Here is a 959,381-nt window from a genome sequence, read left to right on the forward strand (position 1 = left end):
AAGCTTGGTTCAGTTACTTGCTTTTTGGTATTCAGAAATACTCAATGATTATCTACATTGGCCTTCTTCCAAAGACAATAAAATACAAATACATATCTACAACTTAAAGCTACTTCCTTTTCAGAGTGATGAATGATGATTACTGTGTATCCACAAACACTTTTATTCATGATTTTAATTAGCATGGATAATTTGGTCCAGGAGATTTCAGTTCAGACACAGCAGGGCAAGTGTGCTTTTTAAAATTATACTCTTATTTTTATTCTGAGATAATTGTAGCTTCACATGCAGCTGTAAGAAATGATACAGAGAGATTCCATTGTGCCCTTTACCCAATTTCCTCCAATGGTAACATCTTGCAAAGCTGCTGCACAATTTCACAACCAAGATACTGACATCCATACGGTCATGATACAGAGCATTTCCATCCTCACAAGGATTTCTGATGTTGCCCTTGTATAGCCACAGACACAATTCCCTCCCCCATCACCAATCCCCTCCTTAACCCCTGGAAACCACTAATCTGTTCTCCATTTCTATAATTTTGTCATTTCAAGAATGTTTTATAGGGAGTGTTCTAATTTCATACTTTTACATGTACCTGTCCAGTTTCCCCAGCACCACTTATTGAAGAGGCTGTCTTTTCTCCACTGTATGTTCTTGCCTCCTTTATCAAAGATAAGGTGACCATATGTGCGTGGGTTTATCTCTGGGCCTTCTATCCTGTTCCATTGATCTATATTTCTGTTTTAGTGCCAGTACCATACTGTCTTGATTACTGTAGCTTTGTAGTATAGTCTGAAGTCAGGGAGCCTGATTCCTCCAGCTCTGTTTTTCTTTCTCTAGATTGCTTTGGCTATTCGGGGTCTTTTGCGTTTCCATACAAATTGTGAAATTTTTTGTTCTGGTTCTGTGAAAAATGCCAGTGGTAGTTTGATAGGGATTGCATTGAATCTGTAGATTGCTTTGGGTAGTATAGACATTTTCACAATGTTGATTCTTCCGATCCAAGAACATGGTATATCTCTCCATCTATTTGAATCATCTTTAATTCCTTTCATCAGTGTCTTATAATTTTCTGCATACAGGTCTTTTGTCTCCTTAGGTAGGTTTATTCCTAGATATTTTATTCTTTTTGTTGCAATGGTAAATGGGAGTGTTTTCTTAATTTCACTTTCAGATTTTTGTTGTGCTTTTCTAGGAATCTGTCCATTTCTTCCAGGTTGTCCATTTTATTGGCATACAGTTGCTTGTAGTAATCTCTCATGATCCTTTGTATTTCTGCAGTGTCAGTTGTTACTTCTCCTTTTTCATTTCTAATTCTGTTGATTCGAGTCTTCTCCCTTTTTTTCTTGATGAGTCTGGCTAATGGTTTATCAATTTTGTTTATCATCTCAAAGAACCAGCTTTTAGTTTTATTGATCTTTGCTATTGTTTCCTTCATTTCTTTTTCATTTATTTCTGATCTGATCTTTATGATTTCTTCTTTGGGGTTTTTTTGTTCTTCTTTCTCTAATTGCTTTAGGTGTAAGGTTAGGTTGTTTATTTGAGATGTTTGTTTCTTAAGGTAGGCTTGTATAGCTATAAACTTCCCTCTTAGAACTGCTTTTGCTGCATCCCATAGGTTTTGGGTCATTGTGTTTTCATTGTCATTTGTTTCTAGGTATTTTTTGATTTCCTCTTTGATTTCTTCAGTGATCTCTTGGTTATTAAGTAGTGTGTTGTTTAGCCTCCATGTGTTTGTATTTCTTACAGATTTTTTCCTGTAATTGATATCTAGTCTCATAGCGTTGTGGTAGGAAAAGATACTTGATACGATTTCAATTTTCTTAAACTTACCAAAGCTTGATATGTAACTCTTTACCTAATTTTCTGGCTGCTTAACTACAGAGCAAAGGAACTCAGGCATTTGCCAAAGGTCACAGACCACCTCCTTGTAAGTGAGGATTAACTAATGACTCTTATCAGTACTTGCAGCTTTATAACCTTGGGAAGCCCTTGACTCTCTCTCTCTCTCTCTCAGCCTCAAACAGACAAGATGCTTTTCAAGGTGTATTCTTTGAAATATGAACTCCAAGAAATGCTCCTAAAGGGGAGGTTGGGGGAGTTCATGGTCAAATAAGTTTGAGGAAATTCTGAATACTATAATCCCATTCCTCTTTTGAAATAAACAAATGCCCTTTGGTGTACAAAAGGAAGGATCCAGTATCCAACGGCCCAATTTCAAACCTCCACCTGCTAGACGGTAACCTTCAGGAAGACAGTTAACTTTCCCATATCTCAGTTTCCCCATCTGTAAAGTGGAAATAACAACAGTACCCCACTCATATGAATGAAAGATTAACTATAAGGACACGAGAAAACACTTGATAAATGTTAACTACTATTATTATTGCCATCATAATCAGAATCATTATGATCTTGTTAAAAACACACATGTCCAGACTCCACCCCTGGAGATTGAGATTTATTAAGTCTAGGGGAGAGTCGAGTCCAGATGAAGAGGTAGAGGTTTATCTGGAACAAGAATGTGTCCAAGATAGTACTAGAGGCAGGATTCAAACCCAGATCAAACTGCCTGATGGAGAGATGCCACACTTAACATCCATACTCACATTCAGTAAATTCTTTAACTCTGTAGTCCTGCAAAAAGAGCACAGTTCTCTCCTGAACTGAAGGTTGGGCTTGTAATATAAACTCGTGATTCCTTAAGGGGTAGTTCAATAAAATAAAGTGCAGTTCTGTGACACTGGTACACAACAGCTTGCAAAAAAATTCCTAAATGTAGCAGTAAGCATCGGTATGTAAAAACTTTATTTGTAAGTCATTGTTTAGCAAATCAAATCTGAAGATAGGACATTATTTCTTTAGAAATACAAGAAAACAACTATGGTTGCTATTATTTCTGTAGGTTTCACCACCACACTGCTGATTTCCAAAGGTCTTACTGTCAAGCACCAGGCGGATTTCCAAGACACTTGGGGAATCACTCTGGAGGTGGTGGCAATCTTCTTACCACTTCGGTAGCAATCCTTAGGTAGGCTTTGGCCTGGAAAAGAACAGATTTGTTTGTTCTATATTTCTCCCTAGTAGACATCAAATGACTCACAAACTGTTTGCCATAGTTGTCTACTGAATTGAATAGTAGAAAGGCTGAATGAGATGAGGAAACTCAATAGTTAGAAGATACTGCTGTGAACAGTGCATGTAGGGCAGGGGAGAAAGGGGTTTAGATTATCTGGAAGGTGACTTTCTGAAAAAAATATTTAGTAGCAGCAATTACTGTTTTTCAAACTCTAACTCCCATGTCAGCAAACTAGCAACCCAGTCTAGCTGCAGAAAACTTACACCTTCCTCTTCTGACAAACTGATATCTTGAGTTAGATACGGCCAAACTTCTTTGGCATAAGGGTTATTAGTCATTTTTGAAAAGACTATCTATTACCACCCTACGTTTATCTTCAGAAAGCATTTTCTTTATTCTCTCTGACAATGGTGTCTAATACCAGCACCAAGCACCTCTAGGCTCCTCCATTTGGTGAGATTTAAGTACCACGCAAGAATTCCTGGAATCAGTTGTCATACTCTTCATCTCTGGGACCCCAGTACAACAGAACACGAAAAGCAGCTCCCAGGAGCTAAGTGGGCCACAACTAACCTAATGCCTGCACAGTCCAGTTAGAACAATGGTCATGGCATTTGCATTTTAAAGTTTTAAACAATTGAAATGTAAATACTACTTATTTCTCCTATCTTATCTATAAAAAGTAACTGTAAGACAATAGTAAGATTTTCTAGAACCAGTAATATATACATTTATATATTTACAGTTGTATACATACTACTTCTACTACTACTACTACTACTACTACTACTACTACTACTGCTGCTGCTGCTGCTGCTGCTACTGCTACTACTACTGCTACTACTGGAAGTAATGCTAATGGCTAAAATTTGCTTGAGTACTTAATATCTGCCAAGTATTATTTCATCTATCCTCAAGTTATCCTAAGGGGTAAATTCTGTCACTATTCCCACTTTATATACAAGAAAACCAAGACCACGAAAGGTGAAGAGTCTTGTCCACAGCATCACAGCTAGTGTGAGATGAGCTGGGCTCTGAATCCAGGCTGACCAGCTCCCTGACTCTGCATGGTAAAAGGACTGTTTGAGGCTTCTTTACCCTGACTTGATGAAGTACTTAACTGTGTTTCACACGTCTTGATTTTTTAAAACTATGCTTGAAAGTAAATATTTCCTCCATTTGGGGAAATATTTTAATATAGACCTCTCTGTATTTACATTATGAAGTTGATACAATGTATTAAGAAACCAGCAATTTGAAAAACAAAAGAATTATTTTTATATAATATATAATTATATATATATATATATATATATATATATATATATATATATATATATATATATATATAAAATCTTGTGCCACAAAGAGAAACCCATATTTGTAACTCACATCAGAAACTTAAATATTTGCCACATATTAAGATCATAAAGAAAGAACAAAAAATGAATATATACACACACATATTTGTGTGTGTGTATATGTACCTGTATCTGTGGATACATATGTATGTATACATATATATATATATATAAACAAGGAGCTACTGTATAGCACAGGGAATGCTGCTCAATATTCTGAAAAGAATTTGAAAAAGGATAGATACATATATACGTTAAAAAAAAAAAAGTTACTTACATTTGCCCCCTGGGGGGTGGTGAAAAAAGCCAGTCATGTCTGTTATCTCTCAATCAACATGCTGGAAAATTGTTCATTATGAAAATTTTAAATGATACTAATTACAATAATGACAAACCTTTAAGTGTATGTTGTCTGTATGTATACTGCCATGCTACTTGTTTCATTGTTGAAACATAAAATATATGTTTCACGTTACTACTTTAAATCTTATATTTTGGCTCTACTTCTTGAAAAAAAATCCAATGATTATAGTCAGAAATGTTTGACTTTAAAAGGAGCAATTGGTTATTTATACTAATATTAATAATTGATATATTTGGGTTTGTATTTATCAAGTTTTTGTGGTCTCTCCAAAAGACCTGGTTTAATTTCTTATTCAAGCTATGTTAACTTATTTTCTACTAACTTTTAAAAATAAGTATACACTTGACCCCTTTTCTTTGGAAGTTGTATATTTAATATTTGTCAGTTTTTAACCTAGAAACATCAGTATAATTTAAAAATAATCAGAGAGTAATTCTATTTAATACCTTTAAGATCTACCTTGACAGTGTAAGGACATTACGCATAAATCTACTTTCCAATGCTACTTTTTCATTGGTGATACATATTTTAAAAACTTTTTTAAATACATGCACTGGTCCTAAGTGCAGAGATCAGTGAAACTGTACACACTGAACACACCTCTGTAACTCAACACCTATGTCAATAAACAGAATACCTATGTCAGATCCCAGAAAAAAACAACAACAACTATGTTCGATCCCTAATAGTTGAATTATACTTTATTTTAACAGGAAACTGTTAAAATTTCATTTGCATCCTTTTTTTAAAGAATAGCTATCAAAACATGAATAAGGCCTTACACGTTTTTACTGAGTACATACTATACCAAGTACTAGTATAAGTAATCTCATTTATGTAATCTCATAAGTAATCTCACTTATGTAAAATAAACACCATTGGTTCAATGTGGATGAAGAAATTGGAGTTGTCTGCTCAAAGTCACAAAGTCAGCAGGCTGGAGAACATTCACACGTGGGTCCGCCTGACTCCAAAGCCCAGCTCCTTCTACCACATCACATATTAAACAGTAAATCCAAAATACAAGTAATTCTAATCATAATTCTCTATCTAAAAATGGTTTCAGTCTCTGCTATAGTTAACAGAAACAACAGACTTTGTTTAAAAATGGAAATAACATATACTTTATAAAGAAATATTTCTCTTAAATCTAAAAGTGCTGATTTTCAGCCATGTATCTTTTTTTTTAAACATCTTTATTGGAGTATAATTGTTTACAATGGTGTGTTAGTTTCTGCTGTATAACAAAGTGAATCAGCTATACGTATACATATATCCCCATATCTCCTCCCTCTTGCGTCTCCCTCCAACCCTCCCTATCCTACCCCTCTAGGTGGTCACAAAGCACCGAGCTGATCTCCCTGCGCTATGCGGCTGCTTCCCACTAGCTATCTATTTTACATTTGGTAGTGTATATATGTCAGTGGTACTCTCTCACTTCGTCCCAGCCTTACCCTTCCCCCTCCCTGTGTCTTCAAGTGCATTCTCTACGTCTGCATCTTTATTCCTGTCCTGCCCCTAGGTTCATCAGAACCTACAAGGAATAAATGCTGGACAGGGTATGGAAAAAAGGGAACCCTCTTGCACTGTTGGTGGGAATGTAAGTTGATACAGCCACTATGGAGAACAGTATGGAGGTTCCTTAAAAAACTAAAAACAGAACTACCCTATGACCCAGCAATCCCAGTACTGGGCATATACTCTGAGAAAACCACAATTCAAAATGAGTCATGTACCACAGTGTTCATTGCAGCTCTATTTACAATAGCCAGGACATGGAAGCAACCTAAGTGTCCATCGACAGATGAATGGATAAAGAAGATGTGGTACATATATACAATGGAATATTACTTGGCCATAAAAAGAAACAAAATTGAGTTATTTGTAGTGAGGTGGATGGACCTAGAGTCTGTCATACAGAGTGAAGTAAGTCAGAAAGAGAAAAACAAATACTGTATGCTAACACATGCATCTTTATAAATACCTTTTATCTCCCAGTAGCTTTTCTAGGTGTTTAAAGCCTAATATTTTATGATGAAAATTTAAAGCTCACTAAGGCAAGCTGAGGCCATCATTCTATAACCTTAGTTCTAATTTTTGTTAAATTAGAGACATAAACCTATCTGACTGCACAAAATACTGAATGATTCCATAATAATCAAATTTGCTACATTTAACCTTTGCTTTTTAATGGACTATCTCCAAGCTTAAACTTTCAATATATCGCACTCAAAGCAATGGTTAGATTTTTATTTGCTGAGAAACCACTAAAAGTGCTTAGTTTAACAGTTTCAATTTCCACAAAACTGTTGAGATTGAATTTTTTCAGCCAGTGCAGTATCATTTCAACAAATACTTTTTGGTTCTTACTGTGTGCAAGGCATTGTTTCGGGAAATCTGTGGGAGGTAACAATAAAAAAGGGAGGCAGAAGTGCTCACTGGTGAAGAGGTGGGGCCTTGAGATCAGACAGGTATGGTTTAAAATCCTGGTTCCATTACTTATTAACACTGGCCCTGGGCAAGTTAATTAACCCTTCTAGGCTCAGTTTCCATATGTGTAAAATGGTTATAATAATAGTATCTACCTCAGAGGGCTTGGGGGCATATTAAGTAAGAATAAACTATGTGAAGTACTGGAATATAAGAAGCAAATAATAAATACTAGTGGCTACTATTATTACTATTATGTCCTCAAGTAATTTACAATCTCATTGAAGAGCTCATATTAACATATCCTTTTGGAAACTTTCCCTGCCTGAGGAATAAGTAAATTAAATCCCTTCCTTTTGTTTAATCCACAACTAGGAAAAGCAAACACATACATGTCATATGTAAAAAATATGATTTTAGATTTCTCAGACTATTAATACTCTCTTTCTCACCAACTCAACTCTACATGAACTAACCCTTCTCTCCTATTCAAGATCTTTCATTGGGCCATCTAGAGACACAGATAATACAGCTGGATCTTATTTGTCTGCTCTGTCATTACCAAGTAAAGGAACTGGATGGCAACCAAAGTGCAGAAGTTTTATGGAGAGCTTTTCCCTTTGTCTTTGTTTTTAAATATTTGAAGTTCTAATTTTCCATACACAGTCATTTCATATTAGGACTATGAGGTAATAATGTAGAAATGATAAGATAATAAAGTTTCTACTTACATTTAAACGTCTTTACCAGGAATATCTTATAGCACACCTTTTAACACACCAATATTAAGATTTTCACTTGACAAAAAGAATGAAACCACAAAATTAATAGTCAATCATGAGTCCATCACTGTGTCCTGGACTCAATCAAAGGCAAAAGGTAGATATAGTTGAATGAACAATTATAATTACACAAACAAGAGGAAATGCTATTGAATTTAAGAGTTCTGAATCCTAAAGTGCCCACTTTCTCTCCCTTCCTCTGTTGCTTTCTCTGGCTATTTCACACTACTTGTATTTGGAGTTTCAATTACTCCCCTTTCCTCAGTGGTGCACGTATTCAGAAGGTTCTGGCCTTTGGCTGAGTAGGCAGAAGCCTGATGGAGCTTTTTAATTGGTACTGTAACCCTTCCCAACTTTTCCAATGATGCCTCAAAGTCAGCACATTTCATACCTTTCGATTAATCACTGTGTTTTTAGTGTTTGTCTCTTCTGAAAGTTAAACATTACTGGGAGAGTTAAATCCCTAATGCCTAATTTTAAAAGATTTTATGGGCAGAGAATGAGAGCCCTGGAACCTGGTGCTGAGAGGAGGGAGTGATGGAAGATGGAGAAGAGAAGGTGGAATTAGAAAGAAGACAAAAAGCTAAAGATGAAACTTTTACTTATTAATAAATTTGCCTGTAGTAAACCCCTAAAAGCAAACAATAAAAAGTAAGTATCAATCTAAGGGGCTAACAATTAACAAATAATTTTGCATATTCCGTCCCATTAACTTTTGCAGAAGTTTATCACGTTGGCAAGTAAACACTTCCTTCATTCTTTAAATGAAGACATGCAGGTAGAATGGGCACTAAGCTTCCATGCATATGGCAGAATTTGTTCAGAGGGCTGTGACCAGCTTCTGAGAGCGTATTTCCATTTAAGTTCATAGGGGAAAAGGGAAGGGGATTATCAGGAGGTAAGATTCACCATAAGAATAACCAGAAGGATCCTGATTCCAGGACTCAACAACAGCTTCCTAATATCTAGGACTTAATATCTTTAACGCTGAAGCTGAGTATTCTACCCACATCTCATGATTCAAATTCTGCTCTGATTTTTAGATGTCACCAAAGAGTGACATTTACTTGAAGCTATGTAAGGGGAAGGGCATAAATGGACTCAATCCTTTGATAAAGGGCAGAAGAAAGACATTTATTATTATAGCATCTTATACAGAACATTTCAGAAGACATAAATACTCATAGTTGTATTCTACTTGGCATTTTTCAAAGTATTTTCACATTATCATCTCATTTAATCCTTCTCATTATGATATCAATTTACAGATGGAGAGAAAGGTTCAGAGACATGAGGGAACTTGCCTAAGGTCACACTTAGAAAGTGGCATTCTTCTTAATGAAACCCCAAGCTAATACAGATCAACGCTTTTCCTTTCATGCAGAGACCTCTTTGAGAATCTAATAAAGCCCTTGTTCAATTCCCCAGAAAAATGCACACTCATACATTCCGGATATAACTTCAGGGGATTCTCAGACCCAGGTTAGGATCCTCTCTGTATTATGCCCTGTGGTTGTGCACACCAGTGGGACTTGAGGGGCAGAGTGTGCCCACCCTCTTCTCTAGATCTCTGTGATATGAAAAGGAGGTGAACTGAAAGCTAGCCTAAATATACACAATAGACAGGCACTGAAGTAATCTTGCAATTAATTAGGAAGGGAAGCAGATACTGCACCGGGAAGAGGATACATGGGCTATGGTTTCAGAGCTGAGTGTGGAAATAGCCTCTGGTACTACCTTGGACAAATTCCTTACTATAAATGGATCTCTGCTTCTTCATCTGAGAAATGGAGATTATCATACATGTCTCACAAATGTGCTATGAGAATCAAATAACATATTGTATTTAATACACTCAAGTACTGTACTCACTTCTTAGAAGGAATTGAGGAAATCACGGCTATTAGTAGAGGACCCAGAAGGTGATACAATGGAAAGACAACAACATTTGGAAGGAACAGACTTGCCTTTTAATCACATCTTGCCATTTATTAGTTCTGTGACCTTGGGAAAATTATTTAGCTTCTATGAGCCTCAGTTTCCTCATCTGCAAAATGCGGACTATTTATATATTACATTAAGTTCTTGAGAGCATAGAAAGTATATAAATGTCTAACAGTGTCTAGCATACTCTAACTGCTATTATTATTAGGAAGATGGTTAATAATAATGAATGTCTACAATCTAAGAGTAGGAAGCAATAACTTCCATGGAAACAAAATAAATACAAGGCTCCATTTTTTTTCCTTTTCATGGACATGTCTAAATCTTAAAATTGCTCAGAAGTCTTCATATATAAGGCAGAAGTCTTCACATGTAAGGCTGACGATGTGGTGCATGAAATTCTTACTACTTTAGCAGAGACCTCACCAAATCAAATCTAACTTAAACCCCAAAGAGGCAGCTTGCTCACATTCCCATAAATGTCACCCAGCAACAGCAAAATAATAGGTCTAATGTTTATGTAAATGTAAATGAGATTTTAAAAACATGTAACTCCAACAAACTCTACAAACACTGCTGTTTAGAGTTTTAAATCATATTACCTTTTGATGGTTGCTATATGCTCTCTGTTATATTACATTCCTTTAACTTTCTGAAATGTTTCTTGCTTTTGGAGAATCTCAAAGAAAAAAAGCAATAATGGACAGGTGGGAAAATATTTAAAAATGTAAATTCATAATTGAATAAACTAGTAGGTAATTATTTGTATTCACCACAGAATGTCTTTAAATAGTCTGTTCTCAGGAAGCATTTAAAAGTGTGTAATTTAAAAAACCCTCAATTTTCATACAACTTTTCATTCACTGCATAAAGTACACCTATGGTAGTTGGGATTGCCAGACTTCAACTATGAAAGCAATAAGAGGTTATGGTTTTTGCTTATCCGAAAGATTTCTAAGAAAAGACTGAAAAGGAAACTTAACATTTATTACCTAAAAGGCAGAGAAAAGAAAAACAATGATAAGTACTACACTACATTTACTCAGAGATCATATTCCCAGCAACCCAACCACCTATACCATAACTGCCAACCCTTAAGAAAGAGAAAGGCGCTCTGGGCACCTAAAAGAGATAATTCAGAATGAATCTACTTTACCAATCTGAGACTCCTGACTGTCAGTTTTGCCCTTACTTTATTCACAGCTCTAACCAAGCTTGGCTCTTTTATTTTCCAGGTCACATGGGATTAGAGGAAGCAAACTAGAATGAAAGGGGTAAGTAGTTATGGACAGACAAAATAATGGTACTCTAAAGTTATACTCATTACATACGGGAAAAAAAAGAAACTACTAAAAGACTGATTGGGGCTGTTTGGCAAAGGAGCACAAAAACTACATCAAAACTGATGTACCAGATGATGGCTCACTTTCAAATTTAAATAGCAACTGCTACTTAGGAAAGAAGAGATATATATGGCTGATTTTATTTCTATTTTAAAAAGGAGTAAAATTAAAGACTTTATGCTGAAAGGCATTAAGCTTCAGCAATCTTTGAAAATCTATCAACTGTATCCCCAATGATATTAGCTAATGAAACACTACTAGTTTTCCCACCTCACCTCCTCAATCTTATTTATTAAAATAAATGCAATGAAAATCCCGTCTCTAAAGGTATATACAGTTTCCCTATATCCGACTCAATATTTTCTTGTATTAGGTTTCCTTCTCCCAACAATCAGCTGAACTTCTAATACCGAAATATAATAACCTCGGGCAGTTAGATATTGCTAGCCAGCAAGATAAGAACTCTACAAGCGCTTACTGTTCGTGTTCTTCATGAAAAAACTGGTTGGGTGATGATTCTTTCTAGGTGAACGTGTCCAGTTGATAATTCAGAGTCAGCACTGGTATGTCTACCACATAAAATAGTAACTTAAAGATACTTTGGATAAGTTAACTAATCTTTGTTTAACATATGCATTCCAAATAGACAAACTTGATCTCCCCAACTTTCTTTCTATACATCAAAAAGTACATAACCTGTGAAAAGAAATTAAAATACATATTTAGAAATATAACTTACCTCATCACTTTCAGGCTGTGAAAACACAATCGGCTGGCCTGTATCTGAAGCTTCCCGTATATTAAGATGTAAGGGAATGTCTCCTAAAAGAGCCCACCAGATATCCATTAGTACCGCAAAAGTTTATATAGGCTTTTGGAATTTAATTCTTTGAATTGCAGAAAGAAACAAATCAACTCGAATCAACTTGAGTTATGACTATCCTCAAATTGCTAAATCTCTGAAAAACAAATTTCAAATGAAAATTAGGGGCAAAATATTCCATTTGAGGGCAGTTCCATGATCACATATGTATATATGACAGCAGTGTGGCAGCCAATCATGGAATAAGGCCTCTGATTTATTCTTTGCTGGAAGTCTTTCAGCAACAAATGGCCTGGAAGACATCTGTAAATTTTTCTCCCTGTAATAACTGATATAGACATATCTTGCCACATAATAAGAGGAAATTGAAGAGGAAAAGATGGGGCGGCAAAGTAGTTTAAAAAAAGCCAACAAAATAATCTTCCTGATGGCAGATGACTGAGCTAAGAGAACTGCTGAAAAGTAGGCCAGACCTGTTATTTCAACTATCTGCCTCTTTATCAGATAGAATTATTTTTCTTTTATTATGTATTAATCTATATAGCATTATATATAACTTGTGAGCTTGATGAGCTCTCAGAAAATATGTAAGAACCCCCAATATACAGACTTGAGGTCAGAGAGGATATGTGTCTTCCCTGAGGATATATTAGGTAGTAGGATTTAGAGGAAAAATGCTCTGATCCATCATCCAATTGACTCTTTCTACCACACCATCACAAATGAAGCCTTTCAAAAGGCTGAGATTAAAAATGCAGTAAAAGGAGTAGAAGAGTTGACTTGTCATGGTACTCAGCATTCTTACACCTACTCCAAGTCTACCCAAAGGTTATTAAAACGTGTGTGTGTGCATGTGTGTGTGTGTGTTTTATATAAAGAATTCATTCAGCACCATGCCAGGCAATGGAAATAATGCAGAAGAATGTGTTACAAAATTACAAACCTACTATAATTTATATTATGAGCTACATGGAGGAACAGATATTTCATGCTCCTCCTACCAGCAAATTGTGAGATCTTAACCAACTCTTTAACTCTTTCCTAAAAGTTCAATAGACAAAATACATGAATACTTCAGTAACCATTTAAAGACCAGCTTTTCAGTAAATTTGATGTCTGTTCTACAGATCAACTTTAGACTGTAGGAACCTATCACAGGGGCAGGCAGGAGAAGATATTACAGAAAATACTTAGAAACCCACAAAGTTTTTTCTCTTGATTTATGAACTGCCATTATATAGTAAAGAATCCTGAATGCTTTCATTTCTACTGCAGTAATGAAAGAAAAAAAAGTAAACCCTTCTCCATTTTATAGCCACCTAGTGACATCACTTCTGCCCTCCAGAGACTCACAATCTGCAGAAGAGTAGAACAAGAAAGATGAAAACCTTTTTAGAAAACAGGTGGCACAGTGAGAGCAGTAATGGGCTAACAATCGTACACAGAGAAGGATACAAAGGAGTAAAGGTAATGAGAGTGGGTGAGGTTCAGCCTGGCCTTGAAAAGTATTTTTGAGGGGTTAGGGCTGAAGGAAGCACATTTCAGAGACATAAGTTAAAGGGGTTTCTGTGGCATGATCTGAGAGCTTTAACTACTATGTACAAACTGTCCCTGTAGGTGAATATGGATAAAGTTCTGAAGAGCCATTTTACCAAATAATCATTTGAAACACAGGCCCATGGATGAAAATAAGAGGCAGCCAGAGAGTCAGTAAAGGGTCCTGGGGGTTTCACCCAGCCAGGAGGCCATAGCTGTGAGAGTTCTTTCCCTGATTTCAGTTCCTCATTCCCAATTCCAACCTCTTCATCATCAGAGCCCCTGCTCCAGTTCATGGGAGATCCCTCTGGGTCCCATGACCACATTAAAAGGAGGAGATGTGCTCTACATTAGAACTTTAAATTATTTTTCCCATAACACTTTTAGATACAGCAGTCTATAGCACTACCCACTTTCTGTGATCAGTAATCAGTGTTTCTGATTTTCTGATTACACTTTTGAGCTGTTAGTTAAAATGTATCTTCCATATGTGAAATTGTTTCTCTAGGAGACATGTTTCAAATTCTAAATAACTGACTTACAAAATCATACCACCCATTCATAAATTAGGGAATTATAATACTGTCAGCGTAATTCAATAACGTCATTATAATTACACATTTACTTTATTATATAAGTGAATGTCAATCTGTTATGTTATTATGCAGATTTGGGAAATTGAACTTCCTAGGTTAAATGAAAAACTGTTGCAGAATATAATTAGTAGCTATAATTATAACAATGTATCAAAATATATCATTAGTATTCACCTGGTACTGTGGTAGCTGCTTTAGTACAAATGCATAAAAACAATAATACATTTAACATCAACATTTAGAAACTTAATTATAATAAAGAATGTTCTGAAACTCCTTGATCTTTAAGGGATCTTAATTGTTAACTACCCTAAACTAATAATTCACTCTAAGCCTCCCTTATTTAGCATCTAACATCTGCCTTTGCTCAGAACAGAAACTCATAAGTAGGGACTTCCCTGGTGGCACAGTGGTTAAGAATCCGCCTGCCAATGCAGGGAACACGGGTTCGAGCCCTGGTCCGGGAAGATCCCACATGCCGTGGAGCAACTAAGCCTGTGTGGCACAACTACTGAAGCCTGTGAGCCTAGACCCCACAAGCCGCAACTACTGAAGTCCATGAGCCTAGAGCCCGTGCTCTTCAACAAGAGAAGCCACCGCAATGAGAAGCCCATGCACCACAATGAAGAGTAGCCCCCGCTCCCCGCAACTAGAGAAAGCCCACAGGCAGCAACGAAGACCCAATGCAGCCAAAAATTAAATAAATAAATAATTAATTAATTAAGGGAAAAAAAAAAAAAAAACAACTCATAGTAGAATATCAAAACATGTTTCCTAAAAAGTCCATTAAGTTGCTTTTGGATTTGTTACAAAACATGTTTTATCTAAAATCTGTGTTTTGCTCCTTTAACACATGATTTTACTTCTCAAGACACTAATGAATCCTTCAATTCAGTAACATGAACTGTATAGACAGTGTAAATTTCAAGTGTCATATTTTATAGACATGGCATAAAAAGATTACAGAATAAAAAGGTTACATATAAAAAGATTACAGAAAACAGAAAATACTGTTTTCTACAGCAAAAGGACTAATAAATTCAGAACTGATCAGGAAGGCATTTCTTCACACATACCAAGAACTGACACTTCCAAAGGTTGCTACAACATACAGAACAGGTATTTCTGTATATATCTGCTTATACTGAGAGCTGTCTTCCCAACTTAGCAAACAAACTGATGATCATTATTTAAAATGTGGGCTTCAAATCACAGTACTCAAACCACAAAACTCTCCTCTCAAATTCAAGTTATAGGCAGTTTTTATCTATAGCAAGAGTTATCATAATTGGCAGAACAAACCCCCTATTCAAAAAGCCTTCCACTAATGAAGTAGCACAAAAAGCCAAAGAAAGGTTAACACACAGAACTGTGCTATACTAACAATTTAAAACACAAAGCCAAAAGCAATTCATCCTTTTTTAAGACATTCTTCATCACCATGCCATTTCCTTTACAAAAGAATATCCTGTGGTCTTACCTAGAATATCAAGATCAAGGGTCCGTGCTAGTCTCCTTGCACCATCAGCACCAAATATATGAGTTTTGTGTTTACATTTTGGACACTGGAAAACACTCATATTTTGGACAAGGCCCAGAACCTAGAATAATAAAGACACACTGAAATCAAAACAAAATTAAACCAAGTTTCAATCCATTATTTCAACAAGTTTTTACTGCATGCCTACTAGGTTCCAGTGATACAATGATGAATAAGTTACGGTCTCTGCTCTCAAGGAACTCAATGTGGTGGGAGAGCAAGACACATGTCATTAACTCTAATAATGAGATAAATGCTAAAGAGTTATAAATGACAGGGATCAAAAAATTCTGTTAGGGAAGAATGAGAGGGACCTCTGAGTTGCCCATAGAGAATTGCTTCTTCAGGTTGAGTGTGAGAAGAGGGGTTGAGGCCTACAGCAGGAATTCTAGGCAGAAGAAAGAGCATAAGCCAAGGCAGCAGACTACAACTTGTATGGCCTATTTGGGCTGCAACCCAGTAAGCTGCCAAGGCAGAAGCTAGTTTGGTGAGAAAGGTCAGGGTCAGATGGTAAGGTGCCAAATGCCATCCCTGTATTTGAGACTTTCTTCTTGAGACAACAGAGATGGTACCAAAGCAGCAGTGATACACAATAAGATGTACGTTTTAGAAATTCACTTCTGAGGGCAACATGGGAAAAATAGCAGGAAGAAACACAGGAAAAGAAATAGTTAAGAAGCTAACTGTGGACAAAGCCTCACAGTAAATAACAGCTAACACATACTGAGCGCTTATTCTATGTCAGGCACTGGGATAAGTGCTTTATATGCACTATCTTATTTACTCCTCACAGAACTTTATGAGATGGGTTTTTATCATCTCCTTTCTATAGGTGAGAAAACTGACACAGCCAGCAAAATACTGAAACTCAGCTCTTATCAAAATGTTATTGTTCAAAGCAAAAAATTAAAGCTATATACAAAGTGTCCATCTCTTTCTGAGTTTCCCCAACTTCTGGCACAAACTAGATACTTCATAAACATTTGTTGAATAAATAGACAGGTTCTGCAAATATAATTCTTATTCATGATCCTTTTAATCTTACTTCTTATTGATGGGAAGCCGTGGTTCTCTTCTAGAATAAAAATGGGGAAAACAACTATCAGAGGCTTAGAGATAATAATGTCTGTATCATCCTATCAATCCCACCAATAAGATTATCATTATGGGAGATAGCTCTATTAGAACATTTGCATTTTAAATGCAGAATAGCACCGATAGTCCACAATGAAACATATAAATAAGAAGGTGATCAGATTTGTTATTCTTTCTGAAAAGAGAAACAGGAAAGACTAAGGTTTTCTACAACACATGTAAATGAAGGCAAATAGTGAGGGACATGCGTTTGTAGGTAAGCATTTTCCAAATATTATATGCCCTTTTGCTGATGCAAAGTATCACAAAAAATAAATCACACTGTGTTCTGGTAATTCAGTACCATCTTCAGAAAGTTAGAGGAAAACCTAGCTAAATACCACACAGCTTACTTTATTCACTATGTCTATATAATACACTCATTACTTGGGCAGTTTTACTGCCATTTATGTTAAATGTGATATACCCCCTAACTGTAAGGCTTTCAGCTTTAATGTAAAAATATCACTCGAGAAGTGGGAAAAGGAGAAACACAACGTGAAAATTTAAGTGAGGGTATATTCTAATCCAGAGAGAATGGGAGAAGTATTCCTTCTCTGGAATCTCTTAGACTTCCCAAGATATAGAGGCATGGAGCAAGAGTGTATTTGCAGTTTGTTTGTGATTAGCTTATTATTAAATTGTTCACTATGGACTGTATAAATGTCTCAGACATTCTCTATGTAGACTACATACATGTCACAGACATAAGACTATCACCAAACTCTTTAATGACATCCTATCATATGCCAGTAACTAGGCTAAACACAAGGAGTAGCATATAGTGGTGAGCAAAACAGACTTGGAGCTTGCACGCTAACTGGAGAAACAGATTGAAAAATTAGTGCAGAAATGTATTTTAAAAACTGGAACAGCTTCTCTAGAAGCAAAGTACAGAGTATTATGAGACTGTAGAAAAGAGAGGACTCTATCTACCCTGGAGTCACAGAGGACTTCCTGCAGGAAATGTCTGATCTAACAGTTAAAGAATAAGCAGGTAAAAACAAGGAGAAAGGGAGGAAACACACTCAAGACAAGTAGGAGCATGTCTCCTGTCTCCTTCAAGGAACTGAAAGGCAGTATAGTTGAGGTATGGGGTGAGTGGTGCGAGATGAGGCGAAAGGTAGGCTTGCAGGCCATGTTTAGTGTCTGGGTTGTATGAGTACAGAGACACCACTGAAGGGTTTTAAGCAAGAGAGACCACTGTGCCTATAGTTGTAGGAGACTCATTTCTCAGGACTGTAGAGTTTTAAAAACAACATGGAATGGAAAAGCTAAAAGGACTTGTCTTTGTGTGTTTATTTTCTTAGACAAACACAAATCCAGGGCGAAATCAGTCATTTCAGAGGTGATCGTTTTTAGTGCTGTCTAAAATACTCTAGGTCTCCTCCTGCACAGTTCTCTGCATAGGATTTTTCTCCTGGGCACAAGGTTAGCATTTTTCTTCTCTGCAATTAGGTGAGGACACGTAACTTGTTCTGGACGATGAAATGTGAGCTGAAGTGACATGTGTCACATCTAGGCAGAAGCTTTAAGTGCTAAGTCCCCATTATGTTTCCCTCTGTCCCTGGGACTAGCAAGCTTCCAGAAAGTGGCTGCTCCATCAGCCTGGGTGCCAGAGTAAGAACAATGCAGAGGAGTGTTAAAGCCAAACCATAATGGACGTGTAGCATGAGAGAAATAAACTCATGTTGTTTTAAGCCACTGAAATTTGAGGGTTGTTAGTACACATAATCCAGCCCATACTGGCTGACACAGGGGTGTGTAAGAAGAAAGTATTAAAATTTCTATTTCTTCCTTATGATTTCCTTTTTAATTCTAATTTTGTGTGTGTGTGATAATGAAAATAACATATTAGTACAGTAATAAACGTGTACTATATATAGATACGTAGAATTTACAATATGTATTTATATATAGTGTACATTATAAAATCTATATATAGGTACAGATAATTTATATTATATATCTATATATTTATATAATATAATGTATTATATGTCTATATACAGTATACATGATAGAATCTCTATATCTATAATTATATATATATTTTCAAACATCATTTATTGATAAGCATGTATAATCAAAACAATTTAGAGATAAACAACCCTCTGTATGTTTGAAATTAAGAGGTTGTGATAAGCTTGGCTCTATTACTGATAATATTCTTCTAGTGAAAGGATAAATGCCCTAATACTGCTTCCTAGGTTACCCTGAACAAAGTAGTTCCTCTTAACTCTAGAATTCCTTCATCTCAAAAACTTCCCACACAAATACCACTTTCCTTAAAAACAAAAAGTTGTAATGGAACAGAAGAGTGAGCCCAGAAGAGACTCACACATGGAATTCACTAATTTATAATAGAGATGACACAGTGCTGCAATGTTAATTGGATATCCATATGGAAAATAAGGAATCTTAACCTTCTATCTCACACCATACACAAATATTAATTACAGATGGGTTGTAGAGCTAATATGAAAGATAAAACAAAACACATGTGGAAGAAAACAGCAAAATAAACTTATAACCTTGGAGGCAGGCAAAGATTTTTCTAGCAGGACACAAAGAAGCACTAAACATAAATGAAATTTTTTTGTTAAATTCGACTACTTTAAAATTAATAACTTATCAGAAGACATAATTAAGAGAGTAAAAAGGCAAGCTATAGAGCAAAAGATGATATCTATAATACACATATATAACAAAGGACTTTCATCTAGAATATACAAAGAATTCCTACAAATCAATAAGGAAAAAAAAAAATCAGATAATACAACAGAGAAATGGGCAAGAGACTTAACAGGAACTTCATAAAAAAAGATATCCAAAGACAAACAAACATGAGAAAAAGTGTTCAATTTTAATTATCATCAGGGAAATGCAAATTAGAACCGCGACGAGATACCATACATTTATGCTTAAGACCTGATTAGAACAGAAAAACATCCTTATGACTACAACAACCTAACCCCCCCCCCCCCCCAAAAAAAGAAAACCCAAATACCAAATATTGGTGAGGTCATGGAACAACTAAAACTCATAGCTTCAGTGGAGTGTAAAGTGGTACACCATTTTGGAAAACTGTTTGGTAGTTATCTACTTAAAGTGACATATGCCTATATTAAGGCACAGTATTTCCACTCTGTTATACATTAACAAAAAATGTGAACAGTTACCAAAAGACATTACAAAAGTGTTCATAACTAATTATCCAAAAATGAAAAACTACGCAAATGTCCATCAACAGTAAAATGGACAAATAAATTGTGGTATATTCACACCATTGAATGCTACACAGCAATGAGAAGGAGAGAACTATAGCTACAATCAACAGTATGAGTGAAGCTGTCAAACATCATTTTAAGCAAAAGAAGCTACACAAAAGTATATACTTATTATTCCATTTATGTTAAGTGCACAGACAGATAAAACTAATCTATGGTGTTATAATTTGGGTTCCGCTTTGGGGGTAGTGATCAGAAGGTGGCACAAGGCAGGAGCTTCCGGGGTGCTGGTAATGTTCTGTTTCCTGAATACAAGCAATGGGTGTGCTCACTTTGCAAAAATTTATTGAGCTATGTACACTCACAATTTATGCCCTTTTGTGTATGTGTATCAGACTTCAATAAAACGTTTGCTTTAAAAAAAGGTGGTCATGTGAACAGTGGCCAATAAAGCAACAAGAACAAATAATCAAGATGATGTTTTATTGGGCATCTTGTGAACCTGCACACAAAAATAACAGTCTGTTTTAAACAGAAAAATATTCTGTAAAAACAGAGAGGTTGCAGTAAAACTAAGATGAAGTCTTTGGGAAGAACAATCCCTTATTCTTTCCACGTGACACTCCAAGGAAAGAACTGAAATAAAAGCCTAAGCCCAGAGAGCTCTGAAATGATGGAGTTCTAGACCATCAATGTCTAATAAGGTAGCCACTAGTTCACATGTGGCTACTGAACACTCGAAATGTGGCTAGTCTGAATTGGGATGTGCTGTAAGTGTAAAATACACACCGGATATCAAAGACTTAGTATAAGTAAAAGAATGTAAAATATCTCAATAATTTTTTAGAGTTTACAAGCTATTCTTTAAGCTTTTTCATTGAAGTGTATCATGAATACACACAAAAAGTACACAAATCACAAGTGCAAGACTGAATGGACTTACCATAAAGTAGGCCCATGTTACCATGATGCTGTCCATAAAACATTGCCAGCACCCTAGAAGTCTCCTTGTATACTCTCCAAAACGTTGCCAAAAGTATAAACTAACAACCTGATTTCTAACACCATAAATTAATTTTGTTGTCTTGAATTTGATATGAATGTAATAATGCAGTGTATTCTTTTGTGTCTGTATGATTCATCCAGCTAAACCATGTACATCTGTAGTTCATTTTCAGTGAGTCCTAAGATTCCATGGTGACTATATCACAGTTATGCATTCGCTTGTTAGATCATCCGTGTTGTTTCCAGATTTTTATGAACAATGCTTCTGCGAACGTTTTAATACATGTCTTTTTTGCTGGGTATTAGGTTATGCATATTTAACTTCAGTTAAAAAAACGCCAGTTTTCCAGTAAAGTTCTACCAATTTATACTCCCACTAGCAAATGAACGAGAACTCCAGCCATGCCACAGCTTCATCAACATTTGGTGTCATCAGGCTTTTTTCATTTTGGCAAGTATGGTAAGTATGGAGTAGTACCTCATTATGCTGGATTTTCAATTGTCAATCTGTTTATACCAGGAACTATATTTCCTAGAATCTCCTTCCTTACATGGCTCCTGGTTAAAGTTCACCACAGGTAAAGTGGCATGAGATTTGGGAAGAGAAGGTGTAGGCTTAGGCCTTACACTCTAAAGGTTTCCTGTGGGCAGAGGTGGTGACAGAAGTGTGCAGAGGTACAGGTGCATTCCAGTTTGTTCTCATTCTGCCTCTGTGCCCAGCTCTCCTGTGCACTGTGGTTTTGTGTTGCCAAAATTACTAAGGAAGTTAAGCATATTTTTACATGATTATTGGTCATTTGTATATTCTGCTCTGTGAAGCTATCTCTTCAGGTCTCTTGTCTATTTTTTCCATTGATTACGTGGTTCTTTTCTTACTGAATTGTCAGAATTCCTAGTATTTTTTTTTTTTTTTAACTTTGGGTTTATTTATTTATTTATGGCTGTGTTGGGTCTTCGTTTCTGTGCGAGGGCTTCCTCTAGTTGCGGCAAGTGGGGGCCACTCTTCATTGCGGTGCGCGGGCCTCTCATTATCGCGGCCTCTCTTGTTGCGGAGCACAGGCTCCAGACGCGCAGGCTCAGTAGCTGTGGCTCACGGGCTTAGTCGCTCCGCGGCATGTGGGATCCTCCCAGACCAGGGCTCGAACCCGTGTCCCCTGCACTGGCAGGCAGACTCCCAACCACTGCGCCACCAGGGAAGCCCTCCTAGTATTTTTAAATGCAATTCCTTTTTGCTTGATTCTCAATTTTTATATTGATTTCATGCTGAAATGACAGTATTTTCAATATACTTAGTTAAGTATACTATTAAAATTAACTTCACCTGTCTTTTTCTATTTTTAAAAGAATGGCTACTAAAAACTTTAAAATCACATTTGTGGCTTGAATTATATTTCTCTTGGACAGTGCTGCTGTTGACAACTAAAGGCTGACTGTAGAACTTATTTTGATAGTTCTCCTACCTAATGTTGTTCTAAGGCCCTAAAGATGCAAAAAAAAAAAAAATCATCAGGGTCTGTGATTTATGAATATTTTAAAAAATTGAACAGAAATGCAACATTTACCTTTAAGACTATTCAGGACAGATAAACTGTCAAGTTTCTTTGCTTTTAGTTGAAATTACATCAGCTGAGTGTGCTAACACTCATGTGTGGCTATCTCTTTCTGTTCAGAAGCTCATACGACAGTCGTACACACACGTATATTTAACTAGAAAAGAGAAAATAAATTACTTCCTAAGATATGCAGACTATGTGGCTGAACAACTTTTTCAAAACATGGGGTTAGCTGGAAGAAAATTTAAAAGAGAGCTTCCAGTATTAAAAAGATTAGAAAACACTGCCCTCTTCATTTACGAGCAATCCACTATAATCAACTATTTTTGAACAGGGGGAGCTAACGTAATAAGAAAGAAGATTATAATGCCCATATTACAATGTTATTCATAAAAATTCTTCTTTTAAATAGGAAAGAATACATAGCTACACGACCACCCCTTACCCTCACTCCCCCAAAAAGCCTTATATTGTGTGAATACTCTATATGTTGCTAAGCTGTTTGTGTTTATTGTAGAGCTATTTTGTGCATCCTTTGATCGTAGAAACATTAGAAAACAGTTGCTTTGCCACAGCTTAATTTACATAATACCACTGAGACGCAGCTGTAAGCGTGCTCAATCATTTTTTAATGTCTCATCAAAGTATAAGATCCTTTTTTCTTTTTACCTCAGCTGGTTTTACTGAAAAAAGTAAATGCTACGTGCCTGTCTAACATCAGCCACCACAAACCTTTAGCATGTTATTCTTACATTATTCTAATCCATCACTGGCTCAGGAGAATACTTCTTTTATTAACTTTTAAAAAATAGACTGTCTTGAAATATCAACATTGCCCTGAAATACTGGATTTTTGTGTCTAAATGTATTGAATTAAGCAGGCTCAAAAGGCCCCAATTTTAATTTCTTCTTGGCATTTTAAACCCAGATTCAGGTAAGTAACAAGCAAGATTTTCAGGTTACTATATAATCCAATTTTTCAAGGTTACAATCAGGTTAAATTCTTGCTGGTTGGAACCTGTCACAAGGATTAAGAGCTATGATTTGAGGAAAAACTCACTGTTAAACAGAGAATGAATAATAACAAATGAAATTGATTAGATTCACAAGTGTTTTTCAGTTCTCCATTAGCCTTGAACCAGTTTTTGGTATATTCCTTGAAGCGTGTGTACAGATATTATAATTTAAAAAAATGAGATGAGTGTTCTTGTTTTCTCTTTCAGAAGTAGTCTGGTAATGGAAAAAACAATTAATGGGGAGGCCTGCATTCATTCTCCTCTCAGGGACCAACTAACTACCTCTGGATCCATGAAGTACAACTTAACTTCTCCATGCCTTGAATTCTAAAATGAGGGATTGTAATGATCTCTAAAACCTACCACTGTAACAATAACATTCAGAGCTACCCTTCACAATGTCATGTGCTAAGACATAGGTCTTAGCAAAGTACTGTACATGTAATCTCACTTAACTGCCACAATGACCTGTGAGATGGGTCACGAAACACTTAAGCTAAATTATTTGCTCAAGGTCACACAGTTAGTGAATAACAGAGCCAAAATTCAAATCAGCTGGGCCTATGTGTGGAAGTCACAAAACCAGATGACAAGTAAAGGAACTGAAGGATTTTGTTCATGGAACTAGATGGCCTAAAACTATTGACCAATCAATCCAGTTCAGTGGGGAGATTTAAAATATAATTAAGAGCACAGTTATAAGGGAAGACCTGATGTGAACCATCTTCATCATTCACTGATGCAGCTGAGCCTCAGACATCATTCCCTTCTCCTGGCTATGAAACTCCTCTTTCCCTTAACACCCTCAGTATACCTCTCCTGACTGTCAACAGAACCTATGGTCCCCTTAACTCCTCCCCATTTTTCAATCCACCAATTTTCTGTCTTTACTTGCCCTAGGCAATCAGGACCCCAAAGGAAAGCAAATTTAAAGGAGACTCCTCTTAATCTCTCATGCTGTGATATTCTACGACATTCACATTACTAAACCTCAACTCTAGATAATCCACAGAAATAGCAATTAAGAATGTGGGCTCTGGAAAGCAGACCATTTAGGATAGGATCCCAGAGGCCCACTAAACAGATGGGTAGCCTTATGCGAATTATTTAGTCTCTCTGTACTACAGTTTCCTCATCTGCAAAATGGGGAAAATAATGTTACTACTTCACAGGGTTGTTGTGAGGGTTAGATTAGTTTAATTCACGTAAATCACATAGAACAGCATTCCCGTTTAAAGCATATATGGACTTCTGAGAGATGCTAGAGAAAGACAAAAATGAGCAAACACCTTCAGTCTCTAAGATGCAACTATGGCCGAGATGCAGAATGCTACCTACCCAGTCTTACAAATTGTCACTGAAGAAAAGTCATTTTTCAAAAGTGGAAAGATTACCCAATTGTGAAGAAGGAAGCCACCTGCGATACATCACGTGCAAACTAATAAACAGTGTTCCTAGAAAGAATAACAGCACCTTCCAAGGCCTGCAAAGCCAATAATGAAAGATTCTCTAAATACATCAAAGGTATTAAATTTCCCACAGAATCAAGTGAGACAACTTGATGATCGGAGAGGAAAAAACTATGCTCAAGGATGAAAAGAATAAATGTCACTTGCCTCCATTTTTATGTAAGATTACCTATTTCTAAATCGTTTTGTAAGGTAGATAGGCTTGAGGTATTAAAGAAAATAGAACTTTAGGGGTCCAAAAGACAAACTAGATGCTGAACAAGCTCCAAGACAGATACGATGAACACATAAGTTTTGAAGGCATTCAAGGGTGAAGATGTGAAACTCCTGGTCCAAATGGATAACCTACTGCCAAGAATGGTTACTGTGCCAGAAAAAGAATAAACTACAACTCTGATCCTCATCACTAAGAACAACTTGTAGGGTCTTTGGTAATAAAAATGGAAAACGGAAAGAAAACATTGATAAAAATCAACTATTTTAGTTTCTAAGATCACCTAATTTTTCTTAGGAGACAATATAATCATTAACCCTTACAAATAAATACCACAAAGTCCACACCGCAATAGGACTCTTTGTTTTTTTGTTTTTAGCCAGCAGGAAAAGAAAACCTGCTGGCTAAAGACAAAAGCAAAATTCCTATCTCTCTTTTATAAAATAATTAACTATTTGCAAGGCTGAAATAGTTATAGAATTTTCTCTCTCTCTCTTTTTTTTTTTGGCTGTGTTGGGTCTTCGCTGCTGCGCACGGGCTTTCTCTAGTTGCGGCGAGCGGGGGCTACTCTTCGTTGGGGTGTGAGGCTTCTCATTGCGGTGGCTTCTCTTGCTGTGGAGCACGGGCTCTAGGTGCATGGGCTTCAGTAGTTGCGGCATGTGGGCTCAGTAGCTGTGGCTCACAGGCTTAGTTGCTTTGCGGCATGTGGGATCTTCCCGGACCAGGGCTCGAACCCGTGTCCCCCGCATTGGCAGGTGGATTCTTAACCACTGAACCACCAGGGAAGTCCCTAGAATTTTCAAAATTAATTATAAGAAAAAAAAAGTCCAGTGACCAGCATTAGGCTTTAATATATTTGTTGCCACGTCAACTATAGCACAGACAGCTAGCTGCTCACCAAAATCCATGGTCTCATCTTTCTTGCTTAGCACATAGCTAACCCATGTTTCTCAGGCTCCTTGAGAAACATGACTGTGATCACATAACAGAGTTTTAGTTGGGGGAATGAGAGTGTAAGTACGTGTGCCACAACCAGGCCTCATCCATAAAAAGCTCCCATGACACCCCTCTGTACTGTCTTTCTCTTCTGGCTAGCTCAAATGAGGATGGCCCAATGGTGACCTTAGAAGTCACATTTTAAAATGGCAGAGGCTCCAACAGCCTAAATGACTTTGTGGAAGAAAGCCACCATGCTCACCTGTTCATATACTAGTACTGTTACATGAGCAAGAAATAAGCGTCTATTATATTTGCATCATTATAAATTTTGAGGTCTACTTGTGACAGCAGTTAGCTGACATTAAATAATGCAAATTTTAAATAATGCAGATTTTTAGACTCTAAATAACTTTAACAACTTAATAAATCTAGAGAACAATTTAGGCTCAACTAATACTCAAGAATTAAGGAGATCTCAAAGACACTATTTATCTAAATTTAAAAAAATTTCTTGCTAAAATTCTTATTAGCAAATAAAAAGACTAGTCAAAATACCTAGGTCAAATACAAAAACACCTATGAACTATAAATTTATGTTTCATGATAGCAATTATAATAAGAAACATTAATTATATAACATTATATTGACATCGAGTGTTTAGATTGTACCGAACACTGTACTAAGCCCTCACTTATTTCTCACCTCAACCCTCTGAGGGAAATACTATTATAATTCCCATATTATGAATGAGAAAACTGAGGCACAGATTAAGTAACTTGCTCAGGTCATACTGCTACAAAGTGACAGATCTAGGATTTGAACTCTAGCATTCAGACTCCTGAGCTCACCCTTCTTAACTACTATGTAAAAGTGCCTCTGTAAGCTGTACCCTATTGTCTTAAAATTATAATACAATTTCTAATGTAATTTAATTTGCAACCATAAAAGATATACTTAAAGAATATAGCTCTCTATGTGCTTTTAAAAATCTGTGTATAAGAGGCTACAAATATACAGATAAATAAAAAATCTGGTTCGGTGAGGAGAAGGGACAGTCACATATATCATGTGATGTGAATAGTACTAAAAAGGCCAACACCAAGTCATTTTCTCTACCAGTCTCTTCCTTGCCAAACAGTTTTAAATCACAACCCTTAGAGAATAGGGCAGGGATTTGTGACTGAGAATCTAACCTCTTATTTCTAGTTCACTGTCAACCTGAGTGAAAAACTAGCTCCTGGTAGATTTATTAACGGCAGCATAACTCTCAAAATCCCTTTGATTTCTGCCTTTTTTTTTCTAACCACCCTACTCTATGTAATCAATTGCCAAGCCTGTCTATTCTTCTTTCAAAATGTCAATTACATTTATTTCCCTTTCCATTTTCATTGCCATTACTCTAAATCAGACCCTTACTGCCTATCACCTACACTAGTGTTTTCCCAACTTATTAAAACTGCCTTATAAGAAAAATATTTGACAGCTTGATCTGATACAAAAACACACGTATATATGTTTATGACTGAGACCATATCCCTATGAAATAACACTTTCTCTTCCTAAGGGCAATTTACCCTGATATTGTTTAAAAACTTTGGTTACATCTCTCAGTGAATTGATTTCCTGACTCATCTGTGGGTCACAACCTGCACTGTGAATGACTGTGACCATTGCTAATGCTTCCTTACTGCCTCCGCACTCTCCTGGCTCCTATTCTTTCTATTCATCTCCATCAGATTAAATCCTTTTAAAGCTCCATTCTTTTTTTTTTTTTTTTAGCAATTTCATGTATCTTTATTTATTTATTTTTATTTATTTATGGCTGTGTTGGGTCTTCGTTTCTGTGCGAGGGCTTTCTCTAGCTGCGGCAGGTGGGGGCCACTCTTCATCGCGGTGCGCGGGCCTCTCATTATCGCGGCCTCTCTTGTTGCGGAGCACAGGCTCCAGATGCGCAGGCTCAGTAATTGTGGCACACGGGCCTAGTTGCTCCGCGGCATGTGGGATCTTCCCAGACCAGGGCTTGAACCCGTGTCCCCTGCATTGGCAGGCAGATTCTCAACCACTGCGCCACCATGGAAGCCCTTAAAACTCCATTCTAACTGTCTATTTCCTATCCAGCATTCTTTACGGACGCCTCTAAAAATCTCAAGAAGAATGTCCAAATTTCTTAGTCTAGTGTCTAAAGCTTGACTAAACCTAGGCCTAGCAAAGACATATCCAAACATATCACTTCAGCTATAGACAAACTGAACAACCCTGAACACCTGTGATTTCCTGATTCTTTTCAGACTGAATTCTGTCCTTCCCCCAGTCCTGTGATATACCTATGAAAATCCTCCTCCACTCATTCATTCAGTATATATTTAGTGAGCAGCTATATGTTCTGAACACACAAGGGGATCAGTGGTTGGAGCTGACCTTATGGCACTATAAATGTGAAAGTACTGACAAAATGTGAAAACAGTTACAAAAGGGGAAACAGAGTGTTACTAAATCATACACTAGAAAGAGCTTACCTAGTCAACAGGGTCAGGGTAAGTCCCCCAGAGAAAGAGCTGTTCAATCTAAGCACCAAAGGATAAAAAGGAGCTACAGGTGAAAAGTGAGGGTAAAGCGTTCTCAGATGGGCAAACAGCATGCTGAAGTCCATGAGAAGAGAAACTATGGAAATCTTCCAAAAGTGAAAGACGACCAGTTTGCCTGTGGCAGAGATAATGCCAGTCAGAGCGGCCTTGAGGTGGAAATAGCAGACTGTGGATGGCATTATATCCCAGGTCAAATGTCAGTATAAGGAGTATTCATCATATGCATGCTATATGCCAGGTAGTGAACATTTAAGGATTTTAAGGCATGTTTCTTGCCCTCCAAGAGCTCACATTCTTCTGTTGGGACTGACAGGTAAACTCGTAGTGGGATAAGAGCCAAACTAGATATATGTTCAAGTAGTTCAGAGAAAAAATTATTAACCTTTTCTGGTAGTTTGGGAAAAGCTTCCTAGAGGATGTAATGCCTGAGCAGGGATTTGAAAAATGAATATGAACTGACAATGGCTTCTCAGGGAAGGGACCAGCATGTACAAAATTACAGGGACATTAAAAACAAACAAACAAACAAACAAAAAACATGGCTTTTCCATGAAAACTTTCCTTGATAGCCCAGAGAAAAGTGTTCTCATGTCCCTCAGAATTTAGGGCCCCTGCACCGTAATGGAGTTAGTCTACAAGATGATAACATACTTAAAGAAAAAGGCTTCATCCTCACCTTTTTTTAAATCACCAATGGAGCTTACCATAGTACTTTGCTTATAGAAGGCACTCAATATAAGTAAATATATATTTGTAGAATAAACTAATAGCTATTTATTGAATTAATATTAACTAAGTGATCCCTTATGTACAGAAAGAATAAGAGAGTATACTTGAATATACTTTTCAGGAGCTGGAATGGAGATTACCTAAGAAGAAAGGGCTGGATAGTGAAATCCCTGTGACTCTAAAAGTTCAAATGGTAGAGGAAGGGCTCCAAATTGAGGTGCCTGGTTTTCCCTTATAAAAGAAGGCAACAAAAATGGATGAGATAAACAAGATGAAAAGACAACCCTCAGAATGGGAGAAAATATTTGCAAATGAAGCAACTGACGAAGGATTAATCTCCAAAATTTACAAGCAGCTCATGCAGCTCAGTATCAGAAAAACAAACAACCCAATCCAAAAATGGATTTAGAAGACCTAAATAGACATTTCTCCAAAGAAGATATACAGATTGCCAACAAACACATGAAAGGATGCTCAACATCACTAATCAATAGAGAAATTCAAATCAAAACTATAATGAGGTATCACCTCACACTGGTCAGAATGGCCAGCATCAAAAAAATCTACAAACAATAAATGCTGGAGAGGGTATGGGGAAAAGGGAACCCTCCTGCACTGTTGGTGGGAATGTAAATTGATACAGCCACTATGGAGAACCGTATGGAGGGTCCTTAAAAAACTAAAAATAGAACTACCATATGACCCAGCAATCCCCTGCTGGGCATATACCCTGAGAAAACCACAATTCAAAAAGAGTCATGTACTACAATGTTCATTGCAGCACTATTTACAATAGCCAGAACATGGAAGCAACCTAAGTGTCCACCAACAGATGAATGGATAAAGAAGATGTGGCACATATATACAATGGAGTATTACTCAGCCATAAAAAGAAACGAAATTGAGTTATTTGTAGTGAGGTGAATGGACCTAGAATCTGTCATACAGAGTGAAGTAAGTCAGAAAGAGAAAAACAAATACCATATGCTAACACATATATATGGAATCTAAAAAAAAAAAAAAAAAATGGTTCTGAAGAACCTAGGGGCAGGACAGGAATAAAGATGCAGATGTAGAGAATGGACTTGAGGACATGGGGAGGGGGAAGGGTAAGCTGGGACGAAGTGAGAGTGGCATGGACATATATACACTACCAAATGTAAAATAGATAGCTAGTGGGAAGCAGCCGCATAGCACAGGGAGATCAGCTCGGTGCTTCATGACCACCTAGAGGGGTGGGATAGGAAGTGTGGGAGGGAGACTCAAGAGGGAGGGTATATGGGGATATATGTATACGTATAGCTGATTCACTTTGTTATACAGCAGAAACTAACACAACACTGTAAAGCAATATACTCCAATAAAAACGTTTAAAAAAAAATGGATGAGAATGACACAGCACATAAAGTAGTCACCATTAAAAATGTGTAAGACTGAAAAATTCTTATTATTTTTAAAAAAAGTCTACCTACAAATACTGAGATAATCAAGGATTTGGCAGAGTTGATATCATTTCAGGCAGAGAAAAGAGAATTTAATAGTCATCTCTTCTTCTCCTTTCCCTATCTCAGCCTCGAGTTTTAAGAAATTATTTAAATTAACTTCAAAATGTTCTTGTAGACATTAATAAACTCTGACCATACCAATGAATTCCAAAGACATCATTGTTTCCATGGTAACTAATGCACTTCAAAAGGGGAAAAAACAGAGAGCAAGACTAAAACCCAGGAAGAAAATGAAATAAAGTGGTATACACAAGGCATAACATTTCTCCTTTGCATTTATGGAACACTTTCTAATTTCAGACTCCGAGTGCCAGAAGGATCTCAGAGGTCATCAAATCCACACCCTACTGGAAGCCGGGATTCCTTTTACAATGCAGCTATACAGTGGGTGTCCTCCAACTGCTTACAGAGCTCTCTGCTGGAAAGTTCTCACTCATTCACTTGCAAAGATTACTGAGCACCTGTCTTGCTCTGCAGGTTAAGAGATGATTAAGACATTCTACCTCTTTTTTCAAATTTTTGCTGTTTAGAAGGCAAATAACTAAAACGGGTGAAAAACGAGGGCTATAATAAAGATATAGGAAGAGTCAAAAAATAATAGAGGGAGTATGCATTTCCAATGACTTTCATTTCCACTCCTCTTCAGCCCCGCACACCCATGAGCAACCATATCCTGTACCTTGTCGTGACCCAGGGCTGCTCCGACTCTGCAGACTTACACTCCGACATCCACTTTCAGATCACAAACAGCTCCTTTACTCCATAACTAATCCTGCACTAGTCCTATGAGCCTTATGCAGCCCAAGATCCTTCACCTGGAATACTTCCTCACAATACTTCCTTGCTGACAGCCTCAACTTTTATCCTTCAGTAGCACCCACCTAACAAAAGTCTGGCTTCTGCTCTTTTAAAAACGTTCCTCTCAAGGATTTCATGATGCTTTAGAGTGAGCTGGACACATGCCTCCACCCTCATCTTACAGAATGAGAAGCTAAGCATTCACTTAAATGCTGATAGAATGGCTATTATCCTGACCTTGAAGTGGCAGTAAGAAGGATTATGAATTATTTGTTCTCATAATTTTTGGTGGCTAGCTCTCTCTAACTTTTTGCTGATTTATAGTTTAAAATCTCATATAAGTAATCTTATTTAGTTATCTGAGTAGGCATTACTTGCATCTAGTTTATCTTGGAGGGCATAATAGGAAATAATACTGTTCAACTAAGTGCTTCACTGAGACAGTTTTCTATCTGAAATGGGCATTTGGTTACCATTGCTTTAAAATTTTTCCAAGCTAAACTTCAAACATAGAACACCATGGGGGGTTTTATCACTCATTTATCCTCATACAAAATCAGGCCCTCAAACATTTTCCAACTCTGCTAGTGAGAATACCCTCAGATCATCTAGGAGGTAAGCACACAGGCATCATCTTTACCAGGGTCCTCAATTTTCATAAGGGCATGTTGATCCATCCAGAGCTCCATGGCTTACTAACTGTGTGCAGGTCTGCACTAACTGGCAAGGGAGAACAGGTACTTGTTGAAGAGGATAACCTCAACTCCACTACTGTACAGTTTTATGCTTTTCAGAAGCTCCCCTGAGATAAAAACATTTACAAAAGCTTCCCTGAGAGTCTATTCATTCTAATACATCATTGGTTCTTATACTGCATCATGCTCTCATTGAAGAATTCTCTCCATACCAAAACAAACACAAAGTGTACAATTTGGTGGGGATGGGGAAGGAGAGAGAATCATGAGACCCTCTGAAGCTAATCCCTGGCTACAGTCTAAAAAGCTCTGCTCTAGGCACAAAAACAGACATACGGATCAATGGAACAGAATAGAGAGCCCAGAAATAAAATCACACACCTAGAGTCAATTAATCTTCCACAAAGGAAGCAAGAATGTACAATGACAGTCTAGTCAGCAAATGGTGTTGGGAAAGCTGGACAACTACACGTAAATCAACGAAGTTAAAACACACCCTCACACCATATACAAAAATGAACTCAAAATGGCTTAAAGACAAATATAAGACATCACACCATAAAACTCCTAGAACAGAACATAGGTAAAACATTCTCTGACATAAACTGTAGCAATGTTTTCTTAGGTCAGTCTCCTAAGGCAAAAGAAATAAAAGGAAAAATAAACAAATGGGACCTAATCAAACTTACAAGCTTTTGCACAGCAAAGGAAACCATAAACAAAATGAAAAGACAACCTATGGACTGGGAGAAAATATTTGCACATGATACAACTGACAAGGGCTTAATTTCCAAAATATACAAACAGCTCATACAACTCAACAACAAAAAAACAAACAACCCAATCAAAAAACGGGCAGAAGACCTAAATAGACATTTCTCCAAAGAAGACATACAGACGGCCAAGAGGCACATGAAAAGATGCTCAACATCGTTAATTATTAGAGAAATGCAAATCAAAACTAACAAAGAGATACCATCACAGAATGCCCATCATTAAAAAGTCTTCATATAACAAATGCTGGAGAGGGTGTGGAGAAAAAGGAACTCTCCTATACTGTTGGTGGGAATGTAAGTTGGTGCAGCCACTATGGAGAACAGTATGAAGGTTCCTCAAAAACTAAAAATAGAGTTGCCATATGATCCAGCAATCCTACTCCTGGCCATATATCTGGACAAAACTGTAATTCAAAAAATACACACACCCCAATGTTCATAGCAGCACTATTTACAATAGCCAAGACATGGAAACAACCTAAATGTCCATTGACAGATGAATGGATAAAGACGATGTGGTATATATATACAATTGAATATTACTCAGCCATCAAAAAGAATGAAATAATGCCATTTGCACCGACATGGATGGACCTAGAGATTATCATACTAAGTAAAATAAGTCAGAAAGAGAAAGACAAATGCTATATAATATCACCTATATGTGGAATCTAAAGTATGACACAAATGAACTTATCTGTGAAACAGAAACAGACTCACAGACATAGAGAACAGACTTGTGATTGTGGGGGTGTGGTTTGGACTGGGAGTTTGGGGTTAGCAGATGCAAATTATTATATATAGAGTGGATAAACACCAAGGTCCTACTGTATAGCACAGGGAACTAAACTCAATATCCTGTAATAAACCATCATGGAAAATAAAAATAAAAACAAAAAGCTCTGCTCTATAAGCTCAAAAATCTAACCCTGAAATTAAGCAAGGCCACTAGGAGCCATAGAGATGGAAGCATCACGTTGGCTTCTTACTGAAATGCTTGTTCTAAACCACTCTCTAGCACAAGTCCACTTGATTTTGATGAGGCACACTAGGAGGAAGAACCCTCTATTTATGGTTACAAAGGTGACAAAAATGTGTTCATTACATACAGGGTTTCTGTTATTTCTGAGGACCTAGAGAGTTATGCCTCTCTTCTCTCACCTCTGCTTCTCTTGAGCATCAAGTTTTTTAAAAAAAATTTTATTGAAGTATAGTTGATTTACAATGTTGTGTTAATTTCCTCTATACAGCAAAGTGACTCAGTTATACATACATACATATACATATATATATATTCTTGTTCATATTCTTTTCCATTATGGTTTATCACAGGATATTGAATATAGTTCCCTGTCCTATACAGTATGACCTTGTTGTTTATCCATCCTGTATATAATAGTTTGTATCTGCTAATCCCAAACACCTATTCCTTCCCTCCCCTACCCCCCCACCCCCTTGGCAATCACGAGTCTGTTCTCTATGTCTTTGAGTCTGTTTTTGTTTCATAGATATGTTGATGTGTATTGTACTTTAGATTCCACACATAAGTGATATCATATGGTATTTATCTTTCCCTTTCTGAGTTACTTCGCTTAGTATGATAATCTCTAGGTCCATCCATGTAGGCGCAAATGGCATTATTTCATTCTTTTTGATGGCTGAGTAATATTCCACTGCATATATGCACCACATCTTCTTTATCCATTCATCTGTCGATGGACATTTAGGTTGCTTCCATGTATTGGCTATTGTAAATAGTGCTTCAAGCTCTTTTTTTAACCTCATGGAAATGGACAGTTTTATAATGGTCCTATGTTTCTTTCCCCATGGCTGCTGGAAAATTCATGGCATACTTCTAGCATGTATTTAAGTCCCCTAATGGCATGCAAGTTATTTACAGACTTCACTTCTGACTCTATCTGATTTTAATTGTCCTTTCTCTTATTTTTATATTTTTTATTTTTTTTTGCCATTTTTGTATACAAAATTCTTAGATACTTTCAAGAAAATGGTGAGTTACAAATGAGTTAAACTGTAGAAGACAGAAGGAAGAAAGTTATCTTTTTCACCTGTTTCCCATCAGTGATCTGTTCAAGTGTATCTACCTAAATAAGTTCTTAAAATTCTCTTATTATTTTTACTTCAGTGATAGCTACAAATAGTTGAGAAAGGTAGTACTTGCTCAGAAAATTCATGCCTGAAGGATGTTTTAGAATTCTCCTTGATTAATATAACATGCATACATGTTTGCACCTATATGTGTGTTTTTAGAGTAACCATTAAAATGAAGTAGGGTGTTCATACAGATTTCTGCACAGAACTAAATTAAAATTTGGATTGTATTTCTCAGTGATTTGCTTTTTCAGTTAGAAGTGTTTCAGATTTTTGCAACAATGAAGGTGTAAATGCTTACAGGCACGTGGACTTTTCGAAACATCTCAGCTCCCTTATATGCGTCCATCAATGCAATGTCCTGGGGCGTGGAGACAATCACAGCTCCTAACCAAAAGAAAACAAAAAGACAGCAAAATGATGCTATCATATAATTCCTTATGGAAAGATTACTTCCAAAATTATGTTGATTACACACCAGAAGAGTCTACTGTATTAACTATTTAGGTAATTTGTATAAATTTCACATATATGAATGGGAAAGACAAGGAAATGTCTACTTTGCTCTTGCCTATTTTTGACTCCTCATTCCTAAAATTACAACTGACCTGTGATTCAAGATCACAGCTATATCATCAGAGCCTTCCTCCTTTTCAGACAATGTGCTACGTAAAAGATGCACAAGGTAGGCTTCACTTTCAAGAACCTAACACCCTACTTGGGGAGACCCAAAAATTAAGGATTCAACACAGTGTGCTAAGCATTTTAATAAAGGTAGGCCTAGGGTGTTATGGAGTTATAAAACAAGAATAAAGGAAAGGTAACTAATTCAATCTAGGGGAGAGGATAGTGAAGGTGATAATGGATAGGGTCAGGAAGCAGGTAATAAGAAGAAATAGGGCTATAAGTAGAAATAGCCCTATACTTATAGGGCTATAAGTAGAGCTTATAATAGAGCTATAAGTTTAAGGAATTTCTGTTTATGCTTAAAGTAGTCTAACAATAAAAATAAGTCTATTTGGGGCATGGGGCAGATTATTTTCCTTTAGAAGGAGGGTCTATTCATTAGTCAAGTTTCAGAAACACTAGCTTTGGAATTCAAACAGAATCAGAAATCAAATTTTTATTCCACAGCTGACTACCGGTGTGACTAGGGTAATAACTTAATCTCTTTGAGATTCAGTTTCTTCATCTACAAAATGGCATAGTAATACTTAGGTCACCGGGTGCAATAATTTAATGAACTAATGTACATAAGATACTTGACATGATGCCACAGGGTAAACGTTCAATAAATGGTAGCTGTGTTGGTAACACCATTTTTATTATCTTTATTATTGTTATTAATAAAAATGTCTTAGAAGTTGCTAGCAAGGTCATTTTCATATTTGCCATCAGGCAGCTCATCCTACTTTTCAATTTGTTCCATGGATCACTACATTCTTCTATTTTGATTTATTCTTCCGAAAAAAACAAAAACGAATTAACATTTCTCTTTTCCCTCTTTTGAAGATCGATGGAAATAACTTCTCTGCAAAAGTGTACTCAACTCTCCTCTTCACAAACAATGTACTTCCATAACTTGCCAACTTGTAGATTCTGTTATCATATTCAGGCATTTGGAGGGGAACTAATTCCAGTTCTGCCCCCATCCACCTGTGTGACTAACCTTGGGCAAATAACTCAGAATCACTCAGGTCTCAGTTTCCTTGGCTGTAAAATTAATGCAAGGACAGACAGCCTTCAAGGTCTCAGCTAGCTCTCTGATTATGTGATTTAGCATTCTCTCTTAACTATAGTTTCCAAAACCACCCCTGTTCAACCTGACTGCCTCAGTAATCCTATTTAAGCAAGTGTGAAATACTACCTCCTCCAAAAATTATGGCCCCTCAATCGCAGAGCCATTCTCTTCACATGGAAACAAAACCTCCTTGGCTATTTCCTCCAAATTCTCTCATAACTATATATTAGTACGCAGGGAGTTTTCTACTGCATTAGCCCTAAAAAGTACCTTTAGCTTTTATATAATATAAACATTTTTTGTTTGAAACACCCTTTGTCCACTCTTTGTATTACCACTGCACAATATAGTTTCATGGATGGTTATGATTTTTCTCAATTTTTTATCAAACAAAAGTAATAACACAATGCTGTGCACAAAACAGGCACTTAACAAAGGATCAGGGCTTAAATAATTTTCCTATATTTTCAAATCATTCTAGACTACATCTGTATGAACTCTTAGTTCGTAACTCCTTGAACCAGGAGTCAAAAGCTCTGGATTCTGGTTTTGTTGACTATCCTAATGTACTATATAATCTTGAATAGCTCACTAAATCTAAATACATCTCAATTAACTCCTCTATAAAATGACCCTATTTCCATTGGTCCTATTTAATTTAAAGAGCTGTCTCATTTTTAAAAAAGAATGTAAAACTGTTACAAAAATGCTTGGTGACATTACTTTGATAGCTGTAAGACCCCAGAGAGAGGGATTAAAGTGACTTGGTTTCCTCTGTACTTAACCCTAACACAGTATCACAAATAAGCATCTATGCCACCTGAGTCTCTTTGTAATCTAAATAGCACCACTCACATTATCATAGTAACTTCTTGACAAGGACAACGATCATCTTCCATGTCCCATCAAATGCTCACAAAACATGTAAACATTCCATTGGAACTACCAGCCACATTTATAAAAGACTTCTGTAAGTTTTTTTTTCCCTGAAATATATGTTCTTAGCTAATGACTAAGTCCTTAATCACAACGCAGTCAGTCTTTAGAATGCTCTTCTGAGAAAAAAATTTCTAGCCCTTGTTAAAAAATACAAAAACCTAACTGGCTCATGCATAAATCACACCTCTTTTGCTATACCAAATTTTAGTACATCATACAAGTAACCATTTCAGACACCCCTAAAATGACCTCTGGAATTTATAAAGAAATAAAGCAAACAAAAGACAAACAAAACCTCCAGTAAAATTAATCATTAGCCAATCTGTGCATCACAACACGTATTTTTAAATTTTAAAGGAATTATGTCGATTTTTTTCTTGTTAATATATCTCAACTTAAAACATGGTCTCCATATCTGATATTACAGTTTATCTCTATAGTTCTTGGCTTTCTACTTAATAAACTTTAATTTTTCTCAGGGACCCTGGAACATGAACCAACATGAACTAGCCTAGATTTTCCCCTTTATACCATCACTGATGATGTCACTTCAGTTTGTGATGGTTTGTTAGAAAACTTGTGCTCCCTCTACTGACCATAAGGAATGCTAATAGCAATAAAGAGAATGTTTAGTTTGCAACAAATGGAATTATTTTCTAGGGGTAAAAACACAGTATCATAAAACACCCATCTCAAGAATCCCATGGAGAATTTTCTATCCATTGTCTAGGGTAAATGTCTAAGTCCAAATAATTAAATAATATTGTTTAAATGTTATTTTCCAAGTTGTAATCTGTGTAAAGGCTTTTTATCAGCTGAGATTTACTGTAAGAGGTTAGTTGTCTATTGGATTCTGGCAAATATGTAAACATCCTAAAAAATAATTATTTTGCGTATTGTCTTAATTGCCAATTCTCTTGAGTATTGAGAGGAAAAAACTGCATATCTGGATTTGGGTCAGAGTTCAGAGTAGTTAAGCATTTAAAACTGATTATTCCAGATGTTAGGCTGATCATAATTATACCAGTGTGGAATTACCCAATTATGCCATTCTAAGTCTCCAAGGCATAAATTGTATCTAATTCCCAGGCTTGATTGAGAACTTCAGGGCTGGAACCTAATAAAAATGTACAACAGAAACTGCCCATAATTATACCTGGATGAGTAATTCTATACAGTCCTTGAGCATGTCAGTGTAAAGTCAACTAAGACCTAAAAGAAGAAATCAACTGCTATTCTTAATGTTCACAGTGCTCTAATATTTACTGCTACTGATGCTCCTTGATTTATTTAAAGATACTCACAGAAAAAGAAAATAATCATTTTCTGCTAGCTTAACATAAACACAATTGTTTACTGACTATAAAGGAGATTGGTATTTTTTAGCTCTCCCCTGTCATTCTCTTCTACAACTCCCAAACCTCCTGAATTATAAACATTATTTGCTTTAATATCAAGGAATGCCCACTAATATTAGTATCAGATTAACTAAAACATAATTAAAAAGGTAAAGTCACATCAAATGTACCCACAGACTGTGTTTCAACAGGGAATATAAGTAATTCTTTTATGAGTCACTGTTTTGGACTCTATGCTCCACTCCAGCAGAGGAGAGAGAGAATTGACTATAGTCACAAAGGGGATATGCTTTATTAAGTTAAAGATCAATCATTATTTTGCTCACTTTAGAAATGAATTTTGTTACAGGAAATTATGTCAATTGCTGCCAAAAAGAATTATAAAACACAATAATTAGTGGAAAGCACAGTATTTCAAAGTCACTGGAGAGAGAGAGCATTTGCACTTTGGAACTTAATTAAGAATTCAAGTTTGTCAAAGGAATCTGGATGCGTATCTGCTGTTTAGGGATAAAGACTGGCTCTTCAATAATGGAGTCAACAGGCTTCCAATCACCTCACCTTAATGATGCTAACAAAGAATTCACCAGGGGATCCAGACTACATTCACTGTGAACCACTGGGGACAGGTGAAGCTTCTAGAGATTCTAAAGAGCTTGGGCTGGAACCAAACAGTTCTCTTATGCTCACACTTCGCTCTCTCTCTCTCTCTCTCTTTCATTCTCATCCTCCCCCCACTTCTGATATTTCCAGTAAAGTTAAGATAAAATCCTGGCTTCTCTCCAGTCTTGAATCCATCATTATGTTGATCAGTAAACACCTAGGGGAGCCTACTTGTTGTAAACGTATTTCTCTGCAACTCAGAGAACTCTTTTGCTCTTCTGTGAGCATCTGTTCATGTTGGGCTCTTAGATTTAATATTTTGTATTTCAAATTCTGTTAGATGCACATAAAGCTCAGCCCGCCCATGCTCACAGTGAGCTACCACCAGAGGCTGTTTGTTTAATAATGAAACACATTCCTTTTTATACATATTCTTTCTCTAACATAAACTCCAGAGAGGAGAACTGCTATACCCTGATTACCTTAACTTTATTTAGCCAGGTGTATTTCAGGAAATAAAGGCTGAGACTTTACATGGAAAAGCTTTGCTCCATTTCCAAATACTGTCATATTTAAGACGTGAAGACATTCTTCAGAGCTACACATCAAACTCTGATCAAATTTCTAACATCTATGACAAAGTGCAAAAATTTTTAAATGATAGACTGTGGGACTTGTACTTTTTCTACATATAAATGTTTAATAGATGTAAAAGTAGTTTCTAATATGAATCTGACTACCCATTGGCCATTAACTATTCACTGAACTTCAAGATATTAAGGAATTTTAGCTGTCAGACATATTATGAAGAAAATGCCTAGGAATTCTTCAACGACAAAACTGAATGAACTATATCAGAAGCGTCCCATCCAAACACAGCCTAGATAATCAAGGAATTCAAACATCAGATAAGCTGGTCTAGACAAAGTGATTCTGAAAGCTGACTATATAAGAATCATTTGGGAGTTTTAAAAATCCTGGGTCTTTCCATGTCATAGTTCAAAAGTTGTTAATTCTCCGGCTATTCCTTTGAACTGTTAACTAACATACTATAACTTCTACCTATAATATATGTTGACCCAAATACAAGAGCTCTGCTTCTTAAATTTAGATTGGAAACATTGTTGTTCATTAACCAATGGCATTATATCAATATCTGCTTTATAATTTGATTCCCAATCTAACAAGGACTGAAGTTTGAGACTGAGTACCAGGAGTGTCCTTAAAGATAAAACATTGGCCACTAATATGTATAAAATAGATAACTAATAAGAACCTGCTGTATAAAAATAAATAAATAAAATTGTATTAAGAAAAGGATAAAACATTGGAATACAATTCCTAGTCTTTAACCCTTGGCTACAGTTTGTCTAACAACAAAACAAATTTATTTTGGAAAGAATTTTTATAATTTGATGGATAAAACAATAATTCTCTTCCACATCATGCGATTCTTTGCCAAATATCCATTAATTATAATCTTGCCCAACATTTGCATGGAAAGACACCTGGAAGAAGTCCAAAATTGACTGTCTCCTTTAAAGTTTCACACTACAAACTGAAAACATAATGAAGATTTACTATCTCTGAATACCAGGAAAAGCTATGACTTAAGTCTACCACCTATTAGGTACAAGCATGTTTCAAGCTTTACAATTTGAGGTAATTATAAGTTATAAAATGTAGGGGAAAAATAGCACAAAAATCCAAAGTAGCCAAATATGGCCCATGGTCATTTACTTATTTAACGATGGCAACAGTAAGTTTCTGATTCCCCAAACCCCAATAGGTTTTCATGTTATAAAAACTACTGTCCAAATTGGCAGTCAAAGAGTATTACTGTAAAAGAGATAATTGAGGCCAAGCAAACTGCTGTTGGTGGGGAAAATACTAGTGTGGACTTGTACAGCTTTTTCTCAAGAATCTATCATGAGTGAATAGGAGTGCAGTTAATGTGGCAAAAGGCCCAATGCCTTTCACAAGCAATAAATGCCTTTCCCTTTAAACGATGACTGAAACATTAAGGTGGCTTAATTTAAAATTCCCACCCCATCTCATTTAAGTGAATGAGAGGCAGAAAAGCCTCTGGCTTTCCTTCTATCTGTAGAGTCCAGACAGGAAGAAAGGGCATCGCCTCATTTTCATAATGTAATGCCAGTCTGCTAGTGCAGCTTCTCTTGAGCCCATGGGTATTTAGCATATTGTCTGACTACTCTGCCATATACAGTAGCTTCTCCCTCCCTATAGAAAAGAAATCAAGACAGGACCCACACTAGGACTACTTGGCTGTTTTCTCTGCCCTCCCCTGGAAGAAAAAGAGAGAGGACCAAGATGGGATCGTGTTGCTCCCCTTGCGAGTGCTCAGTCTTTGTCCCTTCTAAGAACCATTTCCAAAAGTTCTATTCCTGCATCAATCTTTACTTAATAAAGTGAAGGAGAACTTTTTTCATAACTCTACCCTATCAAAATAAACTCTTCTATCCATTACTCCCCACTGCAACAAAATATACTTACATCAGAGTTTATCTCCAATATAAATATTCTATTCATTAATTTGATGACAGTAAAATTTTGCTTTCTGATAGCATGGATTTTCACTAATTTGACTGTACTACTGATATCTGTATTAGCTTCAAACTTTTAGAGGGCAGGAATCTTTGCTTTGTATTCCATCTATTGCAAGTCACTAATTCACAGTTACAATGAAGATCATGAAGAAAAAATAAACTTCTGGTTATCTTCCACTTGCTGTGCTCCACTTCCTTCCTCTCCACCTTCCCCAAGCTCTGCTTCATACTCTGCCCTGTCAGTGCCCAGGTAGCTGACCTCTGTGGACTGTATCACCTGAGTTTCCTTACCCTCTGGCTTTCAATAAGGATCTGCCAGTAGGATGTACCAGCGGGATATGAGGCTGTGGGAGAAGAAAGAGGCTCTAGTACTATTAGTACCACACACAACTGCTCCCTCCCTGCCTTGCAGGAGTTCTGCCCTTAGCTCTGTTCCTCTGTGGCCACAAATCCCAAAAGGCAGCCCCTCCTCCATGGCTTCAGCAGTCACCAGGTCCCACTGACACAGTTCACTCTCTGCCCCTTCAGGCAGAGAGACAGTAAAAATTCCTACTGTCACTAGTCTCTGGGTACTTCACCATCTCTTGTTGGTTTCCTTAATGCTGCCCACACCTCGGTAACTAGTCCCTTCATTAAACCCACTCTATTAATTCCTTTAAAGATGTGTCATCTCTTTCCAGCCAGGACCCTGACTAATATAGCACCTTAATATGAATAACTTACTAAAACTCTCCAGTCTCTCAAAAAACAAAAATATGCTTCACAGATTTCATGAGAGGCATAAACTCTTAATTCCAAGAGTTAAAGTCAAATTAAGATAGTCTTCAGATAGTCATACAGAGGATCTTGGTTGAAGCAAAGGAAGGAAGAAAAATATTTTAGGCAACATTTATTAGAATTCAAATACTAGCATAGTGCATATATTTTCAAAATTTCAAGGAACTTATAATGTTCCTCAAAGAAATATTAATCCTCTTCCATTATGGACGAGCAGTTAAGTGTTCAATAATTCCCAAGAGTTCAACACTATTCATTAAAAAAACAAAAACCTGGAAGTCAACAATGGAATCTACCCAATTCAATATACGGCACCAACTAATTTACAAGTGAAACAAACAACAAGCAAAAACTCAGCAAAATTTTAAAAAAAAATTAGAAAAAAAAAAAAAAGAAGTAAGAAAAATAACGAAACAAAACCAGCACTGATAACTCTGGCTTTTTCCCTTGGCAGGTTCAACAAGACAGGAGTAAATCCAAAGACTGTAACTGGTTATTTCCCACCCTCTATTCTGTCTCCTTTCCCTCTAGCAATTACTACAACTACAAGGTACTTGCAGTATGTAATGATTCAGTAGTCCACGTAAGCTCAAATTTAAATCATTAGCCACTAATACTACTGTCAACACATTTATCACTATTGTTGCTACACGATTTTAACACAAATAAGAGGATGATTTTTTTTTCTTTAAAGTTTCTTCTTATAATAAGCTTGTCATCTATCCCATGGAACAAAATCGAACACATACAAAGAGCTGCTAATTAGCATTCAGAAAGAAGGTCTTTTTGCTTGTACAGGTCTGCCTCCATGAATTTTGCAAAAGGATGTCTCTTTACAAGTATAAAACACTTAATTTCATTCTCAACATGGCTTGGAGAAATGCAAAGTTCATATAAAGGCTCTTTGTAATTCACAACATTTCACCATCTGCCCCCACCCCCCCCAAAAAAAACCTCTTTTAAAGTGTTCAAGTAGTTTCTAAAAAATACCATAAGTTTAGATGGAGCTTTTATATTCATTATCTCATTTGATCCTTATAAGTCTATGGGGTAGGCAGGTGTTCCACAGGTAAGGATAAAGAGAGAGGTACTTAACACCTTGCTAAATATCCCTGCAAGTAAATAAAAGAATTTCTTATTATTATCTTACAATGGAGCAACGTTAGTGATTCTCACCAGTAATTTAATACAGAGCCTGCATGTAACCAAATAACAACTGCCCACATGCACGCTATTATCCCAGACACCAAAAAAAGTTAATACTAAAAGGTATCAACTAACCACAAGGATGTTATATATAGTACAAGAAAAAAGATAGCATAAAGAAATCCCTAAAATGAAAATATTTTTCTCTCAAAGGAAGAGTGAAATAAAATGTATGTTTTTAAAAATAAATGCTTTCTTTAACTTACACATAGAAAAAAACTCCTAGGTAAAAGCAGTTGGGGTGGGAGAGATCACAGGAATGAGTTAGCAGGATGGTAAGAAAGATAATGGGGCACAGATCTGTTCACATAAACAGTGACAATTAGTCAACTAGCTTTGTCATTTATTCAATCAATATTAATTGCATAAGCCATTGCCCAAGGTACTCTAAGAAATACTATGATAAATAGGGAAAAATTATTACATTCAAGCAGCTTACCACCTAGTTGGGAAGATAATACCAACACAGATAAAACACTCATTCATTGATCAACATTTCCTGAGTGGTCACAGGAAGGCACTGAGTTTATTAGCATTGTGAGAAACAACAAAGATGAATGAAACAGAGCCTTAGCCCTACAGGGTGTAACAGTCTGGTAGAGAAGATAACACAGTTACGCAAGTTTTGAACAGAGAACATAAGAAGTGCTATAGGAACGGTCCAAATAAAATGCTACGTGAATTCCAAAGAGGGAGAAATGGTTCCTAAATGAGGGTTTGGGGAAAATGCTAAGTAGTAGGCATTTAGAATAAAGGGTATGCAAGATTGGGGTACCCACTGACTGGGGAGGAAAGACATTTTAAGTGAGGGTCAAATGTATGTTCAGTTAGAGATTTTGGAAAGTAAAGGAAGGAAAGAGGGGGCACTGAGTATATAAGGTATTGGGGGAGTGATCCCATGGTATAAGAAGGAGTTCAGTCGGAAAGAAAGGGAAGTCAAATCACAGGGGGGCTCAAATGGGAGTCTAAAAAGCTTATGTGGGATATGGGCCATAAGAAAAAGTAGAACACAGCGTATCTTAAAAGAGATCTAAAGTCAATGATAAGAGGAAAGGAAGATTAGGTTCATAAGTAGAGAAAAGATAATTCAATTAGGTCTAGAAAGGCAGACATGATTCTGACAGTCTGCTCCAGATTATATAAATTGATGAAAGCCATGGTTCAAGCCAGGCCAGTAACCCTTTGGTTGGTGCCCTTCCGTCTAAATCTTGGGAGCTGGCTCAATTCTGGTATCTACTTAGATATGTTAGTTGTAAAATGACATTGGCCTGAATAAAACCAAACCTCAGGAACTAAGCCTTTAGCAAACACACATATACAGAGACACAATCATCATATGCACCTGTCCCCACCAACTCCCCCTCACATCCTTTTTGGTAGGATACTTTGTTTGTTTGTTATTTTTTTCTAATTATAAAATTAAGACATATTGACTGTAGAAAATCTAGTCTTCTCATTGCCATTAATTTTAACATTGACATAGTAAGCCATAGTATGACTGTATTAACACTGATAGCTACAATGCTATACTGAGAGCCAGTGTGCCTGGAAACCAGCCAAATGCCCAAGACCAGTATGGTCAGCTCAAAGACAATATTAGTCTTCCCAAGAATCATTTGGGGTCTCCTCCTAAAGCCCAAAGGAGACAGCTTCTAGACTGCCTCCAACCTTCCCAGGATGTATAAAGGGGCCCAAAGCAATTTCTCAGGAGTCAAAAACAAACAAGCAAAAACCGTGAATATAGGAGACACCAATCTAGACCATTGGTTGGATACTCACCATGTAGGTGTGCACAGGTTTAGGCATATTCACTGACAAGTTTATTTTTATCAGAGATTGCCTAGATTAGAGTAATTATAACCTAAATAGGTTGAATGGACCAGAACTAAACTCAGAAAATCAATGAGTCAAATATTGTTGGGTTTTGTATTAGGGCAGCTTGATGTAGAGGTTAAGGGCATGAGCTTTAAACTCAATCAGAACTGATACGAACCTCAGTTATGACCCACTGTAACTGTGTGGTCTTGGGAAAGTTACTTAACCCTTCAAAGATTTAAGAAAATAGTGATAATATAACACCTGTGATCATTAAATAAAAAACGAATCTATGGAAGACTGTCATTAAATGGCAGTTTATTAATAACAGCCAATCATCATGGTACCAATTCACACAGAAATTTATTGTCCTTAAAGAATGCATGCTTTCTCAGCAAAGGAAACCATAAACAAAATGAAAAGACAACCTATGGATTGCGAGAAAATATTTGCAACTGATATGGCCGACAGGGCTTAATTTCCACAATATACAAACAGCTCACACAACTCAAAAACAAAAAAAACAAACAACCCAATCAAAAAATGGGCAGAAGACCTAAACAGACATTTCTCCAAAGACATACAGATGGCCAACAGGCACATGAAAAGATGCTCAACATCGCTAATTATTAGAGAAATGTAAATCAAAACTATAATGAGATACCACCTCACACTGATCAGAATGGCCACCGTTAAAAAGTCTTCAAATAACAAATGCTGGAGAGGGTGTGGAGAAAAGGGAACCCTCCTACACTGTTGGTGGGAATGTAAGTTGGTGCAGCCACTATGGAAAACAGTATGGAGGTTCCTCAGAAAACTAAAAATAGAATTACCATATGATCCGGCAATCCCACTCCTGGGAATATACCCGGACAACACTATAATTCAAAAAGATACATGCACATGCAACCCTATGTTCATAGCAGCACTGTTCACAATAGCCAAAACATGGAAACAACCTAAATGTCAAATGACAGATGAATGGATAAGGAAGATGTGATGTATATATATATATACAATGGAATATTACTCAGCCATAAAAAGGAATGAAATAATACCATGTGCAGCACATGGATGGACCTAGAGATTATCATACTAAGTGAAGTAAGTCAGAAAGAGAAAGCCAAATACAAATACTGTATGATATCATTTATATGTGGAATCTACATATGACACAAATGGACATACTTACAAAACAAAAACAGACTCGCAGACATGTGGTTGCCAAGGGGGAAGGGGGCAGGGGGAGGGACGGAGTGGGAGTTTGTGGTTAGCAGATGCAAACTACTACATATAGAAATGTTAAACAACAAGGTCCTACTGTATAGCACAGGGAACTATATTCAATATCCTGTGATAAACCATAATGGAAAAGAATGTGAAATAGAATGTATGTATATGTATAACTGAATCACTGCTGTACAGTAGAAATTAACACAACATTGTAAATCAACTATACTTCAATTTAAAAAAAAGAAAAACAAGTATGAGTGCTATCTACTTTTTAAATTATAAAAATATACACGTTCATTATAGAAAATTTAGAAAATACTGATAAACAATAATTTTACTGTCATAGTTCAGATATAGCTAAGTTTATGTATTTTCAAAAACATCTTTAGTACCTGGCCCTAATGTTTTTTTTTAATGAATCAGACTTGGGAAGTGAAATATACGTTAAGTTTCCATAACAGAATTACAGAACACTAGAAGTTTCATTTTCAGATTTTCAGATTTCTTTCCCAAGAAAAGACAAAGCAAACTAGGTGTGGTGCTATCTTCAACGTGCTACAATGAATCTCATTTATTCTTTAAGGTTCATCTCCATGATGAGTTTTACAATTCCCTTCAAACTCATGATCTCTTCTTCCTTTGATCCTCCATACCATAGGGTTTACATCTCTCATACAGCACTTCTCATACTCCACATTGTAGCTATCCATGTTTTTTTTTTCTTACCTGCCACTCCCTCTCCCTGCCCTTCCCCTTGCTCTATCTCCTAGGGCTGGGACCTTTTTTTTTTTTTTTTTGGAGTATAGTTGATGTACAATATTATATACGTTACAGGTGTACAATATAGTGACTCATAATTTTTAAATGTTATGTTCCATTTATAGGTATTATAAAATATAATATCCTTGTAGCTTATTTTATATCTAATAGTATGTACCTTGAAATCCCCTACCCCTATACTGCCTCTCCCCCCTCTTCCCTCTCCCCACTAGTAACCACTAGTTTGTTCTTTGTGAGTCTGTTTCTTTTTTGTTATATTCACTAGTTTGTTGTATTTTTTTGGATTCCACATAAAAGTGACATCATAGTATTTGTCTTTCTCTGTCTGACTTATTTCACTTAGCATAATACCCTCCAAATCCATCCATATTGTTGTGAATAGCAAATTTTCATTCTTTTCTACAGCTGAGTAGTATTCCATTGTGTGTGTGTGTGTGTGTGTGTGTGTGTGTGTGTGTACATCTTCCTTATTCATTCACCTGTTGATGGGCATTTGGGTTGCTTACATATCTTGGCCATATCTTTTTGAATTAGTGTTTTTGTTTCTTTCAGATATATATATATATATTCAGGAGTGGAATTGCTGGGTCATATGGTAGTTCTATTTTTAGTTTTTTGAGAAACCTCCATAATGTTTTCCCCAGCGGCTGTACCAATTTACATTCCCACCAATAGTATACAAGGGTTTAGGGATGGGACTTTCAACTGGAGGACTGCGAACCTTCTGAAATCATACATAAAAATAGTGTTTCTGTAGGTACAAATACATTTTCCTGGACAGAATCCATTTATACAACAAATACTCAAAAAAAGGTCCAAGAATCGAAAAAAGGTATGGAACGCTTGTCTAGGGCAGCAGTCCTCAACCTTTTTGGCACCAGGGACTGGTTTTGTGGAAGATAATTTTTCCACGGATGGGAGGGGGATGGTTCAGGCAGTAATGCGAGAGATGGTTCAGGTGGTAATGGCAGCAATGTGGAGTGATGGGGAGTGACAGATGCTAGGGGAAAGACCTGTAATTTAATTATTCTTGGATTCTCTACAGCAGGGGTCCCAAAGCCCCAGGTGGTAGACTGGTACCAGTCTGCAGCCTGTTAGGAACCAGGCCACATAGCAGGAAGTGAGTGGCGAACAAGCGAGCAAAGTTTCATCTGCCACTCCCCATCGCTCCCCATCACTTGCATTACTGCCTGAACCAACCACTCCATTGCTCACATTACTGCCTGAACCATCCCCCTCCCCTCCGACTGTGGAAAAATTGTCTGCCACGAAACCGATCCCTGGTGCCAAAAAGGTTGGGGACCGCTGCTCTACAGTGCTTAGCACCTACCTTCATATGGATAATATTTGCTGATTTACAACCTTAACATTGACTATACTTCAATAAAAACATAAAACGTAAAAAAGAGAAATGAAAACAAAAACTTGAAAAGAAGAAGAAACAGTAGCAAAAGCAGCAGCTACCTACTATGGAATATATTGCAAACTTTGAGTTGATGAGTTTTTCCCAAAGGAAGATTCTAAGAATGACAACAAAATAAAGTAAGCACTGGTTTCCTCATTAAAAAAACAAAATAAATTTTATTAATAAATCATAAAATCAATGTTAGGTTTATGTTTAATGCAATCTTAAAAAATATGTTTTCCTCATGCTTCATTCTCTCATCTTATTATAAAAAATACCGTTTCTGAAAGGAGAATGGTGCTTACCAGGGGCCAGGGGGAGGAGGGAATTGTTTACTGGGTAAAGAGACTCAGTTTGGGAAGATGAGAAAGTTCTGGAGAAAGATGGTGGTGATGGTTGCACAACAATGTGAATGTACATAATGCTACCGAACTGTTATGTATATTTTACCACAATTTTTAAAATACTGCTTTTTATTCTCATCTAATATGAATCACCTATTAGAGGGCAGATTCTTCATCAGAGGTAAGAAACAAAGAAATACACTGCTTAAATTTTACGATATAAGAAACAAAGCCTCAAAGAAAAAGTAAATATTAACCCCAATCTACACGTTGTTGGTTTTAGAATATAAGCACAAATTAAAACAGGGTGATATAATCAAAAATCCTGTCCAAAGAGAGCGGCTGTTATCTCAGTAAACAAAGGAAAATTGCTTAGGGAAATCAGTTTATCTGTGTGAAGTAAATTAAACTTTTTCAAGGTACCAATTCACAACTCAGGGAATAACTGATAATTTAGCTCAATTTTACCGATAGTATCCACATAAATAACATAAGAGTTTTGGAAAACTGCAAGACGCATTTCAAACTTCCAGGAGCACAATTTAGTCAATAAAAATTTATAAACATTCTTTTTTTTTTTAACATTTTATTGGAGTATAATTGCTTTACATTGTTGTGTTACTTTCTGCTGTATAACAAAGTGAATCACCTATACGTATACACATATCCCCATACACCATCCCTCTTGCATTTCCCTCCCACTCTCCCTCCCTATCCCACCCCTCTAGGGGGTCACAAAGCACTGAGCTGATCTTCCTGTGCTATGCAGCTTCTTCCCACCAGCTATCTATTTTACATTTGGTAATGTATATATATCAATGCCATTCTATCACTTCTTCCCTGCTTACCCTTGCCCCTCCCTGTGTCCTTAAGTCCATGCTCTATGTCTGTGTCTCCTTTCCTGTCCTGCCCCTACGTTCTTCAGAACCATTTTTTTTTTTTTAGATTCCATATATATGTATTAGTATATGGTATTTGTTTTTCTCCTTCTGACTCACTTCACTCTGTAAGACAGACTCGAGATCCATCCACCTCACTACAAATAACTCAATTTTGTTTCTTTTTATGGCTGAGTAATATTCCATTGTATATATATGCCACATCTTCTTTATCCATTTATCTGTCAATGGACACTTAGGTTGCTTCCATGTCCTGGCTATTGTAAATAGAGCTGCAATGAACATTGTGGTACATGACTCTTTTTTCAATTGTGGTTTTCACAGGGTATATGCCCAGTAGTGGGATTGCTGGGTCATATGATAGTTCTATTTTTAGTTTTTTAAGGAACTGCCATACTGTTCTCCACAGTGGCTGTATCAATTTACATTCCCACCAGCAGTGCAAGAGGGTTCCCTTTTCTCCACACCATCTCCAGCATTTATGGTTTGTAGATTTTTTGATGATGGCCATTCTGACTACAGTGAGGTGATACCTCACTGTAGTTTTGACTTGCATTTCTCTAATGATTAGTGATGTTGAGCATCCTTTCCTGTGTTTGTTGGCAATCTGTATATCTTCTTTGGAGAAATGTCTATTTAGGTCTTCTGCCCATTTTTGAATTGGGTTGTTTGTTTTTCTGATATTGAGCTGCATGAGCTGCTTGTATATTTTGGAGATTAATCCTTTGTCAGTTGCTTCATTTGCAACTATCTTCTCCCATTCCAAGGATTGTCTTTTCATCTTCTTTATGGTTTCCTTTGCTGTGCAAAAGCTTTTAAGTTTCATTAGGTCCCAACTGTTCATTTTTGCTTTTATTTCCATTCCTCTAGGAGGTGGGTCAAAAAGGATCTTGCTGTGATATATGTCATAGAGTGTTCTGCCTATGTTCTCCTCTAAGAGTTTTATAGTGTTTGGCCTTACATTTAGGTCTGTAACCCACTTTGAGTTTATTTTTGTGTATGGTGTTAGGGAGTGTTCTAATTTCATTCTTTTACATGTAGCTGTCCAGTTTTCCTAGCACCACTTATTGAAGACGCTGTCTTTTCTCCATTGTATATTCTTGCCTCCTTTATCAAAGATAAGGTGACCATATGTGTGTGGGTTTATCTCTGGGCCTTCTATCCTGTTCCATTGATCTATATTTCTGTTTGTGTGCCAGTACCATACTGTCTTGATTACTGTAGCTTTGTAGTATAGTCTGAAGTCAGGGAGCATTATTCCTTCAGCTCCATTTTTCTCTCTCAAGATTGCTTTGGCTTTTGGGGTCTTTTGTGTTTCCACACAAATTGTGAAATTTTTTGTTCTAGTTCTGTGAAAGATGCCACTGGTACTTTGATAAGGGATTGCATTGAATCTGTAGATTGCTTTGGGTAGTATAGTCATTTGCACAATGTTGATTCTTCCAATCCAAGAATATGGTATATCTCTCCATTTGTTTGTATCATCTTTAATTTCTTTCACCAGTGTCTTATAGTTTTCTGCATACAGGTCTTTTGTCTCCTTAGGTAGGTTTATTCCTAGGTATTTTATTCTTTTTGTTGCAATGGTAAATGGGAGTGTTTCCTTAATTTCTCTTTCAGATTTTTCATCATTACTGTATAGGAATGCAAGAGATTTCTGTGCATTAATTTTGTGTCCTGCTACTCTACCAAATTCATTGATTAGCTCTAGTAGTTTTCTGGTAGCATCTTTAGGATTCTCTATGTATAGTATCATGTCATCAGCAAACAGTGACAGCTTTACTTCTTCTTTTCTGATTTTGATTCCTCTTATTTCTTTATCGTCTCTGATTGCTGTAGCTAAAACTTCCAAAACAATGTTGAATAACAGTGGTGAGAGTGGGCAACCTTGCCTTGTTCCTGATCTTAGTGGAAATGGTTTCAGTTTCTCACCATTGAGAATGATGTTGGCTGTGGGTTTGTCATATATGGCCTCTATTAGGTTGAGGTAAGCTCCCTCTATGCCTATCGTCTGGAGGGTTTTTACCATAAATGGGTGTTGAATTTTGTCAAAAGCTTTTTCTGCATCTATTGAGATGATCATATGGTTTTTTTCCTTCAATTTGTTGATATGATGTATCACATTGATTGATTTGCATATACTCAAGAATCCTTGCATTCCTGGGATAAACCCCACTTGATCATGGTGTACGATCCTTTTAACGTGCTATTCTGTTTGCTAGTATTTTGTTGAGGATTTTTGCATCTATGTTCATCAGTGATATTGGCCTGTAGTTTTCTTTCTTTGTGACATCTTTGTCTGGTTTTGGTATCAGGGTGATGGTGGCCTTGTAGAATGAGTTTGGGAGTGTTCCTCCCTCTGCTATATTGTGGAAGAGTTTGAGAAGGATAGGTATTAGCTCTTCTCTAAATGTTTGATAGTATTTGCCTGTGAAGCCATCTGGTCCTGGACTTTTGTTTGTTGGAAGAGTTTTAATCACAGTCTCAATTTCAGTGCTTGTGATTGGTCTGTTTATACTTTCTATTTCTTCCTGGTTCAGTCTCGGAAGGTTGTACTTTTCTAAGAATTTGTCCATTTCTTCCAGGTTGTCCATTTTATTGGCATATAGTTGCTTGCAGTAACATCTCATGATCCTTTGTATTTCTGCAGTGTCAGTTGTTAACTTCTCCTTTTTCATTTCTAATTCTGTTGAGTCTTCTCCCTTTTTTCTTGATGATTCTGGCTGATGGTTTATCAATTTTGTTTATCTTCTCAAAAAACCAGCTATAGTTTTTTTGATCTGTGCTACCATTTCTTTCACTTCTTTTTCATTTATTTCTCATCTGATCTTTATGGTTTCTTTCCTTGTGCTAACTTTGGGTTTTTTTGTTCTTCTTTCTCTAATTTCTTTAGGTGTAAGGTTAGGTTGTTTATTTGAGATTTTTCTTGGTTCTTGAGGTAGGATTGTATTGCTATAAACTTCCCTCTTAGAACTGCTTTTACTGCATCCCATAGGTTTTGGGTCATCGTGTGTTCATTGTCATTTGTTTCTAAGTCTTTTTTGATTTCCTCTTTGATTTCTTCAGTGATCTCTTGTTTATTTAGTAGTGTATTGTTTAGCCTCCATGTGTTTGTACTTTCTACACTTTTTTCCTGTAATTGATATCTAGTTTCATAGCATTGTGGTCGGAAAAGATACTTGATACGATTTCAGTTTTCTTAAATTTACCAAGGCTCGATTTGTGACCCAGGATATGATCTATCCTGGAGAATGTTCCATGACCACTTGATCAGAAAGTGTATTCTGCTGTTTTTGGATGGAAAGTCCTATAAATATCAATTAAGTCCATCTTGTTTAATGTACCATTTAAAGCTTGTGTTTCCTTATTTATTTTCATTTCGGTTGATCTGTCCATTGGTGAAAGTGGGGTGTTAAAGTCTCCTACTATGATTGTGTTACTGTTGATTTCCCCTTTTATGGCTCTTAGCATTTGCCTTATGTACTAAGGTGCTCCTATGTTGGGTGCATAAATATTTACAATTGTTAAATCTTCTTTGTGGATTGATCCCTTGATCATTATGTAGTGTCCTCCTTTGTCTCTTGTACTAGTCTTTATTTTAAAGTCTATTTTGTCTGATATGAGAATTGCTATTCCAGCTTTCTTTCGATTTCCATTTGCATGGAATCTCTTTTCCATCCCCTTACTTTCAGTCTGGATGTGTCCCTAGATCTGAAGTGTATTTCTTGTATACAGCATATATACAGGTCTTTTTTTGGTATGCATTCAGCCAGTCTATGTCTTTTGGATGGAGCATTTAATCCATTTACATTTAAGGTAATTATCATTATGTATGTTCCTATTACCATTATCTTAATTGTTTTGGGTTTGTTACTGTAGGTCTTTTTCTTCTTTTGTGTTTCCTGCCTAGAGAAATTTCTTTAGCATTTGTTGTACAGCTGGTTTGGTGGTACTGAATTCTATTAGCTTTTGCTTGTCTGTAAAGGTTTTAATCTCTCCGTCGAATCTGAATGAGATCCTTGCTGGGTAGAGTACTCTTGGTTGTAGGCTCTTCCCTTTCATCACTTTAAATATGTCCTGCCACTCCTTTCTGGCTTGCAGAGCTTTTGCTGAAAGATCAGCTGTTAAACTTATGGGGATTCTGTAGTATGTTACTTGTTGTTTTCCCTTGCTGCTTTTAATATTTTTTCTTTGTATTTAATTTTTGATAGCTTGTATCTTGGCGTGTTTCTCCTGGGATTTATCCTGTATGGGACTCTCTGTGCTTCCTGGACTTGACTGACTGTTTCCTTTCCCATATTAGGGAAGTTTTCAACTATAATCTCTTCAAATATTTTCTCAGATCCTTTCTTTTTCTCTTCTTCTTCTGGGACCCCTATTATTCGAATGTTGGTGCGTTTAATGTTGTCCCTGAGGTCTCTGAGACTGTCCTCACTTCTCTTCATTCTTTTTTCTTTATTCTGCTCTATGGTAGTTATTTCCATTATTTTATCTTCCAGGTCACTTCTCCGTTCTTCTGCCTCAGTTATTCTGCTATTGATTCCTTCTAAAGAATTTTTAATGTCATTTATTGTGTTGTTCACCACTGTTTGTTTGCTCTTTAGTTCTTCTAGGTCCTTGTTAAACGTTTCTTGTACTTCCTCCATTCTATTTCCAAGATTTTGGACCATCTTTACTATCATTACTCTGAATTCTTTTTCAGGTAGACTGCCTATTTCCTCTTCATTTGTTTGGCCAGGTGTGTTTTTACCTTGCTTCTTCAACTGCTCTGTAATTCTCTGTCTTCTCATTTTGCTTAACTTACTGTGTTTGGGGTCTCCTTTTCACAGGCTGCAGGTTTGTAGTTCCCATTGTTTTTGGTGTCTGCCCCAGTGGGTAAGGTTGGTTCAGTGGCTTGCGTAGGCTTCCTGGTGGTGGGGACTGGTGCCTGTGTTCTGGTGAATGAGGTTGGATCTTGTATTTCTGGTGGCCAGGACCATGTCTGGTGGTGTGTTTTGGGGTGTCTGTGAACTTAATATGATTTTAGGCAGACTCTCTGCTAATGGGTGGGGTTGTGTTCCTGTCTTGCCAGCTGTTTGGTATGGGGTATCCAGCACTGGAGCTTGCTGGTCGTTGAGTGGAGCTGGGTCTTAGCGTTGAGATGGAGATCTCTGGGAGAGCTCTCGCCGTTTGATATTATGTGGGGCCAGGAGGTCTCTGGTGGCCCAATGTCCTGAACTCAAGTTTCCCACCTCCGAGGCTCAGCCCTGACACCTGCCCAGAGCACCAAGACCTTGTCAGCCACACAGCTGATCCGGAGAACTTCCAGGAGAGGAACCTGCAGCTCGTTCAGTCCACGAAGAACTTCCTGCGAATCGACAACGCCCGTTTCGGCAAGTTCAAGTTCAAGAGCCACTCAGGGGAGTTCAGACTGGGCGTGATCTCCTCAGCCCAGTATTCCAAGAACTGCCTGTACCTGCCTGCTGGGGAGAATTTGCAGAACATCTTTGACGAGCTGCTGGTGCTCACGCACCTGGATTTTGGTGGCTTTGAGCGGCCTGCCCGCACCACCATCAGGAAGAACAAGAAGAGTGCGTGGCAGTCCGGCAGCCGCCAGGTGGCCTGGACTTCAGGACCCACCGGCCAGCAGGTGCACTCTAGCAGCAAAGTCAGCAGCCACCAGGGGCTGCATGCGGCCACCACCAGGAGTCTCAAGTATCTCTCCCCACCGTGGCCAGGGGCTGCCACATCCATGAGCCTCCTCTCTCCTTCCTCCTTCTCCTGGGCTACCAGGCAGCCGGGTGAGGCCCTGGGGAGGCCTCCCGCTCAGGCTCTTTGCCGCCGCCTGCCTTAGTGACCATTCTTAATATTTAAAAATACAAAAGTCCCAAAACTACTTAAAAAAAAAAAAGCAGACTATATAGAACACTTACTACAAAAAAGATGAATTATTTTCCTATGTTACTTCACTTTACTCCCATCTCATGCTTTACAATTTGCCTCAACAAAGAAAAAGCCTCAGACTTCAGAAAGGTTATAAATCTATCTAAAACAGCAAAAATACACATAATTATTAGTGACATTATAATCATATTTCCAAACAATGTGTATATATTATCAAATACTTATTTTCTAAACCTTTTGATGATTGTCAGTGATATCTCTTGGTTATTTATTACCAATAAATAACTGATTTAAAAAGACATTTAAAAATTGCATTATTTCCCCCAAAGTCCTCATATGTATATAAGAGAGATTTACAACTATTTCTCCATTGGGATCTAGGAAAATCCTTAGAAACAGATTCAACATAAAAGCTAATACTAATATTAAAATCCATAGCATAAAAAAGATATCCACTACCATACTGAAGTATTGTGCATTTGATGTAAACTAATGTTTACTGCTCTCAACTTTAACATTAACTAATTAGCAGGATATAAAATTTTCCCGTAGTTGTATTTAACAAAAAGCCAAATTTTCCCAATATATATTCTTATTTAGCATTTACTCAATAAATTATTACTGAGTGCCTGCCACATATCAGGCACCATGCTATAAGTGCTGGAGAGCTATGAACCAAACAGCCATGTTTTACCTAAATAATACTTAAGCACTGCTTCTTTTCTAGAACACAGATATACATCACCACCTTTTCAAAGTGTCTGTTTTGTAAACATGTTCATTCTGGCAATATTTTGAAAAATTTAGTTCATGAATCAGATCTCTAAAGGTAAATTTATATGTTTTTTAATTTAAAAATTTTAATGTTTTTTAAGACATAAAAATGTTTGCCTGTCATGGAGTGTGTTTTAAAATGTATGGCAATAACAAAACATCAAAGATAGCATAAATTAATTTAAACTTTAAGAGTTACCTGAAATAGGGGGGCAGAGTCAAGATGGCGGCATGGGAAGATGCGGAGTTCGCATCTCCCCAAAACTAGGGCACCTGCGGACGCTGATGGGGATCTTGATGCCCAAGGAGACGGGGAGGAACCCCTGAGTGACCGGGTAGGATGTGGGGGGAGTGAGGGAAGAGGAGAAGTGGAGTCTGGAGTCCAGACAGGACCGGCGCCCCTGAGGGGTGGCTGGGAGGGGGGAGGGGTTCCCACACGGGACCCCCTGGGGAACCTGGGGAGCTTGTAGGATCAGCGGGGAGTGCGCTTAGCGTTTCCCCTGCCCACTCAGGCCCCGGGAAGCCTGCTGGGCTCCTGTGACTGGTCCTTCGTTCTGCAAGGCCCCCTCCAGCTATGAGGGTCCAGGCCTGGTCCTCTGCCTCCTTGGGCCTCCTCTGGCCGCATGGCTCCAAGAGGCATGGGGGGGGGGGAATGTGGAGAAGAAGAAACGCCAATGGGAAGGGGCCCTTAGGGATCAGAGGATCGGGGGGAATGCGCATAGAGTTTCCCCCGCCCACTCGGGGCCAGTGAACCTGCTGGGGTCCTGGACCTGGTCCTCCAACCTCCAAGGCCAGAGGCACTCCTGGGCCCCTCCTGCTGCACTGAGCCTAAGCCCCACCCCTTACCCCACCCCCAGAGCCTTTTCCAGCCCCATGGGTCCTAAGCATAGGCCCCGCACACTGCCTAAACCCCACCCCCCGCCTAAGCCCTGCCCCCCACAGCCAAGGCCTTTTCTGGCTTTTTTTTTCCTCCCCTCTTTTTTTACTATTGTGGCTCTGTTTTACCTTCTGCTTGTTGTTTCAACTATATTTTTATTTTTTTATTCTTTCTAACATATCCGTTAGTTTTCTAATCTTATTTTTTACTCTTTGTTATTGTTCTGCTCCTGTTTTTTCTTTTCTTTTTTTTTTTGCCGCCCCGCACAGCTTGCGGGATCTTGGTTTGTGAGCCCAGGGTTGGGCCAGAGTTCCTGCGGTGGGAGCTCCGAGCCCGAACCACCGGATTAACAGACAACCTCAGACTCCAGGGAATATTCATTTGAGTGAGGTCTCCCGGAGGTCTTCATCTCGGCACCAAGACCCAGCTCTAACCAACAGCCTACAAATTCCAGTGCTGGAAGCCTCAGGCCAAACAAGCAGTAAGACCGGAACACTATCCCACCCATCAAAAAAAAAGGGGGGGGGGTGACAAAAAAATATGTCACAGATGAAGGAGCAAGGTAAAAACCTACAGGACCAAATAAATGAAGAGGAAATAGGTGACGTACCTGAAAAATAATTCAGAGTAATGATAGTAAAGATGATCCAGAATCTCGGAAATAGAATGGTGGCATGGATTGAGAAAATACAAGACATGTTTATCAAAGATCTAGAAAAACTAAAGAACAAACAAACAGCGATGAACACCAAAATAACTGAAATGAAAAATACACTAGAAGGAATTAATAACAGAATAGCTGAGGCAGAAGACCGAATAAGTGAGCTGGAAGACAATGGTGGAAATAACTGCCAAGGAGCAGAATAAAGGGAAGAGAATGAAAAGAATTGAAGACAATCTCAGAGACCTCTGGGCAAACAATAAACGCACCAACATTCAAATTATAGGGGTCCCAGAAGAAGAAGAGAAAAAGAAAGGGTCTGAAAAAATATTTGAAGAGATTATAGTTGAAACCTTCCCTAATATGGGAAAGGAAATAGTCACCCAAGTCCAGGAAGTGCAGAGAGTCCCATACAGGATAAACCCTAGGAGAAACACACCAAGGCACACATTAATCAAACTAACAAAAATTAAATTCAAAGAAAAAATATTAAAAGCAGCAAGGGAAAAGCAAAAAACAACATACAAAGAAATCCTCATGATGTTATCAGCTGATTCTTCAGCAGAAACTCTGCAGGCCAGAAGGGAGTGGCAGGATATACTTAAAGTGATGAAAGAGAAAATCCTACAACCAAGATTACTCTATCCAGCAAGGATCTCATTCAGATTCAACAGAGAAATCAAAAGCTTTTCAGACAAGCAAAAGCTAAGAGAATTAAGCACCACCAAACAAGCTCTACAACAAATGCTAAAGGAACTTCTCTAGGCAAGAAACACAAGAGAAGAAAAAGACCCATGAAAACAAACCCAAAACAATTAAGAAAATGGTAATAGGAACATTCATATCGATAATAATCGTGAATGTAAATGGATTAACTGCTCCAAACAAAAGACACAGGCTGGCTAAATGGATACAAAAACAAGACCGGTATATGTGCTGTCTACAAGAGACCCACTTCAGACCTAGGGACACATACAGACTGAAAGTGAAGGAATGGAAAAGATATTCCTTGCAAATGGAAATCAAAAGAAAGCTGGAGTAGCAATATTCGTATCAGATAAAATAGACTTTAAAATAAAGACTGTTACAAGAGATAAGGAAGGACAATACATAATGATCAAGGGATCAATCGAAGAAGAAGATACAACAATTATAAATATTTATGCACCCAACATAGGAGCACCTCAATACATAAGTCAAATGCTAATAGCCATAAAAGGGGAAATCAACAGTAACACAATCATAGTAGGGGACTTTAACACCCCACTTTCACCAATGGACAGATCATCCAAACAGAAAATAAATAAGGAAACACAAGCTTTAAATGATACATTAAACAAGATGAACTTAATTGTTATTTATAGGACTGTCCACCCAAAAGTGGCCAAATACACTTCTTCTCAAGTGCACACGGAACACTCTCCAGGATAGATCACATCTGGGGTCACAAATCAAGTCTCGGAAAAATTAAGAAAATTGAAATTGAATCAAGCATCTTTTCTGACCATAACGCTATGAGATCGGTAATCAATTACAGGAAAAAAACTGTAAAAAACACAAATACATGGAGACTAAACAGTGTGCTACTAAATAACCAAGAGATCACTGAAGAAATCAAAGAATAAATTAAAAAATACATAGAAACAAATGACAACAAAAACACGACGACCCAAAACGTATGGGACGCAGCAAAAGCAGTTACACAAGGGAAGTTTATAGCAATTCATTCTCACTTCAACAAACAAGAAGAATCTCAAATAAACAATCTAACCTTACACCTAAAGCAACCAGAGAAACAGGAACAAAGAAAACCCCAAGACAGTAGAAGGAAAGAAATCATAAAGATCAGAGCAGAAATAAATAAAACAGAAATGAAGAAAACAATAGCAAAGATCAATAAAACTAAAAGCTGGTTCTTCGAGAAGATAAACAAAATTGATAAACCTTTAGACAGACTCAACAAGAAAAATAAGGGAGAGGATGCAAATCAATAAAATTAGAAATGAAAAAGGAGAATTCATAACTGACACTTCAGAAATACAAAGGATTATAAGAGACTACTACAAACAACTATATGCCAATAAAATGGACAACCACGAAGAAATGGACAAATTCTTGGAAAGATACAATTTTCCAAGACTGAGCCAAGAAGAATTAGAAAATATAAACAGACTTATCACAAGTAATGAAATTGAAAAAGTTAATTAAAAATCTTCCAATGAACAAAGGTCCAGGACCAGATGGCTTCACAAGCTAATTCTATCAAACATTTAGAGAAGAGCTAACACCCATCTTTCTCAAACTCCTCCAAAGAACTGCAGAGGGAGTAATACCCCCAAATTCATTCTACGAAGCCACCATCACCCTGATACTAACACCAGACAAAGATATCACAAAAAAAGAAAATTACAGACCAATATCACTGATGAACATTGAAGCAAAAATCCTCAATACTACCAAACAGAATCCAGCAACACATTAGAATGATCACACAGCATGATCAAGTGGGATTTATCCCAGGAATGCAAGGATTCTTCAGTATATGCAAATCAATCAGCGTGATACACCATATTAACAAATTAAGGAATAAGAACCATATGATCATCTCAATAGATGCAGAAAAACCTTTTGACAAAATTCAACACCCGTTTATGATAAAAAATCTCCAGAAAATGGGCACAGAGGGAACCTACCTAAAAATAATAAAAGCCATATATGACAAGCCCACAGGAAACATCATACTAAATGGTGAAAAACTGAAAGCACTTCCACTAAGATAGGAACAAGACAAGGATGTCCATTCTCGCCACTCTTATTCAACATAGTTTTGGAAGTCCTAGCCATGGCAATCAGAGAAGAAAAAGAAATAAAAGGAATACAAATTGGAAAAGAAGAAGTAAAACTGTCACTGTTGGCAGATGACATGATACTATACACAGATAATCCTAAAGATGCCACTAGAAAACTACTAGAACTAATCATTGAATTTGGTAAGGTTGCAGGATACAAAATTAATGCATAGAAATCTGGCATTCCTATACACTAATGATGAAAAATCAGAAAGAAAAATTAAGGAAACACTTCCATTTACCATTGCAACAAAAAGAAAAAAATACCTAGGAATAAACCTACCTAAGGAGGAGAAAGACTTGTAATCAGAAAACTATAAAACACTTATGAAAGAAATCAAAGATGACATAAACACATGGAGAAATATACCATGTTCTTGGATTCGAAGAATCAATATTGTGAAAATGACTATACTACCCAAAGCAATGTACAGATTCAGTGCAATCCCCATCAAACTACCAATGGCATTCTTCACAGAATTAGAACAAAAAATTTTACAATTTGTATGGAAACGCAAAAGACCCCGAAAAGCCGAAGCAATGTTGAGAATGATAAACAGAGCTGGAGGAATCAGGCTCCCCAACTCCAAACTATACTACAAAGCTACAGTAATCAAGATAGTATGGTACTGGCATAAAAACAGAAATATAGATCAATGGAACAGGAGAGAAAGCCTGGAGATCAACCCATGCACATATGGTCACCTAATTTATGACAAAGGAGGAAAGAACATACAATGGAGAAAAGACAGCCTGTTCAATAAATGGTGCTGGGAAAACTGTACAGCTACATGAAAAAGAATAAAATTAGAACACTCCCTAACACCATATACAAAAATTAACTCAAAATGGATTAAAGGGGCTTCCCTGGTGGCGCAGTGGTTGAGAGTCTGCCTGCTAATGCAGGGGACACGGGTTCGAGCCCTGGTCTGGGAGGATCCCACGTGCCGCGGAGCGACTGGGCCCGTGAGCCACAACTGCTGAGCCTGCGCGTCTGGAGCCTGTGCTCCGCAACAAGAGAGGCCGCGATAGTGAGAGGCCCGCGCACCGCGATGAAGAGTGGCCCCCACTTGCCACGGCTGGAGAGGGCCCTCGCACAGAGACGAAGACCCAATGCAGCCGGAAATAAATAAATAAATAAATAAAAATTAAAAAAAAAAAAATTAAAAAAAAAAATGGATTAAAGACCTAAATATAAGACTGGACACTACAAAACTCTTGGAGGAAAACATAGGCAGAACACTCTGTGACATATATCACAGCAAGATCCTTTTTGACCCACCTCCTACAGAAATGGAAATAAAAACAAAAATAAACAAATGGGACCTAATGAAACTTAAAAGTTTTGCACAGCAAAGGAAACCATAAATAAGACGAAAAGACAACCCTTGGAATGGGAAAAAATATTTGCTAATGAAGCAACTGACAAAGGATTATCTCCAAAATATACAAGCAGCTCATGCAGCTCAATATAATAAAAACAAACAACCCAATCGAAACAGACAGAAGACCTAAACAGACATTTCTCCAGAGACGATATACAGATTGCCAAAAAACACATGAAAGGATGCTCAACATCATTAATCATTTGAGAAATGCAAATCAAAACTACAATGAGGTATCACCTCACACCAGTCAGAATGGCCACCATCAAAAAATCTAGAAACAATAAATGCTGGAGAGGGTGTGGAGAAAAGGGAACCCTCTTACGCTGCACTGTTGGTGGGAATGTAAATTGATACAGCCGCTATGGAGAACAGTATGGAGGTTCCTTAAAAAACTAAAAATAGAACTACCGTACGACCCAGCAATCCCACTACCGGGCATATACCCTGAGAAAACTATAATTCAAAAAGAGTCATGTACCACAATGTTCACTGAAGCTCTATCTACAAGAGCCAGGACATGGAAGCAACCTAAGTGTCCATCGACAGATGAATAGATAAAGAAGATGTGGCACATATATACAATGGAATATTACTCAGCCATAAAAGGAAACGAAATTGAGTTACTTGTAGTGAGGTGGATGGACCTAGAGTCTGTCATACAGAGTGAAGTCAGAAAGAGAAAAACAAATACTGTATGCTAAGACATAAATATGGAATCTAAAAAAAAAAAAAAAATGGTTCTGAAGAACGTAGGGCCAGGACAGGAATAAAGATGCAGACGTAGAGAATGGACTTGAGGACACGGGGAGTGGGAAGGGTAAGCTGGGACGAAGTGAGAGAGTGGCATGGACATATATACAGTACCGCAAGTAAAATAGATAGCTAGTGGGAAGCAGCCGCATAGCACAGGGTTATGAGCTCAGTGCTTTGTGACCACCTAGAGGGGTGGGATAGGGAGGGTAGGAGGGAGACGTAAGAGGGAGGAGATATGGGGATATATGTATATGTATAGCTGATTTGCTTTGTTATAAAGCAGAAACTAACGCACCATTGTAAAGCAATTATACTCCAATAAAGTTGTTAAAAAAAAAAAAAACTCTTAGAGGAAAACATAGGAAAAACACTCTTTTACATAAACTACAGGAAGATCTGTTTTACCCACCTCCTAGAGTAATGAAAATAAAAACAAAAATAAACAAATGGAACCTAAGGAAACTTAAAAGCTTTTGCACAGCAAAGGAAACCAAAAACAAGATGAAAAGACAACCCTCAGTTTGGGAGAAAATATTTGCAAATGAATCAATGGACAAAGGATTACTCTCCAAAGTATATAAACAGTTCATGGAGCTCAATATCAAAAAAACAAACACCTCAGTTAAAAAATGGGCCGAAGACCTAAATAGACATTTCACCAAAGAAGACGTACAGATGGCCAAGAGGCACATGATAAGATGCTCAACATCAGTATTTATTAGACAAATGCAAATCAAAACTACAATGAGGTATCACCTCACACCGGTCAGAACGGCCAGCATCAAAAAATCTACAAACAATAAATGCTGGAGAGGGTGTGGAGAAAAGGGAACCCTTTGCACTGTTGGTGGGAATGTAAATTGATCCAGCCACTAGGGAGAACAATATGGAGGTTCCTTAAAAAACTAAAAATAGAACTACCATATGACCCAGCAATCTCCTGCTGGGCATATACCCTGAGAAAACCACAATTCAAAAAGAGTCATGTACTACAATGTTCATCGCAGCACTATTTACAATAGCCAGGATATGGAAGCAACCTAAGTGTCCATTGACAGATGAATGGATAAAGAAGATGTGGCACATATATACAATGGAATATTACCCAGCCATAAAAAGGAATGAAATTGGGTCATTTGTAGAGATGTGGATGGACCTAGAGTCTGTCATACAGAGTGAAGTAAACCAGAAGGAGAAAAACAAATATCGTATATGAACGCATATACATGGAATCTAGAAAAATGGTACAGATGAACCTATTTGTAGGGCAGGAATAGAGATGTAGACGTAGAGAACGGACATGTGGACACAGGGGTAAGGGGAGGGTGGGAAGAAGTGGGAGATTAGGTTTGACATAAATACACTACCATGTGTAAAATAGATAGCTAGTGGAAACCTTATATAGCCAGGGAGCTCAGTTTGGTGCTCTGTGACGACCTAGATGGGTGGGACGGGGGGGGGGGGGTGGGAGGGAGTTCCTATAGGGAGGGGATAAGGGTGTGCATATAGCTGGTTCACTTCATTGTACAGCAGAAACTAACAAAACATTGTGAAGCCATTTTACTACAAAAAAAAAAAAAAAAAAAGAGTTACCTGAAATAGGAATATTCTGTGAGACTGATAACTGCACATCTCCAGTTCCTGGTGGCATGTCAACAACTAAATAGTCCAGTTGACCCCAATCTACCTAAAAACCAAGATGACACAAATAACATCACTGTATAAACAAATGTGGTGAATAGTGATATAAATAAAAATAAATGAATTAATAACAAAGCTAAAATAATAGCTTTCACTTGAGCCATTAGTAAATGCCAGGGACTGTGCTGAGGGCTGATAAATGAATGAATAAGAAACAATCTTTGCCTCTAGCAGACCTTTTCTGACCGATAAGGTTAAATTTTCAAATGACACCGCAAAACACACACATACCATAATGGTGAACCCCTTGCACAATGGACTTCTATTCAGGACCACTCATTTATTTTCACTGAAAATAGCCTGTATTTTACCTAAGGAGGTCTTAGCTTTTTGTCCTTTGTGGTTTTTGGTACAGTGTTTCCTACAGCAGATCTTAATATAATTTTTTTAAGTTTATTATTTTTCCTTCATAAAACACACTAATAATGAAAACCAAAACTTAATAAGAAAAGTTTAGAAATATAACTAGAGTTCCAAATTAACATTTTGATTATTTCTTTTCAGGCACTTTTCTAAGTATCTGTATCTAGAAAATTCAGCTGTTTAACCAAGTCCTTAATGCTCAGCCTCAATTAGATAGGGCTCAAGGGTACCTCAGGCTCTTTTCTCCTCAAGTGGTTCTTCCTTCTGAGTCCCCAGTTTCAGTGAAAGGCCCTAGGATCCTCTTAGCTACCTAAGGCAAAGGCTTGGGATAATACTTAACTGTTCCCTTTCCCTCGCTATCCCCAGTCACTGATTATGCCTTCTAAAAATCTCTCAAATGTATCCACGTCTCTCTTTCTGCATGGCCGAGAACCAAACATAGGCCACGGGCATCTATCACTAAAGTCTCCCAACCAATCTCTCTGGTCTAGCACTGCCCATACAGTGTGTTCCTAACACCAGTGAAAATTGGTTTGATAATGCCACTTTTTTGCTTAAAACTCTTCTATTGCTTTTAGGATAAAATCTAAGCTTTAGCTCCAGAACCTCTGCCTGGTCTTCTTCACTTGCTAATTCCTCCTCATTCTTTAGATCGTAGCTTGAAATTTACTTCCCATAACTTCCATTAAAGATTAGATATGGTGTTCCTACTATGTAGGAACAATTCTTCTAATCGTTTGTTCATTCATTCATTCATTCATTCACCCAACAAATGTTTATTGAGTACCTACTATATATTAGGCATTGAGCTAGGTATTGATAATTAAATGGTATCATGGTCCTTAGCCTCACAGAATTTACAATACAGAGGGAGACAGATACTAAGCACATAATGATATAACCTGTGCAAAGAAGTTAGTGAGAGAAACTGAAAGATCAACATAGCTGAAGAGCAGTGCAAGGGGAAAGATGGCATTCATTTACTGTTATTTCAGTATCTGTCTTCTCATGAAACTGTAGATGACTTAGAATACATAACAAAGAATGGATACATAGGAGATGCTCAATAAGTTTTCTTTCAAGGAATGAATGAATAAATAAACACATGCAAAGATCCAAAAATTTTTAAATGTAAATGTAAATCATACTGTGTATATAATCCCATATCCTGCTTCTTAAAACTTAATAATGTGAAATAAGCCTTTTCCATATAATCACATATTTTTAAAATTAAAATTTAGATGATACTGGGTCAGAGGGATTCATTCATGTATTAACACATTTATTCAACACATATTTACTGAGAATTGATGCCAGGCACTGTTCCAGGTGATGAAGATACAGCAGTGAAAAAAACAAAGTCCCAGCCACCAGGCAACTAACGTTTTAGTGAGGAAGACAGGTAGATAAACAGGCAGAAAGACAAGCAAATCAAAGACAAGTGCTACAAAGAAACAAGTATCCCTTACTATACAAAATTACTTGGTTCCTGATTTGGATATATCCAGATCAAATAGCAAGAGACAGTTTTGGGGACTTCCCTGGTGGTCCAGTGGTTAAGACTCCGTGCTTCCAACGCAGGGGGCATGGGTTCGATCCCTGGTGGGGGAACTAAGATCTCACATGCCACATGGCACGGCCAAAAAATAAAATTAAAAAAAAAGAGAGAGAGAGTTTTAAAATCTTCAATTCCTGAATTTCAGAGGGCAAGTAGTAAGAGTTCAGACAGCTAAGGATTTATCAAAGAATTTCTTTGAGTCTCTTCAGTTCCCAAGGTCCGATGGTGAGGAACACATGAAGAAGAGGGAAAAGGAATAGAGTGGTAGAAGATGCTACTTTCGACAGGGTGGTCAGAGCCTGGAGTGAAGTGCGAAAAATAACTGATGCAATTCTCGGAAAGCATTCCAGGCAGAAGCAATAGCAAGTGCAAAGGACCTGAGATGGGGATATGCTTGGCGCATTCAAGGAATAGCTAGGAAGGCAGTACAGCCTTTCTAAAATAGCACTCCCCCAACCATCAGTCTCTTTCCTTCTCTGAATGTGTCCTTCTTCAACACATTTATCAGTATATGTCATTATATACTGACATGTCTTTTAGGAATTCTATTAATATTTCTCAAACACAAGTACTTGACACTGATTTAATGACACATTTTAAGAGAATGATGAAATGATGAACATGAAGTAGTTCATTTTCAATATAGGGTTTCTTGGTTTGAAAAATAGTTACCCCTAAGTTACCCATGGCCATCATCTATGAAACTATTTACAAAAAAGATAAAGGATACTTTTCATTTTATATCCTCTGCACTGAAACTCCTAGCACTGGCAGACTGACAAGTCTCTTTGTTTCAGAGGACATCAAATGACTGGTGCCAAAAATTTATCATTGTGGTTCCTTGGCATTTAATCATATTTATCACATTGGCTCCAATTTCTTATTTCTTTAAAGAGAACTGCTATTATGGTTCCAAGGAACTAAAAATATATCACCGTTAAGGCAATTAATTTCAAATGACTGAAACTGAATTCAAACTTTCTGGGGGGGAAAAAAAAAAAAACCTGGACCAACACCTTCATCTCACATAGTAGGCATTTCACAAAGGCTTGCAGACTTGAACTGAACTGAAGTCAGTATCTGAGTTCCAGTTTTAGAGCATTCACTAATATTAATATTGAAATATACTGGCTGCCAGGAAGTTCCAGTTCTCTATAATCACCAATGCATTGATTTTAGAATGATTTAGGGATTCTCTAGTTTCTACTCAGTGTTTGTTTACGCATATAAATTATTTATTACTAAATGTAGAAAAATAAGTACTAGCAAAACACCCAGGTATCTCATTTAGTAAAACCAAGCGACCAATCCAGATTTTGTGTGGCCTGAAACATAATACAATTTGGGTGGTCTTCTCTAAGAATTAGAATGCAGTTAGGAATGCAAAATTTGGTACAAAAGTAAATATTTATTTAGAATGTACAAGAAATAATCATAAAATGCTGGAGCCTTAGAGATTCAAGTTCCTTTCTCTGAGGTCTCTTGAACAACAGAAATGCTTACATACAAATGCTTCCTGACTGCAACCGGCTTCCTCTCTCCACCGAGAACACTCTACAACTCCCAGCATCTCTTAGGAGCCCATGACAGTGTGGAACCCTGAACTTAAGCTTCATTAGCCTCAAGGTAACCCCACCTCTAGTAAAACCTTCTTGGCTCCCTCTCAGGCTCCAGACTCAAAGGATTCCAGCAGAACAGACTGAATCAGTCTGGAAGTGGAGTTACCAAGGTAGTTCAGAGATGCCCTGTGGATAAAGAGGCAGTGCTGCAGCAGAGAATTCAGCAGTGCAGCCAGGAAATCGAATATGTGCATTACATCTAAAGGGGGATATAAACAGCATAATGGGAGAGTAAAAAAATAAAATAAAATCCAGTGGTCAGGGCAATTGTGAAGGCTGGGATGAGGTACAGATTAGGGGCAGCATTCAGACCTGAGTCTGCCAACAGAGGCTTTGTGCAAGATGCCTCTTTTACACAGTAGTACATAACCTTTATTCCCCTCTAAAGTGTTTGAGATACAGGACTTCTGGAATCAAATATTGATATAATGTAGTCACTGAGCTTTTGTCCAAAGACATTGAGATAACATTAGAACAGCTGTTTTTTCATGTGTCCTATAAATATGAATTTGTATTGCTATAACAGCACAACTTATGGTATTGCTTTTTTTTACTGCTCTTTTCTTTGTTTATTAAGACAACCAACACCTGAAGTTTATGCTATCAGAAATAATTACTGGGACTTCCTTGGTGGCACAGTGGTTAAGAATCTGCCTGCCAATGCAAGGGAAACGGGTTCGAGCCCCGGTCCGGGAAGATCCCGCATGCCATGGAGCCGCTAAGCCCCTGTGCCACAACTACTGAGCCTGTGCTCTAGAGCCCGCGAGCCACAACTACTGAGCCCACATGCCACAACTACTGAAGCCCATCACCTAGAGCCCATGCTCCGTAACAAGAGAAGCCTGTGCACCGCAACAAAGAGTAGCCCCCACTCGCCGCAACTAGAAAAAGCCCACACACAGCAACAAAGACCCAACGCAGCCACAAATAAATAAATAAATTTATTTAAAAAAATAATTACTAAATCTCTGTTAAATTATTTTTATTTCTCTCTCGTCAACCTTACACAGGGAAAATATTCCAAACTAGCACTGACTAGGGTAATTTTAGGCCAATATGTCTTCTCCAAACAATACTTTGTATTTTATATTCAGAATAATGCCTGATAACTTTTGAGGGTAACTCAAAAACTCAAATAAAGGCAATTCCCTCTTTTCTGAGGAATGCCTGGGAGATAAAAGTGTGTCTTATATTTGGACAGATAAGGTTATGAAGACATCAGGACATCAGTTATGAAGAGTGTGGTGCTATGAATGGGTAAAGAAGGTGGACCACTTTCTTCCATGGATACTTCTATTAAGAAGCTGACCAAAGCAGCAGCTATCAGGCCTTGCTCCAGAGGATGCCAGGAGCACAAGTGCAAAGTGGCTGAGTTGTAAGTGTTGAAAAGAAAGGGCCCACAGATGCATTCCATTTTTGGCTTCTCAGCTGGTGGGAGCAGTGTACCACAGTCAGCCTCCAGGGTAGCGGACTCCATCATCAGCACCACACAGGCCACGTTTAAGTACCACAGGGTCAACATATGCTTTTCCACAGCAAAGGCAGAGTGTCCCAGCTATCCCAGGTCTGCTAGCAAGGCCAATGTGAGCCAGGTGAAAACAATATCAGCAGGGGTGGGCCCTGGGCCCCTGTGGAATCAGGGAGGAAAAGCACTGCCAAGAAAGAGAGGCAGAGCTATAACCTGCTGGAGCCAAAGTGGTGGCCAAGACTCCTGAGGGCAAGAAAAAGGTAACTTAAGAATGAAACGAGGAATCACGAAGCAGGAGAAATGGGACAAAATCTAGACTGAGTAATTTAAAAGTGGGCTGTGTCCCGGCAGCCCATTCATACAATGCTTAGAATATTCCATCAGTGAGAGGGCAAATTCTTCAAGGAAGTTGGGCTGAGCCAGACATTGCCTCTTTCCTTCCTGTCTGCTCTTAATTAGTCACTGAATAGTTGGTTTTGACTCTTATGCCTACTTGACTCATAATTAGTAGATCTCAAGGTAGTGTCCTGATGTCTCACTCTGTCTGTCTGGCCTGGTCTGTATCTGTTGCTACTTCTATCCTGTACCTAAGTCCTGCTACCTGTCCCTGATTTCCTGGTTCTCCAACCACTGTTAGGCATGTTTCAACCCTAATAGCAAATAGAACAGTGTACCTGTGCTTTGCTCAGAATCCCAGACATGAAACCATGCCACTACTGGCATAGGACATGCAGCTAACCTTTTCTCAGGCCCGTGGACAAATTTGTCAGGCAAATTACCAAGCTCCTAGGATTTTTGATTCAACTAATTTCCAAGGTTTGAATGGGTCTTCAAGCTCTAAGAATTCTAGGGTAATTATTTTTATACAAAATTATCTCCCCAACTTCAGTGTAAGCTTCCTGACAGAAGAACTCATTCTTTATACATCTCCAGACTCCCCTTCCATAGCCAATCCCCTCTCTAATGAACCAGTGTTCAGTGTTCAATCAATAACCACTGACTGATTCTGAGTCAAGTTGCTCCTTACAATTTTCTTCTTCTTTTTTTTTTAAACTTCTTTATTGGCGTATAATTGCTTTACAATGGTGTGTTAGTTTCTGCTTTATAACAAAGTAAATCAGCTATACGTATACATATATCCCCATATCTCCTCCCTCTTGTGTCTCCCTCCCACCCTCCCTATCCCACCCCTCTAGGTGGTCACAAAGCACCGAGCTGATCTCCCTGTGCTATGCGGCTGCTTCCCACTAGCTATCGGTTTTACACTTGGTAGTATATATAAGTCCATGCCACTCTCTCACTTCATCCCAGCTTACCATTCCCCCTCCCCACATCCTCAAGTCCATTCTCTACGTCTGTGTCTTTATTCCTGTCCTGTCCCTAGGTTCTTCATAATCTTTTTTTTTTTATTTTTTAGATTCCATATATATGTGTTAGCATACAGTATTTGTCTTTCTCTTTCTGACTTACTTCACTCTGTATGACAGACTCTAGGTCCATCCACCTCACTACAAATAACTCAATTTCGTTTCCTTTTATGGCTGAGTAGTATTCCATTGTATACATGTGCCACATCTTCTTTATCCATTCATCTGTCGATGGACACTTAGGTTGCTTCTATGTCCTGGGTCTTGTAAATAGAGCTAAATAGAGCTGCAGTGAACATGGTGGTACATGACTCGTTTTGAATTATGGTCTTCTCAGGGTATATGCCCAGTAGTGGGACTGCTGGGTTGTAGGGTAGTTCTATTTTAGTTTTTTAAGGAACCTCCATAGTTTTCTCCATAGTGGCTGTATCAATTCATATTCCCACCAACAGTGCAATGTAAGAGGGTTCCCTTTTCTCCACACCCTCTCCAGCATTTATTGTTTGTAGATTTTTTGATGGTGGCCATTGTGACTGGTATGAGGTGATACCTCATTGTAGTTTTGATTTGCATTTCTCTAATGATTAGTGGTGTTGAGCATTCTTTCATGCGTTTGTTGGCAATCTGTATATCTTTTTGGAGAAATGCCTATTTAGGTCTTCTGCCCATTTTTGGATTGCTCCTTACAATTTTATTATACTAATAAAATTAAATTTTTTGCCATGTGAGGTACCTTTTATATAAAATATAAATCTAAAATAGAACACAAAATAGGATTAAGTCTGAACCATATTTTTTGCTCTGCCCAGTGACTTATTCATAAAATCATGGAATATTTTATTTTGGTTGCAAGAAGAAAATTGCTATAAAGGTGAAATTATTTAAATATAAATACCACAATAAAAATCTGAATAACAAAAAAATTTCTACTTGAGTTGATGGCCTACTGGCTTGTGGAAATAAATGACACAACAAAATATAATGAACTTATCCTTGAGACTATTTTGATAACAGCTGACCCAGTTATAAGATGAAAACACATTATTTAAGTTACAACAATGACCTAAAAGTTCTTCTCTAATATTTTCAGTTTTTTTCCGATGAAAGTTCTCTAATCCATTTTCAACTTTATTCCTTTCTGGGACTTCTCTGGTGGTGCAGTGGTTAAGAATCCGCCTGCCAATGCAGGGCTCGAGCCCTGTTCTGGGAAGATCCCACGTGCCGTGGAGCAACTAAGCCCGTGCGCCACAACTACTGAGCTTGTGCTCTAGAGCCCGCAAGCCACAAATACTGAAGCCCACGCGCCTAGATCTTGCGCACAGCAACAAAGAGTAGCCCCCGCTCACCGCAACTAGAGAAAGCCCGCGTGCAGTAACGAAGACCAACACAGCCAAAAATAAATAAAAACAAATAAATAGATTTATTAAAAAAAAAAAATTTCTTCCTTTCCATAGGAAAAGGGGGTGGGGGTGGAAAACTTCTTGACTAAATCCCTCCAAAGGCACTACCAACCCATGTGATAGCAGTAATGTTTTGAGAAAGAAAGAAACCGTACGTACTCTTTATCTTTCCCTTTATCATCATCTCACATTTCCTTAATTGTTCTAGCAGAGATACAGAGCAAGACTGACCCTGACAACCTGGAGATAGCATCAATTCACAGAGGACTTCTTACCCAAAAGTTGATATATGGGTCAATCTTTGGTACCTAGTTTCTAAAATAATGTTTAAAAGATTATCCAATTCCCAGGCTAGCCCACAGACGTCCCATGTAAATCCAAAGTACAACTGAAACAGTAAAACTTCACAATATAAAAATAATGATGTTATCACAAAAGTAACAATATTTCAGTTAATTATGAGAACATCTCTCTAAATTCTCCAGAGTCTTGCTTTAGGCCACAGATGTTCATCACCTAGGAAGGAGATGTCAGTGAAGGATAGGACTGCTACCAAAAAAGGCCTAAAATATTACAAACTTGCCTGAGAATCATGATATTTCTATTTTTAAAAATTACTAAAAGAAATTAAAAAATAAAAACTCTCCCTGTATACCTAAAGGCTGAAGCTTCAGAATTTTTTTTTTTAAGTAGGAGTAACGAATCACTTTATTAACTTAATCTGGGACAGTTTATAAAATATATTTAGATGTGTGGTACTCCCTTTAATTAGGAAAACTATAAAACCATCATATTCTTTTTAAAAAAATTCTTAGAAAAAATATTGTACTTGGGAGGATTCAAGGTCCTGAAGGAGCAGGATGGTAGCTGCCATAGAAGCTGCATGGAGCCCCAGTCATTGTCCAATGGTTTTGATGGTTCTTAAAAATGTTACTGAACTTGAGGGACACTATGTTCCAGGAGAGCAGTCTACCCAATGTAGTACTGCATGCTAGAGATGATCTGTCCCAGTCGAGCTTATTTCTTTAGCTCTAGTTACCTGTGATCTGGAGTCCTACATTTGAGTCTTAGGGGCCATCAGGTCGAACTGGCTAGTGAATAGGGAAGAGGTGAGGAGAAGGGTCTACAGAAAACAGGTAAAGGAGTGCAAATGGAAATGAATAGTTAATGAGAGCCTATTATAGGGTAGATACATTTACGTAACATTGTAAAATGGGCATTATAATCTCTTATTTTACAGAGATAAGAATATTCAGGATTAGGGAAGTTAAGAAAATTGCCCAAGGTCAGGCTGATGCTGAGTGATGGAGTTGGGATATAAATCCTGGTCTGTGTGACTCAAGTCATGCTCCCAAGTCTCCCAGAGAATTGGGTGCAGCGTCACTATTCTCCAAGCCCCTGAAGACTTCTGCTACCACAACCCCAAGAACAAATGAGCTTTATGGGACTTCCCTGGTGGTCCAGTGGTTAAGATTCCATGCTCCAAATACAGGGGGCCCAGGTTCGATCCCTGGTCAGGGAACTAGATCCCACATTACACAACTGATAGATCCCACATGCCTCAAAGAAGATCCCACGTGCCGCAACTAAGACCCAGCGCAGCCAAATAAATAAATAAATATTTTTAAAAAAAAGAACAAATGAGCTTTACTACACCACTTTTTCAGAGTATGATAAAATAGATATATAAAGTAGACACTATAGACCCACAGAAAATTATTTACTTAGATAATATGAGTAAGAAATAGAAGAATCATTTGTTTCCTTTCCCCCCCCCCCCATTTTCCTGGTTAATTATAATGATGTTTCTTCTATTTCTGAGCATTTTTTTATGGTATGTCACAGTATTCTTTCCTTACATTATCCTTTAAGAGTCTTTTATATATTAAAGCACGGTCTTGTAACCAGGGGAATGTTAACTTTGTGCTGTTAAAGAATATTTTATCTTTCAATAATCCACCACTAAATTCTAGTTTTGTTTTAAGTCAATAACCATCATTCTACCTACCGTCTATTTTTATTCTAAAAATTTAAAGATCTAACTCACATCAAATAGAAAACCAACTGTGAGAAACTGTAGCTCCATATTCAGTTACATTTTAAGTATGAGCTATTATAATGCAGCTTTCAGATTTCAAATTCTGATTCAGACATTAATCACTATGATTAAAAAAAAAAAAAAAAAACAGCACTGGAAAGGAGGCGTTTGGTAAAAATCAAGACTATGAATCTAGCTGGGTACAGGTAACAGTCCAGATATCTACTCATCAAACAGAAGAATTCTAGCGTGGAAAATTGGCATACCTAAATTCCAATCATTTTTATCACTAATTAGCTAGATTACCATGGGTCAGCCAATTAACCTCTCTGGCCCTCAATTTTCTCATCTGTTAAAGTGTTTTAGATTAGATGATCACTAAGGTTCCTTCCAACTACTTAAAAAAAGAAAATGTGACCATGACCTGTTTATGTAACTTGAAAAACATCTGTGAGAGATCTGCTTACAGAAAAAAGTAAATAGAAAGTGTTCTTATCAAAAGCGCCAAAATGACAAAACAAGCTATTTTTTTTTAAAGGGAGCACTTTATATAAAAACAAGAAAGCTAAAAGCAAATTGGTATATTTAAAAAATTTATTTCATGGAACAATCATATTTCTTATGGAAAATTAGCTTAAATTTACAAAGAACTCAAATCTAAATTTGTTTTGAACTACAATCTACTCTGACTGCCATCCTAAAATACCTCATTCTGGCTCATCTAGGAATTAATGTGTTATATCTATATAAAATGTCATAATTTACAAAACAGATGCATTCCTGAAAAGTTGTTGAGGGAACCACCACTGAGTTGAGGAGTGGGGAGGGGATTCAATCACAAACCCTTAAAGGTCGAGAGATCTAATCCAATTTTCCAGCTAATACAAAACACTCATGACTGAGATATACTCAACCAACAAAAGGAAGCTCGAATCATTCCAATGCTTATCACACATTCAGATACAAATTGTAGAATAATTTGCACAATAATAATAATAATAATAATATAAAATAAAAGGATGGAAGAAAATTGTCACAAGAATCTTTTCTATTTTTTTCTTTTGCTATACGTGAACTTGGTTTACTTTTGACTTACTTTATTACTCATACTTCATAACTTAAGATATGCTTTGTTTTCTGATTTGTCTTTTGTTGCTATGGGAACCGCTATTTGTAAGACCTCCTCCTTTTAAAAATATGAATAAGCACCTACTAAATCACAAGGATTTAACTTGAGACTACAGAAATATATTTGAGCTTTTAGAAAAATAAAAAGGATTATATTTGTAGCATAATTTTTTTTCACTGATATGTTTTCTGTAAGGAAAGAAAGAAATCAGCAGTTTCAGTTTCAGGCATAATGGTTGTGTGAAAGTGTCAATAAATAGGTCAGTCAGAAAGTCACATATCAAGGTTTTATTATTAATTCATTGTTTGAACTTACCCAAGCTGCTTAACTTTTTTATGCCTCTGTTTCCTCATCTTACGATGGTTATAAACAGAGAATTTTAGAGCTAGGAGGAGCTCTAGAGATTATCTTGTCCAATGTCCTTATTTTACAGATAAAGGAATGGAAACTCTGAAATCAAATGATTTGCCTAAAACTTACTCTGCAAAATATGGATAACAAAAATAACTTTGTCTGATTTATAGAGGTTTCTTTCTGAAGAGGAAATGAAATCACGGATTTTCTAAAAAGCATTAAACAATTAAATAGTAGTATTGTATTGAAAAAAGTTACTTTAAAGAGAAGCTTGTCATATCATGCAAGTCAAAATTAAAATTTCTCTCAGTAAGCCTATCATGTCTACTCTTCTAACCAGGTGCTAGGAAAATATTTGTCTATTTCTGAGGTCACCACATTCCAAAATGACCTGAACAAGTAATTTAAAAATATATTTTCCATATGTTTAGATGTCATAAACTGAGTTAAGTGGCTTTTTGCAAATTAAAGGGAAATTTCTCTCCAGTAAAATTAAGCATGAAAACACTGGGTCAAAGTACAATTTAAAAGATGTAAATGACTAAAAATAAGGGCTAGGAAGTGAGCAGAAAAGAAGGCACATCTGTTGTTTGAATATATTAATTAAATTTCTACATTTTAGTGACCTGTATCTTGCTCCTGTTAAGTAGACCTGCCACCTACAAAGGTGAAGAAAAAAACAATAAATGTACTGTCACATGTGACTTTTCCTAGCGAAAACTAAAAAATGCAGCAGCTTTTAGCTATAACTACGTTTAACAAAGGATTTTGAGAAGGATTAAGGATGGAGAAAGAATAGAGATGAAGGTGATACAGATATAGATTGGAAGTAGGTTTGAGGACAGAGGGGGAAAAAAACACACGTAAAACAATCTAATTCCCATCTCATCAACTTCAGCACTTTCCGACTTCCTAAACTACATAATTACTTCAGACGTACCCAAAAGACATCCAAGAAACCTGAAATCACTAAATTGCAAAGAAACAGGAAAACAGACTGAAGTTTATGCATCTCATTAAAAGACCGTTAAATGAGCAGCTGTTTCTCCGTTCTCATTTATGCACACTGGTCATTATATGCAGGCTTGTTCACAATAATCTTGTACCCTGACGAGCAAGTGAATGTTGTACTATATCTAGAAGTTGTTCTCTCCTCAACAGGTATCTTCATATTTACCTTAATATTTCAGATCACACATTAATATGCATGCCTAAAACCAGAATATAAATAAGTGGATACACAGAATCATCATTATAGAGTTTAACCCTAACTTAGAAATTAATACCAACATTTACACGTGCCACGCACTGTTCTAGACACTGGGAATACAGCAATGAACAAGATACCTGAAGCTCCCGTCCCCATGAAACGGGGATAGGAGGACAATAAACAAACCAATTAGTATATCACCTGTAATCTTGATGAAAGTTATCTTTCTAGACCTCAGCTTGTTGTCTATAAAACTGGAAAACTAATATTGCTTAAGTATCATCATACCCTTCTCAAACAAAAATTACCCCCAAAACCTGTAAATAAATAGAACTTGTGCCCTAATTCTCCCTGACATATCCCTGCCTCCAGTGGCACGTGCATAATAACAGAACGCAGGCCAGAGTAGGAAGTAAGCAATGCCATGAAGTACAAGAAAACTAACTGTATCGTGGTGAGGCTCAATACAAACCTGTGTTCTATACAGAAACTAACTCTCGTTAGTAAGCTATGGTTTCTCAGATAAGATAATAATGATACATATATGTTATTTTGGAACATATTTTCTCTTAGTTTCGTACTGATGTCCAGATAAGTCATTTTTAATTTAAATATCATGGTTGTCCATTTAAAAATCTTTGTTATCAACTAGACTCTTGTTAATCAGATTATAAATTTCAAGTCACATTTAACATGAGAATTCTTTTTTTTTCTCTTCCAGTTGAAGAAATAATTTTATTTAATATGAGTACATACTTTTGCAAAATTGCATCAAAATAGGCATATAGTATGAGGTTTGATTCTTGTATTTAAAACAGCAAAACTAGTTATGAATGAACAAATAAAGCTAAAGGTTGAAGTTCTGACCAAACTACTTTGGCATCAGAAAGCAAGACTATCTGGATGTAAGAAATTAACTCCTTGAATCAGGTATAGTCTCAATAATTCTGAAATATTAACATATAGGACAATAAGTCAGAGTAAAGAAATATATGCGGATACCTAACATAAAATGTAAGTTGATTTCATGGCCTGAATCAGTCCGTTGGTATCTCTCCCCTCTCTCTCAATTCCCCCAATCAATGAAAAAATAAAAATAGGGGGGAAGAAAGACCAACAGTGAGCAAACTAAGACTAAAACTTGAGCACAAACCAAAAAACTGGAAGAAATGTGTACTAACAATACAGCCAAACTGCTGTCCTCCTATTTAAATAGTAGTCTTATTCACTTTTATATCTTCAGGCCAAGTATAGTACCCAGGTACGTATATACCCAATAAATGCCTAATTTTGTTGAAAAACATAGACAATCAAAAGAGACCTTCCACATCCTCCCACCACCAAAGCTACTAACCTTCTGCCACCACAGCCCACATTCTTTCCATATAATGTACCGCCTTTCCATAACAGTTACCCCATCCCCACTGTCCCATTCCTCTTCCAACATCCTCCAAAAGAAGAAGAGACATAGACATTTCTTACACAGACTCTTGATGAAAGCTCAGAACATAACATTTTCATGGTTCTGCAAAGATGACCTACACAAGTGATCTATGAAGAAAACCTGAGAATGACTGGTTAGCATTCCTCAGCTAGGCTCTTTCAATCCACAGTCATCTTAGGCTTGTGCTAGATATTTGGCCAAACATTATAACATAAATTCAGCAGCAAATATCTATGAATCAAAAAGTCATGTGCTTTGAAATTTGATGCTCAAATGCAAAAATGTTGTGTTGTAAAAACAAAAGTCTGACTGGTATTCTCACCTTCACGGAGGGCTACTCCTCCCCCATTAGCAGTGTGGGCCAGGGAAGTTCCTATACGCAGGATCAACACATCTCTCAAAAATTGGATCTGGATGCATTTAAACTGCCAAATAATTTTGGCAACAAAGTTCTGCACATGAAATTTTCATCAACACTCCCAATTTTGTTCTCTGCTTTTTAAAACAACTGAAATCACTGAAATTTGTCATCTGACGTAGCCATTCACAGAAACATGAAGCACCTAAAATCAATACTGATAGCTACTGGATGTTTGTTGGCCCTGGGTTTCAAACTAGGAGGTGCTATAAGCATCGCCACCACAGGAGAAGTAGACTTGCCTAATGATGGCCATCAAACTGAAGGAAAAACCAACCACCCATGAAGCTACAAGTAAGGCGTCTAGCTCTTTCAAGAACTACTTACTCATTCTAAATTTTTTTTAACATATATACTCAATTTCATAGGTCCTGTCACATCTTTAAAAACCATTAAGAGTTTAGTTAAGTGAGAAACATCCTGAGATACAGATGATTCAGCAGTATTATCTTTACCTAAAGGCCTATGCATAACATGTTATGCTCCAATATAGTTAGAAAAGATTTTTACAAGATACCCTCAACTCTGTATTTTGAAAACATAGGACTTCTGTCCTTTTCTCCAAAAACTAACTGTGGCAACAATTCAATTTCATTTTGGGTAATTATAGCATGACTAAATAAATTTTCTGATATGTTTCTGTTTAAAAAATTTTAAGAAACTATTTCCCCAAGAATATACAACAGGGAAAGGATAGTCTCTTCAATAAAAGGTGTTGGGAAAACTGGACAGCCACATACAAAAGAATGAACCTGGACCCCTATCTTAAACCATACACAAAAATCAACTCAAACTGGATTAAAAACTTGAAAGAGACCTGAAAGTAGAACTCTTAGAAGAAAACGGGGGTAAGCTCCTTGACATTGGTCTTGGCAATGACTTTCTGGATTTAACACCAAAAGCAAAGCAAACAAAAGCAAAAATAAACAAGCGGGACCGCATCAAACTAAAAAGCTACCGCACAGCAAAGGGAGCAATTAACAAAGTGAAAATGCAACCTACTGAATGGGAGAAAATATTTGCTAATCACATATCTGATAAGGGGTTACTATTCAAAATATATAATGAATTCATACAACTCAACAGCAAAAAAATCAAACAATTTGATTTTAAAAGGAGCAGAGGAGCCAAAGAGACATTTTTCCAAAGAAGACACATAAATGGCCAACAGGTACATGAAAAGGTGCTCAATATCACTCACTAGTCTAGTCATCAGAGAAATGCAAATCAAAACCACAATGAGATACCGCCTTCACACCTGCTAGAATGGCTATCATTAAAAATACAATGAGATAACAAGTGTTGGTGAGGGTGTGCAGAAAGAGAACTTTCTGCACTGTTAGTGGGAGTGTAAACTGGTGAGCCCACTATGGAACACAGTATGGATGTTCCTCAAGAAATTAAAAATAGAACTACCATATGATCCAGTAATCCCACTTCTGGGCATATTTCCAAAGAAAATGAAAACAGGATATTCAAGAGAATATCTGCACTCCCATGTTTATTGCAGCATTATTCATAATAGCCAAGATTCTGAAACAACCTAAGTGTCTGTCAATGGAAGAATGGATAAAGAAGATGTGATATATATACACACACACACACACACACCCCGGAATATTATTTGGCCATGAGAAAGAAGAAAATCCTACCATTTATGACAACATGGATGGACCTTAAGGACATTAAGCTAAGTGAAATAAGCTATGTGGAGAAAGACAAATAAATACTGCATGGTATCACTCATATGTGGCTTTTTTTTTAAAGTCAGATTCATAGGAACAGAGTAGAAAAGTGGTTGCCAGGGGCTGGGATGTGGGGGAAATAGGAGAGGTTGTTAAATGGGTACAAACTTTTAGCTGTAAGATGAATAAGGTCTGAGGATCTATAGTAAAACATATGATCATAGTTGATAACACTGTATTGCATAGTTGAAATCTGCTAAGAGAGTAGAACTTAAACATTCAAAGAAAGAAAGAAAGAGAGAGATAAAAGAAGAGAGAGAAAGAAAGGGGATAAGAAAAAAGGAAGGAAGAAAGAGGTTCTCAAAAAACTTAGTACAATATAAAGGCACCTAAGAAAATATAAAATTAATTTGTGAATCTTTGGATTTTTGTGAATCTTAAACAAACACAGAGATTATATATCCAAAAACAGTGCTATCTCATTTGCAAAGAAGCTCAATGCAATAATTTTTTTAAATAAAGAAAAAGTGGCTCAAACTTCAATGTCCTTTAAAGGGAGAACAGCTAAACAAATTATCATTAGTGAACAAACTGGAGGAGTTGCTGTGCACCCAAAAGTGGAATTGGGGCCCAGCATCTTCCTAGCCTGGGCTGGGCCCTAACCCCCCCTATTCCTTCTAGTTGAGATGGGTTCAGCCAAGAGCATCCCTCTCACTCCACACGGCCTCCACTGCACAGCATGCATTTGGCTCTATAGGCAGATCCCCGTTCACTTAGTGCAGGTATCCTGCGCACTCCTGTTCAAGTGCAGACCCGACACCCCAACTGACCTACAGAGAAGTAGTGGGAGGGTCTTAATCAGTCCCAGGACTCAGCTGCCTGCTCTCCTACCCTGGCACTTCATGGATACCTATGAACTCCAGCAGCAGAGACCCCCCCAAACCCACTGGTAAAACAGCTCAGTGAACTATTTGAGACTGAAACCCCCAAACTGAATCCTCCCCCAGAGCCTGCTCTGCCTCCAGAGGCACCTTCATCTGAATTGGAATTGCCCATGGGCAACAGTAATCCTTTGAGGACCAGGCAACATCTTGGAGCCAGACACCATCTTGAGCTTCCCCTCCAAGCAGGTGTTTTCCAAGGAGGAAACAGGACAGCTCACAGAAACTGTTAGGGCCAGCCGGGGCTCAGGCAAGCCCTTGAGAGACCCAGAGACTCCCTGATCTTCAGGTTCTAAGCACAATAGACAGAAACCAAATGGCAAGGTACTAGGGAGATCTCCGCTCGCCATCCTGCAGGATGACAACTCCCCTGAGACCCTGACACTACAACAGGGTAAGCGGCCTTCTCCCGTGAGTGAAAATGTTAGGGATCTAAAGGAAGGGGGCATTCTGGGAACTGAACGACTTCTAAAACTGGAGGACAAGCTTGGGAGCAAGGCCAGGACCATGACAAGGAAAATCAGCACTTTCCTTGGTAGAGAACTAGGCCCTGTGTGGCCCCAGAGCCTAGTGATATTCTGTGTCTTCTCACCCCTTCTTTCCCAGGTAGACTGAGGAAACGCTCGTTTTCTCTGACTCCCCCCAAAACTAAGATAGGACTATATATGTGTGAGCACATAGTTAACTTAAAAACCCATTCTAAAGACAATTCCAAAAGACAAGTTCCACAAGTGAAACTAGCTAAGGCAACATCCCTGAAATAAGTATATTAAGCTATGTTCATCTCTATCTTATTCCCTACAATCTCAAAGCCAGTGCTTTCCGCATGACAAACCACAATAAACCTGACTGAATAGAGAAATAAATAGAAAAATAAGCAAAAGAACAAACAAACAAACCCACTTAGAATAAAATATGTCTTGGCAGAGTCAAATCTGAAGAAGTTTCCAGATCTGTAGCACTTAATATGAGACAGTGAACAAGAGAAGCGCATAGTGGCAAGTTTCTGGTGGAAAGGCCATGATCTAAGACTCCTATTTGCCATACATGGAGGATGATGAGAGGAGCCACCCTGGCCATGAGCTCAACTCTGGAGGCCAAATTGTGCTGTGGACGGAAAGTATCCCGAGGACACAAGGAGGAAGGAATCCACCAGTCTTTGCATCACATATGTATCTCTAATAATAAATATTAGGATGAAAATTATTTCACCAGTGAAACATATCATTTTATTCAATAACCATTATGAACAACTTCCCTAAATTATTTTAAATGACACCACTTACATATATATGTACATATATATATGTTTGATTGTTCATAACAAAATATATTATCTTCTTTGTTTTTTTAAAAAGAGTTCTCCTAATTTTACTGTCTCATTTTCTCTATGCATTTACCTATAAAGTATTTCTCAGTTCCTTCTTGATAAAAGATATAATTATGTGTCTCATGAGCCAAGAAATGTTTGCCAAATTTTCATATCACACATAAACACATATCACAAAACTTAACCTCTGGGGCTTCCCTGGCGGTACAGTGGTTAAGAATCCGCCAGCCAATGCAGGGAACACGGGTTCGAGCCCTGGGCTGGGAAGATCCCACATGCCGCGGAGCAACTAAGCCCGTGAGCCACAACTACTGAGCCTGTGCTCTAGAGCCCGTGAGCCACAACTACTGAAGCCCGCACGCTTAGAGCCCATGCTCCACAACGAGAGAAGCCACCACAATGAGAAGCCCGCACACCGGAACAAAGAGTAGCCCCTGCTCGCCACAACTAGAGAAAGCCCATGCACAGCAACGAAGACCCAACGCAGCCAAAGGTAAATAAATAATATAAACAAACTAAAAACAAAAAACTTAACCTCTACTTATCCAGATATGAAAAACAGCTTTTAGACAAGATGTGACATTAATTACACAAAATACAAATATTTTAAAATAAATGCTAAGAGAAAATGTGACATTTTGTAAATTTTTAAAAATCTTTCTGAAGCTTTGCTACTGAGCTAATTCTCCCACACGTGAGCCTTTGAAAACATTAATAATGAAAATGTCAGCTGAATATTAAATACTTTCATTAGGCAACAATAGTATATAATGTTGATATTCCAAATGTGAAAGATTAATAATGCTCTTATAATTTAACAGCTTCACAAACATTTAATTGATTCATTCAAAAACATTTATTAAGTACCAGCCATATTTGCTAGGTATTTGTCTGAAGTGCTGGGAATTTAAAAGTGAACAAGAGTCAAGATCTTATTACCACCACTGTCATGTAGCTTACACTCTAATGGTGGAAACTGTCAATAAATAAATAAATATAAAAGAAAATGTCAAATCATTGTAAGTGTTCTGACGAAAATGAAACAAGATGAGATGATTGTCACAGCCAGCTCTTCTAGGGTGACATTAAAATGAGACCTGAAAAAAATTAAAATTAAAATTAAATGAGACCTGAATGTCAAGAGGGGTCAGACACTAAAGATCCAGGGAAAGAGGGTTGCAGATAGAGAGAACAGCAATTTCAAGGGCCCTAAAATGGAAATGAACTTGTGGTATCTGCAGAAAAGGAAGAAATAAGTGTACTCTGAGCAAGGATGAGCATGGTTGAGATGAGGTAAGTAGGGGACAAATTAGGTAGAACCTGCTAAGATAAATAGTTTGGATTACAGTCTAGGCACAATGGCTTTTTGTTTTGTTTTAAATTTAATTATAGGAAGTTAAGACATAATGTGAAAAATGCAAAATGGACTCTGATATCTTTATCATCCAGTTTCAATAATTATTAATTCATGGGGAATTCCCTGGCGGTCCAGTGGTTAGGACTCCGTGCTTCCACTGCAGGGGGCGCAGGTTCAATCCCTGATCGGGGCACTAAGATCCTGCAAGCTGCGCAGCGTGGCCATAAAAAAGAAAAACAATTATTAATTCATCACTGGTCTTAATTAATCTGTACCTTTACTCATTCCCCATCTATCCCTCAGACATCATATCATTTCCTCTATACACAATTTAGTATGTATCTCTAAAAGATAAGGACTCTTGTAAATGTGACCACTATCAATATTACCATCATTACACATTATTTTCAATAATAATTTACTACAATCATCAACTATCTAGCCAGTGTTCAAATTTCCCTGTGTACCATTTTTTTAAAAAGCTTATTGGTTCAAATCAGAATACAAATAAGGTCCAGATATTGCAATTAATCAGTTTCTTGACCTTTTTAATCTACAGATCATTGCTCCTTTACTTTTTTTTTTCTCTTGCAATTTATTTGTTGAAAAAAACTGAGCCCTATAAGATTGTCCACATTCTGGATTTCCTGACTGCACTCCCACAGTGTCACTTAACATGTTTCTCTTACTCATACATTTCTTATAAGCTGGTCGTGAGATCTGGAGGTTTAATCAGATTCAGGTTAGAATTTTGAGCAAGACTACTTAATAGTTTATGTTATATGCTCTAATCAGGAGGGAGATCACATACAGTGTTCACTCTCTCTCTATATATATAGACAGACAGATAGATAGATAAGCAACCAGGATAATTACTGACTTAGATCTATAATACTTCATTAAGAGTTGTAAACTGATGATACTATAATTCTATCATTCCTTCTTTATCAGCTGGAATATTTCTGTAAAAAAAAATTCCTTCATCAACTATATGGTTAATAGCACAGGAAAAATGAAATAAATACTTGATTATTTTCAAGTTTTCCAAATAATAAGATGGTTGCCTAGCATATGGATGGTTTTAAGCAGGAAAGTCTTTAAAGATCATTCTGAATATCGTTTGAAGAACAGAGTGATATATAAAAAAGAGTTGAAAGCAGAGACACCACCTAGGAGGCTCTTGCACTATTCTAAATAAATGACAATGGATTGTACTAGGTTGGTGGAGAAGATAAGAGAAGTAGACAGATTTAAGATCTATTTGGGATGTAAAATCTAGAGGACTTGCTGATAGGTTGTATATATAGGGTAAGGGAAAGAAAGAAATCAAGAATGAGTCCTAGACTTTTGACCTGAACAACTTCGTTATGGGAAACCCTAAGAGAGGAGCAGATTTAGGAAACAAAATCATCTGGGTAATGATATGGATGAAATTAAATCAATATTTATCCAATCCTTATTACTGTTTTTTTTGTTCTTTGCCCTGACTGAAGATAATTAAAATTTTCAGGAAGTAGAAATAAAATACTGTTATATGATATTTTTCTATAAATAATATTTTTGCTGAAATAAAATTAACACCGGATAAGATAAATTCCTACTTTTTTCTTAGATAATTCACTTTCTCATTATATCTCTCCATATATATTAACAAAGAATAAGCTGGGTTAAAAATATTTAAGAGTAGTATTAAATATTATTTTAACCCAGATTTATTATCAATCTCATATCATTACTGGGTCACCACAAATATAAGAGATATACAAACAGGATACAGAAAAAAGGAGAAACAGAGCTTAAAAACATTAGTCAGTTAACTAGTATTAACAAATTAATCTTGAGGGATGATTTCACTTTTTAAAAGCTAATTTTCCACTCTCCCGTTTCTACATGAGTACTAATAATTCAAGTTGTCCTGTTGGTTTCCCTTGCCTCTCTCTACAAAGTAAGAAGGAGATATGGAAGGTTTAAGAGAGAAGGGAAAGAAAAGAGCCTAACCTCAACATATCACCAATATCAACAAAAATAATTAAAATTACCTCCTAAGTCAGCAGTCCCCAACCTTTCTGGCATTCGGGACTGGTTTCATGGAAGACAATTTTTCCACGGACCAGCCACAGGGGATAGTTTCGGGATGACTCAAGCGCATTACATTTATTGTGCACTTTATTTCTATTATTATTACACTGTAATATATAATGAAATAATCATACAACTCACCATAATGCAGAATCAGTGGGAGCCCTGAGCTTGTTTTCACTTGCCACTCACTGATGGGGTTTTGATATGAGTCTGCAAGCAACTGATTTATTATGGTCTCTGTGCAGTCAAACCTCTCCGCTAATGATAATCTGTATTTGCAGCCACTCCCCAGCACTAGCATCACTGCCTCAGCTCCACCTCAGATTATCAGGCATTAGATTCTCATAAGGAGCGTGCAACCTAGATCCCTCGCATGTGCAGTTCATAGTAGGGTTTGCACTCCTATGAGAATCTAATGCCACTGGTGATCTGACAGGAGGCGGAGCTCAGGCAGTAGTGTGAGTTATGGGGAGTGGCTATAAATACAGATGAAGCTTTGCTCGCTCGCCTGCCACTCACCTCCCGCTGTGCAGCCCGGTTCCTAACAGGCCACAGACTGCTACTGGTCCATTGCCCAGCGGCTGGGGACCCCTGTCCTAAATGACAAGATTTCTAAAAATATATTACCTAAATTTTCGCATAGGAAAGGAATATCAGATTTGTCACAAATAATTTCTACACAAAAATTTTAGAATGTTATTCCATTTTGATAATACACATCTACAAAATACCTGATTAACTGGTGAGATAAAAATGACAAATCACTCTTTTTGTAATGAGTCATTCATATATATATTATACTTATGGCTAATAGTTTACAAACGCTACTGACTTCCATTAGATCTAATAACTATTTTTATGTGTAAACATAGTTTATTTAATTTAATAGGAACTAGGTTCCAGAATAGAATGTCCTTCTTTTTAATATGCAGATGATAGCTCTGGGTTACATTTCCCAGCCCCAACAATGTCCCTGTTAATTGGACTCTACTGAACTACTCAGAAGAAGTAAAAGAAACAATTCTGCCAACTAAAAAACAAACTATAAAGTGAGAAAATAGATAAGCACAAATATGATTCCAAAAATTATCAATGCAGATAAAATACCTCATAATTATATCAGAGATAGAGATACCCTGGACCTATAGGGAACTGTTGAAAGAAAGGAGTCTGAGTTCATTTAGAAAAGCTTAAAAGCCATTCATAATAAATAATTTTTAAAAATTCAACATAATATATACATTAAAATATATAAAATAATTCTATTATCCCATGCACAGTTATAAAATATTTTGAATTCTGAGATATAATTGTCCCTTAAGTACTATTACATTTTATCTTACTTTTAAATGTTTTTCTTGACATTTATTTTTAAAGAAACATAATTAAGTGCTTTATGCTTCTGTGTATTTTTCTTACTCAGAATCATCATGAATGTTGTAATGCAAATCAGTCCCATCAACATCTTTATAGATGACAAATTGTATTCTGAATATCAATTATTCAAAAATGCATAGTCAGAAGATTTCTAAGCTGGCTGTTTAAACACAGAATGTACAAATCTCAGATAATATATCTATTAACATTATCTAATACAAAATAGGTCCTTTAGGCTGACTGACTCTTACCTAGCCTTAAATTCCTTTACTAATCTACCTTCTCCATCTAAAAGATCACATTTTTTTCCCCATATCTACTTCATTCCCACTGACTCCCTCTTGATAAAATGTTCCCTATGTAACTTCTTTCTCATTCTCCTTATCTAGTTGCTAAGCCTTCCCCAATGTAAATAACTGACAGTTTGTTTCTTCATCAACCTTCTAGTATTATATATTATCCCTACTCTGAGTACGGTGAGAAACAGAGTTATGGCCTAGCCTGAAAATAAGCAAGGCACATATTTTCATTCCCTTAACCTTTCTGATTGCTATTTCTTTGACTTCTCAAAAACATTCTTCTTAGTCCTACCCTCAATTATAAGAATTAGTGTAACACAGTTTCTAGGAGTTGGTTAGAATGTCACCCTAATTACTTTAAATGAGTAGAGAGATGCAGATCTAGAATTTCAAGGATTATCTCATCTTGGGGGAAACTGTTCTCCTGTTTTAGGTTGATTAGTACCAGGACAACAATGTAGTACCACCATGAGGTGTATGCTTTCCAAGCAAACCAGATATTTCCATCAATAAAACAGGATACTCACTCACCAGAAATATTTAAAATCTTAAATTGTACAGTAAATTCAAAATTGAAAGAAAGCAGCTTCCTGAGAGAGAATATCACCATAACCTGTAGTAAGGAGTATTTTGACTTACTTGCCTACAACAGCCATATAAAACATCCACCAACTAATTACTTAAGACACAGGCCACTCTAGAGAATCACTGAAAATTTCACTCTCCAAATCTCCTTTTAGCAAGGTATTAATATCTTCTGTTTTTACTTTATTCAATACATTTTCAGAATACCTTAGAATTTCCAGAGACCTTAAATTGTATCGATTATACTTTAAAGTAACAATTTCTTGATGACACAGATATTACTGTAATCAGTAAAATATGTGCAAATTAGATTTCAGGAAGAGAGGCATTCTGGATAGCAATTCTCATTTAAAGAATGTAGTCTTATTAAACTTAAGACAATGATCCTTCTTGCTTTTCTTTCTCACACCTTTTTCCCTTTCTTAATGTCATAGCAGTGAAGTTATCAACCCTAGAAGATCTTGGAGAAATCAGGAAAAAATGAAATTATGAAAATACACAAAAATAGAGCTTTGAACAGGGAAAGGAATAAGGAATTGAGAACTACTGCAGATATGTAGGCAAGTGTTGAAGTGGGTGGGGGAAACTAAGAATTTTCTGCCATAACTCTTGATGTTCTGCACACCCTGAGGAACAGTATCACTGAGGCATTTGAGAAGTTTGGGTTCTTTCATTTGTTAAGTAATGTGACACACAAACAACAGTTTCTATTTTCAGGAAAACTTCATCCATTTTTCTATATGGACTCTCACAAAAAAAAATCTCTCCCAATTCCTCAAAGATGTTTTCTTTCAAAAACAATAAAATACTTAGGATTAAATTTAACCAAGGAGGTGAAAGATCTGTACACTGAAAACTACAGAATTTTGATAAAAGAAATTGAAGGAGACACAAATAAACAGAAAGATATTCTGTGTTTATGAGTTGGAAGAATTAATATTGTTAAAATGCCTATCCTACCAAAAGCAATCTACAGATCAATGCAATCCCTATCAAAATTCCAATGGCATTTTTCACAGAAATAAAACAAATAATCCTAAAGCTCATATGGAACCAGAAAAGACCCCAAACAGACAAAGCAATCTTGAGAAAGAACAAAGTAGAGGCATCACTCTTCCTGATTTCAAACTACATTACAAAGCTATAGTAATCAAAAGAGTATGATATCAGCATTAAAACAGATACATAGATCAACAGAACAAAATAGAGAGCTCAGAAATAAACCCAGGTATGTATGTCAATTACTTCTCAACAAAGGAGCCAAGAATGTACAATGGGGAAAGGATAGTCTCTTCAATAAATGGTACTGGGAAAACTGGACAGCCACATGCAAAAGAATGAAACTGGACCTCTATCTTACACCATACACAAAATCAACTTAAACTGGATTAAAGAATGTAAAGTAGACCCGAAACTGTAAAACTCCTACAAGAAAACAAGGGGCAAGGTCCTTGACATCAGTCTTAGCAATGATTTTTTGGATTTGACACCAAAAGTGAAGGAAACAAAAGCAAAAATAAACAAGTGGGATTACATCAAACTAAAAAACTTCTGCTTAGCAAAGGAAGCCATCAACAAAATGAAAAGGCAACCTATGGAATGGGAAAAACTATTTGCAAGCCACATACCCAATAAGAGGTTAATATCCAAAATATGTAAGGAATTCATATAATTCAATAACAAAAAACAATAACCCAATTAAAAAATAGGCAAAGTACTTGAATAGACACTCTTCCAAAGATGACATACTAAAGGCCAACAGGTATATGAGTAGGTGCTCAACATCACTAATCATCAGGGAAATGCAAATCAAAACTACAATGAGCTATCACCTCACATCTGTTAGAATGGCTATTATCAAAGAGATAAGAGATAAATGGTGGCAAGGATGTGGAGAAAAGGGAAAACTTGCATACTGTTGGTGGGAATATAAATTGGTACAGCCATTATGGAAAACAGTATGGATGTTTCTCAAAAAATTAAAAATAGAACTACCATATGATCCAGAAATCCCACCTCTAGGTATATATCTAAAGGAAACAAAATCACTAGCTCATATATCTGTACTTCCATATTCACTGCAGGACTATTCACAACATCCAAGGTATGAAAACTACCTAAGTGCCTGAGATGGATAAAAATATGGTACATATATACAGTGGAATATCGTTCAGCCTTAAAAGAGAAGGAAACCCTGCCATTTGCAACAACATGCATGAACATGGAGGGCATTATGCTCTAAGTGAAATAAGCCAGACAGAGACAGACAAATACTGCATGGTACCACTTATATGTGGAATCTAAAAAGGGAGCTGAACTCACGAACAGAGTAGAATGGTGGTTGCCAGGGGTTGAGGGGGTAGAAGAAATAGGGAGAGGGTGGTAAAAAGGTACAAATTTTCAGTTATAAGATGAATAAGGTCTGAGTATCTAATGTATAACATGGTGACTAGCATTGGTAATAGAATTTGCTAAGAGAGTAGAACTTAAGTGTTCACACCAACAAATTTTAAAAGTAAAAAAAAAAAAAAAAAGGAAATATTTGAGGTGGTGAATGTGATAATCAACTCAATGGTGGGAATCCTTTCAAATCATCATGTTATACGGTTGAAATATATTTTAATATTATTTATCAATATGCCTCCATACAGCTGAAAATAAAGAAAGAAATATCCAGGATTCAGTAAAAACATGGAAGGATCTCACAGCATTATGTTGAGAGAAAAACGTAAGACATAAAGATTCTATTACATGAAGTTTAAGGATAAGCAAAACTTATAAATACTTAAAGAAGTCATGTCTAGAGTAGATCTTAAGCATTCTGATCACATACACCAAAAAACTCATGGGTATGTGAGATGATGAATGCGTTAATTAACCTGATTGTGGTAAGCATTTCAAAGCATACATATGTCACATCATCACATTGTACACTTTAAATATATATAGTTCTATACGTCAATTATACCTCAAAAAAGCTGAAAAATACACATGTATGTATAAATAAATATCAATCAATCAATCAATCATATACTGGTTACCTCGGAGAGTGAGCACTGAGTGGGAAGGAACAAGAGGGAACCTCCTGGATATTAAAAATGTTCTAGATCTTGATCTGGGGAGCAATTATGCAGGCATGTATAATATATTAAGATTAGTGCACCTTACGTACTTTCTTGTGAAGTAAATAGTTTTTAAAATATTTTTAAAGTTACGGTGGTGGAAAAAAGGCAAAAAAAAGTCAAGAAAAATCTGGAGTGAAAAGTTACATCACAAATGGCTGCCCAGACCCTTGGGAAGCAATTTGGCTTTGTAATATAAACTCTGCAATACACAGAAGATATTCTTTCATACAAATATTTATAATCGGGGGGGGGGGGGGAAACAAAAACATTGAATTTCTAACAATGGGGAAAAGTTGGGAAGACTGAGTTAAATATACTCACTCTGGAGTATATAGCTATTGTAAGGAGTTACCTTTATTGAGTGTATGTTTTATGTGTCACTGTAGCAGTTTGTGAAGCATGCTTCAGATATTTATCACACAAGTGAAATATAAACAAACACTGTGCCTTTCTGACTGTCCAAGATTATGAATGTATATCTACCTTGATTTTTAAAACCAGGGAAGCAGTTCTGCTTCTCAGTTATAAGATTAGTGGGAGACATCTAAGCAACAGACACAGAAGAGAGAGATACTGTTCCCCTGGACTCTTCTGCTATTTGAACCATACATTCGAATGTCTTTAGTCCCTGGTCCAGATATCACTTGTGAAACCAAACAAGGTAGGAATGATAGCATCTAATCCATAATTTTCCTATTGCTTGAAGCAGCTAATAGCTGCCTTTGCCACATTCTTCCTGGTTTGCTATCAGTTGTAAAAAACAACTTAATATATATCCATTTTGCATGGAAACTCACTAGATCTACAGAAATAACAAAAATGACACAAAGATATTGGCCTAGAGCGGTGTTTCTCAACCAGGTACAATTTTGACATCATCCTCAACCCGGGACATTGGCAATGTCTAGAGAAATTTAAATTGTCACAAGTGGGGCTGCTATGGGCACCTAGTGGATAAAAGCCAGATATGCTCCTAAACATCTTCCAGTGCACAGGACAGCCCCTTTTCCCCTCCCAACAAAGGATTATCCAGTCTAAAAACGTCAAAAGTTAAGTTGAAAAACTTTGACCTAGAGCTGCCATGACAGGAACTATAAAATTTGATGTCATCAGAACATCCCTGATTTATCTTTTTAGCTATAATCTGGAGGTCAAAGGCCAGATCCACAGAGACTATATAGCATTCATAGAAGAGGGGTAGTTAGCAGAAGCCTGAGTATGTACAGAACCACTTATTGGAATCTTATCTGTGACTGAGGTATACAGTATTCCTGCTGCAACATTTCATATCTTTGATTATAAATAATACAGAACATCTATTTAAAATGAGGTAGCCAAAACAATACTCACAGGAACATTTATAGACAAGTATATTTATGATTCAAAAGAAGATTCAACTAAAAAATTAGAAAATAATAATAAACCTTGAGAAACTAGAAGAGGAAAGTAATTTAAAAATGAAGACATTTATGCTATACAAAACCAAAACGCTGAAGACAACTTTGACAATAAATCACTACAGAGATATTATAAGGGAAGAAAATTACAGACCAACATCCCTTGTGAACACAGATTAAAAAAAAACTCTTAAACTATTAGAAAAACAAATCCATCAAAATATGAAAATAATAAAACATCATGACAGAGGGATTTAATCTCATGAACACATGATAGATCTAATTTATAAAAACTAATGTAATTTATCACATTAGCAGAATAAAAGAAAAGAACTGTATGATCATCTCAACATATACAGAAAAAGCATTAGACAAAATTCAATACCCATTCATAGTAACAATTCTCAGCAAAGTAGAAACAGAACGATCTGAAGCTAAGAGATGGTATCCATTAAAAAACTACAGCTTACTTACTTAATGATGAAATATTAAATGCTTTTCCAAAAAAGTCAGGAACAAGATGAAGAAATCCATTCTCTCCACTTCTACACTGTACTACTGAAAAAGCTAGTTAGTGTAGTAAGGCAAGAAATAAAAGGCATAAATATTAAAACTGAAAGCTTCTTTATTCCTAGACGACATGATTACATATGCAGAAAACCCAATGGAATCTACAAAAATTGCTATAATAAATGATCTTAGGAAGAGAGCAAGATACAAGGTCAATATACAAAACTCAATTGGGACTTCCCTGGCGGTCCAGTGGTTAAGACTTCACCTTCCAATGCAGAGGGTGCAGGTTCGATCCCTGGTCAGGGAGCAGATCCCACGTGCCTCATGGCCAAAAAACCAAAACATAAAGCGGAAGACACATTGTAACAAATTTAATAAAGACTTTAAAAGTGGTCCACATCAAAAAAATCTTTAAAAAAAGCCTCAATTATATTTCCATATACTAGCAATACACAATTCAAAATGAAATTAAAAACAAAACAGAAAGATATCTAGAAATAAGCCTAACAAAGATGTGCAAGTTTATTACACTACAAAATACTATTGCAAGAAATTTCAAAAGACCTAAATAAATGGGAAGATATATAATGTTCATGGATCAGAAGACTCAATACTGCTAAGATGGCAATTCTCTCCAAATTGAGCTATCAATTCCACATAATCCCTAGCAAAATTCCAGCAAACATTTTGAAGAAATTGACAGGCTGATTCTAAAATTTCTATGGAAATGCACACAATCTAAAATTCCCAAAACAATCCTTTAAAAAGAGAACAAATCCAGAAGCCTTACCCCACAGCTATCAAGACTATGTAGTATTGGTGTGAGGCAGATAACAGAATACAGAATCCAAAAACAGACTCCCCTACACTCACACACACAAATATCTATCTACCTATCTATCTATCTATACATACATACATACCTACATATACATATACATGTATTTTTCTTTCAACCAAGGCTTCAAGTCAATTAAATGAAGCAAAGTGTCTTCTTACATTTAGTGCTAGAAAACTGGACAAATGTACAGAAAAAAAAAAAAAGCTGAACTTCTTTCTCACACCATACACAAAAATTAATTTGAGATGAAGCACAGGCTTAAACATAAAAGCCAGAACCAAAATTAAAAAAACAATCTGTCTGTCAAAAGGCACCATTTAGAAATGACTGGCAAGCCTCAGAAAATATTTTTCTCTCTTTCTCTTTACCTCTCCCCTCTCGCATTCTTGCATGCACACATACACTCTCTATCTTGCTAGCTCTCAATAGGTAGGTAAGTAGGCAGACTGATGAAATTACATCAAATTATATAATAAATATATGACTGATATCCAGAATATTAAAAACTCTTACAAATCAACAAAAAAACAATCATTTAAAAATGAGCAAAAGACTGAATAGACTCTTCACAAAGGAGGATATTCTGATAGCTAATAACCATAGGGAAAGGTGCTCACATTTTTAGGTCATCAGAGAAATGCAAACTTAAAACACAGTAAGATACCACCACACTCTTAACAGCATGGTTAAAATCAAAAAGAATGACAGCACCAAATGTTGGCAAGAATACAGGGCAAATGGTATTCTCATACACTGCTGGTGGGAGCATAAATCACTTTGGAGAACTCTTTGGTAGTTTCTTATAAAGTTAAATGTACATCTAATCTTTAACTCAGCAATTCCATTCCTAGGCATTAACACATACAAAAATATATGTTTTATATGTTCATCAAAGCAACTTTATTCATAATAGCCAAAAAAAACTCCCAAAAAACAAAAACAAAAAGAGAGACAAACCAACTGTCCCTCAACATAGAGTAAATAAATTGTGGCATATTCATATGATTAAATACTATTCAGCAAAAAAAAAAGAACAAATTACTAACACGCAACACTGATAAATCTCAAAAACTTTACGTTGAATAAAGGCAAAACTATTCTATGATTTCAAAAATTCATAAAGTGGTTGCCTATGGCAACCACTGATTGAAAAGGGGCACAAGGGAAGTTTCTGTTGTAATGGAAATGCTCTTTATCTTGTTTTGCATGTTAGATCGAATACATGGGTGTACCCAAAATCAAAACCTCACCAAAATGTCCACTTATCATCCTTGTATCTTATTATATGTAAGTTATGCCTTATTAAAACAAAGAAAAATAACCAATAAACTCAATCAACAAAACCAAAAGCTTTTTTTTCTCAAAAAAGACCAATAAGACAACATTTTGACAAGTCTCACTAAGAATAAGAAAAGAGATTTGATATCATAAGAGATTACTAAGTACAACATCTACCAATAAAATTTTCAAACTAGATGAAATGGATCATTTTGTAAGAACTATAAATTAACAAAAATGACACAAGAAGTAGAAAACATGAATGAATAAATAACACAAGAAAATGGAAAATAGTCAAAGACCAACTCATAACCCAAAAAGCATTTGGTCCAGATAGTTTTGAGGAAGAGTTCTTCCAATGTGGAGATTAATACACACACACAAAAAAGAAAACTAGTGTAATCCTACATTTTAAAACTAGTGTACTTAATACAGCAGTGCATTCAAGGAATATGATCCCAGAAATGTAAAATTTGTTGAACACCAAAAGACCTATTAATACAGTTCATTAAATTAAGTGAATACAGAAAAAATGTTTAGAAATCATTACCATAAATGCCAAAAGAAGGAACTGATAAAATTTAATTCTCAGTCCTCATTATTTTTGGAATTTGGAATATAATTTTATAAGTCTATTTTTATTGTCTGTTGTACCTGCTGGTTCTTAATCATGGTATCTTTATTTTTTTTTGTAAATAACTTTATTGAGGTATAATTTACATACCATGAAATTCACCCATTTTACATGTACAATTCAATAAATTTTTGAAGTGAAGTATAATTGACATACAACATTATATTAGTTTCAGGTGTACAACATAATGATTCATTTGTTTGCATTGCAAAATGATAACCACAGTAAGTCAATTTACCATCTGCCACCATACAAAGTTACAAAAAATGGTTTCTCTTATGATGAGAACCTTTAAGATTTATTTTCTTACTTTCAAATTTGCAATACAATATTAGTAACTATAGTTCCCATGCTGTAAACTACATCCACATGACTTACGTATTTTACAGTTGGAAGGCTGTACCTCTTGATCCCCTTCACCCATTTTGCATACCACCCAACACTCTTCTGCTCTGATAACCATCAGTCTGTTCTCTGTAACTATGAGTACTTTTGTTTTGTTTTGTTTGTTCCTTTGTTTTGTTTTTTAGATTCCACACATAAGTGAAATCATATGGTATTTGTCTTTCTCTGACTCTCATTTCACTTAGCATAATATCCTCAAGGTCCATCCATGCTGTCATATATGGCAAGATTTCATTGTTTTTTTATGGCTGAGTAGTACTCCATTGTGCAAATATACCATATCTTCTTTATCCACTTATCCACCGAGGGACACTTAGGTTGTTCACATATCTTGGTTACTGTAAATAATGCTGCCGTGAACATCAGGGCACATATATCATTTCAAATTTGTGTTTTCATTTTCTTCAGATAAATACCCAAAAGTGGAATTGCTAAATTGTATCATAGTTCTATTTTGAATTTTTAAAGGAATCTTCATACTGTTTTCCATGGTGACTGCACCACTTTACATCTCCAAGAACACAGCACAAGAGTTCCCTTTTCTCCACATACTCTCCAACACTTGTTATTTCTTGTCTTTTTTATAACAGCCATTCTGACAGGTGTGAGGTGCTATTTCACTGTGGTTTTGATCTGCACTTCCCTAATGATTAGTGATGTTGAGTATATTTTCATGTAGCTGTTGGCCATCTGTATCTCTTCTTTAGAAAAATGTCTATTCAGATCTTCTGGCCATTTGTAAGTTGGACTGTTTGCCTTTTTGTTATTGAGTGGTATGAATTCGTTATATATTTTGGATATTAACCCCTTATGAGATAAATGATTTACAATTCAGTAAGTTGCCTTTTCATTTTGTTCATGGTTTCCTTCATTGTGACAAAAATTTTTTAGTTGGATTTAGTCCCATTTGTTTATTTTTGCTTTTGTTGCCCTTGCCTTGGGAGTCAGATCCAAAAAAAAAAAACAAAACACTGCCAAGGAGTCAAGGAGCTTATCACCAATGTTTTCTCCTTGGATTTTTATGGTTTCAGGTCTTACATTCAAGTCTTCAATCCATTTTGAGTTAATTTTTGTATATGGTGGAAGACAGTGGTCCAGTTTCATCCTTTTGCATGTGGCTGTCCAGTTCTGCCAACATCATTTACTAAAGAGACTGTCCTTTTCCCTTTGTATATTCTTGTCTCCTTTGGTGTAAATTAATTGACACATATGCTTGGGTTTATTTCTGATCTATTTTATTCCATTGATCTATGTACCTGTTTTAATGCCAATACCACACTGTTCTAATTACTGTAGTTTTGTAATATAGTTTTAAATCAGGGAAAATGATGCCACCAGCTTTGTTCTTCTTTCTCAAGATTGCTTTGGCTATTCAGCATCTTTGTGGTTCCATACAAGTTTTAGGACTGTTTGTTTTATTTCTGTGAAAAATGCCACTGGAATTTTGACAGGGATTGATTGCATCGATCTATAGACTGCCTTTGGTAGGACAGACATTTTAACAATATTAATTCTTGGAATCCATGAACACAATTTCTATTTATTTGTGTCTTCTTCAATTTCTTTTGTTAAAAAATACTTTTCAGTGTACAGTGTAACCTCCTTGGTTAAATGTATTCCTCAGTATTTTTTTAATGCAACTGTAAATGGGATTGTTTTCTTAATTTCTCTAATAGTTTATTGTTAGTGTATAAAAACACAACAGATTTTTGGACATTCATTTTGTATCCTGCAACTTTAGTGAATGTGTTTATTAGTTCTAACAGTTTTTTTGGTGGTGTCTTTAGGGTTTTCTATATAATAAAGAAAATTTTACCTCTTCCTTTCTGAATTGAGTGTCTTTTTCCTGCCTTACTGCTCTGGCTAGGATTTCCAGTACTATGCTGAATTAAATTGGAGAGAGTGAATGTTCTTGTATTGTTCCTCATCTTAAAGAAAAAGCTTTTAGCTTTCACCACTGAGTATGACGTTAGCTGCGGGCTTGCCGTATATGGCCTTTATTATGTTGATATACACCCACTTTGGTGAGAGTTTTTTTTTATCATAAATGGACGTTGGATTTTGTCAAATATTTTTTCTGCATCTATTGAGATGATCATATAATTTTCATCTTTTATTTTGTTAATGTTGTGTATCACATTAATTGAACCATCCTGGCATCCCTGGAATAAATCCCACTTGTTCTTGGTGTATAATCCTTTGAATGTATTGTTGAATTTGGTTTGTAAACATTTGGTTAAGGATTTTTGCATCTATGTTCATAGGGACATTGGCCTATAATTTTCTTTTTATGTGGTGTTCTTGTCTGGTTTTGGTATCAGGGTGTTGCTGGCCTAATAAAATGAGATTGGAAACAATTTCTCCTCAATTTTTTGGAAGAGTTTGAAAGGATAGGTATTAAATCTTCTTTGAATGGTTGCTAGAATTTACCAGTGAAGCTGTCTCCTACTGGGCTTTGTTTGTTGGGAGTTTTTGGATTACTGATTCAATCTCCTTACTAGCAATTGGTCTATTCGTGTTTTTTATTTCTTCATGATTCAGTCTTTGAAGATTGTATGTTTCTAGGAATTCATCCATTTCTTCTAGGTTGTCCAATTTGTTGACATAAATAGTACTTCATAGTAGTCCCTTACGATGCTTTGTATTTCTTTGGTGTCAGCTGTAAGTTCCCCTCTTTCATTTCTGATTTTATTTACTTGACCCCCTCTCTGTTTTTCTTAGTGAGTTTGGCTAAAGGTTTACCAATTTTGTTTATCTTTTCAAAGAACAAGCTCTTAGTTTCATCGATCTTTCCTATTGTCTTTTTAGTCTCTATTTCATTTATTTCCACTCTGATCTTTATTATTTCCTTCCTTCTGCTAACTTTGGGTTTCATATGTTGCCCTTTTCTATCTCCTTTAGGTGTAAATTAGATTTTTCCTTTTTCTTGAGGTAGGCATTTATCAATATAGACTTCCCTCTTAGACTTGCTTTTGCTGCATCCCATAAATTTGGGTATGTTGGATTTCCATTTTCAATTAGCCGAAGGCATTTTTGATTTCTCCCTTGATTTCTTTATTGACCCGTTGGTTGTTCATTATCATGTTGTTTAATCTCCACATATTTGTGGTTTTTCAGTTTTCTTCCTGTAATTAATTTCTAGTTTCATACCATTGTGATCAGAAACAATGCTTGATATGATTTCAATCTTCTGAAATTTACTGAGACTTGATTTGTGGCCTAACATATGATCCATCCTGGAGAATGTTCCATATACACTTGAGAAGAATGTATTCTGCTGTTTTTGGATGGAATGTTCTGGGTATATATTAAGTCTATCTAGTGTAAAGTGTCACTTAAGGCTAGTTCCTTACTGATTTTCTGTCTGGATGATCCATGCACTGATGTAGGTGAGGTACTGAAGTCCCCTACTATTATTATACTACAGTCAATTTCTCCCTTTAGGTGCTAATATTTGCTTTACATATTTAGGGGCTCCTATGTTGGGTGCATAAATATTTACAAATGTTATATCTTCTTGCTGGATTGACCCCTTTATTATTATGTAATACCCATCTCTGCCTTTTATTAAAGTCTTTGTTTTAAAGTCTATTTTGTCTGATATAACTACCCCAGCTTTCTTTTCGTTTCCATTTGCATGAAACATCTTTTTCCATCCCTTCACTTTTAGTCTGTATGTGAGTGAGTCTTTTGCAGGCAACAAATATATGGGTCTTGTTTTTATATTCATTCAGCCACTCTATGCCTTTTGATTGGAGAATTTAGTCCATTTGCATTTAAAGTAATTATTGATAGTTATATGCTTATTGCCATTTTGTCAATTGTTTTCTGGATGTTTTGTAGTTCCTCTCTGTTCCTTCCTTCTTCTCTTGCTTTCTTCCCCTGTGGTTTGATGACTCTGCATAGTGTTTTGCTTAGGTTCCTTTCTCATTATCTTTTGTGTATCTATTATAAGTATTTGCTTTGTGGTTACCATGAGGCATATATATATAAAAGTTGGCATAAAAGTTTTATATGTATATAAAAAATTGATAACAAGTTAAATTTGAAGTCATTCTAACACCCTACATTTTTACCCCCCTACCCCATGTTTCATGTTTCTTGATGTCACATTTTACATCTTTTTTAATGTGTATCCCTTAACTAATTATTGTAGTTATAGTTATTTTTACTACTTTTGCCTTTTAACCTTTATATTAGCTTTATAAGTTTTTAATCCAATACCTTTAGTATAAATTTATCTTTACCAGTGAGATTTTTATTTTCATATGTTTCCTTGTAACTAACTAGTGCTCTTTTTTTAGCTTAAAGAAGTTTTTATTAACATCTCTTGTAAGGCCAGTTTAGCGGTGATGAACTTCTTTAGCTTTTGTTTCTCTAGAAGGCTCTTTATTTCTCCTTCAAGTCTGAATGACAATCTTGCCAGGCAGAATATTCTTGATTGAAAGTTTTTTTTCCTTTCAGCACTTCGAATATAGCATGCCATTCCCTCCTGGCCTGAAAAGTTTCTGTAGAGAAATCTGCTGATAGTCTTACAGGTGTTCCCTTGTACAGGCATACCTCATTTTATTGTGCTTCAGTTTATTGCACTTTACAGATATTGCATTTTTTACAAATTGAAGGCTTGTGGCAACCCTGCATTGTCAGATGATGGTTTACAATTTTTAGCAATAAACTATTAATTAAGGTTTGTACATTTTTTTAGACATAATGCTATTGCACTGTTAATAGACTACAGTATAGTGTAAATGTACCTTCTACATGCACTAGAAAAACAAAATATTTGTGTGACTCACTTTATTGCCATTCACTTTATTGTGGTGGTCTGGAACTGAACCTGCAATATCTCTAAGGTATGCCTGTAGGTCACAAGTTGTTCTACTCCTGCTGCTTTTAAGAGTCTCTCTTCATCTTTCAATTTTGATATCTTATATTTATATACTTATATTTATAATTATAATACGTCTTGGCGTGGGTCTCTTTGGGTTCGTCCTGTTTGGAACTCTCTGGGCTTCTTGGACCTGGATGCCTGTTTCCTTCCCCAGGTTTGGGAAGTTGCAGCCATTATTTCTTCAAATAAGTTTTCTGCCCCTTTCTCTCTCTCATCTTCTTTTGGGACCCCTATAATGTGAATATTATTCTGCTTGATGTTGTCCCATCAGTCCCTTAATCTATCTTTACTTTATTTTTCTTTTTTCTTTTTCCTACTCTGTTTGGGTGAGTTCAACTGCTCTGTCTACCAGATCACTGAGTCTTTTGCTTCATCTAGTCTGCTTTTGAGCCCCTCTAGTGTATCTTTCAGTTCAGTTACTGTATTCCTCAGCTCTATGACTTCTGTTTGGTGTTTTCTTATATTTTCTATCTCTTAGTGGAAGTTCTTGCTGTGTTCAATAGAATAGATTCTTCTCCTCAGCTTGGTGAGTATCTTTATGACCATTACTTTTAACTCTTTATCAGGTAAACTACTTATCACCATTTCATTCAGGTTTCTTTTCTAGAGTTTTATCTTGTTTTTCATTTGGAACATATTCTTCTGTTGCCTCCTTTTGCTTGGCTCTCTGTGTTTGTTTCTATATGTTAAGCAAAAGAGCTATCTCTCCCAGTCTTGAAGAAGTAGCCTTGTGTAAAAGATGAACCTTATCATTTAACCGTGCCATGGCTTTTGGCTGTCTCTCAAACCTTTGTGATTATTCAAGCAGCCTGATTATTTTCTTAATAAGTACACGTCATCAAGGGTGTCAAGAACTGTCTTTCCAATTGTTTCAGACCTAGGGGACCCAGAAACACAATCCTCCCTGGCTACCAAAGATAGGTGCTCAAGGGATGTCCCCTGTGTGAACTGCACATGCCCACTGGATTTGGTGGGGCCACAGGTGTGGCACAGGGGCAGGGCGCTCACCTGGCTGGCTTTGGTGGAGCCATGGGAGCAGCACAGGGGTGAAGCACACCCACCTGCACTAGGATAGAGGGTGAGCGCCAGCACTAGCAAGGTAAAGGGGATGCAAATATGGTGCCTGCCAGTGCCTCAGTCCAACAGCTTCTTGCCCCACCGGCAGATGCTTTAGGATTAGGAAATGAATCTGCTGCACATATGTTCTGGGCACTTCTCAAACTGCTGCTTCTCTGCTGGGTCCCAGGGCGAGTGAATCTATCTGTGACCCCTTTAAAAGCAGAATCTCCATTCTTATGGACCTCCCTCCTGGATGCAAGTTCCATTGGTTTTCAAAGCCTGAGTTTGGGGTACCTGACATGGGGCACAAACACCTCACTCCCCAGGGAGAAGCTCCATATTTGTGAGACTCCCTTCTGTCTGTGGGTCACCGCACAGGGGATGGGGCTTTTGGTGAGACTGCATCTCTGCCCCTCCTACCTGTCTCAATGTGGCTCTTTCATCCTTTGTTGTGGACGAGTTAGTTTTCAGGTCCTTCCCAGAGGAAACTGCTCCATATGTAGTTGTAGATTTGTTGTGTCCATGGAAGGAGATGAATTCAGGATCTTACTATCTTGAATCCTCTAATCATGATGTGTTTTGTCCTTCTATGCCTGATTATATTTGTCTGCGTGCTGGACAATGTATTTGAAAAAAATTATTTGAAAAAACAAACTGGTGCATTGGATGACGGCATCCACCTCCATAGAGAACTTTTATTTGCTTCTGTTAGAGCTGTCAATCCAAGACCATCTTAATCCAAGGTCTAGACTTAAGATTTCCTGATCAAACAGATGATAGGAAGTAGTGCTACAAGTTTTAGGGGGGCTAAGTTAGCATGAATTCACTGCTATTCTGAGGGCTCAGCATTTTGTGGTTCCAGCTCATAGTAAGGGACAGACTACCCTTGCCAGACTCCAGGTTTTGATTTAAATCCCTCAGTCTTGTAAGGCATCTGAAAGCAGAACTCAGCTTCAAAGCTGGTAGGCTAGGACCAATAAACATCCTTAGAACAAAAGTAGTTTTGAGAGAATGACCTATTTCTATCAGTTCTGATCTTCTCACACTTCTAAGAATTTGTTTTCCATATTTTATTCAGCTTCTTTAGTTGTCCTTAGCAAAGTGTTGGTCTAAATTACCTAGGCTGCCATTATATAAGCACAGTCTTGTTTGTTCTAAATCATTAAAATCTGTAAACTGGGGGTAAATGGAAATGTTCGTAACTTGCTGAAAGGATCCACTAAAAATGTAAGGTAAACATCATACTTAACAGTGAAAAAGGAGAGACATTGCCGTCGATATCATACTTGAGACAAGGATGCCTACTATCACTGTTACTACCTTAAATTCAACTGGTTGTGCTAGACAATGCAATAAGAAAAATAAAACCATTAAGAGATACAGACACTACAAAAGAAAGGACCAACTACCTAGAAATTCTATTGAAAAGCTATTAGAATAAATGATTCTGTTAAGGTGATCAAATACAGAAAAAAACACAAAAATCAAGTTCCTAGACAACAACAATTATTAATTAAAATATATATAAGCAAAAAAGCTTCCATTAATGTGGAAATGATAATAGTTTAGGTGTAACTAAAGTAATATGATGTTTTAATCTTTCTGTTCTAATAAACATAAGACACTTGTATTGGGTTGGCCAAAAAGTTCGTTTAGGATTTTCCATTAAGATGTTATGGAAAAACCCAAATGAACTTTTTGGCCAACCCAATACATCTAAATGTAGATTTCTGTGTTATGGATCATTTATAAAAGGGTAAGCCTTTGAACTATTATTAACTCGACCAAAATAAATATGTGCTATTTATTTTTGTTGACTTGCATATTATCTAACTCCCATACTAGATTATGCAAGAGGGTAGGGACTGTGCCTGCTGCATTCATCATTATATGTTCTGCATGTAGTGTCTGGTATATAGGAGGTAAGATATACATACCTGTTAAATAATTATAAGTGAATGAACTAATTCAATTTCTGATCCTTACACTCCTTAATGCTTTTAATTTTGTATAAAGTTCACCTTTTATACAGGTAATCAGTGTCATAAGAGGATACCAAAATCTGAGGTTCAAAATCAGATAACAAATAAATAATAACTTTGGCTTTCAAGTGGTTTTCAAAGCAATTTGAAAATTATCATAGAAGCATCTACTGATAGCAACAATGACATCTCACAAAAAAGAGGGAGGGGCAGAAATCAGCCAGGTTAGTGATTGCGAAGTAATACCATTCAAGGAGGGACAAGGAGAATAAGAACCCCAAATTTTGATCACTAAACAGCTATTCACTTTCTCAACTATAGAACTGTCTCCAGAATCTCATTACAGTTGATGCTTTTGAAAGTTTCTCTGTTCACAGTAATCCTGGATCTGATTTCCTATGGGCTTTGTAAAGACACTTTCATGTTCTAAGGTGGTTCTAACAAAACACTTAATGCATCTACTCAGTAAATACTTTTCAAATAAATCTATCAAAAATTTTATAGCACAACACAGGAAAAGAAACAAGCCCATTTAAGAGGCTGTCGGTTTCCATTTCCTCACTTGGGTTCATGGGAATTAAATAAATATCAAGTAAAAAGCACCTGAATCTGCTAAAAATATATGAGTGTTTCAAATGCTGTGACACAAAGTAGTAGAAAATACTAACTTCAATTTTTCCCTCTATAATATAACAAAACTTGGATTTCTGCTGACAACTTCTTTACTAGGTTTCAGCACAAAGCAATTTAGAAATAGACAAGTCAGAGACTCTTTAAAAATAAATTAAGGTTTATAATGGAAATGCTGACAGATGCTCCTTTATAATAATGCCTGGTGAGACAATATTTTACAAATGACTACATCACAATATGTATGCAAGTGTTGTATATTAAAATGTAACAATGCCTAGCTCATAATTAAATCAGGACCATGAAAAGTTCAGTAGATGTTATAAAATGTGATGTGACAAGAAAATATACTAAGTTAAAATATAATGCAAGCAAGGATTTATTAACACTTGCCATTTAGAAGATTTAAACAAGAGAAAATCTCAGCATAAATACTAATGATAGAAGTCAGAGAAGTACAAACTCAGTACAGCCTAAAAATAGTTGACTTCCAATGTGACCAGTGTATACCATAGTTACTTAAGAAATCATATCCATTTTTGAGATGATCATATCCCTAGACTAAGACCAAAGTATAAATTTATATATACATATATAACTCTTTTTTAAAAAACCTCTAGTATTCCTTCTTCTAGAATCCGTGATCAGCACTCAGCTTTCTGCTGCTGCAAACCTTTCCTGCTGTTACAGCTCATGCTGCCTTTGTTTTTTGATAGTTACAAGCCACCATTTCCAGCAACCCCTGCTCTTGAACTCTCCACACCTATACTACAACATATAATGGTGGTCAAAGCAATTTGGGTCCAAAGACCCAGCATAAGCAATTCTACCACTGTCAAAGAAATATGGTAAGCCTTCATTTACCGAGAAGCCAAAACTAAAGAATCAACTTCATGTTTCAAAGCAAAGTAGAAACCCAGGAGCATTACACAGACTTCTTCACTATAAAGCTATATGCACATATTAACATACATCTCACGATACTAGTGCATAGTTCATCTTAAAACAAATAATTTGCAATGAATTTTCTTAAATGATACCATTTTCTCTAATTTCATCTAATGAAAATAGTGAATTTGTCTACTTGCATTGGTGTGTCCTACTGAGTTATTCACTAACTCAGTGGCTCTCAACAAGGGACAATTTGCTCCCCAAGGGACATCTGGTGATGTCTGGAGATATTTTTCATTGTAATGAGTGAGGAGAGGGGTGCTACTGACATCTGATGAGTGTTCAGCAGCTAGAGATGCTGCTAAAAATCCTAAGATGTACAGGATAGCCCCTTCCAAAACAATGACCTGGCCCAAAATATCAACAGTGCCGCTGTTGAGAAACGTTCCACCAACTCCTTTTTTTCTTACCAAGCAAAAATTCACAGTTTCCCTTATCTTGAATCCAAATAAACACCCGAGCCATCAACCAAAAATCAGAACTAAACTTAAGGCAAACAGGAGGAGTAAGGTATGCAGATGATCTCCAAGAACAACTGACTCATTCATTCATTCAACAAATGACAGTAGTACTGTCAAATTACAGTCTGGTACAGTACTAGGCATTGAAGACACCATGGTGCTAAGACAAGATCTTTGCTTTTATCTAGCTTATGTTCTAGTGATTCTCAGGCTGAAGAAATAGTCAAACTAAATAAAAAACCTTCCATGCCTGACACATTCTGGAAAACTGATGTAGCTATGCACACAGCTCCCAATGATAGAGCATTCATTCTGTTTCTGGAAATGTCTTCATTTTAATGAGCCAAAATAACCTTCCCTGTAGTTTTCACCCTCTGATCATAGTTCTGCTCTCCTGAGTCATAAAGAACAAATCTCTGTTCCACATGACAGCCCTTTATACATTTAAAGACAGCTCTCATACATCTCTGAATTTTGTCTCCCAAAGGCTAAAACAATTCCTCCAGTGCCTCTGACAGTTCTTCATAAGACACGATCCTTAAGATTGGAAGGAAAAATACTAAGGTTTTGTAAGAATTTAGGCTATTAATTAGTAATTAATAAATTTTCTTGAGCTATCCTTTTCAAACCCACAAAACTGTTTTTAATAAGAAAGAATATAACATTTACTACCCCTTATGTACAATATGCTTGACACTTTATATGCATCATCATATTTAATTATCACAACAGTCCAGTGAAGTACATAATACTATCTTTACTTTAGACATGAAGAAATCAGACTCAGAAAGATTAAAGGAATTTTTCCAAGATCAGATGCTTTTCCTAAGCCCATGCTCTTTTCAGTATACCATGTTACCTAAAAATGGTGCTGGTTTTCACATTTTAGTTCAATCACTGAGTTTTCATTATTTCCATGAACCAGTTTTAAAACGAAGCTAAATCTCAGAGTAACTTATGCTTGCATTAAGAAGAAACTTGCTCTAATAAGAAAGCATTCTAACATCAAGTGCCTTTTAATAAGAATATACACATTCTTGCCCTACCTACGCAATTCTCCACATATATACATTGAATTCTGTTTGATTAACAAATTCTATGTAATATATGATTTCACAAGTTGCTATCCATTAAGAAAACAATCTAATTAAGAAAGACAACATTCATTTGAAATCTATACACCTATTAGCTATATTGAAATAATATACAATGCCAAAAATTCTTAAAACTCATTCATGGGAGTCAGGCAGAATAATATAATGGCAGAGACTGGTAACAGACTGGATTTGCCTCTCACTCTCTCTGGGCCTCTGTGTTCTAACCTAAAATTGGAGAAAATAATAAAAACTACCTCACAGGGTTGTTGGAATACTGTAACAGGTTCTGAATTGGTCTCCCTACTTCCACCATTCTCACCCCTTCCTTCCCACTCCACCTACTTCTATTCTGTACACAAGTGGCCAAAGTGATCCCTTTAAAACAAAAACCATATCATGTCACACCACTGCTCAAAAACCTCCAATAGCTTTTGTCATTTTGGAATAAAATCCCAAATCCTTATCAGAGCCTATAAGACCCTAGATGATCCAGTCCCTGGCTTCCTTACTCATGTATTCCCTCCACTTTGAATGCTCTTCCCCCAAATGCCTGGATGGCTCAATCTCTTTCCTTCCATTCAAGTCTGCTTTAAATGTCACCTTCTCAGATACGCTTTCCCTAGTCATTCTCTATTTCCTTCCAATAGCATTGATCACTAACTAATATTATATTATGTTTTTATTTATTTGTTTATTTGTCTCTCCTACCAAAAAGTATAACCCATGAGAACAGGGTCTTTGTTTGTTTCACCACTGTATCTCCAGCACCAAGCATGCTGCCTAGCACACTGTAGGTGCTCAAGAGTCAATCCATGAGTGAAATGAAATAATGCAAATAAAGAGCTTAGCACAACACTTGGCAAACAGAAAACATTCAAACAATGTTAGCCATTATTACTATCAATAAAAGTATTTCTGTTATTTTTCAGACATTCATTAAACAAACTATCTCTAAACACTAAGTTTGTGCCAGGCATTGTGCTGTGTAGTTTTTTACATGTTGATATTGCACTTTGGGAAGTTTCTGAAAACTAGCTAGAGAGCCACTGGCATAAGATGATAATCACACTTCACAAAGTAATTAAATGCCTACAAAAGGTTTCTGGAATTCTACCCCTTACAGAACTTACGGTTTTTCCTTTAACTTGATCTGGTTGTATCCCATTAGCCCAGGCACAGTACCAGGCAACAGCAGTCGATAATAAAATGTTAACAGTGGGGCACTGTAATTTCCTCCTTTAATAGTTTTTCAGGCTGTTGATTTTTCTTAAAACCAAAACCCAAGACATACTCCAGCCATGAACAATTACAAAATACATGAATCACCAAAGCTACCCACAGGCACTGATCATATTAACAATTCAAATGAGGTTACATGAGAGGCAGCTGAGGTGTAATAGAAAGTCCCTTCCCAGCTCTATGTAACCTTATACAAGCTATTTAACTTCCCTATGCTTCTGTTTCCTTACCTGCAAAACAGAAAAAAAAAATTATTCTACCTCATAAAGATATTATGAAAATGAAATAAAATAAACAAGGTGAGATTTCAGGCACAAACTAAGACACCCTAAATGTCTGCTCTCTCAGCTCATGGAATATAAACTCAGGCAGTAGTGTGGAATCTACTAAAAATGCTCTATACTTTTGTGTAATGTCCACACTATCTAGCACAGATTCAGTAAATATTGGCCCTGTACTATATTATATAGGGGAAACACACCTAATTACCCAGCGTTTAGATGGTAAAAGAATCAGAAACCAATTTGTCTAAGGCTTTGTAAGTCACTGATGAAGTGAAACTGATAACCATGCACTTTACAAAAGGGAATCAGCATTTCTCTAAACTTGAAAAACCCCCAACATTTTCATTATTCATATGACTCCCCAAAACTCATGTCATTTTTCAGTCATGTGTTCATTCAGTCAACACGTCTTGAAATTCAACTACATGCCACCTACTATTCTAGGTGCTAGAGATGAAAAGAATCAGGCTTGGTCCCTCATCTATCCTTAAAGGAATTCAAAGGCTTTTTAAAATAGTTAATCTTAAGGGTTATGGACGCTCTGAGGAGGAAATCAATTATTTTAGGAAAGGCTTTATAGAAGTACTCTCCAATCGGCGTTTCTGCAAGGATGAAGATGTTCTTTAACATGTACTGTCCAATACAATAGCCACTAACCACATGCAGCTATTGAACACCTAAAATGTAGCTAATATAACTGTGAAATGGAATTTTAAATTTTAATTAACTTTAATTTTAATAGCCACAGGTAGCTAGTGGTTACTGTACTGCATTGCACAGCAGAGCTTTACAGCATAGGTAATAATTGAGCTGAAATCTTGAAAGAAGGGAGTAAGGAATTGCTGGGGTGGGCGATAGCACATTCTAGGAAATGAGAAGGGCACAAACGATATGAAGGGCTATGAGGAGGATACCTTAATGTGCTCAGGGAAGGCTGCCTGGGATGTGTGGCATGTGGAAAGGAGAAAAAAGAAACGAGGTTAGATAGGACCAAAATATGAATGCCCCTGAATACCAGGGTAAGGATTTAAACTTTATGCAGCAGACAACAGGAAAACATCAAAGACTTTAAAGTCAGGGAATATATGACTATATCCACACGTTGAAAGACAATTTTGACCATAAGAGGAGCAATACATTGAAAGAAGAGACCAGAGAGGTAGAAAGATCAGCTATGGATGAGACTACTGCAGTCCTCCAAGTTAGATGATGAAGACTCTGACTACTGCAATCACAGTGAGAACAGGGATGAAGGAACAAATTCAAGAGACATTTTGGAGATAAAATTAGCAGGCTTTAGAGAACTATGAGATGTGGCAGACAAGAAAGAAATCAAAGTCCAAGCTACTGGGGCACCAGCCTGGAAAGCCAGATAATTTAGTCACTTTCTACATTGACTGAAGGGATAAAGAAAGTTTAAAGGCTCTTACTTACAGTTGTTTATAAGAAAACAATCTAAATATCCATTAATATCTTGAAAGCTAAATAAATTATGGAATTGTTAAAGACAGTATGAGTCTATTAAAATCATTTTTAAAGAATATATAATACCAGGTTAAAATGTCACGATATGATATATGAAATAAGTAGGCTACAAAGAAGCACATACAGCATTATCCCAATTTTGTTTTGTATATTGGTAGAATTTTTTAATTGAAGGAATATGCCAAACAGTCAACAGTAGCTTACTTTGATAGTGGGTTAACGGGCCATTATAATTTCTTTCTTGAACATTTTTTTCACTGTCTAATTATACTACAACAAATATAGGGTATTTTTTATTTAAAAATAAACTTTTGCTCTAAAGCACTGTACCTTACAGCACTGGGGCCTGTGATAAATCTACTGAAGCCTACAGCTTCACCAACAGAGGGAATTTGACACAACCATACCCCAAAGTCTACTGCAGGTTCATTATGGGAGACTAAATTCACAACAAATTGAATAAAGCAGTTTTTTTCCACTTGAAAAATTTACCACAATTACAAAGTGTAAAATGGATTCTTTCCCATTAAGTTGATTTGTAATGTCTCATTGTGTATGGTTTATGTCTGTATACATGCAACTACAAGTGGGAATTTGCTATAAACCTGTATTTTATTCTGTGTAGTCATGCAAAAAAAGATTTATTCTGTTCATACTAAATTTCAATTACTCAGGTTCATTTGATATAGAGCAGACACTGTATGTGAAGAAGTGGTTCAGCAAATACTAATCTCTTTTATAGGTACATCCAGTCCCTTTTTGCACTTAACAAAACCTCGCTTTCTGAGCTCTAAATTTAGGTTTACAAGGAAATCCTGACCTGGTATAGATAAGCCTACTAGAAAGGCATATGACTATGGCAAATCCTCCTACATCCTGGATGTGAATAAAATACAATTAGATAAGCAACTTCCTTCATTAAATAGGAAATGAATAGAATTTTTCAACTACAATTTTAATCACTTTACTTTGCCATAAGATAGGTTGTTTTTCTCTTGGGAAACCACATGTACATTAAAAAGGGAGTCTTAACCTAATATTCCTAGCCATATGACAAGCCTTATTCTGATCATTTTACAGGAGGAGAAAATAAAGGGCTAGAATTAAAAGCATTTTTCTATTTCAGATGTTTAGAAACCTGGTTTGGTTTCCTTAACTAAAATTAGTTGTATATCTTATTTCTATGTTTTCTATTAAAACACACTGGTAGAGAAGCAGTCTTTTCTCTGGGACATCTGTAAATAAGCCCCAGGTCTAGGTAGTAGAAATGGGTTCATTCAATAAATATAACGAAATTGAGGTCGAACAGTGAGACAGTAACAGATCTGGGACTAAGGCCAGGTCTCCTGGCTTGAAATCTGACAAGATTACAGTTCTTAAATTAAAATATATTTTCCCTAAGAGTTGAAACAGGGAACACGCTTTTAGGACACCAGTTAGTGACACGTGGGAAACATCAGCTAGCTCCCAAACCCAGAAGCTGCCTTAGATGTTTTAGCTAACTACCACATACTACATAGAGGGCAAGAGTCACTAAAATAAAATAATCACTCCACAAACAAAGGGAATTCAGAAATCTGCAACAGCAATTAGCCACCAGTATCTTACTATGTTTCTGTGCTCTGATGTCCATTTCCATGGAAACAGAAAAAGAAGTGAGAGGCAGCCAAGAGAAGAGATGTCAGAACTTGTCAGGTTCAGTGGCTAGAGCTGAAAGCTGCAAATGCCATTTTTTTCTTACAAACAGCATCAGCCGACTTCTGGCACATAATCGATTCTCAAGTTAGGCAATGTCAGCTTGCTTGGAGAAGCATAAAGCTAAAAAACAGGCTTAGGTTTTTGTTTTGTTTTTGAAGGCCTGGATTAAGGGAGGAGACGCAAATTAAAAGCAAACTGTTCAAAATTCTAAATTTCTAAAGCATAAGAATGCAACAGAATTGTTTCAAATTTCACAAAGTGAAGAGAAGGATTTCTTAACTGTGATGCGGGAAAAAGTAGGATCACCACAGAGCATTATCTGTAATGAATAGCAAGAGGGTAGAGGCAGGGAAGAGACAGAAGGCAGAGGAAGCAGCAAGTACAAAGCCCCTAAGACAAGAGAATGTGTGATCCTCTCAGGGCACTGCAAGCACACAAGAGCTCTTAGTGTTGGGGAGAGGGTCATCACAGAAGGCTTTCCCAAAGGAGGTAACACCTAAGCTAAGACCTGAAGGACTAGATGGAGTTATAGAAGAGAGTATTCCAGCAAGAAGGAAGAGCATGAGGGAAGTCCTAGAGGCAAGACAGCAAAATGAATCCAGGAATAGCAAATAGTTTAGGACAGCTGGAGCAGAGAGTGGGAGTAGGGGAATGAGTTGTGATCAGATCAAGAAGGGCCTTATTTCCCAAGTTGGATTTTGAACTTTTGTCCCAGAAAACAACAAATTTTCACTGAAGAGTCTAAATCAGGAAAGTACATGATGAGATCTGCATTTTAAAAAGATTAGTCAGGGGACTTCCCTGGTGGCGCAGTAGTTAAGAATCAGCCTGCCAATGCAGGGGACACGGGTTTGAGCCCTGGCCCGGGAAGATCCCACATGCCGTGGAGCAGCTAAGCCCGTGCGCCACAACTACTGAGCCCACACGCTTACAGCCTGTGCTGCACAACAAGAGAAGCCACCGCAATGAGAAGCCCATGCACCACAACGAAGAGTAGCCCCCGCTCACCACAACTAGAGAAAGCCTGCACACAGCAATGAAAACCCAATGAAGCCAAAAATAAATTAATTAATTAATTTTAAAAAAAGATTAGTCAAACTATCTCAGATTACAGACAGATAAAAATGTACAGTCTGTTACAGGCTTCCCAGGAGAAAGATAAGGGTGGACCACACAGTGGGGGAGGGGCAGCACAGGAGATGGGAGAACAGGACACAATGAATATGAGCAGTGGGAGAAAAAGAAGGATGAATCAAAGATGACATCCAGGATTTTGGCCTGAACAGCTACATCACTGAGTCCCCATCACAAGCACAGAAGGAGGAGTTTCAGGTGTGTGTGGTACACTGATAAGCTCTCATCTGGACTTCATGACTTTGAGATATCGATGGGACAGTCAAGCAGAGCTATCCAGCAGGCAGATGCACATGGGATGGGTGTGTCTACCACTCAGGAGAGACATCTGGGATGAATATTGTATCTGGGCTTCAGGGCTGGATACCATTGCCCAGGGAAAGCACAAGATCAGAAGGGATTTCAAAAGATGAATTATAAAGGCTTTAGAGCCTGTTCAAATGTTGGCTACACCACTTACTAATTATATGATCTAGGGTTACTTAGTCTCTAAGCCTGTGAATTGGGATAATTATACCTGTGCTAAGGACTAATATTTTTTTTAATTAGTAGAGAAAGAAGAAACTATAGAGGAGAATGAGAAAGAGAAGATAAAGAGTAGATATCACAGGAGAATGCAGTATTATGGAAACTAATGGAAAAGAGTATTTCAGGATTAAAGTTAATACATCAAATACTGCAAAGAGATCAATTACAATAAGAAATGAAAAGTGTACAAAGGATTTTTTTTTTAAAAGACATTTCTGGTGACCCGGGCTAAAACAGGGTGAAGGTGAATATAGACAGAAGTATATGGTAAATGAGGGAGTGAGAGACAGACTTATTAAATTCTTTCAAGAAGCTTGCTTGCAAGAGAGAAGAAAAATTAGGCTGGTATCTAGTAGAGTCAAAACAGAGTTGCTTGTTTTTGGTATTTTATTGGGAGAAATTTATGCATCACAAGTTAAGATGCTTTCAACTGCAAGTAACAGAAAACCTAACTAAAAATGCTTAAGCCATTTAGGACATGTATTGTTTATTTAATAAAAAGTCTAAAAGTAGACAACTCTGGGGATTTTTCAGAATCTTAGTGATGTCATCAGACCAGGGAATCATGTCCTTACAACATGTTCCCAACAGAAAGACAAGAAAAGAATAAACCTTGTCCCTCTGTTAGGAAGCAGAACACCTTACCTAGAGCTTTCCCCCCACTGCCCATCAGACTTTCCCTTGTATCTCACTGGTTAGAACTGGGTCACGTGGCCACTCTTAGCTATAAGAGAAGCGGAGAAATTGTCTTACTTTCTAGACTCAATTTTGAGGCAATAAGAGAGATGGGGGTTGAGAATGACTTTCACATAGCCAGCCAATACTGTCTGCCTCATACATGTTTATATGCTAATGTAAAAGTGTTGGTAAAGAGAAAGAAGCCAAAGATACAAAAAGGAGGAGGGCAAGAATGAGTTCAGACACAGGCTATTTTGTAAGAGGGCTAGACGGAAGTTCAGAAAGTTTGTACCATACAAATTTAATTTTCTCTGTTAAGCAGAATATGGGATCATTCAATAAAAGTTAAGGGAAAGTTAGAAGAACAGAGGTCTTCAGAATGACAAAGCAGATTTTTAAATGGAGAATACGAGACGGTTGCCTAGCATAAGAGCTTTCTGGGCAAGAGAGGGAAAAAAAAGAATGGAAAAAAAACTTTGTACGGATCACTGGGCAACAGATGATTCAGTCAATATTAGATATCATTAATTTATATTGCCACTCACAAGGAGTTCTCTAGCAGGACCCAGCAGCCTGAGAGTAAGAATAGAGAAAGTAGAATGCTGAGTGCATTCTAGATTGGAGTTAGGGTGGGTGGTACAATGGAAAGACAAGGGTACAAAGGAGTTGAAGTTATCAGCAAGCCAGTGAAATAACAGGTCATGTACATCTATGTTAGGAAAGAAATGAAAGGTATGAAAAGGCAGACAGAGAGGAACAGTAAAGGAATCTGGGGTGTAGTAGCCATAAAAAGAAGGCTAAAAGGATGAAAAGCTATGGCAAGATGAGTAAAATGAGTACTTCCAGGGAACAAGATTGAGGGTGTACCGTAAGAATGGATGGCTGACATAGAATGGAGGTTGAGGGCACTCACATTAAGAAGGTGAAGAAACTGAAAGGCTAGGATATTAACTGAATTGTCCACGTGGACTCTGAAGCCACTTATCCAAGATGGTGGCTAGAACTGAGGTAAAAGGAAGTGTCAATATCTTTAGCAAATAAAAAAGAATGACCGAAGAAGAGCAGGAGAAGTTGACTATACTTTTAATAACCATGATTATCAAAAAAGAATATAAGTATGGAGGGGTACTAGAGCGAAGCTGCCTTAGGAAACAAGAAATGTGTCAAACCTTACCCTAAACCCATGGGTACACAGTAAGTGAAAGAAGAGATGCATCCACTTAAGAAGACTTCATGAAAAGCAATGTCTACAAGGAATTGCAGTTTTCAACTAAGGCAAAGAGACAGAGGAGTTTTCAGTTAAGGATACTAAGGAGAATTCATTTAATATAAACTGGAGGTCCAAGAAACAGAATCAGAATCACAAAACAAAACTTTGGGAAGAGGAAGGTAACTTTAGGTTTAGGAGAGACGAAATCCTAAACAGCGTAAAGATGAGAAAATACTTTAGTGACCAGAGAGGTTTATATTTGGGTAATTATCAAAAGTGACAGGTATCTGGGGTGTAATGGAATTAGTAGGCCTCAAGGTGTCCAAAAGAACCAGTCTCAGCAGCCTCTCTACAACTCGGAAAAATTGTAGTTTCAAGGAATTCCCATATTGAGTTACAATACCTAGAAATTCTCAGCAACAACGTTTTCAACATACTAGATTAGTATCCAAGTTTAGCTTTAGACATACATTCATTCTGGAAACCAGTTTTATTCACATTTTATCTGTATAGTAAATAATCTAACCTTGCTCAAAAAGGCCCCCAAAAAACTCACCTTTGATTTCAGCTTCTGGGAAGTAATCTCTAAGATCTTTGTTTTCTTGGGGCCATGGGTTAGCCAAGTAGTAACAATGTAATTTAGGATGGGGGCTTTGGGTCACACTCAGAGGAGCTGGAGACTAAAGGCTGAGATCAGCCACATGGATAATCAATAATGACCATGTCACAGAGTCCCAAAAAAACTCTGAGCACCAAGGCTCAGGAGAGCTTCCTTGGTTGGCAATATTCCATGCACCGTGTCACACATCAATGGCAGGAAAGTAATGTGTCCTGGCTCTACAGGGAGAAGACAACGGGAGTTCCATACTTGGTAATTCCCCAGACACTGCCCTAGGAGCTTCTTCCTTTGGCTGATTTTAATCTGTCTCCTTTCCCTGTAATAAACCATACCCATGAGTATAGTAGCTCTCAGTGAGTTCTGTCAGTCCTTCTAGCAAATTATTGAACCTAAAGATGGTCTTGGAAACCCCTGAATTTGTAACTAGTGTCAGAGTGAGGGCAGTCTTGTGGGAACCCTCTAACTTTATATTTGGTCTAAACTGAGATATCTGTTCTCTCTAACTCAATTTGTTTGCAAGGGAAAAAAAATGACTTGAAAAGAACTCAATATCTGAGGTTAGCTGAAATTTGTCACTGAATAGTAACTAGTCTACTGCGCTACTAATGGCCCTCTGCTCCCATAAACTCTTCTGAGCTGTAAAGAAGTCTCAACAAATAACCACTAAAAAAAGTACTGTTGAGTTTTAATCTGGATCTAATAGCCACTCACTACATCACTGAGACAGAAAGTCATTTCTCTTTAGTGAACTACAGCTTGTTCTAGGTAACTGGGAAATGTCATTGTACCTCAGTTAAGTGTGATCAAACCCAAATAATGAATACCTATAAAACAATTTTAATTCAATTTTTTAATTTTTAAAAAAGGCATTTGATAACTACTATACTTCATAAATGAATTATATGATTGCAGTTACTGACATCACAACATAGAAGGGTTTGTTGAACTTCCCATTACCAAACACTACCAAAAAGACTTTATAACTCGCCTGCATATAAAAACTGTACCAAAATGACATATTGTCTAAATTTTTTAAAATGCAATTGAAGTAGAATGAAAAAGAGGCATTTAAATAATGAGTGTCATTGTAAAGAGATTTACCAAGACATTCTCTCAGATATGCCTTATAAGGTACAAAGTATAAAATACAAAATCTACAGTCAAATGACACAGGAAAACTCTCAATATATTAATACCCATTAGAATTTCAGAGATGATATTAAAAAGTGTGTTTTCACTCTTCTAAGTGAAAACTTAAAACTTTAAGACTTCAGCTGTACAGTTTAGTTAAAAGCTCAGCCTAGGGGGACTTCCCTGGTGGCACAGTGGTTAAGACTCCACGCTCCCAATGCAGGGGGCCTGGTTTCGATCCCTGGTCGGAGAACTAGATCCCACATGCATGCCACAACTAAGAGTTCACATGCCCAACCAAGGAGCTGGTGAGCCGCAACTAAGGAACCCACATGCCACAACTAAAGGAGCCGGCAAGCTGCAACTAAGAATAACAGCGCCTATTACACAGAATTGTGAAGATTAAATGAGATAATACAGGTAAACAGTATAAGTCTTGGTACACAGTAAAAACTCAATAATAGGTAGCTACTTTCAGTAGTTTAAAATTATCTAGTGATAATACATTAAGTCAACCTATTTAATCTGATGATTTCTACAATGAGGTAACAAATACACCAGACTTACACTCTACCAAAATGAACCAATTTTAAAGTTCCAACATATTTCTTTCCTTGGACATATATATATATAAGCTTGGCATAAATACAAAAAAGAAATTTTTCTAAAAAAAGGATGTTTTAATTCACCATGAGTCATTTCGTTTCGTGCACTTTTTATCAACATCAAATTAACTAATATTATTTAAAAAAACAAGAATTAAACACACAATCATCTATGAATATAAATTAGTATAGCATTATTTTCAAACTATGAATGATTAAATAGCACTGACACTTTTTTAAAATCTATAAGTAAAGGTTCATAGGAACGAAAAGAATCTATGGCAGCAAGTTTCATGCCTTTCTTATTTACAATTTCTGTATGTCTAACCATGCAACAAATGAATAACGTCAGAGGAACGGTTGCTGTAAAAAGTAATAGGAAGACACTAACAGTCTTTGCAATGACTGGCATCCTGAGAATTATACATTGGGAAGAATAATCTGGCAGTCTCTGGGTAAGTAATAAGGAGGAAAATTAAGTTAGTGATGAGGGGATGAAAGAGGATGAACAGGTTGCCAAAGCTGTCACCAGCAGTTTAAAACAGTCTTTCAACAATAAAAAACCTGACCCAAACAAACGACATAGAAGCACTCTGCAGTGACTGTGAAAAAGATGAGAATACAATTCAATCAGCACTGAAGCAACCACAATCAAAATAATTACTGTATCCCCTCAAATAGAAAACACCATAGATTCTAAGATACACCATATTTTATTTACCACAAAAAAGATTAAAAAGTTAATAATTAAACTGACATGATGTCAAGATTTATTGATTATAAAATGTATTCCAATTTCAAAGATACTAAAATTTGAAAAACATATATCTTAAAATCAATTAAATACAGACCAGATGACAGACAGCAGAAGCAAGAACTACAATCCTGCAGCCTGTGGAACAAAAAACACATTCACAGAAAGATAGACAAGATGAAAAGGGAGAGGGCTATGTACCAGATGAAGGAACAAGATAAAACCCCAGAAAAACAACTAAATGAAGTGGAGGTAGGCAAACTTCCAGAAAAAGAATTCAGAATAATGATAGTGAAGACGATCCAGGACCTCAGAAAAAGAACGGAGGCAAAGATAGAGAAGATGCAAGAAATGTTTAACAAAGATCTAGAAGAATTAAAGAACAAACAAACAGAGATGAAGAATACAGTAACTGAATTGAGAAGTACACTAGAAGGAATCAATAGCAGAATAACTGAGGCAAAAGAACGGATAAGTGACCTGGAAGACAGAATGGTGGAATTCACCGCTGCGGTACAGAATAAAGAAAAAAGAATGAAAAGAAATGAAGACAGCCTAAGAGACCTCTGGGACAACATTAAATGCAACAACATTCGCATTATAGGGGTCCAAGAAGGAGAAGAGAGAGAGAAATAACCTGAGAAAATATTTGAAGAGATTACAGTCGAAAAGTCCCCTAACATGGGAAAGGAAATAGCCACCCAAGTCCAGGAAGTGCAGAGAGTCCCATACAGGATAAACCCAAGGAAAAACACGCCAAGACACACAGTAATCAAATTGGCAAAAATTAAAAACAAAGAAAAATTATTGAAAGCAGCAAGGGAAAAACGACAAATAACATACAGGGAACTCCCATAAGATTATCAGCTGATTTCTCAGCAGAAACTCTACAAGCCAGAAGGGAGTGACGTGATACACTTAAAGTGATGAAAGGGAAGAACCTACAACCAAGATTACTCTACAACCAACCTACAAACTACAACCAATATTATCTCATTCAGATTCGATGGAGAAATCAAAAGCTTTACAGACAAGCAAAAGCTAAGAGAATTCAGCACCACCAAACCAGCTCTACAACAAATGCTAAAGGAACTTCGCTAACTGGGAAACACAAGAGAAGAAAAGGACCTACAAAAACAAACCCCAAACAATTAAGAAAATGGTCATAGGAACATACATGTCGATAATTACCTTAAATGTGAATGGATTAAATGCTCCAACCAAAAGACACAGGTTTGCTGAATGGATACAAAAAGAAGACCCATATATATGCTGTCTACAAGAGACCCACTTCAGACCTACGGACACATACAGACTGAAAGTGAGGGGATGGAAAAAGATATTCCATGCAAATGGAAATCAAAAGAAAGCTGGAGTAGCTATACTCATATCAGATAAAACAGACTTTAAAATAAAGAATGTTACAAGAGACAAGGAAGGACACTACATAATGATCAAGGGATCAATCCAAGAAGAAGATATAACAATTGTAAATATATATGCACCCAACATAGGAGCACCTCAATACATAAGGCAACTGTTAACAGCTATAAAAGAGGAAATCAACAGTAACACAATAATACTGGGGGACTTTAACACCTCACTTACACCAATGGACAGATCATCCAAACAGAAAATTAATAAGGAAGCAGAAGCATTAAATGACACCATAGACCAGATAGATTAAATTGATATTTATAGGACATTCCATCCAAAAACAGCAGACTACACTTTCTTCTCAAGCACACGGAACATTCTCCAGGATAGATCACATCTTGGGTCACAAATCAAGCCTCAGTAAATTTAAGAAAACTGAAAATATATCAAGCATCTTTTCTGACCACAATGCTATGAGATTAGAAATCAATTCCAGGGAAAAAAAGTACAAAACTCAAACACATGAAGGTTAAACAATATGTTACTAAATAACCAAGAGATCACTGAAGAAACCAAAGAGGAAATCAAAAAATACCTAGAGACAAAAGACAATGAAAACACGACGATCCAAAACCTATGGGATGAAGCAAAAGCAGTTTTAAGAGGGAAGTTTATAGCAATACAAGCCTACCTCAAGAAACAAGAAGAATCTCAAATAAACAATCTAACCTTACACCTAAAGGAACTAGAGAAAGAAGACCAAACAAAACCCAAAGTTAGCAGAAGGAAAGAAATCATAACGATCAGAGCAGAAATAAATGAAATAGAAACAAAGAAAACAATAGCAAAGATCAATAAAACTAAAAGCTGGTTCTCTGAGAAGATAAAGAAAATTGATAAACCATTAGGCAGACTCAACAAGTAAAAGAGGGAGAGGACTCAAATCAATAAAATTAGAAATGAAAAAGGAGAAGTTACAATGGACACTGAAGAAATACAAAGCATCCTAAGAGACTACTACAAGCAACTCTATGACAATAAAATGGACAACCAGGAAGAAATGGACAAATTCTTAGAAAGGTATAACCTTCCAAGTCTGAACCAAGAAGAAATAGAAAATATGAACAAACCAATCACAAGTACTGAAATGGAAACTGTGATTAAAAATCTTGCAACAAACAAAAGTCCAGGACCAGATGGTTTCACAGGTGAATTCTATCAAACATTTAGAGAAGAGCTAACACCCATCCTTCTCAAACTCTTCCAAAAAATTGCAGAGGAAGGAACACTCCCAAACTCATTGTATGAGGCCACCATCACCCTGATACCAAAATCAGACAAAGATACTACAAAAAAAGAAAATTACAGACCAATATCACTGATGAATATAGATGCAAAAATCCTCAACAAAATACTAGTAAACAGAATCCAACAACACATTAAAAGGATCATACATCATGATCAGTGGGATTTATCCCAGGGATGCAAGGATTCTTCAAAATACGCAAATCAATCAATGTGATACACCATATTAACAAATTGAAGAAGAAAAACCATATGATCACCTCAATAGATGCAGAAAAAGCTTTTGACAAAATTCAACACCCATTTATGATAAAAACTCTCCAGAAAGTGGGCAGAGAGGGAACCTACCTCAGCACAATAAAGTCCATATATGACAAACCCACAGCAAACATCATTCTCAATGGTGAAAAACTGAAAGCATTTCCTCTAAGATCAGGAACAAGACCAGGATGTCCACTCTCACCACTATTATTCAACATAGTTTTGGAAGTCCTAGCCACAGCAATCAGAGAAGAAAAAGAAATAAAAGGCATACAAATTGGAAAAGAAGAAGTAAAACTGTCGCTGTTTGCAGGTGACATGATTCTATACATAGGGAATCCTAAAGATGCTACCAGAAAACTACTAGAGCTAATCAATGAATTTGGTGAAGTTGCAGGATACAAAATTAATGCACAGAAATCGCTTGGATTGCTATACACTAATGATGAAAAATCTGAAAGAGAAATTAAGGAAACACTCCCATTTACCATTGCAACAAAAAGAATAAAATACCTAGGAATAAACCTACCTAGGGAGACAAAAGACCTGTATGCAGAAAACTATAAGACACTGATGAAAGAAATTAAAGATGATACCAACAGATGGACAGATATACCATGTTCTTGGATTGGAAGAATCAACATTGTGAAAATGACTATACTACCCAAAGCAATCTACAGATTCAATGCAATCCCTATCAAATTACCAATGGCATTTTTTACAGAACTAGAACAAAAAAATCTTAAAATTTGTATGGAGACACAAAAGACCCCGAATAGGCAAAGCAGCCTTTAGGGAAAAAAACGGAGCAGGAGGAATCAGACTCCCTGATTTCAGACTATACTACAAAGCTACAGTAATCAAGACAATATGGTACTGGCACAAAAACAGAAACATAGATCAATGGAACAGGATAGAAAGCCCAGAGATAAACCCATGCACCTATGGTCAACTAATCTATGACAAAGGAGGGAAGGATATACAATGGAGAAAAGACAGTCTCTTCAATTAGTGGTGCTGGGAAAACTGGACAGCTACATGTAAAAGAATGAAATTAGAACATTCCTTAACACCATGCACAAAAATAAACTCAAAATGGATCAGAGACCTAAATGTAAGACCAGACACTATAAAACTCTTAGAGGAAAACATAGGAAGAACACTCTTTGACATAAACCACAGCAAGATGTTTTCTGATCCACCTCCTAGAGTAATGGAAATAAAAACAAAAATAAACAAATGGGACCTAATGAAACTTCAAAGCTTTTGCAATGCAAAGGAAACTACAAACAAGATGAAAAGACAACCCTCAGAATTGGAGAAAATATTTGCAAATGAATCAACGGACAAAGGATAAATCTCCAAAATATATAACCAGCTCATGCAGCTCAATATTAAAAAACAAACAACCCAATCCAAACATGGGCCGAAGACCTAAATAGACATTTCTCCAAAGAAGACATGCAGATGGGCAAGAAGCACATGAAAAGGTGCTCAACATCACTAATTATTAGAGAAATGCAAATCAAAAATACAATGAGATATCACCTCACACCAGTTAGAATGGGCATCATCAGAAAATCTACAAACAACAAATGCTGGAGAGGGTGTGGAGAAAAGGGAACCCTCTTGCACTGTTGGTGGGAATGTAAATTGATACAGCCACTATGGAGAACAGTATGGAGGGTCCTTAAAAAACTAAAAATAGAATTACCATATGAGCCCAGCAATCCCACTACTGGGCATATACCCAGAGAAAACCATAAGTCAAAAAGACACATGCACCCCAATGTTCAGTGCAGCGCTATTTACAATAGCCAGGTGATGGAAGCAACCTAAATGCCCATCGACAGATGAATGGATAAAGAAGATGTGGTATATATATATATATATATATATATATATATATACAATGGAATATTACACAGCCATAAAAAGGAACGAAATTGGGTCATTTGTAGAGACGTGGATGGACCCAGAGACCGTCATACAGAGTGAAGTAAGTCAGAAACAGAGAAACAAATATCGTATATTAATACGATATACGTGGGATCTAGAAAAATGGTACAGATGAACCAGTTTGCAAGGCAGAAATAGAGACACAGATGTAGAGAGCAAACGTACAGACACCAAGGGGGGAAAGTGGGGGAGTGGTGGTGGTGGGATGAACTGGGAGATTGGGATTGACATATATACACTGATATGTATAAAATGGATAAATAATAAGAACCTGCTGTATAAAAAAATAAATTAAATAAAATTTTTAAGAAATCAAGTAAATACAGTTTCTGTTTAAATAATAAAAAGGGGTCAAAATCCTATAAAATCCCCAGAAACAACCATAACTCTCCTTATAGACTGTTTAGGATCTACTCAAATCTTTTTGGAACTTGAATAGCTCCAGCAGGCTTCTAACATATGATTCTGACCCATGATTCTCCCTCTGCACCTGAGGAGATAGAATAAGGCTTTGCCCATCCAAAGGGGCCACAGCTCTAAGCTCTCCTAAGGACCCAGTAAGTAATCTTACTTTTTTCATCTTGATCTTTACTAAGACTACTTAATTATAACTGCAGAAGACACGGTCCTACCTTTCATAATTACCCTCATCCTAGACTCAGCCCAAATCATTGAAGCTTATCCTTAAAAGCCTGTATCAACAACACAGAAGAATGAAAAAGTTAGAAATTCTGAAGTGTTCAAGGTAGAAATGGGATATTATATGGTTTGGGCAATTAGCCTACTCAATTTATTCATTTTCTAAGGCAAATTATTTTAGCCTCATTGGTTTTTGCTGCTAATGATTTGTGTCTGACATCATTCCCCCTTTGATTAATGTATTTCACTGGCTTGGCACATTTTTCTAGTAGTGATTCCTTTTGCACTAATTTTGATTGCTGACTTCAACTGAATGAAACACTCCATTTTGTCACTTCTCTTAAAAACCAGGCAGGATTCTGCATGCTTCCTACTTATATCAGAGCTACAGTAAGAGCCACCCTTAACATGAAATGACTGTCCAAGGACCCCTATTACTTCTCTCTGGTAGTTACACTAAGAAGGAAATAGGAAAAGCTTCTCTGTGTTGTCAGACACAAAAGAATACTCAAGCATCTTTGCTTTATCAATGAAATACTGGCCAAGTTTAAACCACAATAATGACTTCAATTTCCTGGTAACTTTCTGTCGTTTCTTTCTTTTTACTTCGTTTCCTGCTCTCTTTTCAGATTCAGGCCTGGAGTTAAACCAGATGCTCTGTTTTTCTTTAATTGTCCTTACTTCCCTGTTTAGGTACCAGGAAAATCATAAATGAAATCTGTTGTTGTACTCCATTTGGACTGAATAGTCAAATTGTGCCTCTCCCCCCATTCTATGTTCTGAAAGTAAGAATCCTGATTCTCTATGTTCACTGTTGAGAATGAGAAATTAATATGAAGGGACAAAATCAGGGCAAGGCCCCATCTCTCTCCTTAGGAAGCACTTGATCCACTGACAGGGAAATAAAACCAGTAACCTGAGTCCACAGCTTCAATCATTCCTAGAGTGTGGGTGAACCTACGAATAGGCTAAGAACACGTTTTTCACTAAGGCAAAAAGATCTATCCAAAGTAAACAAGAGCTTTGAACTGGGAAGAAAGGGAATATCAGAGATACGAAACCTAATACCCTACTGCAAAGTTCTAGGGAAGAAGGACAAGTAACTAGATAGGTGGCAAAGCCTAACCTTGCCAAAGGGGAGAACCATGTGAAGAAATAGCTAATGATGTACCAAATGAGAAGGGGAGGTGACATGCTGGTTCCTGCATCCAGACCAGAGCAAGATGTGACTGAAAGGCCTAAAACCTGAGGAAGGAATTCACGGAATTCACGACAAAGAAGAGGAAAGTACCTTCATCTTCCAAAGGTGCCAGGACTAGGGCTGATCCAAGGCCAGTCACTGATATAGAGCAGATAATCTGGCTCAGCTATATACAGTCAGAGGGCTGCAGCAGGAGGCCTTCCCTGGGTGTCAGGTTAGAAAAGAAGCTCTGAGAAGCAGGGCCCTCCCAGACTTAGGAATTGCTCCAACCCAAAACTACACAAAACAAGAAGTGAGAATATCAGTAGTTAACAGTGGACAACAATAACTCTTCTTTTTTTTTTACTTTGGTTGCTTTACTTCTATGGTTTTCTTGATAAAATTGCCCATCTAAACCTCTGGTCATTAAGTAGTTTTATCAAGTGAAAAGTGTCTCTACACCTGTGTTAACAGGAACCAGTACACACAAGTAAGTTGGTGAAGTAATGACATGTTAGATCTACTCTAACGCTTGAGAAATTTGGCATAAATGGCTTGGGGTGGGGGATTAGGGAAGTTGGTGCCCGTCTAGAAAACTGTAATAGCTTTCTGTCTTAGATATCTACAATAACAACATGTAAAAATAAATTACAATATTCAAAGCTGCATATATAAGAACTCAATCATCACAGTGAGCTGGAGGAACTCATGTAACTCATCTCTGACAACTGGCAGAAAAAGAAGGGCATTTTAAGTAGGAGGAAATAGCCAGCAATTTATATTCATAAGCCATTTCTAACTCCTGAGAACTTATTCCCTTTCAATGTGACTGCAGGGTTCCTTCTGTGACATGGAACCTAAATGAATCTGTGAAATCTGGTCTCTTGTAACAATACCACCAACTTGAATGGTCAACGCTATGTAACACTCAGCTTTCTCCTCTAAGTTCCAACTTTGATTGCCTTAAACAAAACACTATAAAACAATATCTGAAAATCATCAAAATGTCTAACATTCTAAACATCTTGCTTATGACCACAAGTCAAAAGTAGACCTGTAACTAAAAGCTTTGACATGTTGAAAGCTGGAACTACATCTTACATATCCTTGGTCCTCAGCATCTAACCAATGGCCCAAACATGGTAAGTAGCCACTTAAATATCTGCTGCTGAAGATGACAAAAAAGTCCAATGACATTTTAAAAGTACAACAATAATTATCTGATGCCAGCTCAATAAATAATGAGTGAATAAATGCAGTGATCAAAAGAAATCCCTGTTAGGTTCATCAAATTGAGCTATTTACTAGATAATACTGCCTCAGAAAAGTATTTCAAAGAACTAGGCTTTAGTTATATTATATCTCTATTTCCTTGTTGACTAATCTATAGTTTTAAAAGGAAAAGGAGAATTCAAAACTAGGCTTAACATGCTTGACTCTGTCACCTCAGATTAAGGTCCCAAAGAAATCTAAGAGCAACAACTGAGATATTATATAGAAACTCTGCCTCATGTTTAAAGAGTTTTTAAGGTAAAAATTTTGTCTTAGGTGCCTGAAAGACTACTATCCTGTCCAACTGAATTTATTAGTGTTCTTTATTCTTTAATGCTTCATGGAGGCCTAATAAAGTCTTTTTAAATATGAGACTGCTAAGTACCTGATGATGCGAAAATCATAGAGAGAAATGAATAAGGTCAGATGCCCAAAACTGACAAGGAAAACATTCAATAACTTCATCTACAGTTAACGCATAGTCTGAAAACCTTTTCCATGCAAGGCAATAAATTTCTTTGGTATATTTAGATATGGCTAACTTAATTATCTTAAGAACATCACTTAATATTTTATCTCTTTGCCTAAGTGTCTGGGAACTTCTGAAATTTAATATATCATACTATAAATCTCAATGAGGGAGGTAATTTATATTAGGTATTAATGTCAAAAGAAGAAAACATAATTTCCTTAGAAACTGTTTAAACTATGAATGACTAAAAAAGGTCATTTAAAGTCATTTTCTCATGCCTCCCTATATCTTAAGAATCAGAAGACCTCTGATCTATTACCACTGCCAAATAAGAAGGATTTAGATATGCTCCAATTAAGTACAGACGCCTTACAACTAATTAGTAATTATTTAAACATTAAATTGTTCAACAGTTTACTTTAAAGCGAACTATTATAATAATTGGTGTAATAATAATTTTGTGTATAGAATACTGTTTAAAATCAAGTGGGTTATAGATTAGAAAATATGTTTTTGTTATACTGACTTTATATTGAAATGGCACTGGTAATAAAAATTTCTTATATATTTTTTCTACAGCACATTGGCCAGTACTTAATAAACCTCTGTTGCCTCCAACATTAAATACAGAAAAGAATTTGGCTGTTAATTATACTGTTAAACACTGGGAAAAATACACCCATTATAGCTTCTTGTATAATCACTTGCCATTTGAGAAATGATGTATCAAACTCCTTTGGCTCTTCCCATGAGAGGTACTTAGGGGGCTCAAGAAATTTTTTTCATTTTATACAAGATTAAGCAGAGCTTAGCCCACACTCAAAAGCAAAATTCTTTAGGAAACCAAAGGCTGAGAACATTCCTTATTCAGAAATTCCATTGTCAGGGAAATCACTAATACCAACCATCAAGGGAAAATGTCTCATTCCTATTGCAGGATCAGCTAAAGTGAAACTGCTTCTTTAGTTGCTAGGAAACAACCAACTCATTATATGCCATTATCAGAGCCCTAGAGAAGAAACTGGCATCTGCTTCACATTTGGGGATACTGGAGAATGAACTAAAAGCACTGAAACTGCTGCCAAAATCCCTGGCCTCCAGGGTTTACACGGTGACCACAGCAGGTGCTGACACCAGACTAGCCTTTGAAGTTTTCCCTTCCATACTCTTCTTCTAGTAACTAAAATTATTTTTCCAATATCCCGCATTTTTAAAGTCAAAGATTCTAACACTTCCTCATTTGAGTAAAATTAATTACATTTATGTTGAGCACAACTTAAGGGCAAAAAATATTACTCAGGAACCTTAACAAATAACAGAAAAATTTTAAACTATTAGTTATTCATTGAGTGAAATGTACTAGATGTTTATGCCTTTAATTATTTAAAGTCAAAATGGAAAATAAAAGGAAGTTGTTTCCAAAATCAGGAGAATAAAAAGAAAAACATACCGATCAATCTAGTACTCAAAATGACTTTCTAACATTTATCTGCCTAGTTTTCCTAACTGATCATAAAGTTTAACTTCTATTTTTATGGGCTGGAATGCTTTTTTGCAATGCATTACAAAGTGTTCATGAACATCAACATATTTATTCATCAGTCTCTTCCCTTCCTTTTAGCAGATGAGGTTGGAAGGAGGTGGGGTGATATCATGCAGATAAATTACTAGACATTGGCAGCTGAAACCATGAGACTCCCTATACAACTGCTTCTGTATCCAGGAAAAATAAGTTATCCTTTAGAATAAGCTGCAGACATCGGTTAAAGAAGTTGACAGACTATCTTCCTTCACAAAATTACAAAGAATGCTCCTGGCAGAGCTCCCCTATCCTAATATAATTCTTTGCCCCATCTCCCACTCTGATGCTCACCCCATTTCAATTACTCATACCTGCCACTCTCAGCTAAATAATGTTCCCTTGATACTACTTCATACTTTTATTCTCAAACAACTCAGTTCCACTCCACCACCGTGACTATCTTTTCCCAGCCTGACTCTTACCTGTGTCTTATGAAACATCATTTCCACTAAAGTTGCCAGATTCAGCAAATAAAAGTAGAACAAAACAAGGCCATCTGCAGCAACATGGGTGGACCTAGAGATTCTCATACTGAGTGAGGTGGGTGAGACAGAGAAGGACAAATGTCATATGATATCACTTATATATGGAATCTAAAAGATGGTACAAGTGAACTTATTTACAAAACAGAGAGTCACAGATGTAAAAAACAAACTTATGGTTACCAGGGGAGAAAGGCAGCGGGGATGGGGGAGGGGGGAGGAGGAATAAATTGGGAGATTGGGGTTGACACATACACACTACTATATATATGATGGCTAATTAATAAGGACCTACTGTATAGCACAGGGAACTCTTCTCAATACTGTGTCATGACCTATATGGGAAAGAATCTAAAAAAGAGTAGATATATGTATATGTATAACTGATTCGCTTTTCTGTACAGCAGAAACTAACACAACATTTTTTTTTTTTTTTGGCTGCGTTGGCTCTTTGTTGCTTTGAGCGGGCTCTCTCCAGTTGTGGTGAGCAGGGGCTACTCTTCCCTGCGGTGCGCAGGCTTCTCATTGCGATGGCTTCTCTTGCTGCGGAGCACGGGCTCTAGGTGCGCAGGCTCAGTAGTTGTGGTGCACGGGCTTCGTTGCTCTGCGGCATGTGGGATCTTCCCGGACCAGGGATCGAACGTGTGTCCCCTGCACTGTCAGGTGGAGTCTTAACCACTGCACCACCGGGGAAGTCCCTAACATGACATTTTAAATCAACTATACTCCAATAAAAAATTTTTGAAAAATTAAGAGAAAAAAAAGTAGAGGACACTAACTCAGTTAAGTTTGAACACCAGATACACAATGAATACTTTTTTAGTGTGAGTATGTCCCAAACAATATTTGGGGCATATCCATACTGAAAAATTATTTGCTGTATATCTGATATTCAAATTTAACTAAGTACATCCTGCATTTTATCTAGCAACCCTATTACCACCCTACCATGAGATAATTTGATCCTTGACATCTTTCTCACTTTAATAGAAACCTGCCTTTCCTCAACAATACCACATTTCCAAAGTCAGAAGGAAGGAAAAAGGGGGGACGGGGGCGGGGAGGAAGGGAGGGAGGAAGGAAGGAAAGAAAAGAAAGAAGGAAAGAAAGGCCCAACTTGTCTAATGTCCCTCCTTCCCTGAACAAAATCAATTTATCTGTTACTTTTTACACCTGTTCCTCCCAAGCTACTGAATCACTTCTTCCCCACAACAGATGATTTCCAATTATGTGATGCCTCCAATTTTACACAGCCTCCTGATTCCTCCTGACTACCTGTCTTCCAGGAAACCAGGCCTTGAATTCAATGTTTCCTTCATTAATGCCCTGGATGTTTTTCCCCTTTGGCCTTTCTGCCATGCCATTCTTGGATCCAACAACAGGTTTGCCCATGGCAGCTTTCAGGCTTCAGAGAGCTGCTAAAGAGTCACAAAAACCCAGCAAATCTAAAATATCATAATATTTAGCATCCAGTGGGCCTTTGCTATTACACAGGGATCGTTTATCTCTTCATCTTTTTTTTATTGCTCTGAAACCTGTTAAAAAGCACTGCCTCTGGCCCATAGTATGCCTAAGCTTGATTTCAGAACCACCAGCATTATTTAGACTCACCTGGGATAATCTATTAAAAATGCAGGGCTTCCCTGGTGGCGCAGTGGTTGAGAATCTGCCTGCTAGTGCAGGGGACACGGGTTCGAGCCCTGGTCTGGGAAGATCCCACATGCCGCAAAGCAACTGGGCCCGTGAGCCACAACTACTGAGCCTGCGCGTCTGGAGCTTGTGCTCCGCAACAAGAGAGGCCGTGACAGTGAGAGGCCCGCGCACCGCGATGAAGAGTGGCCCCCACTCGCCACAACTAAAGAAAGCCCTCGCACAGAAACGAAGACCCAACACAGTCAAAAATAAATAAATTAATTAATTAATTAATTTTTTTAAAAAATGCAAACTCCTTGGCCCTCCCTCAGACCTACTGAAGGAAAATATTCAAGTGGAGGAGTGCAACAGAGAGGCTACAAATTTGAATTCTCAACTAGCTCTCCAGATAATTTTTATGAATACTGAAATTTGTGAACCAAATTTGCTCTATTGAGTAAACTCACTATCTTTTTCTTTCCACTGAGAAGATCAAGGAAAAAACAATTTTGGCTAACTTCTTTTTCATGTCAGGTATGATGGGGTTCCCTCATCTATTCTTCTTTCCATTCTACTCACCAAACTTGGAACTAGAGACTTATTTTCCAAAAATAATTCATAACCCCATTTTAACGCCATTCCCTTTTGCCTCTTTCATAATATTCCTCTTTCAATAATCCCCTCCTTCTTCACTGTATCCTATACCTTGGAAAAGATATGGCTGTCCCATTTGGAAAACAAATGAAAAGGGTTTTCATTTGATACCATTCCTCCTTAAGCTTCCACCCTATTTTCCATTCCTTTTCCCCACCCCCCTGGATGGCCTATTTTATATAATGAGCAGAATACACCTCTACCTCGAAGGTTATGCTATAAATCCATTCTTAAACCCCTATAATCTGACTTTTTTCATTCACTGTTCTACTAAAGGATCACAAATGGCTACCTAGCATTTACTATTCCTTGCCCTTTTTCAATCCTCATTCTCACTGACCTATCATTCTTAAAAACTCTACAAACCAGTGGTTCCCAAACTAGTCCACACACTGGAATCAGTTGGAAAGCTCCAAAAATGCTGATGCCTGGCTTACACACCAAGAGTTCATGATTTAATCTGTCTGGAGTGTGACCTGAAACTTGAAAATTTTAAAAGATTCCCAAATGATTCTAATATGCAGATATATTGGAAAACCATGGCTGCAAACACTTTATCTTTATGACATTAGTATCCTTAGTCCTTTTCCTACTTAAACTACTTCTTTTCCTCTTTACTAACTCCTTTTCCTCACAAAATCACCACCCCAAACTACGAATATTAACCAAAGAGAAGTCTTCAACTCATTACTCTTCTCTTACTATAATTAATATAATTCAAGTCATGAAAGTAGAAGAGATGTCTCAGGGAGGATGGTGGTGATGACGACAATAATAATGATACCTAATATCAACAAATCTAATACCCTACTTATTATAAGCTGTATCATTATTTTATGTAGCAAGAAAAGAGGGAAAAACAACACCTAAGATGAGAAGGAGTCTAATAGAAGAAGCCTACAAAAAGTAGGGACCCCAAAAGACTAAACTCTCTTAAACTAAAGGTAAATAAAATATAAATCCTCAAGTTAGAAATAAATTTCAAGGAAATGTGCATCTCTCCAGGCCCTGGCGGAAGGCAGAAAAACACCATCTAAAGACAATAAATCAGAAATTGGTACACATGGAGCTTTCCAATCTGAATTCTTACCACCTGAGTGGTCCCAAAAACCTCTAACAGGGAATTCTATTTAAAGTTGCCTCAGGTTGAAGATGTCCCAGGTGAATGGAGGCACAACACAAAACATCTCTGGAAGAACCAGAATTCAAGCCACTGATAAAGGAATTCTAAGAAGCCATCACTTGCAAGATGCATCCTGATTTGAGAAATGTTAACATATGCAAAAAACCTAATTTGTATTAAGACTGATAAAATACAATAATAACAGGGCACATTTATATGACACTTACTATGCTGTCTAAGCATATTACACATATTAACTCATTCAATCTTCACAGTGCAGTAGTTACCATTCACCCCATTATATAGGTAAGGAACTAAAGCCCAGAGAAGTTTTTGCCCAAGGACATGCAGCTATTAGGTGTGCAGCAGCGACTGGACTCAGGCAGATGTGGCTCCATAGTCCACGCCCTTCATCAACATTTAAGGGGTAGGCAGATAAAAAGAACACAGATATAAAGGAATTCATGAAAGCTGCCAGAGAAAAAAGACATATTACCCACAGGGGAACAATTCAGAAACGATGGCAGATTTCGAATTGGAAATGATGAAAAGCAGAAGACAATGGAACAGCACCTTTAAAAGACTGAAGGAAAAAAAATGCCAACACAGAATTCTACGTGCACTGAAAAGATGAAGGGAAAATAAATACATTTCCAACAAATAAAAGTCAAAAAAACTCTTCATCAGGAGACCCACACCACAAAAAAAGACTAAAACAACTTCGTCAGGATAAGGAAAATGGATGAAGCTCAGATTTAAGGAAATGAAAAGCACAGAAAAAACAAAGTTGCGGGTAAATATGAAAGACTGTTTTCTTAATTTCTTTAAAAGATGACTATTTAAATAAATTTATAACACTGTATTGTGAGATTTAATAAAGTATATGTATTTAAAATATATCACAACAATACACACAGAATGGGAGGTGGTATTTGGTTGGCCAGAAAGTTCGTTCGGGTTTTTCCATAACATCTTACACAAAAACCCGAATGAACATTCTGGCCAACTCAATAAATGGAATAATACTGTTAGAAAGTAATTAATCATGTGATTAACAATATAAACCTTAAGAAGACTGTGAAAAGAAAGCATATTATTATCTCTAAAATGGCCACTGAATACTAACAGGAAGAGGTTTAGTTTAAAAGCCAATAAAAGAATTTAAACGGAATTCAAGAAATATTTCATTAATCCAAAAGAATACAGTAAAAGAAAAGCAGAGGAAGAAAAACATAGATGGAACAAATGAGAAAAAAAGTAAAATGGCAGACTTAAACCCAACCACATAAATAATTATAGTAAGTGTAAATGGATTAAGCAATCCAAATTAAAAGGCAAAGATTATTAATTAGACTTCAGACTGGATAAAACAGCAAGGCACAACTAAATGTTGTCTACAAAGATCCACATTAAGTATAAGGAAATAGAAGATTAAAAGTAAAAAGATAAAAAAGATATTCTCTGGAAACGGGGTATGCACAAGAAAACTAATGTGGCTACATTAGTATCAAATAATGTAGACTTCAAAATGAGCATTTACCAGAGATAAAGAGGAACATTTCATAAAAATAAAAAGGTCAATTGACCAGGAAGACATAACAATTCTAAACAGGTGATTAGAGCTTCAAAATATATGAAGCAAAAACCAAAATACAGAAATGAACAAATTCACAATCACAGCTGGAGATTTTAACACTCCTCTCTAATTGACAGAATAACTAGACAAAAAAAAAAAATCAGTAATGATATGAAAGATTTGAACAACACTGTCAAGCTGACCTAAATGATATTTATTGAACATTAACCACAACAAGTGCAAAATACACATTCTTTCTAAAAGCACAATGGAACAATCACAAAGACAGATCACATGCTGGTCCATAAAATAAGTCTCAAAAAATTTTAAAAGACTGATATCTTACAGAGTAAATTCTCTAACCAAAACAAAATTACACTAGAAATCAATGCCATTAAGTTATTAAGAAGATTCCCTACTGTTTAGAAATTAAACAACACGCTACAAGTATCCACAGGTAAAAGAAAAGGAAATTAGAAATTATTTTGAATTGTTTGACAATGAAAACATAACATATTAGAATTTGCAGGATTCTAAGCAATGACTAGAGATAAATCTATAGCCATAACTACATACATTAAAAAACAAGAAACGTTTACAATCAATTACCTAAGTTTCTACCTTAAGAAGATAGAAAAAGAAGAGCAAATAAAACCTGAAATAGGACTTTCCTGGTGGCACAGTGGTTAAGAATCCACCTGTCAAGGCAGGGGACACGGGTTCAAGACCTGGTTTGGGAAGATCCCACATGTCACGGAGCAACTAAGCCCGTGTGCCACAACTACTGAGCCTGTGCGCCACAACTACTGAGCCTGTGCTGTAGAGCCCACGAGCCACAGCTACTGAGCCCGCATGCCACAACTACTAAAGCCCGTGTGCCTAGAGCCGCTGCTCTACAACAAGAGAAGCCACCACAAAGAGAAGCCCACACACTGCAACGAAGAGTAGCGCCCACTCACTGCAACTAGAGAAAGAGAGAAAGCCTGCACACAGGAACGAAGATCCAATGCAGCCAAAAATAAAATAAATAAATTTATTTAAAAAAAAATCAAACCTGAAATAAATAATAACAGTATGACCAGAAAACAATGAAATAAGAAATAAACATAAAATAGCGAAATTTTAAAGGGCCAGAAGTTGATCCTTTGAAAAAATTAACAAAATTGAAAAATCCCTAGCAAGAAAATCAGGAATAAAAAACAGAAAAAACAAATTGCTAATATTAGGAATTCAGAGGGAACACTGCTACATCCTATATCCTATCTGAAAAGGTAATAAGGCAATACTATGAACAAAGTTCATGTATATATTCTACAAATCAGGTGAAATGAACAAATTCCTGTAAAACTCAACAAAACTGAAACAAGATGAAATTAAAGCTCTGAATAGAATTAGTCCTCAGAAACTTTCTCCCCACCCACAGGGGCTGAGGGCAGGGCGGTGGAGAGGGGGGGAAGCGCTACTCCAGCTCTAGGCTTCCTTGGTAAACTCCACCAAATACAAACTTTAAACCAAAGCTAATAATCTTTCACAAAATAGAAGAGGAGGGAAGTACTTCCAAACGCATTTTATGAGGCCAAGATAGTTCTCATACAACACCTGAAAAAGACATTACAGGCAAAACAACTTAGAAACCAATATTCTTCATAAATATTGATCTAAAACTCCTTAATAAAATACTGGCAAATTGAATCCAGCAACATATTAAAACTAGGTATAATATTATTTATTGTAATTAAAATATCATGACCAAGGAGAATTTATCTCAGGAATGCAAGTTTGGTCTAAGATCAGAAAATAAATCAATGTATTATAAATTACCACATTAATAGAATAAAGGAGAAAAACCACATGATCATTTCAATAAATGAAAAAAAGAAGCATTTGAAGAAGTTCAACACCTATTCAGGATAAAAGCTCCTCGGCAAACAAAGAAACAGGAAGGAATTTCTTCAACCTGATAGAGGGCATCAATAAAAACCTACAGCTATCATCTTCCCTTTTTTTTTTTTTTTTTGAATTTTTGAATTTCATTTTATTTATTTTTTTATACAGTGGTTCTTATTACTCATCCATTTTATACACATCAGTGTATACATGTCAATCCCAGCCTCCCAATTCATCCCACCACCATCCCCACCACCCACCACTTTCCCCCCTTGGTGTCCATACGCTTGTTCTCTAAATCTGTCTCCCACTTTCTGCCCTAAAAACCGGTTCATCTATACCATTTTTTTAGGTTCCACATATATGCGTTAATATACGGTATTTGTTTTTCTCTTTCTGACTTACTTCACTCTGTATGACAGTCTCTAGATCCATCCACGTCTCTACAAATGACCCAATTTCGTTCCTTTTATGGCTGAGTAATATTCCATTGTATATATGTACCACAACTTCTTTATCCATTCGTCTGTCGATGGGCATTAAGGTTGCTCCCATGACCTGGCTATTGTAAATAGTGCTGCAATGAACACTGGGATGCATGTGTATTTTTGAATTATGGTTTTCTCTGGGTATATGCCCAGTAGTGGGAATGCTGGGCTCATATGGTAATTCTATTTTTAGTTTTTTAAGGACCTTCCATACAGTTCTCCATAGTGGCTGTATCAATTTACATTCTCACCAACAGTGCAAGAGGGTTCCCTTTTCTCCACACCCTCTCCAGCATTTGTTGTTTGTAGATTTTCTGATGATGCCCATTCTAACTGGTGTGAGGTGATACCTCATTGTAGTTTTGATTTGCATTTTTCTAACAATTAGTGATGTTGAGCAGCTTTTCATGTGCTTCTTGGCCATCTGTATGTCTTCTTTGGAAAAATGTCTATTTAGGTCTTCTACCCATTTTTGGATTGGGTTGTTTGTTTTTTTGATATTGAGCTGCATGACGTGTTTATATATTTTGGAGATTAATCCTTTGTCCCTTGATTTGCTGCAAATATTTTCTCCCATTTTGAGGGTTGTCTTTTCATTTTGTTTGTAGTTTCCTTTGCTGTGCAAAAGCTTTGAAGTTTCATTAGGTCCCATTTGTTTATTTTTGTTTTTATTTCCATTACTCTAGGAGGTGGATCAAAAAAGATCTTGCTGTGATTTATGTCAAAGAGTGTTCTTCCTATGTTTTCCTCTAAGAGTTTTATAGTGTCCAGTCTTATATTTAGGTCTCTAATCCATTTTGAGTTTATTTTTGTGTATGGTGTTAGGGAGTATTCTAATTTCATTCTTTTACATGTAGCTGTCCAGTTTTCCCAGCACCACTTATTGAAGAGACTGTCTTTTCTCCATTGTATATCTTTGCCTCCTTTGTCATAGATTAGTTGACCATAGGTGCGTGGGTTAATCTCTGGGCTTTCTATCTTGTTCCATTGACCTATGTTTCTGTTTTTGTGCCAGTACCATATTGTCTTGATTACTGTAGCTTTGTAGTAGAGTCTGAAGTCAGGGAGTCTGATTCCTCCAGCTCCATTTTTTTCCCTCAAGACTGCTTTGGCTATTCGGGGTCTTTTGTGTCTCCATACAAATTTTAAGATGATTTGTTCTAGCTCCGTAAAAAATGCCATTGGTAATTTGATAGGGATTGCATTGAATCTGTAGATTGCTTTGGGTAGTATAGTCATTTTCACAATGTTGATTCTTCCAATCCAAGAACATGGTATATCTCTCCATCTGTTGGTATCATCTTTAATTTCTTTCATCAGTGTCTTATAGTTTTCTGCATACAGGTCTTTTGTCTCCCTAGGTAGGTTTATTCCTAGGTATTTTATTCTTTTTGGTGCAATGGTAAATGAGAGTGTTTCCATAATTTCTCTTTCAGATTTTTCATCATTAGTGTATAGGAATGCAAGAGATTTCTGTGCATTAATTTTGTATCCTGCAACTTTACTGTATCCATTAATTAGCTCTAGCAGTTTTCTGGTGGCAGTTTTAGGATTCCCTATGTATAGAATCATGTCATCTGCAAACAGTGACAGTTTTACTTCTTCTTTTCCAATTTGTATTCCTTTTATTTCTTTTTCTTCTCTGATTGCCGTGGCTAGGACTTCCAAAACTATGTTGAATAACAGTGGTGAGAGTGGACATCCTGGTCTTCTTCCTGATCTTAGAGGAAATGCTTTCTGTTTTTCATCATTGAGAATGATGTTTGCTGTGGGTTTGTAATATATGGACTTTACTGTGCTGAGGTAGGTTCCCTCTCTGCCCACTTTCTGGAGAGTTTTTATCATAAATGGGTGTTAAATTTTGTCAAAAGCTTTTTCTGCATCTATTGAGGTGATCATATGGTTTTTCTTTTTCAATTTGTTAATATGGTGTATCACATTGATTGATTTGCGTATATTGAAGAATCCTTGCATCTCTGGGATAAATCCCACTTGATCATGGTGTATGATCCTTTTAATGTGTTGTTGGATTCTGTTTACTAGTATTTTGTTGAGGATTTTTGCATCTATATTCATCAGTGATATTGGTCTGTAATTTTCTTTTTTTGTAGTATCTTTGTCTGGTTCTGGTATCAGGGTGATGTTGGCCTCATAGAATGAGTTTGGGAGTGTTCTTTCCTCTGCAATTTTTTGGAAGAGTTTGAGAGGAATGGGTGTTAGCTCTTCTCTAAATGTTTGATAGAAATCATCTGTGAAGCCATCTGGTCCTGGACTTTTGTTTGTTGGAAGATTTTTAATCACAGTTTCCATTTCATTACTTGTAATTGGTCTGTTCATATTTTCTATTTCTTCCTGGGACAGTCTTGGAAGGTTATACCTTTCTAAGAATTTGTCCATTTCTTACAGGTTGTCCATTTTATTGGCATAGAGTTGCTTGTAGTAGTCTCTTAGGATGCTTTGTATTTCTGCGGTGTCCATTGTAACTTCTTTTTCATTTCTAATTTTATGGATTTGAGTCCTCTCCCTCTTTTACTTGAGTCTGCCTAATGGTTTATCAATTTTCTTTATCTTCTAAAAGAACCAGCTTTTAGTTTTATTGATCTTTGCTATTATTTTCTTTGTTTCTATTTCATTTATTTCTGCTCTTATCTTTATGATTTCTTTCCTTCTGCTAACTTTGGGTTTTGTTTGTTCTTTTTCTCTAGTTCCTTTAGGTGTAAGGTTAGATTGTTTGAGATTTTTCTTCTTTCTTGAGGTAGGCTTGTATAGCTATAAATTTCCCTCTTAGAACTGCTTTTGCCAAATCCCATAGGTTTTGGATTGTCGTGTTTTCATTGTCATTTGTCTCTAGGTATTTTTTGATTTCCTTTTTGATTTCTTCAGTGATCACTTGGTTATTTAGTAAAGTATTGTTTAGCCTCCCTGTGTTTGTGTTTTCTACGTTTTTTTCCCTGTAATTGAATTCTAATCTCAGAGCGCTATGGTCAGAAAAGATGCTTGACATGATTTCAGTTTTCTTAAATTTACCAAGGCTTGATTTGTGACCCAAGATGTGATCAATTCTGGAGAAGGTTCCGTACGCACTTGAGAAGAAAGTGTAATCTGCTGTTTTTGGATGGAATGTCCTATAAATATCAATTAAATCTATCTGGTCTATTGTATCATTTAATGCTTCTGTTTCCTTATTAATTTTCTGTTTGGATGATCTGTCCATTGGTATAAGTGAGGTGTTAAAGTCCCCCAGTATTATTGTGTTACTGTCGATTTCCTCTTTTATAGCTGTTAGCAGTTGCCTTATGTATTGAGGTGCTCCTATGTTGGGTGCATATATATTTATAATTGTTTATCCTCTTCTTGGATTGATCCCTTGATCATTATGTAGTGTCCTTCCTTGTCTGTTGTAACATACTTTATTTTAAAGTCTATTTTATCTGATATGAGTATTGCTACTCCAGCTTTCTTTTGATTTCCATTTGCATTGAATATCTTTTTCCATCCCCTCACTTTCAGTCTGTATGTGTCCGTAGGTCTGAAGTGGGTCTCTTGTAGATACCATATATATGGGTCTTGTTTTGTATCCATTCAGCAAACCTGTGTCTTTTGGTTGGAGCATTTAATCCATTCATGTTTAAGGTAATTATCGATATGTATGTTCCTATGACCATTTTCTTAATTGTTTGGGGTTTGTTTTTGTAGGTCCTTTTCTTCTCTTGTGTTTCCCACTTAGAGAATTTCCTTTAGCATTTGTTGTAGAGCTGGCTTGTTGGTGCTGAATTCTCTTAGCTTTTGCTTGTCTGTAAAGCTTTCGATTTCTCCATTGAATCTGAATGAGATAATCTTGGTTGTAGGTGGTAGGTTGGTTGTAGAATAATCTTGGTTGTAGGTTCTTCCCTTTCATCACTTTAAGTGTATCATGCCACTCCCTTCTGTCTTGTAGAGTTTCTGCTGAGAAATCAGCTGTTAATCTTATGGGGGTTCCCTGTGTGTTATTTGTCGTTTTTTCCCTTGCTGCTTTCAATAATTTTTCTTTGTCTTTAATTTTTGCCAGTTTGATTACTGTGTGTCTTGGCGTGTTTCTCCTTGGGTTTATCCTGTATGGGACTCTCTGTGCTTCCTGGATTTGGGTGGCTATTTCCTTTCCCATGTTAGGGAACTTTTCGACTGTAATCTCTTCAAATATTTTCTCAGGTCTTTTCTCTCTCTCTTCTCCTTTTGGGACCCCTATATTGCAAATGTTATTGCCTTTAATGTTGTCCCAGAGGTCTATTAGGCTGTCTTCATTTTTCATTCTTTTTTCTTTATTCTGTTCCGCAGCGGTGAATTCCACCATTCTGTCTTCCAGGTCACTTATCCGTTCTTTTGCCTCAGTTATTCTGCTATTGATTCCTTCTAGTGTACTTCTCAATTCAGTTACTGTATTCTTCATCTCTGTTTGTTTGTTCTTTAATTCTTCTAGATCTTTGTTAAACATTTCTTGCATCTTCTCAATCTTTGCCTCCATTTTTTTCCGAGGTCCTGGATCATCTTCACTATCATTATTCTGCATTCATTTTTCTGGAAAGTTGCCTATCTCCACTTCATTTAGTTGTTTTTCTGGGATTTTATCTTGTTCCTTCATCTGGTACATAGCTCTCTCCCTTTTCATCTTGTCTTTCTGTGAATGTGGTTTTTGTTCCACAGGCTGCAGGACTGTAGTTCTTCTTGCTTCTGCTGTCTGCTCCTGTGGATGAGGCTATCTAAGAGGCTTGTGCAAGTTTCTTGATGGGGGGGACTGGTGGTGGGTAGATCTGGCTGTTGCTCAGGTGGGCAGAGGTCAGTAAAACTTTAATCCGCTTGTCTGCTGATGGGCGGGGCTCGGTCCCCTCCCTGTTGGTTGTTTGGCCTGCGGCGACCTAAACCCGGAGCCTACCCGGGCTCTTTGGTGGGGCTAATGGCAGACTCTGGGAGGGCTCACGCCAAGTAGCACTTCCCAGAACTTCTGCTGCCAGTGTCCTTGTCCTCACGGTGAGACAGAGCTACCTCCTGCCTCTGCAGGAGACCCTCCAACACTAGCAGGTAGGTCTGGTTCAGTCTCTATGGGGTCACTGCTCCTTCCCCTGGGTCCCGATGCCCACACTACTTTGTGTGTGCCCTCCAAGAGTGGAATCTCTGTTTCCCCCAGTCCTGTCAAAGTCCGGCAATCAAATCCCACCAGCCTTCGAAGTCTGATTCTCTAGGAATTCCTCCTCCTGTTGCCAGACCCCCAGGTTCGGAAGCCTGACGTGGGGCTCAGAACCTTCACTCCAGTGGGTGGACTTCTGTGGTATAAGTGTTTTCCAGTTTGTGAGTCACCCACCAGCAGTTATGGGATTTGATTTTATTGTGATTGCACCCCTCCTACCATCTCATTGTGGCTTCACCTTTGTCTTTGGATGTGGGGTATCTTTTTTGATGAGTTCTAGTGTTTTCCTGTTGATGATTGTTCAGCAGTTAGTTGTGATTCCGGTGTTCTCACAAGAGGGAGTGAGAGCACATCCTTCTACTCCGCCAACTTGAACCAATCGCTATCATCTTTCTTAATGAAGAAATATTTAATGTTAATGTCACTAGATGTGACATTTCCCTTTTATTGTATAGCTTGGTAAAGAGAATAAATATCATCAAATAAGAAAAAAAAATCTGGATGAAGACTAGCATGTCTGCTTTCACCTTTTCTGTTCAACACTGTACTGGTATTACTAGCCAGTTCAATAAGAAGACAAGAAAACGAAATGAAAAGAATAGCTTGGAAAGAAAGAAATGAAGCTGTTTTACTTGCAGACAATATAATCATGTGCATACAAGGTATCAAGAAAGCTACTAAATAACTACTTAAAAACAGAAATTTGGAAAAATTATGAATACAAGTTTAATATACAAAAATCAATAGTATATGTACTATGTGCTAACTGTAAACAATTTGAAATTAAACACACACAAAAAATTCCATTTACAATATCATCAAAGAACACTAAAACACTTAAGGTACATCTAACAAATGAATTACAAGACGTATACACTGAAAATTACATAATATTACTTCAAATTAAAGAAAATCTAAATAAATGTAGAGACATACCATGCTCAGGGTTAGAAGACTCAATGTTGTCAGGATCTCGATTCACCCAAAACTGATCTATACTGGTGGTTCGATACTATCCTAATGAAAATACCAACATGCTTTTCTACACAAATTGGTAAGTTAAATATAAAATTTATACAGAAATGTAAAAGAACCTAGAATAGTCAAAACAATCTTAAGAAAGAACAAAGTTGGAGGACTCTCACTTTCTGATATTAAGCCTTCTATACAGCTTCAATCATCAAGACAGTATGGTTCTACTCTAAGGATTAAACTATTCATGCAACACAACACAGTGTCCAGAGATAGGCCCATACACATATGCTTAATTGATTTTTGTCTAATGTATCAAGTCAATTCAATGGGGAAAGGGAAGTCTTTTAAACAAAGTGCTAGAACAATTAGATAAACTATTATAATGTGTGTTTTCCAACACCACCAAGCAATTAAGTCAATTTTGACACTATCTACTGGAGATAGCATCAGATCCCATAGGTTAAGGGCTTAGTCCCACAAGACTGCACCCAATTCAGATGCCAATCACAAGTCCAGGCTATAACATGTGCTTCTGGGCTGACTGGCTATAAATGTGAGGTTTGCATGGCCCCCTCCTCAGGTTCAATTAAAAGCATACCTCATTGTATCACACTTCACAGATATTGCATCTTTTACAAATTGAAGGTTTGTGGCAACCCTCCATCAAGCAAGTCTATCAGGACCATTTTTCCAAGTGAGCATTTACTCACTCTGTGTCTCTGTGTCACATTTCGGTAATCCTTGCAATATTTCAAACTTTTTCATTATTATCATATTTGTTATTGTGATCTGTGATCACTGATCTTTCATGTTACTATTGCAAAAAGATTATGACTTGCTGAAGGCTCAGATGATGGTTACCACTTCTTAGCAATAAAGTATATTTTAATTAAGGTATGTACTTTTTTTTTTTAGACATAATGCTGTTGCACACTTAATAGACTACAGTATAATGGAAACATAACTCTCATGTGCACTGGGAAACAAAAAAGTTTATGCAACTGCTTTATTGTGATATTCCCTTCACTGCGGTGGTCTGGAACCAAACCCACAATATCTGAGGTTGCCTGTATTTTACTAGAGCAGTTCACAGAACTCAGAGAAATGTTTACTTACATTTACCAGTTTATTATAAAGGGTATTATAAAGGATACAGATGAACGGCCAGATGAAGAGGTAAATACAAGGTTCAGAAGGGCCCTGAGCACAGGAGCTTCTGTCCCCATGGAACTAGAGTCCACAACCCACCCAGAATGTGAATGTGTTTTACAACCCAGAAGCTCATCGAATCTTGTTGTTCAAGAATTTTCATAGAGTTTAATCTGCAGCCCACCCTACTTCCCCTTCCCAGAGGTCAGTAGGAGAGGCTGAAAGTTCTAACCCTCTAAATACTTGGCCTTGCTGGTGACCAGTCCCATCCTGAGGCTATCTAGGGGTCCTACCCCAAGTCACCTCACTAGCATGAACTAGCAGGTGTGCTCAAAAAGACGCTCCTTATGAATGACAAAGGACAATCCTATCACTCAGGAAATTCCAAGGGTTTTAGGAGCTTTGTGTCAGGACCCAAGGACAAAGAATAAATATATTTCCTATTATGACACAACTATGAAAAAATATAAACCTTGGTCATTATCTCACTTCATACAAAAAAATGAATTCCAGATATACAAGCCAGACCTATAAATCTTAAAGGTAAAAATAAACACTAGAATATCTTTACAACCTTGGGGTAGACAGGCAAAGATTTCCTAGAGAGGGCAGAAAAAGCACTAAGCATTAAGAAAAAAAAAAATTGGGGGAGGGATAAATTGGATTTCACGAAAATTTAAAACTTCAGCTCATCACAAGGCAAGCCACAGACTGGGAGAAATATTCCCAATACGTGTATCTGACAATGGACTCATAGCCAGAATATATTAAAACTCTTGCAACTCAATTACAAGAAGAAAAATGAGCCAAAAAAAAAAAAAAAAGAGAGAAAGACTTGAACATACACTTCATGAAAGAAGATACAGCAATATCTAACATGCACATGAAAAGGGGCTTAACATCACTGACCATCAGGGAAGCACAAATTAAAACCATCAGAAGATATCATTTTATACCCGCCAGTGAAGAGAATGACCACACCAAACGTTGACAAAGATGTGAAACAACTGGAACTCTTATGAACACTTGTACAAGTATTTATAGCAGCATTATTCATAATGGCCAAAAACTGGAGACTACCTAAATGTCTATCAACAGAAGAATAGCTAAAACAATATTGGGTTATATTCATGCAAAGGAATACTACTCAGCAATAAAAAGGACTCAGCTACTGATACATGCAACAAGGATGACTTCAAAAGCATTAGACTAAGAAAAAGAAACCAGATACAAAAGGCTATATACTATAAGGTTCCCTTTATATTAAGTATAAGAACATGTAAAACTCATTTATGGTGATAGAAATCACAACAATCATGGCCTATGGGTGTGGGACTGACTACAAGAGAGCCCAAGGAAACTTTCTAGGGGGATGGAAATGTCCTCTATCTTTATTGGGGTATGGTTACACAGTCATATATGTTTATCAAAAATCACTGAACTCCACATATAAGATCTGTGAATTCTATTATATGTATAAGTTTAACTCAATAAATTAAAAGAAAGAGGGAAAAAACTTTAAAAAAGATTCCAGTTCAAGATGGCAGACCTACCACAAGTATTTATCATCTCCCCACAAAATAGTAACTGGGAAGGGACAGGAGAAGAGCTTCTGGAACATTGGTATTCTATTTATCTTGTCCTGAATGATGAGTATAAAGGTGTTTTCACTTTGGGATAATCCATCTATCTGGACACTTATGATCTGTACCTTCTTCTATATATGTGTTATATTCAATTTTTTTAATCAGCCAATGAACCAGGTACCCTCCACAATCCACTGCTATATAGAGCATCTATCCAGCTACTATATTTTCACAAGGGATGTTAAATTTACCAAATGCTGGTCTGCTTTCTAAAGCAAAACAAAAACAAAACACTCTTTAATTAATAGCTCAGATGATTAGCACTGGTCACGGTATGATCCGAAAATATCAGCTCTCAGCTCCTATTAAAATGTGAAGATGACAGAAGCAACTTTACAAAAGACTCTATGGCAAACATGCAGTCCAATATCCTAATATCCTAGAGGATACTCTAGGTATCCTCTAAGTATCCCAATAAAATAAGTAATGGATTCATTTTCTCGCCCCTGATATTCATTCTGATATTTTGTAGTGTTTGCTAAAAATGTATCTTCAGCACTTGTCAGAATAAACTGTGACTTTTATATGATTTATGTGCCAGCGAGTCAAATCGCCACATCTCCAGTAGGTCCTCTGCCAAACTACCAAATTCCCTAAATATTTTTTAAGCTGAGCATTTGATAAATGTTGAGAAGAATAATGAATTAAATCAGATGATTGAAGTGTTGAGAGCATGGCTAAACTCAGAAATCAAAAATGTATGATGCCAGCAATTAACACAAGTATTCTACATTCTCCAACAGTATTCAGCAGTAGATACAAAAGGCTGGGTTATGGTGGGACATTTGAGAATACAGAATTGGCATCCTGCCTCCTCTTCCCTTCCCCAACACCCCACAAAATAAAAAAATAATATACTTCTGGTTCCTTCAGACTTTTGATCTTCTCACCTCTGGTCTCAAAAAGTTTTCTTTGTTTATAAAAGCAGGTACTAAATCTAAGTGTGAGCTTCAGGTGCAGTCTTTCTGCAGCCTAATTATTCGAACTGTCAGGTTTAATCTCATTCTGTGGGAAACTCCCTTTGCCCCTCTCCTGAGGGCAGGTACACACTTGCTCTCTCTCTTCCAGGCTCAGGGGCTCATTTGCAGATGCTTTTGTCACCTGTTGGAATCTGAGATTTAAAAGCATCCCTGAGATTTAAAAAGGACAGAAAAGAGAAAACTTGCTCACCCCTTGCTGGGCACGGGCTATGGGGATTCTATATCTCTGAACTAGGAACACCAACCCTTGGCCTGGACTTCTGTGTCTCTTCTCACTGACTTGGATCTATAAGTGTCTGATCACTGTGGAAAGCGGAAGTACTTCCATCTTCTTGTGGCCATCCATAAAGACTTAGGAGGAATTCTGAATCATTTCCTGTTGAGAATTCTAACACTAACATAGGAGGGGGGAAATTAATATTGTCAATGAGAAAATGTTGCCTGCCACATCAGTATAAACAAGGATGTTGCAGCCATCAAGCCATCACATTACTGCCTCCATGACAGTTAGCCCTGAGGGAGCTCAGGATAGAAACAGGATGCCCCCCCATCTAGCAGTCAGCTGCTGCAGCCACCCCTGATGGTGCACCCTGAGGAAACTCAGGATGAGAAAGCACAGGATACTGGCCCCAGATAACTGAGGGCCCCAGATATCAAAGGAATGATTTCAATGAGCCAAAACTCTTGCATCCTCCTGTACATAGACAAGCGCTAAATTCCTTAACTTGAGATATGTGATTTTGTTAAATTAACAGTAATCTTTTGATGTTATGACTACCTGTCTTTGCTGCAAAAACTCTTATATATCCTGGCTCCTCCTTTACCTCTTCGAAGCAGTTCCTTAGAGTTATCTGAGAGACTGCATGCTGGGATGAAGTCCTCAGTTTTGTCCACCAAATAAAACATAATTCTCAACTTACAGGTTGCACATTTTTTTCAGTTGACAATATTAAAATCAAAATTCTCCTTCTGGTGTTTCCAAATTTCCATTGACTCTAACTTTAATTATAAACTGAATAAAGATTGTTTTAGAATTTCCTTAAAGAAAAAAAAAAAAATCCTGGCTTAATCCACACAAATAAAGGTCAAGATCACAAAGGAACTGGAATGGATGGGGTCAGGAGTATAACTGAAATAACCAACTATGGGATCTGAGTGTGAAAGAAGAAGAAATGCAGCCAAGAGACTTAAATGTGCTGAGAATATAGGAGGATTCTGGGACCAAAGATCAAAGAGCACATTTATCAGAACTCAAGCAGCAGAAAAAAGACAAGATGTTACAATGAAAAAAGAAGAGTTTCAGAGTTCAAGACATATTATATCTACTTACTTTCACAACTGGAAATGAATATAGGAATATCTATGATTAGAACTGCCAGCCTATGGCATGGTGCCTGACCCAAAGTAAAACATGAATAAATAAGGGGTAATTGTTGTAAGTCAGTGGAGAAAATCCAAAGTACTTATAATATTTACCTAGAACATAATTAACTATAAATTCACAGTTACTAAGAAAAAAATAAAATTTATTCCTATAAATAACATAGAGCCCATCTGATATTTTTAGATTATCCAATCAACTGTTCTTTTCCTTAAGGACAAATTCAAGTTGATTGGACAGATACAATATAAATAAATATGTAGCCATATGTACTCAGAGTAAAATAAAATTTCATTTTGTTCTGAAGCAATTTTAATCATAAGCACTGTGCTTTGTAGAATTTTTTCTACATCTGAGGAATTTCTACACTGCCCTTATAACTCAATATTGGCCACAATGAAATTAACCATAAATCTAAAGAAGGAAGATTACTTATAAAACAGATTTCCTTGCCTTGCTGTAGACTCAACAGAGTCTGAACAGAGAAACAGAATAATATAAAATAAGACATTAGATTTTAGTACTGCTAAGCAATGGGAAAGATTCAATCATGTCACAGTGAAAGTTGGTCTTGGTGCCACACACCTCATTATAAATTCAGTATATCGACTGGGTTCTTTTGCAAAACACCTCAAACCTGACTGCAAATTTTAACGACTCTCCAATCAGAAAACATTAACCACAGTGTGCCGATAATAAAATGATGCTTAATGCAATTTTCTTACCTGCCTCAACAGTTTCTCAATGGCTGACATTACCATAAGGCCTCTCCAAACAATGGGTGCAGTCTCTTCAACCAGGAAGCCCATGGACATACTGCAATGGGAAACCAAAAACACAACTAATTTATATAAGTTAATATTATTCTGAAAAGTAACAAAGTAAAAAAGATATGCTCACCAAGCAATACCATAATTCAAAAGAGGCCGCATTAAGTTACCTGAAATAAGAAAAAAACATCTTTTAGAAGAGTAAGTCATTATACATAAACATATTGACTGTTTCCTTATCAGAGACTGTCAAATTAAAAATATAAATAAGCTACTCATATTGCTAGTCTTTCACTTCCAACTAATTCATCTCAATTTGCAACAGTTTAAACATTAAACCAAGCATACAACTAATACCCCCAATGGATGCAACATCTAAAAATAGATGGGATATAGCTTTATTAAGAAACACTTCATCTACAATTTTCAAATGTTCTAAAATATAACCTCAATAAGTAATTTTGTTAACCAGGTTTATTCATATATATCGATAAATAAATTATATACATATGCTTATCTAGTATGTGTATACATGTATATTTGCAAACATACACACACAGTTATTTCTTTTCTTTACTTGAAACTTTTGAAAAATATAAGAATACAAAAAACGTAACAAACTCTATTTCGTATCTCAACATAATAAAAGCCAAATGTGAAAAACCCATAGCAAGCATCATACTCAATAGTAAAAGACTGAACGTTTTTCCTCTAGGATCAGAAATAAGATAAGGATGCCCACTTTTGCCACTTTTATTCAACATAATACTGAAAGTTATATCCAGAGCAATGAGGCAAGAAAAAGAAATAAACAGCATCCAAATTGGAAAGGAAGAAGTAAAGTTTTCTCTTTTCACAGATGTTATGATCTTATATATATAACCCTGAAGATTCCACAAAAAACTATTGGAGCTAATAAATAAATCTGGTAAAGTAGAGGATACAAAGTCAAAATACAAAAATCAGTTCATTTCTATACACTAACAATGTACAATCTGAAAAGGAAATTATGAAAATCCCATTTATAACAGCATCAAAAAGAATAAATACTTTGGAATTAACTTAATCAAGGAGGTAAAAGACTTGCAAAATGAAAACTACAAAACATTGTTGAAAGAAATTAAAGAAGACATAAACAAACAAAAACATATGCCATGTTCATTAACTGGAAGACTTAATATTAAGATGTCAATACTATCCAAAGCCACCTACAGATTCAATGCAATCCCTATCAAAATGCTGATAATATTTCTTGCAGAAATAAAAAATCCATCCTAAAATTCATATGGAATCTCAAAGGATTCCCAAATATGCAAATCAATCTTGAAAGAGAAGAACACAGCTTGAGGACTCATACTTCCTTATTTCAAAACTTACTACAGGGCTTCCCCGGTGGCGCAGTGGTTGAGAATCCGCCTGCCAATGCAGGGGACACGGGTTCGATCCCTGGTCCGGGAAGATCCCACATGCCGCGGAGCAACTAAGCTCGTGTGCCACAACTACTGAGCCTGTGCTCTAGAGCCCGTGAGCCACAACTACTGAGCCCTCGTGCCGCAACTACTGAAGCCTGCGCGCCTAGAGCCCGTGCTCCACAATGAGAGAAGCCACTGCAGTGAGAAGCCCGCGCACCGCAACAAAGAGTAGCCCCCGCTCGCCTCAACTAGAGAAAGTCCGCGCGCAGCAACGAAGACCCAACACAGCCAAAAATAAATAAATTAATTAAATTAAATTAAAAAAAAACTTACTACAAAGCTACAGCAATCAAAACAGTGTGGTACTGGCATAAAGGCAGACATATAGACCAATGAAACAGAATAGAGAGCCCAGAAATAAACCCTCACATACACAGTCGAACGATTTTTTCACAGAGAGGCCAAGATCATTCACTGGGGAAAAAGCTGGGAAAACTGTATATCCACGTGCAAAAGAATGAAGTTGGACCCCTACCTAACACCACAGACAAAAAATTAACTCAAAATGGATCAAAGGCCTAAATGTAAGAGCTAAAACTATAAAGCTCTTAGAAGAAAACATAGGGCAAGAGCTTCATGTCACTGGATTTGGCAAGGATTTTGTGGATACAACACCAAAGACATAGGCAACAAAAGCAACAATAGACAAATTGGAGTTCATGAAAGTTTTTAAATGTTGTGCATCAGGAGATAATATCAACAGAGTGAAAAGGCAACCCAAAGAATGGGAGAAAATATTTGTAAATCATATATCTTATAGAGATTAATACCCAGAATAGAATATAGAGAGAACTCTTAAAACTCAACAACAACAACAAAATTCAAAAATGGGCAAAGGAAGTGAATAGACATTTCTCCAAGGAAGATATACAAATGGCCAATAAGCACATGAAAAAATGTTCAACATTAATGATCATTAGGGAAATGTGAATCCAAATTACAATGAGAGGCCACCTCACACTATTAGGATGAATGCCATAAAAAAAAAAAAGAACACAGGAAATAACAACAGTTGGCAAGAATAGAGACAAATGGCAACCCTTGTGCACTGTTCATGGGAATGTAAAATGGAAATGCTATGGAAAATAATATGAGTTCCTCAAAAAACTAAAAATAGAATTACCATACTATCCAGCAATTCCACTTCTTGGTGGAATTGAAAGCAGGGTTGAAAAAAGGATTGAAGGGTATCAGTGTCTTGAAGAGATATTTGTACACTCATGTTCACAGAAGCATTATTCACAATAGCTAAAATGTGGAAACAACCCAAGGGTCCTTTATTGAATGAATGGATAAGCTAAACATGGTATAGATATGCAATGGAATATTATTCAGTCTTAAAAAGGAAGAAAATTCTGACATATGCTACAACATGGATGAACCACGAGAACACTATGCTAAGTAAAATAAGTCAGACACAAAAAGAGAAATACTGTATGATCCCCTTATATGAGATACTGAAAGTAGTCAAAATGATAGAGATACAAAGTAGATGGTGGTTGCCAGAGGCAGGGGAAAGTGGCAATGGAGAGCTATTGTTTAATGGATAGGGTGTTTCGGTTTTACAAGATGAAAAGAAGTATGGAGGTAGATAGTGGTGATGGCTGCACAACATTATGAATGTATTTAATACCACTGAACTGTACACTTAAAAATGGTTAAGAAGGTAAATTTTATGTTATGTTTTTTACCACAATAAAAAAAGAAAAAAAAAACCTCTACTTTGTATTCTGAGACAATAAATTGTTTTAATCTCAAAAGAGAAAACCAATGTACTGCTTATGCTCAATACAAAACAAAGAAAATACACTTCATGTAGAAAAAGGTTATTAAAAAATACAGTTTCTTTTATCAGACTATCTGTGTAGCCACGTCCCCAGTCATTCTCGCTACCATATCCTAGTTCTTCACCATAACAAAGTACACTAGAAGCCCTCTTACCTTACGTAACTTGGACTAGTATTGGGCTAAAAGTTTAGGGCAAAATCATAAAAATCTAGCAGAACTACATATTCAGATTTTATCATATGTTCTTTAGGTTCTTTCTCCTCTTTAAAGAGACTGAAATTTAAAATTATGATAAAGCATACAGGCATGGTTTATATAAGAAATCCATCACTGAACTCTATTCACTGGATTCCCTGCACACAAAAAAAGCTACGGCCCTTCATTAAAAGATTGGTGAATAAGTATGCATTTTTATGTTCCAAGCTAAAATAAAATGTTTAAGAATATATATACTTTTTAATGGTCTCCCTCTTTAACTTCTGACTAAACTAACAAGCTCAATATCCCCCATAGATAATTTGATAGCAATATTCTTTTCCATGTAACTAACTTTGTCAATTCTTTCCAAAGCATCCAAGTTAAATTTACAGAGAAATAACTTTCCTCCATTGTGCTCTGCACAATTTTCTACTTTCCATTTTCTCCAATAACATATGCATACCAAATAAAAAGTCAAGTAGTACTATAAAAATTATTACCAAATGTCAATAATCCCCCAGCACTGTCGCATTTCTTACTCCCCAGAGCCAACAACTATTAGTTGATTTTTTTAACTTCTTATGATGAATTAATCTTAGGCTTACAGAAAGTTGCAAATATAGCCAGAGTCCTCATATACCCTTCACCTAGCTTTCCCTAATGTTAATATTTTATATAACCCTAGTACAATTATCACAACCAGGAAATTAATGTTGATACAATACAATTAGCTAATCTACCAAACCAAGAGTTTGACAATTTTTAGTTATGTCATGACATGTTAAAGTATTTAGCTCTTTTTCACAAACACAGGCACACTTTTCATGCACCCATCTTCCCAATGCAATTATATCACAATTTTTATTAGATAATCATGTAAATGTTATTAATAGCTGAGCAATATAGCACACAATATTATTTTTCCTTTGTCTCCCTGAACTGATCAAGAAGATCTTTGCACAGCAGGTGTGTACGTGTTTCCTTCATTTTCTATGTATTTATTAGCAATTTGTTCCTATTTTCCAGTTGTGCAAATATCAAATACATTAACCAAATGCACTAGGCATTTGAGTTCATCATCTTGAACAACGCTCTGCTGTTCTATCCCTTTATAATGTCTTTTGAATAACAGAAGTTTTTACTTTTTATGTAATCAAATTAATCAGTTTTTTCCTTTATGGTCTATCTTTCTTGGGTCTTGTTTAAGAAAGGCTTTACTAATACAGTCATTGAGATAGTATCTTATATTGTCTTCTAAACCTTCATAGTTTTGCATTTTACATCTAAGTCCTTAAGCCATCTGAAATTAATTTGTGCGTGTAGTGGGAGGATCCACTATTTTATTTCCATGTGGATAATAAATTGTCCTACCATCAATAGTCTGCAATACTAGCCTTGCCATAAATCAGGTTTCCATATATATATAAGTCTGTTTCTGGACTGTCTATTTGGTTCTACTAGTTTATCTGTCTATCCTTGAGCCAATACCAAACAGGGGGCATATACTGCAGTTTTATAATAAGTCCTGTTATCTGGCAGAGCAAGTCCCCTGTGTTTTCTCTCTCTTCAAGAGTGTCTTACCTATGCACAGGCCCTTTGCTCACCTTTATAATTTGTAAATTCAACTTGGTCAGCACTTTCGACAAGTGAACTTTTGACTGGATTTGCAAGACTATTAGGAAGAACTGAGATTTTTATAAAATTTAGTCTTCCTATCCATGAACATCATTTGTTTTCCAATTATTGACATTTTGAAAATCTTTCAATAAAATTTTAGAATTCTTTTCCTCATGAAAATTGTACATTTTCTTTGTTAGATTTGTTCCCAGGTACCCTGCATTTCTGAAGCTATTTGTATCTCTTTTTTTATGATCTATATGAAGTTTATTATAAAATTAACATAAACATCAATCTATATTAAATCTATAGATATAAAATGTGATATCATCCAGTATACATTCACCAAGGATTTAGGAAAAAAAATTATCAATGTTGATTAATAATTGCAACAATCAAGTCTCTCCTGACACATTCTGAATTCTTCTTCCACTTTTTAATCCCAAGGATATTCTTCAAAGTTTACACCATATTACTCTTGCCCCATATTGGTATACACCAAAATTCCAATTCATGAGAGTATTCACACATTCATTAGATAAAAATTTACTTTATGAATCCTATGTGCTAGAGACCGGGATAGGCCCTGGTAAAACATCAGTGAATGTCAGAGATATGGTCTGATGGAGCTTAAACTCCAGCAGACAGGAGAGACAGTGGTCAAGTTTTAAAAAGGCTTATTCTGTCTGCATAGCCTATGAATGAAAAAATTTTTAACACCTTTGTTGGAGTATAATTGCTTTACATTGTTGTGTTAGTTTCTGCTGTATAACAAAGTGAATCAGCTATACGTATACATATAGCCCCATATCCAATCCCTCTTGCGTCTCCCTCCCACACTCCCTATCCCACCCCTCTAGGTGGTCACAAAGCACCAAGCTGCTCTCCCTGTGCTATGCAGCTGCTTCCCACTAGCTGTCTATTTTACATTTGGTAGTGTATATATGTCCATGCCACTCTCTCACTTCGTCCCAGCTTACCCTCCCCCTCCCCGTGTCCTCAAGTCCATCCTCTACATCTGCGTCTTTATTCCTGTCCTGCCCCTAGGTTCATCAGAACGATTTTTTTTTTTTTTTAGATTCCATATATATGTGTTAGCATACGGTATTTGTTTTTCTCTTTCTGACTTACTTCACTCTGTACAACAGACTCTAGGTCCATCCGCCTCACTACAAATAACTCAATTTCGTTTCTTTTTATGGCTGAGCAATATTCCATTGTGCATATGTGCCACATTTCTTTATCCATTCATCTGTCAATGGACACTTAGGTTGCTTCCATGTCCTGGCTACTGTAAATAGTGCTGCAATGAACATTGTGGTACATGACTCTTTTTGAATTGTGGTTTTCTCAGGGTATATGCCCAGTAGTGGGATTGCTGGGTCATATGGTAGTCCTATTTTTATTTTTTTAAGTAACCTCCATACTGTTCTCCATAGTGGCTGTATCAATTTACATTCCCACTAATAGTGCAAGAGTGTTCCCTATTCTCCACACGCTCTCCAGCATTTATTGTTTGTAGATTTTTTGATGGTGGCCATTCTGACTGGTGTGAGGTGATACCTCACTGTAGCTTTGATTTGCATTTCTCTAATGATTAGTGATGCTGAGCATCCTTTCATGTGTTTGTTGGCAATCTGTATATCTTCTTTGGAGAAATGTTTATTTAGGGCTTCTGCCCATTTTTCAGTTGGGTTGTTTGTTTTTTTTTATATTCAGCTGCATGACCTGCTTGAATATTTTGGAGATTAATCCTTTGTCAGTTGCTTCGTCTGCAAATATTTTCTCCCATTCTGAGGGCTGTCTTTTCATCTTGTTTGCAGTCTCCTTTGTTGTGCAAAAGCTTTTACGTTTCATTAGGTCCCATTTGTTTATTTCTGTTTTTACTTCCATTTCTCTAGGAGGTGGGTCAAAAAGGATCTTGCTGTGATGTATGTAATAGAGTGTTTGTTCTGCCTATGCTTTCCTCTAAGGCTTGTATAGTGTCTGGGCTTACATTTAGGTCTTTAATCCATTTTGAGTTTATTTTCGTGTATGGTGTTACGAAGTGTTCTAATTTCATTCTTCTGCATGTAGCTGTTTTCCTGGCACCACTTATTGAAGAGTCTGTCTTTTCTCCATTGTATATTCTTGCCTCCTTTATCAAAGATAAGGTGACCCCAGATGCGTGGGTTTATCTCTGGGCTTTCTATCCTGTTCCATTGATCTGTATTTCTGTTTTTGTGCCAGTACCAAACTGTCTTGATTACTGTACCTTTGTAGTATAGTCTGAAGTCCAGGAGCCTGATTCCTCCAGCTCCATTTTTCTTTCTCAAGATTGCTTTGGCTATTCGGAGTCTTTTGTGTTTCCATACAAATTGTGAAATTTTTTGTTCTACTTCTATGAAAAATGCCATTGGTAGTTTGATAGGGATTGCATTGAATCTGTAGATTGCTTTGGGTAGAATAGTCATTTTTACAATGTTTATTCTTCCAATCTAAGAACATGGTATACCGCTCCATCTGTTTGTATCATCTTTGATTTCTTTCATCAGGGTCTTACAGTTTTCTGCATACAGGTCTTTTGTCTCCTTAGGTAGGTTTACTCCTAGGTATTTTTTTCTTTTTGTTGCAATGGTAAACGGGAGTGTTTTCTTAATTTCACTTTCAGATTTTTCATCATTAGTGTATAGAAATGCAAGAGATTTCTGTGCATTAATTTTGTATCCTGCTACTTTACCAAATTCATTCATTAGCTCTAGTAGTTTTCTGGTAGCATCTTTAGGATTCTCTATGTATAGTATCATGTCATCTGCAGACAGTGACAGCTATACTTCTTCTTTTCCGATTTGGATTCCTTTTATTTCTTTGTCTTCTCTGATTGCTGTGGCTAACACTTCCAAAACTATGTTGAATAATAGTGGTGACAGTGGGCAACCTTGTCTTGTTCCTGATCTTAGTGGAAATGATTTCACTTTTTCACCACTGAGAATGATGTTGGCTGTGGGTTTGTCATATACGGCCTTTATTATGTTGAGGTAAGTTCCCTCTATGCCTACTTTCTGGAGGGTTTTTATCATAAATCGTTGTTGAATTTTGTCACAAGCTTTTTCTGCATCTATTGAGATGATCATATGGTTTTCATCCTTCAATTTGTTAATATGGTGTATCACACTGATTGATTTGCATATATTGAAGAATCCTTGCATTCCTGGGATAAACCCCACTTGATCATGGTGTACAATCCTTTTAATGTGCTGTTGGATTCTCTTTGCTAGTATTTTGTTGAGGATTTTTGCATCTATGTTCATCAGTGATATTGGCCTGTAGTTCTCTTTCTTTGTGACATCTTTGTCTGGTTTTGGTATCAGGGTGATGGTGGCCTCATAGGATGAGTTTGGGAGTGTTCCTCCATCTGCTATATTTTGGAAGAGTTTGAGAAGGATAGGTGTTAGCTCTTCTCTAAATGTTTGATAGAATTCGCCTGTGAAGCCATCTGGTCCTGGGCTTTTGTTTGTTGGAAGATTTTTAATCACAGTCTCAATTTCAGTGCTTCTGATTGGTCTGTTTATATTTTCTATTTCTTCCTGGTTCAGCCTTGGAAGGTTGTGCTTTTCTAAGAATGTGCCCATTTCTTCCAGGTTGTCCATTTTATTGGCATATAGTTGCTTGTAGTAATCTCTCATGATCCTTTGTATTTCTGCAGTGTCAGTTGTTACTTCTCCTTTTTCATTTCTAATCCTGTTGATCTGAGTCTTCTCCCTTTTTTTCTTGATGAGTCTGGCTAATGGTTTATCAATTTTGTTTATCTTCTCAAAGAACCAGCTTTTAGTTTTATTGATCTTTGCTATCGTTTCCTTCATTTCTTTTTCATTTATTTCTGATCTGATCTTTATGATTTCTTTCCTTCTGCTAACTTTGGGGTTTTTCTGTTCTTCTTTCTCTAACTGCTTTAGGTGTAAGGTTAGGTTGTTTATTTAAGATTTTTCTTGTTTCTTGAGGCAGGATTGTATTGCTATAAACTTCTCTCTTAGAACTGCTTTTGCTGCATCCCATAGGTTTTGTGCTGTCGTGTTTTCATTGTCATTTGTTCTATGAATGACATTTAAAGTCAAGTGGGAGGAGACAGAAATAAACACTGTCGATTATGAGATAATTGTTGTAAGATATAATCTTACAAATATGTAAACAAACTACTCTTGGCCAATAAAATGAGGAATGCTTAATTCCAATTAAAGATAATGGGACAAACTTATGAAAGAGGTGATACTTTAAAGAACAGGCTGAATCTCTTTTTTTTTCCCATTTCTGTATAATTTTTTTAATTAATTTTTATTGGAATATAGTTGCTTTACAATATTGTGTTAGTTTCTGCTATACAGCAAAGTGAATCAGCTATACGTATACATATATCCCCACTTTTTTGGATTTCCTTCCCATTTAGGTCACCACAGAGCAAGGAGTACAGTTCCCTGCTGTATCTTTTTTGAAACTGCATTTTCTATCTCTTTACTGCTAGTATATAGAAATTTAATTTTCTCGTATATTAACCTTATATGTAGCCACCCTGCTAAATTCCTGTGTTCATTTTAATAACTTCTATAGATTTTTTAAAAATTTCTATGTAAATAATGATATTTTCTTCAAATAATGACAGTTTGCTTCTTTTATTTAATTTCTTATTCATGTATGTTAGTATGTGTTTGAACTTATTTTGCAGGTTAGGAGTGCCTGTATAATGTTAAATAAAAGCTGTGAAACCAGCCTCCTTCTCTTATTCATAATTTTAAGTGGAATGTTTTTAATAGTTCACCAGTGAGTATGATTCTTGCTATATACTTTTTAGAGATACACTGTATCAGTTTAAATAAAATTCCTTTTTATTCCTAGTTGTAGAAGAGTTTTAATCCTAAGTGGTTTTTGGGTTTTGTAGGATGTTTTTTTGGCATCTTTCTGAATTATAATAAACTATAATATACTTTTTCTCCTTTAAGCTGCTAAAATGGTGTTACATTAACACTTTTTTCTAATGTTGAACCAAACTTGCTTCTCTGTATTAAACCCAGTTTAATCACAGTATACTTGTTTAATACAATGCTGAATTTGGCTTCCTAATATTTACTTAAGTCTTTTTACATACATTAATTAAGGAGACTGTCCTGTAATTTTCCCTCTTCATTCCAGCCTTCTAAGGTTTAACTAGTCTCATTAACTAAGTTGTAAAGTATTATATATTTTTCTATTCTATGACTGAGTTTGTGTAAGACTGGGATTACTAGTTTGTGTTGGCTTGCTATCTTCATGGTAATAAGATTTTTAACTACTGATTCCATTTTTAATAAGTATTGAATAATCTAGATTTTCTAATTATTTCTGAACCTGTTTTGGTGATATACATTTTTCCAGGAATTACCTATTTCAAGAAAATGTTCAAAGGTATAGTCAAAGAGCTGTGCAAACATTTTCTCATATTTGAAACCAATGGTTGCATTTGTCAAGTCCCTTCTTTAGTTCCAATTTATTTATAGGTTGTCTCTCCATTTTTTTTTTTTTTTTTTAACTCTACCTTCCCAGGCATTTGTCTAATTTATTAGTTTTTTTGGGTTTTTTTTTGGTTCTGTTGGTCCTCTCTACTGTATCTTTGTTTTCAAATTCATTAACTTCTGCTCTTAATCACGTCTTTCCTTCTACTTTCTTTGGGTTTATTGCATTATTCTAACTTCTTAAGTTAAATAGTTATCTTACTTATTTTCAGCCTTTCTTCTTTTTAAATATAAACACTTAACGACCATTTATCTCTAAATATTACTTTAGCTTTATCCCACGTTTTCATTTTCATTATTTCTTCTTTCAACTATGAGTTATTTAGAAATTGTTTTTAATTTCCAAATGTGTAGATGTTTTTAGTTACTATTTTATTATAAACCTCAAAATTAATTGTGTTATATTAGAGAACGTGATCTGAATGATACCAATCTTTGAAATTCACTGAAACCTGTTTCAGGGGCTAGCACATGGTCAATTTTTACAAATGTTTCAGGTATACTTGAAAGGAAGAGTCTATATATAGCCATTAGAGCAAGCTTATTTATAGGTAGTAATTCCTTACTTTCAGTAATACTTTTGCTTTAAAAGTCTTTAAAGTCTATTAACATTACACCCACTTTCATTTTGCCTGATTTATCATTTCCAATCCTTTAACTTTTAACCTATGTATATTTTTATGTTTTAGGCATATCTCTTCTAAATAGCTTTAACCTATCTGGATTTTGTGTCTGTTTTATTTTGGTTTTGTTTTCTCCGGTCTTACAATATTATTCTTTTAACTGAAGAGTTGTAAAATATTAATATTTATGTTGCTGATACATTTGAATTCACATCTATTATTTTGTTTTGTACTTTCTCTTTGCTTAACTTTTTTGGGGGGCAGCCTTATTTTTTTTTTATTGTGATTCTTTCCCTCATTACATTTTTCCCTCTTTTAAAATAGAAATCATACACTCCATTTCTATTCTTAAAATGATTACCCAGTTATTTAAACAAATATTTAAAGTATAAAGGTAATCAATACCCCTAACTTTTCTCCTTTGAATGCTTAAAATCTAATCACTCTCCTTCCCAGGCCAATTTATATGCTATTGTTTTCCTAAATTTTAGTTCTGTCTTGGAAAACTCTCAATCATTCTCTCTTTAAATATTGCCTCTGTCACATTTTCTCCATTATCTCCTTCTAGAAGTCTGATTAGACCTGTGATGGACCTTCTCATGCTGTCCTCCATGTCCCTCAAATTTTCATTTTTTGTTCTCCAGTCTTCTCTATATGTTATATTCTGGGTATTTTCTTTTCATCTACATTCTAGTTAACTAATGTCCTCTTTAGTTGTGTCTAATCTTTTGCTTTATCTGTCCTTTTTTTCTTTTCTTTGCATTCTACCCAGAGCCGAGGACAAGTCCAGCATATATCCCAATAACCACCAACGTAAGGAAGAGTTATTTCATTGGTCATTTATTAAGGATGTCATCCTTTGGGCATCCCAGCTTTTACATGGTGATCCTCCATTGAAACTTCCTCCCTTCTTAGGTGCCAAACTTCATCTCCATTCCTTCAGAAACAGACCTATAAAATATAGGCCCTAAGCCACCAAGGATCAGCAGGTAATACCTGGGTAAACATCAATTCCAATGCTCACCTATACCAATTAGCTCACATTTTCTTATTATTTCTAAGTTCTGAGAAATTCTCTTCCTTTCCTACTACCTCAGTCATGCATTGAAAAGTACTTTTTGTTAATATTCCACATAATATTTTAAGGTATATTGTTACAAGAAGCGTTTTTCTAAACATTGTCTGCCACACTGCCAGAACTAGAAGTGGAAAGCTGCTGACTTTTATTCAGTGATCTTATATCCCCCAAGATATCTTACAGAATTCTCATTATTTTTCAAGTCATTTTCTGATCATATCTTTGAATTTTCTAGGTAGACAAACATATTACATAGGTAGACAAACATATTACAAAGGATCCACGACAACTCTCTTTTCTTTTCCACTATTAATAACCCTTACTTCTTTTTCTTGTTTTAGTGCATTGGCTAAAACCTGCAGTAGCAATAGCAGCCTCATCTTGCTTTTAATGTAACATGGGAAAGATTACACCAAAATAAATTAAGAGAATCTGAGTATCATCTATTGACTTTCTCCTCCATTGAAACAGATGGTCTAAGTAGTTTGACTCTATTTAAAACAAGGGCTTAAAGTTCAAACTGGAATTAGAAATTGAAACTAGGTGATATGCACTAAATGTCTGTGGCCCCCCAAAATTCTTATGTTGCAATCCTAACCCCCAATGTGATGGTACTAGGAGGTAGGGCCTGTGGGGTGATTAGGTCATGACAGTGGAGCTCTCATGAATGGGATGAGTGCCCTTATAAAAGAGACCCCAGAGAGTTCTCTTGCCCTTTCCACCACGAGAGGACCCAATGAGAAGATGGTCATCTGTGATCCAGGAGGCAGGAACTCACCAGACCAGAATCTGCTGGCACTTTGCGCTTGGACTTTCCAGCCTCAAGAACTGTGAGAAAAGAATGTCTGTGATTTAAGCCACCCAACGTATGGTATTTTTGTTACAGTAGCCTGAATAGACTAGGACACTGGGTCAGTCAAATGTCTTTTCACGGGACTTCCCTGGTGGCACAGTGGTTAAGAATCTGCCTGCCAGTGCAGGGGACACAGGTTCGATCCCTGGTCCGGGAAGATCCCACATGCTGCAGAGCAACTAAGCCCGTGAGCCACAACTACTGAAGCCGCGCGCCCTAGAGTCCACGCATCGCAACTACTGAGCCCACGCACTGCAACTACTGAAGCCCGCATGCTCTAGGGCCTGTGTGCCGCAACTACTGAGCCCGTGTGCTGTAACTACTGAAGCCCACACGCCTAGAGCCCGTGCTCTGCAACAAGAGAAGCCACGGCAATGAGGAGCCCGTGCACCACAACAAAGAGTAGGCCCCATTCGCCGCTACTAGAGAAAGCCCGCGCGCAGCAACAAAGACCCAACACAGCCAAAAAAAAAAAAAAAAAGTCTTTTCACAAAATTGAAAATCAAAATCTCTAACACTGTAAAGGAACAATCTTTAATCTACTTTATTAGTATGTTAAATCCTAATCTAGAGAAAATATGTACTTTAAATATTTCTTGTACTTTAGTGAAAAAGCAATTGTAAACCAAAAGCTCAGCACTGTGAGCAGATTCATAACCATGTTACTTCAAAATTTACCAGTGAATAATGTATACTGAAACTCCTAAACATGTAGGGCATATACATTAAAGAGAAAGTTAAAGGCACATTCTTCACTGTCTTCTCCTATGTATCAGTAAACAAAATTGATACTGCCGGAAAGCATTTTACTCTAATTAATAAAATTACCAGAATGGAATGTTGGCATAGGCTGAAGCCGTACTTTTAAATTAATAGAGAAAGACTCTGAACAACTCATGATTACAAGTACAAATTAGTTTATTTGTGTACAGCCATTCCTCCACATAGACTTAATAGAAAAACTAACAAAGTACTACTGAAAGTTTACATAAGATTCTTTGGAATCCATTGCCCCATGAGTAACAGCATTTTGAAGAGACCATCATTAGCAGAACTTACCATGACACAGATCATTATTTCCCACTTCCTCATATCTACACAGTAGCTCATGCATTGAAGCACAAAAGATTCTTACCGTAAGTCAAACTATTTCAATTGCCACAATGCCACTCACAGAATGAATGACACACTGCCACATCCTCATTCTACTACAACAAAGTTCTATCATTTCTAACAGGTGCACATTTAATTAATGGATTATATGTCACCAGTGGATTTCAAACGGATTTAGAGATTACTTTTATATTATAAATTAATTGTCAAGCTAGAATAGACACTGTGACCATGTCAAACTGAAAAGCTAGGTAAAAAAGAAATAGGTATAAGAAAGGCTGTTTTAAACCTTTCTATTAAAGTTGACATCATTAAATGTTCCAAGGATAATTCTGATCTAGAATCAGGTCTTCTTTCTGCAGGAATCCCATTGTTCATGAATCAGCTAAATAGTAGACGTTCCCATTTACTTGGTATTAGCAATAAGCCTGAAAAATCTCTGTACCTTCTACTCTGCTTCCTAGCTCCAAAAATAAAGGAAGCATTTTAAATACAGTTGAACACCAAGGTCAGGAATATATGTCTTTAAAAAATTATAACTTGGCATCATAACTAAAGGCATTAAATCCATTTTTTAAATGCAGACAGTGTAGCCAAGAATACACAACCTCATTTCATGAGTTTTAAGAAATATTTAAACATAGAGTCAAGTAAATAATAAAACAGTTTTATAAAAACAAGCCTTTATCCACATATTAATGAGAAGACACTCAAAGGTACAAGAACTTCAGAAAATAAGAAAGGACATCCAGTGCAAATTTTACAATTTCACTTTCTCACATCTACTTTCCTATTCCTTCTTTTCTTTCTGAAACCAAGATCCTTTCTTAGGAGAAATCAGATGTAAGAAAGGAGTTGCAACCACTATTTTTCTTTCAGGAGGACTTCAAGTGGCTGTGAGACAAAGTAGTTCTACCAATTAATAGTACCCAGGAAAGGTTTAGAACACCCTACTTGTTTACCTCGAAGAAAAGAAGGATTTAGAGAGAAAGTGAGTAAAGATGAGAATGAAATGGGTCAAAATTCAAGTGCCAACCTGGAGGGCCCGTAAGCAATATAATAATACTGCAAATAGAAGTGGAAAGGAGGGGGATCTAGAATATTAGAGAAGGGAGCAGAAAGTATGACTATCAAGAAAATTCTTCAATGTTTTTACAATTGTATACCTATCACTCAGTATTAAAATTTTGTTTATCTTCAGCATACTTTCCATTTCTGTACCACCTTGCAACCCTATTACACCATCCCAGAAACCCACTCATCTCAGAGCTGAAAGCCATTCAGGCACATCTTTCTCAAAATCTAACCTTTTTCCCAATTAGAAAACTGCCCCTTTCTTTTCCAACCCATCCCTTCCCACAACTAAAACTCTCATTTTCTCATGTGGGTGGTTTCCATTAGGAAAAGAACTGGATATGAGTAAACCACATTGAGAACTTAAGCTTTGTAGAGGATATAAGTATTTTTTAAATGGAAGGTGCTTCGTAGAATATAATGGAATAATGTATAAAGAGATATTTTGGAGCAGTGGTTATTATCTCAAATTCTTGTCTAATCTGGGGCTAGGAGTTTCTTCATTTAGTTAACCATTCAGCAAATATTTACTGAGTATCTAGAAATATAGGGATAAACTTGGCATCCTACTTCTGAACCTTGTCAGTTTATACTGCAGAGTTTAACAGGAAGAGTGAAAGGAGGGCTAGGGAAAAAATAGGTGATAACAGGACTATAGGTAAGGATGATAAATACTTGCTTTACATACTCCAACAACCCATACACCACCATCCTGGCCTCCATCCTGCTTTACACCTGCCCTTGGCATCACGAACTGAGCACTAACTGATCACATTCTTTCCTGCTGAAACCAGGTGTGGATCAGAATTTTTTCAACATTATGTTCCAGATAACCAGTTGGTATTTAAAATGAAAACTATGTGTTATCTCCAAGTTAAAGGAGTAGTCAGGCATCTGTGAAAGAAAAAAATTTTAAGATGACAGAAGGAACCACTTATATTCAGTCTAGAAGAGTAACAAAAATAGCAGTTATGTTATGTGTCATACAGCACTGCACAGATACTTTAAGATACCGTACTTCACTGAATCCTAATAACAATCCTATGAAGCAGTACTATTTCCATTTCACACTTGAGGAAAGTGGAAGGCTATCCCCAGCCTCTGCTTATCTAAATCCCTTTCTTCCATGGCAGCCTCCAAACCAGCTCTCCATAGCCATCCCCTCTTCTAATCTCCTCCAGCATCGGACACTTAACAAATGTTACGCTGTATGATTATTTATCTTTTTCATGCCTCTATCCTGCCTCTCCCACTAAATACAATATTCCCCTTCCTTACTATAGCTGGTGCTCAAAAATACATGTTTACATAATGGCCAAAACAATTTTGTACATAGCCAAACAGTCGAAAGTAAATAGATAGTAAAGGAAAATTGCACACCCTATATTTGGTCACCCAGGCATTTTTAGTACAGTAAAATATTATTTACTGTAAGAAATTAGCCACTTCTAGCTGTGGCCTTGGAAAGTTGTCTTCACATGACATATGACATGTTTATATGTCATACTTCATATAAAGTAGTTAAAGATCAGAAAACTAGACTGCCCAAAGTTATACAGCTAGCAACGAAATCAGTAAGGATCTTAGTCTAGGCCTGTTTCATCCCAAGTCCCATATTCTTACCACACACATCTCCAAAGAAGCAGAAGGTTTAAGGTCATGCCAACATACATGAGATCAAAAGATAACACACATTTGGAAGGTTAGCTAATATAGGAGCAGATTTTTCTTCTATTGCTTGACGATGCCCAGACAAGTTCCCTGAAATAATTTAACAAGCTCTGATACACCAAGTTATTCTGTAATGAATGTGTATTATCTTTAAGCCAACAAAAAGGTCTTAGCTAGGGTTACAGCTGTAAAATTGCAGTTGACTATGTTTGGTTATTTTGATATATCTTTTAACTGAATTTCTGTAATCCCTATCTTTCTGTTTATATGGTGACATTTCCAGCCTTCTTATCAAATTTACATGACATATAACACTGGTTTTATTAGCCCACCTAGCTTCTAAAAAACCTCAAATTCATTTTTAAGCAGAAACAGTGAGCTCCAAGTACAAGGGATTCAGGAGCTGTAATCTGAAACATACTCGCAATACATGCCCACAAGGCAAAATAAGAGCATTTTAGCAGCAAATTAGCAAAACAGGAGTGACGTACTGGAACAAGAAAAAGTTATCTTAGCCATGTGACAAGGGATTAGCACAAAACTGTACTTCTTACAGTAACTAAAATACCTATTAATGTGTATATTGTGAAGCAACAAAAAAGTCTAAACATTAAAAAATTAGACAAAATTATGACAGCCAGCATTAAAAAAAATAAGAATATAGAATACAATAGAGAAAATAAAGAGATGTACAGCAAAAGAGAAAACTCTGGCTTCAGTGCAGTCTTTACACAAAAGAATTACATTAAACTCAATTTGTTTTAAGAGTAAAGGAAAAGATACAAAGCATAAAAATGAAAAACCATTTTAAGAAGACTACTAAAAAAATTAGTATTTATTAAATAAAAGATAATACATCTACAAATACTGAGGGGCCAACTCCTTTCTATAAACATTTTGTATATACAATAAAAGCCTTACTACATTACCCATTTAAGTTATGCTAGAGATCTGGGGACTTACATGAATGGCCCATGTATCAGAGTATCTAGATAAGAAACCAGAAAAAAAGAATTAATAGGAAGCAGAGTCACTGATGTCTGTGACCCCACAGTAAATTGAAGACTACTCAGAAGGGTAATAAACCTTTGCAATGTTAGCTAGTTTTTTATTTTGGTTACAGGATACCATTAAAGCATTTATAGAATAGTAACTGATTTAAAAATTCCATTCTCTGCCATTTAAAATTATAGGCAATTAACTTATGTAATAGCTATAACCCTAAGAAAGATTAAATATAAATCACATTTCTGTAAAAATGAGTTTCATTTTTAAGGCATCAATGAACACTCACCACATAAGAGATTTCTCTCCATTCACTCTCTCATTCAACATATTACTGAGCACCTACTATATACCAAGCATGAGGTCTGGAACTAGGGATACAATGGTGAAGAAAAATAGACATAGTATCTTCCCTCGTGAAACATAAAGTCTATGGGACAGACAGATACTAATCACACAATCACTAGACAAATGTAAACCTGTAACCAAAACAAGTCTTACAAAGGAGAGCACAGAATTCCCTAGTTGCAGAGATCTTTGGTATAAAGGAAAACTTCTTCATTATTCAAAGAAGCACCCCACAAACTTGATAGTTTTATAAAGTTTAGTTTTTATATATTGGTATCTTTTAAATCAGGGCACAGATATTGAAAATATTATTATTGGAGAGGAAAAACGCCATCATTTATCTAAGGAGAAAGGAAACTTTAAATGTGTATTACTCAATACCTGAGATAGCACCTTTCTCAAAAATGTCACTCATGCTAAAAAAAGCTAAGTTAAAATTTGAGAAATAATTTAGTTTTCAAACAAATAACCAAAAACCTGGAATAGTATTAAATTTCAAAAGTTTTTAGACATAGGCATTTTTATGATATCTAGCCTTCAAAGAAATAGCCAATGGATAGGAAGTATGAAGACAGCATTCTGCATAAAAAGCTTTGTTAGGTTTTCTCTTCACACGTTTGCAGTTACCTGGACTGACCCCAATGACAACTAGTTCATGTCTTAAAGACTTCCTCTGTATACATGGCTAATATTTTTGACAACACTATCACTACTGAAAAAGTGAAGCTTTAATTTGAATCTCCTAACAGCAAAGAGCTAAACTTGTCAAAGTCTCGTGAAAGATATGCAAATATTAAAGAGATTATTTACTCCCCCTTGACCACATACAATGTATACTTAAAAGCATTTTAAAAAAAAAAAGATGTCAGCTGTCTCAACTCCGGGTGCATAGTGTGTGATCTCCTCATTAACTCCAATTATACAGTTAGGTAAATTAAGTTGCCTAAAACATTTAAAACTACATTTACAAATCAAATAAATCTGATACTCTCAAACCTTACAAATGCCTGACACGGTAGCCTTACCATCTACCAAAATCATTCTAAATACCCAAGCAACAATTGTAAATTTAATAAACAGAACTAATAAATGAAATAAATCCAATTATCTTGAATGCTCTAACACTATTTAGAAACTTAACCAAACGATTTTACATCTTTTAAATTAAAATCCTCCTAGGTATGGTGTAGCAGCAAACTGGGAAAAAACTCTGGTTCCTGAAGACCTTGTGGAATAAAACTGTCTTATCAGTCCTGTATGGATTGTGTCGTCTTATGTGAAAGAGAAATAAACCTTGTTTAAGCTAACACTGCGTTGGGTTTTCTTTCACTCACATCTAAAAATAATACTAATTAATACATAATATGTTTAATATCAAAGAAACATTTCAAATTAAAATTACAAAGCTAACATGACATTCTCTAATAGGTTTAATTCTCTTAAATGCTTCTAACACCTTTAAAAACAAATACACACATATAATATCACAATGATTATAAAATTTCTTCCTAAACTTAATACAAAAATGTTAATAATACTAATGGATTTGATTTGTTTCATAAAGTAGCACGTTTACCAAGATATGGTGAAGGATACAGATTATCAGTCAGGGTCAAACAGGGTCACAGAACCTAGGGGCTTCTTCCAGGAGAGTTCTACCTGGCTAGCATGCTAAGTTTTGTTGTGTTGTTGTTGTTGTTGTTTTAATGGTACTAGGACTTTTCAAGCCAATGGCTTTGCTTACAACTCGATATATCATATGTTCCTTCAATTTTTTTAAGCAACCTCCCAACATGTCATTTAATTGCCTACTTCAAATTGGTGATATTCTGTACGCTATACTCAGATTCAACTAATCTCTTTTCTGACTGATTGGATTCTGCTTTCCTTTCTTATCTTTCTCATCTGACTCAATGCCACAATGCTACATTCACTTTATTGGCAGGAAAGATGGAACAGAGAAATTAGTTTATTGCTGTTGTTTTTACAAATGATAATCAACAATTAGGTATGATAGAAATCAACTCTGTAAAACAGAACCTTACATGTCTACCATTATTGATTACTTGACTTCCACAGCTGGCTACTTATACAGCCTTATTTATTACCATAAAAGGTTAAAGTTAATCTTTTCAAAGGGTGACCTTTGTAAGGCCAAGAAACATTCCACACTTTCAATGGGTTTTTGAAAATGAGTATGTCTAAGTGAAGGTGCAGTGTGTAAATTCAAGTATTTCACAGTGACTGCAGTTTGTCTATTCCTTGGAGCTGAGGAACTTAGATTTTAGGGAAAAAATCACAGACTTGCAATAGGGAAATAGATTAAGAGAATCTGATGAACCCAGCTGTTTCTTTCCATACCATGAGAATTAGGTAAGCATAAGCATAAAGAAGTAAGGAAGTGTAAAGAACTGATTACACTGCTTTTCCTCTTCCACTGTATTGCTCACCGTTTTGTACCAGGTGATTAAAAATCCATTCACTATATCACTTCAGAATATGCCTAGAAATAATGTTCAAATCCTGCAACCTTATTTAAGCGGGATACTGACAAAGTGACCCACAGCCAGGAATACAATCAGAATGATAAGCATACTCAAAACTGCCTCATATGAGAAAAAGCTGAAGGCCGGACATTGTTTAGCTGAGAAAAAACTGATCGTGGTGTACAAATATTTCACAGGTTATGAAAGGAAAAAGAATTAGATTAGTTCGTTCTCATGAGGGCAGAACTCCTAAAAGCATGTGAAAGTTATAAGAAGGCAGATTTGCGGGATGAATTGGGAGATTGGGACTGACATATATACATTATTGATACTATGTATAAAATAGATAACTAATGGGAACCTACTGTTTAGCACAGGGAACTCTACTCAGTGCTCTATGGTGACCTAAATGGGAAGGAAATCCAAAAAAGAGGGGATATACGTATACAAACAGCTGATTCACTCTGCTGTACAGCAGAAACTAACACAACATTTTAAAGCAAATATATTCCAATAAAAATTAATTTAAAAAATAATAAAGCAGATTTTTGTTCAAAATTATAATAAATAGAGCTATCATGAAACAGCAAAATCTACCTCACTGGAGGTGTCTGACAGAAGCTAGGTCATCACTTACCACATATTTGTGGATTCCGTTATTTTCAAATTCACAAACTGAGAGTTTCACACATAGCCAAAGATGCAAGGCAGCAGCCTCTTTCCCCAATGTTCCAAATTCACCGATAATTACCAAATATCATCCAATAAATGTTCTCTTTCTGTGTATAACAAGGAATGACTCACACTTCCCCCAAGATTTTCTTAATGATTTATAGAAAGACTGAATTAAACCTAAAATATCCATCCATGTCCATTAATGAGTTAAAAGTGAAAGATGCATGTAACATACAGCTTACATATAAATACAGCTTACATAAATAATTGCCACTATTATGCTTCAAAGTCGAATAAACACTCTGATATACAATATTTTCTTCTCTCTTCCTCTGGATAATCTTCTTATGCACAAATACATTATGGGTTACGGAGTATCTAGATTCTGGCCCATTACCCTGGGCAAACTTTATTAATTTTTTATCTCACTCTCCTTATCTGTAAAATAACAGAGACCTGCTGATGCCCTTAATCAAATTAGGTAATCTAACATTATTTCTCCTTCCCTGCTTTCATCAATTCTCCAGTGCACACAGAGAAAATAACTTGGGAGTGACTATATATACAAAAAGGCAGAAAGATGACAATCTGTAAGTTGGATTTCCTCTCATTTCAAATCCTAGGTTTGCATCTTGAAACACCTCTGTTTCTGAGGGAGAGGGGCCAGGTGGTTACTATAACCCAGCTCCCCTGACTTTGCTGACTATCTGTCATTTGCCCCTCCAGTTCACCCTCTATCTGACCCAGGGGTTCTTCTATGGACTGCATCAAAAGCAGATCAGAAAGAGGAAGGCGGTGGGGGGGGGTTGGTTTGGGTATTTCATTTCCTGGTTTTCTCTCTGTGGGGTGATCTTGGGCTGGCTGGGTGCCTCTACCGAGTGTCACTGCTCCTCCCAAGACAGCCATCTCTACGAGGACTGCCTCCTTCCAGGTTTGATATGCTCCCTCCCCTCACCTCTTCAGGCCTAGAGGTAACTGCTCAACTGTTATCAACAGTTATTATCCTACCTCTTGTGGTTTTCCCACACTTCTTCCACATATTTATAAACAGTCTCTCTCAAATAACTTGAAAAGTGCTTCCGCGTTTTTGTTGGAAAGTGACCCCAGGAAATAGATCTTTGAAATGAGATTGAGATTACTCTAGAAACTCAGGAATAATCTCCATAGCAGGAGAAAATGGGACCAAAGGGAATGCATTTAGTGTTTTCAAGATTCATGATTATACAAATCAGATGAAGGGCAAAACTGGGAGATCCTATGGTGTGATGGTTAATTTTATGGCAATTTGACTGAGTCACAGGGTACCCAGATATTTGGTTTAACATTATTCTGGGTGTGCCTGTGAGGGTGTTTCTGGATGAGATTAACATTTGAATCAATAGACTGAGTAAAGCAGATTGCCCTCCCCAGTGTAGGTGGGCCTCATCCAATCCATTGAAGGCCTAAACAGAACAAAAAGGCAGAGTAAGGGAGAATATACCCTCCCTGCCAGGCTTCAAGCTGGAACATCAGTCTTCTCCTGCCTCCAGACTCAGACTGGAATTTACACCACCAGCTCTCCTGGTTCTCACACCTTTCGACTTGGACAAGAATATACCATCAGCTCTGCTGGGTCTCCAGCGTGCTGACTGCAGATCCTGGGACTTCTCAGCCTCCTTAACCACATAAGCCAATTCCTTATTATCCATCTATCTATCTGTACCTCCTATTGGTTCTGCTTATCTGAAGAGCCCAGACTAATACAAATGGCTACGGCACTTAATTGCTATGAAAAAAAGGTGACTGTAAAGATTGTGGACTCATCTGACTTCCTAGAGAGTATATAGGAAGAAAAAAGAAAAGCTATGAACATAACTTTGCTTCTGGCCATGAAAAAGTAAAAGCAGGATTTACCCTGTAACTACCTCCCGTAGCACTCCACCCCCCTGCCCCACCAACACAAGCACACTTTGAAAAACTAGAAAACTGGACCGAAACATATAAAACTACGTTTTCAGACACAGGGCAATAGGCAGGAAGACCACAATCCTTGAAAAGGGAAACAAAAAGATGAGCCCTATGACTGCCCCAGTTTACTGCCCTAGAGGCAGTTTCCAGGCTGCAGCACAGGAAGGGGGAATCCAAACAAAGCCCAGTAACACTGCTGAACTGAGAAAAAAATATTCAGAGTTAGGTGAAGCCAAGGCAGCGAGAATTTACGGGGCAGTATATCAGAGAGGAGAGAGCAACACAGAGAACTGCACAGGGGACCTGAGGAGTCTCTAGCTGAGTATTCATCTGCACATGAGTGAGAGGAAATTCCCTGGGACTGAGGAAAGAATCAGCAGAGAGCTGCAATTCCCAAAGATCACATACAGCTGGAAACAGTTTCTATGCTCCCACCAACCAGAGAGGAAAGATCTCCTAATACATGGTAGAGTCCTCTGAAAGGAATCAGAGTAGTTCTGGGGTAAATTAGCCCTAGGCTAAAGGCTGCTCTGGACCCACTCGAAGTTTAAAAGCTGTCCTCAAAAGAATCAAACTGATTCCAGGTAACTTAATTGCATATAATAAGAACTGGCAAACTCTTTCTGTAAAGAACCAGACAATAAAGATTTTAGTCTTTTTTCTATGGATGGACCTCCTGAACTCGGCAGAGTGTGTCAAGATATTCATGACAATTGAGGCTGAACAAAATCATTTTCAATTAAAGAAGACACAAATACTTAGGTGGGCCTTGCTGACTATCTTCCTAAAACCAATCCCATTTATTGTATAAATAAACTAAGTCTTGGAGAGTTTAAGTCAACTTGCTCAAAGTAAACAAAGGTAATAACATAGCTTGCAGTCAGGATTTGACTCCAAGTCTCTCAGACTCTAAAATCTACAGTAACAACTATATCTTATTGCCTCCCTTGTAATGATTCTTTTGCTATCCCCATCTAACCGATAAATTTCATCAGAGCATGCTATCACCTTAACTGAAGCATCCTCTGTTGCTACTGACTACTTGCAATAATGGTGAAAGGCGGTGAGCATTTACTGAGAACCTTTAAATTTATTATCTCACTTATTTTTCATACAGCCTTCAAAGTTGTAGACCTTGCCCACGCGCACACAGCAGTAAATGGCGCCATCAGAATTGGGGGCTGGGTCAGTGAGACTCCAAAGCCCAAGAGCTTCCCACCACAGCACACTGTCTTAATAGCAGCACAAATCATAGGCCTCAGAGCGGTCCAAAGTTAAGAAGTATAAGAAAAACTATGTCCCAAACCACAGAAAGGGAAGAGGGAATGCAAGAGGGAAACTGGGAACGGCTATTTGGGAAGGGGAAAGCTTCACTGAGAAGTGTGACATGTTTTCTGTGCACCTTGGCTCATATGGTTTCCCTGTTTCCATTAAGGTCCAATTTAATTCTATCAAATTCATAAAGCCATTTTCTACCTCCCCTTGCCCTCTCTGGTCTCCTATATTCTTTAAACCAATTATGTGATAGCATAAACTACATTATACTGCTATTTCTGAGCATTTATTAATCAGATTACAAGCAGCTTGAGGACATTTTTTGTATCTTATAGTCTACATTCTAACATGACTGCAGCGTCTGTGTTGATGATGATCATATTCAAGTATTATATTTTTGAAAAATTAACTAGAAGTTTTTCAAAAATAGATTATCAATTCCAGGTACCTTAATGCCAATATAGTAAACAAAGAGAGAAAAGACCTAGTTCAACTCTCTACAGGACTTGTTTCCAAAGTGCCACATTTAAGTAATATTTCCAGACTTTAGACACAAACTAATTCATTTGTAAAGCACTCATTTCCACATTACTTTAAAAAAGGAAGAAAAAAAAAATGAGGTCAATAATTTCCTGAAATCTATAACAAGCATGAAGCTTACCAAACTAGAAACCCAGACTTCTAACTTCTGGTTGAAGAACTTTCCATTAGACCAGTTAGGTCTCCAAGTACAGTCTCTGGTCCTCTAGAGATCCCAAGAATCTTTCAGATGATCCAAGTGGGTAAGACTGTTTTCATAAAAATACTAAGATGTTATTTGGCCTTCCTCTGGGTCAACTTTTACACAGATGGTCGAAAAGCAATGATGGGTAGAACTGACGGCACCTTAGCACAAATCAAGACAGTGGTACCAAACTGTACTAGTAGTCTTCATATTCTTCCCCAGCATGAACTACAGTAAAAATAAATGCCAGTCCTGGAGGAAGTAGTGAAATTTATTTAATTTATTAAATCTTGACCCTTCAGTACACATCTTTTTAAAATTCTGTGTGACAAAATGGGAAGTACAAATAAAGCACCTCTGCAGCACACTGAATTACAATTCTCAAGGGAAAGCACTTGTGCAATTGTTTGAGTTGTAAGCTAACTGGACATATTTTTCATGGATCACCATTTTTACTTGAAAGACGACACAGAGAACAGACTTGTGGTTGCCAAGGGGAATGCGGGTTGGGGAGGGAAGGAATGGGAGTTTGGGATTAGCAGAGGCAAACTATTATATATAGGATGGATGAACAACAAGCTTCTATTGTATAGCACAGAGAACTATATAAAATATCCTGTGACAAACCATAATGGAAAAGAATATATATATATAAAACTGGATCACTTTGATGTACAGCAAAAACTAACACAACATTGTAAATCAACTATATCAATAAAATGAACTTTTTAACAAAGAAACTACTACTTGTCAAATTTTGGTGTAGTATCAAAGAAGAAAATTGACATTTATTTGAAATGACTACTAAAATAGCCTCCCTTTTTCTAACTACATGTCTGTGTGAGGCTGGAATTTCCTCATCTGTTTCACCCCAAACAACATATTGCAACAGACTGAATGAAAAACTAGATAGGAAAATCTAGCAGTCTTTTGTTAAGTCAGACATATAAATGATTTACAAAAATATAAAGCAATGCCACTTTTCTCACTAATTTTCTACTTCAGAAAATACAGTTATTTTTCATTAAAATGTATGTTAAGAAGTATGAGTTTGTTGTTACTTTTAATGAATTAATGAACAAGGTTTATTTAATTTCTCAGTTTTAACTCTAACTTGATAAACATCAATAAATATAACTTACATTAGGAAAAACTGAGGGGGATCGTCATTTTTAAGAGCATAAAAGAGGGCTTCCCTGGTGGCGCAGTGGTTGAGAATCTGCCTGCCAATGCAGGGGACACGGGTTCGAGCCCTGGTCTGGGAAGATCCCACATGCCGCGGAGCAACTAAGCCCGTGAGCCACAACTACTGAGCCTGCGCGTCTGGAGCCTGTGCTCCGCAACAAGAGAGGTCGCGATAGTGAGAGGCCCGCGCACCGCGATGAAGAGTGGCCCCCACTTGCCGCAATTAGAGAAAAGCCCTCGCACAGAAACGAAGACCCAACACAGCCATAAATAAATAAATAAAATAAATAAATGAAAAATTAAAAATACTTAAACAAAACAAAACAAAAAAATTTAAAAAATAAAAAAGAGCATAAAAGACCCCACCGGCCAAAAAGTTTGAGGAACTACTGCACTATATTATACTATAATGGAACAGTCAGAAGAGTATGAAGAGAAGTAAACAGATTTATAATCTAAATATTAACCATGAAAACACACAAATTTCTGGGAAAAAGTCTCACTTCACCTCTGGTCAAACTCAGGGTTAGGAGGCAGGGAGAGGACTATGGTTTGTTTTGGAGGAAAGGAATAGCTAAGAGGAAAAGCCAACTCTAGGATAAACTTACAGGTTCTCCAGAAAACCCCCAACTCCCCACAGCCCTCAGTTACAGCTACCATTTACCATCTCTGCCTGGAATTACAAAGAAACAGAAGTGGGTAGACAGGAAGGAGGAAGGTTACAGAAATGAGACAAGCCTCAGGCACATTTGAAACATAAAGGGCTATTTTGGGGTAGAGGTAGTAGAAGGTGGTAGATTATGTTGTGATTTATAAATGAAACATCCCATACGTATTTTGCTTATGACAGAAGATATCACCCATAGTCTCAATGTCCATTTTTTAACACCAAAATAAAAAAGATAAACATAATCTTTCCATTAATTTTTTTAATATGCCCAAGTCTTTTGCTCTTTTAAGCCTTATCAGGATCCAGGGTTGGCTAGACTACATCACAGAAATATTAGAAGGTCCTCTCTGTTTGCATGGTTCTCTGTTCATAGCTTCATACGGTACTTAGTGTGCTGACATTTCCCATCACTCCCACTGTGAGCGCCTCAAGAATAGTTTACATCTTACTCATCTTTTTTCCCTGGAGCACAGCACAGTACCATTATAGACATACTCAATAAATGATTCCCAAATGATTGATTTCCCAAAGGCCAAATATAAATACTTTATAAAATATATTTCTTCAAGAAGCACAACACAAGTTGTACACGGACGTCTTCAAAATAGTAGTTTAGTAAATTGAAAACTTGGACATACTGTCAAATTTAAAACATAATTTTTAATTCTTATCTTATTTAGCCTCTCTGAACACGTTGACCGCTTCACCCTAAAACTCCCCCTTGGCTTCCAGGGTGCAGTTTTTTCCTTGTCTTCTTCCTATTTCTCTGGCCACTCCTTCTCAGTTTTTCTCTGATCACCTTAGGTTATCTCCCCCAAATTCTATCCTCAGTCCTATACCGTACTTGACTCTCTCTAAAACTCTTTTGTGTTACCATATCTAAATCAGGATTCCTCAACTCCAGCAGAACTGACATTTTGGACCAGATAATAATTTGTTGTGAGGGGATGTCTTGTGCATTACAGGATATTTAGCAGTATCTCCGGTGTCTATCTACTAGATCCCCCAGTTGTGACAATCAAAAATGTCTCTAGTCATTGCCAAATGCCTCTGGGGGGGTGGGGGGGGAGGCAAAATCACTCCTGGTTGAGAATCACTGATCTAAACTAACAACTTCAACTATCACCTATATGTATACCACTAACTCCCAAATCTGTATCTCTAGCCCAAACCTCTCTCCTTAACTCTCAACACATTCCAATCACCTGATGACTAACTCTCTTTGGACATCAAATTCAACATAAACCTTAACTCATCACTGTTTTCCTTAAATTTATTCTTTTTTCCTATCTGCTCCATCTTGATGAGTGACACAACTATCTATCCAGTCACTCAACCCAGAAATCCAGAAGCCATCCTAAAGACCTTTTTCTCATTCATATTCAGTGAATTACCAAACCCTATTCATTCAATCTCTTGAATACCTCAGTTGGGTCCCTCCCTCTCCATTTCTACTAACACAGACTTAAATCAGGCCTCATTACATCTCACCTGGATCAATGTAATAGCATCTTAATTGGCTCTACCTCTCATCTAGTCCTATTACTGTTCCTCCACAATCCTGCCAAAGCGATCATCCTAGAATTCAAAACTAACAGTGTCACTCCCCTAAAATTCATGATAGCTTCTCATAGCCTTAGAATTACACTTCAGCTCCTCAAACAAGCACAAGAAGGAATTTATGATAGTACCCTGACCTACCTTTCTGGCTTATTCTTGCAACTCACCCACAGACACTCTTCACTTCTGCCATGCCAAACAACTTGCACTCTGTTAACACATGAGAGTCCCTCTGCCTGGACTGTCCTTCTCACCTTCAATCCTCAACCCCTTCTTACAACAAACTCCTGGTTCATCCATTTTTCAAAAGTTAGCTCAAAAATCACCTCCTCCAGGAGGTTTTCCCTAAATTCCCACTTTAGAGTCACCATCTCTGGGTTCACAAAAAAAGGGCTTATACTTCTGTAACAGCATTTACTTATGCTTATGATGCTTACGATCATTAGCTAATGTCTTACTCTAAGCTCCTGAGAGCAAGGATCAAATCTTATTTGAGCTGATAGCCAAAGAACCAAGTATTTCTCATGTCTACTAACTACATAGAAGATACCCAGTAAATGTTTGCTAAATAAACGGAAATAATGTCTCCTTCAACATTTCACTTTTGATACAATTGCAAATTTTAAAAGTAGGTCTAAAGTAAGCATAGTTTAACAGCAAACATTTTTATTTTAAGCCAGTGCTAGTTAAGCTACAAGTAACAAAAATTTTAAGGATGCTTTACTTAAATATATATGTGTATATAGATATGTGCGTGTGTATGCTTTTTCAGCCACAGGATCTGTAATAGAAAAAAAACCCAACTGTTCCTCTAATGACTATGGTGCCCACTAAATATTCAAACGGAGCCATCTGAACTCATGTCCTCCTGATGACTAAGACTGGTATCTCAATTTTTAGTTTCTGTTCTTGTCCAATCTGACAGTAAGAACATTCTTGCTTACGTGAGGCTTCTGGATCAAGTGTACAACACACAGTATCAAACTGTGCAATTGTTTGTTTGAAATAAGAAAGTGGCTTACAGCTGGATCTATCTTATCTTATAACCAAGAGTTAAAACTTAGCCCTTTTAGCCCTTCTAATAGAATACCAATCCCCGTAATACTACTATGCTTAAAACAAACCAGCATTACATGTCCCCCATAAACCCCAAGCATAAAGAAGCCAAATTTTCAGATCTAGACTTTGATACTCAGCTTCCTGCCTCCATCCCCATTTTTCAGAAGCCCCACATGCATCACCCCAGGCCCTCTTAGCCTCACTCATCTCTCATTCCAGCCACCACTATGGCAACCAGATCTGCTTGGACTCTGACCAGTGTCACAGAGGAACTATCTGGCACTACCTTGCTTCAGGCCTATATACTGTGTGCCTCTCACCTGCCACCCCAAAACTTTTGTGTTGAAGGACGAAACATCGCCAGACACCATAGGTCTCTGCCAGGACTTACTCATACACAGTTCAGAAATGCAGGTGAATTAATACCTCCTGAGGTGAGCCTTTGGTCACTGCAAGATGGATACCATTAGATAAATTGTTCCCCTTTTCTCCCAGATACACTGTCTTGAGATGGAGCCTACACAATCCCATGCAATCAAGCAAGCTGTCACAGTTAGCGACAGCCAGCTAGATAGCGCATTTTCATATTGGTTCTCCCTCCCTTTCTCCTTCCTCAGCCCGGTTTGGCACTCCCTAATAAATTATTACTCTACAGGGCTCTGCTTTCTGGGGAACCCAGTTTAAGACATTCCACCACTTCAAGAAAAGTTTGTGGTTTGTACACTGCAAGGGAGATCCCAAAGCCCATTAAACCGCAAGCTGCTATTTCTGCTTTCTTTTCCTTAACTGAAAGACCTCAGAGACAGCAGAATAAAATCAAAACCTACCATCACTGCTTCCTCACTCACCATTTCTCCACACCTATCATAAGTACCAATCTCCAGAAAAAACAGTCTCAAATAAGATCTTTACACTAATACACTCAAATAATAATCTTTGTCCATGCACTATTTTAGCCTGGCAATGTGGATGGTCTGAGGAAAAGAATGATGGTGTACACTGAGACACTAGTTCCTTCTCTTTTTTCAGGTTGTTCTTAGTCTTAGAGCTGGCATTCTGGACACTGTCCTTTCCATCATGGCCCAAATTCAGGCCCCACAAGACTCTACCCCTTATGAGTAAGCAGATCTGTACTCAACATTTCAAAACTAAAATGTGAGGCAAGACTGGCACTGTCCTACCACACTGAAACAATGTGAGCAACCATTTCACTCCATGTAACATAATTCTCAAAAGTCAAATGCCTTAACAATATAGATTCTTTCTCTTTTCCTAAAAATGGACAAAAGTAGTATAAGACAGCCACTCACATATCACAAAGATTAACTGCTAAGATAATATCTTAAAACTGTCCATATTGTTCATTAAAATATATATATTATGATTGCAAATTAAGTTACTAACATACCCAAAGCAGAAACTAAAATATGCAGCTAATGTACAAGAAATTTAGCAGGAAACTTCTTCATCTATACAACTAAGATTTACTGAGCATCTACTATATAACCAAGCATAAGCGAAACAAATCAAGCCCGAAAGCCTCTGCTCTGTGAATGTTGTATTGCCTAGTAGAGGAGATTTAAAAAATTAAACAGGGGACTTCCCTGGTGGCGCAGTGTTTAAGAATCCACCTGCCAACGCAGGGGACACAGGTTCAAGCCCTGGTCCGGCAAGATCCCACATGCCGCAGAGCAACGAAGCCTGTGCACCACAACTACTGAGCCTGCGCTCTAGAGTCCGTGAGCCACAACTACTGAGCCCACATGCCACAAGTACTGAAGCCCGTGCACCGAGAGCCCGTGATCCACAATAAGAGAAGCCACCGCAATGAGAAGCCCGCACACCGCAATGAAGAGTAGCCCCTGCTCACCGCAGCTAGAGAAAGCCCGCGCACAGCAATGAAGGCCCGACCCAGCCCTAAATAAAATAAATAATAAATTTCTAAAAATAAATAAATAAAAGTTTTAAAATTAAGACAGATAATTCAAAAACTACCCTTGCAATTGCAATAAGGAGAGTGATGAGTCAGAGAAGGAGTCATGGAAGAAGAAACATTAAAACTGAGACCTGATAGTAGAAACTTGTTGTGGGGCAGGGGTGGAAGACAGCAGAGATGGAAGGTGCCTCAGGCAGAGAAAATAAAACACACGAGGGTCCTCAGCACAGAGCGTGGCATTTTTGAGCAACAGAGGCCACTGTGACTGATGTTCACTAAACAACAAGGCAAGTTTATTGGAAGTGAGCCTGTAGAAGTAGAGAGAAGGCGGAAACCAGATCACAGAGGGCTTTATAACATTGGTAATGTTACAAACGGTAATATAGGTAACAATAGCATTAAGAATTTTGAATATAATAAGCTCTATCACTTTTCGTGACGTGAAAATGTAACTTTGGGCTACAATTCCTAACAACTTGAAGGCTACTGAAGTTTCCAAACTGAAAATCAGAGGTTTACAGCTAAGCTTAAGTCTCCCAATCAAACATCACTATTCTATTTTCTCCCAGTTCTGTAATGATTGCTCTTTTAAAGAACAGATTGATTCACTGGGTCAATACCACAGACACTTATTGAAGAAACCCTGTATTGTTATGTCCAGTACTGATAATATTGCCAGAACAAATCTACCCAATTTTTTTTCCCATTTTTTAAAATTGTGGTAAAACGTACATAACATAAAATTTACCATCTTAATTATTAAGTGTACAGTTCAGTGGTATTAAATATAATGTTGTCCAACCATCACCACCATCCCTCTCCATAACTCTTTTCATCTTATAAAACTGAAATTCTATACCTATCAAACAATAACTCCCCATTTCCCCCTCCCCCAAGCTCCTGGCAACTACCATTCTACTTTCTGTCTTTATGAAGTTGACTACTCGAAGTACCTCATATAAGGGAAATCATACAGTATTTCTCTTTTTGTGACTGGCTTTATTTCACTTAGCATAACATCCTCATGGTTCATCCATGTTGCAGCTTATGTCAGAATTACCTTTTTAAGGCTGAATAATACTACATTGTATGTATATACCACATTTTGCTTAACCATTCATCCACTGATAGACACGTGGGTAGCTTCCACATTTTAGCTACTGTGAATAATGCTGCTATAAACATGGGTGTACAAAATCTATCCAGTCTTGATGAACAAGATGTCATTTCAATCCAATACCCTGTATAAACGCATACCACATAGACAAAATCCAGAATGGAAGTCCAAAAGGAAAGTGAAAAAGATGCCTTATTTCATCGCTTTTTTCTTTTGGTAGCGTGTCTAATTTCTCTTCTCTCTTGCTAGCCTCACCAAATCTAGACCATCAGAACTTTTCATGCCTCTTAGTATAATTTCATTACTAATGACCTCTTGCCTTTTCCCATGGAGTTCCCAATTCACGGATGAATATTCCCCAAATCCTCCACCTTCAAAAGTCATTTTACATCCTGCTTTCACCGAACTACTTTCCTTTCTAAATGCTTTACTTTCCTGTTAGCCCAAAAAGAAAAAAAAAAGGGGGTGGGGGGGAAGCAGCATATGTTTTATTAAAATATTCCTGTAACTATGAATCAGCAATAATGGGTTCTATTTTAAAACGCAAAAATTTCAGAGACTACGTAAGTAAAAATAGAGTATTATAAATAAAATTGCAAGCTATCTCCGCTCACAATACCTAACAGTAGTAAGCTTCTTTTAATTTTTCTCATCTGAGAGAAGATACTGAAAATGTGCTGATAATGTTGAGAAACATTAAATATGATCAAAAGATTAGGAAATAAGAAAACAAACAAACAAACATTTTTTCCAGTCTGGAACTAGACTGGAAAAGAGAATATGAAGTATAAATAGCCTTGAAAGATATAGCCACATTACAAATGTACCCTCCTATTAATCTACACATCTTAAGGGCAGCCCTCTGATATTACTCAAAAAGTGAAGGAGGCATAAAAGGACACCAATCTTGTCGTGGGGCAGGTGCTAATCAGAAACTCAAAGATGTAAGGACTATTTGACATACACACAGATACATCCGGTCAACACCGTTTGCTGCCATCCTGTGAAAGAAAACAAAAATTAACAGGCAATAGCTACTAAAATACACTTAGTTGTTCTGTAGATAAATAAAGCATTCTTCAATGACTTCATCTGCTGCAGCCCCTGGCTAAGATGGTTTGCAGCAGAGCAAGTAGAACTCCAAAAAGAGGCTGCCTATTCTTCAGCTCAGGACTGTCAAAGAAAAAAGGAAAAGGGTTTTACCACACTAAAAAGGTATTTAGTTCAGCCTACTCAATGACCCATGCAAGAAACAATAAGCAAAGGATGGACTTTGGTCTTGATAAAGTAGGGTGATAGGATTCTTCAAAGAACAGATCTCATCTCTGAGATATTTTAAAGATAAAAGTGCCTAAAGCCAGAGCAAACCAAACTTTTTAAGAATCCTTCAACCCTGATTTACACTTTGCCTTAATATTCTAGGTATAAAAGAGATTGTAAACAAAACCCAGGAAGGCAGCAAGAAAAAAGTTATTTCTATAACACTGTGATTATGGAATACATCCCAGAATCTTTCCGAAAGATAATCAGAGGAACTCCAGCGTCAGATGAAACCCAAGGGTCCGCAAGACAATGACCAGAAGAAGCAAATTATAAATGAGAAGCTTTGGGAGCTCCAACCACTGGATCAGAATTTAATCATCCATGTCAATAACTTCAGTAACACCCCTAACTCTCTGCCTTGGAAGGAAACAAGGTAATTTCAGGAATGAGTAGAATTCACTCTCATTCTTTATGCACTTAAATTATCTTAAAGAAATCTTAGTCACTTCCTGGTAGTTCTTACTGGAGATGAGTGCTGTTATTAAAGGTCATTTGCCCAAGCTGATTTTCCACATTTTCTCTGTCTCATAAGCCCATACACACATTCATTCCTAAACTTGGAAAATACTTAATACCTTAGGACAGAGAGCAGAATACTGTGACATGAGTGCAAAATTTCTAGCCCACAACAAAAGAAAAGTGAATCCTACTCAAAAAAAAGTCTCACAGTCAATCATTAATAATCACTGTGTCATCCTCAATAAAGTTACTTGACATTTCAATTTTAGTAGCCTCTCTCCACAGGCCTTAACATTTTCCTACTTTATTAGCTAAGTACACTAAAAGACATTGTTTGGTAAAACTAAGTAGTAAAAAATTCACAAGAATTCTGAAGGTGATTTATCATCACAAAACTGTGAAAGAAAGCAGATTCCTACCAGTAAAAGTCAGTTGAGAAAACTTAGTGAAAAATCCTCAACAAAAAAGAATATTACAGGGCTTCCCTGGTGGCGCAGTGGTTGAGAGTCTGCCTGCCAATGCAGGGGACACGGATTCGAGCCCTGGTCTGGGAGGATCCCGTGAGCCACAACTACTGAGCCTGTGCGTCTGGAGCCTGTGCTCCACAACAAGAGAGGCCACTCTAGTGAGAGGCCCGCGCACCGCGATGAGGAGTGGCCCCCGCTCGCCGCAACTAGAGAAAGCCCTCGCACAGAAACGAAGACCCAACACAGCCATAAATTAATTAATTAATTAATTAATTTAAAAAAAAATCTACTTTTAAAAAAAAAAGAATATTACATTAACAAATTAACAATACATTTCTGTGTGCAACCACCATTTAATATTCACTCGCAATTTCAGTTTAAAACCTTTCTAGTCAATAATTTCTAGGACTGTACTTTGAAATCTGCATATTATGTTATCTAGAAAGTTAAAAAAGAGAAAAATGACTGGTATTTGTTCTTTAAAAAAAAAAAAAAAGTTAATCCACACTTAGATGATAATTTCTCAAACTACATATGGATTTTATTCTAAATTCCATTAGGTTCCCAAAGCAACTGGTCACTTGCAGCCACTATAATGTCAACCTGTTGAGGGTTTTGTACAATACTCTTTCTACAAACTGGCTAGACTTTCCATTACCATAATTTTGCATATGAACATAGACAAATCACTATTGTCATTTTAAGCTGATAGAAATATTCCCAACCTAAGAAATCCAAAACTATTATAAACTTAAATTTTTCTTCAATTACTGAATTCACTTCTCTAGAATCAAATGTAAAATTTCCCTTGGTAATCAGGCTAAAATACCATAAGTACAAGAAGTGTGGTTTCTCTATAGTCTCCTCAAAAAGAAAAAATATATGAGAATGAATCTGTCAACCTTAACATGGAGTTTTAAAATGAACAAGTTGACCAAAACTACATGACCATATGTCTGCTTAAATAATGAAGAGAAAAAGACAGTCCTGAAGTCCCACTGCCCCTATGGTTGTCTAGCTAAGTCCAGGAACAGAGGAACATTTATAAAGCTAAGATTCTGCTCACCATTCTATCTCCACAAAATCTGAACTGCTGAAAACAAATCTTTTTTCTTATTGTTAATTAGATAATTCCACGGTGCATTGTGTTTTCTATAATAGAGAGTAATACAGGATAAATTAACTTGACAAAAATGTAAAAATGTCAAAATGATGCCAATTAGTATAATGCTGGCAGGTTTATCTAAGATTCAAAAAACAATTTATAAGATGGGCTTTCAAGAATCCACATTCTTTTAAGTGAATGCCTTAATCATTTAGTTTATTTCTGGGGACTTAAGATCAGCTTGTCAACACACAAAAAAGTATTATTTTCAGGTTTTCCAAGATTTCCAATAGCTCATTTTTACCAGAAAGCCTATTTAATAGCAGCCAATTTGCAAACATCAAATTTAATATTACAGCTTCAGTAAAACAAGAAGAAAGACATTCAAGTTCACTTCAACTATTTACATTGGCATAGACTGAACAGACTACTTAAGAAAAAACTGACACCAAGGGCTCCATTTTGCTATCACTCATGTGCTACAGGCACTAGTTTTCACATTACTTTAATCAAGAGATAGATATAACAAGTCTATCATTTAAAGTACACAAATTCATTACTCCTTCTTTGTGTAAGTTTGACATTTTGCCTCACGGCACATATTTGCAAACTAAGTATGCACTCCACTAAAAGGGCAAAGAACAAAGAAACTAGAATAACTTAGCTTCCTTAAGTTTATATTTTCACGAAACAAGAAAACAACTAAGTGGGTGCTTGTAATGTAGGACTGCTAGGGTCAATTTTATCATCACTAGAGCCTCAAGTTTCCTTCAAAGTGATAGGGAGAATCTTTATTATCTGATAAATGGTTATTCAGAACATAACGTTGTAACTGATTTCAACAACTACAGCACAAACAAAAGCACCTTAAAGAGCAGACAATGTCTAATTACCTAACTTTTAATGACAACGATACAAAAAAAAAACTTCTATTATATACACAGAAAATCCAATAAATACCCTGCATTAAATACAGGCATTTTGTCCTAGATTCATGGACAATAAAAGGTCTAATAAGAAACAAAAGAAATTATTCAATTTTATACTCTTACTATAATTAGAAATAAATTTTAATAAACTAATTTCACTGAAAACTATTTTTCAAGAAGAGTTACCAGTTGTTCCAATTTTTCATTTTTTGATCACAGAATTTCCTTGTTCTTAAAGCTTTATATTTAATAGCTTTGTAAGAAAATATAATAACAAGATCAGTAAATATTAAAGATTTACTCAAAAAATTACTCTGTCCTATTGATGGCAGTGAAGGCTGGGGAGAGAACTAAAATTCTATGGTTTTTTCAAAAACACTTTAAGACAAATATAACAAATATCTGATTAGAGAAAATAATTTTCAGCTCTTCTAACACAAATATATTAGATACTTTCTATTCAAATACCCCCATACATTCACACATTTTTATATACAGAGAGGATGATGAGCTGAATTTGACCACTTATGATGTGCCAAGCACTGTGCTTTGAACGGACTACACTTACGGCAACTTCGTAATTGAGCGATTATGTACAGCAATTCTGTCTGGTAAGTACAATTGTTAACGCTATTTACACATGGGGGTGTTGAGGCACGAAGAGGTTGAACAATTCATTCAAAGCGACACGGTTTATCAGTGACAGAGTCAGAATTTAAACCCAGACAGTCTGGCCCCGCATCTGATTTCGGAATTACTATATTATAGGGTGTATAAGGTACACATGGTGCGTGACACAATGCCTGACACTCCGCAGGCACTAAACAGAAGTGTAACTGTTGTCATACTGCTTCTCTCTTTTTTACTTACTCTGTGATAACTCTGGATCTCCTTTCAGATTCATCATCTTCGGAATAGAAGGGCCATACACATCCACATCTAGCAAACCAACAGCCTTTGACTGTAAGAAAACAGAATTTACCGTCAGATTTTTCCCCACTCTTCATCAAAGATGAAGTGCACAAAAACAGCAGGTCTGACTACAGAAAAGACAATTTGCAAAATATTCCAAAATCACAACCTAAACTTTCAAAGCAACAGTAAGGTAAAAGAACATAAACTGCTCAGGGTAAATATTGTTTGTTGGTTTACTAATCTCTTCTAGATAACTGACTAAAGAAATCCACTGCATCCACTTTAAACATTGTGGTTCAGATCTCCCATACACTCACAAACAGACTAAGACCTTTTGATCTGAAAACTAACAAATTACTTGCACACAATGTTAAAATAATGGTTTACAACAGCAAACATAACCCCAGCAAGAAGGAGCATTAACTTCTGGAAAGACCATCTAACACACCAAAGAATACAAAATGAAAGAAAAAAAGCATAGAAACAAGACCATAATTAAAGCAAGTGAGAAATGCTGATGCAAACCTGGCATGGAAATGCTAACGAGGATAGCAGCAGACATAGTACAGAGACAACCTCTTACGTGCCAGTCACAGTTAAAAACCCGAAGTCTTCCAGAGAATTCATAAACAACTAAAACTGTTTTCCTTGATGATCCACGCAGCTGCCCAAGGGCAGAATATCCCGACTGGTCTCTTCACTAGCTGACAGTTAATCAGCAGGTTAACAAAGAAAGACAAACAAAATTCACTATTCACAAATATGTCTTTTTATTCTTCTCCCCCCACCACCCCCCTGCTCTTTCTTCTTTCACAGATTAAATCAATGTTATTGTTTTTTCTCAAACAGAATGCTAATACTAACTATATGCCTTTGAGTTATGTTTCCCCAAGACATACAACTCTCCCCGCTCTCTCCCTGTATCCTGGCAAGATAAAACTCTTAACCTCTCAAAAAAAATTTTTTTAAACTAAACAATCTCTCATCTTCCATGTTATCTACCTATTTCCAGATACAAAATTACTTTTTAAACCTCACTGTCTGGTTCCTATAAATAGACAAAACAAGGTACATTCAAATTTATGTCCCTAACTTTACAGTGACTCAAACTGCAATTCTAAGAAAATCATTTAATGTCCCTGTGTGACTCACAGAGGATTGGGATTAATATCTCCCTCTACCAAAAATCTCAGCTTACTGTAAAATAAATGAGAAAGGAGGAAGGACACATTACCTTTAATAGAATGGTGATATATAAAATTTGGGTTTAATACTTAAAAAAAAATCATTTGTAGTGTTAGTTTCCAGCTTTCTCATCAAAAGTAGGTATAATACCACCTTACAGGGTAGCTATGAGGAGTCAATGAGAAATGTAAATAAAATCCTTACCAGAGTGCCTGGCACCCCGGAGGAATTCAAGTGGTGGGGAGATATAATCAGGGAAAGTCTAGGTGTCTATTTGGGTGATTTAGGATGGCATGTTTTTAGAGATTCTGATTTGTCCACAGAGCTGGCTGTGGAAGCCTAGTTTATGCAGGTTCTTAATATAACATTGCTGATTAACTTCCCTCCGTCCTTTTCTTCCTCCCTCCTTCCCTGTGTCCCTCTTTCCCTTTTCTCGTTCCTCATTTCCTACTGTTCTTCATACCTTTCTCTCCTCTGTTTCCCTTTTGATGTATGTAAGCATTGGTACTAAATTTAGGTCAGTCAGTAGCTTTAAAAAGGTAGGAACATTCATTGAGAAATTCTCACTGATTTTAACTCCTTTTTAAACCACAAAGAAAAGAATTTAGTTGAATTAAAAATAGAATTAAATTCACTACAGATAAAAACATTTTCAAATGAGGGGGCCTAAAACCTTAAGAAATGTGGATAATTGTTAACTATTACCTATGGGTCTGCTAATGCTATAACTATCACCTCTTTTCCATATCTTTTCTTGAGACACCTACAAAATTAATGCAACCATAAAATAATAATAATGCCAATAAAAACAAAAAATATTCTAAGATTCTTTTTCCTTGCTCTCATTTATATTAATGTTGTTTTAAAATAACGTGAAAGGGTTAGGTCTCAGTTTTCAAATTAATCTTCTAAAAATACCTGTCAAGTAAATTTAAATTTATGTTTTCATGAAACAAGAAAACAACTAAGTGGGTGCTTGCAATGGAAGACTGCTAGGGTCAATTTTATCATCACTAGATCTTCAAGTTTCCTTCAAAATGTTAGGGAGAGTTTATCTATCATCTATCTGTCCTGTCTTCTAGAAGAAAACCATGCTTGTCTAAAAGTGAGTCCTTGGCATCATGGAGTAAGACAAAACTGAAGATCTGCCCTAAAATTTGCTGTGGTAGGAATGGATTTTACATATACCTAGATAGCTGCTACTACACATTATCACATAAGAATAAAGAGGGCAGGGAGGGAGATCACAAGATGATGGAGTTCCTCTATTTCCTGGAGAATGGAACTAAGAATAATGGAAAATCCTCTATGTGTTAGGTTCTCTGCATACTCTACAAGTCTCTACTGACCAACTAAATTTAGTACCAGTGCTTACATATACCAAAAAGGAAACAGAGGAGAGAAAGGTATTGAGACAGGAAGGAAAGGGGGCAGGGCACAACCATTAAAAAAATTACACAACCATTAAGAAGAAAAGGATATGACCAAAACTGATTAGAACCTACTAGGCCCAAGATAGCAGAAGATTTGACTTCCAGTATACCTTGAGCCTCATTATACACTCATTGCAATACATTAGCATATGCTAAATGACATACCCACAGGTGCCATGAGAGTTCCGAGGCCAACTGTAAAAGGCCAAAAAGTAGGTGGTGTCCCAACTCCTGGAAATTAGAATATTCCTCCCACTCATTAGCATACGAAATTACCCAGCCCATAAAAACTAACCACCCCCTCACAGCCCAGCACCACTCACGTTTCAAGAGGACTCCATGTCCTGAGGCCATCTCTTACCTTCTAAGATGAAGTGTGTCTCTGTCTAAATAAACCTGCTTTCATTTTACTATGGCTCGTTTGCTCTTGAACTTTTTCCTGCACAAAGGCAAGGACTCTCACTTGGTGGCCCATCCCAGAGACTCACCCAAGAGCTGGGACATGACCAGGCTCTCACACCCCATTTTTCCTGCAACACACAAAGGTCAGCAGGAGGAGAGGAAAGAGAAAGGGAAAGAGGGACACAGGGAAGGAGGGAGGAAGAAAAGGATGGAGGGAAGTTAATCAGCAATGTTATATTAAGAACCTGCATAAACTAGGCTTCCACAGCCAGCTCTGTGGACAAATCAGAATCTCTAAAAACATGCCATCCTAAATCACCCAAATAGACACCTAGACTTTCCCTGATTATATCTCCCCACCACTTGAATTCCTCCGGGGTGCCAGGCACTCTGGTAAGGATTTTATTTACATTTCTCATTGACTCCTCATAGCTACCCTGTAAGGTGGTATTATACCTACTTTTGATGAGAAAGCTGGAAACTAACACTCAAAATGATTTTAAGTATTCTTTTTTAGAATGAAGCAGAATGGAAAGTTAAACACAAAAATATGAACCACATAAACCTCCACCATAACTTAAACATGATCTGTCTACAAAAGACTTAGATAAAAAGCAGGATCAGCATGATTCTCCCTAAAGGGCCAAATTATAGGAAATATTTTGAGAGGACCTTCAAGATGGCAGAGGAGTAAGATGTGGAGATCACCTTCCTCCTCAAAAATACATTAGAAATACATCCACATGTGGAACAACTCCTACAAAACACCTACGGAACGCTGGAAGAAGACCTCAGACTTCCCAAAAGGCAAGAAACTCCCCCACGTACCTGGGTAGAGCAAAAGTAAAAAGAAAAAACAGACAAAAGAATAGGGACAGGACCTGCACCAGTGGGAGGGAGCTGTGAAGGAGGAAAGGTTTCCACACACTAGGAAGCCCCTTCACTGGTGGAGACAGGGTGTGGGCGGGCGGGAAGCTTCGGAGCCACGGAGGAGAGCGCAGCAACAGGGGTGCGGAGGGCAGAGCAGAGAGATTGCCGCACAGAGGATCGGTGCCGACCAGCACTCACCAGCCCGAGAGGCTTGTCTGCTCACCCGCTGGGGCAGGTGGGGGCTGGGAGCTGAAGCTCCGGCTTCAGAGGTCGGATCGCAGGGAGAGGACTGGGGTTGGCTGCGTGAACACAGCCTGAAGGGGGCTAGTGTGCCACAGCTAGCCGGGAGGAAGTCCAGGAAAAAGTCTGGACCTGCCGAAGAGGCAAGAGACCATTGTTTCCTGGTGCGCGAGGAGAGGGGATTCAGAGCACTGCCTAAACGAGCTCCAGAGATGGGCACGAGCCACAGCTATCAGCGCTGACCCCAGAGACGGGCATGAGATGCTAAGGCTGCTGCTGCAGCCACCAAGAAGTCTGTGTGCAAGCACAGGTCACTATCCACACCTCCCCTCCCGGGAGCCTGTGCAGCCCGCCACTGCCAGGGTCCTGGGATCCAGGGACAACATCCCCGGGAGAACGCATGGCGCGCCTCAGGCTGGTGCAACGTCATGCTGGCCTCTGCCGCTGCCGCAGGCTCACCCCGCATTCTGTACTCCTCCCTCCCCCCAACCTGAGTGAGCCAGAGCCCCCTAATCAGCTGTTCCTGTAACCCCGTCCTGTCTGGGCAGGAACAGATGTCCCTCAGGTGACCTACATGCAGATGCAGGGCCAAATCCAAAGCTGAACTCCAGGAGCTGTTCGAACAAAGAACAGAAAGGGAAATCTCTCCCAGCAGCCTCAGAAGCAGCGGATTAAATCTCCACAATCAACTTGATGTGCCTGCATCTGTGGAATACCTGATTAGACAACGAATCATCCCAAAATTGAGGCAGTGGACTTCGGGAGCAACTGCAGACTTGGGGTTTGCTGTATGCAACCAAGTAGTTTCTGATTGATTTGGTTATCCTAGTTTAGTTTTTAGTGCTTGTTATCACTGGTGGATTTGTTTATTGGTTTGGTTGCTCTCTTCTTTTTTTTTGTTTTAATTACTTTTTTAAATTTTTTTATTTTAATAATATTTATTTTTTTATCTTTTTATTTTAATAACTTTATTTTATTTTACCTTTTTTTTCTTTTTCTTTCTTTCTTTTATTTGTCCCTTTTCTTCTGAGCCATGTGGCTGACAGGGTCTTGGTGCTCCGGCCAGGTGTCAGGCCTGAGCCTTGGAGGTGAGAGAGCCGAGTTCAGGACACTGGACCACCAGAGACCTCCTGGCCCCATGTAATTATCAATCGGTGAGAGCTCTCCCAGAGATCTCTGTCTCAACACTAAGACCCAGCTCCACTCAATGACCAGCAAGCTCCAGTGCTGGACACCCCATGCCAAACAACTAGCAAGACAGAAACACAACCCCACCCATTAGCAGAGAGGCTGCCTAAAATCATAATAAGTTCACAGACACCCCAAAACACACCACCAGATGCGGTCCTGCCCACCAGAAAGAGACGATCCAGCCTCATCCACCAGAAAACAGGAGCCAGTCCCCTCTACCAGGAAGCCTACACAACCCACTGAACCAACCTTACCCACTGGGGGCAGACACCAAAAACAACGGGAACTACGAACCTGCAGCCTGCGAAAAGGAGACCCCAAACACAGTAAGTTAAGCAAAATGAGAAGACAGAGAAATACGCAGCAGCTGAAGAAGCAAGGTAAAAACCCACCAGACCAAACAAATGAAGAGGAAATAGACAGTCCACCTGAAAATGAATTCAGAGTAATGATAGTGAAGATAATCCAAAATCTTGGAAAACAAGACAAAAAGGCAACCCTCAGAATGGGAGAAAATATTTGCAAACGAAGCAACTGACAAAGGATTAATCTCCAAAATATACAAGCAGCTCATGTGCTGAATATCAGAAACACAAACAACCCAATCCAAAAATGGGCAGAAGACCTAGAGAGACATTTCTCCAAAGAAGATATACAGATTGCCAACAAACACATGAAAGGATGCTCAACATCACTAATCATTAGAGAAATGCAAATCAAAACTACAATGAGGTATCACCTCACACCAGTCAGAATGGCCATCATCAAAAAAATCTACAAACAGTAAATGCTGGAGAGGGTATGGGGAAAAGGGAACCCTCTTGCACTGTTGGTGGGAATGTAAATTGATACAGCCACTATGGAGAACAGTATGGAGGTTCCTTAAAAAACTAAAAATAGAACTACCATATGACCCAGCAATCCCACTACTGGGCATATACCCTGAGAAAACCATAATTTAAAAAGAGTCATGTACCACAATGTTCACTGCAGCTCTATTTACAATAGCCAGGACATGGAAGCAACCTAAGTGTCCGTCGACAGATGAATGGATAAAGACGATGTGGCACATATATACAATGGAATATTACTCAGCCATAAAAAGAAACGAAATTGAGTTATTTGTAGTGAGGTGGATGGACCTAGAGTCTGTCATACAGAGTGAAGTAAGTCAGAAAGAGAAAAACAAATACCGTATGCTAACACATATATATGGAATCTTAAAAAAAAAAAAAAGGTTCTGATGAACCTGTGGGCAGGACAGGAATAAAGACGCAGACGTAAAGAAGGACTTGAGGACACGCAGAGCGGGAAGGGTAAGCTAGGACAGAGTGAGAGAGTGGCACTGCCATATATACACTACCAAATGTAAAACCGATAGCTAGTGGGAAGCAGTCGCAGAGCACAGGGAGATCAGCTCGGTGCTCTGTGAGCACCTAGAGGGGTGGGATAGGGAGGGAGGGAGGAAGATGCAAGAGGGAGGGGATATGTGGATATATGTATACGTATAGCTGATTCACTTTGTTATACAGCAGAAACTAACACAACAATGTAAAGCACTTATACTCCAATAAAGATGTCAAAAAAAAGAAAAGGGAAATATTTTAAGCCTTGTGGATCATTTGATCTGCAGCTATTCAACACTGCCATTGTAGCACCAAGGCAGCCATAGACAACATGTAAATGAATGAGCATGGCTATGTTCCAATAAAACTTTATTTACAAATACAGGCAGGATTTAGTCCACAGGTCATAGTTTGCCAACGCTGATTTAGAAAATAAGCTTTTTCATGACAAAGTTATTCAATCACCCAACAATGTAATTTTTGTAAAGCCAAGAGCAGACAGGACACAATTATCTCTTTTAGTGTCAGAGGAGCTACCTCAGTAAAGATCTACTTCCTCATCCTTAATTGGCTAGTTTTCAAAAATAATAAAGAGCACATTTTTCAGGCTGTTTCACTGGAACTGTTAGCATGTCTTGCTTTAATTTTATATATTGTGAATAAAATCAGTGTTCATAAGTAGAAACACCAAACCCTGTATTAATTAAAGCATACTGTACTTTGATTTTGGCACAGCTACTGACTGATAAAATTACCACAAGTACAAAAAGCAGCCTACACATATTTTCAAGTCTAGAATTCAGTAACATTCAAAAGATGCCAAATAAACCCCATTTGTTTTTCATAATTTACTCCATTATTTTTAAATAGGCTCCTATTTTAAGTGTATAAACAGTTTTTCAATTTAAACTTTCAAACAGTTTTATATTGTAGGAAAATAAATGAGCAAGGTAGAGGCTATAAATAAACATATGCAGCTGGGTGTCCAACTAACTAAGTTTTGTGAATCCTTTCCAACTTATTCCGCCTAAAATAATTATATTTAGTCAAGAAAACTCCAATTAGGGTTTTCTTTATCATTAATTTCAGCCAGGCCCAAAAGAATAATCACCACAAAAGCCTCACCAAATACACAACAGATACAGAAAATGATTATTAGCAAATATAACTATAAATGTACTATTGTAAAGTAGGATTGCCATATTTAATGTCACCATAAACTTAACCCAATATGTTGGTACCCTTTTTTCTGACTCTCCTGCAGTACTCAAAGTCTAACAGATGACAAAAACAAGACAGATCAAACCCCAACATACTAGATTTTGGGATTTGTTTCCTTATAATTCATAATACCCTGTGAGACCTGTAAAAGGTGGCAGAATTATTCAGAGTGATTATACAATTTCATTACCACTGCATGAAAGCTGCAATTTGAGAGCCTACAAGTCCTATTTTTTGTGTGTTGGATTTCAAAGGCACTGACAAGAGTTTTGATACTGCTTTGTTCTTCCAACAGAATTTACACTAAAGAAGATTGTAAAGCTTCATAATGCTCTTTTTATCCATGTCATGTGCTAACAGAACCCATCAAAACAACGTCTTAGAGTGGCCCACCCCATTGTTTGTAAGTAAACATTCATTTAAGATTAAGACCTACTCAAATGTGTCCTTTCCATAGAGGTATCCAGTTAAGAATCACATGAGTCTCTACACATTACATTACACTTAATCTTGGACTGGCAACTGGGATTTACTCAATTTAAAGTTGAATCAAGCCTCTACTTTCTTCTCTCTCTAGCTAGCTTTAAATCAAGCTGCCGTTCACAAGAATTTTGATCTCTCAGTAGAGAAAAATATGTTTCTTAATTCTATTACCTAATGTTAAATAAGAATCTGAATGTCAGAAGAAGTAATGGTTGGACAAAGTGATAAGAGAACAATTTCCTACTACTTATCAAAGGACTGTCTAAATCTTCAATTTCAGTCAAGAAAGAAAGAGGAACAAGGGCAACATAAAGGAAAAAGTTCACGTGGCTGGACAGAGGGCAAACAGAGATGAGCTCATGAAAAGTACAGAAGAATCTCAAATGATAAACTGTTTGTAAACAAGCTGGAAAAGTAGAAATGGAAGAGTATCAAATTAAAGACTATTTTAGAACAACAAAAACAAACAAACAAAAAAACACCTAAGAGATCATCTTAGTCTTCTGACCACTTTTTAATGAAGAAGAAACAGGCCCAGAGATAAATATCATAGCTGGATCTAGCTTCCAAATCTCTTTCCCACATATCATAAAGCCTAACTGTTAACAGCCACTAACCATTCCCCTTTGTCTCTCTCATCTCATCCCCTACAATTTTTCCCCTTTTCACTCCACTCCAGACACCCTGCTCCCTGCAGTGTATTTCACACACCAGGTATGCACCTGCTTTAGGACTTTTGTAGATGCTGTTCCTTCAGCCAAGAAACCATCCCCCCAGGTATCCACCTGGTTCTCTCCATCACTTCCTTCAAGTCTTGATTCAAACATCACCATGTAGTGAGGCCTTCACTGGTCACTCTAACTAAAACTGCAACTCCCTCATCATAACACTGCATATTTCCTACTCCCCTTCCTGCTTTTTCTTTCTTCTTAGCACCTATATCAATATTTAACATACTATATATTTACTTATTTATCTTGTTTATTGTGTCTCTCCACTAGAATGTTAATTTCACTAGGGTAAGGAATTTTGTATGTTTTATTCATTGCTGTACCTAGAATCTAGAACAACAGGCAGTCGTGGAGAGACTCTTGTCTATCTCAAGAAATTCTGATTCAGTAGGTCTGGGCTGGGGTCCAACAAACTGTATTGTAACACTCTAGGGTATAAGATGACCACAATGTGAAAAACAGTAATATAGATAGTATGGAAAGGCAAAGATGAAAATTTGCTGTAAGGCCCCACGTCTTGGGACCAGCAGGACCAGAGGAACAGTGATCTACAGTCATCAACAGTAACAATGAAGAGGGTTTTTTTTTTTTAACTATAAAAAAGTAGTTCACATTCTGCCATATGGGTAAATAGTCAGTCACATATTGCATGGGACGTATGCATATAAAAAATTATTCGCTGTTTATCTAAAATTCAAATTTAATTGAGTGGGTGTCCTATATTTTTATTTGCTAAATCTAGCAACCCTACCCTGGCATCTCTTCTCAACAGTGCAGTGAGAATGATTCAGAGTTGAAACATAAGTCAGATCATGTCTGCTCAAAACCCTTCACTGACACCCCCTCCTGCATTTCACTCATGAAAAGCCAAAGTCCTTATGACAATTCACCAGACCCCACAAAATCTATCCAGCTCCCCAGACCCCTGCCTCCCAGCCCTGTTAACTTTCCTCACCTATTACTCCAGTCCACTTCTTACGCCAGGGGCCACAGTGGGCTTTTCACTATTCCTTGAATAATAAGCTAGACATGCTCCCACATAGGAGCCTTTGAACTGGCTGTTCCTTTTGCCTGACACAATCTTCCCACAGATAGTCACACAGACTACACTCTCACCTTCTTCAAGTTTCTGCTCAAATGTCGTATTTTCAGTGGAGCTCACCCTATATTGAAGTGCGAACCCACCCTCACACACCAGCACTTTCCCTCCCCCTTATTTCAGACTACTTTTATCACTTTCTAACATACTATTTAACTTTCTTATGATGTCTAATATCTATTTATTGTAAACTCCATAAGGGTAAGGATATCTCCAAGCACCTTAAACAGTAATCATAAGATAAATACCCATTTAATGAATGGATGGATGAATGGATGAACTAATGAATGAATGAACAAACCTCCATTTGTTCCTCTGTAGAGTATCAGGGTTGATTACTATATGATCCCTACGGCCCCTCTTAAGCTCTAACATTCTACAAGTTCATGAAATTCCCTCTCCTAATACCTCTAACCTCTCCTAATACCTCTCCTATACCTCTCCTAATACCTCTAACGTTTTAAGTTATAGGATTCAAAATTAACTAATGTAGGTAAAGTTTAAAATATTCTGGTGTTAAAGAAAGGGTCATAAATTTCCTTGCAGTCTATTCCTAACCACCACTTTTCCCCCAAGAAAATCCAATGTCATCTTCATTTTTCTATTGATCTCAACTCCAGAAAAATGGAACTTCATGGAATAAAATCTAGTGCAAAGACTGGCTATAGTGGGCTGCTGTAAAAAATATATATGATAAGAGTACACTACCTTAAAAAAAAAAAAGGACACTACCTAAATCTTTGAAAACTAAAGACACAATCCGGTATGAAAGGGCTCATTAAAAATAGGGCAATTTTTTGGGCTTCCCTGGTGGCGCAGTGGTTGAGAATCTGCCTGCTAATGCAGGGGACAAGGGTTCGAGCCCTTGTCTGGGAAGATCCTACATGCTGCGGAGCAACTGAGCCCGTGAGCCACAACTACTGAGCCTGCGCGTCTGGAGCCTGTGCTCCGCAACACGAGAGGCCGCGACAGTGAGAGGCCCGCGCACCGCGATGAAGAGTGGCCCCCGCTCGCCGCAACTGGAGAAAGCCCTCGCACAGAAACGAAGACCCAACATAGCAATCAATCAATAAATAAAATAAAATAAAATAAAAATAGGGCAATTTTTAAACCTGCTCACTACCAAGATTAGGTTCAATCCAGGGTTTTAAACATAAAATGGCTGCATAGGAGTTTTGGGGTGTGTGTGTGTGTGTGTGTGTGTATTTTCCTTTCCAGAGCAGACAAGCAACATCTTCTTTAACAAGAAGAATTCCCTTAAGTCCCACATTTTCATCTAGTAAGTAACAGAGAAAGTAAATGAGGAGTAAAACAACTAAGATTAAGAAAAGAAAAACCCTGAATCTTTGGCCTTTTAATTAAAGGGGAAAAAAAGTATTGATGCGCTTAGTAAGTAGTCTTCAAAATCAGAGAAAAATTAGGAAGCCTTCTATCACCATGGTAATACAAATGCAGAAAAAGATACTTCTAGATACTAACCCCTAAAAATAACAGTCATCTTATCTGCAATATCAACCAGCCACTTTTTTGACAGAATCTAAGCCTTAAGACCTAGAGACCTAACCAAACAAGAACCTTTCCCAAATCAGACAAGGTACTGCAGCAAAAGCACTGAAAACCAACATCGATTCCTTCGGAATTTCCTTAACTAAACTGCGGTGCAGGGAAGAGCATTCACAATTCTGATAGCAGCTCTTACAAATAAAAGCAATGCAGCAACCACAGGAATCAGATGTAAACAGAGCACCTGATATACCCTCCAGACTCAAAATCACAGGAGCCAAGCAGCTGGTTTTAAAACCCATGTCTTCATGTGCCCTCTGCTCTCTTCTCAGCTACCCTTCTAACACTGCCCTACCGAGGATTTAGGGGCCTCCTTATTCCTCAAGGAGGTGTGATGGGGGAAATAAATTACTGAGAAAAAAAAATTGAGAAAGGAAAAATGAATTGGTGAGAGCCAAGTTAGGGAGGAAGGGGAGAATAATTAAGAAAAAAAGACAGACTGTTCTGTAAGAAAGATCTGGATAACTTCTTATTGTACAGAATCAGGTCATGAAATTCAAAGGATGTGTACCAGTTTTGCCACCAATATGTTACAAACTAAATGAAACTAAGGAAGAATATACTAAATGTAAAATTTGGGTAACTGTTCTCTTTCTAACTCACAACAAATTCAGCAACTTCCATTCCATCCCAAAGTGAGAGAACGAATTACTGGCAGTAAGCTGCACTTTACCAAAAGAAATTTAAAAGGTAGGCCAAAGGGTGCTGAGAAGGAAACACACAGCCAACAGTTTCTTAAGAGCTATTCAAAACAAAATTGCTACTGCTTCTAATGGGAAATTTCAAAGCATATTGTGCATAATGCTTTCTACCTAAAACCATACAGAAAATAGAGGGGAAAAGCAGTTTGGGGCTTCTACCTTCTGAAAATTACCTTATAAAACCGTACAGTTATTTTATTGTGCTTGGTAAGTGCAGTGCGTGTGTCTGTGTGCTTATGGAGAAGGAGGAAAAGTAAGTAAGGAAAAATTCCGAATACAAGATTGGCTTTAGAGTCTAGTTACATACTCCCAACCCTCCGTTACACAATTGATTTTAAAAAAAAAACACACGGCCTTATCTTTCACTTTAATATTTGACATTAAGTTTCTTCTTTTTTTATGTTATTTATTTATTTATTTATTTATTTATTTATTTATTTATGGCTTTGTTGGGTCTTCGTTTCTGTGCGAGGGCTTTCTCTAGTTGCGGCAAGTGGGGGCCCCCTTTCATCGCGGTGTGCAGGCCTCTCACTATCGCAGCCTCTCTTGTTGCGGAGCACAGGCTCCAGATGCGCAGGCTCAGTAATTGCGGCTCACGGGCCCAGTTGCTGTGTGGCATGTGGGATCTTCCCAGACCAGGGCTCGAACCCGTGTCCCCTGCATTGGCAGGCAGATTCTCAACCACTGCGCCACCAGGGAAGCCCCAACATTAAGTTTCTTACTCAGTACACTGAATTATTCTTATAAAAGATACCAGAGAAGTAGACACACATGTCTCAAGTCAATTAATACTATTTATATACATTAGTGGTGATCTGTTAGCAAGCAAAACTGTTTATATATTCCATAAAATGTATGAACCTTGAGGATTTAGATAATTCAGTTAATCACAGATGCAGCCATATCATGAGTGAAATAAACAATTGTATTCAAATATTTATATAACTACACAACAAATAAAAATAAAGTTCAAAAACTATGGAAAACCCTCAAGGTACCATTATGATCATCAAGTATAAAATGATGTATTACCTAAACCCAAGGAAGTTATATTTATACAATTAATTTCAATTAAATACCTACTGCAATATACAGTATACTTTATATGGTTTTTACAGTATATATTTTTTTCATTATTTTTTGTGGCTGAGTAGTATTCCACTGGATATATATCTTCTTTATCTATACGTCTATATTTATTTAAACATCTTTATTGAAGTATAATTGCTTTACAATGGTGTGTTAGTTTCTGCTTTGTAACAAAGTGAATCAGTTATACATATACATATGTTCCCATATCTCTTCCCTCTTGCATCTCCCTCCCTCCCACCCTCCCCATCCCACCCCTCTAGGTCATCACAAAGCACCGAGCTGATCTCCCTGTGCTATGCGGCTGCTTCCCACTAGCTATCTATTTTACATTTGGTAGTGTATATATGTCCATGACACTCTCTCACCCTGTCACATCTCACCCCTCCCCCTCCCCATATCCTCAAGTGCATTCTCTAGTAGGTCTGTGTCTTTATTCCCCTCTTGCCACTAGGTTCTTCATGGCCCTTTTTTTTTTTCCTTAGATTCCATATATATGTGTTAGCATACTGTATTTGTTTTTCTCCTTCTGACTTACTTCACTCTGTATGACAGACTCTAACTCCATCCACCTCATTACAAATACCTCCATTTCATTTCTTTTTATGGCTGAGTAATATTCCATTGTATATATGTGCCACATCTTCTTTATCCATTCATCCGATGATGGACACTTAGGTTGCTTCCATGTCCTGCCTATTGTAAATAGAGCTGCAATGAACATTTTGGTACATGACTCTTTTTCAACTATGGTTTTCTCAGGGTATATGCCCAGTAGTGGGATTGCTGGGTCGTATGGTAGTTCTATTTGTAGTTTTCTAAGGAACCTCCATACTGTTCTCCATAGTGGCTGTATCAATTTACATTCCCACCAACAGTGCAAGAGGGTTCCCTTTTCTCCACACCCTCTCCAGCATTTATTGTTTCTAGATTTTTTGATGATGGCCATTCTGACCGGTGTGAGATGATACCTCATTGTAGTTTTGATTTGCATTTCTCTTATGATTAATGATGTTGAGCATTCTTTCATGTGTCTGTTGGCAATCTGTATATCTTCTTTGGAGAAATGTCTATTTAGGTCTTCTGCCCATTTTTGGATTAGGTTGTTTATTTTTTTGTTATTGAGCTGCATGAGCTGCTTGTAAATCTTGGAGGTTAATCCTTTGTCAGTTGCTCCATTTGCAAATATTTTCTCCCATTCTGAGGGTTGTCTTTTGGTCTTGTTTATGGTTTCCTTTGCTGTGCAAAAACTTTTAAGTTTCATTAGGTCCCATTTGTTTGTGTTTTTATTTCCATTTCTCTAGGAGCTGGGTCAAAAAGAATCTTGCTGTGATTTATGTCATAGAGTGTTCTGCCTATGTTTTCCTCTAAGAGTTTGATAGTGTCTGGCCTTACACTTAGGTCTTTAATCCATTTTGAGTTTTTTTTTGTCCATGGTGTCAGGGAGTGTTCTAATTTCATACTTTTACATGTATCTGTCCAATTTTCCCAGCACCACTTATTGAAGAGGCTGTCTTTTCTCCACTGTATATGCTTGCCTCCTTTATCAAAGATAAGGTGACCATATGTGCGTGGGTTTATCTCTGGGCTTTCTATCCTGTTCCATTGATCTATATTTCTGTTTTTGTGCCAGTACCAAACTGTCTTGATTACTGTAGCTTTGTAACACAGTCTGAAGTCAGGGAGCCTGATTCCCCCAGCTCCATTTTTCGTTCTCAAGATTGCTTTGGCTATTCGGGGTCTTTTGTGTTTCCATACAAATTGTGAAATTTTTTGTTCTAGTTCTGTGAAAAATGCCAGTGGTAGTTTGATAGGGATTGCATTGAATCTGTAGATTGCTTTGGGTAGTAGAGTCATTTTCACAATGTTGATTCTTCCAGTCCAAGAATATGGTATATCTCTCCATCTATTTGTATCATCTTTAATTTCTTTCATCAGTGTCTTATAATTTTCTGCATACAGGTCTTTTGTCTCCTTAGGTAGGTTTATTCCTAGATATTTTATTCTTTTTGTTGCAATGGTAAACGGGAGTGTTTTCTTAATTTCACTTTCAGATTTTTCGTCTTTAGTGTATAGAAATGCAAGAGATTTCTGTGCATTAATTTTGTATCCTGCTACTTTACCAAATTCATTCATTAGCTCTAGTAGTTTTCTGGTAGCATCTTTAGGATTCTCTATGTATAGTATCATGTCATCTGCAAACAGTGACAGCTATACTTCTTCTTTTCCGATTTGGATTCCTTTTATTTCTTTGTCTTCTCTGATTGCTGTGGCTAACACTTCCAAAACTATGTTGAATAACAGTGGTGAGAGTGGGCAACCTTGTCTTGTTCCTGATCTTAGTGGAAATGGTTTCACTTTTTCACCATTGAGGACAATGTTGGCTGTGGGTTTGTCATATATGGCCTTTATTAGGTTGAGGAAAGTTCCCTCTATGCCTACTTTCTGCAGGGCTTTTATCATAAATGGGTGTTGAATTTTGTCGAACGCTTTCTCTGCATCTATTGAGATGATCATATGGTTTTTCTCCTTCAATTTGTTAATATGGTGTATCGCGTTGATTGATTTGCGTATATTGAAGAATCCTTGCATTCCTGGGATAAACCCCACTTGATCATGGTGTATGATCCTTTTAATGTGCTGTTGGATTCTGTTTCCTAGTATTTTGTTGAGGATTTTTGCATCTATGTTCATCAGTGATATTGGCCTGTAGTTTTCTTTCTTTGTGACATCTTTGTCTGGTTTTGGTATCAGGGTGATGGTGGCCTCGTAGAATGAGTTTGGGAGTGTTCCTCCCTCTGCAATATTTTGGAAGAGTTTGAGAAGGATAGGTGTTAGCTCTTCTCTAAATGTTTGATAGAATTCACCTGTGAAGCCATCTGGTCCTGGGCTTTTGTTTGTTGGAAGGTTTTTAATCACAGTTTCAATTTCAGTGCTTGTGATTGGTCTGTTCATATTTTCTATTTCTTCCTGGTTCAGTCTCGGCAGGTTGTGCATTTCTAAGAATCTGTCCATTTCTTCCAGGTTGCCCATTTTATTGGCATAGAGTTGCTTGTAGTAATCTCTCATGATCGTTTGTATTTCTGCAGTGTCAGTGGTTACTTCTCCTTTTTCATTTCTAATTCTGTTGATCTGAGTCTTCTCCCTTTTTTTCTTGATGAGTCTGGCTAATGGTTTATCAATTTTGTTTATCTTCTCGAAGAACCAGCTTTTAGTTTCATTGATTTTTGCTATTGTTTCCTTCATTTCTTTTTCATTTATTTCTGATCTGATCTTTATGATTTCTTTCCTTCTGCTAGCTTTGGGGTTTTTTTGTTCTTCTTTCTCTAATTGCTTCAGGTGCAAGGTTAGGTTGTTTATTCGAGATGTTTCCTGTTTCTTGAGGTCGGCTTGTATTGCTATAAACTTCCCTCTTAGCACTGCTTTTGCTGCGTCCCATAGGTTTTGGGTCGTCGTGTCTCCATTGTCATTAGTTTCTAGGTATTTTTTGATTTCCCCTTTGATTTCTTCAGTGATCACTTCGTTATTAAGTAGTGTATTGTGTAGCCTCCATGTGTTTGTGTTTTTTACAGGTCTTTTCCTGTAATTGATATCTAGTCTCATAGTGTTGTGGTCGGAAAAGATACTTGATACGATTTCAATTTTCTTAAATTTACCAAGGCTTGATTTGTGACCCAAGATATGATCTATCCTGGAGAATGTTCCATGAGCACTTGAGAAAAATGTGTATTCTGTTGTTTTTGGGTGGAATGTCCTATAAATATCAATTAAGTCCATCTTGTTTAATGTATCATTTAAAGCATGTGTTTCCTTATTTATTTTCATTTTGGATGATCTGTCCATTGGTGAAAGTGGGGTGTTAAAGTCCCCTACTATGATTGTGTTGCTGTCGATTTCCCCTTTTATGGCTGTTAGTATTTGCCTTATGTATTGAGGTGCTCCTATGTTGGGTGCATAAATATTTACAATTGTTATATCTTCTTCTTGGATTGATCCCTGATCATTATGTAGTGTCCTTCTTTGTCTCTTGTCATAGTCTTTATTTTAAAGTCTATTTTGTCTGAAATGAGAATTGCTACTCCAGCTTTCTTTTGATTTCCATTTGCATGGAATATCTTTTTCCATCCCCTCACTTTCAGTCTGTATGTGTCTCTAGGTCTGAAGCGGGTCTCTTGTAGACAGCATATATATGGGTCTTGTTTTTGTATCCATTCAGCCAGCCTGTATCTTTTGGTGGGAGCATTTAATCCATTTACATTCAAGGTAATTATCGATATGTATGTTCCTATTCCCATTTTCTTAAATGTTTTGGGTTTGTTATTGTAGGTCTTTTCCTTCTCTTGTGTTTCTTGCCTAGAGAAGTTCCTTTAGCATTTGTTGTAAAGCTGGTTTGGTGGTGCTGAACTCTCTCAGCTTTTGCTTGTCTGTAAAGGTGTTAATTTCTCCATCACATCTGAATGAGATCCTTGCTGGGTAGAGTAATCTTGGTTGTAGGTTTTTCTCCTTCATCACTTTAAGTATATCCTGCCACTCCCTTCTGGCTTGCAGTTTCTGCTGAAAGGTCAGATGTTAACCTTATGGGGATTCCCTTATGTGTTATTTGTTGTTTTTCCCTTGCTGCTTTTAATATGTTTTCTTTGTATTTAATTTTTGACAGTTTGATTAATATGTGTCTTGGCGTGTTTCTCCTTGGATTTATCCTGTATGGGACTCTCTATGCTTCCAGGACTTGATTAACTATTTCCTTTCCCATATTAGGGAAGTTTTCAACTATAATCTCTTCAAATATTTTCTCAGTCCCTTTCTTTTTCTCTTCTTCTTCTGGGACCCCTATAATTCGAATGTTGGTGCGTTTAATGGTGTCCCAGAGGTCTCTGAGACTGTCCTCAGTTCTTTTCATTCTTTTTTCTTTATCCTTCTCTGCAGTAGTTATTTCCACTATTTTATCTTCCAGGTCACTTATCCGTTCTTCTGCCTCAGTTATTCTGTTATTGATCCCAACTAGAGTATTTTTAATTTCATTTATTGTGTTTTTCATCATTGTTTGGTTCCTCTTTAGTTCTTCTACGTCCTTATTAAATGTTTCTTGCATTTTGTCTATTCTATTTCCAAGATTTTGGATCATCCTTACTATCATTATTCTGAATTCTTTTTCAGGTAGACTACCTATTTCCTCTTCATTTGTTAGGTCTGGTGTGTTTTGACCCTGCTCCTTCATCTGCTGTGTGTTTTTCTGTCTTCTCATTTTGCTTATCTTACTGTGTTTGGGGTCTCCTTTTCACAGGCTGCAGGTTCGTAGTTCCCGTTGTTTTTGGTATCTGTCCCCAGTGGCTAAGGTTGGTTCAGTGGGTTGTGTAGGCTTCCTGGTGGAGGGAACTAGTGCCTGTGTTCCGGTGGATGAGGCTGGATCTTGTCTATTCATCTATTGATATTAATGGATACTTAGGTTGCTTCCATATCTTGGCTTTTGTAAATAACGCTGCTATGAGCACTGGGGTGTGCACATTTTTTCAAATTAGTGTTTTTGTTTTCTTGGAATATATACCCAGCAGTGAAATTGCTGGATCATATGATAGTTCTATTTTTAGTTTTTTGAGGAAACTTCATACTGTTTTCCACAGTGGCTGCACCAATTTACATTCCCACCAACAATGTGCAAGGGTTCCCTATTCTCCACAACCCTTGATGCAATATTTTTAAGTAAGGATCAATAACAAATGTTTTTCAAAATATTAACACCTAACTTGAAGTTCAAAAATGGTTAATCTATTAATTCTATTCCCAAGTAGCAAAAATGTTTTTTTGATAAATGAAAAACAACGTTACTTAATACCATATGGGGACTTCCCTGGTGGTCCAGTGGCTAAGACTCCACGCTCCCAATGCAGGGAGCCTGGGTTCAATCCCCGGTCAGGGAAATAGATCCCACATGCTGCAACTAAAGATCCCGCATGCCTCAGCCAGATAAACAAATTTTTTTTTTTAAATACCATATGACTCACATAAGTTATTATTATTTTTAGGATTTTTTAAAAATAACTAACTTATTAAAGGCATAGTAGAATGCACGAAAAAGCTACCTGGGATTTGCATCACTAAACAGATGGGCGATTGTAGCTAAGTTACTAACCTCACCAAACCTCAGTTTTCTTACCTACAAAATAAAGATTAAGAAGATACATACCTTACAGGATTTTTGTGAGACCGCAGAACAGTGTGAATTTGTGAAACTTAAAGAACAGTTAACAGTTATATAGAACTATAAGCCAGGTACTTCCTTAATACTTCCTTAATACTGTAGGTATGTTAGCTTATGTAATCCTCACAACTACTTCATGAGGCAGGTGTACACTATAATGTCAAGGCACGCAAAGATTAGTGATTTACCTAAAGTCACACAGCTGTAAGTGCAGGCGCTGGGATAGGAACCCAGGCAGCATGCCTTCAGAGTTCACAGGTACCCCTACAGCACGGTGCCCCTCTCCTACAAGACATACTAAGTCAACTTCCTAGCACAAAGTAAATACCCAATGTTAGTGTCTTTTCTCCCTTTCACCAAGACCTCTTTATGCACTGAAACAGGAAAAACGAGCATTCATTCTCAGTGAGTAGTAATTTATCACACAAGACAATCATCCACAATAACATCCTAATTATTAATCCAGGCAACAAGCTCTGAGAATAACAAAATGATCCTTAATGTGCACTTATTGCTTTTATCCGAAATGTCTGTTTTTCGTTTTATAAGAGCAAGGATCCTGCCTAGTTTAAGGTTTCATATGAGATTACTGTGAAAAATAGGCTCTACTAAATATTAAGTAATGTATTTCACAGAAATTGGATTAGAGTTTTTGGTATACTCGCTGATTTTCAAATTATATACTTATACAGATTACACAGAACAGACACAGCCAAAAATGCAGTTAAGAAAATAAAGTTTATATGCTCAAGCTTAGAAGATGTTTGGCTGGGCCAAAAAAAATCAGCTATTGATTACAATGGATACTAAGCAACAAGAAAAGCAATTTATTATATTTGCTTCTTATTTTCTTTTTGTTGTAGCTTTATTGAAATTTGTTTCTTTGCTAAATCAAATACCCAGTACCTACTACAGGCTAAGACATATAAAAATAGCCAGTTACTGAATCCTTACTATATGCCAGTCATTACGCTAGACACATTACATATATACTGTATATTTCACAAAAAGCTATGTAAAGTAGCTATTATTGTTGTTGTTGTTACACATTTCACAGATGAGGGACCTGAGCTCTGTGAGGTCAACTGCCTTGCCCTAGTTCACACAGTCAGTAAGTGAAGAGTTGGGATTTAAATTCAGGTTTGTCTAAAACCAAAGTCCACCTTTTTCCTACCAAATATACCTAAACCTAGCTGTGCATCAGAATTACCTGGGGAGCTTGTTAACAAAATTGACGGTCAAATCCCAGACCTAAGATAATCAAATTCTCAGAGATTCTGATTTATTTAACAAGCTCCCCAGGTGATTCTTATGCAGCAAGCCGGCACTGGTTCAAGGAGTAGTCCTTAAAAACCACCCAACTACTTCCAACAGCCTCCTCCCCAGCCCACTAGGTGGGTGATTAGAAGGTAAGATATCAGGATACTAGGCCTAGGTATTAATAGATTAAGGAGTCAACTCAATTTTAGATAGGGAAATACATTTTGGTAAATGGCATTTCAATCTCTTCATTCACCACCAAACCTACAGCCAATCTTTAATTCTTCCTTCCCTTCTAATCTGTCTCTTAAATCTGTCTGTTCCTTTGGCTTTTTACTACTAAATGGAGGATATTAGCATCTCCAAACACTACTCATTGCTAACCCCTGAGAACTCCTACTCCCACCTGTTGTTTTCATAGGCAGAGCTCACCTCCCACTGTAAAGGTGGAAAATATCAGACTCCCCACTTTCCCAGTCTCCTCTGCAGCTAAATCACAGTCATGAGATCCAATCCTGATCAGTGAAGCTAGGAGTGCCTGGTCAAAGGTTTCTTCTCTAACAACAATAACAACAAAAAACAATATGAGAACCCACCCTTTTTCTTCCTGTTTGTGAATGAATAATACCATTTTGTGACCATAAAGATTAAACCAAGAGAAATGCAGAAATGCCACCCCAGCGCTCTGATATAGTTGGGCTGCTTTTTAACCAACTCTTTAACTTCCAGATTTCTTTTATATGAAATAATAAACCCCTATTTTTAAGCCAATTTAAGATGATAAGTCAGTTCTCACCCTTGCTATTGCAAATGCCTCCCTTACCTCCAATATGTCTCTAATTTGTTCTTCACCATCACTATAAATCTTACCTTTGAAAAGCGCAGATTTTATCATGAACTGTACACTAGCAGATAACTTTCTAAAGTATCCCACTGACTACAGGACAAAATCCAAAGTCCTTTACATGTCATATGCATCCAGTCTATCTTCAGCTGGATCCCCCATGAGCCCTCTCGTCCCAATATACCCTAAACTATAACCATACAGAGTACTTCTCATTCCAAACTATAATTCCTGCTTCCATGACTTTGCTCACATAGTCCCTTCAATCTAAAATTCTCTTCTTTTCTGCTATTTTTCTACCTGCCAAAATTCTACCTAGCCTTCAAATTACTGCCTCTGCTCAAAACGGGAATTAATTTCTCTCCACTCTGGTATTAACATACTCTGTTTATACTCACCAACTGCTACACTTGCCACATTCTTCCTTATATGTAAATAAATATGTGTATCTGTCTCCCTCACAAGGCTAGAAGCTTTGTGAAGGTAGCCCCCATGTAAACACAGTAAACACAGTGTCTGGTACAAGATGGTCCTTGGATTGTTCAATTTTGAATTTGTCCAAAATCAGTCAGACGTTCTCAACTACGCTGCTTAGGAGCCAAAAGGGATGAAGACTGTATTTTAAAGAGAAAGAAAAACTATAACAAAAATACTTAGGGTATTTGCGAAAATTATTTTTGTGGAACCTGAAAACTGTTTTGAACTTAAGGTACAAAATAAAATGTTTTAACTGTTAACTGCTAAATGAGAACCAGAAAGACAACGCAAAGCCTTAGAAAATGCTTAAAAATAATTACTTGCATATATGCCAATTCATCTCTACTCTCTTAAATTCTATGCCAGCCAGTAAGTTGCCCTGCTTCTATCTCATTATCATTTTAGTCCAACAGAAACACTGCTGGGAAACGCAATTCAAAATCACAATGGGAAACCACTTCACACTCCCGAGGATGACAGAAAATAAGTAAGTATTGGTGAGGATGTAGAAAAACTGGAACTTTCGTACACTGCTGGTAAGAATGTAAAATGGTATACCCACTCTGGAAAACAGTCTGGCAGTTCCTCAAATGGTTCAACAGAGTTGTCACATGGCCCAGCAATTCCACTGCTGGCTATATCCCCAAGAGAACTGAAAATATATATCCACATAAAAACTTATACACACACACACACACACAAAACTTATACACAAATATTCACAGCAGCATTATTCATAATAGCCAAAAAGTGGAAACAACCCAAATGTCCATCAACTGTTGAAACAGATAAATAAAACGTGTTATATGCATACAATGGATTATTACTCAGCAATAAAAAGAAATGAGGAAATGAAACATGCTATGACATGGATGAACCTTGAACACATTATGCTAAGTAAAAGAAGTCAGTCACAAAAGACCATATATTGTATGATTCTATTTATATGCAATGTCCAAAATAGGCAAACCTATGGAGACAGAAAGTAAATTAGTGGTTGCCTAAGGCTGGGGTACATGGGGAGATTGAAGAATAATGGCTAAGCAGTACAGGGTTTCTTTTTGAGGTAATGAAAATTTTCTAAAATTGATGGTGATGGATGCACAATTCTGTGAATATATTAAGAGCCACTGAATTGTAAACTTCAAATAGATGAATTGTATGGTATGTGAATCATACTTCAATAAAACCATTAAAAAATGCTAGGACTCCAGTCAGTTATAACAATTAGCAAGCCTGAAACAAAGACATAGGTTACTCGTTAGTAGGTAAAACAGTATAGACCAAAAAAAAAGTATTGTGCATTTCTATCTTGACCAAAAGTTGACTGGAAAAGTTCAATATATTTGCTGAATTTTCACAATCAGGGGCAATTCTACTGTATATCAAACTTGAAAATGTGCACGTTCTTTTTCAAATACATTGGGAAAATGTATCTGACATCAACTCAGTTGTACAATCAAGAAACCTGGAATGGAGGTCATCCCTGACTTCTTCCTCTCCTCTCTCATATCCAATCCATTGTCAAGACCTACCAATTTTACCTTCTCCTCCATTTCCACTGCCAAAACACTAGTCCAAGACATCACCATACTCTCCTACTTAGGTTACCATAATAGCCTAAATTGGTCTCCTGTGCCCATTCTAACATCTCCTCCATTTTCCATGCAACACTGAAGTAATTTTTAAGCAAATCTGATCATGTCCATCCCCTGCTTAAAATTGCTTCCCATTGTCCTTAGGATAAATTCTAAAATTCTTGACATGGTCTCCAAGGCTGCTACTCTCCTTCTCATACTGACCGCCCCCTCACTGGCCTTCTTTCGGTTCCTCCACCTCCCCATGCTCCTTTCCATTCAGGGTTTTCTGGCACAAAGGTCCTTGCTCTCCAGGAGTTTCCATTCTAATGTGGGAGGCAGGGGCGAGTAGGGGAGTCGGAGGAGGAGACAAGAAGGAAGAAGATAAATAAGAATTTGGGGCAATAACAATTATTACCATGAAAAATTAAAACAGTAATGGGACAGAGAGTAATGGTGGTTGTTGGAAAGCAGATATGACGGATGTTACTCCCTCAGGGAAGTCTTCCCTCAACCCTCAGATTAGAATCAGTATCCTGTTATATGATTTCCTGACAACAGAATTTCTCCTTTGCAGTACTTATCACAGATGTAAATAAACAACTTGGACTGTCTTATTCACCACTCTATCCAAAATACCTACCACAGTGTCTGACATGTAGCAGATAGTTAATAAACACACTTTAAAGGAATGCCTTGGGTTCTCCAGTTTCACAAACTGAATCATAAAACCACAGACCATGTGATGTAATCAGTTAACCTAGCCAACTCTACCAGAACCAAAACCAAGAGTTACCAAGAAAAACGAGAGGTTATCTGCCCCACCCCTGCTCCACGAGCCTCAGCAATACCCTCTCTGCAACCTTTGATTTACTATTGCCTGTGTTATAGTCCCTGCAATGATTCATAAGACACACACTTAAACAACATCTGGCTTCCATCTTCCCTATCTAATCGGGTATAAAAATAAAACATTTATATCATCACAATCATTTCCACGGAAAATATGAAAATGTCAGAGCCCTAATTCAACGACTACAAGCAGAGGTAGCAGCTTTGCAGGGGATTTTGTCAAAGGCAGATGTTAGCTACTCAAGTTCCAATTATAGGACTTGTTTCCAAGCAAGTCTATTCTTTCCTGACTTAAATTTCCTCCTTTAAAAATGACATTTCGTAGACTCCCAAATTTCCCTTTTTCTTTTGATTACTTATAACATCCTTTAGTAACATGAAATCAAACCCCTTTCTCTCCATTATGAAAACAATTTCTACTACCAAACTACTTTTGCAAAAATCTGATGCTCAAAACATATATTACTTATAATGGGGAAAAAATTTTTTTAAAGGATTGGTATTCACAAGCTCTGTGGTGTGACCACTGTAAAGACAAAATTGGGAGCTAATGAAGCTCAGTGGTTCTCATTAAATGGAGAAAAACAAGTAATATTAAGATTTGGCCCTTGAGTACTTGGTCAAATGCCTATGAACCAGTGTTTAGAGAAAGTTCTAGCCACGTATTGTTGCAAACATCCCTCTTATTCCAAATATGTCCTCCACCCCAACCTCACCCCACCAGAGTGGGCTGATCCTTCCTTTGAAACTTAATCCTTTTAAAAGAAAAGAGACCAGTAGTCTAACTAAAAAGCCTCTCTGCTGTTTAAAAAAAAAAAACTACACAAATTTTCCCCCAAATGTCCTTCCCCTGGATGAGTGCCACCCTTGGTCATGCACAGCTGGTGTTTGCTCACTAAAATACTCCATTCAGAAACAAGCCCCCTCTATCCTATTATCACTAGCAACTATTAATTTTCAAATTGTCTCTACCATGATAAAATTTCTATGCTATATAGCTTTTGGAAATAACCATTACCCAATTCATCCTGACACAATTTTTTTTTAATTCGTCAGAGAAATCCTTAAAGAATGAAGCTTACCACTATTTTAAGCCAAAGAGAGTATGGGAATTGGCTAATAAAATAACAAGTAGACAACTGCTTAAAAGCAATGTGCAATACCAATTAGGACATTTAAAACCAATGTCAATTTTTTAAACTTTCTAGAGGTTTAGCAACTTAGATAAGTCTTAAAATACATGCATTCCATTATCACAACCTTAAAACATACTACTTGTTAAAAGGCCATTTTCCAAAATCTACTCTTACTTCCCAGATGATCTTATTCAGTTTCATAGCCTTAACTACCACCTATCAACCTCTCCTCTGAGCTCTGTATTCCTCAGTGTATCCTTTCAGGTGTCTACAAAGCATTTTAAATTTAACATATGCAGAGAGAACTGATTTTAACCCCTAATCTCTCCTTCAGAAGTCTCCAACTCAGGCTTTGCTCCTGGCCATACTTGAGGATAAGTAGGTAGTCTGTAACCCGAAGAGAGCTCTCAGAAGAACTGATCATGCTTGGCACCTTGATTTCAGACTTCCAGCCTCCAAAACTAAAAAAAGAAATTCCTTTAGTGTTTGACAGCTTCCACAAGAAGTAAATATGAGTGGCCGCCCATATCAGAGGATGTAAAATCTATTAAAAGTGCTTTGTATGGGAGACCTTCAAGATGGCGGAGGAGTAAGACGTGGAGATCATCTTCCTCCCCACAAATACATCAGAAATACATCTACATGTGGAACAACTCCTACAGAACACCTACGGAACGCTGGAAGAAGACTTCAGACTTCCCAAAAGGCAAGAAACTCCCCACGTACCTGGGTAGAGCCAAAGTAAAAAGAAAAAACAAACAAAAGAATAGGGGCGGGACCTGCACCAGTGGGAGGGAGCTGTGAAGGAGGAAAGGTTTCCACACACTAGGAAGCCCCTTCACTGGTGGAGATGGGGTATGGGCGGGCGGGAAGCTTCGGAGCCACGGAGGAGAGCGCAGCAACAGGGGTGCGGAGGGCAGAGCAGAGAGATTGCCGCACAGAGGATCGGTGCCGACCAGCACTCACCAGCCCGAGAGGCTTGTCTGCTCACCCGCCAGGACAGGTGGGGCCTGGGAGCTGAGGCTCGGGCTTCAGAGGTCAGAGGCCAGGGAGAGGACTGGGGTTGGCTGCATGAACACAGCCTGAAGCAGGCTAGTGTGCCACAACTAGCCAGGAGGGAGTCTGAGATCCCAAAGTCTAGACCTGCCTAGCAGGCAAGAGACCATTGTCTCAGGGTGCGCAAGGAGAGGGGATTCAGAGCACCACCTAACGAGCTCCAGAGACGGGCGCGAGCCACGGCTATCAGCGCAGACACCAGAGATGAGAAATGCTAAGGCTGCTGCTGCAGCCGCCACCAACAATCCCTTGTGCAAGCACAGGTCACTATCCACACCTCCCCTCCAGGGAGCCTGTGCAGCCCAACACTGCCAGGGTCCCGTGATCCAGGGACAAATTCCCCAGGAGAACACATGGCGTGCCTCAGGCTATTGCAACATCATGACAGCCTCTGCCGCTGCAGGCTCGCCCCGCATTCCGTACACCTCCCTCCCCGGGGCCTGAGTGAGCCAGAGACCCCTAATCAGCTGCTCCTTTAACCCCGTCCTGTCTGAGCAGAGAACAGATGCCTTCAGGCGACCTACATGCAGAGGCGGGGCCAAATCCAAACCTGAATGCCAGGAGCTGTGCAAACAAAGAAGAGAAAGGGAAATTTCTCCCAGCAGCCTCAGGAGCAGCAGATTAAATCCCCACAATCAACTTGATGTACCCTGAATCTGTGGAATACCTGAATAGATAACGAATCATCCCAAAATAGGGGCAGTGGAGTTTGGGAGCAACTGTAGACTTGGGGTTTGCTTTCTGCATCTCATCTGTTTTTGGTTTTGTGTTTATCTTAGCTTAGGATTTAGAGTTGATTATCACTGGTAGATTTTTTATTGATTTGGTTGCTCTCTTCCTTTTTTTTTTATATATAGATTTCTTTTTTATCCTTTTTTTCTGAGTATGTATCTGCATACTTCTTTGGGTGATTGTGTCTGTATAGCTTTGCCTTCACAATTTGTCCTAGGCTTCTGTCTGTCCGTTTTGCTTTTGTTTTGTTTTGTTTTACTACAGTTCTTAGAGCTGGTTATCATTGGTGGATTTGTTTTATGCTTTGGTTGCTCTCTTCTTTCTTTCTTTCTTTTTTTCTTTTGTCTATTGCTTTATTTTTTATTTTAATAACTTTATTATTGTTTTTTCTCTCTTCTTTTCTCCCTTTTCTTCTGAGCTGTGTGGCTGACAGGGTCTTAGTGCTCTGGCCAGGTGTCAGGGCTGAGCCTCAGAGGTGGGAGAGCCGAGTTCAGGACACTGGACCACCACAGACCTCCTGGCCCCATGTAATATCACTCAGGGAGACGGCTCCCAGAGATCTCCATCTCAACAATAAGACCCAGCTGCACTCAACTACCAGCAAGCTACACTGCTGGACACCCTATGCCAAACAACTAGCAAGACAGGAACACAACCCCACCCATTAGCAAAGAGGCTGCCTAAAATCATAAGGTAACAGACACCCCAAAACATACCACTGGACGCGGTCCAACCCACCAGAAAGACAAGATCCAGCCTCATCCACCAGAACACAAGCACCAGTCCCCTCCACCAGGAAGCCTACAAAACCCACTAAACCAACCTTACCCACTGGGGGCACACACCAAAATCAACAGGAACTACGAATCTGCAGCCTACGAAAAAGAGATCCCAAACACAGTAAGTTAAGCAAAATGAGAAGACAGAGAAACACACAGCAGATGAAGGAGCAAGGTAAAAACCCACCAGACCAAACAAATGAAGAGGAAATAGGCAGTCTACCTGAAAAAGAATTCAGAGTAATGATAGTAAACATGATCCAAAATCTTGGAAATACAATGGAGGAAATACAAGAAACATTTAACGAGGACCTAGAAGAACTAAAGAGCAAACAAACAATGATAAACAACATAAATGAAATTAAAAATTCTTTAGAAGGAATCAATAGCAGAATAACTGAGGCAGAAGAATGGATAAGTGACCTGGAAGATAAAACAGTGGAAATAACTACTGCAGAGCACAATAAAGAAAAAAGAATGAAAAGAATTGAGGACAGTCTTAGACACCTCTGGGACAACATTAAATGCACAAACATTCGAATTATAAGGGTCCCAGAAGAAGAAGAAAAAAAGAAAGGGACTGAGAAAATATTTGAAGAGATTATAGTAGAAAACTTCCCTAATATGGGAAAGGAAATAGTCAGTCAAGTCCAGTAAGCACAGAGAGTCCCATACAGGATAAATCCAAGGAGAAACATGCCAAGACACATATTAAGCAAACTATCAAAAATTAAATACAAAGAGAAAATATTAAAAGAGGCAAGGGAAAAACAACAAATAACATACAAGGGAAGCCCCATAAGGTTAACAGCTGATCTTTCAGCAAAAACTCTGCAAGCCAGAAGGGAGTGCCAGGACATATTTAAAGTGATGAAAGGGAAGAACCTACAACCAAGATTACTCTACACAGCAAGGATCTCATTCAGATTCGACGGAGAGATTAAAACCTTTAAAGACAAGCAAAAGCTAATAGAATTCAGTACCACCAAACCAGCTGTACAACAAACGCTAAAGAAATTACTCTAGGCAGGAAACACAAGAGAAGAAAAAGACCTACAATAACAAACCCAAAACAATTAAGAAAATGGTAATAGGAACATACATAATGATAATTACCTTAAATGTAAATGGATTAAATGCCCCATCCAAAAGACACAGACTGGCTGAATGCATACAAATAAAAGACCTGTATATATGCTGTATACAAGAAATACACTTCAGATCTAGGGACACATCCAGACTGAAAGTGAGGGGATGGAAAAGAGATTCCACACAAATGGAAATCAAAAGAAAGCTGGAGTAGCAATTTTCATATTAGACAAAATAGACTTTAAAATAAAGACTATTACAAGAGACAAAGAAGGACACTACATAATGATGAAGGGATCAATCCAAGAAGAAGATATAACAATTGTAAATATTTATGAACCCAACATAGGAGCACCTCAATACATAAGGAAAATGCTAACAGCCATAAAAGGGGAAATCGACAGTAACACAATCATAGTAGGGGACTTTAAAACCCCACTTTCACCAATGGACAGATCATCCAAAATGAAAATAAATAAGGAAACACAAGCTTTAAATGATACATTAAACAAGATGGACTTAATTGATATTTATAGGACATTCCATCCAAAAACAACAGAATACACTTTCTTCTCAAGTGCTCATGGAACATTCTCCAGGACATATCATATCTTGGGTTACAAATCAAGCCTTGGTAAATTTAAGAAAACTGAAATCGTATCAAGTATCTTTTCCGACCACAACGCTATGAGACTAGATATCAATTACAGGAAAACATCTGTACAAAATGCAAACACATGGAGGCTAAACAATACACTACTAAATAACCAAGATATCACAGAAGAAATCAAACAGGAAATCAAAAAATACTTAGAAACAAATGACAATGAAAACGTGAGGACCCAAAACCTATGGGATGCAGCAAAAGCATCCAGCAAAAAGCATGCAGCAAAAAGCAGTTCAAGGTAGCAATACAATCCTACCTCAGGAAACAAGTCTCAAATAAACAACTTAACCTTACACCTAAAGCAATTAGAGAAAGAAGAACCAAAAAAACCACAAAGTTAGCAGAAGGAAAGATATCATAAAGATCAGATCAGAAATAAATGAAAAAGAAATAAAGGAAACAATAGCAAAGATCAATAAAACTAAAAGCTGGTTCTTTGAGAAGATAAACAAAATTGATAAACCATTAGCCAGACTCATCAACAAAAAAAGGGAGAAGACCCAAATCAATAGAATTAGAAATGAATAAGGAGAAGTAACGACAGAAGATACTGCAGAAATACCAAAATCATGAGCGACTACTAGAGGCAACTATATGCCAATAAAATGGACAACCTTGAAGAAATGGACAAATTCTTAGAAAAGCACAACCTTCCGAGACTGAACCAGGAAGAAATAGAAAATATAAACAGACCAATCACAAGCACTGAAATTGAGACTGTGATTAAAAATCTTCCAACAAACAAAAGCCCAGGACCAGATGGCTTCACAGGCGAATTCTATCAAACATTTAGAGAAGAGCTAACACCTATCCTTCTCAAACTCTTCCAAAATATAGCAGAGGGAGGAACACTCTCAAACTCATTCTATGAGGCCACCATCACCCTGATACCAAAACCAGACAAAGATACTACAAAAAAAGAAAACTAGAGGCCAATATCACTGATGAACATAGATGCAAGAATCCTCAACAAAATACTAGCAAACAGAATCCAACAGCACATTAAAAGGATTATACACCATGATCAAGTGGGGTTTATCCCAGAGATGCAAGGATTCTTCAATATACGCAAATCAATCAATGCGATACACCATATTAACAAACTGAAGGAGAAAAACCATATGATCATCTCAATAGATGCAGAGAAAGCTTTCGACAAAATTCAACACCCATTTATGATAAAAGCCCTGCAGAAAGGAGGCATAGAGGGAACTTTCCTCAACCTAATAAAGGCCATATATGACAAACCCACAGCCAACATTGTCCTCAATGGTGAAAAACTGAAACCATTTCCACTAAGATCAGGAACAAGACAAGGTTGCCCACTCTCACCACTATTATTCAACATAGTTTTGGAAGTGTTAGCCACAGCAATCAGAGAAGACAAAGAAATAAAAGGAATCCAAATCGGAAAAGAAGAAGTAAAGCTGTCACTGTTTGCAGATGACATGATACTATACATAGAGAATCCTAAAGACGCTACCAGAAATCTACTAGAGCTAATCACTGAATTTGGTAAAGTAGCAGGATATAAAATTAATGCACAGAAATCTCTTGCATTCCTATACAGTAATGATGAAAAATCTGAAAGAGAATTAAGAAAACACTCCCATTTACCATTGCAACAAAAAGAATAAAATACCTAGGAATAAACCTACCTAAGGAGACAAAAGACTTGTATGCAGAAAACTATAAGACACTGATGAAAGAAATTAAAGATGATACAAACAGATGGAGCGATATACCATGTTCTTGGACTGGAAGAATCAAATTGTGAAAATGACTATACTACCCAAAGCAATCTACAGATTCAGTGCAAACCCTTATCAGACTATCAATGGCATTTTTCACAGAACTAGCACAAAAAATTTCACAATTTATATGGAAACACAAAAGACCCCAAATAGGCAAAGCAATCTTGAGAAAGAAAAACGGAGCCAGAGGAATCAGGCTCCCTGACTTCAGACTATATTAGAAAGGTACAGTAATCAAGACAGTATGGTACTGGCACAAAAACAGAAATATAGATCAATGGAAGAGGACAGAAAGCCCAGAGATAAACCCACACACATATGGTCACCTTATTTCTGATAAAGGAGGCAAGAATATACAATGGAGAAAAGACAGCCTCTTCAGTAAGTGGTGCTGGGAAAACTGGACAGCTACATGTAAAAGAATGAAATTAGAACACTCCCTAACACCATACACAAAAATAAACTCAAAATGGATTAAAGACCTAAATGTAAGGCCAGACACTATAAAACTCCTAGAGGAAAACATAGGCAGAACACTCTTTGACATAAATCACAGCAAGATCCTTTTTGACCCACCTCCTAGAGAAATGGAAATAAAAACAAAAATAAACAAAGGGGACCTAATGAAAGTTAAAAGTTTCAAGACAAAAAGACAACGCTCAGAATGGGAGAAAATATCTGCAAATGAAGCAACTGACAAAGGATTAATCTCCAAAATTTACGAGCAGCTCATGCAGCTCAATATCAAAAAAACTAACAACCTAATCCAAAAATGGGCAGAAGACCTAAATAGACATTTCTCCAGAGAAGATACACAGATTGCCAACAGACACATGAAAGAATGCTCAGCATCACTAATCATTAGAGAAATTCAAATCAGAACTACAATGCGGTATCACCTCACACCAGTCAGAATGGCCACCATCAAAAAATCTACAAACAATAAATGCTGGAGAGCGTGTGGAGAATAGGGAACCCTCTTGCACTGTTAGTGGGAATGTAAATTGATACAGCCACTATGGAGAACAGTATGGAGATTCCTTATAAAACTAAAAATAGGACTACCATACTACCCAGCAATCCTTCTACTGGGCATATACCCTGAGGAAACCATAATTCAAAAAGAGTCATGTACTACAATGTTCATTGCAGCTCTATTTACAATAGCCAGGACATGGAAGCAACCTAAGTGTCCACCGACAGATGAATGGATAAGGAAGATGTGGCACATATATATACAATGGAATATTACACAACCACTGAAGGAAATGAAATTGAGTTATTTGTAGTGAGTTGGATGGACATAGAATCTGTCATACAGAGTGAAGTAAGTCAGAAAGAGAAAAACAAATACTGTATGCTAACACATATATATGGAATCTAAAAAAAAAAAAAATGGTTCTGAAAAACCTAGGGGCAGGACAGGAATAAAGATGCAGATATAGAGAATGGACTTGAGGACATGGGGAGGGGGAAGGGTAAGCTGGGACAAAGTGAGAGAGTGGCATGGACATATATACACTACCAAATATAAAATAGATAGCTAGTGGGAAGCAGCCATATAGCACGGGGAGATCAGCTCAGTGCTTTGTGACCAGCTAGAGGGGTGGGATAGGGAGGGTGGGAGGGAGGGAGATGCAAGAGGGAAGAGATATGGGGATATATGTATATGTATAGCTGATTCACTTTGTTATACAGCAGAAACTAACACACCATTGTAAAGCAATTATACTGCAATAAAGATGTTAAAAAAAAAAAAAGTCTCCAACTCAGGAAATATCACTACCATCCACACAGTTGCTAAACCAAAACCAAGGAACCTAAAAAGAAATATAATTCTGGGACTTCCCTGGCAGTCCAGTGGTTAAGACTCCATGCCTCCACTGCAGGGGGTGCGGGTTCTATCCCTGGTCAGGAAACTAATAAGATCCCGCATGCTGCGCGGTGCAGCTTAAGAAAAAAAAAAGCACATAAATAAAGGTTTCTATATTTAAAAAATAAAAAAAGAAATAAAATTCTGATACATGCTATAATATGGATAAACCTTGAAAATATTATGCTAAGTGAAATAAGTCAGAGATAAGAGGACAAATATTGTAGGATTCTACCTATATGAGATACCTAGAATAGTCAAATTCATAGAAAACAAAAGTAGAATGGTATGGGCTTCCCTGGTGCCTCAGTGGTTAACAATCCGCCTGCCAATGCAGGGGACACGGGTTCGAGCCCTGGTCCAGGAAGATCCCACAGGCCGCGGAGCAACTAAGCCCGTGTGCCACAACTACTGAGTCTGTACTCTAGAGCCCGTGAGCCACAACTACTGAAGCCCACGTGTCACAACTACTGAAGTCCACGCACCTAGAGCCTGTGCTGCGCAACAAGAGAAGCCACCGCAATGAAAAGCCCGCGCACTGCAACTAAGAGTAGCCCCTGCTCACCACAACTAGAGAAAGCCCGCACAGCAACAAAGACCTAACACAACCAAAAATAAATTAATTTTTTTTAAAAAAAAGCAGAATGGTAGTTGCCATGGGCTAGAGATTGGGGCGGAGGGGGCGTGGCAGGGAATGGGGAGTTATTGTTTAATGGATGCAGCTTTGGTTTGGGATTATGAAATAGTTCTGGGGATGGGTTTGGAACCTAAGTATTTATATCACTACCTCCACCACCAATGTAGATGCCAGTCCAAGTTACCGTCTTGAGCCTAAACTCCTGCATTAGCTACTAGCAAGTCTCCCTGCTTCCACTGTTATTTCCCCACAGTCTAGGCTCTACAGTGCAGCCATATCCTTCTAAAAAGTAAGTAAGATCACATAACTACCCTGGTTTAAAAATCCACATCATACTCAGAAAAAAAGTCCAAGTTTCCACCATGGCTTATAAGGCTGCATGACATGCCCCTGCCTACCTCTCCCCTGGTCCACTCTAGTCACACTGACCTTCCTCCTATTCTTTAAACAATCCAAGTTGAGTCCACCTCAGGGCTTTTGCTCTTCCCCTGGCCCAATTTCTCAATTCATTGTGGTCTCTGCTCTAACATCTTCAGAGAGCCTCTTCCTGACAACCCTATCTAAAACAGCACCTCCCATCACTTTCTATTTCCTTACACTGCTTTGTAGTCTCTCATAACTCTTACTACTACCTAAAAGTATATGTTTATTTATTATATCTCTTCCACCAGACTGTAAACTCCTGAAAAACAGAAACTTGGACTTTTTTACCATTATATCTCCAGGACCCAGAAAAGTACCTAGTACATGATAAATACTTAGTAAATACTTGAGCAAATGCATGAAAGTATCTCTATTTGTAGAAGCACCGAGTATTATATCCTTCATTTTCCTTTTTTTTTTTTTAATATTTATTTATTTGGCTGCACCAGGTCTTAGTTGCGGCACGCAAGATCTTCATTGCCGTGTGCGGGATCTTCGTTGCGCCATGTGGGATCTTTAGTTGCAGCATGCAGGATCTTAGCTGCAGCAGCATGTGGGATCTAGTTCCCCGACCAGGGATCAAACCCGGGCCGCCTGCATTGGGAGCTCGGAGTCCTAGCCGCTGGACCACCAGAGAAGTCCCTACCCCTCATTTTCATATCATACAGATAGACTTTATTGAACATTAAAGGAAATTCATGTTATTTGAAACAATCAAGAGGAGCCTCAACCATCCAAGTTCCCATTTTACATTTTTGATCAGAATCAGACCTTGAAAATGGAACAATGCAGTCAGTGTGGCTCACAACACAAAACTCTTCTATCAATGTGAATTTCACCTCAATTTCTATAATTAACTGATTTTTTTTTAAAGGCTCTTCTATCAGCATCAGGTAAGTCCCCAGACAGTTTCTGCTCAGATCTTCCTCCTCTGTTCACCAGTCCCCCACTGAGGAAATATGACTGTCAGAGCTCAGACTTCTAAAGATTATCATAAATATAAAGCCCTCCCTAACTTTAGCTACAGATTGATCATTTCAGATGATGTATTAGATGTCTATAATATCTGAATACTTAATTACCTTAATTGCTGACAGATGCTTTTAACTTTTATGTCTCTGACACCGTAACTTAAACCACATTTCACCTGGCAATGGTATGATATAATAATACTCATACAAGTCCCTCTCCATCACTAAGCAGGTAAATGGAAATTTAGCATTTGTTGTTCTATTGCATATATAAGCATAGAGGCCAAAAGACAAAATCACAAACCAATGGAATTATGCCCATCCAAAATGAGAATTTTCATTAATGTTTCTTGGCCGGAATACTCTTCAGCTGCATAGAATGTTTTAAATAGCCTAATAGAAATAGGATACAGATACCCTATTCTCCCTTTAGTAAGCTGTATTTTTAATCATTTTTAAAGAAAATACATATGTGGAGAATAGGATTACATTTGTTGGTCATCTTTTATTTAAGCCACCCCAAACAGCCCAAAGGATAGGACTAGATAGAGCTTTGGTCAGTTTCCATGGTGACTGGCAAAGAGCCCCGTCACATTCCAGATAACATTCCAGCACAAATTTGAGAGCAAGACTGTTCCGGGGTTTGGAGAAACCTTATGTGTCTTATTCTATTCAGGAAAAATCTAAACAGAGAGCAACCCTATCTCCATGCAGGGCATCTAGGCTGCCTTCCAAGACTACCTGAATACTTTCCTACCTTAATTTCAGAACGTTACATTGTTTAAGAGCCACAGGCAGTAAACCAACTAGTCATTTATTGCTCTTACAAAATCCTAGCTTGTTATCTGTCCTGACAATAATAAAATCATCTTTTAAAGGAACAGTAGGATAGAGTTCTTCCTTCCAGCTCAGTTGAAAAATAGGTGGTTGTACTTTATTACTCAAGTAGAAAAAGCTGCCTGCTCTCTTTAAGCGGCCAGTTCAGACGTTTATAGACGTACAAAAGAGACTTATGTCCTTTTGGAAGACAAGAGAGGAGAGAGACTTTCTGAAGAAGCTTCTTAAGGATAATAGCTAAAGAACTATTTAAAACATCAATCCATTTTCTGTACAATTGGTTGATGTGGTTAATTTGGCAAGGCATTTGAGAGATGAAGGAGGAAGCAAGAACACAGTGAGAGGTTCAAGCTTATAATTATTTTGTAAACAATACTGTTCTGATTTCAACTTTGTTCTCATAGTTTTTAACCTTATCAAAGCTTCTTTTAAATCTAATCCTTGCTCACTTCCCTAAATTTTCTGGCACACAATAATAATATTTCAAGTATAAGTTTTTTGGTTTTGTTGTATATGTTTTAACTGAAATAAAATGTCAATACACAGAATGTAAACTCCCTCACTTCAAAGCTTCTCTAAGCATAACTCTCCCAAGGCAAAAATGTCTCCCTGGTAATTTTATAAACATTTTAGAAAGCCCAGTAACTCATTCAAACCTTTAGAGAATTCCACCAAAGTGTAATCTGTTTTCAATCACCTAGCAAGCATTTACTGAGTATATAATGATAGGCCAAGCAATAGTGGCAGATGATTTTTTTTTTTTTTTTAATTTATTTTTTGGCTGTGTTGGGTCTTCGTTTCTGTGCGAGGGCTTTCTCTAGTTGCGGCAAGCGGGGGCCACTCTTCATCGCAGTGCGCAGGCCTCTCACTATCGTGGCCTCTCTTGTTGCGGAGCACAGGCTCCAGACGCGCAGGCTCAGTAGTTGTGGCTCACGGGCTCAGTTGCTCCGCGGCATGTGGGATCTTCCCAGACCAGGGCTCGAACCCGTGTCCCCTGCATTAGCAGGCAGATTCTCAACCACTGCACCACCAGGGGAGCCCAATAGTGGCAGATGATTTAAGACATAGTCCCTGACCTTGTGGAAGCCATGGTCATTCTAATGGCAGGAGATAAACATATGAACTAATGAGGAAGAAGTGACATTATTTGAAGCCACTAAGAAGGCTTCAGAGAGGAAGTGATTGCCAACATGAGACCTGAAGAATGAAAGGAACTGGCCAAAGAAAGCAAGGAAGACAGTTAATGCAAAGGAGCAACTGAAGCAAAGCCAACTGCAGGGTGGAAATTTAGGTAGACCCAACCTTTAAGAAATAAATTAAGCAATTTGGACACAGACCTGTATGCAATAAGAACTATCCTACAATCAATGTAAGGAATCATTATTTAATTCAAGGTGGGAGAGATTATATAGAGCAATTAAGAGGTTACAAAAAACTCCTCTAAGTGAAAGGTAATAAAATTCTTACCTAAGTTCATGGTAATGGAGAAAAGGAGACATTTCTCAAATTTAAAAAGGCCAGCACTTAGTAACTGATATATAAAAGTGAGTGGGTTTGGAGAAATGAAAGAAAAGGATAATATCAAGGTTTCTAAGTAGGACACCAACAGATCTGGTGTGATGTTTTTAAAACACGGCCACATATTTACTAATACCCTTCCCATTATGAAGTGAGGTCTATGTCTCCTCCCCCTTGAATCTGGGAAGGCACGTGAGTCCTTCAATCCAGAACCTAGCCTGACTACCAAGGCTAGGTCACAAAAGGCCATACAGCTTCCTCCTTACTCAATGGGACATTAACTCTTGAAGCCCTGAGCCACCATGTAAGAAGTCCAACTGCACTGAGGTGAGGAACGCTGTGAAGAAGTCCTTGCAATATGGAGAGGCCATGTAAAGGCACTCCAATTAACAATCCCAGCTAAGCTCAGCCTTCAAATCATCCCAGTCCAAGTACCAAGCATGTGAGTGAGGAGCCCCAGATAATTCCAGTTCTTAGCCATTTGTATCTTTCCTGGTGAAGCCCCAGTCATCAGAGAACAAAGACAAGCCATCCCAGCTGTGCTCTGTCCAGAATCTTGTCCCATAGAATCTGTGAGCAAAATAAAATGGTTGTTGCATTATATGACTAAGTTTAGGGTAGTCTGCTACACATCAATAGATAACTGAAATGGGTAATGGTAACATATAAGCGAATTATCAAAGAATACAGGAACAGGGCTTCCCTGGTGGCGCAGTGGTTGAGAATCTGCCTGCCAATGCAGGGACACGGGTTCGAGCCCTGGTCTGGGAAGATCCCACATGCCGCGGAGCAGCTGGGCCCGTGAGCCACAATTACTGAGCCTGCGCGTCTGGAGCCTGTGCTCCGCAACAAGAGAGGCCGCGATAGTGAGAGGCCCGCGCACCGTGATGAAGAGTGGCCCCCGCTTGCCACAACTAGAGAAAGCCCTCGCACAGAAACGAAGACCCAACACAGCCATAAATTTTAAAAATAAATAAATGAAACTTTAAAAAAAAAAAAAAAGAATACAGGAACAAGAGGTTTAGAAGAGGAAGAAAATTATGTGGTTCCATTTCGATAATGTAAATCTGACATATCTGTAGAACACCAAATGGAGATGTTGAGCAAACTACTGAAAATAAGGGTCTGGATCTTAAAAAAGAGATAGATGATGAAGAAGCAGTATATGAAGACAAAGGGAAGACATGTAAGTATGAGGGAAAAAATTTTTAAATATAGGAATGGAGCAATATGCAAAGTTAGAGAGGAAACTGAAAGGGTCAGAGAAAGAGAGAAGAATCAAGAGAATGATGTAAAAGCCAGACAAAGATTCTCTAAGATGTCAGCCCCTGTGGTCAGCAGTATCAAATGTGGCAGGAAATCAAGTAGAATCAAGCAATTTGGACAGAGACTATATATTTGGTGGATAGTTGGTAACTACAAGAGGAAATTCAACAGCATGGTAATAAGAAGTCAAATTACAGAAGTCGAGAAATAAATGAGAATTGGGTAAACTGACACAGCCAGTGTAGACTACTCTCTCAAATATGGCTGTCACGGGAAAGTCAGAGGGGGCAGAAGCTTGAGGGGACCCAGGGGCTAAAGAAGATCTGCTGATTCATTCACTCACCCAACAAAGACACATTTATATTTTTCAGTGTGTATGAGTAAGATGAGTAGACCTCTAGACCAAGGGGAAGGAATTAGTAATGATAAACTGAAGATAACCAAAAGGGATGAATGAGTCAAATCCTAGGATCAAGAGTTCAGGTAGAAGTTTCAGGTCTGAAATCTCTTTCTCTGATGCAGGAGGGGAAGGAGGTCATGATGACCGTAGAAAGATACACTTGATAGAGGGAGAGAATAGTAAATAAGTCACCAATGAAAAGTCCATTTTTCACCTTGAATAGGAGGCAAGACCATGTGCTGGGAGTGAAGAAACTGGAATGTGGCAGACAGCTTGAAAATGGGAAAGATTTGGAGGAGCATCTGTGGTAAATGAGAAAAGAAGCGGACTGGAGACAAGTCAAGGCATACAGAGATCCTGGCTCCAGCTGAAATGACAATCTCCCAAACAAGCACTCAGGCTGTAAATTAACTAAGATGAGGACAGGGGCAGGGCTTTTTCAGCTCTGTATCCCCATGTCAAGCAGAGCACCTAGGAGATGACAGGCCCTCAACAAATGTTTGATGAATGAATGAATGAACAAACCTATATATGAAGGAATAAGATAAAAGTACTTCATTGGAAATCTATTCATTCTTTTCATTGATTACAAACTGACAATCCCCCATGAATGTACGTATGAATATGAGTAGCTATTACAATTATCAAATATTTGCAAGAAAAGTCATTATAAATAAATTTATTTATAACTGTTATAAATAAATCCATTTCTTATCCTAAAAGAAATTCTTAGTTTTAATAAAGACTTTTGCTCTAGTTACAAACGTATCTTCTGAGTCTCTCTCCTCAGTAAATGTCAAAATTTGTGAATTCAAATTCACTTATAAAACACACTTCTTACCAAGAATTACTTTTGAATTGAAGAACAAAAAGGAGCAAAAATAATGATTTTGCAATTGTTCCTTCTGGATCTCTCGCCCTAGTTTCCCCTCTAGCTTTAAAATAGCTATATTTTAAACACTAATGGTGTACCCTTCCTCCAAAATGGCTAACCATAATAACAAAACAAAATATTTTTTTCATAAGAAATGTATAATACTACCAAGCTATGATAAAAACATTAAGAACAGGTTGCTTTAATATAGAGTAATTCTTTTACAACACTGGCATTAAAGAAAAGATGAGCCCAATCTTACAAACTTGAACTAAGTAGTATGCATCAGGATTTCCCATTAATTGTGAGAAACAGTTTCATCCATATTTAACCCAAATTCTCATCATAACTAATATTCCAGATTATAATAATGTGTCCAGGCTGGTATTTGGAGTACTAGAACAGCTTAACAAGAGGAGCTCTTATTGGCACTTACTATGTGCCAGACACTGTGCTAAGTGCTTTATATGCATTATCTCTTTTAATACTCACAGCCTTAAGAGGTAGGTACAGGCAAAAGTTACACAGTTTGCAAAAGGCAGAGCCAGAATCAAGCCCAGGTCTGTTTGACATCAAAAAGCTAGAATGTTAACTGCTATACACATAACTATTAATGAAGAAAATCACAGTGGTTTTTTTTTTGGTTCTTCTGTTTGTTTGTTTTTTTAATCACAGTGTTTTAAGTGGCAGTACATAACATGTTCTGTTCCCAAGATAACTGAACTTTTCAAAAACCAAAACCTAAATCTTGAACTAAAACTTCCCAGTTTTTCCTAACACGATCACAGAACTTCAAAGGCTTAAGATAATCTTAATTATGTTTAAAGAGCCATTCATAATAATTTGTGAAAAAGAGCAGTACATCTGCAAAGAATAAGTATAAAGACATTATGTGATCATGGGGAAAAAATAAATATTTTGAGATAAACATCAATGGAAAAAACTAACCAAAGAAACACAAACTCTTGAAGATAATACTACTTTCTTTTCCATCTTTCAGTCCAATTAAAATTCTACTTAATGATTCATTCTAGCAATGCAAAATAAGTAAAAACTTAAAATAACTTTTTGTTATAATAAGTAAGTAAAATGCCTATCAACTTTTATTTTGAGATATTACTTGCAAAAAGATTTTATTTAGCTACAATACTAAAAGTGACTTAGAACGTACTATGTATCAGCCATTGTGCTAAGCACTTCACATTATCCCACTTAGATTTTAATTTGACTTCCTCAGGGGGAAAAAAGACATAATTTAGCATTGAACAAACGATAGATAGCTTATCCAACACTTAGACTCTACCACATATATGAAATATATAAGTATATATATTCACAACCCCTCTTCACTTAACATGTTCCACTATCATTACCAACATTTACCAAGTGCCTACTATATACCATCACTGGACTAGGCACTGAGGATAAAAAAAGGGAACAAGACCAACAGCACTGGCCCTAAAAGGTTCACAGACTAGCACAGGAGTTAAACAAGTAAACAAACCTCTAAAATAATGTGGGAAGCACTAGTCCTTTCCTCAAAGCATCACAGCAGAGAAATTGGAGAGCAGGAATCACCTCATAGAAGATCCATAATAAGGGTCTGAATAAGACAGTGGCATTAAGGAATTAAATGAGAAGACATATTCTAGAAAGCTTTGAGTGGTAGAAGCAGCAGTAACAGGTGACTGATTGGGAGGTGGGAGGGAACCACATGACCCTCATAGGACAAAGAGAGTTATAGGAAAGAAGAGATTGGTTTTACACATGCTGAGTTTGAACGTTTGTAAAGCATTCAAGTGTACATCTACAGTAGATGAGAGAGCCAGGTCTGGCACCCAGGAGAGATATCCAGGCTGCTGATGCATCTGGAATCTAGGGCACATGGGTAGTAACTGGGACAGTGGGAAAAGATGAGATTACTGGATAGAGTTTAAAATGAGAAAAGGGCCAAGTAGAATCATGGAGCACACCACCTTTTAAGAAACAGGAAAAGAACAGTGTGCAGGCCACCAAGCCACAAGAAGCCCTCGCATCCCACAGCACTCCTCAAAAACCAAAGCAAAACAAAACAAAACTTTGCACTTACATACTATGAAACCCATCTATGCACTCAAATCATCCATGTAGCAAACATTTGTTGTCTATTTCCTAAGTCATAAATCACTGTGCTAGCTGCTAAGGATAGCCAAGAATGAAGACGACACAGTTCTGAATCATAAGAATCTAGACAACATAGGAGCGGTATAACAAGGAGGTTAAGAGCACAGGATCTAGGCTGCATTCAAACCTGGCTCTGCCATTTACTTCCTGGGTGAGCTTGGGCAAAATACTTAGCCTCCAGGTGCTTCTGCTTCTTACCTACGACCGGGATCATAATAATATCTATTCCTATATGGTTGCTATGAAGAATAAATGAATTAAGAACCATGTCATGAGGAACAGTGCTTGACATATTATAAATGTTCAATAAATGTTAGTTTTATTATTTGTTATTATAAAAATGGCCAGAATGGCTACATGGGTACATAATAATAGTACCAATAAATAGTGCTATTGGATTTCACAAGATGGAAAAAAGACCCTCACTTGGAGGGAATTCAGGGGAGCACTTCACTAAGCTGCCTCTCAGGGTAAGGCTAGCTCATACAGTGCCTCAGTGTGAATTAGAAAGCGGTCTGCGTGCACCTGAAGAGGAGGGTAGCCTGGATTCCTGTCATCACTCGATTCCCTTGACAAGTACTCTTGGGCAGGATATAACCAGCACAGCCATACATGGCAGCCTGGAGGACAGGACGTGTAAAGCTGAAGAAGATGTAGAGAACGCTCCAGTAGAAACATAGAAGAAAGGCTGTAAGCTATCAAGAACATAACATATCCAAGCCCAAACTGGCAACAGCAAGTAACCCAGACTTGCTAGAGCACAGGGACCATTTAGAAGAGCTGAAGATAAACCTAGAAAGGTGGATGGGAGCCAGATCATAGAGGATCTTGAATCCCAGCAAAGGCATTCAGCAGTGACTCTGAGTGGGGGGAAAATGAGGTTCCACTGGTGCTTAAGTAAGAGTAATCTAGCATTATGTACTGAATGGATTTGAGCTTGGGCAGGTAAGAGGTCATTGCAGTGGTCTGCTGGTCTGTGAGTCCCTCAAAGGGGCTTATTCCTTTCTATGTCTTATTCATTTCTAAATCCTCCAATGTAGTAAAGTGCTTGGGAAGGAGTAGGCACTCAATAACTGTCTGAGGTATAATTGAATGAATGAGCCAAAAAGAAGTAATGTGACCCTTAATTAGAGTGGGAACAGTGAAAATAGAAAGATACATATTGGAAAAATATTGCAGAGACCAAAAAAGTTTATTTGCTGGCTGATGAAATGTGACAAGGATAGGGCAGAATCAATAAAGACTGTAAAACTGATAAATACTAAGTGCACTGCATTACAGGGTTCTGTGAGAGGCAAATACAATTATGTTCACGAACATGCTCTATGAAAAAAGACTGCTTTTCTCTGGAATAAAAGTTAGTCACCTTAGACAGAAACACTATTATATTTGACCTTGAACACAGCTCATCATTTTAAGACATTTATCTTCCTCTTGTCTTTACTAGATTATAAAAACTTTAAGAGTACACAGTGTGTCTACTCTGTTATAAAGCACAATAAAATCTTATTAAGTGTTGCTTTAATTTACACTTACTCACAGGAGAAACTATTATTAAACCTAATTCAGCTGTAAACCACCAAAATACACAAACACAGACATACACAGAGATATATACACTTATATGATTATATATACACACACAAAACACTGTTTTGTGAATGTAGTCTTAGTAGGCATGTTTACTTTTCTTTATACCCAGGGTGTCTGGCAATGAGTGTTAGAGGCACTCAATGAATGTCTGTTGAACTAAAATGAACAGAAATAAATTGACTTAGGAATCTCACAGAGCTTATCAGTCGTTTCTGGTGACCTTTACCTTTCCCTCTCCAGCTTCAGTGCTCTTCTCAGTGTTTATTAAATTTACACTGTAGAAAAATGAGATCCATAATAAAGGTGGATAAGAAGACAGAAAAAAGAAAAACTAAAATATATGACTGTCAATATGTATGATCAGTGGGTATGCCAGTAAATGTTTAACAATGGCCCAAGGTGAGGAGGGGAGTCTAATTTTCAGTATTTGCCAATTTCTATGGTTTAAATACTCCCACCATGGCCTATTTCAAGCTAACAACATAATATCAACTGGTTTGCAAAATTCTTGAAAATTTAACAATCAGCTCTCAGAACAAGCATGAGCCAGCTCCAACATACCACGGGATATAATATTTAGATGCATGGCACACATGACATAATCCCAAATTCTACTCTGCAATACTACCTTCTACATCCTCAAAGAAAAGTACAAAGGGCAAGGAAAAGGCAAGGAAAACCCACACCCTATTCCTATAAGGCCTTTACCTCCATCTACAAAGTAGTCTTCTTTTGAACTGGTGTATGATCCAGCCCAGAAATTCCTTTAGCCTAGGCCAATGACATCCAAACTTTTTTGATCATGCACCCCGATCAGTAAAAAATGTTTAGGTATACAACCTCAATATATGTTAAGATATCCGTTGATATTTTTTATTAGAGCTACTATACTAATTTAGTATAAATTAATAAGTATATACAAAAACATAAATTTTAAAAGATAAAAATCAATAAAAAGAAAAAATAAAAATTTCCACGTATGCTCACTCCCTCTTGCGAGAGCACTGGAATCACAACTAACTGCTAAACAATTATCGACAGGAAGACACTACAACTCACCAAAAAAGATACCCCACATCCAAAGACAAAGGAGAAGCCACAATGAGATGGTAGGAGGGGCGCAATCACAATAAAATTAAATCCCATAACCGCTGGGTGGGTGACTCACAAACTGGAGAACACATACCACAGAAGTCCATGCACTGGAGTGAAGGTTCTGAGCCCCATGTATGGCTTCTCAAGCTGGGGGTCTGGCAATGGGAGGAGGAATTCCTAGAGAATCAGACTTGGAAGGCTAGGGGGATTTGATTGCAGGACTTCGACAGGACTGGGGGAAACAGAGACTCCACTCTTGGAGGGCACACACAAAGTAGTGTGTGCATCGGGACCCAGGGGAAGGAGCAGTGACCCCACAGGAAACAGAACCAGACCTACCTGCTAGTGTTGGAAGGTCTCCTGCAGAGGCGGAGGAGGCTGTGGCTCACCTCAGAGACAAGGACACTGGCAGCAGAAGTTCTGGGAAGTACCCCTTGTGTGAGCCCTCCTGGAGTCCACCATTAGCCCCACAAAAGAGCCAGGTAGGCTCCAGTGCTGGGTCGCCCCAGGCCAAACAACCAACAGGGAAGGAACCCAGCCCCACCCATCAACAGACAAGCAGATTAAAGTTTTACTGAGCTCTGCCAACCAGATCAACACCCAGCTCTACCCACGACCAGTCCCTCCCATCAGGAAGCTTGCCTCTTAGATAGCCTCATCCACCAGAGGGCAGATAGCAGAAGCAAGAAGAACTACAATTCTGCAGCCTGTGGAATGAAAACCACATTCACAGAAAGATAAACAAAATGAAAAGGCAGAGGACTATGTACCAGATGAAGTAACAAGATAAAACCCCAGAAAAACAACTAAATGAAGTGGAGATAGGCAACCTTCCAGAAAAAGAATTCAGAACAATGATACTGAAGATGATCCAGGACCTCGGAAAAAGAATGGCAAAGATCAAAAAAGAATGGCAAAGATGCAAGAAATGTTTAACAAAGACCCAGAAGAATTAAAGAACAAAAAGAGATGAGCAATACAATAACTGAAATGAAAAATACACTAGAAGGGGGCTTCACTGGTGGCGCAGTGGTTGAGAGTCTGCCTGCCAATGCAGGGGACGCGGGTTCGAGCCCTGGTCTGAGAAGATCCCACATGCCGCGGAGCAACTGGGCCTGTGAGCCACAATTGCTGAGCCTGCGCGTCTGGAGCCTGTGCTCCGCAACTAGAGAGGCCGCGATAGTGAGAGGCCCGCGCACCGCGATGAAGAGTGGCCCCCGCTTGCCGCAACTAGAGGGAGCCCTCGCACAGAAACGAAGACCCAACACAGTCATAAATAAATTTAAAAAAAAAAATACACTAGAAGGAATCAATAGCAGAATAACTGGGGCAAAAGAATGAGGAAGTGACCTGGAAGACAGAATGGTGGAATTCTCTGTCATGGAACAAAATAAAGAAAAAAGAATGAAAAGAAATGAAGACAGCCTAAGAGACCTCTGAGACAACATTAAAGGCAATAACATTCACAATACAGGGGTCCCAGAAGGAGGAGAGAGAGAGAAAGGACCCAAGAAAATATTTGAATAGATTATACTCGAAAAATTCCCTAACACGGGAAAGGAAATAGCCACCCAAGTCCAGGAAGCGCAGAGAGTCCCAGGCAGTATAAACCCAAGGAGAAACATGTCAAAACACATAGTAATCAAATTGACAAAAATTAAAGATAAAGAAAAATTACTGAAAGCAACAAGGGAAAAACAACAAATAACATACAAGGGAACTCCTATAAGGTTAACAGCAGATTTCTCAGCAGAAACTCTACAAGCCAGAAGGGAGTGGCAGGACATATTTAAACTGATTAAAGGGAAGAACCTACAACCAGGATTACTCTACCCAGCAAGGATCTCATTCAGATTCGATGCAGAAATCAAAAGCATTTCCTCTAAGATCAGGAAAAAGACCAGATGTCCACTCTCACCACTATTATTCAACATAGTTTTGGAAGTCCTAGCCACAGCAATCAGAGAAGAAAAAGAAATAAAAGGAATACAAATTGGAAAAGAAGAAGTAAAACTGTCACTGTTTGCAGATGACATGATACTATACCTAGAGAATCCTAAAGATGCCACCAGAAAACTACTAGAGCTAATCAGTGAATGTGGTAAAGTTGCAGGATACAAAATTAATGCATAGAAATCTCTTGCATTGCTATACACTAATGATGAAAAATCTGAAACAGAAATTAAGGAAACACTCCCATTTACCATTGCAACAAAAAGAATAAAATACCTAGGAATAAACCTACCTAAGGAGGTAAAAGACCTGTACTCAGAAAACTATAAGACACTGATGAAAGAAATCAAAGGTGACACAAACAGATGGAGAGATATACCATGTTCTTGGATTGGAAGAATCAACATTGTGAAAATGACTACACTACCCAAAGCAATCTACAGATTCAATGCAATCCCTATCAAATTACCAGTGGCATTTTTTACAGAACTAGAACAAAGATCTTAAAATTTGTATAGAGACACAAAAGACCCCAAAGAGCCAAAGCAGTCTTGACGGAAAAATACAGAGTTGGAGGAATCAGACTCCCTGACTTCAGACTATACTACAAAGCTACAGTAATCAAGACAATATGGCACAAAAAAACAGAAATATAGATCAATGGAACAGGATAGAAAGCCCAGAGATAAACACACGCACATATGGTCAACTAATCTATGACAAAGGAGGCAAGGATATACAATGGAGAAAAGACAGCCTCTTCAATAAGTGGTGCTGGGAAAACTGGACAGCTACATGTAAAAGAATGAAATTAGAACACTCCCTAACACCATACACAAAAATAAACTCAAAATGGATTAAAACCTAAATGTAAGACCAGACACTATAAAACTCTTAGAGGAAAACATGGAAGAACACTCTTTGACATAAATCACAGCAAGATCTTTTTTGATCCAACTCCTAGAGTCATGGAAGTAAAAACAAAAATAAACAAATGGGACCTAATGAAACTTAAAAGCTTTTGCACAGCAAAGGAAAGCGTAAACAAGACGAAAGACAACCCTCAGAATGGGAGAAAATATTTGCAAGCGAATCAATGGACAAAGGATTAATCTCCAAAATATATAAACAGCTCATGCAGCTCAATATTAAAAAAAAAACAACCCAATCCAAAAATGGGCAGAAGACCTAAACAGACATTTCTCCAAAGAAGACATACAGATGGCCAAGAAGCACATGAAAAGCTGCTCAACATCACTAATTATTAGAGAAATGCAAATCAAAACTACAGTGAGGTATCACCTCACACCGGTTAGAATGGGCATCATCAAAATATCTACAAACAACAAATGCTGGAGAGGGTGTGGAGAAAAGGGAACTCTCTTGCGCTGTTGGTCGGAATGTAAATTGATACAGCCACTATGGAGAACAGTATGGAGGTGCCTTAAAAAACTAAAAATAGAATTACCATATGACCCAGCAATCCCACTACTGGGCATATACCCAGAGAAAACCATAATTCAAAAAGACACTTGCACCCCAGTGTTCATTGCAGCACTATTTACAATAGCCATGTCATGGAAGCAACCTAAATGCCCATTGACAGACGAATGGATAAAGATGTGGTACATATATAATAGAATATTATTTAGCCATTAAACAGAACGAAATTGGGTCATTTGTGGAGACGTGGATGGATCTAGAGACTGTCATACAGAGTGAAGTAAGTCAGAAAGAGAAAAACAAATATCGTATATTAACGCAAATATGTGGAATCTAGAAAAATGGTACAGATGAACCGGTTTGAAGGCAGAAACAGAGACACAGATGTAGAGAACAAACGTATGGACACCAAGGGGGGAAAGCGGCGGGGGGTGGGGGTGGTGGTGGGATGAATGGGGAGATTGGGATTGACATGTATACACTGATGTGTATAAAATGGATAACTAATAAGAACCTGCTGTATAAAAAAATTAAAATAAAATTCAAAAAAAAAAAAGAAAAGATAAATTTCCCTTCCACATTCCAATGGCCTATCTTGCATACCCCTTGGGGTTTACATAACCCAGTTTAGAGATCATAAGGCCAACATTAAAAGTAAAATGAATAACTTCCTGGACCTGTTTCCCCTAGACCAACAAATTAATCTTATTAGATCTTCCCACTCCAATGCTGAAAAGGGGCAAGCACCAACCCAAGGAAGATAGGAGAAAAGAATTAGCAAGGTCTTTGGCAAAGTTGGCCTAAGGACATGGAAGCAACCTAACTGTCAAAAAACCGATGAATGGATAAAGAAGATGTGGCACATATATACAATGGAATATTACTCAGCCGTAAAAAGAAACGAAATTGAGTTATTTGTAGTGAGGTGGATGGACCTAGAGTCTGTCATACAGAGTGAAGTACGTCAGAAAGAGGAAAAACAAATACAGTATGCTAACACATATATATGGAATTTTTTTTTTTAAATGGTTCTGATGAACCTAGGGGCAGGACAGGAATAAAGACACAGACATAGAGAGTGGACTTGAGGACAGAGCAGGGTGGGGAGGGGTGGGTTGGGGGGGGGAGGCGAAGCTGGGATGAAGTGAGAGGGCAGCACTGACATATATACACTACCAAATATACAATAGACAGCTAGTGCGAGATCAGCTCGGTGCTTTGTGACCACATAGAGGGGTGGTATAGGGAGGGTGGGAGGGAGGCTCAAGAAGGAGGGGATATGCAGATATATGTATACATGTAGCTGATTCACTTTGTTATACAGCAGAAACTAACACGACATTGTAAAACAATTATACTCCAATAAAGATGTAAAAAAAACAAAAGTTGACCTAAGGGTAAGCAGGTCAGAGACCCCTCTTACAATATAAGCTCCATGGAATTAAGACTCCATGGGAATGAATCACTAGATCAGTTCCAAAGACACCATCCTAACTGGAGGTTTTCAGTCCATAAAGTAACATACCCTAGTACCATGTCCCAATAAATGTCCTTGGACATAAGCCATCTATATATACCAGCTCAGGCAATGAGAAGGGCTTGGAGGAACCTTGAGTTTTCCCTAAAGACCAAACATGTCCTCTAAATAAGTGTAATATTAATAACATCTTAAGTTCGGCAATACAGATTATAAGACTATGCCAGATACATATAAATCATATATTTATGTATGATTTATCTTCTTTTCTATACACAGGCAGTCCTCTGGCAGATCACAATTTAAGCCAAACATGCTGCTCCCAAATCAAAAACACTATTAATCAAGTATACATGCTGTATAAAAGTTATCTTTCCTAAGTATATATAAATTAAGGGGACAAGACAGTGGCCAATTGTAAAACACTGTATTATGTCAGATTATCTTTGAGTTCCATAGCATGCTGCTCAAATTTCCTGCCTTTCTTCTTTTTAATTTCTAAACTAACTTTGCTACAAAATATCAAGAAATGGAAAAAAAAAAACCTTCATCCAGATAACAGAATACTTAAGCCCTTCCTAAAGTAGATTTTACAAACATATTAAAAAACACTTAAAGGACACTAAAATGCTTTCTGAAAAAGTGGCCCAGGGAAAAACACTGCTTTTCCTTCCTTGTTGCCAATTTCCCTGTCATACATCTAAAGGATTAAATATGAAGACCATCCCTGCTCCCTGAAAGGGAAAAAAAAAGAAAAAAGAACAAAAAACAAATCTGAGCTACCATCTCATCAAAACTAGCAACATCTAACATGAAGGAATCAACCCCTTTTTAACTATTCTTTTCATCCTTTGATCGTTTCTTATATAGTTACTTCGCATTGCCTTAAGAATCAAAGCTTTGGCTGAAATGATAACCAAATTAAAAGATCCCCACACCTATGAATTTATTTACTTCTCATCCGTTGAATTTTCCTTGTTTCCTCCCTTCTTTAAGGAAGATGGGGTCCCTTCTCCAAGATAACTAAGTACTCTAATAAAAACTATTTTTTAAAAAGTATTACTGGCGGGACTTCCCTTGCGGTCCAGTGGTTAGGACTCTGAGTTTCCACTCCAGGGGGCAACGGTTCGATCCCTGGTTGGGGAACTAAGATCCCGCATGCTGCAGGGCGCAGCCAAGAAAAAAAATATATTACTGGCTTTTATTTCAATAAGGTTGCCTAATCATACATGAATATCTCTCTTCCAAATTCCCATTGAAACAAGAGAAAAAATAGCTTAAAACTAAATTAAAAATATAATCACACTGGAAAACAAAAAAGGATGCCATTAGCAATTTAGAGTTTTAAAAAACTCTACATCCATGGTTCTGAAACTTTAGCATGCATCAAAATCATCTAGAGGGCTGATTAAAACACAGACTGTAGGACTCCACCTTCAGGGTTTCTGATTCAGGAGGTCTGGGACTCAAGATTTTGTATGTTTAACAAGTTCCCAGGTGATGCTGATTCTGCTGGTCTGAGGACCACATTATAAGAACCGCCATGCTAAGTAAATAGAGATCATTAAAAGGAACATTTTTTATTAATTCTAATTAGCATCCTCAGAGAGACTCAAACGAATGGTGCAACCTTTTTTTTTTTTTAAGTGGATAGCAATTGGAAAATAAAACAGTTCTGGAAAACTGGAAAAAATATCATTTCCAAATTAAAAATAAAAATTGGCAGGGCTAAATAACAACTACAACCCAATATAGCAGTGTGGAAAATGGTCTAAGACATCTTCCAAAACACAGAGCAAAAGACAAAGAGATGTAAGATATGAGAAAAATATTAACAAGCATGAAGGGTCAATATCTACCTAATAGGTTTCTGGAGAAAGAACAAACACATTACAAAAAGTAATCAGTGAAGAAATTTTCCTAAGCTGAAAAAGACTCAAGCCTTGTACTGCTTGGCCAATTTCCAAACAGGTAAAAAAATGTAACGCCAACAACCAGACACATATTTGTGACATTTCTAAACTTAAAAGACATAAAGAAAACTCTTAAAAGCTTTAAAGGGAAAAACACAGGTTATTACACAGCAATATGAATCAGACTAGCATCAGACATCTCATTAGCATGTTAGAAGAAAATGGAATATTGTTTTCAAGGTTCAGAGAGGAAATTATTGTAAACCTGGAATTCTACATCTAGTCAAACTATCATATATTAGGGCAAAATAAATACATCTTCAGAAATTTAAGAACTAAGAAAATTGACTTCCTGTATCAGTTTCCTACTCCTACTGTAAGAAGTTATCACAGAAGTTCCAAATAGGTTTCAATGAGCTAGAATTAAGGTGCTGAGAGGATTACATACCTTTTGGAGGCTCTAAGGAAAAAGCCATTTCCTTGCCTTCTCTAGCTTCTAGAGTCTGCCTGAATTCCTTGACTAGTGGTCCCCTTCCATTTTCATCATCATTATTAAATATAACCAGTACTTATGGCAGATTTTTGAGTTCCTTAAAGACATGCAAATGACTAGAGCTACACTATATGCCAGACAGAGTAAATGAAAAACATCAGTATGCTCTTAATCATTGCCTTAAAAAACATTTTAATAAATCAGTATTTCTATTAATAAACACCTACCGAATCATTCGCTGATAAAGCAAGTGCAAGGTTCACTGTAAGAAACAAAAAAGTAATTAAATTTAGTAACTTTCCTTCTACTAAAATTCATTTTGTCTTTTAATATGTTCAATGTAACAACCAAGGCAAATAAAGTTTTAATATATCTCCATTACAAAAAACAAGGACATGGAGAGAATACAGAAAGTAAAAAACACAAAAAAGAAAGTAACATTTCAACATAAACAGTAGATGCCTGCCCCAAAATTATCACTTTAAATAATCCATTTATCATCTGTTACAATTGTGTTTAAATAATCCAAGTTTTTTTAAAATGATGTTAATGGTATATATCATTCAATTATTTTCAAAAATATACTTTGCAGAAAAATTACCTAGTTTTTAATAAATAAAAAAGGATGTGATCCTATTGCTTTTTAAAAATAAGTGCTGGTAACGCAGGAACTCCAAATATCTAACTCACAAATACCCACGTAAATGAAAGGTTGGACCAGTGAGCAGAGGGGAGAGAGGAAGGTAAAAGGCAAGGCAGTGAAACATTTTCCCAAAAGTGCCTATTGTTAGTGAATCCCAAAGACATGAAGGGGGAAAGCAGTAGTCCCCAAAACCACCTTTAGCCCAGCAATAAGGATATGCTACATCTGAGATGAAAAAGAGGTCCAAAAGTAACACATACCCAAAACTGATAAATAAATAGACCCTCATACTGTGGATCACAATTCCTTACTGTTATAAATGACGCCGATATTGTTTCCTTTAAAGTATTTAAGAGCATAAACTTTCAAGGAAGACCGGGTTCAAACCCCAGTTTCACCACTCTCTGTTTTATAATCTTGAGTAAAATATCTTACCCCAAGCCTGTCTCTTCCTCTATAAAATGAGGTGCTATTTCATAACTGTTGTGAGAATTAAATCAAATACTATATGTATTATAGTATTATGCCTAAGGCACGGCACTTGACAAATTAATTTTTATAAATTATAAAATAATTCTGAATTTCAGGTTAAACATAATCCAACTTTTAGGCAGAAACTTTTAGAGAGTAATTCATTTTAATGTGAGGGTCTTTCTGCATTTACACAATAGAATCACAGAGCATGTCTGTATTAATCAAATGTCATCATTTTAATCCAAAATATCTCCGGCACACATATTCAAATAGGAAGTATTTTGAGATAGTTTGGAACAGGAATAAATACATATAATGGAAAGAAATAGAATACCAACATAGAAATAATCTATTTCTAAGGCTTATGTATGCAGATAGAGCTGTTATGAAACCATATAGGCCAATTATTCGGGACAAGTGGTATGATGCTAACAAAGAAAAAAAAGCAAGGAAGGGACACTTACTGAAGCACTTATGTGTCAAACACTGTACATTTTCTCATATATTTTCCTGTCTAACTGCTGTCACATTCCATGGTAACAGACAATCTTACAACCAAAAACAACAAACAATTTGTTTTAAACAAGTGCTAGCCTACAGACCCAACAAATTATATTGCACAAAACCCAAAGAACTTATGGCTATTATCATGAAAACACTTTCCATCTTTAACCAGTCCAAGTAAACACAGAGCTTGCAAAAGGATTCACACCACTGAATACAGGTAAATGTACTCTGAATTTTCAAAACACAAGTAGAGGTGGATTCTAGAACCAAAAACTAAGAGCTTCCAAATTTTAAAAACAAAATACCAAATAGGGGGATTGTAGGTCCTTAGGAAAGAAAGCCAAAATGTGTAGGATATAGCATAAATTCATTAAGAACAGTCACTAACTAATTATTTTTAATAATAATATAGTATCTATCAAATAGTATATTAGGGGTCTATCATAACTACAATACTTAGTAAATCTTAATTTCTTCAAAATCTGAAAAACTCTTCCACAATTACATTCAGATCAAAATGGGAAAAAATTGAGCTAATAACACTATACAGTTGGATTTGTAGCTGGTTGTACAACTATAAAACTGCTGCATCTAGGAATTACCAAATATGGCTTTGAGTCAAGACACAAGATCTCTAGTGAAAGTCACAGAACTCTGTACCTGGCCCTTTTTATTTGAAAATGTCATTGGTTTCAATGGAACTAAGGAATTTTAAGGTACATATATGCCCCAACTTTAGGTTACTATCTGAGAAAAAAAAAAAAAAAGTTTTAGAGATCTTAGGGGGGCGGGGCAAGATGGAGTAGGTAATTAAGAGGTACAAACTACTATGTATAAAATAAATAAGCTACAAGGAAATATTGTACAACACAGAGAATATATCCAATATTTTATAATAACTATAAATGGGCTATAACCTTTAAAAATTGTAAACTATGTTGTACACCTGAAACTTATATAATATTGTACATCAGCTACACTTCAAGTAAAAAAAAAATGCAGAAATTTCAGTCAAAAGCTAAAAAAAAGATACATACATAAATATATAAAAGATCTTTAACAGTGTAGAACTGTGCCAAAATTAACAAAATGAAATATAATAAGGATGGTTACTTTTTTAAAATCAACTGCAAAAAAGATAGGTTGGATAAGACCTGAATTAAGCCATTCCTATTAAAATGACTGAAAATTTTAAATGAGACAACAATAAGACTTGAGAGCTTTATGACTCCAAATTAATAATACAAGCTGCCTCTGTTGAGTTGAATTTGGAGGAGGGGAGTTACCTTTTTACATTATTACACTGAAAATTTTTGTTAGAAATAAAAAGTTTCTTTTGAAAACATCTGGGAATACCTGGTCATTAGTCTTGGATGGTAACTCTTCTATTTCTGGGGGCACTTCTTTTATGGGTTCTGAAAGCAGCATTTCAGTCACAATGAAATCTATAATCAATTTTAAAAAGCCACCAAAAAAAAAAATTCTCTGTTCCAGTATAATATAAAAGATACAAAGCTTAAAAGATATTTTAAATAATTAAAACATTTTCAATATTAGATCTATGTTGACTTTATAAATGCTGAAAATTATATTATGGTTAAATGAAAATAAGCCACAATAATGTAAACAATCTCATTGCAACTACTTAGCTATATGTACACTGAAAAAGACTAGAAAAGAACATCAAAGAACAGAAATAAATTTAGTGTTAAACTTACTAAATGTTTAATAATAATAATATCAGCAACCAAATATTGAGTACTTACTATGTATGAGACAGTGGGCTAAGTAGTTAGCTTGTTTAATTAATTTGCATAACCATCCTATGAAAAAGATTATAATCGTTGCCATTTTACAGTTAAGTAAACTGAAGATGTGATGGGCAACCTGACCACCTTTTCCTCAGTTAAGGAGTCAAAGACCTGGCTACATATCTAGTTTTGTCTAACTCCAAAATCTAAGCTCCCAATCACTACCAACTCCTCATCCTAAGGAAGCAGCTGTTAGGAACTTCACAAATACTTTTTTAAGAACAAAACTATAATTTTAATATTGTGCACTTGCCAGTTGGCATAAAGTCCTAATCAAGATGAGAATTAATATCCTATAATACCTGCTGTAGTAGACTTTCCAACTCCACCCTTTCCAGAAGCCACAACTATAACTTGTTTAACACCGTCTATTGGTTTCTGCTTTGGAAGTCCTCGAGACATGATTTGTGTTCTTCTTTGTTTTAGGGTCTCACTCTCAGCACCAGAGAACTTAAGAAGAAAAAAAAACAGGTTTAAAACAAGCCATCTCCATTATCACGCTGTAAAAGTAAAAACAATTCGGTATTTGCAATTAACAGGGCTTTCTTTTCTACTCTAATTCTGCTCATCTCCACTATTTAGGCCTTTAGTGTTATTTACCTATTGCTATTGATCACAATTGCAGAGACACATTGTTTAAACTGAAATTTATTTGCCAGGATACGCAGACGTTAAAAATGGAAAGTAAATAAGCTGCCTCTTTCCGGAGTTAAATCCTCCACGTGTTTTCCTTCTCTTTAACCTATTTTCTAAATAAACCAACACTAAGAAAGCAAGTGCAAGTCACACATCCATGTTCTAACCATCTCTTTTACACCCCTCTAAGCCTCGGCCTTGTCCCACTGGGGGCCCGCCTGGAAAGTGGGGACGTCCAGAACTGGGGTCTCACTGAGCCGCCAAGTGGGCGGGTGCCCACGAGGCACTGAAGCGAGTCCTCGGCAGGAGGCAATCGCAGAGCACCCGCAGCCCTGGCGCCCCAGTGTCTCGGACCCGCCCGCCTCTACCAGCTCTGCAGCACCACGGACCTGGCGCCCCCAAACCAACACTCGGCTTCCCCAAAGCGGCACATAGGCCCCGCCGTAGACCCGAAGCGACGCCCCCCGAAAAAGCAGCAAACGCTGCCAAGTCCCCATGACGCAGAACGCTGCCTTGAGCCCAACCCGGAAACCGTCGCCGCAAGCGCTGGGTGATGACGTCACATGGCAACGCTCGGCTTCCTCTCCTTAACGACTAGCCTCCTTTGAGTTTCTTCAACCCAGGAATACAACTTGTTGTCGTGATCTCGTCTGTAGCCAGGTACAAACATTTTACAGCGTTTTACCAAATGTTTGTGAAGCATTTTCACGTACCTCCTCTAATTTGGCCCTCACGGAAGTTCTGGAGTAGGTAGGTATGAGACTCTTATTAGGATCCTCTTTTCATAGGTAAGAAAACTGAGACTTAGAAAGTTTAGAAAACTGACCCAGCTGAGAAGTAGGAAATGGTGGAAGTTAAAAATGACTCCAGGCGTTCTCACAGCGCAGAATATAGTCACTTAAACACTGCCACTGTTAAGGATTTTATCTTTTTTTTTCCCCTTGAGTGATCTACAGTAATAGTCGGCTTTGTGTTGACATTTACTGCTGTGTTGCTGAAAATTCTCTGAGAGAGAAGTCGGGGTGCTTTGCTAGGGTCGAAAAAGTTTAACTAAATCAGAAAGCAGGTCTAATGAAGCAAATTTCACTCAAGAAGCAACTTAAGTGAGACAAAGCTTGAGGAAGGAGATGGAATTCATCCAGGTAAAAGGAAGGACATATCCCTACATTCAAAGAAGGTGAGAGTGAAGGAAATCGCTTTAGGAGAGAAAGCTGGAAAGCTGATACAGGAACCCAGACACAGCAAAAGAATCACTTAGGGTGTAGAGTGGTTTACCTTCGCATATTCTCCACAATATTTTCTAAGGTTGATTTTCATTTCTTTTATGTGCTTATCTGTAGAGAGTTTCTTGTGTAATCATTCAGTTTATTTTGCTCTAATCTGATCTTGAATTTCCTTAGTTTTAATACAGGCATAACATATCAACCTCAAAGAATTATTGTAAGAATTAAATGAAATATTACCAGCAATATACATTCAATTTAGTAAGCAGTGAAAAGAATTTTCAGTTCCTTGCTTTTTCTCCCCCAATCTCACAACTTTGTCACTTCATTCAGCTTTCATCTTCTTACATTAGGTTTAAGACTCTTACTTATTGTTTTATATCACTTTCTTATTTTTTTATTTTGTGATGTGCTTTCACAGTTAATTTTATCAATTTTTAAATTTGCATCTGCTCAATTTTTATAAATTATAAGCCAAAAATAGGGCTAAGGGGAAATAGCTGTCAGAATAATCCATTTACTAAACAAGAAATACTGAATATCTCTTTCTCTCCAGGTAGCTTTTCGAGTTCTTCCAGAATTCTACCAAAGATTCATTCATTTAACAAATATTTATTGAGCAACTATTATGCACCAAGCACTACCCTAATCTTAGGGTTTTCAATACTAAACCTGACATAATCTTTCCACTCAATGACTTTACAATCCAGTGCAAGAGACAGAATAAGTTAACAAACAATTACAGTATGGTGTGATAAGTATAGGAGAAAATCACTGAGTGATACAAAAGTATAAAGGAGGAGCACTCAATTCAATCAGAGAAGGCTTCTGAATAGGGTAACATCTAAGCTTAATCCTGCGTGTGGGTAATGTGTAGGAGTCAGCAGGGAGAATGGCTACAGGGTTGTTGTGCAGAAGTAAGAAATGAATTGTTAAGAACTGCAAATAATCTGTGTGGCTTGAGGATAGACTGTGAGGTGCAAGACTGAAAGAGATGAGGATAGAGATTGGTAGGGTGATAGCTACCATGAAAGGCTTTATACATCATGCAAAGGAATTTGGACTTTATCCTGAGGGGACCATAGAAGGGTTATAAGCAGGAAAGCAGCACGATCAGATTTGTGTTTTAGAAATACCACTATGATTGACAGGCAGAAAAAAGGATAGGAGGGGTCAGATCAGAGGCAGGGAGACAGGAGGTTACTGCAGTAATCCAAAAGAGATGTTGAAAGCTTGACTTAACATCTCTAAATTTCACTTTGCTTATCTATAAAATAGATAATACCTATTTGTAGAGTTGTTATGCGGTTGAATTTAAAATAATGCACACAGAATGCCTATCACATAGTACACATATTCAATAAATGTTAGCTATTGTGTTGCTTATTGGGTTGTACAGAGTTTATAATGTAGGCAACTAGATGAGCGGTACTGACCCTCTGAGAGAGAGCATAAGGGGAAGAACAAGTGAGACCAATGTCTGTAGAATGAATGAATGGTTAATTTGATTTATCCTTCAGCAGATTAGGGTATCAAGAGAGTAGTAGAGCTGTCCATTGTTTCTTCTCCAACCACCACTGCCACACACACACACACACACACACACACCCATGGCCCCTTCTCAAGAGTATTCTCCCTTAGTTCCTAAGAACTGCTAAGTCATTTGACCCCATCCCCATGGTCACTGATTGGATTAAAGATTGACATACCACCAAAATTGGACCAATCATATTCTTTCCCCAGAGAACTTAAAACATAAGAGATGCTACTCAATCTTAGTTTGCCTTTGAACTGATAAGGCTAAAGTGACCATTTTCTACTTTGTACACAGAGAAGTAGAAAAAGCCAATGCCAAGAAAGAAAACTAAAGCAGACCATAAGAGATCATGTGCCCAGAAAAGGAAGGGACAACAGCTGTACTGATTCATAACAGCTTTCCAGTTCCTGCTTCTGGTCCACAGTGAAGTTCAGCTATACTTCCTACCCTTAGGTCCATGAGATACGCTTACATCCAACCAACAAATTCTCTTTCTACCTTGGCCTAATGTGGGTGGGTTTCTGTGTACTTGTAACCATGGTGAGATATATTTTGTAACATTTATAGAAGATTTTCCCCCTATAATTCCTTGTACCTCATATAGCCCTTCCCCATGTCATTCAGACATGACAAGCACAATAGTGACAAACACAATGACAAAAGCCAATAGCTGAGGGCAACAAAGTGGAAGTATGGCAGGAAGATGAATTCCTGGTTATATAGTGAAGCTGCTATGCCAGTCCTGGCCTGTGTCTCCAGACCTCTTGTTGTGTGAGATAATTAATTGTTTGGTTGGTTAGGATTTCTTTCATTTGAAGTGAGAATAATCTGTGCCTATTACAGCTCCTAAGAAGGAACCCCATAACTTTTACTACCTCTCCCCCAAGATTCAGCCCCAGTGAGGAAGGGGAACAGGAAAGCCCCAAATCAGTTTGGGGGATGTAAGAACAACAAAATCAATGCCCCCATTCCCAGATAGAACTCAGTGTAGTGGCAGGACCACAGAATGAAAATGGTTGAGTGTTGTGTTTAGGCAGACAGCCTGAGGCAGCGTCATAGGGTTTGCCCCCTACAAAGAGCCACAGGACTGGCTGAGAGAAAGCTGATCCTTAAAGAGAGCTTTACGTCAAGAAAATGGTCAAGACTTGGCAACAATCTTCATGGTTAAGTGTGTGGCATCACAATGGATGCTGGTATGGATAGATAAGGACCTTGAGGATTAAATTCACATCACCATGTGGACATCTGGACACTACATAGACACAACCCTGGTATCTATGGTGGAATCTGTACTTATCAAGATTAAGTTTCTACCACCCTGAGAGAATTTTACAAATACTGATCAAAACAAAGAGGATTGTTTTGTATGTCTCCTATGTGTAGGGTAATATCTTACACTGTTTTCTAGAAAGGAAGTATTTGTATCTGCTAGATTACCCTCCCTAAAATACATATATATCCATATATATATACATATATGTATGTATATATTTATATCCTCAGGTGACCAAGGACTCACTGAAAGTTCAGATACCCACAAATGAGGACCCTGCCTTATTCCCTGCCCATAAGCCTCAGGACTGCCTCAGTGTTTCATTCCTTTGCTCAACTCACTAAGGAAGAATAAGGTGTTGTGGACAGTTTCCAGTCTCTGTTGAATATTCTAAATAAAGCTCGAAAACTAGTGCTAGTTCCTTCAGTTTAAGGTGACTGTCCCCAACCGAACCTCTCATCCTGTTCAAAGGGCTTGCTGAAAAGAAAACCCCACCCCATCTATGGACTTGTCTAAATGACAACCCCATTCATTGACCCTACTTTGCCCCATAGTGTGATTTGTTTCCAAATCTCTCTATTCATGACTAAGCATGAAACTGGCTTTATCTACATCTAATACAAATGTTCACATTAAAATATAGAGTAATTCTGCTTAGGAGAATAGCTTCCCAATGAGCCAGTCTCTCTGTAGGAAACCCGGTCTAGAAAGTTTGTGGATTTTCCCATATTGAAGACTTTGCTGGCCTTTCAGTACCTCAGCTCACATAAAGTAGTCCTGTCAAAGAAGCTCCTCATTCTTATTTTTTAAAATTACACAAAGCAAATGTATGTACAGAGAGTTCCTCTGAAACCTTTTGTAAGCTGAAATGGTGTAAGGCAAAGAAGCAGTCATCTTAGGACACATCTTACTAACAGATGCATAAAATAAATCAAGATAAAGCACAGATGCTCACAGACACAGCTCAAAGCTATGGTAGCTTGATGCTGAGATGCTGAGTATAGTTCCCGGAGAAGGAGCTTGGGATGCCACTCTCGCTTCTCAGGGGGGCACTGCCTCCATAGCCACTCGCTGTAAAACAAATGCTGAGTGCTATTTTCACTTTTCACCTTTTTTCATAAAAGCAAAAATCCTCTTTAGATTTCTTTCATTTAGTGAAAGTAGGTACTTATGTAGGTCCTTTCATAAAACCAAAGTGGCATAAAGTGAACTTTCAAAAAGAGGGGGAGATACCTGTATGTTCTTAGACTGGATGGGCATCTGGGAATACGCCTCCAAATGACTAAAAATCCACCTCTAGAATGAGACGGGATGGGTTTCTAAATGCCAGTATCCAAAGCAGGATAAATCATGGGTGATTTGACATTTGAATTTCTGATTTATAAGATTGAACTGAATCCTTGGACAAAGGTCAAGGGCTCATGTTATAACTGAATATAGTCTCTTTTTAATGCTTAAAGCTTCAAAGAAGATCCTATCCTGAAATAGAAGCCACACTATCAGAATTTAGGAAAAGTATTTGTCACCTCAGGCAAATACTTGTCATACCCAGGGCCTTAGTATTCCCAGGCTTTTGCTTTTTTATTTCATTTTCTCCAAGTACCAAACCTATGTTTTTTCAGCCGTGTCCTTCCTACCCTTCAGTTGCATACTAGAGATGAGAAGACATAAGTTTCTACAAGACTTTGCTAAAACATTACTTCATTCTGTACTCAGAAGAGAATTTTCCTGTGCACTTTAGAGAACATGCCAAGGACAATGACAAAGCAGAGCCCCGTCAAGATACCAAACCTACACTTCAGCTAATGTGAAGTTCTATTTTCCTCAGGAAAAAGGAAATAATGTAGATTTTTGCCTGTTTTAAGCTGCGACCACAATGTGAGAATGTCCTCTATAATCATGTGGCTTACATAATATCTTAGTCTACTTGGCATTGTAGTACCAAATCTTGTCAATTCATTTATTGACCTTTTCTATTTAGGATTTATTAACCATAGATATTACACATGATATGTCATAATAAATTTTTGCAGGCACAAAATTTATTCAGTCCTTTTATGTAAGTGAAGAACTCCTACCAAATCACTCTAATGTCTCAAAATATAGTCTGATTTAGAGCAATAGAGCAGAAATACTGACATTAAGGGTTACAATATCAATGTGCTCTAAGATAGACTGGCAAACTTAAAAATATGAAGTGTATCTTTGTCTTCAGCCTTCCACACAACTCTTAAGCTGCTGGAAATGCTCCAGTTCATACCAACCAACCTTACAGGCAGTATTTGGGTCCATTTTCCATGGCATCTTCTTCTGCAGCTTAAAAATAAAAACAAAATAGGATTTTCCTGACCACCCATTCAGGCTAAGGAACTTATTCTCAGTCGTAGAGGCCATCCACTACTATAACTCAACAATCCAAACACTGAAGTGATAATTACTAATCTCTCCCATCTTAGGCTTTCCAGTCTTTGCTATTCTTCAAAACAGATAAAAATGTTTTTACACAGAAAATGTTCATTTTGTGCATAATTGTCCTAAATTGTTTAATAGCTGCTGTTTTGACTTGTTAAGAATACAAAGAGCTCTTTTAATTACCTGGTGAAGTTTTGTCAATTACTCAAAGTCAACAACCTTATTACATTAATGCCACACTGAATCTCTTTTGTGAATTTCTAATCATATCCAAGAATTACTATTTTATTTAACTCGAGCTATTTTTGTGGGGTAACATGCTGGCATGTGCTGTTGAAAATGCCATTTTTAATAGAATCATTTATCAATATAGCAAAATCAACACCATTTGCTGCTGAAATATACCATTTGCTGCTAAAACATATATATATGTATATATATATGATTGTATTTTCCTCTAACATTTTTCTGAAGTACAACTCTTTAGCACTCTTCCAGGGTCTGATGTAGGCTATCTCATTTCATAGCTGACAGCACTGGAGAAAGAGCAGAATAGTAAAGAAAAAGTAATGTGCTTAGTAGTTTACCTTTATTTGTTTGTGATACTCTATTGCTAACTGGAAAATTCTATTAAGCCATTCCCACCAGTTCCTTCTGGATTATAGAATTAATTGAATACAATTTCTTAGTGGGCGTCTCTCTTTGTAGCTTATGTCATATGTCAAATTAATCAGTTCTTTTCCAACAGACTCTGAGATAGCCAAAATGATCCTTGTCTCTTGGCATTCACACCCTTGTGTAATCCCCTCCCCTTGAGTGTGAGCAGGACACGTAACTTGTTCTAACCAATAGAAAACAACAAAGGTGATAGGATGTCACTTCTGTGATTACTTTACATAAGATTGTAACTTCTAGCTTTCTAGGAGACCTCCTGGCTGGCTCTGATGAAGCAAGCTGCCATGTTGTAAACTGCCTATGGAGAAGGCCATGTGGAAAGGAACAGCTGACTGACAGCCAGCAAAGAACTGAGGTTCTCAGGAAAACAGCCTGCAAGGAACTGAATTCTGCCAGCAACCACGTGAGACTGGAAGTTGATCCTTACCAGTTGAGCTTTCAAATGAGACTCAAGCCTTGGCTGACCCCTTGATTGCAGCCTTGTGAGAGATCACGAAGCAAAGGACTCTGTTACATTGTGTCCAGAATTCTGACCCACAGAAACTGTGAGATAATAAATGTGTTGTTTTAAGGCACCAAGTTCATGGTAATTGGTTACACAGCAATAGATAACTAATACTACTCAGTAACCCAGACTTCAATAAGAATATAGTCAAGGGGTCTTCCCTGGTGGTCCAGTGGTAAAGAATCTGCCTCCCAATGCAGGGGATGCAGGTTTGATCCCTGGTTGGGGAACTAAGATCCCACATGCCGTGGGGCAGCTAAGCCCACCCGCCACAACTACTGAGCTCACACCCTCAACAAGAGAGCCCACATGTGCAAACTACAGAGTCCATGCACTCTGGAGCCCACACACCACAACCAGAGAGAGGAAAAACACGCACACCACAAGTAGAGAGAAGCCCGTGCATCAACAAAAGATCCCGGACGCCTCAACAAAGACCCCTCACACTGCAACTAAAGACCCCACACAGCCAAATAAATAAACAAATAAGCAAAATAAATTTTTAAAAAATGCGTAATCCACAAAGAAAAGATTGAAATATTTAAAAAATAAGAATATAGTCAATGTATGGTTTCTTATAGGCGATTCTCTTTTTATTTATTGTTTTTGTCTGCGTTGGGCCTTCGTTGCTGCATGCGGGCTTTCTCTAGTTGCATCGAGCGGGGGCCACTCTTCATTGTGTTGCACGGGCTTCTCATTGCAGTGGCTTCTCTTGTTGCGGAGCTCGGGATCTAGGCGTGCCGGCTTCAGTAGTTGTGGCTCGCGGGCTCTAGAGCTCAGTAGTTGTGGTGCAGGGGCTTAGTTGCTCTGTGGCATGTGGGATCTTCCCAGACCAGGGCTCAAACCCATGTCCCCTGCATTGGCAGGCAGATTCTTAACCACTGCGCCACCAGGGAAGTCCCTCTTTTTTTTTTTTTAACTGAAATATAATTGACATAAAAGGGCAATTCTTTTTTGCCATATGAAAAAATATGCATATTTTGTTAAGAAATCAAGTCCTTTGTGTATTCTGAACATTTGTCAAGAGTTAAATGTTATTTGAGCACTGATAATTTATTAATTTTTATAATATTAATTATCAAACCCTATAAAATAAGATTATAGTATCAGATGCTAGAGAATAGGGACATGGAGGCAGTGAATTGAAGACTCTCTTTACATCACAAACCAAGATCTGTTTTTCTTAGTAACAACTGAACTTACTTCTTTTTGTATGTGTGTGGATTTTTTATTTTCTTTAATTAATTTTTATTGGAGTATAGTTCATTTACAATGTTGTCTTAGTGTCTGCTGTATAGCAAAGTGAATCAGTTATACATATACATATAGCCACTCTTTTTCAGATTCTTTTCCTATATAGGTCATTACAGAGTGGATACAGATATGAAGAAAGCAATTTTTTGTACATATTGTATAAATAAAAAGTAACACAAACAAGAATTTTCCAGTGACACTCTAAATAACAGCTAACTGCATAGTTGTAAATCAGCCCAGTTTATGAAAGATGATTCAGTACATATGAAGCATTCAACTAATCATACTGCACACGTATATAGTTATCTACACCCCAGGAAAAATATAATACATAGTGCTTATTAGAATCTTTGGAAACAATCCAAGCCAATGCTGCAGAGAATTCTACAGTATTTATCTCTAAAAATATCTTCATAGAATCTCCACTAGACCATAATCTGTACAATTCTTACTACTTACTGAATCTTATATCTTATATCTGAAAGATTCCAAAGCATTTTTACACACATTATCCTGTTCAGGTTTCACAACTGCCATGAGGTTGGCAGTGAAGTTATTATTAATCCCATTTCTAGATAAGGAAATACGGAGTCAGAGATGTTAGTTTATTTTTTTTAGGGCAAATTGTTGAAAGCAAAATGGAAATACAGGTCTCTCATTACCTTTAAGGAATATTGTTGAAAAAACAATATTCCATTTGGACTAGCTGTCATAGAAGAAGCACCTAGGCAAAATAGCACCACCTCTACAGGAAAAAACCTAAATTTCTACTCAACTGCTTAATTCAGTAGGCATTTTCCACCTTTAACCTTCTCATATAAATTTAGGCTTCATTAGCTTTAGTTAAAAGTAATTTATTTCAGAAACCCATAAAGATATTTAATGGCCTTCTCTTGAACTGCATTAAAATTACATTTTTTTAAAAATTACATTTTAATTTATAATGTATTCAAATTTTCATTAAAATAGTGTTTGTATCCCAATTATAATAGTTTATAATCCCCTTTGCCCTTTATAATTCCATCAATCCTTGAAACTATGTCTCAAACCCTACTTCTTCCATAAAGCCTTCTCTAATAATTTCATCAAGCATTAATCTTCACCTTCTTAACAACTGTTAACATTTTATTTAACAGAGCATGAATTTAAGGTGCAATTTGATTGCATTCATTTTAATACAGCTAGCCTGTTTCAGATCTCTCTTGTACAACCTGCTTTCAATTACAGTTCTATATTGCTCTAACACAGCCAGATTTATTTAAAATGAGTCACAGTATTACTTCTATATGCATTTATAGCATTTTATCCAAAATTTGATCCAACTTGGAACATTATTATACATTGCCTTTTACTGTTTTCTAATTGTTTCTTGTCTTACACAGGACTCTATGGTATTTGAGGATCAGAGCTATATCATAATGATAATTTATATCATCTATACATAGCCTAATGCTAGGCACATTATAGGGGCTCAGGAATTATTCACTGGTTAGCTATTATGACAGCAAAGCATAGTGTAAATATCAGTGAAGTAGAGAGGTTGGAAAGCCTGGAATATTGTCAGAACTCTGCTACTAACTAGCTCAGTGATCTTGAACAAATCATTTAACTATTACTTCATATACAACATGAGGAGATTAAACTAAATAATCTGTAGATTTATCTCCCAAGCTCATATTGAATTAAAATAAGAATTGAAGAGAACAAATTTGTGAAGTTTCACTTTTCCTAAAATAATGTTGAGAAAAACCAAGGCAAAATAGTTTAGAGATGCTACAGAGAAGAAAAATCACAGTTTATTGCCTTCCTTAAATAGGACATAAGTCACAGAATAATACATGGATTTTTCACATTTAGCATCATTAGTTCATCTTGGAAATGGTTTCTGTTCTGTCTTTTGGAACCTAGATTCTTGACTTTTCATGCTCCATAGAGTCTGCAACTCTATCCCCAGGTACTGCCTAGGAAATTATTGTTCAAAGTCCCTCTGTGTAAACAATACAAAATGGAAGAAACAAAGACTATTATAGGTTCTCTTCTGGCCTGGATCATAGAAGACCCTGTTTTCTTTCTTGACAAAGTATTAAAATACATCAACCTATAGAGACATCCATTCCTAAAAATCTCAGATTAAAAATATCAAACATTTCTTTCATCATATCTAAGATGTATAGATTTAACAAAAATCCCGGTCATAATCCCAACAATTACCAAGCTGACTCTAAAATTTATATGGAAATTCAAAGGACCTAAAATACTCAAAACAATCTTGAAAAAGAACAAAATTGAAGGACGTCTGACTTTAAGACTTAAAACTACAGTAATCGAAACAGTGTAGTAAGGGCATGACGCTCAGTAAATAGATCAATGAAAGAGAATAGAGAGAACAGAAATAGATCCACACTTATAGTTTTTTGTTTTTCAGAATGGTGCCAAAGCATCCAGTCAGGAATGTCTTTTCAACAGTGGTACTCAAATAACCCTGACTCCCACCAAACACCATCAAGGTGGATCATAAACCCAAACATAAAAATCGTGACTTAGGAGTAGTCAAAAGTTTCTTAGATGGGTCATAGAACACAATAACCATTAAAGAAAAAATTGAAAAATTAAGCTTGATCAAAATTTAAAACTTCTCCTCATCAAAAGATACCATTAAGAAAATGAATAGGCAAGCCACAGATTGGGAGACGATAATCACAAAGCATGTATCTGATAAGGACTAGTTTTTAGAACAGCACTGTCCAATATGCTAGTCATTAGCCAACGTAGCTATTTCAATTTAAACTAATTAAAATTAAATACAATTAAAAATACACTTCCTCATTTGCAGTAGCCACATTTCACAATAAATATATTGGACTATGCAGAAAATTCTATGTGACAGAACTGATCTATAATGTAAAAAAAACCCCACGATTCACAATAAAAAGACAACTCAATTGAAAAATAGATAAAATGTTTGAAAATATGTTTCATAAAAGTGAAGATAGGGACTTCCCTGGTGGCGCAGTGGTTAAGAATCCGCCTGCCAATGCAGGGAACACGGGTTCGATCCCTGCTCCAGGAAGATCCCACATGCCGCGGAGCAACTAAGCCCATGTGCTGCAACTACTGAAGCTTGCGTGCCTAGAGCCTGTGCTCTGCGACAAGAGAAGCCACCACAATGAGAAGCCCATGCACTGCAACGAAGAGTAGCCCCCACTCTCTGCAACTAGAGAAAGCCCGTGCGCAGCAAGAAAGACCCAACACAGCCAAAAAGTAAAAATTTTTTTAAATTAAAAAAAAAGTGAAGATACATTAATAGCCAGTAAGTACATGAAAAAAGTACTCAACATTATTAGTCAACAGGGAAATTCAAATTAAAATTACAATGGTATATCAGTTACAACACACCACTAGAATGGTTAAAATTTAAAGGAATGACAAAACCAAATATTGACAAGGTTGTGGGGTAACTGGAACTTTCTTACATTACTGGTGGGAATTTAAAATGGCATAACCACTTTGGAAAATAGTCTGGCATTAGAAGACCTAAATATATAACTATCCTATGACCCAGCAGCTCCACTCCTAGGCATAAAATGAAAACATATTTCCCTCAAAGAATTGAATGCAAGTGTTCATAACAGCTTTATTCATAATAGCTCCAAATTGAAAATAGCCCAGATGTACATAAATAGAAGAATGGATTTTTAAATTGTATATTTATAAATAAGCAATGAAGAGGAACAGACATGAAACAACATAGATAAATCTAAAAAACATTATGCTAGTGAAAGAAATCTTACACATGAGAGCACATACTGTATGATTCCATTTATATCAAATTCTAGAACAGGCAAAAATAATCCATGATGGAGAAAAAATTAGAACAGTGATTCCAGAGGAGGTGAGGGCAGAGATTATTTGGAAAGGGGCATGAGGGAAATCTTCTGGAGGGATGGTAATGTCCCATATGTCATAGTGGTTTGGACTACCCATACCTATGTGTAAAAGTCAGTGAATATACACTTAAGATTTGCACATTTCATTACATGTAAATTTCACATTTTAAAAACTGTACTGAACTCTAGTTATTGGTACACATACTGAATGAAGTATTTAGGGAGAAGTATACTGTTAACTGCAATTAACGTTAAAATGCATCAAAAAAATTAGATGGGTTAATAGATGGATAGACAGATGAATAGATGGCTATGTGACAGAAAAAGTAGAGTAAAAAGTTAATAGTAAACCTAGGTGGTATGAATAGATTTCAATGTAAAATTATTTCACTCTAAAATTTTTTCAACTTTGCTATATGTTTGAATTTTTTATAATAAAATGTTGGTGAGAAAGAAAAAGCTACCCCAGGCCTTCCAAAGGCAGAATTCCAGTGTTAAATCTCCAAAATAAAAATTAAGACAAAAATATAATGTCAAAATCATATTTTCTCTTGCTCTTTTCCACAGCTTCATCTTACAGGTCCCTGAGCTGCACTTCTTTATCCCATATGAGATAATTCCATCCCTTCAAGCATTCTGAGTGTTATCAAAAAAGAAACACTCAGGATCTTTGCAACTGCAATTTTTACTTAAAGCTCTGTTTTTATCTTCTGTGCTTTTATCTTCTGTGCAGGTTCTGATTTAGAGTTTCTAGATTTTGGTAATCCCACCCAACTCAAAATGGGGGGACTTCCCTGGCGGTCCAGTGGTTAAGACTCCATGCTTCCATTTGAGGGGACAGGTGTTCCATCCCTGGTCAGGGAACTAAGACCCCACATGCTGCATGGTGCGGCCAAAAAAAAAAAAATCAAATCAAAATGGGGATGAGCACTGACTAGTAATATTATTTCCAAAAATAAAGTAGAAACAAGGAGTCAGGAATAAAAGAAAATGATTTAAAAAGAATGTAAGTAATGCTATTCTCCAATAAAAGAGTACAGTATAAAAAAGGTGGAGGGAGAGAAAATTTACAGTAGCGAAACCTGACAAACACTACCTCAGCCAGGTGATCAAGTCAACATCGACAGAGATAGGTCATGTTGATCCGTATGTACCTGTTACATAATAAAGAACTTGACGGCCCTTTATCCCTGGTTCCTGGGAAGGAGACTCGAAATCCTTGGAATTTCCCATGTGATAGGGGTATCTTTTATTCATGAGTCCCTTGGACCATATCTGAGTTTATGCTAATAACTTAGGATGGAAGCTGGCCAGGCCAGAGAGACCAACTATGTGATTAGAGGGTTGGGGCTTTGAGCCAGGTGATTATCAGCCCAGCCTGACCCCATCCACGGAGGGGAGGTACACTGGAGATTGAGTTCAATCAAATGGTCAATGATTCAATCAATCATGCCTATGTAATGAAATCTCAATATAAATGCAGGACACCAAAGCTCAGAAGAGCTTCCTGGTTGGTGAGCACATTGATGTGCCAGGTGGGTGATGCACCCTGATTCCATGGGGAGAGAGCATGGAAACTCTGTGTTGGAGATCCTCCCAAACTGCCCCCTATGTGTCTCTTCACTTGGCTGGTCCTGATTTGTATCCTTTATAATAAAGCTGTAATCATAAACATACCTCTTTCCCGAGTTATGTGAGTTGTTTCAGTGAATTAGCAAACCTGCTAATTCAGGGGTTTGTGGGAACCCCTGAATTTGTGGCCGTTTGATCAGAAGTGCAGGTAGGCAGGGAAACCCCAAACTGGCATCTGAAGCGTGGACAGTCTTGTTGACTGTGCCCTTAATCTGGAGTCTGTGCTAAATACAGGTGGTTAGCATCAGAATTATGTTGCAATATTGCAGTACCCTTGATATGATGCGATGAAAATGGCATTATATCTCCATGGTCTTCCTCCCCAAAACCCACAACCCCAGTCTAATCATGAGCAAAACAGAGAAATTCCAGTTGAGGGACGTTCTATAAAATACCTAATCAGTACTCCTCAAAATTGTGAAGGTCATCAAAAGCAAGGAAAGTGTGAGAAACTGTCACAGCCAAGGAGACATGATGATTAAATTTAATGTAGTAGCCTAGATAGGATCCTGGAACAAAAAGGACAGTAGGTAAAAAACTTAAGAGACCTGAATAAAGTATGGACGTTAATTAATAATGATGTATCAATATTGGTTCATTAATTGTGACCAGTGTAACACATTAAGGTAAGATATTTATAATAAGGAAAAGTGAATGTGGGGAATGTGAAAACATTCTGTACAATCTTCACAACTTTCTGTAAACCTAAAATTATTCTAAAATAAAAATTTTATTTAAAAAAAGCATGTAGAGGAAAAATCAAAATGGATATCTAAGGGTCTAGAACACAATACTACACTAAATAAATCAGTGGTTAGTGATAAGTTGCTGTTAACTGACAAGAGTTTAGTTGCTAGTACAAGCATCCAGGAATCTTAAGTCAATTCAACAATTTTTAAATGCAGTACTTATTGAGCTATCTTTCCAGTTAAGCATATCTAGCTGAACACATTTATTAGCTCTCACTAATGGGAAAAGGAAATATAAAATTTATAAACCCACAAGGACAAAGAAAATGGGAGAGAAGATAATAACCAACAAGTGATGTCAAAGTCTCAGAAGATAGAAAGCAGATAGAACAGAAGCAACGGACCCAGGAGGGCAGAGGCACTGCTGTTAAGTGCCTGCAGAGAAGCTTATTGTACTGGCAGAGCCAAAGAGAGCTTAAGACTTTGTGGCATCAGTTACCATGGAAAGCAAGAGTTAGGTATGAAACTGAAAATATAGGAATTTGTTGCAAGTCTGCACAACAAGCTGAAGATCCCTAGGTTTACTCACTTAGGCCATCACTCTTTATCCTGCACCACCCCCTTGCAGAATACCAGAACTATTTTGTCAGAAGAAAATCAACAATAGACTCCAGAGTCAGAAAGACCAGACACAGTGAAGGGTGATGGACTGCGGCTGGAAACAGCAGCAATGCTCCAGAGTTAATTTGTACTAGCTCATAGGAACTGCTAAATTTTCAGGAATTTTGTAAGTCGGTTGTTAAACACAGCCATTAAAAAAATATTAAACTATATAAGCTTACGACTAAATAAATTGTATCAAAAACAGACATAATATACACTCAAAGGCTATAACTTCCTAATTATTTTTCCTACATTTTACTATTTATACTCTTGAGATTATTTATATCTATTGTATCTGCATGATAGAAATACTATACAATGATGAACTACCGTGCATGTCTTCCCAACTCTGCATTCAGTGACATCATGTTAATAGCCTGAAATTGGACATGGTGGGAATATTTATACCACAGATATTGGGTTGTTACAAATCAGGGCTTTTTCTTCTTTCAGAGAGTTAGTTGCTATTATTTGCCAGCACATCACTGAGAAGGATTAAGCAAAAGTCTAATTGTGGGACCCATAATCACTTTTACCACCACTATCCCTGCTTCTAGAATGCTTGCAGCTATCCGTATACCTCTTTGAGGATTCTTTTTTGGAGAAATTAAAATCCTAAAAGAAAATATCTACAGATGCTGCTCTTTTGGAGTTTCAAAAAAAAAAAAAAAGAGCTTACTTGCTACCTAACCACCCTACAAAGTAGTCCACTCACATGCATAAAACTTCCAATCAACTCTCTAGGACCTTTTGCAAAAATAAAGAGACAACTTTATATCACCTGACAATTGAAGAAAGCCTCCAACCTTAAAAAACAAATAACAAAAAACAAACAAACAACAAAAAAAAACAGAAAAGAGTAACTCAGAAGAAATAGAGACAATGCAGGTAGCAGAAGAAAACTTTTCAAAACAATAATTAACAGTCTCAGATTTAAAAGAGAATGTTACATCCATGAAAACAAGATGTATTTCTTAAGAACTATCAAAGAAGAGATCTCGGCAATTAGAAATTGGAGAGCCAAAATAAACAATTCAGTAGAATGGTTGAAAGCTAAAACTGAGGAAATTTCCCAGAATATTAGAACAGTGAGAAAAGGATGGGGAAAAAAAAAGGGAGAGAGAGGTAAGAAAATTAATCTAAGAGCTCCAACTAATAGGAGTTCCAAAAGGGGAATAGAGAAAATTAAGGGGAAAATTTTATCAACGAACTATGCTTCAGTTAGAAGTCATTTGGTTGCAGTTGACAAAATAGCCAAGCAAAAACAGCAAAAATAATAAAAGGGTTTAATTATCTCATATAACACGAGGTCCAGAGGTAGGCTGTTCCACGTTTGGGGCTTTGACTCAATCAACTCTGCCGTATCTCATTATTTTGGCATTTTATCCTTAAGTTTGTTTCCTCTACATAGCAAGAAGGCTATCACAGTTTTAAAGTGACAACATGCCCTTTCACAAGTACATCCAAAGCAGGGAAAAAGAGACAACACAATGAACCCTTTCCATGCATCTGGCTCATATCAGAAAATAAAACCATCCCCTGAAACTCTCCTTCCCCCAGCAGACTTCTTTTATTTCACTAACCAGAAAAGCATTACATGGCCACCATTAGTTACAAAGTTAAACTGGAAAAACAAGTATCTGGCAAATGGGAATGGGATTACCATGGCTAGCTTTAACATTCATTATGTATTTGTGCTCTGGGACTGGGCACATTGTCTGGATAAAATCAGAATTCTGTTAGCAAGGAATATCGGGAGAATGTCTGTTGACCAGGCAACTAAGAGTGTCTTCTATAATAATGCAAGGAAAATGTCAAGAACTGAAGGATACAGATTTCCAGACTGAAAGGATATATCAAAGGCCAACCACAGTGAAAACATCAAAAGACCAACACAAAGACACATCTTCTAAATACTTCTTAAAGGTACATTCAGAAGTTAGGGAATTAGAAGGACACTACACTTCTCAACAGAAACCAAAGAAATTAGAAGAAAATAAAGCAATTCAAAATTCTGAGATAAAAGCCATTTTCAAGCTAGTATTCTGTACTCAACTAGACTCTTTTTAGATATTCAAGTCTTCAAGAAGTTCACTTCCCATGTATCATTTCTTAGGACACTACTAGAGTATGTGCTTCAGCAGAACAAAGAAGTAAACCAAGAATGTCATAGGATTCTAGAGGTATTGATAGCCAGCCTAGACAATTCCTAGACATGATTAAACAGAAAGAAGGTAGGGCCCAAGAAGGAGGTTTCCAGGAAGAAATAGAATTTATAGAGTGCCTAATGTGTTCAACCATCTTCCTAGAAAAAAATCAGCAAAAATTTTTTAAAAACCTAAGAAATAAAAAAATGAAATATTAACCAACTAGTGGAAAAATAAAAGACTGTGCCAGAAAGAAAATATATTTAGGAAACACTATGGTATTTGAAATATCATATTATTTTAAACAAATTTTGAATTAACCAAAAATTTTAATATAACTAAATTGGGAGGATAGAAGGAGAGTATAGCTGTCAGTCAGATCCCAACAGGAAGTAGATGGTACCCTCAAATTAGGATAAACCAAAAGAGTGTGTTTACAAAGGGATTATTTACAAAGATGTGGGCAGTATGTAAGAGAATCACAGTATTGGACCCCCTAGGCCCAAAGGAGGAAGGAAGGGAGCAGTGGCCAAAACCCAAAAGAAGAAAGCTGTAAGGCCCCTTTGAATGAAACAATGACCTTTGTCACTGGGAGGGAGTTAGGGTAAAGTTAGGGTTAGCCTCTCTCACTTCCCTCCCTCATACTTCCTATCTGCTCCCCACTGACCAAACCCAACAAGAAGCCAGAGAGTATGGGAGCCACAGATGTGATCCATACAGGTGAGATTCTTGGGACAGAGAGCAGGTGGATGGTGGAACTGGATGGGGCAAACAGGAGACATCTGGCACAGAGGTGAAATGTGATGGTGTGAAAGAGCTAAATCCTCATCTACCATAATAAGTCAGTTTTCAAAACTGATGAATCAAAAGATGGCAGTATATGGATATTATTTATCTGCACAAAAGCAAATACCACAAGAAATACTTGGTAATGAACATTCCTGAAGAAGGTACTATATGGAGAAAGGTACAGAAGTAGGAAAATTCAAGGAGTAGTCAAAGAACAAGTGACCCAGTTTGTTTATACCATAAGGAATCTGTAAAGGAAAAGTGGGAGATAAAACTGAAGTGACAGGTTGGGGTCATATCACAGCACTTCCAAATGCCAGACTGAGGGTTCTGTATTTAAACAGTATTGAGCCTTAAGTAAGGGAGTGACATAAAGAGAGCTGAGCTCCAAGAAAGATTGATCTGCCAGTGATAGGTAGGATTAATTAAAGTAACAAAAACCTAGAGAACATGATACTTAGTAGCTTCTATTTCATAGTCCCAGTTAGAGTTTTCAAGTACCTAATTTATAACAGTGGTAATGAGATTAGAAAGGATGACATTACCCTAAAAGATATTTGGAAACAACATTGTAAGCAATTGTTTATTAAAGTGGGTATAGGAGAAGGATAGGGAAGAGTTAAAAACGACTACAAGGATTTGAGCCTGGATAAACTGGAAAATCATAGTGCTATGAAAACCAGTGATGGCATTAGTCCAGGACAGGAGCAAGTCTGGGTAAATATTGATTTAACAAATATCCATTGAATACCCACCACACAGCAAGCACTATTGTAGGCAATGGGGAAACAGCAGTGAGCAAAATTTACAGAAGTTCCTACCCTCATGGAGCTTACATTCTGGTAGAGGAAGACAGACAGTGGTTAAAACAAGTAAGTGCTCTGGAGGCTAGAGGTCCTAGGGAGAAATCCAAAGCAGAAATGTGGAACTGGGAGTTTGAGATGATTAATTTGCATTTAGTGATGAGTTTGAGATGGACCTGGGATATCCAGATGGAGATGCCCAGATAACTAAAACTCAAGAGAAGTTAGAGCTAGAGAAGTGAAATAGAGATTTTGGAGTTAGAAACAGGAGAGCCAGAACATGATCTAAGGGGTCAGCTTACTGTTCACAGGGTAATATCTTTTTGATTTAGCTACTACATTCCCCAGTATGAGCTCTAGTTTTGCAGATCGAAAGAAATTCTATTTTGTCAGTGTCTCCAAAGCTGACTGGGTTTGGGACAACTAACACATGCTAAAAAACAGACTGATGTAAGGTCAGAATTTTAATTTTACAATGAGAAACCACTTTCAGCTCAACTGTAGGGCTCACTTTATTTAGAAAAGTGTACATAGGTAGCTAGAATATCTGACTCCTTCTTGCTTATCACAGAATCAGAGCTAGGAGAATTAGCTGAACAATGTCAAAGCTGTGATAGCCCCATGCACTCCTTAACCCCATAGAGAGACATCTGAAGGGAACAGTAATCCTTCTGCCTGGTGATCTGTCCACCATCTTCTCAGACAGAAGTAGAAACATGATGTCAAGCTTCTCCCCTTTGACTCTCTTCCTTCTAGGTGCCTTACAGACTCTTCCCTGCATTCCCTTTTACTTAGAATAATACATAGTTCTTTTGGAGCTAGGATACACTTAGATACTATTGTTATGATTTATGGAATCTTGTGGTTTGGCAGGAATTAGAATGGCAATAGCTTCATCTCTAAAGTATTTAGAACCATCCAGGAACTTTTCCAGGGCTCACGGGTGGAAGCTATATGTCATAATATCCTGAGAGGACTCAAGAAAACACTTAGGAAAAACATCTTAACCTACAATCATGTTCTTCCCACCCCCTTCTACTCATTTTGGCACGTGACTTATGTCTTATGACTTATGATGTGAGAGGCTGAACTGAGAAGTGAATGAAAATGTGTTGATGTTGAAGATGTGTTACTCTGTTTTTTAGCACCTACTATGTGCCAGGCACTTTGCTAAATGCTAGGATATAATAGAGAGTACCTCATGGGGTTTGCAGTTTATTGAGGCAGGAAATACAAACCTTTGTCAAAGTTAATTCCTGTGAATCTGTCTTAGATGTCACATCACACCCCTGGCCCCCACAATGTCAGGACTCATCATGAAAACAATGAAGTTTTCTAAGATTCTACAAGCCAGATCTATCTCTACTGTTACCTCAACAAGGCCATGGGTATTGAGGGGGAATGGGTGCCCCGGTCATAATAACAGCTACTGACAACAAATAATATATGCAGAAAAGAACAGGTGGAATCATGAGCCTGTATAGGCAAGAAAAGAGAGCCAAAAACAGAACCATGAAAAATGGTTCTAGGAGACGAGCAAGAAGAAATGAAGCCAGCAAAGGAAATGGGAATAGTTTGAAGAGAAATAGGAAAAGCAGATGACACTATGCCACAGAAAGCAAGGAAGAAGGGAGGAATGAGCATTGGATTCAGAGACAAAGAAGTCATTGGTCATCTTTAAGAGGGTAATTTCAATGAGATGGTGGGGTTTGAAGCCAGAAAAGAAGATGAATATGAGTGGGTGTGTGGTAGAGAAGCAGCAACAACACGTGTCTCCTAGAAGAGCAAGAAACTAGCCCGTCTCTGTCTCTCCTCAAATAACCTGAGCTAAGGAGAGGAAAGGGCCCTCCTCATCCAGGAAGGCCATCTCTTCCATATTATAGAGTGACCAACTCTTCCAGTGTGCTCAGATTCTCCCAGGTTTAGCACCAAAAGTCCCACATGTGGGGCCAGTCCTAGGTAAACTGGTACTGTTGGCACCTGATATTCATATGGGTATGACACTTTATTTTGGTGAAGTTTTAGATACCTGCTGGTAATCATCGTTTTAAACAATTTTATTGTGGTATAATTTACATACCATAAAATTCACCAGTTTTGGTGATCATTTAAAGCAAGGCTCAACCCAAGCTGTACATTAAAATCACTGGGGAGCTTTTCATGAATACCAGTGACAAACTCTCACTCCCAGGGATGCCCAGATGTTGTTACTTTTTGAAAGCAAACCCAGTTAGGGTCTTCCCTGGTGGCACAGTGGTTAAGAATCCACCTGCCAATGCAGGGGACACGGGTTCGAGCCCTGGTCTCAGAAGATCTCACATGCCATGGAGCAACTAAGCCCATGCACCGCAACTACTGAGCCTGTGCTCTAGAGCCCACGAGCCACAACTACTGAGCCCGCATGACACAACTACTGAAACCTGCACACCTAGACCCTGTGCTCCACAATAAGAGAAGCCACAGCAATGAGAAGCCTGTGCACCACAACTAAGAGTAGCGCCTGCTCACCGCAACTAGAGAAAGCCCACATGCAGCAACAAAGACCCAACGCAGCCAAAAGCAAATAAAATAAAGTAAAATAAAATAAAATAAAAGCAAACCCAGTTAATTCTAATGTGCATCCAGGATAAAGAACAACACGCAATATCAATGCTCTTCTAACTTTTCAAGAAGGAGAAATGAAGTAAGCACTCAAATGGATATGATAATGTAGGCTTCTTAAACTGAGTAAATATTTGAAAAGAGTGGGAAAAAAAGAGTATTTCAAGTATTTTTTATTTTGAATTCTAGTGCCAAATTCTAGAACTTAGATGAATTTTTCCTTTCATTAAAATGCAGTATAGTAATTATCTTGCTAGGAAAATTATAATGTATGTCCACATTTTGCATGAAATCCTGCTTCTGATTACACAACAGTCCTACAAATAAGAAAGTATAATTTATAATTTTATACAGATGAATACATGTTTCCTTGGAATGTGTAAAAGGGAATGTTTCAAAATTCAAATCTTCAGTCAGCATTCCAACAGCTTTTACATGCTAAAGCGTCATTGATTTCTGTGTAAAAGGGGATTGTCTTTTCTGTAACAGTATTATTCTCTGACTCCAAATCAATTAAAGATACCCTGCTATATCCACAAAAGACTCCCTAAGAACTCAATGCTAATTCCTAAAAATGTTCCAGTTTTTTAAAATTTTATTCACTAAGGCACTGGACTGATTCATATTGAACAGGACTGACATCCAAAAAAAGTACATTACTTGAAATTATTTATTGTATATGCTCATTACTAGCTATGAGTGAAAAAGATCCTATATAAAGGCTACTTTTTGATTAATAATAGTACAGTGATTATGAGTCAGTTTACAATTTCAGTGAGCAAGAAATATAACTTTATTTTCCTACAACTTAAATTAGTTTCTATCTCAAACCCTAATTCCGCCTGTATGGAGCATGGCATAGGCTCTATTCTTGCCTGTCTCAAATAGTCATGGGGTATACGCTCTCCTTGGGGCTTTGTCCAAAAGGCAAGGCCAAAGACCTTCAATGTGAGACCCACCAACATCTATTTTTCCATTTCTTCCTTTCTGTCGCTACTCTTCCAAGGCACCCTGATGAAGGGCATCTATGAAAAACCCAGAGCTAACATCTTACTTAATAGTGAAAGACAGAACGCTTTTTCCCTAAGACCAGGAGAAAGACAAAGATGTCCACTCCCACCAGTTCTACTCAACATTGTCCTGGAGGTTCTAGCCAGGGCAGGTAGCCAAGTAAATGAAAACTCATCCAGATTGGAAAGTAAAAAGCAAAACTATCTCTATTTGCAGATGATATGATCTCATACATAGGAAATCCTAATGAATCTACTAAGAACTGCTAGAGCTGATAAAACAATTCATAAGATTGCAGGATACAAAAATCAGTTGTATTTCTCCACACTAGCAATAAACAACCCCAAAATGATAATCATCAGACAAATGCAAATCAAAACCACAATGAGATATCACTTCACACATGTCAGAATGGTTATCATCAAAAAGACCACAAATATTCAATAATACAAGGTGGCAAAGATATGGAGAAAAGGGAACCCTTGTACACTGCTGGTGGGAATGTAAATTGGTGCAGCCACTATGGAAAACAGTATGGAGGTTCCTCAAAAAACTAAAAATAGAGCTACCATATGACCCAGCAATTCCACTCCTGGGTATACATCTGAAGAAAACAAAAGCACTGATTCAAAAAGATACATACACCCCGATGTTTATAGCAGCATTATTTACAATAGGCAAGATATGGAAGCAACCTAAATGTCCATCAACAGATGAATGGATAAAGAAGATGTGGTACACACACACACACACACACACACACACATATATATATATACATACATATAATGAATTACTACTCAGCCAGAAAAAAGAATGAAATTTTGAATAAACTCATAGAAATGGAATGTAAGTTAGTGGTTGCCTAAGTTTGGGGGGTTTGGATAGAAATTGGGAATGACTGCTAATGGTTATGAGGTTTCTTTTGGGGTAATGAAAATGTTCTAAAATTGATTGTGGTGATGGACACGTTACTCTGTGAATATACTAAAAACCATTGAATTCTATAGTTTAAATTGGTAAACTGTACAGTATGTGAATTATGTCTCAATAAAGCTATTTAAAAAGTAAGCAGTTGATTGAGGATATTTCTGGAAATAAGAATAAAAAGTGATAGATTTAAAGTAAGCAACACTATATATATTTCTTATCTCTAAAATTTTTCAGTATATTTGAATACACTGGACCAAAAGTCTAAAACTCTAGACTGTAATCACCAGATAACAACAAACTTCACATGAGATAAAAAAGAAGTCATTTCACACCTATGCTTAAGATTCTGCCATAGATTGAATCTCATTGATTCTAAGGAGAAAATGTGTTTACAAGTTGACAGCTAGCTTATAAGATGGTTGCCACAATTCCAAACCTTCCAACCCGACATGGCAACGTGCAGCAGAAAAAGAGGGTGCTTCATCCTGTGTGCCTCTTTTTAAGAGTAAGGAAACCTTTCCCAGGTTGCAGATTTCCCCTCATTCCTCATTGGTCACAATTATGTCTCATGCTCCTTCCTAAATCAGACTTTGTGTGGGTGTGGGAGGGGATTGTTATAATTGACTCAGACCAGTCAGGATTTACCTGTGTCAAGAGGATGAGGAGTAGATACCAAAACAAAATCAGGATTCTGCTGGCAAGGAAGAAGGGGGAAGGGATGTTGGGTGGGCACCAGTAGACCCTCCTATACACCAACGACAAAAGAGAAACATGAAATAAAAACTTCATTGCACCTTCTTCAGCTCAGAACAAGGTATGTGCCCTTCATTCTGTGCCAAGTCAAAATAAAGCAAGAATTTTATGGCCTCCTGGAGCTATTGGATTTCTCCAGGGATTTTTTTCCCCCTCAAAAAGCAACCTTTACTTACTGGAAAAGGGGTTCCACGGCACACATTTTAGGAAGTCATCAGAAACTTATTTCCAAGTCTTTGCTAGCACATTATTAGCAAAAGCCACTGTTCCCTACCAGTGGTCCTTCACCATACAATTTTGGATGAATGCGTAGTTATAGAACACTATCAGTTTCTTACTTCTTGGGATTAGTGTCATTCAGTTACTTAACAAATGTTTATTAAGCACAGCTAACCCGGTGCCATATTAATGATGATTAACATCTACTGAATGCCTACTACATGCCAGGTACTGTAGCTATTACCACAGTTTTTATTCCACAGATAAGTGAGTTGTCAAATGGTTAAGTATCTTGCCAGAGAACACAAAAATAAGTAAGGCATGAATCACTATTTTACAGACAACAAAGGAAACTGAGACTTACAACAAGCCATTTGCCTGAGGATAAGTAACATAGGAGAGGAGCTGGCAGAATCAGGACTCGAACCAGGAGAGTCTAATTGCAAAGCTGGTGCTAATAAACTGCTGCACTGTGTATTCATGGAGGATATTTTGTCTTAAAAGATGTAAATAAGTGTAGTTCATGCTCACCCAGTTAGACAATGGCTTTCCAAATAATATATTCAAAAATCCATATTGATTTTTGTAGAACAGCTTCAAGAGAATGTCTTGATTATTCCAGACGCCACTCAAGTCTCAAACTTCCATCTCAGATTTCTACCGCAAAGGTGGCTGTTCTGAGCCATTTATTTGTAACACACAGTTTACCAGATTTGTTTCTAATAATGGGTACCAGTTAGGCTTACTGGATTTAAAGACAAAAACTCTGCCTACTTATACATGCTGTATATCAATAATATCTCAATAAAACTGGGGGGGGGAAAGAACTCTGCCTGATCCGTCAATATTATAGTTCAACTCTGCCAAGCAGGTGGTCAACTTAAAAGGATGATGGAATGTATTAAGGAGAATCAGGATCAGATTGTTGGAACACCAACTGTGTGTCAGAAAGGATCGACCAGTTTAACTAGATTTCGCATCCCTCACCAAGTCACTCCATAGTCAATAAGAGGAGATTGTCCTGTCTAATTATCAATGGTACTCTGACTTCCATTCTCCTTGCTGACATCCCGTCAGAGTCTCCTTCCTCCAGGATATCTTCCCAGATCCCTCTCATCAGAGTCGACTGGTGTTAAAACAATTTGTTATCTTTTTCTTCCTGTTGTGAGCTGAACTGTGTCTCCCCAAAATTCATATGTTGAAGCCCTAACTCCCAGTACCTCAGAATGTGACTGTATTTAGAGATAGGGCCTTTAAAATGTGATTAAGTTAAAATGAGGCCTTTAGGGTGGGTCCTAATCCAACCTGACTGGTGTCCTTATAAGAAGAGAAAATTTGGACACACAAAGAGATGAGCACACACAGAATAAAGACCATGTGAGGACACAGGAAGAAGGCCACCATCTGCAAGGCAAGGAGAGAGGTCTCAGAAGAAACCAAGCCTGCTAACACCTTGATCTTAGACTTCTAGCCTACAGAACTGTGAGAAAATAAGTATTCTGTTGTTTAAGCCACCCTGTCTGTGGGTTTTTGTTATGGCAGCCCTAGTACACTAACATACTTCCCTATCTTATGAGACCCTCTGAAGGAGAGTCCATGTCATATTCAACTTTGTATGTTTCACAAAGCCTTGACCATTAAAGACATTTTTAAAATGTTAATCTCATTATTATTACTGTTTTAAAATTTGCTTCAAATATCCTCATCCAAATGTAGATGCTGAGGCTCTGCAAGACCAATAAATAACAACATAACATTCAATTACAAAAAAATTATGTAATATTCTGCTACGTGCTAGGTGTTTGATATACAAAGAGGAGTAAGACTATTCTTACCCTCAAGGAATTTATTTCTAGTATTCTACAAAGACATGTAAATGAATAATTGCAATTGTGCTTGACTAATTCCAGTGACAGGGTTAGGGAATGAGGAAGTCATGCCTTAGCAGATATTTGAAGACTACTTTGCTCATAAAACTGTCTTCACTCATTTATTTCATGAGAGAAGCATGCATCTTATTTCTATGTATATAGATGAGTCAGTGGGGCACACCAGCCTGTTCTGGTATAGATCTTGCCACATCCAAATTAATCTGACAACGATGGTTCCACTAAAAGCAGTCCCTCTAGAACCACCTGGTAACAAGCGTTTATTTCATGAGGATAAGAATGATTCTTTTCTAGCCACCACAACTGCTCAAGTGTTGTCACCTAGTGTCTTTATATCCACCCGTACAACATAGATGCAAGTTCAATTTAAACAGACAACTGCCTTGCTGGTTCAAGGTTTTGTTAGCTCAGCAGGAAGGGATGTTATGAATGCCAGAAATTCTTCAATGTTGTCGCTTTTGTTCTTTTTTGGTGAAGGAATGGTTAGGCCAGAGTAGTTGTCCGAATAGAGAACCTTTGTTGAAGGCTTTATAATTTGCTATCTAAATAGTACATTTTAATCATCTAGAAAATGAGAGGGTTGAACAAGATCATCTCAAATGTCCCTTTCTGTTTTAAAATTCTTTGATTCTGTAATCAATAGCCTGATTTTTTAAATGTGAAAAAGCCTCAAAAAACCTTAAGATAAGTTTCTAGCTCATTCATGCACACTTACAATTTATTCATTCAGGATTATATTACATAACAGTAGTAGTTATACATGATGCTAAAAACTAATTCATTCCTGAAATTCATTTAATTTTTACTGAACTTTGAATGTTTTTGATGTTCCATTTTAAAATTCCTCAGGGTATAGCCCAATATAATATACTACATTATCTCAATATCTAAATATGTCATTGAGGAAAAAAATATTTTTATTGATTCCAAGAATGATGCTCCTATATAAAAATACTGGATTTTAAGAAGGACGTTTCCCTGGGGAAAAAAAAGAGTTTTGGTCTCTACTACAAAATAACTTATTTTGAAAGCTAATAATTGAAGTATTTTTAAGACATTAAATACTTCCTTTCTTTAATAAGAATTACTATTCAATGTTTATTTCATTTATAATAAAAGATCAGCTGAATTTCTTAATGCCAAAAAAGTTTCTCCTAATGCTTTTAATTCTCACTGAAGCTCACTCAGACCCTTATATCTGAGTGGAAATGATGTCACTAATTTCAGATAAAATTAATACATAATTCAGATGAACTGTAGTGGTTTCAAAATGGAAATCAAGGTACATGGTTTACATTCACAGATCTCCTTTATGAAATCTGACATTAATGTGCCTCTTCATTCCTTCCTTCCTCTAGACCTCACTGTCTTCTCTCTCTAGCTCTCTTTTTTCTTCTCCTTTCTTTCACAGATTAAACTAAAGAAATATAAAACTTAGGTAGCTGTGACCTAGGTAGCCTATTCCAGAACCATGTCATCGAAAGAACACAATCCAAAGACAAAAAGGAGTTCAAAAACAAGGCAAGTCCTTTACTTGTGCTGTTCAAATACCAAGAAGAGAACTCACGATTCACTTCAACACCTCTTAAAGTCCCCTGTATTCTCTCCCACGTCCTCACACATCCCAGGTAGTTCCTTGCTTCTTTTTGAACAAGCCCCTAGAACACTTTTCACCCAACCCTAGCCCTCTTGTTCTTCTCTTGTACCCTTTTGGTCCCAATTCTTTTCATAAAATTTCAAAAGAATCAGGTTGGTAGTTTATGTGTTAGTAATTTATGTTCAGTTACACCTTTCAAGTGCTTTATAGGGTATATGAAGAAGCACAGACCCTACCCTTAAAAGCCTATAGCTGAAGAGGGTAGACTCAACATTTGTTGTGTTTCTAGGTAAGTCAAGTGCTGTGTCAAGCACCATGGATGTAAAGATTCATAGCAAGAGTGTCTGCCTTCGGGAAGCTGACAGCCAGTGTGGAGGTGGCCACATGGACAGATAACCATAATGCAGTGTGACAGATGCTAAAATAAACTCTACACAGAAAGTGCTATGGAGACCTGATAGAAATTCTTTAAAAATGACTCACTGTCCAGTACTCTTAGTTAATGATATTAGCTTTCTCCTTCTTATAGGAACTCCAATTCTGAAAACAGTTCATTTTTTTTTTCCCACTTTCCCTACCTCTCTGCACTACTAGCCCCCAGAGTTTTACAGCTTCATTTTTATTTCTAGTAATATCCTCCCAATACATGGTAGGCTGGGGCAGGGATGGTGAGAAAGAGGGGTAAAAAAAACCTGACCCTTATCTCCCAGAGGAAAGAAATTTTGAAACTGCCAGAAACATGATAGAGTTGTCAGAACTACATGATTCAGCCCTATGAACTATGACATATGTGGTCTGGGGTTTTTTTGTGTGTGTTCCATAGCAGTATAGTAATCAAAAATTTCACAAAGATTAAAAAAACTAAAACTCACCCCTATGTTCAAGTAATCTGTGTCTTCTCAACTATCGACTCACATTCTTCCAATGCCCTTTTCATCATATCTGACTCCTGCAATGCCTTCCTAAGTGGGCTCTGCTCCAGTTTCTCCCAATTCTAATCCACTAACCTACTTGTAGATTAATTATCCTAAATACTGCTTCATCATGTCACTCCCTTTAAAAAATTGCAATAGGGACTTCCCTGATGGTGCAGTGGTTACGAATGGGCCTGTCAATGCAGGGGACACGGGTTCAAGCCCTGGCCCAGGAGGATCCCACATGCCACGGAGCAGCGAAGCCCGCGAGCCACAACTACTGAAGGCCGAGCGCCTAGAGCCCATGCTCCACAACAAGAGAAGCCACCACAATGAGAAGCCCGTGCACCGCAACAAAGAGTAGCCCTTGCTCACCACAACTAAAGAAAGCCCACGCAGCAACAAAGACCCAACACAGACAAAAATAAATAAATAAATTTATAAAAAATAGTAATAATAGTTGTGTTGTTTAAAAAAATTTTTTTTAAATAAATAAAAAACTGCAATAACACCCCAATGCCTGTAGGATAAAGTTCAAATTTTTCAGCTTCACATAAAGGGTCTTGAAAATTTGGCCCAAACTATCATCTTTGCAACCTTATTTCTTTTTACCCCTAACTCAATCATATGCTCTAGTCCAGGGGTGCCCAAGCCCCGGTACCCATCCGCGGCCTGTTAGGAATCGGGCCACACAGCAAGAGGTGAGTGGCAGCCGAGGGAAGCTTCATCTGCCACTCCCCATCGCTCCCCATTGCTCGCATTACCGCCTGAACCATCCCTCCCCCCACCGCTCCCCACCCTGTTAGCGGAAAAATTGTCTTCCACTAAACCAGTCCCTGGTGCCAAAAAGGTTGGGGACTGCTGTAGTCTAGTCAACTCAAATGCTCAGCCTCTCCAAGAAACATTTCTTGATTTATATCTGCCTAGTAATCCTTTTTCTGAGAACTTCTTCTCCCTTCCAACAACATGGTTACAATTACCGTGTCCTTACAAGGTAACCCTGATTGCCATTGGTGATTGATCCAAGGGTAACACCTGACCCAAGCTGGCCGAATGAGTTCTTTCCCTGAGGAATTTAGAATGGAAACTGAGATAGTCCATGCTCAGTCTAGCTGTCCTTTTCTGCCATGTAGACCAGAAACAATTAAGAGCTGATCTGTAGTAAGAAATGAAGTAGATATATAGAAGCAAAGACAAGAGATAAAAAGAAAGGACTACAGTCACGGTCCATTCTGTTCATCTAACCAAGCTGCATCCTGCCCTTGGTCCCCAAGAGTCACTGCTGCAATCATAATAATAAATTACCCCCCTTGCTTAGGTTATCTTAGATAGATTCTGTTACTTGCATCCCAAAAGAGTTGTAATTAATCTAATCATATTTGCATTTTAGAGCAAATGTGTCCACAACGTGGAAAGAGGATGGGCTAATAAGAGAACAGAGGCAATGAAACCAGTCAGAAGGCAATTGGAAGGGTCCAGGTACAGAATTTAGTGATGACTGGATGTGGGAGGTGAGGAAGGGAGGTCGGGACTGAGAATGACCTGAAGGCTGTATGATGGGTGCAGAGTAAGAATGAAAATACTAAAGAATTTGGGCGATGATACTGAGCTCAGCTGTGCATGAGAAAATTTATATGGAAGCACCTAGCACAATTTCTAGGACACAGTAGTTGGTCCATACATGTCAGTGTCTTAGGTCCCTTCTCCCACACCCTTACGTTTTATCTCCCCTGTTAGGCTGTAAGCTCCTACAGGGCAAGGATTACACACTACTGTATACTTCTCCCTTGCCCTCACAGTGACTACTCAGGTCCTGGTACACTATAGACACTCATTAAATATTTGTTGATTTCATTGATTTTATGCAAGACAATTTTGTTTTGATTGCTTATAATAATATATCTTGTCAAACTGAACACTCTGAATAGTATTGTATAGACCTGCTTTTTTGGACAAAGAATTGAAAAAATGCTTTCCTCACTGTAATCTTGTTTGATTTTGGAATGGTCTTTTAAAAGTCTGAATTCTAATAAATGATCATTTTCTTTTTGATGAGTAAGAAATAAATAAAATCCAGACACAAAAAGAATAAATAAGTAAGCTTTTCATAAATATGTATAAATCTGAAAATGCTTAGTAAACATCTATGCACAATACTTAAAGATAAATCTGAAAGCTGAATACAAAGCCTGACTCCTAATATAAAAACAAACTAATTAAAGCCAAGGATTTAGAATTTGAAACAATTCCTGTTGTTGAATCTCAATATCTATCTCAGATATAACTAGAAAACTTTTAGAGCATTAATTCCTTCTTAATTCTCTATACAAAAGATTATTCTTATTATCCAATATATATTATCTCTCTATGAATTATCTATATATTTAATATATCAACTGTATGTAATATATAACTATCATATAATAATAGATTATGTAATATATTAATATATATTATCTATGTAGAGAGAAAATGTAAATGTGGCAAATATATTGAAATTAAATACCTTTTATCTTACCTAATTCCACTGCCATGGAGATATACAATCAATCCAAGAAAGTCATGACTGGACAGCTTTTATTAACCTGAGTTGAAGAGGAGAGATGAGCCATGGTCTATGCAGAGCTGCTGTATTTGGCCAGTATACCTGTGCAGACTCCTGGGCATTAATAGAAAAGAACACAACCTGAGAAAGAACCCTCTGATGTGGGAAATGTAGGCCACCCTATATAAAGTGTGATCTGAGACGCAATGAAATGCTCACCTACCATGGTGTCCCAAATTCCACCCGTGGGAGCATTCTTTTGAGTTAAGAATATTATCTCTGGGAGACTTCTGTTAAAATGCACATATTCAGTAAAAGTGATAAAGCATTGACTTGCTGATACCTATAAATTCATTGTCATGATTCGTTTGTTTTAATAACTCCCTATCACCTAACAGAGAACCATGTTTTGGTCCTTCGGCCTCTACCTACCTCTCTCAACCTCATTTTTTGCCATTCTACTCTTCCCAGCAAACCCTTCCTTCTACCTTCATGGCTGGTGCATTTTCAGTCCTTCAGGTTTTCAAATTAAATGCGATCTCTAAGAAAAGCCTTCCCTCACCACTCAAACCAAAGCAGGGCCCCACTCTATCAGAGCTCTCCTCAGAGCACTACTAACAATATGTTATTCTTTTATCTTTTTCATTTATTTGTTGGTTACCTGTCTCCCCCTAGGAGCTTCAGGTCAACGACCTTGAGTACGTTTTTCTCCATTATAATCCTAGCCCTACATAGTGCCAAGCACATAGTAAAGGCTTGATAAATATTTGTTAAGTAAGCGAATAAATGATAAAGTGATAGAACACTTCTAGAAGTTTGTATCAAAAGTATCAAAAGGGGCTTCCCTGGTGGCTCAGTGGTTGAGAATTTGCCTGCCAATGCAGGGGACACGGGTTCGAGCCCTGGTCTGGGAAGATCCCACATGCCGCGGAACAACTAGGCCCGTGAGCCACAATTGCTGAGCCTGCGCGTTTGGAGCCTGTGGTCCACAACAAGAAAGGCCGTGATGATGAGAGGCCCGCGCACCGCGATGAAGAGTGGCCTCCACTTGCCACAACTGGAGAAAGCCCTCGCACAGAAACGAAGACCCCACACAGCCATAAATAAATAATAAATAAATAAAAATTAAAAAAAAAAAAAAGTATCAAAAGACCTTAAAATGTTGACACAGAGTGATCAAATAATTCTTCTAGGAATTTATCTTAAGGAAATAATTGGAAATGTACAGATTTATACACAGATACTTCATCACAGACTTGTTTATACAAGGAAAAACGGGATCTGAATGTCCAGAAATAAGAAAAGTATTAAATAAGTGACATTTTAAAAGAATATTTAATGCCATGATAAAATGCTCATGATATAACAGTAAACAGAAAAAGCAGGACAAAAAGAGTTTATACAGTGCGATCTCAATTTTGCAAACAGTAAAAGAGTATAAATGCATAGGAAAGAATTGTTATGTGTAGCAATGTAACAAAATATTAATGGCACTTATCTATAGGTGATGTATAAGTGGCTTTTATTATTAATGATATTCTATATTTTTAAAAATTCTCTACAATAAATATGTATTGCTTTTATAAGTGGATGAAAGCAATACATTTTAAAATATAAACGTAAACACCTAATGTGTGAAAAACTAATTACTGTGCTAATTATTGAAGGATTCAACACTTTTGAATGAATGATCAACACTTTTCCCACTCTCCAGCGGTTTGTAATTTATAACATAAGTAAACTTATTTCCAAAACCAAATGGGATCTGGCAACTGGAGCCATTAGCGGATCAGGAAGAGGATGGATGAAGACGATAAAATGGTGAGATTGGGTGAGGCAGGGTGTGGCAGCACAAATGAGAAGAAGGGAAACAAGAAGGGAGATGAGGGAACCCGGAGGACAAACTTCAACTATTTTCATCCTTTCAACAAATACTTACTGAGTGTCCACTGGGCCAGGTATTTCGCTAGGCCATAGTATTTCAAAGATGAATAAAACATAGTTGTAGCCTGCCCTGAAATTACAGTGGAGCAGGCTGGTAAGAAAAGCAATTATATTAGAGCTCTATTATATAATTATTAACAAGATATTCTGTGAGTATAGACAAAGGGCACCCAGCTCACATCAGAATAGATGTGGTCAGAAAACACTTCTAAGGGAACAAAACTCATGCTAACTCCCAAAGGACAAAATACAGAATTCCAGTCAAGTGAGACAAAACACAAGGTACAGAAGCATGAAACTGCATGGCTATCAGGAGGCTTTAATCTGCATGTAGCCCTAACTAGGACCCCAAGTATCTGCTAGAAGCGAAATGTCATTTGCTCTGGGCTCCATACAAAATGCATATGCCTAAATGAATGGCAGGTTTGCAACCTTCCCTGAACAAGCCTTTATGGTGTAAATCCAGACGTAATTAATGTTTGTGGACAGACTAGTATGTCTCAAGTATTTTAACCTGTTATTTCTTTTTTTTTTTTTTTGGCTGCACTGTGCAGCATGCGGGATCTTAGTTCCCCAACCAGGGATTGAACCGGCGCCTCCTGCAGTGGAAGCGCAAAGTCTTAACCACTGGACCGCCAGAGAAGTCCCAACCTGTTATTTCTTTTATACTCTAAGAGATAACAAAGCTCTTTCTCAGGACAAACAGCACGTCAGGGTACTTGACTACAGGTGGCAGCTGGTCTGGAGCAGCCAGACATAGCAGCAGATCTGGAGGGCAGAGAAAAGACTTTCTTTCATTTCTATTGCCAGCCCTTTTTCTTCAAGAAAGAGGGGAATCAAGTTGATTTAGTCTACTGGGTACATTGTACAATCAATACATCACTTGTTTTTATGTCTCAATCTTCCCTCTTTGAAGGGCATTTAAATTCAGCTTGGTGGGATTATGTGGGCTAAGCTGTGATGACTTAGTTTCTCACCCCTTTGCCTCATGGGATACGCTAGGGCTACCCTTACATCAAAGCCTGGAAGTAAAGAACTGGAGAATCTGCAGCCACTGACCCTGCTCTCCAAAATCATAAGATCTCATGTGGACCGTAGAAATATATGAAACAATTGCCATAAACACCGAATGAATAAATATTTAGTAAATAAAAAAGTAATAAAATATTTATAGTTTACCAGAAGATCCTCTAGGCCACTTTTTTTTTTTTTTGCTTTACTTTTTTACGCCTTAATCTAAAGCCTAAATCCTGAATGGGCTTTTAAATCTCATTTTGAATAATTCAGAGTTTGGGGAAACAACCCATAATGTCAATATGCCAATGTAATAGCTAAAGAAGCATTCTCACAAAGTAATATATTAAAATCAACTCAGTAAGCTCCCAGAAGGGGAATCTACCATATGTTTAACCTCTCCATACTAAATATACTACATGACTCATGTACATCTATTGATTAAATTTATGTCTAGCCCAATTGCCACTCTTCTCACTAGATTTAGGACCTCTAGAATATGTCTACATAAACATTATAAAGAATATGTATTTCCTATTCTTTGAGGATGGCATTTCCAGATACAGGATATTAGATTACAAGCACAAAATCGGCATTATGTTCAAAATAAAGAGAATACTCAACTGATTTGTCAAGTATAAACTTATTCTGGTTGGTTGTCAATGAAATGTCAACATCTTTAAAAGAGGGAATTTTGAAAAGAGGAAATAAAATTTATACACAGACAAAATATTCAACTTCAAAGAAAAGCAAACTAAAATAATAATTAAGATCATTTTATTAGTAAAAGATGGTTGCTGATGACAGGTTGTTTTAGACTTTCTACACTCAACACTCAACTTTTTCTTTGAGTAATTTCCCCTTCCTTATTCCAGTGATCTTGGAGGGATTGACAAACACAATTGTCCTGTCTGCCTCCCCCTTGGATGAGCACATGACACAGGCCTGATGAATCAGAGTCCTTCCCCAGGACTGATATTTGAACAAAAGTGGGAAGTTCTCTCATTCCACACTTTTTACTGACTTTGGACCAACATAAGCTTGTTGGCCAGCTTCTCCAGTTGCGTGGAAGAAGTCCATTTTCTGTAGGAGAGAAGAGGCCAACAAGTAGAGGAAAACAAATGGGAGATAGTGTAAGAGAGAGGGAAAAGGAGAAGGGAAAAAGAGATCTGACCTAATAGTATCATTGATGCCATTTAGTAAAGCCCAAAGTTAGTTCAACGCCTATATTTTCCCCAGTACATGAACAAGTAAATTCCCTTTTTTTGTTTAAACTAGTTTAGGTTAGGCGTTTTGATTTGCAATTAAGATCACCAATATAGTGCCTCTCCAATTTTAGTGACAATATCCACTATTATGGAGAAATAATTATGCACATGTAATTGCTATGCATTACTATTAGATTTTCTTTTGGTCTCATGCAACAGAAATATGACTACAGTTTCTTAACTAAATATGGATTAATTTATTCTTGTAACAAGAACCAGAGGAAAGAGTCCAGAGCTGGTACAGATGTTCAAGAAAATCACCAGCTGCTTCTAGCCTCCTGTTCTACCATCTTAACTTGTAGCCTTCATCCTCAAAGTTGCAAGAAGGCTGCTCTACTTATAGTCAAGGAGAAAGGAAGGGAAAAAGGGAAATGTGTGTGCCAGCTGGTTCCTTTTAATTAGTGAAACAAAATTGTTTCTGAAAGCTCAACCCAGCTACCTTCATAAACCAGAATACAGTCCTAAAGACATACCCAGCTGCAAGACAGTCTGAGGAAGTGAGGTTTTTATAACAACTCACATCTCTATAAAAGAAAGTCTTTTATTAACAAAGATGAGAATGAATATTGAGTAGGTATTATTTCAGTGGCCTTATAAGTTGGTGCAGCATTTGTGGAAAGCAATTTTTTTAATTAAGAAGTTTATTGTTTATTATTTATTTATTTATATTTTTGGCTGCGTCAGGTCTTAGTTGTGGCACACTGGATCTTCGTTGAGGCATGCGGGATTTTTCATTGCAGCGCACAGGCTCTTCATTGCAGCACACAGGCTTCTCTCTAGCTATGGCGTGTGGGTTTTCTCTTCTCTAGTTGAGGTGCACAGGCTCCAGGGTGCGTGGGCTCTGTAGTTTGTAGCACGCAGGCTCTCTAGTTGAGGTGTATGAGCTCAGTAGTTGTGGTGCAGCATGTGGGATCTTAGTTCCCTGACCAGGGATTGAACCCGCATCCTCTGCATTGTAAGAAGAATTCTTTACCACTGGACCACCAGGGAAGTCCCTGGAAAGCAATTTAGACTAACTATAAAAGTATTCATACCTGTGATCTAATGTACTGCTTCTGGGAATTTATTCTGAAATAATTCAGAATATGAAAAGCTATAATTATAAAGATATTTATATTGATGATCTTAAAAATAGAGAAAAAATCTGTGTAACAACTATAATATCCAAAAATAAGGAAATAATTATGAAAATTATAGTAAGTTTGCAGATTGTATATTGTACAGGCAACAAAAGTTATAGTTCTTAAGACTGAAACAATATGGGGAAATGTTTAGGATATAATAAGTAAAAAAATTGACTACATGATTTTATATACACTAAAGTTTGATGTACATTAAAAATTGCAAAGGAGGGACTTCCCTGGTGGCACAGTGGTTAAGAATCCGCCTGCCAGTGCAGGGGACATGGGTTCGAGCCCTGGTCTGGGAAGATCCCACGCCGTGGAGCAACTAAGCCTGTGCGCCACAACTACTGAGCCTGCGCTCTAGAGCCCGAGCTCCGCGACAAGAGAAGCCACCACAATGAGAAGCCTGCGCACTGCAATGAAGAGTAGCCCCCGCTCAATGCAACTAGAGAAAGCCTGCACGCAGCAACAAAGAGCCAACACAGCCAAAAATAAATAAATAAATTTATTTTTTAAAAATTGCAAAGGAAAAAATTACTGAAAGAAAATATACCAAAATGTTAACACTGGTTATATTAAACTATTAGGGTTATAATTTATTTTTCTTCTTTCCTCTGAGTTACAATTTTAATTTTTTCCTTTACTTTAATAATAAATTAATAATTAGAACATTTATTTTTAAATCAATTAGTTTTATCAGCATATCTATCTATTCTTTGAAGTAGCTCTCAGATATATTAGATACATTCTCTGTAAGTTGATACTATTCTAGTGTTCCCCATTGTTCAGCATAACACTGGGATCAAAATGGTACCAAATAGATATTGTTGGCAGATTATTAGATGCTTATTTTTAAACAGTATTAACAGTGTATTAATCCAAGTTCTCCAGAGAAACAGAATCAATAGGATATATTTATAGAGAAAGAAAGAGATATAAGAAATTGCCTCATGCAATTATGGAGGCTGGCAAGTCCAAAATCTGCAGAGCTGATGTCCCCATTCAAGTCCAAAGGCCATTAGGCAAGAGAATCCTCTCTTCCCGGGGGAGAGTCAGCCTTATGTGATAGTCAGGCCTTCAAGTGATTGGATGAGGCCCACACACATTATGGAGAGCAATCTTCTTTATTCAGTCTACTGTTCTAATTGTTAAATCAGTTAAATCTCACCCAACACCTCACAGAAACACCCAGAATCATGTTTGACCAAATATCTGGGCACCCCATGGCTCAGTCAAGTTGACATAAAATTAACCATCACAAACAGTTATAGGCTAATCCAAATATATTTCACACGTTAGACTAATTTATGTGTTTTTAGATCACCTATGCTTTTCTGTTTTATGTTTGTGTGTTTATACATTTTGCATTTGCCCAGCAGGACTTTACCTCCATGCCTTTGCTCATTCTGCTCCCTCCACCTAAATGCTTCTCCTGTCATTGCCACAGTTCTAAATCCTGAGTATCTTTAGGCCCTGCTCAAATGTCACATCTTTCATGAAGCCTTCTCTGATTCCTCCTGCCTTCACACCCTCTACCCCTGACCACACCCCACACACACATAAAACTAGAAGTAACTTTTCCTTCTCAACACCCATAGTGCCCTGACTTTGCTTCTCTAATGGCATGTTCCACATCTACTTTGTTTTACAGATTTTTATGAATAGGCTTTTTTAGACGATAAATTTCTTGAGAGAAGAATTCATGTCCAATTCAGTCTTGAATCTCCTGAATATCTAACACTGAATAGTTGTTCAACATTTATTTGTTGAACTAATGCATTTTATATATTTTCCTTACAACTAAAAGAGTCAGGAATTTCTTGGTTAACAAATAATTCAAAGACAATTTTCCAACAAAGTAATAGAGTTCAAGAAATTGTCTCTTGATAAATCCATGTATTGAGTAGTCTAAGAAAAACACACCTTTAGCTGGTTAGAACCTTCAGTCACTTTATAACAAGTATGTTCTATATATTTAAATACAATTTTAAGTATTAATTGTCAAATTCACTTAATGCAAAGTATTGGGGAATTGTTTTGATTATAATAGTATTTTTCCTTTACTGCCACTTTTCCCACGTTTGAAGTCTGAAGCAGTTAATCCTTTCATTATTCATCCTTATTAAATATGTTTAGTTATTGCACTTGCTCTTTGGGTAAAGGCATAAATTGAACAAAACTATAATTTAGCTGGTCAACCATGGAATGTGTTGTTCCTCACACTTTAGAGAAGTCACATCATCTTTCTGTTACATTATTTCTACAGGATCCCATAGAATTGACAGATCTCCAGCAACAACAATATCTGTGAGTGCCTTCCTTGAATTCGGATTTCACTACAATTAGTACATTTTACTACTGGTATTTAACTAATCTCTCAGATTGTCAAAATTTTCAAAGCCTTTCTTGTTTCTCCCTCTAGTGGTCAATAACATTCATTGAAATGGAAAACCAGACGGGTGATCTTAAACGTGGGCGAAAGGTAGGGGTGAACATTCAATTTTGGTGTAAGTAAATGTGAAATGTATTCAAATCTACGTTTCATAATCTGAGAAGAGGTTTATTTGGGATACAGCTTCCTTAGACACCACACATAAATATTCTTTATACTTATTTTCTGAATAACTTCTATTTCTATTTTATACTAATAATTTTTAGACATTCTGTATAATTAATTTCCTATTCCAGAAATTAGGTCCAGAAATAATTTGGTTTTCATACCAAATTATCTGATATATTTGAGTAAAAAGTACATTACTAGATAATTTTAATATTTTTCATGTTTCCTTAATAGGATAAACCTTCTTCCTCCACCCCCACTTAATTTGCATTGGCTTTTTGCCATATGTAATGTTTCCTCTTTCAACCTCTAATTTCTTGCTTATAAAACATCATGAAAAACATGTTTAATTATAAATAAATTTTAAAATTCCATGATACTGGGCTTCCCTGGTGGCGCAGTGGTTGAGAATCTGCCTGCCAATGCAGGGGACACGGGTTTGTCCAGGAAGATCCCACATGCTGCGGAGCAACTGAGCCCGTGTGCCACAACTACTGAGCCTGTGCTCTAGAGCCTGCAAGCCACAACTACTGAGCCCGCGTGTCACAACTACTGAAGCCCGCGTGCCTAGAGCCCGTGCTCCACAACAAGAGAAACCACCACAATGATAAGCCCACGCACTGCAACGAAGAGTAGCCCCTGCTCGCCAAGACTAGAGAAAGCCCACGTGCAGCAACAAAGACCCAACACAACCAAAAATAAAATAAATGAAATAAATAAATTTGTTTTTTTAAAAAATTCCATGATACTTTTGTGAAATAATGAGATGGTCAAATGTGAATGAGATAAAGAGGGAATGTATGTGTGTGTAATAAATTCTGATTTCGGAGGTGAAACTATGGTCAAGTACTTCTGAATGGAAAAACTTTTAATTTTTTAAAATGTATTTATTAAAAGTAGTACATAGTGAATCATCTTAAAAGGAATACTGTCAAATATTATGATATAGAAATTGGCCTGCTCTGCCAAGATTCACAAAATAGTACTCCTGTTTAAGAAAAGATCATTTTATTAAAAATAGAGTTACCGGATAACTTGTCATCCAAATCAGGACACTTTTGAGACTGGAGAAGACACTATTAATGATGTGGGACAACAGGTATAAACTGTGATTGTTCCAGGAAAATTGGAGCATTTGGTCAGTCTAATGATCTCTAATTTATTAAAAATATTAATTATTTAATTTATTAAAAACATAAAGCAAATTGTAGCAGTTCTTTTACTGAGAAGGTTATGGTGAGTCATGCAGATTTATTTGCTTTAGGCTAAAGTTATTTCTTCTAAGATAACTCAAGGACCAAGGACCCTAGGTCTATTAGAACCCTTTTATAGGGTAACCACCTCATCCCAGTTTCCCCAGGTCTTTCCTAGTTCTAAAACTGAAAGTCCTTCATCCCAGGAACCCCTCAGGCCCAGCAAACCAGGCAGGTTAGTCACCCTAATTCCTTATAGCTACCTTTTAGTAAGCTGGCATCTCCTCCATGGCCCTTTAGGTAACGTGGGGCAGGCACTCAACAAGAACCTCTTTTACCAGGAGTGACCCAGCTCTTTCCCGACCTCTGACCTAGCTCCAGCCTGTCTCCAGCTGCCCCAGGGCTCAGCCTTCATTCTAAGGACACCGCTGACCGTGACCCTGGTGCCACAGCACGCTGTGCCTCCTGACACTGCCTTTCTGCTCCCCAGCTACCATTAACACCCTTGCTCCCACTGAGGGGCCACCAATCCACACATGACTGAACTGCCTGGGACTTTGTGCTGCCATGAAAAGGCCTTCTGTTCTACCATCTCCTCAGAGTTTTACACACTTCACTTTTAGTGCAAGACTTTATCCTTTACCAAGCTTTGGCATGCAGGAAGGAAATGAAAAGAGTTGTTTTATCCTCAAAAAGAGGTTAATAACATTAGGCAATTCCTTTAGGCTTATTGAGTCATGAGTCAAGCTGACTATGGAAAATTGTTAAAGAAATATTCTGTAATGTTAACTATAAAAAGCTACTGAACCCTAGCCTAGCAAATTTTGAGAAAGAATTTCTAAGGATGCCAAGAACACATTTTTGAAAAGGGTTACAATTTTTTTTTCCCTAAAAAAGTAAAATACAAGGACCAGGTGACAGTGAAACAGGAGGAAAGGAAGCAAGACACAACCCTTAAAGAATGACATAGCCGTTGTGAATATGACATAAACTGGTTAGAACCGACTACGCCCAAGGTGGCTGAAGGTTCGACTTCCAGTAGACATTGAGCCTTATTATGTGCTCATTGTAATACATTAGCATATGCTCAATACACACCCACAGGCACCATGACAATTCCAAGGCCGACCATAAATGGTCAAAAAGTGGGCAGTGGCCCAATTCCTGGTAATCCCCACCCTTTCCCCAAAATAGTTGGAATAATCCTCCCACTCAGCCTATGAAATTACACAGCCCATAAAAACTAACCACTCCATATTTTGGGGCAGCTCTCGCCTTTTGAGACTGACCGCATTCTGTCTGTGGAATGTGTATCTCAATAAAGCTACTTCTTACCTATCACTTTGCCTCCTGCTGAATTCCTTCTGCACTGAAACATAAAGAACCTGAGCTTCATTAAGTCCTGAGATCAGGTGTGTGATCTCAATTAAAAGACAGCAGGTTCGAGCCCCAGCCTGTGGGTTCAATGCCCAATCTGAATTTTGGCTGGGTTCGAATCCCATTTGAGTTGTGCAGTTTTAACAGCAACTTTGTCTCTTACAGAGGTTGATCTATATGGCAATCAGCTCTGTCTAATATGGAGGGTGATTTCCTCTCCAGCAAACAATCTGCTCATCATATGCACTTGATGTGTAACAGGCACGCCAAATTCCACACGAGCAGAACAGAACCCATCATCTTCCCCACAAACCATCATTCTCTTTTTCTATTCTTCTTTTACTAAATAAACTGCATCACCACCCAGCCAGATGGAGAACCAGAAATTCATGAGTCATCTTTGACTCCTCCCTCTCCCTTATCCTCATATTCTATCAAGTCCTCCATCGAAATGCTTCTCAAACCCATTGTCTTTGTTCTATCTTCACAACACACATCCTGGCAGGTCAGTATCATTTTTCACAGTAGAGTCTCCACTATTGCCCCTCTCCAATCCATTCTCTACACAACAGGCACATAAATGGTATTATGAGCTGAATCGTGTCCCCCAAATTCATATGTTGGAATCCTAACCTCCCAGTACCTTAGGATGTGACTGCATTTGAGACAGGGCCTTTAAAGAGGTAATTAAAGGATGTTAACTAGACTTGTGGTGATCATTTTGCAATATATACAAATATTGAATCATTATGTTGTACAACTGAAACTAATATAATGTTATATGTCGATTATATCTCGATTTTTTAAAAAAAATTCCTAAATGCCAAAAAAAGAGGCAATCAGGTTAAAAGGAGACCATTATGGCGGGCCCTAATCTAAACTGACTGGTGTCCTCATAAAAAGAGAAAATTTGGGCACACAAAGAAACACTAGGAGCATACACACAAAGAAATGACCATTTGAGGAGGTGGCAAGAGTGGAGCCACCTGTAAGCTACAGAAAGAGGCCTCAGAGGAAACCAACCCTACCAGCATCTTCATCTTGGACTTCCATCCTCTAGAACTGTGAGCATATTAATTTCTGTTGTTTAAGACACCCAGTCTGTGGTATTTTGTTATGGCAGCCCTAGCAAATTAATACATGTGGTATCTTCCCCCTTCCCATCATCCTTCAAATAAAATGCAGTACAATTAACATGGCCTGTAAAGCCCTACATGATCTGGTCCTATGCACATCTCCTGCCCCATCCTTCTCCCAAGCTCTCTGCCCTCTAGCCTTACTGAATTCCTCAGTCATACCTGGGGCCTTCTCACAAGTTGTTTCCTTTGCTGGAAACATCAGTTCCCCACTCTCATTACCCACCTAACTTCAAGTCTCAGCTCAAATGTCACTCCCTCAAGGAAATCTCCCTGACTCCCGGTCTAGGTCAATTTTCCCTTTACATCACTAAACACAGTTGTCACTATTTGCCTCATATGTCCTGTGTTCCCCACTAATTCAGAAGCTCCCCAATAGCTGAACCACTCCTGTCTCGTTTACTTCTCTATCTACAGTGCCACCACACTACTTGATACATAGCAATATAGTTGACCATATGACCAATGCCCTATTTCAGTATTTACAGCTTCCTCTGTTGAAGAATTGAGACCTCAATTGACTTAGTTGGAGAAGCCACTGGGACAGCACCATAAGATGCCAAATATGCAGCTCTCCTCCCAGTGGGCTCTACACCAGCACCCACAGCTCAAAGTGTCCTTCTCAAGAAGTGTAGTCTGAAGGAGGAATGGCCAATAACAGACCTCAAAGTTCCTCTCTTAGACCCTGCTCCAAGTGACTTAGGATATGACCTAGGATCTGTCTCTATGCCAGACCATCTGATAGTGCTTTTGTCAACTGGTATTCAGAGAGGGACTATGAACTAGCCTACCAGACGCTACATACAGTATTTTGAACTGCAGCCAAGATCATTTACAAAAATAATTCTTGGAATGTTAAAGGGAGTATTTTAAACCTAGAAATGTAGTAGGAGGAACACATATTTTCAAATAGGAATCTGGAGTATTCCTCATGTTCTGATAATCTCGCTGAAGTGGGAGGTCACTAGCTGAATTTTGTTCCATAAGGAAGAGAACAAACACTGCTAGGGTGCTGGAAATGAAGAACTTCATAGAAATGAAAGTGAACTTTCTGCTCTGAGAAGCTATCCTTTAAGTGTTTCTTTCCTCTGGGAGTCTCCTGTGCTTCCAGGTCCTGAACTGGTATAATATACATTTTCTCTCTCTAGAGCCTCAATATTCCATGATCTTACATCAAAGTCATTGTGACCTACATCTTCTATGCAGGTTCTTGAGCCACGTTCTTTCTGGCGCCTCCAGGGATGTCTGAGACACAGGGTTCCTGGTCCTGATGTATGAGGCAATTACACGTGGAGGTCTTGCTTGAAGGCAGCTGGAGACTGCCTGTATGATGGTGGCTGGCTAGCAAAGATAAGTGGGAAAAGGTCAGCCTGCAGGCTGATTGTATGAAATCTGAAATTCAGTTCCATTTATAGTCTAGTTGTTTTTAAATTGCTAAATGCTTGTTATGGTCACATACTTTATCTCATACTATAATCCTCAAAATAGCCTGCAAGGGACTATTACATAGCTATTAAAATGATCATGTAGATATATATTTATTAACATATTAGCTTGTTGAGATGAAAGACATTTATAACATATTATTAAATGGAAAAAGTTACCAAACAGGATGCATAGTGGGTCCCTTTATTATAGAAATGTAATACATATTTAGATGTATATACCACCATCAAAAGCAAAAACTAGGACTTCCAGGGTGGTGCAGTGGTTAAGAATCTGCCTGCCAATGCAGGGGACACAGGGTCGATCCCTGGTCTGGGAAGATCCCACATGCTGCGGAGCAACTAAGCCCACAAGCCACAACTACAGAGCCCACACGCTGCAACTACTAAAGCCCACGTACTCAGAGCCCATGCTCCACAACAAGAGAAGCCACCACAATGAGAAGCCTGCACACCACAATGAAGGGTAGCCCCTGCTCACTGCAACTAGAGAAAAGCCCGTACACAGCAACGAAGACCCAATGCAGCCAAAAAATTAAATAAACAAACATTTTTTAAAAAACTAGTGAGCTATAAACTTTTTAAAAAACTCTTTAAAATGAATAGAGGATATCTGAGGGACTTCCCTGGTGGTGCAGTGGTTAACAATCCACCTTCCAATGCTGGGGACAGGGGTTCGATCCCTGGCTGGGGAACTAAGATCTCACATGCTGCAGGGCAGCTAAGCCTGCGTGCTGCAACTACTTAGCCCGCATGCTCTGGAGCCCCATGCAAGGCAAGTAGAGAAGCCCACGCGCCAAACGAAGAGCTCACTCACTGCCACGACAGATCCTGCATGCCGCAACAAAGATCCTGCTTACTGCAACTAAGATCTGATGCAGCCAAAAATAAATAAATAAATAGGGGACATCTGAAACTTAGAGAATCTAAGTGATAGGACTGAGGCTGTATCTTATAAAAAAAAAAAAAAAGTAAAAGATTTGACTTCAAGTACATCTGAAGCCAAAGCTCCAAAGCCTTTTTTTACTCTTTTGTTAGATTATTTTGGGGGGTTACCCTTTAAGCAGTGGCCCAGGCTCCTCAGAGGAATGCTTTATTTATAAGTAAAGAGATCTACCCTACACTCCCTAAAGGCCTCATGAAAATAAGGTTCTGGTAGGCAGTAGTAAACTCTTTACCTCCAAATTGGCTATAGCTAATGATGACTCCGTAGGCCTGAGTTGCCTTAGTTTTTATACTGTCTGTATGCACAAATTCAGAGAAAAACATAAGTAAGCCACATTTGACTATGGCTTTCATAAGAATATCTTAAAAGATGCAGTTTTATAAGTATATTAAAATATTTAATTACATTCCTCTAAGTATCTCTGGACCTTTGATATTATTAGCTCATAATCTCAGTCAACAACCATTTTATATTGTCCTAAGTTATGTCACTTACTGAGCAATAAAAATTTCTCATTTCCATCATGATGATGGAGAAAGAAAAGAAACATGATTGATAAGACAAGGAACTCTGGATTCCAGTCTTATATTACCTTCTGATAATTGTGTTTTTGAAATAAGGAAAGGAAGAGAGGGCACTAGGATACTGCCTAAGAGACATGAAAGTAAAATGAGCTATAAAAAGACTGATTTTGATATCAAAAACTTGAAGAGGATTTCCTGTCCAAATAGCAAACAGTAAGAAATATTTATCTTCAGGAAGCCACCCTTACTAGCTATTTTAAGATCAAAAAAGTTAAGAAAGTTGTCATTCTAGTTGTCTAGTTCTCATTAGTAGAAACCTACACTAAGTTTAAAAATTATATCTCTCACTTAACTTGGAAATCTCAAAATAATATAAGTGGAGGAGAGTCAGAAACCATATTAATATTGCCTAGTCCACTTTAGTTTTAACATTCAATACTTAAATGCAAAATATTTTCCTTCTACTATATATTTATAATAGTATTATTATTTATAACACATTGTAAAACAACAGATTTCTTAAATAAACTAAATCCTAGACCTGCACTGTCTAATATGGCAGCTATCGAGCACTTGTTTGAAGTGTGGATAGTTCAAATTAAGATGTGCTTTAAGTGTAAAATACACATCAGATTTTAAAGACTTAGTGGCCAAAAAAAGGATGTAAATACTTCATCAATAATTTTGTATTGATTACATGTTGAAATTATAATATTTGAACATATTGAGTTAAATGAAATACATCATTAAAACGAATTCTACCTATTGCTTTTTACTTTTTAAATGTGGCTCTGGAAAATTTTTAATGTGACTTGCATAATATTTCTATTGGACAGCACTGCCTTAGATTTTTTGCCTTTCAGTAGTTAGTATCTTGAATCAGGAGTAAGAGTACCAGACTTCATTCCTGTCTTCCTGGGATATCTTGAGCTTACAGTTTACCTTAAAAGGGGATCAGAAACGTAAGATCTTAACAAATATGGTTAACAAAATGGAAAGCATGAAACTCATGTGCACATAAGTATATATGCACCTCCTAAATCCTTTCACTTCCCCCCATCTTCATCGCCACTACTTGGTCCAAGCTGCCTTTGTCTCTTGCCTGGACTAACATAATAGTCTTTTGAACAGATTTAGCAGATCCTCTTTGATGCCCACCCACAACTACTTGTTATTACTGTGTCAGTTCTTGCTAGCCAAACTTCCTCTTCCAGGATCTACTTTCTTTTAACCTCAAAACTTTCTCTGGCCAAAGGGTCCCATTCTGCTCATATGTGTGAAAAAGGAAGTACCAAGAAATTAACACCCTCTGGGAGCATCCATAAACCAAAAATTGACAGGAATTCGTGTATAAATACCCAAGCTCCTTGTCCCTTGGGTGAGGTAAGCTCCTTGTCCCTTGGGTGAGGTAACCCAGGGGTATGTATTCTAAACCGTTTCCCAGAGTTCCTCAGTGGAATTAAGCGTTAATTACCCACAGCTGTATCTTGTTTAATACTTCACCCTTCATTTGCTTCTGCCCATCTCTATCTCGCTTCCCCACCCCTTACCAGGGTTTCCTGAGATCATTTCAGGAAAAAAACTACTTGCTCTAAGTCTACTTCTGGCAGAACCCAAACTGAGATAATTGGTCTTCCCACTGTCACTCTCACATTTCAGCAATCCATTCTCCACCTCAAAAGCCAGGCTATCTTTTTTTTTTTTTTTTTAAATTTATTTTTGGCTGCGTTGGGTCTTCGTTGCTGCGTGCAGGCTTTCTCTAGTTGTGGCGAGTGGGGGCTACTCTTCATTGTGGTGCCCGGGCTTTTCATTGTCGTGGCTTCTCTTGTTGCGGAGCACGGGCTCTAGGCACAGGCTTCAGTAGTTGTGGCACACAGGCTCAGTAGTTGTGGCTCGCAGGCTCATTAGTTGTGGCTCACGGGCTTAGCTGCTCCGTGGCATGTGGGATCTTCCCGGACCAGGGCTTGAACCCGTGTCCCCTGAATTGGCAGGTGGATTCTTAACCACTGCACCACCTGGGAAGTCCCAGGCTATCTTTTTAAACTACCATCATAACCATATCACTTCTTACCTAAAACCTTTCAGTGATTTCCACTGCTCTTAGGATAAAGACCATCCAATACCTTAATTTGAAGTTTCTGGATGTTGATTCCAATGACTGCTTTACTACCTGTGTTCCTCTGCCACACTCTAGAGATTTTACCTTCAAACAGAACTGCCACACCTTGAACATTAAAAATTCCAATATCCCACTTCAACCACAGTCTTCTATACTCATATAAACAGTACTATGCCTGCACCAGACCTCCAGTCCCTCAACTCCACCCTCTCTCTCCCTCTGTCAAACTCATGGTGGTTTTCCTATTCTACTTAAACCCTTAGAAATATCACTTCTGCTACTTTCTTATCAGCACTCTCAACCCTGCTGGCCTCCTCTCCTGGTAGTATTAGCATGGAAACCATCAGCCAAGAATATTTTGACAATCTGCTTCTTCTACACCCAGGCTGGAAGTAAATGTAAGAGTAAGTGGCTCATAATTTTACATTTGCACAGCGAGGTATTTTCCCCCATTCCCAGGGGGAACCCACAAATAAATGATCCCTAATCTCAAACAGACCCTTAACATAGCTCAATAATTTTTTTGTGTCTCATTAGTTCCATAGGAAATTCTAAATTTTCATTATTTTCCATCACTCTTCCTCTGTTCACTTTCAGCAGACTACGTTGAGTCTGAGTTTGCAGAGAAACAAATCTATCCAAGCCCTTGACTCTATCATCCTGTCAAAAGCCCATCTCTCCACCTGTGCTCCAAAGCCCAAACCTTTCTCCCCCAAGACTGAACCTGAATCCAAGACCTTTCATAATCAAAATGTAGACCAACTTCCCAGCCTCACTTTCTGCCTCTCCTCCAGATACATCCTACCTGCAATTCTCAGAATGCTGTCCAGACATGGGGAGGATCTGGAGCCTGATGTGGTGGATCTTATCCAATAAGGCCATGAGCAGACAGAACCCAGGAGACAGTCTCCTGAATAGAGATGAATTCCTGTTTCCAGGAATGCTATCACAACAAGGACCCAGCCAAGGAGGAGAATTCAAGCCATAAATCATGGCATGAAGTTGAAAGGTCATGAGCCAAAGATTCTAATAAATGGGGAGACCCAATTTGGAGAGCAAGAGCATGTAGAAAGTAGAAAGGGGTCAATAGGAGGAAACAGACATGGAGCAAGAAATGAGTTAGGTACAGCGTAATGCTCTTCTCTTAATCACTGCACAGTTGTCTCCTTTAGGTCATTCCAATCCCATTAAATGTCACCTATGGAAAGGTCTTTCTCAACAGCCCCACTTGACTAGCCACTTAGTTACTCATCACATTTCCATGTTTTAATACTATGCATAGTACTGTAGGTGCTAGCTGATATTTCTTTAATTATTGGTTTATTGTACATCTCTCCCAGCTAGAGTGTAAGCTCCATGAGAACAAAGCTCTTCTCATTTATTCTATATCCCCAGTGACAAGAACAGTGCTTGGTAAATATTAGATAAATGAATTAAATCTCAGGAATACTCTGTTTTTTAAAGACCTCCAAGTGCTTCTGACTTCAGCTAGAATGAAAACTGTTGGGCTAATACATATATTGCTGTTCCCACCAAGATGGTGAGAAGTGATCTCGAAAAGTGCAGAACCCAGCCAGACAAATGAAACATCACTGTCTTTTGCTAGGCCTTTAAACATACTGTTTCCAAGGCCTAGACTTTGCTTTCCTCAACATTTCTAAGCTATTCTGTTTAGGCATAATCTTTTTTAATAACTATAAACACTGAAGACATTATCTTGAATTATTTGCTTTCCTCAGCCTCGAACATTCTCTGGCATGCATTAAATACTCAATAAGGCACCCGTGGCCACCGACTTCTCTGTGTATTTAGTGCCACCAGGACTCCCACAATCCAAGCAGTCATAACACCTCTGTGCCCTGTCCTCACTGGGGCAGACCCAAGAGCTCCAAGCCAGCCTCAGGACCAGACTCCTGTGGGTGGACCACAAGTAGAGGTGGGGATAAAACCAAAGTTGAACCCCAGGGGCGGGGTGACTAAGGAAGAAGATAAAAAAATCTTTCCATCAGCTGTACCAGCTGCAGGTTAAATCCCCACAATCAGCTGGGTAGACCCTGCATCTATGGAATATCTGAGTAGACAGTGAGTGTTCCCACAAATGAAAACGGTCTAGCTCTGGCAGCTGAGGACTCTGGGGGCAAGCACACGCAGGAGTTGGGCCAGAGCAGAGTCTGAGTGGTCCCCTCAGGGTGCACAGCAGGTCTAGAGACCAGCCCAGAGGCAGAGGAGAGAGTACTGGGGAGGCAGAGGTGGGCTGTGGCTCACGGCATATGCAAGGACACCTACAGCGGCGACCTCAGGGAAACATAGTTATTACTATTAATTTTATTATGTTTTGATTCACTCTATTGTTGGTTCTAGCCTTTTTTTCTTTTTTGGTTTCAATTTCTTCCCTTTTTTGTTTGTTTGTTTGTTGTTGTTTTAGTTTTATATATATATATAGCCTTCTGGGATCTCTCTGTTTTATAACATTTTTATTTTTTATATTTTTTATACATTTCTATTTTTACTTTGCTTTATTATTGTTCCGTGTTCTTTTCCCTTATTTTTTCTTCCTCTTTTTCTGTAACATATTTTTCTTTTTTTTATATTTCCATTTCTACTTTGCTTTTCTGTTGTCCTATGGTTTTTTTCCCTTTTTATTTTATTTTATTTTTATTTTTATTTTAATCATTTTTATTGGTTTGTTCTGTTTCCTTGCTTTATTCTTCAGTTGGCACACTGTTTTGTTTTTGTTTTTAGGTTATGTGTTTTTGTTAGTATTAATCCCAATTGTTTGATTTCATTTTTGAGTTCTATTTGTCGGGTCGTTCTCTTGCTTTTTGTTTTATCTGGCCCTGTTTTTGTTTCTTTTACGTGTGTGTGTTTCCTTGTTTCTGTTTTTATTTGTTTGATTTTGTTTTTACCATTTCTCAGGGGTTTTGTCTTTTCTTTCTAATATATTTTCTTTTTCTTTTTCTGTATCTACATTGCTTTTCTGTTGTTCTGTCTTCGTTCCCCTTTCTCTTTTTCTTTTTTTTTTATATCATTTTTGTCAGTTTGTTTTGTCTCTTTGCTTCAATCTTCAGTTGGAACTCAGCTTTGGTTTTGTTTCTTGGTTCTGGGTTTTTGTCAGCTTTCTTCTTAACTGTCTGATTTCATTCTTCGGTTCTTTTGTTTGTCTGGTTGTTCTCTTGCTATTTGATTTATATGGTTCTGTCTTTGCTTCTTTTGTGTGCGTGTGTGTTTCCTTTTTTCTGTTTTTGTTTGATTTTACTTTTTACCATTGTCTGGGGTTTTGTTAGTCGTTTTTTTTTTTTTTTAATCCCCTTTATTGCCGGGATGAGCAACTTGCAGGGTCTTAGTACCTTGACCAAAAGTCGGGCCTGAGGCTCTGGAATGGGAGCACTAAGTCCAGGATGCTGGAACACTGGAGAATTCCCAGGCCCAGGGAAGATTAATTGCCAAGAGCACTCACGGAGGCCTCTATCTGAATACAAGACATAGCTGCACCCAACTGCCAGCAGCTTCCAGTGCTGGATGCCTCACAACAAACAACAAAAAACACAGGAACACAGACCCACCCATCAGCAAACAGACTACCTAAACTCATACTAAGCTCACAGATACCCCAAAACACACCACCTGACACGGCCCTGCTCATCACAGGGAAAAGACTCAGCTCCACCCACAGGAATGCAGGCACTAGTCCCTCATACCAGGAAGCCTACACAAGACACAGGACCAACCAGACCACCAGGGGCAGAGAAGAGAAGCATGAGGAAGTATGACCCTACAGCCTAGGGAAAGAAGACCTCAAATGCTGTAAATTAGACAAAATGAGCAGACAGAGAAATATCTTACGGACAAAGGGGCAAGATGAAAACCCACAAGACCAAAAAATGAAGAGGAAATAGGCAGTCTACCTGAAAAAGAATTCAGAGTAATGATACTGAAGGTGATCCAATATCTTGGAAATAGAATAGAGAAAATACAAGAAACGTTTAACAAAGACCTAGAAGAACTAAAGAGCAAACAAACTGTAATGAACAACACAATAACTGAAATTAAAAATACTCTTGAAGGAATCAATAGTAGAATAACTGAGGCAGAAAAACGGATAAGTGAGCTGGAAAATAGAATGGTGGAAATAACTGCCACAGAGCAGAATAAAGAATGAAAAAAATGGAGGACAGTCTCAGAGACCTCTGCGACAACATTAAGCACACCAACATTAGAATTATAGGCATCCCAGAAGAAGAAGAAAAAACAAAAGGGTCTGAGAAAATATTTGAAGATATTATAGTTGAAAACTTCCCCAACATAGGAAAGGAAATAGTCAATCAACTCCAGGAAGCACAGAGAGTCCCGTACAGGATAAACCCAAGGAGAAACACGTGAGACACATATTAATCAAACTAACAGAAATTAAATACAAAGAAAAAATATTAAAAGCAGCAAGGGAAAAGCAACAAATAACATACAAGGGAATCCCCATAAGGTTAACAGCTGATCTTTCAGCAGAAACTCTACAGGCCAGAAGGGAGTGGCAAGATAAAGTGATGAAAGGGAAAAAACTACAACCAAGATTACCCTACCCAGCAAGGATCTCATTCAGATTTGACATAGAAATTAAAACCTTTACAGACAAGCAAAAGTTAAGAGAATTCAGCACCACCAAACCAGCTCTACAACAAATGCTAAAGGAACTTCTCTAGGCAGGAAACACAAGAAGAGGAAAAGGCTTACAAAAACAAACCAAAAACAATTAAGAAAATGGTAATAGGAACATACATATTGATAATTACCTTAAATGTAAATGGATTAAATGTTCCAACCAAAAGACATAGACTGGCTGAATGGATACAAAAACAAGACCCGTATATACGCTGTCTACAAGAGACCCACTTCAGACCTAGGGACACATACAGACTGAAAGTGAGGAGATGGAAAAAGATATTCCATGCAAATGGAAATCAAAAGAAAGCTGGAGGAGCAATACTCATATCAGACAAAATAGACTTTAAAATAAAGACTATTACAAGAAACAAGAAAGGGCACTATAAAATGATCAAAGGATCAATCCAAGAAGCTATAACAATTGTAAATGTCTATGCATCCAACATAGGAGCACCTCAATAGATAAGGCAAATGCTAACAGCCATAAAAGGGGAAATCGACAGTAACACAATAATAGTAGGTGACTTTAACACCCCACTTTCACCGATGGACCGATCATCCAAACAGAAAATAAATAAGGAAACACAAGCTTTAAATAACACATTAGACCAGATGAACTTAACTGATATTTATAGGACATTCCATCCAAAAACAACAGAATACACTTTCTTGTCACGTGCACCCAGAACATCCTCCAGGATAGATCATGTCTTGGGTCAAATATCAAGCCTCAGCAAATTTAAGAAAATTGAAATCATATCTAGTATTTTTTCCAACCACAACGCTATGAGACTAGATATCAATTACAGGAAAAAGACTGTAAAAAATACAAACACATGGAAGCTAAACAATACGCTACTAAATAACCAATAGATCACTGAACAAATCAAAGTGGAAACCAAAAAATATCTAGAAGAAAATGACAATGAAAACACGATGACCCAAAACCTATGGGACACAGCAAAAACAGTTCTAAGAGGGAAGTTCATAGCAATACAATCCTACCTCAAGAAACCAGAAAAATCTCAAATAAACAACCTAACCTTAAACCGAAAGCAATTAGAGAAAGAAGAACAACAACAAAAAAAGAAACCCAAAGTTAGCAGAAGGAAAGAAATCATAAAGATTAGATCAGAAATAAATGAAAAAGAAATGAAGGAAACAATAGAACAATAGCAAAGATAATAAAACTAAAAGCTGGTTCTTTGAGAAGATAAACAAAATTAATAAACCATTAGCCAGACTCATCAAGAAAAAAAGGGAGAAGACTCAGATCAACAGAATTAGAAATGAAAAAGGAGAAGTAACAACTGACACTGCAGAAATACAAAGGATCATGAGAGACTACTACAAGCAACTCTATGCCAATAAAATGGACAACCTGGAAGAAATGGACAAATTCTTAGAAAAAGCACAACCTTCCAAGACTGCACTAGGAAGAAATACAAATTATGAACAGACCAATCACAAGCTCTGAAACTGAAACTGTGATTAAAACTCTTCCAACAAACAAAAGCCCAGGACCAGATGGCTTCACAGATGAATTCTATCAAACATTTAGAGAAGAGCTAACGTCTAGCCTTCTCAAACTCTTACAAAATGTAGCAGAGGGAGGAACACTCCCAAACTCATTCTACGAGGCCACCATCACCCTGATACCAAAACCAGACAAAGATGTCACAAAGAAAGAAAACTACAGGCCAATAACACTGATGAACATAGATGCAAAAATCCTTAACAAAATACTAGCAAACAGAATCCAACAGCACATTAAAGGGATCATACACCATGATCAAGTGGGATTTATCCCAGAGATGCAAGGATTCTTCAATATACGCAAATCAATCAATGTGATACACCATATTAACAAACTGAAGGATAAAAACCACATGATCATCTCAATAGGTGCAGAAAAAGCTTTTGACAAAATTCAACACCGACTTATGATAAAAACTCTCCAGAAAGTGGGCATAGAGGGAACCTACCTCAACATAATAAAAGCCATATATGACAAACCCACAGCCAACATCATTGTCAATGGTGAAAAACTGAAAGCATTTCCTCTAAGATCAGGAACAAGACAAGGGTGCCCACTCTCACCACTATTATTCAACATAGTTTTGGAAGTGTTAGCCACAGCAATCAGAGAAGAAAAAGAAATAAAAGGAATCCAAATTGGAAAAGAAGTAAAACTGTCACTGTTTGCAGATGACATGATACTATACATAGAAAATCCTAAAGGTGCCACCAGAAAACTACTAGAGTTAATCAATTAATTTGGTAAAGTAGCAGGATGCAAAATTGATGCACAGAAATCTCTTGCATTCCTGTACACTAACGATGAAAACTCTGAAAGAGAAATTAAGGAAACATTCCCATTTACCATTGCAACAAAAAGCATAAAATACCTAGGAGACAAAAGATCTGTATGCAGAAAACTTAAGACACTGATGAAAGAAATCAAAGATGATACAAACATGGAAAGATATACCATGTTCTTGGACTGGAAGAATCAACATTGTGAAAATGACTATACTACCCAAAGCAATCTACAGATTCAATGCAATCCCTATCAAACTACCAATGGCATTTTTCACAGAATTAGAACACAAAATTTCACAATTTGTACGGAAACACAAAAGACCCCAAATAGGCAAAGCAATCTTGAGAAAGAAAAACGAAGCTGGAGGAGTCAGGCTCCCTGACTTCAGAATATATTACAAAGCTACAGTAATCAAGACAATATGGTACTGGCACAAAAACAGAAATATAGATCAATGGAACAGGATTGAAAGCCCAGAGATAAACCCACACACATATGGTCACCTTATCTTTGATAAAGGAGGCAAGAATATACAATGGAGAAAAGACAGCCTCTTCAATAAGTGGTGCTGGGAAAACTGGACAGCTACATTTAAAAGAATGAAATTAGAACACTCCCTAACACCATACACAAAAATAAACTCAAAATGGATTAAAGACCTAAATGTAAGGCCAGACAGTATAAAATTCTTAGAGGAAAACATAGGAAGAACACTCTTTGACATAAATCACAGCAAGGTCCTTTTTGACCCACCTCCTAGAGAAATGGAAATAAAAACAAAAATAAATAAATGGGACCTAATGAAACTTAAAAGCTTTTGCATAGCAAAGGAAACCATAAACAAGACGAAAAGACAACACTCAGAATGGGAGAAAATATTTGCAAACGAAGCAACTGACAAAGGATTAATCTCCAAAATACACAAGCAGCTCATGCAGCTCAATATCAAAAAAAACAAACAACCCAATCCAAAAATAGACAGAAGACCTAAATAGACATTTCTCCAAAGAAGACATACAGATATCCAACAAACACATGAAAAGGTGCTCAACATCACTAATCATTAGAAAAATACAAATCAAAACCACAATGAGGTATCACCTCACGCCGGTCAGGGTGGCCATCATCAAAAAATCTACAAACAGTAAATGCTGGAGAGGGTGTGGAGAAAAGGGAACCCTCTTGCACTGTTGGTGGGAATGTAAATTGATACAGCCACTATGGAGAATAGTATGGATGTGCCTTAAAAAACTAAAAACAGAAGTACCATATGACCCAGCAATCCCACTACTGGGCATATACCCTGAGAAAAATACAATTCAAAAAGAGTCATATACCAATGTTCATTGCAGCACTATTTACAATTGCCAGGACATGGAAGCAACCTAAATGTCCATCGACAGATGAATGGATAAAGAAGATGTGGCACATATATACAATAGAATATTACTCAGCCATAAAAAGAAATGAAATTGAGGTATTTGTAGTGAGGTGGACGGACCTAGAGACTGTCATACCGAGTGAAGTAAGTCAGAAAGAGAAAAGCAAATACCATATGCTAATGCACATATATGGAATCTAAAAAAACAGTACTGATGAACCTAGTGCCTGGGGAGGAATAGAGACGCACATGTAGAGAACAGACCTGAGGACACTTGGGGGATGGGGAAGCTGGGATGAAGTGAGAGAGTAGCACTGACATATACATACTACCAAATGTAAAATGGATGGCTAGTGGGAAGGTGCTGCACGGTATAGGGAGATCAGCTCAATGCTTTGTCATGACCTAGACGGGTGGGATAGGGAGGATGGGAGGGAGGCTCAAGAGGGAGGGAATATGGGGATATATGTATACTTATAGCTCATTCACTTTGTTGTACAACAGAAACTAATGCAACATTGTAAAGCAATTATACTCCAATAAAGATATTTTTTAAAATTAAAAATAAATAAATAAATAAATAATAAATGTTTCTTGAATTGCACTGCCTGGAGATTTGCTCCAGCCCACTGGGCTTGCTAGTGTTCTCTCATACAGCGTACATATTAATACTAACTACCATGCATTTAATACCTACCATGTGCCAGGCACTAAGTCCTTACTTATAGTATCAAATAATTATTATTAATAATTCTTAATAATATTTAGTAATAATTATTAATCCTCCAAAGAATACTTCAGGAGCGGTGATTTCTTTCTCTTTTTTACATTTACAAATGAGGAAACTGAGACTTAGAGAGGTTATATATATGGTAAGTAAAAGAGGTAGAATTTATATCTGTAGTTTTGTTTTCTATCCTATAAGTTTTTGTGCAATCAATATAGTGCCTATAAGCAGTTCATTAGTATTTTTAGTGTACATTATTTCTGCCCCAAATCTTTTATTAACGAATAATGGAATCTAGGACAAGTTCTCAAATATCTCGATGGGTCTTAATCTCTTCACCTATAGCACCAGGAATTAGATGAAGTTAACCCCTTGGTCCCCTCTAGCTCTAAACTTATATGCGTCTGTGAGTTACTAGACTTTCAAGCATTTGATTTTGCAACTCTATCTGCTTCTGCATTTCTATCTGTTTCATACTGTGATCACATCCAAACCACATAAAACAGTTTCCATTTCCATTAATTCTTCTCTTGAAACCACTGGACTTATTTTGAAATATGAAAAGTGCAATGAATGGAGTCATATCACCAAAGCCACAGAAGAGAAGCTCCTTCCTCAAACAGTCTGAGTCTTTCTCAACAGAGTTAATATCATTGGTTTAATTACCTATTAGATAAAAATACTCACTAGTGAGAGTGTTTCTGAGGGGAGTAATGGAAGAACAAAATTTTAGGCTATCTAATGGTGGTACTAGCCCTTGTGCATATTTTGGTGGAGGGTGGGAATAGGGAATTAAACACTAGTCCAAAATATATTTGTTATTTATAAAATTTACTAGTTGTAGAGTTTGGAAATTTAAGGGGGAGGAGGGAGGAAGAAGAACCTGATCCAAATCCCTTTTTGCACTGATGAAATAGTACAGGGCGGCTGAAGGAGCCCTTGGTTCTTTTCTTGGTGAAAACCTATTGTGAATCACTTAACCTCTCTAAGTGTCAGTCTGCTCATCTTCAAAATTAGTGGGTTTGGATCATATAAGATCTCAGGTTGTTCCAAATCTGTGAATTAGCTCAAAGGGTATGAAAACCTGGCAAGAAATTGCTTTTAAAAGGCAGTAGCAAGTTTGAAAACTTATCCTTAACTTGAAGCAAAGAAAATCAGTTCTTAGGTTGAAGGTCATAGCCCCAAATGAATTAAGAACTAAAATTTAAGCCTATTTTTTTATAAGGCTACAGTAGCAATGAAAGCTTTAAAATTCTAAGTCTAACCTAAATAACAGATTCCTGAGCTTCACTGCTGAGCCACACAGCAGTTTTGATGTATTTTCTCCACTGGTGGTGCAGAGGTGAAGAGGAAAGCAAGCAGGAAAGAAATCAGGACACTGAGGTCAGCACAGAGGCTGATCCTAAAAATTTCAGAGGTGGATTAGAGAGAGGAAAATAGAAAATGTAGGGCTCAGTCAGTTCATAAATATATTACCTGTGTTGTAGGATTTTCTTATAATGCGATTGTCTTCTAGGATATGGTAACCAATTCTGTGTTCTTTCCAGCCATTCTCAACAACTGCACAAATGCAGATCATTCTGCCTGTCAGTCTTCATCTTCCCAGACTAAATAATATTAATTTTTGGCCTGTTATCATACATTCCATTTCACTGTGAAACTTGATATTTGAGTTTTCCTTTCTGATCATTTTCTCTCCAGCAGGATTAGGTAGCTCATTTCCAAATTTTATTTTTTCCATGCTTGATATTTACCACCTCCCTACGTACCCAACACCATGCATCCATATGCTAACAAACATGCTAGAATCGAGGCAGAGTGGGTGCATGGTGGGATGACCAAATATGAGAAGGTAATTTTTAATCAGTGTTTTAACACTGGAAAAAAGCTTTGTTATGGAATAACAACACTTAAACAGAATAACTTAAATAGAATAACTTTGTTTATAGAATTTTTGTAATCTTTCCTTGAAATGGAGAAATGATTTGAAGAAGTACTCATCTCTCTACCTATGCCTCTATAGCACACATTCCGCAGAAAAAGGAACAGGGAAACATTAAGAAGTCACTGAATATTTAAATATTCAAGGTTCAAGGCTGGGGAGTAGCGTCAGCAAGAAGAAAGGCAGATGAGATGAAGGCAAAGTGTCACTGACTTTTGCCTCTTTCCCTGGAGAGGAGATTGCTGATATAGAGTCCTTCTGGCCTTCCCAAGACCGTCTGGCATGAAGATATAACTCCAAGGTAAGATTCCTGAGCAAGCAGCTTTATCCTAGAACTATCATCTGAAAAGATTCTCTAGGCTTACTCCAGATCAGTTTCCCGAGGTTCTGTGGTTCCCTCCCCCACAGTAGCTCGATGTCCCCAAGCCGAGGCGGGGTCTTCCTGAAAGCCACTTGTGCCAAAGCTGTCACTATAGCAAGGTTTCAAAATAACTCTAAATCTGACAGCCTCTGCCCCTCTAGATGAACATTGAGATTTTTTCAGAAATCCCTGGTGTGGTGGTACTCTAGAATTCAGTAGGGGGCTTTGGGAAGGAAAGAAATATGACATTAAAAGGGCAAAATGAGGCTCTTGCTAGCCTTAATATAACAAATTGAGGGGACTTCCCTGGTGGTCCAATGGTTAAGAATCCACGATTTCACCGCAGGGGGTGCGGGTTCGAGGGTTCGATCCCTGGTCGGGGAAACTAAGATCCCGCATGCCACCCAATGCGGCCAAAAAACCAAAACAAGTTGAGCAAGCTAAGGGATAAAAAGTTCTTGAATGCTTAATATGTGCCATGAAGGGAGCTAAGTGGTTCATATACATTATCTCACTTAGTCCTCATAAAAAGCCACCGGGGTTTACAAGGTGAAAGGGGCCCAGAGTTAAGAGTCCAAAATCACAGAGCTGTTTAAGTGGTAGAGGTAGGATCGAAACCCACTTCTGTGGGATGCCAGAGCCCCAGTTCTGCCCCACTAATTTATAAGCAAGTACTTCAAAACCGTTTTAAAAGATGTTTAAGGATGAAGAAATCTCCTGGTCATGTGCAATAAATCAAAGTTCTTAGGAAACTTTATATGCTCTTCAGAACGACTACCAGTGTTGCTTTGCTCGAGTCCTGCATTACTTTCAGATGCCCTTCTATACAGAGCTCAGCCACATAATTTTTAATAAAATCTTCCCTATAATTCAGTTTCTCATATGCACATACACAGAGAGACCACACACATACACACACACACCCAGACATACAAACACTACACGTATACACACTACACAGATAAACACACACAGACCACAGATACCACAGAGACCACACACAAATACACCACACATGCACAGATCACAGCTCCACACACACACACACACAGCTCCACACACACCCCATGAATTTCTACACACACTAGAGATACACACACTATAGATACACACACGCCACAGAGACACACACCATATATGCACATACACACAGACAAATGCACCACAGATATATAGACAGACTACAGACACACACACATAGACACACACAGGCCATACACACACAGTATCAGAAATCCTCCATGGGATTTTGTTTCTCCTTGTCTACTCAAGCCCCAATGTCTATCCAGTTTCCACCATGTTCACCATCTCATTAACATCTCACCTCCCGCTACTGGTCTCTTCTCTCCATCCTACTCCTTCCCAGATAGGGAACACAAGCTCTTTTCTTTCCATTCCCCAGAGCAACCACCAACACAAGAAGTTGTGATTAATGAGGTTAAGGGAGACATTACATCATGTCAAAACATAACAAATGGATTAAAATTAAATATTAGACATTCCTCATTTTAAATCCCCTGTGTCATCTCTGCTTCTCAATAGCTCATTGACCCTTCCTCCTCTGCAAGCCTCCTAGCCTCCTGCTGTGTTTTCCTGGGGCCCCTCTCTGAAGACCATCCTCCCTCCTCCCCCTCTTCTCATGGTCCCAGGACCTTCACCCAGCCTCTTCCTTGGGTTCCCACTCTTTCACTCATCATTGCCTATCCATTCCATGTCCCAAAACTTCACTTTTTATTCCCAAACAGACTACCAAGGTATCTCCCTGAAGAGAACCATTTTTCTACTTTGGGGGAAATTTTTGCAACTCCCTTAGCTGGCAGAATTAACATAGTTATGGTTTTAACAGCAATTATTTTATTTCTTCTCTCTGTATATTCTTAGGATGTTTTTGATTAGTGAAAAAAATCATTAGTAATTTCCATTGCTTTATCCAATTTATCAAAAACCAATTTGTTGATGTGACTGTTATAATAGCTATTTTCCAAAATATTCTCACATTTATATTTTCAATACTATAGGAGCAGTTATTCAAGAAATGGGATATTTTGGATAATCAAATACTCCATTTCATGGAACGTTATCAAAATACACTACACATGAATTACCAGTTTTCAAAGAAGTAACATAAAACATTTATAGGGTTCCCCACCTGCCACAGTGGAGGTATGGTGGGAGATGTTGATGAATATGAAATTCAGGCTTACCCCTGTAAGCCTCACTTTCTCCTCTGTTTAAACATTTGCCTTTGTATGGAAAAAAATAAATTATTTTTATATAAAGTTTCTTGCATACAACAAGTACTGGATAAATATCAGTTCCTTGACTTCTCTCTGTCTTTGCCCTCCCCAAGTAAAAAAGAACTACTGCTATATTCTACCATACACTTTCCTCTTCCATTGATGATTTTGAAGGTGCTTCACAATCTTAGGGTGCCGAAGGTCTCCCATATGAATATCAGTTCTTACTGTTATGTGCTGAGTGTTAGAATACTAGGTAATAGCATTTACTATATATAATTAGCTCATGGGAGAAATCTAATTATAGCTCCCTATGATTACCAACTTGCAGCCATTGTTGTCATTTTTGTTATTCAATTTCGTTAGTAACATTGCCCTGACCAAGTCTTAGTCAAGTAAAACTGATTCTACACTGCCTTATTCAAGAATCTGTGCCCATCAAGAAGGGTCAGACTTCTGGTTAATGTCTAAATAGAATTTTTTTTTTTTTGGCTGAGCCAAGGTGGCACACGGGATCTTAATTACCCGACCTGGGATAAAACTCGTGCCCCCTGCAGTGGAAGTGTGTAGTCCTAACCACTGGATTGCCAGATAATTCCCTAAATAAGATATTTTTAGCTGCCTAAATTAATTACTTAACGAAGTCAGAATATTCCAAACTTATTTCTATTTCACATTAATTTCATTGCATCTGTAGTATTTCTATTTTTGATGCCCAAATTAATCTGATCTTAATTCCTCACACAAAATAAAAGAAAAATATCTGATTTGTATTATTGTAAAAATGTTGTTTGTCATTTTAAAAATATTGTCATTTTGACTATGAATATGCAAAAATTACTATTTTAATTTCTATATTTAACAATTTCTTTTGTTTCTTTTTTGTTGTTATTTTCAGTTTCTCATTCCAATTATGGATCTGATCAACTCTAATGATTACCTGCTCAATGTCTCTACTTTAATAAGAAACAGCGTTCACATTCCAACACCTGCCTCAAAAGTGATTGTTGCACTTCTTTTGTTCACGTCATTTATAATCGGCACTATCACCAATGGTCTCTACCTATGGGTGTTAAAATTCAAAATGAAAAAGACTGTTAATAATCTCTTATATTTTCATCTCATTCTCTCTTATTTTATTTCAACATTATTTTTGCCATTTCTGGCCATCTCCTACCTTCAGGACAATCACTGGAGCTTTGGAATGGTCACGTGCAAGGTCTTCAATAGCATTTTGTCTGCAGGGATGTTTGCCTCTGTTTTCTTCCTCTCAGCCATCAGCATTGATCGTTATCTTCTCACTCTTCACCCGGTGTGGTCACAGCTGCACCGAACCCCACGCTGGGTTTCCAGCATCATCTTGGGAGTCTGGATATTTGCCACTGCCCTCAGCATGCCCTATGTGGTTTTCAGGGAGGCACATGATGACCATAAAGGAAGAGTGACCTGCCAGAATAACTATGCTGTGTCTACTAACTGGGAAGGCAAAAAGATGCAAACATTAAGAAAATGGATTCATGTAGCCTGTTTCAGCAGCCGCTTCTTGCTGGGCTTCCTTCTGCCTTTCCTCATCATCACCTTTTGTTATGAAAGAGTAGCCAAAAAGATGAAAGAGAGGAGCCTCTTCAAATCCAGCAAGCCCTTCAAAGTCATGATGACTGCCGTTATCTCTTTCTTTGTGTGTTGGATGCCCTACCATGTATACCAAGGCTTAATTCTCACTAAGAACAGATCACTACTTTTCCAGTTGACTCTGATACTCACAGTGATAAGTACTTCTTTCAATACTGTCTTTTCTCCCACACTCTACCTATTTACTGGGGAGAACTTCAAAAAGGTTTTCAAGAAGTCTCTTCTTGCTCTTTTTGAGTCAACATTCAGTGAAGATTCTTCGGGAGAAAGGACACAAAACCTAAATTCAGAAGCCGATATTTAAATTCTGGATCCCAGAGCAAAGAATGGATTCTTAGTCAATGATATCACCAGAGACAGACCCTCAACTTTTGTATAATATAGTCCCTATATTAGAGAGACACCTGGGCTGTACTATAGTTAGATCTATGAATATTATAAGGGCTGTAAAATGTGATGGATGATGTTGCAAATGTGATTTTTTTTTTTTTTACTTTTGTTGTGGTAAAATATATATAACATATAACACCATTTTTCATTGTACATTTTAGTGGCATGACCTAAATTCACAATATTTTGCAACCATCACCACTATCCATTTCCAAAATTTTTTATCGCCCAAAAGAGAAACTCTACCCATTAAGCAATAACTCCTCTTTCATGCCCCCCCCGCCCTTTCCCCTAGCTCCTCATATCCTCCAATCTGCTTTCTATCTCTATGAATTTGCTATTCTAGATATGCCATATAAGTGGAATCATACAATATTTCTCCTTTTGTGTCTGGCTTATTTAACTTAGCATAATGTTTCCAAGGTTCATCCATGTTGTAACATGTATCAGAACTTCATTCTTTTTATGGCTAAATAATATTCTGTTATATGTATATACCACATTTTGTTTATCCATTCTTCTGTTGAGAGACATTTGGGTTGTTTCCACCTTTTGGCTATTGTGAATAATGCTACCATGAACACTGGTGTACACGTGTCTGTTTGAGTCTTTGTTTTCAATTATTTTGAATTGCTGGGTCATGTGGCAATTCTATGTTTAAGTTTTTGAGGAATTGCCACTTTTTTCCAAAACAGCTGTACCATGTTGCATTCTCATTAGCAATGTACAAAAGTTCTAGTTTCTCCACACTCTCACCAACACCTATTATTTTCCTTTTTTTCAACTATAGCCATCCTAGTTGGTGTGAACTGATGCAAATGTGATTCTCAACCTTTGATTTTTGAGGCTATAGGAATAGAATATCATTTTCTGAATACCAATAGCACCCATCAATCTGAATTTTCTGTCACGGAATTTTCTACCAAATAGACATTTAGACCAAGGTCTTTATTCAGATAGCACCTAAATTATTTAATTGGTATGAACAAAATTTAAAGTGCAGACGACAAGGCACTCATCTTGTCATCTCCATGTTAAAGAACAAAGAATTTATACTTTAATGTTTTAAGTATAAAGATACTTTAAATGTCTTTTTAATATTTATGGATTAAGCTGTCACAGAAATATGGGACTAACACAATTATAAATGTTTGTGAGCCTGCCTGGGTAATGTCACAGTACATTTAACTCTAAAATAGCAATAACAAAATTAACTTTGTTTCCCTGGTTTTCAAGTTTTGCATCAAGTTTCTGAAAAATATTACAGCACCTAAGTTATATAGGACCATATGGTATCAGTGACCTATTACCTTTTATATATTTAGTTAGTTCTATCTGTCGGTCAATACATATCAATCAATAGATAGTTCTATCTAGTTCAACTAATACAGAAGGCAGACATTTAGGCCACAACGCAAACTCAGTCCCTAAATATTTCAGTTAGCTTTGCACAAACAATTCCAAGCCACAGGCGTACATCTTCCTCAGAAATCCCCCAAAAGGATGATATTAATTACAAAGGGTTACAGAGAGGAAGGGAAATTAACCTTCATTACTAACTTTTCATAGTGGGAAAGTGATAGTAGTTCTATGCCCTAGAAATTCTGCTAATCGACTTGGCATCACTGCTTTCTTGGGCAACTAGAGGCTTGGCCTCTCTCACTTTGAATATAAGGGGCAAAAAATTTTGGGTAGGTGAACAGTTTCATTGTTGGCCCCTATTTCAAGCTTTTGGAGCCTTGAATAGTGTCCCAGAGATGGAGAAGTAGGATGGAAGACCAGGCTGTGGCTCTGAGTGGCCCTTCAGCAAGAAGGGGCTGCTGCTCCGTGCCTCCACACACTCTCCCAGGGCCTGACAAGCCCACTGGAGTTTATGATGCAGGACTTAAGAAAGCAAGTTATTGGATGGAACATAATGATTCTTTGAAACAAGAATCCTACTTTGGAAACCTAACAGCCACAGAGCCTTTGGCCTCCCTCCTCATATTTGCTACAGTAACAAACAAGGAAGTGCTCTTTCCGGGCTCTTTTATGTACTTTGTTCCATCTCTCTGTAGATTGTAAACTCCTCAAGGACAGAGAGAAGCCTATCAGTCACACTATTTCTTTTCTAAAGTACTATATGTAAGTGATATCCAGTAAAAGATACTTAATGAAAATTGAATATGGGTCATCACAATATGTGATTTGAAAAAGGACTTTGGGTATAAAATAATAGGATTGAACCAGATTTTTATTTAAAAAAGATTTACATCACACTTACCTTGTGCCCAGGCATGGTTCAAAATGCTTTACAAATAGTAACTCACTTAAGCCCACAGCAATTCTATGAAGTAGGTCACATTGTTATCACTATTTTACAGGCTGTGAAACTGAAGCACTTGCCCAAGGCCACACAGTAAGCAACTGGAAGAGCCAGTATTGCAAGTCCAGGCAGTCTGGTGCTAGAATCAATCCATGCTCTTAATCACCCTACCCACTGCCTGACCTCACTGTTAGGAGGCTGTGAGGCAGGGCTTCCAGCCCAGATATACATAGTCCGTTTATTTCATCAGAATTCACTCTATTGACTGCAAAAATCAAACAGAAGTGCCTAGAAAATGTCAGGATCCACATACAATGTAAAAAAAGAAAAAGCAATGAACTTGTAATCAGGAGATTTGGGTGGTGGTCTGGCTTTGCCTCTAGCTTGGTGTTTTATTTGGGGCAGGTTACCCACATTTCCTGGGCCTTACCTTCCTCATCTATAATATGGGACATCTCTGAATGAGATTATGTATATGAAATTACTTCTAAAATATAAAACACTACGTAAGTATAAGATATTATGAGGACGGTTTTTTAAGAAGTCACTTCAATTATAAAAAGTAGGGTGTAAACTTGAGAAAATTCTCCCCAAATGTAGTTTTTAATTTCCCTTAACACTATGGTTTTTTAGAAAACCTGCTTGTTATGGTTGTGTTGATCTCATCAACATCCTCACTATGGTGAATTCTCCGGACCCAAGAGGTTTATAAACAAAGAATTAGTAGCTTTCCTTTGTGGAAATGGTGTGTGGAGACAGTGTATTAAAACAGTGTGCCTATTAGCATCAAATTATATGAACCTGCTTCATTATATTAGCCTCAAACTGGCTCAAGAACAGAATATAGGGATGATTAGAGATAGGTTTCAAATGCCAGCTTATGTTCTTTCCTCAAGAAATGGCTCCTGGAGGAGCTTCAAGATGGCGGAAGAGTAAGACGCGGAGATCACCTTCCTCCCCACAAATACATCAGAAATACATCTACATGTGGAACAACTCCTACAGAACACCTACTGAACGCTGGCAGAAGACCTCAGACCCCCCAAAAGGCAAGAAACTCCCCACACACTTGGGTAGGGCAAAAGAAAAAAGAAAAAACAGAGACAAAAGAATAGGGACGGGACCTGCACCAGTGGGAGGGAGCTGTGAAGGAGGAAAGGTTTCCACACACTAGGAAGCCCCTTTGCGGGCGGAGACTGCCGGTGGCGGAGGGGGGAAGCTTCGGAGCTGCGGAGGAGAGCGCAGCCACAGGGGTGTGGAGGGCAAAGCGGAGAGATTCCCGCACAGAGGCTCGGCGCCGACCAGCACTCACCAGCCCGAGAGTCTTGTCTGCTCCCCCGCCGGGGCGGGCGGGGCTGGGAGCTGAGGCTCGGGCTTCGTAGATTGGATCCCAGCGAGAGGACTGGTGTTGGCGGCATGATCACAGCCTGAAGGGGTTAGTGCACCACAGCTAGCCGGGAGGGAGTCCGGGAAAAAGTCTGGACCTGCCTAAGAGGCCAGAGACCATTGTTTCGGGGTGCGCGAGGAGATGGGATTAAGAGCACCGCCTAAACAAGCTCCAGAGACGGGCGCGAGCCGCAGCTATCAGCGCCGACACCAGAGACGGGCATGAAATGCTAAGACTGCTGCTGCAGCCCCCAAGAATCCCGTGTGCAAGCACAGGTCACTATCCACACCTCCCCTCCCAGGAGCCTGTGCAGCCAGCCACTGTCAGGGTCCCGTGATGCAGGGACAACTTCCCCAGGAGAACACATGGAGCGCCTCAGGCTGGTGCAACATCAGGACAGCCTCTGCTGCCACAGGCTCGCCCGGCACTCCGTACCCCTCCCTCCCCCCGGCCTGAGTGAGTCAGAGCCCCCAAATCAGCTGCTACTTTAACCCCAACCTGTCTGAGCAAACAACAGATGCCCTCAGGTGACCTACATGCAGAGGTGGGGCCAATCGAAAGCTGAACCCCAGGAGATGTGCAAACAAAGAAGAGAAAGGGAAATCTCTCCCAGCAGCCTCAGGAGCAGTGGATTAAATCTCCACAATCTACTTCATGTACCTGCATCTGTGGAGTACCTGAATAGACAACAAATCATCCCAAATTGAGGTGGTAGACTTCGGGATCAACGATAAATATATTTTTTTCCCTTTTTTCTTTGTCCGTGTGATGACAGGGTCTTGGTGCTCTGACCGGGCATCAGGCCTGTGCCTCTGAGGTGGGAGAGCCAAGTTCAGGACACTGGTCCACCAGAGACCTCCCAGCTCCACATAATGTCAAACAGTGAAAATCTCCCAGAGGTCTCAATCTCAACGCCAAGACCCAGCTCCACTCAACGACCAGCAAGCTCCAGTGCTGGACACCCTATGCCAAACCACTAGCAAGACAGGAACACAGCCCCACCCATTAGCAGAGAGGCTGCCTAAGATTATAATAAGGTCACAGACACCCCAAAACACACCACCAGACGTGGACCTGCCCACCAGAAAGACAAGATCCAGCCTCACCCACCAGAACACAGGCACTAGCCCACTCCATCAGGAAGCCTACAAAACTCACTGAACCAACCTTACCGACTGGGGGCAGACACCAAAAACAACAGGAACTATGAACCTGCAGCCTGAAAAAAGGAGACCTCAAACACAGTAAGTTAAGCAAAATGAGAAGACAGAGAAACACACAGCAGATGAAGGAGCAAGGTAAAAACCCACCAAACCAAACAAATGAAGAGGAAATAGGCAGTCTACCTGAAAAAGAATTCAGAATAATGATAGTAAAGATGATCCAAAATCTTGGAAATAGAATGCAGAAAATACAAGAAACATTTAACAAGGACCTAGAAGAACTAAAGAGCAAACAAACAATGATGAACAACACAATAAATGAAATTAAAAATTCTCCAGAAGGAATCAATAGCAGAATAACTGAGGCAGAAGAGTGGATAAGTGACCTGGAAGACAAAATAGTGGAAATAACTACTGCAGAGCACAATAAAGAAAAAAGAATGAAAAGAATTGAGGACAGTCTCAGAGACCTCTGGGACAATATTAAACACACCAACATTCGAATTACAGGGGTCACAGAAGAAGAAGAGAAAAAGAAAGGGACTGAGAAAATATTTGAAGACATTATAGTTGAAAACTTCCCTAATATGGGAAAGGAAATAGTTAATCAAGTCCAGGAAGCGCAGAGAGTCCCATACAGGATAAATCCATGGAGAAACACGCCAAGACACGTATTAATCAAATTATCAAAAATTAAATACAAAAAAAAAATAAATACAAAGAAAAAATATTAAAAGCAGCATATTAAATATTAATATTAAAAGGGAAAAACAACAAATCACATACAAGGGAATCCCCATAAGGTTAACAGCTGACCTTTCAGCAGAAACTCTGCAAGCCAGAAGGGAGTGGCAGGACATATTTAAAGTGATGAAAGGGAAAAATCTACAACCAAGATTACTCTACCCAGCAAGGATCTCATTCAGATTCGATGGAGAAGTTAAAACCTTTACAGACAAGCAAAAGCTAAGAGAATTCAGCACCACCAAATCTGCTTTACAACAAATGCTAAAGGAACTTCTCTAGGCAGGAAACACAAGAGAAGGAAAAGACCTACAATAACAAACCCCAAACAATTAAGAAAATGGTCACAGGAACATACATATCGATAATTACCTTAAATGTAAATGGATTAAATGCTCCAACCAAAAGACATAGAGTGGATGAATGGATACAAAAACAAGACCCTTATATATGCTGTCTACAAGAGACCCACTTCAGACCTAGGGAACATCCAGACTGAAAGTGGGGGGATGGAAAAAGATATTCCATGCAAATGGAAATCAAAAGAAAGCTGGAGTAGCAATTCTCATATCAGACAAAATAGACTTTAAAACAAAGACTATTACAAGAGACAAAGAAGGACACTACATAATGATCAGGGATCAATCCAAGAAGAAGATATAACAATTGTAAATATTTATACACCCAACATAGGAGCACCTCAATACATAAGGCAAATACTAACAGACATAAAAGGGGAAATCGACAGTAACACAATCATAGTAGGGGACTTTAACACCCCACTTTCACCAATGGACAGATCATTCGAAATGAAAATAAATAAGGAAACACAAGCTTTAAATGATACATTAAACAAGATGGACTTAATTGATATTTATAGGACATTCCATCCAAAAACAACAGAATACACTTTCTTCTCAAGTGCTCATGGAACATTCTCCAGGATAGATCATATCTTGGGTCACAAATCAAGCCTTGGTAAATTTAAAAATTGAAGTCATATCAAGTATCTTTTCCCACCACCATGCTATGAGACAAGATATCAATTACAGAAAAAAAATCTGTAAAAAATACAAACACGTGGAGGCTAAACAATACACTACTTAATAACCAAGAGATCACTGAAGAAATCAAAAAATACCTAGAAACAAATGACAATGAAAACACGACAACCCAAAACCGATGGGATGCAGCAAAAGCAGTTCTAAGAGGGAAGTTTACAGCAATACAATCCTACCTTAAGAAACAAGAAACATCTCAAATAAACAACCTAACCTTACACCTAATGCAATTAGAGAAAGAAGAACAAAAAAACCCCAAAGTTAGCAGAAGGAAAGAAATCATAAAGATCAGATCAGAAATAAATGAAAAAGAAATGAAGGAAAAAACAGCAAAGATCAATAAAACTAAAAGCTGTTTCTCTGAGAAGATAAACAAAATTGATAAACCATTAGCCAGACTCATCAAGAAAAAAAGGGAGAAGACCCCAATCAATAGAATTAGAAATGAAAAAGGAGACGTAACAACTGACACTGCAGAAATACAAAGGATCATGAGAGATTACTACAAGCAACTATATGCTAATAAAATGGACAACCTGGAAGAAATGGACAAATTCTTAGAAAAGCACAACCTTCCGAGACTGCACCAGGAAGAAATAGAAAATATAAACAGACCAATCACAAGCACTGAAATTGAGACTGTGATTAAAAACCTTCCAGCATACAAAGCCCAGGACCAGATGGCTTCACAGGCGAATTCTATCAAACATGTAGAGAAGAGCTAACGTCTATCCTTCTCAAACTCTTCCAAAATGTAGCAGAGGGAGGAACACTCCCAAACTCTTTCTACCAGGCCACCATCATCCTGATACCAAAACCAGACAAAGATGTCACAAAGAAAGAAAACTACAGGCCAACAACACTGATGAACATAGGTGAAAAATTCTTAACAAAATACTAGCAAACAGAATCCAACAGCACATTAAAAGAATCATACACCATGATCAAGTGGGGTTTATCCCAGGAATGCAAGGATTCTTCAATATATGCAAATCAATCAATGTGATACACCATATTAACAAATTGAAGAATAAAAACCACATGATCATCTCAATAGATGCAGAAAAAGCTTTTGACAAAACTCAACACCCATTTATGATAAAAACCCTCCAGAAAGTAGGCATAGAGGGAACTTACCTCAACATAATAAAGGCCATATATGACAAACCCACAGCCAACATTGTCCTCAGTGGTGAAAAACTGAAACCATTTCCACTAAGATCAGGAATGAGACAAGGTTGCCCACTCTCACCACTATTATTCAACATAGTTTTGGAAGTGTTAGCCACAGCAATCAGAGAAGACAAAGAAATAAAAGGAATCCAAATCGGAAAAGAAGAAGTAAAGCTGTCACTGTTTGCAGATGACATGATACTATACATAGAGAATCCTAAAGATGCTACCAGAAAACTACTAGAGTTAATCAATGAATTTGGTAAAGTAGCAGCATACAAAATTAATGCACAGAAATCTCTTGCATTCCTATACACTCATGATGAAAAATCTGAAACAGAAATTAAGGAAACACTCCCACTTACCACTGCAACAAAAAGAATAAAATACCTAGGAATAAACCTACCTAAGGAGACAAAAGACCTGTATGCCGAAAACTATGACACTGATGAAAGAAATTAAAGATAATACAAATAGATGGAGAGATATACCATGTTCTTGGATTGGAAGAATCAACATTGTGAAAATGACTGTACTACCCAAAGCAATGTACAGATTCACTGCAATCTCTATCAAACTACCACTGGCATTTTTCACAGAACCAGAACAAAAAATTTCACAATTTGTATGGAAACACAAAAGACCCCAAATAGCCAAAGCAATCTTGAGAAAGAAAAACGGAGCTGGAGGAGTCAGGCTCCCTGACTTCAGACTATACTACAAATCTACAGTAATCCAGACAATATGGTACTGTCACAGAAACAGAAATATAGATCAATGGAACAGGATAGAAAGCCCAGAGATAAACCCACACACATATGGTCACCTTAATTTTGATAAAGGAGGCAAGAATATACAATGGAGAAAAGACAGCCTCTTCAATAAGTGGTGCTGGGAAAACTGGACAGCTACATGTAAAAGTATGAAATTAGAACACTCCCTAACACCATACACAAAAGTAAACTCAAAATGGATTTAAGACCTAAGGTAAGGCCAGACACTATCAAACTCTTAGAGGAAAACAAAGGCAGAACACTCTATGACATAAATCACAGCAAGATCCTTTTTGACCCACCTCCTAGAGAAATGGAAATAAAAACAAAAATAAACAAATGGGACCTAATGAAACTTAAAGGCTTTTGCACAGCAAAGGAAACCATAAACAAGAAGAAAAGACAACCCTCAGAATGGGAGAAAATATTTGCAAATGAAGCAACTGACAAAGGACTAATCTCCAAAGTTTACAAGCAGCATATGCAGCTCAATATCAAAAAAACAAACAACCCAATCCAAAAATGGGCAGAAGACCTAAATAGATATTTCTCCAAAGAAGATATACAGATTGCCAAAAAACACATGAAAGAATGCTCAACATCATTAATCATTAGAGAAATGCAAATCAAAACTACAATGAGATATCATCTCACACCAGTCAGAATTGCCATCATCAAAAAATCTACAAACAACAAATGCTGGAGAGGGTGTGGAGAAAAGGGAACCCTCTTGCACTGTTGGTGGGAATGTAAATTGATACAACCACTATGGAGAACAGTATGGAGGTTCCTTAAAAAACTAAAAATAGAACTACCCTATGACCCAGCAATCCCACTACTGGGCATATACCCTGAGAAAACCACAGTTCAAAAAGAGACATGTACCACAATTTCATTGCAGCTCTCTTTACAATAGCCAGGACATGGAAGCAACCTAAGTATCCATTGACAGATGAATGGATAAAGATGTGGCACATATACACAATGGAATATTACTCAGCCATATAAAGAAACGAAATTGAATTATTTGTAGTGAGGTGGATGGGCCTAGAGTCTGTCATACAGAGTGAAGTAAGTCAGAAAGAGAAAAACAAATACCGTATGCTAACACATATATATGGAATCTAAAAAAAAAAAAAAAGGTTCTGAAGAACCTAGGGGCAGGAAAGGAATAAAGATGCAGACATAGAGAATGGACTTGAGGACACAGGGAGGGGGAAGGGTAAGCTGGGATAAAGTGAGAGAGTGGCATGGACATGTATACGCTACCAAATGTAAAACCGATAGCTAGTGGGAAGCAGCCACATAGCACAGGGAGATCAGCTGGGTGCTTTGTGACCACCTAGAGGGGTGGGATAGGGAGGGTGGGAGGGAGGGAGATTCAAGAGGGAAGAGATATGGGGATATATGTATATGTATAGCTGATTCACTTTGTTATAAAGCAGAAACTAACACACCATTGTAAAGCAATTATACTCCAATAAAGATGTTAAAAAAAAAAGAAATGGCTCCTTGATATATATATAAAAGTGAATCACTTTGCAGTACAGTTTAAACTTATACAACATTGTTAATTAACTCTACTTCAAATAAAGAAATAAATAAGAAAGTGTATTAAAATTTTAAAAGAAAGAACGGAAGGAAGGAAGGAAGGAAGGAAGGAAGGAAGGAAGGAAGGAAGGAAGGAAGGAAGGAAGGAAGGAAGGAAGGAAGAAAGAAAGAAAGAAAGAAAGGTAGGAAGGAAGGAAGGAAGGAAGGAAGGAAGAAAGAAAGAAAGGAAGAAAGGAAGGAAGAAAAATGGCTCCTTGGTTTAGTGAGATGAATGGGCTGCCCAGCTGCTAACATATCTGAGAGGGGTTTGGTATAAAGCAGGATGATATTTGCAACACAAAGCTGATTCCATATATCTTGAGAAACTAGGGGCAACAATTATTCACAAGTCTGGTTTATGTACCTGGCACTGTGGTGAGCTCTGAGAAAAGAACAGTGAATAAGACACAATCCCTGTCTTCATGGAGCTTAAAGCCTAGTGTGGTGGTTCTGAATTGGCTCCACATTATAATTATCTGGGACACTTTTAAAAATTACCAGTGTCTAGACCTTACTCAAACCAGTTAAAACCAAAATCTCTAGGAGCAGGACCCACGAATCTGTATTTTTTTTTTTTTTTTTAAGTTTTCAGTTTGACTGTAAAATACAACCAGAATAGACGACCACTGTTTAATGGGAAAGAAAAAGGAGTAAACAGTCATTACAGTACAAAGGAGTAAGTGCCATGTTTGGAGTAACAGACAAAAGCCTCCAACCCAGGTTTCACCAGACAGAGAAGTTTTCCCTGTTGAGTGCTGCAGAACAGTGTTAAACATCTAAAGCAGGAGAAGGACAATAAGACAGAGGAAGCAGAATGTGTAAAAGCCCCAGAGGAAATGAGCACAGTGCTATAAAGCAGCACTACCCAAACCTGAATACTCATGAGCATCACCTAGTGATCTTGCTGAAATGCTGAATCTAATGCAGGAAATCTGCAGGAGGCTGAGATTCCACATTTCCAATAGGATCCTAGGGGATCCATTGCTGCTGACCCAAAGCAAGAGTATGATTGGAGAATAGATGTGAGAAGCAGGCACGGCCAAGATGAGCTGGAAAAGTCAACCAGGCCTAGATCCCAAAAGCCCCTGCTAAGGAGTTTGGACTTGATCCTAGACTTTATCACGAGGGCAACAGGGAGCCACTGAAGGGTCTTTAGCCAAAGAGTGATAGAATTAGGTTTGCATTTTATTTTATTTTTTTAAATCGATTGATTGATTGATTGATTTTTGGCTGCATTGGGTCTTCATTGCTGCACAAGGGCTTTTCTCTAGTTGCAGTGAGCAGGGGCTACTCTTTGTTGCGGTGCGTGGGCTTCTCACTGCGGTGGCTTCTCTTGTTGTGGAGCATGGGCTCTAGGTGCACGGGCTTCAGTACTTGTGGCATGTGGGCTCAGTAGTTGTGGCACGCAGGCTCTAGAGCGCAGGCTCAGTAGTTGTGGCGCAGGGGCATAGATGCTCTGTGGCATGTGGGATCTTCCCTGACCAGGGCTCGAACCCGTGTCCCCTGCATTGGCAGGCGGATTCTTAGCCACTACGCCACCAGGAAAGCCCTAGATTTGCATTTGAGAAAGACCACTCTGACACGTCAAACTAGAGGTGAGTGATCAAATGGGACAAAGTTGCAGTAATCTGGGTAACAGATGATGGGGCCTGAATAAAGAAAGTAGAAGAGGGGAATGCAGAAAAGTGGAAAGTCTTGTCCTATAAATTCTGTTCGTTGAGGGTTCAAGGGAGAGGGAGAAATTGAAGATGACTTGTATCAGTTAGTGTTCTTGAATGCAAACAGTAGATTTCATTCTGGCTGGTTTAACCCAAAACTGGCTTATAAGAGGATATTAAGTAGTTCACAAAATTATTGGGATGTCTGGAGAAACATTCAAGGCTAAGCTTCCAGGGACAGTGCCTGATGCCTGACGCAGGCCATAAAACTATCCAGGTCAGAAATCTGTCTATTTCAGTCAATGGTACCAATTACTGCTGCTGCTGTCATTGGGCCCAAAATACCAGCAACTTTGTTTTACTGCAACTGCTACTGCCACCAATGCCACTTCTGCATCCGATCTTGAACCTCCTGTGCCTGAAAGCCCTACCAACTCCGATGTCAGGAAAATGGAAGTCCCATGCAGAGCCTGTTTATTCACATTGCTCACTCCCCAGCTTAATCTTGCATGCAACTATCTAATTGGCATGCCTGCATCCTAGCTGCAAAGGAGGTTAGGGAGCTGCCTTCCGATTTCTACATGGAAGGGAAAAGGATACTTACTCATAATGTGGGAATTTCCCCACACATAAAAGTTATTCAAAAGATGACGGGGTCCATTCACTTTAACCTAAAAAGCTTTTCGGAGTGATTAGCTTCAGAAAGAGAAGCTAAACTGCATTGTGCTGAGACGTGACAGGGAGGCGAGAATCCAGAGGCTTTAAGAGTAGCAACTCTCTTAAACTTAGAAAATTAAGGCGTTATTCCCCCTCCTTCTTCTTCCCACAGAAAGGAACTCTCACACATTCCACCAATTAGAGATGAATTTGTGTTAAGGGACTGCTATTAAAATGCAAATATACCTTTTAAGAAGGTTATGTTTCATTCACAAATTAATGGGAATTACTTTAATCAGCTTCACACCAGCTGAGTGCAACTAAACACAGTACTTAGAATATTAGATTTTTGATTGTGGCCTAGAGGAAGGGAATCTTCTGAGTTGTAGGTCAAGCCTGGAGCAAATTTTGGAGATGCTAAAGGCAGCATAATACGTATAGGGAATTGCTATAAAAGAGAAAGGAGACGAAGAGTTATTCCGAAGAGAGAGTTGGTGACTAAGAAAAAATTTGCCTAGATGTGATATGGCCCTGAAAATCCGGTTTATGCCAAATTGTTTAAACTGCAGACCTTATCTTCCCTGAAGTTAAGCCCAGTCACCCCAGTTTAGTTCAGGCTTTCCAGCAGGTGGCTCCCCTTCCAAGTCCTGTCCTTCTTTTACTGGTGAAACCCAGCAGGACCCTGCAAGGTCCTCCCAGATACAAAATCCCCTCAGCACCCACACCCCTATTTCTTTTTCTGTAGAAAAAATTTTAGTCTCCTAGGCTTTCCCTGAGTTCCAAAGAGCAGATTCAAACAGTTACTAATTAGGGAAGTGAGTGAATGTAGGAAAGTAGTCAAGAAACAATAGTTCAGCCACATAACAGAGTCCCAGTTACTCCTCAAGGGATATGTATAAGAATCTGTTGCATATCTTTGAGTTGTCCTGCAGGAACTAAGACTCCTGCCCAGTGGAGGATGGTGACTACATGCTGAGACTGCAGACTGGTTAGAACAAGAAGATTGATGATTGAGATTCCTGGAGCACCACCCTATCACCTCACCACCAACCAATCAGAAGAAAGTCACACACGCTGTAGCCTCTACCCCCACTCCCCCCAGTGTTGCCTTTAAAAACTCTTCCCTGAAAACCATCTGGCAGTTTCGGGGTTTTTTAGCGTGAGCTTCCTGTTCTCCTTGTTTGGCCTTGAAATAAATCTTTCTCTGCTCCACACTCTGAAGTTTCCATTTGTTTGGCCTCACTGTGCATCAGGCACATGGACTTGGGTTCGTTCGTTCAACAACATTGGGAGGGAAAGAACACAATGGTGGAAAGAGAAATCATTTTCTAATGCTCCCTATTGTTTTCCTTGTCTCTCCCCTAAATTCTGAGCCCCCTGAGAATAAGAACAGCATCTTATTCCTCATATATTTCCAACACCTAGCTTGGTGTCTGGCATGATAAATAAATATTAATAAACAATTGGATAAATATGTGAATGCAGTTATTAATTAATTCTGAAGTTGGAATTTTCTCTATTTGTGGGGGTCTTTAGATTGTCCTTCCTCATGCATGCTGAGAATCTACAGTATTTCTTTTGCTTCACTTGCCAAAAGGAGCAAACAATCAGGGAGCTGCCATCTGATAATACTGCTTTCCCTTTTTTACCTCAAGCAAATGCAACTGAAGATTTAGATGTATATGAACAATTCATTATTGAAATTCTATTATTTATTTACTTCCTGCTGGAGTCAGTATGAGCTTTACTTAGTTACAACACTCAAAGACAATAAAAATCGTTCATTATTTTTTCTGTATCAAGTCAAATCTGATTCCAATTTTCTTCCCCCACAGTACAAAGAGAGCTCTAAGGGCTTAGGGCCATAGTGGCTCCCTCTAACATGCCTCTTAGTTAAGTCTACAAGAGCCCTTGAAGGCAGTGGCTCCAACCCTTTGTGAAATAAAATTCATATTTTATGACAAGATAATAAAAATTTAAACATAAGAATTTTTCTTTGCCCTTTGACCTCATCTCTCCTCCGCTACTGTCCATTGTGTATCTGCATTATGCATCAACCAAACCTCCCCCACCTGCAGAAATACCTGCTCAGCCGTAAAAAGCAACACTCTCCTAGCATCAACAAGACAACTCCTTAAAAGGTGACGTTCTTTCTCCATCTTGTAAGGGGCCACGAGATGATGCTTAGATCTGGATTGTATAAACTGTCAATAATGTGTCATTTAATGTACAGCTTTCTGTTTCGAAAAACTTATATAACTGTGCCTTGACTTCTAATGGGTGGAACAGTTCTCAGAGCTTTCTGAGATGCTCTTCCTGGGTTACAATCCTTGAATTTGGCTCAAATAAAATTTTCAATTTCTGTCTTAGACCGACTGATTAATTTTTTCGTAGACACCTTCCTGCCATGCAAGCTGGGCTGTATAGGAGACATTTTCACCAAGGCTAGGATCGCAGCAACCATTCTCCTCTGATGTCTTGCCATATTCCCAATGGCTGGAAAAAAACAGGTGGGGAGGGGTCAAGGACCTTGACTCATCTTACACTGATAACTCACTAAGTCAAACTTCACCTCTGTAAACTCTTGGAGAAATTAAATATTTCCGCTAAAAATGTTAACAGCAGCTATGTCTCTCTTTGTCTTCTCAGCTGTTACCTTCCCACAAAAAGATGACAAAAGAGACCTTAATGTGGCCTTTACAACCTCTTCAGTCAGTGTGCCAGATATCTTTTTCTGGCCATCCTGATCTACACTCAAGCATTCTCCACCCTGCTTTCTGCCCTGGAGGCTGGGACATCAACAGGTCCCCAGGCTTCCTAGCTATTGGCTGTTTCTTGCAATGGGGAGGTCTGGCAGGAAATGGAAGGAAGGTAGAAAATGCAGTCAGGTATTTATTTCCCTAGCTCTCTTCCTAAAGGGTCACCTAAAATTGGCTATGCTTCTTAGCAGAAGGTTCATTCCTTCTCTTAAGGGTCTATGTAAGTCTCCACCTCTGGATTCCAGACTCCCTCCTTTTCTCTCTTCAGGCCAAGGGAATGGTAACATCTCAGCTGTTACTACACTACCCACTGTGGTGCCCCTACAACCACACCTTTGTAAATAGTGCCTTTGTCAATAAAACTTTCCCAGGTTATCCTATTTAGAGTGTGTCATTTGATTGCTGATAGGACCCTGACTGATACAGTCAGTGTGATAAAATAACTTATTTTTTCTCTGACTAAAAATAATCTTCAATATTGGGCTTCCCTGGTGGCGCAGTGGTTGAGAGTCTGCCTGCTAATGCAGGGGACACGGGTTCGAGCCCTGGTCTGGGAAGATCCCACATGCCGCGGAGCGGCTGGGCCCGTGAGCCACAATTGCTGAGCCTGCGCGTCTGGAGCCTGTGCCCCGCAATGGGAGGGGCCGCGATGGTGAGAGGCCCGCGCACCGCGATGAAGAGTGGCCCCCGCTTGCCGCAACTAGAGAAGGCCCTCGCACGAAACGAAGACCCAACACAGCTAAAAATAAATAAATAAATAAATAGAGTAGCTATTAATTTAAAAAAATAAATAAATCTTCAATATCTTCTTTTCCAAATAATGTATTTGTTTATGGCACTTATCCATGGATTTCAAAGAACTATATAAAAAATAATTCCCACATTTCTTGGTAGAACGATATGAGAATAATTTTTTAAAAAGAAAAAAATCATAATTCTCATACAAACATAAAATCAACATGTGTCAAAGATTTTTATTTCATTCATACTTAACTCAGCAAGGAAGAAACCAGTAATATATTACAGCCAGTTCAAAAAAGAACTCAAATCTCCTCAAATAAAGAATTCCAAATAATTTATGCAGATACTCCCTAGCCTAGGAGGTAGATCGTAACTCCCTACCCCTTGAGTATGGGCTGTGTTTAGTGATTTGCTTCCAAAGACTAAATCATGGAAGTGGGTCTGTGTGTAAGTTTACAGTGGAGAAACTTGGCAAACACACTACCCTAGTCAGGTAATTAAGGTCAACATCATCATCAATAAGACCTGTTGACAGAATGTACCATTGATATGATGTAATCAGAAGGGCACTTCATCTCTATGGTCATCCTCAAAAACCCATAACCCTGCTCTAATCATGAGAAAAACATCAAATTCCAATAGAGGGGCATCCTACAATATACCTGACCAGTACTACCCCAAACTGTCAAGGTCATCGAAAACAAGGAAAGTGTGAGAAACTGTCATGAACTAAGGATCTTGTCCGCTAAATGTAATGTGGTATCCTGGATGGGATACAGAAAAAGAATTTAGAGAAAACCTAATAAATCTGAAAAAAGTATGGAGTTTAATTAATATACCAGTGCTGGTTTCTTAGTTGTGACAAACATACCATAGTAATTTGAGATGTTAATAACAGAAGAAACTGGGTGAGGGGTATATGGGAACTCTCTGGTATCTTTGCAACTTTTCTGTAAATCTACATCTATTCTAAAATTTAAAGTTTATTAGAGAGAGAGAGAGAACTACTCAAGGTGCTATATACTTTTAGCCAGGTAAGGAATGCTGAAATGAATTCACAAATGGGTGCAAAACTGGCAAAACCGGTCAATACCCACAGAGTAATAATCAAATTTTACATTTTTATAGACAGTATCAGTGTTCAAAGAGTTAACTTTTATCTCTACAGAGTCGTAAGATAGTCTAGTCAAAGACAAACCCTGTATAGCCCTATAGGACCAGGTAAATCCCACAGGTTTCAGCATTCTGTTAAAAAGATATCTAGAAATCTCTTTTGCCCATTTCAAAATCTTTCACAATTTTTTTCTACAAAGGATGCAAGTGTCAAAATTATTTTTAAAAGCCCTTACAACAGGCTGGCCTGACTTGACAAAACAGCTAACAGAAGTACACAAATATTCAAAAGGTTATGCAATGCTTTGCCAAGTTATCACAACACTATGAACTGAAAAATAACCCAAAGATCAAGATAATTTATCAGCCTGCCCTGGGGAAACCCTACGGACTGCCAAAGATATGCATCATTGCCTTACAGTTAAAAGCGCTTGCTTTGTTATGTTACCTAGGCAACACACCAGCAAATGGTACAGTAATAAAATAAGAATCTAGAAAAGCAAGTTGAACAAAAGAACAGTCAATATCAAGGTCCAAACTCAATTCCATTTCCTACCTGGTTGTACAAACTATTTGTGTTAAGAAGGGACTCAGCTCTTAGGTGGGAACTATCATTTTCCCAGGCCTCATATTTTTGTATTGGAGGGGCTTCAACAGGATTAACACCATGGCATCAGTTTCTGCCTATGTAAGAAGAGGCTCCATGACAAAATACCAATATATGATTATGGTTGGAGCATTTGCCCTTGGAGTTTTTATGTCAGACTCTTATTTAAATATGTTTGTTTCCTTTTTCCTCACAGTCTTAATGCATGTGCCAAGTGTCTTTTTTTTTTTGGCCACACCTTCCAGCATGTGGAACTTCCCTGACCAAGGATCGAACCCACGCCCCTTGCAGTGGAAGGTGGAGTCTTAACCACTGGACCACCAGGGAAGCCCCAAGTGTCTTTTTTTTTTTTTTTGAGAATTCTCACTTCTCTTCAATCGCTGAGGTTCAGCTTTTTGGGGGGAAACAGTTCTTACTTGTACATGAAGAACTACTGCATCCTCAATTTTCTGTAAATAACTCAATTGGCTGGATTAACAAACATTGCCACAGAAACACAAAAATTTTTTAAAGCCATAGATCACTGCATATATATTTACAAAAAGCCATAATCAAACATGCATTTCTCCTTACTAAGAGAACTTAAATAGATGTTTGAACATTAAGGCAATGATGACTCTAAAACATAATGAAATTCTAAGTTAAGGCTTTATGTTTGTTTTGAAACCCATATTCATAGGCAACTGTAACCAAAGCAAACTTTTATCTACTAGGTTGAGTTCATCTGCCTAGGATGTATTATTTATCCACTACCAACAATTCTTCTATGGGATAGCAATTAGTAGCAAACCACTGATTTATTATACTTTAATGAATTAGTCCCCTCCTTCGGTCGGTTTTATTTTGAGGCTTTAGCCTTCAGCAGCATAAGCATGTGCCACAGAAGGAACAGAGTATTTTTTTGGGTAAACTTAGAAAAATTTACAGACTGCACTGATTTTTACTTGCTTGAAATTCGGCCAGCAATCAAGAACTCAGGACCTCCTAAATATAGAAAACCTCAAAAGCATACTTGACCACAGACCCATCTCAAAACATAGATGTTCTTGATTATTGAAGCAATCAGTCGTCACCTCACTTCCTTTGAAGACTGGTACTATCCTCTCTAAACAAAGCAACAAAATGCAGAATACCATATCTTAGATGGATCTATTCTGTAATTGTTATCCTCAAGGCACAGATACTATCCTTGCTAGACCAATGTGTTTCCTCATTCAAGGAAAAAATGAGAGGTGGATGAAAAGATTCACTTTAAAATAGTTGTTGATGCACTCTTGCCCTATCAAACTTATGCAAAGTATTGAAATTAAGTGGGGAATTTCCTTTTCTCCTTACTTTATTTTTTTTAACAATTAGAGTGACAAAACTTGGACTCAGCTGGTGGGTGCGCTTTGAGGAGGAGATCTGGAGCACCGCCCTGGCCTTTTGTAGGGAGTAGGAGGGATGCTCATAGGACACATTCCAGTATGAGCTAATAGGCATGATTCCACAGCCCAGCGTTTCCATAGTTGGGGCGACTTACTGTCACTTAGACTGAAACGATCGCTATTTACACTAAGTGCTTGCTGCTACTTCTTTAAGCAAGAATTTTACAGCAACACGTCTTGTGAGGAAAGTACTATACGCTTACGCTGGTATCAGTAAGAGTTCACGTAGAGGAGGGATGGCATTGACTATATGAAAATTGTCTCAAAAGCTAAAGACAGCTGTAGTTTTCCTTTGTGTCTTCAAATAAGGAAAAAGTAAGATGTCAAAGCAGATGAAGATGATGGTGTTTAAATCTGATGGTGCATCATCAGACTTCTTTAGACATTATTAGGAAACAGGAATTTCTAACAAGCACTGGCAAAAGTATTTTAGGTGCAATTTAAGTAAGTCATATGTCAACTAAAATGTTTCAAAAATTTGAAAAGTTTGTACACTAGTCCTGGTGAGCTTGCTTCAGCTAAATGGCTAGATGGGTTTTAAAGGTGTGAAATACATTTTTTTTTTAAAGAAGGGAAGTCTACACTGAAAGGGCAAATGTGGGCAACACAAAACACAATCACTTTTTTAGATCAACATCTTACACTTTATAATACACTCATAAGTTTTTACACAAATTTCATGTTTATAAGTGCAAAAGGCAAAGAACCTCAAAGAATCGAAGTAACTGTATCATCAACTACATTCAATAGAGTTAATACTGTTGTCCCCATTCTCCATCTTCTAAATCCAGAAGGGAACCGTAAATGCCATCCCCCATGTGAACTCCACTTTCAGAAGTTGGACACTGGGTGTAGTTCGGCACACAACTGGGTTCCAACAGAGTTGAATTGAGTTTCCATTGTGTTCCAGGCAGAATCCGCCAGAAGAAAGTCATCCATTGCTGTCTGAGTTTCATTGCTGTTGAAGAATAAGCTCCCCAAAGTTTCAAAGCCAGAATTCATGGTCTGTGTTTCTGCACTGCTTAACTGACCTTTGCTTTCTAGAGCAGGTAGGTGTTTAGCAGCAGAGATTCTTTCAGTTTGGGTCTCTGTGTCAGATGAACCAATACTCATGGAAAAGCTGGAGTGTTTCAGAACACTTCCCAGAGGCAGATGAGGGCTACTGTCTAAAAAGAAGTTCAAGTCCCTCTGTGTCTGCGTGTCAAACATTTCAAGGCCTAAGAAGTTAGAATTTCCTCTACAACTGTAGGACTGGGCAGAGGTGTCTGCAAGTAAGAAGTCAATTTGGGTCTCTATGTCCAGCGATTCCAAGACTGGCTCAGTGGTTATGGGACTAAGTTCACTCTTTTCAGTTTGAGTCTGGATATTTGAGGCCGAAAAGAACTCTTCAATATCAAAATCAACTGCAGGATTCTGGGTTGGGCCAGATGGGAGCTGGGTGTCAGGTCCAGTATTTGTGTCAGATGAAGACTACAATTGTCCAGTGTCTGACCAGGCAGATTACTTGACAAGATGTTTTCTAGATCACTTAATAAATCCCTGGTTCAGGTCCGATTATCTGTCATGTTCTGTGAAGAAAGTGTACTATTCTGTGTGCTGAATGAAGTTCATGAGTGGTTCAGATTTCTCAATATCTTGATTTAAAGTTCTAGGGTGGTTCTGAGGTAACAAGCCATGAGTTACAGTCTCTGCTACTAAGCTGCTGCTTATAATTTGTCTGTAGAAACATCATATGATGAATGGACACTCTCAAAAATGTCTCCACACATTACAGCTTGGTCTATCTGTACTCGATCATCTGTTGGACTTCGCATTCCACTGGTTTGAGTTTCTCTCAAAAGAGATCCCACCTGACAGGAAACTGGGATCTATAAATACATCAGTCTGAGCAGCTACAGATGAGATTACCTTAGAACTGGGCAAAAAAGTTTGAGTATGAACACTAATGGGAAGGGAAACTTGAGAACCAAATGTCAAATCAGTTTAAGAACAAGGTGATACAGAGGAATCAGGGCTAGCCCACTGTGCAGACAGTAAAAAGTGTTGTGTGGTGTAAGACAGGTCTGCCTGTACATTGATTGAAGAAATGCTGTTTTCTTGACATGTGTTCCCTAGTTCTTGTAAAGAGTTAGATGGACTTTTACCCAAGTTCACTTGAACACCTGTGCTAACTGGCTCCACAGCAACAGAATTTACAATTTTTGAAAGAGGGAGGCTCTCCTTGAGAGAGCAAGCCTCTGAATCTAGGCCGAGGATCAGGGTTCCTACGGACAAGGGCAGTAAGTGCACAGAACCGGGGGGACAGAGCCCTGATGATTGACACCCAACACCACAGGCTGGGCTGAGGATTCTGCTGTAGGCACAAAGACAGGCACTTCAGGCTTTGGTAAAAGCAACTTCTGAGGACACCTTGGACGTGTTGGAAGAGTCTGCTTTCTGGCATTAGAGCTGCAAGAGTCTTCAAAAGAAGCCACTAGCTTTATTTCTGAAGTTTCTAGTTCTTGAGCATCTGGTCTTGGGGTTGACTTGTTGCTCAGTGATTCAATGGTCTTACTGGACAACTTCTGGTTGTGCAGGCACTTTTCCATTTTCCTTTTCTTACTAGGTGGATCCCTGTGTTCTGCAGGGATCGCATGGCCAGTTCGGTAGATGTGGGACTGTAATGCAGTCCTTCTGGCATAGGGACAGCCACACGTGCACTGGAAGGTCTTGCCACAATCCTCTGGATGTGTTTTCAAGTCCCACTCAGTGCCATACAAATTGCTGCACTTAACTACGTTTGTGCTGCTTTTCCGCATGCATTTTCATAAAGTGCTGTTTTCTGAGAGAAAATTGAGAACATGGTCTGTCAGGGCCTCTCGGGCAGCCTTCAATTGGACAACAGTAGAATTTCAGGACAGTTTTCAGATCTTTTCCTATTGTTGGATTCTCTATGCCATCCTGCAGGTGGTGGCTCTTGACCAGGTGCGTGTTGAGCACTGGGCTGTTGGGCAGGATCTTGCCGCCGCCGCGCGCCGGGCACAGGCTGTTGGTCCACACGGCCCGGGACAGCTCGCTCACCCACGGAGGGATGAGCTCCCCGGCCAGCTGCCCCTCAGCGGCCTCGGGGGAGGGGGACCCCACGGGCCTCCCCTCCCAGCCTGGGCGCCCCAGGCCAGAGCCGCGGGCCCTGCCACCACCGTCTCAGAGGCCGCCAGGTGTGCCAAGTGTCTTGAAGCCTGAATTCACCTGGGTCTTTCACACCTCGGTTTCAGATACCCTGGTAGAAGAGTGACTGTCTCTCATAGTAAATTGGTAAAGAGACTTCTGAATATAATCTAGCATACCCTGCTTGACCACAGGGGAAAACGTGTTGATCATGCCTTAGGTGAGAATTTCCACTCCATGTCACAGCAATATTTCTTACTACAAATGAATAAATTAGTATTCTGGTTCTATCCCAATTCATGGGCAACTTAGTTAGTATGAACTAATTTCTCAGAAACTGATCACCTCCCTAGGCACTGAGGAAAAAAAAACAAAAAAAAACCTCTCTAAACTTTGAAGTAGGGGGCTAGATTTCTTCCAAGCCTTCCCTGAAATGAAACCTCTATGTCTTCCTGTTGCATTTCTACTGATTAACATACCTCCAAGTAAAGCCTCGGGCAAGAGGCTCATTCTAGGACTTCCCTGGTGGCGCAGTGGTTGAGAGTCTGCCTGCCAATGCAGGGGACACGGGTTCGAGCCCTGGTCCGGGAGGATCCCACATGCCGCGGAGCAACTAGGCCCGTGAGCCACAGTTACCGAGCCTGCGCGTCTGGAGCCTGTGCTCCGCAACAAGAGAGGCCGCGATAGTGAGAGGCCCGCGCACCGCGATTGAAGAGTAGCCCCTACTCTCCGCAACTGGAGAAAGCCCTCGCACAGAAACGAAGACCCAACACAGCCAAAAATAAATAAATAAATAAGTAATTAAAAAAAAAAAAAAATATATATATATATTAAAAACTTTCCCTGACAACAGAATAGAACAGAGATGAGGAAGCCCAGGGAGACTATTAAAAAAAAAAAAAAAAAAAAGGTTCATTCTAGAGCTAAATTTTAGGAAAAGCTCTGATTAGTCCAAGAAACAGATTTCTTAGTCTATGAAACAGATTACGAAACAGTTCATTTTTCTTTCTTTTTCTCTTTACAATCAGGAAGGTTATTATCAGCTGCAAAGGATCTTTCAGAAGTGGTTCTCAGTGTTAAAATTTGGGGCAGCCAACTTGAATGAATTAAACAACTTAAAATAACTCTAAATTATTATAGCATCTCAGAGGGCCTAGAATGCATTCACAACTAATGCACTAGCTGCATGGTCTTTTCAGCACTGTAGCTGTTTGAGAACTATTCTTGCCCAGACAGTCATTTCTTGTATACTCACAAGGCAAAGCTCTCTTATGTTCCAGTGAATATTCTTCCTCTAGAGCCAACTTAATGTTGTGCTTTGCCTCTTACATCTAACTTAAAGGAAATTGTACAACATGCTCCACGTCAACATTACATGTGATGAACATAACTGTTTTATAACAAAAGTTGAAGTTATATATCTGTGAAAACTTTGCTACGTTATCATCTCAGCACTCCAGTCAAGAACCACTGTCTTGTCTATTTGTTTTCAATTTCCCACATTCCGACTGACATAATTCCATTTTCTTTACTCCTTATGCTTTATTTTATTCACATTTCACTATTTTATTGCAGGTATGGCTGATCTTCTTAAATTCTTTGTGGAATGAAACTAGATGTTCAAAAAAATAAATAAAATACAGAAAGTAACTACTTTCTCTTTGGTGCCTACTCTCTACTGCCCTCTGCAGGTAGAAAGAAAGAATAAGATCCTCACTTAACAGGAAGATTTAAAGTAATTGGTGTTTTTTGAGAGGCTAACTATTACCAACCAGACTCCATCTATTCACAGGAAGGATTTCTCAATTTGCTAAAGTCCCTTCACTGTGGAAAAACTTCTGGGAACCACAGACTATTTTCAAGGGAGCTCCCTATCTCCTACACCCATATACAAACGGACATGAAGTCCTCTCTTATTCTGGGCGAAGGCTAAGGGCCCTCTATGTCAAAATTCCTTCAAGCCTGTAAAACTTGAGTCTGGGAGTGAAAGAAAAAAGAGACATAAGGGTGCAGACAATGCAATTTGTCTGTGCTTTGCAGACAAATGTCAACAAATGTAGGAACCCCTACAATGCCTCAATCAGGGATAATGTGAGATTCTGCTTTCTGTTTTTACAAAAAGTGAGAGGCAGCCTGCAAGATAACCAGCAAACAGGCAGCTTCAATTCTGTGCAGAAAGGACCGTTCATTACACATGGATTATTTTCTTCAGTTACACTACTTTGTATGGATAGCAACACTGTCAGTGATGTCATCTTCTGAAACAGAGACCAGGATGTATAGGCATATTGTGCCAACCGAGCCCAAATCAATGACCTGGGTAATGCAGTCAGGGTAACACTATTATTCTTCATCTAAACCCTCCAAGCCCATAGAAAAATAATGCTAATCTGATGCAGGTTCAAGGAATACGTTATGTGGGAAAGAAAATCAAGCCCTTGTTTAATTTTATTTACATTCTAATATGTACTTACAGGAAACACCACAGAATTCAGTATCATTATGTGCATCAGACTATGTCACTTTATTTTTGAATTAGTAGCGTGTTCAAAAATTTATTAAAATCAAACACTTTCTTGGATAAGAATATTTTTAGCAAGGATATTCCCTAAAAGATTGATCTCCAAATACGTATTCACATAGCCTACCAATACCTTTCCACAACTGCGAGAACAGAATGATTTATAGCATTCTTGATAGAGGAGGCAGCGTTGTTTTATTGTTTGGGGTAAGGAGATTTTTTTGAAAGATTTATAGCTTTCAGTTCCACCTCCGCTTGTTTTGTGATTCAATTGACTCATTCTATTTACCTATCTTCATAATGGGCATAATATGGACTTACGCAGATTAAAAATTTTTCAACGTCTGTAAACTTTCTGAGCTGAAAAATGTCTCTTTAAAAGGTATGTAGGGAAGAGAACCACTGGGTCTTTTCACTCCCTTAAAAGCATACACTGAGCGCCTTCTACCGAGTTGTATGTAGGTTGGGGTAAGGGTTAGTACCTACAAGTCTTTGAAGACCGCACATCCGGGCCACCGGAGAGCCAGCCAGAAGCCCCGCCCCTCTGGAGGCGTAGCCACGGGCGACCAGCACGTCGCGCCCCGCCCAATGCTCCCTGAGCGCCGGGGGCGGGCCTGTGCGGCGCGTGGCCGGAACCTGGGGGATATCTGCGCGGGCTTGAGCCATGGCTGAAAGTGGCCGGCCACCTCAGGCCCGGGCCCTCCTGCAGCAGTGCCTGCACGCCCGGCTGCAAGTACGCCCCGCCGAAGGGGACGCCGCGGCCCAGTGGGTGGAGGTAATGTCGGCCCCGCAGCTCCGGTTATCCTGTGGCGCGCAGGGGCGGTTCTTAACGCGCTGTCTCGGTGATTTTTGCCCCCGCGTCTCCCTCCGAGCCGGTCGCTTGGCGCCTGGCACGTGTTGTGGGCGGGGCGGGGCGGGACTCACGGCTGGTCCGCCCAACGCTGCCCTCAGTTCCTGCCTGGCGTCGCCTCTCTCCTCAGTCCTGCACCACCGGCCCCGGCCCCTTCTCCCTCGGACTTATTTTCCGAGAGGAAGAGGGTGTCCCCTGCTTGGCACTCCGGCCATTGGGAGCTTCCTCTCACCGTTTGCCTACCTGAGCTCGGTGGACTTTAGGCCTAGTAGCTCAGACTTCTTGCTTCAAAAGAGCAAAAAGCCTTGCCACGCCCTGCGCGATGCTCGGGCTGCTGGTGACTTGTCCTGATCTGGTTCGAGCTTCTAGGTTAGATTTGTTGCAAGCGTTCAAGATCTGTTTTGACTTGTGCTCCGGATCCCGTCGAATTCCCTCTTAGGTTGACTGCAGCTAGGTGTTAGCACAGACGTGAGATTGCCCATGAAGCAGTTCTTTTTTCAAGAAACTTTAAAAAACTTGACTTATTTCCCACTAGGAACAAAAACGACTACTTTTATAATAATGTTGCATTGTTAACAAACACATTTCCTCCAAAGAATTTAAAACATTTACACCAATATGACATCCTTCTGCTTGAATATTTGCCTTTTTAGAAGAGCCTGCCCATATGCAAAATTCCATGCAAAAACAAAATTTTCTTTAAGGCCCCTGACTTATTTTTTGGAGTAAGTTGAAATGAAGGAAAAAAATGTGTAATAATAATAAATAAAACTAGTGGAGGTACTCAGAAACTTTAATGTAGAAGCATTTCATTCATTCATCTGCTGAATTCCGTCCCAAATCTAGCACTCCTTAACACAATCCTAGTTATTATTTTAAATACTACCCATGAACTATATGTGGGTGACTATTCTTAAATCACTATCTGTTACTCCCTGGTAATTTGGAAATACTTATAAGCATAAACAGTCCTATATTTTTGCCCTCCCTTTTTCTTTCTCAAAAATTCATTTCTTATTTCTTACTTTTGTTATGGTCTGTTAAAAATTTCTCTTCCCTGTTTTGAGATTTTATTATTTTTGCCATACTGTCCAAAGAATTGCCTATTTTTATACTTGCTTCATGGGACTATAAATCCCAAACTATTAATCATTTAGATTTCTTCCATGCTTCTTTATCTTTTTATATTCTTCATGTCACATCTCCTTGTGCAAAATCACGGATAGTTTATTGCAGCCTTCCAAACTATCAGTGTGTTTATTAACTTTAAAAGCTATTTTAAAGCTTTCTCTTCCACTCCCACACATGGCTAAATTAGCATAAAGAGCTGACGAGTAATTAGATAGTGAGAGAGTAAATTCTTTCCTCTTTCTCAAGCATCCGCTATTCTATTACTAAAAGTTCTAATTTTTTTAAAAAAACATTTTTAATTGTTTTGAAGGTTACTTTTTGATTTGAAGGTTACTTTGCGTGTTCTTGGTTTCATTCATTTAGACCTTTGCTGCCACAGGCTAATGTTTTTCTTCCTGGGAGGTGAACATTTTTAACCTACAGTGAGAATTATGTGTACTATCCTATATATTTGAAATGTTCTATTTATACCAAAAGAAGCTACAAGGAAGGTGATTCTTACTTGAGGAGGGGAATTTGTAGGTCACAACTTAAGAGCTATTGATGGAATAAACTAAAAGAAAATACCTTAATGAAGAGGTAGTGTGGTGAGTAGAAGGAAAGAACTAGTGTTTTTTGTTTGTTTGTTTGTTTTTGGCCAAGCCATGCTGCATGTGGGATCTTAGTTCCCTGACCAGGGATCTAACCCCTGCAATGGAAGGGTGGAGTCTTAACCACTGGCCCACCAGGGAAGTCCCAACAGGTGTTCATTCCTGCAATTACTTAATTCTGACATTGCATGTGTCCAAATATGAATATGCTTGAGAAATTTTGGCCTGTGTTGAAACAATCCCAGTGTAGAGAGCTGTGACAGTGGTGCAGATATCTGTATTATTCAACCTGCCACCTCCTTACTGATGGGTGTGCCCTGGAGGCACTTGTTTGTTCAAGAGCACAATTACACTTATAAAAGGTTATGTCTTATCCAGGTAAATCAGGTGTGAGTGCAGAGCTGCATTTATATTTATTTAGAAGAGTATTTAGATAACACATAGAGCCTGTAATACACAGTAGAACTTAAATGCAGTCAACAGAGTCCCTATCATGTACAGAACAGTCTGTAAAGTGCTTTGGGAGTTAAGATGTAAAATAAATTGTGTTTCAGTCCTTAAATTTCTTTTTACATAGTCACTTAATACGCACTTGTATCGCTCTTACTATGAACCAGGCACTGTTCTAAGCACTTTACAGATATTAACTCAATCTTTGTAATAGCTGTTGGACTCAGAAGGTTAATCTAATAAAAAATTTAATGATTCACTCTGCAGCAAAATCAAAGTCATTTGTCAAGTGCCTCTTTTCCATATAGTCTCTATCCTACAAGAGCTAATAAAGAACTATCCAAGTCATTATATAAAATAAATAAGCTTATATTCCTGATAACAGACAACCTCTTGATGTAGAACTTAATATGAATGCAGTTTCCAAGGTTTAATCACTGTGTATTTAATGTATTAACAAAAATAACAAAAAATAATTGGACAGCAGTTTCTTGGAGTTTATTGAAATAGAATCAGACCCTTATTTTCATTATCTATAAGTAAACGGATTAGGAGGAACAAAGAATGATGATGTCAAAAGACATATCAGTTACAGTGTTGTTTATACATCAGCCATATCTGATATAATGTGAATTCATTTGGTGTTGAATAAATGGGCCCCTACAAACTAAATATTTATAAGTCTGTCAGCCATACTTAGGAAGAGACTAGTTCATAGTCCTAATGATTTTGATCAGAAGTACATGTTTGGGGACTTCCCTGGTGACGCAGTGGTTAAGAATCCGCCTGCCAATACAGGGGACACGGGTTTGAGCCCCGGTCCGGGAAGATCCCACATGCCACGGAGCAACTAAGCCCATGCGCCACAACTACTGATCCTGCGCTCTAGACCCTGCAAGCCACAACTATTGAGCCCACGTGCCACAAGTGCTGCAGCCCACACGCCTAGAGCCCGTGCTTCACAACAAGAGAAGCCACCGTAATGAGAAGCCCGCGCACCGCAATGAAGAGTAGCTCCCGCTCACTGCAACTAGAGAAAGCCCACGTGCAGCAACGAAGATCCAACGCAACCAAAAATAAATAAATAAATTTTTTAAAAAAAGAAGTAAATGTTTGAAGGTATAACTTGGGGTCTTTACTAATCTTGGCTGTATTTTAAACTTAATTTTTGAAAGAAATGATTACTGAGGTGACTGAATATTGAAAAAGATTTTATTTTCTCACATATTTAAGAAATTAAGTCTATTATAAAAAGTTATTCCTCTTCTTTTGCATTTAACCTTTTATCTATAAAAGTTGTGAAATTTTATTCATTTACCTCTGTATATAGACGCTTCTTTCTAATCTGAATTTATTGTGGTTTCTCATAGGTCCAGAGAGGATTAGTGATCTATGTGTGCTTTTTCAAGGGAGCTGATAAAGAGCTTCTTCCCAAAATGGGTATGTGTTTGATGTTTCTTTTTTAAGAGTGAGAGTGACTAGCAATAGATAGATGAATCAGAAGGGGCAAAAAGCACAATCTTAAATTGTACTGGTATGTAAGTTATAAATGACTTAACTCTGTGTACTGTTGTTGACTTTAGCTATTTGCCTTTTCCAAAGCTTAATGTAAGCAAGTGTGTTAGAATTCTTTTAAAATATCTGCAGCATTTCAGATCGTTTATAGATTGGTTTAGAAGAGTGTACACACACACGCACACACACACACACACACACAGACAACACACTGAGATTCAGCCGAGGATACAGAAACTTGTTGGAAGCAGGGTGGCCACATAGGGAGAAATAGATGCTGCATTTCTTAATATAGTTTCCTTATCTCTCAGAGTCCCTAACGGGCATAGAGGTGACACTCTATGTACACGATGTGGTTCCCATCAAATCTGTGCAGATCAGGCTTATATCATTATTATAGAAGACTTTACATTAACCATTTATGCACTTCTTTGTAGGAAATGTGTATAAATATGATTATTAAACCAAGCTCAGTGTCATCACAGCCACACCTCCTCTGCGGGCAGAGAAAGAGTCAGTGTTCAGGCATCTCTGAACAATAATTTACCTGCCTGCAGCTTTCCAGTGTCCTTGATAGTCTTTATCACTGCACATTCCTTGTGATAATTACATAGGTTCAGATATACCAAATCAAATCATATACTATCTCAAGACAGTGTTTGATAGAATAATTATGTACAAAAAAAGAAGCCTGAAATAGTCAAGCTGTCCCTAAGGTTGGGGACAGGTTATATTCTCTTCATTAGTAAAGGCAGTACCCATTAGTTGGATTAATAAATATAAATTATACAGATGGGTAGTTGAAGTAGGCAGAAGTTAACCTAGAAGAGCTTTAAGTAGTGGAACTCAAGCGTAAGTAGCCCAGTGAGGAACAGCTTGGACAAAGGGCTAAAGCTTCTAGAGGGGATTTTATGCTGAGACATCAAACATATTTAACAACTTTGTCAGAGGATGAAAACTAGACTTGAGAAGGGACTGCAGTAGGTGAGGATGGAAAGCCAGTAACTGTAATAGTTTGAAATTTGAATCTGAAGGATAATAGGGAGCTTTAAAGGGTTTAAAGAGAAAATGAAATGAGGTCTCCTGTTACAGAGGGTTATTGCCAGGAATTAATGCTTGGATATTGGACATTCTGTCTGTTTTTGCCTTGAATTAAAGCTTTCTTGACCATGAAAAGTATATAGTAGAAATCTTCAAAAACAGGAAGAGCATTTTTGGCCAAATTGTGGCCAAATAAAAACACAGAGGAAGTCCACCTTAACTCTTCCAGTGGATAGTCTAACACAAAGCTTTTATATATCATGATTCTCAGTAAAGAACTGTGTCTCTAAGAATCACATTCTACTGGTGTGAGTTATAAGCAAAATAAGTCCATCTATTATTGATAGTAGTAGCTTGTACTTCCCTCTGTTCCAGGAGGCAGAGTAAGCCAGTGTGATGGGATTCTCTTAAACCTGACCTCATACTTATTACATGGATTCAGATCTTTCCAATCAAATCATGTAGCCCTTGGGAACATAACAGCCAGTTATATCCATAAAGCCTGAAATAGCATGGCTAATGTATAGATGTGCAGAATCTTCCTCAATTCATCTTCGGTATAATTGGACAGAGATCCAGGGCCCTGTCAAAGCTTAACTTCCCATATACATCATTAGAGATATTTGATCGATAACCTGTCTTAGGATCTTTGAGTTTCCAAGATGCCATTAATTCATTGTCTCATTTTAATTCTACTTACTGACATTTGTGTTTGTATTATATTTACTTCTACATACTGATATTTGTAGACCAACAGCATTAATTGAATTCTCAGTTAGATCCAGTAGAAGGAAGTGTGTGCAAGTATAATAAATTATACTTACCTCTCTGGCCTGTTATTTCAAAACTGCCTCCTTAGTCTGTCACTAGCCTGAGGCCTGGATAGCTGGATAGTGATTTCCATGGAATGAAATGCTCCAGAGAATTATAGTTTTCTTAGAAGCATTCAATAGGACTGCAGGCTATATAGCAAAGTCCTATTTGTAATAGAGAAAATTAGAGGTATTTTATTTATTTATTTATTTTTGGTTGTGTTGGGTCTTCATTGCTACGCGCAGGCTTTCTCTAATTGTGGCGAGCGGGAGCTACTCTTCGTTGCGGTGCGCAGGCTTCTCACTGCAGTGGCTTCTCTTGTTGCAGATGTTCTAGGCGTGCGGGCTTCAGTAGTTGCGGCACATGGGCTCAGTAGTTGTGACTCGTGGGCTCTAGAGCGGAGGCTCAGTAGTTGTGGCGCTTGGGCTTAGTTGCTCTGCGGCATGTGGGATCTTCCCAGACCAGGGATTGAACCCATGTCCCTTGCATTGACAGGCAGATTCTTAACCACTGCGCCACCAGGGAAGTCCCTAGAGGTATCTTAAAATAGGCATTAGTTAAATGAAAACTGATAGTGCTTAATGCAGAGCTTAGGAATTCATTTGGGTGTTCACCTTGGCAGGTTTTCACCAGATTAGTTCCTTGATTTTGTAGAGTGGGGCCACTGTACTGAATCCTTGCTAATATTTACTACAGGCTCTCTAATAGTTGAAACCATTGACCACCCCACCAGAAAGCATACCTTTTCAAGCCTGATTATTCACACAGGAGTGTGAGGTTTCAATAGTTCTTTTACCGTTTGTGTCCTCTCAGGACTATTCTTTACAAGCAGAAGTTATCTATACCCTTTATAGAGGTAGGAAGACCCTAAGGGTGTTTATATTAGGCATTTCTTTTGCTTATTGTTTTGAAAATGGCTAATGTTGAAATGTAAAGGTTTTCTAAGTTTAGATTTTTTAGCTACACATGGATATTTATGGTTATTTTGACACTTCTTATTAGCTATGAGTATACTTGCATAAATGCCATAAAAATAATAGTACAATATTTTCCTGTATGTATATGAAGATAATGCCAGTAACTCTATACCTTTGGATTTACTTTCCCAGTTGACAATGAAATTTCTGATGATTCTCACTTTCACCTTTACCATTCTCGCACTGGTGATGTTTGTAAAATGATTAGTCTATGTTAATAATGTCTTCGAGGTTATAAAACTGCAAAATCAGCTAGTTTATAACGGGATTGAACCTGGAACCTTTGTCTCAGCTTAGAACTCTAGGCAACTAAGTTTAAAATAATAAATGCACTAAGGTTTTTATTTAATGTTCTTTGTTATAAAGTAGAATAGGTGTGTGGAGGATCTGTCATGTTTTTTTTCCAGTGGGATTTGTTTTGAAATATAAAAAGGAACAAAAAGGCAAAATCTTTTCATGTATCCCCCAGGGCAACAATATCTTGACGTTCCAGTATACAGTTAATTCTTTAGTCCTTTCTGGATGATCTTATTGTTAGGAGATCCTAACTGCCAAGTCAGATTTAAAACATCATGCCATTTTCTGCATGAAATTTTCCTTGTTTTTCATGCTTAGATCATTTAGCTTACTGAAGCAGTTTTTAAAATCTAAGTAGAAACTTTGGGTTAAAAGCATGAGCTGACAAACTGGATTTTAAACATGAGGTTTGCTGACTAGAAGATTGTTGGTTTTCTTCATGTTTGTTTTCTACCTCAAAATGTTCTCCTTTCTTCCCTACGCAGTTAATACACTGTTAAATGTGAAATTAAGTGAAACAGAAAATGGCAAGCATGTCTCTGTATTGGATCTACCTGGCAACATTCTTATCATCCCTCAAGCCACCCTTGGGGGGAGAGTAAAAGGAAGAAGCATGCAGTATCACTCTAACTCTGGAAAAGAAGAGGGGTTAGAACTTTATTCCCAATTTGTGACTCTCTGTAAAAAAGAATTAGCTGCTAACAGCAAGTGTGCCGAAGCTGGGGTTGTGGTGGAACATGGCACTTACGGCAACAGGCAGGTGTTAAAGCTTGACACCAATGGACCATACACACACCTAATTGAGTTTTGAAAAATTAAAAGTTTCTACAGTTGTAATTAGATTCTCTTCCCCTTCTGCTTGAGTACACTAATCTGCAGCATTTTTAGACAAGAAAATCCTGGGTCGCATCCATAACTCTGCAGCCTGCTAATTGGACGACCTTGCCACGTCACCTAAACTCTGGATCTCAGTCACCTTCCATCCTGCTTTCCCCTAAACTCACACTCAAAATTTTGAAAAATGCCTTGTATTCGCTTTATGGTCATTGATAAGAACATGGAAATGTTCTTAGAGAGCTGTATTTAAGCATTTTGCAATTAAGCATTTTGTGCAATCAAGAAAAATATGTTTCTTATATCCTCAAAGGTATGTAATATGTAGTAAAAATCACTATTTGTGTTATGATTATAATTTAGTCAATTTGTTTTAGTATTCCAGATTTCCATATTTTGAATGAAAGAATATGCAATGTACTATTCCTTCTAATAATATCTATGAAAATATAATACAGAAATGTTATTGTGCATTTTAATATTATTTTCCAAGGACATCCAAGTGCTTTAAATTATTTTAAGAATCTTTAGTTGATATAGCAATAAGGTATGGGGGACTAAAAGTTGTTTTTATTTAATATACTAATGGCTTATTATTCCGTTTCTCAGTTCTTTACCAAAACAATGTGTGTTGCATTTTCTGTCTTTGGTTTTTAAAAGTTACTGTTTCATTAAATTAATGTTCATACATTTTTTTAGGAAGTTCCTTTCTTGTCGGTTTAGATTGCTATAAAAGGAATAAAAGGAATAAAAAGGAAAGCTTTCTACTGGAATTATTTGAAAACAGGTTGACTTGTTCATTTCCATTTTATCGACTTAATGATTTGGAGCCAGTATCATTTTTTCTATTAGTGTATTTTTGTGTCCTCACCCCACCGCAAAATTCATATGTTGAAGTTCCCCAATGTGATGGTATTTGCAGATGGGGCCTTTGGAAGGTAATCAGGGTTGATAGAGCATGAGAGTGGGGCCCTTATGATGGGATTAGTGTCCTCATAAGAAGAAACACCAGAGAGCTTGCTCACCCATTCTCTGCCCACCATGTGAGAATGCAGTGAGAAGGGGGCCATTTACAAGCCAGGAAGAGAACCCTTACCAGAAACCATGCTGGCACGCTGATCTTGAACTTCTAGCCTCCAGAGCTATAAGAAAATAAATTTCTGTTGTTTGAGCCACCATAAGTCTATGGTATTTTGTTCTAACAGCCCAAGCTAAGACAGTCATATAAGATAAACATCTAATAAGGTAGACGTTTCAAAGCTAAGAGAGGAAGATATACAAGAAATTGAAAGAATAAATGAATCAATAAAAGGTAGTATTCATTTTTTATAAACTCCTTTGACGATTTAATATTTTAAAGAGTAAAAATGAAATAGTGTTTCTAATTATCAAAAAGATGAAAAAATTGACTTGAAGAAACATCTTAAGGAGCTGTTGAAAATTCTTTGTGTCTTATAATTTCTTTAGATTTATGTTCCTAAGATACTTAAAGTTTCTGTTATCACAAAAAGTCCTATTTTCTCTATATCCTTCCTGTACTATTCTATTTTGGAACTTAAGGATCAGTAACTGACTTGGTAGTGAGCTCATTTGTCCTTAACTTTTGCTTTATTGATTCGCAATACACTTATTGAAATGTAGTAAACTATTCATAAACTTTCAAACTCCAATTTTCTCAAAGCTTCTCCAAGGAGGTTTATATGTCTTTCAAAAAGATTATGTGTTACCTATTTTAAATCATTTTGATGTGTGTGGGTGAAATGCTGACTCACAGCCCTAGATTGCTATTTTATAGTTCAGGCAATTCTCCTTAAGAAGAAATTTGCTTGAGATACTTGTGGAGAATAGCAATTTCAACTACATGAAGAGTTATTAAACAGAAGATGACAGGCAAGTTTGTTTCATTTCCAAGGAGGCTAGAACGAGGGAAAAGGCAAGAGAAATAGTAGATATGAAAATAACTACACCTTGGCTTTCTGTATCTCTCCTGGCCCAAGGTGCTCAAAGAACCTTCAACAGATACCTAATTTTATCTTCACAGTATATAATGACGATAATGCTGTGGAAAGTAAGAAAATGCTTAAATAATTTTCCCAAGATCACACATTAGGGAGCAATAATTTCTATCCCCCTGACTTTTCTTGTAGTGAGAGTTAAAATTGATCTTCATAAAGGCTTAGCATCTCCCAGTGTGGATCACTTGAGAAAGAACAGCCAATAAATGGTTTTACGTACTAAATTAGGTGGCGGTAGGGTTACACCTCATTTTGGTGCCTTCTGCCTCTGTTTTTCAAAGATTCTAGAATGTTTAAATTAGAGTATCCTTTCTTTTAATTGAAGTATAGTTGATTTACAATGTTGTGTTAGTTTCAGGTGTACAGCAAAGTGATTCAGTATATCTATATATACTTTTTCAGATTCTTTTCCCTTTATAGGTTATTACAAAATATTGAGTATAGTTTCCTGTGCTATACAGTAGGACCTTGTTTGTGTATTTTATATATAGTAGTGTGTATCTATTAATCCCAAATTCCTAATTTGTCCCTCCCTCCCCTTTCCCCTTTGGTAACCATAAATTTGTTTTCTATGTCTGTGAGTCTGTTTCTGTTTTGTAAATGAGTTAATTTGTATCATTTTTTTAGATAACATAAATGATATATGATATTTGTCTTTCTCTGTCTGAATTACTGCACTTAGAATATCATTCCTAAATGCTATTTTATCTGTCCATTTGGCAAACTTCATGGATTCAATTATATAAAATACTGTGTATAAGACATGGACTACCAATGAGTATGAATTTCTCTTGAATATACTCATACTAGGTAAATCAAACACTTTTACATTTCTTCATTTGTTCAAGTCAAAAGAAGGCATTGACATTTATTAATAATATCTGTATTAATGATTTATTGACTCCATAATGAAAGACCTAAGCTTATCAGATATAAGGATCAAATACTATAGAATCCTATGCCACTTGTTTTGGAGGATAACTCACATTGGTGTTAGAATGATGACATGTCAAACTTTTATTGTCTATGATTAACATTGCAGAGGACCTGATTTGTTACATTATAGTTATTTCTTAAAAACTCACATGATAGTGAAACTAGTATTTCTAGAAGTGCTTTATCTATTAATTTATTGAAGTAAGACTACTTTCTGAAAGGGAAGAACTATTAGAAAACTAGCATTTTCATTCTGAAGCCACACTTTGATGATGACTTTAAATGTCTGTTTATTTTGATAGTCTAGTTATTCTCCCTTCCTCCTATTTCTCCTACCTCTAATCCTTTTTTGCAGACCATCTCCAAGGTAATGTTTCTAGAAAATTCCTTTCTGTATGATATTCCACTGTTTAGAAACTTTTATAACTATTTTTTATCTACAGGACAAAGTCTAAACTTCTGAGGTTGGCATGAAGGTTCTCCTTACTCGTTAGGAGTGAATGAAATGAAGGGAGAAACGTAGAGGCCCAAAGTCAGAATCCTGAGAAAACATAAAGAAGAGGCAACATATGAGAGGCCAGAGGATAGTATAGAGATCAAAGAGCCAGAGAGAACCAGAAAATGTATTGTTAACAAGATAGTTTTCAAGGTGTAAACAGTCAGTGCCAAATACTGAAGAAAAATGGGACAACACAAAGACTGAGGAGAGACCTCTGGGCCTAGCAGTTAGGTGTTTTCAAGCTTGTGGAAAATTGGCATAAAATTTGCAAGAGTTACTACAATTAGGAAAAGATTCTTAATCTTTTGTCTTCAGGTAGAGTGTCTCAAAGGATGCCACTGGACCACCTGTACGGGAATCACTTGGGGAGACTAACTTTTTACCAAATGCAATTTTCTGGGACCATCCCAAATTTATTGAATTAGAATCTCAGGAGTTAAAATCTATCTAGTCACCTATCTCCCCCAGGTGATTCTTGTATATACTGGAATCTCAGAACCACTGTTATTCGAATGAAGCCCAGACTTCTAAAGCTGATATTACAGTTTCATAATTTGGCTCCAGCTTGACTTTCTAACCCTTTCTCCCTCTACTCCCCAATAGAAATTCTCCAGGATAGCTCTTTTTATACCCTTCTTAGATCATGCTCACTCTTCTTCAGAAGACAAGCAGAGTTGTCTTCTGCTCTCCTCTAAATCCATCATTCAATATCTAGCTCAAGTCAATCTCTTCTGACCCCACAGTAATTTCTCCTGCCTCCACCTCCCTGGGCACTATGGTTGTCCCACTCTTGACACTTGTAATGTGTCTTATGAGATTGAGTACTTCACCTTTTTTTTTTAATGCTTATATGTCCTAACTACAAGAATATAAACAATATTGGGCAGAGACAATATGACAGTGAGCACACATAGTATAATATAATTTTTCTTTAAATCTCCACAGTACTTCCATAGCACCGTGTTGTCCATGCTCAATAATTCACAGTAAATGTTACCTGAATTAACATGGAGATTCGTCAGTGGCTAGAATACTCTTGATTTTGGTTCGGTTTTACCAGTATTTCACAAATAGATTTCTTTGTCATTAAGGAATAAAGAGGTTGGAATGTGCAGGAAGCAAGTTTAATACTACTACCCCTTTCTTGAATACAATAGATAACACCAGAAAAGTTAAAAGACAAACTAAAACAGATTTTTGAGATTCAACACAAATGTGGGCATTGCTATTTCTACTTTGTTAGTTTATTACATCAGTGTGTTAAAGAGAAAAGCCACAGGCCCAAAATGGTGTCACTTGTGCTAAAGCCCATGATACCAAACCTAGATTTAAGATCTAACCTAATTGCAGTTTCAACCTTCACCAGAAATGTAGTGGTTTTTTTTTTTTTACTGAAGTATAGTTGACTTACAATGTTGTGAAATTGTAGCACAACTGTAGCAATTAATTTCTGCTGTACAGCAAAGTGATTCAGTTATATATATTTATATTTTTTTCCATTATGGTTTATCATAGGATATTGAGTATAATTCTCTGTGCTATACAGTAGGACCTTGTTGTTTATCCATTCTGTATATAATAGCTTACATCTGCTAATCCCGACCTCCTACTCCATCCCTCCCCCAACCCCCTCCCCCTTGGCAACTACAAGACTGTTCTCTATGTCCATGAGTCTGTTCTTGTTTCATAGATAGGTTCATTTGTGTCATATTTTAGATTCCACATATAAGTGATGTCATATGGTATTTGTCTTTCTCTTTCTGACTTACTTCACTTAGTATAATAATCTCTAGTTGCATCCATGTTGCTGTAAATGGTATTATTTCATTCTTTTTATGGCTGAGTAGTATTCCATTGTATAAATGTACCACATCTTCTTTATCCATTCATCTGTCAATGGACATTTAGGTTTTTTCCATGTCTTGGCTATTGTGAATAGTGCTGCTATGAACATAGGGGTGCGTGTATCTTTTTGGATTAGAGTTTTGTCTGGATATATGCCCAGGAGTGGAATTGCTGAATCATTTGGTAATTCTATTTTTAGTTTTCTGAGTAACCTCCTACTGTTTTCCATAGTGGCTATACCAACTTACATTCCTACCAACAGTGTAGGAGGGTTCCCTCAGAAATGTAGTCTTAACCAGTCTGGAATTATTTGGTCAGCACCAATTAGGTAATCTGCCATCTGGGCTCTCTCCAGCCTCCAGAAGAAGAAGCCATCTATATAATAAAACCCTTGCCTTTCCCTTCACCCTTTCCCCCCCAAAGATGTTCTGGCCTAAAAATAGTCCTTTCTTTTCTTTTGCTAATAGCTACTTTGCCCCACCCTTCTTCCTGTAAAATCCTTCCATTTTGTACAACCCCTCACAGCGCCTGAAAAGTTGCTAGATGGGATGCTGCCTGATTCATGAATTTCCTAATAGAGTCAATTATATCTTCAATTTACTCAGTTGGATTTTGTTCATTTTAACAAGGGTGATCACTTTACATTTTCTTAAGGCTTACTCTATATTATCTTTCTAATATAGTATAACTGTATTTATGTACCTAAGAAAGATTACATGAAGCAAGCCATTCTTAAAACACAGAAGGAAAAAAAACAAATTTCATTTAAGAAAACCTGTAATTGAGTCCTTTTTAAAATAAACTTTTTGTGAATCAAATATAAAAGTCTTTATTTTATTCATAAATATTAATTTTGATACAAGCTTTAAGACCCTTCTATATTTAATTACAAAATAAAGCAGTTCTGTGGAATGCATCACAAATAGCCAACTTCATGATAAATATTATCCTACTTCTTTTTACTGGACTTTTCCATATGAATGAATTTTTTTCACTGTGTTAGCTAGCATTTTTCTCTTAAGAAGCTTAATAAAATTTGACCTATTACATCAGCTTTTTTTCTGAATGTGAAAAGAAAAATTTATGTAGAGAATGCACCACACCCTATGTAAACAGTATCTGAGAACCATTAGCTAATACTATTATAAACAGTTGGGGTTGGGAAAGTAATTGTGGACATTTTTTTTTTGAGGGGGAGATATGGAGTCTTTTTAAGGCACGTCTGACTAGACTAGCAAAAATGCCATCCTTGACTCCAACTTTGAGATATTGTTTACATAGCTTTATACTAACATAGATAAACTAAGACACACTTTCTACTCCAGGCATTCTTTTAATTTACTTTGCAGCCCCAAGGTAAGTTTCTTTAATGAGTAGATATGATCATCACAGTTTCATTTTCTCAGTGCCCGAATTATTTTATATCCTGATTACATTCAGGTAGTCCTCATGGCTTTGATTTCTTTTCATCATATGCATACTTGCCTTTTTTAAGCCAGGTGTTGAAAATGTTCTAACATTTTCTTAATACTGCGTCATGGATAGTTGCTCTCCACTTGAAAGTTATAATCCTCAGAATCTGCAGGTCAGCAGTGGAGCTGGGAGCTGTGTGAAATACAAATTGTTCAAGATATGACCCTTAACTCCAAGGAATTTCCATCTAGTAGGGGACATGATAGACACAGAAATGAACTAGGTACTGTGTGATCAGTGTTATCTGGACAATGCTATCTCTGAGCTATAGAATAGCAGCAGAGGGAGAAGATGCTTCTGGCTAGAGTGGTGAATCACTGTGTTAAAACAGGCATGGCAACTTGAGCCATCCCTTGTAGAATGGGTAGCACGTCTATACGCATGAGGTGTGGGGGAGGGCACTTCAAACTCTGTCTGGACTGATAGATAATAAGGTGCCATTGAAGGCTTTTAGAGAGAATAATGACATAATGAAGACCGTTTTTAAGAGGAGAGACCTGATAGTGGTACATAAGGATTACAGAGAGAAGGAAATTTTGTGACAGAAAGACAGATTTTTGTTTTTATTTTTATTTTTTTGAGTAGTGCAGACATAAAGGGATTTGGTCTCACTTATAGTAGTGGCTGTGAACATGGAAATAAACGTAATTGGAGATATTGAAAGGTGTTTTGAAAAAAAATACACTTCAGGACAGCTGATTAGCTGTGGTGGAGCTAAAGGGAGGAATCAAAAATCACTCTTAAGATTTCATGTGTGGGTTACTGAGGAAGATGAATTCAGATTTTAATACATTGAGTTTGAGGCACATAAAGTAGAAATGTCTACCAGATTTGTTACTCGGGGCAGAGAGAGTATAGATTTGTGACTCTTATTTATAACAGTGATAGTTGAAACCCTAGAAATAGATAAGATTTAATCATCCAATATTACTGAGAGCCTACTCAGGTAATTATAAGAGGCACACTAAAAATGAAAAGGCAGTTTCCTCAGGAGATTACAAAATAACTGGTGTGTTAAGATAGTTAACTGGAATTCAGAGAAACTAGAGGTGCCAAAAGAGTTAACTGGAATTCAGAGAAACTAGAGGTGCGTCTTGGAGACGCAAGAGATTTCATCTAGTTAGGGGAGCACTGGCATTTCAGTGTAATTTTGAAGATGAGATCTATGAGAGGTGATGTAGAGAACAACAAAGGATTTGAGGTCCAACCAAATTTATAGTAACAGAAGGAAGAGGAAAATTGACAAAGGAAAGAAAGGTCAGACAGATAGGTGGGTGGAAAAAGTGGGAGAAGTGGAAACATCAGTGTCTTGGAGTTAAGGTTTCAAGAATTGGGGAAGTGGGTCCAAACATATAGAGAAGTTGAAATTATTGCATAGTTAACACCCACATATCCACCACCTAGATTCTACAATAGGCATCTTGCTATATTTGCTTTACTACCTATCTATCCATCTGTCCATTCCAAGAAGAGGTTATTTTGTTTGCCAAAGATTTTTAATTTATTCCTCTTCTTTTCTCCCCTTTTGCCTCTGCTGGTTAGCTTCTCCTCTCAGAGGCCCAGGTTTTTGTTTTTGTTTTTTTTAATTTATTTATTTATTTATTTTCGGCTGCACTGGGTCTTCGTTCCTCCATGCAGGCTTTCTCTGGTTGTGGCGAGCAGGGCCTACTCTTCATTGTGGTGCGCAGGCTTCTCGTTGTGGTGGCTTCTCTTGTTGTGGAGCACGGGCTTCAGTAGTTGTGGCTTGCGGACTCTAGAGCACAGGCTCAGTAGTTGTGGCGCATGGGCTTAGTTGCTCCGCAGCATGTGGGATCTTCCCGGACCAGGGCTTGAACCCGTGTCCCCTGCATTGGCAGGTGGATTCTTAGCCACTGTGCCACCAGGGAAGTTCGAGGCCAAGGTTGTGTGTGAGCCTGCTGCATTTCACTGATATGCCCAGATTTACTATACTTACATTATAGGAAAGCCTCTCTACTCTGTGTGCCTTTGTCTTTAAAGGTCCCAAATGGTGACCCATGGGAGAAATAACTTTTCCACCTTTCCAGTTAGGTTAGTTAACTATCCCTGGAAGTCTGCACCTGAGACTAGAAAAGAGCCTATTTCTAAATGACCCATGATTTGCTGAACTTTCTAGTAGTTTACCAAAGTATGGTCTGAGAATCACCCTAATCAGAATTACTAGGAAAACTTGTTAAAAATGCAAATTCCTGTGTCTCACCTTGGACTTACTGAATCAGAATTTCTGAGAAAAGGCCTGGAAACTGCATTTTAAGTCACTTTTCCCCACCTGTGACTCTTATACAGACTAGCATCTGAGAACTAATTGTATAATCTTTGTGGTGATATCTCTGAACTAAGAGTCAAGAGGCTTCTGTTGAAGTCTTGGCTTTCCCATGGACTGTGTGTGTTACACTAGCCTAGGGTAACTCAATCCCATCACGACTCATCATAAGGGAGGGAATTGCACTTGACAAATTCTGAAATTCCGCTCAGCTCTACCATTTTGTGGAACTCTGAAAACTGAATCTTGTAAATCAGGAGTTGGTTAAACTTAAATCCGATGAACTGAAAAAAAAAGAAGTTTCAGTTTGTGTTCATTTGAGCTATAGTTGTTTCTTTTCATTCAAGTAGTATGTGTGTTACTCATCAAAATAACTAAATTCTTCTTGCATCTCATGAGTTTTCATTTGGTTTTTAAAAGCTGGACCATAAAATGGGCTTCAGGCATTTCACTCAGCCCTTTGCCATTTCATAGTTCTGTGTTTCCGTGGTGATTCCAGTGTTCATAGCCATTACCACTCTGCATTCCTTTTACATTGTTGGTAATATCCTTTTCTTCTTCTTCTCCTCCCTATAAAAAAAGTGACTTATTTTCTTAGGGTTCTGAGTCAGCAGAAGTTACTGCAGGTTTTAAAGCTATATTTACCAGTGAAAGAGAAAAGTGTCTGATTGTCTTAAGCAATGATTAAATTTTGTGCCCTCAGTCACCTTGGTGTTGGGTAGCGTTTTTTGTGGGGTTTTTTTTTTCCATTATAAATCTGGGCCTAATTTTAATTTCAAGATGATTTCAGAATGCTATTTTAAATGTTACTCAGTGTTTTTGCTGTTATCTCGTAAGTGATAATAATGAGTGTCCATATGCTCCAAAATGATTTTTTTTAAATCTTTTCCTTTTGGGTGGTGTTGTAAATTTGCTATGTGCTAAACTTTTCCAAACATTTTGTTGATAGATAGATTCTTATTTACTGAGGTCATAAGATCAGAATAAAGTTTATCTAGTACATAGCTCACATATTTGTGTTTATCCTAAAATATGTGTAGGAGTAGAGTAATGACATAATTCCTGTATTCTCTCCTCTCTTTTTCCTTGATATTTTCATTTAGAAATAGGGAAAAGAAATTATGCAAGTATTTCAATAGTGGGCCACTGCTACTCTCAGTTTGATTTATATTTGAGATTATTTAATTAACCAGATACTTATGACCCAGTATGTGCAAAGCAGTAGTAAGCATTATAAGAAGCAGATAAGTACATTGCAAGGTGCCTACCATTGAGCTTACAATAGTAATTCATCCTGAATTACACAATAATCTGTAGGAAAAATATTGGACTTTAGCCCTCCTAGAATTTCTTTGTTAGACACACTCAGAATTCAAAAGGCATAGTCTTTTTTTAAAAAATTTATTTATTTAATTTATTTATTTTTGGCTGCTTTTGGGTCTTTGTTGCTGCACGCGGGCTTTCTCTAGTTGCGGTGAGTGGGGGCTACTCTTCATTGTGGTGCACGGTCTTCTCATTCTGGTGGCTTCTCTTGTTGCGGAGCACGGGTTCTAGGCGCGTGGGCTTCAGTAGTTGTAGCACGCGGGCTCTAGAGCTCAGACTCAGTAGTTGTGGTGCACGGGCTTAGTTGCTCCGTGGCATGTAGGATCTTCCCGGACCAGGGCTTGAACCCATGTCCCCTGCATTGGCAGGCGGATTCTTAACCACTGCGCCACCAGGGAAACCCCCAAAAGGCATAGTCTTTTAAATAAGAATCTATTTAGAAGCAATTGTATACCCAGTACTGGGATACATAGTGGATAAAAAGATAAACATGTTTCCCTCTTTTGTAGGTTCATATCTTTATATATTTCAGGAGACAGAGAGATTGGGGCATCCAATGTAGATTTGGAAGTTAGCTACACATACGTGGTAGTTAAAGTCACCAAGGTTAATAGTTGTGGTTCCTCAAAAATTAAAAATACTACTACCATATGATCTAGCAATCCCGCTTCTAGGTATATATCCAAAAGAACTGAAAGCAGGGTCTCCAAGAGAGATTTGCACACCCTTGTTCATAGCAGCATTATTCACAGTAGCCAGAGGTGGAAGCAGCCTAAACATCCATTGAAGAATGAATGAATAAACAAAATGTGGTATACACACACAGTGAAATATTATTCAGCCTTAAAAAGAAAGGAAATTCTTGGACTTCCCTGGTGGCACAGTGGTTAGGAATCCATCTGCCGATGCAGGGGACACAGGTTCGAGCCCTGGTCCGGGAAGATCCCACATGCCACGGAGCAACCAAGCCCGTGCGCCACAACTCCTGAGCCTGCGCTCTAGAGCCCGTGAGCCACAACTACTGAAGCCCACGTGCCTAGAGCCCCTGCTCCGCAGCAAGAGAAGCAACTGCAATGAGAAGCCTGTGCACCACAGCGAAGAGTAGCCCCCACTCACCACAACTAGAGAAAGCCTGCTTGCAGCAACAAAGAGCTAACGCAGCCAAAACTAAATAAAAGAAATTTATTTTTAAAAAAAGAAAGGAAATTCTATTACATGCTGCAAAATGGATAAACCTTGAGGACATTATGCTAAGTGAAACAAGCCAGGCACGAAAAGAAAACTTCTGTATGATTCCACTTATATGAGGTATATAAAGTAGTCAGAGTCATAGAAACAGAAAGTAGGATGGTGGGTGCCAGGGGCTGGGGGCAGGGTAAGTTGTTGTTGCATAAGGAGAGTTGTTGTTTAATGGCATAGAGTTTCAGTTGTGCAAAATGAAAAAGTTCTAGAGATACAACAATGTATGTAGAGATACAGCAATGTGAGTATACTTAAACTATTGAACTATACGCCTTTTAAAAAGTCACCAAAGTGGATGCCGTTGTCTAAGAGAGTGTGTAGAAAAGATGTCAAGACAGAAACAGTAAGAAGCTAATTATTTAAGAAACAGGCAGATTAAGAGATGCCATCAAGAGGCTAGCTAACAAAGAGTGGGACGAGAAGAAGCAGAAAAAGTCTAAGAGAATGCTGACATGAAATCCAAGAGAAGGAAGAATTTCTATTTAAGTAGGTCGTGGTGAACAATAGCCAAGTGAGTAGAGAAGTCAAATAAGATAGAACTTTTGATAAGCCATTTGGATTGACAATTAGGAGGTCACTATGAACAGGTTCCCTGGAATTATGTAAGCCAAATGTCTTGAGGATTGAATGGGACTAAGAAAATATAGTAAATGTAGATGACTCTTTCAGGAAGTTGAGTATGAAGGAAATTGAAGAGTTGTAGTTCTGTGAGAAGGCAGTATTAAGGTTTTTTTTTTTAAGATGCAAAAAATCTGAGCATGATTTTAGAGGAAGCAGAAGTAGAGAGAGAAATTGAAGAAAGAAGCAGAGAGGTTTATGGAGCAAAATTATGGAACAAAATATCATACAGAAAGCGTAGACGGAGGAGTGCTTTTGGAAAACTGGAAAACTTTGGGTATCTCTGAGATAAGAGGAAAAGACTGCTGAGTATGGGATGAGAAGGAGAGCTCTAGTGGAATTCAGACATCATGACCTCTACTTTAGCTGTAAAACATAAGATGCGATCATCTGGGAGAGAGGAAGATGGCTTGGCGTAGTGGCTAGAGGACAGTAGTGAATGTCTGACGTAGCCACTTTAGGAAATGGGTAAGTGAGCCAACTAGCTGAGGCTAGAAATCATAAATAATGCAACAAATTAGAAAGCACAGTTACACAATTTTCTTGGCAGTCCAAGAGCAGATCGGAAAAAGCAGATGGTTGGGTTGATTCACATTCAGGGATTAGCAGAGGAGATGCAGTGTGTTAAGGTCATGGAGTGGAAGGAATTGGGAATGTTAGTAAGAAAATGGTTGAAACAACTGACCTCATAAACCAAACTGGATAAGGAAAGGGAAAAAAAGAGTAAAATCAACTAGGAGTTTACAGACTAGATGAGGGAAGAGGTCGAGAAGACTAGTGCTTTTCAGAAGTTAGAAGGAGAATTTCTAAGAGAGAGTAGGGGATGTGGAAAGATTAGAGACTGGTCATAGTATGAGATCTCTGAGGTAGAGCTATTATGAGTGACAACAAAATCTAGAATGAGGCCATGGGAACGTGTAGCTGCAGTGGAGGATGTCGAGGAATTTAAAAGCTAGTACCCCATTTGGACAAGAAAGGTAACCCAGAATGGTATGACTCAGAACAGCAGGAAATACCCATGACCCTGAGCCCAAATTTTTTAATCACTGTGGAAGTGTGATATGAAGGTCAGCAAAAGGCAGAGATGTGGATGGGGAAAGAGTGATGTATCAAGGGGATGTCAGAAGAGGAACAAAGGAGAACTATATTCTGAAAACCACGAGAGAGCCAGAGGAATGTCAGCTCCATTTCCTGGTCTCGAAATAGGAATAATCTTCCCTTAAAGGGACCTTCATGGTCAGGAGGAAGTCGGGTTTCCATCATAGCAAAAAAATCAAAAGATTGTTAGGGAAAAGTTAACAATATAGGAAAGTTTATTAGCAGCAGGATGGTATTTTATTTATTTATTTATTTTTCCGGATGGTATTTTAGAAGATAAAGTGAGATTAGTAGGAGAAAGAGCAAGCTGAGTTGTGTAGGAAAGAGAGAGCAGAGAAAAGAAAAAGTGACTAGAGACTTATATGAGGGAGACAGGACACAGAAATACTGAAGATTGCAGGGAGGTGAGAGAAGAAATGTGAACGGAATTATAATGTTAATTTTTGGCTGACTATTGTTTGTCAGAGATGAAGCAAAAGAAGTTGAGAGAGAGAGAGAAGGGATGTTAATACAACCAAAACACTAAGTATGCCTATATATTGTTTAGAAGAGATAAAGTAAAAGATGGTGACATAAAGGAAATGAAAACACTAAATTTTGGCTTCATATTGTTTAGGAGAGAGGAAGAGAAATGGAGATTATATGGAAGTAATATCTAATATTAGTGCAGGCTCTGCTTTAAGTTTTAGATTTCAGGTTTAAACATTTTGTTCTGAGGGAAAGCATCTAGGCACCATCTCCCACCCCGACTTTCTCCACCTATTTATCTTTCAGGACTGGAAATACATTGAGTGCCTGATCTACAATCACCATAATTCAGTTCCACTTCCTCCCATTGGTCCAGCTTTCTTACTTGTTTGCTTATTGTTTGTTTATTTATTGATATATAGTTCACATGCCATAAAATTTACCACTTTAAAGTGTCTAATTGAATGGTTTTTAGTATATTCACATGGCGGTGCAATATTGTTGTATTGTACAATATTGCAATAAGGTTGTACATCACCATTATCTAATTCCAGAACACTTTCCTCACTCTAAAAAGAAGTTTTATACTCATTAAAGTCACTCCCCATTTCCACTTTACCCCCAGATTCTATGAACCACTAATTGACCTTTGATCTCTATGGATTTGCCTATTCTGGACAGTACATGTAAATGGAATCATGCAATATTTGGCCTTTTGCGTACACCTTCTTTCATTCAGCATAATGTTTTCAAGGTTCATCCCATGTCGTTTGTAGCATGTATCAAAACTTCATTCCTTTTTATGACTAAATAATATTCCATTGCATAGATATACATACATTTATCTAATCGGTAGACATTTGCATTGTTTCCTTTTTTGGCTTTTATGAATTATGAATAATGCTGCTGTAAACATTCGAGTACAATTTTTTTGTGTGGACGTATGTTTTCAGTTGTCTTGAATATATACCTAGGAGTGGAATTGCTGGATCATATGGTGACTCTATGTTTAACTTTTTGAAAAACTGCCAAACTGTTTTCCAAAGCAGCTGCATCATTTCATGTTCCTACTGGTAGTGTATGGGGGTTCCAATTCTTCCACTTTATCACCAACACCTGTTATTTTCCATTTTTTAAAATTTTAGCCATCCTAGTGCCTGTGAAGTGGTATGTCATAGTTTTGATTTGCATTTCCCTAATGACCAATGTTGAATATATTTTCATGTGCTTATTCTCCTTTTGTGTATCTTCTTTGGAAAGATGTCCATTCAAATTATTTGCCCATTTTTTAATTGGGTTATTTGTCTTTTTATTGTTAATTATAAAAGTTCTTTATATGTTCTAGATACTTGACCCTTATCAGTAAATGATTGCAAATATTTCCTCCCATTTTATGAGCCGTCTTTTTATTTTCTTGATAATGTCCTTTGAATAACAAAAGGTTTAAATTTTGATGAAGTCCAATCTATTTATTTCTTTGGTTGCTTGTGCTTTAGGTGTCGTATCTAAGAACCTGGCATATTCATAAATAGCTCCCCTTTGACTCTCAAAAGTGTCCCAGTAGACAATAAATTATATGGACACCCTACTAATAACAGTCTCAGGGAGAGTTAATTAGAAGCCCCTGAGCAGGTGGATGAGTAAATACTCACTTATTTTACCCTTACTTCACCATAGCCAGTGTTATCATTTGGCTTCTCTAAAGAAGATCTGCCAGCAGTTGTAGTTGCCATTTTGCATAGTTATTCATCAAATTTACATTGAGCAACTACTATGTATCAAGTACCTTTCCAAAGGGGGAAAATTACACCTGGAAATCGCAAAAAGAAATCTTTAAAAAATGCTTTCTTTTTTTTTTTTTGGTAAAAGTAATATACACAATTACAGATAATGAAAAGATTAAAAAGCCTGTATGCTCATTGCTCAAATATCATTATTTCATTTTTATTTATTCCCTTATAATCTTTGTTTATAAAACACCAGTATTTTAGCATTGTTCAGTCATAAAGGGATTTTATATTTGGCTTTTTAAAAACAATATTTTATCATAATACTTAAGAAAAAGTTTGTTTTTTTTTTTTAATTTTGATCTCAGGGAGTATAAGGGAGAGGAAGCAGACAAAAGGAGAAAAGGTGTAAGTCAATAAAATATTATTAAGATGAACAAGTATGGTCTATAAATGGGTTTGTGCTCTGGTCTGTGAACGCCTGTAAGTTAACAAATTGAGTTCGAGAGTATGTAATTCTATTCCATATTATTAACATTTTTCTTTTTCTTTCTGATCTATGACTCTGGCTCCACTGATTATCTTAACTATATTATATGGTTAATTTAATTTCTAGCTATTGTTCATAGTGGTCAGTTAAATATTTGCATCTAGACAAGGTTCTCTATTCTAAGTTTATAGCTAAACAAGAAGTTGCCATATAAACTAATTTTTATTAGAATTTCCTTCAAGAATAATGTGTCCAAAGAAGTTATAATAGATCTGTCTTCATAAACACAGTAACTGATAAGAATTTCCATAAGTATTTTTTATAATATTGTATATAGTTTTTCCTCACGTATGATAACTCAGCAAGAATACTATTTATCAACCAGTTAGAGTTCTGCCCTTTTACTGGGTAAATTCAATTTCTTGAGCTAGACAAATAATCTTATTATGAATTTTACAACAAATTATTTGAATCATCACATTATCTTGTGTGGTTATTATTCAAAGGCATTTAATTTTTAAGTGGACGATCATCCATCATAAGTTTTTACATTCAAATGTCTGCAACTGGTGAATAAGGTTTTGGTGGGATGTCTTATATGCTACTTATAAAGGATGAAACATTCCTAAATTAAAGCACTAAATTATTCTCTTAAATTGCCTGTCTACAGCTAAACAGTATACTTGCCTAAAGAGCTTGCAGCTGAAATTAAGGGTTTGTGTAGTATGCTTCTTCAGTCCTAGCTCTGGCTTGACCTATCCCATTCCTTAGGTTTTGGCTCATGTTTAGAACTGAGCCACTGATGTCATTGAATTTTGCTCCTTCACCTTGATAAACTCCATGATTAATTTGGCTTATGATGGTGTTTCCTGTGGTTCCCATCAGGAACTTCCTGGCAGGGAAAAATTGCCAAGCTGACCAAGGAGTCTTCTCATTCCTCTCAGCCCCACTTTTATTGATTCCCCACAGACACCTCCTTCCCCCTTCCTGGAGTCAGCTTCGGATCCCATCATCCAGAGCCTTCTCTCTCCGGCCACCACGGTAAGTTTGTTGCTGCCCATTCCTCCCCCTTACCACCGAAACCTTCCTCTCCTGTTGTTCACTTCTTCAGGGTCACAATTTGCCCTGTCTTCCAAGGTGAAAACTGTATTAAAGAAGGAGTCAGAAGAGATCTCGAGGATTTTTTCTCCCATCTCTGGTTATAGCATTCAACATTGACTTCCTAAAGTCTCTTTCCTTGTCTTTCTTTTATGAAAGCCAGAGGAATGATTCTAACCATGAGATTTTATTTATTTATTTATTTATTTAGTTATTTATTTATTTATTCATGGCCACACCCTTGCAGCTTGTGGGATCTCACTTCCCCAAACAGGGATTGAACCTGCTCCCTCAGCAGTGAAAGCACAGAGTCCAGGGACTTCTCTGGTGGCCCAGTGGTTAAGACTCCGTGCTCCCAATGCAGGGGACCTGGGTTTGATCCCTGGTCAGGGAACTAGATCCCACATGCATGCCGCAACTAAGAGTTCGCATGTCACAACTAAGGAGCCCACATGCTGCGACTAAGGAGCCTGGGAGCCGCAACTAAGGAGCCTGCCTGCTGCAAGGAAGACCCAGCGCAACAAAATAAATAAATAAATAAATATTTTAAAAAGAAACAAACAAAAACACAGAGTTCTAACCACTGGACCACCAGGTAAGTGCCTAGCCATGAGATTTTAAAGGCAGATATGGAGGAATAGCGGTATCATAGCAAACTACAGAACCATTTTAGGTCCTCTTCACTCCTTGCCAATTACTCGTCCCTACAGGCAGGAGATAGCAGTTTTTCCCCAGCCCTCAGGTCCATGTGATTAAGTGTTAGCAATGTCGTACCCAGGAACTGATGTTTATATGGCCAATGGTAATAAAATTACTATGAATACAAATTTGATGTGCCATATGCATATGACTTTGCTTGACATATGAGTAACAGTTAAAAGAAAACCAAATAAATGAAAATAATTTCATGGAGGTAGTAGGATTATGTCTTTGTTTCCCTGAGTTTAAAAAAAAATTGTGTTTTCAAGTTGATGTTAATAATATTTTAAAATAAATATGTGACCGCATACCTATAAAAGAAAGACTTTTAAAGGTGTTTAACATATTTTATACAGTTTTTAATATATGTGGTACTATGATAATATGGAAAAGATATCAGACAAGGGTTCAGAAGGCCTGGTTTTAAAATCTTACTTCTGGAATTTTGTTCCAAACATGGACAAACTACTTACCTATTCTGGGATTTGGTTTCTATTTCTTTCAAATAATAACTACTCTATTTACCCTGAAGGGATTTTTGTAAGAATAACGATAGAATATTTGAATTTTAAAACTGAGGTCTTAGAGATCCTCTAGTACAACATGCTCATGTTCCAGAGGAGGAAATTGAGGCCCAAAGATGTTAATTGATTTGCTTATAAAATACATGATAGCAACGTTGGAACAAAATCATGACGTTTATGCACATGTAAAACACTGTATTTCTTAATCTGATCAGAGAATGAGAAGTTGGAAGGGATGTTAGGAGTCCTAGTCAAGTATGAACATAACTGCAGTCGATTCTTGTGTAAAGTATTATCAAATATGTAGTTACAGATCTACCTTTGCTCAGTATTCCTGCTTAGAAGCACCAGCCCTGAATTTAACTGCTTCTTTCCAGGTTAGATTGTCTACTATTACTTACTTACCCTCATGCATCAAGGTCTGTGCTATGTTGTAAGTACTTCTTGGCTGAATTTTTATAGTGGTAGTTTGCCTACGGAAGAAAATCCTGCCCGTGGCCAAAAGTTCTTAATGGAAATTTAGTGCTAAAAGCTGTCATACACTACAGCAAGCTCAGCAGTACATTGACAAATAATGCTTGATAGACCAAAAAGTAGCAAGCTGTATCACAAAAGGCCAGCAGATCTTTTGTTGGAGTGAGGGCTATCAGTGTCATTTCAGGCTTAAGATCACACTGAAATCGACAGAGTGGAAGCTGTGCCCAACCCATGAGTTTTGTGACATGAGCTTTCCACATGTACACTCCAGTCTCCTCGATGGCTTCATCAACATTGAGCAAAGTCTGCTCCCAGGAACACTAGTTCTAAAAGATATTAGTGTGCATTCCTTTTTTTTTTTAAGATATTATATTGCATTGTCAAATAAGCTTGGGAAACACCACTTGAAATGCAGCCTACTAATATGCCTAATGACTCTTTAAGAAACGGCTATAAAATGTTAACATATAGTGTTTCTCAAATTTATTTAAGAATGCCTTTTTAAAGGAACAACTGTTAACATCTTGAGGAGTACAATCTAGAGCAAGACCGTAGAGCTACATGGGTATACAAGAGTCCCATTGTTTGGGTAATACTGTTCTACTATCATTGAATTTTTTTTTTTTTTTTAAGCCAGCTGCTCACGGAATCTTCATAATAACTACTTGAAGTAGGTATTTTTTTTTAATTAATTACTTAATTTATTTGTTTATTTTTGGCTGTGTTGGGTCTTCGTTTCTGTGCGAGGGCTTTCTCTAGTTGTGGCAAGCGGGGGCCACTCTTCATTGCGGTGCGCGGGCCTCTCACTATCACGGCCTCTCTTGTCGCGGAGCACAGGCTTCAGACGCACAGGCTCAGTAGTTGTGGCTCACGGGCCTAGTTGCTCCGCGGCATGTGGAGTCTTCCCAGACCAGGGCTCGAACCCGTGTCCCCTGCATTGGCAAGCAGATTCTCAACCACTGCGCCACCAGGGAAGCCCACTATCATTGAATTTTATAATCTCAGGGGTAAAAGGAATCTTAAAGGGAATCTATCATTTTCAGTTTCCCAAATGTATAGTGGTTGGAACCTAGAGTTGTATCAGATGGGTTTGAACAGTAAATTAAAGTGAGATATCACATAGCCAGTCAAATGGGTAACTACTGGTTTACTTCATCAGTTTTACATACACCATTAATTACCAACAATTCTACTTCTAAGATTGCTTCATTTATTGGTGGGGAAAATTATTCCTTTATAGAAAGTCAAGAAGATGTAGTATGATGCATTATAGGATAAATATAAAGAGAAAGTATGTAAAATTCTCCATTCCTTCAACAGATATCTGATGAGTGCCTTCTGTGTGCCCAACAGTGACACCAAGTGTGTTGACAAAAGCTGAAGTAAGTTGGGAGTAGAGATATAAGGTAAGTGCCTAATAATGCTGGCTATCATTTCACAACGGGCCACATGCCAGTTATTTTGATTATATTTTGAATCTTCAGCACACCTCAGAGAGGGAGATATTCTCATTTTAAAGTGGGGAAACTGGGCTTCCCTGGGGGCCCAGTGGTTGAATCCGCCTGCCAATGCAGGGGACATAGGTTCGAGCCCTGCTCCGGAGCAACTAAGATCCCACATGCCACAGAGCAGCTAAGCCCATGCGCCACAACTACTGAGCCTGCACTCTAGAGCCCGCGAGCCGCAACTACTGAAGCCCGCGTGCCTAGAGCCGGTGCTCCACAACAAAAGAAGCCACCGCAGTGAGAAGCCCACGCACCACAACGAAGAGTAGCCCCTGCTCGCTGAAACTAGAGAAAGCCTGTGCACAGCAACGAAGACCCAACACAGCCAAAAATAAAAATAAATAAAATACTAATAAAATAAATTTTAAAAAAATTTAAAAAAAAATAAAGTGAGGAAACTGAGATATGAAGCAGTTTTCTCTAGGTCAAGCCTACTAAGTGGTGGAATTAGGATTTGAACACAAGTTGCCAGATTTGAAAGCTGTGTTCTTTCCATTAATTATAATACAGCTTCTTCTTTATTGTGACTTAAAATCTCAATTTGAGATTGAACAAAGTATAATAGTAGTTGAGAGGTGAAACATTTCCACCTGGTTAAAATTAAACTGGTTGTTCCTCAGAGTTCTGTCCTTGTTGTTTTCTCTCTTTATTTTTTGTCTTTCATTGTATTAGCTGTCCACTCCATGTAGAAACGTTTTGAATCTAGAGCTCTCGTTCTGAACCCTCTTCTAAGCTGTAGTCCTCCATTTCTCCTTGGATGCTCTACTGTCACTTCAAATGTGATGTGTTTACAATTAAACTTATTATTTCCTCCTCCTAATTTAATTCTCTTAGTCACTTGGGCTCAAAGTTTGGAGCCATCTTTGAATCCCTTGTAAAATTAGTGGTTGGACTCAGTGATTCATAATATCCCTTCCAGCTCTAAAATTCTAGTGTTGTTATTCTTGTACCACATACTCAGTCAAAATGAATCACTTTCTCTGCTTTGGCCAAGAATAACTTTGCGCTCAAATTATTTTCCAGAGTTATTTCAGTATCTTACAGAGTATATCCTACTCATCCATTCTTATGCATTCTTCAAAGCCCATATTAAATGCCATCTCTTTCTTTAAACCTTTCATGAGCATCCCAACTGGACTTCACAGCATTTGCTCTCTCCTTCAGGATCTAGAATATCTTTGTATCTTTCTCAGCATAGTTTACAGTACCCTACACACACACACACACACACACACACACACACTCTTGAGGGATAAGGAGGGTGCCTAGAGGGATGCTTGGCAAGGGATGGAGCCTGAGCAGGGTGGAGAGGGCTTACAGACTGGCCATGGGCACAGGGTTTGGGAGCAGGGGTAAGGAAAGAGAAGGAGGGGCTTGTGGTGGCTAATTTTGGGGTTTCAGACCCTTAGTGGGATAAGGGCAGCATCCTCCAAAGGGAGAGATAGCAGCAATGGGTGACTGCTTAAATATAGGAGAGGTGTTCAAACAAGTAAATATCTCAAAGATAATAGGATCCAGCATTCTCTCTGTAGGAGAAAGGAGTTACAAATGTGGAAGGGAGGAAACTAGAATAAACTGTGTGATGCTGGATTGGAGGTATTACTGTGAACTTGTGGTTTTTCAACATACATAGTTAAATAAAGAAATCTAGCTATAAATGTGTGTATATGTGAGTATACATATATAGATGCCCTGTATATGTGTATGAATGTACAAATATTCCTTAGCTACAAACCCTAAGACAGCCTGAGCAGTGATACCTCAGTAGCAGTGAGCATGCCTCGTGCTTCTAAATACCATTCTTGGGGACTTCCCTGGTGGCTCAGTGGTTAAGAATAAGCCTGCCAATGCAGGGGACATGGGTTCAAGCCCTGGTCTGGGAAGATCTCACGGCTGCAGAGCAACAAAGCCCATGCACCACAATTACTGAGCCTGTGCTCTAGAGCCTGCGAGCCACAACTACTGACCCCATGTGCCACAACTACTGAAGCCTGCGTGCCTAGAGCCTGTGTTCTGCAACAAGGGAAGCCACCGCAATGAGAAGCCCGCGCACCACAATGAAGAGTAGCCCCCACTCGCCACAACTAGAGAAAGCCCGTGCGCAGCAACGAAGACCAACGCAGCCAAACATAAATAAATAAATAAATAAATAAATAAATAAATAAATAAATAAATAAATAAATAAATAAATAAACTAAATATCATTCTCCACTAAAAGGAACCAGGACTCCCGGATAAATGGCTGCATCCAGGTGCCAGAAATTAAGGGAGTACTCAAAGAATGATGGAGGTGTGTCAAAAGGGGACAGAATAGTAAAATGTTAATGAATAATATGGATGGTGGGATATATGTTATATAAAACTCTTTCAAATTTTCTGTATTTAAAAAATGTTTTACAATAATACATTGTGAAAGGATGTAAAACACACAAAGACACAGAAGCCAGCATGAATGGGTGAATCTCACTGACCAAACTTGGGACAATTTGAACTCCAAAATAAACAATGATAAATTATAACCCATTTAATAAAATAGGAAACTCTGAATTCATGCTAATAGAAATAAATTAATTGAAAGTTTGATGAGAAACAAAAAAAAGTACATAGTTTCAAAGAATTTCCCCCACAAAATACTTCCTAATTACAAAGAGGAAAAAAGTAACTACTGGAGAAGCCTGGCAGACAATACCTTATTGAAATAAACACCCGTAATGAGACATTAAAATCATGTGCCACCTCATAGGATGCAATGAGAAGAACAGAGCATCACTTCTCTGAGAGTCCTGTCAAAGACATCTACCCTGAATCTAATCATGAGTAAGCATCAGACAGATGCAAAGTGAAGGCCATTCTGTAGAATAATTGGCCAGGAATCTTCACAAGTATCAAGGATGTGAAAGTCAAAGAAAGACCAAGGAAGTGTTCCAGATTGAAGGTGACTAAAGATACATGACAAGTAAGTACAGTGCTTGATCCTGAACTGAATCCTTTCATCATAAAGAGCATTATTGGGACAACTGGCAAAACGTAATGTATCACATATTTTGATTTTGCTAGTTATATTGTGATTATGTAATAGAGGTGCTTATTAGTAGGACTACACACTAAAGTATTTAGGGCCAATGTGGCATTGTGTCAGCAACTTAGATCACAAATGGTTCAGGAAAGAAAAGTGTCCTCTGTTCTCTATACTTGAAACATTTCTGTAAGCTTGTGCTTGTTTCAAAATAGAAATTGAAAAATTACGTTCAAAATGCTGAGTATACTAGAAAAACGCACTTGACTTGGGGCCAAGAGGTTGTTAATCCCAGTTCCGCCAGTGACTGGGTATGTGACCTTGAGCAAGCTGCTTTACGTCAGGCCCCAGAGTTTCGGGCTGTAGGACACAAGGCTCTCTAAGGCCCCTTCCCAGTCTAGCATTCCACCACCTACACCCACGGCACTCCCTGCCTGAATTTCTCCAGGCTCCAGTTGTGCCTTAGACTTCAGATGCCCCAAGGATTCTGGGTAGAGTCGAAAACAAACAAAAATGGGTGTGGCCAAGCTCTCCAAACTGCAAAGACGCTGCCCTGGCCTCAATCTAGGCCGCAGTCTCCGCCATCGCTCTTTCGGAGGTGGAGCAGTCACGCCTGCCAGTGTGGGCGCTCGATAGCTCGGCGGCCGGCTGGCGGGGTCTCGGCGCGGTGCGGGGCGTGTTCCCAATCGCTGGCTCCCGCCGCACTCCAGGCTCCGAGCCTTCCGTCCCGCCCCGCGCGCGCCCCTCCCGCCCCGCTGCCTCGCAGTCGCTACCGCCTGCGAGTCCCAGCGCTGTGGATCCGATAACGTGGCGAGGCTGGGACGGTCGCTGAGTCGTGGTCGTGGCGGACCCCGGGGGCGAGCAGTCGGGAATCGCCGCAGTGGAGGCGGCTCCCGGCGCGAGGGGGCGGTGTCCGTGCTGCTTGCCGGCTAGGAGGAACCACACACCGGGGCCTGCACTGTAAGTTGAGCGGCTGGAGGGTCCCCGGGGTGGTCGCGGCAGCGAAGCGGTGTAGGAAGCTGGGACCCCGGGAGCAGGAACGGGACGAGGGATTAGGCGATCTGGCCGAAGGGGCCGGAGCCCGCCGAGGAGGGGCTGAACTGCGGCGCGGGGACGGCCGAGTAGCCGTGCCCTCCGTCCTTCCTCTTGGGCTCCGGGAAAGTCTGGTTTCCCCCGTGCACAACAGGTAGGCGGGGACTCTGGCCGCCGGCGGGAGCCCCCAGGCTTGCGGGGAAGGTCGGAAGGTCGGAGCCCGCTTCGCCGGCGCGCTGCTCCCCGGATCCGCCCTGGCGGCGCCCGCCGCGCCGGGGGTTGGCCGGGAGCGGGGCCCCAACCCGAGCTTCGGGAGAGGTTCTCCGAACGCTCGCGCGCAACCTTGGAGGCGCGTTTCCGGGAGCAGTGGAGAGTGGATATGGATAGTGCCTTCTCGCAAGGAAAGCAAGCCTTTGCCGGGGTAGCATTTGCTTAGTACGAAGAAGCATTTCTTCTTACCCTACTTTCGGCCAGCGCAGTGTCATTTCAAGGGATTATAAAGTCTTTGGAAACTTTATGAAGCGCTTTATGGTATTTACTAGTCACAGTAATGTATACCTCTGGCAAGTTAAGATGATTTTTGTTAACTGTCAAGTCAGATAATAGGTGTCAAATGATTTGCGCTCCTTTATTAAAGATCATAGTTATACATTGTTTTTATGTGCAGTCATTTATTCAACAAATATTCAGCATCTTTTATGTGCAGGCTCAGCGCCCTTAAGGAACTTAACAGCCTAGAGAAGACGTTAAAAGGGAAAAAAGGGGCCCGTAAGTACGGTTCAGAACTTTGTCAGAGAAAATACTCTGGCGAGATTATAGTGTAAGGAAAAAGTGTGCTTGGAGCTGGGCATTAGGTGGATGGGGAAAGGAGAATTGCCCTGTTTCGTTTTCCAAACATTTTAGAAAGTATGTCTTTGAGAAAGTGGTTTTAGATCAGCATTGAAGCCGAGATTTATCTTACATTTTAATACCATAGATTTTTTCCCCTTTAATGAAATGGGTAAGCAGGCAGGGTTTATAACAAGAATAGTGACAGTTGGGAAAAGTACAGCTATTTTATATAGATAGTTATAGTATTGGAAGACTCCTAAACTGACGGGAGACCTGAATTTTAGCTTAAGCTCCTCCACTACTGTTTACAGATCTCTGTTAACTTTTCTCTTCTTTTCTTTTTGTTTATCATTGTATCTGACTTTAGAACAGAAAATACATAATCCAAAGTACCTTAAAATTTTTTAAAATTCCACTAATAATATGTTCTCTAAGGAAAAAATTTAAGAGCTTTTCGTCTTTAAGCAATACACCTATCTTCCTTTCTGCCATTCAGCTTTATTTCAAAAACGGGATTGAGAGCGTTGATAACCTTTATGAGCTTTTCTTAATTATCTTTTGAATAAAATAAAAGATTAAACTCTGGATTTGTTTAGGTCCCTTCATATTCTAAAATTCTTTTATTCTAAATCCTGATTAACCAATTTAATGACATCGGCATTTTTTAAAAAAGGCTTTATTGACTCTTGTGTTTCATTAATTATCCATAGTATAGTTGATGGGTTTGAACAGCCCCTTCGTGGGACCTTAGTCCTCTCACATAAAAGCATTTCTGCATTTTAAGGAGACTGCAGAAACTGTTATTAAACTTCATTTAAGAAATGAATTGACTGAGGCCTAAGGAGTTAGTAGAGACTTGTTTATATCATTTAATTGAATCCCTTGTCTAGTTGTAGTGTTAAATTCTTTGGATTACACTAGGGGTCAGCAATTGACAGGCTGTGGGTCAAATCCAGCCTGCTGCCAGTTTTTACAGATAATGTTGTACTGGAACATAACCACACTCATCTATTTATGGCCGTTTATGTATTGTTTATGAGTAGTTGTGGTAGAGCCTGTGTGGTCCACACAGCCTAAAGTATTTACTCTCTGGTCCTTCACAGGAAAAAAGTGCTGACCCTGCACTAGGACTCTGTAAACTCTTAATCACTATGTCTTTTGTGGGAGGAAGTAGGTTAAGTTCAGTTTTAATTCTTCATCTTTTTCATTATGTTAGGTGAACTACTGGATCCCATAAATGCTTCCACATCCTAGATGTGTAATGATGGAAAAAGGTCATGCCTTTTCTGTTATATTTACCTAATAATTTTTAATTTCAGCAATTCTAGACTTTTGGAAGGCTAGAGAACGGGAAGGATTTTTACGTGTTTTCTAAAAACTTTATAATTTCAGTTTTGTTTTTTTTTTTAATTAATTAATTTATTTATTTTTATTTATTTATTTATTTATTTATTCATTTATGGCTGTGTTGGGTCTTCGTTTCTGTGCGAGGGCTTTCTCCAGGTGCGGCAAGTGGGGGCCACTCTTCATCGCGGTGCGCGGGCCTCTCACCATCGCGGCCTCTCCTGTTGCGGAGCACAGGCTCCAGACGCACAGGCTCCAGACGCACAGGCTCAGTAATTGTGGCTCACGGGCCCAGCCGCTCCGTGGCATGCGGGATCCTCCCAGATCAGGGCTCGAACCCGCGTGCCCTGCATTGGCAGGCAGACTCTCAACCACTGCGCCACCAGGGAAGCCCAATTTCAGTTTTAATTTAGGTCTGATGTGGAAATTTTTTTTCATTTAGTAAAGTCTCTTTTTAATATTTGTGTTTTTCACAAGTAACAGTAAGTTATTTTTATTCAGACTTTTTGTTTTTTTACCATGAATCTAGTGACATTGATTAAAAGATCAGACAGAAAATTATTGACAGTGTAACTGTGAGCATGAAGTCAAACGTATATATACAGTAAGACCCAAATTGGAAATTGGAACCCTCTAAACAGATACCCAACAGATTGAAACTGGAGCATGTATCCTGAATCATGTTAGGGATTTTCTTTTAGTAGTAACAACTTAAAAGATAATTATTTCTAGAAAAGAAGCATATAATATAGCCATATTAAAGTATTATGTTAGTGTTACGTGCCTAAGAAATTAGAGCTAATTATGTGACAGGAAAGAAGGAAAACTTGTATGAGGTGATATTTAAATATTTAAAGCAGAGTATATACTTTTGCTAATCTTAAAACCGTGGTATGGTTCTAACTTCACTAAATAAAATATTTTATATATGTACTTCTTTGTACTTATTTTCTAGATGATGCTTCTCTATGGATATACAACAGCATCTGTCTATATCCTTTTCTCTTGTGCTTGTAGATTTCTGTATGTTGAATATATGCATGTTTTTGTATATATATTCAAAATAATACCTCACTTGTTCAATACATTTTTTATGTAAGTAAAATTATCAGAAAATTGAAATTACCCATTGAAATGCACAAAAATTTTTAAAAGATATTTTGGGAGGAAATCTGGAAAGCAAAAAAAAGAAAAGAAAAGAAAAGTATATACAGGTACAAAATCCCTTAAACTTACAGAGTCCAAAAGGCTTTTTTCTTAACTCATTTGGCAGCAAAACATCACCTGAGCTGATATGAAGCTATTTATAGTCATTATTTATCCCACCTTTATGTGAATGTTTATCTTTTGCTGCAGAAATATCAGTGAGTTTGATTATGGAGTGCTGCCCCAGAGCAACTAGGGGTTAGAGGTAATAGATGGTATGTTCAGTGTATTACTTGGGTGGGCTATGATGGTGGCAGCCAGAAAGCAGAGGAATAATGGAGTCGTTCCAGGGAGCTGCACTTGCAATGTTAAGAGCCTACTTAGGCATCTGGCAGGGAGTAGGAAGCAGTGTCTGCTAAAAAACAAGAACCCTCAGGTAGGGCTCCAGGAGGGTCAGAACTGTAGCTAAATTATAGACTAGGCATTTCATAAGATATGTTGTAAATTAGAAGTGGGAACCGTGAGGAAAAGCCAAGATGTCAGACGATAGTGTGCATTAACGGTGAATCTGTGAATGCTAACCAGGGTGCAAGAGCCATGAATAGTTAGAAGGGGAAGAAGGAGGGGAAGCAGGTGGACTCTAATGGCTAACTAGGAAGTCCTAGGTGGCAGATTTCATGAGCAGCAAATACAGTGATATTTTGGAAAATTGAGCAAGGATTCCTGGCCTCTGCTGAGCTGGGGGAATAATGGCATCTTGTGAACTTCGCTCTTGAACTAAGTATCCCCATATTGCCTGCTTTTTAAAATATCTGTATTAAATAGTGTTTGGGTCACTTCCATCACTGTTTCCTGCCTGCTCTGACTTCTTCCTGCTCTCAATGAGTTTGCTTCTTCACTTTTAATATGGTGTTCTACTCCACCCTAACTAGAATCCAGATAACTGGATTATTAGTCATGTCTAAACTAAACTAAGAATGAACAGGCCTTGAGAGACAAGAAACTTACGTCAGTAAAGTTCATGACATTTGAAACAATTAATTGCTGTATATCTTCTTTTTTTTTAACTTTTTTTGTTTTTTATTGTACTTCTTGTTACTGGATTCTTAATTAGGTACCAAGTAGTGAGATTGCTTAGGTAGTGACTTTCAAATTGAGTGTGGTAGGAGATATTAGAGTAAAATTTCTCTTTTAAAATTTGCCTTCTGGAATTCCAAAGTGTCCAGAGTGAAATCTTTCTTCCCAGGGGGAGGTGGAAGAGTTGGTTTGTGGAATGAAGAGTGATAAAAATTGTCAAGAATAGCCAAAGACTAACCTAACACTGTTAGTACTTATTGATTTACTGTCTAGATGGAAAGGGCCCTCTGGAAGTTGATGTCTCTAGTAGACCTCACACTTTATCAAAAAGCCTCAAAGTATTGGAGACCTAAGAGGAGAGTGAAGTGATAAGAAAGAGCAAAGTTATAAAGATTAGATGCTTCAGTGGGCATGGCAGTAACTGTCAGTAATAGCAGTGATTAGAGACTGTATGCAGAGAATGTAGAAAGTAGTTGAAGGAACATGGACATTGAAACTAGATAGATGTAGGCGTTAATCTTTCTTCCACTTAAATAGCATCTTCATCTTGGACAAATTGCTTAACTCATTATCCTCATCTGTAAAATGAGGATGATAATATCTGAGTTTCAGTGTTATGAAGATTAAATGAGAGAGTGAATTAAAAGTTTCTAGTAAGTAAATCCTCAAGAAATGTTAGTTCCTTTTCCTATCATTGCCTTATTAGAGTTGGTTCCTGCTGTTCCGTTCCCCTCCCCCTCCACCCATACTTCCTTTTACTCTTAAAGGTTTTCTCTTTTGTAATCTGCAAAGAGAATTCCCAAGGCTGGACTTCAAATGGGGCCCCTACTAGCAATCTCCTTCATCGAATCCAGCTTCTACCATTCTTCGCATCCCTAATGGTAATCTGCAGCACTTTGGAAAAACAAGAGAGGAAGGCAAAGGAAATTGCATCCCTACTAATGGCCCTTTCTTACCCCAACTTATAAATTTCAGTATAACTCCTGTTTCTTTCCTATTCCATCCTAGCTTCTCTGTCTTACAGGAAGTGCTCCCCATCAGTTTTTGGAGTTGAGCGTATCTGCCTTTCCTATTGACTTGTATTATGCAGTGGTGAGAAGCAGCTTTCTTGCCATTTCTACCAAGTTTGCAGGAAATATTGTTTGAATCTTGGTACACTGAATGTATGTTCATTATATAGTAAAACAAGGTATTAGTGCTGTGCCTGGGGCATGGTGCAAGTTAGACTTCTGTCATATGACTTAAGAAACATGGATTAAGTTGATTTTATGGGAATTGTATTCAGAATCAAATTTTAAAATTTATGGTACAACAAGCCATTTTTAGCTTGTTAAAAGTATGGGGGCTTCCCTGGTGGCGCAGTGGTTGAGAATCTGCCTGCCAATTCAGGGGACACGGGTTCGAGCCCTGGTCTGGGAAGATCCCACATGCCACGGAGCAACTGGGCCTGTGAGCCACGATTACTGAGCCTCCGCGTCCGGAGCCTGTGCTCCGCAACAAGAGAGGCAGCGATAGTGAGAGGCCCGTGCACCGCGATGAAGAGTGGCCCCCACTTGCCACAACTAGAGAAAGCCCTCGCACAGAAACGAAGACCCAACACAGCAAAAATAAATTAATTAATTATTTTTTTAAAAATATGAATAATACAGATTTTTATGTGAACTGATAAATCTTAAATATGCTAGGTTAATTAAAACTATTTTTTTCTTTACTTATATTCCAGGAGTAGTAAAGAAAAGATTCTGTTTATATTTAGAATTCTGAATGTTAGATAATTTGATCCAAAACATTAATCAGAAATGGCTACTTTTTAAATAAATTTATTATTTTTTTAAATTTTATTTATTTATTTTTGGCTGCGTTGGGTCTTCGTTGCTGTGTGTGGGCTTTCTCTAGTTGCAGTGAGTGGGGGCTACTCTTCATTGTGGTGCACGGGCTTCTCATTGCGGTGGCTTCTCTTGTTGCAGAGCATGGGCTCTAGGCACATGGCTCTGGACACTTTGCTCTAGGCAAAACTTCAGTAGTTTTGGCACGTGGGCTCTAGAGCGCAGGCTCAGTAGTTGTGGCGCACTGGCTTAATTGCTCTGCGGCATGTGGGATCTTCCCGGACCAGGGCTCAAACCTGTGTCCCCTGCGTTGGCAGGTGGATTCTTCACCACTGCACCACCAAGGAAGTCCCAGAAATGGCTACTTTTAAGTAGAAGTGTGACATTGACTTGTTACATATTCTTCTACTTCTTACAAAATCCTGTCACAGTATAAGCGAAAGGGAATTTTAAATTTTTTGACTTACAGTACTCTTTAATGATTAGTATTTAAAGATTGTGTACTATAGAACACTGAGTTCACAGGCTTCCCAGCTGGGAAAAAAAAGAAAAACGTAAAGGTGGGGCAAAGGTTCATACTTAAAAGATGTTGAGAAACATCAAGTGCCGTATATATATTGGGTGGGCCAAAAAGTTCGTTCAGTTTTTTCTGTAAGATGGCTCTAGTAACACTTAGTTGTCTTTAACTTCATTTGAAACAATTTTGTTAGATTATATGTGACAGCTGTCATATCTGCATGCATTTAAAAAAAGACTTATCAGGAATCCACATTGGAAAAGAAGAAGTCACTGTGCAGATGACATGATACTATACATAGAAAATCCTAAATATACCACCAGAAAACTACTAGAACTAACCAATGAATTTGGCAAGGTTGCAGGATGCAAAATTAATGCACAGAAATCTCTGGCATTCCTATACACCAACAACGATAAATCAAAAAGAGAAATTAAGGAAACACTCCCATTTACCATTGCAACAAAAAGAATAAAATACCGAGGAGTAAACTTGCCTAAGGAGGCAAAAGACTTGTACTCAGAAAACTATAAAACACTGATGAAAGGAATCAAAGATGACATAAATGGAAAAATATACCGTGTTCTTGGATTGGAAGAATCAATATTGTGAAGATGATTATACTGCCCAAAGCAATGTGCAGATTCAGTGCAGTCCACATCAAACTACCAATGGCATTCTTCACAGAATTAGAACAAAAAATTTTACAATTCGTATGGAAACACAAAAGACCCCAAATAGCCAAAGCAATCTTTAGAAAGAAAAATGGAGTTGGAGGAATCAGGCTCCATGACTTCAGACTATACCAAAAAGCTACAGTAATCAAGACAGTATGGTACTGGCACAGAAACAGAAATATAGATCAGTGGTACAGGATAGAATACTCAGGGATAAACCCACGCACATATGGGTACCTAATTTACGACAAAGGAGGCAAGAACATACAATGGAGAAAAGACAGCCTCTTCAATAAGTGGTGCTGGGAAAACCAGACAGCTACATGTACAAGAATGAAATTAGAACGCTCCCTAACACCATAACACCATACACAAAAGTAAACTCCAAATGGATTAAAGACTTAAATGTAAGACCAGACACTATAAAACTCTTAGAGGAAAACATAGGAAAAACACTCTTTGACATAAACCACAGCAAGATCTTTTTTGACCCACCTCCTAGAGTAACGGAAATAAAAACAAAAACAAATGGGACTTAATTAAACTTAAAAGCTTCTGCACAGCAAAGGAAACCATAAACAAGACAAAAAGACAACCCTCAGAATGGGAGAAAATATTTGCAAATGAAACAACAAGGGGTTAATCTCCAAAATATACAGTTTATGGAGCTCAATATCAAAAAAACAAACAATCCAGTTAAAAAATGGATGGAAGACCTAAATAGACATTTCACCAAGGAGGACATACAGACGGCCAAGAGGCACATGAAAAGATGCTCAGCATCACTAATTATTAGAGAAATGCAAATCAAAACTACAGTGAGGTATCACCTCATGCTGGTCAAAATGGCCATTATCAAAAAATCTAGAAACAGTAAACGCTGGAAAGGGTGTGGTGAAAAGGGAACCCTCCTGCACTGTTGGTAGGAATGTAAATTGGTACGACCACTATGGAAAACAGTATGGAGTTTCTTTAAAAAACTAAAAATAGAACTACCACATAACCCAGCAATCCCACTACTGGGCATATATCCTGAGAAAACAGTAATTCAAAAAGAGTCATGTACCTCAATGTTCATTGCAGCACTATTTGCAATAGCCAGGATATGGAAGCAACCTAAATGTCCACTGACAGATGAATGGATAAAGAAGATGTGGCACATATATACAATGGAATATTACTCACCATAAAAAGAAACGCAATTGAGTTATTTGTAGTGAGGTGGATGGACCTAGAGTCTGTCGTACAGAGTGAAGTAAGTCAGAAAGAGAAAAGCAAATACCGTATGCTAACGCATATATGTGGAATCTTAAAAAATTGGTACTGATGAACCTAGTTGCAGGCCAGGAATAAAGATGTAGACATAGAGAACAGACTTGAGGACACGGAGTGGGAGGGAGAAGCTGGGGCGAAGTGAGAGTAGCATCAACATATATACACCACCGAATGTAAAATAGTTAGCTAGTGGGAAGCAGCAGCATAGCACAGGGAGATTAGCTGGGTGCTTTCCGATGACCTAGAGGGGTGGGATACGGAGGATCAGAGGGAGGCTCAAGAGGGAGGGGATATGGGGACGTATGTGTGCATATGGCTGATTCACTTTGTTGTACAACAGAAACTAACACGGTATTGTGAAGCAATTATACTCCAGTAAAGATCCATTAAAAAATAAAAAAATAATAAAAGACATCAAAATTGGTGAATTTTTGTGTAGCCATTTTAATATCGAAGATGGAAGAAAAACAGCAACATTTTTGGCATATTATGCTTTATTATTTCAAGAAAGGTAAAAACACAACTGAAACACAAAAAAAGATTTGTGCAGTATATGGAGAAGGCGCTGTGACTGATCAAACATGTCAAAAGTGGTTTGCGAAGTTTCTTGCTGGATGATGCTCCACAGTCAGGTAGACCAGTTGAAGTTGCTAGCGATCAAATCGAGACATTAATTAAGAACCATCAACCTTATACCACGCGGGAGATAGGCAACATACTCAAAATATCCAAATCAAGTGTTGAAAATCATTTGCACCATCTTGGTTATGTGAATCACTTTGATGTTTGGGTTCCACATAATTTAAGCCAAAAAAACCTTCTTGACCATATTTCCACATGCGATTCTCTGCTGAAATGTAATGAAAACGTTCCGTTTTTAAAACAAATTGTGATGGGAGATGAAAAGTGGATACTGTACAATAATGTGGAACAGAAGAGATCGTGGGGCAAGCGAAGTGAACCACTACCAACCACGCCAAAGGCCAGTCTTCATCCAAAGAAGGTGATGTGTATATGGTGGGATTGGAAGGGAGTCCTCTATTATGAGCTCCTTCTGTAAAACTAAACGATTAATTCTAACAAGTACTGCTCCCAATTAGACCAGCTGAAAGTGGCACTCAACGAAAAGCATTCGGAATTAGTCAACAGAAAACGCATCATCTTCCATCAGGATAACGCAAGACCGCATGTTTCTTTGATGACCAGGCAAAAACTGTTACAGCTTGGCTGGGAAGTTCTGATTCATGTGCCGTATTCACCAGATATCGCACTTTCGGATTTCCATTGATTTCGGTCTTTGCAAAATTCTCTTACTGGAAAAAATTTCAGTTCCCTGGAAGACTGTAAAATGCACCTGGAACAGTTCTTTTGTCAAAAAGATAAAAAGTTTTGAGAAGATGGAATTATGAAGTTGCCTGAAAAATGGCAGAAGGTAGTGGAACAAAAGGGTGAATACGTTTTTCAATGAAGTTTTGGTGAAAATGAAAAGTGTGTCTTTTATTTTTACTTAAAAAACTGAAGGCACTTTTTGGCCCACCCAGTATATATTCTATGTGTGTATACACACACACACACACACACACACACACACACACACACACACACACGCCGTCCTGGCAATACATAGTGCACATTACCATATTACATGTGTGGGGACCCTCTGTAGGAAGGAAAACTGCCAACTTGGCATTTCCCAAAATGATTTGGATTTGGATTCCGCTCCCTCACACACAACACTTATCCTCATTTCCTCGTTCTTTGGCACTATTGTTCTACAAAACACTCTTTAGGAAACACTGCTTTACCTATGGCACACTCTCAACATTTAAGATTTATGTACTTATAGTTTCCATAATTATAATTGTTAATAAGAGCCTAATACTCTTTGAAAATGTCAAACTTAAGTTAACCATTTCTCTAATGTTGGACTTCCAGGTTTCCAGTTTTCACTTTTCATAGTGCTGTAATCAACACTTATGCTTCTGATATTTTCCTTTTTCTTTCTCTGGCATGAATTTTCAAAATCTGTTGCTTTTGTCAAATGGTTTTGATATTTCTGTGGCTTCTTTATATTTTCCAAAAGAGTGGAATCTGTACTGTCACTATGAATCTGTCAGATTTTCTAAAATCTCAGTATTGGCTATGAAATTTTTATATTTATAATATTTAGATTTAAAGTACATATAATTTTGAATCACTCAGCTAAATCAAATTCTTACTGAGCTTAAATCAGTATTATACACTTAACATTTTAAAGTATTAACTAATGGGTAACTAATTTATTTTTAGGGTTATTATAGAGAACTAGAAAGACTAAATTCATGTCAAATACTAATATCATAGATTTGAATTTCATTGTCATACCCCTGCTATTTTCTAAAGCAGTTTCAGTTGCTATTGGCTTATCTAAAAATAATAATCAAGTTAAATCTTTCTTACCCAATTTAATAGATGAATTATAGGAGAGTAGGGGACACTAATCAGCTATTAAAATTATCTATATTATCTAGTCTCAGCATTCTTTACTTATAAATTAATAATGCTAGTTTTCTGGGGTTTTTTTAAGCATTTTGGTTATTTTTAGTTAAAGAAAAACAGCCTTTTCCAAGGACAACAAAATGAACTTAAAGTCAGAAGGAAACAGGGTGTGGGCTTCTTACAAGCCATTGCTCCAAAACTTGGACATGATTTTCCTCTTGGAAAATCAGGGCTGACTGGCCAGCAGAGGGATGGCTTCAGTGGTGAGTGGAGCTGCAGCCTACCCCTGGTCACCATTTTATAATGGTGATGTGAGGATTAAATGAAAAATCCATTTGTCACAGCACCCCAGCCTCCAGAGATTCTGATTAAGTTGGTTTAGGCTCAACTTCAGTATTTTTTAAAAGCAGCCAGAGGCCGTCATCAAAAAATCTACAAACAGTAAATGCTGGAGAGGGTGTGGAGAAAAGGGAACCCTCTTGCACTGTTGGTGGGACTGTAAATTGATACAGCCACTATGGAGAACAGTATGGAGGTTCCTTAAAAAACTAAAAAGAGAACTACCCTACGACCCAGCAGTCCCACTACTGGGCATATACCCTGAGAAAACCACAATTCAAAAAGAGACATGTACCACGATTTCATTGCAGCTCTCTTTACAATAGCCAGGACATGGAAGCAACCTAAGTATCCATTGACAGATGAATGGATAAAGATGTGGCACATATACACAATGGAATATTACTCAGCCATATAAAGAAACGAAATTGAATTATTTGTAGTGAGGTGGATGGGCCTAGAGTCTGTCATGCAGAGTGAAGTAAGTCAGAAAGAGAAAAACAAATACCTTATGCTAACACATATATATGGAATCTAAAAAAGGTTCTGAAGAACCTAGGAGCAGGACAGGAATAAAGACGCAGATGTAGAGAATGGACTTGAGGACACGGGGAGGGGGAAGGGTAAGCTGGGACGAAGTGAGAGAGTGGCATGGATATATATACACTACAAAATGTAAAATAGATAGCTAGTGGGAAGCAGCCACATAGCACAGGGAGATCAGCTCCACGCTCTGTGACCACCTAGAGGGGTGGGATAGGGAGGGTGGGAGGGAGACGCAAGAGGGAAGGGATATGGGGATATATACATATATGTATACCTATAGCTGATTCACTTTGTTATAAAGCAGAAACTAACACACCATTGTAAAGCAATTATACTCCAATAAAGATGTTAAAAAAAATTTTTTTTAATTAAAAAAAAAAAGCAGCCAGAGTTGAGAACCACTAGTCTACATTGTTATAGGTCTACTGTCTTGCCATGCTTAGCTTTTAATTTTAAGTTTACCAACCTCATCTGTATTGTTCCTTTTGCTGTGTTCCCAACGCTGCCTTTTTAATTGTTTGACCCTTATCCTTGGAGGACTTCGGAGGTGAAACCTATTTTGTGATTTACTAAAAGGTGTAGGGGGAAATAGGGAGAGAACGAGCCCAAATATAAAGTAATGCCTCCCCCCACTGCCATGCCCTGTTTATTCCACACTTTTTGTCTCTTACATCTTAATGTCAAAAATGATGTTTTTCCTTTTTTCCCCCTGTGGAAGGGCTTCCTAGCATTGAGGAAGGAGAATGAGCTTTGTTGCCAAAGAGACCTGGGTTCATTTTCAGGTCTACTGTTTATTGGTATGTAAGTTTTTTCTTCCATAAAATGGGGACGAGTAATGCCTTCCTTGCTTTCTTCCTTGTGATGATTAGAGGTGATATAAATTAAGCACCTAAAAAGTTCCTGGCTCAGTGAGTAATAGCTACTGTTGTCAATTTGTGATTTGGGAATCTGTTTGGAAAGTGAAAGGCATTGCCGTGAACTACAGCAGGCAATCTTGTGATGTTACCAAGATGATGCTAACAAATGGTATTATGGATTATAAAAGTTAGGAATCTAACGGAAGTTTAGTTTATTTATTGGTTTTTAAGGGTTTCATTTTAAAAGTTTTTAAATCATTAAAAATTCGGAGACTAGAGAAGATAGCATTACCCATAATGCTACTACTCTAATAACCATTGTTAACATTTTTGAATCATGATTTGGAAAAATACCAGGAGCATCTCACAATTTAAATGATGGCTAGAGAAGCCAAACATTTTATGAAGCATAACTATAATAATGGAAAAAGTGCTATACCAAGAGAAGACAGTATAATCATGAAAGGCTTCCTGAAGGAAGGCTTTTTTTTTAAGGTGAATTTTGAAATAGTAAGTTTATTGTAGGAAGAAGCAAGGTATTTCAGATTCAAAAATGGAATACAGACAGGATTTTAAAATCATTAAGATGAAACTATTAACTCTAGAATTATAAGTGATTTGCTTCAATATTCATTTTACCCTACAACCAGTGAAACACAGTGTGTCAGCAAACCAACTTTAAGACTGTGCCTAGGGATATTTAAAGTACAGTAACAGAAAGACCTCATTTTCTTTCTACCAAGGGCAGCCTTCCTTAGGCAACATCTTAATTATGACCTAATGCTCTGTGTAACTTGTGAGTTCCTGTTTTGTAACCTATAATTTTGCAAAGCCTGAATCACAGGTCATAAGGAATAATAGGTCAGTAAAGAATGACCCATCTTCTTTCTAGATTAAATCTTGGGATTCAGAACGAGTGGCCAAAGTGTGTCACTTTTGCATGAGGATTGTTTTGAACTAAAGGCAGTTGAGACGCTGTGGATTCAAGAGAAAATATTGCCCCTCCCTTAACTTCTTAGAGGAATTTAAATTTGGGATTTTTCCCAGAAAAGAGTTAGTACTGGAGTTAATTTTTATCTAAGTAGCCCCACCTCTATGTCAGAGCAAACATCTAGTTACCAAACATCTACTCTTCTAATCGTCCTGTGAATGACTCTTCCTGCCCTTCGAAGCCCCAGGCCAATGTCCCATTCCTTAGCTTAGAATGGCATAATACTTTATTTTACCTTTCTGTCTTTCAACATTTCATGTATCTGGGGTCTTTGACCCTCTTGTGTATGGGGTTCCTGTATGTCCAGAATTAAATTTTTCTCCTGTTAATCTGTCTCATGTCAATTTAATCTTAGACCATCCAGAAAAACCTAAAAGGGTAGAGGAAAGTTTCCTTCTTCCCCAATAAGCTAATTACTGTTTTGGGTTTTTGTTTTGTTTTTTGAAAGGTATAGATTTTAAGATTAATGTATGTACCTGAAGTATGGGAGATTCTTGAGAGGTTTTTTGTTTGTTTGTTTGTTTTACTGTATGCTTTTTGAACAAAACTGAGAAGCTAAAGACTGGAGGCTGAGTTGAAGCTGTTGTGATGTCTTTTAGAGACGTGAGTTGAGAGTCAAAGAAAAGTAATTTAAATTTAAGTATGAGACAGATTCCGTAACTTTAACTGCTTGATACATTCTGGAATTAGTTCCATTTACTGCTGAGTGGCTTATTCATTTTGTAAATTGGTCTTTTAATGCTCTGGAAAGAAAAAAACAACAAACCAATTCGACAAACCTATCTTATTTTGTGTTTGATGGTTTCTTTGATTGTTTGTGATTTTTTTTCTCTTTTCTCTCTTCAAAATGATATAATAAATCACTTTAAAAAAACTAAAATGACCAAAAAGATTAGGGAGACTTATTCACCCCTGCATAAACTTCAGCATATGTTCCCAAAATAGTTCTATAAACCCTATATAGATATGGTGATCATTTTATAATGTTTGCAAATGTCAAATCATTATGTAGTACACTTGAAACTAACATAATATTGCACATCAACTATATTTCAATAAAAATGAATGAATGAATAAATAAAATGCCTGGCTTCAAGGTGTTTGACAGTCTTGATTGGATGAAAGGGTGGCAGCATAGTATCTAGTGGTTAAAGCACATATATCTAGAGTCAGATTGCTGAAGTGTATGACCAGGTTCTGTGTGACCTTAGGAAAGCTACTCAACTTCTCTGTGCCTCAATGTCCTCATCTTAAAATAGTGCTAATAAAAATAGCTACCCAAGGACAGTTTTGCGAATTAATTATTCAAGAAAATGTAAAGCGCTTGGAGTAGTGCCTGGACTATAATAAGTGATCAATAAATAATTAGTTTCTGTCAAAAATAATGGCTGGCATTACAGTTGGCACACAACAGTTTGATGGAATCTTTTTTTCAAGTAGCATAACTGTACCTTGAAAAATATATTGATATATATGTTCACTTTTAATAAACTAAGCACTCTGTAATCTCAACAAACATAAAAATGGAAAATAAGAGAAAAACTAGAAAAATAAGCATCCTTCAGGTATATATAGCCATAGGGTTGTGGTCAGATTAAAACATAACAGTAGATTGACTACGTTTGTATTCATCATCCTAAAGTGAAACTATAGGTTAGAGCAGGAGCATCTGTTATTTGCAAAATGCATTTGCTTGTCTCATTGATGGTAGGTATGTGGAGATCGCAGATGCATTTTAGATTTGGTGGTTTAGATGTGGGATTACCAGTGTGAATTGTCTACTTCTATTAGGAGTGATTTATATGAGGAATGTATTGAGGGCATTGTAGATAACTTTATGCCCTGCTTATGATCTCAACCTTTTACTGAATTATTTATTATTTCATTGTGTTAGTTATTTTGCTTCTTGATAGATCATTTTACACCACAATATTGCTGCTGCCTAAGGAAAAAAATGTCTCTAGAGTAGTCCTAATGACCTCTAAAAAGGGTAATTTGATTCTTGAGATTCTGAGTTGCCCTGGTGATTATAAAAAGTTTTCTCTATGATACTCAGGGTTTTTTTTCCTCTCACAATCGTAGATACTGAGTGCAAACTTGCTTTTCACCTTCGGTATACTTAGTAGCTTTCTTCTGGAAATTATTTCTGTAGCATTTATTAACTTTATCCTTAATTGCATGTATTTTGGTCAATTCACTTCGATAATTTAAGAAAGGAAAGGAGGGTTTTTTAAACAAGAAGCTAAAATTCATGTTATCTTTATAAAAGTAAATTTGTTAGCATGGTTGTTTATATTGTTCTTGTTCCTCAAAATTTACGTTTATGAAAATAATCTAATGTGCACTTCTGTTTTCTTTTGAGGGCAGTTGGTGCCAGGTCATGGGTGGCACTGGGCGTGCGAGCAGGACTAATTAGGGAGGGACAACCCAGATGGCTAAAAGCAGCACATAGGTTTGAGAAGACAGTGGTGGATCAAAGCTGTCTTTTGGCCGCTGGTGCAGTGTCATAGTGAGAATATAGGATATTAACCCAAGCCAGAGGACGAAAGTAAGGTAAAGAGTAGGGGTTGAAAACTTGAATACCCATAGAAGTTGGCGAATAATGTAAATGAATGAGGCAGTCCAGCTGGCGACTGTGCCTGATGGAGTCCTTGCCCCTCTTAGATTCCGTCATTCATTGCTGTATGGGATATGGACCCAGATTTTTGTGTAAAATCTTGTGTTTAAATGTTAGTAACTAATTTTTTTCTCCAGTACATACATTGCAGGCCAAATTTAGCCAACAGTGTACCAGTTTGCAACTACTGTCTTTTAAAGGGGCTCTTTTACTTATTTAACAATAATGATGATGTGGTACTCTAGGTAATTTTATACCCATAAACTTTCTTGGAGAAAAAAATGAAGGAAAGAAAAGCCTTCCCATGTCTCTCCCATCTGATTTTCTAATACATCTTGCTGGCTTCTCTACAAAAGATTGAGATTTATTTAGGGGAATATGAGCTATGTAGTTCATATGGTTTAGTTTAATTACCTGTAGCATTCTGTCTGTATTTCTGTGCAGTTCCAATTACCTGTTTCTGTTTAGCTTGGAGTTTTATTTATAAGGTATCAAATTTATTTTTGATACATCAGTGAATAGGAGTATCCATCTTATATGTGTATGGTACCTTCTCTGTCATTTAATGTTCTTGATGATAGCTGTTACTCCTGTAAGTAGTAGTAATGATTTTTTTTAAAGCCAGCTTGTGTTTTTTATATACAGTGGAGAAAAGACAGCCTCTTCAATAAGTGGTGCTGGGAAAATTGGACAGGTACATGTAAAAGTATGAAATTAGAACACTCCCTGACACCATACACAGAAATAAACTCAAAATGGATTAAAGACCTAAGGTAAGGCCAGACACTATCAAACTCTTAGAGGAAAATATAGGCAGAACACTCTATGACATAAATCACAGCAAGATCCTTTTTGACCCAGCTCCTAGAGAAATGGAAATAAAAACACAAATAAACAAACAGGACCTAATGAAACTTAAAAGCTTTTGCACAGCAAAGGAAACCATAAACAAGACCAGAAGACAACCCTCAGAATGGGAGAAAATATTTGCAAATGAAGCAACTGACAAAGGATTAATCTCCAAGATTTATAAGCAGCTCATGCAGCTCAATAACAAAAAAACAAACAACCCAATCCAAAAATGGGCAGAAGACCTAAATAGACATTTCTCCAAAGAAGATATACAGATTGCCAACAGACACATGAAAGAATGCTCAACATCATTAATCATAAGAGAAATGCAAATCATAACTACAATGAGGTATCATCTCACACCGGTCAGAATGGCCATCATCAAAAAATCTAGAAACAATAAATGCTGGAGAGGGTGTGGAGAAAAGGGAACACTCTTGCACTGTTGGTGGGAATGTAAATTGATACAGCCACTATGGAGAACAGTATGGAGGTTCCTTAAAAAACTACAAATAGAACTACCATACGACCCAGCAATCCCACTACTGGGCATATACCCTGAGAAAACCATAATTCAGAAAGAGTCATGTACCAAAATGTTCATTACAGCTCTATTTACAATAGCCAGGACATGGAAGCAACCTAAGTGTCCATCATCGGATGAATGGATAAAGAAGATGTGGCACATATATGCAATGGAATATTACTCAGCCATAAAAAGAAATGAAATGGAGGTATTTGTAATGAGGTGGATGGAGTTAGAGTCTGTCATACAGAGTGAAGTAAGTCAGAAAGAGAAAAACAAATACAGTATGCTAACACATATATATGGAATCTAAGGGAAAAAAAAAAGGTCATGAAGAACCTAGTGGCAAGACGGGAATAAAGACACGGACCTACTAGAGAATGGACTTGAGGATATGGGGAGGGGGAGGGGTGAGATGTGACAGGGCGAGAGAGTGTCATGGACATATATATATACACTACCAAATGTAAAATAGATAGCTAGTGGGAAGCAGCCGCATAACACAGGGAGATCAGCTCGGTGCTTTGTGACCACCTAGAGGGGTGGGATAGGGAGGGTGGGAGGGAGGGAGATACAAGAGGGAAGAGATATGGGAACATATGTATATGTATAACTGATTCACTTTGTTATAAAGCAGAAACTAACACACCATTGTAAAGCAGTTATACTTCAATAAAGATGTTTAAAAAAATTTTCTTAAATAATTTTTCCAACTTTTTATTGTGAATTTTTAAAAAATACAGAAAAATTGAAGAACAGTAAAATGATTACTCACACACCCACTACCAGCATTCAACTGTTAACATTTTGCCGTATTTTATGGCTAATTGATTGATGTACTTAACCATTTGAAAATGAGTTGCAGACATCATGCTGTTTTACTGCCATATACTTGAGCATGCCCCTAGAAATAAAAAATTCCATAACCACAAACGCCATCTTATAGATTTGTGTATGAGTGTGTATGTATTGTGCACACGTGCTTATGTGTTGTATATAAGCAACACAGGAACTAGAGTGTACCCAGGAGATGATCATGAATCTGAAACAAAACCAAACCTCCTCTCTTATGTTGATTATTTCCTGCAACAGAAGTGAAGGCTACATTGGATCTGGGTCAGAGCAGACATGATCTTTATTGCTATAATCCCTGGACAACATCCATCCAAGTGCCTTCAGAAACATGAGTTTGCTTTCACAAGGCTCCCAGAGATAAGGAGACTATCAGTACTGGTTGGGATGGGACTCTTTCCTAAAACTCCTAGCCTCAGGCAGTGTCTTTGTTAGATTGGGAGAACAGATTTTAATGGGAATAAGTCCCTCTGCTCCTGGCTTGAATCTCCAGGTAAATGACAGGTTATTTACGGAGGCAAAGATCCAGGGAGACATCAAGCTTTACTATAGAATTTTAGCAGGAGGTCTGGATATTTGGTCATTTGTTAATATGTACCCATGACCCATTTTAGTCAAAAGGTGCTTATGCTACAGAGAAAACTGAAAATCTTGAGTAGTCTAACCTTAAAATTTTCAAAATTTTAATGGAACGTCTCTTCTGTTTAGCAACTTTTTGCATGTGAATGTCAATAATCCTACTCTATTTTCCTGTCTGCTCTCTAAAAAAGGGGTTTTCTGTCAGTGTTAACTAGGGTTTACTATTGGGATTTTCCCAGTTTCACCCTAGAGCTGTTACAAAAGATGTCTCCATTTATTTATGCTTTGTGCTTTTCTGTGGAAGATTTCCAGTATTGTGATTGTGTTCCTTTTCACCCTCCTTTTAAAATATTATTTTCCTCTATTATAGGTTTTTTTCCTTAGGTATATTGACTGAAGTTTAATGAGAAGAGTCGTGACCAGCTAGGAGAATTTTCTGCAAGGAATGGAATTAGCTCATAGCTTGCTGCTGAATGAAGAAGCATACAATCAACTGGGTGAAGTTCAGAAGGCAGAGTTTATTTTTGATTGGTTGAGATATTTGGAGAAGCTCTTGCTAGCAACCAGCAGGGTGAGTAAAATTGCAAAAACTGTTTTTTGAGTTTTTTTTTACGTGCCAGATAATGTTTAAGTTCCTTTGATTTGCTTTTCTAGTTCTGTCCAGTATAACCTAAATTAGCTTTTGAAGGTTAGACCTTAGTAAGACTTTATATTGAAATAGGTTTCTTCTGTTCAAAAGAGCAGGAAGAAATTAGCCAGTATTTGTAGTATTGCTTTCAAATATATTAAAAACTAACTACAGAGCACATTGTGTTAGATTTCTTTATCATTATCCTTCTGTACCTTGTGTCACTGCACATGCATGACATCCTGGTGCAGTATAGCGCTAAATAATGTGATGGGAGTTTCACTTTAAAAAAAAGTGTGAGCTCTTTAAGGGGAGTAAGAATTGAGGAGTCTTTGAGTAAACATATTCCCTTTTAAAAGTTTATGAAATGGCTACCAGAAAATGAAGACTAATCACTCATACCCTTTACTGACATTCAGCAGCTGTTAACATTTTCCATGTTTAACTGATTTACAGAGCCATGTGAGTTGCTACTTTACTTCTAATACTTTTGCATACATCTCCTAAAAATAAGGATATTCTACAGAATGACAACACCCTATGTAATGCAAAAATGGTGCAAAGACACTACTCATGGAGACATTTAGAATTTAACAAATGACAAAAATCCATACACTAAATTAACAAATATTTTATTGTGGAAGTTTAGGCCTCAGGGAGCACCTGAATACCATTACCACTGTGATGATATTCTGTACTCCTTTTTCAGAGCATAGACGAGTAAAATGGAGTCACACTATCGGCATTTAGATGCATAAGCTTGCAAAAAGAAAATTGCACTAAACTTAGAAAATGATCTGAGTAAAACAGGTAACCATTACAAGATCAGCTCTGGTGATAGATTTTAGGTTGCTGCTTATTGATGCAGATATATATTGGGCAGAGGCTTAAGAACTAAGAAGCTCTAGTTAAGATATAAATTTGCTCTACCTTTCAAACCTAAGAAGAAAGACATAGAAAAAATAGAGCCCTTGTCTTTGTTCACAAAGACTCCAGTATATTGTAGTCCAGAACATATTTTTTGGAGATATCAGCAGGGCAACAAACTACCTGTTCATGAGGTGTAATAGCCATGCCACCAACTTATTTGTACTATTTAATCAAAATAATTTTGCATTTTTCTAGAGGCTTTTAGTTCTTAATTATATGAAAGGAAAATCATATTAGAGGATTATGTGTAATTATGTTGACTTGAATTATCTTTGTTACCTTCCTTTCTAGAGTGATGTAAGGGAGAAACAGAAAACTCTTGTGGAACAGCTCCTATCTTTGTTGAACAGCTCCCCAGGGCCTCCTACTCGCAAACTCCTTGCTAAGAATCTAGCTATTCTTTATAGTATTGGAGACACATTCTCTGTTTATGAGACAATCGATAAATGTAATGATCTTATTCGAAGCAAAGATGATTCTCCAAGTTATCTTCCCACTAAACTGTAAGTTAAATGTTAAAACTGAACATAAAAGAGTTCTTCTTTGTTATGTCATTTTTATAAAGAACCCAAACTTTGCTGTACAGTAGAAATTAACACAACATTGTTCATCATCTATACTTCAGTAAAATAAGTCTTTAAAAAAACAGAACCCCTGGACTTCCCTGTTGACGCAGTGGTTAAGGATCCACCTGCCAATGCAGGGGACACGGGTTCAATCCCTGGTCCTGGAAGATCCCACATGGCGCGGAGCAACTAAGCCCGTGCACCACAACTACTGAGCCCACACGCCACAACTACTGAAGCCTGCGTGCTCAAGGGCCCCCGTGCCACAAGTACTGAGCCTGCATGCTGCAACTACTGAAGCCTGCACATCTAGAGCCTGTGCTCTACAACAAGAGAAGCCACCTCAATAAGAAGCCCACGGACTGCAAACAGGGTAGCCCCTGCTCGCTGCAACTAGAGAAAGCCCACGCGCAGCAACAAAGACCCACTGCAGTCAAAAATAAAAATATTAAAAAAAAAAAAAAAAAGAACCCAAACTACGTGATAATTATTATGAAACTGAATGCAAATTGTTTTACTCATTTTTTAAAGAATCTAACTTTCAGAAAGATCTAACATTTTCCCATGGACTGAGAAATAGTTCTTTTAAAAAATGCTTTAGACATTTGAAGCTTAGATTTGGGGATCAAAACTGTCTGATAGGGCTTCCCTGGTGGCGCAGTGGTTGGGAGTCCACCTGCCAATGCAGGGGACACGGGTTCGTGCCCTGGTCCGGGAGGATCCCACATGCCGCGGAGCGGCTGGGCCCGTGAATCACAACTACTGAGCCTGCGTGTCTGGAGCCTGTGCTCCGCAACGGGAGAGGCCGCGACAGTGAGAGGCCCGCGCACCGCGACGAAGAGTGGCCCCCGCTTGCTGCAACCGGAGAAAGCCCTCGCACAGAAACGAAGACCCAACACAGCCAAAATAAATTAATTAATTAATTAATTAATTAATTTTTAAAAAAATGTCTGATAAAAATTTTAGCAGTTGAGGGACTTCCCTGGTGGTCCAGTGGTTAAGACTCCGTGCTCCCAATGCAGGCGGCCCGGGTTCGATCCCTGGTCAGGGAACTAGATCCCTCACACTGCAACGAAGATCCCACGTGCCAAAACTAAGACCCGGTGCAGCCAAATACATAAATAAATACATAAAAAATAAATAAAATTTATTTTTAAAAAATTTTAGCAGTTGAGTGTTTAAGGAACAAGTATTTTAAATTCTTCACGTTTTGTATGTTCTTTTAGTTTATTAGTTCTTAGTAGTGAAAATTAATAGTAAATATATAGAAAAATACTCTTCTAAGATCCTAAAAGAACAACTTAGTTTCTTTCTCCGTAGGACTCAGTTCATTTTATCACCTGTTTTTTAGAGAAGGCAATTTGCCATGTATGGTTGCATAGTACTAATGTTATAGAAATTTTTGTTTTTTTAATTTTTAGCTTATAGTAGAATGTATTTTCCCATAAAGTTTTCAGACTTGATGAGAACATTGTTCTTTTTCTTTTATCTTTGATTATCTGATATATGAAGCTCCGTTCTATTAAAAATTGTTTTGTAAAAATTAGAGGGGATGGAATCTTTGGGCTGAGATTTAAATTAGTTGAAGATATATCTTTTTAAAATTCTTGTATTGAAAATGTAATTATTTGATACTCCCCTAAGTGTCATTCCTTAGGACTTAACAGTGGAATAGATTCTGGGAAATTTTATTCTTTAAAAGTAAAATTAAGTAGTCATCTTTACATGTGCTAAGATCCTTTTATGCCTGTTTTTTCATTCATGACTAATTTCTAATTTAAATGTCGTTCCAGCGCCGCTGTGGTGTGTTTGGGTTCCTTGTATAAGAAGTTGGGTAGAATACTGGGTAACACCTTTACTGATACAGTGGGGAATATTCTTAAAGCTATGAAGAGTGCAGAGGTAAATACAAACTTTATGGTTTCTTGAGTCAATAAAAGAGCTTTACCTATGACAAGCACACATAGTATGTATGTAAATACATCCATAAATGACATTTCTAGGTAGTGCACATATGTACTTTGTATATTGAATCTTTATTAGAAAAGCAATAGTGCAATAAAATTTTGTGTATTCAGATAAATTCAAATGGGCACAAACTAAGGTGTTTCTCTGGCAGACCCATCCCTGCTCCCTCTTCTCGCATCACCTTTTCCATCTGATACTACTTACTAGTGCCAGAGCAAGTGCTTGTCACCAAGGATCCAGATACGTAGTTGGTAACTGCCATATACCTGATGGATGGATTAGTATTGTACCAGCATCAGAAGGGAGTAAAGAATAAAATCAGGGTAGGAAAGAGTGTGGAGGACATAAGCATGACTAGGGTCAGGATGACCTTTCAATCGCCAGGGTATATATTGTCAGCCTTACCCTCACTGATTTGTTGACATCATTTACGATTGTGAAACACCCTTTGTTTTTGTAACTGTCTCTTTATTGGACTTCCAAGATACACTAATTTCTTGCCAACTATAGTTTTAACAAATTTTGAAATTAAAGCATTTGTATGTTTGTATATCAAAAATTTTAAGTCTGTGGTCCCTTATATTTAAGGATAACTCAGCACCTTTAAATATAAAAAAAATCACACCAGTTCCTGTTCTTAACCTTGCTTAGAAAAAGTCTAGAAAACAGCCCTGAAACAATTTATAAAAATGCTGGTCTGTCACACACATTTCTTTTTAACTGTATCAAGATAAAACATGGGAAAATTCAAATGTAAAATCTGCCAAATTTCAAGAAGAATGTAACTGATTCAAGAATTTTAAGGAGAAGTGAAGTCCATAACATAAAACTGGTGAGAGAATCAACTCAGCAGATCACTTCTGAGCAGCAATAGTTTACGCAAAGATTGAAGAAGGTAATTCAGGAGGAGAGATTTTTTTTTTTTGTAGTTTTTAGAAGAGTTTATTACCATTTTATAAAATAAAAAACTTTGCCCAATATGTTTGAAAAATCTGAGAAAATTCAGATATTTTAAGATGGATAGAAATTGAGATAATTTATCAGTGGCAGGTCTTTTGGTGGTGAAAGGAAAAGGAAATCTTTCTGCTCTGAAGGCACCGATGCTGGAGGTGAACAGATTTACAAAATGATACTGAGCACCATAAATGGTAACATGTGGACACAGGTATAGGCTATACTTTAATTCTTAATTTATGTAAGAGAAAGCTCATGATGAAGACAAAGAAATGGAAGGCATTGTGGGTTTTAACATATATACAATTAGAATATATAAAAACAGCAACATAAAGCATATGAGAAGGTATATGGAATTATACTGTTTTAAGGGTCTTGCCACTATGAAGTGGTAAATAGTAGGTTTAATTAGAATGTAACCTATTAGGGATGTGTAGCATTATGGCTACAATAATCACTATTTAAAATAGTTATAACAATGTAAATAATTATACACCCCTCAGAGCATCTAAATTATAAAGCAAATACTGACAGACCTAAAGAGAGAAATACACAGCAATACAATCATAGTGGGGACTGCAGTTCCCCCCCCTTTCATCAATGGACAGATGACCCAGACAGAAATCAACATGGAAACCTTGGAGTGAACTACACATTAGACCAGTTGGACCTAATGGACGTAACCTGATCATTCCACCCAACAGCAGCAAAACATACGTCTCTTCTAGGGCACAGAGCATTCACCAGGGTAGATCACATATTAGGTCCCAAACAAGTCTGGGCAAGTTTAAGAAGACTGAAATCGCATGAAGTATCTTTCCCACCTGCAATGATATGAAACTAGGCGCCAATAACAGCAGGAAGGCTGGAAAATTCTCAGTTATGTGGAGATTAACAACAAACCAGGAGGAGAGATTGTTAACATCCATAAATCTGGTTTTATTTAAAAGGATGTGTCTGTAAGAACTTTTATTTACTGAGGTATGGCCACTTTAAACTTTTTTTTTTTCTCAACTCCATTGATTAAGCTATACTTTTTAGGCCTCATGGTTAACAGAGGATTACTCTATAGGTTTCAGAAAATTTTAAGTTAGGGACTTCCCTGGTGGCACAGTGGATAAGATTCCATGCTCCCAACGCAGGAGACCTGGGTTCGATCCCTGGTCAGGGAACTAGATCCCACATGCATGCCGCAACTAAGAGTTTGCAGGTCACACCTAAGGAGCCTGCCTGCCGCAACTAAGACCTGGTGCAGCCAAATAAATTAATTAATATTTTTTAAAAAAAAGAAAATTTAAAGTTATTGCTAAGTACTTTATTGCTCCTCCACTTTTTACCTTTATGATTTAGTTGATTCAGTACCACAACGTTTTGGAGATGTCAAAAGGGATTTCCACCTTTGATACAAACCAGTGGTGATAAATAGCATTTGAAATTGGCGTAAAAGAAAGTTAAGAAGTATCCCGTTAGGACTCATTTTGTTAATGTCCACCTATAATTACTCACTATTGTGCTCCTTTGAACAAAAATAAATTAATAACATTACTATGAAAATAATACTTGATCTTTTTCCAACTTTAACTTACCTATAGTGGCCTTAACTTCCTGAGACATAGAAAGCATTTGGAACATTTAGTAAAACACCATAATACAAGCAGCTACTATTTCCTGAGTGTTTACTAAGTCCAGGCACTGTGGTGAATGATTCCCCACAGGGGCTTGTTTACTTCCCACACTGGCTCGGTGGGGTTCATCTTATCCTTGTTTCATTTTTTCATTTCTTTTTCTTGGCCACGCTGTGTGGTATGTGGGATCTTGGTTCCCCGACCAGGCATCGAACCCATGCCCCCTTCAGTGGAAGCACAGAGTCTTAACCACTGGACCGCTGGGGAGGTCGCTTATCCTCATTTTATAGATGAAGAAATAAGTAAGAACAACTTAAAGTCACACAGCTACTAAGGTTCAGAGCCAAGATTCAAACCCAGGTCTTTTAAAATCTAAACACAGACTTTTAACCTCTGAGTTAAAATACTCGAACCAATAAATGATAAAATATCAATAGCTATGAACTCAACTGAACATTTACTGTGTGTCAGGCACTGTTCTAAGCACTTGACATGTAGTAACTCGTTTGATCCTCACAACAACCATTTAACAGATAAAGAAACAGATTTGCCCAGAGACATATAGCTAGTAGGTGGCAGACCATGCACTCTTACCATGTTACCTCATTTATAGCAACCATTTATTGAATGCTTGACCACATGCAAGCCTTATGCCTGGCGCTTCCCATATAATTTCATTTAATCTGCACATCAACCCTATGAAATGTGTATTATGTTGAAGTGTAATATATACAAGTAACACTTTTAAAATAGTAAACACTGCATGAAATAGCAATTATTCATGTGTCTTGATGTCAGAATAGGTTGGTTAGTGTGTACAAAAATCTGAGTATGTCTCTAATGTGAGATAAATTTCAATGCTTAATACTGTTTTTCACAGCGTATTTATTTTTCCTGTTCTTTAAATTTTTTTCCTCTTCGATAGTCACAAGGTCGATATGAGATCATGCTGAGTCTGCAAAACATATTGAGTGGACTGGGAGCTGCTGCTACCCCTTGCCACAGGGATGTTTATAAAGCTGCTAGATCCTGCTTGACAGATAGATCCATGGCCGTTCGTTGTGCTGCTGCAAAGGTAAAATAGTCTAATGAGTAGAATTTCTAAAAATTAATATACAGACAACTAAATCAGTTTATCCCAGTGAAAACACTAGTAACAGCTACATGATCTTAGAGCTGCAACCTTGGTATTCAGATAGGGCTATCTCATTTTTTTTTTTTTTTTAAATTATTTATTTATTTATTTATTTATTTATTTGGCTGTGTTGGGTCTTCGTTTCTGTGCAAGGGCTTTCTCTAGCTGCGGCAAGTGGGGGCCACTCTTCATCGCCGTGCGCGGGCCTCTCACTGTCGCGGCCCTCTCACTGTCGCGGCCTCTCTTATTGCAGAGCACAGGCTCCAGATGCGCAGGCTCAGTAGCTGTGGCTCACGGGCCTAGTTGCTCCGTGGCATGTGGTATCTTCCCAGACCAGGGCTCGAACCCGTGTCCCCTGCATTGGCAGGCAGATTCTCAATCACTGCGCCACCAGGGAAGCCCAGGGCTATTTCATTTTAACATATGAGGAAACTGAGGCCCTGAGAGTTACATGAATTTCCCAGGGTTCTTAAAGTGGTTAGCAGCACATTGTTGGAAATGGGGAGTTCAAGTTACCAGACTCGAAGTATTCCTTCCATTCCACTGTGCTTCCTCTCTGTAATTGTGTAAAATTTCCATGTATGGTTTATGTTGTTTGAAAATGATTTGTTTTTGTTTTTTATCATGCTTTCTTAACATAGTTGGTTGGATAGTAAAGTGTTTATGTTGGAGTTATTCTCACAATTGCTCATAGCCAACAGATAGGTTCTACGGACATTTTTCATAGCCCACTGAATTAGAAATGGGTCTTTCTCCTACCCTTTGTGGACACGTTGCTTTGTATAGTATAATTTTTATGACTTTTTAGTAAGTATTCACTTGTCCCTACAATCATTATTTAGAGACTTTGGATTTGTGTATTATTTTTGCTAGATCTTGATAGGGTCTACAACTTATATAGATCTGAACCTGACATTTATATTTTGTTTTTCATTAATTTCTTTTTTTCCCGCTTGAATAGTGTCTCCTTGAACTTCAGAATGAGGCCATCTTTATGTGGAGTACAGACCTGGACAGTGTGGCCACACTATGTTTTAAATCCTTTGAAGGCTCCAATTATGATGTGCGGATTTCAGTTTCAAAGCTACTAGGCACAGTGTTGGCCAAAGCTATAATTTCTAAACATCCAGGAGCAGGTAAATTCATGTAATGATTTTCATAATGTCTTCTATAATTTTTTCCCAGTTGATTTAAACAAACATATGTAGAATTACTGCTACCCATTATTACTTTTGAAAAGAGACAGAATATCATATAAATTTTAGTTTGGAAACATTTCTGTAAGTCCTAAGATTCCATTTTAAAACAATTCAGTGAAAGTTTGAGGAAAAAAATTAAAAGAACTCTTAAATAAATGTGCTTTATTCAGTCATTGTCTTCCTCTACACCATGGCTTTTTTTTTTTTTTAACGTGAATTGTGGAGTGTTATCCAATAAGAGATATGATCTAATTCTCGAGAATTTTTTTTTTAAGCAGCATGCATCTGATTACATACATTTGGCTTGCCATCTTCTAGATTGGTATAAGGGAGCGATGATGTAAATAATTCCAAACAGCAGATACTTGAAATTTACTGTATTTGGACAATTTGTTTTGTGCTTATTCCCTATTTATACACTCCTAGGCAGTGAGCAAGGATGGAGTATTTTTTAAAACAAAAGGGTTTGCCTGGGTTTAATCTACAGTGTATATAAAACATTGGTGAATAATTAAAAACTTACTTTATTATTCTGTCTCCAAAGAATAACAGTCTCACACTAATGAAAATGTGATTGTTCTGTAGAACCTTGCTTCCTCAATATCTGCAAACCGAGAGTACTAACATCACCTGGGAGCTCGTAAGAAATGCAGAAACCCAGACGCCACCCAACTTACTAAATCAAATTTTCATTTTAACAAGATCCCCAGATAATTTGTATGCACATTAAAGTTTTAGAATCATTGCTCTAGAAATTGTTTATTGTGACATTAAGAAGTGTTCTGGTTTCTTCTAAGCCAGTGTTTCTCAACCAGAGCTGAGAGAAGACAGTGAGTACAGCATATCAGAATCACCTAGGAAGCATTAACAACTATATAGTCCCTTCATTCTCCAGTTGAGACCCACAAGTTTAAAATTTATAATAAATTTTTTTTTAGGTGTTGGTTCTTCTAATCTTGTAATTCAGAGTTGTTCAGGGCATTTAAGAGGTTAAATCTTAAGCCATCTAAGAGATTGAAATTAGAAGAAGACATGTTTAATCAAACCCTCTTGAAAATGTGAATTGCTCGTTTCCATAAATGTATCATTAGAACTAGTACACAGTTGCAGTAAAAACAAGCAAAATACAGAATTGCCTAACAAATGTGAATAATATTTAAACGTATATCCTCCTAGAGTAGCACTAAACTAATAACAGCATTTTTGCAGTCAGACTAAGCAAAGTGAAGAACGAGCTTCACCCACACTAAAAAATCTTTGGCCTAATCTTTTGTTAGGAATTCTATCATCTTGCATCTGTAAGTTCTAGGCTTGTGTTATAATTGAGTTATTTTCATACAACTAAAAAGTGATCTAGATGTCATAATAGATTTTTTTTAAGTAGGAGACTAATAGCAACATAGTGCTTAATAATTTGGAAAAGAAATACAGTGGAAGTTTGTACACTCAACCACAGTATTCGAAGATTATGAAGTACAGAACTGAATGATTTTCCTAGTAAAATCAGCAGACTTCTAATAAATGGTATATTTTACCAAGGCATTTAAAAAGCAGGGATTGAATATGACATTTTCCTAACATTGGCATAAGTTGCCAGGGATTTATGCAATCTTTTAAAGTTACTTCTTGACCATGAACCTCAAGTCGTACTATATTTCCCTCCTCCATTCACTGTCCCACTTTCCTAATTGACTATTTTATACCTTTATCTTCTCCCATGTTACTTTCATTTGACGGCCTATCTTCCATAGGCTCCCCTACTAAATCTACCACCTTCCAGCATCTATACCCATATACTCTGACTTCTCCACTGTTACTAAGGTGAATTATCTCCTCTTCTATTAAAGCCATACGTTCAATATGTATTAGAGCTCATCCTCTCACCTGCTCGAGGACATAGCTCTAGGAAGTCTCCCCTCTCCTACATCAACTTTTCCTTCTTTATTGGATTATTCCCTGTAAAAACATGTGCTTTTTCCCCTCTCATCTTAAAAAAAATTTTTTATCTTGTATTTTACTTCCCCAGCCAGCTGGAGCCCCATTTCTCTTCCCTTTGCAGCAGAGTTCCTCAGAGGAGTTCTTGATACTCTGTTTTTAGTCTCTCTCTTCTTTCAAACACACTTCAGTTAGGATTTTCCCCCAGTTAACTCTTTTTTTATATATAAATGTATTTATTTTATTTATTTATTTTTGGCTGCGTTGGGTCTTCGTTGCTGTGTGGTGGCTTTCTCTAGTTGCGGCGAGCGGGGGCTACTCTTTGTTGCAGTGCGCGGGCCTCTCATTGCAGTGGCTTCTCTTGTTGTGGAGCATGGGCTCTAGGCATGCGGGCTTCAGTAGTTGTGGCAGGTGGGCTCAGTAGTTGTGGCTTGTGGGCTCTAGAGCGCTGGCTCCGTAGTTGTGGTGCACGGGCTTAGTTGCTCCATGGCATGTGGGATCTTCCCGGACCAGGGCTTGAACCCGTGTCCCCTGCATTGGCAGGTGGATTCTTAAGCACCTCGCTACCAGGGAAGCCCCAGTTAACTCTTGAAAACTATTTTTGTTAAGGGCATCAATGACCTCCACGTTCATCAGTTATTCGATAAATAAACAAGCGTTTATTGGGGGTTTATACAGGGCCACGATCTGTTCTGAGTGTGTAGGATGTGTTATCGAACAAAACAGATTAAAAGCCCCTGCCCTTTGGCACTTCCGTTCTAATATTTAGCCATGCTAAGCCAGTGGGCAGTTCTCAGTTGTCTTACTTAACCTTTCAGCAACATTTAACTCAGTTGATCTTCCTCCTCATCCTTTTTTCACTTGCCTTTTAGGACCTCACGCTCCCTTGGTTTTCTTTCTTTCTCTCTAGAAGTTTCTGTTCAGTCTTTGATGATTTCTTGTCTTCTCATAGGAGAGACCCATCACCTAGTCCTTGGTCTTCTGCTCTTTACGTAGGCTCACTCTAGATGATCTTACCCAATCTCATGGCTTAAATACCATCTATATATCAGGGATTCCTGGATTTACGTCTTTAGCCCACACTTCTCTCCTGGACACCGAACTCTCATGTCTAGCTGCCCATTTGACATCTCTGTTTGGATGTCTATTTGATGTTTCAAATTAACTTGTCCTAAGTGAATGCTTGATCTCCCCTCCCCCCATGTACACATACCTGCTCTTCTTGTAGTCGCAGTCTTGCTAATCTAAGTTGATGACAGCTCTGTCCCTGCAGTTGTTCAAACCGCAGTTTGTAAAGTCACCCTTGAATCTTCTCTCTCACACTCAGTAACTATTCTACCTAACAACATTAAAACATATCTACAGTTGGGACTCCTTGGAGAAGTGGCTCATGGGGTCGGGGCAAGGAAAGTCTGAGGATGAACCTGGAGCGTCTTGTTGTGCCAGAAAGTGAGGAGCTTCCACTGGCCAGCTTTCTGAAGAAAAGCTCGTCAAATCCAGGACAGTATTAGAATTAATAGTGATAGAAATGGATTATAACCTGTTAAATAAAAAAGGAGGGCTTACCTGGTGGTGCAGTGGTTAAGAACCTGCCTGCCAATGCAGGGGACATGGGTTCGAGCCCTGGTCCGGGAAGATCCCACATGCCACGGAGCAACTAAGCCCGTGCACCACAACTACTGACCCTGTGCTCTAGAGTCTGCAAGCCACAACTACTGAGCCCGCGTGCCACACTACTGAAGCCCGCGCACCTAGAGCCCGTGCTCCACAACAGGAGAAGCCACCGCAATGAGAAGCCCACGCACCACAAGGAAGAGTAGCCCCCGCTCGCTGCAACTAGAGAAAGCCCGCGCGCAGCAACGAAGACCAAACACAGCCAAAATAAATAAATAAATAAATTTATTTAAAAAAAAAAAAAGTATCACCACAGAGGTGGCATAGTGATTACAAATGGAAAAATGATATTTTACAGTGGACAAGACTGGCAGACACCTTATTCACGTGTTCAAAGATAATATCGCCAATGTAGGGACAGATTGACACCAAGCCTGACATTTCTTTTTGACGTTATGCATTGAGAAGGCTTACAGCATTACTTGATGTAGTTCTCTTGAGGAAAAACTCAAATTGAGGGCTTTTCTATAGCTACAACTAGCCATATATGTACTCTTCAAAAATGAGAAAGTGATAAGGAAGATATGGAGTCTAGGTGAAGGGTACATGGGAGTTTATTTTACTATTCTTGCAGCTTTTTTGTAATTTTGAAATTTTTTCTAGTAAAAAATTTAAAAAATGTGTAAGTATGTATACCTCGATTCCTATCGTACCTACCTTGATCTAAGCCACCACCAACTCTTGCTTGAATTACTAAATTGCTCCTAACGGTTTTCTCTACTTCTACCTTTGCCCCTCTACAGTCTTCTCTCAGCACAGAAGCACAGTGACAGATTATATCACTCCTTTGCTCAAGGTTCTCCACTGGCACCTCACTGTACTCACCTCCTTATTATAATGATTGACAAGGTCCTATATCTTCTGCTCTTGCGCCATCCTTACACTCTGGTCCGTCTCCTACCAGAGCCCTCCAGTGAACTCACTACACATAAAAGATACCTGCTTTATTCTTTGCATGGCTTTTAATCACTGTCTAACATACTATATACTTAGTCCTTTGTTATGTTTATTGTTGTCTCTCCTTTTTAGAATTTATGATCCGCAAGAGCATGGATTTTGTACTATTCACTTATGTTTCTCTTCCACGTGCCAGTATAGATTTTTATCTGTTTCATCTTCAGGCTGAGGAGTATATTTTTTGTTCATGACTTGGATTAACAGAAGTTTATTTTTCCACTATTTATGACTTAAATCAATAATGAGGATCAGAGCTTGTGACCATCATTTTTCAGAAGAATGAAAGGGTTAAAATGGGTTCCTTTTTTAAAGGAGATATTATTCCCTAGATACTCACAGGGAGAAACTCAACTGTGTCAAACTGAAGACAAATTTAAAACTTTCTGCCTAACTAAGCTCTTAATATTGCAGCCTAAGGGTTGACCGGGCAGTTTTAGTAATATTTAGCTTTGGTTTCTTCAGAGACTGAGGATATAACAAAAGTTGTACTTGCAGTTGAGAATTTTTAAAGAACAGGCCATGGTGGTTACTTTATGTAAGTTTCATTAAGAGTTGTAGAGCATTTAGAAAGATAAAATTATGATTTTGGCCTTTTTAGTATTTCAAAAGGATTTTCAAAGTGTTGTATAGCATTTTCACTCATGGAGAACTAGGGCCGTTCATTTATGTTTTCTCTTGTTTAACTTGAGGACAAGAGAGCAGTGGGTCATAATCTCAAAGTGGCATAGACTTTAAGATGTCATTGACATGATACATCAGAGTCCATTATGATTTGACCTCTGAACCCTTGTGTGACTTTATGTTTTAGTGTGTGTAATGTCCTGTAAATTTTGCCTTTTGTTTGGATTTTTAGTTTATTTTTGTTTCTGTTAACATACTGTTCAAGATCATGCAAACCAAGATCATACATTAAAATTTAGTCTGTAAAATAGAATCACATGTTTTGTTTTGTTCTTTGTTATAGCAGCCTCACGTCAAAGTGTTCGCAGAGTATCTCTGGAGGAAGTTCTGGAATTACTAGGAACAGGGTTTCTACGTGGGAGTTCAGGATTTCTTCGAGCCAGTGGAGATATGCTGAAAGGAACCAGTTCAGTCAGTAGGGATGTCCGAGTTGGAGTTACTCAGGTTAGAATCACAAATCAGTATCTAAATGTAATTCTCACTGGCCTATAGTGAAAGTTTTAGTATCTGACTCCAGGTGGGAGTGATACTGTGCAAGGTCATCACTTATGCTCTCATGTTCATAAATAGATGGGGTGAGGCCAAGACGCTTTATAAAAAACTAGATTACAAGTAAGAGAACCTTATTTGTACAAAGCCAACTAAAAAGGCTATTACCCGCAATGTGTTTTCAGTTCGTAATGATGGGAGACTATTGTTTATTTCCTTTGAAACATAAATAACATTTTTTTGTTTGTTTCTAGGCCTTGGGCTTCCATGTGTCTTGTGGTTTAACATGTTTTCCATTGTGTTTATGTGTGCTTATACAGTTCAGATTTAAGCTTTTAGGTACATAATATTTGGCATGGGCAATATTTATTATATTTCTGTTTTATATGGTTTCTACTTCAAAATAAAGATTACAGCATGTAATCTACTTAAGTACTTAAATTCTTGGTCCTAAACAAAACTTAAAAAGCTAAACCCTGGGAAGAGGGTCTTAGAATAAGGCAATATAGAGGTCTTTGCATTCTTTCCTTGAACTATCTTGTTTTCTAAATGCCATTATTGTTCAAAGCAAACATGTATTTTTTTAAATTCACATATCTATCCTCATTATTTTATACTGTATGATATTAGATTTCTTGAAAATATAAGACGTCCCAGTATAATTGTAAACTGTGTATTTTTAAAAAAACAGATTACATAAGAAAACTACTGTCTGTATCGCTGGAGCAAGCCAAACCATTAACACTCATGAAAATAAAGAGCAGTGATTCGTCACCATAAACTTTCTTTTCTGGTTTCTAGAACTGAATTCCCTTAGAATTATGGGAATTAGACCATAGTTATGGTCTAATTATGGTATTAGACCATAGTTCATTCTTACACTGTGTTCATATGTTTGATTTGGGTTTTCTTGTTCAGAATGTTAAAGACCTTAGGGACTTCCCTGGTGGTCCAGTGGTTAAGACTCCGGGCTTCCACTGTAGGGGGCATGGGTTCGATCCCTGTTTGGGGAACTAAGATCCCACATGCTGCTCAGCGTGTGGCCAAAAAAATTGAAGAAAAAAAAAAAAAACCACAGAATGTTAAAGAGTTTGAATGCTTTGTTTGGAGAAGTCACAGGCACATTTTACTTATTAGCTAGCTATCCTGGCTATCCTGAAACTTTGTAGTCTGACCAAAATAAAACAGGCACCATAAGTGAAATCTCAGTTGAAAGACTGCGTACTTCAATTTTGGCTTAACAAACAAAAAAATAGTGCTATGTTTATATAGCTAAAGTGGCTATATAAATGAGGAAAGACTAAAAAGAAATGTTAATAAATTCTGCATATTTCATGGAAGAGAAAACATTAATATAGAACTGAAATTATTTCATTTTGAAGATAAAACTCCTTTCTTTTTTAGGCTTACGTGGTGTTTGTTTCAACACTAGGAGGAGCATGGCTAGAGAAAAATTTTGCTGCCTTTCTTTCTCATACCCTAAGCCTGGTTTCACAGTCACACCCTAAGGCCACCCAAACTCAGATTGACGCTGTCTGCAGTCGCCGATGTGTTTCATTTATCCTTCGAGCTACTGTTGGAGGCCTTCTTGGAGAAAAGGCTCAAATTGCTGCTGCCAAGGATATTTGCCAGGCCATCTGGAAGTTAAAGAAAGTTACGGGTATGGATCTTCTAAGACAGTCTGTTTTAACAGTGCTAAAGGGATTGTCCTTTTGGAAAAGCTGGACTGGTATATAATTATATTAATACCCAAAAAACACTTTTATAATACAGGTCAGTTGTTTCAGAGTAAAGCAGTCTATATATAGATGATACATAAATTATCTAACTTGATAAGGACTATTATATATATATATGTACTGATCTTAAAGGCTGGTGGATAGTAGTTCCTCAGAATTCATAATCTTCCTATAGAAGTTAAGATACATTGTCTTTGAAACAATTAGTTCATCTCAGTTCTTGTACTGTCCTAAGTCTACTCTGCTTATCTTGAGTAATGATAAAATTGGAGTTCTCCCTTTCAGTGCCACTTGCTAAAAGAGTAATAAGGCATCTGTGATCAGGTTGCTTGAACTAAATTGGTTATGTTAGTTTAATTCTTTCTCTATAGATGCAAGTCCCCATTTTAGTATTTTAGTTACTGCCTCAAGGGTTTCACATATATCAAGCGGAGGTATTAATTTTTGCCTTCATAGGTTTCTGCTCCTAATACCTACCCTCTGTAATAAATTTTAATAAAACAGTGATGCCTAGTTAATTCTTATACTTCTATCAGATGCTGTAATGAGTGACGGTAATTTGGAAACCCGGCTTGGCTCCGCAGATGTAGCAGCCAGCCAGCATATGTTGGTATGTGCTTTACAAGAACTTGGAAATCTCATACACAGTCTCGGCACCACAGCTGCACCTTTGCTACAGGATTCACGTGCAGGTATCTATTGTCTGTGACTAGTCTGAATACTTTGTTTTCACTTTTACTTTAGGCAACTTTTCTCCAAGGAAGAAAAGCTCCCTCATATAGCTCATTTATTATAGATTCCACTATAGATTTATTAGAGTTGTTTTATGAAATAGATATAATCAAGATTTTTAAAAGTAATGTTTTTCTGTTTTTTTGCTTTTGCTTTTGTAACTAAAGATTGTTCTCTAGGTCTCTATCTCCAACCCCCTTTCTGGAGATATTTAAGATAACACGGAAAAATGGAGAAGTAAACCTGAACTCGTATCTCTCATCTGCAGTGAAAGTATTAGCTTCTGTATGGTATAAGTAATTTACTTCCTTAAAGGTCTTTTCAGGCATTCTCTTTTCTTTCTCTCTTTGAAAATTATTTAATCACTTTGAGAGATAATTCACATACCATAAAGTTCACCCTTTTAAAGCATACAATTCAGTGGTTTTCGTATACTCACAGAGTTGTGCAAACTCTACCACTATCTGATTGCAGAATGTTTTCATCACCCCAAGAAGTCCTACACCCATTAGCAGTCATTTCCCATTTCCCCTCCCCCCAGCCCTGATAACCACTAATCTATTTTCTGTCTCTATGAATTTGCCTATTCTGGACAAGATTTAATATAAATGGAATCCATACAGCATGTGGCCTTTTGTGTCTGGCTTATTTAATTACTTTTTAAAATCATCTTTAATGGCTTTTGTCCTTTGTGCTACACAATTCCTGCTGACTGAAGCTTACATTATATTTGGTTTGTAAGCTATTTATCCTAGGGCATATATTGTTTAAGTAGCAGTCGACATGAACTGTTAACATGTTTTGATGAAGGTATATGTTGAATTATAGCAAATGTAGACTTTTTTTCTTACTGGTAGTGGCACTTCACTGTCTGCATAGTGGCTTAGTAGCCCACTGGGGACCTAGTGAAGCCTTGATTTTCTTCAACATTTTGTTCTCAGGTTAAGAGAAATATGGTACATAGGGAGAATACTGATTATGTAGAGAAATGTGCCAGAAAGGATTTAAAAGAAAAGGAGGATAAATCAAGATGTGACATTCCTTCTCAAGATGTTTTTGTTATTTATTGATAATTTTTAATTCCTAGTACCAAATTAATGATCTCAAGATAAAGTAAGCAGAACATTGGCTTATTTAGGAAATAAAAATTTCCTTTGTCTCCTGACTTAATTTAAGCCAATTTTCATGAGATATATTGGTAGAAGTAACTCTTGGGTACAAAAAAATTATTTATAATTGTGTATCACTTAATTTTTTAAATTCTGATTTGGCTTTTGATAAAGATAATGTATTTCATATCCATGTGGTTGCTTACTCTGTTGACTGTTTGATGACTGAGTTTCATCTGTGTAGCTGAGTCGTCATTTGTTTATTCTGTCCTTCTAGGCATCCTTGACAATGTCACTTCAGTTACTCTTCATCCTAGCATTTCTGTTCGACTAGCAGCTGCCTGGTGTCTACACTGCATTGCTGTGGCACTACCTGCCTACCTAACACCTCTCTTAGACCGTTGCCTTGAGAGGCTTACTGTGCTTAAGTCTTCACCTGAAGCAGTGACTGGCTTTAGTTTTGCAGTGGCAGCTCTGCTGGGAGCAGTGAAACATTGTCCTTTAGGAATTCCTCACGGAAAGGGCAAGGTAATGATTTCATTCTTCGCATATGAGAGTGACATTTCAAGTTTTTCTTAAAAACATCATTGTCTTCTTGTGTGTCACCCAGTAAAGAACCATGCAGGACAAATTTCTGAGCTGTCAGCTATACTACTACTTAAGTGCTAAGTATCATCAACGTAATTACTGTGAAAAACGAAGGGATGGTTAAAAATTTCGTATCTACACTTAAAGAGCAGTTGCTTTCTCTGCTTTTTGTTAGAAATATCTCCGGTTAGTAACAGATATTGTTCCTGAAGGCTTTTTTTTTTTTTTTTCTTCCATATAGTCAGCTCTGCCATAGAAGTACATTTTAAAATTGCATTGTAAAGGACAAAGAGAGCTTCAAAAGACATCTTAAACTTCATTTAATAATTTTATAGTTAGTGGTATTCTTGGTGGTATTATTCTGGAATTAGTTTACATACCTAGTAAGATGAAGTAGATAATGAATGTTCTTAGGAACCAGGATTTTCCATATAAAAAAAAAAAGCTACTGTTGTAGAATCAAGAAAATTAAGTAAAAGGCCCATACGTTAAATTTAAATTGAAAATATTAGTATGAGCTTTTAATTTCCTTTCACTCTGTCCAGACATAAAAGCAATGACAACCCAGTAGCAGGGAACACCCCTAGTGCCCAGATTATGGCCCTAAATACCATCTCCAACCAAAAAGGAATTAGGGCCCCTTGGAGGAATGGCTGGTTCTAGATCCGGGGCAGGAAATGCACAGTGTAAGCCTGGAATATCTTGTCATGCCGGAAAGCAAGGAAGTCATCAGAGACTGTGTTCATTTTAAAAGGATGCAGGAGGGCTTCCCTGGTGGTGCAGTGGTTGAGAATCTGCCTGCCAATACAGGGGACACGGGTTCGAGCCCTGGTCTGGGAGGATCCCGCATGCCGCGGAGCGGCTGGGCCCGTGGGCCACAATTGCTGGGCCTGCACGTCTGGAGCCTGTGCTCTGCAGCGGGAGAGGCCGCGATGGTGAGAGGCCCGCGCACCGCGGTGAGGGGTGGCCCCCGCTTGCTGCGGCTGGAGAGGGCCCTCGCGCAGAAGCGAAGACGCAACACAGCCATAAATAAATAAATAAATAAATAAATAAATAAAATAAATAAATAAAAATTTAAAAAATAAAAATAAAAGGATGCAGGAGGTAACTTTAGACTCTCCCCCGACCAAAGATGGGATAATGTGTGCATCCAAAAAAATAATGATAACAATGGATAGAAACATAGTAAATATATAAAACATCACGAGCTCATAATGATGACAAATTGCTTTGCTACTGAAAAATAATAGCTTTTGAGTGTAACACTTTCAGAAAGATAAACCATACAGAACCTAGAAAGTAAATAACCCAGTTTTAATGTACAAAGAATTGTAAAGAGAACTAAAGAAATTTTGTTAATCAAATATAAAACACAAAATAGTCAAAGTGTGGTGTGGGAATTTTGTTTCTTTTTGAATAGGAATTGTCAGTTGTCAGAGAATATTGTTTGACAGTGAAAAGCCCTCATAATCTGGGCCTCGCACACATAAGAATTTTTTTAAAAATCACCATTGTTCCTTTCTTTTTTCTTGTCCCCCCACGTCATTATTAATGAATATTATGGTATATTCTCTGCAGTTTAGGGTTTGCAGACAAATACACCGTTACTTCAAAAATTCTTAAATTATCTTGAATATTGCCAATTCCTTTGGAATAAGGTGATCGGCAACTTCGGGAGGTGATGTTATTCAGTTAAATTTATTATTTAAGTTATATTCTAAACTAACACATCACATCTTGCTAATCAAAGAATTGCCATTGCGTGTATTAATTAAATTTAATGTCCTCACATCTTATTAATTTAGGCAGACAGGCTTGGTTTGTTTTGTCAAGTAGAGGCTGCAGGTAGTCCTAAGTTAGTAGTAAGTTGGTTGGTTGTTTAAAAATATGCTAGCCTTCCTCTTTAGCAAAGGTATGTGCCAACTCACAGTATTTGCTGCTCTTCTAGAGGTGACTGGTTACAGAGATGTTTTCTTAGACATGTTAGATGCCTGTCGGCATTTGTACTCTGTAAGCATGCATTATCCATAAAGGTGAAATATCTAGTTTTTCCTCTGTGTTGTTTTAGAGCTGTCTATTTCTTAGACTTTTAAAATATAACAGTTTAATTAATCTCCCTTTACTGTGAAGCTACTTCATTGTGCGATTATTGAGTACTTTTAACTGTGGTTATATAGTATATTGCCTCGGGAAAGACTGTTATCAGCCACTCAGGTATCAAAGTAGTATGCACAATTTTAAAAGGAGGGAGTCCTGTAATGAAACTTCCTCTGGTAATTACAGATCTATGAAGATGGTGGCTTAAAACTAAAAGTAAGTTCAAATTTTATACAGCGAAACTTGAACGGTTGTACAATGTTGTCACATATACTCCACAAAGAATTATAGGGTTGCTGTGTACAACCTAATATACCTATTGTATATCTATTATACAACCTATAATTTATCCTTGAAAAGTTACTTTTTTTAGTTTCATGTATGACATTGTCCTATGCTATAGTCTACGTGAATGACAATCTTTTATCATGGACATTTATTATGTGTAAGAGTTAATTTTTCAAGAGATTGTTATAATTAGTTGCTGTCATTTGTCCAGTAACCTATAAACTGATATACTTTTTTTTTCTTTTACCTTGTTCTTCTATATGTCAATAGATTATTATGACATTAGCAGAGGATTTGCTATGTTCTGCTGCTCAAAACAGTCGCCTTTCAGCTCAGCGCACACAAGCTGGATGGTTGTTGATTGCTGCCCTGATGACCTTAGGTAAGTCTTGTGGAGGGTTTACATAACTACAGACTGCTTGGTGTTTTCTGAGCGTAAATACTCTATGATTTGACAAGACTAACTTAATATATACCAGAATTTAAATATCCACATAAACGTTTTTCTCCTAGCAGTCACCTTAGGAAGCCATATACTTATTTACTCCAGTCCTCAGAATGTTTTCAGATGTCCTTATTTGAAATTCTCTTCAAGACCAATTTATGAGCCTTAAGTAGGATAAGCCAGTTTGATCAACTTTCACGCTTAACTCTGAATGAGTCTGGCTTTTCCCAAAATCATTCACATCTATCTTCAGAAAAAAAATTTTCTACAATATAAGGATAGGCAAGAGAACATGTGATAGCCCATGAATCCAATTCTGTAATTGTTCTGAGAATTGGTGACACTAATAAGGTAGTTACATTGACGGGGATAAGGCACGTTTAAATTATATTTATTAAAAATCAGTAATTATTTTATTATCATGACTATTATATTTACGTCCTGTAACTTTAAAACTCTGTTTTATTACTTTATTAAAGCTATACTTTTAAGTCTCTTTGTATAGTTGTGTGGTTTACTGCTAGGATATAAAACTAGATGGATTTGACCAATAAATCATTTTGATACCTCTGAAGTAATTTGATCTAAAAGGAGCTTAATTAAAATAAACAATCATAAATGAAGAGCCACTTTAAGTAATGTTTTTGAGATGATTAAAGAGATTTACTGGACTAGATCCGAGTTCAACCTATGGGCCATATCTGGCTTGCCATCTGTTTTATACAGCCTGTGAGCTAAGAATGGTTTTTATGTTTTTAATGGTTTAAAAACAAAAAGGATATTTTGTGATATATGAGAAATATATGAAAGTCAGTTTTCAGTGTGCATAAATAAACTTTTTATTAGAGCACACTATAATCATTTGTTTACATATTGTCTATAGCTTTTAGGCACTGCAGTGGCAGAATTGAGTAATTGCAGTAGAGACAGTATGGCTTTGAAAGCCAAAAATGTTTATTGCCTGGGCCTTAATAGAAAATGTTTGTTGGCCCCTGGCATAGATCATGATTTCACAATGTGATGGGAATAATGTGGTCAAGATTTTATTTGCTTTTGGCTAGGTGTTTCATGCCTGCTGTATTGATATTCTTGGTTAATTAAAGGGGAAAATAAACTACTTAATAAATGGCAATATTTTAATGAACAAAAGCTTTCAAAACAGGGTAATCCCATTGGAAGAAAACTACAAGAGATCCTTTCTCCTTTATAAAAGAGATTAGTATATCATGTTTTAATGCACACTCATATTCAACATACCAAAAAGGAATAAAAATTAAGTTGATGTTTTATTTAATTGCTGTTTTCTTGGGCTTTTTTTTCTTAATGCATTATTCTTTCACTTTATTATCAATTTTTAGAATGTGTTACTGGTTGCTAGTAATTTTCAAAGGGTATCAGTGAGGTTTTGCTTTTAGATATCTTTATAAACGCATAGATTTTTATATGTTTGTATGTTTCAATTGAATGCATTTTTTTTAACATCTTTATTGGAGTATAATTGCTTTACAATGTTATGTTAGTTTCTGCTGTATAACAAAGTGAATCAGCTATACGTATACATATATGTATATATCCCCATATCCCTTCCCTCTTGCGTCTCCCTCCCACCCTCCCTATCCCACCCCTCTAGGTGGTCACAGAGCGTGGAGCTGATCTCCCTGTGCTATCCAGCTGCTTCCCACTAGCTATCTATTTTACATTTTGTAGTGTATATATGTCAGTGCTACTCTCTCACTTCGTCCCAGCTTACCCTTCCCCCTCCCCGTGTCCTCAAGTCCATTTTCTATGTCTGCATCTTTATTCCTGTCCTGCCCCTGTGTTAGCATACTTTCTCTTTCTGACTTACTTCACTCTGTATGACAGACCCTAGGTCCATCCACCTCACTACAAATAACTCAATTTCGTTTCTTTTTATGGCTGAGTAATATTCCATTTTGTATATGTGCCACATCTTCTTTATCCAGTCATCTGTCGATGGACACTTAGGTTGTTTCCATGTCCTGGCTATTGTAAATAGTGCTGCAATGAACACTGTGGTACATGACTCTTTTTGAATTATGGTCTTCTCAGGGTATATGCCCAGTAGTGGGATTGCTGGGTCGTACGGTAGTTCTATCTTTAGTTTTTTAAGGACCCGCCATACTGTTCTCCATAGTGGCTGTATCAATTTACATTCCCACCAACAACATTGCAGTCATTATTCTTTGATCTTCAAATTGTTTCATCTTTAGTCATTGGGAGCCCCTAGTAGTTGGTTCATATGAACCTAGTGTTCTTTGATAACGTTTTTATTTTTGGCATGACAAGATGTCCCAGCTTTTACATCATAATTTCTGCCTTATAATGAGGGGCAGTTAGATACAAAATTCTAGAAATGACTTACTTCCAAGGAGTGGGATTTTAGGGAGAGGAGATCAGAGAGGACCCGGGTCAGAAGGCACCTAGGAGATTGGCATAGTTGTATATATTTAACTGTGATTAAAGTTATGTATATGTATTTTTTAAAAAATAATAATTTCTGCCTCAGCTTGCAACCAGTCATTTCTCCAAGGAGCTCTGATTATATTTTGTGGGAAATGGAATTTAGATGACAGTCTGAGTGCTTTATTAATTTTTGCCTGGCAGTTTTAACACCTGTTTTGCATTTTCAGCGTTTCCTTTACCATTTACAATTTTCATTATTATTTTTAGCAAATTCACTGTTCTGAACTAATGTACACTCATATAGACCACATTTAAGTCCATTCCTCAAATGTGAACTCCAACATTTTTAACCCTTTTTTGCTATACTTCCCAATTTATCTGATGCCACATACAACACCTTTGATTCACACGCAGGTATCTACAGTGTGTGTTTGGTTTTTGTTAGATCCAACATTATTCTTGGCGTTAATGAACTTACTCTTGTTTATTTTTTTAACTTTGTAATTACTACAAACATTTTTAGTAACTTAGTTTACATATGTTTCTGAAATAAATTATCTTGTTACCTCTCTGGGAAGTGATGCTACACTGTTCACTCCTGAGTTAGAGGGGTATCTTAAGGGTACAATGGCAAATATTTATGGAACTTTTGTCAACTGTGGGTATTCCCAGTGACTTCATACTTATTTTGTTTTTTTGGTATCTAACTAAATTTTGCATTCAGAATTTTCTCTATTCCCACAGCCCATTATATGAGTATGCCTGTGTGTGCATGTGAAACCTCTTACAGTCACTTATTCTTAATTGCCTTACTCCAGTTTCCTTATTTTATCCCAATTCTAGGATGTTTTTAGTACTACTTCATCAAAGAAAGTAGTGAGCAAGGAGTGAATTAGGTTTATTTTGCTGTAGGGATTAGCCTAGGGCCTCTTCCTAAAAAGCAAGTCAGGAGAAAAATGAAGAAATTATTTTGCTAATGTACTAAATTGCATGCTTAAAAAAAATGATTGGCTTGCTATTGCCCTTTCATTTTGCCATTATGCTCTCACCTCTTCATATGCAAATAAGACAAGTTTTGAATGATAACTACATAATGTCAGGTATATAAATGCTTATCATGGATGGAGCACTGTTTTATATAAACTCATATAAGCCTCAGAAACTGTCACATGAGGTAAATACTGTTGTTATCCCCATTTATAGGTAGGAAATTGAGGCACAAAAAGATTAAGTGACTTATCCAAGTTTAAACAGCTAGTAAGTGGATGGAGCCAGGATGTTAACCTAGGTGGTCTCCTTCAGAGCCCAGTACAGTTCTATGCTGTGCTGCCATACTGCAGAAGAAAAGCATGCAGTCAGCAGAACATGGGAATAAGAAGTAGGGAGTACTTACAGGAGAATTTTAAGATAACCCCAGAATTTTAAAGAATATTACTTGGGGAGAGAAGCTGTGCATTTGGGTTTTTATATGTCTTAGTTCTGTTTTCTTAACTGATAATGCTGCATGCTATCAAATACTTAAGTTAGCTCTCTGTATCCGTGGGTTCCAAATCCACGGATATAGAGGACAGATTGTACTATGCCACTTTATATAAGGGACTTAAGTATCCTTGGATTTTGGTATCTGGTGGGGTTGGGGGGGGGGTCCTAGAACCAATCCCCCACAGGTACCAAAGGACAACTATAAAAAGCTATCATTGTACAGTACATTTCCTTTCATTACTGGGTTTGTGTATTCAGTTCTAAATGTTGCTTTGAAATATTAAAAAAAAAAAGTTCCATTTAGACGTATCATATCTGATTTTTGGCCTGGAACAAAGTTGCTATCAAAAGTTAGAATTACTTTCAGAATACAATGTTATTTGTTACGAACAATAGTACCTTGCATTTACGTAGTACATTAGTTTTTCAGGCTACTTTAAAGTACACTCTGTTGTTTGGATCTGGACAGACCTTTGGAGGTAAGCAGTGCAGGTAGTTCTGGCTTCATTTTACGGTTAAAAGAAATTGAGGCTCAAAGAGGTCACAGCAGTAGTAGGAGAGAGCACACCAGAGCCCAGACTTGACTGTTAGTTCCTTGTTTTTCCTCTCTGTACTCTAGTGCCTTCAGATAGTCATTGATCAGTAGTACGTGCATTGGAACCAGAGGGACAAAGTAATCCAGCAGTAGTAGATTAAAATATGTTTACTTTAAGAGGCAAGGGTTTTAAAGAGTAACCACTTTGGGTTCTTTTACAAGTGACGAGTTGAATAAATTACAGGTCCTGCGTTTGTCAGTCATCACCTTGCTCGAGTTCTGCTGTTGTGGAAGTGTGTCTTTCCAGTGTCTCCGAAAGATCTAGAAACAGAAAAGAGCCGAGGAGATTCATTTACATGGCAGGTAACCTTGGAAGGACGAGCTGGTGCTCTCTGTGGTAGGTTGAGTTTAGTCTTTTCTCTCCTTTTCCTCTGGCTTTTTCTGTCCTTTAACTTTACATATACTTGTATGTTTTATTTAAGTTTGGGGGAAAAATCTGCTTCTGGGGGTTTTTTTATTGAACATAATTGATTAGTTGGTGATTATAACAGAAGTATGATGTAATAAACCAAATTTACATGTCCTTACCCTTAGGATGCGTGTTTTATTATAAAGCGATCAGTTGAGAAATGTTAAGATTGCTTTGTGTTAAGTAGGCATTCATTCCTCTTTTCAGAAAAACTAGGGTTGAATTTAATTAGCATTGACTAAGTATGGTTTCCATTTAGTTTTTTATATGTGAAAGTTATACCCTTCTACAACACATAGACCATTAAAAAATAGCATCCACCATGAAAATTTGAGCTTAAGGAGCCGTGGGTTCCCTGAAAAGACATGGAAGCACTGATTTTTTTTTTGAAGCACATTTTCTTAAAAACCATCTTTTTTAAGAGTAAAAATGCCATGAATAAACAAACAAAACCAAAATCAGTGCTTCCTTGAAACTGAATCTAACTTTTAAATATTCACTTTATTCTACATATGAAATAACTCCTTATAAAAACTTGTGTGTTTCAGGTAACATCTATAAAACCTAACATGCTAACTTAAAAGTCAGCCTGGTTCCTTAGAACTAGTGTAGAACTGGCAAACTTGAGGGTCTAAGCTGCTACTTCTGAGCTCAATGGCTGAGCAAAATCTCAGGAAAGCAACATTTTGTTAATTTGGTTGTTGGTCTCTTTTAGTAATTCTAGAAAGTTTGGGGGGTTTTTTGTTGTTGTTTTGTTTTGTTTTTTTTAGTTTGGTTGGAGGTAGAAGACACTAGCTTCCTTTTATTTTACTAGAGTTTCAAGAATTTTTTTGGTTTTAGCACGTTTCTTTATTCCTCTAACAAAAATACAAATGCTGTACCATAATTGAATGCTTTCTTCATGGTTCATTACACTCTGCTAAGTAAAAGTCTGTTCTATTTTTCAGCTATCAAGAGCTTTGTTTCCCACTGTGGTGATCTCCTTACTGAGGAAGTAATTCAGCATCTTCTTCCACCACTTCCTTGCGCTGTGGATTTGCTAACTCTGTAAGGATCCACTATTTAGACTTGATAAAAATTTTTAATAGCAATCAGTTACCCTCTAGTTATGTAATATCTTATTAAGTACCTTAATAATGCCAAGTTTCTGTGGTTGGTGAATGATTTTCCATTTGCAGAGGAAGGCAAACATTTAGTTATGTGATTTTTTTTTTTTTAGGCTAGGATCTTGAAAGAAAAGTACATATTAAAAAGGAAGGAAAGTTATTTGGTGGATAATGTATCTTCCATACAGTCAGATTTAACCAAGAAATTAAATATTAAGCCTGTTAACCTTTTCAGGTATGCATTTTATTGGTTTGTTAGTGCTATTCTGTGTTCTTAAGAACCAGATACTTGTTAACAGTTTCAGGTTTTTGTTGTTTATATTTTCATACATTTGACTTACATTTTTTAAAAATCCAATTTATGTCCTGGTCACTTATAATTTCCCAGTTAATAAAATGTACAGTTTAGAGAAAGTCTTTCCAAAAAGTATTTAATGATATAACATTTTATGTATACAGAAAAATACAGTTAAGATTATGGCTTATGAAGTGTCATAATAAAGTGAAAACCTGTGAATTCAGCGCAACTAGCACAGAGGTTAATGAAGGTTTGCTGTAAAGGGCCAGAGAGTAAATATTTTAGGCTTTTTGGCCCAGACAGTCTCTTTTGTACCTACTCAATTCCGTTGTAGCTTAAAAGCAATCATAGCTAATCTGTAAATGAATGAATGTGTTCTAGTAAAACTTTATTTACAGAAACAGGCAATGGGCCGGATTTAGCTATCCCTGGACAAGAACACTGATACTATTGAAGTTATATGTGTGCTCCTCTCTAATACCATTCTTTCTGCCTTAGTTTAGAGGTAATCACTACCCTGAGTTTTAGAGTTGTCATTCTCTTGCATTTTTAAAAAGTGTATCACATATACATGTTTCCCTAAACAGTACCTTGTTTAGTTTTGCTTGGTTTTGATCAGGCAAATGGTATCATACTGTTTCTGAGACTTGCTTGTTTTACTCAACATGATATTTCTACACTTCCTCTATGTGTCAGCTTGTTCATTCTTTTCGGTTGCTGTATAATATTTAATTGTGTGAATGTACAGCAATTTACCCTCCTGTCAATGAAATATCCAAACTATTTTCCAAAATTTTTGCGTATGTATATGAATAGTATATGGGAGTACCCTTCAGTCCACTTCTTCACCAACACTTACTCAGACATCAACTCTGGTTAATGCAGTAGGTGTAAACTGGTATCTTGTTATGATCTTACCTTGTATATCTGGTTCCTGATGCTTTAAGTGCCGTTCTATATGTTTATTGTTCCTCACTATTTCCCCTTCTGTGAAATCCCAATTCATGCATATCTGTACCTATTTTTAGGTAACATTGTGTTTTGATTAATAGACATGCTTTTTTTTTTTTTGGCTGTGCCACACCCCTTGCAGGATCTTAGTTCCCCAGCCAGGGACTGAACCCAGGCCCCACAGACATTCTTAATTTAAATGTCAAATTTATCAGCCTTTTACTTCTTGGTTAGTACTTTCTGTCTTTTGATTTAAAAAATCTTTCTTCAGGGTTATAAAGATACTTTCTTTTATTTCTCTCTAAAATGTTTAAGGTTTTTGTCCTTCACATTCAAGTCATTAATCTATCTGGAATTTATTTTTATGTTTGTAGTGAGGTAGGGTTCCAATTTCATTTTCTTTTTTAATATGGATAACAAATTGTCCCATACTTTACTAAAGAAATCCATGCTTCCTCTCTCTGGTGACTGCCATTCACCTTTGTTGTGTATTATATTGCCATATAGACATGGTCTGTTTCTGTGCTCTCTATTGTATTCCATTTGTGTGTTTGCCCATTTCTGTGCCCATACCACATTGTCTTTATAATAAATTTTAGTGTCTGTTAGAGCAAGGTTTTTGGCCTTATTCATCTTTAGGCATAATTTGGCCCTTTTTGGCAATTGATTGTCTCTTGTTGAAAGTTTAATTGGAGTTAAACTGAATCTGTAGATAAACTTGAAGATAATTGGTATTTCTATAATACCCATAAACATTATACCTCTCCTGTTGTTGATGTTGTTTACAAAGTATAAAATTTTTTCTATGTAAAAGTCTTATATGTCTTTTAAAAAATCTATTCTTAGCTAGATATTTCATATTTTTCTTTGCAGTTATTAAATAAGTATGTGGGAGTGTGTATGTGTGTGTGTGTGTGTGTGTATAATCTGTTTATTGATATTGTATTAAAAAATGTAACTGATCTTATATCCAGCCACCTTGCTAAATTTTCCCTATATCAAGCATTTGTTTGTGGATTCTTTAGGATTTCTCCCTTTATGATATTTACTCATATATTCATTTGTATTCTTTCTCTCCCCTTAACGTGCTAACTAGATGACTAGCACTTAAAACTGAAGAGAAGTGGTTTGTTAAAGGGAATGTTTCTCATGTTTCACAAATAAGAATGATGCTTGATACAGGCTTTTTAGTAGATGCTCTTTATCAGATTAAGAAAGTATCCTCTTCTTAGTTATCCACATTTTGTTTTGGTTTGGTTTTTTGTTTGTTTGGTTTGGTTTTTTATCGTGAATGAGTTTTGATGTTTTATAAAGTGGTTTAATCTGATAACTTTAATGTAAAAAATTTTATTGACTAATTTTTTTTTAAATTTTTATTTATTTATTTATTTTTGGTTGTGTTGGGTCTTCGTTTCTGTGCGAGGGCCTTCTCCAGTTGCGGCAAGCGGGGGCCACTCCTCATCGCGGTGCGCGGGCCTCTCACTATCGTGGCCTCTCTTGTTGCGGAGCACAGGCTCCAGACACGCAGGCTCAGCAATTGTGGCTCACGGGCCCAGCTGCTCCGTGGCATGTGGGATCTTCCCAGACCAGGGCTCGAACCCGTGTCCCCTGCATTGGCAGGCAGATTCTCAACCACTGCACCACCAGGGAAGCCCTATTTACTAATTTTTTACTTGGTTGCATTCTTGGGATAAACTGAGCTTGGAAATAATTATCTTTTTTTGTAAACTTCTGGATTTGGTTTGCTTATGTTTGGATTTCTCCACATATATTCATCAGTGCGACTGCCCTATAATTTTCTTTCTTGGATGCCTTCCTCAGGTTTTCATCAGTTATACTAGCCTCATGGAATGAGGTAGGTGAATGTTTCATCAAGTTCTGTGGAGGGGCTTTTAGGAGATTGGAATAATGTGTCACATGAAACCACCTGTCTGTAAAACAGTCTGGACCGGCTGTTTTCTTTGTGGAAAATTTTTTTTAAACTACATATTTCATTTCCTTAATTGCTTTAACTGTTTGAGGTCTGGTTTGGGGGTTTGTTTTGCTTGTTTGTTAGATTTTTTTCCAGGAATTTTGCCATTGCATCTTCATCTTCACATTTTTTGGCATGAAATTTTTCTTAATGTTCTCTTATTGTCTTAATCTCTGCTATATCTATAATGTCCCTTCATCCATTCCTGATTAGTTTCCAATATGCCTTCTCTTTTGTTTTTCCTGATCCATCTCATGAGAGGTTTATCTGTTTTATTAACCTGTACAAAGAATAACTTTACTTATGTTGAACTTGGTTTTTTTTTTGAATTTTATTTTTTTTATACAGCAGGTTCTTATTAGTCATCCATTTTATACATATCAGTGTATACATGTCAATCCCAATCTCCCAATTCATCACACCACCACCCCCACCCCCCGCTTTCCCCCCTTGGTGTCCATACGTTTGTTCTCTACATCTGTGTCTCTATTTCTGCCTTGAAAACTGGTTCATCTGTACCATTTTTCTAGATTCCACATACATGCGTTAATATATGATATTTGTTTTTCTCTTTCTGACTTACTTCACTCTGTATGACAGTCTCTATGTCCATCCACGTCTATAAATGACCCAATTTCGTTCCTTTTTATGGCTAATATTCCTTTGTATATATGTACCACATCTTCTTTATCCATTCGTCTGTCAACGGGCATTTAGGTTGCTCCATGACCTGGCTATTGTAAATAGTGCTGCAGTGAACACTGGGCTGCCTGTGTCTCTTTGAATTATGGTTTTCTCTGGGTATATGCCCAGTAGGGGGATTGCTGGGTCATATGGTAATTCTATTTTTAGTTTTTTAAGGAATCTCCATACTGTTCTCCATAGTGGCTGTATCAATTTACCTTCCCACCAACAGTACAAGAGGGTTCCGTTTTCTCCACACAGTCTCCAGCATTTATTGTTTGTAGGTTTTTTGATGATGGCCATTCTGACTGGTGTGAGGTGATACCTCATTGTAGTTTTGATTTGCATTTCTCTAATAATTAGTGATGTGCCTCTTGGCCATCTGTATGTCTTCTTTGGAGAAATGTCCACTTCGGTTTTCTGCCCATTTTTTGATTGGGTTGTTTGTTTTTTTCATATTGAGCTGCATGAGCTTTCATATATTTTGGAGATTAATCCTTTGTCCGTTGCTTCGTTTGCAAATATTTTCTCCCATTCTGAGGGTTGTCTTTTCTTCTTGTTTATAGTTTCCTTTGCTGTGCAAAAGCTTTTAAATTTCATTAGGTCCCATTTGTTTATTTTTGGTTTTATTTCCATTACTCTAGAAGGTGGGTCAAAAAAGATCTTGCTGTGATTTATGTCAAAGAGTATTCTTCCTGTTTTCCGCTAAGAGTTTTATAGTGTCTGGTCTTAAATTTAGGTCTTCAATCCATTTTGAGTTTATTTTTGTGTATGGTGTTAGGGAGTGTTCTAATTTCATTCTTTTACATGTAGCTGTCCAGTTTTCCCAGCACCACTTATTGAATAGACTGTCTTTTCTCCACTGTATATCCTTGCCTCCTTTGTCATAGATTAGTCGACCATATGTGCGTGGGTTTATCTCTGGACTTTCTATCCTGTTCCGATGATCTCTCTTTCTGTTTTTGTGCCAGTACCATATTGTCTTGATTTCTGTAGCTTTGTAGTATAGTCTGAAGTCAGTGAGTCTGATTCCTCCAACTCTGTTTTTTTCCCTCAAAATTGCTTTGGCTATTCGGGATCTTTTGTGTCTTCGTACATATTTTAAGATTTTATGTTCTAGTTCTGTAAAAAATGCCATTGGTAATATGATAGGGATTGCATTGAATCTGTAGATTGCTTTGGGTAGTATAGTCATTTTCACAATATTGATTCTTCCAATCCACAAACATGGTATATCTCTCCATCTGTTTTTATCATCTTCGATTTCTTTCATCAGTGTCTTACAGTTTTCCACATACAGGTCTTTTGCCTCTTTAGGTAGGTTTATTCCTAGGTATTTTATTCTTTTTGTTGCAGTGGTAAATGGACTTCCAAGGCTATGTTGAATAATAGTGGTGAGAGTGGACATCTTTGTCTTGTTCCTGATCTTAGAGGAAATGCTTTCATTTTTTCACCATTGAGAACAATGTTCGCTGTGGGTTTGTCATATATGGCCTTTATTATGTTGAGGTAGGTTCCCTCTATGCCCACTTTCTGGAGAGTTTTTATCATAAATGGGTGTTGAATTTTGTCAAAAGCTTTTTCTGCATCTATTGAGATGATCATATGGTTTTTATTCTTCAGTTTGTTAATATGGTGTATCACATTGATTGATTTGCATATATTGAAGAATCCTTGCATCCCTGGGATAAATCCCACTTGATCGTGGTGTATGATCCTTTTAATGTGTTGTTGGATTCTGTTTGCTAGTATTTTGTTGACGATTTTTGCATCTATATTCATCAGTGATATTGGTCTGTAATTTTCTTTTTTTATAGTATCCCTGTCTGGTTTTGGTATCAGGGTGATGGTGGCCTCGTAGAATGATTTTAGGAGTGTTCCCTCCTCTACAATTTTTTGGAAGAGTTTGAGAAGGATGGGTGTGAGCTTTTCTCTAAATGTTTGATAGAATTCACCTGTGAAGCCATCTGGTCCTGGACTTCTGTTTGTTGGATGATTTTTAATCACAGTTTCAACTTCATTGCTTGTGATTGGTCTGTTCACATTTTCTATTTCTTCCTGGTTCAGTCTTGGAAGGTTATACCTTTCTGTGAATTTATGCATGTCTTCCAGGTTGTCCATTTTATTGGCAAAGAGTTGCGTGTAGTAGTCTCTTAGGATGCTTTGTATTTCTGCAGTGTCCGTTATAACTTCTTTTTCATTTCTGATTCTGTTGATTTGAGTCTTCTTCTTTTTCTTGATGAGTCTGGCTAAAGGTTTATCAATTTTATCTTCTCAAAAAACCAACTTTTGGTTTTATTGATCTTTGCTATTGTTTTCTTTGTTTCTATTTCATTTATTTCTGCTCTGATCTTTATGATTTCTTTCCTTCTACTAACTTTGGGTTTTGTTTGTTCTTCTTTCTCTAGTTCCTTTAGGTGTAAGGTTAGATTGTTTATTTGAGATTTTTCTTGTTGCTTGAGGTAGGATTGTATTGCTATAAACTTCCCTCTTAGAACTGCTTTTGCTACATCCCGTAAGTTTTGGATCGTCATGTTTTCGTTGACTTTTGTCTCTGGGTATTTTTTTATTTCCTCTTTGATTTCTTCAGTGATCTCTTGGTTATTTAGTAACATATTGTTTAGCCTTCATGTGTTTGTGTTTTATACGTTTTTTTCCCTGTAATTGATTTCTAATCTCATAGCGTTGTGGTTGGAAAGGATGCTTGATATGATTTCAGTTTTCTTAAATTTACTGAGGCTTGATTTGTGACCCAACATGTGATCTATCCTGAAGAATGTTCCATGTGCACTTGAGAAGAAAGTGTAATCTGCTGTTTTCAGGTGGAATGTCCTATAAATATCAGTTAAATCTGTCTGGTCTGTTGTGTCATTTAAAGGTTGTGTTTCTTATTAATTTTATGTCTGGATGATCTGTCCATTGGTGTAAGTGAGGTGTTAACATCCCCCACTATTATTGTGTTACTGTTGATTTCCTATTTTATAGCTGTTAATCATTTGCCTTATGTATTGATGTGTTCCTATGTTGGGTGCATATTTATTTATTTATTTATAATTAATTTATTTTATTTTTGGCTGCATTGGGTCTTTGTTGCTGCGCGCAAGCTTTCTCTAGTTGCGGCGAGCAGGGGCTACTCTTCATTGTGGTGTGCGGACTTCTCATTACAGTGGCTTCTCTTGTTGCGGAGCATGGGCTCTAAGCATGTGGGCTTCAGTAGTTGTGGCTCACGGGCTCTAGAGCGCAGGCTCAGTAGTTGTGGTGCACTGGCTTAGTTGCTCCATGGCATGTGGGATGTTCCCAGACCAGGGCTCGAATCCATGTCCTCTAAATTGGCAGGAAGATTCTTAACCACTGCACCACCAGGGAAGCCCCTGGGTGCATATATATTTATAATTGTTATGTCTTCTTCTTAAATTGATCGCTTGATCATTATGTAGTGTCCTTCCTTGTCTCTTGTAACATTATTTTAAAGTCTGTTTTATCTGATATGAATATTGCTACTCCAGCTTTCTTTTGATTTCCATTTGCATGGAATATCTTTTTCAATCCTCTCACTTTCAGTCTGTATGTGTCCCTAGGTCTGAAGTGGGTCTCCTGTATACAGCATATATATGGCTGTTGTTTTTGTATCCGTTCAGCAAGCCTGTGTCTTTTGGTTGGGGCATTTAATCCATTCATATTTAAGGTAATTATTGACATGTATGTTCCTATTACCATTTTCTTGTTTTGGGTTTGTTTTTGTAGGTCCTTTTCTTCTCTTGTGTTTCCCACTTAGAGAAGTTCCTTTAGCATTTGTTGTAGAGCTGGGTTGGTGGTGCTGAATTCTGTTAGCTTTTTCTTGTCTGTAAATATTTTGATTTCTTTTGATTTCTCCGTTTAATCTGAATGAGATTCTTGCCAGATAGAGTAATCTTGGTTGTAGGTTCTTCCCTTTCATCACTTTTAATATACCGTGCCACTCCCTTCTGGCTTGTAGAGTTTCTGCTGAGAAATCAGCTGTTAACCTTATGGGAGTTCCCTTGTATGTTATTTGTCATTTTTCCCTTGTTGCTTTCAGTTACTTTTCTTTGTCTTTAATTTTTGTCAATTTGATTACTATGTCTTTCGGCATGTTTCTCCTTGGGTTTATCCTATATGGGACTCTCTGTGCTTTCTGGCTTTGGGTGGCTATTTCCTTTCCCGTGGGGAAGTTTAATCTCTTAAAATATTTTCTCGGGTCCTTTCTCTTTGTCTTCTTCTTCTGGGACCCCTATAATGTGAATGTTGGTGTTTTTAATCTTGTCCCAGAGGTCTCTTAGCCTGTCTTCATTTCTTGTCATTCTTTTTTCTTTATTCTGTTCTGCAGCAGTGAATTCCACCATTCTGTCTTCCAGGTCACTTATCCATTCTTCTGCCTCAGTTATTCTGCTATTGATTCCTTCTAGTGTATTTTTCATTTCAGTTATTGTATTGTCCATCTCTCTTTGTTTGTTCTTTAATTCTTCTAGGTGTTTGTTCTTTAATTCTTCTAGGTCTTTGTTAAACATTTCTTGCATCTTCTCGATCTTTGCCTCCATTCTTTTTCCGAGGTCCTGGATCATCTTCACTATTATTATTCTGAATTCTTTTTCTGGAAGGTTTCCTATCTCCACTTCATTTAGTTGTTTTTCTGGGGTTTTATCTTGTTCCTTCATCTGGTACATAGTCCTCTGCCTTTTCATTTTGTCTGTCTTTCTGTGAATGTGGTTTTTGTTCCACAGGCTGCAGGATTGTAGTTCTTCTTCCTTCTGCTCTCTGCCCTCTGGTGGATGAGGCTATCTAAGAGGCTTATGCAAGCTTCCTGATGGGAGGAACTGGTGGTGGGTAGAGCTCAGTAAAACTTTAATCCGCTTGTCTGCTGATGGGTGGGACTGCGTTCCCTCCCTGTTGGTTGTTTGGCCTGAGGTGACCCAGCACTGGAGGCTACAGGCTCTTTGCTAGGGCTAATGGCAGACTCTGGGAGGGCTCATGCCAAGGAGTACTTCCCAGAACTTCTGCTGCCAATGTCCTTGTCCCCTCAGTGAGCCACAGCCACCCCCTGCCTCTGCAGGAGACCCTCCAACACTAGCAGATAGGTCTGGTTCGGTCTCCTATGGGGTCACTGCTCCTTCCCCCTGGGTCCTGATGTGCACACTACTTTGTGTGTGCTCTCCAAGAGAGTCTCTGTTTCCCCCAGTCCTGTTGAAGTCCTGCAATCAAATCCCGCTAGCCTTCAAAGTCTGATTCTCTGGGAATTCCTCCTCCTGTTGCCAGACCCCCAGGTTGGGAAGCCTGACGTGGAGCTCAGAATCTTCACTCCAGTGGGTAGACTTCTGTGGTATAATTGTTCTCCAGTTTGTGAGTCATCCACCCAGCGGTTATGGGATTTGATTTTATTGTGAGTGCGCCCTCCTACCGTCTCATTGTGGCTTCTCCTTTGCCTTTGGATGTGGGGTATCTTTTTATTGTGAGTTACAGTATCTTCCTGTCAATGATTGTTTCCCAGTTAGTTGTGATTCCGGTGCTCTCACAAGAGGGAGTGAGCGCACGTCCTTCTACTCCGCCATCGTGAATGAAACTTGAACTTGTTTTCTATTTCATTAATTATTGCTTGTTATTATTCCCATTTTCTTAAATTCTTGTTCTTCTTCTGACACCTTAATTTGAATGCTTAGCTCATTGAATTTCTTTTAATTTTTTAATATAAGCTAAGGCCATAATTTTCCCTGTAAGGGTCCAGTTGCTGAATCCTACAAGTATTGAAATGTATTATTTTTTCAGTTTTATGTGTTTTATAATTTCATTATAATTTCTTTGAAGTTGTTTAGAAGTATGTTTTTAAGTTTCTGAATGCATGGAACAGTTTTTAGCTTGCAGTTTTGTTACTGATTGTTAACGTAATTGCATTGTACTTAGTGAATGTGATCTGTATGTTACTTGTCCTTTTAAATTTGTTGAGACTTGCTCTGTGACAAATGTTGTTCTTTTTGTCACATTGTTCTGTCTATTTTCACTAATCTTTTCTCTGTTTAGCCTATCAATAATTGAGAGTGATGTGTTAAACTCCTCCACTGTGATATTGGGTTATCAGTTTTTCTCCAAAGTTTTATTTTTCCTTTTTCATATTTTGAGAAAGTAATTATATCTTCCCGATGAGTTGAATCTTTTATCATTATACAATAACTCTCTTCGTCCTTAGTAATTATTTTTGATTAAAGTCTAATGTTTACAGTATTATATGTGTGGTATGTCTTTTTCCATGTCACTGTGTTTTTAGGTATATCATAAACTGCATATAATTGGAGTTCTTAAAAATTGAATCTCACAATTTCTGCTTTAAACTGGCAATTTGTGAATTTCTTTATCCGATTTGCTGTAAATTTTGTTGGATTCATGTCTTTCAGGAGTTCTGGAAAAGTGGCTGTTATCCCTTTAAATATTGCCTGTTTTCCGTTCTTGTTAAACTTTCCTTCTGGAGCTGTGATTAAACAAATTTTCAGTCTTTTTGTATTGTCTTCCATGTCTCTTAATCTTTTTCTAATATATATATTTTTCCTTTTCTTTCTGCTGTTTTCTGGGTGATTTATTCTGCTGTCTCTTCCAGTTCACTAATTTTCTCTTCAGCTGGGTTTAATTCAATAGGCCTTTGCCTCTGCCAGGACCTGGGACCATTTAAACTACCTTCAGGAGATCCCATTTATCAACACTACCTTGCCAGGGGCACAAGCTCAATTGAAGTTCTTTTGTTGGTATTGGTATTGGTGTTCCCACTCTGATTTCAGTTCATGTTTTGTTTCATGCATTTTATGTTTGTTTGTTTGGGGGGGTGGGGGTTAGCCTTGGAAAAGTCCCTTTCTTCAAGTGTAGCAATGCTCATTATCTTTTATCCAGGATCTAAGTGTATTTATAGAGGAAGGCCCTTCAGAGACTCTAATCTACCCTACTTATAGAAGCAGAAACCCCTAGGAATGCTTTCCTAAGTTCTTATTTTGTTGTATACATCTTATTTTCTTTAAACACACACATGCAAACAACCCTCTGAACTAAATTCTGTTGTATTTAAACTAAATGAATGTTGCAGGATTTTTAAGAATGTAACTTTGTAATTTCTTAATGTTTTGTCAATATGATTTAAATAGTTTTCATATATCAGCTGTAATTCTTCCAGTCTTGTTTTAGAGAAATAGAAATTACAGTGGATTTATTCTTAACTTTCATAACTAAAAAACTTCTACCCAGGTTTTATAAATGTTGTTTACTAACCTGAAAGATAAAAAATGGAACCAACTTTTTCTTTTTTAATAAAATGACAAGTTAAAGATAACTCTCTTTTCATCTAGAAACGAGTAAAAGCAAGCGGTATTTTTCTAGAAAATACAAATGAATAAACATTGCCAGAATTTCTTAAGAGTACCTGGAAATCTCATTCTGTGACAGCATAGTGGATTTATTCCAGTGGCACAACAAAAGTAATTCCACTGAATTTCTCTATTGCTACAGGAGATGAAAACTACCCCAATTGATAACGTGGTACCTTGGCAAAAAGTAGTAATCCTTTAATAAATATTTGTTAGATGAATGAACATCAGTAAAATGATGTCTTAATACCAGTAGTGAGAATGAATAGAAGATTTTAAAAAGTACATGAACGTGAAAGAAGAGAGTGAACACAGGAAGTGTTAAGAGATTTTATGACTGGAACTTTTAGGGAAACATTGGCTTAGCTTGTGCTTTATTAAAAGAGAATTTGTTTTATGGTTTTGTGTATTTTGATGATTCATTTTTATTTGGTGATCACATTCCAGACCAAGTTTCTAACAGACACTTGGATTTTTCTCTAGGTATTTGTGTCTTCAATTTGTTTGTTTCTTTGGCCTGTTCCTTTTCTATGTAATAGACTTTATTTTTCACAAATGCAATGTTGTAAATTTTGGAGTTTAGTAAGAGCTGCAGTTTCTAGACAAGATACAGCCTTAGAAATCTTAGCTGAATGTATAGTTTTATGAAGTGTGTAGAAAAGATAGCACAATAGTTTTCATGTGTGACGCTTATAATTCCTCTTTTAACTTAAAGTCACACATTATAAAATATAATAAAAGCAGCGCTAATGTTCACTAATTATATATAGCTACTTTATATGTCAGCATGTTGAATATTTATATGTTGTTGTATAACTTACATACTTAAGATGTATTTTTTCTTTTACTTTAAGGCTTTCTTCAATACTAAAAACATATGGAAGTCCTTTGAAAACACCATCGGTAGTTTATAGACAAAGGCTTTATGAATTGTTGATTTTATTACCTCCTGAAACCTATGAAGGTATGTGCCTTACAACAAAATGTTTTACTGTTTGTGGCTAATACAGTGCCTGGAAAGTAATACCTGAACAAATGAATTATATGGCAGTTATTTAGTGCTTTGTTTCTAGGAGGTTTAGGGAGTTCAGTCTTAACACATGTGTTCACGATTTTATAGTAAATAAAATACATTAAAAAAAAAACTACTTCTTCATTTCTTGCTGTGTTCTCTCTTCTGAGAAAAAGTCTCTAGTTTCACTGTGTGGGAGAGAATGAGTCACAAAGATTGGTCTTGATTCTACTCCAGGGTTTTCTACAGGATATATAATGGAAATCTATTAGAAATTTGTCCACTCCTAGTTTCCTTCTAGAGTGGTTATCTGTTGTATACATTTCCTTCCACTATTCCATTCTTAACGCTGCCCAGGTAGAAGTTTAATTTTGAACAGTATACCAAGGTATAATTGATTTTATAAAGTTTATAATGTAGGTTTTGCTTTTATTAGGCCCAGGATGGCTTTGGAATACTAGAATACTGCATTTGGTAAAATAAACTTGCCCCTATTTTACAATTAGTTCTAAAACTTTTCTTGTAAATTTAAAATACAGTTTTAAGAAAATATATTGCTACTACTACTGAATAACTTAAGATGCTTGTTTTAAGAGGTGAAAGCTGAAAGTTGTCTCTAATGGGAGCATCTATTTTTTTTTAATTTTTATAATTTTCAACCAATCATTAAGTCAATTGTTTCTTCAAATCTATTTCTTGTAAAAATACTGCTTTTATTGTTTTATATCTTTATTCTGCAAATAAATGCAATATAATATATTACCACAGTAGTTCAAAATATTGATACTAACTTATAACTTCTGTCTTGGCCTTTATCATTATGTGAGTGATATTGTTCCTACCACCTCTCTTCCTGGTTCACAAATGTACCTAGCAAAATGTTTGATATAAAATAAGAATTTTGTATTTACTTCTCTGGAAAAAAACTGGATACATTGCCCTTTCTCAGAAACTGTATCAAGAGTCATTTCTGTATGCCAGGTGCTGTACTAGAAATTGTAATATATTACCCCATTTATCTTAGGATAATACAGTGAGTTAGTTACATTTTCCTCATTTGACAGATAAAGGCACAAAGAGGCTACAAAATCCAACTCAAGTTTATGTATCCAGTAAATAGTGGAATCAAGATAACATAGGTCTGTTTCATGCTGTGCTGCCAATCCATTTATAAGTAACCTAGTAGAGACTTAATAAATAGACGAAGCTTTGTGATAGGTCTGTCTCAAACTACAGATGAAAAAATTGATTTGTTGAAGTCTTCATTAACCATACAGGAATATTAGGATATCAACTTAAAATCCACAGTGTATCTTCTGATAAATGATAATATAAGTCTGCCCTTGAAGGACTTAAAGAGAAGAACAAAGTCTTGTACTATTTTCTCAGAATTGGAGGTTTGGGAATGCAATCAGAAGTCTTTAAGGAATAATGAATATACTAGTGTATAGATTTTAAATCAGTTCCAGAGTGTTCACTGGGAGATGAAGTCAGGAATTACTATGAACTAACTTGTTGAAAAAAGAAAATCTACATTTACCCTCTTTGTCTTTTTCAAGTGTATCTATTTTTCTAACATGAATTAAAGAAGAAACTAGTTTATAGAAAAATGAAAATATGGATATATTAATATTTTTATCTTTCAACCAAAAATAGTAATTTGCCATTTTGTCTCTCTTTTTTCCATATGTACAACTATGGAAATAGAATTAAGCAATTTTTTTCCTTAAGGACTTCTGATTTTTTTTTTAATGCTATTCTATTTAATAGATTCATATAATGGGTATGGGTGTATAACAATCAGAACTTTAAAATATCAACTGATATTTTAAATAACTTAGCTCAGGACTTCCCTGGTGGTGCAGTGGTTAAGAGTCCGCCTGCCAATGCAGGGGACATGGGTTCGAGCCCTGGTCCGGGAAGATCCCACATGCCTCGGAGCAACTAAGCCCATGCGCCACAACTACTGAGCCAGTGTGCCACAACTGCTGAAGACTGCATGCCTAGAGCCCGTGCTCCACAACAAGAGAAGCCACGGCAATAAGAAGCCTGCGCACCTCAATGAAAGAGTAGCCCCTGCTCGCTGCCGCAACTTTTGGGGAGTTCCCTGGTGGCTTGGTGGTTAGGATTCTGGGCTTTCACTGCAGTGGCCCAGGTTTGATTTCTGCTCAGGGAACTGAGATCCTGCCAGACACCTGGCACGGCCAGAAGAAAAAAAGAGAAGAAGTTATATAACTTTTCATCATGGTTGTCCAACAAAAGCAGACTTTTGTCATAATAGTTGCTTAATTTTCTGAAGCTTATGGAGTAAAAATTGGGTTAATTTTTATTTCCTGTCTTAGTTTTGTTACGGATCTCCTTTCAAGTATTTTAATTTTCTCTACACTGAACATTGCTCCTCGTTAGCATCAGAAAGTGCTGTATTTCTACAACAAAAGCGTATTTGCATTTTAAAATTGAATCATCTTTGAGTACTTTGTTCAGGGACAGTTAGGCCAGCAGTCACTTTAAATGAGAAATGGAGATTTACCACTGTTGTCTCGTTTAGCTGTAGTACCAAACATACCATGCGTATTGTACTACCAACAAAATTATTTTTCTGAGTATCATATACTGGTGATTAAACTAACAGACATTCCTTTAAGCAACTCTCGTTTGCTTCATTAAGTTTTTATTATCCCTGTCTGCTGTCCCCAATTCCTGTGTAACCTCTCCTTTCTCTAACCTCAGCAGTTCTCTTTTCATCCTCTATGAAACTTAGTACTTCCTACCTTCATTTTATAGTTAACATGTGTGTGTCCAGTATCTTATATCTTCTTTTTTATATATATATGAATTTATTTATTTATTTATTTTTATTTTTGGCTGCACTGGGTCTTTGTTGCTGCGCGCGGGCTTTCTCTAGTTGCAGCGAGCAGGGGCTACTCTTCGTTGCGGTGCGCAGGCTTCTCATTGTGGTGGCTTCTCTTGTTGCAGAGCACAGGCTCTAGGTGCACAGGCTTCAGTAGTTGTGGCACGTGGGCTCTAGAGCGCAGGCTCAGTAGTTGTGGCGCATGGGCTTAGTTGCTCCGTGGCATGTGGGATCTTCCCGGGCCAGGGATCGAACCCATGTCCCTGCATTGACAGGTGGATTCTTAACCACTGCGCCACCAGGGAAGCCCTTCTATCTTCTTCAAGGGAGGATTATATATAATAACATCTTTGTATATTATATTAAACACAGCATCTTAAACACAGTTTGAATGAATGAATGATGGAGCATGATAGTTAAAAGCTCAAGTTCTGAAGCCTGGACTGCCTGTGTTTCAGTCAAACTCTGCCATGTAACTGCTGTGTGACCTTGGGCAATTAACAAACTCTCTGTTCCTGTTTCCTTACCTAATAAAATAACAGTACTAACTGGACCTCCTGAGGTGGTTATGAAAACTATATGTAAAGCTTTTGGGACATTTACTGACACATATTACATCCTCAATAAATATTTGTTGTTACTACTCTTACCACTACTAATAATACAGAAAATAATGGGAGGTGAGCCCTTCCTAACTCATCCTATCACTTCTAATAAGTAGACTCAGTCAAGTCTTCATTTCGTTCTGATGGTGTTGCTTAAAACCAAAAGTGAATGTTTCTCCAAGATGGTTTTTACTCGTTCCTAAAGTACTTAAGTTACAAGCTAGCAAAAGTCATTTATGCTCTAGGTGGATAAAATTTTCTATTGCTAATCCATCAGAAAGTAGGATAAATATCTTTGAAATGGTAACTTAGGTCAATGTGATAAATGGACCAGTTTTTCCAAATGTATATATAAAAGAGCCAGCCATACGTTGTCTCATGTCTTACGGAAAATCTCAATGCCGCCTATGAACTAGGTTGGCGCCCAAAATACAAACAAACCAAAAAAAAAGATGAATCCTCCCTAGATCCAGGTTCCAATTTACAAAAAAATGCAGACATTAAAGGAACAAATTAAATTACCTTGGGGGCTATAATCTGTAAAAACTTCTGTAGAACAAATCATCTCATTTCTTCAAATAAATTACAGGGAATAAAAGTAGAGGGAAGAACTTTAGATTGAAAGAGACTTAAGATATATCAGGTAGCTACAACATGTAGACTTCACTTAGGTCTGGATTCAAACATAAAAAGCAAACAAAAACAGGCATTAATGAAGCAATTGACAATTTGAGCACTGAACGTGTATTTGATGTTTAGTGATTTTTATTTATTTATTTAATTCATTCATTGTATTTATTTGGCTGCACCGGGTCTTCACTGCGGCACGTGGGATCTTCGTCACAGCATGTGGGCTCTTAGTTGTGGGATGTGGGATCTAGTTTCCTGACCAGGGATCGAACCCAGGCCCCCTGCATTGGGAGTGCGGAGTCTTAAGCACTGGACCCCTAGGGAAGTCCCTGTTTAGTGATTTTTAAAACACGAAATTGTGATAATGAGATTGTTTAAAATGTCCTTAACTCTAGTGATACACGATGAAATATTTATAGATGAAATGATATGCTTTCCAGGGATTGCTTCAAAATAATATGGGGAATGGTGAGATGGGAATGGTGAGATAGTAGATTGGGAGTATAGGTGAATGAGGTTAATCCAGCTGATTAGGATGTGTGACAGTCGTACGCTGGGGTGGTGGGGTGTTAGGGTGTCATACTATTACGCCTTCTTTGTCTGCCTTTGTATCTGTTCCTCTTTTTTCATTGTTTTTATGCTTTATGTCATTTAAATACAGTGGTTGTAGTATTTATTCAGTATCACAAAGTATACATCCACACATACTTTGAGATGTCTGTTCTTATCCTTGTGACCAGCAACACGTAGTTGAGCCATTCATCGGTAGGACCTTCTCAAGGAGGAGATATATTAGCTTCGGCTGTGATAGATTGAAGTTAGCTGATATGTAGATTAAAGTTCAACCTGGGCTTTTTTAACCCCATTCTTGGACCAGTTAACTGCTATTACTAAATTGCTAATTGCCCTTTTTCTCTGATTCAACAGGATACCTTTGTGCTGTCCTCAGAGAGCTGGCTGCTGACTTGACTGCCCCTGATATACAGGTGGCAGCATCCACATTTTTACTTCCACGCCTCTGTCATCAGGATGATCTTCTAATATTAAGTCCTTTGCTACAAGATACTGACCATAGATTTATTGAAGAACAGGTATGGTCATTTTTCAATAACTCTTTGGGTTGATTCAATCTGTAAACAGTGGTTTTATTTTTATTTTGGGGCACGCCTTGTGGCATGTGGGATCCTAGTTCCCCGACCAGGGATCAGACCCGTGCCCCCTGCAGTGGGAGTATAGAGTCCTAACCACCGGACCTCCAGGGAAGTCCTGAGCAGTGGTTTTAAAACCTTATATGTAATTTTTTTTTCTTTTAGCTCCTGCTTGGTAATGGTATTGCTTGTGGAAGTCTCGAGTATGACCCTTATTCTATTTACGAGAAAGATGTAGAGGGAGATTCGGTGCCTAAGCCCTTACCTCCAACACTATCAGTTATTAGCTCTGCAGTCAAGCTCTTTGGAGTTGTATGTGCTCATGTGGGAGAAGCTCAAAGGTAAACCATCTTCAGTAGTTCACTTATCCTGAAAAAACATTTCAGGATTGGTAATTGGTTCAATGAATGCATAATAAAGAACCGGTGGGTAAGAATGATGTTGTCAGAAGTTCTTATTAATATCAAAGATTTCTTATAGATGACAGGTGAAGGTAAGATTAAGGGCTCTTGTTCATTCACCTGGCTAATATTTAATAAGAAGTAATTAAGTCAATGATGAGATTAAACTGAAAACTGCTAGGCACTATTGTGGATGCAATGCTTTTCCCACATTAGCTTCTCATCTAGCTGAAAATACAAATGAAAAACTCAGTGACACAAGAACAGTGATTTATGAGCTATTGTTACAAAGTAAAACACTGGTTTTCTGCTTACACAAGGTCTCATAGGCTTTCTTACCTTGGAGGCTTTATCAAGCCATCATAGATCCAGGGATTAGTCTTCATTTTAGTAGATTTCAAAAATTAGATTAAAACAGATTAGTCTTCAATTTGGTGGATTCACTTCACTCAAAATGAACTTTGGTTTTTAAAAATCAAAGGCTTCTTGGACTTTCCTGGTGACTCAGTAGTTAAGAATCTGCCTGCCAGTGCAGGGGACACGGGTTCAATCCCTGGTCCGGGAAGATCCCACATGCCACGGAGCAACTAAGCCGGTGCACCACAACTACTGAGCCTGCGGGCTGCAACTACTGAAGCCCGCACGCCGAGAGCCCATGCTCTGCAGCAAGAGAAGCCACCACAATGAGAAGCCCACTCACCGCAATGAAGAGTAGCCCCTGCTCGCCACAACTAGAGAAAGCCCGCGTGCAGCAACGAAGACCCAACACAGCCAAAAATAAATAAAATTAAAAAAAAAAATCAAAGGCTTCTAATGATTTCTCATTGAGAATGCGTTTCTTAATAACAGGATAATAACTTTCTTGGGGATCAAAAAACACTTCTGATAGCTAGTATCCAGGAAATTCTGTTTCTATCTGAGACACTATGTGGGAAGTGAATCTCTCCCATGGGCTGTGCTGGTTAACAGTTTGTAAATTATTAACTATCCTCATTCATTCCCATTCATTCTCTGTCTCTTTCATGCTAGACAAGCAACACGCATTTGACTAGATCATAGCTTTTACATCACTTTATCTGTTGTCTTCCAGAGAATACCAATTAGGTAAGGAATTTACCTTGGTCTCTTTGATGAAGACTCACAAAAAATATTAGAGTCTTGTCAGCAACACATTTCTGAAACAGGCTTTTGGATAGTTTACTTTCAGTGGATAGAAAAATGAGTAACATTTATGTTGATTTTTAATAGCTTCATGTCTTTATTTAAAATGATAGTATTGATAGTATTTACTCAGTATTATATGTTACATGTATATTTTGAGATTAATTTCAAAAGTGATTTGAAATTTGTAGCCTATAGTTCACTGTGTATACTGTAACTATAAAGTTTTGGTTGTATTTTAAGATAATATATGACTAAATTATAAATGAATGCTATAGCACTAAAAGATGAGAGGAGAATCACAGTGGACTGGAATTTTCAAGGAAGAATTGATGGAGAGGATGAGATTTGTACTAGTCTGTAACTATACTATTATCTAGTACATACAGTTAGTTTAAAGTAATTAATTTGGATTAATACAGCAGTAACTACAGTAGATGGAACAGGGGTAGCCTTGTGGGCAAAAGATTTAAATTAAGCATGTTTTTAAATGACTCCACTAAACTCTTTTTGATAGGTCTCAGATAAGAAGTGAAAAAGAAAAGTATACTTCTTAGAAGCTTTCCTTTTAAAAAATTGATGGTATTACTCTCCTAAAGAAGGTGGGGTGTTTTTTTGGTTTTCTTTTTTTTTATTTCTCCCAGATTTATTGCCTAATTACAGTCTCAAGGAAATAGTTTCTTATTTCTGTTGTTTAAAGTTTAATAAACTTTAAAACGTGCCAAATTTCTTTTTATCCCACCTGGATGAAAATAATATATAGAATGAATATTCAAGGGAGGAGAGGTTTTGTTTGTTTTAATAAAAAAGTTGAGACCTGGTAAAAGCAAAACATTCTGTTTGGATTCTAACTGAATAAAAATAGTAGGCAGTGGTTTGGAGAATTTTAAAGGAAGTTGTCTAGCAGGATCCCAGATTCAGCAACTATCAGCAGTCTCCAATGGGTGCCCTTAGAGCACCACAGAGAAACATAGATAGGAAAGTTAAGTTTCTAATTTCCTGTTATCCTAGGTATGATACTTGTTTAAAATGGCAGACCTTTCTTCTTTGGGCCATAGATTTGCATTTCTAGAGAAGAAATATCTTAATCAAAGTACCTGTATTCAACAACAAGTGAATATTTTAAAGCATTTTGTTATCGTGGTTATCTTCGTGTTTAAACAGTTTAAAAGAAACTCTTGTAGTTAACATGACGTTGTCCTAAGATCAGAAATAGGTTTTTCATATTTTATTTATGTACTTAGAAATTAAATTGTCTTTAAATCAGTTGATTATCTTTATTTTTTATTAAATTTATTTATTTATTTGTTTGTTTTTGGCTGCACTGGGTCTTCGTTCTGCACGTGGGCTTTCTCTAGTTGCGAAGAGCAGGGCCTATCTTTCATTGTGGTGCGCGGGCTTCTCATTGTGGTGGCTCCTCTTGTTGCGGAGCACAGGCTCTAGGCATGCCGGCTTCAGTAGTTGTGGCACACAGGCTCAGTAGTTGTGGCTCGCGGGCTTAGTTGCTCCACAGCATGTGGGATCTTCCCGGACCAGGGTTCAGACCCGTGTCCCCTGCATTGGCAGGCGGATTCTTAACCACTGTGCCACCAGGGAAGTCCCTAATTATCTTTATTTTGACTATAGGATTCTAAAAATAAGAGAACTTTGCATCGATAATTTTAAAGCACTAAAATGTTTAAAGCTCTGGAATATCAAGATATTTTACACAGAGAAGAAGTTATTACTGATCTTGTGCATGTGTTGTTTATGGTTACTTTTCAATATATTTTGCACCTAATTGCAACGAATGAATTACTTAATTCACCTGAAGATTGTTTCACCCTTGACTGTGCATTGCAATCATTGGGACAACTTTATAAAACATAGATTCTGACTTAATAGTAATGGTATGCATACTACATTGGGCACTGAAATTTTTAAAAACTCCTTAGGTGATTCTGGTGTACAGCCAGGTTTGAGAACCACTGCTAAAAATGCTATAAAATAATGTAGATTGTGAGTTGATGGAGAGAGAGGAAAAGGATAGTTATAGTTCTCAGTAGTGAAAATTTTCACCATTATACACCCTCTCTGAAAGTATAAGTAAGGTAAATCAGCATTTTCAAATTTTATGTCTTTACTGTTTACTCAGTTACCTATGTGTTTTTATTTCATCCAGACTCAAAACTTTTAATATCTAATTTCATTCTGAATTAATAATTATATGTTATAATTGATACCACTTAGGAATACCAATTCAGTATTACTGAAAACTGGTCATCTCCATCTTCCTGAAGATTCAGAATGTTTTGTTGCGATCTCTGTCAGAATTTGGGGGTAAAGGATGGAGAAAAATATTTTGGGCTCCGGTAGTCTCATTTACAGTCTTTGGCCCATGAATGTGGGCAAGAAAATAGTACAGGTCAGGTTTTATTATAATGTAACAAAATTCTCAAGCTCTAACCTTAAGTATTTTTACTACTTTCAACATGACACAGTTCCATTATAGCAGGTGACTAGGATGTGATCTAATAATGATGTTTTAGGTTTTAAATTCATAAGGCTGACCATATGGTTATCCTTAATTTTTCTTCCTGCAGGGCAATTTGGGCATAAATACATTCTTGAAACATAATGACTTAAATATGATCTTGGAAAACAGGCAGAAAAAACTTTTATATGATACATTAATCATGTTATTTATAATAAAAATTAGAAATGACCTAAATGTCCCAAACTAGGGAACTGGGTAAATAAGGTATTGTATTGCCAGACTATATAATACTAACAGCTATTTAAAATTATTTCAGTACATGTGGAATCTAAAAATACACCGAACTAGTGAATATAACAAAAAAGCAGACTGACAGATACAGAGAACAAACTAGCGGTTACCTGTGGGGAGGGGGAAGGGGGAGGGGCAATATAGGGGTAGGGAATTAAAGGTACCAACTATTACGTAAAAAATAAGCTACAAGGATATATTGTACAACTCAGGGTATGTAGCCAATATTTTAAAATAACTATAAATGAAGTATAACCTTTAAAAATTGTGAATCACTATATTGTACACCTGTAACTTATATAATATTGTACATCAACTATACTTCAATTAAAATAAAAAAGAAATATCACAGGAGGCCAAGATAAAAAAGAGAAAAAAAATTATTTCAGTACAGTAATTAGTAAGATGGGATTAATGTTTAGGGAAATGAAAAACAGTTACTAACAAAGTGTATACACTGTGATCCCAGTTTTCTAAAAATGATATCCATATACCTGGGGTGGGGACGGGACCGGGGAGAGACTAAAACAAAGATGTCAAATGTTAATAGTGGCTCTTTCCAGATGGTGGGATTATGGGTGAATTTTATTTTTCTTTCCTGTGCTTTTCTGAGTTTTTCAGGTTTATTATGATGAACAGAATTAACCTTGAAATAAGGAAATAAATATTTAACTAAATAGACTAATAGTTACCGTGGTTTTTCCCCAAATTTTTAGTGATCCACCATGTTTATTATATTCTCTGAGTTGATTTTATGTATATTGCTTTCCTCAAGTCATACACAGGTAACTTCACACCTTCCCTTTTTTCTGACTTAACTTCTTCCACAGCTGGGTTTTTTAAAGCACAATACCCATATCTATTCTGTTTTGATAACAGAATTGTCATTTGGAACAAAACTGTATTTGGGTCTTGTGGCCTCACCAGAATGATAGAGATTTAGTTACAGGCTCAGAGATAACTATTGCAAGTATGTTAGAGTTGAGTAAAAGTACACCCATGTCCCATCTTAGCCAGTCATGCCCTGTTTTTACTCACTGGGTGCAACTGTCCTTTATATTGTTCAACAAGCACATTTGACTGCTGACTACATGCCAAACCCAGATACTAGAGAGATGAACATAAACTATAAGGTCTATGCCTACCATCAAGATAGTTCACAACGGAAGAAGTATTCTTAAACATTATTTCAGTTTTCCTGATTTAAAGGGAGAGAAGGGGGGAAAGGAAGTTCAGAGCTCTGAAGCAATGTTTCTGAACATTGGAGAAATTGGTGGGAAAAAATGGGGTGATTTATTTCATGGTTACATATCTTTAATCTCAACAAATGGATTTTAAAAAAGGACATGAAAAACAACTTATGGAAGCTACATTAAAACCCATGGACACATTCAACCCCACACCAAAAGTAATGTGCATATATTCATCATAGTTAGAATTGTGAAAATAAGAAATTTGCTCTCCACCAGTAGGAGAATGGTTGAATAAATTGTAGTATGTGTGTAGTAAAATTTGGCTTCCTGAAAATTATCAAAGAATAAAAATGATTTGAAAAGTGCTAAAGAGGTAATGTTAAGTAAGAAAAGCAAGTGTAAAAACTATGTTGTATATAGTATGATCCCAAGTACATGTTTAAGATATGGTTGGGGTTTGAAAGGCTGTGCTGCTTCTCATTAACTGAAGGCAGTGCTACCTTTAAAATGAAGGAATGTATTTGAATCCAGTAAGTCCTGTTATTAAGAGCAAAAATGTTGACGCAAGTGACTTTGAAAATATTTGTTTAGAAAATAGTTGCTGAAATAGCTGAATTTGCCCAGGTAAATCTATATTAAGTGATACATGTGTTGCTATTTTTTCACAAAATAATGCTTCTCCCCCACTGTCATAATGACACATAATCAAAATATTTTTGCATTGGTTGTGACATATTTTCACTTCCTAAAATGCTTCAGTGTGTTTGACAACAGTTTATCTCATTTTAGTAGTTCCAACAAAATGCAACAAAACAAATTTGGAGTGGATACTCAGTACTGCCCTTTGACTTACTTTATCTTTAAATCTTGTTTCTGATTTTAGGCTTCTCATACTGGAACGGCTTTTGGACAGTATAAAGCATACAAAAGGAGCTCGTCAACAAGTAGTTCAGTTACATGTTGTTTCTTCAGTTTCTAGTTTCTTGAAGGTAATTCTGTGTTTTAAAAATTCACGTTTGCTTGATTTTTTTTTTTTTTCCCTAATGTATGGCCAACTAAGTAGGCTGGGGAAGGTGTTTTTAAAGGGCTGGTTTTTCCCCCCCGATTTTTCTTAATGTTTCAGGATTTGTAATTCCCCTTTTACCTTTTTTTTTTTTTTTTCTTTTTTTTGGCCACACTGCATGGCATGTGGGATCTCAGTTCCCTGACCAGGGATCGAACCCGCGCTCCCTGCATTGGAAGCACAGAGTCTTAACTACTGGACCGCCAGGGAAGTCCCTCCCCTTTTACTTTTTCTCCATATAAAACTTGTTAGTCAGAAATCAAACTTACAATCTTGGCTTAGAACCATGCTTTAACCTACCAACCCTAATATCCCAGACCTGGGATTGGCAGACTATGGCCTATGGACCAAATCTGGCTCATTGTTGCATTTATGGCTTATTGTTTCTAAGTAAAATATAATAGGCTTCATTGATCATTTATTTTATGGAAATCCCTATTAATGTTCTTCTGAACACATATATACTACAGTGAAAATTGATCACCATATTGTTTGCCTGGAGGTTTAAAATTCTAAAGTACTTCATGAGAAAAATTATGTACATTTAGTGTGGATTTTGGTATTCTGATTTTTTTTTTAAAGGAGTAATCACCAAATATGAACATATTTGGTTAACCAGAATATACATTCCAAACTGGATAAGAGAATTTACTAGAGTTGCAAGTTTGGATTGTTTTTTTACATATTTCAGTATGTGGCTGGCTCTAAAGGACATTTGGGTCCAGAAGAAATGAGAAGACCTGTCCTCGCATTGGTGATGGGAGCCTTAGAAAGTCCCAGCCCACTCTTGAGATGTGCAGCTGCAGAGGCATGGGCTAGATTAGCCCAAGTGGTTGATGATGGAGCTTTTACTGCTGCATTAGCTCAAGTTAGCTTTGACAAGTAAGTGAATTTCTTATTTAATATTCATGGGCTATGTGTCAAAACTGGGTGTAGCTTGTTGGTTTGTTGGAACTTATGAAACTTCATTCTGATAATTAACTTTAAAAAATTAAGAAATGTGTATACTTTAAAATAAAGGAGAACTTCCCCCTACCCCCACCCCGCCGCCGCCCGCCTTGGCCTGCTTGTTTTGGAACATAAAACTATTACTAGTTCTCTGGCTTTAGTTTTTATATGAGAAAGATCACTATCTATATGAGTGATGTAATAGGCCATCAGTGGACTCCGGGAGTAAGAAGCTTAAGGAGTTTTCTCATGTAAAATATAGATGATAGGTAGTAAGAACAACCTAATGGAAAGAGAGAAGGCTGCAGGTCAGGAAACATAAACTATATTTTCATTTCTACCAGCTTTGTAACCGTGAGCAGGTTACTTAATACTCTCAATCAGTTTTCCTCTATTTCAAATAGAAGGTTATTAATACTACCCTGCCTACTAAGAATGTTAAGGTAAATGAGATAATAAATATGAAAGTAGTATGAAAAAATAAAATAACTGCAAATAAAGTTCATGGTTATATTAGTTATACATATATAAAGCTATATTATTAGTGGTGGTAGTAACGCAGGCAGCACTTTCACCTTCTACTCTATTGAATCTGTGTATCTTGATTTGGTTATGAGCTCAACGTCTGATGTCAGATTACTAACTCGGTTCAAATCCCAACTCTTCCATTTAACAGTTGGTTACTTTGTAAGAGTCACTTTGGCTAAAATGACTTAAGTCATTTTGATTTCCTCATCTGTTAAAAGGAGCTGATAATATCAGTAGTGTGAATCTCAAGATTGCTGAGCGGATTAAAGGACCAAATGTAAAGCGCTTAAATGAGTATACAATTCATAAGAAAACTCCTAATAAATAATGAGTTCTCTTACTATATTTAACTTTTAAATCAAAGTTCTTGAGTTGGAACTCTCTTTATATGGAATTAGAGTATCTCAGCAATGAGAGTTTTTAAAGTATAACTTAATGATAAAGTAATAATGCCTGCCATATGAATTTAGTGTGTGTGTATTTCTGAGAGACATTGAAATTGCTTATATTTAAATAATTATTAATAATGGTAAAGACATTTTTAATTAAAATGTTTTTCTTTTCAAGATACCTTTCAGGTTATTTCAGAATTTTTTTTATCAGTTAACGGTAAATATATTTCTGAATTTTGCAACTCTTCATACAGAAAGTTTGCCTAAGTGACAGTGTGCATGCATTGGTTTTGTTTCAGTAATTGTCATTTATTTTTGTTTCCATAATCACAGACTGAAATCAGCAAGGGACGCAGTTACCAGAACAGGACACTCATTGGCTTTGGGATCCCTGTATAGGTACTTGGGAGGAATAAGTTCTTCTCAACATTTGAATTCTTGTGTTGGAATCCTTTACACTTTATCTCAGGACAGCACTTCTCCTGATGTGCAGGTAAGTACTTCATGTGATACCTTCCTTGAAATTCTTGATTTGTAGATAATGCAGATTATGTTTTTATTGACCATTACTAATTTATAAAATAATTCTTGCTCCATAATAAAATCAAAGCCATTGTTAACCTTGATGGATTTTTAAAATTCAAATCTCATTCTCTTTACTTCATACTCAGTGTCTAAAGTCAAATTCAATATCATTTTCTGAGAATGGATCTCCCTTCCATCTTAAAACAACGTCTACTATTTTGTAGAGCTTAACAGGTACCATGCATTGTATTACATTCTTCTAAACATATGAACATATTTAATCCTCACAGTAATCTAAGATTAACCACCTTCCTGTTAAACTTCAACATCCTACATAGCTTTCATTCTTGAGTTACCATATTACTAATAGTTTTCTTTTTTTCACATCATCTATTACTTAAGTTGATTTATAAGGTGTTCCATTCTTTCTTTCTTCATTCCTTTAGTACAGTACTTTTTGCTTCTGTTTATTATATTTCTCCTTTTCCCCTTCAAGAAGTCTGTTCTGAACACACATCCTTTTATATTGACTATCTTTTGTTGATTAATTTAAATTGTTCTTTCCGTGGCATCCAGTGTCATCAAATCTGACTCTTCTTGATAGCTGCAATCTCTCACCTAATGGGAGTTCATTTTTGTAGCATTTAAAGTACTGTAAGCTTTTCATATACATCTGTTGATAAGAGGGGTAAAAGTTTCTCAGTTGATTTCCTAAAAGGAGGACTCTTTAGATACTTCTTGTTATAAAAAGTTCAAGCATACATAAAAGTAGAGAACATGCTATAAGGAACCTCTTATACCCATCATCCAGCTTCAGTGGTTATCAGTGTTTGGCCAGTCTTGTTTGAATCAGAGTTGCCAAACTTATTTTATAAAGGGCCAGGTAGTAAATTATTTAGGCTTTACATGTTATACAGTCTCTGTCAACTGCTCAATTCTGCCATTATAGCAGGAAAGCAGCCATAAATAATATGTCAACAGATGAGCATGACTGTGTTTCGACAAAACTTTATTTCTAAAAATAGGTGGCAGGCAAGATTTGGCTCCAAGGCATTTTGTTTGTTTAATATAGAAATACATATTTATATATAACATGTATATTTATTTTATAAATATGAATATTTAAAATATTTATTTTTATAAATATATTTATTTTTATATATTTATAACACTGCACCTGTTAGAAGTGTTCATCTCTGTGAATAAAGTATAGAAACTGAATACACCATGTAACCAGCACCTGGATCAAGAAACAGAACAGTATCAATACCCCAAACACTCTCCTCATGTTCTCTTCTAGTTACTACCTGTCCCACCAAGGATAACCACTATCCTAATTTGCAACAGCATATATTAGTTTTGCCTGCTTTTGTACTTTATATCAGTGGAATCATATGGTATGTACTTTTTTATGTCTGGCTTTCTTCAACACTGTGTTCAAGAGATTTGTCTGTAATTATTGCATGCAGTTGTAGATATTGTTGAATCTTTTAAAAACTTGAATTTTCATTCTCTATATAGATTAAACATTAAACAGTTTTCAACAAACCAGATTTAGTTCAGGCTGTTAGCTAAAGAACCAAACACTGTATGGAATTCTTAGTGCTGAGATATAGGCACATATGCCATTCTAAATTAGGCATTTGTCTCTCGATTGTTTTTTACTGGATATTTAAAGAGAAAAATTTTCTTAAAACTCCTGAAGTTCTCCATTTCTCTCTCCAAGTTAGTAATAACACACAAATACTTTACTGTGCTATTACATTATCACTTGCTTCAACAAAAGAACAACCCATTGTGTTTTATGTTTCTTAATGCTGCTATAACATTTTAAATTGTTTTTCTCTGTCTTCACAGACCTGGGCACTGCATTCTCTCTCATTGATAATTGATTCTGCTGGCCCACTCTATTACACGCATGCAGAACCAACCCTTTCTCTTATTATTATGTTGTTGTTAAATGTGCCTCCTACTCATGCTGAAGTTCACCAAAGCCTTGGTCGCTGTTTGAATGCCCTTATTACTACACTGGGTCCAGAGCTACAAGGTATGCATAGCTGCTCTTGTGATGTTTTACATAAAAATATTACGTAAAAATGAATTCAGTTCCTATTATTGACTCAAACATTTCTCAATAAATTGAAGTTTAGCAGAATGCTCTTTTCAAATATATGGGCGGAATGTTGAGAACAGTCTTGGGAAGACTGACTCCTGGATGACGACATGATAGAAAAAACATAGAAACTTAATCTAAGCTTCACCAGCTATTACTTAATTGGGTGACTTTGGGGAAATCCTCATGTCTCTAAGCTTCAGTTTCCTCTTCTATCAAATAAGAGAAAATCTGAAAAACCCTTGTGATTGGCACATAGTAGGTGCTCAGTATATTTTGTTAAAATAAATGCCAGTCTGATTTTTCTTACCTTGAAAAGATAAGGAGTACCATATTTAGAAAGATTAGATATGTCCTAAAAATGCTTCCCTTAACAAGTAAAATGACAGACATGAAATGGAATAGTTTAAAGAACTCTTTATCTCTTTTAAGATATAAATGACAAAGCCCCAAAACTCAGTTATTCTGATCTATTCAAATGCAAAGTACATGATTTTAATATATGAAAGCAACTCTCAACTAATACAAGCAGGGTGAAATGTATTAGCACTTTCTAATTCTACTTTGATGTAAACTGCAGACAGTCTTAGGTTCTTCTTTGCCTAATGATTTGTGTTACCATAAATCTTTCAGACTAAAAATAACTAACATAATCTAAAAATCTATAACCTGGATTATCCCTGCTTTTGTAGAAGAAATTTACTTCACAGAACCTTAAGTTTAAGATTGGGGGGAAAAAAGAAATTTTAAGCCCAGTAATATATGTTTAAAGGGTAATGATTTTATAGGCCAATTATTAAAAGCTTTCTGCTTTCATTTTAGGTAACAGTACTTCCGTTTCTACCCTAAGGACGTCCTGTCTGTTGGGTTGTGCAGTGATGCAAGATAACCCAGACTGCCTTGTCCAAGCTCAGGCCATCTCATGCCTTCAGCAGCTTCACATGTTTGCTCCACGACATGTCAACTTGTCTAGCCTGGTCAGCTGCCTCTGTGTGAGTATAAAATTGTATATGTCCTTAGTTTCTATTATTGGAAATTTAAATTTAATTATTCTCTAGACTGTACAATAGCTATTTTCCCTCAGTTCTGGTCTTTTTTGGGCGGTGGGGGGCAACTTCATATAATCATATCTTAAACCTCTCATATATTGATTCATTTTTCTTCCATTAATGTTGAACTTAGTATTTGGAATATTGATTCATTAATCAGTAAAGACATACTGAGTGCTAATATCGCAGGTAGTAATATAAATGCTATAGGACATGGAAATATTTATGTAGTAACATCTATTTTTTCCTACTTCTTCTTCTTCCTCTTTCCCAAATTATTACATACAAAGTTCTTTTAATCCCAGATGGGCAGCATATGCATCAATATCTGGGTTCTAATAGTGTGTCTAATGAATATAGAAAGGTGAAGGTGATCAATAAAAAGTTCTGATGAGATGGTTCGTAATCATCAGTGGTTTTAAGATTTACCTTGAGCATCACCAGTTTCTATCTGGACTTGCCTGAAAAAGTTGAGTTACACTTGGAGTTAAAACTTGACACCGGGGAATTCCCTGGTGGCTCAGTGGTTAAGAATCCGCCTGCCAATGCAGGGGACACGGGTTCGAGCCCTGGTCCGGGAAGATCCCACATGCCGCGGAGCAGCTAAGCCCGTGCGTCACAACTACTGAGCCCGTGTGCCACAACTACTGAAGCCCACACGCCTAGAGCCCATGCTCTGCAACAAGAGAAGCTCACGTACCGCGACGAAGAGTAGCACCCGCTCGCCACAACTAGAGAGAAAGCCCGTGCATAGCAACGAAGACACAACACAGCCTAAATAAATAAATAAATAAATAAAAACAATACTGCCATTTTTTTCTTCTTGAATCATAGTAGAAAATTTCCATTAATACCCTTTTAAAATTTCTTCTTTCACTGATACATGAATTCATTTATTAAGTAAAGTTTATTGAGAAATAAAGAGCAAGTCTAACTACTAATTCATGGTGAATTAGATCTGATCAAATTCGTTACTCTTTTCTTTTACCAGACTGAGAAGGTTACATACAAAGAAGAATAGAGACTATTCTCAGATCTTTCTTTTAGGTACATTCAGAGCAACTGAGAAAATCAGAAGTAACAATTACAAGTCTTATTCATGTTACTCATAATACTTAAGCTATAAAATGATTTTTCTTATACAGAAATTAAATTCAAAAATTGCTATCACTAGCAATTTTGTGTTAGCAAAACTTGTGTTAATTTTGTATCTTAGTATTTTGATTAGTAAAGCTTTTATCCTAAATTTATTATTGTATTTTAAAGTATGCCCTGTAGTAAGAAAATTGGGGCTTCCCTGGTGGCACAGTGGTTGAGAATCCACCTGCCAATGCAGGGGACATGAGTTTGAGCCTTGGTCCTGGAAGATCCCACATGCCGCGGAGCAGCTAGGCCCGTGTGCTACAACTACTGAGCCTGTGCTCTAGAGCCCGCAAGCCACAACTACTGAGCCCTCGTGCCACAACTACTGAAGCCCGCACGCCTAGAGCCTGTGCTCCGCAACAAGAGAAGCCATCACAGTGAGAAGCCCACGCACCACAGGGAAGAGTAGACCCCGCTTGCCACAACTAGAGAAAGCCCGCGGGCAGCAACAAAGACCCAACGCAGCCAAAAATAAATAAATAAAATAAATAAATTTATTAAAAAAAATTGCTTTTGCTTTCCTATTAACAACTTTATGATCAGGTTTCTTTTCTACATAGAACTTAATTATTTAGCATGAAGTGTTTTCATATTAACTGAAACTCCCTGAGTATTCAGAATACATTTAATCATTAGGAAAGAATCTTACTGCAAAGGGTTTTCTTCTAACTGCATGCTATTTAACTTCCATTCTGAACTTGGCATTAGCTACACTCGCAATTCTGACTACTCACAGTTTTAAAACTTGGCTTCCAAGAGTAAGAAATCTATAATTAACTTGTGATGAGGTAAACCATTAACTTGGTCCCTTGCTGGACACCTGTTCATGCGAATGTAATCCAGATCACTCCTTTCACACTCATGTCTACTTGTTCTGGTTTTGTTACTGAGGCTTAATGAAAGATTCCAAAGGAAAACCTAATTACACAACTGTGCATTTTGAAATTATTGTATTTTTTATATCTTTACGTCTTGAGTTGACTGTTTTTAAAATCTTACCTCAACTCATATTTTAAGTTGGAAAATGAAGTATTTATGGCATATTTTTTAAAGCTGAAGCTAAGCCAGTTTGAATGATAGCTCTATTAACATTTACATTTTAATGCTTAGCTGACTGTTGTCAAAGTCATCCTAGTATTTATCTTTTGGTTTTGTCATGACCAGTCTGTCATTTGTTTTTGTGCAGGAGATCTTGTTGGATAATTCTGTGTTGGTAGGTCCCTGACCCTTGATTCCTAACTTTTTTTGAGGTTTGCAGTGCTGTTTCTTTGTGTTGTTTTTTTTTTTTGGTTGTAGATGTTCTTGTTTTCCACTGCATCTCTTTGTTTAAGCTAACCATTAATGCAAAGTCCAGTGTGTATAGCATGTTACATGGTGTTTATTTAATACCAATGTAAACAAATCCTCCCTAACCTTCTCCAGCTGGTGCACTCTCTCCTTGCACTTAATTTTGCATCATTTTGATTTAATATATTCATTTCAGAAAGGAATTGTAATTACAGTTTGATTTAATTTCTGTATTTTGCTTGCTTGATTTGTTTGCCTTAGTCCACTCTATCCCTCTTCCCAATATAAATGCTGGAGAATGACATGGAAATATTAAGCGTCCCATTTTGCTTTGTGTGACGGCCTTTAATATTTTTTCTACCAAACAAGTAAAGAGTACTTTTGAGCATGCTTTTTCTAAAAGATTGTTTGACCAGCCTGAATAAACGCTGCACCTGCCTTGTATTATATGCTTGTAAAACTCCAGTTAAAGTAACTAGTAGATTTATTAACTTTTCTTTAAAATTGTCTTAATAGAGTGCTTTTTTGTCACTGTTGTTAGATATAGCCGTAATCTTGGGCATGAATAAACCTAATCGTTTACATTTTAACTTCTCTGTTATCCTGTGTACTAGTTTCTAACAGCAGAGTTCTTAAACATGACTAGAATGACATGACCTTGAGACTTTGTGAATGGCATTCCTGTCTTTCCACTTAGAGTTCATGATATAGCTTGAGGGTAGTATGATAGAACATATTTATAAAGCAGTTCTCATCTGTATGTTTCACTGCTAACATATTCACAAACTTTTCTTGCCTTTTATCTTCTGATAAAATTAAGGATTTAGCTCTCTTTGCATGTATCATATATCACAAACCAGCTGCCACTACCTACTGTTTTCCTCAGAATTTTGCCTCTGCTCTGTTCAGCAAACACACCTACTTCAGTCCTGTCTTTCACACATAAACCAGATCTAAAGGCACATATATGAATTATGCCATTATTTATAAAATTTTGCTCAGAAAAATCACTATTATAAGACATATTTATTATCATAAGCCACACCAAACTGGTCTTTATTGTCATAGTTAGGACAAAATAAATTTCAAATCTCTAGGCTTTATTCTACTTATGAAATCATTAAGAATTGGTATCCAGAAACCTTTGACTTGTTTTAATTGCTCACTTAAGGTATATCACCAATCGTATCATTTACCCTAGGTAGACACAACCTATTGAGATTTACATGGTTTAAATACTTCGCAGTAAAAAGAATATGTATTGAGCCTATCATTCTGAGCAGAAATATTCTCTATTGCTAAGACATTTACATATCTGTGTACATATATGTATATTCATATATAAGTAGATATACATGTATAAAATTTGCTTTCTATAATGTCGTTTCTAGAGAGCATTTTCGGTGAATATGTTTTCTGAGTAAGACTCTTTCTGCCTTTATTTGAAAATGCATTTACTTACTATGTATGGCATCTGAATAAACTACTACTGATAGAGGCTGCATTAATAATAACTAACATTTATTGAGTGCTTACTATTTGCCAGGTACTGTGCTAAGCACTTTTGCATGTTTCTTTGTGTTGACTTCACAACAGCCCTGTGAGATGGGGGTAGTGTTATCTCCATATAACAAATGAGGAAACTGAGACACAGAGAGGTTAAATAACTTGCCCAAGGTCACACAGCTAGTAAGTCATGGATCTAGGACTCAAACTGAGACAGTTTGACTCCAGAGCCTCCATTTTAACCAGTATGCTACAGTGCTTATATGGATTTTTATAAACTTCTACTTAGAGATTCATAAAACATTATAATATAGTTCCATGAGCACATATATATAAGCTGCAAATAAATTCTTTCTCAATTGTATCTCTTTTGTCTCTCAGAACTGTTTTACTCATATAAATTTTATGTCTTCTAACATTGTCAGGAGGCTTTTGCTTGGATTTGTTCATGAATATTGCCTAATAAGTACATGTATTACTCCTTAAGCTGTTTCTAAGTTGTATAATAAAAAATATGTGCTAGGATAGTTGAAGTTTCTGTGTATTTAATAAATTGTGTCCAGCCCAATGATGGGCTGGACACAATCAGGAGGGGTCCAGTGAATATCTATTAGATGTATTGAATGCCACCAAGAATTTCAGCTCTTTTACTTCCCAAATGGTGTTTTTCAGGTGAATCTTTGTAGTCCCTATTTGTTACTGAGACGAGCAGTACTGGCTTGTTTACGTCAGCTTGTTCAGAGAGAAGCAGCTGAAGTTTCAGAACACGCTGTTATGCTTGCTAAGGATAGCAGAGAAGAGTTGACTCCAGGTAATTCTTTTTATCAGTATTATCTCCAGCTCAGATGATTGTTTTAATCTTACATCTTCCATATAAACATGAGTTTTTAAAACGAAATTTAAAAGTTAGTGTATAATGCCTTAAACCTGCTACAAGTGATAATTGCTAACAGTGATTATCATTCCACCCAGTGATGTTACTGGTTTAGAGTAATGGTTCTCAATCTTAGGCCCCCTACACCAGCGACATCCACCTCACCTTGGAACTTGTTAAAAATGCAGATTATTGGGCCCCGTCCCAAATCTGCTAGGCCAGAAATCTGGGAGTAGAGCCCAGCAATCTCTTACTTATTTTTCTACAATAATGATAATGGTACTGAAGTTTGAGAGCCATTGGTTTCAAACGAGTTTTTTCACAGTAATGGATTGAAATTGGATTTAGCACTGAAGTCATTTTATCATATATGCCTTTCTTCCCCCTAAATCTCATTCAATAAAATTTCTCATAGATGAATCTGCTTCAAGTTAAAGGATTTTTATACCCTTTCTATATTTTAGAGCTGAATTAAAGGATTTCTTGGCAAGTAAGATTTGTTTTAAGTGTGTCTCTTCATTTTAAAATTATGTGAATAACTCAAACGTGCATATAAATTCAAACAGCCTATAAAAATAGTAATGATAATATCTTACACTTTAAAAGTATATAGTTTCCCAAGTGCTATCACACTTTTAGAAGGTCTCAGACTTCATAAAGCTTTCCAATATCTAAAGTTCTCAGATCTATAGTGTATTTTACTGTCATGCTGTGCTCTTTAAATTAGTTTTATTATTATATTAAAACCTTTGCTCTGACTTGAGTTTATCAGCATTGCTGAACTGGTATAGCAGTCATCAGACAGGTTGCAGAACATGGTTAATGTGTGGTATTCTCCCCAAAGTGACCTTTAACTTACATTCACCACTGGAATTATCTTTATTTGTTGCTTTAGGATTTTATTATGTAACTGTACTGGTACATAATTATTGAATTAGCTATATGATTAAAATTATAGTAAAGGGGCTTCTCTGGTGGCATAGTGCTTAAGAACCCGCCTGCCAGTGCAGGGGACACAGGTTTGAGCCCTGGTCCGGGAAGATCCCACATGCTGCGGAGCAGCTAAGCCCATGCGCCACAACTACTGAGCCTGCGCTCTAGAGCCTGAGAGCCGCAAGTACTGAGCCCGCGTGCCACAACTACTGAGGCCCACGGGCAGAGAGCCTGTGCTCCACAGCAAGAGAAGCCACCGCACCTAGAGAAAGCCCATGCTCAGCAATGAAGACCCAACACAGCCAAAAATAAAATTAATAAAATTTTTTAAAAAAATTATAGTAAAGAACTCATTATATAATTCCTTTTTAAAAGTTTTGTAATTTTTCAAACCCATGGAAAAGTTGAAAGAAATGTGCAGCAAACACATAGGTTCACCTACTATCTTTATGACACTCATTTTATATATCTCTCAGTATATATACACACATACACAAACCTCGTGCCAAACCATCTGAAAGCAGGTTGCAGGCATCATGATGGTTCACCCCTAAATACTTATTTGCATTTTTCAAGGATATTCTCCTACATGACCACATGTTATTTCCATACCTAGTAAAATCAACATTAATTTAGTAGCTTCATAGAATGTACAGTCCTCACACAAATTTCCCATTATAAAAAAAAAAAAAAAGTCCTTTATAAACTCTTTCCTACCCCTCTCACCCCCATCCAAATTTATGATCCGGTCATGACTCACACATTACATTGGGCTGTTCTGACTTACGGACTCCTAATCAGAAACATTTCTACCTCCTCCTTCTGATCTTTAAAAGATAACTCCTCTTTTAAAATAGTAGCATAATCTTTAGAACTAAATGCTTTCATAATTGCCAAATGAGTTAAATCTTCAAGAGAAAATGTATATGTTCTTTTGACATTTTCAGAATTAGAGGAAATAGACACTAGATCAAGGTTTATATTTCTTTTTTGAGATGATTTATTACTTTGCAGTGAGAATACTGTGTAGTAATTTATATTAATTCAATAGTCTTCTTTAGATCCACTGTAGCTTAGTTGCAGTAATTAAACACTGTTCTCCATACAAATAGTTGTTTTCTGTCTGAGTTTTACTCTCATGTTAATAAATGTAAAGCTTTTGTACCAGAATAAGTAAAACTTAATTATGATTATTTATTTGAATTAACTTTAAAGAGAAGATAAAATAATCATACCAAGAAACATTGTATAAATTTTTATAAGTATTGAATGCTAATTGGGTTTAAATGTTTACCTAATTTAAGGAAAACATATTAGTTAACTCTTAATAAAGATTTATCTTTCAATGACATTGCATAAAAAATAACTTTGCAGTGTTGTGAATAATTACCAAACTTGAATTGTGAACTAAAATAGACCTCAGTAGGTTGATGTGCAATATTTGGACTAGTTCTTTAGAATATATTTGCATGTAATATTTTAATAACTACTGAATGTGTGTGCTTCTCATATGGCAGTTTTGTTTTCTGTATTACTTAGATCATCGATTTTCTTCTTGTCAGATGCTAACATCAGAGAAGTGGGCCTTGAAGGGGCCTTACTGACCTTACTTGACCAAGAGACAGATGGGAGATTATGCCATGATATCAAAGAGACATTAAACCATATGCTCACATCTATGGCAATGGATAAGCTCTCCTTTTGGTTAAAGCTTTGTAAAGATGTACTCGCTGCATCAGCTGGTAAGTATTGGTGATTACCAGCCAATATAATAAAATTAAAAGTAAAAGCATTATATAAAATTGTATGCTAGTGACAATTTATCAGTCTGGATATTTGGGTTGTAATTGCTTGTTGTTTTCTTTAATGGAGATTCTAATGCTAGTGTTGAAGTCCAACATTTAAAAGCCTACTTTTTTTTTCTCTTATAATTGTCTTATATGACTTTCCTGTGAAAAACAAACTAAAAATTAGAATTGTTATTTATGCTATAAAAGGGATGACCTAACTTACAGCAGCCCCATCATTTATTTTCATACATAAGAGAAATATTTGAGGTGTTGCCTCAAATCAACTTAATAGAAAACGCACCAGAAGTTATGACATTTTGAGCAAGCCAGTTTCTATACTCTTAATAATGTTCATTTAAAATATAGTGTTATTTCTCTAATGTTTTTGTTAGTACAAGATAATTATTAGTGAGAAAGTGTGTTAGAGTCTTTAAAATTTATATCCTGGACTAAGAAAATAAATGAGGAAGAAAGAGGATAGAAACCAATTCTGTTCCAGGTATTGTACATATTTTATATGATTTAATCCTTTAACCATCCTATGAGTAGGCAGTATTATTCCATTTTACACGAGACAAAACAAGACTTGGAAAGGTTAAGTAATTTTCCCAAAGACACACACAGATGTATTCAAACCTTAGCCTACATGACTTTAAAATCTAACTTTTCATAATATTTCAGTAGCTCTCAACCCAGTTACTTAAGCCTTATAATTTAATGTAGCTTTGGTCTCTGAGTTAAGTTATGTGAACGGAAGAAAGGTACCATAAAATTTCTGGCATTTTTTAAGGTACCATAAAATTTCTGGCATTTTTTTTTAATATTCTTCTCTGTCTACCTCTGTTCTTGTTGGTACTCTTCCAGTGATTTATACCTGCTCTTTCAACCATTATGCTCTACATGTTTTCCTTCTTTAATGTTCTCCTCTATCCCCACTACTGAAGAACTTAGAAGGACTTCTTTAAAAGAAAAAAATATATGTGCATAGATAGGTTGATTATACTTTTCTGGTATCTTACCTGTCTTTTTAAAAATTTTTAATAGCTCAATTTTATTTCACCATTTATTCTTTATCCTTTGTAGTTTGCCTCTATCCCTTCTTATTAGGAAAACACACATTTCAGTCTCTGTTTACTTCTCAGTTTTAAGGCAGGAGTTTGCCTTAACTTTATTTGTAACATCATTGCTATCTATTGTATCACACTCAAAAAATGTTGACAGACAAGATAATTTAAGAAAAACAAGTTGGTTTGTTTTAAAGCATAAGTTCCAATTTAAGTCGAGTTAAACAGAGTTAATAAGTTAGCAGTTAGTATAATATTAAGGGGAAATAATTTACTACTTAATGGCTCTGGCCATCAGGACAATTTGAGACTGTAATTACAGCAATGGGTCTGTCCTGAGAAAAATATTTTTGGACACTTTTAGTGGGTTCAGGAACCTTCTTAAATTCATTCAAGGCCCCAGTGTTAAAACAACATCTCTAGTTCTATCCACCACACTCCCTACTAGGGAATTCTGAGCTTCCTTAAGTATATCCATCTACATACAGGGGATTGATAATTATTCTAGTATCATGTTCAGTTTTCACTTTAAATATAATTTAACAACTTTGTCATTTTTTAAGAATAGTTTTTTTTAGCATTTCTTTAGATACCACTGTTATTAGTAGTCATTTTGATCAACAGTAATTCTAGTCTGTACTTGAAGTCATTGTGTCCCTTTATAAATATATCTTCCAACTAATTGTAATTATGTGTATTCTCCCTTGATAAAAGATTTTACAACTGTAACTTGTGTGGATACAATGCAAGAAGAGGAAGGAGATAAAGGGGATGATGCCTCAGTTCTGACCATCAGAAATGATGGCAGACCTCATCCTTTTACCAATCCGCGATGGGCTACAAGAGTCTTTGCTGCTGAATGTGTCTGCAGGATAATTAACCAGTGTGAGAATGCACACAGTGCACATTTTGACATCGCTCTAGCACAAGAAATGAAAAAAAGGGATTCAAGAAGTAAGTGGCATAATAATGAAAAGACCAAATGATACACATTGAAATGCTCTCTGCCTATAGTGTATTTTTAATGTTCAAACACATTTTTAATGATTAAACTTCTTAAATTCGCATTCACTTTTGTTTAGTGGACATATGTGATATATTAAGTTTATAGAGAATAGTCATGTTCTTGGAAAGTAGTATGTACATTAGCTAGTTCCCAAATTTTATTTTCTAAATTTTATTTTCTGAATGGTAACTTAGAGCAGTTTTGCTCATAGATTATTTTGGTTTCACGGATATTACCTAGAAAACATTTAAGTCTATCTCAATGTAAAGTAAGCTGAGTTGTAAGACCATTTTGACCTTTTATTGTTCAGTTTTATTATTTTTACCTAAATGCCTGTGGGTTATGGTTTAATGTCTAATTTTTTAAAATCACTTAAGCACATATGTTCAAAGACTCAATGCTCATATCTCAGTGCCTTGGAAATATCCTTTACCTGACAAAAGAATCATAAGGCAAGATGTTGTTATTGTCAGTCTGGGAGTGTGAATTAGGTATTTCTATTTTAATTGTTTTTCAAGCAAGCATTTATTGAGTCTCTTATTTGTGATGAGCACTATTCTGATAGGTATAAAATTAGTGTGTTATAGGTGCTTACTGACTCCTGTGCTCCCAGTTAAAACTGTAATTGGCACTTACTAAGATGAGTTGGTTTCTTCAGTGTGACCTATAACTAGTATACTTCTTTGAATTAGTCTCACATATTTTTTAGGTAAAGGTTAGTTGTACCTGTAAACATTTTATTGTTGGAACAGTGTTAAATGATTGTCTTATGTCTCTCCCCAGTAGAATTATTATACCAAAGAATATGTTGTAGGCGTGAAAGGAATTATCATTTATAATTTCACAGCTAGAAATATTTTTATGCTCCCATCATTTGTGTGTGTGGCAGGACATGCAAAAAAGTAAGGTAATGTAGTCCATATAAAGAACCACATAAAACTTTTTTTAAAGGGACATTAGGTCTTTTAGCCTCAACTTGATGTAAAGAGGATGATTAAATTACTGCCTAATTCATCAAAACCCAAAGTCTCCTAAGTACCTTCTAATGTACTTTTATCAGAAAGTCTGAACAAAATTTTTATTGAAGGTACTATTAGTACTCTTTTAAAGGATGCTAATTCTGCCTTTGTTTTTGAATAGCTGTATAATTACTTGCTTTGGAATAGTTGTTTGTATGTGAGTATTTGCACTGGTGCAGTAAAGCCAGCTTTAAAGTCTGTATTTAACAAACAGTAAAATGTAAATCAAATCAAAAGTACTTAAAAGAAAGTCTAGGTTATGAAATTAAAAGGAGGAAAAATTATCACTTAACATAAATCTTAGTTCCAGCGTATTCTTTTTCTTAATAAATTTTTTTTAATATTGCAGATGACTTTTTGGTGCTACATCTTGCTGACTTAATTCGCATGGCTTTTATGGCTGCCACAGATCACAGTGATCAGCTCCGTCTTTCTGGCCTTGAAACACTGTTAGTTGTTATTCGGCGATTTGCAGCTATTCCAGAACCAGAGTTTCCAGGTCATGTGATTCTGGAACAGTATCAAGCCAATGTAAGCTCTTTCTACTAGAGAACTTTATTATTATTAAAAGTCTGTGAAACTAATTGGCATGTCACCTTTTAATATGTAAATGAGTATGTATCTCTGTTAATATATCACCAGTATAATCAGTATATGTTTAAAGAAGAATCTTCATGTTAAAGCAAAATAATACATAAAACAGGTCTTTTATAATGCTAAAGGTTAATTTTCATAATTAAAACCTTTTTGGTAATTTTGGGGGAATAAAGGGCGCTTTTTTTTTAATATTCATTTGCTAAGTTAATCTTTAACAATAACCCTGTGGGATAGGTATTGTTCTTTTTTTAAAAAAATTTTATTTATTTTTGGCTGCGTTGGGTCTTCATTGCTGTGCGCGGGCTTTCTCTAGTTGTTGTGAGCGGGGGCTACTCTTTGTTGCAGTGCACAGGCTTCTCATTGCGGTGGCTTCTCTTGTTGCAGAGCACGGGCTCTAGGCACGCGGGCTTCAGTAGTTGTGGCACAATGGCTCTAGAGCACAGGCTCAGTAGTTGTGGCGCACAGGCTTAGTTGCTCCGCAGCGTGTGGGATCTTCCCGGACCAGGGCTCGAACCCGTGTCCCCTGCATTGGCAGGCGGATTCTTAACCACTGCGCCACCAGGGAAGTCCAAAGGGCTTTTTTAAAAATTTATTTATTTATGTGTGGCTGTGTTGGGTCTTCGTTTCTGTGTGAGGGCTTTCTCCAGTTGCGGCAAGCGGGGGCCACTTCATCGCGGTGCGCGGGCCTCTCACTATCGCGGCCCCTCTTGTTGCGGAGCACAGGCTCCAGACGCGTAGGCTCAGTAATTGTGGCTCACGGGCCTAGTTGCTCCGTGGCATGTGGGATCTTCCCAGACCAGGGCTCGAACCCGTGTGCCCTGCACTGGCAGGCAGATTCTCAACCACTGCGCCACCAGGGAAGCCCCAAAGGGCTTTGATAATGAAATTCTTTACAAAATATCCAAATAAGCTAAGATAACACCAAATCATTAATAAACATTCCATTTAGGCTACATGCTGGCTTCATCTTCAAATTATTACTCCTAGTCTAGATATAACCTCCTTTTTTCCCCCTAGACTTGGAAAAGAATTCAGGTTTCTATTACTGGTTCTGTAAGCTTTTTAACTGGTGTTTTTTTGACTGGTGCATTGAGCAGCCTAGGAGGAACAAGGAAGATGACAAAATCATCACATATTCTATCACACACATCACATGTAATCCTTCAGTAGCATTCATCCAAGGATACCTCTCATGATTCAAAGGCAGCTTCTGATGGCTGGCAGTTAGAGAATCCAGAGCAGTTCCCCAGTTGGTCAGCAGGCTCCATCACATCTTCCTAGCAGGTAATGCCAATGTGTGTTCAGGGAAAGAGCAAAAGGAAGGGACAGGAGTTAGATACAACTAATCACATTAGACTAAAATATTATAATTCAACTTACTTAAGGGGAGCTCTGTTATATTTTTAATCCTCTTAAAATTGCAAATGATAGAAATAAAATTACCACTCACTTAAGCAGAAAAGGAAAATTGTTTTCAGGAACCTTAGTTGGCTCTGTTTTCTTCTGCACTGGCTTTATTCTCAAGTTTGCCCTCTCCAAGTGGTATCAAGGTGGCTCTCTAAGCATCCAGAGTCTTTTAAAGAGAGCGCTTCTTTCCTGGTACTCCTAGCAGATGTCCTCAGGAGAGCTTTCATTATCCCAGTGTGGGTCCCTGGAGCCAGAGAGTGCTCACAACTCCATAGCAACAACATGGGCTGAGAGTTGTGGAGAGAGAAGGTTCCCCAAAGGAAAACTCGGATGCACTTAGCTAAAAACGGGAAGATATGCTGGGCAGGCAAAAACAAAAGGTGTTCATAATACCTATTATAAATAACTAATTTTTTAAAAAACTAATTTTAAAATAACATTAAAAAGAGAAAATGTGCTATCTCACTTTTTTTTTTTAAATTTATTTATTTATGGCTGTGTTGGGTCTTCATTTCTGTGCGAGGGCTTTCTCTAGTTGTGGCAAGCAGGGGCCACTCTTCATCGCGGTGCACGGGCCTCTCACTATCGCGGCCTCTCCTGTTGCGGAGCACAGGCTCCAGACGCGCAGGCTCAGCAATTGTGGCTCACGGGCCCAGTTGCTCCGCGGCATGTGGGATTCTCCCAGACCAGGGCTCGAACCCGTGTCCCCTGCATTGGCAGGCAGACTCTCAACCACTGCGCCACCAGGGAAGCCCCTATCTTACTTTTTGATGCTTGAATGAGCCTGTAATTTCTTGCCAGGTAGGAGCGGCACTTAGACCAGCCTTCACCTCAGAGACACCACCTGACGTCACTGCCAAAGCATGTCAGGTAAATGGTTAAAAAGATAAATTTTAAGAAAAACCCTCTCTTAGGAAGCAGCTCTCCAGTTAGTATTTGATACCAAGGTTCTACATTATAGTTGTCTAACCATTAATCTCAGTTGCCCCTTTTCCTTTAATTTTAGAGAACTTTTTCCTTCTCATAACTGCATGGTAATCCAATATATGGGTATGTCACCAGCTCCCTAGTGATGGAAATATGGGATTTTTCGTCTTTTGCTATTATGGATACTGCTGCAGTGAATGACCTTCTTTCTGCATAGGTCATTTCACTGGGTCTAAGCATATCTGTGAGATAAATTCCCTAAAATTGAATTGCTGGGTTAAAGAGTATATTACAGGAGTTTACCAATTTAAACTCCTACCAGCACTGTATGCAAGTGCCTATTTCCCCAAAGTCTCAGGAGCATTGTGAGTTGTCAAACTTAGATTTTTGTGTATATGATGGAGTAAAAAGGGTATCTCAGGATAGTTTAGATTTGTATTTCAAGTGAGGTTGAGCTTTTTTTCATATAGCTGAGAGCCATATAATATACAATTTTAAATAGTTGCTTTTCTTGGTGTGGTTGTCAGACATTCAATATCCAGACCTGAATGGCCTGAAATAATTAAAAGCAGAACTGATGTGAATCAAATTAATTATAATTTTACTCAGTTTTTTCAAATTTCTAAATTCATTTGTATTTAGGAAATGTTTGAGTGCCTTCAAATATTCATAGAAGTGTGTGAACTGTTGTCCTGAGTCTAATTTATCATCGTTTTATTATATGTGTTCTCGCTGTAAGCCACTTGAAATCTTTTGTGAAATGAGATGCAAACTAAATAAATACATGATAAAAGAAAAATAAATTTTCTGTAGTAAAAGAGAAATATGGTGACACCTAGGAAAACCTTTATAGATAACCTCTGATAATTGAGTAAACTTTTTGAATTGGAGAATTATTAATGATGTTTTGTTTTAAAAATTAAAAATATCTTCAAAAGAATCAAAATCTTCATTGAGGTTTAAATGGTAGGTAATTTATCTTTCAAGAAAGATAAAATAATTAACTATGCAATTAATCGCTGATTTTAAAATAATAATAAGATGAAATAGTCAAGATTGGAGATATAATTCAAATGTTAATCCAAACATTTATGAAAGTGATGCCTTTCATGGCTTAATTTCACTGTGTTAATAACATCTGAAACTCTGATTTATATACTTATTAGCACGGTTTCCTTTCTTCAACCTTAAGACTTCATTCCCTTTTGAAATGCTGGCTTTGACTATCATTATCACCAGTATCCCTTGGGGTTTCTTGATAGCAAGATGATTTCAATGACCAGATTCCTGAGATATGGGTGAGCTTTGCTGAACTCACAAAGGGGGTGTTCATAATTTTTAAATATAACCTTTGATTTTCTTAAAAAACTAGGTTTGCAGTGCCTGGATAGCAAGTGGAGTTGTAAGTGACCTTAATGATCTCCGAAGAGTTCATCAGTTGCTTGTTGCATCATTAACAAAAATTCAGGTTGGAAAAGAAGCTCTAAGTCACTTATATAATGAAAGTGCTTCTACCATGGAGATCTTAGCTGTGCTAAAAGCCTGGGCAGAGGTTAGTACTTCTCAATTTATGACTAGAATTTTGGAAGTTGTTAATAAACATCTTAGGCCATAAACTGAAGTTAGCTATTTAAAACACAAATAAGTCTATGTTTAAGGTTAACAGAAGACTTTCAACATGAGATGTATTTATATGCTAATTGATATTTTGGCCAAGGATTCTAGAGTGCCCTCTGTTGTCTGTTATCTGCTGCTTTAAGCAGGGGCAGTCATGAGAGACTTTAATAATAGCCAATGGAAATCAACTTTTATTGAAACCTGAATTATTGGAAATGTGGGTTTGCTCATATATTCTGTCAACTCTATAACACATATGTTAATATTTTTTAGTGCTCTTTCATAAAGTAACTTGAATATTAAGTAAGTTGTTTTATTTCCTAAGATTAGAGAAATCTTAGAGGGAAGTGCTTAACTGTTCTTTATTTACTTTTCTAATCAGGAAGAAAGCTATATAATTTTTAAATTTACGATGGAAATGTTTACACATATACAAAAGTGAATAGAATAGTACAATGAACTCACATATACCTGTCATCCAGCTTCAGCAGTTACCAGACTTGGCCAGTCTTGGTTCATATATCACTTTAATGAAGTGTATAGTCTCAGATTGCAACTGAGAGAATTAACCAACATATAAGAAAGTGTTTCCTTCAGTAGGACTAATTAAAATCAGAAGATTGTAAAGTGTCTATTTTTGTCATTATTTAGTGTTGACAAATCTCAGGAAGTAGTTCTGCCTAGATTTAATAAGTTGGATCTAATCATCTTTAGCAGTCAACTCTAAATGCTTTAAACATATGCTTTTAGTAGAGCAAACAGAGATTCTGTAATTTCTGTAACCTATTTTATAAATTACTCTGTGCTTTATATAGTGTTCTTTGTACTAATTTGAATCTCTATACTCTTGCTTAAGCCATTACTTTCTCCTATTCTCTCCTTAGTGAAAGTAATGACTAGCCAACAAGTTCCATGTAATTGAGGTCCATAATTATCTGAAATCCTTGGAGCCAGATATATTTGGGATTTAAAATTTGGATGCATATTTCATGTATCCATCTAGGATGTCTGGGACAATACCATAGAATCTATAATCAAACACTTTCATATATCTGTGTGAAATGTTTGAATAGTCACACTGTGTAAATAGCTTCACATAAATTTTTTTGTGTTTTGCCACCAGATTGATTTGCCCACAAACTTAGATTTTTTCAGAGCTTTTTGGATTTTGGAGTTATGGATAAAGAGATAGTACACATTATGTACTATGTTGAATACTTCAACATTCTATAGTCCATGTTAAATCTATATAGTTAAACTTTTTATAGTGATTTAGTGGTAACATTGAAAGAAGATATTCAGCTTATTTCAATTCAGAGATGGCTGCCTGTAGCCATATGTTGAAATGGATTACAAGGCCATGTCTAGGCTTAGTGAAAAAGAGTGCTGTGATCATTTAATTATAGCTGTCATGGTTGTAAACTGCAAGGTGGCAGCATATTTGTCAAATGTTTATTATCCCAGTATATCTCACTGAAGATAATGCTTTTAGATCTTTCTACCCTAGTTTTGTGTGTGTGGTTACACATGTATACCTTCTTGGTATCACAGTGCATTTTAAGTCCAGGAGGCAGGCTCAAGGTAAGCCTGCCTCTTCAGCAAGATAAAAATATTGTAACACCTTTTCAGTAGGTACGAGATTTTCCTATTTATAAAGTAACCTTTATACAGGTCTACATAATTGCTGTAGAAAGACATAAAAACCACAAACAACCTTTGAAGACGACCTGTTCAGAAGAAAGTGTCGGAAACGGGTCGACTTCATCAGACGGGCTGCTTGACTTAGTCCACGCAGATCTTGGCACATTAAGTAGGCTCTGGCTTGCTGCGCTTCAGGATTTTGCTCTCCTAACTTTGCCTTCAGAATTTGCCTCCCAGCTTCCTGTTGAAGGTAAGGGGGGAAAATATTTACATAATCCCTAGAATGACAGTCAATAACATGTATTTTCAAAATTTCTCTGTTAGCAGGTAATGTTTATCTGAAACATTTTCCCAGAATAATTTTCATTCATAGAATAAGCACGGGAGAGTTGCTTCAGGGTGGAGGCCCTGAAGTTGAATCTCTAAGTCATAAGGCATGCTCGTCTTACCTCACAAGACACTGCCAAATCGCTCTCCAAAGTGGTTACAACAGTGTATGTGCAACATACATTGTATACAGACAACATACATTACATACAAACAGCAACGTGCTTCTGTTTTTCTACATCTTCCCATCATTATATGTTATCATTGTTAATAATTTTTGCCAATCTGATGAGTATGAAAGAGTTTCATTGGTTTATTTCCTTGATTGGGAATCTTTTTTCATCGGTTTATGGGACGTTTAAGTTTCTTTTTCCATAAATCACCTAGTCATAATCTTTGCCCATTTTCTACTGAGTATTTGACATTTTCTTACTGACTTATTAATCCTTTACATATGTTTAATACTATTCCTTTGTGATTCCATATCTTGCAGGTATCTTCTCTCAGCCTGTAGTTTGCTCTTTCTTTTACCTTTTTAAAAGTAATATAATCAGTTGTTTATGGCTTTTGTATAGTGCCTGATACTTCTTTGTATCTTAAGGTCATAAAGAAATATAAGCTTTACAGTTTTGCTTTTTTACATTTTGGACTTTAGTCCAGCTAGAATTTATATTGTGTGTGTGGAATGAGGATAAGGATCAAATTTTATTTTTTAATTTTTAAAATTTTTTAAATTAATTTTTATTGGAGTATAGTTGCTTTACAATGTTGTGTTAGTTTCTGCTGTACAGCAAAGTGAATCAGTTATACATATACATATATCTACTCTTTTTTTAGATTCCCTTAGGGATCTAATTTTATAGTCAGTTATTAATATTGCATTTTATGGATTAGATATTTGGTAGCTGCTTTTAATCTTCATGTTATTTCAAAATGGCTATTATTTTTTTTTACTCTTTGCTATGAATTTTAGGGTCAGCCTATCAAGTTCTGTTAGAATTTTAATTGGAATTATACACAAAGATATGTGGAGTGTTTATTGTACTTTGTACCTTTCAATAGCATTAAAAATGGAAATAAACTGATTTATTGACATAATTTATCAGCACATGTTAATGACACATAAATCATTAAAACATAGTGTTGGGGGGAAAGCAAGTTTAAAAAAGGATACACACAGTATGAGGCCTTTTAAGTAAACTCAGACACGAAATAACAGCATCTATTATTTATGAATACAAACGTCTAGAGTGAAAGTGTAAGACCATAATGAGAGTGATTCACAGTGACTTGAGGAAAGTGGTTACAAAAGGAGGGGCAAGAATTAGTGGTGTACAAAGTTTTAGGGGTTTTTTGTTTGTTTTTTAAGAAGGAGATTTAAGAAAGGCAAAATGTTAATCTTGGAGATAGGTAAATAGGTATCTGTTTTATACATGCATACACATACTCTGGTTTCTCTTCATATCCTATAAATCTTTCACCTTCTAAACACGCATATACACATCACATATTTGTTTTTAAATATTTTGTGATTAAAAATAAAAAGTTAAGAATTAGCCTGTAAATTTCTTATAAAGTTGTAAGGATACATCAGCCCTGTGACCCAACAGTTGTATGCTCAGGAGAAATAAAATCACTGATAACAAAATATTGATAACATAGCAGCATGGATGAATCTCTGGAAACATTGTTAAGCAAAAACTTAGTCACAGGGACTTCCCTGGTGATCCAGTGGTTAAGACTTCGCCTTCCAATGCAGAGGGTGCAGGTTTGATCCCTGGTTGGGGAGCTAAGATCCCACGTGCCTAGTAGCCAAAAAAAACCGAAACATGACACAGAAGCAGTATTGTAACAAATTCAATAAAAACCTTTTTTAAAATTATTTATTTATTTTTATTTATTTATTTGGCTGTGTTGTGTCTTGGTTGCTGCGTGCGGGCTTTCTCTGGTTGCGGCAAGCGAGGGCTCCTCTTCCTTGCGGTGTGTGGGCTTCTCACTGCAGTGGCTTCTCTTGTTTCGGAGCACGGGCTCTAGGCGCGCAGGCTTCAGTAGTTGTGGCAAACAGGCTCAGTAGTTGTGGCTCACGGGCTTAGTTGCTCCATGGCATGTGGGATCTTCCCGGACCGGGACTCGAACCAGTGTCCCCTGCATTGGCAGGCGGATTCTTAACCACCACGCCACCAGGGAAGTCCCGAATAAAAACTTTAAAAATGGCCAACATTAAAAAAAGGGGCTTCCCTGGTGGCACAGTGGTTAAGAATCCGCCTGCCAATGCAGGGGACACAGGTTCGAGCCCTGGTCCGGGAAGATCCCACATGCCGCAGAGCAACTAAGCCCGTGTGCCACAGCTACTGAGCCTGCAAGCCACAACTACTGAGCCCGCGTGCCTAGAGCCCGTTCTCCACAGCAAGAGAAGCCACCGCAGTGAGAAGCCCACGCACCGCAACGAAGAGTAGCCCGCACTCACCGCAACTAGAGAAAGCCCGCGCACAGCAGCGAAGACCCAATGCAGCCAAAAATAAATAAATAAAATAAATGAATTTATTAAAAGAAAAAAAGTCAGTCACAAACGAGTGCATACTGGATATTTTTCCATTTCTGTGAAGTCCAAGCACAGGCAAAACATCTGTGGTGATAAAAGTCAAAAAGTAGTTGCCGGGCTTCCCTGGTGGCACAGTGGTTAAGAATCTGCCTGCCAGTGCAGGGGACACGGGTTTGAGCCCTCGTCCGGGAAGATCCCACATGCCGAGGAGCAACTAATAAGCCTGTGCGCCACAACTATTGAGCCTGCGCTCTAGAGCCCGCGAGCCACAACTGCTGAGCCCTCGTGCCACAACTACTGAAGCCCGTGTGCCTAGAGCCCGTGCTCTGCAGCCAGAGAATCCACGGCAATGAGAAGCCCACACACCGCAATGAAGGGTAGCCCCCGCTCGCCACAATTAGAGAAACCCCGCGCGCAGCAATGAAGACCCAACGCAGCCAAAAAATAATAATAATAATAAATAAATAAATAGATAAATTAAAAAAAAAAAAAAGTAGTTGCCCTTGAGGTGTAGGGGACTGACTGGAAAGGGTCACAAAGGAACTTTTGGGATGATGGAAATGGTCTATATCTTGTAACAGATAAAACGGAAAATGTAGTGTGAGCTAATCTCTTCGTTTATTCCTCCTGAAACTGTTTGCTTTCCCTTTTTTGTAGGTGGTGCTTTCTACACAGCAGAGACTAGTGAAAACGCAAAATCGCATTATTACAACTCCTGGGCGTTTATCCTCCATGCTACAGCACTGTGGCTTACAAGCACAGGCTTTGTCGTTGCTGACCCAGATGAGGGAGCACCTAATCTCTCAAGGCCTGTAACACCAACTTCCATGTGTCAGGGGTCATCATCTGGGGCTCCAGTAAAGTCCCCTGAGGATGTCTACACTGAGAGATTCCATCTTATTTTAGGTCAGTAAAAGACCTTACTAGCTTCTGACACTACAGAGTTTTTCTTGAATTGTGCCCCCTGCCTATCAGCTCTTGGTGGCTATTACTTCATTCTTTATTAGGCATTAGTGATAGCCTTGATGTATGCAAGTGAGTAAGCTTGTATACATCTTATAAAATTGCAAATTTCATTATATTAAGTCTAGAATGCCATTACAGGCTGGCTTTAGCATCGAGTTGAATGTATGTAAAATTTGCAAAAGAAGCCTAGTTCTTTCCACATGCTTTTTAAAAGACCCGTGTAGGGTCTACAAATGTTCTGAATTTCTCAGTATATAAAAAATAACAATATACTGAGTTGTGTCCCCCTCCCCATTCTCAAGGATTGCAAGGTTCAAGAAAGTATACTCACAGGTACACAATTGCAAGCAAATATTTAAGGTCAAAGATAAGTGAGATTTTTACATTTATGAACTTTAACCCATTTTTTGGCTTTCCTGGAACTTCATTTTTAAAGTGAAGTATCTTTCTAGATACAGTGAGTTTCTAGAATAAATGTTTTTCATACTTACCTTGTTCTGAGGAAACAACTTATTAGATCATTACCTATAAATAAGTTATTGATTTAAATGACATGTGAGAGTTATAAAGGCAAGTGATTAAATTAAGTAAGGTTTATGGTTCATAGAGCTTCTGTTATTCCTTACCAGGCCAAACATGACCGGATTTCTTATATCCTTGGGTATGTTAAAATTTTGTTTTCGCTTGCCTTGAGATGAGAGCTTTTTAAAAACAGACTTTTAGGACTTCCCTGGTGGTCCACTGGCTAAGACTCGGCGCTCCCAATGCAGGGGGCCCGGGTCCGGTCCCTAATTCGGTCAGGGAACTAGGTCCCACGTGCCGCAACTAAGAGTTTGCATGCTGCAACGAAGATCCCGCATGAGGCAATGAAGACCCAGCGCAGCCAAATAAATAAATAAATATTTTTTAAAAATAAAAAAATTTTAAGAGATAAAAATGAACTTTTATATAATGAAGATTGGCAGGGCATAAGCTGTGCAGTACAATTACCTCAGTTCAAATTCTTGGTGTGCCCCATTGTAATGGACCTTTAGCAAACTATTTAAGCTCTATGTGCTTAAAAGGAGTGGTAATAATAGTACCTACTTCCTCAGATAGTGTGAGAGTGAAATGATATACTTAAAGTGCAATGCCTGATACGTGGTAATCACTCAATAAATTTTAGTCAAAATAAAGTTATGAAACTCTACATGTTAAATTCTCTGGTGCAATTTTATTGTAATTTTTGCAGTAGTGTGCAAGCCTAATTGAGATTATTATTTGTGTACATGTTGATAAAAACAAACTATTAAGAGATTGCCTTATCACTTAATTGTTTAGTCTTAAATTCATTGTGGTTTATTTACATTACCTTTTTGCTAGGTTTATTTGTATATCTTATCAAAATAGAAAATTATTTAACTTCATAAACTAAGAATCTCAAAGAAGCCTCGTTCTCTTTTTCTGCTTTCTACAGGAATCAGTGTGGAATTTCTGTGTTCCTTACGTTCAGATGCAACCATGGAAAGCATTACTGCTTGTTTACATGCGTTACAGGCCCTTCTAGATGTTCCTTGGCCCAGATCTAAAATTGGCAGTGATCAGGTGATTTCTCGTTTTTTTGTTTGGCTTCTGTACATTTCAAGGAACAGGAACAGAAACATGTCCAGGTTACTACAGTGAATAGGCAGTAAACACGGAGAAGTAAAAAGGAAACTAAAAAACTGCACAGCTAGGCCTCAGAACTGAAATGGCATCAGCAACTGTGCTGACCCAGGAGCAGTCATGCCTCTTTCTGCCACTTTCTGTCTCTGCTTCTGCCGCGCTTATTTCTGCTGCCACCAGCCAACCACTCTGTGTAGCAGCTCTTCGTGTGAACTTTCTGCAATGATGGGAAGGTTCTATATCATACTGTCTTTGTCTCTTTCCGCTTCAGTGCACCCTGCTCTTCGTATATACCTGTATCTTATAACCCATTTCCCTGAGAGAGTTTCTTCTTGGTTCACATAGTTATTGTCAGTTACGTAGTATTCCTCTTGGCTGAGTTCTCTATCCAAGTCTTTTTAAGAGACGACTGGCTAGTCTGTAGGTGGAGTCAGACACTAATATCAGACCCAGTTGTTATCATGGTTAAAAGATCACTGTACACAGCTGATTCACTTTGTGATACAGCAGAAACTAACACACCATTGTAAAGCAATTATACTCCAATAGAGATGTTAAAAAAAAAAAAACACTGTACAAAGAATGGCACTTCCTTCAACTGCTCTCCCAAGAGCAACTCTGTATTGGGCAGGCACCCTTAGCATCAGGTACTACCAGTATATTGAATTGTATATTAAATTGACTCTTGGATGTTAAGAAAAATGGATGGTATGATTTCTTTTCTATACAGACAGTTATTTAACTTATTACTACTACCGTTTATTAGGTTTAAAGTATTAATCAGGCTCCTGCCTGACTTGGATTGTACTAGAATAAATTTTAAACTTTTTCTGCTTGTTTATTCTGTATGTTAAAACAAGTATCATAATGACAGTTTTACTATTATTTTCAAAGATGAAGGAAAGCCACCAGAGTAACCAATAGAAAAGAAAAGGGGAAAATGAAATAGTATTTGTCCAATGTATTTTATTCTTTAGAGAGATATTCATTCTGTGCTTAATAACTTATCCACTTTTAATGTCATACTTCATCATCATTCTTTATTAGTACTAGAAAACCTTAGTTTTCTAAATCTAGGAATCTACATGGCAGTCCTTATATACTTTTTGCCACATTTTTCATCTTGTTTTAGAAATCTCCTTGTTTGTTTTCCCACTTTAGGACCTGTGTGAAAATGATCTTTTGTCATAGTGCCATCTCCCACAAGATTGGACAAAAACCAACCTGGAGTTGGTTTAAAGTGGAGCAAGTGTTACATAACTTTATTGCCCTAACACCTTTATTTTTTGTGGACCATTGTTACATTCTCTTTCTCTGAATTTTGTCGTGGCATTTTAACATTGGTATTTTTTTTTAAGTATGTAATTTTCCATATAGTCTCACCTGTTTTCTGTGATAGGACTTGGGTGTCGAGTTGTTGAATGTACTACATCGAGTAATTTTGACCCGAGAATCACCTTCCATTCAGCTGGCTTCTCTTGAAGTGGTAAGGCAGGTTATCTGTGCAGCTCAAGAACATGTGAAGGAGAAAAGACGAAGTGCAGAAGGTGAATGTTCCTATAATGCCAAATTAATCACACGGCATCATTATTTTTTAAAGTACTGCTTATGTGTCTGTGTCGTTCTGAGAATCTATTGTGTATGGTACAAATGAAACATCTCTAGGTATGGCTTCAAATCTTCTCACGCGCCTCTACATGTTAGCTTGGATGTTGTCAGTAGCTGAACTACTATTCCTTGGGAAAATTAGAACTTTAACAGCCCTGGAAGGAAAAAAAATCTTTATACTGATTGAGTACCTACGTTTAAGTGTTTACCAATGTACATGGAAAGAACTACTGACAATTCTTTAATAACTTAAGTTTTGCAAAGTGATTAAATTGTTCATTTACAAGTCAAATTTGGTATTGGTGAGTTTATCACTTAAGATTACATTTGACTACATATAACAGAAAATCCAATATAACAGTAGATTTTAAACACAAGGACTTATTCTCTTATCTAAAAGAAGTCCAGAAGTTGGCGGTCCTGGGCTGAGATGGCAGCTTCTTAAAGACATCAGGGACCTCAGTTCCTATCTTTCTGTCCAGCCACTACCAGTATTAAGGTGGTAAGGTCAGTGCTGGAGCTCTAGCTATCAGGTTCACACCTTAACAGCAAGGAGTTAACCAGACAATATTTTAAGGCTGAGAAGGTCACCGAGGATTTCTTTTGATCCATTGCAATAAGAAGTCCAAATAAAGACAACTACTTTTACCTCCATAACTTTCTCTTTCATTCTTTAAGACCCAAGACTTAACCCATTTAAATCTGTTACCTACAACAGAAATGAACTAAATTGCCATCTACCAGAAGCAAAACAAACCTGAAGCATTTATTCAACATTGTTCTTTTTGTCTTTTAGTTGATGATGGGGCTGCTGAAAAGGAAACCTTGCCAGAATTTGGAGAGGGAAAGGACACAGGAGGACTTGTGCCTGGGAAATCTTTGGTCTTTGCAACACTGGAATTGTGTGTATGCATTCTAGTTAGACAGCTCCCAGAGCTAAATCCTAAATTGACAGGTAGCCCAGGAATAAAAGCTACAAAGCCACAGATGCTGTCAGAAGATGGAAGTAGGTTGGTTTCCGCTGCATTAGTTATCCTCTCTGAACTTCCTGCAGTGTGCTCTCCTGAAGGTATGTTGTGGTGTTTGATTGCTTTACTTGACTTGGAAGCAGAGAAATGGTTTTGATGGATAATGGAGGTAATGGTTGCTTATCTTTTCCTCATTACACAAATGCTGACCCCCAAAGCTTTGCGTATGGTCTTTAATCCTCTACGGTTAACATTACATTCTAGTAATCTGTTTTACTAAAAGGGTGAAAGTAAATATAGAGACAGCATGTACTCTACATAGATGGTCTCTTCCATGGTTGAGAATATTGTAAACCCATCAATGGCAATTACTAGCTCTTGGGCATTTTTTGGTATACAGTATCTAATGGACTTCCCCTGCCTCAGTGACAGCAGAAGCTTCTCGTCACATCCAGTTCTCTTTTGAATCAGCTCCATGCTTTTAATATAGTGTGTAAGGCTCTGCAGAGTACATCTGCCTCCTGGTTCCTTCTGTGTGAACCTTAAACCCAGGAGGCTTCATGCATATCCCTGTTCTGTACTATTGTCAGTGGTGTTACTTGATCTGAAATGACCCCACCCCTTCTCTCCTTTGTAAAATTTTGCCTTCCTTTCAAGTTCAACTCCAGCCCTGTCCTCATCTGTGAAGGCTTCCCTAAAAACTCTGGCTCATATTGAGTTTTGTTTTGTTTTGTTTTTCTTTTTTGTTTGTTTGTTTTGTGTGTGTGTGTGTGTGTGTGTGTGTAGCTTCCATATGTAGATATGTAGTTTTTATGTGTCATATAGAGGTATATGTAATTGATTATTATAGAAAGAGAAGATAAATATATATACAGACATATGTCTTGTTTCCAGTGAAATTTTGTACCCTCTAGTACATAATAGGGACTCAGTATTTAATAGATACTTCTTAATTGGTAAGCATATTTCTGCTTAAATGTGTCTTGACCAACTTACATGCTGTCTTATTTTTAACATGACTTTAAGCTTCAGTTTGACTTTTAAACCTGTATTCCTTGTTCTCACACACTGTCTTATACCAATAGTAGCAGAAAAAGTGACTAGCAGAGGATTGGGGGCAAAAATATACGATATGAGTTTTAACGATAGCCTCTGGGAAAATTGATTGACTATTTTAGCTTTAGTCTCTTCCCTTTCACTTTAAACAAAGTGACTTTTTAACTACTTAGTGGCCATGGAAACTTTAATATTTTGTACTGAGTGATTCACTACAAATTGCTTCAAAAGGGTTTAATATAAAATAAAGCCAAAATGGATAGTGATAGTGGTTGCACAACATTGTGAATGTACTTAATGCCACTGAACTATTAAAAATGATTAAAATGGTAAATTTTTTGTTACATATATTTTACCACACTAAAAAGTAAAAATAAATTCAATGTTTGTCAACTACCAAGTAAAACAAAATAACACAGCAATGGATAATGGTACTGTGATATACTTTAAATAACATCTCCAATTATAACCAAAATTTAATCCAACCTTTAAAATCTTAAAGTTATTTAAATTATCTTAACAGTTATAATCCCTAATGGAGAATAATCTTAAAAGCTAGAAATCTTTGACATTATCTAACTCATTTGGTGATTTCCTTTGAGGAACTGTATATAGACTGAAATAGTGTTTTTTAAAAACATTACAGGAAGCACCTCAATCCTCCCTACTATACTGTACCTCACAATTGGAGTCCTCAGAGAAACTGCTGTGAAGTTACCTGGGGGCCAGCTATCTTCAACAGTTGCAGCTTCCCTGCAGGCTCTGAAAGGAATATTATCTTCTCCCATGGCCCGAGCAGAAAAGAGCCATACTGCTTGGACTGACCTTCTCCGAAGTGCTTTAACAACAGTTCTTGACTGTTGGGATCCAGGTAATTTAGGCTCTTTGGAAGCAGTTGTTCAGTTTGTTTTAAAAAGCAAGAGGGACAGTTTTTTGAGATAAGCTATTTACTTGATCATGTTTGGCAGTCTCACCTAAAGGAGACCACAATTCACTACATACTTGTTTAGAGGATATGTATCGTAGATAGAAAATATCTATGGTCTCATTTTAGTATCTTTAACGTTAATGCAATTAAATTACTGGCAGCCTGTATGTTGACAGTGAGAGACCTTCAGATGTAATAGTATGTTAATTTTAAAATACAGTATCATCCATGTCTAGCTGACAGAACTTTTTTAATATGCACAATGTACTGAAAACTGCATAAGGTATACATTATAAATATAATACAAGACTGATCTGTCCCTCCAGCACCTACTAGCTAAGTGACTAGACAAGTTATCCAACTTCTCTGAGCCTTAGTTTTCTCATTAACAAAATGAGGAGATTGTGTTGCAGGAGACTGTTAGAGCAATAACATAATATGTGAAAAGCATCTCGCTTTTTACCTGGCATATATCTATAAATGATAGCTAGTATTATGTTCAGTATCCATTAAACTTAGTTTACCCCTTTGTTATTGTTGAGTAGGTCTTATTTTCAACATTATGTCATGGTAATTGTAAAAAGTGTTTAGACATATTATAAATTATCGCCTTTTTAAAAAATATATATTTATTTATTTATTTGGCTGCGTCAGGTCTTAGTTGTGGCACACGGGATCTTTTGTTGCGGCGTGTGGGTTTCCCTCTAATTGTGGTGCACAGGCTCCAGAGCGTGTGGGCTCAGTAGTTGCAGCGTGCAGGGCTCTCTAGTCGTGGCTCACGGGCTCTACAGCGTGCAGGCTTAGTTGCTCCGTGGCATGTGGGATCTTAGTTCCCCGACCAGGGATCGAACCCACATCCCCTGCGTGGGAGGTGGATTCTTAACCACTGGACCACCAGGGAAGTCCCTATCCCTGCCTTCTTTGTTCTGTTTATCAGTGTCACAATTCACCATATTCTATTTTGTATGGTAAAAAGGTTTCAGTTGAATTCATCATTTATTGACCACCCACTTTGTGCCCATAGTTGGGAGTCTAGGGGAGGCTGGTGCCATAAGGTATGATTAATACCATAGGAGCTCCTTGAAGGCAACAGTAATGTCTTATTTATCACTGCCTTTCTAGTATTAAAAAAAGGAGATAGGGACTTCCCTGGCGGTCCAGTGGTTAAGACTTTGCTTTCCAGTGCAGGGGGTATGGGTTGGATCCCTGGTCGGGAAGCTAAGATCCCACATGCCTCGTGGCCAAAAAACCAAAACATAAAACAGAAGCAATACTGTAACAAATTCAATAAAGACTTTAAAATTGGTCCACATCAAAAAAAAAAACCTTAAAAAAAAAAGACAACTGGCAAAAAGTTAGAGTAGTCAGCTCTGTTTGAGTGAATCAGGCAGAGTGTCACAGTAGGGTTCTCCGGAAGCTCATGCTGAGATGGAGTTTAGGGAGCAAGAGGCTTATTAAGGAACGACATCTGTGAAGGGAATGGGGAAAGCAGTCTTGGGCAAAAGAAGCCAAGCTGCAATCCGAGCATCCAGCAAAGCTCAGCACGCCTGCTGGGCGGCTCTGAATATTGCCTGTCAGTGCCTCCCATAGGACAACAGTGTCTACACTCCGTCAGATGTGGCTGCCCCCTGAAGACTGTGATCTCAGTCAAGCAAACTCGGGGGCTGAGGCCAACCCTGAGGAGCTAACAGCTGACCACATGCCTCACAGCTGGGCAGCACCTGCCCTCACGAAGGGGAGCTCAATGGTACACCTCTGTAGCTACCCCAAGAGTCTTCTCAAAACAGTCTGTTTCTTAAAGGATTAGAAAGCATTCTCCATTCTCCACATGGACATCATAGAAAAGGATTCTCGCACAACATTTTGATCTAAGACCAGGAGACCTAAATAGCATGGTACATTTGGAGGCAGCAAGTAGGGCAACAAGAGAATGTGGGTTTGAGGGGAAAGAGTAAGAGGGTGGTGAACGGTGATTAGGAAAGAGATGGAAGTTGGATGGTAAGTGGGGCCAGATGATGGAAGGTTTGGCATGATTGGTAATTTGGGCTGCCTTTAATAGGCATGTGTTCTTAAAACAGGAGTAAAGTGATGGGATTTGCATTTCTAAAGACTCACTCTGGCAGCAGTATAGAGAAAAAAGCAAGACTGTTGGAGACAAGATAGTAGCAGTAACGATAACAAGGAATGAAATAATGAAAACCAAAATGTTAAGCAAGTATTAACAGAATTTACTGATAGTTTGGTTTAGGAGTTGAAAGGGGTAAGGTGAGTTGAGCGTTCATGGTGCCCTTAACAGAAATACCAAAGTGAGGGTTTTCAGGGGAAGATAGTGAGTTTATTTTGAAATGCCTACAGGATAATCAAGTGGGATGGAATATGAAGCGGTCTGGGCTTCAAGAAAGTCTGGCTAGAGATGGTTTTAGACTGCATGTGTTTGGGAGTTTTCAGTGGGATGGCTGAAATCACCTAACTTGGGCTTATGCAACAAGATGGGAGGAGATTCCGAATGTAATGCAGAAACAGAAGCTAAAGAAAAGAGAGTTTTAATGACTCGAGAGTGGTCAGCAGTGCAAAATACACTGTGGAGATCACGCTCACAGCGTTGCGGTACGAGAGAGGAGTAAGGGAGGGGAAGGATCAAGTACAGGCTCCACTCGACAGGGAGACGAGAAAGCTGAAGGAAGATACAGGGTCAAGGAGTTTTATTTTCTTTTTTTTTAGATGAGGCTCTAGTATGAGTTCATGCTTATGGGGGAAAAAAAAGGTGGAAATGGGGTTGGAGTTGGAACTATTAGGGAGGGAAGCAGCATCCCTTTTCTAGGCAGAAAGGAAAAAAATTCACAGCACATTTAGAAGGATGAACCTCTGCCAGTGTGAGGGAGGAAAAGGAGGTAAGGATGGAAAGTAATAGGCGTAAGTTGTTAGGTTGAGTTATGATGAGCTTGCCTCTTTCATCACACACACACACACACACACACACACACACACACACAGATGGTTTTCTGTTGTCTGTCAGAAATGAGGTTAGGACGTTGAGGATTTGGACCAGGTACTGAGAAGAATTAAGGAAGGAGCTGATCATGATAGGGGAAACATTTGCTACATAACAAATTGCTCCAAAACTTAGTGACGTCAAACAACAAACATTTGTTACCTGACAGTTTTTGAGGGTCAGGAATTGGGGAGCAGCATAGCTGGGTGGTTCTGTCTTGGGGTCTCTCATGAGGTTACTGTTAAGATGTTGGCCAGGGTCACAGCTAAAGACCCCATTTCCAAGGGGACTCGCTCATGGCTGTCGCTAAGAGGCCTCAGTCTCTCACTGGCTGTTAGTTAGCAGGAGGCCTCAGTTCCTTACCACACAGGCCTCTCCATGGGGCTTAATGCTAAGGGAACCTTGCATCTATTGTAGGTAAAAGAGAATGGGTATAAGGGAATTCGGGCAGGGCTGGGAGAATAAGGGAATTTTAGAAGAAATGGGAAGAGGAACCCAGGAGAGCTTTATCTTACGGAGAATAAAAAGACATTTTTACTGAACAGACTAGCTGTTGTAGTTTCAAGTTGCTATAAATGACTAAGAATAACTTGGCTGTATGTGAAGCACTATGGCATCATGGTTAACAGTATGCTTTCTGCAATCAAACTGAATGCCTTACTAACTGTGTGATTTGGGCAAATGACTGAATTTCCGTTCCTCAGTTTCTCATCCATAAAAAGGGGGAAATAAGTGTACCTACCTCATGATGCCAATGAGGATTAAATATAAAGTGCTTATAATAATACTGTCATAATTCTAAATGTTAACCATGCACCTATTTTACCTCAGAATTATTCAAATTATTTTTATAAAATAAATCCTACCCATCCATAGTATTTTGCTGTCATTGCTGCTGTGTCTCAGGTGTCAGCTCAAACACTAATTTCCTCAAACCTTTCTCTGACCGCCCAATGTAGCAACTCCTGGGTTGCTTTCTATTATCTCTTAATACATATTTTTTATATTCATAGACCTTGTGACTAGCTGAAATCCTTTATTTACTTCTTGGTATATTCTGTATCTTCTCTGTAAATTGTATTCTCAGTGCCAAAAAGAGTGCTGGCACATAGAAAATGTTTCTTAAGTATTTGATGAGTGAATGTTACCAAACCTTCTACATATATATGTAATTTTTTTCATAAGCAGCAATCCATTCTTACTCAATTTAATAAGCTGAATTTGCCACACCTTTTCCTTTTCAAATAACATTGATTTTCCACAACAGGTTCATTAAAATTATTTAATGAGAGTATGACTTTGGGAAATGAAGTAAATTACATCCAGTAGAAAATTCCTTTAAATGATTGTGGCACACACAGATATTTTCAAATTTTTCTGTACTGTTAAGAAATGGTATATGTAGCAAACAAAGTGCTAAGTTATTTTCGCTTGACACGTGTATTATCAAAATACGAATACTTTAAACTTAACAAAGAAAAAACAACTGTCCAAGCATTTCTGTATTTCTCCACAATAAAAATAATAATATAATAGCTAATTTATATTGAGCATTATGTGCAACATGCTATTCTGAATGCTTTGCGAGGATTAACTCATTTAATCCTCATAACCTTATAAATTTAAGTACTGTTGCTTTCATTTTACAGATGAGAAAACTGAAGACGGGGTTAAATATCCAAGGTCACACAACTAGTTAATGCATATTCCTAGTAAATGTATATAAGTATTTACTGATGTCTTTACTTGTGAAGATTATAATTTCTTTGGTAATTCTTAACTCTAGAATTACTTAAAATGCATATTTTAGAGCTACAGCATTTGCCAGGATTCTTAGTCAGTCAGTCAGTATTACTGTCTGTAATCTTTAGGTACACAAAAGAAATTACTACCAAACTAGAGACAGCTTCACAGCTGTATAAAACAGTTAAATATGACAAGTGTTGGGATCTGTTTCTCATAGATTATTTCTTTTTAGTAGCTGGAACACACCAAGAACTTGATGAAGTCAGTCTGCTTACTGCTATCACAGTATTTACTTTGTCTACCAGTCCAGAAGTAACTACGATCCCATGCCTTCAGAAGCGCTGTATTGAGAAATTTAAGGCTACTCTTGAGATAAAAGATCCTATGGTAAGTGTCTTTAGAAGATAGATGTTTGTAATAGGAACATGTTTAGGCTTTTGCAAAACTCTTCCTTATGATTTTGTTGATTCCAACAGAAAGTAGCAGACTGAAATTTTTTATTTTTAGGTTTGGATTAATTCATGTTCTTGGGTTGACAAAGTCAAATAATAATGGTCTTGTTTTTTGGCCCTGAGGATGGAATGTAGTTAGTTGGAGAAAGATAAAGAAAATGTTTTTTAAAAAGTAAAAAAAAAACAACAACTATATTTGAAACAGGGGCATCTTAAAATCGATATATCCCTAGAACTTCAGTGGATTTCCTTTCAAAAAAAAAAAAAAAAAAAAAACGGAAAAGGAAGACTCTAGCATGTGCCTCCAGTATATGACTGTAAAATAATGGGACTTATTTCAAAAACAGCACATACAAATTAATCCCATTCCTTTCTGGCCCTTCTATTTGCTAAGTTGATTTCCTACGCCGTTATGTGGGACAAAATAAGTTTGTAGCACATGATCGCAAATAGACGCCTAAAATTTAGGAACCGGATTTTCTCTCAGAAAAAAATAATCATTCAAATATCACAATGAATTGAATAAAGGATGGTTTATATATTTGATGTATAGTCATCTCCTTTAGTTCTTCTGTCCTGTTTGTTTCCTCCAGCCTAACAGGAGCTTTATGTAGCAGTCTCAAAGTGGTGCCTCCAGTATGTGATAACACATAATTAATATGGTCCAGACATGGTTCCTTAAGACCTTCATAGCATCAAATATATGTGGTTTTCATATAAAACATTTTCCAAAATCTCCAAAATATTTTTCAAGTTTGTGTGTTCGTTTGATTTTTTACATTATAGAGAGGCAAGTGAGGGGGAACATGGGAACTAGTCGAAAGAAGAAAAATTAACCACTTTATTCCCATTCCAAGCTGTCACAACCACTGTTAGCATGCAAGTTTGAATACCTGTTAGTGCTTGGACTTCCAAAATTAAAGATAAAGTGGAAATAAAATAAATTTAAGTGTGGGAGGGGAGGCTTTAATTTTTTTTTTTTCATTTACAGTTTTAAATTTACCTTAAAAATTTACATTAAAACTTACATTTTAATATAAATGTGAATTTATATTTACAGTTTATACTATTTTTGTCTTTTTTTTTCTGATTAGGTACAAATCAAGACCTATCAGCTCCTACTTTCCATTTTTCAGTATCCGAATCCAGCTGTTTCCTACCCGTACATTTACTCTTTAGTAGCCTCTATCGTGGAAAAACTGCAGGAAATAGACAAAAGAAAACCTGAAGACACTACTGAGCTTCAGATCTTTCAAGAAGGCATAAAGGTCTTGGAAGCACTGGTCGCCATTGCTGAGGAACAGCATCGTAAGTGCTAGCACTAAATGCACGCTAAATCAGAGTCTGTCCAAAATCAGAAATTTAACGTTATTTAAAATGTAACACATCCCATTAGTCACTTAACATTATATTTTCACACTCGTGGAAAGGCAGGTGTTTATGTTAATCCCAAGTATTGATATTGTTTTGTATTAATTTGGGAAAAGAGATTGGAAGAACTGCTTCCCTTCAAGTGGGGGAAATATGTCCAGATCAAGTGTATAAGAAACATTTACATCCCTGAACCTGGGGCTTACATCATTTGTTTATTTTCCAGGCTCTCAGCTGGTGGCCTGTCTTCTGCCCATCCTCATTTCCTTCCTTTTGGATGAGAATGCTCTGGGATCAGCAACTTCCATAATGAGAAATCTGCATGACTTTGCTTTGCAAAATCTCATGCAGATTGGGCCTCAGTATTCATCAGTTTTTAAAAGTGTAATGGCTTCTTCTCCAGCCTTGAAAGCCCGCCTTGAAGCTGCTATAAAGGGCAATCAAGAAAGTGTCAAACTCAAGATACCAACATCTAAACATACTAAGAACTCTGGAAAGAATTCAAGCATCCAGTTAAAGACCAACTTCCTCTGATTTCTTTCTTTTCTTTTTTGAATAGTAAGCACCTTAACCACAATACTTGATCATTTCTTTCACTTTGGGGGCAAAAGTGGCATTTTAGACACAAGTGCACTTGGAGGCTGTTTGTTTTGACTTAAATAGCTTTGAAAAGTCACAGCAAACTTAACGTTTTTTGTGGGGTTTTTTTTTTTCTTTCTTTCATATAATAAAATCACAGAGCTCTGTCAGAATTCTTGCCAGGAATTTCAATAAAGTGCTAAAGAACTAAACTTAGAAAACCAACCACTGCTTTAAAAACAAAATTTATTTCTTCTAATAGTCCATACACACATAGTACTATGACAGATATAAATTTGACTCTAATATAAATTATCTGCATTTATATTGTATCTCGATTGCCAGTTTAAAATTCGGCCTTATTCAATAATTGTATTAGACTTTCTTGGATTTCTCAAACAGCATAAATGATTGGAAAGCTATTTAGGAAACTTGGTTTAGAATTATCTAAAATATGTAATAGTACAAATTAATTATGGCCCTACAGTGTGAGTTAAGATTTGGTGTCTATAAATATGGCTTTTTACCATCTATTGGTTTTATATGTATTGAGTTCAGAAAATTGAAATTTTAGTCATTTTAAATAGAATAGGGCATTTCTACTTCAATTTCTCACATGGATTTTCTTTTACCTCTGTTCCTAATAATTTTCTTCATTTTCATTTATGGCAAACATTCATACCAATGAGTTTAATATAGATTCATATCTATATTTAAATTAACTATGGGTTTATATAAATGTCAAATTTAGTACAACAAATTTAGATCCTCAATGAATACAAGTATGTTTTTTTAACATGAAACATTTTAATATAGAAAAAAATCTAACGATAAAGTCATATTGGTTGAAGGATAATTATTTTTAATTGTTGATGGTCATTGACTCTCCTTCCACTTCAGTGTTATACTATGTGAATCAAGCACTGTGTCAAAACAAAGCATTTCCCTGTTAAAAATTAAAACCCGAAGTGAGAGGGGCATGTTCAGAATGTAGAGACACTTGGAGTCAAGCGAAAGCAATGTGATGGTACTCTATTTTATTATGTTTGTATATAAATACACTTGTAAATCGTTCAGAATGAAAACATTTGACAAATTCTAACACTACAATCAATTTTTCTAATTTACATAAATAAAGCTAATTTTCTTTATCATTCTTGTATTTGAAATTATTTTACTCACAAAAGATGGCTGGTTAGTCTCACAGAGTCCAGAAAATCATTTCTGTGGAGCAAATAATATTTTCTCTGAAACTTAGCCTTTTTTCTGAGAGGAGCCCTTTCTTTGGAACATTCTTTGCAATGGTTTGCATTCTTTGTCTTCCTAATTATCTCTGTGAATTTGACTGTATAACTCATTATTGTTTCCTTCACCTGAACGCCCTTCTCTCCCTTGTTCTATCTGGCTGACTCCCAGTCCTTTTAGGCCTGGTTTAAATGTCACTTCCCCTTGATAACTCCTTAACGCTTCTTACCCTCCTCTCAAACCAAGCAAATGTAACTGCTTCTTCATCTGTGTTCCTGCAGTACTTTATATATTCTTCTATGCATTGAACATCACATTGCATTTTAATATCTCCCTTTGAGACTGTGTCTCAAAGGGATAAATTTTGTCTTCTGTAACTGCCTGTGTGGCATCAACTAGACACTTAAAAAACTGTTGAACTGCACTGGTGTAGGATGAATTTGAGCTCAGAAATTTATTTCTTTGCCAAGGCAAATGCTGGACTGGGATATTCTCAGGATATAGTTTTTTGATTTTTTTTGTTTCTTTTGTATTGTTTTGTGTTTTGTTTCATTTAGTTTGTTCTTAAACATTAAAATTTCTGCTCGTCATTTAGTGACCTGGTATCCTGAATTGTCTGGATTAAACGTGCTATATGAATATCAATAGTTATGAAAAAATATGTCCAGTGTCATGGAATTAGGAACTTTGAGTTGGGCACAATTCTATAGGCTTTTTTTAATGTATCATCTTGTTTAATACAATATTGAATTAGTAAAGATTTTCTTACTGATAACAGAAATTAAGGCTTAACGGCTGAGACTTGAACCCACCTTTCTGATCCCAGGTTCCAAGCTAGAGACAGAAAAGGTCCGTTGGTGGTCCTGATTCTATCAAGGTAAAGCTTTTCTCTTCTTTCACTGTTCCACATTCCCTCCAGAGCTTTCTTCACTCCTAGTTGAAGATATTTTCATTTAATAGTTCTCCAAATTGCCACCAAAAGTTTTCTGGCTAATACAACAGGAAAAAGTGGGAAAAATTTGTGACGTCTACAATTTCAATGGGAATAATGATTACATGATTAGTTGTTCATATAAGTTCTGATTTGTTTAAAGGTGAATAGTTAAAAAAAAAAAAAGGTGAATAGTTAAGACTGAAAACACATCAAAAATTCTTTACATCTGTTTTATTTTAACAAGTCTCCAGTTGTTATAAAGCAGTTGCACTTCAACTTGGTAATTCTTTACAAAGTAAATGTGTTGATGAGCAACTTGGATGAAACAAAGTGGTATAATATTTGCTTGAGCTTTATGTTTTTCTAAGGGAAGAAATACAGCCCAAACTACTAGTTGAGTCTCATTTTATTTAACCCACTGTTTAAAAGCTTATCGTGGAAAGACTTATAAAGTAACATCGGAAAGACCAGATTTCTATAAATAGAGCATCCGAAGCAAAATTTGTACTTCTATAAATCAAACTTCACCATCCACCTAAAAGGAACATTAAGGCACTTTAAAAGATACAAATAAGTGCTATAAAAGAGATACAAGGATAGTGCTATGGGAACCCAGGGAAGAAAACTGACACTTCTGAGATGGACTTCGTGGAAGGAATATCATATGGTACAGGCTTAGAGTACTTGACGGAATAAATGTATAACCCAAGAGTCTTTTGTAACAATTTTGAAGAGAAGAATTCACTTTGTCTTTTTATTACAATATTAGTTTGCATTTTGAGGGAAGAAATTCAACCCTCAAGCTAATAAACTATGATAATACAAAACTAACAATATATGAAATAAAGTCTATGCTACCCAAAAACTATAGTTAAAATGTTGAATCATTTCTGGCCGTTTAATGATTATATTATGCTAACAGTCCTAAAGCTTCAGCAGTCTGCCTATATGTATCTTTCCAGAGTCCTGTTAACATAAATGTAGAATCAAGGTAATTACATGTATTGCATTTTCTCCATCAATTGAATGTACTTTCCTCTTTACAAATAACTTGTTAACACTTGCAAGACCTCAATTTATCAGAAATATGGTTATTCAACTGCTGGCTTACAGTCATCAGCCAGTTAATGAACTGTGCCTATCTTGACTTTTCTGTTTATCAATCTATTTAACTGATGCCTCGGCTTTTAGCTTTGAGGAAATGGGAAACTTTGTATTGTGATATAGAGCTGGAATGTATCCAGTACAGACCACAAATACAATCCTAGGTTCTGTAAATTCAAAGGAGCTACTAGCTTCCTTTAATTGCCTTTCTGTTTGCTCAGGACTCCTGCGCTGTTCTACTTAGGACATTATAAAATGATGATTCCGCTGACTACTTGGAGAAAATTCTAATTACTTGATAGGCATTCTTTTTTTTTTTTTTTTTTTTAAATTTTATTTATTTATTTATTTATTTATGGCTGTGCTGGGTCCTCGTTTCTGTGTGAGGGCTTTCTCTAGCTGTGGCAAGTGGGGGCCACTCTTCATCGCGGTGCGCGGGCCTCTCATCATCACGGCCTCTCTTGTTGCGGAGCACAGGCTCCAGACACGCAGGCTCAGCAATTGTGGCTCACGGGCCTAGTTGCTCCGTGGCATGTGGGATCTTCCCAGACCAGGGCTCGAACCCGTGTTCCCTGCATTGGCAGGCAGATTCTCAACCACTGCGCCACCAGGGAAGCCCCTTGATAGGCATTCTTAGCACATGTCTACATATCGTTCTCTGACAAAGTATTTCAGAAAGTACTTATTTTTTTAAAGGATTCTAACTGTATTTTTTTAAGAAAATTTAAGAGGTCATTGCTACCAATGAAAAACTAATGTTGACAATGTTTTGCTTAATGGGATCAAAATTTAATACTTTTCTCTGAAAAAAAATCTAGATGCAAAAAAACTTCATACGCCAAAAAAAAAAAAAAATATATATATATATATATATACACACACACACACATATATATGCATATACACACACCTATCAGCAGTAGTGGACTGCTTTATAAAATAAAACATTCCAAGAAAGAACAAAACAAGTGAGAGATTTTTTAAAGCAATTTAAAGTATGCCAATGACACAGCAAAAGCAGTTTTGTTAGTGTTGTTATTGGAGGTAGTACAAGTGTCCTCAGGAAAAAAAAAAACATTCATATGCAACCAAAACTGATGCTCTCTGGTGAACAACGAGCCTGTAAGTCCCAATATTTCTCTGTTAGTTACTTGTTTCTAATCTTAACAAAGATTTGGGCCTTGTAGTTTGCAATCAAATGCTGGAAGAGTACTCACTGCTCCCTGGATTGCCAGGGTAACTTGTTTTCTCCTACCTTTTCCTCCCTAGTAGTGTCAGGTACTAGAAACACATCATCTAGGCCTTCGTTTAAACACAAAGGCTTAAAAACAGATTTGCTAAATTATGGAAATGCTTTTGTTTCAGCACTCTTGTGAGTCAATATCAGATGAGAAATGGTTAGAACATGTACTTCCTATTCCCCAGTCAGCTGTATTGTGACTGCCATTTGCTATAGTTTTCATTGCAAATGCTTTCTCTTTTCAGTAATAATGTGACCATTCTGATTTCTCAATGTTGTATAAAACTTTTTGTAGAATTTTCTACAATATGAAAATGTTTCTTTAGTTGTTTGATTTATATTCTTAACATAGTACTGGAACTTCCAGAAATCACCTACTGTCTGTCTCTGGGCAAACACATGCCTAAACCATTTAGAACAGTTCATTCTATTTTAAAAGGTTGGGGTTTCCGTGCTTTTCCTTGAAAACCTGTCTAGCATGTCTCATTATGTGAGTTTCAAAATCATCTTTTCTATAATGATTTTAAAGTGCCTACTTGTCAGTGGTTTCTTACATATGACACCTAAAGCACAAGTGGCTTTATCTTTGAAGTCCAAAGATAAATTGGACTTCATCAAAATTAAGAACTTTTGTGCTTCAAAGGACACCGTCAAGAAAGTGAAAAGACGGGACTTCCCTGGTGGTCCAGTGGGTAAGACTCTGCATTCCCAATGCAGGGGGCCAGGGTTTGATCCCTGGTCGGGGAACTAGATCCTGCATGCATGCCACAACTAAGAAGTCTGCATGCTGCAATGAAGATCCTGTGTGCCGCAACTAAGATCCGATGCAGCCAAAATAAATAAATAAATATTAAAACAACAACAACAACATTATAAGAAAGTGAAAAGACAACCCAAAGAATGGGAGAAAAAATTTGCAAATCATATCTAAATATATATATAGAGAGAGAGAGAATATCCAGCATATATAAAGAACTCTCAAAACTCAACAACAAAAAGACAACTCAATTTTAAAATGGGCAAAGAGTTAAAACAGACATTTCTCCAAAGAAGATATACAAATGGCTAATACACATGAAAAGATGCTCAGTATCCTCATTCATGAGGGAAATGCAAAACCACAATGAGATACCACCTCATTTCCACTAGGATGGCTGTGATCAAATGGACAATAACAAGTGTTGGGGGCTTCCCTGGTGGCGCAGTGGTTAAGAATCTGCCTGCCAATGCAGGGGACATGGGTTTGAGCCCTGGTCCTGGAAGATCCCACATGCCGCAGAGCAACTAAGCCCGTGCACCACAACTACTGAGTCTGAGCTCTAGAGCCCATGCGCCACAACTACTGAGCCTGTGCTCTAGAGCCCACAAGCCACAACGACTGAAGCCTGCACGCCTAGAGCTGGTGCTCCACAACAAGAGAAGCCACCGCAATGAGAAGCCCACGCACTGCAATGAAGAGTAGACCCTGCTCACCGCAACTAGAGAAAGCCTGCACCCAGCAACAAAGACCCAACTCGGCCAAAAATAAATAAATAAATAAATGATTTTTAAAAAGAAAAAAAAAGTGTTGGGGAGGACGTGTAGAAATTAGAACTTTCTTACATTGCTGCTGAGAATTTAGTGCAGTTGCTTTGGAAACAGTTTGACAGTTTCTCAAAAAATTATACATAATTAACAATATGATCCAGCAATTCCACTCCTAGGTATGAAAGAATTAAAAACAGTCATGCAAAAACTTGTACATGAATATTCACAGCAGAATTATTGATAATAGCCAAAAAGTGGGAACAACCCAAGTGCCCATCAACTCATGAATATATAAACAAAATTGGTATATCCACTCAATGGAATATTCTTCAGCCATAAAAGGAATGAAGTACCGATACATGATACAATGTGGGTGAACCTTAAAGACAGTATGCTAAGTGAAATAAGCTAGACATAAAATGCTTCTTGTTATATGGTTCCATTTTATGAAATGTCCATTGATATGAAATATTTATGAATAGGCAAATCCATATAAACAAAGCAGATTACTGGTTGTCAGGAGCTGGGGAAGACTGGAGGGGAAGGTGACTGCTAATGGGTATGGGGTTTCTTTTTGGAATGTGGAAAAGGTTCTGGAATTAGATAGTGGTGTTGGTTGCATAACCATGTGAATATAGTAAAAACCACAGAATAGTACACTTTAAAAGGATGAATTCTGGGCTTCCCTGGTGGTGCAGTGGTTAAGGATCTGCCTGCCAATGCAGGGGACATAGGTTCGAGCCCTGGTCTGGGAAGATCCCACATGCCGTGGAGCACCTAAGCCAGTGCGCCACAACTACTGAGGCTGCACTCTAGAGCCCGCGAGCCACAACTACTGAGCCCACGTGCCACAACTACTGAAGCCCACGTGCCTAGAGCCCATGCTCCGCAACAAGAGAATCCACCGCAGTGAGAAGCCCACATACCGCAATGAAGAGTAGCCCCCGCTCACCTCAACTTGAGAAAGCCCACGTGCAGCAACGAAGACCCAATGCAGCCCCAAAAAAAAGGAATAAACAAAATAAATAAATAAATAAAAACAATTAAAAAAAAAAAAAAGGATGAATTCTGTGGTATGTGAATTTGTTATGGGTTGAATTATGTCTCCCAAATAGATGTCTTAAGCCCTAGTACCTCAGAATGTGACCTTATTTGAAAATAGGGTCATTACAAATATAAATAGTTACAATGAAGTCATATTGGAGTAGGGTGGGACCTTAATCCAATTTGACTAGTGTCCTTGTTAAGAAGAGGAGAATGCCATTGGAAGACAAGGAGACACACAGACACAGAGAGAAGATAGACATGTGAAGCTGGAGGCAGAGACTGAGATTATGCTGCCACAGCTGAGAAATGCCTCGGCCTACCAGAAGCTGGAGGAGCAAATCCTCCCTAGAGGCTTTGGAGGGAACATGACCTGTCAACACCTTGATTTGCGGTTTTAGCTTTCAGAACTATGAGAGAATAAGCTTCTGTTGTTTAAAACGGGATTGTGGTACTTTGTAATGGCAGCCTTAGAGAACTCACACCGATTTATATCTCAAGTTTTAAAAAAGGAGTTAGTGGGCTTCCCTGGTGGCGCAGTGGTTTTAATAACAAAATTAAAAATAAAAAAAATCAACAATGGGGACATATAAAAGTATAAAATAAATGTCCATGAGTCTATCCTAATATAAATTATTGAATAAATAAATGGTGGAAAATAGACAAATCTCCCATGTAGAAGAATTCCAAATAATTTATGTGAAACCTAACTCCCCACCCCTCAAGTGTGGGTTGCACATAGTAATTTCCTTTCTAAAAAAGGGGGAGGATTTCCCTGGTGGTTCAGTGGTTAAGAATCTACCTGCCAATGCAGGGGACAAGGGTTTGAGCCCTGGTCCGGGAAGATTCCACATGCCACGGGGCAGCTAAGCCCGTGCGCCACAACTACTGAGCCTGCACTCTAGAGCCCGCGAGCCATGACTACTGAAGCCCACATGCCTAGAGCCCATGCTCTGCAACAAGAGAAGCCACTGCAATGAGAAGCCCGTGCACCACAACTACTGAGCCCGCGCACCTAGAGCCCGTGCTCCGCAACAAGAGAAGCCACCACAATGAGAAGCCCACGCACCGCAACGAAGAGTAGCCCCGCTCGCCACAACTAGAGAAAAGCCCACATGCAGCAATGAAGACCCAACACAGACAAAAAATAATAATTAAAATAATAAATAAATTTAGAATATTTTTAAAAAGGGGGGAGGAAAAAAGAATAACTTTACACTGGAGAAATCTTAAAACACTACCTCAGCCAGGTGATCAAGATTAACATCAACAATGATAAGTCATGTCGATAGTATGTCCCCTTGGTATGATATGATGAGAATGGCACGTTACCTCTGTGGTCTTCTTTCCAAAAACCCATAACCCCAGTCTAATTATGAGAAAAACATCAGACAAATCCAAATTGAAGAGTATTCTATGAAACGCTTGGCCAGTACTTTCCAAAACCATCAAGGTCATCAAAAACAAGGAAAGTCTGAAAAACTATCACAACCAAGGAGGGCGTAAGGAGACGAAAATGGATCGTATTCTGGATGGGATTCTGGAACAGAAATGGGACGTTAGGTAAAAACTAAGGCTATCTGAATACAGTATGAACTTTAGTTAATAATAAAGCATCAATACTGGTTCACTAGTTGAAATGTAGCATACTAATGTAATATGTTAATAACAGGCAAAACCGAGTGTTTGGTATATGGCAACTCTGTACTACCTTCACAACTTTTCTGTAAATCTAAAACTATTCTAGGGCTTCCCTGGTGGCACAGTGCTTAAGAATCCGCCCGCCAATGCTGGGGACACGGGTTCAAACCCTGGTCCGGGAAGATCCCACATGCCGCCGGGCAGCTAAGCCCGTGCGCCACAACTACTGAGCCCACACGCCAAAACCACTGAAGCCTGCGTGCCTAGAGCCCGTGCTGCGCAACAAGAGAAGCCACTGCAATGAGAAGCCCGCACACCGCAACGAAGAGCAGCCCCCACTTGCTGCAACTAGAGAAAACCCACATGCAGCAACAAAGACCCAAGGCAGCCAAAAATAAAATAAGTAAATTTTAAAAAAATTTAAAAATAAAAACGATTCTAAATTGTAAAGTTTATTTAAAAAGAAAAAGAAAATCAGATTCAAAATGTCTGGGGTATGGTCCAATAATTTGCATTTTTAAACAACGCTTGTTTCTCATCTTGCTTCTTGCTTCTGATGGGTGGTCACAAGTCCATTTTTTGAGCAGCACTACCCTAACTAAGGTCAGCTCCCATTGTGGCTTTCAGCCTAAAGCAGAATGGCTGTGAGGTCACTTAACCTCTGCCTGCAGTAAATTTGCTGATTAACACTATAATAAGTATTTACAAAGTAGGTCAGCTATGCCTCTGTTCACCTGTGTTTTTTAGGAATTAGTCAGAAGAAAAGGTAACTCTGTCTCTGGTCACCAGCAGGAAAAGGTGTGATGGAATAGAAAAGTAGGTATCTGGCTTCCATTTTGAGAGTTAACACCCATCTTAATGGGTGTCAAAACACCTTAGTCACTTCCATTTTGTCTATGCTGCTCCCTTTCCATGTGCCACTTCCTTGAGTTCCATCCCAGATAAAAGAATTCAAGTGCCTAGCACTACCCCACAAAATGAATTGCTGAAGATGGCCACAATAAATAATGTTCCAGGACCCTTGTTTTCAACAGTCATTTCTCTAGACTTAATCATCAGCCAGTCACATTCCTAATGCTTTTTCTGTTCCCTCATACAGATACCACCAGTGCCTCTTGCAGGTGAGAAGACTATAGCATTGAATGGGATACAGCAGTATTTATTTAGATAAGAGATCATAAAGATCTAGGTATAACAGACTAATGATCCCTAGTAATTTATGCTACTTTATTGAAAACTCAGTATCCAGGGGAGAAAACTGGTAAGAAAAACAGGGCAGATCTCAGACCTAGAAGGACAAATACTGCTGGGAGTTAGGTTCTTTTGAAGTCCTCGGAAAACATATAACCATGAACATCAGGCGATACAATTTTCATTACATGGTCATTACCACACTCTTTGAGGACAGGGAAATGAAGTACCCTTCTCTTTGGTGTTTATACCCCATATTGTATTTCTACGTGTCCCCTGCTGCAGTGTTGCTCAGCCAACCTGTACACGTAGGTCTCTCCATCTTTGCACAGTCCTTCTGTTTTCTTTCTTTCTTTCTTTCTTTCATTTATTTTTGGCTGCGTTGGGTCTTTGTTGCTGCGCGTGGGCTTTCTCTAGTTGCGTCGAGCAGGGGCTGCTATTCATTGTGGTGCACGGGCTTCTCGTTGCAGTGGCTTCTCTTTGTTGTAGAGCACGGGCTCTAGGCACGTGGGCTTCAGTAGTTGTGGCTCTCGGGCTCTAGAGCGCAGGCTCAGTAGTTGTGGCGCACGGGCTTAGCTGCCCTGCGGCAGGTGGGATCTTCCCGGACCAGGGCTGCATTGGCAGGCGGATTCTTAACCACTGCACCACTAGGGAAGCCCAGTCCTTCTGTTTTCTTAACCACTTCTATTATTGTTCATTACATTTCCCTCCCCTTCATTCACTCTATTCTGTTCAGAGTCCAGAAGTAGAGACCGTTGATTCATGATGACCTTGACTGAGATCACTGCTAATTAGGAATGATCATATCTGTGAAAAGCACTTCCCTTGAACTCATAAAACAATCACAATAGAAACTTAAGTACCTATAGTGTGCAATGCACTAGCGCATATAAGGAAGTACCAGTATAGAAAGAGCACTGAACTCTTAGCACCAATGGATCTGGATTCTAATTTTGTCAGTGTGGGCAGGTCAGCCTCCTGGCCTCAGTTTCTTCTCTGCTAAATAGTTGAGCATAGTGTGACCAACTATCCCAATTTGTCTAGGATTCCCAGGTTCAGCACTGAAAGTTCTGTGTCCCAGGAAACTCAGTACCAGGTGAGCCAGGACGGTTAGTTCCCCTCTTGGACAGGCTATCTGAGACCCTTTCTGGTTCTGACAGTTCTGGGTCTAAGCCTCAGGTGCTTCTCAAGGCATGTTGTCTATAACCTTTTGAGATTGTGGACTGAGTCACAGAGAGACAGGGTAGTGGCTATATGCAAAGAACTTGTAAGGCTTCCTGCCTCCTGAGCTGTGACTCATGGGGGATGCTGCAGGGCATCATTCCTAACATCTCAGGGGAGCAGATCAGCTGAGAATGGTACACTCAGGCAAGAGACATTCTTGGGTTTCTCAGTGGGAAAGAAATTCAAAAACAATGGATTAATGAGAGGAATTTGTAGCAAATGTTGAGGCTGCCAGCATTCTTGCAAGAGAGCCAATGACCTTTTAAGCTATATCTACAACTGACTAGCTTCTTGGCCACCATCCCAATGAAGGTTCCTTTCCCAGTTTAAACTATATTCAAAACTGGCTTGGCAGCAAGGCTTTTAGCATCCTCAGATATAGACTTATTCCAGCAGGAGAGCACATGAAATCAACTTTCTAATAAAAGCTTAAAAAAAATTTTTTTAACACAAAAAACAAACCAAAAAAACCCAACAGCAACAGAGCGAGTGACTGCCACTGCTAATGTCGACAACTGAATCTGTTGTCCTATTTTCATGAGTTTCAAGAAAAGGATCCTAGGGTCTTCCCTGGCAGTTCAGTGGTTAAGACTCTGTACTTCCGCTGCAGGGGGCACGGGTTTGATCCCTGGTCGGGGAACTAAGAACACACATGCCAGGTGGCACGGCCAAAAAACAACAACAACAAAAAAAGGATCCTAGCTTAACTTGAATCAGTAGGGAAGACAGCTGAACTCAAGGTCTTGAGTGGATTTACCACACTGCAAAGGACTACAGAGGTTGCCAGCTGGCCCTGAGTTGACTCTGAAAAGAGATGCAGCTTGCTGTAGATTAATATTTAATTTAGAAGCAAATTTCATAATCACCTTGCTCATTTTTCTGTGTGCCTGATTTCATTTTGTCTTTATGCTTAAGATTAACTCCTATTTCAATCTCACCTTCTAGAATTATGGCCTAATTTCCTTCTCAGTCGTTCTTCTTAAACAACTGGATCCAAAACACAAGCCCCAAATACTTATTGAGTGGGGATAGGATGAATGTACATGGAGAAAGTCAAAAGAGCTAGATTAATACAAGCTATTCAAGGAACTTAGAAAGAAATCAAGGAACTTCTCTAACTCAACAAATTAAGATAGCAGTTATGTAAAGTCTCTTACCCACCGTTGGCCAATCAAAAATACAGTAAAATGAAGTTAAACTGGTTTAAGAAGTATGTGCCAAATAGTAGTATTTCCCCCAACCAAATTTACTTCTCTCCCCTTTCTGTTAGTTCTACTTTAGCAGAATCTAAGGCTATTAACAAAGGAAACTTTTAGCCACAAGTTCATGAGTTAATTATCTGGAGACTAATCATGACTCAAATGAAAATTCCTGTTTACACATATCCACAACAGCAGTAAAGGGATCTAATAGCATGAATAGCTACAGGAGATATTTTTGGTGATACGAGGTCAACATGGGAGAGACTGGCTAAATAAGAAGGCTCTAGGCATGTGACTTTAAAGTCTTTCAGTTGAAGAGTATCTATTATATGTTACCTAATAGACTGTGAGGAAATTAAAAGATATGTGCTGGTTTGCTTTGTCCACCCTGGCAGGTGGCCAAAGTTCTCATAATTGGCAAGATTGGGCCACCTGCCCTGTCCCCTGGCCTTTGGGTTTGTTAACCTCTCATCTATGGAGCTGAGGAGAGTTTTTTAACTTCTTTAAATTCTACCTGGGAAGAAATTTCTTTTTTTGAATTTTTGAATTTTATTTTATTTATTTTTTTATACAGCACGTTCTTATTAGTTATCCATTTTATACATATTAGTGTATATATGTCAATCCCAATCTCTCAATTCATCACACCACCACCCCCCCGCCGCTTTCCCCCCTTGGTGTCCATACGTTTGTTCTCTACATCTGTGTCTCAATTTCTGGCCTGCAAACCGGTTCATCTGTATCGTTTTTCTAGGTTCCACATATACGCATTAATATACGATATTTGTTTGTCTCTTTCTGACTTAGTTCACTCTGTATGACAGTCTCTAGATTCATCCACATCTCTACAGATGACCCAATTTCATTCCTTTTTATGGCTGAGTAATATTCCATTGTACATATGTACCACATCTTCTTTATCCATTCCACTGCTGATGGACATTTAGGTTGCTTCCATGTCCTGGCTATTGTAAATAGTGCTGCTATGAACACTGGGGTGTGTGCATTTTTTGAATTACTGTTTTCTCTGGGTATATGCCCAGTAGTGGTATTGCTGGGTCATATGGTAGTTCTATTTTTAGTTTTTTAAGGAACCTCCATACTGTTCCCTACAGTGGCTGTATCAATTTACATTCTCACCAGCAGTACAAGAGCGTTCCTTTTCTCCACACCCTCTCCAGCATTTACTGTTTGTAGATTTTTTAACGATGCCATTCTGATGGGTGTGAGGGGATACCTCACTGTAGTTTTGAGTTGCATTTCTCTAACAATTAGTGATGCTGAGCATCTTTTCATGTGTTTGTTGGCCATTTGTATGTCTAAGAAGAAGAGATTTTAAACAAAAAACAATCAAAGAAAATTCAGAAGAAATATGATGAAAGGAAAAAGAATGCTCAAATCAGCAGTCTTCTAGAGGAGCAGTTCCAGCAGGGCAAGCTTCTTCCATGCATCACTTTTAGACCAGGCCAGTGTGGCCAAGCAGATGGCTATGTGCTGGAGGGCAAGGAGCTGGAGTTCTATCTAAGGAAAATCAAGGCCCAGAAAGGCAAATGAGTCCTCCTCCTTCCTATCTTAGCCCATGTAATAAAGGTGTTTATTGTTCTTAAAAAAAAAAAGTAGAGAGCTTGATCTTAATTATATAAAAAATGCAAAGCAAAAATATGGAAAGAAATAGAATAAAACATTAACTGAATTGCTTCTAGGTGGTAGAAAGAAAGGTGTATCAGTCAAGGTTCTTAGTTGCATATACATAAAACTTTAAATGAAAAGAAAAATGAGAATTTACTGAAAGCTCTCATGGGTTCAATGAGTCAATGGGAAAGGAACACCAAACTTAGAAGACATGCAGGAGTCAAGACAGCTCTGGAAGACCAAGAAGTAGGAAGCTACTGGACATTGCCCCCATTGATCACTGCCACAGCTAGCACAATCGAACCATCATGGGCCATCTGGCTAGAGTAGGGTCCAGGCAGGAGCATCTCACTGGCTAAGCCAAGATCATATCTCACTCTGGCTGCAGAAGGGCTACAGTTCAAGAAAAAGGAAGATGTTCCCACGTAAGGTTCCACTGTGGGAAGCAGAGCATTGCAACTCATCTACACGATTATAAACAATAAAGGATTTCTCCCATAAAGGAAGAAGAGATGGAAACTGGACAACCAAAAAAAAATGACAAAAGTCCACAACAATTTTTTCTGTTTTTCTGTTTTCAACACTCTACAAATCATCTTCACAGACCTGTATGTGAAATCTGATAAAATAAACTACTATAACTTTTCTCTTCCTTATAGCATGATGGGTAGGAGAATAATGCCACCCCAAAATATGACTGTAGGAGTTCAGAACATGCCACTCCAAAATGTGCCATTTTGGTATATTGGTTATTTTGAGCTGTTAGCATTTGAAAAGCAGCAAATGCAGGGGGAGGCTTTCATTGAACTCTCCTTATCTGCCTAAAGACAGATCCTCCAAAAAGAAACTCGGTTGTCATAAATCCCCACCCTGCGAATTTAATCAACCAGGGAAGATTGACTCATCACAGGACAGGAGACTAGAAATTGAAACCACACCCAGACAAACTGTCACTCACATTTATTTTTCTAAAGGCCCATTCATCTTTCCTAAAAATCATTTACCCATCCCTAAGATGCCTATATCGCCCATCCTCTTTCCCTATTAAACTGGTATTTAATTCTGAATTCTAAGACACCTCAGTGATTACTTCTTTTTCCCTGGGTATCTTCCATGTATCCATGAGGTCCACGTGTTGATAAACTTCTGTTTTTCTTTTGTTTTGTTAATCTGCCTTTTATTTCAGGGGTCTCAGCTAAGAACTCAGAAGGGTAGAGGAAAAATTATTTTTCCTCCCCTACAAGCACTATGGTAAATTAACAAGGATTTGTTTTCAATCTTTAAGACGTGTCTGAAATTGGTATAAAATCTTTATCAAATTAAGAAAGCTCTATACTCCAACTTTGCTAAGAGTTCTTGCTTTTTTAATTAATTAATTAATTAATTAATTAATTAATTTGTTTTGGCTGCATTGGGTCTTCGTTGCTGCCTGCAGGCTCTCTCTAGTTGCAGCAAGCAGGGACTACTCTTCATTGCGGTGTGCGGGGCTTCTCATTGGGGTGGCTTCTCTTGTTGCGGAGCACGGGCTCTAGGCGCAGGGGCTTCAGTAGTTGTGGCACGCGGGCTCCATAGTTGTGGTGCACGGGCTTAGTTGCTCTGCGGCATGTGGGATCTTCCCAGACCAGGGCTCGCACCCGTGTCCCCTGCATTGGCAGGCAGATTCTTAACCACTGCACCACAGGGAAGTCTCAGAGTTCTTGCTTTTTTTTTTTTTTTTTTTAATTAATTAATTTATTTTTTATTTTTGGCTGTGTTGGGTCTTCATTGCTGTGTGCAGGCTTTCTCTAGTTGTGGTGAGCGGGGGCTACTCATCGTTGCGGTGCACGGGCTTCTCATTGTCATGGCTTCTCTTGTTGCGGAGCACGGGCTCTAGGCACGCGGGCTTCAATAGTTGTGGCACGTGCGCTCAGCTCTAGAGCGCAGCCTCAGTAGTTGTGGCGCATGGGCTTAGTTGCTCCACGGCATGTGGGATCTTCCCGGACCAGGGCTCGAACCCGTGTCCCATGCATTGGCAGGCGGATTCTTAACCACTGCTCCACCAGGGAAGCCCAGAGTTCTTGCTTTTTAAAAAAAAATCATACATAGGCACTAAGACTTATCCAGTGTTTTTTTCTCAATTTAGATAATGATTTTTCTACTTTAGTTTCTTAATGTGGTAAATTACACTGGTAGATTTTCCACTTTTGAACCAGTATGGCTTTACTAGAATAAACTGCTAGATTTTGATGTATGATTTTTTAAATACTGTTTTTGGATTTGTTTAGCTAATACTTTATTTAGATTTTTTTTTTTTCTGCACTTACATTCATAAGTGTTTGGGGTCAATAATTTTCTTTTCATGTATTGTCCTTATCTTTTTTTAAATAAATTTATTTATTTTTTATTTATTTTTGGCTGCGTTGGGTCTTTGTTGCTGCGTGTGGGCTTTCTCTAGTTGTGGCGAGCAGGGGATACTCTTCATTGTGGTGCATGGGCTTCTCACTGCGGTGAGAGCATGGGCTCTAGGTGCGTGGGCTTCAGTAGTTGTGACACGTGGGCTCAGTAGTTGTGGCCCACGGGCTCCAGAGCTCAGACTCAGTAGTTGTGGTGCACGGGCTTAGTTGCTCCAAGGCATGTGGTATCTTCCCGGACCAGGGATAGAACCCGTGTCCCCTGCATTGGTAGGCGGATTCTTAACCACTGCACCACTGGGGTAGTCCATTATCTGGTTTTTGTTTTTTTGTTGTTTTTTTTTTTTTATAAATTTATTTATTTATTTATTATATTTGGCTGCGTTGGGTCTTCGTTGCTGCACGCGGGCTTTCTCTAGTTGTGGCGAGTGGCGGCTACTCTTCGTTGACGTGCGCGGGCTTCTCATTGCGGTGGCTTCTCTTGTTGCGGAGCATGGGCTCTAGGCGCGTGGGCTTCAGTAGTTGTGACACATGGGCTTCAGTAGTTGTGGCTCGCGGGCTCTAGAGCGCAGGCTCAGTAGTTGTGGCGTATGGGCTTAGTGGCTCCGCGGCATGTAGGATCTTCCTGGACCAGGGTTCGAACCCATGTCCCCTGCATTGGCAGGTGGATTCTTAACCATTGAGCCACCAGGGAAGCCCCCATTATCTGGTTTTTGAATCAAGACTTTTGGCCTCTGGAAAAGTCCTTATCACAAGAAAAAAAATATTTTTTTGCAACTATATATGGTGACAGATATTAGCTAGAATTATTGTGGTGATCATTCCACAATATATACAAATATCAAATCACTATGTTCTACACCTGAAACTAACAGGTGTACAACACCTATTATATAAAACTATACAATATTATATGTCAATTATACCTCAATTTTAAAAATATGTAAATAAATGAATGAATGAACAAATGAAAAAAAGACTTTGGCCTTCAAAATGAACTGGCCATTTCTGAACTTTTCTATTTTCTAGAACAGTTTACATAAGATAGAGAGTAAGTATGCTTTGAAGGTTTGGTAGAACTCATTAATGAAATCAGTTAGGCCTGGCATTCTTTTTGGAGGGCAAATATTTGATGGCCACCTGAATTTCTTTAATACTTAGCTTTAATTCGTTTTTTTAAACCTGCTACCAAAAGTTGTGATTTTAAATTTTAAAAACTAGTTGAGGGCTTCCCTGGTGGCACAGTGGTTAAGAATCTGTCTGCCAATGCAAGGGACACGGGTTCTATTCCTGGTTCGGGAAGATCCCACATGCCATGGAGCAACTAAGCCCGTGTGCCACAACTACTAAGCCTGCGCTCTAGAGCCTGTGGGGCACAACTACTGAGCCCGCGTGCCACAACTACTGAAGCCCATGTGCCTAGAGCACATGCTCTGCAACAAGAGAAGCCACCGCAATGAGAAGACCACGCACGGCAACAAAGAGTAGCCCCCCTCGCTGCAACTAGAGAAAGACCATGCAGCTACAAAGACCCGATGCAGCCAAAAACAAATAAATAAATAAAATAAATGTATTAAAAAAAACTAGTTGGTAGTCAATTATTCCTCAATTATTAAAGGATTAAAAGAGACAATAAAAATGTAAAAAGTAAAAAAAAAGTTGATAGACATTTTAAGATAAGGATTCGTTAAAAAAAAAAAAAAAAAAGTTGTACAAAATCCAAGTGTTTCTGGGCTCACTGAATGCTGTTTCTCAGTGCCAGAAACAAATACTGCGGTGCGTATAGAGATGAGAGTATACATACTATACTTCCCGCACCCAGGAATTCAGAACGTCAAAGTGGACTTGTATTTACTTGTCCCCTCTTTCTGAGAACATAGAACTTCATCAGAGCCTTAAGAAATACAACCAATGAGGCTATGAGGTATTTCTGGTGAAATATGGAAGCAGAGCTATTTCCAGGAAACAGGTTCCTTCCCCCCAACGTAGGAGAGAACTCTGCTTTCTCACCCAAGAAGTCTGAAAAAACTATTTGTTGATAGGAAGTATATCAAGAAATTGGAAAAATGACTTACCTTGCTATTCCAGTTGCTGGCTGAAAAAAGACATTGGAGACCTCATAAGCTGGAAGCTTTTCTGATCAATCTCAGAAGTCTTGTATGCCCTGCCAGGATCACTATTTTAAGCCTATTCCTGGGGCTCTGTGCCATCTTTGCCTCAAACAAGGGAACTGAAACCCTCTGCCTTTTCTCCATAGCCAAGGGGGATTTTTATCTACCTCCTTCACTCCTCTTCTCCCTTCTCCCATTGAATAGTCTGTGTTTCTCAGGTTGCTTCACCTTCATTCAAGGGTAGTGTGTAAGATGGCATGTCCCCTTGCCGAGATCCAAAACTCTGGGGAAGACTTGTCTCCCAGTATGAGGAAGGTAGGAGAGGTAAGGTGGTGGGTATGCCCCATATAACTACAATAGAGGGGAAGTGTGTTTCTGACCTCCCAAATTGTATGTCTGAATGTATTTCAAACAAAACAAAACAAAACATGGTTAAACAGTGATTAGAGTCTCAAACTACCAGCACAGCCTTATACTTTGGGGATATTAACTACAAGTACTCTGGAACCTGGAATTAGAGGCCTAGTACCGTCTATAGTATAACATCCCCAACTAGCCTGTGAACCCACTCACCATTTGGAGCACTGTATGAGAAAATGCTTTCTAAGTCCCAAATCTTAGGAAAATAAACCAGAGAAACAAATTAATGACTCCCCACTACCTTATTCTTACACTGATGTGGGACTCTACAATTTGTTTACTCAGGTAAATGTGCTGACTTCATGCATTTCCAATGCATATACATTTCTACTGCAAAAGACAGACTTAGATAAATTTTTAAATCTATTTTTTAAAGTTTTGATAATCCTCAGTGACAACAGGGGTGCTGAGAAACAGGCACGCACATATGCCATTGATAGGAGTGTAAATTGGTGCAACATATTGGAGGCCAATTAAGTGATACCTATTTTTTTTAAGTAATACCTATTTTTAAAAATATATATGAGCAACATAAATGTCCATTGCTAAGGCTATGATTAAAGCATAGTAATATAAATATTGCAATAATATGAAATTAATTTTTTAAATGTAGCAAATCAATTGTACTGTTGTGTGAAAATGCCCAACACTTAATTGTTAAAAAAAAAGTTGCAGAATAGAATGCATATTATGCTCTTATTTATGATTTTATTAATAGATCATATATATTTATTTGTATACAAGTTTTTTTATTTATTGAAGCAAGTATGTGTGTGTGCATGTATTTGGTTTTATAAGCATGGACATTTTCCAGAAGGATATATAAGAAACTATTAATGGTGAGTAAGGACTGGGACCAGGAAATCATGTTATACCATTCTTTACTGCTGAATTTTCTTGCACAAACACAAAGTTTATCATTTAAAATACTGATGAACTGGGACTTCCCTGGTGGCGCAGTGGTTAAGAATCTGCCTGCCAATGCAGGAGATACGGGTTCGAGCCCTGGCTGGGAAGATCCCGCATGCCGCGGAGTAATTAAGCCCCCGAGCCACAACTACTGAGCCCGCATGCCACAAATACTGAAAACCAAGCACCTAGAGCCTGTGCTCCGTAACAAGAGAAGCCACCGCAATGACAAGCCCACGCACCGCAACGAAGAGTAGGCCCCACTCGCGCCAACTACAGAAAAGCCCATGCGCAGCAATGAAGACCCAGCACAGCCAAAAATAAAAACAAATAAACAAATAAATTTATTAAAAAAAAAAAAAAAAGAACTCAATTGTCATAAATCCCTTGCCCTGGAGCAACTATTATCCCTGTAGATGAGAAGTCGTCACACCCACCCCTACACAGACTTTCTCCTAAGAGCCCATTCATCTTTCCAAAAGATCATTTGTTTTCCCCTCAGTGCCCTTTCTCCTCAGACCCTTATTAAGAAGTCAACCGTTTTCCTTTAAGTGCGTTTCTCTCTCTTTCCCTTAATAAGGTGTTATATATGTCCCAAATTCTAATTCGATCCAAATTCCACCTCTTTGAGTCACATTTTCTGTGAACTCCAGTGTATCCTTACTTGAATAAAAATCTGTCTTTTCTTTCGCTAACTTGTTGTTTGTGAGTTTACTCTGAAGACTCTCAAGCACAGAATCTAAAAGGTACAGGAAAAGTTTTTCCTCCCCAGCAGTACCAAACTGTTAGTATACTAACAGTTGTATTCTCTTCTACCACACACTTGCAGTAAAGAACAAAACAGTTTCACTTAAGAATGACCTTGATGAAGCAGTAAAAACTATTATTTTTATTAAATCTTGACCCTTGTATACACATGTTTTTAATATGACTGTGTGGTGAAATGGGAAATACACAGAATGTCCTTCTGCTACATTGCACTTCTGCCACAAAGGACTAGAGCAATTGAGCTGTGAGCTAAACTAGCCGCCTTTTTTCATTTTAATTAAAAGAACTACTAACAGACAGCCATCTTATTTGCCCCTGGGCTTTAAGCTGGTATTTTCTACCAAAGGAACAAAGTGAGCCTGCTAGTTAAAAATAAAGAAATAAGCAAGTGACAACATTTGTTGCCAATGATAAAATATAGAATTTTTGGAAAACCTGTACAGCTTCCTGATGTGTTAACAACTTTTCTGATGAGATCAGTGGTGACAACCAATGTCATCTTTTAATATTATATAGTGAAAGATGTTAACATTTGGAAGATCTGTATAACTCACTCAGTGAGCCAATATTTTTCTGAATGGCCAGCAAATTCATGCAAGGGTAGAGGATCCATTCTAAGTACAACACAGATGAATGGATTTTAATGTAACGGTAGACAAAAAGTTCATTTATCTGGTTTCAGATTCCACACTGCAACTAGACTATAAAGAAATTACCACTTGTTGAGTTTTAGTATAGTACCTGTTTAAAAAAAAAAAATTCAGCTGTGTAAATTTGAAGATCTAATTGGCTTTACTCAACAATTCATGAATTGGAGGGCATCCCACCTAGAAAGCAGAAGTGCACTCTGATGGGTTGAACAAAATAGAAGGTTTTTAAAAGCAGAAGGAGGGTGGGGCAAGGAAGCTATTAACAAAAGAAAAGAAAGGATTGTTTCAGGCCAGGTCACCTTCTTTTAGGGGAAGGATGAGGGTCTATCATGCAGATTACCTGTTCTTCCTTTCTCAGGGGAGGAGGGGGATATAGAGAGGACCCATGTGACTGACTACCTCACTGGTGCTGACTAGAAAATTCCAGACTGGCAGATTAAGATTACATTCCTGGGTAAAGTCAAAACTACAGTTACATCAGGTATTTAATCTAGGTTTGGTATCATAAGCTTCAGCATAAGTGACACCATTTGGGGCCTGTGGTTTTCTCTTTAACATACCCTAAAAGAATATCCACAAATTATCTGAAAGTAACATGTAAACAAAAGCACTTTTTGGTTTTCAATAATATTTAAGAACATAAAGAGATCCTGAGATCAAGAAGTTTGAGAACCACTGTTCTAGCTATTCTTACAAATCTACTTCTCCCTTTTACCTTCATAAACTCTCCAAGTTCTTCTAAAGGCTCAAGGTAAGCAAAAGACAGAGAAACTTCTAGGCCACTTTTATTATCTGTGTTGATACCTCCTCTGAGGAAAAGAACTAACTGCCTGATTAGGATGGGGGAAAAGAGAAAGAAAAGTTAATATCTCAAAATATTATCTAGCACACACGTAAAGCAATTTGCATAGTGCCTGCTCCAAGTAGCACTCAATAATGGCTGGTATCACCATCATCATCTTCTTCATCTTTATCACAGTTATGATTATTTCATCTTGTCCATGTTTCTAATGGTATTTATATGCCAATGACTCTTATATTTCCAAACTCTTGAGACAATGTATCCTAGAGTCTTTTAAATTCAGATCTTTCCATTTCCTTATGATTCAAAATACTGTCACCTCCCCAGACAGAGTGGGAGCCTGTGATGCTTGTAAATAGGTCACACTTGCAGAGATGTTTCCTCTTTTATCCCTGGGGAGAGTTTAGGTTTTGAAATTATTATTTCTCTGAAGGTCTTTTACATATATACATATATATATATTTTTTAATTTTTACTTTATTGAAGTATAGTTAACTTACAATGTTGTGTTACTTTCTGGTGTATCTCTGAAGGTCTTTTAAATCAGGGGATGTTCTTAAGTGGAAAGACTGAACTAGAAATTATAAACGAAAAGCAGAAAGTAGCAGGGCAAGGAAAGGATTCACTAATTGACCACCCACCATCCCTGAAACAAAAAGATTCTCAGGTAGAAAGCTCATAACTGAGGAACAACTACTAGGAACATGGCTTCCTATCACAATTTCAATGGAATTTGTAGAAATGTGATTCAACAGATTTCTGAACCACAGGTAGCATGTGGGAATGAAAAACTGACAGACTTTGAAACTGCAGAGGCCTGGGTTCAAATTCTGACTTAGGGACTTCCCTGGTGGCGCAGTGGTTAAGAATCCGCCTGCCAAGGCAGGGGACACGGGTTCAAGCCCTGGTCCGGGAAGATCCTACGTGCTGCGGAGAAAGTAAGCCCATGTGCCACAACTACTGAGCCTGCGCTCTAGAGTCCAAGAGCCACAACTACTGAGCCCACGTGCCACAACTACTGAAGCCCATGCTCCACAACAAGGGAAGCCACCACAATGAGAAGCCCGTGCACCACAATGAAGAGTAGCCCGCGCTCGCCACAGCTAGACAAAGCCGACGTGCAGCAACGAAGACCCAACTCAGTGAAAAATAAATACATAAATAAATTTAAATAAGTAAATTAATTAATTAATTTAAAAAAATAAGAATTCAAATTCTGACTTAGCCCTTTACTGTTTGTGTGATGTTAGTAAAAGGTTGGCTCTCCAAGCCCTAGTTTTCTGTTCAATGTGGATTCCACATGGCTCAATTTCATACTGAAAGAAACAAGGCCCAGTAGCCAAAACTCTTTCAAGAGGAATTCCCATCTTTTTACTTGCTTTTCTCAAAGAACATCCTTTTTAAAAGATCCAATTTGTCACCCACAGCAATACTTAAAACCCTCCTTTTTCTTCTTTCTCATTCTCCCAAAGCTGCTCCAAAGCCCATTCTCTAAACCTCCACAAATCCCTCCTTATCCCTAGTCAGCTTGGCTAGTGTTTTATTTGTACCTTCTTTCTCCCTCCCCCACCCCCTTAATTCTTTATTATGAATATTATTGTCAATTTCAAATTCTCTCCAATTTGCCCTTGGACTGCATTCTCCATAACAAAGGAACCCCGCCCCCCCACCCTGCCGCAAGCCAACGTTCTAACCTGCTTCCCCCCAGCTTGGACCTATGCAGATTCCCCCTCTCCATTCTCTTAAACCTGAATCACAAAAACCTAAGGCCCGTCACATCATCTGAAATTCGGCAGAGCCTTTGTAAAGTTAATTTTTCTCCAAAGATGGATCTTAAAAATGCCTCAACCCCCATAGATCTGGAGCCAAAGTCATGTCAGTTTAACTTGAGTGCTCAGTGACTCAAGAAAAGGATTACCAGCAACTTGATATTTTTCCCCTTTAGATTTTTTTCCAGAATAAATTAAATTAGAATCCCTCTCAATCTTCACTCTTTTTTTTTCTTGGCTGTGCCACATGGCTTGTGGGATCTTAGTTCCCCGAACAGGGATTGAACCCCAGCCCTCGGCAGTCAGAGCACAGAATCCTAACCACTGGACTGCCAGGTAATTCTCAATCTTCACTCTTTTAAGTAATATATATTTTTAAATGATTAGGTTGTCAAAAAAACCCAAAAAACAAAAAAAGCCCGAAGAGCCAGAGTAGAACAGAGAAAATTCTTCCTAGAAGTGGAGGAGAGGGAAGAAACTAAAGTGGGAAGGACAAAATTCTCTCTAAAGATCAAAGAGGGAAGAACGCACACACAAGATTAATAAATCTTGTTGTTTTAAAGCAATGTTAGTGCAATAAAATTTTTTTAAATAGAAAGTAAATCTTGTGTCTGCATCAAGAGTTGTTGTAAAGATTAAATGAACTGATGTATAGTACCATACATATAAAAGAACTTCCAGATATATATGACCCTTTCTGCATCTCCTGATTCTTAATCGCAGACATTCATTCAACAAACATTTATTGAAATCCTATTTTGGATGCTACAGGAGATATAAAGTGAATGTGTTATCAGTGAAGGGCAAAATCTGACTCTATGTTGGATCTGTTTCTTTGACTTTAACCTTTGCTTTTTGTTGCTTTGTCATTATAATCACACATAATGGCCTGCCTCAGGGAACCCTGCCCCTCTGCCTGAATGTTAAACTAAAGTGCCTTTCTTCAGCTCACAGGGAGACAATCTGACCCCGCCTACCTGTGAATGGCTGCAGAAAAGAAGAAATTAACACATCCCCTCCCTGATGCTGGCCAAGCCAGGTGAAACTAATGGCCTTTTTACTTTACTTCCTCACCTCCTCCCACTCTCTGTTCTATAAAAGAAACTGGCATCCAGACCCCGATAAGATGGCTTTTTGGGGACACTAGGCTGCCATCTTCTTGGTCTGCCGGCTTTCCGAATAAAGTCGCTATTCCTTGCCTCAACACTCATCTCCCGATTTATTGGCCTGTCGTGCAGCAAGCAGAGCGAGCTTGGACTTGGTAACAAACAAAGCATGATCCTTTAGGCAGAACGTTAGAAATCAATCCTGGAGACAGGAAGAGCAGTTTGAAGTCTGCAATTGCTCAAGCAAACTTGCAAAGGACTTGAACTAAGCAATGAGAGACCCAATGAATGGGAAAGACACTGAGTTGGTAGAATGGATTGAACTTGACTGATGATTTGAGGTGGAAACTTGAAAAATAGAGAGAGCTGAATTTCAGGCTTATATCCTGGTTTGAGAAAAGGCTGGAGAAGGAACTGGTTGGACATATGATAATAAGTTTAAAGAACCAGTAGAACCCTCACAATAGCATGCAATTGGACATGCAGTTCTGCAACTCTGAGAAGAGTGGTTAAGTCCATTCAACAAACTTTTACTGACCAATCATGCTGTGCAAAAAGGCCCGAACAAGATGCAGAAGTTATCAAAATGAGTCTTGTGCTAACTTGATTATGTGATAGAAATACAAATCTGTATCTTGTTTATTTTCATTTGTAAGATAAAAATGGCAACATTTATCCAACTCCTAGAAATCTGAGCATTGTGCAGTCATGGAGGGACACCTGAGAGCTTTATGAGAAGCCCCTGAGATTTCTAGCAGGTCTTGGATTCTTTTTGAATTTTTCCTGTATACATTGATATATTAGTACAGGTTGATTCATATGGAATCGCTGATTTTCTACCATTTTGACTTACTAAAAAGGGCAATTTCCCATGGTTGGCCTAAACAAGGCTATGTGATGCAGAACACTTTAAAGGAGGATATTTCTGAAGATAATCACATTATTTTCCAAATCTGTTGGGAGTGGCCATTGGTCCTAGAAGGTTATTACCTAATATAACCACTGAGCTCAAAGATGGTTTAAGATTTCACTGAAATTTTAATAAGTATTCTAATTATAAAAGATGGTTTGCTGTGAGAAAAAAATGCATTTTGTCTACGTTTTTAAAATTATAACACATTCACATTGTACTTTACAATTTACAAAGAGTTTCTGTCTACTCTTTCTTATCTTACATTCACAAGTATAGTGTGAGATAAAAAACGCCAAACTAATTATTTCCATTTTATATATGAGGAAATAGGCTCAGAGAGATTAATTCATCATGCAGGTTTTAAGTGGCAGAATGAGGAATTGAACCCAAGCCTAGAGAACCACACAGACAAATTAGAAATAATGATATACAAACACATAAGAATTTTTTATAAGAGGTTAGCTATTTTATGCTAATCTGGAGGCATCTCTACCCTTGTGTTGAGTATATTTTGAAATTAATTTACTTTTGTATGGAGGGGTGCCAGTGGAAAGGTGGACAGATATTGTTCTGAAGTAACTGCTTATTACCAGGCCTTCATCCCCTTGTAGCATCTTCGTTCTTCTTAATGAGAGACTGACAAAGACTCTCTCCTTGACCAAACTTTAGTCAGGGTCCTCTGAATACTCTTCTCGACTAGGCCTTAACCTTTGGATTCCCATGTCTGTCTTTGCATCACCCACTTTTAGCAAGAATCCTGTTAAGTCACTTTAGAGAGTATCCCACACCCTTTGATATCTGATCACCCTGGCTTACCTTCAGCAAGAATCCTATTAAGTCAGTTTAGCCAGAATCCCTCCTTACCCCTGATGTTTCCTCTTAGTGATCTGCCGTCCACTGACTCTCACTCTCTTCCTTGGCTATAAATCCTCACTTGATCACACTGTATTTGGAACTGACCCCAGTTCTATACCAAAGTCTCTCTTCCCCTATTGCAATAGTTCTTGAATGAAATCTGTTTGTAATGATTGAACCACTCTCTGGGTCTGGCTTCTTTTAACAAGACATCCAGAAGTGATAGTGATTTCTGATTTTCTCTTTTATTATAGTGGTGGACTCAATGATCAATTAAGGCTGAAAAGCCCAGCTGCTGTTTTCCTATGATAAGTTAAAAAGTAGAAGTTGACCCAAAGAGGCTTACAAGGAACTTACTGAATCTGGTTTCAGATTTCCAAAGAAAAATTGGAGGTGGTAGGAGAAAATAGGCACAGGGTTGCCAATTTTTTATTTTGACATATAAGAGCTTTAAAAAAAGCCAACATATCACTTACTATATCACCATACTTTCATAAAAGAAGAGATATGGTAAAACTAAAAAATAGTAGGTTGGATATAATCTCAGAAGAGATTTCCCCTCAAAAATGAGAGTTGTGAATCTTACTCAGACATTCTCACTAGAGACCAGAGAAAACTTGGATATGTACTGGCACAGGTGAAAATCAAGACACCAGAGGGCCTTCTACATTCCTCTCACAGGGTTCAGAACACACTACCTCAAAATACAGTTCTTCGGCATATTGAATATATTAAGAAGGAATTTTAGAAATGGCAAGTGCAGGAAGGACTATCTGACCTCCCCCCTTACCCCTGAAGCAGGTCATAAGACCCTCATGTGAAAGAAGCCCTCCCTATACTCAGAGGAAAGAAGCATCCTTATCTCTGAAGATGGAGGGACACCAAGAAGAATCCAGATGAATAGGCCTTGCTAGGCTTTCTCCAGTTCACTACGGTGAGCTCATATCCTTTTATCCTATCATAGTTTTCCATGACTTTCCTCGCTTTGTCAAACCTAGTATAAAAACTCTCAGGCTTAACTGTTTCTTCAGGTCTTCACTTCCTTATGAAGGCTCCCATGTGATGAAAACTTACATTAAATAAATGTGTATGCTTTTCTCCTGCTAATCTGTCTTTGTCAGTTTAATACTCAGGCCCAGCCAGGGACCTTATGAGGGTCAAGAAAAGTTTTTCCTCCTCTACACCTCCTATTCCTTTATCATTAAGAGTCTAATACATCCTGGTTAGATCTTTGATAATAATTCCATAACTTTATATGGTGTCAGGTGGTACTAAACTTTGTCTGGGAGGAAAAAATTTTCCTCTATCCTTCTAGGTTCTTCTGGCTGGTCAAAGAATTAAATTGACCTGAGATAGATTAGCAGGAGAAAATCAAGCAAAAGTTTAATACAATGTATAAATGGGAGAGATCTAGGGGAACTGAGTAACTCACCAAAATGGCCATATCCCTCACCTTAAATACCAACCTCAGCTAAAGACAAAAGAGGATGCTGGGGGCAGTGATTTGGGACCTCAAAGGGGAGGAAGACAATTGACATGGAGATGGAAAAGGAAGTGTTTGGTAAACAAATGTTTGCTAGGCCATGCTGAGACAATAGGACAGAGAGGAGTTTTAACAAACAGACTTTGCTAGGATTCTCCCTGTCCACACACCTAGTTCATACTGTAGCTGTCTTAGGTAATAGCTCGCTTCCTGCAACAGGTCCTCCCTCTATCCGCATTCTTTTAGGCAGTTAGCGGGAAGGTCAAAGGTTCTTCTTGAGACTTTTCAGCATTAAAAATAAACAGCCTAGGGCTTCCCTGGTGGTGCAGTGGTTAAGAATCCGCCTGCCAGTGCAGGGGACACGGGTTCGAGCCCTGGTCTGGGAAGATCCCACATGCCACAGAGCAACTCAGCCCATATGCCACAACTACTGAGCCTGCGCTCTAGAGCCTGCGCTCTAGAGCCCGCGTGCCACAACTACTGAGCCTGCGTGCCACAAATACTGAAGCCCACGCTCCTAGAACCCATGCTCCGCAATGAGAAGCCTGTGCATCGCAATGAAGAAGTAGCCCCTGCTGCCGCAACTAGAGAAAAGCCCGCGTGCAGCAACAAAGACCCAGTGCAGCCAAAAATTAAATAAATAAAATAAAATAAATTTTTTTTTTAAATTAAAAAAAAAATCAGCCTAAATGAATCTTCATGCCAAAGAAACACAATCTGGGGTGGCAAATTTTGCTCCCCTACAAGTTATTGTGGAGATCATTTTGTAATGTATATAAATGTCAAACCACTATACTGTATACATGAAACTAATACTGTATGTCAACTATACTTCTATAAAAAAATAATAATAATTCCATGAGTTTATCATTAACAGAGAAGTTTGCTTTGTCCATAGCATTTCACCAAAATTCAAGTGTTGAGGAGAGGTGCCAGCTTCAGAATTAGAATTAGTATTAGGAAGATCCTTAAGGAAGTTTACAGTCTGTGTATTCCACAACCTCTACTATTCTCTGTGGTTCAAATGCTATCTGGAGTTCAGAAGGATCTAGGCATAGGAGTGTGTGTGTGTGTGTGTGTGTGTGTGTGTGTGCGTGTGTGTATCTGTGTGTGTAGTCTAGCATGGAATAAAATTTCTTTCAGGTGAAGAAGCTACTCATTGTATTATCTTCTGCTTCTTCTCTCAGGAAAACTTTAAATATCTAAAACAGCTCCTATTTTCATATAGATCAGGATCTGCTTAGAAGCAAGATTTCCTTGTGAGTCAGAGGCAAAAGATTTAGGAAATGATTTGAATGCCATTCTCTTCATGAAGAGGGTTAACCCTTATTCTTCTTTAACTAAAAATTTTTTGCTTTTAAAATTATATGTGTTTATTGTAGGAAATTTAGAAAAGCATAAAATAAAGTAAAAATAACTCAGAATCTCAACACATGGAGAAAACAATCATGAATATTTTAGTATATATCTTCCATTCTTTTTCTACAAATATGTATAAACTTTTAAAAATTGGAATCAGAATTTATCTACTATTTTTAGTGCTTTCACTTATATCATTAGTGAGCAAAACATGATTTTTGATGCTCATTTAGTATTATTGTATGCTATGAATTAACTGTAACATACTTAGTCATTCTCTTGATTTTGGTTGTTTCAATTTTTCAATATTGTATAAAAAGCTGTTCTGAACATTCCTGTTCATCTTTATTGATGCCCTTATTTTTTTTCCTTAGAATAAATGCCAGTGGAAGGATGACTGAATCAAAGGGTATGTATATTTGTAAGGGTTTTGAAACAAATTGCTCATCCAAGAGGGCATTGCCACAAATGATGTTCAAAAGTTCGCATTTCGGGACTGCCCTGGAAGTTCAGTGGTTAAGACTCCATGCTTTCACTAAAGGGGACGTGGGTTCGATCCCTGGTGGGGGAACTAAGATTCCGCATGTGGTGCGGCCAAAAGGAAAAAAAAAGTTCGCATTTCATTGTGCTTACCCAGTGCTGAATATTTTTATCATTCTAAACCTCAAGCAATTTGATGGTAGAACAATAATATCTCATTGTTTTTATTTGAATTTCTTTAATTACTAATGGATTTAAACATTTTTTTCACATTTGTAGGTCACTTTGATTTCTTATTTTGTTATTCTTCAATATTTTGTTTACGTTTTTATGTAGTCAAAGTTATTATTTTCATTCATTTGCCATTATTGTTCTTTGTCGGCTTTTTGTTTCTTTGTTTTGTTTAGGAAAACTCCAACCTGGCAACAGATTCATATTCATCTATCATTTCTTCTAAGTATACATATGATTTCTGTTTTTGAACCACGTCTAGAATTCCCATTATAAGGTTAAATAAAGTGGGAAATCTTGCTTTATCCCAACTTTAACTGGTGTTTCATAGATTAGTATGATGTTTTGGTTATTGGTCTGAAATTCCTTAACTCCTAAATTAATACTTATCATTATATTATCATGTCTTCATAGTTACTCTCCATAAATATTACTGAGATCAATCTGTTACATTTCTGTATTCTAGAGACAGAACTTAAACCAAAGTGCAGATCATCAAGCACCCAAATAAACATTAAAAAGATATCTTGAATATGATGTTCTGATTTAAGGTGTTATTTTAATAACCCTCATAAAACGCAAGATATGCATATAGTTTACTGTTTGGTTCTTCCCCTTTATTCATATTGTTACTATTATTCTTATTTCTACAATTGGACATTCTTAGTATATTTGCAGCATATTTGACATTGCACCAATTAGCTCATCTCTACTTCATTTTCTCTGGGTTAAATATTATGTTCAAATTTTAAGAGAGTCTGAACATATTAAATATTGAAATGTGTAATATTCCTATTATCATTGCTGGGTTCTTAAATATGGCAAATTTCTGACAGTATAGATAGAAAAATGAGATGAAAGAAGGCAGAGAAACTCTGTCAAATATCATGTAGTTCCAGCAGTAACTATTTTAGTAATGATCATTTTCATGGAGCAATTGATTTTCAGTTAAAGGGAATTCCTTCACTGTTCCAGACAGCAAATGTTTATTAACTAGGTTCTCAGGTTTAATTCTCAGAAGGGTTTTGCTTAGCAATATCTCAAGCTACATTAATTGAGGATGAATTTGAAGAATGGCAGTGTCTCCCATATTCCTTGTGATACTTCTTTCCTGACTCCGCTTAACTTTCTATATCTACCTTTATATCATTTCTCCAACTTTTGTCTTTTAGCTTTTCCTTTCAACAACTTATTTTCCCCCACTTCTCTTCTTTATAAGTGCCTCCAGACTTGGTGAAACCATAAAGATTTCTGCTTCAAAGATTATTGTAGAACCAGTGCTATGCAGGACAATGGTTACATGCAAAACAGTTTTGAGTACCAGGGTCACAGACAGGAGCAGTACTCAATACTGAGAAGAAAACAAAGTGTGCTTTGCACAAACTGTAACTGAACCCTTGTCTTTGCTTCAGGCAAAATGCCTTCACTTGCTTCCCTCCTGTATCTCATTCTTGTTCTTGGCCATAGTCAATGAAAATCTACTGCTAATTTGCTATAAATAATTAAGGTGATTCCTAGACTTCTTTCTCTCATATTAAAATTTCTAATAGTAGTGGAATAAAGAACTGGGTTTTTCCACTCTCATCCAGCAAAATACATCACAATGGGTTCCCACAGAAAGGACTGCTGTGTGGTCACCCAACCCCACATCTCAGTGCTAAACAAATAGAAACACACTAGAGAATACGGGAATATTTACTAAAGCACTTTTCTTTGGTTGCAGCTCCTGATCTAGGGTAGTACTTCTCAACTTTGGGGTACTGAAAAGTCATCTGGGGTGCTTAATAAACTATAGATTCCTGGCCTCTAAATCTAGAGATTATGACTTGGTAGGTCTCAAGTGGAATTCAGGAATCTCTGAATTTACTAAATATCTTAACTGATTCTGATGCAGGTGATCAGAAACACTAGTCTGGGATTTTTCCTATTGACCTAAAAGCTAACCATCCTTATTGGTTCTATTATTGGCCAATTATTTTCAAATTTTTTAGTTTCTCCATTTTCAAAACTGAGAAGATCAATCTGACCAATCTGATTCCTTGGGGTTAGGTAAAGTTGAACATAAACATGTTGGCATTTATTCCAGAAGACAGACACCAATATGTTGAACAAAAAGAACTGACTGCTTTAAATGAATGAGTGATTAAAATATCAACATACAAACAATAAATTAAAACCAAAATAACTGGGAATGGAGAAAGGACTGGGAGGAGGGAGGGTAACCTTTATGTGGGTAAACCAGAATCATCTCTCTCTACGATAAAGGTTCTCAGTCCTAATCCATAATATCTTCATACTGCAGGGAGCTGTCACAGGGTGCACCTCCTTAGGAGGCAAATTTTTCTTTGGTCTGTGGGCCTGCCTTGCCTACTGGGGTGTGTCAAGCCTGACAATTTCTGAAGGAGAAATGTAAGCCAATGCTCTACCAACATCAGAAACTAGCCCTGATAAACATGTAACCCCATTTACATTAATTATTAAATTCTCTTAGAAATAATCTAAGGAAAAAATCTAAAATATAAAAAAAAATATGTCATAAACAAAACATTTGGGCTAGTGGTTATTTTTGTAGGAGAGAAAGAGAACAGGATGCAACCAAAGAGAAGCATACAGGTAGGCTTCTAAGTTACAGGCAATGTTTTATTTCTTAAGTTGGAAGTGGATACTCAGCGGTTCATTTTATTATTAACCTTTAAGCGGTTCATATATGCTTTATATAAATTTTGTATTTGATATAAATCACCTTAAATTAAAAAAAATATACTAAAAAAAGCTGTATTTTAAATTATAGTCATTTCAGTGTTATTTATAATATCAGTAACAACAGCATAAAATGGAAGCAGCCTATTGGAATGGTTAAAGTGAACATTGGTTCATCCATACGCTGAATGGAATATTATTCAGTTATTTTAAATATGTTTATGTAGCACTATGGGGAAAAAAAAAGCTTATGATAAGTTACCAAAAATTATGTGACAAAATCTTTTAACTGGATGATTACAACTCTGTAAAACAGTTCAAAGAATAAAAATGTATGCTACTATGATATCATGATTATTTTTAGTAAAAGGGATTATGAGTGTTTTCCCCCTTGCTTTTTCTAATTATCTTTAGTGTGATCATGTTGTTTTTAATAATTAAACTTTCTATTACAAAAAAAAAAAAAGATTTCCCCAAAAAGCATTTTTTGGTTCCACTATAAATTAACATGACCAGAAATTACACTGGCTTCTAAGATTTTATATAGGGGAAAGTTTTCATGAAAAACAATAAAAAGTCAGAAGACGACATCTTTCCCTCAGATGTTTCTCAGCAGCCTCTCAGCCTCTGCACCTCAGAAAACAAATGCACTGTGCTAAGATTCAATTGTTTGCCAAGAGTTGAGCTGCCCCTCCTTTTTCCTATCATTGGCCAGCCTGCCTTTCCATCTCCAACAACCTCCAGTATCTTGGTCACACACACCTCACAGCAAGATGCTGACTAATCCTAAGACTAGGGTGGCTTATTAGGCAACCTTTCACACAGTGCCCATTGCTACTCATTGCACAATATATTTGACTGGGAACGATAAATGCCATGGTTTACATTTGACTCCAGTCACCCTGTCAGTGCCAGCAGCTTAAGTGTGTAAATATCACCCACTGCCTTTAGAAAGATGCTGACATTATGTTCCGGGCTCCCTAATGTTGTGTAACATGAGAGAGGGGAGCAGGGGTGAACCTATGAGGACGAATGAGAAGCAGATGAGGATATTAACCACCTTCTGCCTTATTTCTGAAAGAAATGAAAAGCTGGACACTTATGAGTTGTAGCTACAAATAAACTTATTTTTAAGATTTAGAATTTAAGAACCTGAACAGGTAAACAAATCAATACTTTTCATATGTTTCTATTAATCCATCGATAAGAAGTAAATCTCTGAGGCAGGAACATTATATCAGTGACTAAAATAAGTCAAATGGGGAAAAGCAATTGCCGTATTATTTAAAATTCTGTCATAATTTTATCAATGTTACAATACAGAATGTATTTGACTGAAGAAGCCACTATGAAGAGACGTTTCTGTGCTTTTTTTCTTGAGACTGCAAGCTCCTCTTAAAAAAACCCTGCAGTCATTCTCAGGTTAGGGGGAAAGAGAGGGAAAAAAAAAAACCCAAATGAGAGGAGAATAAGGGTTTCAATTGTGATTTGTTCTGAGAATAAATATTATCTTACCCACATCGTTAAGTCTGTGGGAATATGCAGCACACACAGTTCGGTCCATTTACTGAAGCTAGATTAGTTATTTTTAGAGTCTTCTATCTCCCATATGTACACAGTGTGACAGTAACGCTAATACAAAGGCCACGTGCAAATTTTGTTTGCTAACAAGATTCCAGACCACTAATGAAAGGACATGGGGTTCTTTAGCTAAAAAAACACGGATATCCACCTACAGCTTCTTTTGAGTGTGAAAGAATAGCAAAATATATTTCTTTTTTATTTGGTTACAAAGAGTATGCTTTTAAATAGTGTAATAGAGTAAGGCAAAGGCTAGCTTCCCTTTGATAATGTATAGTCATATGGAAAGTTATGCAATGGTTAGCAAGATTACACTCCAGTCAATCTAGTCACATTTCCTCAAGACTGAGAAGGACAAAGGAAGTTCCTTAGAATAAGTATCTTTGTATAACAGGTCTGAATCATACTAGGAAACACTAACCAGATCATCTACTTTGACTTGCTCTTTCATTAATATTCAGAAATTACCATGGTCAGAACCTCATCAACAAAACCTGAGTGTAGAAGGTGTTTCCAACTTGGACTTGTTTCCAACAGAAGCAAAAGGCCAAAACACCTTCTGCTTGATGAATCACCAACAACTACCTTATTGTTCTAGGTGTAATTGGTATCCCTGCTAAAAATTCAATCCCAAACTAAATGTTTATGAGGAAGAATTTCACCTGTGGCCCCTAAGGAATTACTTTCAACCTCATTTTTACTATTTTTTGAGTGGGGGCAAAGAAAATGGCCATAATAGATTTTATGGGTTCTACTCTAAATGATGGTGATTCTGGCCCTGGCTTACTTCCAAGGTGAATATGATTATTTTCTTCCCTAAAAACAAACAAAACAAAAAACTGATAGGAAGAGTAGACCTCAGGAAACAGGAGACTAAGAAAACATATTAAATATACTCTTAAGATTCAGATATACTTTTTTTTCCCCCAAACTCACTTCAAATAGCTGGCTGACTCAAGTTTTCCTGATCCCTATGCTGGGCTATGACTGGATTTTTAAAATGAATTTAGCTAAGGAATAGGTATTTACAATATTGGGGAGTATTCATAAGATTATTATTTTATTTATATTTTCTTCATAGAAATATAAGCAATTTGCAAGCAATTTACAAGTTGAAGGATTTTTGTTTTTACAAAGCATATTGCAAACAGCAACAGATCATCTGAAACAGTTTTCATAATTTTTTATTTATTCTCAGTCATTTTCTCTCTCTTGTTGGAATACTAGCCTATAATGTTATAAAGGTTTTGACCTTCTTTCTGTACATTAGCTGCTAGACTAGAATTACAGGAGAACTTCTCTCATCTGTGGTAGGACCTATACTTGGTAGAGTGGTACATTTAAAGTCAGCAGTCAAAGACGGCCAAATGCTACTCTTTCCACTTCTGAGTTAAGGAAATCGAAGCCTGGATAGTGATTAAATGGCTTAATCTGGATTACAAAATCAGTCAATGGACTGAAAGCCATTAGTAGGTGCCAAGACTCTTGATTCAAAACTCAGTCTTGGGCTTCCCTGGTGGCGCAGTGGTTGAGAGTCTGCCTGCCAATGCAGGGGACACGGGTTCGAGCCCTGGTCTGGGAAGATCCCACATACCGGGGAGCAACTGGGCCCGTGAGCCACAACTACTGAGCCTGTGCATCTGGAGCCTGTGCTCCGCAACAAGAGAGGCCCGCACACCGCGATGAAGAGTGACCCCCGCTTGCCGCAACTAGAGAAAGCCCTCACACAGAAATGAAGACCCAACACAGCTAAAATAAATAAATAAATTTATTTTAAAAAAAAAAAACTCAGTCTTTCCACTAAACCACCTTGCTTTAGATAATTACAGTGTGAAAACTATTGAGAGGGGAAAACAACTGAGGGAAACAGCAGATGTAACTGAATATTTTGAAAAATTTTAATAAGAGCCTAAAATAAGCCAAGATATGATGTACAGAGCAATGGTAAAGGTAAATACATAGGTAAACATAAAAGATAGTATGAATGTGTTTTTGTTTGTAACTCTTTTATTCTTGCATCTGATTTAAGAAACAACTGCATAAAGCAACGATTATAAAACTGAGTTGATGGGTATATGATGTATAAAGTTGTAACTGTATGCCAATAATAGCACTTGGAGAAGGGAGGAAATAAAGCTATACGGAATAAAATTTTTGTATACTATTGAAATTCAGTTGGTATGAATCCAAACTTGGTAATTTTAAAATTAATATGTTAACTCTAGGGACTTCCCTGGTGGCCCAGTGGTAAAGAATCTGCCTTACAATGCAAGGGACGTGGGTTCGATCCCTGGTCAGGCAACTAAGATCCCACATGCTGCAGGGCAAATAAGCCCACGCACCACAACTACTGAGCTCGCGTGCCTCAATTAGGGAGCCCGTGTGCCTCAAACTACAGAGCCCATGCGCTCTGGAACCGGCACGCCACAACTACAGAGCCCACACGCCCTGGAGCCTGCGTACCACAACTAGAGAGAAGCCCATGTGCCTCAATGAAGATCCTGCATGTCGCAACTAAGACCTGATGCAGCCAAAAATAATAATAATAATAATAAACAAATCTTTTTTTAAAAAAAGATGTTAACTCTAATCCTTAGCATAACCACTAAGAACTCAGAAACATATAGTAAAAGAAACAACAAAGGAATTGAAATGATATATCAGAAAATAACTATTTAACAAAAAAGAAAGCAGTAATGGAGGAATAAAATAGACATAAAACACACAGAAAACAAATAACAAAATGGCAGATGTAAGAACTATGTTATCAATAATTACCTTAATTGTAAACAGACTAAACACTTCAATCAAAAGGCATAAATTTGCAGAATGGATAAAAAAATGATTCAACTATATGCTGTTTATAAAAGACAAACCGGATTTAAAAACACAAATAAGTTGAAAGGAAAAGAATGGAAAAATATACACCATACAAAACAGTACTCAAAAGAGAGCTAGAGTGGCTATACTAATACCAGACAAAATAGATTTTAAGGGAATTTCCTGACAGTCTAGTGGTTAGGACTCTGCACTTTCACTGCTGAGGACTCGGGTTCGATCCCTGATTGGGGAACTAAGATCCCACAAGCCACATGGCCCAAGAAAAAGTAGATTTTTTTTTTAATTGTGTTATATTCCAGTTTTTAAGTCTTTACCTTTTTTTAAAAAAATTAATTAATTAATTTATTTATGGCTATGTTGGGTCTTCGTTTCTGTGTGAGGGCTTTCTCTAGTTGTGGCAAGCGGGGGCCACTCTTCATCACGGTGCGCGGGCCTCTCACTATCATGGCCTCTCTTGTTGCGGAGCGCAGGCTCCAGACGCGCAGGCTCAGTAATTGTGGCTCACGGGCTCAGTTGCTCCGTGGCATGTAGGATCTTCCCAGACCACGGCTCGAACCCATGTCCCCTGCATTGGCAGGCAGATTCTCAACCACTGCGCCACCAGGGAAGCCCAGAAAAGGTAGATTTTAAGACAAAAATTGTTACTAGAGGCAAAGAAGGATATATTATAATGATAAAAGGATCAGTCTGTTGGGAAGACATAACTATAAATATATATGCACCTAACAACAAAGTCCCAAAATACATGAAGTAAAAACTAATAAAACTGAAGTGAGACATAGACAATTCAACAATAATAATTGGTGACTTCACTACTCCACTTTCAATGATGAGTAGAACAACCAAACAGATGATCAGTAAGGAAAGAGAAGACTCGAACAATATTATAACCAACTAGACCTAAGGGACATTCACCCAACTAAAACAGAATGCACATTCTTCTCAAGTATACATGGAAACATCTCCATGACTTAAAATAAGTACAAAACATGTACACTGAAAACTATAAAATATTACTGAAAGATTAAAGATGAACTAAACAAATGGAAAGATATCTCATGTTTATAAATTGGGAAACATTATTAAAATGGCAATACTTCCTAAACTGATGTACATACTCAATGTAATCTCTATCAAAATCAGAGCTTGTTTATTTTTAAATTTCATATTTTTTTGGCTGCACCACGCTGCTTGTGGGATCTTAGTTCCCCAACCAGGGATCGAACCCAGGCCCCCTGCAGTGGAAGCTCCAAGCCCTAATCACTGGACCACCAGGGAATTCCCATCACAGCTTGTTTAGACATGGAAGCAACCTAAATGTCCATCGACAGATGAATGGATAAAGAAGATGTGGTACATATACACAATGGAATATTACTTAGACATAAAAAAAAATGCCATTTGAAGCAACATGGATGGACCTAGAGATTATCATGCTAAGTGAAGTAAGTCAGACAGAAAGACAAATATCATATGATATCGCTTACATGTGGAATCTAAAAAAATGATACAAATGAACTTATTTATAAAACAGAAATAGAGTCACAGATGTAGAAGACAAACTTATGGTTACCAGGGGAGAAAAGCAGGGAGGGATAAATTGGGAGATTGGGATTAACATATACACACTACTATATATAAAATAGATAACAATAAGGACCTACCGTATAGCACAGGGAACTCTACTCAATACTCTGGAATGATCTATATGGGAAAAGAATCTAAAAAAGAGTGGATAGGGACTTCCCTCGTGGTCCAGTGGTTAAGACTTTGAGCTCCCAATGCAGGGGGCCTGGGTTTGATCCCTGGTCAGGGAACTAGATCCCACATGCCACAACTAAGAGTCCACATGCTGCAACTAAATGATCCTGCATGCCACAACTAAGTCCCAGAGCAGCCAAATAAATAAATATTTTAAAAAAATAAACATAAGGGACTTCCCTGGTGGTGCAGTGGTTAAGAATCCACTTACCAATGCAGGTGACACGGGTTTGATCCCTGGTCCGGGAAGATCCCACATGCCGTGGAGCAACTAAGCCCGTGCGCCACAACTACTGAGCCTGCACTGTAGAGCCCGCAAGCCACAACTCCTGAGCCTGCGTGCCACAGCGTGCCACAACTACTGAAGCCCGCGCACCTAGAGCCCGTGCTCCGCAACAAGCGAAGCCACCGCAATGACAGGCCCGCGCACTGCAACGCAGAGCAGCCCCTGCTCGCTGCAACTAGAGAAAGCCCACGCACAGCAACAAACACCCAATGCAGCCAAAAATAAAATTAAAAATTAAAAATTAAAAAAATAATAAAGATAAATAAATATCAAAAAAAACATAAAAAAGACTGGATATATGTATATGTATAAATGATTTACTTTGCTGTACAGGAGAAACTAATACAACATTGTAAATCAACTATACTCCAATAAAAATTTAAAAAATAATAAAAGTCAGATACCAATCTCAAAAAAAAAATTCAGAGCTTTTTTTTTTTTTTTTTTTTTTACAATTGACAAGCTGACCTTAAAATTCATATGGAAATGCAAACAACCCAGAATAGCCAAAATGATCTTGAAAAAGAAGAACAACATTGGAGACATCACACTTCATGATTTCAAAACTACAAAGCTACAGTAATCAACTCAGGGTGGTGCTGGAATAAGGACAGAAATTCAGATCAATGAAACATAATTGAGAGCCCAGATAAACCTTTACACTCATGGTAAGTTGATTTTCAACAAAGCTGCCGAGGCAAGTCATGGGGAAATAATAGCCTTTTCAACAAATAGTGCTGAAACAATTGGCTATTCATGTGCAAATAAGAATAAAGTTGGACTCCTACATCACAACATATTCAAAAATTAATTTAGAATAGATCAAAAATCTAAATGTAAGAGCTTAAATTATAAAACTCTTAGAAGAAAACATAAATGTAAATATCCACGATCTTGAATTAAGCAATGGTTTCTTAGATTCTGAAAGCACACGTGACAAAAGAAAAACTAGATAAATTGGACTTCATAAAATTTGTAAACTTTTGTGCTTCAAAAAACACCATCCAGAAACTGAGGGACTTCCCTGGTGGGGTAGTGGTTAAGAATCCGCCTGCCAATGCAGCGGACATGGGTTCGAGCCCTGGTCCAGGAAGATCCCATATGCCGCAGAGCAACTCAGCCCGTGCACCACAACTACTGAGCCTGTGCTCTGGAGCCTGAGAGCCACAACTACTGAGCCCACGCACCACAACTACTGAAGCCCACGTGCCTAGAGCCCGTGCTCTGCAACAAGAGAAGCCACTGCAATGAGAAGCCTGTGCACCGCAATGAAGAGTAGCCCCCACTCGATGCAACTAGAGAAAGCCCGCGCGTAGCAACGAAGACCCAACGCAACCAAAAATAAATAAATAAATAAATAAATAAAAAAAAAGAAACTGAAAAGGTGGGACTTCCCTGGTGGCGCAGTGGTTAAGAATCTGCCTGCCAATGCAGGGGACATGGGTTCGGTACAACTACTGAGCCCAAGCGCCACAACTACTGAAGCCCATGCGCCTAGACCCCATGCTCCGCGACAGAAGCCACCGCAATGAGAAGCCCGCGCACCACAACGAAGAGTAGCCCCTGCTCGCTGCAACTAGAGAAAGCCCACACGCAGCAATGAAGACCCAACGCAGCCAAAAAAATAAAAGAAACTGAAAAGGCAACACACAGGATTGGAGACTATATTTGCAAATTATATCTCTGACAAGGGACTTATATCCAGAATATTTAAAGAACTCATAACTCAACAATGAAAAAACGAATAACCCAATCTTAAAATGCATGAAGAATTTGAACAGATTTTTTTCCAAAGAAGGTATATGAAGAGCCGATAAGCACATAAAAAATGCTCAACATCATTAGTCATTAGGAAAATGCAAATAAAAATCACAATGAGATACTACTTCACACTCACTAGGATGGCTATTATTAAAAAAGACACTTTTGGCTGGAACTGCCATCTTCCAGTCATTCACCAAAATGACAAACACAAATGGAAAGAAGAGAAGCACCTGCTATATGTTCTCTAGGCCTTTTAGAAAACATGTTATTGTTCCTTTGGCCACATACATGCAAACCTACAAAGAAGGAGATATTGTAAACCTCAAGGGAATGGGCACTATTCAAAGAGGAATGCCCCACAAATGTTACCAAGGCAAAACTGGAAGAGTCTACTATATTACCCAGCATGCTGTTGGCATTGTTGTAAACAAACGAGTAAGGGCAAGAATCTTGTCAAGAGAATTAACGTATATACTGAATGTATTAAACATTCTTAAGAGCCAAGATAGCTTCCTGAAACATGTGAAGGAAAATAATCAGAAAAAGATGGAAGCCAAAGACAATGGTACTTGGATTCAACTAAAGCACCAGCCTGTTTCACCCAGAGAAGCAAACTTTGTAAAAAACCAATGGAAAAGAGCCTGAACTGCTGAAACCCATTCCCTATGAATTCACAGCATGAAAGGTATAAAAAAAAAAAATAAAAGGCCTTGGGACTGTTATAAAAACCACTGAACTGTACACTTTAAAAGCATTAATTGTATATGAATTATATTTCAATAAAGCTACTATTAAAAGTATATATATACACATATATATAATGTACACACATATGTGTATATACAGTTTATATATTTAAATATATACATGTGTATATATGATATATATGATGCACACATCAGAAAATTGAATATAAAACTAAAGAAAGTGAATAATAAAAAAATCTTGAAATCATCTAATGATGATTTTCAAAGAAAAACTAGTACAGATATCATTTCCTTGAAAGCTTGGTGGTTAATTTCCTTGGTCAAGAAGCTGCCTGCCTTAATCTCTAGATTACCTCAGCATATGCACATTCTCACATTAATAATACATATATACGGTCTGCAGGTATTATCAAGCCATTGGCATTTACCTAGTAAATCAAACATTATTTCCTGGGCTCCAAGTTTATATTAAATTCTGATTTACCTTCCAAGGTGTTTTAGACAAGGATTCAGATAAGCTTTGGCAAATGACCTCGAGGGAAGTAATTTTGGTTTTGTATGACCTAGATGGATTTTTCTGCTAAGGAGCTTTACTTGAATAACTGCTCACCTTTTTAACTCTGCTATGGCAGACACTGATCTCTGAAAGTATAAGTTTAATCCTTAAGGCTGGCCCTCAGGCTTCTTTAGTTAGCTGATAAAAAGGATAAAAAGGACTCCTTGAATAACACATGAGTTGCGATGGTGCTGGGTAGATGAATTTTGGACTCTGGTGATGTAAGAAGTCCAAGAAAAGGGCTTAAGACTTGTTTACTGTCATTAATTTCATATTATTTAATATGATCACAATATGTCATGTATATGATTTTGTGTATGTATATATTTCTATTTGGAAAAAAAGGTCATGGAAATGTTATCAAAATGTTGATAATAATGACCTCAAGGTGGTAGGTGATTATTGTTTTTTCTTTTTATTCTATTGGACTTCCCAAGTTTTACACTGTATATATGTATTACATTAAAAAAATGCTTCTCATTGCAAAAGTGATTGTAAAAGAAATTCAAACACTAAAAAGAAATATAAAATAAAAATCGAAGTGCTCTCCCTTATTCCCTTTTTTCTGATTCACTTTTCAGAGGAAATCATTTAATAGTTTTATGTATCTTCTTTTAAATTATTTATGTATGTATGTATGTATGTATGTATGTATGTATGTCACACTGCGCAGCATGCCAGATCTTAGTTCCCCGACCAGGAATCAAACCTTCACCCCCTGCAGCAGAAGCTCAGATTCTTAACCAGTGGACCACCAGAGAAGTCCCTCTTTCATTATGTTTATTCATATGATATATAGAATTTAAAAATGGGATCTTAATGTTTACGATTCTGCAACTTTCTATTCTAATTTTAAATATTTTTCATTTTTCTAAGTCAATCTCCTTTTAAACATCTGCACAGGTTAAATGAATCTGTGCAGATTTGTTCACTTTGCTATTGATGGGACATGTAGGCAGTTTCCAATATTCAGTAAGTATAAAAATGCTGCAGTAAATATCCTGGTGTATTTATTTTTCTGCACTCATGCTATAATTTCTATATGCTTAATTCCTCAAGGTGTATTTCTTTTTATCATGGTGTGTGTGTGTTGGGGAGGTTCATTTAGCCCAGTGAGAGAGAGAGAGCTTCTGCAGCCAGGCTTTCTGGATTCAAAATCCACCTTTGTCGTTTACCAGCTATGTGATCTTATAGATTACTTAACTTTTATAGGTCTTCATTTCCCCATCTGCAAAATGGAGACAATAACATTATCTCCCTTGTAGGGTTGTGAGGAGGATTAAATGAGTTAGTAATTACAAAGCACTTAAAAATGTGCCTACACATAGTAAGCTCTGTATAAGTGTTTGTAAGTTAATTTTAAAAATATCTGTTCCTTTCATTATCCCCTACAATGTTACCTCTTTAATTTATTATATAACAAAAACATAAGAATAAACTTACTTGAACTATTTTGAGTTTTGAAAAGCTTAATAACTATAGCGATCTCTCCATAGATAAAAGGTTAAATGATGCCATAACTTAAAATTAAGAAACATTTCCATAAGATTATCTCAAAATGTCAGTATTGCTTCCTTTATCCTCTTAGACCTCCCATATATTTTTAAAAAATCATTTTTTTATGAGATTTTCAAATACACACAAAACTACAGACACTAGTATAATGAACCCCCATGTACTTATTACCCAGATTCAATAGTCATCCTCAGTGCATGGCCAATTATGTTTCATCTGTACTCTACCCACTATCCCCTCAAACTATTTTGTAGCAAATCCTAGTTATCATATCATTTCATCTGTAAATATTTTAGTGTGCTTCTCTAAGCAATAAGGACCCTTCTTTTTTTTTTTTGTAATATAACCATTATATCATTATCATACATTAAAAACAATTAACAATAACCCCTTAAAAGCAAATATCCAGGAGAAACTTCAAATTTATACAATTATTATATGTCTTTCCCCAATACACTTTTTAAAATATGTAATAAGAAAATGGAATTCTGTTTTTAAAATTAATTTATTAATTTATTTTTTTGGCTGCTTTGTGTATTCGTTGCTGTGTGTGGGCTTTCTCTAGTTGTGGCAAGTGGGGGCTACTCTTCGTTGCAGTGCGCAGGCTTCTTATTGCAGTGGCTTCTCTTGTTGCAGAGCACAGGCTCTAGGCGCGTGGGCTTCAGTAGTTGTGGCGCGCAGGCTCAGTAGTTGTGGTATGTGGGCTCTAGAGTGCAGGCTCAGTAGTTGTGGCTCAAGGGCTTAGTCACTCTGAGGCATATGGGATCTTCCTGGACCAGGGATCGAACCCATGTTCCATGCATTGGCAGGCGGATTCTTAACCACTGCGCCACCAGGTAAGTCCCAGAAAATAGACTTCTTTACAGAACTTAGGTTCTTGAAAGTCTTCCATTGAATGAATTTTCATAAATCAGATCCTACTTTTCCTTTAACTAAGCTATAAAGTACTTATTATCCACCTGAGCATGCTAATGAAGAGTAACAACCTTTTTTTTTAGCCTTGGAGAAAGAACAACTAACTAGGAACATAAAACACACAACTTTTACAACTATTATTTGTTTTCTGTCCTCACTACCAAGGCACATATGATGGATAGACTGAATCTTGTAAAAAATTGTCAAAATTCTAGAATATATTTATAAATACATCATTTTTGAAATCTTTAGAAAAGAAAAATGATTCCTAGAAGACAGCAATACTAAGATTTAGTCATCTCAAGCTAAACTTACCATCTTATTTTTTTAACTTTCAATTTTGAAATAAGTTTAAACACAAAAAAATTGCAAAAAAAATAAAAAGACTTCCTATATATATCCTTTACCCAGCTTCCCCAAATGTTATTATTGGGATGCCACAGTTGAAATAAGTGGATTTCAAGAAGGCAATTGACATTTCCTTTAAAATCTTGGATACAAATATGTTCATTCTGTACTACAAGACTCAATTTTGGTTTTCATTTTCTTAGTATTGTCACTTTTTTAAAAAAAGTATGTTAAAATTCTTATTGCTAAGAAGGATGTAAGTGGGTCAGGTGATAAATACTGTTAGGTAAAGTCATAGTTACCTGAACAACTACATCAAGAGAATGTTACTTAATGCATGAAAAACTGCTTGGTGAAAGGTTTGTGACACACCAGTGCCTTTGTTTTGGCCAAGTTCTGTGGAACACCTTTACCTAATTAACTACTAACAAAGAATTTGGAAGGATGGCTGATACATTTCATTACCCAATTGGGATTCAAAGAGATTGCCACAGGATGCGGCACTGATGCAGAATCAACAAGGAAATTTAATAAGTCTAAACATTAAGGACAAAAACATTAACCGCTAAATTAAAAGACTAAAGAAAAGCTGGCTTGGCAGTTCAGGGAGCAGGAAGTAAGGGCTTTAGTTTACTGCAAACTCTGTATGAGCCAAAAGAGTGATGTGACTACCACCCTCCCAACCCAATGCAATAGAAGACTGTACTCCTCTGTCTTGTCTGACCGCCTTTAAAGCACAGTTTTAGACTTAGGAATCAGTTAAAGAATTTCAGGAGAAACTGGACCATGACCAAAGAGGGTAAAGCTGTTGAAGGAACTAGACTTACTTTGCCTGAAGAAAAAAGGGCGTGGAATGACTGCTGTCATTAATTGTGGTGACCTGTCCCATGGAAGAGGAAGCAGACCTAGCATGCCATACCAGACAGCAGAACTAATAATGTAATTAATATTAATAGCTGGCACTTTTGAGTGTTTAATATGTGGTAGGCATTTACATGCATTATCTTGTTTAATATATTTATTCTATGAGGGGTTAGTTTCTATTATTATCTTAGTCTTATAGATTAGGAAAACAAAACTCAGAGAGGCCAAGGCAACATAGATAGTACATCAAGTAGCTAATGTCCATAATGAATTAATACTTGTAATACATTTAGAAGAGTGTTAGGACATGATAAGTGCCTAATAAAACTTAGCGGCAATAAAAATAATAGTATCATTATAATTATATTTAAATATTATTATTATTGTATTGACTTAGGTCAGTGGTTCTCAGCCTTGGCTACACATTAGAATGACTTTAAAAAATACTGATGTCCGAGGACTTCCTTGGTGGTACAGTGGGTAAGACTCCGCGCTCCCAATGCAGGGGGCCTGGGTTTGATTCCTGGTCGGGGAACTAGATCCCGCATACATGCTGTAACTAAGATGTCTGCATGCCGCAACAAAGATCCCACAAGCCGCAAGTAAGACCCAGTGCAGCCAAAATAAACAAATAAATAAATATTTAAAAAAAAATACTGATGTCCGGATCCTACCTTCAGAGACCCTGACTGAAGGGGTCTGAGATATAGCCTGATCGTCTGACATTTTAAAAGTTCCCCAGGTGAAGAAAACGTTCACAAAGACACATCTGATAAAGACTACTATCAGAATATACAAAGAACACTTACCATTCAACAAGAAAATGAACAATCTGCTTAAAAAATGGGCAACAGATCTGAACAGACACCTCACCGAAGAAGATATACAGGTAGCAAATAAGTATATGAAAAGATGCTCCACATCACATGCCATTAGGGAATTGAAAATTAAAACAATAATATGATACCACTACACACCTATTAGAATGGGCAAAATCCAAAACACTGACAACAGCAAATGCTGACAAGAATGTGGAGCAACAGGAACTCTCATTCACTGCTTATGGAAATGCAAAATGGGGGGTACTCCCTGGAGGTCCAGTGGTTAGGACTTGGCGCTCTCGATCCCTGGTCAGGGAACTAAGATCCCACAAGCTATGCAGCTCAGCAAAAAAAAAAAAAAAAAAAAAAGAAATGCAAAATGGTGCAGCTACTTTGGAAGACAGTTCGGCAGTTTCTTACAAAAGTAAACATATTCTTGTGGGAGGGAGGGAGAATTAGATGAAGGTAGTCAAAAGGTACAAACTTCCAGTTACAAGAAAAATATGTACTAGGGGTGTCATTTATGACATGATAACAATAATTAACACTGCTGAACGTTATAAATGAAAGTTGTTAACAGAGTAAATCCTAAGAGTTCTCATCACAAGGAAAAAATAATTTTTTAACCTATTTCTTTAATGTGGTATCTATATGAGATGACGGATGTTCACTAAACCTACTGTGGTCATCATTTCATGATATATGTAAGTCAAATAATTATGTTGTACATCTTAAGCTTATACAGTGCGGTATGTCGATTATATCTCAGTAAAACCGGAAGGAAAAAACCAAACATTCTTACCATACAATCCAGAAATTATGGTGCGTAGTATTCATCCAAATGAGTTGAAAACTTATGTCCATGTAAAAATTTGCACCTCGATGTTTACAGAAGCTTATTTTTATTGCCAAAACTTGGAAGCATCCAAGATGTCCTTCAGTAGGTGGATGGATAAATAAACTTTGGTACATCCGGACAACAGAATATTATTCAGCCCTAAAAAGAAATGAGCTATTAAGCCATGAAACGACATGAAAGAACATTAAATGCATATTACTAAGTGAAAGAAACCAACATGAAAAGGCTATATACTGTATGATTTCAACTATATAACATTCTGGATAAGGTAAAACAACAGACAAGGTAAAAAGATTAGTGGTGGCCAGGGGCTAGGGGGTGAATGGGATGAATACATAGAGCACAAGTGATTTTTAGGGCTGTGAAACTATTCTATAATGATGGATATGTGTGACGATATATTTGTCAAAATCCGTAGACTATACAACACCAAGAGTGAACGCTAATGTGAACTATGGACTCTGAGTGATAATGATGTGTCAACATAGGTTCGTTAATTGTAACAAATGTACTATCCTGTGGGGGATTTTGACAGTTGTGCATGTATAGGGGCAGGAGGTGTATGGGAATTCTCTGTATTTTCTGCTCAACTTTACTGCAAACCTAAACTGCTCTAAAAAATAGTCTATTAAAAAAAAAAGTTCCCCAAGTGACTCTAATGTGTAGCTAAGGTTGAAAATTACTGGTCTAGGTTCTTTGCATACGCAATCTCCTTCAACTCTTCTAACGCTCATCTAATTATGTAGCTGTTGTCATCCTTTTTTACATATGAGGAAACTGAGGTTTGGAGGGATCAAATAATTTATCCAAGTTCACTCAGGTAGTAAAACGGGAACAGGGTTTCACATATTGGTCGGCCAGCTTCTACCACACCACTTTTTAATAATTGGAGCTCATAGATCGGGGTAAAATGCATTGCCTCATGAAATAATCATTTCCCAACACTGGAAATATCATAGAAAAGGCTGGATAACAAGTCAGGGATGGCACAGACAAATTACTACATTGTTTTTTTTCAGTATGAGGGAAGACAGAGTAGGTTATCTTTAACATTCCTTCAGACTCTAAGAGCCCGAAGAGTTGAAGGCCTGGGTTTGAGAACGAGATGGGTCCCTGAGGAGCTATGAGACCCTGAGCAAGTCACCTAACTTCTCTGAGCTTTTCCTCTTACATAAAGATAATACCTACGCTGTTAGATCATTTTTTATATATAATAAAATTATATATGAGGATTAAATAATAATATATGTTAAAGTCTCTTGCTAACTGTAAAGCTTCATAGAAATCAGTTTTAACTTTAAGGTGTTTAATCATCCTAAAACCTGGTTTGCATTACAGCACTCCTTTGTTTAAAATGTCCAAGAGACATTGCGGTCAGCATCACCCAAAGAACAACATTGTTCACCCAACGTTCAGACTCCTTAGCACAAGACCCTTAGCTAATTGATTCCAATTAACCTCAATGTTCTCTTCCAGCCACTACCTCCACCCTAGGTTCCAGCCAAATTTAATTTCCTACTCTTCCAAAATGACTGATTACATTCTTTCATATTCAGATCCTCTCAGAGATTAAGGAAAGCCACAGACATCCCCATTTCCAGTTAAAAGAGGAAGAAATGCCCAGACATTTTTTGTAGTGTATTTGAAATGTTTACAGCTAACAATGCTTTCGATACATAAAAAACTTAGTGTCATATAATTGCGCTATTCATAAGATTTACTTTAAAAATTACTTCGTTGTAATGTCAATCAGTGGGATAAGAGTTTAAATTTGAATGAACGTCTTCCTTTTTGATCTTGTTGAATGGTTCCGAGTGACTGTGTATATACTGAAGATCCTTCATGAAAGTGGGGCCTATACCAAAAGGCAGCCTGTTCCCTCTCCTCCCCCAAGAGGAGTCCTCTCCACATCTCTATGCCTCTCCATGTGGTCTTCTTAATGTTTGGCCAGCTCCAAACATAGTTCACACATTATTTTTGAAGCCTTCCAAGATATCATTACCTCCTTGATGGTCCCAGTGTACCTGACAATATTATGTGATAAGTATGATCATGGAGCCAGACACAGTGGATGTGAATACATCTACCTTCCTCTAGACTTTTATAGTTTATTGAAGATGAGGTCTGTGGCTTACTCACTGTACCTTACACTGCTTGGCACATAGCAATTCTCAAAGTTCATTATTCTTAGATTTTGACATCAAGGTGAAATATTAACGTGTAAATATATCCTGGTTTCTTGGGACATATATTCAAGTACGGTCAGTTGCCTTCATCTGGGTCTCCTGTTTTCTGCAGGGCTTTATTCCTTTCCTTTAATGCTCTTATTCCGGGATCTCATTTCAATTAAAAAATGATACAATAATAAAATCACAAAAAAGGTCAGCATTTTTGGATAAGGTTTCTTTAAAGTATGCTACAGCCATTAATTTTCCAGGTAGGAAGTGGGTGGTATAAATAGAGATGGTGAGGGAATAAAGGAAACTATACCTTTATATAATTATTTAAATTCTGATCTATCTTTAAAACAAGTATTTTAAAGATTTCTTCTCCATTCTTATTGCCAAAAACTAGGCCCTTTCTCTCTCCACTACTGGAGGATTTTAGCAATCTCCCAGTTAATCTCCTTGTCTAGGTAGCTCCTTTTAGCCATTCTGGACACTCTTGCCCTATACATCTCTGTAAGACTTTTATAATTTTTCCAGTCAATGTTCTAGTCCAGAACTTGTTACTTTCCTCAGCCTAAATTCTGCATCCCACACATTTAAGTCCCTGCTTACTTTAGCTCCTATCTCCTATATCATTGCTTAATGCTGGTTTTTGCTTGGGGCACAGGTCCTCTTTCCTTTGTTTCAGAGCAGATCAGGCTTTGCTTGTATTCTTACTCCTCCCTTGAAGTGTTCACATTCTACCCATTCTTCAAGTCCAAAAGGAATGCCACTTCCTCCTTGAAGATTTTCCTGGCAGCTCCAAGTCACATTCATAGCTTGCAAATAATTATTCTCATGTGCTGAACTTGGGACAAGATAGTGGAATCCTCCACTCTTTTCTCTTAATTTGACCTACTAACAGGAGACCTGGGAACCCTTACCTGCCACAATGGGACATGTACCTATAGATATCTGAGGTGCGAATCTGTAATTTCCAAAATACTAGTTCTTCAAGCATATGTAGCAGCTTCTCTGATTGCTTAAAGGAACACGACTCAAATACTATCATGTAATAATCATTTTCGTTTAAAAGATGAAAAAGTGATAGTACAGTGGGTGTACGGGGCATGGGTTTACTTATCTCACAAACCAGTGGATTCATTTCTTGATTAAAAAAAAAGCTATATTCACATTTCCAATTAATTACATCCTAAATGTCTCCAAGCCCGTCCCATAAGCAGGCATATTTCGTTTTCAACGCGTGTGAAATAAAATGTTTGAAGGGAATAGTAATGGACATATTGGAGACTACAACGCAGAGGAAGAACTCAAAAGCACACTCGAGGAGCTGCTTCTATTGGGGACGCCGCTGGGCCTGATTCACGCTTTTGGGAGCCGCAGTGCTCTCATCTGTACAATGGAGAGGATACTCGACAATATTTACCTCCCAGGGTGGTGGTGAAAGTTTTTCTTTCTGGTGAGCTGCCGGGCGGTTTGCCTACCGAAAGGAGGCGCTTTTCTTCCCCCGACGCACTTCCGTGCGCGAGGAGGGATGACCAGCCGAGAGGAGGGGAAGCTCGTGGCTGAGGTCGCCTGGGCCGCAGCTTTGACGGGCAGCGTCGGGGCCTTCAGCAGGAGCACGTCAAGTGTGTACACACCGTGCAAAACACGCTGAGCGTGCGTGCACCCGTGTGCGCGGGGTGCTGGGAGTGCGCTCGGATTGACAGCGAAGCGTGAAGGCGCAGGGCGTACGACAGAAAAGCGACAGCCGACGAGGCCGAAGGAGTCCCAGTCCCCGGTAGCGGCGACGACACGTCCGGTCGCCCGGCGCCCCGGCTAGGCGCCCCAGCGCTGTGGGCCGACCGGTCTCCGCAGCGCCCCACGTGGCGGCCGGCAGAGTCGAGCGGGGAGAGCATATTTGCTCCGCCTCCGCGGCGCACGGTTGCCCTCCGCAGTTTCCCCGCCCGGCTCTCACCCGACCCTCCACCCATCCCCCTCCCGGATCGCGATGGACGCTGCATCCCCCAGCCGTCGCCGCCGGCAGCACCGTGCGGGGTTCTGAGCTGCAGGGCCTGAGGAGACGCGTGCCGGAGACGGGACGTGAGCTGGCGGCCGCCGGTCTGGGGAACCTCTCGTTTCCCTGTCACTAGGTCCCGGCGGAGGAAGGGGAGGGACGAGACGCGGCTTTTCCTGTGCCGCCTGCCCGGCTCGACCTGCGCGGCCTGCAGCTTCCTGGGAACTCGAGGGCCGCGGCCGGGCCTTGCTCTGCCCGCGGCCTGCTTGGAGCTGGACCGGGGCGGTTTGGGACGACAGGCCCGGGTAAGCTTGAGGGAAGGGGAGGCGGGAGCGCCTTGGGCGGTCGGAAAGGCCAGGCGTGGTGCCGGCATCAGGGATGCACGGCGGCGGGCCGGGAGCGAGACCCCGGCCCCTGGTGAGGTCGGCGGGGCTGCCGCCGACTCACCCGCTTAGCCCCTTTGTTCCCCTCCCCCGGCCCTGCCCGCGGCGGGACCCGGCTTCTCCGAGCCGGAGCCCATGGCTGGCCCCCCTTGTCCTTGAGAAGGGTTCGCCGCCCGGCGGGGCCAGACACGAACCGCCGGGCCTCGGAGTTCCGGGCGCCGCTCCCGGGAGACCCATCGCCCTGCCCGCCCCGGCGGCCTCCTCTCAGGCAGAGAGGCTTGCTGCTCCTCCCCCAAAACTTCCCCTCCTCCTCGACACAGGTAGCTAACTTAGCCGGGTTTGGTGCCGGAAAACCAGAGCGCGGTGCCTGCCTCTCCCGGCGCGGAGTCAGCTGGGCCCGCAGTGTTGGGTGCCCACCGGGACCTGCCGCTGGATTTATACACCTGTAGCTGGGTTACGTGGGACCCAAAGCTGTCTTTCCGTCAGGGCGCTTACGAGCTTTTGTAATGCTTATTGGGGCTGCTTCTCCGAGGTTGTTGCTGCTGTCGTTGTTGTTGTTTTTAACTAACTGCCCCATTCTGTGGGGCTGGGGAAGGAGGACCGTAGATTGGCCTGTGTTCTGATCCGTAACGTGTTAGTCCATTGCACTTACTTTTAGCATTTCTTTTTAAACTTTTAAGAACAGTTGTCAAGACTGCCAAAATTCCTAATCAAATCTTTATTCATAGATAGATTTTGTGTCTAATTATCATTGGTATTTGGACATCTTAAGAAGAGCAGTAAATAAATTGAGAAGTCAGCAGAATTTATGAAATTGGAGGTAATTTTAGAGTAGAAACTTAATTTGGGGGGAATTGGATCAAAGTGCTTAGTCTCCTTAAAATACTGAATCTAACCCTTATCAGAAGATCGGTTTTGGGTGGAGGAAGGGGAAAGAAGTTTGCTGGAAAAAAAAAAAGAACCTTTTTGGTAAGGTGGTGTTTGCCTTTTGGCGCAGACGTTAGTGATAAGCAGTAGTGGGATCCGAAGCTTGTTTGATTGTCTTTGACAAAGACGGCTCTGGTTTCCAGTTAAGCAGCAACCTAATCAGCTTATACTCTTGTGCAAAACTGGTTTTTATTTAGTACAATGTATGAAGTTAAACCCGAGGTATAAGGAAAGTTGAAAAACTGCATTAAGCGCTCTATCGAAACATACTTATGAGTCTTTTCTAATTCCTAGGAGGACACCACGAAAATTTGGCTCTAGCCGATGTAAAAGAAAAAATTTTAAGCCCACGCCGATCAGTCCTGGACATTTAGAGGACTTTTTGCCTTTTAAAATTTGAGCAAAGGAGCTTTTAAAAAACCATGGCAGACGTGGATCCAGATACATTGCTGGAATGGCTACAGATGGGACAGGGAGATGAAAGGGACATGCAACTAATAGCCCTTGAACAGCTATGCATGCTGCTTTTGATGTCTGACAACGTGGATCGTTGTTTTGAAACGTAAGTACATCCCTTCATCATCTTCCTTTGGGGTTGCTGTAGGGACATCTACATAACATGTTTTCAACCATTTGCTGATTTCAGTTTGTGTAGAATTTTGTTTAGTGAGTTTTAAAACTATCTTTTAAAAAGTTCTTGCAGTTTTCCATTTACACTTCTCTGAGAAATGAAAATTGGTAGGTGAACTAACTCCAGTAATGATAATTGTGATGACACAAATGCATGTTTATTGAATGAATAGGAATTAGTAGGGAATACTAATTTTAACCCATAGCTTGATTGATTCAATTTCAAAACATGTTATGAGCTGGGAGAATACAAATACTTCTTTAAAGGTGGTTATTTCTGTATCAAGTAATTGGCTTGAAATTGACATGAAAATGCAGATGATAATGAACATATGTTCCCAACTGCCCTTTGTTCATTGGTATTAAGTTTTAGGACACTGTGCCTTTTTTTGGGGTTGGGGGGCGGTGGGGCAGTGCCACATGGCTTGCGGGATCTTAGTTCCCCCACCAGGGACTGAACCCAGGCTACTGCAGTGAAAGTGCTGAGTCCTAACCACTGGACCTTCAGGGAATTCCCTGTACTTTGTTAAGCAAATCATTGCTTTGTAAATTTCAGTTTGGAGAGGGTATAGATTGGATGTTAACCATGTAGCATACTTTTCGGAATAATAGAAACAGACTTTGATGTTTGGAGAGTTTAAGCTGTTTTATTCAGAGGTTGTGTAGAATTTGTGCAAAAATGTAAAGGAATCAGTACTAGACTGGCCATTAATGCCATGTTTTTCCTCTTATGTGATACTTGCCCAGTTAGATTAACTGTTCTTCTGAATGCTGAACACGTTTGGTTTTCATTGTTTATTTTACATTTATATTTACAATTTTGAATTCCGGTGATAAGTAAATGAAAACTCAGATGCTTCTATATTTGTTCTAATGCCGTTTTGAAGTAATTAGTAGAAAATGTTTGAGATGTTGACATAAAATTTGGTATAATTATCTTAATTTCTTTGAGGTGAGAATAAAGCCTGAATTACTAAATTGACAAAGCATTTTTAATCGTCTTCATTTTTGAATGATTAATGAAGATGAATTAATAAATGAATAGTTAATAATTCTTAGTTGTAAATCCCATTGAGATAGTACTATTATGATAAAAATCCTTATGAACAAAGTTCCCAAATCACAGTCTGTTAGTGACTCCTTTATTTCAAGTAGTTATTGTTATTGGCAAACTTTGAGAACATAATAATTTTGCTGTTCTGTTAACACTTGTTTTGGTCAGATTCATAGAAAAGTGAAATAGGTTTTTGAACACTCATAGATTTCATTAGAGGGTTTTCATTGACCTGAGAATTACTTTTGGTATTTTAAAAAGTAAGTCATACCTACCAGTCAAATCAACTATCATGTCTTCCATTAAGTAGTAACATATAGTAGAGATGTTTGTAATGGCATTTTTTAGAAGTGTTATTATATTGAAACAATTTTAAAGGAAATTTTAATTTATTTAAAAAATTTTTTACTTTATAAATTTATTTATTTATTTTATTTTTGGCTGCGTTGGGTCTTCGTTGCTGTGCATGGGCTTTCTCTGGTTGCGGCGAGTGGGGGCTCCTCTTCGTTGCATGGAGGTACCATGGATGATTCAGGTTACAATGGATGATGATGCCGTTCAGTGAGAGAGAACACTGGAAGAGGACCATGTTTTTGTTTTTGGTTTTTGGTTTTTTTTGGCCACGCCTCATGGCTTGTGGGATCTTAGTTCCCCAACCAGGGATTGAACCTGGGCCCCTGAAGTGAAAGCGCCAAGTCCTAACCACTGGACTGCCAAGGAAATCCCATGTTTTGAGGGGCTGAGATCATGAGTGTGGATGTGGCTAGATTCTCATATCTGCTTTGCATTTATTGTGTTGCATTATGTCGTTTTGACTGAAATATATGAAAAAAACCCCATCCCCCCATAGATGTAGCTGGAAAAGGGAGGAATGTTGTAATGATTTTTTGTGTGTAATTATGGATATTCTTCTTTGATATCATACCTAAACTGGGGAGGGAGGAGTGATAGTTTCTTTTTTTTTTTTTTTAAGATTTTAATTAATTATTTATTTTTAAATTTTTGGCTGTGTTAGGTCTTCGTTTCTGTGGGAGGACTTTCTCTAGTTGCGGCGAGCGGGGGCCACTCTTCATCGCGGTGCGCGGGCCTATCACTGTCGCGGCCTCTCTTGTTGCGGAGCACAGGCTCCAGACGCGCAGGCTCAGTAATTGTGGCTCACGGGCCCAGCCGCTCCGCGGCACGTGGGATCTTCCCAGACCAGGGCTCGAACCCATGTCCCCTGCATTGGCAGGCAGACTCTCAACCACTGCGCCACCAGGGAAGCCCTTTTTTTTTTTTTAATTAATTTTTATTGGAGTATAGTTGCTTTACAATGTTGTGTTAGTTTCTGCTGTACAGCAGAGTGAGTCAGCTATACGTCCCCTCCTTTTTGGATTTCCTTCCCATTTGGGTCACCACAGAGCATTGAGTAGAGTTCCCTGTGCTATACAGTAGTTTCTCATTAGTTATCTATTTTATGCATAGTAGTGTATAGGCAAGTGATAGTTTCTGAAGGGTTAGTTATAATGCGGGTTCTGAAATCATATCAGTGAACTTGTCATACTCTTGTACATTAAAATCTGTTGGTCTCTCTGGTACTTTGAGTGGGTTTTTTTTTTTTTAATATTTATTTATTTATTCTTTTGGCTGTGCCGGGTCTTAGTTGTGGCATGCAGGATCTTTAGTTGTGGCATGTGGGATCTAGTTCCCTGACCGGGCATTGAACCCAGGCCCCCTGCATTGGGAGCACGGAGCCTTAGCCACTGGACTACCAGGGAAGTTCCTGAGTGGGTTTTTTTAAACCCATGTTTAAGTTTGAAAGATCATGCACTGGTCATGTGAAAAGTATTGGTCTACTGAGTTATACAGATATTCCTAATGTTGCCATATGTCATTCTACAGTATCACAAACTCACATTTGTTATTATGACTACTAATCTCATCAGAAAGGTCTTTAAATATTGGGACGCTCTGTCAAGCTCCTGGTGGCAGGTACAAGTTGTGATTTTTGCTTGAAAGCTTGAATGTTATCATTGGCAACAAATACTGTCAGTTGTTTTTCCTTGAAGTGAAAAGCTTACTTGGTTAATTTTTGAGAAAATGTTTGCCAGATATCCAAGTCTGAATAACCACAATTTGCCTGAAGTTCTTTCAAGTAAAAATGATGTTGCATGAAAAAAAGTGGCTAGTTCAGCTCTCCAACAGTCGTACAAGTACTCTTACTATGCAGGAGTGCTTTATGCTTACTTTCCATTTCCTTAAGTAGGATATTAAAAAGATATGTATTCAAGGGTTGAGGTTCAGTAAAATAAATAATTTTTCCCTGCATGCTAGAGCTTGGCAGTGAAGAATACCATACCATTACTAGTGGTACAGTTTAGTGCCGCTGCCTTGATTCATGCTAAAGCACCAGCAGTTTTATCCACCAGTGCTTGTGCATCATTAGTGCACGTCAACACAGGGAAGAGAGTGATTAAAGAAGAGAAAGAACATTTATGTTGAATACTGGTGAGAGGTCAAGTAGGGTGTCCTTTGGATTTAGCAACATTCTCAAGATCATTGATCTTTTTTTTTTTTAAATAAATTTATTTGTTTTATTTATTTATTTTTGGCTGCGTTGGGTCTTCATTGCTGTGCGCAGGCTTTCTCTAGTTGTGGTGAGCAGGGGCCACTCTTCATTGCACTGTGCGGGCTTCTCATTGCGGTGGCTTCTCTTGTTGCGGAGCACAGGCTTTAGAGCGCAGGTTCAGTAGTTGTGGTGTACGGACTTAGTTGCTCTGCGGCGTGTGGGATCTTCCCGGACCAGGGCTTGAACCCGTGTCCCCTGCATCGGCAGGTGGATTCTTAACCACTGTGCCTCCAGGGAAGTCCCAAGATCTTTGATCTTAATGAGAGCTGAGTGGAGTGGCTTGAGGGCCAGATTTGAATGAGTTGAGGAAAGAAATGGAGACAGCGAGTGTGGAAAAATTTTTGAGAAGTTGTATTGGAATGGGAGTGTGGGGCTTTTTCTTTTAGAGGTCAAAGAGTTAGGAGAGAGAATGGATAATTCATAGTATAAGGATTCTGAGAAACTGGGAGTAATGTGCATAACGTGAATCACCTGGGGATCTTGTTAACATTGCAAATTCTGATTCAGTTGGTATGGTGTGGTGCCTGATATTCTGCATTCCTAGTATGCTCTCAGATAATGCTCAAGTTGTTGGTTGGAAAATCCCACCTTGAGTATCGAAGCTCTGGTCCACTGGTGGAGAGATAGATTTAAGGTAGTGTGTTCCTTGTTGTAACACAGGAAAGAGGGAGATGTTTTAGGTTTGATGGTAAAAAGTTGAAGGAATTTCTGTGTGATGACGTCTGTTTTCTCCCTGAAGTCGGAGATTGAAAAGAATGGTAATATCTAGGATTGGTATGGGGAGATGATTATGTTCATGCAGTGCTAGTGGCTTCATAGCAGATATCCCCACCTATAAGCTAACTATATGCAGAGTTACAGTCTTAAAATATTTTTATGGTCTTTTTTTCCCCAGCTTTATTGAGGTATAATTGACTATAGTCTAAAAATACTGATTTGACTGTATTATTCCTCTTTACAAAATCTTTTGTGTTCTTCACCCAGTGAATAAAATTTAAATGCCTTCAAAGACCTCTGCTGCATCTCACGCATACATACTACTATTACTTTTGTTTTTCCATTGCTAAGTATAGTGCTGGTGTACAGTAGCTAATATCCAGATATTGAACAGATTGAAGAAATTCTTTATATTGTGCCTGTTTTCCATAGTCCTTAAAATGCTTATAGAAAGTACTTTTGGAGTCAAACTGGTTGAGTCTGCTGGAGGAAGAGCATCGTGTTCTTCTCTATAGGAGAAACAGTGATCGCATCAATATGTATTGATGTTTTCTCTACCCACTTCCATTAATGTACCTGCCTTTTCCGTATTTTTTTCTACCCAGTGTCAGAGTAATAGGGAAGTGAAATTACTTTTTTTTATCGGTTCTGCAGCCGAGCCTTCCCTGCACAGAGAATGTTCATTGTATCAAACACATATAATCCTGAAAAGTTAGATAAGTGAATTTCTGTAAACAGAGCAGCTGTATATGTGCTTTTCAGTGGGCAGCAGAGAGAAGTGCTGGAAGATGAGAAGCATGCTCTGTCAGGGTTCTTAACCTTGTGCTCTAGGGGGCTCATAGATAATGAGCTTCAGTGAGCTTTCATTTTGTTTTCAAAGTGTCTGTCACCTTAAAAATGTAAAAAACAAAACACTCTTCTAGTTTACAGCAATATATATGTATACTTTGCATAGTACTTGTTGACCGTGTCATTAGATCTTTGAATGCCTCAGAGCCCAGCACTGTCATTCTCATCTTTGTATCCTACCCCCAACACTTAGCACAGTGTTTGGCACCAAAAGGCATTCAGTAAGGGACTTCCCTGGCGGTCCCAGTAGTTAAGTAGTTAAGACTTAGTAGTAGTTAAGTCCAGTAGTTAAGACTTCCCTGGCGGTCCAGTAGTTAAGACTCCAGGGGACATGGTAGGTTCGATCCCTGGTTGGAGAACTAAGATCCCACATGCCGCAGAGTGCGGCCAAAAAAACCCAAAAACAAACAAAACAAAAGGCATTCAATAAATATTTGTTGAACGAATTGTAGTCAGTTTTGTGTATGTATTTTAATTGGAGAAAAACAAGTCTACATATTGGAATTTGACTTACTCCTTTTTCTTTGAGAGGGAAGGCTGTAATTTTTAACTGTATGCCAAGAGTTATTGTAAGTTAAGCAATACAGAGTCAAGGCTGGGGGCAGGGGCAAGGATGAATAAAAAATAAAATGGATCAAAAGATGTTATTTATTATCTTCAAGAAACAAAATTTATTAATTTTTACAGTTAAAATTTTTAGTTTTTTTTTTTTAGTAAATGAAGTGCTCAATTTAGGGACTATATTCAGTAAAATATCACCACTATAGATAACTTCCTTTGTCTAAAAAAAGTTAAATTTCTTTATATTGTAAATCTTCTGAAATCTTGGTCCAAGACATAGTCTGGAAAAAGCATATGGTAGTAATAGTATAGAAACGATTACAGTTCCTAAGGGAAATTCTTTCTCTTTGTAACCTCATGAAACTTTTTTTGCTCTTGTTTTAAGTTACTTATCTCTGCTTCCATTAGGGAAAGATTCTTTCATCATTGCAGGTAGCATTTTGGAAACTATTGCTTAAATTGGAGTCATCTGAACATTCTACGTAATCTCATTTGTGTGGTTAACTGATCTGACAGTAGTTCTGTAGAGATTGAGTGATCGTAAAGTTTCCTAATTAGGACACCTTTGGGTCTATAAATTGGTATTATAGTATAGTACTGGATTTAATATGTAAAAATAATTTCTACCTATGATGTAAGAGGTAAATATTTAGCAAGTTTAAAAGTTTTAATAACCCTTTAATTGTGATGCATCTATTTGTGCCATAGATGTGTTCTTTTAGCACTATTCAGGGAGGACTGTGATTATTGTATGTGTGCTATTTAATTTTGTCTTAAATTTATTTAAATTACATATGGATTTTGGCAAACGCATACAGTTGTGTAACTACCGCCACAACTGAAATTCAGAACAGTTCCATCATTCCCCAAAATTCTTTAGAGTTCTCCCTTTGAAGTTAAACCCTCCCCCAACCCCAGTGCCTGGCAACCAGTGGTCTTTTCTCTGTTGCTATAGTTTTGACTTTTCCAGAATGTCATATAAATGGAATCATATATACAGTGTGTAGCCTTTTGAGTTTTCTTGTAGTATATTACATTTGAGAGTCATCTATGTGTGTATAACAGTGCTGTCCCTTTAATTGCTAAGTAGTATTTCATTTTACGGATGTACCGCAGATGGTTTATCCATTCACCTCTTGAAAGACACTTGGGTTTTTCTAGTTTTGGTGATTATAACCAAAGTTGCTATAAACATTAGCATACAGATTTCTGTGTAAATTTGAGTTTTTATTTCTTCTACAGTTCTTACAGATAAATCTGACAAGATGTAGAAACTGATGAACTGATTTCAAAATTCATTTGAAAATGCAAAGGACCTAGCTAGCCAAAACATAAAGTATAAGGTTGGAGGACTAATACTACTGTATTTCAGTTCTTATTATGCAGCTGCAGTAGTCTAAACAGTGTAGTATTGGTATAAAGGTAAATGGATCAATGAAATAGAATAGAGTTCAGAAATAGACTCACACATACCTAGACAACTTATTTCAACAAAGGTGCAAAGACAGTTCAGTGGAAAAAGGATATTTTTTTATGCTGCTGGAACAACTGGGTATCTATATGGAAAAAAGAAAAAAATTAACCTTTACCTATACCCCACACCAGATACAAAAATAAGTTCAAAAGGAATCACAGACATGAACATAAAACCTAAAACTATAAAACCTCTAGAGGAAAACATAAGAGAAATCCTTTGTGACCCTAGGTTAAGCAAATATTCTTTTTTGTTGTTTTTTAATTATTTATTTATTTATTTTTGGCTGTGTTGGGTCTTCGTTTCTGTGCAAGGGCTTTCTCCAGTTGCGGCGAGCAGGGGCCACTCTTCATCACGGTGCACGGGCCTCTCACTGTCGCGGCCTCTCGTTGCGAAGCACAGGCTCCAGACGCGCAGGCTCAGTAGTTGTGGCTCACGGGCCCAGTTGCTCCGCAGCATGTGGGATCTTCCCAGACCAGGGCTCGAACCCGTGTCCCCTGCATTGGCAGGTAGACTCTCAACCACTGCGCCACCAGGGAAGCCCTAAGCAAAGATTCTTAAATAAACACCAAAAGCACAATCCAGAAGAGAATAAATTGATATGTTTGAAGGTTTTTTTTTAAATTAATTAATTTATTTATTTTAAAAATTTATTTATTTTTGGCTGCATTGGGTCTTCATTGCCACGTGCGGGCTTCCTCTAGTTGCAGTGAGTGGGGGCCACTGTTTGTGGCGGTACACGGGCTTCTCATTGCGGTGGCTTCTCCTGTTGCAGAGCATGGGCTCTAGGCGTGTGGGCTTCAGTAGTTGTGGCATGTGGGCTCAGTAGTTGTGGCTCTCAGGCTCTAGAGTGCAGGCTCAGTAGTTGTGGCACACGGGCTTAGTTGCTCCACAGCATGTGGGATCTTCCAGGACCAGGGATCGAACCTGTGTCCCCTGCATTGACAGGTGGATTCTTAACCACTGTGCTACCAGGGAAGTCCGTGTTTGAAGGTTTTTACTAAATTCAATTTCTGTAATAGAAGACTGCTCAGGTTACTTAATTTTTCTTGAGTGAATTGTAGTATGTCTTTCAAGGAATTGGTCTATTTAATATAAATGAAAATTTATGGGCATAGTGTTGTTTGTAGTATGCTTTTTTATCCTTTGAATGTTTATATGGTCTGCAGTGATAATTCTCTTTTTCTTTTTTTTTTTTTCACACACACACACACTGTATTTTATTTTTACAAGAGATAAATAAACTGACAACAAGCATTGTAAGTGGATGACCACAACAAAAGCAACAGTGATTGCAATTACCAAACACGAAACACACTCATACTATGTCATAATATTGACATTCAGTCCAGTAATCCTCCACTGTAACAGCTCCTTTACTTTGCAGTGAAAATTGATTTGTATATTTTTTGCCTCTGAGTCCTTGTGGGATTTTTTTTTTTTATTCAAACAGAAAGTCACAAAAATTATAATCATCCTCATCAGTTCACTCAGTCCCATGTAATTAATTTTTTTTTTATCTTGATCTTTTGTTAGCACTTTTATGAATTCATCAGTTTTCCATTAGAGTTCTGAAAATGCTTATTCATTCAGTTCAGCAGTATAGTCAGTTACCAGAAACCTGTACTTGTCAGAATCTTTTCCATGAATTCCTTGAAGATGAAACCCTTTTATAGGAACATTTTTGCAAAAGCATCAGAGTACACCCAGAACTGTCTGTAAATGATAATTCTCTTTTTCATCCTGATATTGGTAATTTTTATATTTTGGTCAATCTGGCTAGAGATTTATCAATTTTATTTTTTCGAAGAATCGGCTTTTGGTTTCATTCCTTTTTTCTATTTTTCTGTTTTAAGTTTCATTGATTTCTGCTCTTTATTATTTCCTTCTGGGTTGTTTTGGGGTTTAATTTGCTCTTTTTTTCTAGTTTCTTAGGTAGAAGCTGAGATTTGAGACCCTTTCTAATATAAGAATTTAATACTATAAATTTTTCTTTTATGTTTTCATTGATGTTGTATATTCATTTTCACTTGGTTCAAAATATTTTAAAATTTTCTTTGAAACTTTCTTTTTTCCCCTTGGGTTATACAGAAGTATGTTGCTTAATTTTCAGATATTTGGGGATTTCCCACCTATTTTTGTGTTATTATTGTGGTCAGAGGACACACTTAATATCATTTCAGTTATTTTAGATTTATTAAGGTTTGCTTTATGGCCCACAGTATGGTCTACTTTTGGTAAATGGTCCATATGCACTTGAGAAGAATATATATTCTTCTGTTGTTGGGTAGAATGTTCTACAAGTGTCAAATTAGGTAAAGTTGATTGACAGTGTTGTTTAGTCTATATCCTTGTTGATTTTCCGTCTGTTTTATAGGTTACTGAGAGAGGCGTGTTGAAGTCTCCAGGTGTAGTTATAGATTTATCTATTTAGCTTCAGTTCTCTCCATTTTTGCTTCATGTATTTTGAAGCCCTGTTAGATGTCTTTAAGATGGTTAAGTTTTCTTGATACAGCGACCCTTCTATCATTATGTAATGTCCCTATTTATCTCTGGTAGTTTTCCTTGTTCTGAAGTGTACTTTGACATAAATATAGCTACCCCAGCTTTTCTTTTTTTTTGAAATTTAATTGTTTTATTTATTTTTGGTTGTGTTGGGTCTTCGTTGCTGCACACGGGCTTTCTCTAGTTGTGGCGAGCGGGGGCTACTCTTTGTTGCAGTGCACAGGCCTCTCATCATGGTGGCTTCTCTTGTGGCAGAGCATGGGCTCCAGGCACATAGGCTTCAGTAGTTATGGTGCACAGGCTCAGTAGTTGTGGCTTGCGGGCCCTAGAGCGCAGGCTCAGTAGTTGTGGTGCACGGGCTTAGTTGCTCCGTGGCATGTGGGATCCTCCCGGACCAGGGCTCGAACCTATGTCCCCTGCATTGGCAGGCGGGTTCCTAACCACTGCTCCACCAGGGAAGCCCCAGCTTTTCTTTTGATAGTGTTTGTTTGCTATATCTTTTTCCACTTTTTTGTTTTAACCAGTCTGTAGCGTGAGTTTCTTGTAGACAGTATGCAGTTGGCTTGTGTTTTTTAATCCAGCCTGACAATCTTTGTTTCTAATTGGTGAGTTTAGACCACTTACATTTAATGTAGTTTTTGGTATGTTTACATACGTTTCTAACATTTTATTTGGCTTTTTTGTTGTTCTTTTTGTGTGTCTTTGTTTTTTCTTTCCTGCCTTTTGAATTACTTGAATATTTTTGTAGCATTCTATTTTAATTTACCTATAGTTTTTTTGACTCTGTCTCTTTGTATTTTTTAGTGGTTGCTCTAGGGATTGCAGTTAACTCAGAGTTAACGTTTAACCATTTAAAGTGAAATGATGAAGCCTTACAACTATGTAGATTCCTTTATCCCTGTGTTATAGTTGTCATATGTATTGTCTACATATGTTGAAAATCTCAAGATACAATGTTGTAATTTTTGCTTTCAGCAGTTTAATAGGGGAAGAATAATCTATTATATTTACCCAGATATTTATCATTTCTGTTGTTCTTCCTTCATTCCTGAAGTTCCATGTATCTCTCTGGTGTCATTTCCTTTCATCTTGAAGAACTTTCTTTAGCATTTCTTTTAGGAGAAGTCTTTTGGTGGTGAGTTCTCTTAGTTTTCCTTCATCTGAGAATGTCTTTATTTTACTTTCATGCTGTGAAGATATTTTTGCTGGATATAGAATTGTGTGGTGCCAGTTCTTTTCAGCATTTTAAATATGTTGTTCCACTATCTTCTGGCTTTTATGGTTTCTGATGAGAAATCTGCATTCATTCTAATCTTTGTTTCCTTGTGTTTTTCTTCTTTCTGCTTTCAAGATCTTTTTTTCTCTACCTTTGATTTTTTGCAGTTTGATTATGATTTGTCTGTACATGGTTGTCTTTGAATTTGTCTTATTTCAGGTTTAATGAGCTTCTTGAATCTGTATGTCTTTCACCAAATACGGAAAGTTTCTTCAAATCTGTATTCTGTACCAATTTTTTTCTCATTCTGGGACTGCAGTGGCACAAATGTTACTTTTTGATATGCTCCCTCAGATCCCTAAGACTCTGTTCCCCTTTTTACCCCCAGTTTTTTTCCCTGTGTTCTTCAGACTGGATAATTTTTGTCGATCTGTTTTCAGATTCACAGACTCTTTATCTGTCATCTTCATTCTGCTCTTGAGCCCATCCAGTGAAGTATTCTTTTCCCCACAAACTGTTTTTTCATTTCTAAAATTTTCATTTGATTCCTTTCATACTTTGTATTTTTCTGTTGAAGACTTCTGTTTCCAATCATTTCAAGAATGTTCACATTCAGGAATGTTCATGGAGTATAGTTATAATAGCTGATTTAGAGTCCTCTCTGATAATTTTAACGACTAGGTTGTCTCAGGCTTATATGTGTTGACTGTCTTCTTTCTTGAATTGGATAGATCATATTGTATTGATTTTTTGTGTGTTTCAGGTTGTTTTGGATTTTATCCTAGACATTTGGAATATTATATTGTTAGACTCTGGGTTTTATAAAAATCCTCTGGAGAATGTTGATTTTGTTGTTTTCTTTTGCATGCAGTCAACCTGGTTAAATTTAGACTGCAAGCTCTGTCTTGCTCTCTGTGGGTGGTGGTTCCAATGTCAGTGGTTTCAAAGCCTTTGTTATGGTGTTTGGGTCTACTTTGTGCATGTGTCACTCAGAGTTTAGTCTGGGACTTGGGTGGTGGATTGTGTCAGTGCAGTTGTCAAAGTGTTTGCTATTGTTTTGTTTTGTTTTTTTGCTATTGTTTTTTATCTTTGTCTTCCATATATACAGTTCAGAGGTGAGCTCAGAACTTGTGTCAGGGATGATTTTTCTAGCTCCTTCTTCTCTGAGATTTCCCCCACATCTTTCAGCTACCAGGAACCCTTTTTACTAGTGTTCTAGCTAGAAAACTGGGGATCTCTTGAAGTTTTCATCACATTTCCCCCACTCCCCACCCAACCTTCAACCCCCTTGTACTGTCATATACTTTCTGGGACTGGAACTGCCCTCAGTGTGAAAGTAGTAAGAGAAAAGACAGAAAAAAAAATAGCATGATTCCTTTCATGCTGTTTTGGCTATAGGGGCTCCTTTTCTTAGTTCCCAGTTCTCCCAGGGCCTTAGATGCTTGTGCTACCTCTAGTGCACTGTGCATGTATCACTCAGAGTTTTGTTTGGGGCTTTCACCTGGGTCTGGCCTTGAGGCCAGACTGGGAGGAAGATACCCCAGGAATTTCTCTTCATACCCTCTGGCTCACAGAGGCCCCTTTTCTTGGTCCTCTCAGAGTTCTTTTGTACCCCCCTGCTACATGGTTTCGGGAGTTGGCCTGTCCAGGGATCAAAGCTGGAAAAGAAAGGAGGAAAGGAAAAAAGCCCTTGAAACTCACTTCCATCATGGGTCATTACATTTTGACTTCCTTCCCCAATCCATCTGCTGTTGTCTAGCTTACTTCGGTTAACAGATTTTAAGTTTATTTTTGGGAGTTATGAAATAGGTTTGTTTCAGAAATTTAGAAAAGTCAGAAATCTAGAGAATGAAAATTATAATTGCACCATCTAGAAATAAGCCATTTTAACTTTTTGCTCTAGTTTCTTTGCATAGTTTTATATGATAAACACCATAATGGATATATTTTTCCCTTTTTCTTTCTTTAATTAATTAATTAATTTATTTATTTATTTTCGGCTGTGTTGGGTCTTCGTTGCTGTGTGTGGGCTTTCTCTAGTTGTGGCAAGCAGGACTACTATTCGCTGTGGTGCACGGGCTTCTCATTGCAGTGGCTTCTCTTGTTGCAGAGCACGGGCTCTAGGCGTGTGGGCTTCAGTAGTTGTGGCATGCGGGCTTAGTAGTTGTGGCACATGGGCTTAGTTGCTCCGCGGCACGTGGAATCTTCCCGGAGCAGGGCTCAAACCTGTGTCCCCAGCATTGGCAGGCGATTCTTAACTACTGCACCACCAGGGAAGTCCCCCTTTTCTTTATGTATTTGTATCATTAGTTCTTAGTAAACAGCTTTAAAAAACCTGCATAATCTGCCATACGGATGTGTCATATGCTTAATTATACCCTTGTTATTAGATATATAGGTTATGCAACAATGAGCATCTTTGTACACACATTTTTGCCTGATGGTGTGTTTTTTTGAACTGCTGACTTCAAAATTACATGTAAGAGGAAACCAAAGTTTCCTTATCTGCTTGAATTAATATTTAATTGTTTTTAGAAGTCTGACAAAATATGTTCATATATAATTACCTTCTCATGAGTAATTTCAAAGTGGAACTGCTATTGGTAGTGGACCTTGTGGTTTTTGATTGTTTTGAACTTTACAGTTGATTGCAGGAGAATCTAATTGAAGATAATGTTACAAGTTTTTATTCCCTGGAGGAATGAATGAGTAGGTTAGTGAATTTTGATTTTTTTAAATAAATTTATTTATGTATGTATGTATGTATTTATTTTTGGCTGCGTTGGGTCTTCATTGCTGCACGTGGGCTTTCTTTAGTTGCGTCGAGCGGGGGCTGCTCTTCGTTTTGGTGTGTGGGCTTCTCATGGCAGTGGCTTCTCTTGTTGCGGAGCACGGGCTCTAGGTGTGCGGGCTTCAGTGGTTGTGGCTCATGGGCTCTAGAGCCCAGGCTCAGTAGTTGTGGCGCACGGGCTTAGTTGCTCTGCGGCATGTGGGATCTTCCCGGACCAGGGCTTGAACCCATGTCCCCTGCATTGGCAGGAGGGTTCTTAACCACTGCACCACCAGGGAAGCCCCTGATTTTTATCTTTTAAGAGAAATCAGAATGGAAATTTTATAAATTTATTTATTTTATGTATTTTTGGCTGCGTTGGGTCTTCGTTGCTGCATGCGAGCTTTCTCTAGTTGCGGCGAGTGGGGGCTACTCTTCGTTGTAGTGCACGGGCTTCTCATTGCAGTGGCTTCTCTTGTTGTGGAGCATGGGCTCTAGGCGCGCGGGCTTCAGTAGTTGTGGCTTGCGGGCTCTGAGCGCAGGCTCAGTAGTTGTGGTGCATGGGCTTATCTGCTCTGCAGCGTGTGGGATCTTCCTGGACCAGGGCTCAAACATGTGTCCCGTGCATTGGCAGGCAGACTCTCAACCACTGTTACACCAGGGAAGTCCCCCGGAATGGAAATTTTAAAATAATGTTAATATATACCCAGTTTGGTAGTTTAATTTATTTATTTATTTTGTATCTGCCTTAAGTACATGTTCATACAGAAATAAAGTCTGTATTGGAAATACAGAAATAAAATGTGAGTGTTGAATTTTGGGGGGGGCTTATTTATGACTTTTGCTGTTCTAATTAGAGATTTTGTATATCCTGAAGTATTTGTCTGTGTATATGTATATGTATACATCTTTAGATTATTTTTGTTTTCTTGGTGGAGGTTTGAATATTCTGTGTTTCATTTTTAAAGTTTATTAAATTCTGTCACAGCCAGCCAAATTTTATGAAATAAAGTTTTTTTTAATATTTATCAATTTAGCACAAATGTAAAGGTAATATCATTTTTAGTGGCCTATGAGTGGGGTAATAGGTACTCTAAAATGCTTCTGATGGGAGTATACAGTGGTATAGCCTCTTTAGAAGTCAGTTTGACAACATCTGTCAAACCAAAAAATGTACTCACAGAAATACTTCTGAAGGGACTTCCCTGGTGGCGCAGTGGTTAAGAATTCACCTGCCAATGCAGGGGACATGGGTTCAAGCCCTGGTCCGGGAAGATCCCGCATGCTGCAGAGCAACTAAGCCTGTGCGCCACAACTACTGAGCTTGTGCTCTAGAGCCCGCGAGCCACAACTATTGAGCCCACGTGCCACAACTACTGAAGCCCGCGCGCCTAGAGCCTATGCTCTGCAACAAAGAGAAGCCACCACAATGGGAAGCCCGTGCACCGCAACAAAGAGTAGCCCCCGCTCGCTGCAACTAGAGAAAGCCCGCACACAGCAATGAAGACCCAATGCAGCCAAAAAAATTAAATTAAATTAAAATAAATAAATAAATTAATTAAAGAAATACTCAGAATCTTTCCTTCATAAATACTGGTACAGGTGTGCAAAGATATTCTTCCAATATTGTTCACTGCAGGACTGCTTCGAGTAGTAAAAAACCTGGAAACCATCTAAATGGTTAACAGTGTATGGCTATTCATTATATTGACTATTATGTAGACATTAGAAAGATTGAACTAGACCTAGTCATATTAATGTGGGAAGGTGGTCACAACATATTGATTAAAGAAATGAGCAAGTTGAGGATGGTATTTGTAGTGTGATCCTACTTGTAAATAACAGAAGCTTGATGACCAGGCACTGGAATCATCTGATGACTTGTTCTCTCACATGCACTTGAATACTGGCTTTTAGTTGCATTTGTTAGAACATCTCCTGGCCTTGCAGTGTGGCTGATTGGGCTTCCTTACAGCATGCTGGTTGTGTTCTAAGAGCAAGAGTCCTAAGAGAATCCAGTAGAATTGACTTAGTGTTCGAAGTCACAAAGTGATAACTTTCACTGTAATCATAAACCTGCCTGGGAACATAGACCCTCTCAGTAGAAAGAGTATCAAAGTCACCTTGTAAAAAAGAATTTATGGATATGTGGGATGGGAAATAATGTGGATATCGTTGGAAAATACAATCTGCCACAGTATATAATTCTTCAAGCCTCCATCCTTTGCATATACTATTCTCCTTACTTAGAAGACAGGAGCTTGTCTGCTTGGTAAACTTCTACCCTATGGTTTATGGAGCATCTTTTATGTGCTAAACACTATATTTTATATACTTTATACCAAGTTCTTGCAGTAACTCTTCAAGGCAGAGAATACCTTGATTTAACTCAAACTTTTTCCTTTTTTTGTGAGGTCTTTCTTTCCCCAAATCCCCTGAGCTGAGCTTTCCCTCTCAGACCTTTTTTTTTTTAATTGAAGTATAGTTGATGTGCAGTATTACATAATTTATCAGTGTACAACATAGGGATTCACAATTTTAAAGGTTATACTCAATTTATAGTTACTGTAAAATATTGGCTATGTTCCCTGTGCTGTACAATATAGCCTTGTAGCTTATTTATGTTACACATCGTAGTTTGTACCTCTTAATCCCCTATCCCTATCTTGCCCCTTCCCCCTTCCTTCTCCCAACTGGTAACTACTAATTTGTTCTCTATATCTGTGAGTCTCTTTCTTTTTTGTTAGATTTACTAGTTTGTTTTATTTTTTAGATCCCACGTATAAGTGGTATAATACAGTATTTGTGTTTCTCTGGCTTATTTCACTTAGCGTAATACCCTGCAAGTCCATCCATGTTATTGCAAATGGCAAAATTTCATTCTTTTTTTATGGTGAGTAGTATTCCATTGTGTGTGTGTGTGTGTATTACATGTTCTTTATCCTTTTTTCTGTTGATGGACACTCCAGTTGCTTCCATATCTTGGCAGTTGTAAATAATGCTGCTGTGAACATTGGGGCACATGTATCTTTTCAAATTACTTTTTTTGTTTTTGTTTTGCATATATACCCAGCCAGGTGTGGAAATTGCTGGGTTACATGGTAGTTCTATTTTTAGATTTTTGAGAAACCTTTATACTATTTTCCACAGTGACTGCACCAATTTACATTCCTACCAACAATGTTCAAGTGTCCCCTTTTCTCCACATCCTCACCAACATTTGTTATTTGTGTTCTTTTTGATGATAGCCATTCTGACAGGTGTGAGGTGATATCTCATTGTGGTTGATTAGCATTTCTCTGGTGATTAATGATGTTGAGCATCTTGTCATGTGCTTGTTGACCATCTACATGTCCTCTTTGGAAAAATGTCTGTTCATGTCTTCTGCCCATATTTTTAATCAGGTTGGGTTTTTTTGTTTTTTTAAAATTTTTTATTTAATTATTTTTGGCTGCGTTGGGTCTTCATTGCTGCCCGTGGGCTTTCTCTAGTTGCGGCGAGCGGGGGCTTCTCTTGCTGTGGAGCACGTGCTCTAGGCGTGCAGTCTTCAGTAGTTGCAGCATGCAGGCTTCATTAGTTGTGGCGCTCGGGCTTAGTTGCTCCGAGGCATGTGGGATCTTCCCCGACCAGGGTCGAATCCATGTCCCCTGCATTAGCAGGCGGATTCTTAACCACTGTGCCACCAGGGAAGTCCCAATCAGGTTGGTTTTTATTTGGATGTTGAGTTGTATGAGCTGTTTATATATTTTGGATATTACACTACCCCCCCCAAACTTTTAATGAAACTGCTTCTTTCAGGTTTTTATTACAGCACTTGTTATATTTATTTTTACTTACTTAAATTATATTTCTCTCTATTAAACTGAATTTTTTGAAACTGGGATTATTTTCATGTATTCATTTATCAAATATTTGAGTGTCCACTAGATAACAAGTACTGGACTTGGTTGTAGGAGAACAGAGAAGATAAGGTACAGACCTTGCTATCAGGTAGCTCATGTTTTCATGGATGAGACAGATAAATGGGAAAATATAGTTTGACAGATGCTTCTGATAGATGGGTTTCACTGAATGTTCTGAAACCACCCAAGAGGAACATAACTGAGAATGCGTGGTGAGGTTTGTCTAAGGCAGGCTTCCTAGAGGAGGTACTCTCTGACCTGAGTGTTCCTAACATTTTTTAAATTTAATTTTAAAAGTTTCCTTGAAAAAGGAATACAAGTGAAACAGAGAAGAAGGGGATAAATGTTTCTTGCAGAGGGGACCTGTTCAAGGCCACGAGGATCTGGAAAGTCTAGTGAGAGATTCTAGTTGGAATTCAATTAAGATATTAAACAGATTTAGGAGGTAGAACCATCAAGATTAGGTGTTGATTTTTGTATTTTAGAAACAGGAGTTTGGAAGAATTTTATGATTTTTATTTGAGTGACTGGTTGGATGGCAGGTTAGAGAATAAATAGTATGGTTTTTGGTAGGGAAACTTCGTTTAGTTTTGGCAGGTTGTGTTTGATGGTTCCTGAAACATCTCTAGGTATGACAGGTGAGTAAAGGAGGCAGTTGGGTCTGTAATTCTGGGCTTCAAGAGAGCAGTTTAGACTAGAGTCTAGATTTGGTGTTTTGCTTTCTATGGGAAATGAGAGATAAAAGTGGATTCACTTTTTTGTGTTGTGGGAAGGTGTGGGGCAGGGGAAGGAGACCTGATGGGGGTTGGGCTAGGATGAAGGCATGTGTGTGGAGGGGTGGAGACATAGTAGTGAGGGGTTGGGCATGGGGGTGGAGAGGCAGATCAGTTGGGGAGCTGATGGAATTCTTTTTTGTTTGGTTTCTCTTTCCATAAGCAAAAAAGTTCTTATTTTTTCTTGGTATCATTCATTCAACAAATAAAACTTGAGTATCTTCCCATATGCAGAGAACCCTGTTGGGTGCTGTGTGAAATACATCTCTGTTCCTGAGGAGCTTACAGATTTTTAGGAGAGAGTTACAGTGGACAACAAAAAATGAAATATAAATATAAATTGTCAAAGTAAATTAAGACAAAAAACAGGAGTCCTGTTTTGAGTAGTTAGGAAAGGTAAGCCTGAAGCTGAGGAGGTAACATTTAGGCTGACAGAAGGATGGCAAAGAACCGGCCATGGGAAGAGTTGGAAAAGCATTTTAGGCAGAGGGGTCAGCACACACATTAGCATCTTTATGTGTCTTTATCTTTCTATCAGTCTGTAGAAAACCATGAGTTCATACCAATACCCCCAGTTCCAGTCTAACACCTCAGGGTTCATTCTAGTTTTCTCTTTTCTATGTTTCCAACTCCAGTCCAGTAAGATATCTGGCTCCCATTATCCTCAGTATATTTATTGATTTGATCACTTCCCTTGTCTGTCAGTTGCCCATCACTGAGGCGTTCCCCTGCATAGATGCCGTCTTTATGTTGCTCATGCTCTTACACCTTAGTCCAGACTGATCTCCTTCTCCCTCTAGAAATACTTTCCTCAACACTAGTGCTAAACCTGTCTCTTATGTGGATGTCTAAGTGGCTATTTCAGTAGTTCAGACAAGAGTTTGAAGTTAGCTTAGATTACGTTTGTAAAAGAAGATGTGGAGAGAAGTGGACAGATTTACGATATATTTTAGAGGGAAAATTGGTGGGATTTAACTAATGGATTGGACGTGTAATGTGAGGAAAATGTGGGGGGAAACTGAGGATGATTCTCAGATTTCTGGGTTTCTGGATGGTTGTGATATTTACAAAGGCAGTGGTTTGGAGGTGGAGGCACATTTGTTTTGAATATGCTCATTTTACGATGCCTGTGATAATTCTAAATGGAGATAGTGATAGTGATTTAGTTGGTCTGGGGTAGAGATAACCTTTTGGGAGTTTTCGTGGTATGTGGATGAGATTTATAGCTATGGTGTATGAACAAAGGGAATAGATGAGATGAGCTAGAGAAGAGAAGGGAGTTTAGGACTGAGGCTAGAATGGAAAACTAAGGGAGTAACTAAGCCAAGAGAAAATTGAAGAAAAGGTGTGAGATACTCGTTGCAGACACTGGAAGAAATGTAGCAGAATTACTGGGCATTGTGTTTATTTAATATTGGTGATCACAGATTTATAATGAGTTTTCTTGATTATGTAAATTAGTTTTTTAGTTAATCTCTGTTGACATGGATACAGACCTGGGAAAGTTGTGGTTGTGGTTGTAGCCCAGGACGAAGGGCAAGGAACGCGAGGGTCTTGTTCCTAGAAGATAGGCAAGTGCTTCCTGAATAGCCATGAAGCTCAAGTTGGATTTAAAGGCCCAGTTGAAGTATCTATCAACACAGGGTTTCTTTGGAAATGATTCTAGGAAATTGTTACTAACCAACAAGTGAAAAGACAGTTTTAAGGTCTTATAAATGTTTATATCACAGTGACTGTCTTAAAGCAGGTTATCCAGCAGAGTATGTTAAGCAACAACACTTGTTAGTAATTTGTTTTAGTTGCAATATGAACTTTCAAGTAATATAACTATAGTTCTTTCAATTATTCTGTACTTTTCAGAATTCATTAATTACTATTGACATGTTTTTCTCTACTTTTTTTGCTCAATTTATAGTTAATTTGTATTGTTGAGATGTTTGTAAATTGCTTTGGTTCTAAATTGAAAAATTAGTGAATATGCCTAAAATACCTTCTCATGGTTTAAAAAGTAACTCAAGAGCTAGAAAAACAAAAATGTTTTCCTGTCTAATAGCCAAAAGTTACAACAGATGTTTTGTACCATACCTTTAAAAAGTTCACAAAGCAGGTTTTCATTATACCTGACATAAAATAAGCTCTTTTAAAATATGTATGCAGGATATTTTTGTTTTTCTCTTAGAAATAAAATTGATCACAGTTAACAGCTGAGAACCTATGTTTAGAACTTTCTGTGTGGTTTTTTTTTTTAATTGGCCCCTGAGCCATACTTGTTCAGCAGATTCGTCACATTTTAGGGAACACAGCAGGGATCATAGTTATTCCCCAAATAAGCAGATACCACATTTCCCCATGAATTATAGATAGTTATACTGAACATTTCTCTTAAATTTTGTGTTTTGGTGTCCAGTTTTTGTACTGTGTAAGATAGATGGATATTTTCTTATTTTTAATATAAATCATATGGTAGATCCATTCTTGTCATTTGATGTGAGGACTGTCAACTTAAAAATTTTATTCTTTTTTCAAAAGCTACTGTTTTCTAAGGCAAAAAACATTATTTTTAAGAGTGTGTTGTTCCTCAGTAGTATTAACACTTTTACAATCTTGTCTCTTTGGTTTACTACATATGCCAATGTAGAGAGCAGCAAAAATACTTTAAGATTCTGATATGCTAGTCAGTCTTCTGATCTTACCTGAGAACTATCAGACTATTTCCATAACCTAATCTTAAAGCATTTCCTCCTCAGAAAAATTATTAGTGACTATGTGACCTAGGTTGCCAGTGATGCTGGCTAATAAAAACCACCTGTGTTTAATCAGTGACTGGTCAGTCACTGAATGCAAGAGGTCTTCTAAAATCTTTGATAATATTCCTGCTGCTGGACCCCTTAAGTGAACATCATTCAAGCAGATAATAAAGGTTAGAGTTACTTTGACGTTCATACATTACAGATATTTTTTAAAAGCTACTAAAGATATGTGCACACTAAAAATTGGAGGAAAAATAATTCCACCGAAACGTTGAGAGTCCAGCAAGCCCTTCTGTATCCCTCCACATATCCTCTGTATCTGTACCATTTAATATAAGGAACTTGAACATCCACAGATTTTGCTATCCACAGGGGGTCCTGAAATCTTTCCTCCTTGAACACCGAGGGATGACTATAGTGCCTTTTGTGTTATCTGTAGCTCATTTAAAGTTTAGTCTGTGCAGATAAGTTAAAGTATTTGATGGCATGTAACTGAGATCTCTACTAAATTAAATTATGGTCTTTTATAATTTAAGTGTTGATAAAATATTGATTAAAAAATGCAAAATGTTCTTTTGATAAAACTGTCATGCAGGTTTATATAGCAGGTATTAGCTATTCATAGGAGGGAAGGGGAGCTAACGTTAATTAGTTTAATATGGTGCCAAGGTACTGAGCTAAGTGTTTAATGTATATAATTTCATTTAATCTTCATAACATCCATATAAAGTAGATGTTGTTTAGATGCTATCTTTGCTTTACAAATCAGGACCAGAAATGCTACATAGCTGTTGTTCTATGTATTACTCTGGTCTGTTAAACCCCAAATCAGCATTTGTTCCCATACAACATGAATTGAACAATGTCCCTGGCATTCAGGAACTCTTAATGTAAATAAGGAAATAAAATGATACATTAAACAGTGTGGGAACTGTTTTTATGAGGCTTTAGGAACATGAAAGTACCACCTGACTATTTGGGGAGGTTAGGGAAGGTTTTACAGGGTTGATGTTTGAGCTGAGTATTGAATAGGAATTTTTCTTGAACATGGTTTCATGTTAATTCTGCTACTTTAAACTGTTTACAACTTTATATTTTCAGCGATGATGAAATTAGCCTGTGAGTATTATTATGGAAGCAAAAGCAATATGAGAAATATTACCTAATATATATGCAGAAGCAGTATTGAGCATGATGTATTATGATATAGTTTTTATTATCTGTTACTTTGGTGACTTTTTGATGTTAAGAGTTTGGTAATCCTAGGTGAAATATGATTTCTTTCACTACAGATGTCCTCCTCGCACTTTCTTACCAGCCCTCTGCAAAATTTTTCTTGACGAAAGTGCTCCAGACAATGTGCTAGAGGTGACAGCCCGTGCCATAACATACTACCTGGACGTATCTGCAGAATGCACTCGAAGGATTGTTGGGGTAGATGGAGCTATAAAAGCACTTTGCAATCGTTTGGTTGTAGTCGAACTTAACAACAGGACAAGCAGAGACTTAGCTGAACAATGTGTAAAGGTAAGTCTTAATTATTTATTGGCCCATTTGAAGATCACTTAGAGAGTAAAAAATATATTTTGAAAAAAAAAAAAAAAATTCTTTCCGTGGTTGAAAACAATGGAAGTCACAGTCCTTATGTACCAAAGGAGATCCCATATGGCTTGGGAAAAGAAATCTTATCTTTGAAGGAAAATTGTAGGTCACTGATAATGCTTTTCTGTGTTGCCTCAGTGCTCTTTGGTTTCTGGTAGCCACTAACACTTTGAGATAGGTTATTTCTGTTCTTATCCAAAATGATTTTGTATGCATGCAGTAACAACAGGAACCATGACAACTAACACTGACCACCAGGGCTAGGCATTATTTTAAACACTTACATATATTAACTCTCATTTAATCTTCATGACAACTCTGTATGAGGTAGGTGCCACTAATATCATCACTTCTGTTTTATAGGTGAAAAAAATTTAAGCATACCAAGATTAAGTAACTTGCTTGGGATGATGCAAGTAGTTAGTGGCAGAGAGCCAACATTCAAAGATTAGGAATTTGAAGATCAGGAAGTCTGGTTCTAGGGCCCATGAATTTAACTGTTTTGCTATACTCCTGTTAGAGTTAGCGGTTTTGTTTTATTCCTGATGGGACTAATTATAAACTTTATGTTACTCTAAAAGCATCAGTACTGGTGAGTAGTTTATTGGAAGTACTTGGTGAACACATTTAGATTTTATGTGATTCTCTTTTTTGATTCCTGTTTCATTCTTTTTATGATTCTTGCTGCTCTAGGTCAGCAATTTTCAAACTTTCTGTCTCAGGATCCCTTTACAAGTCTTAAATTATTGAGGACCCGCAAAGAGCCTTTGTTTATGAAGGTTCTATTTATATTTACCATATAAGATATTAAAACTGAGAATTTAAAAATATTTATTCATTTATCATAAAATAACAAACTCATTATGTGTTAACATACATTACATTTTTAATGAAAATCACTATATCCTGAACAAAGAGAAAATTAGTGAGAAGAGTAACATTGTTAAGTCTCGTTTGAAATGTGTGGTTTAATAGAAGACAGCTGGGTCCTAATATCTGCTTCTGCATTCAGCCTGTTGCTATATCACACTTCATATAACTTTTAGAAAATGCTGCCTTACGTTCCTGAGAGAATAGGAAAGAAAAAGACAATTAACTGTTATAGTATTATTATTAAAAAAGTTATAACTTCAAGGACCACTGGAAATGTCTTCCCCATGCTTTGAGAGTTGTTTTTGTAGGTGTTAATATCTTGACTTTCTGCCTCTGTGTTTATAGATTTATTTCTGTCTATGGCCTCAGAGGAAGAGGTATTCGTTTTTCTGTTCAGAGCTTTTCCCCCTCTTATTCTCTTGATCACATCACTTCATTTTTCTTCCAGGACTGGGGTTTTACACCATTGCATTTATTCACTGACCTATATTTTCAAACTCTTTCTTGTCTGTTAACACCCTGCTCTCCCTTTCTCTGTTTCCTTTGCAGATTATTCTTATTTAATTCATTCTTCAATGGTAGTATTTCCTAAGGTCCTGTTTTTAGCTTCTTAAATCTGTATAAACTTTGCCTAGACAATTTCATCTGTGAGCAACAATACCATTCATATATAAATATATGCCCTTCACATCTTTATCTCTAGAACTGACCTCTCTCTTGAGTTCTAGACTCCATATTCAAAGGCCTGTTGGACATATTCAACTGGATGTTTGAATTCATTGTCTTTGATTACAGATAAACTCCTCTCTTGATAAGTGACATCAACTTGTAGCCAGTCGCTTAAGACAGAAACCTGTGCTTTATCTTTTATTTCCTTTTTTCCACTCCACACGTGTAATTAATGATCAAGTGCTTTTCTGCTTTATTTCCTCCTGTATGTCCCTGCTGTTATTGCCTTAGTTAAGCCCTCATCCTTTCATGAATATTAATGCTTGAATTTTTGCATTTGCCTCTACACTCTCCCTGTACCCTGCTTCCCACAGATGTTAACTGGAAATCTGATCATATTATTTCCCGCTTAAAACATTTTTCTTGCTTACAGAATAAAGTCTAAATTTCTGGTATGCCTGTAAGACCTGTGGACCCTGTTAACTCTTTAGTTCTACCTGAATGCATTAAACATCAATATAATTTAGAAAATAAAAGTGATTTTTAATGTCTTAATATTCATAGAGTAAGTGTGAGGATGATGAATAATGTAATAGCTGGCGTTTATTGAATTTTTTAATGTCTAGGACCTTTATAAACTTTTGCTAAATTACTTGCAGTTCTTAGCTTGCCATGCAGGTTTCACCGCCTAAACCTATGCTGTCCAATATGGTAGCTATATGTGACTACTGAACACTTCAGATGTGGCTACCCCAAATTAAGGTGTGTTATAAGTATAAAATATACATGGGATTTTGAAGACTTATTACATAAAAGATACCAATAATTTTTATATTGATTACATGTTGAAATCATGACACTTTGGATATATTGGGCTAAATAAAATATATTAAAATTAATTTCTTCTGTTTTGCTTCACTTTTTTTTTTAACAAAAGTTTATTCTTTTTTTTGTTTTTTTAATATTTATTTATTTATTTTTATTTGGTTGAGCCAGGTCTTAGTTTCAGCAGGCGGGCTGCTTAATTGTGGCTCACTGGCTCCTTGGTTGTGGCATGCGAACTCTTAGTTGCAGCATGCATTTGGGATCTAGTTCTCTGACCAGGGATCGAACCCGGGCCCCCTGCATTGGGAGTGCGGAGTCTTAACCACCGCGCCACCAGGGAAGTCCTGAAAAGTTTATTCTTAAAGGTACAACAGGCTCCAAGTCAGCACTTCATTCTAGCTGTAGGTAGCAGCATGTTATGGCAGGGAATCCAGATGTTTAAATGAGAATGGAATTAAGGATCACCATTGCCTCAGGCACAAGGAACAGTTTTTTGCCAGATTTCTTAATTCCACCTGTGGCCAGGGGGCCCTTCCCCATGGCCTTTGCTTTTAGCTCCTTGAGTTTCTTCTGCAGCTCTTTCTGTTTCTGCTTGAATGCCTTATCTTCCTTGGCCACCTTCTTGGGCTGCTTCAGGGACTACTTCTTGCCATCTTCACAGCCGGACACAGCTTCTGTGCCCCCTTTCTCAGACCCTGCCCTTTTTAAAATGTGGCTCCTAACCAATTTGGAGGGTGTATTACGTTTTCTGTCATTCTAGAAAATTAAAATTGGACTTACTGTATTCTTTTGTGAATTTTGTTTTACTGTTGTAGGTGTTAGAACTGATATGCACTCGTGAGTCAGGAGCAGTCTTCGAGGCTGGTGGTTTGAATTGTGTGCTTACCTTCATTCGTGACAGTGGACACCTGGTTCATAAAGATACCTTGCACTCTGCCATGGCTGTGGTATCAAGACTCTGTGGCAAAATGGAACCTCAAGATTCTTCTTTAGAAATTTGTGTAGAATCTCTGTCTAGTTTATTAAAACATGAAGATCATCAGGTAACTACATCGCTCTTGTGTACTTTGTTTTCAAAATGTGATTTTATAGCGTCCACTAGTTATAACCATGATATCCAGTGGACTCTTGAACAGGGTGGGGGTTAGGGGTGCCGACCCTCCGCACGGTTGGAAATCTGCACATAACTTTACAGTCGGCCGTCCCTATCTGGGGTTCTGCAGCTGTGGATTCAACCAGCTGTTGATCGTGTAGTTCTGTAGTGTGAATTTAGTGGGGAAAAAAATCCACACGTAAGTGGGCCCATGCAGTTCAAACCTGTGTTGTTTAAGGTTCAACCTTAGTGCAATATGAATTTTTTGCTTGATGAGCTAGAGATAATTTCATCTTCTCTTTCTCTCATCTTATATCTCTATGGTAATCTCTTCTTGTTTTGGCAATGATACGTTTTAAATTATAAAAGTAGTATGTGTTTATTCTTAAAATTTAAACATTTTAGAAGTATATAATTTTTAAAGCTGCACTTATACCCAGTGTAATTTGTTGGCTCAGCACAGTTTTGTTGGCTTAAAAGGGTAGTTTTCATTGAAGTAAAAGAACAGTATTTAAAATTTTATATGTGTAAACGTTTGTTATATTAGCATCTTTAGAAAATAAAACTTGACTTTTAATGCTTTTTTACCATTTAGATGTTAATTATTTTCAGTTGCTGTCCATCGATTATCTTGGCAAAGTTGTACATAATAATAGTAAATATTTGTTGAGCTTTTACTGTTCCTCTAGGTTCTTTACATATATCATTTCATTTGAGCTCAGACAATGAATTATAAGTACTGTTACTATTCCCATTTTACAGATAAGGGAACTGACGCCTTGAACAGTTAAGTAACATTTTTAGGTTATACAGTTATCAGAATGTGGAGCCAGGATTCAAACCTAGACAGATTGTATGCTTTGCTACAATTGCCTTTCTTAATAGTCTCAGTATTGAAATAAACAATACTGGTCATTTTTAGATGAATTTTATCCATATGTATATTCTTTACATCATTAGGTTTCAGATGGAGCTCTGCGATGTTTTGCATCACTAGCTGACCGATTTACCCGTCGTGGTGTTGACCCAGCTCCATTAGCCAAGCACGGATTAACTGAGGAGCTATTGTCTAGAATGGCTGCTGCTGGTGGTACTGTATCAGGGCCATCATCAGCTTGCAAACCAGGTCGCAGCACCACAGGAGCGCCTTCCACAGCTGCAGATTCCAAATTGAGTAACCAGGTGTCAACAATTGTAAGTCTGCTCTCAACACTTTGCAGAGGCTCTCCAGTAGTAACGCACGTAAGAGTGTTTTTGAATCTTATTTAATCTTTTCAGAAGAAGTATTTTGGTGTAGTGCAAGTATGCTAAAACTTTTTTTCTCCCATTCTCTTTTTAGGATCTCCTGAGGTCAGAGCTTCCAGATTCAATTGAAAGTGCATTGCAGGGTGATGAAAGATGTGTCCTTGATACCATGCGTTTGGTTGACCTTCTCTTGGTGCTATTATTTGAAGGACGAAAGGCTTTGCCAAAGTCTAGTGCTGGATCCACAGGCAGAATCCCAGGACTCCGGAGATTGGATAGTTCTGGGGAGCGCTCACATCGGCAGCTTATAGACTGTATTCGAAGTAAAGATACCGATGCACTCATAGATGCAATTGACACAGGAGGTTGGAAAATATTTTTTAAAATATAAAAAGAAAACTGTGAGATAAGGAATTATATAGGCAACTTCTAGTTTCTAGATTTTTAATTTTTTTTTTTTTAATTTTTAGCAGTTGTGCCAGAAAATAGAATGGCCAACGTATTCTATATCCTCTCCTCTCCCCATGTATATAAATTATCAGCCTGGTGCATGGTAAGATCTGAGTAAATGCTTGTTGAATAAGTAAATGAAATTAACCTGTCTGTTGCCAGGAGATCATACCAATTCTAAGGTTAAGTGGAGATTGAATTTAGGGCTGTTGTTTTCTCAGGATTAATGGAAACTGACACAAGTGAATTATCATTATATATAGTAAATTTTTTTTAGACTGCTTCATGAGGTGATCAGCAAATATAAGTTGGTGAAAAATGCTTCTGTGTCATCAGACTTTTGTTTTCTTTTGATTATAGATGTGGTTTAGTTTCTTTTCCTCAGTTACGGCGTGAGGCAACTAATACTCTTGAGTTTTATTGTATGTTTGTTTTTTTGTTTCTTATTTTATGTTTATTTTTAATAAAAATTTTAGAATACTTTTTCTTAGCAGAATTTACATTTGCTGATTATTTACTACTTTATAGTTGACCTGAATGTTTAAAATTGGCTGTGTATTTAGTGATTATTAATAACAATCTTTAAATGGTTCTCACTTTAGAAAAGTTCATTATTATTTGTTGACTTTTAAAAAGATTTATTTTTTTCCTTCAAATTTCCAGCCTTTGAAGTAAATTTTATGGATGATGTAGGTCAGACTCTATTAAACTGGGCCTCTGCTTTTGGAACTCAGGAAATGGTAAGCTAATAAATAAAAGCTAATGTTTTAAATCAAAGATAGCAATATTAATAAGGCAACTTTATGATTCTCCATCATTTTACAGGTAGAATTTCTTTGTGAAAGAGGTGCTGATGTTAATAGAGGTCAGAGGTCATCATCATTACATTATGCTGCATGTTTTGGAAGACCTCAAGTAGCAAAGGTAAAATCCAGGTTTTTAAATTATTGATTTAATATTTAACATTTACATGGTTCTGAAATTAGAATGAAATGAAAACTTTTATTCTGATAAGCCGTGCTTCCATGCTATCTCCATTTGCTCCATTTCCCTATCCCCACTACAGGTAAGCGTTTTTGATTGTTTTTTTTTGTTTATCTTTTCATTGTTTCTTAATACAGATGCAAGCAAGAATAAATATGTATGGTTATTTTCTCCTAATACAAAATGTAACATATACACTGATTTATACTTTGCTTTTTTCATGTAATAATATACATTTTTCATTTAATAATACACAATGAGACTTCTCCCTATTAGTATATAGAGAGTTTTTGTACATCTGTATACTTACCATGTGTGAATGTACTGCAGATTTATTCAACCAGTCATCTATTGCTGAAAACTTGTTTTTTTCCCGATTTCTTACTCTTGGTAATGAATAACTTTATACATGTTTCTCTTATTTCTATTTATCAATATAGCAAATATTTTATTTGCCGAAGAACATAATATCTTTGACTCTTAGATTAGCAAAGGACTTTGGAGAGTTCTTTTTCTTTTTCCTATTTCTGTTTTGTTATGTTTGTTCCTTTGTTTTGTCTTTTAGATTCTTTATATAAATGAAATCATACAGTATTTGTCTTTCTCTGATCGACTTATTTCATTTAGCATTATACCCTCTAGGTCCATGCGTGTTGTCGCAAATGGCAAGATTTCATTCTCTTTTATGGCTGAGTAATATTTCATTGTGTATATGTATACACCACATGTTCTTTTTCCATTCCTCTATCGTTGGGCATTTAGGTTGCTTTCGTATCTTGGCTGTTGTAAATAATGCTGCAGTGAACATAGGAGTACACATATCTTTTCCAGTTAGTGTTTTCATTTTCTTTGGATAAATATCCAGGAGTGGAATTGCTGGGTCATACGGTAGTTCTTTTTTTTTTTTTTTTTTTTTTAAATATTTATTTATTTGGCTGCATCGGGTCTTAGTTGTGGCATGTAGAGTCTTTCACCACGGGGTGCAGATTCTTTCTAGTGTGGAGTGTGGGCTCCAGAACGCATGGGCTCTGTACTGCAGCACGCGGGCTCAGTAGTTGCGGCACATGGGCTTAGTTGTCCCACGGCATGTGGGGTCTTAGTTCCCCAACCAGGGATCAAACCCGCGTCCCCTGCATTGGAAGGCAGATTCGTAACCACTGGACCACCAGGGAAGTCCCTGGTAGTTCTATTTTTAATTTTTTGAGGAATCTCCATACATCCTTACTGTAGATTTTTTTTTGTACAGTTAGGAGAAATTGAGGTCCAGAAAGGTCAAATGATAAGGGTTGAACCAAATGTATGATCTAGGTCTCAAGAATCTTCATATTGTGAAGGAATTTGTCATAATATATTTGCTAAGAAGTCAGGCACACCTGATTCAAGTCTCAACTCATTAACAAAAAAGGCTGTCTGGCCTTGGACCAGTTTCTTAAGTGTGACTTATAGTTTTATTAATAAAATGTATATACACTCCTAGTATTTTATTTATTTATTTATTTATTCATTTATTTATTTATTGTTGACTGCGCTGCGCAGCATTTGGGATCTTAGTTCCCACAGGGAATGAAGCTGTGCCCCCTGCAGTGGAAGCGCAGAGTTTAAACCATTGGACCACCAGGGAAGTCCCTGCTAGCATGCTTATTGTGATAATTAGGAAAAAATACATGAAAAGCACTTAGTATTGTAGCTGGCACATTGTATGTAGATGCTTAAATGGTAGCTGCTACTATTGTCACAGTATTGCTAGTATTGTCTTTACACTGTAAGAAGATTTTTGTTAACAACTTAGCTTTCTAGATGGTCTCTTCAAGCTCGAATTCTGTCAGTTTGAATTGGTTAATTTTTAGAGAATGATGTTCCTAAGGGTGGTAAAAATTTTTATTAAGCCAATTTTTTTTTTCGAACCCTTACTGTTTTGCAGTTATGGGTAGCTGAGTGGGAGAAGGAGCCAAATGAATTGTATCTAACCTTAACCTATCTTGATTATACATCAGCCTGCAATGAGCTATAGCTGCCATTACTAATAATGATATAATAGTGCTCACCAAGCACTTATTTTGTGCCAGCCAGGGTCTTAAGCACTTAACATGTTTTATCATTCTTCACAGGTTCTTCTGTTTTTTAATTGATTCTAAGATATTACCCACCCCCCCATACACATTTTAACATCTTTTAACTAGGAAAGTCTTATAATTGCTATTGGCCAGATAGAAATTTCAGCATAGTTGTTATTACCTGTCAATTTGATACAAATTGTGAAATGGATTTTAGTAACTTGAGTGAAAAATCCTTTCTGATAGAAGAGCATGCTCAGTAATGCTGTGTCACTAAACTCTTTATGGCACAGATGACAGCATTGTGTGTAGAAACACAAATATTGGTGACTTCGGATCAAAAAGAAATTATGAACAATTGTACTCAGAATGTGAAGTTACAGAAATATCTTATTATATTTCTTTCTTTTTTTTAAAAAAAAAAAAAAACCTTTTTTAAAAAATTCATTTATTTATTTATTTATTTTTGGCTGTGTTGGGTCTTCGTTTCTGTGCGAGGGCTTTCTCTAGTTGCAGCAAGCGGGGGCCACTCTTCATCGCGGTGCGCAGGCCTCTCACTGTCGCGGCCTCTCTTGTTGCGGAGCACAGGCTCCAGACGCGCAGGCTCAGTAGTTGTGGCGCACGGGCCTAGTTGCTCCACGGCATGTGGGATCCTCTCAGACCAGGGCTCGAACCCGTGTCCCCTGCATTGGCAGGCAGACCCTCAACCACTGCGCCACCAGGGAAGCCCTTATTATATTTCATTTATTTTTTAAATTTATGTTTGTCCAAGTAATACATGAAAAGAAAAATCTAAGTTTATAAAAGTTCTTTCAATAAGTTAAAAAAAATATCCAAGCAATAGGAAAACATTGTTGCAAAATTAATTGGCATTGTTTTTTCTTTCTTAGTAGTACTTAATTATAATCTCTGTCAGATTATAATATCAGATTATAATATCAGATCATAAGTATCTGTGGCATCCTAGATTTGATGAAATACTGAGTTATTCTGATTCAAACTTCAACAGTTTGGAATTTTTAGCCAGTACTGCATACTTTTCTGATGAATGTATGTACTCACTTATTTGTCAGATATATTGTGTTATAACAAAGTTCAAAAAGCTGCAGCTCTGAGGCTGATAGGAAAAATGTGAGATGTGTTCTCTGTTCAAAAGAGCTTACAGTCTGCTGGGGAGAGAGTCCAGTGTCCATTAAAAATTGGTGAATTTCCCTGGCAGTCCAGTGGTTAAGACTCCAGGCTTCCATTGCAGGGAGCGCAGGTTTGATCCCTGGTTGGGGAACTAAGATCCCACATGTCGCGCGGTGTGGCCAAAAGAAAAAAAAAAAAATGGTGAATAGTGCGAATTAGTATTTAAGACCTAAATTTGGTAGTTCATTCTAGAAGAATCAATTTAACTTGGTAATTGGCAGTATACACGAAATGATGAAGATGATTATCACACCGCAAACTGAATATTAGTACCTCTGTTAAAGTAAGGAAATTGACTGGAGCAGTTTGATGGAGAAGATGACAGGTTCAGATGTGAATGTACTTAATTTGAGATGTTAATAAATAAGCAAGTGACATTAATCTATAAGTTTTTTCAAGATATAAATAAACCACTTTTAAGGTGTTGTATGCAAAGGCAGAGATTTGAATTGGTACCTGCTTGATTAATTCTGTAAGTCTGCAGTCTGAAGTATGTCAGTGCAATCTAAAGGTTGCAGAATTGGCTATTGAAGAAATAAGGTGTTAATTATTATATCCACATTAAATGCTTTTCTTTTCTAGACTCTCTTACGGCATGGTGCAAATCCAGATCTGAGAGATGAAGATGGGAAAACTCCATTAGATAAAGCTCGGGAAAGGGGCCATAGTGAAGTAGTAGCTATTCTTCAGTCTCCAGGTGAGTGGTTATATCTTTCCTTTTAAGCCATCTGCTATTACTTTTCAGCTCCACTTCCATAGAAGTAGCTTTCTGTAGACATGTTAACATTATATAAAGAAATCATTTCTGTGAAGTCAAATAATTACATACACACACACACACACACACACACACACACACACACTTATATTTGATAAACATTTAACAGTGTACTATTCTGTGTTCTTTGAGACTGTGGCTGCATAATTCCAAAAAGGCCAAATCACAAGTTTAAGGGGTGTGGGAATGTCATAAAGAATAGTTGCTTATTGCATAGACAAAGTACTTTGACCAAATTTTTAAGTTTTCACAGAGTAGATGAATGCAGAGTCTCTGTGAAATATTTTATGGAATCAAGTGGAGTATCCAAAATTATCTCCTTAAGTTGTGATTCAGCTTCTTGGAGGTACTAATGTTCTTTAGTAGTTTTACAAACGCCTTTGATAGATACAACATCCTAATTTGTTTGACTGTTGTTAATTAGGGTAATTATAGTTGATTTTATAGTACATTTTAATATTTTTTCATTGAAAGAAAAATTTTCCAGAAAAGTATTTTATTGAACAATATTTGTCTGTAGGTGATTGGATGTGTCCAGTTAATAAAGGAGATGATAAGAAAAAGAAAGATACAAACAAAGATGAAGAAGAATGTAATGAGCCGAAAGGAGATCCAGAAATGGCACCCATATACTTGAAAAGGTTACTGCCAGTATTTGCACAAACATTTCAGCAGACTATGCTGCCTTCTATAAGGTAGTTATCCGTACTATTTGTATTTACTAGTTAAAATATGCTAATTATATACCTTTATTTATCTCACTTTTCCAGAAGGATGTGAGGTTTATTTTAATATTGAAAAGGTATGGTAAGAATAAAAATTAGATTGGAGAGTTAAATCTTTCCTTCTGATGATCTGACTTAAGAGAAGGAGTTTAGAAAATTAAGAAAACTAGACTAACACAGTTTTTGTAGCTCTCTGAATGTCAATTCTAGAGGAATTTTTATAAGTACAACAAATATTTATTGAGCTTTATGGAGGCCTTTTTGATAGAGTCAGTGTAAGCTGCCCACTGGAGGAGTTCCCAAAGAATTAAGACTTGGCCCTGTTTATGTGCCCTTGCAAGCTGGTGAGGAAGAAGTGAGTAACAATACAGAGTGGTTAAGTAGTAGATTAGACATATATTCCCTAGGGGTATAGATGGTTTAACAACTAATTGGCTGGGCAAATTGGAGATTTTATGCAGAAATGAGATTTAAATTGGGGTTTAAAGGATACTTGGAAGTTTTCTAGGCAGATGGATTTAGAAGGATCAGTGTGCAACAGTGTGTGCAAAGGCATGGAGGTATGAGTCAATTCATCCTGGTGTAGGTCCTGGTGGCTCTCCCTCTATAGTGTGTCCAAAGTCTGCCATTTCTATCCATCTATTGCTAATACTCTGGTCCAAGGTGCAATAGTCTGTAGTTTGGCTACTATAGTTGCCTCTAAAGTAGTCTTTCTCCTCGTCTTCTATCTTGTCCCTCTACAATCTGTTCCTACACATTATGCCGAATTAGTTTTTTTTTTTAAATAAATTTATTTATTTATTTATTTTTGGCTGCGTTGGGTCTTTGTTGCTGCGTGCGGGCTTTCTCTAGTTGCGGCAAGTGGGGGCTAGTCTTCGTTGAGGTGCGCGGGCTTCTCATTACGGTGGCTTCTCTTGTTGTGGAGCATGGGGTCTAGGCGCGTGGGCCTCGGCAGTTGTGGCATGCGGGCTCAGTACTTGTGGCTCTCAGGCTGTAGAGCGCAGGCTCAGTAGTTGTGGCACATGGGCTTAGTTGCTCCACGGCATGTGGGATCTTCCCGGACCAGGGATCAAACCTGCGTCCCCTGCATTGGCAGGTGGATTCTTAACCACTGCGCCACGAGGGAAATCCCTTTTTTTTTTTTTTTTTAATTAATTAATTAATTTACTTTGGCTGCACTGGGTCTTTGTTGCTGCACGCAGGCTTTCTCTAGTTGCGGCAAGCGGGAGCTACTTTTCGTTGTGCTGCATGGGCTTCTCGTTGTGGTGGCTTCCTTTGTTGCGGAGCACGGGCTCTAGGTGCGGGGGCTTCAGTAGTTGTGGCATGCGGGCTCAGTAGTTGTGGCTTGTGGGCTCTAGAGCGCAGGCTCAGTAGTTGTGGCGTGGGCTTAATTGCTCCGCGGCATGTGGGATCTTCCCGGACCAGGGCTTGAGCCCGTGTCCCCTGCATCAGCAGGCAGATTCTTAAGCACCTTGCCACTAGGGAAGTCCCCTGAATTAGTTTTTAAATCATAATTATATCACATCATCTTCTGACTTAAACCTTCCAGTAGCTTCTAATTGGCCTTAACTAAAACCTAACTTCTTAATACTCAGGCTTGGAAGGTCTTGTATAAGTCCCACCCAGGTCTCTGACCTCACTTAGTACTATATAACACCTAGCCCATTACACTTACACTATGCTAGCCTTCTTTCTGTTTTTGGAACATTCTATGTACATTCTTACCATGGGGCTTTTGCACTTACTTCACTTTGTTGGAAACTTTCTATTCCCAGGGCTTTTGAATGGTTGGTAACTTCATATCATTCAGGTCTCAGTTCAAATGCTTATGTCCATTGACATTTATCCACCTAATTTAAATTTACCCCTAGGATACTTTTCATATCAATCATGATGTTTTACTGTCTTCACAGAGTTTACACTGTCTGAAATCTTGCTCTTCTTTGAGTTTTTGTTTGTTTTATGTCTGTCTTCCCTCTAAAGCTCCATGAGAGATGGCCTTATGTCCTGCTCTATTCCTACAAAGACAAGGAGGTATAGAATAGGGCTTGATATTTAGTAGATCTTCAATAGATACTTACTGAATGATTGAATGAGTGTGTTTTGTTTGCAGCTGCAAGTATTTTGGTATCAGTGGGATATGGGATATGTTTGTATAGCTCAGGGAATACTGTCAAAAAGGTAGATAAGAGCTTTTTATGACCTGTGAAGGCCTTTCTGGTCTAGATGGTGAGTGTGGACTTTACCCCGCAGTTCAAGAAGGATCATTAAAGACTTGTGAGGAAATTTGTCACAGTCAGATTTGTGATTTATAAAGATCACTTTGGCAGTCTGGTGGAGCCAAGTACTGGAGGAGGGCAAGAATGAAAACAGACTACTTACGGGTTAATTGTCGATGTGAACTTTAGACAGTTGCTGGAAGACTGGATTGGTGGGAACAAATTGAAGAGGTTGGGAGATGGGTTGTATTGGGTTGGCCAAAAAGTTTGTTTGGGTTTTTCCACAAGATGCTATGGAAAAACCCGAATGAACTTTTTGGCCAACCCAGTATAAGGGTTGATGACCACCAATTAGATTTGCGGGATGAAGGAAAGGAAGGGGTAAAGAATGACTGCCAAAATTTTGGCTGAGTGATTGAGAATTTGATTTTGGTCATTTTAAGTTCAGGAGGTCTTTAGAACATGGAGTTTTGTAGGATTCAAGTGCCTTAAATACCAGTATTATGAGTTGACATTAAAGTGAAGGTAGTTTACTTTAAATAGGATGAAAGTGCCAGCCAATTCACTGTGAACATCTAGGAACTTGGTTTTTATTCTTCCCCAAATAGCTACAGAAGGGTAGGTGTTAGTGGGGCCACTTTCTGTTTGTTTGTTTGTTTAACAAAAGATTTGATTCATTTTTAGAAATGAGCAAGTTCAATTTTGAACAGATAATTCGGCCTGAAAATTTTAGAGGACTAGGTGTCATGCGAATTAAAAATCCTTAAGTTATATTTGGAATTAGAATTGCTTCATTATAAGGCCATCAGGAAATTATAAAGTATGTCACCATAAAACAGAGTTCCCTTAATGGATAGTTATTTTTTTATCATTCTGTTAAATATTTGAAGATCATCTAAACATAATTTTAGTTATAGCATATTTGATGCTAAATTTTTCCAGATAATAGTTCGCTGACAAATTTAATTGTGGTGAATAAGATAGCATATATCTTAGTTCAGAGCTCAGACTCTGGAGTCAGCTCAAAGTCAGTCCAAATGTCAGTGTTGCCACTTTGTAGACCGATAGCCGTGGACAAGATACTTAACCTCTTGATCTTAATTCATCTCTAGGATGGGGTTATTATACTTAATTCTCTTTAAAAGAAAATTAAAATTAAGTATGTGTGGTATTTAGCATCGTGCCTAATATTTTAGAGGTATTTGTAAAAAGATAGTTTATTAAAAAAATGTTTTATCGTAGATAAGTTAAAATGTATTCAAACGTCGAGATAATCATATAATGAACCCCATCACATAGCTTCAGTAAGTTTTAACAAATATCCCACTCTTATTTCATTTATACCTCCCCAACTGTACTATTTTGAGGAAATCCAAGACTCAAATAGTTTTATCCATAATTTTTCTATATGTATCCATAAAAAATAAGGGTTCTTTTGTTTAGCACAGGGAATATACCCAATATTTTATAGTAACTTTAAATGAAGTATAATCTACAAAAATATTGAATCACTATGTTGTATACCTGAAACTAATAGAATACTATATGTAAATAAACTGTACTTCAATAAAAAAATAATTTTTCATCATTAAAAAGGGATTCTTTTAAAAAAGGGATTCTTTTTTGTTTTTTTAACATAATTGCAATACCATTATTACACCTAAAATAATTATAATAGTTCTTAAATATTATCAAACATCAAATCAGCATTCATTGTTCCCAATTTTCTCGTAAATTTTTTTCTTAATTGGGTTTTGGGGGGGTTAATATTTTTGGTTATTAATATGTTAATATTTTCCCTTGCTTCCTTTATTTTTGTAATATATTACAAGAATATATAGCAAATATATAAATTTATCTGTAAATGATGCATAGTATTTTACAAGTTAAAGATTTATATAAATCATATCATATTATATGATTTTTAAAAAATTTTTTATTTATTATTATTTATTTATTATTTATTTTTGGCTGTGTTGGGTCTTTGTTTCTGTGTGAGGGCTTTCTCTAGTTGCGGCAAGCGGGGGCCACTCTTCATCGCGATGCGCGGGCCTCTCACTATCGCGGCCTCTCTTGTTGAGGAGCGCAGGCTCAGTAGTTGTGGCTTATGGGCCTAGTTGCTCCGCAGCATGTGGGATCTTCCCAGACCAGGGCTCGAACCCGTGTCCCCTGCATTGGCAGGCAGATTCTCAACCACTGCGCCACCAGGGAAGCCCTGTATGATTCTTCTTAATTTGCTTTTTATCTGGTAATATTTTTTTGTTTGGTAAGATTCTTTCTTGCAGTTCATCCATTTCCACTTCCGAATCATTCATTTTTTCTTTTCTTTCTTCCCTCCCTTCCTTCCTTCCTTCCTTCCTTCCTTCCTTCCTTCCTTCCTTCCTTCTTTCCTTCCTTCCCTCCCTCCCTCCCTCCCTACATTCCTTCCTTTTTTTTTTGAAGTATAATTCACTTACAACACAATGTTAGTTCAAGGTGCACAACATGGTAATTCAATATTTCTATACATCACAAAATGATAACCATGATAATTCTAGTTACCATTTGTCACCATACAAAATGTTTACACTATTATTGACTATATTCCCCATTCTGTACATTTCACCCCTGTGACTCATTTATTTTGTAACTGGAAGTTTTGTACCTCTTAGTCTCCCTCACCTATTTCATTCATTCCCCCATCTCCCAAGATGATTGATTAAAAAAATATGTACTTGTCATTATTAAAAACAATCTGGAATAGGTTACAACCTAATTTTTTACCATTTCAGTTTAAAATTTGATCAGAAGAGTAAGCGTATGGACTCTAATCAGGCAGTTAAAGGAGGATCTGTATATATGGAATATATCAACTTTAGCTATTATCTATCAGTATTGGCCTGTGTGCATTGTCTGTTCAGGAAATAAAAGGCAGGCAACAGATCAGTGAAGCCTTCAGAACAGAGGATAGCAGTTTTACTGGTAGAGCACTTTGTAAAAACCTGATTATTTTCTCTGTGAGATATTTCTTCCCAGTTTTATTGAGATATAATTGACGTGTATCATTGTATTAAAGTGTATAACATAATGATTTGATATATGTATCTGTAATATTAGACTGAGGACTTCACATTTTGCTTTTGAAGAAAGGCTACTTAGAATTTTGAAGAGGTGTGGTAAATATACATCTTTGGAGTTAGTGTCAATAATGGGACAAATATTGAGTAAACTTTTCAGCAGCAGAAATCCTTGAGGATCCATTTGTTTATTTATTTTTTAAATCACAATTTGATTGAGAGGAAAGTAGACATGGTTGGATAAAGGGGGAATTGTTCTAGGATGAGAATATTAAATAATCTAAAGATATAAATTCTTCCAAAGTTAATTTATAGAATGCAGTTTGAAAGAAAATAACTATAGAATTTGCTTTAGAACTTGACAGATCTTAAAGTTCTTCTGGAAGAATAAATAGGTGAGATTATTAAAGAAAAATCTGAATAGTGGCTAGTGTAAACTTTCAGTAATTAAATCTTTATGATAACTAGCCCAAGAGTTTATAAATCACTGGAGTAGACTAGCCCTCCAAACAGAAACAATTGTGTTTAGAAATTGAATGTATTATAGTGGTAAATTATATAATATATTAATATTTTATAATATATTAATATAATATATTAAATGGTATTAGAATATTTGCTTTGTGGTTTGATTAAAAATCAGCTTAGTCCTTTACATTGTGTATTTAAATAAATTTTAAATTTATTTAAAATAAATAAAAAAAATAAAACCTTCGGAAAACAAAAAGAAAATATTCTCGAAAGTTTATCAGAACTTGGTAGGAAGAATGACTTTTTTTTTTTTTTAAAAGTATTTATTTATGGCTGTGTTGGGTCTTTGTTTCTGTGCGAGGGCTTTCTCCAGTTGCGGCAAGTGGGGGCCACTCTTCATCGCGGTGCACGGGCCTCTCACTGTCGCGGCCTCTCTCGTTGCGAAGCACAGGCTCAGCAATTGTGGCTCATGGGTCCAGCCGCTCCGCGGCACGCGGGATCCTCCCAGACCAGGGCTCGAACCCGCGTCCCCTGCATTGGCAGGCAGACTCTCAACCACTGCGCCACCAGGGAAGCCCCAGGAAGAATGACTTTTAAAACTTGTTTGTGTTAGTCCTATCTGTCATTTAAAATATATTCTATGTAAAAAAACAAAACTGCATATCAGCAACAGTATTACCCATAACCATGAAAGTGACAGAAATATAAACTTGTAATCCAGATAAATCTGCCAGCAAATTGGTATTTGTTAGCAAGTATGACCAAGGGATACTAACTTTATTATGCAGAGAACACATACAAGTTTTTGGTCAAAGTATAAATGCCAATTTAAATAAATTAGCCAATGACATTATGGTACAGTGCTCAAGATGAAAAAGAAAACAACAGGGAAAAATGTATCCCCTTACTAGTAAAAAGCAAAACATTTAAAAGTAAAATTTCATGTCCTTTTCACCCATTAGACATTTAAGAAACTTTTTTTTTTACAAAAGTAACAAAATTTTAGTAAATTAGTACATCCATATCTACTGATAATTTAAGCTGTTAGCAGTCCTTTTGTCCCCTAGCTTTTTATTGAGGCATAACTGACATATAATATTGTAAGATTTTAAAAATGTACATCTTAGTGATTTGATATGTGTATACATTGTGAAAGGATTCCCCTCATTTAGTTAATCAGCATATCCATCACTTCACGTATTTATCTTTGTGTATGTGTGTACATGCGTGTTTGAGAGAGAACATTTAGTCTTAGCAAATTTTAATTATACAATACAGTTTTATCAACTATAGTCACCATTTTTTATATTAAATGCTCAAACCTCATTCATCTTATAGCTGAAAGTTTGTACCCTTTTACCAACCTCTCCTTAATTCCCCCAGCCCCAGCCACTGGCAGCCACTTTTCTACTGTTTCTATAAGTTTGACTTTTCTTTTTTTTTTAGATTCTCATTGAAGTGATATAAGGCAGTATTTGTCTTTCTCTGGCTTATTCACTTAGCATAATGCCCTTGAGGTCCATCCATGTTGTCACTTAACAGATTTTTAAAAAAATCAGTTTGCCAAGTATGGGTTCAGTATTGATGCACATTCAGTACGTACGAAAATATTTAGACTCTTGGATCCAAGAATCCCTCTACTGAAGAAATAAAACTGTTCATCAAAAATAATGCTATTTATAATAGAAAAGCCAGTTAAGCTGAATGCTTATGATTTATATAATAGTGTTAAGCAGGAAAATTTTACGTTATGAATATTATGCATAGTGTACTGGTTAAGAGATGAGTTTGAGTTGAGGCTCTAATTTATTAGCCCTGTGACCTTAGTCGAATTACCTTTCTTTGTCTCATTTTTTTTCATCTGTAAAACTGAGCTAATAAAACCTACTTCATAGGGGATTTGGTGGGTGGATTAAATGAGGTGTAAAGTTTTTAAAATATATACAGGTATTCCTGGCTCATTATGACTCAGCATGGTAGTGACAGATAGCCAGATAGGTAGACAACATATAACCATTCTTATGCTATTTTAATTGAAATAAATCATGATATAAAATTATTATTATACATAAATACTGATTTTGCAACCAAATATAAATTGCCGTTAACAAACACTGGAAGGAACTAATCCTGTTAGGGCAGTTTGCCCTCCATCTGCCTACTGTTTTCTCTAATGTACTTGTATTTTGTAATAAAACACGTTTTAAAATGAAAGAATACATGAAATTCACCTAGAGAGAGTTATGAAATACATCAAGACCACATTCTGTAGGAATACAGCTGTCAGATACCTCTCTTGGATTTCAATAGAGATTTTTTGCCTCTCCATCCTTCCTGTGGAGAAGTCACCTCAAGGGCAATGATATCTACAGCTTGGTGCACAGACTATTGTTAGATGCTCAGAAAACATGTGTTAAAAGCATTATTGACTTTTATGTAATAGACCAGTGTATTATAATTTAAATGTGTGTGGATATTTGTGTATTTTATTTTAAAAGAACAAATCGCTTATAAAATTGAGGTTAGTTTGTGTGACATTATTGAGTATCTTCTATGTTCTAAGTAAAGCAGTGGATAATAGAAGGGAAAGGAGTCATGCCAAGTTGTTAACAATGGGAATATTTAAGGGCATGGGATTACTAGGATCTCATTTATATGAGAATATCATTATAATGAACATGTCTTAAATTTGACAAAGGACAAAAATGCTTAATTTGAAATATGAGTTCCATATACACCATCAGGTGTTTTAAGTTAAGAGTTTTATATTTGGGGTTATAGATGCCATTTATTAGTAATTGTGTTACTTTTGATTTTCTAAAATTATCATGGCATGTTAGCAGTCATGCTGGTTAATATAAAATAGCACATGTAAGAAAATTACAAAAATAATTCGTTTTAATGAGCTCAATATATTAATAGTAGAAAAATGAAATTCCCTCAAAAAGTGAACATAAACCTAGTGCTAGTATTGTCTTAGTTTTTTGTATTCTTTTAAAGAAAATTTTTTTTATTGGAGTATAGTTGATTTACAGTGTTGTGTTAGTTTCTGCTGTACAGCAAAGTGAGTCAGTTGTAGATACACATATCCATTTTTTAAAATTCTGTTCCCATATAGGTCATTACAGAGTATTGAATAGAATTCCCTGTGCTATTCAGTAGGTTCTTATTAATTACATTCTTTTATTAAGTGTATATTTTAGCAGAGTATTTAAAACTTAAATTGGATATTTTGGTTTTCGTTAGTGTTGCATTTTGTTTTATTTTAGCTTCTTACCATGGCTAACTAAAATTCTTTTTTTTACTTTTCAAGGAAAGCAAGTCTTGCTCTGATTCGAAAAATGATTCATTTTTGCTCTGAAGCACTCTTGAAAGAAGTTTGTGATTCTGATGTTGGTCATAATCTGCCTACAGTACTAGTGGAAATCACTGCAACAGTTCTTGATCAAGAGGTCAGTTTATTATCTTTATTGAAACTCCTGTAGCTTTAATTCCCATTAGATAGTAGTCAGTAAAATAATTTAACTTGTGTCCTAATTTTATTAAATCATTTTGTCTGTACAAATGATTGCATTTGTCTACTCCACGCAGCTAAACTTATTTTTATCATTTTCCCTTAATTTCCTTTTTTTTCCCCCCAGGACGACGATGATGGCCACTTGCTGGCTTTGCAGATCATAAGGGACTTAGTAGATAAAGGTGGTGACATTTTTTTGGATCAGCTAGCCAGACTTGGTGTAATTAGCAAAGTGTCAACTTTGGCAGGTCCTTCCTCTGATGATGAGAATGAAGAGGAATCAAAACCAGAGAAAGTGAGTGGTCTTAATTGCAGTGGTATCTGTCAGGAATAGGGTTTCTTTTGAGGAAATGTAGTTCCAATTACCATGGGTTTTGACAAAATAATGGCAGTATGGAGTAGTATTATAATTTTTAAAAATTTGGTCACTTTTCTTTTAAAATATATCATTGGTGGGCTTCCCTGGTGGCGCAGTGGTTGAGAGTCTGCCTGCTAATGCAGGGGACACGGGTTCGAGCCCTGGTCGGGGAGGATCCCACATGCCGCGGAGCAGCAAAGCCCGTGAGCCACAACTGCTGAGCCTGCGCGTCTGGTGCCTGTGCTCCGCAGCAGGGGAGGCCGCGATAGTGAGGGGCCCGCGCACCGTGATGGGGAGTGGCCCCCACTTGCCACAACTAGAGAAAAAAAAAAGCCTTTGCACAGAAACAAAGACCCAACACAGCCATAAATAAATTAATTAATTAATTTTAAAAATAAATAAATAAATAAATAAAATAAAATATATCATTGGTAAAATTTAAAACTTGAAGAAAAGTTGCAAATAAAGACTATCAGAACATCCTCTATCCAAAATCACTAATTATTGACATTTTGCTCCATTTGCTTTATTACTTACAAAGACATACGTGTGCATGCACATTTAAAATATATTATTTGAGGGAATTCCCTGGCGGTCCAGTGGTTGGGACTCCGAGCTTTCACTGCCAAGGGCCCAGGTTTGATCCCTGGTTGGGGAACTAAGATCCCATAAGCCGCGTGGCATGGCCAAAATAATAATAATAATGATAATAATAATAATAAAATATATTATTTGAGAGAAGCTGGATACATAGTGCCCCTTTCTGTAAATTTATTTATTTATTTATTTTTTTGTTTTGGCCGCACCTCGTGGCATGCGGAACTTCCCTGAATAGGGATTGAACTCGTGCCCTCTGCAGTGGAAGCACGGAGTCTTAACCACTGGATCGCCAGGGAAGTCAGTGCCCCTTTTTATACCTAAAATCTTCACCAAAAAACCAGGACATTGTCTTATATAATCCTAATGTAGTTATTAAAATCAGGAAATTTAATATTTATAGAAAATGTTATCTAATCCAGAGACTGTATTCAAATTTGCCATTGCCCTAATAGCAATGCCCGCCTGCGGCCCACGCCACCCCCCCAGAATCCAGTCCAGGAGCACATTACATTTCGTTGTCATGTTGTTCCATTTCTCAGCCTTTCTTCTTTTTTTTTTTTTTTTTTTAAGATTCTGGATGATTTTAATTTATTTATTTTTATTTATTTATGGCTGTGTTGGGTCTTCGTTTCCGCGCAAGGGCTTTCTCTAGTTGTGGCAAGCGGGGGCCACTCTTCATCGTGGTGCGCGGGCCTCTCACTATCGCGGCCTCTCTTGTTGCGGAGCACAGGCTCCAGACGCGCAGGCTCAGTAATTGTGGCTCACGGGCCCAGTCGCTCCGCGGCATGTGGGATCTTCCCAGACCAGGGCTCGAACCCGTGTCCCCTGCATTGGCAGGCAGATTCTCAACCACTGCGCCACCAGGGAAGCCCTCTCAGCCTTTCTTTTTCTTTCATAGCCTTGACATGTTTTTGAAGAGGACAGACCACTTAATTTGGACAGTGACCCTCACGTTGTGTTTGTGCCATGTTTCTTCATAATTAGATTCAGGTTGTGTGTTTTTAAGCAGAAAGACTATAGAGGTGATGTTATGGCCTTCTCATGTGTAAAATGTGCCTTTTTAGAGGCACGTGATGTCTGTTTGCGCTCTTGCTGTTGAAGTTAACTTGGATCGGTTGTGTTTGTCTCTACCAGGTTTCTCTATTGTAAAGATACTTTTTCCCTTTTGTAATTAATAAGTAATTTGTGGGGAGATAATTTGAGACTATGCAAATATGCTGTTTCTCTTTAAACTTTTATCCACTAGTTTCAGTACCTATCGATAATTCTTGCCTTAGATTGCATATTTAAAAATATGCCTTATTTGTCTCTACCAATTGCCAGCAATGATTTAGTCCTACCATTTAGTGAATGCTTCCTACATATTAGTGACTGAGTATTAATAGTTTTGAGAGAATGGTAGAGTATGGATTGTAATTGCAGAATCCTGAGTGGTTGAGTGTATATGTGTGTTTCCTAAATTACTGGAGATTTAACAAAAAACAAAACAAGAAGTGATATCTGGGTTCATCCCCCTGGAATTCTTTCATTCAAGAAATAGGTTACAGATCCCAGCGGTCTTTGTAGAAGTTAACAAGCAAACATTTATATGAAAATGATAGGAACCTAGAATAGCCAAAGCATCCTTGAAAATGAACAAAGTTGAAGGACATACAGCAGCAGATTTCAAGTCTTATTATAAAGCTATAGTAAGCAAGAAAGTGTGGTAGTGGTGTAAAAATAGATTAATGACCCACACATATATGGTCAATTGTTCAAACAGTGCTAAGGTAATTCAGTCACAAAAGGATGGTCTCCTTAAAAATGATGCTTGAACAAGTGGATAACAAATGCAGAAATATGAACTCTTACCCCTTTTAACAAAAAAAAAGAAATCATGAACTGAAATGGATGGGCTAAAACTGTAAGGCTTCTAGAGGAAAAAGAAGAAAATCTTAGTGACCTTGAGCTTGACAGAGATTTCTTAGATAGGACATTAAAAGATTATATTATAAAAGAACAAAAAAAAATTGTTTTCATTAAAATTAAACCTTTGTTCTTCACACTACATTATTATTATTTTTTAATATATTTATTTATTTATTTGGCTGCACGGGGTCTTAGTTGCAGCACACGGGATCTTCATTGTAGCATGCAGGATCTTTTAGTTGCAGCATGCGAACTTTTCGTTGCGGCACGTGGGATCTAGTTCCCTGATCAGGGATCTAACCCGGGCCCACTGCATTGGCAGTGCAGTCTTAGCCACTGGACCACCAGGGAAGTCCCCAAAATACATTATCTGGAAATGAGAAGACAAGCCAGAAAATTCTTTGAGATTTTATTTGTCTGAAAATATCTCCTTCTTTTGTTTGTTTTTTGGCTGCACTGCCTGGCTTGTGGGATCTTAGTTCCCTGACCATAGATTGAACCCCTACCCCCTGCAGTGGAAGCGTGAAGTCCTAACCAGTGGACTGATTTTGGCCTTCATTTTTTTTTTTTCCTATTTTATAAATAAATAAATAAATAAATAAATAAATTTATCTATTTATGCCGTGTTGGGTCTTTGTTGCTGTGCGCGGGCTTTCTCTAGTTGCAGTGAGCGGCAGCTCCTCTTTGTTGTGGTGCGCAGGCTTCTCATTGCAGCGGCTTCCTTTGTTGAGGAGCACGGGCTCTAGGCGCACAGGCTCAGTAGTTGTGGTGCACGGGCTTAGTTGCTCAGTGGCACGTGGGATGTTCCTGGACCAAGGATCGAACCCGTGTCCCCTGCACTGGCAGGTGGATTCTTAACCACTGCACCACCCGGGAAGTCCCTTGGCCTTCATTTTCAATGGACATTTTCAGTTCCTGCAGGGACTCTTGGCTGATCATTTTCCAGCGCTTGAAAAGATATTTCATTGTCACCTGATGTGCATAGTCTCTACTGAGACGTTTTCTTCCTCTGGCTGCTTTTAAGACTTTATAACTTGTTTTTAGCAATTTGACTTTGATGTGCTTAGCTGTTTGGTTTGTGTGTGTGCATGCACATGTGGGTTTTCTGCCCCTGCTCAGGATTATTTAATTTTTTTTGGTCTGTGGGCTTACAGTTACATCACATTTGGAAAAATTTTGAACTGTTGGTATGATGATTTTCCACTCTGGCTGTTAGGAATGCAAATGTCTGACCACCCTGTGTGACCTCTGAATTGTTCACCTTACCATTTTCAAGTCATGCTTTGCCCTGCCTTATGGAACATCACCTGTACACAGATGGTCTGGTACTCAGTAGAGATGTCCTGGTGACCACTTTGCACATTTCTAGAGGTCTTCTGTGCTTGACTCCCTGATCCTGAACTCATCCACCACATATTCCATTTGCCTTAATCTCTTCAAACACAGATCTCCATTTCCTCAACTTTCACTGCTGGACTCTGTGTTCCCTCTTCTTAAGACCTTAGCCAGAAACTCTGTCTGAGCCTAAGGGGCTTACCTTATTTGTTTCTGTTTTCTGGGAGATCATGCAGTCCTGCGTTGCTTGTTGTCCAGTATTTGAAAACACTTTTTCATGTATTTTGTCTGGTTTTTTTAGTTGTTGACAGTGGATAGGCAAGTCTTGATCCTTATTAATCTATCATGGCCTGGAGCACAAGAACTTATGTTTAGGGAAATTTATAATCCATATTTTACAATCTTATTTTAGTGTTATAAGCTAAGTACTACTTCAGGGAAGAAGCATGTAAAAGATACATTTAGAACAATTTTAAGTATGATAAGTCTTTATAAAGTCTAAAAGTACTTTACCCATACATGCATGCGTGCACACACATGCCAAGATCATATATGTTAATGATGAATATTCTTAATATTAAATGTTGTCAACAAAATAAAAATTTTTTTGGATGCCGGGGTAGGCAAACAGTGTTTACAAGTTATTTTTCTTTTAAACACGCTATAGCTAACATTTTTATGGTTATAGGAATAATCCAGTATATTTGATTCACTTGGCTAAGGGTGGGAACTTATAAATTATATTGTTAAAACACATTTCTGGTGATTCTTTTGCACCCTAGGTTTGGATACCATTGATCTAGTGTAAACATTCATTTTTTACAAATAATCTGTTAGGCCAAGAGATATGGTGAGTTTATCAAGTCCTAGATAACTAGCTAATAGTGTGTAAACCTAATCCATTTGTCTTCTTTACCATTATACCTGGAAATGTTATAACTTAGGTTATTATGTGAATTTCTTAACTTTTTTTTAGGATGGACTTTTAAGATTATAGGTAATTAGTTGAATCAGAATATGTATTAAACTACAGGCAGCTGAATATTATATTCAGGATGTTTTAATTCTAAATTTGATTCATGGTCATGTTTTTATAAGTACTTATGAATATTTGGAATATAAGTTATTTCCCATGTTTCATTGAATAATTTTACACATTTAGGAAGATGAACCACAGGAAGATGCTAAAGAATTGCAGCAGGGTAAGCCATATCATTGGAGAGACTGGTCCATCATTAGGGGAAGGGACTGCTTATATATATGGAGTGATGCAGCAGCCTTGGAACTATCTAATGGCAGTAATGGATGGTTTAGATTTATCTTGGATGGAAAACTTGCCACCATGTATTCAAGTGGTAGTCCTGAAGGTGGATCGGATAGTTCAGGTAATATTTTGTTTCTGTTAAAATGTTTTACTAGTTTCTGTAATTTTGATAATTTGTTTTTCTGCTCATATTTTTGCTACCATTGTCATAGCAGTAGCACGTCCTTGATGATCATATGGCCATTTCTTTAATATTAACAGAGAAAAATGATTGTACCATGAAAGCATTTCATACTTTTTTATTGTATGAGACAAGGAATAGCATTGTATCAATATCTACTTTTACTGTCTCCATCCTTTAGGTAAAGGTGCCTCTTATCACGTAATGATGAATTGCACATGTGTAATGCTGTCTCAAATTATATCTTTTCCCAAAAGCCTTCTACTTTAAAAAATTATGGCTGCAGGATTGTTTTAATGCTTGAACCTAAATAATATCAAACCAGTGAGAGTATTTCAAGGAACAAAACTTTAATGAAAGTTTTTTAATAAAATTGATATTTCAATAGGTAGTTTCATTAAAAAAATGGAATATTTGAAAGGAATGAAGTTTTAAAACAAACATTTTGTCTTTATAGAAAGCAGAAGTGAATTCTTAGAGAAGTTACAAAGAGCTCGAGGCCAAGTAAAGCCATCTACTTCAAGTCAACCTATACTCTCAGCACCAGGACCCACTAAACTCACTGTAGGGAACTGGTCACTAACATGTTTGAAAGAAGGAGAAATTGCTATTCATAACTCAGATGGCCAGCAAGCAACGATATTGAAAGAAGATTTACCTGGTTTTGTGTTTGAATCTAATAGAGGAACCAAGCATTCATTTACTGCAGAAACTTCTCTGGGTAAGTATGTAGGTATGTCAGTTTAACAGATAAGAATAAATGAATATGTTAAATTGCAATAAAATATGTTCTGTGAAATACCTTTTTTTTTTTTTTTTGAAGGTTCAGAATTCGTGACTGGCTGGACTGGCAAAAGAGGCAGAAAACTAAAATCTAAGTTAGAAAAAACTAAGCAAAAGGTATTATTTATGGGATTTGCTTTGTTTTTTGTCTTTTAAACTGATGTAGCAAGGTTTCAGGGGTAGATTGTAGGCATTTAAAAAATTGAGCCATGTAACATAAGCTACCCTAATCTAATGTATTTTTAGTTTTCCTTTTTCTGTGCTCATTATCTTATTTTCCACAATATGTATACATTTACTTGTAGTTTTTATACATACACTAAACACCAACATTAAAATAGAAACAAAATTGAGACGAAGTATAAAATTTAAATTATTTTAAAATTATTTGAGTTATTAATGTCACAGAAACTTTAAACTCATGCTTTAATTATGATTAATGATAGTAGTATTTTTAGTGATGTAGTGAGATTGAAAATGCATTATTATAATTTACAGTCTCGATTTAATACTTTGTGATGAATCAATTTGAATTCCTGGTTCTAGATTCAGATAATTTGATACTTAGTTTAATGGCCATCTCAGATGAAATCACTGTTTCAAAAAGATACAGGAACAAATATGTTACTGACTCCAGGAGCAAATATGTTATTGACTCATATTACTAATTTTTAAATTCTATCCATTTATTATGCATTGGTTTTTTTCAAAAATAAAGCCATTATATTTCTTTCTTTCTTTTTTTTTTTAAATTGGGGTATAGTTGTTTTACAGTGTTATGTTAGTTTCTACTGTACAGTGAAGCGAAGCAGAGTTCCCTGTGCTATACAGCAGTTTCTTATTAGTTATGTTTTATACATATTAGTGTATATATATCAGTCCCAATCTCCCAGTTCATCCTACCCCACCCCACCCCGCTTCCCCCCCCTTGGTGTCCATACGTTTGTTTTCTACATCCATGTCTCTATATTATATTTCTTTCTTTAAAAAAATATTTATTTATTTATTTACTCATTCATTCATTCATTCGGCTGTGCCGGGTCTTAGTTGTGGCACTCGGGATCTTCATTGCTGTATGCGGGTTCTTGGTTGTGGCATGCTGGATCTTCAGTTGCAGCATGCAGGATCCTCAGTTGCAGCATGTGGGCTCTTTAGATGAGGCATGCGAACTCTTAGTTGTGGCAAACGAACTGTTAGTTGTGGCAGGCGAACTCTTAGTCACAGCATGCGAACTCTTAGTCGCAGCATGTGGGATCTAGTTCCCTGACCACGGTTCGAACCCAGGCCCCCTGCATTGGGAGGGCAGAGTGTTAACCATTGGACCACCAGAGAAGTCCCAAGCCATTATATTTCCATCTTTATTATATCAATTGTTCTTGAATTTTTTAATTTTTGAAAGAAAATAAAATCTCATAGTTAGATTCAGTATCTTCTGATGACACATTTTTATTTTATCTATAATAATGATATAGTTTTTTCATATAGTATGTGAAGAATGCTTTTGGGTGATTGGGATGGGGGGTACTTGTGTTGCTTTGGCCATAGGAATAGTCATAAGGGGTTTTATTTGGAGCACTATATTATATAATATATATATTCATTCATGTCTTCATTTCCAGTTGTAAATTTGCTAGGCTATCCCAAAGATATTCCACATTTCCACATGCTAGACCTGGGAAAGAAAATTGCTTGCTTGCTTGCTTGCTTTCTCTTTCTCTCTCTCTCTTTCTTTAATTTATAAATATATATTGGGCTTCCCTGGTGGTGCAGTGGTTGAGAATCTGCCTGCCAGTGCAGGGGACATGGGTTCGAGCCCTGCTCTGGGAAGATCCCACATGCCGCGGAGCAACTAGGCCCGTGAGCCACAACTACTGAGCCTGCGCGTCTGGAGCTTGTGCTCCGCAAGAAGAGAGGTCGCGATAGTAAGAGGCCCGTGCACCGCGATGAAGAGTGGCCCCTGCTTGCCGCAACTGGAGAAAGCCCTTGCACAGAAACAAAGACCCAACACAGCCAAAAATAAATAAATAAAAAATAAATAAAAAAAATATATTACCTCTATAGCTATATATATTATTCCATGATTGCTTCTGTGTTTTTCAAAAAAGAGTGTGAAGCCAGAGGTTTTTTTCCAATTCAGGATATCTTAAGGGCATTTGAGGAAGAAATATCTCAATTGAAGGTAGCCATTAGATGGTAAAAGGAATTTGAACTAAATACAGTTTTCATTTTCATGATAGTTATGTTCTGTAAAATTGCCATGAATACTGAACCATTGCTTCTTGGAGAAATACAGGTTTAGGTTCCTGTGAGGCTCTGGTCACATTTTTAAAGTTTTTGCTGCGCTGTGCTTGCCGAAAAATGACTGTGAAAAGTGCTGCAAGTATTGATTTGTGGATTACAAATGAATTTTAGTGACTAGTTGATTTCACAAATATTAAATTCTCAAATAATGAGGCTCAGCTGTAATTCTTTATAAAGCTACCGGTCAGCTTTCTCAGGAGTTTTTTGGAATAACTGATGTTGTATTAACCAACAAATCTGGATTAACTCACAGGGAACTGAACTTTTACAGTACAAAAGAAAAGTAAATCAAGGAGGATATAGTCTCAGTCCTGTAGTTTCATTTTCTTAAAAAAATTTGATTATTGATTCAGATCCTTGAAATCAGTAGTAAATCAGTGATCATGTGGCTATTCTTTTGCGTATGAAAGCAGTATATATCAACATATAGTAATTTTAGGTAAAAATAATTTTAACTATTAGTTTTAACCTGTTTTTATTTCTTAATATTGTTTATAAAGGAATAGTTTCTTCAGTGTTGTCTGATATCTAGAACTTACTTATCTTTTAATTCTGAAAGGCACACTAAAATAGAATGGGAAGGTACTATTAATTCATTTGGGGAGTGAAATTTTTTCTGTTAACATTAGAGCTATGCTTGTGTTTAAATGAAATCACATAAATCTTAAATTTACATTATTTAAGCATATATTTTAAAGAATGTTACGTACTAAATTTCATCAGACCCAAGCCATGGACATGTGTGGGTTGCTCTCTCAAACAACATTAATTGAACTTAAATGAGAGGTAATTAGTCCCCAAACTGATAATACAGTCTTTCTTCCTCTTGATGAAATATATAAATACATGAGCATCCTAGATACTTTGTGTGAATAATATAAATAGAAAAAAGACATAATAACCTAAAGTACATCCCAGAATGTTAAAAGGTTCAACTTCAGTTGATGGAATTATAAATGGCTTAATTTTCTTTATTTCTTTCCTTTTCCTTCTTTTTTCCTTCTTTCTTTCTATCTTTTTTTTTTGGCTTATTTGTATTTTCTAATTGGTTCACCATAAAACAGGTTACTTTTATTAAAAAGAGCAAAGTTACCTTTTTATAGGTTTAATTTGATTTAAATGAAATAAGCTCCTATTTGGTATATGAATACAAAGTTTAAAAATTAAAATTATAAGTTCTTTGATTTGACATTGCTAAAATCTGCTAGAGTAGTTTTTCAACCACTTGAACTTCTTGATGTATATGAATAGAAGTAGTAACATTTTTTGGAACTTGATACTGGCACAAACATCTTAATTCTAAAGGTTGCATGTATATATTTAAAAGCAAGATTTGCTAAAATTATTAATTGTAATAAAAATTCACATTTACTATTTTTATTTTGGTAGGTACGAACTATGGCTCGAGATTTATATGATGACCACTTTAAAGCTGTTGAAAGCATGCCTCGTGGAGTAGTGGTAACACTCAGAAACATAGCAACTCAGTTAGAGTCATCTTGGGAACTTCATACAAATAGACAAGTACGTTAGCCTCTAGATTTTATGACACACAGTGATCTTGGTTTAGTTTTTTCCCTTTATCCTTTATATTCTGGGTATTGATTAGGGGGTCAGCAAATTATCACCCATGGGCTAAATTTTGTATGGTTTTGTGAGGTAAGAAGGGTTCTTACATTTCTAAATGGTTGAACATAAATCAAAAGTAAGAACAATATTTCATGATACCTGAAAATTATATGCATGTGTAAAGTCAGTGTCCATAGTAGTGTTATTGCTCACAGCCATGCTCATTTATTTACATATTGTCCGTGACTGCTTTAGTGGCTACAATGGCAGACTTAAACAGATGTGACCAAGATATGTGATGTGGCCTGTGAAGCCTAAAATATTTACAGTCGGCCCTTTACAAAAGAGTTTACCAGGCCTGGTAGAGATAATTTGCATTAATAATTTGAATTTCTTAATCTAATTTAGTATCTAATTTATTTTCATGGTAATTGATGCTCTGATAAATTAAGTATGTTAATTAAGACCTGTTTGTTTTTTCGATTGTCTTCAATTAAAAAAAATTTTGTTTCTTTTAGTGTATTGAGAGTGAGAACACTTGGAGAGATTTAATGAAGACAGCTTTAGAAAATCTAATTGTACTTTTGAAGGATGAAAACACAATTTCACCATATGAAATGTGCAGTAGTGGCTTGGTGCAAGCGCTTCTTACTGTTTTAAATAATGTAAGTTTATGAAGTAGTACAGAATGAGGTATATAGTTAAAAAATATATTTTTAACTACACTTCGACAGAGTGAGATTTACTTTGTTTTTGTCAAGATGTATTAAAAACTGAGTAGTAAATGTTAACATTTATAATTTTTCCAGCCTTTCAAGTTTTATTAGTTTGAGCCAGTTGAATTAAATAATTGAGTTTATTTAGATTTTTTTGGTTACCTGATTATAATTTGTTCAAGATTTGTTTGAACAAAACGCTTGTAGTAGCCTAAGATTTAACATTATTCACTGCTGTGATTTCCTCGTAACTTAACATAAAATGGAGTTAGTCTATAGGCCTTTTTAAATACCTAAAATATTTGCATAAAATTAATTTATGAGCATTGGCAATTTAGGAAGTTTATGTGAATATTTGACAAGTATTTGCTAATAACCTTATATTTCTCTTCAATTTAGTCTGCATTACTATCTTTATTGTGATAAAATTTTTTCCTTTATTTTAATGAAAGGTGTGTATATATATACACCCACACACACACTTATTTTAACAAATTCTAACAGAATAAATTATAAAAAGTGAAGGTTTTCTCCCCATTTTTGTTCTATTTGCCATTTTAATTTCTTGATCTTAATCATTGTACTTTAACTGCAGTCTAGTGTTTCCTTCATTATTTTTACCATTTGCATTTATTCTCATTTATTAAAATTTTATTGATATAGCATCACTTTATATCGCTTAGTAGTATCTATGAAATCATTGTTTTGATATACCAGTCATATTTTTTCTAATACTAATTAATGTAAATAGTACTGTTAAAGTGCAAAATGTTCATAAATAATCTGAAATTACCTTCATACCACTACACTTCGAGAAAAGGAGTATAATTGCCGCTCCATTATAACACTGAAGATATTAGCCATGATCTACTAGTCATATAATGAAAAGAATTTTAATTGAAAGAAAATAATGATTTCACTTATATTGTACTGATAATTTTGTAATATATTAATATTCATCTTGCAGAATGTGTTTTGATAAATTTCAGTAACAGCCTTAAAACTTTGTTTTTCCTTTTTTTTTTTAGAGCATGGATTTAGATATGAAGCAAGACTGTAGTCAACTGGTAGAAAGAATAAATGTTTTTAAAACAGCCTTTAGTGAAAATGAAGATGATGAAAGGTAGATCCCCAAATTTCTTTTAATTTGATGTTTGCAAGTTGATAGCTTTCCTTTAAAATAGAGCCTAGTATAGTGTTTATAAACAAAGTAGGAACTTTTTTATTCAGTACAAAAGTAACTTATATTATAAATAGATAAAAAAGGAAAGATTTTTAAAGTTTTTTTTTTTTTTAATTAATTTATTTATTTAATTTTGGCTGTGTTGGGTCTTCGTTTCTGTGCGAGGGCTTTCTCTAGTTGCGGCAAGCGGGGGCCACTCTTCATCGCGGTGCGCGGGCCTCTCACTATCGCGGCCTCTCTTGTTGCGGAGCACAGGCTCCAGACGCGCAGGCTCAGTAGTTGTGGCTCACGGGCCTAGTTGCTCCGCGGCATGTGGGATCTTCCCAGACCAGGGCACGAACCCGTGTCCCCTGCATTGGCAGGCAGATTCTCAACCACTGCGCCACCAGGGAAGCCCTAAAGTATTCTTTAATCTAATGGAATAAAAGGAAGATTACATGTCTGCTGTGAACGCAACTGACCACTTATTTTATATTATTTATTTATTTTTTATTTATTTTTTTAATTTATTTATTTTATTTTTGGCTGCGTTGGGTCTTCAGTGCTGCGCGCGGGCTTTCTCCAGTTGCGGCGAGCGGGGGCTACTCTTCGTTGCGGTGCACGGGCTTCCCATTGTGGTGGCTTCTCTTTGTTGCGAAGCACGGGGTCTAGGTGTGCGGGCTTCAGTAATTGTGGCACGCGGGCTCAGTAGTTTTGGCTCGCGGGCTCTAGAGCGCAGGCTCAGTAGTTGTGGCACACGGGCTTAGTTGCTCCGCAGCATGTGGGATCTTCCCGGACCAGGGCTCGAACCCGTGTCCCCTGCATTGGCAGGCAGATTCTTAACCACTGCGCCACCAGGGAAGCCCTGACCACTTATTTTAAATTAGATAATCTTTAAGATACAACTGGAAATTTGAACACTGATTAAATATTTGTTGATATTAAGTAGTAATTGTTCATTACCTTTTAGGTGTGGCAATGATATGATTTTATTTTTTAAGAATTCTTTTGTAGGGGTACATACCCAGAGTATTTCTGGGTGAAATGATATGTTATTTGGCATTTTCTTTTTTTTTTTTTTAATTTTTTATAAATTTATTTATTTATTTATTTATATTTTTGGCTGTGTTGGGTCTTTGTTGCTGCCCGTGGGCTTTCTGTGGTTGCAGTGAGTGGGGGCTACTCTTCGTTGTGGTGCACGGGCTTCTCATTGCAGTGGCTTCTCTTGTTGTGGAGCATGGGCTCTAGGTGCGTGGGCTTCAGTAGTTGTGGCTCGTGGGCTCTAGAGCACAGGCTCAGTAAATGTGGAGCATAGGCTTAGTTGCTCTGCAGCATGTGGGATCTTCCCGGACCAGGACTTGAACCCGTGTCCCCTGCGTTGGCAGGCAGATTCTTAACCACTGCGCCACCAGGGAATTCCCCTGGCATTTTCTTTGAAATATATAGGAAGGAGAGAAATGGGTGGGGATATAGATAGAAATCAATTGGCTATTTGTAGGTAATTGTTGAAGCTGGGTCATGAGTTGATGAAGGTGCATTTTACTATTTTATTACTTTTGAATGTGATTGAATTTTTAAAATAATAAACGAAATTCAATTAATTCCATTAATTTTAAATACCATTTTAAATGAGTGCATATTACATTATATGGATGTATAATAATTTATTGAAACAGTCTATTAAACATATTGGCTATTTGCAAATTATTACTAATACTAAAATGTAAGTGTCTTGGTGGAAACATCTTTTTACATAAATTCCTTTAAATTGTATTCCTGAGTTATTGATGATGTTTTAAAGGTTTTTGATGTAAATTGTCATGTTGTTTTCCAGAAATATTATAGCAGTGTTGCCTTGCCAACAGTACTGTCATTTTCAAAACTCTGCTGCTTTATATATTCTTTTATATGTATCAAATATTATATAATAAAATTGTTTAAACTTTAAAAAATAAATTACATGTTAAATTACACATTACTTTGCAGTTGATGAACATTTCATAAGAAAAATGAAATATTAAGTGAAGAAATTGAGTTATAAGATTATTTTTGCTTACTCATATGTAGTCTAATACAAAATTTGCATTAATAAAGAAAGTAGGGGGTCTATTTGAGGTTGGTTATTACAGTTTCTTTATGAACTTTAGCATGAACTTATATAAAAGCTCTTAACAATTATTTTTTTTCCTAGTCGACCAGCTGTTGCATTAATCCGAAAGTTAATAGCCGTACTAGAATCTATTGAACGTCTACCTCTCCATCTGTATGATACACCAGGATCCACTTATAACCTGCAGGTAACCATGGAAAATGCAGTTGCTATTATTGCTGAATGCATTTAGGAGCAGGCTTTGATAGTTTTCTTTAAAAAAACAAAAACAAAAAACTTATATTTTATTAAAGAACGATTGTGCTTAATCATTAAAGACTTTAACCTTTAATGACATTTGATTGTTCTTTTTAATGACTCTTGAATGTACTGGTATTTTAATGTTTATTTTAGGTTTTTTTTTTTTTTTTTTTAAATTCCACACCTCTTTTTTTTTTTTTTTTTTAATTAATTAATTTATTTATGGCTGTGTTGGGTCTTCGTTTCTGTGCGAGGGCTTTCTCTAGTTGCGGCGAGCGGGGGCCACTCTTCATCACGGTGCGCGGGCCTCTCACTATCGCGGCCTCTCTTGTTGTGGAGCACAGGCTCCAGACGCGCAGGCTCAGTAATTGTGGCTCACGGGCCTAGTCGCTCCGTGGCATGTGGGATCTTCCCAGACCAGGGCTCGAACCTGTGTCCCCTGCACCGGCAGGCAGACTCTCAAACACTGCACCACCAGGGAAGCCCTATTTTAGGTTTTAAATCATATTTGGTAGGTCATATTTGGCGAAAGACACTTTATCAGTGGGAAAGCGGAAAAGAGAGTCCTTCTGTTCTAGAATTATGAGTTAAGTCCCTTCGTCTCTGTGTGTATCTCAACATATGAGAAAATGTGAAAATATTTTAGGCACAGTTTTTTTTCTTGCTTTCTGTATGTCACTGTTTAGAACCAGATGGCCTTCCTTAGCTATTTCTATTGATTTTTGAAATCTGTCATTATCACATGGTTTTATAAAAAACCTGTTTTCTTCCTGAATGTCACTTGGTTGACATTCTTATCAATTCATTAAATTATTCTTTTGTTAGCAGCGAGTATCCAGATATTAACAGACAAAACAAATAATTCTTACTGCTAATATTCCAAACCAGATCTTTATCACATCTTCTGTAGGTTACTTCAGTATTTTCTAGCATGTTCTTTGGTCTTGAATCTTGCCTTTATTTGATCTATCCTGCATTCCACTGTATCAAATAGTGTCTTTTAAATATGGCCTTTAATAAGTGACTAAAACTATTTGCAATAACAGTGCCTACTCAAGGCAAAAAACTTACCATACCTCCAAGAACCCAGTAGTGTTACCAAAGCCAACTAGACTCCCAGACTAGAAAGCTTGTTCATAGAGTTACAGTATGATTAGTATATCTGACATGATGTATATATTAAACAAGATGTAGAGGTCTACTTTGTGCTTTACTTCAGACAGAATAATATAGAGGAACAAGGGGATTTTTTGGTCTATCCTTTTAAAGGTTTTATCCTTGATAGATGAATGAGGTAGAAATAGGTCTCAAAGACTGGAAATTGCCCTGCTTATACTTTTACAGTCCTAGGAGCACCAACATTTTTATTATATGTATCTCATTTTAGGAGACTGTGCAAGATACAAAGATAGGAAGGCTGGGAATGTGCCCCCTGGTAATTTTGCAGTCTGAAATGCTTTCCAAATGTACATGTAAATATTTAATTATGTGTCTATAGGAATTAGTTAAGATTTATACAGAAATGAAGCACATACTTGTTTTATTTACTAAAGCATATCGGATTGGAAGCTGTCTTGTATTTTTTTAAGTTTATTAGCCATAGATTATTTAATATATTCTAGCTTTAAAAGCATAAGTTAATTAGCTACTTTTTATAACTTACTTGGAAAATTGCAAGTTATCAGTTAGGGGTTGTAATATTTCTGTTAAGTGTTTTATAATTTATTTAAACCATGTGTGTTTGAAGTTGTTTAGAAATTCTAAGTAAACTTTGTTTCTTTCTTGAAAATATTATTCAGTGGACCTCTTTTAAAAAAAGACATTTAATAGAAAACAGACATTGATCCTTCCTTTATGGTTATACTTTATAAATCTCAATTGCTGTGTTATGTAACATTTTTCATTTTCAAACTTCTAAGAAAAAAGCAGAATATTTTCTGAAGCATTTTGACCATTTCTGTGTAGATACTTACAAGAAGATTAAGATTTCGGTTGGAACGTGCACCTGGTGAAACTGCATTGATAGACAGGACCGGCAGGATGTTGAAGATGGAACCCTTAGCTACAGTTGAATCTCTAGAACAGTATCTCTTAAAAATGGTGAGTTTCTGGCAAGAGCATGGTGAAATAAGCATTCTTTGCTGTGGTTTAGGCCTTTAGAAAAGTGGTTTGGGAAGTATTTTTCCAGAGTTACAGTAATAGAGTTTAACCTAGTAATTCCATTTTAGAAAATAATCTTTATACACTCTAAATGGTTTCTTCATAAAGATGTCTATTATAGTTATTTGTAATACTCAGATAGTGAACAAAACCTTAATGCTAATCAATAAAGGAATATCGAGTTGGTAATTACTTCCATTAATTTGAATATTATATAGCTATCATAATATATACAGACTGATAAGAGAAAAATGTTTTTGTAAAGTTTGATCAAGACTTTGTTTTATTCTATCTATTGAAATAATAGACTAAAGAAATACTCTCTGCTATTAATAGTGGGGTGCTATGATTATGGAATTTTCTGGGTTTTTTTTCTTTTTCAAATATTCTTAAATGAATATTGATTATAAAATAATTCACATTAAAGGGATGGGAACCAAATGGGCAGTGCATTTCAAAATATCATAATTAAGGTGTCTTCCATATTTTCTTTGGTTAGGTAGCAAAGCAGTGGTATGATTTTGACCGATCTTCATTTGTTTTTGTTCGAAAATTAAGAGAAGGCCAAAATTTTATATTTCGGCACCAGCATGATTTTGATGAAAATGGAATCATTTACTGGATTGGGACAAATGCCAAGTAAGTCATTATTTAATGTAGGTTGAAAACATTCACCTGGAAAAAGAATTCTAGGTAGCAGAATAAAATTAACCACTCTGAGTATCCTGCAGTTTTAGGAATTTCGTCTTTTAGGTTAAATTTAAGACCATCCAAATTACTTTTTATGAAGAAAAAAATACCTAAATTGTTAAATGTAGAAGTTTTCTTATTAATATAATTTTATATGGAAAAAAGCTAGTCTGAGCAAATGCAGTTATTTTAATAGTGTTAACTGTTAACACTGCTTAAGAGTATTTTCTTTGTTTTTGTGTAGAACTGCATATGAATGGGTTAATCCAGCTGCTTATGGACTTGTAGTAGTAACATCATCAGAAGGAAGAAATCTACCTTATGGCCGCTTAGAAGACATACTAAGTCGTGACAATTCAGCTTTAAATTGTCATAGCAATGATGATAAGAATGCCTGGTTTGCCATAGATCTGGGTCTCTGGGTGGTACCATCAGCATATACACTTCGTCATGCTCGTGGTTATGGAAGGTCTGCACTGAGAAATTGGGTTTTCCAGGTATCCAAAGATGGACAGAACTGGACTTCTTTGTATACGCATGTTGATGACTGCAGTCTCAATGAACCAGGGTTAGTTGAGGAGTCTTTGTAAATTGGAAAACTCAGTAAAGAGCTTTGTTTATTTTTATAACTGTATCCTCCTAGAGCTCTCTTTTTTGTAAGATACTGAAACAAGATTTTCTTTCTAAAAATATCACTTGATTCTGTAATTTAGGTATTAAAACTTTGAAATACTGACTTTATCGAAACCATCAAATGCTTTAAACATTAGAAGCTGAGCTTACTTATTTAAAAAGAAGTTGATATATAGCTGTATGTATGTATATATATAGCACACTGATAAAAACCAAAAAAAAATGGAGTTAACTTTTACTAAACTCTCCATTTATTCACATAGTATATGTGAATGTTTGACAAATTAACAGTGACTATTGATTTTTCTTATTTTATGTATCTGTTTTCCTAAATTTTATATATTGATCATATATATATTTTTTAAGGACAAAAAGTCAGCATTATATTTCTAAAAAATTTAGCTGTAATAAAGTTTAATTGTACATTGTGGCACATTTTGAGGAGTAGAGTATAGAGTTAAATTACTTTTCTGTATGTGATGTAGTATGGAAGGAGCTTCTTAACATTAGGATTAATAGGTAATATTTTCAAGCTTTAAAGTTGATATTTTAGTATATCATTTAAAATTTTGCAAAAATTTAAAAATGTTTTTCATCATAAAAACATTGTTATTCATAAAATTTCTTATCTTATTTCTTTGGATTTTATTATTCATAAGTCATTAAGTGTTATGAGTCAAATTAATAATATGCATTTACACATTTCATTTTTAATTTATTTTCCTTACTGCTATTTTTCTCCTTTGATTTCTTGATTCTTGTGTAACAAACTGTTGACTGAACGTGAAAGTTAGTTTTTACTTTTCATATAGTTTTCTATTATGTAACAAAATCTTCACCACCTGAAACATCTTTTTCATATGTTTAAAACATTACATAATATTTTCCCTAACACATTCACAGGTCAACAGCCACCTGGCCTCTTGATCCACCGAAGGATGAGAAACAAGGGTGGCGACATGTGAGAATTAAACAGATGGGGAAGAATGCAAGTGGCCAAACCCATTATCTCTCACTATCTGGATTTGAACTTTATGGGACTGTAAATGGAGTATGTGAAGATCAGCTAGGTAAAGAGAGTAGGTTTTTCTAACTTACTAAAACAATTATATTTATAAAAAGTGGCTTTGTTTACATTTCTCTAATTTCTGCCTTATAGGAAAAGCAGCTAAGGAAGCAGAAGCTAACCTTAGAAGACAGAGACGTCTAGTACGCTCCCAGGTACTGAAGTACATGGTTCCAGGGGCTCGTGTGATCAGAGGCCTTGATTGGAAATGGCGGGATCAGGATGGCAGCCCACAGGGAGAAGGCACCGTCACAGGAGAACTGCATAATGGTGAGTAGGTGCTTAGCATTTGTAGTGTAGAAATCGAGTATTTAAATAACAAAATGTTTTTCTTTTGTTACTTTGGGGTAATTTATAAATTGAATAAATGTTCCAGGACTAAGTAGAACTGATTTATTGGTTTTATGTTAAAAGTGGGAAAAATCATTTATTTAGAAATAGGAAAAATTTTTAATTCTGAGGTTTTGACTCAAAACTTATTGCTAATATTTTGAAGTCATTAATAAGCTAGTATAAGGTGAATACCCTAAAGACACATTTTCTGCTGTTTTTGTGTTTTTTTTAGTTTATTATTCGTAAGTTTCCATTGATTTTTATCTTAATTTCTTATGCTTTTCTTTATCTTGTTGGCTTGACAAGAATCAGGGCAGAATTTTTTGTTCAATTATGAGTCACATAGAAGAAAAAGCATTAACATTTATAGTTAAATATTTTTCAGTAAAGCATAGAACAAAAATTGTAGCCTTTTCATTTATTAGTTAATTATAAGATATTTCACAGTGTTTCTCAGTCTACCAGTTTTTCTTTGGGGTAAGGGTTATCGTTTAAAATCAAGTTCATTTTTAACTTTTGATTCTGTAGATTTTAAGGAAGTCCATACCCACTTAAATTGCTGTTAACTCCCAGAAGCAACTATAGTGGCTAGGTTTTTTTCTTATAACTTAAAAGACTCACTTATTAGTGGGTAATTTGCCTAACCAGTAGTGGGTTCTTATGAATTTTGCCTAGCATTAAAAAAAAAAAGAAGAGTAAAATGTTCATATTCTCAACTTACACCAAATATTGAAAGAGACATAATAAAAGTGACAATGCTTAGGAGAATGACTAACATTTGATATCTTAACTATGTGATAAAGGCATTTATTTACTTAAACTATTTTTGGTTTTATTACGCTTAAGATTCTGTTCCTTAAATTACATTGCTAAATGCATTTCTGTATAGTCATACACTAATTGCAGATCACTGTCATGATAGCAGGTTTATAGTAAGTGAGCATGTACATAGCTGCCAAAATTCATAAAAAAAAATAATAGCTGAATAATAATAGTCCCATTCAACTCAGAAATTTCCAATGTTCTTGTTTTTAGGCATCTTAATGATACTTAGTTAACAGTCTATTCCCCCTAAATTATTTGACTTTTAAGTGTGTGAGCTGGTTAGAGATATGTGAATACAGTGTATTTTTCTTGGGCGGGAGTCAAGTGAAGCAACTGGAATTTTAATTTCAGAATTTAGCATGTAAGAAAGGCTTATTTTACTGATTTGACAAATGTAGCGAAGTCATACCTTAAAACCCTTATGCCATAGAGGGTTCTTAGCTTTCAAATACTTAAGCTAACCATTTCTAATAATGGCTAGTTATTACTAATTCTATCTTTTTATCTTTTGAGTATACGAGGAGTTCAGAGTTTTGTTATCTTTACACTTTATGGATAGTGTGTATGTACCCTTTCTGAGTGATCAGTTCAAACACATTCTCAAGCATAATATGAATGGTTTACATTTTTGAGTTATTTTTCTATGCTATATCAATTAAATCTCTTTCCTTTCTAAAGAATCTTTGTGTTGGTAGGAATATCCATTTTTTAATTTATTCCACAAATATGAGTGCCTACTATGTAAAGGTACTTTGTTAGACTTCAGATACACAATGGTCAACAAAAAAGTATGACCCCATGCTTTCTGGGTAAAACAGATAAATTTACAGTTACAGATTTTGATAAGTACTATGCAATAAGTTATCAGTATATTTTGGGACCAGTTAATACAATACAAATGTAATTTTTATTTGGATTGGGATATGTTTTTGAACTTTTCCTTTTCTCACGCTTTTCCATGTTGCAGAAGAGATAGTTAAATGTTGGTTCTTCAGAGGTTATTTCAGCATGCAGAATAAATTGAGGCAATTGAATTGTCATCTAAACTAGATTATGTAGATTTGGGGCAGTCAGTTTCCTCTCAAACAACTTGTATGCAGATAATGCCCACAGGTAATTCAGTGTTACTTAAACCCCTCTGAGCCTCATCGTAAACATATATGAACTTGGCATGTGTGTGCGTGCGTGTGCACATGCATGGGAGTATGTGTGTGTATGGGTAAAGTACTTTTATTTAAACTTTATAAAGACTTAGCACTTTACAAAAATAAATATTTTTATGTGTTTTTTCTTCCTCTGAAGTAGTTAGCTTATAGCACTAAAATAAGATTGTAAAATTTCTATTAATTTTCTTTCTAATAGGCAATTTGTTTTGTTTTTGGAAGTTAATTACCATTTTTAAAAAAGAATAAGTATCATTTTCCAAGCATAAGTAAACATAGATTTAATATTGTTATGCTCATTAGTTCTCTTCACGTTATTAGCTTTATCATATAGGTTCTATCTAATAAAAGAGCCTAGCATACTTTTAAAATTTTGGTTTTAGAATTTTCTGCGCTTATTCAAATTTATTAAACTTAATCATAAGAGAACCAAATAACCACTGAACTTTGAGAACACAACCGAAATGCTAACTTAGTGTTATTTGAACTATAGTGACCTAGAATTTCTACAGTGATATATGAATATTTTGTCTGTCAATTATAGGATTTAGCCCAAACTTAGAAATTAATGGTTAAGCCAGCACTTTTTTCTATAAATAACATTTGACCACATAATCATATTTAGCAACTGAAAAAGCTTTTACTTAGATTTCATCTATACTTGCTGAAGTTGCAATATTTTACCATTTTTATCAGTCTTTTTACAATTTTTAACAGTTCTTCCCCTTAAAAGATACCCCAATAGATGTAAACATGACCCTTACATTAAGTATCACCAGAAAAAACAGTTCAGAAATAAGAGAAGTAGAAGGAAGGATTTAATTTTAGTTAGCAGACCTTAGATGACTAGAAATTCAGAGAAGTGCAGCACTGATGAAAAGCTGATCCCATATTGTGGAGCTACTGTCTGACACGCTCCTATCTGCTTTCTGCTGGGTCTTACAAACTCCTGTCCCTTTCCAGGCTGGATTGATGTCACCTGGGATGCTGGTGGCTCAAACTCTTACCGTATGGGCGCAGAAGGAAAATTTGACCTCAAGCTTGCACCAGGGTACGACCCTGATACAGTGGCATCACCCAAACCTGTTTCATCCACTGTTTCAGGCACAACGCAATCATGGAGCAGCTTGGTGAAAAACAACTGTCCAGACAAGACATCTGCTGCTGCAGGCTCCTCAAGTAGAAAAGGAAGCAGCAGTTCTGTGTGTAGCGTGGCCAGTAGCAGCGACATCAGCTTGGGTTCGACCAAAACGGAACGGAGATCAGAAATTGTAATGGAACACAGTATAGTTTCAGGAGCTGATGTCCATGAACCAATTGTTGTTCTTTCATCTGCTGAAAACGTCCCTCAAACAGAAGTAGGGTCATCTTCCAGTGCAAGTACCAGCACCTTAACAACGGAAATGGGAAGTGAAAATGCTGAAAGAAAGTTAGGCCCTGATAGTTCTGTTCGTGCTCCTGGGGAGTCTAGTGCAATATCCATGGGAATTGTTAGTGTTAGTTCTCCTGATGTTAGTTCAGTATCTGAGTTAACTAATAAAGAAGCAGCTTCACAACGGCCCCTTAGCTCTTCAGCAAGTAACAGACTGTCAGTGAGTTCTTTGTTAGCTGCTGGGGCCCCTATGAGCTCTAGTGCAAGTGTTCCTAACCTGTCCTCAAGAGAAACATCTAGCTTGGAGAGTTTTGTAAGGAGAGTGGCAAACATAGCACGGACTAATGCCACGAACAACATGAATCTAAGCCGAAGCAGCAGTGATAACAACACTAATACTTTGGGGAGGAATGTGATGAGCACAGCAAGTAAGTGAGCTTTTCCTTATGGAACCCAATGCTTTTTCCACTCTGAGGGATGCAAAGTAGGATCTGTTCAAGTGGATTCTGGCTTCAGTCTTTAACTAGATCATTAACCATGTTAGATACAACTGTGTCAAATTTAGCACTTCAGGAATATGAGGTTAAGTTCTATAGAGTTGTGATATTTTAAGAATTCTGATCAGGTGTGATAAAGAACCTCTTATTCTAAATAATAACACACTTCTGTTTTTCACTCCTCTGTGATAAATTGTTAAGTACAGTTGCAAGAGGAAATAGATGACTATTAAATATCATCAAAGTCAATTGAAACCAGAGCGTAATACTGGCATAGCTTTTACTTAGGTCCTGAATTGATATTAGCTTCTGAAAGTTTTTAATTCTAATTAAAGCTACCAATGGGTCAAAGTAATTCCCTTGGAAAATGACATTGGGAGTTATTTCATTGCCTGTTTCACTTATTTAAAAAGCTAGGCTTAACATTTTGAAAAATAATAATGCTATAAAAATAAGAATTTTTAGTTGGATTTCAGTTGGGTTCCCAAAGTTGTTGCTTTTCAGCCTTTTAATAATTGGTGTTTCATGACCTCATTCTTCTTCCTAAATATACAACGTAGTTTTTCTAAGGTTTATATAATCCTCCCTTTTTGTACTAATTCGCTTCATTTTTATCTTTAGCTTCTCCTCTTATGGGTGCTCAGAGTTTCCCTAATTTGACCACACCTGGTACTACATCAACAGTGACTATGTCAACATCCAGTGTCACTAGCAGCAGCAATGTAGCTACAGCAACAACAGCTTTATCAGTTGGTCAGTCATTAAGTAATACTTTGACCACCAGCCTCACATCAACCTCCAGTGAGAGTGACACAGGTCAGGAAGCAGAATATTCCTTATATGGTAAGTTATAGTTTACAATATTTAGATATTTGTATAGCGACGCTTTTATTACATTTTTCTCCTTGGTTATTTTTAACCTTTGATTAGAAAAGGATAATTCTCTCTTCTTACAAATATGGCAGCTTCATATATGATGAAAAAACTCACAGTGATATGCAGGACTGTTAAGAAATTATCTGATTGTAAATAGTCGTCTAGGAACTTTTTGTGTGTCATCCTTTTTTTTTGCCTTTTGTCACTAGTAAAGTTTTATTAGAAGAACCATAATAACAGAGATATTTGATACCTTTATCAGAGAAGAAAGAAGTGTGATAGATTAATAAGCTTTGTAAATTGATAGTTCCTGTACGTTGTAATGTAAGAGGAAAAACACTCCTGTGTGTCTCCTGTACTTTTAATACTCTACTCATAGAATGCTTCACTTCTGGCATGTCGTTAGCACCAGATGTGTGTGAAGTTTTCCCACATCAGCTCAATGTCTTAAAATTTAACTCAATTCTGACACTACCTACCTACCTGGAGATAGTATCAGATCCCACAGGTTAAAGTCTTAGTTCCACAACACTAATCACAAGTCCAGGTTGTCATCTGTGCTTCTGACTGGCTGGCTATAAATTGGAAGTTTCCATGATCCCATCCTTGGGTTGGATTAATTTGCTAGAGTGGCTCACAGGACTCAGGAAAACATTTTATTTACTGGGTTACTGGTTTATTATAAAAAGGATATATAGGGAATTCCCTGGCGGTCCAGTGGTTAGGACTCCGTGCTTCCACTGCTGAGGCCCGGGGTTCGATCCCTGGTCGGGGAATGAAGATCCCACAAGCCGCGTGGTTCGGCCAAAAAAACAAACAAAAAAATGTATAACTCAGAACAGCCAGGTGGAAGAGATGCATAGGGTGAAGTCTGGAAGGGTCCCAAGCACAGGAACTTCTGTCCCCATGGAGTTTAGGGACCCTCCTGGCCTGTCAGTGTGTTCATGTCCACCAACCTGGAAGCTTTCTGAACCCCAGCCTTTTGGGATTTTTTTGGAGGCTTCATGATTTAGGCACCATTAACTAAATTATTGGCCATTGGTGACTCAATCTCCAGCTCCTCTCCTCAGAGGTCTAAGGGGTGGGATGAAAGTTCCAACCCTCTACTTGTGGTTGGTTCCACTAACGACCAGCTCCTTCCTTAGATTACCTAAGGGCTTTTTAAAAGTCTCATTAAAACAACTCTGGTTATGAATAACAAAGGACACCTCTATTGCTCTTATCTCTTAGGAAATTCCAAGAGTTTTAGGAACTCAGTGCCTAGAACAGAGGCAAAGACCAAATTTATTTTATTGTAAATCACAATATCACAACTATTACCAAAGTCTTTTGGCAATTATTCTTTATTTAGGTAACATTTGAATTTTTTTCAGATGAATTAATTTTTGCTTAGGGGGTTTTATAGTTACATTATTATAGCTTCCATGGTATGTAGTCAGTGATAAAACCATCTGATTCAATTAAAATATGTTTCTGATCACTTTATTTTATCTTACTAGAAAAGTAAAACTTTTAATACATATCATTTAATACATATCATTTAATTTAATTTAATAATTTAATTTAATACATATCATTTGATATATACTTTCGGTTTTTGTTTTTTTAAACAAAAAGGGATTCTATCCTTTGCAGACAGCTCTTTTCACTCAGTACATTGTGAAATATTTTCATATTGTTCAATGAGTTTCTAAAGCCAAGAATTGCATCTGATGTTCTATGGTTTTAGGAAAAGCATTACATTTCTCTCTTTCTACTTTAGCTATTAAATATGTATATAGCAAAATGATGATGATTGTTACACCAAAGTATTGTATATTCACTGAATAAACTTTTCTACTTTGGTTTTTCTCATGGAGGCTTTCTGCTTCTCCCTGTTAATATGTTAACTTTAAGCTTTAGTTCTAAATCATGTGAAGTGTTAAGAAAGTTGTGGGTATGCTAGTGGGAAAGAATATTGAAGAGTTAGGGCTACTGGTCGCCTTTTAAAAATTATTCTTTAGTGATTAAAATTTCCTTTTCTACGTTTCTAAAACTGGAGGACTCTTTGAGAGTGCTGCTATATGAAGGATCAGAGTAACATCTGCCTTATAAAATAATTTCTATATATGCAAACTTTGAGGGACATGATTTGATTCTGTAATATGGTCAAATGTATAAAATAAGGAGCTTTTTGAAAATATATGTATATATAATATTCTTATACTCTGATAAAAAAAGGGAAGATGAGTTAAACAAACCTCTGACTTCAGTGAATTGTAACATATAGGAGGTGGAATTTATATATACATATATATATTTTTTTCCTTTAAAAATAAACCAAAAAGTGGAATTGATTTATTTTGTATACTACCACATCATGTTCATGAGAACCACTACCTAAATTGCAGGATGGCACTTTACGTATGTTAGGGGTAATATATTTCATCAAATTTAAGATGCCATTAATTATAAGATTATCTTATGTCACTAAGGAAAAAATGTTGCCAATTTAGCTGTGAATATGCTGAAATCAGAATATGTCTTACAAGCAATGGCAAGTCACAGTAAAAGGCATTGAATTTTTAGTCCTATATAATTATTAGACTTAAAAAATTATATTTGGTTCAGAAATTTGCAAATGCAAGTTTCTACTAAATAATTATAAATTGTTTTCTGGATGTTCTTTTGGAATATAGAGTATATACTACTCTACTGTCTTCTTATCCATAGAAGTTTTTTTAATTCCAGATCCAGTAAAAACTTACCTTGTTTTAGACCCATTATTCCTCCTTTTGTTTTCAGTTCCTGTGGGGAACAGCTTCTCAGCATCTTCATTATGTGGGGCAATGTAAATTTGACCTTATCTTTACTGAAGGGTGAAGGGAAGAGATCCTAAGAAGGAGGGAGACAAAAGGGATTCAAGTTTATTGAACTTTTTTATGTGCTAGATAATTTGCATAATATGAAAGATGGTACCTAACATTATTCCATAGTAAATAGGCATTATCTTTAAGTAGTCATTATCATTAAGTAATCTCCCCAGTCACATAGATAAACTCAGGTCTCTCTCTGATCGATTTAATTCTGTTCTTTTCCCTCGTAAGATCTTTCACAGTTTATATTTATGTATTCATTTGTTTACTTTTAAATGCCTCTCTGCCCTGTAAGCTCCATGGGGGCTCAGACCATGTCTATTTTGTTTACAACTGCATATACCTGGTGGCTAACGGAATTCTTGGCACATAGTAGGTACTCAACAGATAATTGTTGACAGAGCGAATGATTCCAGTGTTCTCTTTCCACCATTTTATGTTTCCTGTGACTTGTGCAGAGAATAATGATAGGATTGTTTTTATTTTTTAACATACCCCATATTGTTGACCTTTTTAAAAATGATTTTGTAGATACAGATTTAGTTTATGACCATCCTTTATCCCATGTTGTTTTCATGCTTGTGACTATTTACCATTGTTACTCATCCGTTATGTGTGGTGGTAGAAGAGTGGCAGTACTAGATGTGGCCTTTATACTTGTCCCTTTGGAATTTTACCTTTGTATTATAAAATCAATATGCAAAGTTACTTTGTTATGCTTTGTTAATTCTGTTAAGAGGAAGATCGTTGGTTTTGTTTTCTAGATTTCCTTGATAGCTGCCGTGCCAGTACTCTGCTAGCTGAGCTAGATGATGATGAGGACTTGCCGGAGCCAGATGAGGAAGATGATGAAAATGAAGATGACAATCAGGAGGACCAAGAATACGAGGAGGTTATGGTAGAGAGAGTCCCCCATTCTCTCAACTAAGACAGGGTGTTAATAATTGAAATGAAGAGAGGAAAAGCAAAGTCCTGGTTAAACTTTGAAGCAAGCGATATGGCACCAGTATGAAAAGTGTGGTTAATTAAGAAAAGCACTTTTAATCTGAGCATTTATGACATTTTTTGGAAGAAAATAAATTGGTTATAGTTGAAAAACACTACAATGTCACATCTGATGTTTTCACAGGTTTTAAAGTGTGAAGAACTGCACTAATCCTAAAGAATATAATTTTCATGGTTCTTCCACAACAGTTATACTTAGAAATTTTTGGTACCTACTGTTTTGTAAGCAGTATCTGCATGTTATCTCATCAGTCCTTACACAGACCTATGAGACAGAGACATAGAAAACATAATTTGCCCTTATTATTTAGAGTTAAGTAGAAAAGTAGGACCCAAGCTTAGGCAGTATGATCCATAACTCTTAGTGTTTGATAACTATGATTGTCTTCAAATTGAACTGTTGCCTGAAAACGCCTTTTATTTTAACTTCTTGTATAATTTTTATTTCCCTTTATAAAATGTTTCTAGATTAAAACATGTTTTTTCATAAGTTGAGTTATAGTGGGGTGGAGAACTCCAAAAAATGCTTTTAGTATATCTTGCTTAGAAAACATATAGAATATTAGCACATTTCTTGTGAAGGTTAGTATATGATGCATGATGAATTTAAAACATTCACTTTGTAACTTTTCTGTACATGGCTAATGAATATGAAGTTTTCTAATGACAGTTTTGGTAATATAGGTTTATAGTTCAGGTCAAGGCTGAATAGGGATATATATGGGTCAGATAATTAGACATGTCTCTTTACATTTTCTGTATCAGATTCTGAGACGTCCATCCCTGCAGCGTCGAGCTGGCTCCCGCTCTGATGTAACACACCATGCTGTCACCTCTCAGCTACCACAGGTCCCAGCTGGAGCGGGGAGCCGACCTATTGGGGAGCAGGTAATATCTTTATGTTTACCTTCTCTACAGTGTATTTTTTTCCCTTTTCACAGTAAAGCACCGACTAAAATGCCTAGAAAAATATACAGCAGAGGCAGGGTGAGGGCAGGAAGCTACTAAATGGAGTTAACAAAAAGAGACTTGCCCAATTGCTTGGGTCCCATATTCCAGATGGAGTCCATGACTGTTCTACCATACATAGCGCATGCAGGAGTTTCTTACTTGAAACCTGCTCATCTTGGCCTTTGGGCGGCAGTAAACATATACTAAAATGGTTAATAGCTATTTTCTAAGTTTTCATAGTAGAGTAATAGAAGTGTTAGTCTATTAACTAACATTTATCATTAATTACGTGCTAGGCACTGTTTATGTATAGTAACTAATTCGGTCCTTTCAACAACCCTTTGAGGTGATTATTAGTCCCAATTTTCAGGTAAAGTGATTGACCTTGGAGAGGCAGCAGTGAGCCGTGGCTTGAAGCAAGGTCTTAGTTCCTTGCCCAGGAATTGAACCTGGGTAGCCTGGATGAAAACCAGGAATCCTGGCCACCAGACCAGCAGGGACTAGAAGCTAGAAGCAAATTTTCCCCTGCTCTTGGCCCCGTTGAAAAATGCATTTCTTAAGGAGGCAGAAACTGTAAAAACAGGTACAAAGTTTATTATTAGAGACACAGCACGACAAGTGGGCGAGAACACAGAGAAGCAGTTTGTTTAATTAAGACAGAAGCAAGGCAGAGATGCACACCTGGAGAGAAAGGGTGTGGGTGTCCCCCCTAATGAGGAGCGTAGTGAAGAGGCGGTTAAGTCATTTATATAGGGCAGTTCTTCCGGGTCTTTGTTTATCCTTAGCCAATTACCTGGTTTCTGTTTCCACACCTGACCTGCCCTAGGGCCCTCTCCAACATGCCTGCGCTACTTTTTTCCAAGATGGATTCCAGCCCAGAGACCTATGGGGGGCCTTGGCATCGCATATTATGGGGTGGTGCCTCCTCCTTTTTGACCCCCAAGGAGCCTTTCTGCGCATGTGCAGTGTCTCCCTCGCCCCAAGGATGGGAAATATGTGACCTCTTTATCTTTACTCAAACAGGGATTAGACCCTCTCTGTCCCGGCAGGGACTGTTATCTTAGAGTGTCCTCAGGAGACAAAGCCTGGATATTTACCCTGTTTCTGTTGTTATTTCTGTTTTGAATTACAAACAGGAGGCTGGTTTTAAATATCTAACCTTGAAGCCCACCTATCTCCTGTCTCAGGAAGTGCAAACAGGAGGCTAGTTGTAAGTGTCCAGCCTGAAGCCCATGTATCTCCTGCCTCATGATTACTAAAGATCACACATAGAAGTTTTGGATCCAGGATAAAAACCCAGACATTCTGGTTCCAGAGCTGTCAAATGTCAGTTTGATTTGTTATAAAGGTTAATTTCAATTAAGTGTTCAAAATATGAGGGGTCTATATGTGTACATTTAAGTATATAGATAATTATTATTTAAAAATTATTACATCAGACATTTACAGTATTTACAATTCATTGATCTCTTTTTTGTTGATACAAAAAGTGAAGGAGAGGAGAAAATGTTCCTTAAAAAAACTTTTATTATGGAATTTTTCAAACGTGCTAGAAGTAGAAAGAATAGTGCAGTGACTCCCCAAGAACCCATCATTTGACAGATCAACACTTTGTCGAACTTGTTTGAACTATTTGCCCCATAGTAATTTAAAGCAACTTCCAAGCACCGTATCTGTTTTGTATGTAATTCAGTATGTAATACAGTTTACACTTTTTTAAAAAAAACAGCCTATTTAAAAATAATTATACCTTCACAGGAAGTTGCAAAGATCCAAGGGTCCTGTGTGCCCTTTGTTCAGTTTCTTCCAGTGGTTACATCTTACATAATTAGAGTACAGTATCAAAACCAGGACGCTGGCATTGGTCCAATGTGTGTGTATGGTTCTTTGTCATTTTATCACGTGTAAATTTGTGTAACCATCACTAAAGCTACTTATCTTTTTTTGACTTTTCATTTAGCTTTATTACCAGATGTGTGACTCTTGAAATTTTAACCATACAGCGGCTTACTTTTTATAAACTTAAATCATTAAGAAATTTATGTATCTACACGTTTGGCTCATATTGTGCTTAAGAAATATGGTTGAATAAGGACATGTAATACCTTTAGAGAGAAGTATTTGACATATACCTTATTTTATAGATAGCGTATCACTTTAGCAGTAATGAAGTGTTTTACCTTTTAATGTTTGTACGTGGAATTTTATTTTAATAGGAAGAAGAAGAGTATGAAACTAAAGGGGGACGCCGGAGAACATGGGATGATGATTATGTACTAAAGCGGCAGTTTTCAGCTTTGGTTCCTGCTTTTGATCCTAGACCGGGTCGTACTAATGTCCAGCAGACAACTGATCTAGAAATTCCACCCCCAGGTATACTATATTTTAGTTTTTGTGGTTTAATTTTAATAGGTACCAAATAAAGTAGTACTGTATAGTTTAAAAAAGTAAGGTACTACTTGTATATGCAGGTTATAAGTAAAAGGTTTCAGGAGAAACTATATATCAGCCATGCATCCTTAAAAAAAATACAGATTTTTTTAAAAGGAGCAAATTACAGTATTTTATTTTTTATTGAAGTATAGTTGATTTACAATGTTGTGTTAGTTTCTGGTTTACAGCACAGTGATCCAGTTATACATGTATGTATTCTTTTCCATATTCTTTCCGTTACGGTTTATTACAGGATATTGAATATAGTTCCCTGTGCTATACGGTAGGACCTTGTTGTTTATATATTTTATATGTAGTAGTTTGTATCTGCTAATCCCAAACTCCTAATTTATCCCTCCCCCACCACCTTTCCTCTTTGGTAACCATAAGTTTGTTTTCTGTATTTGTGAGTCTGTTTCTGTTTCATAAATAAGTTCATTTGTATCACATTTTAGATTCTACATTATAACTGATATCATACAGTATTTGTCTTTCTCTGTCAGACTTACTTCACTTAGTATGATAATCTCTAGGTCTGTCCATGTTGGTGCAAATGGCATTATTTCATTCTTTTTTATGGCTGAGTAGTATTCTGTTGTGTATATATACACACCACATCTTTATCCATTCATCTGTCCATAGACATTTAGGTTGCTTCCATGTCTTGGCTATAAAATTATAGTATTTTAAAAACACACCGTGTTTTACATTTGTATAAATTTTAAAGCAAGGACTCATTTAAAGGTAGATAATTTGTATTCTGTTTTCTACTGGATCAAAATTGCTAAGCATTACTCCCATGCAGCTTTTACTTTGAAAAGCTATATAGTGGTTTTAGTTATGGCCTCCAGAGTCAGCCCGAGTGCCAGCTCCATCTCTTACAACTCTATTTTGGGTGTGGTAGGCACACTAATGGCCCCCTCCCAAAGATATGTAGGTCCTAACCTCTAGAATCTGTGAATATATCACCTTAACATGAGAAAAGAGACTTCGTAGATGTGATTAAGAATCTTGAGATGGAGAAATTATCCTGTTTTTCTGGGTGAGCCCAGTGTAATCACCAGTGCCCTCATAAGAGAGAAACAGGAGGGTCAGAGTCAGAGGAGATTTGACAACAGGAAGCAGCAATCACAGTGATGAGGGGCCATGAGTCAAGGAACATGGGAGGACTCTGGATGCTAGAAAACTCAAGGAAATGGATTCTTCCCTAGAGCCTCCAAAAGGAACAAAGCCTTGCCCAACCCATTTTAGATTTCTGGCCTCTAGAATTACAAGATAATACATTTGTGTTGTTTTAAACCACTCAGTTGTGGTAATTTGTTATAGCAGCAATAGGAAACTAATACACTGGGCAAATCCCCTAATCTGTGTAAGCCTGGCTTTCCTTATCTCTTATATGGGGAAAATAAAGTCCTTGTTTGACAAGGTAGTTAAAAGGTTTAAATGAGGTGAGATATGTAAAGTGTCTAGCATGGTACCTGATGTGTGTCTCAATAAATGTCAGCTATTGTAATCAGTATATTATCCTTCAAGAAGACTTAAATGTTACTGTGGAATGTACTTTTTACTTGATAAAAAGATACCTATGTTAAATATGAACATAAGTGCAGTTTATAGTATAATGTGAGGTATATGATGTAGGATGATGGTGAGAATGAGTATGAATCAAGATGTTCCAAGGTCCCTTCAAAAAGGAAAACCTATTCTAGGGAGTATAAATAGGTACAGCTTTTCGATAGAGTTCTTTAGCAATGTATTTCATATTTTTACTACTACAGATTGGTACTATAGAAGTATTAGCTCTGCACTCAGATGACTACAGAAGTATTTTTTAAAAATTGGAAATGACCTTCATTATGTCTGATAACAGATATGGTTCTGGTAAAGTACAATGGGATGTCATGCAGTGTATAAAACAATACTTTATAAAACTATATCATGATATGAGGAAAAGATTCCTGAGATTAAAAAAAAGAGTGCATCACTAAATACATATGAAACTAATTGTATTTGTGTGTGTGTGTGTTTACCTTGTAACAGACTCATTCAATGTAAGCAAAAGGTTGATAGGTCTTTAACTGAGTATGTGGTTTTCTCTGTATGTAGTATTATTAATAATTTTAGTTTTCTCATTCATAAAAATAAAATGTTCTGAAATATACAATTATCATGTATATCCTAATAAAAACTAGAGATTCGTATCATATGTATAAATTCTTCTCTAGTACACTGTCTTTAACCTAATTGTATTCTTCCCATTTTAAAAAAACAAAAATATTGAGGCCAGGAGAATCTTTTTTTTTTTTTTTTTTTATAAGATTGACACTAGCTATAGGTTTTTTTTTAATATATAAATAAATTTATTTATTTATTTATTTATTTATTTTGGGCTGCACTGGGTCTTCGTTGTTGCGCGGGGGCTTTCTCTAGTTGCAGTGAGCCGGGGCGCTGTGCGCGGGCTTCTAGTTGCGGTGGCTTCTCTTGTTGCGGAGCATGGGCTCTAGGCACGTGGGCTTCAGTAGTTGTGGCTTGCGGGCTCTAGAGCTCAGGCTCAGCAGTTGTGGCGCACGGGCTTAGTTGCTCCGCAGCACGTGGTATCTTCCCTGACCAGGAACCAGTGCTCAAACCCGTGTCCCCTGCATTGGCAGGCAGATTCTTAACCACTCTGCCACCAGGGAAGTCCCCAGGAGAATCTTAAGTAGCTGACATCTTTAGCTGATATACGGCAGAAACATTTAGATTTCATGTAACCTGTCTCTTGGTGCAGTGCTCTTTCTGGACTGCTTATTTTAGTGTAATTGTTTTTCATATCTTCCATATTTTTAGGAACACCTCATTCAGAGCTCTTGGAAGAGGTTGAATGTACTCCGTCACCTCGATTAGCCCTCACTTTGAAAGTAACAGGTCTTGGAACAACTCGTGAAGTTGAATTACCACTCACTAATTTCAGATCAACCATCTTTTACTATGTGCAGAAATTGCTTCAGTTGTCGTGTAACGGCAATGTGAAATCAGATAAACTTAGGCGTATTTGGGAGCCAACATACACGTAAGAGATTTTAACTTAATGTTTTAAGTAGATATTTTCATAGTGTATGAGCCAAGAAATATTTTCTATATTTTGTATTATAGGAACAGAAAAGATTTAGTTCTCTTGGTTTACAGGAACAGATAAGAGCATTTCTGACTACGGATGGAGAAAGGTTAAAGCTTACAACTGGGAGGAACTTTAGAAATAATCTAGACTAGCTCCTTATGTAATAATTGTTGAACTCTTTGACTGGGATTGTGTATGAAGTAGTAAATATTTTCTGTTATTTGCTTTGGGGTCTGTGAGTTAAACCTGCCTCTCTTTGTTCATTCATTTATTCATTCAGTAAATAATTATCAATGACCTTTGGCAAATTTATTTAACATTATAGTACCTCGTTTTCTAATCTGTAAAATGAGAGTGGTTGTGAGGAATCAATGAATTAATATATGTAGATTCAGTACTGTATGAGATGTAGAGGGTGCTCAGTATTACCTATAATAATATTTGTTATTTAATAATATAAATAATTTAATATTATAAATAATTATAGTCATCCTATGTAACTTCACTTTTCTTAGTTTATTTTTCTGATGTTCTCTTAACATCACTGATAATCTTAGATAATGTCCAATAAAGTAATCTAGGTCTTTTTGAGATAGAACAGAAGGTCGTCATGGCATTCTCATCCTTCAGTTTTTATTGGAATATAAAATTTGATCTCAACTGCCTCTTGGTCCTTGTTATTCTTATCCTTCTTTCCATCTAGACACAGATGCGAACACATCTTATTTTATTTTTACAACAATGTATGGAAGTTACAATACAAGATATGGCATATTACTTTATATCTTTAAAAGTTCTAGGTTTGATATATGCTTTCTTCTTAATAATGCTCAATTTATAAACCATAACTCTTTTTCAGGAATATGATTCCTGCTATTCCCTATGTTTAACAAATTAATATGTTTTCTTATAAATTCTCCCTGAGTTCAGTATTTCATGTAAGCATATAGCTAATGAATGTCCTCATTCATACATGTTTTTAAAGAATTGAAGGCTTATTAGAAATAACCACAAATCATTTGATTTATGAATTAACTTGAATAATATTTTCATATTTAGAATTATGTACAGAGAAATGAAGGATTCTGACAAAGAAAAGGAAAATGGAAAAATGGTAAGTTATTTTTAGGAAATGAGTCTTGCTCTTGGCTACTTAGTAAAAGAAAAAGAAAAGCAAAGAAAAACTAATGCTGTGTTTCAATTGAACAATTAAGGGAGAAATCAGCAACATGGGATTCTTTAGATTAGGTTAAATGCATGATCTTAAAGCTACCTTATGTAATGCATGTGAACTAGCATAGACTTTGTAATCAGGAAAGGCCAACGTTTCGTTTTTCCTATTGTAGGGTTGTTGGTCTATAGAGCATGTGGAACAGTATCTTGGCACTGATGAATTACCAAAGAATGACTTGATAACCTACCTGCAGAAGAATGCAGACACTGCTTTCCTGCGCCACTGGAAATTAACTGGCACTAATAAAAGTATTAGGAAAAACAGAAATTGTTCTCAGCTCATAGCTGCATATAAGGTATATATTGGCATCAAAACACTATTTTGATTGGGAATGGCTTTGTGCTTTGCAGCTTTTTAAATGTTCTTGAGGAAGAGCAGTTCATTGGGACATACTAAAAAAAAGAAGTTGAATTAACATTGTTAATATGCCAATGCTAAAATTTCAAATATGGTTTGTGGCATTGGATGTAAATACGTAGTTTTAACTGTGGCTTTTAGTGGTTATATTTTGAGAATTTTCTTGGTTTAGAACAAAGTTTGGTTAAGCTTTGACTTGGGTGATACTGTTTTTATTTTAAAAGAAGGCAATTCTTTGAAGAATTCCAGCCTTTTCACATTAATACTAATAGGATGATATATTTATTGCTTTTCTTGAAAATGATTAATGGCTAGTTTTCCTAATTGTTTCTTTAGGATTTTTGTGAGCATGGAACAAAGTCTGGGTTAAACCAGGGGGCCATTTCTACTCTTCAAAGTAGTGATATTCTTAATTTGACAAAAGAACAACCTCAGGCCAAAGCAGGCAATGGACAGAATTCTTGTGGAGTAGAAGATGTCCTTCAGCTTCTGCGTATTCTGTATATAGTTGCAAATGACCCTTATTCAAGAATATCCCAAGAAGGTCTGTAAGAAGCCTTGTTTCATTTCTGTGGCATTTTTAAAAGCAAGTCAGTTTATATTTTTATTAATTTTATTACTTTTACAGAAGGTGATGAGCAGCCTCAGTTTACTTTTCCACCAGATGAATTCACTAGCAAAAAAATCACAACAAAAATTTTGCAGCAGATTGAGGTAATAAAACCAGATAGTTGAACTCTTCAGTCTGTTGGACTTTGAATGTATTGCCTCTCCTTCCTTTTCTACCTCACGCCATCTCTCCTGTTAAGAATTGACTCCTTTTTGTCTTTTTTCATAATTGCTTTAAGACATTGTTATTTGTTAATTTGCAGGAACCATTGGCATTGGCAAGTGGGGCTCTGCCAGACTGGTGTGAACAATTAACCAGCAAGTGTCCTTTTCTAATACCATTTGAAACTAGACAGCTGTATTTCACATGTACAGCATTTGGTGCATCAAGGTAGGAGGTGTATCGTTTTACATTTTTAGAATAAATGTGTTTTTAAATGTTTTATATAAGCTCAAAATGTACATATATACTTTATATCAAGATTGATGAAGGGAATATATTGTTTTCTCGTAAAGAGTTGTCGACATTTGGGAATTCCCTGGTGGTCCAGTGGTTTAGACCCCATACTTTCATTGCCAAGGGCATGGGTTCAATTCCTGGTGGGGGAACGAAGATCCCGCAAGCTGTGAGGTATGGCCAAAAAAAAAAAAAAAAAAAAGAGTTGTCAACATTTAAACATTTTTTGATTTCCAGTTGGATATAAGCTCTCTTGAAGCAGTGTGGATTGAAGTACTGTGTTTCCCATTAGCTAGCATTTATTGTACAGTATTTAAGTGGCTTACATAAATTATTAGTTGCTGAAATTCCCAGGAATACAAAATTTAATGCTTGCAAATAGCTTTGATAACATTAGAAATATATCTTCTGGCCCTTATTTTTCTCTTACTACCATCTAACATACCATTTTACTTCTTTTTGTTTTTCTGTCTCCTTCACTAGATGAGAGTTTCATGAGGGCAGGAATTTCTGGCAGTTTTGTTCACTGCTCTAGCTGCAGTGTATAGCACATTGTAGGCGCTCGGTAAATACTTGTTGAGTGATTGAATACCCAGAGTACTTTCAAAGTAGATGTAGAAAAGTTATAATTTAAATGGAGCTGCCTGTTGCCCTAAGTTACATTGTTGTATGTACCATTTCATATCATTTACCAAGCATTTACACACATAGCACTATAGGCCCGCTGTGATTAATGGCATTGGTTATGATTTTTATTTTATATGTGTGGGTTTGTTTTTTTTTGTTTTTTTGAGCTTTTTTTTTCAATTTTTAAAAAAAAATTTGGCTGCACCACACAGCTTGCAGGATCTCAAGTTCCATGACCAGGTATTGAACGTGGGCCATGGCAGTGAAAGCCCCGAATCCTAACCACTAGACCACTAGGGAACTCCCTGATTTTTATTTTATAGATGAGGAAACTGATTCTCAAAGTACATAGCTGATTGGCCTGAGAGTACCAAAAATATTGTAGCACACAGGAGAGTAGATCTTTCATCTTCTTATTCTTAATTCAAGATTCTTTCTCCCATCCTAGATGGGTTAACTCTGCATTGTTAAAAAGAAAATGTTTCAAAATCACAACACTGTTTCTGTGTTGGCTTTCAATTTGTATCACAGTAATAAAGATAGCTTAACCATTTTTTACATTCTCTGATTTAGGAAATGTTTATATTTTATGTATTATGAGTTTGTCTATATTTTTATGTGTTGTGTGGGGTTGGACCACAGACCTTTATTTTGATCTGTTAATTGCTAAAGTAAAAAGGGAAAATATAGACTCAGTATTTTCTCAATTTGTTTAAGGAAATAAGATTAGTATATTTGGTTATCTGATAAAATACTATTTTTAAAAAATTCGTAAATCTTTGAATTTTGTTGCTGTTTTAGTAGTATATTCAGCTGTTGCTGTATGCTACAACTACATAGGTATTTTTCTATTTCAGAGCAATAGTGTGGTTACAAAACCGACGTGAGGCCACTGTGGAAAGAACAAGGACCACAAGTAGTGTAAGGCGAGATGATCCTGGAGAGTTTCGTGTTGGTCGTCTCAAGCATGAAAGAGTAAAAGTTCCACGTGGTGAATCACTGATGGAGTGGGCTGAGAATGTCATGCAAATACATGCAGATCGGAAATCAGTTCTTGAGGTACCTCTATATAATTTCTTTTAGTGTGCAGGACTGACAATTAGAGAACCAGTCTGTGTCTTCCACCACATAAAAAACTGCATTAGATAGAAGTGTAGATGGATTTCTCTGCCCTCTGTGCAAAGGCCTTCTCCTCTGGCAGAGCATCTTTCATAAGAGGATGTCAGCTCACCTCCTCAGGGGTCAGGATCTCGTGGCTTAATGAGCAGCAAAGAATATCTTCACTCATGAAGATATTGAGAGATGTTGTAGCAAATGGCGGTAAGAAATTCAATATATTTACTGCAGAAATGTTATTGTGGGCATTGTTGATTATATCCTATATACATATTATTCCTTATATATGAGAGACAAGGAAAGAAATACCTCTCCTGTCACAGATGTCAGCCACCTGGTTTGTTTATTTTTGGATCACAGACTGATTATGATAAATACATCTCTAGAAAATTTATAAGGCTTATGGTTTTCACTTTAAAATTTCTGTGCCTGGGACTTCCCTGGCAGTCCAGTGGTTAGGACTCCATGCTTCCACTTCAGGGAGCACAGGTTCAATCCCTATCCGGGGAACTAAGATCCCTCATGCCGCCAGCTCACGCCCCCACCCCCAAAAAAAGAATTTTCTATGCCTTCATCTTATTCTTCTTACCCATATAGCCCTCTAACCCAGATAATTCTCAATTATTATTATTATTTTTTAAACATGCACTGTGTGTTTTTGTAAGCTGCCTCAAATAATTTTTGGAATACACGGAGTATGGATAAAAAACCTTTAAAGTGATTGCCTAAAGTCAGAAATAAGTGGAAGAGTTTAGGTTTTGGTGTCAAGTAGACACGCGTGCGCATGCACACACATATAAATCTGTATACCATCATTTCCTCAAGCAAATGATATATAACCTCTTTATCTGAAATTTGTTTTCCTTTGGTATGAAAAGGACATGATAATTTATTTTGTAGGTTTGTTGCGAGAAGTAAGTTGATGTATGAACAATGCTCACCCCAGTGTTTAAATATGGAATAGCATACAACAAATCAAATTTCTCTTTAGAAAAACTGGAATAAAAACTTCTGTGTGGCTTATATTATACTGCTACTATAAAAAAAAAAAGTATATTACAGTAGGACTGGATTTTGGCAAGAATGGGATCATTAACATTTTTTTTAAGCTTACTTTCCCCCATAATTTATTTGTTCATGTTTAGGTTGAATTTTTAGGAGAAGAAGGAACTGGCTTGGGGCCCACATTGGAATTTTATGCTCTGGTGGCAGCAGAATTCCAGAGAACTGATTTAGGAGCTTGGCTTTGTGATGATAACTTTCCAGATGATGAATCTCGTCATGTAAGATTTACTTCCCATTTTGTGATTTGATTTGCGATTCTGCTTTTAGAAAGTTAAAAATCAGTTATGCTTCCAGAATGTAAGCCAGGTTTTCTGACTCTACTTTTATTATTGAATAATCCTGATATTATTAAAATGCTTTTAAAGGGTAAAATTTAGTCTATAAAACCTATTTAATGAAATGTGTTTACAGATACTTATAGATAGCGGAATTAAGATGTTTAATGTTTATGGATCTTTTCCTTTTTTTTGCATTTCTCCCTCTAAAAAATTAGGTCGATCTTGGAGGTGGATTGAAACCTCCTGGATACTATGTTCAGAGATCATGTGGACTGTTTACAGCTCCATTTCCACAAGATAGTGATGAGCTTGAAAGGATCACAAAACTCTTTCATTTCCTTGGAATTTTCTTGGCCAAATGCATTCAAGACAATAGACTTGTGGACTTACCTATTTCTAAACCTTTCTTTAAACTTATGTGTATGGGTGACATTAAAAGCAATATGAGTAAACTGATTTATGAGTCACGAGGTGATAGAGACTTACACTGTACTGAAAGTCAGTCTGAAGCCTCTACAGAAGAAGGTCATGATTCACTCTCAGTAGGAAGCTTTGAAGAGGATTCAAAATCAGAATTTATTCTAGATCCCCCCAAACCAAAACCCCCAGCTTGGTTTAATGGAATTTTAACTTGGGAAGACTTTGAACTAGTAAACCCACACAGAGCCAGATTTTTAAAAGAAATTAAAGACCTTGCTATCAAGAGGCGCCAGATTTTAAGCAACAAAGGACTTTCTGAAGATGAGAAGAATACAAAATTACAAGAACTAGTGCTGAAGAATCCATCAGGTTCTGGGCCTCCACTTAGCATAGAGGATTTAGGGTAAGCTTTATATATATATATATATATATATATATATATATATATATACTCTTCAACCTAATGGATGAATAAATTCTAAAGCTTTTGTTCCTTTGTCTTCACTGATTTGCAATATATGAATATACAGTCTGTTAACAATAAGATGCTTTAGGAAATATCGATTTTTGATTTGATCCTTTGATTTGTTAATATTATAAAGAGAGCACTCAGAATACCAGAATATAGTTTATTAATCATCAGATGTCTGAAAGATTATCTGATTTATCAAATTTGCTAACTATATATATCTTGTATAAACAGTCCAAAGCCAATAATATTTTGACAAATTCATTAGCTAATTGATATATATAGCCTACTTGAAAAACCTCAGAATAGTTTGCTTTGTATGTAAGCCTTATCCCCAGTGGCTGCATTAACTAACTCAGATGCTGTAGATCTTTTGATAAAATTCTATTAATTTATATACATGTAATTATTATACCCTTGGTATGTTAAACTGTGATTTTGGGATTGACTGCAAGGCTTTGCTGTCTTTTTCTTCCTTCCTTCCTTTCCTTCTTTCTTTGATGATAACATTGAGAAGTTGTGTTTGATTAAGTTGTTCATATGTTCAAGGTCTGACGTGAGGCGGGGGTAAAAACAGAGCATGAACAACTTTAGTAAAAAAAATAGTTACTTTTGCAAAAAAAAAAAAAATCTTGTAAACATGTTGCTACCATAATTCATTACAAAAATCCATAGTTTATTAATTTTGTGCCTAAGGAGGAAGTGAAACATGAAAGGTGATGTTTCATGCAATGCTTGCAAAGCCAGGTTTGGTAAACAGTTGGCCAAATAGTTTTTGTGCACACGGTTTTGCATTTTAAAAGGCCCCATACCTAACATCTAAGCTGGAATAGTGATTTTGTTATTGTTGGGGGTTGGGGGAGGTGCTCATGGTTTTGGCGGCAGTGTTTTAAAAATTAAACACCAATGATAGCTGAATGTTAATCTAATCCTTTTCTGTCCTCCCAGTTTAAATTTCCAGTTTTGCCCTTCCTCAAGAATATATGGTTTTACAGCTGTGGATCTCAAGCCAAGTGGTGAAGATGAGGTACAAATTTTGCTTTTGATGTATTTGTAAGTCCAGAAAAATCCTCTTAATGAGGCCAGTTGTACTAGGCGCTACTGAAATATTCCTAGATATTAACAATTACGTTGACAAATTTTCCTTTGCAGATGGTAACAATGGATAATGCAGAAGAATATGTGGATTTGATGTTTGACTTTTGTATGCATATGGGTATTCAGAAACAGATGGAAGCCTTTAGAGGTAATTTTTAAGGCTCTTTAGTTGAATCTCTCTCCTTTTACTTTGAGACAGCTGAAATTAAGGTACTGCTATGCTCAAAAATTGCTAGTAATCTCTAGATTTGCCCTCTAGTTTTTTGTCTTCCCAACAGTTAGGTCCTGCAGAGTACTCAGAACAGGTTGGAACATTTTCAAGCTGTAGCATACCCTCAGCTTGGTCCTCCTGAGTAATGAGGGACCCACTTTTGGCTTCTAGTTTTTCATTTGTTAAGTGGATATAATGTTGCATACTTTCAATATTACATGATCAAGATGAGTTAAACTATGTTAGAACCTAAATTCTTCAAGTAAAGATTGACGCAAAATACACTGGACTGTTTATCACTTACTAGTTTTAAAAATGAGAACATAGCCTTGGCTGGCTTATATGACATAAAGAACTGATTGGGAAATTATTAGAATTCGGCTACTGACCATAGTGTCTGAATATTCTCTCCCTGTCTACATTTGTGATAATAAGCAAAAATTTCTGTACTTAAAAGCCTAGCACAGTTTTTATTTCAAGCTATTTTCATTTATATTTGCTTTTTCAAATATTTATTAATATTTATCTTCTGTCCATTTAGTTGAGTATCTTGATTTGCAATTTATTTTGAAATTATAACTTAGAAACTGAGTTGTGTGTTTTGTTTTTGTTTTTTTGCTGTGTGTGTAATGTAGATGGGTTTAATAAAGTTTTTCCAATGGAGAAATTAAGTTCCTTCAGCCATGAAGAAGTCCAAATGATTCTTTGTGGAAATCAGTCGCCATCCTGGGCAGCAGAGGATATTATTAATTATACTGAACCTAAGTTGGGTTATACACGTGATAGGTATGTGTTGGTTATTTTCTAAGATCAACAAATTGTTTATGTCCCAAAATCAAATGGCGGGTTCTCTAAATGACTCAGTGAATTATACGCATAAAATGAGAAAGCAGTTAAGTCTCACCGTTACCAAGATGTGTATTCACTGATAAGGCTGAGTTCACACAAAAAGTCATCTTGGCTGATGTTAACATTCCTTTTCTCACTGTGTTTTACCTGTTCATCATTTTAAAAATTGGGTCATTTGTAAACCCTTAGGCTTTATTGCTTTTGTATCAAGCTTTATTTTCAAATAATTTCAATCTTACAGAAAAGTTTAAGAATAGTTAAGAATTCCTATATATCCTTTTCCAGAATCACCAGTACTTAACGTTTTGCTGTATTTCTTTTACATTATCTCTTTATACACACACACACACACACACACACACACACACACATATATTTTCTGAACCATTTGAGGATATGTTGCATATATCTTGTACCTTTACTCTGTAATACATTAGTGTACATTCCTCAGAATATGGCCATACTCCCGTAGCCATACTAGTTAGCAAATTTGTGATTCCATACTATTAGCTAATCTATAGTCTACATTCCAGCTTTGTTGATTATTCCAGCAATGTCTTTAATAGCACTCACTTCATTCCCATTCTCCCCCATCAGGAAATTGTATTTAGTTGTGATATGTTTTTAATCAACAGTTCCTCGGATGTTTTTTCTTTCATACCACTGACATTTTTTAAGACTATAAGCCCTGTATTTTTTAAGTTTTCAAAGTAACGTAAATGAGAAAGTATTATTATTTTACACATAAATGACATTGTATATATAACTTTTTTTTTTTTTTAAGTAAAGTTTTTATTGAAGCATATCAGAGAAGTACACAAATTGCACATACATCCTGGAGAATTTTCACAAAATGGACACACCTGTATAAATGGTACCCAGAACAAGAAACAACTCTGGAAGTCCCCATCCCCGTCTTATTCTTTTCTAGTCATTAAGTCACTATTCCCATTGATTAATTTTGCTTGCTTTTGAACTTTAATAAATGAAATCATGCAGTATGTATTCTCTAAGGTCTGGTTTCTTTTATTTAATACTATAATTACGAAATTCATCCATGTTGTAGCATATAGTGATACTTTATTTCACTGTAACAAAAATGTATTATTTCAGATCCCTGTTGCTAGTTTAGCCGTATTTGGGTGAATTATGCATGTGCATCTTGAGCTTTTCTGATTTGCTGCCTTTGTTGCATATTTGATTCCTGTACTCCATCAGTGTTTCAGTCTATCTGTATCAGTCTTTGAAGGATATTTTTCAAGTAATTTGTATCAGCTTATTTCATACTTACCCAAGAGTCTCTAGACAGTGTTGTTCTTCCAACATGCGGATATTCGTTTTTAGGGTTCTTGCTGGCTTATACAGTAATGGTAGTATTTTTCATTTAAATCAGCTATCAAATCAATATAACTATTTTTCTTCTTTTAGCCCAGGTTTCCTTAGGTTTGTGAGGGTTTTATGTGGCATGTCTTCAGATGAGAGGAAGGCATTCCTGCAGTTTACCACTGGTTGTTCAACTCTACCCCCAGGTGGACTGGCTAACTTGCATCCCAGGCTCACAGTTGTACGCAAGGTACAAACTCTAGCTACTGGGGAATCTAAATGGAATTAAGATACTTAAGGATTGAAAGAAATACATATTTAAAGTCATGGTCTTCTGTTATTTTCACTTCTGTTTCCGCAGGTCGATGCTACTGATGCAAGCTACCCATCAGTGAATACATGTGTACATTATCTAAAGTTGCCGGAATACTCTTCGGAGGAGATCATGAGAGAGCGCCTGCTAGCTGCTACAATGGAGAAAGGCTTTCATCTCAACTGAGCTTTGAAGTGCAATGGGAGACATCAGAGACTTAAAATTCTAGTGAAGCCTCTTGTGTTTGTGTGCAGAGAAGTATATGATCCTCCATGCTAATGACACTTGCCTTTTTTCCACCATTAAGGCTTTAAGAACACATGGAATAAGTTCGTTAGCTGCTAATGACAAAACAAATCCTTTAACTATCCAGCCAGCAAGTATATATAGCACAGAACACTTTGTGTTGCTACAAGGGCTCATGTGACTGGAATTAGGTGGTCCTACTTGACTGTTCCAAAGAGCAGCTTCTCAGATCTTCAGTGTTCATTGGTAAATTTCTAACAGTGTATTTGTGTAAAGTTTGTCATTTCATACTTCATACACTACAGTTGCCATCACTGATGCCTGTTTTGCTGGCTTTTAAGCTACTTGGTCAAAAATACTGCTTCCTTAAAACACAGAGAGTTAATGAGCATCTCAAGCTTTTTCTTTTCCTTTTTAATGATGCCTGCACTATCAGAGTATATCTAGTGTTCTCTCTTTTGTTTGGCATATAATCATGCACAGCCTTTTTATTTCTTTGCGGTGGGAGTATATTTTTATTTCCTAAATGCCATACTATAAAGATCAAATTCTTAAGTGTGTTTGTGCAGTTCAAAAATAAAGATATATTAAGGCGGTGGAGAAAACACTGGTTTAGATGCAAGGCACACTTAAAGCAAGTTTTACTTTTGGTTGTATTTTCTTTGTATATTATAAACATTTATTTAACTTGTTGCAGTTTGAAGTAAAAAAATTTCCAAAATGTATTCTCAACAATAATCATTAAAATGTTTGCAGCATACAAAACTGTGTCATGTGACTGTTTCACTGCAGCCATCAGACCTACGAGCTTAACTGTATACTTTTCATTTTGAATCATTGAGATATATAGTTTTTTGAAATTACTGCATGAAGAAATGTATTTTTCTGTGTAAATACACTTACTGAAACTGGAAAGCTAGGAGAAATATATGTTCACATGCTTGTGATCCAACTCTAGTGTTCTGTCTTTAAAGTATTCTTCAGGTAAAAACAGCCAAGTTATTTGTGTTAACTTTTTAAACACCAAATATGCTACTTACCATTGTATCTTCAGCGATGTGTAAGTCTAAGATCCAAGAATGATTTTTGAATGTTGTGTTAGTGTGAAAAGAAACCACTGGGATAATGCTATTTCCTGGTTTTGAAAAGGGGCTATATTTCCATTTTCCTGTGACTTATCATATCTATGCATCTAGGTAAAAGAAATGTCACTAGGTCTGATTTAGCCAAATGGCTTTTATAGGCGTGAAAAGCATTTTTTGGAATTGCCCACAATTTACCTGTTTAAAAGGTATGTTCCCTTTCTACATTAGAAGAGATTTCTCCCATTGCAGTCAATCATTTGAGTAGCGTGTCTGTTCTCTGCATGAGAATGTTGTGACTACGTAATCAGAGGCAGCATTTATATAATTTACCTTATTGTTAGCTTCACAGTTCTCTGCGAGAATAAAAGTTAAAATAAAACATAATAGCAATATTTAAACGTATGACCTATGCTTTAATCCAGAAAACAGTGGTGGTGATTGTCTCAATACGTGGATGCATGACTAGAACTTTACACTAGCAGTAGAATTAAAATCCAGTTTATGTGTATTATTTAAGTCTCTAAAATGTCTGTCAATAGCCAGCTTTTACCAAGACTAGTCTAGCACAGGGGTCAGCAAACTGTGGCCTGCCGTTTGCATTTGTATGGCCCATGAACTAAACATGGTTTTAAAATTTGTAAGTGGTTGAAAAAAATAAAAAAGAATAATAATATCTTATGTGAAAATTTTATGAAATTCAGATTTGTGTCCAAAGATAAATAAAGTTTTATTAGAACACAGCCATGCTGATTTATCTATGTATAATCTATGGCTTTTTTTGCACTACAGTGGCAGAACTGAGTAGTTACAGCAAAGACCATATGGGCCACGAAGCCTAGAATATTTACTGTCTGGCCCTTTGCAGAAAAGGTTTGCTGAATCCTGGTCTAGCACATTACTACAGCAGGTAAAGTTGATGAGTCTTATACAGTGAGTAACTCTGAAATGTCAGGAATCTTCCTGTAGAACCAGAAGTCCAAGAACAAGGTAAAGCTGACCAGTCTGAGACATAAATTTCATGAGTCTGAAAATCACTTAAAGCTGGTAGTCACAGTTCAGCAATAAACCTGAAGTGAGATGATGACACAGCCTGTCACACAACAGAGAGTCACATTAGAGTTCACTTTGTGTATGAGTCAAGTATTGTGAGACATCTACTTGGGTCTTCAAATACACTAGCCTCTGGAGTATTTTTTCCAGTGGTATCTACCTAGTATTTTTTTTTTAATTGTTATTCTCTCAAGGTACTAAAATCTGTGCCAAGATGTTATTTGAATGCTATTTTGGTGTGACCCCAAAATTAATTTTATTCACTCCCTAGTTACTTCTGGTGTACCAGTTTCAGCAGTTACCCGAATGTGCTACTGATTAAGTGCCTACCAACTAGGCCAGTGTTTCCCAACTAATTATGTCTCAGAAAGACCTCCAAAGCACTTTCATCTAGACTGGGCTTTCCCCAGACCTTGGCTACTTAATGCATACCATTCACTGTTCTGGCAGGTCAGAAGCCTTTCCTCTGCCTTCCTGAATGAGTCCAAAACAGCTAAGGTTTGCTTTTGGAGTCCATTATTGACTGGTTGCCTGGTAGATGCAAACTTTGAAATATATAAGTGAATTTTTAGAAACACATAAAGAATTTAAACAAAATCCCTCTTATGCACACATACACGAGAGAGGGAGAGAAATCAAACAGTACTGAATGAATTACTGCCTAGAATGCCCATTTACGTCCTCTTTTGGAGGATGGAGTGTTGTTAAGTGAAAGAACTCTTGGAATTCCATAGGATGGCCCAATATCTTCATGTATCAAGACTATATTTCTGTGTCCTCCAGTGTACTTGCCCTCCTACCCTAACGTGCACATGAACATGCTTTTACCTAAGACAGTTCTGTATCGTCTACTGTTATGAAGCAAAAGCATATATACAGAAAGGTTTGGGAGGATCAGAGCATTGCTCTTCTATAGTGACTTAGCAGTTTTCTTTGCTTCAAGACATTCTAGGAGAAGGGGATGAAGGAATAAAAGGGAGGGGAAGATGGAGTCATTTCAGGGCAACCTGAACAGAGATACTCTCTTGCATTCTGTTTTTAAACTTTGAACTAAATTTCATTTACAAATAAGTTTACTAATAAGCCTAACCCTTTACAATACGGCATATAGGATAGCTAAAGGGCTGTCTTAGCGATTCATTATTAGGTAGTAACGTTCTCTATAGAGTTAATTACATGATGTCATTGTAGTTGCCAAGTACCCATAAAATGGATATCAGGCTTTTAGAAACTGACAAAGAATATTTGATTCTGCAATTTTCATAGGTACACACATTTTGACTTTTTAAGGAAAAAGCATTCAGAAAACAGTATTATTCAAAGTGCTATGCGTGTTCAAGTCAATTTTAAGTTTATTGGCCAATAGAGAGGTGCCACATTTTCTTCCCACCCCATGATGCTATTCCTGAATTTATCCCTTTGCAAAGGGAAGCAGAAACCAAAAGAGTTTCCCTCAGTACTCCACAAAATCTAAACAAACAAGTGAGGAAAAAAATGCTTATGGTCAGAAAATAAAACTTGTCTCTCCGTTTAGAGAAAAATTTTCTTTGTGCATCATGTTTTAAAATACAGTTTTGTTTTCCGTTTAGGAACTGTGGAAAACACCTATTTAAAATGTCTTTGGAAGGACAGCCCATTTTGTAGTGTTTGGTCTTCCAGATTCTTTTGGGCTAGTGATGTTGAGAGGTATTCCATGGTGTCCTCATTTCCTATAAGTCGATGTTGTGTGGCAGAGCCTTTCTGTTTTCAGCTGTCTGACATCTTATCAAGAATTAGTAGAGGGGCAAGAATTCTTGCCCGATTCGTTTCCACAATGCAGCCATTTAACACCATCTCATCCAAAATGATGTGTACTTTATCCAAATTAAACATTATCTAGGGTCACATTAAGGAAATTAGTTATAAAAATGTTAACATTCAGTAAATAATAACATGACTTTGCCTGGAATTTTTCCAGTGTAAATTAGTCTAAGCATGAAGGTTTGTTTTTTATTTTAACAGAATTCCTGAAATTAAATTTAAAATTGGTATTTATATTAGAAATTATTACCTTCATGTACACATATATACCTAATTTCACCTTGGTTAGGCTAACTGGACAGTAGACATAGAAATGGAACAGCTATACCTTTTAGCCAGAGGGAGACGGACTCTCTACTAAGAGCTGGAGAACAAAGCAAATAAATTTTGGTAAGAGTGTGACCTGACCTCAAGAACAATGTCTTCCCAGACAATAGTAACAACAGTAACAGCCATGACTTACTGAATACTCATTATGTTCCAGGCATTGTGTTGAGTGTTTTACATGTATTATTTCAGTCTTCTCTACGACTCGGTGATGTACATGCTAACATGATCCTCGTTTTACACAGGAACAAACAGGCTCAAAGCCATTGCCCACAGTCACATGGCTAGTAATTGTCAGAGCTGGAATTTAATCCGAAAGTTTGGGCTTAACTGCTCTGCTTCCAGACTTCTCAGGAGAGGCCTGAGGCTGCTGAGTATACATCCTCCCTCCGCCCTCAAACCTCCACCCAAACAAATGCCTTTACAATACTGCACCTTGAGCATCTTTTGTGTCAGGCAGGCTAAAGAAAAAAATAACCATGAGGAGAAATGAGTGAAGAAAAGGCAATGCTGACTTAATTCCCAAGGAGATAAATAGTCCGATTTTCAAGAGAGTACCTCTTATAAATGGAGCATTCTAAAAATACTCATTTGAGAATGATGGAGCCACTTTAGCTTACTGATGTTCTTATTGGAAAGTTAGTACAGGGCATGGGAGAGGAAGAAAACACTGTTAGACTATGATGTCTAGCTAATTAGAAAGAGCCAAGTCCTTCCTCCAGGAGTCCCTTCATTTGAGTACCTAACTTTTGTGAAATTGAACTGGAAGAGAGAACTGACCTGTTCTGGAAGAGAGGATTAAACTCTTGAGAGTGAAGATGATAATGGTTGAACGTTTCTAAATTCTATGCTTTACTATCTTAAGTTTCCATCACTAAAGAGCACAATCCTGGTCCCTTTAGAAAAAAAACAGAACAAAACAAGAAACAGCTGACGGATTGTTTCAAATAGACAAACTTCATTCAACAAGCGAGTGATTAAGTGCACTACGGGAGTTCATAATTAGTGAATCTTTGTAAAATGAGCCGTTACCACCTGATTTTTCTTCCCAATAATTCCAGATGTTCAAGTCTATTGTGTTTGTTTAGTGAAGTACGTCTATAGAGAATGAGACAATCCTGGGAATGACTTTTAAGTTTCTATTAGGCTCTGTGTTAATACCTCATTAAGCTCCGTGCAAATAGTCCTCCAGCAGAATAAACTTTTTCAGGAGCCCATGGGAACTGTCCTTAAGTGACCCAGAAAAAAAAAAAGCTTTACTCTGTTATACCTATTAATAATATCTTCCAATTAGATGGATGATTGCTCTGTCCATGGCCAAATTGGGACTGGAATATTAGGCGCTTGACTCAATCCTCTTCACCAGACCCAGAAGCCAGAACTTAGAAGCCAGGACAAGGTAGGAATGACAGCCAGGTATAAAGGAAGGCAGAGCTGGGAAGCACAGGTGACTGCATGAAAAAAATGCCCTGTAGAATCCCCCTGTTGTATTCACTAAGGACAATGAAAGCCTAGTGCCCTTTTTTTTTTTTGGTGTCAAGGTTTTTTGTTTTAAGTATAGTTGATTTACAATGTTGTGTGAATTAGTGCTGTACAGCAAAGTGATTCAGTTATACACACATATATACATTCAGTTTTAAAATATTCTTTTACATTATGGTTTATCATAGGATATTGAATATAGTTCTCTGTGCTATACAACAGGACCTTGTTGTTTAAAGCCTAGTGCCTTTGAAAATGTCAGCCCATCCAGGGTGATTCTGAGGTAGAAGGAGATCTCATTTTAATCTATTCTATTTGAATCAATGCAGGGATCAAGCTGCTCTGAAGACTGCTCCATCTTTGGCAAGAATATGGTCAGCAATTCAGATGTCCCCTTGAACAACTAGCTCAATGTTTTGAAATTCAGATTAGAATTTACTGCTGAATCATATCAACCACTGGCATCCTCACAATGCAAGGACAAGGTCCTTCAGCAAGTCTGAATTTCCCAACATCCTGGAAACATGAATTGCTCAGTGAGGGCATTCTGTACTGTGGGCATGTGACTGCCTGAGTATCTGGCTCAAACCCCTCATAATCATGCAACTTTCTGGCACTATAAAGGGAAACCACAGACCAAATCCAATGTGAGGCTAAAGCCTGAAAGCTGATTTCCCCTTGGAATCATGTGACTCCTTTAAAATAAGAATCCAGCTGTTGTTCACATCTTGATTTGGTTTATGAGTTACTTGTGCACACTGGAAAAGCCAAGAGTAATGGCATTTGGGTTACAAGCCAGGTGAGCAGGGACAAAAAAAATGCCCTATATGCCAAGTCCCGTGGCAATAAACAGAGGCAAACACACTTTAGCCCTGACATTTGGAATAGGAGGAAGCAAGAAAGGCACAAGCTGTTGGTCTATTAAGGTGATGAGCTGAGAATGACTAGTTTAAGAGGGTCCAACCTTCAGGTTTTACTGAATTCAACTGACTTAAAGATCCTTGAGGAAACTTGTTTACCTTCATGGGCACCCTAAGGTTGGAGCTGATAGGAACTAGAAAGAGCCTCTTAAAGAGCAGATTCATAAAGCCCCACTTTCTCCCAACCCGGAAACCTAGAGCCTTTCTGAATTTCTATGTCATGTGGATTGGAGTTGAATAGTTGAATAGGACCCCAGTAATATTAGTGCCACTTGAAATCAATATTTTAATTAGAGTGATTGAAATGTTTCTGGTTCATACATTGGAATTTTGATCTCTGGATCATAAAGCACTTTTTCAACATGGTATTTTAACACCACTGTGGTAGTCTAGTTCTCCTTTAGTAAGAGAAAACTGAGCAGCATACATTCTAATGGGACCTCAAAAGCAATTCCAGGGAAGAGCCCAGCCTAGAAACTAAACTTTCTAATTCTAGATTTTGGCCTCAGATCCCTTGTCTTCTTATTTGATTTTCTTTTTTTTTTTTTTTTTTTAAGATCCTAGCTAGGACTTCCCTGGTGGTGCAGTAGTTAAGAATCCACCTGCCAATGCAGGGGACACAGATTCAATCCCTGGCCGGGGAAGATCCCACACGCCACGGAGCATCTAAGCCCGTGCGCCACAACTACTGAGCCTGTACTCTAGAGCCCGAGAGCCACAACTACTGAAGCCCACGTGCCTAGAACCCGTGCTCTGCAATGAAGAGTAGCCCCTGCTCGCCCCAACTAGAGAAAGCCCGCACACAGCAACGAAGACCCAACGTAGCCCAAAATAAAATAAATAAATAAATAAATAAAGATCCTAGCTAAGGAAAGTTCTTTAAGTAGGGTGGGGAAAAAACGTGTTCTCTTTTTTTTATACTTTAACTCAATTTCCCATGGAATTAGATAAGTTGCAAAGGGCCAATGTGCTCACATTTCCCACAGAAAATCAAATGCTACTGTATGGAAGATTATCATGAAGATTCTGCATAGTTCTGGATAAACTCTCCTTGTAATAGTCCTGTGTTCACTTTTAGGCTTAGTATGGCCTTTAGTTAATTAGGTCACTGAAAAGGAGTGTTTGTTTATTGTTGTTGTTAAGTAGGTTTTCCTGAAAGATCCATTCATATTCTGAGAGCAACAAAGACATCCCAGTGTAATTTTTTTTTAAGTTTATATAGGCTTATGTAAAATTACACAAATATCAAAGTCAGCACTGGGGTCAATGAGCCTGTCATTTCTCTTGTTTTTTCCCCCAAATTCTCTGTTGCTTCTCATAGCTTGCTGCCACTATTCCTGAGTAAAACAGAACCCAGAAGCATAGAACAGAAGGAGTGCGGGTAAGGCAGAGGGACCCGGTAGGGAGGGATAGGAGGAATAGTAGGGGATGAATATGGCACCTAAAGGACTCAGAAACACACTTAAAGGACACAGAGAGATGGCTAAAGCTAGGGAGGGCCAAAATAGCCCGGAAGGCAGAACTGTTTAATCTGGAACTTTCACATCCCTTTCCCAGGTGAATGGCTGACTCCCTTGGAGACTGTTCATAATTCTGAGACTCATCACTCATGACTTGACTAGAACTCTCATGCTGGAGCGGGCTGTGGCCCCCTTACCCCTCCGTGCCTGCCCTTCCCAAAGACTGGACCAGCTGCACACATTCCCTTGGGCCCAGGGGCCTGCTCTCTTCTCTTGCTTCAATGGACATATTTTCAAAAGGAAAAGAAGATGTTTAGAAATCTCTGACGTGAACGTCACTTTTGGAAAGCATGCTTTTATCAAGACATTCAGGTATTCGCTTCAAAATTTTTCATTATTTATGACTCCTCCAACCAAAGACCAGGGTTTCTCTAAAACTTCTTCCCTTATTCAGGAAACACCAAGACAGCATGGTGCCAGGCACTTTATAAATGTTTTCTTAGAGACTAATTTGCTACAATCTACTCCAGACGATTATGAATTTTCAAAAAGTGTGTCAAATTTAATCTGAAATCACATTTGTAGCCCTAGAATCAAAGGCTCTGGAAACCCGGAGACCAGTACCAGCTCTGTGCCAAAGTAGCTCTGTGGTTTGGGACAAGCAATCCATAGAGCTACTCTGGGACAGAACTGGTATCAGTCTCTGAGCCTCAGCCTCTTTGTCTAAAAAGTGAGATTTTAACTTGATGATTGTGTAGTTTTCTTCCAACTCCAAAGCAGTCAAACCCTATGACTCTAAAAGTAACCTTCAGGGAGAGGAAAGCTAGTTTACTCCTTTCTGATATGATCAAGCTATTCCTGATGTAGTCACATGCTCCACCATACCTCAAAAGAAATCCTTTTGTAATAACAATTAATTATTTTAACTTTCTGAGAGACCATCGAGAAAATTTCAGTTCCTTTAGAAGCTGCCACTTCAGCGTTGGATGATTTCCCTAGAGAATTTCTTTGGTCTTCTTGCCAGTATTTCCATAGCCCCTAGTTGAACAAGTTACTTTTGTGATTTCTCATTAAGTCAGGCTGAAATTATCTCCTATTTGGAGAAGCCCTGTTCTGGTTTCTGGTCCTCTAAAGGTGTTTGGGATTTTAGGAAAGTAATGAAGGAACGACAGATAGATGCCCCCCTACTGGGGCCTGGGGCCTGATCAGGGCCTGACTGCAAATCTTAGCGGTGCTCTTACTGTTGGCTGGGTGCTTTTAGTCCTCCAGGGCACACCCTGGTAGATAACTAGCTGAGTCATAAGAGAGTGCAAGAGGATGGAGGCCCTTCCTACTCGCCCACCCTCAGCTGCAGTAAAGAGAGCATGTTTCACATCACGCATGTGAGCTTTTAGGCTCTAGAATTAATTGCTCAAGCTTTTGGACTTTAAGGACTTACAAAGTAAAAACATGAGTGTTCTAAAGATTTTTTTTAAAGATATTTTTGAATGAAGAAAACATTCTGGATTCTAGAGTTATCCTATATTTGTTGGGGAGGGGGCACGAAGATATAAATAGGAACCCCAGCTTGTTCCTGGCTTTTCTTCCCGTGCATGCATGTGGAATACCCCCCTTACCATCCCAGCCTCTCTATCATTCCTGCCTCCAGTCCTGGGGTGGTAGAGAGACCTGCATAGGCCCTGGCAGCAGGCACTGGCATGACCAGGTACCCGCTAAATTCTGGGGACCCAGGTGCTGGAGGGTGGTCAAGGAGTGGGTGGGGGGCCCTGCCGGCTCTGGGTAAGCATCTTTACCCCATGGAGAGGGGTGCTGCTGAAGGAGAGCTAGAGTAGGGTCCTCTAAAGCACAGGGCCCAGGAAGGGGACCCTGGTTGCCCAGGTCTGAAGGCAGTACTGCTGCATTCCATTCTAGCCAAAATAAACCAAGTCTTTAAGCCTCTTTAAGGCCACCAAATACCAAAAGGGGTGTCAAGGGTTTTGGTACCTTCACACACATTAGGTGTGCACTGAACTGGGGAGGAATTGGACTTCTACAAAGCGCTGTTCATGGGTGCCCTCCTCTGACTATTTAGCAGAAGGGGATCAGATTGCTCCTTTGAATTATGAATTGTCTGGAGAATTCAGCAAACCTGGGGCTCTGGAGCTGAGCACATACTGAGAAGCTCATCAGTTGGTTCCTAAAAACTATCTTAATTCGTAGAATTTGAAGTCTTAAATAAGTCTACCAAAGTATGAGGAAGGGCAAACTTTCCCGACAGAAGTCCTCAGGCAACATTTCAGCCCCGCGGGTGGAGTGCAATATGAAGAGGGTATCAGAGCTGCTTCAGTGCACGTGAATGGTTTAGGTCCTGATGTGCTTAGCCCCCGGGGTGCAGGCCGCCCCACTTGAGACTACTCTGCAACAGAGAGTTTCCACTTAGTAGAAAGGTTTTCGACAAACCAGAATTTCTGTCCTGATTTCCTGAGCTTACGTCGTTTCTTTTTAATAACCCATCTGCCTTGCTCTGTGACGTTAGTCTTCTTAGAAGTAGAACAAGTCCATACTAGGGAAAAATGTAAACAATGCATTTAATTTCCCAGTGTCTAACCCTACAGGCTCTGGAAAACTGCTCCCTTCTTAAAAGGCTTCAGGGTGGTAAAGTCTCTGGAGAAAGACTGCGAGTAAAGGGCTTCTTGGGAGCTCCATAAGGTTTGGACTCCCACCTTCCTGTTGCTGCAACAAGACTGAGCCTTAAATCGTGTCTGTTCCAAGCAGACGGACGTGGAAGGCTTCCTTAATCTGAGCAAACACAAAGGTTACGTGCTCTGAGTGTTGGGAGAACCGGTTCCAAGTTGCAATTATGTCAGCTGCTGGTTCAACCTTTCAAGGCCTAAGGAAGCTTTCCTGGTACAACGTTAGCTGCTCTGGCAGGTTCCTGGTTACATGCTACCAGGGTGGTGATGCGGTCTGTCTGTGAGGCCACACCTCTAAAAGGCTCCCTTGTCTTACTGTTAAGAAACTGATGTGTAAAGTTTTCCCTGGACTTCTTCAACGTGACAGTTAAACAGAACTGTGGGGAATTCCCTGGCGGTCCAGTGGTTAGGACTCCGAGCTTCCACTGCCGGGGCCTGGGTTCAATCCCTGGTCGGGGAACTAAGTAAGATCCTGCAAGCTGTGCAGCCCAGCCAAAAAAAAAAAACTATGTATGAGGCAGAATAGAGTCCTGGGTTTGTAATTTGACCTTTTTCAGATGGCTGCGGGCAGAAACTCTTTCAGAATCTCAGTAGAAGAGAGGTGCCCCATGCCCTGCCTGCCCTGCCCCCTGCTGCACTTTTAGACCATGGGAGGGCCACGTGAACTTACAGCTTGAGCACAGACATACACTTCCAGGTCTGGAGAGACTTAGTTCCCTTCTCTAAATTATGCAAAATTCCTAATCTGTCAGGTGGATGTGCCTAAGTATTTCCCAAGAACAGGAATATATAAGTTGGTCAGAGAGGAAGAGAAGGCAAAAATGAAACTAAGTAAAATGAAGGGTAAGGATGAAACTTGCGTGCTTTGGTGTGACAATTAAATTCAAACAAGAATGCTGGAGTTCATTACATGGACCTATGCTATACACTAGAGGGATACAAAGACAAACCCATCTCTACTTTTAATAAACACCTAGTCAATACATAAGACACATCAACACACTGAGTCCAACTATAATACACATCCTACTATATCTGATTCACTTTACTTCTCTGAATATCTAGACTTATAAGACTTTCCCATCCTGTTCTAGGTGTAAGATAACTCAGCTCAGTTACCTAGTCATGGCAACATCAAACATTAAGGCTGAGAGGGTGTTAAGGCTCTTCTAGTTTAATTCTATCATTCTGAGATGAGGGGGTTATGTGTCTTGTCTGAGACACACAGCTAGCTGGTAGCAGCACTGAAAGCAAAACTTGGGTATCTATAGTCCCAGTAAAGTGTCTATTAGCTTTTGCTGTCTTCCTGATGACTTCTTAAATCAAAAGTCATTTTTCTTATTACCCTGTACAAGGAGGAAGAGATTTATTTTGAATTGCTTTAAAGGACTTAGTTAAAATGGAATGTGACATGCTGAATAAAAATACACCCTAATATACAGTCTGGTCTTGGGTCTCCTAGGTCAAAAGGACCACAGATTAGGTCACTCACCACAAGAGGGCACTCAGATTTCCCCAATTAATTTAAAGAGGCTTCAAATACAGCCTGCAAATCAAGTTTATCAACATGACATTTTCTATCAATAGTAAAGGGTAAATGGCCATTTCCCCAGAATATACTGACATACTGTTTCTGGGCATAGGTATCTAATGTGTATGTGTGTATGTGTGTGTGTGTGTGTATATATACACACACACACACACATATATGTTTATATATATACACACACATATGTGTGTGTGTGTATACACACACAAACATGTTATAATTAATATATATTTGTTATAATTAATGTTACTATTTCAGATTCAAGCCTGATGTTTTCTCAAAGGACACCTATTTATTGCGTTCAAGTGGTAAGCAGATTTCCGAAGTAAAAATTAACTTAAAAGACAACTTGCCTCCAGAGCACTCACATAAAGCCCAGTGGGCTCCTGCCAAAATCCGCAGGCCTGCAATATTCTAAGTAAATCATGCTTGTTCTTGGGGCCCTTGGATACTTTGATTTAGAAAGGAGAAGAGAAGAAAAGGAGAGCTTCCTCTGCTATAAAAGGAGATGAATACAAGCCAGGCAATTTCTTTAACCTTCCAGTTTATCATCCCTGAAGGCCTTCTTCTGATCATGTGGGGAATTTCTGGAGATTTATACCTAGAGCTATGGAAATCCATTCTCTCTAGGAGGACCAAGCACTTTCTGGCTGTGTTATTTAAATTCTGAAAAAGTCTATTCCATATGCAAAAGTTAAATTAATATATAAGAGTGATTATTAACTACCACCATAGCATTGCCCTGTCTGAAAAATACAAGAATCGTCTTTGTGAAAAAGGGTGGATGGTTTCTGCAAAGCACCTGTACCTCTGGCTGTCTTGTCAGAGCTGTTGACGATTAGCCTTCTGAATTCTGGATTCTGCTGAATTGGTTTCCTGCTCCATGGCACTTACCTGATCAAGACTAGCCTGTGCTTTGCCAAGTACTATGGAAAACTTGGTTCACAGCACTGAAAAAGGATACATCTAATTCACTCTGGAAAAGAGAAAAGAGTCCAAGGATGAGAAGGAGACACTGGGACACAATGCACTTAGCAGAGAGAGCGGCTGCTCTGGTTGCCAGCCTGAAAGCAGGTGGGAGAGGCTGCTCTGTAGGGAGAAGCCTGAGTGCGGGAAGGCCCTGAGTTTGGGACAGTGATTTAAAAAAAAGAAATAGGCTGCAGTTTAGAGGACTTTTATAGGCTAGAACAATTCACCTTTAGAGTGTAGAGGGAATAAACTAATGCAACCTTTACAGATCACAGGTAATTTGATAGGTATATACAAAATCGTAATAATGTGCACACAGTTTGAATCCATCAGTTTTACTTCTAGAAGTCTCCCCTAAGGGAACAATTAAATAACGGCACAATGATGTGTGACAGCATATTCAGGGTAATGTTATTTATAGTAGCAAATTGCTGAAAACAAGCTAAGTGTCTATCAAGGGGGGACTACTTAAATAAATTACAGCAAATCCACAAATGATGACATAGGTACGTAAGTCCTGACATACTGTTAAATAAAAAAGCTAGTCTGGGGCTTCCCTGGTGGCGCAGTGGATAAGAATCTGCCTGCCAATGCAGGGGACACGGGTTCGATCCCTGGTCCGGGAAGATCCCACATGCCGCGGAGCAACTAAGCCGGTGTGCCACAACTACTGAGCCTGCACTCTAGAACCCGTGAGCCACAGCTACTGAAGCCCATGCACCCATAGCCCGTGCTCCGCAACAAGATAAGCCACCGCAATGAAAAGCCTGCGCACCGCAACGAAGAGTAGCCCTCGCTCAATGCAACTAGAGAAAGCCTGCACACAGCAACGAAGACCCAACACAACCAAAAATAAATAAATAAAAATAATAATAAAAATAAAAAAGCTAGTCATAAGGGCTTCCCTGGTGGCGCAGTGGTTGAGAATCTGCCTGCTAATGCAGGGGACACGGGTTCGAGCCCTGGTCTGGGAAGATCCCACATGCCACGGAGCAGCTGAGCTGGGCCCGTGAGCCACAACTACTGAGCCTGCGCGTCTGGAGCCTGTGCCCCGCAACGGGAGGGGCCGCGATAGTGAAAGGCCCGCGCACCGCAATGAAGAGCGGTCCCCGCACCGCGATGAAGAGTGGCCCCCGCTTGCCGCAACTAGAGAAAGCCCTTGCACGAACCGAAGACCCAACACAGCCAAAAATAAATAATAAATAAATAAATAAAGTAGCTATAAAAAAAATTTAAAAAAAGAAAAAAAAAAAAAGAAAAAAAAGCTAGTCATAAAATGGTATATACAGCATTATCCCCTGTATATATGTAGATAGATATAGATATAGTTAGATACAGACAGATACATAAAGCCTAAAAGGCAATGTACCTAACAGTATGTATCAATAAACGGCATGCTCACTGATGATCTGCCCTTTCTTTTTGCTCATATGTATTTTTAATTTTTTTTAATGAACAAATTTATGTCCTGAAAAAGTCACAGATGGAGAAAAGATGAAACAGCTAAATTCATCTTTGAAGGGACTTAAGGTTTGTCAAGTGCAGCACTGACAACTCTGATCCCACTTCCTCAACAGCAACAGCCTTCATCTCTTGCAAAACTGCCTCTTTTGAAGCTAACTGGGCTGGCTTTCTGTTTTGTTTTTTTTTTAATAGTAATCTTTTATTTATTTATTTATTATTATATTTATCTTTGGCTGTGTTGGGTCTTCGTTTCTGTGCGAGGGCTTTCTCTAGTTGCGGCAAGCGGGGGCCACTCTTCATCGCGGTGCGCGGGCCTCTCACTATCGCGGCCTCTCTTGTTGCGGAGCACAGGCTCCAGACGCGCAGGCTCAGTAGTTGTGGCTCACGGGCCTAGTTGCTCCACGGCATGTGGGATCTTCCCAGACCAGGGCTCGAACCCGTGTCCCCTGCATTAGCAGGCAGATTCTCAACCACTGCGCCACCAGGGAAGCCCTGGCTTTCTGTTTTGAAACGTGATGTTAAGATGCTCCTTTCAGCCCAGACAGCATGAGATTGATCTCCAAATTTAAGACTTGGAAACTCTAAGATTAAAAATAGCCCCAGAAAGACTGTTTAAAACTCACAAACCTAAAAATAAATCTTAGATGACAAGGCATTCGCCATGAGTGGGACAGATTCTATTTTCTTTCCCAGGGTTCTCTTTTCTCTCCTCTTTTTCTTCTTTTTGCTACTGTCATCCTAAACCGGGTCATCCCTTAGTACTGTCCAAGTCCTGTATAATCACCTGGCTTAAATTAAATTCTAATCTTTACTTCTGTGGTTTATGTGGTCACTGACTCTCTCCCTAGAATAAGAGCTAAAATTCAGCAACCTGCTATTTATTCTTAGTTACCGAATATAATAATTTTAAAAACCTTAGCAATGATAGTGCCTGTACCCACGCTTTATTCTCCCAGGTTTAAAACATTGCTATTTTGGGAAATCATATTCTTCTTGATAGGTGTTCCCTTAAAGTGACTAACCATGGCCAGCTCTGAATCACAGACCCTGACTTGCAACCAGTCTGTCTAAGAAAGTGGTCATCAGGAGATAAGCTGGAACTAGAGCTATGCTGTCCATATGGTAACCACCTGCCTCACGTGGCGATTTAAATCAATTAAAATTAAATAAAATTATAATTTCAATTCCTCATTTACACTAATCACATTTCAAGTATTCAAGAGGTACATGTGGCTTAGCACCTACCACATTGGATGGCACAGATAGAGAACATTTCTATCACTGCAGAAAGTTCTATTGGACAGAAAGTGCTGGTCTATAGTGCTCTCTCCAAGCAATCAATAAGAAGATGGATTTTAAAACCAGCCCCAGTGACCCTGTCCCTGCAAGGCCAGTCTCTGGAATGGCCAGACCTCTTGCTCTTTCAGCTTTGGAGGGCACCAATCCTTTCCTAGCTAGAGGCACTACCATGTCGCAGGCCACTAGGCAGCTGCCCAGCTCCAACCACTGAATTAGGAAATAGCTGACAGCAAGCCTCATGCATTAAGGCAGTGGTTCTCAAACTTAAGCATGCATCAGAATCACTTGGAAGGCTTGTTAAAACACAGTTTGCTGTGCCTCAACCCAGAGTTTCTGATTCAGTAGTCTGGGGTAGGCCAAGAGTTTATATTTCTAACAAGTTCCCAGGTAATAATTATGTTGCTGGTCCAGGAACCACACTCTGAGAACAAACTGCACTAAGGCAATGAAAACAGCCTAGTCGATTGTCCTGTAGAGAAGAAGTCTGCCAAACTTTACTTCTGGCATTAGGAGTTCGGCTGAAGATATAATTTTTAACATGAGTTTCTGGACTTCCCTGCTGGCGCAGTGGTTAAGAATCCGCCTGCCAATGCAGGGGGACACGGGTCTGAGCCCTGGTCCGGGAAGATCCCACGTGCCGTGGAGCAACTAAGCCCGCGCGCCACAACTACTGAGCCTGCGGGCCACACCTACTGAAGTCCGCACGCCTAGAGCCCATGCTCCGCAACAAGAGAAGCCACCGCAACGAGAAGCCCACACACTGCAATGAAGGGCAGCCCCCGTTCACCGCAACTAGAGAAAGCCCGCGCGCAGCAACGAAGACACAACGCAGCCAAAAATAAATAAATAAATAAATTTATAAAAACAAAACAAAACATGAGTTTTGTCCTTAGCAGGCTTTAGTGCCCTCAGAATTACTAATTACGTAGCAGATCCCACTCACTGCCTCAGGAGGAAGCAGCTTGGAAACAGTTCCTTCCTAATCCTTTTATTTAAGAGCAAAATGAAACAAACAAAACAATTTTGAAAAATCAACTTGTGCCACCACTACTTCTTAAGAATGTCTAACTAAGTCTCAGGAAGGCCTATAGTAGCAGAGTAAAACATCTTCACTGATTCTTTTTTGAAAGACTGTTGGATTTCAAACTAACTGCAAAGCTAAAGTCATCAAGATAAAGTGGTCCTGGCAGAAGGATAGACATATAAATCATTAGAACAGGAATGAAAGTCCAGAAATAAACCCTTACATTTATGGTCAATTGATTTTTGACAAGGATGCCAAGACAATTCAATGGGGGGAAAGAATAGTCTTTTCAACAAATGTCATTAGGACAATTGGATATTCACATGCAGAAGAATGAAGTTAGACCCCTACTTCAAACCATATACAAAAATTACTCAAAATGGATCAAAGAGCTAAATGTAGGAGCTAAAACTATTATATATATAAAACAAATATAACATTGGAATCAGTAAGTCTGAGTTGGGAAAAAAAAGAACACCTAAGAGTAAATCTTTATGACCTTAGGTTAGGCAAAGCCTTTTTAGACATGACACTAAAACATAAGCAACAAAAGAAAAAATAATTTAACTTCATCCAGATTAAAAACTATTGTGTTTCAAAGGACACCATCAACAAAGTGAAAAGAAAACCACTGGGGCTTCCCTGGTGGCGCAGTGGTTAAGAATCCACCTGCCAATGCAGGGGACGCGGGTTCGAGCCCTGGTCTGGCAAGATCCCACATGTCATGGAGCAACTAAGCCCGTGAGCCACAACTACTGAGCCCACACGCCACAACTACTGAAGCCCGTGCACCTAGAGCCCATGCTCCGCAACAAGAGAAGCCACCGCAATGAGAAGTCTGGACACCACAACGAAGAGTAGCCCCCGCTCGCCACAACTAGAGAAAGCCTGTGCAAGGCAACAAAGACCGAATGCAGCCATAAATAAATAAATAAATAAATTTATATAAAAAAAAGAAGTACTGATACATGTTACAACGTGATCAGCATAACGTTGAAAACATTATGCTAAATAAAAAAAACCAGTCACAAAAGACCATATTTTATTGTACTTTATATAATTCTATTTATATAAAATGTCTAGAACAGGCAAACTTATAGAGACAGAAAGTAGACTGAAGATTACCTAGGGCTTGGAGCAGGTGGAGGGGATAATTGGGAGAGAAATGCTAAATGGTATGGTGTTTCTTTCTGGGGTGATGAAATATTTTAAACTTGATTGTGGTGATGGTTACATAACTCTGGGTACATACTAAAAACTATACACTTTAAATGGGTGAACTGTATGTTATTAAATTACATTTCAATACAAGTGTTAAAATAAAGGACTGCTGGAAAGGAACTCATGTATTCCTTAAGGGGACTTGGTTTTGATCCTCAAAACAAGGGTTTGGATGGAAATAATTCTTAAACTAAAAGGGTCCTGGTGTCCTAGGAGGGGAAGCAGAAGAAAGAAGAAAAGAGAGAGGAAGTTCCATAGCAAAATATCTTAATTGAGAGAAAGACACAAGAGGTTCTTAGTCTTATAGAACTGGTTCTTTATAAAGATCTAAGACACACGTAGGTTTCTAACACTCTGGATGAGCCAGAAGGAAAGGTAACGAAAATTTGGCATCATTTGATTTTTAACTTTTACACATTAAAGCTCTATATTAACACATATTTTTGACATAGACCCATTTCTGGGAAATTGAGCCAATGACGAAAACCATTTTTTAGTCATTAGACTTACCACTCGGCTGAAGTAGTCGTCTAAAACTTCCACGAAGTTATGGATGAATTCATAAATTGCCATCTCATTCTGAAATAAAAAAGGAAGGGTGCAGTTAGTTTTATTTTTATTTATTTATTTATTTTAAAATTTTTATTTATTTATTTATTTTTTGGCTGTGTTGGGTCTTTGTTGCTGTGCACGGGCTTTCTCTAGTTGCGGCGAACGGGGGCTACTCTTCATCGCGGTGCACGGGCTTCTTATTGCGGTGGCTTCTCTTGTTGCGGAGCACAGGCTCTAGGTGCATGGGCTTCAGTAGTTGTGGCATGCAGGCTCTGTAGTTGTGGCTCATAGGCTCTAAAGCACAGGCTCAGTAGTTGTGGCACTCGGGCTTAGTTGCTCTGCGGCATGTGGGATCTTCCCGGACCAGGGCTCGAACCCGTGTCCCCTGCATTGGCAAGTGGATTCTTAACTACTGCTCCACCAGGGAATTCCCAGGTGCAGTTAGTTTTAATATGACCTATTGGGGAAATCAGACATGGAGCTGCCCAGTCAGCAACCAGGTTTTAGAGCAATTGGTAAACAGATAATGTGAGCAAAGCAGCTTTCTATTGACAAATATTCAGAATAGTTCTAGGACTTATTTGTTTAAAAGAAGCTTATCAATAGGGGAAATGTAGAAAACCTTAACCTCTAAGATTTTCTGAAAAGTCCATGATGAATCTAGCTGAACTGAAACCAGATTGTGTCTGGTGATTATAGAGTTTTGAGGTCTACTCCCTGACTTCATCACCAACTGGCTAAAGCCACGGTTTTTTTTTTTTTTTTTCCCCCAGGGTCTTCATGTCATCACTTTTCCAACTGTGAAGATTGGGAAACCATCTCAAAGTTTGGTTCATGGATAAAAAAACAATCAACTGAGATTTCAGAGTATTTTAGATCTTAAATACCCTTTCAGGGATTCCATGGCCAAAGGTGCTATTGATCTGGGACTGACCATTTCTGAAAAGGTGAACTATATCTGATGAGATGTAATTACGACACAATCATATTTACAGTTTGCTCTGCCTTCTGAAATGTCAGCCTATGTTTAATGCCACAGTTGTTTGGCCTCTACCCTTGTCTAAGCTGCCCCACTGTGCCACACAGAATGAGGGCAGGAAACTGGTACTGCTTAGGGTCGAGGAAGGCATTCTGTGGTTTTGTGCTTCTCCACAAATTGCTCATCTAATCCAAAAAAAATCCTAGGTTTATCTCTTCCACACAGTTTCCCCAGCCTTGATAAAAACCAATATCCTTCAAGAGTCAAGATAATTGTTATGGAGGTAAGTGGGGAAGAAAATGTCAATTTAAGGAGGAATAAAAATCAGACTGCTGGGCTTCCCTGGTGGCGTAGTGGTTGAGAATCCGCCTGCCGATGCAGGGGACACAGGTTTGAGCTCTGGTCTGGGAAGATCCCACATGCCACGGAGCAACTAAGTCCGTGAGCCATAACTACTGAGCCTGCGCTCTAGGGCCTGCGAGCCACAACTACTGAGCCCACGTGCCACAATACTGAAGCCCGCGTGCCTAGAGCCCCTGCTCCACAACAAGAGAAGCCACTGCAATGAGAAGCCCACGCACCACAACAAAGAGTAGCCCCCGCTCACTGCAACTAAAGAAAAGCCAGCACGTGTCAGTGAAGACCCAACGCAGCCAAAAATAAACAAATAAATTTATTTTTTTAAAAAATCAGACTGTTATTCATAATTTTCTTGTATTTTCCATAAGCTCGTCTGTTATCTTACCTCAGTGTCATTAACTCCGACCACAATGAAGAGAGCTGCATACTGCCGATATATCAGCTTAAAATCCTTATATTCAATGAAAGAGCACTAGAGAAAACACAATTAGACATTAATTCCTATGGCTGACAGGGATTTCTTCAATATGGCATGCATAATTTCTAGGTTCTGATTTGAGTATCTGTCAACACATTCCTAGAAATATTCAGCATTAAGATGTTACACAGTCTTTGCTGGCCGCCTCCTCACAGTACTCAGGGGAATGCTTGGAAGCATCTCTAGTGGGAGGTGGAGAAGTGGTCTTGGAAAAATGTCTGAGTGTTCACATGGGTTCCCACCTGTACTTCTTCTCATTCCTTTGCTTGGCTCTGTGTGGAACTCAGCCAGCAAAGAAAAGGCTAGTAAATAATCAGCATTTTAGACTGCCTCCGAAAGTGAAAATAAGCCAACATGATAAAGAAGATTTTCTTCTTTCCATCTCCCCTGGGCTCTTTTGGAAGCAATTAGAGATTCCGTTTGTACCATCTGATAGTCATTCAAGAGCCAAATATTACAGAGCATACACACATGCAAAAAAGAAAAAATCTTGATTTCTTTTTGAAAAAAATCAATGTAGGCTCTTTTTATAAATTATTTAAAGATGGCTTTTGTGTGGCAGATACTAGACAAAAATCTCCCATTGTAAATATTGCTTTATAGGAATTAATAACTAGCTTACCACTACTGACTAGTGAGGAAACAACTCCCTTCCCATTCATCTCTCTCCTAAAGCCATTGTACAAAGGGGGAGAGGAAGGCACTGGGTGGAGAGGAATTGGGTAGCAGGCTGAAGGTACAGCGTTGCCCTTCCTTTGGATTTTTGGGTGCGCTTGACCAAATGGGATTGAGCAAAAACAGTATGACTTTTTGCACTGGGATATGTTGCTCTATGGTGCTCAGATGTACCTGGGAATGAAGCTGCAAGTTTTTTTGTTTTGGTTTGGTTTGGTTTGGTTTTTCTTGGCCATGCTGCACAGCTTGTGGGATCTTAGCTCCCTAACTAGGGATCGAACCCGCATCCCTGGCAGTGAAAGTGCAGAGTCCTAACCACTGGACCGCCAAGGAATTTCCGAAGCTGCAAGTTTTGATTATGGCGTTTCTTCCACGGGAAAGCCATTCAACGATCTATATAATGGAGGCGTTTGAGGCTTTTATTTGACATTAGGATAAAAGTATTAAGTCCAGGACCATTCTGCAGCTTTTGGTTCACTGTAGAGCCAGTATTATTTCTGTTCAGTCAGATCTTTCAAGGAAACACAATCTATTTGAAAGAACTGAGGAACATTTTTCAAAGCCTCTCAGGAGTTTCTGACATTCAAAAAAAAAGTATCCAAGCACCTTTGTGGATAAAATAAAAATGAAGCTGAGACTGTGTTACTTTGGTACCTGATTGTGCTAAAAGCCCAGTGGGGTCCCTTTAAAATCTAAGATAATTTAGAATGCTTCAAAAATATCTAATGGTATGTTCATTTTAAAGCATATATTTCAGAGGGTAACCTATCAGTGAAAACTATGAAATTGTGGAGTGCCTGCATTCTGTAGAAAGATTCAAACAGAAATACTTCTGCAGTTTGTTTACCTTTACTTAAAGTATGTGGCTATTAACACAGTCCTTTAATAGTTTTTGTTTTCTTTTGACAACTACATAACGCAGTGTGTGCCACGGCAGGCCAAAGTAGTCATTCGAAGAGGACTCTGAGATGTTCTGACTGGAAAATCAATTTAGAAGCCAAGGGAAACACCGTTCTAATGCGTAACTTGTGAGCACTGATGTAGCTTAATATTTTGACTTACCAGTGGTTCCCACAAGCAGCCTTTCTACATATGCACTGAAAAAGAGAACTAGCAAAATTAATGGGTGATTTAAATAAGCTTTCTGAATTTGCATTAGTTTGCTCAGTGATTTCCAAAGGATTCCAAGTTTAGGGCCTAAACTAAGTAATTCTCCAATTAAAGTCCTTTGTAAAAGTAGACTCAGTTTTTACAATTCCTGTTTACTATTATTTTAACGATTTAATTTAACCTCAATTTTGGCAGAATGGATAGATTTGTTGTTTCATATGAATTTTTTAACTTCCATTTCTCCCATCTATATAATAAAATAAGACAAGTTCAAATCAAGTTTGTTTTGTTTTTAAATTACTTGTTCCAGTATTATGTTGGTGGTAAATTTATAAAAATGATAAGCAGAAAAAAACTGCATTCCACATGAGAATCATGTTATTATCCTCCGGCACAAAGTGGGTCTTGACTGTTCCCCTCTATACTGGTCATCTGACCTTCATCTTTTGGCTTAAAGAAAGCCATCTGCTACAGGCACTCCTAAGAGTTCCAAGGGCTGAATTCATATGAACAAAAAAAAAAGGTATGTCTATTAGCAGGCTTAAATTTGAGCTGCCACTTCCATAGTGCAATAAGACAAATATGCTGACCTAAATATGAACCCAAGACTTTTCCTGATTTTCTTTGCTTTTATTTTCCTTAAGGGGATGTAAAGAGAGCTATGCGGCAGTCTTCATTTCACTTCATTTGTTAATTTTCCCTAATAGCTATTGAAAGAATGTAGTTCAAAGAAAACGATGGCCCTTGAGACTCAGTAATAATAAATCTGCCACTGCTGAGTTGAATGCAGAGATCAAAGAGAGAATCAGAAACCTACTTGTTCACTGGATCGAGAGAGACAGCTCTTTATGACTTCTGTTTCCAGAAGCGTACGCTTATTAATCTCCACATGTTCATAGTACTTAGAAAGTCGGGTCTGCCCTTGTTTATTCACCATGAGGAAAAATTTTATCATTTTTTTTTCTGGCCAGTATTTTTCCAAATATAGTTCAAAAGTTATGGCGAGGGGTAGCTGTAACCAGAACCTGAAGAATAAAAGAACAACAGAAAGGCAAGATCAAATTTCTCAAGAATCATATTAAATGTGTTCCATAGATGAACCAGAAGTAAAACGTCTTCTGATAACATTGGTCTTCACTCCTATGAACTAAATGAGACTTTAATAAATAACTAAAGATAAATTTTCTTTAGTTATCCTCCAAAACATTTTTGAGTATCCACAGTAGTTCTACTCATATTCATTCAATTGTTTCATCAATCTTGTTGGGCGCCAACTATGTGTCAAGCACCAGAAGGAGAATATGGATGAAGAAGTAATGATTTCTGATCTTCAGATCATGACACCTAGCAAAGGTACTGGATAGGTAAACAAATAACAGCAGTACAAGGTGATGAGTTATAACTGGGACGGGTATACTTCTGTGGTGCACAAAAGGGAGGGACAAGGAGCATCACGGGAAAGTTGGGAATGGCTTCCCAGACAAGGGGCATTTAAGCAAGATCTTGAAGAATGACCCAGAGGGAAAGTCTCTGAGGCACAGAAAATAGGGGTATGAAAGCTCTGGGAAGTTCACTTTGGTTGCAGGTCAGGGGGCAAGAAGAATGGTCATAGGAAATTGAGCTGCTCACATAAGATAAAATTGGCTTTAGAAGTTATGCTAAGGAATATGAAATTTATTCTATGGACAATGGAGACAGGATGTGTAGTGAAGCTCTTCTTTCCTTAGTGTTGAAAGCAGTAGTAACTTCAACTATTTGTCAAAGTCCTCAAACAAGGCCCTGTAACAAGTCCTATAAGGTTCTGTACTGAGCAATTTACATACATTATTTAGTTCTCACAATTTTCTGCAGCAGGGACTTCTGTTATCCCCATTTTAAGGACAAGAAAACTGAATTGTACGGATGTTAAGGCACCCAGCGTACCTGGATTACTGTGTGTCAGGGGTGAGATGCAGCTCAGAGGCCAAGCGCATGCACAGATCCATGACACCCCTACTCCTCCTCATTCATGCTTGTGGGTTTATTTGAAACTCAGCTGTATTGAATCCCATGTTTGTTATTCTTACACTTAATATAGTTTTTGAAATAATCAATGCAAAAGCGCACAATATTGACCAATGGCCAGTTCTTTCATCATGAGCATCAGAGCTGTCTCATTGGCCAATCTTACAATATCATATTCACATTTTGTAGTATCTTTGAAAATCAGTGCAAAAGACCAAGGTTAACAATAGTTCTTAAGCGAAATTTTAAAACTTGTAATAATTTTACAGAACAGTTGCAACAGATGATGAGATAATATTTTTATATTATTTTTTGCCTTCCTAGCTCATCTCTTTATTTCCTAAACCCTATCAGACAGGCGGTTATCTCATAACAATTCCAAACATTAAGAGCTGGTTAGAGGCAGATCCAGTCTGGCAAAGCCTGGGGCTGCTGTGTTCATTCGGTGTGCAGAACAGGATGTCATCTAGACCAGCTCAGCTGGGGATTTGACAGCTGTGCCACAGGGGGAGGCCTGTGGTCATTCACTCCCTTTTCCAGGAAGATAAACTCACTACTGTAGGTGGCATTGCAACATACTCCATGTTATTTAATCACCTGGTGTTAAGTCCTGCTTTTATCCTCCTTACAAATTACTGCCAGTAAAAATGATGGCAGATGACTAATAAATTAAGATTACCATCCTTTCTTTTATTCCCTTTCAGCAAAGTTATTTTAAAACCATCTTTATGAAAGTTAGAAATGACAATCCTATACCTTGGATTCCAACTGCCAGGTAAAAGAAAAAAATATTGTCTCAAAGGTACTCATGGCCAAACCCTTGCCTTTAAATGCCCTGGTTGCATTAAGTGGTAAAATGAGATGTAGAATGATCCCACTGAGATGCTACACCAAGGGATCAAATTGGTTTCCACCTTACAAGCACAGCATTCCTTCCCACTGACTTCAAGAGCAAGGATGACAAACAAGGACGTGCTGAACTGATACTCATTAGGACACAAGTCTTGAAAATAGTAGCTGAAGGCATCTAAAGACTTGAATACAGTATTTTTTTTTGCATGCTCATAAACAATTACACGATTTACAACTGTAGGATACACAGTGGTAATAAAGCGGACAAGCAAAACTGTGAAGTATTTCTATTATAAAATATACAACACCAAAATATACAATGTGGAGACTCAGAGACAGGTACATGTTGGAGAACTGAAGATGAATGAATAGTAACTTTATAGTAGAAAACCTGGCACACACCACCTTAACCAAGTGATGAAGGCTAAATCATCAACGATGTCATGTTCCACCCCCACCACCATATGACATGATGAGAAGAGTACTTCACCTCTGTGGTATTCTTCCCCAAACCCGTAATCCCACTCTAATCATGAGAAAACCAGGTACATGTTGGAGAACTGAAGATGAATGACATAAGCACCTATCCTGGTTACTAATTATCAGGGAGGAGGGAGATCAAATAATTATGAAACTGAGGCAGGGCAATAAGAAGGAATATGCTTAGACAAGTGCTGGGAGTGGTCAGGGAGCAGATATGAACTTCCTCTGTTAATATACTCTTTGCATTCAACAACACACGGGCTGGGAAAGATGTCTTGATTGCCAAGAAGGTAGGAGATTCCACACCCAAGAACTTGTGTGAATGTGTGTGAAAAATCAAGGAAGAATAAAAAATAAACTTTACTGGGGAAGACATTACACAAAGGGTGCTAGGATGCCTAAAGGCCAAGACTAGGGAGGTTGGTAGATTTCACAGTAGAATATAAACAGATCAGCGTCCCAGCGCCCTACATGATGTAAACTTAATGCTTAGAGAAAAGACAGACTGGAAAGACTGAAGTAAGTATTGAACTGGGCACAGTTTTCATACTTCTGATGGTGTATTTCTGGGAGTAAGAACTGGAAGAATCTTTATAGGTTGTCATACCCAAAGATGACAAATAGATTTCAACTTGGGTGCCAACTTTGATTAACTGTACTAACTGCATTGAGCACTGTGTTGGGAAGGATTCCAAAGCTGTTTTCAGGTTCAGAGCAAGACGATGTCATGAATAATTAGTAATGTCAGCTGTGGGTTAGGAAGCAGGGTGTGGCAACATATGCACCTTGTATCTGTCATCTCTGATGTGCACTCCCTTCATTTTGTAGATGGGAAAACTGGTAATCTGAGATGCAGAGTGAAGTCATGAATTCTGGTCTCTTGACTCATAATGCTGTCTTTAATTTATCACATCACCTCTGCCTCACTCAGTGTATTAGTGTCATTAATGTCCGTTTAAGCTTAATAAGCATCAACTTCAGGTATTTTTGGGAATGATCAACTCAACATTATCTTTTCTAATGCTGCTGCACAATTAATGGAAAATACCAAACGATTCACTGCACGAAAACAGTAGAGTAGGAAGTTTTTGGATATGAAAAGGTTATTTCATGATGGCTAACATCCTTTCTAGCTCTAAACGCTTTCTATGTACCCCAGAACCATAATATTGTAAAACTCACACACACACACACATACACACACACACACACACTCAGGGAATATCAGACAAAAACTTTGTTTTTGCCCCATGAAAATGACTGAAATAAAATCCCCCAAGTTACAAAGCCAATTTCCACCAAAAAATGTATAGTACTTGTAAGGTATAATAGTCAAAAGCATGAACTAGGTAGAGCTCGACTGTTTGGCTCTACTACTTATTAGCCTTGTGATCCTGGGCAAACTACTTAATATTTCTGTACTCAGTCTGAGGTACAATGGGAATAATATTAGTACTGACCTTCTAGGTTGTGAGGAGTAGTTAGTATAGTAACATTCTTAGAACAGTGTTTGGCAGTTGGCATGAAGTGAGTGCTATGTAAGTGTTGGCCAATGTCATTACGATAGTACATCACCTTTTCCTCAGACAAGCCTTTACTGCCTATCCCAATCCCTCTTTCTAACCACAAAAAGTTGGCTATCTTTTCTTTGAACCCATCACTGTATCTTACAAAACCTGTCGCCCTAAATAATCACTATTTGATTACATTCTGAGCTCCCCTACCAGACCAGTGATTTTTACTGTTTTACTGTGAAATATTTTACGCTGTGATATATTTTACATTGTGACCCAGTATACAGGTACATACATATCTGAATGGAAGTTCATAAAACAATACTCGCCCATACTTTGTGTATTGTACTCCAGTATCTTCTATGACCTTTCATTTTGTAAAAAATGCAGTTGTGAGGGGTTTGGATTACACAGATGTATGGATTTTTCAAAACTCACCAAATGTAAATTTTACATAAAAAGAAACTAATACTCTGGTTAATGATATACATGCTGAAGTATTGGGGGGAAATGTACTGATGTCTACAATTTACTTTGTTTTTTGGGGGGGCGGGCTGTGCTGCGTGGCTTGCAGGATCTCAGTTCCCCAACCAGGGATCAAACCCGGGCCATGGCAGAGAAAGCCCGGAATCCTAACCACTAGGCCACCAGGGAACTCCCTATAATTTACCTTGAAATGCACCAAAAAAACTAAGATAAATTAATGGATGGGTAGACAGATGGATAGATGGTTAGATATATGATAAAGTAAGTACAGTCGGCCCTCTAGATCTGTGGGTTCCATATCCACAGATTCAACCAACCATGGATTGAAAATATTTGGGAAAAAAAAAATTCCAATATGTTCCTAAAAGCAAAACTTGAATAGGCTGTGCACTGGCGACTATTTACATAGCATTTACATTGTATTAGATATTATAAGTAATTTAGAGTTATTTCTAGATTATTTTAAAGTATATGGAAGGATATGCGTAGGTTATATGCAAACACTAAGCCATTTTACATAAGGATCTTGAACATTCACCGATTTGGGTATGTGTGGAAACCCTGGAACCAATCCCCCATGGATACTGAGGGATGGATGACTATATAGTAAAAGATTAATGGTAGAATTTAGGTGGTGAGTATATGGGAATTCACTGTGAAATTCTTTTCAACTTTGTAGTATATTTGAAAATCGTCACTACAAATATTGAGGAAAAATGCTAGTTGTGGCCCACTGATTTTTTTTTTAATTCCATAGATTTTATTTTTCAGAATAGTTTTAGATTTACAGAAAAAATTGCAAAGACAGTATAGAGTGTTCTCATATACTCCACACCCAGTCTCCCCTGTTATCAACATCTTAGTATGGTACATATGTTACAATTAATGAATTGATACATTATTACTACCTGAAGTCTATACTTTATTCAGATTTCCTTACATTTTACTGAATGTCCTTTTTCAGTTATAGGATCCAATATTATATTTAATCTTCACATCTCCTTGGAATGCACTTGGCTTTGACAGTTTCTTATGCTTTCCTTGTCTTTGATGACCTTGACAGTTTTAAAGAACACTGATCAGGTATTTTATAACATGTCCCTCTATTGAGATTTGTCTGATGTTTTTCTCATGATTAGACTGGGTTTATGAGTTTTGGGGAGGAAGACAACAGAGGTCAAGTGCCATTTTCATCACATCCTATCAAGGGCACATACTACCAACATGACCTATCACTGTGGATGTTACCTTGGTCACCTGGCTGAGGTAGTTTTTGTCAGGTTTCTTTACTGTAAAGTTATTCCTAACCCCATCCCCTGCCCTTTCCATATTGTACTCGTTGGAAGGAATTCATTACGTGCAGCCCACGTTTAAGGGGTAGGGATTTATGTTCGATCTCCTTGAGGTGGGAGTATCTACATAAAATTATTTGAAATTCTACTGCACAGGAGATCTATTCTACCTATTTATTTATTTATTCAACCATTTATTTATATCAGTATTGACCCATGGATATTTTATTTTATACTTTGAGTTATAATCCAATATGACCCAATGATTTTTAATTTCAGAATCTGCTGAAGGACTATGACCCAAAATTTGAAAAACACTATACCAGACAATGAACTTGCGGGTAGGGTCTATATCTTACTTCAGATATTTGCATTGTGCCTAGTATACAGTAAGCATCCAATAAATGTTTGTTGAGGGACTTCGCTGATGGTCCAGTGGTTAAGACTCTGAACTTCCACTGCAGGGGGCACAGGTTCGATCCCTGGGCAGGGAATTAAGATCCTGTATGCCGTGCAGCGCAGCCAAAACACATTAAAAAAAAAAAAAAATTGTTGAATGAATGAAAGCTTTTTTTGTTTAGCAATAAATTTTCCTTAAATAAAAATCACAAAAGTATTGAAGCAAAGCAGACACATAAAATACCCTGGTATCCCAACTCCTACCGCAAATCCTGTTCATCTCACCAAAGACTGAGCCAATGTTTTTCAGTATGTTTAGTACCTATCCTTCTAGACCTTTTCCTTTTAAAATAAGTACACATGAGTACATACTGATTTAAATACATGATTGAATAAATAAATGGGACAGAAGAGTATCAAACATATATGTCGATACTCTCTCCTCCAGGAGGTAGAGCTTAATTCCCCCCATCCATCTGAGAGTTAGCTGAACCTAGTGGCTCACTTCCAAAGAAAAGAAGATGGGAATGGAAAATAGTAACTTTATAGTAGAAAACCTGGCACACACCACCTTAACCAAGTGATGAAGGCTAAATCATCAACGATGTCATGTTCCACCCCCGCCACCATATGACATGATGAGAAGAGTACTTCACCTCTGTGGTATTCTTCCCCAAACCCATAATTCCACTCTAATCATGAGAAAATACATTAGACAAACCCACATTAAAGGACATTCTAAAAAATATCTGAGCTGTACTCCCTGAAACGTGAAAAACCAGGAAAGCATGAGAACCTGTCACAGGTCAGAGAAGATTTAAGGAGATAATAATGACTACATGCAATGTGGTATCCTGCAGGGGCTCAAAGAACAGAAAAACTGGTGAATAGTCTAAGTTTGGCTAATAATAATGCTACCCAAATTGTTTTTTTAGATTTGACAAATGTACCATGGTAATCCGAGAAGATAATATTAGGGGAGATAGGTGAGGGTATACAGAAATTCTCTGTACTATCTTTGCAACTTTTTTATAAATCTAAAATTATTCCAAATATGGAGAGGTCCCTGGTGGCCTAGTGGTTAGGATTCCAGGCTTTCAATGCCACGGCCTGGGTTCAATCCCTGGTCGGGGAACCGAGATCCTGCAAGCCTCATGGTGCGGCCAAAAATAAATCAATAAAATAACATAAAATAATTCCAAATAAAAAGTTTATTAAAATTTAAAAAAGGGACCTACAAGTATTTGTATCAAAATGAAGAGGGCTTGTTTGCTGGTATGTATATTTAGTTATATTTGGTTCTATTGCTTAAATATCTTAATTTTTATCAGCATAATATAGATGTTTAGGTATGAGGTTCATTTTTATTAACATTCTCACTGATTATACTTGTCTTTCTTATTTTCTTTTAGCTAAGAGACATGCTAATTTTATTTATTTATCTACTTATTTATTTATTTACTTACGCTGCGCCGTGCAGCATGCGGGATCTAAGTTCCCTAACCAGGGATCGAACCCGTGCCCCTCAGCATTGGGAGCTCGGAGTCTTAACCACTGGACCGCCAGGGAAGTCCTGAGACATGCTAATTTTAATAGATAAGGTGTGTGTATGTGCATAAATGTGTATGTTCTATAAATGGCTTAGTCTGCCAGTCTGTCAGGCTCTATTCTGACCTAGATAACATCTTGATCTCCCATGCATCTTTCTACCACATATCATCATTTGGGAACCTTCCCTCTTTTTCCCTAGCCCCACGGGTTGGCAAACTTTTTCTGAAAAGGGCCAGGTAATATTTTAGGCTCTGAGGGCCATGTGGTCCCTTTCACAACTACTCAATCCCACTGCAGGATGAAAGTAGTCACACGTGATGTAAATAATATGTAAAGAAATGGGTATAACTCTCTTCCAATAAAACTTTATTTATAAAAATAGTCAGCAACTGGATTCATCTGCAGGCTGTCATTTGCTCTACTCTAGACCAGTGCTCATCAAACTTAATGAGCACCTAAATCATTTGGGGAGCATATTAAAATACAGAATCTGATTCAGTATGTCTGGGGCAGGGACCATACTCAGTGCATCAAAGTATTAAAGACTCATTAAAGTACACACATACAAGGTCATGAAGTCTGCCTTTCTGCTTATGAAATCATATCAAATAACACCAACTGAGTGCTCACTAGGTACAAGACAGTAAAGGAAGAGAGTAAACAGAAACACAGGTATTACAGGTAATTTCTTTCATTTGGTCATGGATCTTAATCCATACTGTGCTGGATAAGAGGGCAATTTGGCTTGACATGTCACCCCACAGATCCTCAGGTTCATCCAGTTGATCTGACTGGCTTGGGTGGCAGCCCCATCCCTCATGGCCCCAGGTAGTCTCTCTCAAAGTTGTACATATATTGGAATACAGTGATGTTTCCAAGAAGCAGAGAATCATTCTTTTGCCAACGATTTACCAGTAGCTGACAAGAATATTTTGAAATATCAAGACATTACAACAATGCACTTAGACCCTTATGTCACACCATACACAAAAATTAACTCAAAATAGATCATAGACCTAACTGTAAGAGGTAAAACTATAAAACTTTTAGAAGAAACAGATTTAAGAGCAAATGCACAATCCATAACAGAAACAAAAATTTTTGACGAACTGGATTTTATCAGATTGAAAAACTTATACTTTAAAAGATACCATTAAGAAAATGAAAAGTCACAGACTGGGAGAAATTATTTGCAAATCATATATCTGATAAAGGACTTGTATCTAGAATATATAAAAGACTTTTAATAGGAAGACATGCATCACAATTAAAAAATAAACAAAGAGAACCTACTGTATAGCACAGGGAATTATATTCAATATCTTGTAATAACCTATAATAGAAAAGAATCTGAAAAAGAATATATATATATATATATATATATATATATATATGGACTTCCCTGGTGGTCCTGTGGTTAAGAATCCATCTTGCAATGCAGGGGACACCTGTTCGATCCCTGGTCGGGGAACTAAGATCCCAGATGCCTCAGGGCAACTAAGCCCGCGAGCTGCAACTACTGAGCCCACAAGCCACAACTAGACAGAAGTCCGCACACTGCAAAGAAAGATCCCGCATGCCACAGCTAAGGCCCAATGGAGCTAAAAATAAATAAATTAAAAAAAAAAAGAATACACACACACAAACACACACCAGAAACATCGCTGAACACCTGAAACACTGTAAATCAACTATATTTCAATAAAAAAAAGAACAATGGATCTGAAAATACATTTGAACAAACAGGATATATGAATGGCTAATAAGCACATGAAAAGATGTTCAACATCATTAAACCTTAGGAAAATGCAAATTAAAACTATAACAAGATACCACTTCACACCCACTTGAATGGCTATAACAAAAAGTGCAGAAAATAACACGTGCTGGCCAGGATGTGAAGACACTGGAACCCTCATATGGTACTGGTGGAAATGTAAATGTTACAGTCACTTTTTTTTTTTAATTGAAGTATAGTTGATGTACAATATTATATGTTACAGGTGTACAGTATAGTGATTCACAATTTTTAAAGGTTATACTCCATTTATAGTCATAAAACATTGGCTATATTTCCTGTGTTGTACAATATATCCTTGTAGCTTATTTTATACATACTAGTATGTACTTCTGAATCCCCTACCCTTATATTGCCCCTCCCCACTTCCCTCTCCCCACTGGTAACCATATCTGTGAGTCTGTTTCTTTTATGTTATACTCACTAGTTTGTTGTATTTTTTAGATTCCACATATAAGTGATAACAGAGTATTTGTCTTTCTCTGCCTGACTTATTTCACTTAGTGTAATAACCTCCAGGTCCATCCACATTGTCGCAAATGGCAGAGTTTCATTTTTTTTAATGGTTCAGTAGTATTCCATTGCATATACATATACCACATCTTCTTTATCCATTCATCTGTTGATAGACACTTAGGTTGCTTCCATATCTTGGCAATCATAAATAATGCCGCTATGAACATTGGGGTGCATGTAGCTTTTCTAATTAGTGTTTTTATTTCTTTCGGATATACACCTAGGAGTGGAATTGCTGGGTCATATGGTAGTTTTATTTTTAGTTTTTTGAGAACCCTCCATACTGTTTTCCACAGGGACTGCACCAGTTTACATTCTCACCAACAGTGTATGACAGTTCCCTTTTCTCCACATCCTTGCCAACATTTGTTATTCGTGTTTTTTGATGATAGCCATTCTGACAAGTGTGAAGTGATATCTCATTGTGGTTTTGAGTTGCATGTCTCTGACAATTAGCAATGTTGAGCATCTTTTTCTTGTTCCTGTTGGCCATCTGTATGTCTTCCATGGAAAAATGTCTTTTCAGGTCTTCAGTGCATTTTTTAATCAGGTTGTGTATTTTTTTTTATTGAGTTGTATGAGCTGTTCATATATTTTGGATATTAACCCCTTATCAGTCATATCATTTGCAAATATTTTCTCCCATTCTGTGGGTTGTCTTTTCGTTTCCTTTGCTGTGCAAAATTTTTAAGTCTAATTAGGTCTCATTTGTTAATTTTTGCTTCTATTTTCTTTGTTTTAGAAAACAGATTCCAAACAATATTGCCACAATTTATGTCAAAAAGCATTCTGCTTATGTTTTCCTCCAGGAGTTTTATGGTTTCTGGTCTCAGATTTAGGTCTTTAATCCATTTTGGGTTTATTTTTGTATATGGTGTTAGAGAATGTTCTAATTCAGCGGTCCCCAACCTTTTTGGCACCAGGGACTGGTTTCGTGGAAGTCAATTTTTCCACGGATGGGGCAGGGGGCAGAGACATGGTGGTTCAGGCAGTCATGCGAGAGATGGGGAGTGGCAGATGAAGCTTTGCTCGCTCGCCCACCGCTCACCTCCTGCTGTGCGGCCTGGTTCCTAAGAGGCTGTGGACTGGTACCAGTCCATGGCCTGGGGGTTGGGGACCCCTGTTCTAATTCATTCTTTTTTTTTTTTTTTTTTTAATGTGGGATCTTCCCGGACCAGGGCTCGAACCCGTGTCCCCTGCATTAGCAGGTGGATTCTTAACCACTGCGCCACCAGGGAAGCCCCCTAATTCATTCTTTTACATGTAGTTGTCCAGTTTTCCCAGCACCACTTATTGAGGAGACTGTCTTTTCTCCATTGTACATTCTTGCCTGGTTTGTCATAGATTAATTGACCATAAATGCATGGGTTTATTTCTGGGATCTATATTTTGGTCCATTGATCTCTATGTCTGTTTTTGTGCCAGTACCATACTGTTCTGATTACTGTAGTTTTATAATATAGTCTGAAGTCAGGAAGTGTAATTCCTCCAGCTCTGTTCTTCTTTCACAAGATTGTTTTGGCAATTCAGGGTCTTTGGTATTTCCATACAAATTTTAAAATTATTTGTTCTAGTTCTGTGAAAAATACCATTGGTATTTTTAAAAAAATTATTATTATTTTAATTTCTTTCTTTTTTTTTGGTTGCGTTGGGTCTTCGTTGCTGTGCACGGGCTTTCTCTAGTTGCAGCGAGCCCATTGGTATTTTTATAGGGATTGCACTGAATCTGTAGATTGCCTTGGGTAGCATGGTCATTTTAACAATATTGATTCTTCCAATCTAAGAATACAATATATCTTTCTGTTTGTGTCATCTTCAATTTCATTCATCAGTGTCTGATAGTTTTCCAAGTACAGGTCTTTTACCTCTTAGGTAGGTTTATTCCTAGGTATTTTATTCTTTTTGATGTGATAAGAACTGGGTCTTCTTTTTTTTTTTTTGGCCATGCCACATGGCTTGTAGGATCTTAGTTCCCCGATCAGGGATCGAACCCACACCCTCAGTGAAAACACGGAGTCCTAACCACTGGACTGCCAGGGAATTTTGATGTGATGATAAATGGGATCGTTTCCTTAATGTCTCCTTCTGATAGTTCATTGTTAGTTTATAGAAATGCAACGGATTTCTGTATATTAATTTTGTATCATACATAAATGATACAGCCACCTTGGAAAACAATTTGGCAGTTTCTTAAAAAGTTAAAGATGGGGCTTCCCTGGTGGTGCAGTGGTTGAGAGTCTGCCTGCCAATGCAGGGGACACGGGTTCGACCCCTGGTCTGGGAGGAACCCACATGCCGCGGAGCAACTAGGCCCGTGAGCCACAACTACTGAGCCTGCGCGTCTGGAGCCTGTGCTCCGCAACAGGAGAGGCCACGACGGTGAGAGGCCCGCGCACCACGATGAGGAGTGGCCCCCACTCGCCGCAGCTAGAGAAAGCCCGCACACAGAAACGAAGACCCAACACAGCCAAAAATACAAAATAAATAAAGTGTAGAATTAAAAAAAAAAAAAAAAAGAATACTAGAAACAAAAACATTTCTAACAGCGTCAACATTATCATTAAAAAAAAAAAAAATGTTAAAGATGAACTTACCATATTATCCAGAGATTCTACTTCTAAATATATACCCAAGAGAAATGAAAACATATGTCCACAAAAATAATTTGTACATGAATGTTCATAAAAGCATTACTCTTAATAGACAAAAAGTAGAAACAAACCAAATGTCCACCAGCTAATGAATGTATTAAAATAAATGGGGTGTATCTAACGACAAAGGAAAATTATTCAACAGCAAATGAGAAGAAAATACTGCCACATGCTACAAAATGGATGAACCCTTAAAACATTATGTTAAGTGAAAGAAGCCAGATGCAAAATACTATTGCACAATTCTATTAATATGAAATGCCCAGAAAAGGCTAATCTATAGAGATAGAAAGCATATTAGTAGTTACCTAGGGCCAGGAGAGAAAGGTTTGGGGGAAAACGGGGATGGGTTTCTTTTTAGGATGATGAAAATCTGCAAACACTGGATTTATTTGCATGGTAATATTTGCACAACTTTGTAAAGTTACTAAAATAGTACATGTACATGTATATTATACAAAGTTCAGACCTACTATAATAAGCATAAAAGGAAGGAATTATACCAAAATGTATTTTGCTTAAATCTGGATGGTAGGATTAGGGGCAATTTTTATTCTCTATCCTTACTTTGCTTTCTTTCCCAAGTTTTAAGAGATGTCTTACTTTTTGTGTTACACACAAAAAAGTTTGTTTAAAAAATGTTGAGCTGGGCTACCCTGGTGGGGCAGTGGTTAAGAGTCCGCCTGCCAATGCAGGGGACATGGGTCCGAGCCCTGGTCCAGGAAGATCCTATGTGCTGTGGAGCAACTAAGCCCGTGTGCCACAACTACTGAGCCTGCACTCTAGAGCCCATGTTCCTCAACAAGAGAAGCCACTGCAATGAGAAGCCCACACACTACAATTAAGAGTAGCCCCTACTCACCACAAATAGAGAAAGCCCGCATGCAGCAACAAAGACCCAACGCAGCCAAAAATAAATAAAAATAAATTTATAAAAAATGTTGAGCTGCATTATATAATTTTACAAAATTAGCCAACTGAAAAATGAATGTTTACTTTAATAATGAAGCTATTATTTCATTTATTGTGGCATTTCTAAATGCCATACTTCTTTAAAATATGTACTCTTTTTCAAAATGGATGTGCTGGACTTCCCTGGTGGTGCAGTGGTTAAGAATCCGTCTGCCAATTCAGGGGACACGGGTTCGATCCCTGGTCTAGGAAGATCCCACATGCCGCAGAGCAACTAAGCCTGTGTGCCACAACTACTGAGCCTGTGCTCTAGAGCCCGAGAGCCACAATTACTGAACCCTTGTGCCGCAACTACTGCAGCCTGCGCGCCTAGAGCCTGTGCTCCACAACAAGAGAAGCCACCGCAAAGAGAAGCCTGTGCACTGCAACAAAGAGTAGCCACCCCTCGCAGCAACTAGAGAATGCTTGAGCACAGCAACGAAGACCCTTCACAGCCTAAAAGAAAAATAAATAAATAAAATAAAATAAAATTTCTAAAAAAAAAAAAAAATGGATGTGCTGAGAGCATCTAATCAGTACGGCCTAACTCAGGAAACATGGAACTAGCAAGTGCTAGATTCTATTTGCCACAGCATGTTGATTCATTCCATAGGCCTCGAAGTTATTTAGCTATTTCTGAATTTCTTCAATGAGAAGCCCGTGCACCGCAACGAAGAGTAGGCCCCACTCGCCACAACTAGAGAAAGCCTGCATGCAGCAACAAAGACCCAATGCAGCCAAAAAAATAAAAATTAAATCTTTAAAAAAAAAAAAAAAAAAATATATATATATATATATATATATATATATATAAATCCATATAAGAATGGGTATTTGTACACCAACATCATTAATCCTTAGGAAAATGCAAATTAAAACCACAAGATACCATTTCACACCCCTTTAAAACGCATACATAATAATAGCAGAGACAAGCTGGAAGTTTTACCAAAACGGATGGGTGTTGTATTTTTGGAGATGTTCAAGTATCAGACTTTCTATCTTAAATAGGGCGTGGGGCGGGGTGAACTGAGGAATTTTTAAGGTCTTTACAGCAATATGATTGAAGCAGGGGAGAAAAGCCATATTTCAAACACTGAGGATGAGGAGTTTATATACTATAAATAGACCATTACGTTGTCTGTCCGAAAGTACTTGTTTTATTTTTATTCATTAGTCATTTATGTGTGTGTGGAGTTGGGGATGGAGGGATTGAGAATAGACTGTCCATTAGTCATTTGCCAAAGAGGTGCTTTGGGAGCTGTGGTGGTGGGAGCTGTGCAGTTTAAAGCTACAAAATCTTAAGGGCTCAAGTTCATAGAGTCTGTTCTTATTGTTGTTATCTTACCTTCCACTCTTCTTAGAATAGAAAAGCTGCTTTCGGGTAAGTAACCGGACTCAACCTTCCCTTAACTACACACAACGGAGATAATGACAGGTATCTTTCAAAATCAAAATAAAAATTTTTCTTCTAAAATTGTATTCTTTTTGGTTTTAATGTCAAGGGTAACTTATTTTGAAATTTAAAATAACATTAAAATGGGGAACTAAATGTTTACTGTGACAAAACATGGGCATGGGCCATTAGTGAAGAAACACTTCTGGTGGTAAACCTTATTCCAAATTGTTTGGTTAATTAGCCATACAAATTAAATATTTGTGCTTAGCGACTAAAACTCTTCATTGAATTTTTGGATTAACAAAGATATCTAATATCTTAATTTTAGAGAAGAGGAAGCAGGGACCAAGAGATCTAGGGGTCTTATGGATGGGCTCCTCCCAGGACTTGCTATTGTGATGTTACAACATGTCAATAAGGAAGAACTCCAGCAGAGAAGTAGGATTACTATGTATTACTTCCCTTTCCTATAAAATGGAGTATCAAGTTACCTCTCAGATTGAAAATACTTCAAACAAAATGTTTTGGATTTTGATAAATTTAACTCTGTATTTCTTTTTTTCTTTAATATTTTATTTATTTATTTATTTATTTATTTTGGCTGTGCTGAGTCTTAGTTGCGGTGGCACACAGGATCTTTTAGTTGTGGCATGTGGGCTTCTTAGCTGTGGCATGTGAACTCTTAGTTGTGGCATGCATGCGGGATCTAGCTCCCCAACCAGGGATTGAACCCAGGTCCCCTGCACTGGGAGCGCGTAGGCTTACCCACTGAACACCAGGGAAGTCTCAACTCTGTATTTCTTAAATTAGGTTTTGTCAATTCTTGTTGGACATCTGATTTCCAGTGAAAACTGTGGAAGACATACGGAGATAAGTTATTCTCATATATTTTTCCCTCTTCCGAAGAGTAGTGATCTCCTAATAGCTTTGCACTAGGACTCAAGTGATAAGCCTGTAAGCACTCTTACAGGGTCAAATACAATGTTACAGATTTTTAAATTCAAATCAAACTAAAGGAATTGAGAATTAAAATTTGATTTGCTAATGGCTCCTATAGTTTTATGCCAAACAAAGAAGAAACAAACAAACAAAACCCAACTGGGATTCAGAGGTATCTCACTTTATACAAAAGTCTATAGACTTCCCTGGTGGTCCAGTGGTTAAGACTCTGCGCTTCCACTGAAGGCGACACAGGTTTGATCCCTGGTTGGGGAACTAAGATCCCACATGCCACGTGGCCAAAAAAAAAGGTCTATAGAAGTATAAAGTCTATAAAAAAGTTGACTATAAATTAAAATGCAATACCCAAATTATGGAAAATGTTTCTATAAAACCATCACTCCATAGTTTACCTGCAATTAACATGTTTCAACATTATATAGTCTTTTACTTTAATGTTCACATTACCTGGGGGGAAAAATTAGTAACCATGTGGAATTTTTCCTAAAAAATATGTAAGAAAATAATACTACAGGGGGGTGGAATCAAGATGGTGTACTAGGAGGATGCAGAATTTGTGTCTCCTCACAACTAGGGCATCTACCAGGCACTGGTGGGGGACCACAGACACCTAAGAGGATGGGAGGAACCCCCAGCAACTGGGTAGGATGTGGGCTGTGGGGGGAGTGAGGGGGAGGAGAAGTGGAGGCGGCATGGGACTGGCACCCCTGAGGGGCAGCTGGGGGAGCGGAAGGGATCCCACGTCCCAAGGGGAAATTGGGGAACCACTGGGAGGGCAGAGGATCAAAAGGGAGTGTGGCCAGGTTTCCCTGCCCACTTGGGCCCCCAGGAACCTGCTGAGGTCCCAAGCCTGATCCTCTGCCCACCTAGGCCCCCTCCAGCTGCGCAGGTCCTGAGGGAGTGGGAGGGTGGGAAGGAGGAGCAAAAGTAAAGTCTGGACCTATGGGACCGGCACCCCTGAGGGGGAGCTGCGGGAGGGGAGGAGTTCCTACACACAGTGGGACCCATCCATGGTTAGGGGTCCAGCAGCGCCCAGGGAGACCCTGGGGGAGACACTGTGGGAAGGGTGAAAAGGAACGGAAGAGAACGCGGCCAATGCTTTCCCTGTCCATTTAGGCTCTGGGAACCCTGTTGGGCTCCCGGGCCTAATCCTGTGCCCTCGGAGCCTCCCTCCTGCCATGCAGAGCCCAAGCCCCGCCTCTACACCCCCACCTAGGGCACTGCCTCCAAACTCCAGAACTCCACACTCAGAGGCCCTCATTTCGACATCTGCCTCTCCCCTTCTGTGCAGGTCCTAAGCAGAGGCCCCGCCCCACGCTTGAACGTAACCCACCTAGGCCACACCTCATGCTCAAACGTCACCACCCCCGCCTGCCTAGGTCCCACCCCACCCTAAACCCCGCCTCTGCCTAAGTTCCAACCCCTGCCTAAACTCCACCCCCATAGCCAAGGCTCTTTTTTTCTTTTTTCTTTTCTCTTTTTTCCTCTTTTAGATTGGGGTTCTGTTTTACCTTGCTGATTCATTGTTGTTGATTCTTCTATATTTTTATTTTTCATAATAAATCTTTTATTTTTCTAATTTTATTTTATTCTTTATACTTTGTTATTGTTCTCTCTTTTTGGCTTGTTCCCCGCCTCCTTTTTTTTCTCTTTTTCTGTTGTGGTTTTATTTTACCTTGTTGCAGTTCTTTCAATTATAGTTTTATTTTTCCTAATATATTTTTATCTTTCTAATTTTATTTTGTTTTAAATTCTTTGATATTGTACTGCTCCTTTTTCTCTTTCTTTCTTTCTTCCTTTTTTTTTTTTTTGCTGCACCACAAGGCTTGCGGGATCTTGGTTCCCAGGCTGGCGGTCGGGCTCAAGCTCCTGTGGTAGGAGCTCCAAGTCCAAACTGCTGGACTAACAGAGAAACTCAAACCCCAGGGAATATCAATCGGAGTGACGACTCCCGTAGGTCCTCACCTCAGCACAAAGACCCGGCTCTATCTAACTGCCTGTAAACTCCAGTACTGGACGTCTCAGGCCAAACAACCAGTAAGACAGGAAAACAGCACCACCCATTAAAAAAAAAAAAAGAAACGACAAAAAAAAAACGTTACAGATAAGGGAGCAAGGTAAAAACCTACAAGACCAAATAAATGAAGACGAGATAGGCAACCAACCTGAAAAAGAGTTCAGAGTAATGATACTAAAGATGATCCAAAATCTTGGACACAGAATGGAGAAAATACAAGAAACATTTAACAAGGATCTAGAAGAACTACAGAGCAAACAAACAGTGATGAACAACACAATTACTGAAATTAAAAATACCCTAGAAGGACTCAATAACAGAGTAACTGAGGCAGAAGAATGGATAAGTGAGCTGGAAAATAAAATGGTGGAAATAACTGCCAGGGAGCAGAATAAAGAAAAAAGAATGAGAAGAATTGAGGACAGTCTCAGAGACCTCTGGAACAACATTAAACGCAACAACATTCGAATTATAGGGTCCCAGAAGAAGAAGAGAAAAAGAAAGGGTCTGAAAAAATATTTGAAAAGATTAGAGTCAAAAACTTCTCTAACATGGGAAAGGAAAATAGTCAATCAAGTCCAGGAAGCACAGAGAGTACCATACAGGATAAACCCAAAGAGAAACACGCCAAGACACATACTAATCAAACTATCAAAAATTAAATACAAAGAAAAAATATTAAGAGCCACAAGGGAAAAGCAACAAATAACATACAAGGGAGTCTCCATAAGGTTACCAGCTGATCTTTCAGCAGAAACTCTGCAAGGCAGAAGGGAGTGGCAGGACATATTTAAAGTGATGAAAGGGAAAAGCCTACAACCAAGATTACTCTACCAGCACGGATCTCATTCAGATTCGATGGAGAAGTTAAAACCTTCACAGATAAGCAAAAGTTAAGAGAATTCAGCACCACCAAACCAGCTTTACAACAAATGCTAAAGGAACTTCTTTGGCAGGAAACACAAGAGAAGGAAAATGCCTACAATAACAAACCCAAAACAATTAAGAAAATGGTAATAGGAACATACATATCAATAATTACCTTAAATGTAAATGGATTAAATGCTCCAACCAAAAGACATAGACTGGCTGAATGGATACAAAAACAAGACCCATATATATGCTGTCTACAAGAGACCCACTTCAGACCTAGGGACACATACAGACTGAAAATGAGGGGATGGAAAAAGATATTCCATGCAAACGGAAATCAAAAGAAAGCTGGAGTAGCAATACTCATATCAGACAAAATAGACTTTAAAATAAAGACTATTACAAGAGACAAAGAAGGACACTAAATAAGGATCAAGGGAGCAATCCAAGAAGAAGATATAACAATCATAAATATTTATGCACCCAACATAGGAGCACCTCAGTATATAAGGCAAATGCTAACAGCCATAAAAGGGGAAATCGACAGTAATACAATAATAGTTGAGAACTTTAACACCCCACTTTCACCAGATCATCCAAAATGAAAATAAATAAGAAAACAAAAGCTTTAAATGACACATTAAACCAGATGGACTTAATTGATATTTACAGGACATTCTATCCAAAAACAGAATACACGTTCTTCTCAAGTGCTAATGGAACATTCTTCAGGATACACCATATCCTGGGTCACAAATCAAGCCTTGGTAAATTTAAGAAAACTGAAATCGTATCAAGTATCTTTTCCAACCATAACGCTATGGGACTAGATATAAATTACAGGAAAAGAACTGTAAAAAATACAAACACATGGAGGCTAAACAATATGTTACTTAATAACCAAGAGATCACTGAAGAAATCAAAGAGGAAATCAAAAAATATCTAGAAACAAATGACAATGAAAAGACGACGACCCAAAACCAATGGGATGCAGCAAAAGCAGTTCTAAGAGGGAAGTTTATAGCAATACAATCCTACCTCAAGAAACAAGAAAAACCTCAAATAAACAACCTAACCTTACACCTAGAGCAATTAGAGAAAGGAGAACAAAAAAACCCCAAAGTTAGCAGAAGGAAAGAAATCATAAAGATCAGATCAGAAATCAATGAAAAAGAAATGCAGGAAACAATAGCAAAGATCTATAAAACTAAAAGCTGGTTCTTTGAGAAGATAGGCAAAATTGATAAACCATTAGCCAGACTCATCAAGAAAAAAGGGAGAAGACTCAAGTCAACAGAATTAGAAATGAAAAAGGAGAAGTAACAACTGACACTGCAGAAACACAAAGGCTCATGAGAGATTACTACAAGCAACTATATGCCAATAAAACGGACAACCTGGAAAAAATGAACAAATTCTTAGAAAAGCACAACGTTCTGAGACTGAACCAGGAAGAAACAGAAAATATAAACAAGACCAATCACAAGCACTGAAATTGAAACTGTGATTAAAAATCTTCCAAAAAAAAAACCCCCAGGACCAGGAGGCTTCACAGGCGAAGTCTATCACACATTTAGAGAACAGCTAACACCTATCCTTCTCAAACTCTTCCAAAATATAGCAGAGGGAGGAACACTCCCAAACTCATTCTATGAGGCCACCATCACCCTGATACCAAGACCAGACAAAGATGTCACAAAGAAAGAAAACTGCAGGCCAATATCTCTGATAAACATAGATACAAAAATCCTCAACAAAATACTAGCAAACAGAATCCAACAGCACATTAAAAGGATCATACACCATGATCAAGTGGGGTTTATCACAGGAATGCAAGGATTCTTCAATATACGCAAATCAATCAATGTGATACACCATATTAACAAATTGAAGGATAAAAACCATATGATAATCTCAATAGATGCAGAAAAAGCTTTTGACAAAATTCAACACCCATTTATGATAAAAACTCTCCAGAAAGTAGGCATAGAGGGAACCTGCCTCAACATAATAAAGGTCGTATATGACAAACCCACAGCCAACATCGTTCTCAATGGTGAAAAACTGAAACCATTTCCACTAAGATCAGGAACAAGACAAGGTTGCCCACTCTCACCACTATTATTCAACATAGTTTTGGAAGTTTTAGCCAAGGCAATCAGAGAAGAAAAAGAAACAAAAGGAATCCAAATCGGAAAAGAAGTAAAACTGTCACTGTTTGCAGATGACATGATACTATACATAGAGAATCCTAAAGATGCTACCAGAAAATTACTAGAGCTAATCAATGCATTTGGTAGAGTAGCAGGATACAAAATTAATGCACAGAAATCTCTTGCATTCCTATACACTAACAACAAAAAATCAGAAAAAGAAATTAAAGGTAAAGGGAATGAAATCAACACCGCCGCCCCCCCCTCCCCAGCTGCCTGGTGCAATACTGACTCATTCCAGATTGAAAGGATAGTTGTAAAACCACTACCAAATTTGGCAAAAAAAAAAAAAAGAAAAAAAAAAAGAAATTAAGGAAACACTGCCATTTACCACTGAAACAAAAAGAATAAAATACCTAGGAATAAACCTACCTAAGGAGACAAAAGACCTGTATGCAGAAAACTGTAAGACACTGATGAAAGAAAGTAAAGATGATACAAACAGATGGAGTGATATACCATGCTCTTGGATTGGAAGAATCAACATTGTGAAAATGAATATACTACCCAAAGCAATCTACAGATTCAGTGCAATCCTTATCAAACTGCCAATGGCATTTCTCACAGAACTAGAACAAAAAATTTCACAATTTGTATGGAAACACAAAGGACCCCGAATAGTCAAAGCAATCGTGAGAAAGAAAAATGGAGCTGGAGGAATCAGGCTCCCAGACTTCAGACTATACTATAAAGCTACAGTAATCAAGACAGTTTGGTACTGGCACAAAATCAGAAATATAGATCAATGGAACAGGATAGAAAGCCCAGAGATAAACCCACGCACATATGATCACCTTATCTTTGATAAAGGAGGCAAGCGTACACAATGGAGAACAGACAGCCTCTTCAATAAATGGTGCTGGGAAAACTGGACAGCTACATGTAAAAGAATGAAATCAGAACACTCCCTAACACCATACACAAAAATAAACTCAAAATGGATTGAAGACCTAAATGTAATAAGGCCAGACACCATAAAACGCTTAGAGAAAAACATAGGCAGAACACTCTATGACATAAATCACAGCAAGATCCTTTTTGACCCACCTTCTAGAGAAATGGAAATAAAAACAAACATAAACAAATGGGACCTAATGAAACTTAAAAGCTTTTGTACAGCAAAGGAAAACATAAACAAGATGAAAAGACAACCCTCAGAATGAGAGAAAATATTTGTAAAGGAAGCAACTTACAAAGGATTAATTTCTAAAATATACAAGCAGCTCATGCAGCTCAATATCAAAAAAACAAACAACCCAATCCAAAAATGGGCAGGAGACCTAAATAGACATTTCTCCAAAGAAGATATACAGATTGCCAACAAACACGTGAAAGGATGCTCAACATCACTAATCATGAGAGAAATGCAAATCAAAAGTACAATGAGGTATCAACCTCACACCAGTTAGAATGGGCATCATCAAAAAATCTACAAATGATAAATGCTGGAGAGGGTGTGGAGAAAAGGGAACCCTCTTGCACTGTTGGTGGGAATGTAAATTGATACAGCCACTATGGAGAACAGCATGGAGGTTCCTTAAAAAACTAAAAATAGAACTACCAGATGACCCAGCAATCCCACTACTGGGCATATACCCTGAGCAAACCATAATTCAAAAGGAGTCATGTACCACAATGTTCATTGCAGCACTATTTACAATAGCCAGGACATGGAAGCAACCTAAGTGTCCATTGACAGATGAATGGATCAAGAAGATGTAGTACATATATACAATGGAATATTACTCAGCCATTAAAAGAAATGAAATTGAGTTATTTGTAGTGAGGTGGATGGACCTAGAGTCTGTCATACAGGGTGAAGTAAGTCAGAAAGAGAAAAACAGATACAGTATGCTAACACATATATACGGAATCAAAAAAAAAAATGGTTCTGATGAACCTAGGGGCTGGACAGGAATAAAGACACAGACGTAGAGAATGGACTTGAGGACACGGGGAGAGGGAAGGGTAAGCTGGGACGAAGCGAGAGAGTAGCACTGACATATATACACTACCAAATATAAAATAGATAGCTAGTGGGAAGCAGCTGCATAGCACACGGAGATCAGCTTGATGCTTTGGGACCACGTAGAGGGGTGGGATAAGGAAGGTGGGAGGGAGAGGCAAGAGGGAGGGGATATGGGGATATACGTTATGCATATAGCTGATTCACTTTGTTATACAGCAGAAACTACCACAAGACTGTAAAGCAATTATACTCCAATAAAGATGTTTAAAAAAAAAGAAAAGAATACTATAAAACTACAGTTATATATTGAAGTTATTATTTAAGATCTTCTTAATTAAATAAAGTGTGTCTTGAGTTAAAATGAAGCAGTATTAAAAGCTACATTAACATTTTTCAGTCCTGAAGAGATCATTTAGAAAATTATGGCTCCATTTTGCAGATCATTGCTTTAAAAGAAACAATGAAACACAAAAATTACTGTATTAAACCTTAATTTGAGGATCAGTTTACTCAACCAACAGGATCTTTTTTGTTAGTGACATGGCCACAACTAACTCTAATTCAAATGAGTAATTAATGCTCCTGATATTTGATGGTGGTCATGAAAGAATCCGCTGCTGTAACCTGAGAGGCATTATTCACCCTTTGTGATAAGATGTCCTAATATCCCAACAAAACAACTCTTGAAGAGAGATAATAACAATAGAAAACACACAGTGCTTACCAAACAACCAGGCGCTGTTTCGAATGCTTTACCTACACTCATTTAATCCTCATAATAGCTTTATGAGTTAGAGACTGTTTTTATCTTCACTTCACAGATATGAAAACTTAGTCACTTGCCAAAGGTCACCAAGTAAAACGGCAGAGGAAGGACCCAATCATGTTAGCCAGGCTCCAGTGTCTGTGCTCTCACCCACTGCTCTTTACCTCCAGGTTTGCCTCAAGACTCCAGTAATTCAGTGACGGCTGTAATATGACCATGGACGTACAATTTCACTCTCCATTCACTAGCGTAAATCTAGGTCTACCCAGTTTGTACCCTCTATTCAAAGGCTTTCACTGGCTAATGGCTACATGTGCATATTTTGGCAGGTTTACTCTTGACCCCAGAGTGTATCACAAAAGGTGCAATTCTAACAGACTATTCGCTTTCAGTTGATCTCAACAGGGAGCCTAAAGCCTATGAAGTGGCTTAATCAGATAATGTGAAACTTTAGGACAGAAAAGCTCATACTACTGCATTTATTACAGTGTGTTTAACATTTGTAATCAGACCTAAACTTCCAAAATTCTTATGTCTGACTCGCTCTCTTAGTGAGTTCAGCTAATCTTCCTTTCTACTTCCAATAAATAAAACATACCCAGCAAATGCTGTCCAAGGCAAGTTTTCAGACACGCATCTGAATTTAGTATCATTCTTGTTCCGATCAGGTGTCAGGGTAAACACAGAGCCTTTCAGGTGGACTGCTTGGCTGCCCTTTGTCCAGGAGCACTTTTTGCTTTACTGAATTTCACAGTAAAGTACAGGAACATGTTACAGCTCCTGGCTGAAAATGTAAATAGGAGAGTAAAGTTGTCAGACAAGAGCCTGCCCAACTGTTCCCAGAGGATATTATTCATACTTAAATTTACACTCACTTATATCTCACATCTCTGAATAGCAAAAATGTCACAATTATTTTAGCAGTGATCAAATAAGTTATTTCAATAGCAGGGCTCTAATAAATAAATTTAGGTTAACTAGCAGGCAGTTTAAACTTTAAAATGCCAAGAGTGCAGAGAAGCAAGGGAGTGGTGTTAGTAGCAGAGCAGTTTTGGAAGTTCCCGGGATCCCCTTACAAAAAACAGTGAGAGCCACGAGGATGGAAAAAAAGAAAAAACTATACAGTACCATCTTTACCAAAAACCAAGGGAAAAACATCCCCTCGAACTCCAGAACACTAACTACCCTTAGCAACTAGAATGGGGGAACCACACCTGTGCTAGCAGAAGTGGAGGTTTGAAAATGTGGTCCTGTAAGGGTCAAAAGAGCCAAGGAACCCAGAAATCACCAAGTCATCATCCAAAGGAAGGGCACCCCCCCTCCTTGACGTGGGAACCCCAGGAGGGAATCTAAGTATCACACTGAGAACTGGGAGGAGATCTGGCAGGATCTCTTTTGCCAATGAGTGCAAGGAAAGGTCCCAACCAGGACCCCGAAGGCTCGGCAACATCCAGTGGAAGCTCTTTAATAGAAACACTCCCGCGCTGAGCAGAAACTGTTGAGAGTAGAGCACGATATATGTGTTAAAAGACAGCTAGCTAGCTAGCTAAGGCTGACAACAGCTAGATCAGGCTGATCAAGTTTAGTACATTACAGTACTAAAACTGAGACAACTAGACATTATGTGCTGCCTGGTGTGATGCAATAGAAAGTACATTGCATCCCCAATGGAGAAATATTTTTACCAAAAAAAATTAAAACCTGAATCAAACCTAGCCTCTAGATCTAACTCCTAGTTTACAGACAATATGGAGGAGAAAGGAATATGCTAAATAATACAATAAAAATGCAACCAGCCAAATGTGGGAAATTCTGCAGGATAAATAACCTCACCTCTTCAACAAATAAATGGCATGACGATGTGGGGGTGAGGGGGGAGACAAATGTAAAAAAGACCTAAAGATACAGCAAATAAAGGAAATATATAGATTTTGTTTGGATCCTGATTTGAAATCACCAACTCTTAAAAAAAATTTTTTTTAGATAATTGGGGGAAATTGACGATGGACTAGGGATTATACTGTGTAATGGAATTACCACTAATTTTACTGGTGTGATAATGGTATTGTGGTATGTTGAAAATAAAAAGGTCCTAATCTGTTAAAGATACCTAGAGAAGTATATACCAATGAAATAATATGATGTCTGGGATTTACTTTAAATTATTCCGAGGGCCGGCCATGGAAGTGTGAGGGAGGCCACGAATTCCATTTCAAGGTATCTTTGAGCTTGTTGAGTAGACGCCATAAGCAAGGCTCACCCTCCTGAGTTGAAAAATTTATGGACAAGAAGTTATCACTGAAATCAAATGGTGGTGGACATGTCCAAGGAATCTTTGGGGATTTGATTCCTTTATGAATCTTGCAATAGATGAATGTGCAGAGACAGCAATTGGTGGGTGACAGAACAATACTGGAATGGCAGTATAAGGGAAAATAGTATCATCATGTTAGAAGCCTTGGAATGAGTATAAACAAAGGTTGTGTTCATCAAAGAAATCAATTGCTTCCTCATGTCCCATCTCCAAAGGGCCTGTTTTACTATCATATAAAAAATATCATATAAAAAACTCAGCCATAAAAAGGAACGAAATTGAGTCATTTGTTGAGACGTGGATGGATCTAGAGACTGTCATACAGAGTGAAGTAAGTCAGAAAGAGAAAAACAAATATCGTATATTAATGCATGTATGTGGAACCTAGAAAAATGGTACAGATGAGCCGGTTTGCAGGGCAGAAGTTGAGACACAGATGTAGAGAATGGACATATGGACACCAAGGGGGGAAAACTGCGGTGGGGTGGGGATGGTGGTGTGCTGAATTGGGCGATTGGGATTGACATGTATACACTGATGTGTATAAAATTGATGCCTAATAAGAACCTGCAGTATAAAACAACAAACAAACAAAACAACTAATACTAAACTTTCATTGGGTTATTTGTATGGAAATATGTTAATATAAATGTTTCAGACATTACATGAAATTTCTAAAAATCTTATATGTTCTGGTATAATGTTATAAGTAATAATCCTAGTTATTACTTTAAAATGTATATCTCAGAAATAACTAATTTTCTTGTCAACTGCATTATTATGAACTTTCATCAAATCTTTAACAGTGGTCATTTTTAAGTCTTTTGTCATTTACAGACAGTTCTGGGTGTACTCTGATGCTTTTGCAAATATGTTCCTATAAAAGGCTTTCATCTTCAAGAAATTCATGGGAAAGACTCTGACAAGTACAGGTTTCTGGTAACTGACTGTACTGCTGAACTGAATGAATAAGCATTTTCAGAACTCTAATGAAAAACTGATGAACTCATAAAAGTGCTAACAAAAGATCAAGATGAAAAAAAAAAATTAATTACATGGGACTGAGTGAACTGATGAGGATGAGTGTAATTTTTGTGACTTTCTGTCTGAATTAAAAAAAAAAAAAATCCCACAAGGACTCAGAGGCAAAGAATATACAAATCAATTTTCACTGCAAAGTAAAGGAGCTGTTACAGTGGAGGATTACTGGACTGAATGTCAATATTATGACATAGTATGAGTGTGTTTCATGTTTGGTAATTGCAATCGTTGTTGCTTTTGTTGTGGTCATCCATGTACAATGCTTGGTGTCAGTCTATTTATCTCTTGTAAAAATAAAATACAGTGTGTGTGTGTGAAAAAAAAAAAAAAGAAATGTAATGATTGCTAATCTGAGATGTTATAAGAATCAGAGAACAGCTGTGGTGAAAAGATGTTGTCTGATTGGGATTGAAGTGTAGAAACTGGAGTTACAGCAGAGAGAACACCTTTGTGCTAAATAGATTGAATATTATTTTAAACTGGGAAAATAAATTTACAATCAACTTAGGACAAATTGAAGCTTAACTGAATTCAATAGGTATATGTATATATGAGTGTGTATATACATACATCTATCTACATAATGCATGTATACATAATGCTAATAAATATGCTTAATGTAAAAATCGTGAAGAGCTTGTTAGGTAGAGTTTATGTCAGGAAGAAATTTCTTGAAGTACATGGCAGGGATTAGGAGTAGATTCTGTTTCAGAGATCATAGGGGTAGGTAAATAAAAATATCTTTTAATAAAATTTTATATTACATAGTTAAAAAAAAATTGAGCAGTGTACATTTTCATATTAAACTTTCTTGTTAAACTTTTTTAATAGTCAAAAACAAATTCTTCACACAGAAAAAAAGGGGAATAGATGAAATAAGAATGGCAAAATCTTGATAACTGTTGAAAATGGCAGTTCATTAGACTTTTTTTTTCTACTTTTGCATGACTGAAATCCAAAATAAAAAGTTAAATAAAAATGTCTAGGGACTTCCCTGGTGGTCCACTGGTTAAGACTTGAAGCTTCTACTGCCGGGGGGCATGGGTTCAATCCCTGGTCGGGGAACTGAGACACCACATGCTGTGTGGCCAAAAAAAAAAAAAGTCTTACGCACAACATGATTTACAACATCCGATTACTATATTGAAAGCTATAATACAAAAGGAGCAATAGGAGTTACTTTAAAATGCTCTAAGGAATTCTTTAATCTTTTTTTGTAGGGTAATTGTCAGGTACTTTAGGTTAGTCTATTAATAGACAAAACTAAAGGTTACCATCTTTAAAAATGTTACCATAAAAAAATAAGGTTTTGTGAATTTTTGCCAAATTTAAAACATTTTCCAAAGAAAACACTATCTTTAGCAGAGATTTCCCAGGCAAGGTGTCCACGTCTGGTACCATTCTTCTGAACATTCTCCCCTGCTGCTCCAACAGGAGACAACCCACATTTCCAAGATTGTTAAATTATTACCTAGGAAAGTTTTGGCAATTTCCCATTCAGTCACATTTTCCAGTCATTTGGTTCTCATGTTTATAGACCTGGCTGTTCACTTTTAGCCAATGTTCAGGAGTGACTTGGCTCCAGGCAATCCTTTTTTGTTTTTTTCCTTTCAATTTTGACATCTCTATGAGTTAGCTGTTATACAGTATTATCACAGGCTACTGCTTTCTGACTCATATTACCCAGGAGACAATTCAGGAATGAACTTGGACTAGAATTTTATATAGCATGCAGAGTTTCCTGAAGGTCTTGGTGCCTATTTTTCTGTAATCTGTGAAGGTCCTTTTCCTTTTCTTTTCCACACAATATACTATTTGAATAGTTCAGGTATCCTGCATATATTTCTATACTTTTCTTAGCCACAAGCAACTGCTTTAATGAGAAGTAGGTATCTGATCTTATTATGCTGGTTAAACCACAGTGCAGGTCAAAGCTGCCTCCTTTTCTGTTCCATCTCCATTATACACTTTGCTTGTTTGGTTTTTGAACACATGCCAACTCTTCTCAAAGATATTTCTCTGGGCTCTAATATTCATTTGTTTTCTATATTTATAAATGTAAACACTATGTAATTTCCCCAAGTGACTGAATCACCCTGAAACTACCTAAAAAATGATTTCAGAAGTGCAAATGATTTGGGAGCCAGAGGTAGTATTATTAAATCCATTGACAGGACAGAAGGAGGCAGAACTGTAAAGGGAGACTTTATTTCTTGTTTCCAAATAAACATGTATACTCACTGATGTAAGAGTAGGAACACTTCCTATTCTACTAAGGGCTGCGGAAGTGACCCAGAACTCTTATCTCAGCTTTCTCTCCTCATAGAGATACGAATACTTGTCACAATCTTTTCAGATGATGGAAAAAGATGACTAGATCAGTGATTGTGAACCAGTCTGAGCTTTGTTAGTAGGATGTCAGGTACATAGTCAGCAAGGCATGAAAGTGGATGTTTAGGAAACTGACTATGGACTAGGGTTAGACCGTACAATGGAATTACCATTAATTTTATAGGTGTGATAATGGTATAGTGGTATGTTAAAAAAAAATCTGTTAAAGATACCTAGAGAAGTATGTACCAATGAAATAATATGATGTCTGGGAAGGAATTCACATAGTTCTCAAAGTCAGGGTCAAAACACTTTGTACATCAGGTATTGCAATAACTGGGAAGAAGGCATCTGAGTGTTAACCACTCTGATGTATTTAAAAGACTAGAATTCCTTAACATACTTTTGCTGATATAATATATGCACATGAAATGTGACAAGTCTCTTTTTGGTCAGGTAGAATAAAAACACAGGTGTCTAAGATTAGCTAATGGGGAAAAAAAACCCCTTAAAATTCTAAACTGATTAAAGATATAAATAGGCAGGCATTGAAACTGAGAGAATCAATGGGAGTGGAGGATAAATGAACAAGACTGATGAAAGGACAGAACAAACAGGAAGTTTCAAAGGTTGATGCTGAAAAGAGGAAATGACTCAGTCACAGTTTAGGAAGGGAATTCCAGTTAGGTGAGTTGTAGGTGAGCCTGGGAAAGCTCATTACCTACAGAGAACAAGATTCTAGGAGCTCACTGCAGACTGTCCTTGGAGTCATGTACACAAAGCATAACATCAATACTGTAAAAAATAATCTCCCAATAGAGGAGAAAATTTTGGTGTCTTTTACTATTAGTGCTCATGACAGTTCTGGTCATTGAACCTCAAGAGATAATTGGTACAATGGTAGCAAAAACTGGTAAAAAAAAGATTGAGGTGAAGGAAAAATATTCATATTAGTCTAGTATGAATTTAAGTTATTCATCAAACATTTATTGGGGATTTCACTGTCCCAGGCACTGGGGGTACAGTTTTCAACAAGAGGGGCATAGGTCCTGCCCCTCTAGGAGGCTACAATCCTGCAGATAAATGACTATGATCTGGGAAGAATATGGTTTAGGATTGCATTGCTGACATTTATAAAACCATGGACAAAGTGAATCCAGACATGTTCAACTGGAATTCTTCAAATAGGGAGTGTAAGAGACAGATCTGGATAAGACTTTGAGGAAGTAAGGGTACTTGGTGCTAAGTAATTTGCCTAAAACTAGACTGGAAAGTTTGTGAAGGCAGAGATTATGTCTGTTTGATTCACAGTGGTTCACCAGCGACTAACAGAGTATCTGAAATCTAGCAGCCAATCCAGAAATTAAAAAAAAAATAAAAGAAAGTAAATAAGTGAAGCAAAGATTTGCAGTACCTGTTATGTGACTGTCTTGCTTTCATAGTGTTTAGTATGTCACCGAGGAGTACATATATAGACAATTTAAATACAATGTAATAAGTATTAGGAGTTAAGCATGGGATACTATTAGGATACTATACTAAATAATTCATGGATCTGGAAAGCTTCTTGGAGGAAGAAATACTTGAGATGAGTTTTGAAGGAAGAAGGGAAGGAAAGCCAATTGGATACAGCATGTATTAAATTCTTGTGGAATGAAACAGCATTACACATTTGAGGAACCCAAAATGGTGCAGATTAGCTGGAGAGAACGGGGTACCATGATGGTGTGATGGTAAATTAGGCAATAAGGACTTTTATATACTATGCTAAAATTTGGGCTTTATTGTAAGTCTGGTGATCATTAATATATTTTAAGCAGGGAGTGATAGGATCAGATCTGCCTTTTGAAGATCACTCAGGCATCAGTGGTAGTGGAAGGCGGGGGAACAGTAGAGGTGGGAAGGTTTAAATTAAGACATGTATGAAGATATGGAATAGAGATAAAAGATATTACTGAGAAAGGGATTGGATGAGGGGGCCAAGTGAAGGAAAGGTACTAGAACGACTGCCAGGCCTCAGGTTTGAATGTGGTGCCACTTAATATGATAGGCAATAGAAGAGCAGACTTTGTTTTTTTTGAAGGTGAGTGGGGAGGAAAAAGGATTATAAATGCAGTCTTTACTTGAACTTGACGTACCAGCAGGAAATATTAGTGGGTATGCTCCTCTTCTTTTGATGCCAATGTAAGGGAGATCAGTCACACCCTCTCACAAATTTTTCTTGATGTATATGTGTATTGAGGCAGTACAGTATTTCTGAACTTTTTATGTGCTCTGAGGCCCCTCGCAAATGAACAAGATTGAATGAGCAGGTTGTATGTTGGTTGCTATGAAATGGAGAAACAGTTCTTAACAATTCTGTGACCTCAGACCTCATTTCATATGTAAATAAAACATGGCAGCATGGGTAACAAGTCCAATCTGCTCTCCATTAAACTATAATAACAGTAAAGCAGACATGATAAAATAAGATGTACTACTTTATCTCTTGGAAATTACACCGAGTGGTCGTGTATATTCCATAGCGAAAATTTTATTGGTAGTAGAGAAGCGAAAAATTTGAATGCAATAAATGTTATATGCGATTTTCCTGCATAGCTGTAATTAATTAATCTTTTTTCCTTATGTTGTTAAATATCGTTTTTGTCCTATTTTTTAACCAAATGGTTATTAGCTACATTAACTTTTAGAAACTTACTAGTTCATTAAGGATGTTTCCGGGCAACCTAAGCACATAAACACACACGCTATGGTACTTAAACGATTAACCTTGTCTTTTATGTGTATTCACATAAATAACCCAGGAAAACATTTTTAGCCGTTCATCTAGGGTTTTAAGTTGTCTTCACAATGCTCTTATTTTCTATTTCCATCAGAAGATTCTGCTATGAATGACAATATTTGTAAGCTCATTCACGTCTAAAATATCAAATTGTTAGTTTAACCAGTCTCCTCCACAGTTTTCTTTCTCCCTCTGCCCACTATCAAGATCTAAAGATTGTCACCTTCCCTTCTCCCAAAAGAAAAATGAAGACAATCGCTACTGCTCCCCTGTCAAACTCCCCAAACACAACCCACCCCAGAATAGGAAAGAAGGGAGGCAAAGTGGTACAAGTTGCGACGCGCGACAGGGAGCACAGAATTGGGACCAAAGCCCAGAGACAGAGAATCAGTCTCCACGTCCGGGAAGATCTGGGCTCTTTGCCAAAAGAGAACGTCCCCAAAGCCCCGGGAACTGACTGGTGCTAGGAAACCAGAGAAAGAGAGAGTGACAGGCAGAGAAAGAGGCCCGACCCTCTGGGACTGCCTGAAAACACGCAAGGAATGCAAAAGAAACGTCAGGAATCCGGGACCGGCTTCGGCCGGCCAGAGCAACCAACCAGGTTAAAACCCAGCTCCAAAGGCAGGCGCACAGCTGAGACCCTTGGGTGGGGAACGGCGCTGGGGACTGACTGAGAGAGGGGTACGGATTCCTGGGAAGGCAGAGACCGACTCTCTTCCAAAGATTGGATTCGGTGGCCCACCGTCCGGACTCGGCCGCCAGACTCCCGCAGCGAGCCTGGGGGGCGGGCCTAGGGGCGGGGCCGAATCTCCTTCCCCGCCTCTAACGGCAAGCCGACTGCGTCCTCAGTACGCCTGCGTAGGGTGAGGCCGGACTCTTATTTGGCTAGTAGGCGAGCGGCGGCAGCGGCGTTCTTTACCCGGCATGCTGCGCGGGAGCGGCGGCCCTACGTCTCTCCCCTTCCCAACCCTGCCCCCCCCTTCCCCCTCCCGCCGCGGCCCCCCCTTCCCCTAAAGTGAGTGAGTGAAACTGGCAGATGGAGGAGGGACTGTAATGGCGGCGGCCGGCAGCTCCCTGCTCTGACCCACGGCAGGCATTCAGCAACAACCCCCTCCCCGCCCCTCTCCCAGCCGGCCTCCGCCCCGCCGCCAGCGCGGGGCCACCCTCTCCGGCCCTTCCCCCAGCGGTCGGCGTCTCGCCCTGCGCCCCGGCCGGGGCCCCACACACAATGGACGAGCTCGCCGGAGGCGGTGGTGGCGGCCCCGGGATGGCGGCCCCTCCACGGCAGCAGCAGGGACCTGGGGGGAACATGAGCCTTTCGCCCGGGGGGAATGGAGCGGCCGGCGGCGGGGGTCCTCCGGCCGCCGAGGGAGCGGGTCCCGCGGCAGGCCCAGAGCTGTCCCGGCCGCAGCAGTACACTATCCCAGGGATCCTGCACTACATCCAGCACGAGTGGGCTCGGTTCGAGATGGAGCGGGCGCACTGGGAGGTGGAGCGGGCCGAACTGCAGGTACCTCGCTGGGGTCGGTGTGCGGGACGGCTGCGGTGGCGGGGTTCCCGGCCGGGGGGTGGGGGGGTGGAGCCGGGACTCCCCTCAGTCGGAGCTCGAGGCCTTGGGAGGCCGAGAGAAACCTACCTGTGCGGCTCGGGGGGCGATGGTCCTGGCGACGGCTCTTCCTCTAGCCCCCCTCCCCGCTTCCCGCAGACGCTTGTTACCCAGCCCTCACTAGCTGCGCGGTGCGGGCTTCCTTGGGGCAGCCATTTTGGCTTTTAGTATGGCGTCTGCGGGGGCTCCTCCGGAGGCGGCCTGCGCTGGTCTCCGGGGCTTGGGGCCGAGTTCCTCTCTGTGAGAGAGAGTCCGGCGAGGGGCTGTTGGGCACTGAGCTTGCTCTTGTTTGTGCCTCTTGAGATGGAGAACCGGAGGAGAGGGATTGGGACGGGCATTTTACCACCTTTACCCGGATCACCCCCCTTTTCCGATTTGGCATGTCTGCCCCCCTCCCCCGGAGTTGATAACCCTTACTCCTTGACAGCCACGCTTCTTTCCAGGGCTGCTACCGAGCACAGTGGCTTGCGGCTGACCTGTGAAGTTTTCATTTCCTACCGCCAACTTTAAGTACCTTCTTACCTGGGATGCTGCCTTATTCACTTAGATTCCCTTTGAGTTCTTAGCGACTGACTTATCAGCGCTTCTCTGTACTGAATTTTTCTTTTTAGAATACCCTTCACCGTCCTCCATCCCCTTCTTTACACATAAAAAGCCAAACCAGAATATCTGTGCCGTCTTTATGAAGATTTAATATTAACTTGGAGTAAAGCGTACTTGTCTCACGTTACCAACTCACGCAGGGGAAGCAAAGTTAAATATCCTCAGGATCCTTCATAATTGAGCCGGACTCAGTCTTAAGGTGAAACTTTGATAGGTTGGTTTACCTAACTTTTGGAAGATTGTTGGTGTTTTAAGGACTTATGTCTTGTATTTCAGAAGGACTACATCTTTTTAAAAGGATTGTTCAACTCTTTTGGGTGTTTGTGTTTATTTTAAAATCATTTTCCAAGGCAAATTTAGGCTTAGAAGAAAAAAGGCATGCATCTAAGTAGTGTTGCACCTGTTCTTCAGGCTGGTATATATTTAGAATGTAAGTAGTATTGTTCGCTGACATACATGTCATATATGCCTGGGGTGAATGGTTAGGGAAATGCAGTGTTGAAAGAAGGAAGATTGGATTAGCTTAAAAAGGGTGTCCTCAAACAAATATGTATCTCTTCAGTTTGATTTTGAACCAGTCGACTTTTATTTGTCTCTACAAAGTTGGGAAAGTTAAACTTTTGAAAAGTAAGAAACAGATATTTTGACACTTTACCAAGTCTTGAGAAAGTTAATTATAAATTAACACCTGTTAGTCAATTCAGTGTTTTAGTGCTTTGATATACTATTGGGCTCTTAAAAATATAACATTTAAAAAGCTAAAGTCAAAATTGTTTTTTTGTGTGTGTAGTCTGCTTTAAAATATCTGGGATGTATAGAGTTCTGTTGATGTACAACTTTTACTACACCATGTGCAAACTTAATATTCGGTGTGACGCATTTATTTTTAAAAATTGCATTTACAAATGCATTGAGGCTTGGGCTCACTAAATAATACTTCACCAGTCCCTGATACAGTGTGTATAACCTTTGTACTGTTATAGAAAAGCTTGAATTTAAACACTTTTCAAGTTAGCAATTGCATTAGTCATTCATAAGTTTCACTGGTGTAAGTAGCTGAAAAATGTCTTGTGTCTAAATTAGTAAAAAATCTGTACAACAGTGAGGTCTATCTATATTGTCTACCCTAGCCCTTGCTTTCCCTTCTAATTCTCTTCTCCTTGACCGAAGTCTTTTAAGGAAGATTCATTTTGCTTGCTTGCTTTCAGTTATCTACTGTTGTCATATTAGTTCTGATATAGCCATTCTAAACTTTTTTTGTTCGCTTTTTTTTGAAGAAGTTCTGCAGTGTTTCTAGACTCTTATTTTTTTTCCAGGAATTTTTATTATTTCACACTGATTCTTTTGGAATAAAATGTTCATGATTGTGTGTTTTTGTTCTGTATATTTCTCTAAAATGTTTTATTGGGCTACTTAGTTAATAGGATTTCAGGTTTGCTTCTGGAATGCTGAATTTGCTTTACACGTCTTCAGTCTTTAGTAAGAATGCTTGTGAGATGCACATTTTAAAATGTATGTGTTGAATAAAAAATTTGTTGGGAAAGTTTAAGTGAAGCATGAATGGATTTAAATTGTAAACTTAATTTTAAGAAAGATAACAGAAATAAGAGAAGTTGCATATCGTTATGGTATATACATCCTTGGGTACACTGTTCATCTATACATTATTTAAAGTATTCAGTATTAAAACTATCCAATAATGAATACAACAAGCCTAAGGTATACCTCATTTTGATATAAAATTTCAGTGTGGAATTATATTTCCTGGCTTTGGAAAGGATTTTAAACTGGAAGTTTGCATTATGGTTCTCTTCCCTGTAAAAGGAATTTTGGGTAAAGGTCTTTCTTAGAAGATTGGAACTAAACCAAAGGATGTCTTAACGCTCTTTCATCTTTGTGATGGTTCCTTACCTGGGACTAAGGTAAAGCTTTGTTAATAAGGCTCTAGGACAGTGATTTCTAAAAGAGAGTGCTAGTGGTAATCACTTGTAAAACTATAAAAAGTATGCAGGCCTTTGTCTCATCCTCCAGAGATTTGGATTGATTTGGTCTAGGGTTGGGGAAAAATGGACTGCTTGTGGGATTTTGGCAGTCACATTAAATAGAAATTATAACTGCCATTTCATCAGCACTACAACCTTATGAGGTAGGTATCATTTCTATTTTACAAATGAGGAAACACAAACAGTTTAAATAACTTTGCCAGCTATAAAGTATTGCAGCTGAGATTTGAACCCAGGTTTATCTGAATCCAAAGGCTTTGTTTGGTCTTTTTACCACTCTTGAAACCATTGTGTTGTATTGTTGTTTTGGTATTTTTTGTAGAAATGGAATCTGACTTGTAATTCATTATGTGGCATACACCACTTCAGTACATTTCAAAAAAGTTTTATTGAGCCCCCATGGCATGCCAGGTCTAGTTTATATATATTGCAAATATGTCCTTATATTTTTTTCTGTAGTTAGTGTGTAATAAATGCACTTATGGTATATACAAAATGCTTGTGTGCCAACTATAAAAATATGACATAGGTAATACATAGAAAATGTAGTCCTGGAGTTTGTATTCTAAAATTACTAATTCTCCAGCAAATGTAAACTTTTAATTAGTGTTTGTGTTTGCATACTCTGGCATACAGATTTGTCATAACGTAACAGATATTGCCACCTAAAGATCTTAAGTTAATAGGAGATGTTTCAGACATAACTTGATTTCTTCATTTTTAATGGGGGGAGGTAATTGTTTCCCTTTTAATCTGTTATTGCCAGGGTTTTCTTAGGGTAGTCTAGAATAATGATTTGCAAATCCTTGTTCCTTTTCTATTACAAGATTTTTTAAAATCTACTATGAAATTATAAAAAATAAGAACAGTATGGAGATTTTTCATAAAGGTGTTCCTTTTATTCCGAGAGTTTTAGCTTTCATAAAGACTTGCTGTTATGCAGTTTTCCTTTTTCAAATGGTGGTGGCAGTAGAGTAAAAAAATTTTTATTTGATAGAATTAAGAGTCCACAATCTTATGTCATATTCTCCCTGTTTCTTTTTTGAAGTCCTTGGAAACAGAAAGTCTAGGGACCCCTAATCTAGATTTCTTTTCTCCATTTACCCCTTAATCCTGCTGTATAGTCTTTTTTTGCTCTCTCTCCTTATACCTATCTAAACACTTTGTAGAACACTTCTTTCTGTTGGTGGTTGACCTTCAAATTGCCAAATCTTGAGGCCTTCTTACAGATTATATGCACTTAACCAACACTTTCTGCTTTTGACAGTTTCTTCCTCAAAATCCTTTTCTTTGGCCTATATTCTGTGATTTCTTATTTTCCCTTTGGTCCACTTATCACTTTTCTTCATATGTTTCCTCTCCTTTGGTCTCAGTTATTGTTACTTGGGGTTCTGGTTCTTTTTGTTTTCACTGTAAATTTCGAAATATACTGTGTTTTTTGTTTTTGTTTTTTGCTGTTATTCCGATGCTTCAGTATTAAGTCCTTTAATCCTAAAAAAACCCAATGAGGTGAGCACAATTGGTTTCTTTTGTTGGTGGTGGGTTTTTTGTTTTTTTTTTTTGGGGACACTAGACTATTGGGGCCCAGAGGTTAAGTAATCTGCCTAAGATCTAAGATCGTGTAACTAGGAGTAGCAGAGCTGGGATTTAAACCTAGGCAGGCTGGCTCTAGAGGCCATGTTCTTAGTCACTACTGTATTTTTGACGTTCAGATGTCTCAGACGTATTTCTAACTTCCTGTTTAAATTTTCTACTTCAAATTCAATGCATCCATTATTCAGTTCATCTCAAATGCCTGCCTCTTTCCCCCCACAAAAGGCACTTAACAGGGCTTCCCTGGTGGCGCGGTGGTTGAGAGTCTGCCTGCCAATGCAGGGGACACAGGTTCGAGCCCTGGTCTGGGAAGATCCCACATGCCGCGGAGCAACTAGGCCCGTGAGCCACAATTGCTGAGCCTGCGCGTCTGGAGCCTGTGCTCCGCGACAAGAGAGGCCGCGATGGTGAGAGGCCCGCGCACCACGATGAAGAGTAGCCCCCACTTGCCGCAACTGGAGAAAGCCCTCGCACAGAAACGAAGACCCAACACAGCCATAAATAAATAAATAAATAAAATTTTAAAAAAATTTAAAAAAAAAGGCACTTAACATGTTAATTCTCCTTTATTCCCTGTTGTTGTTTTTTTTTTTTTAAAATAAATTTATTTTATTTATTTAGTTTTGGCTGTGTTGCGTCTTCGTTGCTGCGTGCAGGCTTTCTCTAGTTGAGGTGAGCAGGGGCTACTCTTCGATGCGGTGCACAGGCTTCTCACTGCGGTGGCTTCTCTTGTGGCGGAGCACGGGCTCTAGGTGTGCAGGCTTCAGTAGTTGTGGCACGCGGGCTCGGCAGTTGTGGTTTGTGGGCTCTAGAGCACAGGCTCAGTAGTTGTGGTGCACGGGCTTAGCTGCTCTGCGGCACGTGGGATCTTCCCAGACCAGGGCTTTAACCCGTGTCCCCTGCGTTGGCAGGTGGATTCTTAACCACTGTGCTACCAGGGAAGCCCCCCTGTTATTGCTAGTGTTTATTATCATCCTTCCCATCGGCAGATGCTAAAGAGATCAGTGGGTCCTTCTAAAAATGTTGAGTCTTTGGGTCTTATTGATTCTAGTATGATTATTCAGTGAATATATTTCAGTGTTATTTTGTGCTACGTACTGGGTATATAATGATATATGAAGCAAGGACCTTGCTGCTGGTGGAGCTTATACTTGAGAAATAATAAAATGTGATAAAATCAGAAATTAACAGGATGCTGAGAAAATAAATGGTGATGGGAAACCTGTGTAGATTGTGAGCTTTCAGGTAAATAGCTAAGCAATTATTGAGCAGTTCCTATATGCCAAGAATTATTTTAAGTTGTTAATACATATCTTAACGCATTTAATTTTTGTGAAGCCCCTAGGAGGATAAATATACTTTTAGATCTTAAGTGTGACTACCTAACCATAGGTTTTTCAGTGGAAAGGAATAACGTTAAAATAAGTTCTAAAGCAGGAAAGAACTTTGTTGGAAGTGTGAGCTGGATTTTAGTAATTCAGTGGGCTATCTAATATAGATAGCCTCAGTATCCTAAAATATATTTTAATTCAGTGATTATTAATTTTTTGGAAATATAGTCTCCTTTGCATAAAAAGTTTGGAGCCTTTTCTAGTTAAAAAACAATTTTTTGGCTTCGAATATACTTGAAGCCTAACTACTGACCTAAGGAAGTAACACTGATTTAATCTGTGCTTTAAATTTCTTTACTACAACTGTTTTAGTTCAGGGTGTTCCTCCTGCCTGATTTCTCTGGAGGAATCTTAACGTTTTCCCTCCATACATGCTCCTCTCTTAAGAGTTTATCCTTTATATTGTAAAAGGATGTATCGTATGATTGTATTACATATACCCTTTAATTTTTATTATGGAGAGTTTTAAACATATTAAAAAAATAATATAGCAGTCTGTGACCTCCCATAAACTTGTCACTCATCACTCAGTAACAACTCTTGACCAGTCTTATTTTACTTATACTTCTGTCCACTCCTCCCCTGTCCCGAATTATTTTGAAGCAAATCCCAGAAACATACAATTTCATCCATGAATATTTCAGTATATATCTAAAAGATAAGGACTTTAAAAAGACAACTGTTGTAGTTGCATACCAAATTAAGAAAAATGAACAATTCCTTAATATTATTGATATTATCAAATATACGCTGTTTGAATTTCCAGTTTTCTCAGTTATCTTTGAAGAGTTTGTTTGAATCAGGATCCAAATAACACATTGCTATTGGAGCCCCCTCCATCTTTCTTTCCTTTTCTTTGCCATTTTTTGTTGAAGAAATCAGATCTTTGGTCCTATAAAGGTTCCCAGAGTCTGTGTTTTGCTGAGTGCATCTCTGATACAGTTTAACATGTTCTGTTGTCCTGTTTGTTTTCCCTGTAACTTGGTTAGTTGGATACAGGGTCTTGATACAGACTGGTTTATTTTCTTTTTGGGGGTGGTAGTGGGGGACAAGACTACTTCACAGGTGGTGATGAGGTCTTCCATCAGAAGGCACAAAACAGTTCGTTGTCTTTCCTGATGTTAGCAGCTGTTGATGTTAGTGTTTAGGAACACTCATCCATTAGGGCCACCCTTAGTTTTTTGTTTTTTTAAAATATTTATTTATTTATTTATTTATTTTTGGCTATGTTGGCTCTTCGTTTCTCTGCGAGGGCTTTCTCTAGTTGCGGCAAGCGGGGGCCACTCTTCATCGCGGTGCGCGGGCCTTTCACCGTCGCGGCCTCTCTCGTTGCGGGGCACAGGCTCCAGACGCGCAAGCTCAGTAGTTGTGGCTCATGGGCCCAGTTGCTCCGCGGCATGTGGGATCCTCCCGGACCAGGGCTCGAACCCGTGTTCCCTGCATTGGCAGGCAGATTCTCAACCACTGCGCCACCAGGGAAGCCCCCACCCTTAGTTTTTAAAAAACTTCAGAAGTTGAGATATAATTCACGTAACATCAAATTCACCCCTGTAAAGTGTACAGTCACCCCTCAGTATCTGTGGAGTGATTGGTTCCAGGACTTCCCCACCCCCCTCTCCCCTCTATCCCTGGATGCTGAAGTCCCTATTATAAAATGGTTTCGTATTTGTGTATAAACCATGCACGTTATTCTGTATACTTTAAATCTTCTCTAGATTACTTATAATACCTAATACAACTTAAATAGTTGTAAATACAATGTAAATAGTTGCCTGCAGTTGCAAATTTAAGTTTTGCTTTTTGGAACTTCCTGGAATTTTTTTTTCCTGACTATTTGATGCACAGTTGGTTAAATCTATGGATGCAGAACCTTGTGGATACAGAAGGTTGACTGTACATTTCTCTGGTTTTTAGTGTATTACTGTGTTGTATCATCATCATCACTGTCTAATCTGGAAACATTTTCATCACCTACAAATGAACCCAGTTTAACCTGTTAGTAGTTAGTCCCAATTCCCCCTTTTCCTTGGCAATCACTAATTTCTGTCTCTATGATAGAAAGAATAGTCTTTCTATCATAGAATATCAAGAATATTCTGAACATTTCGTATAAACGGAATCATACAATATGTGGCTTTTTGTGAATGGCTTCTTTCACTTAAGGTGATGTTTTCAAGGTCCATCCATGTGTAGCTTGTAACGGTACTTTATTCCTTATTAGGGCCGAATAATATTCTGTTGTATGGACATACTACATTTTGTCCATCAGTTGGTGGATGTTTGGGTGTTTCTACTTTTTGGCTATTATGAAAAGTGCTGTTACTAACATTTATGCACAAGTTTTTGTGTGAACATATGTTTTCAGTTCTCTTAGGTATATACATAGGAATGGAATTGCCAGGTCATGTTCAACTTTTTGAGGAACGTGCTGAAGTGTTTTCCAAAGTGACTACACCATTTTACTTTCCCACCAGCAATGCAGGAGGGTTCCAGGGCCACCGTTACTTTGTCAACTTTGAAATATATTTTTATTACTAAAAATTTTTTTTTACAAAATACCTTTCCTTTGATTTTTTTTTTTTCAAGTTGTGTTTTCTCTCTCGCAGACTTTTATTTTTTAGAGCAGGTTTAGGCTTATAGCAGAATTTAGCTGAAAGTACAGACAGTTCCCACATAACTCCTCCCCCATCAAAACCTCCCCCAACATCAATAGCTCCACTACTGTGGCACATTTGTTACAATTGATGAACCAACACTGACCCATTATTATCAACCAAAGTCCATGGTTTACATTAGGGTTCACTCTCTGTCTTGTATATTCTTTGGGATTTGACAAATATATAATGACATGCATCCACCTTTGTAGTAAATAATGCTTTCACGGCCCTGAAAATCCCGTATGTTCCACCTATTCCTTCCTCCCTCACCCAAACCAGTGGCAGCTACTGCTCTTTTTTTTGTTGTTGTTTTGTTTTTTTGTTTTGTTTTTGCTTTTTTGTTTGTTTTTGGCTGCACTGCATGGCATGTGGGATCCCAGTTCCCCGACCAGGGATTGAACCCGTGCCCCCTGCAGTGGAAGCACGGAACCTCAGCCACTGGACCACCAGGGAAGTCCCACCTAGTGCTCTTTTTACTGTCTTCCATAGTTTTGCTTTTTCCAAAATGTCACGTAATTGGAATCATACCATGCATAGCTTTTTCAGAGGGATTCTTTGACTTGGTAGTGTTCATTTAAGGTTCCTCCTTAAATGTCTTTTTGTGGCTTGATTGATCTCTTTAGTGCTGAATAATATTCCATTGTACATATGTACCACAGTTTATTTGTCCGCTCGCCTGTTGAAGGACATCTTCAGTGCTTCCAAGTTTTGGCAGTTATGAGTAAATATAGATGTGCAGGTTTTTGTGTGGATGTACGTTTTCAAGTAATTTAGGTATATACCAAGGAGCTTGAATGCTGGATTGTATAATGAGAGTATGTTTAGTTTTTTAAGAAACTGCCAAACAGTTTTCCAGAGTGGCTGTGTACCTTTTTTGCATTCCCACCAGCGGTGATTGACAGTTCTTGTTGCTCTACATTTTGTCAGCTTTTGATGTCAGTGTTTTGGATTTTAGCCATTCTAATAGGTGTGTAGTGATATATCATTTTAATTTGCTATTCCCTAATGACATAACAGTGTTGAGCACCTTATTTGCCATCTGTATGTCTTCTTTGGTGAGGTTCTGTTCAGAGCTTTTGCCCTTTTTAAAATTAAATTCTCTGTATCTCCTCCCTCTTGATATTTACTTTGTTTTGGGATGGAATGGTGTTGGGCCTTGTTTCCAGTCATTTATGAGTAATTGTTCGGTAAATGGCAGTCATATTATTACTTAAAACACGTATATTTACCTTAAGAAGTACTTTAATGACTTAAAGGAATGAGTAATTATAATATCAGCTTACCTTTAGCTGTCCTTCCAGTGAAGCTACCAAAGGCAATGATTAAATTTATTTTATCTGGAGATACTTGTAAAGTCTCTAATTGTAAGAGAGTGAGATCTGTGGTGGTTCCAAAACCTAGTAAATAATCATAATCACCTGGGATCTTTAATAATACAGATTCCCACATTCTATCCCTGGTCATTGTGATTCAGTAGTTTGAGGTAGGATCTGTGTTTTTAAAATGTATAGCTGGTGATTCTGATAATCAACCAGGTTTGGGAACCTGCATGATCAAAGTCTCTTAACGATTTGGTGTAATCCAGCTCTCCATCCTCTTTCCCTTTAACATTGTCATTCCTCCTATTGACATGTTAAACTTGAGCCATATTATCACTCCTTCTCTGCACTCACAATGGCTTGCACTGTGTATGATTACATCGTTGCACTTTTCTTTTTTATTTTCACTTTCTGCTTTCCAGTAAATTGAAGCTACTTGTTAACAGGAACTTGCTGGTTTTGAATATGCTGCGAATTTTTGTTGGATTCAGTTGAAACACCCTGTGGTGTTTGATTACATAGATGAAACCATTACATGTCCATAGAAAGAACTATTAATAATAGTACCTGTTAACATTTAATGAGTGCTTTCTGTCTGTTTGGAATCATTCTAATTTGTATACCGTCCCTAAATCATAGATAACAAGTATTTCCATTTTAGAGAGAAGGAAACATGGGCAAGAGTTTAAATAACTTGTTCAACATAAAACAGTAAATAGGTAATGAAGCCGGGTGCTGCCGAGTTGCTTTTGACTGATACGTTATGCAATCTTAAGGTAATACTGGTACCTGGTGTTCATTGGGACCACCTTGGTGGTAAAGAATTGTAAACAAATGACTAATGAATAGGGTCAGTGTCACAAGATTTAAAAGGCTATATATAAGTGAAGTAATTACAAATGTGTAGTGAAATTTTGGATCATGTTTAGATAGATTTTGTTAAAAAGTTTTAAAAATTCTAATTAAAACATTTTCAGACTCTTTATTTTTTGAATAGTTAATGCATGGTTCAAAATTAAATCTTGTACTTACCATGAGCCTATCCACCCTTAGTGTCCTACATTAGTAACCACTTTTATTAGTAGTACTATATGTATCCCTCCAGTGTTTCTTTATGCAAATAGATGTAAGCAAATATGTATATCGATTTTCTTTCCTTTCTGATACAACAGTTTGTAAACTATATACCTGTTTTTCACTTTGCTCTTTCATTTAACATGTTTTGGAGATTATTCTGAGTCTGTTAGTAGAGAACATTCTCACTTTTTATAACAGCTGCATAATAGTAGTATTCTACTTTGTGTACATGACGTAGTTGATTTAATTACTCCACTATTGCTGAATGGTTGTGTTAAAGTTTCAGAAAACATTTGTAACTGTGTTCTTAAATGTGTGAGCAACCAACCAGCCTTCTGCCAAAAATAAACTCTATTATATTGCTTCTTTGTTTTGTAGGATTATAATATTAGCAGTTAACAAAGCATTATACAAATTCGTAATTTTTTAAATTTCATGGCTTGCACTCAAGTCTGAATTAGGGGTCACAAATGTTTTAGCTGTGAAAGCCATTAGTTAACCAGTTTCATTTAAGCTGTAAGTCTGTTACTGAAATCCTGAGGAACAAAGGAGTGAGAAAGACAAAACAAAGAAAAAGATGAAATAGAAAAAAAAGGGGGTGGAGTGGATGGGAAGAGGAATAAAGGCAATGATAGAGAAACAGTGGATGGGTGTGATAATATGCCACCAACAGTTGTCTCAGATAATAAAACTATTTCAGGGTGGCCTAAACTAACATTTGTGTTTTTGCTTTTTCCCAGAGCTTTAAAAAGTGGACCAGGGACTTCCCTGGCAGTCCAGTGGTTAAGACTCCACGCTTCCAATGCAGGGGACGCGGGTTCGATCCCTGGTTGGGGAGCTAAGATCCCACATGCTGCCTGGAGCGGCCAAAAAAAAAAAAAAAAAAAAAAAAAGTGGACCAGACTTCCATAAGCTTATATTTCATAAGAGAGGGTGGGGGTGGGGTCGAGACTCTAGAAAGTATATAATTTTGAATCTTTATACTTTGCGTATATCACTGCACCCTGGTCATTTTCTTCTTAATATTTAATGTAACTTGTAATTTTAAAAATTGTCTCTCCCGCCCCCCACGCACACTTTTAAGATTGATTGTAAGCTCTTTGAGAGGAGGGACCTGTCTTTTTAAAAAAATTAATGTATACCCAGTGTGACAGTAAAGGGTCTGACACATAATAGGTGTTTGCTAAATATTTATTAAATGAGTGAAGTTGCTGAGGATGTTCGATTAAGCTGTTAGATATGAGAAACTGAATTGTAATTTTTGTAGTACCATACGGAAAAAAGCCCACAAGATAGTGATAACACCAGCAGTAAATGACTACTCTTCCCTCATTCCCTCATTTGATATTGGAATGAAACCAAGCTTTCTGTTTTTTATTTCAAGGTATTCAAAATACCTTAGTCCTGTCTCCCCCTTGTGGGAAATAGAGTATAAGAGAGATCACAACTGCAGTTACAATGAATCTGTGCTTGGGATTAATGCATGGGGGTGGGGGTTACTTTTTCCCCTCAAATAGTAATGAATGATTTTTATGAAGAATATTTGATGACTAGGCAATGCTTATGATAAACTAAAAAGCAGAGTTCCGTATTATGTGCTATATCAGCTATGTTAAAAATTATATTGAACAACCCAGTACAAATGTTTTAAAATACCTTTGTGATTTTTGTGTGATGGGATTATTGGCAACCTTTCTATTTTCCCTATTTAAAAAAAATAAAAGGCCCAGCAAACGTAAAGTAAGTGTTTTCTTTTATTGAAATGGATATTTCAGAAATGGAGTTTTTTTTTGTTTTTTTGTTTTATTGTTTTATTTATGGCTGCATTAGGTCTTTGTTGCTGCGCGCGGGCTTTCTCTAGTTGCGGCGAGTGGGGGCTACCCTTCATTGCAGTGCACGGGCTTCTCATTGCGGTGGCTTCTCTTGTTGCAGAGCACGGGCTCTAGGCCTGCGGGCTTCAGTAGTTGTGGCTTGCGGGCTCTAGAGCACAAGGTCAGTAGTTGTGGCGCACGAGCTTGGTTGCTTCACGTCATGTGGGATCTTCCTGGACCAGGGCTAGAATCCGTGTCCCCTGCATTGGCAGGCGGATTCTTAACCACTGCGCCACCAGGGAAGCCCCCTGGAGTGTTTCTTTATGCACATGTATATAAAGAGAGAGAGAGGGAGACACAGATGAACAGACACCGCTGAAAAATACTTTATCATAAAACAGCAAGTTGAACTTAGTGTTTTTAATGAGTTTATATACTAGTTTATCTTTTCCCCATTTTCTTTTTTAATTGATTTCTTTAAAAACTTACAAATACCGTGTTTTACTCATGAAGATTTTTTGATGTTTTAAATTTTTTTGTGGTTGGATTTAGTTGCTTTTATTTATTTTGTAAATTTTTACATTAGGGTTTTCTTTTAATTTTTTAAATTTATTGCAGTGTTGGGTCTTCATTGCTGCGAGCAGGCTTTCTCTAGTTGCAGTGAGCGGGCTTCTCATTGCGGTGGCTTCTCGTTGCGGAGCACGGGCTCTAGGCACATGGTCTTCAGTAGTTGTGGCACATGGGCTCAGTAGTTGTGGCTCGCGGGCTCTAGAGCACAGGCTCAGTAGTTGTGGCACAGGGGCTTCGTTGCTCCGCGGCATGTGGGATCGTCCCAGACGAGGGCTCAAACCCATGTCCCCTGCATTGGCAGGCAGATTCTTAACCACTGTGCCACCAGTGAAGCCCTTTACATTACTTTTTAATTCTTAGTTATTGTTAAAGTAATATATGAAAATTAAGCTACAGAAATGTCAAAAATAAAGTAGTGCCTTTTTGGTAATCTTAATCTTCTAGGAACAGCTCTGCATTTTGGGTGTATATCTTTTCAGAACTTTTTCTGTACAGTAGTCTCCCTTTATCTGCAGGGGATACATTCCAGACCCCCCAGTGGATGCCTGAAACCATGGATAGTACCTTACCCTACATATGCTGTGACGGTATATCACACCTCTTACATCTCCATACCATATTTCAGTATAGGTAATAAAGTTAGTTAAATCATTAGCTTTTACGTTATTGTGACCATGTAAATAATATTTTTTTGAGTCAAGTATAATAATTTATGTATAGTATAATTTGTGAGTCAAAAAGTATACTGTGAATACTGTTCCTTTTCTGCACAACTTTTTGTTTTTCTTGGAGTTACTTGCCTCCATTTTTTATTTGTTTAGTTTTCTATGTATCTATTGCTGTTTTTCCAAAAGGTGTTAAAAATCTGTCGGGGTTTTCAAACTGAAGCACATCACATTATCTGTTGTTAGTTAGTTCTGCTTCTTGTATGGAGGGATTGGAGTGGGGAGAACTTGACTTCAGAACTGTCATTCTCCTTGCTCTGATCTAGACTTGTTAAGACTTGTAGAGTTATTATTCTGTAACTTCTGTACTCTTTTCAAAAAGGGAATCCCCTGCACCCCCACCCAACCCCCTTTCTTTTCCCACTGGCTCCCTTTCTGCCTCCTGTCTTGGCTTATTTAGTCCTTCGTTTGGCTGAAATATGTTATCTGGTTGTTTCTTGAGAAAAGTTGCATAGGAGGTAAATTTTAGGGACTTGTATGTTTTTAAAAAAATCTGTATTTTATTTTCACACTTGATTGGTAGTTTGGCTGGAAATAAGTTTCCATCAGCATTTCAAAGACATTTCTCTTGTCTTTGAACTTTCAGTGTTGCTTTTGAAGAGTTTGATGCTGTTCAGTTTTTTTTATATATATATGAACTTATTTATTTTATTTATTTTTAGCTGCATTGGGTCTTCGTTGCTGTGCGTGGGCTTTCTCTAGTTGTGGCAAGCAGGGGCTACTCTTCGTTGTGGTGCACAGGTTTCTCATTGCAGTGGTTTCTCTTGTTGCGCAGCACGAGCTCTAGGCGCCCAGGCTTCAGTAGTTGTGGCACGTGGGCTCTAGAGCACAGGCTCAGTAGTTGTGGGCTGCGGGCTCTAGAGTGCAGGCTCAGTAACTGTGGCGCATGGGCTTAGTTGCTCCGCATCATGTGCTTCTCATTGCAGTGGTTTCTCTTGTTGCCGAGCATGGGCTCTAGGCGCGCAGGCTTCAGTAGTTGTGGCACGTAGGCTCTAGGGCGCAGGCTCAGTAGTTGTGGCACACGGACTCTAGAGCGCAGGCTCAGTAGCTGTGGCACACGGGCTTAGTTGCTCCGCAGCATATGGGATCTTCCCGGACCAGGGCTCTAACCCATGTCCCCTGCATTGGCAGGCGGATTCTTAACCACTGTGCCACCAGGGAAGCCCGCTGTTCAGTTTCTTGATCCTTTTTTTTTCTTTTTTTGTATGTGATTTGAATTTTTTTCTAGGTATCTTTTGTTTATACTGGTGTTGTTAAATTTTATGAAAATGCATATCGTATCAGGCATTGAGAGAATTCTTTTTCTCCGTAATCCAGTATTTCTCAATAGAGGGCACTGTGGGCATTTAGGTAGTACCATTTTTGGGTTTGGCTGTATTGTGCTTATGGGGCTTTGAGCACCCAGGCTCCCAGCGCTAAATGCCAGAATAACCCATTAGTTTTGGGGACAACTAAAAATGTCCCCAGACATTTCCAAACACCCCCTTGGGAGAGGCAGTACTAATCTTTTTTGAGAAGGGTTATTGTCATCCTGAGTCCTTAGGGCACTTTTTTGTTCAGTTGATGATGGACCTACTGATTTAAAATTTTTCTTCTGTTTCCTGATTTTCTCTTTTTGGTCTGTTTTCTGAGATACTTCCTTCGACTATATTTTTCAATCCTGTTATCTTGTATTTGTAAAGGCATTTTCTTATTTGAATTTTTAAAAAGAATGGTATTCTGTTTTTATTTAATGTATATATTTTTGTTGTTGAAGTTTTCTTTCCCTTAATTGTCAGTTTTCTCTGAATTTCTTGTTTTTCTTTTGCTTCCCTTCTTTCTTACCTCATGCTGTCCTCACATATTGGTGACCATTGACTGTTTGTATTTAAAAGTAAAGTACTGTAAGGCTGGATGGTAGCTGTGACCCTTTTTGCCGCTTTTCTTAAAACTCATTTTCATTTTCATTTTTTCCAGAATGGCCTTCTTCCTAATATTAGTTTTTAAAAGTCATTGACTGGAATTTTAATCTTTAGCCTTTCTATAGGCTTGTTTTCTTAAATCTTTAACTGTAATTGGTTCTCTCAGTTATTATTCTCTGAGTTCTTGAACAGACGTCTTTCAGTCTCAAATGTCCATCATTGTCATTTTTTCAAATTATATCTATATAGAAATAATTTACTATTCTTGTGTTGCATTTTGTTTAGAGCCTACCTGCAGGATAATATTGTCTCTGCTGAACTTTTTGGATTCTAGTTTTCTTCAAGTCTTGTTAGTTCTTTCCAGAATTTCTTTCTTATTTCTTATGTCTTCCATTGTGGTCACTTTCTCCCTAGATTCTTATTTCCAGTTTACCAGCCTTACATAAATTTTAGGTCCTTGACTTTTCTTTAGTTATTCCTGTAGCCATACTGTATCTTTCTGGTTTGTAGTGTCCTTTAGTTCTGTGCTGCTGTTTTCACTGTTTTTGGTGTCCTTAAATACTAGTTTTTGTAAACCAGGTTCAGTTTTTTTTTTTTAAGTCCCCTTCTCTAAGCCAATGATGTGTCAAACCTTTAGCTTCTGTTGTGTTGTCTGGTGTAAACAAATATATGGCATCTGGTATAAATTTCTTTTTATTTAAATTCAGTCTCTAAAGAAAAAAGTTTTTTTTCTTTTAAAGTAACAGTATGTCATTTATGCTGCCCTTTAATACATATTAAAATAATTGACTTTTCCCCCCAGTTATTTTATTTTTAATTTTTATTTATTTGGTTGTGCCAGGTCTTAGTCATGGCTCACAGGCTCCTTTGTTGTGGCTCGCCGGCTTCTTGGTTGTGGCATGTGAACTCTTAGTTGTGGCATGCATGTGGGATCTAGTTCCCTGACCAGGGATTGAACCCGGGCCCCCTGCATTGGGAGCTCAGAGACTTAACCGTTGTGCCACCAGGGAAGTCCTTCCCCCCCCCACCCCCCGCCCCCCGCCCCAGTTTTTTATTGTGGTAAAATACACAACAAAATTTACCATCTTAATTATTTTTAAGTATATACTTTAGTGGTATTAAGTACATTCATATTGTGCAACCATCACCACAATCCATCTCCAAAACTCTTTTCATGCTATAAAACTGAAATTCTATACATATTAAACAATAACTATCCCCTGTCCCATTAGTCCCTGGTAAGCATCGTTCTACTTTATGTTTCTGTGAATTTGATTACTCTGGGTACCTCATGTAAGTGAAATAATTCAGTATTTGACTTTTTGCGACTGGTTTATTTTATTTACCATTATGTCCTCAAAGTTCATCCATGTTGCAGCATGTGTCAAAATTTCCTCCCTTTTTAAGGGTGAATAATATTCCATTATATGCATTACCACCGTTTGCTTACCCGTTTGTCAGCTGATGGACACTTGGGTTGCTTCCACTTTTTAGCTATTGTGAATAATACTGCTAAAACATGGGTGTACAGATATCTCTTCAAGACTGTACTTTCACTTCTATTGATATAACTGATTTTTACTTGTTAATAAAATTGATATATTTAGGGGCCGAGGGCGGTGCAGCTGCAGCCGCAGCGCTGGCGGAGGAGCGCGCGGCCTCGAGCAAAGGAGGGAGGGAGGGAAGGAAGGAAGAGAGGCAGGCAGGCGGGCAGGCAGGCGGGCGCGGGGGTCGGGGACTGAGGCGGTAGAGGGAGGCGAGAGCCGGGCAGCCGCTTCGCGCTATTTGCTGCGTGGGATTTTGTGGGGGCTGCCGTGGAGTCGGCCGAGGAGAAGCGGCACCGGCGGCTTTGGTGCTGGCGCCTGGGGGCGGGGGACTCGGGAGGCGAGAAGGGGGATCGCTGCAGTGGTTCTCTTGCTCTGGCGCTCTCCTTGCCTTTCTCCTGGCTCGGTGGGCTCCTCCCGGCGTCTTCCTGCCTCCTGGGCCCCTATCCCCGCCCTCTGCGGTATGTCTTGATTGCGAGCAGCAGGTTTCATGGGGCTCCTCAGGATGATGATGCCGCCCAAGTTGCAGCTGCTGATGGTGGTGGCCTTCGCAGTGGCGATGCTCTTCTTGGAGAACCAGATCCAGAAACTGGAGGAGTCCCAGTTCAAGCTAGAAAGGGCTATTGCAAGACATGAAGTTCGAGAGATTGAGCAGCAACATACAATGGATAGCCCTTGGCAAGATGCAGCTTTAGATGAGGAAGAGGACATGGTGGTCATTTATAACAGAGTCCCCAAAACTGCAAGCACCTCTTTTACCAATATTGCTTATGATCTATGTGCAAAGAATAAATACCATGTTCTTCACATCAATACTACCAAAAATAATCCAGTAATGTCACTGCAAGATCAGGTGTGCTTTGTAAAGAATATAACTTCCTGGAAAGAGATGAAACCAGGGTTTTATCATGGGCACATTTCTTATTTGGATTTTGCAAAATTTGGTGTGAAGAAGAAGCCAATTTACATTAATGTCATAAGGGATCCTATTGAGAGGCTAGTTTCTTACTCTCACTTTCTGAGATTTGGAGATGATTATAGACCGGGGTTAAGAAGACAAAAACAAGGGGACAAAAAGACCTTTGATGAATGTGTAGCTGAGGGCGGCTCAGACTGTGCTCCAGAGAAGCTCTGGCTTCAAATCCCATTCTTCTGTGGCCACAGCTCAGAATTTTGGAATATAGGAAGCAGGTGGGCTATGGATCAAGCCAAATATAACCTAGTTAATGAATAGTTTCTGGTGGGAGTTACTGAAGAGCTTGAAGATTTTATCATGTTATTGGAGGCAGCTTCACCCTGGTTCTTCAGGGGTGCTACAGAACGCTATTGTACAGGAAAGAAATCTCACCTTTGGAAAACCACAGAGAAGAAACTCCCTACTAAACAAACTGTTGCAAAGCTACAGCAGTCTGACATTTGGAAAATGGAGAATGAGTTCTATGAGTTGGCACTAGAGCAGTTCCAATTCATCAGAGCCCATGCTGTACAAAAAAAAGATGGAGACCTCTACATCCTTGCACAGAATTTTTTCTATGAAAAGATTTACCCTAAATCGGACTGAGTACAAGGTGTGGCAGTTAGATTCTTGAACTACAACTTTGACCCTGTCTTCACCTTAGTTCTCAGCTCCACAACTTGGATTGCTGATGGGTATGTAAGACAGTTTGTATTGAACCGAGTTAGGATACAGACAGTGATGTCAAGGAAGTAGATTCTGGCTGATATGTCAGTGGTCTAGGAAGTTTAAGTTTCAGCCTTTTTTTTTTTTTTTCCTGGTTAAATTTTGGTGGGAGTTACAACCTCCTGCCTGGACAAAACCTACACATCATCTAAAATAAACACATAGCAGGTCTAATTGAAGGCTAAATACTGAAATACAGTTTCAGAAAAAGTTCTGATACTGTTTTTGATAAAGCATTTTTTTCAACTAACCATGAATGAAGATGAATCCATTTGCTACTTCCACCTTCACCTGGAGGTTTGCATTATACACCACTACTGGATAGTGTTATTAACTGTTTGGCATTGTGTACTTTGTTTTTGTGAATCACGTCCCATGAAATTTATTGAAATGTTTGATCACGTTTGCTAAGAATGTTTCTGCTGTAGTTGGAACTGCCCTTATTTATGTAGGTCATTTTAATTTTCTTAAAAAAATGATTATTAGTGTTAAAAATCAACTTAAACCATTATTAATACTGTAAAAAGAATCAAAGCAGTATTTCTCTTTCCTGTCTCCCCAATATCTAAGATTGGGGAAACACTTCAAAGAATGTTGACATTGCCTAAAGTTTTGGTTAAGGCTTCCACACGTGAATATCAAAAAAAAAAAGTTTAGTATTTGTTTCTCAATGGTTTATTTGTAAAGGTGTAAACTGAGGTATTAGTGACTCCATATTATAACTCCGTTAGTGAGCTGTGGTATGGGTAGGATTTTCCTACTTCTTCTGTACTTTTACTTGTAGACTCTTTTAACTAAGGTGCTTTATAATGTGTTTTAAAGCATTGCATTTACAAAAAAAAGAAGGAAAATGCTATAAATATGGCAAATTTTATGTATTTGGACCAAAAGTTTATAAGTAATTAGACAAAAGTGGTTTTGCACCAGTTTTATTATGTCAAGTAAAACCATCAGACCTACTGTTCTCGTATTTCTCATTTAACTTTACTGTTAAGATATCACTGAAATGAACTTCAATAACCTTTCAATTTTGATACGCAGTACATTATTCATAATTGGGGGCAGTAGTTATAGTGGAAAGAGTACTGGATGAGGAGTCAGAAAACTTGATTTCTTGTCCTCGGTCTGCCACTTATCAGCTGTGTGATCTTGGGCAAGTCACTTAACCTCTCTCTGCCTCAGTTTCCTCATCCTGATATGAGGATGATAATACCTGCTGTACCTACCTCACAGGGGTGTTGTGAGGATTAAATGAGATGGCATGTGAAAGCACTTTGAAAACTAATGTGCTATATAAATGTAAGGTATTATGGAAACATCTTTAACATATAGGTTTATACCATTCGTTTCTTTAACAAAGAAAAGGTCCACTTAAAAGCTGGTTGAAAAAAGTTAATCTTGATATAAATTTGTGTTTAATAAATATCTTCTCAGTGGAAAAAAAATTGATACATTTTATAGACTCTTCATCTGGTATGGCACTCTTTTCAAACTCTGAGTTCTACATATTCATTTCTTTTTACTGATCCTTCTAAAGTGTGAGCACTTTTTGTTTTAAGTTATAAGAATGCATGAAATTTTGGTGTACAGTTTTACATAAAATCACATGACTAATAGCCAGGTCATGGAAGCAACCTAAATGCCCATCAACAGACGAATGGATAAAGAAGTTGTGGTACATATATACAATGGAATAAAAAGGAACGAAATTGAGTCATTTGTTGAGACGTGGATGGATCTAGAGACTGTCATACAGAGTGAAGTAAGTCAGAAAGAGAAAAACAAATATCGTATATTAATGCATGTATGTGGAACCTAGAAAAATGGTACAGATGAGCCGGTTTGCAGGGCAGAAGTTGAGGCACAGATGTAGAGAACAGACATATGGAAACCAAGGGGGGAAAACTGCGGTGGGGTGGGGATGGTGGTGTGCTGAATTGGGCGATTGGGATTGACATGTATACACGGATATGTATAAAATTGATGCCTAATAAGAACCTGCAGTATAAAAAAACAAACAAAACAACTAATACTAAACTTTCATTGGGTTATTTGTATGGAAATATGTTAATATAAATGTTTCAGACATTACATGAAATTTCTAAAAATCTTATATTTGTATTTGTATGGAAATATGTATGGAAATATGTTAATATAAATGTTTCAGACATTACATGAAATTTCTAAAAATCTTATATGTTCTGGTATAATGTTATAAGTAATAATCCTAGTTATTACTTTAAAATGTATATCTCAGAAATAACTAAAAAAAAAAAATCACATGACTGCTTATTTAAGGCAACAGTGTCCCATAATACCTATCAGAATTTGATTTAGATACTAATTTCAACAGAAATGTTCAAGGCTAGGTACTCTCTGTAAATCTTCAACACTACCACCTCCCCCTCTGACTCAGCAGATGTCTTTACCTCTTACTTAACAGAGAAAATAGCAAACCCATCAGATGGGGAGTTCTTTATATTCCTGCTACTAAATCTACAAATTGTACATGTAGACATATATTGTTTTTCTTGGGCCACTCTTAAAATGGGAGACATTTCGTATAAGGCTTATCTCTACTGGTTGTTCATTTATTGGGTGTTTATTGAACACTCAGTAGGTTTGTGTGAGGCACTGAGGATAAAGCTATAAACAAAGTAAAACTCCTGCCCTCGTTAAGGTTAAATTCTAGTGGGTCGAGAAAGAAAATTTTGTTTGTCAGATAGGGATAAGTGCTATAGAGGAAAGGGGATAAGTGAAAGAAAAGTTTGTTAGGTAGGGTTAAGTGCTATAGAGGAAAGGGGATAAGTGAAAGAAAAGTTTGTCAGATGAGGATAAGTGCTATAGAGGAAAGTAAAACAAAGAGAAGAGTGATAAGGAGTGGATCTGTGTGTAAGAGATTACTATTTCAAAGGTTCCTTGGGAAAGACATCACTGCTGAGATTAGATACCTCTGTTTCTCCGTTCCTTCTTAACTGCCTTCTTTTGTATTAAACAGATATCTTTTAATGAACCATTTTAACTTCCTTGTTGTTCTTTTACTGTATTTTTTAAAAAGATTTATTATTTTAAAAAAATTTTGGCTGCGTTGGGTCTTACTTGTGGCACATGGGATCTTCGTTGAGGCACGCAGGATCTTTTGTTGTGGTGCGCGGGCTTCTCTCATTGTGGCGTGTGGGTTTTCTCTTCTCTAGTTGTGGCTTGCAGGCTCCAGGGCATGTGGGCTCTGTAGTTGTGGCACACGGGTTCCAGAGCATGTGGGTTCTGTGGTTTGCGGCACTTGGGCTCTAGTTGAGGTGCGCAAGCTCAGTAGTTGTGGCTCATGGGCTTAGTTGCCCCCTGGAATGTGGGATCTTGGTTCCCTGACCAGGGATCCAACCCACATCCCCTGCATTGCAAGGCACATTCTTTACCACTGGACCACCAGGGAAGTCCCCTTTTACTGTGTTTTTCTTGTTGTTATTTTCTTAGTCATGGTTCTGGGGGTCGTCATTACCATTTTATCTAGTTTGAATACCAATTCGATTACAATAGTATATAAAAACTTCTTTCTATAAAGCTCCATTCCCTTCCCCCTCCTTTGTGTTGTTATCCTGCAAGTTACATCTTTATCCATTGTATACTTATCAACCATCTTTCTAATTATTGCTTGATGTTTTTGTGTTTTAAATAAGATAGGAGGGAAAAAAAGAGAAAAACAAATACATGTATACTGTTTTTTATAGTTACCTATGAAGTTACTTGTACTGGTGCTCTGTATTTTTCATATGGATTTGAACTACTGTTTAGTGTTATTTCATTTCAGCTGAAGTGCTCCTCTTAGTATTTCTTTTAGGACAAGTCTACTAGTAACAGCTTACGCAGTTTTGTTGATCAGGAATGTCTCCGGCAATTCTGAAGGATAGTCTTGTTGGATATGGAATTACTGGTTGATGGTCTTTTTTTTTTCCACACCACTTTGAACACATCATCCTGTTGCCTCCATGGTTTCTGATGAGAAATCAGCTGTTGATCTTGAAAGGGTCCTTTGTGATGAGTCGCTTTTTTCTCTTTTTCGTTGGCTTTCAACAGTTAATGTGTGTCAGTGTGGATGCCTTTGAGTTTATCCTCCTGAAGTTTTTTGAGCCTCTTGGATGTGTAGATTAATGTGTTTTTCAAATTTAGGAAATTTTTGGCCTTAATTTCTTCAAATATTCTATCCTTTTCTCTGTCTCCTCTTCATTATGTGTATGTTGGTGTGCTTAATGGTGTCCCACAGATTTCTGAGTCTCTGATCTTTTTTTTTTTTCGTTCTTTATTCTGCCTGTTCCTGAGACTGGCTGATCTCAGTTGACCTATTTTCAAGTTTGCTGATTCTTTCTTCTGCCTGCTCGTATCTACTATTGAGCCCCTCTATTGAATTTTTTATTTTATTACTATATTATTCAAATCTATAATTTGTATTTGATCTTTTTTAGAAAATAATTTTTGTCTTTTGAGATTGTCAATTTGGGTGCGACATTGTTCTCATATCCTGCTTTAGTTGTTTTAACAAACTTAAATTAACTGATTTAAAGTCTTGGTCTAGTAAGTTCAATGTCTGGGCTTCCTCAGGGATATTGCCGCATGAGCCCACCACCTGTGTGTGTGTGTGTGTGTGTGTGTGTGTGTGTGTGTGTGTGTGTGTGTGTGTGTTTAGACTGTACTTTCTTTTTCTTTGCATGCTTTTAACTTTTTGCCAACTGGACATTTTTAAATACTGTAGCAACTGTACAAATCGGATTCTCTCCTCTCCCCAAGATTGATTGATTATCTATTTATTTATTTATGTGACTTTTTTGGTACTAATACTATAAACTGTATTTTTCTGTTGTTTCATGTGGTCACTAAAGTCTCTGCTCAGTTAGCTTAGTGGTTAAAGTAATGAATAGACATAGGTTTCCTTGGATGCCTGAAACATGTAAATCTTCCAGTCTTTGCTAAGGGGCTCTATGTGTATGTTGAGACATGCCTTCAACACTCAGCTAGGCAATTTACAACTCTGTCTTAGCTTTCTTTTCTTGCTTGTGCAGAGCCTAAAGGTTAGCCAGAGGTGAGAGTTTAGGGCTTTCTCTGGCCTTTCCTGAGAATATACACAGGTTACGTGTGAGTGTGGATTCCCAGGAATATGTTGGAGCTTTCCAAAGCCCCCATGGACATCTCATTCCCCAGCTTTTCTTTTTAAGCTTTTTGATTATGCTATTGTTTGCCCCAAATATTGTCCATAATCTCAGGCAGCTGCAGTGTTTGACAGTTGCCTCTGACTGTTTTTGACCAGAAAGAAGGCTGTTTGCTCTGGATGAGCTCAGAGTCAGGCCACATAAAGACAACTTTGGTAGTAGTAGAGCCTTCCAAGGAACCACCAGACATGTCAAATAATGACAGTTCTCTGGGAGTGGGACTTTTAAGAAGATCCAATCCTGTTCTGCCCCCCCTAGTGGCTGTTGACATTCACTATGACTGCAGGCTGTTGGTTTTCACAGAACGAGGAAGGGGTAGAATGGAAATAGGGTAAATTAAACACCACAAAGCTTGCTGTTCTTACCAAGATTCAGCCATTATTTGGTGAATAAACATTCCCCAGATTGCTTCAATTCTTTGTAATTTTCAGAGTTCTGAAAAAGTTGATTCTCCCAGCTTTTGCGAGTGTTCTCATTGCTTTTATGAAGGAGAGAATTTCAGAGGTCTTTACTTGGTAATTCTTGCCGATGAGAATAACAGTTGCACTTAATAAGGATGTGTGGATTCCTTCTCCAAGCTCAGAGGACTCAAGGAGCCTGGGGTTTGAGAATTTTCAGGTTAATCAACCCATCTCTCTATCCCATTTTTTCAGGGTTCCAATGTGTTCTCTTTTCCTATGCAGGCCTTAACCTTGGCATAGCACACTTATCCAGATTGAGACTTTAACTTTCTTTGGAGCCCTACCACTCTTACAATTAAGTCTTGGCCCTTAGCCTTTTGTGGCCTCCTGCTTTTAAAGATTTTATGCTACCAAAGAAACTTCTGGCTTTTTCACATTTAGTTTTTAATTCCCTATCACTCATTTTAACCTTTTGTTATATTTTTCCAAAGAGTCAGTTGCCTTTAGCAACAGCAACCCAGTTTCATGGTCTTTATAATTACTGTTTTCCTTATATTTCTCAAATATCTGATACACTGCACCTTTTAAGTGCAGGGTTCGGCAAACTATGGCTTGCTGGCCAAACCCACTCTTGGGTCTGCCTGTTTTTGTCATGCCCTATTTTTAAAGAGTTGTAAAACAAAAACAACAAAGCAGAATATGAAATACTATCTGGTCCTGTAAAAAAAAAAAAAAAAAAAAGTTTGCCAACACCTGCATTCTCTTCCACTGGATAACTACCCAGTTTACCAACAATGGAACTTTTAGCCATTGCACTGCCAGTTTGTGCTCGGTTTGTGTTCTGTCATCACCAGTGATAGTGTCCTTTGCCAGCTGGGTGGCTACGTGGATGGTGATCCAACTCCAAAACTTCATTTTAGAGCTTATTTTCTTGGACCATTCTCAACACCAGTGGCTGCAAGTTGGGTCCCTGGGTAGGCTGACTATGATTAACATGCAGAAATGTTCTTAGGATCAAAATCTGTAGAAGGAATGGAAAGGAAGCAGAAGGGGTAAATTGGGCTGTAATTGTATTATCAACAAAAGCCACTGTTGCCCCCTTGAGAAACTCTGAAGCTGGGATAACCTGTGGAGTTGTCCAAAATTGTGACAGGGTGCTGGGCCCTTCTACGCCTGTTTTGATCAGTCCCTCCATGAAGGCTGCTAGGGCATGCAGCTGTCTTTAGCTGAGGCAATTCCTGAAAAGGCCTGACAGGTGAAGGCTGTTTGACAGCAGCTGGACAATAAATCCTTCATTTCTGAAGGGAGGTCTGGATAGCACATCAGTGTCTGCTACATAGCTTTATGTGAGTTCTTCTAATTATAATTTTCTTCTAAAATTTTTTTAAATTGTAACTTTAATGAATAAGTTTTTTCTCATGAGAAAGCTGTAAAATAGAATTCTTTTAAGAACTATATACATTTTTACTCATAATAAGATAGACAATTTTTTCCTAAGGCATTTTTGAAAAACTGAGCTATTTTAGTTTTGATTTGTGTCATTTTAATATCAGAAGTGTCATCATAGAATTCTGAAATGCTAATCTTAGTGGTTGAAATTTACAACTAGCAGATCTTAAGACATCTAATTCAGCCCTCTCATTTGACAAATGAGTAAGCTGAGAATGAGTGAGCTAAGGGGTTATAAAGCTAGTTAGTGACAAGTAAGGCTTAGAATGTAGGTCTCCAAACTCCCGACTAGTATCCTTTTATCCATATTCCTTATCTTAGTTTCTTATAATTTCTAAGAAAAGAGTATTAGGGTTCTGAAACTGAGCAAGAGTTTTTTATGGCCTTTAAAGTCATTTTGTTGCTCCTGGGAACCATGGTAAACAGTATGCAAATGCTTCAGTGATGACAACAGCAATAATAATAAAGCCAACTTTTGGAGTATATCATTTTCATCAGTCCTGAAATCATTTCGGACAGATGAATCTGATTTATTTTTAACCTTTCTGGAAGATGATTCCACAGTTATCTTTGGAAACTTCTTCCTGATGACTATGGGTTATCAGATAATGGAAGCTCTTCACTGTTTGCTGGCAGGATCATACAGTGAACATATGATTATCAAATGAGGTCTGAAAGTGCTCTACAATTTTAAAATTTAGTATTTTATTTTCAATGGTAGATTATCTTAAACGTGTTCTGGATCACCTGAGTCATAATTGAATACTTTCACTTGATGCTGGGGTTAGAATATGTGTTAGTTTTTGGTGGTGCCAAGTGTTACTGTTTTGATTGTTAGGGACTAATATTAAGGAAAAGAATAGAAGTACTAGTCTTAATGAATAAGATGCTTTGGAGTTAAGTGAAGACCAAGTGCTTTTTTAGCATCAGGAATTAATGTTTCATAATAATGTGAAACTGAGAAAAATTTACCTGCCTTATTACCATTTAGTAGAACAGGCATTCCAATCTTAAAGGAAGCTTATGGTGGTTCAGTTAGTGCCATTTTTGTGTTGTGAGCAGAGATTTATTCAGCAAAACCATGCCATTTATTTTTTTAAGTGTTTGTGTTAAAGTGAATTTTATTTATAAGTTTTGTGTTTGGTTTTTGGTTTATCTGATTTTTCTGTTTATGTAAGATCTGTATGCATAAAGAGTTTACTTAAAGGTTTATGTTTATCAACTATACTGTGATAAAAATTAATTTTTAAAAAAGGTTTATGTTTGCATAGGTTTAAATAACGTTAGGATTACAACTTTTGTAAATAACTGGAAACTGCAGGAACGTTTCTCCTTTTTAAGGGGTCTGTATATTATTGAAGTTTGAGAATGTCTTTCTTCAGAGTTCTAAGTTGATGTTGGGTTACCTAAAAGTACATACTTAAACTTTATGAAAGTTTTAATGAATGTGCAGTCATATTAATATATGTGTGTGTGTAGGCAAGGAAGGAGGAAAGGGGAGATTTTCTTGTGTAGAAGAAAAATATTATAAATTATCATAATAGGAATTAGGTTTCTTCTGAATAAAGGGTTTGATGCCATTGACTCCTAGGAGAAAGTTATAATTTCAGTCTTCAAAGATTCACTCTACTTCTCATGCTATATTGAATTTTTTGAATGTTCTAACTCTTGAAAAAAATTCTGTAGTGAATCTTGTAATGAAAAACCTACTAATTTGTTTTGTAAGTTGAAATTTTGGCAGATTGCTATTTAGTAGAGTTTAAGTATTTATGATGGACTAATCATGATCTGCCTGGTAAGATACTCGATAAATCTAATTGTAGATAAATACCTGTTTTGGGGTCAGGCACAACTTGTAGTTTACTCACATTATTATATAATAAGGGAATATAAATGTGTATGAAAATAATTGTGATGAATTCAGCTGAGTATAGAAGTTTTATTGAGTGAGTACTTACTCTTGAGATATTTCACTAATTTTAATTTATAATCTTAATAAGATATCGTTTGTCACCACCATTTTCCTTCTAATTTTCATCTATATGTATGTCATTAAACTTTCCACAGGCCTTTTTTTTCTTTCCTTCCTTCCTCACCCCTCCCCCCCGCCGCTCCCCCCCCCCCCCCCCCCCGACCGGTTTCTTCCTGGCCTGCTAGTTGCCACACACTGTTCTAAATGCTTGGGATATAACCATGAACTAAACAATCAAATATTCCTGCTCTCATGAAACAGATTCTTGTGGGGTTTGAGGTTGGGAGGAAAGAAGCAGTAACATGTAAATAAATTATTGAGAAACTGTATGAATAGATAAACAAGAAATTTTTGTTAGAAAGTGATTGTGTTGTGGTAAGAGAAAAAAGTAGAGGAGGGTTAGGGCAATTAAGAGTATATGGGGAGGGCTTCCCTGGTGGTGCAGTGGTTAAGGATCCGCCTGCCAATGCAAGGAACACGGGTTCGAGCCCTGGTCCGGGAAGATCCCACAAGCCGCGGAGCAACTAAGCCCGTGCACCACAACTACTGAAGCCCACGCGCCTGGAGCCCGTGCTCCACAGCAAGAGAAGCCACCGCAATGAGAAGCCCGTGCACCGCAACGAAGAATAGCCCCCACTCACTGCAACTAGAGAAAAGCCCACGCGCAGCAATGAAGACCCAATGCAGCCAAAAATAAATAAATAAGACATTAAAAAAAAAAAAAAAAATAAATAAATAAATAAATTTATTTTTTAAACAAGAGTATATGGAGATGTGAAAAAGTTTGTAATTTTTAAAAGGATAGTTAGGATAGGTCTCACTGAGAAGAGGGCATTTGAGCAAAGTTTTGGTAATGGAGTTATTTGTGTGAAGGAAGAACTCACTGGCATTGCTGTTAGTGGAAAAGGCCCCAAGGCAAATAGGTGCGTGCTTGATGGGTTCAGAAACTAGCAAGATGACCCATGTGGTTAAGGTGGAGTGAAGTCCAGGGGTGAAGAGTGGTGGGAAAGGATACCTGAGATGTAAAAAGGACCAGACAATTAGGACTTTGTTGGCCATCATAAGGACTTAGGCTTTTATTCTGGGTAAGATGGGTAGCCATTGCAGAGTTCTGAGCAGAAGTGATGTGTCTGGCTTTTTGGGGGGAGGAGTGCACTGGCTGCTGAGTTGAGAATAAGGTGTGTGTGTGGGGGGGGTGTGTGTGTGTGTGTACGCATGTATAGCTCATGCTTACACAAGTGCATTGCACTTAGACAACTATATATTATGCAGAGTGTAAATATAAGGTCTATATTTCTTTAGCCAGGGATCAAAAGTTGGATTTTAATACTCATTTAACTAGTAACAGGGCTGTTCAAAACCTGAAATCCAGCAGGAGGACAAATTGTGTGGAAGAAAAAAATTATGCATATTTTTATCAGTGTGAGAAGAGAGAAGATTAATGAATGTTTAGAGGGAATGTTAAAATTGATAGCAACATTCTTTTTTTTTTGTTTTTTGGCCATGCTGCGGCTTACAGGATCTTAATTCTCGGAAAGGGGTTGAACCCAGGCCACTGCAGTGAAAGCGCTGAGTCCTAACCACTGGACGGCCATGGAATTTTCAGTAGCAACATTCTCGATTTTAAAATATTTTTCTTTTAATTGGGGGGACTATAGAAAAGCCTAGAAAACAAAACGAAAATTGCTTATCTCACCACCCAGAGATAACCATTATTAATATTTTGGCATTCGGTTATCTATGTGTGAGTGATATTTTTAATGTATTTTTGCCTGAACTTGTAAATTGAAGTATAACATCCATTTAGTAAAGTACTCCAATTTTAAATATACAACTTGATGAATTTTTACAGATTATACACCAATGTAAATACCACTCAAATCAAGATAATATTGCCAGTGCCCTATATGTGTCTACCTCGTTTTCACTTAGTCTCCCCTGCCAACCCTTAGAAGTAACTACTATTCTGACTTCTACATCACAGATTATTTCGTCTGTTTTTACATTTTAACACTAATTTTACACTAAATGTCTAGATTTTTTTTCCACTCAACATTGTATTTTCGCTTTTTTTTAAGCAATGGTTTTATTTTTATTTTTACTTATATTTTTTTAATTTTTGAGTTTTATTTTATTTTTTTATACAGCAGGTTCTTATTAGTTATCTGTTTTATACATATTAGTGTATATATGTCAATCCCAATTCCCCAATTCATCCCACCCCCATCCCCCCAACACCCCACCACTTTCCCCTCTTGGTGTCCATACGTTTGTTCTTGACATCTGTATCTCTATTTCTACCCTGCAATCCAGTTCATCTGTACCATTTTTCTAGATTCTACATATATGCGTTAATATACGATATTTGTTTTTCTCTTTCTGACTTCTCTCTGTATGACAGTCTCTAGATCCACCCACGTATCTACAAATGATCCAATTTCATTCCTTTTCATGGCTGAGTAATATTCCATTCTATATATGTACCACAACTTCTTTATCCATTCATCTGTCGATGGGCATTTAGGTTGCTTCCATGACCTGGCTATTGTAAATAGTGCTGCAGTGAACATTGGGGTGCATGTGTCTTTTTGAATTAAGGTTTTCTGTGGGTATATGCCCAGTAGTGGGATTGCTGGGTCATATGGTAATTCTATTTTTAGTTTTTTAAGGACCCTCCATACTGTTCTCCATAGTGGCTGTATCAATTTACATTGCCACCAACAGTGCAAGAGGGTTCCCTTTTCTCCACACCCTCTCCAGCACTTGTTTGTAGATTTTCTGATGATGCCCATTCTAACTGGTGTGAGGTGATACCTCATTGTACTTTTGATTTGCATTTATCTAATAATTAGTGATGTTGCGCAGCTTTTCATGTGCTTCTTGGCCATCTGTATGTCTTCTTTGGAGAATGTCTGTTTAGATCTTCTGCCCATTTTTGGATTGGGTTTTTTTTTTTTTTAATATGGAGCTGTATAAGCTGTTTATATATTTTGGAGATTAATCCTTTGTCCGTTGATTCATTTGCAAATATTTTTTCCCATTCTGAGGGTTGTCTTTTCGTCTTGTTTGTAGTTTCCTTTGCTGTGCAAAAGCTTTTAAGTTTCATTAGATCCCATTTGTTTATTTTTGTTTTTATTTCTATTAAGCTAGGAGGTGGATCAAAAAAGATCTTGCTGTGATTATGTCAAAGAGTGTTCTTCCTATGTTTTCCTGTAAGACTTTTATAGTGTCCGGTCTTACATTTAGGTCCCTAATCCATTTTGAGTTTATTTTTGTGTATGGTGTTAGGGAGTGTTCTAATTTCATTCTTTTACATGTAGCTGTCTAGTTTTCCCAGCACCGCTTATTGAAGAGACTGCCTTTTCTCCATTGTATATCCTTGCCTCCTTTATCATAGATTAGTTGACCATAGGTGTGTGGGTTTATCTTTGGGCTTTCTGTCCTGTTCCATTGATCTATATTTCTGTTTTTGTGCCAGTACCATATTGTCTTGATTACTGTAGCTTTTGTAGTATAGTCTGAAGTCAGAGAGTCTGATTTCTCCAGCTCCATTTTTTTCCCTCAAGACTGCTTTGTCTGTTTGGGGTCTTCTGTGTCTCCATACAAATTTTAAGATTTTTTGTTCTAGTTCTGTAAAAAATGCCACTGATAATTTGATAGAGATTGAACTGAATCTGTAGATTGCTTTGGGTAGTATAGTCATTCTCACAGTATTGATTCTTCCAATCCAAGAACATGGTATATCTCTCTATCTGTTTGTGTCATCTTTGATTTCTCTCATCAGTGTCTTACGGTTTTCTGAGTACAGGTCTTTTACCTCTTTAGGTAGGTTTATTCCTAGGTATTTTATTCTTTTTGTTGCAGTGGAAAATGAGATTGTTTCCTTAATTTCTCTTTCTGATCTTTCGTTGTTAGTGCATAGGAATGCAAGAGATTTCTGTGCATTAATTTTGTATCCTGCAACTTTACCAAATTCATTGATCAGCTCTAGTAGTTTTCTGGTGGCATCTTTAGGATTCTCTATGTACAGTATCATGTCATCTGCAAACAGTGACAGTTTTACTTCTTCTTTTCTAATTTGTATTTCTTTTATTTTTTTTTCTTCTCTGATTGCCATGGCTAGGATTTCCAAAACTATGTTGAATAATAGTGGTGAGAGTGGACATCCTTGTCTTGTTCCTGATCTTAGAGGAAATGCTTTTAGTTTTTCACCGTTGAGAATGGTGTTTGCTGTGGGTTTGTTGTATACGGCCTTTATTATGTTGAGGTAGGTTCCCTCTGTGCCTACTTTCTGGAGAGTTTTTATCATAAATGGTTGTTGAATTTTGTCAAAAACTTTTTCTGCATCTATTGAGATGATCATATGGTTTTTCTCCTTCAATTTGTTAATATGGTGTATCACATTGATTGATTTGCGTATATTGAAGAATCCTTGCATCCCTGGGATAAATCGCACTTGATCATGGTGTATGATCCTTTTAATGTGTTGTTGTTGGATTCTGTTTGCTAGTATTTTGTTGAGGATTTCTGCATGTATATTCGTCAGTGATATTGGTCTGTAATTTTCTTTTTTTGTAGTATCTTTGTCTGGTTTTGGTATCAGGTTGATGGTGGCCTCATAGAATGAGTTTGGGAGTGTTCCTTCCTCTGCAATTTTTTGGAAGAGTTTGAGAAGGATGGGTGTTAGCTCTTCTCTAAATGTTTGATAGAATTCACCTGTGAAGCCATCTGGTCCTGGACTTTTGTTTGTTGGAAGATTTTTAATCACAGTTTCAATTTCATGACTTGTGATTGGTCTGTTCATATTTTCTGTTTCTTCCTGGTTCAGTCTTGGGAGGTTATACCTTTCTAAGAATTTGTCCATTTCTTCCAGGTTGTCCATTTTAATGGCATAGAGTTGCTTGTAGTAGTCTTTTAGGATGCTTTGTATTTCTGCAGTGTCTGTTGTAACTTCTCTTTTTTCATTTTTAATTTTATTGATTTGAGTCCTCCCTCTCTTTTTCTTTATGAGTCTGGCTAAAGGTTTATCAATTTTGTTTATCTTCTCAGAGAACCAGCTTTTAGTTTTTTTGATCTTTGCTATTGTTTTCTTTGTTTCTATTTCATTTATTTCTGCTCTGATCTTTATGATTTCTTTCATTCTGCTAACTTTGGGTTTTGTTTGTTCTTCTTTCTCTGGTTCCTTTAGGTGTAAGGTTAGATTGTTTACTTGAGATTTTTCTTGTTTCTTGAGGTAGGCTTGTATAGCTATAAACTTCCCTCTTAGAACTGCTTTTGCTGCATCCCATAGATTTTGGATCGTTGTGTTTTCATTGTCATTTGTCTCTAGGTATTTTTTGATTTTCTCTTTGATTTCTTCAGTGATCTCTTGGTTATTTAGTAACATTTAGCCTCCATGTGTTTTGTGTTTTTTACGTTTTTTTCCCTGTAATTGATTTCTAATCTCATAGCGTTGTGGTCAGAAAAGATGCTTGATGTCATTTCAATTTTCTTAAATTTACTGAGGCTTGATTTGTGACCCAAGATGTGATCTATCCTGGAGACTGTTCTGTGCGCACTTGAGAAGAAAGTGTAATCTGCTGTTTTTGGATGGAATGTCCTATAAATATCAATTAAATCTATCTGGTCTGTTGTGTCATTTAAAGCTTGTGTTTCCTTATTTATTTTCATTTTGGGTGATCTGTCCATTGGTGTAAATGAGGTGTTAAAGTCTCCCACTATTTATTGTGTTACTGTCTATTTCCTCTTTTAGAGCTGTTAGCAGGTGCTTTATGTATTGAGGTGCTCCTATGTGGGGTGCATATATATTTATAATTGTTATATGTTCTTGGATTGACCCCTTGATCATTATGTAGTGTCCTTCCTTGTCTCTTGTAACATTCTTTATTTTAAAGTCGATTTTATCTGATATGAGTATTGCTACTCCAGCTTTCTTTTCATTTCCATTTGCATGGAGTATCTTTTTCCATCCCCTCACTTTCAGTCTGTTATGTGTCCCTAGGTCTGAAGTGGGTCTCTTGTAGACAGCATATAGATGGGTCTTGTTTTTGTATCCATTCAGCAAGCCTGTGTCTTTTGGTTGGAGCATTTAATACATTCACGTTTAAGGTAATTATCAATATGTATGTTCCTATGACCATTTCCTTAATTGTTTTGGGTTTGTTTTTGTAGGTCCTTTTCTTCTCTTGTGTTTCCCACTTAGAGAAGTTCCTTTAGCATTTGTTGTAGAGCTGGTTTGGTGGTGCTGAATTCTCTTAGCTTTTGCTTGTCTGTAAAGCTTTTGATTTCTCCATTGAATCTGAATGAGATCCTTGCCGGGCAGTGCAGTCTTGGTTGTAGGTCCTTCCCTTTCATCACTTTAAGTATATCATGCCACTCCCTTCTGGCCTGTAGAGTTTCTGCTGAGAAATCAGCTGTTAACCTTATGGGAGTTCCCTTGTATGTTATTTGTCGTTTTTCTCTTGCTGCTTTCAATAATTTTTCTTGGTCTTTAATTTTTGCCACTTTGATTACTATGTGTCTCGGCGTGTTTCTCCTTGGGTTTATTCTGTATGGGACTCTCTGCGCTTCCTGGACTTGGGTGGCTATTTCCTTTCCCATGTTAGGGAAGTTTTCGACTATAATCTCTTCAAATATTTTCTCGGGTCCTTTCTCTCTCTCTTCTCCTTCTGGGACCCCTATAATGCGAATGTTGTTGCGTTTAATGTTGTCCCAGAGGTCTCTTAGGCTGTCTTCATTTCGTTTCATTCTTTTTTCTTTAGTCTGTTCCGCAGCAGTGAATCCCACCATTCTGTCTTCCAGGTCACTTATCCGTTCTTCTGCCTCAGTTTTTCTGCTATTGATTCCTTTTCGTGTAGTTTTTATTTCAGTTATTGTATTGTTCATCTCTGTTTGTTTGTTCTTTAATTCGTGTAGGTCTTTGTTAAACATTTCTTGCAACTTCTCGATCTTTGCCTCCATTCTTTTTCCAAGGTCCTGGATCATCTTCACTATCATTATTCTGAATTCTTTTTCCGGAAGGTTGCCTATCTCCACTTCATTTAGTTGTTTTTCTGGGGTTTTATCTTGTTCCTTCATGTGGTACATAGCCCTCTGCCTTTTCATCTTGTCCATCTTTCTGTGAATGTGGTTTTTGTTCCACAGGCTGCAGGATTGTAGTTCTTTTTGCTTCTGCTGTCTGCTTTCTGGTGGATGAGGCTATCTAAGAGGCTTGTGTAAGTTTTCTGATGGGAGGGACTGGTGGTTGGTAGAGCTGACTGTTGCTCTGGTGGGTAGAGCTCAGTAAAACTTTAATCCGCTTGACTGTTGATGGGTGGGGCTGGGTTCCCTCCCTGTTGGTTGTTTGGCCTGAGGCAACCCAACACTGGAGCCTACCTGGGCTCTTTGGTGGGGCTAATGGCAGACTCTGGGAGGGCTCACGCCAAGGAGTACTTCCCAGAACTTCTGCTGCCAGTGTCCTTGTCCCCACGGTGAGCCACAGCCACCCCCTGCCTCTGCAGGAGACCCTCCAACACTAGCAGGTAGGTGTGGTTCAGTCTCTCCTGGGTCCCGATGCGCACACTACTTTGTGTGTGCCCTCCAGGAGTGGAGTCTCTGTTTTCCCCAGTCCTGTCAAAGTCCTGCAATCAAATCCCACTAGCCTTCAAAGTCTGATTCTCTAGGAATTCCTCTTCCCGTTGCGGGACCCACAGGTTGGGAAGCCTGACGTGGTGCTCAGAACCTTCACTCCAGTGTGTGGACTTCTGTGGTATAATTGTTTTCCGGTTTGTGAGTCACCCGCCGGTTATGGGATGTGATTTTATTGTTATTGCCCCCCTCCTACCGTCTCATTGTGGCTTCTCCTTTGTCTTTGGATGTGGGGTATCTTTTTTGATGAGTTCTAGTGTTTTCCTGTTGAGATTGTTCAGCAGTTAGTTGTGATTCCTATGCTCTCACAAGAGGGAGTGAGTGCACGTCCTTCTACTTTGCCACCTTGAACCAATGTCAACATTGTATTTTCTATTCCTGTGTTCCTTTTTTCACTTAAAAACAATTTTCCATGGTATTAAGATTCCCCACCCTTAAGAGACATAACCAAATGCAGCATGTGGACCTGATTTGACCAAAAAAACCTATAAAAACATGTGTATATATTTTTTTGAGGTATAGTTGATTTACAATGTTGTTAATGTCAGGTTACAGCAAAAAGATTGTTTTAAATCTATATACACACACACATACATGTATGTTCTTTTTCAGATTCTTTTCCATTATAGGTTATTACAAGACATTGAATATAGTTCCCTGTGCTATACAGTGGGTCCTTGTTGTTTATTTGTTTTATATATAGTAGTGTGTATCTGTTAATCCCAAACTCCTAATTTGTACCCCCCCCTTCCCCTTTGATAACCATAAGTTTGTTTTCCATGTCTGTGAGTCTGTTTCCGTTTTGTAAATAAGTTCATTTGTATCATTTTTTAGATTCCACATATAAGTGATATCATATAATATGTCTTTCTCTAACTTCACTTAGTATGATATTCTCTAGGTTCATCTGTGTTGCTACAAATAGAATATATATGTATATGTGTAATATTCCATTGTGTGTACACACACACACACACACACACACACACACACACACACACACACACCCCACATCTTCTTAAACCAGTTTTCTGGTGATGAGCACTTGGTTATTGTTAATAATGCTGCTGTAAACATTGGGGTACATGTATCAGAGTTTTCGTCTTTTCCAGGTATATTACCGGGAGTGGGATTGCTGGACCATATGGTAACTCTTTTTAGTTTTTAAGGAACCTCCATACTGTTCTCCATAGTGGCTGCACCAATTTACATTCCCACCAACAGTGTATGAGGGTTCCTTTTTCTCCACACCCTCTCCAGCGTTTATTATCTGTAGACTTTTTTTTATTTTAAAAATATTTCACTGCTAAAAAATGCTAACCATCATCTGAGCCTTCAACAGTGGTAGTAGTAACATCAAAGATCATTGATTACAGATCACCACAAATACAATAAAAATATTATTTAATTTTGTTAGGTGTGGTAATGGCATTTTTTCCATGTAAACTAAATATTCTTATTTGTTAGCAATATATAGTGAAGTATTTCTGGGTGAAATAAGGTATCTGAGAATTGCTTTAAAACATGCCAGTGGGGTCACGGACATAGAAAACAAACTTGTGGTTACCAAAGGGGAAAGGTGGAGGGCAAAGGGATAACTTGGGAATTTGGGATTAAGGTACACACACACACACACACACACACACACACACACACGCATATGTATGTATATATATAATATAAATATATATATAAAATAAACAATAAGGGCCAACTGTGTAGCACAGGGAACTGTGTTCAGTATCTTCTTATAACCTATAATGGAAAAGGATCTGAAAAGTGTATGAATATATATATGCGTATATATATATACACATAAGTAAAGTGAATCACTTGGCTGTATACCTGAAACATTGTAAATCAACTATACTTCAGGTGAGGAGGTGAAACAAGACAATCATGCATTGATACTCTTTGGAAAGGTAGGTATTGGATACAAGCAACGTGTGTGTGTGTGTGTGTGTGTGTGTGTGTGTGTGTGTGTGTGTGTGTGTGTGTGTGAATTAGAAGCCTATAACATAAAATTTATCATTTTTCTAAGTATACGGTTCAGTGGTGTTAAGTGTATTCACATTGTTGTTGAGCCAATCTCCAGAACTGTTTCATGTTGTAAAACTGAAACTCTGTACCCATTAAACAACAACCCAGTTACCCTTCCTTAAGCCCCTGGCCACCACTATTCTACTTTCTTTTTCTGTGAATTTGACTACTCTAGATACCTCCTGTAGGTGGAATCATACATTACTTGTCTCTTTGTGACTGGCTTATTTCATATAGTATAATGTCCTCAAGGTATATCCAAGCATCAGAATTTCCTTCCTTTTTAAAGATGAATAATATTCCATTGTATTTATATACCACAGTTTGTTTATCCATCCGTCTGTAATGGACACTTGGGTTGCTTCCCCTCTTTGGCTATTGTGAATAGTGCTGCTATGAATATGGGTGCACAAATCTCTCTATGAGAACCTTCTTTCAATTCTTTTGGATGTATACCTAGAAGTGAAATTGCTGGATCATGATAATTCTGTTTTTAATTCTTTAAGGAACTGGTGTGCTGTTTCCCACACCTGCACCCTTTTACAGTCCCACCAACAGTACACAAGGGTTTCAGTTTCTCTGTGTCATTGTCACCACTTGTTATTTTCTGTTTTTTTTTATAGCCATCATCCTAATGTATGTGAGGTGATATCTCACTGTGGTTTTGATTTCCATTTCCTTAGTGATTAGTGGCATTGATAATCTTTTCATGGGCTTATTGGCCTGTATCGTCTTTGGAGAAGTATCTATTCACATCCTTTGCTCATTTTTTAATTGGGTTATTTGTTGTTATTGAGCTTTCCCTGTACTATGTATTGTCTCCACTGTTTTGTCGGGGAGTATCCAGAAGAGGTCTTCATAGACTTTTTTAGTGTCTGTACATTATGTTATATGTATTGATATATTCAAATACAGCTTTTTAGTGGTATTTTCTAATATGGCCTTTCACAGTATGGCTTCTGCTAACCTTTCAGCTTTACCTCCCTTGTATCTCTCCTCCTTCTTCCTCTTCTCCTCCCCCCCACCTCCCAGTTCTCCCAGACATACATGTTCCAGTTATATTTTGTTTCTCTAAACTTGTAAAGTTAGTGTATCCTCTTTCCCCTCCAGGCCTTCACACATGCAGCTCTCTCTATGTGGACTACTTCCTCTCCTGTTTGAACTCTCTTCTGCTCCTTTTTAATCTAAAGTTTAGCTGTCATTTGCTCTGGGAAATTCTTTGAGCTTGCAAGTACAAAGGCCTCCTGTGTGGTGAATTTCCATTATCATAATGTTCATTAAGCTGCATTGCACATGCCTAGTCTATTTAACGTCGGCCCTCCACGTCCTCAGGTTCTGTATCCATGCATTCAACCAACTGCACATGGAAAATGTTCAGAAAAAAAGTTTCCAGTTAGTTCCAAAAAGCAAAACTTGAATTTGCACATGCTGGAAACTATTTATATAGGATTTACATTGTATTTGCAACTATTTACATAGTATTTTCATGGTATTAGGTATTATAAGTAATCTACAGATGATTTAGAGTATAAAGGACAGTGTGTGTAGGTTATATGCAAGTACCATGTTATTTTATATAAGGGACCTGGAACCAATCCCCTGAGGGATACTGAAGGAACGACTGTACTGTCTCTCTCACGGTACACTATAAGCTCTGAGAGTAGGGATTGTATTGGTCTAGTGCATCATTGTATCCCTAGAGCCATAGGGGGCACTCAGTAAACAATTGTGGCAGTGAACACCAGTACCTACCAGTATTACTTCGATAGATTTCTAATATGTGTAGGGCACGCTGGGTAATAATACAAAGTAGAACACAAGTTCTTTTGTTCAGGCAGCTTAAAATCTAATGGAGGAGAGTGAGGTTTCCTCTTGCTTTGTCCTACTCTACATCACCTTTTAGTAGTGAGAACTACAGCCTGGTAAAAGATAAACTGTAGCACATTAAAAATTTTAAGAGTTTATTTGAGCAAATGTCCATTCAAATTGAACAGCAACAAACCAGAAGTCATAGGAGCACTCTGGAAAGGAGCCAGGGGAAGACTTACAGAGAGGTGAAAGTAAAGCAAATAAGTTATTAGCTTAAGTAGTTCCTTTATTTGGGAAAGCCTAGTTGACTGTTCGTGATTGGTTGTCCTTAGGTTTGATTTATTATTATTACTATTGTTACTACTATTATTATCATTATTGGGCTGTACTGTGTGGCATGTGGAACTTCCCGACCAGGGATGGAACCCTCGCCCCCAGCAGTGGAAGCCTGGAATCTTTTTTTTTATATATAAATTGATTGATGGATTGATTGATTTTTGGCTGTATTGGGTCTTTGTTGCTCCACACGGGCTTTCTCTAGTTGCAGTGAGCGGGGTCTTCTCTTCGTTGTGGTGCGCGGGCCTCTCATTGCAGTGACTTCTCTTGTTGCACAGCGTGGGCTTCAGTAGTTGTGGCACGCAGTCTCAGTAGTTGTGGCTCGCGGACTCTCGAGCGCAGGCTCAGTAGTTCTGGTACACAGGCTTAGTTGCTCCGTGGCATGTGGGATCTTGCCAGGCCAGGGCTCGAACCTGTGTCCCCTACAGTGGCAGGCGGATTCTTAACCACTGCGCCACCAGGGAAGTCCCAGAAGCACAGAATCTTAACCACTGGACCACCAGGGAAGTCCTAGGTTTGATTTATTAACCTTTAGGCATTACAGGCTTCGGTTTTGGTTTGGCTGTGTAGGCTCCTAAGGCATTAAAACCAACTCAGTCTAATGGCTTCCTTGTTTAATTTAACAGGGCTAAATGATGTGATCGTATCTGGTCAAAGGTTGATGAAAATAGAGCCTAGGACTATGTATTGCTAACTTGACCCTGAAGCAGCTGATTATACTGTGCTCAGCCTCCTTGACCTTCCCTGAATTCCATCCAAATGGCAGATTCAAGCAGTTGCTTATCAGAGAAGGGAGGGAATGCAGAAACAAAGGAGCAACAGTCAAGAACAATAGTGCAGGGTCCTGGTTCTTCCTCAAGGAATATATATAACAATACCTTTGAGTTCTTCTGTAGGAACTAAGGCCCCCACCCAGGTGGAGGATGGTAACTTCAGCCTGAGCACAAGATTCCTGGAACACTGCCCTATTACCTCACCACCAACCAATCAGAAGAAAGTCTGCACACAGTGGAAGACAACAAAGACTCTGACCCCCTCTCAAAATGGTTCTCCTTTTAAAAACTTTCATGGTCAAGCAGAATCTTCAGAGTTGGTTTTTGGACACGAGTCCACCTTCTCCCCAGGTTGCCGGCCTACTGAATAAAGGAACTTTTCCTTTCCAACCAACACCCTGTTGAGTATTGGCTTTTTGAGCAGTGAGCAGCAAAACCTGAGTTTGTTTAAAAAAACAAATAGACTGACAGTTACTTCTTTAGCAAAGATGGGTTTATTTGGGATCAGAAGAGAATTGCACTTTGAGGTATGTAACCATGGCAAGCCATGCACATTCTAGGACTTTCTATATACCTGTCATATATTCATGTCATTACTTTTCCATTAGGTTTAAAGATGTGCAGCAAATTAAGCTATTAGAATTCCTAGTGCCAAAATTGCATGAGCAGTGCACTACATTTTGTTAAATGTATGAGTGGTTTTAATGAGCTAGTAAGTTACATGAATAATTTTTCCCCTAGATATTTAAAAGGCACCTTTCTTTTTAAAAGGTAGCTGACTTATTAACAACTAAGTTTTAATTCTTATCAAGGATTTTTCAGGAAGAAGAGTAAATTTAACCCTTTTATAAGCTTTCCTTGTGGGAGGATGAACTAAATTTAACCCAGGGTATTCCACAGAATTCCAGAGAACTAAAGCCCAAAGTATCTTCTTAGACCAACAACTGTGGTAGCTGTGGGCCACATCAGAGACATCCTATTTTGTGGAAACTTTTATTAAGTAATAGTGTCTTACATGAGCTGTTAAAGGGGATTTCCAAAAAAAAATTGTTTTCTTTGTTGACATTCTTAAGGTTAGTTAAGTATATATTAGGGATTGTGTTCAGGGCTTTTCTCCTTGAAAATGTAAAATTTTAGGTTAAAAAACTGTACGTTGATTGGATTTAGTACTGTAGCAACAAATATGGGCATAGATACATAAGACTCCTAAATTTAGGATTATTTCAGCTTATTCATGCTTAGTTTCTTAAATATCTTAAATATTTTCTTAATTTTTTATCATTAATATACTGAATTAACATAGACTAGATTTTAAAATTACCAAATCACAAACACAGTTACTTAACCAAAGTAAATTTTTTCTTTATGCATGTGAAAAACTTTACATTTTCTTTAAAGAAATATCACCTACCATAGATGAATTACGTACTTTGAGATTTGAGATTCAGGAAGAGATTGTATATATATGGTCACTCCCATATTTTACAGTTGAGTAAACTGAGAAACTGTAATTATGACTTTATTCATTTATTTAGCAACAAATATTTATTGGGTTTTTACATATTCCAGGTAATGTTCTTGATAATAGGAATATATCAGTGAACAAAAGACAAATATTCATACTTTAATAGAGCTTATATTCTAGTGCTATTTGTCTAATTGGTGGTAAAACAAAGACAATTGATTTGGTTTAGTAATCCAGTTTTCTTAGTATGAAGTTTGTTTGGGCTGACAAATAGTTTTCATCCTGCTTGCCAATTCATAGTTTTCTTATGCCACCTGGAGCCTAAGTTATGTTTAGAATTCTTTTCTAAGGCAGAGTTATTGATGTGTGGCTTTGGGTTTGGCCAGTCAGAAGAATGTTCATGAGCTGATCAGGCCCCCTGCAACCCTTACCTCTAATGTTGCCTCTAATGAAAGCCATAAAGGAGTTTGGGTCTTTTGATGACAAGATGCCCCTTCTCTTTGCTTGGCGCCCTGCAATAAATGCTGTGCTTTACTTCACCACAACCCAGTGTCAGTAGATTGGCTTTGCTGTGTGTTGGGTGACTGGACCCAAGTTTGGTTCAGTAACAGTTTTGGAAACCACAAAGGGACTGTCATCCAGAGTGGGCATCTTGCCTGTGGCACATCAGCCCCTGGCTGGTGTCAGCTCTCAGATCCTGTCCAGCAGCTTCCTGAGCACCTTTGTCTTGAGGACAGCCTCTTGCTGCCGACCAGGCATCACTGTCCATGGTGCTTCTGTGGTGAAGGAAACAAGGCTCTGGTCCTGGTCTGTAAGTCATCTCTGGTAATTGACAGAACCTCTGTGTGATGACACCAGGGTATTCTTTCCTACTGGGTTGCCTTGATTGGAAATTTCCTTCTGTGGGGAGGGGGAAGGCATAGGACTTGGTAATCTGGTTTTGAGTGGAATGCCACTTTAATTGGATTTTCCCTTCTGGTTAAGTATTATTTCATAGTGACCTTTAATCTTATTTGACCGAGTGTTTTTTGAAGCCTTATTGATGTTTTTAGCAAACTTCCCAAAGATCAAATTTTGATTGATGCTCTCCTGATTTCTTGCTAACTTTGGGATGCTCCATAGGGCCCCTGAAGCACCTCAGAGAGATACTAGACTAATTAGGATTACTTGATATGTTAAGTTACATGGGAAACGTTGTCAAATGAGTGGTGATAAACCTTAGATTATTATGGGTAAATGTCATTAATGTAAGTGTTCCAGAAATAATGTAAAATTTCTAAAATTTGGATGTGTCTTGGTATAATATTTATCAGTCATAATTCTAGTTATTATCTTAAAATGTTGCAGGTCACAACAATAACCAGGTTTCTTTGTGAATTGCATTGTAATCAGATCTTTAACCATACCTTTTAAAGTCTTTTGTCATTTGTAGCGTTTTACCCTGATGCTTCTGCACAAATGCTTCACCTTCAAGAAGTTTCATAGAAAGAACTTTTTGACAAGTATAGGTTTCTGATAAATTTCAAATCATACTGCTGAACTGGGTAAAAAATTAAAGAATTCTAATGGAAAACCTGATGGCTTCATAAAGCCATTAACAAAAGACTAAGATAAAATATTAGTTACACAGGACTGAGTGAATTGGTTAATATAGTTATATAATTTTTATGGGTTTTTTCTGAAATGTTACTGGCTTTTAATTTGTGTTCTCCATATATAAGGAAACCTGTCTCCTTCAGCTATAACTTAGAAAAATTTGGTAAATTATACCTTTGTAAGCAGAATTGAAACATTTATCTTTTCTCTATATCTGATTCCTCCAGAAGTTGAAAATTCTTAGGTTCCCAGCAGCCTTAACAGGTGAATAAGGAAGAACACCTCCTGGCAGGTGCAGGAATCTCAAGATATTTTGGAGACCTCTGGAAGAGAGGAATTCACTCAGATTTATAGATATCACAGGCAGAATCTGTGGCAAGCCTTTGGTGTGGCTTTCCTGGCCTTGAGAGGCTTTTAAAGAATTAAATCTGAGATTCCTTATGAAAAGTTCCTGGATGGCCTGTTAGTGCCTCTGTGACCAATTAATCAGACTTATTTTGTGATTAAATTAGTCTTAATTTGGCTATATTTGGTAGAAATGAAGGCAATTTTAGGGAGAAAAAGATTGTTTCAGTGGATATTCTAGTTTTGTTAATTGAGGTCTGTTTTTACCGTCTTAGACACACTTCCCAGTTAGCTCTTTGTTAAGTCATGTAATTGTAAAGTTTAGTTGAATTATTAAAAGGGCACTCTTAACTTTGTTTCTAAAGCTTATCACAACAAGCTACCTTTGGATGAAGATCAAATACCCCATGATCTGCAACCAGGAGATTATGCATACTGGGAAAGGCATAATTTAAAGGACTGTCTCCAATCTAGATAAAAGGATCCTTATTAATTACTCTTAATTGGCTAATGCACAACGAAACTGAAGGACATTGACTCTTTAATTCATACTTCCCACTTAAGAAATTAGGCCTCTGCAGTGGGCTGGGCTATAGAAAGGACTGTTGACCCCAAGTGACACCCACACCAGGATGAGAAGAAGATGACAGCAGTGGTAGGCAGCTGATCCAGGAATCCAGACCAGGCCTGTAAGACCTATCCTACTAATTCAATTGAATTGATTACCAAATATTTGTCTCCCTATCAACACTGAAAGTTATTGTTTTACTTCACACCATACTGGTGGCCCCAGTGTTTAGGATGAAAAGAAAATTCTCTAGTGAAGTTGTCACAGAGTATAACTACTCATAACGTACTGCTGCTTGCTTTAAGTCCACTGCTAAAAGCACATGTACAGTGTTTGTGTTACAATTTGGTATAATTGATAAAATGTATAGACTACAAAATGCTTCTCTATTATCATAGCTCTGAGCTTGTTCACTATGTCTGATTAGTTTTCATCCAATGTGGATAACTAGGTAAATACATACATACATACACACACACTCACACACAGAATTAGGCCTAGCACCAAAGGACGTGATGGACCCAGAGGAAGCAACAACCATCCTAGCATCTAGGAACAAATATTTTGATCTATGGAAAGATTTGCAAACAAAAGGGGAAATGATAGAAGAAATTTTCCCACATTGAGGTATGGGGAAATCTTTCTGCCTTATACATCATGATTTAACTTAAAGTAGAATAGCCTGTTTTGTGGCCTGTCAGACATATGTTGTACATCTCCTTTAACCATTAAGGGGGAAAAAAATGCATTTAGAAATCAAAACTGAGTAACTGTGGTTCAGGCATCCAAGGTGGAACTTGGTGGCCATTGTGGACATGATTTTAGACACATTTCTGTTTAGCTGGGAACTTGCATTTTCTGAACTGTGTCGGACTCAGGGATGGCACCAGCTGTTCTCAAAGCAGTGTCTGCTGGCACCTGCCAGCTGCAACCTTATAGTCTCAAGATCTCTTGTAATTATTAAATTTTTTCTTTTATAATAGTAACAAATGAGACAGCTCAAGCCTTAGCTTCCTAGCAGGAGGCGCTAGGTTCTTTAGCCAGAGTATTACATGACAATAGAATTGTTAGATTCTATTAGATTTAGATTTTTAGCAGGAAAAAGAGATGTGTGTGTAGTGGCCAGTAGCTCCTGTTATGTATATGTTAATACCACATCAGAAGTTAAACCTACTTAGATAAAATTAGGCAGCTGGCTACCTGGCAACAACAATTCTCCCCAGAAGTGCCAGGTCCAGACTGATTTTCAGGCTTATTCTTCTGAATTCCTCAGGGAATGAGATGTATTTTCCGAGATTTATTTAATGTTTGGGTTTTCACTCTTCCTCTTAATTCTAATTGGGTCTGTTGCACCACAATGATGGATCAAGGGACTAAGATCTTAATCATGCAAGATTCAGATCCAAGACTTGGAACTTGGGAATATCTCTAACTCATGGTCCATTCCCCAAATTGAAGCAGGACTATGCCCCCATTTCAGCAGGAAGTAGCCAGAGCGGTTGTTGCCCCATTCCCTTAAAGACTGGGGGAAAGTTAAAACAGGAGTAGGGAATTGAAACTGAGTCCCCCTGCCAAAATTTATGATTAACGTTTGTATCCAAAACTTTATTTCCTTTCTTGTCCTGCCCTTGTTTCCCTCAGGATTGAGGAGAATCAAAGAAAAGGGGGGGGGGTGTTGAAACTGAGCAGTACCCTTCAGGGCCTTCCTAGATTCAAAAGCACCTCTGTGTCCCTTGTTCCTTGTTTATAGAAAAAAAAAGGCCTTAGTCTCCTAGCCTTACCCAAGTTCTAAAGAGCAGACTCAAGTAGTTAATGACTGACTAGTATATGACTCTGTTATTAGAGTCACAAGCCTCCTAGTTCCTCCTGAAGGGATATAGATAACAATCTGATGCATATCTTTGAGTTGTTCTGCATCCATTGGTGGAGAGGGGTGATTATATGCTGGACTCAAGCAGTAGACCCCAGATTAGTTGGAACCAGAAGGTTGATGATTGAGATTCCTGAAACATCACCCTGTTACCTCACCACCAATCAATTAGAAGAGTGTCTACAAGCTTGTCAACCTGCAGCACTCACCTCTAATGTTGCCTTTAGAAACCCTTCCCTGAAAGCCACTGGGGAGTTCAGGTCTTTTGAGCATGAGCTGCCTGTTCTCCTTGTTTGGTGCCCTGCAGTAAACTCTGTACTTTTCTTCACCACAACCCACTGTCAGTAAATTGGCTTTGCTGTGTGTTGGGCAAGTGGACCCAAGTTTGTTTTGGTAACAGCTATTTATAGTCTTTATCCCACATACTGAACACTCATATACTTTGTTGTATTTGTTTGATTTTGATATTGTTGCAAGTTGCATTGGATAAGGTGTTAAGTAATTTGTGGTACATACATTTTAGTAATAATTTCCGGAACACATCTGGCCTAAAGGGTTTTAGTAAAGGAATGTGGACCCCTACTAATGAAAATCATACTACACAACTAAATCTCTCTTTTTCTCACATTAGCAATCTCAAGATTTGTAATGATTTTAAATAACTTACCTGATCAGTATTGCCTTAATTGATTACTAAAAGTACTTTAAGAGGAAGAATAATAAATTAAGCTGTTCTTAAAAACTTGCTTGTAAAATTATTTTTTATTATTTGTAATTACTTATTTTCATTATAAAATTAGAAATATCTCTTGGTTTAAAAAAATGGTTTCAAGAAACATACCAGTCTTGAGAACAAAAGTTTGTTCTCCAATAATAACAAGAAAAAATGTTTTCTTCCCTCTAATTTTAGTCATGTGAAAGCCATTTTGCTATTTTATGATAGAACCGTAATCTTTCATTTAAGTCAACGTTCTTTTGTTACTGGCTTCCCCAAAGAATCAATCTAGTCAGCAGAAAACAATGAAGCAAATAATAAAAGGTGAAAGTCACTTATATAGCTTTTCCCACTTAGTTTTTAAATAGTTTATACCCAGCCATATTCTTAAAAGAATTTCATTTTCTTTTCAAAGATACATAAATAGCAATAAAATATGTTAGAGGAGTAGAGTCCATTTATTCTTATGGCTTCCTAGCCTGGTACAAAATAGAATGATTGAGGAAAGAGGGAAGCTTGTTGCCAGTACCTCAGTAGAATAGAAAACAAGCTTGACCAAGAGAGTGAGTGGGAAGGCTCTTTTTGGTAGAAGTTTTAAGTATGTTGGTAAGAAGTGGTTCTGTGCAGCTAAGGGGATGTGTCAATTTATTATTACTCTGCAGGTTCTAAATCAGTGCTATTAACACCATGTTACTGGTTTTTGCAATATTTTAGTATTTTTATGAATTTGTATTGATGTTATTTATAACCGATTTTAAAATTGGTCAAGATGTCACGAAACGTGTTTCTATTTTAAAAAATTTTTTTATTGTTAAAAATTTTTTTTTTTTTTTTTTTTTTGCTTCTGCGTGGCTCGTAGGATCTTAGTTCCCCGACCAGGGATTGAACCCAGGCCACGGCAGTGAAAGTGTCGAGTCCTAACCATTGGACTGCCAGGGAATTCCCTAAACATGTGTTTTTAGAAAGTCCATTAAAATGGTTTATAGTTTTATACCTTGAAGGGGTAAATTCTTCTATTTATAGAAAATGGGCTTATACCTGGAGCTTTATGCTTTCAAATGCCAGATAAATGAGAACTTACTGAAATACAGGTTTTATAGTTATGAAAATCTTTTATGCTTTAAGCTAACTACTACCATCTAAAATTACATTGAGATTTTAGAGGATGGTTGTGGTATTTCTATTAAATTTTGTTTTAGACTCTATTATAAAGAGCAGAAATAAAAATAAAGGTTTTATTTGCTTCTGGAAATCTTAGTATTTTTTGTTTCTCTTTTCCCTGTAATTGTTAGTGATATATAAAATTGGAAAATGTTATTTTTATGAAAAATGTTACAGGCTATTGCAAGCATGCTTTTTTGTTTATTCTTCTTGAAAAGCCGTATACTTTTTTATTTAAATAAATTTATTTATTTATTTATGGCTGCGTTGGGTCTTCATTGCTGTGCGTGGGCTTTCTCTAGTTGTGGTGAGCGGGGACTACTCTTCGTTGTGGTGCAGGTTTCTCGTTGCAGTGGCTTCTCTTGTGGAGCGCGGGCTCTAGAGTGCAAGCTCAGTAGTTGTGGCACACGGGCTTAGTTGCTCTGCAGCATGTGAGATCTTCCTGGACCAGGGATTGAACCCGTGTCCCCTGCATTGGCAGGCGGATTCTTAACCACTGCGCCACCAGGGAAGTCCCAGCAGTATACTTCTTGAGTGTACCTTAAGTGGGGAACTGACTGCTTGTGTTACCAGATGGTTATACATAAATTTCTGTGCAGTTCCAGTTCCTCAACACACTGAATTATGAAGCTAAGTGTGTTTGTGTGTATAAAATCTAACCTCCTTGGTATTTCTGATAATTACCCAGGTTTTGAAACCTCTATATGTTATGAATTTTTCTTGTATTTTACATTTCAAATAAAATTCCATGGGTCAGCTGACTCTATAGTTATACCTTAAATTATTTACAGCTGAACCTTGCTTAGCCCAAAATATTTAAGTGCTTAGAATAGAATCACCTGTATAATTTGAGTTTATCCGTAAGGGGAGAGGTTCCTAACATTTGTTGAGAGCCTACTATTTTAAATAATAATAATACGAATTTATTAGTAGTTGCTATAACCTGATTTTGTCTTTAATTTGCTTCCAAATCTGAAGTATTTAACACTGTCTTTTTAAATTCCTTGCATATTAGTTTGCTCCTTAATGATGTTGTAGTTTCTGAATATTTCTGTTTTTTAAAATAAGCTCTGAAGACTATTTTAAAATAATTAGATAAAAAATCACCTATATCCAGTGTTTGCATTCGGTTTAAATTTTGTTTAAAGTAAGAAGAATCTTACAGTAAAACATATTTTGTTAAGTAATTTATTTGTTTTACGCAAAATGTTCTTATTTAGAAATATTGGAAACAACAGTAATTGTGAAATACTTTAGGTTGATAGTATTAGCTGAATCAATGTTGGATGTTTTGCACTGGTGACCTCTAGTGGTCTTGCAGTTAAAAAAGTTGTTCTGCTGTCAGTGTCAAGTAATTTTTTTAGATTTTCATGTGATAATCATCTACTGATTGTTGAATAACTCAGATGATAAAATATAGCCCTAATGGGTACCTTTATCTATATTCAGAGGAAGAAAAATTGTCTTAACAATAAAGTTTTGTTACTCTGAATTAACTGAGATTGGATATGGAAACAAATTTATAAAAAAGCTCATTTCTGCCTTACCCTGTGTATGTAGTAATGAATTTCAAGTTAATTATCTACTCAGTTTTATACTTTTGAAGTCAAATAATTAAAAACATTAAAATTAGTTGATTCTGGCAAATAAAAAAATGAAAATTTATGGTTCTTTAAAAAAATTATCCTTTATTGAAGTTACTACATATTCCATTCTTGAACCTTTTTCTCTTCTTAACTAAAGGACCTAGGTCTTTGACATTATCTTTATAATAAAAATATACTTCTTAAATCTAACTCTTAAGAGTGAGATTAATTTTTTAAATGTTTAAAAATTGTGAAATATAACTTACAGAAGTGTGTAAAATATAATTGCACAGGTTAGCAGTTTATTATAAAGAGGACAACCATGATATCACTCTTGGAGAGGTCAAAAAATAGAGTACTGCCAGCACCCTAGAAGCCTTAAAACTTGCCCCTTCCAAATCACCACTGCCTCTTTCCCTCATAGGGGTAATCACTATCCTGACTTTTTGTGTAATCATTTCCTTGCTTTTTTTTTAGTATGTTACTATCTAAGTGTTCATTGCTTAAATGTATTAGTTTAGTTTTGCCTGATAGTGAAGTTTATATATATCAGTGGATCGTATAAGATGTCTCTTGTGTCTTGCTCTTTTCCTCAATGTTATATTGGTTCATCTTTGTTGTTTGGAACCTTAGTTTGTTCATTTACTTTACTTGGTAGTATTTCATTGTACTAACATACGACAATTTATCTGTTTTCTGATCTGATGGTTATTTAGATTGTTTGCAGTTTTTGGCTGTTATAAAAAATGGTTGTGGGAATATTTTACATGTCTCCTATTAGGCACATACATACATGCATTTCTGTTGGGTATGTAGCTAGGAATATATGGTTTTAATGTATTTATATCTTCAACTTTAATAGATAATACAAAACTTTCCAAAGAGGCTATACCATTTTATGGTCCCATAAGTCATTTATGAGAGTTTCTTTTGATTCACATCTTCCTCAACAAAAAGTATTGTCAGATTAAAAAAATTTTAGCCAACCTGGTGTTGTGTTTATTGTATTTTTAATTTGTATTTCTCTGAATACTAATGAGGTTGAGAACTATTTCATATCTTGATTGGCCATCTTGGTATCTTGTGACCTGGTATTGTCAGTCTTTTTACAATATTTCTATCAGGCTGTTTTTTGTTTGTTTGTTTTTAAGTTGTATACCTTTTGGGGGAGCAGATAGGAATTATATATATGAGCCTGTTCTCAGGTATATATTTTGCAAATTTCTTCTATCTGGTTTGCCTTTTTAAAGAAAGACTTTTAAAAAATACTTCTTAAAATTTGTGCTAAAAATATAATATTTATCATCTTACCTGTTTTTAAGTGTACAGTTTAGTCAAGTGTATTCACACTTTTGTGAAACAGATCTCCAGAATTTTTTCATCTTGCAAATCTGAAACATTAAACCCATTAAACAACAATTTCTCTTTCCTCCTTCCTCCCCACCTTGTAACTAGCATTCTACTTTTTTTTTTTTTCCTGACACGTAGCTTCCGGGATCTTACTTCCACGACCAGGGATCGAACCAACGCTCTTGGCAGTGAAAGCACAGGGTCCTAACCACTGGACCACCAGGGAATTCCCCTCTACACTCTGTTTCCTTCAACTTGACTACTTTAGATACCTCATAAAAGTGGAATTCTGTAGTATTTTTGTGACTTCCTCATTTGACATAGCATGTCCTGAAGGTTCATTCATGTAGCATGTGACAGGTTTTCCTACCTTTTTAAGGCTGAATAATATTTCTTCGTATATACCACATTTTGTTTGTCTGTTCATCAGTTGATGGACAGTGGTGTTGCTTTCACCTCTTGGCTGTAGTGAATAGGCTGGATGTGAGTATGGGTGTGCAATATCTTTTTGAGACCATGCTCTCAATTTTTTTGGATATATACCTAGAAGTGGAATTGCTAGATTATATGTTAGTTCCATTTTTAATTTTTTGAGCAACCTCCATACTGTTTTACATTATGGTTGCATCATATTATAATTCCACCAAATGTGAACAAGAGTCCCAGTTTCTCCACATCCTCACCAATGCTTGTTAACGAACACTTTAGTTTGAACAATTTTAGATTCACAGAAAAATTGAGCAGATAGGACAGAGCTCCCATATGTGCTGTGGCACTGCTGCCTGCCTCCCCTCCAGTTTCCCTTTGTTATTAACATCTTGGCAATAGTGTGGTACATTTGCTACAATTAACCAGTTCTGATACATTATTATTATTAATGTTTGTCCATAGATTAAAGTTCATTCTGTGTTGTACTGGTTTATGGGTGTTGACAGTTGCATAATGTCCTGGATCTACCATTATAGTACCACGTAGAACAGTTTCACCATTCCTAAAACTTTCCTGTGCTTCACCTGTTCATCTTTCTCCTTACCCCCAAATGCTTGGCAACTACTGCTCTTTTTGCTGTCTCTCTAGTTTTGCCTTTTGTGGAATGTCATATAGTTGGAATTATACAGTGTGTCAGCTTTTAGACTGGCTTCTTTCACTTAGGAATATGCATTTAAGGTTCCTCCATGTCATTTCTTGGCTTGATAGCTCATTTCTCTTTACTGATGAATAATATTCCCTGTATGGATGTACCAGAGTGTTTATCCATTCACCCATTGAAAGGTATCTTGGTTAATTCCAAGTTTTGGCAATTATGAATAAAGCAGCTACAGACGTTCATGTTCATATTTTTGTGTAGACACAGGTTTTCAGCTAATTTAGATAGATACCGAGGAGCATGTGTTTTCAGTTTCAATTTTCAAATTCCAATTATTCATTGCTAGTATATAGGAAGGTAGTTAATTTTTGTCTTACCTTTGTATCCTCTAACCTTCCTATAATCGCTTATTGGATCCAGGAGTTTTTTGTTAATTCTTTAGAATTTTCTTCGTAGACAGTCGTGTCATCTGCAGAGTCTTTTATTTTTTCCTTCTCAATGTGTGTACTTTAAAATTTTCTTTTTTAAAAACATGGAATACTTCATGAATTTGCATATCCTCCTTGCTCAGGGGCCACGCTAATCTTCTTTGTATGGTTCCAATTAAAATGTTCTTGTCTACTGCATTGGCTAGGACTTTGAGTATGATGTTGAATAAGAGTGGTGAAAGGGGATAGCCTTTCCTTTTTCCCTGTCTTAGGAGGCAAAGCATCTAGTTTCTCACCATTAAATAGGATATTGAGCTGTAGGTTTTTGGTAGATGATCTTATCAACTGCAGAAGTTCCCCTCTATTCCTGGCTTTCTGAGTTTTTGTCATGAGTCAGTGTTTGATTTTATTGGATGCTTTTTCTGCATCTATTAGTATGGTCATATGGTTTTTCTTCTTTAACCTGTTTAGCCAGTTAATGATAGATTACATAAATAGATTTTCAAATGTTAAACCAGCCTTACATACCTGAAATAAATCCCACTTGTTACGTAATTCTTTGTATATATTGTTGGATTCGATTTGCTAATATTTTGTTGAGGGTTTTTGCATCTGTGTTTATGAGAGATAATTGATCAGTAGTTTTCCTTTCTTGTGACATCTGTCTGGTTTTGATAGTAGGGTAATGCTGGCTTTATTGAATGAGTTAGCAAGTATACCCTCTGCTTCTATTGCTTAGAATAATTATAGAGAATTGGTATCATTTCTTCCCTAAGTGTTTGGTAGAATTCACCATTGAACCCATCTGGGCCTGGTTCCTTCTGATATAGAAAGTTATTAACTATTGGTTTAATTTCTTTAATATCAATAGATACAGTCCTCTTCAGATGATCTACTTTGCCTGTGTGATTTTGGTAGATTGTCTTTCAGGAAATTATTCCATTTCATGTAAATTATCAAGTTTGTGGGCATAGAATTCATAATATTCCTGTATTATCTGTTCAGTGTCCTTGGGATCAGTAATGATGATCCTTTTTTCATTTCTGGTATTAATTTGTTTTTTCTCTCTTTTCTTGGTTAGCTTGGCTAAGAAGTTAATCAATTTTATCGGTCTTTTCAAAGAATCTTATTTCATTGATTATTGGTATATTTTCAGCTTTATTGGTTTCTGCTCTAATTTTATTATTCTGCTTGCTGTAGGTTTATAATGCTATTTCTCTATTTGCCTAAGATGGAAGCTAAATTGTTGATTTTAGATCTTTTCTAATATATACATTGACTGGTATAAATTTCCCCATAAGCACTACTTTTCCTACATTCCACAAATTTTGATGTTTTATTTTTGTTTTCATTTAGTTAAAAATACTTACAAATTGCTCCTGATGCTTTGATGATTCATGTATTAATTAACAGTGTGCTGTTTAATATCTATGAATTTTGCGATTTTGCAACTTTCTTTTATTGATTAGTAGTTTATTTCCATTGTGGTCCAAGAGCACATACAAATGGAATAATATAAAATTACAAAAGGCAGAAAAAGGGGGGATGATAAAGAACAAGTGCAGCAAATAGAGAACAGTTACAAACATGGTATATATTAATCCTACTATATTAATAATCACTTTAAATGTGAATTTAAAGCCAATTTAAAAAGCTGTCAGAGTGGAGAGCATGTTTGTATGATTTCTAATTCTTTATATTTTCTGAAAGTGTGTTTTCTGGTCCATAATGTGGCCTGTCTTGGTGAATGTTCCATGTGACCTTGAGAAGAGTGTGTATTTCTATTTCTCTAAGAAATGTCACTGGGGGGAATTCCCTGGTGGTACAGTGGTTAGCACTCCATGCTTCCACTGCCAGGGGCACAACGTGGCCAAAAAAAAAAAGAAAGAAAGGGAAGAAAAAATGTCACTGGGGTTTTGATAGGGATTGCACTGAATCTGTAGATCAGTTGGGTAGTATTGATATTTTAATAATAGTAAGTCTTCCAGTCCATGAACATGGAACGTGTTTACACTTATTTCTGTCTTTAATTTCTTTTCTTTCTTTTTTTTTAATATTTATTTATTTATTTTATATATTTGGCTGCGCCAGGTCTTAGTTGCCGCATACGGACTCTTCCTTGCCGTGTGCAGGATCTTTAGTTACAGCATGTGAGATGTTCAGTTGCAGCATGTGGGATCTTTAGTTGGGGCATGTGGGATCTTTAGTTGCGGCATGCAGGATCTAGTTCCCTGACCGGGGATTGAACCCAGGCCCCCTGCATTGGGAGCCCGGAGTTTTAACGACTGGACCACAAGGGAAGTCCCTCTGTCTTTAATTTAATTCAGCAATATTTTTTGGTTTTCATTGTACCAGTCTTTCACCTCCTTATTTAAATATTATGTTAACTAAGTATTTTGTTCTTTTTGATGCTTTTGTAAATGGAATTGTTTTCATAATTTCCTTTCATGATTGTTCACTGATAGTGTATGGAAATGCTATTGATTTTTGTGTGTTGACTGTGTCCTGGTATTTTGCTGAATTTGTAGTTGTAACAGACTTTTATGGAATTGTTTGGGTTTACTGCATATAACATCATATCATCTGTGAACAGAGATAATTTTACTTCTTCCTTTCTAACTTAGATTCCTTTCATTTTTCTTGCCTCATTGCTCTGCCTATGACTTCTAGTACTATGCCGAACATGAGTGTTAGAAGCAGGCGTCCTTGTTCTGATTTTTGAGAGAAGGCTTTCAGTCTTTCACCATTGAGCACGACATTTGTTGTTTTTTCTCATAAATGGCTTTTATTATGAGAGTTTCCTTTTATTCTTAGTTTGTTGAGGTTTTTTAATCAAGAAAAGGATGTTCAGTTTTGTCAAATTATTTTTCTGCATCAGTTGAAATGGTCATGTGTTTTTTATTCTGTTAATGTAGTATATTATATTAATTGGTTTTCTTATGTTGAGCCATCCTTGCATTGCAGGAATAAATCTCACTTGGTCATGATTTGTAATCTTTGTAATATGCTCCTGAATTTGATTTACTAGTATTTTGTTGAGAGTTTTTGCATCAGTGTTTATAAGAGATACTGGTTTTCTTGGAATATCTTTATCTAGCTTTGGCTCTTGGCACAGTGCTGGACTGATTGAGTTAAGTAATGTCCCTCTTAAATTTTTGGAAATGTTTTAGAAAGATTGGTGTTAATTCTTTAAATGTTTGGTAGAATTCACTAATAAAGCAATCAGTCTAAAGGTTTTCTTTGTTGGGAGATTCTTGATTACTAATTCAATTTCTTTACTAGTTATAGACCTTTTCAGATTTTCTGGTTTTTTTCATTATTCAGTCTTGGTGGATTTTGTGTTTCTAGGTTATCCAATTTGTTGGTGTACAATTGTTTGTAGTACTCTTATAATCCTTTTTATTTCTGTAGAATTGGTTGCAACGTCCCCACTTTCATTTCTGAGTTTAGTTATTAGTGTCTTTTTTTTTTTTCTTAGTCAATCCAGGTAATGGTTTGTCAATTTTGTTGATATTTTTGAAGAACCAAGTTTTGATTTTGTTGATTTTTTTTCTATTGTTTTTCTCTTCTCTATTTTATTTCTATGCTTTAATCTTTATTATTTCTTTCCTTCTGCTAGCTTTGGGTTTAGTTTGTTCTTCTTTTTCTGAAATTCGTTAAGTTGTAAAGTTAGGTTGTTGATTTGAGTTCTTTCTTGCTTTTTAATGTAAGCCTTTATAGCTATAAATTATTCATTTAGCACTGCTTTTGCTGTGTCCCATAAGTTTTGGTAAGCTGCATTTTCATTTTCATTCCTCTCTAAGTATTTTTTAATTTTCCTTATGATTTTTTTGTTTTATTAGTTGTTTAAGAGGGTGTTGTTTATTATCCACAAATTTGTGGCTTTTTCAAGTTTTTTTGTTACTGATTTCTAACTTCATCCATTGTGATCACAGGAGATTATTTTAAATGATATTTATGTTTTAAAATTGATTAGAGTTGATTTGTGTCCTAACATGTGGTCTGTCTTTGAGAATATCTCTTGTGTATTTGAGAAGAATGTGTATTCTGTTGTTGTTGGGTAGAGTGTTCCATATATATCTGTTAGATCTAGCTGGTTTATTGAGTTGTTCAAGTCCTCTGTTTCCTTATTTTCGGTCTGGTTCTTCTATGTGTTATTGAGAGTGGGATATCGAAGTCTCCAGCTATTATTATTGAACTATTTCTCCCTTTAATTCTGTCAATTTTTGTGTCATATATTTTGATGGTCTCATTAGGTATGTACATATTTATAATTGTTTTTTTGTTTTTTGCTGTATTAAATCTTTTATTAGTATATAATGTCCTTTGTCTCTTATGACCTTTTTTCATATAAAGTCTATTTTGTCTAATATTAATATAGAAGGTTTGCAAACCTTAATAGTATATACTAGGCTTTGCAGGTCACATTGGGTCTGTGTTGCCTATTCTAATTTTGTTTATTGTTTTTTTTTTAAACCATTTTTCACTCTGTGGCTGTCCAAAAGCAGGTAGGTTGCCAATCCCCTCTTTATCTTTTTTTTTTTTAAACATCTTTTATTGAAGTATAATTGCTTTACAATGGTGTGTTAGTTTCTGCTTTATAACAAAGTGAATCAGTTATACATATGTTCCCATATCTCTTCCCTCTTGCATCTCCCTCCCTCCCACCCTCCCCATCCCACCCCTCTAGGTGGTCACAAAGCACTGAGCTGATCTCCCTGTGCTATGCGGCTGCTTCCCACTAGCTATCTATTTTACATTTGGTAGTGTATATATGTCCATGACACTCTCTCACCCTGTCACATCTCACCCCTTCCCCTCCCCATATCCTCAAGTCCATTCTCTAGTAGGTCTGTGTCTTTATTCCCGTCTTGCCGCTAGGTTCTTCATGGCCTTTTTTTTTTTTTTTCCTTAGATTCCATATATATGTGTTAGCATACTGTATTTGTTTTTCCTCTTTCTGACTTACTTCACTCTGTATGACAGACTCTAACTCCATCCACCTCATTACAAATACCTCCATTTCATTTCTTTTTATGGCTGAGTAATATTCCATTGTATATATGTGCCACATCTTCTTTATCCATTCATCTGTCGATGGACATTTAGGTTGCTTCCATGTCCTGGCTATTGTAAATAGAGCTGCAATGAACATTTTGGTACATGACTCGTTTTGACCTATGGTTTTCTCAGGGTATATGCCCAGTAGTGGGATTGCTGGGTCATATGGTAGTTCTATTTGCAGTTTTTTAAGGAACCTCCATACTGTTCTCCATAGTGGCTGTATCAATTTACATTCCCACCAACAGTGCAAGAGTGTTCCCTTTCCTCCACACCCTCTCCAGCATTTATTGTTTCTAGATTTTTTGATGATGGCCATTCTGACTGGTGTGAGATAATATCTCATTGTAGTTTTGATTTGCATTTCTCTAATGATTAATGATGTTGAGCATTCTTTCATGTGTCTGTTGGCCATCTGTATATCTTCTTTGGAGAAATGTCTATTTAGGTCTTCTGCCCATTTTTGGATTGGGTTGTTCGTTTTTTTGTTATTGAGCTGCATGAGCTGCTTGTAAATCTTGGAGATTAATCCTTTGTCAGTTGCTTCATTTGCAAATATTTTCTCCCATTCTGATGGTTGTCTTTTGGTCTTGTTTATGGTTTCCTTTGCTGTGCAAAAGCTTTTAAGTTTCATTAGGTCCCATTTGTTTATTTGTGTTCTTATTTCCATTTCTCTAGGAGCTGGGTCAAAAAGAATCTTGCTGTGATGTATGTCATAGAGTGTTCTGCCTATGTTTTCTTCTAAGAGTTTGATAGTGTCTGGCCTTACACTTAGGTCTTTAATCCATTTTGAGTTTATTTTTGTGCATGGTGTCAGGGAGTGTTCTAATTTCATACTTTTACATGTATCTGTCCAATTTTCCCAGCACCACTTATTGAAGAGGCTGTCTTTTCTCCACTGTATATGCTTGCCTCCTTTATCAAAGATAAGGTGACCATATGTGCATGGGTTTATCTCTGGGCTTTCTGTCCTGTTCCATTGATCTGTATTTCTGTTTTTGTGCCAGTACCAAACTGTCTTGATTACTGTAGCTTTGTAATACAGTCTGAAGTCAGGGAGCCTGATTCCCCCAGCTCCATTTTTTGTTCTCAAGATTGCTTTGGCTATTCGGGGTCTTTTGTGTTTCCATACAAATTGTGAAATTTTTTGTTCTAGTTCTGTGAAAAATGCCAGTGGTAGTTTGATAGGGATTGCATTGAATCTGTAGATTGCTTTGGGTAGTAGAGTCATTTTCACAATGTTGATTCTTCCAATCCAGGAACATGGTATATCTCTCCATCTATTTGTATCATCTTTAATTTCTTTCATCAGTGTCTTATAATTTTCTGCATACAGGTCTTTTGTCTCCTTAGGTAGGTTTATTCCTAGATATTTTATTCTTTTTGTTGCAATGGTAAACGGGAGTTTTCTTAATTTCACTTTCAGATTTTTCATCATTAGTGTATAGAAATGCAAGAGATTTCTGTGCATTAATTTTGTATCCTGCTACTTTACCAAATTCATTGATTAGCTCTAGGAGTTTTCTGGTAGCATCTTTAGGATTCTCTATGTATAGTATCATGTCATCTGCAAACAGTGACAGCTTTACTTCTTCTTTTCCGATTTGGATTCCTTTTATTTCTTTTTCTTCTCTGATTGCTGTGGCTAACACTTCCAAAACTATGTTGAATAATAGTGGTGAGAGTGGGCAACCTTGTCTTGTTCCTGATCTTAGTGGAAATGGTTTCAGTTTCTCACCATTGAGGACAATGTTGGCTGTGGGTTTGTCATATATGACCTTTATTATGTTGAGGAAAGTTCCCTCTATGCCTACTTTCTGCAGGGCTTTAATCATAAATGGGTGTTGAATTTTGTCGAAAGCTTTCTCTGCATCTATTGAGATGATCATATGGTTTTTATTCTTCAATTTGTTATTATGGTGTATCACATTGATTGATTTGCGTATATTGAAGAATCCTTGCATTCCTGGGATAAACCCCACTTGATCATGGTGTATGATCCTTTTAATGTGCTGTTGGATTCTGTTTGCTAGTATTTTGTTGAGGATTTTTCCATCTATGTTGATCAGTGATATTGGCCTGTAGTTTTCTTTCTTTGTGACATCTTTGTCTGGTTTTGGTATCAGGGTGATGGTGGCCTCGTAGAATGAGTTTGGGAGTGTTCCTCCCTCTGCAATATTTTGGAAGAGTTTGAGAAGGATAGGTGTTAGCTCTTCTCTAAATGTTTGATAGAATTCGCCTGTGAAGCCATCTGGTCCTGGGCTTTTGTTTGTTGGAAGGTTTTTAATCACAGTTTCAATTTCAGTGCTTGTGATTGGTCTGTTCATATTTTCTATTTCTTCCTGGTTCAGTCTCGGCAGGTTGTGCATTTCTAAGAATCTGTCCATTTCTTCCAGGTTGTCCATTTTATTGGCATAGAGTTCCTTGTAGTAATCTCTCATGATCTTTTGTATTTCTGCAGTGTCAGTGGTTACTTCTCCTTTTTCATTTCTAATTCTATTGATTTGAGTCTTCTCCCTTTTTCTCTTGATGAGTCTGGCTAATGGTTTATCAATTTTGTTTATCTTTTCAAAGAACCAGCTTTTAGTTTCATTGATTTTTGCTATTGTTTCCTTCTTTTCTTTTTCATTTATTTCTGACCTGATCTTTATGATTTCTTTCCTTCTGCTAGCTTTGGGGGTTTTTTGTTCTTCTCTCTCTAATTGCTTTAGGTGCAAGGTTAGGTTGTTTATTCGAGATGTTTCCTGTTTCTTGAGGTAGGCTTGTATTGCTATAAACTTCCCTCTTAGCACTGCTTTTGCCGCATCCCATAGGTTTTGGGTCGTCGTGTCTCCATTGTCTTTTGTTTCTAGGTATTTTTTGATTTCCCCTTTGATTTCTTCAGTGATCACTTCGTTATTAAGTAGTGTATTGTGTAGCCTCCATGTGTTTGTATTTTTTACAGATCTTTTCCTGTAATTGATATCTAGTCTCATAGCGTTGTGGTCGGAAAAGATACTTGATACGATTTCAATTTTCTTAAATTTACCAAGGCTTGATTTGTGACCCAAGATATGATCTGTTCTGGAGAATATTCCATGAGCACTTGAGAAAAATGTGTATTCTCTTGTTTTTGGGTGGAATGTCCTATAAATATCAATTAAGTCCATCTTGTTTAATGTATCATTTAAAGCTTGTGTTTCCTTATTTATTTACATTTTGGATGATCTTCCATTGGTGAAAGTGGGGTGTTAAAGTCCCCTACTATGATTGTGTTGCTGTCGATTTCCCCTTTTATGGCTGTTAGTATTTGCCTTATGTATTGAGGTGCTCCTATGTTGGGTGCATAAATATTTACAGTTGTTATACCTTCCTCTTGGATCGATCCCTTGATCATTATATAGTGTCCTTCTTTGTCTCTTGTAATAGTCTTTATTTTAAAGTCTATTTTGTCTGATATGAGAATTACTACTCCAGCTTTCTTTTGATTTCCATTTGCATGGAATATCTTTTTCCATCCCCTCACTTTCAGTCTGTATGTGTCTCTAGGTCTGAAGTGGGTCTCTTGTAGACGGCATATATATGGGTCTTGTTTTTGTATCCATTCAGCCAGTCTGTGTCTTTTGGTGGGAGCATTTAATCCATTTACATTCAAGGTAATTACCGATATGTATGTTCCATTCCCATTTTCTTAAATGTTTTGGGTTTGTTATTGTAGGTGTTTTCCTTCTCTTGTGTTTCTTGCCTAGAGAAGTTCCTTTAGTATTTGTTGTAAAGCTGGTTTGGTGGTGCTGAACTCTCTCAGCTTTTGCTTGTCTGTAAAGGTTTTAATTTCTCCATCACATCTGAATGAGATCCTTGCTGGGTAGAGTAATCTTGGTTGTAGGTTTTTCTCCTTCATCACTTTAAGTATATCCTGCCACTCCCTTTTGGCTTGCAGAGTTTCTGCTGAAAGATCAGCTGTTAACCTTATGGGGATTCCCTTGTGTGTTATTTGTTTTTCCCTTGCTGCTTTTAATATGTTTTCTTTATATTTAATTTTTGACAGTTTAATTAATATGTGTCTTGGCGTGTTTCTCCTTCGATTTATCCTGTATGGGACTCTCTGTGCTTCCAGGACTTGATTAACTATTTCCTTTCCCATATTAGGGAAGTTTTCAACTATAATCTCTTCAGATATTTTCTCAGTCCCTTTCTTTTTCTCTTCTTCTTCTGGGACCCCTATAATTCGAATGTTGGTGTGTTTAATGGTGTCCCAGAGTCTCTGAGACTGTCCTCAGTTCTTTTCATTCTTTTTTCTTTATCCTGCTCTGCAGTAGTTATTTCCATCATTTTATCTTCCAGGTCACTTATCCTTTCTTCTGCCTCAGTTATTCTGCTATTGATCCCATCTAGAGTATTTTTAATTTCATTTATTGTGTTTTTCATCACTGCTTGGTTCCTCTTTAGTTCTTCTACATCCTTGTTAAATGTTTGTTGCATTTTGTCTATTCTATTTCCAAGATTTTGGATCATCCTTACTATCATTATTCTGAATTCTTTTTCAGGTAGACTACCTATTTCCTCTTCATTTGTTAGGTCTGGTGTGTTTTGACCCTGCTCCTTCATCTGCTGTGTGTTTTTCTGTCGTCTCATTTTGCTTATCTTACTGTGTTTGGGGTCTCCTTTTCACAGGCTGCAGGTTCGTAGTTCCCGTTGTTTTTGGTATCTGTCCCCAGTGGCTAAGGTTGGTTCAGTGGGTTGTGTAGGCTTCCTGGTGGAGGGAACTAGTGCCTGAGTTCTGGTGGATGAGGCTGGATCTTGTCTTTCTGGTGGGCACGTCCACGTCTGGTGGTGTGTTTTGGGGTGTCTGTGACCTTATTATGATTTTAGGCAGCCTCTCTGCTAATGGATGGGGCTGTGTTCCTGTCTTGCTAGTTGTTTGGCATAGGGTGTCCAGCACTGTAGCTTGCTGGTCGTTGAGTGAAGCTGGGTCTTGATGTTGAGATGGAGATCTCTGAGAGATTTTTGCCATTTGTTATTACGTGGAGCTGGGAGGTCTCTTGTGGACCAGTGTCCTGAAGTTGGCTCTCCCACCTCAGAGGCACGGCCCTGATGCCTGGCTGGAGCACCAAGAGCCTTTCATCCACATGGCTCAGAGTAAAAGGGAGAAAAAATAGAAAGAAAGAAGAAAGAGGATATAATATGGTGAAGTAAAATAAAGCTATTATAAAGCAAAGCTATACAGACAAAATCTCACCCAGAAGCATATACATATACACTCACAAAAAAAGGAAAAGGGGAAAAATTAATATATCCTGCTCCCAAAGTCCACCTCCTGAATTTGGGATGATTCGTTGTCTATTCAAGTATTCAACAGATGCAGGCACATCAAGTTGTTTGTGGAGTTTTAATCCGCTGCTTCTGAGGCTGCTGGGAGAGATTTCCCTTTCTCTTCTTTGTTCGCACAGCTCCTGGGTTTCAGCTTTGGATTTGGACCCGCCTCTGCGTGTAGGTCGCCTGAGGGCGTCTGTTCCCCGCCCAGACAGAACGGGGTTAAAGGAGCAGCTGCTTCGGGGGCTCTGGCTCACTCAGGCCGGGGGGAGGGAGGGGTACAGAGGAGGCGGGGCGAGCCTGCGGCGACAGAGGCCAGCATGACGTTGCACCCGCCTGAGGTGCGCCGTGCGTTCTCCTGGGGAAGTTGTCCCTGGATCACGGGACCCTGGCAGTGGCGGGCTGCACCGGCTCCCGGGCGGGGCGGTGTGGAGAGTGACCTGTGCTCGCACACAGGCTTTTTGGTGGCGGCAGCAGCAGCCTTAGCGTCTCACACCCGTCTCTGGGGCCCGCGCTGATCGCCGTGGCTCGCGCCCGTCTCTGGAGTTTGTTTAGGCGGCGCTCTGAATCCCCTCTCCTTGCGCGCCGCGAAACAAGGAGGCAAGAAAAAGTCTCTGGCCTCTTCGGCAGCTGCAGACTTTTTCCCGGTCTCCCTCCCAGCCAGCTGTGGTGCGCTAACCCCTTCAGGCTGTGTTCACGCCGCCAACCCCAGTCCTCTCCCTGCTATCCAACGGAAGCCCAAGCCTCAGCTCCCAGCCCCGCCCGCCCCAGCGGGTGAGCAGACAAGCCTCTCGGGCTGCTGAGTGCTGCTCAGCGCCAAGCCTCTGTGCGGGAATCTCTCCGTTTTTTCCTCTGCGCCCCTGTTGCTGTGGGATCCGCGCTGATAGCCGCGGCTCGCGCCCGTCTCTGGAGCTCGTTTAGGCGGCGCTCTGAATCCCCTCTCCTCGCGCACCAGGAAACAAAGAGGGAAGAAAAAGTCTCTTGCCTCTTCGGCAGCTGCAGACTTTTTCCCGGACTCCCTCCCGGCTAGCTGTGGTGCGCTAACCCCTTCAGGCTGTGTTCACGCTGCCAACCCCAGTCCTCTCCCTGCGATCTGACCCGAAGCCCGAGCCTCAGCTCCCAGCCCCGCCCGCCCCGGCGGGGGAGCACACAAGCCTCTCAGGCTGGTGAGTGCTGCTGAGCGCTGAGCCTCTGTGCGGGAGTCTCTCCGCTTTGCCCTCTGCACCCCTGTGGCTGTGCTCTCCTCCGTGGCTCCGAAGCTTCCCCCCTCTGCCACCCGCAGTCTCCGCCCGCGAAGGGGCTTCCTAGTGCGTGGAAACCTTTCCTCCTTCACGGCTCCCTCCCACTGGTGCAGGTCCCGTCCCTATTCTTTTGTCTCTGTTATTTCTTTTTTCTTTTGCCCTACCCAAGTACGTGGGGAGTTTCTTGCCTTTTGGGAGGTCTGACGTTTTCTGCCAGCGTTCAATGGGTGTTCTGTAGGAGCAGTTCCACGTGTAGATGTATTTCTACTGTATCTGTGGGAAGGAAGGTGATCTCCGCGTCTTACTCTTCCGCCATCTTCTCTAACATACCCCCCACTTTATCTTGAACAGAAGCTTTTTAATTATAGTGAATTTATCCATCCTTTTCTTTATTGTTAGTGTCTTTGTAAATATGGTTTTTGCAGTTACTTTTTAAAGTGTTTATTTGCAAAGATGATGCTGTTAATGGTGCATTGTGACGTGTAAAAGCAATCGAAAAGTCCACTGTCCATGAGCCTTTACTAAATGCCAAATCTGTTATTTAATTGGTCCTTATTATCACTCTGAGACATAATCTTTACCTTTTTAGTCTGTACAGGTTATAAGGTCAGTTCCAGTAGTCATGACTTTTCTGTTGTTATCTGCTTTTTACTCCCCTCTCCAGTATTTTATGTTAGACTGTCCTTTTAAGGTTTCATTTTAATGAATTTTTACCATTTCCTTGTCTTGTGTCTTTGTGAGTTATCTCCCTTCAGCTCCTGTTCAGAAGTTGCTTTGGGGTTCTTGCTATTTTACAGGATTTGTGCTTCTTTGTTTAATTTACTGGATTCTCTAGGTATGGATGACTTTTAATACCAAAATGCCAAAGAAAGAAGTGAAAATGAATTCTCACAACAGTATAAGATTCTAATAGGAAGGATTGTAGTCTTTTTTTTTTTTTTTTAATTCCTTAGAGGACAGTATGACTTGCACTTAGTTTGCAGTGCCTTTCTCAACCAGAAAATCACCAATTACTACTACTACTACTACTACTACTACTTTTTTAAAAATTAATTATTTATTTATTTGGCTGTGCTGGGTCTTAGTTGCGGCATGTGGGATCTTCGTTGTTGCGTACAAGATCTCGCTGTGGCATGCAAGATCTTTTTAGTTGCGGCACGCAGGTCTTTTTAGTTGCGGCATGTGGGATCTTTTTTTTTTTTTCAGTTGTGGCATGCATGCGGGATCTAGTTCCCTGACCAGGGATGGAACCTGGGCCCCCTGCATTGGGAGCGCAGAGTCTTAACCACTGGACCACCAGGGAAGTCCACTACTTCTTAAGAAGCAAAATAAAATGAGCTTCTTTCATTTTTTTCTGTTGCTAATTGTAAAATACTTATGAGATCTGGAAATTAGAGTCACATAAGGGTTCTACAGTATGTGATTCATGTTTGTTTTTTTTTAAAGCCAATACAGGAGAAAACCCTCAATCAGAATTTCTTGAAGCTGTGTAATGAAACTGATATATTCTACCTTTGCTCCATAGCTTAAGAGAGTCAGAAGTGCTACTTTTCTCTTTAGGATCTAGACTATTATTAGGTTCTGAATCTTTACCATTGCTCCTAGGTCTTTATTTTTGTTTTGAAATTTGTAGACTAAGTGTTATATAGCTGTGTATAATTTCTCAGGTCTTATGGAGTTGTGAATGATTTCATTTAATTTTTCCGAACTTAATGTGTTAAATTATTCAGATGAATTCATTTGTTCTGATTCCATGTTCACTGAAATTTTTTTAAAATTTTAAAAATTAACCATAATTTAGCTTACAAAGTAGCTTACTTTCTCTTAATGGGCAAATACACCTATTGGTCATCTCGGCAAGAGCATGAAAGTTAATTTTATTGTAAATATGTTCATAACAGCAAATATCCCCATGTAGATGCCAGCCTCCTTAAACATTACTCTTTAGTGTGGGGTGTATAAAGGAGGCTGACATGCTGGGAAGGGCCAGAAAAAGATGGAGAATTGTCTCTCTGAGAAAATAAGGCAATTAAAAGGAAAAAAAATTCTCTCACTGTAGAAAATGACAACAGAAAGTAATGAGGTCATTGAACATAAAGTGGCTTAACTTAAACTGTTTGCAATACTGTGGATAATTGTTTCAAGAGATAAAACAATTTGGAGTGTGGTGGGTAGAAGGGAAAAGATTATAAATTTTTAAGTATTTCATGAAAAATGCTTTTGAGGTAGTATTACTGTTTTTTAAACAAGCAATATCTAATTTGAGGAAAAATATTTATCTACTTGTGAATATAATATTTTTTAGTTCTTTGTGACTTGTTTGTTAGGAATTAGGTGCAATTTTTACATATAAAATTTCCTTTCAAAAGTATGTAAAACTTAATATTAGAGACCAAAAGGATTATAAGCAAATAGCTAATTTATAGTTATCTTTATTTTAAAGTGATTGTATTATCTAACAAAGAAAGTTTGATCAACTGCTTCTATGAATTTTAAATCTTGCTGTCATGAATAAAAGTGCAGAATTTTACACTTACTGTTTTCCTTTTTTCAATTTCCTATGTATAGTTAAGAAAAAAATGAAAATAAATGAACTTTTTGTATTTTTAGGCCCGGATAGCATTTTTGCAAGGAGAAAGAAAAGGTCAAGAAAACTTGAAGAAGGATTTAGTAAGAAGAATAAAGATGTTAGAATATGCATTGAAACAAGAAAGGTATGTGTCCCTCATTTTCTTATATGAATAAAATAAGCTAGAACAATATTATTCTCTTTATGTATTATTATACAGTGTATTTAAAGCCTTTTGAAAGATACAGAGGTTTGCCCAAAATACAGGATGATATTTTGATTTGATTCTTATATGGGGAAAGAAAAAAAAGAGATTAAAATCTTTAAATTGAAATAATATCTTTTATTATAGAGTCCAAGTTTTTTCTTTTTTACAGATTAGGAAAAATTTATCTTTGCTTGGGTGTATATTTTAGTTGGGTAATTTATCTTATTTTTTTTCTTTTACATCCAGTATATTTTTATTCTCCCAACCTCTTTTGCAAGTAAAGTTTAAAGAAACAGACATTCATATTATGCTTTATTTGTCATTGGAGAAATATATACCAGTAGTTAGTTACTTACCTATGTAGAAAAGGAAACAAAAATTGTTTTTCTTTCAACAATTTATTATTAAATTTTCAGGGCAAAATATCACAAATTAAAATACGGCACAGAACTGAACCAAGGTGATTTGAAAATGCCAACCTTTGAATCAGGTAAACTTGATTCTTCTGTTAATCTCCCCGCCCCACACCCACACACACCCCATGCAAGAAAAACTGGTTTAAGCTCATTTTTTTGTAACAAACATGTTCTCTTTATACCCCCATTTTGCTTTGATAGCATCAGTTAGTTAGATGGTTGCCTATTGTAATACTGTCTAGAATTTGGGGGAAAATAATAAATGAATAAAAGTAAGTATCAGTAGTTTCATCTACATAATCCCGAGGTTGTCTTATTTTTCTTGTTTTGAAACCTATGTAAAACTGGGTGTATTTTTGGTCGTAATTAGAAGTGGAAGGTAATGAGTAACTCTTTGTACCACCTGTAGGCAATTCTTATCCAAGTCTATATAAACTTAATTTTGTATTATTAAAAAGTTATTTTTTTCTAGAGAAGCTGTGATTAACTCAGTTTAGTCCTAAAGAAATTGCAAATTTGAATTTGGAAACTACAGACGTAGCCAGATAAGGATAAGAGAAGGAAAACATTATCTCCAGTTGGCCTTGCTCTTTACTAAAATAGTGAGTGTGAGAGTAGTATCTGATGAACAATTATGCAGGAAGAGAGGGCTGGATATAGAAAAGGGCTATAACAGTTTAGTGTTAATTTTCGGGTTCCATATGATTACAATTTGAGTAGTCTAAAAGTTTAATAAGGAAAGAATATTTTGATTTATATAATATCTGGGAATATTACTGCAATTTTCTATTTCTGAGGTATATGTAGAACCCACTTATATACACAGTTTGATGGTGCAGGCAAATTGAATTCTATACTGTTCTTGGCTGCTGGTTACTAAGATAAGGAAAAAAAATGTGTCTTTATTTCGATATACAGTTTTTCTTCTCCTTGTATAGTTGTTTCCATTCCTAATAAAGTCAAAGCATACATGGTAGGGAAAATAAAACAAATTGGGATTTTTTTTTAAGTTAAATGTTACAGTAAATTTTTAAAATTTAGCTAATTGGTTTTGGTTTAATATCAAGTACTTAAAACTTGGCAGAAACATCCTATATGTACAACTTGCAGTTGATTTATTCTTAGGTCTTCTCCACTTACCAATTTTAGCACCACAACCATATCTTCCTAGTTGTCATATATCAAATTAAGAGACCAAGATAGGAGTGACATAGGTTTCCTTTGATCTAGCTTTTAAGCGGTTACGAAGACTCAGATGCCAGGGGACAATATTATGGTCTCCTCCTTGGAAAAGCTACAATAAATGATAAAAAGATGGAAGGCCTGTATATTTTGGGTCATGTTTACTGCAGCAGTCCCATTATAGTTAGAGGGAGTACAGTGGTTTCACCATAGAGAAAACCTGATGGCTTCATAGCTTTTCTTTAACTCATTTTTTTTCTAATATGGCTAGAATATTCAGAAAATAATCAATCACTTTTTTTTTTTTTTTTTTTTGGCCGCTCCGCATGGCTTGCAGGATCTTAGTTCCCAGACCAGGTATTGAACCCGGGCTATGTCAGTGAAAGCACTGAGTCCTAACCACTGGGCCACCAGGGAATTCCCCACTTTCTATAACTTGAGGGCTGTCCCCCTAACTTGGTCTGTATAAATGTGAGGAACGGCCCCACTGTTCCTGGAACTAGAGTCGGAATTGGCTAACTGGTCTTGGTACAAGTTGGTATAAAGGAAAATCATTAGCACGTAATCTCTCCTGCCCACAGCTGAAATGAGATAAAAACAAGTCTGTTTTTATCTATATAAACTTAACTATTAAAACTTCCTTAAACTGAAGAATAAAATAACAACCAAGTATTTTATTTATAGGAAACAATAATAATAAAGTAGATTATTTTTACTGATGTAGAAAAACTACTCAGGATGTTTAGTGGAAAACAAACAAAGGAATGGGCAAAAATACACCATGCAAACAATGGGATAAAATTATTTACATCAAAGTATAGACAGAAATAAACATTAAATGAATCAGTGTTGCCTTTTATATACTTAAAATAAATCAAAATGTAGAAAAAAGAAAACATACGAAATACTGTTAGGAAAGAAGTACAAGGTACGTATGTTTTTATACCCTTGTCCTAGTAATAGTATATATATCCTAAACTTAACTCTATAAAAGGGGGTGTATCCAAATCTGTAAACAGCTCCTATTTCCCTACATTTAGGGGAAAAAATCTACAACAGTAGGCATATGGGTAAAAGACTTGAAAAGCCACCAATAAAAGAGGATATCCAAATGGCCAATAAGCATTTGAAACGATGCTCAAATGTATTAGTTTATACAACTTATTTGAGGAAATACAACTTAAAACCACAGCACAGTACAATTAGACACCTACCACAATGTGAAAATGCAAAAGAGAAAAAGTCATGTGTTGCTGAGGATGTGGATCAACCAGGATTTGCACACCTTCTGGTGTTGGAATTCTAAATTGATAAAACTGCTCTGAAAGTGATTTGTCAGTACAAGTTTCCCCCACTATCCCAAAGTAGAGCATTCCTGTTCATAAGCCAAAATGACATAAAACAAAGATGCAGTTTACCTTTGGACACATCTTGCTAATGATGCACAAGATAAATCAAGATAAAGCACAGATGATAATAGACACAGTTCAAAGCTATGGGCTTGTTACGGAGCTTGGTGGTGCCTCTCTCGGTGCTTGGGGGTGCGTGCTGCCACTGTAACGGTTCACTGCAAAACAAATGCTGAAGGCTATTTTTTCTTTTCACCTTTTTTCATAAAGAGTGAAAATTCTCTCTGAATTTTTTCAGTTAGGCTAGCGAAAACAGGTACTAAATGTAGGTCTTTCATAAAAGCGAGGTGACCTAAAGAGAGCTTTCGAAAAGCGGGGGATAACTGTATTGCTAAAGGGAACATAGCATGCCCCGTGGCCCAGTAATTCCACTCCTTAAAATGTTCATCACAAGGCTTGTATAAGAATGTTCATAGTATCATTACTTTTAATAGCAAAAAACTGGAAACAATTCACATGTTCTTCACCAATAGAATAGATAAATATATTGTGATATTTTAGGGTAAGGAAATGCTGTTTAGCAAGAAAAGTGAATAAACTATAACTAGACTAAGCTATAACTAAAAGTGAATAAACTATAACTAAATTTTATGTGGATCACATAAAATTGAAAATTGATAGAAATGATTTCATATATATCAAATTCAAAAATTAACCTAGTGTTTAGAAATCAGGGTAGTGTTAATATCCTTTTAGGAGTATCTAGTTAGACTTGGGAAGGGGCATGATGAAAGTTTTTGGGGGTGCTGATGACATTTTATTTCTTCATCTAGGTACTGGTTACATGGGTGCGTTAAAAAATTCATTGAGCTGTATGCTTAGGATGTACTTCAAGAATATCCTTAGCAACATTATTTATAATAGTGAAAAATGGAAACAAATTTCAGCATTAGGGAACTGGTTAAATTAAATAGGTATATACTTTCTGTAGATTATATAATTATTTTATATGATGTTAATCTATATTTATTGTCATAGAATGTTCAAGATACATTAAGTATTGAAAGCAGCTTGTAGTGCGGTACACACACTTTGGCCTTTTTTTTTTTTAATTTAAGGAGGGGAGAAGCTGATGTATGTTATTTTCAAATGGAAAATATGGAATGATAAAATCTCAAGTACTAATAACACTGTTGGTGATAGGATTTTGGGCAATTTGTATTTCTTCTTTTTTTTAAATGTATTTTTTTGGCGGGTTAATTATGTGTTATATGTGATTTAAAAATAAGCAAAATGCTATAAATAGGAAAAGTTATAAATAAAAAATGGGGGCTATTAGAATGAGATAATTATTTCTGGAAATTATAGATGTTTCTACGTGCAGGGGAAGAATGAGAAGATATTAATAACGGATTGTTAAGGTTAGAGAAGTAATGCCTGCAGAGAATATTTGAATTGCTACCAATAACTGTTTGTTCATGTGACTCTGAGGAGTCTAGGAGCCTAATGACTGTAAGCCATGGTAAGAGTTCTCAACATTCAATGTGAGGGCTTATCTTCTATGGCCCTATATTCTTTGCTTTATCATAATTTTTATAATGGGAAATTATAGGAAAATATTTCTGTATCATTAGTGCCAATGAATAGTTTTAAATATCACTGTGGATATACTTGTTGAGAGCTTAACTCATCTGAAGTTATACTGTTTATTAAACTCTTTTTTAATGCATATACTTTGTTACCGGAGAATAAAATATGACTTTTTACATATAGTAAAAACTGTTTTCTGGTCTAACTTTTAGTTCTAAAAATGAAATTGACTGTATAGAGTCTTGTATGTAGACTGAGAGTCTACTGACACAGACTCTTAAGTTATTCACTAGTTTTATAAATATATATCTAATTTCTAAATAATGTTGATTTTGAAAAGTTTATATAAATAGTAAATATCACTTTTTAATTTCAAAAGCATTCAACTCAGTAGAATTCTGGTAGTTTAAAAAATTGATTTTAATAAAATTTCATTTCAAAGCCTGGGCTTTTGATTTTTAAATCACTTGTAATAATAGTTAATGTACACTTGGGTTTTCCCAATTTTAAAACAAGGAGGGTGGTGCCTAAGTGTTTGGGCTGTCAGGATAAACACACTTAAAATGAGTGACCCACAGTAAACACTCAATAAAAGTTAATTTTCTTCTATCCTTTATAAAATATTTTGGTATATTCTTGTGGGACTTTATCCCTAAGAGAACTTTGGCAGTATTATCAGGAGTTGAAATAATGTGTATGAAACTTGTCTTGTTTTTGTTGTTGTTGTTGTTGTTACTGTTAATTTTTAGAAGAAACCAAAGATACGGAGGCTCCCACAGCACCTCAGAATAGCCAGTTAACGTGGAAGCAGGGCAGACAGCTGTTAAGACAGTGAGTAATGGTTCATTTTCACCTTTCTTTAAGGTTCTAGGTATGAAAGTGCTTCTATTCAGTCACTTTGAAAGTGAAAATTATTTAATGATAATGGGACAATGTGTATAGTTTTCATATTGCTTTTTTTTTGTTTTGTTAGATGCTTGGATCTTTTTAAAGTTTTGTTTCCTCTGAATGTTTCTCTAAACATTTCTCAGAATGATGTTGTTTTCTTATTTGTAGAGTAGGATGTCATAAAGACTGGATGTCTTGAAGGCCAGAACAAAAACAATAGGGAGTTCATACTTATAGACATTCTCATTTCCATCACTGGAAAATTTACATATTTGGTTTTAAGTGAGATTGTGACTGGCTTAGAGAAGGAATTTAACTGGTTATCAGAAACTTTTCAGAAGTGGCTTGCTAAATCCTGCTTCTACTTGAATTTTTGAGGAAGCTTTTTTTTTGAGGAACCTTTTTGATGTTTGAATTCTTTGCCATATTAGAAGTACTTATATGTGGCAAATATTATTGTCTTATCTATTTGTTCTTTTCCCTTGTATTTTGAAAACTTTGGTACTCGCGTACTACTGAAATCGTAGGTAATTCAGCTTTCTCAACTCTAGACATCTTTACCATCACTTCAGTAACCCAGTGAAGTGTGGTCAGACCCTTGATCTTGTTATAACCTAGAACTGCCCTACCTCTGGAATATTCCGTGATCTGACAGTCTCATATTCCACTTCTCTTACTCCAGTTCCCGTGTTATTTGTCCTCTGACCTTACTTTGATCTTTAGATCCTTGACTATTTCATTTTCCTTACCTCCTTTACCTATTGTTGGTTTAATTTTTTTTTTTTTTTGGCAGTGGGGTTTTTTTGTTGTTTCTTTTTGTTGTTTCCCTAGCTCCCGCTTAGACCCCATGATCCTTTACCCTTTTGCTGGTACCCTTAACTTTCCTGCTGCCCACTCCTTACCCCCCTCACCAGTCATTTTACTATACCTACCTGCAGTATCCCAGTCCTAATCAGTCTTACTGTCTATTGCTTCTGTTTCTAATTAATTCTTAGAGAAAAATCACAGAATTGTGTGAATGCCATTATTACACATTCATGGTTTCCTGTCCAAACATTGCATAGAGCCTTTTTCCATATCCCTGGTCATCTCCTGCTCCCATTGCCCTCAGTGGATATTCTGAACTTTTACCACATCTCAGCCCATTCTCCCTTACTCTCATTAGAGCACCTCAAGCTCTACTTCACTGAAAGCATGAAGGCTATCAGGCGAGAACTGTCTTCACTTTTTGCTTTCCTTTCTGAAAATGTATTTAAACCTCGTATTCATCATCTCAGTTTCTAATGTTCCATTCAAAGAAGTATTTATCAATCTGGACAGTTAGTGACTAAAACTCAAACAAATTTCAAAAACAGATTATTGTCTGGAAGGATGCTGGGATAGCTAGCAGAGTTGAGGGAAGTGCTGATTAACTGAGTGTTGGAAACTTAAGAGCTAGTGTATCACTGAAGATTTCTCAGGAACTGGAAACATCCAGGATATGTTCTTATTCTCTGGTGTTCTGCTCCTCTGTGTATCAGTTTTATTCTTTTCTACTGAAAACCACTTTTCTCCAGGTGGCAGGGGATCCCTTATTTTAAAATCAATTTTTTTTTTTTTTAAATTACACTATACTAGGTGTGCTTTATTTATTTATTAATGGCTGTGTTGGATCTTCGTTTCTGTGTGAGAGCTTTCTCTAGTTGTGGCAAGCGGGGGCCACTCTTCATCACGGTGCGCGGGCCTCTCACTATCGCGGCCTCTCTTGTTGCGGAGCACAGGCTCCAGACGCACAGGCTCAGTAATTGTGGCTCACGGGCCCATTTGCTCCGTGGCATGTGGGATCTTCCCAGACCAGGGCTCGAACCCGTGTCTCCTGCATTGGCAGGTAGATTCTCAACCACTGCGCCACCAGGAAAGCCCGGGATCCCTTATTTTAGTCAGAATAATTTCTGAGGATTGGATTTGTCTTGACTTGATCAAATAACTGCCCACGAGTCAGTTATTTTTACCTGGGTTGTTTAAGATCTTGACAGTTCTTTTAGACCACATGGCTAGAGTGTGGTGGGAGTTTTTTCCTCAAAAGAGGAACGCGTTTTTTAGAAGAGTATGACGGCTATAGAGAAATCAGTTGCACAGTATTTCTCTCATAAATGCCTAATCCCATTGCCTGGCTTTATATTGTGTCTCTTCTCATCTTTCTGTAACAGTAGTTTATCTCCATAGTCTTCCTTATTCATTTCTCAACTGTCTAGTTTGTTTTCCATTTTGATATTCCCCTGAAGCTTCTATCACAAACATATTTATGAGACCCTTTTTGTTCATATTGATCTTTTGGAAATATTTGACATTAACTCTTCATTTCTTTTTGAAACTCTGTTTTTCTTACTTTCATGAAACTACTCTCTGCTTTTTTTACCCTCATTTCTCAAGTTCTTTCTTTTAATTTTCCTTTGAGTTTCTTATTTTTCCAGCCCTTTAGATATTTGTGTCCCCAGGTTTTGTTTTTACTTACGCTTTTTCTCTGGGTAACTTCATTTAAATCCTTGGCTTCAAATATCTCCAAACACTAATGACTCCCAAATCTGTACACCCAGTCCAGTCCCTTGTGAGCTTTTGACCTTCTTACCACTGTGCCTAATAAATGTTATCACTTTCATAGATACTACTTGATTATTTGATAGGTACCCTCTAAACCATATTCTGACCCTTTATTCTTCATTTTATTCAGTAGAACCACCATGCAACCATCCCAGCTAGAAACCTGAAAAATTTCCAAAATTCTTATATCTTCTTTTATTCTACTGCCATATTTACTTGTGCACCAAGTCGCTAAGATATTTTATTTTTCTCACATTTCTCCTCTTCTCTGGTTTTAATTCTTGCTGTGTTAGTGTCCTAACCAGTCTCCCTGTCTTTAGCTTTCACTTAAAAATCCTTTGTTATTTTGTCAGCAGCATATAAAAAGAAACAAAAAAGGCTTCTTTTTAACATCTTAGCCTGTCAGATACTTTAGGAAGAAATTTTTAAATTTGTCACACAAAGCCGTTCATGACCCATTATCTATACTTACGTCATGATTCAGTCCCTTTCTTCTTTTTCAGTCTTCATCCTAGATCCTCGGTTAGGTACCCTGGTTTAGATAACAAGGAAAGTTTGAAAACCACAGGACTATAGGACTGCTATAAGACCTTAGATCCTAGAAGGAGAACTAATCTATCCATCAACCTCTGGCTAAGAGCCAGGGTTTAAACGTAGCATGTCATTGTTCTGAGGTTTAGTTCTGTTCATCCTTTACCACTTTCTGGAATTTTTTTTTTTTTAAGTAATATATATCATCAACTCCTAAAAGTTTTTTTAACGCTGTAGGTCTTTTTAGGCTTCAGGATAATTGGCCCTTAATTAGTGTTAGCCATCTATATGCTGTTTTAATTAAACTATGGTTTGTAATGGGCCTTTTTTTTTAGAACTGGAACTAGTCTAGAGAGAAGAAAGTTATTGAGGCAAAGGAAGAGTAAATTTTATAGGATTATGGATTTTTGTAAAATTCTTTGATGTGATTTTGATTTAACAAGTTTGCGTGTATTAACAATATGTGGGATTTAATATTTTTAATTTTCTCTTACAGATATCTTCAGGAAGTAGGTTACACAGATACAATATTAGATGTACGGTCTCAGCGGGTAAGATCATTACTTGGGCTATCTAATTCAGAACCAAATGGATCAGTAGAGACAAAGAATTTAGAACAGATCCTGAATGGAGGTGAATCTCCTAAGCAAAAAGGACAAGAAATCAAAAGGTATGACCTATACTTATAGGTTAACATTGTTTATATAACAGGTATTGTGAATTTCTTTAGCTTTTTGTTATTGCTGTTAACAGTTATTGAAGCATGTAGAGTTCAGATTTAAAGATTCCCCCCCGCCCCCCAAATGGTACCATGGACAAAGAAACTTTTTATTTAGGTGCTTTTTAAATTTATTTATCTTGGGGCTTCCCTGGTGGCACGGTGGTTAAGAATCTGCCTCCCAGTGCAGGGGACCCAGGTTCGAGCCTTGCTCTGGGAAGATCCCACATGCCGCAGAGCAACTAAGCCCGTATGCCACAACTACTGAGCCCCTGTGCCACAACTACTGAAGCCCACATGCCTAGAACCCATGCTCCGCAACAAGAGAAGGCACCGCAATGAGAAGCCCGCACACCGTAACGAAGAGTAGCCCCCGCTCGCCACAACTAGAGAAAGCCTGCGCACAGCAACGAAGACCCAACGCAGCCAAAAATAAAATAAATTTATTAAAAATATATATTAAATTTATTTATCTTGGGACTTCCCTGGTGGTCCATTGGTTAAGACTCCATGCTCCCAATGCAGGGGGCCCAGGTTCTATCCCTGGTCAAGGAACTAGATCCCACATGCCACAACGAAGATCTCGCATGCGGCAACAAAGATCCCGCGTGCCGCAACTAAGACCCGGTGCAGCCAAATAAATAAATTTTTCTTTTAAGATTTATTTATCTTAAGTTTTGATGCCAAGAGAATGACTGTAGTTCTGAAATAGGTGCAAAATTAAAATTTGAGGGTGATTTCATGTAGTTCAGAGTTATTTTAATGTCTTGATTTTTAAATTTTTGTTAGAATATTTTCAATAAATTATAATACTATATAATTAGAATAGTAATGGTTGTTTAGACACTAGTGTTAAAGAAACAAGGCTTTGCATTGTGTTTGGGCTCAGAAAGCTACCAGATATACTTTAAAATTTTAATGTCTTTATTGATAGAGTTCACATACCATAAAGTGCACCCGCTTGAAGTATATAAGTTTAATAGTTTTTAAGATACTCACAGAGTTGTTCAGCCGTCACCACAATCTTAAGTTTTGAAAATTTTCATTACTCCATAAAGAAACCTCGTACTCATTAGCTGCCGCTCCCCATTCTTTCCCATACTCCTCCCACTCACCAACCCTGGGCAACCATTAATATACTTTATGTATCTATAGATTTGCCTATTCTAGATATTTTATGTAAATGGTTATTTTGTGAGTAGCTTCTTTTACTTAGTGTAATATTTTTAAGATTCATCCATGTTATAGCATATGTCAGTAATTCATTTCTTCTTATTGCCAAATAATATTCTTTTCTATGGATATACCACATTTTGTTTATCCATTCCTTGTCCAATTGATGGGCATGTTGATTGGTTCCACATTTTGGAATAATGAATAATGCTACTTTGAACATCGGTCTGCAGGTGTGGACATATGTTTTCAAGTCTCTTGGGTTTATACCTAGGAGTGGAATTGCTATGTCATATAGTAACTGTGTTTACCTTTTTGAGGAATTTCCAAACTCATTTCCAAAGTGGCTGGACTATTTTACATTACCACCAGAAATGTATAAGAATTCTGATTTCTCTACATCCTCATTAACACTTGTTTTCTGTCTACCAGATACACTTTTGATTGTAGTACAGATTTGATAAATGCAAGCTGTCAAGCAGGTGGAACTTTTTTTTCATTTTTTACCATTAGATATTACCTTGAATTGCATAGGTTGGAAGGACAAAGAAAAGAAAAAGAGAGTGGAAAAAACCAAAACGAGTTCATTAGTTTGGTTAGAGCTTAAGAAGTTAATAATATGTACAGTTTATAAACTAGCATTGTTTCATACCTTAGATATATTTTATGACATCATGCAGTTATTTAAAACATGTTGATGACTTTCAAGTTAACATAAGCCTTTAGTTTAGGGGCTTTATTTCTGAGAAATAAGGTCTCTTTAATAAAAACAATTTGACATCTAACAGAGCGCTTGTTTTCTTTACTCTGGATTTCAGGAATCATAGAGCTTTCATAGCTTTAGAGAAAAAACAAGGATATTACTATGTTATTTTAAACTAAACTTGTCAGCTAACCAGGCTAAGTAGTTCTTAGGATTTATAAATACTTTAGAGGAACACAGTTTACTATATCACACCTGAATCTGAATTAAAAATCCACAACAGACTGTATCTTCTCCTTGTAAAGCTTCTTCCCTTTGCAAGATTAAGAGTTTAATAGTTTTTTTTTTTCTATTGTGGTAAAAAACACATAACATGAGATCTATCTTAATAAATTTTAAGTGTACGGTGCAGTGTTGTTAACTGTAAGCACAATATTGTAGAGCACTTCTCTAGAACATTTTCATCTTTCATGACTGAAACGCCTTACCCATTGAATAGCAACTCCCTATTTCCTCCTCCCCCCAGCCCCTGGCAAACACCATTTGACTTTCTGTTTCTACGAGTGACTACTTTAAATACTTTATATATATTTATATAATATATAAATACTTTATATAAGTGGAATTAATACAGTATTTGTCCTTGTGTGACTGGCTTATTTCACTTAGCATAATGTCCCAAGGTTCATCAGTGTCACAGCATATGACAAAATTTCCTTCTTTTTTATGGCTGAATAATTATTGAATGTATTTACCACATTTTCTTTATCCATTTATCCGTCCACAGACATTTAGGTAATAATTGTTTTTAATCAAGGTGATTTCCTTCTTAATGAGAATAGCTGTATATTGCGAGTCTGTACTAATGTAAGCATGTATGGTTCAGCTATGATCAGGGCCTTTGAAAATTCCTAAGAAATATGAAAATGACCTAACATGTTGATAGAGGTGTCAACAAAAAGATGTTTATCGTATTCTTATTTATAACAATAAAAAATTTGTAGCAGTCTCCATGTTCAACAGTAGAAGAATGGTAAATTGTAGATCATATTATTAGAGACAGTATGCTTAATGGTTTAGAATGGGAACTCTGAAGACAGACTGACTGGGTTTGAATCTTGACTTTGCTGCTTACTAGCTGTGACTTTGGGCAGGGTACTTTACCTTCCTGTGCCTCGGTTTCCTCATTTATAAAATGGTAATGATAGGGTTGATGTGAAGAAGAAATGAATTAATGTAAGGCATTTGGAACAATGCTTGGTACATAATAAGTGTTAGCTATGATGAAATATTGCTTATCCAGTTGAAATGTGACCCAATCAAGAGTAATATTTACTAGATTCTGCTGAGTCAATGTCACTGTTGTCTTTCTTGGTTTATTCTTTGGTTTATTGTAGGGGGATGTTGTGGGTGTATAGTGTATCATATCACACAGCCTCCACCTTATAAGGATTTGTTGGGGGAGAGAGTTCTCATAGGTCTTGTAACTGAAAAGCTGTGCTGCTTCTTAGTGATTGGTCTGATTTACCTTTGAACCTCCAGTAGTTGCTCTCTTTCTTTTTACTCTGACTGTTTGGAATCTTGCCATATTTGTGGGTTTCCCTTATCTCTAGAAAACACACTGACTCTTTTTTACCCTTTTACTTACGAACCTTACTCTTGGCTTCATTCTGTTTTCCCTTCATCTGGATATATAATTTTAAAAATTCTGTTGATTGCTTTTTATTGAATGAGAAAAGATAGTAAATAAATAGTTTGCAAAGAAAAAAGTTATTATAAAATTCCATAGATGTAGATGTCCACTTAAGCATGTGGATTAAAGGCAGATTTACTTGTGTGCCTTCTGGAACCTCTGTTAAAATATCAGTTAAAGACATTTTAAGACACATTAACACATAAGGACAAAAAATTGAATATATAGAAAGAATGAGAGGATATACTGTCCATCAGATAGGGAGAACTTAATAATTTTGGAAGCTGGAAAGAAGAAAAGGAACAAGCCAATTCAAGTCCCAAAATGCCAGTAAAGTTCCAAAAGCTAAGGAGTTAGAGGTATCAGGTACATCTGGAGTCAGGTTTAGAGGGGGCTATTAATAGAGAATTAGTTTCAAGTTTATGTAAGAGGCAGTTAGAATCTCAAACCCCCTCTTTTATCCTGTGTAGCCGCTTGAACACCCCTCTCCTATCCCAAAGAACGGTGGTATATTTTCTGGTGAATTCCAGTGATTTCTGATTTCTTAAGAAAACAAGCAAGTGTAGGGTGGGCTACTATACTGAAAACAGGAGGATTATCTGAAAATCTCTAGCTGAGCGGTGAGATTGCCTGTTTCCTTCTACTTGGCTTCTGGTATGTTGGCAGCTGGTCTTAAATCCCTTTCAGGCAGGAATATGATCACATTAATAGAGAAGACCTTATGATCCGACAGTTGGGATCTGCCAGTGAAATGGCTAGGACTCTGCCCTGTTATACAGAAGTGAAGCTAGCTACTTTGACAAGCCTCACCCATGTACACAATATATCCAATTAGTTTTTCTGTGCCTCACTGTTAAATATTAACAGTTAACGAAAGACTTTAACTTTAATATGAAAATTGGAGACCAAAGGAACCAAACATAAAAAAGGAACTCAGAGAAAAGAGGGAGCAGAAGACTTTCAAAACTATAATTACTCTTCTGAGAGGACTGAGAGAAGATAATACATCTATAAAACAGTAAGATGTTATTGTATAAGGTTCAGTAAGAGATCAGAAAAGAGCTAATAGAAATTTAAAAGTGTGATTTAAATAATTTTCATGTAAGACTTGGGAGATAAAAGACTCTCCCAGAAAAGAGAAAAGAGGAAAAAAAGGAAGACTGAAAAGAGGAGAAAATCTAAAGATCAGTCCAAGAGGGACAACATCTGAATAGGAGTTTCAGAAAGAACAGGTAAACTGGTGTTGAAAAAAATTTTTAAAGAGTAATTAAAAAAAAATTCTGGAATATATTTATAGAATGTGTTTCCAAGGATGTTTGTTTCCACATTGAAAGGATTTCTTCCAGTTACACTATAAAGTTAATTTTTAAAAATCCATACAAAGGCCATCATCATGAATGCTAAAAAGAAAACATCTCAAGAGAAACAGCATGGTAGCTTGTAAGTAGGGCAAAGTCTCAGACCCTTCACAGTCCATGGTTGCTTTAATTTCCATTTTCCTAAAGACTAATGATGTTGAGCATCTGTGTATGCCATCCACATATCTTTTGATACAGGATCTGTATGAATAATTTCCCCATTTTTTCATTGTTTTATTTGTTATTGTTGAGATTTAAGTGTTCTTTATATAGTCCTTCATTAAATGTGTGACTTGCAAATATTTTGTCCCAATCTGTAGACTTTTTTAAAAATTCTCTATAGTGTCTTTCAAAGAGCAAAAGTTTTTAATTTTGGGAAGTCTGATTCATCAGTTCTTTCTTTTATTGATTGTGCTGTTTGACTTTTAAAACCTTGTACATGTATTGTTGTGATCAAATACAATTTTTAAAACCTGAAACGTGAGTTCTCACTTTAGAGACAGGAACTTCTATCCAAGGAACAATAATACTTTATTTATCAAAGTTCAAAACAAAACTCATGTCTTAAATTTTCTATTTTTTATTTTTCTGTCATTGATGTGCCAATTTTGTCAAATATTTTCTTTGCCTTTCATTTAATCCCCAGATATCGAGACGTATTACTAATGTTGAACGGAAAAGTATGTGTTTTGTTATTGTGGTAGTTTTTTGTTTGTTCTTACTAATTTGCACTTGAAAAACACATCTCTTTCTACATTCAGTGTTGATACAGGTCCTTGAACAATGTGCTGGATTAGGCAGAGTATAATAGACCTATTAAAACCCTATGTCTGGGATGAAGTGAGAGAGTGGCATGGACATATATACACTACCAAATGTAAAATAGATAGTGGGAAGCAGCTGCATAGCAAAGGGAGATCAGCTCGGTGCTTTGTGACCACCTAGAGGGGTGGGATAGGGAGGGTGGGTGGGAGGGAGACACAAAAGGGAGGAGACATGGGGGTATGTGTATATGTATAGCTGATTCACTTTGTTATAAAGCAGAAACTAACACACCATTGTAAAGCAATTATACTCCAATAAAGATGTTTTTTAAAAAAATAGTCTGAATTGTATTATATCCTTAATTTGGACTAAGAACCCATCAGGGAGGGAAAAAACCCTAACTTTTAGACTATTATTCTTTTTGTTACCACGTACTGTTCGTGTTGGTAAGGATATTTGAGATCATCTAGTTTAACCCCCCCTGTTTACAGGTAAAGAAGTCGAGGCCAAAAGGTTTAAGTGACTTGGCCAAATTCAGGCAGCTAAGTCAGTGGAAGAGTTGAGACTTTCATTGTGAGAGTCTGTGTTCAGCTGAAGCTTTCACCGTTCTGTTGCAGCCTCTGTTTTTAGACATTTAAACAACTATTTGAAAACCTTTTTTGTACATAGAGGAGGAATTCAGATTATAGTTTTAAAATGACTTCATAAGTAGATAAAAATAGATTATCACTGTTACCTTTTAATATGAGTGGTTCTGAAACACTTCAAAGTTTTTTTTTTTAAAGTAGTTTTCCCCCCCCCTTAAGTATTTATTTATTTATTTATTTGGCTGCGCCGGGTCTTAGTTGTGGCATGTGGAATCTTTTACTTGTGGCACGCAAGCTGTTAGTTGTGGCATGCGGGATCTAATAGTTCCCTGGCCAGGGATTGAACCCGGGCCCCCTACATTGGGACCACCGAGTCTTAACCGCTGGACCACCAGGTAAGTCCTGAAAGTATTTCTTTAGTATATTAATAATCCTGTTTTCTAGGTAAGGAAATCTGTAAAATGGATTGGAATGTTCTATATCTGATTTACCATAACTTTAAATCTGAGCAGCCCGATAAATTAAAGTTCAGTTTTAGTCCTTAAACATTTGCACCAAGCTGTAAGAGGTTGTAGAGCTATAAGAAATGCTGAGTTTAAGTTGCTTGCTCATGATGGCTTTATTTTGAGAAATAATAGCACATTTGAGTGCCTAATACTATAGGGTTTTTATTTTGATGCAGTAATTACTTAAAGTATTTTCATTGTAGAAACTTAACTATTTTATTGATATTTTAACTGTAGAACATAAATGATCTTTCAAACATTTTTGTGTAGAATATTTAGATAATACATTATAAGTAAGTTTTCGTTTGAATCTCTCTACTACCTTCAAGTAATATTTTAAAATAGGAGACAGAAATATTAGAATTATTGGAATATTTTGGTTCATCATTTTTCCTCTCTTACAGGCCTTCTGGTGATGTTCTTGAGACATTCAATTTCTTAGAAAATGCTGATGACAGCGATGAAGAAGAGGAAAATGACATGATTGAAGGCATCCCAGAAGGAAAAGACAAACATCGGATAAATAAACACAAAGTAAGAATTCAATTTTCTGTTCTTATTAGCTAAAATATATGTAGTCATGTATTTGGAATAGAAAATTTCAAGATGTCTTTTGTTACATTGGGAGTGATTGATCATTTTTTATTATGTCACTTGAAAGTTTTATATAGTCAGTTCTTACTGAATTACCTACACATAGTAGAAATTATTTGCTGTATTATAAATGGCAAGAAAGGGTCTGTTTTTATAGGGCTAGTCCAGTGATTTGAAACTTTTTTTAAAAGTTACATCCTTTCCACTCCTGTCACAATTAAGAATCACTGCTGAAGTCTCTCTCTTCCTGTACAGTAAACAAGTGATAAATTGTAACTGAAGTGGGGTGGTACCCCCACCCTGGGTGAGGGAGTAAACTAAGAATTGCAAATGTACGTGTCAACACTCTCATTGTTTGTTAAGGATTAATAAAAATTTGCTTTTACTCATAACCTAAGAAACAGGTTTATGTATTTTAGTGTTGATGCGGGTTAGCTATAAGAGCAAAAGTAGATTAAATGATCCATGTGTGGATTGTCATAGTAGTGTACAGTATTTCAAGTATGTTTTTTAAAAAAAAAAGTGGATGGGTTCTGTTGTGGTTCTTTGGGATTTTACAGTAATATGGGGAAAATGCCAGTGTTTCTCAGAAGCTTCCAGTCTATAAAAGCAGTTTTCAACCTTTCTGCCAAATTCCATGTGTGTAACACACTCATATGTGGAGCATAGGTGAATAGAGATTTTGATCCTTCCCTATTTTTTTGTTCTGGGAAGCACTACTATAAATACCACAGCTGTTGACTTGCATTAATGTCCTTATTAACTATGCCATATCCTTATACGTTACGGACTACCTGTGCAGTTCTCAGTGAATGAGGTCAATTCAACACAACATATTAGAATGTAAGTTAGTGCATGGGTCTTTTGGTACCTGTGAATCTATTGTAATTAGAGAAGTTCTTTGTAAGAATCATCATACTTGAAGATTAAGATTTTAACCATTCTTATTACCACATTGCTTGCATCACATTTTATAACAGTGTTCACACAGCACTGTTGACAACCATTTATCTAGGGTATAATTTGGGATTGGTGAACTATGTGGAAAATCTAAAATTTTGTATCTAAGTAATCTAAAAATGGGAGTGCAAATGTAAAGATACTTGTGTGAAAACATAAAGGACTCCTTTACAATTTAGCATGAACGTAATTCTTGGCTTATGTTCCATTTACAGATAGGTAATGAAGGTTTAGCTGCTGACCTAACCGATGATCCTGATACTGAGGAAGCACTGAAAGAATTTGATTTTTTAGTGACTGCTGAAGATGGTGAAGGAGCTGGAGAAGCACGGAGTTCAGGGGATGGCACAGAATGGGGTAAGGTGATAAAGAAATGGGGGTGGGAAATCATCTAGCCCTTAAAGTTGTATTTTATTAAATATAATATGTGGAATGTGTATATCTGAATGTATGGTGGCAGTTAAACTGAGAGCAAGAAGAGTGGTATTGAATAATTTCAGAGTATTTTGCACCAATTTATTTAGATTTGGTGACTAAACTTTAATATATGGCTTTTGGTGGATTTTGATTTTTGAAATTTGTCTTGATTTAAAGTTGAAATATTTAGTCAATTTAGAGATCCAATTCCTTTCTTCTTAGCAGATTTTTTTAAAAAGCATGTATACAGTTTTAAACATTCCTATGATTTAATTTGGTAATCAATCTGGGTTTCAAGAAGATAACTCTTTTCAGTATGCCTGTATGGTATTATCTGATTTATTGCTAGGAAGTAATAAAGCTACTAATCTTGAAGTATAGCTCTATATTGAGCAAGATTTATTGAAAGTATTAAACTTCATTACATGAAATATTCAGTGTACAAATGCATTAGAGCCTAGCCTTTGGAAGTGATACCTACTGCTAATAATCCAGCCATAACTAAAAGGGATAAAACAGTTCTATTTATACAGGGTTTAAAAACCCCATTAGAAAGTAAAATAGAAGTGTACAAAGTATTTTAAGATAATAGCTGAGGTCCAGTATGTTATTCCTGTTAAAAATGTTCATTCAATCATCATTTAACATCAACATGTTACCTGGTAGGGAGAACTCAAATTGTGTTTACAGAGCTTTATTGGAGAAGGTTACTAAGTACCTTAATGCATATTTCATGTGAATACCAAAGTTGCTTAGTTACTAGCAAGGGGAATTATCACTAGATTTTTAAAAACTACTTTGGTAATAAGGAAACACACTTGGATTTTTTTTAAATGCCTCATTTATGTATTGAAGCTGAATATTGCTAACAGCAGGAGACAAGACCTAAGAGATAATGTTTATTGACTATCCTGATACAAATTGAGTACTTAAAAGATCTGAATTTTGTTATCAGCTTTCTCATTGTTTATGATTCTCAAGCATTGTTTTCAGATCTTTACTTCTGTCTTCTAAGGGGAAAGAGGAGACATACTAATTGAAAATATTTAAAAATTCCACAATTACTTTCTAGACTTCGAATATACATTTTTGTACTTAACTATTTGAAAATAGCTATGTTATAGAAATTTTTCCCTTCTTAAGAATTAGCCTTGCTCAAGAGCAAGAATTAACCTTGCTCCAGAAAAGTAAAAGTACGTTTTCTTCTAACTTCTCTGTGCAGCCCATTCAAAGTTGGAAATACCTTATTTTTTTTCCAAAATTTCTAAAATACTGTTTATTTTTTTCTGGATTTTAAAAAAATTATATAAATATATTTAAATTGTATAAATACATAATTATTTTATAATTCCTGTTTTTTAGGAGGTTTAGAACCCGCAGATACATGTAAAGAAGAAAATTAAAAATCACCTGTAACACTGCTATATAGAGAGAATCATGGTTAATATTTATATCTATCTTTATTTAACAAGGATTTTGCTGCGTGATGATTTATAACCCACAGTTTCCACTTAATGTATTATTCTTCTGCAACATCATTTTCAATAACTGCATAGTATTCTTGATGGAATATGTTCCACTATTTCTTTAACTCTGCTGTGCTGTTGCACATTTAGATTATTTTTATTAAAGAAAAAAGAGATCAAAAGCAGTTTTCAAACATCTATATAGCTAAATCTTGGCACATATCCATTCTTATTTTCTTCACCTAAAATTGCTGGAAGGTTAACTGTCCATCAGAAGAATATATAGAAATTTCAGGAATGTAATTTGTATAAAATGGCATTATTTCTATAATAAAAGTACTATATTATGTGCAGTTGATTGGTCCTTCTGTCCAGAGACTTCTGACTATAGAGCAGAGTTTCAAGAGAGGACCTAATTAGTGTGAATGACAAGTGTCGCTACTTTATTTACTTTTACAAATATTTGAGAGTGACCTGAATCTTCTTGTGTAATTGGAAGTAACCGACAAAGTCTCTTCCTTCCGGACAAGTCTAAAACACCTTTAAAGCATTTTAAGTTCTTGAGAAGGAAAGGACTCTGTTAAGAACAAAATGGTTCAAGTAGTTTCTTTCCTTAAGAAATGAAAACTATCAAAGGATCTATGCATTGATTTTGAATTTATCATTTTTACTCAACAGGTGTCATACTCAGTTTTTTTCAAAACAAAGAGGCTGGATATACAAATACCCCTTTATATTTATTTAATTCATTTACTTAAAATTTGAATTTACTTACAAATGGGAAGGTGATGCTTTTCAGATTTAAATTACTGGGTAAAGGACACAGTTGTTGTTGTTGTTGTTTTTTAAAGTAAATAGTTTGTCATAATGAAACATCCCAATATTCACCCACATTGGATAATCTATGTTATTTTTTATTTTGTATACTAACAGTCTACTCGGGTACCTAATTTTGAATCCTTTTATCCTATGAAACCACTGCTTTTAGAAAGCTTTTAAATCTTTTTCTTCTGTCATCTACATTAGGTAGTCTGGGTTTAATTTTAGTAGTTTTTACTTCTTGGCATAATCAGAAATATTAGTGAGCATTTCTAATTTCGGTATTTCTCTCATGGAGACTAGGCATTTTAAGGTTATTTAGTTATTGTCTCCTACACTTTGAAACTGTGGTCTGTAGAATATATAGGACTACAAAATACCAAATGTTTGTATTTAAATATAATGAATAAAGTACTGAATATTTGCCTAAAGTTAGTTACCAATTTATGCTATATTAAGTAGATTTGTATAATTCCTTTGCTTTGGTAGTTAGAATCACCATGACAAAATTTTAGGCCTTTGTGGTTTTGAGTTGTCAAGGGTCATTTTTTTTGTGCATATTTGTGTTTTCTTTTAAACAAAATTCAACCTCATTTCTTGGTTTTTTTTTTTTCCCCCTAGATTTTTTAAAAACAGAATTAATATGTAGAAGATTATGCTGCTTCTTCCCTTTTGCTCTTAACTATTTCTTATAAGTAATATCAAATCAGCTGTTACCTACCAGGCAAGTTTCAGGATGTTTGTGCACATATGCATTCACCAACCTTTTCTTTGCACTGCCTTAAGTTTACCTTTGTTTTCTAGATTTGAGGTTACCTTGCAAATAGTATTTGTATTTTTCTTAAGCTTATCCTTTTTTATTCCCTTTGCTTTTTCACTTCACTACCCGTTGCTACTCCAGTTAGAGCTATTCACAGCTTTATTTTTCTACAGAGGTCTTTTAAAAAACTTATTAAACTTTACTGTTTTATCTAACTTCCTGTGTAAAGTATATACCACTTAAATTTTTTGTTGTTGTTTCTATGAGGTTTAACAAAGTTTGCTCAAAATGTGTCCGTTTGTCACTTTTAAAAATAAGAATTGTTAGTTTTATTAAGATGAGTACAAGCGATTAATTCTTTAGATCACATTTTTTCTTAGAGTATTTGATAAAGTGACAGAACGGATTCCTGATATAGCATTGTTTTCATGATTAGAGTACATGAAAAGTGCATTTTCTCTTTAAATCATTATTACAACTGTATTACAAACAGTATTACAGTTTGCAGATTTGACAATTGTGTAAATTTCAGGCTTGAGCAACCTAGTTTCAGGTAATTCAAGTTAGCAAATTTTTGGATTTAGCTTTTTGCATATTGACTACCTAAGATCATAGTACCATAAGGGAGAAAGTGATGACAATTATAGTAGGAAAAGCTCAAGGTACAGTAAATTGAATTTCTATGTACCTTTGGCTTGCGGGATCGTGGTTCTTCAACCAGAGATCGAACCCGGGCCCCGGCAGTGCAAGCACCGAGTCCTAACCAATGGACTGCCAGGGAATTTCCCTGTGTACCATTTAAATATGAGAATTTTTTATGTTTACTACATACAACTATCTATAAGGAAAAAAGGCTTTTTTTATGTCCACTGTATAGATGCAATCAGTGAGTCCTAGGGAGTTTATAAGGCTTGTAAGCCAGAATATAATGAGTTAACAAAAATTTTTAAAGTATGTTTTCTCTAAAATCTTCCTCTTATGTCAGTCTTCTTGATTGACTTAGCCTATGTGTTTTGGTATAATTTTTATTTAATAACAGGGTTAAATAAACTCTTAGTTGTTCTTTAACAAAATGTTAAACTTCCTAATAACAGCTTTCAACTTAAACAGTAAGTTTAAAACTTAAAGGATGGAAAAGCCTTTAATGCCTAAAATAATTCGAATAGACATATTTTTATTCTGCTTCTTTTTAATGCTGTTTTTCCTTTAGTTTACTATAGGGTAAATTTATTCTAGGCACAAGTATTTACTTAAAACAAATACGGATTTGTTTATTCACCTAAAATAGCTGAAGTATCATCCTTAGCAGATGTACAGCAATGTATGTTTTCACTTCTCCATACTTGTCACTGCTTTTATCTTACCCTAAAAATATCAACTCTTAAAAAGTTCTTCAGTGGAATTTGAGTTTTGTTTTTTTTGGTTTTTTTTGCTAATCTTAGTTGTAGACCAATGGAAGAAGGTAATGAGATGTTGAACTGTCTGGGTGGGGTGGGGGCAGAGGTGGGATTCTCTGAATGCTTTGTATGGATTATTCGAGACATTGTACTTTGGAATATATGTATGTATTATATAGGACTAGAATGCCTCTCCATTAGTACAGTTATTTTGTGCATGCAGAATCAATGTGACAGAAGGTGCATGAATATTTTCATCAATAAAACGGCACTGACCTTTCTAGCTTGCACTTTTATGAGTAGTTCGCATGTAATTCATTCATTTGCTTTTATGATGCTGGCTGAATAATTTTTTATTAACATTTTTATAAAGATGCAGTGATCTATTTTTGTATAACATTAGATTTCTAATGTCAGTCCATTGTAAGAATATCAGTTATTGAAAGAATAATAACCTTCAAATTTGTGATTCATAGAAATGAAGCACCATTTAACTTTTGTTAGTGGTATTAAATGTTTAGAAACTTATTAGGTGAGCTTTTAGAGTTTGAGTTGTGAATACCAAAACTGAGACTGCACCTTTAAAGTACTTTGAATATATGCTATTAGTACATTTTTATTATTTTATAAAGCTATAACAGTTTACTGCCAACAGCTTGCATTGCCAACTGCTGATTTTTTTTCTTTTAATAATATGCTGCATGTAGATAAAGATGACCTCTCCCCAACTACTGAGGTTTGGGATGTAGACCAGGGACTAATAAGTAAACTGAAGGAACAGTACAAGAAGGAACGAAAGGGGAAGAAAGGGGTAAAGAGTAAGTGCAGATTCTATTATAATTTTTGTATACCAATCTTTGAGAAAAAAAAAATTCTTCAGTTCTGATTTTTTGTCTACTTCTTTTTGTTTCATAAAGGGGGCAACTAACTTTAAACTTTGTCTGTTGTATAATTGAAATTTATTTGAATATAATTTAGGTTGTGTTATTGATCAAGTGGGAAATCATTTTAAATATGTGGGTAAGGATGAAGGAAAGATTTCAAGGTTTTTGTCTGTATTTTAAGCTTTAAAAAGTTTACCAAACTGTAAGGAATATTGGCCTTGGGATGGAAAATAATAGAAATCTGTTCAAAAGGAAGAAAGTATAAATTTCTGTATTGTTGATACATAGGATATTACTGCTATAACCAGCTCATGTCCAGGTTACATTTCTTAGTTTGAGAATTCCAAAATACAGTGAATAGGAAAGCCCTTTCCATAGTTTGTGCTTTCTGGCCTTAATCCAACCACAAACAACAACAGTAGCAAAAAAAAAGCTCTCCTAGGTAGTATTTTCTTGGCTACTCTGATGGAGTAAGGCCAGAGGGAGAGGGTAGTGGTAGCAGTAGGGTTTGTTTGGTCAATAGCTGAGTGTCTTTGGGTGCCTCAGTGTATTTTTCACTGTTAATATCCTGACCAATGTATTGTAAAAGTATAAATTTAGCTACAGCACATCTCAAAGAAGTAATTCATTTCCATTTTGTGAATCAAGCTTAAGAACAGCCATATGAAAATCATCTTCAGACCTATGAGTATTAAATGGAGAAACTGAAGTTTATTGTTGGGGAACTTTATTTTGAACTGGCCATTGAATCCTGCCAGTCTAAATTTTTTGACTGTGTGTAGGAGAAAACAGTAGATTTCAATGGCAAAAACCATATAGGCATTCTTTCATATTCCTTTCTCTGGTGACAAATATATTAATTTATGAAATGGCAGTTGCAGTGGAAAAGGGTGTAAGTTTCCTTCAGTGAAGCAGCTTTTGAATGGTTTAATTTATTGTGGAGGTAAATAAGGAATTTGGGGGATTTTATGTGTTGTGCACTTTTATAACCTTATGCTTATTTATGTTATTGCATGTGAATAAAAAGACAAACTGTTCTCTAAGAAGTTTCATATTTTATGTTGAACTGCTTACAGTATTTAAAAATGTTTAATGCTGGGCAGGGACTGTGTTCAACTCTAACATCACTTACCTATATAATTATTGCATGTTGAGTATAAAAGTACTTTTGCATGATTGACCATTTTAATACAGACACAATGACATTAGAATTTTAGGGTTTAGATCTTTTTTTTAAAGAAATAAAGTAGTTTATTTGAACATTAGATTACTTATTTTCTGTATGTTATTCATAGACTGACTTACCTGCTGAAGATTTCTTAAGAAAATGCTAGGTAGTGTTGCTTTTAATTTAAAATATAGATACCCCATTTTTTTCCTGATAGAATGTGTTTAAATCTATACACATTTTTTTTTTTTTTTTTGCAAATTGAAGATTTGTGGCAACCCTGCATTTTTTTTAGCAATAGAGTATTTTAAATTAAAGTATGTACATTTTTTAGAGACATAATTCTGTTGCACACTTAATACAGTACAGTATAGTGTACACATAGCTTTTATATGCACCAGGAAACCAGAAAATTCATGTGACTCGCTTTATTGTGATATTTGCTTTATTGCAATGGTCTGGAACTGAACCCTCAATATATCCAAGATATGCCTGTACCTTTTTGAGGTTTAGAAAGAAGATATAAGTCAACTTAAGGTTTTTTATTTGTACGTTTTACATTTTTCTAAAAAATGTTTTTTATTGAAAAAAATACCTGTTTAATTAAGAACTATTAGAAACAGATGAACTGAAACTAAGGTCTAAAATCCCCATAAAATTTTAATTTAATTAATTTTCTTTAGTAGGATCATAATATGCACAGTTTTGTTATTTGCCTACTTAGCTAACAGTTCACAGAAAATACCTTTTCATGTCAACAAATATTCCACTGTATAACGTTTTCCAATTTCTTTATATCAAGCTACCCTGTTGTCAAGCAGAATATTGCAGAACCTAATATGTGAAATGGATGAAAGAGAACTACTGTGATTAAATCAGGAGCTGGATACCTCAGAGCCATGCCCTGAGGTTCTCATGTCTCAATATGATTTTATTACCAAAATGTGTACTGTGTTATTCAACCAGTCCCCTTTAATTTTGATTTTGTATCTGTTTTCTCAAAAAAAAAAAAAAAAAAGAACTAACTTTATATAGCCATAAAAATAGCACATGCTTATGATTCAAACAATACAAGTAGTATGTAGAGACACGAAAAAGTAAAAATCACCTTCAGTCCTACAACTCAGAGATTAATATTTGGCATATATTCTTCCAACTTTTTCTAAATGTCTTTATACATAAACCTCCTTTAACAATTTCCAACAAGAATATCATATTGTTTTTAACTCATTTTTTCTTAATATTCATAGTCATCTAAATAAAATATAATTTTAGTGGTTACATAGTATTGCATTTTGTGGATTTAACCTAGCCTCCATTAGTTAATCCTTCAGATTGTTTCTCATTTTTACTGTTTTTATAAACACCAGTGCTTTTAAGTTTACCCATGTATGGTAGATATAAAGATGAGGTTTCCAACAGTGTCTCAGGAGTGAATAATTAGGAAATAATAAATTATGTTTCTCTTTACACTTCCTTTGTGAATTAGTTAAATAAAAACTTTTTGCTCTTGAATATAGAGTTCACTTTGAAAATGTTGGCTCTGAATCCCTGCCATGGAAATAAATTTTTTTTAATTGATGGATAGTAAACTTAGGTCTTAATCCAGGTAGAACATCATGTTAATGCTAAGATACAATTTTACATGAAAAGATAATTCATGAATTTCCTTAGCATTCTTATTATCTATTTTTGTTGGGTTTTCTTCTGATATTTTCGCAGATGTGGCTTTGTATAAGTTAGAATAATTCATAAACTTTAGCCTTTTCTTTTTTTTCTTTATTCCAAAATGTGAATGAATCACACCTGTTGGATCATAGCACTAAGTTTCTACAGAGTTTTTTCCAGCTTCTTAAAGGGAAGAAAATTATTTGCTAACTTTACCATGTGAAATCAGATATAATCCAATCTAAATGCCTTTTTTTTTTTTAATGGGAAAAAAAGTGGTGAGAATGCCAACTTTTTAACTTTGTAAAGACTCAACCATGATTTGACTCTTAAAAATGGAAAGACTTCTAAAAGCAAGAGCCAGGAAGCTAATGTTTATCTGTCTTCCAGTTTGTTCACTCCGTTTCACCCTTCTTTTTTCCCAGGTAAGGCAAAAGAAAATAAAAGTGACATCCTTGCCTTGGACTGTAGATACAATTCAGTATTAATTTTCTTTTTCTTTTTCTTACTTTTTCTATTAGCATTTCTAAGAGTCAACACCATGAAACTAAAGAGACTTGATACAGTTATTTTGGTCTCAAGCTTCAGAAGGGTTAAGCTTCCTTTTCCTTGTAACTTTTTATTTTGGCATAACTTCAAACTTAAGGAAAAGTTGCAAGAAAATAGTGTAAAGAATTCCATGCACTTTCACAGTTTCTTTAAATGTTAACATTTTACTACATTTGCTTTATCCCTTCTCTCTTTAAATATGTACCTTTATTATTTTGAACAGTTCAGAAAACTGAGTAAGTAGTAGACATGTTGCTCCTTAGATACCTTAGTGCATACACATTCTCCTATATGACCACAGTACAATGATGAAAATCAGGGAATTAAGTGATATAATACTATTATCTAATCTAAAGCTCTTGTTTTCTGTAATCTTTAAATAATTTCTAAGCTTTCTGTAATTGGGAAAGGGAGTGGGAGGGTTCTGAATTAATCTTTTGTTAATATCTTGGTCTGATAGGATTTTTCTAGCTTTCTATGGTCTCCTTTCTTGCAGTATTTTATGTCTCAGTAAAAACATGTAAATCAATAACAAAAATCACACTGTGTATAGCAACTGAAGTAAGGGTAAATCATCTGAAATTTGGAACCTTTATTTAGAATATGAAGGAGGAGGGTAAATAGCTTTTAAGACTTTGGTATTTGTTTCGGTTTTTCAACGTGGAAAGTTTAAATTGTGGATTGTAATATGTTTTCCTTTAATAGATAGTCTTATTCTTGCTTATTGTTATTCCTATGCTATTTTATACTTATAAAATTGAGGCTTATAAAGATTAGATTATTTCATGTCCTTTCTTCAAAAGATTTCTGTTTCAAAGATTCACATATAAATGAGCATCCCTGGATCATTTTCTAGTTTTCCTTTTTTAAAAAAAGTTTCATATTAGTGTTTGTCATTTGCTATTCCAGATTCAGGATGACAAACTGTCAAGAGGGAATGCAATATCTTTGTAAATTGTGACTTAAGTCCAATCATCTATATATTAGGCATTTTAGAACATTTAAGGTGAAATTATTATTTTGTAGCAATAACTTTCAGTAAGCCTATAAAAGCACCTTGGCACATACTATAAAATGACTGTGATGATTAACCTGCTTCTGTTTTGGAGAGAGTCCATAGAACTGTTCACTATTCTCTTTCTTGCATCAAATCAAAGACGAACAGTTGTTTCATAGTTAAGGGATATTATTTTCAGCTAAGAAATGCAGTTGTTTTATATTTCTGGCTTCAATTTCACACTTCTAAAACAGACCACTCTTCCACTCAGGTTTCTTTCTCTTTTTTCTCCCCCCAAAAAATAATTTAGGTATTTTGACAAAGGGGAGAAGGTATTTTGATGCTCTTTCAGGACACATTTTTAAACTGCAGAATCACTTTGCAGCTAAACTATTTTTTCCTTAATATTGTGATGTCATTTTTTTTAAGATGACATTTGTCATGTCAGAGCTTTCTTTTAATTAAGATGATAGTCAGAAAATACAACAGATCAAGCAAACATGACATAACTAAACCTTATTCTAAAATAAACTTATCTTTTCCAGATTGCCTGCTAAACATTTGGTTTCACTTCAGAGTATAAGGCTGATTAACAAAGGGAGAACAGTAGATTGAGAAAGGGAAAACAGTAGATTCAGTAAAAAAAAAAAAAAATTACTGTTTTGCTTACAATAATAGAGTAATGGAAAGATAGATTTCATGTCATGAGTGTGTATGTTTGTGAGTGTGAATTTAAAAGCACTTAACACAGCAGTTGTCAGTCCATAGTTTGGCGTATACATGGCATACTGTTTTTTGTTTTCCTAGAATCTGTTTAGATGATTGTGCATTTGTATAGACTTGATGGTCGTGGTTAAGAGGTAGATGGGTTGTTTTATTATTCATAGTGGTAAAAGAACAGTTTTTCTTGGTGTTATAATTAGAAAGAGTATTTCTTCTATAGATTAGAGTAATAATTGAGAATCAACTTTTGTTTAATTAATACTTAATGAGTCTTCAATTATGCCCTTGAATATTTTTATAATGTTATGTATAACATTCTATTACACTAATATGATTACAATTTTCTCATTATTGCTAATTAGATTTCAAATTTTTTGAAATTGCATTTCATTACAATTACTGTATTTAGAATACAGGATAGATTTAGAAAGAGAATGAAGGAGCATTAAATGTAGTTAGTTGAAAGATGTTCTACAAAGTAGGTGCTAGATAGGACTGTTACATCTGGTTAAGAAATCTGCCTTCATCTTTTAGCAGTTTTTGAGAAACTAGAATTAAAGCAGGGACATTCCATCTTTCCTAAACTTGCCACTGTGCCAAACAGAAACTAATGTTTGGCTATAGTATGCAAGCCAAAAAAAGTAATAATTATATAATTTGGGATCCTCAGTTTGAACATTAATTAACTTTCATGTTGTCTCCTGCTTTCCTTTTCTTCCATATTTCCCAGTCCATGTGTTCAGGAAGATATGACTTACCTGTAATGATAAAACTTTTTCTTGTCTTTATTATATTTAGCTATCATATGATGAAATTATTTATAAGTAATATCTAACAAAGTCAAATTTATGGTATACATAAGTATGATAAGAGTGAGCAGAGAAAGATTGACAGAGGCTCACAGAGGAGATGGAAGTATGTGCAGGAAGTATTCTTACCTTTCTAAGGGATAGGTAAGGACAGATATGACAAAATATGGTAGAAAGAACCTTGGTGAATATTGATACTATAGGGAAACTGCTCTGATTTGAAAATTAGGGAGATTTGTATTGTGGAGCAGTAAAAGATGAGATTGGGTAGGAAAATAGGATCAGCACATATGAAGCACATACAGGGTTAAGTACAAGATTTTAGTTAGCTTTGATTGAAAGAGTGTTGAAGTGCTGTTTGTGGTTTCAGAGTAAGGAGTGATATGATAAATGTGATAATTTTGGAAAACTTATCTAGCTGTAGTATTCAAATTTGATTAAAGACAAATGGAGCTGGGAGAGAGGAAAACCAATTAGGAACCTTCTGCAGTAATTCATAAGAATGAAAGCTTTGACTAGAATAAAGTCAATAGCAAGAAAGAGATTAATCTGAAGAATACTTTTTTTTAATAATATGTTTTATTTATTTTTAATTTTTTAAATTTACTTTTGGCTGCATTGGGTCTTCGTTGCTGTGCGCAGGCTTTCTCTAGTTGCGGCGAGCAGGGGCTACTCTTTGTTGCAGTACACGGGCTTCTCGTTGCGGTGGCTTCCCTTGCTGCAGAGCACAGGCTCTAGGTGCACAGGCTCAGTAGTTGTGGCACACGGGTCCTAGAGCGCACGGGCTTTAGTAGTTGCGACGCGTGGGCTCAGTAGTTGTGGCTTGCGGGCTCTAGGGTGCGCAGGCTTCAGTAGTTGTTACGTGCAGGCTTAGTTGCTCTGCAGCATGTGGGATCTTCCCGGACCAGGGATTGAACCCATGTCCCCTGCATTGGCAGGCGGATTCTTAACCTCTGTGCCACCAGGGAAGTCCCTGAAGAATACTTTAAAGGAGGATTCTATTTAAAAACAAATCTCCCCCCTCTCCTCATTTATAAGTTGAAAAGGAATTCTTAAGATGTGGTTGCAGGGCTTCCCTGCACTATAGAGCCCGCGAGCCACAATTACTGAGCCTGTGTGTCACAACTACCGAAGCCCGCGTGCCACAACTACTGAAGCCCATTTGCCTAGAGCCCATGCTCCGCAACAAGAGAAGCTACCACAATGAGAAGCTCGCACACTGCAACAAAGAGTAGCCCCTGCTCGCCGCAACTAGAGAAAGCCCGCGAGCAGCAATGAAGACCCAACACAGCCAAAAATATAAATTAAAAAAAAAAAAAAAAAGATGTGGTTGCAGAATTTTAAGAACAGAAATCAAGTCAATGATGTTGGTACTCATAAGTGGGAAAGTTATAAAGAGCTATTTTGTGAGAAAGGATAACATTCATCTTCTTTCATGTTGAATTTCACTGATGGTTAGACTTCCAGTTGGCAGTTTTTCATTTATTAGAGAATTTGTTTACAGTCACTTCACTGTCAGGGGGAAAATCCTCAGATAATAAATGAGTTTCTCCATTATAATTACTTTAGGAAATTCAGACTGCTTGACATTTTGCATACAGTAGAGTTGCTTAAGCATTTCTAAGAAGTTAGGGATTACTGTGAAACAGTTAATAAATGTATAAGATTCCACCTATTTCCATTAAGCCTTATAATCTCACTATCTGGCATTCTGTTAGGGATACATAAATGAATGATAGTTCCTATAGAATTACTAATATTCTCATAGCCATAGTGAAATTTAATAATTATGTAGTCTAATTAGTCCATTAATGTTGACATTAGTAAATAAGGTCATAAAGTGTGGCCTTGGATTTGCCTATTTTAATTGTTTTTACTTTATATTGACTATAAAGCATTTTCTTTTGTCTTTTCAAATTATTTTTTCTGACATTCTTAAAACTATTTTCTTTCAAAATACATAAGAGAAATGATTCTCCTGTCATTTCTGAATTTCACAGTTAAAGAGATCCCACAGTACTGTAGATGCTACTGAGTTTTGCATATTTGGGCCTGAATTATCCATGCAACAGCTGAAATTCTCTCCTTAAACTTATGGCCTATGACAATGTTGACTTTTTATACTATGATGAGAAACTAAGAGAGCTCATGGGTAAATCAGGTTTTTCAAATTTGGGAAAAGTGAAAAAACATTTTGAGGAAAATTGGAGTTGATTTGTTAATGACATGTTTGTGTGAATATGGCAGGAAAATATCCACATAAACACAGGGAAAGTTAACTGTTTGTTGCACCCTCATAAAAATCATTTGTACTAATTTCTTTGTTAATGTTTTAAAATAATGGATTAAGTTGGAAAAACTCATGTTTTATTCTTTACACTGTTAAATGGTAACTTAAACACCAAAATTTTTTGTTTTAATGGTACCTTCTGTGTCTGTGAGCTTAGAATTTTGGTTGTGTGACAGAAGACTCAATTTTATGTATATATGTATCTCCACAGAACTAGTGAATATCTTAAATATTTAAATTATTTATTTGGGGGGGTTGGTATGGAAAATTGAAGACATCTTTGATTATTGGAGATTTTTATAACTGGAACTTCTTAAAAATAGCCTGTTTTGTTAGTAAGTAGGTTTTTAAGGCTGCTAGCAAGTCAAGCGGTAGCTGTTACATGAACCTCTACTGCTGACATTAATTTACAGGGGTCAACAGGACAAAACTCTACGACATGATAGCTGATCTGGGAGATGATGAGCTGCCCCTCATCCCTTCAGGAATCATAAATCAGTCTAGGTCAGCCTCTACTAGAACTGATCATGAAGGTGCAAGAGCAGAGGAAGGTACAAAATTTAGCTATCATGTTTATTTACATTGCAGAAGACATTAATTCCAAATCACATCTCCTTAATATTATAAACTTGCTGCTGTTTTAAAATGATCAGTTTATATGATCTTCAGAGAAGGTGTTGGGCAAGCTCTTGGTGTAATTGTCCTAAGAGATTTTGAAATTTTTGGCTTCTGTGTCTTTATAATTTTTTTGTTTGTTTTTGATGTTAGGTGGAGTTGTTTCATATATCATTTCCAAGTACCTTTCTGAACTGTGACTTTAGCTTACAGATCTAGTAGCAGAGGAATAGTAGACTTGAAATAGTACATATGGAAAAGAACTATTTAGTCATTTTGTCATATTGCTTACATTTAGTAACTAATAATAACTGTCACCGATTAGGAGACAACTAAGTGACAGACATTGTGCTTGGAACTTTACATGTATTATTTCTAAATATATATATATATATATATATATATAAAACAATTGCCTAATTTAATCATTTTAGAATAAGGCAGCATCATTATTCTTTAACCTGGTACCAAGTATATACTACTTGTAATGAATTTTCTAAAGTTTGCCTAAAGTAGAAATGTGCAGGAAATGAAAATACTATTTAGGCATTTTTTTCCATAATTGATTTTAGCTGAAGATACGTAGATGTACTTGAGTAATTTATAAATTAGGTCTAGATAGTTATAATTCTAAGTAATGAGACTGAATTCTTACCAAAGGTTTATTGTGATATATAATACATATATAAAGGATAATCCGTTATCTAATAATTTGGCATATAGATTGAATTTCATTGGTATTTCTGCTTTTGCTCTGTAAGGTAATTTGATACCCCAGTCAAAAAATTTTGAATACATCTTATTCTCTTCTAAGGGTTCTCTACTAGTACATTTTCCTTAAAGTTAAATAATTTTGCATTTTTCCTTTACAGTCAATTATCTCTACATGCATTTACCACTCGCCATAATCTAGGAATATTTGAGGAAGGATAAAGAAAATCACTAAAATAATAAAACCAAAACAAAACATATTAAAGCATGAAAAGCAACAGGAAAAGTAGAAGTCTATTGATTTTTCCTAGATCTCTTTCCCACTGTTAAGCTATTTTCCTGTTTTACTTTAGGAAGTATTTTCTAAAATGCATATACCAGTTCCATTATTCTTCATTTTATGCATTTAGTAATGGTTTACCAAACAGTGCATAGGAAAACTTGCTGAAATTTTTGTAGTTAACGCTGTACATAAACTGCAGATTTTACAGTTTAAGGCAAGGCCATATTAGCAGGAATTAGGGACCCTTTTAAATGTTTCAAACCAATGACCTATAGAAAAAAACCAGTCAAGACTCATGCTACACAAAAACCAATTTAGAACTTGTATGTATGTTTGTGTCTAATTGTGCTTTTTAAAGAAAAAAATGTAAGTCAGTGATCTGACTATTAATAGTGGAAGGTCTAGGAGGTGGGAAGATAAGCATAACCTTATTACACTTTTTAAAGGGTAAATATTATTAGAATTTGTTACTAAAAAGATTTAAGTTCAGCTTTGACTTAGAGCTAAGAAGGGAACATTAGAGTTCATAATCTCTTATTTTCAGTGGCCATCTCCAACTTTATGCATTCCTATTGAAGGCCATGTCATACCTCATTTTATAAAGAAAAAAATGTCTGTTTTCAAGGAGAGAAACTTACACATTACAACATTTCAGACTGTTTTTAGTTAAGACTTAAGGTATACCATGTTGCCACTGGCATGGATGGAATCAGTTACTGAGCTGTGTTCTTTAGATTTGATAAAATTGAAGGAGATAGGAAGAGTTTAATATGTGAGCTACAGGTTTCCTTGGTCATTAGTGTCCATAAAAAGGAGGATTAATTTAAAAAGTACACAAAGGACCTTGTTGTAAGACCTCATTTTGTAGACCCTAAGATTTCCGTAAAGGGAAATGCTAATATGATAATAGTTTTCTTAAATTGCTTGATGAAATCTTTTAGGCTATCTAATAAAAGGTATCATAATTTATATCATTAAAAACTGCTCCTTTTAATAATTTTTCTTTGAATTGCTAATAACATTTTTATGCTTATGTAATCATGTGCTGTAGGTAATTATGTTAACATTAATAAAATGAATTTATAGAATAGAAATTAATTCTCTCTGCAAAGAAACAAGGGCGGATAAATTGAGTATTTATTAAGATTGCTATATGCCACAGTAATGGGTGATTGTGGAAAGGAGAAATACAGCTTAAAAGATTTTTTTCACCGAGATGTATATGTAGTAAATGCTGAGTGAGCAGGATAGCTTGCTATATATAAATGGATATATGTGTATAGCGATAGAGAACTGTAGTTATGTGATTAATTAGAAATTGGTATACTTTTTATTTAATACAATTAATCTAAAACTCTAATAAAACTAGCTAATATTGCTTAGACACTTCCCTTCACATGCTCTTAAATTGGTCAGTAACTGATAAGAAATATCTCTGCAAAAAGAATATGTAATAATGCAGAATAATTAGTTACCATGTTAAAGTTACCAATACTTTATTGGGCTTTTATCAAAAGTTCTGTTATTGAGTGTTTGTATAATTGTGAGTGGGAGGAATTGTGGCATTTTGTTCTAACTTGTCTTAGAAACAAATTCTGAGCTTAAAAGAAAAACATGTCCTTGTACTGGCTAAAAATGCTTTGAGAAAGTAATACCTAATGAATTTTATATAATTGTTCTTAAACATAATTTTAAACTATTGATTTTATAATTCTCAGCTTCTTCTGGTATTACCAATAACTGCATACTAGATGCTGGTAGGAAGGATCAATGCTATAGGTTATTTAGATTCAGTAGGTATAGTCATTATAAAATTAATTAAATACTACTATCCCTGTGTGTATTTTCTATCCGATTTACCCTATATCAGTTGCTGACACACAGCTTCATTTTAGATATGTCATTCAGGACCCTATTTGAATCAAATAATATGGCTTACTTTGATATTACAGATTACTTTAATAAATAATAAGATATTCTAAATAAGGATGAATTTTACTTTTGCCATAGTATATATCTATCTAGGAGAAGTTGACTTGTATCTTAGAATATTTTCAGTAGTATTAGTGATGACTGACAAATTTTATGACATTTGTTATGTTTCCTATAGTGTATTAAATTTATATCATCATCTTTTATGGGAATTTTTCAAAATTGATAAATAGCTTGAATTTTTATGTTTCCCTTTTAAATTTGCTCATGGATTTTAATATGTATTGACATGTTGAGTTGTTTTGTATTACAATGATTTATGTACTTTCCCCTTGTATTTTAAGATTAAAATTTTGCTTTCAAAGCATGTTTGAAATGATATGGAGAATTATTGCTTATACTATAACTGTAATAGCAAAATATATAGTAGTGTAGTTATTCTAATTATGGCAGTCTTTGATTTTAATTGGTCCAAGTATCAGAAGTTTAAAGTGCTATCCATAGTCAGTATAGATTAGTTATTTTATGTTAGAAGTATAATGGTTAATAAAAGGGAAGTTAATATAAAAAAACATAGTCAAAGTTTGAAAGCTGGAAGCCATTCTGAAGATCACATACATTAACCTTTTAGGGAAAGAAAACGGACAGTGATGATAGAACTGCCCCTTTCCTAGACCATTGCTGTTACTGAAGAAATCTGAGCAATTTAAGGCTTCACTTCAGTAAACTGATACACTGTACTGCAGACTGGAAACCATTTACATGTGAATACTTATATTAATTTTTACCAGGGACTAGAATACCTAGCACTTTCAAACAAATATGATAGAAAGCAAAAGGACTTAGCAACAACCTATTATGTTTTAAAAATACTATAATTATAGTTGTACCAAAGTGATACATGATGTAAATAGACAAAGCTTTTGTGCCCCACCTCCCACCCTGAAATAATATATCTAGTGCACATTTGATTTGTGGTAAATTATGCTCAGTTCCAAAATAAACACTTGTTTATTACTACACAGTAATAGGATTTTTTGAGTGGAAGAAATGAGGGAAGTGGGAAAAAAATTAATTATATTACTGAATATTGTAACTGTTAAGTGCTTACATTTCCCCCACAATATTGTCTTGTACTGTATGATTTTTCAGCATTTAAGAAGCGGTTTTGTTCTTTATAGCTGAACCAATAACGTTTCCATCTGGAGGAGGCAAGTCATTTATTATGGGTTCTGATGATGTTTTGTTAAGTGTACTGGGCCTTGGAGACCTTGCAGACTTGACGGTAACAAATGATGCAGACTATAGTTATGATGTAAGTGCAGTTTTATTTTTAATTTTTTAATGATTTAATAGAAGGCTCCTTATTTTTTGGAAACACTTATAAAACAGAATTAATGTCAAGGTGCATGGAAAAGATAAGTTTAAGTGTGACATTGTGTTTATTTGAAGTGACATGTAGTTTTTTTCTTATAACTACTTTCTTTGTGGTGTTTAAATTTTTTCTTAGGTATTGTGGTGGATTAGTTAGGAGTTTGGGGTGATTGATTACCTTAAAATATTGGTTGATAAATATCTACCCGAGTAGTCAACTCTCAATTACCTACTCAAATTAAGCCATATTTTGCTGTTAACAAGAGAAAAATAGGTAACCCGAATCACTTATTTGCCTTCAGGATAATTCTTAAAAAACACGTTTTATTGTTGAACTTTTTTTTAAAGGATAATGTTGGAGTTAGTCATTTCCTGAATATTTAGTCCTTCATTTGAGGGATGGGGAGAGGATGGAGAGGACGTGGGAAGGACAGTGTTAGAGGTGAAACTAGTCTTGGATTAAATTTTTTATAGACAATAAACACTCAATTGAGAGTTAACTATACTTGTTTAGATTTTGTATTAGTGAATTTGCAGTTTTTCAGCAAATTAATTTTTTTCCTTTTATAACAAAGTCCTTTTTTCTACATTTTATACTTATGTTAGCATGCTTTTTTAGAGACATCAGCCTTGGTGGGCTGGATTATTCTCATTAATACTTTTAAAGTATATAAGCAACTAAATTCCAATAAACTTTTGACTACTTTAGAAGTGGTTTCACAGCCTATCTTTACAGATGGAGAAATGAAGGTAAAAAGATTAACCTCTTATCAATATCAATAAAGTGTCTTTAGTTCAGACTTTTGGAAAGTACTTTAACTTGCTGCCTTGAAAAATGTCACATGCTGATTTTCTAAATGACAGCTGTATTGTTAATGTTGTACCCTTGGATTTTTAGTAGTAATTTATATAATTTTTATTGTTTTAATGTAAAGTATTGCAGCATGGTAGTTTTTTTGTTTTGTTTTGTTTTTGTTCTCATTTGATGTTTAATAGGACTTTGGGTTTACCCTGATGATTAGGTAAAACAGATTAAGGGACTCATTTGATCTAAGTATTTGAAAGCTAATGAAATTATTCTTCTTAGTTCTTATTAAATGATAAAGATTTGTTATAAAGTTTTTAAGGTATACTAAATTTCCGCTGGACATTTTATTTTAGCAAAGCACTTTTGAATATATATTTTAAACACACCAAAACAAACAAAAATTCCACATGCCTATCAATTAACTACTTTTACCACTAAATATTGCACTCTTTCTTTTTAGTTGCCTGCCAATAAAGATGCCTTTCGAAAGACATGGAATCCCAAGTATACACTACGTAGCCATTTTGATGGAGTACGGGCATTAGCTTTTCATCCTGTAGAACCTGTGCTGGTTACTGCCTCTGAGGACCATACTCTGAAACTTTGGAACTTGCAAAAAACAGTTCCTGCCAAAAAGCAAGTATTTTAATGTTAGCCTATTTTTTTTCCTTCCAAATTTGCTAATTGTAAATAACTGTTATTCTTTATGGTCCCATATCTTTTATGTACTCATTTGATCTTTCCTAATGACTCTTGTATATCAACCAATGATTTACCATTTTTTATCTTCTCCCCCCCCCCACCCTTTTTTTCCCCCTCTTTTAGGAGTGCCTCTTTAGATGTAGAGCCTATCTACACATTTAGGGCCCACATGTAAGTTTTATTGAATTAGGACTTAATTAACAACCATAGTTATTGTTAACTATTATTTATCAATTGTAAAACCTTATAATTTTCTCATAATATTTGTTTTATATTAGGAAAGACATACTGAACAATATTTCATTTGATTAATAATTGTATTAGTGAGAATATAATCAGCACTGTTCAAATGTACATGTTTACCTAAACAGTTTTAGATACCACATAAATTTAGAGAGAGGTTGGGGGGTGCAGATATGAGTTTCTTCTTAGGCTTTATAAGTAATTTCTTTCCTCTTTTCCTATAATAGTGGTCCTGTTCTATCATTAGCTATTAGTTCTAATGGAGAACAGTGTTTTAGTGGTGGTATTGATGCAACTATCCAGTGGTGGAATATGCCTAGTCCTAATGTGGATCCATATGATACATATGGTAAGTAAAAGGCTCAAGATGTTTTTTTTAAAGTGAATGGGGCTGCAAAAATAATCACCTCAAATATTATAAGATTATTTAAATATGTATTAGTCTCTTCATTTAGTCCTTCCATTTACTAGTAATGTGCTTTATTAAAGAGAAAAATTAAGAAATATCATGTCATGAATATTTTAGCCTGCAAGTTGGTACTTCCTCTATGGTGTTCAAAAATTAAAAACTGTATTAATTAAAACATTAATTTCAGTACTAGTTACAGAAAGAATAAATTTTAATATAGGGAATAATTTTTAAAACTTAAATACTTTATGTAGTTCAAAAAACATTTAGTGGGAGACGATAGAAACAAATTAGGGACATAAGGGTATAAATCAGTCAACTTGAGGGACAAAAAATTCCTTAATTTAAAAAAAAAACTTTCATTCCCAAATGCCACTTTTAGAATCTGGCTAACAAATACCTGCACATGTATTCAAATATATTTACAAGGGCATTGTTTGTAATTATAAAAAATTAAATTAAAATGAATGTTTATAAGTATGAGAATGGTTAAATAGTTGTCTACTTAATGGTTGGTTCATTTAAAAAGAATTTAAGGGACGTCCCTGGTGGTCCAGTGTCTAAGACTCTGTACTCCCAATGCTGGGGGCCCGGGTTTGATCCCTGGTCAGGGAACTAGATCCCACATGCCACAACTAAGAGCCCACATGCCACAACTAAGAGTTCACATGCCACAACTAAAGATCCCACTCACTGCAACGAAGATCCCATGTGCCGCAACCAGCACAGCCAAATAAATAAGTAAATATTTTTTAAAAAAGAATTTAAGAGCTCTTTGGTCTTTTTATTTAACACACACTTGGTGCCTGAATTTGCCAGATGTCAAGCATACATCAAGAAATAAGAATTAGTCTAATAGAAAAAACAGACTTTAAACACAAACAAGGGGATGGATAGTTACAAATTGTGGTAAATGGTATGAAGATACAGTACTGTGAGAGAGAGTAACAGCCAAAAGTCTTCTTTAGATATAGTCTAAAATAATCACATTCAAGCCAAAATCTAAAGAACAAAAGTTAACTTTTAGTAAAGAGTTTTAAGCCAGGAAGCAACTTGGAAATGTAAGGTTTAAAAAGATAACTCTGGCTGTTGCAAGGAGAATAGATTGGGGGTGGGAAGAGTGGAGAAAGGAGGAATACCAGTGTGAAGTTGTAAAGTTGTAACATAGTGATCTGGTAGACTAGGTGAGAGATGATGTTGCCAAGATTAGAGTGGATAGTAGAGCAGTTGGAGAGAAATAGATTTAAGACATACTGGGGAGATAGGGTAGAACAGACAGAATCTATTGATAAATTGGGTTGAGTGGATATAGTGATGGATGAGTGACTCTTGTTTATTTTTTAACAGCTTTATTGAGGTATAATTCACATATGATAAGATTCACCCTTTTGAAGTATACAGTTCAGTAGTTTTTACCATATTCACAGGGTTGTGCAATCATTACCACTATCTAATTCAGAACTTTTTCATTACCACACCTGCATTTTTAACATGAGCAACTGAGTATACGATGGTAGCATATTGAATGGGAACAGAACAGGTGTGAGAAGATAAAGGTTGCTGAGTTTGGGTTTTTATGCATGTTAAGAGATGGCAATATCAAGTAGGTACCATCAGTGTCAAGATGTGAGAATGGGTGGTATTACATAGGGAGAATGTGTTGTATAGGGTAGGAAGAGAAGGCAAAATCCTGAGGAACTCTGACATGGTGGGTGGGGTGGCTAGAGCAAGAGAGCCAACCAAAAAAACTAAGAAGGCATGGCCTGTGAGGTAGGAGGATGTCCAGGAAAATGTGGAATCATGCAGGCATACCATTTTGAGAAGAAATGGTATGCACTTTCAAATGTTGCTTAGAGGTCTAATAATATAAGGATAGGAAGGCTCTTTTTTATAAGTAACAAGTAGATCATCCAGGTTTTGGCCAGACAGAGGTTGGATGTTGGGGTTAAGACCAGAAGGTAAAGGGACCTCTGGATGACCTTTCAAGGTACACTCTATGGATGAAAAACACTGTGTTGAGAAGAAGGGAAGGAGGGAAAGGAGGAAGGAAGGAAGGGAAATGTTATTAAATTTGATAGAATAGACTTCGTCATTGGTGATTTTAACAAGGGTTGTTTTGGTGTGGTGATGGTATTGGAGTGATTTAGAGAGTAAATGGGAGGTAAGAAGGCACATTTACTCAACATGGTTTTCTATTATTTGGTGGGAGGGTGGTGTAAGATTTGTTTATTAGGTTGAGAGATTTTGGAGCATATTCGTTTGCTGTGGTAATGATCCCAGGGAGGAGGATAATCTGTGTAGTAGAAAAACTAAACATGAAAGCAAGTTAGTGTGTTGAATGGAATCCAGAATACCTGGTGGAATTAGCCTTTTGAGGGAGGGAGGATAATTCCTTAGTTGTATCTGGAAACACGGAGAAGATGGTTTTAGATACTAGTAGATTTATAGGTTGGGTGACAGAAAGGTAGGGGAAAAGTTTCTATTTCAACGCTCTATTTCCCCAGTGAAGTAGGAGAGAGAATCATTCATGAGTAAGAGAGGTTACGAACTGTGAGTATTACAGAGATGATGAGAAATATCTGTGGAAAGTGGGAATTTAGTAGAGAAACAGGACTGTAGGACAAATGATGTTCAATGTTATTAGCCCCTATTGTCCATCAAATGAATGGATAAATAAAATGTAGTATATCCATACACTGGAGTATTATTTGGCAATAAAAGGAAATGAAGCACTGATACATGCTACAATGTGGATGAACCTTGAAAACATTACGCTAAGTGAAAGAAGTCACAAAAAGCTATTTGTGTAAAATGTCCAGAATAGGCAAATTTATAGAAACAAAGTAGAATAATGGTTGCCTAGGGCTGCAGAAAGGCAGAGAGGAAGATTGGGGGGAAATAGCTAACAAGCAATGAAGGTGTGTTAAAGTTGATGTGGTGATGATTGCACAACTTGTTGAATATACTAAAAACCGTTTAATTGACACTTTAAATTGATGGGGTTTATGGCATGGGAATTACATCTCCATAAAGCTGTTTTTGTTTTTTAGTTATTTTAAGTGTGTGTTCCTTTTAGAAAATTGCAAAAATATAGGAAAGTATTGGAAAGGGGAATAAAAATAACCCATAACTCCACAACATAGAGATGGCTATGTGCACTTTGGTTTATCTTATTATGACTGTATGTGTAGTCTTTATACTTAATAAGTTATCTTTATATACAAAAGCATTTTTTTAAAACTTCTTTCAGCTAACTTTTGTTTGTTTCTTTTGTTACAGAGCCAAATGTTCTAGCTGGCACTTTAATTGCTCATACAGATGCTGTCTGGGGTCTTGCTTATAGTGGCATAAAAAATCAATTACTGTCATGTTCAGCAGATGGCACTGTTAGATTATGGAATCCACAAGAAAAATTGCCATGTATTTGCACTTACAATGGAGACAAGGGTGAGTAAATTTTGCCTCTTTGAAAAAAGCTAATTTTTTAAAAATTTGGAAGATAAAAAAGACAAAGTAGTTGATTTATTATTTCCTGACTGCTTAAAGAGATAATTGAAAGAATTTTATGAAGCTGTGATAATCTTTTTCTTCCTAGTCATTTTTTTTATAAGTAAGAAAGGTGCTTTGCAAGTATATCCTGTAGCTCCATGCTTTTTTTGACCTTTTTCTGGACATGTCCTATGTGAAGAATAGAATTATTTGTATGTAACAGTAGAGTAGACAAACGAGGCTACTTATAGAAACAGCAGGAGGCCCTCCACCAGCTCCATCCAAGTGGCTGCTTACAAAGATTGAAGGGATCACAGTCTCAAGCATACCTATAAACCACATATGAGCACACTGATTGAGAAGTCTAGCCATAGTCATTGAAATAGCACCCTTAACTGGGAAGTGCAAACTGAGTTACACACATGATTTCAAGTCTTTTCCTGTCAAAGAAGGCTTTAATATACCTTGTGACTATATTTATTTATGTGCATCTGTTTATATTATTTGTGTTGGTATTATTTTTCAAGTAATTATTTTAAAATCATACCTTTTATTTTTACTAAAAATAATTTTTTGTTTTAAAACATTTTAGATGAACATTTATGCTTAATTTTGTTGGGTCTCTAGATACCTTAGTGATTCTACTAATTTTTGAATTGCCTAAAATAAGCCTTTGAGGTGAAAATTCATTTAAATAATTTGTTTCTTGCTTCATCTAGGTAATTAATTGCTTACTCCGGATTTCACATAGTTGTGCATTGATCTGGACAGTTGAATTTAATATGTTAAAGAGCAAAATTGCTGCTTGGGCCACTTTAGGATAGTACTGCATCAGTGGATTCCAGAGTCCAAACCTTCATTTTCACAGATCCAAAAATTTGACTTGTATTAGCTATTTGATAAGGCTTACCAGTCTCAGACAGGTGAACAGTCTCCCAAGACAATGATGTGAGAATGCTATTTTATCATTTTACAGTAAGAAATAAAATTGCAAGTGGGCCAGTAAACTAACCTAGGGTTTTTTTTCTCTCTTAGAAGAAAATGCATAGGAGAACAATAACTTTTGTATATATCTACTCTTACTTTAAGAGCCTTCTAGCTATATTTTTCTTATAATGTTACAAAAACTCCTAATAATTGAGGAAAAGTTACTTACTATATCTTACCATCCTAACGCAATTGCTTTCTTTTTCATTATTAACATTATTTCAAGAATATTCAAATTCCTTTTTCTTACTAGAAAATCAGAGATTTCTAAATTATTGTGTTTACACTGTGTCTCTTTGTGCTCCTTTCAGAGCATGGAATACCTACATCGGCTGACTTTATAGGCTGTGATCCAGCTCATATGGTGACCTCTTTCAACACTGGTAGTACAGTAATTTATGATTTAGAAACATCACAGTCATTAGTGATGCTTTCATCACAGATAGATTCTGGTAAGTCTTCTGGTAAGGTTGGAACCTTAAAAAGGATTATTTCACAATAGAGGTAACCTTTTAATTTTTATATTTTGACTGTATTTAGGATGGAAAAATAATTACTTTCACTGTGTACTTATTATTTCTGCTGTTTCCTCAAAGTATGCTTAAAAGCTTGAGTGAGTATGTGGGGACAGAGAAGTGAGTAGAGCAATGTAAAGGTAAAAGAAAGCAAGTGAAATAATTAAAAGTTTTTAATGAAAATACATGTGAAAGTAGAGAAAATATAATGAACCAAATGAACTCATCATCCAGCTCCAATAATTACGTGTAAATGGCCAAGGTTGTAAGTATAGGATGCGGTATGTATTTGACAGTTTATTCAAATAGGGATCCAAATAAGGCCCGTGCATTGTGATTGGTTGGTAAGTCTCTCAGGTCTCTTTTCATCTGTAGGTTCCCCCTCCATCTCTTTTATTTCCCTTGCATTTTTTAATTGAAGAAATTGGGTCGTTTGTCCTATAGAGTTTCCCATAGTTTGGATTTTGCCAGTTACGTCCTTGTGGTATCATTTAATGTGCTCCTCTATTCATTTTATTTCCTGTAAATTGTTTGTGGATCTAGAGGCTTATTCAAATTCAGGTTTGATGTTTTTATTTGTCTTCATTTTAAAGTTTTTAAGTGTTTTTGGCAAGATTATTTCATAGTAATCTGTGAATTTTTTTCAGAAGTAAATATTGTCTGGTTTTTCTTTTTCTTATGTTTCCAGTCATTGCTTGGGTCCATTAATTCATTAACTGTTGAAAAATTATTTTCTAATTCTATCATTTCGTCTCCATTATTAGCTAGAATGCTTCTGTAAAAAGTAACACCTCTCATCGGTAATTTGGTTACCTGGAGTTAGTAGTTATAAAGGAAAAGCAAGATAAATGATTGCTTTAAAATGATGAGGTAGTTCCCTAGCATCCTCCAAAGGTGACCAGTGAGGCTTTTGGGTATTGTTTGTTTTTATTATCATTATAATCTTTCTTGGATATAAATGCATTTTATGTATTTCAGTCTGTTGCAGGTATTATCTTTATTTGCTACTCAGATTATTTCATCTTTGGCCAGTGGGAGCTTATTCATCTTGGCTCCTGAGTCCTCCTTTTGACATGACCCTGTTAGTTGTTGATGGTTTTCTTACTTTCTGAGATGACAAGGTGTTCTAGGTTCATCTTGTTCACTTTGCACCCCAGATCTGAAATCAGCCATTTCTCTAAGGAGCCATGGTTTCTTTTAGTGAAAATGGCATTTAAAGACTACAAGATAGGTGCTGTGCTATTGAGTCAGTCCCCATGGCTTTCGTGTCTCTTGAGTTGGTCATTGGTTTAGACTTTTTCAGTGGACAGAGCTAGAAGTACACTTTTAATACAGAAAAAGACTGATAAATTTATACAAATACTTCCAATTCTAATTCAGATTTATATCATTGATTTCATATCTTTATCTCATTGATTTTATATCTTTATCTCATTTTAACAATGTTGAAACTCTTGGTTCTCAGCAAAATCATCATAATTTCTTGTTTGATTTATCTCACAGTACAGATACAGTCATCTCAGAATAATAATAGCAACACCACCACCAACAGTATCATTACTGATAATAGGGTATATTCTACTAGTGTTGGACAGTCTAATTACTGTGCTTTTAAAAGTCACTCGAAGTAGTTAATTTCTTTGTGCTTATACTGCCGATTGGATATATGGTTAAGTTCATTTGTTTAATTTTATGGTTAAGTTTCATTTGTTTGATTTTTCATGACTACTCTTTTAAAAGTCATTTTATAATTATAGAAAACATTTAAATGGTTCCATGGTCAAATCTCAAACCACATTATACCCAAAGTGTCTTTTCAACCCAAGTCCCTTTCTTCCTCTTACATAGATTAGTTTTTTCAGTGTGTTTAATTTCAGTTAAGAGTTCTTGTATACATGTAGAATGATTGATTTACTTAGTCTAATAAATGTTGACAATATTTTCCCTTTTTTTTTTTTTAATAATTTATCTATTTGGCTGCCTCGGGTCTTAGTTGCAGCACGTGGGATCTTTCGTTGCAGCACACAGGCTCTTCCTTGCAGCGCGCGGGCTTAGTTGCCTCGCGGCATGTGGGATCTTAGTTCCCTGACCAGGGATCGAACCCATGTCCCCTGCATTGGGAGGCGGATTCTTAACCACTGGACCATCAGGGAAGTCCCTTCCCATTTGTTTTGATCTCTCTCTTTTCTCCCTCATCACTAATCTAATCAAAAATTAAGAACTTGATAGTAAAGAAAAGGTCTCATTCCTAAGAACATTAATTCCAGTTCTCTGTTTTTTTGTCATTGTGGGTGGCATGTGGGTGGTTCTTGCAAACATCTAATTATCACTTATGAATTTTTTCTTTATTAATTGCCTCTAATTCTTTTATGGGCTATTTATTAAAAGCAATGGTTTGTGAGTCTTTTAAAAATTCTAAACCACCTATATTGACAGTCTGCATTAAAATACTTCTAACTTTTTTCTAAACTTGAGCCTAGTACTATCCATTTATATTATAGGGCATGCTAGCTTACACATATTGTAAGAAATTGTATCTCTCTAGAGCTCTAGTTTTATTTCTTAGATTTTTTGTTTTATGTATAAAAGCTTTAGTTGTTAGTGATTGTTATTTTTTGGTAAGACTAAAAAGGCCATCATTTAACTTCTGATTGAAGTATTTGTTTTTTTTTTAATTGAAATATGGTTGACGGTCAATATTAAGTCAGGTGTGCTACGTATTATTTGACATTTGCATACATTATGAAATGATCACCACAATAAATCTAATAACCATCTGTCCTCGTACAAATGTATTGAAATATTACTGACCATATTCCTTATGCTGTATATTATATCACCATGGCTTATTATTTTATAACTGGAGGTTTGTACCTCATAATCCCCTTCACCTCTTCCCCTGCCACTCCCTCCCCTCCCCTCTGGTAACCACCTATTTCTTTTCTGTGTCTGTGAACCTGTTTTTATTTTATTTTGTCTTGTTTGTACTTTTTTTAGATTTCACATTACATTGACGGTTTGAATTTTGGTGTATTATTCTCCTTTATTTTTCAGGTTTACAATCCAGTAATCACATTAACAGAGTAGTAAGTCATCCCACACTTCCTGTTACAATAACTGCTCATGAAGATAGACACATCAAATTTTTTGACAATAAAACGGGTAAGTAGGTTATCTTATTTTCTATATAAGATATTGACTTCTTGGCTTCAAAATTGCCAAGTTAAACTGATTTAACTCAAATTTTTGCTTTACTTAATGTAGCACACTTATAATATGTTAATTTTTATCCTTAAGTATATATAATACCTTGCTTACCTCTTATGATTTCTTCATTTCATGACAGTTATAAACCCTTTCATTTGAAATTTTTTTCTTTATATTCTGTTGTGAATTAGTATAGCAGAAAATATCTCTTTCTAGTATTTGGCATTTCAAATATGTCCTTAAAATTATTTCTCAGTGGATGAAATGATGATACAATGACAATTGTTTGTTGTCATCTTTCCTCTATTTCTTGTTGTAAGGAAAACATACCAATTATATAGAAGTCAAATCAAATTTTAATTTGGCCATAGAATTGTTTGTTTAAGGACCTCTGTATCATCTGTCATTACCTAGAATACTACATAAAGTACTGTTTGCTCTCTTTCAGGAAAAGTCTGATAGCTAAGAGAGGCTTCTTTGAGGAGCTAAAATGATTAGAGGGGTATTGAAGGACTTCCAAATAAGAAACTTAAATGTTAATTGCAACATTTTTTCAGGGCAACAAATTATCAAGCAAGACAACAAATTAGAACTACAGGTTTCTCTTTGAAGGTTGTATAGGAGGACATGGTGATAATTTTTGGTCTTTAGAGTCTTACATAAATATCTTTGTTCAAATAACACTTTTCATGAACAGAGGTTCCTTTTAACTCAGTAGAACAAGTTGAGAAGAGAATGGATATTCACAGGTCTATATATTGCACAGGAAAGAAGATTCATATGCATGTGAATGTTCTCAGTTAACACCTTATCAAATCAATTCTTTAAACATTTTTATGAAGCCTAAACATCTTCCACTGCTGCAAGAGCAAAGAGATAATTTCCTTTACTGTATTTCTAAAAAGATTCCTTTCATTAATTATTGAAGATTTACATTTGTAAGGGGAGGTTCAGGAATTTTAGTAGTTACATTAAAAGCAAAAAGTGAGTCTCTAGAGCTGTTTTACTGGCAGAAATCAGAAATAAGGAGCCTGTAGCCTTTTAAATTGTTTACGAATTCTACCAATTAATTCTTGGTGTTAACCTTATTTGTAATGTGAAGATAATTGAAGCAACAGGCTCTAAACAATGGAAAATTTCTCTCTCTCATTTTCTCTCTCTCATACACACAGATACACACACATACAACACTTGAGTTAAATTAAACTGTAAATTGCGTTGAGATGTATTGTTTTTTAAAAAAGTCTTCTTTGGAAAGTGTTAATTTATTTAAATGTGATAAACTAGAATATCCCAATAACTGGTGTTGATGGTTAGCTAAGTTGTTAATAATAGGGTATTATTCTACCAAATTAATAGTGAATTTCTTGAATTTTTTTTTTTTAATAAATTTATTTATTTATTTTTGGCTGTGTTGGGTCTTTGTTGCTGCACGGGCTTTTTCTAGTTGCAGCGAGCGGGGGCTACTCTTCGTTGTGGTGCGTGGGCTTCTCATCGCGGTGGCTTCTGTTGTGCAGAGCACGGGCTCTAGGGCGCATGGGCTTCAGTAGTTGTGGCATGCAGGCGCAGCAGTTGTGGCTCATGGACTCTAGAGTGCAGGCTTAGTAGTTGTGGTGCACGGGCTTAGTTGCTCCGTGGCATGTGGGATCTTCCCGGACCATGGCTCGAACCCGTGTCCCCTGCATTGGCAGGCGGGTTCTTAACCACTGCACCACCAGGGAAGCCCTTGAATTTTTTTTTTTATCTGAAACATAGAAATTGATAGTATGAATGGACTCAATAAGTATTTAGATCTTAACAATAAAAGTATATTTAGTATTTTGCACTGCACTGGCTACTATCATGTATAAGATGTCGTTTCTGCTTTCTGAGGGCTTATTGCCTGGGGAAAATAGTGTGTGTGGGTGTGCACACGCTCATACATGCACACACTCATGCATAATGCAGTAGGATAAAGGAGTCTTCATAGAGTGAAGGTTTGAGTGTTTCCTTGAAAGAATGGTAAGGTGTTTGTTTGTTTGTTTGTTTGTTCTTAAGTGAAGAAAATAGGAAATTCCAGATAAGGGCATATTTTGATTAGAGGCACAGCAGTGGGAACTTGGGCTGGAACAGAAGTTTCTTATAGGCAAAGCCAGAGAGGTAAGTTTGGAGAAGGACAGCAGAAACTATTGAGGTGAACTTTTCAGAGCCAGGCTAAGAATAATGGATCTTTGTTTACACTATGCACTATGAAAACCACTTGAATATTTGAGCAGGGGTTTGCAATATTGGTTTAGAAAGAGTATTCAAGCCACACTATATGGTAGACCCTTGACTTTAGAGAATTTAAAACTTTCAATTTGTACTAATTGTTCCAGAGAGATCTTCAGGGCTCATGATTTTTAAAATTTTGGTAGAGGGACAAATATGAATTGCATATGTGCTGTGCTCAAGAGACTTAGCTAAGTGGGTGAATCTGGGAGAAGGTGTAGTACAAGTGAGGGATGTGGAGGAGTTGGAGGAAGAGGGTCTGAATTGGTTATGGACTCATTCATTCAGCAAAGCTTATGAGTATCTGCCATATCCTCAGCATACTTCTCCATGCTTGGTGAACAAAGATAAAATATCTTGTCCTCTTGAATCTTATAGACAAGTGGTATATTGCTTTCTGTGAGTGAAACACTGTTCTATTTGATTTACATATACTAACATGTTTGCTCTTCTAATAGCTCTGTAAGGTAGATATAGCACTATTATCTTCATTTTATAGTTGAAATAAAGGACTTAAAAGAAGTTATTCGTTCAGTGTTACAAAACAGAGAAAATTACAGGTTTGAGATTCAAACCCATGCAGTTTGCTTCCAGAGTCCACTTTTTTTTTTAGTCTGTTTCTTCTCCATTTCATAGATGATCCAAGTCAAAGAGCTTAAGGTGCCAGGGAAGAGAGAACTGGTGACTGCATGTGTCCTCTGTTTCCTCAGTTATAGGAAGAAAGAATTAATCTTGGTGGGGGAAGAAGGGTGGTAGCAGAGCCATGGGGCAAAGGTAAATTTGGTTATATGTGAGAAGCTGCATGTATATGCTCCTGAAGGAGGGGTCCTAGTTGTTGGGAGGGGTCAGAAGCTTTGTGACTTCTGTGGTCACTAGTAGAAACCCAGCATCCAGCTTGGTTCAGCATTGCACCTCTGTAAATGGTCCAATCTGAAGGTCACTCACATTCTGAAGTGACTTCGTGACTATGTAGAGGAAGGTTGATTCTAAACTGACTTTACATATCATAGTGAGGGTTAGTTTAGTGCACAGGCAGGAAAGCTGAAGTTAAACTTGGAAAATTATAGCAGCCTTAAAGAAATGGGTAGATCTGCTATTTGGTTGAAAGAATTCTTTGGTTTAAGACATGTTAAATATAGGAGATGTAGGATCATTCTCAGGAGAGAAGTCAGAACTAGATCTGTGAATTAAGAGTCACCATCACAGAGCTGACATTTTAAGGGAAGCTAATGATGCTTAGTAGTTAACCCCCTAATGTTTTGAGGTTATTGTGCTAGAGGCCAGCCATTTCATACTCTGGATTTTTTTTTTAATAGGAATATTGAGAGGAATGGATTCTAGAACTGATAGATGAATTATGTTGGACTAATAGTATGTTGAATGATTTTTCTGTTTCTCAGGATAGTAGAGAAAAATCCTTAAAATTACTCTGTTAATCTTAGTATTGATGAAAAACAGACAAATGTGGTTGAAATGACAAGAGACTAATTTTGTCCTTAATTGATAATTGTTTAGTATTGCCAGAAAATGGCAGACTTATGTTTTTCAGAGTAAATTTTTGCACATTTGATTATGTTGTGGTTTTGTATTCAGGTCAAGGGCTATAGCCCCATGGCAAATAACAAAAGTAGGTCTATTTCAAGTCTCAGTGTGGAATGTCATCAGGGAACAAGGAGCATGGCAAATGACTGTAAATAGAATTCTGGAGAAAGACCTCCATCTCTCATTAGGAGCAGCCCAGGCATTTGAGTAATAAAGATTCATTGCTGAATGAAAGGGGAGGAAGTTTTTTAAGTTAGCGGTACTTGCTGTTTTATTCCTTTCTTGGATGAATCAATTTATGATTTTGCTTTCCAACCATGAAGAACATGTATTGCCAATGCAGAGGCTGATGCCCTTGTATTTGTGCAACGCAACTTTGTATTCACAACTTGTTTTTTAATTTCAACTCAACTATTGAATCCATTTGCTTGCCAAATCTTAATTAAGATATTCACTAAATTATGTTTTCCAGAATAGTGCTTTTGTTACTATCTGGGGAAATCCAGAGTAATTTCTGTGATGTACTCCCACCCTTCTCCCCTTTCTTGTTTCTAATCTATAAAATGATTGACATTTCAGAAGATAAATGATGCTACTAGAATCTTTAGAGAGAAATATATTCTCTGGTGATTTATTTATCATTAACCCTGTATATAAAATAATCTTTACATGTCTGAATGAGAAGGATTCTATTTTCATTTTAATTCCCCTTTACATGATCTTAAGCTTTTGATGCAACCCTATAGTCATTATGTTTTCCACTATCATATACTGTCAGATTGAAGTCACACAGATGTCTTTAGGAGTTACTGGGAAACTTCTGCATTAGAATTAAAATTGTCTTTAGAATATTATTATAGTGGATGAACCTTGAAAACATTATACTAAGTGACAGAAGGCAGACACAAAAAGCCACGTGTTATTGTATGATTTCATATGTATGAAGCATTTAGAATAGGCCAGTCGATAGAGAAGGCAGATTAGTGGTTACCAGGGACTTGGAGGGGAGGAATGGGGAGTGACTTGCTTAGTGGGTACAGGGTTTCCTTTTGCAGAGATGAAAATGTTCTGAACTAGATAATGGTGATGGTTGCACATCATTATGAATGTTCTAAAAGCCACTGAATTGTACCCTCTTGAATGTTTAAAATGGTAAATTTTGTGTTATGTGTATTTTATTACAATAAAAAAATATTGCTGTGGTGATATTATTTTATGTCGATATTGTATTTTGGTTTCTGATCGCTCAAGTTAGTAACTATTTAAAAACTTAATCTTCTCTGTTATGTTTTATTTAGGTAAAATGATCCATTCTATGGTAGCTCATTTGGATGCTGTTACAAGTCTAGCAGTAGATCCTAATGGAATCTACGTGATGTCTGGAAGTAAGTCTGAACTACCTGTACTGCCCACAAATTTTATAATAGAACTGTTACTCAGTAACATTTTTCATTTATTCTTTTACAGGCCATGACTGTTCTATTAGATTGTGGAATTTGGACAGCAAGACATGTGTGCAAGAAATAACAGCACATAGGAAAAAATTAGATGAATCAATTTATGATGTTGCTTTCCATCCATCAAAAGCATATATTGCTAGTGCGGGGGCTGATGCCCTTGCCAAAGTATTTGTGTGAATCAACAAAAACTCTCATCATAACAACAGATTCGCTTGGACACAGAGGGTCTGCATCACTGCCATCAAAAATGTTACTGATATGACACTACATGTGATCTGCCTGATGAAGGCTATTTGGGGCAGGCATAAATTGGTGGAAATCACATCTTAACATCAGGCTCATTAATTTAATTGTAATTACTGTATTTCGTGGGACAAAAAAGGACTCCATTGTTTGTGGCCTGTACTGGATATGAACTGAGCGTATGTCTGTCTTTTAGGTATCTTTAAGCCAGTGTGGAGTCTGATCTTACAAAAAGACTTTTATTTTGGACTCTGTGTGCTGCCTTAGGGTTAGGAATGTGGTGCTCTTGTTGGGGGGAAGTGAGCTCCAAGAGTAGCTTTTTTTCATCTCTTAGTGATCTTCTGTTTATCAGTTGAATGCCACAGATTCCCTTTTAAACTTATTTTGCTTTAAAAAAAAATAAAAAAGAAAATTTAACTTAAAATATTTTAGCATTAGTTGCACAAAATGTTTGGATAAAATTCTAGTTTTTATAAGTCTTTTTATATATTTAGCCTGTCACAACAGTGCTCAAGATTGTATTGAAGTTTTTCTGCATTATACAACCCTGAAACACAGAGATCTCACTGACCCGCTGCCGTGTAAGCACACTCTTTCCTTCTTTTGCGTAATACAGCTCAGCTAAGTCTTTCCATAAAGATGCTAAATCACCTTCAACATCACATAACTGTCTTCTTAAACCAAGGACTATTAAGTGTATTAAAATGAAACGGTGGGGTTTAGTACTCCAGATGAACTCTTAAAAAAGAAAAAAAAAAAAACTAATCTTGGCATCCTATCACTATGTGATATTTTGTACATCTTACTGTATTTACAAGTTTATTTATCAAGGATTATCCATCTTGCTAATAGCCTATTATTTATTTCACTTTTTGTTGGTCTTTATATCCTTTTATTAATGTGCTAAAGGAACCTGTATATCTATTTTAGAACTCTTTGAATAGTCTAAAATAGACTAAAAATGGAGTATTTTATAGTTTAAGTTACAAACCAAGGTGACTCCCCCCAGATACATATCTTGGTTTACCATGATTCCAGAGAAAACTATCTTGTTTTAAAATATTCGGAGTAAAATTTTATTTGCATTACAAATAGGATACAAAAATAGTTGAATCAGGATACAGAAATCTGCTGTGTTTGGACTAGTTATCCCTGTTTTATTTTTTCAGATGTGCTTAATTTTATGGTGTAACTAAAGATTTTGTTTGTGTAATGCATGATTAAGACAATAAAGTATTTTTTCTAGTCTTCCAAAAAACTTTTCTGATCAGTTTGTGAGTTTTGATGAGTTTTGTAAGGTTTTTGTTTTACAAACTATGAATCAGCAAATTTTTAAGATTGTACCACATAGCGAACGTACAGCTGTTGAAAAACAATGTATATAAAATGCATATAATAAATATTAAATTGTGTACCTGTATGTTACTGTTGGCTATACATTATTTTGTGTTGAATAATAAAGTGCAATACTTTACTCTCCATTAAAGTAGGAAATGGAGATGATTTCTCAGTGAGTCCTTCATTTTTATGCTGTTCTTTTAAACTTTGTACTGTTTATTGATACTCTAATAAGATTAGAACAGTTAATACTGTTAAGAATGCCTTTCTAAGTATTTCACCCCATTTGGGGATTTAAAAATCTTCTATTGAAGTAAGTTAGATAACTCAAAATAACCAAAAAAAAAAAAAAACAGATATGCAGTTTTAAATCATTTCCTTAAGATACCCTATTACTTTATTAAATCTGAATTTCAATTAATAGTGTTGTCTTTCCTATCTAGCCAAACCTGTTTCCCACAGAAAAGTTCAGCAGAGAATAAACTGCATTGTTCATTAATTAAAAGTTATCCTCATAAATGTTAAGTATTAATATCTTCAAACTTTTCCTTCAACAAGGTAATAATCCTTTTTCTTTGAAGGGAATTGCAAATGCAATTAGAAGGTAACATTAGAAAACTTAACGTGGCAAAATTCTATTTGAATGCCTACTTCAAAAAAAAAAATTACATTGTATGTACATTGAGAAATTTTGTCAGCTACCATAAAAATCGAAATGTCAATTTTAGTCATTGCTGGTGAAACACTAAAAGTTTTCAGAAATTTTCTTAAAATATTGGTTTTTTGGTTTTCTGAATTGAACATTCAACTTAATGAACAAATTAAAGAGGCATTTCTCTTCCTTCCCTGTTTTTATTTTAATAATTTAGGAACAAGCTTTCCAAAGCTAGTATTGTTTCTGGCAGCTGTTCCAAGCCAATGCATTACTGTTTAACTGAAATGTGACTATCATCATTGCAATGCATAAACATTCATCTTTTTTGAAATGTATTAAAACTGAAATGAATAAAAATAGTATATATGTTTATTTTTATCTACTTTGGTTGTATTTTCTCTACAATATTAAACATTTGGAAGAGACTAAAAGGATGCAAAAGGAATATCATTTGTGTGCTTCCATTTGTGACTTAATGGGAAATTATGTAGATTCATTTGACTATTAAATGGTGCTTTATACGTAAAGTTTAAGAGTATTTTTATATACAAACTTTAATATGTCGACTTCCCCAATATTTAATCATAGTCTGCTCTTTTCATATTTATTCATGTACAAGTTATCCACTGAAGACCAACATCTCATTTAATGCATTAAGGTTTATAAATAGGCTAGCGTAACAAATTTAGGCATGCTTGCAAAGCTGAATTATATCTTTTAAAAAAATCCTCTTTTACTCTATTTTTAGTTGTTAACCCTTTATCTTGATTATGTTTAGTTCTAAAAAATAATTAACAGTAACTTAAATATAAAGTGTTCACTTCTACTCTCTTGCTGCTCTAGCTTCCCTGGTTACCTCAAAACTTTGTTCTTTATAAAATTTTTAAAAGAGCTAATGACTAGAGGCTGGGTTTTCATTTAATTTTTAAAGGAGTGGTATTCTCAGCTGACAGTTGTCTATTTATTGGGAAAACAACATGGTAAACCCATTTTTGTTAAAATTCTCTTCGTTACATGAATCGGTCATATTTGTAGCTTTATAAAGGGTGGGGGCAGTGGCGGTCAGGGGAGTCATGACTTCCCATATTCTCTTTGGTCAAATTTTTATTTAGTGTCAAAGGCAATTTCAGTTCTGCTCTCTGATACATAAGCTTTTACACAAGCTGTAAAATTGTTAAACTCAAAAGATTTGTTGGAGTGTAAGTTTTCCAACCAGTTAACACCTTTTTCAGGTCAACTGGTTGTAAACCATTTCAGATAGGATCAGTGTATGTGTGATGGGAAATAGAGTGTGCAGATGAATGAGAGAGAGGATAGATCCTGTCCTTAGAGAAGACAGGCAGAATAAGATATGACAGCACTTCCGTCGGAGAGCAGAGTTCTTGGTGAGGTAATGATAGTTACATAAAGGGAGTTTTGATCACTTTTCTTAGGAACCAACTTCACAAGGATGTTTAAGTAAAAATACTATTAATTACAAAACAACTTTGTTGAACCAAGTAATCAACTGTTTAACCTGGTACTGGCTGTGCATAATGCCTAGAACAGTAGGCATTCAATAAGTAATTGGAACAGAAAATAAATATACTTAGTCTTATTGCATGATTTTAAGAAAAAAACTCGGTCTTTCCACACGAAGTGGTTAATGTATCAATAGAATTTTTACCATGCCCTAGGGGGAGACACTTGGAATAATAAGAAGTAAGGCACCTTAGAATAATAGTCACTAGCAGTTTTATTGCTTAAATAGTCAAAGTAAAATATTCTTTCCTGCAGTTCTCTTTGAAAGGTGTGCTTTTCTTTAAAGCTAAGTGTTTATAAGTGGTAAGTAAAAATTTACCAACTTAATATTTTTTTCAATACATGGTTGACTTTTAGAGTATAAGCCAAATATATCAATACACATATAAAATTAAGGCTATATAAATAGAAAAATACCAGGCAATTCTTATGTCTTGTTCAGTGTGATATTTGTTGTTACCATGAAGGTACACTACAAAAGAGGCTTGATAACCTAAATCGCTTCCATTTCATCTGTAATTATAACTTTTAGTATGTTAAGTAGCTTTTAGTATGTTAAGTAACATCTTAAAACCAGATTGTTGACTGGTTTTAAGACAACATCTACTTGGGTCAATATATATTTGAACTAAGTTGAGCTGTTTTCTATTTGTTTCTCATTTTCCTTATATGTGATTCTCTTTCATTTTCCTTATATGTGTAATACAGAATTAGAGAAGGAATGTTGCTTTTGGTCTAAATATCAGCTGCTTTTATTGAGCTATAGAATTTGCATATGTATACATTTAATATGCATGTTAAAATAGAACTCTTAAAATTTTAATCTGCGATATCTCCTCTTTCCTGAGTTTCTAAGGTTCGTGATTATGAAGCCTCAGCAGAGTGTTTTGAACAATCGAGTCTGAGCTGTAATTAGAAGGTAGCTTTAAATGAATGCTTATTTGCTTACGTTTTTGCCATCTTTAGTATAATAGTTTTGTGTCTGATCTTAGTATGCTATATAGTATTTCGGTATTACTAGAAACAACTTATACATTATATCCCCTTGCACTTTTTCTTTCAGTTGTCAAAATGTCACCATTATTGCTGGGATTCTAAGAAATCTCTACAGATGCCTCTGATGACATCAGAAACAATTGGTTCTAATCCTGTGAACTCTCTTGTGAAGAAAGCATGCGACTCCTTTGGTTTAGAGGCCATATCTTTCAGGTCATCCAGAGGTGCCCAAGCCACACCAACAGAGAAGATGGTGATACCTACAATGGAAGTATTTTTAAGTCAATTAAAACCAAGTTCCAGCTTACGTATAAAATTGCATGTACATATTTTTCACATATTAGTACGTAGTTGCAGACAAAACTGCCTTGTAATGCCTGAAGAACTAAATCCCCTGTACCAAATGTTGGGCAGGTTTTAGCAGTAATCGTGATGAGAATGGCTAAACAGTTTGGTCAAAACCACAGGTTTTGCCATCAGTGCAATTTACCACCTTAACATTTGATAAAGTTCAACATCCATTCATGATAGTACACAGTAAGCTAGAAAGAGAAGGAAGCTTTCTTAACCTGATAATATCTACAGACAAATAAGAACAAACCCTACAGCAAACATGCTTAGTGAAATGGTGAAAACTTCTCCAAGTTTGGCATGAGAAAGGACCGCCTGCTCTCATTACAATTAATTGTTATACTGGAGTCATAGCCAGTATAATAAAGCAAGAAAGAATGACACTAGAAGATGGGATATATAAATGATAAAAGCTTTCTAAGGTTCTTGCCTTGTCTGGGGAATGGTGACGAGTCCTCTGTGAATGATAACTTTCTCCCATTTCAATATGTGTTGCATTAGCAAATTGGCCAATAGTAAGAAACTGACAGGGACTTCTCTGGTGGCGCAGTAGTTAAGACTCTGCCTGCCAATGCAGGGGACACGGGTTCAAGCCCTGGTCTGGGAAGACCCCACATGCTGTGGAGCAACTAAGCCTGTGTGCCACAGCTACTGAGCCTGTGCTCTAGAACCCGCAAGCCACAACTGCTGAGGCCCACGTGCCTAGAGCCCATGCTCCGCAACAAGAGAAGCCACTGCAGTGAGAAGCCCACGCACTCTGCAGCATAGAGTAGCCCCTGCTCGCAGCAACTAGAGAAAGCCCACACACAGCAGTGAAGACCCAATGTGGCCAAAAATAGTTATTAAAAAAAAAAAAATTGACAGTCTTTAATCCCAAAGCAAAAGTTTTCTGATGATGAAAACAGCCAGGGACTTTCCTGGCAGTCCAGTGGTTAAGACTCCATGCTTCCACTGCAGGGGGCTTGGGTTTGATTTCTGGTTGGGGAACTAAGATCCTGCATGCTACATAGCACAGCCAAAATAACAAAAATAGCCAAAAAGAAATGTCTATGAAGTGTAGACTACCATCTATCTACTGGAGGAAATCCCCCATAAAATTTTGAGAGTTTCTGAAATAGTTACTCCCTTCTATCCAGCTTCATCACCCTTCTAGTGGTATACAGTGATCAGAGTTGTGAATACTTAAGACATAAATAAAGCAGGTTTTGATGATGTAAAAGCTACTTGAAACAATTACTGATTTATCATCACCAGCTAATCCTCCCCTCTCCCTGGCGAAAGAAGTCAAAAAAATTTCTCCCCTTCAGTTTTCTTCACTTTTAATTCTACATTCAAGCTCAGATTGTCTAGCTCAGGCCCAGTATATAATTAGTTAGAAAACCAAAACAGCTGTGCCCTAGCCCTGAACACCTATCCATCTTCTGGCTTTTGTTAACTTTCACTTTGCTATCACTAAAGGATAACTTTCATGAAAATAGTGCGGCCCAACCTCCTGAAGTTCAATTAATCACATAGGGAGAATATATTTGAATTTATTTAGTTCACTTTATGTAGCCTGAATCCAATCCTGTTAACCATAAATGCAGTAAGCTACACTTTTAAGGAGTATGATAGCAAAAAGGTCTTCAACATAAGTTAGTTGAAGAATACATTAAGACAGATGTATAAAAATAAGCCATTGTGTATATATAGCTTAAATTGCATGTATCCATTCTCTATTCTTAATAAAAACAGTATTCCATCAATACCTATAAAAGTACACAAGTGCATTAGCAGAGGTGCTAATAAATGTATAAAAGGAAAAGTCATTAGGAATTAAATAGGGAAAAGAAAGTATAGAGGAGTATAGAAAAATGTAAGGCTGTTCATTCCCCCGCTCCCAAGTTAGCATTTTTGTTTTTTAAATATTATTGGACTCCCAATCACTCCGTTTTTATCCCAGGAAAGGGAACCTCAGCTTTTTCTTGGCCTGTTGATCTCAGCAACACACATGCTAATGTCTTCAGGAACTAGTGGCCTTTGCCAAAGGTAATATTAAGGTTGGGGTAAGAGAAAGAACCTTTTTATACCCTTTTATAAGTGTTTCATTATCTCAAGGGGGAAAAAAGACACAAAAGGAAATTAAGTGGAATAGGGTTAAAGTCTTAATTGGTGATCTTAGAAAACTCATGCCAGATTGAAAACTACTAAAAAAAAAAAAGGATAAATTATCAAATAGCAGATTCATAGTAAGTTATGATAAACTGTAATTGTGGGGTTATATATTCCAAGTGTGAGCCAAACATGAACACCTGTAACATATTTCCTTGACCTATGACATAGTTCTCAATGGCAATTCTCCCCAAAACGCAGTGGTTAGGTAAGGATTCAGCCAGACTTGCCTGGGTTTTGTTTTGGGTTTTTTTAGAGGATTACAAACTCTTTATTTTTTTACTTTTTTGGCCACATCACACAGCATGGGGGATCTTAGCTCCCCGACCAGGGATCGAACCTACGCCCCCTGCAGTGGAAGCGCAGAGCCTTAACCACTGGCCTACCAGGGAAGTCCCTGCCTGGATTTTAATACTGGCCTCACCACTTACTGGTGTGTGATTTGGGGAAGTTTGTTTCCTTATCTGTAGAACGAGATTTAGTAGGGCTGCTTTGACAATTAAATCAGTTAATATTGGGTAAAACTCTTAGAACAACGACTGCCATCCTGTAGATGTTTGTTCGATCAAACAAACACTTAAGTTTATATTTACTCCTAAAATTCACTGAACCTCTCCCCAGTTCCCTTCCCAGACAAAGGACAAGGACCTTACCTGCATCATGTGCAGCAGCAGCAGGCCCTCGAACATCATCATAGGACTGCCCATCTGTGACAACTACCAGGAAGTTCTTGTTGGGACTGTCCCTCATGGGACCAAACACATTTCTAACAGTAAAGGAAATGGCATCACCAGTAGCTGTCCCACCACTCATATAGCGGATGTTTCTGATAACGGCTAGGACATTCTCTTTGGTGCTATAGTCAGTGAAACTGAATTCTGTGCGCTGATCGTAGGTGAACTGTACGGCAGCTATCTTGGCACCAATGTCTGAGATTTCAAAAGTCTTAGCTATGTTGGAAACAAATTCAAGCATGAGGCGGAAATTACTTTCTCCAATACTACTGGAGCCATCAACTAGAAAGGCGATGTTCACTGAGTTATAACAGGTCTTGCTGCACATCATTTGCTCATGAGTGCAGAGCTTCTGTACCAGAGGTTTTACGTGTTTTGTGGTGCCAAACCAATTGGGCATGTGGTAAGAGAAGAAGCCATTATTCCGACAGACAGCCTAATGGGAGAGACACATAAAAGATAACCAAAGGAATCAAAAGTTGTTTCTTTAAAATTAGGAAACATTAAATCTTGAATCTTCAAAGTTAATCCAGATATGGGCCAGTCAGCACTACGCCTAGAGGTCCAAAACTGAATCACTACTATAACAAGACACCTCTCAACTACTTACCTTGTCAACAAATGCAACATCCTGAACCATTCCCAGTTCCTCAGGGATAGGCTTAGCCACAGAAACTATAAATACATTGACACCAAACTCTCTGGCCACAATGCCTGCTTCCTCGATGTCATCAGAAGGCCAGCCATCAATAAATACCACCACCACTTTGGGAATCCCTTTTCTGACTCCAGTGTCTTCTGTGAAGAATTTCTGGGCGGTGTGCTTCAAGGCTTTTCCTAGGTTTGAAAAAGAAGCAAACTGGAACGGCACCACTGCTCAAAATGACACTTCTTTTTCCCTGTACGAACTTGATGCCTCCAAGTTTAAGAATTTAACTTATGTAGAACTCAGTTCTTTAACATATGCATCAGATGGGAAAGTTTAATTATCCATCATGCCTATTTTTTGTCTTCACAACCCACATTTCTTCCCCCATCACCTGCCTCCCAGAGCATTACATTTCCTTTCCTTACATCAATCACCAGTCAGAAACATAAACCTGACTCCCACTTCTGTACTTGTGCTCTCTATCTAGCTCCTTAGTGACTGATGAGTACCTCTACGGACTCAGAACAAGAAGTCTCCCCGCAGAAGGTCCAGCATTCTATTCTAGTTCTTTCTGTCACATCTGCGTTCATTAGATGAGTCTGTTGATCTCTGCTTCTTTTAAATATTCTAAACAGGTACTTCTCTAAAGTGACATCTGCCCTACCTGAGGATTATAAGTCACAATATCTTATATTTTTTTTAAATGAGCAATACCAATAAACCCTTTGGTACATTTTCCATTATAAATTAAATATCTCAGATATCAAGTGCAGACCTAACCAAGATCAGTGCCAGGAAGAAGAGTTTCACTTCTGCTTATATAAAATAGCATAATACCGTCTTACATGTCTGATCATTCATAACCCTCTCTGTGTTACATCCCAGATGCCAAAGTCTACTTACCTGTATTGGAATTACCCCCTCTGAAACCTACTTCCTTTATGGCAAACAAAACATCTTTGGCTGATGTAAAGTTTTTCAAGTAAAATTCTACTTGGGGATGTTCACTAGGCAAAAAAGGGAAAAAATGTTATCCAGGGAGAATTGGAAATGTAAAACAAACAAGCAACATTATATACCTTAAAAAAAAGTCTTTAAATTGGACAATGCCTAAGTTTCTTAATTCCACAGCATACAGCCAACTAGGGTATATTGCATCCTTACTTGAATTTTTAGGGTTCTTTCAAAAAATGTAACAAAAACAATTGCTACCTTGAGGGTTTATTGTATTCTGGGTAATATACTAAATACATACTACATGTATAATCTCATTTCATCATAACTGTACAAGGTAGGAATTATTATCCCTATTACATAAATGGAGGCCCAGAACACTTAGGTAATTTACCCAACAAAACATAACCACATTTTAAATTCAGGTTTGTCTGGCTCCTAAACTATGTGAAGCACCTGAAACCAGGTGGCTCAGGGCACTGGGCTTAATGGAAATCTGCAGAGTTGGGCACCAGATAGTAGGAACATAGGTGGGTGTGAGTCTAGGTCTGCTCCAGTGGGAGACCTTGGAAGCCGTGAATAGTCTGGGTCTAATAACCCAGGTCTCTGGTCAGAAGAGGCAATTTCAGTGACACTAAGGCCAACATTTTTAAAATGAGAAAACTTACAAGCAAACAAATTATAAAGTATTATAATATTGAATTTTTCTTATGATAAATGATATTGACAGTTGCTAGTCTTACAATTATGTGTATTTTAATAGATTTGGGATTTTTCATATTTAATAGTAAAAGAATTTCAGCTTTTATAACTTTGTGTTCATTAGCGACCATGTTGAGTGAAAACAATTACTTAAAGCACAATTTGTTGTGTTTAAAACTTTTAGATAAGTCAAAATTTCATCAGTGCAAAATTTTAAGATCTTAGCATTATCAATTGCCATTAAGTCAAGATTTCTGAAGGAAATAGCACTCATTGTATTTCTGCATACCTGGTGGCATGATTTCTGTATACTTGGTGTAATGGTTGGGTCACAAAATCAGTTTTCATGAGTCGATAACCTTTTTATTTTTATGGTCACTTTTCAACTATCCAAATTATTATTTATGAGATTTAGTCTTATTTTTGCATCCTTAATGAGACATTCTCTTATTCTACTTAAATATAAACCCTTGACATAGTTTATCTATTCTAATGTTCTTCCTAAAATAGAAAAATCATAAATCAGGAAGTTTATAAAGAAGCTAGTCTTTGTATGCGTCTACAAAGTAGTGTAGCTTTCCTCTTGAAAAAGAGTTAGGTAAAAACAGCAAAGAAAAAATATTAGAAGAAAAATATTGAGGGGAATTTGCCCTATGAGATGTTAAAATATACACTAAAGCTTCAATAATCAAAGCATTGTAGAAAAGATGTTAGAATTAGCATATGGATCAAAGAAATATTTGTCTAAAGTTATAAATTGATATCACAAATGAATGGAATAAGAAGCTCATTTTTTTTAAGATATGGGACAATGGTTAAATTATGTATAAAACAACAAAAAGATTCTTACACCAAAAAAAATTCTAAGAACCAATTGTAAAAAAACAAGATAAGAACAAATGAAATATAAATATTTGTAATACTACTTGTGACACCCTTACACACAGCTGATAGTAGTTTAAACTGAATCAACTTTCTAGAAAGCAATTGAACTGTTTATTTCAGAAGCCTTAAAAATATCAGAACCCTCTGACCCAATCTCACTTCTGGGAATCTAGCCGAACGAATTTATCAGAGACGGCACAAGGATGACATAAGGATGTTCAGCACGGTGTAATTGTGAAAAAACAATAGAATGGTTAAATAAATCATGCTAAGGAACATTATGAAACATCATTTTTTGAAGAATATTTGTGATACTGAGCTCACAATGCCCAGTATTGTGAGCCTCGGTATTTTGATGCTCAAAATAATGAGGGATTAAAAAAAAAAAAAAGCAGGCTATAGGACATTTTTATAATCTGAGCTTTTGAAAAAGAAATACACACATATGTACCATCAAATATTTTCTTAAAATACTGAAAGGAAATACAACATTTTACATTGATTATCTCAGAGGGGTATATTTGGGAAATTTGTTTTCTTTGTGTTTTATATGTTTTTCAAGCTTTCTCTAATGAGCATATTATAATCCTAAAAGACATCAATAAATACTACTATACAATAAATAAAAGGTTAAGCTTCAGATTTCCAATCAAGGGACTATGGAAAGAGCTAAAAAGAATAACGACCGAATACGGAGGAGAAATAAACATCACTGCTTCCTCCTTCAGCGAAGAGAAATTAGGAATTGAGCAGAGCAGATGTGCAGAAGTAATCTGTACGAGCAACAAGCCTTTTAGCCTACCTTCTGGTCCTCAAATAGATAGCATATAATTCTCTAAGTCCTTTTATTCCAAAAAGGAAGCACTTATACTGCCCAGTCTGCTCAGGCAGTCTTAAATTCTGACTTTATAATTTGGGAATCCAGACTGTCCACACCTCAATTTGTTTATATTGAACTGAAATGAATGTACCTACTAAAAGGATTGATCATTTGTCATCATTCAAGACATCATTCAAGTCTCCTCCCATTTTAACAAGGTTGGTACCTGGCTTGAACAAGGCCCACGTGCGGTCCTTCTGTTCCAATTCCCAACATTAGAGCCACTTTCCCAACAAAATTCTTCTGTAGATTAAATCGGCGTTGCCCGATATTAAAACTTCCATCAATCAGAAATGCAATGTCTGCTTTACAGTCTGTGAACACCCAAACAAGTCTTTCCATTAGCAGTTTCAAGAGAAGGGAGGGAGAGAGAGAAAATGTTATATTCCCAAATGGATATCCGGACTCTTACCCTTATTGCCAGTTTTCTTCTCCGGTGTTTTCTTTAGTCGTTTACCTGAAACAAAAAAAGCACCTGGCATTAGCAAAAGGAAGACAATTCCATAGAAAGAGACCACAAGGGAAAAGCTCATGATAAGGAGTGTCATTCTTGAAAATACTTTTTAAAAAAATTAATTTCCTCATCATTTTCTGGACTAGGGAAGCAATACCCCAACAAAGAAACAAGTCAGGACTGTAGTAGACGTACATATTTAATATGCCTCCAATCCAGGACTTTGATATCCCAAACCCACAGTTGAGGTAGGATTGGAAACTCAGAGTTAGATGCTAATGTTCTTAATTTCTTTGAATTTAAAGTTGCCACAGTCTTAGAAAGGGAGATCCCTGGCTATTTCTCAAATAGACACGCACTCATTTCTTTTATTGTTTTTTTTTTTTTTTTTTTTGACCACAACAAAAGCAACAATGATTGCAATTACCAAACATGAAACACACTCATACTATGTCATAAACTCATTTCTTTTATTCATATGACAAATGGAACTAGAAGTTCATGGTACTTTTACTTAGACCAGTTTCTAGGCATAGCTTATCAAATCAGGGAGAAATGGTAGGACTTCAAGAGAATGTCTAGTAGCAGAGTTTATAAATGAAAATAAAAGAAGGATAAGGAATTTGAAATATAAAATTGAACGTTTCCCTACGCAATATACCAGTAAAGATATCTGCTTTGTGTTTCAATATTTTAAAAAAGGAAAGCTTTTATCAATAACACTTATTTATAACTTCCTAATGCTGTGCCAGGCAACTAGGAGATAGGTTCCATATTTCATACCTGTTGCTGGACGTGCTGTGGACACTGCTTGTCCTGTGGCTTCCTGGGTACCACTTTTGCCTTCTGTTAAAATAAAGAGAAGACTATTTTTTCCTCTTCCTTCCTTACCATCAAAGCATAATGAATCTAATTTAGGGTTCTATAGGATGATAAATGTAATAGAGTGATGGCAATTGCAAGAGTAATTGCTGCATGCTAGTTTCAAAGAACCAAAATGGATTCTCATGTATTGTATCGTATTTTTAAAAGATCACCATAAAATGAATTCACATTCATTCACCCGTTTTTTTGAGTTAGGGTTATTTGGTAAATGTCAGGGCATTCTGACTGCAGGCAATTCAATTTTCTATTGCCATCTTCTGACAGCAAGATAATTTTTCCCCCATTTACCCAAGTTTGGCTTGAGTGTGTCCTTAACCCTTCGGATCCCCTGACTCTAACCCACAGTTGACCCTTCCAGTCTTGATCACAAGTTTTTCCATCAGAGTCAAAGAGGTTGAGCTGAGAAAAGCAGAAAACTTTTTTGGGGGTTGGGGAGACAATATTTACACAAAAGTAAGAACACTTTAATTGTACCTACTTGTCACTGTGAAAGAAGCAGACCATCTGGAAAGCGTCTGAGACTGGATGCCATTGGCAACTACTGAGGAATAGTTTTCTCGACCTGGTAGGCTATAGATTCGTACGGGTCCCCCTGAGTTGCTGATTACCCCCCTGCAACACAAGAATAACAGCTGAGACTCTATCCACACTTTTTCAGGGGCATTTGACTGACTTATATTGCCATACTGCATCTATTATTCTGATTAATCAAGAAAATAGTTCAGGGCTTCCCTGGTGGCGCAGTGGTTGAGAATCTGCCTGCCAGTGCAGGGGACACGGGTTCGAGCTCTGGTCTGGGAAGATCCCACATGCCACGGAGCAACTGGGCCCGTAAGCCACAACTACTGAGCCTGCGCGTCTGGAGCCTGTGCTCCACAACAAGAGAGGCCGCGATAGTGAGAGGCCCACGCACCGCGATGAAGAGTGGCCCCCGCTCTCCGCAACTAGAGAAAGCCCTCGCACAGAAACGAAGACCCAACACAGCCAAAAATAAATAAATAAATAAATTAATTAATTAATTAAAAAAAAAAGAAATGAAAGGTTAAAAAAAAGAAAATAGTTCAGCAGGGAAGCCATCTAAGGATGCTGTCAACCTTTTTAAAAACTTGCTTACACAGGTACAAAATCTGCCCAGGGAAATGGTTTTGTGCTGTGAAACTTCTTAAATGTTAATAAGGACACACTTGCAGTTTCCTGTTCCTTACAGCTCAGAGGATCAGAGTTAAGAGCGCCAAACAGTTTTCTAAAATACCTTAACTACATGTCCTTGAACTTCATTTTTTAAAGAAAAGTGTCATACTGGCCATTCTCTCACAGGACAGGAGAGTGGTGATGAATATGGGCTCTGGAGGCAGACCTGGGCTTTCAGTCCCAACTCTGGCACTTGCTAACAGTTGTGGCCTTGGGCAAGATACTTGACAACTCTCTGAATTCAGTTTCCTCATCTGTAAAATGGAGTAAAATTGTACCTACCTTGTACAGCTGTAGAGTTGTCGTGGAAGTTAAAATAATGGCTGTCATACAGTAAAAACTCAGTAATATAGTACATGATTAGGAATGTTTTTAGAATCACAGGACTCTAGCTATCCAGAAATAATGCAATTTGCCTTTAGTCAGAAAGCTTCCCCTATGTAGTTGGTGACTCAAGGATATCCAGGAAAACCTTAAAAATGTGTCCATCTTCTATGGCCAAAATTGGTACCAAAAGAAAGAGAAGGTGGGAGGGAGTGTCCAGATGGCTAAAGAGAAAGGGAAATAATCACACTTGCATTTCTCTCCCCTTGGCATGTTGGAGCTTACCTGTGGACGGCGGCACCACAGATGCTTGATACAGAAGCATATACTATGTTCCCAAACACGGAGAATTCCTCCAGAGGGCAACCCCCTGGACAGAGCACATCTGCTTTTTCTTTCCTGATGTCCAGGCCTCTGGTAAAGCACGTGATAGCGATGGGAACTGAAGAGAAAGGAGAGAAGTAAAAACCATTCTTAGGACATTTAGGGAAGTGGTGGTGGGGGAACCAGAATATGAGATTGAAATTTTACTTCCCTAATTTCTTTTTTTTTTTTTAATTAATTATTTATTTATTTATGGCTGTGTTGGGTCTTCGTTTCTGTGCAAGGGGTTTCTCTAGTTGCGGCAAGTGGGGGCCACTCTTCATCGCAATGCACGGGCCTCTCACTATCGCGGCCTCTCTTGTTGCGGAGCACAGGCTCCAGATGCGCAGGCTCAGTAATTGTGGCTCACGGGCCCAGTTGCTCCGTGGCACGTGGGATCTACCCAGACCAGGGCTCGAACCTGTGTCCCCTGCATTGGCAGGCAGATTCTCAACCACTGCGCCACCAGGGAAGCCCTGCTTCCCTAATTTCTACATTTCTTTTTAAGAATATTGATGTAGGTACTGTTCCACACCATTCCAGATTTTAGCAAGCCAAAAATCAATTTTCCAATTTAATCTAGTTCTCAGACACTGTAAAGTCTAATGGGAGAATTTAAGTTCTTATCAGTTTGGAGATACATAATTGGAAATATATCAGAATTAGAAAATAACATTAGTCATTGACCATTTATTAATTCATTCTAGAAATATAAGAACCTCAACTCTGATTACAACTGTGTACATAGTTGCCTGAGGTGAAGATATTAAATCTGGGTTGAACCTCTGAGGAACAATTTTATAGACACATGCACAAATCTAAGTCATCCGTTGCTTCTGAGGGCCATTTATATCAGTTTTCTTCAAATGCAGTGCATAAAAATTATATTTTAATTTAAGCAAACCAGTAAAAAGATGTTTCACTTTACAGAACGTCATTTAGCACAATCATTCATTTTTCAGCTGAAGTAATTAAAGCCATGGGGTTATTTTGCCCAAGGTCACACAGCCCAAGGAAAATTCTGCAACTCCTGCAGGACAGGAAACAGAGAAGTTAGTCCGTTCAGAATGGATCATTTTGATCTGAATTGAACCTGCTTATTTCTGCTCCAGATCTGTCCAGAGAGATATATCAGGCAGTGAATGCAGTTTTAGAAAGCACTGTTAATACTCTCAAGTTTTACATGGTCAACCCGACTAATAATCATAGTTTTTACTACAAAAGATGTTAGAGACAAGCCCTTGGCAACATGTAACAAGATAACTTAATACAACATATTAATTCATCAATTTACTGTGACTATTAAATTGAGGATGTTATTAAATACTATTTTCCAAACACTGGAAATTATGGTTATCCAAACCTTTTTGAAACAGATGGTATCCAAACGTTTTTGAAACAGATGTTAATCATTAAAAAAAATTTTTTTTTCTTTTTCCAAGACAGTAGTGCTGTCTGGTCATACTGCCCCACTGAGAAGCCTGCCTCTAGCAAGGACCCTCTTCTAAGAGCACTCTGTGCCCAGCTGTGCCCTGGACTGTACACCTCCATGGAAAGGAAGGCAGGACGCCATGGAAGGTACAGTGCTGATTCCTTAGCTCTGAAACACTCTAGATTGCTGGGCAAGTTAAAATCCTTACCAAGAACAGTAACCTCGTACCTAGGAGTTTCATACCTGTTAGCAAGCAGCCTTAATTTTCCTCCCATTTTCGAGGCACCAGAGCCTCTGCCTTTAGCTGCCAACACTGACTTTAGTGTTTGTGTGAGGGGGCACTGAATACAGCCCTCTGCAATACTTACCTTCCTTTCTCCTTTCAAGAAAAATAAAGGATAGATTTTGAAAAAGAGTTTGCTTTTTACGTTGTATAAAACACACCGAGCCACACACCCTGACTCGGACTTCTATGTGTGGAACACACTCTTTTTTAGACTCTCTCGAATATGAAATGGGCCCGTAAATTTTGCTTTTTTTTTTGTTTTTAATAGGAGTCAAACAAGATGGGACAACGACGTAAGCCTCTTTCACTCCCGAAACCTCTCTCTGTCTCTCTGACAGTCTGAAGGCCTCTCCCTGACCCCAAACTCCGCGGAACACCCGAGACTACGGCGCTCCTCGGTGGGGCTCAACGAACACCCCCAGCCTTGACCTTCTGCTGCCGCTGCTCGGCTTGCTGGGGGGAGAGGAAGCTCCGGGGTTGTGGGTGTGGATGGGGGGAGGCTTCCTTCTCCGCACCTTGTGAAGAACGTCCCCATCGGACCCCAGGATTCCCTTCCAGAGGGAGAAATGGGTAAGCCGGAGTAGATGGGCTGTAGGTATGAATGGGGTGCGCCAGGCAGCAGTTCCAACCTTCGCACCCTTCTAGCTCCGGCCCCCGGCCAAGGCCCAGGGGCTCCATCTGGGTGCGTTCCTACGCGCTGGCCCGCAGCCCCTCGCACCCCCCGGAGAGAGCCCCGCTCCCGGACCCGGGAACCCGCAACTCACCGGCTCCCTCGCTGCCCGCAGGCTCTGGCAGCAGCAGCAGCAGACAGACACCTGCGAAGAGAGGACAGCGCGAGGGCTGGTTCCAGCCTCCACCTCCACCTTGCTTGGTGCGAGGGCAAGAGGGCGGTGAGGGCCGCCTACCCACCAAGGCAGAGAACCGGGATCCAGGCTGCAGACATGGTAGTCTAGGGGCTGCTCGGACCTGGAAAAGAGGGAGAATGCAAGGGAGGCTCCCCGAGAACGGAGACCCCTACGTCCCCACCACACCGCGCCCGCCCCCCGCCCCCTCAGGGATCCCGCACCCCTCGGAAACCCAGGGGAGGCCCAGGAGAGGAGGAGACCGAAGAGGCCGCTGCCCGGGAGCTCGTGCCACTCTCAAGCTGGAGGTGACGCTCCGGCTGCAAATCGAGCCAAACTCAGAGTCGAGGTGCAACCCCGGACCAGGAGGAGGGTGCACTCTGAAGACAGACAGACAAGCTGGGAGCGACAAAGGGAAGACACGAACAGGCAGGCGTCAGGGACCCGCACGCCCGCGCCGGACGCCGGGGGCTCTGCACCTGAGTCGGGTCCGCCAGGCTGCGCCCGAGTGCGGAAAGCGCGGCTCCCACGGCCGCTATAAAGGCTGGGCCGCGCGCATGAGCACTGCGCGGGGGGCGCGCGGAGAGGGGGCTGGGAGCTGGTCCCCCGGGACCGGGCGGCGGCCGTCCAACTCCGCCCTCACCCCCTCTCCGTCCCGGTGTGAGGCCGCGCCGAGGTGCCACCCCGCGGCGCGGGACTCGGCCACCTGGATGCCGCGTCCGTCCCTGGGGGAAGCGCGAAGGCCCGGCGGAGGGCCGGAGACCTCGCCGGCCCCGGCGTCAGGGGAGCCGGGACGAGTGTGGGGCGGCGGCGGGAGCGCGCGGGGAGGTTGCCCGACGTGCGGCGACCGGGCGGGGCTGCCCGAGGGAGCCGGCCTCACCCGGGCTGGGGAGTGGTGGTTCCCCGCGCACAGTCCCCGCGGCGCCGGGAACGCGGGGCCCCGGAGAGCTACCAGGTACACGCGGCCTCAGAACAAACTTCCCAAATCTGTGCTCCCGTTGAAACAAAGTTCGTACTTCTGAAGTCACGCCAACCTGGGTTGGATAAACGCATGCCCTGTATTTGTTAGAAACCCCATCAACGGACTGGTTTTTCTTCGGATTTTAGGGATCCAGCCTTCCGACTTTGTTCCTGCCACGGTCGGATTTTCCCCGGGGGCTCCATTTACTGTCATGGGTAGGGCCACGCTTGGGAGGTGGCCCGGACCCTTCCTTACATTTGCCTTTTCTTCTTTTCTAGATCAGGAAGGATTTATGACTGCCTTTCCAAACTCCCAGACCTGGTGTCTGTTGGGATTGCACAGATCTCAGATTTGGTAATGTGCTCTTCCACCCCTCTCTTTCTCTCTCATCCTGGTAACTTTTCACAAGAGGGAACGGGAGAAAGCAGAATTCACGGGGAGTGTAAAGTGACACAGGACCTGCAAGGCAGCTGAGGAACCACCCCCAGACGCAGGAGAGGGGGCACGATTTCGTTTTTTAAAAGTTTTATTTAGTCCAAAGAATAGGATTTTAGTTAGGTCTAAAGAATAACCAATAATTTATATACCATAAAATCCATCCCTTTTCAGTGATTTCCACGATTTTTAGTTAGTATACAGAGTTACGCAGCCATCACCACAATCCAATTTTAGGACACTTCCAGCACCCCTAAAAGGATCCCTTCTGGCCATTGGCAGCCAATCCCTTATCCCGCCCTCAGCCCTAGGCAACACCAATGTACTTCCCGTCTCTAAAGATTTGTTTTTTATGGATATTTCATATAAATGGAATGATACAATATGTGGCTTCTTTTACTGAGCATAATGTTTTTAAGTTTCATTCATGTTGTAACATGAATGAGTTCTTCCTTCCTTTTTATTGCTGAATAGTATTCCTATACGTTTTATGTTAGGAAGGAAACACACCACCACCACCTGGAAGCCAAATATGGTAGTGGTTTTACAACTATCCTTTCAATCTGGAATGAGTCAGTATTGCACCAGGCAGCTGGGGGGGGGGGGGCGGCGGTGTTGATTTCATTCCCTTTACTATCTGAATGTCTTTTGGAGAGAAAGAGACTGAATAACATTTGTGGACCAGGAAGTTTTTTTTTTTTAAATTAATTAATTAATTAATTTATTTATTTTTGGCCGTGTTGGGTCTTCGTTTCTGTGCGAGGGCTTTCTCCAGTTGCGGCGAGCGGGGACCACTCTTCATCGCGGTGCGCGGGCCTCTTACTGTCGCGGCCTCTCCCGTTGCGGAGCACAAGCTCCAGACGCGCACGCTCAGTAGTTGTGGCTTACGGGCCCAGTTGCTCCGTGGCATGTGGGATCTTCCCAGACCAGAGCTTGAACCCGTGTCCCCTGCACTGGCAGGCAGATTCTTAACCACTGCGCCACCAGGGAAGCCCGATCAGGAAGTTTTTGATTCTTATTTTCATGGCTGCCTTAAAGATTTAATCCCTCTCATGGTAGAGAGAGTTGCCCTTTTCTTAGAAACCCAGCAATCTAGCCACCACCCCTGATATTTTCCTTGGGAGAAATGTTAAGCCTTCAGGACCATTAAAGCTGTCTTTATCATTATTGTTTGTTGCGTGTCCTCAGTCAGGTTTGGATAACCTCCTCCAATTAGGCTGGGCAAATTGTAGTGATGCTATCTAATTAGGGAGAGTTCACCTCCTGGAAAAAGGCTAGCACTCCACAGCTCAACCCAAATGGCTAAAACGTGCTGCTCTGCAGAACTCCCACAAAGCTCAGCCCTCCTGTGATGTAATTTCACCAGCCATTTTAGCAGAGTCAGAACTATGCAGCTATTTCCATCATCAACCCTGAGTCTGTGACTATTAAAAAATAAAGGAAATACCTCATTGAGTTTCATTGGTTGTTTACCCAAAGATGCAGTTTAATTATTTTGTTTTGAAACATTTAAGAGAAGTTAGTCTTTATTTTTCTATTTTGAAAGGCCAACCATGGAGAGTGGGGATGAGATTTCTCATTCTCAGTTTGTACCTCAGGCTCACCATAGTATATTGAGAAAAAAAATATCTGGACTTAAGAGGTAGTTGCTTCTGCTGTGGAAACATCTGAAGAAGAGACGGAAAGTCAAATAAATCTGCGTATGATTGACTTAAAAAGACAAATTGTTAAAATTATAGTTTTGTATTCAATTAGATAACATTTCAGGGTATTGTACTTCTAGGATGCCTAGTTAGTTTATCCTGCTTTAATTAAGAGTATTTGATATTCAAATTTTAGACTAACTCTCTGTAGAGCGGTGGATTCCTAACTGGGCTGCACAATGGAATCACCTGGGGAGCTTTAAAAAGTACTGAAGCCTGAGTCCCACCCCAGAGATTCTAATGTAATTGGTCTGGGTCAGGGCCAGGGCATTAGGATTTTTTAAAGCTCTCCAGGTGATCCTAATATACTGCCCAGAGGGCCTAATACTTAGGTCAATGTTAGAGGTTAAACGAATAATTCTAATTTTTCATTATCTTTTCATTAAAATTCCACCTTAAATGTGCCTACTGTGTTCCCCTGTTAAAACATGGAAGCATCTTCTGGCCTGATGGTTCTTTAAAAACGATCCTTAACAGAAAGGTTGGAAACTCATTTTCAAAAGCAATTTTCCCTGAGTGTAGTGTCTGATCACATTTCTAACTTTGTGCAGAATGGGCTGGCATTGGGTAGGGAGTGGGCTGCCTCTCAAACTGATACCTTAGGTGGGATCATCAGGCTTTAGGATGAGGCTGAAAAGTTTCTCAAGTATAGCCGGGTTCTCTGAGTGGACTTGGCTCATTGGTTATACGTAGATAACCTCTAGTTTATGGGTCCCCTCTCTTCTGTTTTTATCTAAGTATGAATCTGGTGTTACCCTGAAGATTTTATGTTTTTGTTGTTGGTATTTTGTTTTTATTTTTTAAAGGAATATCATTCCTGTCCCACGCCCTATACCTTTAACCTCCCCTGCAGACTGTTACTTAGCTAATGCGATGCATAGTGATTTGATTTTATTTTGGTTATGGTGATCTTAAAGTGAGTTTTTTCCCTTTTAGGAAGTGTATGTTTATCCTGCAGTATCCCATAAGTCTCTATGATTAGTTATAGAGCATAATCAGTTTGGAAACTCCTATCACCTATGTTATTTGACCCACATTGATGTTTATTTTGTATCCATTTTTACTGCTTGATTCCTTTCCATTGTTCACATGTGATACTAAGCAAGTATGTACATCTAGCCTTTCAGTTTTTGATGATTTCTAGCAATAGAATAAATGTTCACAGCCTCTGAGGAGTGAATATTAAAAAGTTGACTCAGAGATAGCCTTATGACCACGAGCAATCACTTTCTTTTTCTGGGGCTTAGTTGCCTTTCCTATAAAGTGAAGATTAGACCAAGCGATTGGAAGGGACCTCCGACTGGCTGAATTCTGTGGCTGGGCAGATGCTCCCTGGGCACATATAGCCTTCAAGAGCTGTGCTGTTTCTGGGGTTTGGAAACCTTAGGAAACACTGGCTGTGCCAACTACCTCCCAGCACTCATCCCTTCTTACGGAAGGTCTCTTGCTATTCAACTCTCACTGCTAAACCGTGGCCTGGATCATGTTGCCCCTTACTTACCAAGAAGTAATGGAGGTCACATTGCCACCGGAATGCCCTCCTAAGCGAGGAAAGCAGTGACAGGGAGCATAAATTCATTGTATAGGCCCAGCACACGTCCCATGCAAGCTCCTGAAGGTGAATGATCTTTCTCTCTTGTTCATCACTGCACCTCTAGTCCCCAGTGAAGTGTCTAGCACATAATAGGTACTCAAGAAATATTTGTTAAATGAATGAGTCAATCCCATTCTATCTTGTCATTTGCTATATTGTTTTTTTAAAAGTTAACTTTTTAAAAAAAAATTATTTATTTATTTATTAACTTACTTATGGCTGTGTTGGGTCTTCGTTTCTGTGCGAGGGCTTTCTCTAGTTGTGGCAAGCAGGGGCCACTCTTCATCGCGGTGCGCGGGCCTCTCACTATTGCGGCCTCTCTTGTTGCGGAGCACAGGCTCCAGACGCGCAGGCTCAGTAGGTGTGGCTCACGGGCCCAGTCTTTCCGCGGCATGTGGGATCCTCCCAGACCAGGGCTCAAACCCGTGTCCTCTGCATTGGCAGGCAGACTCCCAACCACTGTGCCACCAGGGAAGCCCCCTAAAAAGTTAGCTTTTGAACAGTTTTAGGTTTATAGAAACATCGATAAGATAGTAGAGTTCCCATATACCCCACACCCAGTTTCCCCTGTTAACATCTTACGTTAGTATGGCACAGTTGTCACAATCCATGAACCAATACTGACACATTTTTTAAAATAAATAAATTTATTTATTTACTTTTGGCTGCATTGCGTCTTTGTTGCGGTGCACGGGCTTCTCATTGCAGTGGCTTCTCTCTTTGCGGAGCATGGGCTCTAGGCACGCAGGCTTCAGTAGTTGTGGCATGTGAGTTCAGTAGTTGTGACGCACAGGCTTACTTGCTCCATGGCATGTGGGATCTTCGCAGACCAGGGATCGAACCTGTGTCCCCTGCACTGGCAGGCGGATTCTTAACCCCTGCACCACCAGGGAAGTCCCAATACTGACACATTAACTAAAGTCCGTATTTTCCGCAGATTTACTTAGTGTTTACCTAATACCCTTTTTCTCTTCCAGGATCCTATCCAGGATACCGCATTACGTTTAGTCAGCGTGTTTTCTTAGACTCCTTTGCACTGTGACACTTTCTCAAATGTTCCTTATTTTGATGACCTTGATGGTTTTTTTAAAAAATTTATTTATTTTATTTATTTATTTTTGGCTGCATTGGGTCTTGGTTGCTGCGCATGGGCTTTCTCTAGTTGCGGCAAGCGGGGGCTACTACTCTTCATTGCGGTGCGTGGGCCTCTCATTGCAGTGTCTTCTCTTGTTGCAGAGCACAGGCTCTAGGCATGCAGGCTTCAGTAGTTGTGGCACATGGGCTCAGTAGTTGTGGCTCGCGGGCTCTAGAGCAGAGGCTCAGTAGTTGTGGCTCACGGGCTTAGTTGCTCCACGGCATGTGGCATCTTCCCAGACCAGAGCTCAAACCCGTGTCCCCTGCGTTGGCAGGCGGATTCTTAACCACTGCACCCCCAGGGAAGCCCACCTTGACAGTTTTGAAGAGTACTGGTCAGGTATTTTGTACAGTGTCCCCCAGTTGGGATTTGTCTGATGTTTTTCTCATCGTTAGACTGGGGTTATGTGTTTTGGGAAGGAGGGCCACAGAGGTAATGTAACACATCACATCAAGGGCACCTACTATCAACATGACTTATCACTGTTGATGTTGACCTTGGTCACCTGGCTGAGGAGTGTTTGTCAGGTTTCTCTACTGTAAAGTTGCTCTTTTGTTCCCCCTTTCCATGTTGTCCTCTTTGGAAGGATGTCACTATGTGTAGCCCACACTTAAGCAGTAGGGAGTTAAATTCAACCTCCTTGAGGCCAGAGTAACTTACATAAATTATTGGGAATTCTCCTGCAAGGAAGATTTGTCTCTTCTCTCCTGTTTATTTCTATACTTTTTTTTTATATATATGGCACTTCTTCTCCAAAAGGCTGTAAGCTCTTTGAAGGCAGAGACCATTCCATGTGCTCCTCTATGTTCCCAACGACTTGCACGATGCTTTGGAGTACAGACTAGCTGCTCAGTCAACAGTGTAAAGGATGGGCCATAGCTTCCAGTGCTGGGAATTTTCTGCTGATGGCTTATCCTTCTTTCTCACTGTGAGATTTGGGCCAGAAAGTTGCATATTTGGTTCTCAGCAAAGGTATAATCAAAATGCTAAAATAACGGTGATCCTGACACTGTAACAAGCTCTTTATACGTGTTATCATAGAATCTTTGTAACACACCTGGGAGGTGGATATCATCCTAATTTCATAAATGAAGATACTAATGCCCAGATTTATTAGAAGACATGTCCCAAGTCACACAGGTAGAAAGCAGAGCCAAATCGGGGTCTCTAAAGCCCATGCCTTCAACCACCAGATTAAACCGTCTTTTCCCTCATAATAGCCAAATAAAGCCACATGGAAAGGTTTGAATAAATGCCAGAAAGTGAGGGAAATACCAAGGACTATATATGGAAAAGGAAGAAATAAATCCTTTAGTGGAAGTGCCTGGTAACATCTTCCAGGAATGTGTGGCCCTTGAAATCTGCTCTAAAATTAGTACATCCTCAGAGAAATGCATAATTGGTAGGTTAGCATAACAAAATAATTAGAAAATATTATTATGCATTCCAAACACAACACAACAGGTTCTGCTCATACTATTAACATTCAAGTCAAATAATAATTTCTTTTTTTAATATATTTATTTATTTATTTATTTATTTTTGGCTGCGTTGGGGCTTCGTTGCTGCGCGCGGGCCTTCTCTAGTTGCGGCGAGTGAGGGCTACTCTTCGATGCGGTGCGCGGGCTTCTCATTGCAGTGGCTTCTCTTGTTGTGGAGCACGGGCTCTAGGCGTGCCAGCTTCAGTAGTTGTGGCACACGGCTTAGTTGCTCCGTGGCATATGGGATCTTCCCAGACCAGGGATTGAACCCGTGTGCCCTGCATTGGCAGGCAGATTCTTAACCACTGCGCCACCACAGAAGTCCCTTCAGCTGTTTTTAGATTGAGTTATTTAAGATCAATAGTTTTTTAATTGTAATAAAAGCTGTTACATGACTAAAGCTAAATTATTATGCATTAGGCCCAAGAGTTGCATTTGGGGTTTTAGTTTTCTTCCTTAAAAAAAATTGTTATGAAAATTTTCAAACATATGCAAAAAGTAGATAAAATATTTCAGTGAATCCATCTATTAAGCAGTTTGAACAATGATCAGTTTATGACCCTGTTTTGTTTCTTCCATGTCCTTACCCCTGATTATTTTGAAGAAATCTCAGACATTATCATCTTGAATTTCTAAAGATCTTTCTGTAAGAACTCTCTTTTTAAATATAACAATATTAGTATTATCATACCTAAAAAATTAATAATTCTATAATAATTAGCCACTTACGGTTTATATTGCTTCAGTTTTCTTACAAATTTTATATTTAAATGGATCATTTGCTGAATGAAGATAAAAATAAGGTTTATACATTATAATTATTTGATGTGTCTCTTAAGTCTCTTTTGATATTTAGGTTCTCCATCTTTCTTTTAAAATTTTCTTTCTTTATCTGTTTGCTTTTTATTGAAAAATCCAGATAATTTTCTGTAGCTTTCCTCATGGTTTGTATTTTGCTGATTGTATCTCCATGGTGTCATTAAACATGTTCTGCTGTCCCCTGTATTTCTTATAACTTTGGGAATTAGCTATAGAGGCTTGATCAAATCAGGTAATTTTGTTGTTGTTCTTGTTGCTGTATGTATGTGTAATACTTTATAGATGGCACTTTGTACTTTTTTTCCCCTCCAAGGGAATCAGATTAAATTTATTTAAGTCAATGACTGCCAAACTTATCCAACCATAGGACTCTTTAAAAAATAACAAATAAAATCTCTTGGGACTTCATTGATCATATTTAATAAACAGTCGTCAAGTGGGTAAGGGTATCATTTATATTCTGTAGGACAGGCAGTTTGTACTTTAAATCATCAGAGGTAAAATGTTTCCTTTTGTGATGTTATCAGCCATTAGTAAGCATTGTCTTGATCCATTAATTTATTGGACCTTACAAAGTGGTGATATTCTTAATTTTAGCATTCCTTCTTCATTTATAACGTGGAGTACTTCTAAAACGAGAATCCTCTCTTTTTTTTTTTTATCCCGAGATACAGATCTTATGGGAAAGGCAAGATAAATGCTTCATTTTTTTTTTTAAACATCTTTATTGGAGTAAAATTGCTTTACAATGGTGTGTTAGTTTCTGCTTTATAACAGAGTGAATCAGCTATACATATACATATATCCGCATATCTCCTCCCTCTTGCATCTCCCTCCCACCCTCCCTATCCCACCCCTCTAGGTGGTCACAAAGCAACGAGCTGATCTCCCTGTGCTATGCGGCTGCTTCCCACTAGCTATCTATTTTACATTTGGTAGTATATATAAGTCCATGCCACTCTCTCACTTCGTCCCAGCTTACCCTTCCCCCTCCCCGTGTCCTCAAGTCCATTCTCTATGTCTGTGTCTTTATTCCTGTCCTGCCCCTAGGTTCATCAGAACCTTTTTTTTTTTTTTTTTTTTTAGATTCCATATATCATATGGTATTTGTTTCTCTCTTTCTGACTTACTTCACTCTATATGACAGACTCTAGGTCCATCCACCTCACTACAAATAACTCAATTTCATTTCTTTTTATGGCTGAGTAATATTCCATTGTATATATGTACTACATCTTCTTGATCCATTCATCTGTCAATGGACACTTAGGTTGCTTCCATGTCCTGGCTATTGTAAATAGTGCTGCAATGAACATTGTGGTACATGACTCTTTTTGAATTATGGTTTGCTCAGGGTATATGCCCAGTAGTGGGATTGCTGGGTCATCTGGTAGTTCTATTTTTAGTTTTTTAAGGAACCTCCATACTGTTCTCCATAGTGGCTGTATCAATTTACATTCCCACCAACAGTGCAAGAGGGTTCCCTTTTCTCCACACCCTCTCCAGCATTTATCATTTGTAGATTTTTTGATGATGCCCATTCTAACTGGTGTGAGGTTGATACCTCAATGTAGTTTTGATTTGCATTTCTCTAATGATTAGTGATGTTGAGCATCCTTTCATGTGTTTGTTGGCAATCTTTATGTCTTCTCTGGAGAAATGTCTATTTAGGTCTTCTGCCCATTTTTGGATTGGGTTGTTTGTTTTTTTGATATTGAGCTGCATGAGCTGCTTGTATATTTTGGAGATTAATCCTGTGTCAGTTGCTTCATTTGCAAATATTTTCTCCCATTCTGAGGGTTGTCTTTTCATCTTGTTTATGTTTTCCTTTGCTGTACAAAAGCTTTTAAGTTTCATTAGGTCCCATTTGTTTATTTTTGTTTTTATTTCCATTTCTCTAGAAGGTGGGTCAAAAAGGATCTTGCTGTGATTTATGTCATAGAGTGTTCTGCCTATGTTTTTCTCTAAGAGTTTTATGGTGTCTGGCCTTACATTTAGGTCTTCAATCCATTTTGAGTTTATTTTTGTGTATGGTGTTAGGGAGTGTTCTGATTTCATTCTTTTACATGTAGCTGTCCAGTTTTCCCAGCACCATTTATTGAAGAGGCTGTCTGTTCTCCATTGTGTACACTTGCCTCCTTTATCAAAGATAAGGTGACCATATGTGTGTGGGTTTATCTCTGGGCTTTCTATCCTGTTCCATTGATCTGTATTTCTGTTTTTGTGCCAGTACCATACTGTCTTGATTACTGTAGCTTTGTAGTATAGTCTAAAGTCTGGGAGCCTGATTCCTCCAGCTCCATTTTTATTTCTCAAGATTGCTTTGGCTATTCATGGTCTTTTGTGCTTCCATATAAATTGTGAAATTATTTGTTCTAGTTCTGTGAAAAATGCCATTGGTAGTTTGATAGGGATTGCATTGAATTTGTAGATTGCTTTGGGTAGTATAGTCATTTTCACAATGTTGATTCTTCCAATCCAAGAACATGGTATATCTCTCCATCTGTTTGTATCGTCTTTAATTTCTTTCATCAGTGTCTTATAGTTTTCTGCATGCAGGTCTTTTATCTCCTTAGGTAGGTTTATTTCTAGGTATTTTATTCTTTTTGTTGCAATGGTAAATGGGAGTGTTTCCTTAATTTCTCTTTCAGATTTCGCATCATTAGTGTATAGGAATGCAAGAGATTTCTGTGCATTAATTTTGTATCCTGCTACTTTACCAAATTCATTTATTAGCTCTAGTAATTTTCTCGTAGCATCTTTAGGATTCTCTATGTACAGTATCATGTCATCTGCAAACGGTGACAGCTTTACTTCTTCTTTTCCGATTTGGATTCCTTTTATTTCTTTTTCTTCTCTGATTGCTGTGGCTAACACTTCCAAAACTATGTTGAATAATTGTGGTGAGAGTGAACAACCTTGTCTTGTTCCTGATCTTAGTGGAAATGGTTTCACTTTTTCACCATTGAGAATGATGTTGGCTGTGGGTTTGTCATATATGGCCTTTATTATGTTGAGGTAAGTTCCCTCTATGCCTACTTTCTGGGGGGTTTTATCATAAATGGGTGTTGAATTTTGTCAAAAGCTTTTCCTGCATCTATTGAGATGATCATATGGTGTTTCTCATTCAATTTGTTAATATGGTGTATCACATTGATTGATTTGTGTATATTGAATAATCCTTTGCATTCCTGGGATAAACCGCACTTGATCATGGTGTATGATCCTTGTAATGTGCTCTTGGATTCTGTTTGCTAGTATTTTGTTGAGGATTTTTGCATCTATTTTCATCAGTGATATTGGCCTGTAGTTTTCTTTCTTTATGTCATCTTTGTCTGGTTTTGGTATCAGGGTGATGGTGGCCTCGTAGAATGAGTTTGGGAGTGTTCCTCCCTCTGCTATGTTTTGGAGGAGTTTGAGAAGGATAGGTGTTAGCTCGTCTCTAAATGTTTGATAGAATTCACCTGTGAAGCCATCTGGTCCTGGGCTTTTGTTTGTTGGAAGATTTTTAATCACAGTCTCAATTTCAGTGCTTGTGATTGGTCTGTTTATATTTTCTATTTCTTCCTGGTTCAATCTCAGAAGGTTGTGCTTTTCTAAGAATTTGTCCATTTCTTCCAGGTTGTCCATTTTATTGGCATAGAGTTGCTTGTAGTAATCGCTCATGATCCTTTGTATTTCTGTAGTGTCATTTGTTACTTCTCCTTTTTCATTTCTAATTCTATTGATTTGAGTCTTCTCCCTTTTTTTCTTGATGAGTTTGGCTAATGGTTTATCAATTTTGTTTATCTTCTCAAAGAACCAGCTTTTAGTTTTATTGATCTTTGCTATCGTTTCCTTCATTTCTTTTTCATTTATTTCTGATTTGATCTTTATGATTTCTTTCCTTATGCTAACTTTGGGGTTTATTTCTTCTTCTTTCTCTAATTGCTTTAGGTGTAAGGTTAGGTTGTTCATTTGAGATTTTTCTTGTTTCTTGAGGTAGGATTGTATTGCCATAAACTTCTCTCTTAGAACTGCTTTTGCTGCATCCCATAGGTTTTGGATCATCGTGTTTTCATTGTCATTTGTTTCTAAGTATTTTTTGATTTCCTCTTTGGTTTCTTCAATGATCTCATGGTTATTAAGTAGTGTATTGTTTAGCCTCCATGTGTTTGTATTTTTTACAGATTTTTTTCCTGTAATTGATATCTAGTCTCATAGCATTGTGGTCGGAAAAGATACTTGATACGATTTCAATTTTCTTAAATTTACCAAGCCTTGATTTGTGACCCAAGATATGATCTATCCTGGAGGATGTTCCATGAGCACTTGAGAAGAAAGTGTATTCTGTTGTTTTTGGATGGAATGTCCTATAAATAACAATGAATTTCATTTTGTTTAATGTATCATTTAAAGCTTGTGTTTCCTTATTTATTTTCATTTTGGATGATCTGTCCATTGGTGAAAGTGGGGTGTTAAAGTCCCCTACTATGATTGTGTTACTGTCGATTTCCCCTTTTATGGCTGTTAGTATTTGCCTTATGTATTGAGATGCTCCTATGCTGGGTGCATAAATATTTACAATTGTTATATCTTCTTCTTGGATTGATCCCTTGATCATTATGTAGTGTCCTTCTTTGTCTCTTGTAATAGTCTTTATTTTAATGTCTATTTTGTCTGATATGAGTATTGCTACTCCAGCTTTCCTTTGATTTCCATCTGCATGGAATATCTTTTTCCATCCCCTCACTTTCAGCCTGTATGTGTCCCTAGGTCTGAAGTGGGTCTCTTGTAGACAGCATATATACGGGTCTTGTTTTTGTGTCTATTCATCCACTCTATGTCTTTTGGTTGGAGCATTTAATCCATTTACATTTAAGGTAATTATCGATATGTATGTTCCTATTACCATTTTCTTAATTGTTTTGGGTTTGTTATTGTAGGTCTTTCCCTTCTCTTGTGTTTCCTGCCTAGAGAAGTTCCTTTAGTATTTGTTGTAAAGCTGGTTTCGTGGTGCTGAATTCTCTTAGCTTTTGCTTGTCTGTAAAGGTTTTAATTTCTCCGTCGAATCTGAATGAGATCCTTGCTGGGTAGAGTAATCTTGGTTGTAGGTTTTTCTCCTTCATCACTTTAAATATATCCTGCCACTCCCTTCTGGTTTGCAGAGTTTCTGCTGCAAGTTCAGCTCTTAAGCTTATGGGGATTCCCTTGTGTGTTATTTGTTTTTTTTCCCTTGCTGCTTTTAATATTTTTTCTTTGTATTTAATTTTTGATAGTTTGATTAATATGTGTCTTGAAGTGTTTCTCCTTGCAATTATCCTGTATGGGACTCTCTGCACTAAATGCTTCATTTTTAATCTTTATTTGCCAGTTCAAAATAATAGACTGACAGTGCCTGGGGAGAAGGAGGAAAGGGGAGTTAGTGTTTAATGGGTATAGAGTTTCAATTTGGGAAGATGAGAAAGTTCTGGAAATTGATGGTGGTGATGGTTGCTCAATAATGTTAATGTACTTAATGCCGTGGGTAAAATGGGAGCATTTTATGTTGTGTGTGTTTTACTTTAATAATTTTTAAAAAAAATTTATTTGTTTATATATTTCTTTTTGGCTGTGTTGGGTCTTCATTGCTGCATGTGGGCTTTCTGTAGTTGTAGTGAGCAGGGGCGACTCTTTGTTGTGGTGCATGGGCTCTAGGCATGCGGGCTTCAGTAGTTGTGGCACACGGACTCAGTAGTTGTGGCACACGGGCTTTGCAGCTCCGCGGCATGTGGGATCTTCCCGGACCAGGGTTTGAACCCGTGTCTCCTGCATTGGCAGATGGATTCTTAACCACTGTGTCACCAGGGAAGCCCTATTTTAATAAATTTTTTTAAAAAATATTTATTTATTTGGTTGCACTTGATCTTAGTTGTGGCAGGCAGGCTCTTTTTTTTTCTTTTTTCACTGATGAAAAATATTTTTAATAATAACAAAGACCTGATCATCTATGTTACAATCATATAATTATCATGTATCAAGGAAACAGAAGCAGGTTTGGGGGAATGTTGAAAGAACCAAATAATAGTGTCAACAACAACAAATAACTCAGAAGTTACATAAGTTGGGTTGAAAGCCACATGCACAAACTGGACTATTTGCTTAAGTTTTAAATGAAATTGGGGGCTGTTCCAGTTCCTGTCAGGCTGACAAACTAGTGGGAGCTGCCAGCTCTCCGCCCAGAGGCAGGTTCTTTAGTCGAGGCCCGCCTGCTCCTTAGTTGCAGAAGGCAGGCTCCTTAGTTGTGTCTCACTGGCTCCTTCGTTTTGGCACCTGAGCACCTAGGTTGTGGCATGTGAACTCTTAGTTGTGGCATGCCTGTGGGATCTAGTTACCTGACCAGGGATCAAACCCAGGCCCCCTGCATTGGGAGCACAGAGTCTTATCCACTGTGCCACCAGGGAAGTCCCTGTAATAATTTTTTTTTTAAACATTGGTTGGTTTCCGTACACCTTCTAAAGGTGACTGAGTTTGTTTGTTCTTGTCTTTTTTGTTTTAAGTGTTATTAAGAACTCATGGATTTTAGCATATTTAATGTGTTTCAGTCTGTTGTATTATAGTTATTATCCTCATTCATGCTCAAATTGGTCCATTTTTGATCTGTGACACCTTTTCTAGTTTGCTTCTGTGTCCTTTGACATTAACTCTAGTAGTCTTTGATAGCTTCCTTCCTCTCTTGTATGACAATATGTTCCAGGCTCATCATGAAAATTTCCTGCCCAAGACGTGGAATTAGCTAGTTCACCAAGGAACTCTGGTTCATTTTAATGGGAAATGGTATTTAGAGATTATAATCTAGGTGCTAAGCATGCTCATTGATACTGAGTTGGTCATTGTTTCTAGGCCTTTTTTAGTGGACAGAGATAGGGATAATTATTATTTTCTTTCTAAACTACTTGGTAAACCAAGTACCCATGGTTTCACGTGGGTACTTCCAATTCCAACTCAGGATCATAGGGTGTTTACTTAAACTCATTCATTTTTACTTCTTTGTTATTTTTCAAATATACTTAAGAATCTCAATTCTCCAGAGAAATCAGCCTATAGCGTTAAGAGGATTCCCTTATATAAGACTCTTTGTTCTTCTCTTGCTGCCTTTAGAAATCTCTCTTTATCTTTAAATTTTGCCATTTTAATTATGATATGTCTGGGTGTGGGTCTGTTTGGGTTCATCTTGTTTGGGACCCTCTGTGCTTCCTGTACCTGAATATCTGTTCCCTTGTTCAGGTTTGGAAGTTTTCAGCCATAATTTCTTCAAATACAGTTTCAATCCCTTTCTCTCTTTCTTCTCCTTCTGGAGCCCCTGTAATGCGAATGTTGGAACAACTTAATGTTATTCCAGAGATCTCTTAGATTGTTTTCATTTTTAAAAATTTGTTTTTCTTTTTGCTCTTCTGATTGGGTGATTTCCATTATTCTATCTTACAGATCACTTATGTGTTCTTCTGTATCACTTTGTCTGCTATTCATTCTTTCTAGCGTGTTTTTATTTCAGCTACTGTATAAAATAGATAAGCAGGGACTTCCCTGGAAGTCCAGTGGTTAAGACTTCACCCTTCCACCACAGGGTGTGCGGGTTTGATCCCTGGTCAGGGAACTAAGATCCCACATGCCACGTGGCACGGCCAAAATGTAATAAAAATTTTTAAAATTGAAAAAAATAAAAAGATAAGCAACCAGGATATATTGTATAGCACAGGGAATTATAGCCATTATCTTGTAATAACTTTTAATGGAGTATAATCTGTAAAAATACTGAATCACTATGCTGTACACCTGAAACTAATATTGTAAATCAACTATACTTCAATTAAAAATCTCAATTCTTAGTGACACTACTTGAATTACTAATTTGATTTATCTCACAGTACCTGAAAGCAATTTCAGAATAATTATACTTTAAATATACAATTCATGATTTTATTTTGATTGGTGCAATCATTATCTCAGGCATGATGGAAATCAACTAGTTTTGAACAAGTTGTGAACAGATAAACAAAAACCCAGAAAAAACTATATGACAAATAAAACTGTATATCTGTGTGTAATATTAAGCTTAAAGGAGATCAGTAAGACTTTAATAAATTGATAGAAGCAGATACCTACTCCATTTATGCTAGCATGGCATATTTCTGTGGCTTATGAGAACCACAAACTACTGTGAAAAAGGTGAAGTGTAAGGAGTGCTGAGTATTAAGTCTGTTAAATCAGCTCTCTGAATTGGGGTTTCAGAAAATGATTTGACTGTTTTCTCAATTCTCTCGAGGATGGTATATAGCAAGTTCCTGTCTAGATGCAAAGGAGAGAAATCAGTTCATTACACAGATGGATGCTTTAGGTTAATTAGGGCTTGGGAATGGATTGGGAAGGGCTGCTTTAGATTATTCTAGTAAATTTGAATCCCTTTTGCAGAAGCTGTTTAAGATTAAAGGGACATTTGTTAGCCTAACTTATTCCTACAAAGGCTAAAGAAATTTCTCTACTGTTCCTATTTGCTCTTTGGAGCAACAAGTTTTTCCTTCTGTTTAAAAATTTGTTTTGGATTGTGGCATATTTGGGATGATGATTTCTGTACTCAGTGATGTTTGTTTGCTTGGACTTGATAGTGACTGAATTTAAATAATTCAACTGTGGTGTGTTAATCACACATTACTACATTTGACAGGCTGGAATTTTTCTGTTTGGCATTTGCTTGTTTGTATTTTAATTTTTTTCATTGACTTCTTTCTTTCAGTCATTTTGGTAGTAAAGTTGGCTTTATTTTTATTTTTAAAATTTGTTTTGGTGTTGCCACTTTTGCCTCCCTCATTGTAGTGGGCATGAAGAAGATGGACCCAATCCCCTCAGAGAGGAAAACATGTTGCCTCAGATATTAAATAAGACTCAGACTTTAAATGTACTCAGAATGCTGATAATACGGAAGTGAAAAATGTGAGAAATACTGTGCTTACTTTCATCTTCCCTTTGAGGAGTAACTGTTTTTCTAGGTACAGTAGCTCTTTAAGACTCTGGTGCCCCATTTGGAAGCATAGATTGATGGAACTGAGGCATTAGAGAGTACCTAGTTTAATTCCCTCATTTTACAAATTAGGAAACAGATCAGGAGAAGCTGAATGAGGTGCCTAAGACCAGATAACCAGTTACTGGTAAAATCAGAACTATCCGAAGTCTCCTGGGCACTTTCCAGGGTGCCACACTGCCTTCCACAGAACATAAAGCTCCATCACTGTCCTGAACACAGCACCAAAGACTGCTGATGACTGACAAACCTGAGCGCAAGCTTTGTGGGCAGATCAAGAGACATAACGTATAAAGCAGGAGGCTTTTGGTAGATGATGAATTTTTTGTGTCATAGTACTCTAAAAAGATGACAACATAGTGGGACATTTGCTACTTGGGGACCACCTCTCAGTCCACAAAAATAAGAACATGTTCACGATTGGTATATTTTGTATTGGGAGAGAGAAAGTCTCTCTCTGTTGCTGCCTTCTCAGTCTCTGAACACTCATGTCGTCAACAACGTTAACTGAGTGCCTTCAGGGGCAGGTGCCGTGCTGGATGCTGGGGAAACAAAGAGGAATGCAACAAAATCCTGCCGTCAAAGAATGCATCATCTACTGCAAAGGAAGGAATAACCAGATACTTCTGTTAGTAGGGAATGCTTAGCAGCCCTCATTCCCAGGGCTTTGTCTCTTATATCTGCTCATGTGCAGCCTATTTCTATTCTTTTTGTCCTTAGTGGACTGGGAATACATATCTTTGCAGACTGTTATTGATTTATCTATTTTTGTTTTCTCAGGGGTGACGTTTTCTTTCTTGTTTTTACTTTGTTATTATTTGGGGGGGGTTGTTTGTTTTTACTTTCCTGCCTTTCTGTAATCTTTGTAGCTCTCCTCTTTCATGTCTGCTGTGTGTATACTGCATGCTGTGTGTGCTGGGTAACTTGTAAAACACTGTGCCGCACAGTTATGTGGTAGACGTAAGATCTGTGTCCACCTAGGAGAACTAATCCAAAATGGCTGTTTTGACGAATGATCCTTGAACTCATAAGTATTTCCATGGAAACAGTGGGGTTTGAGTTAGAATTCGGAGGAGATGCTTTATAGTGTGCAGAGTGTAAATAACATCATTTTAATGTTTTAAAGTACTTTCACATCTATTATTTCTTTATCCTTTCTCCAGTCCTATGAATTACAAGGACAAGTATGAGTATCTGTACTTGGCAGGTAAGAAAAATGCAGCTCTAAGAAATTGTGCTATATAAAAGATACATAAAAAGGTAGAATGGGGCCATGCTGAGAGATTAGTTACCTAGACTTTGTCCATGTTCCTCTACTGGTTTCTATTTCTCTGATGTTTTTATGAAATCATGTAATGCTGACTGTACTGTGATAGAGGAGGAAAGGGCTGACATGTCGAACATGGGCATATCAGTCATTTTTGACTCTCCAGCTCACTCCCCTTCTCAGAGTCTGCTGATACAGCCTCTCCCATGTATACAGCAGACCTAACCTGGTGACCATGCCCTCCCCAGCCATAGCTGATAGGCCAAGGACAGACATCTGACCCTAGGTGTACTGTGGGCTTTCTCCCAGAAATTTGACATTGGCTTATAGGAATTACTCAGCATTGTAGTAGTGGCTCTTGAACAAGGACTACATAAAACCAGGGCTGACCCATGGACAGGTTGACCCAGGAAAGCTGGCTGTGACAGCGAGAAGACTAAAGCAATTGGACATTCACTTCCTGGACGAGTGAATCCAGTCCCTTCTGAGGCCAGCTTTAATTCCTGGCTGGGAAATACTTGGTTTTCATCCAATAAATTCCCTTTTTGCTTAAATACCTTGAGTGGATTTCAATACCTACAGTCAAATGAACCCCAAGACCCAATCAAATGCTTTATTTAGGCAAAAGGAAATCATCTTAAGAGGTTGGTTCTGGGGCTTTAACTTTCTTTCTAAGTAGAGACCACATTTGTGTCAGGGTTTCTGCCTTTCCAGTGGTACTGATGGAGTGTTTGCGGATTTCCTGTGGGAAAGCACAGAGAGGAACTTTCGTTGTTTAAAACTTTCCCAGCATTGGGAAGTTTTTCTTCTGTTTCTCCAGTTGATTTCAGATTTGTAGGAATTGGAGGGTTACATCCTGGGATTTCTGTTGGCCATTTCAGAGGCCCTGCCAGCGCCTTGCCCACTCCTACTGCCTGCCATCTGGGCTTATTAGGATCCTAGAAAGCTCAGAATTCAACATTTCTTCATAGGTACTTTATTTCCTTAAAAACAAAACACTTTGGAATACATTGTCAACCACTAAGCATTTATTGTGCTACTGTAGTCTACATTCTGGTTGTCTTTGTGGCATTCATTTCACCTTTCCCCATTGTGTAACACCTCTCCACTCAACCTCCTCAGTCCTACACACCAGGGCATGGCACTGACCTGGTCACAGGGCTAGTTCAAGGGCTTCCAAAGCTGAGGACTGTTGTTCATTGTAAGAAGTCATGTTCTCTCTTCCTTGGATGTGAAGGAGAAAGTGTGTTGCCCTGGTAACTGTTGGCAGGCATCTTGCAACAGTGGGGGAAGCCGGCCTGTGGGAGAGGCAACTCATAGAGTAGGGCAGAGCCAGGAGAACTGCAGAGAAGCTGAGCCGGACCTTACGTGAACAATGCCTGTTGCTGACATTTCCTATAGACCTTCCAGTTACAGGTGCCAGTAAATCCCCATTATTATTTAACCAGTTTGAGTTCAATTTTCTGTTATTTTCATCAAAAAATATTCTGATAGATACAGAGCTTTTAAATTCATTTACTTCTTTCAAATTTTGGATTTCTGATTTCAGATTCAAATATTAGCACCTTCAATGTGCTGACATAACACTAGGTACTTCCCATATTAACATTTGCACTCACAACAACCTTATGAGACAGGTACTGCTATTATGGAATTTCCACTTTTCAGGTGAAGATAGGTTCTGGGAGAACCTGTGATTTCTCTAAAGATACAAAACCTATAAGCAGCAGTAGAGTCTGTATTGGAGCCTATTGCAAATACAATATTGCATCTATTTCTTATAGAAAAGAAATTAGAGCTCAAAAAATGCAGCTTTGTAGGCAGCTGGCAATAATCACCCATATTTATGAAATACTTTTTATTTTTCTAAAGCACATTTGAACCTATGCTACCACCACGTTGACAAGTATCAACAGTAGGTTCTGAATGAGGTAGAGGCCAGAAACAAATACAACCTGGGAAATGAGTCAAGGTGTTTTTATCTAAAGGATACTGATGGACGAAAGTGCTATCAGGATACACAGTAGAGATGTCAACAATGTTCTCCAATGACAGACACAATGTATAAGCCTCTGGGTCTCCCAAAGAGGGCTTCAACATCATTGTATATGATTAAATCTGAGTGAGGATTACACTGGGAAGTGTAATCTGAGCAATGGACAGACCCACCCTCCCCTACCCCAAGCCTAGCTGGATCTTTATGATCAGATCATCCACCTTGGTGTTATACAATATGGCCATAGAGACTGGTATAATATAGCATACACGAACATCAACACACACTCTTTTTTTCCCTAGTTTTAAAAATATGAAATGCTTCACAAATTTGTGGGTCATCCTTGCTCAGGGACCAAGAATGACACACAAGGATGTGCGTGTGTGTGTGTGCACGTGACATTTAAATGAGGGTTTAATATTCTTAAATATCTACCAAAAGTAGATTACAATGCATGATGATCACATAAAATGAGCTTCAATTCTTAGCATCACAAATATTTGGAATACATAATGTCCAGGGATGGATATTATAAGTAAGAAAGGTACAAAAGAAGTTTGCTTAAGAAATTCAAAGTTTAAAAATTGATTTTTCCCCCAAATCCAAATAATTGTGGTCTAGGTAACCATCAGGGTGAAGGCTTCATATGCTCATTCCTTTGATAAGAATCTTCTAATCTTCTCTGTATATTTCCTTTTTTTTTTTTTTTTTTAAGTTTATTTGTTGGGTGCATTGGGTCTTCATTGCTGTGCACAGGCTTTCTCTAGTTGCAGCGAGCAGGGGCTACTCTTCGTTGCAGTGTGCGGGCTTCTCATTGCGGTGGCTTCTCTTGTTGTGGAGCATGGGCTGTAGGTGCACGGGCTTCAGTAATTGTGGCCTGCGGGCTCAGTAGTTGTGGCTTGCGGGCTCTAGAGCACAGGCTCAGTAATTGTGGCGCACGGGCTTAGTTGCTCCGTGGCATGTGGGATCTTCCCGGACCAGGGATCGAACCTGTGTTCCCTGCATTGGCAGGCAGATTCTCAACCACTGTGCCACCCGTGAAGGTCCCCTGTATATTTCCAATTTTAGTATTATATATGTGCTGCTGGAGTGAGCACCACACCCTCTTTTAACATATTCATTCTCCCCAGGCTAGCACAGTCTGGTCTAGGATCTTTTCTGATCTTAGAGGAGCTGCAGAATTAGAGCAAAGTTCAGTCACCCAGATGTCTCTGAGAATCTTACAAGTACTCAGACTAGCTATAGGTCTGTCAGAGAGATGATTATAATTTTACAGATAGGAAAATTAAGATAGTTAAATTACAGGGGTTAAAACTATTTGGCCTCCAAGTGCACATAGGTAGTAACAGAACTGAATGAAAACTGAAGTATTTTGCTTTGCTGTTCAGTCTTTGCTTAACTAGAATGCATTAGCTTTTCAATCACAGGAAGTTACCTAAGTAAATTTTGTTGTAACTGAAGCCTAGAACAAAAATCAGGAACGTCATTGGAAGACCAGACTTGTTCCTTTAAGTATAAAACATGAAAGGCCTAAGCGTGGATTAGTTTTCAGTAATTAATGTTGAAGAGTTGGTAATGAGACTAGGCACATGGTTTAATCAGACTGTCTTTTGGGAACCCAGATCAGCCACGCTATGATGACTGTGTTACTAATGAGGGAAACATGGCCTCTTGGTCAAGGAAGTGACCATCAATTCCCAGGACAATGCTGATTTCCCAGGATGGTGAGGGCTGCAGGGCCAGGAGGTATTTTCCATGGCTTTCTCATGTGTATTTTGATCAGTGAGTTTTTGATGAAGTGGATAATAGTCTCTTTTCTCATTGCTAATATCCCATTGTGGCACACCAGTAATGGCCTGAGAAGTCCTCTACCACCATAAATTCTAAATGCTCTTGGCTAACTTAACCTTATTAGATAGACTAGAATTAGGGGCATCTTAGATAATGGCTAACTTTAGAAAATTCCTGTATCTCACTTCCTCATTCATTCAAAAATATTTGTTATATACATTCTGTGTGTTCGGCACTGGAAAGAGAGTAAAGAGCAAACAGATATGATCTCTGCACTGCTGACGCTTGTAGTTTAGTGGGGAAAGAGGAAACACAATTAAATGTGTAATTACAAATCATGACGGATGAAATGGAAAAGACTTGGGAGCTCTGAAGACATATATCAGGGGATCATATTTTGGGTTAGGACACCACTTTCTGAGAAAGTAATAGATGAGAACTGAAAGGTGAGAAAGAGCCAGCGAGGTAGAGTGGGAATAAGAGTGTTCTAAGCAAAAGAACAGGCAGGTTAGTTGTCATGATGAAGGGAAGAACTTGTCCAGCTGGAGTAACTGAGGCTGGAGTACGTGAGCGAGGAGGGAAGGGGATTAGCTGGGAGAGGTAGGTAGGCACAAGCTCATGTGCTCTGGTCATTTGAGCTCTGGAATCTTGAGATATCTGGATTCAAATCTTGGCTTCTACTCTTAGTTATGATTTTGGATATGTCACTTCATTTCATTGTGAATCCATTTCCATTGCACTAAAGTAAGGGTAAAATTATCTATCGTGTAAACTAAAGCAGATTAAGAGAATCTGTCTGGCCCACAGCAGTGTCTGTTCCTTTCTCTCCACTATCTGCTTTCTATTCTCTTCTGGCATTTTTATTCAGAGCTATTGATACTGTCTACCTGAATGGGTATTATTTTTAATATATTTATTTATTTATTATTAATTTATTTATTTTGGCTGCACTGGCTCTTAGTTGTAGCACGCAGGATTTTTAGTTGTGGCATGAAGACTTAGTTGTGGCATGTGAACTCTTAGTTGTGGCATGCATGTGGGATCTAGTTCCCCGACCAGGGATCGAGCCCGGACCCCCTGCATTGGGAGCACGGAGTCTTACCCACTGGACCACCAGGGAAGTACCCTGAACAGGTATTTAACATTGGTTTTCTTTGTCCTCTCCCATTATCTTAGGTGGAAGTTTCTTAAAACCTGGATAATCAAAAGCTGAATAATCTAGAGTTAACTCTTATGTAAGAAATTTCAAGTTGCCTCCTTGGCATTACCTTTATTGATGATAACAGACGAATTTAGAGTCAGTCGTCAAAACTTGGTCTTAAGTTGGCCCTTCAGAGATACAGGTTCATGTTTGCTTAATGTTTTATTACAAAATATCTGTGATTTTTTTTAACTCAGGAAAGACTATCTGTTTTGATGCATAATATGAAAGCTGACTGTGACTTAACAAACTAAAAATATTTATTCAAAAAATATTTCATTTCAGTTATCTGTCATGGTGAAAAGGCAGCTTTTTGTTTCAGTGTAAATCAGTACAACACAGTATGCCTTAGTTTATCAGCACTGTTGGTTCAGAGTGGTTATATGAAAACACTTGGGCAAGCTGTTCCCAAACAGATGCCCCAGATTCGCAAACGTTAGGAAGATGTCACAGGATATACTTGTTCTTCCGAGTAAACGAACTAGATTAAAGAGTTCTTCTGTTTCTTTCCTTCCCCACCCTTGTTGTAACAAAGCATATTGTGAATGAATTTTCTGAAGTGGGAACCAGCACTAATATCTTTTGAAAATGCTGTTACAGGCAGTATATTCTTCGCACCATCTTAGTGGCTACCTCTGTGACCTAGAACTACCTCCCTGGCTTTCACGGGCCTTAGGGTAAAATAGAACACCGTTATGTTTCCTGCTAACCTCACAGGAGTATTGTGAGGGTTAAACTAGATGCCATTTATAATATAGGTGAGAGTGGGCAATAGTCATTCAACAAGTCTGACTGAATGGAAAGAACTGGAGAGCTCTTTCCCAGTCTGGTCCAGGTGTTACTATCTTATTTGGTACCTGTAACAGTCCTACAAAGTAGTCAGGAAAGATAACCATAAAGTTATCGTTAGACAAGTAGTAGGTGCTATATGATAAAGATTTTTAAAATTCACTTTTTATACTTCTCTAAGTAATTAAAATCCACAACTGCTCAATAACTCATTTTGACGTTTATCAACCTGTACTGTCAGAAGCTTCTTTTCCCTGTATAACCCTCGAAGACTTTCATTCTTTACCCTATGCCTTCTTACTTTTTTGAGTGATTTGTAAAATAGTTTTCAAAGACTTAAACACAGTCATTCATTTTTTTTAGCCTTCTCTTTTTAGTCATAGTTACACCTTGCATACAGTTTTCTATTCTTCTGAAGTTCTAAGTTTTATAGTTTCCTTCCAAGCCTCCTGAACTTTTCCTCCTAGGTCTGTTTTCTTTCTTATTGTCTTTGTAGCTTCCTCTCTTTTCTCTATAAAGGAGTCTTTCCTTCCCAGAAAGTTGTGCTGATTTCCTTTTATACCAAGGAATTGTAATCTGTTACTTTTCTGGCAAAACGGGCTAAAACTGCTAGGTCGCTTTGGGAAGGGCCTCATGTTATCTGATGGAAAACTACCAGTTACTTAAAATGCTGGAGGCTGGCAGTTCCCCCTGCCTACCTGGCCTACCCCCCTCTCTAGGCTAGGGTACCTCACTGCTGAGAGGCCTTCCCCTTATTAGGTCTTAGTGGAAAAACTTCTACCCAAGGGGCTTTACTCCTTCCCTCTTAACGTTATCTGAGGGTATAATTTGGAGGGACAGGAGAGAGCTAAGGCGGCCTGGGTTGCTGTCTGCCTTTCCTGGCAGGACTGTGAGGCCATGCTGCTCTTGCCTGCTCCCAGGAGCTGAGCATTCTCCTCCTGGGGCAGCCCAGAGGTTGCCACACAGCACTGTGACCACCACCAGCGAGATGATAAAGAGGAGAGCGTCAAGGGGACTTCCACACCCGGCAAGGGAGAAAACGAAATTAGTGAATGAAAGTCCCAAGTCTCACACTTGTCTTCAAGTACCAGTCCCAGATGGAGATTCTTTGAATCACACCCTGTAAACATTGTCACACTTAGGTTATTTTCCTTAGATCTTTTATTGTCAGGGAGAAACAGAAGGAGAAAAAAGAGAAAAGATGTAGGAAGAGGAACGTTCAAAGAAAACTTGGGAACTTGACTCCTAGAAGTAGATGATTCAAAGATATATACTTAAACAATGTTGAGAATGACTTTACTGAAGGCAGCATGTTTTACCAACTGTTAAGTGACTGGTATTTGAAGGTAAAAGACATATAAATCGGTGTACTTCACACATGGCAAAAGAAGGCAGGGTTTTATGGGGCCAAAAATTAACTGCTATTTAATTTCAAGAGTAAGCAGAATAGAGTCTAAATACTAAAATTCTTTAAAAATAGAAACTGTCTTAATTATTGACAAATATGAAATTCAAATGGTTCGTAATAGTAAAATACTAGTCCTGGTTTTAAAAATGAAGCACCATTTATTAAAATTTAGTTTCTGAGAAACAGTACAAAATATAAAACTTATCTCTAAAAATAAAGCACTCTAACCTATAATTTGAGACCTACCCAATTTTAATATGAGTTCCTTTGACAAGCTCTGTTTCCCTTGTGACAGAATGTCTCTCTTCAGTGTGAGTCATCATTGCACATTTATGAAATCTGACGATGCTGTTTTTACACAGCCTTAGACATTTGGGTCAAGGTGATGGGTGAGACATTGCAAAGGTAGTTATTTGACTGACTGAATGTGGGTGGCGAAGAAGGTTTACGTGGAGGTGGAAGAGGGTTATAGAAAGAAGTGGTGAATTTCACTGCCTTTTTGATTTTTCCCCGTCAGTTAAGTACACAGCTGCCCGCAGCTGTAGAATCCAATTCTTCATGATTCTTTGGAATTAGCCTAGAAAGGGACTTTTCTTGTAGCTAAATCCAAGGGTTCTGAAATGGGGGCCTCAGGTGTGTTTGACTGTAAGTTCTGTGTTTCTCTGCCGTGTGCATCATCCATTCTCTTTTGATTAGTAATGACGATTATCTTGGAGGATGTAATTTCTTGATTTTTGTTTGTAGTTTTCTGTTTCCTATTTTTATTGACAAAATTCCAAGGGAACAGATTTCCTGTGCTGCTGGAGTCTGAGAACTTATGGAAGTCACTACATAAAGAGGGACGAAAGGAGGCTTTTCCCCTTGGCTCTCACAGAGAATGCATTACTGGCAGCTTAATATGTTCTATCAGGGGGAAGGCCACAGCTGTGACTGCAGTTCATGGCCGTGCATTTGCAGAATACACAGATCCATAAACTTCAATGACGTCTTTTTAAATGTGTACCTTATTTGGGGGGCAAAAAAAAAAAGTTTACAGGCAAGATAGGAATGTGCTTAAAGCAGACAGATATGTTTTCAATGTGCCACGGTATGGGATGGAGCATGAGATTGGCCAATTCTACCATAAAATATTAAAATCTGATGGCGTTCTGGAACTTTTTTTGGCAGTCGCTTCTCTGACCTTCTTAATACCCCTGTCTTCTGTCCAGCTCTGGACCCAGATTCTGGCCAGCTACTTAGACCAGAGAACTAAGTGGTTCCGTGTGTTCCTGGCACCCAATTCTTAGGAAACAAACAAAGAAGGGTCTAATGATTACTTTTTCCATCAGTATGCCATATTCTTGGAATTTTTAGATGTGCGGTCTATTAGGTTGTTTACTACTATGCTGCTTCTTCATAAAAGACAATGTCTTTTTAGGGTGCCTTTGATCAGTGGTTCTTAAGCCTTATTGTGCATCTGAATTACCTGGAAGTCTTGTTAAATACAGATTTTGGGGCCTCACCCCTGTAATTTCTGATTCATCGTGTGGAGGGCAGGACCCTGTAATTTGCATTTCTAACAAGTTCTCAGATGATGCTGATGCCACTGGAGATCACATTTTGAGAAACACTAAGTTTCATAGGTATCAGTCCCAGTCTTCTAATTGGATTTCTTAATTGGTCCCTGAGATTAGCCCCTAGTCTTTACAATACTGAAAGTTAGAGGAACTCTTATCGGTTCATAAGCTGCCAGAATCTAGGAACATTCCAATGGAAGAATTTTAGGAGCCTATGTTGACCATGTGATATCTACTATACCTTGGAATTTGTCAGCGTCCCAGAAAGACCTGGAGTTGCCAGGGTCAGAGATGTTAGACTCCAATATATCATCACACTCAGACAACTTCTGACTAATCCTACAGACTGGATCCCTAAATCTCAACCGCTGTTAAAACTGGTGAGGTGAGACCTCATACAGGCATAGCCAGAGATATTGCTTGTTCAGTTCCACGCCCCTCAAGTAAAGTGAATATCACAATAAAGCAAGTCACACCAATTTTTTGGTTTCCTAGTGCATATAAAAGTTATGTTTATACTGTAGTCCATTAAGTATGCAATAGAATTATGTCTAAAAAGACAATATATACCGTTAAAATTTTTTTAAATTTTATTAAAATATAGTTGATTTACAAGGTTGTGTTAATTTCTGCTATACAGCAAAGTGATTCAGTTTTACATATATATATTCTTTTTCACATTCTTTCTCATTATGGTTTCTCACAGGATATTGAATATAGTTGTAACAATAACAATTTATTTAGTTTATAACTGGAAGTTTGTGCCTTTTGACCCCCTTCACCCATTTTCTCTACCCCCAACCCCCCACCTCTGTACCTATGACTTTGGTTTTTTGATTTTTTTGTTTTTTAGATTCCACATACAAGTGAGATCAAATGATATTTTTCTCTGCCTTATTTCACTTAGCGTAATGCCCTCAAGGTCCATCCATGTTGCTGCAAATGGCAAGATTTCAATTTTTATGGCTGAATAATATTTGAGACCATATTTTAATTAATTAATTAATTTTTTAAAATTTTAAAAAATTTTATTTATTTATTTATTTAGCATCTTTATTGGAGTATAATTGCTTTACAATGGTGTGTTAGTTTCTGCTTTATAACAAAGTGAATCAGTTATACATATACATATGTCTCCACATCTCTTCCCTCTTGTGTCTCCCTCCCACCCTCCCTATCCCACCCCTCTAGGTGGTCACAAAGCACCGAGCTGATCTCCCTGTGCTATGCGGCTGCTTCCCACTAGCTATCTATTTTACATTTGGTAGTGTATATATGTCCATGCCACTCTCTCACTTTGTCACAGCTTACCCTTCCCCTGCCCCATATCCTCAAGTCCATTCTCTAGTAGGTCTGTGTTTTTATTCCCGTCTTGCCCCTAGTTCTTCACGACCTTATTTTTTTTTCTTAGATTCCATATATATGTGTTAGCATACGGTATTTGTTTTTCTCTTTCTGACTTACGTCACTCTGTGTGACAGACTCTAGGTCCATCCACCTCACTACAAATAACTCAATTTCATTTCTTCTTATGGCTGAGTAATATTCCATTGTATATATGTGCCATATCTTCTTTATGCATTCATCTGTTGATGGACACTCAGGTTGCTTCCATGTTCTGGCTATTGTAATAGAGCTGCAATGAACATTTTGGTACATGACTCTTTCTGAATTATGGTTTTCTCAGGGTATATGCCCAGTAGTGGGATTGCTGGGTCATAGGGTAGTTCTATTTTTAGTTTTTTAAGGAACCACCATACTGTTCTCCATAGTGGCTGTATCAATTTACATTCCCAGCAACAGTGCAAGAGTGTTCCCTTTTCTCCACACCCTCTCCAGCATTTATTGTTTCTAGATTTTTTGATGATGGCCATTCTGACTGGTGTGAGATGATATCTCATTGTAGTTTTGATTTGCATTTCTCTAATGATTAATGATGTTGAGCATTCTTTCATGTGTTTGTTGGCAATCTGTATATGTTCTTTGGAGAAATGCCTATTTAGGTCTTCTGTGCATTTTTGGATTGGGTTGTTTGTTTTTTTGATATTGAGCTGCTTGTAAATTTTGGAGATTAATCCTTTGTCAGTTGCTTCATTTGCAAATATTTTCTCCCATTCTGAGGGTTGTCCTTTCGTCTTGTTTATGGTTTCCTTTGCTGTGCAAAAGATTTTAAGTTTCATTAGGTCCCATTTGTTTATTTTTGTTTTGATTTCCATTTCTCTAGGAGGATCTCCAGAAAGGATCTTGCTGTGATTTATGTCATAGAGTGTTCTGCCTATGTTTTCCTCTAAGAGTTTGATAGTGTTTGGCCTTACATTTAGGTCTTTAATCCATTTTGAGTTTATTTTTGTGTATGGTGTTAGGGAATGTTCCAATTTCATTCTTTTACATGTAGCTGTCCAGTTTTCCCAGCACCACTTATTGAAGAGGCTGTCTGTTCTCCATTGTGTACACTTGCCTCCTTTATCAAAGATAAGATGACCATATGTGCGTGGGTTTATCTCTGTGCTCTCTATCCTGTTCCATTGATTTATATATCTGTTTTTGTGCCAGTACCATACTGTGTTGATTACTGTAGCTTTGTAGTATAGTCTGAAGTCAGGGAGCCTGATTCCTCCAGCTCTGTCTTTCTTTCTCAAGATTGCTTTGGCTATTCGGGGTCTTTTGTGTTTCCATACAAGTTGTGAAATTTTTTGTCCTAGTTCTGTGAAAAATGCCATTGGTAGTTTGATAGGGATTGCACTGAATCTGTAGATTGCTTTAAGGAGTAGAGTCATTTTCACAATGTTGATTCTTCCAATCCAAGAACATGGTATATCTCTCCATCTGTTTGTATCATCTTTAATTTCTTTCATCAGTGTCTTATAGTTATCTGCATGCAGGTCTTTTGTCTCCTTAGGTAGGTTTATTTCTAGGTATTTTATTCTTTTTGTTGCAATGGTAAATGGGAGTGTTTCCTTAATTTCTCTTTCAGATTTCACATCATTAGTGTATAGGAATGCAAGAGATTTCTGTGCATTAATTTTGTATCCTGCTACTTTACCAAATTCATTGATTAGCTCTAGGAGTTTTCTGGTAACATCTTTAGGATTCTCTATGTATAGTATCATGTCATCTGCAAACAGTGACAGCTTTACTTCTTCTTTTCCAATTTGGATTCCTTTTATTTCTTTTTCTTCTCTGATTGCTGTGGCTAAAATTTCCAAAACTATGTTGAATAATTGTGGTGAGAGTGGGCAACCTTGTCTTGTTCCTGATCTTAGTAGAAATGGTTTCAGTTTTTCACCATTGAGGACGATGTTGGCTGTGGGTTTGTTATATATGGCCTTTATTATGTTGAGGAAAGTTCCCTCTATGCCTACCTTCTGCAGGGTTTTTATCATAAATGGGTGTTGAATTTTGCCAAAAGCTTTCTCTGCATCGATTGAGATGATCGTATGGTTTTTCTCCTTCAATTTGTTAATATGGTGTATCACATTGATTGATTTGCATATATTGAAGAATCCTTGCATACCTGGGATAAACCCCACTTGATCATGGTGTATGATCCTTGTAATGTGCTGTTGGATTCTGTTTGCTAGTATTTTCTTGAGGATTTTTGCATCTATGTTCATCAGTGATTTTGGCCTGTAGTTTTCTTTCTTTGTGACATCTTTGTCTGGTTTTGGTATCAGGGTGATGGTGGTCTCATAGAATGAGTTTGGGAGTGTTCCTCCCTCTGCTATATTTTGGAAGAGTTTGAGAAGGACAGGTGTTAGCTCTTCTCTAAATGTTTGATAGAATTCACCTGTGAAGCCATCTGGTCCTGGGCTTTTGTTTGTTGGAAGATTTTTAATCACAGTTTCAGTTTCAATGCTGGTGATTGGTCTGTTCATATTTTCTATTTCTTCCTGGTTCAGTCTCAGAAGATTGTGCATTTTTAAGAATTTGTCCATTTCTTCCAGGTTGTCCATTTTATTGGCATAGAGTTGCTTGTAGTAATCTCTCATGATCCTTTGTATTTCTGTAGTGTCAGTTGTTACTTCTCCTTTTTCATTTCTAATTCTATTGATTTGAGTCTTCTCCCTTTTTTTCTTGATGAGTCTGGCTAATGGTTTATCAATTTTGTTTATCTTCTCAAAGAACCAGCTTTTAGTTTTATTGGTCTTTGCTATCGTTTCCTTCATTTGTTTTTCAATTATTTCTGATCTGATCTTTATGATTTCTTTCCTTATGCTAACTTTGAGGTTTATTTCTTCTTCTTTCTCTAATTGCTTTAGGTTTAAGGTTAGGTTGTTTATTTGAGATTTCTCTTGTTTCTTGAGGGAGGATTGTATTGCCATAAACTTCCCTCTTAGAACTGCTTTTGCTGCATCCCAAAGGTTTTGGATCATCGTGTTTTCATTGCCATTTGTTTCTAAGTATTTTTCGATTTCCCCTTTGATTTCTTCAGTGATCTCTTGGTTATTAAGTAGTGTATTGTTTAGCCTCCATGTGTTTGTATTTTTTACAGATTTTTTCCTGTAATTGATATCTAGTCTCATAGTGTTGTGGTTCAGAAAAGTTACTTGATATGATTTCAATTTTCTTAAATTTAACAAGGCTTGATTTGTGACCCAAGATATGATCTATCCTGGAGAATGTTCCATGAGCACTTGAGAAGAATGTGTATTCTGTTGTTTTGGGATGGCATGTCCTATAAATATCAATTAAGTCCATCTTGTTTAATGTATCATTTAAAGCTTGTGTTTCCTTATTTATTTTCATTTTGGATGATCTGTCCATTGGTGAAAGTGGGGTGTTAAAGTCCCCTACTCTGATTGTGTTACTGTCGATTTCCCCTTTTATGGCTGTTAGTATTTTCCTTATGTATTGAGGTGCTCCTATGTTGGCTGCATAAATATTTACAGTTGTTATATCTTCTTCTTGGATCTATCCCTTGATCATTATGTAGTGTCCTTCTTTGTCTCTTGTCATAGTCTTTATTTTAAAGTCTATTTTGTCTGATATGAGAATTGCTACTCCAGCTATCTTTTGATTTCCATTTGCATGGAATATCTTTTTCCATCCCCTCACTTTCAGCCTGTGTGTGTCCCTAGGTCTGAAGTGGTTCTCTTGTAGACAGCATAAATACGGGTCTTGTTTTTGTATCCATTCATCCACTCTATGTCTTGTGGTTGGAGCATTTAATCCATTTACATTTAAGGTAATTATTGATATGTATGTTCCTATTACCATTTTCTTAATTGTTTTGGGTTTGTTATTGTAGGTCTTTCCCTTCTCTTGTGTTTCCTGCCTAGCGAAGTTCCTTTAGCATTTGTTGTAAAGCTGGTTTCGTGGTGGTGAATTCTCTCAGCTTTTGCTTGTCTGTAAAGGTTTTAATTTCTCCGTCGAATCTGAATGAGATCCTTGCTGGGTAGAGTAATCTTGGTTGTAGGTTTTTCTCCTTCATCACTTTAAATATGTCCTGCCACTCCCTTCTGGCTTGCAGAGTTTCTGCTGAAAGTTCAGCTGTTAAGCTTATGGATATTCCCTTGTGTGTCATTTGTTGTTTTTCCCTTGCTGCTTTTAATATTTTTTCTTTGTATTTAATTTTTGATAGTTTGATTAATATGTGTCTTGGCGTGTTTCTCCTTGGATTTATCCTGTATGAGACTCTGTGCTTCCTGGACTTGATTAACTATTTCCTTTCCCATATTAGGGAAGTTTTCAACTATAATCTCTTCAAATATTTTCTCAGTCCCTTTCTTTTTCTCTTCTTCTTCTGGGACCCCTATAATTCGAATGTTGGTGCGTTTAATGTTGTCCCAGAGGTGAGACCATATTTTATTTGCTCGGTATAACAGACCTGATATAATGAGATGCTTTTCAGTAATGAATAAAACAAAAGTGTCCTTGAGTTTCCTTCTCTTTAAATAACAGGTGGTTGGATGATGAGTAAGAGCTATCAAGGTAGTGTGGGAATAAGAGTTTTCTAAGCAAAAGAACAGGCAGGTTAGCTGTCATAATGAAGGGGAGAACTTATCCAGCTGGAGTACATGAGTGAGGAGGGAGGGGGATTAGCTGGGAGAGGTAGGTATGCAGAAGCTCATGTGCTCTGGTCATTTGAGCTCTGGAAGAGAGTGGGGAAAAGCAGAACATTTGAATGCTTTGTCTGAGTTATTGGAACCCCTTATAATTATTGTCAAGACTCTGTAAAATTAATGCAACATCTCACCCTGTTTAAATAATTATTTTTTACCCTATACAGTTTCTTGAGTTAATTCTCTTATTTTGGGGTTAAATCATGTCTAATAATTGCCTTAGTAGGCACTATTATTGGCTATCAAAACTTTTAAACTTTTAACTGAGGATTCCTTATTCATGGGTATAGCCTGAGTTGAGAGGTACTGTGCCATGTATTACATGGGCCTTACTTAACAGGACAGACGGTATTGTTCATGAGTTATCTGTGAGAATTTAAAAGCTTTTTGTTTTTTATTTTGACGATAATTTTTTAAAATGTTATATAAATGTATTCTAGGTTATCAGGCTGATCACCTTATAATTAAGTTCTGCTGTCATATTTCAGTGCTCACATATGCATCTGTACTTATGATGGTTGTGTTGGGGTCATGCATTTATGATAAACTGTCATGCATATATGAGAAAAAACAGTGGCAGGTTGATATATAATGAGACACTTGTACCAAGTGAAGATCAGAACACAGTGCAGCGACCCCATGTGAAGGAGCTTGCATCTGATGCTGTAGAACCACTGCAGGGACTCAGAAAATGTAGAGGTAGTGAAGATGGAGAGGGGAAGAAGAAAGGTTCATGATGTTAAATCATCATGACTTGGTGACTGTCTCTTGGGGGAGGAGGGTTAGGATGGTGAGGGGGAGGAAGTACTTAAGGATGATTCCTCATGTTTCTTAAGCCTGAGCAACATAGAGATTTCTCCTAAAGAAAATAAAATTCTTACAGCATCTAGTGCTGACTTGAATTAATTATATGATTATGTTACTTAAATATGTATATACATAAATTAGGTATAAATTTCTTTCATTAGTCTTATAAAACCAAAACACATTTACAAATTAAATATAAAGATCTATAAAACCAGTTAATTTAAAATTAACAACTTTAATTTTATATGACAAATGATATTGTTTTGAAAAAACTAAATCACTACTCACAAACTAAATATAGCACAGACTGCTGCTGCACAGGATATTTTGAGTTAGGATAGGGAAAAGTGGTGAAGAATTGTCAATACACAGCTCACAAACAGAGCAAACACTCTTTAATTTATTTATTTTTATTTTTGGCTGTGTTGGGTCTTCGTTTCTGTGCGAGGGCTTTCTCTAGTTGCGGCAAGCAGGGGCCACTCTTCATCGCGGTGCGCGGGCCTCTCACTGTCGCGGCCTCTCTTGTTGCGGAGCACAGGCTCCAGACGCGCAGGCTCAGTAGTTGTAGCTCACGGGCCTAGTTGCTCCACGGCATGTGGGATCTTCCCAGACCAGGGCTCTAACCCGTGTCCCCTGCATTGGCAGGCAGATTCTCAACCACTGCGCCGCCAGGGAAGCCCCGACCAAACACTTCTAAAGAAGAGGCCTTATGTTGCTCAAGCTTGAGGAACTTATTTTAAGACTCCATTCAAGGGTTACATTTGAAAGTCTTCTCTGACAAACCCAGCTGGATTGGCTGCCCCTCTTCTGAGTCTGTGCAGAGTTCTATCATTTACTTTACTTCAGAACATAGTGTTTCTTATGTATCTGTCTTTCTCTGAAAGCAAGTTTTTAATGTCCTCAGAGACTGGGACAGTGCCTGGCATATAGCTGGGGCACAGTAAAGGTTTTTTGGTTGAATGAGAGCTTCAAATAGACATTCTGGCCTTTTTTTCCCCCCCAAATAATCGATTAAGCTAAATTTAAAAGCCATGGGAGTATATTAGGCAGCATTCAGTCTGAAGAGAAGAGACATTATGCATGTTATGGGTTAAAGGATTTTTATCAGAATTAGATCTTGTACAGTTGACAAGGGGCTGGGGGAGTGTAGGTCCGGGAGGGAAGTGACGATTGGAGAAGGGGTCACCAGTCAGGCACCAGAGGAGCCAAGCACATCCAGTGATGGGGGGCCTCATGGGCAGGTCTGTGGGAAGCTGTTTGATACTACTTATGTATCTGGTCATAGGTGTGGGGCTGCTGTGAGTCAACAGGGTGAGTAATGGGAAGAAAAACTGGACATGGAACAGGGGAGAGCAAGGGCAAGCTCCATCCTGCAGGGCACATTTGCGTATTTCTGTCAGCATGTCTGACTACAACAACTTTCAGAGAGTAATGGCCATTGCTTCACTCTGCTTTGTAAATCTCATATAAATTCCTCTTGGTGAACTCAAACCCACAACCACAGAAGGAGACGATTTGGGGGTAACAGAGTTCCAGCTTAACTGAGTCAACATCGTGTAAACCATCACAGTCAGATTTCTGCTTCTGGTAGTGTGGCTCTCAAGGACACACTCTTTGAGCCATCTCTGGTCTCATAAGAAGTAGTAGAAGTCTCCAAGGACCCTCTTTCCACAAATACAGCAACCAGTAGATCAGGGGACAATGAAAGCATGAGTCAGATGTCAATAGCCACAGTGCTACCAAGATATTGGGCCTTGGCCTGGTGAGCAGGTGAGGAATTTGAGCCTGGGATATCCAACATGAGCAACTGCAGAAGCGGAAGCAATTGTCTCTGGAGGAAATCTTCAGCAATTCAGTTTGCAGGTTAAGCAATCATTTGCAATCAAAGGTCACTCTGCACATTGGAAGGTAAGCCATTATGAATGAGAATCAGCAGAAAAAATGAACAGATTTAGACCCCCCCCCCAAAAAGACTTAAGTTGTCAGAATTGTCAGTTATAGAATATAGGGCAGCTGTGTTAAAAATGTTTAAAGAAATAATGGAAGCAGTTGAAAAAATAAGTAAGTAACAAAAGACTGTCAGGAATGAATATGTAGACTTGAAAATAAAAGGGAATTTCTGGAAATGGAAAATACAATTGTTTAAAATTTTAAAACTCAATAAGTGGATTTAACAGCAGATTTGGTACAGCCATAATCACCACAACAGAGGGAGAAAAGGAACTGGAAAATATGAAAATAAGTAGATGTATGGGGAAATCTAATATATATCTAATTGGAGTCCCAGTTAGACTGAGAGTGGTTAGGTAATATTTAAAGAGATGTAGGCTTTAAGTTTCCCAGAATTAACCTCTTCCACGGATCCTAGAAACAAACTGTTTCAAAAAGATTAGAAAGCCCAAATAGTTCTAAAACTATTAAAAAATTCAACTAGCAGTTAATATTTTCCCATGAAGAAAACTCCAGACCCAGATTGTTTTATAGGTGAGTTCTACCAAATTTTCAAGGAGTAAACTTGCACAACTTATTTCAGAGAATAGAAAACTTATTCTATGAGGCCCCTATTCCCTTGATACCAAATTCAGCCAAATTTCAATATGACAGAGGAAGTTACAGGTCAATCTTACTTACTAACATATTTACAGACTGAATCCATCAGTCAATAATGAATACCCAAAGGACCCAAAGCTGAATGAAATGGCTAAAGGAAGTAAAAACAAGGAACAGAACTCACTAGCATGGAAATCAGAAAACACTGCCAGGTATATTCTGTGAGCCTCTGCTTATAAGGAGAGGGCACACTCCACCATAAGGGGAGGGCACATAAGTAGGTACAAGTTTTTGACAATGTTCTGTTTTTTTAGATTGTCAGTCATACAGGGTGACCTTTATCTTATTTTGCTTAAAGTTTACATATACATTATTTATATTCTTTTGAATATGTCAAGAATTATGTATAGATGTATATGTATATATGTGCATATATATTTCAATGGAAAAGTGATGGCATTAAAAATAAGCTTATTATGGAACAAATGGTCAAAAAGAAGTAAAAAGAACAAAACTGAATTGGCTCTGAAACTAAGAAATAATGCTAAGCATAGCAGTTTTGGGAATTTCAGCCAGATAAAATAGAGTTTGGACCCAAGCGTTTGCAGCACATGAGCCAATACTCAACTGCCTATTTAGGAGATAAATGCGGAAAATAGGTGGAAGAAATTCTCTAAACTCTTCTAACATTCCTTGTGCAACAATTCTCAACTTTAGGTCAGGGCCCCAGGGTATCAGAATTTCTTGGAGCACTTTTCCAAAATAGACAGGTATCTTCATTGGTTTTTGATATCTGCTCTTTTCTATGAGACTCACAGCCCTAGTTCACACTGGTCAAGGTTGAGCATGGGTGGTTTATGGGAGAGAGTATCATGGTGGAAGTACCTCTCCCCATTACAAACCTGAATGTGGCCTTTTTAGGCCATGAGAGTATGGCTGTAAGGGAAAGTATGCAGTACTTCCCTGCCATTTTCTGCTGACCTGACAGCTTCTTTATATTTGTTCAGGCTTACTTCAATGAGGGGGGAACAGTTAACCTGGAGTAGTGGGTAAGGAATCTAGAGCCACTGATTATTATCCATGTGACCTTGAGCAAGTCATATTTTTCTCTTAGCATCAATATCTTGACTGTAAAATGGGGGAAAATAATTCTTACTTAGCAGAGTTTCTGTGGATTAAGTAGGAAGTATGTAAAGACCTCAATATAGAACATGGTACATAGTAAACCCTCAATAAATAAAATTGATAGTTTATAACAACAGAAGCACAACTTTCCTAAATCATTATACATGACATGTTTATGTGTTTGGGTACATATAAATATATAAAGGAAAAATATTTTTTCAATGGACTTGGGTTGTTTTGCATGATCAGCAATTGTTAGCAGCTGTGGGAGGGAACCATTCAGATATATTACCTGAAGAACTTGTTCAAAGAACTTTTGAACTAATTTATTAGAATTCTGGTACTGCCAGCAAACTGAGAAATGGTGCTGATAAATGATCCTTGAATTCCTGATTTGTGCTTCCGGAATGGAACCAGTGGGTTCTGTGGCTCAGATCTGACTGACTTTTAGAACTGAATCCTGCAGCCTAAGTCTTGGTTGAGTTGAATTTGCTTCCCTCATGGGTCTCCCTCTAGCAAAAGTTTTAGTTTTCATGTCACTGAGCATTCATAGGGGTGCCAGTCTAGTTATTGCTTTCTTTTTTTTTATAAACATTTAAAAAATTTTTTAAATTTTATTTTATTTATTTTTTTATGCAGCAGGTTATTGCTTTCTTTTTGAAGATTTTATAAGAACTGCAAAAAATTAAAGAGAACTTGCTGAGTTCAAATATCCACTGTAATTTTTTTGCAAATATATCATTTGTGGCCATGAAATTAATCAAATACAGAACCTAAAACAAACAAAACAAAAAGAAGGGCAAGCTTCACTACCCTTGTGGAAGAAAACAGATGTTCTTTGTCTCGTTGAAGAGTAATTAGACCCCAAAGTATTGAGATTCTCATTTTGTCCTTCACTTGAAGTCAGTGTATCTTCTGAGTTTTAGCCTCACTGACATTTAGGGTTCTTAAAATTATGTTGTAATATTGTTGAGTTGTTAATATTATTAAGGCATTGTAACAAAGTTATAGTGCTTTAGTCCTTAGAAATTAAGCATTTTTAATTTGCCAATAAATATACTTACTTTTTTTATCTCAGAAAGAGTTATTACAAAGTCCTAAGATCCATAAGAAAGATACACTAAAACAAAAATTTTTGAAAGAGTTTCCTTTAAAGCTTTTGTTAGAAAGTGTACGTTAAGATCTTGCTGGTTTAGGATTAAATATAAGCAATTTTAGGATACCTCACGTATTTTCTGGTCCTCAACCATCCAACCCTTTCCTTGGCATGATCAAAAAAATTGCAAAAATAATTCACTTATGTAAGAATAACACTGGATACCTTTTGTATCCAATAATCACTCTGGCTTTTATTTGCTGAATTTCTACAAGCAAATTCTCTATTACTATAATATTGAAATATTTTAAAGCTTTTTTTATTGTAATATATAATACAGATACAGAAAATTGCATGAAACAAATATATAACATAGTGAATTATTATTAGCTGAATACCCTTGTAACCATATTGAAAATATAAAAATGTGAATATAAAAAATAATCTGTTAAAAAAAAATGTGAATAATATTAGACCATCTCAGGGGTTGTTGGGGTAAGATAAATTGGTGCGGTAATTTTGGAGGGACGTCGGCAATTTAAAATTCACACACGTGCCTTGATCCAAGAATCTCACTTCTCAAAATTTACACTAGAGCATACACAAATACATATATACAAGGATGTTTATTGCAACATCTGTTCATTCAGCAAACACTTTATAATGTGTCTGCTGTGTTCCACTGTTCCGGGCGCTGGAAATACAGAGAAGAATAGACAAATACGGTCTCATGGAGTTTACATGTTAGCAGAACAGACAATGATCAAACAAAAACATGAGACACGGGGTAGTGATAAATATCATAATAAAAATAAGATAGAGGGAAGCGATGGAAAGTGGTTGGGTTGGGGGTCAGGCACTTTATATTTGTTTAGAAAAGGACATGGGTGAACTGATGCTTGAATAAGACAAAGGAGTCAGCCTTGTGAAGATCAGGGCAAGGCGTTACAGGGAAGGAGCAGCTGCTACGAAGACCCTAAGTTGGAACTTGTGTAGGTGAAGAATAGCAGGAAGGCTAGTGGAACTGAATCCCAGTGACCTGGAGGAGATGGTGGAAAATAGAGGCAGGGCAATTAGATCACAAGGATCAGGGTAAGCGTTCTGCATTCACCTTAAAATGTGGTAGAAAACCATTAGAAGGGTATGAGAGGGGAGCAGGTATGATCTGATATATACTTTCAAGCTTTTATTTTGAAATAGTTCAAAGTTTCAAGAATAGTACAGAGAAGTACCTGAGACCTTTATCCAGATTTACCAATTTTTTACCTTTTGCCACATTTGCAGTCTCATTCTCTCTCTTAATCTCTCTCTCTCTCTCTATATATATAGCAGATGAAATAAATATGTATGCCAATCTTAACATACCAGTGTGTAGCTACTGTATAGCTACAGTACAGTTACCAAATTCAGGAAATTTAGCATTGATACAATATTTTTTATCAGTCTGTATCCCAATTTTATCAATTGTTCCATAGTGTCCTTTATACAGCAAATTTCCACCCCACCTCACCCCACCCCACCCCCTTAGGTACAGAATCCAGTCTAGGATGACATAATGCATTTAGTTGTCATGTCTTTTTTTTTTTGTCATGTCTTTTTAATCTCCTTCATGGCACATTTCCTCAGCCTTTCTTTGTCTTTCATGACATTGACAGTTTTGAAGAAAACAGGCAAATTATTTTAACAAATGTTCTTCACTTAGGTTTGTCTGTTTTTTCCTCATGATTAGACTCAGTTTACTTATTTCCAGTTGGAATACTACATAAGTAATGCAGCATCCTCCTCATGGTATCACATTTGCCTGCCTCTAATTGGTGATGTTAATTTTGATCACCTGGTTAGGGCATTGTGTGGTTTCGCCACTATATAGTTACTAAAGCTCTTCCTTTCTTGTTAATTTTTATTTACTATTTAATACCATTCTAAAGAAAAAATTTTAATTTAATTTTATTAGCATAAAATTTCCTGTTCATCTTTATATAGTGCAATGTCAGTTTAAAATACAAATATAAGAGCATATAACACATATGTGGAATCACCTGATATTACACAATTCGTACTTTATAGCTCATATGGATATATGTTTCATTCTTACAGAATATGGGAAACATTGCACACAATGAACACAACTATTTTTATTTTGCTTCTCAATATGCTCACATTTTACCAACACTCTTTTTTTCTTTTAAATTTTTATTTATTTTTGGCCGCGTTCGGTCTTCGTTGCCGCACGCGGGCTTTCTCTAGTTGCGGTGAGCAGGGGCTACTCTTTGTTGCTGTGTGCGGGCTTCTCATTGCGGTGGCTTCTCTTGTTGCGGAGCATGGGCTCTAGGCACGCGGGCTTCAGTAGTTGTGGGGCACGGGCTTAGTTGCTCCAAGGCATGTGGGATAGTCCTGGACCAGGGCTCGAACGAGTGTGCCCTGCATTGGCAGGCGGATTCTTAACCACTGCGCCACCAGGGAAGTCCCTACCAACACTCTTTACTTTTGGCTTACTGATGAGTAAGACTGAAAGCAAAAGCAAAAACATGGATTGCTCTATTTTCCCTTTCCTTCTCTGTCGCCACTTTCAGTTTAAGTGGTTGGCTAACACAAGGAAGTGACACAAATAAAAAAGGATATGATAGATTTGCTAGGTCCTTCTTGTTTCTTTGAATGCCATTGCCTTCTTTCTGTGTTTGAAGTAAGTTCTGGTTCAAACAGGAAGCATGGCCTTTTAGGGCTATCAGTGCCCCCACTTAATTGTGGACAAAACATGCTTACCTTGTCCTCGTTCTGAGTCTCACCAAACTCCCACACATGGAGTCCCCCGGAATTCTGTGCTCATGAGACCTGGGGGATGTTAGATGTAAGTGGGCTGGTAAGGGTATTCGTAACTATTATATCTCTTTGTGAACTGTGGCTTTTCACATCATAAAGTGTCATCATTTGTCTTACTTAATGCCTATTAGCCTGAATTTTACTTTGATATCAAGGTGGCAATGCCCGCTTTCTTACGGTTTCCATTTGCCTAATATATTTTTGCCTATTCCTTTGTTTTAGCCTTTTTGAATGATCGTGTTTTAGTAGTGTCTCTTGTATACAGCACAGAGGTGAGTTTTGATTTATGAGCCAATTTAAAATTCTTTTTCTTTTAATGCGCAAGCTAAGCCCATTAAAACTTATTGATATGATTTATTAATATTGAAATGTATATCTGATATGTCATAATTGATATCTGTATCTTATGATATGTATGTTTTGTCTCAACTATGTCATATTATTTTGTGTTATAATTACTGGATACAATTATATTCATTGTGTTTCACTATGTAGTGTGTCTTCTTTGCTTTTATATATTTTTCTTTTGGTATTTAGGAAGATTTGTATTGTTATTCTTGTGGTTATCTTTGTATTTATCCCTTTAAGAGTACCCTTAATCCTCCTTTTCTTACTTTTTACTGGCTGGTCTGTCACTTTTAAATGATGTCCCTTGACTCCTACCTAGTCCCTCTATAATACTCAATGATCTTATTTTACTATTCCCATTTCTCTTGTCTACTTCCCTTTTTTGGAAGTTGCATTCTTTCTACTTTGTCAGAACATATAATGTTCACATACTGTTCTTACGACCCTGTCCCTACTTTTGTTTTATTCTTAGTTCTACCATTAGATACAAGAAATGCTCACCATGTCTGTTTACTGCTGTTTCTCCACTACTCTTTTGCTTGGATAAAGCTTACCCTCTAGGTCAGGGGTCAAACAAACTTTTTCTGTAAAGGACCAGAAAGTACATATTTTAGGCTTTGGTCCACATACACTCTTTTAAAACATTGAAGTGTAGTTGATTTACAATATTATATTAGTTTCAGGTGTACAACGCAGTGATTCAGTATTTTTATAGCATGTACACTCTTTACTGCTGCTATTTGCCTTCTCCCTCTCCCTTCCCCTCCTCCTCTTCCTTTTCCTCCTCCTCTTCCTTCTCTTCCTTCTCCATCTTCTACAACCCTTTAAAATATAAAACATTCTTAGCTCATAGGCCACACAAAAATAGGTCACAGGCCTGATTTGGCCCATGGTCTGTACCTCCCAACTTCTGCTTTAGTAGGCTCTTTAGAAAGGACTTTTGAGTATTGTATTTCTTGAGTTCTTGCACATTCATAACTGTTTTTTAATAGATTTGACGCTTGAAGGACATCATGCTATAAAACTCTTGGTTTATAATTTGTTTCCTTGAATTTCTTGAAAATACTGGCCCCTTGCTTTGTATGTTGCTCTTGTGAAGCCTAATGCCAGTGTAAGTTTCTTACTCCTATAAGTAATTTGATCTTTTTTTGGCCTGGAAACTTTGAGGAGTATTCTTAGCCTTTAAAATTTAATAGTTTTATTAGAATATATCTTAGAGTTTATTCTAGGCCAATAAGCTCAGGTAAATGAAGGGCCCTGTCAATACGCTTAAGTTTTCTCTTACTTCCAGAAAGTTTTATTGAATTATAGTATTAAATATTAGTTATACTTCACTGTTTTTCTCTGTCAGGGAACTGACACAAATTATGTACAATTCTGATTACACATGTGTTAGACCTTCTTTGCATGCCTTCCATTTCAACCACTTTCCACTTTCTCTGATGCTCTTTCTTTCTTCATCTTCTTTTTTAAAAACATTTATTTATTTTTGGCTGCATTGGGTCTTCATTGCTGCATGCGGGCTTTCTCTAGTTGTGGCAAGCAGGGGCTACTCTTCATTGCAGTGCACAGGCTTCTCCTTGCAGTGGCTTCTCTTGTTGCGGAGCATGGGCTCTAGGCGTGCAGGCTTCAGTAGTTGTGGCACAAGGGCTCAGTAGTTGTGGCTTATGGGCTCTAGAGCACAGGCTCAGTAGTTGTGGCACACGGGCTTAGTTGCTCCACGGCATGTGGGATCTTCCCGGACCAGGGCTCGAACCCGTGTCCCCTGCATTGGCAAGCGGATTCTTAACCACTGCACCACCAGGGAAGTCCCTCTTCATCGTATTTTCATGTTTATGGTTTCTTATTAGACTTCCATTCAAATTACATTTCCATTATCAATGTTCTCCCTTGGACGTCTTGTACTTTATTCTTTATTTCTGAGATAATTTTGTCTTTTTTTTTTTTTTCCAGTCCTATCTACTCTCATTGCGTTTCTTCTTTTGCATATGTCATCCTGGGTCTATTTCTATTATTTAGTTTTAGATTTCTGCTTCTAGAATTTTTAATATATCCAGATGTTTGTTTTACATTTTAAAATGTAAAAATGAGTCCATTACATTTTGTGGTTGGCATTTTAAGGAAAATCTTCACCAGTTGAAATGTTTTGATTTACATGTTCTATTTTTTTTCCTTACAATAGCTTTGTATGGAATTTGTTTGATTTTGTTTTATATTCCAAGACATTTCCTAGACAATTTCTGGTTCATGAGCATCCTCTTCTCTTGTTTTAGTGAAATGCATTTTTTTCCCTAGTAGATGATGGTATTGGTGTTGGTAGTGGGTGGAAGGGAGGTTGGCATGTTTTATTTTTCTTTTATTTCTGAAGAATCCTTAATTTTTACCTTTTACTTTCTATTTCCCTTTACTGTCACCTTCCAACGGTCCCCACCTCTTCTTTATTTATCTCTTTTTCTCCCAGAAGTATTATTTCCTCTTCTGTCTCTTCTGGTTCTATTCATTTTCAAGCCCCTTTCTTCTATCAGGTGCTTTGTACAACCAGGTCTTAGACCTGTGTTTAGTATTTTGACACTTACGTTGGACTTCCTCTTTCTGGGACTAATTTTGTTTGTGTTTTGCTTAAGTTCTCCACTGTCTTCTCTTTTTTATGGAGTGTCTTAAGGATCCTGTGTCACTGCTCTCTACATCCATAGGCTTGCATTGGTGGTGGGAGCTATGGTGGAATTTGTTGTATTTCTCTACTTTCAGGTGATTTGCAGTTAATGGTATTCTCTGTTTCATAGTGATGTTGAAGGCATGTGTCTCATTTGGTTTTATTTATACTCCTTGTTGGTTTTCCAGCCTCCAGAATTATAAGAAATAAATTTCTCTTGTTTACAAGCTACCCAGTCTGTGGTACTTTGTTATAGCAGCCAGAACAGACTAAGACAATGATCATTCTACTTATTTATCACTTTTCAGAATGAGTTGGTATACTAGCAACCTTCGTAAGTGACCAATGAGTTGTTTATTTTTAATTTTTATTTTGTTTTATTATGAATTCATGGATTTTATGTTGAACAGAGAAAGAAATAGTCTGTACCTTCTCTAACGTATCCACCTATTATTTTAATTTTTGCATATTCTCTTCTGATTCTGTCCATTGGCTTACATATTTTTACCTAACTATAATTAACAGGTAAGTTAAGTTCATATTCTACCTAATATTATGAAATGTGACCTCAGTGGGAGGAGAAATTTTATTCTGTTTTGTTCACTAATATGTTCCTAGTGTCTCAAATAGTGACTGGCACATAGTAGGTGCACAATAAAAATTTGTTGAATGAATAAATGGATGATTGTGCTTCAAAAGTGTTTCTTTAAAATATGTGTTTAAATTCATCAAACACATTAAAATGTTGTGGCACGGTAAAGAGTACTGTTCATTTTCCTCACAGTAACTCTATTTATTCTACTGAACTACTATTTACCAGTCTTTGAAAAGTGATATCCTGGGAAAAAAATGCTCTATTACATTTCCTGGAAGTAATTAAGAAAGTTATTATTTGTGTTATGTCAATCTGGGAGGAACATAACAGCAAATGTTTTAGGGGTCTTATTTTACAGTTTTGATCCTGGATCCTTTTATTAATGTTTGGAATGATATAATGGAGAGAACAGCATAAGCTGAGTCAGTTGGGAAGTACCTGGAAGAAATTATTAGAATCCAACATGGACCTAGTATTGAAGGAGTGTGAAATACGTCCAGAATAAAATTCAGTGCAGTTAATTATTGCTGGGAGGAAAAACAGAATACTCTAATATATAACGGGGACTTATAGACAAATATGGCTAAAATTTGGAATTTTAAGGGTGTGGTAAACCTAACTTGAATCGGCAATGTTAGTAGGATGTGTTAGTAGGAAAAGCACAGGATACTAAAAGGCATAATGGCAGAATGTTATGTAAGTGTTGGGATCAGAGTAGTGTGCTAGGGGCTGGAGTTAAATTCTAGGGCAGAAGTTACAAACTGGCACCCCACAAAATCACAAAACCCCTCTAGGTAGGTTTTGTTTGAGTGAAAGAAAGAAAGACCTTTAAAAAGTGGGAGATGTGGACATGAAAATCTAGATTTCCAGTGTCTCTTGAAAACTGGAAAATCTGGCAATTCTGGGTCCTCATTCCTGCCTGTCAACAGTAGACTAGTGCTGACTAGCAGCTGCCTATTTAAGTTGGGGCATATACTGTACTGTCCTTCACATTCCCCCACTCCCTAGCTCTAAGGCACTAAGGGTATTGTTACACTTCTTCCTCTGGCAGCTGTTTTTCCCATACCAGGTCCATAATCTGTTTTAATGGCCTCCTATTCACGCCACTGGTGAGGAAGGGATTCTCACCCTAGGGTTATGGGGATGGCTGAACACGCAACACCCAACACTGGACAGATGAGATTACAGCAGTTTATTAATCACATATACTGTCAGCCCACACTCCATGCAGGGTAACATGAGGGATGCATTCAGGAACAGAGTGAACAAGCAGGCTTTTAAACGTCAAAAGGGTGAGGCGACCCCTGGTTCCTGTGGGAAGGTGTGGTTGACTAGTTTGAATAATTGTACAGGCTGGCAGGAAGCTGAAACTTGCTGCTCAGGGATGAGCAGGACCTTTGCCAGGTGGCCTTGATAAGGAGGGTTGCTTGGCTAGGAGACCTTATCCATGGGGCAGAGTGGGGAGGAGAACTTTTGGTTAGGCCATTTGAGGCCCTCTTGATTTCACCTGATATCAAGGCGGCACATAATGCTGGGCCTTAGTTTTAGGCCTTACACCAAAATACCATGCTTCACTCGTTTACTTGGCTTGCCCAGTCCTGTATCTAAGAGGAGGAATTTTTCTAACTCTAATAGTTTTTGAAATTGAAATACATTGGCAAGAATGGTTGTGTAGTTTTCTTCTCTGAAGATTAAAAAGAAATACAATGAACAAAAGCCAAGAAAATCTTTTTTTTTTTTTTTATTGCACTTCTGTCCAGAGTGGGTAGCCTCTAGTATCTTTTAGAAATTCTTCTAATCACAAGATGGCATTTAAGTTGGTATTAAGCAAAACTTTATGACAGGGTTGATAGTGAAATAGGTTACCAAGGAAACATTTATTCATTCAGCCAATATTTTTCCATCTGCTCAAAAATGTTTATTAAGCACAAACTGTGTCAAATGTGAAGGCTTTAAAAACAACAAGGCTCATTTTCTTCCCTCAAAGAGCCTACACTGCTTCAAGAGACAAAGGATTAAACTAACAATTATAATGTAGGGTAGTAGGTGCTATCAAGGATGTAATCAGGGAGAACAAAGAAGGCAAAGGGCAACGCTATCTGCTTGGAGTTTTATATGTTTTAAAAATTAGATTACTGATGATCTGGGATGACTCAAGTGTAGTCCTGAAGGTGAGAAAGCTTATCTTGCAGGGTTTTTCCGAGGTCAGTGTTTCTGAAATCCTCAATTTGAAAATTAGTAATTTCTGTATAAAGGTATCACATGTACAGTTCATGAAATGAAATGATTCCAACAATTCTGTAGCTTGCATGCTCTTTCTCTGTGATAAAATTTGTCTACAGTTTGTTTTTCCCTAATCCAATGGGGCTCTCGTAAGTCATAGTGGTTCAAGACTCCATATTTCTGAGGACAAACTTCCTTGGTGGGTTATCTCCTGTGACCTGCATTATGACTCTGAAGTCAGACAGGTGGGTCCTGGGGTCTTAGCAGTGGACTCAGGCCAGGTGCACAGGGTGTGTGCGTGTGTGTGTGTGTGTGTGTGTGTGTGTGTGCCATGCCATCATCAGCGAGTGACTGACCATATTTTAAAGCGAAAATGTAAACAATTTGAGCATTCTTAGTAATTGTATAGAGTTATATGTGTGTTTCTTCTCTCATTTCTATTGCTATAAATCAGAATTGTCTAGACGTATTCTTTAGAATACCAGTTTCCTCAGATGCTCTCAAAATAAGTGAGAAGTTCCACGATCAAAAAGGTCTGAGAGGGGACTTCCCGGGGACTTCCCTGGTGGTCCAGTGGTAAAGAATCCACCTTCAAATGCAGGGGACGTGGGTTCGATCCCTGGTCAGGGAACTAAGATCCCACATGCTGCGGGGCAGCTAAACCTGCACGCCACAACTACTGAGCTTGCGCGCCTCAACAAGAGAGCCCACATGCCAGCAAACTGCAGAGCCCAAGCACTCTGGAGCCCGCACACCACAGCTACAGAGCCCACATGCCCTGGAGCCCGCATGCCACAGCTACAGAGAAGACTGTGCACCGCAATGAAAGATCCCACATGCCTCAACAAAGATCCCGCGTGCCACAACCAAAACCTGATGCAGCCAAAAAAATAAATTAAATAAATAAATAAAATGAATATTCAAAAGTCTGAGAAATGCAGCATATAATATATAAATAGCCTATTTTTTGTTTCATTTACTGTTTACAAAGTTTTTTTGATAGGTGCATTAAAAATTTATTTTACCTAATGTATATTTTAACATTAAAGTTAGGATTCTGTGGAACCACTTTGAGAAATCATGGTCCCAGCAGAAAACAGATGAGGAACTTGAGGAGATTTTAATGAAGAAATGATTTACAAAGTGTGGGTAGAATCTAGAGAAATCACAGGAAATATTGGAATACCTTGGGACTGACCAACAAGGAGACACCACCTCTGGTTCTAAAGGGTCAGGAAGCGATTAGCAGCACTTGTAGTGGGAGAGCTGCATGGGGAGGACCTCCTGATAGGAGCTGTGGCCTTTGGATGAACTATGGATGTAGCCAGTCCATGGTGACCCTTCTTTCTTTTTTTTTTAAATTTTTATTATTTATTTATTTATTTTTGGCTGCGTTGGGTCTTTGTTGCTGCGCGCGGGTTCTCTCTAGTTGCAGCGAGCAGGGGCCACTCCTTGTTGCGGTGTGTGGGCCTCTCACCGTGGTGGCTTCTCTTGTTGCGGAGCACGGGCTCCAGGCGTGCAGGCCTCAGTAGCTGTGGCACACGGGCTCAGTAGTTGTGGCTTGCGGGCTCTAGAGCGCAGGCTCAGTAGTTGTGGCGCACGGGCTTTGTTGCTCCACGGCATGTGGGATCTTCCCGGACCAGGGCTCGAACCTGTGTCCCCTGCATTGGCAGGCGGACTCCCAACCACTGCGCCACCAGGGAAGCCCGACCCTTCTTTCTATGATCCCCTGTTGACGACTTTCTTTGGCTAAACCCAAAGGGGTGCCAGAGGGTAAGAGGCACTTGATTTAGTCCATACAGTCAGCTTCGTGAGGCACAGAAAAGGGTGCAGGATGGACCTGGAGGGGCAAACGGATGGTATCCAGCATATAAATAATTAAGAACTGATTATGTTGGAAGAGTAAATCAGCTTTTAGTCCTAATAACATTTAAACTGTCACTGGAAGAGATCATGTGAATTAATTGTGAATAAATAGTACCCCAGGTATGTTTTCCTCAATGTTTCCTTTTTCTTTTCTTACTTTGGAGAACAGAGAGTGAGAAAAGACTTAATTTCCACAACCAAATTATTGTGGAACAAGCTTGGGGTACCATTGCCAATAGGAAATGATAAGAGAGGGTTTTTATTGCCCTCCGGTCTGACCTGATTTTAGCCCAGAGTGTTGTTACTACTTGTATTTGCCACCTGTTCAAAAAGCAAAGCAAATCTAAAACAATTAGAGACCTTGAATTTAGGTGGTAGTGGCAGAGACTGTTGGCTGCCTGCAAAATTCACTCTTTCCTTTTTCCATAGTAATGGCATTATAGTCAGTTACTTGATGAATAGAAGTGATGTGTGCCACTTCTGAATGGGGCTTTTTGGAAAGTAGGAATTCTTCCTCCATTCTCTTTTCAACTGGCTGAATGCAGATAATAACAAGACCATAGGGAAGCTACAGGATGGAAGGAGCTTTGATTCCTGAATCAATGCGTGTAGAAAAGCTGCCTGCTGACCCAAACACCTATTCTGAACTGTTATATAAACAAGAAATAAACTTCTGTTGTATTCAAGCCACTACGTGTTTGCATCTATTTGATTCAGCAGTTTATTTAGCCTACCCAAACTAATACAGATGCCATTTAAAATTTTAATCTCAAATACTTCAATTATTTGTTATATGTTTACAACCCCTATGTGGTAAGCAGGGTAGGCACCTATTTTATAGGTAAAACAGTGGGGAATAGGGAGATTCATTAATTCTTCCAACAAATACTTATTGACCATTGGGAAAATTTGTTGCAAACATTTTATGAAATCATTATTTTTGGAGGGTGTTCATCCATTCATTCATTTTATAAATATTTACTCAGGGCTTTCAATGTGTCCTCCAGGAGCTCACAAGCTAGTATAAAAGACAAACACTAAATAAAAAAAGTTTCAGACATAAATTGCTACAGTGTTTAGTACTCATGAGAATAACAGAGTATTAAGAAAGCATATAATAGGGGGATTTGACCTAGTCAGATAAGTAGGAGAAGGGATCCCTGAAGAAGTGATGACTAAACTAAGATGTGAAAGAAGTATATGTATTTAGGCTAGTGAGAAGGAGGAAGGAACTTTCCTAAAAAAGAGAACAATGTGTACAAAGACTCTGAGTTAGATGGAAGGGGCCTGGTGAATATAGGGGGTAGGAGGAAAGCCATCATGATTGGAGCTCTACATTTAAATATGAAGTCAAGGAGGCTGAGGCTGCAGAGGAGATGGAAAAAAGTGGGCAGAGGCATCTTAGTCAGCTTGGACTGCTATAACAAACTACCACAGACTGGGTGGCTTAAACAACAGAATTTATTTTCAGTTCTAGAGACTGAGGAGTCCAAAATCAAGATGCCAGCATATTCAGTTTTTGGTGAGGGCCCTCTTTCTGGCTTGAAGATGACCACCTTCTTGCTGTATCCTCACATGGCAGAGAGAGGAAGCTATGCTGTCTCTTCCTCTTCTTATAAGGGCACTAATCCCATCTTGAGGGCTCAGCTCTCTGGCTGATCATATCTAGAGACTCTCCCAGCCTTGTGTGAACTCCAGCATTTGTTCAGCTCTCAGTAATTGTTCTTTTCCCAGTAGTTGTTCTTTTCTTGGTGTTTCCTCGCAGCCCAGCCTTATGAAGTCTCACCCTGTGCATGCACAGCTTATTATTTGGCCCCAAACTCAAGGGATTCTATTTAAGTTTCTGAGTTCCTTCTCTATTCAGGCCCCTTTTCTCTGAGATCCTGCCCTGCAGCTTTTAGGAGACTTAGTTGCTTTGAATTCTACCATCTCTTTCCTCAGCTTGGCAAAACTGCTCTGTTTGGGCGTCTACCACTAATTACATGCATTAGCCTTTTTTGATATCAATTTTCTCATATGGGATATGTGGGGTTGTTGAATTAGATTAGATAATCTCTAAAGTTCCTTACAGAGAGTCAATGATTGCCTCTAGAATGATCAGTCTTAAGAAATTTTCATTACAAATAGTCAATGACTAGATTTTACATCTTGAGTCTAGAAATTCTACCTATGAAATTTTATACAGTAAACCAACACAGATGAGAAATAATATGTAGTTCTCAGTAATAAAATATTCTGGTTAATGGCTTGTCATCAAACATCCCACACACAATTTGAAAACCTAAAGTCTTCAAAGTTAATAACATTCAAAATACTATATTGAACACAATTTTTGTTAGGTGACTCAGAAGATGTTTCAGGATTACAGTTCCTCATATGAACCATCATGGACATGAATTATCATTGTACTTTGGGTTTATAGAAGTTCCAGTTGATAGAAATTTCTAGTTGCTAGAATCTTGTATAACCCACCCTTTACATTCTTTGTTTTCAATAATTTCAAGATGCTACCAATCTTGAAGAACAACTACTGGTGAAAACCAACCTCTTGCAGAATCTTTATCTAAATTATCAATTACCACTTTCTTTTAAACGTTTTTTATCAGCCTCAAAGGGAAAGACTATGTTTTCTCTTTATTACTTTTTTTACACTATACCATCACATGCTTACTGATTCTTCAATTGTCAAATTCAGGAGGTACTATTACAACACAAAAAACAAAAAATTTTCATGAAAAGTGTTTTGGGAAAGAGAAGAAACATACTAGTTTTTCAAAGGAACATTTTCCCATTGTAACTTCTTGGAGCTACTCTCTTTTTATAGAATCTGAATATTGATGGTATAAAAATTTTAAGCAAAGCTTCATGGGAGGAGTTCATGCACAGAGGTCAGATACTTTGAATTATTTTGTAGTTTTTTGGGCTGGGGAAATGTCTATGAAAATATTTCTTATGAATCTGAGAAAACTCCCTGAGTCAGTGAATTCAGAATGCATGGACAGAGGCATTTTACCTTGACATCTGTGTGATTTAGCAGAATGCCATGCATGTTCTGATACTGTAATTCATCTTTTGGTTTCTACCATCTAATATTAACACAGAGGCCAGAATGACACTAATAAAACCAAGCCAGGTTGTGCTGCTCCTCTGCCCAGAACCATCCAGTGGCTTTTCCTCTCATTCAGAGTAAAAGCCACAGTCTATAAAGTGACCTGTCCCTTCATTCCACTCTTTCCATTCACTTCTTTCTAGCCATTCCCCTCATTGACAGCAGTTTCTTGAATCCTGCAGGCCAGCTCTGTCTGGTTCCTTTGGTCCTTCTGTTTGGAGCACTCTTACACCATATTGCCACGTCTTGCTCTTTCACCAATTTTAGGTCTTTACTCTCTGTTATCTGTTCAGTAAACACTTATCTACTCGCTCTTTAAAAGTGTACATTCCATTTAAAAATTTTAATGGAAATTTTTACTGAGACAATTGTAGACTCACATGCAATGGTAAGAAATAAAACAAGGAGATCCCATATACCTTTTATCCAGTTTCCCCCAAAGGTAACATCTTGCTAAATTATAGTACAGTATCACAACCAGGATATTGACATTGACACAATCTACCGATCTTGTTTGGATTTTCCATTTTAATTTTTAAATTATAATTTATATTTTCTGTAGCACTTCTTACCATCCAGTATATTTTATGTTTTACTTATTCTGTTTATTGACTTACTCCACCTCAGGAGAATGTGAGCTCCAGGAGGGTAGTAATTTTTGTCTGTTTTGTTCGTATCACTATCTCAGAACCTGGGACAGAGTCTGAGAGAGTGGATACTTGTACTTTTTTGTTGAGTTAATGAATGAATTGTATAGTCTCTCACACTGGGTTCTGTGTGCAGGATGATTCAGTGCAGTGACACTGTACACTTAAAGAGGAAAAGTGAGACTCTTTACACTGAGAAACGCTCCTCTGGTTTGTGATAAGTTCTGTCGGCAGCAGCAATCATCTCTGAAGTGCTACAGAATTTAAGATCTGGAGTCCAGAAAGAGCCAAAGAAGTCTTTGATTTTCTGCCCTAGAAGCTCCCTGTCTGTGTCTTAAGGCATTAAAGAGTAGCTAAGCTGGTAACAAATCTGGAAATTCACTTTTCATTTTTATTAACTACATTACAGCCTAGAGACAGTAAACAAATCAGATCCAAATGGTTAAGCTGATTCATCATTAGAAGAATGAACTAATGACACTGCACAGTCAGGGCCACCCTTATTTTAAATTCCCAGATCTTCCATTTGTTCACTGGTGGCCATCCAGGATCTGACAGTCAATTCTTAGAGAATGTTGGTGAGAAGGATACTGATGGAACTGCACTTCTCCCAAAGACCTGTTTGGCTAAAAGCAGTGCAGAGGACAATTCTTGACTTACCTCTCAGAATGTTAAGGATACAAATAGAAAACTTGATGCTGTTGGTCAAATTTTGACTGTAAGATAAAATTTTTTGGTAATGAACAGGGTAATGAGAAACTTGAGCAAGTCAGGTACTTTGTACAACCTGTTTGGGGCACAATTTGACTGTACTTTTCAATGAATGCATGTACTCTTTGAATCAGCTTTTAAATTTCCAGGACTCTAACAAATATTACTTGCACATTTGCTGTAATAGAGATAGTGACCTTAAGTTTCTTTGTCTGACAACTCTAAGTGTGGAACTTATTTGTCTCTGATAGAAGAGTTTGCTAAGGAGAAGAAATGTGTATATCAATTTTTTTCTTATTTCATTGGTTTTACAGAGTTCTGTAATCTGCCAGAAGCTTTGTTTGGACAATTCTAATATATCCTGTATCCTCAAAGGTTAGAATCACAATTAATCAAAATGACATTTCTCATGACATCTGAATTATTAAGGATGATATTCATTTTGCTGTATCTATAACAGAAAAACTGAAAATAACTTTCTAAAACTTCCAAAATGTATGATATGTGGAAAAGGAAGAACACAAAATTATTTATGCAGTATGGTTATTTATATACTACATAAAATATGTATATAATAGGTTAAAGACATTTATTCCAGAATGTTTGTAATAACATAAGAATAGAAATATCCCAAATGAACATCAATATGGGGCTGGTGAAAAAATTAGGATTCATCCATACAATGGAAATTACACAGCTGTAAACAAAAATGAAGTGTTATTTGTGCTGATATGAAACAATCTCCAAGGTATATTGCTGAGTAAAAAGTGATTTGTAGGGCAGTGTGTATGGTCTGATCCAGTTGGGGTTTAAAATGTGATATGTACACATATGTATATGTATGCAAATATAAATGTGCATGAAAATGCATAGAGTATTTCCAAAGAATACAAAAAACATATAATAATGTTTGCCTCTGGGAGAAGAGGGAGTGACTTGCTTTTTATTTTTTTACTCCTCTGTATACCATGTGTGTCTTTTTTTTTTTTTTTAATTTAGAAGAATAAAAAGCTGCATGGTTTCACCTCAATTAAGGAAAGCCAAAGAGGATGAAGGCCAGAATCATCCCATATGAACCTGAGCATGTAGGAATACAGGTTTGGAAAAGTTCATACAAAAGATGGGCATGATTCTGTGACATGAAACTCTTCAAAGAAAATATGGTTCAAGCAGGACAGGATTCTTAAAGCAATTAAAAAAATTTTTTTTTCTTTTTTTTACATTAATTAATTAATTTTTTGGCTGCATTGGATCTCCATTGCTGTGCACAGGCTTTCTCTAGTTGCGGCGAGTGGGGGCTACTCTTTGTTGCGGTGCACGGGCTTTTCATTGTGGTGGCTTCTCTTGTTGCAGAGCATGGGCTCTAGGCACATGGGCTTCAGTAGTTGTGGCACGTGGTCTCAGTAGTTGTGGCTCATGGACTCTAGAGCGCAGGCTCAGTAGTTGTGGCGCACAGGCTTAGTTGCTCCGCGCATGTGGGATCTTCCCAGACCAGGGCTCGAACCGTGTCCCCTGCATTGGCAGGCGGGTTCTTAACTACTGAGCCACCAGAGAAGTCCCTGGAACAGGATTCTTTACATAATATAATTCTGACGTTGTAGTCACAAATGATCCAGATAAAAAACAAGGAAAAGAAGAAGGTAGCATTTCTAGAGAGCTCTCTGGTAAACTCAGGTTTTATTTTATTTTATTTAATTTTTGGCTGCATTGGGTCATTGTTGCTGTGCGTGGGCTTTCTCTAGTTGTGGTGAGTGGGGGCTACTCTAGTTGCCGTGTGCGGGCTTCTCATTGTGGTGGCTTCTCTTGTTGCAGAGCACAGGCTCTAGGTGCGCGGGCTTCAGTAGTTGTGGCACGTGGGCTCAGTAGTTGCGGCTCGTGGGCTTAGTTGCTCCGTGGCGTGTGGGATCTTCCCGGACCAGGGATTGAACTTGCATTGGCAGGCAGATTCTTAACCACTACGCCACCAGGGAAGTCCTAAACTCGGATTTTAAAAAGATATGAATAAAAGACGAAAAAGAAGGACATATGCCAAGAGAAGATTAGAGTGGCCCAGAACTGCATAAATGGTGTCAGGAAGAGTCATACCCCACCATGGGTCAAGTGTAAGGACAATAAATAGCTACCGGTGATTGAGCACATAGGCCAAGCTTGGCATGGATCATCTCATTGGATCTTTATGACAACCCCAAGAATTATCAAAATTAGAATTCAATATTCAGTTGGTAATATTATCACAATTATTGTCATCTTATTTTACTGACAAGAAAGTGAAGTACAGAGAGGCTAAGTAACTTGTCCAAGATAATGCAACCAGAAGGAAGAAGACTGCCCATACTCTTAATTATTACATTTTTCTTTCTCCGATTGCTAAAAATATGTCAACAGGTAGAAGTGATGGGCTTTTTGTCCAACATTGTAGCGAGGCTGAATGGTAGCAGCTGGTCTCTGAACTTTGCTATGCTGCCCGAGGATGATGAGAAGAAAGAAGAAAGATGCCAGAAAGTCGGCCAAGAAAAACAAAGATCTGGTGAACAAATCTGGGGGCAAGGCCAAAAAGAAGAAGTGGTCCAAAGATAGTTTGGGACAAGCTCAATAACCTCGTCTTGTTTGACAAAGAGATATATGACAAACTCTGTAAGGAAGTTTCCAACTATAAGCTCATAGCCTCACTGTCATCTCTGAGAGACTGAAGATTAGCAGTTCTCTGGCCAGGGCAGCCTTTCAGGAGCTCCTTAGTAAAGGACTTATTAAGCTGGTTTCAAAGCACAGAGCTCACGTAACTTACACTAGAAACACCAAGGGTGGAGATGCCCCAGCTACTGGTGAGGACGCATGAACAGGTCCCTCCAGCTGTACATTTTGAAAAATAAAACTTTGTTACATAAAAAAAGGAAAAAGAAGGATTGATGGCTCTATTCTAACAAAGAAAAATTTAGTAAAGTTAAAGGAAAGTTTCTATATTAAAATTTTTTTGATCACAAAGTGTAAGATAAGAGTTTTTGTTGCTGTCACTAAGTTCAATGAGAGTGGCATGAAACAGCTCTTGTGGTCTTAGGCTGTGTTAACTGTAACAAAGTATGAGGAACAAAGAAGATGGAGGACTTGAATTCAGCAGCCACACTCAGAGCACTCTTTAAAAACACCAAACTTTAAAAAATTAAAAGATGACCCACTGATAGCATTAAAGAAAAATTTGAAAAGAAAAATATGCCAGAAATTGCAGTCCCCACTGCGATTACTGATTTTAATTTTTTTCATGTTATTTCCAAGTAATATTTCACAAGCAGATGCATTTTAATGCAATCGTGTGTATAAGCTATTTTGCATTTTCTTTCCCACATACCACACACAATCATTTTAATTATCATTTTTGGAGGCTGAATAATTTTCTGTCATGTTGATGCACCATAATTTACTGAACCAAATTGTTGGGTACTTAGCCTGTTTGCATTTTATTTCCATTATGGGGAAATGTCATTTTGATCAATTGGAATTTTATCTTTTCTGTGTGGGATGTATTATGGTTGTCTAAATATAGCTCCAGGCTGGTTATAGAATTTTTCAGAGCCTACGGAATAGAAAAGGAATGATAGAACATTTCTACATTTATTCTTCATTAGCCAGTGATTTTTCTGTTAGTGACTTGTACCATGCCTGGGTAAAGGAACCTGAGGTCAATGACAATTATCCCAAAGGTTGTCTTAATATGTGAAGACCAAACCGCAGCAATATCTTCGGGGAAAGAGATAAATACGAGTTTCTTTAGATGAGAGTAACTGCAGCAGTAATGTGGGAAATGGGTGATCAGTTACTGGGAAATATTGGTCTGGTCTGTAAAAATCAGTAAATAGGAAAGACTGAAAATTATTTCACTCCTTGAGCAAATTCAGCTTGACCGTGGTTTCTCCCAAAGCCATACCCTCTTTTGTCTATCTGGTGAACTTTAATTCCTTTCTTAAGAGTCAGCTTACCAGTCACCATCTTTGTGAAGCTTTCCTTCTCCTTTCCAGCACAGAACTCTGTAATTCACCCTTCTTATTGTCTTTATCCTCACATTCACAACTCTTTTTTTTTTTCAGAATAAACTATGAGTTCCTTGGGGCTGGGACTTTGTCTTGCTCATCATTCTAGCTCCACCATCTATCATAGTATCTGGCATGTAGTAATGTTTTAAAAAGAATTTAATGAGTTCTTGTTGAGTGCATTAGAGTGAACAGTAAGAATCTATTTCATCTGTTGTACTTCGCTCAACAACTTAAGTACCAAGGAATGTTCTAGGTTTTAGTGTATAGCGGGTGTGTGCACACACCCACACACACTTGCTGCAAGGGAGAGTTGGAAAGATATTCTCTGACCTATGCATCCTCTTTTATAGAAGATGTAGGCGAGAAGTGGGGGAAGCTGGGAATAGGCATAAATGAGCCATTCTCTGGTGGCTGATCAGCACCTAAAACATATTCCGTCATTCTAGGGTTACAGAACACGCCCTTTAGAGCACGACATCTTTTTACACATATGGAAATATCTTCATTTTTTAAAGTGGTGATTTACTTCCCACAGTCTCTATCTATACCTTTGTTAAAACTGAAAAGCTTGTTTATTCATCTTACCACTCACAGAGCCAAACTGTTTGAAATAGTTTATCTTCAGAAAGTAATAAGAGATGTAAGGGAAAGGATCACCAGGGTCTGTGTATTGACAGGAAGGAAGTTCCAGACATGCAGGGACATTCCTAGCTTTAATGCCAGCTTTCCTTTTACTCCTTTATTCAGTTTTCATTAGAATTTCTAAATCTGTCATCATGTCCAGACATCATGTCCAGACACTTGCCCCAATTCTGCCTTTCCAGCTTTATTTCAGAGTCGAATTCTTTCTCTTAGGTCAGCAACTTTAGTCAGCACCCCTTCCTTCTCAAAGGCACATTTGAATTTATACCCTACTGCTCTACTAACAAATTCTCAGTCCTTGTCATTTTAGCTTTTCACTTCTCTATTCTTAAACAAAAATTGCTGATGGACCACTGTGATTTTCTTAAAACTTTGCAAGGCTAAGCTACTAGCAGGTAGCTAGCCCTTGACACTGGAGCTAGCAAAACCTCTGATTAGAAACTTCAGGGTTAGATGTTTCCCAGGAGCATTTATTTTAAGATACTGCTTTATGCATATAGAACCAAAATTTGGGATCTGTAGAGGTAGACAATAAGTTGGGGGGAGGCAACATCTCTAAGGTTCAGGTTCATGCCACATATCTGTACATGTTACCATTGGTACAATACACAGGGATATACCAGAGTCATCAGAGAAAGTCCAGTGGTACCCTGATTCAGGGAAGATTCTCTCCCAAACATGGCTGGATTAATAAGTACTCCAGGTTTCAGGCAGCAATGAACACCTTCAAAGAGGCAGTTACTGGTTGGCTTAATGTCAATTCCTGTCAAGACTGTAGAATGATGAATTAAAAGGATGGATTTTTTTAGCACATAAGGAAGATGCATGATTCTAAGAACATATGATGTCAGATGAATCTACTTTTTTTTGACAAGGTTAATAAACTGGCAGTTAAGAGGAGTGGCATTTATATATATACCATGTGGATTTCATGAAGACGTTTAACTGGATCCTGTGATATTCTTTGAAATAAAATGGAAAGAGGCTAGATAAGAGTAAGTTTAATGACTCAAAATTATTGAACAACTTTATCTCAAAATGTTTATTAATGGATCGATTTTAGTTTGGGGGAATTCTTTAATGCCAGGTTACAGGATTAAATACTTGTTGTAGTCAACATTTTTCTAAAATATAACCCAGATATTGACTGCCCCATCATTCTTCTGTTCCATCATGCTCACATGCTGTTGATAAGGAGTCCACTCACATCAGAAAGTGAGCATTGTGGATTTTACTGAAGATTCATAAGTCAGGGGAGAGGTTTTTGTATTTTATACTCCAAAGTTAACAACTTATTCCTTCCATCAGAATTTTCTGAGTTTTATTGTCTCTTTGCTGCAGTGTCACCACTGAGAGTTATTTCTCTGTACTTTTTATGATACTTTGCCTAGCATTCCTGGCTCTTGTTTTTCCTCTGTCCTCAATTTTCCCTAGGCATTTTGAATTCCTTTATAAAGCAGGCTGTTCATCTTGAGCCTTCTTTCTACTTCTAGCTCCTCTCTCCAAGTTTATATACCCAAATCCATCATGGCATTTGTCAAAACAAGGAACCCTCTAGAGTGACAGGATACACCCTCTTTGGAAAGCAGGCAAGATTATAAAGGAAAAGATTTCCATAACAGCCTTGACTTAGATGAAAAAAATTAGAACATGTATAAACGAGGGTGAAGATGATAAGGGGGCTCAAAACCATGTTGTCTGGTTATCTATCACTGTGTAACAAATATCCTAAAGTTTGGTGGCTTAAACAACAATTCGTTATTTTCTCCATGGTTCTGAGAGCTGACTGTGCTCAGCTGGCTAGTTCTCTCTTGGGGATCTCACGTGCAGTTGTAGTCAGTTAGTGACTGGGACTGAAGTCTCCTGCAGGCTTGACTGGGCTGGATAGTCACACATCTGGTAACCTCAGTGCTGCTCCACACACCTCTTTTTCAGAACAGTAGCCTGGACTTTTTACATGGTGGCTCAGGGCTCTAAGAGGAATGGACTTAAAGCACATGTTCTAAGGCAGAAGCTGAGGCTTTTTATCACCCATCCATGGATGTCCTAGAACTTCATTTTCACTGTATTCTATTGGTCAAGGCAAACCATTAAAGCCAGCCCAGATTCAAAAGGAGGGGAATTAGATTCCACCTTCTGAGTCGAGGAACAGCATGCATGTGTGAGTAGGGAAGGAACTGATGGTGCCATCTTTGACTTTCTTCCATTGTCTCCCTTGCCACAATTCACATCCCTCCCACATGCAAAATTACAGTCATTCTCTCCCAAGATCCCCAAAACTTCCTTTTATTTCAGCATTGCATCAGAGTCTAGGATCTGCTCATCTAATCAGGTACAGATACAATTCTTTGGGTACCACACCTTGAGTATGGTTTCTGTTAACAAGAAGACCTTGAGCTAAAGAGACAAGGGTATCTGCCCTCTGCACACCCAAGATACTGTGGTGATACAGGATAGGATAGCTATACCATAACTTAACACTCCTGGCAAAAGGACATGGTAGTCACTGGTCTAATTCTGAAAACCACCTGTTCCTTTAAATGGGCCCATCCTGCTCCCTGACAATGATTCTCCGTGGTTCTTGGTTCTGAACTCTGAGTCATCCTTCCTTTTCTATAAGAAATGGTTCATGTTTGCAATGAAGTAGTTTTCTCAGCCTGCACCCCCATAGAAGTTTCGGGGTCCAAAGATGATCTAAAGGTATAAAGTGATATTTCATTGTGGTTTTAATTTTCATTTCCCTGATTACCATAAATATTAATGAATTTGAGTATCTTTTTTATGTTTCTAGGTAATTCATATTTCTTATTCTGTGAAACGCCTATTTATGTCTTTTGCTTATTTTCCTTAAATGGATTGATTCCAATGGATTTGTAGAAATTCTTTATATTTTCTGGATTATAATCCTGGATTTTGTGTTAAAAATACCTTTTCCTAGTTTGTGGCTTGTCTTTTTACTTTCTTTATCATGTCGTTTGAACTGAAGTTATTAATTTTAATATATCAAACTTATCAGTTCCTTCTTTTGTGGTTGTGCTTTTTTGTTTCTTTATAAAGAAATTCTTCTTTACCCTGAGATCATACATATATTTTTTATTTTCTTTGAAAACTTTCATAGTTTTGATTTTCATATCGACATCAATTCATAAGCATGGTGTGAATTAAGGATCAATTTTCATTTATTTAATATGGATAACCTGCTTTACCAGCCTCATTCAACATTATGTACAATGTCAGCTCTGCCTTAAATCAGGTTTCCATATATTCTTGAGCTCTCTGTCCTGTTAGCTGTGACCAATACTACATTGGCCTCTGTGATCAATACCATATTGCTTTAGTTATATATCTTTAAAATAAGTCCTAATATCTACTATGGCAAGTCCCCCAACGTGGTTTTCAGGACTGTCCTAGATCTCCTTGACCCTTTGTGCCTTCATACAAATTTTAGAAGCAGCCTGTCAGGTTCCATAAAAATAAAAGAAAGCAAACAACTCCTCATTCATGTTTTGATTGCAATTACAGACATTACTGTATTTTCACTGTCATTCACTCTCATGTCCTCATTTCCTTCCTCACTCAACTTGGATTTCATATTTACTCACTCCCTTGCAAATACCCTTAATTCCCTTGTCCCTCTCTCCCTTCTTTTTACTGCTACCACATAATTGCTTTCTCTGTGCCTGTACCCAATTTCTTTAGCTATAATTGCTGGAGAAAAACAAATAACTACACTGAGTGGTTTCATTTAAAATTCGTGAAGACAGATTTCAAATAAGGCCTCAATATTATTTAACATTCCTCTACACTTAACCGTTCTCCGAAATTACCTCTATCATACCTCTCCCTCTCTTGTCAAACCTGTTTCTTCCTGTTCGTTTCCCTTTTCACTCTCAGAAGATAATCTTGCCTCACTTGATTGAGAAGGTCAGAGCAACAAGGAGAAACTCTCTTATTATCCTATCTCCAAATCTACCTACCACATCAGTCCCAGTTTCTGCTCCCCTCCCACCACCTGTTCTTGGTCGTTACTAAGAACAAAACTCACTGTTCCTATCAAAGGCCAGCTCCTTCCTTGTGTTCTGGATCTCATCCTCTCTCATCTTTTCAAGATGTTTCCTTTTGCATTCTCTCTCATCTACTTCATGAAGTTTTCACTTTCCACTGACTAATTTCCATCAGCGTTAAAACAGGCTCTATTATCAAACTAACAAAAAAGCAAAACCTCTTAGGATCTCTCCTTTCAGCTAATGTCCCAGTAGAGGCAATATGATGTAGTGGTTAGGAATATATAGTCTGATGCCAGATTCCTTGGGTTCAAATTTCACCTCGTCACTTACTAGTATTGGGACCCTAGGCAAGCGACCCCATCCAGTTTAGTAGACACTAGCCACATGTAGCTATTTACATTTAAGTGTATATTAAAATTCAGTGAATTATTTTATTTATTTATTTATGGCTGCGTTGGGTCTTCATTGCTGCGTGCGGGCTTTCTCTAGTTGTTGCGAGCGGAGGCTACTCTTTGCTGAAGTGCGCAGGCTTCTCATTGCGGTGGCTTCTCTTGTTGCGGAGCACAGGCTCTAGGTGCCTGGCTTCAGTAGTTGTGGCACGTGGGCTCAGTAGTTGTGGCTTGCGGGCTCTAGAGCGCAAGCTCAGTAGTTGTGGCGCACGGGCTTAGTTGCTCCGCGGCATGTAGGATCTTCCCGGACCAGGGATTGAACCCGTGTCCCCTGCATTGGCAGGCAGATTCTTAACCACTGCGTCACCAGGGAAGTCCTAAAATTCAGTAAATAATTTAAATAAAAATTTAGTTCTTCAGAGGGACTAGCCACATTTGTGGCTACCATATTGGACGGTGCAGCTGTTGAACTGTTCCATCATTGCAGAAAGTTCTATTACGCACCACTGGTCTAGAACAGCAAGCTTCTTTTTTTTTCCATTTTTTTAAAAAAATTGAAGTATAATTAATTTACAGTGTTTCAGGTGTACAGCAAAGTGATTCAGATATATGTATGTATCTATGTGTAAATATATATGTATATGTATATATATATTTATATTCTTTTTCAGATTCTTTTCCATTATAGGTTTCTACAAGATGTTGAATATAGTTTCCTGTGCTATACAGTAGGTCATTGTTGTTTATCTGTTTTATACATAATAGTGTGCATCTGTTAATCCCAAATTCCTAATTTATCCCTCACCTTCCCCCTTTGGTAACCATAAGCTTATTTTCTATGTCTGTGAGTCTGTTTCTGTTTTGTAAATAAGTTCGTTTGCATCATTTTTTTAGATTCCACATATAAGTGATATCATATGATACTTGTCTTTCTCTGACTTACTTCACTTAGTATGATAATCTCTAGGTCCATCCATGTTGCTTGCAAATGGTATTATTTCATTCTTTTTTTATGGTCGAGTAATACTCCATTGTATATATATGCCCCACATCTTCTTTATCCATCCATCTGTTGATGGACATTTAGGTTGCTTCCACGTCTTGGCTATTGTGAATAGTGCTGCTATGCACATTGGGGTGCATGTATCTTTTCGAGTTAGAGTTTTCATCTTTTCTGGATATATGCCCAGGAGTGGGATTGCTGGATCATATGGTAACTCTATTTTTAGTTTTTTAAAGAACCTCCATACTGTTCTCTGTAGTGGCTGCACCAATTTACATTCCCAGCAACAGTGTGGGAGGGTTCCTTTCTCTCCATACCCTCTCCAGAATTTATTATTTGTAGATATTTTGATGATAGCAATTCTGACCAGTGTGAGGTGATACCTTATTGTGGTTTTGATTTGCATTTCTCTAATAATTAGCAGTGTTGAGCATCTTTTCAAGTGCCTGTTGGCCATCTGTATTAGAACAGCCAGTCTTTAAATTTTTTTTGATTTATTTTTACAAATTAAAAAATTATTTTTCCAGCTTTATTGAGATGTAATTGACATATACATTATGTAAGTTTAAGTTATACAATGTGTTGATTCAATACACTTACATATTGCAAAATGATTATCCCACTAGCATTAGCTAACAACTTCAATCACATCACATAACTATCAATTATCTTCTGTGATGAGAACATTTAATAACCCCTTTCTAATTATATTCTATCATATCACAATTTAAGTTTTTATCAGCATTTGTCCCTATCTGATATAGTTTATGTTCACTTATTTGTTTATTTATTGCCTGTCTTTTCCTATCAGAATTCACGCTCTGTGGGAACAGTTTCTGCTTCACCATGTGATTCTCAGTGCCTAGAACGATGCCTGACACTACTGAGTTCAATAAATATTTATTCAGTGATGGCTGATCAGACATTAAAAAGCTTTGGGCTGGGAAGAGAAATGTTTACTGAGACATAGTGTACTCATTTTTACATCATTGGTGGATATTAGCTGTAGTGTATTGATAATGAGGGATATAGTAATTACTAATATTTAGAGTTCGGTGAAAGTCAAGAAAAAGGAATAAGCAGCTATACTGAGACTGGGAGACTGGGTCCTGGTGTTTGTGCTGTGTCAGCAGTAGAACATTACGAACTAGCCCAAGGGCCTGATTATAATATTTGAAAGTTTAAAACTTCGAGAACACATGTGAACCATTGTTGAGGAGTTAGACTCTATGTGTGAGTTTAGTTGCTTTGGAAGTAGGCTGCCTCACATTCTCGAGAATGTTCATTGCAGTATTGCCTGTGACAGCAAACAGTTGGAAACAACTTAAAAGTTCTGCAATATGGGAACAGATAAACAAATTATGGTACAATCATACAATGCAGCATTGTGGAGCAGTAAAATGACTAAAGTAGATCTCAATTTATCATTGGAAATAAATCTCAAAATTTAATAATGAGTTGAAAAGAACAATTTATAGATGGATAAATATGGTAGAAACACATAAATTTTAAAAATAAATTTATTTATTTATATTTTATTTTTGGCTGCGTTGGGTCTTCGTTGCTGTGCACGGGCTTTCTCTAGTTGCAGCGAGTGGGAGCTACTCTTCGTTGCGGTGCGCGGGCTTCTCATTGCGGTGGCTTCTCTTGTTGTGGAGCAGAGGCCCTAGGCGAACGGGCTTCAGTAGTTGCAGCACATGGGCTTGCAGGCTCTGTAGCGTAGGCTCAGTAGTTGCTCCGTGGCATGTGGGATCTTCCCAGACCAGGGCTCGAACCCATGTCCCCTGCACTAGAAGGCGGATTCTTAACCACTGCACCACTAGGGAAGTCCAATACTTACATAAATTTTTTTGTTTTTTGGAATCAACAGTCAAGTACCTTATTTTTTTTATATACTACCCAAAGCAATCTACAGATTCAACACAAGCCCCATCAAACCACCAATCGCATTCTTCACAGAACCAGAACAAAAAAATCTTAAAATTTGTATGGAGACACAAAAGACCCCAAACACCAAAGCAATCTTTTTTCTTTTTTTAACATCTTTATTGGAGTATAATTGCTTTACAATGGTGTATTAGTTTCTGCTTTACAACAAAGTGAATCAGCTGCATATATACATATATCTCCATAACTCCTCCCTCTTGCGTCTCCCTCCCACCCTCCCTAACCCACCCCTCTAGGTGGTCACAAAGCACCGAGCTGATTTCCCTGTGCTACGTGGCTGCTTCCCACTAGCTATCTATTTTACATTTGGTAGTGTATATATGTCCATGCCACTCTCTCACTTCATCCCAGCTTACCCTCCCCCCTACCCATGTCCTCAAGTCCATTCTCTATGTCTGCAACTTTATTCCTGTCCTGCCCCTAGGTTCTTCAGAATCATTTCTTTTCTTTTTTTTTTTAGATTCCATATATATGTGTTAGGATATGGTATTTGTTTTTCTCTTTCTGACTTACTTCATTCTGTATGACAGACTCTAGGTCCATCTACCTCACTACAAATAACTCAGTTTCATTTCCTTTTATGGCTGAGTAATGATCCTTGTATATATGTGCCACATCTTCTTTATCCATTCATCTGTCAGTGGACACTTAGGTTGCTTCCATGTCCTGGCAATTGTAAAGAGAGCTGCAATGAACACTGTGGTACATGACTCTTTTTGAATTATGGTTTTCTCAGGATATATGCCCAGTAGTGGGATTGCTGGGTCGTAAGGTAGTTCTATTTTTAGTTTTTTAAGGAACCTCCATACTGTTCTCCATAGTGGCTGTATCAATTGACATTCCCACCAACAGTGCAAGAGGGTTCCCTTTTCTCCACACCCTCTCCAGCATTTATTGTTTGTAGATTTTTTTTAATAAATTTATTTATGGCTATGTTGGGTCTTCGTTTCTGTGCAAGAGCTTTCTCCAGTTGCTGCGAGTGGGAGCCACTCTTTGTTGCGGTGCGCGGGCCTCTCACTGTCGCGGCCTCTCCCATTGCGGAGTACAGGCTCCAGACGCACAGGCTCAGTAGTTGTGGCTCACGGGCCTAGCCGCTCCGCGGCATGTGGGATCTTCCCAGACCAGGGCACGAACCTGTGTCCCCTGCATTGGCAGGCAGATTCCTAACCACTGCGCCACCAGGGAAGCCCTGTTTGTAGATTGTTTGATGATGGCCATTCTTACTGGTGTGAGGTGATACCTCATTGTACTTTTGATTTGCATTTCTCTAATGATTAGTGATGTTGAGCATCCTTTCATGAGTTTGTTGGCAATCTGTATATGTTCTTTGGAGAAATGTCTATTTAGGTCTTCTGTCCATTTTTGGATTGGGTTGTTTGCTTTTATGATATTGAGCTGCATGAGCTGCTTGTAAATTTTGGAGATTAACCCTTTGTTAGTTGCTTCATTTGCAAATATTTTCTCCCATTCTGAAGGCTGTCTTTTTGTCTTGTTTATGGTTTCCTTTGCTGTGCAAAAGATTTTAAGTTTCATTACTTTATTTTTGTTTTTATTTCCATTTCTCTAGGAGGTGGATCAAAAAGGATCCTGCTATGATTTATGTCATAGAGGAGTGTTCTGCCTGTGTTTTCCTCTAAGAGTTTGATAGTGTCTGGCCTTACATTTAGGTCTTTAAGCCATTTTGAGTTTATTTTTGTGTATGGTGTTAGGAAGTGTTCTAATTTCCTGTTTTACATGTAGCTGTCCAGTTTTCCCAGCACCACTTACTGAAGAGGATGTCTTTTCTCCATTGTATATTCTTTATCAAAGATAAGGTGACCATATGTGCATGGGTTTATCTCTGGGCTTTCTATCCTGTTCCACTGATCTGTATTTCTGTTTTTGTGCCAGTACCATACTGTCTTGATTACTGTAGCTTTGTAGTATAGTCTGAAGTCCGGGAGCCTGATTCCTCCAGCTCCGATTTTCTTTCTCAAGATTGCTTTGGCTATTCGGGGTCTTTTGTGTTTCCATACAAATTGTGAAATTTTTTGTTCTAGTTTTGTGAAAAATGCCAGTGGTAGTTTGATAGGGATTGCATTGAATCTGTAGATTGCTTTGGGTACTATAGTCATTTTCACAATGTTGATTCTTCCAATCCAAGAACATGGTATATCTCTCCATCTGTTTGTATCATCTTTAATTTCTTTCATCAGTGTCTTATAGTTTTCCGCATATAGGTCTTTTGTCTCCTTAGGTAGGTTTATTCCTAGGTATTTTATTCTTTTTGTTGCAGTGGTAAATGGGAGTGTTTCCTTAATTTCTCTTTCAGATTTTTCATCACTAGTGTATAGGAATGCAAGAGATTTCTGTGCATTAATTTTGTATCCTGCTACTTTACCAAATTCATTGATTAGCTCTAGGAGTTTTCTGGTAGCATCTTTAGGATTCTCTATGTATAGTATCATGTCATCTGCAGACAGTTACAATTTTACTTCTTCTTTTCCGATTTCGATTCCTTTTATTTCTTTTTCTTCTCTGATTGCTGTGGCTAAAACTTCCAAAACTATGTTGCATAATAGTGGTGAGAGTGGGCAACCTTGTCTTGTTCCTGATCTTAGAGAATGATTTCAGTTTTTCACCATTGAGAATGATGTTGGTTGCGGGTTTGTCTCATATGGCCTTTATCATGTTGAGGTAAGTTCTCTTTGTGCCTACATTCTGCAGGGGTTTTATCATAAATGGGTGTTGAATTTTGTCAAAAGCTTTTTCTGCATCTATTGTGATGATCATATGGTTTTTCTTTTTCAGTTTATTAATATGGTGATCACATTGATTGATATGTGTATATTGAAGAATCCTTCCATTCCTGGGATAAACCCCACTTGATCATGGTGTATGATCCTTTTAATGTGCTGATGGATTCTGTGTGCTAGTATTTTGTTGAGAATTTTTGCATCTATGTTCATCAGTGATTTTGGCCTGTAGTTTTCTTTCTTTGTGACATCTTTGTCTGGTTTTGGTATCAGGGTGGTGGTGGCCTCGTAGAATGAGTTTGGGAGTGTTCCTCCCTCTGCTATATTTTGGAAGAGTTTGAGAAGGATAGGTGTTAGCTCTTTTCTAAATGTTTGGTAAAATTCTTCTGTGAATCCATTTGGTCCTGGGCTTTTGTTTGTTGGAAGAGTTTTAATCACAGTTTCAATATCCGTGCTTGTCATTGGTCTGTTCATATTATCTGTTTCTTCCTGGTTCAGTCTTGGAAGGTTGTGCTTTTCTAAGAATTTGTCCATTTCTTCCAGGTTGTCCATTTTATTGGCATAGAGTTGCTTGTAGTAATCTGTCATGATCCTCTGTATTTCTGCAGTGTCAGTTGTTACTTCTCCTTTTTCATTTCTAATTCTATTGATGTGGGTCTTCTCCCTTTTTTTCTTGATGAGTCTGGCTAATGGTTTATCAATTTTGTTTATCTTCTCAAAGAACCAGCTTTTAGTTTTATTGATCTTTGCTATTCTTTCCTTCATTTCTTTTCCATTTATTTCTGATCTGATCTTTATGATTTCTGTCCTTCTGTTAACTTTGGGGGTTTTTTGTTCTTCTTTCTCTAATTGCTTTAGGTTTAAGGTTAGGTTGTTTATTTGACATGTTTCTCGTTCCTTCAGGTAGGATTGTATTGCTATAAACTTCCCTCTTAGAACTGCTTTTGATGCATTCCATAGGTTTTGGGTCGTCATGTTTTCACTGTCACTTGTTTCTAGGTATTTTTTGATTTCCTCTTTGATTTCTTCAGTGATCTCTTGGTTATTAAGTAGTGTATTGTTTAACCTCCATGTGTTTGTATTTTTTACAGATTTTTTTTCCCTGTAATTGATATCTAGTTTCACAGCGTTGTGGTCAGAAAAAATACTTGACACGATTTCAATTTTCTAAAATTTACCAGGGCTTGTTTTGTGACCCAAGATATGATCTATCCTGGAGAATGCTGTATGAGCACTTGAGGAGAAAGTGTATTCTGTTGTTTTTGGATGGAATGTCCTATAAATATCAATTAAGTCCATCTTATTTAATGTATCATTTAAAGCTTGTGTTTCCTTATTTATTTACATTTTGGATGATCTTCCATTGGTGAAAGTGGGGTGTTAAAGTCCCCTACTATGATTGTATTACTGTTGATTTCCCCTTTTATGGCTGTTAGCATTTGCCCTATGTATTAAAGTGCTCCTATGTTGGGTGCATAAATATTTACAATTGTTATATCTTCTTCTTGGATTGATCCCTTGATCATTTTGTAGTGTCCTTCTTTGTCTCTTGTAATAGTCTTTATTTTAAAGTGTATTTTGTCTGATATGAGAATTGCTACTCCAGCTTTCTTTTGATTTTCATTTGCATGGAATATCTTTTTCCATGCCCTCACTTTCAGTGTGGATGTGTTCCTAGGTCTGAAGTGGGTGTCTTGTAGACAGCATATATACGGTCTTGTTTTTGTATCCATTCAGCCAGTCTATGTCTTTTGGTTGGAGCATTTAATCCATTTACATTTAAGGTAATTATCAATATGTATGTTCCTATGACCATTTTCTTAATTGTTTTGGGTTTGTTATTGTAGGTCTCTTCCTTCTCTTGTGTTTCCTGCCTAGCGAAGTTCCTTTAGCATTTGTTGTAAAGCTGGTTTTGTGGTGCTGAATTCTCTTAGCTTTTGCTTGCCTGTAAAGGTTTTAATTTCTCTGTCGAATCTGAATGAGGTACTTGCTGGATAGAGTAATCTTGGTTGTAGGTGTTTCCCTTTCATCACTTTAAATATGTCCTGCCATTCCCTTTTGTCTTGTAGAGTTTCTGCTGAAAGGTCAGCTCTTAACCTTATGGGGATTCCCTTGTATGTTATTTGTTGCTTTTCCCTTGTTGCTTTTAATATTTTTTTTTTGTATTTGATTTTTGGTAGTTTGATTAATATGTGTCTTGGCGTGTTTCTCCTTGGATTTATCCTGTATGGGACTGTCTGCATTTCCTCGACTTGATTGACTATTCCCTTTTCCATATTTGGGAAGTTTTCAACTATAATCTCTTCAAATATTTTCTCAGTCCCTTACTTTTTCTCTTCTTCCTCTGGGACCCCTATAATTCAAATATTGGTGCATTTAATATTGTCCCAGAGGTCTCTGAGCCTGTCCTCAATTCTTTTCATTCTTTTTTCTTTATATTGCTCTGCAGTAGTTATTTCCAGTATTTTATCTTCCAGGTCACTTATCAATTCTTCTGCCTCAGTTGTTCTGCTATTGATTCCTTCTAGAGAATTTTTAATTCCTTTATTGTGTTGTTCATCATTGTTTGTTTGCTCTTTAGTTCTTCTAGGTCCTTGTTAAATGTTTCTTGTATTTTCTCCATGCTATTTCCAAGATTTTGGGTATCTTTACTATCATTACTCTGAATTCTTTTTCAGAGAGACTGCCTATCTCCTCTTCATTTGTTTGGTCTGGTGGGTTTTTACCTGGCTCCTTCATCTGCTGTGTGTCTCTCTATCTTCTCATTTTGCTTAACTTACTGTGTTTTAGGTTTCCTTTTCACAGGCTGCAGGTTTGTAGTTTCCGTTATTTTTGGTGTCTGCCCCCAGTGGCTAAGGTTGGTTCAGTGGGTTGTGTAAGCTTCCTGGTGGAGGGGACTGGTACCTGTGCTCTGGTTGATGAGGCTGGATCTTGTCTTTCTGGTGGGCAGGACCACGAGCAGTGGTGTGTTTTGGGGTGCCTGTGAACTTAATTATGATTTTATGCAGCCTCTCTGCTAATGGGTGGAGTTATGTTCTGGTCTTCCCAGTTGTTTGGCATTGGGTGTCCAGCACTGGAACTTGCTGGTCATTGAGTAGAGCTGGGTCTTAGTGTTGAGATGGAGGTCTCTGGGAGAGCTGATTCATATTACGTGGGGCCAGGAGGTCTCTGGTGGACCATTGTCCTGAACTCGGCTCTCCCACCTCAGAAGTTCTGACCTGACACCTGGCCAGAGCACCACAACCCTGTCAGCAACATGGCAGGGTTATTGCAGTAGTCTCCTGGTCTTCTTGCTTCTCTTCTTTTATCCTTTTGGATGGGTTTTCAAAACAGCAGCATAGTGATCCTTTCTGCCCTCATCTCCTACAAGTCCTCTCCTCACCTTTGTTTCAGTCAGGATAGCCTGTTATGACTGCATGTCCATTGGCAGTTGGCTAGAGGCTCTGTTCTCATTGTCTTCATCTCAGGACCCAGTGTGACTAGAGTCCCTTACATAAATTTTAAAAACACAGGGCTTCCCTGGTGGCGCAGTGGTTGAGAATCTGCCTGCCAGTGCAGGGGACACGGGTTCGAGCCCTGGTCTGGGAAGATCCCACATGCCGTGGAGCAACTAGGCCCGTGAGCCACAATTACTGAGCCTGCGCGTCTGGAGCCTGTGCTCCGCAACAAGAGAGGCCGCGATAATGAGAGGCCCGCACACCGCAATGGAGAGTGGCCCCCACTTGCCGCAACTAGAGAAAGCCCTCGCACAGAAATGAAGACCCAACACAGCCATAAATAAATAAATAAATAAATAAACCCAAAGTTTAAAAAAAAAAAATTTAAAAACACAGAAAGTAACATCTATGGCCAGATATATGAGTAGTCAAAGTATTAAAATGTTAATGGTAGGGCTTCCCTGGTGGCACAGTGGTTGAGAATCTGCCTGCCAATGCAGGGGACACGGGTTCGAGCCCTGGTCTGGGAAGATCCCACATGCTGCAGAGCAACTAAGCCCGTGAGCCACAGCTACTGAGCCTGCGCGTCTGGAGCCTGTGCTCCGCAACAAGAGAGGCTGTGATAGTGAGAGGCCCGCGCACCGCGACGAAGAGTGGTTCCCACTTGCCCGCAACTAGAGAAAGCCCTCGCACAGAAATGAAGACCCAACACAGCCATAAATAAATAAATAAATAAATAAATAAATAAATTTAAAATGTTAATGGTAAAGACACATATCTAAATGAATACCTTCAGGGAAAGAGGTTGGAAATGGCATCAGGGAGAGGCACAAAAGACTTCAGCAGCATCTGCAAAGTATTATTGCCTTAAAATTTTGGACGCAAACATGACAATCTAAAAATCGGGGTGCTTATTGTTATTCTCTAGAGTTTGCTATATATTTGAAACATTTTGTAACTAAAAACAAAAACAAAAGGAACATGAGCTGTTTCTGTATCAAGTGATGGTGTATCACATTAATTCAGTAGTATTTCTTAAGAATTGACTGTGTGTGTGTGTCATTGTGCTGGGTGTTGAGGATTATAGAGAAGTCATGTAAGACAGGTCTTCTCCCCAGAAGTCTGCTTTCTTAGGTGACATGGTAACACATCCTTACATAATGCAGTTGAGCCATGGAAGGTATCAAAATGAGGAGTAGAAGTCTAGAAGTCAGAGTTTCTGGAGAAGCTAGAGAAGACCTACTGGAGTAGGGTTAACTTGAAGAGTGAATCTTGGTAGACAGAAGGGAGGTTAAGTACCTTCTAGACTGAGGAAGGTAGGTTTGAAAGGGATTAGTGAAAACCATCCTGTAGAAGTGTTTCTTGGAGAGAAAAATTGAATAGATAGCATTAAAGGTACTCTGAATTACTTTAATGCCAGATCTAGGAATTTAAACTTTATCCAGTATCTTTGACTACTAATGTGATTGTGGCATGCAGGGTAGAGTAGAATAAGGGAAGACTAGGAACCTCGGCTAGTCTAGCAGTTAGCAGATGAGGGCCTCAGGTGAGTTGGTAGTAATGGGGATGGAGAAAAGAAGGAACTAATATTTTCCAGCAGGGTAGGTATTACTGGTCACAATTTACAAAGGCCCAGAAGAGGTACATGTTTTAGTTGGCTTGGGCAACCATACAAAATACCATAGACTGGACAGCTTAAACAATAGAAAATTACTTCTTATGGTTCTGGAGGCTGGGAAATCCATGATCAAGGTGCTGGTGAGGTATGCTTTATTCTGAGGACTCCTCTTGGCTGCTAGGTGGCCAGAATCTCACTGTGTGCTCACAGGGAGAGAGAGGGCAAGTGGGCTCTCTGGTGTCTCTTCTTATAAGAGCACTAATCCCATCATGAGGGCCCTGCTCTCATGAACTTATCTAACCTTAATTACCTCCCAAAGGCCCCATATCCAAATACCATCACATTTGGTGTTAGGGCTTCAATACATGAATTTGGTGGTGGTGGGGGGGACACAAACATTCAGTCTATAACAGTAAGTAATTTGTCCAAAGTTTTCATAACTATTAAGTGCCAGAGTCTACAATCAAATCTAGGTCTTTTTTACTCCAAAGTTTGTGTTGAAATTTTGAAAAATGGACTTGAGGAGTGATTGGATTTAGAAGATGAAAGAGAAGGAGATAAAAGAACAATGAGATTTTGGTTGCCAGTAAAGTACTTGATGGAAACTGGAAATTTGTGAGGTTAAGCTAGTTTGATGGAGAACAAAATGAGTTCATTGGGGAAGATGGAAAGTTGTTGTTGCAAATGGCTTGTAGACTGTTGGAACTCTGGTGGTTTAAGCTCTCCAGTCTAAAGTGTTGAAAGTCATCAGCATGGAGGTGGTGATGAAGGTCTGAAGACAGCAGTTCCCAGAAGGAATGAGTAGAAATGAAGAGAAGAGCCGACATTGTGTGCTTTAATATGTGTTAAGAGGGTAGATTTCATGGTAAGCATTCCTATTACAATTTAATGAGAGAGAAAGAGGGAGGGAGGGAAGGAAAGAGGGAGAGAGAGGGAGAAAGGAGGCAGGAGGGGGGAGAAAGTGTCTTTAGGAATGCTCACACTTATAATTTTTCATTTGGTGAAATAGAACTGCCAACAAAGAAAGCAACAGAGGAGCAATCAGAGGAGAAAAACTGTTGATTTTTTGTTTTTTGTTTTTTTGTTTTTTGGGTGTGTGTGCCACTGAAGCCTGTTCATTGAGGGGAGTTTTAGGAAGAAGGGGGTGGTTGAATACATCAAATATAATAGTGTTGGTTAAAGAGAATGACAACTGGCACTGGATGGTCATAATATTCTGTGATTCAATGAAAAAGCCTTAGGATTAAAAAGAGATCTTCTAAAAAGTGTGATTCCCAGACTTTTAGATTTCACAGACCAATAATATTTCAAAAAATATTTAGGGAACAAAATAAGACCATTTAAAAACACCACAATCTCGGGACTTCCCCGGTGGCGCAGTGGTTAAGAATCTGCTTGCCAATGTAGGGGACATGGGTTCGAGCCCTGGTCCAGGAAGATTGCACATGCCGCAGAGCAACTAAGCCAGTGCCCCACAACTACTGAGCCTGCAATCTAGAGCCCGCGAGCCACAACTACTGAAGCCCACGCACCTAGAGCCCGTGCTCTGCAACAAGAGAAGCCACCGCAATGAGAAGCCCGCGCACCACAACAAAGAGAAGCCCCTGCTTGCTGCAACTGGAGAAAGCCTGCGTGCAGCAGTTAAGACCCAACGCAGCCAAAAATAAATAAATAAAATAAATAAAATAAAAACACCACAATCTCTGATCAACCTCATTTTCATAAAAGGAAAAAACCTTTTAACATAAATTTAGAAGGTCATAATCATAGGGTAAGGGATGGTTTTAATGTGAACTGGTGCAAAGTCAGACTCCGACTGAGGCACAATCTGAGAACTTGCATTTGGGAACCATTGGAACAACATTTGTGGTGTCTCCTCTAACTCACACTCCCAGTAAGTCTGGTGTGTTATTGTTTTTAAAACCAACTTTTGTTTATAAAACATCTTTCCTCAGAGTACCAAAGAGGATGTTTCAGGAAGTTTAGTAGATCCTTATACACATAATGAAGGCAAATTAAAATTAACTAAGTGGTGAGGATGCTTGTGGAATATTCTTCCTGATGAAAGCAACTATTTTTGTTGAGGAAAGAGTGAGATTGTGGAAGTAATAAAAATTTGCTCCATTAAATTGTTGTTGAATTTCCACACATGGCTAGGAGAAAAACCATGGATTCTTTATTCCTTGACATTTCAAGGTATATTCAGTTCCCAAAAGGAATCCAGGGGTCTGATAATTCTCTAGGTCTAATCACCTTTGTTGTGATGTAAAGACAACCCTAATAATTCTGTGAAGTAGCTCCTGAAATATTATCATTTTCTACCTTCTGTCTGCCTGCCCCAACCAAAACTGAGTATTGGAAGCATGACTTCATCACTAAAGCTGCAGGAACTTGACAAACTCAGAAATGGGCCGACCTCAAGGACTGGGGCTAGCTTGGGGACAGATCAGATTCAGAGATAAAATAAAAATAAAAAGGCACTAACTATCCTGTAATCTACTGCAGCAAAACTCAAATGGAATGTTTACATGTGGAACCTGAAGGTTTATTGTACAAAAACGGTTTTCTGCTGGTTTAACAAAGAAAAAATAAAAGTAACAACAACAACAAAACAACAAGTAACAACAACAAAAATGTATTATGCATTAAAATCTGTTTTGATTTTTAAAAATAAATAGCTCTTAGGCAGACACTGAAATTAACAGATTTCAGTGCCAAAAAAGATAAAAAATTGCCCACCCACTCACCACAAAATATTATCCTTTATCTATAACATATGTTTCTATTGGTTCTGCGGTTATATTTGGTAGTCATTTTTTTCACCAACTGTTCTCTTGATTTTGAAAATACTGTCTTTGGTCAAATTCTTCATTGGTGTGATCTACAAAAAGTGGACATTTCTAAGTTCCGGGAAAAAGCTTGTACAGGTCAAAATAACACTGTGATGATGCTAATGAAACCACCAACATGAAAAACATTTCCCCAGATAGTACTCTTTGTCATCAGTCTCCAAGGAAAAAAACAATTCTTACAAAACGTATTTACAAAGGCATTACTTAACTTTTCTCCTTTTATTGAGCAATAAAAAGTATATACAGAAAAGTACACAATATGCATGTACAGCTTAATGAGTAATTATAAGGCAACAACTCACGTAATAGCCATTCAGATGAAGAAATTGACCAATGTGGATACAAAGTTCCTGTGCCTCCCTTCCCCATTGTATCCCCCCATCTTTCTCTCTAGAAATAGCAGATATTTACATTTTTAAATAATAATGCCTTGCCTTTTAAAAAGTTATATCTCTGACTGATTTTAAGAGGATTTTCTTTTTGCCTTTGCTTCTCAGAAGTTTACTAGATGTAGTTTGGAGTTGGTTGCAGGTCCTGAATCTTCTGTTGGTTTTGGAAATTTCTCAGCCATTATCTCTTCAAATATTGCTCTACTTCATTCTCTCTTTCCGCTCATTCTGAACTATAGTTATACTTTCTGTAGGGCTAGTTCTTCCCTGCCCTTTGGATGAAATCACAGATAATTCTCTGTCTTTTCTAGTTGTTTTCAGGTAATGAAGTCTTCTGGTCACTTTAGTCCTTAAAGTAGCTCCGTAATTATAATGTTCATGTAAGAGTAAAAAATTCTAACTTCTTTTAAAAAATTATTTAACAGCTTTATTGAGGTCTAATTTACATACCATAAAATTCATCCATTGTAAATGTACAATTTGATGGTGTTTAGTAAGTTTATGCAGTTGTGAAACCATCAGTATATCCCAGTTTCAGAGCCTGTCCATCATCTCGAGAAGTGCCTTCCTGCTCATTTGAGTCAGTCTCCACTCCTGTCTCCGGCTCCAGGCAGCGACTCATCTGTGTCCTGTCTCTGTTTTTGCCTTTTCTAGAAATTTCATATAAATGGAATCATATAAATGAAATATGTGGTCTTTTGTGTCTAGCTTCTTTCTTTTTTAAAAAAAATTTTTTTAATTTATTTTTGGCTGCGTTGGGTCTTCGTTGCTGCACGTTGGCTTTCTCTAGTTGCGGTGAGCGGGGGCTACTCTTCGTTGCGGTGCACGGGCTTCTCATTGCGGTGGCTTCTCTTGTTGTGGAGCGTGGGCTTCAGTAGTTGTGGCTCGCGGGATGTAGAGCGCAGGCTCAGTAGTTGTGGCACAGGGGCTTCGTTGCTCCGCGGCATGTGGGATCTTCCCGAACCAGGGATCAAACCCGTGTCCCCTGCATTGGCAGGCGGATTCTTAACCACCGTGCCACCAGTGAAGTCCCTGTCTAGCTTCTTTCACTCAGCATATTTTTTAAGCTCATTCATGTTGTTGCAGATAGCTATATCTATCTATCTATATCAGTAATTTGCTCTTTTATGTTGCTGAATGGTATTCTGTTGTATACCACATTGTGTTCGTCTAGTCACTAGTGATAGAAATCGGGATTATTTCCGGTTTGGGGGTACTCTGAATAAGCTGCTATGATCATTTACATAAAAGTCTTTGTGTAGACTTATGGTTTTGTTTCTCTGGGGTAGATAGAAAGGAGTGGAATCTCTGGGTGATATGGTAAGTTTATACTTAACTTTCTAAGAAACTGCTGAATGCTTTCCAAAGCTGCTGTACCAATTTACATCCCTACCAGCAATGTAGGAGCATTCTCCACATCCTTCTAACAATTGTTATTGTCTTCTTTAACAGCCATTCTAATGAGTGAGTAATAGTATTTTACTGTCATTTTAATTTGCATTTTCCTAGTGACAAATAATGTTGAACATCTTTACTTATTAGCTATTCGTGTGTCCTCTCTGGTGAAGTGTCATTCAAATCATTTGCCCATTTGTTAATTGGGTTGTTTGTCTTCTTATTGAATTATAAATATATATATACACACACACATGCATATATAAAGACACACACATGCTGGTTATACCTCCTTTAAGAGATATAGGATTTACAAACATTTTTTCTCAACCTTTTCATTTTCTTAATGGTATCTTTTGGAGAACAAATGTTTCTAATTTTGATAAAGTCCAGTTTATTATTTTTTCTTAATGGGACATGCATTTGGTGTCATATCTAAGAAACTGAGGAGCTTTCAGAAGGGTAAAAAAAAAAAAAGGAAATCATGGTGTCATGAAACCCCAGGGAAGATAAAGTTTTAGGAAGAAGGAGGAAAATCACTAGTACCAAAAACTGCAAAAGGTTCAGAAAGGCTAAATGAGGCAAAAAGGTCACTAAATTGGAGAATAATAATAATAATAATACTGATGACTGATATTTATTGAATGCTTATTTTATGCCAGAGCCTATACTAAGTGTGATCTCTTTTCTAGTTTTAGTAAATAGATGGAGATTAGATGCTTTTCTTGAATTTTGGTATCAACATATTTTTTCCCCTATACCTCTAAAAATATTGATTCAGAGAATACAGCATAGAATTTAGAGGTGGGATGTTGTATTAAGCTTGAGTTCTACAACTTATTAGTTATGGGTGAGCAACTTACCTTTTTTTACCTGTTACCTCACTTGTAAAGTAGGAATAATCATTTCTAATTTGGGGCACAGGGCTGATGTAAAAGATAATGTAGCAGGACTTCCCTGGTGGCGCAGTGGTTGAGAATCCACCTGCCAATGCAGGGGACATGGGTTTGATCCCTGGTCAGGGAAGATCCCACATGCCGCGGATCAGCTAAGCCCGTGAGCCACAACTACTGAGCCTGCATGCCACAACTACTGAAGCCCGCGTGCCTAGAGCCCATGCTCTGCAACAAGAGAAGCCACCACAATGAGAAGACCCCACACCGCAATGAAGAGTAGCCCCTGCTCACTGCAACTAGAGAAAGCCTGCTTGCAGCAACGAAGACCCAGTGCAGCCAAAAATAAATAAATAAATAAATTTATTAAAAAAAAAAAAAGATAAATGTAGCAAAGCACCCAGCGTATTGCCTAGTCCATAGTACATGCTCTAGAATGGAAGTAATTACTAGTTGTCACAATCAGATAAAGATCTGAAAATATTTTGTAAACTGTTATATTCTATAGAATATATTATTCACACTACTTAGTATTTTTTGGAACCACAATGTGCATGTAATGTATTGTCCTATTTTAATTTTTAAAAATCCTAAAAATCTTGCTCATAAATAAAGTACTTGAATTTCCCTCTTTTTTCATAATCCAAAGAATATAACCAATGCTCTTTTTTAAACAGCTTTATTAAGATATGATTCACATAATATGTAATTCATCCATTTTAAAGTGTACAGTTCAGTGGTTTCTAATATACACTCAGAGTTGAGCAACCATCACCACAATCAATTTTAGAACATTTTCATCACCCCCCAGAAAAACTCTGTACCCATTAGTAGACTCTCCCCCACCAAGTCCCCTATCCCTAGGCAATAACCAATCGACTTTACATCTCTCTAAATTCACCTATTTTGGATATTTCATATAAGTGGATCATACAATATATGATCTTTTGTGATTGGCTTCTCTTAAAGGAAACCAGAGACAGTAGTTGAAGTAGTAAAAATAGCTTTTATTCAAGAACTATTGCAATAGGGGGAAAGAGGCCTCAGTATAGAACTGGGCTGAATTCTGAAGACAGCATGGACAGTGGGGATTTATGGCTAAGGAGAAGGCCATGGTGGTGGTGGGGAGAATTGGTGGATGGAAAATTACTAAGTGGAGCCATCAAATGTAGGGAAATTTCCTACTCAACTTAACTAACAGCACTGCCTGAAGGCAGACCAGGGTAACCAAATATCACATGAGGGATGGTGGGGAATGAGGAATTTGATCAGATATTGAAGGTGATCATATACTGAGGGTGGGAATTCTTGCTAAAAGGACTTAGCAGGACTCTGTCTAAAAATGGGTTATGCAGGTCTAAGGACAAGGCCCTAAGATGAGGCCTAGCCAAGGAAAGGCTTAGAGAAGCCTCACTAAAGTTTGGTCAAGGAGAGAGTCTTTGTCATTTCTTTTGCTTAGCATAATATTTCAGATTTCATACATGGTATAACATGTTTCACTACTTCATTCTGTTTTATAACTGAATAATATCCCATTGCATAGATGAAGCAGATTTTATTTTTCCATTGTTTGTCCAGTTAGTGGGCATTTGGATTGTTTCCATTTTTTGACTTTTATGAATGATGCCACTATTAACATTCATTTACAAGTTTTTGTGTGGACATATGTTTTCATGTCTCTTGGGTATATACCTAAGAGTGGAATTGCTAGGTCATACAGTAACTCTGTATTTAACCTTTTGAGAAACTGCCAAACTATTTTCCAAAGTAGCTGCACCATTTTACAATTCCACCAGCAGCATATGAGGATTCCAGTTTCTCCACAACATTCCCAACATTTGTTATTACCTGTCTTTTTTAGTATAGCCAGGCTTGTAGGTGTGAAATAGTATCTCTTTGTGGTTTTGATTTGAATTTCCTGATGGCTAATGATGTTGAGCATGAACCAATACTTCTTTAATCCCAATGAAGTACAGACAGGATCTGGGAGATTTAAAGATAGGAAACAATCTGCAAATGGCCTATTGGCATGTTGCTTTTGGAGTGCATTTGCCTGAACCTTCAAGGTCTTCCTGAAACAGACATGAACAGTGAAGGCAAGTGGACTTACTCATTTCCTTCAGCCCCTGTAATCTCATCAATTTGTGCTCTAGGTCATTGTTTCTGATCTAATACACATATTGATCACATGTCACTACATATTACATCACTCACACCCTGCCCAAAATTACAAAAAATAAAAAGACAAAGAGAGGGGTTGGTATCTCAGTAAGAGACTCCATAGAAATTCATGACTTGATTTGATACAATAAGTGCAATCATGTATTACTGTAGAAATCTTGAATCATAGATCCAAAGCCCCTCTTCATGGTCACTAGTAAATAAAGAAATTTCTTCTTCTATTTGTGTAGGCAGGGATCAGCAAGCTTTTTCTATAAAAAGTCAGATAGTAAATATTTATAACTTTGTGAATCATACAGTTTCTGTTTTAGTTACTGAACCCTGCAGTTGTAGAGCAAAGGCAGCCATAGATAATACATAAACAAATGGATGTGATTGCATTCTAATAATGTCTCTTTCCTCTTTCCTCTTTTTTTTTTTTTGCTGTTGGTTTTTTTTTTTTGGTTTTTGTTTGTTTTTTGTTTCTTTGTCCACGCCCTGTAGCTTATGGGATTTTTAGTTTACCAGGGATTGAACCCAGGCCTTCAGCAGTGAGAGCGTGGAGTCCTAACCACTAGACTGCCAGGGAATTCCCTGTCTCTTTCCTTTTTAAATTTTATCTTGTTATTGCTAGGACAGTGTCTTTGAGGTATTTAAAACTAGATCAGAGAGAATTTCAGAGTCACCTTTAGGAACAATTATTTTCATTATTGACTGCTTCTGTTTTTTTTTTTTTTTTTAAGTCTCATATCACAGAAATATTTATTTACTTATTCCATTAATTTCATCAGTTATTTTTGATCAGCTTAAACTCTTTCATGTGCTTCTCTTATTTCTATTACAGTGAAAGAGTCCATAAAAAAATACTAGTTATTAATAGACATAATAGGACAGCTAACTAGGAGAAAACTCTTTTACACCTCATTACTATAACTAGATTACTACAGCTCTTGTCTTTAAAACTACTCTTTAAGGGCTTCCCTGGTGGCGCAGTGGTTAAGAATCCACCTGCCAATGCAGGGGACATGGGTTCGAGCCCTGGTCCGGGAAGACCCACATGCCGTGGAGCAACTGAGCCCATGCGTCACAACTACTGAGCCTGTGCTTTAGAGCCCACACGCTACAGCTACTGAAGCCCGCATGCCTACAGCCCGTGCTCCACAACAAGAGAAGCCACCACAGTGAGAAGCCCATGCACCACAACGAAGAGTAGCCCCCACTCGCCACAACTAGAGAAAGCCCGCGTGCAGCAACGAAGACCCAACGCAGCCAAAAATAAATACATAAAATAAATTTTAAAAAAATACTCTTTAAGCACATTAACTGAATCAAAATTTAGAGTAAAGCAGAAGCATTAAGTGAATAACCTTTTGGGTTGAGAGACTAGGCTGGGGCATGGTTTTGAGGAATTGCTGAATCACATTTGTGATCTTCTCTAGTATACTTTCTAGCTACATAACCCAGTAAATTCCCCTTGAGCTTAAGCCAGTCAAGATGCATTTCTTGGGACTTCCCTGGTGGCGCAGTGGTTAAGAATCCACCTGCCAATGCAGGGGACAAGGGTTCAATCCCTGGTCTGGGAAGATCCCACATGCCATGGAGCAACTAAGCTCGTGCACCACAACTACTGAGCGCGCATGCCACAACTACTGAAGCCCGTGCGCCTAGAGCCCGTGCTCCGCAACAAGAGAAGTCACCACAATGAGAAGCCTGTGCACCACAATGAAGAGTAGCCCTGACTCACCACAACTAGAGAAAGCCTGCATACAGCAACGAAGACCCAATGCAGCCAAAAATAAATAAATTAATTGAAAAAAAAGATGCATTTCTTTTTGCTTAAAGAGTCCTAGCTAATAGAGAGGATTTCATCTTGGCATTGAGATTCAAAGGATAATAGGCAATGAGGAGCCATTAAAGAATTTTGAGCAAGGGAGCAATATGAACAGATTTGTGGGCTAGGATGTTTGCTCTAAAGGTGGCAGGATGGAACCAGAATGGAGGCAAGAACACCAGTTATAGGTTAGTTGCTGTTGTCCAGGTGAGAGATGATGAAAGCCTGAGCTAGGACACTGACAGTGGGAATGCAGAGAAGAAAATATATATGAAAAATATCAAGGAGAAAGAACTAACAATGGTAGAGTGACTAGATGGGAGAATAAAAGAACAGGGAGAAATTTGGATGACTCTCAGTTTTCTGGCTTGGACAGCTGTATGGATGAAGGTGCTAATCATCAAGATGATAGGAAATAGGGCTTCCCTGGTGGCACAGTGGTTAAGAATCCACCTGCCAAGGCAGGGGACATGGGTTTGAGCCCTGGTCCGGGAAGATCCCACAGGCTGCGGAGCAACTAAGCCTGTGCACCACAACTACTGAGCCTGTGCTCTAGAGCCTGCATGCCACAACTACTGAGCCCACACACCACAACTACTGAAGACTGCACGCTTATATCCTGTGCTCTGCAACAAGAGAAGCCACCGCAATTACAAGCCCGTACGCAGCAACGAAGACCCAACACAGCCAAAATAAATAAATAAAATAATAAATAAATTTATTAAAAAAAGCTGATGGGAAATAGGGTGTGTGGAGGGAGGACAATGGGAAGAAAGACAATGAGTTTAATTTTGGATGTGTTAAAATAAAAGTGCATGGGTTATTCAGTTGGCTTATGCGGGAGGCAGTTGGGCAATCAGATATAAAATGTGGTTGTTGAGAGATTACTCAGAAAGAGTTTGTGTGGTGAGAAAGGAAGAGGAACTGACCCATGGGGACACAGCCATTTAAAATTGTGGTTAGAAGGAGCAGCCAGAGAGGGAAGAGAAATAACCAGGGAGATGTCATAACCAAAATCAAGAGTGAAATAACTCTAAGAAGGATGGAGAGATTAAGGGCATCTGATATTCCAGAGAGGCAATTTTATAAGAGCTGAAAAGAGTGCATTGAATCTGGACACTAATAGGTAACTGGTGATGAGTGCAAAAAATGTTTTCAGGGGGCTCCATGATGTAAGGCTCAGACTGCAAGGCTCCAAAGAGGACTGGGAGATGAGGTAGCCTTTTTTGACCAGTTTTTCTCTGTTTCACTGTGAAGGACAAGAGAAAAAATAGTCCAGAAATTGGGAGCACATAGGCCTAGGAACGGTAGTTGTTTTTCACTTATGGAAGAGATGAAGCATGTTCATGTGCTTTGAAGAAAGAGTAAATGGAGAAGAAAAGGATGAAGATAAAGGAAAGAGAAAGAATATTAATGGAGCAGGGACCAAGAGGATGGAGATGAGGATAGGATCCAGAGAGCAGGTAAAGGGATGAGTAATGGACAAGGTAGTTGACCTGGTAGCCATTTCTTTTTTCTTCTAGTTTTTTTAAAGTTTTGGTAAAATACACATAACTTAAAATGTACCATCATAATCATTTTAAAGATACAGTTTACTGGTATTAAATACATTCATAATGCTGTGCAACATCACTACCATCCATCTCCTTAGCTCTTTTCATCTTATGAAACAGAAACTCTATAAACATTAAATGATAACTCCCTATTCCCCCCCTCCTCCCAGCCCATGGCAACCACCATTCTACTTTCTGTCTCTATGATTTTGACTACTCTAAGTATCTCATATAAGTGGAATCATTACAGTATTTGTCTTTTTGTGATTGGCTTATTGCATTTAGCATAATGTCCTCAAGGTTCATTCATGTTGTAGCATATGTCAGAATTTCCTTCCTTTTTAAGGCTGGATAATATTTCAATATATATACCACAGTTTGCTTTATGGACACTTGGGTTGCTTTCACATTTTAGCTACTGTGAATAATTGTGCTATGGACATGGGTGTACAAATATCTCTTCAAGAGCCTGATTTCAATTCTTTTGGGTATATATCCAGAAGTTGAATTGCTGGGTCATATGGTATTTCTATTTTTAATATTTTGAGGAACTGCCATACTGTTTTCCACAGCAGTTGTACCATTTATACATTCCCATCAACAGTGTACAAGGGTTCAATTTCTCTACATTCTTACCAGTGCTTGTTATTTTCTGTTGTTCTGATAGTAGCCATCATAATGGGTATGAGATGATATCTCATTGTAGTTTTGATTTACATTTCCCTAATGATTAATGATATTGAGTATCTTTTCGTGTTCTTATTAGCCATTTGTATATATTCTTTGGAGAAATGTCTATTCAAGTCTTTTGCCCATTTTTGAATCAGGTTTTGTTGTTGAGTTTTAGGAGTTCACTGTATATTCAGAATATTAATCCTTTATGAGGTGTTTGCTAACATTTTCTCCCAAAAAGGTGGGTTGCTTTTTTATTCTGTTGATAGTGTCTTTTGTGCACAACATTTAAAAATTTTCATGAAGTCCAATTTGTCTATTGTTTGTTGTTGTTGCCTCTGCCTTTTGTGTCATTTCCAAGAAACACTGCCAAATCCAATGTCGTGAAGTTTTTCCCTATGTTTTCTTCTAAGAGTCTTATAATTTTAGTTCTTGCATATAGGTCTTTAATCTATTTTAATTTATGAATATGGTGTTAGGTTAACAGTCCAATTTCATTCTCTTGCATGTAGATACCCAGTCTTCCCAGGACCATTTATTGAAAAGAATGTCCTATCCCCATTGAATGGTCTTGGCACCCTTGTCAAAAATCATTTGACCACATTTGTGAGGATTTATTTCTGGGTTCTCTGTTCTATTCCATTGGTCTGTATGTTTGTCATTATGCCAGTACCACACTGTTTTGATTACTATAGCTTTATGGTAAGTTTTGAAATCAGGAAGTGTGAGTCATCAGCTTTGTTCTTCTTTTTCAAAGTAATTTTGGTTATTCAGGGTCCCTTGAGATTCCATATGAATTTTAGGTTGGGTTTCTCTATCTCTGAAAAAACTTCATGGGATTTTGGCAGGGATTGCTTTCAGTCTGTAGATTGCATTGGGTAGTATTAACATCTTAACAATATCAAGTCTTTCAGTCCATGAACATGAGATGTGTTTCCATCTATTTATGTCTTCTCTAATTTCTTTTAGCAGTGTTTTGTAGTTTTCATGTGTTTCACCTCTTTGGTTAATTCCTAAGTATTTTATTCTTTTCAATGTTATTCTAACTGGAATTGTTTTTGTAATTTCCTTTTCAGATTGTTCATTGTTAGTGTATAGAAATGCAACTGATTTTTGTGTGTTGACTTTGTATCCTGCTACTTTGCTGAATTTTTTTATTGGTTCTAACAGTTTGTGTGTGTGTGTGTGTGTGTGTGTATAATCGTCAGGGGTTTTTGGATATAACATTATATTATCTGTGAACAGAGATAATGTTACTTCTTTCTTTCCAATTTGGATTCCTTCTATCTGTTTTTCTTGCCTAGTGGCTCTGGATAGAACTTCCAGTGCCATGTTTAATAGAAGTGGTGAAAGTGGGCATCCTTGTCTTGTTCCTGACCTTAGCGGAAAAGCTTTCAGTCTTTCACCATTGAGCATGATGTTTGTTGTGGGTCTTCCATATCTGGCTTTTATTATGTTGCAGTGGTTTTCTTCTGTTCCTAATCTGTTAAGTGTTTTTATCATGAAAGGAAGTTGAGTTTTGTCAAAAGCTTTTTGGCATCAATTGAGATGATAATGTGGTTAATGTGGTATATTACATTGATCAATTTTCATATGTCAAACCATCCTTACATTCCTGTAATAAATCCCATTTGGCCTGTCATTAGGTGGATAAGTGTTTATAATTGTTATATCTTCTTGCAGTATTAAACTTTTTATTAATATAAAATGTCCTTCGTCTCTTGGAAACTTTTTAGATTTAAAGTCTATTTTGTCTGATATTAGTACAGCCACCCCTGCTCTCTTTTGGTTACTATATACATGGAATATCTTTTTCCATTCTTTCACTCTCAATGTATTCGCATATTTGGATCTCAAGTGAGTCTCTTGTAGACAGTATACAGTTGGAGTATGTATTTTTATCCATTCTGACAATCTCTGTCTTTTGATTGAAGAGTTTAACCCACTTATATTCAAAGTAATTCTTGTTAAGAAGGGACTTACTTTTGTCATTTTGCTATTTGTTTTCTGTATGCCTAGAGCTTTTTTGTCCCTCATTTCCTCTATTACTGTCTCCTTTTGTGTTTAGTTGATATTATTGGTAATGAAATGTTTCAATTCCTTTCTCATTTATTTTTGTGTATATTCTATCATTTTTATTTTGTAGTTACCATGGGGGCTACATTCAACACCCTAAAGTTATAACACTGTAATTTGAATTTATACCAGCTTCACTAAAATAACATACAAAAAATCTGCTCCTTTATAGCTCTATCCCCACACCTTTCAGTTGTTGATGTCACAAAGTTTCATCTTTATACATTGTGTGCCCTAAAACACAAACTAATAATTCTTTTATTTTATTTTAAAGATTTATTATTTATTTATTTAATCTATTTTTGGCTGCATTGGGTCTTAGTTGCGGCAGGCGGGATCTTTGTTGAGGCGTGTGGGATCTTTCATTGCGGAGTGCGGGCTCTTCATTGTGGTGTGCGGGCTTCTCTCTAGCTGTGGTGTTCGGGTTTTCTCTTCTCTAGTTGTGGTGCGCAGGCTCCAGGGTGTGTGGGCTCTGTAGTTTGCAGCACGTGGGCTCTAGTTGTGACACGCAGGCTTATTTGCCCTGTGGCATGTGCAATCTTAGTTCCCTGACCAGGGATCGAACTTGCGTCCCCTGCATTGTCAGGCGGATTCTTTACCACTGGACCACCAGGGAAGTCCCTAATAATTCTTTTAAATGCATTAGTCTCTTAAAATATGTAGAAAACAAAAATGTGGAATTATAAACCAAAGTTAAAATAATACTAGCTTTTAGACAAAATTTTAAAAAATGTATCAGCTTCTTAAACCGTGTAGAAAAGACAGAGTTTAAAAAGTTGTTACAATAATCCCAGCTTTTATAATTGCCCATGTATTTACCTTTATTGAGATTGCATTTCTTCATGTGGCTTTGGGTTACTGTCTAGTATCCTTTCATTTCCTCCTACAGGACTCCCTTGAGCATATCTTTCAGGGCAGGTCTAATGGTCATGAGCTCCCTCAGCATTTGTTTACAGAGGAATGTCTTAATTTCTCCCTCACTTTTGGAGGACCGTTTTGCCAGACATAGGATTTTTTTTTTTTTTTAACATCTTTATTGGAGTATAATTGCTTTACAATGGTGTGTTAGTTTCTGCTTTATAACAAAGTGAATCAGCTATACATATACATATATCCCTATATCTCATCCCTCTTGCATCTCCCTCCCACCCTCCCTATCCCACCCCTCTAGGTGGTCACAAAACACTGAGTTGATCTCCCTGTGCTATGTGGCTGCTTCCCACTAGCTATCTATTTTACATTTGGTAGTATACATAAGTCCATGACACTCTCTCACTTCATCCCAGCTTACCCTTCCCCCTCCCTGTGTCCTCAACAGACATAGGATTCTTGATTGATTTTTTTCTTTGAGCACTTAGAATATATCGGCCCACTGTCTTCTGGCCTCCAAAGTTTCTGATGAGAAATCTGCTTATAATCTTACTAAAGATCCCTTGACTGTGATGAGTGCTTCTCTCTTGCTGCTTTCAAGATTCTCTCCTGTCTTTCAAAAGTTTGATTATAATGTGCCTCGGTATGGGTCTTTTCAAGTCCATTTTACTTGGAGTTCATTGAGATTCTTGGATACTTATATTTACATCTTTCATCAAATTTGGTAAGTTTTCAGCCACTTTTTTTTTCAAATATTCTCTCAGCCCTTTTCTCTCTCTTTTGTGAGACTTTCCCTGGGCACATGTAGTCACTTTCTAATTTCCCCCATACATACAGTTATCTATGAATATCCTAGTTTGCTAATACCTGGTTCCTAAAAGGATTAAAAAAGAAAAATGACAGAGATAAGGGGATGAGCACCAGCCTTTTAAATCCTGTGGGAATCACTTTAGCCACAAGGAGAGGGGTTTGCAATAATGGGGGGGAGGTGCAACAACAATGGCTGCCCACCTTTTCGTTTGCACAATCAGCAGTCAGCAATCAAGCAGAGCACAGATCACTGGTATTTGGAGGACAGGGTCTTTTTGCCCACCCTAACTCCTGTACGCTGTGTGCAACCTGCTCCAGGCACACATGCACAAGTGCCTGACACATGGCTGAAGGTGGGAGATAGGTAGCTGCTGCTGTGGTAAGAGCTGCAATGGACTGAAATGGACCACAATTTGCCATCCAAGTCTTCCCCTGGAGGTTGCAGAACTTCAGCATGCTCCAGGATTCCAAAATGGTTACATCAGGCAGATTCTGCTGGTGCAATTGCTGTCTAGGTGGGGAGAGAGATTCCTGGTGCTTCCTACTCTGCCATCTTCCCAGAAGCCCTCTCCCTAACTATTTCTTGTCACATTGTTGTGTGTTTATATAGTTCCTAGTACTGTCCTATTTTGTGGGCATACTGAATATGTATTGGCTTGGCCAAAATGTTCATTCGTTTCTTTCTGTAAGATGGCTTTAGTAGCACTTAGTTGTCTTTAACTTCATTCGAAACAATTTTGTTAGATTGTATTGTGACAGCTCTCACATCAGTGTGCATTTAAAAAGGAACTTATCAAAATTGGTGAATTTTTGTGTAGCCATTTTAATATTGAAGATGGAAGAAAAAAAGCAACATTTTCAGCATATTATGCTTTATTATTTCAAGAAAGGTAAAAATGCAACTGAAACGCAAAAAAAGATCTGTGCAGTGTATGGAGAAAGTGCTGGGACTGATCAAACGTGTCAAAAGTGGTTTGCAAAGTTTTGTGCTGGAGATTTCTCGCTGGACATTGCTCCAAGGTGGGGTAGACCAGTTGAAGTTGATAGCAATCAAACTGAGACATTAATTGAGAACAATCAATGTTATACCATGCGGGAGATAGCCGACATACTCAAAATATCCAAATCAAGTGTTGAAAATCATCTGCATTAGCTTGGTTATGTTAATCACTTGATGTTTGGGTTCCACATAAGTTAAGGGAAAAAAACCTTCTTGGCTGTATTTCTGCCTGGAATTCTCTACTTAAATGTAACAAAAATGTTCTGTTTTTAAAACAAATTGTGACAGGAGATGAAAAGTGGATAGTGTACAATAATGTGGAATGGAAGAGATCGTGGGGCAAGCAAAATGAACCACCAGCAACCACACCAAAGTCCAGTCTTCATCCAAAGAACGTGATGTTGTGTATGTGGTGGGATTGGAAGGGAGTCCTCTATTACGCGCTCCTTCCCGAAAACCAAATGATTAACTCCAACAAGTACTGCTCCCAGTTAGAACAACTGAAAGCAGCAGTCGACGAAAAGCATCCAGAAGTAGTCAACAGAAAACACAAAATCTTCCATCAGGATAATGCAAGACCGTATGTTTCTTTGATGACAAAGCAAAAACTGTTATAGCTTGGCTGGGAAGTTCTGATTCATCCGCTGTATTCACCAGATATTGCACCTTCAGATTTCCATTATTTCAGTCTTTACAAAATTCTCTTAATGGAAAAAATTTCAATTCCCTGGAAGACTGTAAAAGGCACCTGGACCAGTTCTTTGCTCAAAAAATTAAAATGTTTTGGGAAGATGGAATTATGAAGTTGCCTGAAAAATGGCAGAAGGTAGTGGGAAAAAGGGTGAATACATTGTGCAATAAAGTTCTTGGTAAAAATGAAAAATGTGTCTTTTGTTTTTACTTAAAAACAGAAGGCACTTTTTGGCCAACCCATAGAAGCTATGGTACCAATGACTATTGTGAAGCTAATTTTAGCTGGAGAGACAAACATGAAACAAATATTGATGGGTGTTAAGCAATCAATAATGCATAACAAATTACAAGGGTTTTGAGAGGAATGGCCAGAATATGACACTTTTACCCTTGCTTGTCCCTTCTTGACCCACAACAAACAACAATAACTAATTACAGTGTCTTTTCTGTGACCCAGTCTTGGGCACATGATTCATCCCAGTGTTCTTGGCCGTCTCTAACAGTTGATGAGTTGGTGCTTAAATTGAAAGCTATTTGCCATCCCTGGCTTATGGCAGAGATGGTAAGTACTGTAAGAACTAGAAGAAAGTTATACTGTTTCCTGGAATAAATTGTATGTTTTTCAAGGAAAAGGACAATATGTTCTATTTCTTTAGTACTTTCCACACCATTACAATCAGAGGCTCAATTAGGGCTTGTTGAATTAATTTAATAATTTTAAGAGATCTTATCATAAGGAAATAAGTCAACTTAAATATGTTAACTCATTGTTTACAGCACTTCTGTAAGTGCTAAAGAAAAAGCATAGTCTTTTCTTTAAATGAGTTTATATTCCAGCATCTGACAGCTTTTTCTACCCTTGCCATTTAAACTCATTTTCTCTTGTTTTCTTTGTTCTTATGGAAGATGGAAAACAGCTGGTCAGCATCCTCAACTAATACTTGTTAAATGCCTTCTTAAAAATAATCCTTTAGCTTGAGGACATTATGCTAAGTGAAATAAACCAGTCACAGAGGACAAATACTGTATGATTCTACTTCAGTGAGGTACCTAGGGTAGTCAAACTGGTAGGACAGAAAGTAGAATGGTGGTTGCCAGGGCCTGGGGGGAGGGGGCAATGGGTAATCAGTGTTTAATGGATAAAGAGTTTCAATTTCGCAAGATGAAAAGAGTTCTTTGGATGCAGTTATGGTAGCACAACAATGTGAATGTACTTAATGCTGCGGAAGTGAATATTTAAAAATAGTTCAGATGGTTAAACACTTCCCTACATGCAACGCGAGGCCTATCTTTACCCTGTGGGGATATCAGAGAAACCATTACCCAACAATGTCATCTTCCACAGCATTCTTTGCTCTACTTCCATTTGTTTCTCATCTTTCTTTGTGGCCCCTTTTTCTATTCTTCCAGTAACTTTTGTTCTCTTCTCTGGACCATCTTCAAGTCTTCCACAAACCAGATGTAGTTTTGGAAAGATGGCAGAGCCGGTGTAGTGGGGAGGCTGTCTCAGAGGTCCTCAGGTTTTGTGCAGGATTAGGGTTGCTGTGTTTGCTTGACTACAGCCTGCATTGCCCATGGTTTTTACTAATCCATAGACATGGCTTCTGGTCTTTTCATCTATAAAGTTAGGGCGGATGAACTAGATGAATTCTAATGGAATTTACAGCTCACCCTTTCCTTGGGACTTTTTCATTGTGAATTTACATATTAACATTGCTATCATTTTGGGAGTTATGCAGTGAAATGTCATACACCGGTTTTTCAAAATTATGAATTCAATACAAGCTAAACGCACCATGCTTGTGAACTTGTTTTTCCATTTTCCCCATCTCTTTTCTGTACTGAACTTCACTCTGTTGGAATGATTTTTTAAAAACAAACCCCCTCACTTTTTGATTAAGGACTATGATTCCTAAATAGAGCACCTGAATACAATCAGGCATTACGTCTAATTAGCGTGCTTTCTTTTACCCCCAGATATACTGAGCTGAGAGTCCTTAATTTCCTAGTTTGTAATCTACAACTAAATGTTATAGCTTGCAGGCCTTACTGGGAATGCCTCATCAGTTAAGTAGTTCAGCTGGCTTAGTTTTAAAACTCTCTCCTTTGCCCTTATCTAGCAGAAGGGCCTTTGGGTGAAGACCTGCAAACTTGGAAAGGAGTTCTTACTCTGTTCTAGGTAAGTGAGTGACTATTTTTCAGATTCCTCAAGCGAAAAAAGTCAAATAGCAGAGATATGCTCTTATGTTCTTGTCCTCATGATCTGACAATTCTGTTGTTGGGCGCAGTATTAGCTTTCACTCATTAGCTGTTTCAGTGAGGAGCAGAGGAGAAGAGCTAGGAGGTATTTAGTAGAGCAAGAGATTAAGATTCGCTCGCCCTCCCTGCCCCCAAATAATCTACCTAGAAACCCAACCCGAACTTTCTGCTTCTCTTTCTAAGATACAATTAATATGAAATTGATGTTGGGCTAGTTAGAAATTGCACGTGTGTGTGTGTGTGTGTGTGTGTGTATCACCTCTGTAACCACCATCCAGAAGCCACTAACCTCCCAAAGGTTATGCTGGAATGATTTGGTGTTGTTGCTGTCCATTCTGTGGGCGTATACTGCAATAAATATGGCTTTAATTTTGGTAGACCAATCACATCCCAGGATTTAAGTGAATCTGGATCCGTCCTCGTATTTAATATTCAGGGTGCTGAAAGGTGACACTAGTGGAACTGCTGGAGAAGTCAGACGTGGCATCTGTGGTAGGTCCAAGTTTTGCCCTGTACCAGAAGAGGTTAGATGCTACCACTGATTTTATAGAAGTTGATGTTGGTCTGGAGCTTGATGTCATGCTGGTGCCATGCTGTCTGCTGGCCTTTCAAAGGGAATTCTGGTCTTCTTAATTTGACTTCATATTTTTTGGATGACCCACGTATCTTGGACAGTATACTGCCTGTGTGGCAGAGTTTATTGGCACCGTTAAGCTCTGTGTTACCAGAAAGCATTGCTGACAGAGCCCTTACATGAGCTGGGTGCTACATGTCCCTTGTTGGTCTTAGACTTCAGTCCTTGTTACCAAGCTGATGCTCCAAATGGGCCTGGGTCAGTTGTTTGTATTCTAGTCTGTATACAGTCAACACAACAGGGCAGTTTCAGAGTATCTTGACAATCTCAGGAGCTTAAGGAGAAAGCTGTTTCCCCAGTGTCTGGAAATGTGCAAACTTGTACTCCCAAGGGAGATGACATAGTGTTGATTAAATAAAACCTATTACACCACAATATTGTTGTGTTGATGAAGTTAGAGCACTCTAAATTTCACACGTGCAATCAGATAATGCTGGGGAAGATTATTATGCTGGCAGATGAATCACAGAAGCTGTTCCCCAGCTCCTAGCACAATGTATGACAATGAATATGCACTCAAACTATGTGTGAACAAATGAACAAAGTTAATTAGTAACTCTCAAAGTCTTGTCCTGCAAATTGTATTAAAAATCTCCAGAAAGCCTTGCCATTTTCGTCTACCTGTTATGTAGCAAATATCACATTGCCCAACTATTTTGTAGTCTGAAGCTACAGAATGTTTTTCAGCAACTGATATTGAGAAACTAATCCAGGAGACTTTCTCCAGGGATTTTAGAGAGGAAAGGAACATGACTTCCAGTGCCTTCTGAGAATTTAACTGAGATTAGAAGAGGGCTACTCATCTCAACACTGCAGAAAATAGCAAAATACCTCTGAGAACTCAGGAGAGTAAAATTCAGTAGTAACTCACACATGGGAATCATCAGCTCAAAATTCAGTACCATATGTGTGTCACTGCTAGACTTTGTTGACATATCAAGGAAAATATTGTTGTTTTCAGAAGGTTGTTATAGGTTTTGAAACTGTTGGAGAGAAAGGCTGCAGGAACAGCTTTCTCTCAGCGTGAAAGGGCACAGCCACTTAAAAGGTGTCAGAAAAATAATACGTTCAGAAGAGGATTCCCTAGGGAAAAGCCAGTGCTTCAGTGGCAACTATGGAAGACATAAGGACCAAAACTAAGAGGACAGGGAAGAGTCAGAAACGTGCCATCCTTCCCCAGCAAATTTACTACACGTGAAAGGGACACAGGAAGAATCATCTACCTCATCCTGGACACTAGGGAAGAAGGGAGAGGTAGATGATTTCAGATCAGTGTAAAATAGACTTTAAACACTGCCTAATGATCAAATCCTCATAGAAGGCATGTCTGCTTTCAACTGGAGGACGATTGTTTTTCTTTTTTTCTTTCTTTTGTTTCCATCATTACCATCACAAGGGTTAACAGGTTTGAAAGAGTGAGAAATAGTGCAGCTAGTTGTTTGTTTTCAGTTATTTCCTCTCTAATGTAAACAAAACCTTCCCTTATGTGTGTTGCTTGGGATATTTTAAAAATCAAAGGGAACAGTGGGAAGTCCAGGTGACGTGGGAATAATCAGGGATTGTATCTGAAAAGGCTCTTGCCCCAGCAGGCGCATCCTGGGTTCCATTACTGGCTGTCCCTCCCCGTCCCTCCTTCCCTGTTTGAAGCAGCTGGGCGGACTGCCTACACCTGGAAGCTGATAAGACATGCTCACTGCCCTATCTCATCATTTTCCAAGAAAAATAGCAAAGAATGCACTTGTGTTGAGGTACAGCAGTCGCTGACTGGCAAGGTCTCTCAAGAATCAACATGCCCACATTTCTACCTCCTCTCATGTTCCCAAGTTGATTCTCAGCTCAAAATGAATAAAATCAATGTGTTTTTGTAAATCAACAAGTATAGACCCTCCACTCCTTCTTTAAATATTGATGTGCCAATTTAAAAACATTCCCCTCTGCTCAAAACATTACTCTGCTGACAGCATTTGCAGCAAAGGCACTGTCCAGAAACTGGAAGTAGATAGTTGTAACTTTGTGTACGTTTGTTCATATTAATGATAATTCAACTAATATTTCTTGAGCGCTGCTATGAGTTAGGCTCTGTGGTTGGTAGTGGGATCAGGGCAGTGAATGAGTTTCCACCCTGAGAAGCTTCAATATTTAAGGAAAGGACTTGGATATTTTTGAGGTGGTATTGCATAGAAAAACTGAACACTGACATTGTGGGTTTAAAAACATTGTGTGGCATTACACACCACGTATAACTTCTCAAAGACTTGTTTTTCATCGTTTTCTTGGGGAAGAACATTTAATGTCAAAATTACTATTCTGAGTGGACGTAATTAAAGAGGAGAAAACTCAAACCACAGAGGCTTGTGATTGTAGCAGAAGAAATTTTTTTTCAGATATCTGCCTCACAGAGTGCATCCATGGGATGCATTCTCATGGCAAGGAAGTTTAGCTTTGGTCCTCTTTCTTAGAGCCACCTGTTCTGTGTTTTTGGATTGAGGAGCAGCCATTTGTAGGAGAAGTTTCTGTACTTCTATTTCAAGCAGATTTACATACACGAAGCATAAGCATTATGTACTGTTCGTTTCCTTCCCGCTAGGTTGTACCCTATTATTTTGCAAAAGAGCAACCATACTTTAGAGCAGTGGGGATTCCGTAACTATTTCCTCAGGTTCATCTGAAACATCTCATTTGAGATTGAGCAGGGATGGAACCAGATTTCTGTGGAGTGTACTTGTTTACAACCAATGTTCTCTTGGAGCTTTCTTCATTTCTTTTTTTGGTATGTCCTTTTACCAGAAATACTAGCCTCAAGATAATTAGCTCTATTTTGATGTGTTTTACCTGGCAGTTGACCTTTTCTCTTATCTTTTCTTGCCCTTTGCCTGCTTGCTCTGGACACCGTCAGGCTGTATGTTCCTTTTCTGAGTATCATTTACCTGGTCAGGCTGCATGTAAAGATAGCCTCAACACTGCACTCTCATCCACCTCTGTAGCCTCAATAAGAAAAAGCTTTGTTTTGAGGAAATCCTAAGTTGAGTGGGTGAGAGCAAGCTGGTTCTGCTTGAGAGCCAGGGCCAACATGCACCAAGCTCCACGCAGGTGCAGCTCTGTCCAATCCCGAGCGCTTGGAGGAGCTCATTTTTATGTCCCCAGCAAGCACGCATAATCTTAGGCAAACAAACAGTCCTGCCAGGAGGGACATCCAACAACTCCTCAAGACAGAACAACAATTCTTGGCTCCTGGATCAGTAAAATTATCTATTTTCAAAACAATCCTTTTAAAAAAAGAAACCAACAAAGGGGATAGTGTTGTTTATGTAACTTCTTTGTCAGGTTATAAAACGTTTTTCTCTCTACGTACAAAATGGGTACAGTATGTGTTCCCAAGTCTAGAGAGTTTGTTTGGGAAAGCTATGCGATCTCTTGGGATTTTCCTTTGCTAATGATTTCAGACTCTCTCTCCCTTGTGGAAAAAAAATTTTTTTTAACGTTCCACTCTGAAAGTCCTTAGGAATGGTTGTTGGGAGCTGGGTAAGTGGGATGGCCTCTCTTGCCCCTGGGAGCTGTTCTCAGGTCCCATGAGGTGGACAAGCAGGGGTGATCTTTGTTGAAGTGGGACAAGGTGTGGCAGGGTGGTTGCAGCAGCTCTGGATGCCCACTGTGACTCATTTAACCTGGGCCGAACACATTTTTCTTTCAGATTTCCCTTTTCTTACCTCTCCTTGGCCGTCAGCTTCTGCTAGCAGCCTGTCAGTTGTTGAGATTAACAAATATGTTGGGGGAGGGAGGGACTTCATAATAGACTTCATGCAGCCTTAAAAATGGAATTGAAAATGTAAAAATGCACAAATAAGAGATTCAAAACCCTTATGTGCTCAGAAGGCTACTGTAGAGGGAAAAGCAAAGATGAAAGGGAGCAAAGGGCGCACTGCCATCTTAAACAAGGAAGTCAGAATAAATTGCTGTGAAGGGATCTTTGTAGAGGGAAGAATGTCCAAACAGAGAGATGAACACAAAGCTGACTTGAGGTCCAGGTGAAATGGAGTTGATGGGTCAGTGACTTCTCACCTAGCACAAGACCAGTGACAGCCAGGGGATGTGAAATATGGGAGGCTGTGGGATCTAGCCTCCACACCAGGCATTCATGGGCTTCCAGTGGGCGCAATCCCCAGAATGCTGTGCCCTGGGACTACCCTCCTTCATGCTGGTCGCCTGGTCAGTTAGTGGGGACAGAAGTGACTAAGGCAGTTATTTCTGTTTCAGGTCAGCTGTATCTATTAGCTATATTTCATTTGTTTGTTTTGCAAGAGTAATTTAGGATGTGCAATCAAATTGTTGACTTTGTTAGTTGTCAGTGAGAAGCATTTCACAACAAGTGTCAGCTGTATACCGTGTTTTCATCTTGGCTTCAGGCTTAGACTGGACCTGGTCTTGGGCCTCTTTGGGATCTGAGGGTGTTTCATTGCTCTGTGTTTCTTGGCTTAGGGAGAGTTTGCAGATATGTCTTAACTTGACTCATTTGTTAAGGGAGAATCTTTCAGGACAGGGTGAGGAATAAAGATACTGGGCCAAAGGTCATCTGTTGGTTCAGAATTTCTGGAAAACATAAAAAATGTTGTTATTACTTTTGACTATATGAGTAGAGCTTTAAATGTTAGTTATTTTATTTTATTTTAAAAGTACATCTTTCTCTTCTTTTATTTTGGAGAAAGACAGTTCTCATCTACCAAGCATCTATTAATTTTGTACCTGCTAAACTCTATCGTAGAGCAGAATATGGAAAGGACCTGGTTCGTGTTGCCCATAGATTTGGGTAAGGCTTACCTGAAGTGGGCTTCGATAAATGAGTAGGAGCTCCTTAGATGGAGATGGGGGAGGAGGACATTGAGAGCATAGCCGAGTCCGTGAAAATGAACAACCTGCAAGGGGCAGTGACAATTCCTAAGTGATTAGAGCCAGTCAGGTGGTGGGGCGAGAGGATGCTGAAGTTAGGAAGACAGATCAGGGTCAGACACTGGGCATTCATCTAAAATTCTTCATCAGTGTCATGATGTGGGAGGCGTAGTGCACACTTTTCACTCTTCCAGAATTATGCTGGAGAGACAGTAGGGAACCTGCTTCCTGTGTTAGAGGAGTTCCCCACCTTGCGATGCAGAGTCTGCGTCTCTGCAGAAGCTGAAAGTGTTGTGTACTCTGTCTCCCAGTCTCACATGCAGTTGAGGAGTGGGCATATGACCTAGGCTCTGCCAGTCAGATGTCTCCACTCCAGACCTAAATCGTGACATGAAGAAGCAGGGACACCAAGAAAAATCCATTTCTGGAGATGGAGCATTCATTCCTAGAGGCAGCAGGGGGCAAGCACCTGAGGGTCAGGGCCTAGTGTCCGCTGTTTTGGGGTAGTGGTGGAAGCTGTAGTGTCTCTGCCCAGCATCAGCAATGATGTTATTACCTCACTGTCACCCCAGCATGATTTTGGACATGACTGCTGGCTACATAGCCTCTAAAGCTGGTTTCTCCAACTTCCCAAGAGATCCTGTGAACTATCCAATCCAGTTATCTTTCTTTCCTTTCCTCTTCATTCTTTCCCCTTCTTTCCTTCATTCTTTCTTTCCTTTCTTCCTTCCATGTCATGTCTATTGAGGTATAACTCACTGACAATAAGATATACCCTTTTAAAGTTTATAATTCAGTGAGTTTTGCCAAGTGTATTCAGATGTGTAACCTATATCATAATACAGACTATTCCCATCACCCCAGAAAGTTCCTTTATGCCCCTTTATAGTCAGTCCTCTCTCCCTGTTCCCAGCCCCTCATTTGATCTCTTTATCCTAGGAGTTTTGCCTTTTCCAAACCCTCATATAAATGGATCATACAATATGAGGTTTTTGTGTCTGACTTTTTTTTCACGTAGTATAATGCTTTTGAGATTCATCCGTGTTGTGTGTAACAATTCATTCCTTTTTATTGTTGAATAATATTTGATTATATCATAATTGGTTTATCCATTCACCAGTTGATGGACATTTGTTTCTTTCCAGTTTCTGCCTATTATATACAAACTGCTGTGAATGTTCATGTACAAGTCCTTGTGTAGACATATGTTTTTATTTTTCTTAGATAAATACCTAGGAATGAAATCACTGGGTTATATAGTAAGTATATGTTAAACTTTAAAAGAAACTGCCAAATTGTTTTCCAGAGTGGTTATATCATTTTGCATTCCCAGTTGCTCTGCATCCTCTATGACATTTGATATTGTCAGTTATATTAATTTTAATCATTTAGTAGGTATGTAGTGATGTCTCATGATAGTTTTCATTTCTTATGTCTTATAACATACTTGTAAATGATATAGTTTTTAAATTTCAGTTTTCAGTGGTTCATGGCTAGTATATACAATTGAATTTTTAAAAATATTTATTTATTTATTTATTTGGTTGCACCAGATCTTAGTTGCAGCAGGCGGGCTCCTTAGTTTTGGCTCGAGGGCTCCTTAGTTGTGGCATGCAAACTCTTGGTTGCGGCATGAATGTGGGATCTAGTTCCCTGACCAGGGATCGAACCTGGGCCCCCTGCATTGGGAGCACGGCGTCTTAACCACTGGGCCACCAGGGAAGTCCCTGATTTTTGCAATTGATTTTGTATCCTGCAACCTTGGTACACTCACCTATCAATTCTTATAGCTCTTTTTTTTTTTAGAGATTCTTTAAGATTCTCTGTGAAGATAATCTTGTCAACTGTAAATAAAGATAGTTATATCTGCTCCTTTGTAATCTATATGATTTTTATTTCCTTATTGCTCTGGCTAAGACCTCTTTTTGAAGACTGTTGAATGGAATCAGTGGGAGCAGACTTCATTTTCGTGAAGTTTGTACAGCTTCTTTACTTGTACAGCTTCTTCACTTGTACAGCTTCTTACAAGGCTCCTTCTTTTGTCTAGATGCATATTTAGTTTTATACTTTTATACCTTATTTTATAAGGTATATTTACTTTTATACCTTACTTTGTGTGACCCTATTTAAGAAAAAGAAGGCAAATTGTAAAAGCGTCAGTCCCCACCAAATCTGGAGTCTCCTGCCCTCTGCTTCCTTGGATCATTGCTTTATTTATTTGGTTATCCTCCTAGGCTTTCTGTAATATTATTTTTAATCTTTTCTGGGCTTTCAAAAATCTGATCAGACTGAAAAGAAAAAGAAATGTCATTTTAGTCCAGCTGAGGTTACTGGAACTGGGTGTTTGATCAATTGATTCTTGGTCAGGACTCAAAACTTGCTCTGGTGGTCCAAGGGGACTGTCACCAGGCCGCGGGTCACCAGCTGAGCTTCCTTTCTGTTATGTCTGTAAGACTTCTTAAGTCATACCTTTCTCATAGGTTTTTTTTTTGGGGGGGTGGTATAGTTGCTTTACAATGTTGTGTTAGTTTCTGCTGTACAGCGAAGTGAATCAGCTATATGTATACATATATCCCCTCTTTTTTTGGATTTCCTTCCCATTTAGGTCACCGCAGACCATTGAGTAGAGTTCCCTGTGCTATACAACAGGCTCTCATTAGTTATCTATTTTACACATAGTATCAATAGTGTATATATGTCATTCCCAATCTCCCAATTCATCCCACCCCCGCCACCCCCACTTTCCCCCCTTGGTGTCCATACGTTTGTTCTCTACGTCTGTGTCTCTATTTCTGCTTTGCAAATAAGATCATCTATACCATTATTCTAGATTCCAATATGTGGAATATATGATATTTGTGTTACATATATACATATGTGTTAATATACGATATTTGTTTTTCTCTTTCTGACTTACTTCACTCTGTATAACACTCTCTAGGTCCATCCACATCTCTACAAATGACCTAGTTTCATTCCTTTTTATGGCTGAGTAATATTCCATTGTATATATGTACCACATCTGCTTTATCCATTCATCTGTCGATGGACATTTAGCCACTATGGAGAATAGTATGGCGGTTCCTTAAAAAACTAAAAATAGAACTACCATACGACCCAGCAATCCCACTACTGGGTATATACCCTGAGAAAACCATAATTCAAAAAGACATATGCACCCCAATGTTCATTGCAGCACTATTTACAATAGTCAGGTCATGGAAGCAACCTAAATGTCTCATGGGTTTTAATTTTTTGCAAGCTGATGTCTTTCCTCAAAATCATGGGCTTTCATTCTCACTTGGGCAGCAGTATATAACCTGTTGTCCTGTTTGATACATTGATGGGGACTTTTGCAGTTTTGAAAATTCATGTATTCCCACCGATATATTATTTTGTTACATTTATCTGGTCACCTGAAGGCTTCACTTCCTAGACGAGGAGGAATTGAGTCTGTGGAGTTAGCAGGACTCTAGGAGAGTTGGCTAATTAGTTCTCAGAACATGCTGTCGTCCTCACCTTCTCCTTGGTTATTGTATGTGAGCAGCTCACAGTTCCTGTTGTCTGGGACTATTTGATTTCTCACAGGTCTGTGAGTTGCTTTCCTTACCCAGGTGGGGACAAGTAAGTACATATACTTTATAAACAGATGTCTACTTAGTAAAAAAGCGAAGTACCCATGTGTGTTAACATTATGTATCAAAATAAAAAAGTTAAACCTATCCTATTACAGTCATCATTCTTGTGTGTTACAACTACATTTTTTGCACTCTTTTTCTATTTGGAACTTTCCTTTTTGGATTGTCATCATCAACTCATGGTCTTTCACAGATTCAACTCATCCAATAAGAATGACAATAACAATAATAAAATAATTATCATATAATTATTGATGCTACAGAGTGAGGTTGGTTGCTTTGTCCTATTAGCACGGCTGGTGTTTAAAGCCTTATGGCTTTCTGACAAGAGGATGCTCCAATGCCATCTAGCCTGATTTGTTTTCCCCCAAGATGTGGGCTTAGTGCCCCTCCTTTGAGTGGAGAATGGTACACATGAGACTTATGAGAGTTGCTGATGGAGAGCAGACCTAATTTGTGTGTGTGTGCATGTGTGTGTATTTGAAGTGTAGTTGATTTACAATGCTGTGTCAGTTTCAGGTGTACAGCAAAGTGAGTCATTTTTGTATATATATATATATTTTTTTTTTCAGATTCTTTTCCATTATAGTTATTACAAGACATTGAATACAGTTCCCTGTGTTATAGAGTAGGTCCTTGCTGTCTATCTATTTTATGGAGCAGACTTACTTTTAAAGGGAAAGCATTTGGTTTTTCACCACTAAGTATGATGATAACTGTAAGTTTTCATATGCGTTCTTTACCAGTTTCAGAAATGCCAGTTATACTAGTTTGCTGATAGCTTTTATCATGAATGAATGTTGAATGTTGCCAAATGTTTTTTCTGCATTTATTGAGATCATCATTGGAATTTTTCTCTTTCTGTTAATATGGTGAATTACAATTGATTTTTTTCAAAAGTTGGTTCAAATGTTGAACCAACTTTGCATTGACGCTACTTGGTCCTGATGTAATATTATTTCTTTTTTCTGCTGGATTCAATTTGCTTATATTTTGGGAAGGAATTTTCATAGTTAGTTTTCTTTTCTTGTAATGTCTTTTTCTGGTTCTGGTATCAAGGCAATGCTGACCTCATAGGATGAATTAGGAAGAGACTGTGTATAATTGATATTATTTCTTCCTTAAAAGTTTGGTACAATTCATCAATGAACTCATCTGGGCATGAAATTTTCTTTGAGGGAAGTTTTAAAACTAGGGCTCCAATCCTAGAGCCCTAGGCTTAATAAATATAGGGTTATTCATGTTAATCTTTTTAAAAAGTGAACTTTCAAATAAATTATTGTCATCCATTTTGTCTGTTATCAAATTTATTTGCCTTAATTGATTCAAATTTTTCCTTATTATCCTTTCAATATCTGTAAGCTCTCTAGTGATGTTTCTTCTTTAATTCCTAATATTGATCATTTGTATCTTCCTTCTTTTTTCTTGATTAGTCTGGCTAAAGTTTTATACATTTTATTGAACTTTTCAAAGAACTAGCTTTTAGTTTTATGAATTTCCTGTATTAATTTTCACTTTTTTATTTCTTTGGTTTCTGCTCTTTATCATTTGCTCCTTCAGCTTATTTTGATAACCTACTCTTCTTAGTTTTTTAATATAGAAACTTAGATTATTGATTTAAGACTTTTCTTTTTTTTTTTTCTAATATAAGCATTTAATGCTATAAATGTCCCTCCAGGTACTGTTTTAGCTGCATTCAACAAATTTTGATACACTGTATTTTCATTTTTATTCCATTCAAAATATTTACTAATTTCTTATGATTTCTTCTTTGGTTCAAGGGTTATCTAAGAGTGGGTTGTTTAGTTTCTAAATCTTCAGGAATCTTTCTATTATTGATTTCTCATCTAATTCCAACATGTTCAGCGGACATACTTTGTGTGATTCAGTGCTTTTATATTTGTTGAAAGTTGTTTTATGGCCCAAAATATGGTCCATCCTGATGTATGTTCCATGTTCACTTGAAAAATGTTTATTCGGCAGCTTCTTCTATCAAATACTAAGAGGAGAGTGTGTTGAAGTCTTTAAATATAGTTGAGAATTTGTCTATTTTTCCTTTCAGTTATATCAATTGTCCCTCATATATTTTGAAGGCTCTGTTATTAGCTACAAAGACATTTAAGATTACTATATCTTCTTGATTAATTGACCCCATCATCTATAGGTAATATTTCTCTTTACCTCTGGAAATATTCTTTTCTGTAAAGTCTACTTTGTTGGACATTAATATAGTTACTCTAGCTCCCTTTTTAGTAGTGCTTGCATATTATAGTATATCTTTTCCCATTATTTTACTTTTAATGTATCTATGTCTTTATATTTAAAGTGACATCCTTTTCAATGGCTTTTTTCTTTCAATCTTACAATCTCTACCTCTTAATTATGTTAGACCATGTACATTTTATGTAATCATTTATGTGGTTGGATTTACATCTACCATCTTGCTAGTGATTTTCCACTTGTCCCATCTTTTCTTTGTTTTTATTCTTTTCCTGTGTTCTTTCAAAGTTATTGGGTTTTTAAAAATAATTCTATTTGTCTCTACTATTGGCTCATTAGTTACCTGTATTTTTTAAAAGCTTTACTCTTGGGATCACAATATACATCTTTAACTTTTCACACTTAACCTTCAAATAATATCTTATAACTATATACTTTCATTTCTTTTCTTCCATTTTTTTGTGCTACTGTTTCACCTGTTGCTTCTATATATGTTATTAACCCCCAAATATATAGTTACTATTTATGCTTTAGACAGTCAATAATCTTTTTAAAAGTTTAAAACTAAGGAAGAAACTTTAAAAATTTTACATCTATTTTTTACCATCTTCAGGACTCTTCAGTTCTTTGTATAAATTCAAATTTTCATCTGATTTCAATGTTTCTGCCTAGAGAACATTATTGTAGTGCATCAGTGCTAGCAATGAATTCTCTGTTTTTATTTGTCTGGAAAGGTCTTTATTTAATTATTACTTTTGAAAGATTATTGCTGGGTGCAAAATTCTCAGTTGACTTTTTTTGTTTTTGTTTTTTAGTACAAAAACACATTGTCACTTCTGTTGTCTTCTGGCTTTCATATTTTCTGACAAGAGCTTGCTGTATATCTTATCTCTCTTTCTTATTATGTAATGTTTCTTATTTTTCTGGATGCTATCTAGCTTTCGTCTTTAACGTTGATTTCTAGCAATTTGATTCTGATGTGTTTAGGTATGTATGTGTATGCTTGAGTGTGTGTGTGTTTTAAATTTATTCTGTTTAGGGTTCTCTGAGCTCCTTGGTTCTGTGGCTTGTTAATTTTGGAAAATGGCCATAATCTCTTCAAATATTCTTTCTGCCCCATTCTTTATGTCTTCTATTTTTGCATCTTCAATTACTCTTATTTGATATTATTCCACAATATCTTAGATGCTCTTTTTCCCCTTACTCTTTTTTCTTCTCATGCTTCAGGTTGCATAATTCCTATTTACCTACTTTCAAGTTCACTAATTCTTTTCTCTGTTGTGTGTAGTCTACTGATATACCCATTAAAGGGTTTTTTTTTCCAGAATTTCCATTTGACTTTTTAAAAAATTAATTTCCATCTATTGGCTGAAATTCTACATCTGTTATGTATATTGTTTACCTGTTCCACTGGATCTTTTAACACATTACTTATAGCGACTTTAAAATTCCTTTCCAGTAGTTTCAATATCTGGTATACTGTATCTGGCTTATGGGTCTGGTTCTGTTTATTGTTATGTGTCTTGAAAATGGCTTATATTTTCTTGCTTTTGGTAATACTTGTAATTATCCCTGGATGCTGGACACTGTATATAGAACAGCAGAGAGTGAGGTAAATCAGAATCAGGTATAATTTTTATTCTGCCAGGCCATTGCTGTGGAGGGTTGAGTCAGTCTTGTCAGTAGTTTAGATGGGCTTGAATTTTGTTGTTTCTATGGTTACATTCAGTGTACCACAGACTTCAAATTCCTCTGGTGATGGGCTGCTGTTACCTTATGCTTTGTCAGTGGCTCAGAACGCTGGAGAGCTTTTCTCAGTCTATGTCTTCTACCTGTAGCTTTTAGCAGGCACTTTTGATCTGATAGGCTCACCAAAAGTAAAAATTTTTACACTACATTATTCAGTTTTCTATACTGTTAGGGTGTCTTGTGATTTTCTACATCTTAAGTGGAAGCAGAACTACACTTAATATTCTTTTAATAAACCCCTTTTCTATTTAAATCAGTTTTATGCAACAAAGGATTTTGGCTGATAGAAGAGACAATGTATGGTAGTAGTTAAGGTCAAACGAAAAAGGGTTCAGACACAACTGATTTTGAATGCCATCTCTACCACTTACCTTATCACTAACTTTACTTGCTAGGTGATCTTGAGCAAACTGTCATTCAGCTTCCTCATTTGTTAGATAAGGATGGAAGAAAATAATATATGTAAAATGCTTAACACAACTCCTAACCCCTAAAAGTGCTTAGTGAGTGATCATTATTATCAGACTTGAATTTTATATGAGTAAGCCTGGTGACAGAGTGGAGAGTAGTCTGTAGGGAGGAGAGCCTAAGAGACTACAAGGCCAGTTAGCAAATAAATTCAGAAGGTCAGATGAAAGTCATGAGGGGTTGAAATAGGGCTACAACAAAGGAAATGGAAGAGGTGGACTCAGTGATTAACAGTCCTCTCATGTGCTGTCATGTGTTTGTTCTTCCATCTTCCCTCTACTTCTCTACCTTCTCCATTAACTTTTGTTCAGTCTAGTATCACATAACCTTATAATTGTTTGTTTGGATGTCTTTCTTTGTCTACTAAATGGGAATCCTTTGAGGGATGGGCCAAATCTGATTCATTAGTGTATTCCTAGTGCTTCATACAGTGTCTGGCATATAATAGCATCAGCAAGTTTGTTACATTAAACTCAATAAGAAAGTTGCTCTCTTCTGTTTCTTGCTACTATAGCCACTGTTCAGATTGTCTGTAGTTGAATGTACAATTGTTGGACCATTTCCATCCCAGTAGCAGTGTCAAGCTGAGTAACTCTTCCATTTTAATTCTAGCTAGATCCTAGATTTTCTGGTGATCTTGTCCTATCTCTTGGTGTTCTGTAAAGAAAGACAAAGAGAGGACGGAGGCTAACTGTGAAATGCGTCGGGGACCTAGGCCCAAATCAAACAACTAGACCATCCCACTGCTTTGTTTGGGAGCTTTATACTGTTATGTCAGATTCCCCAAAGATGCTTTTCTTGATTTAAGTCCCAATTTTATTGACTATTAGTGCACAGTTAACTAATGGGTTACCTGAGGGGCAGAAATTAGTGCAGAAATCCTTTCCCTCAGCATAGGAAATCCATGAAGGTTGTGTGATTTCTGCCTTCTTGGGTTTATCAGTTTATTGCCCTATGCCAGTTCTGCAAAGGTCTTTATGTAACAAGAGAAATAAATTGTATTCAGCAGAATTCCTTTCAGCAAGAGGGATGTTTTGTTTAGAAGAACTTCCTTGACAAACTTTCTTGGGTTAAAAAAAAATGAGACCTCATGGAACCTCGCTGAGAAGAGAACAAATATGAGTGAAAAGATGGGAGATTTGTCCATGGCCCCTGCAGGAGACCAAGGATCTGGAGCCAGAGAGATGGTGGGAAGCAGCTTGTTTGTAATGTGACACCTCATGACTCCTCCTCATGATGTCCCATGTCATCAGTAAAGTTACCAACTTCATATCATGCTTGGAATGAGAGGCTTTAAAAAAGAAACAAAATTAATGTAGGAAAGAATTGAAAACAGGTGTTCAACTAAAAAACTTTTACATGAATGTTGGAAGTAACCCAAATGTCCATCAATGGATGAATGGACAAATAAAATGTGATACATCCATACAATGGAATATTATTTAGCCATTGAAAGGAATGAAGTACTGTTACAGGCTACAACATGGATAAACCATGAAAACACTATGCTAAGTGCAAGAAGCCAGACACAAAATGCCACATGTTGTATCATACCATTTATATGAAATAACCAGACTAGGCAAATTCATAGGGATAGAAAGCAGATTACTACTGGTTGCTAGTATGTAATATGGATTGACTGCTTAATTGTTATGGGGTTTCTATTTGGGGTGATGAGAAAGTTCTGGAACTAGATAGTGGTGAAAGTTGTACAACATTGAGAATGTACTTAATATCATGCAATTGAACACTTTAAAATGGTAAATTTTGTTTTGTATTTTAACACACACACACACACACACACACACACATACACACACACACACACACAATGTAGGGACTAGGCTCTGAACATACATGCGTTGGAGAGGGCAGCCAGGGCAGACGAGGGAACATGGAAACTGAGAGGAAGTAAACTACAAGAACACCTAGAAAGAAGTGGAAGGCTTTTGGCTATTTTAGCCTAAGGCACTGGGCTTTGGGCCAAGGTTAACCAGATCCCTGGAAGCCCTGATGAAGACCCAAAGAGAAAGGAGAACGTTATAGAGGGTTTTTTAAATTTGAAAGGGTAAACAACATCTGAATGCTGTGGACTATAATGAAATCCAAAGTGTATAGACATTTATAGACTTACTGTTAATCTAAGTTTACAACATTGTTAAAAATGATTTTGTATAGTGCCATGAACTGAATGTTTGTGTTTCCTCAGAATTCATATGTTGAAATCCTAATCCCCTATGCAATGGTGTTCAAAGGTGGGGCCTTAGGGAGATAATTAGGTCACGAGGGTGGAGCCTTCACGGATGGCATCAGCGTCCTTTGAAGAAGAGACTTGAGAGAGCTTGCTTCCCCCTCTGCTCTTCACTGTGTGAGGGTACAATGAGAAACTGGCCGTTGGCAAATTAGGGAGCAGCCCCTTGTCGGACATTGGATCAGCCGGCACTTTGATCTTGGGCTTCCCAGCCTCCAGAACTGTGAGAAATAAGTGTTTGTTACTTAAGCCACCCAGTCTGTGGTAATTTGTTATATAGCAGCCCAACTGACAAGACAGAGAGTTGGGTGATCACTCAGTCTAATAAGCATTATCAATTGTGGGTATGGTTTAAGTCTGCTCAGTGGTAAAATTCTCAGATCAAAATTCAGTTTCGTGAATATGTAAATACGACCGGATATCAATCTTCATTGCCATGACTGTATCTCAAGGATGGATATACAAATTTATTTAATAAGAATGGACCTAGGATAAAGCTTCTCTGACAATTATCCATGGAAGATGATGCTAGGGGCCCATAATTACTACAGAGGCAGCCGGGAGCGGTAGGAAGGGAAGGGGCTTTGTCATTAGAACACCTGCTTGTGTCCCAGCTCACTAACAACTCGGATGTGCATGACTGGGAACCAGGGCCAGCATCTTACCCTGAGGAAGAGCAGAGGAATGCTGGGATTGTTCGCCTGTCTTCTTGTCTTCACCCCCAGCGTCTCTATTGGAATCCTGAGGGCCAGCTTATCCTGGATGTCTGGGTCATGGTGGTGGGACTCCTTTTATGAAAAAATCTCACAGCATTTCTTCAAAGCTTCATCTCCTTCAAGTCTTTGGTTAACTCTGACCTTTTTAACAAAGCCAGCCCTGGACTACTTAATACTACTCTCTCCAACACATTTCCCACCCCCGACTTTGCAACACTTTTTCTTTTTCCAGTAGAATTTATAATCTTTTAACATAATAGGTAATTTATCCAATTTGTTGTTTATTTTCTGTGTTCCCTCTCTAGAATATCAACTCTATGAGGGTGAAACTTCACTTGTGAGGAATTGGTATCCTTTGCAGTGTAAATTGTATTGACCTTCTGCCAACTTAGAGATGACTTTACCTACATAATGTCATCCTGCTATATGAGCTGTCAGGGATACCGTTCTCACTGTTCATCTCACCAAGGTCAATGCTGCTGGAAACCCAGTTCAGAGACATCTGACTTCTGTGGAAGTCTTCTCAAAAATTAGCTTTTATTTTACATGTTAATAATGTTGATTTTGAACTTCAGTGAAATAGTTGAAAGTGCAGTATGTACAAATTTCCAACCACATTGGAAAAACTAGATAAAGATGTTGCCAATTCTTAAAATAGCTTGTTTGGCTAGTAAGAGTCACTCTTTTTTTGAAGTTTCAGCTACATAATTTAACATTTAAATTTTAGCTTAAAAGTAATTCATGTGCTTATTATAGTTAGCATAGCCCTGTTCTAGAATAACTCTTAGTGGAGGGCATTTAGGAGGACATCCAGTAAGGCTACACAGCTCAGTGAAATTTCCAAACATTTCCTTAAAAACATGAAGAGAATAGCCCCATTGTTATAGACATAAACAGGGCAGTTCTGGTCCTTCTTAGAGGCTGAGGACTTTGATGATTTAGTCTATTTTTTCACATCACAAAACTTGCATATTTCAAAGGTTAATTTGACCTGAAAGAAGACTGTGGGGGTCAGGAAAAGTCAGGACTAAGACAGGCAGTTTGTGCTTTATCACCTTTTTACCTGGTGATGGATGTGTTCAGGAGATTGTATAGTATGAAATTTACAGTTTTGTTGTATGGTCCTGAAATTCATTCATTCATTCAGCTCTCCCTCTTTTTCCGTTTCTCTCTCCCTCCATCATTCCATCATTTCATGTATCAGGCATCATGCTGGGGTGGGGGAGACTGGGAGACTGAGATGAATTAAACTTTGTCTCTATACTAGAGAGACTCACAGTGTAGTAACAACTTACAGTGTAATGAGTAGGTAAAGTTAGTATACTGCAAACTTTTACCGCTTAGATTCTATAACAGGCATTGTCAAGATCTGGTATGGTGGAAAGAGACTTAGAAATAGTACATTAACAATCTCTCACACCTGAAGAAACATTATTTTCTTCAAAATAAAGTCTTAAATATTTTTGGGCCTTCCTAATAACAGCAATAAATCAGAGTCCAGGCCAAGGGGTTCACTGAGATTTTCCTAGCCCCATAGCTATCCGAAGTCCCAGGCATGAGAAAAGCACAATGTGATTCTTGGTTGAGGCCAGCTGTGTGCCTTGAAGGTATGACAGCAGTCATGTTTGTTAAAATTCAGAAGAAAATAAACACATTAGTGGTAAACCTTGACTAGCATGTCGTGTTCTGCAGTGCCTGAAAGGAGGCCAGAACACTGTTGCCTTTGGTTGTTGATTGGCCCAAGGAAGTAGACAAAAACCAACAAAGACAGGGCAAAGTTCTTAAGAAGGAGATGGCAGTAGAAGACTCCAGCTAATGTAATAGGTTTTTTTTTTCAGTGTTTTTTTGTTACCCAACTCCCAGGAGTGTCAGAATCTCATTGTCAGATGGAGAACAAGGTCATGAGTGTGGATAAGTTGATGGAGATATGGGGGCTAATTTAGGAAGAGGACCAGGAATACTAACAAGGCGATAACAGCATGGAAAAGCAAAGCCAGGTGCGCTCCCCATAAATCATGCTGTCTGCAGCTATTGTCTGTGTCTGGCTTTGCCACTGCTGGGTCTTGAGGTTATATTGGAAGAAGTGACCATTCCCAAAATATTTTTATTGAAATATTAAGTGACACTGGTTGATTGTTGGTTTAACAGTATAATTCTTTTGATGGTTGCTAGCTGCATGATTGGAGACTCACTCAGACTAACTCAAAGACTGGATGGCTTCACCCCAAGGATTCACACAGATCTAGGTTGTAGTCACATTGCCAGGCCCACGGACACCCAGGAACCGTCCTGCAGCTGGGCCTCTTGAGTCTGGAAAATAGTTCAGTCACCAGAAGGTCAATCAGGATGCCCGTGACTCTAGTGGCAGAGTCTTTTCTTTTCCCTTCAGCATCAGGACTTCACGAGATTAGCTAGCTGCCCGCCGTCACCCGGGTTCAGTCACTCTAGCGCTCTTTGTTCTGACTGCCTCTGAATGTCTTTCTTCTTTTGCGCCTGCTACCAACTGCTTCTTCTTCTGCAAACCTCTTAAGAGAGAAGATCGTTTGATTCAGCCACCATCCAGTACGGGATTCCCTTCTCGGGCTGAGATTGCTCCACGCCAGCTTATGGGTTGAGGCCCCTCCAATCTAATCACCGATGGCCAGGGTGGTAGGTCATGTGCTGTAGAACGCGTGTAGGGTAGCAGGGCCTGTAAATATCGTGGTCTCCCTCAGAAAGAGCCAAACAAGAGTTAGGTGCTCAAGGTTCTTGCTGGAGCCACTTCACTGTGACTGGAAGGCACCTAGCCATCTCATGCCCAGGGTAGGGTGAAGTAGATCACATACAGGTGGTCAGGGACGGCCAGGATGTCAGACCCTGCTATTCATAAATAAGCTATGATAGCACAGAATTCACACTAATATATCACTTGTCTCCCTACACATGTCTGGGCCTTCATCCAGGTAATCCGAATGCTGCTAAGAGGATGGGCAGCAAAGTGAGGTGAAGGGCTGAGTCTTTGGAATCATAGTCTTGCCTTCTAATCTCAGCACTGTGACTTACCTTTCTATACCTGTGATGCTAGAAAACTTCTCCATGCCTCAGTTTTTCTCACTTGTAAAGTGGTTATATGAGTACCTGTCTCATGGAGTTGTAGTAAGGCCAGAGGAGAGAAAGTATGTATTTTGAATGTTACAGCCTCCCCAGCATAGTGTAAAACATATGGTCTGCTGCTCAATGCCTCTAATGTCACCTGGGCAGACCCTTGTCTGCCTGTTCTTGTGCCATTTGGGAGCCCCCAGTGGGCCTGAGCTGGTCATCCACTGTGTCTAGGCTACTTCTTGTGAATCTGTAATTCTTTTGACATGATAGTTTTTTAGGGTCTTTCTTCCAGCCACCTGACCATCTTCCCACTGAACTCTTTCTCTCCAACCAGAAGGAAAATACCTTTCCCCCCTTTTGTCCAGTTCTAGTTGAGAGATGGCAGGACCCATAGTGGTAGCAGCTTTTATCACCCACCTCACCTCCTTGGAATGGGGCACTTCCAACAGCATGGGTTGGGCTTTAGTGGCATAGTTTATTTTTACCCCAGGATCCTTCCTTTCCAGGACCCCCAGATAGTCCCCAGAGGGCTCTTTTCCCTATCTTTCTTCCTCATTTAATGGTGATTTCCTTCCTCAAGTTACTTCTCTTGGCTCTCACCCTTCTTCATTACCCATGTCAGAATTCAAGCAATGGACAGGGATTCATTTTTCTCTTATGTGGCTCAGGGAAAACCAGTGAGGTGCTCCATACCGGCAAAGAGTCTTTGGCTGTGTTGTGCACCCAGAAGAACTCTTGAATGGTGATGCTTTAACTTCACAGCCAGAGACTTTAAATCCTCTCCTGCCCACCTGCAACCCCAGGGCGCATATGTAAAATGCTTGGCCAGTTCCCAGCACATGCGAGATGCTTAGTCAGTGGTTGTTACAATCATTATTTTTATTGATGCCTCAGGCCTGCTTTGTAAGTACTGCTCTCTGTTTATATCTTTCTTTCTGTCTGTTTGTTTGTCTATGTATCTATCCATCCATCCATCCATCATCTACCTATATTATTGTTATCCAGGGAAACAGGGAACAGGAAACAGAATCAACACCACTGCCCACCCACACTGGGGAGGGCAATCTGCTTTACTGATCCCACAGATTCAAATGCTAATCTCATCAAGAAACACCCTCAGAGACACACCCAGAAATAATGTTTAATCTGGACACCAGGTGGTTGGCACAAAATTAACCATCATGCCATCATGATATCTGGTTTGTGTGTGTATGTATATATATATATCAAGAATACACACACACACACACACATTATATATATATATATATATACACACACACACATAAATGGTCACATGCACACACATCTACATGCAATCAGTTTTTCTTTGAAATACTGCCACTCCTGCTGGCTCCTCATCATACTTGGTATTTTCATGGCTTTCTTTTTTTTTTTTAATTTTTAACTTTTAACATTTTTATTGGAGTATAGTTGATTTACAATGTTGTGTTAGTTTCAGGTGTACAACAAAGTGAATCAGCTGTCTATATATATCCATTCTTTTTCTGATTCTTTTCCCATATAGGTTATTACAGAATATTGAGTAGAGTTCCCTGTGCTATACAGTAGGTCCTTATTTGTTATCTTTTTTATATACGGTAGTGTGTATATGTTAATCACAAACTCCTAATTTATCATTTCCCCCCATGTTTCCCCTTTGGTAACCATAAGTTTGATTTCAAGATCTATGAGTCTGTTTCCGTTTTGCAGATAAGTTCATTTGTTCCATTTTAAAAATTAGATTCCGCATGTAAGTGATATCATATTTGTCTTTGTCTGTCTGACTTACTTCACTTAGTATGATAATCTCTAGGTCCATTTCATGTTGCTGCAAATGGGATTATTTTGTTCTTTTTTATGGCTGACTAATATTCCACTGTATATATGTACCACATTTTCTTTATCCATTTGTCTTTTGATGGACATTTAGGTTGCTTCCATGTCTTGGCTATTGTTAATAGTGCTGCCATGAACACTGGGGGTGCATGTATGTTTTCAAATTAGAGTTTTCTCTGGATATATGCCTAGGGGTGGGATTGCTAGATCATATGGTACGTTCTATATTTAGTTTTTTAAGGAACCTCCATACTCTTCTCCATAATGGTTGTACCAACTTACATTCCCACCAACAATGTAGGAGGGTTCCTTTTCTCCACACTCTTGACAGCATTTATTGTTTGTAGATTTCTTGATGATGGCCATTCTGACTGGTTTTTGTGAGGTGACACCTCATTATACTTTTGATTTGCATTTCTCTAATAATTAGTGATGTTGAGCATTTTTTCATGTACTTTCTGGCCATCTGTATGTCTTCTTTGGAGAAATGTCTATTTAAACATTAGATCTTCTGCCCATTTTTTGATTGGATTGTTTGTTTTTTTGATATTGAGCTGCATGAGGTGTTTGTATATTTTGGAGATTAATCCCCTGTTGGTTGCTTTGTTTGCAAATATTTTCTCCCAGTCTGTGTGTTATCTTTTCATTTTGTTTATGGTTTCCTTTGCTCTGCAAGAGCTTTTAAGTTTAATTTGTTTATTTTTGTTTTTATTTTCATAACTCTAATAGGAGGATCAAAAAAGTTATTGCTGTGATTTATATCAAAGAGTGTTCTGCTTATGTTTTCCTCTAAGAGTTTAATAGTATGTGGCCTTATATTTAGGTCTTTAATTCATTTTGAGTTTATTTTTGTGGATGGGGTGAAGGAGTGTTCTAATTTCATTCTTTTACATGTAGCTGTCCACTTTTCCCAGCACCACTTATTGAAGAGACTGTCTTTAATCCATTGTATATTTTTGCCTCTTTGTCATAGATTAGCTGACCATAGGTGCTTGGGTGTAATCTCTGGACTTTCTATCATGTTCCATAGATCTATATTTCTCATTTGTGCCACTACCACACTGTTTTGATGACTGTAGCTTTGTAGCATATTCTGAAGTCACGAAGCCTGATTCCTCCAGCTCCGTTTTTCTTTCTTACGATTGCTTTGGCTCTTCAGGGTCTTTTTGTGTTTCCATACGAACTGTGAAATTTTTTGTTCTAGTTCTGTGAAAAATGCCATTGGTAATTTGATAGGGATTGCATTGAATCTGTAGATTGCTTTGGGTAGTATAGTCATTTTCACAATATTGATTCTTCCAATCCAAGAACATGGTATATCTCTCCATCTGTTGGTATCATCTTTAATTTCTCTCAACAGTGTCTTATAGTTTTCTGCATACAGGTCTTTTGCTCCCTAGGTAGGTTTATTCCAAGGTATTTTATTCTTTTTGTTGCAGTGGTAAATGGGAGTGTTTCCTTAATTTCTCTTTCAGATTTTTCATCATTACTGTATAGGAATGCAAGGGATTTCTGTGTATTAATTTGGTATCCTGCAACTTTACCAAATTGATTACTTAGCTCTAGCAGTTTTCTGGTAGCATCTTTAGGATTCTCTATGTATAGTATCATGTCATCTGCAAACAGTGACAGTTTTACTTCTTCTTTTCTAATTCGTATTCCTTTGATTTCTTTTTCTTCTCTGATTGCCGTGGCTAGGACTTCCAAAACTAAGTTGAATAATAGTGGTGAGAGTGGTCATCCTTGTCTTGTTCCTGATCTTAGAGGAAATGCTTTAAGTTTTTCACCATAGAGAATGATGTTAGCTGTGGGTTTGTCATATATGGCCTTTATTATGTTGAGGTATGTTCCCTATACCCACTTTCTGGAGAGTTTTTATCATAAATGGGTGTTGAATTTTGTCAAAATATTTTTCTGCATCTATTGAGATTATCATATGGTTTTTATTCTTCAGTTTGTTAATATGGTATATCACGTTGATTGATTTGCTTATATTAAAGAATCCTTGCATCCCTTGGATAAATCCCACTTGATCATGGTGTATGATCCTTTTAATGTGTTGGATTCAGTTTGCTAGTATTTTGTTGAGGAGTTTTGCGTCTGTGTTCATCAGTGATTTTGGCCTGTGCTTTTCTTTTTTTGTGGTATCTTTGTCTGGTTTTGGTATCGGGATGATCATGGCCTTGTAGAATGAGCTTGGGAGTATTCCTTTCTCTGAATTTTTTGGAAATAGTTTCAGAAGGATAGGTGTTAACTCTTCTCTTGATGTTTGTTAGAATTCGCATGTGAATCCATCTGGTCCTAGACTTTTGTTTCTTGGAAGTTTTTATTTTTATTTATTCATTTATTTTTTTTAACATCTTTATTGGAGTATAATTGCTTTACAATGGTGTGTTAGTTTCTGCTTTATAACAAAGTGAATCAGCTATACATATACATATATCCCCATATCTCTTCCCTCTTGCATCTCCCTCCCACCCTCTCTATCCCACCCCTCTAGGTGGTCAAAAAGCAACGACCTGATCTCCCTGTGCTATGTGGCTGCTTCCCACTAGCTATCTATTTTACATTTGGTAGTATGTATATGTCCATGCCACTCTATCACTTCGTCCCAGCTTACCCTTCCCCATCCCAGTGTCCTCAAGTCTATTCTCTATGTCTGCCTGCGGCTTTATTCCTGTCCTGCCCCTAGGTTCTTCAGAACCTTTTTTTTTTTTCTTTAAGATCCCATACATATGTGTTAGCATACGGTATTTGTTTTGCTCTCTCTGACTTACTTCACTCTGTATGACAGACTCTAGGTCCATCCACCTCACTACAAATAACTCAATTTCGTTGCTTTTTATGGCTGAGTAATATTCCGTTGTGTATATGTGCCACATCTTCTTTATCCATTCATCTGTTGATGGACACTTAGGTTGCTTCCATGTCCTGGCTATTGTAAATAGAGCTGCAGTGAACATTGTGGTACATTACACTTTTTGAATTATGGTTTTCTCAGGGCATATGCCTAGTAGTGGGATTGCTGGGTCATATGGTAGTTGTATTTTTAGTTTTTTAAGGAACCTCCATACTGTTCTCCATAGTGGCTGTATCAATTTACATTCCTACCAACAGTTCAGGAGGGTTCCCTTTTCTCCAAACCCTCTCCAGCATTTATTGTTTGTAGATTTTTTGATGATGGCCATTCTGACCAATGTTAGGTGATACCTCATTGTAGTTTCGATTTGCATTTCTCTACTGATTAGTGATGTTGAGCATCCTTTCATGTGTTTGTTGGCAATCTGTATATGTTCTTTGGAGAAATGTTTATTTAGGTCTTCTGCCCATTTTTGGATTGGGTTGTTTGTGTTTTTGATATTGAGCTACATGAGTGGCATACAAATTTTGGAGAATAATCCTTTGTCAGTTGCTTCATTTGCAAATACTTTCTCCCATTCTGAAGGCTGTCTTTTCATCTTGTTTATGTTTTACTTTGCTGTGCAAAAGCTTTTAAGTTTCCTTAGGTCCCATTTGTTTTGTTTTCTTGTTTGTTTTAAAATTTTTATTTATTTATTTATTTTATAACATCTTTATTGTAGTATAATTGCTTTACAATGGTGTGATAGTTTCTGCTTTATAAGAAAGTGAATCAGTTATACATATACGTATGTTCCCATATCTCTTCCCTCTTGCGTCTCCCTCCCTCCCACCCTCCCTATCCCACCCCTCTAGGTGGTCACAAAGCACTGAGCTGATCTCCCTGTGCTATGCGGCTGCTTGCCTCTAGCTATCTATTTTACGTTTGGTAGTGTATATATGTCCATGCCACTCTCTCACTTTGTCACAGCTTACCCTTCCCCCTCCCAATATCCTCAAGTCCATTCTCTAGTAGGTCTGTGTCTTTATTCCCGTCTTGCTCCTAGGTTCTTCATGACCTTTTTTTTTTTTTTTTTTTTAGATTCCATATATATGTGTTAGCATACAGTATTTGTTTTTCTCTTTCTGACTTACTTCACTCTGTGTGACAGACTCTAGGTCCATCCACCTCACTACAAATACCTCAATTTCGTTTCTTTTTATGGCTAAGTAATATTCCATTGTATATATGTGCCACATCTTCTTTACCCACTCATCTGTTGATGGACACTTAGGTTGCTTCCATGTCCTGGCTATTGCAAATAGAGCTGCAATGAACATTTTGGTACATGACTCCTTTTGAATTATGGTTTTCTCAGGGTATATGCCCACTAGTGGGATTGCTGGGTCGTAGGATAGTTCTATTTTTAGTTTTTTAAGGAACCTCCATACTGTTCTCCATAGTGGCTGTATCAATTTACATTCCCAGCAACAGTGCAAGAGGGTTCCCTTTTCTCCACACCCTCTCCAGCATTTATCGTTTGTAGATTTTTTGATGATGCCCATTCTGACTGGTGTGAGATGATATCTCATTGTAGTTTTGATTTGCATTTCTCTACTGATTAGTGATGTTGAGCATCCTTTCATGTGTTTGTTGGCAATCTGTATATATTCTTTGGAGAAATGTCTATTTAGGTCTTCTGCCCATTTTTGGATTGGGTTGTTTGTTTTTTTGATATTGAGCTGCATGAGCTGCTTGTAAATTTTGGAGATGAATCCTTTGTCAGTTGCTTCATTTGCAAATATTTTCTCCCATTCTGTGGGTTGTCTTTTCATCTTGTTTATGGTTTCCTTGCTGTGCAAAAGCTTTTAAGTTTCATTAGGTCCCATATGTTTCTTTTTGTTTTTATATCCATTTCTCTAGGAGGTGGGTCAAAAAGGATCTTGCTGTGATTTATGTCATAGAGTGTTCTGCCTATGTTTTCCTCTAAGAGTTTTATAGTGTCTGGCCTTTCATTTAGGTCATTAATCCATTTTGAGTTTATTTTTGTGTATGGTGTTAGGGAGTGTTCCAATTTCATTCTTTTACATGTAGCTATCCAGGTATCCCAGAACTACTTATTGAAGAGGCTGTCTTTTCTCCATTGTATATTCTTGCATCCTTTATCAAAAATAAGGTGACCATATGTACATGGTTTTATATCTGGGCTTTCTTGTTCATTGATCTATATTTCTGTTTTTGTGCCAATACCATACTGTCTTGATTACTGTAGCTTTGTAGTATAGTCTGAAGTCCAAGAGCCTGATTCCTCCAGTTCCGTTATTCTTTCTCAAGATTGCTTTGGCTATTCGGGGTCTTTTGTGTTTCCATGCAAATTGTGAAATTTTTTGTTCTAGTTCTGTGAAAATGCCATTGGTAGTTTGATAGGTATTGCAGTGAATCTGTAGATTGCTTTGGGTAGTAGAGTCATTTTCACAATGTTGATTCTTCCAAACCAAGAACATGGTATATCTCTCCATCTGTTTGTATCATCTTTAATTTCTTTCATCAGTGTCTTATAGTTTTCTGCATGCAGGTCTTTTGTCTCATTAGGTATGTTTATCCCTAGGTATTTTATTCTTTTTGTTTCAGTGGTAAATGGGAGTGTTTCCTTAATTTCTCTTTCAGATTTTTCATCATTACCATATAGGAATGCAAGAGATTTCTGTGCCTTAATTTTGTATGCTTCTAGTTTTCCAAATTCATTGATTAGCTCTAGTAGTTTTCTGGTAGCATCTTTAGGATTCTCTATGTATAGTATCATGTTATCTGCATACAGTGACAGCTTTACTTCTTCTTTTCCAATTTGGATTCCTTTTATTTCTTTTTCTTCTGTGATTGCTGTGGCTAAAACTTCCAAAACTATGTTGAATAATAGTGGTGAGAGTGGACAACCTTGTCTTGTTCCTGATCTTAGTGGAAATGGTTTCAGTTTTTCACCATTGAGAACGATGTTGGCTGTGGGTTTGTCATATACGGCCTTTATTATGTTGAGGTAAGTTCCTCCTATTCCTACTTTCTGGAGGGTTTTTATATAAATGGGTGTTGAATTTTGTTGAAAGCTTTTTCTGCATCTATTGAGATGATCATATGGTTTTTCTTCTTCAATTTGTTAATATGGTGTATCACATTGATTGATTTGCATATATTGAAGAATCCTTGCATTCCTGGGATAAACCCCACTTGATCATAATGTATGATCCTTTTAATGTGCTGTTGGATTCTGTTTGCTAGTATTTTGTTGAGGATTTTTGCATCTATGTTCATCAGTGATATTGGCCTGTAGTTTTCTTTCTTTGTGACATCTTTGTCTGGTTTTGGTATCAGGGTGATGGTGGCCTCGTAGAATGACTTTGGGAGTGTTCCTCACTCTGCTATATTTTGGAAGGGTTTGAGATGGATAGGTGTTGGCTCTTCTCTAAATGTTTGATAGAATTCACCTGTGGAGCCATCTGGTCCTGGGCTTTTGTTTGTTGAAGATTTTTAATCACAGTCTCAATTTCAGTGCTTGTGATTGGTCTGTTTATATTTTCTATTTCTTCCTGGTTCAGTCTTGGAAAGTTGTGCTTTTCTAAGAATTTGTCCATTTCTTCCAGGTTGTCCATTTTATTGGCATAGAGTTGCTTGTAGTAATCGCTCATGATCCTTTGTATTTCTGCAGTGTCATTTGTTACTTCTCCTTTTTCATTTCTAATTGTATTGATTTGAATCTTCTCCCTTTTTCTCTTGATGAGTCTGGCTAATGGTTTATCAATTTTGTTTATCTTCTCGAAGAACCAGCTTTTAGTTTTATTGGTCTTTGCTATTGTTTCCTTCATTTCTTTTTCATTTATTTCTGATTTGATCTTTATGATTTCTTTCCTTCTGCTCATTTTGGAGTTTTTTTGTTCTTCTTTCTCTAATTGCTTTAGGTTTAAGGTTAGGTTGTTTATTTGAGATTTTTCTTGTTTCTTGAGGTAGGATTGTATTGCTATAAACTTCCCTCTTAGAACTGCTTTTGCTGCATCCCATAGGTTTTCGATTGTCTTGTGTTCATTGTCACTTTCTTCTAGGTATTTTGTGTTTTCCTCTTTGGTTTCTTCAATGATCTCTTGGTTATTAAGTAGTGTATTGTTTAGCCTCCATGTGTTTGTATTTTTTACAGATTTTTTCCTGTAATTGATAACTAGTCTCATAGCGTTGTGGTCAGAAAAGATACTTGATATGATTTCAATTTTCTTAAATTTACTATGGCCTGATTTTTGACCCAGGATATGATCTATCCTTGAGAATGTTCCATGAGCACTTGAGAAGAAAGTGTATTCTGTTATTTTTGGATGGAATGTCCTATAAATATCAACTAAGTCCATCTTTTTTAATGAATAATTTAAAGCTTGTGTTTCCTTATTTATTTTCATTTTGGATGATCTGTCCATTGGTGAAAGTGGGGTGTTAATGTTCCCTGCTATGATTGTGTTACTGTCAATTTCCCCATTTATGGCTATTAGCACTTGCCTTATGTATTGAGGTGCTCCTGTGTTGGGTGCATAAATATTTACAAATGTTGTATCTTCTTTTTGGATTGATCCCTTGATCATTATGTAGTGTCCATCTTTGTCTCTTGTAATAGTCTTTATTTTAAAGTCTACTTTGTCTGATATGAGAATTGCTACTCCAGTTTATTTCCATTTGCATGGAATGTCTTTTTCCATCCCCTCACTTTCAGTCTGTATGTGTCCCTAGGTCTGAAGTGGGTCTCTTATAGATGCAGATATACAGGTCTTGTTTTGTATCCATTCACCCAGTCTATGTCTTTTGGTTGGAGCATTTAATCCATTTACATTTAAGGTAGTTATCGATATGTGTGTTCCTATGACCATTTTCTTAATTGTTTGGGGTTTGTTATTGTAGGTCTTTTCCTTCTCTTGTGTTTCCTGCCTAGAGAAGTTCCTTTAGCATTTGTTGTAAAGCTGGTTTTGTGGTGCTGAATTCTCTTAGCTTTTGCTTGTCTGTAACAGTTTTAATTTCTCCGTTGAATCTGAATGAGATCCTTGCTTGGTGGAGCAATCTTGGTTTTAGGTTTTTCCCTTTCATCACTTTAAATATGTCCTGCTACTCCCTCTCACTTGCAGAGTTTCTGCTGAAAGATCTGCTGTTAACCTCATGGGGATTCCCTTGTATGTTATTTGTTGTTTTTCCCTTGCTGCTTTTAATATTTTTTCTTTGTATTTAATTTTTGGTAGCTTGATTAATATGTGTCTTGGCATGTTTCTCCTTGGAGTTATGCTGTATGGGACTCTCTGTTCTTCCTGGACTTGACTGACTATTTCCTTTCCTATATTAGGGAAGTTTTCAACTGTAATCTCTTCAAACATTTTTTCAGTCCCTTTCTTTTTCTCTTCTTCTTCTGGGACCCCTATAATTCGAACGTTGGTGCGTTTAATGTTGTCCCAGAGATCTCCGAGACTTTCCTCAATTCTTTTCATTCTTTTTTCTTTATTCTGCTCTGCGGTAGTTATTTCCACTATTTTATCTTCCAGGTCACTTATCCCTTCCTCTGTCTCAGTTATTCTGCTATTGATTTCTTCTAGAGAATTTTTAATTTCATTTATTGTGTGGTTCATCATTGTTTGTTCTTTAGTTCTTCTAGGTCCTTGTTAAACGTTTCTTGTATTTTCTCCATTCTATTTCCAAGATTTTGGATCATCTTTACTATCGTTACTCTGAATTATTTTTCAGGTAGACTGCCTATCTCCTCTTCATTGTTGGTCTGGTGGGTTTTTGCATTGCTCCTTCGTCTGCTGTGTGTTTCTCTGTCTTCTCATTTTGCTTAACTTACTGTGTTTGGGGTCTCCTTTTCCCAGGCTGAAGGTTTGTAGTTCCCCTTGTTTTTGGTGTCTGCTCCCAGCAGCTAAGGTTGGTTCAGTGGGTTGTGTAGGCTTCCTGGTGGAGAGGACTGGTGCCTGTGTTCTGGTGGATGAGGCTGGATCTTGTCTTTCTGGTGGGCAGGTCCATGTCTGGTGGTGTGTTTTGGGGTGTCTGTGACCTTATTATGATTTTATGCAGCCTCTCTGCTAATGGGTGGTGTTGTGTTCCTGTCTTGCTAGTTGTTTGGCATAGGGTGTTCAGCACTGTAGCTTGCTGGTTGTTGAGTGGAGCTGGGTCTTAGCGTTGAAATGGAGATCTCTGGGAAAGCTTTCGCCATTTGTTATTATGTGGAGCCAGGAGTTCTCTTGTGGACCAAGGTCTTGAACTTGGTTCTCCCACCTCAGAGCACAGGCCTGACACCCGGCTGGATCACCAAGACCCTGTCAGCCACACGGCTCAGAAGAAATGGGAGAAGGAAGGAAGGAAGGAAGGAAGGAAGGAAAGAAGGAAGGAAGGAAAGAAAGAAAGAAGGAAGGAAGGAAGGAAAGAAAGAAAGAGAAAAGAAAGTTATTAAAATAAAAAATAATTATTAAAAAGTAATACAAATAAAAGAGAAAGTAATAAAGAAGAGAGCAACCAAGCCAAAAAACAAATCCACCAGTGATAACAAGTGCTTAAAAACTATACTACAAACAATACATAATGGACAGACAGAACCCTAGGACAAATGGTAAAAGTAAAGCTATACAGACAAACTCTCACAAAGAAGCATACACATACACACTCACAAAAAGAGAAAAAGAAAAAAACATACATATCTATATATTAAAAAAAAAAGAGAGCAATCAAATCAATAAACAAATCTACCAATGATAATAAACTCTAAATACTAAACTAAGATAAACATAAAACCAGAAACAAATTAGATGCAGAAAGAAAACCCCAAGTCTACAGTTGCTCCCAAAGTCCACTATCACAATTTTGCGATGACTTTTTGTCTATTCAGGTATTTCAGAGATGCAGGGTACATCAAGTTGATTCTGGAGATTTCATCCGCTGCTCCTGGGGCTGCTGGGAGAAATTTTCTTTTCTCTTCTTTGTTCGCACAGCTCCTGGGGTTCACCTTTGGATTTAGACCTGCCTCTGCATGTAGGTCGCCTGAGGGTGTCTGTTCTTCACTCAAACAGGACCAGGTTAAAGTAGCAGCTGATTAGGTGGCTCTGGCTCACTCAGGCTGCGGGGAGGGAAGGGTACGGAATGCGGGGCGAGCCTGCAGTGGCAGAGGCCAGCATGACGTTGCAACAGCCTGAGGCACGCCATGTGTTCTTCCAGGGAAGTTGTCCCTGGATCACGGGACCCTGGCAGTGGCAGGCTGTAGAGGCTCCCGGGAGGGGAGGTGTGGATAGTGACCTGTGGTTGCACAAAGGCTTCTTGGTGGCTGCAGCAGCAGCCTTAGCATTTCATGCCCGTCTCTGGTGTCCGCGCTGATAGCCATGGCTCACACCCATCTCTAGAGCTTGTTTAGGCAGTGCTCTGAATTCCCTCTCTTCACGCACCCTGAAACAATGGTCTCTTGCCTCTTAGGCAGGTCCAAACTTTTTCCCGGACTCCCTCCCCGCTAGCTGTGGCACACTAGCCCCCTTCAGGCTGTTTTCACACAGCCAACCCCAGTCCTCTCCCTGGGATCTGACCTCCGAAGCCCAAGCCTCAGCTCCCAGCCCCGCCCCACCCCGCAGGGTGAGCAGACAAGCCTCTCAGGCTAGTGAGTGCTTGTTGGCAGTGATCCTCTGTGTGGGAATCTCTCCGCTTTGCCCTCTGCACCCCTGTTGCTGTGCTCTCCTCCATTGCTCTGAAGCTTCCCCGCCGCCCACCTGCCATCTCCACCAGTGAAGGGGCTTCTTAGTGTGTGGAAACTTTTCCTCCTTCACAGCTCCCTCCCCGAGGTGCAGGTCCTGTCCCTATTCTTTTGTCTCTGTTTTTTCTTTTGACCTACCCAGGTACGTGGGGGAGTTTCTTGCCTTTTGGGAAGTCTGAAGTCTTCTGCCAGCATTCAGTAGGTGTTCTGTAGGAGCTGTTCCACGTGTAGATGTATTTCTGATGTATTTGTGGGGAGGGAGGTGATCTCCACGTCTTACTCCTCCGCGATCTTGAAGGTCTCTCTCCTGTTGGAATTTTTAAAATCACAGTTTCGAATGGTTGGTCTGTTCATATTTTCTGTTTCTTCCTAGTTCATTCTTGGAAGGTTGTACCTTTCTAAGAATTTGTCCATTTCTTCTAGGTTGTCAATTTTATTGGCGTATAGTTGCTTGCAGTAATCTCTTATGATCCTCTGTATTTCTGTGGTGTCAGTTGTAACTTCTCCTTTTTCTGTTCTAATTTTACAGATTTGAGCTGTCTTCCTTTTTCTCCTGATCAGTCTGGCTAAAGGTTCATCAACTTTGTTTATCTTTTCAAAGAACCAGCTTTTAGTTTCATGGATTTTTTCTATTGTTTTCTTCATCTCTATTTATTTCTGCTTTGAACTTTATGATTTCTTTCCTTCTACTACCTCTGGGTTTTGTTTGTTCTTCTTTCTCTAGTTGCTTTAGGTGTAAGGTTAGGTTGTTTATTTGAGATTTTTCTTGTTTCCTGAGGTAAGATTGTATTGCTATAAACTTCCCTCTTAGAACTGCTTTTGCTGCATCCCATAGGTTTTGGATCATTGTGCTTTTATTTTCATTTGTTTCTAGGTGTTTTTTAATTTCCTCTTTGTTTTATTCAGTGATCCATTCGTTGTTTAGTAACATATTGTTTAGCTTCCAAGTGGGTTTTTTTCCCTGTAATTTATTTCTAATCTCATAGCATTGTTGTTGAAAAAGATGCTTGATATGATTTCAGTTTTTTTTTTTTTTAATTTACCAAGGCTTGATCTGTGGCCCAAGATGTGATCTATCCTGGAGAATGTTCTGTGTGCAGTTGAGAAGAAAGTGTATTCTGCTGCTTTTGGATGGAATGTTCTATAAATGTCAATTAAGTCCATGTGTTCTAATGTGTCATTTAAGGCCTGTATTTCCAGATTTATTTTCTGTCTCGATGATCTGTCCATTGGTGTATTTCAGGGCTTTGTAGGTGGTCTATATTAAGCTTTTATTACTTTAGCAACTCTTATATGAGGCATACATTTCTTAAGGGGGAATTAAGTGAAAGATCTTCATCATTTATTTTGTGTGTGTATGTGTATCTACCTGATATAATTTCTTCTGACAGAAACCTTAGAGTTTAGAATAGGCTTTAGAACTAGTCTAACTATTCTAAACTATTCTAAAGTTTAGAACTTTTCCAGGGTATTTGGATTTTCCTCTTTCTTTTCTCCTTTATACACAGCTGAACATCTCCACTGAAACTGAAAGTGAGTGAAATGCTGAGCCTGCTGTGGTCTTTGCCTGCTGATGACCACAAGGCCCATTTCTTTAGGTACATGAGTGCACCACAGAAAACAAAAGACAGGCAAAAGGAAGGTTGGCTTCAATCTGATGCCTGAGTTCTACTGTGCTGACAAAGCCTTCCTAGTGTTTACCTCCTCGTGGTGAGTGCCTTTCATCTGGGAGGATGCCAGCAGACCTATTTATTATATGAATATGGTGGATGCTATTCTTTGTGTATACCCATGTTACTCTGCAGAAGAGATGCTTTTAGTAAGTGGGACTCATAAACAGTGTGTCAGGATCTAGGGTGGCTTCGAAAGTGAAGACTTTTGGAGAATTAGTGAGGCTTCTCTCTTTAAGAAGACTTCTGCTTATATGTGCACCAGCAGTTCTCAGATTGCCTGCTCTCTGATGGCTGATTGATAAGCATTTCCTTGAAGACAGGTTGGTACCTTTATAATTAGGTGATGAAAAGAAGCATGGTGTCAGAAGTTTGACCTGCTCGTGCATGTGTGAAGGTGAAATTTCCTGAGCTTTCCTATAGTCTGGCTCAGCTGTCCAAGGATGTGTCTGATTGCCTCAGAAAGAAGGTACAGCCCTGACCCTGAAGGACTGCTGGGCTGGGTGGGGGCCGGGTTGGTGCAGGTGTAATAGAGGGGATTTGAACAGTTAGACTGGGCCAGTTGGAGGCCCCTTCAATCCTGAGCTTCTTCTGTCTTACAGTTCCAGAAGTTTTCATTTGAGAGAATAAGGCAATGGCTCCCAAACCCCAATGCTCTCTATTCACTTATTACCATCCTCTCTTTTTCCTTCTGTTAAAATGAAATAATTTCATTATAATTTTTGAAAACAAGACATCCAGTTCTGATGGGCAGAGATGAAGACATAGCCTGAGGTCAGATGATACAATGCTCTAGCTCCTTAGTAAGCGGGCACAGGGACATGGGAGTTAGAAGGTAAATTAAATTGGAATATTTAAAAGCAGTTGGGAAAAGCTTCTTTAATTTTTCTTATCCATGGGCATCTATTTTCTGGATATATTTGGGCTAAATCTATCAACCTTGGAGTTCCCTATTGATATGAAAGGTGGGGTTTGTGAGGAGGTGGAAGAAGGAAAGAAAACATCAGCTGAGAAGGGCGTTTGCCTGAAGAGGACAAAGGACAAAGGTCTCCTTGAAGTGGGAGCTTATTTCTACATTTTGTAAACTATTATCCTTATTTTACCAACTTCAAAATCAAAGTGGTCTCTTTCACTCTCGCCTTTGGACAGCTTTCCTTCTAAACACAAGCAGTTTATTAGAAACCTGAGTACCAAGCACTCTGGAGCCAAAGGATTGTTTCCAGGGCTGGATTCTGATGTCAGCATCAGGGTCTTGGGCCACCAAACATTTCTCTGAATTCAGGGCGCCTGAATGCCGGGGATCGTGAGGCTGAATCCTGGTCTTTGTTGAGACGCAGGAGCAGCCTCTTGGTGTCATGTTAGGATTCAGAGTTCATGCCAAGGCAGATCCACGGGTGTAGACATTGGCAGGTTTGCCACATGGGCAGCCAGGAGAGAGGTGATAGCTGGCATGCATTACCCACCTGCAGACCACACGGGGGGATCACATCAGACACTGTGCCAGGAGAGAGGCAGAGCAAATCACAGATGACATCTGAGGAACAAGAAAATTGGTTGATTTATTTCCTTCCCTTCCTGTTACTACAGCATAGGGGACAACTTGGGACATTTTGTGGTTCTCCAAGAGGAGATATTTGAACAGATGGCTACAGAGAGGCTGGTGAGGGTCTTACCTTCCTGACTGGAGGAATAGGATTGTGTACACAGAGGAGGGCTGCACCTTTGACACCAACTTTTAGCAGCTGAGAGAAGTGTAGAATGGGGCAGAGAACTTTGCTTTGCTGTCTATATAATCTTGCTCCTATGCCCGGGGACTTGTGTCTTGGCCACAGCAGGCTTCTTGAACAACAGAGTGACACCAGAGTCTTTAGGAAGGTCTTGGGTACGTCCCTGATGTAGCCACATGGAGCCCAAAGGTTGCAGTGTTGAGGGCCTGGCTCCTGGGTTCTTGTTTGTGAGAACCACTCCCAAGGAGCTCATAGCACCTTGTGGCAGGAAAGGTCTCTGCTGGACCACTTAGTTGTCCTCTGAGTGGATCACAGAGTCCTACCCTCAAGAAACTTACATCGTGGGACTTAGTCATAGCTGACATGGACCGAGCTTCAGACCTTGTAACTAGCACTTTCATGGATTATGTCATTTAATCTGCACAACAATTTTATGAGATTGTAAAATTATTTCCCCTTTGTAGAGGTGAGGAGGTTGAAGCTTTCAGAAATTAAGGAGCTTGCCTGGGGCCACACAGGTAAGAGGAGATAAGGCTGGGGTTGAATTCAGGCAGTCTGGCTCCAATGCTCAGTTGTAGATTAGTATTTTTTAATATAGATGTTAATATCAACCTGTGTAGTGTTGCATAGCTGTTCTTGATTTTTCACAAATGGCAAGATGTGGTAAAACCAGCTGTTCCTATACAAAGTATTCTATGACAAAGCCAATGATACTTTCTTCCCTTGATTCTTATCCAGGGTGTCTGAATCTCAGGAATGACAGGAACAGATGGCAAATCAAATGGTACTTTTAAGTCATGGAGGCTAAAGAAGGAGAATTTTAAGAAGGGAGTAGACAACAATGCTAAATGCTATGGAGAGAGAAAGTAAAATGGGAACTTAAAAGATCCTATCAGATTTGCGATTAGATTTTGTGACCTAAAACAATCTATTGTCTCCTGGTATACCACAAAAGGTCTCTCCCCCCAACTCAATTTTAATGAAATACATAATGCACATATGGTACTAAATTCAAAATATATAAAAGGTAGACAATGAAAAGCCTCTAGGTCTCCCTCACATACCTGTACCCCAGGCACCCTTTCCAGGAAGCAAACACTATTACCAATTTCTTGTGTATCCTTCCTGAGCTATTCTATAGACATATAATAAGTGTACATACTTTCTTTTTTCTTTTTTTACACATAGAATACTATATGCAGTGTTCTGCATCTTTTTTTTTAACTTAACAATATATCTGTAGTCTTGTAGACTATCCCATAATAGTACAGCAAGAGTTTCTTTATTACTTTTTGCAGATGCACAGGGTTCCACGGTATGGATGTGTTCTCATTTATTTAATGAAGATATGTTTTCAGCTTGCCCCGAAAAAGCACCAGCATCTAGGAAAGATACTGGAAAGGACTTTCTCTTTCAAGGACAGAAAGGCAACTATCTGAAGGAAGTAGATAGAGCTGAGGACCATTCATGTGCTAAGGGTTGCCTGTACTAGGTCTAATTGAACCCAACAAGAACTAGCTTATTGCTCAAGGGTTTTCTTACAACCTACCACCCTGCACTATGATTTAGAAACTTCATTTCTGAAAATGGTGTAACTCCTTATACACTGGCTAGAAGAAGTCAAGATACTGTCTCCAATCTTTTGGGAAATGAGGGAAGTTATAATTGTGTCCTTTTGACTTTGTAACTCTAGCATCCCCAGAGTATTTTGCACATAAGAGTCTTTTAATAAATGTTTGTTTACTTGAATGAATGAATGAGGGCACATGGCCACATTGGATTTCTGAAACAGAGTCAGTGAATGAGGGTTTGTGGCTAGAATTTTCATTCATCTATCATCTAACCTCCCATCAAACATTTACTGTAAGTACCAGCCTCTGCTAGTCAGTCCTGGTTATTGAGCAAACATATACATTTGGCCCTCCATATCCTCTGGTTCTGCATCTGTGAATTCAACCAGCTGTGGATCAAAAATATTTTTTTAAAAAATTCCAGAAAGTTCTAAAAAGCAAAACTTGAATTTGCTCCACACTGGCAACTATTTACATAGCGCTTACATTGTATAAGGTATTATAAGTAATCTAGAGATGATTTAAAGTATAGAGGAGGATGTGCTTAGGTTATATGCAGATACTATACCATTTTATATAAGGGACTTGAGCATTCATGGATTTTGGTATCTATGGGGGTCCTGGAACCCATCCCCATGGATACCAAGGGGCAACTGTACTTAGACAAGTCATCAGGCTGAAATAACTTGGTAGAAGTATCTCTTAGTATCTCTAACCTCTATGTCCTCTAATTTCTAATATCCTAATTTTCCTAATATCCTCTAATTCCTCATTTCAAAAGAAAAGGCTCTAGACTCAGATCTGAGCAGTACAAATTCCACCACTTACTAACTGAGTGACCTTGTATAGTGGCTGAATTCTGAACTTATATTTCCTCATCTGCAAAGCAGGAATAGTATTACCTATTTTCTTAGGGGTTTTATGAGGATTAAATGAGCTAATATTTAAAACACCTAAGAAAGTCCTTCTCCGGTAACAGAAGTTTAAAGCTGTTAATTTCCTCTTCTTTGGTCTTCTGCCTCTTATAACGTATGACCCATGCAATTGACCACTGCTGATTTTTAGTATGTTAACTTATCAATAAATTGGAATACAGGTTTATAAATCAGTTTTCTGTAAGTTTGGTTGTAATCTTAGAATATTAATTTTGGTAGGGCACTTGAGGATTGTCTAATCCAAGTTGTCTTTTGTTTTTTAAGTAGAAGATACATGATCAGAAATTTGTTTGTGTGTAAACTGCATAATGTAAAAAATTACTCACAGAATTAACAATTAAAAACATTTTAGCAGCACAAACAGAAAGTAGTCCATAAACAGTTTAATCAATTTTATTCTCACAAAGGTTCATAGTTTTAGGCCTAGTGTAAGTAACTGGTCAAATATGAAAATCAATGAGAATTCTTATATCTAACAGACTAGGGAGTTCTTGATTTATGGCTTGTATTCTGCAGACACATCTCAATTCTGAATCTACATCCACGTTTCTGTTGATAGTAGGTGTCAGCATTGGTTTTAGCAGTTCTGTGAAAGAGAATGTGTTTTCCCAGAATCAGTTAGACTGATATAATTTCCAGAATTTGGCAACTATTTCATGACTTTTTTGTTTGTTTCTGTTTCTGTTTCGTTTTGTTTTGCAAATGACAGAAAGTCCTCTCAAACTGTCTTAAGCCAAAAAGTGAATTTATTGACTCAGGTAATTGGCATAAAAGAGCTTCAGGTATGTCTTAAGGCAGTCACTGTAAGTTTTTGGTCATAGAAAACACTTTTGTTTAAAAAGTTGACTTTTGGTTCATTAAACCGAAAACTGAAAAAGCCCAGGTCTTCTTAAGCTTTAAGTTCAATTTATAAATATGATTATTCTACAAATATATCTAGCAAATTTTTAATCTGAGACATTGAATGTTTTATTTCTATTAAGTTCAATTGGGGCCTTTTAAAAAATATCCTCTACATCGCTACTTAAAAATGCTTAAACTTTCTTCTACCTTCTTGAATATATGGAATGTAGTTATAATAATTGTTTTAATGTCTTTGTCTCTTAATTCTGTCAGCCCTGGCATTTCTGGGTAGGTTTCTGTTGAGAATTTTTCTCTTCATTGTGTGCTTTATTGTCCTATAATCTTATCTGATAAGTTTTGATTGGATTTTAGACACTAATTTTTTTTTAATTGAATTATAGTTGATGTACAATGTTGTGTTAGTTTCTGGTGTACAGCAAAGTGATTCAGTTATACATATATATATAGATAGATACAGATATAGATATAGATATAGATATAGATATATATATTCTTTTTCATACTCTTTTCCATTATGGTTTATTACAGGATATTGAATATAATTCCCCGTGCTATACAATAGGACCTTGTTGTTTATCTATTCTATATGCAGTAGCTTGCATCTGCTAGTCCCAAACGCCCAATCCAACCTTTCCCCACTCCCCTCCCTCTTGACAACTGCAAGTCTGTTCTTCTATGTCTGTGAGTCTGTTTCGTAGGTAAGTTCATTTGTGTCATATTTTAGATTCCACATATAAGTGATATCATATAATATTTGTCTTTCTCTTTCTGACTTACTTTGCTTGGTATGATAACCTCTAGGTTCATCCATGTTGCTGCAAATGGCATTGTTTCTTTTTTTTTTATGGCTGAGTAGTAAGCCATTGTATATATGCACCACATCTTCTTTATCCATTCATCTGTCCATGGACATTTAGGTTTTTTCCATGTCTTGGCTATTGTAATAGTGCTGCTATGAACATTGGGGGTGCATGTATCTTTTCAAGTTAGAGTGTTCTTCAGATATATACCCAGGAGTGGGATTGCTGGATCATATGGCAACTCTATTTTTAGTTTTTTGAGGAACCTCCACACTGTTCTGCATAGTGTCTGCACCAATTTACATTCTCACCAACAGTGTAGGAGGGTTCCCTTTTCTCCTCACCCTTTTCAGCATTTCTTATTTTTAGACTCTTTTTAATCATGGACATTCTGACAGGTGTTAGGTGATACCTCACTGTAGTTTTGATTTGCATTTCTCTAATAATTAGTGATGTTGAGCATCTTTTCATATTCCTGTTGGCCATCTGTATGTCTTCTTTGGAGAAATGTCTATTTAGGTCTTCTGCCCATTTTTTGATTGGGTTGTTTGTTTTTTGTTGTTGAGTTGTATGAGGTATTGGTATATTTTGGAAATTAACTCCTTATTGGTCACATCATTTGCAAATATTTTCTCCCAGTCCGTAGGTTCTTTTCTTCTTTTTATGCTTTCCTTTGCTGTGCAAAATCTTATAATTTTGATTAGGTCCCATTTGTTTATTTTTGCTTTTATTTCTATTGCTTTGGTAGACTGACCTAAGAAAACATTAGTATGATTTATTAGATGCTGTAACTTGTATCTTGTTGGTGGCTTAGATATGTTTGTATTTCTTTCTCTATTCTTGAGCTTTTTTGCACAAGGTTAAGTTACTTAGAAACAATCCTTTTGAATTTTTCTTTTAAGGTTTGTTAGATGGGACCACAATAGCATTTAGTCAGGCTAATTTTCCCCACTACTGAGGCAAAACCCTTTAGAGTACTTTGCCAATCCCTGCATGATTTATGAGGTAATTGGTTGATGGGAACAGATACTATTTCTGACCCCACATGAGCAAAGACAATTGTTCCTGCTCCCTGTATAACTCTTTTAGGTAGTTCTTTCCCTACCTTGGGTAGTTTCTTCACACACAGGTACTGATCAGTATTGATCTGACCCTCTGAAGATCTCTAGAACTCTCTACCTGTGTAGCTTTCTTCTTTCCATTATTCTACCCTATGACCTCAAGCTGCCTCAACCTTCCCAGATGTCCAACTCTGTCTCCTCTGGACCAGCCCTGCCTGTGCTGCACCCTGAAAGAAGTCTCTCCAGGAAGTAAGCTGGTGCAATTGTAGGGCTCATCTTGTTTGTTTTCTTCTCTTAGGGATCCCTGTCCTGTGCTTTCTGACATCCATTGTCTGAAACATCACTGTTTCTTATGTTTTGTCTGGTTTACATTTCTTTGGCTTTCAAAGGATGTTGCAATCATCCATTGCATTTTACTGTGTCTGCCTCTGGCTCCAACACTCAGATTTGAACCCAGCAGGTTCAAGTGATGTCATTAGGACATCTCTGGGCTCTGCATTGGTTTCATTCTCATGCATCTTGTGGCAATATCGACAACCTCATATTTAAGGCCGTCCAGTTTAAGTCCAGCAGAAAAGAGAGTGGCCCTGTTTTGTCTCAGCAGGAATCTAATTGCCTCTCCTTGGCTGGATTTGTTTACTTATCTATCCCTTAACCATTTACTTGTCAGGAATGGTGTCGGCTCCACCTGAGTCACATGGTGAAAGAAGAGGAAGAAAAGATTGGGGTGACAAAAATCAGGGAATAGGATACTGGCAGAAAAGTCAACATGTTATTACAGCCACTTAGCCATGGTCCTTCAGAAGAGTCCTGGAGTTGATGTAGCTGTCTCTGGATTCTTAGGATACCGTGTCGTCTTCGTACATAGAGCTTGCTTTTAGCACAATCTGCTGTTCCTCTTGAAACTGAGCCACATTGATGGGGTTGATGATTGATAATTTAGAATCATCCTGAGGTTTCCATGATAAAAGCAGCTACAAACATTTTTTTTTCTACCTTAATTTTTTCCTTCTTTTTTTTTTTAACATCTTTATTGGAGTATAATTGCTTTACAATGGTGTGTTAGTTTCTGCTTTATAACAAAGTGAATCAGTTATACATATACATATGTTCCCATATCTCTATCCTCTTGCATCTCCCTCCCTCCCACCCTCCCTATCCCACCCCTCTAGGTGGTCACAAAGCACCGAGCTGATCTCCCTGTGCTATGCAGCTGCTTCCCACTAGCTATATATTTTACATTTGGTAGTGTATATATGTCCATGCCACTCTCTCACTTTGTCACAGCTTACCCTTTCCCCTCCCCATATCCTCAAGTCCATTCTCTAGTAGGTCTGTGTCTTTATTCCCGTCTTACCACTAGGTTTTTCATGACCTTTTTTTTTTTCTCCTTAGATTCCATATATATGCGTTAGCATACTGTATTTGTTTTTCTCTTTCTAACTTACTTCACCCTGTATGACAGACTCTAACTCCATCCACCTCACTACAAATAACTCAGTTTCGTTTCTTTTTATGGCGAGTAATATTCCATTGTATATATGTGCCACATCTTCTTTATCCATTCATCCGATGATGGACACTTAGGTTGCGTCCATGTCCTGGCTATTGTAAATAGAGCTGCAATGAACATTTTGGTACATGACTCTTTTTGAATTATGGTTTTCTCAGGGTATATGCCCAGTAGTGGGATTGCTGGGTCGTATGGTAGTTCTATTTTTAGTTTTTTAAGGAACCTCCATACTGTTCTCCATAGTGGCTGTATCAATTTTCATTCCCACCAACAGTGCAAGAGTGTCCCCTTTTCTCTACACCCTCTCCAGCATTTATTGTTTGTAGATTTTTTGATGATGGTCATTCTGACTGGTGTGAGATGATATCTCATTGTAGTTTTGATTTGCATTTCTCTAATGATTAATGATGTTGAGCATTTTTTCATGTGTTTGTTGGCAATCTGTATATCTTCTTTGGAGAAATGTCTATTTAGGTCTTCTGCCCATTTTTGGATTGGGTTGTTTGTTTTTTTGTTATTGAGCTGCATGAGCTGCTTGTAAATTTTGGAGATTAATCCTTTGTCAGTTGCTTAATTTGGAAATATTTTCTCCCATTCTGTGGGTTGTCTTTTCGTCTTGTTTATGGTTTTCTTTGCTGTGCAAAAGCTTTTAAGTTTCATTAGGTCCCATATGTTTCTTTTTGTTTTTATATCCATTTCTCTAGGAGGTGGGTCAAAAAGGATCTTGCTGTGATTTATGTCATAGAGTGTTCTGCCTATGTTTTCCTCTAAGAGTTTTATAGTGTCTGGCCTTTTATTTAGGTCATTAATCCATTTTGAGTTTATTTTTGTGTATGGTGTTAGGGAGTGTTCTAATTTCATACTTTTACATGTAGCTGTCCAGTTTTCCTAGCAGCACTTATTGAAGAGGCTGTCTTTTCTCCACTGTATATGCTTGCCTCCTTTATCAAAGATAAAGTGACCATATGTGCGTGGGTTTATCTCTGGGCTTTCTATCCTGTTCCATTGATCTATATTTCTGTTTTGTGCCAGTACCATACTGTCTTGATTACTGTAGCTTTGTAATATAGTCTGAAGTCAGGGAGCCTGATTCCTCCAGCTCCATTTTTCGTTCTGAAGATTGCTTTGGCTATTCAGGGTCTTTTGTGTTTCCATACAAATTGTGAAATTTTTTGTTCTAGTTCTGTGAAAAATGCCGGTGGTAGTAGCTACAAACATTTAAAGCCTGGTACACACTCATCAACATCCAGAAACTTCTTTGGATATAAACTTTTTAAAATTGAAGTATAGTTGATGTATAATATTATATGTTACAGGTGTACAGTATAGTGATTCACAATTTCTAAAGGTTATACTCCATTATAGTTATTATAAAATATTTGCTATATTCCCTGAATTGTATAATATATCCATATAGCTTATTTTATGCATAATAGTTTAATAGTTTGTACCTCTTAATCCCCTACCCCTATATTGCCCCTCTCCCCTTCACTCTCCCCACTGGTAACCACTGGTTTGTTCTCTATATTTGTGAATCTGTTACTTTTTTGCTATATTCACTAGTTTGTTGTATTTTTAGATTCCACATATAAGTGATATCATACTGTATTGTCTTTCTGTGTCTGACTTATTTCACTTAGCATAATAACCTTCAAGTCCATCCCTGTTGCTGAAAATGGCAAAATTTCATTCTTTTTTATGGCCGAGTAATATTCCATTGTATATATGTACCACATCTTCTTTGTCCATTCGCCTGTTGATGGACACTTGGGTTGTCTCCTTGTCTTGGCTATTGTAAATAACGCTGGATATAAACTTTTGAGATTTATGATTCTGTTGAACCCAGGGCAATTCAACAAAGCGAAGTTGAATATTCCCTAGTTCTCTCTGCTAAGTCTATGTCCAATTTGATGTGGTCACTATAACAAATCAGAAATTCAGTTTCCAGTTTTCTTTAGTCACATGTCACCTCAGTACAGTCTCATCAACCCCTGGAGTCAGGTTGCTCTGTGCCTTGCAATCTTAAAAAATCGTGAAAAAATTTCTCCAAATGTCTATGGTGCGATGATCTGGGTCTATTGAAGTAAGTTAAAAAGTCTTCACACAACTTCTATTCACCTTCTTTTGAATATTACTTAAAAATTGTGAATTTTAAGGGCATGAGTTGAAAATTCACAGTTTAGATCACACCGCGATGGGGTGTGTCTTGCAGTTTGTCACAGCACAAAAGTACCCAATGGTGAGGAAACAGAAGCTTCCGTTTCAGGGCAAACTTCCATCTTGACTTGAATTTCCTCTCAGTCCTTTTTAATTTTGCCTTTCCCTTTCATTGCAGAGCCCCATCTGACCTTTCCCACGTTTATGCCAAACTACTCAAATTCTTTCAGACAGGCGGCTGAGTCTGCCAGTTCCTGTGTGTGAGCTCATTGGTAAGGTGTTTGTTTTGTTGAACATCCTGAGCTGGCTGGTTCAGGTGAGCTGCATGGCCTGGAGGGCCCCATGTTAGATGCCCCTGCTCTGTACCACTCATTATGCACAGGAGGAAAAAGAGGGGTAAAGTGACTGACTCAGGTTGATCGGTGAGGAGTGGCTTGGCAAGACTCCAAGCTTCCTGCTTCCTCAGCCAGGAGATTTTCAGCAGTGGGACTTGGAGCAGACAGATGTGCATGCCGTCTTTGGCTCCACCATGTACCAGCCATGACTTTGAGCAGGGTATTTAACCCTCTGAGTTTTGCTTCCATCTATAAAATCGGAGCTGTACCACCTACTTGACAATGCTGTTGTGAGGATTAATTGATGCATGCAACTTTTGTAAATCACCTGGCAGAGCAGTTCCCTTTCCTATTGATCTTTGCCTCTCATCTGAGCTTTCTCGGGGCAGGAATCAATTCCTCTGAAGAGAATAACCCTTGTGGAGACAGATGAAACTGGTTTCTGAATCAGTCAAGCTCTGGCCTTGCTGGTTCAGACTTGCTGAGCTCCCTAGCCCAAGATAGCAGCAACTGTGACCCTGGCAATATTGTGGATGACCATGCTAGGTAACGCACACCAGGACAGATGGGACTAAGCTTGGATAGTTTGAGAAAGGCCAAAGTTTCCCCAGAGATTTCTTTAAAAGGCCCAAAACCTTTACAGTCCCACAAAAAGGTTTCTGTATCAGAACATTTTATATGAACTTAAGGCAAGTTTGAAAGAAATTACTGTACATTCATTGACAAGACTATTTTTCTAACTCATTTTTTTCTTCAATTTTTAAAATTGAAGTAGAGTTGATTTACAGTGTTGTGGTAATCTCTGCTGTACAGCAAAGTGATTCAGTTATACACACACACATATACATATATATATTTATATTCTTTTCCATTATGGTTTATCACAGGATATTGAATATAGTTCCCTGTGCTTTACAGTAGGACCTTGTTGTTTATCCATTCTAAATGTAATAGTTTGCATCTACTAACCCCAAACTCCCAGTCCATCCCTCTCCCTCCCCCACCCCCCCTTGGCAACCACAGGTCTGTTCTCTATGTCTGTGAGTCTGTTTCTGTTTTGTAGATAGGTTCATGGTGCCATATTTTAGATTCCACATATAAATGATATCGTATGGTATTTGTCTTTCTCTTTCTGACTTACTTCACTTAGTATGATAATCCCTAGCTGCATCCATGTTGCTGCAAATAGCATTATTTCATTATCTCTTAATGGCCATTGTGTATATGTACCACATCTTCTTTATCCATTCATTAGTTGATGGACATTTAGGTTGTTTCCATGTTTTGGCCATTGTGACTAGTGCTACTATGAACACAAGGGTGCATGTATCTTTTTGCTTTTTTGTTTTTTTTTTTAATATACTGTTTTATATTTGCTTCAAACAGTGGATTATGTTTTTTTTGTTGTTGTTTAGTTTTTTTAATCTTTATTGGAGTATAATTCCTTTACAATGTTGTGTTAGTTTCTGCCACACAACAAAGTGAATCAGCTATATGTATACATATATCCCCATATCCCCTCTCTTGAGCCTCCCTCCCACCCTCCCTATCCCACCCCTCTAGGTGGTCACAAAGCAACGAGTTGATCTACCTGTGCTATGCGGCTGCTTCCCACTAGCTATCTATTTTACGTTTGGTGGTGTATATATGTCAATGCTACTCTCTCACTTCATCCCGGCTTCCCCTTCCTGCCCTGTGTCCTCAAGTCCATTCTCTGTGTCTGCATCTTCATTCCTGCCCTGCCACTAGGTTCATCAGTACCGTTTTTTTAGATTCCATATATGTGCGTTAGCATACAGTATTTTTTTCTTTCTGACTTACTTCACTCTGTATGACAGACTCTAGGTCCATCCACCTCATTACAAATAACTCAGTTTCGTTCCTTTTTATGGCCGAGTAATATTCCATTGTATATATGTGCCACATCTTCTTTATCCATTCATCTGTCAATGGACATCTAGGTTGCTTCCATGTCCTGGCTATTGTAAATAGTGCTGCAATGAACATTGTGGTACATGTATCTTTTTGAATTATGTTTTTCTCAGGGTATATGCCCAGTAGTAGGATTGCTGGGTCATATGGTAGTTGTAGTTTTAGTTTTTTAAGGAACCTCCATACTGTTCTCCATAGTGGCTGTATCAATTTACATTCCCACCAACAGTGCAGGAGGGTTCCCTTTTCTCCACACCCTCTCCAGCATTCAATTGTAGACTTTTTAATGATGGCCATTCTGACCCTAACTCATTTTAAAATGCAAAGGTAACAAGAAAAGAGCATTCTGAACATTTATTTAGAGTCTGACTTCTCCATTTCTAAGGAGACAGGGACGTTGCTTTTTCTCCTCTGTAGCTTATCACCTTGATTAGCCTTATTGTCTTTGCATAATGGTCTCTCCTGAAGCCCTGAGTGCCAGCCACTTTGGCAGATGTAGTGCTATGGACTGAAAGTGTCTCCCACAAATTCAAATGCTGAAGCTTTAATCACCAATGTAATGGTATTTATCTTTATTTTGTATTGGAGTACAGTTGATTTACAATGTTGTGTTAGTTTCAGGTGTACAGCAAAGTGATTCTGTTATACGTATACACGTATCTATTCTTTTTCAAATTCTTTTCCCATTTAGGTTGTTACAGAATATTGATCAGAGTTCCCTGTGCTATACAGTCCTTGTTTGTTGTTTATTTTAAATGTAGTAGTGTGTATATGTCAATCCCAAACTCCCAATTTATCCCTCCCCCCCACCTTTCCCCTTTGGTAACCATAAGTTTGCTTTCTAAGTCTGTGAGTCTGTTTCTGTTTTGTAAATAAGTTCATTTATTTGTATAAATTTTTTTTTTTTTAGCTTTCCCATATAAGCGATATCATATGATATTTGTCTTTCTCTGATTTATTTCACCTATTATGATAATCTCCAGGTCTATTCATGTTGCTGCAAATGGCAGTATGGCATTATTTCATTATTTTTAATGGCTGAATAATATTCCATTGTATGTATGTACCACATCTTCCTTATCCATTCCTCTGTTGATGGACATTTAGTTTGCACTTAGGGACGTTTATGTTCCCTTTCCTCCACACCCACTCCAGCATTTATTGTTTGTAGACTTTTTTTTTTTTTTTTTTTACAGGACAAGAGCTTCATGATATTGGATTTGGCAGTGTTTTCCTCAATATGAAACGAAGGAACAACAAAGGTTCAGCTAACAAAAAAATAAACAATTTGCAGTACATAAGTTAAAAAAAAAAGGTGAATTTTGTCAAAAGCTTTTTCTGCATCTATTAAGATGATCATATGGTTTTTCTTCTTCAGTTTGTTAATATGGTGTATCACATTGATTGATTTGCGTATACTGAAGAATCCTTGCATCCCTGGGATAAATCCCACTTGATCGTGGTGTATGATCCTTTTAATGTGTTGTTGGATTCTGTTTGCCAGTATTTTGTTGAGGATTTTTGCATCTATATTCATCAGTGATATCGGTCTGTAATTTTCTTTCTTTGTAGTGTCTTTGTCCGGTTTTGGTATCAGGGTGATGGTGGCCTCATAGAATGAGTTTGGGAGTGTTCCTTCCTCTGCAATTTTTTGGAAGAGTTTGAGAAGGACAGGTGTTAGCTCTTCTCTAAATGTTTGATAGAATTCACCTGTGAAGCCATCTGGTCCTGGACTTTTGTTTGTTGGAAGATTTTTAATCACAGTTTCAATTTCATTGCTTGTGATTGGTCTGTTCATATTTTCTGTTTCTTCCTGGGTCAGTCTTGGAAGGTTATACCTTTCTAAGAATTTGTCCATTTCTTCCAAGTTGTCCATTTTATTGGCATAAAGTTGCTTGTAGTAGTCTCTTAGGATGCTTCGTATTTCTGTGGTGTCTGTTGTAACTTCTCCTTTTTCATTTCTGATTATATTGATTTGAGTCCTCTCCCTATTTTTCTTGATGAGTCTGGCTAATGGCTTATCAATTTTGTTTATCTTCTCAAAGAACCAGCTTTTAGTTTTATTGACCTTTGCTATTGTTTTCTTTGTTTCTATTTCATTTATTTCTGCTCTGATCTTTATGATTTATTATCTTCTGCTAACTTTGGGTTTTGTTTGTTCTTCTTTCTCTAGTTTCTTTAGGTGTAAGGTTAGATTGCTTACTTGAGATTTTTCTTGTTTCTTTAGGTAGGCTTGTATAGCTATAAACTTCCCTCTTAGAACTGCTTTCGCTGCATCCCATAGGCTTTGGGTCGTCGTGTTTTTATTGTCATTTGTCTCTAGGTATTTTTTTATTTCCTCTTTGATTTCTTCAGTGATCTCTTGGTTATTTAGTAACGTATTGTTTAGCCTCCATGTGTTTGTCTTTTTTACGTTTTTTTCCCTGTAATTGATTTCTAATCTCATAGCGTTGTGGTCAGAAAAGATGCTTGATATGATTTCAATTTTCTTAAATTTACTGAGGCTTGATTTGTGACCCAAGATGTGATCTATCCTGGAGAATGTTCCATGCGCACTTGAGAAGAACGTGTAATCTGCTGTTTTTGGATGGAATGTCCTATATATATCAATTAAATCTATCTGGTCTATTGTGTCATTTAAAACTTCTGTTTCCTTATTTATTTTCATTTTGGATGATTTGTCCATTGGTGTAAGTGAGGTGTTAAAGTCCCCCACTATGATTGTGTTACTGTCAATTTCCTCTTTTATAGCTGTTAGCAGTTGCCTTATGTATTGAGGTGCTCCTGTGTTGGGTGCATATATATTTATAATTGTTATATCTTCTTCTTGGATTGATCCCTTGATCATTATGTGGTGTCCTTCCTTGTCTCTTGTAACATTCTTTATTTTAAAGTCTATTTTATCTGATATGAGTATAGCTACTCCAGCTTTCTTTTGATTTCCATTTGCGTGGAATATCTTTTTCCATCCCCTCACTTTCAGTCTGTATGTGTCCCTAGGTCTAAAGTGGGTCTCTTGTAGACAGCATATATATGGGTCTTGTTTTTGTATCCATTCAGCCAGTCTATGTCTTTTGGATGGGGCATTTAATCCATTCACGTTTAAGGTAATTATCGATATGTATGTTCCTATGACCATTTTCTTAATTGTTTTGGGTTTGTTTTTGTAGGTCCTTTTCTTCTCTTGTGTTTCCCATTTAGAGAAGTTCCTTTAGCATTTGTTGTAGAGCTGGTTTGGTGGTGCTGAATTCTCTTAGCTTTTGCTTGTCTGTAAAGCTTTTGATTTCTCCATCAAATCTAAATGAGATCCTTGCCGGGTAGAGTAATCTTGGTTGTAGGTTCTTCCCTTTCATCACTTTAAGTATATCATGCCACTCCCTTCTGGCTTGCAGAGTTTCTGCTGAGAAATCAGCTGTTAACCTTATGGGAGTTCCCTTGTATGTTATTTGTCGTTTTTCCCATGCTGCTTTCAATAATTTTTCTTTGTCTTTAATTTTTGCCACTTTGATTACTATGTGTCTCGGCGTGTTTCTCCTTGGGTTTATTCTGTATGGGACTCTCTGCGCTTCCTGGACTTGGGTGGCTATTTCCTTTCCCATGTTAGGGAAGTTTTCGACTATAATCTCTTCAAATATTTTCTCTGGTCCTTTCTCTCTCTCTTCTCCTTCTGGGACCCCTATAATGCAAATGTTGTTGCGTTTAATGTTGTCCCAGAGGTCTCTTAGGCTGTCTTCATTTCTTTTCATTCTTTTTTCTTTAGTCTGTTCCGCAGCAGTGAATTCCACCATTCTGTCTTCCAGGTCACTTATCCGTTCTTCTGCCTCAGTTATTCTGCTATTGATTCCTTCTAGTGTAGTTTTCATTTCAGTTATTGTATTGGTCATCTCTGTTTGTTTGTTCTTTAATTCTTCTAGGTCTTTGTTAATCATTTCTTGCATCTTCTCAATCTTTGCCTCCATTCTTATTCCGAGGTCCTGGATCATCTTCACTATCATTATTCTGAATTCTTTCTCTGGAAGGTTGCCTATCTCCATTTCATTTAGTTGTTTTTCTGGGGTTTTTTCTTGTTCCTTCATCTGGTACATAGCCCTCTGCCTTTTCATCTTGTCTATCTTTCTCTAACTGTGGTTTTTTGTCCACAGGCTGCAGGATTGTAGTTTTTCTTGCTTCTGCTGTCTGCCCTCTGGTGGTTGAGGCTATCTAAGAGGCTTGATGGGAAGCTCTCTGTTTGTAGACTTTTTGATGACGGTCATTCTGACTGGTGTGAGGTGATGTCTCATTGTAGTTTTGATTTGCATTTCTTTAATAATCAGCAATGTTCAGCATCTTCTCATGTGCCTGTTGGCCATCGGTATGTTTTCTTTGGAGAAATGTCTATTCAGGTCTTCTGTCCACTTTCTGATTGGGTTGTTTGTTTTTTTGATATTGAGCTGGATGAGCTGTTTGTAAATTTTGGAAATGAATCCCTCCTCGGTAACATTGTTTGCGAATATTTTCTCCCATTATGTGGGTTGTCTTTTCATTTTTTTTATGGTTTCCTTTGTGTGCAAAAAAGCTTTTGAGTTTAATTAGGTCCCGTTTATTTTTGTCTTTATCTCCATTGCTCTAGGAGACGGATCAAAAAAGATATTGCACCATTTATGTCAAAAATGTTCTGCCTATGTTTTCCTCTAAGAGCTTTATAGTATTAGGTCTTACATTTAGGTCTTTAATCCATTTTGAGTTTGTTTTTGTGTATGGTGTTAAAGAATGTTCTAATTTCATTCTTTTACGTGTAGCTGTCCAGTTTTCCCAGCACCATTTATTGAATAGACTGTCTTTTCCCCAATGTAATGGTATTTGGAGGTAGGGTCTTTGGGAGGTAACTGGGTTTGGATGAGGTCATGGGGTGGAGTCCCCACAATGGGATTAGTGCCTTTAAAAGGGGATGGAGGGACCAGAGCTTGCTCTGTACTCTCCACCATGTGAGGACACATGGCTGTCTGCAAATCAGGAAGAAGGTTCTCACCAGACAGTGGATCTGCTGGTACCTTGATCTTAGAATTCCCAGCA

General features: G+C 37.5%; 8 protein-coding genes, 1 long non-coding RNA gene, 1 other non-coding gene and 6 pseudogenes across 25 annotated transcripts; 9 read left to right on the top strand and 7 right to left on the bottom strand.

Moving 5' to 3' along the window:
- Window positions 1-2,796: 2,796 nt before the first annotated feature.
- NUBPL (NUBP iron-sulfur cluster assembly factor, mitochondrial) lies at window positions 2,797-246,424 on the bottom strand. The gene is made up of 11 exons (XM_068546417.1): window positions 246,282-246,424; window positions 245,559-245,706; window positions 242,049-242,083; window positions 188,872-188,962; window positions 150,853-150,892; window positions 150,678-150,768; window positions 66,011-66,104; window positions 35,867-35,952; window positions 15,745-15,865; window positions 12,049-12,131; window positions 2,797-3,049 (listed from the first exon to the last, which is right to left on the bottom strand). The coding sequence occupies exons 1-11, from the start codon at window positions 246,387-246,389 to the stop codon at window positions 2,987-2,989; spliced, it is 960 nt and encodes a 319-aa protein (XP_068402518.1). The 5' UTR covers window positions 246,390-246,424; the 3' UTR covers window positions 2,797-2,986.
- Window positions 82,858-83,651, top strand: LOC137763885 (cell division cycle-associated protein 3 pseudogene; annotated as a pseudogene).
- Window positions 246,425-309,036: 62,612 nt separating the features above from the next.
- Window positions 309,037-310,059, top strand: GPR33 (G protein-coupled receptor 33). Its single transcript, XM_068534513.1, has one exon. The coding sequence runs from the start codon at window positions 309,037-309,039 to the stop codon at window positions 310,057-310,059; it is 1,023 nt and encodes a 340-aa protein (XP_068390614.1).
- Window positions 310,060-330,134: 20,075 nt separating this feature from the next.
- LOC137758503 (ATM interactor pseudogene) lies at window positions 330,135-332,381 on the bottom strand (annotated as a pseudogene).
- A 3,200-nt stretch (window positions 332,382-335,581) lies between these two features.
- Window positions 335,582-363,675, top strand: DTD2 (D-aminoacyl-tRNA deacylase 2). 3 transcript variants are annotated; one of them, XM_068534535.1, is made up of 5 exons: window positions 335,582-335,746; window positions 339,363-339,432; window positions 360,454-360,525; window positions 362,916-362,952; window positions 363,603-363,675. In XM_068534535.1, exons 1-5 carry the CDS (start codon window positions 335,636-335,638, stop codon window positions 363,661-363,663), a joined length of 351 nt encoding a protein of 116 aa, XP_068390636.1. In that variant the 5' UTR covers window positions 335,582-335,635; the 3' UTR covers window positions 363,664-363,675. The 3 variants fall into 3 exon arrangements, with proteins under 3 accessions (XP_068390636.1, XP_068390644.1, XP_068390630.1); XM_068534543.1 differs by having other exon boundaries at window positions 362,920-362,952; window positions 363,603-363,627; XM_068534529.1 differs by lacking the exons at window positions 360,454-360,525; window positions 362,916-362,952; window positions 363,603-363,675 and adding an exon at window positions 343,121-344,002.
- A 3,811-nt stretch (window positions 363,676-367,486) lies between these two features.
- Window positions 367,487-479,708, top strand: HEATR5A (HEAT repeat containing 5A). Of its 6 annotated transcripts, none has more exons than XM_068546480.1 (37): window positions 367,487-367,763; window positions 387,536-387,736; window positions 389,015-389,226; window positions 391,083-391,191; window positions 394,762-394,911; window positions 395,933-396,107; window positions 401,701-401,861; window positions 403,311-403,566; window positions 404,182-404,337; window positions 405,764-406,014; window positions 408,730-408,841; window positions 413,590-413,742; window positions 414,762-414,861; window positions 427,035-427,144; window positions 432,206-432,369; window positions 432,592-432,767; window positions 438,832-438,937; window positions 439,703-439,893; window positions 441,213-441,372; window positions 443,262-443,451; window positions 444,340-444,509; window positions 446,896-446,922; window positions 449,175-449,313; window positions 451,872-452,051; window positions 453,878-454,117; window positions 455,538-455,719; window positions 457,994-458,062; window positions 459,492-459,671; window positions 461,408-461,627; window positions 464,904-465,152; window positions 466,669-466,796; window positions 468,256-468,403; window positions 469,261-469,533; window positions 471,135-471,359; window positions 476,387-476,541; window positions 477,701-477,914; window positions 478,204-479,708. In XM_068546480.1, the coding sequence occupies exons 2-37, from the start codon at window positions 387,611-387,613 to the stop codon at window positions 478,509-478,511; spliced, it is 6,165 nt and encodes a 2,054-aa protein (XP_068402581.1). In that variant the 5' UTR covers window positions 367,487-367,763; window positions 387,536-387,610; the 3' UTR covers window positions 478,512-479,708. The 6 variants fall into 6 exon arrangements, with proteins under 6 accessions (XP_068402581.1, XP_068402611.1, XP_068402601.1 ...); XM_068546510.1 differs by having other exon boundaries at window positions 476,390-476,541; XM_068546500.1 differs by having other exon boundaries at window positions 401,704-401,861.
- On the bottom strand, window positions 456,740-530,340 carry LOC137766374 (uncharacterized). 2 transcript variants are annotated; one of them, XR_011074310.1, is made up of 5 exons: window positions 529,899-530,020; window positions 526,248-526,442; window positions 480,614-480,791; window positions 461,451-461,618; window positions 456,740-457,062 (listed from the first exon to the last, which is right to left on the bottom strand). It is a non-coding gene; the product is annotated as an uncharacterized lncRNA (long non-coding RNA). The 2 variants fall into 2 exon arrangements; XR_011074309.1 differs by lacking the exon at window positions 456,740-457,062 and adding an exon at window positions 468,240-468,413 and having other exon boundaries at window positions 461,508-461,618; window positions 529,899-530,340.
- HECTD1 (HECT domain E3 ubiquitin protein ligase 1) lies at window positions 530,189-621,259 on the top strand. Of its 4 annotated transcripts, none has more exons than XM_068546443.1 (43): window positions 530,189-530,773; window positions 532,073-532,340; window positions 554,880-555,114; window positions 558,372-558,599; window positions 559,610-559,891; window positions 559,989-560,259; window positions 561,008-561,084; window positions 561,170-561,268; window positions 565,156-565,270; window positions 565,872-566,046; window positions 575,136-575,274; window positions 575,464-575,634; window positions 580,703-580,925; window positions 581,443-581,706; window positions 581,809-581,885; window positions 585,459-585,593; window positions 586,157-586,303; window positions 587,383-587,477; window positions 589,708-589,813; window positions 591,832-591,966; window positions 592,526-592,665; window positions 592,961-593,284; window positions 594,253-594,419; window positions 594,509-594,685; window positions 597,700-598,536; window positions 599,227-599,448; window positions 603,101-603,234; window positions 604,107-604,229; window positions 606,509-606,665; window positions 609,552-609,774; window positions 610,882-610,936; window positions 611,169-611,351; window positions 611,750-611,957; window positions 612,042-612,127; window positions 612,286-612,413; window positions 613,964-614,165; window positions 615,368-615,505; window positions 615,781-616,388; window positions 617,403-617,481; window positions 617,607-617,700; window positions 618,399-618,549; window positions 620,041-620,185; window positions 620,297-621,259. In XM_068546443.1, the coding sequence occupies exons 2-43, from the start codon at window positions 532,201-532,203 to the stop codon at window positions 620,432-620,434; spliced, it is 7,833 nt and encodes a 2,610-aa protein (XP_068402544.1). In that variant the 5' UTR covers window positions 530,189-530,773; window positions 532,073-532,200; the 3' UTR covers window positions 620,435-621,259. The 4 variants fall into 4 exon arrangements, with proteins under 4 accessions (XP_068402544.1, XP_068402552.1, XP_068402561.1 ...); XM_068546451.1 differs by having other exon boundaries at window positions 603,101-603,228; XM_068546460.1 differs by having other exon boundaries at window positions 597,841-598,536.
- Window positions 557,995-558,311, bottom strand: LOC137764017 (translation machinery-associated protein 7-like; annotated as a pseudogene).
- Window positions 621,260-623,963: 2,704 nt separating the features above from the next.
- AP4S1 (adaptor related protein complex 4 subunit sigma 1) lies at window positions 623,964-677,926 on the bottom strand. Its single transcript, XM_068546608.1, has 6 exons — window positions 677,770-677,926; window positions 643,788-643,995; window positions 641,093-641,179; window positions 639,327-639,395; window positions 633,804-633,815; window positions 623,964-624,504 (listed from the first exon to the last, which is right to left on the bottom strand). Exons 2-6 carry the CDS (start codon window positions 643,923-643,925, stop codon window positions 624,376-624,378), a joined length of 435 nt encoding a protein of 144 aa, XP_068402709.1. The 5' UTR covers window positions 643,926-643,995; window positions 677,770-677,926; the 3' UTR covers window positions 623,964-624,375.
- LOC137758535 (small nuclear ribonucleoprotein G pseudogene) lies at window positions 669,917-670,132 on the top strand (annotated as a pseudogene).
- STRN3 (striatin 3) lies at window positions 676,755-798,669 on the top strand. Of its 5 annotated transcripts, none has more exons than XM_068546566.1 (18): window positions 676,755-677,643; window positions 744,594-744,697; window positions 745,177-745,250; window positions 750,050-750,128; window positions 753,793-753,966; window positions 761,204-761,333; window positions 762,569-762,710; window positions 767,920-768,030; window positions 776,714-776,851; window positions 781,023-781,156; window positions 782,484-782,659; window positions 782,849-782,896; window positions 783,196-783,317; window positions 786,657-786,824; window positions 788,165-788,305; window positions 791,423-791,530; window positions 796,666-796,752; window positions 796,835-798,669. In XM_068546566.1, exons 1-18 carry the CDS (start codon window positions 677,362-677,364, stop codon window positions 797,002-797,004), a joined length of 2,388 nt encoding a protein of 795 aa, XP_068402667.1. In that variant the 5' UTR covers window positions 676,755-677,361; the 3' UTR covers window positions 797,005-798,669. The 5 variants fall into 5 exon arrangements, with proteins under 5 accessions (XP_068402667.1, XP_068402657.1, XP_068402676.1 ...); XM_068546556.1 differs by having other exon boundaries at window positions 676,758-677,643; window positions 750,047-750,128; XM_068546575.1 differs by lacking the exon at window positions 767,920-768,030 and having other exon boundaries at window positions 676,761-677,643; window positions 750,047-750,128.
- Window positions 695,424-696,494, top strand: LOC137758545 (heparan sulfate 2-O-sulfotransferase 1 pseudogene; annotated as a pseudogene).
- LOC137778661 (U6 spliceosomal RNA) lies at window positions 730,488-730,592 on the bottom strand. The gene has a single exon (XR_011076963.1). It is a non-coding gene; the product is annotated as a U6 spliceosomal RNA (small nuclear RNA).
- Window positions 798,670-801,634: 2,965 nt separating the features above from the next.
- Window positions 801,635-814,764, bottom strand: COCH (cochlin). Its single transcript, XM_068534568.1, has 11 exons — window positions 814,731-814,764; window positions 814,586-814,636; window positions 812,026-812,182; window positions 810,704-810,837; window positions 810,124-810,186; window positions 809,299-809,343; window positions 809,053-809,200; window positions 806,369-806,472; window positions 805,427-805,653; window positions 804,736-805,252; window positions 801,635-801,840 (listed from the first exon to the last, which is right to left on the bottom strand). Exons 1-11 carry the CDS (start codon window positions 814,762-814,764, stop codon window positions 801,665-801,667), a joined length of 1,656 nt encoding a protein of 551 aa, XP_068390669.1. The 3' UTR covers window positions 801,635-801,664.
- A 56,154-nt stretch (window positions 814,765-870,918) lies between these two features.
- On the top strand, window positions 870,919-871,284 carry LOC137759792 (small ribosomal subunit protein eS25-like; annotated as a pseudogene).
- The last annotated feature ends 88,097 nt before the right edge of the window (window positions 871,285-959,381 follow it).

The sequence above is a fragment of the Eschrichtius robustus genome, chromosome 1 (assembly GCF_028021215.1).
Source record: "Eschrichtius robustus isolate mEscRob2 chromosome 1, mEscRob2.pri, whole genome shotgun sequence".
Taxonomy (NCBI): domain Eukaryota; kingdom Metazoa; phylum Chordata; class Mammalia; order Artiodactyla; family Eschrichtiidae; genus Eschrichtius; species Eschrichtius robustus.

Bases quoted from the DNA above. Each gene is read 5' to 3' on its own strand.
- NUBPL (XM_068546417.1), bottom strand. From the start codon at position 246,389: ATGGGGACTTGGCAGCGTTTGCTGCTTTTTCGGGGGGCGTCGCTTCGG. The intron at 15,866-35,866 runs GTAAGCATTTAC...TTATTATTCTAG, and splicing joins TTCGAAAAGTCCACGTGCCT to GTTCTGGGCCTTGTCCAAAA. The intron at 3,050-12,048 runs GTAAGTTATATT...GTTCTTTTCCAG, and splicing joins CACAGCCTGAAAGTGATGAG to GCCAAAGCCTACCTAAGGAT.
- GPR33 (XM_068534513.1), top strand. From the start codon at position 309,037: ATGGATCTGATCAACTCTAATGATTACCTGCTCAATGTCTCTACTTTA.
- DTD2 (XM_068534529.1), top strand. From the start codon at position 335,636: ATGGCTGAAAGTGGCCGGCCACCTCAGGCCCGGGCCCTCCTGCAGCAG. The intron at 335,747-339,362 runs GTAATGTCGGCC...GGTTTCTCATAG, and splicing joins CCGCGGCCCAGTGGGTGGAG to GTCCAGAGAGGATTAGTGAT. The intron at 339,433-343,120 runs GTATGTGTTTGA...TTCCCTACGCAG, and splicing joins AGAGCTTCTTCCCAAAATGG to TTAATACACTGTTAAATGTG.
- HEATR5A (XM_068546480.1), top strand. From the start codon at position 387,611: ATGGAATTAGCTCATAGCTTGCTGCTGAATGAAGAAGCATACAATCAA. The intron at 391,192-394,761 runs GTAAATACAAAC...CCTCTTCGATAG, and splicing joins AAGCTATGAAGAGTGCAGAG to TCACAAGGTCGATATGAGAT. The intron at 404,338-405,763 runs GTATCTATTGTC...CTGTCCTTCTAG, and splicing joins GCTACAGGATTCACGTGCAG to GCATCCTTGACAATGTCACT.
- HECTD1 (XM_068546443.1), top strand. From the start codon at position 532,201: ATGGCAGACGTGGATCCAGATACATTGCTGGAATGGCTACAGATGGGA. The intron at 606,666-609,551 runs GTATACTATATT...CCATATTTTTAG, and splicing joins TCTAGAAATTCCACCCCCAG to GAACACCTCATTCAGAGCTC. The intron at 611,958-612,041 runs GTCTGTAAGAAG...TTACTTTTACAG, and splicing joins TTCAAGAATATCCCAAGAAG to AAGGTGATGAGCAGCCTCAG.
- AP4S1 (XM_068546608.1), bottom strand. From the start codon at position 643,925: ATGATAAAATTTTTCCTCATGGTGAATAAACAAGGGCAGACCCGACTT. The intron at 641,180-643,787 runs GTAGGTTTCTGA...TGTTTTCTCTAG, and splicing joins TCTCTCGATCCAGTGAACAA to TGCTCTTTCATTGAATATAA. The intron at 639,396-641,092 runs GTAAGATAACAG...TTTTTATTTCAG, and splicing joins TCGGAGTTAATGACACTGAG to AATGAGATGGCAATTTATGA.
- STRN3 (XM_068546556.1), top strand. From the start codon at position 677,362: ATGGACGAGCTCGCCGGAGGCGGTGGTGGCGGCCCCGGGATGGCGGCC. The intron at 744,698-745,176 runs GTATGTGTCCCT...TTAAATTTTCAG, and splicing joins TATGCATTGAAACAAGAAAG to GGCAAAATATCACAAATTAA. The intron at 796,753-796,834 runs GTAAGTCTGAAC...ATTCTTTTACAG, and splicing joins AATCTACGTGATGTCTGGAA to GCCATGACTGTTCTATTAGA.
- COCH (XM_068534568.1), bottom strand. From the start codon at position 814,764: ATGTCTGCAGCCTGGATCCCGGTTCTCTGCCTTG. The intron at 806,473-809,052 runs GTACCAACCTTG...TTTTTTGCCTAG, and splicing joins GTGGGCCTTGTTCAAGCCAG to TGAACATCCCCAAGTAGAAT. The intron at 805,654-806,368 runs GTAAGTAGACTT...TTTCAAACCTAG, and splicing joins AGGGGGTAATTCCAATACAG to GAAAAGCCTTGAAGCACACC.